The 1,153,433-nt window shown below is 45.0% G+C and overlaps 1 protein-coding gene across 1 annotated transcript; it reads left to right on the forward strand.

Annotated features, from left to right (window-relative positions):
* The first annotated feature begins 275,697 nt into the window (after nucleotides 1-275,697).
* Nucleotides 275,698-967,396, forward strand: ABCC3 (ATP binding cassette subfamily C member 3). The gene is made up of 31 exons (XM_069200423.1): nucleotides 275,698-275,926; nucleotides 480,177-480,353; nucleotides 489,231-489,356; nucleotides 513,781-513,918; nucleotides 515,245-515,370; nucleotides 526,485-526,546; nucleotides 560,306-560,437; nucleotides 613,692-613,910; nucleotides 623,311-623,488; nucleotides 625,904-626,065; nucleotides 630,367-630,459; nucleotides 632,615-632,818; nucleotides 656,832-656,978; nucleotides 662,978-663,065; nucleotides 665,138-665,204; nucleotides 687,432-687,558; nucleotides 695,329-695,505; nucleotides 712,968-713,135; nucleotides 746,719-746,902; nucleotides 755,741-755,846; nucleotides 771,494-771,644; nucleotides 805,506-805,713; nucleotides 817,114-817,424; nucleotides 826,090-826,289; nucleotides 843,152-843,278; nucleotides 855,223-855,324; nucleotides 886,865-887,011; nucleotides 931,542-931,700; nucleotides 937,350-937,516; nucleotides 949,519-949,713; nucleotides 967,217-967,396. The coding sequence occupies exons 1-31, from the start codon at nucleotides 275,891-275,893 to the stop codon at nucleotides 967,323-967,325; spliced, it is 4,593 nt and encodes a 1,530-aa protein (XP_069056524.1). The 5' UTR covers nucleotides 275,698-275,890; the 3' UTR covers nucleotides 967,326-967,396.
* The last annotated feature ends 186,037 nt before the right edge of the window (nucleotides 967,397-1,153,433 follow it).

Consider the following 1,153,433-nt stretch of genomic DNA (forward strand, 5'->3'; position numbering starts at 1 on the left):
GTGTGGGTTAAATGACACATCCATACACATGTGTCTTCAATGTCTTAACTGCCCATGGCATAAGAGCAATATGAGGGTGTCTGTCTAATTATGTGTGATGATGATGTGGTGTTGCTGTTGTGTGACAGAATGTTCTGTACACCTCCCTGTCTCTGAAATTGGGATGTGCAGACATGTGATCTTGTGGAGTGTGTCGTTGCGGTGTCAGTGACCTGCCCGAAGGAAGCATCATGTGGCTGTGGATGGGTCTTTTGTTGTGAACAACTCTGACCCAGGACACAGAGAAAGTGCACTCAGTGTACTGGTATGTAGCATAACCTACATACCAGCTGGATTGCAAAACATCCATCGGTTGTTGAGTTTCAGAACTCAGGTAGATGTGTGGTCTTATGGTCGGTTGTGCCCACACCAGCATGGATTTGGTGCTTCATCTATGAGCAGTAGCAGTGTAAGGATGTGTATGATCGGCTCCATGGCAGTACAAGTTCTGTGACACTGCCTGCAGGTGAGTTTTTGTCTTTCATGCCTCTGTTTTCACCAACTGGGATGTGGTGGTTGGACGGCTACAGTCACGTTGGCGGAAGTCAACATCATAATCTGTTCGCGGAAACAAGGGCTCCGACAGCCTCATTGGACTATCTTGCCACCACGACAGCTTGCGCTGCATAGTGGTGCCAGCAGACCATGGTGGTATTTCATCTAAGGAACCACATGCATCGTAATGCAGTGGTCTGACCACCAATGCGACAGCGGTCAGATCACTGCCACCGCCTTGGCGGTTCATGGACCACCAAACTTGTAATCTGGCCATTAATAAAGCTTTGAAAATCACACCAAAATCTCATCATTGACTCCCAAAGATTGACATTGTAACTGTGCAGTTGCAGCTCGCGGGGGTTAAAAGGGGCGGGCCGGCCCATGGCAGGGGGGAGGGGTAGATCATAATAATTTTTTTTTAAATAGTAAAAATAAAAACGTACCTGCTTCTCTGCTGCTGCGCCGCCTCTCCTTCTTCCTGGTCACAGGAGGCACAGGCTCCCAGTGGTCCTGCAGCCAATGCTAAGATGAATGAAAGCAGCTTTAGGATTAGCCAGAGCACTCAGCCAGGATGCTCCCAGGCAGACTAGGAGCCTGTGCCTGTTCTCTCCATCCTGGCAACACACTACCAGGCTGGAGAGAGCACAGTGCAAATGTGTGTTTGGCCGACCCAAGAAGGACAGACAAACACACACATACGCACTGAGGGGAGTGCACAGTGCACTCCCCTCATCCCAGTCATCCCCCATGGCCCACCCCTTTCACAACATAGTTTAGTATCATTTTGTTGTTAAAGGTTTGTAGCGGCTGCTGCTGGAAGAGGGCAACGCTCCTCGGCCAAAGCGAAGGAGTCACCAATGTAACTGTGATAAATTTGACTTGAAGTTCATGATTAATTCTTTCTGGGATCCAAGGTCTGTCTGCCTTGGGCCCAGTAATTTGAGTTGGGATTTTATGTTTCGGATGAGTAACTAAGATTTTATATTATTTTGTATTATTATTTAAAGTCCCTGCTCCACCACTGGGGAAAGAGATTGTCAGAGTCACCAGATCCTCGGGGTCTGCGCACGTTCCCAACACGTCCACCACTGAACAGCTCCAAGACTCTGGTAGATAAATCACAGAGGCTAAGAGAGTTCAAGAGGGAAAGAGGGGATTAGGAAGGGAACAGCTGGGAAGGAGACCTGTAGTAAGAAAAAGGTTAAAACACACAATATGAAAATTACATCTCATGAAATCAATACTAGACTATGACTCTAAGCCTAGTCATTCTGAAAACATGAACAACCTAAGAATTAGGCTTAAAAGGACTAGGTTTCAAGATGGCCGGATACCTGTAAGGGAATCACGATGGATTAAATTAAACTTTCAAATTCAAGTACTTTCCTTTACATGAGAATCAGGAAAACATTCTGAATAAGTTCTAAACCAGTCATATGAATCCTTTTTTGAGAATGCATACTAGGACCATGCAATATTGCATCTAGAAACTCTGGTCTTCTGTGTTCTCTTGAAATGTTTCAACACGAATTGCGCACATTGCAGATTTTCATATATATAGTAAACACCATAAGAGGATTGTGCACCAAGAATAACACAATATGGATTCAGGAAACAAATCACACAACTTGTCAACTCTAATATTACCTAATAAATGTCTTAGAATAAATGGCATACAATGAACAACATGAATTAAGCTCGAAGAGAGAATCGTGCGTCTTGCCGATTCGAGTGCCACCATGTAAAATGTCAAGAAATTGTACCACGCAATGAATATCAAGGTTAAATCACCATTAAACGAATCGCGCGTCTTGCCGATTCGTGAGCTACGATGTAAATGCCAAAAGATAACAGCGCGCAATGAATAACAAGATTAAAGCACCATGAAATGAATTGCGCGTCTGTTGCCGATTCTAAAGCCACCATGTAAATGTCAAGAAATGGTAGCGCGCAATGAATAACAAAGTCAAATCATCATGAAACGAATTGCGCGTCTTTTGCCGATTCTTAAGCCACCATACAAATGTCAAGAAATGGTAGCGCGCAATGAATAACAAGGTCAAATCATCATGAAACGAATTGCGCGTCTTGCCGATTCGCAAGCCACCATACAAATGTCAAGAAATGGTAGCGCGCAAAGTAATCTGTTAATCATTAAAGAATTAGGCCAAGAATATGAAAGTTCTTGATAACGGCGTCGGGAGGTCAGCCCAACCACCATCTTACCGCCCAGAACAAGGATCACCAATGAAGAATGAAGGGCAGAGGCCTGGAAGATCAAATAGGCCACTGGGACAGGAGCTCAGGAAGCAGCTGCTGCTCTGCACCGGGACCTCTGAATAGTGAGCACTTGGAGCTGGGCTGGCTCCCTTTTCTAGAGTCTTGGCCCAGCCCACAACTACACCCAGGCATGCTGTAGGGAAAGTCTCTGGAAGGCCCTGGAAAGGGACCACACCCTAACACACTCTGAAAGCCTGCAGCAATACATTGCAAATGAACAGTATTTGTAAACACATTAAAAATAAGTCTTCAGGATTAAACTCTGCAATGCAAAAGGTTAAACAACAACATATCAGCACAATGCATAAATTACGTTGTTTTGAGAGTGCTGGGTTTTTGCATTCTAGTCGCCAATGCCCTGGTGTTGACAGAGATGTGGTATGTGTGAGGGGTGAACATATGGGTGGTCATTCTGACTTTGGCGGGCGGCGGAGGCCGCCCGCCAAAGTCCCGCCGTCAGAATACCGCTGCGCGGTCAGAAGACCGCCGTGGTAATTCTGAGTTTCCCGCTGGGCTGGCGGGCGACCGCCAGAAGGCCGCCCGCCAGCCCAGCGGGAAACCCCCTTCCATGAGGATGCCGGCTCCGAATGGAGCCGGCGGAGTGGAAGGGGTGCGACGGGTGCAGTTGCACCCGTCGCGATTTTCAGTGTCTGCTTGGCAGACACTGAAAATCTTGGTGGGGCCCTGTTAGGGGGCCCCTGCAGTGCCCATGCCAGCGGCCCCGTGACACCCGTTACCGCCAGCCAGGTTCTGGCGGTCAAAACCGCCAGAGCCAGGCTGGCGGTAAGGGGGTCGGAATCCCCATGGCGGCGCTGCCTGCAGCGTCGCCATGGAGGATTCCCCAGGGCAGCGGGAAACCGGCGGGACACCGCCGGTTTTCCGTTTCTGACTGCGGCTGTACCGCCGCGGTCAGAATGCCCATGGGAGCACCACCAGCCTGTTGGCGGTGCTCCCGCGGTCGTTGGCCCTGGTGGTCCATGACCGCCAGGGTCAGAATGACCCCCATGATGTTTATCTTTGATGGAGTCGGAGATTTTATGATTGCATATGCTAATTCAGAATAGACACAATTTCAGCTTTTACCTTGTGAAGTGTTGAGTGTTCTCTAATTGGAGATGGTTGTGGTGATGTGATATTTTTGTTGAATGTTAAGAATGTTCGTGGATATGTGTGAAGACTCATTGGTTGTTGGGAGGAGTGTGAGGGGTGCAAATGAGGAAAATGGGAAGAGCTTCTAGACAGAGCTTTCCATGTGTGAAAATTGGGCTTGCGTGACGCATACGGAGAGGGTATGTGGGTGTGACTGGGAAAAATCAGGAGCTAAAGTGGCCATCCTGTAAAATGAGTGGAAGGGCATCCTTCTGGGGAGTCTTTCCTGTTTATGCCTGTTAGAGCCTGCAAAGTGCTTAGATCCAGAAATTCTGCCACAAAATGCATCAGTTGAAACATAGGTAAATCTCTCTCTCCATGCCATTACACAAATATTCAGCACAAACTGTGTTCAGCTAGCTGTTAATACTTGCATCTCCGAGGGCAGCAGAAGTTCTCCACACAAGGGAGACAGGAGGAGAATGATGCAGTATGTCGACATTTGTTGAAATGTCTTAAAATGGTGCAGTGTCTGCTGCATTGTTGGTGTGTGTTGCAGTAAAACTATGTAGAATTTCACCTATTGACGTGTTAATTAGCCTGCTATACCTACCAAAAGAATAAACATATCACAGAGTGCTAACCTGCAGGTCAGCTTTCACTTCAAGCTTTCAGAAAGTTAATCTACCCTCACTCGCCACCACTCCAGAACCCGAATTTCTCTTTATGGATTTCTCCCATGCAGTGGACCAGTGTAAACTTACAAAATATATGTAGGGGAATACACCATTAACCTGTTGGGTGCGGCCGACGCCCACACACCCTCCCTGGTGCGGGTCACGACCAGTGGCCGACACCAGGAAGGGTATTAATAAATCCTTAAAACCTTCCCCCGGGAGACACGGAAGCTTCCGTGTCTCCCCCCTGCCCCCCACCTGCCCCTTTGTGACGGCGCGCTGACGTTTCAAAGGTGTTTTCCCCATCAAAGCAGGAAGCAGCCTTGCGGCCGCTTCCTGCTTTGATGGGGAAAACGGCCTTTCCCACGTTCGGGAAGGCCTCGTAAGAAAGGGGAGAGTCTCCCCTTTCTTACGAGGCCTTCCTGAAAGTGTTTCCTGGCCCACGATCGCAGCACAGCGTGAGACAGCATCTGAGGGATAGGACAATGGCGCAGACTCTGGGAGTGATTTTTCAGTCAGAGGAGTCCCATTCGGTAACTCCTCTTCCAGTACATTATGAGGGAGGTGATGAGGACAGTCCTGCTGTCCCTTCGCAAGCTGTTCGTGCAACTGGGTAATAGTGGGTTAGGCCAACCCAGAGAGCAGGTGAATGCGGCGGCAAGCAGAGAGAGAGTGCTCTCTTGGGAGCTCCCCAATTTAGTTCAGCCCCAAATTCCACCACCCAAATCATATTGTGGAGACATCAAAATTATCTATGGCAAAACAAACTGGTTTTGTAAGGCAGGCACCTGTGTTTTCGGTCCTGGATTCGGCGGCCATATAGAGAAACACACTAAACCCAAACATTTCTGGAAACTAGACATTCGGGGGAGTCCACAGAGGTGTGACTTGTGTGGATTCCCCAAAGTTTTCTTACCCAGAATACCCTGCAAAGCTGAAATGTTGAAAAAAAACTCAATTTTTCTCGCATTTCTGTCACACAAACTACAGGAATATGCTGGGATCCACAACATTCCTACCACCCAGTGACTCCTCACCTGTCCTGATAAAAACACTACCCCACTTGAGTGCCTACACCTAGTGCCTGTGTCAGGAATGGATCACCCCAGGGTCAACAGCTGCCTCACGTAAGGACCAACATTGACCGTTGTGTGATCTATTCCTGTCGCAGGCACCAGGCCTAACCACACAAGTGAGGTATCATATTTATCGGGAGACTTGGGGGAACGCTGGGTGGAAGGAAATTTGTGGCTCCTCTCAGATTCCAGAACTTTCTGTCACTGAAATATGAGGAAAACATGTTATTTTAGCCACATTTTGAGGTTTGCAAAGGATTCTGGGTAACAGAACCTGGTCCGAGCCCCACAAGTCACCTCATCTTGGATTCCCCTGGGTTTCTAGTTTTCAAAAATGTGCTGGTTTGCTAGGTTTCCCCAGGTGCCGGCTGAGCAAGAGGCCAAAATCCACAGGTAGGCACTGTTTTCTATGAAAAAGTGTGATGTGTCCACGTTGTGTTTTGGGGCATTTCCTGTCGCGGGCGCTAGGCCTACCCACACAAGTGAGGTATCATTTTTATCGGGAGACTTGGGGGAACGTGGGTGAAAGGAAATTTGTGGCTCCTCTCAGATTCCAGAACTTTCTGTCACCGAAATGTGAGGAAAACTTGTTTTTTTAGCTACTTTTTGAGGTTTGCAAAGGATTCTGGGTAACAGAACCTGGTCCGAGCCCCGCAAGTCACCCCTCCTTGGATTCCCCTAGGTCTCTAGTTTTCAGAAATGCACAGGTTTGGTAGGTTTTCCTAGGTGCCGGCTGAGCTAGAGGCCAAAATCTACAGGTAGGCATTTCGCAAAAAACACCTCTGTTTTCTTCCAAAAATGTGTATGTGTCCACGTTGCGCTTTGGGGCGTTTCCTGTCGCGGGCGCTAGGCCTACCCACACAAGTGAGGTATCATTTTTATCGGGAGACTTGGGGGAACACTGGGTGGAAGGAAATTTGTGGCTCCTCTCAGATTCCAGAACTTTCTGCCACAGAAATGTGAGGAACATGTGTTTTTTTAGCCAAATTTTGAGGTTTGCAAAGGATTCTGGGTAACAGAACCTGGTCCGAGCCCCGCAAGTCACCCCTCCTTGGATTCCCCTAGGTCTCTAGTTTTCAGAAAAGCACAGGTTTGGTAGGTTTCCCTAGGTGCCGGCTGAGCTAGAGGCCAAAATCTACAGGTAGGCACTTCGCAAAAAACACCTCTGTTTTCTTCCAAAAATTTGGATGTGTCCACGTTGCGCTTTGGGGCGTTTCCTGTCGCAGGCGCTAGGCCTACCCACACAAGTGAGGTATCATTTTTATCGAGAGACTTGGGGGAACGCTGGGTGGAAGGAAATTTGTGGCTCCTCTCAGATTCCACAACTTTCTGCCACAGAAATGTGAGGAACATGTGTTTTTTTAGCCAAATTTTGAGGTTTGCAAAGGATTCTGGGTAACAGAACCTGGTCCGAGCCCCGCAAGTCACCCCTCCTTGGATTCCCTTAGGTCTCTAGTTTTCAGAAATGCACAGGTTTGGTAGGTTTCCCTAGGTGCCGGCTGAGCTAGAGGCCAAAATCTACAGGTAGGCACTTCGCAAAAAACACCTCTGTTTTCTTCCAAAAATGTGTATGTGTCCACGTTGCGCTTTGGGGCGTTTCCTGTCGCAGGCGCTAGGCCTACCCACACAAGTGAGGTATCATTGTTATCGGGAGACTTGCGGGAACGCTGGGTGGAAGGAAATTTGTGGCTCCCCTCAGATTCCAGAACTTTCTGCCACAGAAATGTGAGGAACATGTGTTTTTTTAGCCAAATTGTGAGGTTTGCAAAGGATTCTGGGTAACAGAACCTGGTCCGAGCCCCGCAAGTCACCCCTCCTTGGATTCCCCTAGGTCTCTAGTTTTCAGAAATGCACAGGTTTGGTAGGTTTCCCTAGGTGCCGGCTGTGCTAGAGGCCAAAATCTACAGGTAGGCACTTCGCAAAAAACACCTCTGTTTTCTTCCAAAAATTTGGATGTGTCCACGTTGCGCTTTGGGGCGTTTCCTGTCTCAGGCGCTAGGCCTACCCACACAAGTGAGGTATCATTTTTATCGGGAGACTTGCGGAAACGCTGGGTGGAAGGAAATTTGTGGCTCCCCTCAGATTCCAGAACTTTCTGCCACAGAAATGTGAGGAACATGTGTTTTTTTAGCCAAATTGTGAGGTTTGCAAAGGATTCTGGGTAACAGAACCTGGTCCGAGCCCCACAAGTCACCCCTCCTTGGATTCCCCTAGGTCTCTAGTTTTCAGAAATGCACAGGTTTGGTAGGTTTCCCTAGGTGCCGGCTGAGCTAGAGGCCAAAATCTACAGGTAGGCACTTCGCAAAAAACACCTCTGTTTTCTTCAAAAAATTTGGATGTGTCCACGTTGCGCTTTGGGGCGTTTCCTGTCGCAGGCGCTAGGCCTACCCACACAAGTGAGGTATCATTTTTATCGGGAGACTTGGGGGAACGCTGGGTGGAAGGAAATTTGTGACTCCTCTCAGATTCCAGAACTTTCTGCCACAGAAATGTGAGGAACATGTGTTTTTTTAGCCAAATTTTGAGGTTTGCAAAGGATTCTGGGTAACAGAACCTGGTCCGAGCCCTGCAAGTCACCCCTCCTTGGATTCCCCTAGGTCTCTAGTTTTCAGAAATGCACAGGTTTGGTAGGTTTCCCTATGTGCCGGCTGAGCTAGAGGCCAACATCTACAGGTAGGCACTTTGGAAAAAACAGCTGAGTTTTCTATAAAAAAAATAGGATGTGTCCATGTTGTGTTTTGGGGCATTTCCTGTCGCGGGCACTAGGCCTACCCACACAAGTGAGGTATCATTTTTATCAGGAGACTTGGGGGAACATAGAATAGCAAAACAAGTGTTATTGCCCCTTATCGTTCTCTACATTTTTTCCATCCAAATATAAGAGAGTGTGTAAAAAAGACGTCTATTTGAGAAATGCCCTGCAATTCACATGCTGGTATGGGCACCTCGGAATTCAGCGATGTGCAAATAACCACTGCTCCTCAAAACCTTATCTTGATCACATTTTGGAAAGGCAAAGGTTTTCTTGATACCTCTTTTTCACTCTTCATATTTCAGCAAATGAGTTGCTGCATACCCAGTATAGAATGAAAACCAACTGTAGCGTTCAGCTCATTTATTGGCTCTGGGTACCTAGGGTTCTTGATGAACCTACAAGCCCTTTATATCCCCACAACCAGAAGAGTCCAGCAGACAAAACGGTATATTGCTTTCAGAAATCTGACATCGCAGGAAAAAGTTACAGAGTAAAACATAAAGAAAAATGGCTGTTGTTTTCAGCTCAATTTCAATATTTCTTTATTTCAGCTGTTATTTTCTGTAGGAAAACCTTGTAGGATCTACACAAATGACCCCTTGCTGAATTCAGAATTTTGTCTAGTGTTCAGAAATGTTTAGCATTCTGGGATCCAGCATTGGTTTCACACCCATTCCTATCACTAACTGGAAGGAGGCTGAAAGCACCAAATATAGTAAAAATGGGGTATGTCCCAGTAAAATGCCAAATTTGTGTTGAAAAATGTGATTTTCTGATTCAAGTCTGCCCGTTCCTGAAAGGTGGGAAGATAGTGATTTCAGCACCAGAAACCCTTTGTTGATGGCATTTTCAGGGAAAAAAACACAAGCCTTCTTCGGCAGCCCTTTTTTCCCATTTTTTTGGAAAAAAACAAATATTCACTGTATTTTGGCTATTTTCTTGGTCTCCTCCAGGGGAAACCACAAACTCTGGGTACCATTAGAATCCCTAGGATGTTGGAAAAAAAGGACGCAAATTTGGCGTGGTTAGCTTATGTGGACAAAAAGTTATGAAGCCCTAAGCGCGAACTACCCCAAATAGCCAAAAAAGGGCTCAGCACTGGGGGGGAAAAGGCCCGGCAGCTAAGGGGTTAAATGCCATTTACAAAATATCTAGTCTAAAACTATTATTATATGGTTTATTGTACCTACACCACAGAAGCCTCATTAATGTGTCAAAACGGGTAACAAACAAGAAGCCTGCTGTGTCATCCAAGCAGCTGATTCACTCTGTCACGAGCAGCAGACATTCAGGGTCATTAACTGTTCTGTTTATTTTTTTGTGTCACATTTCTTCATTGACATTTTTCAGAAATAAATAAACAAAGAATAACTCACAACTAAACTCAGTAATAGGAAAACAATATGTTGTGGAAAGGTCATTGTAGAACAAGAATAAGAATCACTGTTTCAAATCTTGACAGAACAAATATAACAAAAATAAGAAACATGTAATGTTAAAACAAAGAAAAATATACATTCAAAACTAAAAACCCTAGTATGGACCCATAGACATCAAGAATGTATAACCTAATCATAATCAGTATGAGTTTAGGGAAAGGACCCCATGCATAGTTGAATTGAACCAAATGATCATTCAATTTATAAATCATATTCTCAAAATCAGCCATATCAAACACATTTTCAAGCCAAGAATGAAAAGTGGGAATAACATTGGTCCTCTAAAACTGTAGAATGTTAATTGTAGCCAGACTAAGAGCTGCAGAAGGCCATTTAAAGGTAACCTCTGACATAGACATAGGCAGCTCTGACATATTAGGTAAAATGACAATCAATGTGATGAGGAGATATTAATAAAGGAAAGTGTTCTCTAATAATTTTCAATCTGAAGCCAAAATGGTTGAATATTTGAATATTCCCATAATATATGGACAATATCACAACCTAAAGTTTCACACAACCAGCAAAGAGAATAGGGACTTATTTTAGTGGAATGTGAAGTAGAAGAGGACCAATGACAACAATGCAGTTATAACTATCAAGAGTAGTGTCTCATTCCTCATCTTCAAAATCTATATTCAAACTTGTGGCTCACCATGATTCTAAATTATGAGACGTTTCAGTGGAAAAATAAGAATTAATAAGAATGGCATAGAGGCCCAGAGATTTTGCCCTTAAAATGCTTCCAAGATTAAATGCAACATGCAATCGGAGAGTGAGATATTATGTTAGGATTTTTTGCCATGCTTAAAGTATTGAGTTAAGTTAGATATAACTGTTATGGAATATTGAAGGTAAATCAAATTCCTGTTGTAAACTGGAAAATGATTTAACAGATTGAGATGATGTCAACACATCTGATATCTTATGAATTTGATGTTTAGTTCATAGAGGACAGTTGAGTTCAGATCCCTTATAAAGAATACCAGCATTATCCTATGGTAGAGCTTCGTAATGGTGACAAGGATGCGTGTTTGTAAGATTGTGTGCTTTTTGCCATATTAATTGTGAGGAATAAATAATAGGATTAGTGGAATTTGTCCAAGTCCAAATCAGATTGAAGGATGGATCATTCCATGGTGACCCATAATTATGTATTCCTATGAGTGAGTAACATGCAAATAGAGTGAGCCAATTGTTGTGCAATTCAGTGAAATTCCAAGTGAGGAAGACACAGGCCCTGCTTCTCTGAAGAGAGATGTAATTTGGAAGGGCTTAAACAAGGTCTGTCACCACTCCATACGAAACAAGAAATCATGGATGATATTGATTTAAGGATAGCTCTCTGGATGGAAAGTGGAATTATTCCAAAAACATAATTAGATTTGGGAGTCATATTCATGTTTATAATCTGTATCCTACCCTAAAAGGATAAGTTCAGAAGTCTCCACCACTAAAAATCTCTTTTAGTTTAGTCAATTACAGGATTTAAATTATCGGCTATCATATCCTTACGATCACTATTATGGAAAATTCCGGGGTATTTTAATTTTGAATGTAACCACTTAAAAGGGAAACCGTTGATAATGGCTATAGTGGTAACAGGGGTTAGTGGTAGGGCTTCGCATTTAGCCCAGTTAACGTTATAACCAGAACAGCTTGAAGAAATATTTAATTGAGAAAACAAAGAGTTTGCAGACGATTTTGGGTGTGAGAGGGAAAAAAGTATATCATCCGCATAATAAATGGTTTTGACTTCCCCAGCAGTAGTGTTGATACCTTTTATACCAGCATTAGATCTTATGGCAACAGCTAAAGGTGAAGCATACCACTTGTTAATGTTGAAAAGTATTTGCCAAAACCATTCTTTTCATTGTATGAAATAAATATCCCCATTCGACTCTGTCAAATGCTTTTCAGCACCTAAAGAAAGAAGAACGTTCTTCTCTTTGCCCTTCTGTAACTACCATAAAAAATGCAAAATAATATGAAAATGATTTGTAGAGAATCGACCTGAGATAAATCCAACTTGAGAGGGATGTATTAAAGATGTGATTAACGAACCATACTCTTAATATCAAAATTAATTAATGATATTGGTCTATAACTAGAACATTCTAGGGGATCTTTACCTGGTTTAGGAATTACCATATTTTGGGCTCTTAAAAAAGAGGAGGGTAAATATCCTAGAAGCACTACTTCATTAATACAGTGTAGTTTAGTGATTTTATAAAATTCAATCAGAAATCAATCTTCCATAGGTTATTTATCAGTTGCCAAAGAGTTAATTGCCCTTAATACCTCATCATTAGTGACCTCCACCTCCAATTTTTGTTTCTGTTCTATGGTCACTTTCAGGAGAGTAAGGCCCATATTTATACTTTTTTAGCACTGCATTTGTGCGATTTTTTGATGCAAAAGCAGCGGAAACTTACAAAATACAATTGTATTTTGTAAGTTTGCACCACTTTTGCGTGTAAAAATGACGCAAATGTTGTGCTAAAAAGGTGTAAATATGGGCTTAAGTTTAGAAAGGACAGCAGTTTCTCCAGAATTATCTAAACAATCAAAGGAGTGCATAAAGTTTCATAAAATGATTTAAATCTAGTAAAAATCTCTGAAGGGAGCGTAAGTAGAATACCATCAGAATTTCCAATAGTGTGGATTGTTCCAGAACTTCCTTGTTCTCCTAATTGGTAAGCTAGGAGTCTCCAATTGTTTCCCCATGTTCATAATGAGATTGGTGAATACAAAATAAACATTTTTCTGCATAAGAGGTATAAAGAGCGCTAAGGTCGAATTTTGCTGATATTATTTTTGTAAAAGCATTGGTCATTGAGTCTGAAAATAGATAGAGGTAAGGCGTGAGATTTATTTTTCCAGTGCAATTCTGGTAGCATTTGTAGGTTTTTTGCAAGGGCAGTATCCTCATTAACATCCCTCTCTGTACAGCTTTCCCAGCCCCCCAAAGCACATGAGCAAAAGAGACCTTCAAAAACTGCCCCATGAATGAACACCGTGTTTTTTGTTTCTCCTGCGGAGTTTTAAATGAGGTAAAATTGAGTCTACAAGGAGATTCCGGAGGTTGTGAGAGTCCTAAGTCAATACTGACATCAATAAGACTGTGATCCAATGTACTACAGGTAAACAATGTGCACATCAGTTATTAACTGTAAAACAGAAAAGGAAGTCAGAAAATATTAAAATCTTGTGCATATGGAATGGGGGCAGGAAGTGAAAGTATAGTCTCGCTCAGTGTCATCGAAGCAGATAATTCACTCTGTGTCACGAGCAGCAGACACTTAGGGTCAATAACAGTTCTGATTATTTTTTTGTGTCACATTTCTTTATTGAGATTTTTCAGAAATACATAAACAAAGAATAACTGTCACAACTAAGCTCAGTAATAGGAAAACAATATGTTAATGAACAAAAGTATGCAATTCAATAAAGATTGTGGAAAGGCCATTGTAGAACAAGAAATAAGAATTAGTTCTATAATCACTGTTTCAAATATTGACAGAACAAATATAACAAAAATAAGAAAAGTATAATGATAAAACAAAGAAAACAAAGAAGAATATACATTCAAAACTAAAAACCCTAGAGTGGATTTATAGACATCAAGAATGTGTAACCTAATCATAATCAGTATGAGTTTCGAAAAGGACCCCATACATAGTTGAAGTGAACCAAATGATCATTCAATTTATAAATAATATTCTCAAAATCAGCCACATCAAACACATCTTCAAGCCAAGAATGAAAAGTGAGAAAAACATTGGTCCTCTAAAAATGTAGAATGTTAATTGTAGCCAGACTAAGAGCTGCAGAAGGCCATTTAAAGGTAACCTCTGACATAGACATAGGCAGTTCTGACATATCAGGTAAAATGACAAACTATAAAGGAATGTGTTGTCTAATAATTTTCAATCTGAAGCCAAAATGGTTGAATGTTGGGACATTCCCATAATACATGAACAATATCACAACCTACAGTTCCACACAACCAGCAGAGAGAATCAGGACTTAGTTTAGTGGAATGTGAAGTGGACGAGGACCAATGACAACAATGCAGTATTTTGAAATAATTAAATTTAAGGCTAGAGTCCCTTAGTACTTTGTTATAACTATCAAGGGTAGTGTCTCATTCCTCATCTTCAAAACCTATATTCAAACTTGTGGACTACCATGATTCTAAATTATGAAAAAGACGAACTAATAAGAGTAGCATAGGGGCCCAGTGATTGTGCCCTTAAAATGCTTCCAAGTTTAAATGCAACATGCAATCGGAGAGTGAGATATTATGTTAGGATTTTTTGCCATACTTAAAGTACTGAGTTAAGTTAGATATAACTAATATGGAATATTGAAGGTAAATCAAATCCCTGTTGTAAATTGGAGAATGATTTAACAAATTGAGATGACATCAACACATCTGATATCTTATGAATTTTATGTTTAGTAAATAGAGGACAGTTGAGTTCAGATCCCCTATAAAGAATACCAGCATTATCCCATGGTAGAGCCTTGTAATGGTGACAAGGATGAGTGTTTGTAAAATTGTGTGCTTTTTGCCATATTAATTGTGAGGAAAAAATAATAGGATTAGTAGAATTTGTACAAGTCCAAATCAGATTGAAGGATGGATTATTCCATGGTGACCCATAATTATGTATTCCTATGAGTGAGTAACATGCAAATAGAGTGAGCCAATTGTTGTGCAATTCAGTGAAATTCCAAGTGAGGAAGCCACGGGCCCCTGCTTTTCTGATGAGGAATGTAATTTGGAAGGGCTTAAACGAGGTCTGTCACCACTCCATACAAAACAAGAAATCATGGATGATATTGATTTAAAGATAGCTCTCTGGATGGAAAGTGGAATCATTCCCAAAACATAATTAAATTTGGGAGTCATATTCATGTTTATAATCTGTATCCTTCCCTAAAAGGATAAGTTCAGAAGTCTCCATCACTGAAAGTCTCTTTTAGTTTAGTCAATTACAGGATTTAAATTATCGGCAATCATATCCTTACAATCACTAATATGGAAAATTCCCGGGTATTTTAATTTTGAATGTAACCACTTAAAAGGGAAACTGTTGATAATGGCTATAGTGGTAACAGGGGTTAGTGGTAGGGCTTCGCATTTAGCCCAGATAATGTTATAACCAGAACAGCTTGAAGAAATATTTAATTGAGAAATCAAAGAGTTCGCATATGATTTTGGGTGTGAGAGGGAAAAAAGTATATCATCAGCATAATAAAAGGCTTTGACTTCCCCAGCAGTAGTGTTGATACCTTTTATATCAGCATTAGATCTTATGGCAACAGCTAAAGGTGAAGCATACCACTTGTTAGTGTAAAAAAGTCTTTGCCAAAACCATTCTTTTCATTGTATGAAATAAATATCCCCATTCAACTCTATCAAATGCTTTTCAGCACATAAAGAAAGAAGAACATTCATTTCTTTGCCGTTCTGTAACTGCCATAAAAAAATGCAAAATAATATGATAATGATTTGTAGAGAATCAACTGGAGACAAATCCAACTTGAGAGGGATATATTAAAGATGTGATTAAGGAACCAAGATGATGCACCAGTATTTTAGCTAGAGTCTTAATATCAAAATTAATTAATGATATTGGTCTACAATTAGAACATTCTAGGGGGATATTTACCTAGTTTAGGAATTACCGTAATTTGAGCTCTTAAAAAATCAGAGGGTAAATGTCCTAGACGCATGGCTTCATTAGTACAGTGTATTTTTGTAATTTTATAAAATTCAATCGGAAATCCATCTTCCTCAGGTTATTTACCAGTTGCCAGAGAGTGAATTGCCCTTAATACCTCATAATTCGGGATCTCTCCCTCCAATTAGTGCTTCTGTTCTAAAGTCAAGTTTAGGAGATTAAGTTTAGAAAGGAAGGAAGTTTCTTCAGAATTATCTGAACAATCACTAGAAGTGCATAAAGTTTCATAAGATATTTGAAATCTACTAAAAATCTCTGAACGGAGTGTAAGTAGAGTACCATCAGAATTTCTAATAGAGTGGATTGTTCTAGAACTTTCTTGTTGTCCTAATTGGTAAGCTAGGAGTCTCCCAGTTTTTCCCCATGTTCCTAGTGACATTGGTGAATACAAAATAAACATTTTTCTGCATAAGAGGTATAAAGAGCACTAAGGTCGAATTTTGCCGATAGTATTTTTGTAAAAACATTGGTTATTGAGTCTGAGAATAGATAGAGGTAAGGCGTGAGATTTCTTTTTCCAAGGCAATTCTGGTAGCATTTGTAGGTTTTTAGCAAGGGCAGTATCCCTCATTATCATCCCGCTCAGTACAGCTTTCGCAACCCCCAGAGCATATGAGAAAAAGAGACCTTGCAAAAACTGCTCAATGTATGAACATAGCATTTTGTGTTTCTCCAGTGGAGTTTTAAATGAGGAAAGATTGAGTCTACAGGGAGGTTCTGGAGGTTGTGAGAGTCCTAAATCAAGACTGACATCAATAAGATTGTGATCCAGTGTACTACAGGGAACAATGTGTGCATCAGTTCATAACTGTAAAAAAGAAGAAGAAGTCAGAAAATATTCAATTCTTGTGCAGATGGACTGGGGGCAGGAAGTGAAAGTATAGTCTCGCTCAGTTGGATGCATTAATCTCCATGGTTCTAACAGAGAGTAATCATCGATATTTTTTTTTTACATAAACATGTCTTTGCTATGTTGTGTATCTGACTTACCAGATCTATCAATGAACGGGCCAATAGTGACATTCCATCTCCACCAATCAACACACGTGTATTTCCACATGTTGTTAATAATCTGCTAAATTGGGATAGAAAGGTAAATTTAAAATCTGTAGGGGAATATATTGATCCACATATTAGAAAAGTGCTATGATTTTGGAGTTTGACAAAAATATATTGACCCTCATTATCTTGCCACGTTTGTAGTATTTTGTAAGGTAGATTATTACGAAAAAGAATGGCAACTTCACATATCTAGACAGTGTGTATGCATACTATCAGAGTTTTTGGAGGCAATATTTGCCCAAATTACATGGCCTACCCAATCTCGTTTCAATTTTTCCCTTTCTAACAGTTTGAAATGTGTCTCTTGCAGGAAGGCTATATCTGGTTTGTTAAGGCCAATATAAGTCAATATCTTCTTCTGTTTAACAGAGTGTGTAAAACCATGCATGTTTATTGCAACAATTTTCAAAGGTTTTGATGTAATAGGTTGCATGAGTGAAAGTAGTGAGTTACAAATAATCAATAATGAGAAGGTTTGAATGTATGTATTCTAATATAATGATAATGTGAGTATGAGATAATTTTGGAACAATCAAAATCAATGTCCAAGTGATTCAGAAATGGATATGGTGCAGAGCTTAAACTATAATAGAAGGAAAATATAAAACTAGTGATGAAACAATAAATCCAACAACAAGTGTTCAGAATAAGTAGTACAAGCTTTGAACTTTGTAAACTTTTAAACCGTTAAGCTGGGGTCGGGCGTGTAATGGGGCATGAGAGGGAGGGGCATAAGACCGAGAGTCTGGTAAGCAGACAATACCAACATTCAGTATAAATAAATACAATAAACTTATATATCCTCAAGGAGTACAAGGCAAACTAATTATAATCAAATTTTATGCATAAAAATTTTGTGGAGTAACGCTGACAAATATAAATATAAGAAAGGCAAAATAGAAGGATTATATATTTGGAAAGAAGAAGCAGGAAATAGGAAGCAAGGAAAAAAAGAAAAATATCAAGAGAAAAGGAAAGAAAATTAAAGAACAGGATGAGTAGAAGGGCATTTTGAACTAGCTGATTAAATGAATAATATATAAAGAAGAGAAAATATATATAAAAAAATAAAATGATCAGGTCTTTAATGGTGATCTTGACTTGTCTCTTTGTTGAAAACTGTTCCCAGTTTTAAATTTACTGCTGGATGAAAAATATGCAAGACACAGTTTCCCAACTGCCAAGATCAAGCAAGTCTGTAGAAGGACCACTTTTTGAATCTTGAGTTGTTGTACGAGGAGTTCAATTCCTGGGTCGTCTTCTTCTAGATCATTCAAAAAAGATTACAAGTCATGAGAATCAAAATATGTCTTGGTTTGTCCTTGATACATTATGATCATAGTTGCAAGTTCCAAAAGACCACATTGGTGTCTCTTTTCTTTATCCTAGGATGTAAAGCCAAGAACTTGAATGTGGGGGCACCATAACATCACATTTACCATCCATTCTTACATCTTCGTAACTCAAACTGTGTCTGAGAGCATGGCGGAATGCTTGAATAAGAAACCTTTCATAAATGGAACTCCTTACTAAGGTTAACTGGTGCAGTGATGCACTCCTTCTAGCTGGTCTTTCCCTGAGTTCTCATTTAATTTTATCCCCTTAGAAAAGTGCTATTTCTGTGTTTCATTCTTTATTCTAGTCAGTCTTTTGACAAAAACAAATTTAGTGAAACTGCACAACCCAACACTAGGCAACAGTGCACAGCATGCAATCTGTAGTAAAACATTCTGCAAACCAGAGAAACCAGTGACTCACAGTTACATGCAAAACAAAGATGTTCACCTATGTATCAGAGGTAAATGCAATGGTGATCATTGTCACTCTGCCTATTGTTTTTAGGATTCAGACATTAAGGGGGTCATTATGACCCCGGCGGTGAGTGTTAATGTGGCGGTAGTATCAATCTCTAGCCCGACGGCTGACACAGTAGCGCTGGCGGCATTGAGAGCCTGCCTACCACCATGGTTTTTGTGACATTAGCAATGCCACGAAAACCATGGCGGTAGGCCCTACTGGTGACAGGGAATTCCTTCCCTGTCACCGGTAGGTGGCTTCCCCACCCCCCAAGACTCTCCTGACACCCTCCTCCATCCAAAGCCCCACCCCCAGCTCCCCATACACACTAACACCCCACCCCTGACATTCACATACATCCCCAGATCCAAACACTCCTCCCACCGATCCAAACACACACTCCCACCCCTGATCCAAACACACACACCCCAATACACGCACACACCCATAGACACACACCACACATACAACCAATCACTCACACTAGCATACACGCATTCATTCACACATACTTCCAGACATGCCTGTACACATTCTTACACACAATCACACTGACATGCAGTCAGGCACTCACTTCACCATTCTTACACGTATTCACTCACACGCATACAACCACGCATACACCACAACACACACAGACACGTTCACACACACACTCACACATTCATGCACGCACTCAGACACACACACACACACAACACCCACACACACCAACTTTCCCACCCTCCTCCCCTGTCGGAAGCCTGACTTACCTTTGTTGAGGAGGTCTTCTGGCAGGGAATGGCAAGGGGTGCTACTACCACCAGCAGCGCCCGCCAGCAGAACACCACCAGGCCATATCACAGGTCATGGTACGGCTGGCAGCGTTCAACTGGTATGGCGGTGCTGGTGGTAGCAGCGCCAGCTTACCACTATCCGCCACCATGAATACTGCCAGATTTCCACCCTTCTTGTGTCGAACATCCGGCTGTGCTCATAATATGGCGGATGGATGGTAGCCACAGTGGTGGTATTTTAGTGGCCGTCACTGCGGCAGTAGGCAGTTTTTACTGCCAATGTCAAAATGACCACCTAAATGCCAACCAGTGAATTACAGGATATTCTCTTGTGTCACTGACAGACATTTCAAAAGCTTCTGACAATTTTTAGAGGATGTCGCTGATTATGAGTCCAATAGTGTAGGAAGGCATCTATCTTTGCATGGTCACTCACATTTTTTGTGGACTGATTCTACTGAATTTTTGACTCTGTGTACTGGTCTCCTAACCAGACCCCGACTAAACCCCATGTGATCCGATCTCTAAAACATGCAGTAATTGGTTACACTCCAATATCTTCAAATTTACTTATCTATAAGTCTCTAGTTAATGGTCTAAAGCATACCCAAAACCTGTAAATTAAATGGCACTAGTGAAATACAGCTTATATTGTGCCTTACACTACAGCATAAACATGGCCTCAGAAATATTGTTGTAACCTGACTGTGGCAGGTTAAAAACTACAACCCAACCTTCTAAAATAAACCCTTTTGTTGGGGCTAAAACTTCCTTTTAAAGATTAGCCATTCACCCCTAAGTAGGCCTCACAGCCTACAAAGCAGAGTGCATGGTATTTAGAATAAGAACATGAAGAAAATTATTGTTAAACATGTCCAGCAAATGACCAGAAACTAAAAGCTATTTTCACTGTAGCAAGGGGTTCCATTGATAAACCCCAGAATGCACTATTGAATTTAATCATGCTATGTCCACTAGGAAACAGCTGTCAGGATGATTCTTCAGATCCTTGGAAGTGACATTATGCTCAAATAGGGCTCTCCTCCAAGTCTCACAAGCTCCCAGCGGATTTGGTCATGCAAACAATGATCGGATGTGACCAAGTGATGGGAGGGTTTAGGTAAAGGTTACTGGAAGAAGGAGAACTGAAAAGATTAAAGAAGAGTGATGAATTAGAATGCAATTCTGTCTCAGCTATGATGTGAATATTCTTAAGAAATATGTAATGCAATTACCTAAATACTAAAACCCATTTGCTTGCACCCTTGACACTTCCTCCATGAAAGGAGGACTTTGCTCCACGGCTTAACTTCAGCTGATGAGTGACAAAATAAACATATTATCATGCACAATGTTTAGTTCCACACAGCCACTGCATCAATATGTAACATAAACTCATTTGGTTTACTTTGGTACAAGCCATCAAATTACCTGTAGATATTACACAGTCCCTTTTAGGGTTAATGTTGCTTGACAATGTTGTGAGGCACAAAATAAACATTTCTTATTTACTCAAATTCAATGGTAGGCCCAATGGCAGTGGCGGCTGGTGACATTTGAAAGTTCGGAATGAGTTTTAAGTAGTAAGCACCCACTGCATTTTCATTTACTTTCGCCCTGTCATAATTATTATTTGGTAAATCTGTTGATGGCTCGTTGCCTGACTCCTATAGCCAAGCCGACCCCCAGCTTGGCACTCCGAAATCATTTACCAGCTGGGACACCTTTTCAAGGAGAGAATTTTTAAACTGTGAGATTGCTGATATAAAGCCAATTTTGCAAATCTATGATGTAATGTATGTCCAGTCAATGAGAATAGCAATGTGAAAATGGTCAATTTTATAAACATAAACACCACTGCATTTCAAAGACACCTACTTCACAGCTGAATGATTAGTTAAGCAGCAACCCCTGGTCAAATCCATGCAACAAAAAGTTGACTTATTTTCTCCAGTCCCATGTACCAGGGTGGTATAGATTTGTCACGCACATTCCCCTGATACACTATCACTTGCCCACGATTACGCGTGTTAAATACCTGGTGGTAAGTCTATCCATCCCTACAAGGATACCTGTGTGTCTGCTCCATAATCTATGGCCCTGTGTGTTGTTAGTGCAGCATTGGCATAAACAAGTCTGTCAGTGTAATACCGCCCGCTGGAGAAGGAACTAGCGCCCGGAGCCCCGCTGGCGGCGATCAGATCGGCGTACTCTGCTTCTAGAGCTTTCCGACTCTTGGTCTCACAGTCTTTGTACTACAGCATTCTTCCCCACTGCCTTCAAAATATATCAGCCAAATTCATTCTTTATTCTGCCACTAACATGTATTCTTTGCGAGAACCTGATACGCCTCTGTGTTACATGCATTTACCAAACATTTTCTTTCACCTAACCTACGTATGACGCTGAAGGGACCCGCGGAGAGTGAGACGCAGTCTAGTCTCTCCGGGGGTGGTTTCGGGACGGGGGAAGTGGCGCGCAAGGCGCCCGATAGGGTAGAAGGTAAGTGGGGGCGGGGATTAGGATAGGTTATAAGGGGGGTGGAGGGTGGGGTTGGCCCTTTTTCGCGCCGACTTAGGTGAGGGAAGGAGGTTAATTTTAGTGAGGTAAGGAGGTTTCCCCAGTCAGTTTCATTAGGCCATCCCCAGTAGCGTGGGGAGTATTTTGGTAGTTGGGTCCCCGGGGACGCAGTCAGGCAGGGAGCAAGGGACACGGGAGTAAAGGGGGTGCGGCCCCGGGGGCATTTTGAGCAGTCCGGTTTCGGAGGCAGGGGAGGCCACCCCTTGGGCATTTTTAAAAGCGCCGCAGCAGGAGAAGCCGGCACCGCGGGCAATTCTTGGCGTTTAATAACGCGCGGAGTGCGCAGCAGCACGAGGCGGCCCCCCGGGCCGCAGACAACGCGCAAGGGCTGCGCAGGCAAGGCCAGCGACCGCAGGCCTAGCGGCTCAGCGGCACCGCTGCACCCCCGCGGGGGGCCCCCAGAACAGGCCACATAACGCGCATCGGGCGGTTAAGGCCCCTCGGTTATAAAAAATATTTTTTTTTTAAAAAGATAAAAGAATCTTTTTGAAAACTGAGGATTTAGACAACCTTGCCACCAGCACCTCCCCCCCCCCTTTAATTCGGGTGGGTAAGCGGGCCAGGCCCAAAAGAAAAAAAAAGAAAAAATACATAGAAGAACACATATACATATATATACAAGGAACATAAGGAAATATTAACAGGGACACATCAGAACGACAGCTGCTAGGTGACGGCTGACAATATGGCCACAGGCCACGACGCAGAGGCAGTGAGGGCCGCGCTACGCGTTCTGGGTGAAGCAGGCAGGGCAGACCTACTCAGGCCAGGGGTCCTAGATCAGGCTTGGGTCGGGAAGGCACGCCCCAACAGGGCGGCATCAGGGAGGGTCGCGGCCGCAATAGCGGCCTGCGAGTCACAGGACTCCGAGGGAGAAAAGGACGAAGGGCATATGCCCCCCGGACAGGGCACAAGGGCACAAACGCTACACGGGACTCAGAGCCCGCTGATGTTTGGAGAAGAGTCGCAAGATAATTAGGACAAAGGACCAGACAGCGCGCAGGCAGGCTTTGACCCCGCAGCCCCGGCAGGTCAGGCGGCGGGGGGGGGACAGGGCCGATGGGCAAGACAGGGAGGCAGAACAGCCCAGACCGGGGACCAGCGGGGATTTCGCCCCCCTAGATTTGTCATATCACAAGGGGGTGGCCCCCAACCCAGGCTGGTTTGGAGCGCCAGTAAAGAAAAGAGGCAAGTACACCGGTAAAAACAGGGGGGGGCCGGGGAGGGCCAAGACGGCGCCCCGCCAGGCCAGGGGGGGTAAAATCAAGACACCACAAGAACCAAGGACCATAGAGGGCCAGAGTTCGCACACACAAGGGAATTGGGACCAGGCGGAGACCTGGGACCTAGAGGCCAGAATTCGGGAACAGCGTAGGGTTGTACTAGAGACGGAGGCCAGGTGGGCACAGCTGTGCAAAGACAGGGAAGAGGCGAACGCCCACAGCGAGACAACTCCTAAGATCAGAGAGGCCAGAGGGCAAGCAGGTATGCAGCAGCCAGGGACAGGGAGCGGATCCTGGGTATGGGTGCCACAGGTGAGGGGAGAACAGAGACAAGAGGCTCGAGCGGCCGAAGGGTTAGTCGGCGCGGGGAAACCCGGTGACGCAGACGGTCACGGGGGCAACAAGGCAGCAATGCCAACGACAGAGGTTGGCAAGAGGCGGTACACGCCGACTGGGCGCAAGACGGCCCAAATGCGTTGGTGCGAAGCACTGGAGGGGTCTACAGCGGCCTTCTCCACACCGAGGGATCACGGACACTGTCCCGAGGACACGCGTCCTGCGGGGAGGGAGGAAACCGAGAATACATCAACCAATGTGAGAGATGTGGGCCAACACAAGGGCCAGTGGGAAGGAGAAGATGAGTTGGAATTGGATAATGAGGAGGAAGGGGACGAATGGGAGGATGGCGAAATACGTGATTGGGAGGTGAGCGCTGTGAAAAAGGGAGGCGGACGAGGGCGCAAGAGCGGCGCAACCTCTTCTTCGTGCTCTGTTTTTCAGGTTACAGCTCCTTTGGAAGGCCCCTCTGGGAGTAGGCAAGTCATGCAGCGTGGCAGGAGCCTGAAAGGAGTGTCAAGGAGTTTGGGGGACAATGCTGGAGGTAAGAAATGGTGGTCAGTATGGGGTGAGGGGAGGGGACAATAAGGGAGGCTAACACGAGTAGGTCCATCGGTGTAGGCGACGGGTCAGTTTTGGAGGTAACATGCAGTAGCACCGCATTGAAGACGGGCGAGAACAAAGAGAAAGAGGGCACCGCCAAGATAGACATTGCCACACCGGGAAAGGCGGATACGGGGGAAAAAAAACGGTAGAGGATAAGGAGGGGGGGAGTCACAAGAAGAGTCTGCCGTATATGGGTTTAGCCATGCCACTGGGCTCACACGTGGCAGAGAAGACAAAGAGCAAGATATGGAAGCATGAATATGTAGATGTTTTTAAACTATTACATAGGGACATACAGGCGAAGGAAGGGTCCAAAGAGGAAGAATGGGAACTAGCACGCAGGCCCCGGGTACCTATAACAATCGATAACTGGACGTCGGCCTTTTTGATATTCGCAAGTATATACTGCGAGAAATACCCAGACAGGGCTATCGCCCTATTTAAATACATGGATATAATTAGGAAAGCCCAAATGCATTTTGGGGGTTTCGCGTGGCTCAGTTACGACGAGGAGTTTAGGGCCCGGGTAAGTGTTAATCCGGATAAACCATGGGGTGACGTGGACTCCGAACTGTGGATGCAATGGATGGCATCGGCACAGACAGCGGCATCCACTCACACGGCGAGTGGACTGCCGGTGACTTACAAGCCCTTTCAGGCGCACCCCGCCCATGGAGGTGCGGGCAATACCACTAAAACAGCGGGAACAACCGCGGGGGCTTGCTGGAACTTTAACAAGGGATTTTGTTCCAGAGCACAATGTAGGTTCAAGCATGACTGCTCCAAGTGCGGGGTCGTCATCCAGTCACCCAATGTTTGTCATTGTCCAGCCCAGTGGAACAGTGGAGGGCTTCTAGAGGGAGAGGGGCACATGGCGCTCCTGCGCCAAAAGGGGCCTACACCAGTTAGACTGGAATTTCTGCGGCCATGGCTACACATATACCCCGATATGGATAAGGCGCGACTATTGGAATGGGGCTTTAAGGAAGGTTTTAGATTAGGTTACCAAGGCCCTCGTCAAAGGAGATGGGCTGACAATTTGCGGTCCGCCAAAGAGCATACGCAGATAGTGCGCGACAAGATAGCAAAGGAGGTAGGTCTAGGCAGGATAGCAGGCCCATTTTCCAGGTGGCCAAGTGACGCTTTAATGATATCACCATTGGGAGTGGTACCCAAGAAGGCGCAGGGAGAATTCCGTTTGATTCACCATTTGTCATGGCCCGAAGGTACGTCAGTCAATGATTTCATTGCCCAAGAGGACTCAAAGGTAATTTACGCGTCGGTCGATGATGCGATAAAGCTAGTCCTAAAGTGTGGTACGATGGCCGAAATGGCTAAATGTGATATTCAATCAGCTTTTAGATTGCTCCCCATACATCCATCAGACTTTGACCTCTTGGGCATGCAGATGGATGGCAACATCTACGTGGACAGAGTGTTGCCATTGGGCTGCTCGATATCATGTGCCCTTTTTGAGACGTTCAGCACCTTTTTGCAGTGGGTCTTTGTGAAGACAAGCGGTCATAGGTGGGTGACGCCTTATTTGGATGATTTCCTATTCGTAGGAGCAGCGACATCTGGGGATTGTGGGCGGGCCCTGGACACGTTCCAGAAGCTGGCACAACAGGCTGGTGTGCCCTTGGCCCCTGAGAAAACAGAAGGCCCCACACCGATTCTAACCTTTTTGGGCATTGAACTAGACGCGAGTAAGTTGGTCGCTAGGTTGCCAGCGTCAAAAGTAGCGGAGATTTTAGAATTCTTAGCAGTGGTGCGCACCATGCGCAAGATGGATTTGCGGACAGCTCAAAAGCTGTTAGGTTATCTCAATTTTGCATGTAGGGTAGTTAGGGGAGGCAGGACTTTTTGTAGGCGTTTGGAACTTTCAATGTCAGGTGCCGTACTTCCGCAACACAGGATACGAGTATCAATGGAATTAGAGAAGATATTAGGATATGGGAGATTTTTCTGAGAAGGTTCAACGGAGTACCGATGTCTTTTGGAGAGTCAGACACAATCTGGCAGGTCCAAATTTTCTCGGACGCGGCAGGAGCGTCGGGTTTTGGTTTATACTGGGATGGGAGGTGGTGTGCGGAGACTTGGCCTGCATCCTGGAGGCAGCAAGGGAGAAGCAACGCGTTTTTGGAGTTCTTCCCCCTTTTAGTGGCACTAGCAGTGTGGGGACAGGAATTAGCCAACAGGACAGTGATTTTTCAAATAGACAACATGGCGGTGGTAGAGCTGGTGAATAGACAGAGAGCAAGGGACATCAGAGTGTTGCGCTTGTTGCGGCAGTTTATGCTCTTATGCTTATCTTTGAATGTTATATTTAAAGCTGCACATATACCAGGGATTTACAACGAGATTGCAGACTCCCTATCTCGTTCACAGTGGTGGCGTTTTCGCGAGTTGGCCCCAGGAGCAGATCAGAACAAGACTGTGGTCCCGGCAGATATCTGGGAATGGGGGGCATGACGATCACAGGGCTGGTGGAGATGTCATTAGCAGTATCCACGCGGCGTAATTACAGACTGGCATGGTTGGAGTTTCAATCTTTTGAACAGTTCAGGGGCAATTTTTGGGAGCAAAGCCTGCCGGTACTGGAGGCAAGGACCAGACGTTTTGTGCTGTTTCTGATCAGGGAGGGTTTATCTCCGGCGACAATTGGTGGAAAACTGGCTGGAGTGTGTTTTTATGGAAAACTGTTTTTTGGATATGACCCAGAACACAGTGATTTATTGGTAAAATGCTGAAGGGATGGAGCAGGGTTAGAATGAGTGGGGATAGACCAGCAAGAGAGCCCATTACATTCGAAATGTTAGTAGAGATGACACAAGTTTTACCAAGTTGTTGTAGGGACGAAGTTGAGGTGAGTTTATTTCGTTTATGCATGTTGTGGAAGTTTTTTGGTGCATTTAGAGTATCAGAGTTGTTGGGGGTGGGTAAGGATATTGGAGTAAGGAGAAAGGAGGTATGCATGCACAAAGACAGGTTGGGGATATGGCTAAGACGGTCCAAAACGGATCAGCTGGGTAAGGGCAAGTGGATATGGCTTGAGAAAGGAGGAGTCGAGGCGGCTTGCCCGGAAAAGAATGGGTCAGTTTTAAAACGAGGTGGCCAGGGGCAGGTGAATCAGGGGTTTTTATGCATGTGTCGGGGAAAAAGCTAACTAGTTATCAATTGTTACAAGAGATGAGAATGACCCTTATAAGGATAGGGCGGCGCGCAGGAGATTATGGAACACACTCATTCAGAATTGGCGCAGCAACGGAGGCAGCACATATTGGATGGGATTGGGTTAAGATCAAATCCATAGGGAGATGGCTCAAGGGATCAAGGTTTTAAGACACGGGGATATAAAAGACGGGGTGCATCTATCACAGATAGGTAACGCGTACTATATCACAGAACTGAGACTAATGCTGGAAAGCATATGGGGTAAAAATTTGTGTACCCGAAAATAGAAGGGGGTGGGGCAGCGAAACGCCTCACGGGTTTCCCTGGGTGGCAGGAGATGGGGGAGGGTGGAGAGCCAGGTGCGGGCTTGTCCACCCTTCCAGGGGGAAAACAAGGAGGTGAAGCATCAGAGTGGGGAGGGGTAGGCTACAGGCAAGGAAGGCATGGGCGGAATAGGGGAGCATATACAGCAGGAAAATTGAAGGGAGACATTTGAGGAGAAAATGAAGGCAAGGGAGTTGTAAAAGTTAAAGTCTGCTTTAAAAGATATACAGTTAAATGTTTTGAAGTATTGTTGTGTTTTAAATCCTGTTCTAATAAAATGACCTTTTACACCAACAAGAGTGTCACGTATGTATGTCCCGATGAAGGGACCCGCGGAGAGTGAGACGCAGTCTAGTCTCTCCGCGGGTGGTTTCGGGACGGGGGAAGTGGTGCGCAAGGCGCCCGATAGGGTAGAAGGTAAGTGGGGGCGGGGATTAGGATAGGTTATAAGGGGGGTGGAGGGTGGGGTCGGCCCTTTTTCGTGCCGACTTAGGTGAGGGAAGGAGGTTAATTTTAGTGACCACCCACTCACCCAGCTTAGGAAGACAGGGGGAGGAAGGGTTTTAGTTAGGCAGGATAGTCAAGGCAGGTAGGGGGGGTTAACAGTCATTTAGGACAGGTGAGTTGAGAAGAGGTAGCAGGAGATGGGGGAGGGTGGAGAGCCAGGTGCGGGCTTGTCCACCCTTCCAGGGGGAAAACAAGGAGGTGAAGCATCAGAGTGGGGAGGGGTAGGCTACAGGCAAGGAAGGCATGGGCGGAATAGGGGAGCATATACAGCAGGAAAATTGAAGGGAGACATTTGAGGAGAAAATGAAGGCAAGGGAGTTGTAAAAGTTAAAGTCTGCTTTAAAAGATATACAGTTAAATGTTTTGAAGTATTGTTGTGTTTTAAATCCTGTTCTAATAAAATGACCTTTTACACCAACAAGAGTGTCACGTATGTATGTCCCGATGGAAGCTTTACGGCACATTCCATTTTGGTGAGAATAAACACATTCCGAAAATGTTCTAGCTGGAGACGTTTGGCAATAAATCTATATAAAAGAAAAGGCTGAATGTGGAAAAGAAGCATTTAAAGCTTTACCATCTGACATCCGCCTTTCATACCATTGTTGCTAAACAAAAACGACTCTACCATAAGCACTCTGTTGTGACTATAAGGCAACATATCAGAACAAAATACAACCCAGTAATTAAATACACTGTGCAATTAATGTTTATGTCTGCTTGCCCTTAGCCCTGACGCACTACTAGAAAGCAAACACGCATGTGTGCACACCTTTTAACTGTCCTTCACTGTCATATTTATGTCTCTTCATCCATGTTTCTGTGCACCTCTCTGATGGCAAGTAAACGCGTCTGGGGTAAACCTAAAGGAACCTCCTGGTGAGTTCACTTAAAAGATGCACGTTACTATCCTTCAGTTGCAATGGGCAACTTTAGCCTAAAACGTGGAAAGGCAGACCTATAGCGACCGCTGATGTACTTAAAGTACCAGTAGGCACGTGGGAGCTACATTACGCAGAAAAACTGGTAGGGTATTCAGATATTATTTTCTACCCCAACAAACTCCCCAGCCTGCAACCTCCTTCCTCAGATAAGTTAAAAGCAGATTGTGAACACCCTGTAATGTATCTGTCTCAAAGCAATTAAAAAAAAACAGCAGGCAGCTTTGTAAACATGCACACTACTGTTTCTTTATTTTTGCTTACCTCTTGCAGCCTAGTCTGGCTGGAAGTGTCGGCAGAGACTGGTGTGTCCTGCACTCGTTAATAGATGATCGGGTTTTGCTGCCGCTCGTGGTTTCTAGCAGTGGTGGCTCCCACTGAATGGGGGTGGTAGGCGGGGATAAAAAAAAAAATGCCAGAGATGCCAGGCCTTTTTTTGGCTATTTGGGGCAGTTCGCGCTTAGGCCCTCATAACTTTTTGTCCACATAAGCTACCCACGCCAAATTTGCGTCCTTTTTTTCCAACATCCCAGGGATTCTAGAGTCGCCCAGACTTTGTGGGTTCCCCTTAAGGAGACCAAGAAATTAGCCAAAATACAGCTAAAAAAAATTGGAAAAAAAGGGCCGCAGAAGAAGGCTCGTAGTTTTCCCCCTGAAAATGGCATCAACAAAGGGTTTGCAGTGCTAAAATTACTATCTTCCCAGCTTTCAGGAAACAGGCAGACTTGAATCAGAAAACCCAATTTTTCAACACAATTTTGGCATTTTATTGGCACATACCCCATTTTTACTATTTTTGGTGCTTTCAGCCTCCTTCCAGTTAGTGACAGAAATGGGTGTGAAACCAATGCTGGATCCCAGAAAGCTAAACATTTCTAAACAGTAGACAAAATTCTGAATTCAGCAAGGGGTAATTTGTGTAGATCCTACAAGTGTTTCCTACAGAAAATAACAGCTGAAATAAAAAAATATTGAAATTGAGGTGAAAAAATCAGCAATTTTTCTCCACGTTTTACTCTGTAACTTTTTCATGCGATGTCAGATTTTTGAAAGCAGAGCCAATAAATTAGCTGCACCTTGCAATGGGTTTTCATTCTATACCCGGTATACAGCAATTCATTTGCTGAAATATAAAAAGTGAAAAATAGGTATTAGGAAAACGTTTGTATTTCCAAAATGGACACAAGAGAAGGTGATGAGAAGCAGTGGTTAGTTGCACATCTCTGAATGCCCATATTAGCATGTGAATTACAGGGCATTTCTCAAATAGATGTCTTTTTTACACACTGTCTTACATTTGGAAGGAAATAATGTAGAGAAAGACAAGGAACAACAACATTTGTTTTGCTATTCTGTGTTCCCCCAAGTCTCCTGATAAAAATGGTGCCTCACTTGTGAGGGTAGGCCTAATGCTTGCGACAGAGAAGACAACATGGACAAATCACATTTGCACATTGAAATCTGACATGTTTTTGGCAAAGTGCCTAGCTGTAGATTTTTTACTCTAGCTCAGCCGCATCTAGGGATACCTACCAAACCTGCACATTTTTGAAAACTAGTAGACAAGTAGACACCTGGGGGAGTCCAGGGAGGTGTGACTTGCATGGATCCCCCAATGTTTTCTTACCCAGAATCCTCAGCAAACCTCAAATTTAGTTAAAAAATCAAATTTTTCCTACATTCCTGTTTGGAATCACCGCACTGGGACTGATTTCCTATCAGTATAGATGAGACAATGTTGGCTGATAAGAATTTTGTGGATTCCTGCAGATTCCGGAAGGTACCATCACAAAAATGTGTGAACAATGTGTGATTTCCAGCAAAGGTTTACAGGGCATTGTGGGTAAGAAAATGGTGCGGGTGCATGTGAAGCACACCACCCTGGAATCAACCAGATGTTTAGTTTTCAGATGTGTCTAGGTCTTATGGATTTTTCTACATGGCAGTGTCCCAAAGTCAAAAAGTGCAGCCCTCACCATTCCAAGTGGGACAATTTTGAGAGTTACCAAGCTCTCATGGCCCAAATGTAAAACCAAAACCCAAAATAATCAAATGTCCTCTTGCTTGCCTTGGGATAAGATGTTTTAGTGTGTGGGGGGAGAGCTGAAAGACTTTTACCCCCTTCAGTTGAGGTGGGGCATAACCAGGCCCCTACTGGTTGGTAGCCACCACCCCACTATTTTTTTTATTTTTTATTCCATGGCATCTAGTAGACTTTCTGACCCCCCCCCTCCCCGGGTGTGAATAGGGGGTAATTGCCGAACAACTTTGGTCCCATTTACTTGGGGTGGAGGTATGGCCATACCCCAACCCTCTTACTTTCCCTGGTCTCTGGTGAGCGCGATCGCACGCTGACTTCATCAGAACCCGGGGCGGGGGTGGGGGTGGAAGGGTAAGTGATTCCATCGGAGGGAGCGCTAGCGCTTATCCCAGAGGCTGGTAGACAGACGTAATATCATTACTTCCGTGGCATACAAAAACACATACCTCATCCGTCAGGAGAAGGGTTTGTCTCTTCTGTCCTTGTCCCTGTCGGGAAGCACACAGACTCCCATCAGCCAATCACGAAGCTGCTGTCACCAGCATGATGGCACTGTCCCAATTGTGTATGAGCAGCCTGCTTCGGGACTCACAGAGGAGTGAAGGCCTGCGCACTTTCTCCTCTTGGCTGTGCAATACAGCCTGGAGGAGAATGCAAAGGGGGTCATTCTGACCTCGGCGGTAAAAGCCGCTTACCGCCGGTCAGAAGGCCGCCACAATACCGCCGCGGCCGCGGTCAGCCGCCACGGACATTCTGACCCACAACTGCAAAACCTCCGAAAATCCGCCCTCCACTGCAGTCCGCCACATCAGCGGCCAGCGGTAAACTGGAGAAGACCAAACCTCCACCGCCACGCCAACAGAAATACGCCCATTCCATTATGACCCGCAAATCGACGCGGCGGTCATTCAACCGCGGTATTCCATTGGCGGTACACACCGCCGCGGTCAAAATACACACACCTTTACAAACCCCTACCACATTGGACAATTTGAAAGGCACACACCTGAAACACATACACACACCACTCCCACACATCCAATACCATATAAAACACACACCCACATCACCCACAAACCCCTACCAACAAAAACCAGAGACGAAGGAGAGAGAGAGACACATCAGAGAATAGAGAGCCAGACACACAGAGGCACACCGCAACATCACACACACCACATAGAAGCACAAAGCACCACACACCAACACACACATCATCACATACACCACCCCACACCTCATACACACCACCCCATGGCACCACAAAGGCACCCACGCTTTTCGGACCAAGAACTCCGGGTCATGGTGGAGGAGATCATAAGAGTGGAACCCCAGCTCTTCGGCTCACAGGTCCAGCACACCACCATAGCAAGGAAGGCGGAGCTCTGGCAGCGTATCGTGGACAGGGTCAACGCGGTGGGACAGCATCCCAGAAATCGAGAGGACATCCGCAAACGATGGAACGACCTACGGGGGAAGGTGCGCTCGATGGTCTCGCGACACAACATCGCAGTGCAGAAGACTGGCGGGGGACCCCCACCCACTCCACCCGAATTCACAACATGGGAGCAAGAGGTACTCAACATCCAGCATCCTGATGGCCTCGCTGGAGTACACGGAGGAATGGACTCTGGTAAGTACAAGGCCAACCACTTCACCCCCCCCAGCATGCTAACCCCCACCCTCACCCCCAACCCCCCAGCACACATCCTCCCTGAGAATGTCTCCCCAGCACAACCCACCCAACACCAACCCCTGCATGCCACCCCCCAAACTATGGACACCCATCACCTAAGCATGACCACTGCACGTACCCATCACCCCCCCCACAAAACACCCTCACAACACCTCCCCCAAGGGAATGCCAGCACTGGGGGACAAGGGCACCCATAAAACGCAAGCTAATGCACACACAGAAACAATAACCATACCCTCTTACCCCATGCAGGACCCGAACGACAACACACCGGTCAGGAGGGACCAGAAATGTCCATCCCACCCCCGGAACAGGCCCCTAGTGATGACAGCAGCTCTGTCGACCTGGAACCTGACGACCAGCCCGGTCCATCGGGGACCTCTGGGCAGTCGGTTCCCCTCACCCAGACACAGGCCACTGCAGACCCAACCCCCTCTGGGAACAACAGCACAGCTCCCACCCAGCGGGCCCATGCCTCTGTCTCTAGGACAGGTCAAGCAGCGGTGTGTCTACCACTACAGGGCCCCCAGGGTAACCCACCAACCCAACAACAACAGGGACCTGGGGGCAGTGGGAGTGGGCACACCATCCAGGGGACAGAGGCCCAGGGAAACAGGGCAACTCGGAGGGCTGCTGTGCGACAGGGGGGGGAGGAGAGGCCCAGGGAACCCACTCTCCAAGAGGCCCTCACCACCATCATGGCAGCCTACCACCACTCACAAGAGACGATGGCGACGGTACTGGCCAGGTTCCAGGAGATCCAGGTACAGCAGGAGCAACGCTACATGGGGTTCAGCGACCAACTCAGCAACATCTCAACCGCTATGGGGAGCATAGTCCAGGCCCTGAACCGTATAGAGGACACGTTTCGGGACCATGTGGCATCACACAGGGCCCCTGTCACTAGCCAGGAACAGGAACAGCCTACCACCTCCGCCGGCGCTAGTGGACAGGAGGCCCCACCACAACGACAGCCCACCAGAACCCCACCTCCTGCTGAACAACAACCGCCCCGCAAAAGGAGCCTGAGATAAAAAAAAACGACAGAGTAGGATGTCAAGTCCCCCACCAGCGTCACATACCCCCTGAAGTCCTCCCACTGTTCCACATTGCCACCCTGTCAAACCTTGAACTGCCCCTGCTCCATCCTGCCACAGGCATATGGACAATGCACCTGTGAGACTGAGAACTGGACTCCGCCATGGACATTACTCCACCCCCACCCATCACTGTTTCACTATCATGTACCAATATCTATGCACTAATAATAAATCACACATTGCACTGAAATCAATCAGGACTCAGCCTGTCTTATTTACAAATGTATGACACATTACATATCAATTACGTATTATTAACATTGTGAATTACACATACCGAGGTAACTTAGCATTAGTCCATGGGCCAACCAAGCCGAGGTCACGCAGTGGCTCATACAGCACAGAAAAGGGAAGGGAAAATCAAACATCATGTTTATAGGTCTGGGGGGAAATCGACAAAGTTGAGATGCAGGAGGCTTTCAGGAAATGTAAAATGGCATGGGTGATTATTACCAGTGTGCTACTGGAAATACTGTTCTATTACTCTGTCCCTGTTGTCTGTGTCGTCCTCTGAGTCTTCCTCCTCTTCTCTCTCCGCAGGCTCCACAGCTGCTTCAACACCACCATCTGCACCATCCTCCTGCAGGAAAGGAACCTGACGTCGCAATGCCAGATTGTGAAGCATACAGCAGGCCACGATGATGTGGCACACCTTCTTTGGTGAGTACATCAGGGATCCCCCAGTCATATGCAGGCACCTAAACCTGGCCTTCAGGAGGCCAAAGGTCCTTTCGATGATCCTCCTAGTTCGCCCATGGGTCTCATTGTACCGTTCCTCTGCCCTGGTCCGGGGATTCCTCACTGGGGTCAGTAGCCAAGGCAGGTTGGGGTAACCAGAGTCACCTATTAGCCACACACGTTGTCTCTGTAGCTGCTCCATCACATAGGGGATGCTGCTATTTCGCATCACATACGCGTCATGCACTGACCCTGGGAACTTGGCATTTACATGGGAGATGTACTGGTCAGCCAAACAGACCACCTGGACATTCATCGAATGATAACTTTTTCTGTTTCTGTACACCTGCTCATCGTCTTTTGGGGGTACCAAAGCCACATGGGTCCCATCAATGGCACCAATGATGTTGGGGATATGTCCAAGGGCATAGAAATCACCCTTCACTGTAGGCAAGTCACCCTCCTCTGGGAAAATGATGTAGCTCCGCATGAGTTTCATCAGGGCAGACAACACTCTGCTCAAAATCTTTGAAAACATAGGCTGAGACATTCCAGATGACATGGCCACTGTGGTCTGGAATGACCCAGTTGCCAAAAAATGGAGGACTGACAAAACCTGCACCAGAGGGGGAATCCCTGTGGGTTGGCGGATGGGGGACATCAGGGCTGGCTCCAGCTGGGCACACAGTTCATGGATAGTGGCACGGTCAAGTCTGTATCGAAGTATTATATGGCGTTCTTCCATTGTCGACAGGTCCACCAGCGGTCTGTACACGCGAGGATTCGTCCTTCTCCTCGCAAGTCCCAGCGGACGGTGCCTAGGAAGGACAACATGGAGCACAGAGTCAGGCAAACCACAGGTACGTACAGACAGCTTGCACAGTTAAAGAATGGCAATGGGTTGAAAGGCGTGTATGTGTGGCCATGCAAGGCCTAGGCCTGTGTGTCGCAGTCAAAATTAAGCCATGTAGGCCCTTGAAATGGCGGCTGCCTGACCTGTGAAGTGAGACAATGGGATGTGAGGTCAATGCGCTGGCGGGGCACACCGTGGCGGTAGGCGGTCGAAGACCGCAGCGCAAAGCCGCATTGGTTAACATTGAACCCTATGGGTTTCAGGAGCCAATGACGATGTGCGCCGGCGGTCGCGGTACGCACCGCCGCGGTACGCACCGCCGCGGGCGTGACCGCCATTTTCTATCTGATTAATCACTCGAGACCTGATCATCCACAGGAGAGGACCTATACTGCAAGTGCTGCTGTGACCTCGGTCTGGAAGATACAATGGCTGCTGCGACTGGGGAAAGGGCCCCTGCCTTCACGTCTGAAGAGTTAGAGAAGCTCGTGGATGGGGTCCTCCCCCAGTATGCGCTACTCTACGGTCCTCCAGACCAACAAGTGAGTACACCGGGTGCACATGGAATGGGCTATGCCTGTGTGGATTGGGGTGGATGTAAGTTGGTGGGGTGGGGGGCGAATGAGGAGTGCAACACCCGACAGATGAGAGCATGTGCCATATGGCAAAGTTGGTGGGGGGGGCCAATCACATCTAACATGCAGGTCATTGATGATTTCCTCCTTTCCACCCTGTACATGTCAAATAGGTCAGCGCCCATCAGAAGATCGAGATTTGGCGTGCCATCGTCAAGGAAGTCCGAAACTTGGGGGTCCACAACAGACGGGGCACCCACTGCCGCAAGAGGTGGGAGGACATCCGCCGCGGAACAAGGAAGACCGCAGAAACACTGCTGGGGATGGCCTCCCAACCTAGGAGGGGTGCCAGTCGCACCATGACCCCCCTGATGTCCCGGATCCTGGCGGTGGCCTACCCTGAATTGGATGGGCGCTTTAAGACATCACAGCAGACACAAGGGGGTGAGTATCAGCACATTCTCCTATCTTTCTGCGCAGTGGAGGCGTCTGGGTGGGGGAGGAGGGCTGTGGGTGACATTAGGCCAGGGCGCTTTCTGTAGTGTAGTCCTCTCCCTTAGGCATGGCCCTGTGCCCCCGGCCCCCACCTCTGTAGGGTGACAAGTACAGCCATTGAAGGTCCAGCATCTCCCATGTGCGCGTTTGACGTCTCTTGGCCTGTTGTCCTAGTCAGTAGTACTGAGTAGTGTACCCCGAATGCGCGGCTTAGTGCATTAGGCTCCTGTGTCTGTCCTCTCCGCCAACGGTGTTGACATTGCATGCACTCAACCTGGTCTTCTTTTTTCTCCCCCCACCCTTTCTCTTCATCTTCTTGTGCATGTGTGCATTAGCATCATCAGGCGGAGGAGATTTGGCATCGGAGCACGAGGGAGCTGCAGGACACAAGGCCCCGGTGGGCCCAGGAACAGACACCGAGGGCACCAGTGATCCGGAGGGAGAGGGGAGCACCACGACGGGGACCGCTGGTGAGAGCAGTGACAGCGACACGTCCTCGGATGGGAGCTCCCTAGCGGTGGCGGCAACATCCGTGCCCCCGCCTCTACAGGTACAGCTGCCACCCAGCACACCAGCCCCGCCCTCCCAGCAGCCCCTCAGTCTTCGCTCCGTGCCCGTTCGCCCAGGAAGGCGCGCGTCTCCTTCGCCCCAGGCACCTCAGCCCCTGCCCCTGTTGCCCCTGCTGCCCTCAGTGCGGAGCTCATTGACCTGGTAAGGATGCTCATTGTTGGGCAGACGACCTTTTTGAATGCCATCCAGGGTGTGCAAAGGGAGGTGCAACAGAGCAATGCGTACCTGGAGGGCATTCATTCGGGTCAGGCTGCCCATCAACGAGCGTTCACTGCTCTGGCCTCAGCACTGACAGCAGCCATTGTCCCTGTTTCCAGCCTCCCTCTTCTTACTGCCTCCAGCCTTTCTCTGTCTCCTGTTCCTCAGCCTATCCCATCCACACCATCAGACCAGCCTGCACACACCTCAACACCCAAGAGCAGCTCATCCAAACACAAGCACCACAGATCCCACAAACACTCACCCAAGCAACACCCAGATGCAGACATTCCAACAGTCACAACCACCTCTGTGTCCCCCTCCTCCTCGTCTCCCTCCTCCATCCCTGTGACGTCTACACTCACACCTGCATGCACCCCAACATCAGCCAGTGCTTCCATCACCACCTCACCATCCAGTACAGTCCACACTCGTGCAGTCACCACCCCCACTGCCATTTACATGTCCCCTGTGTCCTCTCCCACTGTGTCTGTCACCCCCTCTTCCAAGACACACTAACGCAGACAGCCACCCACCCAAAAGCCATCCACCTCACGACAGCCTACAGCACCAGCACCTTCACCCAATGACAGCACACCTGACTCTCCTACAACCACCTCCTCTTCCTCCACTTCCATCTCCACTTCTCCTACCCTTTACCTTGGCCCTAAAAAACTTTTCATGGCTAATCTTGACCTCTTTCCCTCCGATGAGCTCCCCCCTCCATCTGCAAAGAGTCCCAAGAGCACCGCAGCCACCACCAGCCCAGCTTCGGGTGTCACTGTTGTGCATGGGTTCTGGAGCCCACCCTTTGCCAGCAGTGACACATCGATCAGCAGCAAGGACACGTCCAGCCCCCCCCCCGGCAAGAGGACCCGCAAAAACAAGGGCCGCTGTGCGAGGACCGACAGGGCTGCCCCCAAGGAGCAATGTGCGGCCACTTCACCACCCACACCATCTAGGGGAGGCAAGGGCCCGAGAGCCCCATCAAAGGAGCGGAAGGGCAGCAGGAGCACGGAGATGGTGGACCCCACATGTCACATCCCAGCTGGGAAGGAGGACACTAAGGAAGCCAGGAGTCCGTCCCCGAAGGGTCCAGAAACGTCACGTCCGAGGGCGACTGAGCAGGGAGTCCAGGCCAGGTCTGGCTCCCTTGACCTGCTGGATGAGCACCGCTGAACAGGGCCCGCGGTGCAGAAGAGCACCGCTGAACAGGGCCCGCCGTGGAGAGGAGCAATGCTGAACAGGGCCCGCCGTGGAGAGGAGCACAGCTGAACAGGGCCCGCGGTGCAGAAGAGCACCGCTGAACAGGGCCCGCCGTGGAGAGGAGCACCGCTGAACAGGGCCCGCCGTGAAGAAGAGCACCGCTGAACAGGGCCCGCGGTGCAGAAGAGCACCGCTGAACAGGGCCCGCCGTGAAGATAGGCACCGCTGAACAGGGCCCGCGGTGCAGAAGAGCACCGCTGAACAGGGCCCGCCGTGAAGATAGGCACCGCTGAACAGGGCCCGCCGTGGAGAAGAGCACCGCTGAACAGGGCCCGCGGTGCAGAAGAGCACCGCTGAACAGGGCCCGCTGTGCAGAAGAGCACCGCTGAACAGGGCCCCGCCGTGAAGATAGGCACCGCTGAACAGGGCCCGCCGTGGAGAAGAGCACCGCTGAACAGGGCCCCGCCGTGAAGATAGGCACCGCTGAACAGGGCCCACGGTGCAGAAGAGCACCGCTGAACAGGGCCCGCCGTGAAGATAGGCACCGCTGAACAGGGCCCGCCGTGGAGAAGAGCACCGCTGAACAGGGCCCGCCGTGGAGAGGAGCACCGCTGAACAGGGCCCCGCCGTGAGGATAGGCACCGCTGAAGAGGGCCCCGCCGTCTCAAGCACCGCTCCGCTGGGCCCTTCTTCTCAAGCACCGCTCCGCTGGGTCCTTCCTGTCAAGCACCGCTCCGCTGGGCCCTTCTTCTCAAGCACCACTCCGCTGGGCCCCGCCGTCTCAAGCACCGCTCCGCTGAGCCCTTCTTCTCAAGCACCGCTCCGCTGGGCCCCGCCGTCTCAAGCACCGCTCCGCTGGGCCCTTCATCTCAAGCACCGCTCCGCTGGGCACCGCCGTCTCAATCACTGTTTATGGTTCACTGTGCCCACCATGCCTCCTCCTTGACCAGTGGAGACTGTCATCCACCTGATGGACTGTGGCTTTGCACTCCCCAGGATGGTAAAGTGTGCAGCCCACCCACTGTAGAGACATTGAGAGACTGTGGCTTTGCACTCCCCAGGATGGTACAGTGGGCAGCCCACCCACTGTAGTGACATTGAGAGACTGTGGCTTTGCACTCCCCAGGATGGTACAGTGGGCAGCCCACCCACTGTAGTGACATTGAGAGACTGTGGCTTTGCACTCCCCAGGATGGTACAGTGGGCAGCCCACCCACTGTAGAGACATTGAGAGACTGTGGCTTTGCACTCCCCAGGATGGTACAGTGGGCAGCCCACCCACTGTAGAGACATTGAGAGACTGTGGCTTTGCACTCCCCAGGATGGTACAGTGGGCAGCCCACCCACTGTAGTGACATTGAGAGACTGTGGCTTTGCACTCCCCAGGATGGTACAGTGGGCAGCCCACCCACTGTAGTGACATTGAGAGACTGTGGCTTTGCACTCCCCAGGATGGTACAGTGGGCAGCCCACCCACTGTAGAGACATTGAGAGACTGTGGCTTTGCACTCCCCAGGATGGTACAGTGGGCAGCCCACCCACTGTAGAGACATTGAGAGACTGTGGCTTTGCACTCCCCAGGATGGTACAGTGGGCATGGTGGCTCCTCGTGGATCTGGCGTCGTGGACTCATGTGGCTGTGGTGCCCCCCCCTTCCCCCTGAGGTGCCTGTAGTTTTTACATCTGATGCCCCTGCAGTGTTCTCTCCAAAGGACTCAGGTCTCCTGTGTGGGCTTTGCCCTTGTTTCTCAAAACTTTGGCCCACGGACATGATGAATTCGTAGGATGTGCAGGACTTGTTACTTCAGTTATACACTGATGTGTATGTCATTTGTTTTCTTGTGAATATCTTTCATGGTTGTACGATAATTTTCAGGAGCTTTTTGGTACATAAATATTTATTCCAAATTTGATTATGTCCTAGCATTTTTCAGGGGTGTTTGGGTGGTGTCACTGTGACTTGTTGCTCTGCATTGGTGTGTACATAGTTGGGGGGGGGGGTTGCATATGTGTGTGCCCGTAACCTTTCATCCTCCCCCCTCCCGTGTGTCGTAGGTGCAGTACTCACCGTTGTCGTCTGCGCCGGACTTCGTACTCGTGGTAGATGAGAAGGTAGACGAGAGCAGGTAGGATGTTTAATTCGGGTTCCATGCTGTCCTCCTTCCTCCTGGAGTGCGTAGTGGTGAGCGTTTTCCCGTTCGTATTCTGTTTCCGCCGTGTTTTTATCGGCGGTGCTCCCGCCCCGGAAAAGGTGGTGGATTGGTGAGTTGTGATAGGGTGGGCGGTACATTGTCTGCCGCCTGGCTGTTGGCGGTGACCGCCGCGCTGTTTGTTTGTACCGCCGTGGCGGGCGGAGTATTAAAGTGGCTGTCTGTGGTGGCGGTTCCCGCCAGGGTCAGAATTCCATATTTTTTACCGCCAGCCTGTTGGCGGGTTGGCCGCTGCTTTAACACCGACCGCCAGGGTTAGAATCACCCCCAAAGTGTGCATGTGTGCTTGACCGGCCCAACGCAGCCGGCCAAACACACATGTTCACTTATGATGCACAAACCACTCCTCTTCTAGCCCCGTCCAGCCCACCCTAACCTGGCTCAGTAAAAAATAAAATGATAATAATGCTTGGTTATTATCATTTTATTTTTCTTTCTGCTGCAAGCAGCGGGGCGACGTTCGGTGGAAGAGACACCGCTGGTTTCTAGGAGCTCCCGGTGATGCTGATGGTTCTTTGAAACTTGCCTTTTAAGTGTGTAATACTTAGAAAACACTGACAAGAGGATGTGGGGCCTCCCTGCACAGGCCAGTCCTCAAATTCTTCCTGAACTGTACGTACAGAGTTTTTCAGAACTTTCACTTTTCAACAAAAGGTAATCAGCTGCATTTCCCACACACTCTAATGCTGGTCTAATAATAAATAATGGTCACTGAAGACCATTGCTCTGATTGACCCTTTGATAGGCTGTAGGCTTGAGTAGCCCAGACTGTGGCTGAATACCCATATGGTGAATAAAGTATGGCAAAGCCCCCCATCAAACCTTTAGTCCGATTTGCAACTTCCACTTACCCGAGCAGTATAGGATACCCTTACTCAACAAAGGTGGGAAGTATTTCAGTAATGATTAGGGGCGAGAGACTATATCGAACACCAACACAAACAGGAGCCCAAAGGCATCACCACCTCATGCTGCTCCACGAAATGGGCCACAGTGAAGTGAAGGAACAGAAAAAGAAGGTGGTTGACTATCTCCAGCCAACGCAAACCTATCCAATCCCGAAGCTGCTCTCATGCTGTTTTCAGCATGACAACAGCGTCAGGATTGGTTTGAACAGGCTAACTCAGTGCTCCATTTGAGGATAGGTGCCAACGCCTGCAATTCAGTTTAACAGTGCTGGGATTGGTGCGGTCTGAAGTGTGCATGTCAGGCTGGCCATCGCAAGACAGCCAGGCAATCTGACATATGCACTCCTCTCTAGCAGCTTCACAAGTCATCCTGCTGCTGACATAAGCCCCCCGTCACACTCCAAGACTCACGCTGTAAGAAAATGGTAATGACTATTATTACCATGTACCTGCTGCCCTCGCAGCAGGTGGGTGACACCCCTCCACCCTTTAAGAGGAACCACCCCTGCCCAATGGTTTACCCTATGAAATAGCACTTGCTATATACTTTATGTGATTGGATTTGCCAGTCACGCAATAACATAGAAGGATTTTTTTGAGTCCTTACAAGTTTTAATGAATCTCAAGACTAAGATTTCCATATTCACAGGTGGGTGCCTACCTTGGTCTGTGAAAGGGCCTGGAGTTATTCTTTGAAACAAGCTCACCTATCTGTTCTTCCCAGATTAAGCATTCTTTTTGTGGCACTATGAATAAGATTCATTGCATGTGTTCTAGGAAGCTACACCATGTTGCTGCCAAAGAAAGAATCATTTCCCAGGACATCGTTTGCTGCCATTTCACTGGTCAGCAAAGAAGTTCTGCAAAGACTCTTGTGCTGGGAACAGTGAAATAAGAAGCACATGAGTCAGTGTGGGGTCTTCTTTCATAGCGGACCCACCCAAGATGGCTACAGTGAAGGAATCCTGTGAGTTGTAGTGTAGACCCTAAAACATCTGTTCTGTGATCTAAAGAGGTCTCAAATAAACAGCAGAGTCTCCAGTTTATGTATTTAGGATCTTGCAGGTCACTTTAGGGCAAGGTGCTCATGCTCGCAGCCAAAAGTAAAACATCCCATAACAGGAGGACTTGCCATGCCAGGCCCTGTAGCCATGGATGTTCAGCATGAACAACAGAGACAGTTAAGGAGGGAAGGGAGGTTTGTGATGAAGTGATAGTGATGTTATGACAACAGCTAGAAATGTAATTCCTGGACTCTTTGTAATATGCGTTAAAAGCTCAATTTGCTGGTGAAGCCAGATTTCTAATAAATATTAAAGAAAATGTTCTTTTAGAGATTTACCATTTCTCTGCCTAAAGCCTCTCCTAGCCCCCAGCCGCAGCTCTTTGAGTGGTTGAGTACTGAATAAGGTGTGAATACTGCTTCCAGAGCAGAGACAAATGTGTCTGCATGAGAATATGTCTCAGTTTCTCTGGCAGAATGGCCATCTGGGCAGTGGCTAGGAGCTTAAATATCTTCAAAATGGCCTCCCCTATCACTGCTAAATGTAAGCTGACACATGAGCAGGCCCCATTCTTTGTCTCCCCAACCAGTCAGGATCCAATCCAAGTGGTGAGCCCAGTGGTGAGGGAGCTGCCAACAAAACTGGTTTGAAGTGACCACAGAAGAGAGGTTGCTCATTTTCGTGCCACATCTCTGGGCTAGCCACATAGGCTCTGCACAAGTAGAAAAGGGTTTTGGCATCTTGGATTTGGGAAATGTGGGGTGCTGTGGAATTGTCTGCAGAAGGGCATATATAAAATGCTGCAAAGGTGGGTAGGGTTACCCCTGGGTCCTTTTATCCCATTGGTTAGGAAGGAGCAGGAGTCACCCCCACCCACAAGGAGTTGCCAGGCTTACAAGTGGCATCCCCACTACCATCCCCAGAACACTCTGTGCCTGTGGAAGAACAGAAAAGGGACTGCACCTGATGTTTGAAACCTGAGAGGTGATCAGATGATCTTGACATGCTCCCACTTGTATGCAGGACAGTGAACTGGACTCCAAGGGACATTGTCTAAACATTTGTCATGATATAGGGCCACAACCAGCCGCAAAAAGCCTTTTCTGCAAGAGACCAATAGACCAGTTCCAACTGGACATGCCCTGGATCCTGCTGGTGGCTTCTGCTGTAGTATGCCTTATTCCCCCTCCCCCAAGGGCAGTTTCTGAGGTCCTAGAACCCTTTGCTATGTCAGTGTGTACTCCTTCTAACACCCTGAACAACCTTCGGTTTAGAAACTTGTTGGCTCCAAAGACTTCTGGAATACTAGGCCAAATCTGCCAAGTTGATATGACCAAGATGCATTGCACCTGGGCTCAATATTCAGGTTTCTCCTGCTCTGAGCTTTTCTACAGCAGCACATTATTTTGAGCAAGACCTTGTGGAAAAGGTGTACAGCCTCCAGAAGCCATCTTCAGCTCCAACCTGCAGCTTTGTCTTGTTGGAGGAATCTGAGCTTTAAAAAAGTGACTAAGGGCCTGATTTAGACCTTAACAGTCTCACCACCAAGCTGAGTCAGTGGTGGACCCAAGAAGACTGTCAAGTTAATGGTGTTCCACCTGCCTTATTTAGATGTTACAGCTCTGCAAGCGGTGGACTGAGAGAGGGAGGATATAGCTGAACCCAATCCACAGCAGACAACAGCAGTGGCTGTTGAATAGATGTAAGTTACACACACACACTGTACCTTTTCCATATGTGTCCTGCACTACACATGACACACACATCTTATATACACCCGTATCCATTGCCATTCCACCATGACACAACACAGGCATGCCACAAACAAACATTGACAGACATCCACAACACAACATACATTCACCATTGACACTGCACTCCATTTACTATACAACAACAACAACCAACACAACTACACACTCACCTACACAAACACTCACACACATCATGAAAACAACAACCACACAATACTACTGACCTGGATGTTGTATGCAGCAGCACAACACAACATACACAAGAACATCACAGCCATATGCAGGTGGCCCACTTACTGACAGAACATGATAGGTACAGATCCCCTGGCAACGTGTACACACGGACACAGTTGGCAGGTGTGAATGTACAATCATTGTGGTACCAGCATCCATTTCCAGTTAACACTGGCACCATAATGACAGTTGTGTATGCCTGTGATATGTGTTGTGTACTAGTGTGTCCCCATCCATGTCTGACCCACTCATGTCCCCGATATATGTATGTCACCGTAACTTAAAAAAATTACTGTAACATGTATACATCTCTAGTGGTCCCGACGTCCGGTGCAGTGCCCACCAAACATACCATGACAATGCAGCGTCCCTGCCTTCGATTCCAGCGATTGCGGAGAGTTGTGTTTTCTACGTGGGTCGTGGCAGTAGTGACGACAGATGTGGTCCTGTTCATGTCCAGTTGAAGACATGGGTATAATGGGGAAAAAGGTGAGTTTTCATCCCATTTCCCCCCTAATGTGCCAACTCAGAAGTGGAGGTCAGACAGCCAATGTTTCTTGGTGGTAAGGCACATCCAAATCTGCACAACAGGAAGGTTGGCTTGGGTCCCCCCAGCAGCCACTTTTCCCTCTCCCACCGTCAACACAGGAAGTCATTTTTGACAGAGACACTGGTTAAAATGCGGGATTTCGTCTATGGACATTGTCCAACACTACAGAATTAAGCAGCACTCAATACATCATAATATTACAATGAGTTGAGACTGTCCATAAATCAAATGTTCATTGATACATAGTTCACAGTGTTTCTTTATTCTTCTCAATAATTCCTGTGTCCAAGAATATTCCTGTGACAATCTTTTCACATCGTCCCAAGATCGACAGGTGTTTCGCCTGGGTTAAACCCCTTTGACTTCCTCAGGACATTCTACAACAAACAACATTCTATATATAACATTCCATAATATATATATTGATGTCTTAACCCCACACCATCCAAAGTGGCCAATATGACTCATTGTGTGAAAACCGTGATTCCAAGTAATGTGACCATGTCCAATTTCCAACTAGTAACATTGAGCCATCTCAATTAGCAAACACCAACATGGACATCCAACATTTAAATATAGCGGTGGGACTGTCACAGCGGCAGATGGCTTTCCAGTCAAAAAGTTGACAGTGGGACAGTTACCACCACAATATAAATCATGCCCTGAGTCTGAATGCAGAAAACTTAACTGGATGAAGGAGCAAAAAGTATCCAGACGGCGAAATAACTTCCCTGGGTGTGAACTTTGAATTTTACTACTCAGGTCTTTTCCCACCTAAGCCAACGGCTTCAATGTGACTTCGTCTAATGCCTATCTGATGGTCTGGAGCCTTTCTTGGAGACAGCCTGCTGACTTGCCCCAGTGAAAGACTATCACTTCCATTTTCAAGACTAAGGGGGTCATTATGACCCTGGCGGAAGGCGGAGAAGCGGCGGTAAGACCGCCAACAGGCTGGCGGTCTTTTTGTTGGTATTATGACCATGGCAGTCAGCCGCCAGTTCTCCGTTCCACCTGCCAGGCCGTCAGCCGTCACTATACCGCCGGCGGTATTTTGACCCGGCTGACCGCCATGGATTTCATGCAGTTTGAACCGCCATGAAATCTATGGCGGTCAGCACTATCAGTGCCAGGGAATTCCTTCCCTGGCACTGATAGGGGTCTCCCCCACCCCCCACCCCGACTCCCTCTCCTACACCCCCCACCACCCCTGCCACCCCCCAAAGGTGACAGGGCCCCCCTCCCCACCCCGACCCCCAATATCACATAACTCACACACACACGACACGCACGCAGGCACCACCAACACACACACCGACATACATGCCAACATCCACACACACAGTCAGACACGCACATCCACATACAAACATACACGCACACATCCATACAGACATACCCACAGACATACACGCACTCATTCCCTAACACGCAACACCCCCGCAAGCATGCACGCACTCACACACCCCCTCTACATACACAGACGCACACCCCCATGCACCCACACAACACACAACACCCCCCCACACCCCTCCCCTAACGGACGATCGACTTACCTGTTCCATCGATCCTCCGGGAGGGGACGGGAGCCATGGGGGCTGCTCCGCCGACACCACACCGCCAACAGAACACCGCCACTCCGAATCATAGGACGTGATTCGGTGGGCGGTGTTCTGTTGGCATGGCGGTGGAGGTGGAGCAACCTCCACTTCCCCGCCGCTCGCCAGTATGGCTGTTGGCGGCTCTCCGTCAGAAAAAGGATGGGGAGCAGCCAACAGTCATAATACGCAGAGCGGCAAACCGCCACCAAAGGTAAACTCTATGACCAGGTCGGTGTATCCAACCTACACTCTTTCGCGATCTGCCTCAAATCACCCCTAGGTCCCTGTCCATTGTGATCAGTTGACCTGCACTGGCCTTTATCACTGTTTGGTGATATTTTTAGTTAGAACTTTAAAAATTCATATCTCCGATCCTCCTTATTGGAGTTTTTATGTTTGTTTGTGTCAATTTGTCCATCAAATCATTATCTATTTTTATAAATTGGAGTGGGATTTTTATTTTATTGATTTTTTACCTTTTAACTGATTTGGTACTTCTAAATGCTTTACATGTTTTCTCAAACGAAACCTGTTTACTCTGTGCCAATGATATCAGGGTTAAACGCAGGATTAAATTACTGAAAACTTTACTTGGCCTATCAAGATTTTCACCTAATTACTTGTGGTGGACTACCATCCACCCCAATTAATTATTATATTTCTCACAAATACTGTATGTTTTTATTCTGATGGGATATATAATATTGTTAGTGTGTGTAGCATGTTAGTCTACTTTGTGGTTGCCATAGATTACATTCACCTTTCCACTTATTTGCAGTTACTTGCCTTTAACTGCCTAACAACTCAAAACACTGTTGATCTAATATATGACATTTCTCTCCGAAAAGTAAGAAAGTAAGACATTTGTGAAGGTCCATGTGAGGTAAACGATCTACTGTATAAACTCTTTTTGTTCAGCACTCTGTACCAGATTCTACATCTTTAATTGCACTGACACATTTTAGTCCCTTGGCTGAACACATATGTATATTGCAAACAAGATTCAATTTGATCATTAATATCCCAGGACAAAAGATTCTCCACTGGAGTTTCAACCATGTAATAAGTTGGTTATTAACCTCATGGATGTGAGGCCCCTTCAGAAGAGAGCGAAGCAACTGTAAGTGTATGGCAGGTACCGTACCTTCATGCATGTGTGACTACTGGGGTTATTGTGATTGCCTTGCCCCCATGAGGTTAATCACTCATATGTTACAGGGTTAAGGCTCAGACAGAGTTTCAACCACAAGTATTATTGATCTGTGTGAACCATGTTTATCTACACTGTTTTATGGCCTCATTACGAGTTTGGCAGTCGGACCTCCAGCCTGCCATAGTGGTGGCCACACAATAGACCTCCATGTTGGTGGTCATACAGACCACTGTATTACGAGTTACATAGCAAGGACTGACAAAAGTCAGCCAAAATACATACACCGCCAGTACTTTGGAGGGCGGGAAATAGGTGGTCCGACCACCAGCACCGACAGCCCATCAACCAAACACCAGTCCCATTGCAAGTATAAAGTTGCAGTGGCGGTCAGCCATGGTGGACCGCCAATGGCAGTCTGAACGCAGCGGTTCGCGGTCAGCAAAGTAATACAAAGTAATACACAACACCAAATTGGATGGATTTGAAAACAACACAGCTGACACACATTGCCACACCAGAACCACCTACAAAGCACAATATAAAACACACTCCTTCACATACCATAATCCTTTTAATTTACAACACAACACAATGTAGCCAGAGCGCATTATAAAAAAAAAACATATAATATTCATCCCTCCAAATTTCACTTAGCACATATCCAACACCCTCAACACACTCCTATCACATCCATGTGTGCCTCTCTACTCCATTTACTCCCCATCACCTGTTTAATTCGCACCATCTATCAATTGTTTTATTATCACCATCATGTCACCCCAGAAAAATTCCACTTTCACTGAAGATTAGTTAAGAGTCATGGCGGATGAAATCATTAGAGTAGAGTCACAACTATTTGGAGCCCAAGTGCAGCACACTACTATTGCCAGGAAAAGGGAAATGTGGCAAAGGATCGTCAACAGAGTGAATGCTGTAGGCCCAACCCAGTGCACAAGGGGTGACATCAGGAAGAGGTGGAACTATCTCAGGGGCATGGTCTGTTCCATAGCATCCAGGCACCAGCTGCATGTCCAGAAGACTGGTGGTGGTCCCCTGCCTCCTCCCTTACAACTCACATCATAGGAGGAGAAGGTCTTGGCCATCTTGCATCCTGAGGGCTTGACAGGAGTACCTGGGGGAGTGGAGTTGGGTAAGTCACAACACTAAAATATCACCAAAATGTTTTTTTATGCATGCTCACTGCTCACCTTTTGCCAACTTCACTGTCACCCCATTCAACAGCCCAGTGTCCACCTGTCCATAGACCCCTGCCTGGTCTCCAACATGTGAACTAGACTCCCCTGGGTGAACAACATCTCTGTATAGTGTATGTAGTATAAGGATTGACAGCACTTTAATTCCCAGCAGGTACTGTTCCACTAATACAAAAACCAGAACAGTGTATCCTACTCAAAATTAAATTGTTTGTCAACCTCCCCATTGGAATGTACACACCTGAGAGGATGACATCTGTATACTGTGTACGCAGGACAGACACTGACAGAAATGCTAAAGAAAGGAAGTACTGCTACTGTCACTACACTCAACAACAACAGTGTTGTCTGCTCCATTGACCCTTCTCACTCTTCTAAGCCATTGAACTGCACCCACCTGAGAGGATGAAATCAGTATAGTGTGTGGGTAGGACAGGTACTGGCAGGGATGCTAAGGCCCGGAGGCACTGCTACCATCACTATATTCAGCCACACATTGTCCTCTGCTCCAATGACCCTTCTCCCTCTACTCAGCCATAATACTGTACCCCTCAGAGAGGATGACATCAGTGTAGTGTGTGAGTAGGATAGGCAGTGACAGTAATGCTAAGGCCAAAAGGCACTGCTACTATCACTACACTCAGCCACAACAGTGTCCTCTGCTTCAATTACCCTTCTCTCGCTACTCAGCCACCAAACTGTACCCACCTGAGAAGATGACATCAGTATAATGTGTGAGTAGGACAGGCACTGACAGGAATGCTAAGGCCAGGAGGCACTGCTACTATCACTACACTCCACCACAACTGTGTCCTCTGCTCCAATGAACCTTCTTCATCTACTCACCTGAGAGGATGACATCTGAATAGTGTGAGTAGTACTTAGAGTAACATGACTGTAGATCCCAGGTGGGCCAGTCCCTGTAACTCCAATAACCAGGTCAGTGTCCATATGGCATTGTTTATCTGTCTGGGAACTCACAAATTAAGTTTATCCACCTGGGAGGGACCAAGATACACTCTGTGATGTGGTTATCACCTAGATCCATCTTGAGCAGCTATGCCTAGATGAAAATATTGTGGACTGAAAGGACAGTTCAACCTGTGTGCCAAAAAAATCTAAGACAGATCAAAGGCACTAAGATGCATCATATGAATGGTATTGGTAGCAGGTACACTCACAATGCATTGACCACATGATTACAACTATCACATATACAACAAGGCTCTGGGTCTGCCTGCATAACAGTTAACTAGGTCTTAAAATGACCCAAACCACATCCTGCCCAGCGACTGTTTAGTCTGCACTGCTGGCAATAAATAGAATAGAATAGAATAAATAGAATAGAATTGTCATGTTTCTCAAATGTCAGGTCAATACAACTGATTGCATGTGTACCTGTCACATAAGGGAAATCTGCAAATCCAATGTGTATATGGCCTTAGCCAAATGTCACTGTTAACTATTGGTAGATGTAACAATACAACATTTAACATTGATTCTCTCACATCAACAGGTCTAGCTGCCACTGTGAATACTGAGACCACTGAAGAGAGACTGCCACTATCTCCATTGCCGAAACCCTCTTTGGGGACACCAGGCCTGGACATATGGACATTGAAGATGGTTCTGGCCCATCCGGGCAACCTGGTCAGACGACACCAGTGAGCCTCATTGTGACCACATTGACTCCTCCCAGCCCTGTTGCTTCAACATCTCAGGCAGCCAGTCACCCCCAAACCTGTGTCCTTAGAACAGTTTCAGACATCTTGTGCCCACCAGTCCAGGATCCTGAGTTACAGCAAAACGCCTGTGACAATGGTGGTCCTGGAGCCAGTAGTAGGGGGCAAGCTGTGCCAAGGGTGCAGGCATGTGGGGATACGGTGCTTGGGAGAGATGGTGTGGGCCTGCAGCATGAGGTTGCTGGGGATGGTCCTGGCCAGGACAACATCAGCCAAGTCTTGGGAGCCTCCCAACGTTCCCAAAGCGTGATGGGCCAGGCACTTGATGAACTCAGAGAGATGAAGCAGATGCAGAGGGATTCCATCAAGAAGCCATGGAAAAGTGGGAGTCCTCCAACACCATCAGAGGTGTTCAGGTAGATCAATAGTACCCTGATCAGGGACTGTGAGCAACAGCACACTCCTTCCTTTAGCCAAGCAAAACTAGCCCCTTCAACATCCATGGCAGTCACTGGAAGGGCGGCTCTGTCAGGGGAAGGACCCGCCTCAGACACCCCCTGCCTCTGTAGCGGCAGATGCCCCCCTCAAAAGGGGACATCCAGCCAAGCATCCAGGAGATGCGGATGGCAAACCATCAACCACTGCCAGCAAGTTACCTCTTCCTGAAAGCACTCCTGTGTGCCGCAGATTTACTCTGTTGACTGTTCTTTAACCACTTTCCATTTTCCATGGTAGCAGGACACTGGACTTCAAATGTTATGACATCTTCTAATTTGATCTCATCCACTACAACTGATCCCTTCGCTTTCCTTTTTTGTTGAGTGTCACAAATATTTCCTGTACATATGTAAATGAACACACCTAACACAAAAACAATGCATGCTGCCATTTTTTCAAGATTTTGAGATGTTAAATTTTAAACCTGTGTGATGCACATGAGGAAGACATAAGATGGTAATGGAAGGAGGGATATGTCTCAGGTGGTGTCATGCTGAGGATAATTAGTAACACATTCACCCAAGTGTCTGGTCACACCAAACATTTTATTTGACAGTACAGCACATAGGCTATTAAACTGTCTGGACTGTCATAGCCAAGATTGGCTGAACCATATTGAGTCAGGCTAGATATCCCAAAGGTAGCATCCCCCAGACCACAGAAGAAAGGGCTTTGTCAGACCTTGCCTCATAGAAAATGCTAACAGATTAGTGGATATTGTCACAATCTTGACCCTTATCACATACCAAAACCATGTCTGCCAACTTAACATACACCATGGCATAGACAGAGGGCAGTACAACAGTTTCTGATCATAGGTCCATCCTCTTACAATTATCAAGCATCTGGTGGCATGATACAAACCTATGTCAGTGTTGTGGCATAGGCACTCTGGCCTGCAATGAGGAAACACATGGACAGCTACAAAAAGGTCACATAGGATCATTGTCAACACTATGGCCCTCATTCTGATTCTGGCGGGCGGCGGAGGCCGCCCGCCAGAATTCAGCCCTCCATAATACCGCTCCGCGGTCAAAAAACCGCGGAGGGTATTATGAGTTTTTCCCTGGGCTGACGGGCTGACGGGCGGTCTCCAAAAGACCGCCCGCCAGCCCAGGGAAAAACTCCCTTCCCACGAGGATGCCGGCTCGTAATCGAGCCGGCGGAGTGGGAAGGTGCGACGGGTGCTACTGCACCCGTCGCGTATTTCACTGTCTGCTACGCAGACAGTGAAATACTAGCGGGGCCCTCTTACGGGGGCCCCTGCAGTGCCCATGCCATTGGCATGGGCACTGCAGGGGCCCCCAGGGGCCCCACGACAATCCTTACCGCCATCCTGTTCCTGGCGGGCGAGCCGCCAGGAACAGGATGGCGGTAAGGATTGTCAGAATCCCCTCGGCGGCGCAGCGAGCTGCGCCGCCTTGGAGGATTCTTAGGGGCAGTGGAAAACCGGCGGGAGACCGCCGGTTTTCCCTTTCTGACCGCGGCCAAAGCGCCGCGGTCAGAATGCCCAAGGGAGCACCGCCGGCCTGTCGGCGGTGCTCCCGCCCCCGTTGGCCCTGGCGGTTCTCTACCGCGAGGGTCATAATGAGGCCCTATGTGTGGGGAGAATGCATGGATTGCACTGAATGACATGTTTCAAGGCCACAAGATCACGCAAATGAGACAACTGGACCAGCACGCCACATCAAACAAGTGTATTGTGCATTTAAGAATTCCATACACTCAGTTTCAAAGCTGCTTTGTTTCAAAGCAGATCATCAAGGTAGAACATTTACAAGTCTGTCTTAACAAGCAAACTTTGGGTGCATACTGCATAGCATGAGATCCCCTATTGGATAAAAATACCCTACCCAACACATTTCATTTTTTTTCTTCATAAATCTGTTTATTTGAATTTCATTTCTACATGACAACAAGCATTAATCATTGGCGCGCAAAGAGATAGTATTGTGTAGTTACAATGCCCTGAAATATCCATTCAGACTGAGAAAAACAAGGAAACAAAATTCAGGCGACTTGGTAAACTGCTACCTGGTCTCTAGTCACTCCATTGGTCCATGTAAGGACCGAGCTCAAACAGCATACTATTTTCGAGAGAGCCACACTGATACAGAAATAAATGCTTACTCTGATGGCCTCAAGTAATGGGAAGCATTGATGAAGTATTGAACAAAGGCAGTACATAGCAAGACGAGTCGCTATGCTAAGTTACCTCCATTCGCACTGTAGTATGAATGTGGCTGGATGGTAAGCTAATGCTATAAACAGGTTGCAAACAAATGATATAAACAATAACAATTGCTGGTTACTAAACATACATGCAAGGAACTGTCATGTGGGCACATCCTGACTAGACTGAGGGCCACTCTGCTTCAATCCGGCACACCGGCGGGGGGGCAGAGACCATCATCAACCCTAGTCAAGAACACACTGCCGAACTCCTGCGCTACATCAGATCCCTCCAATGAGCACACACAACGTCCCATCCCTGCGCACCACACACCTAGCGAACACTCGTCCATGCTAGACCAAGCTCTCCACTTCTGGAGTCCCGTTCATATTCTGTAGTCACACATCAGCTCCTGCCAACTAGCCGACAGTGGAAACTGACGCAGTCCCAACACCTCTTCCCTCCTCCGCACCGCACCCTCGGCCCCGGCCCACACCGCAAAGGAGCATTTCCAAGCCTGCAGAGGCGGGGGGTCTGGCGACTTCCCCCTGCGGGTCACCAGCCTCTTTGCCGTAATTAGTCCCAGATCTGTGAATCGCACCGCAGCTCTATGCCTCTTGCCTCTGGGAAACAATCCCAGAATACATGCTTCCCAAGTAAATGGAACCCGCCGAGCTGTGCATTCCGACAGGCAGGTGACCACTACTCTCCAGAAGGAGCACAAAGAAGGGCAAGACCACAACATGTGTAACAAATCTGTGCCCACAGCACAAAAACAGGGACATGCGGCATCCTGACGCGCAAAATATTTATTTGCTTGGGCCGGGATGAGATAAGCTCTGTGGACAATGTAGAACTGAATTAAGCGAATTCTGGAATTACGGGGTATGTTACGGTGGCCAGAAAGGGCCAACCTCCACTGCGCTTCCAAAATTGAACCGCCCATATCATTCTCCCAAGCCATACGCAGTGCATCACTCTCCAGGACAGCATGCGCACGTGTAAGCGGATGAAATAAATGCAGAATCTGCTGCGTTGACCAGGGGCCACGCTCAGATGCCGTATTGGTGAGCTGGACGGCTGCCAGCCACCTAGACACCCACTGAAGCTGAGCGGCTAAGTAGTAGTGCTCTAGATTAGGGACCGCTAGCCCGCCTCTTTCAGGAAGCAAATACAGTTTCTTCAGGGCAACCCTGCAGCAGCCTCCATTCCAGATAAAGTCCCACAATTCTGACTCCAGAGATCTAAAGAAGCCGGGAGGGACATAGTGCGGTAGGTTTGAAAAAAGGTACAGTAAGCGCGGCAAGACCACCATCTTTAAAAGTGCTATTCTACCAGCTACCGTCAACGGAAGTTTCCTCCAAAAGGCATCTGAGACTTAATCGAAGACACCGCTCTCGTTAGGTTGCTATTAATCAGGTCATTCTCACAATGGTAAACATCGGATCATACATGGCTGCCACGGAACAGGACTCCCAGCCAATATGAGTCCCGGGTCCAGGAGCCCAGGATCAAAGGGGAAGAGACTCGATTTGGAACAATTGATTTTGAGACCGGATATCATCGTGAAGCGCTGTAACAGCGCCCCCACCCTTGGAGGAATCTGCGTGATATCACGGAAGAACAGGAGGAGGTCGTCGGCATACAACGATACTATGTGCATACCGTCCCCCAGAGGGATACCCCAGTCAGTCCCCTCTCCACGCAGAGCCGCCGCCAAGGGCTCCATGGCGAGAGAAAACAGCAACGGTGAGAGAGAGCAGCCCTGTCTCGTGCCCCTACACACATTGATCGGCTCCAATATCACGCCCCCGAGCTTCACCCGAACCTGCGGCCGAGTATATAACAGCTTAACCAGCCAGGCAAAGGAGGGTCCTACACCAAACCGCTGCAACACTCTGAACAGGTAAGGCCACTCCAGAGAGTCAAAAGTCTTCTCCAAACCCAGGACGAGGCAGCCCGCTCTCAGCCAGTCCCGCTTCACTTACTGCATGACGCGAAACAGCAGTCTAATATTATGTGAGATGTCTCTGGCTGACACAAACCCGTTATGGTCGGGGTGGACCAGGTCCGGCACCCTCAGAGCAAGATGCACTGCCAACACCTTACCCAGAATCGGTGTTCAGCATCGCTAGGGGCCGGTACGATCCCAGTTCTGTTGGGTCCCTCCCAGGCTTAGGAAGAGACACCAGCAATGCCTCCCTCTGAGAGGATGACAAGCAACCCCTCTGGATAGCCTCTTCATACATATGAAGCAAACGGGGCACCAGTTGAGGTGCAAAGGCCTTGTAAAAGTCAACAGGCAAACCATCCGGGCCTGGGGTTTTACCGGATGCAAGCTCACCAATACTGGACTTTATTTCCTCAAGATCAAGAGGAACCTCAAGCGCCTCCACTTGCTCCTACTCCAAGCATAGAAGCTCCACACCAGTGGCCTTATCGGCCGAGGCATGAGTTCTCGAGGAATGCGTGGCATAATTCAAATAGCACAACCGCTCAAGTAACGACAGGTGCTCTGCGCGGGCTGCAGACAACCTCGGGTCTTCCGTCAAACCACCAGCCACCTCTCCCTCCGGATGCAGCACAGTATGCTCCACTCGGATCAAGTCACGCTCAACGGAGCGGCGCAGACTACACTGGGTCCCCAGGCAGTGCCCGCAGATAAAGACTTTAAACGCATCCCATTCCAACAATCCCGAAGAGGCTGTGCCTTCATTGTGCTCAAAGTACTCCGGAATTGCGACGCTCAGCGAAGCCCTAAAGGCAGCATCTTCCAACAATTCCGATCTCAACCGCCAGGTGGGAACGGCCGGAGGAGAATAATCCCAACTCAGACTCGCAAGCAGCGGATTGTGATCTGAATGCGTACGCCCCAAGTAATCTGTGTCTACAATCACTGGGGCCAAATTCTGAGTGCAAAATATCCTATCTAAACACACATGTAGGGAGTGCGGAGCAGAGTAGAATGAGTAAACCCTGTCCCCGGCATGGTGCTGCCTCCAAATATCAACCAACTGCCAATGCTGAGCCCATGACACTAGGCCACGCGCAGCTGTCACAACCAGAGTCGTGGGTAACAGAGGGAAGGAGTGATCTAGATCAACATCAAGGACACTATTCAAGTCCGAACTTAGCAACCATGGAAACTCGCTCCAACCCGCTAAGTGCTGGGATAATCCATGCAGGAAAGAGGTCTGGTCTACATTCGGAGCATAGATGGAGCCCAGCACCACAGCATGACCCGCCAACCTTCCTCGGATCAGAACAAATCTGCCCTGTGGGTCTAGGATCCGTTCCTCTGCTGCAAGGGGAACTCCCGCTCTAATCCAGATCAGGGCGCCCTTAGCGGATGCCGAGTGACCCGTCGCATAGAGCTGCCCTTTCCAATGTCGCTGCAATCAGGAGATCTCCAAGCCCACCAAGTGCGTCTCCTGAAGAAACGCCAAATGGATGGAGTGCCTTCTAAGATAGGAGTAAATAGCATATCGGCGCTTAGGGGTGTGTATGCCCCTCACGTTCCAAGTGATCGCAGTGTATGAAGGCATGACATAAATAGCCAACCACCCCCATCCACAGACACCCTGCCCCGCCGCTTAGCGCCATACCTGCATTAACAGTGGCCCAATCTCCGACCAGGTGCTCTGTGTATGTCTTCCAGCATAACCAAAACATAACCAATACCATCAGGGCAGTGAAACAACAGGTCACTGCCCAAACCCAGCAACAAGAACAGTAGCGTGCAACAACACAACCACTCATTGTGTGTCTCCACTGGTAGGAGTATGAGGTAGGCCAATCCAACAGGCAGGCAATCCCTACGTGAATCACGCTGCCCGGCTATGGCAGATAATAATGAGGGGGACAAAAAGGGAAGATCAGAGGGGGGGAAAGACCAGTCTCATCAGCTATAAGAATGAGCAGGAGACGAGGACAGGCTCATACTCAGCAACCACTTGTGCAGAGCCCCGAGGACAGGGGTCCATATTCGACAATCAGATCCACCATCTAACCACAACATCAAACACACTGACTGGACTCAAACACATACTGCAGGCCAAGTCTGCAGTCCAAGCGGCGCATAGTTTCCCAACACACTTCAGGCAGCCTTTAAAAAAGTTAATCCGCCGTGGCAGGTGTTACAGGTGGGCCCTCAACAAGGCCCAATTCGGAGAATCGATCAGGCGTGGTAGGTCGGTCACTGGGTGGCTGCGAAATTTCAGTCTCCGATTCTGACGCGAGCGGGGAGGCACTAATAGCCACAGCCGAGTGCCACAGGTCCCACATTAGCTACACCTTCTGGGCACGTCTGGCCCGCTTGCGTTTACTTCGAAGCACCAGCACCTTTTGCTCCGCCGCATGGCCCGAAGCACAGCCCGTCGACTCGAGCCACTCCCACGCTACCTCAGGCGTGGAGAAAAAGTGTGACTTATTCTCAGCCACGATGCGCAGCTTGACGGGAAATAACAAGGAGTAGTTTAGGCCGAGAGACCGAAGCCTGCGTTTCAAAGGCAGATAGGAGGCCCGATCCCTCTGCACCGCTAGAGTATAGTCCGGGAACAGCAAAATCTGTGCATCATCTACCCGAGGAGGCGGTGAGGCTCGCACAGTGCGAATTATGACGTCTCTGTCCGCATAATGGAGGAGGCGGATGATGAACGGACGAGGACCACTCCCCGGCTGCATGGGCTGCATGGGAATCCGGTGCGCTCGCTCCACAGAAAAGAATGGGGTGAGCGTGCCTGCCAGCATCAGTTCCCGCAGCCAACTCTCCGAGTAGGCCAATGCATCCTGGCCTTCAGTGCCCTCCGGCAGGCCAACCACCCGAATAATATTCCTCTTGGAGCACCCCTCCGCATCCTCTACTCGACGCTCCAATTCAGCTACACGGACCAGCACATCCTCCATCTCCGACTTCAAACGAGAGGTTGTTGGCATCAGATCGTCCACCCTTGCCTCAATTTCGCCAGTTCTGTCACCAGCTTGCGGTGATCAGCATGCAGTAGTACAAGGTCGCTAATCACCTTGTCTATTTTGGCTTCCAATGACGTGCGGGCCCGCTCCAGCGAGTCTCCAATGCGCTCCACCGCCGCAAGACCTGCATCTAGCTTCTGGGTGTCCTGCACCGTCGTGTCCTGTGTCCTCCCTGCTCCGGTACCAGAACGCAAGCGTCCCGTCCCCACCATGTTCCAGACCTCAGGTAGGTTCTACCTGCTCTCAAGACCACACTCGCCGTCTCACCACCAGTTGCACCTGTAATGTTCCTTCAACTGACCTCAAGTTGCACAAAGGGTCTAATGCAAGAATTTGCCACCAAGAGTGCAGCTGTCCGATGTCAAACAGTGCAGCCAATGCCCACCTCCAACACCACACGACATACATGACTTACCAACCAGCCAGCCAGGCCCTCTCTGGGTGCAGTTGTGACATCAGCTGTGGAATTGTGCCGCTCCGCATGATTAAGTTATCATGAACTGAACCCGGATAACGGGTACAGACTTGTGTAATGTAGAGGTCTGCCAAACAAACAACTTGGACATTGATGGAATCGAAGTTCTTCCTGTTACAATAAACTTGTTCATTGCCATGCAGTGGGACCAAGGCAACATGTGTACCAGTAATGGCTCCCACAACATGTGGGATGAGTGCCAAACTATAGAAGTCAGCCTTCACATGGGTGGAATCCCCACATTGAGGAAACTGGATGTAGCTGTCAGGTGTTTCAACATTGCTGAGAATACATACTTTAAAACAAGACTGAACATAGGCTAGGATATCCCAGCAGACGGGGCCACTATATTTTGGAAAAACCCTGTGGTTAGGAAGTGCAACACTGCCATGACTTGTATAATGGGTGGTATTTTATTTGGATGATGAATGGCAGGCATCTGATCTGGCTCCAACTGACGACAGAGAACCATGATTGTTTGCCTATTCAGACGGTAGATCTTGATAATGTGTCTTTCTTTTATGGCCTGATGGTCTGGCAGTGGATGATAGACAGGAGGATGTCTGTTCCTTCCCCTCCCTGGGTACCTATGTAGGACAAGTACTGAGTTTAGCCATCATTATATTTGTCCCTTGCAACATACATCATGTATGTCATTGACAAACTGTGACAAGGCATATAATAAGTTGAGGACAAGATGCACAGTAAACGTCACCACTGTCAAATACACAGAATCACCATGTTTCCCCTTGCTTTGCCACAAATGTCATCATCTATCTGGACAGCAACAATTTGGGCAGGAAACTTGCCACTCGGACTGTGACTTGATGTCACAAGACTTAAAATTACCTTTGTTGGAAGGGGAGGAGGATACACACCACATGCCAAATTGCTGTTTGCTACATGATGTACTGTCATGAATGGAAGTGATGGGAATAGAGTTTCATGTAGGTTCTTTCTACTCAGCCTGCAGAGACTAGATCATGTCAAATGTATCTGCCAGTATGGGCCCAAGTCTAGGCTGGTGTTGAGTCATTTTGACAATGCAACTGTGACACTGTGCCCACTCCCTGTATCCCAGTATATCCTGTTATGTGAACCAGTCTAGACTCTGTGCTAAAATGCAGCCATTTGAAGTTCTTTCCCTGAAGAGAGTGTAAATTGTTTTAGTAGAGAGTCAATGATCTGTTATTAATGTGCACTCTGCATCACTATCAATGTGTGTCCCTGACAGGTCCTTACTCCCATAGCCCTGTTGTAATCATCACACAGGTCACATTTGTCTTGTGCAGGCTTATTGCATAAATGATAGTCCCACAGTGCAGACAGTGTGATAAATCCTTGGAACCCATGACATGTGACTCATTTGTTTCGTCACATTGCAAAAATTGGACAATGTATTCCTTTGATTGTTGGATGCCATCTCTGTAGGATTGACATATATGTCCAGAAGCATGTTCGGTGGCCAGGTACATGATACAGAACTCCACCCACTGACGTGGCATTAGTATGCATTTGTTAGACCATTTGTCCACACATGGGCAGGTTAGACCCCTTGTGTACCCACCATGCGAGTCCCTTCATTGTTAGCCATGTGTGATGTCTGATGTTGTGCCCTGCCAGTAGCCTGTAATGAGTGTTGGTAGAGAACCATCTTCACACAGTGTGAGTGATTTGATACATTAATGCCCATGGAGTCTACCTTTCAGAAGCAACAGAGTTGTGATGTGTCCCATACTTCTTCAGATCTCAGTCAGATTGCTAGAGCATGTCCCACAAGACGTCAGTTACCCCACCTAGTCAGTCGAGGGCCTGAGCAAGGTGGTGGGTTGGTCTGCAGACTGGGAAGTGTTTGTAGTCATGTCCCTCTATAAGTGACTGGTATGTGGCACACTTGAGAAGTTTGGGCAAAAAAGGAATGTTCATAGCTTTATGTACTGACATGTATGTGACTTGTGGACATAATTTCTTGTCTTTTCTTTTTCATCCATGCAGGTCAGGATTTGGAGAGCCATCAACCAGAAGGTGCGGACCCTGAGGATCCACAACCCGCAGAGCGCTCACTGCAGAAAGAGGTGGGAGGACCCGAGACGCTGGGCCCAGAAGATCACGGAGGCCCAGCTGGGGCTCTCCTTCCAACGTGGGTGGGGTGGCCTTCGAACCATGACCCCTCAATGGCCAACATTCTGGTGGTGGCCTAATTGGAGCTGGATTGGCATTTGAAGGCAGCAAAGAAGCCACACGGGGTGAGTAGACAACAATTTCCTGCCTGTCCCATTGCAAGGTGATTGAGTGGGGTACTGACTGCTCCTCTTGAAAATTATGGATGAAAGATGTGTCACACAGTAGATGGGAGATTGTTTGTGTTGACATGACACGTGTATCAAACTGGTGTACCTTGCCTTCTGAATCTGGGACCTGGTACAAACCAGGGAGGAGGAGGGGGGAGTCATCAAACAACTTTCTCTGCAGGTACCACAAATGGCTCTGTACAGTGAACATTCATGTACTTTTTGTAGTGGGTTTAATTTCTGACCCACCAGTCACTTTCCCTTAAAGTCACAGGCAAAAGCTAAATGGATTATGGATCACTGTCCTCTGCCATGTGTCTGGGCAAAAGTGTATGTAGGCATCTGACACCCAGAAGCAAGTTATCTTCAGTGTATAATGGGTGCTGGTGCCTCACTACGGTCTGTGATGTGTTTGTGTCCACCATACATGTGACATGGCTTACATGGCTAGTAGTTTGCAGATGAAGCAAACTACTTTCCCTGTTAAGTGGGGAATGTCCATTAAGCAGAATTATGTCCCATGACCGTAGCCATCATTATTTGTGACTACATGTCTGCTTGTATCCTTTTCTTGTTCATAAACATCCTCAATCTACAATTTCATGCATGCTCTACTGATGTGATGGGATGATGCCTGTATTCACTAACATATCTGTGCACGGAAAACAGTTAGTGGAATAGTACATCTACAATGTTGATCCATTTCAGGTTGTCCCACAAACGGGAGTGTGTCAGCATTGTTTATTGTCTGACAGATACCTTCATGCGTCATAGTATGTTATTTGGTATGTAGAGCTGCAGTAGCAAAGAGGGATATGACAGGTAGGCCCAGATTGCAGAACCACTCTTTGTTTATCTATGCCCTTGATTTGGCATCATGTGGAAAAGTGCACTGTACATGTTTAATGTTTGAGGATTGTTCCATGACTGTTGTCATGCATCATGGAGTGGCATGCAGTGATGTTGACATCACATGTGTTTGGGTTCAGGCATTCATCCACCGACAGATACCAGGGTAGGTATGTCTAAGATGTGGATATGGATGTTGCTTCTCTTTGGACAACAGGTTGGGGTCCTTCTATTAGTCCTTGCAAGTTCTGTGTCTCTCCAACATGCAAGGTACAGATGTTTACTACAGACACACTCAGATGATGTAATTGTAATGGGTGCCAGACATTAGTGGTGACTATCCTGGGGCTTACTAATTCATTGTTGTGTGTATTCTGGAGGCATCCCCCTGAAATATTGAACCTGAAGTCAATGTTGTTCCTTTCAATGACACATGTGAGGTCTATCTGAGTTACATTGATACTACTTCCTTGATTCTATTGGGACAGGTGTCACTTTATAAGCTGTACAATATTGAAATGTGTCCATTGTGACATGGGTATATCCATGTCAACTACTCCGGGAAATTTAACTTTTGTATCTGACATAGCTGGATTTCATTAGCATCATCTCAAATTGTTGGTACATCAAGCGTGTGCAAATTAGATGTGTACATAAACTTGTGTATGAAATATGGGAAGATACTTTACAAAGGGATATTATTGTTGGCTACAAGTTAACTGGGGTCTGCTGCACGTGGCACAGCTGTGAGGATGGAGAGGTCACCTAGTTGTATGGTTATTGTGGTTGCAAGACATCAGCCATGTAATTGTAGTTGTCTGGGATCCTGATTAGCCTGTTGGTAACTTTGGTAAGTCCAGATGGCATGCAAGCATATGTTATGGAACATGAATGTGCCACTTAGGTGAACGTTTTGGAAGGAGCATTCATGACATGATGGCATTATTTGTCAATCAGAGTTGTGATTGAAGTGTTTTAATGTATGTGTTATTACCCTATTTCTCATTCTTTTTCCAGCATCAGCATAGACAGAAGAAGGAGACAGGCACTGTCAAGTGGGGAAGCATCTGGCCAGGGGGCCTCTGGTAAAGATACCACAGACACAGAGGGACCCAATGGCCTGGAGGGCAAGGGGAGTGCCACAGGGGAGATGGGATCTACATGCTCATCATCGCATTCCTCCTCCAGAGGCCACTCCCTAGTGGTGGTGGACCCATCGAGGACCCTCCCACTACCATCCTTTCCCGTCACCCCCATTCTATCACCACCATCCCTGTTGCTCCTCACCCACTTGGCCGTGCTCGCTCACTCAAGAGGGTGAGTGTCTGTTTTGCTGCAGGCACCTCCTCCCCAGCCCCTGTTACCCCTTATCCCTCATTAAGGAGGCTATTAACCTCCTGAGAAGTATCACTGTGGGTCAGGGATTGGCATGTCAACACCAACAGACTAATGCATTCCTAGAAGGCATTCATGGTGCAATGGCTGGCCTACAGAGATCTTTTCAGGCTCTGGCCTCCACACTGACAGCAGCCAGTCACCCCCCACCTTCTGTCCCCCGCCACCTCCCTGTCCAAATCCCCCCTTCCCCTCCCTACCCAAAGCAAACAAACAGATCTTCATTCATCCTCCTCAACAGATAAATGCAGCACACAAACACAAGCACCACAATACACACCAGCACACACAAACAACATCCACCCACAGACACATCAGCAGTCACAACTTCCCCTGCCACCCCTACCATCCCCAGCATCAGACACAACATCAAGCATACCAACAGACACTACCACAACTGTCTCTGACACATCCACCACACACTTCCTACCAGTAGACACCACCCTAGCATCCGCCCCAAGAACCACATCCACAGACACCACAACTACAGACACTCCTACATCCGCCACATTTACCATACCTTAAGTCACCACCCCAGCAGATACTCACCCATCCACCACTGCATAACACAGTACCTCCACCCAATCTAAGCCCAAGACACATAAAAACCCTAACTCACCAAACACACACAAGCATACCTCCCATAAGCATCCCACCCAAGACATCTACAACTACACAGCCTACAACCACTCCCTCAGGCTCCAAATCCCATCCCCCTTCTGAGAACCATTCCTGTGTATCCGAAAATAGTTTCTTATTTGATCTTAACCTTTGCTCTGCCCCCCAACCCAGACCCAAAAGAACCCCACCCTGCTCCCAGTCCATCCCTTCCACCTCCAAGGCATTCCCTACCCCCCCCTGCGAGTAGCCATTCCTCTTCCCCCCCCACAGTGACAAGCCCACTCCTCCCAAAAAGAAGGCCACCCGCGCCCAAGAAGACGAATACCCCTCCCAAGCCCAAATCCCCCTTCCCCCACAGAAAATCCCTGAGGTGCCTGCCTGCCCCCTTGATGCCCCTTCCTGTGGAGGTTACATGGCAGTTAGTAGACAAGTGTAGGCACAACAGTGTGCCATTACTGGACTTTTTCATGGCTTGGCAATGGCCTTTGGACATTCATAGTTGTTCAAGTTAATGAACCCAACAGTAGTTTTGTTTTGGGTACACCTTCGTCCTGTAATTTCTTTTCTAGCTTTCTGTTGTGTTGTTCATGAGTAACTTTGGTTGTGTCTCCAGTTGTGTGTGTTAGAGCCTGCATGCTGATCCAGTTGCTGTTGTTAGCAGTATATGAGTTTGTGTGCAGTGCTGTTGTCCCCCAAGAGGAGTGTATATGTTGTGTGTATAGGTATGTGTAAGTACATGCAATGTTGGTGTCATGGCATTGTGTACTGTTTGGGATGGTAAATATTTATTTTTGTGATGTCCATTGTGAGCATGTATGGTGTTAGACTTGTGCCCCTGATCTGCCTTATGTATACATGTGATGTGTGTCAGCTTGAGGGTTGTATGTGTAGACATGGAGTGTGTTGAATTGTGCAACCTTTGTTTGCATTTGCCTGTGCATGTGTCCATTGAGATGTGTGTCCCTTGCAGATGGCTCCTGTAGAGGTATTGCCCATACAGAGGAGTTGTATGGGCTTTGTTGACTTTCCCTTCCCCATTGTTTAGATGTCCAGGTCAACACTGATTTTGTTGTCTTTCGACAAGCAGCAGCAGTGGCATGATGTTTGTGAATGGCTCCATGGAGGCCCCGGACGTGTAAGGCTTCCTGCAGATGGGTGTCTCCCTTTATACTGTTCATTGCCTCCAGCTTGTACATGGTGCTTGGACCGTCACAGTCACATTGGCAGTGTGCAACCTCGAAATGAGTCTGGCGGAACCCTGTCTCCACTGGCCTGTTTGTGCTTCCTTGTGACTTTGGTGGTCTATGCTGCCTGGCAGTGCCGGCAGACCATTAGTGGTCTTCTGTTTGTACAACCGCCAAACTCATAATTCGTCGGTCTGCTTCCCCAGACTGTTGGCAGTCAGACCACCAACATGGTGGTCACAGGACCACCAAACTCATAATCAGGCCCTTAATGTTAAACGTTTGTTTGGTAGGGACAGCTTTAGGGGATCCCTAGGTCCCAGGGCAGGCCACAGTCCTACCAGGGGCTCTTAGCGGTATCCAAAACATGTTAACTAGGTATGTGAGAACTAACAAGTGGTTTGATAGTCCAACAATAATTTCTCTTATTTTAAGCTTGCATTTGGCTACTGGAATAAATGAATAATTGAATGCATCACTGATAGTTGCAAGCAATTACTTTTGGATCCCACAAATCATTTTACTGGATGTGATCCTCCTATGATGGAGTCACACGTTGGGACTATAAGATCTCCCTTTCCAGTGTAGCCAATCCAGACAGATGACAAGTATGTTCTGGATGAGGAAGGAACCCTATGATAAAGCATTCACCATCCGTGAGTGATGGTTTACATCCTTTTAGAAAATGTCAACTTTGATGTTGTATGGAATCTGCCAATATTAAGACAAGTTTGCTATGCTTATGTTTAACATAGATCACAGTGTTGTGACCTTTAGCCAACGTATATGTTCATTTTGCTGAACAAATACAACATATTTCTTTAAAAATATATTCATCTACTCTTCCATTATCCCAAAGGTTTGCTATTTACACTGCTCAGACTCACTATGTATTACTTCTTAGGTCCTAATTATGAGTGGCCTTTTTATTATGATGAGGTTAGTTACAGACGTTCAGCACTAAATCCACAGTCCCTAACGTTTCATCTGGAGGCTTCCTCCATTACAAGCAGGGGAAGTCTCTGTCTGAAATATCTAGGGAAAAATTTGAATTGCTGTGTGAAAAAAGAAAGAAAATGCTTATGAGAGTCATCATTTCTAATGGGACTGTCAGCCTCCATTTCCTGTATGGTAGAGATGACTGCAGAGGAATGATTTAAACACTCAAAATATTTAATCAGATGGATGTGGTCAGATTAGTCAGCATTCTAATGGAAGCTTCCAGTGAAGAAAACGTATTTCTTGATGTGGCTACAATTAGATTTGAGAGTGCTATGAAGGAGATGCAATGAAGGTGCTAGACAAATCTGAATCCTTTCTCGGGTGTTGGTACATATGACTAACATTTTAGAACTCTTTGAGAGACTTCAGTTAGAATGATTTCAGTGAGTTTTCTAACAACCTGTTCACCATCTGCATATTTTTGTGCATGTCTTACTTTGCCTTGCTTTTTCGGTCGAACGTTAGCGTTCGTCCTGCTGTATACTTTTAAGTATACTATAGAGTGAGTTCCAGCGTTCCCATTTGTTTGTTGCAGTGTCCTTCAAAATTCCTTGCGTGCTAGTGGTCAGTTCTGCCTCTTTGTCCTGCGTTTTTTCACTTTGGGAGCAGCACAAAGTACTGTGTAATTACGCTATGTCCTGTTTATCTCTTCTGTAAGGGACTTTTTTCTAACATTTGCCTGTTTCACTTCAACACTGTGGGTACTTGTTCAGTCCCTCCTCCCCACAAGCTCCCTTTGCAAACATAATTAAACAGAGGGGTGCCTTCCAGGGACAGCTTGCTCTCCCCTCACTGTTTTTTTATGTTGTGTAAACATGATTCTCTTTCTCGTGCATATTTTTAAAAGGTCACGGTAAAACACGACCTTTGTGTTTTTGCAAATTGAGCTGTACAGCTTTTGTTTTCATCAACTCCGATAACAATGGCGTCTACCTTCCTGCGTGCTCTAGCAGCAGGGCTCCAAACGAGCAGGACAGGACAACCTTGGGTGATTCACAGCTTCACCTCCAATTCACGGCCCTTCCGGTATTTAATCTATTTATAAAGCGCTTCAATGAACTCCTCTCTGCATCTGTCTTTCTGTGCATCTGCCATGTCTGGTTCTGTTTGCGTACATCAGTCATCGAGTGTCACAATCTCTGTGTGTCTTTCTTTTTGTGCATCTATCATTTATTACACACTCCCTGTCTCTTTCTTTATGTGCAATTTTCCTTTATTGCAAGTTTCAAGCCTCTCTTTCTGTGCTCTGTTTGTCATGTCACTCTTCCTGTCTCTCTCTATTTGTGTGCATCTGTCTCTCTGTAGTAAGCGCTGTGTATCTCTTTTCTGCATCTGTCTCTCAGTGCCACACTCTCTCTGTTTTTCTATCGGTTTCTCCTTCAGTAGTACATTAAAATACAAAAAAACACCATATTCAAAATTTTGTAAATTTAGCATGTCTCGGTTTTCAGAGATGATTAACCAAACACAAGTTTTCTGGTGTTCCAGTGCAGAACTAGCAGCCCCTAGTAGATATCACACAAACAATATCAGTAGTATAAGGGGATACCTTCCATCAAACTTTTTGACAGGTGCCCCGCCCCATGATGATGTAGGCAATTACGTGGGTACCCTGCCCTGTGATGACGTAGGCAATGACGTAGGTGTTGGTGGGTCACGTGGGTTGTGACATGGTGTAATGTCGTGTTAGTCATGTGCCTTGATGCTGTCTGTAGTGTGTAGGTCTAAGGGTTGTGTGAAATGGCGGCTGTGCAGGTGTGTGGCATGCTTCATGGCCTAAGAGGACAAGTCTGGGCATGTTCATGACGGCAGGCTGGGTGGGCTGCAATGTGCCTCCTCAGAGGGAGGAGCGGTGGAAGTACAGAGCCCCTACCTGCCCTCCCTAGAGACTTGCATAACCTAGAGGGAATGTACGATGGTGACCTTTTAAAAAAAAAAAAAAAAAAAATCTTGAAGCTCACAGGCACAGAAAGGGCCAAGCAGGGTGTACATGGACATAGAGCATGACCTTTAAAAACACAAGTCACAGTTACCTAAGGGGGTTAGCTGTATGTAAGGGGAAGATAAGTGAGGCCTAACAGGCCACATGGGGGTCTTCAGTCCGATACGTAGTTTGTAGAGGAGTTGATGACCACCACCCTAGTATCTTATCTGGCCCAGGTGTTACTGTTTACATCAAACAGCAAACTTTCAACCTAGGTTTTTTGCAAGTCAGAATGACCCAAGGGTGTCCTCAGACAGATATGTAGTTTTCTGAAGGAGTTGCGGCCCACCACCCATAGTATCTTATCTGACCTGCTTGTTACTGCTTACGTCAAACAATGAACTTTCAACCTCTGTTTTTGCAAGTCAGAGTGACCCATACATGCTAACAGATGTCAGTGTGGAAAATGGTAGCCCCCCTAGTGAAGTGTTATGAAAGTGTATTTATAAAGCATAATAATAATATATTTCTGAGCCCACCCCTCAACAATACCTATGCATAATTAGCTGGGCACAGCAAGTATAAAAAGCGCCCATAGGGACCATACACACAAGAATCTCACAAGACTCTTTTTGTGAGCTGCGAATTGAAGCTTGCAGAGAGCAGGGCTACCAAGACTAGTACAAAGAAAAATATGAAGGGCAGAGCGCAAACTGGTAATGAAAACCAGCTTCTACTGAAGGTAAATAACTATGGTCTGTTTGTATATTTTTGTAATGTAATTCCAAATTGCAGTTGTCTCTAGCCCCCTTTCTCTAGGACACACAGAGCATATGTGCCATGTGGTTTGAATACTATTATCTAAGGGCATGTTTTCTTTTAAGTTTATTTATTATTATTATATTCTATTTATGTGGTACACAAAATGTGTTTTAATTATGATAAAATGGGCTGGGGTGCCCATCATGAAGCCTTGCATCCTTCAGCACCCCAACCATGAGCTATCATCCCAACTGACCGTTACCCTAAAGGTGGGGTATAGGTGTGGCCTGCATTTTTGAGTGCTTTTGGGGTCACCATAGACCCCAGCACCCAAAAGGACTGGGGAAGCCTAGGGGGCAGATCGAGAGGTTATCTGAGGAAGCTTACCATTTGCAGCCTTCTAGAAATAATACAAATTGTCAAGATACCTTTTATTATTAATGTGCCTACTGAGAGCTGTAGTTTTGACTCTCCATAAAGTAGCGCCGAGGGTTAATACCCTTGCTGCAAAGAACAGAACTATATGCAGATAGCTGAGTCGATAGGTAAAGCCAGCCTTTACAAATGCTTTTTAAAATGACATTAATGTATGTGCAAGGAGGACTGTGGCGAGATGTGGGGTTACAATGTTTTTATTGGTGGGGTTGGGGGTGCCAAAAAGACTGTTGTATGGGGCCACATGCTGTGAGCCTGGGGCCCCCTGAGAGAACGCATGCAAAGTTACGTGATGGAGGGTGGAGGCATTGCTCAATTGGTGCTTGTTGGTTCCGGTGCTGAGCATCTGCACCTATTTTTTGAGGGCTGCCACTAATGCTTCTGCCTCAAGCATTTGCTGCACGCAAAAGACACATTTGGGAAAGATGGTGATTGAGAAAAACAAAAAAAGTGCCACAATGGGAGAAAGCAGCAAACTGCAGAGTGAGCTGAAGAGTCAAGGAGTGGTTTTAAATGTATTAAAGAGCCCTGAGATGGCTTCAGGATTACGATGCCTCAGTATTCTATGTTCCCATATTTAAGTGCAGCAGCTGTGTGTGGGGTGTCACCGAGCTGTTATTAACTTAACAGACCAGCTCTCAGAGACCATGTGATCTCTAAGAGCATGTCTGTTAAGTTAATAACAAGGATCCCCGAGCGCTGTGTGGCTCGGCGACCCCCAATATTAACTTAACAGACCTGCTCTTAGAGACCATTCGGTCTCTGAGAGCAGGTCTGTTAAGTTAATAACAAAGGTCTCCAAGCGCTACGCGGCTCAGGGTCCCCCGTTATTAACTTAGCAGCCCTGCTCTCAGAGACCACGCGGTCTCAGACAGCAGGGCCACACAGCGCTCGGGGATCCTTGTTACTAACTTAACAGACAAGCTCTCAGAGACCACTGTGTATGTAACTATTCAAGTAAGCGTTTTACAGGCTTATAGTATATTTATGAATGTGTTATGAAGGTACCATAAAAATGAATGGCGGTCTAAAATTAAGTATGTCTCTTTTTGTCCGTAGAATCTCCAAGAGCAAGCGTTGACCTTTCAGCAAGGTACAGCGATCTGTACTTTTATTGTTAGAGAAATGTGTCAACGACCTACTCTTATTACCTATTTTGCATTATTTCTAACAATGTTTTCTGATACATTTCTTTCTTTATACAAGGTATAACGCTGAAGGCCAGATGGTTGTCAAAGCTCTACAGCAGATCCTAGAGGATCAAGACGCAAAGGGGGTCATTCTGACCCTGGCGGTCATTGACCGCCAGGGCCAACGACCGCGGGAGCACCGCCAACAGGCTGGCGGTGCTCCCAAGGGCATTCTGACCGCGGCGGTACAGCCGCGGTCAGAAACGGAAAACCGGCGGTGTACCACCGGTTTTCCGCTGTCCTGGGGAATCCTCCATGGCGGCGCAGCTTGCTGCGCCGCCATGGGGATTCCGACCCCCATACCGCCATCCTGTTCCTGGTGGTTTTGGCCGCCAGGAACAGGATGGCGGTATGGGGTGTCGTGGGGCCCCTGGGGCCCCTGCAGTGCCCATGCCAATGGCATGGGCACTGCAGGGGCCCCCGTAACAGGGCCCCACCATGATTTTCAGTGTCTGCCATGCAGACACTGAAAATCGCGACGGGTGCAACTGCACCCGTCGCACCCCTTCCACTCCGCCGGCTCCATTCGGAGCCGGCATCCTCATGGAAGGGTGTTTCCCGCTGGGCTGGCGGGCGGCCTTCTGGCGGTCGCCCGCCAGCCCAGTGGGAAACCCAGAATACCCGCTGCGGTCTTTTGACCGCGCAGCGGTATTCTGCCGGCTCCCGCCGGCCCTGTGGTTACCGTGGCCGGCGGGAGTCAGAATGACCCCCAAAGTCTTCAGCGCAACAAGATACACCTCTTAAGGGTAAATAAAATTAGCCGATGCCTCAGAGAACGCTCATAGTCACTGTGTTATATTGTAAGTGTGAAATGTATTCATTTTCTCTTCGGTACAGAACCCATGGGGCCGCACATGGACCGACCAAAGTTGGCGCAAAATGTGGAAGATGTTGTTAAAAAGGCAGGCAGGAAAAGGAAGTCTACATTGCCTAAACATGGAACATCCATAAAGAAACGCCCCAACCAGGGAGCACATCAGGTGTGTTTTAAAAATGCAGAGCCTATAGAATCCTAACCTCTTTCTCTTTCTCTCTCTCTCTCACTCTCTCTCTCTCTCTCTCTGTCTCTCTCTCTCTCTCTACCTACTTTTTTTCCCTCTAGGATATAGCGGTTCTAGCAATACCTAACATTTATTTTTTAGCATTCACATCACAGAACCATCACAAAAGATCTCAGAATGTGTCCGCCGTAAAGCCAAGCGGTCTGCGTCACCTTTAAAGGATATCACAGGGACCCTTCAAAAGACAAAGGCATCAACAGCCACGGAGATCAATGCAGGGCACCAGGACAAGCCACGAATAGGCTCTACAGATTGCCGTTGTAGACCAGGTACAGACCTTAAGCACTACACCGCTTTACAAATGAACCCCCTCGACCAATACTCCGAACACTTCTACAGAAACTCTATTTGTGCAAGGGATGGGACACATAGGTGGTGGAGCCGTTGCAACCGCAGACACACAACATCAAGCACCTTGTAAAACCAATGAAAGGGATTCCAATAAGTGCAAGAACCCTAAAATAAACCATCTCTCCTTAAAGAATCGAAAGAAGAAGCAACCGGTCCCTAAGATACAAACTATTTCTCTAGATCTCTTGGTTAAAAACACAGTTACGCCTTAGACAGAACCACGTAAACCGCAAAGGTCTACCTGTTTTACGGCCGAGACATGTCATGTAGATCCCGTTCCCTGTGGACCCGTACCAAAACCTCCTATAACTATGTCGGACTCTAGGTATGAAAATGATCACCCTGTAGAGGACACTTATGCCGACTGTACAGGGCTTCTCAGGGCACTGGCGGGTGTGGGGGTGTGTTCTGAAACAATAGCAGCCTGCGAGCACAGCAGTACTTTTAGTGTAGACCCAGACATGAAGCAATCCACCAGTCAGCAATCAACCTTTCAAAGCCCCAGCGCGTCCCACACATCCGTGGCCTCAAGCTTTGACGATCAACATTTGAATTCCACATGTCTGATGTCCCCAATCACTCCTCCAGAAGCGTACAATCCCACCAGTTCCCCTTCCAGTGTATACGCTGCTAAGGCCTCTCCCTCCTCAACATACTCTAATAGTAGTACAGGGATAAGGTCACAAAATCTGAGTTTTGGAACCCATTCTAGCGAGGACCAGTCCTCCGAAGCACCAGGGTGTTCGCATTTGGGCCCTGTTTTTTGGACCCGTACTGTTTTAGCCCCTCAAAAAGGGGGTAATAATGTTAACAGCGGACCTTTAGCTGGGTGGCTCGGGGAAATATAAACGCCACAGCTAATGTTTCAAGAAATGACCCAGAATATAGTGTTTTGGACCGCAGTAGGGTCCTGGAGATCTATGTAAAAGAAATACATCAGTCTGTTAGAAATCTAAAATTCAGACTGAACCTCAAGACCTTAAAACTGAGTAAGACCAGACGCAATAGTGCGTCCTCCAGAGCCACTGTGAAGGCTTTAATACAGAGGTTGGCACAGTGTAGAAGCAAGGTGGTCCAATCTTGCGATTCAGCAGTTGTAGACATAAGTAATATCCCCTCGTGACTAGGCATGTAGGACGACCTAAGGAATGTAAGAACCACATTTATTAATACAGTTGTCCTTAGGTCTAAATATAAAAAGGAGACCCAGGATGTACTCAGTATAGCTCTACGTGTTTTACGAGCGCTCAAAACCAAAAACCTGCGAGAGCCAGCCCCCAACTGTTTAAAACTCCTAAAAGCAGCACCCTCAACACCTAAAACACTCCCCATAAGGCCTTAAAATATAACGTTAAGAGAGAATATAGGCATTTTCAGGGCCTCACGGGGTAAAGTTCAGAGCTGACTTAACCCCAAGCATCCCTAAGGACCCCCACCCGTATTAGGTGAAATGGCAGGGACACGTCCTGTAAATACACCAACTATTGTTCAAATAGGCTGTGGTCGGTTGCTTTAAAACAACTCGGCTTGTAAGAAACAGAAGTGGGCTAGTAGCAATATAAACTGTAAGCTTTGAATAAGAAAATTAAAGAAAGCCAGACTAAGGTGGTCATTATGAACATGGCAGTAAACGCCGCCTCGCCGGCGGTGGCAGTAACTACCCCCAAAATGCTGGCGGTCCGGACCGCCAAATAATGAAGCACATGAGAAACAAGTAGCGGTCCACTCACACACCGCCATCTTTGTAGTCCAGACGTGGACAGAGGAGGCGGCCCACAAGCCGGTGGAAAGGACCTACCCGTCCACCAAATAATGAAGCACAAAACTGCCAACAGTTCCAGGGCGGGAAACCATTGCCGCGCAAAGCGTGGCGTAAACGAACAAAATAAAAGGACACACTCACCAGAGGAACACACAACACGCCAGCGCAGACATGGAGAGAGTTGGAAATAATGCCAGTGCTGCCCCTTGCCATATACCTCCACAACCGTGACCGCCAACAAAGACGACAACCGTAAGTTCCGCAACCTAGTACACATGGGAAGAAAGGGCACAATTACACAAGCAACACACTCCCAACCCCTCCGCCCATCCCACACCATACGCACCAGAACAAGATGTACTTACCCGACACAAGGCATCAAAGTACACACATGTGCACACCACACCCCTACAGTGAAACAATGAACAACGTCACTATATTGTGCCAACAGCACTACTGGGCACTCAAAGTTTATTAGCAACAAAGAACAATACTGTCCGAATAAGGCCATTAGCCAGTCTATGTGGAAATGCTGAAGTCCCAATATAGGCCTGAACTTGACTCCCACATGTGCACAGGGTACTCCACTGTAAAGGGGCAGCAAAGCGGCAGCCATGCACCTCAGGGAAGAGGGGCATGGGGTTGCGGGGGTGGGGACTTACGTCTGGAAGGGGAGGCTTAGGTTTAGGTTTAGGAGGTGGAGGGGGTTTGGGCTTGCCCTTGGAAGGTGGTGGAGTGGGCTTGGCTCGGGGTGGCAGAGGGACCCGGGGCAACATGGGGCTTCTTCCTCTCTGGGGAAGGGGCACGGGAATGGGAAGGGCGGACTGGGGTGGACTTGGACGTGGAAGGAGTGGACTGGGCACGGAGATGAGCATGTTTAGGGGCGAGATAGGGTGGGCCAGTGCGTTCGAACAGGTCAGTACAGGAGAGGAAAAGCTTCTTATGGGCAGTTGGGGGGGATTTGGAGGCAGGTCTGGGAGTGGAGGTTGAGGGAGTGCGTGTACAATGTGTAGGTGTGCCAGACGTGGATGCAGGTACCTGTAAAGTATGCTCATGTGTGGTGGATGTGTGTGGTGTGGTTGTCTGCAAATGTTTGAGTGTTTTGTTAGAAGAGGGGGTGGACACAGTGGGACAAGACAGGCTACCAGTATACATGGATGTTGTCTGGGTGTCAGCAGGTCTGGTGAGTGTGCTGCAAGTGTCTGTCAATGTAGTTGTGGTGAGTGCAAGTGTGGTGTCTGGGGTGCATGTCTGGATGTCAGATGTTTTGGTGGCAGCAGCAGTGACTGAGGGTGCAGTGCTGTGGGTGTGCATGGTGTGATGACAGAGAGGGACATGGGGGAGGTTGACGCAGTGGGGGAGGTGGATGTTGTATGTGTGGTTTGGTATTGTACAGTGCGTGGGATCCCCTCCTGCAATAAAGGTATGAATTTGAAATTGACTGCCTAATGCAAACACACTCACAGTGCATATCTCATTATGATGAGGGACATACGATTTGAGTGCATAGTTTTTACTATTAAGTGACACAAATTCCATATTTCGTTGTGCAGTGATAGGGAGTGGGCTAATGGTGCATATCCATACTCAGGTGCATATGCTCAGCTGTTGGTGGCACTGGGTTTTGTTCCATGTGTCCATTGGTAGATGGGGTGTTGGTAGTGGCAAGTCAGCAAGGGAGCATAGTGGCACACAAAGGAGACAGCTCAGGGCAGAGTCACTTCTTAGAGGTGGCCTCGGTCTTGGCTGGTGTTCCAGTGGCATATCTGGGTCTGTGGGCACGTTTGAGTGACTGAAGCTGGGCTGCAGGGTTAGGGGTGCTGGTCTCCTGCGTGTCCTCTGGCAATGCCACCAGTCCAGTAGCTACTACAGCTGTAGATGGCAGGCCAGTGTCCCGGGTAGTGGTAGGGGCTTGTAGGTGGATGGAGATCTCAGGCTGGCTGGGGTAGTGGTGCTGCAGCACCCCTGCAATGGTGGCCATGTTGGCATTGAGCTGTTTCCATTGCTCCATGGCCTCTTGGTGGGGTGCTGTCTGCAGCCTCGGATTGTGCTCCAAGGTGGCCAGGATCTGGCCCATCCTGTCCTGGATATGATGGTATGCTCCCAGGACCTCAGAAGTCACCTCCTGGGCTGCAGCATCCATACTTTGGCTTCCCCCCTTGGCCACTGATGCCCTACCACTGGCCCTTGACCCCTGTGCCTGTGTCCCCTGCACAGTTCTGCCAGTCCCACTTGAAGTTGGCCCTTCATCGTCCTGCCTATTGGTGGGTGGAGACTCTGGCCTCTGTACATGTAGTCTGCCAGTCTGTGACCGGAGACAATGGTGTGGGGGTCATTTAGCATGAGCTGACATTGGTGGCTGGGTGGTAGGGCTGTCAGTGGCATCCTGCGTGGGGCTGCTGTAGTGTGACAGTCTAGGACTGTGTGACGGGCCAGGGTATTCCTCACTCTCCATATTCCCTCTCCAGTCGCCTGACTGGGGCCCCTGTCTCTGTGTGCGGCGCTGGCACTCCTTAGCCTTTCCGTCCGGGTGGCATAGGTGGTGGTGCCTGTGGGGGGGAATGGACATGTATGTGTCATGTACTATTTCGGAAATTGATGCACAGCTCTGCCCTATTTTGTGCTTTCATTCCCCTGTTGTAGGGTTCAGAGTCCTTTCGTGTACTTATCATTGCATTTTCTTGGGGGGGTGAAGGTGCATTGTGGGTGCTGTAGTGTCACTGGGAATCCATGCAGAGGTAGGTGACTATGCACACGGGGCAGGATGGGAGCCTGTTTGTGGGACTGTGGGTATGCAGGTTTGTTGGATGTGGGTGTTGTGGACTGGGTGGGGATGGGGTCCAGGTGGTAGTGAGAGGGGTGAGGTGTTGCGTGCATTATAGGTGTGGTGACCGTTTAGGTATTGTAGTTGACCTACCGAGTCCAGTCCTCCAGTGAGTCCAGTGAGGCCCTCCGGGTGCAGGATACCCAGTACCTTCTCCTCCCAGTCAGTGTAGTCGGGGGTGTAAGTGGGGGTCCTCCACCAGTCTTTTGTATGGCGATGTTGTGCCTTCCCACGCAGGTTGTTCCATCTCTTCCGGATGTCCTCCTTTGTGAGTGAATGATTTCCCACTGCATTGACCTTGTTGACAATCATTTGCCATAGCTCCATCTTCCTGGCGACGGGTGTCTGCTGCACCTGTGCCCAGAATATTTGTGGTTGGACCCTGAGTATTTTATCCACCATGGTCCTTAGTTCCCTATCTGTGAAGTGGGGGTGCTTAGGGGGTGCCATGGGAGGGTTGTGGGTTTATTGGTGAGGGTGCTGTTGTGTGGTTATGAGTATGGCTTATGAGGGTGTTTGGGGTTTGTGTGTGTTTTGGTTGTGTATTTGTGTGTGTGACTTTTGTTATGTTGGGTTCAGTGTATGCATGTTGTGTTGTCAATCTCAGTCGTGCTATTGGTGATGCAAAAGATTTTGAGGTGTGTATGTGTCAACATCAGGACAGTGTGTGCTCTACGGGCGATGTAATGCAAAAAGCCAATCCATATGCAATGTAATAATTCATGCATTGTCTGTCGATGCAGTATGTTAACCTTTTGCATTGCAGAGATTTATCTTGAAATGTCATAAATGCAGTTTACAATGTATTGTTAATTTTCAAGGCTTTTCTGCAGGATTACACGGAGTGGTTAGGGTGTGGTCCCTATTCTGAGCCCTTCTAGAATCCTTTCCTGCAGTCTGGCTGGGTGTGGCACGTGGGCGGGGTCTGGGTCTATTTAAGGGACCCAGTCCAGCTCCACATGCTCACTATTCAGAGGTCCCGGTGCAGAGCAGCATCATTTTCCTGAGCTCCTGTTCCAGAGGCCTATCTAGGCTTTTCCAGGCCCTGTCCTCATTATCTTGGTGATCCTCAAGCAGGGTGGTAAGGCGGAGGTCGGGTTAGGCCCCCGACTCCGTTTTCAGAAATATTCAAGTTTTGGGCCTTTTGCGTGTGGAATGGTTTTGTTGGCTGTGCGATAATTTCATGGCTTTTGAATCTTGATGTACGAATCGGCAATAGTGTGCACGATTCATGCTTGGCATTTAACTCCTGCAGTACAGATCGGTAGAGTGCATGTTCATTTTTTGACATTTGAATCTTGATGTACGAATCGACAACAGAGTGCGCAATTCATTCTTGGCATTTAACTCTTGCAGTACAGATCGGCAGAGTGCGCGATCATTCCATGACATTTGGATCTTGATGTATGAATCGGCAACAGAGTGGGCGATTCATTCTTGGCAATTAACTCTTGCAGTACAGATCGGCAGAGTGCGCGATCATTTCATGACATTTGAATCTTAATATGCGGATCGGCAATAGTGTGCGCGATTCATTCTTGTCAATTAACTCTTGCAGGACAGATCGGCAGAGTGCGCGATCATTTCATGACATTTGAATTTTAATGTGCGGATCGGCAATAGTGTGTGCGATTCATTCTTGGCATTTAACTCTTGCAGTACAGTTCAGCAGAGTACGCAATCATTCCATGATATTTGGATCTTGATGTACGAATCGGCAACAGAGTGCGCAATTCATTCTTGCCATTTAACTCTTGCAGAACAGATCGGCAGAGTGAGCGATCATTTCATGACATTTGAATCTTGATGTACGAATCGGCAATAGTGTGCGCAATTCATTCTTGGCATTTAATTCTTGCAGTACAGATCAGCAGAGTGCAAGATCACTTAATGGCATTTAACCCTTACAGTACATATCGACCGAGTGCGCAATACTTTCATGACATTTGAACCTTGATGTACAAATCGGCAACAGTGCGCGCAATTCATTCTTGCCATTTAATTCTTGCAGTACAGATCGGCAGAGTGCGCAATCATTTCATGGCATTTGAACCTTGATGTACGAATCGGCAATAGTGTGCGCCATTCATTCTTGGCATTTAATTCTTGCAGTACAGATTGGCAGAGTGCGCAATAATTTCATGGCATTTAACCCTTGCAGTACTGATCGGTAGAGTGCGTGGTCATTTCAGGCCCTTTTGTCTAGCTGCACAATCTGGCATTAAGGTGTGCAAAAGATTCTAGACAATTGACTCTTGAAACCCAAAACCAAAAAGAGTGATATTGAATGTTCAGAGTATTCTTGAAACTCAGATCGAAGAGAGTGTTACTCCATTTTCAGAGTATACTTGAAACCTAGATCAGAGTGTTAGTCAATGTTCAGAGTATTCTTGAAACCTAGATTAAACAGATTCTTAGTCAATGTTCAGATTATTATTGAAACCCAAATTTAACAGTGTTATTCAGTGTTCACAGTATTCTTGAAACCCAGATCCAAGACCCAGAGTGTTATTCAATGTTCAGAGCATGAGATGTTGTTCTAAAAATGCTCATATGAAAGTTTGCAAATTTCCTTCTTTATTTTCCAGGTACCCAGAGCTAATAAGGTCATGTTATAGAAAAGCTCTTGATCATTCATGTTATCAGTTTATAAATATTTGGAACAAAGTTTATGAAAGTCAATGGGAATAATCTTGCTATTGTGTTCTTGACTCTTGCTTCCACAGGTCTCCTTCGCCGCTGTTCTCAACCTAAAACCCCATCCCAAGCTTGGCCATTCTTTAACTCTGTGCTATGATAGCTAGTAGAGTTTGGAGCTCTACTAGCTCCAAGAGGAGGACATGTTGGAACAGGCGCAAACCCCGAGGATTCGGTCTCCCTGACAGTATGTAAGTGTTTTAAAGTGTTGTGGATGTGTGCCAGGTGAGTGGGTTTCCAAGTTGCCAATGTTTGCATTTGTTGTTATTGGGTCCCATTGCTGGGCGGGCCGTCCATACCGCCAATGGTTGTTCGACATCCACTATCCGCCACGCTGATTTGTGCATCATTATTTGGTGGGTGGAGGATTTGTCTCCATGACAGTGGCTGGGTGGGGTGTACTGCCTTTCCGCCATTGTATGCACTCGCAGTGAGTGGAGGTTGCAGGATTTTTGGAGGGTTGAGTTTTTGACATCATAATTCAGCAGTGTCCAGTCTTCCGCTACTGCTGGTCTACTGTTCACAGTCGCCACGGCAGTCGGCGGTGATTGCCACCATGTTCATAATGAGGGCCTAAGCATTACAAGGAGGCATAAAAATACCCCAACAATGAGCCGTAGTCAACTACCACAATTAGCCATACTCAACTACCACCAAACTGAGGATTCAGAACCAGTGTTTTTAGAAAGTAACAGAAGGTACCGTCGTACTGTAGAGAAGTTTAACGCTACAGAGCACTATGAGGAGTTTAGGTTCTTTAACCTAGACCGTATAAACTCCTTTGATCAGGGTGTTATAGCTATACACCAGGCCGTACAAACACTCATAGAATGATTGATACACAATGTGGGGCCTAACGATTTCTTCCGGCTACATTTTCAGGGGCAGGGACTCAACAGTCCTATGTTCACCAGACGGTCATCTCAAGATGTGTTTCACACTGTGACATTTCTAGAAAAACTGTCTAAGCTTTTACAGAGCAAGGCTAAATTAATGGTGCATGGGACCTTCAGAATCATCACCCTCATTGATAGGGGTCGTGAGGGCGGTGCTTCCAGAACCTTAAAGAGCGCCATGTACAGTAAAATCATCGGCAAGAAATATTGATGGTTGCTGGACTTTAACACCGGAGCTACCAATATGTGTCTGGTGGCGAGCATCACAGGGTTGTTGGTGGACCGAGCTACCCCAGACAACGTCATTATGTCTTCAAATACTGCCCGACAGACTGGTTGGTTTTGGGGACCTGGGCCTTTTTTAGAACCATTTTGCCATTACAGTAAAAGTTCTGTACCATAGCGGTTCTTGGAAGTACTTCACTACCGATGAGCGTGTGAAAAACAAGACCGTTTATGTAATACATCACGAAAACCACTTTTACGTTACCTTGAACTGGAAGGGTTTTCTAGGAGCCAAGTACATGTGTGAGCATTGCGACCACATATACAACAACCAGACCAGACACCAGTGTGAAATGCACTGTAAAATGTGTTAGAGGGACAGATGCATCGACGACGATGCTCAGAAGGTGAACTGCTCGATGTGTAAGATGTTTTGTCAGTCGCAAGACTGCTTGAACGTATACATCCGCCTCGCACAGTGCATTCGTAAATCAGACTGTCATGCTTGCAACCACAATTTTAAAGGTATGCAATGTCCCAGGTGTAAAGCGTATTTTATAGCCAGAACAGCACACAAGTTTTACGTGTTCAAAGGCTTCCCCCAGAAAAAAACAAAAGACTACATTGTATTCGATAAAGAGTGTACGCAGGAGATGGGTGTGCACCAGCCTAACTACATTTATGTCCATCATCTAACAGCAGATGAAAACTGGGATTTTGAGGGCCGGTCTCGCATGAATGATTTCCTCAAAACGTTCATGCAGCCAAAATACTACGAGAATACAATTCTGGCTCACAACTCGAAAGCGTCGGACTCGTTCTTTATTCTCCGGGACCTGATCCGTGAAAAGCTGAAAGTCGAGCTCATCACCCAGGGTTCCAAACTGATGCTGTTAAATGTTGTGCCTTTTGAAATTAGTGTCATAGACACCTTTAATTTTCTGCCCATGAAGTTGAGCAAGTTGCAAAAAGCCTTTGGGTTTGAAGGCTGTAAAGGTTATTTCACTCACTTTTTAACACATGGGCTAATCAGAAGTACAGCAGTCCTATGCCTCCACCCGATAGTTGCGGCTTTGAGTACATGATGCTGTCTTAAAAAGAGAGCTTTCTACAGTGGTATGATGAAAATCGTGAAAATTGGTTTCATTTTCAAACAGTGTTGAAAACTTACTGTCAGGTGGATGTAATGATCTTGCGAAAAGCGTGCAACCTTTTCAGAGACATCATGGTGGAGATGACGAAACGGGTCAGGATTATCAAAACCAAATCCCGTAAGAGGAAATAAATCATGGAATACCTAGACTCATTTAAGAACATTAATCTGGCTTCCATGTGCATGTCTATTTATCAGCACATGTTCGTAAAAATTGAACCCATAGCTCTAGTACCACCTGACCTCAGTGGCTCATGTACGTCTCAGAGAAAGAGAACATCTTCATTCAACACGCGGTGCAGGGCAGCGAATACAGCTTGGGCCGCTACTACCTAGATGGGTATGCGTTAATTAACGAGGTACCAACCAAGTTTAATAGACTCCAGGGCACCACGTTTGAACATCTGCATTGTCGTACTCTGGTGAAGGCGTAGTAAATTGATAACAGCGGCTGGAACACAAGTGGTTAGACGAGCTAACAAAAGATGCAGAACTAGATGCTTTCATTAAGAGCTGACAGTTACCAGCACAGTTGGAACCCCGAGACGCCTTATTCGGCAGTCGTACAAATGCCATACAGCTGTACTGGGTCGGTGGTGAGGGTGAGAAAATACACTACTACGACTTCACCAGTCTGTATCCATTTGTGAACGCGGTAAAGTTGTTCCCGGTGGGGCTTCCTACGATCATATATAGGAACTTTAAGTCCCTAGACAAGTACTTTGGTCTAGTTAAGTGTCAAATCCACCCTCTGTGGAAGCTTTACTTTTCCCTATGTTGAGCATGCGCTGAAAGTAAACAGACTAGCGAGTGCAGACATAGTGATGAGCAAAGGCTGCTGGAGGGGACATGGTGTACCATCGAAGTGCAAGCGGCCCTTGAGAAAGGGTACAGCCTCGGTAAAATACTGGAAATTTGGCACTTCATCACAACCGACTCTTTTCTGAGTGCATCAACTTGTTTCTCAGAGACAAACAGGAGGCATCGGGGTATCCAGACTGGTGTGTCAATGAGCCCTCAAAGCAAAAGTACTTCGCTGATTACCACGATCACGAGGGTATTATGCTGAGGCCAGAGTTCATTAAGGTTAACCCCGCCAGACGCCAGTTAGCTAAGCTCTGTCTCAATCCCCTTTTGGGGAAAATTCACACAGCGAACCAATTTGTCAAACACATCCATCATCACAGATCCAGATGATCTTTTTAAGTATCTATTTGCCCCGTCTTACGACGTTTCCAGTTGCAAATTTATCAGTGATGAGACTGCTGTTCTATGCTGGAAATACACCAAAGAGTACCACACAACATGTAACAATATAAACATCTTCACAGCGTATTTTACAACCACTCAGGCTCGTCTAGAGCTTTACAGGTTGCTGGATAAGCCTCAGGATCATTGTTTGTACCACAACACCGACTCTGTTATTTTTGTAAGAAAAGAGGGTGATGAAGATCATGCGCTAGGTGATTATCTAGGGGATTTGACTATTAAGCTCAAAAAGGATGAGTACATATTCGAGTACACCTCCTCCGGACCCAAGACCTATAGTTACAAAACCTCTAACAACAAGGTTTGCATGAAAGTCAAAGGTATCACTTTAAATGTCAGCAATACGGTTAAAATTAATTTTGACAGTCTGAAGGGTCTGGTGCACGGGTATTACGCTTTGAACTATCACAAAAATAATAAAGTAATAGTTGTAAATCACCCTAGCATAGTCAGTTCCAAAAAAAGGTGGGAAATTACAAAACAGCTGCTGCTTAAAACCCTGCGATTAGTGTTTGATAAAAGGGTCCTGACCGAGGACTACCAAACACACGTCACACGGTTATTAAAAGACATTTGAGGGGCGAACCCCCAACCGCTATGGACACCAGGTTGCAACACCCATTCTCCTGCATTTTAGCAGGTCCTTCAAATAGCGCTAAAAGTTATTTTATAGAGAAACTGTTAGAAAATGCTTCTGGTGTTTTATCTCAGACCCCTAACAACATTGTATGGCTTTCCTGCTTGCGAGATCTTTACACGGAACTATCCTTAAAGTTCCCTCACATCAGATTTATAGAAGGCATCCCCAGTAATCTCAACGACTTGTTACCTAAACACCTTGTAAACATGGTCATTGTGGACGATCTCATGTGCAAATACGGAGATCACCTCGAGATCGAGAGGGCTTTTACTCAATATTCACATCATCGTAATCTAAGCATATGCTACATCGTGCAGAACTTGTTTTAAAAGGGTAAGACCAGTCATTCTATAACTCTCAATGCCTCATACCTGGTCTTATTTAAAACCCCCTGTGACAAGCTTCAGACTTAATTATAGCTAAACAGATATACCCCGGAAACATGCAGTTTTTCATGGAAGCGTTTAACGACACTAACACAAAACACCATGGCTACTTACTGGTAGATTTAAAACCCAATACTCTAGAAGACTACGAACTACGCTCAGGTATTTTCCCACCTGAGTTCCCAGTCGCTTACATGCCTAAAACAGTCTCCAAAGCCTATATAAAAACCCATGAAAAAACTTTTATAACATTTACACTCTAAACCTTATAATAAAAGGTCACTACAATGTCTGCGTGGCTACGGCGTAATTTAGACCTCCTAAATATGCTGGTCACAGCGAGGCTTCTGAAAAAAGAAAAGCTATCCTTTTCACGGCTTCAGATGATTTAGTGGCTGCCATTTCAGGAATAGCCCTAAACACCCTAAAAGGTAATGTCCCAATATCAACCAGCTGCAGAAGGGCCACATTATTAAGAAGCAATAAAAGGGCGTTGCTCCTTTCTAAAAAGAAACTGGTCAAACAGTCTGGAGGTTTTATAGGGGCGCTGCTGGGTATAGCTATACCACTAATTACACGTCTTCTATCGAGGACCTGATGGAGCACGCCCAAAAAGTGTACCTTGTGCCTCGCCAACAGCTGGAACAGTTGGGCCTTCTATCACCGACGTCTAGGACATACGCAGAAACGAGACGCATCGTCTCAATGCTGAGATCAAAGCCTTTTTGAACCGAACCGATTTAAAACCACACGACATAGCGGGGCTTTACTCAGGAGCCCTTCAAATCTTTTTACAGTTTTACAATCAATGGAACGCTGAAAAAAAAAAACTGACTCTCTTTACCCCAACACAAAACAGCTTACAGAAGACCCGATTGCGCCTCAAGACCCAGTACTCCCAGCCCCCATGGACGCCTTTGTCAAAGACCTTTTAAAAAAATACATCCGAGGTGTACAGGGGCAGTGCAATGCTGCTCTGTAAAATGACTGCTACTAAAGATTTGACCTCTTGCAACGACCGGGGTGAATTCGGTTACAAGGGACAACCGGTTGCTGGATCACACATGTACGATCTGGTCAGAGGTCTCAAGCACAGCAAAACACTATCGACCCAAAGAGGATGGGAGCAATTCCTATTTGCCTCTGCGGAACTCAACATTCCTTCCACGATCATTGGCAACACTGACCACTGGCGAAGGCTTGAAAGTTTGAAAGATCCGACCTCTGGTGTTTTTACCATGAGTCCCAACGTGTTGACATCGCCTTTCTTTCTGCAGCTAACACAGTCTTGGAGCAGCGATGCTCTACCTATGAAGCCTAAAAAGAGACTGTTCAAAATGAACACTTGGCTACCACTCTAATGTTATCATGATATTTGAACAGTTGTACAGTTTTGTTAAAAGGTTCGCATCTCGAAAGATTTTTGCTTCATTTATTTCTTTACCCGTGTAAATGTTTGCTATGAAAACTGTTTGTAATAAACACTTTAAACTTTTCAACAGTCATCAATCATCTTTCTTGAAATGGTTTTAAAATGTGTGGCGGCTGAATAAAAAAATGCATAGTCTGAATTCATGTTTAAAATGCTTTTATTTTAGACAGTCATCAGTACAAATAGAGGCGTTACACTGTATTCTGTTTTAAGAACGCTCGACATAGTCCTTGAGTTTTCATTCACATATTTCATAACAATACCATTGTTGTTTACTAGATCGGCAGAATACAGATAAAAAAAAATCTAAAAGTCATACCCTCAGACATTTTACTAATAAAATATATGCAATGTTCCCTGCATGTGATGGCTAGAGAATCCTGTACACGCATCTTGTTATACTCAACCGTGGGCAATGCTTTTTTACAAATTTAAATGGCGGTTTTGTATAAATGTTATGCTCTGGGAACTCCAGTAATCTGTCAAACACTATAACCTTGTCTACATCCTGTAGCCCATTGCTAGGAATTACACCTAAAAAGTATTTCTTAGCGTGTTTATGCCTGCTTGAGAAGTCACGTATCTGCACAGTATCCATTTTACAATCTTTTAATGATAGTCAAACATAATCTGTCATGCGTGATTGACTTGGATGACGCTGTTGAATACAGAAAATACAACCATGTTCACGTTGGTAGCCAGTGGCTGTGTATATTTCAGCTTTTAGATTTCCTTTTTTGATCAAGTTGTAGTGGTCACCGTCTTCTATGTCAGGAGTCAGGTCGAACGCAGACAGAGTATAGCCTCTCTTGAAATAAGGACTTCTGAGTCCTGCAGATGTTTACCCGTTATCGACACCAGACTGAGATATTTCCTGACAAAATTGGAGTTTCCAAAACTCGGGGTGAATGGTTTTGCGGGGATAACAGCTCCCTCGTGGACCAAAACGGTGTAGTTGATGTCGTAATGCTTGAAGTTGAAAGGGTTAGAGGTATAGATACCGCTAAAAGCTGCATTGTCCACAAACCCTATGATGATGAGTTTCGGGAGTTGCCCTCAAAATAGATTTTGCTGCTGCGTTAATCTAGTACCGGTGGGGATTTTGAATATCTTCAGAGCCACTCTTTCAATGGTGTACTTGGCGGTCGATAGTTCTAAAGCTTCGGCGTAGGCCAGTCTGACAGTCGCTGACACTTTCACTCTCTTTACAAACAGGCTTGCGGACAATATAACCAACTTATACTGTTCCGCATCACCGCTGATGAGACAGAACGCGTCCTTGTTGTGGATGAGTTTGATCTTAAGAACGATACCGTTGACGAGAAGTTTATCTTGGAAGAAAAGGTCTGAATGTATGCACCCCAGGAGGTCAAACTGTCTACTGCTGGCGGCGAAGCTGGATCTTTTTTAAAACCATTGTTGCCCGCGTCCAATGCAGTGTCCTCAAAATGCATGTGAGTATCTTTGTAGAAGAGCACAGCTGAAAATTGTGTGTCCAGGGCTTCACGACTGTAATTTAGACTACTCTCTATGTAGGCCATGTAGGCGTACATGTGATCACTTTGCGTGACGAGTCGATCGCCCAGGCTAATATCCGCTTGATTAAACATGATTGCAATGGGGTATGCGATCGGTGCCACTTTAGTATCGGCCTCGATGTTGGTGCCGTTCGCTTTTGTTATTTTGCAGAAGAGGTGTAGCAGAGAGTTGTTGAGATCCAAATACATATCCGTGGACCCCAACACAAAAAACTCTATCGGTGCCAGAGGAGTCAGAGCGGCTAGAGGCGATACTTCCATAAAAAAACTGTTCTCGATGCTGGTCTTTGTGGTTTTTAGAGAAAACAAATCTAGCTTAGATTTGGCGCATTCACCCGAGACGCAGTGTACGAAGGCCATGGTTGCTGATTTAAAAAATATTCACACTAGAGAGTGTTCTCTTCTTCTTCTTGGAAGATCTCTTCCGTCTTACGACTCTTCTTTTGTGTGGGCCTTTTGAAGACGTCCTCCATCTTTTATAGGGCATTGGCGGGCCCCTGCACCTCGAAGCCCTTCGCTTCCTTTTAATATCCGGAAGCAACTTGAACAACAACCAAGCTCCTTCTTGGGGATGTTTGTTCGTGCGCTCAGCGACAGCCAACGTTATAGAGCACACGACGTCATGGGCTATGTTTGTAGCTGCCGCTTTAAAGTGAAGTTTGGCAATTTCGTACCCTCTTCTCAAGAAAGGGATGGCTCTTCTAAACAAACTCCAAAAGCAGCCCCCCAATCCGGCCCGTACAAAACAGGGTCCCCTTGAAAGTAGGGCGACGATCCACCATTGCCGGCCTGAACTCTACAATAGTCCCTGTATGTTTTCACAGTGGCCATCGCAACAGCCTAATAGTCACTGTCGCGGCGCGGCCTTAAATGAAGCTTAACAATAACTTTCCCATATTTAAAGGCCACTGGCTCTGACTGATCTTCGTAGACTATAATGGTTATAGTGTCAAAATGTTTTTTAGAAATGTCCACGTAGTCGAGTTTGTGATGTTGTATATTAACCATTGTTTTATTTTCTACCTTCACCGGGACCCATCTCAACAACGGCGAATAACTATCCCCTATCCTCTGAGGTTCTATGATGTCGCTATACAGGTAGAGTGCATAAAATCCACCGTTAATATCGGGACACATAGGGTTTGGATCCACCTGTCTTTTCACATGTTGTACAGTCCCTAAAACCCTTTGTAATTTACCGTTATCGGTAAGCCTGGTATCGAGCTCCGGGACTTTAAGAAACACTTTTTTTCTAACATTATCTGAAACCAGATGTATATTTGCATACTCTTCAATGCCAGCTATGACATGATGGTGGTGTAATACCTGTGCTGGAAACTCTCGGGAGGCTCAAGAAGTCCTGAGAGCGCTTTATGATAAATTTAGCCTTGTGCTTTGTAAATGTATTCCACGTTCTAGGGTACTGTATCTCTATTATGGCCACCTCCCAGAACCCTTTCAGGTCCACCGGTTTAGCCAGTTTCACTGTATAATTAGAATGTGATTGTCAGGGAATATGTCCTTCGAGGCATTGGATGGCAGCGTGATATAAAAAGGTGAAGTCTCCATCTTGGAGCTTACAGCGCGACCTCACACTCCGTGCAGTGAGCTGTCCAAAACCCAACTGTTAAATTTCTCAGGCCACCCCCACCATTTGACCAGTGCCTGTCTCTTAGCTCCGCTGCCTTTCCTTTTCAGAACCTTTTCAACTCTGTAAACCCTGTTCGGATCGTAGGGCACCTTTTGTAACTTTGTTACCTTCTCCCCGTCGTAGCTCTTCAACTTGTAAATATATACCCCTTCTTTAAACTCCACACTTTCCTCTACATATATTGCGTCACTAAATGTCTGTTGGTAGCCTTTGGTGAAGACACCCTTCAACTTTGAAACCTTGACATGATCCCCTTCTTTTAAAACAGGTTTCTTGACTCTCGCCACAAGACGACTCCCGTACACAGTTCTCCACACCATTACCAAATTATTAGCCGTTACCTCCACGGGAGACATTTTTATGGTCCTATGATAACTGGTGTTATAAACATCTAAAAAGGCCTGTAGAACATCCACGTATCTGTAGGTATTGTTGGCTGTGAAATATTGCCACATCTTTGATTTTAAAGTTCTGTTAAAGCGCTCTACAACGGCCGCTTTTACCTCAGTGTGTGTTACAAAATGCTGAACAGCGTGCCGCTTTAATAATTTCTGAAAAGGTTCGTTTAAAAATTATTTTCCAGTGCCTGTTTCTAGTTTTTGAGGTACTCGACCTCTCACGAAGATGACTTTAAAGGCAGCGGTGACGCTGGTACGACTTTTATCGTTTAACGCTTCTGCATAGGCAAACTTGGACAATACGTCTACGACTGTTAATATATACATTGTGCCATTGTTATGCTTTGCTAGATCGTGAAGACTGATTATGTCCACCTGCCACTGATAATCTAGCTGTGCGCTAAAACTGTGGGTGGCCCTCCTCTTAAAACATCTCCTGGCTGGTTTGTGGAGTGAATATGCCTCTTCCCCCGATAACCAAGTCTTCACCCCTGATCGGTTTACAGATTCATTTTCAACTTGAGCCCTTCTAAACAGAGCTTCGGTGCTTTCGAAGCTTCCAACCCCTAGTGTATTGTAATAAAGCTTCTTTAACACGTCCTTTGACATGATAGCTGTTGTTACAACCCATGAAGTGAAAGACGCCTGTTTTGTGTAAGAACAATTTATTTAAAAAAATAAAAGTGTGTAAGCACAACATAAACACAGTGTACTCGACATTTCACGGTACATAGCATATCACTGTCAATGCTGATAGCCACTGTGAGGCCTTTTGACTATGTCTACATAGTACGACACATGTTACACATATTACTCCATGCGGTTCCTTATACTAGGTCTCAGCATCACAAGCTTTGATATTTTTATAGCTATACAATCAATAGCTTTAGAAATGACTTCCCGCTCCCCCCGCCTATAACTCTGGATGCTCAGGATACTGATAGCATTCAACAGTTCACACAGTTATAGGTCGGACAATACAGAACCTTTATTTGTGAAATAATCTTCAGTCGAAAGTTCCAAACCACATTGTAGCCTGGTCAATGGTGAAAGTCTTAACTCACGCGCACAGTCTTTGTACGCGCTCCAGTATTTATCCATTGCGGTTAGCCATTTGTTGATAAACCAGTTGGCGATACACACAGGGCTGTCGCATTGCAACGTACCAGGAGTTTTCGAAATGTTCAGATAACGCAGAGTCACAGGGTGTATTTCAGCTATTCTTTCTTTAACCAGCACATATATCAGTCTCCCAATATAGATGTATCCTTGGTGTAGCTCATAGACTTCTTGCACCGCGGCACTCTGATTCTCATCCTAAAAGTGAGTAAGTATGTACCGGTCGCCGTAAAACCTTTAACAGGAAATATGGCGTCATAGGGTACGCCCGGAGTTTCCTTTTCAGAAACGGTGCTATTGTAGGTGCAAACACATTTCTTGCGCTACTCTTTGTTCTAGCTTGTAATATTTTCAGACTGTCTGGAATAGCATAAGCAGTATAAATTTACATTTTTATCCTTTGGCGTAGACCCTTCTAGAGCATCCCTTTTTGCAGTTGTTTTCTACAGTTCAAACAGAAAGCAAAAGATAAACTATTAGTTAAAAGTATGATATCAGCATATACATGATAATTGTCAATAGAGTTTTTTTCTACTAACCTCAACATTTTCGCTACACTCAGCAGCTGCTCTGAAATCTTGCGAGTCGCATAGGTCAATTGGTGTATCAGCGGCTTAGGAGTTTACACTTGCCGGCTGTGTAGGAGGCTGCCCTGGCTTGTAGTGGGTACCAGAGGTGCTTACACCTTGTGCCAGGTCCAGTTATCCCTTATTAGTGTAGAAGAGGTGTTTCTAGCAGATTAGGCTGATAGAAGGTAGCTATGGCAAAGCAGCTTAGGCTGAACTGGGAGACATGTAAAGCTCCTACTATACCACTGGTGTCATATGCACAATATCATAAGAAAACACAATACATAGAGTTACTAAAAATAAAGGTACTTTATGTTTATGACAATATGCCAAAAGTATCTCAGTGAGTACCCTCAGTATGAGGATAAATTATATACACAAGAACTATGTACACAAACCAAAATTAGGTAAGTAATAGCAAGAAAAGTAATGCAAACAGTGTAGAATTACAATAGATTGCAATAGGAGCACATAGGTATAGGGGCAACACAAACCATATACTCCAAAAGTGGAATGCGAACCACGAATGGACCCCAAACCTATGTGAGCTTGTAGAGGGTCGCTGGGACTGTAAGAAAACAGTGAGGGTTAGAAAAATAGCCCACCCCAAGACCCTGAAAGGTAGGAGTAAAGTGCACCTACTACCCCCAGAAAGAACAGAAGTCGTGATAGGGGAATTCTGCAGGAAGAACAAACACCAGCAATGCAACAACAGTGGATTTCCGGACCTGAGTATCTGTAAGACAAGCGTACCAAGTCCAATAGTCACGACAGTGTCGAGAGTGGGCAGGAGCCCAGGAAATGCCAGCTGAGGATGCAAGGAAGCTGCCACCTGTTGGAAGAAGCTTGGAGTTCTGCAAGAAAGAAGAGGACTAGGAACTTCTCCTTTGGAGGATGGATGTCCCATGTCGTGATGAAGCTTGCAGAGGTGTTCCCATGCAGAAAGACCACAAACAAGCCTTGCTAGCTGCAAGGGTTGCGGTAGAGGTTTTTGGGTGCTGCTGTGGCCCAGGAGGGACCAGGATGTCGCCACTTGGAGGAGGAGACAGAGGAGGCACCCTGCAACTCAGGGAGACCTCACAGAAGCAGGCAGCACCCACAAAAGTAACTGAACAGGCACTGGGAAGGAAAGTGAACTGGAGTCCACGCGAAGTCACAAAAGGGAGTCCCACAACGTCGGAGGACAACTCAGAAGGTTGTGCACTGCAGGAAGGAGTTTGGCTGTGCACAAAGGAAATCCTGGAAGAGTGCACAGGAGCCGGAGCAGCTGCAAATCACGCGGTACCCAGCAATGCAGTCTAGCGTGGGGAGGCAAGGACTTACCTCCACCAAACTAGGACTTAAGAGTCACTGGACTGTGGGAGTCACTTGGACAGAGTTGCTGAGTTCCAGGGACCATGCTCATCAGGATGAGAGGGTACCCAGAGGATCAGTGATGCAGTCTTTTGGTGCCTGCGTTAGCCTGAGCTTCTGGTGCAGGGTGAAGGCAGGCTACCCCCAGAGCATGCACCACCTGGAAACAGTTGAGAAAGCCGGCAGGATGAAGCGCTACAATGTTGCTAGTAGTCGTCTTGCTACTTTGTTGTGGTTTTGCAGGCGTCCTGAGCAGTCAGCGGCCGATCCTTTGGTAGAAGGTGAAGAGGGAGATGCAGAGGAACTCTGGTGAGCTCTTGCATTCGTTATTTAAAGAATTCCCCAAAGCAGAGACCCTAAATAGCCAGAAAAGGAGGTTTGGCTACCAAGGAAGGAGGATTGGCTACCAAGAGAGGTAAGAGCCTATCAGAAGGAGCCTCTGACGTCACCTGCTGGCACTGGTCACTCAGAGCAGTCCAGTGTGACCCCAACACCTCTGTTTCCAAGATGGCAGAGGTCTGGGACACACTGGAGGAGCTCTTGGCACCTCACCTGGGAGGTGCAGGTCAGGGGAGTGGTTACTGCCATTTCCTTTGTCCAGTTTCGCACCAGAGCAGGGCTGGGGGATCCCTAAACCGGTGTAGACTGGCTTATGCAGAGATGTAAGCTGCAGTGGAAACCCCGGAAAGGCAGTTTGGCAGTACCCGGGTACTGTGCTAGAGACCCGGGGATCATGGAATTGTCACCCCAGTACCAGAATGGTATTGGGGTGACAATTCCATGATCTTAGACATGTTACATGGCCATGTTCGGAGTTACCATTGTGAGATATACATAGGTAGTGACCTATGTATAGTGCACGCGTGTAATGGTGTCCCCGCACTCACAAAGTCTGAGGAATTTGCCCTGAACTATGTGGGGGCACCTTAGCTAGTGCCAGGGTGCCCACACACTAAGTAACTTTGCACCCAACCTTCACCAGGTGAAGGTTAGACATATAGGTGACTTATAAGTTACTTAAGTGCAGTGGTAAATGGATGTGAAATAACGTGGACGTTATTTCATGCAGGCTGCACTGGCAGGCCTGTGTAAGAATTGTCAGAGCTCCCTATGGGTGGCAAAAGAAATGCTGCAGCCCATAGGGATCTCCTGGAACACCAATACCCTGGGTACCTCAGTACCATATACTAGGGAATTATATGGGTGTAAAAGTATGCCAATGTGAATTGGTAAATTTAGTCACTAGCCTGTTAGTGACAAATTTGGAAAGCAGAGAGAGCATAACCACTGAGGTTCTGGTTAGCATAGCCTCAGTGAGACAGTTAGGCATTACACAGGGAACACATACAGGGCACATACCTATGAGCACTGGGGCCCTGCCTGGCAGGGTCCCAGTGACACATAGACTAAAACAACATATTTACAGTGAAATATGGGGGTAACATGCCAGGCAAGATGGTACTTTCCTACAGGCTGTACGACGACTGCCTCTGGATCACGGTCCTCCTGAAAGCCCATATCTTCGTAGACTGGCGAATTCGGTGGTGCTATACCTTCTTCATCATCTTCAGTGTTGATTAAGTTGATTGCATTATTTAATCCGTCTTTCGAGGCTTCGCTGCCGCTGCTGTCAACCTTAATAGGGGATATGAGTTGTGGCAAATCCTTGAGGCTGAGCTTTTGAACCCGCTGGCAAAGTTCCTCTTGAAAACCAGTAACGTTGGAACCCCCATCTTTAGGGGCAGCGTGCTTTGCATTCTCATTCAACACCAGAGGTATTAGCATCCGATAATATCTATTGATCGTGTTCTGGGCCCCTGAGGAGGCGGCTTTTCTGGTGAGTGGATTGTATCTCCTCATAATGCCTTGACAACCTATTTCAGCAATGGTTCACGGTTTGGCATGCTGCTCTAGCCGGCTCCTTATATGCACTTGAAAGTTCACTGTTTGATGTAAGCAGAACCAGCAGGTCAGATAAGATACGATGGGTGATAAGCCGCAACTCCTCTAGAAAACTACATATCTGTCTGAAGATACCCATGGGTCATTCTGACTTGCAAAAAAACTAGGTTGAAAGTTTTCTGTTTGACGTAAGTAGTAACAACTGGGCAAGATAAGATAGTAGGGGTGGAGTTCAGCAACTCCTCTACAAACTATGTATCGGCCTGAAGACCCCCCATCAAGCCTGCTTGACCTCACTTATCTCCCCCCTACACACGGCTAACCCCCTTATGTAACTGTGACTTGTGTTTTTAAAGGTCATGCTCCATGTCCATTTACACCCTGCTTGGCCCTTTCTGTGCCCATGGGCTTTAATATTCTTTTTTTTTTTAAAAAGGTCACCATCGTACATTCCCTCTAGGTTATGCAAGTCTCTGGGGAGGGTAGGTGGGGGCTCTGTTCTTCCACCGCTGCTCCCTCTGAGGAGGCACATTGCAGCCCAACCACCCTGCTGGCATGAACTTGCCCAGACTTGTCCTCTTAGGCCATGAAGCATGCCGCACACCTGCACAGCCGCAATTTCACACAATCCTTAGACCTACACACTAGGGACAGCATCAGGGCATGTGACTAACACATGATCACACCATGTCACAACCCACGTAACTCACCTACACCTACTTCATTGCCTACATCATCACGGGTGGGATACCCACATAATTTCCAACGTCATCACAGGGCAGGGCATCTGTCAAAAAGTTTGATGGAAGGTATCCCCTAATACTACTAATATTGTGCATAAAAGTTGCATTTAGCGCGTGAGATCTGCCAATAAAATCATTGAGTGTCCCTTGCCATTACAAAAATTGTAATCCTACTTCTATGTTTGCGGATTATCTCAGTTTTTGGCCACCCTATGTAGGAGAAATGGTGGGCAGGAATTGTAGAGTGGTGGTATCAAGTGTTCTTGGGCCCAGTGGGCATGCATTATGCTTTCTTGGTGACTTTCATTGAGGTGCTCTAGTCCATCATCATAGTGTCGATCTGGTTTCAGTGATATTTTCTTTATCTCTAGCAAGAAGTTGAGGCGTAAATCACGATTTTTGCTTTATGGCTTAACTGACTATGGAGTTGACTTTCAATCAGCTCCTAACATTTTGTGTACCTTAACTGTCACTTTTCCTTGAAGATATTAGACTTTTGCTTAGATGATGCCAACTCTGCCTTTTAATTTTGTTTTCCATTCCATCATTGCATCAGAGATAATGAGAATATGATGTTCTTAGAGTGCAAGATGTGGTGTGTGCTGTGCACACATTCCAATACACCAGGATATTGAATGTAAGATATGTTTATAATGCGTCTGTCCAGAGAAGTTTTATTGGCCTCTCACCAGCTGCCAACTGGTCTGCTAATGTGAACAATAGTTCCAATGTTCCACATTCTGCATTCCATCCCAAAACATTGGCAAGGGATATACATAACATATATTCCTATTTTAAAATAATAATTTTAAAAAAGTAAAACACAAAAAACTAAATATAATACAAATATAATGCCCAATCAAGCTACCTACTACAGAAAATGCAATACTACCCCGCCTAATTGTGAAAACAAGAAAAATGTACATATATACATACATTCATGTAGTAATAACTCCAGACCTTTATGAAATCACCATCCTATACTTTACACACAAACTCCTTGTACTGTCCCAGGAATTTTACTATTTTTGTCCCTCTGCATTTCATAGGAGCATCTCTACATTTAATTTGCTCATCTAATCCAGGAGAACTTTCCCCTGTTATCAAGTCCCTACTCTCATCACCCACCTTTACCAATCTACTCCTATTCCATCTAAAATCATCACTCAACTCAACATAATGTTTTACTACCTTTTTTACAAACCTGGGTTCAGAAAATACTGAGCCTCCTTTGTTCTGCACTGGTGGGAGCACCATCATGGAGCACCATCATTCCTCCTTGTTGTGGTGGGAAAGCCATTGCGCTTAAAAAATAGCAATAGCAAAATGTCAAGTTTTACAGCCAAAGTTATTGGAAATCCCCCGAAAATACTGGAGAATATTGAGTGGATGGCTGATGGTATTAAACTGATTATGGAGGAGAAGGTGTGAACGAAACCAGAACCAACAGCCTTAAAGAAATGTGTGATTCCAATAGTACTGGACGCATTAAATATTCGCCCCACGAGTTCACTAAAGTGTCTTGGAAAGTTGGTACTTAAAAGGGACTGTATCTCTGCTGACAACCTTGCCACCTGAAGTGCGTAGGTCTCGCGTGCAGATGTAAGGGCCACATGTTTTTGAAACAATAAAGCTTTGAGTCTGCTCAACCTGTCAAAATTCACATTAGAAGTAGCAATATGAGGCCAGATGTTAGTTACCTCTTTTAGTCTAGTGGGAGGAAAAAGTACGTTCCAGCAGCATGTAACAATCTTAGAGGCCGAAATAACACAAACTATTTCGGCTTGCATCCCACAACAGTCTTCACCATTGAGGAGAACATAGCTTCCATTTGAAAGCACCTGGAACACAGGTCTAATCAAGGGGACTGGAACTCCCTCCAGATAACAAGCCCAGTTCGCTGCAAACGCGTTACACGCCCTGTGCAAGGACAGCTGTTTACAAACCATTGAATGGCTGACAGAAGTCTTGCATTCACTACCGCTAAGAAAGACCTCTTTATTGCCACCAAGAGATTTGTATGAGAATGGCATCTCCCACATCTCATGGATGTAACTATCTCCCAGCTTTTAATATCTGCCTACCAGAATGTGTTTTAAATAGGACGTGAATTGTAATGTGGAAATAGGCAGATTAATAACCCTGTGTAATAACCATTCAGCAGATGGTATTTCAGCCACAGTAAGAGGCAACTTTTCTAACTTTTCGATGTTTAGAATGACATACGTCGCTTCTTTCTTAGCCATTAGTTGTTGTTGTCATGTTAAATTGAATGTAGAAAATATGTTCCTTGTGCTAACATGTTGCCAGGGAACGGGACCTGTGTTCAGTGTTTGAAGTGTCCAACCCAACTGCATAATGGACCTCAGTTGACTTTGTCCATGGTGTACGGAAGACATATCAGTTTGTATTATGTCTATAGCAGAAGAGACGATGTTATTTAGGGTGTATATCCAGTCAGACAGGTTATTAATCCCATTATCTACAACAGCTAATGCCCTCTGTAAATTTTCCTGGTCTATTTGACTTAACCGGGCAGAAGCTTCTTTTTGGGAAAGCTTCCAAATTTCATTATATACTTCATATAAGAAGTGCCTTCTGCGTTTTTTTCTGGGGCCTAACAGGAAGTCCTGTAAGTTGGCATTATTAGACAGGAGACTGAGGTGTTCTTTAACCACATCTAGTGAGGAACTCTTCAACCATTGCTGGCATAGTTTCCCTACACTGTATGCTGATACTATATCCGCATGTTCGGATGATATGTAGCGAGGGTCCGGCCTACTTGTTCTAAAAGCCCCCCGTGGAGTTTATAAAACATTTATGACACCTATTGGTATCTATCGGCCACAATAACCACCCGCCAGGACGTAACAGTGAAGCATTAAACGTACAATTCTGGACCCATTCATCAAGCTGATCTTCACTTGCATGGATATAATTTTGCCATTTGTGAAAGTTTGCAGCAAACTTATCAGAGTATGTTTTAGAACTCCCTTGTGGTGGGGCCGGACAATGTTCCCATTGTGTGTAATTAAAAACAGTCTTTGGGGTACTTGCTCTGTGGATGAAATGGTGCCCATAATAATTATAGCAAAACATATCACCATAATTCTCTTTAGACTGGTAAACATCTTTGTTTTCAAATACAGTGTAATACTGCAACTCAGTCATCATAGAATCAACTGTTTTCACATCCCAATCATCAGAAACAACTCCGGGTATTATTACATCATTCATTGAAAGTTTAAACACATATAGGGGGTCATTACAACCTCGGCGGTCTTTTAACAAGACCGCCGAAGGACCGCCGTGCGGAAGACCGCCAGTAGTGGCGGTTTGCCACTCAGCGTATTATGACCGTTGGCTGCCCTCCATCGTTTTTCCGATGGAGAGCCACCAACAGCCATACTTGCGGGCGGCGGGGAAGTGGAGGTTGCTCCACCTCCACCGCCACGCCAACAGAACACCGCCCAGCTAATCACGTCCTGTTAGCGGTGTGGTGTCGGTGGAGCTGCCCCATGGCTCCCGTCTCCCCTCCCGGCGGATCGACGGAACAGGTAAGTCGATCATCCGTTAGGGGAGGGGGGTGGAGGGGTGTTGTGTGTTGTGTGGGTGCATGGGGGTGTGCGTCTGTGTATGTAGGGGGGTGTGTGAGTGCGTGTATGCTTGCGGGGGTGTTGCGTGTTTTGGGAATGAGTGTGTGTATGTCTGTGGGTATGTCTGTATGGATGTGTGGATGTATGTTTTAATGTGGGTGTACGTGTCTGACTGTGTGTGTGGATGTTGGCATGTATGTCGGTGTGTGCGCGTGTATGTGTGTTGGTGGTGCCTGCGTGCGTGTCGGGTGTGTATATGTAAGGTAATGTCGGGGGTCGGGGTGGGGAGGGGTGCCCTGCCACCTTTGGGGGGTGGCAGGGGTGGTGGTGGGTGTAGGGGAGGGAGTCGGGGTGGGTGTGGGGTGTGGGGGAGACCCCTATCAGTGCCAGGGAAGGAATTCCCTGTTACTGATAGTGCTTACCGCCATGGATTTCATGGCGGTTCCTACCGCTGGAAATCCACGGCGGTAAGCCAGGTCAAAATACCGGCGGCGGTATTGTGATGGCCGCCGGGCTGGAGACCCAGCCCAGCGGGCGGAACGGAGAACCAGCGGATGACCATGGCGGTAACCGCCATGGTCATGATTCCACAAAGTAAGACCGCCAGCCTGTTGGCGGTCTTACCGCCGGTTTAACACCGACCGCCAAGGTTGTAATGACCCCCATAGTATTTGAATGACCTCTGTAGGGCTGGATTTATCAAATGTTACTTTATCCCAAACAATCCCATCAGGAATTGGTATAGCGGAAATGTTTACAAAGGACAAGCCTATCTTTGACCTTTTGAGAAGAAAAATGTGGTTTTAGGACCTCATCCACCAGTTCAACTGTAGATCTTTCAGGAAGAAAATTACCATGTATCAATAAACAGAATGTTATAACAAATCCAATCCAAAGCAGGAAAGCCAGTACAGTCAGAGACAGCCACAGATAGTTCCATGGAAAAATAAAGTAATTTGATTTAAGCCAGTTTATTAGCTCACGCATTTTTGACAGTTCAGTTGTAGAAGAGGCGAATGAGTCCGAAACTGTGTTGTTGATGTCAGCAAAGTATTCAGAAGCAGTTCATGCAAAAGCTGGAGCCTTGTTTGTGGGTGGAGAACCGGTGGGTGTTTCCCACGGTGGTTCCAAACAAATGACGCCATCCGTCTGTGTTGAAGTTGTTTCAAATTGATCAATTGTTTCTGTATTATTTGTTAAAACAGATGTTAGTGAGATAATTTTCGACTCTCCCCAAGCTCGGAGAACTGTCAGTGCTGCTGCTTACAATTTGTAAAGGAAATTCTTGACCACTAGTGAGAGGGATTCAGGAACTACTGGCTGTTCCTCTTAGTCTTCTGTACAGGATCGGCCACATGGTGTAATTTGACATCGTCAATAGATACAAAGCGATTTTCTTTGGCACTGACCAACGGTGGTAGAATGACAGTTCTGGTACCATGTATTCCCAAGACTGGGACTGGTGCACGATAAGAAGGAACAAACTCCTTTTTTACAGCAACCTTTTCACATACTAGATGTAAGGAAATGCCTACTTGGCATGGTTACCCCCTAACTTTTTGCCTTTGCTGATGCTGAGTTGTGATTGAAAGTGTGCTGGGACCCTGCTAACCAGGCCCCAGCACCAGTGTTCTTTCCCTAAACTGTGCCTTTGCTTCCACAATTGGCACAGCCCTGGCACTCAGATAAGTCCCTTGTAACTGGTACCCCTGGTACCAAGGGCCCTAATGCCAGGAAGGTCTCTAAGGGCTGCAGCATGTCTTATGCCACCCTGGGGATCCCTCACTCAGCACATGCACACTGCCTCACAGCTTGTGTGTGCTGGTGGGGAGAAAATGACTAAGTCAACATGGCACTCCCCTCAGAGTGCCATGCCAATCTCACACTGCCTGTGGCATAGGTAAGTCACCCCTCTAGCAGCCCTTAAAGCCCTAAGGCAGGGTGCACTGTACCACAGGTGAGGGCATATGTGCATGACCACTCTGCCCCTACAGCAAAACCTTAGACATTGTAAGTGCAGGGTAGCATAAGAGTATATGGTCTGGGAGTTTGTCAAAAACAAACTCCACAGTTCCATAATGGCTACACTGAAATCTGAGAAGTTTGGTATCAAACTTCTCAGCACAATAAATGCACACTGATGTCAGTGTGCACTTTATTGTAACATGCACCCAGAGGGCATCTTAGAGATGCCCCGTAAATACCAACCCGACTTCTAGTGTGGGGCTGACCAGTTTCTGCCAGCCTGCCACAACCAGTTGCTGGGCACATGGGGAGCGTGCCTTTGTCACTCTGTGGCCAGGAACAAAGCCTGCACTGGGTGGAGGTGCTTCACACCTCCCCCTGCAGGAACTGTAACACCTGGCGGTGAGCCTCAAAGTCTCACCCCCATTGTTACAGCGCCCCAGGGCATCCTAGCAAGTGGAGATGCCCGCCCCTCCAGCCACTGCCCCCACTTTTGGTGGCAATGCTGGAGGAGATAATTAGGAAAACAAAGAGTCACCCACCAGTCAGGACAGCCCCTAAGGTGCCCTGAGCTGAGGTGACCCCTGCCTTTTGAAATCCTCCATCTTAGTTTTGGAGGATTTCCCCAATAGGATTAGGGATGTGCCCGCCTTCCAACAGGGAGGAGGCACAAAGAGGGTCTTGCCACCCTCCAGGACACTAGCCATTGGCTACTGCCCTCCCAGACCTAAACACACCCCTAAAGTAAGTATTTAGGGGCACCCCAGAACCCAGGAAATCAGATTCCTGCAACCTGAACCAAAGAAGAAGGACTGCTAACCTACAAGCCTGCAGAGACGACGGACGACATCAACTGCTTTGGCCCCAGCCCTTCCGGCCTGTCTCCAGAGTCAAAAACCTGTAACCAGCGATGCATCCAACAGAGACCAGCGACCTCTGAAGCCTCAGAGGACTGCCCTGACCCCCAGGACCAAGAAACTCCAGTGAGCAGCGGCCCTGCTCAACAATCTGCAACAAACTTGAAACTTTTCTACAACTTTGAAGACTTCACGTTTCCCGCCGGAAGCATGAGACTTCCCACTCTGCACCCGACGCCCCCGGCTCAAGATCCAGCAAACAAACATCCCAGAAAGGACTCCCTGGTGACTGCGACCCCATGAGTAGCCCGAGATGACTTCCCTGAGCCCCCACAGCGACGCCTGCAGAGAGAATCCAGAGGCTCCCTCTGACCCCGACTGCCTGCAACAAGGGACCCGACGCCTGGAACCAGCACTGCACCCACAGCCCCCAGGACCTGAAGGAACTGAATCTCATTGAATGAGTGACCCCCAGGCAACCCTCTGCTTGGCCCAGGTGGTGGCTGTCCCGAGAAGCCCCCGTGCCTGCCTGCACCGCTAGAGTGACCACCAGGTCCCTCCATTGAATCCTATCTAAAACCCAATGCCTGCTTTGCACACTGCACCCGCCCACCCCTGTGCCGCTGAGAGTGTGTTTTGTGTGCCTACTTGTGTCCCCCCCAGTGCTCTACAAAACCCCCATGGTCTGCCCCCTGAGAACGTGAGTACTTACCTGCTGGCAGACTGGAACCGGAGCACCCCTGTTCTCCATAGGCGCCTATGTGTTTTGGGCACCTCTTTGACCTCTGCACCTGACCGGCCCTGAGCCGCTGGTGTGGTAACTTTGGGATTGCCTTGAACCCCCAACGGTGGGATGCCTATGCCCAGGAACTGAGACTTGTAAGTGTTTTACTTACCTGATAAACTAACCATTACTTACCTCCCACAGGAACGGTTGATATTAGCACAGTGTCCACTTTTAAAATAGCTTATTTCCATTTTAACAAAGACTGTATATGTTATTGCTTTTTTTCAAAGTTCCTAACTTACCTGTGTGAAGTACCTTGCATTTTATGTGTTGAACCTGTGGTTCCTAAAATAAAATAATAAAATATATTTTTCTATATAAAAACCTATTGGCCTGGAGTAAGTCTTTGAGTGTATGTTCCTCATTTATTGCCAGTGTGTGTACAACAAACGCTTAAAACTACCCTCTGATAAGCCTACTGCTCGACCACATTATCACAAAATAGAGCATTAGTATTATCTAATTCTGCCACTATCTTACCTCTAATGGGAACCCTTGGACTCTGTGCACACTATTTCTTACTTTGAAATAGTATATACAGAGCCAACTTCCTACACTACATCCCTGTGACGGGCTGGAACCAGTTCGCCCGCACATGGCTCTCACTTGTGCTGACGCTGCCACTGGTACTCCAAAGCTTCCTGGTCTCCCTGCCTGTGATTGGTGGGAAGACCGGCAGCGGCGGGACGCCGGGAGGTCAAAAGTGCCGCTGTCAGAACTACATTACTGGGAGGACGAAACGCAGCATCCCGCCACGCTTCAGGAGAAGCGTGGCCATTCAGGTGCGTGGGACTACGTCCCTGAACGAGAGTGAGAGGGAGAGAGAAAAAGAGGGGAGGAGGGGGAAAAAGGAGAAAAGGGAGGGGGAAGGACAAAAAGGGAAAAATAAAAAGTCACGAGCACTGGGGGGGAGAGAAGGACAAGGACGAGGGAGAGAACAAATCGGGAGAGATATAAATACCTACCACCGGGCACCGTAAAGCACAGTAACCAAAATAGACCATCTAAGACCTGTTTTAGGTCTAGAGCTCGCCCCCCATGTCCACAGCACCAACCTGCTGTCTCCTGCCTCTGACCCCCGCCCACGCTGCTGCTAGCGTGTTCGAGGCCCTCCTCCACCCGCAGGCATCCTCATGCGCCTCATCCCTGGTGTCTAGTGGGCTCTAGTAAGCTTCACTTGACCCGTGTGCCGCTTTCCGCCGTCGTCCTGTAAGTGTTTTTCTCATTTTTCAGCACCTTGCCTCCTTGCGCTTCTGCCCCCGTCGTGCCCCTTCTGTTTGTGCCACTTTTCGCCGTCCTGTAAGTGCGTTTTTACTGTTTTCAAGCGCCTCGCCTCCTGCGCATCTGCCCCCGTTGTGCCCCTCTGATTGCTGTTTCCCCGATTGTATACTGTGCCATTAGTGTATTTCTGTGACTGTTTTCAAATTGTGACTGTTTTTAAAATTGTGCCCGACTTTTTTTGCCTTGTTTTTCGTGTTTTCGCCCCTTGTGCGCTCCCCCTTGCTCTCTGCTCCCTGCCGCTGCCTGCCTGCGGCCATGCCCCCCTCGCGCCCCCATTCGCCGCTCCCTCCCGCCTCCCGCCTCCCAGCTGCTCCTTCCTCCCCCCTCCCTTCTTAATGGCTGGCGCTGCGCGTCGCGAGTGAGCGACCTCTGACCTGTTTTAGGTCTAGAGCTCGCCCCCCACGTCCGCAGCAACAACCTGCTGTCTCCTGCCTCTGACCCCCGCCCATGCTGCTGCTAGTGTGTTCGAGGCCCTCCTCCACCCGCAGGCATCCTCCTGCGCCTCATCCCTGGTGTCTAGTGGGCTCTAGTAAGCTTCACTTGACCCGTGTGCCACTTTCCGCCGTCGTCCTGTAAGTGTTTTTCTCATTTTTCAGCACCTTGCCTCCTTGCGCTTCTGCCCCCGTCGTGCCCCTTCTGTTTGTGCCACTTTTCGCCGTCCTGTAAGTGCGTTTTTACTGTTTTCAAGCGCCTTGCCTCCAGCGCATCTGCCCCCGTTGTGCCCCTCTGATTGCTGTTTCCCCGATTGTATACTGTGCCATTAGTGTATTTCTGTGACTGTTTTCAAATTGTGACTGTTTTTAAAATTGTGCCCGACTTTTTTTGCCTTGTTTTTCGTGTTTTCGCCCCTTGTGCGCTCCCCCTTGCTCTCCGCTCCCTGCCGCTGCCTCCCTGCGGCCCGCCCCCCTCGCGCCCCCATTCGCTGCTCCCTCCTGCCTCCCGCCTCCCAGCTGCTCCTTCCTCCCCCCTCCCTTCTTAATGGCTGGTGCTGCGTGTCGCGAGTGAGCGACCTCTGACCTGTTTTAGGTCTAGAGCTCGCCCCCCACGTCCGCAGCACCAACCTGCTGTCTCCTGCCTCTGACCCCCGCCCACGCTGCTGCTAGTGTGTTCGAGGCCCTCCTCCACCCACAGGCATCTTCCTGCGCCTCATCCCTGGTGTCTAGTGGGCTCTAGTAAGCTTCACTTGACCCGTGTGCCGCTTTCCACCGTCGTCCTGTAAGTGTTTTTCTCATTTTTCAGCGCCTTGCCACCTTGCGCTTCTGCCCCCGTCGTGCCCCTTCTGTTTGTGCCACTTTTCACTGTCCTGTAAGTGCGTTTTTACTGTTTTCAAGCGCCTCGCCTCCTGCGCATCTGCCCCCGTTGTGCAACTCTGATTGCTGTTTCCCCGATTGTATACTGTGCCATTAGTGTATTTCTGTGACTGTTTTCAAATAATTGTGACTGTTTTTAAAATTGTGCCCGACTTTTTTTGCCTTGTTTTTCGTGTTTTCGCCCCTTGTGCGCTCCCCCTTGCTCTCCGCTCCCTGCCGCTGCCTCCCTGCGGCCCCGCCCCCCTCGCGCCACCATTCGCCGCTCCCTCCCGCCTCCCAGCTGCTCCTCCCTCCCTTCCTAATGGCTGGCGCTGCGCGTCGCGAGTGAGCGACCTCTGACCTGTTTTAGGTCTAGAGCTCGCCCCCCACGTCCGCAGCACCAACCTGCTGTCTCCTGCCTCTGACCCCCGCCCATGCTGCTGCTAGCGTGTTCGAGGCCCCCCTCCATCCGCAGGCATCCTCCTGCGCCTCATCCCTGGTGTCTAGTGGGCTCTAGTAAGCTTCACTTGACCTGTGTGCCGCTTTCCGCCGTCGTCCTGTAAGTGTTTTTCTCATTTTTCAGCGCCTTGCCTCCTTGCGCTTCTGCCCCCGTCGTGCCCCTTCTGTTTGTGCCACTTTTCGCCGTCCTGTAAGTGCGTTTTTACTGTTTTCAAGCGCCTCGCCTCCTGCGCATCTGCCCCCGTTGTGCCCCTCTGATTGCTGTTTCCCCGATTGTATACTGTGCCATTAGTGTATTTCTGTGACTGTTTTCAAATTGTGACTGTTTTTAAAATTGTGCCCAACTTTTTTTGCCTTGTTTTTCGTGTTTTCGCCCCTTGTGCGCTCCCCCTTGCTCTCCGCTCCCTGCCGCTGCCTCCCTGCGGCCCCGCCCCCCTCGCGCCCCCATTCGCCGCTCCCTCCCGCCTCCCAGCTGCTCCTCCCTCCCCCCTCCCTTCTTAATGGCTGGCGCTGCGCGTCACGAGTGAGCGACCTCTGACCTGTTTTAGGTCTAGAGCTCGCCCCCCACGTCCGCAGCACCAACCTGCTGTCTCCTGCCTCTGACCACCGCCCACGCTGCTGCTAGCGTGTTCGAGGCCCTCCTCCACCCGCAGGCATCCTCCTGCGCCTCATCCCTGGTGTCTAGTGGGCTCTAGTAAGCTTCACTGGACCTGTGTGCCGCTTTCCGCCGTTGTCCTGTAAGTGTTTTTCTCATTTTTCAGCGCCTTGCCTCCTTGCGCTTCTGCCCCCGTCGTGCCCCTTCTGTTTGTGCCACATTTCACTGTCCTGTAAGTGCGTTTTTACTGTTTTCAAGCGCCTCGCCTCCTGCGCATCTGCCCCCGTTGTGCAACTCTGATTGCTGTTTCCCCGATTGTATACTGTGCCATTAGTGTATTTCTGTGACTGTTTTCAAATAATTGTGACTGTTTTTAAAATTGTGCCCAACTTTTTTTGCCTTGTTTTTCGTGTTTTCGCCCCTTGTGCGCTCCCCCTTGCTCTCCGCTCCCTGCCGCTGCCTCCCTGCGGCCCCTCCCCCCTCGTGCCCCCATTCGCCGCTCCCTCCCGCCTCCCGCCTCCCAGCTGCTCCGCCCTCCCCCTTCCCTTCTTAATGGCTGGCGCTGCGCGTCGCGAGTGAGCGACCTCTGACCTGTTTTAGGTCTCGAGCTCGCCCCCCACGTCCGCAGCACCAACCTGCTGTCTCCTGCCTCTGACCCCCGCCCACGCTGCTGCTAGCGTGTTCGAGGCCCTCCTCCACCCGCAGGCATCCTCCTGCGCCTCATCCCTGGTGTCTAGTGGGCTCTAGTAAGCTTCACTTGATCCGTGTGCCACTTTCCGCCGTCGTCCTGTAAGTGTTTTTCTCATTTTTCAGCACCTTGCCTCCTTGCGCTTCTGCCCCCGTCGTGCCCCTTCTGTTTGTGCCACTTTTCGCCGTCCTGTAAGTGCGTTTTTACTGTTTTCAAGCGCCTCGCCTCCTGCGCATCTGCCCCCGTTGTGCCCGTCTGATTGCTGTTTCCCCGATTGTATACTGTGCCATTAGTGTATTTCTGTGACTGCTTTCAAATTGTGACTGTTTTTAAAATTGTGCCCGACTTTTTTTGCCTTGTTTTTCGTGTTTTAGCCCCTTGTGCGCTCCCCCTTGCTCTCCGCTCCCTGCCGCTGCCTCCCTGTGGCCCCGCCCCCCTCACCCCCCAATTCGCCGCTCCCTCCCACCTCCCAGCTGCTCCTCCCTCCCCCCTCCCTTCTTAATGGCTGGCGCTGCGCGTCGCGAGTGAGCGACGTCTGACCTGTTTTAGGTCTAGAGCTCGCCCCCCACGTCCGCAGCACCAACCTGCTGTCTCCTGCCTCTGACCCCCGCCCACGCTGCTGCTAGCGTGTTCGAGGCCCTCCTCCACCCGCAGGCATCCTCATGCGCCTCATCCCTGGTGTCTAGTGGGCTCTAGTAAGCTTCACTTGACCCGTGTGCCGCTTTCCGCCGTCGTCCTGTAAGTGTTTTTCTCATTTTTCAGCGCCGTGCCTCCTTGCGCTTCTGCCCCCGTCATGCCCCTTCTGTTTGTGCCACTTTTCGCTGTCCTGTAAGTGCGTTTTTACTGTTTTCAAGCACCTCGCCTCCTGCGCATCTGCCCCCGTTGTGCCCCTCTGATTGCTGTTTCCCCGATTGTATACTGTGCCATTAGTGTATTTCTGTGACTGTTTTCAAATAATTGTGACTGTTTTTAAAATTGTGCCCAACTTTTTTTGCCTTGTTTTTCGTGTTTTCGCCCCTTGTGCGCTCCCCCTTGCTCTCCGCTCCCTGCCGCTGCCTCCCTGCGGCCCCTCCCCCCTCGTGCCCCCATTCGCCGCTCCCTCCCGCCTCCCGCCTCCCAGCTGCTCCGCCCTCCCCCCTCCCTTCTTAATGGCTGGCGCTGCGCGTCGCGAGTGAGCGACCTCTGACCTGTTTTAGGTCTAGAGCTCGCCCCCCACGTCCGCAGCACCAACCTGCTGTCTCCTGCCTCTGACCCCCGCCCACGCTGCTGCTAGCGTGTTCGAGGCCCTCCTCCACCCGCAGGCATCCTCCTGCGCCTCATCCCTGGTGTCTAGTGGGCTCTAGTAAGCTTCACTTGATCCGTGTGCCACTTTCCGCCGTCGTCCTGTAAGTGTTTTTCTCATTTTTCAGCACCTTGCCTCCTTGCGCTTCTGCCCCCGTCGTGCCCCTTCTGTTTGTGCCACTTTTCGCCGTCCTGTAAGTGCGTTTTTACTGTTTTCAAGCGCCTCGCCTCCTGCGCATCTGCCCCCGTTGTGCCCGTCTGATTGCTGTTTCCCCGATTGTATACTGTGCCATTAGTGTATTTCTGTGACTGCTTTCAAATTGTGACTGTTTTTAAAATTGTGCCCGACTTTTTTTGCCTTGTTTTTCGTGTTTTAGCCCCTTGTGCGCTCCCCCTTGCTCTCCGCTCCCTGCTGCTGCCTCCCTGTGGCCCCGCCCCCCTCACCCCCCAATACGCCGCTCCCTCCCACCTCCCACCTCCCAGATGCTCCTCCCTCCCCCCTCCCTTCTTAATGGCTGGCGCTGCGCGTCGCGAGTGAGCGACGTCTGACCTGTTTTAGGTCTAGAGCTCGCCCCCCACGTCCGCAGCACCAACCTGCTGTCTCCTGCCTCTGACCCCCGCCCACGCTGCTGCTAGCGTGTTCGAGGCCCTCCTCCACCCGCAGGCATCCTCATGCGCCTCATCCCTGGTGTCTAGTGGGCTCTAGTAAGCTTCACTTGACCCGTGTGCCGCTTTCCGCCGTCGTCCTGTAAGTGTTTTTCTCATTTTTCAGCGCCGTGCCTCCTTGCGCTTCTGCCCCCGTCATGCCCCTTCTGTTTGTGCCACTTTTCGCCGTCCTGTAAGTGCGTTTTTACTGTTTTCAAGCACCTCGCCTCCTGCGCATCTGCCCCCGTTGTGCCCCTCTGATTGCTGTTTCCCCGATTGTATACTGTGCCATTAGTGTATTTCTGTGACTGTTTTCAAATTGTGACTGTTTTTAAAATTGTGCCCGACTTTTTTTGCCTTGTTTTTCGTGTTTTCGCCCCTTGTGCGCTCCCCCTTGCTCTCCGCTCCCTTCTTAATGGCTGGCGCTGCGCATCCGCGCAGCGGATGCGCCGGAGGCGAGCCAGAGGCAAGCCCGGCTGCGCCCGTCCGCGCCTGGACTGCGCCCAGCGCCACCCCCCCTGGTCCTCACGCCCCCGCACCTCCTGCTTCCGATACTCGGCCCGCGAACTCCTCGCCCTCAACCCTGGCCCCTCCACAGAGTGCTTCCTGGCCACCCCGAAGCACACCAAAGGACCTTTTTCCTGCCGCACCTGCAACTTCTCCTGCAACAGAACAACGAAGCCAGCAACAACCAACACAAACCACCTGCACTGCATCCTCCTCAACACACGCTCCGCACAAAAACACGCCATCGAGCTCTGGGACTTGCTCGACACCACCGCCCCAGACGTGGCCTTCCTGACCGAAACCTGGTGGAACGACTCTTCGGCCCCTGATATCGCCATCGCCATACCTGACGGATACAAGATCACCAGAAGAGATCGCACCAACGGAATCGGCGGAAGGATAGCCATCGCCCACAAATCTACCCTCAAGATCCACACCCACATGGACGACACCCTCAAGACAGCCGAACACCTCCACTTCCAGATTCACACGGACCCCAACACTACCCTCAGAGGAACCCTCATATACCGCCCTCCAGGACCAAGAGCCCCCTTCAGCGACACCGTGTCCGACCTCGCAAGCACCCACGCCCTCGGCTCTCCAGACTACATCCTCCTGGGAGATCTAAACTTCCACCTGGAAAACAACAACAACGCCAACACCGCATCACTGACCACCAACCTCCTCAACCTCGGACTCCGTCAACTGGTCAACACTCCCACCCACATCGCCGGACACACGCTTGACCCACTCTTCACCTCAAGCAACCACATCTCTTTCAGCCACACCTCCGAACTCCACTGGACCGACCATCACTGCGTCCACTTCACCTTCAAGAAAAACACCGAACACCACCGCATCCCTCTACCGCCTCACCGCCGCTGGGGAAAAGTCACCGAAGACCAACTAACCAGCACACTCACCAAATACCCACCACCCGAACCCACCGACCCGAGCACCGCCGCCATCAACCTCCATCAATGGATCCTCAACTGCGCCAACACCTTAGCCCCACTCAAGAAACCCACCGCCAACCAAGAAAAGAAAAAACCAGCCTGGTTCACAGACGAACTGACCACCTCCAAACGCACCTGCCAGAAACTCAAGAAGAAATGGATCCTCGAGCGCACACCCGACAACCTTGCTACCCTCAAGGATGCCAACCGTGAACACCACCAACGGATCCGACTCGCCAAGCGCACCCACTTCACAGAACGCCTCAACAACAACGCCCACGACTGCAAAGAACTCTTCTGCATCGTGAAGGAACTCTCCAACCCTAACGCCAACGACGTCCCTCCCTCCCAGAAACTCTGCGACGATCTCTCCACCTTCTTCCACCAGAAAATCGCAGCCATCCACGACAGCTTCAAAACCGCACCTCCGCCAGACCCCACCCCGTACGACTCCTCCCACGCCTGCCGCCTCACCACCTGGACCCAAGTAGATGACGCCGAAACCCTAACAACCATGAATTCCATCCATATCATGCTCTCCCACGGACCCGTGCCCACATCACGTATTTAACAAAGCCGATGCCACCATCGCCCCCAAACTCCGCAAGATCATCAACCTCTCCTTCAACTCCGCCACATTCCCGGACAGCTGGAAGCACGCAGAAATCCAACCCCTCCTCAAGAAACCCAGGGCTGACCCCAAAGATCTCAAAAACTTCCGACCGATCTCTCTCCTCCCTTTTCCAGTGAAAGTCATCGAGAAGATCGTCAACGCACAGCTCGCCCACTTCCTAGAAGACAACTCCATCCTAGACCCCTCACAATCTGGATTCAGACGAAACCACAGCACTGAGACCGCACTCCTCAGCGCCACAGATGACATCAGACAACAAATGGACAATGGCGAAACCTCAGCCCTCATCCTCCTTGACCTATCAGCCGCTTTCGACACAGTCTGCCACCGCACCCTGCTAACCCGTCTCCACGAAGCCAGCATCCAAGACAAAGCCCTCAACTGGATCTCATCCTTCCTCTCCGACAGAACCCAGAGAGTCCGACTCTCACCCTTCCGCTCCAAAGCCACCAACCTCATCTGCGGCATCCCCCAAGGCTCCTCTCTTAGTCCAACGTTGTTCAACGTCTACATGACCCCCCCGCACAACTGGCCCGTGAACACAACCTAAGCATCATCTCCTACGCCGACGACAACCAGCTCGTCCTCTCCCTGACCAAAGATCCACTCACCGCCAAAACCAACCTCCACGAGGGACTAAAATCCATCGCTGAGTGGATGAGCAACAGCCGCCTGAAGCTCAACTCTGACAAGACGGAAGTCCTCATCCTCGGACGCACCCCCTCGGCCTGGAACGACTCCTGGTGGCCCACCGCCCTCAGACCCCCACCCACCCCAGCCAGCCACGCACGAAACCTCGGCTTCGTCCTCGACTCTGCTCTCACCATGTCCAAACAGATCAACGCCGTCTCCTCTTCTTGTTTCAACACCCTCTGCATGCTCCGCAGGATCTTCAAGTGGATTCCAACAGGAACCAGGAAGACGGTGACTCAAGCCCTCGTCAGTAGCAGACTTGACTACGGCAACGCACTCTACACCGGCATCCCAACGAAAGACATCAAACGACTCCAACGCATCCAGAACGCACCCGCCCGCCTGATCCTCGACATACCTCGCCGATGTCACATCTCCCCCCACCTGAAGGACCTCCACTGGCTCCCTGTGGAAAAAAGGATCACCTTCAAACTCCTCACCCACGCACACAAGGCTCTACACAACACCGGACCCACCTACCTGAACACCAGACTCAACTTCTACGTCCCCACACGCCAACCTCGCCCTCGCCATCGTCCCCCGAATCCAGCGCAAGACCTCTGGCGGCAGATCCTTCTCCTTCCTCGCCGCCAAGACCTGGAACTCTCTCCCCACCTCACTACGCCAGACCCAGGGCCTCCTCACCTTCAGGAGACTCCTCAAGACATGGCTCTTCGAACGCTAGCAGCACCCCCCCCCCCTCCCCAGCGCCTCGAAACCCTGACGGGTATATAGAGCGCTTTATAAATTCACTGATTGATTGATTGATTGAAGACACCGCGCACAGGAACGTATGAGCACTAAAGAAAAATAACGAGACAGAAAGCACAAGAGTTAGATCACTAATAAACAGACGGAAGAAAGCACATACTAACAAGAACTAGTCTGAGAAACGTAACCCTGAAAGAACAGTGAGACAGGAAAAGAAAAGAAGAAAGCATAAGGAAACAAAATAGATACAAGTATCCTGTTCACTTACCGCTATTATTCTCTTCTCTCCACATGCGCTTCCCGGGGACAACCTGTGAACCAGGGAGACAGACAGAGAAGAATGAAGACCAACCCTCAAGAACATTCCACCATCCTAGCCCCAGCAACCGAAGACTGAAGTATACTCACCTGATCAATACCACATCCAATATCACCAATAAAATTCCTTTTTCCAGACTATAACGCGGTCCAGAGTGATTCATCCACACCCCTACGGTTACAAGTGGTGTCAGAAGTGGGATTTGTGGAGAAACCACCACCATGGAAGAGAAGGCAACAATGGCAGATGTAATCGCCCAGTTGGCCGAAGGGCAACAGCATCTCCAGTTGATATGGGAACAACAAATGAAAGAAGCCAAAGAGGAACGGGAGGCGTTGCAAACTGCTCTCAAGAGCCAGGCAACGATTATGGCCAATAACCAACTGGTACATGAAACAGCACTGGGCAAGCTTACCAACACCATAGCCCATACAAAAGTACACCCCACTGTACCAAGTAGCGTGTTGCAACGTTATCAGAAACAGGAAGATCCAGATTCTTTCTTCACAAACTTTGAAAGAGTGGCCAGTACCGCTAATTGGCCTGAGGACAAATGGGGTTCAGCATATCGCCCCCCTTCTCCCCGGACACTTACAAACAACATACCAAGCTATTAATCCGAGTGGTACCCTTCCATACAAGGACATTAAGAAAGCCATTTTAGAAAGAGTGGGTTTGGATAGTGAGAGTTACTGCACCAGGTTTAGACAAATGAAATGGCAGCATCAGGAGAACCTCTGTACTTATAGTATAGAGTCCATCATGCAGCCGGGAGGTGGTTACATCCCACGGAGAAAACAAGAGAAGACATGTTTGACGTCATAGTCTTAGAACAGTACTTGGATGCCTTACCACCTACCACCCGGAATTGGGTACGACAACATCCCGGATTCACTAATGAGACGGCCGTAGATCTTGCCTGTGCTTATCATAGAGGCTCGGACTTCCGGGCTACCGTTAGTCGGGCTCCTCCACCTCCTTTCAGACCGGCCATACCTAGAATAAATCCACATCGACCGGTGTTAAATCACGGGCCTGACCGATCTCAACCAGCGGGCCCGGGACCCTCCGGATACTCAGGCCCTGGTCCCCAGTGCTACAACTGCTCAGAGTGGGGGCATATTGCCCGGTATTGCCCACATAAGAAAGATGCAGAGGAACCCATGGAGATAGGTCTGACCATGGGAAGAGTATTCTGGACTGGAGGAGAGAAACCTAAATATACCCTCCCTATCGTCGTCAATGACGTGGAAAGAATGGCCCTAATTGATTCCGTTTGTAGCCAGAGCGTGATCAGGGGAGATCTAGTATTGCCAGGGCAGGAAGATACGGAAACCCAGGTCCTCATCACCTGTGTACATGGTGATCAACGGTATTATCCCATTGCCACTATAAGGTTGAAATGGAGAGATTGAAACGAGAACCTCCGGGTAGGGGTACTCTCCACACTTGATGAGTACATAATCCTCGGTACGGATTATGAGGATTTTCCCTCTTTATTAGAAAAAGCCGGACAAGAGCACCTTTTGAGGGATTGGTGGACGGAGGCACCTAGTGGAATGATTACGGAGGAATCCAAACGGGTACAAGTTACCCTCAGCAAGAGACAAAAAAGAGAGCAATGACGTTCCTATATACAGAACCGCCCATCCCAAGATGGTCCAATTGTTAATGGGAAGGTTTGCACAATCACTGGGGATTTCCGGCAGAATCAGAATGAGGACCCTTCTTTAAAACACGCATGGCAGCAGGCCAAGTCCGGGGCAGCACAAGGTGTAGGTCCCAGATTCCTGATTCGTAATAATCTATTCTACCGAAATCCCACACCCACAAGAGGAAATAATCTACAGTTAGTAGTGCCTAGAAGTCACCGCCAACAAGTGTTACAATTAGCACATGGGGATAACGGGGAAGGGCACTTGGGGAGGGAGAAAACTGAGGAAGCAGTCCTTAGACGATTTTATTGGCCAGGGGTTTATGGCGAAATACGCAAGCATTGTTCGGAGTGTCCCAAATGCCAGTTGTACAACCCCTCTCCACAAAAACCCGTCCCCCTTCAACCTCTTCCGATTATAGATATTCCCTTTACCAGGGTTGGAATGGACCTTATCGGTCCCCTCACCCCTTCCACTCGGGTAGACAATAGGTTTTAGTCTTGGTGGACTATGCCACACAATATCCCGAGGCCATTCCCCTTCCCAGTATACACACTAAAGCTATTTCCCAGGCCATGATAGAGTTTTTTTCGAGGGTGGGTTTGACCGACCCAGGGACCCCTTTTATGTTGAGATTGATGGCTGAAGTATGTCGGTTGCTAGGGGTGAAACAAATCCGTACCTCAGTATATCACCCTCAAACAGATGGGCTGGAGGAAAGATACAACAAAACCATTAAATCCCTACTGAGAAAGAGCATATCTGAGGCCGGTAAGGATTGGGAAAATAAATTACCATTGGTTTTATATGCTATCTGTACCCACGTACAGGCTTCCTTAGGCCATAGCCCTTTTGAGATGTTGTTCGGCCGACAACCACGTACACTGTTAGATATGTTAGCTGAACAGTGGGAGGACACTGAGGAGGAAGTAAAAGACCTCTTAACATATGACAATGATGTTCCCTAAAAGAAAAAAAGGTATTAGGGCTTTCCTGGGATTGATCGGCTACTATAGGTGCTTTATTCCCCATTTCTCCACAGTGGCAGAACCCCTTACTGATATGCTAAAAAAAAAAAATTCCCAACACACTTGGTCCCCCCTCTATGACTGCATTACGTAGCTTTGACAGGTTAAAGACAGCTCTCACATCTGAACCAGTGTTATGTTGCCCTAATTTCCATAAACCCTTTGTGTTACTAACTGATGCCTCCGACGTGGGTCTTGGGGCTGTGTTATCCCAACCGCAGGATGATGGAACCCTACACCCCATCTTGTACATCAGCAGGAAACTTCTACCGCGAGAACTACATTATCCGGTTATAGAGAAGGAGTGTTTGGCTATTAAATGGGCTATTGAACAAATGGTGACTGCGGATTTTCTTTCCCGTTATCCGGTCTTGGAGCGTCTCGACAGGCCGCTCTCTAGGGGGAGTGTATGTGATGGGCTGGAACCAGTTCGCCTGCACATGGCTCTCACTTGTGCTGACGCTGCCACTGGTACTCCAAAGCTTCCTGGTCTCCCTGCCCGTGATTGGTGGGAGACCGGCAGCGGCAGGACGCCGGGAGGTCAAAAGTGCCGCTGTGAGAACTAACGGCTTTCGGAGGTTGTGAGGAGAAAGCTGGAGGCACGAGAACAGCCGTGAACCACCCATCGAAGGAGAAACAAGGAGAGAGACAGAGGCGAAAGAGGAAGACGAGGAGCGGAGCCCACTCGGGATCTGGAGACAGCTGTACTGTTCTTGCCCTGGAGGAGAAGGCGGAAGACATGTGATGGAAGGCCCTGTTCCAGGCAACCGGGAGGATGAAACGCAGCATCCCACCACGCTTCAGGAGATGCGTGGCCATTCAGGTGCGTGGGACCACGTCCCTGAACAAGAGTGAGAGGGAGAGAGAAAGAGAGGGGAGGAGGGGGGAAAAAGAAGAAAAGGGAGGGGGAAGGACAAAAAGGGAAAAATAAAAAGGCACGAGCACTGGTGGGGGGAGAGAGAAGGACAAGGACGAGGGAGAGAACAAATCAGGAGAGATATAAATACTTACCACCGGGCACCGTAGAGCACAGTAACCAAAATAGACCATCTAAGACACTGCGCACAGGAACGTATGAGCACTGAATAAAAATAATGAGACAGAAAGCACAAGAGTTCGATCAATAATAAACAGACGGAAGAAAGCACATACTAACAAGAACCAGTCTGAGAAACATAACCCTGAAAGAACAGTGAGACAGGAAAAGAAAATAAGAAAGCATAAGGAAACAAAATAGATACAAGTATCCTGTTCACTTACCGCTACTATTCTCTTCTCTCCACATGCGCTTCCCGGGGACAACCTGTGAACCAGGGAGACAGACAGAGAAGAGTGAAGAACAACCCTCAAGAACATCCCACCACCCTATCCCCAGCAACCGAAGACTGAAGTATCCTCACCTGATCAATACCACATCCAATATCACCAATAAAATTCCTTTTTCCCGACTATAACGCGGCCCAGAGTGATTCATCCACAACCATACGGTTACAATCCCCAACTTTAGGAATCCAGCCTGGAGGCATTACAGGTACATCCGTAATTCCTGTGGAGGCAGCACTGGCAGAAGCGTTGTCATCACGGAACTGTTGCAATTCCTGTAAGACAATGATATGTTGATTTATGTCAAAGGGTGTTTCTGCCGCCTCCACGCCAGGGCCATTAAGATCTGGAACATACATTTGGGTTCCAAACAGGCTCTCGTACAAAGTACGACCCCCCAGGGACCTTCTAGGCAGATTGTTAAGTGCTCTCTGGACTCCATACAGCTGATTAACCCAACTACGACCTGTACCTAAGACTCTGGCTGTTAAGGACTGCTTTAAATCACAGTTTAATCTCTCCAGGACACTATTTCCCTTTGGATGAAATGGAGACGAGTTCTGAAGTTGGACCCCTAACGAAGCTATGGCGTCCCTGAATGCCCTTGAGGCAAAACCAGGGCCCTGGTCCGAGTGGAAAGCTGCAACTGCATATGCACCGATAAAGACTCACAAATCTTTAATAACAGTCCGAGCGTCAGCCGAGCATTGAGGCCACACTCATAGAAATCTGGAGCAGGAGTCAACAGCGACTAAAATGTATTTGTATGCACTGTCCGGTGTTAGGGGACCACAATGGTCCAAGTACACACAATTATTTGTTTGAAATTAGGAGGGGTGTCTGCGGTGGGCATTTAGCAGTGCAAACTTCAATTTGTTGACAGATGTCACAACAAAGGACACACTGCTTGGCCTCTTTGTATAGGCCTGGCCACCAAAAACTGGCTTGTAACAATGATATTGTAACCGCCACACCAGCAGGGGCAGATGCTGCCCCCTCATACGCTGCTTTAATCAACTCTGGTCTAATGTCTTTGTTGGGAATTTCTCGAACACCTACGCCTGGTATTTTAACCTCAGCATTTAGGCAGCCTCCCATTCGGTAGGAATATTTAGCAGGAAATGCTTTTGGGTATGCCGTACCTTCAGCCATAGCTTTCACGGAAGCCCATATATCCTCGTCCGGTTTCACACCTAAGTGGGTTACTGCAGCAACAGTGGCCGTAGCTACTGCTGACTTTGCGGCTTCATCAGCCAGTGTATTCCCAGCAACGTGTATTCCAACAAGCTGGTGTCCAAGTGTATGTACAACATGGGCATTTGGTAGCGTTTCTTTCAGATCCGCTACTTTCCCCTACAGAAGTCTGTGTTTAATTGTGTTGCCTTTAGAATCTCTGAACCCATTCTGGCGCCAGCAATGCAGGTATCCATTAAAGGACTGGACACAGTAGTAGGAATCATAGACAATCAGTGTTAGCTGTGCAGAATCCGTGTGTTCCAGTGCCATCAACAGAGCCTTTAGGTCTGCTAGTTGTGCTGTGCAATCCCCTAGGAATTGTGTGAATGTATGTTGGGGAAAAAATGTATTAACCTCCATGGAGCCACTTACGACTGTGCAAGCAGCGGAGTATTGATGCTTTGTACCAATTGCAGGTTGCCATGAGCCATCAGTGTACAGGACTCTTTGATATTGATCAATAGGTAGTGTGTTTGCTGGAACTGGGTATTCTATTCATATTGGAAAAAATTTCTATTGGATATTTGGGTTGAGGTTTGGGTTGGTTTTTAATCGGAATTACATGGTAGAGGGAGTCTTAGTTCCATCCTACCTGGTTGCGATATAATGCCCAATCAATGGCGTAGGATTCTGCAAGTTCCTCTGGAACAAGGGGCAAGAAAGAAGGTTTAATAACATCTTCCCCATATAGACAGGTTCAGAAAATTCAGGTGACCAATCTTGTTCGGCCAACAAAATATCATATATGTTTACCACGCGATCCCAAAAGATTGCGTCTATTGTGCGTTCAATGTCTCCTTCTAACTGCAATGTTACTTTGTACACCCTGTCAGGCATGGAGACACGCATGTCTGTAGTTTCCACTTGTAGGAAGTCATCAGTTGCTTTCACTTCCAGATGCTCTAGAAGATTCTGGCGAACTATTGTGACCTCTGCCGCGCTGTCTTGTAGTGCTAGAGCCCACTCCTTGTTCTTCAAGAGAACCCTCTTCTTGAGTGGCATGTCAAACCGCAACTGCTGTCACCTTTTTCTTTTTAAATTGGGGTTTTTGTTGAGGAGGTTTCTCTTCCTTTTTAATAGAAACCTCTGTTGAGTGTTGTGATTCCTGTCTCGGTTTACATACTCAGCTCTTCACTCTGACCGCCCACCTCTCTCACTGCATTTTTCCAATGAGTCCTGAAAGGAACGAGATTGGCGAGTATCAGAATATTGATATCTGTCAGGTTTTTTTGTATTATCTATATTTCTGAGATTATATCTATTCTGTGGGGTCACCGTGTGTGGAGATTCTCCCCTTTCTTTTTTAGGTGTTTGTTTTTTATCCCAGCGTTTCTTAGTACCCTCAGGAGCTTGCTTGGTAAAATCCTTATTAGATTTACCTTAGAATTGTGGTTTTGTTGGTCTGGCCCCCATACTTTCTCAACCAATTCTAGAGCAGGTCTCTGCAATAATCTTTGGCAGCTCGTGTTCTTGATCCTATGGAAGAACGTCCCGGAGCCGCATGCGCACCGCTAGTGCGGCCGCTTCCCCTTTAAGATTACTTAAAATAATTAAGGATACTGTGGCAAAATTGACCATTAACTGCATCCCCAAGTCCAGGGCCGGGACAGCTCTGTATTCATCTTGAATTTGTTTCAACACTTCCAGTAAACTGGCAAGTGTTGGTGTACCATGTGCGTTAGTATAGAGTGTTGCAAATACCATGCCCCATGTATTACAGTCATCTATTGTAGGAACCATCCCAAACGGCAAGCACATTGTTAGTATTCTGTGTTTATCCTGAGGTCCCGTATGGGGAAATACTGCTTTGAGCATGTTTATTTTTTGAGCTTGCCAAAATGGATTATCTTCTCGTTTGGCAAGTACTTTACCCATAATCAAATGTACAGTTTCAGGATTGATACCTAGCGTTACTGCATGTGGTTGCGCTGGAGCAGCACATGCTGGGTTTGTGTTTAATGTTTGCATTACAAACTGCACTAATAGTCTGTATATTGCCGTCATTTCAGTATATAAACAACGGACTTCAGCCACCGCTTGGTTCGCTGCAGCCAGATGAGGTGTATAAGTGGCCAATCAAGGCCAGGTAGGACCATCATTACTAAGAGGACCTGGCCTAACGGGTAATATTGTGTGGGGTATGGCGCCATCAAGCCAATTATTATGTTCTTGATAAGATAGTGGTATTTCTAAATATGCATATGCTCTGTATTGTCCAGGTGTGTTTGCAAGTGTATAGTGATGAAATGTATTTGTGTTCCCATCAACTGCTGGAAATATGACCCAAGAATAGAAAAGTTCTGTTCTATAAGCTGCGTGCGCGTCAACAACAAATGTGACCGGACCCCCCTAGGCTGTTAAGCCATGTGCCAATAAATGTGCAGTAAGGCATTGTCTCATATTGACTGCAACTGCTACCTGTTGCGGATTCGCCATAATGAATGTTCAGTTTGTTTAGAGAAGGCTCACCAAATGGGGATTTTCCTTTCAGAGTTCAAGCTTGAACAACCTCCAGCATCAGATAGGTGTTTCCTACTTAGCTGAGGGGGAAATCCTCAATACCATGGACGTCTCCGTACATAGTACTGAGGTTTCTTTGTATATAGTGAAACAGAGATACTCAGGAGGACCCGAAAATTAGAGCCTAACCAAATGTTGGCAGTGCCATGTCACGTAGGCTCTTATTATTCTAATGAGACTACTGAATTTGAGCGGCAGAATCGCCTGCGGTGTGGGAGACTGAGTCTTAACCCACTACAGGTGACGCCTGTCGCCCTAATCCGGGTTTTGCTCTTGCTAACTAGCAGTGCCTCATCTCTACCCAAGAGCAGAGATGATTGGGCAGCCAAGCGCATTACATAATTGACTCCTCAAGGAAATTGTGGTAACTCAGGTCTCATCTATTTTCTCTCAGTTACATTAGTCTCACATACACAATGACAAAACGGAGGCAGTATATATTTCAATAAGGTTTTAATGAAGTGACTGCATCTTCGATAACAAAGCATGTGCTGCAATAACCAGGACTATACAACATGACAGAATTAGAATGGTGACAAGGACAGTGAAGCATGGAAATAACGCTACCATATTGTCACTAGAGTCAATAGACTAATTCCTACCTAGGCTATAATAGAGCACAGCATGTTAAGCTCTAGTTTTGCCCTTCAGGTTCCCCTGGGAAGACATCATCCCCATACCTGAGCAAAGGCCTGAAGTCTGCATAAGTGAAGCGTTCAGCAATCAGCAAACAGTTGTGGCCCTCTGGCTGGAATCTCCCTCTAACGTGTAAGGGACCAGGAAGTGTTTTTATAATAAAACAGCTGATGTTCTGAGAAAATGTTCCTACATAAGGATGTGTATTTTTCCATGAATTACAGAGCCAAAACCTTTACCACATTCACCGGCAACCTATCTTACTGCAGCCTTGAAAGAAGCACAGAGTGAACAAGAATGTCTTGTTTGAGAACGTAGTGCTGGCCTAGGCGAAATCAGCTAGATAGGAATAAAACAAGACTGCAAAAGTGGCTATTGTTGAAATAATAAATGAAGATGAATAAAATATACCTAGGTTAAAGTGCACAGTGGCAGGTCTAGTATGCTGGAATAATGTGCATGGAGCTATAACTAAAATGGCTACACAACACCTTATCTTACACATTGTAGAAATTTGACATTCACATTTTGACCACAGGAAATGTCAAACTCCTTAGCTCTACATCTTTCATCAAAGTACTTTATACAACAGTTGCTTTTTACACACTCTCTTCTGCAATCCCCTTACTTCATTATCTATGTTTCCTTCATTCTGACCCATAGAAACATCCAATTGTGTTTTTTTTCCTCAACAATTCAATGGACACAATCCCATGGTGTAAAGTATACTGGTTCTGTATGCCCCCAACATCTGCTTTAGATGCTCAATTACATTTTTACCATTGGCCACAGTCATTTGAATTCTTTCCTGAACAATCCTATACACATTCCCTGCAAGGCATTTTGCCATGGAATTGTAAACTGCAGTTTTGTAATGGTGATTTGACATAAATATGCTTCCACCTCTTGAAAACCTGATGCCATGGCCACTGTTGTTTTAAAAAAAGACCCACTGGCCAGGAAATGGAGTACAGACAGGACCTGTACTAGAGGGGGCACCGCCGCCACAGACACCGCCGCAAGCACTGCCACCAGCCCGCGACGTACTCGGACAGTGGCACCACCGCTGACATGTCTACGATCCCCAGTGGTCGGTTGTCCGAGGCTGGAGGAGAGTTCCTGGAGCCTGGGCAGCTTCCATGAGGTATGACTTCCATCACTGTTTGCACCTGCAGGTGGAAGGCGAAGCCGCAGCAGTGTGGGGTATTTCTCTGCCTCCATGGCATATCATGCTACCTGTACCTCGCCAATCTTGTGGCACACACACCCAGGTGAGGGAATTGTACCGGCCACACTGCACGTGGAGCACTCTGGGCACCAGGCCCCCTCCAGAACCAGTGGAGAATGACATCCACTACCTTAGTCCTTGGCAGGATGAAGCACTCTGAGCACCAGGCCCCCTCCAGAACTAGTGGAGAATGACATCCACTACCTCAGTCGTTGGCAGGATGAAGCACACTGGGCACCAGGCCCCCTCCAGAACCAGTGGAGACTGTTATCCACTTGAGAGACTGTGGCTTTGCACTCACCAGGATAAAGCAGTGGGCTAACCACCCACTAGAGAGACTTGAGAGACTGTGGCTTTGCACTCCCCAGGAGAAAGCAGTGGGCAAACCAACCAATGGAGAGACTTGAGAGACTGTGGCTTTGCACTTCCCAGGATAAAGCAGTGTCAAAACACCCACTGGAGAAACTTGAGAGACTGTGGCTTTTCACTCCCCAGGATAAAGCAGTGAGCAAACCACCTACTGGAGAGACTTGTGAGACTGTGGCTTTGCACTCCCCAGGATAAAGCAGTGGGCAAACCATCCACTGGAGAGACTTGTGAGACTGTGGCTTTGCACTCCCCAGGATACAATGATGGGCATGGAGCCCCCTCGTGCAGCAGTGGCGTTGTGCGTTCATCTGGCTGAGGAGCCCTCCCTCACCCTCCCCCTGAGGTGCCTGTATATTTTCGGTCTGATGCCCAAGTAGTGTTCCCTCTGTTTCTAGTCAGGTGTCTAGTGTGGGCTTCATCCACGCATTTTGGGACCAGTGGTCCACGGACAATGATTGGTACACTATCCGGACTTGTGTAGTTGGTGTACATATTTTTATATACTGAATTTTGACTATCTGATTTTTCACGATTAAAATTGTTACAATCATTTCCTTTTGTCCTTGCATTCTTCCAGGGGGTGGGGCGGGTGTATATGTAATGTTGCTGCATGTATTTGAGTGTATGTTGTTGTGGGTGAGGGTGGGGGTGTTGCGTCTTGCATGTGTGTGTGTCACTCTCTTACCCCCCTCCCCTGTGTTGTAGGTGCAGTACTCACCGTGGTCGTCGCCGCTGCCGTTCGTACTCCTGGTAGATGAGAAGATACACCAACATTGGTAACACCTGTAGTTCGGGCTCCATGGCATCCGGGTTACTCGTTGGGTGTCGAAAGGTGAGTGTTTTCCCTTCTGTGTACTGTTTCTGCCGTGCTTTTGATGGCGTTGGTTCCGCCCCGGAAAAGGTGGTGGATAGGCGTCTTGAAATACAGTGGGCGGTACTTTGTCTTCCGCCTGTCTGTTGGCGGTGACCGCCGCGGTGTTTGTTTCTACCGCGTGGCTGTCAGAGTGTTAAAGTGGCTGTCTATGTTGGCGGTTTCCGCCATGGTCGTGATTTATCCACCGGCTTGTTGGCGGTATTATCGCCGCTTTAACACTGACCGCCAGGGTTGTAATGAGGGCCTTAGTGCCTGATTACGAGTTTGGTGGTAGGACGAACCAACCGGCAAACTCACGAGGATGAGACTGCCATCAACCCAGCGGACTCACCCCCAGTCATATTACGATGTTCTCACAGGGTTAGCCGGTGGGAACATCGCATTACGACGTTCCCGCCTGTAAGCCCGGCTGGAACAGTGCATAGCAGACAGTGCACATTCCGAGGGTGCTGGGCAGAGGAGGCCCTGCACAGCTCATAGCATGGTCATGGCCAGTGCAGGGGCCCCTTTGTGGCCACAGCACTTCGTTTCCACCAGCCTTTTCATGGTGGTTAAACCTTCATGGGTCCTAATGTGGCAGTCGGACCACCAGGAGTGTGGCAGTCCGACCATCACCATGAGACTGGCGGTCTCAAGACCACCAGCTTTGTAATGAGGCCCTTAGTTTTATCAGCAAAATTTCCCACAAACTTGGCATAAAATTCCATCACACCTCAAAGATCTTTATCACCTGGTACCACAGTGTTGCTAATGCTACTAACCAACTTCTCATGAGGTCTAACCCCATTAGCATCAATAGTAAGTCCTAAATAAGTCACACTACTGACCTTCTGTCTGCCTTTCTCCACTTTCACTATACGACCACTACTCCTCAACCTTTCCTTTCAGTGTGTGATTTTGGCCTATATATACAAAGGTTCCCTGCGTGCAATGCATCTAGTGCTAATTTTCCTTGCGTTTTAATAGCAGTATAAGCATAATCATTCTTGTAAGTCCTTTTCTCGAAACCTTTTTCTCATATCAGTATGCCCTATAAAGCTCTTTTCTAAAGGTGTAAGCAAACATGTGAGGTTGTTACGATGCACATAGGCTGTCCCAAATGTTAATGTAGGCTCAAAGAGTCATCTAACTAAGACTATATCATGCTCCTTAGCTACTCTACTCAAATATCTAATAGTAGGAACAAACAAAAACACCAAGTCATAATTAGAGTAAAAATATTGTATATACTCTTGATTATAGAACTTTGTTAGTAGCAAGCTACAGCTTCTCACATAGGTTAAGGGTAAGCTATGATAGGTAACTCCTTCCTCTACTGACAAAGGAATTTGCATACACATAAGACAATTCCCTGCATCCATTGTTTCAACATACTCACTCAACAAGTGATAGAAAACATTAGAAGAAAGCTCTCCTTGTGCATTAGTATAGTCATGCAAATACTTCTCATCTAATTTAAATCTCTGTAAAGCTGTAAGCGTAGTAGTTTCAGGAGCAGAAGTAAAAGTAGCTCATTTCATATCATGAACAGGCATTCCCACAATCATCACTATAAACATAGATTCCACACATAACTGCTAATCCAACACTCATTTATCTACAGCGCCTAGCAATTCTATCTTGATTATTTAGCTCAGCCATGATCTGTAAAGAATCAGAAAGCAGAAGTAACTCTTAGATAAAGTGCAGTAAAATCGAAAATGAGGAAACATTCTTCTCTCACAGTTCTGTTTCACACTCAGGAACCCTTTTCCTTTGTCAAAATTGATTAGCAGCTTGTCACATCCAGTTTGCAGTGTCAAATCAGGTTATCAATGTCTCTTTCAGTTTTATTTTCAAAATCTTTCTTAGGTTTTTCAGATTAGCTCAGCAATTCAGCTCCTTGATCACCTTCAGGTTACATCAAAGTACTGACTCAGAACTTCTCTATCAAAACAAAAAGGCATAAACTCGTGTTGCCATTCATTAGTAGTTGCATACGCCCATTCAGGACCTGCGTAGCGTCGACTTGCTATTCTCTTTCTTTTCAACTTTCGATCACCACTTAGTTCTCCATCACTCAATTCTTCTTTTCTTGTAGTATCCACTTCTTCCTCTCTTTTTTCATTTATGGCCAATTCCTTTCTTCTCCCTACTTGCGATTCAGGCCAATTATCTCCTTTTCTTGTTCCTTCTGCCAATATTCGTCTCAAGATTGGACTCTTCTCTTTCTCTTTCTCTATGGTGTTTTCTCTTGATGGACCTGCAAAGGACTCAGGAGGAGTCGGATCACCTTGACGTTGATCCATCGCAACTCTTTCCCCCTCTTGTTCTGGCACCTGCTCTGTCTGCTTTTCAACACTGTCTGCTTTTGGGAGAACCTCTGCTGAGCTAGGCTCTCCTGCTGTATACGTCAAAATTGATTCTTCCGCACCCTCCTGTAATTCTTCACTCTCGTTTCTTTCAGGGGTAATGGAATCATCTTCCACAAGCTCTGGTTCAACTTCAGGCTCTATTGGCTCTTTTTCTGGTTCAGGGGCGATGACCTGTTTCCCTGTTGTAAGGGCTTTCAACAACGCTTCTTCATGATCTGGCAGATATACCACTCTCTTTGTGTGGCTCACGTGTATCCAGTTCGGGAGTCCTGCACACTTCACAGCTGTCGTAGTTGTTAACACCACCTGATAAGGACCCCTCCAACGCGGCTCCAAACAAGTCTTGCGAACATGCTTTCTGACAATGACCCAGTCATCAGCTCTCAGGTTGTGCCCTGGATCATGGATGGGTGGCAGGGTTGTGGCCTGCACCTGCTGAGAGAAAGAGCGAACCACATCAGCCAGACTCTTGCAGTAGTCCAACACCATATCATCTGTAATGTTTACAAGTGCATTGGCTTGAACTGCTGGTAATCTCATTGCTCTGCCCATGAGGATCTCATGGGGTGACAGCCCTGTCTTTCTGTCAGGTGTGTTTCTCATTGACATCAACACCAAAGGCAATGCATCTGGCCATTTCAGATTCGTAGCGCACACATCTGTGCATTTCTTGATTTCAAGGTACCATTCATCTGTTCCACCAGTCCTGATGCTTCAGGGCGATAGCTACAATGCAACGTTTGCTCGATGTTTAGTGCTGCACATAAGAGTTTAATCACCTCGTTATTGAAGTGAGTTCCCCTATCTGATTCTAAAGAGATTGGAAACCCGAAACATGGTATCAACTCCCTATGCAACAATTTTGCTACTGTGAGACTGTCATTCCTCCTTGTAGCGTATGATTCAATCCAGTGACTAAAAACACACACAATCACCAACACGTACTTCAAACCTCCACACGCAGGCATCTCATTGAAATCCAATTGCATTCTGCTGAAAGGACCTGCTGCTCTTCAATGAGGCTCAAATTCACCACTGTCCCTTTTCCCACGTTTAGTTGCTGACAAACTATACAGCGATAACATACTGTGTCTGATGCCTGCCTAAACTTAGGGTTAAACCAGTCGATCTTGAACAATCTAATCATGGCATCCCTCCCAATGTGCGCCTGGCCATGATAATACCTGGCCATTTGCTAAACTAAACTATTGGGCAGGACCATCTGACCCTCCTCTGAAACCCAAATCTCATCAGGACGTTGGACACATTTCAATTTGGCCCAGAGACGTTTCTCTTCTTTGTCAACCTTACTTTGTAATGTTTTCAACTCTTCCAGAGTATCAATCACTTTCAACGCAAAACTTGTACATGTGTTATCTTCTTCTGATATCAATTCCCACTTGTCTTTGAACGATATACAGTTTAATGCGCAACACCTTGCGACTTGATCCGCATATCCATTTCCCAGTGAGATGTAATCCTGTGCCTCTTGATGTGCACTGCATTTCATCACAGCAATTTCTTCCGGCAACTGTATTGCATACAACAGCTCTTATTTTGTCACCATTTCTTACTGGTGCACCAGTAGAGGTCAGGAAACCCCCTTGCGACCACAATTGACCAAAATCATGAACAATTGACCAAATACATGGCTGTCAGTATAGATTGTGACTCTCAGTCTCGCAGATATATGACATGCTCTAGTAAGAGCTACCAATTCTGCCACGTTTGTAGAATATACACCTCGAAGCCAGGAAGCTTCTAATGTGCCTGTGATTATGCACATAGCATATCCTGCTCTCAATGTCCCTGTACCATCTCTGAGACATGGGCCATCAACAAAGACAATTTGATCATTTTCTTCCAATCGGGTATCTCTGATATCTGGCCTTGGTTGTGTACACAGTTCAGTTACCTCAAGACACTCATGCTCGATGCTTCCTCCTTTTCAATTTCAACAGTATCACTCTGAAGTAATGTTGCTGGATTCAGGCCTGTACATCTTTTCAATGTTATATTTGGAGCACCTAGTATGCTCGTCTCATACCTTGTCAGTCTTGCACCAGTCAAATACTGTGTTTTCGTCCATGTCAGTAAAATCTCAACAGAATGAGGTACCCTTACCGTCAAAGGGTATCCCACCACTACTCCCTCACATTGTGAATGGCTTTGACCAACTGCGGCAACTGCATGCAGACAACCTGGTAAAGCTGCTGCGACTGCGTCCAAGGTAGCTGAAAAATAGGCTACTGGGCGATAATCACCTCCATGGACCTGTGTCAAAACAGACAAAGAACAAGCATCACGTTCATGACAAAACAATGTGAATGGATTTGTGCAATCAGGCATTCCCAACGCTGGAACTCTGCACAAACTCTCTCTCAATTCAATGAACGCTTTCACCTGATCCTCATCGAAAGTTATGGGGTCAGTAACCACCTTATATATCAGTTGCTGCAATGGTTTGGCAATCTCAGCAAAATTTGGAATCCACTGACGACATTAACATACCATTCCCAGAAACATTCTGACATCTCTCCGTGAAGTCGGAGGACTTCTCTGCAATATCATTGTAATCCTTTCTCTGGAAATTCTCCTTGACCCCTTTTCAATTTGGTGTCCCATGTATTTCACTGACTTCTGACAGTACTGCAACTTCAAAGGTGACATTTTGGCCCTCCTTATGAACACATCGGTAAACACTGCATCGGCGGTGGTGGCGGTAACTACCACCAACAGTCGTGCATTCTGGACCGCCAAATTATGAACCACCTGAAAAACAGGCAGCCTCAAAGCCACTCATCGCCAGCAGAGGACTGCCGACAACAACGGCAGAGCCCGCCCACAGCCCGACGGAAAGGCCCTACCCGTCCATCAAATAATGAAGCACCAGACCGCCGTCAGTTCCGGAGTGGGAAGCACTGCCATGCAAAGCCAGGTGGAAACAAACCAAATAAAAGGAAACACTCACCGGAGGCACACACAACACGCCGAAGCAGAAATGGATAGAGAGTTGCAGATCATGCCAGGCTTAATCTTTGCCATATACCTCCACGACAGAGACCGCTGACGAAGACGGCGACGGTAAGTACCGCAACCTACTAAACAAGGGAAAAAGGGCACAGTTACATACCCACCCACTCCACTCACCCCGCAACGCACCCACAACCCCTCACCACAGCACAAGCCACACAGCAAGAGGTACTTACCCGACACAAGGCAAATCCAACCTGCCCAATGTACACACATGTGCCCACCACCTCAAACAAAGAAACGATGAAACACGGATCCTGAGTGTGCCATAAACAACACTGGCCACACAAGATTTTTAATTCAGCTCAATGAGCAACATACGTGCAACATAAGGCCAATGGCCAGGCCAGAGTATGTAGTCCGATGGGCCCAATTGGCCTCATCTTGACTCCCACAAGTGCAAAGGTACTCCACCTTATAGGGGCAACTATGGGGCATCCAGGCACCTCAGGGAACAGGGGCAGGGGGCGGTGGGGTGGGGACCTACAACTGTGAGGGGGGACTTGTCCTTACGTTTGGAGGGTGGAGGGGGCTTGGATCTGGACCTTGAGGCAGGTGGAGCAGACATGGCCTGGGGTGTGGCAGATTTTCCAGGGCCAGCACGGGGTCTCTTGCTCAAATCAAATCAAATCAAATCATTAACATTTATAAAGCGCGCTACTCACCCGTGCGGGTCTCAAGGCGCTGGGGGAAAGGGGGGGATTACTGCTGCTTGAACAGCCAGGTTTTTAGGAGTCTCCGGAATGCGGAGTGGTCCTGGGTGGTCCTGAGGCTGGTGGGGAGGGAGTTCCAGGTCTTGGCTGCCAGGAAGGAGAAGGACCTCCCACCCACCGTGGAGCGGTGAATGCGAGGGACGGCAGCGAGCGCGAGGCCAGAGGAACGGAGGAGATGGGTGGGGGTGTAGAAGCTGAGGCGACGGTTGAGGTATTCCGGTCCCTTGTTGTGGAGGGCTTTGTGTGCGTGGGTGAGAAGTCGGAAGGTGATCCTTTTGCTGACTGGGAGCCAATGCAGGTGTCTCCGGTGTGCGGAGATGTGGCTGTTGCGGGGTACGTCGAGGATGAGGCGGGCCGAGGCGTTTTGAATACGTTGCAGGCGTTTTTGGAGTTTAGCGGTGGTCCCAACGTAGAGGGTGTTGCCGTAGTCCAGGCGGCTGGTGACGAGGGCGTGGGTCACGGTTTTTCTAGTGTCGGCGGGGATCCAGTGGAAGATCTTGCGGAGCATGCGGAGGGTGAGGAAGCAGGCGGAGGACACGGCGTTGACTTGCTTGGTCATGGTGAGAAGAGGGTCCAAGATGAAGCCGAGGTTGCGGGCATGGTCTGCGGGGGTCGGTGCGGTGCCGAGGGCCGTGGGCCACCAGGAGTCGTCCCAAGTGGATGGGGTGTTGCCGAGGATGAGGACTTCCGTTTTGTCAGAGTTCAGCTTTAGACGGCTGAGCCTCATCCAATCTGCGACGTCCTTCATGCCCTCTTGTAGGTTGGTCTTGGCGCTGGCGGGGTCCTTGGTGAGGGAGAGTATAAGTTGGGTGTCGTCGGCGTAGGAGGTGATGATGTTGTCGTGCTTGCGTACGATGTCGGCAAGTGGGCTCATGTAGACATTGAAGAGTGTCGGGCTGAGCGATGAGCCTTGAGGTATGCCGCAGATGATCTCGGTGGGGTCTGAGCGAAACGGTGGGAGGTAAACTCTTTGGGAACGGTTTGAGAGGAAGGAGGCGATCCAGTCCAGGGCCTGGCCTTGGATCCCGGTGGAGCGGAGGCGGGTGATTAGGGTACGGTGACAGACGGTGTCGAAGGCAGCCGAGAGGTCGAGGAGGATGAGGGCGACTGTTTCACCGTTGTCCATCAGGGTTCTGATGTCGTCTGTGACTGAGATGAGGGCGGTTTCAGTGCTGTTGTTGGGGAGGGAGCACAGGAATGGGAAGGGCAGACAGAGGCGGGCTGTAACATGGGAGGAGTGGACAGGGCAAGGAGGTGGGCACGTTTAGGGACGAGATGGGGTGGGCCAGTGGGTTAGAATAGGTCAACATGGGATAGGAAAAGTTTTTTAGGGGCCATTGGGGTGGACTTAAAGGAAGGCGTGGGAGTGGAGGTAGAGGGGGTGGTTGTGACAGGTGTAGGTGTGCGTGACGTGGTTGCAGGTGACTGGACAGCATGCTGACGTGTGGTGGATGTGTGATGGGTGGGTGTTTTGGTGCGTTTCAGTGTCTTGGGAGGAGGGGGGTGGACACAGTGGGACAAGACAGGCTGGCAGTGTAAATGTATGTTGTCTGTGTGTCTGCAAGTTTGGTGAGTGTGCTGCACATGTCAACTAAAGTCATTGAGGTGAGTGCAGGTGTGGTGTCTGGGGTGCATGAATGGATGTCTAATTTTGTAGTGACTGCAAGAACAGGGTCAGCAACATTGAATGAGGGTGCAGTGCCTGTGGGTGTGCATATAGAGGGGACAGACAGGGAAGTGGAAGATGCAGACACACTGGGGGAAGTGGATGTTGGTGTGTGTGCCTGTGTATGTTGGCTGTGTGTATGCCTGTGGTGGGAGGTGTGGTGTTTGTGTTTTGAAGTGTGCTTCTTGTGCGTTGAGGTGTGTGCCTGCATGTCAAAATGTGTACTTTGGACGGGTGAAGGGAGTGGGGTGCTGGAAGGGGTAGAGGTGGCTGGAGGGGGGACGGAATGACCAGGGACACTGGCTGCCATCAAAGATCTCTGTAGGCCAGACACGGCACTGCGAATGCCATCCAGACAGGCCTTGGTCTGCTGCATCTCTGATGCTATCCCTTGGATGGCATTGACAATGGTTGTCTGCCCTACAGAGATGGTTCTCAGGAGGTCAATAGCCTCCTCCGTGAGGGCAGCAGGGCTCACTGGGCAGGGGAGGAGGTGCCTGGGGTGAAGGAGACGCCCACTTTTCTGGGTGAGCAGGCACGGGCAACTCGGTCAGAGTCCCTGCCACTAGACAGCATACATACCACCGCACATTCACACATCCATCAAGGAGCCATACTATGGTTTCTGTACTCACCCCCTTGTAACTGCTGTGCAGTCTTCAAATGCCCATCGAGGTCCGGGTACACCACCGTCAGAATGCTTCGCATAAGGGGGGTCAGTGCCCGAAGGGCACCCCTTCCTCGTTGGGAGGACTTCCCTAGCTGGGCCTCACAGATCTTCCTCACCCAGGTCCTCCCACCTCTTCCTGCAATGGGTGCTCTGCCGGTTGCAGAGCCCCAGGGTCCGCACCTCCATGGCAATGGGCGCTGACCTATATGGGACACACAGAAAAAGGAACACAGAGGTCAGACAATGGCCATTACATACAGCTGGCTATACGTTCACTATCAGATGGACATTTCTAACAGCATAGCAGCCCACACACACGCAGCATGTCAGGAACCCTGGACTATACAGTGTCAAACATGCACACGTTTACAGCCATCTACCACCATTACACACATCCATGCCCCCCAATCCTCCTACTCACCTGTACCTCTGGTTGACTGTAGAGTTTGGCGCACAGGGGCAGGACCCCGTCCATGACCGTCTCCAATTCCTTGTTGCCACATGTGCCATTTCCATGACCAGAGGCAGGACACAGCAGCACACTCAGTGGAGTACCTGCATGCACGAGATCCGGGAGTCAAGTGAAGTTGGGGTGACAAGTTAGCATACGCACCACGGCGGTGTGCACCGTCACCGCCGGCAGCGACTATGATACGCTAATAATCCCCATTGACAACCATGTTAACCAATGAATTGGCGCACGGCGGTAAACACCACCTTACGCTATTACATCAACTGCTAGCGGTATGAGGTCACTTCCACTACAACATTTCTGGATTACAGGGGGCAGACATTTTAGCCTTAACTACGCAGTTGTTGAATCCTCATCTGCCCTATGCAGGCCCTATTGTCCCCAAACAACCATAGGCATGAATAAATATACATTAACTCACCTGAACAGTCCTGATGTATCATTTAGGACATGTTATTAGTGTCACACCTACTATGCACATGTGTCGTCGACAATCATGCCAGCTGTGCTGTATAGGAAACATTGTGGGCAGATGTATGTGTGTTCCTCACATGTGTTCTATATTCCTCCTAGGTACAGACCCTTGTGTCGAGGGAGGGGCCCATCGGTGTACAGACCACTTGTTGATTTGCAGACCATGGTGGAGTATAACATCATTATCAATTACAGACTCACTCATGCTACTATTCATAAACTTTGTGCATTACTGGATCCAGCACTGAGACCGGCTAATCGGAATCAGCACGCCATCCCTACTGAAGTGCAGGTGCTCTCTGCACTCCATTTCCTGCCCACAGGCTCATTTCAAGTGACAGTGGGCATGGGTGCAGGCTTTTCACAGCCAATGTTTAGCATTATACTGTCCTGATTCCTAAATGCATTTGTACGATACCTGCAGTCCTATGTGAGGTTTCCTTAAAGTGCTAACCTCCCTGCCATAAAGTCAGACTTCTTTGCCTTTGTCAACATACCCCATGTGATAGGTGCTATCGATGGAACCCACATTGCTCTCATTCCCCCAAGAGTCAGTGAACTGGTGTACAGAAACAGGAAAAACGTTCACTCCATGAACATTCAATTGGTGTGTACTGCAGACCAGTACATCTCACATGTGAATGCCATGTTCCCTGGATCAGTCCATGATTCCTTTGTGCTGAGGAACAGTAGTGTGCTACACAAGATGGACCAACTACAAGGGGACAGAGGATGGATCATGGGTAGGTGTGTCTGACACTTTTTGGCAAATAGCAGACAGCCAGGCTGTCTGCCACTGAGGGTTGTCATTGACAGTCCTGTTTTGCCCTCTTTCTCAGGTGATTCTGGCTACCCCAACATGCGTTGGCTCCTGACACCAGTGAGGAATCCTAGGACAGATGCTGAGAGGAATTACAATGAGGCCCATGGACGGACTAGGAGGGTGATAGAGCGCACAGTAGGTCTCCTGAAGGCTCGATTCCGTTGCCTACATATCTGGCGGATCCCTGGCCTATGAGCCTGAAAAGGTGTGTAGAATAGTGGTGGCCTGCTGCATGCTGCACAACGTGGCTGTGAGGAATTCTATTCCTCTCTTGGAGGAGGAGGGTGCTGTATATCCAGACCAGCCTCCTCAGAGAGGGGATGAGAATGATGGTGATGATGAGGAGGGGGAAGATGTACATTCCAGGACCTTGACCCTTGGGTAGGTCGCTTCCCCACCGCTGCAGCTCCACCTGTCCTCATCGCTGCTTCCTGCTTTGCCTGACTTCTGGACTCCTCTTGCTATCCCGGCGCGATCGCCGCTCGTCTGCCTGTGCCCAAATTTCCTTCTGTATCCCGTGTGCCTGCCAGCCTCCCCCTCTCTTTTGTACCCATTGTGAGTGTTTGACCCTTCTGTGCTTTCGCCCATCTGTGTTTTTCTTGACTGTTTTTCTTCGGATCATCGCGATCCGCTGCGGGCTCCCCAGCCCCGTTTTTCCCGCCGCTGCCTCCCATGCGGCCCCGCCCCCCTGCTCCCATTGGCTCCTTCCCTCCCGCCTCCCAGCTGACCCCTCCTCCCCTCCCACCCTCATATGGCGCCCGTCTGCGCCCGTCCGCGCCTGGACCGCGCCCAGCGCCAGAACCCCTGGCCCCCACCGCACCCAAAGCACCCGACTGAGATACGATGCCTACTCCCTCAACGCCCTCAACACCGGACGAACAGCCACCTGCTACCAGGCCATGCCAAAGCATACCCATGGGCCCTTCACCTGTCAAACCTGCAAATACACATGCCTCCGTACCTGCACACTACCCACTGGACCTCGCAACAACAACAACCACCTCAAGTGCATCCTCCTCAACACAAGCTCCGTCCACAAGCACGCCATCGAACTATGGGACCTCCTGGACACAACAGCACCAGACGTCGCCTTCATCACGGAAACCTGAATGAATGCCTCCTCGGCCCCAGACATCGCCATAGCCATTCCCGACGGCTACAAGATCACCCGGAAAGACCGCGTCAACCAAACCGGAGGAGGAATTGCCATCATCTACAGGAACACCATCAACATCACGACCACCACCGAAGACACACCCCTCGCCGCCGAACATGTACACTTCCAGATTCACACCGACCCCAAGACCACCCTCAAAGGAACACTCATCTACAGACCCCCTGGCCCACGCGCACAATTCAGCGAAACCATCGCCGACTTCATCAGCCCGCACGCCCTAGCCTCACCAGAATTCCTCCTCCTCGGAGACCTGAACTTCCATCCGGAGAAAAACAACGACAACAACACCGCAACCCTGCTCGACAACCTCGCCAACCTCGGACTCAAACAACTGGTGAGCACCCCCACCCACATCGCTGGCCACACACTCAACCCCATCTTCTCAGCTAGCAACCACGTCTCCTTCAGCCACCCTTCCGGACTACACGGGACCGACCACAGGTGCGTTCACTTCACCTTCAAACGGGACACTCACCACCATCGCACACAACAAATCCCCCTCAGATGCTTGAGCAAAATCACCACAGACCAGCTCCTCTCAACACTGAACCAGAACCCACCAGCCAACATCACCGACGTCAACAACGCAGCCCTCAACCTCTCACACTGGATCACCAACTGTGCCGACAACCTTGCATCGCTTAGGAACCCCCCAGGTGGGACCAGCAACAGGAAAACCCCATGGTTCACGGACGCCCTCAAGGAATCTAAGAAAGCCTGCCGTACCCTCGAAAAAACCTGGTGCAACAATCGAACCACTGAAAACATGTCAGCCCTCAAGATCGCCACCCGTGAACACCACCAGATGATCCGCTCCACCATAAGGACATCGTTCAAAGAGCGACTAGACAACAACAACCACAACAGCAAGGAACTCTTCAACATCATCAAAGAGCTTTCCAACCCCAGCGCCAGCTCCAACGACATCACGCCTACACAAGAACTCTGCAACTCCCTTGCCTCGTTCTTCCACCGAAAGATCGCAGATCTACACGACAGCTTCGGACCCCAACCCCCGCCTCCTACCACCGAACCAGAAGCCCCCTCCACTACCCTAAGCTCCTGGACCCCTATCAGCTCTGAAGAAACCATAAGCATCATGAACTCCATCCACTCCGGCTCCCCCTTGGACCCTTGCCCCTATCAAATCTTCAACAAAGCCGATACCATCATTGCACCCCATCTCCGGAACATCATCAACAGCTCGTTTGCATCAGCCACCTTCCCCGAGAGCTGGAAACACGCAGAAATCAAGAACGTTGGCCCCATCTCTCTTCTTCCCTTCCCTGCCATGGTCATCGAGAAGACGGTCAACAAACAGCTGACCGCTTTCCTCGAGGCTAACAACTCGTTCGACCCATCCCAGTCTGGATTTCGAGCCAACCACAGCACAGAAACCACCCTCATCGCAGTCACCGACGACATCAGGACCCTGATGGACTATGGAGAAACAACCGCCCTCGTCCTCCTGGACCTCTCGGCAGCCTTCGATACCGTGTGCCACTGCACCCTAATAACCCGCCTCTGCACCACTCGAATCCTTGGAAAAGCCCGAGACTGTGTCATCTCGTTCCTCTCCGACAGAACCCACAGAGTCCGCCTCCCTCCCTTCCGCTCAGAACCCACCGAGATCATCTGCGGCGTACCCCAAGGCTCCTCGCTCAGCCCAACCCTCTTCAATATCTACATGAACCCCCTCGCCGTCATCGCACGCAAACACAACATCACCATCATCTCCTACGCCGACGACACCCAGCTGATACTCTCCCTCACCAAAGACCCAGCCTCGACCAAAACCAACTTACAGGAAGGCATGAAAGACGTCGCGGAATGGATGAAGCTCAGCCGCCTTAAACTGAACTCAGACAAGACGGAGGTCCTCATCCTCGGACAATCCCCTTCAGCCTGGGACAACTCCTGGTGGCACACGGCGCTGGGCACCACACCGACCCCCTCGGACCACACACGCAACATCGGGTTCATCCTGGACGCCCTCCTCACGATGACCAAGCAAGTCAACGCCGTCTCGTCATCATGCTTCAACATCCTACCCATGCTTTGTAAGATCTTCCGGTGGATCCCTGCCGAAACCAGAAAGACGGTCACCCATGCCCTCGTCACTAGTCGACTGGACCACAGAAACACCCTATACGCAGGAACTACCGCCAAACTCCAGAAACGACTACAACGCATCCAGAACGCCTCCGCATGCCTCATCCTCAACATTCCTCGCCACACTCACATATCTGCCCACCTGAAACACCTGCACTGGCTCCCCATCAACAAGAGGATCGTCTTCAGACTCCTCACCCACGCACACAAAGCACTCTACAACAGGGGACCCGAATACCTCAACAAACGCCTCTCGTTCTACAGGCCCGCCCGTCAGCTCCGCTCAGCCAGCCTCGCCGTCGCCACCGTCCCACGGATCCACAGAACCACCGCCGGAGGAAGATTGTTCTTCTACTTGGCGGCCAAGATGTGGAACTCCCTCCCTGCGCGCTCTACAATTGACCTGATTGATTGATTGATTGTATGGCCATCTATCATTTCCTGTTTTTGGGGTTGTTTTTACACGGTGTGGACATTGGTTCAGTGGCACATTTGGAGGACAGTTCTTGCCAGAGTCAGTTTGAGGGGGCCTTGGTCTTAACTGGTGTTCCTGTCCCATATCTGGGTCTGAGGGACCGTTTGGGTGCCTGGTGTTGGCCTGTACGGGTTGAGGTGAAGGCCTCCTGTGTATCCTGAGATGGTGGCACAAGTCCAGTTGCTGCTGCTAATGTTGTTGCCCCGTCTGTATCTTGGCCTGTAGCTAGGGCTTCCTGGTCTGTGGGGGCCTCGGGCTGTGTTGGGACAAGGTGCAGCAGTGCATCTGCTGTAGTGGCCATGGTGGCACTGAGCAGTTTCCAGTGTTCCATGGCCTCTTGGTGGTGTGCTGCCTGCATCCTTTGACTCTGCTCCATGGTGGAAACTATCTGGGCCAATCTGTCCTGGGTATGGTGGTATGCTCCCAGGACCTCAGATATCACGTCCTGGGCTGCAGAATCCATCCTGGGGCCTCCCCCTGGGCCAGTGATGCCCTCCTACTGGGCCTAGCTCCCTGTGCCTGTGTCCCCTGCACAGGTCTGGCGGTACCACTTGTACTGGGGCCATTGTTTTCCTGCCTGTTGTTAGGGGTGACTGTGGCCTCTGTCCATGTGTTCCACCAGTCTGTAGCCTGGATACACAGGTGTGGGGACGGTTACCCTGGGCTGATGTTGTTTGCTGGGTGGTAGGGGTGTCAGTGGTGTCCTGGGTGGGGCTGCTGGATGGTGACAGTCCAGGATTGTGTGAGGGGCCAGGGTGTTCGTCAATGTCCAGGGTTCCCTCTCCAGGGTCCTGGGTGGTGCCTCTGTCTCCCTGTGGGGCACTGCCACTCCTTGTCCTGTCTGTCAGGGTGGCCTGTTGAGGGGATTGGAAATTGCATGAACGGATGGGGTGCACAGGTCTGGGCTGTTTTGTGCAGGTTTTTCCACTTTTGGGCCATGCAGGGTGCCTTTGTGAGGTTGCCATTGCATTTTGCTTAGGATGTGGAGGGGTATTGTGGGTGGTGTAGTGCCTTTGTGATTCCTTGCAGGCATGGATGGCTGTGCCCATGGGGAGGGAGGGATGTGGGCCTGTTAGTGGGTTTGTGGGCATGCAGGGTGACTGGATGTTGTGAATGTGGCCTGGGTCAGGTAGTGGTCCTGGTGGCCGTTGGAGGGGTGGGATGGTGCATGCATTACAGGTGTGATGGATATGGGGTAATTGTAGATGACTTAACTGAGTCCATTCCTCCAGTGAGTCCCTCAGGGTGCAGGATGGCCAGTACATTTTCCTCCCAGTCAGTGTAGTCGGGTAGTGTTGGTGGAGGTCCTCCCCCAGTCTTCTGGACTGCAATGTTGTGCCGGGATGCCATGAACCTCACCTTCCATTGCAGGTCGTTCCATCTCTTGCGGATGCCGTCCCTCGTGCTTGGATGGTGTCCCACTGCATTGACCTTGTTCACTATTGTCTGCCATAGCTCCATCTTCCTGGCAATGGGTGTGTGGTGGACATGTGCCACGAATAATTGTGGCTTGATCTTCAGTATATCATCCACCATGGTACTTAGCTCCCTTTCTGTGAAGCATGGGTGTTTGGGGGGGTGCCATGGTGTGTGTTGTGTGTGGTGTGTTGCGTGGATCTAGGTGAGGGTGCTCTTGTGTGGTTGGATGTATGTATCATGTATTGTAGCGGTTCAGTGTCTGCTTCTGGGGTTCTCTGTATCAGTTGTCCTAATGTTGTTGCAAATGATTGTGGGGTATGTCTGTGAGTGTTTTATAGTGTTGTGGATTTGTGTCAGGTGTGTGGGTTTCAGACTTGCCAATGTGTGCATTTCTTACAGTTGGGTCCACTTGCTGGCCGCCGCGGTCTGTACCGCCAATGGTCGTTCGGCTTCCACTGACCACTGCGGTGATCTGTGCATCATTATTTGGAGGGGGGGGGAGTTTGTGTACTCGGCGGTGGCGGGTGAGAGGACCTGCATTTCTGCCGACAAGGTCCTGGCAGTGACTGATGGCTGGGATGTTTTTGGAGGATTCAGATTTTTGCATCTTTATATGGCGGATTTCTGTTCACCGCCAATGGCGGTCTTCTGTTCACTGTCGCCACAGCGGTGTTTCCTGCCATGTTCATAATGACCCCCTTTATGTTAAAATTTTCCCAAATGATTCAACAGGGCATTCGAGTCATACTTACACTCGTCCATGGTCCTGGATGCAGTCAGCAAATCATCAATGTACAGAACTAGAGTCGATTGGTATGGTAGTAAAAAGAAACTGATTATCCTCATGAAGAGGCACAGAAAAGAAAGCTTGTGACAAGTCAACCACTGTGAACCACTCTGCATCGCATGGCATCTGAAACAGTATCACTGCTCGGTTCAGCACTACAGGACAACACTTGACCACCATGTCATTCACTTTTCTCAAGTCCTGCACAATGCGCACTTTCCCACATGGCTTCTTCAAGCCCATTATCGGTCAATTACATGGACTGTTCAACACTTCTTTTAAAACTCCTTGTTTTAGAAAATCTCCAATTATCTGCGCCACTTTCATCAAAACATCTTGTGCCATGTTATACTGTGGAAGCTGCGGAAACACTACATTCGGCTTCAAAGTAATCTTAATCGGCTCAACTCCCTTGATCAAGCGCACTTCTTTCCCTGTCAGGTCCCACACGTTCTCCTGTACTGTTCCCTGCAAGTCTACATGCAATTCTTTCACAGTAAACATTGGGAAAAACTCAATCAATGGATACTCTTCGTTAATATTTTCCTTCTCAGTTTCAGGTGCCTGTTCTTCCTCGTCATCACTATTAGTCTGAACCTCTATTGCTGCAGTCGAACAACTAATGGAACATTTGGTCTTGCACAACAAGTCCCTTCCCAGTAGAGATACCGGACTTGAGTTGCAAACTACAAACTTATGTAGTCCCTGTAAGTTGCCAATCTCAACCTGAACTGGATCTGTGATCGGATTTGTCAACTGTCTGTTTGCTACCCCCACAACCTGAACTGTTCTGCCTGAAAGAGGTAAGTTCGGAACTTCTGCACTTCTCACTGTAGAGCGTGTAGCTCCTGTGTCCACTAGGAATTAAACCCTGTGACCCATCACCTTTCCCTTCACAAAGGGTCCTTGTTGATCTATTTCTAATGAGACTGCAAGCATCCATGGCTCTTCATCCGAACTAATACTCATCCATTCATCATTTATTTAATTCTCACTATGTAACGGGAATTGGTGCACTGTTCACTATTTCTGTCTTGTCTCTGACCTGTGACCTGCTGAGTAAGCATCATCTGTTGCTGTTCCATGGGCACTTGAGGTATCTGCATTTGCTATCTAGGAACCTGCTGCTGCATTGGTTGCAACTGTGTCACATGTGCATGCGGCACTTGCACCCGCTGCATGGGTTGAAAATTCTACACTTGATTCTGAACATTCAGATTAAGTCCTCTCATTCTAGGGACTTTCACAGTTTGAAATGTATTGACATCACCACTTTGCTGAACAACCCTTCCTCCACCATCAACGGACACTCCTGTTTCCAGTGTCCCACGTTTCCGCACAGATGACATAGTAAGTTATTTTTAATCCCTTGCGCACAAGTCATATTAACTCCACGACCCCTATCTCTCATCTGAGGTTGGAAGGTGAAAGTTCGCTGTTGCTGCAGTATCTGGTGCACTAAAGCTCCTTACACGACTTATATGCTCTTCATCCTTGGAAGTATTTCGAGGAGTATTCAAACTATCCAACTACTCATTTAACAGCTGTGCTGTCAATCCTTGCAACAAGATGTTATGTGCATTCGGCATTGGCACCTGTTGTACCACTGCACCTGGAGTTTGCTGTGTCAAAAGCTTGAAGCTCTGACTTGCACTCGGGCCATTTACTGCATCTGGAAGCGCAACAAGTGGACTAAGATCCATTAACGGTCTAGATCCATCAAAGGTTTGACCCATTTATGATATCACCTGCACATGATCTCTCACTCCCTTCCTCAGGAGGCTCTGTGACATTTCACCCTGTTCTCCTGCAATTGTTTTCTTTTGCGCAAATAATGGTACCGCTGGAACAACAGTAATCAGCAGCGATATTGCATCTGGTGCTGCTCTGACACTCGCATTTTGTGGAAGGGCTGCTCCCTTACTCTGATTCATCATTGGTGTCACATCTGACTGTGTCCCTGTCAATGGTGTGAATTTCGGCAAAACCTGTGGCTGTGCCTGAGGCAAAAACATTGGAGTCGGCTCAGTGTGAACTAGCATTGGCCTCAGAACCACTTGTTCCAACTGCACCACTAAGTTTGATGTTGTCTCAAGAATCAGTACATCTCGATAAATTATCTGTATCAATGGTGGGTGCATCTGCGCTTGAACCACCGAAGTAGTCATTGCATTAGGAGTACTCTGCACTATTCCTTGTATCTGTCCATTATCTGTCTGCACTGGTCCCACTGTTCCCGTCACTTGAGCTGGAGCAGTCGGAACAGAACTGGTACTTGGACCCTCTTCATGCACCGCATATGGTGGAGGTCGATCCTCAATATCTGTGTAATAAGATCCTCAACATCTGAATCTTCTTCTTCTACATAAGTCCTTTTTCTTTTTCTTATCCCCTGAACTCTTATCACTCTTGCCAGCATCCTCTTTCTCTTCTGACTCATCTTCCTCTGCAATTGCGGGAAACAACTTAACACCCGGTAATGTCTCCATTCTCCACTTCTTCTGTTCCCAATCCCACCTTTCCTCTGCTAAGGACTTCTCTACCTTTCCTTCTCTCCTCTGGAATTTAATCTCTTGCTGCTGTCTGACTACGAGCTCCCATACCGCTAGAGCCTCAAACTGTGCTGGTCCTGGAAATGGCTTCGTCTCATATGATGTCATTCGCAACTGATCCAAAATTCTCAAATTAAACGTTCTATGCTCTGGAAATGACAAAGCTCCCTGTCTCCCTGTCAGTTTGCACCACTGCTTTAACCAAAGACATAGCGCTACACCTCGCTCCTCCATCACAATAAATGCCGGCGAATTTTCCAGTGGGGTAGGCTCCCCAACTGTTGCCTTAATGTAAAAATCATCCTTCATGGCACTTCTGAATGCTTTGAAAAACTTAATCTTTGCTATCTTTTTGTGTATTCGATTAAAAAAGGAAATTACTTTTACTCCCAAGATTCCTTTCACCCACTTACCCAACCAACTGCCTCTTACGGACGGCTGCCAATCCGCTTGCGACTCTCCTCACTAATCAACCTATCCCAGGCCAGCTCGCTCTTACGTCACACTCACACACTGCGGCTGACGAAGCCTTGCGGCTTGTCCTCCTAAACTTCAATTCACATAAAACTAATGTAAGATATTGCGAGCACTAACCAAAAGCCAATAACCAAAAACAAACCTGCTGGTTTACTACAGGAAGCTACACAATCGCTTCAGAGACCTTACGGATTTTCACTGATGGCCCTTTCGCTCATGCAGCTATTCCTCTTTCTCAGTCTCCCACAATCGCAAGCAAAATTCGACTCGCAAATTTCACTCTCAACTGGTCAATGGGTCTGTTCTGGTGCATATAGGACTCGCCAAATCTCAGTCAAAACTTTTCTCTTACTCACTTAACTTACACACCGACTTGTTGACCACGCCCGATCAACCTACTAAACCAGACAGATTACAACATATAACAAAGTGTCTCCTAAACTTGTCAATATACTCCAGAGTCTTACACCACGCAGGGTCCGTACATCACCAACAACCATGTGGACAATTTTTGGGCGCAAAGCGCCACACACAGATGAAGTTCGATGACTTCTCTATTCTCATACTGCGGAGTACACACACTCCTACTAAACCTCAACTGGAGTATGCAAACTCCCTACTTTCCTCACATACATCACAATTCACCTGCGATTTGCACAAGCCTTTGGAAGCGCAACCTACCACTTTCACACTTACCACTATCACCGAGAACATACCCAACTTTACTAGCGGGATCCAGGACGTGGGAAAGTCATTTCTAGGCTTAAGGGGACATCATCTTTGCTACAATTGCCATTACGAAAAACAAAAATTCAACCTCATAAAATGAACAACTAATCCTAACTTAAACTACTACCGTAACTATTAACCACCACATAACTAGTTCTCCAAGGAAACTAACCATCATGCTGCTACCAAAAACTGCTGGCATGCCTGGTCCTTAGTAAGTAAACTTACAAGGGGACGTGTATAGGACGTTGAACCTTTTGGATCGCATGGAGTATCCTAGCCATGTAGTGACCAATGTTATTAATATTTAATATAACCCATCAATAACCACTAGAAGAATCATTAATTATTAGGCAATTATATAAAAAATTCATGAATAACCACAACTCAATATACGTTTTAACAATTTTATTTCCCTATTAGTTACAATTCTAGTGCATAAGGTTAACTCAAACTTCATTCAATCAGCTCAGAATTAGTTTATTAATGACCACCAATAACACAATCTAATCAGAATTTGAGAAAACATATACTCTAATGCTTCAGCATAAGCCAACAAAGATGAATATGTCAACATCAATAGCAGAGTTCAGCAATCAGTTTGTCAATCAATTAACTAACCCAGATTAGCATTAGCATGTGGGACTTCATTCGAAAACATAAATTTGGAAAACATCTGGCTAAGAGAAAAACAGCGCAGTTGGCACCTAGAAGAAAAGGCACAAAGTTAATCAGTCACATTGTCATAGCTACCTATCCACAGAATAAATCAGCAACAAAGTCAGTCTTCATCTTCAGGCTATCAATCGATCAGCAATGCATCAGGCTCTCAAGCCCATAAGCCCAATGACAGAGTCTCGAATCGCGTCTCCTGGCATCAGCATTTCACCCCTTGCATCTCGCATCTCCCTCAATTTCTCATCTGAATTTTGACGTTTTAGCCCCTTGTCATAACCTTTTATTAGAGTTTTTCAGTCCATCCCCCTAATTCCTATTGGTCAATTAATCACCATATGTGATGCTACCCAGTACATTAAATTCTACAAATCTATGAATTCTAATATTTTGCGGTTCTCAGTTCATTGATTGGTTCACTGTACGATGTGCTCATCATCCGGCTCATCAGGTATCGAAAATGTTGTATCTTCCTCTTCAGTCTGTGTCTCTATTGTATGAGTTCTGGGAAAGTGCATCCAGCCTACGCTACACATAATTGTATCAATTTGATTCCATCATCTCCTATCTGTTGGTTCATTGCAGAAAATTCTACCTAAGCAGACTTTAACATTGGGTGGTTGAAGGTTAGTTCTACATCTCAGCTTCACTACAGTGCACAATTTATTCAGCTTCGGCATGAGGCCTGGCAAAACTAGGCCACAACTGCCGCTAAGTTAACTCTACAATATAATGCAAAACATGGGTTATACATCTCAATATGGCACATTACTACATTATTATTACATATTTTCATTATTTCACACATTTTTTATCATTTTAGTATAAATTCGTATGAGTGGCTGCCATTCTCCGTGGGCACATTTTCAAATGTGCACATTCATTTCTCTACGATTCATTTATCTATCAACTTTTTTGTTAATCAAAACACATAAACATTCATTAATAATTTTTAATTAGCATATCTGCTTCAACACCCATGTATGCACATTTCACCATTAATACTATCAACCCTGTCACAAATTAATCAATACTTTCATCACTTGTCTGTACACAAGAAAACAAACTTATAACGTTCCCAAATAATATTAGCTTTGCCATCCAGATGCAAAGTCAGCTGTTTCATAGTTTTAGTATACATCGATGAGCTATCACCACCTTCCTGAATAGGAATATCAGGAAGAGTGTGATATATTCTCATCTCTTCTTTCCCAAGCAATATAACATGGCTTGTTTTCTACCATCAGTCATTCTTTCATTGCCAGCAGCAGACATGGATATTTAAAAATGGGAAACGGTCTTAACGCCGACTCCTGAACAACGAAGTCCTGGTTAACGAAAGCGGAACTCAACTTTCCTTAACCACGACTTTGTTGTTTTGTGCCTTACCCATGCATGTGCTGAACAACGCACATGCGTGGTTAAGGCACAAACAAGGGAGTCGGCTGACGAGGACGAGGCGACGACTCAGGTAAGTGGGGTGGGGTGGGAGGGTCAGGGTATTTTCTGTTTTAGGGACGGGGCGGGGGTGGGGGGGTCGGGGCTTTAGTTTTAGGGGCGGGGTGGGGGGGTCAGGGTATTTTCTGTTTGTAGGGGCGGGGGGGTCGGGGTTTTAGGTTTAGGGCCTGGGGTGGGGGGTCGAGGTATTTTCTGTTTTAAGGGTGGGAGCGGGGGTGGGGGTGTCGGGTTTTTTCAGTTTTAGGGACGGGCGGGGTGGGGGGTCAGCGTATTTTCTGTTTTAGGGGCAGGTGGTGGTGGGCAGGGTTTTAGTTTTAGGGGCGGGGTGGGGTGTTGGGGTATTTTCTGTTTTAGGGGTGGGTTTCGGGGGGTTTAGGTTTAGGGACAGGGTGGAGGGTTCGGAGTAGTTTTAGGGGTGGGGGTTGGGGTACTTTAGGTTTCAGGGATGGGGTGGGGGTTGGGGTTGTTTTAGGTTTTGGGGGTAGGGTGGGGGTTGGTTTTAGGTGCGGGCGTGGGTGCGTGGTTGGGGTTTTAGGTTTTAGGGTGGGTTGGGGGGTCGGGTAATTTTAGGGGCAGGTGGGGGTTGGGGGGTTTAAGTTTAGGGGCAGAGTGGGGGGCTCGGAGTAGTTTTAGGGTTGGGGGTTGGGGTACTTTAGGTTCCAGGGATGGGGTGGGGGTGGGGGTGGGGGTTGGGGTTGTTTTAGGTTTTGTGGTAGGGTGAGGGTCGCAGTAATTTTAGGAAGGAGTTGGGGGTTGGGGTAGTTTTAGGGGCAAGGGTGGGGGGTTGGTGTGGTTTTAGGGGGGGTGGTGGGGGGTGTCACGGTCATTTTTAGGGGTAGGGGTGGGGGGCCAGGTGGGATGCATGCAGGAACAATGGATGCCTATCACTAATGCCTTTACCAGAAATGCCTTTACAATGAAAAATCGTTGTTAAGGCATTCGTGGTAAAGGCATTAGTGGTAACAACAAGGTCGTTGTTCCGACCTCGTTGTTCAAGCATTCGTTGTTCCGGCAGGCGTCGTTCCGACATACATTCTTTTAAAACATCAATCCATTCCTCTCATGGAGTTACAGGATCTCCAGGATTCTGAAAAAACAGTGACAGACCTGACAAAATATGTGGTATTTTACCAAAGTAATAAATTAAAACAACCAAAGTTGTCACCGTCACCACATTTACTCTAACTGTTGACAAATGAAATCTGACTGCTTCTTTACATCTCTGAAATCTAAATAATATAACTAAAGGTGTAATTAAAATCTCCAGGATAGAGTCTTCAAACCATTCCCTAGCAATGTTCAAATTCAGAAGTGTGAAATGCAACCAAGAATTGAAAAAATATTGCAAAATGTGTCAGTTAATTATTGTGTCTACATTGTAAGAGCCGTCATTCCGTGTAGTGACGCTTTGTTATATCCGTTTGATCACTTTGTGCTCCAGGACCAAATGAGCGGCAGCTACATATGTGCATGCGCATCAGTGCTTAATTTGTTCTTGTTGTTTCCGGTGCTCAGCACGGCACTTTTTTTTTAGGGCCGGCGCTTAGTCTTCTCCCTCAAGCATTTGCTGCGAACAAAAGACACATACGGGAAAGACGGAGGAAGAGAAAAACGAAAAAGCGTCAGGATGGGAGAAAGCAGAAAGCTGCAAGAGTGAGCTGAAGGTGCAGGGAGTGGCTTTAAATGGATTGAAGAGGCCCGAGATGGCTTCAGGATTACGCTGCATCAGTGGTCAGTGCTCGCACATTTAAATGCAGAAGCCGCGTGTTTAAGAGGAGGGCTTTGGGCACTGACATTTTTTTAATTACAAATTAAGCACTGATGCGTATGGAGAAAATGTGATATGGAGATATGACTCACCGCGTACAGAGCATTGTTAAGACGACAATAACAACAATGCAGGTGCGCCCCCAAACGACTCCGTTAATGTGCAGATGTCCGCTGACGTCATTTCGCCCGCTGACGACCAACGATCCTAAATGCCCCTAAAACACTAATCCTCCAACACTACCGACTCCTCATTTGTATTCATTTAGGCGCACGGAAAGGCGTATCAGTAATCATGCTTGTGAACAAAAGCGACCCTCCACGAAAATTATTGTCGCTTTCACAACGTGGATTCACGGATGGGGAGTCGTCCACTCATCACCAAAATGTGGTGTGTACCTTGCACAAATTCTAACACACCAGGATGATGACTGTAAGGTAAGTTTATTCTGCGCATCCCCAGAGAAGCTCCACTGGCCTCTCACCAGCTGCCAACTGCTCTCCTAACTTGAACAACAATAGTTTGAATGTTCTGTATTCTACATTCCATCCCAGAACATTGGCAAGGCATATACATAACACAAGTGCCAACATTTCAATAAACCTAAACATTTAATTTGATTTAGATAGTACTAAATGACTTCTTGCTTGTGTAAGTCTACACGCTAATGCAGCCATCTTTATAGAGTACAGTTTTACTTTATAACCTCTGGTCATCTTTTAACGTTTTCCCTTTATCTGTCATAATATCTCTCAAATCCAAACTAATACGACATATGTGTTTACGAGTCTCACAAGTCAACAACAGAAGAGTTTCACATTTGCTTCAGAAGAAAAACGTCAAGTGGTATTCAGCAGCAGTTCAACAGTAGAATCTTTTCACAGAGACGGAAAAGGATTGTTAGGCCCCTTCATTGAGATATCTAATTTGTGCATGCCAGGTGCATTTGTTCAAGTACTTTGAACCCTGCATTCATAATGGGAAAACATAACCACAAATTCCAGATTCCAAGCAGCAAATCAGAACTGGATTAGATAATGTGCAAACCATGAAAGATCTGTTCGGTAATGAAAAGCAAATTTTTAGGTTCGGATTGACAGCACTGCTGTCGGCAGGCATGGAATTAACCTAAAAAATAACTTTCAGAATTACTACAGAGAGGAGCTTGGCTCTGCCCAGGTGTTGGCAGCCCGGTGTACTTGTTTTGATTGGGCAGAAGTGTGCTTCTACAGAAAAAAGAGCTTCCCCTCACACAGCTGTGATTAATTTGTTTTTTATCCAGCTGCCTGAGCCAGGAGCAGCATGGCTAGCTAAGCTTGAACTTCCAGTGGCACAGACATGACAGTGTAATGCTGTTAAAGTGTCCTAGATAATGTGTAGATTTTGTTTTTTTCTAAAAGCGACATGTGGGAAAATGGGTTATTGGTAAGGGCAGGTAGGTACCTACACTTAGCAATAGGCCACTAACCTCCACTTAGGTCCACTTAGGTCTCAGTAAATTAAACCCAGCTCAACCCTTGATAGCTTGGCAACGAGTGACAATGCTGAACTTAGAAGACAGAGTGTAAAACATTCAAATATCACAAAACAGTAATTAAATAAAACACAGGAAACAGTTTAAAAATACACAAACAATTTACAAAAATAGATTATATTTTTATCTTTAAAATGACACAAAAACAAATAAAATCGGAGAAGGGGAACCGGAGGCATGAATTTTTAAAGAATTATTGTTTTTTTAGCACCTAGAAACAAAAAGCACCAATTGGGTCATCTGGTTGCACCTTGACCGGGGCAAAGTCAAAGTTTAAGGCAAACCACGATGGAGCCCTGCTCGGCTACAGGCCGCGGGAGGCCTCTGTTAAAAGTTTACCTTCACACTTAGGGGGTTATTCCAACTTTGGAGGAGGTGTTAATCCGTCCCAAAAGTGACGGAAAAGTGACAGATTTACCACCAGCCGTATTACGAGTCCATTATATCCTATGGAACTCGTAATACAGCTGGTGGTATATCCGTCACTTTACCGTCACTTTTGGGACGGATTAACACTCCTCCAAAGTTGGAATAACCCCCTTAGTCTCTTTTTTGAAGATTTTCTTCAGCGGGACAAACCTGCCAGTCCAATCCGACCTCCTGGAGCCCTTCTCTGGATATGCGTAGCGGGAATCCTCTGTGGAGATTTTTACCTTCAGACTTAGTCGTTTTTTCGAGGTAAGAATCCTTCGACGGGGTAAACCTGGATCCGACTTCCCTGGAGCCCTCCTCAGATACGCTGGTTGGGAAGTCCCGGTCAACTTTTTACCTTTGGACTTAGTCTCTTTTTTGGAGATTTTCTTTACCGGGACGAACCTGCAAATCAGGCCGGGTCGCGGTTGAGGCAAGCCGGCTAGAGTTGCAGCGGCAGGTCGGTCCCTCTATGGAGCTTCTTTTCAAAAGTTCTCAAAACTTCTCCAAACTTCTGGGGCTTCTCCCAGATGTTCTTTTAAGGTTCTTTTGGGGTCCACAGCTCACCCCAAGGGTCCAGAAGCTCTGAGATGATCCTTGGGGGTGCGGACTACAACTCCCAGAATGCACCTATCGCAAACTTCTTTTTGGCCACCGGGCAGTGGTCAGCTGGTTGATTTCTTCAGGAGTTGGTGCAGGGGACTCTGGTTAGCAATTTTTCACCTGTAGCAAACAGGGAGTCCCTCCTTGAACCAGTTGAAGCTGGGCAAAGTCCTTCTTGTGGTAAAGCCCAAGTGTGCAGCTGCTGCAGTCCTTCTGAGTGCAGGTTCCAGGTGCAGGCTAGGGGTCCAGGAGGGCAGTCCTTCTTCTCCTTTGGTTCTTCCTTGTTGGAATCTGATGGGGATCTGACGTGTGGGTGCAGGTGTGCCAGTTTTATCCTTGCTCCTGGGTGAAAAAGAGGGGGGTCCTGATTCTCCAATCAGGTGCAGGGTCCTTCCCCCTGTGATGACCACTTCCTGGGAAGTGTGGCAAAAATCCATCCCAGGAGGCAACATTCTTCAAAAATCCATCATGGCTGAATCTAATTTTTGGAGGTTACATCTGGCTGAGCCCACCACTGGTGTGGCTAAAAATCATAAACACACCCCTCTCCTGCCCTCTCCTAATCTAATCAAGGGGGCACCTGGTTGTCTGGGGTTGCAGGATGTGGGGGTGTTGCTGGGTTGTTCCAAATGTCCTTCTCTGTCTTTGAAGACCAGTTTGGCAGCCCTCCCCTTCACACCTCATCAAGCAGCCTGGCCAGGCTGCCAGAGGCTGGCCAATCAGGGTACAGCAGCAAAAACAATGCAGGGCTGAAATTGGCAACTTTTCAGGTAAAGTTTAAAACTCTTTGCCTGAACAAGTTATATTAAATCCCACAACTGGAAGTTGTGGGATTTATTATAACAATTAATTTGATACCAAACTCTTGGTATCCGTCATTTAACGGGACTTTAAAAATTAAAATAAAGTCTCCCAATTCTAGCCTATGAGGGCCATTTACTACAATGAGGGAAAAACGAATTTGGCTGTTTTTACCTCACCAGGGCTTATAAAACTATTATAAAAAGATCCCTGCTTATAGTTACATGGCACCCAGCCCTAGGGGCACATAGGGCACACCTTAGGGGTGACATATGTAAAAATAAGGTAGTTTAAGACTTTGGAACTACTTTTAATTCCAAAGTCGAATTTGCATATAACTGTAATTTAAAAGCAGCTAGCAAGGCAGGCCTGCCTTTAAAATGACACTGGGCACCTCAGCAGTGCACCTATGGGTGCACTACCTATTCTGTGGTCCCTAAACCTACATGCCCTACCATATACTAGGGACTTATAGGTAGGTTAACTTAGCCAATTATAATTAGCCTAATTTGCATATCCACTTTACACAGAGCACTGGGCCTGGGACTGGTAAGCAGTACCCAGGCCACAGCCAAGAGTCAGTAACCACCAGTACCTGTCCAAAAAGTGTGGGGGTGACCAGGGCAAAAAGGAGGACTTTCCTACACGACACAAATAGGAGGAGGACAGTCATGAGGAATATTTTACAGTCCTAGAACCCTCCCCTTCCATCATTAACTTTCGACTTCAGAGTGTAGTTTTTTGTTTGGGAGCAATACAGGATGTCCAGGGCTACTCTAGTCTACATTGATTGTTCGGTATGGTTTGAAAGTGTAACTGCTGTCTGACTGTATGTGATCCTCAAAAAAAGAGCTTTCAGAATACTACTAAGAAAGGGGCTTAAGCTCCTTCCACATCTTGGTTCCCCTGTATACAGGATATGATTTGGGAAAATTTGTATGCTTCCACTAAACCAAATGCTTGTATTGAACTTTTTGGCTTGTGGCAAAAGCATATACTTGATAAAGCATGCTGAGTTAGTTATGGTGGCAAGCCAATGATCATAACTTTAGACTTAATCTGATATGCTATGAAAAAGACACTAGGTCTGATGTGTTTGTTGTGAAAAGCATATGTTAAAGTCAATGAACATGTGGATTGTTATTACTCTGCATAAAACCTGTGTATAGTGTGTTTCTGTTACATGGCATCACACAGATTACCTTAGTAGCCAAGGGTTTTGGTGTTTGTAATCCTGTCTGACAAACCATGGATATATAAAGATGGCTGTGTAAGAATTCTTGTTAAGCCCTTTTAGGAGAGACTGAGATGCATGGAAAGGTGTATCATCAATCATGCCTATGAACAAAAGTGTCCGTCCACGAAAATGTGTCAGCTTCACAACATAGATTCACGGGTGGGGAGTCATCCGCTCTCCTCCAAAATGCGGTGTGTGCCGTGCACAAATTCCAATACATCAGGATAATGAAGGTAAGGTAAGTTTATTCTGTGACTCCCCAGAACAGCTCCACTGGAGGGAGAGTATTTTGTGTATGTTTGTCTAATTTTGTTCACTTTTCTAATTTTATGACTGTGTCCTGATAGTTGCTTTCTGGAAAAATTTACTCTCAATAACATAGGCCTTAGTTGGTTACAAGAAAGAGGCCTGAGTGTCGCACTGGGAAACATTCTGTCTGATGCTGAAGGACTGGACTGCTTATATGAAAAGTTAAGAGAAAGGCAGTTGGTCTAGCATATTTATTGTGAAAAGAATTTGTTAAAGTCAGTAAGCTTTTAGCAGCTGCTTGTTATCACATTGTGTTACAAACTACAGGCAGGTAGTTTGTTGCATGTAATAATCACACAGATTACTGTAGTAGGCAAGGGGGTTGTCTTTTGTGTCTGTGATGAGTCTTGTTAAACCATGTTGAGAGGGGTTGTATATTGTTTTGAAGCTATATTTTTCTACATATGTGTGATTCTATAACTGTATGCATGATGGCTGACATTTTATGTGCACATGAAAAGGATAGTGTTGGCTAAGATGTAAAGCAAAAGGTAAAGGCTATAAGTGTCATTGGTTTATTGGGAAAAGTCATACATTTCATAAGTTTAATCTGTTTCTTATGAAACTTTATGGTAAAACCACCAGGTCTGATGTTCTTATTGTGAATAATGTGTTAAAGACAGCAGGCTTTCAAGAATAGATTGTTTTTTCACTGTCCTAAACTTGTAGGAAAGATTTTTCTTATATGGAATGACACCGGTTACCATAGTAGGCAAGGGTTTTGGTGTTGGTGACCCATTCAAACAAACTGTAGGGACATAAGATATGCACTAGAATAATCCTTGTTAGGCTGTTTTAGGGGAGATCATATTTTGCTTTGTCAATTGTAATTGTCTATAATTTTGTACTTTTATGTCTGGTTGCCATGTGGTAGCTCATGTTCAGTACAGTAGTCTTGATTTGGTTATGGTGACAAGTCAATGATAAATTATTTAGGACTGATTATTTATTAAGAAAAGTTATGTTAAAGGCAGTAGTCCTGGCATATTGATTGAGAAAAGCAATGTTAATGTAACAAGGCTTTCAAGGGTGGATTGCTATTACTCTGAATTAAACCTACAAATAGTTGTTTGTTACATGATTACCATAGTAATGCCTTGGTAAGATCTGTTAGGAGGGCTAATAGTTTGCTTTGCCAATTGTAATTTTGTATATATTTGAAATGTTAAGAGTGTATGCCTGAAGGTTACCTTGTGGGAAAGCTTACTCTCAGTACAGAGGGCCTGAGTTGATTATAGTGACAAGCCAGTAATAACAGCTATCGACTTGCTAGGTGTCCAGAGAAATGTTATGCTGAAAGTCACAGTTCTAGTCTATTTATTACAAAACGTTGTTACAAAGGCAGTAGGCCTGGCATATTTATTGTGAAAAGCATATGGTAAAGCCAAATGGCCTCTAAAAATCAATTGTTATCAAATTATGTTACAGGCTGTAGAATTTTTTTTGTTGCATGTAATCTTGCAGATTATCATAGTAGGCAAGCGTTTTGGTGTTGGTCACCCACTCTGACAAACCCTCAGAATAGAATTTCATTGTGATAATTCTTGTTGGGCCCTAGTGAGGAGATACTGTTATTCTAGCTGTTGTTTTGAACAGATTTGTCATTTTATAAATTTATGGGCCTGCTTACAAGTTTGGCGGTCTGTGCACTTCATTGGCGGTGGCATTCTGACTGCCATCGGCTTGATGGTCGGACCACCATATTACGGTGTTGGTGGTCCCTTGGAGGAAAGCCTGCTGCAATCCTGCCGGCACCGCCAGACAGCTCAGACCACTGCAGTGGCGAGGCAGACCAAACAAGCCAACAGTCAGTGTTTCCGCCAGACACATTATGATGTTGCCTCCAACCAACGTGATAGTGGTGGTCCAACCACCATGTCCCAGCAGGCAGAAACAGAGAATCTAAAGGAAGCAAGTTACCTGCAGGCAGCATTACACATCCTGTGTCGCCATGGAGACCATTACACACGTCCTGCCGCTGCTCATCGATGGAGCCCAAAGTTCATGCCACCATGAATGCAACCAAAGGTAAGAACACACACTTACCTGTGTCATTAAGTGCAACAACACATCGTTGCGCCTTCATCCACATGATACGGGGCTTACGGTACGGGCACCAAGTATACTTAGCATTGTGTCCCGGGTTGGAAGCATTCACAAAGAATGAAGCATTCACAGCTATCATATGCCCCCTTTGCGCAGGTCACTAACACTGCACCATCCACCACACTCCACAATAACACGCATCTGCTCATCTTAGGTACAGGGACAGTGAAGTATACAGACCATTGTGTCGCTCACCAGCAAATCCACAGCAATATCACATCTACCAATTCAACTGACACCCTCACATTGCTCACATGTAATGGACTGTCAGCACATTGAAGACACATATGCATGGATGTGTTATGGAACACAAATTCCCCTCCTATGAACCATCCCTGTAATGGGCCCACATGTCAACTTCATTGTACCACAATGGAAGGTCAATGGGATGTGCAATATTTTGTAAAACAATTATCCAAAGCTCACAATGCAAACAATACCTCCACAATAGGGATGGGGGTATAAGGAGCGCTTCTGGAAGGATGCTGCCCTGGGACGCAATTCACTTTGTACATGCCCCTTAAACACCATTTGCACAGAAACTGGTCCTTTATGTCTCTCAGGGACAAACAATAGTAGAGCCAAGTGACATGTCTACCTGCAGAAAGTATAAGTGCAAGTCAAGAAAGCAAATACAACAGCATGGGCATACATCAAGATGAAGTAGCTGCAAGAAACACACATCAAAAATGGACACAGGGTCAGTCAAATGCCAAGGAAGGTAGCGCAATTGAGCACCCTCCATGTGCAAACAACAGCAAATGGATCAGCAATCAGGATCAAACACACACAACTGCATGTATACACCACAAGTTACTCAGGAACAACAAAAAGGTAGACAAATGATGGCAGGACAATGTGTACCCAATAAAACCACAACTTGGTTTGGTTTACAGCATATGCTGAAGAGCAAAGGCCAATTGTAGGAGGCTGGCCTGGCTTATAGTGGGTACCTGATGGTACTTGCACCTTGTGCCAGGTCCAGTTATCCCTTATTAGTAGATTAGTAGTGTTCTAGCAGCTTAGGCTGATATAAGTAGCTATAGCAGAGCAGCTTAAGCTGAACTAGGAGACATGCAAAGCTCCTGCTATACCACTTATATCATATAGCACTATATCATAAGAATCACAATACGCAGAGTTATCAAAAATAAAGGTACTTTATTTTAGTGACAATGTGCCAAAAATATCTCAGAGGATATACTTCCTCAGGAGGTAAGAAAAATACAAAAAATATACACACAAACCAAAATCAGGTAAGTAAAACTGTCAGAAAGTATTGCAAACACTATAGAATACAATAGGATGCAATAGGCCTAGGGGCAACACAAACCATATACTAAGAAAGTTGAATGCAAACCACGAATGGACCCCTAGGCTAGTGTAGTGTGTAGAGGGTCGCTGGGAGTGTAAGAAAACACTAAGGGTGTCCAAGATACCCCACCCCAAGACACTGTAAAGTAGGAGTAAAGTACTACTATTTCCCAAGAAACACACTAAAGTCGTGATAGAGGATTTTGCAAAGACCACAACAGACTGCAAAGCACTGAAGATGGATTCCTGGACCTGAGGACCTGCAAAGGAAGGGGACCAAGTCCAAGAGTCATGAAAGTGTCCAGGGGGGCAGAAGCCCAATAAAACCCAGATGAAGGTGCAAAATGGCTGCCTCTGGATGGAAGAAGCTGAAGATTCTGAAACAACGAAATGCGCTAGGAACTTCTCCTTCATGCAGAAGATGTCCCACGGAGTGCTGGAGGATGCAGAGTTGTTTCTTTGGCAAAAGACTGCAAACAAACCTTGCTAGGTGCAAGAGTCACAGTTGAAGAAAAAGGGTGCTGCCCAGGCCCAGTAAGGACCAGGATGTCGCCACTTGGGAGAGGAGACAGAGGGGACCCTCAGCAATGTGGAGAGCCCATGCACAAGAAGGTAGCATCCACAGAAGCACGTGAACGTGGGTTCAAGAAGACTGAGCATGGCAGTCATCTCAACACTACAAAAGAGGGTCCCACGAAGTCGGAGGTCAACTCACAGAGTTGAGCAATGCAGGACGGAGTGCTGGGGACCTGGGCTTGGCTGTGCATGAAGGATTCCTTGGAAATGTGCACAGAAGCCCCAGCAGCTGCAGTTCACGTGGTGGACAGGATTACTGTCTGCAGAAGAGAGGCAAGGACTTACCTCCTCCAAATTTGGACAGTTGGACTACTGGACAGTCTGGGTCACTTGGGTCCACCACCTTTGTTCCAGGGGCCACGCTCGTCAGGATGAGAGGGGCCCCAGAGTACTGGTGACGCTGAAGTTTGGTGCCTGCTGGAGCAGTGGGAAGATTCCGTCAACCCACAGGAAATTTCTTTGTGGCTTCCAGTGCAGGATGAAGGCAGGCAGCCCCCAAAGTATGCACCACCAGGAAACAGTTGAGAAAGCCGGCAGGATTAGGTGTTAAAATGTCGCAGGTAGTCTTCTTGCTACTTTGTTGCAGTTTTGCATGTGTCCTGGAGCAGTCAGCGGTCGATCCTTGGCAGAACTCGAAGAGAGAGGTGCAGAGGAACTCTGGTGAATTCTTGCAAGTCGTTATCTGAGGAAAAGCCCACAGGAGAGACCCTAAATAGCCCTCAGAGGAGGATTGGCCACCCAGTGAGGTTAGCACCGAACAGGAGGGGTCTCTGACATCACCTGCTGGCACTGAACACTCAGAGGCCTCCAGTGTGCCCTCACACCTCTGGATTCAAGATGACAGAGGTCTGAGACACACTGGAGGAGCTCTGTGCACCACTGTGGTCACTCCCCTTTCCTTTGTCCAGTTTCATGCCAGAGCAGGGACTGGGGGTTCCCTGAACCGGTATAGACTGTTTTATGCAAGGAGGTCACCATCTGTGCCCTTCAAAGCATTTCCAGAGGCTGGGAGAGGCTGCCCCTCCCCAGCCTTTAACACCTATTTCCAAAGGGAGAGGGTGTAACACCCTCTCTCACAGGAAATTCTTTGTTCCGCCTTCCTGGGACTGGGCTGCCAAGACCCCAGGAGGGCAAAACCCTGTCTGTGGGGTGGCAGCAGCGGTAGTTGCAGAGAAAACCCCAGAGAACTGGTTTGGCAAATAGTGGAGCCCCGGGGATGCATGGGATTGGCACCCCAACACCAGATTTGGCATGGGGGACAATTCCATGATCTTAGACATGTTACATGGCCATATTCGGAGTTACCATTGTGAAGCTACATATAGGTATTGACCTATGTGTAGAGCACACATGTAATGGTGACACCCGCACAAAGTCCGGGAAAATTGCCCTGAACTATGTGGGGGCACCTTTGCTAGTGCAAGGGTGTCCTCACACTTAGTAATTTTGCAGTTAACCTTCAGCAAGTGAAGGTTAGACATATAGGCGACTTATAAGTTACTTAAGTGCAGTGAAAAATGGCTGTGAAATATCATGTGCGTTATTTCACTCAGGCTACAGTGGCAGTCCTGTGTACGATTTGTCTGAGCTCCCTATGGGTGGCAAAGGAAATGCTGCAGCCCATAGGGATCTCCTGGAACCCCAATACCCTGGGTACCTAGGTAGCATATACCAGATAATTATAAGGGTGTTCCAGTGTGCCAATTAGAATTGGTAAATATGGTCACTAGCCTATAGTGACTATTTTAAAGGCAGAGAGAGCATAAGCACTGAGGTTCTGATTAGCAGAGCCTCAGTGACACAGTTAGGCACTACACAGGTATACACAGACAGGCCACAAACAATGAGCACTGGGGTCCTGGCTAGCAGGATCCCAGTGAGACAGGCAAAACACATTGACAAATAGGTTTTCCACTATGAGCACTGGGGTCCTGGCTAGCAGGATCCCAGTGAGACAGTAAAAACACCCTGACATATACTCACAAACAGGCCAAAAGTGGGGTTAACAATGCTAGAAAGAGGCAATCTTCCTACACCAATGGCGCATCCATCTGAGTCCAAACAAAGTACTGTGCTCAACCTTGATCCTAATCACTGCCAGGGAACCTCCACAGGAAGAGGCATCAAGTGGGGAAGCAGGCACCTCAGGGATAATGTTTGGGTGGGGTCAGATTTGGGATGTATGGGTTTGGGAGGGGGAAGCTTTTTCTTCAGAGGGGTGGGATTCTTCTTTGGGCTGAGGGGCATAGGTGCTTGTAGAGGGGTCAGATGTGACAGGGAGGACTTTGATTTGGAAAGGATGGGTTGGGATGTAGGTGGGGACCTCTTGGGTTTGGGGTGGGGTGGAGGGGAAGGGCAAGGTGAAAAAGGAAACTCTCCTTGGGAAAATGTTTAGGGTCATCAGAAGGAGTTGGGGATTTAGATTGAGGGAGAGCTTATCGTGTCTGTGGGTGTTGATGCCTTGCATGTGCGCTTGTGTGAGGTATGCTTGTGTCTGGGTGGTGTGTGTTGTGTGTGAGAGTATGGGTATTTATGTGTCTTGGGGCTGTGAGGTGGAGGTGCTGGCTGATGTGGGAGTGATGTATGTGAGTGTGTCTGTTGGGGTGGTGTCTGTGGGTATGGTGGGTCCTGTAGATGTGTTTGAGTGTGTCGAGGTGGTGTCTGTGGGTATGGTGGATGTGTCTGTGTGTGTTGGGGTGGTGTCTCAGGTATGGTCGATGTGGTGGATGTGTCTCTGGGTGGTGTGGTGGTGTCTGGGTGTATGGTAGGTATGGATGCGTCACTGTTGTGGTGGTATCTGTTGGTATGGTGGTTGTGGTGTGTGGGTCAGTAGGGGTGGCGGGGGTGTCTGTTGAAATTGCAGCTGATGTGGTGTCTGTGGTTGACTGTTGAGTGCCTGCGTCCCAGTGTGTCTTGGAGTGCTTATGTCTATGTGTGCTGCTTGCGTGTGTTGAGATGGGTGCGTGCAGATAGTTCTGTGTACTTTGGACAGTTAGGGAAATAGGGAATTTGGATTGGGATGAGGGAGGTGGTGAGGGAGATGATTGTGGGGTGTGGATGGTCGCCGTCAGCCAGGAGGCCAGAGCCTGAAAAGATCTCTGTATGCCTGACATGTCAAAATGAATGCCTTCCAGATTCACATTTGCCTGCTGAAGTTGGCTTGCCAACCCCTGGATGACATTCACAATGGCAGTCTGCCCCACAGAGATACTCCTCAAGAGGTCAATAGCCTCCTCACTCAGGGCATCAGGGGTAACAGGGGCTGGGGCTGAGGTAGCTAGGGCGAAGGAGATACTTACCCTCCTGGGTGGGGAGCAACAGGGAGGGTGGGGATGGAACTGGTGGTGGCAGACAAGGATGGTACAGGAGCAGGTCATGATGGGTCTGCCATCACTAGCGAGTGTCCACTGGAGATAGAATATAAAGTGGACAAGGTTGTCCCTGTGTCCTCCGTGGCACTCCCCTCACCCTTCGGACCCCTCCTTGTCGGTGGTGTCATGCTTGGAGGTACCGTTGCCAGATGCTTCCCCTCTTGGTTCTGCCATGTCTCCTTCGCTTGCCTGGGAGGATGTTGCAAACATGAAGATAAAAAGGTTCACCACATGTTCGTGATCAGAATTGAACAACATCTGTGATTAGCAAACATTATCATGATGTCAAGTAGGCCCCAGCAACAAACTACATCAAAGTGCTCCTACATGTACTACATCACATGTATGCATGCCACATGAACTGTCAACAGTTGCCTACAGGAAAATCTGAATCTCAGGCAACTTCAATCGCATAGGTGAAGTTGTTCAACACAGTAACCATTGAACAAGTAGAAGACTTCATCACCTTCCTTGCTTTGCCACATGGAGCATGCCTCATTTATCTGTTGTCATACAGCAGTAGGTCAGTGCTAAGTTCATTCCCACAGATTTCTCACAAGGTCATGCATACATCTACTTGTTACATACACAATACCACAACAATAAGAAATGATACTCCAAAATCCTGCCATGTTGCTGACGGCAGTATAGTAGCCTGAAGAAGGTGACCTGGGAATACTCTTTTCACACTGGAAACATATCAACAATGCACACTTCACTATGTGTAAATTTGTCCTAATGGAGTCATGGAGGCTGTACTAATATAACTCAGATATATGACACTTTTGGCATGAAAATGGACACTTTAGACAAAGGCCCTCATTACAACCCTGTTTTGGCGATTGCACCGCCAACAGGCTGGTGGAGCAATCTTGCCTATTTCGACCGCAGTGGAAGTGCGCCGGGATCGGCGGTTTTCCGCCACTGTGGTCCGGGATTACGAGTCCCCTTCCCGCCAGCCTTTCCATGGCGGTAGGAACCGCCATGGAAAGTCTGGCAGGAAGGGGAGTCACGGGGCCCCTAGGGGCCCCTGCACTGCCCAAGCACTTGGCATGGGCAGTGCAGGGGCCCCCAGCCACAGCCCCACATTGCTTTTCACTGTCTGCTCAGCAGACAGTGAAAAGCGCGATTGGTGCAGCTGCACCCGTCGCACAGCCGCAACACCGCCGGCTCCATTTGGAGCCGGCTCCCATGTTGCGGCCCACATCCCCCTGGGCCGGTGGGCAGAAACTCTGTTTCTGCTGCCAGCCCAGCGGGGATGTCATAATGGGCACGGCAGGAGTGCGGCCACAATGGCTGCCGCACAGCGGTTACAACTTGATGGGCGCCGGGTGCTGCTCCGCCAATGTTGTAATGAGGCCCAAAATGTCCAAATTGTCAGGGAGATATGTCTCTAAAATCCACAACACAATGAATCATTTAGCCCCAGGGAATATTTAGCCCCAGGGAATTCACCTCTACTGTATGGCACCCCTTACAAGGGGCTAGTCCTGAATCAACTCTCGTGCACTGCACCACTAGTGCTTGCAGTGTAGCACATACAGTGCTCCCTCTGCCGCTTTTGTCCTGCTGCTTCTCCTCCTTCCCTTATTTCAGAGCCCCTCCCTGCCATCGGCCATTGCTTCCGCCATTTTCAGGCCCCCACCACCTCCGAGTTGTTTTTTTCCTGCTCTTTGCGCACCCACCCGGCTTCCCCTTCCGCCCCACACCTCTCCCACTCCAGGACCTACTTAATGGAGTTCGCTTCGTGACTCCGCTGAGTAGGTCCTGAACCAGCTCTCCTGCACTACACCACTAGCACTCCATTAGCACTTGCAGTGTAATACCTATATTGCTCCTTCTGCTAGATTTGCCCTGCTTCTTCCCCTGCTTCCCTTATTTCAGGCTGTGCCGTCTCCCAGCCATTGCCTGTTGCTGTCAACATCCGGACAATGCGTGCTCTACGGGCGACGTAATGCAACAAGCCAATCCTTATATAATGTCATAATGCATGCATTGTGTGTTCACGCAGTATGTTAACCTTATGCATTGCAGAGAATTATCCTGAAATGTATTTAATACTGTTTGCAATGTATTGTTCATTTTCAACGCTTTGCTGCTGGACTGCAGGGTGTGGTCCTTATTCTGAGCCCTTCTAGAATCCTTTCCTGCAGTCAGACTGGGTGTGGCACATGGGCAGGGCTTGGGTCTATTTAAGGGACCCAGCCCAGCTCCACGTGCTCACTATTCAGAGGTCCCGGTGTAGAGGAGCAGCATTTTCCTGAGCTCTTGTGCCAAAGGCCTACCTAGGCTATTCCAGGCCCTGTCTTCATTATCGTGGTGATCTCCCAGCAGGGCGGTAAGACGGAGGTCGAGTTAGGCCCCCGACTGCGTTCTCAGGCACATTCGAGTTTTGGGCCTTTTGGATTGATCACATTTGCGATTCATTTCAGGCATTTAACTCTTGCAGTTCAGATCGGCAGAACGCGCAATCGTAATTTTGGCATTTAAACTTTGATGTTCGACTCAGCAGTGTGCGCGATTAATTCCTGGCATGTAACTCTTTTAGTTCAGATCGGCAGAACGTGCGATCGTAATTTTGGCATTTAAACTTTGATGTTTGAATCGGCAGTGTGCGCAATTCATTCCTGGTATTTAACTCTTGCAGTTAAGATCAGCAGAACGCGCGACCGTAATGTTGGCATTTAAACTTTGATGTTCTAATCAGCAGTGTGGGAGATTCATTCCTGGCATTTAACTCTTGCAGTTCAGATCGGCAGACACGCAATCGTAATCTTGGCATTTAAACTTTGATGTTCAAATCAGCAGCAGTGTGCACGATTCATTCCTGGCATTTAACTCTTGCAGTTCAGATTGGCAGTATGTGCGATCATTCCCTGGCATTAAAACATTGACGGTTGAATCAGGCAACAGTGTGCACAATTCATTCTTGGCCATTAACCCTTGCAGATTAGATCGGCAGAGTGTGTGATCATTTCTAGGCATTGAAATCTTGATGCACAGTTTTGTATTAAAGTGATTAATAATTTCTAGTCAATTGAATCCTGAAATTCAAGACAGAGTGTTAATCAATGTTCAGAGTATATTTGAAACCCAGATTCAACATAGTGTTATTCAATGTTCATAGTATTCTTAAAACCCAAATTCATCAGAGTGCTATTCAATGTTCATAGTATTCCTGAAACCCAGATTCAACAGAGTGTTACTCAATGGTCATAGTATTCTTAAAACCCAGATTCAACAGAGTGTTATTCAATGTTCATAGTATTCTTGAAACCCAGATTGAACAGAGTGTCATTCAATGTTCATAGTATTCCTGAAACCCAGATTCAACAGAGTGTAATTCAATGTTCAGAGCATAAGATGTTATTCTAAAAACGCTCATATGAAAGTTTGCATAATCCTTCTTTATTTTCCAGGTACGCAGAACTAATAGGTCATGTTATAGAGAAGCTCTTGATCATTCATGTTATCAGTATATAAATATTAGGAACAAAGTTTATGAAAGTCAATGTGCATAATTTTGCTGTTGTTTTTTTAACTCTTGCTTCCACAGGTCTCCTTCCCCGCTGTTCCCAACCTAAAACCCCATCCCCCACTTGGCCATTCTTTAACTCTGTGCTATAATAGCTAATAGAGGCCCTCATTCTGACCTTGGCGGGCGGCGGAGGCCGCCCGCCAAAGTCCCGCCGTCAGGTTACCGTTCCGCGGTCGAAAGACCGCAGCGGTAATTCTGACTTTCCCGCTGGGCTGGCGGGCGGTCGCCTTCAGACCGCCAGCCAGCCCAGCGGGAAAGAGGCTTCCACGATGAAGCCGGCTCGGAATCGAGCCGGTGGAGTGGAAGCTGTGCGACGGGTGCAGTTGCACCCGTCGCGTATTTCACTGTCTGCGCAGCAGACAGTGAAATACATGTAGGGGCCCTCTTACGGGGGCCCCTGCAATGCCCATGCCAGTGGCATGGGCACTGCAGGGGCCCCCAGGGGCCCCGCGACCCCCCCTACCGCCATCCGGATCTCGGCGGTCCGACCGCCGGGATCTGGATGGCGGTAGTGGGGGTCGGAATCCCCGCGGCGGTGCAGCAAGCTGCGCCGCCGCGGAGGATTCAATGGGGCCGCGGTACACTGGTGAGACCCCGCCAGTGGTGCCGGTCCGACCGCGGCTTTACCGCCGCGGTCGGAATCCCCATTGGAGCACCGCCGGCCTGTCGGCGGTGCTCCCGCGGTCCTCCGCCCTGGCGGTCAAAGACCGCCAGGGTCAGAATGACCACCAGAGTTTGGAGCTGCCAGGAGGTGGACATATTGGGAACAGGCGCAAACCCTGAGGATCCGGTCTCCCTGACAGTTCTTCCCCCTATTTAAAGCCCCTTCTGCCTCCGTGCCATTGTTCCCGCTCTTCGTGCCCCCGCCTACCTCCCTGCTCCTGCCTCCTCCGCCCGTCCCACTTCAGGACCTACTTAATGGTGGTCGCTTCACAACCGCACTGAGCAGGTCCTGAAAAAACTGTCCTGCACTACACCACTAGCACTTCTCTAAAGCTTGCAGTGTAGTGTCTACATTGCTCCCTCTGACGCTTTTGCCTTGCTGATTCTCCTGCTTCCCTTATTTCAGGGCCCTGCCGCCTCCCCACCTTTGCCTGTTGCTTCCCCCTTTTTCAGGCACCCGCAAACTTCCGGCTTCCCGCCTCCATGCCCCTCACACTCAAGGACCTACTTAATGGCGGTCACGCCGCTGGCATGCCAAACTCTGTTTCTGCTGCCGGCCCAGCGGGGATGTCATAATGGGCACGGCGGGAGTGCGGCCGCATTGGTGGCCGCACAGCGGTTACAACTTGGTGGGCGGCGGTTGCCGCTCCGCCAATGTTGTAATGAGGCCCAAAATGTCCAAATTGTCAGGGAGATATGTCTCTAAAATCCACAACACAATGAATCATTTAGCCCCAGGGAATTCACCTCTACTGTATGGCACCCCTTACAAGGGGCTAGTCCTGAATCAACTCTTGTGCACTGCACCACTAGTGCTTGCAGTGTAGCACATACAGTGCTCCCTCTGCCACTTTTGTCCTGCTGCTTCTCCTGCTTCCCTTATTTCAGAGCCCCTCCCTGCCATTGCCCATTGCTTCCGCCATTTTCAGGCCCCCACCAGCTCCCAGTTGTTTTTTTCCTGCTCTTTGCGCACCCACCCGGCTTCCCCCTCCACCCCACACCTCTCCCACTCCAGGACCTACTTAATGGAGTTCGCTTCGTGACTCCGCTGAGTAGGTCCTCAACCAGCTCTCCTGCACTACACCACTAGCACTCCATTAGCACTTGCAGTGTAATACCTACATTGCTCTTTCTGCTAGATTTGCCCTGCTTCTTCCCCTGCTTCCCTTATTTCAGGCTCTGCCGTCTCCCAGCCATTGCCTGTTGCTGTCAACATCCGGACAATGCGTGCTCTACGGGCGACGTAATGCAACAAGCCAATCCTTATGTAATGTCATAATGCATGCATTGTGTGTTGATGCAGTATGTTAACCTTTTCAATTGCAGAGAATTATCCTGAAATGTCTTTAATACTGTTTGCAATGTATTGTTCATTTTCAACGCTTTGCTGCTGGACTGCAGGGTGTGGTCCTTATTCTGAGCCCTTCTAGAATCCTTTCCTGCAGTCAGACTGGGTGTGGCACATGGGCGGGCTTGGGTCTATTTAAGGGACCCAGCCCAGCTCCACGTGCTCACTATTCAGAGGTCCCGATGTAGAGCAGCAGCATTTTCTTGAGCCCTTGTGCCAAAGGCCTACCTAGCCTATTCCAGGCCCTGTCTTCATTACTGTGGTGATCTCCCAGCAGGGCGGTAAAATGGAGGTCGGGTTAGGCCCCGACTCCGTTCTCAGGCACATTCGAGTTTTGGGCCTTTTGGATTGATCACATTTGCGATTCATTTCTGGCATTTAACTCTTGCAGTTCAGATCGGCAGAACGCGCAATCGTAATTTTGGCATTTAAACTTTGATGTTCGACTCAGCAGTGTGCGCGATTCATTCCTGGCATGTAACTCTTGTAGTTCAGATCGGCAGAATGTGCGATCGTAATTTTGGCATTTAAACTTTGATGTTTGAATCGGCAGTGTGCGTAATTCATTCCTGGTATTTAACTCTTGCAGTTAAGATCGGCAGAACGCGCGACCGTAATGTTGGCATTTAAACTTTGATGTTATAATCAGCAGTGTGGGCGAGTCATTCCTGGCATTTAACTCTTGCAGTTCAGATCGGCAGAACGCGCGATCGTAATCTTGGCATTTAAACTGTGATGTTCAAATCGGCAGCAGTGTGCACGATTCATTCCTGGCATTTAACTCTTGCAGTTCAGATTGGCAGTATGTGCGATCATTCCCTGGCATTAAAACATTGATGGTTGAATCAGGCAACAATGTGCACGATTCATTCTTGGCCATTAACCCTTGCAGATTAGATCGGCAGAGTGTGCGATCATTTCTAGGCATTGAAATCTTGATGCACAGTTTTGTATTAAAGTGATTAATAATTTCTAGTCAATTGAATCCTGAAATTCAAGACAGTGTTAATCAATGTTCAGAGTATATTTGAAACCCAGATTCAACATAGTGTTATTCAATGTTCATAGTATTCTTAAAACCCAAATTCAACATAGTGCTATTCAATGTTCATAGTATTCCTGAAACCCAGATTCAACAGAGTGTTACTCAATGTTCATAGTATTCTTAAAACCCAGATTCAACAGAGTGTTATTCAATGTTCATAGTATTCTTGAAACCCAGATTCAACAGAGTGTCATTCAATGTTCATAGTATTCCTGAAACCCAGATTCAACAGAGTGTAATAAAATGTTCAGAGCATAAAATGTTATTCTAAAAACGCTCATATGAAAGTTTGCATAATCCTTCTTTATTTTCCAGGTACGCAGAACAAATAGGTCATGTTATAGAGAAACTCTTGATCATTCATGTTATCAGTATATAAATATTAGGAACAAAGTTTATGAAAGTCAATGTGCATAATTTTGTTGTTGTGTTCTTAACTCTTGCTTCCACAGGTCGCCTTCCCCGCTGTTCCCAACCTAAAACCCCATCCCCCACTTGGCCATTCTTTAACTCTGTGCTATAATAGCTAATAGAGTTTGGAGCTGCCAGGAGGAGGACATATTGGGAACAGGCGCAAACCCTGAGGATGCAGTCTCCCTGACAGTTCTTCCCGCTCTTTGTGCCCCCGCCTACCTCCCTGCTCCTGCCTCCCCTGCCCGTCCCACTTCAGGACCTACTTAATGGTGGTCGCTTCGCAACCGCACTGAGCAGGTCCTGAAAAACTGTCCTGCACTACACCACTAGCACTTCTCTAAAGCTTGCAGTGTAGTGCCTACATTGCTCCCTCTGACGCTTTTGCCTTGCTGATTCTCCTGCTTCCCTTATTTCAGGGCCCTGCTGCCTCCCTGCCTTTGCCTGTTGCTTCCCCCTTTTTCAGGCCCCCGCAACCTTCCGGCTTCCCGCCTCCATGCCCCTTACACTCAAGGACCTACTTAATGGCGGTCATGCCGCTGGCATGCCAAAGGCGTGCCAAAGGCAAGCTCCTCTGCACCCGTCTGTGCCTGGAACACACCCAGCACCAGGGACCCTTGATTTCCTTCCACCCGCCGATACTCCGCTGCTGAACTCTGGCACCTGGCCTCCTGGAATCAGAACAATAACTGCTGCATCTCCTCCCCCGGATCACTGTTGGACCCTTCACCTGCTGCCAATGCTAATTCACCTGCAACACCCAAACTAACACTGCACCAACACAGCCACCCTCCAAGCTCTAGAAGCTACTTCAATGCCTGCTTATCAATGCACACTCCCTCTGCAAACATGCCACAGAATTCTGGGACACAGTATCCACGCTCCAGCCGGACCTGATGTTCATCATGAGACTTGTCTCACACTCGCCTCAGCCCCTGACATCACCTGTGCCACGCCGAAAGGAATCAAACTGATTCACAAAGACGGTTGCAACAAGTACGGAGGAGGCATGGCTGTCATCCACATGGACAGCCTCCGGTGCACCACTTCTGAAGAAGATGAGTTCCACATCATGGAACATCAAAACCTATGAATCCAAACAGGTGCCAGAACAACCATCAGAGGAACCCTAATATACAGATCCCCGGGACCCCTCCCCATGTTCTGAAGATCCATTGTTGACCTCAATGCCACCGTAGCCATCAACTTGACAAACTGCATATTCCTAGAAGATCTGAATTTCCATCCAGACGACCTCAGTGACCACTACACAACCAATCTCCTATACAACCTAAATAACATTGGACTCAAACAACTTGTCACCAGACCCACCCATGTCGCAGGCCAAACCATGGACATCAGTGAGAATATCGAGTTCACCCACACAATCGAGCTCACATGGACCCACCACCACCTGGTACACTTCACCATAGGCAACAGACCGGAACCGTCCACCTCATTCCAACCTCCCCCTCTCTGCAGATGGGGAAAGGTCAGAGAGATACAATGGCCCACAGCCCTCCAGTCCAGCAAACCCATCCTCCATGGCAACCTCCAGCAAGACGCCAGTAACCTTTCTGATTGGATCATCAACAGCACCAATAAAGTTGCCCCCGCAAAGAGCTCCATCTTCAGAAGATCCAGCAAGCCCACTAGGTGGTTCACTCCCGAACTGTGCACACACAAGATAGTCTTTCTAGCCTTTTGAATTCTATCATATTGCACAAGGGACCTCGCTGACTGCACCACCTTCAAAGATGCACTGAACAAGTACCATTGCCACGTCAGAGAAGTAAAAAAGGTCACCTTACTCATCCACATTAAGGAAATAACCAAAAGCCCAAAGGAACTCTTAAACATTATTAAAAGTGTTCTCCTACCCAGCAGCCACTGAAAATACAATCCAACCTTCCCAGAACCTCTGAAACTCTCTTTCTGACTACTTCCATGACAAAATCACATCAATCAGAAGCAACTTTTCTCCTCAACCCACCAACATAGATAATTTTCTGACTACGTCTGAGTACTTCCCCAGCCACATCATCACAAACTGGAAGCCCCTAGCCATACAGGAAACAGTCTCCCTTATGACTTCAACCCACTTCAGCACACCCAATGACCCTTGGCTCGTGTTGGAAAATGGGTTATTGGTAAGGGCAGGTAGGTACCTACACCTAGCAACAAGCCACTAACCTCCACCTAGGTACAGTTAGGTCTCAGTAAATTAATCCCAGCTCAACCCTTGGTAGCTTGGCAACGAGCGTCAAGGCTTAACTTAGGAGACAGTCTGTAAAGCATTCAAATATCACAAAACAGTAATTAAATAAAACACAGGAAACATTTAATAATCCAAAACCAATTTATAACAATAGTTTATATTTTTATCTTTAAAATGACACAAAAACGATTAAAGTTGGTTCAGGTGAACCGGAGATATGAATTTTTAAAGAATTATTTTTTTTCTAGCGCTTAGAAACAAAAAGCGCCAATCGGGTCATCTGGTTGCACCTCGACCGGGGCAAAGTCAAAGTTTCAGGCCGACCGCGATGGAGCCCTGCTCGGCTACAAGTCGCGGGAGGCCTCGGTTAAAAAGTTACCATCTGACTTAGGGGGTTATTCTAACTTTGGAGGAGGTGTTAATCCGTCCCAAAAGTGACGGAAAAGTGACGGATTTACCACCAGCCGTATTACGAGTCCATTATATCCTATGGAACTCGTAATACGGCTGGTGGCATATCAGTCACTTTACCGTCACTTTTGGGACGGATTAACACTCCTCCAAAGTTAGAATAACCCCCTTAGTCTTTATTTTGAAGTTTTTCTTCACCGGGACGAACCTGCCAGTTGAATCCCACCTCCTGGAGCCCTTGTCCGGGTACGCGATGTGGGTTTCCTCGGTGGAGATTTTTACCTTCGGACTTAGTCGTTTTTTCGAGATGAAAATCCTTCGACCGGGGTAAACCTGGATCTTGATCCGACGTCCGTGGAGCCCTTCTCGGATACGATGGCTGGGAGGTCCCGGTCAACTTTTTGCCTTCGGACTTAGGCCCTCATTCTGACCCTGGCGGATACAATCCGCCAGGGCCAACGGGTGCGGGAGCACCGCCGACAGGCCGGCGGTGCCCCTAAGGGCATTCTGACCGCGGCGCTAACGCCGCGGTCAGACAGGGAAAACTGGCGGTCTCCCGCCAGTTTCCCGCTGCCCTGGGGAATCCTCCATGGCGGCGCAGCATGCTGCGCCGCCATGGGGATTCCGACCCCCTTCCCGCCGGCCTGGCTCTGGCGGTTCTTACCGCCAGAACCTGGCCGGCGGGAACGGGCGTCTTGGGGCCCCCTAACAGGGCCCAACTAGGCTTTTCAGTGTCTGCGATGCAGACACTGAATAGCGCGACGGGTGCTGCTGCACCCGTCGCACGCCTTCCACTCCGCCGGCTCGATTCCGAGCCGGCTTCCTTGTGGAAGGCGCTTTCCCGCTGGGCCGGCGGGCGATCTGAATCACATCGCCCGCCGGCCCAGCGGGAAAGTCAGAATACCCCTCGCGGTCTATTGACCGCGGGGCGGTATTCAGGCGGCTTCCGACGGGCGGGCGGCAACCGCCGCCCGCCTAGGTCGGAATGACCACCTTAGTCTCTTTTTCGGAGGTTTTTCTTTACCGGGACGAACCACCAAGTCAGGCCGGGTCGCGGTTGAGGCAAGCCGGCTAGAATTTCCGCGGCGGGTCGGTCCCTCTCTGAAGCTTTTTAAAAAAAATTCTCAAATCTTTTCCAAACTTCTGGGGCTTCACCCAGATGTTCTTTTAAGGTTCTTTTGGGGTCCACAGCTCACCCCAAGGGTCCAGAAGTTCTGTGATGGTCCTTGGGGGGTGCAGACTTCAACTCCCAGAATGCACCTGGCGCAACCTCCTTTTTGGCCACTGGACAGTGGTCAGCTGGTCACTTTTCAGGAGTTGGTGCAGGGGGATTCTGGATAGCAATTTTTCACCTGTAGCAAACAGGGAGTCCCTCCTTGAACCAGTTGAAGCCAGGCAAAGTCCTTCTTGTGGTGAAGCCCAAGTGTGCAGCTGGTGCAGTCCTTCTGAGTGCAGGTTCCAGGTGCAGGCCAGGGGTCCAGCAGGGCAGTCCTTCTTCTCCTTTAGTTCTTTTCTTCTTGAAATCTGGCGGGGATCTGAGGTGTGGTTGCAGGTCTGCCAGTTTTATCCTTGCTCCTGGGTGAAAAGCAGGGGGGCCCTGGTTCTCCAATCAGGGACAGGGTCGTCCCCCTGTGATGACCACTTCCTGGGAAGTGTGGTAAAAATCCATCCCAGAAGGCAACAGTCTCTAAAAATCCAACATGGATGAATCTGATTTTTGGAGGTTACATCTGGCTGAGCCCACCCACGGGTGTGGCTAAAAATCATAAACACACCCCTCTCCTGCCCTCTCCTAATCTAATCAAGGGGGCACCTAATTGTCTGGGGTTGCAGGATGTGGAGGTGTTGCTGGGTGCTCCAAATGTCCTTCTCTGCCTTTGAAGACCAGTTTGGCAGCCCTCCCCCTTCCTGCCTCACCATCTGCTGAGGGGAGATTCTCTCCCCCAAGCACATTCCTTTGTGTGAAGCCAGGCCACTTCACACCTCATCAAGGCAGCCTGGCAGAAGCTGCTGCAGGCTGGCCAATCAGAGCACAGCAGCAAAAACAATGCAGAGCTGAAATTGGCAACTTTTTAGGTAAAGTCTAAACTTTTTACCTGAACAAGTTATATTAAATCCAACAACTAGAAGTTGTGGGATTTATTACAACAATTAATTTGATACCAAATTCTTGGTATGTAACATTTAAGGAGACTTTAAAATTTAAAATAAAGTCTGCCCATTCTAGCCTATGAAGGCCATTTACTTCAATGAGGGAAAAACAAATTTGGCTGTTTTTACCTCACCAGGGCTTATAAATCTATTTTTATAAAGTCCCTGCTTATAGTTACATGGCACCCAGCCCTAGGGGCACATAGGGCACACCTTAGGGGTGACTTATATGTAAAAATAAGGTAGTTTAAGACTTTGGAAGTACCTTTAATTCCAAAGTCGAATTTGCATATAACTTTAATTTAAAAGCAGCCAGCAAGGCAGGCTTGCTTTTAAAATGACACTGGGCACCTCAGCAGTGCACCTAAGTGTGCACCACCTATGCTGTGGTCCCTAAACCTACATGCCCTACCATATACTAGGGACTTATAGGTAGGTTAACTTAGCCAATTATAATTAGCCTAATTTGCATATCCATTTTACACAGAGCACAGGCCCTGGGACTGGTTAGCAGTACCCAGGGCACAGCCAAGAGTCAGTAACCACCAGTACCTATCCAAAAAGAGTGGGGGTGATCAGGCAAAAAAGGAGGACTTTCCTACAGCTCGCATTACATCTTCAACCCTGGCCAGAAGGAGATAAACAGCTTCCTCATTCACATCTTCAGCACATCTGTCGAGAAGGCCACCATCGCAGAAGCATGAAAACAAGCAGACGTCAAACTGCTCTTGAAGAAACCTTCTGTCGACCCCAGAAAGCTCAAATAATACTGCACCATCTCTCTGCCCCCTTCCCAGTGAAAAGTCCTGGAAAAAGCCATCAACAAGCAACTCTCTGAACACCTAGAAATACACAACCTGCTAGACTCCTCCCAATGTGGTTTCCGCTCTAACCATAGCACCAAGACTGCCCTCATTGCTGCAATGGACGACATCAGGTCCATCCTAGACTGCAAGGATAAAGCAGCCCTGATCCTCCTAGACCTCTCTGCTGCGTTTGACACCATCTCCCACTTCACCCTTAGCTCCAGACTCCACCATATCGGGATCAGAAGCAGCACCCTCAAATGGATTCACTACTTTATCACAGGCCGCACCTAGGGGGTCTGCCTCTCACACCTCACCTCAAAACCTAAGAGCGACATTTGTGGCATCCCTCAGGGATACTCCTTCACCCCCACCCTCCTCAATGTCTATGTGACACCGCTGGCCAAGATTGTCCATTCTCACGAACTCAATATAATCTCGTATGCTGACAACACTTAACTAATACTCTCCCTCTTTGAAGACTACGCCACCCCCATAGACAACTTCAGCAATGCCATGGCACATGTCACCATATGGATGAGATCCAACTGCATGTAACTGAACACGGACAAAACTGAGGTGATTATTGTTAGAAGCAACTCCTCCCCCTGGGATGACTGCTGGTGGCCATCCACTCTCGGACAACCCCAGCCACTACGGACCACGCATGCAACCTTGGAATCATCATCAACAGCAAACTCACCTTCAAGCAGCAGATAAACACAGTGGCCTCCTCCAGCTTCCATAAACTCTGCATGCTATGGAAGATTTTCAAATGGAGCACCATCGAAAACAGAAAGATGGTCACCCAAGCCATCATCACCAGCAGACTAAACAACAGAAACGCTCTCTACGTCGGACTCTCCTCCAAGCTCCTCAGCCGCCTCCAGACCATACAGAATACAGCAACGAGACTCATCCTTGACCTCCCCAGAAGGCACCACATCACCCCGCACCTCAAAGAGCTACACTGGCTTCTAATGCACAAGAGGTGCAAATCCAAGGTTCTCACCATCACATACAAAGGCCTCCACAACATCGGACCCAAACTACTCAACCACAGACTCACCTTCCACCAGCCAACCAGGAAGCTTTGTTCTACAACTCTTGCCCTCATGCATGTCCCAAGAATCCGAAGCAGCAGAGGTCGCTCCATCTCCTACTTCGCAGCTAAGTCTTTAAAAGATCCCCCCCCGCAACCTTCACACATCGCACACCCTCCTCGACTTCTGGAAAAACATCAAGACATGGGTGGGATGGGAGGAGTAGCTACTGATGCAAGCAATGTCCCGGAGTTCCTGGATACCCCCTGGGGTGATAAGCAGCGCTTTATAAATCCTCTGACTTATTGAGTAATTGATTGATTGATTACAATGACATACTCTGATTGCATCAGTAGAAGCCATTAGTCCTTTGCATGATGGAGAGGCCCAGGGATTCTCAAGTTCTTGTAGAAGGCCCTCAACATGTTGCCCAATGGGAAGCAACATTATTGTCTCCATTTTGGCCCTGCAAACCCAGATGTCCATGGTTGAATGTTAGTACACAACCACATATGATTCACACAGGTCTCTCCATGATGTATGCCAATGGTCAGGTAACAAACCTTTCCCATTTCACATGTACACAGCACTTTGTTACATGATGCCTTATCAATGGCATGGAAATGCACATTGTGGGTAAAAACCGTAGCCTTACTTGTCATGTCCCTATTTGCTACTGTAGTTGTACATGCCAAATAACATACAATGATGGGTGAGGGTATGTGCAAGCCAACAATCAATGGTGGCACACTTTTGTCTGTGTCACCACATGAAATGTAGCCCCATGACAAATGTCCAAGTACAAACACAGGTTGGCATGCACGCATACATGAGAGAATACAAGAATTATCCAATGAACACAGCTAGACCATGCATGAAACATCAGTGTTGAAAGGGACACGTTAACATGTAGGCACAGGGAATGTTGGCAACAGTGATGACACATAAATCATTTCACCACTTACCAAGGGAAAGAATTGATCTGTGGCTGCACACAAAGAACAATGTATGCTCTGTCACATGCATGATGACCACCTTCACATGACAGACAGTAGTGAGGCACCCACCAACACTCGTCAGACACTGAAGGTAAGTGGCCTCTTGATGGCAGATACCAATTTATTCACTTGACCAGACAGATGGCTGAGGACATTGATCCATCACTTCTTTTTCTTTGGGCTGTGATTATGAGGAGTAGTTGTCTGTTGCACAGAATTTAGACCCACTACAACAACAATCACTTGATTGAACAATGTACATAGCCATGTGTTGTCGCTTGGGAGAAATTATTCTTTAGAGTGTACTCGGTTGTGTCCTAGGTCCTTGGGCTAATAGGCAAGGCACATCAGTATGCACCAAAATCCATATCTGCACAGGTTTTGCATCTTTCGGGTGATGGCTCTCCAAATCCCCTTCTTCTAATGGGTGTTGACTTGTATTGATTCAAGAGGCAAATCAAAAGATGACAAACACAAGTTTTTGCAATAATGGTTGTGTCACATACATGTCAGAAACACCAAGCACAAAATGGGCAATTTGTCAACATATCACAAGGGTAAGGCACACATGCTGATAAGTACAGGGACATGACTATACACTTTTGGAGTCATCTGCAAACTAACCCACTACCCTGCTCATGGCCTACAATGACTAACCAAGCCTACTAACATCAGATAGCCCTTGCTCCAGCAACATGTACTGTGATGTGAGCCACAATGAAACACTAACACAATATGGCTTCTGAAGGGTAAATTCCTCAGGTCTGGTCTGACTGGACAAATGTTTACACTCTGCAACATTGACTCAGTGGATACAGTTCATACAGGCAACCACCATAGTACAGACTTCACCCTTATACTTGACTGACAGTGAAAGGGCTGGCATGGCGCATACTCAAAGTGTCTTCCCTGTGCATGTGTGAGCATGCGGCCTACCAGATTCATGCCACTACCGGGTAGGTTTCTGTAGTATGTATCTGTTCCACAGAACACACCTTTGAACATGTTTCTAACCTACAGAGATGGTATCCGACATATGGTTGGGTTCAATTTCTGTTACGTTTTCAAACTACTGAGTCACATGTCTTGGCATCCCATGAATTTAAATTCTTTCTGCACTGTGGGTTTGTCATTTGTGCAAAACGCCTGTACAGGACAAATATTACTTATGTGAAGGTGACAACAAAGCTGTGGGAGTAAAAGACATTTCACGAGTCAAGGACACACACTGATAATGATGTAAAATGCACATATGGACTAGGTCAGGCATTTACCTCAGTACCCACTCGTAATCAGGTCAATGGACTGAGCCATTTAGGGTAGGTTTTGCCACAAGAGCCTCATATTGGCCACATGACAGGATCTGCAGTTCTACAGGGAGGGGGCACAGTGGCACTTTTGCATAGCCACAATGACTCTCCCACAGGCTGAAGTATGTCCCATGCTCGGAAACACATTTGATAGGCACCGGTCTCTGCAGGCTGAGCATACAGAATCTATATGACAATCACATTTCCCTCACTTCTGTGCAGGACAGTATATCATGTGGCCATCAGCAATGTGGCTTGTGTGGCAACCTAAACGGCACAGTGAGTCATGATATGCCTTCTAGACAAGTTTGGCAAGGCCAGATGTGAGGTGAAAGATCTGTGGCACAATAAACATTGCTTACAAGATCTTCAAATGACTCAGGCAAGATGCATACACAATTCATACTGTCATGCACATACGTGTTGTCTAACATTTACAACCATCATAAACGAAGAAATGTCATTGTATGACAGTAAAGTCTCCTTGCCTAGTAATGTAATGTGCATCCAACATAAGGAGGATCTAGGACCTCAAAAAACGTCATGCAACATAATGTGAATGAACACAACAAATAGTACTGGTCTCCAATACCTGCACCATGTACATCACATTTATGCCACACAAACTGTAACAAAAGGCACACTAGAAGTCTAACTGGCACACAGTGGCACATTGTAGAGGAAAAGGATGGTGTTGAACACAGCCATTTGTGCCTATGAGGTACTTACCCGCTTCTCTGGTGAGTCATAGAGCTGACCATATTTGAGAAGGACCTCACTCACAAGCTCCTCTGGAGAGAAGGCAGGGGCCCTTTCACCTGCTGGATGAGCCATGGTTGCTCTCAGAGGTGGCACACAGTAACTGAAGTGGTTGAGGTGTTGCTGGCAGCAGTGTCAGGAGTCAAGTGACTGTTTTTGCACAATACGGCATACACATACACGTATACAGTACACGGTCATCACCATAGACAGACACAGACATTGAGCCCCGAATGAAACAGACAACAACATTAGCCTATGGCTGTGTCCACGGCGTTTGTTACTGCCCATGGCGCGGACAATTTACACCAGCGGAGAGTGGGGAATTCCTGATGTTGAGTGGAGTAGGTCAGGTATCCGCCATTTCGGCGGTTTAAAATACTGTATATGGCCTCACAACAACAATATATGTTTAGAATCATCACAAACATCCTCAATCAGTGTTGCTGTGTAGACTCAACTACACAACCACCAGTGTAGTGTGTTGCAAGGCACAGATTGCATATGACGGTGGTGCACGTTCAACCACGCTGACAGTATTTTTGGAGGTTGGAAAAAATTGTCACATTTTGAGGAGCAATTGAGTAGCAGATAGTTGGGAGCCACTCGAATCCATGTTGTAGACAAATGTTCACAACAATGGGAGTCACATTTGACCCTTATGTATTTGACAGCTGTGATATGTACTGGGTGTAATGTGTTTCCGGTCAGAAATGCTTTGTCACATGATATTGTTGGTATACATCATGTATGTTGCGGTGGACACAGTGAATAATGTTCAAAATCATGTATTTATCACACATAGGTACCCTGGGAAAGGGAGGATGTGACAACCTTCAGCCATTGTTCAAGTCAGTACTGCACTTCCTGGCCACAGGGTCCTTCCAACATACAGTGGCCCCGCCTGGTGCTATGTCCAAACCTATGTTCAGTCTGGTGTTAAGAGATTTCCTCTCAGCAATGTTAAAGCACATTGACAGCTATATCAGGTTCCCTGACGTGAAGATTTAGCCAATGTGAAGGCTGGCCTGTTTGGTTTTCCCCACCTCCCACATGTGGTGGGGGCCATTGACGGCACACATGTTGGCTTGGTGCCACAGTAGGCCACTGAACAAGTCTATTGTAATAGAAAACACTTCTGTTTCATCAATTTGCAAGTTGTCTGTTTGGCAGATCTCTACATCTCAAACATAGGTGCCCATTTTCCTGGATAAGCCCATGATTCCTCTATGATGCGGAACAGCACCATAATCCAGCTGATGTCACAACTGCAACCATAGAGGACCTGGCTGGTTGTAAGTCGCACCTGTCCTAATTGTGTGTGAGCAATGTCAGGTGCTACAATCATAAATTGAGTGGCTCATTGTTGCACTTATCCGATTCCTTAACAGGAGACTCAGCATATCCAAACAGTCCTTGGTTATTGATGCCACTGAGGAATCTAACCACGCCAGGGAAGTCTGCTTCAATGAGGCCAATGGAAGATCACGGTGTGTAGTGGAGAGGGCTTTTGGTCTCCTGAAGGCCAGATTTTGCTGTCTGGACAGAACTGGTGAAGGCCTCCTCTACTCACCCGGGAAGGTGTGTCAGATCACTGTGACATGCTGAGTGCACCACAGCATCAACCTGCAGAGGAATATCTCATACATTTCAGAGGAGAGGGAGCCTGCAGTGCCACCGGGTGAGATTCCTGAAATGCCAACTAACAATGACAGTGGTGAAGAGGAAGGAGCTGACTTGCGAGAAGATCTCATCCACATCTACTTCTCATGAGTGTATGTCATGTGATGTCATGATTGTGACTGTACAATGAACTGTAGTTGTGAGAATGCGTGGAGTTAAGTGTTTTTGAAACAGTTAGGGAGCTGATCAGCAAAAGGCTGACTGAATAAATAACTTTTGACACATCCTCACCTTGATAATGTTGCTTTGCTTGTGACATATTTATTAAAATATACTTTGTTTTCCAAATGCTTGCTATGTGACTTGTGTCATATGTATGGTTTCAAGCCTATACCCCTTGTTTTGTCCTTTGTACATGTACCTTCATCATGACATCTTCATGTGGGCATTTCAGAGTTGTGACATTGGCAGGTATGTGACACTGTTCTGACATACGAAGTAGATCTGGTTTATTCCAGGTAATGTAGGTCACTTACTTTCGGTGTCGGTGGCATTACAGAACACAACGTGTTTGGATGGAAGTTCAGAAGTGCCCATTGAACTTGTTTTGTGGCCTGTGGTGGGCCTGATCCATCATGTGTGTCGTCAAGTGGTCATAAAATATCTAGTCCTAGGTAACGAACAACTCAGTTGCCCTTTACATTTATGTGTTTTATCAATGTAGGCCACAGTGCCTGTGCCAAAACACTGACATATGTTTGTGTCATACCACCAGATGCATGAGCACTGGATAACAATGACCCTGTGATCAGAAACTGTTGTACTGCCACCTATCTGAATATTGGATTGTGTGATGTTGGGTTACTTTGGTGTGGTATGTGGTAAGGCTCAAGCTGGTGACATCAACCACTTCAATTTTTGCCTATTCTACAGAACAATGTCTGGCTAATCCCTCCTTTCTGTGGTCTGGAGATCTGTACCTGTAAATATGTTCATTTACTCAATTTGAGTCAATAATTTATGATTTACAATAGTTCAGACATATTGACAGCCTGGGTGCTGAACACTGTAATACTGTTTTTAGTTTGACCAGACACTTGCATGTGTGTGTTTCTGTGGGATGATTGTAATCCTGAGCTGGGCACTATGTACTTGCAACATATCCCATTTTGAACAAGTACCTTGGATCATCACTGTATGGTTCACATGGTCCGACATATCTACATGGCTATATATGAAATCAAAATCAGCAAACAATGAGTCAGTGATGGGTGATTTTATTGTGAAGCTACGACTAACAGAAAATATATGGGACAGTAATCAACCAAAAATTCAGAAATGTGAAGGGTTCAGTCCTGGTGAATGAAATCATTGGAGTAGATGCCAAATCATTGAAGTCCAAAGACCAGAGTACTCCTCTGATTGGAAATGGAAGGTGGTTCAGGATCAGTCCACAGACTGAATGTGTTACACACAAAGGAGGACCTTAAGGAGGAGGGTTGTTGCTGGCAGTGGTGGGTGTCTTTGCTGGATGTCCCCACTTGCCGGGGGATCAGCTGCTACAGAGGCAGGGGTGTCTGTGGCTGGTTGTTCCTCTGGCATGGCTTCCCTTCCTGTGGCTGGCGCCTATGTCGATGGGCCTGCTATTGATGAGCCAAAGGAAGGAGAAGATTTGTTTTGAAAAGCCTTGCTCAGGGTTGTGTGTATGTCCCTCAGCATCCCTGCTAGGGAGGCCATGATGGAATTGTGGGCCTCCATCTGTTCACACATGTCCCCATGCATGTCCCTATGTAGCTGTGTTATTTCCTGGAATTTGGTCAACACCTGGCCCATCACGCCTCTGGACACCTGATAGACCTCAAAGATGTGGCTGATGGTGTCCTGGCCGACAGCAGCCCCATGCACCCTACCCCCATGAGCCTGTGCCCTTTGCACAGGGTGCCCTCCCCAACTGGGTCCTGGATCCTCAGTGTCCAAATTGTGGAGCAACTCAGGATCCAGGACTGGGGGGCACAAGATGATGGAAACTGTGCTAGGTACACAGGTTGGGGGTGAATGGTTTCCTATGATCTTGAAGTGACTTTGCTAGGAGGTGACACTGTGGGCACAGTGAGACTTACCGCTACCGTCTGACCAGTTGCCCAGATGGGCCAGAACCTTCTTCCATGTCCACAAGCCCAGGAGTGTTGTCATCACTGAGGGCTCCATCCAGGAGGGTACTGGTAGTCATTTCCTTGGCCTCCATTCGCCCAGTGGCAGATCCACCTGTTGATGAAAAATGTACATTGTTACTGGTTGAATTGTGACATCTACCTCCAAAGGTTTTGTGTTACCTTAAGCAGGGACCTTGGACAAAGTTAAGTTGTAGGTAATCTAATTGTGCCAAGTTACCATGGTATTGGGTGATTTGACATGACTTGTGAAGCATGCCTAAACTATTTGACTAAAGCAGCTGTTGAGTAGTGCAGATTAGTTACACTTTGGAAGATAGCCTTAAAATTACATATTACCACCAGTTCAGCCAACACAGTGGCGAGGCAACATATGGCTTTGAACATTTGGAGGCCTAGTTGAGTGGGATGCAGGCAAACCCAAGACTTTGTTGTATATGTGACTTGTCATCACATGTGCAGTGCTGTGTCAATGTGTCTGATGCCAATACCAATCTGGTGATGCAGTTTGAGGCCTTGGGTATACTTGTTGTGCACACTGGGTAAGATGTCATTCCTGTACTCAATAGTTTAATCTTGGGTTAGCAAGTCAAGATGGAGCTAGGTAGACAGACATGTCTCTGAGTTGAGCATCATATGTATCTTGGTCACTCCTAGGTAAGTAAACTTCAATTGAGAGTACACAAACAGGCATATTTGGCATAGTGCACAATCTGCTGTTGGTTGGAGTTACAGAAACAGTGTCCCCTGGGAATTGCAGTCAGGTCACTCCGTCTACTACACACACTGTACAAATGGTATGTTCCCAGGTGAGTACACTTCCATTGAGAGTGAAGACACAGGGGTAATTGGGCAAGTATACACTGGGTAGGTGTAAGGAGTTACAGCAACTACAGAAACGGGGCCTAATGGGCTTTGCAGTCAGGTCACTCCCTCTACTTCCCAACACCAGACAAATGGTATAGTACCAGGTGAGTACACTTCATTTGAGGGTTCACAAACAGGTATGTTTGGGCTAGTGTACAATGTGCTGGTGGTTGGAGTGATGTAACAGTGCCTCCTGGGAGTTGCAATCAGGTCACTTTCCCAACTACACGCACTGTGCAAATGGTATCCTCCCAGGTGAGTACAATTCAATTGAGAAAGAAGACATAGGGGTAATTGGACAAGTGTACAGTGGGAAAGTTTTGGAGTTGCAACAACAGGGCCTATTGGGCTTTGCAGTCAGGTTACTCTTCATTTGAGAGTTCACAAACAGGTATATTTGGACTAGTGCACAATGTGCTGGTGGTTGGAATTACAGAAACTGTGCCTTCTGGGATTTGTAGTCGGTCACTCCCTCTGCTCCCCAACACTTTGCAAAGGCCGGGTATTACATAACCGTCTGCAGGCTGCATTTAGTTTTGAGCATACATTTATATTTTGGGACATACTATGAATCCTGGAAAGTGTTTTTGGTATTGTGAGATTTACAGGCGCCATTTGGACATATGGCATGTGATGGACCTAGGTAGCTGTGATGTTGGTCCAACAACACACATTGACAGGCCCTATGTCTGAAGGTTGGCATCTTGTTTAATGGCTATTTTAAAAACCCAAGGGCTTGATTTAGAGCTCTGCAGATGGCTTACTCTGTCACAATGATGACGGATATCCTGTCCGCTGAAATCTAAAGCCCATTATACTCAATGTGATTTAGATTTCAGCGGACAGGATTTTATTATTGCAAGTAAATTCCCACCATGTTTACCTGGCAGCATGCTTTCTTTTGTCTACTTGAATTATTTTAATTTACTTTGTATATTTTGTTGAGTTAATGTGGGTTATAAAGCAGTTGTGTCAGAGGATGTATGAAAGGACGAATCAGTGAATGGATGAGTGGATGCATAAATGCAAACATGAGTGACAGAGTGGGTGCATGATGTCTTATTGAGTGCCTAACTCATCAACGGCACAAAAGGCACTTTCATTCATAAACCAAATCTACTGACATTGCCAATGCTTGTTCCTTAATTGCGTCTTATATTTTCTACTAGAGATTGAAATGTTTACTTTCCATATCCAATTAATGTGTATCTTTACTGCAAACCAATAATTCACTATCTTTTTATCATGATGCTTCTTACAGTTTGTTCTAAATTTACCTCATCTGATTCCTACTTTGAGTTACTACTTGCCCTAGTTGTATGGACTTTAATTTTTTGGGTTAAATGCCATAGCTTCATTCAAACATGCAGAAGCCAAAGTTCACATTGAAAAACTGTGCCCCGTGCCCCCAGAACTTTCAAGTCATGTTCACTACAGCAATAGACAATGGGGGAGGGATGTTCTGACAAAATATTGGCTAAAAATATTGTGATGCAAAAATATTGTGTCAGGAATATCAGGATGTCAAAAATATCAACACAGAAATATTGTAGGTAAGAATTTTGTTTTAAGTGTTGTTTGTTACATTCATTTGTAAGATTAATTGCCTATGAAATGTACTAAATGTGTTTAATAATATAAGTTTAATGCATTTTTAATTGTGTTTTAGGAAGTAAATTTATTAATTATGGAATTGTTAAAATTAGTATTGTTACTCTGAAAATTATAGATTTATATATATTTTGTTAGCAGTGGAATTTGGGGTTTTTAGGGAGTGGGGTGATTTGTAAATATAAAGTTAATTATTTTAATGATATGCAATTTAGTGTAGTAGAGTATTTACATTTATTTTGCTACATTAATATTTTTAATAAATGATAGTTTATTAAAAAGTTTAATATATGAAAATTATATTAGATTAAAAAATAGTTAATTGTAAGTTTTAAAATGTATACAATTATAGCATTTTCTGAAAAATAAAAATACATCAAAATGAATTTATTAATGTGAAATGAATTTAATAAATGTTTAATTTAAGTTACAAAAATATAGAACATTGTATTGAGATTAAATATTTTAACATATTTGGATGTTATTGGTTCATTTATGAAAACCTTGTCAGGAAAATCAGATATGTATTATGTTTAATATTTGAATATGTGCTGCTGAGAATACATTTTTTAAATGTTTTTTAATTAAAAAATATATATTACTTCACTTATTTTATGATTGTTAATTTATAGGATACTTACTTTCAGTACGTTAAAATATTAGGAATGATAGTAAAGAATTTTAACAATATATAAGTTATTAGTGATAAACATTTATTTTATACAAATGTTTAATTATGAATATATGTGTATTTTGTTGTTGGGCACAGATGGCATATGATGGCGGTGCACTGTCCACCGTCACTGAAGGTATTTCTGGCGGTTGGAACAGACTGTTAAATTTCTAGGGGCATTTAAGGAGTAGATAGTTGGCAGTTGCCCAAATCCGTGTTGTGTACATAGGTGTTGACAACCATGGGGTCACATTTGACTCGTGTGTAGCTGGCTGGAATGCATTTCCAGTCAGAAATGCTTTGTCCCATGATTATGTTGCTATAGATCATGTATGCTGGTGTGGACACAGTGACTAATGCTCCAACTCATGTATTTTCACACATAGGTACCCTGGGAGAGGAAAGAGGCAAAAACTTCCAGTGTATTGTCCATTGCCACACCTTCAAACCATGGAAGAACACCACAACATAAAACAGTATCGTCTGAATAGGCAAACAATTGTGGATTTATGTCTTCAGTTGGAGCCAAATCTAATGCCTGAAAATAGTAATCCAACATGCATACCATCCACTTTTCAACTCATGGCAGCATTACAATTCCTGCCCACAGGGTCCTTCTAATTTACAGTGGCCAACTATGGTGGTATGTCCCAACCTATATTCAATCTTGTGTTAAAAGATGTCCTATTAGCAATGATGAAGCGCATTCACAGCTATATCGGTTCCCTCGATGTGAGGATCTAGCCAGTGTGAAGGCTGACTTCTATGGTTTTGCTTTTGAGACCAAGTGAATGCACATGTTTCCTTAGTGCCACCGCAGGCCAGTGAACAGGTCTATCACAAGAAAAACTTCCATTCCATCAATGTGCAAGTTGTCTGCTTGTCAGATATCTACTTCTCAAACGTCTGTGCCTGGTTTCCTGGTTCAGCCCATGATTCCTCAGTACTGCAGAACAGCACCATACCCCAGCTGAAGAGACAACTAAAACCAGAGAAGGCCTGGCTGGTTTGTAAGTCTCATCTGTCCTGATTTTGTGTGAGCAATGTCAGGTGCTTCAATCATGAAGTAAGTAACTGATTGTTGCACTTATTTCTCATTCCTAAACGGGAGACTCAGCACATCCAAGCCATCCATGGTTATTGACGCCGCTGAGGAATCCAACTACGCCAGGGGCAGTCCACTTCAATGAGGCCCACGGAAGAACATGGCGGGGCAGTGTAATGGGCTTTTGGGCTCCTGAAGACCAGATTCCGCTTTCCGGACAGGACTGGTAGAGCCCTCCTCTATTCGCCCGGGAAAGTGTGTCAGATCACTGAGGCATGCTTCATAACATTGCACTGCAGAGGAATATCTCTTATATTCTAGAAGAGGGGGAGCCTGCAGTGCCACTGGGTGAGAATCCTAAAATGCCAACTGAAGATGATAGTGTTGAAAAGAAAGGAGCTGACTTGCGAAAATATCTCATCAACGGCTTCTTCTTATGAGTGTAAATATGTCATGAGATGTCATGACTGACTGTACAATGAACTGTAGTTGTGACAACGTGTGTAGTTAATTCTTGGAAATTGTTAGGGGGCTGATGCTCAGACAAATTCAGGCAAAGTGTGTTTGATGAGGTAGCTTTTGACACATCCACATCTTGATGATGTTGCTTTGTTTCTTTTAGATTTATTGCAATACTTCGTTCTCCAGATATTTGCTATGTGACTTGTGTCATATGTATGGTTTCATACCCAAACTCCTTGTTTTATCTTCACCATGACATCTTCATGTGGGCATTTCAGAGTTGTGACATTGGCAGGTATGTGATGCTGTTCGGACATACAATATGGACACTGATTGTTCCAGGGAATGTACATCACAGAGTTTGGGTGTAGAAGACCTGTGCCACGACAGCTTGCACATTCATAGGATGGACGTTTAGAAGACTTTATCAGACATGCTCCTTGTAGTGTGGTGGCCTTGATGCATCATGTGTCTCACCGTGTGGTCTGAAAATATGTAGTCATAGGCCAAACTTATGTTCATTTCCCTTCACTTTGGCTAAACACACTTTTTGTATGAACTGTATGTAGCTGCATCACTGACGTTTGTTGGTGTCATAACACCAGATGCCAAAGTACTGGATTGTAATGACCATGTGATCATAAACTGTTGTTCTGCCATCTGTCTGAGTCTTGCATTAAATGATGTTGGAATACTTTTGTGCAGTAGGCAATATGGCTCCAGCTAATGACATCAACCACTTTCATGTTTGCCTATTCTACAGGACAATGTATTTTTAAATCCCTTCCTTCCATAGTCTGGAGGTCTGTACCTGTAAATTTGATTCAATCATGTATGATTAGCTATGTTTCAGACATACTGACAGCCTATGTGCTGAACAATGTAATAAACGTTCTTCTTTGGCAAGACACTTGTATGCATTTGTTTGTGTGGAATGGTTGTAACCCTGAGCTGGCACTGTGTACATGTAACATATACCTTCTTGCACAAGTAACTTGGATCATGATCGTATGGTTCACATAGTCTGACATATCTACATCGCTAAATATGAAATTTACGACAGCAGACAATGAGTTTGTGATGGGTATCTTTATTACAATGATACTACTAACACAAAATATCTGTGACAGAAATTAACAAAAATGTAAAGTGTAGCTGTCAGTCATGGTGAATTACATCATCGGAGTAGATGCCACACCACTGGAAGTCCAAAGTCATGAGTATTCCTCCCATTGGAAATAGTATGTGGTTTAGGATCAGTCCACAGAATGTATGTGTGACACACAAAGGAGGACATTAAGAAAGAGTATTATTGCTGGCAGTAGTGGGTGTCTTGCCATCTGCACCTCCTGAAATCTTTGCTGGACGTACCTGCTTGCGAGAGGGGGGATCAGCTGCTGCAGAGGCAGGGGTGTCTGTGGGTGGTTGTGCCTCTGCATGGCCTCCCTTCCTGTGGCTGCTGCAGAGGTACTTTGGCATGATGTAGTTGTCACACAGAAAGGGGTAGATGGTGGGATGAAAGCCCTGCTCAGGGTGGTTTTGATTTCCCTCAGCACCCCTGTTAGGGTGACCATTTTGTTGTTATGGGCATCCATTTTTTTAATCATGACTCTCCGAAGCTGCTTCATTTCCTGGACTTCAGTCAACACCTGGCCCATCATTTCTTGGGACTCCTGACAGACCCCAAGACGTGGCTGATTGTGTCCTGGCCGACAGTAACTCGAGTGACTGCACTCCGCTGGCCCACAGCATCCCTCCCACGCTCCCTACCCCCATAAGCCTGTGCCATTGGCACAAGGTGGCTTCTCAAACTGGGTCCTGGACCCTCAGTGTCAGGAGTATTGAGCTGCACCTTAGGATCCAGGACTGGGGAGCACAAGATGGGGAAAACTGTGCTAGGTACACAGGTTGGAGGGCACATCGTTGCATGGGATGTTGATGTAATGGGGCTGGGAGGTGACATTGTGGCCACAGTGAGACTCATTGTTGCTGTCTGACAAAGTTGCCCGGGTGGGTCAGGACTGTTCTCCACATCCACAAGTCCCGGAGAGTCACCATCACTGAGGGCTTCATCCAGGAGGGTAGTGGGTGTCTGATCGGTGGCCTCTGTGTGCCCAGTGGCAGTTCAACCTGTGGATGATAGAAGTACAATATTACTGGTTGAAGTGTGACATCTAACTCCAGAGGTTGTTTGTCGCAGTAAGCAGATACAATGGACAATCTTAAGTTGTAGGTTAGCCTATTGTGCCATGTTACCATGTTATTGGAGTATGTGACAGGACGTGTGTGAAGCTTACCTAAACTATTTGACTCAAACAGCTCATGAGATGTTCAGATCAGTTGCACTTTAGATGATGGAATGAAAATGACATCTTACCACCAGTGAAGCCAACACAGCGGACAGGAAACATATGCCTATGACCATTTGGAGGCCTAGTTGAGTGAGATACAGGCAAACACAGAGCTTTGTTGGATATTTAACTGTAGTCGTCATGTGTGCAGTGATGTGTCAATGTTTTTGCTGCCCCTACCAATCTGGTGATGCAGCTTGAGGCCTTAGGAATATTTGGTACACAGTTGGTAAGGTGTCATTCCTGTCCTCAATAGTTTAATCTTGGGATAACAGGCCAAGATAGAGCTAGGTAGATAGACACATCTCTGAGTTGAGCATGATCTGTGCATTGCTCAATCACAGATGAGTAAACTTCAATTAAGAATTAACAAACAGGGGGATATGATCAAGTGATCACTTGACTGGTGGTTGGAATTACAGACGCAGGGCTTCCTGGGAGTTGCATTCAGGTCATTTACTCTACCTCACATGCTTGACAAATGGTATCCTCCCAGGTGAGTACACTTCAATTGAGAATTAACAAACAGTTGTATATGGGCAAGTGAACATCTGGTTGGTGGTTGAAATTACAGACACAAGGCCTCCTAAGAGTTGCAGTCAGGTCACTCCCTCTACTTCACACACTTAACAAATGGTATCCTGCCAGGTGAGAACACTTCATTTGAGAGTTAACAAACAGGGGTAAATGGGCAAGTGAGCACAGGGCTGGAGGTTGGAATTAGAGCCACAGGGTCTCCTTGGATTTACAGTCAGGTTTTCCTGTGCTTCACACACAAGACACATTTTGGTTATTACATATCTGTAGGCAGACTGCATTTAGGTTTCAGCATACCTTTACATATTCAGACATACCATGATTCCTGGGATGATTGTTTGACATTGAAAGACTTACAAGCACCATTTTGACTTATGGCATGTTATGGGCCTTGGTAGCTGTGATTTTGGGTCCAACAATACATATTGACAGTGTTACATCTCAGATACTCTTGTAATTGAATGTTAGTGAAGTAAATCAACAACACAATGGCATAAGCTGAGCTGTGAGCATGCGGGACATTGCAGTTTTGCTACTATTTCTGTGTGGTAATTTACCAGACTCCACTCCCCCAGGTATTCCTGTCAAGTCCTCAGGATGTAGGATGGACAAGACCTTCTCCTTCCAGGGAAAGAATCTTATTGGGGCACTGGGAGGGACTGAATGAACAAAAGGTGTGCAAGGTGTCAAATGGGTTGGTGAAAAAGGGGTGCCTTATCTATCAGTATTAACAAAAAGGTGGTCTCTGGTGTCTTTCTCTAAGGGGAGATGCAAAGGATTGTGGTCTGCGAAGGGGTGTGTTTTACAGTGTGATTTGCAGGTATGTCAATTGGACCAATGTGTGTCAGCTGTGCTGTTTTTGAATTCATCCAATGTGCACTTCTCTGTAACTTTGCTCAACACGGACCACAGTAGTAGACCACCATTGGTTAAGTGCCACAAGTGGACTGCCACAGAGACTGTGTGTTTGCAATAGGCTCAGTGGTTGGCCACGGCACTGATGGCTGCTCGGCGGGTGGCTGTTCTGCCTGTTTCCATCATAATACAGCGGGTTAGGGACCACCGCCGCAGTGGTCTTTTTGGGAGCTTCAACATGGCGGTTTGGCGGTCTAACTGATACACTTGTATTCAGGCCCCTAGTACAGATTGTTGGAGGTGCCTTCATATAATTTGATTGAAATGGTAATAACAGCCTTGTATGGCTGCATGAGGGTGAAGTTTTAATATGGTTTGAATCATGGTTTGTTCAAAGTCTATAATTACATTTTGTGGGTAGAAGTTATTTGTTTATTTTTAATGTGGTATATCAGTTTGTAGTAAGTGCTGCTTTTTTACTTGGTAGTAGGACATATATTAAAAGGATATTCACCATGTATGGTGTATATTTGAGTGAATGGTTTGAGACACATTTAGAAGGTCCCATCCATCATCCAGGTTTGACATTGGCTTAGTTTTAATACTTTACCTGCTGTAGAAAATATTAGGATTTGTTTATCAATATTTAGGTTGTCACATAACAAAAAAAGCTTCTCATTATGTCTCATTGTTAAATGTTCATGTATTTCTGTCTTGGTATCTTCTAGAGGCAGGAAGAGTATTACAGGTGGCTTTTTGAGTGTGTGCAATTAAACATTTCAAAGTGAGTATAGATAGTAGTTGGACTGTGATGTGTTTGGGGCCTTTGGGAAGTATATCTTCTAGGCGTATGGTTGTAGGGGCCTGGGATCTAGTGCTTGGCTCTCTTATATGATACAATACATGCCTTACTTCTATTTCTGTTACATTTGGTTGAGGTGGTACTGTTCTCTTACATGAATTACAACATCATATTTTGTACTGGCTCTCCCATAGCATGCATAGAATAATATTTGGTAGATTTACTATTAACATTTTCTGTCAATTTACTTTTTGGTCATAGGGGTAGCCTATGTGGTTTAGTAACTGCTTTTCTTTTTGTTTCTGGGATGTTATAATTTATCTCTCTCTCGATCACTGTATCTGAAAATACTGTAATAGTATAAATAAATATATTTTTTAAAGTATGTTTGTTGTGTGTGTGTGTGTGCATGTGTGTGTAAATATATGTTTACTAATATTTAGGTTGTTTCTAGTTAGTGCAAACATTTATTTTGGTTAAATTGTTGAGAATGTTCTTCTATATTTTTAGATCGAACATGTGTACACAATGTTTTAAGTATATTTTAAGTTATTGTTTTATGTCAACAGTGATTTTTGTTTTTATTAATAATAATCTAATTTTTGTGATAATGTTGTTGATAGTGTGTGAATCAATAATTTGACATAGCATTATGTGGTGATATTTTTTTTTTTTCTACTTGTGTTTTCAATATAAGTAATAATTGACTTCTTTTTTAACAGCGATATTTGCGTTATTGATATTTGGGGTTTTATTAGTTAGGTATAGGGGGGTCATTTTTTGCTAACAATATTTTCTTTTCTGATATTTTTGTGTTTTGATATTGTATTCATCTATTATGTCAGTGATCTGACTAAAAGCATAAGATACACCACAGCCTACACTTCCTTTCAGCTATGTTTTGAGATATATACATTTCATATTCATATAGACAAGTTTTTAGGCAAGAGGGTAGTCAATTTAAGTCCTATTATATTTGAAAGATGCCAGGTAAGTACACAGATTTTTCATGGAAAGCATAATTTTGTGTTGCGTTGGTGCTCTAGGTGGGCCAGGACCTGCCAAGGCTGATCCCTGGGAAAGCAACGGAAAAATGCAGCTATTGAGCTCAACCACGTTTGAGCTCTCTGTTACTGTTCTTGGCTGACTGAAAAAAAAACTAGCTGCCTGGCTGTCAAACGCCTGAACGTCAATAGAACAACCCCTTTGAGAAGAAACAGAATAAATCATTTTATTTATAAATGGTATTCCAGTATCTGAGGGTCTATTACATTCCAATTTAATAACCAAGTAATCTTCTTTGTACACATGACTCTCCAAGGGCTGCAATAGAAAGAGGTACTGTTTACATTTATATTGAACTTGTCAAGTGTTATTGCATATGGTCAGGGATAAAGGTGCTGTCTAAACTGCTAAAGGAATATTGTGTTGCCTCCTGATTTTAATATAATTTGCCCATTAGGCTTCTACTTGTGAATTTGTGAAGTTCACATTTTAGGCTACACATTTAGATACATTGAGTAAACTTACCATCTGCGAGGGCTTTTTAATACGTTTCTTAGGCCATACCCCTCTTAGAGCCCTTGCCTCACCCTTTACAATCTTCCTAAAGGAATGTGTTATTCCCATGGGTGGCCCCTCTGAAATAGCAAAGAAGCCAAGAGCCAGGAGATGAAAAATTAAACAATAGCTTACTATTGTTTTATTTTTCATCTGTTTGCAGCAGTGCATGGAGGGGCGGTGCTGGGTTGTGAGAAGAAATAGTGCACCTAAGTGGGCATGTGTGTTTGGCTGGCCAACTCAGGCCGGCCAAACATACGCACAAAGGTTTCTTCAGCCCAGCTGTGTATGTGTCTCAGTCCGAACCAGTCAGAGCAATCCTGGCGCTGCTTTCATGCTAGATTTAGCATGAAAGCATTGCCAGTATTGCTGGGGAGCCTGTGCTGGTGTCCCAGTGAATGCTGGGACACCACAAGAAGAGGAGCGATCAGCGAGGCAGCAAGAGTTGTCAGTGGTGGGAAAGGTAAGTGTTTTTTTTTTCTATTTTTGTTTCGTTGTTTCCTCTCGTCCACGTCGTCCCCCCTTCTGCCCCCCACTTGACATTTGCGGTGGGTGCCGCTGGTTATTCCACTCCTGACAGTGACTTCCACCAGCACGAGGAACTACATATTTGACAGACATCATATATAACTGGAGTCAAGATTAAGATCATTTATTTTCTCCATGTTTATTCAGAGCTTTCTCCTTTGAAGAATTTTATGAATGTATGTGTGAAAAAAACATCAACTGTCAAAACATGTAAAGAAAAAGTTGATAATACATGACTAAATACAGAAATCTATTCTAAGTTTGTTCTTTCTTTAAAGAGAATGGTGTCCTTTAGTAGAGTCATACAAGGCCACCACTTCATGACCTGCGTGTGCTGAAATTCTGAAGCAACTTTACGTGATGGAAAATTAGTATATTTTTTGTATGCTAGCAGTACTTTTCCTAGAGCTGATGTAAGTACTCACTAGACTGTCTGCTACATTAAGTTTTTTTTTCCATTTTGAACAAGGGGAATTATTTCATCCATATTTTAGTAATAGTTAAACTAGTGTTAACGCGTCCCTCTATGATAATTTATTACACATCAGGAATCGTTTTAGGCCAATTAATCTTTTGACCCATTTGAGAGACACCTTAGGACGAGATAACTAATCAATATGTCAATCAATACGTCAATAATGTCATCAATATTTATCACGACAATACATTTCACTTTAGTCAAATTCATTAATCAATTCAAGATTCTACCATGACCTTGCAGCCATGAATAACCACACCAGTTTAGTAGAATTTTATTAGTTTTAGTCCCTTTTGATTACAGATCTAAAAGCAGATGCGTTAATCTCAACACCAAGAAACATAATAGCATATTCACGATATGGCAACTTTGGTAAGATTTCATTAATACGAGAATCACAAACATCAGAACATAACAAGGCGTGAACATAGATCAATTTAGCAGAGTGTCAATAACGCGTCAGTTCAACAAAGCATAACTTCAGTCGTTTGTCTATTTGCGTCAGTTCAGTGAACACCTGTCCTAACCACTGATTAGCATTAGCATGTTGGGCTTCATGCAAAACAATTTAGAACACCAATTTGGAAAACATCTAACTATGGTTTCTGTCAAAAGTAAGCAGTTGGTACCTAGAAAGGAAAAGCAAACAGACAAGTCACAATTGCATTGTCATAATCACCCTCCAAAGTTTAGGTCAGCGCACAGGTTCAGTCATCGTCTTCAGGACATCACTCAAATCGCCATCAGTCAGGACTCAGCTCCAGGGCAAAAGGGCACTTCCCTCATAAGGAGGTAAAGTGTAAAATGGACAATTCTAAGGGCGAGGATGGTTTTAAGTAAACCAACCAGCCACGAAACAGAGTGACAGAGTTTCTGGGTAAAATCAATAGCATTCCCTAACCCACCTAAATGACTCCCCGTGACATGGGTTTTTATCCTTTTTTCGTTGTACATTCCCCCACAATTCTATTGGACATTTGTTATACCCCACTATCTTTAACCTATCAGAAAACACATTAGGTCACCTAACTCTTCACCCCATATTATTTTACAAGTCTTTGATTGGTTCCCTTATTCGATGTTTTCAGAGGTGGCACGTCCGGAATGATTTCATCCTTCTGTAATTCTTTGCACATTTTTTGGTCAGTAGCTCCATTGTCTTCACCGGTTTGAATGACCTTGTACATTACATTAATCTACACTGTTTCATTTTGTTTTAACATTATTCTACAAGCAATGAAAATTCATGGGAAGGGATCTAGCATGGTTACATTCATCTTCTAGTTTGAAGAAAAAACAAAGGTCATGTCCTTTTGTGAGTCAGCACACTGCAAGATAGGAAAAATACATTTAATATGAGAGCCAAGCAGCTAAGCTTCGGCTCATGCTAACTTGAGGCCTATAAGGATTTCAGCACAAATTCAATAACACAATTATTGCTAATTAGTATAAACGTATCCAATATATTGATACATAAACATTTTAATCATCATTATTAGTCCACGTATATATTGGCGGCCACTCCCCGTGGTCACATTTCAGGTGCACGTTTAAGCAAAATTACTATTTCAGTTTCTATGCAGCATTATCACACATTAATTCATAAACATTTCATGTTAATATAGATTATATAAGCTACGCTCTCTCCCTAGCATTCACCTGAGTACTCACTGGACTATACCCTACATGAAGTTTATCCATTTTACTGTTCAGTTTTACACTATTCACGTCAAAGTATTCCTTCACTGTGTTAGTTTACCACGTGGTAGCGTATTAAAAGATTTTCCAAAACCCAGGTGGTTCGGTTAAACTTTCTTGCCTTGTCCCACAATTGTTTTACTTTTCAGGATGATTGAAAGCTGGTTTGTCCGACACGAGTTTTCATGTGTTTGCCGCTGCCTACTGGGGCACCTGCCAGGTGTTTCCATTAACTGCACAGTCTGTTATCACTTCCCCTGACCGCACCCACGCTGCTCTTTCACCCAGTCCAATGCAGAATTGCTCTCTGTCTGTCTAACTGGCTTCCTTTGTATCTGTACATTTAAGATATATCTGTGCTAACATATGTGCAAACATGTGTGTGTGTATATGCGTGTGAGAGAGAGTTTGCACCTTGCTGTTTGAATGTGTGCATGTCCAGATGTATATGTAAGTGAGGGGGTATTGAAAGAGGAAAAACCGGATAAGCTCCACCCTTGCATGAGTGTTTGTACAGGAGTAAAATAACTTATTGAAACAGCTCACTCTATGAACAATGGGCAGCAGCTCGCTTCAGGTGAGATAAAAAAAAGGTTGCTAAGCAACTGCTAACGTTCTGGCAGAGGAAGGAGTTTAATGTCTATCATTGTAATTTCAGTTACCACAGACCCCTATGTAAAATTGACCATAAAAAACTCAAATGAGTTTTGCAAAGCAACACAAAGCATCCCACACACTGATGGGCTGTCTTGCCTGTGGACCAGGCTTTAGACACAAAAAGCATGAAATAGAGTACTTGTGCTGGTTTCAGTACTGCAAAAAATTGTAAAAAAGTATATAATATATAACAAAAATATTCAGCAACCCTCTGTGGGAACAAAAATGGACAGCATCCCTAGCAGACACCATTTGGGAGGCAATTGAGCAAACAGGGACCTCTGGGCTCCAAGCATGCGGGCAGGAATCAGTTTACACTGGTGTCCGGGGGTTCGTACTATAATATAAAAAAATAGCAAAAATACATCATGTACAACCCAGTGCTTTATTTAGTGCGTGTCTTTGTCGCTACTGGGCAACAGCTCATATTTCTTGACACTGGTAGTTATTATTAGAGAATATTATTTACCATCACATGGTGGCACTGATTGCCTATTTCTGTGAAAAGCATATCAGTTAAAAAATTAAATAGAATAAAAAAATAATTCCAGCACATCGAGACATTTCTTAGAATTGTGGGTGGCCCGGAAGAGTTCAAATTATCACAGTTCTTGGAGTGTGTTTCTGAGAAGGGAGTATTTATACTGCCATTTGGAAGCAATGGCAGGCCCTGCTAGTTGTAAAACCTGCACTGGCCTCCTGGGCAATACCGTGGGCTCTGGCACTTACTTTTTTTTTAATTAAATCCTGGTACAAATTATTCTGCATTTAATTCTCAAGGTAGCGAGGGCAAGCAGTCATGAGCTTCTCAGGGAAGTAGTGTAGGGTGCTCAATCACACAGCTGTACTAAAGACTGTATAATGTAACACCTTTGCTAACGCAGATGTCTTAATTCAAATTTATTAATGAGTGTTCATGTATTTGGAATAATGCCTTATGTAAAAAAAAACTGAATAACAGAGAGAAAAAATAATGTGCATGTTTGAAATTGTGACCTCGGAGAATGGCCATCAGTGTTCACATATTACATATGAAATATTGAAAATGTATTAGATTAATGTAGTTATATGTCATATTGAGAGATATGAAGTATGTTCTTACTTATTAATGTAGGCCCTAACTTAGCAAGAGTCTTGGCCTAGTCTTGCCAGACCTCATGCAGAAGCTGTATTTCTTAACACCGAAGGGAAAAATGCTGACAGAGTGAACCAACTGTGAAAAGCTTATTGATTTAATAAAATGCTTAACCGAGGCTTTCCATGGGAACCGACGGACAGGAGATGAGGTCTCTTGTAATGTATCGAAAAGTGTGTAAAATGTGATAGATGTACTTTTCCAAGATGCGAACAATGAAGACATTGACTGGAGAGGAAGATGTAACAAATTCGATACCTGACGAGCCGGATGATGAGAACATCGTAAAGCAAACCAATCAACGACATGAGAAAGGAGAAATATTAGAATTCATAGATTTGGGACAGTTAATTCATTGGATAGAGTAATAACGTACGATTAATTGACCAATTGGAAATTGGGGAACAGTTGGGTGACTTTGATATAACGTGACAGAGGTAAAAGACTTCAGACCTTACTCCGATTTTTTTATGCAATATTGAGAAGAAGAAGAGATTTGAGATTCTGTCTTTGGGCTCATTCTCTCTGAGTGAGAGCCTGATGTGATGCTGATCGATTGATGACCTGAGGACAAAGACTGATTCTGTTTGCTGACCCATGCCGTGGATAGATAGATATGACAATATGACTGAATTGTACTTTTGTGCCTTTTCTTTCTAGGTACCAACTGCGCTGTCTTAGTTAGTTTTCCTTAGCTAGCTATTTCTAAATTCATGTTCTAAGTATTTTGCATGAAGCCCCACATGCTGATGCTAATCTGGGTTACATGAGGTTTTCTACTTGACGACTAACAGAATTTTCAGGGACAAATGTTTGACGGACTGTTTTGCTGAACGTCATGGACAATGTTGAAATATTGGAGCTGACTTTATCATTGATTTGCACTAATGCTCTAGAATGTATTGTGATACAAGCTTTAATTAAATTGTGTTTCTGGTGTCTATTTGGTTAATTAATATTGTTTTACATGCATTTTGATCAAGTTTGAGTATTAATCCATATGGCTTAGTATTGTAAACATAAGGGAAATAAAATTACTAAACTTATACTAAAGGTGCAGTTATTCATGGCTGAAAGGTCATGGTGTGTGACAATTACTGTCTATTTACTTATTGAATATTTGAATTGACTAATGATTATTGATTATGGTGTATTGATTATTGCGTCCTATGGTAGAACTATGACCAGATCATTTTAAATGAGTCAAAAGGTCCATCGACCTATACGTGTCCCCTTGTAAGTTTACTTATCAAGGATTGGCACGTTAACACCTTCTACATGCTAGTTTCCTGGGTGTGGATCATCTTTGTGGCACTTCATTTAACCCCCATCTGACCTCTAGCCATTGGTTCCCTTCTTTCTAGGTAATAAGTATATAGCATGAAACAATCAGAGGTTCAGATTGTTGTGCAGTGAAATGCACAGTCAATGTTCAAGTTTTACCCATTTGCTGATTGTGATAGCACATCTAAGTCCTTGATCATCCATTGCATGCTCATTCGGTCCACCTACAGATCTACACTGGAGACCATGGTGAGTACCAGGCTCACTGGGCTATAGAAGAAGCCAGATGGAGGGCACATCTGTCTGCACACCCTCCCAGCCTCAGTCCTTTGAGTCCACAGCGCTAGCATAGGCTGTTTCAGATGGAGGTGGAGATGGTTGCAACCCGGATTTGGGCAATGGTGGACCCTGGGAATTCACCAACCATCCCACATTGATCACAAATAGTTGCAGCCCATTTCGAGGTCTGCAACAATGAGCAATTATGCAGTTACAGCTCTTCTCAAGCCCACAATGATTACTGGATCAAGGCAATGACTAGGCCTACGATGATCACAGCAGTTGAAGCCCATGTCAGGCCCTACAATGATTATCATGCAGTTGCATCCCAGACTGGTCCTATAATGATCACAGTAAGTACAGCTCCTGCAAGGAACCAGGATGAGAGCAGGGGGAGGGGAGACTTAACACACTGGCCCACTGTAGCTTGCTCTCATGAAGTCAGTCCTCTCTGGACATCCCAATGCCACTAGGCAAACTCTTTCCATCAATCAGCAGACACACAAGATGCTGGGTACTGCAAGGTTGATCCACAGTTTCTCCAGAAGAATGTACAGACTAAAAGTGGCACCCCTCACCTCTGGGGGACTGCCTGTCAGCAAATAGCAGCCCTTGCTGTATAGTAGTCCTTTGAGAACTCCCCGACGCACTTCCTCACCTGGTAATAATGAAAATGGAACTGTAAACAAGTGGGGTGGGTTAAGTCCCACTTTTATAAAAAAAAAAACTTCTGCACCTGGCTACCATCAGACCAGCTGATGGAATGAACATTTTGAGATAAGTTTCCTTTTTTCATGTTCAGCTCATTTGTTTGCTGAATTTTATTGCTGGTTTTTCTATCTGCTCATTGGGGAACTGCTAATGAGTACCTATTGTATGTGCTCTGACAGCTAAAACATGTAGAAGTGGGCTAACTATTGATTGGGTTATTTAACTTTCCTATAATGCCGTAGTATATGGCACAGAAAAATACACATGGCATGAAAAGTTAAATGTCACCCGTGGACTGCAGCAGTTATTGGGCCATCCCTAGTGTGACAAAGGAAAGCATGGCCTCTGGCCTATTACTGTAGCCTGGCTGCTGTAATGTAAAACCCGTTGTGCACCCTACTAAAGTACCTCTTTCTATCAAGTACAAATCCTCCATTTTTAATATGGGTCTAGTAGCTTACTTGTGACCTAGCCCATGTTTTCTATTATCCAGCGTCCTAGTAACTGCTTAGGCATGACACAATGTCACCACACACTGTAATATGTGCCAGGCAAGTACCTTTGAGAAATTACCACCTTTTCAGATGGAAAAAGTAAAAGGCATTGTAGCCGGGCGGCGCAATGAGGACAAGTAGTCAGTGGCAGATGGTATGGTGAATTTTATTAAAGTTAAAAATTTGTTCCACGCAGTTCTGTTTTCCCGTATATATGACGAATGTCTCTTTAATTCTTCCCTTCGTCTTCTCGTTACAGGACTCCCAGGAGGCGCATGTGGGAACAAGAGTGAGAAAAATACAGGTAAGTGGTCTGTCCTTTGCTATGTTTCTACTTAATATTTCCTCTCTTCCTTTTTCTTTCCTTTTCATCCTTTCTGTATCTCTGTCTGGCTTTCCTTCGACTTTCCTGTGGCCTGTTCTGGCTGCCTTCTCTTCTTTTTCCTTTCTTTTTTCATTATGTCTCCTTTGTTGCGCTTTGGGTTTCTTTCTACAGATGTACCTAGTCCTTTTTCTCTGTTCTTCCCTATTCACCCGCTTCTCTTCATTAGGGTGTCTGTCTGGGCCTGTAGCTCTTCCTCATTTCCATTTACCCACGAGCGGCTTTCTCTTATTGTTTCATCATTCTGGTTAATAATACCTAGATCATATACCTTCTTCGGTAATATTCCCCCTTGTCTTGCCTCCTTTGCCTGTCCCCTGGGTTGGATAGTATATCCTTATATAAACCTCCTGTGTTATTTACCATTCAACATTAGTGAATCATGGACAGTGTCCCTTCCTCTGTGCTTGTGCTGACACAACACCTTTCCCCAAACCAAGCAAGAAAAACCCAGTTCTCTTCCCTCTTCCCATACTCCCTTCCCTCCCCCCAGTTTAGTATAGCCACGCACCTGATGTGGCCACGCTTTTCCCCAAGCGTGGCCGGAGCTAGCGCTGGGCGCCTCACGCGCCGCTGGTTCCGGACTCCGAGTCTCTGGCCGGGACTTCAGTTTGGCAGTCTGCCCTGGCATATCCTCCTTCTCCTTGGTCATCGTCTTTGTGTTCTCCCGGTCTCCTGTTCCACGTACGCTTCTTGTAAGGAAATGCCTCCTTGGCATGGTTGCCCCCTGACTTTTTGCCTTTGCTGATGCTATGTTTACAATTGAAAGTGTGCTGAGGCCTGCTAACCAGGCCCCAGCACCAGTGTTCTTTCCCTAACCTGTACTTTTGTATCCACAATTGGCAGACCCTGGCATCCAGATAAGTCCCTTGTAACTGGTACTTCTAGTACCAAGGGCCCTGATGCCAAGGAAGGTCTCTAAGGGCTGCAGCATGTCTTATGCCACCCTGGAGACCTCTCACTCAGCACAGACACACTGCTTGCCAGCTTGTGTGTGCTAGTGAGGACAAAACGAGTAAGTCGACATGGCACTCCCCTCAGGGTGCCATGCCAGCCTCTCACTGCCTATGCAGTATAGGTAAGACACCCCTCTAGCAGGCCTTACAGCCCTAAGGCAGGGTGCACTATACCATAGGTGAGGGTACCAGTGCATGAGCATGGTACCCCTACAGTGTCTAAATAAAACCTTAGACATTGTAAGTGCAGGGTAGCCATAAGAGTATATGGTCTGGGAGTCTGTCAAACACGAACTCCACAGCACCATAATGGCTACACTGAAAACTGGGAAGTTTGGTATCAAACTTCTCAGCACAATAAATGCACACTGATGCCAGTGTACATTTTATTGTAAAATACACCACAGAGGGCACCTTAGAGGTGCCCCCTGAAACTTAACCGACTATCTGTGTAGGCTGACTAGTTTTAGCAGCCTGCCACAAACCGAGACATGTTGCTGGCCCCATGGGGAGAGTGCCTTTGTCACTCTGAGGCCAGTAACAAAGCCTGCACTGGGTGGAGATGCTAACACCTCTCCCAGGCAGGAATTGTCACACCTGGCGGTGAGCCTCAAAGGCTCACCTCCTTTGTGCCAACCCAGCAGGACACTCCAGCTAGTGGAGTTGCCCGCCCCCTCCGGCCAGGCCCCACTTTTGGCGGCAAGGCCGGAGAAAATAATGAGAATAACAAGGAGGAGTCACTGGCCAGTCAGGACAGCCCCTAAGGTGTCCTGAGCTGAGGTGACTCTAACTTTTAGAAATCCTCCATCTTGCAGATGGAGGATTCCCCCAATAGGGTTAGGATTGTGACCCCCTCCCCTTGGGAGGAGGCACAAAGAGGGTGTACCCACCCTCAGGGCTAGTAGCCATTGGCTACTAACCCCCCAGACCTAAACACGCCCTTAAATTTAGTATTTAAGGGCTATCCTGAACCCTAGAAAATTTGATTCCTGCAACTACAAGAAGAAGGACTGCCGAGCTGAAAACCCCTGCAGCGGAAGACCAGAAGACGACAACTGCCTTGGCTCCAGAAACTCACCGGCCTGTCTCCTGCCTTCCAAAAATCCTGCTCCAGCGACACCTTCCAAAGGGACCAGCGACCTCGACATCCTCTGAGGACTGCCCCTGCTTCGAAAAGACAAGAAACTCCCGAGGACAGCGGACCTGCTCCAAGAAAAGCTGCAACTTTGTTTCCAGCAGCTTTAAAGAACCCTGCAAGCTCCCCGCAAGAAGCGTGAGACTTGCAACACTGCACCCGGCGACCCCGACTCGGCTGGTGGCGATCCAACACCTCAGGAGGGACCCCAGGACTACTCTGATACTGTGAGTACCAAAACCTGTCCCCCCTGAGCCCCCACAGCGCCGCCTGCAGAGGGAATCCCGAGGCTTCCCCTGACCGCGACTCTTTGAACCTAAAGTCCCGACGCCTGGGAGAGACCCTGCACCCGCAGCCCCCAGGACCTGAAGGACCGGACTTTCACTGGAGAAGTGACCCCCAGGAGTCCCTCTCCCTTGCCCAAGTGGAGGTTTCCCCGAGGAATCCCCCCCTTGCCTGCCTGCAGCGCTGAAGAGATCCCGAGATCTCTCATAGACTAACATTGCAAACCCGACGCTTGTTTCTACACTGCACCCGGCCGCCCCCGCGCTGCTGAGGGTGAAATCTCTGTGTGGGCTTGTGTCCCCCCCGGTGCCCTACAAAACCCCCCTGGTCTGCCCTCCGAAGACGCGGGTACTTACCTGCAAGCAGACCGGAACCGGGGCACCCCCTTCTCTCCATTCTAGCCTATGCGTTTTGGGCACCACTTTGAACTCTGCACCTGACCGGCCCTGAGCTGCTGGTGTGGTGACTTTGGGGTTGCTCTGAACCCCCAACGGTGGGCTACCTTGGACCAAGAACTGAACCTTGTAAGTGTCTTACTTACCTGGTAAAACTAACAAATACTTACCTCCCCTAGGAACTGTGAAAATTGCACTGTGTCCACTTTTAAAACAGCTATTTGTGAATAACTGGAAAAGTATACATGCAATTTTGATGATTTGAAGTTCCTAAAGTACTTACCTGCAATACCTTTCGAATGAGATATTACATGTAGAATTTGAACCTGTGGTTCTTAAAATAAACTAAGAAAAGATATTTTTCTATATAAAAACCTATTGGCTGGATTTGTCTCTGAGTGTGTGTACCTCATTTATTGTCTATGTGTATGTACAACAAATGCTTAACACTACTCCTTGGATAAGCCTACTGCTCGACCACACTACCACAAAATAGAGCATTAGTATTATCTATTTTTACCACTATTTTACCTCTAAGGGGAACCCTTGGACTCTGTGCATGCTATTCCTTACTTTGAAATAACACATACAGAGCCAACTTCCTACATTGGTGGATCAGCGGTGGGGTACAAGACTTTGCATTTGCTGGACTACTCAGCCAATACCTGATCACACGACAAATTCCAAAATTGTCATTAGAAATTGATTTTTGCAATTTGAAAAGTTTTCTAAATTCTTAAAAGACCTGCTAGGGCCTTGTGTTAGATCCTGTTTAGCATTTCTTTTAGAGTTTAAAAGTTTGTAAAAGTTTGGATTAGATTCTAGAACCAGTTGTAGATTCTTAAAAAGTATTCCAACTTTTAGAAGCAAAATGTCTAGCACAGATGTGACTGTGGTGGAACTCGACACCACACCTTACCTCCATCTTAAGATGAGGGAGCTAAGGTCACTCTGTAAAATAAAGAAAATAACAATGGGCCCCAAACCTACCAAAATACAGCTCCAGGAGCTTTTGGCAGAGTTTGAAAAGGCCAACCCCTCTGAGGGTGGCAACTCAGAGGAAGAGGATAGTGACTTGGAGGACAATTCCCCCCTACCAGTCCTATCTAGGGAGAACAGGGTCCCTCAAACCCTGACTCCAAAAATAATAGTCAGAGATGCTGGTTCCCTCACAGGAGAGACCAACACCTCTGAAATCACTGAGGATAACCCCAGTGAAGAGGACATCCAGTTAGCCAGGATGGCCAAAAGATTGGCTTTGGAAAGACAGATCCTAGCCATAGAGAGGGAAAGACAAGAGATGGGCCTAGGACCCATCAATGGTGGCAGCAATATAAATAGGGTCAGAGATTCTCCTGACATGTTGAAAATCCCTAAAGGGATTGTAACTAAATATGAAGATGGTGATGACATCACCAAATGGTTCACAGCTTTTGAGAGGGCTTGTGTAACCAGAAAAGTGAACAGATCTCACTGGGGTGCTCTCCTTTGGGAAATGTTCACAGGAAAGTGTAGGGATAGACTCCTCACACTCTCTGGACAAGATGCAGAATCTTATGACCTCATGAAGGGTACCCTGATTGAGGGCTTTGGATTCTCCACTGAGGAGTACAGGATTAGGTTCAGGGGGGCTCAAAAATCCTCGAGCCAGACCTGGGTTGACTTTGTTGACTACTCAGTGAAAACACTAGATGGTTGGATTCAAGGCAGTGGTGTAAGTAATTATGATGGGCTGTACAATTTATTTGTGAAAGAACACCTGTTAAGTAATTGTTTCAATGATAAACTGCATCAGCATCTGGTAGACCTAGGACCAATTTCTCCCCAAGAATTGGGAAAGAAGGCGGACCATTGGGTCAAGACAAGGGTGTCCAAGACTTCAACAGGGGGTGACCAAAAGAAAGGGGTCACAAAGACTCCCCAGGGGAAGGGTGATGAGACAACCAAAACTAAAAATAGTAAAGAGTCTTCTACAGGCCCCCAAAAACCTGCACAGGAGGGTGGGCCCAGAGCCTCTTCACAAAACAATGGGTACAAGGGTAAAAACTTTGATCCCAAAAAGGCCTGGTGTCATAGCTGTAAACAGCATGGACACCAAACTGGAGACAAGGCCTGTCCCAAGAAAGGTTCCACTCCAAACTCCCATCCAGGTAACACTGGTATGGCTAGTCTCCAAGTGGGATCAACAGTGTGCCCAGAGCAAATCAGGGTCCACACTGAAGCTACTCTAGTTTCTGAGGGTGGGGTGGATTTAGCCACACTAGCTGTCTGGCCGCCTAACATGCAAAAATACAGACAGCAACTCTTAATTAATGGGACTAGAATAGAGGGCCTGAGGGATACAGGTGCCAGTGTCACCATGGTGACAGAGAAACTGGTTTCCCCTGGCCAATACCTGACTGGAAAAACTTACACAGTCACCAACGCTGACAATCAGAGAAAAGTACATCCCATGGCAATGGTTACTTTAGAATGGGGAGGGGTCAATGGCCTGAAACAGGTGGTGATCTCCTCAAATATCCCAGTGGACTGTCTGCTTGGAAATGACCTGGAGTCCTCAGCATGGGCTGAGGTAGAACTAAAAACCCATGCAGCAATGCTGGGTATCCCTGAACTGGTGTGTGTGAAAACAAGAGCACAGTGCAAGGCACAGGGTGAAAAAGTAGAGCTGGAGTCTGGAAAAATGGCCCAGCCTACCAAGAGAACAGGAAAGTCAGTTGGGAAACCAACTGCAACACAGCAAAAAAAAGGGAACCTCTCTTCTCAGGAAGAAGTTCTGCCCTCTGAGGGAACTGAGCCTTTGGAGCTTGAACCTTACCAGGTTGAGCTCTTAGGCCCAGGGGGACCCTCCAGGGAGGAGCTGTGTAAGGGACAAGAAACCTGTCCCTCTCTTGAAGGCCTTAGGCAGCAAGCTGCTGAAGAGTCCAAAGGCAAGAAAAATGGAACGCATAGGGTCTATTGGGAAGATGGACTCCTGTACACTGAGGCCAGAGACCCCAAACCTGGTGCCACTAGGAGAGTGGTAGTGCCTCAGCTGTTCAGAGAGTTCATCCTAACATTGGCCCATGACATTCCCCTTGCTGGACATTTGGGACAAACCAAGACGTGGGAGAGGTTAGTCAACCACTTCTACTGGCCCAATATGTCCAACATGGTTAAGGAGTTTTGCCTCTCCTGCCCCACCTGTCAAGCCAGTGGTAAGACAGGTGGGCATCCAAAGGCCCCCCTCATTCCACTTCCAGTGGTGGGGGTTCCCTTTGAAAGAGTGGGTGTGGACATAGTTGGTCCACTGGAACGTCCCACAGCCTCAGGAAATATGTATATCCTGGTAGTAGTGGATCATGCTACCAGGTATCCTGAAGCTATTCCCCTTAGGTCGACTACTGCCCCTGCAGTAGCCAAGGCCCTCATTGGTATCTTTACCAGAGTGGGTTTCCCTAAGGAGGTGGTGTCTGACAGAGGTACCAACTTCATGTCAGCATACCTAAAGCACATGTGGAATGAGTGTGGAGTGACTTATAAATTCACTACACCATACCATCCACAAACTAATGGCTTGGTTGAGAGATTCAACAAGACATTAAAAGGCATGATCATGGGGCTCCCAGAAAAGCTCAAAAGGAGATGGGATGTCCTCTTGCCATGTCTGCTTTTCGCTTACAGAGAGGTGCCACAGAAGGGAGTAGGATTCTCACCCTTTGAACTTCTGTTTGGTCATCCTGTAAGGGGACCACTTGCCCTTGTTAAAGAAGGCTGGGAGAGACCTCTCCATGAGCCTAAACAGGACATAGTGGACTATGTACTTGGCCTTCGCTCTAGAATGGCAGAGTACATGGAAAAGGCAACCAAAAACCTTGAGGCCAGCCAACAGCTCCAGAAGTTTTGGTATGACCAAAAGGCTGCACTGGTTGAGTTCCAACCAGGGCAGAAAGTCTGGGTTCTGGAGCCTGTGGCTCCCAGGGCACTCCAGGACAAATGGAGTGGCCCTTACCCAGTACTAGAGAGGAAGAGTCAGGTCACCTACTTGGTGGACCTGGGCACTAGCAGGAGCCCCAAGAGGGTGATCCATGTAAACCGCCTTAAGCTCTTCCACGACAGGGCTGATGTCAATCTGTTGATGGTAACAGATGAGGATCAGGAGGCAGAGAGTGAACCTCTCCCTGATCTTCTGTCATCAGACCCAAAAGATGGTACAGTAGATGGAGTGATCTACTCAGACACCCTCTCTGGCCAACAGCAAGCTGATTGTAGGAGAGTCCTACAACAGTTTCCTGAACTCTTCTCCTTAACCCCTGGTCAGACACACCTGTGTACCCATGATGTGGACACAGGAGACAGCATGCCTGTCAAGAACAAAATCTTTAGACAGTCTGACCATGTTAAGGAAAGCATCAAGGTGGAAGTCCACAAGATGCTGGAATTGGGAGTAATTGAGCGCTCTGACAGCCCCTGGGCTAGCCCAGTGGTCTTAGTCCCCAAACCTCACACCAAAGATGGAAAGAAAGAGATGAGGTTTTGTGTGGACTACAGAGGGCTCAATTCTGTCACCAAGACAGATGCCCATCCAATTCCAAGAGCTGATGAGCTCATTGATAAATTAGGTGCTGCCAAATTTCTAAGTACCTTTGACTTGACAGCAGGGTACTGGCAAATAAAAATGGCACCTGGAGCAAAAGAAAAGACAGCATTCTCCACACCTGATGGGCATTATCAGTTTACTGTTATGCCCTTTGGTTTAAAGGATGCCCCTGCCACCTTCCAAAGGTTGGTGAATCAAGTCCTTGCTGGCTTGGAGTCCTTTAGCACAGCTTATCTTGATGATATTGCTGTCTTTAGCTCCACCTGGCAGGATCACCTGGTCCACCTGAGGAAGGTTTTGAAGGCTCTGCAATCTGCAGGCCTCTCTATCAAGGCATCCAAATGCCAGATAGGGCAGGGAACTGTGGTTTACTTGGGACACCTTGTAGGTGGAGGCCAAGTTCAGCCACTCCAACCCAAGATCCAGACTATTCTGGACTGGGTAGCTCCAAAAACCCAGACTCAAGTCAGGGCATTCCTTGGCTTGACTGGGTATTACAGGAGGTTTGTGAAGGGATATGGATCCATTGTGACAGCCCTCACTGAACTCACCTCCAAGAAAATGCCCAAGAAAGTAAACTGGACTGTGGAATGCCAACAGGCCTTTGACACCCTGAAACAGGCAATGTGCTCAGCACCAGTTCTAAAAGCTCCAGATTATTCTAAGCAGTTCATTGTGCAGACTGATGCCTCTGAACATGGGATAGGGGCAGTTTTGTCCCAAACAAATGATGATGGCCTTGACCAGCCTGTTGCTTTCATTAGCAGGAGGTTACTCCCCAGGGAGCAGCGTTGGAGTGCCATTGAGAGGGAGGCCTTTGCTGTGGTTTGGTCCCTGAAGAAGCTGAGACCATACCTCTTTGGGACTCACTTCCTAGTTCAAACTGACCACAGACCTCTCAAATGGCTGATGCAAATGAAAGGTGAAAATCCTAAACTGTTGAGGTGGTCCATCTCCCTACAGGGAATGGACTTTATAGTGGAACACAGACCTGGGACTGCCCATGCCAATGCAGATGGCCTTTCCAGGTTCTTCCACTTAGAAAATGAAGACTCTCTTGGGAAAGGTTAGTCTCATCCTCTTTCGTTTGGGGGGGGGTTGTGTAAGGAAATGCCTCCTTGGCATGGTTGCCCCCTGACTTTTTGCCTTTGCTGATGCTATGTTTACAATTGAAAGTGTGCTGAGGCCTGCTAACCAGGCCCCAGCACCAGTGTTCTTTCCCTAACCTGTACTTTTGTATCCACAATTGGCAGACCCTGGCATCCAGATAAGTCCCTTGTAACTGGTACTTCTAGTACCAAGGGCCCTGATGCCAAGGAAGGTCTCTAAGGGCTGCAGCATGTCTTATGCCACCCTGGAGACCTCTCACTCAGCACAGACACACTGCTTGCCAGCTTGTGTGTGCTAGTGAGGACAAAACGAGTAAGTCGACATGGCACTCCCCTCAGGGTGCCATGCCAGCCTCTCACTGCCTATGCAGTATAGGTAAGACACCCCTCTAGCAGGCCTTACAGCCCTAAGGCAGGGTGCACTATACCATAGGTGAGGGTACCAGTGCATGAGCATGGTACCCCTACAGTGTCTAAATAAAACCTTAGACATTGTAAGTGCAGGGTAGCCATAAGAGTATATGGTCTGGGAGTCTGTCAAACACGAACTCCACAGCACCATAATGGCTACACTGAAAACTGGGAAGTTTGGTATCAAACTTCTCAGCACAATAAATGCACACTGATGCCAGTGTACATTTTATTGTAAAATACACCACAGAGGGCACCTTAGAGGTGCCCCCTGAAACTTAACCGACTATCTGTGTAGGCTGACTAGTTTTAGCAGCCTGCCACAAACCGAGACATGTTGCTGGCCCCATGGGGAGAGTGCCTTTGTCACTCTGAGGCCAGTAACAAAGCCTGCACTGGGTGGAGATGCTAACACCTCTCCCAGGCAGGAATTGTCACACCTGGCGGTGAGCCTCAAAGGCTCACCTCCTTTGTGCCAACCCAGCAGGACACTCCAGCTAGTGGAGTTGCCCGCCCCCTCCGGCCAGGCCCCACTTTTGGCGGCAAGGCCGGAGAAAATAATGAGAATAACAAGGAGGAGTCACTGGCCAGTCAGGACAGCCCCTAAGGTGTCCTGAGCTGAGGTGACTCTAACTTTTAGAAATCCTCCATCTTGCAGATGGAGGATTCCCCCAATAGGGTTAGGATTGTGACCCCCTCCCCTTGGGAGGAGGCACAAAGAGGGTGTACCCACCCTCAGGGCTAGTAGCCATTGGCTACTAACCCCCCAGACCTAAACACGCCCTTAAATTTAGTATTTAAGGGCTATCCTGAACCCTAGAAAATTAGATTCCTGCAACTACAAGAAGAAGGACTGCCGAGCTGAAAACCCCTGCAGCGGAAGACCAGAAGACGACAACTGCCTTGGCTCCAGAAACTCACCGGCCTGTCTCCTGCCTTCCAAAAATCCTGCTCCAGCGACGCCTTCCAAAGGGACCAGCGACCTCGACATCCTCTGAGGACTGCCCCTGCTTCGAAAAGACAAGAAACTCCCGAGGACAGCGGACCTGCTCCAAGAAAAGCTGCAACTTTGTTTCCAGCAGCTTTAAAGAACCCTGCAAGCTCCCCGCAAGAAGCGTGAGACTTGCAACACTGCACCCGGCGACCCCGACTCGGCTGGTGGCGATCCAACACCTCAGGAGGGACCCCAGGACTACTCTGATACTGTGAGTACCAAAACCTGTCCCCCCTGAGCCCCCACAGCGCCGCCTGCAGAGGGAATCCCGAGGCTTCCCCTGACCGCGACTCTTTGAACCTAAAGTCCCGACGCCTGGGAGAGACCCTGCACCCGCAGCCCCCAGGACCTGAAGGACCGGACTTTCACTGGAGAAGTGACCCCCAGGAGTCCCTCTCCCTTGCCCAAGTGGAGGTTTCCCCGAGGAATCCCCCCCTTGCCTGCCTGCAGCGCTGAAGAGATCCCGAGATCTCTCATAGACTAACATTGCAAACCGACGCTTGTTTCTACACTGCACCCGGCCGCCCCCGCGCTGCTGAGGGTGAAATCTCTGTGTGGGCTTGTGTCCCCCCCGGTGCCCTACAAAACCCCCCTGGTCTGCCCTCCGAAGACGCGGGTACTTACCTGCAAGCAGACCGGAACCGGGGCACCCCCTTCTCTCCATTCTAGCCTATGCGTTTTGGGCACCACTTTGAACTCTGCACCTGACCGGCCCTGAGCTGCTGGTGTGGTGACTTTGGGGTTGCTCTGAACCCCCAACGGTGGGCTACCTTGGACCAAGAACTGAACCTTGTAAGTGTCTTACTTACCTGGTAAAACTAACAAATACTTACCTCCCCTAGGAACTGTGAAAATTGCACTGTGTCCACTTTTAAAACAGCTATTTGTGAATAACTGGAAAAGTATACATGCAATTTTGATGATTTGAAGTTCCTAAAGTACTTACCTGCAATACCTTTCGAATGAGATATTACATGTAGAATTTGAACCTGTGGTTCTTAAAATAAACTAAGAAAAGATATTTTTCTATATAAAAACCTATTGGCTGGATTTGTCTCTGAGTGTGTGTACCTCATTTATTGTCTATGTGTATGTACAACAAATGCTTAACACTACTCCTTGGATAAGCCTACTGCTCGACCACACTACCACAAAATAGAGCATTAGTATTATCTATTTTTACCACTATTTTACCTCTAAGGGGAACCCTTGGACTCTGTGCATGCTATTCCTTACTTTGAAATAACACATACAGAGCCAACTTCCTACACTTCTCCTCTGACCTCCTCTCCTCATACGCCCGGTCCTCCTTTGTACGCCTGAAAATGGCATGCATCGGCTTCCCCTGCCCCTCAGCACCCGGATGTGTAGGTGGATTGGTCATCGTGCTCTGCGTTTCCGGGTCAGAAGTGGCAGTGCTGGTTCCCTCCTCCAGGCATGGCGGGCCCGCTTGCTGTAAGGGCAGCCTGTCACAGCATCTGGCTGATAGAGCCACTCAGCAACCGGATACCGGGACAGGTAATCAGCATTTAGCATGCAAGATCCTGGGGAATGAAGTACCTGGAAGGAGAAAGGTTGTAGTGAGAGGAACCATCTGAGAACACGAGCATTAGTGTCTTTATGGTGAGCAAGCCAGGTCAAAGGGGCATGGTCCGTGATTAACGTAAACAGCCGCCCTGCCAAATAATAACGTAAGGACTCCACAGCCCACTAGATAGCTAGGCACTCCTTCTCAAGAGTGGGATAGGGGTGCTCCCTAGGCAGCAGCTTCCAACTGATGTACACAATGGGATGTAAGGACCCCTCTGTATCTGCCTGTGACAAGACTGCCCCCAGTCCCACATCAGAGGCATCTGTTTGAACAAGAAATGGTTTGGCGAAGTCTGGGCAACAGAGGACCGGTTCAGAAGTTAAGAGGTCTTTGAGTGATTCGAAGCTCTGCCTTTCCTGCTGAGAAAGGCTAGCCAGACGATTGGGTTTAGTTTTTTGTGTGGAAAAGCGAGGTATAAATCGACGGTAGTAGCCCACCATTCTAAGAAGACTCGGACGTCTTTCTTGGTATGCGGGAGCGGTAGATGGGTAATAGTTTGGATTTTCTCTACTTGGGGACGAACCCTTCCTTCCCCTATGACATAGCCCAGATATTTGATGAAAGTGTGACCCAACTTACATTTTTCTGGATTCGCAGTTAGTTTTGCTTCACGCAGGGCTTGTATTATGTGGCGTAAATGCTCAAGGTGTTCTTCCCAAGTGGTACTATACACCACAATATCGTCCAGATAGGCAGCGGCATACCTTTGGTAGGGTCTAAGGATTATATCAATGAGGCGTTGGAAGGTCGCAGGGGCCCCTGAAGACCAAGCAGCAGGACTGTGAACTGATATAGGCCTGAGGGAGTAGCAAATGCAGTCTTTTCCTTGTCTTCAGCTCTAAGGGGAATCTGCCAATAGCCTTTGGTCAAACCCAGGTTGACATATAAGTGGCTTATCCTAACCGTTCTAAAAGCTTGTCAATTCGAGGCATGGGATAGGAATCAAAATAGGACAATGCGTTGACCTGCTTAAAGTCAATACAAAATCTGGTGTTCCTATCGGGTTTTGGTACCAAGACTACCGGGGAACACCAGGGGCTGGAAGAGGGCTCGATGATACCAGCGTTTAACATGGTTTTCACTTCTGTCACTTAACTTGAGGTATCCTATATGGTCGTTGTTATGCTACTTTATTCCCTAGGTTACAAATGTGGTGTTGTATCAATGGGGTTCGACCAGGTACTTTGGAGAGTATGTCCAGACCTGAAAGGACTAGGTGTTTGAGTTGTTTGTGTTGTTCTTGGGTGAGGGAGCTATTCATCTGGGGTAGTGGAGTCTCATTCGGACGTGTACCCGGGCAATAAAACATGGGTATTTCCTGTTTGGTTTCATTGGTAATATACAAAGTTGGGTGGGACTCAGGTGTCTCATACCATTTTTTAATAGGTTAATATGATAAATTTGTTCTCTACTTGTCCCATGTGGTATCTCAATCTAGTAGGTGGTGGGGTTGACTTGTTCCAATACTGTGTATGGACCCTGCCAACACGTGAGTAGTTTGTTCTCACTGGTGGGTAATAATACTAGTACCTTATCTCCCGCCCTTAGGATCCGGGGAGAGCTATGTGTATCGTAGTATGCTTTCTGTTTGGCCTGTGCTTCTCTTAATGTTTTGTGGGCCTCCTCCCATAGGGTGTGTTGATTGTCCCTAAGGTCTTTAGTGTAAGTGAGGAAATCCCTAACCCCCTCCTCCGATTCCTCCCACTGTTCGGCTAGCATTTCCAGGAGGGTGCGGGGTTGCCTGCCAAAGAGTAACTCAAAGGGGCCATGTCCAGTGGAAGATTGAATATGGGTGCGCAATGCATATAGGACTAAGGGTAATTTCCTTTCCCAGTCTCTTCCTGACTCGTTGATGACCTTTCGTAACAGTGTTTTAATGGTCTTATTATATCGTTCGATTAAGCCATCCGTCTGCGGATGGTATATGGAGGTACGTATCTGTTGCACCCCAAGAGTATAACATATTTCGGCCATAAGTTGGGACATGAAGGGGGTTCCCTGATCGGTGATTATTTCCCTAGGAAACCCTACTCGTGAGAAGTACTCAATCATGGCCTGGGCTATGGTTTTAGTATTCATACTGGCAATGAGTATGGCCTCGGGATATCTAGTCGCATAATCGACTAGTACCAATAAATATTGGTGTCCTTTGACAGACGGAGTCAAAGGTCCCACAATATCCATACCCACCTGCGTAAATGGTACGTCTATTATGGGTGGTGGTTGCAGGGGAGCCACGCGGTTGGGTGATGGGTCGATGAGCTGACATTTCGGACACTGCTGACAGTGTTTTCTAATATCCCCCTATATGCCCGGCCAATAAAATCTTTGGAGTATTGCGGCCTCTGTTTTTTCTCTTCCCATATGTCCTTCACTGTTATCCCCATGTGCCAAATGGAGGACCTGATGTCTATGGGGTTGGGGAACAACTAACTGAGGGGGTTTCCCCGGATTGTTAGGGCAGGTCCTATACAGCAGAGTCATTGGTGATGGAGAAGGTGGGACCTACCGGTGTCTCATCCGAGGCTAAAGCATGGTGCCAGGCGTTCTTCAGGATGGGGCCTTCCTTTTGGGCCTGACGGAAGCTACCTGCTGCTGTCAGCACCGAAGTGGGTGTGTAGGCAGTGTGAGTGGAGACTTCCTTGTGATTGTTATAAAAGCTCTGTCGCTGTTCTTGTTTTTTCTTTTTGCTGAGTTTCGGTCTGACTTCGGGTACTTCCAGTTCAGAAGAAACATAAGGCGCTTCCTCACACCAGGTATTGGTTGGGTGCTCCTGGTTGGTTTTAGTCAACAAATGTACAAAGTCCTCGTGGTCAGTGCCTATAATCATGTCTTCACCCAGGTTAGGGATAACTCCCACAGAGAGGTGTTCCTCATAGCCTTTCTAATTCATGGAGACCGTAGCTATGGGGTACAGTTTTTGATCTCCATGAACACAGGTTATGAGGATGTGGGTGCGTGGACTCCATTGTTCCAGTTTTACAAGGTCCTGTTTCACCATGCTTTGACTGCACCCGAGTCTATCAATACCCTTTGTGCTTTCCCATTGAGACACAGTATTGTAATGTATTTTGTTTTCTTATTTCCAGACCACAGTATACGTCCCTTCATCATACCTATCTCCATAGGTTCCTCGGGTTCCTTCTTTATGGGATAATGGCGACCAATATGTCCCCACTCGGAACAATGAAAACACTGTGGTCCAGTTAGTGCCTCCTGAGGTGAAGAGGAGTGCAGAGTGGGTGCTCGTTCCGGACCAGGAGTGGCTGTTGGCCGAGGGTGTACTATTTTTCTTACAGCCATCCGAGACGAGGAGGGTGTAGGTTTTGAATGAGCCCCTCGGAACTCAGGTGCCCGATCGAAAGCACATGCAAGGTCTATGGCTGTGCGATTGGTCAGATCCGGATGTTGTCTGACCCAATTACGGGTGGTGGTGGGAAAGGCTTCCAGGTACTGCTCGAGGATGATAGCATTGAACATTTCATCCTTTGTGGTCTCGGTGGGGTGTAGCCATTTTCCTCCTGCATGATGGACCCGATAATATAAAGTGTGCGGGTTTTCCTGGGATAGCCATTTGGTCTGTCGAAATTTTACTCTATAGCTTTCTTGGTCCAGACCAATTTGTTCTAATATTGCTTTCTTGACTTAATTATATGGTGTTACCCCTCCTGGTTACTACCTGGTATGCGGCCTGGAGATGTCCGGTAAGAAGAGGGGAAATGTATTGTCCCCATTTTTCCATGGGCCAATTGGCAGAATTCGCCACTCGTTCAAAATTTGTCAAAAATGAGTCGGGATCCTCATTTTCCTGATACTTTTGGAGCACGCTACTCGGGACGTTTGGGTGTACCTTGGTGTGAGCAATGGTGTCTGTTAGTTTTCCCAACACATTTTCATGGACTAGTTGGTTATTCGCCATGATTGTGACCTGACTTTTCAGAGCTGTCTGTAGGGATTCTCTTTCCTCCTTGGCCTTTTTTAACTGCTGTTCCCATACCAGTTGGAGGTGTCATTGTCCTTCTGCCAACTGAACTATCATATCTGCGAGAGTGGGCTTTTCTTCCACTGCGTCGAAGACCTGATATCCCACTTCTGACACCACTTGTAGCCAGGCGGCGCAATGAGGACAAGTAGTCAGTGGCAGATGGTATGGTGAATTTTATTAAAGTTAAAGATTTGTTCCACGCAGTTCTGTTTTCCAATATATACGATGAATTCCTCTTTAATTCTTCCCTTCCTCTTCTCGTTACAGGGCTCCCAGGAGGCACATGTGGTAACAAGAGTGAGTAAAATACAGGTAAGTGGTCTGTCCTATGCTATGTTTCTACTTAATATTGCCTCTCTTCCTTTTTCTTTCCTTTTCCTCCTTTCTGTATCTCTGTCTGGCTTTCCTTCGACTTTCCTGTGGCCTGTTCTGGCAGCCTTCTCTTCTTTTTCCTCTCTTCTTTCGTTATCTCTCCTTTAGTGCGCTTTGGGTTTCTTTCTACAGATGTACCTAGTCCTCTTTCTCTGTTCTTCCCTATTCACCCGCTTCTCTTCTTTAGGGTGTCTGTCTGGGCCTGTAGCTCTTCCTTATTTCCTTTTACCCACGAGCGGCTTTCTCTTATTGTTTTATCATTCTCGTTAATAATACCTAGATCATATACCTCCTTCGGTAATATTCCCCCTTGTCTTGCCTCCTTTCCCTGTCCCCTGGGTTGGATAGTGTATCCTTATATAAACCTCCTGTGTTATTTACCATTCTACATTAGTGAATCATGGACAGTGTCCCTTCCTCTGTGCTTGTGCTGACACGACACCTTTCCCCAAACAAAGCAAGAAAACCCAGTTCTCTTCCCTCTTCCCATACTCCCTTCCCTCCCCCCAGTTTAGTATAGCCACGCACCTGATGTGGCCATGCTTTTCCCCAAGCGTGACCGGAGCTTGCGCTGGGAGCCTCCTGCGCCGCTGGTTCCGGACTCCAAGTCTCTGGCCGGGACTTCGGTTTGGCAGTCTGCCACGGCGTATCCTCCTTCTCCTTGGTCGCCGTCTTCATGTTCTCCTGGTCTCCTGCTCCTTGTACGCTTCTCCTCTGACCTCCTCTCCTCATCAGCCCCGTCCTCCTTTGTACACCCGAGAATGGCATGCATCGGCTTCCCCTCAGCACCCGGATGTGCAAGGGGATTGGTCGTCGCGCTCTGCGCTTCCGGTTTGGAAATGGCAGTGCCGGTTCCCTTCTCCAGGCATGGCGGGCCCGCTTGCTGTAACAGCGGCCCATCACAAGCAGAAAAAAACTCTTTGCTAACAAAGACTTCATAGGAATGAAGAAAAACAGGAGTCTGGAATCCAATAGTGGAATTCTTCAAGAATGAGGAGTCAACATCACCAAGGGGAGGGAGAAAGAAAATAAGCAAAGGAACACAGCTTTGTTGTGACACATCTGCCAACCAGACCAAAGCCTTTATATAGTGAAAGAACAGGAAAAGGAAGTGGCATCAAACATCACATGCCAGTAAACACAAAGCATTGGGAAAGCCAGAAGCAAACCAAGGAAAAAACAGCCACAATCTTAAAAAGGGAAAGAAAAAGAAAGAAAAATCTCAACCAGACTATTTGCGAAACCTCAGGCAGGGGTTTGACATTTTGGAGCTAGAGGAGCAGGGAACAGCAGCTACGGGCCAAGGAGCATTAAGAAGGCAGCCCTGGGTGACTCCAAATCACAGCCCACATCTGTGCCCTTCATGCACCAATTCCTAAGAACCAGGAAACTAAAAAAACGCACAAGTTACTTCTGTACTTAGACGCCTATCCTATGCAACCGAGACACTGATGTTGCAACAATATTAACATGTCACCCCTATGTAGCCTTGCAGCCCACAAGTTAGGGTGCATTCTGTTTAAAATGGGACGTGTAGAAAATGAATGTTACCATCTCTCTACACTGACACGGCCCTAAAAGTTGTTTTCATTGGCAAGTCTAGCTATCTTGTTAGAAATGGGGTCACTAGCTGGCAGTCAGCTTACACCCTGTCCAAGTAGGGAACCTCACTCTAGTCAGGAAGGTAGTCACACACATAAAACAACCCCTGCTCACCCAATTGATAGCTTGGCACAAGCATTCAAGCTTGCCTCAGAGGCAATGTGTAAAGTATTTATACAATCACACAGAGTAACACGGTGAAAACACCACAAAAGGACACCAGTTTAGAAAAATAACCAATATTTATCTAAATTATACAAGACCAAAACAACACAAATTCCAACATACACAAAAGATACCATGTTTTAAAGTTAAAAAAGAGTCTTAAACCATAAGAATCGATAGATGTGTTATTTTAGCATAAAGTACATGGTATGCATCAAAATTAAAGTCGCAGGGGCGAGGGTGTGTCAGAAAAGCAAGCAATGTGTTGATTCCCTACTCGCATGTGAGGCTGTGCATCGACCCAGGGTCCGTGCTTGAAAATTTCTGATGTGCTGTGTGAAGGGTCTGCATTAAGAGCAGGCGCTGTGTTGATTCTCAAATTGAGTCAAATTTTCAGCTGCAGGGTGGACGGTGCGTCGATTTTTGTAATGCGCACACAACTGTTCGTAGATTTTCCCCCGCAGGTTACCAGCTCACACTCCAAGGGCCCAGGGACTTGATGTGGCACCACTTGGCAAGTCAGGAGTCTTGGCAAGAGAGTCCTGGTCCTGGCAGATGAAGTAATTGATGTCCTTGAGACTTCTTAACAGGAGGCAAGATCAGTCCTTGCCCTTGGAGAAACTTCACAAGCAGGATACACAGCAAAATCCAGTCCTCTTTAAGGGAGAAGCAGCAACTGCAGGTCAGCAAAGCGCACACAGCACAGGGGCAGTACTTCTACTCACAGCTCTTCAGCTCTTCTCCTTGGAAGAGGTTCCTCTTGATCCAGAAGTGTTCTCAAAAGTCTGGGGTTTTGGATCCTCTACTTTTATTAATTTATGCCTTTGAAGTAGGCAATCTTCAAAGCAAAGTCTTTGTAGTGCACAAGACCCTGCCTCTTCCTATCCCTGCTTCATCCACACTGTAGGGGGTTGAAGGCTGTATTGTGAGGGGTCAGCACAACCCTTTCAAGCACAGGTGTCAGCTCCCCCTTCCCACTTTAGCCCAGGAAGACTCATCAGTATATGCAGGACACACCTCAGCTCCATTTGTGTCACTGTCCAGAGTGAATTCACAAACAGCCCAACTGTCAGTCTGTCGCAGACGTGGATTCAGCAGCCAAACAGAGGTTAATCATGAAAATTCCACCTTTCTAAAAGTGGCATTTTCAAACAGACAATCTAAAAACTAACTTTACTAAAAGTTGTGTTTTTTTATCCTGAGTTCATAGACACCAAACTCTATCTGCTCCCAATGGGAAACTGCACTCAACAGACATTTCACGGCAATCCTCATGTTAAGCTATGGGAAAGATAGGCCTTGCAATAGTGAAAAACGAATTTGGCAGTATTCACTATCAGGACATGTAAAACACACCAGTGCATGTCCTAACTTTTACATACACTGCACCCTGCCCATGGGACAGCCTTGGGCCTACCTTTGGGGTGACTTACATGTAGTGGCAGGTCTGAGACATGTTTACAGGGCTTCACATGTGGGAGGAACAACCAGTGCTGCAGGCCCACCAGTAGCATTTGATTTACAGGCAATGGGCACCTCTAGTGCACTTTACTAGGTGCGAGTAAATCAAATATGCGAATTGGGGATAACCAATTATAATCACAATTTAGATAGAGAGCACTTGCACTTTAGAACTGGCCAGCAATGGTAAAGTGCCCAGGGTACCAAAACCAGAAAAAGAAAATTCAGCACACAGTCAAAAATACAGGAAGCAGCGGCAAAAATTCAGGGCAAACCACACCAAGGATGCCATGTCTAACATGTCCTATGAGGCAAATCAGAATACAGATTAAAATATGAATACTGCAAGTGCCTGATTTTTCTGCTGGGAGTTCTCCGGGCCTCACAGCCTTGCTGCCACTTCCCCTACCCTGGCAGACCAACAGCTTTCAGTATCAGGGCATGATGGTGGCACACATACCCTCGGAAATGGTTGCAGCATATCATTTCTAGAGTTCTTGGGGGCCTTTGGTCCGCCATTCAATTTTGGACCACCCTCAGACTCTCCCTTGTGGGACATATGGCCCTTTTTAGGTCGAGCACACAAGTGCTCTAGCCTGTTGTAATCTTTCTGTGGGCTTTTAACCACGCCCACCACAGGCCCATCACTGTCACTTTTTCATCGGCTTTCCTTTCAAAAATCCTTTGTCATCATTGGTAAATGCTTTACGTTTGTCACACCTTGGGGAAGTTTTGTTACCGCCTTGGCCATCAACCCTGTTATATGGATTGTTGCACGTGTGCCAATACGTTTGACTGCGAGCGATCTTATTTTTTGTTTTGTGTCTCTCATTCGCGCTCATGCTCATGGCGGCCGTGACGCTTTGAATCGGCTTGCTTATGTCAACTGTTTTACTTTTCATTTTCAATGTATGTGGCAATAAAAATCCAGTTAAGAATTTACAAAGCTAATAGCTCTAACTCGAGCAAATGCGAGACCCACTGCATTGCAAATGCTTGTTTAAAATGGTCCTGCTACCGCCCTGCCTCCACTGTATCCAACGCACTTGCAACCAGATCCCCTCAATTATTTTCCAGCAGGTAAACACTTTGATTTCTTCCCTGGCTTGGACAGTGGGAGGAGGCACTTCCTGGTCTCCAGACACATCCTGTTCTGCCCCTGGAGGAGGGGCGGTTGGCAGTTTCGTACTTAAAATTATATTATCTGGCTTCACAGATTCAGCCTGCGGATCACTGGTTCACAGAAGGAGATTCTTGGGAGAAGAAATTGCTGCAGGATAACTCATATGTTCCCTCACTGCCCCAGCTCCTGCTGGCAGGGGGTAGAGGAGATGGTCCAACGCAATTCGTGGTACAACACACTGCACAGCTGTGCGAACGCAAAGTTAAATTGGTGTTAAGAAAAGTCCCCTTTGCCAGGAAATTCAATTTCTGGGATCTGCCTATGTTCAGGGAACTCACTAGTTTGGTGGATATGACCCCATGGTGAGATGGAGGCTGTGAAACCGTAGGGCATCCCCAAGGAGGTATTCATTTCCTTTGAGGCACCCCAAGAGGCTTTTACTTTGGGACACTTCCTTCAGCATGCTGGCCTTTTGACGATCACAAGGGACATTTGGAGCTGCTTTCCAGAGGCTCCCCCAACGTTGCATACTGTCCAGGCCTTGGTGGATTTGGGGGAGGGGACAGTCACACACTTTTATAAGGCTATGTCAGTCGACGGGGCAACCCCCCCCCCTTGTGTGGCCTGGAGTGGAGAATTGGAAATGGAGATCGAGGACTCACAATTGTCACATGAGTGGGTTGGTATGCTCTTTATCAAGTAATGCTATGTTTAAACATACACGCTTTCATTATCTTTACCAAACACATATGACACCATGCAAGTGACATAGGATAGACCCCTCCAGGCCCCCACAATGCCCCAGTACATTCATTCAAATACTTCTTTCCTGCATCTTGCATTGCACTGCCTACCGGTGGGTGCTTTTTGGGAACAGGTGATTGTCCAGCAGAACATGTCTTGTAGGGGATATTTGATTTAACCAAGCGCTGCATGGCAATCACTTTGTTGGGCACGACTAGCCTAAACCTGGAGCAATAGGAACATGTTTTGGCACAATGAGCAGTGGCGGAGTAAGCGAGACTGAAAAGATGTAGAACCGATGTCAAACTGGGTGAAGACCTTGAAACTTGGAGCAGAATAATGTCTGCCCGTTTAGCCCCCTCTAACATGGATTGGACATCAGGAGTAATTCCTCCTTGATCTCTCCCTCTGACTGAACTTGGCACTCTTGCACACATGTTGCATTCTTTCCTTGCTATTTGTGGGTTGGTGGGACTGGATACTATATAATGCTCAATATATATAGATACTTATGGGTTGTAGTTTGGGTCTGATGCTATACCTTCCTGGCATGTTTATTATTATTTTTTTTTTAATGTAACTCTCACTGTTTTCGATAACCAATAAAGAATATTCAAAAAAAATATATGTAAATACTGCAATCTCTGGAATAAGACAAGCCGGTAAAATTATTAAACCACTATTTTTAATAGTTATTAAAAATCCAATTGAATAGTTAAGTTTGATTTCTAATAAACATTCAGGAAAGCTAACTTTTAGAAAGTTACCCTTTACCTGCCTGAACTGTCAGAAAGCTAATTAGCATACACCTCTGTGTGCTTTCTTGTTTACCCCATCTGGTTGCTGAAGGACCTAACTTCTATCTCATCAGACATCTGTCTCTGGGTTTTCTGTTGAATAAGTACCTGCTTCAAACTGGATTTCAGTGTTAAATGTTAAAAGCGGGAGGGTACTGGTGTTTTCCCAGTGGCACTCACACACACACCAGGGTTCAAGCCCAAGTTTAGTATAAGTGAAGATTTTCACCATCTCGAAAATGCTGGGCACATGGCATTTTGGGCCTGGTTGCGGTAAGGCAAATAGGAAATGCTGGAAAAGTTGTTGAGATTGCCCCATGGATTTTTCCCTATTGATTAGGGAGTGTCCATGAGTCACATTCACCCACTATCTGGTGCCAAGCATGAATGTGGCTCTCTAGGGCTCTTTCATCAGAACAGTGCTGGACCGGTGAAAGGATACCAGGTGGACTGATCCTCCTGCATATGACATCTGTGACCTGTGAAGCTTGGACCGCTTCCACTTGAAATTAAGGACAGAAAGAGCTCCAAGAATCATAACACTGATCCTGAACATAACAAAGCTGAAGAGGATATTCCCACCAAACATTTCAGCTGACCAGTGGAAACTAGACCTGGGCTGGACTTTGCCATTGCCCTAGGCTTGACACCCTTAGGGTCTCTACATCCTTTGTCTGAGATACTGGGGGCTTTGAAAGTGTAGTCCTGGGGCTGCCGGAGTACCAAAAGAAGCATGCGACCTTTTCAAAACTTTTGCTCCAGAGCTTCAAGGGGACCAACCATGAAATGTATCTGACTGGCAGTTCCACATTGATAGATTGAATTTCAGGTTTATACCACTTGGAGAAAAGAATTTCCTGCGAAAAACCACAGATCAGGACATATAAACTTTTTCTGAACTTTTCTACTTCCACATCCTAGCTTGGCCAATTCACTTGATGTATCCAACCTGGGGCTATTTTGCAGTCAACTTCAAATCATGCCTAGGTCTCGGTCTACCACAACTATTGACTACTATTGCAGCTTTGCAATTTTTGCCCCTATTTTCACTTACATCTTTAAAAATTCATATATCTGGTTCCACTTACTGGATTTCTCTTAAGTGAAATTTTGCATATTACATTATTCTTTATTATTGTAATCTGCAGTGGGATGTTTATTGAGTTGTGTTTTTGACTTTTGAACTTTTTGGTACTTCTAAATGCTTTAAAAGCCTGGCTGCTCTGTGCCACAGCTACCAAGGGTTGAGCTCATGTTTAAATTACTGAAACCGGTGACTGGATCTAATATGATAGTGACCTTACTACTTATGGTGGACACCAATTCACCTCATTTAACCGACAACTTTTTATTTTCACAAATATGTTCAGACAAATGGACTGGCCTTATCTAGAAACGCTCTCACCTCTCACACAGACTGCAGACCCATCCCTCACTCCAGCATCCACCAAATAGCAGTGCTCAGAAGGCTAATCAGCAGTTCTTTACTAACAAAAGGCCTCATGGAATTCACCCTAAACATTATAGTGTCTGGATCTCCACCATTTAGCTACAAGCATGCAGGCAATACAATTCCACTGCCTGGGTGCACATTCCTCATCCTCTAACTTGTGTGATGCATGGCCAGAGGCACGCAAAATGGATCCCACTGGCACACACACAGCTCATGACCGCATATGAATATAAAAAGAGAACTTTAAATGTATACCTACAAACACATGGCCCCCTTGGGTGCTCATATAGAATGTTAGAGATAATAAAATGGCACCCCAGTGTGAAGGGTACAAGCGTCTGTTATGGCCCTGCAATTATCCGCAACGCACCATACTGCTTAATGTGCAAAACACTGATGAATAATGTATATTAATCATCAAAATCTGACACAATGTAAGTCACAAAAATTCAATACAAAACTAGATTGTAGGGTCATTTGATATGTAGAATCAACTGCCGAAGTCACCACTTTCCAATTTGGATTTTAAATTGGAAGAGATTATGACAAAAGGTAAATGCAAAATGAACACTGGAAAAGGTCTATCTACGGAGATGTAAAAGGACTTAGAGGATATTTATGTACTTGATGAACCACTTCGGAATATTATTAAAGAAAATTCCTTTACTTGGTCCCTCGTGTCGACATAATACATAGAAACACTAGGAACAACTGCCAAAGACTGATTCTCAGTCAATAGTACCTCCACGTTCGGATCAGTGGAAGTTTACTCAGCATAAATCTGTGTATAATATTGTCGAGACTGAAGAACAGATCCTTTGTTGGTCGAAATAAAGATTCTTTAAATTGCACCTGATAAATAAGGATACAAAGAAAAAACGGTGGCTTACGCTGAGAGGTTCGCACATCTAACGTGTATATGTAGTTCTCCAGGGAAATTGCTTGTCTTGTAGAAATACATTAAATAGTGCGTGACATACTAGTTTTACACCCAACCACTAAGGGTGTAAGTTGCACTGATTTGAAGGCCAGTTAGAAAAAAAAGGTAAATAACGATACCATGGGCGCGTTATTTATCGCGTGAGTTAAATGACGCTTTTTATGAGTTTTGGGGAAATAATATGCAGATTTTTGGTGCGTAACGCACACTACATACTGTGCACTTTTACCATTCTGAATATTACCGCGTTTGGTCTGCGAAATTTAAGAAAGGGTGAGATATTAAAAAACTCCTTAATTACCGGGTACTTTAAATACTTCACAACTACGAATTCGGACCCCTGCGCAAACAGGGGTTGTAGAGTGGTCAGAAAATTCTAAACTCGGAATCAGAGTCTGAATTCCCTAATGACGTGTGAAAAGTGAAAACATGTAGTGCAAATACATTGGGCCCAACAAGACCACTTTTCCAAACATGAATACAAAAAGAATGGTAAAGTAATGGACTCATCATTGCAAGTTTATTATAACAAAGCTCTTAACATTTTCTGTTCACAAATCTATATACTTTTGACCATGCGGATGTATCCTAAATTTCCCAAGCACATCATGGTTGAAAAACTATGCATGAACGGGGACAAATAGTAATGAAAGTCATAGCAAAGTGAAAAGTATGAGAGGCAAGGACAGGTGGTAAAGACCTAGAATAAGATTTTTCAAGTCTTTACAGTCTTTTAAAAGCATATTGATTTTCAACGTCTATGAAGAACTGAGTGAGAGAGTTCTTGAATTAGTTTAGTCAGCATGATGCAGCCACTGTCTCTGGTCTTATTAAAGAAGCTTAAACAGTAAGGTGTAATAGATGTGACTCACAGGTGTTTGGAGATAGAGTGGGAGAATTGTATACCTTAGAAACAAGGAACTTTCACATGGAAAATACATTGAGTGATGCAGACAAAACAGACTAGATTAAACGGACCACAAGAAAACAGTGTCCGCAGACAAAGATGGTGGAAAAACTTGGCGAAGATGGAATTGAATGTGATGATACTTAGAAGAAGGGTCTAGACACTGTCGAGCCTGCTGGTTATGAAGTGAGGAAGGACAAGATGAGAGTGCAGAGCACTGGTGGTACCTTTAAATAAGGGATTTACCACTCTTGCCTTTTGCCATGAGAGACATCAAAGATGTACTTAAATACATGAAATACATTCAATGGCAACAAGATTGCCAGCTTGTGGACCATGCATGTGACAAGCCTAAATACTTGTTTTGGAAACCTGGATGGCCTGAAGGCAACTGAAATGACACTTACATATAGATCTGTCAATTTGTGAGAACTGAACAAAGTGATGTGTGAAATGTAGGACTACTATCTGCACAACACCACACTTTATGCCCAATAAAGAACTCTTTTTTCGGACAGAAGGAATGGCTACAAAATTCCAACACCCTTATGCATGTAAATGTATGGTACGAGCATAGAAACATTGACTATGGAATTATGATTTTTCTGAATACATACCTCATGTGCTCTTGTTTAATGCTATATTGATGACATTTTCCTTATTTGGCAAGGAGAACATCCCTCCTGTAAAGATACACTACTCAGTTGACTCGGAATGACACCAATTTCAACCTCACCTTAACTGTATCTTACAATCAGGTTGACATCCTAGACATTACACTATATGTGCACAATAATATTGTGCAAACAAAACTACACCTTATAATCACACAGCTAAGTCCCCTCTCATATCCAACAGCTGTCACCCACCAGCCGCCATTCAAAATATCTCTAAGAGAGAGAGATTCCAGGGCCCACCAGAAGTTCATTTAAGATATAACCTACATAGTAAAACAATAGAAATTATACATTGACTTTCTTTGCATGGCTACAATATAGACGTGGTGCAACACCACTGCAATTATCATTGCCCTAGATTAAGCCTGTTTGGTATATGCCATAGCTATTAGGTGGCAGAGCTCAGTTTAATTCAGTGACTAAGAAGGTTCACCCTGACAAGAGTTGTGATTATTGCTTGAGGTGAGCAGTTGCCCAGTTTGAATAATAATCCACTTTCCTATTTATGCATATTTACTGTGGGTGCTTCTCATGTTCCTAACTATATCATACAAAAGTGAATCATACTCTGGTTCCCCAATCACAATCTGACTTATTCATGTGTGACCACTGAGATTTGGTTGTAGAAGAAATCATTATATCATATCTATATGAGATGGTATCCCTGGATCACTGGGCAACAAGCTACCTACTTTTCAAATAAGATTTTGGCTCTCGATTGTGATTGCTCCATTGGTCAATACATCATCCAATGTATTATTTGGGCATAGTACAGAAATCCCTCGTCCCGTTTCCATTGCCTCACTTGTATTGTTCAAAAGACTAACTTTTTCATGTCTTTAATATGGTAGAGGTCATTCTGTAGTCAACCCACCTCTAAAAGTCATAAAGGATCAGAAACCATGGCTAGGGTAAGCTTCTCAAAATGAATGGAGATACAGAATGATAGCAGTGTGGTCAAATTAGGGCAGACTGCTGTCCTATCCCAAGCAATTACGACTCTTCTTGTCAGGGTGCTGAGTTATGAATTCAGGGTTCTGTCTCTTTTAGAATGCCATGCCATGTCCAACAGTAACCTTCCCAAAATCACTTAGTCGATGGATAGACATAATTTGTCCAAGTCTTCCATGGCTGAGACAGTCAGAACCCTCAGAAGGTCAACCTGATGGTATAATAAATAATTGGTAACCACAGTCTCCCTTGCCATTTCAATTTCTGTAGTCACAAAGCATAGGTCTTTTAAAATTCTAAATACATTTTGTCATTGTCATCTATAATTTGCCAAGGACTTTTTGCTCATCCTTAATTTGAAGCACTTGGAATAAATTTAATTCCCTGATTTGAATGTTCATTTTGATTACACTATTCGTTCCAAACTGAGACAAGAATATCAGTGTCCACCTCCCCACGCCTTTCTTCAATGAAGCCAGCAAAGTATGAACGCATTTCATAAATATTCAGTTTTTTCACATAGAAACAGCATGACCTCTGCAATCAGTATAGCCTCATGCTGATCTAAAGTAAGGTTGAGGACCTCAGATTTCTCATGTTAATTTTAAAAAGGGCTACACACTCAAACAATACAAATTACTGTTTACTGTGATATTGGAGGAACTGATCTGGTGCTTTCACTGTGATCAGTACATTTTTGCTAAAGACAGACAGATTATATTCATCAGGGTCGAATAGATTCAACTGAATGCAAGAGTCTTGTGTCATTTGGCCAATGCCTCAATACTGAGCATTAAGAGAAGGAAGAACAAGGAACAACCACCTTAAGCCCCCCAATGGATTAAGGGAGAGGTGTAACCATTGAGGACCATCTTAGCTGATGAGATGATGTCATTTGCAAGGACCTATAAAATAAAGGCATAGATAAATATTCTGAAGTACCTTCATCAGAATCCATCCTGTCAAGGCTTTATCAGCATCCCGGGATGACAAAACCACCAGAATCCTCTAATGTTCCTATTTTTCAATTAAATGGATCAGGCTTTGTAAACTACCATGTGTTTTACATTCATTTATAAACATTGATCGAAACACTGATCGAGTCAGGTGCATCAGATTGAGCAACAGGTCCTTCGGCCAATCTGCAAAAATCACCTTGAATAATTTTGACTCTGTACTAATAAGAGCAAGGTCCATGGATTCTATTTTGAAGTTGTAGCCCATCTCTCAATATATAATGTCATCAAGAAAGAAAATGTGAAGCTTTTCCTTGCCTGATAGCTATGACTCTATCAAGAGAAACCTAAAGTGGTAGGGTGTGGTCAGAACAAATCTGACAGCAATTGTCCTAAAAGGTGTATGGATGAGATCACTTAACTGCTCATTAAATGTAACCAATCCTAGAGTATGATTTGTGTACATGCTTTAAGAATGAGTAACAGTGCCTGTGAAATATTTCTGAGGAAATATTCTCTAAAGGCCAGCTCGAGCTTTTTCGACATAGTCTTTGCAGAATTTCCACTCCACTTACAGCACCCAGGTGTCTGATGCCATGTAAGATTGAAGTCCCTTGTCAGAAAGATTTCACTATCAGCAAGCAGAGTAAGGCACCACAAAACAATGCGAATAATAAGCTCTCTTGTTTGGGAGTAGGCATATTGTTGGTTCCATAAATACTCAGTCCAGCAACTTATCTTTTACCTTAATATACCCTCTCTTTGACCCATTCAAACTCAGCTTTAGTAGATTCAGCATCTTTGCTATATAACTCACCACCTTGTGTTTGTCTGGGCCCACAAGGAGCATGACTGTGGGTATAATCTGTTGCCAACTTTTTCTAGTCTAAGTGAAAACATTTGTCAACTGGAAATGTAATATAAGCATTCATGTATACTATATATGAACACATGTGTACCCTTATGTTTAGGAAGTATCGTCCCTTTATTTTGGACTACCTTCACCATAGTCATTTAGCATCAACTACTATGTATCAATGCTCGTCCATGATTTAGAGAATATTAAAAGCAAACTAAACAATGTAGATCACCATATCAGCTACATGTCAATAACATCATATTGATCGTAATATTTAGGTACTGACCTCGTAGAGCCTCAAGACACTCCTCTTGTCATGCTGTGCCCTTGGTGGGCCCAATGGCCAACAACACAGGTTACCAGACAGATGCGCTCTGTGCCTGATAAATACTGAATTTAGGGGTGTTACGTTGAGTGTAGGGTAGTAGTCAATGGGCACTTACTCCTGTGGCAACTACACCCATATATGATAAAATCCTGTGGATAATAGGCATATTCCTGAGCTGGAGTTCCTAGTTTCACCACAAACAAGATGGTGGAACCCTTCCCCGAGTGTCCATTTCAGGTAGCCCACCTTAGGGGTCTGACTGGCCTAAAAGTGGAAGATGCAACCTGAATAACTAATTTTCCACCTGTTTTGGTGCCAAATGGGTCTCAGTGCAGAGGGCGGTGTTGCCCAGGATGGGGGAAGCCAGTGTCATATATCAAAGGAAGCCGGGGCTTTAAAGCCCCTAGCTCCGATATGCTAAAATGCTAGCCATTCTGCTGGAGGAGTTATGATCACCTTCCTCTGTAGAAGGCATTGTTTCTGGCCCAGGAAGGTGGGCTCTCACCTGCAGGGGGTCAAAGACCTATCTGTGATGGACAGGCTGGTCGATACCAGTCAGCCAGCATACTAAGAGACTAATAGGTTTTCAGAGGGCACCACTAAGGTGCCCTCTGGGTGCATGTCATAATACATCTGATACTGGCATCAGTACAGATTTATTAAGACGAGGTGTTTGATACCAAACAACAGTATTTTCAGTGAAGCCATCATGAAGCTTGGTAACCTGTAATGACCAGTGTATCTCCTCAAAATGGCTTCCTGAACATTTGCAAGGTCTAGCAATGGAACTAGGCATCACAGGGATACATCTGCTCATGCATAGGTGTCCTCACATGTAGTACATTTTAACTTGCCTTAGGGCTCTAAGGCATGAATAGAGGTGACTAACATATAGCACATGCAGTGGTAGTCGGCAGTGCACACAGAGTGTGTGCAATATTGTGTTTTCAAAATGGTTTGCACCATTTCACACATTCTGCAATAGCAGTCTGCAGTAGTCTGTGTATGGGTTCCTTAGGGTGGCATAATACATGATAACGACCTTAGGGACCCTCAAAAATACCCATGCCCTGGGTAGCCGGGGTACTATTTACTAGGAGATTAAGGGGTGCTAAAGCCCCTGCCAATTGAGTTATAATTGTGATTACTTTGTTTTAAAAGAAAGAGAACTGACACTGGGGGCCTCATTTATCAAAACAAAGAATAGGCTTTGCAAAATCAGAGCACCGAGACCTCCACCATATGTATCTCATATCCTAAAAGTAAAATGATCATTCAGCTGTTCTTTGCATATTTGTCTGAAGCATGTAGAAGCAGAAAGATGTGCTAAATGCCCACCATTAACTTTGTATCTGCTGCAATCAAATGTTAGTCATATGCAAGCATATCCCCATCCAGTTAAATCCTGACAAGCAATGGTACAAAACTGCAAGAAAGAGGAGTTAAAGTGCTGAGAAATGAGAGAGGAAGGGAGGTGAGAGCAATAATGGAAAATATTTGAAAGAGAAAGTTCAGGGAAATATACAGAAGGGAGGTACGATCAGGAAACAAGTAAGAACGAATTACCAATAGATGTAAAGATGGACCAGCAAACCTTCTTAAAATCGATACACTCTATGTTAACATCATATTTGTTGGGGAGCTGCTACCCCAGGTTTCGAAACAAATGTGTCAAATCACCTTACAATGGTGGGGTAGGTCCCCTGGATTTAAAAGTTGTACTTCTGGGTGACCAAAAAGATCTTTATGAATGACTAGTTTTTGGGCATAGGTCTGATCCTGCCATCTGATTGGAATTGAAATTTCTTTTATTTCTAAGCTTGGGTGACATCTGGGGGTCAACACACAAGAAATCCTATCAGGATTAGAACGGGGACTTCAAACTTCACAGGCCACAATTCTTTTGATTCCTACAACTCAGGCACACCCTATATAGATACAAAGGCAATTTGAATCCTATCCCAGACTTTAAATTCCTGGTGTCCAAACTCACCATGGAAATGATAGAAGATAAATGGGTGCCTAGGCTATATAATGCATTTGTAGAAAACAATCCTGACCCTTTTGTGGCACTTAGGGAAAAGTGGAAGAAAGATATCGGCAGCATCCATGATAATCAATACCTGGAAGCCAAAATGGCTGCATGACAGTCAGCCATATTGGCTAGAATTCATCCTATTAAATTTGTGTTTTTTCATCTGCTATACTACATGCCAGAATTACTTTACAACATGGGTTGGAGGAGACCAGGCCGTTCAGAACTTCTCTGCATGGATCACCAAATGTGCCGATAGAGTCACCCCATTGAAACCAGCAAAAACCTACAAAACCTCAAACCAAGACAGCTGGTATGCCCTGGAACTCAGAATCAGCAACACAATTGCTACCAACTTGAGAAATGATAGCATGCCACAAGGCCCCATCAACAGCAGCTGTCAGCAACTACCATCTGTGCATCAAGGAAGCCAAGAAAGCTGCCATCGTAGCCTGTATCGAGACTGCAGCCAAACACACAAAGGAACTCTTCAAAATAGTCATGGAATTATCCAGCACAACAGCCACAGGAAAAAAATATACACCCCTTCTGAAAACTCTGCAACTCCCTCTCGGACTACTTCCACCATAAGGTTTCCACCATCTATTCCAACTTCAACTCCCAGCCCACTACTCTCAACCTCACCAGCCTCAACCAACCAGCACGCACCAGCCAAATAATCACCATCTGGCCTCCGCTCACCACTAAGACCACCACAGCCATCATGTCTTCCATCCATTCCGGGGTGCCCAACCTCGAATCCAACCCAATCTTCACAAACTCACCAGCATCATCAATGCCTCCATCTCCACAGCAACCTTCCCGGAAAGATGGAAACACATGGAGGTCAGATCCCTCCTAAATAAACCCTCCGCTGACTCCAGCAATCTCAAAAATGATCGACTGATCTCCCTGCTCCCACAGCTGTCCAAAGTACTTGAGAAAGCCATCAACCAACAGCTCACCAAATAAATGGAACAAAACCACCTACTTGATGCCTCACAATCAGGATTCCTTACCAACCACGGTACTGAGACTGCACTGATCACTGCTGCAGACAACATTAGAACTATCCTGGACTGCAGAGGAAACATGGCCCTGATCCTCCTCAATCTCTCTGCTGCTTTCAAAGCCATCTCCCACCACACCCTCATCAACAGACTCCACAACATCGGCATACAGCAGAATGCCCTCAATCGGATCGCCTCTTTACGCACAGAACACACACAGAGCATCTGGCTGCCTCCGTACACCACCGAACGCAAGGACATCATAATCAGCATACTCCAAGTATCATCCCTCACCCCCACCCTGTCCAACACATACATGACACCTTGCCGATGTCATCAGATCCCATGGCCTCAACATATTCTCCTACACAGATGACCCCCAATTTATCCTCTCACTCATCAAGGACCCCTCCAAAGCCAAAACCAAGTTCTGCAAGGCCATGACCAACATAGCCAACTGGATAAGAGGCAACTACCTCAAACTGAACTCCTAAAAAACAGTAGTACTGATCTTTGGGAAAAACACTTCTGTTGAGAACCACAGATGGCTGGTGGCCAGCATAACTCAGACCCACACCGACATCAACAGACCACACACACAACCTAGACATCATCCTTCACAAAAAATGTACCATGAAACGACAAATCAACACAGTTGCCTCTTCCTGCTTCCACACCCTCTGCATAATTTGCAGAATTTTTAGATGGCTCCCAGTCAACATCAGAAAGACCATCACCAATGCCCTTATGACCAGTTGCCTCGACTACGGCAATCCTCTCAATGCCAGCATCTTCAATCAGCTCCTCAGAAGACTCCAGACTATACGGAATGTAGCAGCCGGACTGATCCTGGACCTCCCCAAGCGGACCCACATCATCCCACCACCTCAGAAACCTCCAATGGCTACCCATCCAGAAGAGGTGCCAGTTCAACATCGTCATGCACGCCTACAAAGCTCTACACAATCAAGGACTGTCCTACATGAACCTTTAACTGAAAGTTCATCTTCCTGCAAGACATGTGCGTGTCTCCTCACTTGTCTGTGCACACCCCCCCCAATACATCACAGCAGCAGTGGGGGCAGCTCCTTCTGCTACAGCACCCCCAAGACATGTAATGACCAGCCTTTCTGCCTTCAAACAGCAGCTTCCCTGGAGGACTTCAGAAAGAAACTCGAGACCTGGCTGTCCAACGCAGATACAGCACCCTCAGTGCCCAGATACCCCTAGGGGTGACAGTACTGTGCTTTACAAATAATGATTGATTGACTGCTTGACAGTAATCAACTCCATTTAAGACACAACGTTATGGAGGGAACGTTTTCAAATGTAATCTGGGACTGTATGGTGTTAGAAATGGGGTTGTCAGTTGACTAGGGGTATGAGCCCTGGTCAAGCAGCAACCACAGTCCTAGTCTGGGTAAGGTACAGGCAAACCCTAAATTAACTTTTGCTCTCCCTCTGGTATTTTGGCATAGAGCTGTCAGGCTTAACTTAGAGGCAGAGTGTAAAGCATTTTTGCACCACTTTCAACTGTGAAACAGTGAACACACCACATAAAATAAATAATAGATCTGAATTAAATTAACAAAACAAGACCAAAAGTCCAATAAGAAGAAATGAAGTTATAGAACTTCATAGTTTTAAGTAAACATAGCCCCAAGAAGCGCAAAGTTCTGTTGGGGATATCCGGTTTTGTTGGACCGGGACAAAGTCAAAAGTCGAGGCCAAACATGATGGAACATGGGCCAGCTACAGGGACCCAGGTAGGGCAGCTGAACCAAATTACCTTAAATCCTAGGTTGTGGAGCCTTGTGTGGATCCACGGCAAAGATGTGTTGCACAGCCCAGGCGATATATCGGTACTGAGTTTCAGCGAGGCTTGACTGTGAGGTCCTCTTGCGTTGACATCGATAGTCCTGTCGACGGGGCTAGCGATGCGACGGCCGGTGTTGAGGATGTGTTGTGCAGTTGAGGTGATACTTCAGTTTCAATTAGAGGTGAAGCTGTGATGCAGAGTCCCAGCATCATTGTTGAGGCTGCTGACAATGGGAGATGCGCGGTCTTGCGTTGGGAACAGCCTCATGCAGTGGAGGCTCTGAAGATGATGCATCAAACCCAACATGCGGGATGCAGTGGCAAAGGCAGTCTTTTGCTACTGTTCAAATCCACGCAGCAACGGCGATGTGTCGGTTCTGCTTGGGGATGCTCTGACCCATAGAGGAGATGGTTCAGTTCTGCTCAAGTATGCACCGTTCAGCAGAGGTGATGAGTCGATTCTTCTGGTAAGCATCTTAGGCCTACTTCCAAGGGTCCAGAACTGGGTGGTACCATTTGACAGGGTAGACTCACAGGTGGCAGAGTCCAGTGCAGAAGCAGGGTGGTTGAAAGTCTTTCATGTCCCTGAGGCTTCAAATCAGGAGGCCTGCCAACTAGCCTTGAGTCACTCTGGGTTCAAGTGATGCAGGTCCAGTCCTTCTCATCCAGGCAGGGGAGCAGCAGACAGTAGGACTGCACAGCAAGGCAGTAGTCCAGCAAAGTAGAGGTCCAGAAGAGTGGCAGTCCTTCAGAAGCAGAGCAGTCATTCTTCGTGTCTTCTTCCTGGTATTCACAGGTCCAGATGTGTTCTGAAGTGGTGGTGTCAGAGGTCCAGCACTGATACCCTACCAGGGCCTTTGAAGTGGGGCAGGCTTTAAAGGCAAGTCTTTGAAGTGCACAGAGGTCCTTCCTTTCCTAACCTGACTCCAGACTCACTACAGAGGGTTATGGAGCCCTTTGTGTGGGGACGTAACACATCCCATTCCGGTGTAAGTGAGGCTGTCCCTGGCTCCTTCCTCCCATCCTCCGAGGATGACCCATCAAGTCACACCTAAGTTCCCATTGTGTTGGCTGTCTAGGGGGAATACACAAAGCCCAGCTGTCACCCACCCCAGACAACTGAGGAGCAGAGAAAGGCAGCAGGCACCAAATGGCTAAAGTAAGATAGTGCCAACTTTCTAAAAGTGTCATTTTCAGAACTGTAATTTAAAATCCAACTTCACCATAAGTTGTGACTGTAAATTGTGATTCCATAGACACCAAACTTGAAAAATGTATCTCTTCTGGATTGTGAATTACACTCACAAGATGTAATAAGGTAATCCTGATGTTATCCTATGAGAGAGGCAGGTCTTGATGAGGTGAAAAACAACTTTGGGAGTTTTTAACTTCCAGGATATGAAAAAACGTAAAAGTACATGTCCTGCCTTTTAAATACATTGCACCCTTCTCTCTGTTTTGTCCAGGGCCTACCTTAGGGGTGCCTTATATGTATGAAAAGGGAACATTTGGGCATGGCAAAAGGGTTATTTTACCTGGTCATCATGGCCATGTAAAACTGCACACACAGGCTCCTCAGTGGCAGGCCTGAGACATGGTTAAAGGGCTACTTCAGCCGGTGGCAAAATCAGTGCAGCAGGCCCACAAGTAGCATTTTGCTATAGGCCCTGGGTACATGTAGTGCACTTTACTAGAGACTTATAAATAAATTAAATATGCCAACTGGGGATACGCCAATATTACTATGCACTTTAACAGCAGTGGTTAAGTGCTCAGAGTCCTAGTACCAGCAGCAACCAGGTCAGAAAAATGGAGGCGGAAGACAAAATGTTGGGGTAAGACACCCCAAAGCAATCAATTCTAATATCTCGTCATTTAGGCATACTGGATGAATTTCACATACCCTATGAGACATGATCAGTATCTTTGCCGTGCATTGTTCCAAAATCACTGTCTTAGGTATTTATCCAGAATGAAATTGTAATTGTGGTGACAAATTACTCCTGATGATGGGCTATATGGTGGGGAAAAATGATAATGCTGAGCATTAGTGAGCCACCACTGCCCCTGACCTGTCCAAGTGACTTAGATAGATGGACTACTGAGCACTGGCAGAGAAACTGATTTACAGAAACCAAGAATGTCCTGCTGGTAAATATAAAAAAGGATGGGGGAAGTATGCACTATCCATTTAGTGGAACAATGAGAGCAGCTACCTTCACCAACATGCAGTTTGTTCGTACAATATATATATACACACACACACACACACACACTACTGTGGTAGTCGCCACTAGGTAGTTATACTTAGGACCATGTTTCCATAGGAAAAGTGTTTTTTGACTTGCCTATATCTTTGGCACCGTTTGATGAATCTTTAGTAAAGTTTCCAAAGAAAGTGTGCTGGTGATTCCTGTTGCTCACAGAAAATTTTTGGGTGATCCGTCAAGCGGGGGCTGAGAAAAAGGGGGGGCGGGGGTAAAAAAAGTTGTGTTCCCCATGTTAATTTCTATAGTACTTTCAGACACAACTACAGCCCGAACCACTGGACAGAATTACACCACATTTGGTAGAAAGCTAGCTTTCAGTACGCAAATTACACTTTCACTTATTTGGTGTAAATTAATTCAGTAGTTTATGAGATATTAAAGGGGAAACAAATTTGTAATCTAGGGTTCCGGATCCTTTGTGATGAATTTGCGAATAATGACAAGCTTGTGCACGGAGCCGCAGAGGAACCAATACATGTTGCCAGCCATCTTAGGACTCAACTTCAACGGAGTCCCACCCAAAAATGCAAAAATAAAAGCAAAAGGGGCCCGGCTAGGGCCAACCTGACGCCTTAGAAGGGACCCCACAAGGGCAAAACAGCATTTTTGGAGAAAAACAAATTAACACAAATTAACACAAATTCACAAAGTCGTCTGCTCACACACCCAGGCACACATCTATAGAACTACTTACTCTCAGTGGATGATGTAATCAGTGATGTCATTTGAGGTGTCATCAGTGATGTCACTGACCATGCCATGAGTGATGCTATATGAGGTCATAAGAAGTGCATTATGGGGTCGCAAGTTATAGTTAGCCCAGCTAACTATAACTGCTGAATTCTACAAGTAGATTCAGAACCTAACTATAACGTCCCTTTAACCTTTGGTTTTTAAGTGAATTTCTATGTTTTCTTTATTCTATTTCCTAACTATAATGTCCCTATAACCTTTGTTTTTTTCAGAGAATATACAGTAATATGCATATATATGTATGTATCTATATATCTGTATAAACATGCACTAGTGACAGTTGCCACTAGGTAGTTATAGTTAAGTCTGCTTTTCCATAGAAATAAAAAAAATTGGTTTGCTGATAACTTTAACTCTGTTTGATGAATCTTCACAAAACTTTCCAGAAGACATTCATCCACCTCAGCTCCTTCCTGGAAAGATTTGGATGATCCATCAAGCGTGGGCCAAAGAAAAAGGGGTCCCAAAATGCAAAATCCCCATGCATTTTCCATAAACTTCTTTGAATAAGGCTGCAGTAAAACCTCCTGAACAGAGGGACCCACCCCAGGGCAGGAAAGCATTTTTTTTATTTTTTTGTTGCAGAATAATTTTTTTTTTTTAATGAAGCGTGGGCTCCCACACTTTGGTATTGAGAAGTCCTTGGGTGGGCCAAGTCCAGGGGGCCACCATCTCCCCGGGCCCTGTAAATGATATTATGTGGGGGCTGCGCAGCCTTCCCCTGACCTAGGAACCACCACCTCCCTGAGGCATTAAAGACATTTGGTGTAGGGAGTGCACGCCCCTCCCACATAGATAGATGAAAACATTGCTCCAGCTCCTTGCTTGCTGGAGCAATGCTGGCTCATGTAGGAGCCGGGAGCCAGCATTGACCATGGGGGAGGCCTTGAGACACCCCCTGTGGTGCCAGATAGCCAGTAAAAGGCAAAACAAATAAACAAAATCAGCAGGGAAAGCGGGGGAGGCCTCGAGGATCCACCCACAGTCCCAGATAGCAAAAAACTAAAATAAAAAAATATGTAGCATAAGTGTGAAGGTCACAGTGTTTGACTCCAGGAGTATCCGTAGTCATTTCCCTCCTTAAACTTCTTTTCAACTGCAAACGTTTTAGGTTTGCACTGAAAGGTGATCTTACTCTTTTTAAATGACAAATGCATTTTTCTTTTCAGGTTGTGCAGAAATATCTCATTCTAAGTATATAATTTGTCAAAGCCTAAAAATCTCTATATCTCTCTCTCCCTCTCTCTCTTTCAATCTCTTTCTCCCACTCACACAACCACTCAAGCACTTACAGATCCTCGTGCACCCACTCACAGCCCCACTCAGACCCTCACACATCCACTCACAGACCCGCTCAGACACACATGCATCCACTCACTGATCCACTCAGACTCTCAACCACCCACTCACAGACCTGTGCAGACATTGACGCACCCAATAAGACAATGATGCACATACTCCCACACCCAGACAGAGACTCTCACAGACACTCTTACCCCCACATACACCCTCTGACACCTATTCTCACACCCAGAGAGACAGGCTACGGCCGCAGGGACTGGCTGTAGGCTAGGCCTAGCAGGCAACCTGTGAAAAAGGACATGCACAGTGCAAGGTTGGTTGCTTATGGGGGTTGGTCTAAGGGCCTTGATGCAGGCCAGCCCCTTTTTCAATACCGTCACCGTGCATGGTCGAAGGCTGTGCGCAGCGGTGGTTGAATTAATGTATAGTAATGAAAATAACTATACGTTAAAAAAAAAAGCAATCCACAGAAAAAAATAAAAAGGTTACAGGAATGTTATAGCTAGGAAATAGAATTTAAGAAAACATAGACATTCACGTAAAAAAACAAAGGTTACAGGAACGTTATAGTTAGGCTCACACTTTAAACTTTACCAAACCATAGAAATTCACCAGTTATAGTTACCTGAGATAACTCTAACTATAACTCGTGCCCTCAGGTAACTATAACTTGCACACTTGCCATACACTGCTAATTACCCCACAAATTACGGCACTCAAGACATCTTTGATAACATCATTGATAATATCAATGTAATATTTGCACTAACATTTTTGGCGAAAAAACTGTGGGAAAGAAGGATATAAAGACAAAAATCTTAATACACACTGTAAAAACACCATCTTTGTTATCTTTCATGGTCGAAAAATAGTAAACACTAATAACACTGATTGTGACAATTTTTCAAAACTTTTGAAAACATGGAAAAACATTGTAATTCGCAACAGTTAGAAAGCAGTGCAAGTATACATTCATAGGAGGCTGCAAGTGTCACTAAGAAAGCTATAGCATGTCGTTCTTCCCTGCTGCTAACCCTGAAACATAATTTTGTCCATAGAAGATTGCTTACCTACCTATATCATCAATTCTCTAAGTCGATTGTTCTGTTACTAAAGTTGATACTAAATAAAAACATAACTTTTTATATGCTGGCTGGGTCTGTAAATGTTGTTCTGTTTAACCATTTCGTCCAGTGCCATATTGGGATTGTCACAGACCCAAATGCAAACAAGAACCCTTCCCCACTCATAGTTGGTAGTTGGACATTACATTTTAAGAATATTAAGAATGCAGTAGATACCTGACATTCCTGGACTCCAGTGCCACTGCACTTGTTGCACTATTGACAGCTACGCCTCTGAGCTTGTCCATGCAATACAGACTGATCAATGAATTAAGGGTAGTGTCATGCCAGGTGTCCAACACAGTTAGAAACCAGACTTTAGCCATCCAGCGGTGTTACTAGAATCAGGATGGCTTTCTCCTTTGCATCTGGATCTATATCCTAAGGATCAGTACAAAAAGTGATGTAAGGCATCCCTTGATCTAGTTCTGCAGGAATGCATCCTCCTGTGCCAGTAGGCTGTAGGATCTTCACTTTTGCATATCAAGGAAACATACACCATTTATAAGGAGACATACTTCTAGGTTGAATGGCGTTTAGATCAACTGCTTTTCATCAACCTCAATGTTTTGTCCAACTAATTGCTTTCCCTAGATATCTAGAAGGTTTGTCGAACCATTGACTAAATTACTAAACTAAAAATGCCCACCACAGGGGCATAGCTGTTTGCTGTGACTTGGCGGGAACTCTGACAGTTCCAGCCAAGTCACAGCAAACACTCTGCTTGCAGCAAGTGAGAGCTGTTGAACATACATGCAGGTAGGGAAACAAAGGAAACAACTGCTTTTGCAGACAGGGAGCTGCATGTTTAGCAGCTCCCTGTGTGCAAAAGCAATGCCGGCTCCCGCAGGAGGCTGGAAGCCGGCTGGGACTGCGGGGGCTCTAAGGCTCCCCCCGCAGGCCCCAACAGGCACTGGGTGCACTGCGGGACACCCAGGATTGAAGGCCAGGGATGGGGAATGGGGTCCTTGGGGCCAAAATTGACCTCTCTCCCCCTTAAAAAAGTATATAGTGAGTCTGGGCCCTGGAAGGGGGGTCTCCGGGGCCACAATCAGCAGGGGGAGGTGGGATGTGTGGTCCCCTTGCTCTAAAAAAAAACAATGTGGATGTTGAGGCTGGGCCGCAAGGGATGGGGGTCCCCGGGGTCGAAATCGGCCTGGGGAAAGGGACCACATGCCCCCTTCCAAAGAAAAATTAATAAGGGACCAAACCTCAGGGGATGGAGGCTGTGGAGGGGGCCTCACTTCCCCCCAAAAAAATATATCAAAAGACTCAGCCGTTCTGGCCTAGATGCTCATTTCACATAAATTAAACCCCAACAGGAAGTACTTACAAATATAAACCTAGCAGGTCATTTGAGATGTCATCAGTGATATCACTGATAATGTCATGAGTGATGTAATATGTGAGGGCATAAGCAGGTCATTGCGAGACGTAACTTATAGTCAGGATTTGTAGGAGGCTGGCCTGCCTTATAGTGGGTACCTTGTGGTACTTACACCTTGTGCCTGGTCCAGTTATCCCTTATTAGTAGAATAGAGGTGTTCTAGCAGCTTAGGCTGATAGAGGTAGCTATAGCAGAGCAGCTTAGGCTGAACTAGGAGACATGCAAAGCTCCTACTATACCACTTATATCATATAGCACTATATCATAAGAAAACATAATACTCAGAGTTACTAAAAATAAAGGTACTTTATTTTAGTGACAATATGCCAAAAGTATCTCAGAGGATCACGCCCTTAGGAGGTAAGTAATATACACAAATTATATGCACACAAACCACAATCAGGTAAGTAACAGTTAGAAAAGTAGTACAAACAATGTAGAATCACAATAGAATGCAATAGGGAGAAATAGGCCTAGGGGCAACACAAACCATATACTCCAAAAGTGGAATGCGAACCACGAATAGACCCCAGGCCTAGTGTAGTGTGTAGAGGGTCGCTGGGAGTATAAGAAAACACTAAGGGTGTCCAAGGTACCTCACCCCAAGACCCTGAAAAGTAGGAGTAAAGTTACCCTACTACTCCAGAAAGACAGTAAAGTCGAGATAGGGGATTCTGCAAGGACAACAACTGACTGCAAAGCACTGAAGACAGATTCCTAGACCTGAGGACCTGTAAAGGAAGGGGACCAAGTCCAAGAGTCACGCAAGTGTCCAGGGGGGACAGGAGCCCACTAAACCCCGGATGAAGGTGCAAAAGGGCTGCCTCCGGGTGGAAGAAGCCAAAGATTCTGCAACAACAGAAGGTGCCAGGAACTTTCCTTCAGTCAGAAGATGTCCCACGGAGTGCTGGAGGCTGCAGAGCTGTTTCCACACAGAAAGACCACAAACAAGCCTTGCTAGCTGCAAGAGTCACAGTTGAGGATTTTGGGTGCTGCTAGGGCCCAGGAAGGACCAGGAGTTCGCCCCTTGGAGGAGGAGACAGAGGGGGTGCTCTGCAACTCAGAGAGCCCACGCAGAAGCAGGCAACATCTGCAGAAGCACCTGAACAGGCACTTAGAATGTCTGAGGACAGCGGTCAACTCAGAGTCACAAAGGAGGGTCCAACGACCTCGGAGTCCAACTCAGCGAGTTGGGCAATGCAGGATGGAGTGCTGGGGACCTGGGCTAGGCTGTGCACGAAGGAAGTCTTGCAAAAGTGCACAGAAGCTCGAGCATCTGCAGTTCACGCAGTACACAGGATTACTATCTCGCGTGGGGAGGCAAGGACTTACCTCCACCAAAAGGGTCACTGGACTGTGGGAGACACTTGGACCCAGCTCCTGTTTTCCAGGGACCACGCTCGTCAGGATGAGAGGGGACCCAGAGGACTGGTGATGCAGAAGTTTGGTGCCTGCGTTGGCAGGGGGAAGATTTTGTCCACCCACGGGAGATTTCTTCTTGGCTTCCAGTGCAGGGTGAAGGCAGACAGCCCTCAGAGCATGAACCAACAGGAAACAGTTGAGAAAGCCGGCATGATGAGGCGCTACAATGTTGCTGGTAGTCTTCTTGCTACTTTGTTGCGGTTATGCAGGCGTCCTGAAGCAGTCAGCGGTCGATCATTGGCAAAGGTCGAAGAGGGAAGTGCAGAGTAACTCTGGTGAGCTCTTGCATTTGTTATCTGGTGAGATACCCACAGGAGAGACCCTAAATAGCCCACAGAGGAGGATTGGCTACAGAGAAAGGTAAGCACCTATCAGGAGGGGTCTCTGAAGTCACCTGCTGGCACTGGCCACTCAGAGCTGTCCATTGTGCCCTCACATCTCTGCATCCAAGATGGCAGAGGTCTGGGACACACTGGAGGATCTCTGGGCACCTCCCCTGGGAGGTGCTGGTCAGGGGAGTGGTCGCTCCCCTTTCCTTTGTCCAGTTTCATGCCAGAACAGGGCTGGGGGGATCCCTGAACCAGTGTAGACTGGCGTATGCAAGGAGGGCACCATCTGTGCCCTTCAAAGCATTTCCAGAGGCCAGGAGAGGCTACTCCTCCCAGGCCCTTCACACCTATTTCCAAAGGGAGAGGGTATAACACCCTCTCTCAGAGGAAATCCTTTGTTCTGCCTTTCTGGGACCAGGCTGCCCAGGCCCCATGGGGACAGAAACCTGTCTGAGGGGTTGGCAGCAGCAGTAGCTTCAGAGGAGACCCCGGAAAGTTAGTTTGGCAGTACCCAGGCTCCATGCTGGAGACGCTGGGATGCATGGGATTGTCCCCCCAATACCAGAATGGTATTGGGGTGACAATTCCATGATCCTAGACATGTTACATGGCCATGTTCGGAGTTACCATTGTGACGCTACATATAGGTATTGACCTATATGTAGTGCATGCGTGTAATGGTATCCCCGCACTCACAAAGTCCGGGGAAACTGCCTTGAACAATGTGGGGTCACCTTGGCTAGTGCCAGGGTGCCCTCACACTAAGGGCCATATGTACCAACTAATTTTCCCATAGACACAGAATGGGTAAAACCCTTTGCTACATCTGGCCCTAAGTAACTTTGCTCCTAACCTTCACTAAGTGAGGGTTAGACATATAGGTGACTTCTAAGTTACTTAAGTGCAGTGTAAAATGGCTGTGAAATAACGTGGATGTTATTTCACTCAGGCTGCAGTGGCAGTCTTGTGTAAGAATTGTCTGAGCTCCCTGTGGGTTGCAAAAGAAATGCTATAGCCCATAGGGATCTCTTGGAACCCCAATACCCTGGGTACCTAGGTACCATATACTAGGGAATTATAAGGGTGTCCCAGTGTGCCAATCAGAATTGGTAAAATGAGTCACTAGCTTGCAGTGACAATTTTAAAAGCAGAGAGAGCATAAACACTGAGGTTCTGGTTAGCAGAGCCTCAGTGATACAGTTAGGCACCACACAGGGAACACATATATGCCACAAACTTATGAGCACTAGGGTCCTGGCTAGCAGGATCCCAGTGACACATATCAAACACCCTGACAACATAAGGTTTTCACTATGAGCCCTGGGCCCTGGCTAGCAGGATCCCAGTGAGACAGTAAAAACACCCTGACATATACTCGCAAACAGGCCAAAAGTGGGGGTAACAAGGCTAGAAAGAGGCTACCTTCCTACAGGGTTGGTATCTATAACTGCTGAATTTCTATGGCTCAGTGCGAATACATTCAGTCCAACTATAAGGCATTGTAACCAGTGTTTTTTTCAGTAATATATAAATGAATATTCAATTTACATTACTAATTAAATGCATTTACTTTTAATCGTATTATGTTGTATTTCTTTTTTTAAAATGCATCTCATGAATAGTGTGTTTATATATATATATATATATATATATATATATATATATATATATATATATGACTATTTCAATATAAATACCTTCTTGTTTATGATATTCTGTTTCACAATATTTTTTCTTCGATATTTTGATAGTTTACATAAAAAGGATGCAAACTAGATATTTTTGCAGACGATATTTCTGGCACGATATTGTGGTGTCATGATACAGTTGCTCTCCCTATCCTGTCATCGACCCCACACACAATGCAATTCCCTTCAGTAGCCGAGATTACTACGGCATTGCACTGTAGGCGACCAAAATGTTTCCGATTTTAGCCAATTGTTTTACATTGGCGAGGACCCAGCAGCTCCCCCTACACAACAGTTTTACAAAAACCTTAACAAACTAAAGCAAACAATGACAATGCAAAAAAACGCTGGTTACTAACAACTGACCTTTCAGCTGTGCTAAAGCTTGTTACTCAATCGAGACCACTAGTTAGTATGAGCTGCACATGCAGGCAGCAGGGGAATGGGCATCTTAGAGGCTTGATGTCACCATCTCATGGGTTGTATCTTTTTTTTTCCTGGTAACAGGACGAGCAAGTGTGTGTTTCTCTATAGTGTATGCAACAAAGCCCACACGCTGAGAAATGTCAAGGGTAGTTGTTTTTTCATTGACATTCATCTCGGAGAGCATAGAGTAGCCTTGTTTACTAGCTAGCCTTGGCCCAAAGTCTTAGACACGTGCCCAGAACGATTTATCGTCATCATTATTCTAGCGTTGTGTAATCGGAAGGGGCAGTAAAAGAAGATTGTTACACACAACTTTGGAAAGAACTTGAAATACCAAGTGATAGATTGGATGGCGAGACGTAATTAACTCATTGACACATTTGAACAATTTTTTTTGGAGAGGAGGTTCCCTCTCTAAACGTTATGTCACTAATGACACAGTGATTGTAAAACACATGGGTGTTACATAATGACCAAGGATAACAAATGAAAAAAAAATCTCCATACATTTAAATATTAAAAACATTATTTTCTTTACTATTAGAAATAGACACCCCATTCCCTTCTCTTTTGAAGATGAACAGTTACCACTATTGTCTTAGCCAAAACCAGTGCATTTCAAAAGCATTCAGCATTTGTGTTGAACTTGGCCCTTTATACAGGGTCACCCGCAAATTTTGGCCTTCTCCCTCCCCTTTTTTCTGACCTTGATTGTTGTTTGCTTTAGGACTCTGAGCACTTTACCACTGCTAACTAGTGCTAAAGTGCACGTGCTCTCTGCTTAAAACATGGTAACATTGGCTCATCCACAATTTGGCATATTTAATTTACTTATAAGTTCCCTATAAAGTGAACTACACGTGCCCCGAGCCTGTAAATTAAAAGCTGCACTGATTGTGCCAATGTACTTATTGGATTGTTGTCATTTTGGTCTTGTTTGATTTTTTAAATTGACCTCTATTTTTCTAACCAGGTCTGGTATCATTTGTGTGGTGTTTTTTATTGCTTTACTGTTCGAAGTGTTGCAAAATTTCTTAACACATTACCTCTTAAGTTAAGCCTGAATGCTCTGTGGTAAGCTCTCTGAGGGTGAGCACATGTTAATGTAGGGTGTGTTTGTGATTTACACTGGTTAGGATTTTGGTTCTCAGTTGGACAGGGTGCATTCCTCTTGCAACTAGAAACCCAATTTCTAACAACTGGTAAAACCAATAGCGGTGGCCACCACGGAGGCTGGAGAGGGAGGGAAGACAAGGGGAAATGGGTGCCAAAAGGCATCACCAAGTCAGAAATTTGGCACCCGATGTGCCATGAAACAATACAGGGAGGGTAAAGTAGAATGGGGTGAGCTAAGTTGAGTGCTGAGGGATAACATGTAACAAGCACACCATCAAGCACCTGGCATCCCCTGGTGGATTACTTGGATTAACAGCGGTAGGGAAGAGTCAGTATGTGCCAGGTTTGATGAACGAGTGCAAGAGCGCAAGCACTCTCACCACAGAAAAGACAGAGGATGGTGTAGGACATGCACTCCTATGGAGTGCTAAATAAAAAGGTTTTCAAAAAGAAAAGTAGATCCATGACCTCAGCAGTGGGAGAATACACATACTCCAATTAAAAGCAATGGTAAATATGATGCTCCCAGGTGGGAACAAACACTAGAATATGGAGGAAAGCTATCTATATATGAGGAGAGAAGTCAGATGTAAAGAATGTCACCCAATCATGAACCAGGGGCTAAATCTAAGACCAGTCTATGTAGTGGTGAGACAGCAAAAACATAAATAGGCGTACAGTGGAAGGCAGATACTGGCATCCGATGTACTGTATTTCCAGTAAAAATAATGGTCCATAGTAATGCTCTGCAATGGAATAATACTTCTCAAAAAAAGTACTATGAAACTGTGCTTCTCCTAATAAAAATTAGGACCAAGCATATTCAATATGGTGCCTGAGCGTATACCTAACCAAGCAGAATTTTGTGGCTTAGCGTCCCTTATGTTGCCTAACTAGGTTTGCCAAATTGTTCAAAGTTAGTAGGATCTCATGCTTTACCCAAAACTTTTATATTAAAGAAAATGGAAACTAAAAGTCACTGATTTTGTAAATGAAACTGATTTCTCCAAATAAATCATAAAGTGCTGTTGTTTTCTTGAATTTGTCTGTCAATGCTGTTCTCAATACTGAAAGAAAACTTTAAGGCAGATCCTTTTCAGCATAGAGCCCTAGCAAGATAGAACCCTTGCATAATTTTCTCAAGCTCACCCTAAACACCCAGCCTATTACTTGTCAATCATGCAGTCTACCAATCTACCAAAGTAAATTGTAATAAACGTAAAATAATTAGTAAATGTAGCTGTGTGGTTAGTTTGATAATGTTGTACCAGCAAGATTGACCAGTGACTCAAGAACTCGCTGCTGATAAAGTCACTTGCGAGACATGTAGTAGTAGTAATAAATGTGTTTATTTCGAATATGAAACCACCCATAAAAACATCAACAGACAGATGTAAGGAAATACATAAATATATGATGTTAAAAGATGTAGAATAACGATAAAGCTATAAAAAAGCAGTAAGTCATAATGAAAAAACATTCCTGCAACAAACAGCAGCTGATACAAATCGACTTACGAAATAACAAACTAAAGAAGTTTCTAAAAGTTGTGAATACAATAAGGCCGACCTGCATTTTCTAAATCGCAAAGGACGCACAAGGGGTATTACAAACTTTACTTAAGTTTCTGTGTAAACATCACAAAACAAAATAAAATTCTAAATGTTTTACCATAAAAAGTCATCACCGGGGGCTAGGTTTAGCATCACGCAGAGTTGCCCCAGCCCTTAGGGATAGACAACAGATTGTTAACTGAGTCCAAACTAAAGTTCGACAATAGGCATTAATCATAATTGGAAATAGTGTTAGTTACCTAGGGCTATATGACTGGAGTTGTCTTAAGCAATAGAAACGTTGTGCTCTCTTAGTTCCTCATGCACTCTAGTCATACTAGAGATGTGGGTGTGCTCTATCTTGACTTAACACATCTCCTTGCTACTCATTTTCTATGGTTTCAAAACTAAAGGCCTGATTTAGATATTTGTGGATGAGTTACTCGGATATCCTGTCCAACAAAATCTAAACCCTTACGAAATAATGGGATTTAGATTTTGGCGGATGGGATATACCCTTTTGCCAATATCTAAATCAGGTCCTAAATCAAACCTGCCGAAAACTTCACTTAATTTTTAATGTGGTTAGGCACAGGAATTGTATTCATCCTTAAACAAGCAGAAATTACATCACAATTAAATATTGTAGCCAGATTAGATCATACTGAGAGCCATAACAGAAGTGGAACATGTCTGATCTTATCACCTAGATAGCTCATGCTCAGTTCCTCCTAGCAAAAACAGGTAGATTCGCTGGGGGAAGCCCAAATAACATAAATCAGAAAGTTCCCACTATTTGGGGTCTAGGGATGAGAGGGAAACCCGAGCTTGCCTCGTCTGCATCCTCCCTAACCACGGTTTTGTTCTATGAAAAGAATAGACAAAACTGATCTATGAAGATCTTTTGTTTTCACTTTTTAGTGGACTCTAAGAGTCATCTATGCTTACCTATATTTGAGGACCAGGTATTCATAAATAAATGTATGGCCAGGTCTCACACACTACTCTGGGTGTCATGCTTTATGATCAGCCTGCCACACTCACTAAAGAATACACTATTGGTGACTGGGCTCCCTGTAATATCAATCAGTACTTATTTGGATAGGGGAGTGTGGGATCCAATATATTGGTACAAAAACCTCTGGCACCTTCCCAGGAGGGAGGGCTTATTGTTCGGTGGGCTTAACAGATGGTTAAATAGTCTTATGTGATGCATAGGACACTAATTATCCCTGCATCCTCTTGGTCAACATGTTCCAGCCTTTTCTAGGCCCTTGTCTGTGGTCTCTAGATTTTGTCAGGGCCAGTATTTCTATTGTATTACCTTTATTGCTAAACACACTCATCTAGCACACACACTCATATTACCGACTAAGGAAAGGTAGCTAGGGAACGCTTGCTTTCCTCAGTGTTTTGTTGGTAGTCCTGTAGCGCATAAACACAGTTCGTTTAAAAGAACTACATATCGATCAAACAGATATGACAGGACATAAAAGCATACATATTTTGGAATTTTGCCACTGCACTCGTTGCATGTCTGGCAAAACACTGCGAATCACTGGAAGGCATACGGTGGGTGTGATTCATATTATGTTCCACGAGTGTATGCTGCATCTAATCATCTTGTCCTGCACTAAGCTAATTATAAGAGGGCCCCATGCATGAGGTTTCGAGAGGGAGCCTTGTTAAACTCCAATGAGAGAGGTTCTCTGATTGGAAAGATTGATTTGTATACTTAAAGTTAGATCACCATGACTTGGTATCCATTACTGAACCCCAGCACTTACTTCGTCAAAGGTTCTCCATCGCAGTAATACCCATATTTCTACGCAGGCTCTCTGGATGTTGTCAGTCATCCAGTGAACCTGTGTTTATGAAGCAGGTGGCATGCATAGGCTTTGCACATTGTGGGCTTGCCACTATGCTGCTGGTAAATGGACTCTGGCAGGCACCTTTGTGCGTTTGATGTGTACACAGATGGCAAGCTTCTTCTATTCATACCAGGAAACGGAGTCCACGACAAATGCATGATCTTTTCAACACAATTATGTAACACTCGAGTAAAGCACTGATGGTAATAGTTGTGAAAACGGCATCAATGTAATTATTATTGTAAACGTATGAATTTACGACTCCTGATAAGGAATCAAAACACTTTGCCGGATAGCACGGTACTGCAGAGCCCAAGATTAGTAGTTAATGGGTTTGTAAAATCATTATTGGGGAATGCTCTTGTGCATTGGTTGTGTTATGTTTTTGCTCGTGATTGCACAGGTGTTTGGTAGAGTCTGGACTAGGGATAAAAAAGATAAGAATGGATTTGAAAAGGGGGAGTTTGAAATAGGGATCGAATAATAGGAATGGATTTGTAAAGGGAATGTCAGGTTTTTGTAGGTAGTAGGGATCATGTGTGATTTTTCGTTGGGTGGTCTGATCAAGCCAGGAATATAAAGCCAGGAATCTAAAATATGGTACAGATCCCCAAAAAGTCTTTCCAAAAAGCTATATTCACAGTTGGATATTCTGTTACTTGGAATAAATTAAGCAGAAGGCTTCACATGACCCACCTGATCCAAAGGCACTGTTGAAACAGCTACATCCAGGGCAACAGAATGAGCATTCGCTCTCACCAGGATGGGCCTGCTTGTGCGATCAGGACCAATATCACTAGTATCTCACTAGAGCCTCTAAAGACAGCAAAAGCTGTGTTAGAAAATGATATGCTTTTTAATATTAGCAATATCCTTCATCCCAAGAAAGGAAGTTGTTGAGAGTTGTAGATTGCCTTCCTTTCTTACCATTTTCAGTTGCTGAGGTAGATCACGCTGTATTTCTCTTAACCATTGAGAAGCTTGAAACAAAAGCACTCACTAAAGAAAGTAGCTTAGCCCAGCCTCTTCTAACCTTTGACGACTCTTGGACAGGCTTTAGCCCAAGCTTGTGAGAGAGCGTAGTTTAAATACTATATATTTAGATGTGAAATGCTTATATTTATCAATGCTGTATTAATAATATTATTCATTTAAACGTATTTTAAACGTGGAGAATTATCATATGCATTAACTAATGTGGACTGTAAGAAATAATTGCTTATATTATGATTAATTGAATATGTTAACACGCACGAAGATTGCATTTATTAGAATCCATAAGCCTAAGTTAGCGTGAGTCGAAAACTAGCTGTGTAACTCTCATATTAAAGCATATTTTTCTGTTTCTTCAGTATGCTGACTTGCAAAAGGCCATGACCCAGCATTTGTTCTTTTCTCCGCTTATCGTATCATTGAGAGTTTTATTCCTATCCGCATGCTAGCTGCTTTTAGTATAAAGTTGTACGCTTTGCAACAAAATATGGACACTTTCAAGGACATTGAACCACGGAAAAGAGAACTCTTGATCCGAAGAAGGTGCCAGAAAATGAAGTAACCCCGGATGTGCCACCTACGAAAAACGTCAATTATGAAGACCAATCAAAATGTTATAATTTATCGTAAAATGACAAATGCATTACTTAATGTATAATTTGATAGGTTACAGATAGTGGGGTGTAGTGACTATCCAATAGAATTTTGGGGGAATGTATTATGAAAAAGGGATAAAAACCCATGACACAGGAGACTCTAGAGCATTAGGTAGGGAATGATATCGATTGCATCCAGAAACTCTGTCACTCTATTTGGTGACTTGAGACTGAGACAAAACCATCCTCACCCATAGACTGCCCCATTACACTTTCTTCCTTATGAGGGAAGTGTCCCCTGCCCTTAGACTAGATAGACTGACGGTGATCTAACTGATGTCCTGAAGACGAAGACTGATCCTGTATGCTGACCTATTCCGAGGAGGGTAATTATGCTGTTGCTATTGAAATTCATTTATTTGACTTTTCTTTCTAGGTACCAACTGCTGTGTATTTTTGATTAGAGACCTTAGTTAGATGTTTTCCAAATTGATGTTCTAAATTGTTTTGCATGAAGTCCAACATGCTGATGCTAATTAGTGGTTAGATGAGGCATTCATCTTGACTGACGTAACTGATGTGACTGACGTGGTGCTATGCTGAACTAAGACATATATGAGGTTCTATACATTTTGATTTGTTTACCTTCATATTACTATCTTATGTTTGTGATCTTTACATTATTACCACATTGTGACTATGCTCTTTTGCTTCTTGGTTTTGAGATTAATATATCCGCTATTAGATTGTAATCAATAGGGAATAAAATTCACAAAACTTCAATAAGGTGTGGTTATTCATGACTGAAAGGTCATGGTTGCGCCGAAGGTTTAACCAATGTCTAAATTGAGATATATTGTGGTGATATATGTTGACAATATTATTGATATATTGCTTGATATATTGATCAGTTACCTCGTCTTACGGTGTCTCACCACTGGGACCAAAGATTCATCGGCCTAAAATGAGTCCTAATGTGTATAAATTAACATAGAAGGACGCGTTAGCAGTTCTGGTAGCAGAGCGACGGTTTGGACCTTGGGGGCCCTAGGACGGAGTTTCATTGTTTAATTTGTTTTTCTGTGATAATGCAATTTGGAGATATGATGGGTTGCTAAGTTCGCCATGGCTTTCCCGGGATCTCGGAACCTGCCTAAATGAGTTGGGAATGTTCTCGGCGCCATAGTGTGCATGGTTAGGGTCTTTGCGCTTACCTAAGCTTATGCATCTTGCAGGTGGTTGTGAAAATTTGTGTGTATTTAGGCCAAATTAAGTGTTGTTTAGCAGGAGTGGGCGTACTCCACAGTATGAGAGTAGGGAAGTTGGCGTACTTCATGTGAATGTCGCGCTTGTTGCTCAAAATTATCCATGTGGTTGGTTGTCGTGTACGGACCTGTCGAGGTCTAAGACTCCGGAGTATGATGATAAATGTGGTTCATGTTGTAATCTGTGCGGTTTAATAGGTCTATCAGGCGTGGTTGGCAAGTCAAGTTTGAGTTATAATGCATGTATGAAACCTTAGATGGAGATTTGACAAATTCTAAAGTACAGTAGAAGGAGTCATTGACAAGTCGAGAGTAGAATTTGCGGGTCGAATTCTGCTTACGTATGCGGGAACTGAGAAGGAGAGAGTAGCGGCCAAGGCTTCAAGTGAAATCTCTGTAAAGTTCTGAAGCGAATGTGTTACCCTTCCTGTAGTAAACCGACAGATTTGTGTTGTCATTTTAAGGTGCTCGCAATAATTTTGCATTAGTTTGTGTGAGTTGTAGGGGTCAGTGAAGAGCGGACAAGCCGCAAGACTTTGTCAGCTGCAGTGTGTGTGAGTGTGACGTCAGTGGTGCCGCGCTGAGATAGGTTGGATGTCGAGAGGGGTCGCTCACGGATTGGCTGCTGTCCGTGAGAGGCAATAGGTTGAGAAAGGGCAGGTGAAGAGTGTCCTGGGAACTAAGCCATTTCTGATTGATTACCAGTACAAGGATCGTAAAAATGAATTTTGTCAAAGCATTCAAGAGCGCTCTAAGGGGAGATGTATATATTGTTGCAACTGATGGAGAACCTACACCATCTGAGGGTAATCCGGCTAACATGGTTATGGAAGAGAAAGGTGTCGCACCTTGTTTATGTATGAAACAGTGGCGCAAATTAACAGAAAAAGAAGGGTGTTTAGCGTTTCCAGAGCATGGGACGTTTAATCCAAAGGTACTAGAAAATCTGAGGTGGATGTTAAGTACACAGAAGCCACCTCTGAGACCGGCACAATACGAGGCCTTAGAGATTTGGGACTTAATGGCTCTTAAACACAGACAAGAAAGGTTTTAAAGAAGGCTGAGAAGGGCCAGAAAAATCTTATGCAGAGGCTAGGTGGGACAACAAGAGCAAAATGTGGAGAAGGGGAATTGTAGGTGGGTTGAAGTTATTCCCAGCAATAACCCAGGGAGAAGAGACAAAGGGAAAGAAAGCCTCCTGTAAAACCGACAAAGATTCAGGCAAAACTAAAGAAAATAAGAGGTCCTGGGAAGAGGAAGATGATTCAGAATTTGAGGAATTTATGGATAGATTGTTACATGATCGTCCGCCACCGTATGCAGTGAGCGACAGTGCTCCAAGTACTAGCTTGGATCCTGGGAACCAGACGCAGGAGAAGGGAGTTACTGATACAGTACAGACTAGCGATACAGCTTTGATACAGAATAGTGTCAGTGTACCCAATGCACCAGACTTGCCGATACAGTTGCAGCCTCTACCGCAGATAAAGAGAATTTACCCTGATGTTCCAGTGCTTGAGACTACTACGAACTTGATAGTGCCGCCAGACCCGATATACACAAGACCAAAGTTAATACAGATTGAATCGACTCCGAAGCTAATGTCTCAACCACCACAGTTGATACCAGGGTATAACCCTGTAGCGGGACCACCGTTAGTACCTGTACCGGGTACGCTGGAACAGACCTATGGTGTTGAGGCTCCAAGAAGTCTGGGTCCAGGCCAAGCACCTGCCGCTATATCGTAACCTATTACTGTTGGTCCCCACAAAACTTCAATAAGGTGTGGTTATTCATGACTGAAAGGTCATGGTTGCGCCGAAGGATTAACCAATGTCTAAATTGAGATATATTGTGGTGATATATGTTGATAATATTATTGATATATTGCTTGATATATTGATCAGTTACCTCGTCTTACGGTGTCTCACCACTGGGTCCAAAGATTCATCGGCCTAAAACGAGTCCTAATGTGTATAAATTAACATAGAAGGACGCGTTAGCACTTGCGAATCATGCCACCTCCTCCTTGGCCACAGGGACTCTGAATCTTGTTGTCCCTTGCACACACAATGCCCTGGCATCCAGTACAACAAGTTGTGAGAGCATCTTTTCGAACACCAACAGTGTTTGCCTCCTCCTCGTACTTGAGCATGAGGACTATGCATCCTGTAGTCCCGCACACACAATGTCTTCCTTGGCCACAATGACATGTCATTGAATTCCAAAAAAGCTGACCCCTGCTCCCTTGTTCTTTCAAGTTAGATAAATTGAGTATAATTAAAACTGAGTAATAGTAAAGCCTGTAGCTTACAGTGCTAGAATTAGCACCATCTCTGTGCTATATAAACATTATGTCAATAGTATCTTCATTTGAGGTTGTGAAATGCATTCATTTTTGTACAATTAGAAACCTGTGATTGCCTGCTGTTTCTTCAGTAACTGGCCCGCCTATTTTGTGGTATGATTAAAAAAGAGAGATTTTCCTCAATTTACTGTAACTATGTATTAAAAAGAGGAAGGCACTGACTTATTGTATTTTTGTAGCACCGTTCAGTTTGACATAACTATATTATTCCACCTTGTTTGTAATGAAAGACCCACCCCATCCTAACATAGTATTGATGTACCAGGAGCTGATTTATAACCAGCACCTGACTGTCATCTAATGCTAGAATAGTTCAATGGGATAATGCAAAGAAGGATACCAAACTTCAGGAAAAAATAACAGTACATTGAATACAATTAAACAATTCGAAAATTTTGAGAGCACAAAGTTTAAAAAGGCTGGGATAACCCCTTTGTAAAATTATTTGGAAAGAATCTATCTGAAAAAAATGCTGCAATCAAGGAAGTTGTCAACACAAATGCGTTATTAATATAAACTGTCATAACCATGATCCCAAAATAAAAATCAACACAAGCATATAAAAACATATTTCTTTCCAGCATTTCCTATTTGTAGAGTGTAGCCCCACCAAATGCCCCCTATTTAAGTCCCCACAACCTCCTTTGAGCCTCACTACCTCATCTCTTTTCAGATGTTAAGACCCTTATTGGGGAGTGACAACCCCAAAAACGTCCGCTTGTTTCCTTATTCTTCTGCAACCCCTCTGTAAAGTCGGAGACCAGCAAATTTCAGAACAATTTATTGTAAGTTGAAACACCAAACACAGCTTACAAAGCGCATCCAATCTTTGCTTTCCCGCATTTCACTAACTGAACAAGGAATACGAGGAACGTGCATGGAACGACAAAAATAAACATCACTTATTACAGATAGCTACCTACTTATTATAATTTATATAATAATCTGCTAGCCTAATAACTATGAATTATTAATAGAATAACATAAAGGTCAAACACAAAACATCTTCCTCTTTTTATATGAAGTAAAAATGCACATCCTCATCTAAACCTAGACATCATTATCACACACAAAATTATCCAACCACTTTGGTCTAACACAAAGTACTACTACTCTTATGTTGTTTACAAACTTTGGCAGATTCTCCAAGAACTCCTGGAACTTTTTCTATCTCCTCCAACACTGCCTGTTCCTCTATAGCAACCATCTCCTCTTCATTCTCATCCTCCTCATTTGTAGCAATTAACTCCGCACCATCTTCCTCTCTTTTCAAAAAATTTCCATTACTTGTCCCCTTTCCATTGTCAATGTTCTCACTATTCTTTTTTTCCTTTCTCATTATTCTCATTCATTCCTTATTTGTTTAACAAAAACTCTTCTATCGAATTCTCAATATCTTGCTTGTACAAATTGCTGTTCCCTTTAAGTACAGCAATTCTTTTAAGGTTCCATACTTTTCTATCACTCAAACAAACAGCATTGCATAACACTTTGAATACCTGTAAAGGTTCTGAAAATTGACTGTCTCTCTTCTGAACTTTCCATGTTTTTTTTTTGTTTTTTTTACTTTTACCCACGTGCCTTTGCAAATTTCAATATTTCCAGAACCTCTTTTGTAATCAAAAGCTTACTGTGTTTCTGATGCCTCGACTATCCCTTTCTTGACCTCATCAAAAGATACCTTGAGATCAGTTGTCTGCAATAACCACTCTGGGTTACATTTCGTCCTGTGTATCCTTCCTCCATTTACCTCAAAAGGAGACAAACCAAGTGCCTCATGATTGGTGGTTCTATACATCCACACAGTTTTAAAAACTTGAATCTCCAGTCATCACCATTCTTACATACATTTTGAATGCCATCCTTCAAGACTCTGTTAAACCTCTCGATCATGCCATTAGCACTAGGATTGTATAATGACATGGTTCTATGTTTCACACCTAATCTTTCAAAATATGTCTTGGTTAAATTTGACACGAATTGCGCTCCGTTATCACTGACAATTTGTACTGGTAACCCTTTATCCACAAAAGTATTGTCCATAAATGTTAGCACTTCAATTGAATCAATCTTCTCTACAATCTTAACTACAGGCCTTCTGGAAAAAACATTAATCGTGGCAATGATATACTTTGCAGGCATACCAATGGGACCAATACTGTCTACAGCTACAGTATGCCATAGTTTATTTGGAATAACTGGCTCACACATATTAGGTCTTAAAGTCTTTAAGGCTTTGTCAGAATTGGCAAACACCACAGAATCCCTGACCATTCTTTCTGCGTGCATGTCCATGCCTGGCCACCAATACCACTTCTTTACTCTATGTTTGGTTTTCACAATACCGCAATGATCTTTGTGGCACAATTTCATAATACTATTACTAAGTACCAAAGATGGAATTGCTCTATCACCTCTAAATACAGTTTCATGAACCACTGATAGCTAATTTCTTATTTCCCAAAACTGTCGTAAACTCTTTAAAATCCTAGATTTGTTCGGTCAACCTTCCAACACCCACTTAGGAAGTTGTTGTAAATCTTTATCCCTAATATATTCCTTTCTCCACGCTTCTTCTCTCATACCTGGAACACCTTCATCATAAATGAGTGCAATTTGTAACTCCTCCCCTCATTCACATCCCATTCTAGAATATCTGTTGGCATGCAGGATAAGAAATTGGCTAATCCATTGCTTTTCCCTGGTACATATACAATTTCATAATTAAAATCTTGTAAACGCATTGACATTCTAGCAATTCCAGCAGACGTCGTGTACATGCCTTCTGCAGTTAACAACTTAACTAGTGGTTTGTGATCAGTGCGAAGAAAACATTTCTTGACCCGTACAAAGGATCTGTAATGTTCCAGGGCCCAAACACATGCAAGAGTTTCCTTTCTGTAAAAGATAATTTTTCTTCCATTGGTGATAAAGAACAGGATGCAAATGCAATTATTGCTTCTTTTCCTTAATCAATGATTTGTGTTGAAACCCCTCCAAACCTTTGTTGCTTGCATCCACTGTTACCACATTAGTATAATCAGGATCGAAACAACTTAACACAGCGGCCTGTACATTAGTCTCTGGAATATAGCTGCAGCCGAGGCTAAGCCAAATGGCATTTTTTATATTGGAAACACTCAGTTGGAGTAATAAACTTTGTGTACTTTTTACTTTCCTCGCTCAACTTGATCTGATGATAAGCTGCAGATAAATTGATGGCAGGAAATCATCTCGCACTCTTTATTAGTGCAGGCATTTCTGATATCTTAGGTAGTGGAAATTTATCTACAACAATATTATTATTTAAATGGCATAAGTCTATACACAAACAGATTTTTCCATTCTTGGGTTTTGCAACCACCACAGGGGAAATCCACTCTGATGATTCAATTGGTTCAATTATATCTGCGCTAACTAGCTTGTCTAACTCTTTTCTACTTCTTCTCTAATATATATAAGTATAGGGATGTTCCTTGATTTATGTATTTTAGGACAGGAATTTGATTTTAAAATAATACAATGCTCAAAATATTCTAACACCCTAATTTTTCCACTGAAAACCTTTGAATTTTTTTTAACATATCCTTCACTATATTTTTCCAATCGTCAACAACCATCACTCGTTCCAGACTATTCGGATCAAAAGTAATATGTAATTCACACTGATCGCTCCAATCAAGAACAGAATGACCTTTCTTTGCTATATACAGTTTTCCAGTAGATTTCCTGTTCTTAAATGTAAATATTAAAATTCTATACCATAGAAAATCTATTTGTTCACTAGAAAACACTTCAGGGCAAATATCAGATTCCAGCAAATATCAGACCCACTTTCTTTTTAAATTTTGAGTTCCATACTTCCTCATTTATAATAGTAAAAGGAGATCCAGAGTCAACACACATTTGCACTTCCACTCCTCCTACACTCATAAGGCATAACGTTTTTTTCTTGTCACTTGACAAATTTTCATAAATGTTTAAAATAAAAAGACCTTTCCTTGTCTTTTGGTCATCTAAATCATTTTCACCACACTGCAATTTTTTTTTTTACATTCCCTTCTTTCTCACTGGAACTTCCACTCCCTTCATCAACACACTTCACTTTACATCTTTTCTTCTTCTTACACACTCTGGCGAAATGTCCCATCACTCCACAAGATGCACACTTCGGTTTTAACGTTGGGCAGAATTAACAAGAAGCGACATTTTGAACTAGTTTCACAATGATAACACCTTAACCCATTTCTCTCAACGGGTTCTTACACTCTTGCATTCTCTTTTTTAGATTTACTTGTATTCTTATATTTAATCTTCATACAACTCTTTCAACTCTGCCTTTAAAGCTTTCACACTGCGACTAGATAACTCCGCTTTTCTAACTATCTGCAACTCCATTTATCCATAGTCTTTCTTGAATTGCTGAATCACAAGTATTAATGACAACATCATGCCTAATAAATTGTTCCTGCAAGTGATCAAATTTACAGTCTCCTGCCAATTTCTTAAGCACTGCTACATATTCATCCACTGATTCCCCCAATTCTTGCTTCCTCTGAAAAAATGTGTATCTAGAAAATACCTATGCATACATTTCTTAATACATCCTCAAACACATTTGAGTCCCCACCTCTGGATGTTTTGGTCATCTCCTCATACACTTTTAATCCTTCAGGACCAACAGAAAATCTTCTTTTTCCTTTCAGGTTTCATTTTCCCTTCTTCATCACTTGTTTCTAAGAAGTTTAAAAAATATGCTTTCCACTCCACCCATTTCATACATGGATTTGCACCTGCTGGCCAGAATGTTTGTGGTGGTTGAAGTGAAACGTTTTGTGTAGCCATGCTGAAAATAAGATAAACACACATAACAGTGTCCCTTCTTCAACCAATGGGACTAGTTCGCTGTTTGCAGTGTTTAAAATTTGTATTCTGGATTGCCAGAATCTGTACAGCAATAAACAAAAGTACAAAATCACTTACTGTCCAATGCACTTCAAGTTTAAACAGTGAATCTCTACCCATTGAAATGGAAACTGAATATATGAATTGATTCCATATCCATTGGCTGCACCGCACTGTAAAAATGGTTCAAAACTTGAATGATATTCTGATTTAAACAAAACGTTAATGCTGCTTTTCCTCAAATGGACTGCAATATGGTCGCACGCCAAATGACGACAATGCGCAGTGCATGTCATTAGAATACTTCCGCAGTACACTCTGTGACGCGATTACGTACAACATGGCTTGGGCGTAGAGGCTACTTCTTTATCATGCTGCAATACATAACATTCTCTCCCTCGTTACACCTGGTGCTGACGCGCTTCAGAAAAACAGATCCTATTTGGAAAAATGCTGGTGTGAACAGCCATCCGTAATAAACAGAGGTGAGTAATGATATTCTAAACCAACCAGTAAGTGTCACTGTGCTTCAAATGATAGTAACTGTACTCCAATGGTTGTACACGAGTTCCACATCCTCAAAGATAATCAAATGTAAAAATATCAATTCCAGTAAGCTGTAACTTGAATAGGTTTATCTTTGGTGTTCCAACCGTTACAGCTCATCGCCAATTTTGAAAAGTCAGAGACCAGTAACTTTTAGAACTATTTATTGTAAGTTGAAACACCATATACATCTTACAAAGCGCATCCAATCTTTGTCTGTGTCCTCCAGCCACTGCTCTCCCGCTAACTGAACATGGAACATGAAGAACGTGCATGGAACGACAATTGAGTTACAAAAATAAACATCACTTATTACAGATAGCTACCTACTTATTATAACTTATATAATAATTTACAAGACTAACAACAATTAATAGAATAACAGAAAAGTCAAACACAACTCCCTCATAATAGTCTCCGTCCACCACATACTGCTGTGTACCAGTTTTATAGATTAAGAAAACTAATTTAAAAAAATGTAATAAATCCTACCTTTTTGTTCTGCTATTCTTTTTTATGTTATTGTTCTTTTATGATTATTATATTAAAATAGCTTTCTAAATATAATTCGTTAATGAATTGCCCATTAGGAACCATATCATCACTTTTTAGGTGCTTTATTGCATTTCCCTTTACTGCATAGCCTGGTAATTTCTAAACATGTGACAATATTTTTTCTTTGGAAAATCATGGAGATGGTTTATCTAAGATATATTTTCGGCGTCACTGGTTTCTTGGTGGACAATTAAAGATTTCCACATTTGTCTTTGTAAAAGCCAGAAATGTATTCACTTCTGTGTGCTTTTTGTTCAACTTTTTATGGAAATTTCAAAGAGAAATCTCCATAAAAGAAAAGGAGAATGACAACATTTCCAAGCTGTCTCATGACCATCTGTAACTATCACAAATTCCGAGGCACAGAAACGTAAGTATATTCTCACGTACACCGATATGTGTTACCAAATACAGAAACTGAATAGAAAAGTGCATTTGTCATTTTTGTCATTTTTGGCTTTTTTACACATAGTGCTTTTTTTTCCTTGTGGAGAGATTATTCCCCTACAACTATTTTAAATGGGATTTGTTCTTGCTACATTTTCACTCTACAACAAATATGAGCTTGCTGAGGAAGTTCCTGATATTAGAAGAGTCAAATGGCAGATGCTGTTTTTGCACAGCATCTGTGCTGTAACCCTAACCTTTTCTTGTGACGCACAGTGCAAACATATAATTGGCAAGGTTTTACTGAAATCCTCTGTCATTTATATGTATGATGCAGGATTGCCTCTGTGAACGCAAAAGTGCCATTTTTAGGGTGAGCGCACAATCGATTTGACCTGTTGTACGTATTGTGGGCTTGTAACTACGTCCACCTCACTACTTCGTGGGCCTGCCTTTCAAAAATCCTTTGTTACCATTGGTAAATGTTTTACGTTTGTCCCTCCTTGGGGAGAATATGCTACCACCTTGCAGACTGACCCTGGTGATTCTCAAGTAAAGGAGGCACCTTTTTGCTGCCCCCTTTTCATTGCACTTCATAAAGAGTTGACCCCCCCGATAGCCTTAATATCTTTTGTTCTTATTTTCCCCAAGTGATAGATGAGCAAGAACTCGGGTTCTCCAATAACACATACTAATTACCAAGTGTGAGTATATTTTCTCATGAAGTAAATGCAGCTGCCCTAGTCATCCTTCTGCACAGAAGAATTTCTGAAAAGAACCCAAGCAGTGTCTCAACCGCAACTTCAAAAAATACATTGCTGCAGCAGTCCTTGTACCAGTTCTACTCCTGTGGATAAAAAAAGCAGGGAACATTCATTTTCTCGCATCCATATGAATGTTAACAATTAACCGACCTTTGCTTCTCCAAGCTCATCTCAAAACTTTGATCTATTGTTTAATATTTCACAGTAGGTAGAGAAATTAGGAAAGACTAATAAAATATTTTGCACTGAGGATAGATCACTAGACTAACATTAATTATTTCTGTAGGTTTTCAGATTTGTCACACTGACATCAGATAACATGATTCATTTTTTACAGCATGATATTCAAATATTTTGAAGGGCACGTACTGGATGAGTTGAACATAAGTATTCTGAGAACACACAATGAATTGATTATGAACCCCCAATGTGGCAAATTGTTTGCAGAATGATGTTTTACCTCATTGGTCCACTATGCAGGTGCATTCTGTGCATTGATGTGGTAAGAGTATTTTGTAAGGTATGCTTTTGAAGAGGCTTGCCTTCAGCCGAAGCTTTCACGGTAGCCAATATTTTATTATCCATTCTCGTCTGAGAACAAGTCACTGCAGTCACAGAAGCCGTAGCCACTGCAGATTTGGCAGCTTCATCAGCCAAAGTATTGCTGATAAGGTGTACTCTGACACGTTGGTGGCCCAATGTATGTACTACATTGACACAAGTTTATCCTTGAGATCAGCTACCCTACCCCACTGAGCTCCATGTTTTATGGTCTCTAAACCTGTTCAATCGCCAATGATAAAGATAATCATTGTTGTAGGACTGGACACACTAGTATGAGTCACAGAGAATCAAAGTCAGTAATCCTGGCTCTGTGTGTTCTAGAGCTACGATTAGGGTTTGAGTTCAGCCAGCTGAGCTGTGCTGTCCCCTAGGGTCTGCGTGTAGGTATTGTGAAGATGGAATACACCATCATTCATCACTCCACTAACAGCTGCGCAAGCGGCTGAGTATTGATGTTTGTTACCTCTAAGCTGGTTGTGCTGAATCATCTGTGCAAATGACAGCATGGCATCTGTCCAGTGGCAAAATATCTAGAGTTGTGGATCCTGTTTGTATTGGAGAAATTCTTGGGTCTAAAGTTTTGGATCAAAGATGAAGTCTACATCGATGACAGTCAGGGAGGTTGCCCACTGTATCCAGCGTGGATGTAATGCTTTAGCATTAGAAACGCTTGCTTTGGTGACAGCATCTCTGAGCATAAAGGTGATTTATATGCTATGGGCACTATGTTGCCCTCGTTAAAGGTGACACAAGTGAACCCAATGTCACCAGCAATTATTCTGATGACCAAATTTGTTTTGTTGTCACAGGTGTGCAGTGTATTACTTCTAGCATATCCTGTTGCAATTCCATAAGGATGCATGTGTGTTCAACTGTCCAGTGTCTGCTAGAAAAATCAGGACATACTAGGTCATAAAGTGGCTTGATATGATGAGCATAGTCAGGAATGTAAATTCTGCCACAGTTGAAGAAACCAAGTAAAGACTGTAGTTTCTTGATTTAATTTGGTGGCTGAAGCTGAGCACATAGTTTTAGAAAGTGCAGGGCCAGGCTCTTGCCCTCATTTGATAGCTCAAATCCCAGGAACAATACGCTGAGAAAGGCTATTTTAGTTTTCCTAAAATTGAATTTGTATCCTAGGGGTGAGAATCCTAAAATGATCAGATCTACCCTGGCAAGATGAATGTTGAGGCCGTCATCTGTGAGATAGCCATCATCCATGTAAGACAACCCCTTAGGATCAATATCATGTAGTACTGATGTTACATGGGCTGAGAAAAGCCCTGGGCTGTTCTTGTAGCCTTGGGGCAAATGGCAGAACTGTTTTTGTGAGCCAAATGAGAATGCACTTGGGTCCCAACTTTTGTGTGCTAAGTTTTGGCAGAAAAAACATTGGAAATATTAGTCTGTTGATTACTTAATTTGTAGAGTTGATATCATACATTGCTTTCTTTGATGCGATGATCTGTCTGTGTATTGTGGAGAGGCTCATAATTATGAGGTAATTCACGGTTTTGTTACTTTTATTTTCATTCCGGTCTTCAGACAGATCACTTATTCTAAGCAAGGTCTTTAGAATACTAGGGTGCTGAGGGCTTTGGATTGCACTTGTGTGTCTTAATTGAAGCATGGTTACTCACACAGTTTTGCATAAAGAGGATGAAGGTGTTTATGAGGGTGTTTATTGGGGACAAGTTAATAAGGGGAGACATTAGTTCAAGGACAAAGTCATCTATGGAGAGGTCTTGGAAGGATCAGAAAGTCTGGTCTTCTCTTTTGCATTGACCTCAACTTGTTGGGAGGACACTGACCAGGGAGATGTAAAGGATGGATAGCCATATAGATGGTGAGGTTGTCCATGTAGGCCAAAGGCTATTAGTGCTTTGCATTAGATTGTTGGTGATGTTTGGTGATGTTGAGAAGGCAAGGAGTGTGTTGGTTTTGTGACACGCTGTACCAAGTTGAACCGGTCAGTGAGGTTGAGGAGGATGTTAATTGTTTTTGTTGCACATGCTTTGCCTGGTAGGCTGAAGTCATCCAAGAAGGTGGTGTGGGTATATTAGATGGACAAGGTGGTGAGCAGATCTGAGAATTCATCTCTGAAGTCTTTGCTCTGCTCAGGTCTGTAGATGAAACAGAAGGTGGAGTTCTGAGCTGTAGAAAGTGGGGAAGAAATACCATCAGCTCCAAAGAGATGAGGGTTACTAGCTTGCCTGTGGTACAGAACCTGTAGGACTTACATGTCACCATGGGTGCTACACGCTGTGGGAAGAAGGATGTCTAGAATGTTCAAACATAATGGAGTGAACCATGTTTCTGTGATGAAGAGGATGTTAAGCTTGTGACAGTGTCTGAGATGTTTGGTGTGCAGAGTACTGCAAAATGTTAATTTTTGCATGTTGCTGTTCTTTACAGGGAAGACACTCATTTTGTGTTATTACTCATTCTGAACTAAATAATTTTCTGAATCTTATTTATATTAACCTGATTCTAATATATGTTTACAACAGATCACTAACTGCTTTTTGGTGTGTATAATGTTACACTGCTGATTCCACATTTTTTCTTCTTATCTGCAACCTTATTATAGCTTTCATATGATGAAGGCAAGAAACCAAGCCTTTAAGCAGTTTGTTGGTCGACTGATGGCGTGGCCACATAAATGAAGCTTTATTCCTCAATATGATTACAGAACCACTCAGATAATGTAATGCAGTGATTATTTTATGACATTTATCACATAGGTTGTGATTGCAACTATGTAGTTATAGTTAAGTCAGAGTTTCTGTTGAAAAGCTGTTTTGTTTTGTTTTGATATTAACTATGGCAATGTTTGATGAATTTGAACACATTTTTACCCCAAAACGTTTATCTTATTTGGTTTCACGCAAAACTGTTAAAGGTGTAAGGGAGAGTCAAAAGATGTGAAATTTTTACATACCATCCCCCATAGTAAGCCTTGCTGTCCGATACTGAAAAGGCAGAAATAATCTAAATTTGGCATGAGAGTGGAACTTTACTGAAATAAGTGATGTTGAATGAGGCTTTGCTTGTTTCAATATAAATACTTTCAGACGTTCTTGAAAATGTAGCATTTAAAAATGTGAAAATATGTATCTTAGATGCAAAATTTAATATGCATAGTAAAGCAACAGAGTTAGAGGTTGTAACATGTTTTAGTCCACAGGACCTTCCTCAGACACAGTGAATGTTAAATTATTACGGTGTAGAAACAGAGGAAGTGCTAAATTTAAACAACAAAAACGGATGAAAGACTTGCAAAATATGTTTTGCTGTTTGTATTCATATAGTCCTACAGCCTTTCTGTGTTAACTCATATTATTTAATGTCAACTGAGTATTCATTATATATTTCAACAAAAATCCAGGAAAAATGTCTGAATAAATTCATAAATGTCATACATTTATCACTGTTTCTGGAATTAACAGACTATTGGCAGAACCTGTTCTTGTAGTGAATCCTATCTTGTTTTAATGGGAAGCATGAGTTAGCTTAGCCTTCTGGCTTGCAAGCCTGTGCCCCTGTCACCCAGTGACTTTTACCCTACTTCACTTGCTCTGTTTTAGCTCAATTATTTATTTTTATCTTTCCAAAATGGCTGCATTGTTTTTAGTTAGGACAATGTTTTAATTTCCTGCTATCAGGGCCATTCTGCTAGGGCGTCACTATCAGCGCCAGAGATAGATAAGATGTAGGTATTCACATTAGTTAATTTCCCACTTTGTGCTTTCGAGGAATTGTTTATGTAATTGCCGCCCCAGGCTTGTCTTGTTATCTATTGTTTGGGAACAGACCTACGTCAAGGATCCGAGAAGATCTGTATAAATGCACCTTACATAGACAGATAGTCAGAGGGATTCCTACTAAGTACCATCGTTGCTATCCATGCTGTACATCGCCTTGACACTGACCCAGTCTTTGTGTCCACACGGAGTCTGAGCTAGAGACCTCATTCCAAGGTAACAAGGGTTGGGGGGGCTCTTCTCATGGTACTGACAGATTAGGTTTAACACACCTAGCTCTCTTTAGGTTAGGGGTTAGGTTAATCATGCTAGGGTATTAGGACATATTTTGTATCTCATGTCACTTCATGACATTGCAAGATGGTGGGAGTCTTTGTATTAATGACTCTTGTGTTCACAATTCTGCTTCTTGCATTATTCATCATCCTTATCATTGCAGCCCATGCACCTTATTGTAGATTGCAGTTTTGTTAATAAAACCTATTGAAAACGTTACTGCATCTCCTTTATTGCCTGTATTTGAATGAGACATGTTGTTTATGTGAGAAAGGGGTAATCTCCGTTTAACCACGACACTCCCTGAGATGTCGCACTCTTGAGTCCATGCGTAAAGGCTACCACAAATCACCTTTTACTGTTTGTAAAATGAAGCCCTTGGTGTTGTTGACGTTCTGTCAGATGCTATCCACATCCTGTGGGTGGGAGAAGCTGGCAATAGGAGAATACAGGAAATTCAGCTACAAACTGGTTGATGCATACAGAGAAGTGAATGTTTGATTCAGTTGCTACAACATATGTTAGGGCAGAACCACTAATACTTTTTACCAACATTCCTTCTGTCTGCTAAAACAACTTACACATGGGCACTGGACATAATAACACCATCACATTTCCCAATGGTCAAGAGGAGTATTGTCAGCTATCCACTTCTGATTGTGCACTGACAAGACATGAAAGGGTCCACCTCACATACCTGTCTGTCACTGGAAGTAAAGATTGATGAGCTCAGTTGTACAGTCAGCAGCTCCTTCATACTCTGGCTCTTCATCACTTTCCATATCACTATTTGAAGGCACAGGTACCTCTGCCTTACCCTCATCAGCTAGCAATGGTATCCAACGCCTCAGGGCTAGATTGTGGAGCATGCAGCAGGCAACAATTAGTTGGCAAACCTTGTGGGGCGAGTAGAGGAGGGCATCTCCAGATAGGTCTAGGCACCTGAATCTTGCCTTAAGGAGGCCGAAAGTATGCTCTATTACACGTCTTCTCCTCCTGTAGGCCTCATTGAAATGGAATTTCTCAGGCGTGGCTGGGTAGCTCATGGGCATCAAAAGCCAAGGAAGGTTTGGATAGCCAGAGTCACCTGTGAACACAATGATAAAGCAAAACCAATTGAGGTACTGCAATTGTGCAGACTGTGCAGAATTTTATGACAGGTCACATAACATTTAGAAACATAACAATGCACACTCACCAACCAACCAGGCAGTCTCTGTGTGTAGTCGTGCCATCATGGTTGGGACATTGCTGTTCCGCATAATGTAGGAGTCATGCACTGATCCAGGAAACTTGGCAGTCACTTGGGAGATATACTTGTCTGCTAGACACACCACCTGCATGTTGATTGAGTGGTAGTTTTTCCTGTTCCTATACACCTGTTCATTGACAGTGGGAGGGACCAGGGGTACATGGGTGCAATCAATGGCCCCTACTACATGAGGAATCAAGTTCCATCTGATAAAAATCACCCTGCTCTTTGGAGAAATCTGATGTAGCTGTCCAGGTGTTGCAAGAAAGCACACAGTACATTCCTCAAAACCTGACTGAACATGGGCTGAGTCATCCCCACTGTTAAGACGACAGTACGCTGGAATGTGCCATTGGCCAGGAAGTGTGCAACTGACAATACTTGAATGATGGATGGTATGGAATAGGGATTGCGATTGCCTAGCATCAGATCTGGCTCCAACTGTCTACATAGATCCATGATGGTCTGGCGATGCAGACTGCAGGTCTGGATGACATGCCTGACCTGCATGGTTGCCAGGTCTACTAGTGGAACGTACACTGGTGGTTGTCCCATTTACCTCATGTTAGGATATCTAGATAGAGAGGAGAAAATTTACAATAAGTCATGCAATTGGCACACGACAGCAGCACACTGAATACTTGCAGACACCTACACATGTGCAGGGGATGCGAAGCAGTGCGACATAAATATCACAGACCATAGAAATGCACATCAGACATCGTCATTGCAGCACATTGGCTGGAATATCAGTCAGATAGGATATGTGACACATATGTATGTGAACATGTGTGGGTTACTGTGCAGCCCTGCACTGATGACAAATGCGTTACTAAATTCACCTATCACTAAGTACCTCAGAGTAGTTACACAGACCTATCCACATGTATACAGGCTCCACACGTCATATTTTTATGTTTGTCCCATTATGTAGCACTATCATGAACTTACTACATTGGGTTACATAGATTTAAGGTTGATCAGCTGTATGACACACTTATTTAAAAACATGCATCAAGTACATGTGCCCAAATGGCAGGTGCCTGACCTACTGTTCTGGACAGTTGGAAGTGATCTCAGTCCGCTGGCGGAAGTCGTCATGGAAGTAGGAGGTTGCAATCGCCATGTAACTTGTCAAAAGGTTAACATTGCTGCCTATGGCAGAGTTGGGACAACGTGATGACCGCTGGCAGTGATGGTCCTGTACAATGCAATTGTGACTGCCATTTTTTGCAGTCTTGTTCACTTCACTCATGGCATTGTTGCTAGCAAGACCTCCACTATGCGAACTGCTGTGTACTGCCTCTGGGAGCCATCATGCCACGTTCTGCAGGTTATAGGGCCTCTGCCTTCACACAGTAAGAACTGAAAAAGCTGGTGTAGGAGGTCCAACCCCTGTATCGACAGCTACATGGGGCACCAGAGGAACAGGTGAGTCCCAACCCCAGCCATGTGTGATTGGTGTTTTGTGTGAGGGTGAGTTGGCCATGGGAACTCCTAGTTGGTGTAGATGCATGCATGTGGCATACCGTACAGGGGTGTGGGCATGGAGGATGGGTATGTCTACCCACTTGCTGCTATAGTTGTGTAGTGTCAACTAATGTTGGTATGGTGCATGTGTGCATGACTTTCTTCTTTTATCTGTGTCATCCATGCAGGTGAATGCCCATCAGAAGAAAGGGATCTGGCATGCCATCGCCAAGCAAGTGCAGACCCTGGGGGTTCACAGCCGGTGGAGCACCCATTGTCGCAAGCGGTGGGAGGACCTGGAAGACCGCAGAGGCCCAGCTGGGGATGTCGTCCCAATGAGGGAGACCATTGGGCATTCCCTGACCTCCCTAATGGCCCACATTTTGGCGGTTGCCTACCCTGAGGTGGATGGGCATTTGAGGGCAGCACAGCAGCCACTAGGGGGTAAGTACTGACTGTTACTTGGTACTTGTCTCTGGTTGAATGCTGTTTGCTGTCTCACTGTACCTTCAGTGACAATGTTTTAGCTGAGGAATGTTTAAAGACTAGTGTTAATCAGTTGGTACCACCTTGCCGGTGTATGAGATGTGGAGCAGCCATCATGGTTTGCTATGTGTGAGTTTTGGAATCATGTATCATGACTTCAATCTGACTGCATGCGGAAATGCCCAATGTCAATGGAACATGTGTTGCACATCCTGCCCCTTCTATGCATGTGAGCAGGTGTTTCAACATACCCTTTTAGACTATCCCAGACCATCCCTCTGCACATGTCAGTCAGTGGCTCTAAGGTGTCTGACCACTCCACCTGTGCTGATCACCTGTTGTAGCAACAGGTTGGGCCACTTATTTGGTACAGGCTCGGAACACTACCTTTTCACTACTAAAGCACTGGACTCAATGTGAAGCTGCCATCTCATATACAACAGAGATATGGCCTGTCTAGGCCAGTACATATCTGCATTTGTCGATGTAATTCCATTGTCTGTTAATCTCCATACAATTGGGTATGTGAAGTTAGCAACAAAGGGACATTCTACCTAGGAGGTATGCTTTGGGTATTCATGATACAATTGCTGTTCCATGTGATTGACATGTGGGCATTTCATCTCAGTCCCAATTGGTGGGAAAGAGAATGTTAACGGTTTGCCAGAGCCAGCCTCATACAATATGTGATGTCAATGGTATGTGAGGAAATGGCCTACCAATTGCTTTGTAACCTTTGAAATGTGCTGCCTACATGATGTCTAAATGGTTAGTTGGGGGCACACCATGTAGAGTAGGACAATTTAGTTACCCTCAGCCTAGCTAATGTGTCCGGTCAGGTGAGGAATATGTATTGCATCACTTATGAGATTATGAAGTAATGGTCTGGTTGTACCACTATAACGAAAGCAGGTATGTGTTGTAAATTAATCTGTATTTAATGCACTGGCAGTCGTGTTGGGCCATGTGTAAATCATGTGTACATGCCATTTATTTGTGACATTTGTGTGGTCTGGAGTTAGGTAAATGTAATTGCGTCAGGTATGGTGTGAGTGATGTAGGTGAACTCAATTTGCCAAGTCCTGAAACTTTGACTGCATGTCAAGTGGAATGGTAGGTGGCCGATGATGTCTATAGTGGCTGTCTGTTGTGTAGCTGTTGTGACACTACACCCTGTGATTGGCTATGAATGTGTAATGGGTGATATATAGGCCATTGTAGCTGGACATGCAATAATCAAGAGTTGTGGTGTATCTGTGTTTAATGTGTGCTGATATTCCTCTGTCATTGTGTGAATGTCATGCCATGGCTGTTCTCCAGACAAGTTTTCTTCATATCAGTTGTCACCTGTATGGGAGTGCCACTTGTTGTGGCTTCAGCAGTTCAAGTACCCTTATTTCCCCTATTGGCATATATGTATTGGGGTCAGCCAGCAATATGATATGTATGGCATGTGCTGTCTGGGATGTGATTTGGGTAGTCTAAACTTTGAAGGGACATTAGTATTTGAGATAGAGTGGTCAGGTGTAGTTTCAGGACATGCATGCAATGTTGGGATCACTCACCTGCTCTTCCAATTGTTGATGGGAATATGGAGAGATAGGATCTGGAATAGGCATGATATATCTACTTCAGCAAGGGAATGAGTAGCACATAGATATGGCTTTACACATGTACAGATGCATTAATCCAGTCCTGCTAGATTACTCAAAATGTATGTGGGTGAGAGCGATGACCTAAATTGGTGGATAGTATTAAAATGATGTGACATGGGATAAGATATGTGTAATGCCAATGGAGATAGCCTAGCCTGGACCTGTTCAGCTGCTGTACTACATGTGTGTATGTTAGCAATGTGATGACCGTTTCTCTCCCTCTCTGCCTCCCCCTCCCTGTCGCTCGATCAGCATCAGCAGGTGAAGGAGACAGGGCACAGGTGAGTGGGGATGTTGCTGGCCACGGAACCCGGAGTGCTGCCGCCAGCGACAGCGAGGGACCCAGAGGCCCAGAGGGCGAGGGGAGTGCCACGGGGGAGACCGAAACATCATTATCATTGAAATCCTCCTCCAGTAGACACTCCCTGGCAGTGGCAGACCCATCTGAGACCAGCCCAGCACCATCTTTGTCCCCCATCCCCATTACTATCACCGCCCTCCCTGTAGCTCCCCACCCAGTTGTCTGTGCCTGCTCACCCAGGATGGTGGGCTTCTCTTTCGCCGCTGGCACCTCTGCCCCTGCCCCAGTTAGCTCTGCTGCCCTCAGTGAGGAGGCTATTGACCTCCTGAGGTCGATCTCTTTGTTTCAGTTGACCATCATGAATGCCACCCAGGGACTTGGAGCCCAAGTACAACAGAGTAATGTGTTCCTGGAGGGCATTCACGGTGTACTGGCTGGCCTACAGAGATCCTTTCAGGCTCTGGCCTCCATACTGACAACAGTTAGTCACCCTTTGTCTTCCGTCCCCCCTCCATCTTCCTCTACCCAATCCCACACTCCTCTTCTCTATCTCAGCCAGAGCACACAGACAGACAAGCAAGCATCCACCTTAACAGCCAAGGACAACACAGTCAAACACAAACACCACAAAACCCACCACAGGCATTCACACAGACAACACCCACCTGCAGACACACCAACAGCCACTACCTGTCCAGACTCCCCCGCCTCCCACACCTTCACAGACACTACACCTGACACATCGGCAGACTCCACACCAACTTTCACAGATCCATCCACAACTCCAATCCTACCCACAGTCAGCACAGTAGTAGACCCGCAGACATCCACCCCAGTCACCATATCCGCAGCCTCCACAACCACTGACACACCCACATGCAGCGCATCCACCATACCTGCGGTCACCACCACAACGGGCAGTCACCTATCTAGCATGGCATCTACCAGCTCCTCCACCCCGCCTCCTCCCAAGACACAAACACCCACACCCACCCAACGGACACCCAGCACACACAAGCATTACTCACGCACACCTGCACCCACAACATCCACCAAAACACCTCCTACAAACACTCCCTCCACTCCCAAACTATTTTTCCATGACCGTTCCTGTGTCTCTAGAAACTTCTTCTCTCTGAGTTGAACCTTTTCCCTACTCCTCACCCACCCTGTGTGAACCCCAAAAGACCCATTTTCCTCCCCAACTGGAACCCTACCACCTCCAAGTTCTCCCCTGACCCCCTGCAAGTACCCATGCCCCTCCCTGCCAAGAAGTCTCCCCACCCTAAGTCTTCCCAGCCCTCCCCTAAGCCACGTCCGAAGCCCCACCTCCCAAGCCAAAGCCCAGAGACCCCCTCTCAAAACCTAGGCCCAAACCCCCACCACCTCCCCCCAATCCCTGAGATGCCTACCTGCCCCCTTCATGCCCCTACCAGTGCAGGTATTTAGCAGTCAGGAATCAAGTTAGGGCAGTCTGACATGCCAGCTGTGCATGGTGCACTTTGGACTATGGGACTGGCCTAAGGCCTTTTATATTTGTAAATTATGCTATCTTAAAGTTTTTTACCTCTATTTCTATACATACATATGGGCCAGCCAGTTGGTTGTTCCAACGTTATCATGTTTGTCCTAATGGTCTTGCCTGCTTCATATTGTGTGTGAGTGTATTATGTGTGTGTGGTGGTTGTGCTACCTGTTGTGTCTGAGATGCTTGTGTGGCTGTGTGCTTTGCATTTCTCCCACTGTGATTGCTGGGTATGGTGTGTTGGGCATGTATGTGTGTAGGACATACAATTAGGTTGCTTTGTGTGGAATGATTGTGTTGGCTGTTGTAGTTTGGGCTGTGGTGTGCCCTTGTGTGGTTGTACTGTGTGTGTGTGTGTGTGTGTGGTGATTAGTATGTCTGAACTGCTTTGTTGTGTGTTTGCATGGTTTGACGTATGCCTCGTTGTATGGCTGTGTGATTGTATGTCTTGGTACCATGGTGTTGTAAATGTTGTGTTGTATATATGTATTGTCAGGTGGGGGTGTGAATTGTGGCATTTGAGGTGTTCCGGTTGTTGTGTAGTTTGGTGGTGTTGTGTGTTTGTTATGTTTGACAGTGCTGGTGCTGTGTGTCTGTGGCTCGGTATGTGTTTTGGTAGTGTGTGTTGGCTGTGGTGTGTGTCCTTGGTCTGTGTGTATGTGTATATGGCTGTGTTTAAATGTGTGTGTTAGTGTATCAGTATGTGTATGTGTCGCCCTCGTCACCCGTTCTGGATGTGTATGTTATGTGTGCATCGCAACCTTGGCATTTTGCAACAGTAATAGGTAAGTATGTGTACTCATGGTTGCTGCCACTGTCGTCATCGCTGGTTCCCGAGTCGCTGGGGGAGCGGGAGCAGCAGGAAGACGTGTAGTTAAGGCAGGTTCCATGGCGGATCCAGACAGGTGTGACTTCTTGATGGTGGGTGTTTCTATTTATACTGCTGGTTTCTGCCAGGGTTTCTGTGGTAGTGCGACCGCGGCAGAAACCTTGGCGGTGTGCTACTTCGTAATCTGTCCTGCTGAAACATGGTCTCCACTGGCCTGAAAGTATCTCCCACAGTCCATGGCGATCTGACCGCACTGGCAGTGCTGGCGGTGGCTTGGCTGAATTCTGCTGGGAATACCACCATGGTCATAATTTGGCGGTCTTCTCCGCCAGCCTGATGACGGTACAACTGCCACCGCCAACATAGTGGTCATGGTACTGCCAACATCATAATGACCCCCCCAAGTCTGCTTCATCACATCCACCCACCCCTTCCCATAGACTCCTGCAATGGTCATCCTTCTAATCTCTATCTTTTGTATAACTCAGTGACCTACACACCTACCTCAAAGCCACTTCTTATAAAGATGATACATTACCCCAGTCATTCATCAAAGCTCTCTTTGGGCATTCTTTGTCGCACTTACTCACCACTCTCAAAGCCTCCCTAAATCAATGCATCTACCCAGAAGCTTCCATGGCAGACCACACCGTCCAAATCCTAAAGAATGCTACACTTGACTGATGGCCTCACTAGCTACTGGCCCATCGCTCATCCACCATTCATTGGCAAGATCATGAAAAAGCAGTCTAAGTTCAAATTTAATATCATATAAATGCTAACCATCTCCAACAGTCTGGCTCCAGCATGGAAACTGCTATGTTACACATGGTAGACAATGCCCTCCTGTCAACAGATGAAGATGACCCATGCCTCTTGCCACTACTGGACCTCTCAGGTGCCTTTGACACAGCTTACCATTCCACCTTCACACACACCCTGAAGTCATTCCATGGGATTCCCTGGCAATGCCTTTCACTGTTTCTCCACCTATGTTTCCAACCAACACCCGTTTGTTCACATGGGCACCTCCAGGCCTGAAAACATCCCCGTCACCAGCGGAGTTCTCCCTGGTTTCATTCTGTTCCCTGTGATCTTCAACTTCTCCATAGAGCCTCTTGTGCTATACTCACAGATAACAGTGTCAAGATTCTCTAATATGTCAATGATACACAACTCTACTTGAAAGATTTCTCTGCTACACAACTCTACTTGAAAGTTTTCTCTGCTTCAGACATCCAAATCATGAAGCACTGCCTGTACGTCATCCCAACCTGGATCGCCAGCGCCTATCTGAGGTTCAACCCAGTCAAAATAGAATTCCTGATGTTTGCCTTGAACAAGAAGCAGTGCAAAACTGGCAATTGATGACATGAAGGTTAATGCTATGAACCCTAACATTCAATTAAGTCAGCTGGATTCACCCTGGACAGCAAAGCCACCCACAAGGAACACATTGGTAAGAAACATAAAGATTACCTGGTATCAGCTCTCTCATCTAAACAACATGAATTGATTTCTTCCAGAAAGCAACATCAGAAATGCTATTGGATTCTCTTGTCCTATTGCACCTGGATGTGGGTAATGCCCAGGTTCATGGCCTCTCATTCTCCATATTGTCAGCCTATAAGGGCACCCTCACTCGGGGCATGAAAAAGTATGATCACCTTACCCCTATCCTCATGGGACTCTATTGGCTCCCCTTGCTGACCTGTTTCATCTTCAATACTAGCTGCATCATTTACAAAGCCATTACAACCAGCACTTCACTTATTTTTCAGACAAGCTCACCATCTCTGGTAGATCTCAGTACACCAACAGGCAAGACACCAACATACTGCAGACAAAGAAGTGTTGAAAAAAAGAAAAAACGAAGGCAGAATCCTTTTCCATCTATGCAGCCAAGAATTGGAACAATGTCCTCATATCCATCAGGACTACCCCAATGCTGCTCCAATTTCGGATAGAGCTGAAGACACACCTTTACACCACAATGCATTAAAAGTCCACACAGCAGCTACTTCTCCTATCACTTGTGTACTTTATGCTTGTTTGAGACCCTGTTTACCACTCCACTGCCTTCTGGCTAGGTGTGTACTAGAAAAATACAACATGCATGCATAAATACATACTATATACATTTTGCCATAAATCTCTAATTTTTGCTGATCACAGTTCAATTTAGGAAAAAAAACAGTCATAAGAAGGAAGAGTGTTTAAACAGGAGCTGTAATGATGCTCTTTGACCTGCCTTTCACCTTGGCTACTGAGAACCGGTGTTATGATGTCACAAATCAACAGCAATACGTTATTACACTAGAGCAGCTACATCATTTTCTTATTACAGGTGATTAGAGATGTCTAATAATGTAATTAGAGACATGTTCCTATTCTTGGATTACACACTTTGATGTGCAGAATATACAAATACAAATTCCATATCATCTCCACAGTACAGTAAAAGTGTGAAAAACACTGTTTACTGTCTTAGTGCTTTCAGGGAAACGACTCAACAATTCTTCAAACAGTCCCAATGAGTCTTCAGTGTGATTTTCTCTTACTGCATAAATATGATACACAAGAAAAGCCTTGGTGCCTATTTACTCAGGTATTTTGGAGCAAGTAAAATAGTAGAGCTGTAGTACTCTTTTATGCACTCTTGAATTCCTTTTTCAGATTGACCTCAATACATCTAAAATGGAAATAATCATGCAATAATTCAAATAGAAAGTAGTGTGCCCTCTTAGCACTTTTATTAAAATGAAGAAGGATGCTTCAGGGAAATTCACAGAGGCATTCAAGAATATGTAAAAGAATTCTTCTGAAATAATACTTTCTTTAATCATATATTCTGGGAATTTAGCCATTTGGTTTGAGATGAATGCACATGAAAAATATGTAATGGTATAAATCATATTTTCAAATATGCAGTGTATAATATGCACTTCCTCATACTCAACAGTGGTAATAAACATCATATTGGAGTCTGGTCCTCATATATATATATATATATATATATATATATATATATATATATATATATATATATATATATATATATATTTAGAATTGGTACCAGTCCTATGGTACCCAGAGAGCTGATTGGCTGACCATTATCCAGAGAAAAATGTTGTTTTTAAAAAAGGAATAGAAGAGGCAGGGTAGGGATACTTTGAGCCAATTACACTTTTGGTGGGGACCAGAGGGACCCCGCATAGGGCATTAAATGTTTAAAAACAAATGTTTTTATGTGTTGCAGGTACTAAGATACTTCTGCTGTGACCAAGAATGACCCTTCCGGGAGGTACTGCGGTATTTCTGCAGAAGCCGACGCTCAAACCTCACCCCTATAGTAGGACAGAACCATGCAAGCTTCACTGGGTAGCTTGCATGGTATTGCAGTACCATACAGCAGAAGCTTGAGCACTAGTACTGTAGTACCAGCAAAAACAAAGTGAAAGAAAATAATAAATGAAATGACGTTTGGGGATCATTTGGAGTTGTCTGCCCACAGCAGGTTAGTCACAGAGCCTCGACAGAGGCCAGGCCCATCAGCTTTCCCCGTACTGAGCACACCTAAAGGTTGTGCGCATATTGGGGTTGGTTACCCACCTATCGAGTACCTCCCCACTACTGTCTCCAAAACCTACGCAAATGCTTAAATAAAGAATTCTTATTTAAAAGTGCATAACTTCCATTGCTTCTCAGAATCTCATATAAGGAAAGGGTAGGGGGTTGGAACCAAGGGTTCTAAAACCTGTCATGAAAAAATACCCATCGCTGGTTCGACAGTCCCTTCACCCTCTTTATTTTAAATGTAGAACAAAATTTTAAAAAGCTACAGCGCTATTTACTTAATTTTGAATTCAATATTTAATTTGTTTAAATGAATTAAACTAATTTAACATTAATTTTCTGAGATTTGTTCAAAACAATCCAGACTAAATGAAGATATGCATATTTATGTATTATGTTTTAAAGATAATAAAAATGCATGTAAAAATGTGTCTATACAACACATGTAAAATTACTTATTTATTGTTTTAAAGAATTAAAATTGTATTTACTTTTCCCTGTACTTTGCCACATAGAGATCTCTGCCCATGTGGAGCATTAAGAGCAATGTTTAGGTCTGTTATTAACAACACCCGTCAATTCTACTACACAATACATACGATATACTTATTTATAGGGGATATCAGCCAGCCCTTGCCATTAATTTGTCTGTGTTTACGTAAATCATAAATTGATTCTACACACGAATGCTTTGGGTCAGCGCACTTCTGCCATTCGTCTGTAGGAGTATCATTTAAACTCTGTTTCCTTTCATGATTGCATACAGCATGGGACAATGGCTCCATCCACTTCAGCTACTAGCTAATGTTACTGTGAGTGAATGCATTCTGTTCTTTCACAAAGTATTTCTTTTTCAGCGCAATTGACTAGTACAGCAATATGTGCTTTTTTAGATCAAAAAGTATTGGGTTTTTGCCAGAGTTATGAGCGAGGGCCTTGCATATCCCCAAAAATAATATTTTACAAAAAAAATTACGAAACAAAACAAACATTGTCCCAAAGGTATGCAGTCACTGCTGGACCTATTGGCTTTGCCAGTGCTTGTTTTTAGAAAAGATTAACGCAAGCATCATTCTACAGCTGACACGTGATTGAGCAAAGACCTATCATTTAAACCAGCGAGAGTGCTTGAGAAACCTGATGCCTTCATAAGTAGGAGCTACGCGGTGCCAGCAGCTGGAGGCAGAACCTGAATGGGCCTGCCCAGCCTAAGACCACACCCACGTGAAGCTGAGCTGAAGCCAGCTGTACAGGTCAGCCCAGGGAAGCACAGCGAGCGGTAGCCTGAGGAGGGAGCGCTGCTTGTGCGGTGCTTGTCCAGACCACAGCAGCCTGCTCCTCAGCTGGCTCCCGAGGGTGAGCGTGCATACGCACCCCGCTTTTCGAAGGCTGTTTAGAGGGTGGTGCCGCCTGCCATGGAAGCATTCTGCGGTCCCGGGTCCAGATTGTGGGTAAGCAGAACTCCGTCACTCATATTTGTCCGGGAACACACACAGGATGTGTTTTGTTTTCGTGGTAGGGTAGCTGCCCGGCAGCATCTCTGAATGCTAGATGTGTGTGTGTAAAGCCCACATGGGGTACCGACATGGGCACTCCCGGGCTGATATATTGCTTCAGAAGTTGGGTTAGTTTAGTTTATTTGCTGACGCTCTTGGCGCGGGGGATCTTTCAAGGAGGAATTTATCAGAGAGTGTAATTATAGAATTATAAATATCGACGATCTGACTAAAAATGCATGCATCTCTTCCCGTGGCTGCAGATGTGCAGATTGTACACTCTGATAAGTGTTTGCCTGTAACTTTAGGGAAGAGAGGCATCCCGCTTTCACTTCCCCATGCGCGCATCAGCGGAAGGACATTTTTTATGACGATATTTATTTACGCCAGTTTTCTACAAGGCTCGAAATTTCCAACTAGTAACTTCTCTCTTACGTGCAGACTGAGTGTAGAGTACACACTGTATTCCAGACAAGCCTCTAAAACTGTCTGTTAAGCAAACTCAAATGATATTTCTTTTTGAGTTTAGGAAATGCACAGGAAAGCATGACTTGCAGTTTTTGAAGCTGCTTCTTCTCTGAAGTGGTTTATCAAGAGCACTGAAACCATGTTTCTTCATCAAGTAGAAGAAAAGGGTTTCTTTTTAGAGCATCTCCAAACAATACTGCTGATGTAATTTATGAATGCTTGGTGCCAATTGTGAACATCATTTGTTTTTTTATGAAGTGTTTAACGGCACAATATTGAAAACAAACTAAACTTGTCACATTAATATAGTGATACAACTTTCATACACTGCGGGTCGGCATAAAATATTAAGCATTGCTCTTTTGTTCTTTTATCCTGGAGCACGACAAGAAATTAAAACTTGTGATACTTTGAAGCAGATTTACTAACACTTTGCAGCCGGTTTATCTCACAAAAGAGATGCTAACCAGAGCAGAGTGTAGAATTGAGATTTACTTTCCAGAGTAAAACGTTTTGTGCTCGAAAGTAGCACTAAAGCAGGGCAAACTAACTCTAAGGGTTTGATTATGATCTTGGCGGATGGGACACTCTGTCACAAATGTGACAGATGTCCCGCCTGTTGTTTCACAAGTTCTATAGAATATAATGGAACTTGTAATATGGCGAATGGGATATCTGGCATGTTTGTGATTGAGTATACCATCCGCCAAGGTCGTAATCGGGCTACTTTGCACCAGGGAGCATCCATGGGCATTTCCATGCAACCAACCATGGTTTTTGACACAAAACCCTACCTACAAAAAAAATTAGTTAGTGCTTTCGCAAAAAAAAAAATATATATATATATACATCCCACCACTCAAGGCTGGCATAAAGTTTCAGAAAAATGTTCTTTTGGCAAACCTTTCCAACTTTGCATGTGGGCTGTACTATACAGCACACATACCAACTTTGAAAAGTATGTCTAAGCATAGTGGGGCCTGCTATACACATGTAAGTTTACTCTTACACTTTTGAGTAACTTACCCTTAACGCTATTCACCATTTACAAGTGTAAAGCCACTGAAAAGTGTAGCTATATATGTCTAAGAGTAAAGTTACTACAGCCAAAACAAGCATTTACAATGCAACGGGTCTCGCGTTTGCTCATGTTAGAGCTGATCACGTTGTAAACTCCTAACCCGACTTTTCACCTATCGGGCAAAAATGCTTTTATGTACACAACCCGAAAAAGTGAAATTAACTATGTAATTGCTCGACTTCTGCCAAGCGCGATCGCGCTTGTAAATTAGAGAAAAAGAAGTCCACGAGCCCGATGGAAAACAGCGAGCCTCGCATGTTTTCTGTACTTGGTCGCTGCACTTGAGGAGGGCTAGCCACTAGAAAAGGCATGACGTATGCTTGCCTTTGACTAATGAAAGCAAGCAGATTTTATTAGGCAAGCCCACGAACCAATAAAAAACACTGACGTGAAGTTGACAGGGCTCCGAGCTCTTTTCTAAATACAAAAGCGTCTTGTTGCGATACGCATGCACGAGCGCATGCAACGCAGGCTCGACCCTAAAAAGCAGTAATAACTCCACCATCACACATTGCCAATCACTGATACTGCAAAACCCTCCCATTGAAATTAATGAGGACAGGGAATTAAAATAGAATCCCATAGGAAATAAAGCTAAATTTAATTAATGTATTTTGACTGCTTAAAGCATATAAATTAACAATATTTCATATATAGATTTATCTTAAGTTCCTACTTTCATTATTTTCTATGGGAGGGTGTTGCAGTACCAGTTGTTGACCAAGCGTAGTGCTGGATTTGTTCAGCTCTGAGCTGGAGTACATTTATGACTCTATTGGGGCTTTTTTGGGCGTAGTAACGTTAGAAGTGCATATTTGTGAATGCAAATGTGCTTTCTATATATACATATTCCTGCCTAACCTTCCTCCCTTCCCCCCTTGGCCCCTCCCATTTTGTAATATGTATTTCCCATTACCCAGCCACTCCTCTCTGTCTCGCTCACATTTACTACTAAAACGTATACTTAAATGTGTGGAGACTCCGCAGTCAAGAAGGAGATCTGAGCACAGAAAAAGATGAGAGGCAGAGGCATAACCTCTAAACACAGGTTTGTGAATAGTATTTTGTAGTATGTGAGTAGTGCTATTGTAAGACTACTAAACATACTACAAGATGCAGTTTGTCAATAGGTCCCAGTATTTTGTACTGAAAGTGTGCCCCTCCAGACATCACACACACACATACTCTCATATTATGGAGTGTGTGTGTGGTGCAAGCCAGTGTAAAGTACGCCAGCATAGGGTGAGGAGAGAAACAGTGCCATATATTAGTAAATATGGTGCTGTTCTACAAATCAAAGTGTTACTAGAAAAAATAATACATTTGGACCTACCTCCATCAGCTGTCTTCACTCGGGTGTTTGGTCCACCACTCTTTCCTCCACAGACCATTCTCTGAGCCCAATAGAGTTGTATTTGGTTCCCTACCAGCACCTATCTGCTATACGGACTTGCTTCAACTATACCTATGAGCCGATATGTGTGTGAACAACTAAATACATTTTAATTTTTCAAACACCAAAAATGATTCTCTTATGTAATGCCTGTTGTTTTGAAGGAGAAAGTTTCAAAATACAGTGTACCACGATGGACTTTAAGGACGGTGTGGATGTCCTCTCAGAATAGTCTCTGCAGTGAGAGACACTTCAGGCCACATGTATGAAAGGGTTTTACCCATTCTGTGTCTATGGGAAAATACTTTAGTACATTTGACCCTTCCTTATTAAAATAAAAGAAGGAATGCATTTGATTGCAGCGAAGTGCCTCTCCTCTTGATGCTGAAATCAGGTGTGGCTAGGACTTGTTATCTTTGCTTATTATGAAATTATTATTATTCATATTCTCCGTTTTAAGATGTAATGTAGGGCCCACGGCACAGAGAAGTAGGTTAAACAAATCTATACCACCATCATATATTGCCTTGAGAAAATCTGGCAAAATCAGGTACATAATCATTGTGGATCAAGTTACTTCTCTCAATCAGTAAAACATGACACCTTCTTATTAAAGTCTGCCATATTCCCATATTTGATGCCCCAAAGATCTGTGCCACCCCAAATCTTCAGTGCACATTTGATTCTGATGGCTTTAGATAACCCTCGCATTTTTCTTTGATGGTCACAACCTGGAATTCTACATGTATTCTTATGACAATGAGCTACATAGGACGCTCACCAAAGACCACGAGGCCATGAGATATTCCGTCTTGTCATGGACTGCTTCATTCACACGAAGCAATGAATGCAATATTACTTGAGGTGACTAAAATCATTAAATACTGAGGTCCTGCAACCGGTGTCCAATACTGTATGCACAACCATTTGGCTTCTTGCTGTCGTTACAAATGATGCAGTTTTGGAGATACTTTTGATGAGATGTTTTCTATATTCAACTTGTAACAAATGAGAAGGAAACAATATTTCTTCCAGCATTTGTGAGCATTTTCTGGTATGTCTGCTTCTACTTCACCAATCACCTTGATCTCTTGAACTTCAGAGGCTTGTATGTTAAAACGTCATTAATAAAAACAATATATGAAAGAAATATGGTGCTCTAAATTACGTTTCCACCACTGGGTGTAGAATTTCTATTACTAACTCCAATGAGGTGATAGCTATCTAAATAATAATATTTAGGACACAATATTTTGGTTGGACGTTATTTTGGTTATGTTATTCTGGAGCCCAAATCTTCACAGTTGTGCTCTCACTCATTAACTCAAGCAGTGGCGCCTTCAAGTCAAGCTCCAGTGTGTACAGAACTATGTAGCAGACCTTACATTTGTTCTTCAGTTGTCAGACAACATTATGCTTCCATCAAACCAAAGGCGAGAGTTCAACAATCAGTGTTTCATGCAAAGAACTTTGCATTGCTTCACACCTACCTTTTCAGATTTCTGACTACCAGTTTATTAAATACAAATAATGAGCTACCCAGAAACGTTTAGCTTTACACAACATGTGGAATAAACATTTTGAGGGGAGAGTGCGTCCTTGCATTCTTAGGTCTCTTCCCTCTGGTACACCTCCATTCAAACCTTCTCCTTGAACCAGACATATGGAAGTATGAAAAGGGCTTGAACTTCACCTCTTCAATCAAGTATAATACTTATACCCACACTAAGGTACAGGCAATATTTCGCACTTATGTTGTACTTATCAGCATGACTGTGCTACTCCTCTTATCCACCCTACAGGTTGTTTAAGGGCGTACAAACGCAGGTGAATTGTTTCCTTTCACACCACCAAGCATTAGAGTGCAAGGACTTCTAAAGTGTCATAGGTTTTAGAAAATGAAGGACAGGTTTTGGTGCATTGATGGTGGCCACATAGATTGTAGAGTGAGTAACCCTGACTAGCATCTTCCATTTTTCTCTGGCTTTTGGGACCACAGTACCTTGCACTGAATATGGCTCCCCATAAAAACTAGAAAAAGTATGTAAGCTGCACTTCCCTCCTATTAATGCTGATCTTCAAAATAATACTATATGCTAAACATCCTTCACATAGTGCTTCATGCCACACTTCTGCTGTTTCAAAGTATTGTAAATAAAACATATTTTCACTACCTCATTTAAAGGGATTCAATTAATTGACATTGTAATGATGATGGCCGAGTCAGCCTTGCCAGGATTTAGACTTGTATATTGTCATCAACCACATATTTCAGCTTCAATTATTCATGGCACTGAGTTTTTTGGTCCAGTTCACAGTAATTTTCATTGTGGCACCAAAACGTCCCGGTAGAATACAATGCATAACAGGTGCTGTCAGGTTAAACATGATCTTATCTGGTATCCCAGTTCCAAAGTGCTAAATCCTAAAGTGAGTTTCAGCTTAGAAGGATCAATGTGTCCATACAATTAGTGGGGCTAGCTACAGAAGCAGGTAGATTCAGCCAGTGGGCTAAGGGTAACTAAAAGGCAACAGATAAGGGGAATCTTCCAGCTATTCTTTTTTTATATAAAGCTTTTTATTAGCGTAAGATACAGCCTTTACACATTTAAACAAGTCATCAGAAATAGTATACAGAAATAATTTCCAGCCGTACATCATATGGCTGGGTTAAAAAAGTCAAAAGCAGTACTTGGAACCCCACTGTGGTGGCCACTTCCTTCACAAATTCAAAAATTAAATTAAAACCACACCCTACTAAAGTGCAAATAGAACTCTAAATTCAGAACTCATTGCAGTATATTTTAAAGAAAAGAAAATAAACATTTTAAAAACAAAAACTTCTTCTAAAGTGCTAATGCTTACTAAAGTACCTAATACAAAATACCATGATTTTGATATTCTCTATCTCTTCATCCAAAGTGCCAGTGCAATACCAAGCTACCTATATCACTAAACCATAATTAAAAGAATGGACTCAGGAGGATCTTCTTAAAATGACAATGCAACTTTAAAAGACTGTGCAAAAATGTTACTCCTCCTATGTGCTCACAATCGACTCATATTATCCTGTACCTTGATAATGTATTCACACAAGCATGGTACTAAGATTCATCTTCATTTACGTTTTCCATCCTATTGAGTCACTCTGCAATTTCCAATATTTATTTATTATGGTTCCGGCTATCAGTGCCATAATAATAATAATGTGTGCCATTTTCTTTAACAGGGATGGCATTAAAAGGCCCAATAAGGCTATGATGGTTGAAAAGTTTGCCTGACTCTTTCCGTGATAATATTAAAGATCCCTTCCTAAAATTGAAATATTGCCTCAACAGACCAGAATACATGCTCCAACCCCTAGTTTGCCACTTCTGGGACATTTCCTGCTGCCTATCGAAAACAAGTCTAGTGGGGGTAGAGTAATGCATCTAACTATTATAAAAGGACAGTCTATGGACATTCTCCCCTCTCAAGAGGGACTGTTTGAAACTAGAATACTTCTGTTAGGCACTCTTGTCTACACTATTACCCATTGGCTCCCTCATTCAGCGCAAATGTCCTCAATAACTTATAAGGCTAAGTTGTTAAAAATAGAAACCAACTGCGTATAAGAAAAATAAATAAAAAGCTCAGTACTAGAGTGTCAACCGGGTATATTCTCACTTAAGATCTAATTTGGGTGCCATTAAAAAAAATAACTAACCTTACTAGTCTTTAGATCCTGCCATCTGCTAATTACACCACTTGACAAAAAAGGGGATAGATGCATGCAATTGGCCAAAGGTGTTTCAGCATGTAATAAGGAGATTTTAAAATGCAAGAATAACCGAGGTCTGTTAGTCCACAATGATTGCAAAATCAAACGCCTATCCTTTAAAGGTACCTTTGGTTTTCTATGGCCCCGGCAGGCTGCTTGCACCATAGCTTCTGTTAACATACATAGAAATACTGAATTGTCAAATTTAGAAGCCCACATACAGAATCATTGAATCTGCAATGCAAAGGAGATCCTGGCAGTTGATTTATTACTTCTTTTATTTCGTCTTCAGTGATACGATTAGCCAATCGATCTGCAACTCCAGCATCTAACAATCTTACAGCAATTCTACTCAAATTTATACCATGAACCCCATTCTCTGCCACTTTTGATAATTTCATCTACTTAAATTGCCACTTTTTCTTAATCACAGCTTAAGAAATAAATGGGTAGTCATCTGGAACTTCTGAACAAGAGGCATGGGAAGTGGTGAGATCTATGCCTAGTGTGAAAGCATTAAAGTCAGATGGCCTTCAAATGCGGTCTATAGGATTTTTGTTAGACAATTGGTTGCCTGAATAACAACTTTTTGTAAAGAAGTTATAAAGCACTTTAAAGTTCTACTTATTTAAGTCAATGGATCTAGTGATATTTCCATAGCCTGGGAAGAACCCTTCCAGGTTCACTTTGTAAAGGATAATCTAAACTCCTGCAAACAGGCCCTAATAAAAATTATTGGCAACTGGTTAGTTTATGAAGTCCTTGTATTAGTAGCAGAGGAGCAAACTGGGTTCATCTTGGATCACTTACCAAGATAAACCCAATTTTTAGGTTAAAGCTATTAATTTTGAGTAGACCATGAAGACACATTTTGCATTTTTATTACTTGTAGCAGAGGATGCTGTTACCTCGGTGAACCAGGAGTTCTTTTGCCATTTTGAACATGTGAGGTTTCCATCTCAATTCAACAGGTTGTTTTAACGAGTGTCCAAGGCCAACCGTGTTATTTGTGCTTTATTTGGAACCCATTCTCAGGAAATTCATGTGTGATACTGCTGTAAGGGAGATACTGAGGTATCAGGGAGGTCTAAAAGTATTTTTAAGGCTGATGAGTTGGCTATCCTAACATTCTAAAATAGAATTTATATCTTGGCTTCTTCATGTGGCAGAGGAATATACTGTAGGTGAAGATATAGAATAAATCCACTGAAAACCAAGGTGAGCCTTCTGAATTTGGATCATTAAAGATTGAGCAATAATGTCATACCAGATAAGGGATAGGTCAGGTCTCATTCTAGACTCAATGCTGTCTGATGTTAGCACAACGTATTCCTGGAACCACAGTACCACCTGCACAGAGCAAAGCATACATAGTAAGAATGTGCCCTTAAGAAAGGTCACAAGGGAGAAAAAAAGTTAAACAGAAAACATCTCCATGGAAAGATGAAAAAACAGTTTGAAGATCAGTGACACAACCTCCCAAGAAGGAGTTCAAGTATCTGGGATTAGGAGTTTTGCAGAGAAACCTTGCAGCAGATTGTTGAATCCAGCAATTGGACAGTCCAACAAAGGTTAAAGAACTCAAAGTAAAATACTACTGACAGTGTTGCAGTGCACCTTTCCCTAAATTCAGCAGCTTTTATTTTAAAGAGGCAGGCAATTACATCATAGGTAATACAGAAGCTATAATGGATTACGAAGAAGCCATAGTAATCCATTGCTCCCACCATCTTGGAATGAGACTGATTAAGTAATCCAGCTCTACCTCTGCCTAGACAACTATGGGACAGGGAAGGGAAAACAGAGGATTTCAGATGGTAGGTAAATGGCTTTCTGAAATGAATATGCATTCTGAAACATATTTTCCTCTTAATAGGGGTTGCTTGCAATCTTTTAGGTTTTTAGGTAAAAACAGTATTGGACTATTAAACTCAGATTCTCTATTAGTGTGTCATTCTGTTCAAGCCCTCCCTGTCTATGTATTTCCTTTTTTTTAAATGGCAACTTACACTTGTATGTAAATTACACATGTAAGTTTACTCTGACACTTAAGTAATTTTATTATTTTTGGTTATTCACCATTTACGAGTATAAGGTTCCTCAGATGTGAAACACTTGCATGTCTATGAGTAGAGAGACAATTTGGCTAATTTTCCGGTGTTAAAATAGCAGATTATCAAATGTTAGGGTACCAGGCACTACTTGCATTTTGTTTTCTGGTAGTTTAAAACCTACCTTACAATGGCACGGAAGGAGTTGGGTAGAGTACTAATTTATTTGTTAATTTGCATACTAATGGAAGTCTAAAATGAAAATAAAGAATTAGTTACACAGCAGGAAAGGCTCAGTATCTTGGAGTTGTGAGACAAATATACAGTTCTGGGAATAATATAGGTAAACGTATAGTCTGGTTGTGTAGATGAGATGAGGTTTCCATGTACATAGGAGAAATGGTGTATTGTGTGTGTTGGGTACATATTACTGATGCAAATAAGGCAGAACTGCTCATGGGATACTTTTAAAGACTACAATCCTAATACGTGAGGGTGGCTAATCTGGATCTTGAATAGTTCTTCAATGTTTTTGCTCCTGTGTTAATATGACTTAAACGGATGAAAAATGTGATGTCAGATTAAATTGTGAGTCATGACAGCCATCACAATGCTGTCTGATAGTGTTCCTATCACACCTGGGCTATCAATCAGACTGTTTAAATGTCTTCCCAGTAAAGTGAGCCCCCAGTTATTGAAACTTTATGAAAGTACAAAATCAGAAAGATCCTTTTCCTACTATATGAATCACACAATAATGAGTTTTATACATAACAATTGGATGCTGAAAGTCTAATACTCATCTTTCCAAGCTATATCATTTTTTCATTCAGAAAGAAAACTCTTGCCCATAGCACTGGAGAATATGTTGCTGGTCATTCTTCCATGAATGGAACATTAGGAACAGTCTGGTTTTATACTGAATCAAGCAGCCAAATGTGTGTCAACTGCATAATAGATTGGACACTCCTTTCTCCCTGACAAACCCTCTTGCTATATGGTCTCTTAAGGGTGAGAAGGCATTTGCTTCTATAGAATCCCACTTCATCAATGTTTTCCCTGCCGCCACACTGTTTGAACCCAAAACTGTTTATGGGAATACTGATGGTGATGTTTGGATATTGGTTCTTCCAATTTCTTCAATTTGCCATCTGATAACAGAAGCAACCTTCCCGTAATTTTGCCATCAAGTCTCCGGTCCGTCTCTGCCGAAATTCAGGCCCATTCAATGTAGAAGAACAATTAAAGCCTTCATTCCCACTGTGTTCCTCCACGTCTCTATTGGAATGCTCAACTTTTAAACTTGTGTTTTCTCCAAAATATCGTTCCAGGGGCCCTCATGACATATTGAATAGGGAGAATATTTCAAGACTCTTTAATGCCACCCCGGATCTTAACTACATCGGTTCTAAGGACATTGCGTTCATTGAGTTCTTGGACTTTAGGGGGCCCTAACCAAGGGACTCCACCCTGGTTTTGTTAATTTCTGCCACAATAGCTCAGTCTATTCTTTCTAAGAGAGATTTATCTCTCTTGTGGGGCATCACAATAAATCCTTATAAGGAGTCTGGTTATCCTGTGTAACTATCAGAATCCTATTTTCAAAGGCTCCCATAGTATTGAAGCCTTTTTCAATCTTGAAAAGTGCCCTTGGTGGCATTTCTACTGTTAATGGTGCTCCTCGTACCAGATCTGATTCCCAGGGGTCCTCTAATTGGGATTGTCTGCCATCTACCCTCTTGCATGGGCGTCCATATTGACCCCCACGGGTGGGTGGTTTTGTTCAAACACCTGGATGTCTGTCCTTATGTTCATGGAACTTTAATAGGGTTGCGCATAAGTTTGCCTCAGCTGATCTTTTAACATTTTTGAACAGTTACGGTGTACTTGCCCTTCAGGAAACCTGGGCTGAGCACAGCTGTCCATTGCCAGGGTATTTAGAAATATGGAAAAGTGCCCATAGAACGAGCAAGAATGGAAGTGCCAAGGGAGGACTGGCCATCTATGTAACTGTTAAATTAAATGGGAGGATATTGCCACTGGTTTGGGGTCATAGGGAACGGGACTGCGGAAAAAATGGCTCCCGGAACAAAGAAAAAAAGGGGCAGGCTGTCTCGACTGATGCAGATTGTGGGCAATTTAGTTGGGGAATACCCATGTGCTAATTATCTTATAACTGGTAATTTTAATACAAACCTGTTTCAGGATACAATGGAGGCTCTTGAGGGTCCTGATCATGGTAATTGCCAGTTAATTTGTCAAAAATTAAGGCCTCAGGGTTGTCTGCATTGCCTGTTGGGAGAGTACTTAGTAATGCACCTTAAAAGCATGGGCTTTAAAGTTTTGAATGGCCATTTATGTGACAATGCCCTCTCCCCCCCCCCCGGTGAACAAGATTAGATGGTTGATCCCGCTCCTATTTAGACTATACCATTAGTAATATTGAATTGATTCCTCTCATTGAAAGGTTTCTGACTTCCTCCTGGAGTGGGAGCGATTGTTGTCCACAAATTGTATCCATCAAATCTATATTTCCTGTACACGATGTCATGAGGACAGTGGGTGGCAGTGTTTGTTCTGAGTCACTAAAGCGTATAAAATGGAATGCTTCTATTGGCAGTATAGTATTGACTGAATGTATTAATTTTTCTTTACTCTTAGGGATTGGGTTGTGTTTCCCCAATTAAGTTATGGGTTAAACTTTCTTGCCTTTTATGGTCAAAGTTCCATCAATCTGCATGTAACTGCCCTCCATCCCGGTCCTTTGTCAGCTCTAGGGGATCCAGGAATCTAAAGATAGTGCGTAATAGGATGGCAAGAGCAATTAGAAAAAGCCCTGATTCTTAGTGTTTATTAATTGAATACAAACAACTGAGGAAAGATTAGAGAAAGGCTGTTTATGATGACTATCAGACCTATCTTAATCAGTTTTGGGCTAACCTTTTAAGTGCAAGCAAAGATCAAAATTCCACTAAATTTTGGTCCCTTATCAACAATCTCAATAGCAACTAAAGAGGCATTGGCGTTGTCGATATTTCGGAAGGAGCTTGGACATCTTACTTGACTACCCACTTCTCCGCTAGCAAGCAGGATGGGAAACTGCTGGATGACGGGGCCCATAGCTCTACTGCATTGTTTAAAACGTGTCCCTTGTTTGCCTCGAGGGCAAAGCAATTTGGAGCCCCCAGCCCTAACGGCCTTCCACAGGCACTATTCAAACAGGGTCCTCTTTTTTAGGCTAACCACTTTGCACATTTGTTTGAGCACTGCCCTTGACTTCAACAATTCCTGAATCCTGGCGTGGTTCCATCCTACATCCTCTATATAAAACTGGTTCAAGGTCAGACCCCGCCAGTTTAAGGATGATAGCCCTGCTGGACAATGAGGCCAAGTTTTATGCTAGTCTTTTGTTGCAAGATCATGGTGCGTGGGCTGAATCAAAGGCTTTAATTCCCATTGTCCAAACAGGGTTTTCTGCTGACTCAGGCACTTCAACTAATTTATTAGCACTTTCTATTCTGATCGATAGGGCGATTTTGTCAGGTCTGATGCTGAATTGTTGTTTTGTGGATTTTAAGGCGGCATTCGATCGGATCCATTGGAGTGCCCTGTGGGCCAAATAACAAAACTGGGGCATCCCTCCAGTACTCCTGGGTGCTATCATAGAACTCCATACAAACACCTGGGTCCGTATTGAGCTTGGTGATGGGTGCTTCCTCTCTAGAAAAATTCCCACCACCCGTGGTGTGAAACAGGGTTGTGTACTTGCTCCCCTTCTTTTTAATCTGTTCATTGCAGACATGTCAACGTCTCTTGATGCCGTCAACTTCCCCCTCCCCCCGCAAGATTGGTAGCTTTAGGCTCAGTCATTTGCTTTATTCAGATGATCTTGCACTATTTAGTTGCACTAAGATTGGCCTCCAACGGCTGCTTAACCAACTTGCATCTTATACTTCCATGAATCAATTGGAAGTTAATTTTCTTAAAACAAAAGTGGTCTCCTTTGAGAGGAAAAAACATTCGGGCTTTAGTTGGCATTATAAAAGTTGTAAACTTGTTTCCGACCAGTCTTATAAATATTTAGGGGTACACTTTGACTCCAGGGGCAGTTTTGTTAGACATAAGAAGGAAATTGAACTCAAACCTGTGGTATTGCAGGTGGCTTTCTCTAAATTATCTAAAGTTTTAAAGGGGCCAACCCTTCTTCCCCTAATGGAAGTTATGAGAGCAAAGATTATCCCTTCACTGGCCTATGGTCAGGAAATTTTGTTGGGCAAAGGCTCTTGCCTATTATATAGGCTGGTTAATAAAATCTATAAGAGAGTCTTTCATGTTCCGCTCCTGGCTTTACCCGTGCAGGTACGGTTGGAATTTGGGTCTTCCGGATTTGGTGGCAGTTGGGGATGATGCTTTTTTGAAGCTTTGTTATAAATTGCGTCAGGCCACAGATGGTCACCTGAAGGCAGTCTTGTGGCAAGAATTTAGTGAGTCGAAATCAAAGTGTACTTTCTCGCATTTCTTGGTTGAATGTAAACGGGGACTATATGCTGGTGATCTTTGGGCAAGTAATCCCCCCTATTCTCTGTTCAAACTAGATGTAAAAAGGCTTATTCAACTATATTCTTATCACTCAGACTGTTCCCTCCTCGTTCAACGGAAGCATGGCTGGGCAGTAACTGAATCCTTTAAGCCATGTATGTCTTCTAGTTTTTTCTTTTGCTCCTATGAGTTTTGGTTGAAAAAGGGCTTTATGGTCTTAAGGATGGGCGATTGTTTTTTTTTAAAAACATCTGCCCCAATGGCAGCTATCCCCCGGGGACAGTGTGAGATGAGGAGGCTCTAGTAATGCGGACAAAACCATTTACCGTGTGGTTTGTCTGTGCCCAGCTTTACTAAAGGAGCGTAGATTTTTGCTTTGGAGCAAATGGAACGAACTTGGAATCCGCTCCTGTCGACAGGCTATCATCCGGTCTTTGGATCCAGCCAACCCAACGCTAAATGTGTTATTGACTAAATTTATTAAAATTGCTGAATCTAAATTCAGTGGCACTACGAGCAACGGACAAGTATAATCGGAATCTCTTTTATGCTCTTGCCATATTGCCCGTTATTGGTTAGGTTGAGGAGTTCTAACGGCATGCATTGATATTTAGTGCAATTACCATTTAATGCACCATGCACTTTAGGGCTGTGCCTATGTATCTTGTCTTTTTATGTATTATGTGGGGTTCTGGGCAGAGTGGTTTGTTTTATCTTTATATTTCAGGATTGTCTTACATTTTTTAGGCAGGAATGTCTGCTTTTATTTTTATGTCATGTATGTTTAATTCATGGTGTGTTTTTAGCATGAATTCAGACTTTGAGTGTATTTATTCTCGATTGTTTTTTTGCTTCCTTTTTGTTTATTTGTATTGGATGTTATAATCTGTACAATACATTATTCATTCATTCCTAAGAATAATGGGTCCTATCTCAAACTTTATATCAAAGAATTTTCCAAATTATGATAACATGAAAAATGGGCAGTGAAACATTTTTTAAATTTCAAAATCAATCTTTCAGCTGCATGTTTGAAATTGTGAAGCTTGGGTAGGTTAGAGGCAGCTCTCTAAAATTTAAGTCAGAATAATCCAGTTTGGCATGGATCAATGGACCTACTGCTCTTTAGCACAAGTAAAATATACTACATTTTCTTCTCTTAACTATCAAATGCATTTCACCATTTAATTTTCTCCAAGTTCTATTGAGATAGTAGGTGTATCTTAGAAATTTTGACTGAAGGTTCACTGCTAATCAAAGATTTCAGCTAATTGCACTACTCTTGCTGATCCTTCAAAAAGACCTGGAAGCCATTTACAGTGGCATTTGAAACTTATTTGTTGCTCAAGGCTTTGAAATGGCCATACAGTGTTGTGTTACTTCACAATCTGCCTTTGTTATCATTTTCTGTCACTTTCTGTCATTTTCAGTACTCCAAGCAAGAATGACATCCTGTGATTTCCCTTGCAAACCAGAATCTGTTTCATTATTTAAAGATATGCAATAAGACATGAATAATTGTGTATGCTCCTCTTTAGTTGAGTGTGTCCATTACATTATTTGTGGGTGAATGTTCTTGATGTTTGATGGGTGGAACCAGAGGCCTGTACCAAATTGCCTGTGTGTCTGAGTGGTCATAGTGCATGCCTATTGCCAATAGCGTGTGTAAGGCAATTGGTGGAAGTGAGTGCTTTTGGTTATCCTAATAGCCAGATAATGGCATGTTTGGTGTAGACTCCTGCTGCTCACATCATGCAGTAGCCTCTCGCTAAGGCAGTCCTAAAACCCATCCCACACCCATCCAACACAGATATCACCTGTCAGGTGACCCTGTCAATAAAAGGGCCTGGGTGCATAGGACCAAAACATTACATCAGCGACAAGGGAGTCTGATCCCACATGCTGCAATGCCAGGAGCACTGCATTTCCTTAGGGTGAAGACGAAGATGGAGTCCAGCCCACCTTGGTTAAATTTTCTAGGAGGCCCAGCTACCGAGGTGGTATTGCTGCTGCATGCGGTAATGAAGCAAGAGGAAAACATACCCACTGACAAAAATTTCAGCAACCATAATTTGTAACTCCGCAGAGATCAGTCCTGCAGTCTACAAAGCTGGTCTGCTTTGAGAGGCGTGCGGGCCAACCAACTATTGGTAGTGCAGCCATGCCAACAGCATCCATGTACGGTCCGACACTGACAAGAGAGAGCTCCCAAGAGGGAGGCCATCCAGGAGGCAGAGACACCACAGGGGAAACCAGAGTTTGCAGTATGCCTCTCTGTCAATGGCATCGTTCTAACAATGTAGTGCCACCAAAATGCCAGCAGTGGGCACCAAAGCTGCACAGCAGCACAGTCCTGCACCTTCATCCCAGTTTGCAAGGTATGCTGCTAACTATAAGAGTGTAGGTTTTAAGAAACAATAAGGGCCTGAATTAGATGTAGGCGGTAATGGTCCTGCCATTGATTTTTCAACAGAAAACCCATCCGCTGCCATGATGGTCCGCCAGCCATATTTAGATGTTGGTGGTCCCATAGGCGAGCACATGTATTTGTTCTACCATTTCTGCCGAGAAATACCACCCTTTTGACAGCGTCATAGGAAAGGTGGCTGATGGCAGGACTCGTTACCTTTTCCACCGTGCAGATTCGGATGTGCCCTACTGCTAAGTAAAATGTGGTGGTCGGACTTCCATATTTGAGTTGGCTGATCGGGGGATATGAGGTGAAAACCTACTTTTTCCACTGTTTCCACTTCTGTTTTCAGCTGGACATCACTGGACTACACCTGCTGTCACTGCTGCCACTGACCCACGAGAAAACACAAACTCCCCATCACCAGACTCAAAAGTAAGGACGCTGCATTGCTAGGTTATGTTGGGTGGGCACTGCACGTGAGGTCGGAACCACTGCAGGCATATACATGTCACAGTAATTTCTTTGAATTACTGTGATATACAAATGTTGGGCATGCAATTGGGTCAGACATGGATGGGGACACACTGACACAACAAGCATAATGTACACATATACACATGTCATTGTAGAGACATTATTCACTGCCAAATGAATGGTGGCACCACAGTGTCAGTGCAATCACACTTGTCAATGTGTGCACATTGCAAAGGGACCTGTACTGGTATGGTTTTGCTACCTTTCATGTATGTGAGATTTGATTGGCTGGTTGAGGTGGAAGGAGCTAAAGTGGGTGATGTGATTCTGTCTGTATGTAAGTCACTTGCATGTGGGACTGATGTTGTTGTGCTCCTGTGTGCAACATTCAGGTGATTTGTGTGGTGCATGTTGTGATGTGTGTAGCTGTGCCTCGTGTGAGTGTGTTTTTGTAGATGAGTGTGTAGTTGTGTTGGTTGTCATGTGTGGGTGCAGTGTCAGTGTGTGTATGTTTTGTCATGGATGTATGGCAATGGGTGTGTCCGATAAGAATGGGTTGTGTGGTGTTGGAATGGCAAAGGATGACGATGTGTTTATGGTGTGTAGTGTGTAGTGCAGGAGGACACATATGGCTAAGGTAGATTGCGTATTTGTGATTTACCTGTATTCCTTAGCCTCTGCCGTTGTCATTTGTCCATTGTGTTCAGTGAGGGTCTCCCTCCATCAACAATCCATCAGTATGACACTGCCTGCAGAGCTGAAACATCTAAATGTGGTTGGTAGGAGCTTGCTTTCCTGACAGCTAGGAAGGGTGCTCCATGGTGACGTTCTGCAGCTGAGCCAAAAGACATCTAAATACATCAGGTGGAACACCGTTTACTTGATGGTGTTTTCGATTCCGCCGCTGAAACGGCTTGGCGGTAACATCGTCAAGATCTAAATCAAGCCCTAAGTGAGGAACAGGGGTGGTCCCTCGATAAAACTTCACACCCTGGAGAAGAGAGGGATCCCTACAAGCAGTGTGTGTTAAGTCCGAAAAAGGAGATGTGCCAGCAGAGTCAGCAGCATCTCAGCAGCAGCGCTAGAGGAGCAGGCTATGGCTAAGATCAGGGCATGGGTGAGCAGCACACCAGTGGGCACAGAACCCACTGAGACAAAATGGAAGCATAGAACAAAACCAGACACTGCACAACGCAGACAGACAAGCCTTGCGGAGGCCAGTATGCAATGAAGTAAAGTAGACCTTACCAAGGGGCACCAGCTTACCAGGGAATATCCTCTTAATTAAAATAAAGGCTCAAGGCACCAACACTCCACTGGCAAAGGAAAACAGGAGCTAGGCCGTTTATATCATTGTCCAGCAGCTCCAGACCTTACCCACTCTCAACAGTGCACCAGTTTTTCTCATTTGTTTGAAAGGGAAGAAGAGATCATCTTGTCTCATGCTGCACCTGCAGTAATCTGCCTGTGAGGCAAAATAAGCTGAAGCCATTGCAGTTGCAGAATCATCCGAGCATTTCACAGCTCAAGCCAGAGAAGACAAGCCCAGAAGGGAGCTGTGGCACCTAGAAAGAAGAGTTGCAGGCTGAACAGTGCTTGGAATGCTGATGCTGCTGCTGCTACTCACTAGTGGCGTAGAGACAGAAGTGAGACTCACCAGAACAAAGGAGCAGTCTCAAACTGAAAAAATGTGCACCCTAAAAAGAAAAAAGTGAAGCCACTCCTCCCACCCTAGAAATACCCAATCGGAAGCCTGCTGCAGCCACACGGGAAAGAAGAGACCGTATGATTCCTGTGCCAATCAAGCAGCACCATCCAGCAAGATCAGAGAAGTACAGTGCCAAGTGCAATCAGTGTTGTCGCTTGAACGCAGCCCATCAAGAAGTAAGAAGCTACGCTTACTCTACCTGAACGAACCCAAGTGCATTTCACTGAGACTAGCTGAAGCCATGGTGGGAATGGAGAGCACCACATACCCCAGTAGGGCTGCCATATAACGTCACATGCACAGCAGAGGCAAACGCCCAACACAAGCAACAAATAGCACCACAAAAAGCAGTGCAGGTCACGTCCAGCAATAGTAAGACTGCCAGTAGCCTAAAGCACAAAAACGGACTATATTGCACAGTCCATAAAGGATTTTCATTGACAAAACATTTGGGTCAAGTTGAAATCACGTTATTAAGATTAGTATATTGGGTTGCACAACAAAGTGAAGTGCTGTTGCAAAATAAACATACTTTCAAGGGCAAGTTTAGTAAATGGTAGTAGAGCAAAGAACGTATTTAATCAATACATTTTAAATTAGCATAATAAAAAGCCCCCTTTTTGCTATGAAGTGATGTTTCTACTGTCTGTGACAGACAGTGTTGTTCTTTAAAAAGGAATACCACTGTTTTAATTAGATTCCTCTCAGAAAGAGGGCCAGTAATGATTCAGTCATTGTAAAACTGTAGTGGTTCAAATAAGCTTACATAAATGTTCCTTTTTTCGAGTCGTTTACTTTCTCAAGCATCAGACCTGCAGAGTCACAAAAAACATTACAGTTTTATAATTTCAAAACAGGCACCATTGAAATAAGCACATGTTCATGAACCAGCAGTATGACATGCAAGAGCATCAACGGGCACTATTGTATTGCACTGTAATTGTTTTTTTTTTTTAAATCACTTCCACTAACCTTTATGCACTTTATGGCAAGCAGCATGCTACTCTGTACCCAAAGTTAGTGGTTAATTCAGTGGTTATTAATTATTTCCTACTGCGGTCCGAGGTTAATGAGAAATTGACGTCCCGGGGATGATGGGTGGAAAATCCAGATGCACTGTCTTGATGGAGCCATGGGGAGACAGGTGCTGCATCGATTCTGCAGCCGCAAGACAGGCGCTGCGTCTATTCGCCAGCCACAGGAAGAGCACTGCATCACTTTGTCGGAATGTTGGGGCATGGATTTTTTCCTTCAGGTCACCAGCTTACACTTCCAAGGGTCCAGGGCAGGAGCTGGCACCACTTGCCAGTCAGGTCTCAGCACAAGAGCCCAGGCAATGGCAGATGAAGTCTTTGATGTCCCTGAGACTTCCTAACAGGAGACAAGTTCAGTTCAAGCACTTGGAGAACCCTGGAAAGCAGGATGTAGAAAGCAAAGTCCTGTGTTCTTTCATTCCCAGGACAAAAGCAGCAAGAAGCAGGCGAGCACAACAAAGAAACAGGCAGGGTGGGAGTCCCTCCTACACCATCCAGCTCTTCTTCCTGGCAGAATGTTCCCATTCCAGAAGCGTTCTAAAGTTGTTGTCTCAGAGGTCCAATACTTAGACTCCTTTCTGCCTTCGAAGTAGGCAAACGTCAAAGGAAGGTATTTGTAGTGCACAAGACCCTGCCTTTCTCTACCTGCTCCCAGACACTTTCCAGGGGGTTGGAGCCTGTTTTATGTAAGGACTGGCACAGCCCTATTCAGGTGCAAGTGCCAGCTCCTCCCACCACTCTAGCTCAGGATACCCATCAGGAGAAGCAGGGCACACCTTAGCTCCCTTTGTGTGACTGTCTAGTCTGACTTCACAAACATCCCAACTATCATCCTGACTCAGACGTTTATTCCACATCCAAGCAGAGGCAAAAAATGGTTAAGCAAGAAAATGCCCACTTTCTAAAAGTTGCATTTTCAAACTTACAATTTAAAAACTAACTTCACCAAATGATATATTTTTAAATTGTGAGTTCAGAGACCCCAAATCTCTGTCGGCTACCAATGGGAAATTACACTGAAAAGATATTTGAAGGCAATTTCCATGTCACCCCATGGTAGAGCTAGTCCTTGCAATGGTGCAAACCAAATTTAGCAGTATTTCACCATAAGGCCATGTAAAACATACCAGTGCATGTCCTACCTTTTAAATACACTGCACCCTGCCCACTGGGCTTCCTTGGGCCTACCTTAGGGTGACTTACATCTAGCAAAAGGGAAGGTTTGAGCCTGGCAAGTGGGTGCATTAACCAGGTTGAACTGGCAGTAACACTGCACACACAGACACTACAGTAGCAGGTCTGAGACATGTGTACAGGGCTACTCATGTGGGTGGCCCAATCAGTGCTGTGGGCCCACTAGTAGCATTTGATTTACAGGTCCTGGGCACACCCTGTGCTAGGGACGTACTAGTAAATCAAATAGGCCAATCATGGATAAACCAATCACCAGTACCATTTAGACAGAGAGCACTTCCACTTTAGCACTGGTCAGCAGTGGTAAAGAGCCCAGAGTCCTAAAGCCAGCAAAAACAAAATTCAGCACAGGATCAAAAACAGGATGTCAGAAGCCAAAAAATACAGGGGAAACTGCACCAAGAGCTAACAGACCTACTGAAGATGGATCCTGCTTCCTAAGTAAGCACCAACACTGCAGGACCACACTTCGAAACCCTTGGTGGTCCCACTGAATTCTTTTCAGGAGCGGCAAAGCAGACAGTGGCATTCCTTCTCACTCTGCTCACACCTGGACAGCCTTAGGCAAAGTGTCAGTGGCCATGTTGTAAGAAGCAGACTACACTGCAAGGATCAGTGCCAAGGCACAGAGGGGTGTCTCCAGGAGCACAGATCCAACTATACCCCTCATGCTGTGGAGGCTGGGGCTGACCCACTAGTTCCCTTCTGGACGAGCAGTGATTCCTCAGCAGTGTTGTGCACTTGGAGAGCGTTTACTCCTCTCTGCAAGACGACATCTCCCAAATGAAATTTAACACTGCTTCCCGGTGCTGCACCTGCAGTCATAGTGTAGGCTTCACTGAGACTACTTGGTCTCTAATGTCTGGGACCGGAACATTTGATGTGTTGATGAGGTGAGAAAACCTGGTCTGAAAGGGGGCAGGGGAAGAGCCAGGTAGACTTATTAATTAAAGCAAACCCTAAAGGACCATATGTTCTGGGACACCTCTTAAAGGTCAGCGAGTGCAGAGGCTACATAGTGCCCTGGAGATGAATGCTGTACTAAATAAGCTCTGGTTATCTACACACCTGGCTGTAACCCAACTGTCATTCTGCCAATTCACCTAGATGTAGCATGGACTGGACAGGAGGACAATAGGAAGGAGTGGGGACCCCAGCTAGAGTTGTGAGGCCACAAAATCTCAAGATATCCCGACGCTCAGCTACAATTTAAGGTATACAGGCTACAGGCCTTTTTAAATTGAAGGACAACCCACCACAGTGCTACCAGTAAAGTGACATGACCAGCTCCATATTAAGACAACATGGACTAATGTATCTTACTGCACTGGTGCCGGAGTGGGACCCTGCAGGGACTGAAGCACAGGATAGAATCCAGACTAAAGCTTTACAAAGTTGGGCTATAGCACATAACCATGAATGATTGACAACCCTTGGCCACTGGCCTACGCAGGAGGCCTGTCTGGCAGAAACCATGTCCACTAGCTCCAATATATTGCAATAGATCAAAGTCTTCTCATTACCCTAAGGCTTATGCTGACCTGCTTATGTTTCTCAAAAAGCACACCCAGAAGAATGTACCTAGTTTATTCAAAGCTGCAAATGCCTGCCTAGACAACAGCACATTACCAAAGGTGGATGTGCAATCTGCAGATAAACTAATGACCATGGCCTTAAAGGCAGAACGTTTGGCTATTCTACAAGCCATCTAATCTGAACTAAGAGGAAATTAAGGCTGATATATCCAAAGAACTGGACAATCTATGGTCAGACCTGGAGATAAAAAACTGTAGTGCTATGAACAAACTTCAACACAGTCAGAATTAGAATTGTGGAAGCTGAAAGCCACATAGAGTCAGTGAAATAAAGAACTTCATCTGCGCATGTTCCTTCATGCTAAAATGATTTGATAACAAGGAAACTCAAAGATTTCGAAAATTGCTCCAGAAGGGATAATATCAGAATCTGAGGCTTTTGATAAAGGGGCGAGGGGCACAGATATTGAACTCTATGTGTCTGGACTCTGCAGCATTCAATGAGGACAACCCTAATACAATTTAAAATAGACAATGTACATCCAATAGGGCCACAGAGGACAGTAGACTCAAGCACACTGCATGTTATTCTGATGAAATTCCACAATTATAAAGGCAAAAAGCAGATTCTCAAAGAAGTTAGGTTAAAAGATAGTATGCAACACAATGGATATACTTGCTCACTTTTTCAAGACATCACTTTGGCAACTTTGCTCTGCTGTCAACAGATCATTTACAGCACAATGAAATTAAATATTGGTGGTTTTATCTCTTCTGCATCTTTTTCAACTACAATGATAAAAGACACCAGACTGCTGAACTTTTAGTGGTTGATGATTTTTGGGGATTACACTTGAGGAACCATCTACATCCCGGCCAAGTTCACAAATGATGATCTCAGAGGAAAATACACAGAGACCAGCTCCATGGAAGACACAGCAACCACAACAGCAATATGGAACAAGAAGAAACTGGAGTAAGAGGAGACCTGACTATAATAGAATCGACAATGGTGCAGATGCTGAGCTGTCAAGAACCCTCTCCACGAAAGAACAACACTCATAGTATTCACAGCCACAAGCCCTGACATCAACCGGAAACAAGCAGGGTGGTAATGCACTACAATATTCCTGTGGTTGTCCCAGTCACTATGATTTACCACACGTCACCCTAGAATTAGAGTGCGCATACAACCCTCATGTGGGGAAAAGTGAAACATGTCAGCTCAATGAAGACCCCCTCAGCATTGTGAAAAATTTTAAATGTATATTATTTTAATTTCTTTTTTTGGTTTGGTAAATTTGGGGAAAGGGGTAAGGTAGGAAAAGGCACACAGGCATAAAGCATATTGCGCTTAGACGACTCAGTAAATGGCTTGACCTCATTTACAGTATTGCGACAAACCATTGGCAACTGTACCTACCACCAGAGGGGATGGGCTCCACAATGAACTTAAGTGGTGGCTGGTGAACCTAAAAAGTGGTAGTGTGTTATCTTTGGCTCAAATTCCAGTGAGTGAGTCTGACTTCTCAGTGCGTTCGAGGTGGGCACAGACAGTTCTACTCCGACTCACTTGGTCTCATTCTCACTCTGACTCAGTCTCTCTCATTCTTAGTTAGTCTAGATAACTCTCACTCAATCTCATTCATTCTCACCCAGCCCCACTCAGTCATTCTCACTCTAACTGACCTATTACTCAATCTCACCTGTGAGTCCCTTAGTGTCACTCAGTCTCACTCATTTACACTTTTCCCACTCATTCCAACTCAGTCACTCATTTCCTGACTCACTGAGTATCGCTGATTCTCTGACTCACTCTGTGACTCACTTAGTCTCATTCGTTCTCAGTCTTAATTAGTCCCACTCATTTTCACTCATCTTAGTCAATTAGTATTACTGTGATTCATGCAAGCTCACTGACTCACCTAGTCTCAGTCATACTCCTAATTCCTGCTCAGCCCTAATCATTCAGATTCACTCTGACAAAATCAGTCTTACTGATCCCTCTTTGTCAATCACTCAGACTGTGATTCACTAAGATTTACATACAGTAACATTCATTGTCATTCTCTCTCACAGTAATACTCACTGTCAGTCTCTCTCACAGTCACATTCACTGCCATTTTCCCCACAGTTACACTCAATGTCATTCACCTTCACAGTTACAATCTCTGTCATTGTCCCTCACAGTAACACTAACTGTCAATATTTCTCACAGGTGTGTTCACTGGAATTCTCCATCACAGTAACACTCAATGTCATTGTTCCTCACAGTAACACTTACTGTCATTCTCCCTCACTCACTATCACTTATTCTCACTGATACACCCTCTACCTGTCACTCCGTGTAACTCACTGACTGTCTTCACTGATTTTCTCACTTTCATTCATACACACAGACAATCAATCAATTAATCAGTGATTTTTAAAGCACAGCTAATCACCCGTAGGGTCTCAAGACACTGTTTGTGGGTGTGCTGCCCAATCAAAGAGCCAGGTTTTGAGGTCCTTCCTGAACTGCTTCGGTGATGCGGTCTACTTGAGAGGTAGTGCATTCCATGTCTGGGCTGTGAGGTAGGAGAAGAATCTTCCACCTGCTGTGCTTTTCTGGATTTGAACAGCTACAAGGGTGAGCTGGGAAGAACAGAGATGTCTGTTGGGTACATGGAGGTGAGGCGACGGTCGAGGTATACCAGTCCTATGTTGTGTAGTTCACACATACCCATATGCTGACTCTCATAGACACACTCTTACACATAAGCACACACACTTACTCATATTCACAGCACACATTTAAAAGCTTTAAAGCTTTTTACTTATCTTGCTGCACGTCCTGTTTGTAAGTTGCTACTTTCAGCTTATGGAGTTGAAACTGAAACGTCAAACCTGCAGAGCAACAGATTTGAGGTTTTAGTCCGTGCTCTTTCTCTGCACCCTTTCCCAACTCTGTGATGAGCTTGGATGGGGTGGGGGTGACATGTTGATTGGTCTGTAGTTGTGGGTGCTGCAGGGCTTAAGCCTTCAGTACCCCAGTCTACCTTTAGCTGTGATGCCTAGCACGTCACACATGGGGACAGAGGTGTACCAGGGCCCCATTGCAAGGGTTGGAATTTCTGCAGTCCTTGTGATTTCTCTGAAGGCTGATGCAGAAGCCTTTGTGCACCTGTGCCAGCCATCAGACAGAGATTGTTGCTGGACTGGTGGAGGTGGGCATTTTTATTATACCACTAGTGAATAATAGATTATCATTCTCGGTTGGTATAACCACAACAAACGGGCCACAGACCATAGGGGGTGTAGTCCTTCAGCCCATAAAGAGGAGCTGCCACTGATAGACATATTCTGAATAACCTATGGGGTATATACTCTTTTTAAATTTAAAACTGCTAAACTACCCTAGTAAATGCACCAAGATATGGCAGTATATGAAGCAAGTGCGCAAACCATAATTGTGTTACAAGAAATGCATCCCGATGTGGCAAATAAACTAAATTCAAACAATTACACTATTCACAAGCATATTATTCTTCAGGGAATAGCTAACATAATGGGGTTGCACTCTTTTTTTTGGATTGGGCTTCCATCTTCCTGCCTCGAAAGCAAAAAAAGACAGACAGGGTAGGTACCTTTTTATTAAGGGGACTTTAAAGGGTGCCCTAATTAATATATCAGCCTTCTGTGCTCCAAATACAGGGTAAGCTAACTTTACATGTAACACCCAAGATACCCTGACCGGACTTGCTGAAGAGGACATCATATTTCTTGGGTTTAATGCCATTTGGAACCCCAAGGTAGACAGGACAGACCCAGCCAGTCCCCACTCCAGCAGCTTCTTGAACAAGCCTAAAAGCAAATGAAGGACATACGGCCTTCATGATTTCTGGCTTAAACGCTATGGCAACGAGTGAGACTATGCATGCTTCTCACACACCCCCAATACACACTCTGGAATTTATTATATGTTTTTGAGCTCCCCTCTCTTATCCCGAGCCTCTTGATCAGAAATAGGCACGATTTGTGTTTCAGATCATGCCCCTATTAGTGTCACGCTTGAGTTGGGGGTGGGCTTCCACGTCGGACACCTAGATGAACATCTAAAACACATCCCTGTCATGAGACTCAGTTCAATGGGACGAGCTCCAGACACGTGTTAAGAACTACTATCAGCACAATGTCCAGCCAGATATATCTAAAGCACTAAAGTGGGACGCTGTTAAGATGGTCTTAAGAGGGGGCTTATAAAAGTAAAATAGCACATTTCCAGAAACTTAGAGGCCAATTAAGAGCCACCCTCAAAGCTGATCTTAAAACATTGGAAAGCTACTATGGGGCAACACTCACGCTGCAAAATCTCAGGGCAATTAAATCACCACAGCGGGGCAGCTGCTCACTATGGACCCCAACAAGGCAAAGTTCACTCTCCATAGGCTGGAAAATGATCTATTCCCAAGGCAATAAGATGGGGCCCCACTTGGCTTGCCTCCTCCATATGAAACAGGATCATGATTATGTGAAGGAAATAGCTTTGGATGATGAGACAAAGTTAGCAAAGGAGCATGAAAGTTTGAGGCCTTCTGTTCTTATTATTCACAGCTCTACACAGCAGACTGCCCAATGGACGCTGAGCAGTGTGACTACTTGACACTTCAAGTGGTCACGCTTCAACCTTGACCACTTGAGTGTACCTCACCTTCCGAGTATTACCCCTGACCAGAGGGCAGTCCTAGAGGATCTCATGGCAGAAGAGAAGGTTAACACAGCCATTAAAACTTCTTTGAAAACCATTCAGGCTCCTGGCCCGGATGAAAACACTTGTGCCTTAGAAATCATTTATCTCTTTATTGACCCCCAAACATGTTGAAGGTCCAGGACTCATTCCCAATAACTAAAGCAGTAACTCAGACAATGGATGACTCCACAATATAACTACTGTAATGCATAAGAAGGGGAAAGATACAGAGAAATGCATGTCATATCACCCCATTGCATTATTAAACGTAGATGTAAATATTTTCCTGAGAATATCCTTCTCGGACTTACATCTCCTAATTAATCTGGCTTCATTAACAACCATCCGAATACATGAAAATCTACAGAGAATGGTCCACTTGGTGAGAAAAAAGCAGTTTACAAGAGGCACTAGATAGGGCTTCCCCATCTGCACAAGCATTGAATCCCTGGCGGCCCATTTTAGGGAAGACAACAAAGTAAGGGACCTTGATTTTGAAAGGGAGAATGTTAGACCTAAAGTGCTTGTGCTTTCTCTCTTAAACATGGTAACATTGGCTCAGATCCAAGTGGCATATTTAATTTACCCTATAAGTCTCTAGTAAACTGCACTAGATGTGCCCAGGGCCTAAAAATTGAATGATACTAGTGGTCCTGCAGCACTGATGGAGTCACCCATATAAGTAGTCCCTTAACCATTTCTCAGGTCTGCCATTGCTAGGCCTGTGTGCGGGTTCACTGCCACTTTGACTTGGCATTTAAAACTAGGGGACACGTACTTATACGTTTTACATGTTCTGGTAGTGAAAAACTCCCAAAGTCTTTTTTCACTATTGTGAAGCCTGCTCCTCTCACAGGCCAGGATTAGAGATTCCATTGTATGATTTTAAGTGGTAATTTCTGATCTAAGGTAAATAGACTGATAATATTTGGTATGGTTGGAATTATAGTGATAAATCCTATTTACTGGTAAAGTTGGATTCTACTTTACTATTTCAGAAATGCCACTTTTAGAAAGTAGGCATTTCTCTCACTTACTGCCATCTGTGCCTTACAACCTGTCTCCAATCCACTTCTGGTCTGTGCTGGTTGACAGCTCCCCTTGTGTATTCCTTCCAGACAGTCATAAACGCAGGACACTCAGCTGCATCTGCATTCTTCTGTATACAGATGGGTTTCCCTGGTTAGGAAGGGTGGAGGGGCCCTCTCTTACATTTCAAAGACCAGTGGCCTGCCCTCACACTAAGGACTGATAACCCCCACAGGGTTCCTGGCAGACAGGGCTGGGTTAAAATGGGAACTTGTGCACTTCAAAACCACTCTTCGGAGGGTCCTTCACTTCAAGGACCCTTTTGGGTGTTTATACTGGGTCTGTGACCCCACTAAATCAGCCACTTCTGAACCTACACCTGGACTCTGTCAGAGGGACTGCCTGGCTGCCCAAGGGACTCGTCTGCACTGCCTTGCTGGAAGGACGCTGGCCTGCTTGTTGCCCTGCTGCCTGCTGACTCTGCTGGAAGGACTCTGACTTCCTCAAGTGCTCTTCAAGGGCTTGGATTGAGCTTGCCTCCTGTTCTGAGGTCTCAGGACTATCAAAGAACTTACCCAAAGAGAAGAAAATCCAGGACGTCGGAAAATCAATGCAACGCCTGCAAAATTGGATGCAACGCCTGCCGGATCAATGCAGCACCTGCTCTACAGCAAGAAAAATCACTGCATTGACTGCTGGGTTTATGCAGTGCCTGTTGCCTCTGCTCAACACGTTCTAGGTTTTAAACACATCGTACCTACACATCAAAGTATCTCCACATCACAGTGAGAAACCAAGGCGGCCCTCCTGGAAACCGACGCATCGCCTTGTAGTGTGGCAAGAAGCAGTGTATCGCCTTTGCCGTGCCGAAAACGTTGATGCATCACTTTAATTTTTGATGCATCTCCTGCTCTGCGTCCCCTCTGCATCATTTTTTTAAGCATCCCAGGTAGTGTGTGTTAAAACGATACAACCATTGATTCTTAAGGATTGAGACTCATTTACACCTTCTAAAAGTGATATATTGACTGCTGCATACTGGACTTTTGTCAGTTTGGTCTAATTTTATGCAGATAAATATTATCTATTTTCCTAACCTGGTGTGGAGTACTTTTCGTGGTGTTTTCACTGTGTTACTGTATGAGTTATTGCACAACTACTTTATATATTGCCTTCTAAGTTAAGCATGCCTCCTCTGTGCCAAACTACCGGAGGGTGAGTATAAGATAATTTAGGTTGTGTTGTGACTAACCATGACTAAGATTGTGATCCTTACATGTACAATGTGCATAACTCTGCCAACTAGAGGCCCACTTTCAAACACAGAAACATTAAGGGGGTTATTCCAACTTTGGAGGAAGTGGTAATCCGTCCCAAAAGTGACGGTAAAGTGACGGATATACCACCAGCCGTATTACGAGTCCATTATATCCTATAGAACTCGTAATACGGCTGGTGGTAAATCCGTCACATTTGGGACGGATTACCACCTCCTCCAAAGTTGTAATAACCCCCTAAGTCTTTTTATTCAATGGCAATGTCTTATTAACCCTGATAGAACCATAGAGCTCCCTCCCGAAGCTCCAGTCCTATTTAGTTCCAAAAGGTATCAGAACAAATCAGGATTGTTGAATATAACTCTTCTGAATTCTCTTTCAGTGGGCAGCGAAACACATTACATGCTTAGGAGTCGAGACATCATCAAACAAATTAGACCTTTACAGTATTATCTGTCCTATCCTGAGACAGATTTGAGGCTCTACCGGGTTTATGGCTGGGCCCAATAAAAGAGATTAAAGTTAAGGCTTTCTAAGACTTCTATATTTTTTATGTCCTGCCCTTACTCCTTCAAGTAATTTTCTTTCACACCTTTAAAGGCTTGTTCCTGAAGTGTACATAGGATGGGTGAGATCACAAGTGGCCTAGAAGATACATTTCAGGCAGAGGAGAAATGGAGGCCTGGCTTTCCATGAAATTCTCACCTACAATATGTCATCCCAACTCTGCGTCCCAACAAACTGGAATGTGAGAGCATCCGAGAAGGCATCAGCCCACATGGATAGAGCTGTGGTTGGCTCATCCCTGTGGGATATGGCCTAGAAGCCTAAGGATGATAAGCACCTAATGTTTACTTGAGTACCCCAATGAATACTACTTTTATGATCTGGGATGAAGCTAATAAATTAAGTTTGACAATATACCCCTGTGTTTACACTCTGCAATCTGGTGCACTTCAACCCTGCCTTTACACCTGCACTTAAACCTGTCCCATTTTGACACATGGCACGGGGCAGGTTGCCTGTTGTCAGAGACACGTATGCCAAGGACAACATCAAATCCTTTATTGACTTCAAACAGAAATTTAAATTAGATGAAACAGAGAGATTGTGCTATGCTATGCAACTCAGGGTGACTCACCCAACCATAAAATAGGCAGTTATATGTGAACTAACTTCAATAGAACAAACTGTCAAGTAAACACTTGCAAGAGAGGTTTGTTATTCCCAACACTATATCAACTGTTTTCCACCACCACCCTAACAACTAGCATTGAAAAGAGGCACACTACAAGTTACTTTACAACTGGTACAGGCATTCAGCCGAGCTGTGCAGATACTACACTGCAGCCAGCCACTTATGTGTAAGGCGTTGTAGAGCAGGGATGTCCTCCTTCATTTATGGTGGTCCTGCCCCAAGAAACAAATATATTGGAACGAGGTGCTGGATGGGATGCAATCATGGGTTACACTCTTCCTGGGAGCTTTTCCTAGAATTTAGGAGTGGGACATCAATAGTTACAATACCAGTCAAAAGGCAACAAGCAATGCACCTGGGACTGTCTGGGAGCGTCTCTTGAAATTATTTTGCGGATCTACATCCTTTAATCATTGGTCTCACTTTAAGGACTGATACTTTCAGCATAAATGGACTGATCATACATTGCTTCATTATCTATGATTGCTTTAAAGAACTCTCCTCAGATGGGCCCAATGTATGATTGTTTTGCACATTATGTACCCCATGTTCTGCTTTGAATCTTTATTTGAATATTTTTTTCCACATATGCCTGGCTGCTTTTCTTTTGTGATCACTTCTGTTCATAATACTTTGGTTCATTTACATGCACCATATGATTACATCCTGATGCCACCTATCATGGCATTTAATACACTCTATTGCTTAATTTGTCTAGTAAATGATCCCCTTGAAAGCCTCTTACTTTAATGTTGTCCAAAAGCCCAGCTCACAAGGGGGTATTGGAAGCATTCTGTTTGAAACAAATGTTTTAAGAGTGGCCTACTGAATGTATTGCATGACACTTGCAGTGGTGGAGGCAGAGTTCATTTGGAACCAAAGAGATTTTTGTAGCTTGGCAATGCTGATGGCAGTACTGAAGTGGCTGATCTCATGCTTTAATGTAGGTTGATAAATGTATTTGTAGAAGGAAATACAAGAATAAGAACGAGGGCAGCTCAGCTGTTCTTGGTTTTTGGTGAATGTCATTATCGTACAGCAGCAGAGACCATGCAGAACTGAATACTGTCTGGGGTTTGTGCACTGGTAGCAATGTATAACATATGATTTTTCATAATTCAATTTGCGACTAAGAGAAAGTGCAATTTTACTTTTGGTTAAGGGTATAATGGGTAAGATTTTCACTTTGTAACATTTCTGGTTAAAATGTGTTTCAAGTGTTACTTTAGGTTTGAACATGGTACAAGGGTCAGCTATACTGGCTTGTACACATTTTGCTTGGCTAGAATTCATATCAGAGTTATTTTTACCTTAGGTGAGTTCCTTAATGTAGTTTATGAAATACTAAATTTCTTTGGGCCAGCACTTCATGAAACGTGCCCTTTCCAGTTGACAGGTTGATACAGCTGATTTTTATGCCTTACCAGGTGACAGATCAAAGGCCCATTAGACAACAGCCACATTCCTAGAGGATTACAATTCTGCTCAAGGTAGGGGGCAGAGCTGGAATCTCCATCACCATAGCCTGATATTGCCTGATAGTTAGAGGAGGAAAGTTCCAAGGTGTGATTTAGAATTCTATCCAGAACACTACAGGTTTGGGTGAGGCTGTGGGATAGTTTAATAAGTATAATTTAGAGGTGGAGAGAAGATGCAGTATTATTAGATTGTGTGGGTACCTTCTCGCTGGAGGCAGAAGGTGCCAGACAGAGAGTGAAACAGAAATAAATAGACCCAATATGCATATTAGTAGTGGCTTTTCCCTGGGCAGGGAGTGGACAGGAGTAATTCACAAAGATTTTAGAAAAAAAACGGGTTAGTTATGACGCATGCAGAGCTGCATACAACAATACAGTGGAGGCACAAAGTAGGGTGGGATATAGAATGCAAGGGGTTACAAAAAGTTTACCTATAGTCTTGTTTTGGATGGAAACGTGCTTGAAAGGAGCTTTCACATACAGGCATCAGTGTATACAAAAGTAGTTGTAGAGACACACTGGTACAATTGTTTCGCCATAATTAGCACAATAGTTACTGAACTGAAGATTGTCAGTCTGATAATTTTAGGCAAAGATCTGTTTTGATCTTCCTTTATGATTTCAGAAAAATGTCCTGTTTCAGCCAGTTAAGGATCAGTGTATGTTAACATATTTTAAGATTGTATCTACTGGTAAAATGCATGAAGCACGTCTGTGTTCTAGAGGCAGTGGATTAGAGGATTGAAGAAGCCTAGGATGTCCAAAACACGTCTGTTTTTCTTCCTTCCTGTCTCACTTTGTTTACAGATATAAACCTAAGTGGGTCCCTCTGCCTGCAGTATGTTGAACTGTTTGCCTCTACAATACTGATAAATGTATATTATATATTGAAGGGAAGGTGCTTTGTACACTACTTTCAATAAGCTAATGTGGGAGCAAAGATGGGCCCTAACAGAAATGTAAAATTGTAGCTTACAAATGTACGGTTCTCCCTCCAAACTGGGGCTGTAAGGAGGTATATGCTACAAATAATTGTATGTAAAAGCAGTAAAGTTAAAGGGTACTTGAAGAGGAAAGAAAAGAAGTTAGATCTTAAGACTCATTAGTCTGACGCCAAAGACCATGTGGAGAATGCTCAAGAAAGTACCTGATGTTCGGGAGAGAGGGGGAGCGGGACCATGATGTGAATAAACTCAAATCTGTCACAGAGGTAAGTTCAAGTAGAAGGTTTATTTCTACAAGCGACCTAGCATCCAGCCACTCTGGAGAGCTCTAGTAACTGTCGCCTCCAGAATCCTTAGACGCCAACATTCCGCCGAACACAGCGCGGAATCAAAACATAACATATCCTCTTATCTTCACACTAAGTAACTAATTAAAAATAATAAACAAAAACAACAAGAGAAATGGAAAACAAGTCGTACTTAAGAATACATGTTACAAATGACATAGTTCTTCAAATAAGTAATACATTAATAAAGAAAACAATAAAGCAATAATTTAGAACAAAAGTTACAAATGTTATTTCATAACACAGTTCAACAGATAACTTAGGACACTACATAGTCCTTCAAATAACTAGGACACTTATGGATCCTCATCGGTTGTTTACGAAGGGATGTCTCCACTTGAGGTGTACTTGCACCTTGTTTTTCACCCTCTTGAAATGCACTTGTACTTTGTATCCCACCTCCTTGAGCTGTACTCGTGCTTTGTATCTCAACCTCTCCAGCATTTTCACAGGTTCCATCACTCACACCAAAGGCAAAAGCTTCTGAATCACCATCCATCTTACTCCCATTTCCCAAGAAAAATGAACTCGAGCACTCTTCCACCTCTTGACTACGGGCACATGCTCCACTTCTCTGATACAAAGCCACATTTCTCAGATTCCACTTCTCCCCTCCTTCAATCTCAACTTGAAACTTCCCCACCTTCTTCACACGAAAAGGGCCTCTAAATCTCGAAACACCCCCCTTGACTCTTCCTGACTTGACTTTAACCCAATCCCCAACCTTCAACTTATAGTTGTGATGAGGGATAACAACCTTCTCACCACTTGACATCTTGACTCCTCCTGAAGCAACCCACTCTTGAAGCCAGGGGGGAATCAATTTCGACCCTATCGATCGCCCCCTCATCACTCGAAAAGGAGACTTGCCAGTAACACTGTGAATTGTGGAACGATAGGCACGTACCACATCAACAATCATTTTCCGCACACAACAACGATTAGCAAGAGCTAGCTGTACTGTCCCCTTGATTAATCTATTGATTCTTTCTACAATTCCATTACCCTGAGGATAATATAGGGACGTTCTAGTGTGACGCACTCCACAATTCTTCAGAAACAAACACATCTCATTCGAAGTTAATTGAGTGCCATTGTCCGTAATCATGACCATAGGAATACCTTCTTCCATAAAAATGTCCTCCAATACCTTTATGGTCGTGGTTGTGGTCACATCACGTACGAATTTAACCACTAACCATCTTGAATGTACATCCACCACCACTACTGCAAAACGCATCTGAAGAGGAAGTTCAAAAAGTGGACCAATAAAATCTAAACAAATCGTGTGCCAGGGTTTCCCAGGATCTTCAATGTGCCCTTCCATCCTGCCCACTCCGACTTTCAACCTCTTCTCACTCTCCTTGCACAGTCTACACTGCTCCACCCAACACTTGACCTGACTATCTAAACCAGGCCACCAAAAAAACTCTTTCAATCTCCTGCTTCTCATCCCCTGACCCAAGTGACCTTCATGAGCTAAGGAAAATAATTTAAACCTTAACCCAGCTGGTGGAACAAAACGTTCTCCCCGCATCAATACACTGTCTCCACAACACGACAATTCATCTAACACATCCAGAAATGGTCTTACCGACAACGGAAGAGAACTCTCTCTTCTAGCCCCTAAAGAAACTAGTTTGAAAACATACTTAAGACAATCATCTGCAGCCATCTCACTCTTCCATTCCTCCAGCGTAAATGTACCCAAACCCCACTCAACCACATCACATATAGAGGCTACAGCATCATCCGTATCGCAACACTTTATCGATTGAGGATCAACTTTTTCCCAGTCTAGAGACAACCTGCTCAGACAATCGGCCTGGACATTTTTCCAACCTTGGACATACTCAACTTGATACAAATACTCTTGCAACCTTGCAGAAAGTCTGGCCAACCTCGCTGATCCCTTCCCCGCACCACCAGCAGACAATATCCTTAGCAATGGTTTGTGATCACTCCTTAAAGTAAACTCCAACCCCCACACATACGTTCTGAAGTATTCTGTACCCCATACAGCCGCCAAGGCCTCCCGTTCAATAACAGAATAATTCCGTTCCGTCTGGGTCAAAGTTCGAGACGCAAATGCAACCGTCTTCTCTTGACTCCCATGCTTTTGTGACAACACAGCTCCTAAACCAGTACCGCTGGCATCTACAGTCAAGATAGAACGCAAATTAATGTCAAAAGCTATAAGGATACCTGCACCACAAATTTCCCCTTTGATTTTATCAAAGCAACTCATCTGCTCACCAGACCAACAAAACTTACTCCCATTCCTCAGCAACTTCCGTAAATCCTCAGTCTTGCTTGCAAACTTATCCACAAACTTGGAGTAGTATTCCACAAGTCCTAAAAAGGACCTTAATTGTTCTTTATTAGTTGGTGCTGGTGCCAACCTAATGGCCTCTAATAGACTTCTTTTACTTGAGGTGTACTTGCACCTTGTTTTTCACCCTCTTGAAATACACTTGTACTTTGTATCCCACCTCCTTGAGCTGTACTCGTGCTTTGTATCTCAACCTCTCCAGCATTTTCCCATCCTCGTCGCCAAACTGATGTGAATAAACTCAAATCTGTCACTGAGGTAAGTTCAAGTAGAAGGTTTATTTCTACAAGCGACCTAGCATCCAGCCACTCTGGAGAGCTCTAGTAACTGTCGCCTCCAGAATCCTTAGACGCCAACATTCCGCCGAACACAGCGCGGAATCAAAACATAACAGACCACTAATTGGTATACAGTATAAACGAGATGAAAGGTTAGTCAGAGGGAGCGGAACTTAAAGCAAATATTAGGTTTGAGCGATACATAGGGAGCGCTTTAACATAAGTCAATACCTTGAACAGAAGCAGACAACCAGCATTCTAGTTGAAAGATATTCCTGAGAAATCTTGGAATTGCCATCCATTTATCCCCATTAAGACTCATAAGCATTCTCAAAGCCAGTAGCTCTGGTTTATAACTGAATATGCCTTGAGGCTTACATACATGCAGTCATTCACTCATCTATCTGTCTATGAACTTGTTACTCGTGCATGCATTCACTCATCCTTGCGCTCATATGTCTGCACACAACTAATGGACACATTCTTGCTTCACCCACTCACCCTTTCCACAATACCTCAAACTGAAACTTATGGAGGCACTAACAGTTATCAGTCAGGTGTATTGGCTTCGCTGCTAACTTTGAAGTGTATGCTTAACTATATTTTTTGACAGTTCTCAAAGTGCATTTAGTTGTGTGAGCTTCTAGTCTGTGAGGGGTGTAAAAGTGCTGTTAATAGCGTATCTGGTGCAGTGCTTAGTTTGCAACAAAAAAACAAGCATTTGCAATGGACTAGGGTCTCGCATTTGTCGGAGTTATAGATGTTGTAAACTCCCAACCGGATTTTTCCTGCATTTAAAGAAAAAAACAGCGCAATCACGCTGTACAGTTCACACAAAGTGCTTTTATTAACGTAACCGGCAAAAGTGCGATTAACAAAGCGCTCGACTTCTGCCCAGCGAGATCGCGCTCCGAAAACAGAGAAAAAGTAGTCCACAACCACAGCGAGCCTCGCATGTTTTCCGTACTTGGTCGCTGTGCTCGAGGAGGGCTAACCACGGAAAAGGCATGTCGTGTGCGTGCCTTCCACCAATGAAAAGAAGCGGATTCTAACAGGCAAGCCAACTTGCCAACCAAAGCATGCGACGCAGGCTCGACCCTAGCAAACGTGCCAGTGCTCAGTGGTCTCCTGAAAATGGCTGCTGCATTTAAATGTGCGAGCACCCAATACCGAGGCAGCGTAATCCTAAAGACACCTTGGGCCTCTTTAATCTATTTACAGCTACTCCCTGCAGATCACTCCTGCAGCTTTCTGCTTTCTCCATGTGTGACGCTTTTTTTTTTCTCTTTTCCATATGTCTTTTCCTAGCAGTAAATGCTTGAGGCAGAAAAATGAGAGCCGGCCCTCAAAAATAAGCGCCAGTGCCCACCACCGGCTCAAATTAAGCACGGATGTGGTGCATAGTCCATAAAGCCTGTGATAATACTATCAGTAGATTGAGCCTGCTAGTGTATGAGGGGTGTGAGTGCTGGTGGTGTGTTAGACCTCTGCTCTGTGACGAATGAGTGTTTTTGGTAGTGAGTGCCTGCTCTTCTGAAGGGTGAGGGACTGCTGTTGTAGTGTATGACTGGCGGTATTAGGGGTGTAAGAATATTTTCTGGGATCTGCGAGTGGTACTCATTATTTAATGGTTGAGTGCTTCCATTAGAATGTAACTGTTTTCTAATAAGGGATGTGAGCGGGCTGTTGGTATTCAGGGTGCATTGTTTCTCCATCATTAAGACCATGGATGAAGACACGCTGTGTATTTAATGATGGATATGTGTTACTTTTGAAACAATGCTGTAGCAATCATTCTTAAGTGGGGTGCTCTTCCACCACTGTTAGCCTCGATGGTCTGCTTTCCCCAGTGATGTCCATAAGTTGAGGAATGTTACTGACGCAGAGTATCCCTTTATTTACGCTTAAAAACACTTCCTGAATGGCCAATGACATGTTGCCCCATATACCTGCCCCCTACGTGGATCACGTACATAATTGATTTGTTTACTGGTGTCACGATGCAATAGAGACGTATTCCATGACCCCATTCTGTTAGTTCTTGGAGGATACTTACCCTCTGCTCCTGAACTCTAGCCCCACATAAATAGCCCTGAAGCCTTCTGTTGCAGCTGCTCTAGCTGGCTAAAGCTGATCTCATTGCACCAACTCCAAAGCCGCTCCAACTTCCAAGCATCCGGTCATACAGAGTTCGCGAGTGCATTAAAGCTCCATTTGTACACAGGGCTCGTGTGGATTGATGAGGTTGTAGGTAGAAACTGGTTCACAACCAGGTAAAAACATTACACTCGTCATGTGATAAAGAGCACATACTTCTACATGTACCAAAGAGTGCTATGTTTGCACAGTTGATAAACTAACTTTGCAAATCAAAGCTGCATTTCACTGCTGTCGGTGCTCGCTGGGATGGGGGGGGAGGGGTTGGCATTGGGGGAAGCCCAGCTGTAGTTAATGAAGTGCACAGAGCAACTACCACCAGGGTAAGTAGAGGCAGGAAGTACTTCAGTGCATGATAGCTGTTTGTTCATCTACTGCAGCACACAACACCCATCAGCCTACTCAGTGCTTAATTTGTAAATAAAAAGGAACCGGTGCTCAAAGCCCTCCTCTTAAACCCGCGGCTGCTGCAAGTAAATGTGTGAACATGGAATACTGAGGTGGCGCAATACTGAAGCCATCTCGGCCTCTTCAATCCATATAAAGCCACTTCCTGCCCCTTCAACTCACTCTTGCAGCTTTCTACGTTCTCCCATTGTGACGCTTTTTCGTTTTTCCCTTCATCCATCTTTCCCATATGTGTCTTTTGCTCGCAGCAAATGCTTGAAGCAGAAGAGTAAAACCCGGCCCTCAAAAATAAGTGCCGGTGCTCAGCACCGGAAACAACAAGCACAAATTAAGCACTGAGCCTAATACAGAATCATTATGTATAGCTGCTGCAGCCATTTTACGAGTACTGAATCTACAGCTAAACACCATGTTGTACCTGCCCTGCTGCTGCTGGCAAATGTGGCGTGACATGTCCTGCTGTGTCAATGCCACACTAGAAACGCTTTGGGATATGGGGTGTTGTTTTGCAATTTTATATCGCACAAATTCGACTCAAAAGGTTTTTGCCTTTCTTCACATGAGAACCATTTACATTACACAAGGAAACATTCATTTTTTTTTTTTTTTTTTTATTAACGGGGAGATTAAGTTGTTTGCCCAGAATCACAGGATGTTGAGCCCATGCTGAGACTCAAAACTGATTCCTAGTTCCCAAGTCAGCAGCTCTAGTCGTTATGCGACATCCTCTCTAGTTGATAGCAGGGATGCTTTCCTCTGTAGCTATGGGCAACAACAACGCACCTCCATTTGAATTCATTTTGGAATGTGGAAACTGGTTGGTGAGGGTAGGTCCGTAGGGCAATTAGGGTTTGTAGGGCTCCACCTTTTATAGCGGGTTTAGAGCTCGGCCATTGCTTTCCATTTGTTGACTTCATTGTCTCTCTCATTTGCTTGCTTATTATTGATTAGCAAGTGTGGGCTCTCCTGCCTTGTATTGTATTATCCCTTCCGTGGAGCATGGATGCACCAATGTGTCCGCTGGCTTTTTCAGGTGTACCTGTTTCTTTTTGTTTAAGCTCTACAGGAACGTTCGTGGCCTTTCTAGCTGTCTTCCTACTGTGCTTCTCTTCCTCTGTCTTGCCTGTGTGGTTCTTCCTCAAAATCTCTGTGTTGTGTTCGCCCTCATGTGCTCTCCTGTTTGTGTTGCTTTCTCACCCACATGCTTCTCTGCCTCCCGGCTCCACGTGGCTCTCTCTAGCCTGTTGGCTTTTCTCCCGCGCACTCTGATCTCCACGCTGCTCTCCCTCTCACCTGTTTGCTTACCCGTGTCCCCTGTGTTGCTTCAACTTCACCTTCACTGAACTACCCTTGCTTCTGCCTGACCACCCCCCTCGAGTTGCTCCCATGTTTGCCCATGCTCGTCTCCCTCACTCGCTTTGCCCTCATGTTGCTTCTACGCCCCCTGCATGTGTTGCTTTCCTACAGCTGCTTTCTAAATCAAATGCTTTCACACTTTTTTCCTCTGGCAAATAACAATTTTAAGCAAGTGTCCACTTCATTTGTAGGTGCCCGAGCGTGTGATATCACACCTACAAAATTACGCCATGGGCTTTTTTCTTATTTAGCCATGCTGCGCAGCATTGGGGATATTGTACAGCATGGCTAAAAAGTATTGACAAAGCGAGTAGATCCCAACGGTAAGACGTATCGGATTTGCCAATGCTTGTTAGCTCTGGTGACGAGGGGACACCACTATTCTAACCATTAGCACTTTACCTTCAAAGTAAGGAGATCAATCAAAGAGTTACAAAGTGATTAGGTGTAATTTAGACACCAAAAATCCAAAATGTATAGAACTAAAAATCAAAGTCCAGTCGGTGATTTTACTTAGACAAACAGCAATTACTTTAATTCACACATAACTAAATATGGCATGTTAAATTACATACAAATTTAAATGTACACAAAGAAAGATAGTTTGACAATGTAAAACCCCTCCTTTTTGTAGCTGTTAGCAGGTTACATCATGCATCCTTTTCCTGTTGTACTTGACACAGGGTCTGTGTTAACAATGTCTTTATCAGTTCTAAGCTATGGGACTAATGCTAAGAAGTCGAACTCAACTGCTGCTCCAGGAAATGCTTGTGAAGAGCAATAGCAAAGGGGAGGAGCCAAAGACCCTCTCGCAATAGTTGTTTTTATTTATTTTTTGGAATATACCTCATTAGTTTAATTAATAAAGTTAGCATAATTATGCACTTAGTATAGATGAAACAAAACGCAAGATTTATTGAGTTGAGCTTGCTTCATGTGGAAACTTAGTAAATGCAACAAAGATGAAAGATTAAAAAGTACTTAGCTGCTTTAAATACCAGAACAGCTTTGCTGATTTACAAAACACGTTAACATATGCTGCTTTATTTGACACTATTTGTTTAATCTTATCTTACCGGTCACACGTCTTGATTTTAACTGTTGAAAATTGAATAAGGAAACTTTGCTTGTTAAATTAGCTGCACACATTTTCCTCTGTGCTTTTGCTATGTGTCCTATGAATTCAGGGATGAAACTCGTGGCTACTCAGCTTGGGAGTTTTTCAAGTGTTCCTGTGGGCAAAACACTCACTTTTAGCATTGTATATAAAGTATATACAACTTTATCAACGTTATACAAAATTATACAATATCATAAATAGAAATATGAAAAACCATCCATTAAACATTATCGCATAAGGAATTATTGGAGCATGCTGTTCCCTCATTATCTATGCTATGCAACCTCTCAAATTATAGATGCACAGAACACAAAAACATGATTTTGTATTTTCTGCGAGTATTTTGTAACATGCATAATTTACACACGATACAATTGTGAATCACAACGTTTTTTTCTAACAGATTTTGTGTATGTCAAATGTTACACCTAAAACCTTAGTGGTTCTGCCCCACTGTATTTTCTAGGATACATTTATTTCAGAATGCATTTACAATCTTTAAACTATTTTGATAGCATACGTTATCAATTGCAATGTCCCTAAGTTTAGTTACTATAAAATCTAGATTTTATTACAGACAATAATCCTACAGTAGTATGCTTTTGCCCAAAGCAGGAGCATCAAACCTTCCAGAAATTTGCGAAAATAATTTGCACAAATGATCCCAGGCTCCTAAACTCTGAAGGATGTAGCAATGATCAGTAGCCAATATGCTGTTCTGCTAATAAACAGAACTGTTATTAGCATTAACAAATTCTGTGTTCTTTAAAAAAATTGGAATCCTAGGAAAGTGGTGTGATAATGGGCAAGAGACAAACGCCCAGACGTGGGTTCCAGGCATGCTGTCCCTTAGGACTTCAGCTGTACCTCAGTGACATGACTGAACAAGGCCAAACGTCTGTGGGGTTTTATGTATTGCCTTTCAGAGTCCACCCGTTTTAGGAGACTGGGCTTGTCTATTCCTACTGGAGCAGGACCATGACTGATATGCATAATGTTAGTTATTTTCGGTAATAGCACAATGATCTAAAAACAATAGACTGGAATGTGACCCTGAGGAATTAAGGCAGCTGAGAATGATTCAAGCTCTCCACCCATCTCTGTCATTACATCTTTGGTCAATGCTGTTGTTCCTGCTTTGCTGGCAGCTGTTGTCCCAGTTGTTGTGGCAGATCTTGTAGTTTTTCTGGTTCCTATTGTAGCAGCTCTTATACTTACTGCTGTAATTAGCGTTGGGGTAATGCTGTTGTAAAGAATGCTTTGCTACATAACACAGATTTAATTATCATAAAATGTGGAACACACTTTACAGTAACATCTAAAATAGATGTTATCTATGCAATCAATATGAAAAACGTTTTAAAAACCTAACAATTCTGTGAGCGTACATTGGAGATTTAGGGTTAAGAACCAATATTATTATAAAAACTGTTTCATTTGATACATTTAAGAAAAACGTCCAACAAAAATAACATGTTTCAAATTTTGAGGAAATAATTTTAATACAGGGCAAGTAGCCTCTTGATTCCTGCACTGCTGTGAGAACCCATTTGTTTTTCAAATGCAAATGATTCTGCACAATTCATGGTTGGTTAAGAAACCTAAAGAGGTTTTCACTATTTTCATTTGTGGGGGGCTCCTACAGGAGAGTAAAAAGCTGAGACTCTCTGCAAACTTCCACATCTTTTGTAAAACAATTATTTATAAATCTTTTTTAATTAATCTGTGAACAGAGTTTTTGGTGTTGGTGTTAAGTACTGATTGATCTTTTGCCAACAACAATTAGATACATGTAACACATTTTTTTTCACTGTATACCCATTAAACTGATCTTCGATAGACTCCAGATAACACCTCTTAATGTATCATCCTTTGCACTAAAAATTTTATACTCCCATGACAGATAGTTATACCCATTTCTAAATGGATTGCGAAGACCAAAACACGCTAATATATTGAGTATGTTAGTGACCTCAAAGTTTTCCCTTCCATCCTATTCAAATACAATATTTATTGAAAGGGATTGCAAAGGCTGCATTTCATGCATAGATTAAAACTGGAAGACTCTTTACAATATATACTTTCAATGCATAACCGAAATACATTTTATCCAGTGTTTATATACTTTTCTAATACTCACAGTCTAAGACCATCCCTTAACCTCTAAATGGAAAAAAATAAAGAATAAGGTTAATATTGCACATCAATATGACCTTAAAGCAGTTGTATCCAAAAATCATCTAAAACATCTCTGATCTTAAAAACCAATGAAATCCTGTGATATGTGGCTTTTTCTGAACATTCATAACTTCTGATATTGCCTCATTTTTTATAAATAAAAATCTGGTGCTTCAGAACTGAGACTTGCTAATCCCCGTTGGAGACCAATAGGAGTTTGATGAAAACTCATGACATTGTGAAATAAAATGTAATATCTATATGTATCTTAGCAACCATTGGAGGGAATTTACTAATGGATGCTAAGTTATGAATATATAAAGAAAATAAAACAGTAGCTAAAAGGAAACCTCATTTTTATCCATTGGGGTGACAATCTGTTTAGTAAGTCCCTGGTCTTTCCTCAAGAGAATCTGTGTCAAGGTCTCAGAATTTAATGATATTAACGTGTTTAATAATATGCCATGAACTTACACCGTAATGTTCTTCTATCAACCGTATGAAAAGCTGAGCTTAAGTCAATAAAAAGATTATAAACTTGCTGATGTTTCCTTATCACGTTTTTCTAATTAATTCATTAAACAACTGGCATTACATCCAAAACTGAATGCCTTTTTCTGAATCCTATTTGCTGCATAGGAAGTATACTTCATTGGAGATTTTCTAAAATGGTGCCAGAACATATTTTACCAATCATGTGTAGTTTTTTTCGTTTAAATGGAAACTCTTTGTTATGCATCAGCATCGGTATACTTCCTCTTCAGGAGCTTGGTAGAGTGCTTATTTTAAGATACAACATGAATAATGGGGGTAGAATGTTGTCCCATAATTGTGGGTCTTGTTTAAGGATTAATATTGGTGTTACATTGGTGCTTTGAGCTTTAGTTTTCCTTGCCTTCTTCATTTTATTATGCAATTACATTTGATGATAAAAGTTTGTACAGAGATCTAAAAGATTTCATTCAACTTGAGGCATTGGATTTAAAGAGTGAAGATACTGGTTGTAATCAATCCACTATTTTTCAAGTACTGGAATGGGTGATATCTGGATTGGAGCTTTACTAGTTTTAGCGATCACATGCCCATATGCTCTAGTGTTTCTGTAACACGCTGCCTTAGAGAGAGATTGCAAAGTTTATATTGCCTCACTGTCCTGAGCTTCTAATTTAAGCCTTTTGGGGCAATGAGGTATTCTCAACTCTCTAACTAGATTTATCATTTAAGAACAGATTTGTAATGAATGTACTTAACTTTACACAATGTAATTTGAATCATTTTGGGGTCTACTTCACAGCTTTTCTTTACTGTCCAACTACAAAAAAGCCTTTGAAAGAGTTTTTATACATGCAATATTAACTAACAATAAGAGAAAAAATGGTAGACACCCATTGAAGGTGTTTTTAAATTCACAAAATTAGTCAACAATAATTTAAACAATTGTAATGACACATATTGCCCAAGATGTGATTAAAAGTTAAGCACTCAGCTATTCTGTTGAATAATCTAAGTCTGCAATATGGTGATGAATATTTTTTTTTCATTCTTTTGGTATTTGTTCTATGCTATTGGTAGAGTGCCACCTTGACAATATTCTTGGCCGATACAGATGAGGATGTTTTCAGACTGAGCTTGACTAAATAGTAGTCACCTATATATATCTTGATTACATGGTTCTCTTGAATTTGTTTATAAAAGCATAGGAAGATGCTGTGTAATGTTATGCAGGTACTTGTGTCAGATCTCCCTTGCTGCTCCTGATTGCCTTTCCATTTGTTGTTTGCCCATCTGGTTTGCCTTTTCTCTCAAATTTGTTCCCTATTTGTCTCAGACCATTCATTTCACCTTTTTTCGGATTATTTGCCTATTTGTCATTTGACCATTTGGTCTCCCTTTTTCTGGTTGTTTGCCTATTTGTCTTTGACCATTTGTTTTGCCTTGTTCGGATTATCCTGCTTACTGATCTGACACCCATTGTCCTGCCATATCAATTTTCTGCCTCTTTGTCCCCTGCAACCTACTCGCTTCCTGCCATTTCTACTTGCGCCCACTTTCTGCCAGCTTTGCCCACCTCCTCCCAGCAACCCAAGGCAAGTTCGTCTGCGCCTGCTTAAACCTGGACCATGCCTAACGCCAGGAACCTTGGCCATCCGGCTACCCACAGATACTCTGCCGCAGAACTCTGATCCCATTACCCGAGACGCTGCAACAACAACTGCAACATCACATTTCCGCAATCAACATTAGGACCATTTGCCTGCCACTGCTGTCCCTTCGCCTGCAACTAAGGAACTCCCCCCTACAGAGCATTTCAAAACAACCCCTCGCTGACCACAACCACTCTAGAACTACTCCACTGCCTCCTGCTCAACACCTGATCACCAAAATCTGGGACACCTTCATCACCCTCACCCTGACATTATCTTCATCAAAGAGACCTGGCTCAACCCTGCCTCCACCCCCGACATAACCAGTGTGATGCCCAGCAGCTACAAGATGATACACCAGGACCGTACCAAAAAACATGGAGGTGGCATGGTCATCATCCACAAAGAAGCCATCCGCTGCATTACCACCAAAGACGACACCACACACATCAAAGAACACCTCAATTTCCCACTCCAAACCAACAGCAGAACCACCATCAGAGGCACCCTTGCCTACAGAACCCCAGGACCAGGCCCCAGCTTCTGCAACGCCCTCCCCGAATTCTCATCACACTAGCCATTAACTCCAAGTACTACATTTTCCTCGGCGACCTCAACTTCTACCTCGACGACCCCATAGACGCAAACTCTGCCTGCGTCCTGGAAAGCACGAGCTATATCGGCCTATCCCAACTGGTCACCAACCCCACACACAGTGCAGTAGACACGCTTGACCCGATCTTCACTGCTAGCAAGAGAGTCTAGTACAGTCATGTCACTGAACTCACTTGGACTGACAACGCCATTGTCAACTTCAACATCGCAGGAACCAATGCACCACCACCAGACCCTCCAGTTCCTCCCATCACACCTGGACTAAAGTGAGAGAGACTCATTGGATGTATGCGCTCAGCACCACCCAGCCCAGCTCTGCAACCAACCTTTAATAGGCTTTCCAGAATTTCTCCGCCTGGATCACCAACTGTGCCAACAGAGCGACCCCCATCAAGCCAGCCAAGACCAGCAGATCCACCAAACATGCGAGTTGATATACACCAGAAATCAAGTTAATGAAATTCAAATAGCTAGAAAGGAGATGGTGCACCAGCAGAGATCCCACATACTGAGCAACCTACAAGTCAGTCCTCAACAAATACCACCAAAAAGGCAAGAAAAGAAGAGCCCTGGCAGACCACTTCAAAGCAGGCTCCAATAAGGAACTCCTCAGCATCGTCAGTGATTTCTCTTACCCGTTAGCCAAAGAGAACATGATCTCCCCTTCCCAGCAGCTCTGCGACACTCTGGCGGACTATTTCCACAACAAGATATTCACCATCTACAGTATTTAGAACCCCAACCCACCGATCTCTACAACCTCCTTACACCTACGGATATCACCCGCAACCCCTGCATACCACATGGGAGCAGCTCAACACACAGAGCACCAGAACCATCATGAATTCCATTCACTCTGGAGCACCCACGGACCTCTGCCTCATCACTTCTTTAACCTTTGGACCAAGGAAATCAGCGGGCAACTCACCTCCATTCTCAACACATCCATCACCACAGCCGTCTTCCTTGATGGATTGAAAAATGCAAAGGTCAGGTACCCTCCACTGACCCCAGCAAACTCAAAAACTACTGCCCCATCTCTCTCCTCCCCTTCCGGGTGCAAGTCCTCAAAAAAGCCATCAACTGCCAATTCACTGAACACCTGAAGAGAAACAACCTGCTGGACGCCTCCCAATCCAGTTTCCACACCAACCAAAGCACCAAGACCATTCTGATCACTGCAACCGATGAAATCAGAACCTTTCTCATGGTGGAAACAGCAGCCCAGATCCTCCTCGACCTAACAGCAGCGTTCGACACACTATCCCACCAAACACTCATCAAGAGACTCCACCATATTAAAATCCAGAGAGACATAATTAAATGAATTGCATCCTTCCTCACAGGGAGGCCTCAGAGAATATACCTACTACCCTTCACTTCAGAACCCAAGAGCACCATCTGCGGCATCCTTCAAGGCTCATCCCTCAGCCCCACCCAGTTCATCACTTTCATGAGGCCCGGCCGACATCGTCAGAACTCACGGTCTAAACTTTATATCCTTCGCAGATGACACCCAGCTCATCCTCTCACTCTCAGAAGACCCCTCCACCTCTAGGACCAACTTCCACAACTGCATGATGCGTGTCACCTTCTGCATGAAGACAAACTGCCTCAAGCTCAACACGGAGAGGATGTAACCGCTGATTTTTGGGAACAACACCTCTCCGTGGAACGACACCTGGTGGCCTGCCATGCTCGGACCCACACCCACAGACCACGCATGCAACCTGGGCATCATCCTGGACAGCGAAATACAACAACTGCTACATCACATCTCTGTAATCAACAGTAGGACCATTTACCTGCCACTGCTGTCTCTTCGCCTGCAACTCAGAACCTCCCACCCACAGAACCTTTCACAACAACCCCCTCGCTGACCACGACCACTCCAGAACTACTCCACTACCTCCTGCTCAACACCTGATCACTGAAATCTGGGACACCATCACCACCCTCACCCTGACGTTATCTTCATCAAAGCGACCTGGCTCAACCCCTCCTCCACCCGACGTCACCACTGTGATGCCCAGCAGCTACAAGATGATAGAACAGGACCACACCAAAAAACACAGAGGCAGCATGGCCATCATCCACAAAGAAGCCAGATCAACGCATCTCCTCTGCCTGCTTCAACACCCTCCATACGCCCTGAAAGATCTTCAGATGGCTCCCCGTCAGTACCAGGAAAACCATCACTCAAGTCCTCATCACTAGCCGGATGGACTAATGCAGTGCGCTCTACACAGGAATCACCATTTAACTCCAGAAGAGATTCCAAACGATACAAAACTCAGCTGCCAGACTCATCCTCAAGACTTGGCTGAACAACTGATCCCAGCAGGAACCTATTGCCTGGATTCACTCGAGGGTGATTAGTCGCACTCTACAAATCTGAGTCAGTTGAAAATTACACCCCTTCCTTTTGTTGGGCAAACAGAAGCAGAGGAGAAATCTCACTCATCTGTCCTATTCAATAAAACACATCCTAAGGTTACAGTAATAATGGCATATTTTCCTTTTTAATCACCAATGGAGAGCAGTGGCATCTCAGATACCTGCCAATGATATAAAGCTAGACAGCCAGATGTAAAGTTTGGCCTGGCAGTGATCTCTGTACATTGACTGGAACTGCAACAATAGTTTATTTTGAATATTATTATTATTATTATTAATATTATTATTATTATTATTATTATTATCACTACTGCTACTACTACTGCTACTAATAATTATAATCACCTCGTTTTTATTTGGTGTTTATTCCCCTATCTTAAGCCAAAGGAAGGAGTCAAAGTCCGCTTATTTTGAAGTGATGTCTGTGTGGCCAATGCTTTAAAACTACATTTTTGTTTATTTAATAGAGTTAGTGAAGCTTTCAGTATATATTTGACTGAATGCAATGCATGATTGGAATTTAGAACCGATTTTTATAATAGTGATAACATAGACGGGATTTAAATACCTGCAATAATTGATGTAACATTTTAGACCCTCCCCCGTCGAATGAAATGAGTCTGAAAATTCACAAATGTTGCCTGAAATATTACAAGAATAAACTTTTTCAATGACAGGACTACTACTCGATTAATTGCAATACACTTTCTTTTCAACGTTGTAGTGTTTGTCCATTGCAGACCTGCCAATAAGGCTTCAACTTCCGACTATCAGGAAGGCTGTTGTCCTGTGAAGGAAAGCTAACAGCGCTTTCTATTAATAGAGGCTCAAATCTTCATCCTTCAGTACTGATGCAGACTACACACAATTTGACACCAAGTTGTTTGGGTGTGAGTCGTTTGTCTGGGGGGTTAGTTTTTCCTATACTATATATCATATAGTGGTAGAATCTGTGCAGACACTACAAATTGGTGATCGTTGTTTCCGGCCATTATGGCCTGACGTGCAAGATATGTCAGGGTGTTGACTCTTTCTTAAGCATAGGTACATTTATATTTTTAGAAAATGCTTTCAAATATTTATTTTCCTCATAGCCTGTAGATTTCGCAATTATAGTTCTGCATCTTCAATTTTTTGAAGATCATTCCAATTCTGAAGAGTTATGGACACAAAGGCCCTCATTCTGACCTTGGCGGGCGGCGGAGGCCGCCCGCCAAAGTCCCGCCGTCAGGTTACCGTTCCGCGGTCGAAAGACCGCGGCGGTAATTCTGACTTTCCCGCTGGGCTGGCGGGCGGTCTCCTTCAGACCGCCAGCCAGCCCAGCGGGAAAGAGGCTTCCACGATGAAGCCGGCTCGGAATCGAGCCGGCGGAGTGGAAGCTGTGCGACGGGTGCAGTTGCACCCGTCGCGTATTTCACTGTCTGCGCAGCAGACAGTGAAATACATGTAGGGGCCCTCTTACGGGGGCCCCTGCAATGCCCATGCCAGTGGCATGGGCACTGCAGGGGCCCCCAGGGGCCCCGCGACCCCCCCTACCGCCATCCGGATCTCGGCGGTCCGACCGCCGGGATCTGGATGGCGGTAGGGGGGGTCAGAATCCCCGCGGCGGTGCAGCAAGCTGCGCCGCCGCGGAGGATTCAATGGGGCCGCGGTACACTGGCGGGACCCCGCCAGTGGTGCCGGTCCGACCGCGGCTTTACCGCCGCGGTCGGAATCCCCATTGGAGCACCGCCGGCTTGTCGGCGGTGCTCCCGCGGTCCTCCGCCCTGGCGGTCAAAGACCGCCAGGGTCAGAATGAGGGCCAAAGTGTACTATTTAGGTGTGGTTTGTTCTAGGGGATTTTGATACGGTAGACACTAATAATCAGTGTGTCACTAAATGTGCGGGTGGTTCTAAAAGTAATTTAAACATTATTGTGTTACTTAAAAATGGAGCAAAAGCCTTTATTGTCAACCTCTGATGTAGCCTCTGATGGCACCTATAACCAGATGTTCATAAAAAGATAATATTTAACAGAATCGCTCAGGTACCACTACATCTTTGCCACAACCCTCCATCTACTACTGCTCTGTCCCCTCACTGCTGATGCATGATTCGCTCTTTGTCTTCAGTTTCAAAAATTCCAATGGCTTTTGATTCAGTGTGTACTCTCACAACTGCAGAATCAAAGTTCAATCCGCTCACTTTAGCTGAGTGTCTAGCTTGAGGGGGAGGAGGTGGCAGAGAAGCCTGCTCCTCAGACCCCCAAGGATATACGACACATCTAAATTGAGTGCAGTCAAACTAACCTGGCAATTACAAATAAAGCGGAATGAGTAACTCAGCACCCCACCGCCTCTCCACATCTCCCGCGCGACACCAATATTTGAGGTCATCAATGTGGCGACTCCTCAGCTGTTTAGTTAAAATTGAGAGCCCTCAGATCCTTTTATTTGTCAGGCACAATTTAAGGGGAAGCTGATAAGTGATGAGAAAAGCATTTCCCAAACCTTTTTCTGTTACAGAAACAGTTTCAACATTTTCTTCTTTTCACATTTGGCCTTTTTGGATTCCAGGAGGATTTCCTTGAAAGTTGTCAAACAAACCCTTCCTGACAAGGCAAAGGAGAGGAAGGAGCTCAAGTACATTGGCTTCAAACCAGTAGTTCCTAGAAGCTCATTAAATACACTTGGAAGTATTGCAGATGTATTATAAGCACACAATAGGCATGGCCATAGCCAGAAGTACATATTTTGTGAGGTACTGCCCGCAGCCAAGACAAAGAATTGTTTGGCAGGGAAGAGAGGCAGGTTGGATGTGGTAGCATTTGAAAAAGAGCAATATTGACAGTGATATTTTAAAGCACAAAAGTAATTTTTATGTCGTTATTCCTTCTCAGAAGTGAAAATGGATGACAAATAGTCAAAGCTGAACATAGTTCAAATACATCCCTATGAGAGATGTAGAAAGTACCCCCACTGAAGATATGGGAACATTTTGTCAAGTGCTGCATGTATAGCACATTGGGCTAGTAAACCTGGTCAAAACGTGATAGGGTTAAGATGTAAGAAGGTTTGGAGTTTCTCTGGCAATGGACTCCTGTCATGTGGACTCTTATCATGAGTTGTGGCATACACAATATCACAAATCACATTGGATCACTCACATCAGTCAAAATGGGAGGATTTGGAGATTCTCCTCTCAAGGATAGTTTGCGGAAATTGGTGCCAATGACACATTTCCAAGTGCATTGATCAGCAACGTTATTGACAACTGAGTAGAATAAAAAAAAAAAAATAGGTCATATTTGGATTGTTTTATGGAGTCAGACGGTAAAATATATCTAAAATATTGTTGATTAAAATAATTGTGGCCTAATTATCACAGCAGGACTTTATAGGGGATCATGATTAGGCAGTGGACCATGGCAGTGGGGATGAGGCCCGACAGCAAAGGGGAAGCCAACACAGATGGTCGTCCCTCGCGGGTGGAGAATCTAAAGTATAAGGTTAATATTGCCCATCAATATGACCGTAAAACAGTTGTATCACAAAATCATCTCTAAATTCTTTGATCTTAAAAACAAATGAAAGAAGTGAAAACTTCCTGGACTGGCTGTGGGCCATGCCAGGGGCTGTGGTACTAGGTGCCAACTGTGGACCGATGATGTGGCCCATCTGTTCTCCCATTGCAGCACCTGGGCCTAGCTAGTGAGGAAGAGGGGAGACACAGTTCTCTTCAACGACTAGACAGGCAGCTGGTGCACAAGAAATGCAGCCTAGCTACAGGGAAAGGAACAGATCAGATGATTGCTCATCACAGGTAGTGGTGCATGGCAGAGGCTGGAGGAGTAGCATGTGAGGATTTCCTGTCCCAGCTGCAACAAAGTGCACACAGAGGACCACGGGACAATGAAAAAGCCGGGAAAAAATGTCTGGTAGCACATTTTAGCCCCTAGACTCAAATCACACAAAGAAGGAGAGAGGCAGGCCTGCAGGCCTGGATCTGCAGGAGAGAGGAGAATTGGCTTAGCCTGGCGAAGACTGGTGGAGCCGGGGGTGGTGATGATAGGAGGCTGAACGCTGTTGACCACAGGGCCCGAAACAGACACCGGTGAGCGCATCACAGCGGCTTGGGGGGACAGAGGGAGACACTTTCAAGCATGAAAAGTGCTGATTAACTGCCCTTAAGTGCAGGGAAGCCTATGAGGCTGCAGCTTTATCGACCGTGAACAAACAATGCCGGACGATCATGTGCGACTTCGCTAAGGACACCACTGCACACAAACTGCGACACTGTCTGCCCTGAAGCTGTGGACCTCACAGAAGCGCTATGACCCCAATGACTCTGCAGGCCTTGCGATGCCGCAGCCACTGATCCCGCACGACCTCGCTGAGCTGTCCTAAGTCTGATGTTCATGACACCCGATGCCATCGCAGCGTCTGCAGCCATGTGACATCATCATGACCCCATGAGGTTGCCCCGCAGCATCATGACTTCACCCGACTTCGTATTTGCCGGAGGTAGCAAGGAACCGACACCTTGCAACCGACGCCGCCTCACCTCCACCGCTCTGCAGTAAGGACCCAACGCCGCTGTGCGACGCCTCTGCTCCTCTGCCCCATAGCACCAGAACCGACTTCACCTTGGATCTAGTGATGCATCGCTCCCTAAGTCTGTGTACCGGACAGTTTTTTACTTGCTTTACAGAGGTACTGTACCAGGGGGTCCGTACGACTCCATAAACGGTACCAGTGGCGTCGCATTGTGGGACACAACTCTGTCCTGATGCTGCTTAATGCCAAATTGCAGAATTTGTGCCTCTATGCACTATTTTGTGTTTTTAGGTGCTAAGATCATATTTTTAATGGTGTATTGTGGATTTTTATCATATTTGGTCTTGTTTATTTTGATAAAATATTTACTATTTTTCTAAACCTGTGTTGTGTCCTTTTGTAGTGGTTCACTGTATTACTGTCTGTGTTGGTACAAATACTTAACACATTGTCTCTGAGTTAAGCCTGCCTGCTCGTGCCAAGCTACCAAGGGGGTGAGTGGGGGTTAACTGAGTGTGATTCTCCTGTACCCTGACTAGAGTGAGGGTCCTTGCTTGGACAGGGGGCAACCTGACTGCCAACCAAATACCCCATTTCTAACATTTTCCAAAGGTGATATGTACTGTTTTTACATATTGTAACAAGGGTATTCACCATCCCTTATTACAAGATAAGCAGTTGTCTTTGACTTTTTTTATTGAGAACAGCCGAGCGATTACTCCAAACAAATTACCACCAACAATAATAGAGCAGGATTTATAAGGTCCTTGTTGTACCGCAGCCCTAATTCCTTATGCAATATTTAAGAAGGGGAGCTGAGCAGGAGACCAAGTTATTGGCTACACACTATATTCTCTTCTACCTGAAGGCTTTGGACCTTTTTATATCGCAATATTCCCGACCCCGAAGTTAAAACCAGTATACACTTAATTCAGTACACTTCTAAAAAAGGGTCAATCAGCTTCATGCCAATACAAGAGGTTAAATTATTTTAAAACCCAACGCTGCATATGAAACGTTTGATGGGGCGATGTCCAATACATATTTGCCTCATTTTAGCGTTACCTTGACCACAGGCCATCACAAAAGTTGTATTTGCATTAACTTCCAACTTCAGTTTAGCTATAAACTCAATACAGTTCGCTATTAAAATTTTGAGTCTCCACGACTGAAAGCAAAAGTGCTTCATCAGCATAGGTTAATGCTGGATTAGGAGCCTGCCCCCAGAGTTGTAAAATACTGGGGATGTCCCTTACCAAGGCTGCTTAGTCTTGATTCCATCTTATGCCTCTTTATTTCATTGTCATGCACGTCCCAAAAATGAATGTTGGTTATAAGCTGTGGCATTAGTTAGGCGCTACAATCAGTAGGTTTCTTCTGGTTCAAAAACACAGTTCTGTGTGACACACAAACAGTACAATCCTTTGAACCGCTCATCGGCAATGCTTACTACCATATTTAAGTGTAGCTTCAGGAGAGGCATGGAGTTGGGGCTAAAACAGACCATAGCCAGAGAAACACAGGCAAGCCAAAAGTATTAGTAAACCAGTGAGGCATTACTTAACGTGGCCTGGCTGTGGACAATAGTTACTGGTTCTTGTAACTCACTATATAATGGTGATTCTCGTTTTAGTCCAGAACTATTGGCCGATCATGCTCCAGTCTCAGTTGAAAGCAGAGAAGCCAACCCTTCAAAGCCAGCAGCCTAATGCTGGAGGAGTGATGGTCAAGACGCATGACAGGCCCTTCAGTATCTCCTGCCATGCTATTTGATTGGCTATTTGATTGAACAGCTGACAGGCAGATCAGGTAAGCCTATGGATGTGACTAGTGGACTCGAATTACTGCAGTAGTTGTGCAGATTGCAAAGACACTGTTCACGGATGCTGGAAGCTGTCAGCACCAGGCCCCAAATGCGAGTGACACTGTGAACTCTGCAGACACAACCACAAACATGCTTCTAGAACAGGTCATGATGCTTTGGCAGGCGATGGTGCCTGCTGCAAATGTGTAGCTGACAGTTTACAACATTAGTTGCTGCACCGCTATCCTGCACTTTACACCCACTACAGACGGCGACAATGGCAGACCAGAAGCTGATGATGCCCAAGCATGGCATATGTGTATCTGGCCACAGCCATTAACTATGTATGCACCTACTCCACATTGCTGTGTCCGGGCAGGCAGGGGTGGCTCTTCTGGTGGTGAATGACGATAACAGTCTGCAGATTGAGAGTCAAGCAGGGACTTTCCTTGGCAGCCACTTGTTTAGCATTTAGCCTCCACCTCTCTCTCCTGTCATTTATTTTCATGTCTACAGTGTGCCTCCACCCCAACCGGGGTCCTTAGCTAACATGACTTGCATGACATCATGCCCTTGGGGCAAGCTGTGAAAATGAACCCAGTTGTTTCCAGTGTATTTAAAAAGTCACCTCTAAGAAGTGATGACTTGTGATCTTTTAAATTCTTGGGAAATAAATATTTGGCTAGAACTTGACAGGGAGAGCAAGGTTGGCTTTCTCTAGAGAACACAAAGACGATCTCTAATGAAGTACAGTTTGAAAGTATTAGGCTCAAATGGATATTTGTACATCAGTAATTTAACAAACTTGCAAAAATACCCATGTTTTGAAGGTGGATTCTTTTAATATCCCAGCACTTTTATGGTCTGACTACCAAGACTGACCCACTTAATAGTGTTCAGTGTTAGCTAGCCTCAAAACATTTAGGGGAAATGATGGCAAAGTGGTCCATCTTTCAACATGAGCTCTTTAAGTAGGCCTAACTTACCGTATGTAAACAAGACAATCATGAAACTGACTTTCACATAAACCATTATGGTCATTGCATATTTCACCACTTCTCTGTTCTTATTACCTCATAGCATGTTGCCATTCTGTCCTTCTCAATGGACTCTTAATCACTTATGATGACTGAAAAACTGCTCTGAAGGTACAGAGTAGAAAAATAAAAAAAAATACACAAATCTCACAATGTGAGAACAGAGGGAAGAGCTGCAGACATCAGTAGTCATTCTTACAAAAATAATAGCTGTATAGCTATTTGTGTAGACATATTAATTTGGTGCCCAAACATCAGCTTTTTGGTTTAAGACAATACACGATGCTTTCTATTTACCATAAGCTTCTAATTTTAGAATAATAAACGTAATTATCCACAACAAGAGATGAGAACTTTAATGAAACAAAATACACAATTGTCCATTAATGGCAGCTTTTCATTTTTGTAAATAATGTTTGATGTCTTATTATCAGTTTGTCATTTGCATTAAATAGCCCCACGTATTACTGCTACAAATGGAAAGTTCCATTGTGCATTTCAGGTACCACCACTGCGTGCCATGGATTAACACAGAAATTGCAAACGTTATGTCGGGCCAACATTATATTACGGTTGAGCAAATGCATGCAGGGTTTCGTTAGAATCCTTGTCTGACAATACATATTCTGTACAGTGCTGAGTACTAGAATGTTGCCACCTCTACGCACTGCACACAACACCTGGTGCGGTTACCCAAATTATAACTAGTCGGGGTGGCGTTGATCAAGACCACGGTAAACAAGCAACCGGCAAGCGCGGCAAACGATGAGTGGTGGAGCAGGCCTCCCCCTCCTCCTCTGCGTCCCTGCGTTGCTACGTCCACTGCAAACCCGCTGGTCATTTTACCTGCCTCTCAAGGATGGAAGGCATCGTTTGCAGCCTGTTATTGCAAGGTTTGACTTGGAGATCGCCACCTAGATTTCAGGGCGAGCATTTCCACATCTCCATATTCAATAAAACTGGTGCATGTCAACACTGTAGTACAGTTTGATTTTACTGTGGAATTTTTCAAAACTTTACCGCTCTCGTTTCATGAACAAATAGACAACCTTCACCTTGGAAATTGCGGCAAGATAGAAGTCTGCAAATTAACTGATTTCTTACCGAGGCAAAATTGTTGCTATCATACAGTGCTTAATATGTAAATAAAAAGGTGCCGGTGCTCAAAGCTGTCCTCTTAAACATTCAGCTGCTGCAATTAAAAGTGCGAGAATGGAATACTGAGGCAGCGTAATCCTGAAGCCACCTCGGGCCTTTTCCGTCCATTTATAGACACTCCCTGCCCCTTCAGCTCACTCTGTCAGCTTCCTGATTTTTCACTTTCTGACGCTTTTTCGTTTTTTTCTCTTCCTCCGTCTTTCCCACGTGTCTTTTGCTCGCAGTAAATGCTTGAGCCAGAAAACAAAGAGCCGACCCTCAGAAATAAGTGACGGTGCTCAGCACCGGAAACAAGCAGCACAAATTAAGCACTGCTATCATATTAAGCTCTTCCTAGGTAAATATTTGTATTCCTGTGTTTTTGTAGGACGCAATATTTAAATCCTACCTGTATTACTTACCTTGGGTGTAAAGTGATAGACTGATAGAACTTATAAGTGAACTGATCATAGATATCTTCCCATGTTTGGAGACCTTTCATCCGAGCCCACTGACATTCCTGCCCCACCCACCCTGGCCCAAAAGCAGTAACTCACAGTCTCTCGGTTGTCCATAACTTAATTTCCAAGACACGGCTGTTGTAGCAGGAGAGATCGCAGCTCTAATTATCTTCTGCCAGGCTGGACCACCAGGGCTTTCGAATTTCATGCACACGGCAGAGACCAGCACACGGCAGATCATATCCATCTCATGGTCATCCTGCAGCTCCTCCCTCACTAGCCAACATTCCACTCCCATCCCATTCGCGAGGGCCCATGCCAGGTTGGCGTGTCCTACACTGGCAGGTTACTGTGTGCCCTGTAGACATACGCAGCAGTAGCAAATTAGAACCGGAAAGTAACATGCATTACCTCCCGTCCCTCCCTCGCCTTCCTTTTAACCAATGAGGCCTCCCGCCTCCCCTCTAGACCCTCCCTTCCCCTTTCAAAAACCCCCCACACCCTTATCCCCTCCTGTTCTTTTGTCTAGCCCACGCTAGACGGTTTTCTTTCCCTTTCTTACCTGCACGGCGGGGCCTGGAGGTCGTCGATGGAGGCACTCCTCGGGACGCGGAGCTCCGCGAGGAGTGCTACGGCTGGGTCGCGTCTTGAACGAGCAGCATGGTTGCTCGAGAGGCGTGTCCTGGAGGCCGGCTGACGGGGTCAGCCGGCCCTCTGTGGCTGGGACGTTGATTTCCGGGTTTCAACGCCGCGGAGCCGCGGGGAACCGAGGGACTTCAACTCTGAGATGCTCTCAGGTAGGACGGGCGTTCGGCCCGTGGTTTTTATGTATTTTGATGAAATAGGTGACCTCTTTAGGGATTGGTGGAGCCCTGATTGGGGGGAGGACCAGGTGCCTATATAGAGGGTAGTTTTTTGGGGTTCAAGTCAGTGATTATTTGTTTACCATGCATAAAGTTCCAGCAAAGAGACGTAGGATTGTCTCTTCTTCCTCGGAGGAGGAGGGGGGTGAGGCTAGCATTACTACTCCTGAGAACTCACAGGTACCTGGCAGGGGTACTCCCCTCATGTCCAGAGAGGAGGTTCAGGATATGATTGAGGTGGCGGTGACCAGGGCACTACAAGCAGGCGTGGCCAGGACTGGTCAGTCTAAATGTGCGCATTCATCGGTAGCAGCTAGGAAATCCTCATCGGAGAGTGAGGATGAGGCCCCATCGACGTCATCTGGGGGGAAATATGTTTCCAGAGAAGATATGTGGGAAGTGATGGCACATGTTCGGGACAATTTGGGTTTCCCAGTGTTTCAACCTGCAGACTCGGATTCTCATTTATTTCCTCAATATAAGACACCTTCAAAGTTTGCCATGCCTTTTCAGGGACCTGTGAGGGATATGGTGTTTCGTGAGTGGAAGGATGTGGATAAGGCTCAGGTTCCACGATTCCTTCAGAAACTTTACTTACTTGAGGGTGAGGAGGTTTTGCCTCCTTCAGTACGCCTGGACTCTATTTTGGCTACTCTGATTGGCAAAACGGCAGTCAATCCGGAGGATTGTGTGCCTACGGATGCCACTGACCGTAAAGTGGATTCGGGTCTTAAGAGGGCTTTTGCTGCGGAAAATCTGGCGCTGAGGGCAGGGATTTATTCTGCTTATGCGTCACAGTCATTGGTTCAAGACTTTGATAAACTGGCGGTGGCTGTACAGGAAGGGGCGGAATGTTCGGAGCTCTTGGCTGGTATGGAGCAGCAGGCCAGATTGTTGGCTGATGTGTCTTCGGATGTGGTCCGTACTTCGGCTCTGGCATCTGGGTCTTTGATTGGGGCTCGTAGGTCCCTCTGGTTGCGTTCCTGGAAGGCTGATCCGGGGGAAAAGGCGGCCTTGTTGAGACTGCCGTTTGAAGGTCGTACCTTGTTTGGAGAACATTTGCCATCTATGCTTTCCAAGGCTTTTAAGGAACGGAAGCATGCCTTACCTTATAAAGGGGGTTCTTCTTCGGGTAAAGGGTGGAAGAAACATTCCAGATCTTCTCCTACTAGGGATGCTAAATCCTTTTCATTTAGGAAACGGCGTTTTCAGCCGCGTTTTTCACCTAAGAAGTCTGCTCCTGCGACCCGGGGTGGTTTCAAGAAGGGGTCCTGACAATCACTGTGGGCCTGGCAGAGGGCCGGTTGGGGGAAGACTGAGTCACTTTCTTTCGGCTTGGAAGGACAGTGTAAACGATCATTGGGTACTAGACATTGTGGCCAATGGTTATGTCATAGATTTTGTGGTGGTTCCTCCAGATTCAGGGGTACGTCCCACACCTCTGCCTTCAGAGGGGTCACGGAGAAGAGCATTATTGGACGGAGTGCGGGACTTACTGGTCAAGGGGGCCATTTCCCACGTTCCGCTAGACGAGCGGGGTCAGGGCACTTATTCGGTCTTGTTTCTTGTGCAGAAAGTTTCAGGGGGATTTCGGCCGGTGCTCAATCTAAAGGAGGTGAATACCTGGATCAGGACAGTGCATTTCCGCATGCTGTCCATTCAGACTATTTTTCCATTGGTCAGACACGGGGACTTTCTGGTGTCACTGGATCTGCAGGATGCTTACCTACACGTACCGGTGGCAAGATCCTCTCAAAAGTTCCTGAGGTTTGCTGTGGGTCAGGACCATTATCAGTTTTGCGTTCTGCCTTTCGGTCTAAAATCTTCTCCTCGAATTTTCACAAAGGTGCTGGCTCCTCTAGTGGCTTTGCTTCATTCAGAAGGGGTATTTCTGCATCCTTATCTAGACGACATTTTGATTCATGCCCAATCACGAGACCTTTTGCAGAAGCAGGTGGTCCATGTTCTGGGGGTCCTGCAAAACCACGGGTTTTTAATCAATTGGGAGAAGTCAGACTTAGTGCCGTCCCAGGATCTGGTTTTTCTGGGAGCTCGGTTTCAGACTCTTCTTGGGTTGGTGACTGTGTCAGAAAAACGGTTGGGTGTCCTTCAGGCTTTGGTAAAGAAGGTATTGTTGCGGTCTGCTCCCCGAGCTCTTCTATGGTTGCGTCTGCAGGGTCATTTGGCGTCGGTGATATTTCTGGTTCCTTGGGCACGTTTCCATCTCCTGTGCTTGATGACATGGTTCTTGAGAAGGTGGACACCAGGGTCCGGTTCTCTGAAGGACAGGGTTCCAGGGTCCGGATTGATTCACAGAGAGTTGCAATGGTGGTTGGATGCAGACCACCTGAGGATAGGGGTTTCTTTATCGCCTCTGAGACCCGTGGTGGTGACGACGGATGCCAGCCTCTCCGGTTGGGGGGCATGGATGGGGTCGGCTCAGATTCAGGGGTTTTGGTCCCCTCGGGAGGCGAGTCGGTCGTCGAATTGGCGCGAATTGCGGGCAGTATTCCTGGCTCTGGTCCATTTTCAGGATTCCCTGAGGGGTTCGGCGGTTCTGGTTCGTACAGACAACTTAGTGGCCAAGGCTTATGTCAATCGGCAAGGAGGGACCAGGTCAAGGGCTCTGTTCAATCTAGTCAGGGAGATTTTTGTGTGGGCTCAGGAGTGGGTTCCTTCTCTCAGGGCTACGTACATTCGGGGGGTGGTGAATGTTCGGGCGGATCGGCTGAGCAGAGTGATTCCTTCCTCTCAACTTTTCTCTCTCGGGAAATCTCTGTTTCAGCATCTGGTTCGGCTTTGGGGTCTTCCAGTGCTGGATGTGTTTGCGTCAGTAGGGAATGCGAAAGTGGATCGCTTCTGCTCCCGGTTTCGATGTCCCCAAGCATGGGAGGTGGACGGGATGTCATGTCCTTGGCCGCAGGGCCTTTTGTATGCGTTCCCTCCTTTTCAACTACTCAGGGCGTTTCTGTTACGTGTGAGGGATCTGGGGTCCAGGGTTGTCCTAATTGCGCCACTTTGGCCGAGGGCGAATTGGTTCCCCTTGTTGAGGCTGATGGCGGACGGGAGGATGTGGCCTCTGCCTCTTTGTCCGTCTCCCATGGAGTTTCCCTGCCTCCCATTGGGGTCATTGAGGAGGTTACACTTGACGGCCTGGAAGTTGAACGACGGGGATTGACAGGTCTGGGGGTGCCGGTAGCTTTGAGTTCTACATTGCTGGCTTCGAGGAGACGTTCCACTTTGCTTTCTTATGGTAGACAGTGGAAGGTGTTTTCGTCATGGTGCTTAAGTCGTGAGTTAGATCCTACCTGCGCTTCTATCTTTGAGGTGATGCAGTTCCTGCAGGACGGTGCTCATTTAGGGTTGTCAGTGGCATCTCTTCGGGTGCAGTGGGCGGCTATTCAGGCATTCAGAGGACCATGGCGTAATCTTCAGGATGAAGGGCGCTTGATGCCGAGATTTTTTCAAGGGCTTGTTAATTTATTTCCTCGCCCGGTACGTTCTTTTCCTTCATGGGATCTGTCCTTGGTTTTGGATGTGTTGACGGAGCCCCCTTTTGAACCTTTGGGGGACTGTGATTTGCGCCATCTATCTTTGAAGACATTCTTTTTGGTAGCCATTACTTCGGCTCGTCGGTTGGGGGAATTGGGGGCATTGGCTTGTTCCTTTCCTTTTTGTAAGATTTTTCACGATCGGGTGGTTCTGGTTCCGGTACCTTCCTTTATTCCTAAAGTCAATTCTTCGTTCCATTCCCGGCAGGAGGTCATCCTTCCTTCATTTTGTCCGAATCCCTCCTCAAGGGAGGAGGTCCGTTTGCATTCGTTGGATGTGCGCAGGGTTTTGTTGGAGTATCTGCGGGTGGTGGCTCCTTTTCATAAAGGGGATTCACTGTTTGTTAATTTTGGTCCGGCTCGCAAAGGTGAGAAACCTTCCACGGCTTCCTTGAGTCGGTGGGTTCGATCTTTAATTCTGTTGGCCTATTCCTTGAAAGAGGTGGTTCCTCCTCAAGGGATTCAGGGGAGATCTACCAGAGGCATGGCGGCTACGGTGGCGGAGCTTCAGGGGACTTCCGTGGTGGAAATTTGCAGGGCCGCCACTTGGGCTTCTCCTTCGACGTTTGTGCGTCATTATAGGCTGTCGGACTTGGGTAGTTTGGAGTCGGTGTTAGGTCACCGGGTCTTATCCTCTATGAGATAATGTTTGGGATGTTCTTGGTGCAGGATATTAAATAAAGGTCTTGCAACTCGATGTCCGTCTCCTGTGTGTTTTCTTGCTATGTCTCATTGGTTAAAAGGAAGGCGAGGGAGGGACGGGAGGTAATGCTTCCATTTTCTTACGATAATGGCATTACTCCTAGTCCTACTCCCTCGCCTTCCTTTTCCGTTCCCTCCCACCCTCCCGGTACGGACTGTCCGAGTTGCAGCTTGGGCTTGGTTTTTGTACAGGAGGGGATAAGGGTGGGGGGGGTTTTTGAAAGGGGAAGGGAGGGTCTAGAGGGGAGGCGGGAGGCCTCATTGGTTAAAAGGAAGGCGAGGGAGTAGGACTAGGAGTAATGCCATTATCGTAAGAAAATGGAAGCATTTAAAATGCTGCAGCGGCCTGCTGTGATAAGTACGCAGCCCCAAAGCAACATTTTAATTGCATGTTTCACATGACTCACAGATTCTGAAACCAGCATCTGTTCAACTTGGGAACCACCTGCTTTGGAAAATGGCGAGACTGGTCATGTTTTTTAAATTTAGCAACAGGAGGCTTGTCATTTTTAGCAGGCACACCGAAATAAACAACGGCCCGCGCCCATTGCGTTTACGGCCCTGACAATAGGTACAAAACGCATTTGCAATGCAATGGGCCTTGCATGTGCTTGAGTTAGCGCTATTGACATTGTAAATTCATAACTGGACTTTTCTTGCCAGGTGAGTTCGTCAACCCTGCCTTATAATTTTTCTTTTTCCCTGCCACATAATTGCAGTGGCTCTGCATATAACTAAAGCACGTCCATTTACCTCCTTCCCCTATCTGGCGCCAAAAATGAGCACACCCAAAAAAAAACTCTGTTAACCAGGAGCGGAAAGGCGACCGATTACAACCGCCAATGAACGGGGTTGGGAATGCTACCATTGAGGGCCAAGAAAAAAGTGTCTGGACATTTTTGGTGGCTCCGCTTGAAATGGTGACATGTTAGTGCTGCGTATGCAATAAGTAAACTCCATTACAAGACTGCTGACTTTCTAGCGGAAGGTGTCACGGCGGTGCATGGTGCATACGAGAGACTTCCTATGCCATGGTAAATCGGCTTCATTCTGTGGACCATACAATTTGGTTCGCCTGCATTTAAGTAGTCTTTATTTATTTATTGTTTTTGTATGAAAATTACGCTTGACGTTCCCGGGATTGATAACCGAGTCGGGGATTAAGGGTATCAGGTTGGAGGGCAGATACCAGTGCACGATTAACTATGCTCTGGTTTCCTTCTATACTGTTCTCAGTCTCAAAGTAGGCGGAATCGCTCTAAGATACTTTTGGTGTAGCCAAAGTGGAGGAATTCAGTTTGTACAAGATTATTTTTGTAATAGGTATGGCATTTAGGAGAATCACTGAATACTAACAGTTAGAGGGTCACCTAGTGTTTTCTCTTTCCTCGTAGTGCAACTTGGTGATGGGGGCCTAATAAAAGACAGGTCATATTGCTGAGGAGATTGCTTTTTCGGGCCATCTACGCCAGACCATGGGCACCTCATCACCTGCGCAGTCTAAGTGCGAGGCAGCAGCAGAGCGTCTACTGCATAAAAATGGAACGAAAACTCTAGCCACGGAAGGGCCACTCCCGTGGAGCGCAAGCAGAATTTCTCATTGAACAGAAAGTGGCATGTTTTGTAGGCGGTGGGCTGATATATTATCACTAATGGCAGTTCTTTTCAGCCTTTGCGATTCAAAGGTAAGTGGACAAGATAGACTTCACTGACTGCTTTGTTAAACAAATAAAGTCAGATGTTCCCTGTCATATACTAGCAGGAAATACCATTCCGATATGGCGGCACAGACCTCTGAGGTTTGCTTAGTGTTGTTTATTGTGAGCATCCCACGGACATCCTGTTTCTTTTCTCGCGACACTACCAAACTAATATATCAACCGCCTATTACAATCTTTCAACATTCTATGTGGCAGCTGTTTCTCAAGCAATGTTTTCATTGAGGGTTCGTAGTTGTAAACAGTAATTTAAATGGAAACAGTTAATTGACGTTTTTTGACAACAGCGCCTACGAGCAAAAACACAAAAACATGAGTGGAAACTGAGAAAAGATGACTCAACAAAATAAAATAAAGCTAGCTTTAAAAAAGTAAAACTTTGCAATTTTGTTTGTCCCGCTGGGCACGTTTTTGCCAGTCACAAGCCTTCTGTTTGGGGGACACTGTAAGTGAGAACAAAATAGTACCTCGATCACATCGGGAGCACTGGACAGGCACTAATTAACTTGAAATCAATTAGTGCTTGATCCCTGCTCCACACAGAGGAACGGAAATTATGCTAGACCTGCCTTGACGAATTACGAGGCTCTAAAGAAGAGTGCCACACAAATCAACAAATGGTGAGCAACAGGCGGGCTCCAAGCCCTTTACTGAACACAAGAGTGTCTCGCATGCGAGACGCATTTGCAAGCGCATGCACTCGCAGGCTAGACCCTAAAAAAGTGCCCATAAGCCATAGGTCTTTTTATCTTTTGAATGCTACAAAACTGCAGAGACTGGAAAATGACCCCAATGCCCTGAATCTGAGCTCCATTTTGGCTGTACAATACAGAACAGTACACTGTTATCAACATCCCATATGACTCGCTCACCTCACCTCCGCTCCTTTGTTAAAACCCGGGGCTTAGAACTTGTAGCTGTATGACACAAACCACACCAGCTGCTGCCTTCTCTCTGTTCTGTAAAGAGTTCTTCCTCACCCTGCTGCCCACTCATCTCATCAGTCAGCACAACAGGGTTGGGTCGTGCGGCAGCAGCAGTGCTTAATTTAAACCAACAGGGTCCAATGGAACTCCTTTTTGGGGACCGCACTTATTTTTTCGTTAGACATTTCCCTGCAGCAATAGAGGGAAAACATATAAATGGTAAAGGAGGAGGAAGAGAACGATGGAAAAATCGTCACCTAGGGAAAAGTCATGAACTTGCAAGAGAGATAAAGTAGCAGGGCATGCCAACAGTGGATTAAAGATGCATGAGGTAGTTTCAGGGCTATGTAGCATTGGTATTGGGCATGCTGACAATTAATAGCGCTAGCCGCGGGCTTTAAAGCCGTGCTTTGGGCAGAAACACTCATTATTTTTCAAATTAAGCAATGGGCAACAACCCAGGAGGCCATGCATTAGGCAGCAACACAGGAGTTCAGGAGGAAGTGAGCAACCTCGACCGCACATGCACTAGATGGCACATGTGCAGCTGCCCATCTCCACGGCCAAAAGGGTTCAAGGGAGGAGCAATCATAAACAGCCAATACTCCTGGACTGGACTTAGCATAGTTTTATCACTGGCATCATTTACTCAAGGTCAAGTAAACTATCCTTAATTTTTTTAAAACAATAAGTGCCAGTGCCCAAAGTTTTAGTCAGAAGCACATAGCTGGCGCTACGATTATCAGTTGTGCTGAATACCATGGCTGTGTGGTGTTTGGTTCTACCTCATGCCTTTTTCATCCACCACTGAACAGTCACTGCTCCTTTATCTCACTGTTACTCAATCTTTGTCATCCCTGATTGTGTCCCTTTGTCACTGTTCTTCCATCTTTCTCTTCTGCATTCATTCCCCCTTTTGTGTTTTTTAGGTCGCAGCCTACCAGACAGTGCAGGTGTCTGGTTTGTTAAAGATATCTTGGGGATATTCAGAAGACTGGCCTAGGAAAGGATTGTGCCCATTGCTTGACATTGTCTTTGTGGATTGTAACTCACATTTTCTTGATTTCCGTTTGTTGGTTTATTTTCTTTTAGTCTCTGTAGCTTCAGTTCATACCTTTCCTTGCCCAAACCTTACTTACAGTATTCTTCCCAATGCTCTCTTCCCCTAAACATGTCTGTAAATCTTGTTCTTTTCTCGTCACATCTGCTATGCTTTCAAAGACCAAGATCAAATGCCAGGCTTTGTCTTCTGAGGGTGCTTGTTTACCTTTCTTTCTCTGCAAAGTGAGAGTATTTATGTGACAATCTTCTTAGATACTAGGGGTAGGAAAGTGTTTTGTGCTAGCACATGCCAGCATTTAAATGGACTGTATAAGTATTTCAGAATGTATCAGAATTAAATATGAGCACAAATAAAGCACATTTTTTGGTATTTCTGAAGTGTGTTGGAAACAAATACTTTAATATGATCGAACCAATTCATTACACTAGGTGATGCAATTTTCACACATTTTCTTCTGAGCACTGTATAGTTTTATTAGTAAAACTGTATGTTCAAATGTAATGGTCATTTCAACTGAAAGTGTGTTTTCTATTACGACAGTGTACTACCACACCATGAATACCACACTCTATGCCAGTCCATTCTACTCTGCACCACTCCACACCACTGCACTCTCCACCACTCCACCCTATGCCGCTCCTCTCTACTCTGCACCGCTGTACTCTATGCCAATGCACTCTTCGTGACTCTGATCAACACCTCTGAACTCTATGTCACTGCATGCTACACCACTCCAGGCTAGGACACCCATTTCTATTCTGCACAACTCCATTCTATGCCACTATACTCTATGCCACTCTGCAACACTGTACTCTACGCCACTGCACTCCATGCCAGTACACTTTATACCAATGCACTTCACTTTCTAACACTGAACTCTATGCCCCCCACATTTAATGTCATTCCACTGTATGCCAGTCTAATCTACTCTGCACCACTGCATTCCACATCACTTTACTCTAAGTCATTACACTCTATGCCACGCTATGCAACTGCAGTCCACCCTGGACCACGTCACTCCACGCCACTTCAGTCTACTCTGAAACAATCTATTCTACGCCATTGCGCTCATTGCCACTCTACTCCATTCTGTGCTACTTCACTCTAGGCCACTCTATTCATAACCACAGAACTCTATGCCACTGCACTGTACTTTACACCACTGCACTCCATGGCACTCTGCTCCACTTTACAGTGCAACACTGCACTCTTTACCACTGAACTCTACGCCACTCTACCGTGCACTACTCCACTCTATGCCACTGCACTCTAAGGCACTATAATCTATCCTACACCACTCTATGCTACTCTAATCTGCACCACTCTAGGCAACTGCACTATATGCCACTCAACTCTACACTACACTTTACACCACTGCACTCTATTCCACTCAACTCTACTCTGTGCCACTGCCCTCTGCATCACTCAACTCTACGCCACTCCACTCTACACTACTCTATGCCACTTTGCACCGCTCCACTGTACTATGCACCACTCTAATCCATGGTACTGCATTCAACGATGCTGCATTGTATGCCACTGAATTCAATGCCACTGCATTCAATGCAGCTGTACTCTACGCCACCATACTCTGCAAAACTCTATGCTAATGCACTCTACATCAGTACACTCTACTCTACGCCACTACAGTGTATGCCACTCTATGCAACTCCAAACTATGCTACTCTGAATATACAACTCTCTTGGCCACTCCACTGTACAGCACTCTACTCCACTCTTTGCAATTCCACTCTACGCCACTCTCCTCTACTCCACTAATGTTTAGCCATGCTGATCAACATCCACACTGGTGTACAACGTGGCTAAAACACATTGGGAAAGCCAGTAGCTCTTGCATAGTCGAGACCTATTGGCTTTGCCAATGCTTGTTTCTCTGTCTTGTTCTGGGTGGAAGTCTAATAAGGAAAAATAAGAACTGGTCGGTCCAAAATAAGTGCCAGTAGGCCACATCTGCCACCACCGACTCATTTTAAGCATTAAAAGTAATCATCCGATTCCAGCACATATAAACAGGTTAATGTAAGTGTTCCTTCGCCTGTTTCAACCACTGTCTTTCACGGTCAAAACTACACTAGAGTTGCCCGTATACGTAGTCATTGGCTATGCTGTTACTATGTGTCTTTGAAATTCGCTTCAGGAAAAATTGGACTGACAAATTATATAATAGTTCAATAATTACAACTGTGTAACTAGTCTACCAAACAACACATTTTATATTTTCTCACACACACTCCACACAGGTAAGAACTGGTGTTAAGGGTCAGTTATACTCCTAGCAACTTGGTCAACATGTTACAGTTCCCTTGCATCCATCTGATACTTTCATTAGGACCTCTGGTATTGCCAGTGCTTAATTTGTAAATAAAAAGGTGCCGGTGCCCAAAGCCCTCCTCTTAAACAAGCGGTTGCTGCAATTAAATGTGCGAGCACTGAATACTGAGGCTGCGTAATCCTGAAGTCATCTCGGGCCTCTACAATCAATTTAAAGCCACTCCCTGCCCCTTCACCTGACTCTTGCAGCTTTCTACTTTCTGCCTTTGTGATGCTTTTTCGTTTTTCCCTTCATCCGTCTTTCCCATATGTGTCTTTTGCTCGCAGTAAATGCTTGAGGCAGAAGAATAAGCTCCGGCCCTCAAAAATAAGTGCCGGGGCTCAGCACCGGAAACAACAAGCACAAATTAAGCACTGGGTGTTGCTCTGGAAAACCCAGTGATTTACATTATTGGTCGCGGTACTTTACGTGCAGGATCCAGTATACCATCGATCACTCTGAAAGGTATACATATCTTCATAAACCAGGGTAGATGTTTTGTCTACTTTTCAGCACCCATTACATATCCCTCAATACAGAACAATAATGATGTAGCACAAGTATTTCATGTACACATAATCTCGCAGAAATCGTGGCTCTTTAGAATCTTAAATCATTAGGTATGTTCAATTCTTGGTTGTATTCATCCACAGAACTCGGCCTGGATTATAACATTGTGGGAAAACGCTGCCTTCGAAAGTACTCCGTGGAGAATATCGGATGGGCAGAAACAATGTTTTATATAATTAAATCTGCTATTATTAAAACTACTTTCCAGTTGCTCTCATGTCATTGTACATGCACTCCAGAGCAGTACTTCATACTCAAGAGTCCTTGATTACACTATCTTCAAAACTGCCTGCAACAGAAACGTAACCTGGCAGTCTAAGCATTACATGTGTATGGTGCTCTGGCTCAGATGCATACAGGACAACATTATGAGTAAGAGGGAGATTTTGAGAAAATAAAATCGAGGGAATTGATTTTTCCCACTGACTTACATTATTGTGGAGAATATTTCAGGTGGGTGACTCCTAAACAAAAGCCAATTTGGGCTTAAAAGCATCATGAGTCTCCCTCCTGAATTAGGTCTATTGGCATGTATGCAGATGAGTAGTGTGCATCATAACGTGCAACCATGCAACACTCAGCTGTAGATGTGCCTGGAACTGCATGAGCAAAAGCACCTTTCTGTAGGCAGATGCCATCACAGGAAGGGAAACTCCTCTCAGTGGAAGCCCTGAGTACAAGTGCAGCATGACATGCCCATTATGTGATACAGAGGAGCAAGCAAACATGACCTCACAGCTACCTATGCATTTCTGTGGCCACTAGGCAAAAACAGAAGGGACCATGATAGGGCACTCACAATACACATGCGACAACACAACAATACTATAACACATACACCCTTGATAAAAGATCAGAATGACATAGCCTGTTACCAATTGCGAGGCAAGAATTGTATTCTTTCCTACCTAACTACAGTGGCAAGGACAATTAACGACGAAATTAGCACACATGAGGAATGGTTGGGTATTCGATGTGACCACCCCTCCCCCTCCAGTATCAGTAGTAACATCTTCGGTTATTCCTGTAGAAACTCCAACAATGGGCCTTAATGTCACAAGCCAAAGTGTTGCTTGAGGGTCTAGCTCATTCCAGCTAGCTACTGCCACAATTGTTATCACTGATATTCATAAACGGGAAGTGGCGGTTGGGAAAAGGAATTCTCCCGTGGACTGTGGCCTCCCAGCCCCAAAAAGGTTAAAAAGGCAGAAATATCTACTGCACGGGCTGGATCTAAGACCACCACTGGAAGACTGGTTCAGCAGTCATTTGCAGAGGGTAATGGTCAGAGACTGCTCGGCAACCACACTGCAAGTACCAATCTTAGTGAGTTTGCCCAATGATACAGTCCATGATAAAGGCAGCAGATGGTAAATGCTTAGACAAACTCTCATCAATTGAGGCTAGTTTAAATACATTTCTACAATTCTGTAGACCCAATCCCCAACAAAAGGACCAATTTTGGACACTGAGGGGGTCATTCCGACCCTGGCACCGCGGAAGCACCGCCATCAGGCTGGCGGTGCTTCCATGGGCATTCTGACCGCGGCGGTACAGCCGCGGTCAGAAACGGGAAACCGGCGGTGTCCCGCCGGTTTCCCGCTGCCCCAGGGAATCCTCCACGGCGGCGCTGCTTGCAGCGCCGCCATGGGGATTCCGACCCCCTTACCGCCATCCTGTTCCTGGCGGTTTTCACAGGGAGCCACATTGATTTTCAGTGTCTGCCAAGCAGACACTGAAAATCGCGACGGGTGCCAGTGCACCCGTCACACGCCTTCAACTCCGCCGGCTCCATTCGGAGCCGGCTTCCTCGTTGAAGGCGTTTTCCCGCTGGGCTGGCGGGCGGCCTTCTGGCGGTCGCCCGCCAGCCCAGCGGGAAAGCCAGAATGGCTGCCGCGGTCATTTGGCCGCGGTGCGGTCATTCGGCGGTTACCGCCGCCGGCGGGAGTCGGAATGACCCCCTGAGTCTTGGTCCTGAAGGGTTGAGGCAGGTGAGTGCAAAAACTGTGAAGGAGCAGTATTGTGCTCCCCAGGTATATATTGCTCAATTAAAGCTGGTACCTCAATGTCCGCTACTCACCCACCCACCAGACAGGAACTTTTAACAACTCAAATCATGTGGTCTGGCTCCAATGGGCACCCTTAGTTACCACACCAGAAGGACCCTGGGTATAATAAGGCAGCTAAGCCCTCACTGGGGGTAGGGAGGTGGGTGGAGGGGGGAGTGAGAGTTATGTTGTGGTACTTACCAGCATTCCTGTTTTAAAACATGGAACCAGGGAAAACTATCATCATGGTCTGGAGGGTAGATCTGGTGGGACCCTCCCCCAAAACCCTCATTGGAGACTCTGTTATCAACTTTCATTTTCAGTGGAGTTTTCCCCACAGTTTTGAATCTTGACAGTCTGATGGCTTGTTCATCCACCATCAAGGCCCTGTCCTTGGAATATTTCTACCAGCCAACGACTGCCCCAACTCCATTGTAGCCGAGTGTAAGCACCAAATGCCACAGTAATAGGGTCACGAGACAGCCTGAGCCTAAGAACTTTGTCTTAAAAACGTCACACAGGTTTGATGCACTGGATTGACTCTCTTGCCCCGAAAATGAGGTTCATTCAAGTAGGGTAGGGCCAGTGATTGGATCTAGTAGGACTTTAACTCAGTTGCTAGATCGTGGGGCCTGTTGACTAAGGTGCACAGTGCTTCTGTGATACAGCCATCATGTGCTCTGAAGCATGATGTTAGTGGGGTTTGTATCAATCCTGAAGGTAGCTCCAGTGACCAGCCCGTGAAGACACCTGATGTGGCAAACTGGTGTGAGACCTCATCCTGGGTGAATTAAAATTACCTATCTTGTACTGGGGATCACCCAGGGTTGGATCTCTTTGCACAGACACATATGTTCCCTTTAGCTCAACTAGTATTACTGCAATGGTATCACTACTGCAAGCCCCCTGGGCTTGCTCCCTGTAGTGTAAATGAGGTCTCCAGTCCTACCACTATTAGAGGGAGCCAAATATTACTTGATGGTAATACCACTGCTAGTGTTCCCCAGCTTCCTGGAATGTGCTGGAAGTAAATAGCAAAATATATCACTGAGATTGGGTAGTACACCTTAAGTTAGTTACCATCATTTGTTTACAAGAGACATGATTGGCTTAGGAATAATTTTTTCTGGATGCCTATTTATCTTATTTTAATCCTGATGTGCCCTCTACAATGGGACACCCAAAAGGTGGCTTGTTAGCTCAGGCCTCACTCTCTCTCCTTAAACTGCAGGTTGCAACATTTGGCTATAATTTCACCCAATGTGCAAGCCATTCTGTTTTTCTCTCCGGTGGTCAGTGGTTTTGCTGTGCTGAACTTCCCTTAAGGCCCATTTGTTGGTCGGTGGTTCTCGGGGTATCGCAAGAGCTGGATTCATACTAGTGGGTAATTTTAACATAAATCTGTGTTCACATTCCTTTATCTTCTGTGATCATATGTAAAATGAAGATACTTTGCACCCTGAACATAGCCAAAACTGTGTTTTTTTGTTTAATAATATCCAGGAGGAGCATAATTGTGAATGTGTTATGACTAAAGCATCCCAAAGTTCAGATGGTAGTTTTTCTCCCACTTTTGTAGGCGCAGTAGGAATTCTACAATTAATTTTATTCCTTGCAGAATTTGTTAGACCATTTTGATATAAGTGTGTCTGGTTTCAGTGACCACTACTACATTTCTGTTTGTGTCGATGACCTGTTTGTACAAGCCCCAGTACATAGTGTCATAACCCACTTGGATGGTAAGGTGACCGATCAAGGAAGCAGAGTATGGTGGTATAAGTAGTCCCTGAGGATTTTCTGAAATGTCTTGTGGTTGCTAAGGGTGGGGAATTTAACTTGTGCTTGAGGGAGTTGTATGGTGATAATGCATTTCCGAATCCTTACTCTGAGATTGGGGTTGATATTAAAGCTACACTATGTCTTCTCCCTAAATTGATGGTTAATAAAAACACCTGAATGGTTTAACAAAGACTGGTCAAACGTCCATACATTGTTAATGTCTGCACTCAAAGCTTAGCCCAAAGATTGGGGCCTCATATCTTCTAGGTGTATTACTTATAAGAAGGTGCTCAGGCGTAGGAAGAGGGAACTTAAGAGAGGAAGGATACTTGGTATGATCTTATGGCGGCCTCAACTAGGACTGATAGCAGCCGATTTTGGGAGATAGTTAACCACCCATTATTTAATGACAGTAGAGTCCATGCATTTCTTCCTATATAGTCCTTGAGAAGTGGATTAAACATCCTGAGGGCATTTATAGCTCTTTGGCACTAGCAACACATCAGTATAATTTAACATTTGAAGTGGAGGAGGTTATGTTAACAATTGACTGCTTGACAGAAAGCAAGGCACCTGGTCCTGATGGAACTTCTGCCGATCTGTTCAAGATGTCATCTAGTTTGTGGGCCCCAATATTAAGTAGACTATTTAATCTGGTTGTGCACATTGGTCTTCCGCACTCATGGTTCCAGTTAATTATTATACATGTATATAAAAAGAGGTCTAGAGATCTCCCTTGTTGTTATAGGCCCATCTCTTTGATAGACTCGGTCATCAAGGTGATGGGCAAGGTGATTCTGGAGAGGGCTGTGTCATTGACAGAGGACAGCTCTGTACTTTCAGATCTGCAGTATGTGTTTCTACAAGGTCTGGGCATGTGTGATCAGTGCCTAAACCTTTTTTTGCCCGTCAACAAGTATACTGTTGCGATACCAGGGTCATTGTTAATTGTATTCATGGATCTATCTTCTGCCTTTGAAAAAGAGAATAGATCCAAATTGTGGCAGATTCTGTTGGATATGGGTTGGATACAGGCATCGTGTATTTCCTTAGCGGGTTACAAAGGCACTTGAGGGCCGTGGTCCGTTACAACATGGACAGGTCTTGTACCAACTCCTTTTGTCTGAGGAGTGAAGTAAGACAGGGTTGTATAATGGCCCCTTTCTTGTTCACTTTGTACTTGAACGACCTAGTGATGAGGTTACTAGACAAACAGGTAGATTACCCTTGAAAAGGTCCCAGCCAAATTCCCCGATTGCTATATGCAGATGAAACTTTCTTATTAGCAAAACCTGCCCTGGGTTTCCATGCACTGCTTGATTAATTGTATCATATATGAATAGTCTTGACTTTTCTACCAATTACAGCAAATCACAGGTAATGGTTCTGAGACTTAAAAGTACAAAGGCCCTCATTACGACCCTGGCGGTATAGAACCGCCAGGGCCGCGGGACGCGGTGGCACCGCCGACAGGCCGGCGGTGCCCCGCGGGGCATTCTGACCGCGGCGGCTTAGCCGCGGTCAGAGAAGGGAAACCGGCGGTCTCCCGCCGGTTTCCAGCTGCCCCCAAGGAATCCTCCAAGCCGGCCCAGCTTGCTGCGCCGGCTTGGGGATTCCGACTCCCCCTCCCGCCATCCAGTTCCTGGCGGTTCTCCCGCCGGGAACCGGATGGCGGGAGGGGGAGTTGCGGGGCCCCTGGGGGCCCCTGCAGTGCCCATGCCAACAGCATGGGCACTGCAGGGGCCCCCGTAAGAGGGCCCCAAAATGTATTTCACTGTCTGCCTTGCAGACAGTGAAATACGCGACGGGTGCAACAGCACCCGTCGCACCTTCCCACTCCGCCGGCTCGATTACGAGCCGGCATCCTCGTGGGAAGGCAGTTTTTCCCTGGGCTGGCGGGCGGTCTTTTGGAGACCGCCTGCCAGCCCAGGGAAAAACTCATAATACCCTCCGCGGTCCTCTGACCGCGGAGCGGTATTATGGAGGGCGGAATTCTGGCGGGCGGCCTCCGCCGCCCGCCGGAATCGGAATGAGGGCCAAAGTCTAGACCCTTTCATGTTCAGGGCAATAGTTTGTCCAGGGTCCTGACTATACATACTTAGGGGATGTTTTTTGATGATCGGCCCACATGGGCCCCTGTGAAAAAATCTAAGAGGCTAGCTTTGTCTAGCTGCATAGGTGCACTTTTTTCTTTCTCTGCTAGATTTGGTTGCAAATCACTGGTTGATTACGATTTATCAGGCCAGATCTGTTTCGGTACCTACCTATGGTAGCGATGTATCAGGATATGTAAATTCAAGTGAGCTCCAAGTGGCGGAGAATAGGTTTTGTAGGCATCTGTTAGCAGTTCCTGCTTCTACCTCTGCTTTCATGGTTCACGAGGAGCTTGCACTGCCATATCTGTCAGTTTTCATTGTCCTTCGACCCCTGATTAGGTGGCTTACTATCTGGGTACGTCTCGAGAACAGTCTAAGTAGGGAGTTGGATGGATGGAGGTATACTCGGGACAATTTTGCCAAGCTAGATAGCCATGCCTTGTTTGACTCGGCATCTGCTATTTTGAAGACAGATATCCCTTGGACTTCGGACAATTTATTAGTATGGAGGAAAACTGAGTGGGAGGTTAGGGAGCTAGAGAAACCCTTGGTTTGAAGATATGCACTCACTGTGAAATGGAAAGGTCCTGCCTTTGAACCTCACATGCTTAGTGTCCCTTAATGTTCATCATCTTCCTTCTTATCAGATTTAGTTCAACCAGTTTCACATGTTGCCGGCTTTTCCTAAGCCTGGCCTGTGGAGTCGAGCCCTTGCAACTATTTTTCTCCTCAGGACCTTTTGCACTTTGTCTTTTTTGCGGTTTTCATGACATTTTATTGCATTTTTGTTCAGGTTAAGCCCTCTCTTATGCACTTACCGTTACTCCCGGACGTATATATAACGTATGCTGTCGCCTGCGTTCTGGCCTCATCGCGGAGGTTGAGAAAGAGGGAGATCTCACTTGATCGTCTTATGCTTTCCTGGGGAAGTCGGCTTTACATATAATGCACTTTATAATGCTCCATTGTTTTGGTTACATTATTATGTTCTTAAACCACCTAGTATGTTTATTGATTTGCCTGATTTGCCCAATATGTCTACTTGAAACACATTTAGCTGGACATAAATGTGGTGGTATTTTATATCGTGACTGTTGTCTGTAGATCTGACAAGGCCCTGAAATGCATTTCATCCCGGCCAACAGTTTTTCATGTATTGGGTCTGCTGGTGTGCAACCCGCCCTCGAAGTGCACAAAACCCCTAAAACATGTGGACCTCTGAAACTGCAATGCCATTGCTAACATTTACTCGTGATGATTATGTGTGTGGGCAGCTGTCTTGGTACAAACAAATGCTGGGCACAGCTGCTTTGCAATCGGATTTGAATGAAGCACAATATCCTCTTTTTACACTAAGCGTAGAGTATCATTACTGAAAGCAAAGGTCAGACAGACAAAAACAAGTTCATCTGAAACATGGAATTAAACAAGACCCCACCTGCAGCATGCTAATAAGGTTCATTCATTACTCCGTCCCACTTTGAATATTATATTTCAATATTGCGTATTCGTAGCTTGTTTAATTTGTTTAAATGTCACGGTGGCTTTTGTTGCTGAGTTGAAATTTGCATCCGTAGCCTAGTAAAGCTGGAAGTATTCTGCAGTTTCCGTATTACAGAATGAATATGTTACCGTATATGTGTCTTCCTGATCGAAAACAAGTCGCCAGTGACGTCATTGTCTCTTTTGAGAGGAGTATGGTGGTAGTATTGTTAGTGATGGACTCTACAGGCAGCCATCAATACACCTCGGAAAAATTAAGGTGAAATATGGAAATGGCTGATTTTCAGAAGAAGAACCACTTGTGCCATTCATCTCAGTTCAGATGTGTTTCGAACACAGAATCAGGTAACAACTTCCAAACAGATTTGAGGAGGTGAGGAGGTCTACTTCTGAAGAGCTGCTGAAAAAGAAGGCTAAAGTGAACATTTTAAAGAACTATTTTTGCATAAATTTGCTATAAAAAAGGCTGGTTTCTCAGTCATTTGAAAGAGAACTCATTACATTTTCTTATACTTAAAGGAATGTGGAGTGATCAGTGGATGGAACAGATCTTTTTACCTCTATCGCAGGAGTGGCCCCTCCTGGCCCACGTTGGTAAAGTTCTGCTGCTATGTGCTGAATTCACTCTTGGCCTACATTGGATTGTGTGCAGCACTCAGATGTCTGTGCACACAGTGTTCTGTGTGTGTGCTTGCAATAGACACAACACAATAAAGGCACTAGGTTCCATTCTGGGAGTCGAGGCTTGCTGTAGGAGCAGGGAGAGGTAGACGTTTCCCCAGACAGATTTTTGGATTGCTGCATTCTTGAGAGTTGGTTGAGACACACATCGGAGGAAGGCAGAGCCAGGCTCTTCAATGCCCATCAATAGGGGCTCTTTGATTCTGAAAGGGGGTCACTGGTCAAAGGGGCCTGGGCATATCTTGAGAAGGAGAGGGGGCTCTTGAGAGAATAAAAAATGTTAGGGACGGCGCACTTTGAAAAACCTCTTGTCACTTGCATGGTTTGTGTAGAGGCCATCAAGATTGGAGGATGTTCTGCTGTGAAAGACTGCTCTCTAGAGGAAGAGCACAACAAAGGAGTGGGCAACCACCAGAACACCGATTTCAAAGACAGAGATGCAAAATCAAAGTGTGTCTGGAAATGGATTATAAAAAGGGAAGCTTGAGACTCCCAAATTTTAAAACTGAAACTGTATATCAGCGTGGACGAGCTCAGTATGAAATCCGCTTGTTGTGATCAGGACTGGGGTGTAAGGGTCTTCCTATCTCCCATGCTGAGTGAGGGATCATCATGCAGGAGAATCAAGAATGCTTGCCTGGAGCCAGGAACAGCACCTTTTATCTGACCCAAGAACAGTGAGTCCTGTAAGAAAAGGGAAATTACCTGGAGGGAGCGAGCTCCAATGGAGGTCCAAACAAGAGGATCCTGGGAGCAGAGTGTGAGATTCTGCCAACTGCGTCATTTGCCCACATGCACTGTGACCCCCCAATATGCCTGGTGGGGGCTATGGAGAGGACTGAACCACCCCACCGATTGAGTGGAGGGGGCTGCTGCTGATGACATGAGGGGGATGCTGGTGAGAAAAAGGGCTGTCGCTTTGGTGCCGTACTGGCACAGAGGGAGGACTGTTGCCCTTGGTAGTGCTGGGACCCTGAGAGGGCGAGCACCTTATTGATGCTGCTAAGTGATCCCCATATGTCTGGAGGGAATCGTGGAGAAGACTAAGGGCCATCACCCCATGTGCACTGTGAAGCCACCTGCATATCAGAAGGGTTTCAAAGTCCAGAAGGAGGGCCACCACCCTAGGACAGCATGCAGTCGTAATTGCCAGCAGGTTGTGACCCGCAGAGTTGGAACCAAGCTTCACATACCAAGGGTCGTCTGGGGATGATGAAGAAGAAGAATTACTGCCAGATCAGAAGAGCTCTATGCACATCTGCTACTACAGCCGTAGATTCTAGAGTCCTGCTCATCCCCTGGTTGGGTACATGCATCCGGGGATTTAGGGCCACCAACTCAGTGAGTACAGATTAGACTGATACTAGGCGATTGAGCCCTGGGAAAACTTGCTATGACTGACATGCTGAGGCATGTAAACACATGGACTTTTGCTAAAAGTCCTCGTAGAACTTCTAAGACATGAACTCGCTAGCGGCGACTAGCTTGGATGTTGCCACATGTGAATGGGGAATAACCATTATCCATAGACTGGAAAGAGGCACAGGGGCTGACCCAGGTAACACTAGTGGGCCTGTCTTAAGAAGGCTGTGTATGTTATTTACAATGTGTTGTGTTGCACTTTGTGTTGGTAGATTAATACTACTTTTTATTTTTGTTTTACATAAAAGCAAGTACTTGATTGGACAATCATTTATGGGGTGCTGGGTACATTTTGAGTTGTGCTCTTTACACCTACCTTCTATCCGAGAATCCTTGGACTGCCACTGAGAGGCAGTTGCTGAAGGGCTACTAGTAGGCCAGGCTCCTGGCCTATTGAGGGGTGCACATAGTAATGTGGAAGGTGAGAAGTCTCACAGAGGTGAAAGTTGTAAACTGCTGCAGAGTGCAAGGCCAAAATTACTTGTGAAGGACGGTGAAGCAGTGCTGCATTAAACCCTGTGGAGTCCCCTGTGCAGCCAAAATTCCCCCCGCCCCCCTCGCAAATTATCTCCTAATACGTTTTTAATTTTAAAAAACAATTTTATTTAAACCAGTTTTATTACACAAAACTAAACATAGCACACATTTTTTTACACACTGACAGCTGACAGAAGATTAACTTTTAAGAGACAAACTTATGTGAATCTGATGTCTATGGTTTACCTACTGTTCTTGCATTAATACAGTAGTTTTTCTATAGAGTCTTTAATGTAAAGTTTTCGTTTCTCTGAGTTGATTTTTTTTTCTTCTATCTTTTGGAAACAATTTAAGAAAGCTTGATTGTAATTTTCTTTCAAGATCAAATCAATATTATTTACACCCGTTGTCGTCGGGGGCCTCTATAAGGAGTAGGGTCCATAGGCCGGTGCCTACTTTGCCTATTTAGTAATCAGCCACTATTGTGAAGCCTTCTCTGACCGTGTACCACTGCCGATGTGTTATCTTTCACAGCTTGTGTCTAGGTTATGTATAGCGGTGGCTTTAGCATATCTTCATAATAAATATTGCATTTAGCTTGTGCCTAGAGATAGTGCCTGCTGTGCCTGTCACGACTTATTACAAAATGTGCATTAATCAGCACAAGGTGCAATGCCTGCTCAATGGGTGGGTTGTGCATGGTGACGGGACATAGGTGAATGAGGTTTCTTTGGTTGGGAGCGCATGAATGTTGAATTTGATTGGAATTTTCCTGTGTCATTCTGAATGACGTAATTATGTAGGGGGCGGGCACAATCTGGCACATGATAACTTATTCCAGATGTATGAGACGGAAGTTCTGGATGAAGGATTTCCAAGCTTTACTGGACGGCTTCCAGGCACAGTCACAAATATTGCAGTTCTACGCTGTGGCACTTCGCGGAGATGCCAGGATCATGTATGTGATCTTTTCAACGGTAGCTTGGCGGTCATTGGCAACATCGCCCGTGCTGTAGATGCGAGTTTTGCCCCCGAGGTGGTACTGTCCTTCTTGTGAGTCACAGGTCGTTATTCTCAAGTTAATTCTTTGGCTTGAAAAATTACATATTACGAAAATGTTTGCGCATTTCGATAGTGAGATGGTACAGCATGGACTAAACATGGATGTTTCTTTGCTAGTGCCACGTACGTTTCCACAATAGTGCAAAAAGAGCACTTTGTGCTGTGCTATTTCTTTCCATCTTCACAAAGCGTATGTTTCTTGATCTGGGTCTTAACAGGACACAGCACTCTTAGGCGCTATAGTAGCGCCTGATGTACTTTATCTAGAAGGTTACAAACCTCCTGTACGTCAATCCTTGATTTCAAGGTAGATCCCCTGCATAAACAAAATCCATCTCTCGATCAACCTGCCGCCTAGGTTCTGCTTTTGAAACGTCTCCTTATCCCAAACGGATTGTGATGTCGCTAGATTGCATCTGCCTTCCCCGGTGAAGTGAGTCTCGTAAAGGGAAAAAAGACAGAGCCGAATATGCTGCAGGGTGGCCGTGTTCAGTCAAATTTTCAGCCCCAGATTTTCATTTGCCACACTAGGGCATCCTGGGGCATGTAGTCTTGATTTTCAGTTTAATTGAACCCGTGGGTCATCACACTTGAAGGTAGTAATTTTTGAAAGAGCAGTGCAGGAATGTAAACACTAGTGTCTCGTGACAAATATTTTCGTTATACCTCCTGGTGTGCATGTGTGTCGTTCTGAATAACTAGATCAGAGTCAGCTGGAAAGATCTTCAGTACAGAGGAATAAACGCCGGCAGATCAATGTTTATTCTTCCCGCTTTATAAAGTGAGTACCCTTGGACTTGCATAAAATGTGTACCTATTATTCCGTAGACCGAAGTGAAGGCAGACTGCGGTGTGCGGTAGAAGTACGTAAACTTCCACCTTTCTTGGCCAATAATACGATACATTTCTCACGTCAGACCTTAATTCTCCCGCTTTTTGTTGCCACAGCCTGTATTCCTTCTCGGCGACGGTAACTCCTCTTCCAGCTATTCCCGCCCACGTTTGCTTTCCAGTTAAAATCCTCCTCACTCTCACCTCTTTTTTTCGATTCCTACATCTTGTTATTCTTGTTCTCCCTGTAATCTACCCCTTTGTTTCTGGGGGTTTAGGTATAGTCCCACCCGTCGCCCAGGGCGGCCTTCTAGACACACGGGCGAGGCAGGAGGTCACATCGAAACAATTTAGGAATCCGCCGGACCCCAGCACAGCATCCTCAGAGGAGAAGCTTTACGCCAGCGGCGCTAATAGAATATTTAAACTCAGCGGTCGAAGTACATTAAAACAAGCATTTGCAATGCAATACGTCTCGCATTTTCTTGAGTTAGAGCTATTGACATTGTAAATTCATAACTGGACTTTTCTTGCCACATAAATTGGCCAACCCTGCCTCATTATTTCATATTTTCATGCCATATAAGACCATTGGCCTAGCATTTAACTAAAGCACTTCCATTCACCTTCTTCCTCTATTTTAAAACATATACAATTATCATATAAAACTTTATCAGAAATAAACTTTTAGCATTAGAGTGTAATGCTCAAAACACCATAACAAAAATATCACTTGGGACTGATTAGATGGTGAAAAAAACAGAGGGAGTCGTGAGTAAAGATCGAAAGGACAAGTGCAGTAGTAACGGTGGCATGGGCCCTGGAGTAAGAAAGGAAAATGGGTGAGTGGAATTTCAGAAGGAAAATAGAGCAGTAATTAGAGTTGAATGAGATCCATAGGTCTCTGGACCCGGTGCCACTGCACCTGCTGTTCCATTGATAACTAGACCTCAGGAGAGAAAGCGGATTGGGCAGAAAAATAGAAGCAAAAGGAATACAACAGATGAAAGGAAGAAAGAGAAAGGGCTGCAAAGAAAGAAAAGAAAGAAGGGGACAAAAAGAAATAGAAAATGAAAACACGACTAAGAGAAGAAATAGATAAAAGAAGAAAGAGAAGAAAGCTAGTGAACAAAAGAAAAAGAGGAAAAAATAATGAAAGAATTGTGAAAACAAACAAAAATGAACATTAGAGAAAAAAGAGATTGTAAGAGAAACAAGCAGTGAAAGAACCACGGCATGTATGAACTGACACAGTTCCCACAAACACAGAATGGGAAAAGCACTTTGACAGTTCCTGTCCCTATAAGTAATTTGTGGCTTCCACATACAGATGGGAAAAATAGGGATTCATAGTGAAATGTGAATTGACAGATAAAGATAAGAAAAAACACCAGAGAAAGGCAGGACGTACGCCAAGTCAAACGAACGAGCAAATAAAAAAGACAAAGAAAGAATGAAGGAAAGAGAAAAAATAATGAAAGAAGGAACGCCTGATAAGGGAAAAAGAGAGGAACAAATCAAGGAAAGAAAGAACCACATTTTTGCGAGTTTGAAAGAGGAGATAAGAACAGGAAGAGGAAAAAAAAGAAAGAGAGGGGAGTAGAAATAATCAGTTGAAAGAAAGAGCAAAACTGTTAACATGTGGATTTTTAGAGCCTGAAAGAGAAAAGTGGGGAAGAAAGAAAACATTGAGAGCTAAGGAAATAACGGAGTGAGATAGGTGAAATAGACCCTCCCAAATAAAGATGGCAGCTAAGAATAGATTTAACTGGCTCCCCCATGTCCACAAACAGAAGTCAGAGTGTGGAACAGCAGGGGGCACTGCAGAACAGCAGGAGGTGCATTAGCAGAGTTGTATGTGAACCCCAATACAGCAATATTGGGACGCTTCAAATCAGGATTGCGGGTATAGACAGAGATGTGTCCCGGCCCAGAGCTGGAATAACAGAAAGGCAGAAGTGAGGAATGAGAAACGGAGTGCAGTGTAATTACTGGTATTGGAACAAATGGGGTGCTGCAGGTTAGGGTTGAGGTGCACTGAAAGAGTTGTATGGGGGATACAGTACTGGAATAGTAACGGCCACACAAAGTCAGAAGTGAGATATGTTAATGGAGCTATGTGTGGAACCTAGTATTTGCATGGCATTGTGGCTGAGTGCTAGCCTGGAGCTGCCCTGTTGAACTTGCGAGTGGGGCCCAACATGGGAGTGGCATTGCCTTTAAACAACAGAAGCAAGAGGCGTGTGTGTGAACCTTAGTACTGAGAAGAAACATGCACTCAATGTTAGATTTTAATAGATCTGTGGTGGTTTCCATCAACAGTGGCGTTGGATGTTAGACTTGAGGTGACTGTAAGAACTGAGGTGCATGTGGCAGACAGTATGTCTGTGGTTCTGGCATGGGCAAGGATGAGGGGCTTGGAGTGTGTGAACTTTCAGCTGCACTGATGGAGCTGCACCTGAGGTCCCAGTACTGGAACAGCAGTGTGTACTGACTGTAAGGACTGAGGTGCCCTGGCAGACAGTGTGTGTGAGGTTCTGCCACGGGCATGGATAAGGGGCTTGGAGTGTGTGAACTGAGGTGCACTGATGGAACTGCACCTGAGGCCCCAGTACTGGAACAGCAGAGTGTACTGACTGTAAGAACTGAGGTGCTCTGGCAGACAGCATGTGTGGGGTTCTGGCACAGGCACGGCTGAGGGGCTTGAAGTGTGTGAACAGACGTGCACTGATGAAGCTGCGCCCGAGGTCCCAGTCCTGGAACAGCAGAGTGTACTGACTGTAAGAACTGAGGTGCTCTGGCAAACAGCGTGCTTGGGGTTCTAGCATGGGCATGACAGAGGGGCTTGGAGTGTGTGAACAGACGTGCACTGATGGAGCTGCAGCTGAGGTCCAAGTATTGGAACAGCAGTGTGTACTGACTGTAAGAACTCAGGTGCTCCAGCAGACAGAGTGTGTGGGGTTCTGGCATGGGAATAGCTGAGGGGTTTGGAGTGTGTGACCTGAGGTACCCTGATGGAGCTGTGCCCGAGGTCCCAGGACTGGAGTATCAGAGTGCACCGTCTGCAAGAACTGAGGTGCCCTAGCAGACAGCGTGAGGGGGGTTCTGGCACTGGCACAGCTGAGGGCTTGGAGTGTGTGAACTGAGGTGCACTGACGGAGCTGCTCAGTATGGAGCAGGAGTGGGCACTGTCTCTAAGGATTGGAGAGCCCTGTTAGATCTGGGTGCCTAGGCTATAAGCAATCGTCCACCCTGGGGACCACAGGCAGGCACACTTGGTAAAGAAAATACAAGCCAAGGAAAGGTGGGAGCCAGGCAGCTGGGAGAGGGTGCAGAGAGCCCACAAGGAACAAATGTGACCAAGATAACAGCCTGATTTATAGACTTGTTTACAGCTAAGCTCAGAGCAAGAATGCTTTACAAATTAAAAGGGAAGCTTCCCTGGACAGGAACAGGAAACAACGTAATAAACATATGTCCCATACAGACCAGATAAACAGGACAAAGATTAATTATACAGCAGTTGGTCCCTGCTCCCATACAGAAGAAGGATGGAGAAAGAGGCATGACTGACCACTAGCAAGCAAGGATTTTTAAATGACACTGAAACTAACAAAATAAATAGCTGGAAGCCCCCAGAAGAAGTAGACTTAAATGTATACAAGAAGTTGTACTCTTACACTCCACCTAAAAAGTGTGGGGACTGTGATGCTGCATGCAGTGGGGGCAGAGTCAGTGAGCATGGAGCAGGATCAAAGGTGTGGCTAAAAAAATAAAATATTCTGCAAGTTCTTTTAGTCTTTCATTGTTAGGTAGCTACATATAAAATAACTTGTAGCTTAAATGAAAAATAAATAAAAACGTTCTTACTGGGAAATTCACAATAGTACATTATGACACCTCTATTAGTAAATGCACTGCAGAGGTGTGTGTGTAACCAAAGAGCCACAGAATTAAATCTTGGTTGCTGCAGTGGAGAAAAGTGACATATATGTTTAGTGCTATGAGGTCACAGCATGTGACAGAAAGCACCATATGTAACTCATTATTTCAAACTTGCACTACACACAGTAGAAGATAGACTCCTACAAAATGTGCAAAATATTTAAGATAAAATGGTTCTTCCAAATATATAGAGTTTAGTACTACCCAGAATGTATGTAGTGCAATTTCTTTTTTACAATTACTGTCCCTTCAACACCTTCTGGTGAGGTAAGTGTGATATAGATACATTTATAATTAAAAACATGCACTTCACAGCCCAGTCCTTAACTCTTTGCACTAACATTCAAAAAGAATACATCTTTGTCATCATAAAGTTTCCAGTGATTGGGTCAATTAAAGCCAGTCCGAATTAACCGCCCCTAACGGTCCCAGGGCGGTTGTCTTTTTACAAACAATAGGGAAGGGTGGTTCATAAATCATCCTGCCCACTTGACCACTGTTAGGAATACATTGCACCCTTGAAAGCTAATGTTCTTTCACAACATTTATGAAACTACTATTTATTTCTAATAGAAAAATTACACTGAACAGTGCATCACATCAAGAAGTAAAAACAGTGATTGCAAAAAAGAGACATACTTTCGACTTGTGGAAACAGTAAAGTAACCTTGAAGGGCTCAAAGAGCCCAATCTGAAGGTTACAAATGCTGGTTACTGTCTGCCAAAGACGTGTATTTACTCAACCACCTTCCAGCGGCACCCTTTGTGTCCTGGAAAACTTAGAAAGGCATGTAATTAGCTGCTGTTTGTTCATATTATCACGAATTGGAAGCCTGCTCTCTATCTATATATTTTTTCTTTTCTTTTACTACACACATCATTCATTCAAATACAAAACACAGCTTATGTAAATCAGAATCAGACACAAAAACATTGGATGACAGCTGTCACTATTTCAGAACAGCAACGGCGGGGTCAGGAAAATATAGTGGCAATGTAATGGGTTGTGCGACACATGGATTCAGCATTTCCTCAGTAATTTACCACCTTCACTCCAGCAACAGGACTGGGTTCAAACACATGTAAGTACCTTGGTTGAATACTTTTCCCCCCAGAAGGGCACCTGACATAGCTACCAAGTTTTCCAGGTCCATGTGTGATGTTCTGGTTCAATCCAGTTTTTTCCTTTGCATTCTGGGACTTGCAGTCCTGTTCCATAATGGGAGAAACAAGAGTGCAATCCCAGAATACACAGAAAAATAACTGGGCTGGAATAGCACATCATGCACAGACCTGGGAAATTTGAGAGAACTGACACTAAACAATGGAACAACATGTGTTATACACCAGCTACCATTTTGATGTTAGAAGGAAAATTGAGAACTATTTTGGTGCAATTAGGTTACATTGAATTCTATTCTTGCTTGCCGCAGTCTTAAACAATGAGGTGAAACAGGCCCATAATAGCTCGATGTAAAACAAGCACTGCCAAAGCCCAAAATCCTCACCTTTGTGAGAGCTAATGGCTTTGCTAATGTCTTTTAGCCATGCTGTACAGCAGCGTGACTGCTGTTTGGCATGCTGAAAAGTTAGCGGATTGGCTTGGAGTTGAGTGGCGTAGAGAAAAATGGATTGCAGTGGGTGAGAGTTGAGTGGTATAAAGTGGATCAGTGTAGGGCAGAGTGGTGTGGAATGTCATGGTGTGGAATTGAGTGACATAGAGTGGCACTGTGTGGAGTGGAATAGAGTGGCGTACAGTGAAGCACAGTGGCACAAAGTAAAGTGGGGGATAGTAGAGTGGCGTAAAGTGGATGGGGTGGAGTGGTGTAGATTAAAGTAGCACAGAGTGGAGTGGTGTAGAGTGAAATAGAGTGAAGTATAGAGGCGTAGATTGCAGTAGAGTGGCTGCTAAGAGTAGTACAGTTGTGGGTGTAAGTAACAAAAGCATCAATGGAAATGGCAGACATGCTGAAAGCAACATAAACATGAAGCCATATGTCTATGTTAAAAGTGAAAAAAACACACTGTATGTCCAGGAATTATACTGCAACACTTATAAAATAAAACAAAAGGTGTTGCAAAAAGAAGAGGAACGACAAATATGAGGAAGAGCACATGTACTTGCTCCATGCTCCAGGAGGGTGTTAACACATGGAAGGAAGGGAAACATACGGTAGCTAAGCAATGGAAAGACTGCAAATGAGAGTGACAATGAAAACAACTAATGGTATGCTGTGTGTGGGTTGTAAGCCCACTGAATTGTAAACAATACGTCACAAGGAAGAAATATAAAGGTTAGCCCCTCACAATGAGAGAAGTATGACTGATATGAGGAAAAGTAGGTCTTAGTAAAAATCAATGCAAATACAGAAAAACAAACAGGGCATTGAGACAACAGATCACGTCATATACATCTTTAGTAATGAAAAACAATTAATAAAAGTCATACCTCCACAGAGCTAGCTACACCTGAACCAAAGAGAACACCAAAATTCACAAATTGAAGTTCATAATGGCTGATAAGGGCTCTCGGATGCTTAAGTAGTAGCACCACATAAATCAGCAATCAAACTCCCCTAGTCACTGTGCAGGAGGCCCTTCGTAGAAACAGCCTTACCAGAGTCAGGAAGGGAGAGTCCCTGTCAGTTCATAATTGAGAAGAATGGCTGTTCTAAGCCAGTAATAAAGTGCAGATTCAGAAATCTTGTGTCTCAAATGACCAGATCCAAAAGTCTCAAAAGGTTACAACAGTGAAATTCAGAAGTACATTTTATATAGATTTGGATAGCCATTGCAACATCTAGGGAATGTAGGGAATCATCCTCCGATAAGGCAGAAGGTCGCAAGTATTGGAGAACAATTTCCTGATTTTCAATGAGAATGAGTAAAAACATTTGGCAAAAATGTAGTACAGAGACCTAACACTACATCCACAATTAGAAAAAGAGATCTCAAAGGAGCGGGAGGTTGTTTCTGGCCCCTGTAGCAAGAACTGCACTTTTTAGTCTCAATATGCCCTCTTTTAGAGAAGTGCCTCCAATGTGAGGAAGAAGCCCTATCACCCAAAGTGTAAGAAGCAGTATAAATCCACAATTTGAACATGTCACCAGAACTACCTTGAACTCATCTGTTAAGATAACTGCTCAGAGACTCAAGTCCAGTCAAACGTGGTTTAATGAATTATCGCAGTGAATTATAGCAGTTTACTAGGTACCACCAACCAAAGCAGGCCACAGGTTCACTCAGCTCCCCCACCTGACAAAGAATCCCCACCGCAATCAATCTCACCACATTCCAAGAGAACCTTGTGGTTGACAGTATTCTCCAAGAACTAGCCAGGACTCTGTTAACATCTGCAAAATGGTAAACACAACACATCCCCCTTACCCACACAAAATATAATAAAAAAAATTAGAATAAAATAAAAGATAATAATAAATGAGAATAATAAAAAAAATACAATAATACAATATTGCAGGGATGCAACCATCTTAAGCCACATAATCTTTTAACCATCGTGGCTTGTGATGAGCTCTAGAGTTCCTTTCCAACTTAGTCGGAACCTCAGACAAGTTGGACCAATGTACAATTGAATTAGATTAATTAGGAATTGATAAACTGTTGAATCCATCATGCGAACAAGATCCAGATGAGTCCAGATAAATGAGATCCAGATGGGTTTCTCCATTTCACAATCCTGGACATGCTCCACACATTATTATTGTCCAATATCATAACATTCCGCTTTTCATCTTTGATTCAGAAAGGACCCATAAATCCTGATCTCCCTTTCCTTCCAAACCCAGGTTTCTTCACCAACACAATTTCACCCACAGCCCATTTAACCTCCGAAGCATTATGTTTGGAATCATACTTAACTTTATATTTCTGTTGATAAGATTTCCTAAGTCCACACCCCTTGTTCAACTTTTCACTTAGTTGTTCTGACTGCAACAGCATTCCACTCATCCATGCTGGATTCATTTTAGTACAACCCATTCTGCCTCTCAATACACAAATGGAGAAATAAAAGTGACAGCATTGGGAGTATTGTGATGCACCCACCACATCTCTCTCAGTAGGTCAGACAATGGTGTCCTAGTTCGAACAGCTTCTTGAACACAATATTTCACCATCCTGTTCATCCTCTCAGAAAGACCATTAGCCTGGGATAAATACAGAGCCGTCCTCAGATGAACCACAGCCAATGACTTCAGAAAATCCTGCATTTCTTGAGAAATCAATTGCACTCCATTATCAGTCACTAATTAACTGGGTATACCCTCGCGAGAGAACTCCTATTTTAGAAACTCAATCAGAGCCTTAGTGTCCAATGTACCCACACATTTCGTTACTACTCACTTCGAGGTATAATCTACCATAAGTATCACATAACGTTCATTGGCAGGTAATAAATGGAATGGGCCCATGAAATCAAGCCCCAGCTTTGTCCAAGGTTTTTCTGGTACATCCACTGGAGAAAGAGGAGCCTTAACCACAGACTTGCACTTATCGCTGAGTGCACAGGATACACACTCCTTCACAACAGCTTCGACATCCCGATCTAAACCTGGCCACCAATACACTTCTCTCAACCTAGATTTAGTCAAATTCCTACCCATGTGGCCTTCATGTGCTAAATTGATAATTTTATCCCTCACATCCAAAGGTAGGATGGTCTTATTTCCTCTAAATAACTCCTCTTTATCACAACAAAGTTTATCTCTCACATTCCAGAACCCCTTCAATGCATCAGGAATCTCTTTAAAATCTGGCCACCCCTTCACAATAAATTCCATAAGTATCTTCCTGTGAAGATCTTCCTCCTTTGCACATTTCCATTCATCTTCAGATATGGCTATTTCTCTCTCCCAACTGATCACTCCAACAGTATCCACCCCTTCATCTTCACTATCAATAGGAGCATGTGGCAAGACATCTGCTACACTATTTCTTGTACCAGGTATGCATTCTACTTGGAAATTGTACTCCATCAGACCCTCAACCCACCTTTTTATTCTAGGTGTCAAATTTTCATTCTTCCTAGACGAAAAGATTTGAATAAGAGGTCTGTGGTCCGTCCTTACCACAAAGGGCAAGCCCCATAGATAAAACTTGAAATGCTTGAGTGCCCAAAAGCATGCAAGTGCCTTCCTCTCAATGACTGAATAATTCTGCTCCGCACCTTTAAGAGAACAGGAAGCAAAGGCAATTACCTTCTCCTCCCCCTTCACCTTCTGAGTCAAAACAGCCCACAAACCATCAGTACTCGCATCTGTGTACAATATGGTTTTAGCAAACACATCAAAATGTCCTAAAGTGGGCATTTTACCAATACTGTCTTTCACAAAATCAAAAGCAATTTTACATTCACCAGTCCAATTGAACTCTGTACCCTTTTTCAAAAGTGACCTCAAAGGCTGAACCATACTTGAAAAATTGGCAATAAATTTGGAATAATACTCTGCCAGACCTAGAAGTGATCTAACCCCATCTTTATCTTTTGGTTCAGGTGCCTGAATAATGGAGTCAACCAACTCCATTTTAGGTTTAATGCCTTCACCTGAAATGGTGTTACCCAAATAAATTACAGCGGTAACCCTCAATTTGCATTTCTTTACAGTCAACCCTGATGAAGCCAGGTTCCTAAGTACTTCCCTAAAAATCCTGTCATGGTCACTTAATATCTTCCCATGCACCAAGATATCATCCTGGAAGACTAAAATGCCAGAAACACCTTCCAGAACTTTCTTCATTATACGTTGGAAACAAGTGGCAGCTGAAGCTAGCCCAAACGGCATTCTTAAGAACTGATATGCTCCCAGCGTTGTCACAAAACACGTTAAGGGGGTATTACAACTTTGGAGGAGGTGTTCATCCGTCCCAAAAGTGACGGTAAAGTGACGGATATACCACCAGCCGTATTACGAGTCCATTATATCCTATGGAACTCCTAATATGGCTGGTGGTATATCCGTAACATTTGGGACAGATTAACACCTCCTCCAAAGTTGTAATAACCCCCTAAGTGCCTGGAATCAGGATGAAGAACAATTTGGTGGTAGGCTGATGATAGATCAAGGACACTGAAAAAATGTGAACCTCCCAGTCTGGATAGTTCCTCTGAAATGTTTGGTAAAGGTTGACGATCTACCCATATGTGTTTATTGAGATCTCTGAGGTCCACACACATACGAATTTGTTTCCCATCCTCCTTAGGTGCCAGAACTATTGGGGCCAAACAATCAGAAGATTAAATTTCTTCATATACCCCCAAGTCTAATAATCTTCTGAGCTCCCTTCTGAGGGGTTCCAACTTCAATTTGGGGACCTTCCTTACTTTGTGCACTGTAGAAATTGCACTACTTTTGAGAATAATCTTGTGTTCATACCCTTTAAGACATCCCAGTTCATCATTGAACACTGTGGGAAATTCCTTAAGAATATCAAGGTTCGCACTCTGATCACTCACAACCATGACCTGACACGTAGAGTTCGGATCCAGCTTGATGCCCGTGTCCTGCTGATGCCGCCAACCCAACAGATTATCCCCTCGCTTCGCCACATAAACCTTCCCTACAGTCATTCTGTCTTGCAATTGAATTGTCATCACTCTGCAACCTATTACCTCAATTCTGGTGCCACCATAACTCACTGGATTAATGTTGGGCTTTTCCAAGGGACCACACTCACCACCAAAGATCATATGCCAATTCTTGTCACCTATCATAGTGTATGGAGATCCTGAATCTGCTAACACTTTAACTACCTTGTCATCAATCTTGACCGTACATTCAGGCATAACAATCGGACCTTCATCCACAGCTCCAACATTACTTACAATACACCTATCATCTGACTTCACACAGATCACCATTATACTCATACTGTCCGCAATAGAATCCACACTCAATTGTTTGTCACCTTTGCAAACTCTTGCATAATGACCCCTTCTGCCACACTTTCTACAAGTGGAATTCTTAGCATTGCAAGTTGAACTATTAGCAGTATGTCCTGGGTTACCACAACAGTAACATCGCATTTCCTTATTTTCTTTCCCTCTCTCCCTTACAGAAACAGTAGATTTATTGTCAAGGCCCACTTTCAACACTTCATCACGATCATGAGTGACTTTTATGGTGTCAGTCTCAGAAACAGTGTGTGTTTCAGGAAGATTCATCTCCTTGATCCAGTTACCAGTACTTTCCATTCCCTCCACTATCACAATCGCCTCCTTTAAGTCAGGATTTTTTGTTAATAGTTTTTCCTGAACACGTCTGCTATTGGTGCAGCGTACAAGTTGATCTCTGATGAGAGAGTCAGTAAGGTCACAAAATCACATTTGCGTGCTAAAGTTTGTAAGGAAGCAACAAAATTCCCCACACTTTCAGTTTTTCTTTGGACTCTTGCAAAAAATGTATGTCTTTCCAGAACAACATTTAGCTTGGATTCAAAATGCTCTGCCAGCATTTTAACTGACATTTCATAAACATCTCAGGGTTCACCTTCTCCTCCTCCAATTGTTAATGTCTCCAAGCTGTCATAAATGTTCCTGCCTTCCACCCCTAGATTGTGCAAAAGCACACCTTGTTTCCTTGCAGGGAAAAAATGTTCTCCTCCAATGGCTATTAAATAAGAGTCAAATAAATTTTTCCATCATTTCCACAGTAAAATTGGTTCACCTTTGTCTGATAAAAATGCAGGAGGTTGTGACATTGTAGTATTTGCCATCATGGAGAAAATATACGGGGAAGCAAAAATATGAAGAACAAATATGTAAAACACAAGGATAACTTCACAAGTGGAAAAATAAATTGTACTTTCAAAATGGTCTCCGGAAAGTACAAACGTGATGCTCCAAATAGTGTATCATAAATAATACTCCCAATATGGCTGCCAACAGTTCCAAAATCTTAATAGACGCTGTGTTCACATGCGCGTTTTAGCTCAATTGCTTGGTTGTTTCAAATAATGAATTCATAATTGTACTTTGTACTCCCAATATGGCCGCCAACAGTTCTCATGAACCTCTTCACACACGCTGTGTTCACGCGCGTGTTTTAAAAATAATGAGACAGGTCAGTTGCTTCGCGCACATGCGCGTTTCCACTTCTGTAACTAATAACAAACGGGCTGATTTCACTCGGTGATCGGGTGTAGAGTCACGTGTAATAAAATACGCGAAATGACAGAACCTTTCACACCACACCGCAGTGCCTTAAAACAGCCCCGAGAGGAGCGTTCGCCAGCAGTAGTTCTAGCGCCTCGAAAGCTGGGGACACAACAGTGTAATCCTCACCTCAGAAGTTGGGAAACCTTGGTCTGCTGAAAGCGACGCCAGGCAGCCGGCATACATAAGAAAAACGGTAAGAACATCTATCCGTGGGTCCAGGAGAGGTTGGTGGTGGCGCCTGTCTCCTCCAGGCTGCTCGTCGCCAGTGTTAAGATAACTGCTCAGAGACTCAAGTCCAGCCAAACGTGGTTTAACGAATTATCGCAGTGAATTATAGCAGTTCACTTGGTACCACCAACCAAATCAGGCCACAAGTTCTCCCAGCTCCCCAGACTGACAAAGAATCCCCACCACAGTCAATCTCACCACATTCTAAGAGAACCTTGTGGTTGACAGTGTTCTCCAAGAACTAGCCAGGACTCTGTTAACATCTGCAAAGTGGTAAACACAACACATCCCCTGTAGTTCCTCTTTCTTATGAATCCGAAATGTCTTCTTAGAACTTGTCTTTATTATGGGTTGGAGAGTATCACTTTAGCTTCCCCCAGGGTTCTTCTGTTACCCAGATTCTCTGTTCCCAAGTGTTGTCTTTTCAATTCAGGTCAGCAAGGAGTCGGTACGAGGTAGGGTGAGACATATCAGGAGAATAAAGAGGATGATACTCATTTCCATATTTTTCATTTTTTTAACTCAAGGAAAATAGTTCCCCTTTGTAGAAACCAGTTCTCTTAAACCCTCACAACAAGTGATAGTGAATCATAACTATTACTCTGAAAAATACCATTACTACAACAGTTTTTATGCCTTTGTAAGCCTTTCCATCGTGGCCATAAGCATACAAAATGTTTGTGCGTGATAACTGTCTCCCCGTGTCTCTCCCTTTCCTCATGAGTGCACTTTATACTTCTAAATCTACTTATCTTGATTCTGTGATTCAGGATTTAGAAATGCTATCACAAATATGCCTTTTTGCACAGGTAATGTGTACCTAATTTATGAAAATGTTTGGAAATCTGACCTTTAGTGCTTTTCATCCTTCATTTGACTAGCTGACTTGCCAGTATTGCACTGGTGTGACTGGTTCTTAGTCATGACAAATTAAGCATGAACATTTTAAGTTATTAGTGTCATTAAAGAAATGCGAATACAAAGCACTAAATTATCAGCCCTTGTAAAGAAATGAGAATGTATTGTACTATTAAACCCAACAAAACCACACCTTGGTGTGTGCTCGGTTGTGATAGTGTTAGTTTTTTTAGCACTTGAAGATTGTGAATTGTAAAATATGTTAATCATTTACGTGTTACCCGAGACAGCCCTGGCTAGCGACAGACCGCAGACGGGCATCAGGTACTGCGCGTCTCTAGAGAAGAAAGCGCGGTTGAGTTTTATTGCTCTGCTTTAACCTGGAAGATGCAAACATGTTCACCACTGGAACCCGCTCACGAAAGGTCAAGTAGAAGCCAGTGCGGGATTAGCAACAAGTATTTAGGTTGAAAGGCAAACGAGGTGGTGGGCATTTCTGAGAAGAGGGACAAATCGAATTCTGTTTCACAGGGCATAGTGCTTAATTTGTAAATAAAAAGGTGCCGGTGCCCACAGCCCTCCTCTTAAGCACGCGGCTGCTGCAACTAAATTTGCGAACACGGAATACCGAGACAGTGTAATCCCGAAGCCATCTCGGGCCTCTTTAATCCATTTACATCCACTCCCTGCCCCTTCGGCTCACTCTTGCAGATTTCTGCTTTCTCTCATTGTGACGCTTTTTCGTTTTTCTCTTCCTCCGTCTTTCCCAAACGTGTCTTTAGCTCGCAGCAAATGCTTGAGGCAGAAGACTAAGCGCCGGCCCTCAGAGATAAGTGCCAGTGCTCAGCACCGGAAACAACAAGCACAAATTAAGCACTGACAGGGCATATTCTTATATAACACTTCCTAAGTAGCATATGGTAACTTCATTTGCTTCCCGTTCACCCTCTCTCCGGGAGCCTCTTCACCACCCGCCATCTGTTGACTCTGTTTCCTCATTGTTTTCTCTAGCTTGTCCTTCTCTGCCCCACCGTTCTTTCCACTGCCGCGTTGCCTCATCATTTGCACGTTGTGCACCTCCAACCCACTCCTGTTTTATTTATTTATTTTATTAAAAAGTGCATTAGCGCTGTATCAACCAAACTCATTAAGACTTTTTCACAGCTAGCACAACTTTTTTATTTACTAATCCATCTCGGATTGTTAAATGAAAAGAAATAAGAATGCTCCCTTCATTTTGTAAGCCTGCATCTATGTTGACGCTCGCCTTCAAAATGATGGAATGGCCACGTTAAGAGCGCTTTATTCAGTGCCAAGGTCAATAGGTCGCATAAGCGAGACCTACTTGTTTTGCAATTGTTTATTCTACATAGGGAGAGATATCATAATGTCCCAACCACGCCTACAACAGAAAAAAATATTTATTTCCTAAATGCAAATCACGTTGCTGGCTGCAGTCATAAGGCTGACTCCTCAAGCCAACCCCAGTTATAGAATGATTTTCTGCCTCAAACCAGTGGCCTAACTATAACACAATTTCTTTTACCTGATCTTGAGCAAAGGACAGAAATTCTCCTATCAATGATTTCCAACGTACCCAGCATATATACACACATCCTAATCTAGATTGTGCTATAACACATCATGCTGCAGCAGTTTGGATCTTAAAACTGGCAGGTGGCTGCAATAGGTATTTCAGGCAAGGCCTCTCTAATGCTGAGTAAGTAACACTAGAATCTAAAAGTAACAATTCTTTTACAGAGAGCACTTGAGGAATTACTTTACTAACAAAACGTTGCCAAATTGAGCCGTGATAAGTGCAAAATATAATTTATCAAAGCAGCAAAAACCATTTACTCTGGCTACTGCTTTAGTATACTGGCAAGATGTATACCCCAGCTTAAATTTGAGGAGAATACCAAACCCAACTATCTATCAACTAATGCTTATTCAGTTTTACATTTGATAGCCACCAAGTAAAATTATGGGAGGTCTATTTGCAAAAATCAACATCTTTCTCTATCTGTATTAATTGTGAGCTTATTAGCTTGCAATACTGATCAAGGGGGACTAGATAAGATAAAATGAGATAAGATAGACTAGGAAAGAGATTGGAGAACAAGCAAACATATGAGCATCAATAAAACTGTTAGGAATGAGGTCTCTAGTTGGCAGTCAGTTTACACCATGTCCAAGTAGGGACCTTCACTCTGTCAGGGAGATACACAGCTCAGATACCCCTGCTCTCACCCCCTTGGTAGCTTGGCACAAGCAGGGAGGCTTATCTCAAAGGCAATGTGTAAAATATTTGTACAAACACACACAGTAACAGTAAAAACACCACAAAGGCACTGAACAGGAGTCGAGACAAATAGCCAATATTTATCTGAGTAAAACAAGATGAAAATGACAAAAATCCAACATACACAAGCAAAGATACACATTTTCAAAGATTAAACTTCAATATATAGAACTTAAAAACACAATAGCTCCAACTTTGCCTATTGTGACGTCGCTGACGGAGTTGTTCCCAACAATCCAATACCACTCACTAGGAGGGCGGTGTCGGTCACGGAGTCACACAGACCCCCAGGCAGAGTACCTGTGATAGCGCTGAGAACAAGTTGGTGCACAGACTTAGGGAGGTGAGGCGTCGCTGGATTCGGTGCGGCATCCGTTCCTTACTGCAGAGCAGGGGAGGTGATGCAGCGTCAGTGCGAGGCGTTGGTCCCTGACGATCCGGCGGGATCAATGAATTCGGCAGGTCAAGACACGTTAGGCAACACCATGGGGTCGCGGTCACGCCACAGGGCTACAGGCACCGCGGTGGAGTCGGATGTAACGGATGTCGGTGACCCACCACTAGGGACTCACAAAGTCACAGGACGTCAGGGGGGCTGCAGCAGCTTTGGGCCTGCGTTGTCAGTCATGGTCGTCGAAATCCAGCAGGAACCATAGCTTTGTGTTGAATAGAGCGGCGCAGAGACATGCGGCAGCGCTGGTTCTGGAGTCGTCTTGAGTCAGTGTGCCTGGATCTACTTGGTGTCTCACCAGAACTTACTTCCAAGGGCCCAGGAACTGGATTGGCACCACTTGTCAAGTCATTGTCCTCAGCAGGAGTACCCAGGTGCTGGCAGGTGAAGTCTTTGATGTCCCTTTGCCTTCTTAACAGGAGGCAAGCTCAGTTCACGCCCTTGGAGAAACTTTACGAGCAGGATTTCAGAAAGCAAAGTTCAGGCCTTTCCCTCTTAAGGCAGAAGCAGCAGTAGCAGGCCAGCATAGCAAAGCAACAGGCAGAGTGGCAGGTCCTCCTCAAGCATCATGTTCGTCTCCTTGGCAGAGGTTCCTCTTGATCCAGAAGTAATCTGAAAGTCTGGGGTTTTTGGGTCCACTACTTATACTCATTTCTGCCTTTGAAGTAGGCAAACGTTAAAGGAAAGTCTCTTTTGTTCACAAGATCCAACCTTGCCCAGGCCTGGTCCCAGACACACTTGAGGAGTTTGGAGTCTGCACTGTGTGATGACAGGCACAGCCCTTTCAGGTGTGTCAGCTCCCCCCCACTCTCTTACCCAGGAGACTCATCAGGATATGCAGGACAATCCTCAGCTCCTTTTGTGTCACTGTCTAGAGGGAATTCACAAACAGTCCAACTGTCAGTCTGACCCAGAAGTGGATTCCACATGCATGCAGAGGCACGGAATGGTTAAGCAAGAAAATGCACACTTTCTAAAAGTGGCATTTTTCAAACAAACAATCTAAAAACCTACTCTACTAAAAGATGTATTTTTAAATGTGAGTTCAGAGACCCCAAATGTTATATCACCATCTGCTCCCAGTGGGAAACTTCAAGTAAAAGATACTTAAAGGCAGTCCCCATTTTAAACTATGGGAGAGATAGGCCTTGCAATAGTGAAAAATGAATTTGGCAGTATTTCACTATCAGGACAAAACGCACCAGTACAAGTCATACCTTTTAAATACACTGCACACTGCCCAGGGGGTTACATAGGGCCTACCTTAGGGGCGACTTACGTGTAGTAAAGGGTTAGGTTTGGGCCATGCAAGTGCCAGGTCGAAATGGCAGTTTAAAACTGCACACACCGACACTGCAGTGGCAGGTCTGAGACATGTTTACAGGGCTACTCATGTGGGTGGCAAAATCTGTGCTGCAGGCCCACTAGTAGCATTTGATTTACAGGCCCTGGGTACACACAGTGCACTTAACTAGGGTCTTACCAGTAAATCAAGTATCCCAATCATGGACAAACCAATCATCAATACAATGTAGACAGAGAGAATACACACTTTAGCACTGGTTAGCAGTGGTAAAGTGCCTACAGTCCTAAAGCCAACAAAAACAGGTCAGAAAAAGAGGAAGGAGGCAAAAAGTTTGAGTGTCCAACAAAACCAACTAATGGAAGCAATGTGTGACATTTTCAGTGATGCAAAAGATATGTTTTAGTATCAACGTTGTTTTTTTTTCTTTGGAACTATTTTACAACTCCATTTTGAAATAGAGCAGACCATAGTATTACAGAAGAAGGGTCTTAAAGGCAAATTCTTTTCAGAGCTGTGGATATATGACCACTCATTGCTTAAAGATTCTGGTTTTCCTCTTTATGCCTGGGAGATAAATACAAGCTTTCATTTACTACTAGGAAAACAAATCTCTATTTTCTGAGATCCTAGGAATAGTATAGTGTCACATAAGTCAGGAAGACAGGACAGGTTTCATGCTAAGGTGGTAGTTCAGCAGTAGACCCTTACACCCCCGGAGTGCTTCTAGAGCACTTGAGCCTGTCTCTTTCCAACTACCTAAAATACTCACTTCTGAGACTGACTTAGGCACCTGCCGCTGCGGGGCTCGCCAGCCCAATCACTAGCGAAGAAGTTTCAGGACTGGCAGGCAGAATGGCATTTGTTAGACTCATGGAGGCACCTTAACCCAAACGTGAGGCCATACTCTTTCTACTCAGCTGTGCATGATTTGCACGTCTGACTGGACACCATTCTATGCACACCCGATATGCAGGCTCAGATTAGTGGGGCGGAATACCTGGGACGTACGATATCGGACCACAACCCTATCTTACTAACGTTAGCATGGGAAAAGGTGTCCGCGAGCATTCCTACATAGTGCCTAAAAGGGGACTCCCTAGAGGACCCGGGATTCCGGACTCAAATACAGGAACACATTACAAATTATTTCGATGACAACGAGGCGCTGGCTCCCTCCACTCAGACATTGTGGGAAGCATTCAAGGTGGTGATCAGTGGTTGATGTATTGCTGCATCTATGGGAATTAAGAAGACACTGTTAAAAGAGATAGATATGTCGGAAACTACCTTGAGAATGCTAGAAAAAAATCACGGGGAGAAGTTGCTGAGGCCAGGGAGGTAGTTGCAACCCGCACAGAGAGGCTCTGAAGCTTTGATTATAAGAGGTACATGATAAAGGCACATGCGGAACGGGATAAGGCAGGGGAGCTACTGGCATGGTTGGCCAACCCAGCCAAGCGAGGAAACCCTATATTAGAGATTAAGACACCACAAGGGGCTAGACTATATTGACAAGACAAAATTAATCACCATTTTGTTTGAGTATTACCAGGCACTGTATACTAGCGTACCACATGGAGCAGAGGAAGACATACAGTCCTTCCTAAGACACTTGCCTAGTAAGGGCCTCAGTGAAGAGGAAAGTACTGCACTGGGGGGCAACATAGTGTCTTCGGAAGTTAAAGATGCCATTAAAGTCCTTGCGAGTGAGAAGACTCCAGGCACAGATGGGCTGCCAATAGAGTTCTATGACACCTACGAGCAGGCCCTGACCCCTAAGCTACTGCAATTATTCAACCAAGCAGGAGAATCCGGACTTCTCCCAAACTCTACAAAAGAAGCGCTGATAATCCCACTATTAAAGCCGGTTAAACCACCAGATGATAGTAGAGCCTACAGGCCTCTGTCTATGCTGAACTCGGACTATACGATCCTAAGTCACATACTAGCGACCAGGTTACTCCCATACATGACTCGACTGGTCCATAGTGACCAGGCAGGCTTTATTCCTACCAGGAACACTGCCCAGAATATCTGTTGGGTTATTATTATCCTGAATAATGTTGCCATAGAGCCAGATACAGCAACCATCCTGGCAGTAGATATAGAAAAAGCGTTTGATAGCCTAGAATGGGACTACTTATGCGCTGTTCTTGCTTATATGGGCCTGGGGGAGGGTTTCCTCAGGTGGACAGAACTCTTGTACACAGGGCCAAAGGCGAGGGTTAGAACTGGGGTCATGGTTTCTGAACAATATCCAGTAGAGAGGGGCACTAGACAGAGGTGTCCGCTCTTGCCCTTATTGTTTGCATTGGCGATGGAGGCACTGGCTGCTCACGCTCGAACCGCTGACTGGTATCAGGGACTGACGCAGGGAAACCCACTTAACAAAATAGCGATGTACGCGGATGACCTCCTCCTATTTCTGCATGACATTGATTCGGACCTTAGGGGAGCTCGTCACCTCCTGTCGCTCTTTGGCCGCCTAACGGACCTGCAGGTAAACTGGCAGAAATCATACTTGTTCCTGCTACAGGAGAATTGAGGAACGCCTGAGGTGCTGGGTGGTGTGACATGAGAACAGATATGCATGTCGTACCTCAGAGTGAGAATATATCACACAAGGGCGGACGTTTTGGAGGATAACATTAAGGGAGCCATAAGGGCGCTGAAAACTAACCTAGACTTCCGATTTCCGTGGCTGGGTGCATAGCGCTTATAAAGATAGTTTTGCCACGTTTACTATATTATTTTGCAGCACTGCCGTTTTGGATTCTGGCTACGATGTTCCAGGATATTGACTTCTTACTAACAGCATTCATATGGGGGACGGGAGACGCAGTGTGGCTCTAACCACGTTGAAGTGACCTAGAGCGGAAGGGGGCTTGGCGGTCCGAGACTTTGAGACATATTATTTGGCAGCCCAATTACAGTGGTTTACCAGGTGGATTGCGGAGGGCAGGTCTGAACAAGGGGGCGGGGCAGAACAACCCACCCAACTTAAATGCTGACGGGCATATTTTTTAATCTGAGTCGGGTGGACCGAACACTTGACCTAGAGACCGAGGTGGCCCGTCGCTGCTGGAGACAATGCCTTTACAGAACGCGTACGACCATACCTTATGCAGCCGAGATATCGATGACATGGTTGCAATTACTTTCCCAGGGCAGGAGACTGGAGGGGACTAGCGGCTTGGGAAGAGGCAGGAGCTATACAAATGGGAACGCTAATTTATTACCGTTTGAAGACTTTCGACAGACTCATGACCTACCAGGTCGGACACTTTCTGTTACACCGTGCGCTGACACACACCATTAACAGGTACTGGGACCTGCGAGGTTGAGAGCCACCCCTTCATAGACCTAGTGCTTACATACTGACCTCCGACAGCACACAAAAAGCCATTTATGGGTTACATAGGGCGCTTCGTGCGGGAATGATGCACTCCTTGGTCGATCTGAGACAAAAATGGGAGACTGACCTGGAGACCCTTATATCAGAGGAGGCCTGGGATCAGATATAGGACCGAGCCCTGAAGGTCTCCAGGAACACCAGGTTCCAACTTATACACTACTACATTATACACAGGGCATATCTTACCCCGAAAAGACTCCGGGAGCACTTACACGTCCTAGATGCGAAATGCCCTAGATGTGGGGAGGAGGTGGCAGACCTGATACACATGCTTTGGTCTTGTCCCCACTTGATTGAATACTGGAAAGGATTGACTGCATATGTAGCGGGAGGCATCGAACGCGAGGTGGATTGCACTTCGGCCCACTGTTTATTACACTGGTTCCCCCACACTGCTAAGACCAGAGCAACTAGTAAACTCCAAGACTTAACGCACGTCCTGGCCAAACGAGAAGTAACAACAAATTGGAAGAATTCCATGGCTCCCAATGTCTACAGTTGGAAGAGGGAGCTCAGGAGATGGGCAGAGATTGAAGGGTTGGTCCTGAAACTAGAGCTGGCCCGAGGGATGGGTTCCCCGGAACTAATGTCAGCTTGGGAACAGATAGTTATAGCATTGCAGGAGGAGCTACAGCCCCCCCAGATGGAATAACCTAATTAGGTAGTGACACCTCCATCACAGAGAGCCATTGACTGAGATGAGGCCTGAACACATGCATGTTCCATGAACAGGCATACCCAAAAAAGCATACAGATGCCGTATAGACATGAGTGCAACCAGACACAACAACGCAGGGTGAGGAGCGGGGGTGGGGGAGAGGGAGCAAGGGGGGGCAGGGAGGGGTTGCACTGAAATGTTAGAATATGACTCTAGCCTGCTGAACAGAGCAATGTGCGCACTATTGTTTATATAGCGCATGTCTACGATAAGACTAAGATGCATGAAGACAGTTGAGAAGTTGCACATTGTCCTCTCCCCTGGCCAGGATTCTCGTGCCAAGTGGATAAAGACGAGCGGAAAAGCAGAGCCTACCTAAGCAATACTGTATCAATAACCATTTGTGTACCCCAGCTGGGGAACTGTTACAGAACCGTAAAATCAATAAAATGTGTTTACAAAAAAAAAATGAGACTGACTTTGGCCTTATTCCACAAAGGTGCTACTGGAATGGCCAAAAGATGGGTGAAAATAAAACACATTGCAGATGGCGCCATTGAGCTAAGGAGTCACTAATACATGTGATCTGTATATGTGAAGTTTTAAAAACCCCGAGGCGCATATGGCTGCACCCAATGTTTCGGACACTAAAAGGTGAATCTGGCCAATTAGGGCGGTTTTTAAAATTTATGAAAGAAGCAAGTGCAATACATACGGTTTAACAGAGATTTTAGAGGCAATAGAACCAAATGGGAACACATAAAGGTGCACAAATCATTTTTGTCTGTGTTGAGCGCTTTTTGGCCCCTGTAGGGTTAGCTATGATGAATCAACATGGCTTGATAGTAACATCACAACGACTCGGGTGGGGGGGTGCTAATGGGTCATGCTTGGTCAATGGTAATCATATCAGTGTGGTTTGTTAGAGCCAGGAGGCTGGATGTACTTTTTCAGCACGGAACTCTATGGCCATTACTGGTTCATGATGGATTGACTTTGGACGAGGCTGACAGCATAGGACATGATGGGTCTTTTAAGTGTTTCATCATTTTATAGGTTTTTATTACACTGTGATGTGCCTTGGGGAAAGGGAAGTCAGGGGGTGGGGAAGGGGACATACTACGATGGGAGGTTCAGGCAAGCAAAGAATTATAAGGTTTGTGGTGAGATGGGTAAATGAATGTACCTATTGTCATGTTCAGACTTGTTTGATAGAACACTTTTAATTTGTTTTTTTATCTGCATGTTTGTTGAAATGTAATGATTTTAATGAATCGAACATCGATAGAATTCTATTCTATTATAGCCTTAGAACCCGCCATAGCGGGCTCTACCGGCTATTAAAGGCCCGCTCCTCGCGTTAAATGCCCGAGCCGAAGGCGAGGGTATTTAACAAGGGAAAGGGCCTTTAATAGCCAGTAGAGCCCGCTACGGCCGGTTCTAAGGCTATTAGAACATTCTGCCACTCAGGGCAGAATGTTCTATTTAAAAAAACAAATTGCTCACTGAGCCCGAGGGGATTAAAATCCCCTCGGGCTCCGTGAGGTTTTGTTCACAGCTGCTGCTGTGAACAAAGCGAACATTAGAATGTTGGCGCTGCGGGCTTTTCCCGGCCAGTAAAAGCCCGCAGCACTCCATTGTTTTCAATGGAGCTTCCAGCATTCCAATGTTCTAATGTAAGCTAAAAAAGCCTGTCCTTCAACAGATAAAAGTGGTGGTATTTGCTAGATAAAATGCAGATTCAAAAGTGCATCTTTTTTCTTAGTATTTCCATTCTGCCTGTGGTAAGTAGATGCACTTGTCTGTGCTGGGGCAGGAGCTGGCCCAATATACGCTTTACTGGGACACACCCTAGGGGACTATTCCCCCTTCCAAGACATCCTGTATTCCTGCGGGTTTGGATACTGCCACTCAACAAAGCCAAAGACCCTTCTTGTCCCCAAGTGTGCTGTGTTTGGCGGTCTGCATTGGTATTGTGTTGTTCTGCCCATCCTCTTCCCTTGCCGGTGTGGTGAGTATTTCTTGTTTTTGCTGTTTATGTAGAACGCCCCAGGTCTGATCTGTCTGGCGGATGCCAGGTGCATACATTAAGAGTTCTATTGTTATCTGCTTTTATTAGTCGCAGTTAGCTGTCTTTGAGGTTTTGTATTGCAACAGACACACACACAGTTCTGGCAGGCTACTTTATCATTATCTCCCTCCCCTGGCTAGACAATCTATATAATTCGCTGATTATTATCACTTTTTAGTATCTGTATTGGAAGTAAGTATCTTTATTGTTTAGTTAATTAAAACCATAACAAAATACACATTGGATGAAAAATGTAAAAACATATAACATGAGTAGTTATTGAAGTCCAAACCAACAAATACATCTTAAGTTATGATTATGAGACTAAAATACGACGTGCGATTTTCTAACCAGTTCTAATTCTGGGCGCTGAAAAAAAAAACCAGAATATTAAACTATTAACTGATTGTTAAAACTCACAAATGTAGTACACCAAGAAATATTAAAGTATAACAATACTAAAATCGAATGATTATGCTGGACTACAAAATTAAGGGGTAAATTGCTGCCATAATTGTATTCCTATAATATTCTAATAAACTAGCCCAACATGAATGTGTGCAAATGTAAAATATTTATCCTGGTATGAAAGTGCCAGTGCATAAATTAGAAGTGCTTACGCATGTAATACTCCAGCTAACACTACGGTGGACCTACTGTGTATAGCATGAAATAACCAGCATAATTATCTTTCATAATCTTGTTGTAATATCAATATGGCTGCTTAACCAGGCTAAGACATGCAAAACAGGGAGGAGCTGCCTTACTATAGTATAATATATACTATTATGTGCTTAAAATCGAGATTACGTGTGCATGTATAAGCAAAAACATAACTAATTTCGTGTTTAATTGAGGATTAGCTTTATCAAGGCTTCTTATAATTGCCCCTCTGCACGTTCTTATGCCACAGGCCTTAAAGCCTTTTTAACAGCATTACCAGGGGCATATACAACTTGTAACATATGCAGATAAAATGTATAAAGTCCTCTTGCTTGTGACCGCACAGTCTACATGAGACATAACCACTGTATCTCCATGATGGTTGATCAGTCAATGTTGGAAGGCGACCAAACCGAATGACATCAATTTTCTTTTCATATATACCGGTAAAGTCAGGGTCAGATACTCTGCTGGTTTCAAGCTTTTATTTTAATTGAGCACCATCCATGAGTGCAAACGGTTGCTAAGCGTGTTTTTATCAGCAGAGAATGATGTCTTCATGCTTTATTTAACAGCCTCCTAAAGGAAGCAAAAGGCAATTGCATGTCCCATAGCTCGGTTACATTTGTGTCCTGTAGTGCCTTTAAAACATATTCAATATACGTCGACTAATAACTATGGACTAACACCGACCATACTGCTTAATTGGGATTGATATTAATGTTGTTTAATTAATTGCACCTTTTCAAAATTCCAAGCATACCTGTGCAGGTGATGCATTTTTGGGGAGGTTTGCAAATGCAAACCTGAAGTTTATTCAGTAAAACATAATCTTTTCCTTTGAGGGATATACTTACATTGGACAGTGTAGGCAACATCTCTGCTGCCATTATGGTTAGTAATGGTTTAAATGACAGTCCTTCAAACCTAATTGCTAATGTACGGAAGACCATAACCAGGGCTTGACCCTTTTTTAGCAGATACTGTTTCTGTTCTTGAAAATTTAATCTGCTGTCAATTTAGATGCCCAGGTATTTGTAGGATTTAACCTCCTCCAGTTGATGTCCACCAACCAGATTTTAAGTGAGCCCGCCGTGTGACCCACTGACATAGTTTTTGTCTTTTTTGCGTTTATTTCCAATTTGTTTATTTTTTACAAAATTCCTTGAGTTGTTAAATGATCTTTGCATGCCCACCTTTGGTAAGCTCATCAGCACCACATCATCTAAATAAGCAAGCTGTGTCAGTTTAAAGTAACCCAGGCATGGAGTAATGTTCCTTGATATACATGTACCATCAACCAATTTTACACAGACCCAAGTATCTATGTAAAGTTGCTCTATTCCTCACAGTAAGCTGTCTGGAACATTCCACAGTCGCAGCTTTCAACATAGGATGCCCTGGTCAATACGGTCAAATGATGCTCTTAGATCCACAAAACATAAATTTAGTTCCTGATGTTTTCTCTTACATTTATCTGCTAATAATGTAATAGCTAATACATTAGTAGGCCTGCCCAGATCTTTCTGGAAGCTGGTCTAATTCAGCTGAATGAGGTGATTCATTTCTGACCACACTATGAGATCCTCTAGGAGGAGTGTTGTATAATATTTTGCTTCTGTATCTATTAGAGCAATTAACCTATAACTGCCTGGATTAATCTGATCTCCTCAGTTAAAAGTTGGGTTGATGGTTGACCCACACCAGCTAGCAGGAATGTCACCAACCAGTTCCACTTCTGTAAGCAAAAAACGAGAGTGGGCGGGCCCAGAATTCGGGATTGTTTTTGAAGATGGCCTGAGGAATGCCTTTGGGGCCAGAGGCACCATCTCCTCTGCCTCTAGTTATTACTGCACTAATTCTTCCTTGGGAGTACAAAAGATATGTTCACTGCCGCAGACATAGAGCTGGTTTGTTGCCTCTGAGTTCTGCCCCTTGCATGGGGCATCCCACACCCCGTCTTGATTATTTTTTACTGAAACATCTTTTATCGGAGATGCAACCGGAACAGGGCCGCCTCTAAACATCTCCATCAAGTAATACACTCAGTCATTCTCTTGCACGTTGGAATTGTTAAAAGATCTACCTGGCCTGTTCAAGCCATTCACAAACTCTTTGCATTTGACAATTTGGAGGTGTAAATTACTTTTATCCAGAACGCTTCTTTAGTTCCATTCCTATCTGTCTATAGCTGTTTCTTGTAAACTTTCTTCAGCTTCTTGACTTTAACCCGCCCTGTATGATCGGCATCCAATGCTATTTCCTAACAGTCCGCTTTAATTCCTTTTTCAGAGGGTGGGTTTTTCCAGAGATGTTTGTTCCCTTGATACTGGTAACTCGATAGGATCTTGTATTTGAGCTGCCATCAACAGCCGTCTGAGTGCAAAATGTTGCCCACCAACTATTAGGTTATTTGCCGTATAGTTACTTTCCTGCAACAGTTGTTTTGCTGTCTCATGTAGGCCTGGTAGAGAAGCTGAGGTCCATCTCAGGCGTTTTAAATTTGCATAAGTTATTGTTCTCAGCTCTTCTTGGGCTATTGCATGTTGCAAAGGACTTAGGGGGTCATTCCGACCCTGGCAGTCCAAGACCGCCAGGGCCGGGGACCACGGAAGCACCGCCAACAGGCTGGCGGTGCTTCCCAGCCCATTCTGACCGCGGCGGTAAAGCCGCGGTCAGAAAAGGGAATCCGGCGGTTTCCCGCCGGATTTCCCCTGCATGGGCTGAATCTCCATGGCGGTGCTGCAAGCAGCGCCGCCATGGAGATTCCGACCCCATTCCCGCCACCCTGTTTCTGGCGGTTTTTACCGCCAGGAACAGGATGGCGGGAACGGGTGTCGTGGGGCCCCTGGGGGCCCCTGCACTGCCCATGCCACTGGCATGGGCAGTGCAGGGGCCCCCTAACAGGGCCCCATAAAGATTTTCACTGTCTGCATTGCAGACAGTGAAAATCGCGACGGGTGCAACTGCACCCGTCGCACCCCTGCAACTCCGCCGGCTCCATTCGGAACCGGCTTCATTGTTGCAGGGCCTTTCCCGCTGGGCCGGCGGGCGCTCCTTTGGCAGGCGCCCGCCGGCCCAGCGGGAAAGCCAGAGTGGCCGCTGCGGTCTTTTGACAAAGTCAGAATGAGGGCCTTAGTCTAAGTGTTACCCATTGTTGGCAGTGATCACTGGCTGTTGTATAGTTCATTGAATAGTTCACTAGTTGAATGAACAATGTAAGAGAGATGATTGTATAATCTAATATGGATTTTGAGTGAGTCCCATAGTGAATATATTTTGGTGCAGTGTCGTCAATTGTTCTCCAGTTAATGACTCTCATACCAAGAAACTCTAGAGCTGTGAGTAGAGATTGGCCATGGTGATCCATTCACTTAAATGACAAATTGTACTGCGGCATCACATTCCAAATGGCTTTTGCTGATGTTAGGCTTTCATAATCATCTGGAGTGTATATGAAGCTGGCAATAAAATCTCCAGTTAGTATGATGTCACACGTGAGGTCTGCTAGCCTTAGGTCTGTTGATGTTGAAATTATAAGTTTGTTCAAAGCGTGTTTTTTCTTTTCATTTGGATGTACATACATATTCAGCAACAAAACTGGATTTTAATTGTTTCTAAGCCACTGAAGCAACGTAATTAGTTGTAATCCTGGATCTGGAGATTGCAGTTGCACCGAGATAGCGTTTAATGCTGCAGATACATAAAAACCTAACCCACCATTTGCTCTTCCAGAGGGTTCAGTTGCTGCTTCTTTGACAAAGTGATGGGCGTAACACTCTAATGGTAGTTCTTCTGTTGCCCATGTTTCCTGTAGTGCTATGAAGCCAAACTGTTCCCAGTCAGGAGGGCATTCGCCCTCTTGCAGCAGTGGTTAGGCCCCTTCAATATTCCATGAAAAAATATGTACATTTGATTTTTCCTTCCCACAACCTCCTCTTATTCTAGGATTTGGTGAATCAGTTTTTGGTGCATTTAAGGTGGCAGATATCCAGCTCTAGTCTTTTGCACCTATGTTTCTGCTCTGTGGGGTTCAGACTATACTCTCCAACACATTAACTCCTCCCTTGAGCATTTCTCAGAACTAAGTAGGCCTGAGATGGCCTCAGTTTAGATGGCGTGATGCTAGTGATCTAAACAGGAAAGGAGGAGCATAGTGTGTTTTTTCCTTTTTTTGCAGTGGGATACCCCATGCTTTTAACATTTACTTAGAGCTCAAAAGTGGAAGGGCAATATCTTCTGCTCTTCATGATGTTATGGTTTGTTCAGAGTTCTTCGAACCTTCTCTGGGGATAAGCTCCACTGATAACAAGCCTGCAGAGTTTATATGACGTATGCTACGAAGAACTTAAGAATGTTATCCCTATTAAGGATGTCATATGGGCCCACATGAGTCATATTCGGAAATAAATAGTATTTGAGATGGTATAAAATCCCTCACTGCCATGGCCTTTTCATCTTTGTGGATACTACATGTTCCTGATAGATCTGCCGCAGGTGTTTTTTAAAGAATTTTTCGCTCTGGTAATGACTTGGAATTACACACGATTAAATTGATCATTAAACTGCAAGTTTCCCTGGTGGCTTGTGCTTGATCACTGTGCCTATACGTCTGCAAAAAGAATTTCATCTGCTGTATAGCTATATTGGTTTTTGAACAGACCGGATTGAAGCCCATGTGCTGTGGTTCGCTGTGCCTGTCAACCAGCGAGGATGATTTGAGAATGTTGTCATAGTCTCTGGAGAACGACCTTGCTTTCCCTGTCACCGCTATGTTTATTGATTTTGGAGTGCAGTAACTGTTTTTTCTGATGGGTAAAATGAATATAAAAATAAAGTGGATTTTGTTGGGAGCTTTGTGGGGAATCTCGATGGAGTGACTCATGTGTTGCCTTGTCGTCTGTTTGTACGAGGAAACCTGGGGAGCAGCCCCCAGAGTTTCTGCATCATTTGCAGTTATGGATTGCCTAACATGTTTTGTTGGCGGTAGTGTGGGCAATACATAGCTTGGTTATTGCTTCTTTATACGCCTTCCTGTTCTGACTCTTAGTTACACCTAAGGATTCCCTAATCTGGGGCTGGACTAATGGCTGATTGATTATCTTTATTTCAGTGGGCAGGCTTACTTCATCATGAGCTTATCACTCATCTGCTAATTCTCTCTTTGGGTAGCCCTCAACTGTTTGTCTTGTTCTATCATAGCTCCAACACCTCTTTTTGTATAAGAACATTGGTTATAGACTGCAGGTTGCCTTTACTCTAGCCACTGTAATTTTGTTTGTGGGGACCTTCGGGGGGCTTCAGTGGGGCCCAGGGGGGCTTCAGGGGTATCACTCCTCTAGCCACTGTATTTTTGTTTCTTGCTTTCCTTATTTGCCTCTTTCATCTCTTTGTTAATTTGCCAGTGCCAAATGAGCACCCAGATGGCAATTCTGAATTAGCCGGCTGTGTTACCACTTGTCAAAGACTACAATGCCCTTATAGGAAGACAACGATTATTTACACATATCATAAAAACAACATAGGTGAACATACAAAAATCTATTTTATTCATTTACATATACACATTTACAACATGTCTGTATCTCTATTCCATAGAAACAAACCATCTCATAATCAAAAACCGGAAGGACAGACCAAAAGTGAAGAAAAAGTGCTCGGGATAGACAGTAACCAAAGAAAGAATAGCCAATATCCTAATCATCCAAGAATTACATAAAAATAAAAGCCGTGGGTTGGTTATCCTTTTACTGCATTGAATCAATTTCAAATCATCAAGGAATATAAATCTCCTTCTTGTGTCCTTCTTTGATATCCTATGCAAAAACCAATCTCGACTGGAATATGTACGCCGACGTTTCGACCCCTCTCTATCCTGGGCCAAATCACTGCTCCATAATGGGTCTTCTTCAGGACTAACTGATGGGAGTCCCCTATATTGTCTCCAACCCCTTTACTCGTTAAGTATTCCTACTTGTCAAACAGTTGCATCTATTTATATTCGTATTCGTTCCAAATCTCCTCTATAGACACCACTCCAAAACATTCATTCAAATCGATCTCCAAATGGATGTGCGTCTTCTCTTCTGAAACATATCTGATTACTGCCTACAGCGGGCTTTGGCTTTATTGCTGGTGGCAGGGCCACTTCCTCAGCTAGCATTAACACTTGGGGCGGGGCCTGCCGTGGTACTGAACATGACTAACTGGACTTTTGGTCCCCTTTAGATGGATCATTATTAGGTGCTTCGTTTGCAACAGTTACTCTCAATTCATGCGGTAAATGCTTGTTAGAAAGCTGCTTTCCATCGCTGTTCTTTTTCACGCCTATAAAATATGTAATAATTGTAGGTAGCGTGCTTCATTTATCAATAATAGGACCACATGCACAGGTTGGTAATAACGTTGAGTGTATTGCATCTACTCTAATGAATAAATCCACCATTTTTTCCAGTTTTACATGTATCCCTGAGATTTGTGAAGCCATTAACTCTATCAATTATATCTGAATGTCAAATTTATTTGATTGCATATTTAACACTGCAACCGAAGCTTCCAATGTTTTAGCAGCGAATTATAAAGGCTCTGCATACCTCACAGCCTTGGCTCTGTGTGCAGCAGCGCCGTTGGGACTGTTTCTCTCGGTACAGTTGTTGCCAACAGTCTAGACTCTGGTCTCCGAAATGCATTTACTTGTGTGCTGCATTTGGGGACTTTAGTTCTGACATCTTTTCCAGATATTTTTTGGTGGTCGGTCAGTTCCACTGAACGTTTTGCTGCGTTTGTATTCTCATGCCTGCCTCCATGCACTGGCACATTTGCTATGACTAGTTGAGAAGTATTTGATATTTTAGCCTCAACATTATTTTCCAATGAAGTGTGTTTATTCACTAAGTCAATAGTTTTTATTTTCATAGCCTGGATTACATCTGCATTGCTTGATAGTGAAATTGATCTAGGGCAAGTATTATTCTGAAGGTGCTGAGAAGCCTGGATGCAACTTTCTGACTCCTGGCAATGGTGCATACTTGTGCTAAGTCTGAGTCTGGGTGTCAAGTGTGATTGAGTTACCCCATGGGTCTTAGGGCCATATGTACGAACACATTTTCCCATTGACACAGAATGGGAAAATCCCTTTGCTACATCTGGCCCTTAGTTCCCGTAGCCATGACATGGGCTATCATAGTGCCCTGAGGATGAAGCAGAGATGTGTCTTTCATTGAGCCACTTTGTATATTCGGAGAGCAGTCCTTTATGAATGTATGCTCTGATGAGCAGTCTACGCAGTGTATCTGTGCCTGCACTGACATTAAATTTGATGCCTTGAACACTGATCCTGGTAAACTATTCTAGACCTCCCCTGTAGATAGTCCTTTGTTTATCACATTTCCCCTTAGGTGAGCAGTGTCTCCCTGACAGTGATAGTCTGACACATCCTGATCATTTTTCAGGGTGGATTTTTCAGGAGTCAGTGGATTAGGAAGACCAACTAGATTACCTGGCGTTGTGTATATAGCTGCTCCAGGATGTAATTTTTTTTTTAACTCGGCTCTAGGGTTCTGATTTCCAAAGAAGGTTAGCAGGGGGGAGATTAGAGACCTGGATTGAACTCCTCCTGGCCTGTCAGCTGACCCCTCCAGGGCCTCCGCCTCTTTAGTATGTTTAGATATCTTTGGATTCTTTGAAGATTTCTTCTGATATGCCTTTTTTTGACCTGGTTGTTGTATCTTTCTAGATCTCATGTTCATGCAAGTGTGCTACGGATCACTGTATACCCTAGTTTTGTCTGTGCTTTGCTTACTAACAGTAAATGGAATTCTATGATCTTCAATAGGTTACAATTATTTCCGTTTCATACCACGTTGCGTGCATCCAGAGAAAATGAGGGTCAGTATAAACATTTCTGGGCATCCCTTGTGGCGTCTTCAACCCCCTGGGCAACTTCAGCAATCTCTGCTACCTTAGAAGCCAGATGCTCTGCGGATGTGGTAAAAAAAAAATGGCCTGCCAGACCAAGGAACCGATTGAGGATCTGGAGGGCACATGCACACTCTCTTAGGCATACCTAAATTGACCCTCGTAGATTTTTTGTAACTAGTACTTAATGAACTTGATGAACTGATAGCTGTTCACCATATTTATTCCGTTACCAGAATGATGATAATGATGGCCAGAAGACAATTCAGGCTGCTGACTGTTGACTGAATACTGCACAGTTGATCGTGCAATACTGTACGGAATGCTATGGCTGATTCAAGAAGAGAGCAAGCCGCAGCAACCTGATGCTGTCCACACCACACACACACTGCTCCACTCCTCAATAGTTCAGTGGAGGTTCAGTGATGATTCAGCGGATCAACTCTGCCACAACGCCAGTGCTCCATGTTCGAACACAGACTTCCGAGGCGAACAGCCCCAGCATCTCCGATACAACTGTTGTAGGGACCTTAGGTGGGCTTCAGGGGCTTCAGTGGGGCTCAGGGAGGCTTTAGAGGTATCAACCGCATCAGCTGTACTACTAGGCACTACTACACTGTGATCGGGGCTTACCAGCAGATCACAAGCTGCACCTAGCCCTGGCTGGGTTGTAACTGTGGAGGCCCAGGCCACTCTCTCTGCAGCAGCTGGCTACAGCTGCCCAGCTTGCTGCGCTCACACTGCTTACCTTGCCTCATGGGGAGGCCAAGGACTCCACACTACACCTCAATCACAGGCATGGTACGGTGTCTGCCGAGCTGCCACACTAGTGATGGGCCCTGAGCCACAATGGTCTGCTCCAAGCTCTCCATGGGCTGAGATGCTGCTCTCACTCACCAATGCTGATCACGCTGATCACTGAAGGAGTCTGCCACTAATGTATTGTAACAACATAATTCTTCTGCATGCTCTAGTCTTGAGTCTTGCATAACACTTACCACCTCAGACGCATACTGCAAATAGAGTTCTCTTCAGGCACGTCAATTTGTAAAAAAACAAAACAATTATTATCACTTGACCACTTGGAATGTCAGGTGTGTGAAGTCTTTGCAGAAATGGTATAAAGTGCATGCAGCTTTACTCCATTAACAGACACACATTACTTTATTGCAAGAAACACACTTGGCTTCAAGGGAAGTATCTAGTCTGTAGACTTAATGGAGAGGTCAGGTCATAGGTACGAGTTTCTCAGCATATGCCAGAAAGTTGGCAGTATGGATTCGGGCAAGAGTCCCCTTTAGGACTCAGAGTCTGTGTTGACCGTAAAGGGTGTTACTTATCAGTAGATGGCTCTCTTAATGGCCACATATGCAATTTAGGGGTAGTTTACGCTCTCCATACCAACCAGTTGACATACTGGTCCCAATTGATGACCATTACTGGACAGACACCCCCTGGGTCATTCTGAGGTGATGGTAATGCGGTCCTTGGTGTACACCTCAATTGCTCCCTCCCCCCACAATCCCCTATCCTGCTTAATGCAAGCAAGCTCCCACAATAGTTAAATTATTGGGGCCTGGATGACACTTGGCGGGTTAAACACCCTAGGTGGCGAGAATATTAATTTTATTCACTGTTCTACTAGCTCCATTCTCACTTGGACAGATTTCTATGATTCTAACCTAAAGTTAAATTGTACCACAACTATCTGGTAATGCGGTGTTTCACCACCTCCTATCTCGATTTGGAGATTAGCAGGTTCCATGCTAGATGATACAGCATTCGCCAGATTCGATCACACTACTTCATTCTTTCAGGAAAATGCTGGAACCTCCTCTTGCCCATTGATAGAACAGGAAACTTTCAGAGTTGTTATGAGTGAACCTAGTATTCAAACAACAGTTGATGTCCGCTGGGAAGTGGTGTCATCTGAAACTGCTCTTTCAAGGCTAGAGGAAGCAGTCATTCATTCAGCCGATAAATTAAGTGACTTGCAAAAAGCGCATGCTGCTCATTGTGAAATGGTAGTCCTCCTCTGGTGGGAAGATCACGCTGCCTACCAGGCTAGAGGGGGAGGTAAGTCTAGCCGATTACTGGTGAGACAAGCTTCCCCTTGTTTGTCCGGCTCTGTCCTTCTTCTCATCTCGCTCCCTAATGTGGGTGAAGCCCATACTCAGTTGGCTATTAATAGAACTTTCCATGACTATTGTAAAGAGCTCTACGCAGACCCCCTGCCAATGCCTGATGGCTTATTTGATTGTTTTTTTTACCCCATTTGTCTTCTCCAGTTATCTCCGGAGGCCCGAGTACTGCAAGGCTTACCCCAGGGTAAGGTTCCTGACACAGACGGGCTGCCAGCTCGATTAAGTTTTGGCACCTAAACTGGTGGAACTATAAGATGTCATCTGCTCTGCTGCGGTGCTCCCTGCTACGTTACACGTTGTACTCATCTCTACTATCCTTAAGCCACTTAAAGAGCCAGTGGAATTGGCATTGTATCATCTGATATCGATACTAAACATTGATTATAAGATTTTGACTAAGCTGCTAGCAAGTTGCCTACTCCTGGAGCACCCGACTATAACACATGAAGACCAAGCGGACACTGTCGTGGGCCATTATACCTCTCTAAATCTACTCAGGTTGTGGCACATCAGCCCACTTTCCCAATGCTGCTTGATTAGCTTTGTACTTGAAGAAAGCCTTTTATTCCTTAAATTGGGATTATATGCATAGAGAGTTGCAGCTGTTTAAGATAAGGTTCCTACTGGCGTAGATGGATCTACATCCTTTTAACCTCCCCTACAGGTTGGATGATTACTGGGAAATGCATTTCCAACTTATTGCATGTAAGAAAATGTACATGTCAGAGTGGTTACTTGTCACCCTTACTATTTGCCAAAGCAGTGGAACCATTTGCTGCATGTCTACACATATTAGGTACCACCTGGGGCATGTCGTTACAGGGCAACACACATGCTGCTTCACTATATGTCAATGACCTCCTTTAAAATGTTTGAGACATGAATATTGATTTAGCCACGATGGCGCAGGTTCTATCTGACATTGCAACCCTACCAGGTCTCAAGATGAATTGGGCCAAGTCCTGCATCTTCCTTGGCAGCAACAGGGTAGGCCTCCTCTTCGTCTTCAACTGGATCATAGGATCCAGTTTGAAGCAACTTCATTTCGGTACTTGGGGATCCACATATATCATGTCCCTAAAGACCTTTGAGATGGGAACCTGGGCAGAGCGATATGTGGGCTCCGAATGTGGCTTACATTCTGTTCTTTTCTACCCCTGTCAGTAATGGGCCAGGTGGCGCTGGTGAAAATTTTGGCACTACCCAGTCTCCTGTATGATTTCGCTAACCTCCGACTCTTACTTCCACACTCCCCCTTCAAACACCTTGACTCCTCTTTAGTCACATTGATATGAGGAATTGGATGGTGCTGGGTCTTACTTGCCACATTGACATTTCCAGTTTCTGTGGAAGGAGTGCCCATCCAGGACTTTGAACGCTATTACCTAGGTGCACAACTCGAGTGGGTGGCTCAGTGGCTGTCTGGACTCTTTCCTCATGAGGAGGGCCTCACTGTGGTAGACTTCCAGAATGGTCTTGTGAACTATCTTCTATCCCTCCACAGACCACATGCCTGGATGCTCAGTCCATAGGGCTGCTTTAGGTGGCAAAGGCTTGCATAGCTAGGATAAACAGTTTGACAGGCTTATTGATGCCATTTGTACTTGGTATTCTTTTGCTGGGCCTACTGACAATGACAGGGCAAATGCGAGGAGGACATCTTAGACCCTGGCATAATGCAGGTCTTTTCACCGCTGGAGATCTGTTTCTTAAAGGGGAGGCAATGGACTTTCAGACTCTAATGGTGGACTTTGATCTCCCACTAGGACAATTTCTGGCATATCATATACACTCCTTCTTCAAGATTTGTCCACAATACGCATCAGTTACACTGGACATATGAGGTAGATCAAACATTACACACAGTGGGTACTTGGGGGAATCTACTGAGATGGATTGAATGAGCCTTTTTACAGCACATCGATAGTTCCCACTTACCTCTCAGTATTGCCTGGGAGGCTGAACTAGCTACAGCACCCCATGAGAAGGAATGGTTAACAGCTTTGGAATATCCACAAACGTTATATAGGGGGCCTGTTTTAAATACATCCAATGTACCTTACCTTACACTGGCCCCTTACGCTGCCCATATTAGTAGAATATTCCCTGGTCTAACTGCGACTTGCCCCAAAGGTCTGGTTATGGATGCTGACCTCCTCCATAAGCTGTGGGCCTGCTCCTTGTTGCAGTCTTATTGGCCCCAGGTGCTACGAGTATTGTCAAATACAACTGTTCTGTCGGTCCCAGAGTTTTTGTAGTTCTAAGTTTTTGTCCCTGTCCCAAATTTGAGCACCCTACACTCCGATTTGTAGACCTTGCCCTGCTTTCAGCCAAAAATCATTGGAAATGGCAAATCGGTCCCCATGTTGGCATTCTGGGTGCAATCAGCCATCTCAATGAGCTGGCTTGAAGGCATGCTGTTATACAGTAAAGAGTGAGCTGGTCTATGGAAGTATTTTATTGCACAGGCCTGGGATATGTTACTGGAGAAGTTCAAGAAGCAAACTAAAGATGATACATGCCCATTATGGTGTACCACAGACATACCTATGGACCTATAGCTCCATGAAGTAAAATGTTTTACCCACTGGCTGATTGGGAGGAGACACGCTACGTGAGGGACTTTCATTGGCCCTCGGGATGCTCCAAGTAGACACATGCTGGATCGATAAGCTAACTGCTTATTATTCTGAAAGATATTGATGGCAATGGGGAGGGGGTTTATGAAGGTTGATTTTTGTTTCATATGGTTCTATAGAAAATAGTATATGAAAAACAATCCAGTTCACCAGACATTAGCTATATGTGAGGACTCCGGGCTGCACTCAAACTATGTCTATGAGGCCTGTAATATGCTTGTATTTTAATAAAAACATTTACTAAAAAAAAGGTTAGACTAATTGAAAGTCACTAGTGCTTTTCAAATTATATTGGCCTCTAATATGTGTTAAAACTAAAACGAGTTGTGATACCTGTTCTTAATGCACCTGCCTGCTAGGAAGCACTTACACTGTTTTATTAAATTAAATATGATGCTTAAATTGATATTTTTAATTTACAATCTGTATTGCAACCATATGGTCACCACCTTTAGGGGGTAGCGTGTTTTTCCTTTTTTTATTTCTCACTTTTGTGGTTGGCTTGACAGCCAGCTGTCACAAGACAGTTATGTGAGAACACCAGGAGATGGGATTTGACTCTGCCCACATGCTGGGAGCGAGGAGTACGTACTTTTATTTGGGCAGAAGTTGTGTGAGTCCATAACAAAGTGCTTGCTCTCCATACAGAAGTGATCCACGCAGCAGTGATAATTTTGTTTATTTACCCAACTACCTGAGGTTGAACTTTCAAGGGCAAACACATGCTTATAAATTGGCTTAGATATCTAGATATTGCGTTTCTCTCTGGCAGCAGCATAAATTGGAGAAGGGCAGTCATTAACCTACATGGGTTTTTAGGTCTGACTTGCCAGTTCAATAGTCACTGACCTTTTAACTTACACCAATATTATTCAACAGTTCTTTGCTTGTACACAAATACATATCCATTCACATGCTATCTACTTGTACTGCTTCACATTAGACTACAACATTCTTTTTAAAGTCAGACCTGTTGACATTGCCAATGCTTGTAATTTTTATGGTACATGATTTCAACACAAAAATAAAATATAACCATTGCAAAACAATGACAGACCATAACTCATGGCTTTGGTAATGCAGGTTTATTCTTGTTGTGATATTATTTATTCAGCTGCTGATTCTTTAACACCCCTCTCCCCCGCCAAGCCTGCTCACATCATAACCACATGAACTGTAATCAAGAAAGGTCTTTGCCTATTTCGTATACTTATATAACCTCTTATAAGGATGCTCATTCTATAGAACTTAATTAAGATTTCAAAGCCAATCAAATGTTTTGTGTCATTTCTTGCTATTATAATTACGGCTCCCAGTTTTAGGGTATTTATTTTTTAAACATTTCCATCTGTACTTATCCATATTTATTTTTTGATTATACTATTGGCACTTATCCATATTTATTTTTTGGTTTTGAGAAACTAAAATGTATATATTTATTTAATTGATAAACATGCACTCATCCACCAATGCCTCTCTTGTTTTAGCAAGTAAAGCAGACATATATAATAAACCACTACACCTACAGGTACACAGTAACATTATATACACATATATATATTGAGATATGTCTGTATTTAAGTAAACTTCAGCCTGTTTTTTACTCCACATGCTGTCTGGCTGCTCAGCTATTGGTCCAAAATTCATGAAGGACACCATGGAGAGTCACTCAAAAGAAAGACTATTTTCTGTATTTTTCCACCTTAAAAATAAATACAGACAGTAAACATATTGTTTTCTGTCTGAATTTATCTGTAAAAATCAGTAAAAACGGAAAACCGTGAGCCTTAATAATAATTCATAGCATCTCGAAAATGTTTCACGGTCAATGATGTTTATCTCTATTACTGAGATAATTCAGCTGGCGACTCACGGTGTTGGATGAGTAAGAAAGAATAGCTTTCGACTGATGTCTAATTGTTTGTTTGCTGGGTGAGGACGACTAGCTTCACGAGAGAAAACCGTGATGAGAAAACGATGTATCAAAGTAAAGATTATTACCAGCAGTTCAATAAAGAAAATGCAAAAAAGCCCTGAGCCATACTACACCACCTGAAACACACACCAGGGGGTACCAATATTGCTTTTAAGGTACTTATTAGAATAAATGCAATGTTTAGGCTGTCGAAATAAAATTCTCATCGGTCTTTAAAAGAGTACTAATTAACTTGCCCAGAAAAACACAAAAGCAACTTACTGATAAGTATCATACGTTTACCACCTCCTATACCTTCCTCCTCGCAATTTATTCATTAACCCCATTCATGTTTGATAAGCACAAAGTACCTTAACCAAACAAACCAGACTGTGAATCACTTACCAAAGAGCCACTGGTTCCCAAAAGCAACAGACATGCCACGTGACAGCAAAGCAAATGTCTGCTAATGCTATTCCACCCATGATTAAGGTACACCACTAATAGATCTAATCACAGTGTATATGGACAGTCTTGCAATGTCATATGCTTTAGGGATACATTGCTGACATCGGATTGTTAAGGTTGACATTTTTAATCAATTTCTGACCAAACAAAAGTTCAAAGACTATAATGTATAGAAGACTGCTGTAAAGGCCAAATAGGAACACAGCGTGATGAACACTCTGCGCCTGTTCCTCTTCCCCAGAAAATATACCATTGTCAATGAAAGGAGGTGAGCTTTTACCCATGTAAAGATCTTCTGAGTAAGGGACCTAAATTTGTGTGGGAGTCCTTGTGCCCCCAATCTATTGATGAAAATACGGGACATCAGATTTTCTGCAACTAAGGGCAAAGGCAAGACGCCTTCTGAATGACAGCAAGCTCCGGCCAATTGGATGAGTGCCTGTGTCTCGAGGGTGTCCACAATCTGTGTTCAATCTGGGACACCTTTTGCTTGCACTAATGGAACTGGCAGACAAAGAGAAATGCCCTTCAGACGCTTGTAGGTACTAACCACCATATGAGAACTATCTCATTATCTGAGGCCAATTCTGAGATTCTGAGAAATAACAGACAGGATATAATTTACTAAATGCGTTAAATGTTGCTGACCCAAGGAAAAGCCACAGTGGTTACTGCCATGTGGCCCTGAAATTGCAGTCACTGATGGACAAGAATGTTACCCTTCTGCAATAGGTCTGAGAAATGATACTGGAGACAAGGTACCAATTCCGTGAGATGAAATTAAGTTCAGATATTTGTGAAGTTGGCTCAATAAAAATTAAGTTTATGGAAGGTTGCAAGTGTGCCTTTTACAGGTTGGTATGAAACCATGCAAGGAAAGCATATGGCACAAGAACGGAGCATCTTCTTGGTCCCTGGAAACATTAGTGCCAACAATCAATCAATCATTACAATATAGATATACCCACACACGGTTTGCATCCACCAAAGCCACTAAATGTTCGAGACCCGAGAGCTGATGTCAACCCAATGAAAGTTACTGAAACTGAAAACTCTAGTGGCCCTCTACAAAGCACAGGAAATGCTGACGGCTTGTGTAAATAGGGAAATGCACATAAGCGACTATGGACTAACATTTTGGACATCAGGAAGTCTTGGAGTCACATCAGGCACTTAATCCCCTCCAAGATCTTCAGTTTGAGTGGATAGTGTAGTAAAAACTTGTTGGTGGCTTGGGGGTGAACGGCACGTCTATTTTGTCTGAACGTTTTCACATAAAGCATGTCCATGCCTGAAAGCCTATGTCTGCCTGCCCCTCCATTATGTCTGTGTTATTGGCATACAAAGAAAGCAGGGCTGCGATAGAACAGATGCAGACCCAGAATTATTCAGAAAGTAATTGCATATCATGTTGCCAAAATCTTCAGCATGCACTGGTTTGAAACGCATGCGTGCCATTGCTAATGAACTTGTAGAAGTCTATCCACGACTGTCAGTTTCTAGCTCAAATTATTCAAAAGATGATGTGCCACACAATGTGCTGTACATTGGTAGACCACATAAGTTGCCTATTCCTGCTACATAATTCATGTATCATTTTTGCATAATTTGGTGCTCCACTGCTGCATAATTCCAGTTATCCTGTCTATAATCTCCTACAATACGTGAGGTGACAGTTCCATGGAAGGTGCTACCACCACTGCCATCATCTCAGAAGCCAATACCTTTTTGTGAACTTCGCATTATTTACCCACCCCCAGCTCCATAGAAACTCCAGCAATTTTGGCGTTACCTGGTTTAGGAATTTAAAACAAAAAAATTGCAAACCCTTATGGCATCGACCAAATGCCACAGTAATGAGAGGTGAATCTCAACTTCCACAACTCACAAAAGCCAGCGTAAACGAGTCAAGCAGACACCCTGAATCCCAGCATAGCCACTGAGCTATCCCCATACACATGCAGTTGCTGGGCTACCACCTGTAGTCAGGGTCGAATTTGGAAAAAAATAGGCTGGGGAACCAAAATAAAAGCAGCCCTCCATTAGTAAAGCAAATAGCTAAGACAGTGGTAATATTAGGTAAATCAACAAGAAAAATCGGTCCACATAGTCATAAAACCAGCCCACACACTTAGCTGTTAGACCATTGGACACTGCCTGATTGCCCAATAGGCCAGTCCGACCCTGCCTGTAGAGCATGGGTACTCACAAACATTATTCCAGGGACCAAAAGGTATTGTGTGTGATGTGACCAAGGGCCGCATTGATGCCAGCAGGGTGGCTGTACATAGGATGCACTGATATAATATAATGTGATGTACTAAGGTGACACAGTTCTGCATGTTAATGAAATACTCTTTGGAATTTTAAATACCTTATTACATTTTTGCTGCAGGATGCCTTTAGAAACACATTTATTTTTAAAGTTAGCTGGTGTGGGATGACTTAGTTGCTTCCCTTTTTTAACTTCAATTGACATTTAAATAAAGGCTTGCCTTTTTAGTTAACTTCCTTCTCAGGGTTAGTGCTGAGATAAGAAAGCAGCAGCCCAGTGATCCTGACCAGTGGCCCCATATAAAGGTCACGAGGCCCGCATGCAGCCCCCGGGCAGTACTTTGAGTATCACTGCTGTAGAGCATGAGGTCACCTAATGGAAGCGGGAAAGGCAGCTGACTCAAAGCAAGCTTTACTTGACCTCTCAAATGGTGCAAACCTTTTCCACAGTACCTGACACGCAACCTTGGCAGACCTCCATTGTATGGGATTGATACATGAGACCGAAGTACAAAAGGTCTATTATTTAACAATAAAGAACAACACACAGCTGAAACGTGTTATCATTAATCAGAGTGGCCAAAGGACACAGCCAAACTAAGAAGTTCTTCAGCAGCCAGGAACATATTTAGGGTTAAATGGGGTGAGGTTTGACAAAAAATTGCATTGCTGGATCCCTTATAGATGCTGAAAGATTGTGATTTTCTGTTAAGGGACAAGACTGGTGACTGTGACAAGGAAGGCATGTAAGCTAGTGATCTTGAAAACAACTAATGGTGAGACATACTATGACTATACATATGCAGCCATTTTTGGTGGTATAACTTCTGTAATGTGTCATGGCTGTAAGGTGTGTGCATGCTCGCTCCTTATTTCCTCATCACCATGTCCATAATATTCTTGTACCTGTAGGTTGAGTGTTAGGTGAATCAGCAGGTGTTGAAGAGTGGAAGGAGATCAAGAGGTGCAGCCGATGGCCTGCTAGAAGGCGAGTAGAGATCACAGGGAAGGGATCTCACTCCTGTGTAGCAGTGGTGGTGGGGTGGGACAGGGTAGGATGAGAGGGGGGTGGTCTAAGTGACCTGCTTTGCCGCTCAGACTGGGAATGGGAGCCTGGGCATGTTCTCCACTTGGCTCTGCTATGCAGCCAGGTAGAACATGCAAAGTGTGCATGTCTGTTTGGCCAGCACAACACAGCAGGCCAAGTAGATATGCGCACTTTATGTGCTCATAGCCCTCTTCTGACCCTCTCCCTCCAGCCCAGCCCAGCCCCACCCCTTACTACAAGGAAAAATAAAATGATAATAACATAGTGTGCGTTATCATCATTTTATTTTTCCTTTTTGGGAAATCCAGTGGGTCGACGCTCATCCACCTTAGCGGAGGGAGCCGCCCCTGTTGTGAAGTGTAGATTTATGTGGCCTTTTTTATTTAGATGCGGCTGGTGTAAATCCTATGCAAGGTAAGATCAAAACTAGGCAAAGGTGGAACATTAACTTGTTTTCTGATAATCTGGGCAATGGTTACCCTCTATGATTACATTTTGGGCAGTATCGGATCAGCCCTGCCAAGTTTCCCAAGTCAATGCGTGAGGTGCTGCACCAGTCCAGTGTTTTCCTTTGAATTCCGGTACTTGTAGTTTTATTTAAACCATTATAAACAAGGACTACAAGTCCCAGAATTTAAAGCAAAAAAACATGCACTGGAGCAGCATATCACACATGGACCTGTGAAATTTGGCAGCTATTTACGATGTCTCCATACTAGCAATGGGATTCCAGATTACACTGCAGAAAGTGAGGTGCCTCACGTCCTACAGTTGTTAAGCTACGCGGTCTCGCACCATCCTCACAAGGTGAGAGGTGAGTTTTGTTTTGTTTTTACTATAGCTGGTGAGCCTTTCTCGCGATTTCTTTATGGGGCGCATCATGAAATAACTCTGGGAGGAGAGGGGCATGTTTCCATTTATAATGTGAGAAGTGAGTGGCCCGTGCTAGCATGATGGACCATCTGGGTTTATTCCTGTGTCTCATGCCGCAGTGAGTGTGTATCTGTCAGAGGTGGCCGATTCTGTGGATTTGGAGGAGTGAGAAAATTACTATGGAACATGCCGGCTTCCTCCTGTAGGCTTTTCCTATAAGAGACCTAGATCTAATTCCCACGTTTTCTATGTGTATCCATCGACACCCGCCCTTCTCCTTTAAAATGCTACATACAATACGTTGGCGCCATCAATATTATTTGGTTGGCTGTACAATCGTCCTACGGCACTCAGAGTTGCCATGATACCATTGTGTGCACACTGCAATGCAATTACACTGAACGAACTGAAGCGTGTACACAGTTGGAAAAAAAGGGAAATGAGTCAGCGGACTGCTATCTTTAAATACACAAAGCAAGTTGACATGCAGTGTTAAGGTGACATTGCAGACACGACAGTAGTGTTAAACTATTGCGTACCATATTCATGCAGTTGGGAGTTGGGAGTTGGCAAGTTTATTAACTATCCATTCCTTCCTAATGTTCAGCGTAAAGGCTGAAGACGAAGCGCAGCTTTAAAGTAGAGAAATGCTCGTCTTGCTTTTAACATCTTGGAATGTAGAAACGGCCTCTCTGCGTACTTTCTGTTTGGAAGTGGAAATGTGAGGCAGGCCGAGGCTTCCTTTCGACCCCTTCCCTTACGCCTGGCAACTCGTCTGAGCGAAGGGTGGGGCCCCCGCCTAGGTGGCTGCTCCTTGTCTCTGTTTTTTATTTCTGATCAGTATTCAGTACCGTAGCAAGGATGCCGTGGAACTCATGCACGACATGCTATGCTTAGAAGAGTGTGTGCGTTTTGGTGTTTGATTTTATGGGTGTTGGTTAAGGTCGAAGGGGGTGTGGTTGAAACCAGCATGTGAAGCGTACAGATGTGGAAAGGTGCAGTGCCATAGTCACGGGGCGGCCAGCCCAAATTAATGTCTCCCTCCCCCGTAAAATGACGGTGGGAGCTGGCACATTAAGTACAGAGGTGCAGGATTACAGAAGGTGAATGAGCAGTTTTTAGGTCGAGCGTAAACATAAGCCTTTGGGCTTACAGCCATTTCATTTGTTCATTTCAGTTTCATTTAAAAATCCTTGTTTGCTAGTGGTCAGTCATGGCTCTTTGTACCTTCTTTTTAGGTCGAGCGCACAAGTACTTTGATGTTTTGTAATATATCTGTGGCCTTTTAACCACGCCCACCGCACGCCCATATCTGTCACTCATTCACAGGCTTGCCTTTCAAAAATACTTTAGAATCATTGGTAAATGCTTTAAGTTTTTCCCTCCTTTGGGCAGTTTTGTTACCACCCTGGCCATCAATCAACCTTGTTACATGGATAATTGCACGTTTGCCAATACATTTGACTGCAAGCAAACTTCTTTTTCCTTTTGTGTCTCTACTTCGCGCTCATGCTCATCGCAGCCGTGGCACTTTGAATTGGCTTGCTTATGTCAACTGTTTACTTTTCCTTTTCAATTTATGTGGCAAGAAAAGTCCAGTTAGGAATTTACAATGCTAATGGCTCTCACTGGAGCAGACTGTTTATCTTTGGGAGCTGGGACCAACTACTGTATTATTATGCTTTGTCTTGCTTATCTGTTCTTTGCGGGATTGTTTTTTCTTGGTTTCGTGTTTGCCAAAGCTTCCATTTTCATTTGCAGAGTATTCTTGCTCTCAGCTAACGTTCTCTATGAGTGTTTGCTTTTTCAAGGCTATAGTTACTTTTTTTTTTCCAGTCAGCATATTACTCTTGTCTCCCCTCTCTCATAACCTGAATGCATAGCTTAAAACATTTTACAAAACGGGCACCAGCATAGGACAAGGGCAATCACTTAAAATTTGCAGAGTCTCACATCCAGAGTCTTTCTTCTGGGGCCCCTCCCTGCCTGCCCTCATAACACCAGTCCTTGCCAAGTTCGACAAATCAGAAAGCGGCTGCCCAAAAACTTCAAATTACAGGGCGCTAAGCTAGCTAGAAAAGCTTCTGGGGAGAGTGGCACGTAGAGCATGAGGAAGTGACGCGCGGTGGGCTCCTGCTTGTCTTGGTGTCCGATACAGCCGCATACCCCCATCTCCAGCTAAATACCATCCACCTTCATTGACTAAGGGTGTCCTCTATTGACCAGGTGAGTGGGGATTGGGTGTCGGACTAAAATATTGAGAGACGGGGGTGAGAGACTGTGCTGTGCTATACTGTATCAACATATGGGTACTCCACCACATTTAAAGCCGCTCAAGTCTATGGCCTAGCAAAGGGCCAATCAGTGCAAGGGGATGCAGTGTGTGCTGCTTATGATTGGCTCGGCGTTAGCGTGTGCGCAGGAAAAGAGACTGACTGGTGGAGATCCATTAAAACTGAAATTTCTTGAAATATGCTGCGCGCGGTGGAACGAGAGCAAGGCGGGGTGCCAAAAGCCCACAAAAAGAGCCCAACTCTCTAAGAGATAGAGGACCGGCTCGTGCGGAGAGGGCTTTCGTCCTAATGGCAGTGTTTCTTAATACTCCACACTTAATAGCCCAGTATCATGAAACCATTTATACGCTAATACATGCTACTACAGTAGCAGGGGCAGCGCTTTTGTATACCTGTAGTAATGGATTTAATAGCAGGCATTTAACACGCTAAATTGTGGGCCAGCAATAAATAGTATTTCTGGTGCGTCTGTGTGGGTAAGTAATCAATACTGCCAGGACACAAGGGACTAGAGAAAACAAGTGAAACATTTTGTTGCATGGATTTCATCAAGATTTGCCGCTTAACTAATCATTTAGCAGCAATGGAAGTGGCAGCAGTGTTTATTTTAATTAAATGAACCCTTTTCGCAATGCTCTCCCATTGGCTGGAGGTATGTCTGCAGTCACAACATATAGATTTGCTAAATTGGCTTTATTACAGCAATCTCACAGGTCTGCTTTATAAACTTATGCAAGCTAGTAAATTAATAGGGAGGACCGACCCATCCAAACATTTGACACATAATTATTGCAGCAAGCATCATGCACATTTATGATAGTTAACTCAGAATAACCTATTTTAATACTGATGTCACTGGCTTTTTTTTACCGATTTTTGTAGAGGCTCAACACTTCAGTCCGGACAACAGCAAAACAGAGTTAACATCTTCACCCATCAACACAAGTAAAGTGCAGAGCGGGCTGCATAGAGCTCTCACTGGTCTTTTTGTATTTTCTCTTACGAGCATTCATGGGACAGTCAGGCAGCACATGTGCTTGGAAAAGACACTCGCGTAGCTTTTCTGCTCCCAATACTTCCACGGGGTTTCCTCATCCACCCATCTCCACGGCTTGGCACTGGGGCAGCACTTCTCAAGGGTGATGGGGAGGTTGCAGCCTCATACCTGAGTGTGGCCTGCATGCAGAAGCCATGTGATGGCTCAGCTCAAGTTGGATTAAAGGATCCAAGAGGACCTGGAGCTGAGCCAGGAAGCTGTTTCAAGCCTTTAGTGACTAGCCCACCCCATCCCTAAATGTAAGGCAGCAGAGAAGAACACATTTTAAATGGTAATCTCTTTTGCCAGTTTTTAGCACGTACAATGGTGTGGCTCTCAAATCACCACAATTGTTGCCCATATCTGGGTCTTTTCATGGCTGATGCCCCCTACATGACATGGTTCTGATGACTGGCCATTGTTTTGTTTGCAATTCAAGTCTAATTAATCGTTCAGGGAACTTGGGGAAAGACCTCCGAGGTGAGTGTTGGGTTGGAGACAGACAAACTCGCGTATTAGCAACAATGAGTGTTCCTTCCTGTTGTGATGTAAGATGCTTATTCATTCTGTATCTTGAAGTTGTTGCATTGCGCTTCGCCTTTAAGAACCAAAGTTGAATTGGAAACAGCAGACACCTCCACACATGGATGGAGCAGCTAAGAACAGACTGCAAAATAAGAGTTGACCCTCAGATTATGGAGAAACAAAATAAGCTGCCATGATTCCATTTGAACCTAAAACAGGAAACCCCAGATGAAAAAAAAACTGAACATCCACAAAATTAGTCAGATTGTCACTAACACACCTAGGTTACTTGAATAAGTAAGGATTCATTGCCCCTGCATGAGAACTCTGCCATAGATGACCGATTTTGCAGCAGGATTAAGACCCTAACTATGAAGTCCTCCTTGTGCATGACATCCATGATGTGTTGGCCGTCGATCTGTTCTGTCAGCCTCTGCATGAGTTACTCCTTTCTACATACAACAGGCACCCTGGTTTTAGGTTGACCATATGCGTACAGCCTCTTATATATTTTTATTAGGTTGAGCATAAATTTACAGCTTCTTGTATACTTCTGTGGGCTTAAAGCTGTTTCTTTTGTTCGTTTTAGTGGCAATGCGCCTTCTGTGTGAGGGAAGTGTGCATTGTAACTTCTGTGTGAGGGAAGTATGTACCTTCTCTGTGAGGTAAGCTTGCATTGTACCTTCTCTGTGAGGGAAGCTGCCTTCCTTGAGAGGGAAGCATGCATTGTACCTTCTAGTTGAGGGAAGCTTGCATTGTACCTTTTTGAGAGGGAGGCTTGTGCTGTACCTTCCCTGTGAGGGAAGTGCTGAAGCAGAAATGCTAATTAAAATTATTAATGAGTATTTTACATTATTATTTAACAAGAGAAATTATACAAATGGTCAATCTAGAGAAATGATTGTGCATGTTTGAAAATGTGACCACGAAGAGTGGCAGCCAATATTCACGTATTGCACTAAAATTGATTGAAAATATGGAAAATAATGAAAAGGAATAATAAAAATGTAGTAATATGTCATAGTGAGATGTATAACGTATGTTTTGCATTATATTATAGAGCTAACTTAGCCGAAGTTGTGGCCTAGTATTGCCAGGCCTCATGCCAAAGATGAATAAATGCACACCTTAGTGAAGCTGAGATGTTGACCTAACCTTGAACCCCCGATGATAAAGTCTGCTTAGCTAGAATTTTCTGCAATGATGGACAGGAGATGATGGAATCTGGTTGATACAATTATGTGTAGAGTAGACTGGATGTACTTTCCCAGGAGTTGAACAATAGAGACACTGCCTGGAGAGAAAGATGCAACATTTTTGATACCTGATGAGCCGGATGATGAGGACATCGTACAGTGAACAAATCAACGAACTGAGAATGGCATAATATTAGAATTCATAAATTTGTTAAATAAAATGCATTGGGGAGAGTAATAACTGGTGATTAGTGGACCAATTAGGAATTAGGGGGATGGATTGAAAAACTCTAATAAAAAGTCATAACAAGGGGCTAAAACTTCTGATGTGAGGGGAGGACTGATGATGTCAGAAGATGCGATTCTAGATTCTGTCATTGGGCTTATGCACTTGAGAGCCTGATGCGTTGCTGATCGATTGATGACCTGAAGACGAAGACTGACTTTGTTGCTGATCCATTCTGTGGATAGGTAGCTATGACAATGTGACTGATTAACTTTTGTGCATTTTCTTCTAGGAACCAACCGCGCTGTTAGTTTTTTTTAATCTTAGATGTTTGCCAAATTAATATTCTAAATTGTTTTCGCAGGAAGTCCAACATGCTAATGCTAATCTGGGTTAAGTAAGGTTACCGTGGGTGACGCTGACAGTGACAAATGAATTGATGAACTGATTGTTGAACTCTGCTATTAATGCTGGTATATTCATCTTTGTTAGCTTATGTTGAAGCTTTAGAGCAAATGTTTTCTCAAGTTCTGATTCAATTATGTTATTGGCGGTCATTAATGAATTAATATTGAGTTGAATAAATAAAGTTTGAGTTAACATTATGCCTTAGAATTGCAACAAATAGGGAAATAAAAATTGTTAAAACATATATTGAGGTGTGGTTTTTCATGAATTGTTGATGAAATTAACAGTTGATTAATGTTTTTCCTTAGTGGTTATTGATTATTGATATACATTGGTCACTACATGGCTGGGATACTCCATGCGATTCAAAAGGTTCATCGGTCTGTACGCGTCCCCTTGTAAGTTTACTTACTAAGGACCAGGCACGCTAGCAGAAGCTTGCATGGTACCTTCTCTGTGAGGTAAGCTTGCATGGTACCTTCTCTGTGAGGGAAGCTTGCATGGTACCTGCTGTGTGAGGGAACCTTGCATTGTACCTTCTATGTGAGGATTGCTTACATTGTACATTCTCTGAGAGGCAAACTTGCACTGCTGCTGTGCTTTATCTGCTGTGTGTGAGGGAAGCTTGCACTGCTGCTGTGCTGTATCTGCTGTGTGTGAGGGAAGCTTGCATTGTACCTTCTGTGTGAGGGAAGCTTTCATTGTAACTCCCCTGTGAGGGAAGCTTGCATTGTACCTTCCCTATGAGGGAGGCTTGTATTGTACCTTCTCTGTAAGGGAAACTCGCATGGTACCTTCTCTGTGAGGGGAGCTTGCACGGTACCTTCTCTGTGAGTGAACCTTGCATGGTACTTTCTGTGTGAGAGAAGCTTGCATTGTACCTTTTTCGTGAGGGAAGCTTGCGCTTCTACTGTGCTGTATCTGCTCTATGTGAGGGAAGCTTGCACTGCTGCCTGCACTGTATCTGTTTCTTGTGTAAGGGAAGCTCGCACTGTACATTCTCTGAGAGGGAAGCTTGCACTGCTGATGTGCTGTATCTGCTGTATGTGAGGGAAGCTTGCACTGCTGCTGTGCGGTATCTGCACTGTGAGCGAAGGAAGCTTGCACTACTGCTATGCTGAATCTGCTGTGTGTGAGGGAAGCTTGTATTGTACCTTCTCCGTGAAGGAAGCTTGCACTGCTGCTCGGCTGTATCTGCTGTATGTGAGGGAAGCCTGTGCTGCTGCCTGCACTGTATCTGTTCCATGTGTAAGGATAGCTTGCATCATCCATTCTCTGAGAGGGAAGCTTGAACTGCTGCTGTACTGCATCTGCGGTGTGTGAGGGAAGCTTGCATTGCACTGCTGCTGTGCTGTATCTACTGTGTGTGAGGAAAGCTTGCATTGTACCTTCTGTGTGAGGGAAGCTTGCATTGTATTGTCTGTGTGAGGGAAGCGTGCATTGTAACTCCCCTGTGAGGGAAGCTTGCATTGTACCATCCCTATGAGGGAGGCTTGAATTGTCACAGTAAGAGCAGCTCTCCTGTTACATGCACAGAAAAAAGAAACAGTTGTACTGATATGCAAATAAAACGTTAAAAAAACTACCTTTTATTGAATATTAAATATTACAAAAAATGAATACCTAATCTAAACATTAAATAACAAATAACACACATCAATTAATCATATTTTCGAACAACAACACAACATAAACTCAGACAGACCACAATCAAGACAACATAAAACAGGCAGTCTCGAGAACAAACATACGCTAACCAAATATCAGACAAAAAATAAACGTCTGAAAAATTATTTTAATGCAAATAGTTCCTTCAGTGTAATAACATACGTATACATGAAAATCCAATATAATTCTCAATATAGGAGAATGAAAATCCTTTCATATTCATGGCTGTGCTGTATCTGCTTTGTGTGAGGGAAGCTTGCACTGCTGCTGTGCGGTATCTGCACTGTGAGTGATGGAAGCTTGCACTGTTTATGTGCTGTACCTGCTGTGTGTGAGGGAAGCTTGCATTGTACCTTCTCCGTGAAGGAAGCTTGCACTGCTGCTCTGCTGTATGTGAGGGAAACCTGTGTTGCTGCCTGCACTGTATCTGTTCCTTGTGTAAGGGTAGCTTGCATCGTCCATTCTCTGAGAGGGAAGCTTGAACTGCTGCTGTGATGCATCTGCGATTTGTGAGCGAATCTTGCATTGCACTGCTGCTATGCTGTATCTACTGTGTGTGAGGGAAGCATGCATAGTACCTTCTGTGTAAGGGAAGCCTGTATTGTAAATCCCCTGTGAGAGAAGCTTGCATTGTACCATCCCTATGCGGGAGGCTTGTATTGTGCTGTCTCTGTAAGGGAAACTTGCATTGTACCTTCTCTGTGAGTGGAGCTTGCATGGTACCTTCTCTGTGAGGGAACCATGCATGGTACTTTTTGTGTGAGGGAAGCTTGCATTGTACCTTTTCCTTGAGGGAAGCTTGCACAGCTGCTGTGCTGTATCTGCTGTGTGTGAAGGAAGTGTGCATTGTACCTTCTGTGTGAGAAAAGCTTGCATTGTACCTTCTCTATAAGGGAAGAGCAAAGCGTGCATTGTACCTTCTTTATGAGGGAAGTTTGCATTGTACCTTCTGTGTGAGGGAAGCTTGCACCAGTTCCTAAATAAACTATCTATCCCAATCTTCCTATCTATTCTTTGCAGTCCTCACTCATATATATTCAGCCGTACCACATAATTCCACTACACCAGTGGTTCCCAACCTGTGGTCTACAGACCCCCAGGGGTCTGTGACACATTCCCAGGGGCTCTGCAGGCCTAGGCCGACAGGAAGGCACTTCTCCAGCTGGGGCCTCTGACAGACTGTTTTATATGTACTACTTTCTTTATTGGGCAGTTTTAAAAGCATTGCAACATCTCTTGTACATCCAGCAGCTTTTGGGCAAAAATAAACCCGTCAAGATAACTCTAGTGATTAATGTACCTGCTGGACAGAGATGGGAGTTTTGTGCAATGGCAGTTTTGACTCAAAGGTAGCGGAGATGGTTAAAATGCCTGCTGCAAAGAACGTGTATCATGCAAATAACAGTATTTAATGTACGTAGCACAGTGGGTTGCCGTTTTTGTCACAGAGATTCTTTTCTTACTATGCAGTTCATAAATTACAATCGTAATCTAGCACAGTGAGCCATGGACTGCCATTAAAGATCTGCATGCAAACTGCATGACACAAATTAGAAAGTAGTTTTTTTCCCAGTCTTTCATTTTCCTTATGCTGCTAAAAAAGTTTTGCTTGCGTAGAAATACATTCTTATTATTAAAGTCAATGCTTATCACTGCATTGTGTTCTGAATCCTGAGTTTGTGCTTCTCCAGACCAAGCACCCTTAGAAAATGCCTACCAGTGTGGATGACATGTGAATCCTACACCTTGTAGACCCCTGTAAAGTTCTTAGACACCCTACACTGGTTTGTGAGGGTCTAAAAAACAAATGAATTACATGCAATACAGAGGTTAGGGAGAGATGAGAGGCCCTTATGGTTTTACTTCCTTTCTCCCCACATATTTATGTTAAACAGCGTCCTCAGATCATATGTACCTAAAAAATGTTTTTAAAAAATCGCTTGGGAAATGTAGAATCTGACCTGAGGATTCAACTTTCCTAACTAAAACCAAACATTGAAAAATTAGTCCCAGAGATGCAGCGCCAACTTTCCCATTAACATTTTTCAATTTTTGCATATTTACTCAATATAAAATAATGATGTATTTACTAGTCTGAGTATTTGTTTAGTGTGTACTTCTTTGTGGATTTTTTGCGAATTAACATTTTAATGTTTAAAATGTAAATCATACAAATTGCTTGGGGAGGTCCCAGGATTCCAGTAATGATTCAGTGGGGGTTGTCAGGAGTCAAAGGTTGGGAACCACAGCACTACACAAATACACTCTGTACCACAGAATTCAACACTGCACAATGCCACTTGTAACAATTAGAATACAAAACCACAAATTTCCACTCCACACCACATACATCCCATACACTCCAAACCAAAACATATAAATAAGACATTGTCATTTACAACACTAACAGTCTTAACTCTCACAAATGCAAGATGTATTGCATTGCAAATGCTTTTCTTTTATTGTTGGTGCATGTTGAGAGACAGAACAAATGTCAGACCTCTTCTGACAAATTGCTGCTTATTTTTTGGAGTGGAGATGTTGTTTACATTTCTTTGTCTAAAAAGTGAGAGGATTTTGTGAAGTGAACTATGTGACAATGTCACTGGGGTGCAGATGCTGCCACTGGAATTCCTAAATTATGCAGCAATGTTGAGTAAATTATGTGTCAAGAAAACACAGATTATGCAGTTTACTGTGGCACATTTTGTGGTAGTATCACTTCATTATTTTGACATTTTTAGATGTGTTAGCACTGTCTGCCAAATGTTTCACTTTATTACTGCCAGTTCCACATCCAAATACAGCTACAAGTAACTGAAAGGTGGCCAGTCAACATTTGCGTAGGACCTTCCTTTGTGCTGCAGCATGTGTTGTAGCATTTGTAGTAACTTTTCATCTGTTTGAACGAGAAACAAAGGGGCATATTTACAAGCCCCTTTGCGCTGTGATAACGTCAATTTTTCTGTGTGTGCTGCATTCTGCATACAAAGAGGAAAATGCCTCTTGTGATTGTTTTTGTGCAGGAAGGTGTCCCTTCCTGCATAAAAAAATCATCCCTACAATGCAGACACCCTTGCACCATGATGCAAGGATGCCTGCTTAGGCACATGGCAGCCCATAGTGCACCAGTGCAGGGGAAAAGTCAGGAATGCGCTATATCTTATAGATTTGGCACATTCCAGCCCTTTTCTTGTGACATAGGGCAGCGCAGCATGAAGTCTTGCGGCACGGCAGTTCGCCAAAGCTTGTAAATCTGCTCCAAAATGTGTTTTTTTGTTTAAATCTTTAGATTATGCAGCAGGTGATGGATTATGTGGCACATGTGCTAAATTCATAATTATGTTGAAAGTGCCACAGAATTGCATTATTCCAGTGGCCTTTCATTCAGGGAGTATGAAAGGAAGTACTGTAGTATGTAAATGTATTTCTAATTCATGAAAAATGTAAATACCTGTAAATGAACTGTACACATATTTCAACATATACCAGCACTTATGAAAGCACAAATTGAACACATTTTGTTTTATAATTCTGAAATGTGATGGAAAGATCACAGATTTTAACTGGCTCAAAACAAATCTTGTTGATGCAGTAATGAAAAATATTGTATTGCAGCATTTGTGCAGTGCTTACTACTCCTATGGGCAGCACTGAAGACATTACCTTCATGGTCAGTAAACTATGCCATGAAGGGTGGTATGTGGCTGAAAGGGTGTTATCCTTGTTTTGTTATCCTATGTAGGAAGTGCTTCTGTGACATGTGTGATGGCCACTGAGATGGGGCTATTATGTTATAGGACGCAGCTCATAGCTGTGTTATGGATGATGAAGTGTTATAGACAGATGCGCAGTTTATAGTTTTCAGGACGCTGGCAGCTTTGAACAGCTATGCAGGGCCCTTCGTTCTATTTTGTATGAATATAGTCTGCTTAGCTGGGTTGTCCAATCAGAAATTGTGGGGCAGATTTACTTACATTTCGTGCATCGCAGCGGAGCAAGGAAACTTTCTGCGCTGTGTTGAGTGAAAGGGAGAAAGCAGAAATGCATCATAGTTGCAAAGATATGGTGCATTTCTGCTGTCTCCTAGCATTGGCAAACTGTATGTTGTCTAGTGCCAACACAAGCAGCCTTATGCCATGGTGCAAGGGTGCCTGCAATGCTTATAGTGTTATTCCTTTTTCTAGAAACACACATAGGAAGAGGAAGCAATGAGGAGAAATAAAGATATTTCAATTTGTTATGCCTCACTGGGAAAGGCATAGCATTTTTCCACATTCCCTGGTTTACCAGCTTTAGTAAATCTGGGAATTAGCTAAAGTCCATGGGTGGATGCATGGGAACACTCATGCTCACCATGGAATGCCCAATGCAAGGTAATACCAAAAATGATATACCATGGAGATTCGTTTCAAAAGGAAGACCACCCGAACACAAATTCTTAGCAAATCTGCCCCCTATTGTATAGTACTTGGCCAGAGCTGGCATTGCTAGAGGGAGAGAGAAGTGGAGAGATCTGCTGGGATGTTCATTGTTACATAAAGTCATTGTGAGCTGAAAGAAGCATCCATAGGGTATAGATGTTTGGGGCCTGCAATCATAGACTAGACTAAAGTCCTCTGAAAAACCTGCAGTGTGTGACAGATCTCTTCAGTTATTCCATCTGCCAAACTCTAAATCAGGCCTTGAGTCATGTTGTTAAGCCAGTAACTTTCATGACATTTCCTATTCCCGATATATATGTGGTTGTCACTACCTAAACCTACCAGTCATTCAGAAGCAATATCCAATCATGGATTTTCCAGATTCCAATATGGCATGGTGCTTTTTATTACCCTGTTGTGATGGGGCAGAGGTATCCCAAGTCAGGTATGACTTACATTTAAATGACCTTGCTCCAGCCTGCACTTGCCTGTTGTGAAGTATAGCCTGGTGAGATATTGTGTCTGATCTAGAGATTGTTATTTCGTTTGCAGGAGCCAGTTATTTTGTTAAGTTAATGTGTCTGATACAGAGGGTGGCAAATACCCTAACTAGCAGTAGTGTGAATCTGAAATGACCCATTATAGCCTGCCATGTCACAAATGGCAAATATAAGAAACTAGCTTTCAGAAGTAGTTTAATATCTAGATAACCCTGCCAGGCTCAACATGCTACTCTATTCTAATCTATTCTGTTCTGTTCCTGATCATGGGATCCTGAAAAGTGCATGGCTACCCAGAAGGGCTTTTCAGTGCCATAACAGCTAATGGCTAAATGTCTATGCTGGCTATTCCGGCAATAACAAAGATGTTTTTAGCAGTTTCCTTAATATTGATTCTGACTCAGTTTGCCTTATGTACTGTGAGAAAGCATTCCAGAGCCTGGGAATTAGGAAAACAAAGGACCGTTCTCCAGTCCTCGCTCGCATTGTCCTGGGTACTATTAACAGTTGCTGGGTGGTGGGCTGCAGTGATCTGATGGGGCTGTAAGGAATAAGTAGTCTTTGAATCAGTTTAAGACCCTTTTTATGCATCACTTGATGGGCGAGGCAAACTGCTTGGAGTTGTATCCTTTTAAGCACTGGCACCAAGTGTAGGCTGGCCAGAGCACCAGTTGCTGATAGGTGTTAGGGATTTTCAGCAGTATCCGGGCTGCGGCATTCTGGATAACCTGGAGTCTTTTAATGACACCCTTTGGGACTTCCCAAGTGAAGGAAGTTGCGAGAATTCATCTCCTTGAACCAAATATTGTGGAAGCCATAATCAGGGCATCTGAGCCTGAAAGCATTTGTATTATAATTGACCTCTCAACACATATTTGCATAACATCGGCTCCCATTTTTGGAGTTTGCTATATAGTAATTTAAGATCTGTTTAGTATAAATCGGCTTTTTGGAATGTATTGACTCCTTTGAAATTCTGCTTTACCTTATCTATTTTCTGATCATATCAGTTAAATTGCTGCAATGCAATGTAATGTAATGTAGTCAATGCACAATATTTGGTAAACGTTTGGGGGTGGTATCTCTTTTTGGGATAATAGTGGGAAAGCTGGGTGATGGGAGTTTTGTGGATCCTTACAGATTTCAGAATTTGCTTTCACAGAAACATGAGGAAATCTATAATTTTGCCACAGTGCTGTGTTTGCAAAGCATTCTATGTAAGAAAGGTTATTGGGATCCATGCAAGCTACACAACCTCAGAAAGGTCTGGGCCTGGCAGGATCCCTGGGTGCTGCCCAAGCCCCAGCTTCAATACCAAATCCACTTACATTGCCAGAAGTAGTCAACATGCAAGGCAACATCTTGCTGTTTTCTTGTGTCTTAGATTCTTTAGGGAGCCTTTCCCTTCACATGCCAGAGCCCAGTCACACAAGTGAGGTACTTTTGTTAGTGGGAAACGTGTAAGTACGCTGTGTGGTAGGACTCTTCTGTATAGCACAGATTTCATTAGTGTGTTTTCATTTCACTTTTGTTTTGCTGTGTAATGCCAGTGCATGCAGCATGCTAAGCAATACAGCAAAACATGCCAAATTAGATTTTTGGAAAAAGAAAATGCTTCTGGTGTTTTTACCAGAAACATTTTCATTTCTAGTACTGTTGATGACCCGTTGAAATCCATCACACTGAGAACATAGTGTGTTGGATGTCAACGGGTCATAATTTTCCTCAAAGCATTTTTTAAAAGCCACCAAATCCATGTAGGCTTATGTCCTGTCCAACAAGAATTGACAATAAACTGCAGGGATATGATGGACACATTACACTAACTTATTTGTTCCGTGATCTCCAGTTCCAGGAGGCCACCAGGATGATATACTTCTGGGAAGAGCAATGAAAAGCACGTGCTCCAAAAGAGGTGACAGGTGCTTTTAATTGCTATGCACAGCTAAGAAAAAGATTCAGTTGCCATACATGGTCCCTGGAGAAGAGGGTTAGATAGAGAATAGCAAAAAATGAGAAGTACAAAGAAGATAGAAGAGATGATAGAGAAAGAAAGGAGTGTAAATATAACAAGCAAGAGAGAGAGGAGAGACAGGAGTAAGAAGATGGATGCAGCCGCAACCAGTAAGGGATAGTGGGGAAGAGGTTGAGGGAGGCAGTGGTGACAGAGACGGGGAGAGAATAGAGAAAGTAAGAGAAAACCTAAAGAAGTAAAATGAGAGCTAGGTAAAAGAATTGAGAAATTATTATTGGAAATTTTGAGTTGAATTTATAGCTCTCATGTTTTGGCCAAAACATCTGGCCAATTGTGATTTCAAAACACAACTTTGCATAACATTTTCTAAAAGAGATCTTACTGTAAGATCTAAAAAAAAACCTTGCACAGTAGCCTTTAAAATCCTAATATGGTCTAACCATTGTTACTTGATCCACATGGCTTTCTGTCAATTGCTTAACAATAGCAACTCCTCGTTATTTGTTACTGTATGCTCTTGGTGAGTAATGCTGTCATGCCTTCTCTTCTAAAGCATATCAGCCATGACTACATTTGCTGTTATAGTTGCTGGAAAGTATAAATTACTTGCTAAGAACTCCAGGTCCTTTTAAGAACGTGATATGGCTTTCTAGTACACATTTAAACATGTTACTCTCTTAAATGTTTTATAACACAAAGTTTGTAATAATGCCAAAACAACACGTCCGCAAGTAAATATTTTTCATTTGTACATGGCAGGCTGCCATGCTTTCTACATTCACACTCAGAAACATGCATGCTTCTTCAAGCATTGTTAGCCACATAGGGGGTGCCACCTTGAGTGTTCCATGCAAGTAGTCTATTGCATGTGAAATAGTAGAGAATGTCCCGAATTCTGGAAGTGGAAATCTCGGTATTATCCAAATGGGAGATACCATGATAGAACATCACACAGAGATTTTATTGCAGAGCAGGATCCTAGGTGTAAACCGTGAAACCATCAGTCAGAGCCTTAGAGGCAGTGCTGCTGCAGCTCCTTTAACTGGAGGTGGAACTAGTGTCCTCAGCCAAGCCACAGGCCTCAAATGGACCCATCCTGGATTCTCACAGTCACCTATCCATAACCATGATTACCTGTCTTGCTAATAGAGCAATACCGAAGGTCTCCATTTATGCAACAACTTTCGCACAACCTGCTTGTAACTATGAGGGGTATATGCAGCTGGAGTAGACTGTTTCAAGTCCATGCAGTTTTGACTGGTGCTTTTGATCAAATCTAATTGAACTATCTCTCTTTTCTCAAAGCCTTATCTGAAATTAATTGTGGGACCTTCCCAAAGTCTCCTGTAAAATGATATTTAATTTATTTTTTGTTTTCACCACTGTTACACCCCTAAAATGTTTACAACACACACTTTGCCACTAATTTCCCAAAATATTGTTAATGGATGTGCTCAAAGCTCTCTCTGTAAAGTTTTTAAATTAGAGGTGATTTAAATTAAAACTTCACTTGGTAGAAATTGGGAAACTCCAAACTTTACAAACCAGATGAAAGTTCATATATTTATGGGAGGTCAGGTTACACCTATAGAGCACAGCTTTTATGTTTGTTCATAGCTGAGGGCCATACCCCACTAAAATTACACTTCTGGCTACGGGCCTGGAAATGTGTAATCGTACCACCAGCAAAATGTATATTGTTTAGTACCATGTTTGACATATTTACAAGCATAAATAATTTTAGTTGTCTACCCAATACTGCCCAGACCACGCATGGACCCGGGAAACTTGGTAGCTATGGTTCAGTTGAGTGTCTAGCGTTATCCACTAAATCATCTTCACGTTTAACGTCAGCATGTCACCAGAACAAACTTACACTGTTTACGGGAGAGAATGCGGCGTTGCAGCCGGAGCAGCCGACTTTGGCTCTGGAGAAATAGGTTTAAGTGTTGGCCTCGCCTCAGCATGATGTGATTCAGGGAAAATCACTTAATCTCCCTGTGCCTTCAAAGAACACATACATGTGACCTTGTTTAATGTAAGTGATGCACATGAAAAACACCTCAATACATTTGGTTCGAGTTGGCGCTATATAAAACCGCCAAAAACTGTATTTTGAAAGAAGGCCTTTTTAACACTGGAAAGAAGACACCATCTTCTTTGATAACAAATTCAGTGCGTGTAAGAACATTTTAGAAGATAGGTTGGAGTCTGTTGTGTTAGTGACAAAGTATTCTTTACTTACTGGCAGTCTACATTACTCCTATTCTTTCTTCCACGTCCCAGTATTTACATGATGAGGCAAGACCTGCTTCTCCATACAGGCACACCATAAAAAATCTCTGGCTGCATGGAAATTAATTGACTTAATTGATAACTCTCAGATTTGACTTTTTTGGTTTGCTATGGGGTTGACAGAAAAGGCTAAGAAATCCAAGAACATGTAACATTTGTCTTTCAAGTTCTTCTTGAAAGTAAAAAAGGAGAGAGTGAAAGGTTTTCAGTAGCCGAAATCTCTGTGTCATATATACTGGTCTTTGATAAATGAACGGACCTTCCAACTGTAGTGACAGGCCCCATAAAAATTGGAGGGGTTCTTGTAACTAGCCCCTATGTGTTCGAGTCACTGCCAATTAACCTTAGTTGGATGGCTGTCTCCTTCACAGACTAGACTTCGCTCCCCACATTATTTCCCCTTACTCCACCCCAACCTCTCTCTTTTACTCTTCACGCAGTTTCTCATCATCTTTCCTTCCCTTGCGCTCTCTTCTTTCTCGTGCTCATTCTGTCCATCTTCTTTCACGCTATCTCTTGGTCCATCTCTCTTGCTGTGTCAGTGTTCATAGAGCCCTTCCAGGCCCACTCACCTGTTCAGTCTTACCATAGTCAGTAATAATAAGTTCCTTGACATCAGCACTTTGTAGCCTTTTTATATGAATTGGTCGCCAACATACAATTCCTGGCAGCAGGAGGTCCTTGCCCAGCAGCTCCCCCTCTACTTGCGTTGGAAAGCTATCATGGTAGAGAAGGTAAGGAGTGAAGAAGGATTGAATGGAGTCTCAATCAACACTTGTGTCAAGGAACAAGTTTGGCACTTACTGGTAGGAAGTGCAAGGAGTTTGTTCTGCTGTACAGGACTTGACCTTCATTTACTGCCAATGTGACATCAGTTAACAGCGTAAAAAAACAACTTGCCTTCACAGGCCCATATAAAAAGACGGTTGTATTAAACGGTAGAGTTTACGAAAATACAGTTTTAGATGTAATTCTTTTACAGTCTGCATATATTCGACGTTTAGAACAATCAGTCAATTCCCTGAAAATAGATCTATAGCTCAATACAAATATTTTTGGTACACAGGCGATATATACGACAGAAAATCATAACACTATATAGAATGTGTACTCCATATGATGAGCTATGTCTCTGCCACAAGCACTAAAAAATATGTGGGTATCAAACTATTCAACCAGAAACACCTACTGTTACAGATTAAATATTCCCTACATAATCCCTTAGTTTGTCAGGGTGATGCACGTCTGTGATTGTTTAACAACTCTAATGGATGGCTACCATCCCCTGCCAAAGTTACTTTCTAAGTGTCACTGGCTACACGTTATGCCAGTATTATGGAATTATGCATGAAACCTGTTAGACCTGTCAGCTCTTGGTGTGGTTACCCCTGTCTTTTTTGGCTTCTGACCTCCCGTTATAATCCTGTGCTGAACTTCATTTTTGCTGGCTTTAGGATTCTGGACACTTTACTACTGCTGACCATTGCTAAAGTGCAAGTGCTCTCTGTCAAAACTGGGTTGGTGATTGGTTTTCTCCATGATTGGCACCTTTGATTTACTAGTAAGCCCCTAGTAAAGTGCACTAGAGTGCCCACAGCCTGTAAATCAAATGTTACTAATGGGCCTGATTTTGCCACTCACATGGGTAGCCCTGTAAACAAGTCTCAGACCTGCTACTGCAGTGTCTGTGTGTGCAGTGTTTAACTGCCTGTTCGACCTGGCAAGTGCATCCAATTGCCAGGCCCAAACCTTCCCTTTTACTACATGTATGTCACACCTAAAGATGCCCAAGGCAGCTCCATTGGCAGGGTGCAGTGTATTTAAAAGGTAGGACACGTAGTAGTGTGTTTTACATGACCTGATAGTGAAATACTGCTAAATTCGGTTTTCACTGCAGCAAGGCCTATCTCTCCCACATGGTAACATAGGGATTGCCTTGAAATGTCTTTTAAGTGCAGTTGGAAGCAGAAAAAGATATGGTGTTTGGGGTCTCTGAAATTACAATTAAAAATACATGTTTTTGTGAAGTTGTTTTTTGGATTGTAAGCTTGAAAATGCCACTTTTAAAAAAAGTGGCCTTTTTTTTGCTTAACCATTTTGTGCCTCTGCCTGGCTGTGGAATACACATGTGGGTCAAACTGGCAGTTGGACTGTTTGTGAATTCACTCTAGACAGTGACACAAAGGGAGCTGAGGTGTGTCCTGCATATCCTGATGGGTCTTCCTGGGCTACGATGGAGGGAGGAGCTGACATTTTCACCTGAATAGGGTTGTGCCTGTCCTTACACAAAGTAGTCTCCAACCCCCTGGAGTGTGCCTGGGGCGAAGACAGGGAGATGCAGGGTATTGTGCACTACAGAGACTTTCCTTTGAAGTTTGCCTACTTCAAAGGCAGAAATGAGTATAAGTATTGGACCGCTGTCTCCAGGACTTCAGAACACTTCTGGACTGGACTGAGGACATTCTGCCAGAGAGCTGGATGATTGAGGAAGACCAGCCACCCTGCCTTATGCTTTGCTGTGCTGGCCTGCTCCTGCTACTTCTGCCCTGGGAGTAAAAGGTCAGGCTTTTGCTTCCTGCATCCTACTTTCCATGGTTCTCCAAGGCCTTGAACTGAGCTTGCCTCCTATTCTGAAGTCTCAGGGACATCTAAAGCTTCATCTGCAGTGCCTGGGCTCTTCTGCTGAGAGCCCTGACTTGCTAAGTGGTACCAAATCTGGTCTCTGGGCCCTTAGAAGTGGAAACTGGTAACATGTGGGGGAAAATCCATGCACAGCTGTGTGCGCGTCAGAAAACTCAGCACATTGCTTGCCCTGCGGCTGAAAATTTGATGCAGCCCCTGTCCCGTGACAGGGAATTCGATGCATCACCGGCTCTCGATGGGGACCCTTCGCACAGCGTGTAAGAATTTTCCATGCATTGAACACAGGCATCAAATCTTCAGCATCAGCAAGGACCTGCAGCTGCGTGTCCAGAAATCGACACATGGTTCTACTGCGGGGTAATAATCTACTCACAGCCTCACTTTTGAGTAAGGAATCAACGCATTGCTTGCTTTTCTGCCGCATCACCTCTCTTGCGGCTTCATTTTTGACGCATACCAGGTACTTTGTGCTAAAACAAAGCATCCATTGATTCCCATGGTCGTTTTGGTCAGATAAATATTGACAATTTCTAAACTGGAGTGGTGTCAGTTTGTAGTGTTTTTACTGTTACTGTGTGTATGAGTACAAATACTTTACACGTTGCCTCTGAGATAAGCCTGACTGCTTGTGCCTAGCTACCAAGGGGGTGAACAGGGGTTATCTTAAGTGTGTGACTCCCTTACCCTGACTAGAGTGAGGGTCCCTAAATTTGACAGGGTGGAAACTGACTGCCAACTAGAGACCCCATTTCTAACAAAATCCTAAAGCTAAACATTTTGTGAAGTCTGTCCCTCTTTATTTACCTCCTCATTGCTTGTCCTATATGTAATAACCTTTGGTACAGAGGTCTGCCATTTGCAAATGCCCTCCACTGTGACATATTTCTGCGTACAAATCTTATGTGCTGGGGTTTAAAGAAACTCATTTGGTTTGTTGAATTCTTAGAAATAAACTCCTACAAACTTGTAAGAAGCACATGCATGCCGGCACAAGTCAGATTATGCAACCTGATGGCCGGTCACATCTGATAGGTGTCCTCTTGAGGCACATTCTGGGTCATCTTGTAAATGGAATGTCCTTAGCGAGTTGATGAAAAATCTGGTTCTTGTGGAAAGTGTGGTCTAATGCTCCAGACAAGCCATAACGGACATCAGTACAGAAGGATTTCATTTGACCACAAAGCTGGCTAGGATTGACGGAACACAGTCAGTCTCGCTATACTGACATGTTACCCAAGCAGCTAGTTAGAAAAGGTTTGGTGGATCATACCTACAATAAAAGACTCCACCCTCTGGCCCTCCATCCTCTCTCTTTTTTCATCAGGCTTGACAAATAACCCCTGCCTTTGTCTTGGCGCCATTTTGTCCTTGCTCATTCTCTCTTCCTATTTCTACATTCTCCTTAAAGTTATCCAACATTTTCTGTTTCTCCTTTTTCAGGGTCAAGCATGCAAGTGCATGCACCTGCGCATACGTCTTATATGGGAGACGCTGTTGTCTTCAGTAAAGGGCTTGGAGCCCGTCTGTCGCTCACCATTTGTCGGTTTGAGTGGCATTCTTCTTTACAGACTCATAATTCTCCAAGGCATGTTTTGCACAAACCAGATCTTATGCGCCAGTCAACATAAATTGTAGTGCACAAATTTTGCACTGACCCAGAATTTTTTTCCTAACACAAGTTTTGCCAGATAGTACCTGGTGAAAGTGGTGCAGAAGAGAAGTGCATCACGCAGCCCAAGAAATATGCAATATTACACGCTCCTGACTGTAGTGCTTTTGTAAACACTTCACCTTTGTACGTAAACTTTCAGGTTCTTGGTGTTAGTAGATTGCACTAGTCCAGTTTACTCAGATGACACAGTTTGGCCCCAGAACAGAAATATAACTAATCAGACATTGTGATACTAGCAGTGCTTTAAATGAGGCGGTACTCACAGGCACTTCAGATTTTTTCTTTGTGAGAACCACAACTTCTCCTGAACTGAAAAGAGTACCGGTACTCACTAGGGCATGATGTCAGGTTGTAGGTAAACATGGTCATGTTAGCGTGCTCGGCATTTCTACCCTATTGTGCACGCTTTCATCATAATTTTCCAATAAGGAGCCACTGCATTAAAAGTGGCGCATGACATCACCTTCGGCTTTGCAGTATGGCAGGAACTAAAGGAATACTTTCAAATGGAGCCCTTTACAGTGGCTTTCCCTTCCTGCTACTGCAGCTGTGAACTCCCACATCCCAGCAAACATTGAGGATCAGACATTTTCAGGCAGGCCCAGCGACGAGCACCGAAGGGGACCATCTTGTTCCCTGACCCAGCTGGGAGGGTCATCACCATGCAGCGGAGTCTCTCTCCATCCAGCACCAGGCACGACCCAATGAGGTAACCCCAGATTGCTGCTGCAACGCAAAGTGGGTTGCAAATTTTATAGAGAAAAATAATGAGCATTTGTTAACATTTCAAGATACTGCAAAGGCCCTAACATGATGCGTAACTAGTCTCTTTTTAAACTCATCCGTATTCATTTTTAGATCGAATATAGCAGTGCTCAAGCACTACTTTTTGACCTGTTCTAATCTGTTGCGTGGGCTTTAACAACACCCATCACTTTTATTCATTCCTGGGCCTGCCTTTCAAAAATCCCTTGACATCGCTGGTAAATGTTTTACTTTTGTCTCTCCTTGAGGCTGTGTTGTTACTGCCTTGGAGACTGACCCTGTTACATGGATTATTACACAATCGGCCAGATAGCTTCGTGTCGGCGCACTATTTTTTCTTTTGCCTCCCCATTTCGCTCATGGCTGTATGTTGTTTCTTCATCTTCCTTGGTTCCGGGCATCTTGCTGTTTCTTCGCGATGTCTGCGGGGTCTTCTTTAGGTTTCGCCTGCATGTGCACTTGCACGCATGCTTGCAAAATCTTTTGTTATTAAAAAAAACTTAAAAGGAACTTTTAACCAGCCCCTCACTTACCTGAACTTACCATTTGCTTACTCCAATGTTGCTCTGATTTCTGTGCTTCAGATTGGCCAGTACATCGTCTTCACGTCACTTCCTGTCATTGTCTTTGTCTTTTTCGCTGACCTTGCCCTCGCAATGCCTTTGGACCTACTCCTTCCAGTCACTTCCTATTGGACACTGGCCTGTGTCCTTCCTGCTGGCTGCGACGGTATTTCTTTTTTCTTCCTAAATGCCATCTTCTTTCTTCACTGGCATCTTCTTTGTCTTCTTTCTTCATTTCTGTCTTCTTTTTTCTTCTTGCGTGCCGTCTTCTTTCCGTACTGACACTTTCTTTCTTAGCTGTCATCTTCTCTGTCTTCTTTCTTCATTGCTGTCTTCTCTTTCCTGCATTCCGTCGTCTTACTCTGCTGACATCTTCTATTTTCGATGTCTTCTTTCTTTGTTTCAGCCTATCTTCTTTTTTTTCTTTCTGCATACCATCTTCTGTCTTTGGTGTCTTCTTTCTTCTTTACCGCATGCTGTCATCTGTCTTCTTTCTTTGCTGTCTTCTTTTTTCTTTACTGCATGCCTACTTCTGTCTTCACTGTTGTCTTCTGTCTTCACACCCATCGTCTTCGCTCCATCTTCTGTCTTCACTCCGTTTTCTGTCAATGTTCCCGTCGTCTTCGCTCCGTCTTGTTTTCGTCCTGCATGCTGTCTTCTGTTCAGTAGGTGTTGCCGTTGTCTTTTTTTTTAATTCTTATTTGCTCCCAAATATTAGAAAAATGTTATAATAATGTTTGTTTTACAAAATATTTAAAAAATTATAACATTTTTATAAATATTTTGAAGATAGTTAGATTAAAAAGAAGACAAAGGCTAAACCTATTGGCTTTGCCAGTGCTTGTTATTTCTTTATTTTTTTGCAGTTTTATGTAGCACCAATTCAAGTCTGGGAATAACATGTGTTGTTTAATATACTGCTTGGTTCTGACTTTTCATAGTGTTGCAAAGCAGATGCCATTCTTAACAAAATCGCTATATTTAATTTTCAGTTAAGCTCCTCTTCTGTTGTTCTCTTTGTATACAGTCCAAGTTTTTAAGTTAGGCGGGGCGTGGCCAAGATGGAGGACGAGTAGGATGTGAATCTGGTTCTTACCCTGCCTTCCGGCAGGCTCGGCTAAACTCCTCCCCTCAATTGGCAATTCGCTTTACAAAGCATCACTGTACAAACAGGAGACAGCATTGGAGAAGAAACCGAGATGCTGCATCTCAAGTAGAGATCCTCGGAATGAGGGCTGAATGATCGCACCAGAGGCCCTTGAGGCAAGATGGCAGGCGTGAGGTGGTGACAAGAGGTCGCTGTAAGGCCGGACCCCAGGCTTCCAGAGACCTTACCTGTGACGACCTTGCGGGGCGATGCACCAGGGGAGCCCTCATCTCAGAACAAATCAAGTCCAAAGCGCACTAGCAGGTCTGATAGCTGATCCAAAGAATGAAGCAACATGGCGCGACAGGTCAGAGTGGAACACACCATACACGCCTGGATCCGCGGGCTCGGATCTGGGGTGGAGGTGAGGAACGTATGAGTGGCGGGGTGGGTTGGGATGGGGTGGGATTGGGTTTGGGGCTGGCCCTGAAACAGTATAGGCTCTTGGCCGAAGACTCAAGCGGCCACTTAAAGAACACAGGGCTTGCTTCCGGCAGGTTGGGCCTTCTCCCTTGCGCTCTCGGTCCTTTAGTGCGTCCGAGTGTACAAAGCCATGGGACGACTAGGAACTGTGTCCTCAGTTGCTTCATCATACTTGGAGCAACTGGGGGTGCAGATTTGCTTAATCCAGGAAACCCACCTCCTCTCTGCTGATTGGCACCACCTAAAATCCTGGTCATTTCCCTACAAATCTTTCTCATCCTTCTCTTCTAAAAAAGCAGGTATGGGGTTCCTCTTTTAGAATACATTCAAGGGAGCCATAGGTGACAAGGTAGCTGAGGTTCGGGGCAGACACCTGGCCTACTAAGTACAGGCAGAGGGAAATATCTTTGTGCTGGGTTCTGTGTATCCCCTTACGATGGCCCAGAGCCTTTCTTACGCAGGCCAGTGGAGGAAGTCATGACAGATGAGAGCAGGGGGGTCTTACTGGGAACGGACATTAAAATAGTCTTTAACGCTGAGCTAGATAGGTCAGCCCAGGTGGCGGCACCAGGGCCTTATCAGAGAACATAAAAAGGTGGCTAGCGGATGCCGATATGGAGGATATATGAAGAACTCATAGCCCGGTGACATGTGCATACACCTTCTACTGACATGTACATAAAACATACTCCAGGCTCAGCTACTTTCTGGGGACACATGAAGTCCGGGGCATGGTGGGCGCAATAGGTATAGAACCACGCACAATTTCTGACCATGCGGCGATCACTATTGATCTGAATGTTTCACCCCAAACTCCTATTCGCCGTGCATGGCGGCTGTGCACCACACTTCTACATAAACCTGAAGTGCCCCATTTTAGAAATGGGGTCTCTAGTTGGCAGAGGTATAAACCTTTGTTCAAGTAGGGACCACAATCCTAGTCAGGGTAAGTCACACACAATCCAAATGATCCTGTGCCCACCCTCTGGTAGCGTGGCACTGAGCAGTCAGGCTTAACTTAGAAGGCAATGTGTAAGGTATTTGTGCAATACATTGAACAGTAACAGAGTGAAAACATCACAAAAATACACCACACAAGTTTAGAAAAATATAGGAGTAATAGGATTTGTATCTAGTTAAATTAAGGTCAAAATGAAAAAGATTCAATAAGCACAAGTTGAAATATCACTTTTGCACGTTTAAAAAGAGTCTTAAATCTAAGAAATCAACAGTTGTCTCTTGATTACACAAAGTACCTGGTTTGCATCAAAAATAACAAGCACAGTGACCGCAGAGGAGGAGATGTGTGGAAAAACAGGGTGTACGTTGGATTTTCCGATGTGGCACAGACGATGCGTCATTTGCTTTGTTTTTCGGCGCGCAGTCTTGGTTCCTCACTGCGAAGCGAGGATCTTTTTAACGCCCAGGGACGATGCAGGAAAATCCTGGGTGTGCTGGAAGACGTCACAAGGGTTGTGTGGATCCTGTATGGCAATGCATCAAATTTTCGGTCACACAGCAGGCTCTGCATCGTTCTGATTAAGCTGTGCATTGATCCGGTAAGGCTGTGCATTGAATTTCCTGTTGGGAGGAAGGTGCTATTTTGAATCTTCATTTGAGAAGTTGATCTGCGTCACTCCGGTACGGCTGTGCAGTGATTTCTCGGTCGCAAAATGGCTGTGTGTCGTTTCCGGCAGGCTGTGTGGTGATTTTTGGCACACAAGGAGTTTCCTGAAGAGATGAAGTCTTTTTGGCCCTGAGACGTCTGAAAACAGAAGGCAAGCTCAATCCAAGCTCTTGGAGAGCACTTCTCAGTAAAGTCAGAGGGCAACAGCAGGGCAGCAGTCCTTCTCAGCAAAGCAGTCCAGATACGTCATTTGGGCAGCCAGGAAGTTCCTCTTGATAGGTTGCAGGTTCAGGTCCAGAAGTGTCTGAGTTGGTGGGGTCAGAGACCCTGTTTATATACCCACAAATGCCTTTGAGGTGGGGAGATATCAAAGAGTGGTTTTGAAGTGCACAAGTTCCCCTTTCAGTACAGGTCTGTCTGCCAGGGTCCCCATAGGGGGTTTGGCAGTCCATTGTGTGAGGGCATGCCACTAGCCTTTGACATGTAAGTGTCTGGCCCTCCACCCTTCCAGCCCAGGAAGACCCATTCAGTATGCAGATGAGTGCAGGTGTGACTGAGTGTCCTGTGTTTGTGGTTGTCTGGGTTAAATGCACAAAGGAGCTGTCAACCAGCCCAATCCAGACATTGATTGGAGACAGCCTGTAAGGCGCAGATGGATTTTAAGTACAGAGAAATGCTCACTTTCAAAAAGTGGCATTTCTAAAATAGTAATATAAAATCCAACCACACCAATAAGCAGGATTTTCTATTACCATTCTGGCCATATTAAATATGACCTGGTTACCCCTTTCTAATCAGAATCTACCACTCAAACAGTATATGAGGGTAGTCCTAATGCTACCCCATGAAAGGAGCATGCCTCACAGTAGTGGAAAATGAATTTAGGAGTTTTCCACTACCAGCACGTATAAAACACACATGCACGCATGTGCATGTCCTGCCTTCTACCTACATAGCACCCTGCCATATGGGTTACCTAGGGCCTAAATTAGGCATGGCTTAAATGTAGAAAAAGGGTAGTTTAAGTATTGGCAAGTACTTTTGAATATCAAGTCGAAGTGGCAGTGAAACTGCACACACAGGCCTTGAAATGGCAGGCCTGAGACATGGTTAAGGGGCTACTTATGTTGGTGGCACAATCAGTGCTACAGGCCCTACGCACATGTAGTGCACTTAACTAGGGACTTACAAGTAAATAAAATATGTCATTTGGGTATTAACCAATGTTACTATGTTTAAGGGAGAGAGCATACGCAGTTTAGCACTGGTTAGATGTGGCAAAGTGTGCAGAGTCCCTAAAACCAGCAAAAACAGTGTCAGAAAAGTGGAGGAAGGCAGGCAAAAAGTTGGGGGATGTCCACCCTAAGGCTGTTCGGTCTAACACTCTACCAGATTCAGGGGGCCATTAAAATATACCTGGCACATAATGACATAGCTGACACACATATTTCGTACTTGTTGACTGCCTTAAAGGCAGTGATAAGAGGCCGTGAAGAATGTAAACCGCGAAACCCTGATGTCAGACGCGGATATAGCAGCAAGGTTTCAACGATATTACACAGACTTATATGCAGCCCAGAGCCTACCAGTTCGGGCTCCCTCGCAATGCTTGCAGGGCATCATGATGTCTCGTTTGACACCGGATTCCACAGCACTCTTAGATACCCCGATCAGCATTAAAGAGGAAATATCCACTATAGCCAAACTCAAACCTCATAAATCGCCAGGCCCAGATGGGTTTCCGGACGATTTTTATAAAGGCCTTTTGCGTAGAACTAGCTCCGATACTGACCAGACTGTTTAAAGCCCTGGAGCAATCCTACCAGAAATGAGGGAGGCATTGATAGTCGTTGTACCAAAGCATGATAAGGAAAGGACCCAATGTGGTTCCTTCAGGCCCATTACCCTCCTCCATGTTGATTTCAAACTATTTACAGGCATCTTGTCCGCCTGGCTGAACCCACTCATGCCAAGCTTAATACATGCGGACCAAGTCGGGTTTGTGCTCCACAGGCAGGACTCTAATAATCTGATAATACCAAACGACTCCTTCATATAACTGATAAAGCACACTGATCTAGAGGGTCCACTATGGTTCTCTATAGATGCTGAAAAGACGTTTGACCGGGTGCATTGGCCCTATTTGATGAAGACCCTGGTCCATTTTGGCTTTGGCACCCGATTCTGTACTTGGCTTTCCAACTGCTACGATAACACCAGGGCCACCCTTTGGGTTAATGTCCACTCCCCTAAGGCCTTCCCTATCAGAAGGGGCACAAGACAGGGTTGCCCCCTGTCTCCCTTACTATTTGCACTATATATGGAACTGCAGGCACAACGAATCCAGGACAACTCAGATATCACTGGGGTCCACTTTGGCAGAGACCCTCATTCCATCAGCTTATATGCTGGCAATGTCCTGATGACCCTGGAGAACCCAACCACCTCTCTGCTGGCTTCCCTTGGGGAATTGAACACTTTCAGCGAAGCAGCAGGATTTTGCATTAATATACATAAGTTGCAGGGCTTTCACCTCACTGTCCCTTGTCCTCAAGAAGAATATTTGTCTTGATGCTTCCCCTTCCAGTGGGCGGAGCCCGCAATGTCTTACCTAGACATTCAGTTTGCACCGATGGTGCGGCCACCGTGTCCCTTAACTACGGACGACCACGGCAACAGATGATGAAGATCCTAGCACTATGGCGCTCCTACTGCCTTTCATGGATAGGAAGGATCACCGGGGTTAAAAGGACAATCCTCCCACATATCCTGTACCTTTTTAAAACCTTGTTAGCGATCCCTCCTCATGGAACCCTGCAGGCCCTCCATCAGGCACTCTGTAAGTTTATATGGGCAGACAGTAGGCCCTGGATGACTAGAGAAGTGAGCTACCGCCCACCACCTGAAAGCGGGCTAGGCGCCCCCAACCTCCAGCTATATTTTCAAGCAGACCAGCTCCGCTACCTAGTGGAATGGTCCCGATTAGCTTCTGAAAAGCATTGGCTCTTTATGGACAGGGCAGTAGTGGGCACTCATCTCTGGAAGGTTCCCTTCTTGCGGAGGACCCATAGACCCAAACGCCTAGATGTCTCCCCAATCACTGTTTCACTCATGAGGGTCTGGGATGCCACGGCCACAAGACTGGGATTTATCTAGTTTCCATCACCTCTTGCGCCTATTGTCGGAAACCCGGAGTCCACCCCAGGCATGGAACGGGCTCCTCTGGACCGATGGCATGACTCTGAGTGCTGCTCAATGGGCCACTTCTTCGATGCTGAAGGCCCCGTCCCCTTTGAGGATCTGAGAGATCTATATGACCTTCCAGAGACAGAGCACCTACGTTACACGCAGATTAGGCATTGGCTCGCTGACACACTGAACATCACCATCCCAGATCGCCATATGATGGCCTTTGAGCTGTGGCTGGTCAAGAAAAAGAATGATAAACACTTGATAACCAAATTATAAACATCCTCCTGCAATCCATCCCAGACCCTAAATCACCCAGCCAAGTCCGATGAGAAAACAAACTTGGATGACAGCTCTCGGCGGATGAATGCGATGTAATATACAACTGGGCAAGTAATGGGGCTAATAACGTGGTGAGTGTGGAAATGCCCACTAAAATCACATCCTACTATACTGGTACCTCACCCCGGTTAAGTTACACGAAGGCAACCAGACGCGCGACCTACTCTGCTAGCGCCATTGTGGTAACTGGGGCACATTGCTACATATCCTTTGGTAATGCCCCCAGACAGCCACCTTCTGGAATGCTGTCATCACCAACGTAGATGACTGTCTCAACACTACACTGCCTCGATTCCCAACATACAGTGTTAGGCTTACCAAGCCCTCTCCCATTCCCTCTTGAGAGCCTCAGGGTCTGGCAAATTGGCATAGCACTGGGAGCAGCTCACCAGTTGATCGTGGCCCACTGGGGGACAGATAGAGTCCCCACCCATACAATGTGGGTCCAACGTTTGTGGCACGTACTGGGTATGGAAATACTGACTCTAGTAATGGACTCACAAGAGGATAAGTACAGGGATTTATGGAAGCCACACATAACACTTCTTTTTAATGATTTCCGAGAATTGACTCCCCAAAATACCTTCACCTTCTAAGGCTAGTGGAGGGTCAAGGTAGCCCGCTAGGTAGATGTCTCCTTTGCTGTGCATACCATACACAACACATCCACTGCTAACAATTTACCCAGCGAGAGTTCCTGGGGGAGGGAAGGTTGGGTGGGTATTCTTTCTTCTTTGTCTTTTTTCCTCCTTTCACATTATTGAAAATATATGTATACTTTGCATAAGTTATAGTTAACAGACTGGGCTCGTCTTCCCCAACGGCCAATGGATGTAGATGGACGTATGTGTAGACTTCTGCATACTCGCTGTTCAATAAATAAAATAAGAGTTAAACAAAAAAAATAAATTAGTCTAGTAATGCCAATGTAGAGGAATAATCCCTTTAAAAGTTTAACACAGAAATATATGGCAGCCCCATTTTCTTTGCTCCTAACTCTTTTGCCCCCCTCTTTCTCTGGGTTAAATGCCACGAAGGTGCCTCTTTGTGGCTTGTTTGGTTCTATAAATGCTTAGGTAAACACACTAGAAAGGGTTGCATCTCTAGGGTATCACAGCCAGTCTGTAGGAATGAGGCAAACACACTCCCAAGATGGCCAACTTGTTGTGTCCTCTCTCCTGCAGCAACAGGCCTGGGAGAGTTGCTGTGGCACCTGGCATACATCCACTACACTGGAAACCAAAACACATAGGTAAAAGACTGTAATTTACAACACCAATACCTCTAATTCTCACAAATGTGAGACCTATTTCATTGCAAATGCTTGTTAAGATGACCGTTCTGTCTTTTTTAATTTATTTATCATCCAGATATAGTAAATGTAGCTCAAGAACACATTTTCAAGTGCTTTATTTTTATATTTACTCTTTTTAAGTAAGTAATGGTAAGGGTGGAAAAATGCCAGGTTTTAGTGTTTTTCCTAATTTTTGTGCTGCCTGGGATACTGGCTATGCCAGTGAAAAAAATGGCCAGACGGCAACCCTTATATAGGCAACCCTGCTCTTCCCAGTGCACACAAGTATTCCTCCAGATCAGGGGAGGCCAGAGCTTCGAGGTGCTTTGAAATGTGCTCAATAATAACAGGCCCTATAGCCATGTCCCCTGGAGGTGTCTGCCACTCAATAGGAGATGCAGCCTTTGCCCTACATGGGTGCGGGGAAGATAAAGAGAGAAAATAAGAGACTAGGGAAGGAAGCATAGTGGTTTGACTCTTGAATAGTGCAGGTCGCCTTTAAGTGTCAGGGTGCGTTGAGTGTTTGCATTCGTTTTCATGACGAGGCAAGATGTAATTGCTTTAGACATGAGTGTGTGATTCTCCTTGTGCCTGCCAGTAAGTCATAAAATGGTTTAGACAACGCATGCTCATCTACTTCTTGGCCTCTCAGCAGAGTGTACAGTCCAATACTTGCCTGTTTTAATTTTTATTGTGTACGTAAGTGTGCGAAGGAGGTATGCTTCGGATGAAATATTGACAAAAGAAAACGCTGTGTGTACAGTAAAGAGAAAGGTCGCGTGAGGACAGGTTTGTGGGTGTAATAGGGTGCAGTTACGTAGAGGGGAAGCAAGGATACAGAAGGCCAGAGTAAAGACAGAGTAAAAGGACAATCATGAAGACAGAGAGAGTGAGAGAGGGGGGATGTCAGAGTGGAGTAAAATGGTCTGAAGGGGACAATGGGATTGGCTGGCATACTCAAAAGACCATTACCCCTTCCAGACATAAGCAAAGCTGAATTCACAATCTTATATTTTGAGAATTGAAACATGGTCTATTGTAATTATTTATAACAGAATCATGATTGTTAAGCATGTAACTGGTACTTCTAATGAGCATTGGTAAACCCAGCATGTCAGGCTTGTTTTAGGCGTATGTTAGTTTATTTGCGATATGTCTGGTTGAACCGACAGAATTACTCAGGGAGGGAACTGAATACTAGCCGGGGGCATGCTGTGTGAAGCACAGGGTTTCATTTATATGTTGTAAACCACAGGACTTGGAAATAATTCCTTTGTTAGCAGTAATTTTCATCACGTAGCTATCTGTTGGCTTTCTAGATCGCACGTCATTGGCCTCTTGGGGGATGATAGGCCCATGTGCACTATTACAAAACATACTGATGCTGCACAAAAGATAGAAAGGTGGTTTAACATTGTCTGCCGAGATGATTTTTTTTTTGTTGGTACCAGTAGTTATTTGTAAAGGGAAAAGAGAAGCTAGAAAATAAGGGAGAAAGCAGGACTGAAAAAGAGTGAGAAAAAGTGTAGGGTGATGGGAAATAAGAAGCAGTCTTGGCATTGTGCCTCACAAGTAGCTGGCTCCTAAGAAAATAAATATTAGACATTATACGTTAAATGAACCAGTGCCATTGACAACAAGCATTTGCAATGCACTATGGTCTCGCATTTGTCGGAGTTACAGCTGTTGTAAACTCCCAACCGTATTTTTCCTGCATTAAAAGAAAAAAAACAGCGCAATCGTGCTGTACAGTCCACACAAAGTGCAATTATGAACGTAACGGCAAAAGTGCAATTAACGAAGCGCTCGACTTCTTCCCAGCGAGATCGCGCTCCAAAAACAGAGAAAAAGTAGTCCACAACCACAGCGAGCCTCGCATGTTTTCCGAACTTGGTCGTGGCGCTCGAGGAGGGCTAACCACTGAAAAGGCATGACGTATGCGTGCCTTCCACTAATCAAAAGAAGCGGATTGTAACAGGCAAGCCAACTTGCCAATGAAAGACACTGACGTGACGTCGACGGGGCTCTGAGCCCTTTTCTGAAACCTAAAGTGTCTCACTAGCGATACACATGCGCGAGCGCATGCAACGCAGGCTAGACCCTAAAAAGGGAAATCCCCTAGGTAAGGGCTCAAGGAATTTAACATTCTTGTTTGGAATATCATTATCCAGGTTTTCTGTTTCTCAGCCTACAGTAGCCATAAGTGTGCATAATGTCAAAACGTGAATGTTTTTCATTGTCTAGTCATGAAGAGGCAATCTGCACGTGTGTGAAATATTAAAAGTATCCTTTTGTACATACAAGGGCAGCAAGAAAAGTTTATAATTAAATGTTTGCCACTAGCTTCACCTTTTTGCCATGCTCCGGACACCTCTCTCCCTCACCCCGCATCCCCCCACCTGCATCCTATTTTGGTAAGTACCTCGACCCCCCCACACCCCTCGGGCACTGAATACTAGAATATCATAGTCGTAAAATTGGCTTACTTTAATATTGCATCCTAAATATTGTTTAATAAAATATTGCCTCATTGTCTTTAATAATGGAACATCTACAACCAGTGGGGTGCTTTTTTTGTGAACGATGTTAAGTAACGTTGTAAGGCAGCCTTGGGCCCTAATGCAAGCAAAGATATTGGGCCTTCCATCCCCTGGTTTGATAATGAAAAACAGCCACTAACGGATGTGAAGTGGACCTCTCAAACTTGTGGCCCCACGTGCCACTATCCCTGCTGCACTGTTGAAAGCTACCCCCGCATAGGATCCAACATTTTATATTGTTATGTTGAATGTTATTCTAACACACATCCAATAAGCGATCTGTGTTCAGTGTTCATAAATAATTTAGAAATTTACCGACTTGATACCTGTCGTGGTGGGTGATCACTGCACACGAATCTCCACCTTCTAGAAGGCCAATTGCTGTCACCCATCAGGTTTGAGAATAACTTCCTTACATTCCTGGTTTTAGGAATGGTCACCTAATCTGGAGAGTCCACTTTTATTTTGTCCTGTAAGTGTTAGTAGTCGCTTGGTAGCATTTGCACCAACTAAGTTAAAATAAAACAACTAGTGAATGTGTGCTGCAAACCAGCTAACAACTTAGAAGATGCATGCGAATGAGGATGATTCACAGATGAACACATTTCAACATTTTAGAGAGAATTAATTCTAAATTTTACAGAAGGGGTAGCATCCAATATGGCACAAGGATTCTTTTAGTGACAAGAACCTCTACTCTCAAATCCTTAGACCTTTTGAGGGACTGAGAAGCACTGCTTAAGCTCTTTACTATTGGTGACATTTTGATAAAGGTTGACCACCTTAGCGTATCCATCATCGGCTGCCAACATTAAACTGTTCAACAGAGCTCTGTTTTGGAAGAATTAAAAGAAACCAGGTTAGATTGGATTGTTTTTTTTATTTGTTGCTATAAATTTGGGAGCCTTTCAGCATTAGTGTCTTACTGTTCTTACTTTCTGTCTTTTTCTTCCACTTCGTATATTTTTTTGTATAATAGATTCCACCTGCTACATGTCAGTAATAATCACAGTATCTGGATATTTGCCCCTTTTCTAGGTTTGCATTGTCACATTGATGGCTAGGCCTCTGGAAGTGGCCACTGCACCCACAACTACTACTGACATACGTGGGATATATTGGAAACGATGTTGGCAAGCAGACTTGGTATAAATGTAAAAAAGCATGGAATCAGTAGTGGGCGGATGAATGAACGATTTATACACGAGGGTAGGTCTGACAGACACTGGGCGCACGATGGGAAGATCGAACTGATGTTGAAGGTTGTAGCATCAGAGGTTGTCACAATAACATGTTTTACGAGTCCTGAAATCACTCTGCAAATTCCTTCAGTTCTGTAAGATGACTCATGATACAGCGTGGGTTTTTAGAAAATACTAGCCCTTCACTCCCACATACCAGCCTCGTCCAAAGATTCAATGGCAAAATGAGTCGCAGACAGACAGAGAGCGCGGGCAACACTAGAACTCCTCTCCTGTTTACTTAATACCAGTGCTTAATTTGTGCTTGTTGTTTCCTAAGCTCCGGCACTTATTTTTCTGCCTGAAGCATTTACTGCGTGCAAAAGACCCATATGGGAATGATGGAGTAAGAGAAAAACTAAAAAGCGTCACAATCGGAAAAACCAGAAAGCTGCAAGAGTGAGCTAAAGGGCATAGAGTGGCTTTAAATGGATTGAAGAGGCCCAAGAGGGCTTCAGGGTTGCGCTGCCTCAGTATTCCGTGTTCGCTCATTTAATTTCAGCAGCCGCGTGTTCAAGAGGAGGGTCTTGGGCACCGGCACCTTTTTATTTACAAATTAAGCACTGCATAATACATATAGCTATATAGGCACTTTCAGCACCTGGATCTACAAATACAAGGAACGATTCCCCCTTTTCTCTACCTATGTGGTGCTTTTAGTTCTAGGACAGAAGGGGGAGTTTTCCTGTCTCATATTCCCAAGTGTAAGTCAATCCAAGGCCCATGTTAGCCAAGTACGCAAACGTATGTTTCTGTGCCAATAATTATCAGAAAATCACTGTTGTCCCTTTTTCAAAGAATACTGTACATCCACACAGACTTTAGCTTGGGCTGTTAATTTAAATAAACATGCGTAATTGATAGAGATTACCTAAAACATATACATGGACATGCTTTGTCAATGTAAACAAACACTGTCCATTACATTGAGTTTGAAAGTAAAGCAGTGTATTTATTAAATGATGGAACTAGTTACAGATAACTATGAATTGTGCGAGAAATTTAACTGAAATACAGGTATCATTACATTCTTCAACAACTTTAATAACCTTAGTGCGTGTTAAAAACAAGCATTGGAAAGGCCAATTGGTCTCACCTTTGGGACCCATTGGCTTTGGCCATGGATGATACTGGAACCACTAGCGTTGTCTTTTGTCCCAAGCTTCCCCTCCCAGGAGTAAGATCTGAATACACCATGGTTATATGGGCCCTTGGATACAGGCCAATCGTGCTTTTTGCATCTAAAGATCATTTAGCACAGTGGAACGTTCCCCTCTGTTATTAGCATTGCAAGACCACTCCAGCCCAAAAGATATTTGCACACCTTGAGAATTGCACCTGGTTGTGAAAATAAAATCGGAGCATAGGAGGATGGTTTAAAACTAATTACATCTGTGGCAGGAACGTGATATTGTAAAGTAAAACCACACATCGTGTTGACAATGGAGGTTGACTGGCTGTCTGGCGCTCTTTGTTACAATAACACCCGTCAATCAGTTACGCAATCTGCATACTCTAGCCCTAACAACTCTAACCGCAAGGAGGCTGGAGTTTTAAGACAAAAAACATAAATAGAATAAACATAGGCTCGCGGAATGTTGCTGGGTGAGAATCTCTGCAGAGTGCCACAGCTGATTTAATATTCATCTACAGCTTTGATAGACTATGGATTTAAGGATCTTGGAGCCTAGACACACTTGAAGTGACAGGTTATAAAAAATTTCCTCTCCCGCAGGCAAAACATCGCCCAGGAAAAAGCTGATCGGTTGCATGGGCATCTTAATGTCAACTATGGGCCTGATGTATATCTTGGTGGGGAGGGAGCTAACTTTAGGCAAAACATAGTTTGATGACGGTCATGACTACTCTTTATCTGATGTGGTCAAACGACTCTGACAACCCAATGGATTAATGGCCATTTAACTCTATGTACACCCGCTTAATTTACATAGGTGGATATATAGCTGTTTTTCAATGCCCATCACCACCATGAAAAACCTGTGGTTAAGGGGCACTGAAAAGTGCTCAGTGCCCTCCTTGCCATGGGGCTAAACTTCCTTGGTGAGGCGTACATTGCATTTTTTTCAAAATGAAAATCTTGCTCTGGGATTTTCTTTTTGAAAATAAACAAAAATGTAATTTTGATGTAGGGCTACGTCATGTTTGACAATGCACTGCCAGGAACTGCTGTGAAGGCGGTTCCTATCAGTGTTTTTGAAATGTACGCTGCACCAGCAGAGTAATTTATTCTGTCACCATGGTGGAGGGCAGGCCATCCAACAAATTATAGATCAGGCCCTGAGTTGTTAATGGAAATCCACAGAGTGAACAGGCATCCCCTAGATTTAGTGACAAAGGTAAAAGGAAATACAATTCTCTTCTCAGCGTTTAAACTTGAATGTTCACATACACCAATCATATATTGAAAACAAAAATGATTATTTGGCAGCACTTCTATCTGCTGATCCAGTCATAATAACAACAGGCAGCTTCAATCTTAAACTCTCACACTAGAAGATGAAATGACTTTAATAACTAAATGTTGGCAAGGGAAAACTACCTCCTGAAAAAGTGAGTAGGGACAGCGGATGGTGGGGAGAAACACAAGGATGAGATGAAGAATACGGAGAGCAGTGGGGAAAGAACAAGTGGCCCTATGGCCAGAGCTGCAGACATTGGAACTGGGGCACCAAGTTCGAGTCCTAGCATCAGATCAATGTTCTGTGATTCTGATCACATCCCTTAATCTTCCTGTGCCTAATGAATGTGATCTTGTGTAATGCAACTGGTCATCATGTAAAGCTCGGCCATGTACTTGTTCAAAGTTCACTCTATATGGAAGCACACTGCCAAGAGAAACCAATATGGGTGGGTTTGGGGCACAAAAGCACACAGGTGGTACAGTAATGTGGAATGCAGAGGTTGCACACTGTACTTGAAAATGACATTCAAGAAGAGTTAGAGAAGCATACACGGGAAACTGCTGGATAAAACATGCACGGTCACCATGTGCTTAAGGAAAAAGATGAAAAGAAATTCCCAAAAAGAAAGCATTCATTGAAGAAATGAAGATGCCAATCAGAGGTGGTAAAGAGTCCATGCTTCTTGAGAGGGACAAAAACATGCTGGATGGGTCGTTGGTTGACTGGGGTGTGAGCCCTGGTCAAGCAGCAGCCACAATTCTTGTCAGGGTAAGGCATGAACAAACCCCAAATTAACCTGTGCTCACAGTCTGTTGGCTTGGCACAGAGCAGTCAGGCTTAGCGTGAGTGCAATGTGTAAAGTATTTTTGCAACCCTTCAAACAGTAAAACAGTGAAAAAACAATACAAAAAGGATCCCACACAAGGTTAGAATAGTAGAAATCAATCTAATAAATAAAACAAGTCCTAAATGGCAAAAAGTCAAAGAGTAGAACTTGAGTTATGAATTTCTAAAGAGTAACCTGTAAAACAGCACATAGCAGCCATAAGCACCAACCGGGGATTTGTGGTCGCACCGAACTGGGACAAGGTCAAAAGTTCAGGCCAATTGCAATGGAGCACAAGCCAGACACAGGGACTGAAACAAAGTACCTTAAAAACCTGCTTCCAAAATGTTGGATTGGTTTCCAAACCACGCCATCGAGGAGATGCATCGATTTTTCCCACGCAGTCAAGGAGATGCATCGAATTTTCCCACGCAGTCAAGGAGATGCATCAAAGTTTCCCATACAGCAATGATGATGTGTCGTGCTGAGATGTGGTGGAATTTGGTGCGGGTTCTGGCTGCGTCGAAATTTAGGCGATGTATTGAGTTTTATGGGTGCAGAATTTGTGATGCAGAGTGTCTTTTTTCGAGGCTGTCGTTGACAGGGATGCGGGGACCTTGCACCAAAGAAAGCAATGCAGAGTTGGTTCAACAGGTGATACAACAGTTCTGTTACACACAACAGTGTTGATGCATCAGTTCTGCCGACGCAGCAGAGGACACATTGGTTCGTCTGGAGCAGACACTTTAGGCCCACTTCCAAGGGTCGAGGACTGGGCTGCCACTACTTGGCAAGACAGTCTCACAGATGGCAGAGTCCAGGTGCAGGAGCAGGGTGGTTGGAAGTTTGTTATGTCCCTGAGAATTCAGATCGGGAGGCCATCTGACTAGCCCTTTTAGCCACTCTGTGTTCTGGGTTGGAGAGATTCAGGTCCAGTCCTTCTCCCTCCTAGGCAACAGGGTGGCAGTTACAGGTCAGCAGGAGTCCAGCAAAACCAGTCCAGCAGAGTGACATGCCTTCAGCAACACACAAGTCCTTCTTCCTGGCAGAGTTTCCACAGGTCCAGAAGTGTACTGACATTGTGGTGCCAGCGGTTCAGTTGGGCCTTTGAAGTGGGGTAGACTTCATAGACATGCCTTTGAGGTGCAGAGTGTCCCTGCCCTTCTTGCCCTGGCCACAGACTCACTACAGGGGGTTATGCAACCCTTTGTGTGTAGACAGAACGCAGCCTATTCAGGGGTAAGCAAAGCTGTGCCCAGCACCTCTCGCCAATCCTATCCAGGATGGCACATCAAGGCCCATCAAATCCCACCTAAGTCCCTACTGTCTAGGAGAAATACACAAAGCCCCGCTGTCACCACACCCCAGACATGATTAGTGATAGTTAGGCCATGCCGTAGTAAAAACCTAACTTAGGTGTTTTTCACTACCAGGACAACTAGAACTTGAAAGTACATGTCCGACCTTTTAAATACAATGCTCCCTGTCCTTGGGGCTGTCTAGGGCCTACCTTAGAGGGTGACATAGGTATTAATAAGGAAGGTTTGGGCCTGGCAAAAGGTTTACTTTGCCAGGTCAACATGGCACCTTAAGACTGCGCACACAGGTTCAGCAATGGCAGGCCTGAGACAGGTTTAAAGGACTAAATAAGTGGGTGGCACAATCTGTGCTGCAGGCCCACTAGTAGCATTTAGTTACAGGCCCTGGACACATGTACTTCACTCCACAAGGGACTTATGTGTAAATTAAATATGTCAAATGGAGATAAACCAATATTACCACATTTTTGGGAAAGAGCACAAACACTTTAGCACTGGTTAGCAGTAGTAAAGTGTGCAGAAAAATGGACCAGCAAAAGCAGGAGGTCCGAAGGCTAAACGTTAAGGGAAACCACACCATGGATGCCAGGTCTAACAGGTTAAATCAAATAAAGCCAGCAAACTGAAAGCAAACAGCCGTTAGGGAGAAAACACACAGCCAATGGTAAGCAATGGGTTTAATGCATTCCTAGATAAACTCTCAGCATGCCTTGAATATGTCTTTTCAGCCAATACATTAATCTCAGTTGAAACAATCCTGTTGAGCCCCTCGAAAATGATACTTAATTTAATGAAGTACAACTATACCATTCTCCTGTGTTGGGCTACCTGGAAGTTGAATTCCTGGTTATCCTCACTGAAAAAGGTTTGATCTAAATCACTTTCGAGCTGATTTCAGTAGTTAATAAGTCTCTACATGTTGTTGTCTATAGTAGACATTAGGATCACTTTGTTTTATCTATTCAGCCAATTTGGCTGTTGAGACAGAAGAGTCATAATGGATATGCACCCCAGCCCTAAGTGCCCCTGCTGCATGGATATCTTGAACCCTGGTACTGATTTTCAGTCATGGGGGTGAACATAGATCATGCATGTGTGCCATAACCTAGTCCTTTATCATAGTAATGCAGACTTTGTATACCATGGAAACACTCCAAGTGCTACCCTTGTAGTGGTAAATACGGACAGCCCTTTCCAGGATTTGAATGACACTAACACAGTGGTGGCAGCAGCCTTGTTGCCCTTATTACGGAAGTGGTGCCTAACAGCCCACGCATGTGAAGTTCTGTGGCTGAGTACCTACCTCACCTTTGGACTACATGATCTCTATATGTAGCGCCACTGATTGTAACACTTGAAGTATGTGCTGGGATTTATGTGTACTTGTTGATGGTACATGACATAGAGGCCTATGGGTTGCATTTTGGAAACCTAGGGCCTACAAAGGATAGTTGGAGGTGACAACCATTCAGAAGACGTGGATCGCTGACGTTCCTCAGGGCCGGGGTAGGAAAGCACACACTAAAATAAAGGGAGCAGAGCTTCTACTGTGCATGTCAAAGGCCACTTTGATGAAAAATATTTTGATCATCAGTAGACCCTAGGCCAAGTGAGATGGTGTCTCTGATGAGGTCTGGAATGTAGGAACTGGGAATCATAATGGAAGGAAGGGCTTAGTCCTTTAACCTTTATTTCATTTGAGGCTGACATCCATGTGTGATCCCCACTAACTACTTTGGCCTATGTGGTGGGTCAATTGGAAATTCAGAGTCTCCTGCTTTGGTTAGCCATCCTTTTCATACAGCTCAGGGCAGACGACAGGGCACTTCAAAGAATTTGACTCCAGAAAATGAATTTCAGAGGATCAGACTCTAAATTACATCTGTGTCTGCATATGGACTATAAAGGTGGGAGTGTGAGTTCTATAAGTTGTTCAATAGCACTTTTCACCAGCGTGGAAAGAAGATCACCAAGACTTTTAGCTGCTGTAACCAGAACTAGGGACAAAGTTCTGCTAGTCTCCCTTCTGGGTGTTGGGTTATTACTGAGCAAGCCAGAACCTCTTGTTCTCAGCCTGGAGCACCACCCTTCTGCCTACCTGCCATGCTAGTGGACCTTGTGAGGAGGAGGAGAGCGTCTGTAGAAAACAGGACCCAGTGGGGATCTTTCCAAGTGGATCCTAGTGAGTAAAATATGAGATGTCTAGCCCAATGACGACAGATGCTAGAGTGCAGGCCGTCTACCCTATCTCATAAAGCAAAAATCTAGAATCTCTATTGAAATCCCACTGAGACCAAAGTAAAATTTGTGACCCTGTTCATTGGGTCATAGTTTCACTTCTGCTCAGCAGTTTTCAGACACAAAGAACTTAACAGTAGAACTCACATGTATTGCATGCATGACTCATGCAGATCCACATTTCTTAGCGGAGTGGGGGTAGAGGACCTCACTAACATTATATTGAATTGGCTGGTGAAGGCCCCTTAACATGGATGATGGTGAAATAAGTTTCAGTATTGTGGGTGAATGGTGGACTCAATAGAAAGGATTCAACTGTAGCACTAAGCTTCATTTTTAATGCACCAGAGCTACGGTCTGATGTGGGGACTGTAAAATCTTGCAATGTTCCTTCCGAGTCTCAGGAATTTAGCAAAAGAGGGAAGTTTTCAATGAGAACAAAAAATGTTTATTTGTAAGAGAGTTGGGGCAAACATCCTTCAGCCTGATAAGCTGCCACAACACTATGCAATATGGAGCCAAACAAAGGGGGACATTTTTGCAAAATGGTAACATAACTATCCAAGAAAACGAGCTGAGTGCAGGGGCTAACCAAGCATGTAAAGTTTGCCTATCAACATACATTTAAGGGAGTTTGCCGCTCATCCACACTACCACCCCAGTGTGTCTGTTTGCTAATGCCTGACAATGGGGAGCCATATAAAGGCCCCTCTGGTACATACCACCAGAAGTACTTCTTTTATTATATTTTAAACTTGGAATGCTCAGGAAGAGCTTCCAGGGCAGTCTGAGTCTTTTTTCCTCTTAAGTGTAATGATGATCAGCACGCAGGGCAAGGTGAGCCCAGGGGCTCATTTTACTTTCACTGCATCAGTACTTGAGGGGCATATCTCAGCCCCCTGAGCACTTCTTTGGTGGGAGAGGTATCACTGAAAAGGGGATAATCTACCCTTTCCAATGATACCTCTGTCCAGTGGATCCCAGCGTGGGGATCGTCGTGGGAGAGTGATCCCCAAGCTGGTATCCACCCACTAGACAACAGGGACTTTGGGGGAACGGCCAATTGGGGAAAGGCTTGTGCTCTCCTACCCCATAGTACATCAATCTTTCTGCCCTCATGGGGGAAGCAATAGGGGTAGTTATCCCTGATCTACCCTCCCAGGGAGGCAGAAATCTCAGTAGACACCATGCTCTATAATAAAAATAGATATAGGAATGAGGGCTGCCACTATGTCCCTCTCCCCCCAAAATATTGTGACAGTCTTTCTGCTCCCCCAAGAGGTTATATGGAATAATTACCACCAATCCTTCCCCCCCCCTGCGGGACAGAAAGCCCTCTAGACACCTGGGAATGTTTTATTTTTTATTTTTATGAAGATTATAGGTGTGAGTCTGCCCACCAAGGGGATGGCCATGCCCCCACCCCAACAAGAAGCCAGACAATCCTTCTGCCAGTCTCGGGCATATTGGAACAATTCTCCCAGTTTGCACACCTAGGGGTCAGAAATCCCATTACACACCACAGACTGCATTTATGCAGTTTTTTCCCTCCCCTGGGCATGGCCCCATGCTCTCCCCTACTGCGCGGCCCAATAGAATGCCTTGCCCCCGGTGGATAGAGGTATCCATCCCCAATCTGCTTCCCGAAGCAGGCATTTCAAAAAGGAGCTAATACAAAAAGAGAGTGCGGCCTACCCCGGAATCGACCCATACCCGGTTTCTAGAAGGGGCAAGTGTGTCTTTCTGCCCTTGTGGAGGCAGGTAGGAGGTTTGTCTCATTTGGGGAGATTTCCTCAAATATGCCCCCTAGGAGGTAGAAAGTCCAGTTGACACCAGGGATTCTGCCTTTTGGCAAGTGATGTGGGTGTTGGCACTTCAGCATTGGCCACACCTCGACACTTAAATAGGAACAAACCAGTCTTCCCCGCGAGCCAGACAGAACGTTTGCCCAAATTTGTCCCTGGGAACCAGAAAGCTCGTTGTATGGCAGGAATGTTTATCTATAATAAAATATTGGGTCTGGCCTATCCTTACATCCGCCTCGCCCTCACCCCTAAAGCCTCAGCAGTCTTTCTACTCTCCTGCAGACCAAGAAATCCCACCACAAAAGCAAACAAGGGGATATTTAAATCCTTTATTTGTTGTTTTCACACATAGGCCAAGAGAGTGTGGCTACCTCCCAATATCATCTCACTTGCAATGGTGAATGGCTGCACTTGTTGGGTTTGGGTAGGCTGCCCCCTGGGAAAATCTAACTAACACAAGAGGAGGCGAGAGGTAATCCTTCATCAGCCATTCTCCTAGTCTTCATACCTAAAGATTGATGAAAGGAAACTGAAAATCTACCATCTAAGGATTCCCTTATTGTGGTATAAGAATGCCCTCACCCACTATTTGGTGCATACTTCATCATCGGGCTGTTACTACTTACACTCTCTGTGTTGTCATCAACAGGGATGGAGAAAAATCATTATTTTGGGGTACAGATAGTATATGGTGGGATCAACTATCTATAGTAATTTATGGTCAAAACTGCCTTAGGGATAACCAATCAATTCTGTTACTTTTATGTTGGGGTCCTCAGTCCGGATTAAAAAATCTCTATAGATGGTGTCTTGGCTTTATCATCCTACCATCTCTCAAATTGATGTTGTCTACAAGTTGCGACCAATCATCATGCAGCACTAAGGTTCTATGGCCTTTATCTGGACTATAAGATCCCTCTTTCTGAGCCACTGTCAAGGTCACTCTGTCGGTTTTTCAGTAAAAGAGCAAATTATTCGAAATTACACCATGCAAGTGCCTTACTTTTCATATGACCATTCTGATGAAAGGAGACTTTCTCCTGTCATCTGGTTCATAATTCCTAACGTGGGGTCGTAGCAGGAGCCTTGCCCGATAGTTACACATTCAACAAGAGCCCAAGACTGCTTTACTTACTGCTCCATACCGTCTGCTGATCAACGGAGGGTCAGGAGTGTTAAATGAAACAGCACTGAGAACTTGACAAATGTGTGACTACAGGGAAATGCTCCTGCTCCCACCCTGACAGGAGCATTTCAAACTGATGTCAATTTAAGTCCCCTTGCTAGGGCTCCTATTGACAATGGTTTGCTTCATTCTTGCTGTGGGCACCTGTGCCAGCCACAAAGTGCTGCAGCATTTTTATTGGCACAATCGGGCTAACACTGGGTGGTAGGATTTTTATAGATTCCTGCAGATTTCAGAATTCTGCTTCACAGAAATGTAAGGAAAATATGTGGTTTTAGGCATAGTTTGAGGTTTATAGGGCATTGTGGGTAAGAAAACCTCATGGGATCCCCACAAGGCACACCACCCTGGAATCCCCTGGTGTCTAGTTTTCCATAATGTGCAAGTTTGCTAGCCTTCCTTAGGTGCTGGCTGAGCTTGGGACCAAAATCCACGCTAACCATTCTGCAAAGAAAGGATCAGTTTTGAGTGGCAAAATGTGATGTACCCATGTTGCGTTTTGGGCCGTTTCCCATTGTGGGCACTAGGCCTACCCATACAAGTTACCATTTTTGTGAGAGACTTGGGGGGAATGCTGAGTGGAAGAAAGTTTGTGGCTCCCTGCAGATTCCAGAACTTTCAATGGCAGAAATATGAGGAAAATGTATTATTTGAGGCCAAAGTTTGATGTTTGCAAGGGATTTTGGGTAAAACAAATTTGGTGAGAGCCATGCAAGTGACTTAATCTTTGATTCCCCTATATGTCTATTTTACAAAAAGGGCAAGCTTGCTAAGTTTCTCTAGGTTCTGGCTGAGCTAGGGTCCAAAAGCTACAGCTACTCACCTTGCTAAAAAGGGTCAGTTTGGGAGTGGAAGAATGTGATGTATGCATGTTACATTTTGGGCCGTTTCATGTTGCCAGCACTAGGCCCACCCACACAAATAAGGTACTGTATTTATCAGGAGACTTGAGGGAATTCTGATTGGAAGGAACTTGAGGCTCTCTGCAGATTCCAGAACTTTCCATCTCAGAAATATGCGCAAAGTGGTTTTTGCAAGTCAGTGTTTTAGGTTTTTGAGAGATTCTGGCTAAAAACAAAAACCGGTGGGAGCCATGCAAGTCACCCCATCCTGGATTCCCCCAGGTATCTAGTTTTAAAAATTGTGCAAGTTTGCTAGGTTTCCCTAGGTGCGGGCTGAGCTGAGGCCAAAAATTCACAGTTACCCACTGTACAAACTAAGAGTCAATTTTGAGTGGAAAAATGTGATGAATCCATATTGTGTTTTGCCCATTTCATGTCATGGGCACTAGGTCTACCCTCACAAGCGAGGTACCATTTTATTTGAAGAATTCCCTCTACCTCATATGCTAGTATGGGTACCCCCAAATTCAGAGATGTGCAAATAACCACTACTCCTAACCTCAATATCTTGTGTCCATTTCAGAAATACATGGGTTTCATTAGTAGCCAGTTTCCACTCTACATATTTCACTATACAAATTGAGCTAGACTCAGTACACAATTAAAACATAATGTATGGTGCATCTAAGATGTTGACTCTGAGTCCCATGAGTTCTTGGAGAACCCACAAACCCTATTTATCCCTGAAACCACATGTGTCTAGTAGACATAATAGTATATTGCTTTTGTAAATAAGCCATTGTGACAAAAAGTTACAGATGAAAATGTCACAAATGGCCATTTTATTCCTACTCATTCTCAATATTTCTTTCCTTCAAAAGTTAATTTCTTTGTGAAAACCTTGAGGGATCTACACATATGACCCCTTTCTGAATTTAGAATGTTATATACTTTTCAGAAATCTGTAGCTTTCCTGGATCACCCATCTTTTTCACACTGACTCCCACCACAAATTGGAAGTAGGTTGAGCGCACGAAAACTAGGAATAATGGGCTACCTCTTTGAAAAATGCCAAAACTGTGGTACAAAAATATGATATTTTATCTAGCTCTGCATGTTCCAGAAAGCTGGGAAGATGGTAACTTTAGCTCAACAATCCATTTGTTAATGCTATTTTTAGGGGGAAAAAAGCCACTTTTATCTAGAACACTTTCTTCCATTCCACCCCCTCAAAATAAAATATCAAAATGTACCTATATTTTGCTTATTCTTTAAGTCCCCTCAGGGGAATCCACATTCCCTGAGTACCTTCCAGGACACCCAGAATCCCTAAGATGTTGGAAAAATAGAAATCAAATTTGGCATGGATGCCTTATGTGGAAATAAAGGTATGGAGCCGTAAGCACAAACCATCCCAAATAATCGAAAAATGTCTTAGTAAGGGGGTCAGGGGATTTGTGAGGGGCAGTGAGAGACCCAGCAGTTAAGTGGTTAAAAATGCATAAATATTACCTTTTACTGCAGAGAGAAAGATAACAATACCTTTATCCTCATCATATTTGTCTTCAGTTCTAAAAATTGGGATCCGATTTCATACACGATACCTACTAGAAATCCAAAAACAACCGATGCTTACAAATTGTTAATCGCTTTCAACTATAATCTCCAATAAAATAGATAAGTGGAAGAACAAAGTATAACAGATATCAACGAAAAACATATGGATTGGAAACTTCTCAGCAAACTAAAAATTGTCTTGATGTTTAATTTATTCAGCTTCACAGAAAATAGCGTGTGTCTTTTAGACCTAAGAACTGACACTACTGTAATGACTCACACTGTCTCGTGCTGCCACTCAGTGTATGTGGTTTCTGTAATTTCTGTATTTTTAGTTTCTATATAGTACACAGTCTCAGGCCATAACTGCTTACGTACTTTGCTTTTACTACTTTCCTCTCTTTTTCCCTCTATCCGTTTTGCCATAACTGTCCTCTTCTGGCCTTTCTGCCTGCCTCTCACTGCTTCTGTATGCTATGTGGCCCTTCAGTCGCCTCGTTCGGTATCTCCCTGGCTCGTTCTCCTTACTGCTCCGTCTCGTTGCACCACTGCCTGTCCGTTTCGCTCATATTTCATCTCTGCTTCTGTCTCTTGTCACTCCTTTTCTCCTCTTTCACACTTCTTCATCGCTAGGTTGTTCTATTTTCTTTTGTTTCCACCTTTGTTTCCAGCTCACATTATTACTTGCTCTCCCTGTCTTGCCCCGTCATATATCAAAATCTTGTTCAATATAGTGTCCAGTGCTTCACTCTCTCTACTCGCTGTTACCCCTCTCTCTCCCCCCCGTACTCCTTCTCGCTCCCTCTCATATCTGTCATCCTTTCTCCATCCTTGTTCCTGTTTTTCTCTCTTACCGCGTCTCCTACCGAGCCGCTCTGAGATTAGATGCTGGCTGGCTCAAAGTTCCTCTTATTTCTTGATCACTAGTTTTGTGACTGCCGGGGGTCTGTCGTGACAGTTCTTTGAAATCAGTTTTTGTAGGCAATGCACATTATGTGAGCCTCAAGTGTGGTGTCAATAATCAGACGACCACCGCATCGAAAACGCCACCAGAGCAGCACAAATAAGAACCTGTTTTTTTCAAGCAGCACCAGCAAAAAACATTAAAAAAACAACAACTGAGTGAGGAATGAAGGGTGGCAGAACAAACCTTTTCACACTACCTACTGTGCTGCACACTGCGGTCCAATGCGAACAAATTGCACGGGCTAGTAGAACACTAGCTCCACAGACAGTGATTTTGACATATTTTTCGACCAGTAGGATTTATCATAGAATTAATTAGGTGAAAGGTGACTCAGTTCGCAGCGTGGGAAGCACAAAAGAAAATATTTCCTCCCCCTCACGCATTCCTGCTTTAGAAGGCCTATATTCAAAATGAAAGGTAATTTTTCACTTTAGCATACTCCCAGGAATTACAAGAACTGTGTTTTTTTCTAAATATGCGTCTGCAAAATATCAACCGGCATTCGTTGTACAGTTAAGACAGTGTGATTGACTCGAAATGAATCTCACTGTAAAGGAGTGTAGCACTGCCCATGTGTAAGAAAGGACCCACAAGGGCTTTGAGAATGCACCTTTCAGTCGCCATCCTGAAATTCAGTAATATAGTGTGTGGTAATTCTGAATTTGGGCCTCATGTACAAAGATTCCAAATAAGAAACTGCTCATTATAAATAATAACAATTTGCAGTTTGAAAAGTACAAAAATATATTTGGTAAAAGTGGTCAAAATTTGGGCGCCATCGTCTTTGGATTGCATTGGTGTAAACCTAAGTAACCTTTGGTCAAATAGCTCGATTCACATAATACACATTTGTAGTGGGTCTTGGACAAGGGGGTAGCCAGAAAAGTAAAAGGCCCCCTACTTTGAACACAACATCTGATGACACTGAATGAGTAAACCAAGTATGCCCAGCATTTCTAGACTGTTCCGTCACCCCTTCATCTTCCCTTCCCTCCTTCCATCCTTCCACCCATCCATCTTTTCACATTTCTATCCATGCAATCATACATCCATTGAATATTTTGTTAACACGCCAATAATCCATCCTTTCCATGGTTCTATGCATTCATCCTTTCACCTTTCTGTTAATCCTTCCATTCATCCATCAGCACATCCTTCCACCTTTTCAACTCATCCTTTCACAGTTCAGTCCATCCATTCTTTCATCCTTCCTACCATCCAGCCTTGCACCCTTCCTTTGTTCTTCCACTTCCTTTTACCTTTCCTTTCTTCCATATTGTATGCTTTTCACCTCTGGCCCTTCCTTCCTTTGCCCTCCTTTTCCTTTTTTCTTTCTTCACATTGTTTTCTTTCTTGGCTTTCTCGTTCCCCTAGCTCTCTTTGCTACTACCTGCCCTTTTTAGATGATTTCCTCATTACAGTCTTCTTCATTGAACTTGGCTCACTTAGCAGCCATTCTCTGCAGAGAGTGTAAAGACAGGCAGAGAAGACTTGCAGCAGGCCCCAGATTACAAACATGGTCATCAGCGCAGTGGCTTACCCCATTTCTAAGCTGCTAAAGCAGGGTGTTCACAATGCTACTGGTCGTAGATCCTTACCTCATCAATATTCATAATGAGTGCCGCAAATCATGGCCCACTGCAACTGGCCATGGTCATAGGGATGTGGGCCTGCTGGAAACAACAGATCACTATGACTGTGAGTTGTGAGTGCAGTTAAATTAAGCATTTCTTTCAAATGCATCCTGTTTTCCTTAAGGGAAATGGAATGTGTCTAAAAAAAAATAATAATCAAAAGTTACACAAACAAATTTTTAAAAGTGGGCAGCGGTCCTTTGAGAATGGCTTGCCACTTCCTTTGAGTTGGTGGTAAAATATGTTGGTCAGAAACCATTGACACATACCATAAGGAATTGGCATTTTAAAGGGACCTACTTAACACCCGTTCCATATAGCAGTTTCAAATGGATTCCTAAATGCCTTTAACTGCTCATTAAATGGGTTTAGTACATTTAAAAATTAGTTTTAGATTTCCTGAGTGCTGAATCAGAAGGATGGTGAAAGCTTTTGTAGGTTCTGAATTCGTAGGAGAGGTGTGGTATTTTGACCAGAATGGCATCTCATTGATAGATAAAATCTCGGATTCTTCACATTTAACTATTTGATACATAATATTTTTGTTAATGTAGGACTTCATTTCTCAGTTCTGCATATCACATATGGTCTTACGTAGAGCTTTTTTTAGCAGGACATCCTCCGCAAATTGACAGATGTACTTCCTTTCATAGTAATGTGCCGTTTATACCAGTGCACTTCTCATATTCGGCTGAATCTGATCAGTAATCTGCAAGCCAATCTTCTATTTTGGATGATAAGAACTTTCACTACTACAAGTCAACGTATTGGACATTGCATATTTGTCCTATGGACTAACTGGAGCATGGTGCATTGACGCTGTAGTTTCTGAGGAATGTCTGTTTTTAACAGGATTAGAGGATCTGAGTCAAATGTGTTTGTAATTTGACATTGTTTTGATATATATGTTTAATTTCTGCAATTTGCTGTCTGTATATATGTATGATATATTGGTATTTTTTGTATTAAAAGTATAATTGTAATAGTACAGTCTTGGAACCATCATACACCAATGCGATATATATTTTTGACTATACCATGTCTATTTATAAAAAATTTCAGTAGAATTCAAGAATTCATGGATATAACTAGTAATTTAACTTAATTTAACCCTTCTAAGTGTGCTCCGTTCTCAATTCGAGTCACACTTCTCATATTAGGTCCATAATATTCACTGTACCAACCTTGGAAATAATTTTGTCAGTTTTGCCAGGGTTCTGGCTTGTGACTGCCATGTTTAAGGAAGAAGCATTCATCAAACTGAGCTGCCTTTCCTGTGCCTAGGATTTTTACCAACAAATTAAACCAGGTGGCATATTTAGACGTCTCTCTTTTGATCTGAGATATCATGAAAGACTATGGCGAAAATGTTAATAAATGAATGATAGATGACAACAGCTTGGAGTCATCACATCCCTCTGCCTAAAGACTACAATGTAATTAATTTTCAGTCAGAAGGTCGTTCTAGCTACCCCTGCACACAAGAAGAGGGAGAAAGCAGCGTATCTTTTATGGACCACTTTTTTCTTTTATTACACTAGCGGTGATTGCTGTAAATATCCTAATGCACACTGAAAATTGGAGCTGTAACGATATTATTAATATTTTATTCGTTCACTGTGAAGCCCAAAATACTCTAGAGGCCCACTTATCAGCTGCAAATATTTATTGCATGGAAACACACCCAAAACATAGCTTTTTGTTAAAGTAAAAAGACCTAATAAATAAAATGTGTTTTTTCTGGAAGATGATATTCTACTGATCGTCAGTGTCTCACACACCTAGACATCCAAACTTGGTAACCATGTAACAGGAGCATGGGTGTGTCGGGGAGCAGAGTGTACTGAATGTGTACTGTTTGTACCCTACAAAGAAAATATATTAAATGCCCCACCTCTTATGTCTTGTCTTTAATAGTACCTAGCCTTCCTCTTAACCTCTAGCCCTACACCACTGTTCTTTCCCCTTACAAAATTTGGTAAGTATCTGTACTTCTTTTCTCCCATATTTTTCTCAAGTGTCTTGTACAGACTGTGTGTGGGGGAGAGTTGAGAGAATTGCTCTCAAAGGATGTGCAGCCAATTATAGTCCCTGTACATATTGCAACATAAATGCGATTTACAGTAAGATAAACCTTTTAAACGTCAATAGCTTAAATAATACTTATTTAGAGATTACGCCAAGGGCCTCGCTAAAGCTACCACCATATATAACACCATACATGCAAAATATGCCCTTTTGCTCCTTATTTTGTAATGAATGAACAATGTTTTTTTTATGCCGATGGTTTTCACATTGACGTGGCGGCTAATTATAAATATGACCCTGGAATTCTCCCTCTTATTTTACAATATGAATCGAGGGTAATCAAATATTCTCCCAGAGGATCAGATATGCAGATGCCATGTTGCAAAGCCACCCTTTAAGCAGTGGACCCTGTTTTGTGATTTGAGTGCACGTGACCGGGCGAAATAATATGAAAGGAGATTTTGGGGTGATATGGACTATTATTCCACCCAGCGCAGCACTGCGTCGAAGTTGCTGCACTGCATTGCATGAAAGGGGGAGGGCAGGAACGCACCCTATCTACAAAGAGATGGCATTGCTGCTCTCCTCCCAAATTCTGGTGCACAATCAGTCTTCATGTTCCCATGCAAACAGCCTTGCACTAAAGTAAAAAGGTGTGTATGATTTTCATAGTTTTTATTACTGGAAGAGTACACTGCCAGTACAGAACACTATGATTAGACTAACTGTAACATCTTCCCCAGTTTATATGTGTGCTGTACTAGGCTGCACACAGTTTTGAGAAGTTCTGTATGAAATGACCATCTTTGCGTGGTGTATCCCACGATTTTTGCCTCGTATATTTCAGCAGGGTGTGGAACTCTATGCACTTTATACCTGCTAACCAGTGGTAAAGGGCTTGTGCCCCACCTTTCAGCTTCATGAAATTGGTATAATAGTAATTGGCATATTTAACACACCTAGAAGTCCCTAGTATATGGTACAAAATCTACTCATGGCCTTTCAGTTAAATTGCAGTAGTGGACAGCAGCACCCATTCTAGCAGCCACTACAGTGACAGTTTAAAACATTGCTTCAGGCCTACCACTGTAGCCTGGCAAAAGCAGCTTTTAAAGTGCATTTCAACCTGTTAAAATAAATTGTTTTAATAGGTAAAACCTATCATTTAAATATTAACAAATCGCCCCCAAGTAGGCCCCAATGTTCATATGGAAGGGCTCATGATACTGGCAGGATATGTGGAAATTTAGTTTTAAACATGTACTTACAGTGGAAAGGTCGAAAAGCTATTTTCGCTGTAGTGCAGCTGCCTGTTGCATAGAAAAACACTTGGATTAAATATTACATTTAATAATACTACCTGTGGCTAGGAGACACCTAGAAATTTCATTATTGGACTCTGTAATCGTTATTAGAGCCAGATTACTGATTTCACAGATATGTAATAAATATTAAATAAAAAGTACTTTTGGAAAGTTATTTTACACTGCCTAAAGCCTCTGGGGGTTCATTTGCATAAGATTCCATCACTTGTAACATGGAGTTCCAGCCAAATTCTGCCAACCACCACATGGTGGAGTTTTTTCTCATGCGCAGTTGAAAAAAAGTTAGTTGCGAGCGTGATTTGGCATCCCCTAGCATGATTTCTGATTGCTCGGAGGGCAAACAGTGAGATTTCTCGCAGGGTCATCCCCAATCTTTTTGCCTCCTGCCTCCTGTTTTTTCTGACCTGTTGCTGTTGGCTTTTGAACTCTCAGCACTTTACCACTGCTAACCAGTGCTAAAGTGCATATGCTCTCTGTGTAAAATCGTATGTAATTGGGTTATCCATGATTAGCATATTTAATTTACTGTGTTAGAGTTTATTTTGCTTATGCAGGGTCATCCCCAATCTTTTGTCCTCCTGCCTCCTGTTGTTTCTGACCTGTTGCTGTTGGCTTTTTGAACTCTGAGCACTTTACCACTGCTAACCAGTGCTAAAGTGCATATGCTCTCTGTGTAAAATTGTATGTAATTGGGTTATCCATGATTGGCATATTTAATTTACTGTGTTGGACTTTTTTTGCTTAGCCAGGGTCATCCCCAATCTTTGTGCCTTCTGCCTCCTATTTTTTCTGACCTGTTGCTGTTGTCTTTTGAACTCTGAGCACTTTACCACTGCTAACCAGTACTAAAGTGCATATGCTCTCTGTGTAAAATTGTATGTAATTGGTGTATCCATGATTGGCATATTTGATTTACTAGTAAGTCCCTAGTAACGTGCACTAGAGGTGCCAGGGCCTGTAAATCACATGCTACTAGTGGGCCTACAGCACTGGTTGTGTCATCCACATAAGTAGCTCTGTAATCATGTCTCAGACCTGCCACTGCAGTGTCTCTGTGTGCAGTTTTAACTGTAAATTCGACTTGGCAAGTGTACCCACTTGCCAGGTCTATACCGTCACTTTAATTACATGTAAGTCACACCTAAGGTAGGCCCTAGGTAGCCCCAAGGGCAGGGTGCAGTGTATGGTTAAGGTAGGACATATAGTAATGTGTTTTATATGTCCTGACAGTGAAATATAGCAACATTTGTTTTTCACTGTTACTAGGCCTGTCCCTCTCACAGGTTAACATGGGGGCTACCTTTAAATCTGATTAAAGTGTGGATTTCCTTTGGTAGCCGATGGACATGTGGAGTTTGGGGTCTCTGAGCTCACAATTTAAAAATACATCTTTTAGTACAGTTGATTTTGAGATTGTGTGTTTGAAAATGCCACTTTTAGAAAGTGAGCATTTTCTTGCTTATACCATTTCTGTGACTCTGCCTGTTTGTGGATTCCCTGTCTGGGTCAGTTTGACCGTTGGGCTGGTTGCACCTCACACTAGACAGTGACACAAAGGGAGCTGGGGTGTAGTCTGCATTTCCTGATGAGCCATCTGTGCTAGGATGGGGAGGGGAGAGGAGTGGTCACTTACACGTGAAAGAGCAGTGCCTATTCTCACACAATGAGTGTCTGGGGCCTGGCCTGGGCACGGCAGGATTTCACATTTAAAAGAGACTTTACTTTGAAGTAGGCCTAAATCAAAGAAGAAATTGGGTATAAGAAGGGCACCCAAAACCACAGACTTTAGAAACCCTTCTGGAAACAAGAGGAACCTCTGCTGGAGAAGAGCTGAAGAGCTGAGGAAGAAGAGCTGCCCTGCCTGTGACTGTGCTTTGAAGAGCTATCCTGCAGTTGCTGCTTCTGCCAGAGTAAGAGGGCAAAAACTGGACTTTGTGTGCCTTCCATCTTGAGAAGACATCTCCAAGGGCTTGATTTAGTGCCTGCCTCCTGTTGTTTGAAGTCTCAGGAACAGCAAAGACTTCTCTCTGCCAGCACCTGGAGTCTCTGGAGAGACTCCTACTCTGCCCTGGGGTGCCCATCCAGTTCCTGGGACCCTGAAAGGAGAAGCTGGCAGCCTAAAGAAAAGGAAATCCATGCACAGAGCACCATGTGGGGAAAGATCAATGCAACTCCCATCTGCGGCTGAAGAAACGACGCACCGGCGGCTCCGCAGCTGAAAATCAATGCTTGCCGGAAACGCGACTGAAGAATCAACGCACAGAGCAGGAGAAACGACATAGGCTGCGAGATCGCAACCTGCGCCGCTGGGTTTTCGGATCATCGTGCAGCTGGATTTCAGACTCAAGTGCCGCTGGGAGTGTACAAACAACTCAAGGCATGCCTGGACCCGAGAGTGCTGACCGGATCGATGCATCCCTCTCCTGCGTAGAGAAGAAACGATAAGCCGACCCGACGAAAGGAGAAACGATGCAAGGTCCCGCTCGTGAATAGAATCGACGCATCGCAAGCCCTTTTTGACGCACACTCGCCCTTGCGTGGTTATTTTTGACACACCAAAGGCACATTTTCACGCTAACAGTGTTAGTGTGTGTTTAAAACTACTTAAAGACTCTTTTTGCATTTTTATTGCTAGTTTGTCTTGTGGATTTTTGTCGTTTTGATCTTGTTTTGTTTATATTTTTCTAAACTGGTGTCATTTTGTAGTGTTTTCTTTAAGTTACTGTGTGTGTTGGTACAAATACTTTACACCTAGCACTCTGAAGTTAAGCCTACTGCTCTGCCAAGCTACCAAGGGGGTAAGCAGGGGTTAGCTGAGGGTGATTCTCTTTTACCCTGACTAGAGTGAGGGTCCTTGCTTGAACAGGGGGTAACCTGACTGTCAACCAAAGACCCCATTTCTAACAGTGGAGTTTTTTCTCATGCACAGTTGAAAATAAGTTAGATGCGAGCAAGATTTGGCACCCCCTAGCATGATTTCTGATTGCACGGAGGGCACACAGTGAGATCACAAGTGGAAGGTCACAACTGTTCATGGTCAGAAAGCTGCCACTCAAGTAGAAAATCTACTTCAGCAGCAGCAAAATCAATTAAAGAAGCTAAGCCCCCGGCATGCTTTGTGGTGCCATTGGTGCTGATTTTTCAGAGCGGAACAAGCTTCTGGTGGTAAATAACAGCTTGACTAGCAAAATGTGTCTGTTTCTGACTGTTTGTGGAATTTTTTTTTTTTTGTAAAACCACAGTTCCATCCAGTTCTATTCAGGCCTAGTGACTTGTACTTAGTACTTGGGGGTAATTACCCCCCTCAACTAATACTTCAATTTCTTACCAGTTAGACCTTGTGCCTGCCTCAATGAGTCATAATTGTTTGGTGCCAAGACTTACCTGCCATTATCAGTAGATAGGGCTTTGCCTCAGAAACCATGGGTAATGGGATACACCCGGAAGAACAAGTCCGGAACCATGAGTTTGTGAAAAATGAAAGCGAAACAACGCTTTCGTTTTCCATGACTTCCTGGTTTTGGTACCTTAACCACGCATGTCTGAACAACGTACATGCGTGGTTGAGGTACAAAAGAAGGGAGTCAGAGTTGACGCGGTGAAGGAAGAAGTAAGTTGGGCTGGGACTGGGGCTGTTTTGGGGGGGCTCAGGGAGATTGGGGTGTTTAGGTTTTAGGGGCGGGGTTGGGATCTCGGGGTATTTTTAGTTTTTGGGTGGGGTGGGGGCTGGTGGTGATTAGGGTTTAGGGGGGAGGGGGTGCCAGGGTTTAGGTTTAAGTGGTGGAGTGGGGGGGCTTGGGTGGAACCATGCTGGGTCGTGCATGCTGATTGCTAATGCCTTTACCAGGAATGCATTTACAACGGTAAAAGCGTTGTAAACGCATTCGTGGTAAAGGCATTAGTGGTTAGAACGAGGTTGTTGTTCCAACCTCGTTGTTGAGCCACTGGTGGTTTAGGCACCCGTGGTTCCGAGATATAACCGTGGTTCCAAGATATAACCGCACTGGTTTGCATTACTGTTATGCGAACTTAGCATCACAATACTTGATTTGTGCTGGAAAGTGAATAATCAATCAACAGTTTGCACTGATTTGTGTTACTTTAGGTGACTACATGAATTTTGCACCATAGCAAAGTGTTGATAAATATGTCCTTGAACGTCTTTGTTCTACGTACCTGAGCTTCCACAAACCAGTTTACAACTACTTTACAGCTACATTGTTTGAAAATCTTTAGGAACGGTTGTGTTTTTGTGATAGAAGGAGAAAAAAAAGTGGTATTGTTGATGTATCCTGTGCTACATATTATGTTAAAATGAAGAGATACTTTCACTTATAAACTAGATTGGTAGGCATTGCCAAAGCTTGTTTAGATTCTGCGCAGTGTAATTGATAATACTTTGTTCAGGTTACTCATTACTCTAATCTCGGTGTTATTTGGTCCATCCAATTTACGTCTCTAAAGTTTCGTGATCTCTTCATGTATGCTACTAATTGTCCATGTAATTCATGTGGTCAGTTGTATGATGGAATTTGCACATGAAAAATGCTTTGTAAAAGGACACTATTTTCCAGCCAAACCAGTGATGTGTCATGTGGAAACTGCAATTCATAAACTGCTTTGTGAATTGCGAATTTCAAGGAAAGAGCACTTGTGAGTAGAAAGGAAAAGGTATGCTCTACTGATTGAGTCAATTGCAAGGTAAGGCTATGGGATGGCTGCTGCATTTGCAAGGCACTGAATGATTGCTACTCATTGCTAGTGTGCTGATTGATAGGTGCCCTATGGACTACTGCTCCCTCTATTGATGTCCCATTCTTAGTGCTCAGCTTTTTGTGGTAGAGTGTGAAAGACAATGTAAAGATAATGATTTTCTGTCCCTCGCAGACTTCCATCACTGCGCTCACATCTACTTTCTATGAGAGCTAAACTTTGCTTCCTAAATAGTAATGAAACCGAACATCTGCAACTTATTATTTATTGACTCTTTGCTCTGCATTCTACTAGCACATCCAGTGCACTGCATGAAACTGTGTGTGTCACAAATCCAACAGTGGGCTGCGACTCACCTATTCCTTCTTATTACACTGGGGTCATTAGTGAGAGTGTGTAGTGAGAATTTTTCAGGGTTCTGTATTGAAGCATTTTTATGTTGTAGTGAATAATCATAAGGTTTCATTGTGGTCGCGTACATCTATGGGATAAAAATTAAATATTTTGGAAAACGTCAGCTGATTTTTATGATGTTGATGACATAGTCCTACTTAAAGTATGTAGTAGCTCCAGCAAGGAGCCAGTAAGTGAATTTTTAGGGGAGGGGCATGAGTTTACGGTAGCAAGTTAACATGGTCCATTTAGACAGTATTGCCTAAAAGGACTGAATTAGTACCAACTGAGATGTGGGGAGGTTTATCAAATTGTTATTGTCATGTTCGAAATGGTACAGATTTACAGCTTGATTCAGATATTGGAGGATGGGTTACTCCAACACAATGGTGATGGATATCACATCCGCAGAAATTCAAATCACATTATGTCCTATGGGATTTAGAAATCGACAGACAGGATATCGGTCACTGTTGTGACGGAGTAGCATGCCCACCAATATCTAAATCAGGCCCTTAGTTATTGTGCGGTCTGCAATTGTGGATTTCAGTATTATAATATCAATCACAGAGTTTAGTGTTTTCTGATTCAGAAAGCCATTGACAAGAAAGTATCTAGAGGGAACTGTATTTGGCTTCACTTTAATATTACCATCTTAGACAGCTTGGCCTCTCTTGCAATGGCTTCTGGATTTCACTGTTCAAGACGAGATGGCGAGCTAATCTTTAGCATTTGCCTGTTGTGAGTGCTCATGTGATCAATACAGGGCCAAGGCATTTTGTAGATGATTACACAGTGCTATTGACTTTACACAAGAGATTTAGTAATGTGATGAAGCAGTCCATTACTACACATACAGTCAGTGCAGGTTTGGCAGTAATAGACTCGGCTTCTCCAGTTGTGGCATGGGCTTCACCACTGCTAACTCTACTAGTGTCCAGTTGAAGCAGGCTTTGCTCAAGTGTTGGACCTGGCCCTTTTTGCAGGGTTATCCCCTAGCTTTTTGTCTTCCTCCTATTTTTTCAGACCTGTTTTTGTTGGCTTTAAGACTCTGGGCACTTTACCACTGCTAACCAAGACTAAAGTCATATGCTCTCTGTCTAAAAGCACATAACCTCCAGAGCCGCATCATCTTCCCTGCAACCATAAGGAACTGACGCCTCACCTCCCCTGCCTAGCAGTAATGAATCAACACCACACCAGCTCCAGCGAAGCCTCACCTCCCAAACTCTGTGCAACATCTTTGTTTCATGTTTTCCAAGGTACTCTACCTGGGGTTGGTATGACTCCATGACCGGCTCGCACTTCCTTGCAAGTGGGGTCAGACTGTTAGGAACGATTTTGTCAAGATGTCGTGATTGCCCCAGTTAGAACTATTGCATTTCTAAGCGCTATACTAAGATTTAGGGGGTGATTCTGACCCCGGCGGTCAAGGACCGCCGGGGCCAGGGTCGGCGGGAGCACCGCCAACAGGCTGGCGGTGCCCCTGCAGGGCATTCTGACCGCGGCGGTTTGGCCGCGGTCAGAACAGGAAAACCAGCGGTCTCCCGCCGGTTTTCCGCTGCCCTATGGAATCCTCCATGGCGGCGCAGCTTGCTGCGCCGCCATGGGGATTCTGACACCCCATACCGCCATCCTGTTCCTGGCGGTTCGCCCGCCAGGAACAGGATGGCGGTATGGGGTGTTGTGGGGCCCCCGTAAGAGGGCCCCACAAAGAATTTCAGTGTCTGCCTAGCAGACACTGAAATTCGCGACGGGTGCAACTGCACCCGTCGCACACCTCCCACTCCGCCGGCTCCATTCGGAGCCGGCTTCATCGTGGGAGGGTGTTTCCCACTGGGCTGGCGGGCGGCCTTTTGGCGGTCGCCCGCCAGCCCAGTGGGAAACCCAGAATCACTGCGGCGGTCTTCGGACCGCAGAGCGGTGTTCTGGCGGGGGAGAGTTAGAATGACCCCCATAATCTTTAAAAAATTGTTTCTTTGCTTGTGTATGTTGGATAGTTGTTGTTTTGGTCATGTTTGACTCAGAAGCATATTGACTATTTTTCTAACTAAACTGGTGTGGAGTACTTTTGTGGTGTTTTCACTGTGTTACTGTCTTTGTGTACAAATACTTTACACATTGCCTCTGAGTTAAGCCTGACTGCTTGTGCCAAGCTACCAAGGGGTTAAGCAGGGGTATCTTAGCTATCCCTTACCCTGATTAGAGTGAGGGTCCCTACTTGGACAGGTTGCAAACCACTGCCAACTAGAGACCTCATTTCTAACACCAGGTAACTTTGCAGAACTTGTGACACAGTGCAAGCTAAAGACCCAGCTTGTTTTTATAGTCAATTACATTTTAGGAAAGTGGAGAACAAACACTTTTTTTTTATTTATAACACAGGCCATTTTATTTAAGTTAGAGAAGGAATGTGTATATTCTCACCTCATTATCTTGAAAGACTGCATATTTGATTGAAGAATGACTGTGGCTCAATCCAACATTTAACCTTAAGAGATGTAGCATTGGCAGGTGGTCACAACAAAGCCCGTGTTTTACTATGTCATTATAATTCTCAGAGAACTAAATCTACTTGAACCAAATCGAGTTGAAGATCATGATTACAACTATTGTCACAATTCATGATTTTGTGAATGGATACAGAAAGGGATTCTTGCGTTTCCAAGATAAAAAAATGAAGACATTGCTGAGTAAGAACGATGAAACATTGCCACTCCTATCTTTCTATGGGCAATTATAAATAGCATAATATTACACAAAATATAAATACGTGCCAATCCTCAAACATGTTCTCCTCTTCACAGCCATTGTACGTACCTCCTACTTGTTGAAGTGGTTTATTTTTCTGTGAGGCCATCAAGAGTTAGAATAAAGACCATCCTTGGTATAACAGTTGAAAGATTATTCATAAAAAGCATGCTTGGGCTTGTCTTGATTGGCTATTGGTTCTTATAAAAAGTCAACATATTTGCATATATCTTCGGACTCAACAAAGTAATAGCAAACATGCATGAAGTGATGGAGATACACCGGAAATAGGCAGAGAACATGCATAAGGGAAAGGCACAGATTTTTTGGCATTAATCAACAGCTTCACCAATATATTTACATGTTACACAATTGCACTTGGTTATCAATGACATTTGCCCTAGATGTTTCTAAAGTTCTACAGTTAATACATTATTTGAATTTACTTTGTTTGCATCTCTTGGATACACTGCATGAAATGTTTATTGGGTACATGTCATTATCATATAGATTACGTATGTGTTCGAAAACAACGATTATACTGGTTAGCAAGATTGTTATCAATACAGTATATGACTTACAATTAAGTCTTGGTCATTGTGTCTGCTTGGATGACTAGTAACCCTAGTTTTACATTAAATTGAATTCAGAAAGCTGCCAACTTTTTCTTAGAATAATAGGATGGGGTTCTTCCTGGTTCACTGTTTTTCTCAGAAAAAAAAATGGCCTGCCTTATGAAGACTGCACTGAGGGGGAACCACTTGAGGCCTGGAATGTTCCACGGCTTGACCTCTATAGCATCCGGCCCTGACAAAAAGGCTTCCACTGAACATTTTATTCATGGACATTTTTGCTTTATCCTAGACTGTAAATCTGGCGACATATATCCCCAAATCTTTTACAAACGTTTCGCCGAATAGTAGGCCGTTCGCCAAAGAGCCAGCCTCCCATCAAGGCCAATTCCACTAACTTTGGATCAATGCGCATGAGGAAAGACTTTCACCTTTCTGAGGACATCGCGCAGTTGGCGTTGCCTAATATGCAAATAGCTCTCTGAGCCCAATCCAGAACCGTCTTGGGGTCTAAAAGAGCGTGGGACTCTTTTGCTGGAACCGCCAACTCAAGAATCTTTGTGAGTGGTCCTGCAATGTCTAAAAGCTTGTCTTGTTACCCCTTCTGAGCTCTGTCAAGGCCCTTCTTAGGGTCCTTGGCAAATTTCTTTAAAAATGTGGCCATACTAGGGTCCAGCTCAGGGGTGTCGGCCACTTTGCCTAAAAGAGCAGGCCTAGGACACTCAGAGCGTATGTCTTTATCAAATCCCTCATGCAATCTGTCCTGCACATAATGAGCAACATCTGGACAGGGAACCCAATCTGTAGAATGGGGATGAATAATATTATCGATTTTTTTTTAATGCTGGAGACTCTTCAGTGTGGTGCGTTTTCTTCTTGCGTTTAGCCAGTTTGAGATCAGTACACTCTATTGGATTCTGACAAATCTGAAGAGAAAGATTCACAGGCTTGTGAAGATGATAAAGAGAAAGATCCAGAGTAGTCCAGGTTAGAATAGTGCCCATAATTTGTGATCTTTGAGTACAGAAGCTGCCATGTTAGCCAATATTTTGGGGGACGAAGCATGACCCATAGAAAATCTCTGGGAAACACCCACATCTGGTATCTGGTCACCTCCGATTTCATTCTCCGAGGGGGGTCTCCCCAAAACCTCATGCAGCCCAAAACACATAAGGGGCTTAGCAAACGGCTTCAAAGCCTTTATGAGGGCCTGATTTACTGAATCTTGGACGTGATGTTTCACAGATTCAGGTTGCACTGAGGGAAACACTTGATGAAATGACTGTGTGGTGATCAAGCTTTTAATGGGATCTAACTCTAAGATTTTGGGATGGTGCTTGAATAAAAGGTACATTTTGATTTCTACTACAAATTTCAGGATAGTTGAAGCCTAATGAGAATAACCAGAGCTAGGTTTAATAAAAAAGAAAAAAAAAATAATTGACAGGGGGGTTGCCCGTGAGCAGGGCGACCCCCTCCGGGGGTAATATTTTTTTTAGTACTTTTGTCAATGCATGTGTGGTAGCTGCAACTCAACTGTAGCTTTTAGGCAGCAATAAACAAGTCAAGTAAGTCTTGTGATTATGTTTCTGCTACAAAAGGATCAGACTTTTGTCTAGTGGCAGTTTTCATGCCATAAAGTAGCGCAGAAGGTTTATATGCCTACTGCAAAGAGCAAATCTGTATTTTATGTAAATAGCTGAGTACATTAGTGAAGTCAACTATTACCAGCGCTATAATACAAATGAAATGTATGTGCGGGCGGCTATGGAGAGATGAAGGGCACTCTTGCTGGGTGGTAGTGAGGGAATCGGAGGAGGAGGTAATGGGAGTGGGAGCACTAATAATGATTGTTGGACTGGGCGCAAGAGGTGCTAAAGAATGTGACGATTGGTATGTGGGAAGGTGTTTTTTGAGTGTATTGAAAGAATGTGCTGATTGAGGGAAAAAGAGAAGGTAAGGTAAACTCTACTGTTGCACGTATCACACACACACACCAGCATTTTTGTGACTGTCTACGTAGGCTAGTGTTTTAGAGCAACAGTTTAGCCAGTAGCAGAGATGGCATCTCGTTGAATGACTACTGATCAAACCCTCACTGGGGTTATAGAGGACAGCTCTGATGTAGGATCAGAGACGGAGACAGCAGATACTGAGATAACATCTGAGGGATAGGACAATGGCGCAGACTCTGGGAGTGATTTTTCAGTCAGAGGAGTACCGTTCGATAATTCCTCTTCCAGTAATTATGAGGGAGGTGATGAGGAACGTCTTGCTGTCCCTTCGCAAGCACAGTCTGTGCAATGGGACAATAGCGGGTTAGCCCAACCCAGAGAGCAGGGCAGGCGGGCGCAAGCACAGAGAGAGAGTGCTCTCTTGGGAGCTCCCCAATTTAGGTCAGCGCCAATTTACACCTCCCAAATCATATTGTGGAGACATCAAAATTTTGTATCACAAAACAAACTAGTTTATTTTTGGTCCTGGGCTCGGTGGCTACGTAGGAAAGCATACTAAACCCAGACATTTCTGGAAACTATACATCTGGGGGAGTCCACAGAGGTGTGACTTGTGTGGATTCCCCAAAGTTGTGTTACACAGAATACCCCTCAATCTGAAATGTTGAATAAAAACTCTATTTTTTCTTGCGTTTCTGTCACACAAACTACAGGAATAAGCTGGGATGCACAAAATTCCTACCACCCAGTGTCTCCCCACCTGTCCTGATAAAAACACTACCCAACTTGAGTGCCTGTACCTAGTGCCTGCGTCACAGATGGATCACCCAAGGGTCAACAGTTTCCCTCATGTAAGGACCACCATTTACCATTGTGTGATCTATTCCTGTCGCGGGCACTAGTCCTACTCACACAAGTGAGGTACCATTTCTATTGGGAGACTGGGGAATTCTGGGCGGAGGGAAATTTGTTGCTCCTCTCAGATTCCAGAACTTTCTATCACCGAATGTGAGGAAAACATGATTTTTTTTTTTTGCTGAATATTGAGGTTTGCAAAGGATTCTGGGAAACAGAACCTGGTAAGACCCCACAAGTCACCCCATCTTGGATTCCCCTAGGTGTCTAACTTTCAAACATCCACGGGTATGGTAGGTTTCCCTAGGTGCCGCCTGAGCTAGAGGCCAAAATACAAAAGCTAAGCACAGGTCTGTTTTCTTTGGGAAAATGTGATGTGTCCACATTGTGTTCTGGGGCATTTCCGGTTGTGGGTGCTAGGCCTACCTACACAAATGAGGTACCATTTTTATCAGGAGACTTGGGGGAACACTGGGTGGAAGGAAATTTGTGGCTCCTCTCAGATTCAAGAACTTTCTGTCACCAAATTGTGAGGAAAAAGTGTTTTTTCGGCCACATTTTGAGGGTTTCAAAGGATTCTGGGTAACAGAACCTAGTGAGAGCCCCACAAGTCACCCCATCTTGGATTCCCGTAGGTGTCTAGTTTAAAAAATGCACAGGTTTGGTATGTTTCCCTAGATGCCGGCTGAGCTACTTCGAAAAAAACATCAGATTTCAATGTAAAAATGTGATGTGTCCATGTTGCGTTTCCTGTCACGAGCATTAGGCCTAGCCACGCAAGTGAGGTACCATTTTTATCGGGAGACTTGGGGGAACACAGAATAGCAAAACAAGTGTTACTGCCCCTTGTCTTTCTCTACATTTTTTCCTTCCAAATGTAAGACAGTGTGTAAAAAAGACGGGTATTTGAGAAATGGCCTGTAATGCACATGCTAGTATGTGCTCCCCGGAATTCAGAGATGTGCAAATAACCACTTCTTCACAACACCTTATCTTGTGCCCATTTTGGAAAAGCAAAGGTTTTCTTGATATCTACTTTTCGCTCTTTATATTTAAGCAAATTAATTGCTGTATATCCGGTATGAAATGAAAACCCATTGCAAGGTGCAACTCATTTGTTGGCTCTGGGTACCTAGTGATCTTGATGAATCTACAAGCCCTTTATATCCCCACAACCAAAAGAGTCCAGCAGGCGTAACAGTATATTGCTTTAAAAAATCGCAGGAAAAGTTACATGAAAACATGTAAAAGTTACATAAAACATGGAGAAAAATAGCTGTTATTTTCAGCTCAATTTCAATTTTATTTTTATTTCAGCTGTTATTTTCTGTAGGGAAACCTTGTAGAATTTTGTCTACTTTTCAGAAATGTTTAGCTTTCCAGGATCCAGCATTGGTTTCACTCCCATTCCTGTCACTAACTGGACGGAGGCTGAAAGCACAAAAAAATCATAAAAATGGGGTATGTCCCACTAAAAGTCCATCACAAAAATTCCATCTGTTGAGAAGGGATCAGGGATGACTTCGGTTGGTTCCTGCAACAACTGGATTGTCCATGATAAGTGAAGGAGCACAGTCTGAGTGTCCTGTGCCATTAGGATTAAATTGTCGAGATAAATGATTAACCTGACACTCCTGGCACAGAGGGCTTCTGCCACCGGTCTCATCAGTTTGGTGAAAGAACATGGGGCTGATGAAAGACCGAATGGAAGGACCTTGTACTTGTAACATTGCCCTTGCCAAAAGAACTGAAGAAAACGCCTGTGGGGAGGGAAGATGGGAACTGAAAGGTAAGCGTCTTCCACATCTAGTCGCACCATCCAATCACCTTCCTGATGCAAATCCCTTAGAAGATGGATACCTTTGATCTTGAAATGCAAGTATATCAGCCACAAATTGAAGATTTTTAAGATGTGAACTAAACGGGAGCTCTGTCTTTTTTTTGCTGACTAAAAAGATATTGCTGTTGAAGCCCCGTGATGAGGAGAAGAATGACAAATGGCACCTTTTTGAACAGGAACAGAATTACCTCTGATAAGAGGTCTTGATCTCGTAGCGGAAAAAAATCTTTCCCCTGGTCGTGAATTCTGTGTGGGGGAAGTGTAAAATTCCAGTTTGAACCCCTGAACTGATTCTAGAACCCAGGAGTCCTGAGTAATATTTGACTAATTGTGTAGGAACAACTGAATCGTTCCCCCCAAAATAACCCCTGAAGAGGGTATTATCCTCACCTGAATATCCTGTGTCTTGACCTTTTTGATAGCCTCTGCCACAACAGAATTGCTGGCGACCTCCCCGAGATCTGAAAGGGTAGAAGGTTTGGTCTGAGACTTGGTCCTGCCAGGAATTGCGATATCTGTTGAAGGCCTCGCACTGTGAGCCCTGGTAAAATCCGCGGCCTGACGACCGGGCTCTATAACGTCCGGCCCTTCCAAAAAGGGTATTGCAGAAAACCTTTTTTTAAGACAGGTGTGCCTTATTTAGGGTATTGTAGGTCACCGCAAACTTTGCCAGGTCCTTCACAAAGGGAGCCCCAAATAAAAACCTTGGACAAAGGGGCCAGATTCGGAGGAAACAAGATAATTTCATTTAGGATCTATACACATGAGAATTGAACGTCGTCGTTCAGTGGACATGGCGACATTGGCATTACCTAACTGACAGACTGCTCGCTGAGCCCAGTCAATTAAAACATCTGGATCCACCGGGGCACCAGACTCTTTGGGTAGGAAACCCAACTCCAAAATTTTAGTAATGGGACCTGCAATATTTAACAACTTATCCTGACAACATCTCTAGGCGCTATCCAGTCCTTTTTTGGGAGCCTTGGCCCAGTTTTTCATAAAAATGACCACGCTCGGGTAAGCCTCAGGAGTGTCCGCTAACTTGTCTTCCAGATCTGGCCTGGCACATTCCGATTTAAGCCTCGTCCTGACCTCTTTGTCAACCCCTTGTCTCAAATGCAATTGTACATAGCTAGCCACCTCCGGAAGAGGGGACCAATTACATCTGTATATGTACCTCAGTACTAAACAAGGGGAGTGTAAACCCCGACAGGTGCAAATAATTGTCAATTAAAGTGTGGGGGGAGGTGCCTGAAACACTCTAGGCAAAGCCTATGCTCCATTTTTACAACCCTGGGTACATTCTGATACCACAGGGCGTAGGGAGCAATCAAATGGCACACATAATACTCAAAATGAATTCTGAGTAGAGGTATCAGCCTTGGGATGGTGGAGCACACCACAACACTGCCCCAGAACTTCGGAAAACCGCAATCAGACTTGCGGTATAATGTGCACATGCACTTGTGTGCCAGAAGCCTGAAAGAGTCCCAGAGGACTAGAACAAGGAGACGTCACCGACCAAAGATAGCAGCCGCGTCTCTGCTCCCACTCCACAAAAAAAGGAAACGCAAAAGTCTTCGCACCCCGGGAGGCCGAAGCGCTCCCCAAATAAGAAATTTTAGTGCAATGAAACACAGTAGCACTCGTGAAGCGCTAAAACACGCGTAAATGCAATCAAGTATTCAAATAAATGACAAGTGTGTACTTAACTGGCTGTGGAGCAGCAAAGAAAGAGGAAGTCTGAAGACGTCAAGACTTTATATATGTGGGCTATCTCTCTGGTTGGTCACATGGTTATGGTAGTTATGGGAAGTATAGTTATTAAACAAGATCTCTTTTAATTGGCTGATGAAAAAATAAAGCATAGAAAGAGAAGCATAATTTGAGGCTCTGGTCCTGACATAGAATTTAAATAGCCCTCCGGGCACTAGTTTTGAGTAATCAAATGCTCGAATTTCCTAGTATGAACTATTAAAAAAGCAATTCGATATATAGACCACTGAGCAATAGGAACATATTACTTTATTGAGAGAATAAATATGAATTTCCTGTGCAAACTGTGGTAACGTTATTTGTTCTTCAGTTCAAGGGTCTTAACATTTCAGTGTTTACAAGTTTGCAGCTGGTGAGTCGTACCTCGACCCTTGTAACATATCCTAAGTCCTTTCTTGATTTACACAAAGGATGTTTTAGGGTTACCACCACCACAAGCACAGTTCTTTAAAAAAATAATTTATCGGAGGGCAAAAGAAAAACGTCTGCGTCCTCGTCTGCATCGCCATATAAACTAATTTAAGACTATTCAGAAAATAAATATGTTTGGAAATTATGTAACGTGTTGATCACCACAAGGACAAATAAACCCAGCCTCTTTTGCCTACAGGCCCGTCCTTCTGACCTCACAGTCACATTCTAGACCTTGCAGTGTATCATCTTTCATGTATCTGATAAGCACATTCCCTCATTTAACCCAAGTGCCCTCTTTAACATTTTCTGAAGCCACATCAGCCACCAAAAAGCTGGGCAAACTTTCTTGTCCTCATAACCTCAGGCATCCTATCCCCCCCACACTCTCCTCAGTATTAGTGATATACATACTTTCCATTTATGTGGCTACCTATTCTTGAAGTCCAGCAAGTCATTCTTTACTGCTACAATCATTCAACTATGCGATATGCAATAGTTTGGGGAACAGCTATTCTTCATCAACATAACAGTTGTCAGCAACACTGTCCCACTGATTTGTTGCACAGATCAGACAGACAATAATGGACATCCTTACAGCTGCAGCAGAGTGAATGGCATCAGAAGAAATATGTTTATGTGTATCTGACTTTTCTCCAGTTTAGTGAATACCAAGTTGAAAGACAGGTAGAAAGCAATGGTTATATTAGCATTTTCATAAATTATTTGATATGAGCATAATCTATTTGGAATTGCAAGAAGATGTCAGATGTGATTATTTTTTGGTTATTGTTTGGTGCAAACTTATGACAGAAACATAACAGAAGAACAATATTTAAAAAAATGCCAAAGCCTAATCGTTGCAGAGAGCAGCCATCTGGGAAGACCATTGTGCAAATGCATTATTTTACTGTTCCTAGGTGGCCATCGTGTTTATAGTCAACGCAAAACTCTTCTTGACGTAGTATTGCATATACTACATCATTGCTTTATCATTCAAAGTTGCCATGTTGATTATAGGCATGGTGTTCATTTTGGAATGGAAACCATGCCTATGGACTATGGAATGGACCATGCTTGAAGAATACCGTTCTTAAATGGAAGCACTGGGAGTGTTAGCTGCGGATAATTTAATGGCAGGCAGCACTGATTGGAAAGCTGCTCTGTATTTGAAAAAATAAATACATTTGCTGGTGGGCACTGAGAAAAGAGTAGGAGTTGTCTACTGGTTAAACACACTCATTTTGAGATGGGCACGCAGGCGACATTTCACTCACAGATGGTAGAATCTAGGGCTAAACTGGGCTGTCTCACAAGCTATTGAACAAGGGGTATAATTGATCCCCCTATGCTGTTTGCTGACCTGTGGGTGGGAGCTAAATGTGAAGAACACAGGCGTGAGGAGACTTTCAAGTAGAGTTGTGTGTCATCGGAATATTGGTGAATCTTGATGCTGTTATCTGTAAATAGAGCATCAAACAGCACCATTGAGCTTGTGTTGTCTAGGAGGTTGATGTCACCCAAGAGGGTGGTGTGGGCATGTTGGATGGACAAGGTGGTGAGTAGGTCTGAGAATTAATAACTGAAGCCCTTTTTCGGCCTGGGAGGCCTGTAGATGATATCAAAGGTGGGCACCTGAGGCGCAGAGTGTGGGAAATTGATGTAAGCAGCTCCTTGAAGTTGAGTTTTACTTACTTTTCTAGAGTGCACAACCAGGAGGGAGTATGGATGACAGTGAAACCTCCTCCTTTCTTATGTGCATGGTCCTCACGATGGGTGCTGCAGTCTGGGATATGAAAGATATTAGCGCAGACCATGCTTCTGGGATGAAATGTGACTAAAGCTTATGATAGGTGATAACGTCTGAGGTGACTAGTACATGGAGGACTGCAGAGCAAGTGTTGATGAGTTTGAGTTGAAATGTGTGTTCTGTAGTTTGAGGGTGTGTGGTAGATAGTGGGATCTGTACAAGATTAGGTCTGTTGTTGTGAGAATGCTGCCAGACTGTTTGAACTGTCTAAATATGAGTGTGATTGTGGAGAGTGAAAGTATTAGGTGCTGAGTGATGCACTTGAATTTATCTTACCTCTAAGTTTTACTGGAACATAGTTTCTGGTCCCAAGGGCCTTCCTGGCCCTAACATGCCCAAACACATAGTGCACTTGTCTGTGTCCACACTTTGATGGGAATGCCCAGGCAAAAGATTTGTCCTGAAGAGTTTATTAAAATAAGAAGAAGTCCGGAAGTAATGCCACTTTCTGCGCAGATGGATGATGGGAAATGTAATTGTGTCACTTTCTGTGTCAGTTGATGGGAAATTAAGTCCTCTTGTTTGCTTCAGATTGTCTTTTAAAGTAGGTTTTGGTGGAAAACTAGTTGTGTCACTTCCTGTGCAGATGAATGATGGTAAATAAAGTCCTTCTACTAGTGAGGGGACAAAACATGGTTATATAAGTAATTTTGTCCAGGTTCTGTTTCTAAGGGAAAGCCATCCTTCAGAGCTCATGGCTGGTAGCTATGGTAATACGTTGTTCCTCTCAGTTAATTTTCCGAATAGAGTAGTCTATAGTTTATTATTGTAATTGGTTGGACAGAAAGGTCCCTCACACAGTGACGGAGGTGTACTCCGGCCTCAGCTGCACAGATGTCTGGATCCCTGGAGCTGATTTTTGTTGGCATTTGTGAAAAGGGATCATGTGTGTGTGCCATAACATAGGCCTATCTTATGGACTGCGGTGTTGGTAGACCGGGATGGGTACCTAAAGCACTACCCTCATAGTAGTGAAAGGCTGCTGCCTTTGCCAGGAGCTATGCAGCACAAGCAGAGTGGTGGCAGTATATGGGGTAGAGATTAGCAGAAGTGAACAGGCATTTTCACCTGTGCCACTGGGGTGACTCATACCAGCTCACCCCTGTGAAGTTCCGCTGCTGCTTGCTTATCTCACCCTTGGTCTACATCAAGTTAGTATGCAGTGTTGCGCAATTCATATGTGTGTTGTATGCATGCACTGGTTGTATATCTGTAAATGGTAAAACACAATGAAGATTCTGGCTTATATGTTGGGAGACCCAGAGCTCACTCGAGGAGCCTGAGGAGGAATGGCCCAAGAAAAAGATGTATGGATTGCTTCATTCCTGTGAGATGGGTGGGACACAGTGGAGGACGAAGAGCCAAGTTCTTCAATACACTTCAAAGGGTGCTCTTTGATTCAGGGAGAGGTCACTTAAAAGGGGCCTGGGCACATCTCAGGAAGATACATGCCTAATAAGAGAATCAAAAAGAGTTGGGCTGGGACCGTGGGGTAACCTTTTTATACACATATTACTCTGGCTGATATCCAGGTGTGAACCTCTAGTCATTTCCATGGCCTGTCTTGCTGGGCTATCAGATTTGGAGTCACTCCTGCTGTGACCGATTGCTTTCTTTAGGAAGGTCAGAGCAGAGAAGAGGGCGCTTCAAAAGAAAGCCGACTCCCAACAGAAACTTCACATTTGGTGTCTGCAAATGGTCTGTAAGAACAAATGCAAGCAGCCAATTAGGCTAGACAAGGAGGAGAACCTCTGCAAGACTTCTACCTGTGACAGGGACTGAGGGTTAAGGCCTACCAGTCTCCAAGATGGGTCAGAGGACATCACCCAGGGAAAATGGAGTACCTGGGGCACCAGTGCATGCCTGCTTGCAGCCTCCGCACCCGAGAATGAGGATTCTGGTTATGCAGTCCCTGCTGGTGCGGGTACAACTGATTGAAGGGGCAGAAGGCCAGAGGAAACTTGTCTGCCAGTTAGAGCTTCAGCGCTGGAACACTTTTACCTTTTCTAAAAGAGACCAAGTGGGACTACTGAGACTCAGACTGCTAGTGGGGCCTAACCTGTGTCCCCACTATTGAATGGGAAATAACTATTACCACTAATAAGAGGGAAGTGGAACTCAGACCTTCCTATTGAGACCTTAAACACTAGAGCCATGACCTGAGGGGGCTGCATGTTGTGTTTGCATATCAAAAGCTTTGGACTGCTCTACCCGTACAATCACTGAGGGTCAAGGGCTGAAGGCAGTTGCTCAGGATCCACAGTAGGTCGGACTCTGGGACACCAAGTGTAAAAGCACACAGCTCCCACAGTTGGGTTGAGTAACTCCAGCTTGCCCTTCTGAAAGGGATTGTGACAGTGATCTTTACATTATTAATCAAGATAAACAATAGTTAGATTACTGCTATCATATGTGAAGCGCAGAGGAGATTGGGGGTAGTTGAGCAAGGCTATAAACACTAAAGTGTTGGCATGCCATGACAAGATCATAAAGACATTTGTCAATATATATTTTCCAGCTCTTGATATTGTGAACAAAAGAGTTTTTAGTGTTCAGTATGCATGTACTTTCAAATAAACGTACTGTGTGCTGACAGTAATAATTACTGGTGAACCAAAATACTTTTTACAGTGAGGCATCGTGCAGGAGTGTACGTATAAAAGGAGCAGGAACCTGGACTGGTTTGGGTCTGTTGTTAAGCAATGTTACTGTCACTTTTACCCCTCCGTCTTGTGAAATGTTTGTAAATGGTCATTCAAAGTCAAGTTTGAGCATTAGTTATTTTATAGGGTCAAAATATAGGTCTAAATCAAATGAAAAAGGTGAGTATTGTCCTTGACATATGTCTCAGTGATGGGTACAAAAACTTTAAGCGAAATGTCACTATATCTACACAGTGGTTCCAGATCAGAACTACAAGCTGGTATTTTATGTGTCCCCTTGGCGGACTGGTAACTTTTTTATGTATATTGGGGAAGGCGTATAATACCATGTTTTAGGTTTATTAATAATCAAAAATAGAAACTCATTATCACTGACGAGACCTAACAATAGCAACTCAAAGTATCCTACGAGGCGATGTTTTGCAACTTATAAATGATGCATTGTAATTCTTTTCCACTGCCTCCCCGTAGGCCATGTGTAAAGAAAACCCCTGCTCTAGGTGTGCCATTCAGACGGAAGAATACTGTTTCCTGTGGTTTTCCTTAATGAATAATGTTCAGGTGGTGTTTCCAGTCAAACATGGCGGGTCAGATATCTAGAGGGAGAACCTGCTGCTCAAAAAGATCAAAGGAAGGTAGTGCGACAAAAACTCACATGTCTGGTTTTTCCACACTGGGTAAACCTGGGATAACACAGATTGGAATGAATCACTGACTTGTGGGTGTGTTTGGTGGGGGCAGCAAAAGTACGTTTAACATTGTGGCAAAAAAACAGAGCTAACACATTCTAGCAATCCCTCACGTTGCACAAGTGCTAGTCATCTCACGTTTACATACTAATAATCATATTTACTCTTTTAATTCCAACTAGGTAAAGAATAATTCTGAATAAGATGCTAAAAGCCAATTTGCCCCATATGTATGAAGGGCTTTTGCATTTCTTAACAGTCTGAATCATTATTTCAGGCCATTAAGAAATACAAAACTACCTTTCCTAATGTACAAAGGCCTACGCGGTGTCGCAAAATGCAATTTCTACCCAGTAGAGATCCCAATTTGCAATTCACAAAATAGGAAATCACTTATAGGGATTTCCAATTTGTGATTTCCTAACTTCATGTACATAGCATTTCCTAATTGCAAAATGGACAGCTAGGAAGTGCTATGAAAAGCAAGCATTTGCAATGCTATGGCCCTCACATGTGCTCGAGTTAGAGCTATTAGAGTTGTAAACTCCTAACCAGACTTTTCTTGCCACATAAATTGAAAATGAAAAGCAATACAGTTTCACATAAGCGAGCCGATTCAAAGCGCCATGCCATAAGTGTCAAGGAGACACCCAAAAGGAAATAGAAGTTCGCTAGCAGTCAAATGTATCAGCAAAAGTGCAATAAGCCAAGTAACATGGTCGATGTCCTAGGCGGTAAGCAAGTTGTCCCAAGGAGGGACAAACTGAAAACATTTACCAATGATAACAAAGGATTTTTGAAGGAGAAGCCCATGAATGAGCTATATTGATGGGCGTGGGGTGGGCGTATCTTAAAGCCCAAATAGATAACACGTCAGAAAAGCAGCGCTTGCGTGCTGCTGTGCGTGACCTAAAAAACAAGTGTGTGCTCCTGCACCTGTTTAAATGCAGACCCGGATGGGCCAGGTCCTGGGGACATGTCAAATTTTGTATGCGTTGCTGGGGGGACACCCGGTCCTGCCCACAGCCCTGGGGACCTCCACTTCCCTGGGGCTTATGTGTAATTAAATGCGGGGGATGCCTGGCCCCGGGGGCCGCCACCTCTTTGGGGCTTTGTCCAAATTTAATGTGGGCGAGGTTACCTGGCCCACCAGCAGCCACAGGAACCGCCCCTTTCCTGGGGCTGTAATCAAGTACATTGTGGGTGAGCTGCCCCGCCCCCTGGTGCCCCATGGACTGCCACCTCCCTGGGGCACAAATCAAAAACAGAGCCTGGGGCCACCCACCTCCCCCCCCCCCCCTGCAGCCCTAGGGTCCACCACCTCCCTGGGGCACAAATCAAAAACAGTGCAGGGGGTACCGAGGCCCCCTTGCAGCCCCAAGGTCTGTCACCTCCCTGGGGCTCTAATGAAATACAGGGCAGGGGGGGCCGTGAGGCCACCCCACAGCCGTCTTTTTATGTGTATTTGAGTCACTGGTGATAGTTGTTTAGGGCGCACTTGAAAGTGGTTCGGTCTGTGGTGACTCCGTTGGTGCACTATCTGCTCTCCAGTTGTGTGCAGCTGTGTTTCATTGTCCTGAGTTCTGGCATGTACCAGCTGGCTCGTTTGGTGGCACTGTGGATCCTACCTTGTCTGATGGGAGCGACTTAGTCAGCGGCATTGAAGATTCAGGTGGTGAAGTTCTGGGCTGCCTGTTCCAGGTTGGCTGCCGGGTTGGGGCCAGGTGTTGTTGAATATGTCCATCTATTGGGTCTGTGTTACTTTGTTCCAGCTGCAGAAGCGGGCGATGGGGAGGACTAGTGGGGGTGCATGGTGATCATGCAATGGTGAACTGGAAGTTGGATTGATCGGTCCAGGTAAGTACTGAGGTATGGCTGTTTTTGACTGTCGCTGGCCATGAAATTCAGGTCCAGTGTTTGTCCTGCTCTGCATGTGGGGTTGATGACCAGCTGGGTCAGGCTGATGTTGCTCATGTGTTCCTGGAGGTTTGTGGAGTTAGTGTCCAGGGCGTTGACCAGATGGAAGTTGAGGTCTCTGAGGAAAATGTAGTGCTTGGACTTGATGACTAGTGGAGCGATGAAGTGGGTGATGATGTTGCAGAAAGTGGTGCGCGGTCCTAGCGTGCTGTAGGCAAGTGTGCCTTTGATCAACGTTCTGTCATTGGTGTGGATTTAGAAATTGAGATGTTCCATGTTCACTGTGGTGTTGCCCTTGGTGGTGGTGTTTATTTATGGAACACTACATGACTTTGAAAATGCATCCGAGAGGTAGGATTGTATTGTGCAAGAGTGCTTGCTTCTGATGACACAATGGTAAGAAAATCACACAGTGCAACTTGACTAGTACAAAGAACAAAAAAGTGCATCCCAGGCTGAATTCTTTCTGAACAAGGACCAGAGAATGAACATCTTTGGTTAGCGGACTTTCTCTAAAAGATCTTTCTTAAAGGAGAATTGGTTGACATTTCTAACCTGTCATATTACTCAGCTGGTCTTCAACAGGACAAAAAAGCATCACAGTCATTGAGTGAACAGCGGACAATTCTATACCATCAGTAACTTTCAATAACTTGAGTCAGACTTTGAAAAGTGTCATCCTTTCTTTCCCTGGCACGAGAATATAAAGCTGAGTGGAGCAGTGCAAAATAGATCTGGTTTGTAGCCATCTGTCCCCTGCGCCCTCCCCAAATAAAGAGTGACACAAAGAAAAGCACTTGTTGACAGGTTTTCAGGCAATGTTTACAGTATTCATTAGTGGTATAAGATCCAATCCTATTTCCATCTTTGTTTATCCAAAACAGCCATCTGGTTGGTCTCCTGAAATGGTTTTTCATACCAGAGACCAACATAATAAACCTAGCAACCAAAACTGTTTTCAGTCTTCCATTCATGTGGGATGGTTATCATCCAGATATTGAGCTATCTATAAGCATTGCATTCGACTATTCAATGATGTTCATACAAAATCCTCATGTCTCCCTTATGTCTGACTTTAAATCCTCACTAGGTCACTGTACGCCACATCCAGTCACCTTTTAACGTGCCACATCCTAGTTCTGTGCCTTCCACATTTTGACCCATATGTGTAAAGTTTGTGACTTCCTATTAGGAAATCCCAATTTGGCGATTTCCTAATTTGCAATTTCCTATTAGTGATTGTGACTCCATAGAAATCGCAAATTACATACATTCCATTTTGCCATTTCCAAATAGCGATTTCTATGTATTTGCTATTTGGGAATCGCAAAATCAGAAATTCGTATATATGGGCCTTAGTACATTTTATTTCAATTTGTACTTCTTTTTGAGCAAGCCATGCTGACAAAAATAACTAGCTGGCATTTTTTGACTGCATAGTGTGTATGCTGAGACATCTGCTGCTATTTCATTAAATGGTGCATCATAGTTTATGGTTTTGTTTAGATGCCTATCCAGTGACAGTTCTGAAATTCCTTGCTAGTTTATGGTTTTGTTTAGATGCCTATCCAGTGACAGGTCTGAAATTCCTTGCAAGTGCTGTTTGTTTACTGTATTTTTATGGACTTTTCCCTCGTTTTCTTGGATTTTTATTCTGTCAATTTAAAAAATAAAATCTACCTGAAAACACGTGGTTTTGAAAACAACTAGCCATGAAACAATTACAGGTTACTTCTCAGTAGAATTATTTCACAACATATCCTGATAGGTTTTAGACTGACTACTTAACGGCTTATTGGAGTAAAGCAAAAGAAACTGGGATGCAAAAAATGCTTAAGGAGGTACACATTGTTGCAAAATAAACAGGTTTAACTGATTTATCGGAGAGTCACACAGCATGACATTAGGTGCCAACAGTGACTTGTGGGCTACTAAAAGGAAAATGATTGGCAGACGTTCCTCCATGTAGTTCAGCTTTCAACAAGTCAGAGATGACAACACACTCGTGTTGTCGAATATTTAGAATAAGCATTCCTAAAATATATCTCACAGGGTCGTAAAATGGACCCATCTGCAGATTTGGAACGTGTGGTGTCAATCTACCTCGAGTGAAATAGTTAACTTTTCAAGCGGGAAAGGTAAGGTGATCAGCCTCAACCACAACCATAAATTTGTTTTTATCAGTTTTCCATCCAGTTTCTGAGACTAGCCATGCACCGTTTGAGCTTTTCAGCCATAACGCAGCGGGTCTCTGAATGTGTTTACAGGAGGTTGGTTTCACCAACATACATGTACACATGGAGACTGTGAGGAACCAGTATAAACCTATTCTACAAGTATGAAATTGTTACCTCCGGCACATCAAAACACTATTACTTCAAAGCAAATACTTGATTAAGCAATAAAGAATGATGAATGGGGCACGTTTCTCAGGTAGATTGAACCCAGTCACTGGCATCCAATAAAATACAGTGTTGACATTCATTAATAGAATAGACTAAACTGTGCATATGGCAAGAGGCATACCAGAAGGGTGAAGATCCTTGGAGACCAGTGAAGCAACTGCCTAGTTACATTAGATTAGAAGATTTATGAATCACGTATGGCCTCCTAGAGCATGGGGGGGATTTGTGAGAGGCAGTCATTTAGTCAAGAATGTTGAAGCAGCAAGGTCTTTTGGGATTTTCTAAAAATCCCTTCTTTAGGAGAGTGGTTAAGAGTGCGAGGAAGCGAACTAAAACGTGTGTAAGCCAGAAAGGAAAAGGAGCCCACTCCCTTTCAAGTAGCGATAGGTACAACATTTTAAGACAATTCAAGATGCTATGGCTGCCTCTGGGTCACACGGCAGTGGCTGTTTCATAGGACAATGTGCGCTTCCGCTGACACTTCTCCTGCTGGGTACACTTTTAGGAGTGGACAAACAGTTACTGGAACTGACTTTCAGAACCACATGGTAGACCAACTTCTCTCGTGAGCGGTGAGGTAGAAATTGGCTCTGAACGTTATTAACCTATTGGTTTAAAAAAAATGGCACAGCCGAACATGGGCTCATGGGTAGCTCGATCGAGATCCAAACCTTAAGTGGCTTGTGGACCTGCTCACCTATATTCTTAAGCTCAAGAGGGCCCAGTTTTGAATGTTAGAAACAGCGCTGCATAATATTTACCAGCCAAACATTGACATATATTGAAAGGTGTTCATTTTGGAAATGATTAAGACTGGGCCCGACCGAGGTTTCAGTAAAACAGATGTGACATCAGTTCACAACTAATTAAAACTATTTGTTTTTATTTACCCAAAAGTTAGTAAATATACACACGCCAGGCATACTTCTGACAAACGTTTGTGTATTTCATTTTCACAAGCAAACGTGTAAGTGAATATTTTTGCATGGAGAAAACCAAGCAGTTGTTAAAATTCCTTATTTTCATCTTGGGGAGAGTATGTTCCCCCTTACCGAAACCCTTCTGTTTATACTCCCACCATTTTTGGGAGCAATTCCTTCTTCTCCTTCTCACCCTTGAAATGGATTTTCTCCTGCCCTTCACAGGATTGAATCGGATGTGAAAGGAGTTCATGCCTACCCCAAATACTCCAATATCTGTATGTTTAAGTCTGACTTACTCAGGCAATTCGTTTTGAGGGGCCCCAATGTGATTTAAGTGGCCGGGCTTTTACTGATGACAAGTGCATGTTAGAACAAATGAAGCCTAACTATAAAATGAAGCCTAACAATAAACATGGTCCGCTAGGCCGGAGGAGCGTCACACTCCTGCCAGCAGCAGGAGCTGCCAAACATTTATAGAAACAACATAATAAACTTTGTTTATTATGTTGTTTCTATAAAAGGGGTGGGGTCATGGGGGTGACAGTGAAAGACTCCCCCCTCAGAGCGCATGTGTTTGGCCAGCCGTCTCGGGCCGGCCAAACACACATGCGCACTGTGCTCTCTCCAGCCCGGCACCATGCAGAGGGTCCCAGTCTCTCTGGGAGTGCCTTGGCTGGGACCTCTCAGCCAATCCTGATGCTGCTCTGAGCAGTGTCAGGATTGGCTGCAGGGCAGGCTGGGAGCCTGTGCCTGCAGCCTGCAATGACGGAATAGAGCGGATGGATCGGCGTGGGGAAAAAAGGTACGTTTTATTTTTATTATGTTTTTTTTTTGGGTCCCCCCTAACTTACCTGCGCTGCCCCACCACTTTTTCCTCCTGCGAGACGCAACTGGATCACACTAATCCTTTACAGTGTGTAGTGAAAAGCTTAGAGTCCAGGAAACACATTTTCGAAATTGTGATAGTTAATAACAATGTGCATGATCTTCATATTACTTTTATAAACAGGTTGACACTAGTTGCACTAACAGAAATGCAGCATTGAGAAAACTTACATTCTGTTTAGGGAGCTGTGTACAGTGACAAATGTTACAAGGTCCTTCATCTGAGCGTGGAGCTAATGTGTGAAAGAAGCATATCTTGATTCAAAATGCCTACCTTTCAGATTTGTCGCTAACTGAAGCATTGTTCACATACTAATGTGGATGAAAGGAATTGTACTCAGAACTCTCCACCCTCCTCCTTTTTATAGAGCGTCAGTGGGGAGAAAGAAATAGAGAGACCTAGGAATTAGGGAGGGGCAGACACGAATACTGATTGCTTGCGGAGAATGCCAGAGAGCTGAAATACAGTAACAAATCTGAGAATTATTTGGAGGTTTGAGGAGACAATACTTGGTTTGCATTAACATAGAGATGGTGCTACATATTCAGTCAATACAATAAATGGAAGACTGACAATAATAGATGTATAAAGTTAGATAGGGTTAGACTTCTTGCTAGTGCTAGTAGGGATGTGCGATATAAGAGGCCTTGGGTTTTTCTAATATTCATTTTATTTTATGTTATGACTGCTGAAATAATATGAATAATTTTCAGTGTTTTTATAAACAGAGTTGATGTGTTGATTTTACGTAATAAATAATTATTTTGAGCTCCTATTACATTGTGTTTACTGCTTTCAGGGATCAGAGTAAGGTTATCCTACTCACAATACTTAAAATAGCCCCAACTTTTTATAGAGAACAGCAATCGCCACCTGCCTGTATTCTTTTCTCTGAATGGGGCCCAGGGTGTGTAAGGAGGCAAAGACCCCTTTGGGCTAAGGCAATCTACCCAAATGTCCCTCAGTTTTAGTGAGGTTCAGAACAACATAGTTAAGAATCTGTCTATCCATCGGGTAAGAGACGTGGGGCCAAAGTTAAGGTTGACATGATTGACAAGTTCTCTGTATAGTTGATCTAATGTCAGGCATTCTCTGTATAGTTGACCTTCTAATGTGAAGAAGGCCATTCTAATTTTGGATACCTCCCTTTAAGAAAGATTGTAGATGTTTTCTACATTTTTGATGAGTAGAATGCTCATAAGTGTCCATAGTCCCTTCAGATGTATTGTGCTAATGTGTACAACCTATATTCTGTATGATTACCCTTGAACAAAGATGTGAATGTGGTGGGATTTTGTGAGGAAATTCAAAGTTTTGACCATCAGCCTGAGTGACAATTTGTGTTTATGAGATGTTATGTAAGAATGTTGCTTTATGTTCTTCAATCCTCACTAACCTGTACTTAGTTAAATACTTGCTACACCAGGCGTGTTGCTACTATCACAAGATTTATAAGAATCTGTGATCTTGTTCGAGCCAGTAGGTAAAGACACATCTGTTAGATCTTATCTTTAAAGGCACAACAGTCTTACCTATTTATACAACACCTTTTGGCTGTCTTTTTGTTCCTCCATAGACGACTAGCACAGTGAGCCAAATGCTTGCTACTGAAACCTGTTTACAGCCTATAGGTTACGACTATGAAATCATGTCAATATAGTTCAACTTTACGTTCTTTTGATGGTGAAAAGTTGAAAACTTTTAAGTAAGAGAACTGTAACCTCTTCTAAACAGCGTGTCCTGAAACAGAAAACCTGTGGTTGAATTTGTAATATAAAAAGCAGATAACTCTGCTATTCGCTATACATGTTGTTAGTCAGCTGTATACATTTCTTTATGCAAGCTGCACATATATGCAATACGTACCGTAGAAGATTAATGTGTCTGTGTCTCATCTTTATATTAATTTTTTTACAGGATCCCAACATCACAGTATACACTGAGAATCCTGACCTAACGCCCTGCTTTCAGAACACAATCCTAGCATGGATCCCCTGCTTCTACCTCTGGGCTGTTTCACCTTTTTACCTCCTGTATCTAAAATATTACAGAAAAGGATACATTGTGGTCTCTGTGCTTAACAGGATCAAAACGGTAAGATAAAGAGCTAATCATTTCACTCAAATATCATGTACATTCAATTAAATTTTGTGAGAAAGTTTCCTTTTTGGCATGCCCCATTGTACGGACTGATGCTGTAAGGTTTTTGATCTATGCTCTGGCACACTGCTAATTAGGCCCCAATGCTTGTGCTCTCACCCTAAAGCATAGTAAATTTGGCTAACTCCAAATTGGCCAATTGCCATTTTTTAACATTCCTATAAGGCTATAGTATACGGTGCAGCATTACATTCATATCATGAAAATGTAAATGTCACCTGTGGACTACAGTACAGATTGTGCCATCCACTAGTGTAGCAGAGCCTTCAAGCCTACCAGTGTTGCCTGATTGCTGCAGTTTAAATCTGCAGTCCAGCGTCTCAAAATAACACTTTTTGACCAAAGAAAACTCACTTTTCATGTCACCCCTGTGTAAGTCTTGTAATCCATAGGGTAGGGTGCATGGAATTTAAAAGTGAGACATGTAGAAATGTATTGTTATCATGTCCCTACAGTGACAAGGCCCCAAAAGCTATTTTTATGGTAGGAAACTCTGGCTGCCCTATAAGAAAATTGGAGTGTGAATTAAAATATGAATGCTGCTATCTCCTGTTTGTGACAAGCTCAAAAAAATATTGTACTACTTTTTATAATATTTATAAAAAATCTGATCTAATGAAGAGAATAAATATTTTAATAAATATTTAGTGTTAGACCTTGCAGCTTTTTAGCGTGTCTTCCCTGTCTTTTTGCTTGCTGACCTCCTGTTTTTATGGTTTACTGGACTCTGTTTTGCTGGTTTATTGTCCCTGCACACTTTACCACTGCTGATCAGTACTTAAGTGCAAGTGCTTCCTTGGTAAATTATACTGTTGATTGGTTTATCCATAATTGGCATATTTGATTTACTGGTAAGTCCCTAGTAAAGTGCACAAAAGGTGCCAAGGGCCTGTAAATAAAATGCTACTAATGGGACTGCAGAACTGATTGTGTGACCCACATAAGTAGCCCTGTAAACCTGACTTAGACCTGCCACTGCAGTGTCTGTGTGTGCAGTTCTAAACTGCCAATTCGACCTGGCAAGTGGGCCCACTTGCCAGGCCCAAACCTTCCCTTTTGGTAAATGTAAGGGACCCCTAAGGTAGGCCCTAGATAGCCCCATGGGCAGGGTGCAGTGTATTTGAAAGGTAGGACATGCACTGGTGTGTTGTACATGTCCTAACAGTGAGATATTGCCACATTCGGGTTTCACTGTTGCAAGGCATATCTCCCTCATAGGTTAACATGGGGACTGCCTTTAAATAACCTTAAAGCGCAGATTCTCTTTCAGGGCAGCTAGAAATCTCGAGTTTGAGGTCTCTGAACTCACAATTTAAAAAGACATCTTTTAGTCAAGTTGGTTTTTAGATTGTGTGTTTGAAAATGCCACTTTTAGAAAGTAGGTATTTTCTTGCTTAAACCATTCTGTGACTCTGCCTGTTTGTGGCTGCCCCGTCTGGGTCAGTTTGACAGTTGGGCTGTTCATACCTCTCCTCTAGGCAGTGACACAAAGGGAGCTGGTGTGTAGCCTGCATATCCTGATGAGCCACCTGGGCTGGAGCGGAAGGAGGAGTGGTCTGTGCCTGCCCTCACACAACACAGTCTTCAACCCCCTGGTGTGTGTCTGGGGCCTGGCCTGGACAAGGAAGGATCTTGCAAACACTTGAGACTTTGCTTTGAAGTTTGCCAACTTCAAAGGCAGAAAGGGCTATACGAAGACCCAAAACCCCAGACTTTTATAATCTTTCTGGAATCAAGAGGAACCTCTGCCCAGGAGAAAAGCTGAAGAGCTGAAGGAGGAGTACTGTCCCATTGCAGTGTTACTTTGCTGGACTGGCCTGCAGTTGCTGCTTCTGCCTGAAAAGTGTGCCAAGGGAGAACTTTGCTGTGTGTCCTGCTTGTGAAAGTTCTCCAAGGGCTTGGAGTAGAGCTTGCCTCCTGTTGGAAGTCTCAGGGACACCGTTTCCTCAGCCTGCAGCACTGGGAACTTTTTGTTTTGTGCTGTTGAAGAGGAGAAACCACTGCAATGCCGCCAACGATGCTGCTGTCCTGCACCTTGACCTGCCGACGCCACACAGAGCCTCACTGCCCCACTTCACGCTGTGACCCTGGTCTCACCAACACCGTCATCAGACGACTTCACCGAGCCGCTGCTTGCACCACGACCTGTGGGCCCCGCACTCCGGCATCGCCTGCTCACACCACAGCCTGGGCATCCCCAACGCCGCCGCTCCAGCTGACACCGGTTCCGCTGCCTGCACTGTGGCCTGTGGACACCACTCATGAGGTACATGAAGCACGTCCCTTCCCGTACTGCAGCCCCGGTCAACCAGTGCCAGCACCATCGACTCCAGTGTTGTCACCAGGCTGTGGCCTGTGGACACCACTTGTGAGGGTCACAAAGAACCGTCTCGTCCTGCACTGCTGGCTTGGGCCTACCGACGACATCGCAGTGGCAATGATGATGCCACTGTCTGCACCGTGACTTGGTGACAACTCACGTCGTACAGCCAAGCTTCACACCACAGCCCTGGTCTCACCGATGCCGCTGGATGCCGTCACAGAGCCGCTGCCTGCACTGTGACCTGTGGGCACTGCACTTCGCATCGTCCTGCTTCGCACCGCAGTCCCGACATCATCCACGCCAGCGTTCCTGACTTCATCAGCCCAGAGTTCGATCTGCAACACATGTGACTTCAAAGGCCAAGGACCCCCACAACAACTCTGGAACCAACCACGCAACATCAGCGACGCAGCTCGCCGGAGCTTACCACGAGGATCACAACACCCTGCAATACCAAAGGTACTGTTTTGTGGGTCTTCCTGACACCGTAGCTGGCCCGTAACGCTGCGGCTGACCTGAACTGTTGGTTTTGTTGGTCACAACGCCGTGATAGCCCTCCAGGTGGAGCTTTTGACTTCAAGGAACTGTATTTTTTAGTAAATCTTGCAAAATTCATATCTTTAACACTGTATATTGGATTTTTTTTGTTTTAGTCTTGTTTTACACAGATAAATATTAGCTATGTTTTTAAACTGGTGTGGTGTCCTTTTGTAGTGTTTTTCCTTATTACTGTATGTTATGTGCAAATGCTTTACACATTGCTTCTGAGATAAGCCTGACTGCTCGTGCCAAGCTACCAAGGGGGTGAGCAGGGGTTATCTGAGCGGGTATCTTTCTTATCCTGATTAGAGTGAGGGTCCCTACTTGGACAGGGTGCAAACCGACTGCCAACTGGAGACCCCATTTCTAACATTTAGGAAAAGTAACTTTTAGAAATGTACCTTTTCCCTACCTGAAGCTTCTTTGATTTAGCCCTTCAGCAGCTGCCCAGTCAGTTTATGATCTTAAAGAGGTGTGAAAACTGATCCCAGAGCAGAGATATTGGCCTTGAAGTGGGATGGTAATTTTATCAGTTTGCAGGAAAACCAGGCAGACCCATGAACATCATTAACTTGTAAAGGGGCCCACCCTTTCACAAATGTAAGTTGAGACCTATAGAAGATAACCCTTTGTCTCCCTATCCAGGCTGTCTTTAAACCCAGTGGGAGGGGAGATATCTTCAGATCCAGTTTTGAGTGACCACACAGGCTGGGGCTGCTGATTCTCCTGGTCCCACCAATGCATAACCACGTTGGCTTTGCATAAAGGAGAGAAGATTCTCCCATTTTTAATTTTGTGAGTAAGGTGCACCGTGGGATTGTTTATAGTGAGGCTAACAGGAACTGCTGCATATGTGGGTGAGGTTACCATAGGGAACTTTTACCCCGTTGATTGCAGATGAGCCCTAAGTCCTTCTCACCAAGTAGCACCCCAAGGTACCATCCTTTGAACATTTTCTGGAAGAACAGTAGAAAGACTACCTCTGCTGTTTGAGAACAGTAAGGAGACGTGAGAGACTGGAGCTGCCCCACCTGTACCCAGGACAAAAGAGTGGCCTCAAAGGGTCAGTTAGTTGTACTTGTGTGTTGCTACAGCAAAGCAGCAAGCTGAAAATGACCTTTTCTCTGAAGTGTCCACCTGACTAGTTGCAACTGAACCTGGATTTGCCTTTGCTGCTGGCCTCTGATTGGGTGAGTCTTGACCTATAAGTGCTGCTCGTGAGGTCCTAGGATTCTTGACTGTGCTTAACTGGACTTCTCCAACAATATTTGAAAAACTGTGAGACTTGAAAAATTCGAACTGTCAGCCATCTGTGCACCTGAAGCAATGACCTAAGTCAGTTGGGCCGACGCACAACTTTGCTGGGATGAAGTAACAGAGTTTCCTGCTTGCAGCTCCTCCTCAGCAAATCTATTTCACTGTGCACTTGATGAAAAGGTATCTTGCCTTGTGGAACAAATTGTTGATAGCACCTTCAGCCTTGCCCCACTGGAGGTTTCGGAGCACTGAAAAAGAAACTAGCTCCCAATGAAGAAGTTGTGACCAATCAAAGGTGCCAATCATATCTGGTCAATGAGAGCACTTCCCTGGAAGCAAAAGTTGACTTTTCTTGCTTTGAGCTTTCCCAAGTCAGAACCAGTGGATTTAACAGGGCCTCGCTGGGGGATTTCGACTTCCATTTCAGAGATTAAATTCCAATGTAAAATTTCCATCTGGGATGAACCTAGTTGTTGTGTTTGACCTGCTCTCCATATCGGTATGCCTGAAATCGTGTCTAGGTCCCAGATTACTACAGCCATAGGCTATCATTGATCGTAAGTGTTTTTTTGCTGTATTTTTCCTTAAACCTTCTAAAATCCATATATCTGGTTCTCCCTATTGGATTTTTGTCTTGTAGTGTAATTTTGCTTATTAAGTTTTACTCTATATTTATAAAGTGTCCTCATCACCTTTAACCCAGTTACTATTAAACACCAGTTAATCAACTATGCCTCCTAATGAAGTCTGGTTTAATCTGGTTGGGTCATGGTCTTTTACTCTGCTTTACTGTCCCAGTGTTTGCAGAGCTGAGTCGGGTTATAATCATTGGACCCCTTCATGTCTAGTTTGGGAACATGCCATCATAGGGAACCAAAGTTTAGCTTTGTTCTTATTACCCACACATCTTGAGTCTATCAAGCATACTGCCTTTAGTTTAATTACTAGTTCTGTAAAATCTGTAATAGAGGGATCAATGCACTTTTTACAAAATATTTGCCTCCTATCACTATTTGATGAAACATTAGCTTTCTTTCTTTAATGTGCATTGCCTTTCCCTCCTCCTCTTATTCTTTTCCGAATATGGCATGTTCGGGTCTCACCTTAGTAGCTTGGCCTGACATATCAGCAACCACTGAACTTACTTTCTCCCAGAACTCCTTTAAAACAGGATATTCAACAAACATATAAAGGTCATCGGCTCTGACTAACTTACACGTTCTGCACTGAGACTGGTTCACGTCTGTTATCCTAAATAGGTTGTAAGGAGTTCAGTAGGCCCTATACAATGTAAACAAATGGTTTCTTTTAACTCTAGCAGGTCTCAGTGTCATATAGATAACAAAAGACACTTGCCATAAATTCTCCATCCGGTCACTTCGCAAACATCCTTTCAATAGTCTGTGGGGTGTCAATAACATTGAGTCTTCAATTATTTTCAACTACTCCAGGGAGGCCTACATTCCCTTATTCTGTGCCTTAAATGCCACCAGCTTATGTGAGTTCCTTGCTACATATGCTGTTGTCTTTGTCACTGTCTCCTCTAATGTTGTTGCCCTCATGACCATTTCATCTATTTTATCAGAGAGCTTTTGGCATTCATCACAGATCTCCCTTTGATTGCTCTCAGATATGCTGAACCTGTTTTTCATTTCCTTAGCAAGATCTAGTAGCTGCCTGTCTCTTTTCCAAAGCTTGGGTCCTCTGACACTTTAATGCAGACGTTTGCTTTTGTGTTTCTGGTGATGTATTTTTTGTGGGGTTGTGTTTGGCTTCTGGTTCAGGTTACTACACTGATTAGTATTGCAATTCAAAACCAATTGTGATGAGTTTGCTTTCTGAAAGGGAGCCCCCTTCAGTATGACCTTCACCTGAACTGTGCAAAGTGCCTTCTTACTATCTTCTTGCTCCTCCCATTCTCCCTGAACGTATGCAGGCCAAACATATTGGTTAGCATCAGTGGCGGCTGGCAGCTTTGGGAGGGATGGGGGCGGGCAGGAAGTACACACACACACACACACACACGTACATTCTTTCACACACACACGCCTGCACGCACGCACATCCATTAACAACACTCATAATATTCAAACAGGCACGCACGCACCAAACATTCATTTTAAAACATCACACACACACACTTACTTTCAGCCTCGAGGTCCCAGGAGGGGAGGGACCTTAGGTCAGCCATTGAGGGAAGGCAGCAGTCCCGGCCTCATCACAGAGTGGGATGGGGGTCAGTGAGACTTCTGACCCCACCCCACTCTGTGCCGGAGTGTCACTGATTAACACTGAAGAACCCAGGTCGAAGTCAATGGGTGACGCTTTCCTCGTCGCCTACGGGAGGGCCTCAAGGCACCTTGGCTGAGCTGAGGAGGTCATGCCCATAGGAGCTGTGACCTCCTCAGCCCAGCAAAGTTCAGTTCAGGCAGCCAGGCGTCTGCACAAATCGCGCATGTCTGCTCCTGGCTGCCTGACCTGAACATGAAGAGTGTTTGTCAGACTGACCTTTGTTCAGCCTGACAGACACTCTTCATGAGGGGCAAAAGGTGGGGGGCATGGCCCCTCCGCCCTAAAGGATGGGCAGCGCCTGGTGAGCATTACTGTACTGCCCGTATTTCCTCCTTAAACCATGAAAAGGTCCAAAGTAACCAAGTCCTTACTGGAATCAACATGCCCCAACTCATCTCTATGGGCTGTTGTAGTGATAGTGTGATCCTTTTGGGATGTTCAAAGACATGACCCCAGATATGAAGTAGACTTCAGCAGCTTAGTAGAATTAGGAGATTTAGGGTCAACAGACCTCCACATTACGAGGTTGGCATGCAGACCTGCCAACCTACCGCCATCCCCATCACGCTCTCCGATCTCGATGGATTGACAGCGGTGCAGGCTGTAATCAGCCAGGGTGACACTGAACTCTGAACCTTGGCATGGGCAGTGCAGTTCCCCCCCTGCCCAGCATCCTCAAAATGTGCACTGTCTGCACAGCACAGGACTGCTCCGGGTGCTGGTGCCCTCTGCATGTGGCAGCATTGCCACCAGCTCTATTATGAGCCAGTGGCCATGCTGCTGCACCTTTCCCACAGGGCTGACGGATGGGCACCTTGGTTCCCTCCTGTCAGCCCAGTGGGAAAGTCATAATAGGGCCGGTGGGGGACCGCCATCTCAGCGGTGGTTTCCTCACCACTGATCTGGCAGTTAGCAAAGCCGACTGCCAAACTCTTAATCAGGCCCTTAGTCTTGAGTTTCCGACTTTCATTTAATGTGCTGGCACCCACTTTCCCTCTTATTATCTCAGTGATTCTCCCATTCTTTGTTGACATTCCACCTCAGATTTCCAGGTACAAGCCTGAGTACAAGTCACTAATCTTCGTTTGGTTGTTACAAGGGGGAAACCTGGTTGGGGGTCCTGACCATAACTGGTACCTTAATTGGTGACAATTATCACCTGCTTGCAGGCCCCCACACTTATCAGCTCTTGTGTCACACACATGTGTCCATTTAACACCTGCTCAACTCCTTCACTGTTCAGTGTTTCGACCGCTCAAAGATTGCCTGATATATCAGGCTCTGCAGTTGATTTGCTGTATTGAGGACCCCACAGCAAAGTCCACCACATCAGGAAGCTCTCCTCTTGATCCAGCCCTCTTCTCCCTGTAATTGCAGTAGGCAATGATGCTGCAGAACCAGCCTGTGCTAACACCATCTCTAGAGCCCCTGAAGGAGATCTTCCAGGTGACGAGGCAGTTGCTGTACACTGCTGCAGCAGCCATTGTAACTAGTAGCCAGCAACCCGGAGAATCATGCATTGGTTTTTACACCCTTGCAACAGCTGCACTACAACCAAACACAAAGTGTAAATATCCTCTGCAGGGTAGAGGGGGGTTACAGAGGGGACAGGAGAGCTTAAACGATTGAGCGCCTGAGAGGCAGGGGTAGTTTGGATGCACAAACTACATGACCTTTAGGGGAGAGAGGCTTACACACACCTGCGGCAGAAGATCAGGCTTCCACTATGTTCCTCCTTCCTGTTTTATAACTTCTAAATTCTTTACACATTTTCTCTAATTTAAACCTGTCTGCTCTGTGTCATTGCAACCAGAGATTGAGCTGAGGTTGAAAATCTTGAAACATTTGCCTGGACATAACAGGTTAGGGACTTTATTACTTGTTGTGGATCACTGTCCACCTCAATTAATAATTCATTTTCTTACACATTTATAGTGTTTCTGTCTTATGTGTTACCTCATAAGGGTAATGATTGCACTATTTTGAGGCCTCCATCCATGACTAATATGGGCATGGTATCTGTATTGTGATTAGCACACTGAATATTGCATGTTTAAGAATTTCATGGAGAGAAAAATATATTTTGTCGAAATGTACACAATGAGTCTTGAGTTGGCTTCATTCAGTTTCTTTAAAACATTTAAATGCATTTAAAATTGTCAGACTGTCTATATTGCAATATACTCCACATGTCTTTTATTGAGGTGTTGTACAAGATGTGGGTGACCACATTGTGGACTTCCTAGATTCTGACATGTTCATTTATCTGTGATGTTGCACATTAATATAGTCAAGTAACATACATTTGACAATAGGTCGAAAAAAAAGAAAATTATGTTAAATTGCTAAAGAATATGTTCATACATTTCACTAAATGTGTGTACCTTATGTTTTTTCAGATTTTTGCAGTGCTGCTTTGGTGTATTTGTTGGGCAGATCTCTTCTATTCCTTTCATGGGCTTGTTCAAGGCCAGAGGCTTCCACCAGTCTACTTCATAACACCACTGATCCTTGGAGTCACAATGGTTAGAACTGTACTTTATTTCATTGGAATTCATGAAATCTGGCAGTATTTGTATAAAACATTTCACTGTTTTTCCTATTACTGTCTAGATTTGACATCAATAATCACCTGATATGGAAATGACGTATGTCCTAGTTTATAATAATTAATTACAATTGGGTTGTGCTCTCATGCTGCCTTCTGCCAGAGCCAGCCGGCAGTGTGAAAGAAAGGTCACAGAGCAGAATTACAACTGTTATTTATCGTCTGGGCTATTTCTTTAAGTGAAAAATGAGAAGTAGAAAGATGATCTTCTTGCACCATGTTTACTTGTGTTGCAGGATTCTTTTTTAATTAAAAAGTAGAAATCTTTGTAAGTACATTTTGAACAACCATTTTAAAAAGTGAATTAGGGGCTCATAATGAGTCCAGGAACCGCCAGACTTGCGGTGACAGTCGGACCACCGCACTCCAGACAGTCAAATCGCCACAATACGACCCTGATGGTCTGACCGCCAAGGGACCACCATCACCATCGGGAACGTGGTTCCTGACAGGTTGACAGCAGGTGGACTCGTTGTCAGCTGTGGTAGCGCTGAACTCAGCGCCACCGTGCTGATCTCAGCTTCTGTTTCCACCAGTCTTTCTCTGGTGGGGACCTTGCCATGGAAAGGCTGGCGGAAACACAGCGCAGGAGGCCCCCCTGCCCAGCACCCTCAGAATGTGCATTATTTTCTTTGCAGACAGTATGCACTCTAAGGATGCTGGTGTGCTAAGGAAGCCAAGGTCAATACTGTAGCACTGTTTCCGTCTGACCGGCAGGAACTTTGTAATGCGATGTTTCCGCGGGTCAGCCCAGTGGGAAGATAGTAATATGACAAGGGGAGGCAGCTGGTCTGACGGCTACCTCCTCTCTGCGAGATTGGTGTTTTCCGACTGCCAAACACATAATGAGGCCCTTAGACAGCTATGTAGGGTTGGACTGGGATAACAATTAAGACCAGGCACTCCTAAAGAAAATGGCCCACACTCCAGGATCGTCCCTTTCATTGATCACCATTTGCTTAGTTTCATCGGACGAATTCTAAGAGAAATAAGCATTTGAAAGCTCATAGAGATGTAAAGTTGGAGAAAAATAGAAGCAATGGAGTTTTGCCAGGCTGGCAAGGTGAAATAAAACAGCCACAACCACATATCTGGCTAGGGATCCCATCTGGCTGTTTTTCTTAACAGTATGACTGGTATTTTCATGTCCTACCTGTACGAAAATGTAGAAAATCACCCAAAGCCTTTATTTTAAACTCTGATCATTACATGCTTTCAAAGCTACCATAATGCAAAATCACATTAAAATGTTTTGTTAAAATGTGGTGAGTTAAACCTAGACAGAGCTAGAAAAAAGCCACTTTTAAAAGAACTATGGATGTTTTTATATAAGCAGTCCTTCTTATTGATCATAGCTCGGACCTTTGCAGAATCTGGTAATTTATATTTTGTTTGTGTGGTTCTACAGGACTAGTTATATTACACAAGATCAAATTCCTTGACTCTAAAGTAGTTTACAGCCTCTCTATTTTTCTTTCTGGGAAAGGAGGCCTCACAGTGATGCCAGTGCACAAAGGCACCTCCTGATGCCAGTGCACAAAGGCACCTCCTCCTCCTCACCAGGCCCTAAAAGACACTGGACTGAGATAACATCTGCCCCCAGCGAGGCCTCCTCATACTCCCTCCTCCCCTGCTCACCATGGCCAGAATGTGGTGGCCCATCAGGGAGGCGTCAGGTGGAAAACTGGTCAGAAACACCCCCCCCCCTTCCGCACCCCTACCCGAGGTAAGGATAGCCCAAAGGCCAGAGTAACACCTGGCCCCCAGGCTGCTCAGGTGGGGGTAGGCATGGCCGCGTCTGGGCCTGCCAAACTGTATGGCTCTGTGGGCGGTTAACGGAGATAGAAACTGGCCCACATGTGACCTTGAGGCACTGGCCCATTGCCCAGTTCCTGACTGCCCGCCTTCCCAATCCGACCCTGCAGCTGTGCCAAGTTTCCCAGATCCTTGTGTAATCTCTCGCTCCATTTTAGGCTTTATTTCTGCAGTCTGTTACTTGAAGAGCTATATACATGGACATCAATTCACCAAAATGCCAGGGGTAGCGGAAGTGACATTACATGCCATTTCATCTTTACTTTTACTCACACGCACATGCTTACACATATACACACATTCACTCATACACACACTCTCTTTTACATAAGCACACTCTCACCCACAAGCATGCACACAGCATACATTTAAACGTGTTTTTTACTTACCTCAGCTACTAAGGAGGGTCATATTCCAGCTAACTATACTTCATGTGTTATTACACTAATAGTGAATAATATATTACGCACTATTAGTGTAATAAAAATCTGAATGAAAAAAGGAAAGTGATTTTGCCCCCTCTGAGGCCAGGGGTCGCAAGGGCAGTACCAGGTGTCCAAGGAACAAGAGGATCCTGCTGCGACTCCTGGAGACCCCTAAATGTCCTCCTTGGTTGTATACCCATTATAAAATTTGCACTAGTCATTGAATGTAAACAATAAGCGGGTAATTTTGACCCTGGCGGTACGAGACCGCCAGGGCTAAAATGACGGAAACACTGCCAACAGGCTGGCGGTGCTTCCAGGCGTATTACGACGGTCGCACCGCCGGGGCCGGCGGTATTCCGCCACTTTTGCCCCAGCTGTGATAATCCGCCTGGGCAGCGCTGCTTGCAGCGCTGCCCAGGGGATTACGAGTCCCCGACCGCCAGCCTTTTTCTGGCGGGTTGCACCGCCAGGAAAAGGCTGGCGGAACGGGGAGTCGTGGGGCCCCTGGGGGCCTCTGCACTGCCCATGCAGTGTGGAATGTTGAAATATGTAATGATCGGATTAGGTTCCTTGTTTGTATTAACAACGTGGAATATGTGATTATTATGAAACTGCACCCACGTGGGGATGAATTGTATTGAAGCCAAGGACGTCTATCCTCGCCTTTTTCTTTTTTTTTAATCTTATCTAGCACCGGATGTGCAACCCAGTTCCAGGAAGCTCGTATTCTTAAAGCAACGACAGAATAACTGCTATGTAATCTATTTAGGTTCATTGTTTTGTACATAATCTTGCAGAGATCCGACTCTCTTGGGTATACAATGGAAGCTCTTGAATACGTTTCCAAAAGCCACAGACCCTTTCACAGGATACGAACATAAACTATAAGTCTGAAATGTCTGTATGGAAAATAAACGAAAAGTAGCGCAAGTCGAGATTTGGCGCCAATTTGCAAATATTGTGCTGTTGTTATTTTCCACACTGTTTACACCACCTGTATGCACTTATTGACCAATGAGTATGTACTGGTTGATTCACATAGTACTGCAAATGCTGGAATACAATTGCACTACCATCTTTGTAATCCATGTAATTTGAATATGTATTCGACACACTTCTTTCTATGCTGCTTTCTTGAAAGTATGAACCTTGTGTTTCATATTACATACGGCTGTGAAATAGCATTTATATATAATTCCATTACTGGGGTTAATTTGTTGCAGTAACTCTTAAGGTCTGCTTAAAGGAAATAGTTCTGGTGTGCTTTAGTTTTTATAATTAATACACATTATTTCTCTCATGTCTATTAAGCCATTGTTGGCATACCCTTAAAAGTAAAGAGCTTTCCTTGTTGCACGCATTCTCAGTTTTTTTCTTTTGAGCAAAAACATTTCATACACGCATCAAAAGCAATTTTCATCCTGCTTTTGAACAGCACACGGTGTGAACATGAGTTGTTTATTTTTCAGGGACTGTAATTTGTTTACAATCTACACCACACACATTTATCTTAGATCTGCATAATATTTTGTTAACACAACAGTTTCTTAACACATTTAAAGAAAAATTCTTAAAGCTGACTATAAACTGATAATTTGAATTTACCAATCCATAAAAATGTGAAAGAGGTCTGAGATTTTAAACATTCTGGAAAGATCTGGGGCTAGAGGTACGAATATCTGGTCACAAAATACTGGTCTCAAATTACAACCAGTATTTTTGCAATTAGTAAAGAATTTAAAGAACCAACCTATGTATTAATTGGTAAGTTCCTAAAATTTCAAATTGTGGGTTGCAATTTGACCTACCTCATGAGTATTAATGAGGTAGGTTGCAAATTGCGACTTTTTATGATTGGAGGCCAGTGCAGGAATAAGTGGCCTGCTGGGGCCAGCAGACCACTATGTCTGTTATTGCCTTTCAGTGTCTGGTTTGCTAAAGACATCTTGGGGACATTCAGAGAGCTGAGTTAGTAATGCATTCTGCTCTTTGCTTGTCATTGGCTCTGTGGTTTGTAACGCACATTATCTGGATTTATTTGTTTTAGGCTATCCAGCTTGAGTTCGGTCCTTCCCTTGCCAAAACCTTATTTCCATATCCTTCTGAGTTCTCCATTTCTGCAAATAGGCCTGTAAATCTTTTTCTTATCTGGTCACATTTGCTGTGCATTCAAAGACCGAGGTCAAATATCAGGCGCTGTGTTCAGAGGGTGCTTGTTTCCTTTTCCTTTTCTGACTTCAAAGTGAGATGATTCATGTGACAATCTTGCTGAACATTAGGGATAGGAAAGAGTTTTTTGTTCTAGCCCACAACAACATGTAAATGAACTGCTTATATATTTCAGAATATATCAAAATTAGGAACACAAATGAACCACATGTTTTGTTATTTTGGAAGTGTGTTGGAAATTATTAATACTTTAATCTGATCAGAATAAATCATTACCCTATGTAATGCAATTTCCACACATTTTCCTCTGTGCACGTATAGATTTATTAGTAAAACTGTATGCCTGTGCAAATGTAATGGTCATTTGAACTGAAAATGTGTTGTCTGCAATGGCAGTGTCCCACCACACTATGAATACTCCATTCTATGCCGCTTCAGTCTACTCTGCACCACTCCACACCACTGCACTATACTCTGCATCGCTCCACTTTACATCACTTCATGCCATTGCACTCTGCACCATTGCACTCTACGCCACTTCACACTTTACCTCTCTACTCTACCCTGCCTACTCTGTGCCAATGCACTCTTTTCCACTCTACAAGACTGCACTTTTCGCCACTGCACTCTACACTGCTCCAGCGAAGGCCATTCGAATCTACTCTGCACAACTCCACTCTATGCCACTTTACTCTATGAAGCTCTGCAAAACTGCCCTCTGTGCCACTGCACTTCATGCCAATACACTCCACAACAATGTACTTTACTCTGTAACACTTAACTCTATGCCCCTGCACTCTAACCCAGTGGTTCCCAAACTTTTGACTTCTGTGGACCCCCACTTTATCTATACTGGAACACGGGGACCCCCACTGAATCATTATTGGTATCCAGGGACCCCCCAATGAGTCATTACTGAAAGCTGGGGACCTAATCTGTTAATATTATTAATTTTTTTAAGCAGTCACAGACCCCCTGAAGAGGATTTGCTGGCCCCCACGGGTCCCTGGACCTCAAGTTGGGAACCACTGCTCTACGCCACTCCACTGTATGCCACTCTAATCTATTCCACTGCACACTACACCACTTTAGTCTCTGCCATTGCACTCTATGCCACTCTGTGCAACTGAAATCTACCCTGCACTCTGTGCAACTGAACTCCACTATATGCCACTTCACTCTACTCTGAAACAATCTACTCTACACCTTTACACTATATGCCAGTCTACTCCCCTCTGCACCACTCCTTTCTATGCCACTGCACTCTACGAAACTCTACTCTTAACTTCTGCTCTCTGTGCCAGAGCTTTCTCCAACTGCACTCTGTCACTCCAGTCTATGCCACTGCTCTCTATGCCACTCTCCTCTACTCTTCCCCCACTGCACTGACACTCTACTTTGCAACACTTCACTCTCCACACTAAACTCTTTGCCACTCTACTCTGAACTACTCCACTCTATGCTACTCCACTCTACACCACTGCACTCTAGGCCACTACACTCTATGGCACTATACTCTACTCTGCACCACTCTGCACCACTGTACGCCACTGCAGTTTATGCCACTCGACTCTAATCTGCACTCTGTGCCACTGCACTCTGTCACTAGACTCTACTCTGTGCCACTGCCTTCTGCATCACTCAACTCTATGTCACTCCACTCTGCACCACTATATGCCATGTCACTACACTCTACGCCACTCTAATTTACTCTGCACCACTCTACTCTGCACTACTGCACTCTGCAACACTGCACTCTACTATGCACCGCTCTAATCTATGCCACTGCATTCTATGACACTCAATTGTGTACGGCTGAATTCAGTGTGTCTAATCTCAATGCCACTGCACTTCACGCCACTATACCCTGCAACACTCTACGCCAATGCACTCTACACCAGTCCCCTCTAATCTATACCACTCCAGTGTATGCCACTCTACATGACTCCACACTATGCCACTTCAATGCACAACACTCTCTGCCACTCCACTCAAGAACACTCTATTCTACTCTTTGCCATTGCACTCTATGACACTCCTCACCAGTCTACTCTATTCCACTAACTTTAGCCGAGCTGAACAGAAGCCACTCTTGGGTACAACATGGCTAAAGCACATTGGCAAATCCAATATCTCTTGCATATGCAAGACCTATTGGCTTTGCAAATGCTTGTCTTTAATGGAAACAGAACAGTGTTTAAAATGAAAAGCTTACTTCTTTTGTTGGTTTAAGAGTTGGCAGTGATCCGATGATCTCTGCCTACTCTTCAACAAACTATTTTTGTTTATATTCACAAAGGGGAAGGAATTCCAAAGGGACCCATTCTTTTTTACAAATGGAATACTAACCCCTTTTGAGGTTTTGGTAAAATACCAATGTTTTGCAACCAGATTTTGATAGCAAAAGCATTGATCCATTACATACAGTTTTGGTATTTTGAAGGGATGCCTATAGCATAGAATCAGAACCCACTCACAATCCCATTTTAGGAGTCTGAAAAACGTTTGTAACTACTGAAATAGGATTAATAAATAAGAAAAAAGTGTTTAACAGTCACATATAAATTGAAGCATGTGTGACCATTACAGTGGTTAGTACATGTGGACCCAGGCTCTTGTTAGTATTCCTGTTTACAGAGGAAGCTGGTATCACATTTGGCTTAATGCCAACACCAAAAACCTTTTTTCCTGCACCCCTAGTATGAGTCGTATATTAACACCCTTGCAAATTACTTTATTATGAGTGTAACAACCAGTTACACAATCTGGTTCCTGCGGAATGTGTAAGCTTATTGAAAAACAAGCAACTCTAATTTGATTCAGTAGCATTGCTAGTAAAAGAAAAGAAAGGAGGTGCCTTACATAAGCTACCATCAGAAGCCTATTGAGTAGCTTATCCTAACTGACTTTGCTTTCCTTGTAGGCGCATCTCTTTCTCTTGCAAACAATCAGCCCTCACAACATTATCACTTGCAGGGGGAAAACATGTAAAGTATTTAAATGTATCACCCTGCTATTACTGTCTGAGGACCTTGCCAAAACAGAGGAGTGCTATCCCCCACTCATAGGCGCTTGACTCCAAAATAAAAAATGTGTACAGGGAACTGTTAAATATTTTTAATAATTCAGACCATAGCACATGGTTAAAAACTAGATCACATGTAGTGATCAGTTGTCAAGGGTGGCCAATATGTATAAATCCCACAAGAATTTCTGGCAATTTTATCAGGGCAAGAAGGCATTTACTTTGCCCTGTTTATGTACCGGACCAAGAGTCCCCCCTGGTAAAAGAATACCAGTGGATAATGGCTTTGGCTGCTATATGTAGAGAAACTCTTTATATTGACCAGTTGTGGTGCCTGTGACTCTTCAAGTTAAGGGTCCACCAGATTTGTCTGACATATTCAGAGAAGGTACAAATTTAATGAAGTCATTTTAAATGTGGATATTTTTACTCGGTATGTGGTGGTGACCGTTCAAGATCTAACATTTCATATAACGTGGCACCCTGACAGGAACTTATCTTTTTTGCACGCTGTCCCCCCGAGGTATATGTGGGGGCAGGGTAGCGTAGATTGCTAGGCCAAGGGATTGATCAAATTGATATCCTTGAAGTGTTAACTGGATTTATCGTTATTTTGAGGCATCCCATCAGGGGATCTATCAGAAGACCTCAATTAGTGAACAGAGTTAAGAAGGGATCGAGGCTGACAGTAGTGAGTGAGAGGATGAAGAGCCCTGCTGAGTCAAAGAAGTGTAACGTAATGGATACACAATTTTTAAATGCTCTTAGACAGAAGAGCATTTTCTTTGCTAAGAGCAGATATATTCAACGTCATTTTAAGAACATATGGAATGTTGACTTCTGAAAGAAGTTGGGTTTACTGTAAAACAAAAGAGTTCATGCTGAACAGTGATGAGTAAAGAATGTCATATTAGTATTTTGACTTCAATATTTCAAGAAGTATTAATGGAGTAGCAGAGCATTATTATTTTCTCTAATTAATCTGTGCAGAATGATCTTTTCAGAATTTTTAGACAGATTCACATGGTAGATTACTTGTTAGAGTTGGGTTCAAATTTGATCAAGTTGCACATGCTTTTGTGAGACCAGGATCACAGAATTAAAGTAAGTATAACATGGCTGTGAGAAATTGGATTATTAGATGGGGTCGATGTTAGTCCACCACAAGTAATAATGTTATTATTGTTGTTAGTTCCAGTAAAGTTTCTAGTAATTTAAATCCAAGCTCAACCCTGCATAGCTATGGCGAAGGCCAGACAGGTTTTAAGCATGAAAATGTGTACAGCATTTAGAAATACTAAAACAGTTAAAAAGTCAAAGCACATCAAAATAAAAATCCCACTCAAATGTATAAAACAGCAGAATAATCTAATGAACAGTACAACACCAAAATGACAAACCAGAGAAATGAAGTTTTACATTTTAATTAAAATAGTGCCAAAATGTGATAAGTGCCAACCGTAGTAATTTGGTGTGATCGACCAGTACCTACACTGATTTTAGGTTGACCTTGATTGGAGCACAGTTGGGATATAGAAACCATGTGTGTCCCAGTCAATGTTTTACCTTTGAACTCAGTATCTGAAATGGAAGTCAGAAATCAACAGCGGGCAAGGCAGTAGGCTGTGTCCGAGAAGGGCTGAACAAGTCCAAATAGCCATTGGATGAGATCCTGGTGACTTTTTGAGGAAAAAATCTGAGCTGTATTAATAAATGACCAATGTAGGTCCCTCGCCAACTGAATACTTTTGGCACCTTTGCCTGGTGAAGATTTCTAGGTTTGTACTTAATTTTTTGCAACTTGCACTTCTCCAACATAGCAAGCCTGAAAGCTGTAGTCGAAGAGGACACCACAAGGCTGGATACCTTTTTTATAATGTCCAGTGGAAACAGATTTGCTGCTGCAGACAAGCCCTGAGCAGAGCCAGTCTGAATCCTTGGCTCAGCAGAAACACAGCTTCATCGGATTGAGTAGGTAGATTTGTTCCAGTCCTCCGGAAGTCTTTGGAACCAAAATGTTTCTAAGTACCAAATTTCTCCGGTTGTAAGGAGCAGTACACATTGAAACAGCCAGGAGTCCCAGGATCTCAGGAACAGCACCTGGGGGTCAAGACTCACTCCAACAGACGCTAAAAACAGGGTCTAGGGCAGATCTAGTTGGAAATAGTTAGCTTTAGGGCTGGACGTGATCTCACTTGTACACAGGCCTCAACAGCCGGTGCAGTTTTAGGTCTTCCACAGGTCCAGTAGAGGGAGCCCAGGGGTGCCAATGTATGCCTGCCACTAGCTTGTGGGTGGGGGGACTCCTGCCCCCCCAACCAATAGGGAAAAAGTTCCCAGGAGTAACCATACCTACCTTTGCAGTAGTTCCTGTGTGCCCTACTTCAAGCAATTCTGCAGCGCCGCTCTTTACCTACATTCAACATGGCAGAACATTTCTTAGCCTGTACAGAGTCCTTGTACCCACCCTAGAGGTTTGGCCATGAAAATGAGCGTCCCTCCCTCTGTGATCACTCAAAACTGTCTGAGAGCAGCTCCTTTCCCACTGGGAATGGTGCCTGGCTGATTGTACAGACAAAGGAGAGGCAGGCCCATATGTTTACAACATCTGCTAACAGGGTAGGCCACTTTGAAGTAAATTAAGTTATTTTGCACTGCTGAGACGGTCATCCTGCTAAACGAACAGAACACCTCCCAACGCCCAAGGCCTTTGTGTCCATTCTGGGAGCAATATCATACCTCATCAAGGGAATTATTCTAGTGCTGTATGACAGTTGGAAATTCATGCAAATGTGCTCCAGATTCTTTAGGCAGGGAAGATGGGATTTTATAAAATTACTTTTTGCTAAATATTTCTAACAAATCTTATTTCACCAGTTGAATTCGCTATATAATAAATATTTTAAAAAGTCAAAGAATTAATTTTGTAGGTGTTTACTAGACAGAGATTAAATTATTACATTTAATATTGTAGCTCAATACTTTCCTTTGGAGCCCTTTACAGTGAAAGTAGTTTTGAGGACTTTGTCGCTGTAAGGACATGTTTAACATTAAACTTTTACATGCCCTTCATTTAAATACACTGCGCCCAGCGTTAAGGTCATTACGGCCTGCTTAGGGGTGCCTTGTTAACTTTTATAAGTAGATTTTAGGAAGTCAGATGAGGTTATTCAGGTAGGTCTAAATTGAAATTTTAAAACTGCACATACAGGCTACAGTGATGCTTGCACTGTCACTGTTGTGGGTTGCCCACTGGATGCTGTAGGGCACTATTGATATTTAACTTAGCAGTCCCTTAATATACTTTGTACTATATACTGAGGATCTATATATACGTCAAATACTCCAATAATGATTATATCTAATTTCAACATTTTGTAGGGTCAGAGCACAAGTACTAGACCCTGGTTAACAGTTTCCCAGTGCAAAAGGTCAGAAAAGCAGTAGCATCAGTCTGAGGAATAATGGGGTTAAAAATGCAACACGAGGCATTTTCCTTCAGCAGACTTGAGGGCTGTGGAATTAGGAATTCTGACCAAGAGTAAACGAATCAGGGAGGATGTCACAGATGGGAATAACATTATGTACTGTGAATGCTAGATAACAAGGTGGATATCTTGGACATCTACCAACAGCTAGGAATGGCACAATGGAATTTCAACGTTGAACAACTATGTGGATAATATTGGCATCCACTAAAAATGGGAATAAAAGTATTGAATATGACATTCACTAACATTCAGAACTGCAGATAATCCTCGTGTGGTTTAGATAAATATATCTATATTAACCCAAGAGATTAAGAATTTCAGGATAGGTCCAAATAATACTGTGTATATATCCGGGTAGGACATGATGTAAATATACTGTATTAAGTTAATGCCTCTCATCATTGCACAATGCAGAATATGGTTGAAGGACACAAAACCAACAATTTTTTGACTTAAATATTAAAGTAAAAACATGGAAGCGATATGTGTCCAATGTCTGTGTAGAGAAACACTAACTGCACAGAGCACTAACATAAGAGATCATAAATAGAGGAGCCATCCAGCACAACAAATTAGTCTTTCTCATTGTTGAATCAAAGGAAAGGAGAAAGCCCTTCCCCTAACACTTCTCAATTTACAATATTAGAAAGACAAGTAACAGTACAGCTTTGAACGCTTTCATTGAAAGAAATAATGGCGCTCTACATACATTTTCTAAAAATGAGATAAAAGATGAAGTGGTAAAACTTAACAACAGAGAAGGCACTTTCCCTTAAATTCTGTAACAATCTTTTCAAAAGAGTCTGCAATGCTAGGTAGGAGAGGACGAAATACTCACCCTAAATATGTCACAATAATATGTCACATTTACCTTTGAAGTAAAATGATGCACTGTTGGGGCAGGATAGGCCCTTGTGCATTGCTGAGCAGATGATGACGAAAGACTTGTTTCACCACCAAAAGACTTGCTCTAACATTTTATTCGTGGAGTAAATATTGGTCGAGTTATAGGATTTTTGCACAAAACCTGATTTTACGATTACAGAGAAGCAGCATGTTTTTGCTTGTCTAGGGGCCAGTTCAAGAGGTATCAGAGTCCGCTGATTTACAAAGTAGGCAGTTTACATGCTGTGCAGACAAATGCTCTATAGCGTTTCATGCGTTACTAGTCTTGTGATCTGCTTCCTGATTTACTGTGTGGGAACTTAGACATAGTTTCTTCAGTAGCTATAAAAAAAAGTGGATCATCCACGCTGATTCTCGAAAACAGCTCACTGGCAGCATTGTTGGAATATTGTCATACTAAATAAGTCTTTCTGCACTTCCTGACCTGCTAAAACAATATCCATACAAGTGCTTAATATGTAAATAAAATGGTGCCGGTGCCCAAAGCCCTCCTCTTAAAAACACGCCTGCTACATTTAAAAGTGTGAGTACAGAATACTGAGGCATCGTAATCCTGAAGCCATCTCGGGCCTCGTCAATCCATTTAAAGCCACTCCCAGCCCCTTCAGCTCACTCTTGCAGCTTTCTGCTTTCTTTCATTCTGACACTTTTTCGCCTTTCTCTTCCTCCGTCTTTCCTATATGTGTCTTTTGCTCGCTGTAAATACTTGAGGCAGAAAAATAAGCGCCAGCCCTAAAAAATAAGTGCCGGTGCTCCGGAAACAAAAGCATAAATTGAGCACTGATCAATACCCATTTGAAGGTTTTTACAAATATATCTTAATACACATTATTGTTAACCATGAGCTTATTTATAAAACATGTACAGGGCTATTCACAAAGGTAAATGACAATTTTAAGTACATTTTTAATGTAATTTACTCTCAGATTTTTTAGTAACTTTACTCCATTTGGCTAGTAAAAAAAAATGAAAATAAAGATATTCGAAAGTGTTAACTTCCTGAGAAAGGGAGTGGAGCCAAACCTACGAGTGTGAGGTACTACTAAAAACATTTGTAAGTCCAGCACAGCACATGGACAGCCACTGGTACTGAAACACCCTCCCATATAAAACAATAACGGATAGAGGGCCGTACATTTAAACCCCATAGAAAATAACGGTAATTTAAATAAATATAATTTTATATTAAAATAGGTGTAACATTGTACACAATTATTATTGAATCATAACATATTTTACTAATCTTTTCTTAAATTTAAAATGCATTGTAGTAAAATATAATTTATTTATTTTCAATTGTCTGTAAGCAATTTGTAATGCATAATAAAACATTCAATTTATTAACTTTAGGTGGGAATTTATTAATGTATTTAAATGTACAATGTGGCGATCTCCACCCGGACTGTGGAGTCTCCCTATGGTCAAATACAGGAAAAATTTAAAAAGTTAATTTATTAAAAAATATACATTTCTGCATTAAATATGAATGTAGACTAATGTTATATATTTGTTTTAAATGTAGAACTAAAGAAAAAAAGCTACAGCACTATTAATCCTTCAAAACAAAACACACTCCTGCTGTGGAACCTCCAACCCCTGAGGGTTGGAGCAACAGGCTGGCAGAGCACACGAGTGATAAGCCTGCTGCAAAACAAAACAAAGACAGACTCTCACGCAGGACACCATTGCTGTGAAAAGGTTAACTCAAGTGATCTTGCTTGCTGGCAAAAATGCATCATGGTGCTGGAGTAAACTTTCACAGCAGCGGTGTCCTGAAGAAGCTTCTTTCTTCGTTTGTTTCCTAACAGTATTAATATAATGTTTAATGAATGTAAATATATAACATTAAATTATATTTTAATACAATTTATTGTAACGTCACTTTTTAAATTAAAAAAGTTATAAAAAAATATCATTAACTAGCTTGTACATTTTATATTTTTAACATTAAACTATAATTAGTTCAGTTCAATTCAATGTATTTATTGTTCCAGCATTACAATAAGGCCATACAATAATTGGGCATAACATTTACAAATTATTAATTACCTTGAAACATGTATGACAGTAAAACAATGCATACTCATGTGATAAAGCGTTTTAGAAGACATTCCCATAAGCATGATAACTTATTAATAAAATGCCTCCCTCCTACATCCTTGAATATGAATTACAGCCTAGATAAATTGTACACCTTGGTAGACTTGCAGTAAATCCACATAACTTCATTATATGTCATAGGACTAATCCAAGAATTTAATGTAGCTATCGCCCTACGCTTCAGTACTATTGCATCCATGTAAGGCATCCATGCATCCATGTAAGGCAAAGCCTAGGATAAGGTCTATCAGTGCCAGAGATGGGCGTGTACTACCATAGCCAACCTTGAAAGGCAGCTATAAAATGCTGATCAATCACTCACATATAAAATGAAACCAGGTTGACTCGCATATAAAATGAAACCAGGTTGACTTAAAAAAATCACACTAAGCCTTCGTCATTGCTATTGCAAATCGAAGCGCAAGTGCAAATTAGACCATTACAGTGAAATGTCCCAGACAAAAATAACAGAAAAACTTGCTTATTTTCCTATCTTGTTGCAATTTTCCTCTCACCACCCTGCCTTTTGACCGATTGTCCTTTCTTCGAAGCAGCATATATATATATATATATAATGCTACAGCCTGATACATTACCAGCTGGTCTGTTCTGTAACAAAGTGTTAGGGCATTCTTGCAGTTCCTCATGCAGTATTTTTTTAAAAAGGAGACAGATAAAATCTTTAAGGGCCTAGTGTCATGAGACAAAGTAGCATTAAGTTCATTGGTGTTTCTTGGCCACCATAAAGGTGGCAGCAAGATGCCAGCTCTCTGCCCAGAAGCCTTAGACCAGCATTTGGTGTGGGTCTGAATGTATAATGGCGGTCATTATGAAAATGGTGGGAAAGACCGCCATGGCGGCGGTGAACAGAATCCTGGCGGCGGTGACGAATGGAAACCCGCCATATAAAGATCAAAAAACCCAACCTCGCCAAATATTCCCAGACCACCCATCCCTGCCAGGACCCTGTCGGCAGGAATCCCGGCCCACCCCACCCGCCACCGCCAAGCACACCTACATCCCGCCCTCCAAATAATGATGCACAAATCACCTAGGCGGACAGTGGAGGCTGGACGACCATTGGTGGCTGCGACGGCCATGGGCGGCAAGTGGGCGCAACAGCAACCAGTGCACACATTGGCTAGGCCTAGCACCCACACACCTGATACATACAGAACACCATAAAACACCCCCAGACACACCCCACAATCCCTTGCAACGAAACCAGGAACAGGAGACTGAGAGCACCAGAACTAGACAGAGAACGCCAGCAGACAGGACACGCATATTGACCCACACAGGAGCACCCAAACCCCGTCCCCAGTCCCGACGCCATCCACCACCCTCACCATGTACCTGCCCCAAAAATCCTCGCTTCACTGAAAGGGAGCTAAGGACAATGGTGGACGAGATCCTAAAAGTGGAGCCTCAAATATTTGGGTCCGAGGTGCAGCACACACCCATCGCACGGAAAATGGAGCTGTGGCAGACCATTGTGAACAGGGTGAATGCAGTGGGACACCATCCATGCACCAGGGACGACATCTGCAAGAGATGGAATGACCTGCGGAGTTAGGTCCGGGCCATGGCATCTAGGCACCACATCGCAGTGCAGAAGACTGGGGGAGGACCTCCACCAACACCACCCGACTACACAGACTGGGAGGAGAAGGTACTCGCCATCCTGCACCCAGAGGGACTCACTGGACTCACTGGAGGAATGGACTCCGGTAAGTCATCTGCAATTATCCCACATACACCATACCTGTAATGCGTGCACCACCCCACCCCACCCCACCCACACCCACCTAGACCCACACACCACCCAGCCTTTACCCCCCACATCCACCACCCTGCATCACCCACAACTCACTACCAGGCCCACATCACACCCGCTGTGCAAGGCCACCCACCCCTGCACGTACCCACAATGGAATAATAACCCCCACCACAATGTAACCCCACCACTGCCACTAAATGCAATGACCACCTTACAAAGGCACCCTGGAAGGCCACTGAAAGGCACACCAGCACAAAATTGCACAGTTCAGTACACCTCAAACCCTCATGCATATTTAACATACATTTCTATGTCCACCAACAGGCACTGCCACCCATGCAACCCTAATGGAGGGGACAAGGAGTGCCACAGCACTCCAGGGAGACAGAGGCACATCACAGGACACTGGTGAAGGATCCCTGGACACTGATGAGCAGGCAGGCCCTTCACACAGCCCTGGATGCTCACCATGCAGCAGCCCCACCCAGGAAAACACCCTCACCCCTAGCACCCAGTCAAGACCAGCAGGCCAGGGGAGGCGACCCAGGGCACAAACAGGTGGAACACAGCTACAGAGGCCACAGTCTCCCACCCCCAACATGCAGGAAGATGAGGGCCCCAGTACAAGTGGTACGTCAAGACCTGCGCAGGGACACAGGCACAGGAGGCCAGGGCAAGGTCAAGTGCCCTAGTGGGTCAGGGGGTAGGGCACCTGATATATGCAGCAGCCCAGGACGTCATTGCAGAGGTATTGGGGGCCTACCAACATACCCAAGACAGGTTGGCGCAGATTGTATCCACCCTGGAGCAAAGTCAGGGGATGCAGCTGGAAAAACACCAACAGGCCATGGACCAGTGGAAAGAACACCATGCCAAAATGGCCACCATTGCTGGAGCACTGCTGCATTTGGTCAACAAACAATCAGACACCCACACCGGACAAAAGTCCCCCACAACAGCCCTGGACAACCAGCAACAGATGACCCAAGCAGCTGAAACAGCAGAAGAAATACCCTCCCAGGAATCACAAGGCCCAACCATGCCACCCCAAGAAGCTCCACAGCAGGTGCCCAAACGTAGTCTCAGGCCAAGATATGGCACTGGAAACCCAGCTAAGAACAAGCCCCACTCCAACAATTGACACTGCTACTACTGCCAAGCAACCATTTCACCCATTCGCCAACTACTCTTAGCTGAGGGCTAAATAAAGTACTAAACTACAAATAGGCCCCACCTATGACATCAAACAGGCCTGCTACCAAGTCGGTGTTCAGGACACCCAACCATTACGACTTCCATCACTGTATATAGCACATTTCACTGTATTCCACCAATAAACCACATATCTCACCTGTAACACTGTCCCCTGTCTTTAATGTTGAACAAAGTGGAGCATGAATGCAACTGGCAGTAAACAACTTTATTGTCAATTTGTGCCTGGTGGTGGTAATATGTGTTTCAAATTAGGCAAGAAGGGAATGCATATATTGTTTTTCAGTTCCATGCTGACGAGGTCCATGTCTTGCCTATCATGACCAATTCCCCCTAGATGATATGCCACACTTACAGTATCAGTCACTAACCACATTTACAGGCTTAAGTCCCACAAAGTTATTGGAAGTAAAGTTGTATCAGTTGGTTCCTGGAATTTACATCTTCCCCTTCCTCATCCTCACAATCACTCTCCTTACCGCTCTGAGGTAACTGATCAGGACCTATAGCACCCTCCACCTCCAAAAGGAGGATTGAATGTCTAGCTGCCACGTTGTGCAGCATGCAGGCGGCCACCACTATTCTACACACCTTATAAGGCCCATATGCCAGGGAACCCCCAGAGATATGTAGGCACCGGAATCTAGCTTTCAGGAGACCTATAGTACGCTCTATCACCCTCCTAGTACGTCCATGGGCCTTGTTGTATTTCCTCTCTGCATCCGTCCTGGGATTCCTCACTAGTGTCAGGAGCCAACACAAGTTTGGATAGCCAGAATCATCTAGAGAAAAGGTGCAATACAGGGTCGTCATTGCCCCTTAGTCAGACAGGCTGGGTCTCAGCAATGCGTCAGTTGGTGACAGGCAAACTTACCTATGATCGAACCTCTGTACTCTTGTAGTTGTTCCATCTTCTGTGGCACACTACTGTTCATCAAAACAAATGAATCATGGACAGAACCCAGAAACATGGCATTCACATGGGATATGTACTGGTCTGCAGTACATACCAATTGGATGTTCACGGAGTGAAAGTTTTTCATGTTTCTGTACATCTGTTCACTCACGCTTGGGGGGATGATAGCTATGTGGGTGCCATCGATGGCACCTATGACATGGGGAAAGTTTGCAAAGGCATAGAAGTCAGACTTGATGGCAGGGAGGTCAGCACTTTGGGGGAATCGCACATAGGATTGCAGATGTTGTACAAATGCATTCAGAAATCTTGTCAGTACCTGGCTGAACATTGGCTGTGAGAAACCAGCACCCATGCCCACTGTCACTTGAAAAGAGCATGTGGCCAGGAAATGGAGTGCGGAGAGCACCTGCACCTCAGTTGGAATGGAATGTTGATAACGATTTCCGGGAGTCAGTGCAGGATCCAGTAATGCACATAGGTCCTGAATAGTTGCATGTGCGAGTCTGTAGGTGATTATGATCTGATGCTCCAACATGGTCCCCATATCCATAAGTGGTCTGTACACTGATGGTGCACTTCCATGCCACAAGGGTCGGTACCTATGAGGGGTAAGAAAAAGGAGTGATGTTCACACATACACTGGCATATTTGCTACATAAATGCACTGCATTCTTCATAGTAGTGTCTGTACAATAACTGCAACCTGACAGATGTACATGTACATCTCTAGGAGGGAACGGAGTAAATCATGTGTGATTACATACTCAATGGATAGAGGTCTAGGTGCTTCTTATGGCTAGTAGGCCCAGCATTGTGAGTAATATGAATTTCAAGATGCGTAGGGAATGGCAAAATGTCTGCCTATTGTTGTTCTGCCCCTTCGTTGCGGAAGTGACCTAATAACGATAGCGGTTGACGTCACAGCATACAGCGGTGTTGACCGCTGTTCGCACCTACATTGGCTAACATGGATGCCAATGGGGAATCCTGGCGTATCATGATCTCCGCCGGCGGTGACGGTGCATACCGCCGCGGTACATACGCACGTTCGTCATCGTTTGATCACTTGACTCCCTGATCCTGTGCGGACAAGTACTCCACTCTGTGTACTGCTGTGGCCTACCTCTGGCTATGGATGTTCCACGTGGTGCAGGGGAAAGGGCCACGGCCTTCACCCAGGAAGAACTTGACAAGCTGGTCTAAGGGGTCCTGCCCCTGTACGGAAGACTCTACGGACTGCCCGAGGTACAGGTGAGTCCAGGTTTTGGGGACACTGTGTGAGTGATGAATGGAGTGGATTGCACAGATGTGTGCTCCTGTGAGCCAGGATGGGGCTTGGTGCATTGAATTCTGCGTGCCACTGTCCTGCATGTCTGGAGTACTGTCTGTCCTATGTCTGACAATCTGCCAGCTGTTGCCATCGTGCAGTGTCTGACCTCTGTGTTCCATTTCTGTGTCACCCTACTAGGTCAGCGCCCACCAGAAGAGGGCACATTGGCATGCCATCGTCAAGGAGGTACAGACCCTGGGGGTCTACAACCGGCGGAGCACCCACTGTCGAAAGAGGTGGGAGGACCTGCGGAGCTGGGCGCGGAAGATCACTGAGGTCCAGCTGGGGAAGTCCTCCCAATGTGGAAGGGGTGCTCGTCGGGCACTGACCCCCCTCATGCGAAGGATCCTGGCGGTGGTGTACCCAGACCTGGATGGGCGCTTGAAGGCAGCACAGCAGTCACAAGGGGGTGAGTACTCACAGCCCATACTTCAGCCTGGAAGGATGAGTGTGTGTGTGATAGGGCTCATGGTGCTAAGATCAGGGATTTGGACTGGTGTTCAGCTACTGTCTGCTCCCCAAAGGGTGTAGGGGTGTCCCTGTCAGGTCTCACCTACCTCAGCTCCAAAACAATTCAGTATACTGCTCAGTAGTCAGTGCCGTGGCCATGGGCCTAGTGCACGGTGCTGCCTGTTGGGATGTGTCTGCTGGGTAGGTGTATGTCTGGCAATTGTGTATCGGCATTCAGCTACTTACAAGTGTCTCTCCTGTTCTGTCTCCCTAGCCCTGTTCTCTTGTGTTTGTCTGGTACAGCATCAACATGAGGTGAGGGAGCTGAGGCACCGGCAAGTGGGGACGCAGCGGCCTACAGATCCTCTGAGGCAGAGACAACGGATGCCCAGGGGACCAGTGGGTGGGAGGGCGAGGGGACTTCCACGAGGGAGGCTACTACCACAAGAGGTAGTGACTCTGAGACCTCCTCCGATGGGGGTCCTCCGGCGGTGGTGGACACTAGTGGACAAACCACGACCGTGAGATCTTCCGCCAGCCCCCATACCATCAACATCCTTCCTGCCCGTGCCCGCCCACCCCGGAAGGTGGGTGTCTCCTTCACCCCAGTCCCCTCCTCCCCTGCCCCAGTCAGCCCTGCTGCCCTCACAGAGGAGGCTATTGACCTTCTGAGAACCATTTCTGTAGGGCAGACAACCATCGTCAATGCCATCCAGGGTCTGGCTTCTGAGGTGCAGCAGACCAATGCCTATCTGGATGGCATTCACGGTGCTGTGTCTGCCCTACAGGGATCTTTTCAGGCTCTGGCCTCTTCTTGGACGGCAGCCAGTTTCCCTGACCATTCCGTCCCCCCCTCCAACCTCCTCTACCGCTTCCAGCAACCCACTCCCTTCACCCGTCCATAGCACACAATCAGACCCGCTTACAGACACATCAGCACACAAGAAGCACACTTCCAAACACAAGCACCACACCTCCCACCACAAGCATTCATACAGCCAACAGACACCTGCACACACAACAACGTCCACTTCCCCCAGTGGGCCCACCGCTTCCACCTCCCTGTCTGTCCCCTCTACATCCACACCCTCATGCACTGCACCTTCACTCACTGTTACTGCTCCTCGTCCTGCACTCACCACAATAGCAGCCAGCCATACATGCACCCCATACACCACACCTGCACTCACCACCTCCACTGTAGTTGACACATGCAGCACACTCACCCGACTTGCAGACACCCACCCATCAGACATCCACCACACCACAGCATGCTGAGCAGTCACCTGCACCCACTACATGCACATCTACACCCCATACATCAACTCCCTCTGCCTCCACTCCCGCGCACTCATCCACGCCCACCCCAATTGCTCCAAAAAAACGTTTCCTCTCCCGTGCAGACCTGTTTGAACTCACTGGCCCACCCCGTCTTGTCCCGAAACGTGCCCACCTCCTTGCCCTTTCCGCTCCCTCCACATCGCAGCCCACCCTGGTCCAGCCTGCCCATTCCCGTGCCCCTTCTCCGGTGAAGAAGAAGGCCTGCTCGGAACCTAAGCCATCCAGCTTGGGTTAAGTAGGCTGACAAGGGTGACTTTAACAGTGACAGCTGATTGACTGAATTGCATTGCTGAATTATTCCATAAATGTTAAATGTTTTGCTGACTTATGTTGTTGGTTGATTTGCTCGAGATTTTCTTGGTGAACAATTGCTTCGTGATGATTAATAAAGTTTGATTAACAATAAGGTAGAATAAAGATTTTTGATTAGAATTGTAACTAATAGGGAATAAAAACGATTAACCTTCTTGAGAGTTATGGTATTTCTTATTAGATAAGGTTTTTCATAAATGTTTGAAATTGATTATAGTCGTTATTAATGGTTCATCGGTCTACCACTTAGCTAGGATACTCCATACGATCCAAAAGGTTCATCGACCTATACGCGTCCCCTTGTAAATTTACTTATTAAGGACCAGGCGCGCTAGCAGTTTTTGGTAGCAGCTTGATGGTTAATTTCCTTGGGGAACTAGTTGAGTGGTGACTAGTGGCTATGGAAGTAGTTTAAGTTAGGTTCAGTTGTTTGTATTTTATGAAGTTTTAATTTAGTTTTTCTGAAATGTCAATAGTAGCAAAGATGATGTTCCCTTAAACCCAGAAATGACTTTCCCAGACCCTGGATCCCGTTAGTAAGGTTGAGTATGTTCTCAGTGTATTTTTGAGATAATATGAGAGTAGTAGGTTGCACTTGCACAGGCTTAAGCAAATCGCAGGTGAATTGTGATGTATGTGAGGTAAAAGTAGGGAGTCTGCATACTCCAGTTAAGGGTTAGTAGGAGTGTGCGTAGTCCACAGTGTGAGAGTAGGGAAGTCGTCGAACTTCATATGTGTGTGGCGCTTTGTGCTCAAAATTATTCACGTGGTTGTTGGTAGTGTACAGACCCTGCGTGGTCTAACACTCCGGAGTATATTGACAAGTGTAGGAGACACTTGGTTATATGTTGTAGTCTGTCTGGTTTAGTAGGTTGATCAGGCGTGGTCAACAAATCAGAGTGCATGTTAGTTGAGTAAAAGAATCTTCGACTGAGATTTGGCGAGTCCTATGTGCACCAGGACAGACCCATTGATCAGTTGAGAATGGAATTTGCGCGTCGAATTTTGCTTGCGAATGTGGGGGACTGAGAAAGAGGAATAGCTAAAGAGCCATTAGTGAAAATCCGTAAGGTCCCTGAAGCAATTGTGTTCCTTCCTGTAGTAAACCAGAAGGTTTGTTTTAGTTATTATTTTGGTAGAGGCGCTTGCAATAAAATTGTATTAGTTGAGTGAAATCGAGTTGAGGAAGACAAGCCGCAAGACTTTGTCAGCCGCTGTGTGTCAGTGTGACGTCAGTGTGCGCCACGCTGAGATAGGTCGGTTAATGAGAAGAGCCACGACCGGATTGGCAGCCGTCTGTAAGAGGCAATTGGTTGAGTAAATGGGTGAAGGGAATCTCGGGAGTAAAGGTCATTTCGTTTATTGAATTAATAGTATACAAAAACAGGCAAAATTATGTTTTTCAAGGCATCAAAGAGTGCAATGAAGGGTGATTCTTACATTAAGGCACCAGTGGGGCAGCCGACCCCCCCCAGAGTATTCTCCGGCGTATCTTGTGATGACAGAAAAAGGTATATCTCTATGTCTTTGGTTAAAGCAATGGAGTAAATTGACTAAGAATCAAGGGACATTAGCTTTTCCGGAACATGGAACGTTTAATTTGAGAATTTTGGATCAGTTGCGATTATCATTGTATGACATGAAGTCATTGCCGAGACCAGCACAGTTCGAGGCTTTAGCAGTTTGGGAGATAGTGGCCAGACAGCAGCAAGAGCTGAAGTTCAATGATAGGATGAAGAAAGTAGAAAAGTCACTAGCGGAAGCTAGATGGGATTGGGAGCAAAAGAGATGGAGAATGGTGACCATGAAAGAGATTAAAATGTTTCCAGCAATTACAGAAGGTGACGAGTCAGAAAAAGGGGGTAGTGCCAAGGAAGAGGAGAGTGAGGGAAAGAAGAAAAGGAAAAAGTCTTATGTAGATGATGATGACTCTGATGTTGAGGATCTCATTACGCAGTTGCTAAGAGATAGGCCTCCACCTATGACAACCTATGCAGGGGGTCCGGGAACTAATGCTACAGCCCCTCCTGTCACTCCTGGAACATCCCAGGGAGCTGTACAAGCCGAAGGAGGACAGTTACCAGGGGTAGTACAAAGTACACCTGTTGCAGGAACTAGTACCATAACTCAGGCGCAGATGCACCCATCTTCAATACAGAGGGTTTATCCAGATGTACCAGTTCTTGAGACTGTTTCAAATATCATGGTGCCAAGGAAGCAGGTGCTTCCGAAGCCAATGTAGATTCAAACAGACCCGACACCAATGTTGTTACCCTCAGCACAGGCGCAGGGTATGTCAAAGTTTACCCCGTTGACGGGAACTTCGGTTGATTTTGCACCAGTTATGAATCAGGCAATGGGAGTACCACTCCATTATTTTCTATGGCAGGATATTGCAGTACCAGTGCTTGGCCATGTGTGGTTCTGAACTTGGTTCATTTCTGAGCTAGAGTAATTGATTTCTGTCCATTTTCATCTGTGGTAAATGTAGAAGTGCAGTTTGTGAATAGCAATTTATGGGTGGATGTCCCTCACTAAACCCCTCCTGACTCTCTATAAATTCTCCTTTGCTCCTGCTTTGTCCCCTCCCTATTAGTCATAAATATTATCCATATTCCAGCTACTCCCCTCTGTCCTTCCAACATTTACTACTGAAACGTACACCTACATATACAGAAACTCCATATTCAGGGTGGAGATCTCCACACAGAAAATGGTAGAAGAGGCGGAGGCAGAAACTCCCCACATAGGTTTCTACACAGCATTTTGTAGTACTTTTGTATTATTATTGTAATACTAAACCATGTATAACAAAATACAGTTTGTGAATAAGTCTCAGTGTTTTTTTTTTGTATCATCCTTAACTAAGTAAGCTTTATTAGTAATATTTGCAAAATGTGAAAAACATTTATCTTGACAAATAAAGGATTGTCTTTATCCTTGAAACAATATTTTTTACATATCAGTGTTGCACATGAAGAACAAGAAAGAGCACTTGATTAGATATTGTACATTTCTTGTCAGTGATCCCTAACAATTTTTCTTTATATTTCTCTTGTACAGATTGCAGCAACTTTATTAATTCAGCATGAAAGATTGCGAGGAGTACAGTCATCTGGTGTACTCCTTATTTTTTGGAGTTTAGCCATACTTTGTGCAATAGTACCATTCCGGTCCAAGATCATTGTCTCTGCAGCTGAGGTAAGCTCCTATCTGATGAAGCAGAAAGAATACTAGCACATGCCAACTACCAGTGCATACTTTGTTAAAGAATGGGAGGTGGATCTGAAGGCCCTGCTCAGAAGCCCAGAGCTAATCCTGTTAAATGTCAGCACGCCAAGTGCCAAGGCTTTGTTCTCTTGAATCTACTTCATGCTTTTTAATCCATTAACAAACACTCTGGGCCTCATTACACATTAAGACCCTGGCGATCAGACCGCCAGGGTTCCGTTGGGATCAGTGATCCCGACAGGTTAACGGCAGGTGAAGGTGAGAATCAGCCATGGCGGCGCAGCATGCAGTGTCACCTTGCTGATTACAACCTGGTTCTCCGCCAGCCTTTTCATGGAGGTATCACTGCCATGAAAAGGCTTGGGGAGAACACTGGGGGGGCACTTGGCATTGGCAGTGCAGGGGTCCACCTGCCCAGCACTCTCACAATGTGCATTGTCTGCTGTGCAGACAGTGAACATTGAGAGGGTGCTGGTGCACCCTGCAGACAACAACATTACAGCTGGCTCGATTACGAGTCGGAGATAATGGTGCCACCAATTTTCTGCTAGGCTGACTGGCACAATCCTCGGTTCCCACCAGTCAGCCTAGCAGGAAAGTCTTAATGGGTCTGGCGGGGAAGTTTCCAGTGTGGCGGCAACCTCTTCGCCGGTAGTTTGGCCGACTGGTCTTCCCGTCCGCCAAACTCCTAATGAGGCCCTTTCTTCTCTCTCTTTTTTGATGGCTTTTCAGTCTTTGTCTTTCTCCTTTTTCCCTCTCTTACTCTTGATCAATGTCTGGTGAGGGATAATAAGTGCTAGTTCTCTAAAATGAATAACGAACCATCCCAATGGCAACCACCAGTTCAAATTAAGCCCTGCCAACTACGCATTTCTCCTTTAACTTGTGTAACAGAGAGGACATGTTCTCTGCTTTTTGTGGAATTAAATTGTATTGCTATCTTTCTGTGAGTACTTTGCATCAGATGATTGTTGGTTGTAAATTAAGCAAATTTGAATTTCTAGCACCTATCTATACACTTAAAATGTAAGGAATAATATGGACCTTTAAAAATATGAGGATTCAATTTAGAAGTGTGTGAGCAAGCAACTGTAACCATCATCGATAGTCCCACTCTGATGTCCTTTTCCTCTAGGGGTCCTTTCCATCTGAATTTAGTGGCATATGGAAAACCAATTAACTCCCTTTTATATTATTTTGTATATTTGTATATTACTTTAATAGAGTTAAATTTAACTCTTTCATTGTGGTTTCATATTGCTAGTCCTTACTAACAAATACTCTTTTTCACTCTAGGGCCATGTTAAGGATATGTTTAGATTTACAACATTTTACATCTATTTTTCACTTCTTGTTGCTGAGCTGATCCTGTCCTGCTTTAAAGAGCGCCCTCCATTTTTCTCTCCTGTCATTTCTGATGCTGTAAGTACCCATATATGCAGACATTTTTTTCACTTTTTGTTAACATGCATGGTAAAGAGTACATTTTGTGGGTCTCTTTTTTAAATTAAAGGAGAGCAGATGTTGTCTGGTAGCAAGTTTGTTGACTCTAGAGCATAAGGGAATGAGTTCAGATCTATCTCCTGCATTTCACCATAAATTATGACTTTCTGGCCAAATCATTTTATCTCCATGTGTGAAAAAATGTAAATATGTGAAAGGCAATTATAGTTGATCTACATTGTTCTAATCGTATAGTTCAAAGGTATAAATCCCTACTTAAGGTCACAATTTCACACTGTCCAGCTCCCCATTATGTACTACACTCAGTTGCTTCCCAGCACTGTTTTTGCAATATAAATGTAAGATGTGAAAACTGGGTTAATAGTTGTGCAGGATGTTAGGACGACTCAAGTAACATGTCTGCAATTTCCCCTTACTGGGACCAAAACACCCCACTGTAGTTCTTTACTCTCTCCTGGTAGCAAAGCAGAGCAGTCCAAGGCCTACTCAGGGTAGGTGGTGTGCACTAGTGAATATCATTCACTGGCAGCAATAATAACACTCAATAAATAACTGACCAGTCAGTGCCTTTTCTTTGAGAAAAGAAAAGTATGTCTATTGCACACGTACTTCTAAATACTATTCACTAATTTACAAACATATACATATGGCAGATTAAAAAGACCTTAGATAACATTCTGCAATCATATTTGACCCTACTGGATCTTGACCCCTGAAACCAAAGCACCCCCTCCTTTACAAAGACAGCATATAACAATATAGAGGGGTATCACTTTAATTAAACAAGCTTATTGGCTTTATTAAAGGTCATCACAACATATAAGGTACGTCTATTGGTTTTATCAAAAGTACACTACATTAAAAAGCAAACAAACCACTTATTAAAAATCAACATTTCCCTATAATCATTAATGATGTGTAAATGCAAACCCTAATGTCAATAAAGCGTTTTACACTGACCAGAAATCATTGATTGTAAAGGGTTAATAAAGTATTGTAAATAAACATAACATGCCAGTATTTTTTTCTTTATACCCTTTCAGGCTAAATAAAGTGCAGCCATAGAACCAACCCCTAGAGGTTGCTTCACTGAAAACTGTAGAGAAGAAGCTCCAACCTTGGGAATGCTCTGCAATTTAATTGAAAAGCCAGGCGGGGCCATGGACTCTGCTAATATAGGGTCACTGGCTAATTTCCCTGGGAACAGGCTGCTGCACTCCTGTAAATCCTGCCACACTTTTTTTTATTTTTGGTAGTGCTTCTGCTGGTTTTAGGGCCACCACAATCAGCAAAATGATATGCAAATAGGGTCTGCAGGACATTATGGGGCACTCCATTGGGGATGTGTTAAATTCGTAATGAGTGGCTCTTCCACGGTACCAAGAAGAGCCGCTTTTTCTTTTGTCATGTCGCATCACACCATGCACCATTTTTTTATTTTTTGTATTGTTTAGGGGGTACCCTGTCCCACCTGGACACCCTGACCTTGAGTATGGTGGGTGTAGGAGGCTGGCCTGGCTTATAGTGGGTACCTTGTGGTACTTACACCTTGTGCCAGGTCCAGTTATCCCTTATTAGTGGATTAGAGGTGTTTCTAGCAGCTTAGGCTGATAGAGGTAGCTATAGCATAGCAGTTTAGGCTGAACTGGGAGACATGCAAAACTCCTACCACACCACTTATATCATATTGCACTATATCATAACAAAACACAATACTCAGAGTTACTAAAAATAAAGGTACTTTATTTTAGTGACAATATGCCAAAATTATCTTGGAGGATATACTCCCTTAGTAGGTAAGTAATATACACAAAATATACACGCACAAACCAAATCAGGTAAGTAAACAATTAGAAAAGTAGTGCAAACACAATTGAATGCAATAGGAGACAATAGGCCTAGGGGCAACACAAACCATATACTCCAAAAGTGGAATGCGAACCACAAATGGACCCCAGGCCTAGTGTAGTGTGTAGAGGGTCGCTGGGAGTGTAAGAAAACACTAAGGGTGTCCAAGATACCCCACCCCAAGACCCTGAAAAGTGGGAGTAAAGTTACCCTACTACCCAGAAAGACAGTAAAGTCGAGATAGGGGATTCTGCAAGGACAACAACTGACTGCAAAGCACTGAAGGTGGATTCCTGGACCTGAGGACCTGTAAAGGGAGAGGACCAAGTCCAAGAGTCACACAAGTGTCCGGGGGAGCAGGAGCACACTAAACCCCTGCATGAAGGTGCAAAAGGGCTGCCTCCGGGTGGAAGAAGCCAAAGATTCTGCAACAACGGAAGGTGCCAGGACTTCTCCTATGGTCAGAAGATGTCCCACGGCGTGCTGGAGGATGCAGAGTTGTTTCTACACAGAAAGACCGCAAATAAGCCTTGCTAGCTGCAAGAGTCACGGTTGAAGGTTTTGGGTGCTGCCAGGGCCCAGGAAGGACCAGGAGGTCGCTTCTTGGAGGAGGAGGCAGAGGGGGTGCTGAGCAACATGGAGAGCCTATGCAAAAGCAGGCAGCACCCGCAGAAGCCCCTGAACAGGCGTTCAGAAGATCTGAGCGTGACGGTCGATTCAGCAAAACAAAAGGGAGTCCCACGAAGTCGGAGTCCAACTCAGTGAGTTGGGCAATGCAGGACGAAGTGCTGGGGACTTGGGCTAGGCTGTGCATGAAGAAAGTCTTGCAAGAGTGCACAGAAGCCTTAGCAGCTGCAGTCCACGCAGTACACAGGATTACTGTTTGGCTTGGGGAGGCAAGGACTTACCTCCAGCAACTTTGGACAGAAGGGCCACTGGACTGTCGGGGACACTTGGACCCAGCTCCTGTGTTCCAGGGACCACGCTCGTCCGGAAGAGAGGGGACCCAGAGGACCTGTGATGCAGACGTTTGGTGCCTGCGTTGGCAGCGGGAAGATTTCATCGACCCACAGGAGATTTCTTCTTGGCTTCCAGTGCAGGGTGAAGGCAGACAGCCCTCAGAGCATGCACCACCAGGAAACAGTCGAGAAAGCCGGCAGAATGAGGTGCTACAATGTTGCTGGTAGTCTTCTTGCTACTTTGTTGCGGTTTTGCAGGCGTCCTGGAGCAGTCAGCGATTGATCTTTGGCAGAAGTCAAAGAGGGAAGTGCAGAGGAACTCTAGTGAGCTCTTGCATTCGTTATCTGGTGAGATGCCCACAGGAGAGACCCCAAATAGCACTCAGAGGAGGATTGGCTACAGAGAAAGGTAAGCATCTATCAGGAGGGGTTTCTGACGTCACCTGCTGGCACTGGCCACTCAGAGCTGTTCATTGTGCCCTCACACCTCTGCATCCAAGATGGCAGAGGTCTGGGACACACTGGAGAAGCTCTGGGCACCTCCCCTGGGAGGTGCTGGTCAGGGGAGTGGTCACTCCCCTTTCCTTTGTCCAGTTTCGTGCCAGAGCAGGGCTGGGGGGATCCCTGAACCAGTGTAGACTGGTTTATGCAAGGAGAGCACCATCTGTGCCCTTCAAAGCATTTCCAGAGGCCAGGAGAGGCTACTCCTTCCAGGCCCTTCACACCTATTTCCAAAGGGAGAGGGTGTAACACCCTCTCTCATAGGAAATCCTTTGTTCTGCCTTCCTGGAACTGGGCTGCCCAGGTCCCAGGGGAGCAGAAACCTGTCTGAGGGTTGGCAGCAGCGGTAGCTGGAGAGAAAACCCCGGAAAGTTAGTTTGGCAGTACCCGAGCTCTATGCTCGAGACCCAGGGATGCATGGAATTGCCATGTTCGGAGTTACCATTGTGAAGCTACATATATGTATTGACCTATATATAGTGCACGCGTGTAATGGTGTCCCCACACTCACAAAGTTCGGGGAATTTGCCCTGAACAGTGTGGGGGCATCTTGGCTAGTGCCAGGGTGTCCACACACTGAGTAACTTAGCACCTAACAATCACTAAGTGAGGGTTAGACATATAGGTGACTTATAGGTTACTTAAGTGCAGTGTAAAATGGCTGTGAAATAACGTGGACGTTATTTCACTCTGGCTGCAGTGGCAGTCCTGTGTAAGAATTGTCTGAGCTCCCTATGGGTGGCAAAAGAAATGCTGCAGCCCATAGGGATCTCCTGGAACCCCAATACCCTGGGTACCTAGGTACCATATACTAGGGAATTAAAAGGGTGTTCCAGTGTGCCAATCAGAGTTTGTAAAATTAGTCACTGGCCTGCAGTGACAATTTTAATTTGCAGGGCTCAAAACTTAGCCCCCACCATGTTTAACATTTATGTAACATCTTTTGCAGATATTTTCATAGCCTGGGGCTTTAGGATCCTCTCTATTGCTGATTACACTCAGCTTATTATCTCTATTGATGGGAGACACAGAGAGACATGAGACAGTCTTTTAGAATGTCTCTCTGAAGTAGCCTCGTGGATGTCACACTGCTGAGAAAACCACGGTCCTGCTCTTTGAAGGAGCTTGTAGAGTCTTGAATGACTCTTTGTTGCCCTTGCTCCTAGGTCCACTCAAAAAGAGAGTAGTCAGGAATGTTGGATCCCTAAATGATGATACTCTCTTTATGAAGGATCAGCTAAACACAATGCCCTTCATTACGACCGGGCCGTAGTGGGGGTCTGACTGCTGACAAAGTGGTGGTCAGACCGCCACGTTATAACCCTTGGCAGTTGCGCCACAGTCCGTCCGCCAGCACCACCAATTTCCCTCCACTGCAGGGACTGGAGGTGCTGGCGGTCCTAATCCGTCAGTGCACCGCTGCATGCAGTGCCACCCTGGGGATTACGACCCCCCCCTCTCTGCCAGCTCTTACATGGCGGTAGCACTGCCATGTAAAGGCAAGCGGAGACATGATACACTTGGCTGGGCAGTTCAGGGCTCCCCATGGCCCGCCCCATTGTGCTTCTCACTGTCTGCAGACAGTGAAGAGCGTAACGGGTGCTGTTGCACCCTACGCACCGCAACATTTCCACCAGCTCAATTAGGAGCCAGCATCAGTGTTTTGGGCTGTTGCCCGATTCCGCCCATTGACCCAGCGGGGAACTTGTGATGGGGCCCATGGGAAGACGGCTGTACTGGCGGCATCCTGACAGGAAAACCGTCTGCCAAAGTCAAAAAGACCCCCAATATATGGAAAATGCTTTAGTCTTCTTTGCATGCTACAAAAGCTCTTCAATGGATTCCAATAGAATGGCAAAGAACATTCACACAAGCGTTAATTATGAGTAGGGGATTATGGGATTGCTCTGTAGCTGTGAATGGCCTACATCTTATTCACATGCCTGCAATCCATTCAAAATGTGGCAGCCAGACTTACCTGTAATAGTGCTTGAAAAGGTTTGGCCTCTGCCTGCTTGAATTCACTACATTGGCTTCCAGTACATAAGAGAGTCAAATTCAGTCTACTATGTTGTGTTCATAAGGCACTTTATAATACCAGCTTGCCACCTCTAGTACTGTGTTGCTTTCTAAAAGTCAGCACAAGCATTCCAATCTGCAAATTTAGTTCTGGCGAGGGCTAAGCGCTTCAGAAAAGCCAGAATGGATGACCCCTCTTTCAACCATCTGGCAGCTCATCACTGGAATTCATTGAGTCTTGATTTCTGCTTGACCTCCTTCCTCTTCACGTTTCGGAGGGGTTTGAAGGCTTCGTTATTTCTCCTCTAGGGTTTTTGGTCTAAGAAGCTGTACATTTTTGGTCCAGTGCTGGGATATCCCTTTGAGGATGATTGGACTGGATGAATACAGTAAATAAATTAACAAATTAGGTGGCCAGTGGCACTTCCCCCTTTTCTTTTCTGTTGTCTGGGTCGAGAGTTGGGTACTTGGCTCCATTTCTGCTTCCTTAGGGGGGTGCGACGGCGCTCACCTTCACCTTGTATCAGTCCCTGGGGATGGAAATGAGCATCAGGAAGGGATCCCATGCACGCCACCTCCCTGGCAGACCCCGGAGTCCAGGTCCTCTCTGTTGGTAATTTAGGGAAGACGCGGCAGAGCCCCCCACACATCAATACTAGCTCAAGGTCAACAGTCACCATCCTTGAAAAGACCATAACTGTGGCCCTGTTGGGCCAATGTGGACGATCCTGGGCTCATTGTACCTCCGGAGGCAAGCTCTAGCCACCAGTAGCAGTTTCATCAGTCCTTCTGGCCTCAAACGCAGTGTACTGTGCAGGGAGCTAGTTTCACTGGCTCCCTTCACCAGATTTCCTACTGGTCTGTCTCTGGTGCTCCTCTCCTCCATCTATGGTGTCAAAGTCCAGATCTTCCCCCAGTTGGTCATCAGGGGGCATAAAGTGTCCAGCCTCACTGGCCCTTAGGGAGACCCACGGATCTAGGGGTCAACTGTGGCCAGAGTCCTTAGTCCTTTAGAACGTTAGGGGGCTTGTCCTTCTAGTTGTCCATAGCTATTGCCACCATCCAGGATCTAGTAAAAAAAATCCTCTCTCCCTTCGTTTTAAAATGGGAGTGAAAGGGTTTTGAAGCCAGACACCACTGGCCAATCCTAGAGTGCCAAATCATCTTGTCACCCCTTTTCCAACCTTCCTGGACAGCATGTTGGGACAGTTCAAGATAGCGCTGTCCAGAAGTTCCTCGTCACATCTCATTTGGGAGCCTCAGCTCTGCCCCTGGCTGACATCAGTGCTGAGGCCTCTCCCACTAAAACCTCAAGCCTGTGTTGACTTCAGTTGTCTGGGCTTCTTTGTTCAGTGGTCCTGGGCTGTCCCCCCCGCTGATAAAGTGTGAAAGGTAATTAACAAATGCAGATTTTCCTCCCCACCATTTCCTCCTCATGAGCTGAGGGAAGCACTATTAATTACTTCTCTTCTGTGGGGAGGCCTTTGTTCCCTCCACTTGGGAGCAGAGTAACTAACTTGGCCCAGCAGGGTGACAAAAGGCCTTGATTCTGATCCAGAGTGGAGCCGGAGAAATATGAAAACTCTGGGCAACCCATAATATTTACATATATCTGCATGGGACTTGAATGTTTTAACTGAATGCACCCTTTCACCCCAGTTTGATATCTCACTGCACTTTGTAGGCCAAAGATAAATGAAACTGCACTCTAAGGCAGATTTACCCCAGGTCTATAATAATGTGCCACCATACTGACTTTACCTTTGAGTGCCCAATACCATTATAAGGCCTTCCTCATGTCAATATCCAACCCTGCAGAGTCCCCTATGTACCAGGCTACCTGTGCACAGTTACCAGGCTGCACATGAGGGTAATCTTCTACCTGCAGGCCGCATATGTGTGCATACACCTGTGCACACATGTTCATGTGTAACCAGCCAGGTGCCCATTTCCCTTGCTGCGACATAGTGGGCGTATCATAAAAGGCAGACACTGGTGGTAAACAGGCTCAGTTCATTAACCATGTGCTTACAGAGTGTGAACTACAAGTAGTGAGACTTACCCACAGTAACTATTCCAAAGCCAGGTGGTCAAAAAAATAAATAAATCTTGGCATCGTAAATGGGCAGAACTCATTTTGCACACAATATGTGCATTCAAGACTGAAAACGTGATTAAAGGCATTTAGGTCATTTAGGTTCATTAAATAAAGCAAAAACAGTGAGCAAAAAAGTAATTATTGACCATTATAACCTTTGTAGCTTGAACTGTAAAAAGCTGTACAATATCTTCTCAGTTCATTATATAGTTGCAGTTTCTCTGTTTGCCAATAGGAGGTGCTTTCCATGAGGCCACAGAGCATGCCTCTTGTGATATTGCTTTCTGCTGAGAATCACCCATCGGATCATCCAGAGGTGTATATGTGCACTTGCTAACTGGTTTCCTAAGCTTGGAGCACACTCACCATTAAAATAGAACCTCCCACTTCTACAGCTGCTTAAAATTGTTGTCATACCTCCTCTTATACAAGGGATACCAGCCCATCTCCAACCCCTCCCCCAGCGAATCCACATGTTTAACTATCTGGTCTCATTTAATTATGTAGGATGTAAACAAACAATGAGTAGAAGTGCTAATGGTCTTTCGACAAATGTAGACATGGGCAAAAATATAATGTAAATAACTACTTTTGGGGCCACATGTATGACATTTTCTTCTGTGACTTGGAATTTTCGATCTGTTTGGGAATGGCAAATTGTGAGTCACAAAAGAAAATGTACAACAGTGTCAAGCACACTAGCTGCGATTCCCAATGAGGTAGCAAATGACCTACTACATTAATATTCATGAGGTAGATCGCAATTTGTGACCCCATTAGGAATGGCTGCACTCAAAGAAAAACAGGATGCATTACAAAAAAAATAAAAAGTTTCCTTTTCATTTTTTTGAGAGTAGGCAGTGGTCCACGGGACCACTGCCTGCTCTGAAAAAATGTTGGCACCCCCATTCACAAAAGGTTTGCGACTGGGTTACCACCAACCTGAGGTGGGTAGTAACTGCTATTGTTTTTCGACCGCATTCACTATCGCAAAACAATCTTACATATCACTGCAACTCGATATTTGGAAAGGATGCCCTCAGCACGCCACTTGCAAACCTATTTTGCGATTTGATAAATAGATTACCGAATCACAAATTAGGGTTTGTACATACCACTGAAACCTATGGTGTTTGGTATGAAACACCTCATATTAATAAATCCACATTGATTCCAGTGATGGATTTATTAATGCATGCACCCAGAGGGTACCTTAAAGGTACCCCCTAAAACATTCTAGTCCTCTAGTGTGCTGGCTGACTGGTACAGTCTGGTACAGTCTAGCCTGCCACCACAGGCAGGTTTCTGACTCCCTGTAGGTGACAGCCCACACTCCAGAAACAGTCCCTGCTCCAGAGGAAGGTGTTCATTCCTTCTCCAACAGGATGGGTAGTAATATTACATGCAAAGACCAGGGATTTCAAAGTCCCTGACACCTTTGATATGTAGCCGGACCAGCATCCACCAGACCTACAGAATGCCACCCCCTGCCCTGAGGCCCATATGGCACCAGGAGAGGTGAGAAATTAGCTTTTCTAGAAAGCATGGAAGTATACCCACGTCAGACAAACCACTAAGATGAGCTGCCTGATGTGCCACACTCTAGGAAAATGATGCCACCTTGGGGCTGGCAGAATTAGGAACTCTGGGACAAGGTTATGCCCACTCCCCACAGTAAGTGGTCATACAAGGGGTGTAGTAACCCCAAGGGTAAGTAGACTATTGGCTCATAACTCCCCTAAATCTAGTATTTAGGGAAGTCCCTGACACCAGGAAACCAGATTCTCCTGACCTAAGAAGAAGGACACCGAAGAACAGCGAAAAGCAAGAACTGATGAGCAGTAAGTGACTTGGTACCAACCCTGCTGGCCTGTCAGCTGTCCTCAACAACTGCACCACAGTCAACTCATCCTGCAGCAGCTCTGCCTCCAAAAGCCTAGGAGGACTGCCAGCACTTCAAGGAACAACCAGCATTTCCCGTGGAGTAGAGGAGCTACTCCAATGCAAGCTGCACGCACCCAAGAAGAACCGTGAGAGCCCCAGACCATAGAAAACCCAACACCAAAAAGCACACTGCATCCGAGCCCGAGTCAAAGTGGGCCAATGGTGCCAGCGAGATCCTGGGTCCCTCCAGAGCTGAACCCCACCTTGAGTTTCACCGGACTGGTCCTCCAATCACTGCCTGCAGCCTCTTTTGTGAAGGAACCAAGAGCCGCTGAAAGTCTTCACAACACAACCCCGCCGGACAAAGCACCACTGCACATGCCTCCCCCAGCCCAAGTTGCTGTGGACCGATGGTGGACTCATGTGCGCAAGACCCTCAAGACCTGAGCCCCTTTTTGAGTTAAGCCAGACTGGCACCCCCTTCTCCACCTGAGGCCTCTTTCCCCCAGGACCACTTTCCAATGAAATCAGTGGGGCACCTGACACCAAAAAGCACCTCTGCACCCAGACATCCCAGAGCCAATCGAGGTGGCCTGTTGGTGCTACCTTGGACGTTTCCCCATACTTACCTTAAATCCAGAAGATTGATCCTCTAAGTCCCCATATGCAGTATATGTGTCTTTTCCCATAGGATAACATGACCTCATTAGAGTCAATACAAGTGTAGTTCCTGTATTCTTCAAAACCACTAACTTAAAAAGTACTTAGATTCTTGGTGTCAAAAAGTATATAAAAACTATGTGTTATTTTTGTTAATTGGTGTGGATCTCATTATTGAGTGTGTGTGTGTCTCATTTATTGACTGTGTATATGCAACACATGTCTAACACTCCTCGCTTGTAAGCCTAAGGCTGCTCAATCACACTACCTCAGATAGACGACCTTGGAATTGCTAGAGCAAGCTCCTGTCCACTTATACAGGATACCTGGACTAATTACACAGCATACCTCTTTTTGGGATAGTATATAAAGGGCCAGTTTCCGACAACATAACTTCCTCATGGCAGATACCAGGCAGCCTGCATAGCAGTACTCACACAGCTGATTCCTTCATGAATTTCAGAGTTCTGCAAAGGTATGCTCATGGATGTCTCATGCGCATGTACTTCACTGAGGTAGACAGGGAATATGAGCAAGGCCCATTTTTTGGTATGTACTCCCATCATTCATGTAGGTGCAGGGCAGTGGTCCTCCAAAGAGACAGGCAATCCGTTTTATTGGAAAACCAAGTATTGGGTGTTCGTCCAGTGCTCACCACACATTAACGGCCGGCAGAACAGGATGTTTCACAGAGGACCTGATGCTACCTAATACTAAGTTCTAGTTCATGAATCAGAGAACTTCATGTTTTACAGGCTGGTCAAAAACTGCGATCAGTGAAATGACCATTGCAGTATGTTGCTGTGATCTTTAAGGAATTGAGCCAAACATTTTATCTGCAAATTAAAATGTTAGGAGAACGTTTAAAGGAACAAGGAACAAACTAACCTCATTTACAGTCTTCTTCTTACAACTACAGCTCAACTGTCTAAAATCTGAGCAAACATTTGTTAAATGTAGTTTTAATATTGCCCATCAATTAAATTATTATTATTAAGTATTTCGATTCTAATCTGTTTTGTTCTATTGTTTGAATTTCTTAAATTTTTATTTTATATGTCTCAAGATAAATGTAATTTATCTGCTCTTTTATTTTGTTGTAGAACCATTCCCCTGAATCAAACGCAAGTTTTCTCTCATGGGTTACATTCTGGTGGTTTACACGGTAGGAATTTCATTTTATGAATCACAACATACTATTTAATACGTGTAGAAGCTATTATTTGTCTGGGTGAAGAAGTGAACCCTCTTGCAACATAATGGCTTTTTGCCATTTTGTGATAGATCTTGAGTCGTTCCATCCTTTATCAATATTGTTTCTGTTCTCAATTTATGCTATCTATTACATGCTGCTTCTTCCCAGTTATGAAATTTTCCCTAGATGTTCTTATGGTAACATATATCACTGCATGTTTGTCGAAATATTGACTTACAAAAACATCGCAACCACTATATAGACTACCATTAATGTGTCACATTAAGCATACATATACTGTTCTTAACTCCATATTGCCATACCTAGACCTATCTTATGGTACTGTGTAAAGTACAATATTGTCAATGTGATATTTTTCTAGGTCAGCATTTCAACTGTGATTTAGTGGTATTTTACTCAAAGAACTTGAATTAATAATTTGGGTGGATGCTTGTCCCTACATTTAATAAAGTCAGTAACCTGTTAGTCCAGGCTAAGGTTTCAGTAATTAATACCTGAGCTCAAGCCCTGGTAGCTACAGTAGAGAGCAGACAGGCTTTAGAAATACCAAAACAGTAAAAAAAAAAAAAAAGCCAAAACACAGCACAATAAAAGTCACACTGCAGTGTATTAAAACATAGTAACAATTAACAACTCAAATCACAATCCAATAAGGACAACCAGAGATATGATTTTTTAAAGATTTAAGAGAAAAAGCACCAAGAAAAGTAGAGCCCCAGCAATCAGTAATCACTGTTCATAAATGCTGAAATCCAATTTCCAATATCAGGCCGACCGCAATGGAGTACGTGCCAGTATGCCATGCATGTTTGTGCCACTCAATGATTCTACCAAAGGACTTTAATCTCTGAAATGGAAGTCAAAATCCTTCAGCTCAACAAGGTTGTAAAGGGTACCTGATGAAGTTGTCTCAAAGACGAATTGCCATTGTATGAGTTCCAACTGACTATATTGTTTTTTACAGGAAAAGTTTGGATTCATGACCTGGAAAGTTCTCATATTGGCCCAGATAGTTTTTGCACCCTTGCCCAGCCAGGATTTCTGTGTTCGACTTAGTCTCTTTTTCAGACTTCAGAATGTACCAGCGGGTCAAGGCTGCAGTTTACATTCTACAATGAGTTCCATGAGGATAAATGCCTTCCCTCCGAGGGGTTGCTGAAATTAATTTGCTGCTACAAAGAAGCTCCAAGCAAGAGAAACCTGTTTCTTCTGCCCAGGAAAATTCCACCTTGACCAGATTGGCTTGAGGGGTAGGTCACTGTCCAGTGGCAGCTGAAATTCAGAGTTTTTCTAAGTCCCAGCTTTTCAGAGATGGTCGAAGTCTGGTTAGACATAGCCAACAGTCCCAGGACCTCTGTGACAGCATTAGGGTGAAGTCTTACTCCAGCAGAGGCTATCTTCAGGTCTAGCTCAAGTGCTGTTGTAACTAGTCAAGTGGGCACTACAGGTAAAAGGCTTCCTCCAGCTTGTTGTGTCCTGTAGCCACACAGGACATCAATAAACTGACCCTTGGAACTCACTTCTCTGTCGTGGATACTATTGGGAACAGGTACAACTCTTTATTTATCCTCACAGGTGCAGTCCTACTTCTGTTCTTCCACAGTCACAGAACGTTTTTAGAGAGTGACCAATTGATCGTTGGCACTACCTTGATGGTGAGGTTGACTATTGGCCCCTCCTAACCAATGGGGTAAAAGTTCCCTGGGGCAACTTGGACCACTTTTTCTATAGTTGTTCTGCACCCTGCTCAAACAATCCCAAATGCAACTTACTTCTACAATCAAAGCTACAGAAACCTTTTTTTGCTTGTGTAGAGCCTGTGTGCCCACTGAAATGAGTTGTCCCCATCATTTGTTGTCACTCAAAACTGCTTCTGGGGGTGGCCTCCCTTCTGAAGCCAACCTGGCAGGGGGAAAAAAAGTTTTATTTTTCTAGGTCTCACCTTACATTTTCTTGTGAAAGATCAGACCTTGTACAGGTTAATAATGTTCCTGGATCCATCCTAACTGGCCTTCTGCCAGGGGAAGGAAAACACCTTCCATCATGCCTATGCCATTTAAGCTGCTCTGGGAGCAGTTTTCACACCTCAGTAAGGTCAAGCACTGGCTAGGTAGCTGTTGTCAGGCTAATGTAAATTAGCCTCAAGGAGCTTCAGCCAAATATTTATTAAAATCCAACTTTACCATTAGCTTGGATTTTTAATAAATATTAAAATTAATGGTTGCACTTTTTTCTAGCTGGTCCCAAACCTAAAATAGCAGAATTAATATTTTAATGTGTTTTCTCACAGGACAGCCAGAGCCTTCCGCTGTGAAAATAGGTTTGGGAGGGAGGGTCACTTGAAAGACAAGGTAACAATACAGTTTTACATTTCTCTCCTTGGAATGCCACGCACCCTTCCTTGTGGGCTACATAACATAACTTTCCATCCCTAGGGTGTAGTTAATACACCAAATACCATGTTTGCGTATGAGAGTTACCTATGCCAATCAGAGATTAACTAATTGTTGCAAATTTTAGAATCAGAGCAGTACCTCAGTGTGCAGAGACTAAAGGTTAGCAATAAAATGTAGCCAACAATGGAGCTGAGCATGCAAAAGGGGCATTTTCTCACAATTAATTTCTCATGAATATGAGCATATTGATTGATATGGCATGAAGGAAATTGTCTATCTGACTGCTTTAAATAGGTTGGTGTTGTTTTATTGATATATGAAACTAGCAATAAGACAATTAATTTTTCATGCACTTTGGACCTACCACCTTATATATGCTCATCATGGTGACACCCAGTAGAAAAGGTACATACCAATAATTATTCAAAAAATGTGATGTTTCTAGCATGTCAGTGAAACATACATGGCTTTTCTAGGTTCTGATGTCAAGAGATAAATTTTACATCTTTCACTCTCCATCAGCAAGGTTTCTCTGGCACATTGAAAAGCTGTCTTAATATTAGGAGATTCATATAGAGTTAATATAAGTAGAAATGTTTGTTCCCTCTTTGCACTTTTATTAGTTGTGAGCTGGATGTTTAGAGGCTGATTCACAAATGTTTTTATGAGAATCTAAAACTATTTAGCTCCCCCATATTCAACAAGCTTTGGCAAATCCAATAGATCTAGCCTTGTCAAGCCTGCAAATTATTTTGCAAACTCCTGCAAAAGAGGTTAGCAATGTATAAACAGTAATGAAGAAATCTCTAAAGGTGGTGCTCATCTGTTTGCAAAATAAATAAGTAAAAAATAGGCTGTCATATAAAATACCCCTTACAAAAATAAAACATAAACTTCAAAGAAAGCATAATTTAAATCAGAGATTGGCATACCATTTCTAGAACTGAAGTGGACTACTTTCTAAGTGGATTTTCATATGTGCAAGAGAAAATGCAGTTACTCACAGTAAAAAGAGCCAGTGGCTAAAATGGGCTGACCAATTGGCTCATGCTGTTGACTGTTGTGGGCAGAAGTAATATGTGAATGATACTTGAACATGCTGCTGAACCAAAAGCCCTTATGTACATATGTATTTTTGTTATGTTTAACAAAAAACACTTGAGGCTGGGGAAACAGCTCTCTGTGCCAGACCTAAAAATGCTTTGATAAATTGGTCCCCTTATAGGCTCTGCTAATAACACTTGGAGGCCTGTCTACTGTAGTATTTTCATGTGGTTGTTTAGGTTCATGCAAATGTTGTTCTAGATGGCCTCCCTCTGTCAACTATAGCAGTTCAATTACTTGTTGTAGTAGGTTCAATCCTACTTCTTCACTGTATTACATACTAGAGTCCCTGCTTAGTGATCCTTCTAGATATTGTTCTCAACAAGAGAAAACTAACTGATATGGTAGAGTTATGTACATGTGTGGCATAGCACAATGGGATTGAAGGAATGCTGAGGGAGCATGAACGTAAAGGGGATATGAAAGGATCAATGTATGTATGAAAGGAAGATTGCTAGTTTAGAGACATCAGTCATTTTAAATTGTTGCACCAGTACAATGTAAAATAAGTTATACTAACAGGGCAGCCTAAGTAATTTGAAACTAATGTGCCTATGCCTGAGGAAAGAATATAATGCGGTACCTTAATAGATATTTTCCTCACTCAGGAATTCAGACCAATGTAAGTAGATATTCCATACATTACCTCTGTGTTCAATGGCATATGTGGCTGCAGATACACATGCCCTGCATACTCCAGCCATCTAGTCTTGGGTCCAGAGTGGTGCAAGTTGATCTTCTTCGAAGAAGTATTTTGAGTCAGGGGAGCGAGTGACTCCTCCTCTAGCTGACATTGAGCATGGGCATTGATTACTTTCTTGGATTGTTTTCTCTCCACCGTTGGGTTCGGATGTGTGTGCCTCAGCTCTATCTATCGACTCTTCAGTTCGATTTATTTCCAATATTTCTCTTTTATTCTGACGGCATTATTATCATTTGGCCTTGTCCCACCTAGTGCTCTCACCGTTCCGTTGATTCGGGCACCGACTGCCCACCCATCGGGGAGCTAGCGCCTACCTCAAGCCTACATTCCATGTGGTTGTGGAACTGAAAGGAATGGTTCCCTGATGGAACAGACTCCATTCTGCTTCTGCCCCCGGCACCACACCAAGTTCCCACACACCACCACTATGATTGAACACTGGATTGCCGGAGTGTGTAAAGCATGTAAACCTACAGCAATACATGCCACGCACAGATGGTTACAGGATAAGTCAAAAAAATCCTTAAATCACCTTATCTGCCCAGATCTGTTGACGACAAAGGGAGAAACAACCATGGGTCTATGAAGAGTAGGGGTATAGGCTGACATTGGCACCATATCTTTTTTAAGCCATCGTTCGAGTCTAGGAGCAGAACGTAGAAGACTGTAAAGTTTGTCAGAAATTAAGAGAAAGGAACTGATTTTCCTAGGCTTATTAAGAGGCAGGACTGACAACCCTCGGACTCTAGACTCACCAACAAACCTACAGGTCATTCTCCATTAGAGGGGGAGAAGTAGCTCATGGTTTGAAAACAGTGATGAAAGCAAATGATTTTGATCCCTTGTTCGGAAAAAAATAAGTTTTACATTTTTGTGCCTCGACCTAAGACCTGTGATTCATGCTGACAAATAAGCCCACAAATCATGCCTAGATCCCAGTCTACCACTTCCATAGACTATTATACAATTTTATCTTTAATTTAAAATTGTTTGTGGATTTTTCTTTTTTGTGACTTTTTTTACTCTGTATGCACCACTGAAATCTTTACAAATTGCCTTTGATTTAAGCCTGACTACTTTGTGCCATGGTACCCAGGATTGAGCACACGTGTATTTTATTTAATTTGTAAGACAGCTGGCAGAAGATGGCCTTAACCTTTGGGGTGGACACTAGTCTACCCAAATAATAATCCTCTTTCCTACATTCTGGTTCCCTGAAAAAGGAAAATCACCAAGTAACAGCAATGCAGACCTTGCAGTGTCAGGACGTTTATAGGAGTGAAACACCTGCACAATGGCGGCAACAAAGAAAACCGGCATATACACAGCCACTAATGGCCACAATTCTCCCACACACTGATTCAAGCCTCTTGTAGCAGGAGTGGTGTAAGAGAACAGAATCATCAACAAAGGTAATTGTTCCTCTGACCATTCCATCCAAGTCTGGATTTCTGGGCAATTGTCCAGAAGCTTTAGGAGCAATAACCTCAGAAGAGGGAGTCCTTTCATTCACCAGGCAAGGATTTTGTATAGATCTTATTGGACATGCACCCAGTATAAGACCACAACATATGATAATGGAAGATTATCACAATCCTGTGGGGGAGAGGGCTAAACAGTCTGTTTCTAAAGAAAGCAATAAAAGAAGTCTATCAGTTAGAGAGAAATTGGACAATCTACTCTGTTTCTTTTGTGAATCCAAGACCAGACAGGACTTTGTAGCCTTTACTGAACATAAGGCATTTAAACTACTATGTCAGAACACAGACATTTAACATCACTGTATAACAAGATATAACACTAGTGTTAGTGGAAGGAGGCTGCCTAGTAAGACTGTATCAGAAGTGTACATGTTTGCACATCACATTGTACTCAAAATGTAGCATGTATCTGAAGCCTGTATATTTGGCCAAATAGTATCAGCTCACACAAACATGTTATAAATGTTGCATTGTTTACTCAATTGTTTTTAATGGTACTCAGCTTCTCTAGCACATGAAGGTTAGATACACTTGTTATTAAAGGAGGTAACTGGTTTCTTAACTTCTAAAGAAACCTGGGTCTTGACATCAAAAGTTCTACAAAACAGACTAGTAGCAAATCGTGATTTCTGTCCCCATTTATAGTAAATGCTGCCTTATCGCAAATGTTATGATTTATTGAACGTATAACACACTCCATTTTCTGGCTTTTGAAATTGATTAGCTACTGAATCTATCATAGTCTTTGCCATGACCTGAAAACCCTGGTTGATTTTAATGAGACCGCTAAATTCATTCTTTGTTTCACTCATCTTATCCTACTGACTAGAATTCAGGTGAAGCGTATTCATGGGAAGGTATTTGCTTATATTTCCGTCCAACCTAGCAAATGTCCTATATAGTTTCCCTGCCTCTAAAAACATTCAACCTAGACACCACAATTTCTATAAGCTGAACTGTCTACCATTCTGCTCAACAGTCACCTTACCTGATAAAACTATTTGGTCTTGTTTTATTTATGCAGGTGAATATACATTATTTTTAAGTTCCAAAACCTCACTGACACTATATCATCAATGCTTGGACCTTGCTCAATCATTAGTTGACTGCTTTCCTTGTTAAGTTCTAACCAGATAGAACAGAAACTGAAATATATTGAAATTGACTACCTGGATATGACATATTTGTCATAAGAACTTGAAAATGCATACCTTCCCAATCGGCATAGTAAAATGCTTATGGTGGATGGTCCTCAGCTTAATCTGTGTCCACAAACTTCATACTTTCTTGCCAATATTATGCAATCAGACTTGACCTAAGTGCACTGCATACCCTCTTTAGCAAATTTCAGTTAGTTCAAAAGTCTGAGCTGAGACATCTGCATTTTTTTACACCTCAGTCTCATTATCCCAGGCTTTTTTGTGCATCTCTGGATTTCAGCTTCATTACAGATTTAATTTAGTGCACCATGCATTACACTTAGAGCACTCAAAAGAGTCAGACCAAGGGTGCACCAGCAGACCTTGACATAGCATCCCCACCAACACGTTAATACAAATTAAAGTGACACAGCTCAAAATGAGGCTGTTCCCTCCCAGTACAGTGTTCTCTCTCAAACTAAATCTGACTAAAATATAATTCCTGCTCATTATTCCAACCCTAGTTTAAACATTACTAGAAAATCTCTTAGACCTCAACATCTCTCCCTAATTAGTTGTGTTAGTGAAAATGTTAGAATTCATCTTAAACCTAAAAATATTGATGATAAAACACACCACCAAACAAAAGTAATGCCATATCTTGGCTCTTTAAATCGGTGCTATCCCCACTAAAGTTCATCCTTCATGCTATAGTAGATTTATTAAACTAAGCTAGGGATCTTGTTCATATAATTTCCATTTTTAGGCATCTCCACCAGTTTTGACCTGAGGCCAGGTCCTTCCCCCAAAGTTGCATATATCATCCACAACATTTTTCACATTGGTTTACCCATTTTGTTGAAAGGCAAACTGTAGATCACTAAAAGAAAAAAAAAGTCTTGAAATCCTGAAAGTGCAAAGTCTGAAACATTGAATTTGGTCTTCTCCTATCCATCTCTAAAAATCTGGAACTGCTTACCTGAATATCTGCAGCTCAACATCAAAGTTTTCCCCTTCTTGAAGAACTTAAAAAACTCAGGATCAGATCAGAATCCTTCTCAAAGACGTAATGATCATCATCCTGTTTTTGACCATGTTTAACATGAAAGTTGTATTATGTTCTCTTGGTTTCAAGTTTACTTGTCAGCTTCCTCTCTAGCTAGGTCTCCAATATACATCTATAATTAGAAATAAATCAAATTAATTTAAACAAATTTGGCATGGGTCCGGCTATATAGCATGCCATGACACCAGCAGCGCAGGACACATGCAGGCTGTGCCCAGGCAAAGCCCCGGTCACGGACAGGCCCATCCAGGCCTGTCAGAGCCAGGAGGAGATTGGTCTAGGCCCCCCAACATCTTCAGCTTGGCATTTACTTCCCTCATATATCAAGAAAAGAAGTGCACTTAATAGTCTGTTAAAAGCAGGAATTGCCCTATTTGTGCCTCTCTAATGCATACGTGCATTGCTCTTATCACTCTTCCCTCAACTTGGAAGGCTTCTTACAAGCAGCTTACATTCAGTGGAAGGTTAGACGGGAGTCATTGGGTCTTTGTCATTTTATGAAATTGCTTTGCTTAAGCTTTCAATTTGTTTCCATTTGTTTTAAACCAAAGTTGAACTGGCACATCACAGAGAAATGCAAGGCACCATCAATTGTGCCCAAGCCAGCACTAAATTCATCACTTGATGGATTTATCCAACCGGCTGTAAGAGTGATTAATAAAGAAGTAGAATTGACTGAAAATCGCCTCTCACTTACATCTGCGCTCCTGTAAACCCCCCACCCCACCCCCCACAGTCTCCATTGGAACTTTCTATTCCCAGTGGAAATGTTGCCACATGCCTCTCCAATGCCACTTACAAATCTAATAGTAGTAAATTAATCTGATGCTACTACTGATGCTTTTTCTGACATGGGAATACCAGACAAATGCAAAAACCGTCTTCCTGCCTCCAAAAAACAAAACTTCAAGCCTAGGTGCTCGTTCAACTTCACAGGTTATCACCTTTGACCATTCACCTTACCTGTCCAACCGAGGAATTCATTTGTGAAAGATTGCTGGGTAAATTTACTGCATCTGTTAAACTGCTCCTCTCATGGATTGAGGAGAGGTTAGAAGCCATAGAACTAAAACTATGCCTGCAATTATTTTATACACCAACAACGCACACCTACCCTGAAGTTTTACGATTTGATCAACCCTTGCACTCACAGACTGGCGGAGCATCACTCTGCAACAATGGCACTGTCAGTGGTATTAACTCCCCCTAAAGGAGATAGAGCCACCATCTGCCTCCACCTGCGTCTAATTGAGAAGGCTGCTAACTCTTGGAGGTTTCAGGAGTCTTGACGCTCTAATTTAACAGTCAATCCAGCTCTACACCATGCATACAAAAGTCCATTGGAGGGAGCAGTCAAATGTACAAGGAATTGAATAGCTGTTCCACAATCTCCTAATAGCGATGGTATCAATTTAACCCTAGTCACTTGCCCATATGTAGTAGTAAGGACTCACATTCATCCACTTCCCCAGCGTGCAGTAGAACCTTTTTCACTGCTTAGGAACAATTTTTTGCATTGGCTTCATCTCAAAATGGATTTTGCTTATGAAGGCGTTGATGAAATTTTGATGGTCTGCACAGTAGAAAGGGTGGGCCTGTTAGAGAAAAATCAAGAGGGAAATGTGTGCTAATCAACTTAAGGCACCATAGGCTAACGCAGAACATATTCTCAAAGCTTTGTCAAACTGACATGCACGAGTGTGACATAAAGCTATTCCCCTTAGGCTATTAAAGGTCTTAACCCAGCCCAACTCAAAATTCCTATCACTAACTGCTCCCACAATTGGCACAGCCCTGGCACACAGATAAGTCCCATGTAAATGGTACCTCTGGTACCAAGGGCCCTGTTGCCAGGTAAGGTCTCTAAGGGCTGCAGCATGTCTTATGCCACCCTGGGGACCCCTCACTCAGCACATGCACACTGCCTCACAGCTTGTGCGTGCTGGTGGGGAGAAAATGACTAAGTCGACATAGCACCCCCCTCAGAGTGATGCCCACCTCTCACTGCCTGTGGCATAGGTAAGTCACCACGCTAGCAGGTCTTACAGCCCTAAGGCAGGGTGCACTATACCATAGGTGAGGGCATAAGTGCATGAGCACTGTGCCCCTACAGTGTCCAAGCAAAACCTTAGACATTGTAAGTGCAGGGTAGCCATAAAGAGTATATGGTCTGGAAGTCTGTCAATTACGAACTCCACAGTTCCATAATGGCTACACTGAAATGTGGGAAGTTTAGTATCAAACTTCTCAGCACAATAAATGCACACTGATGCCAGTGTGGGATTTATTGTAAAATACACCCAGAGGGCATCTTAGAGATGCCCCCTGAATATCAGTCCGACTCCTAGTGCTAGGCTGACCAGTTTCTGCCAGCCTGCCACAACCAGACGAGTTTCTTGCCACATGGGATGAGTGCCTTTGTCACTCTGTGGCCAGGAACAAAGCCTGTACTGAGTGGAGAGGCTTCTCACCTCCCCCTGCAGAAACTGTAACACCTGGCGCTGAGCCTCAAAGGCTCATGCCTTTTGCTACAGCACCCCAGGGCATCCCAGCTAGTGGAGATGCCAGCCCCTCCGGCCACTGCGTCCCACTTTTGGCAGCAGTGGCTAGAGGAGATAATGAGGAAAATAGGGAGGAGCCACCCACCCACCAGTCAGGACAGCCCCTAAGGTGCCCTAAGCTGAGGTGTCTCCTGCCTTTAGAAATCCTCCATCTAGGGATTGGAGGATTCCCCCAATAGGAATAGGGATGTGCCCCCCTCCCCTCAGGGAGGAGGCACAAGGAGGGTGTAGCCACCCTCGAGGACAGTAGCCATTGGCTACTGCGCCCCAGACCTAAACACACTCCTAAGTTTAGTATTTAGGGGCAACCCTGAACCCAGGAAATCAGATTCCTGCAACCTACAACAAGAAGAAGGACTGCTGACCTGAAAGACCCACAGAGACGACGGAGATGACAACTGACTTGGCCCCAGCCCTACCGGCCTGTCTCCACACTCAAAGAACCTGCACAGTGATGCATCCGACAAGGACCAGTGACCTCTGAGGACTCAGAGGACTGCCCTGAACCCGAAGGACCAAGAAGCTCCCGAGAACAGAAGCACTGTTCAAACACTGCAACAACTTTGCAACTTTAAAGAAACTTTCAAAGAACTCTCTCTTCCCGCCGGAAGCGTGAAACTTAACACTCTGCACCCGACGCCCCTGGCTCAAGCTCCAGATAACTAACACCGCAGAGAGGACTCCCAGGTGACTACGACGATATGGGTAACCTGAGCCGAACCCCCTGTGCCCCCACAGCAACACCTGCAGAGAGGTTCTGGAGGCTCACCCTGAAAGAGACTGCCTGGTAATTGTCAAGGAGACCAGATCCTCTGGACTTGAGCATGTTCCCAACATGTCCACCTCTAAGCAGCTTCAAACTCCACTAGTTATATAGCACAGAGATAAATTATGGCCAAGTGGAGGAATGGGTTTTGGGTTGGGAACAGCGGGGAAGGAGACCTGTGGAAGCAGGAGTTAAACAACACAACTGCAAGATTAATCACAATGACTTTCATTAAGTTTTGTTTCAAATAAACACTTATGCTGAAAACATGAATGGCCTAAGGCTTCACTCATAACTAGGCCTCAAGAATCTAGGTACCAGGAAATCAAGAAAGGTTATGCAAGGTTTTCTTATGAACATTCCAGAATTAACATATTATATTTTGAACAATAAACTCTCTCCAAATACTTCTTAAAATAATCTCTGCATTATAGCAAAAAAATCAAAGAGCACATGTTTTTTTCTCTGCATGAATGAACTGTACTAGAATCATGAATAACACTGCTGCATCACTCTCTGATTAAGAGTTTCAAGACTCAAATGCTCAGGGAATATTATGCACCCTAATCAAACTGCACATCTAGATTTCAATGTCTGGAAATTATCGCACACTCTACTGATCTATATTTCAAAAGTTAAACACCAGGAATGAATCGCGCACCCTGTTGCCGATTCGAACATAGAGATTCACTTGCAATGAAACGATCGCACAAACTGCTGATCTGTGATTCAAGAGTTTAATGCCGGAAAAGAATTGCACACATGAAAGTATCGCGTGTACTGCCGATCTGAATACCAAGAAGTAAATGCCTGGAATGAATCGCGCACACTGTTGCCGATTCGGAATTCACAATACAAATGCCATGAAAACAATCGCACACGCGATTTTAAGTTTAGGCCCAAAACTCGAGCGTCACTGGAAAACGGAGTCGGGGCCTACCCCGACCTCCGCCTTACCGCCCTGCTTTAAGATCACCAAATAAATGAGGGCAGGCCTGGAAATGACTGGATAGGCCTCCGGGACAGGAGCTCTGGAAAATGCTGCTGCTCTGCACTGGGACCTCTGATTAGTGAGCACGTGGAGCTGGGCTGGCTCCCTTATATAGAGCCAAGCCCTGCCCACGAGCCACACCCAACCATGCTGCAAGAAAGGCTTCTAGAAAGTCTTAGAATAAAGGACCACACCCTGTAGTCCTGCAAACAAGCGTTGCAAATGAACAATGAATTACAAACAGCATTAATTACTTTTCAAGGTAAAAGCTCTGCAATGCAAAAGGTTAACATACTGCATAGAAACATAATGCATGAAATATGACTTTGCATAAGGGCTAGGTTTTTGCATTTACGTCTCACGTAGAGCGTGCACTGTCCTGATGTTGACAGTAACAAGGAATCTGACGCCTGGACCAAGCTCTGCACCCGCAGCCCCAGGACCAAGAGGAACCACCTTCCAGTGCAGGAGTGACCAGCAGGCGGCCCTCTTCCTAGCCCAGTCAGCGGCTGGTCCGAGAAGCCCCCCTGTGCCCTGCCTACATCGCCTAAGTGACCCGCGGGCTCCTCCATTGCTTTCAATAGCAAACCCGACGCCTACTTTGCACACTGCACCCTGCCGCCTGTGTGCTGCTGAGGGTGTGTTTTGTGTGCCTGTTTGTGTCCCCCCCCCCCCAGTGCTCTACAAAACCTCCCTGGTCTGTTCCCCCAGGACGCAGGTACTTACCTGCTAGCAGACTGGAACCGGAGCACCCCTGTTCTTCTTAGGCGCCTATGTGTTTTGGGCCCTCCTTTGACCTCTGCACCTGACCGGCCCTATGTTGCTGGTGCAGTGACTTTGGGGTTGCCTTGAACCCCCAACGGTGAGCTGCATATGCCCAGGAGACTGACTGTATAAGTGCTTTACTTACCTAAGAATCCTAACCAAACTTACCTCCCCCATGAACTGTTGATTTTTGCAGTGTCCACTTTTAAAATAGCTTATTGCCATTTTAACCTAAACTGTGTGTACTACTGTTTTAAATGAAAGTTCCCTACTTACCTATGGGAAGTACCTTGCATTTTATGTACTTACCTCAAATCTTGAATCTTGTGGTTCTAAAATAAATTAAGAAAATATATTTTTCTATATAAAAACTATTGGCCTGGAGTTAAGTCTTTGAGTGTGTGTTCCTCATTTTTTGCCTGTGTGTGTACAACAAATGCTTAACACTACCCTCTGATAAACCTACTGCTCGACCACACTACCACAAAATCATTAGCATTATCTAATTTTGGCACTATAAACCTCAAAGGGGAACCCTTGGACTTTGTGCACACAATCTCTCACTTTGAGATAGTATATACAGAGCCAACTTCCTACACCCTCGATGAAAGGGAGCCTATCCTAGGATATACCTCCTCTAGGATCTGGTGCAACCAAAGGGTACCAAGCAATCATCCTTTTTCAACAAAGCTAAACTAGCCTCTTCATCAATTTTCCTTAACTGCCTCACAGACACAGTTTTTTCCTCTAATGGCCAGGTTGATTCTAGCACTTGTGCCAAAGTTCATTCACAGAGCAACCTGGTTGGAGATACTGCTAAATGTGCTGGAGGCTCAGCGCCCAGAGATGGAATGGCAGAGCATTGCATTCCTACTGTCTTTGAACTGCTTTCAGAAATGGCGAGAGCCTAATCTACGAGAATTGATGTCACTGGCATCCAAAACACACAGGGGCTTTTTCTAACTCTACTAAACTTTCCCACTCTTGTAGGAAAGTACCATCTTGCCTGGCATGTTACCCCCATGTTTACATGTATGTAAGTTTGTTTTTGCCTGTCTCACTGGGATCCTGCTAGCCAGGACCCCAGTGCTCCTAGTTTGTGGCCTGAATGTGTATACCTGTGTAGTGACTAACTGTGTCACTGAGGCTCTGCTAACCAGAACTTCAGTGCTTATGCTCTCTCTGCCTTTACATTTGTCACTATAGGCTAGTGACCACTTTTACACTGGTACACCCTTATAACTTCCTAGTATATAGTACCTAGGTTCCCAGGGTATTGGGGTTCCAGGAGATCCCTATGGGCTGCAGCATTTCTTTTGCCACCCAGAGGGAGCTCAGACAAACCTTTACACAGGACTGCCACTACAGCCTGAGTGAAATAACGCACACGTTATTTTACAGCCATTTTAACTGCACTTAAGTAACTTATAAGTCACCTATATGTCTAACCTTCACTTGCCGAAAGGTTAGGTGCAAAGTTACTAAATGTGAGGGCACCCTTGCACTAGCAAAGGTGCCCCACATAGTTCAGGGCCATTTCCACGGACTTTGTGAGTGCGGGGACACCATTACATGCGTGCACTACATATAGGTCAATACCTGTATGAAGCTTCACAATGGTAACTCCTAACATGGCCATGTAACATGTCTAAGGTCATGGAATTGTCCCCCCATGTCAAATCAGGTATTGGGGTGCCAATTCCATGCATCCCTGGGGCTCCACTATGGACCCCGGGTACTGCCAAACCAGCTCTCTGGAATTTTCTCTGCAGCTACCGCTGCTGCCACCCCACAGAAAGGGTTCTTCCCTCCTGGGGTCTGGGCAGCCCAGTCCCAGGAAATCAGAAAAAAGAATTTCCTCTAAGAGAGGGTGTTACACCCTCTCCCTTTGGAAATAGGTGCTCTGGCGTGAAACTGGACAAAGGAAAGGGGAGTGACCACTCCCCTGTCCGTCACCACCCCAGGGGTGGTGCCCAGAGCTCCTCCAGTGTGTCCGAGACCTCTGCCATCTTGAATCCAGAGGTGTGAAGGCATTCTGGAGGCCTCTGAGTGGCCAATGCCAGCAGGTGACATCAGAGACCCCTCCTGATAGGTGCTTACCTGAAAGGTGGCCAATCCTCCTGTGAGGGCTATTTAAGGTCTCTACTGTGGGCTTTTCCTCAGATAACGACTTGCAAGAAATCACCAGAGTTCCTCTCCACGTCTCTCTTCGACTTCTGCCAAGGATCGATCGCTGACTGCTCCAGGACACCTGCAAAACTGCAACAAAGTAGCAAGAAGACTACCAATGACATTGTAGCACCTAATCCTGCCGGCTTTCTCGACTGTTTCCTGGTGGTGCATGCTTTGGGGGCTGCCTGCCTTCATCCTGCACTGGAAACCACGAAGAAATCTCCTGTGGGTGGACGGAATCTTCCCCCTGCTTCAGCAGGCACCAAACTTCAGTGTCACCAGTACTCTCATCGAGACGACCGTGGCCCCTGGAACACAGGCGGTGGACTCAAGTGACCCAGATTGTCCAGTGGTCCAACTGTCCAAATTTAGAGGAGGTAAGTCCTTGCCTCCCCTCTCCAGACATTAATCCTGCGTGAACTGCAGCTACAAGGGCTTCTGTGCGTATTTCCATGAAATCGTGCATGAATAGCCAAGCCTAGATCCCCAGCACTCTGTCCTGCAATGCTCAGCTCCCTGAGTTGATCTCCGGTGTCGTGGGGCCCTCTTTTGCAGTGTTGAGATGATTGCCATGTTCAGGACCCATATTCAAGGACTTCTGTGGGTGCTACCTTCTTTTGCATGGGCTCTCAACGTTGTGAGGGGCCCCCTCTGTCTCCCTTCCCAAGTGGCGATATCCTGGTCCTTCCTGGGCAAGAGCAGCACCCTTTGTCTTCAACCGTGACTTTTAAAGCTAGCAAGGCTTGTTTGCGGTATTTTGCCAAGGAAACAACTTTGCACCCTCCACCACTCCGTGGGACATTTTCATGAAGGAGAAGTTCCTAGCATCTTTCGTTGATGCAGAATCTTCAGATTCTTCCATCTAGAGGCAGCCATTTTGCACCTTCATCCGGGGTTTAGTGGGCTCCTGTCCCTCTTGGACACTTTCACGACTCTTGGACTTGGTCCCTTTCCTTTGCAAGTCGTCAGGTCCAGGAATCCATCTTCAGTGCTTTGCAGTCTGTTGTGGTCTTTGCAAAATCCTCTATCACGACTTTAGTGTGTTTCTGGGGAAATATTACTACTTTACTCCTACTTTCCAGGGTCTTGAGGTGGGGTGTGTTGGACACCCTTAGTGTTTTCTTACACTCACAGTGAGCCTCTATACACTACACTAGCCTAGGGGTCAATTTCTGGTTTGCATTCCACTTTCTTAGTATATGGTTTGTGTTGCCGCTATTCCTATTGGATCCTTTTGTATTCTACAGTGTTTGCACTATTTTCTGACTGTTTCACTTACCTGATTTTGGTTTGTGTGTATATTTTGTGTATTTTACTTACCTCATAAGGGAGTAAATCCTCTGAGATATGTTTGGCACATTGTCACTAAAATAAAGTACCTTTATTTTTTAGTAACTCTGAGTATTGTCTTTCTTATGATATAGTACCTCTGTGATATAAGTGGTATAGTATGAGCTTTGCATGTCTCCTTGTTCAGCCTAAACTGCTCTGCTATAGCTACCTCTATCAGCCTTAGCTGCTAGAATACTGCTAATCTTCTAATGAGGGATAACTGGACCTGGCACAAGGTGTAAGTTTCATCAGGTACCCATTATAAGCCAGGACAGCCTCCTACAACTCTGCCCCTTCTTCTGTTACAGAAACACATCCTGAACCCCCTGCTTAACACCAAGTGCCAGTGTTATTATTCAGCTGGAATATGGTGGGGATTAAGACAAAACTAGGGGACAATGAGTGGGGGATTTTCCAACGATCATGGGGTCTGTCTCCTCTTTGCAGGCATCCAGCTGAGTACTCCTCCTCTGGTGAAACCTATGTGGCAGCTTTGCCCTGTGGTCTTAGAAGACAGGACCTATCAGGAGGCCAGCTCGCACTATTTTGCGTGCAAAGACGGACACAGATCTGAACTGCATTGTTGAGTGGGAGACATTTAAAGCAGTTATTCAGGGACACTACCTGGGGGCATCCATAGGGGTTCGAAGGGAGCTAGACCATGAGCTGGTGTTGTTAGATGGGACAATACATGACCAAGGTAATTAAATTGGTGCTAAACCACTAGTTAGGGTGCAGTTGGCTGAAACCTGGGAATATTATAGTGTCTTTCTGGAGAAACTCAGGTGTCATAATTACATAGCCTACATTGCTAGGGCTCATGAAGAGGAAGGTAAGGTGGGCAGGCTGCTGGCCTGGTTAGTGTGCCATTAGTCTCGTGGGAACCCTATAGTATCAGTGATGGCCCCAGATGGACGACAGGTATATTCCCAGGTGGAGATAAATGGGGTCTTGTGTGACTATCAAATACAGCTCTAAGGGAAACACCCAGATACCATGAGTCGAGATATAGAAGTATTTTGTACCCCTCTACAGTTGAGGACTTTGCCCCCACATCACTCAAAGAATTAAGGGGCCCTGTTATGCCCCAGGAAGTCAAGGGTGCGATTATGGAAATGACCCAGGGCAAGATGCTGGGCCCAGATGATCTACCAGCAGACTTTTACTCTGCTTTTGCTGCATTCTTGGAATCGCCCCTGGCGGCTACGTATAATAACGCCCTGCATACTGCAGAACTCCCAGTTACTACAAGAGATGCAGTGGTCATCCAACTCTCCAAGACGGCTGCGCAGGGTGCCTCCACTACAACATACCACCCAATATCCATGTGGAACATGGACTTTAAAATACAGAGTGTCGTCTCCCACAAATGCAATTGCTGATTCACCTTGACCAGTGTGGATTCATCCACCAGCATAGCACTTCCCTTAATTTCCCTTAATTTACGCCAACTCTACTTGGTGTTGTTTGCCTCCCATCTGGTTAAGGGGCCTATGGCGGGCCTAATGGCAGTGGACCTTGAGAAGCCCTTTGATAGTCAGTTGGGAATATCTAATGGCAGTTATGACTGGGATGCCACTGGGGGTATTATGGCTGGCTTGGGTTGGCTTTTATATACTAAACCAACAGCTTGGGTCTGTACAGGCCAGATTATATTGCCTATGAGGCCCTGGTTAGGGCCTATGGAGCTTTATGGGGCGGTGGAGCAACTCAGCCATGGCCACATACAGTTTTGCAATTGTTGCTTACATTGAACAGAGGCCGACAATTGAATGGATTGGTTTGGAAATTTTCAGCTGTGCTCCAGGGCAAATTGGAGACCATGCTGGGTAGAGCCTTGTCGGACAGAGATTGGGCCTGGATGCTAGCCTCTCCCCAGAAGGTATCCCACAATACCCATTTTAAGGTGATAAAATTAAAGTATTTATATCAGATTTACCTTACCCTGAAGAGACTGATTGCTATTTACGGGGGTGGCGCTTTTGAGAATGCAGACTTCTGTTTCATGACATGGTCCTGCCACACTGTGCAGGTGTTTTGGACTGCAGAGGTACAAAGGGTAAATGTGGCATTATACCAGATTCTCCCCTCCATCTTGCCTACTGGGCCTGTTTGCATGCCCTCGACCCAAGAAAGTGGGTAACAGGTTTCAGGATCTGACATTTATAGTAGCTAAAAGGCTTATTGCTCTGATGTGAAAGGCAGCTGCTGGGCTGGTGCTGGTGAGACAGGAATAAGCAGTTTGAGACAGGGCAAAAGCAGAAGACTAAGCTTTTTGTAGGGAAGAAGCATGAGGCATAGTTAGAAGCCATTATGTGCGAAGTGCTAGAAGTGTTCAATAGTCCAAGAGACCCAGAGGGATATTCCCTGGAGATCTGGTATCGAGAGTGAGGCTGAAGCGAATCCCTCAGAACCATGATGGGAAAACCTACCTGTCTGCGAGATGTACAGGCCCCAATAGATTGGATTTCCAAAGTGGTGAGTGTACCATACAAAGGAGGAGTCACTGTATGTTATGTGATGTCCCTAATGATACCAAAGTGTCCCTGCAACATTACCATGAGGTGGCTCCAGTCTACCTACGCCTCCACAACCCTCACTTGCCCCCTCCCCACTGCCTATTCTCCTGTTTCGAAATCTAAGGACTCAACCACTCGGGACTCACTGTTTGTTTGCTTCTTTTGTTGTTTATAATTGTAATACATTTACCTTGTTTTTGATATTTTTATGTTTAATTATACACTGCCAGCCAGACCGCTGTCTCCTTGTCAGGTTCTTACCAACGTCTCCCTATGTACAATATTGCACTGCATTAATTCATATTGTACTACTTTCAGGACTCTAATTGGATTATGGTCATATGGGTTATGAACCGACGGCCCCGACTGGGGCAGACGAAAATATACACAACATTCTAATGTCCTGTATATGACTATATGTGTTATACTATTTGAAAAATAATAATAAACATACTTTAAAAATTGGGTCTGCCTCTTTCAAGGGACGTAGGCACTAGAAAATGCTTACAGGAACTATTACAAAAGCTTTTTAGGTTGAGCCTAGGCAGCGCGCATGCGCTGTCTCTCGGACTGTTGTAATTGCTCTGTGGGCTCTATACCCACCTACTGGCTTTTTATTGGCTGTTTGCTTTTTCTTTGTTTGCTATTGGTTTGTGGCATGCATGTGTCATGCCTCCTTCCGTGTTTTTCCCTCCCAAAGCGCAGCGACCAAGTACAATTTTCTTACACAGGTTTCCTTAATAATATGTTAGTGGAAACTATTTTTTTTTACTCTTTGTAGTTGCACTGTAGCGATCAGTATGTTTTGCACCAGTTTCACTTTTTTTGTGTGCTTTGCGCGCGTTGCTTTTAAGATGTGTTTGCTCTGTTTTGGTTATTTTTTAAACGTGCTTAGAAGTGCATGCGTTTTCTTTTTATGTAATGTTTGCACAAATTTATCTTGTGTTTTCAATGTTACTTCGGTTTGTAATTTTCTAAACGTGCTTGTTTCGTTTTTCTTTCACACACACACACATATGCAGTTTTAACCATACAAACTCTCACGCATACATCCATTATTACATAAACACCTGTTTTCTGCTACACACACGTATTCATTGTCACACACAGCACTCACAGAGACATTCATATTCCTTTTATTTTTTACGTTTTGACCATTTTAGGACAATACCGCCGGGCATGCTTTGCCTTTCATGTTGTATTTGCACAGTTTCGGTTAACAATTACATTGCAGCCATATTATTCAGAGTTTCTGTGTTGTTAATTCACAGATCTCAACACTGTCAGCAGAGTTTTAATTATACACTGGCCTAATTTTAAACCTTACTAGTACAGGCTTATATTGCACAGTTTTTGTTAAACTTCATTATTACAAAAAAAATACATTTAAAGGATGTGATCCTTAAAGGCATTTGCCGCTACCTTTTTCCCAGGAACAAAAGCAATTTAGTCACAGAGTCTCCGGTTGCCAGATAGGGTCCAGTAGACAATTAGCATAGCTTTAAAGATCGTTATCATCAGCCTAAACACCATATGTGGATGTTGATGGTGAGGTTTACAAGTATGCTAATTCATTCTTCACTGAAGCCGAGTGGGATCTTTGATGAATACTGCCTATTTATTCTAATTATCACACCACTACACACTTTCTGCACAATTATGGTTACCAATTTTATATACATTCATAACAAAACCAGTGTGTGCGTTGTGTTTTACTACGTCTTTGAACAGTTTTAGTTTAAAAAATATAAGAAATGCCTATTTTTCAATTTTAAATGCACAATTTTTATTTGATCTACGGTATGCACAGCTTTAGTTTGTGATTTTTTAACCATTATTACATAGAGCAGAGCGCACATTAGCTTTTATCCTGAGGTTGACAAGTTTCAGTTATTAATTAGCTTGCAACGATCTCATTCAAAGTATCCATCCTGTCACATTGGTCCGCATAACCCACATACGCTCTCTCAAACATAGACACTTTCACAAACAGGCACTTTTCTGTTTTCCACTCAAACGGGCTTTCGCTTTTTTTTACTCACATACTCTCTGTCTGACTTTCTCATTGTCTCTCTTCAACTCTCACATTTATACAGCATTCTCTACTTTTTGCGCCCACCGCACTCATACACACCATTATTTCTTTGCCACACACATTTACTCTTTTTCTTACTTCAGCCTCCCTCTCTTTTAATCACACACACGCTTTCTAAAACATACAACCTTTCACGCACATACACACTTTTTGAGACAAACTACCTTTCACACGCATACACACATCCTTTCTCCCACACAAACGCGCTCTCTCTTACACACACAAACTCTGTTTCACACACATCACTTACAAAGACATGCACATAGATTTCATTGTAAGAATTGAGCATTTTATATCAACACCGCAGTGTGCGCTTTGTCTTTATCTTGTGTTTGCACCGATATTTAGCTTAGAAATGTTTTAGACGTGTTTAAAGGTACAAGTGTGTGCCTTGCCTTTTATCTTACGTTTATACACTCTCAAATATTAATTACATTACAGCAATATCAGGCACAGTTTTCGTACCATTACATTAATCATTATAACACATACATGCTCTCTCACACATATAAGCTCTCACAAACATACACACATTCTCTCTCTAACATATACAGTTTTCCTAATTGTATAACACATATAGGGGGTCATTCTGACCCCGGCGGTCATGGACCGCCGGGGCCAGGGTTGGACGGAGCACCGCCAACAGGCTGGCGGTGCTACACAGGGTATTCTGACCGCGGCGGTTCAGCCGCGGCCAGAAAGGGAAAACCAGCCGGTTTTCCGCTGCCCTGTAGAATCCTCCATGGCGGCGCAGCTCGCTGCGCCGCCATGGGGATTCTGACACCCCATACCGCCATCCTGTTCCTGGCGGCTCTGCCACCAGGAACAGGATGGCGGTATGGGGTGTCATGGGGCCCCTGGGGGCCCCTGCAGTGCCCATGCCAATGGCATGGGCACTGCAGGGGCCCCCGTAAGAGGGCCCCACTTTGTATTTCAGTGTCTGCTTTGCAGACACTGAAATACGCGACGGGTGCCACTGCACCCGTCGCACCTTCCCACTCCGCCGGCTCAATTCTGAGCCGGCGTCCTAGTGGGAAGGCTGTTTTGCACTGGGCTGGCGGGCGGCCTTTTGGCGGTCGCCCGCCAGCCCAGTGCAAAACCCAAAATACCCTCAGCGGTCTTGCGACCGCGGAGCGGTATTTTGGAGGGGGGAACTCTGGCGGGCGGCCTCCGCCGCCCGCCAGGGTGAGAATCACCCCCACTGTCTCTATTTATCAACTTCTCTTACTTTTACAAATACACACAGGCTCTCTCACACATACAAACTCACATGCACATATGCACGTTTTGTTCCATACACAAGCACACACTTTTACACACACGTACCTTGTCTCACAGACATTACTTACAAAAACATTTACAAAGATTTTATTCTGAGTTTTCGCCCTGTATGTCAACACTGCAGTGTGCACTTTTCATTTTATCTCACCCTTGCACAGATATTTGGCTAAGTAAATTTTCTTAATATGATTACATATAGCAGTGCGCTCATTATTAACTATGTCCTGTTTGCACACCTTTGCTTAGTAATTTTCAAAACATTATTACATCTAGCAGTGAACGCATTAGCTTTCAGATCGTGTTTACACTGCTTTGATTAATAATTACATGACAGCAATATTATGCACATTTTTTGTGTTGTTGCATGCTGTCACACACATATACACATCCTTTGTTCAACACTTACGTTTTTTCTCTTTCTTTATAACACATACACACTCTATTTCTCTTTCTTTCTGTCTCTCTCAATCAGTCTCATTTACACAGCACTCTATCTCTTTCTGTCTCTCTCACTCTCCCTCCCTAATACACAGCACTATTTCACTCACACAGACACTGTCACTATTTTTTTTATCTCAACTATCTCTTTTTATAACAAATACACATAGTTTTCTCACACATACAAGTTCTCACGCACATACACACATCCTTTCTCCCATACACATGCTCTCTTTAAGACACAAGTACTGTGTCTCACAAACATCACTAACAGAGACTGTTCTATAATCACAATACCATTTGTACTCTAATACAATGACATAAACAAGAGCAATAGCTCTAATGATCACCAATGCGAGACCTATTACATTGCAAATGTTTGTTTGTTCCAGCAAGAACTTCTGTTTCAGGGAGACCCTCAAGAGGCCTATAAAGATGGGTGAATACCTCACTGAAATGCACTGTCCTAGAGCTGCCATTTCCCTCCCACAATAAACAGAGGCTTGTTACAACACAACTTACCAGCACCCCGATTTTGCTAGTTAACATTTACAATAGAAGAACGAACATGCAGAAAAAGTCGTGAACTATCTCTCTACTGGATGAGATATTAACTTTGCATGCAACCACCCACAATGTCATCATTACAGAGGATTTCTATTTAGCCCTTGAGCCCAACAATATAGCAAGTGACTTGTGCGTGGACGGAGAAGTATTGGGGAATATCCCTAGGTTAACACCTACCATTAGGTGCTATCTGTCTAGGACTGATGTGCAGATGGTTGATCTCTCTCTTACCATGGATTACCAGTGTGCAATGGCCGTTCCATATCAGATTCAAATCCTGTTCCAACATTCTGTAGCGGTAATTATACCAGTTCTATAGATTATATTATTTTAGATTTATGTATTTGGGGGACCTTGGTGGACACGGTAATGAGCCATGAAGTGGAGAGTGACCATGACCCCTTGATTTAACAATATGCAATCTCAAGTGCCCAACAGTCGTAAAAATGTCAAATGAAATGCATTTTGCACCTCCGAGGAGGTGATTTCTAGCATATACAATAATGTGGCCATACCCATGAATAAGATGCTTGACAATTAGGATCGTCCATATTCCATTCTTGAAGATCATAGTCCCTTATTTTTATAGTTTACATCTCTATTAGCGTTACAAGTACTGTAAAAAAATAACACAGCTACACTACTAGCATAGAGCGCCCGCCGTCACTAGCACATATATAAGTAAGCATAACATCTCAAAACAAACGCTTCTCCACCCCTCCCACCCGTGAACACGCAGAGTGGCATAATTGTGTATAAGATGGCTTCTCCTGAGGCTTCCCCTGAGTCCCCTGAATGTCCTCCTAATTTGGATCCTCAGAGGAGGTGTCAGTGGCTACATCTGTAAGAGGAAGCAAACAGTTCTAATTTGGACATGTGAGTTCACAAAAGTCAACAGAGAGAAAGGCATTATATGGACGGCAAAGCTTGCCCTATGAGTCACCTTATGCAGTAAGAGTCAGAGTGAGTTTCTCTATCCCTGGTATGTACCTAAGGGCATCTATCCATCTCTGATGAGTTAAAACAAAGCCTGCGCCACAATGTGTCAAAATATTCTGCCAAGTTTCACCCAAAGCTAATCCAATCTGTCGTCCCCTGTATAATTCAAGAGGGAAAGTTAGCGTGTTGTGTAGCCCCTGCACTGTGTAAGTAGGAAAGCGAGATAACTGTGCATCTAGGTGTGTATCAATGCCATCCATAATTTTTGCCCAGTAAGCATTAAGTTTCAGGCAATCCCACAGCAGTTATAACAAATTCTCAGGGGAACCGCAGCCTCGCCTACAATCAACGTTGTGTGTGGGATTGACCTTATGCACGTGCACCTGTGTGAGGTGCCATTAAGTGGCAATTTTAGTGGCCGTTTTTATACTGGCCGTGTTGCAGGATATGTCACACATTGTAGTATATACGCCCTCACCCCCACTCCTGTTGCGTCAACTGGTGCCCAATTTCCAATTCCCAGCATTTTTGGCTTGCTGATTTAACCTGCGGGATGGACTGGCGTAGAAGGCCATTGAATTTCAGTTATTAGGTGTCTATCCGATGCTTTCGTCACTAGCCATTTTTCAAAAGAGGTGAGATGGTGATGCCCCCCAGGACAGACCGTTGATTGTGTCACCCCCTGTAGGATTTGGAGGTAGCGTAACCTCTCCGTTTAAGGGAGCGTGTAGTCAATGCTAAGCTGGTCAAATGACAGGAGGCCATTCTCGTCAAACCTATAACCTACGGATTGGCACCGACCCTTTGCCAATGTTGCAACGCTGCTTGGACAAGGCTGGGGGTGAAATACGCATTATTGGTGATCGGTTTCAGAGGGGAGGGAAATTAGGTCACACCTCCCTGCTCTCTCACTTGGTCCCAGACATCCAATGCAGATTTAGTAACGGGGAGAGGTAAAGGCTTCACAGTTGGGCCACCCTGTGTACAAATGGGACCTTCCACAAGTGCTCCCCATGCTTCCTTATGTTTGAAACTTAAATTCTAATTCATGAAGGGATTTAGGCAGGCTGTCCAAAATCCCAGCAGTAGGAAGGCAAGGAACAATTTAGCAAACACCTTAAAGCAAGGATTGACATTATAAAGTCTTCAACAATTTACAGGCAGACCATTATAATGGCCAAGGCAATTTGGGGAAATCTTCTAGACGCCTCATTAAAGAAAGACTTGAAGACGTTCTGGCAGCTAGTGAGCCAAGCCGCAAAAGACTGAGCCAAACATCCTGTGTCATCCATACAACTAAGGGAATGGGAAGACTACTCTAAATTGCTCTACTGTAATCCTGCCCAGTTAACTAAAAGCTGACCCCCGTCTCTTGGTGGGCACTGAACAACTCACTACATTGAGAGCCCGCTACAAGCGTCTCTCTTGAGGATACATCAGCAGCAATCTGCTCCTTTCAGCAGAGAAAGTCCCCAAGGCTGGACAAGATTCCTTCTGATGTGTTCTGCTCCAATCTCTCAATCTAGGCTCCCATGCCTGTGAAAGTCTCCTGTCCAACCTGACCTCTGCCACCCTCTGCTCCCTGGTTTCTGATCATTGTATGCTCCTTTTTTTCTCTGTTCTGCTTGTTTTATGCACTTTCTCCTTTTATTCTCATTTTCTGCATGTTTTTCTCCTCTTTTCTGCTCGCTTTTTGTACCTATTCCCCTCTTCTGCCTGTTTTCTGCACCTATTTCCTCTCTTTTCTGCTTGTTTTCTGCCCCTTTTTCCCATTCATTTTCTGCACCTTTCCCCTCTTTATAGCACCTCTTTACCCTCTTTGCTGCTCGTTTTTGCCCTGCTTGCCTTATCTGCTCCTTCTCCGCTGTTCCCAGTTTCCCTCCGCCCCCTGCTTCCAGCCTCCTGCCACCCAGTGCCCCACTTGACCCCAGAGCCTACATAATGAAGGCCACAGCATGACCCTATTGAGCAGGGCCTTGTGCCAGCACCCCCCCGATAGTCTTCTGTCCAGCCTGACCTCTGCTGCCCGACTTCTGCTTTTTGTATGCTCCTTTTTTCCTCTGTTATGCTTGTTTTTGCTCTTTTTCAATCCTTTATACTTTCTGCTCATTTTCTGCACCTCTCTCCTCTCTTTTCTGCTTATTTTCTGCACCTTTTCCCCCTCTTTTCTGCTTATCTTCTGCACCTTTCCCCCGCTTTTCTACTCATTTTCTGCCCCTTTTCCCCCTCTTTACGGCTCGTTTTTGCCCTCCTTGTCTTATCTGCTCCTTCTCCTCTCTTCTCCAATTCCCTCCTCCTGCCATTTCCTACCTTCGGCCACCCAGCGCCACGCCCTCCCCCCAAGACCTACTTAATGGAGGTCTCAGCGTGGCTGCGCACCTGGTGCACTCAGCGTGCCCACCAAAGGCAAGCCCATCTGCACCCGGCCATGCCAAGACCATGTCCATCGCCAGTACCTCACTGAGGAGCTCTGAGCCATGAATCCTGGCCGCACAACAGCAACTTCTGCACCACATCCCCTTGTGCTACGAAAGGACCATTCACCTGCCCAAACCGTCACTTCTCCTGCAGCAGTGAACCACCAGCCCACCAAGATCCCTCTGCCACACCCATCCAGAAGGCCACATTCAACCCAGAACCTCTCCGACGTATCCAGCTCAATCCCCCATCGCTCTGGAACCATGGCCCTGAAATCTGGGACACCATCATCTCCCTCTCACCAGACGTTGCCTTTGTCACCGAAACCTAGGTAAACCCCTCCTTGAACACCATCACCACCACAACAACCGTTGGCTAGAAGATCATACACTGAGAATGCACCAACAAATACGATGGGGGCATCGCCAACATTTTCAAGAACACCATTCGACGCATCACCACCAACAACCACACCTCGACCCTGATGGAACACATTAATTTCCACCTACAGACTGCCCTACCAGCCTTCTGTGACACCATCACCACAACATCTATGCACCACTAACTATTGACTCCAACCACTACATTCTACTCTGCAACTTCAATTTCCACATCAATTTCCACTTCAATTTCCCCAATTACACCAACTTCACCACCCTCCTCGAGAACTTGAGCAACATAGGCTTCACCCAAATAGTCAATGTACCCACACGCAAGGACAGACACACTCTCGACCCCTTCTTTACCCCCCAGTGACAGAGTCAGATTCAGCCATGTCGCATAACTCTCCTGGTTTGACCACAGCATCATCCACTTCACTATCGCCAACGGCCAACATACCACCAACATGAACCACAGAGCTGACAACACAACTTGAGCAGAATAACTAAATCAGAGAGGACACAGCCCTCAGCTCATCCAAACCCAAGGCCTCATCCGACCTGGACTAGGCCATCCTGAACTTCTCCTGGATCAGCAAATGCACTGACTCATTTGCCCCGCTGAATCCAGCCAGACCCAACAATACCTCTACAGACACCAACTGGTACAATCCGTAGGTCAGAGCCACCAAACACAGCTGCTTTTTCTTCCAGAAACAATGGTGATCCACCACAAATCCCTCTGATAGCACAGCTGACAAAGCATCCCTCAGCAAATACCACTGACAACGCAGGGAGGCCAAGATAGAGGCCATAATGACCCAGCATCCACCCTCAAAGAACTCAAAATAGTCAAAGAATACTCCAACCCATCAGCCACAGAGAACACCATGCACCCCTCCCAAGAACTTTGCACACCCTCTCAGACTACTTCCACAGCAAGATCACCATCATCTACAACAACCTGGACTCCCAAACCATGATCTCCAACCTCAGCTGTCTCGACCCCCCCCAGCACACCCAACAGCACAATCCCCACATGGGCACCGTTCACTACTCAAGCCACCTCAGCCATGATGTCATCTATTCACTCTGGGGCACCCTCAGACCCATGGGCCCACCACTTCTTCAACCTCTGAACCAATCAAATCAGCACGGAACTCAACAAGCATACTCAACACCTCCATCACCTCAGCAGTTTTTCCAGACAAATGGAAACATTTGGAAATCAAACTCCTCCTGAAAAAAACTCTCCATCAACCCCAATGAACTCAAGTATTACCACCCCATCTCTCTTTTCCCCTACATGACCAAAGTACTCTAGAAGGCCATCAATCTGCAGCTCACGAGCTACCTGGAAGAAAAGAACCTGCTGGACACCTCCTAAACAGGTCAACAGACTTCACAGCATCAGAATACTAAATGACGCCCTCAAATTGATTGCCTCCTTTCTGACAGAATGCATTCAGAACATCTTCAGAACATCTGACTACCCTCTTTCAACTCTGCACCCAAGAGCATATTTTTGCGGCAAGGTTTATCCCTCAGCCCCACTTTGTTCATTACCTATATGACCCCTGGCCCACATTGTTATATCCCATATACTCAACACCATCTCTTATGCAGACAACACTCAACTGATCCTCTCACTTACAGAAGACACCTCCACCACCAGAACCAACTTCCTGCAACGTCATGACCACCGTAGCCGACTGGATGAAGACCAGCAGCCTGAGGTTGACATCCAACAAGACAGAGACCTGATCTTTGGGAAAAACACCTCCATTTGGGACCATTGCTGGTGGCCAGCCAAACGCAAACCCACTCCCACGCATACAGACCACTCTCACAAACTTTACATCATCCTTAACAGTAAGCTGACCATGAAGTATCAGATCAGTACAGTCTCCTCTTCCCGCTTCCACAGCTATGGCTCCGCTCGCTAACATTGATCTCACAACCTCAACATCTTCTCATAAGCCGACGACACCCAGCTGATCCTCTCCCTCACCAAGGACTCCGCCAAAACCAACCTCCACAAAGTAATGAAGGCCATTGTTGAAGGGATGAAGAACAGCTGCCTCAAACTCAACTCCAGCAGGATGGAGGTCCTCATCTTCAGCTCCACCCCCTCTGAATGGGACGACTCCTAGTGGCCTGCCACTCTGGGATCCGCTCCGACCCCCACCAACCACGCACACAACCTAGAATTCATCCTGGACTCCTTACTATTCATGACCCAGCAACATCTCCTCCTCCTGCTTCTACACCCTCTGCATGCTCTGAAAGAGCTACAAATGGACCTCCATGGAAACCAGAAGAACATCACACAGGCTGTCGTAAGCATAAAGCTGGACTACGGCAATGCCCACTACGCAGGAACCACGGCCAAACTCCAGAAAAGGCTGCAACGCATTCAGAACGCCTCCACACACCTCATCCTGGACATCTCTCGCCACTGCCACATCACAGGCCACCTGAGAGACCTGCACTGGCTCCCCGTCAACAAGAGAATCACCTTCAAACTCCTCACCCACGCTCACAAAGCACTGCACAACACCAGACCAGAATACCTCAACAGACAGCTCTCCCTCTACACCCCGACCCAACAGCTCCACTCTGCTGACCTCACCCTCCCAACTGTCCCTCACATCCACAGAACTACAACCGGTGGCAGATCATTCTCGCACCTCGACGCCAAGATTGGAATACTCTTACGACCCACTTGTGTCAGACCAAGGACCTCTTTACCTTCCGGAGAATCCTCCAGGCTTAGCTGTTCGAGCAGTAGCAGTGCTCTCCTTTTCACCTCCCCCTCAGTGCCTTGAGACCATCACGGGTGAGTAGTGTGCTTTAGAAATTCCTTGATTGATTGATTGACACCCTCCGCATGTGCCACATAATTTTCAGATGGATCCCAGCCAACACCAGGAAAACCATCACCCAGGCGCTTTTCACCAGCTGTCTCGACTAGGGCAACTCACTCTACGTCTGCACATCCTCCCAGCTCCTAAAGAGACTCTAGACAATACAGAACACCACTGCCATACTCATCCTGGGCATTCCCAGGCACCCCACATCACCTCCCACCTCAGAAACCTCCACTGGCTCCCTGTCCAGCAGAGATGTCATTTCAAGCTCCTCAAACAAAGTCCTACATGATCAAAAACTGGACTAGGATCAACCATCATCTACACTTCCACCAAACAACCAGAAAGCTGTGCTCTTTCTCTCTGACCCTCACACACACACAGAGAATCTGGTGCAGCAACAGCAGAAGCCGCTCTTTTTTTCTACATTGCAGGCAGGGCCTGAAACGACCTCACCCTCCAAACTGCACCTTCACTGCCATACTTCAGGAAGAGACTCAAGACCTGCTTCTTCAACAGACACATCGCACCCCAGTGTTCAGATACCCCCATGGGTGACTGCAAGAACCTCTACAAATGACTGATTGATCAATTGATTGATTGGTTGAGTGAAATATATTAATTCCATTTCAAGTTCATTAGCTGCAGGTACACCTACATCATCTATTTGGAAAGGTGTAGAAAATTTGCCAATCCATTAAAAAGGGTGTTGTTGTAGACCACATAACTACTGCCCCTTTACTACACTCGACAATTTGCAAACAATCTTCTCTAAACAAAGTCTGGGGCAATATACATCTTTGATAGAAGATAACAAGCAGGATTTATATAACCAAATAGAAAACAGTGGATGTTGGAGGCAGCACATCCTATGATGCCTTCATCAATTTATTTGAGTGGCATTTGGTCTAGTTTCAAGGGCAAAACTGTGGGAGGTTTTAGCTGATATGAACCGCCCAGATAACATGTTAAACATAATCATGCACCTACATGATAAGACTTATGCCAGGGTTAAGTGGGCCAAATGGGTAACTAACAGACAAGATCAATGTAGCAAAGGAGTTTGTCAAGAGTGTTTTTTGGTCCCCACTTTTTCCCTCTTGTTTATAAATGAATGTATATATTACTTGTTAAACTGTGTTGATGACGTCTTATCTACCTGATTTGTGTTTTTTTGCAGATGACACCTTACTGCCTTCTAAAACATGCTGTGGCCTCCAGACACTCTCTGATAGGTTGCAGCTTTTCTATGACACCTATGGGCTACATTTTCATGCTCAAAAGACCAAGTTAATGGTTTACTTCACCAAACAGATATTAGGCGGCACCATTAGTCCAGTAGATATATCAACAGAATTTGATTACCTGGGAATTAGATTGTCTAACGAGTCTTGGGGACCTCAAATCCAAAAGAGCTGTTCATTATTTAACTACAGAGCATCTGCTACTGTGAAATTTGTCAGAAGAGCCCCATCACACCTGATTTCCCCTGTGATCCAGATCTATAATGCCCAGGTTATATGTGCTGCTCTGTATGGTGACAAATTGTGAGGTCACATAATTTCCTCTCTACTCGACATGGACAAAAATAACTTCATAAGGGGGTATTGCCAGCATGGGACCCCACTACTGCCACTCAGACTGGACTTTGCTCTTAAATCTGTCACAAAGTGGCAGGATTGCTGCCACTATTGTATTGGCCTTGGCTATGGTACACTGAAGCTTTAAAACCGTAAGTGAGATTTTAGATTTAAAACATTAACACAAAATTCCCTAGTTAGCACACATCAAACAGACCTTCATCAAGTTGGGGTTGGGAAACTTTTGGAATAATCCCCTTCCTATTAATAGCACCACTAAAGGTATAATTAAACTGTTATATTGGGCAAATTGTATCACACACAAGCAGCTCTAAGAATCCAAATGCAGTAGGAGTCATGCTATTTATATTTAAATTAGAGGACGCCCTGGATTACATCCACCCCACGTTCCCCTTTTCTGCAATTTCAATATGATGTTCTTCCCTTGGCCACCTATACATCTTCTTGACACTCGTCGACTGATAGTTTGAAGCTCTGTCAGGCCTGTTGCTTTGCAAATAAATCAGAGGAGCATTTTTTATTCTTCGCAGGGCTTACTCCAGATCGAGATCTAGGTGGATCACACCAAGGTGTCAATCCATGGAGTTGCCAAATTTATTTTAGTCAATAGGGTCTGTATAGGCTTACTGTTAACCACTGCCAGATAAGTTGTATCCATGTATTCATTATTGTCCGCTGACGGATTCAATGAACGGTCATTGCTAGAAGATCATTGTTGCTTTTAATATTTGTAATACTTTTAATCCCAGATTTATAACAAAGTAGCGCAGCCAAAAAAAGCACCACCTTTGAAATGCAGGGATGTGCCATATATACAGAAAAATGGTGCACCCCTGTGTTTCCCCCTGCGCCAGTGCTAAATTTAGCTGCCAACGCAGGTGTCCTTGTACCATAGTGCAAGGGTGTCTGCATTGAGGGGATAGATTGTTTATGTGCAGTAAGGTGTCCCTTCTTGCTCATAAACAATCTCCAATGGCGATTTGGTCATCTACGTGTGCTACAAAATGCAGCACACATACCAGTACCAAAGTGTAAATTTAGAATGATTGATTCGGTGCAGGAAGTGACACCTTCCAGCACATAAACAATCATTTATGGCCTTTTGCTCCTTCTATGTGTGCTGCATTTCAGCAGTACACACAGAAAGAGCAAAAAATTAGAAGCAATAAAAGTATTCCTCCTTTTTGTACCATGCTAGCGCAACCCCTGCTGTGGTATTAGTTATTGGCGCTGCCTCAGATTTACACCTTCTTGTAAATATGGGACAGCATCAAAAGCAATGGTTGTTGCTGTGGAATGCCCTTCTGATGCAGAAAACTACATTGGAGGGGCCCATATTTAAAAGGAGGCGTTAATGGTACACGTTAATGGATATGGTGCTAGGACCGTTTGAATTCTGGTACTTAATACCTTATCATTATAGAGTCTTTACTTTTGTTCATGAGAAGGTTTTATTCACCACTTTTTTTAGAACTTGGATTTGTACTTTTATGTAATATGTTTTAACTTTTGTATTTTTTGTATGTGTTGATGAATTACTAAATACGAACTGAAGATAAAGAATAAAAGACAGCAAAAATAGTTGTTTTAGCTCTGGTAAGAAGGTACACATTGCATCAAGCATCTACATCCCTCAGGATGATAATTTCGATAGTTGTTTTCTGAGGAGATAGTGATTCATGTTGCACAGTTATCTGGCATATACCTTTATAATGGGACAATAGGAATGTTTGGTATCTTGCTGTACCAACGTGTTTATATAATTTCAGAGCACAAGCGTTCAGAGTGAAATATTTGTCTGGTGACATGCATGTGTGTAATTGCATGTTCACTGGGTGTGCGCAAATACTGCCCTGCTTGTTTAGACTTGAATCAGAACCAAACACGTTTAAATATATCCCCATTAAAATGATCCATTAGCTCATGTGTGTTCTTTAAGTGAACCATGCAGCCAAGGAGTAGCAGAATCTTACGTCATATAGTGAACAGAGGTGGAGGAAAACCAAATGTTGACGTTTCAGTTGCAATTCTATCTCTTCTTACATCAAGAAAACAAAAGATGTCTGTTTATTAGATGCATTTTCTAATCTTGTAATCGGTGATCTTGTGTTTGCATTCATACAGAATGGCAATTCTCGGTTATAAGAGACCCCTCGAAGATAAAGATTTGTGGCCTCTGAATGAAGACGACAGTTCAAAGGTGGTTGTTGGAAAGTTAATCAAAGAGTGGGAAAAAGAAAAATTGAAATGGAAAGGGTAAGGGTTTTTATTGTTACGCATGCAAATGATTACACTTTAAATCTTTAAGATGCCATTAGTGACTGCTAAAGCCGGATTCTCAGCAGGTCATGGCCAGCTACTCAAAGGAGAAGTGCAATTATATACACAGCCTATTCCTACAATTACTAATGTGATAACAACATGCTTGTATCGGTCTCCCTGAGTGCCCCAATACTCGTACTGTAACTTTAAATTGTTTCTAGAAGAAACTGGAGGAAGGGGTATGACTGTGAGGAGAAATTTGAAGCCAGATCTACTATAAAGCGGTGCATTGGTCTCAATGTGCCACTATTCTTGGGCCGCCCCTGCCCCACCCAATGACACCATGGTTGTGCCTTATTTACTATACGGTGCACCATGGCACTCGTTTTTACAATAGTGTCATATTTTATGATACTATTGTCGCGCTTTGCTGGATTAGCGTAATAAATTATGGTGGTAGTGCTGCAAAGCACTAGGGAGGGCAATAAGCTACTATGAGCCTGTCACTTTAAAAATGACAGAAGAAATGTTGCACCATTTTTTGCAGCCTCCCTGCGTAGGAACACCCCCATGCATACATTATACCTGGTGCATGTATAATTTGGTACAAGGGGTTACAAAGTAGCACAATGCTAGCCTTGCACCACTTTGTAAAGATGGCAAAGGAGAATGTCCACCTTAACGCCACATTAGCGTAAAACAATGATGCTAGTGTGGCGCTGAGGCCCTTGGTGTCTATTTAGCTCAGATGACCCGAAAGTACATGTATTGAAGGCAATTACTGTCTGTTAGTGCCTGCATTCCAAATATTTTAAGTAGCGCAAACAGTTCCAGTGTTTTTCACCAAGTTCTGTTACATGTTGTAATTATAAAAATCAACAAGCATTGGCAATGCCAGTATGTCTCAGTTGGCTTTGTCAATTGTAGACTTATAGTTTCTAGCATCGTGAAACACATGCATGCGCATGCATGTTAAACGGCCCATGGATCATGCATGTGCACGTTTGGGTGCGCACAGCATCTATCTTGTAGACCATTCCACGATGGTAACCATATGCGCATGTGCATGAAAAATGCTTTGAGGTGTATGCATTGTGACATTTACGCTTTTATGACTTCAAGACGTGCCAGTGCTCAATTTCTGCTTTGCCATTCTGATAGTAAAGTAAAAAGAAAAACACTATGAAGGCGTGTGGAAAAAAATTAAATTAGTAGCCAGGTAGCAATTCAAAGCTACCAGGCCATGTATTGTAGTAGAAAAGAGAAAGACATATTATACAGGGGTGGGTGGGGGGCGCCAGGGCCTAGCCCCGTTGGTTGTCAGTTTACTATCGTTTGAGGGGGCTAGAAGCACTTAGAAAACATTAAAGACTTTCCAAAAGAATAAAAAAAACGTCTATAGCAGATGTGAAGTACAATGTGCTGTGGGCTAACCCCAATGCTGAAACATGGGTCCTTTGTACGTACTTAAATGTGTTTGAGGTCGTGTGTGTGCGTGCACACGTTAGTATGTTGTCTTACCAGACAGTTAACACTTTCTGTAGGTTAGACCTAAAGAGACACAGATAAGACGTCACTCAAATAAAAACATGAATGTGCATCTCAGCAGCTTCCTAAGGACCATATAAACTGTTTATCACTCTAGATGTAAATATTTTCTTTCCGCTTTGTATTGTCTGGGTTGAGTTTCCTTTTGAAAATTATCTTTATTTTATTTTATGTATTGTGTTGTACCTTCTCAGTATGGAGATCACAGTGTAGGAAGTGATCCTTGGCATCGCCCCCCACCCCCCCTCTTTTTGTCAAGGTGTCAGCACGGATGCTTCTTCAAACTGCCCAGAGAATATCCATCACATAGACTTAAACGCTTTGTGCATGAGAAGTGCAGAAGAGCCTGTGAATAGTGCACCATTTGTTTCCAAAGTGCTAGGAAGCCAGAAGATGCAGCAGTTTTTGCTTTAGAGATGCTTTTTATCTTGTGTCTATTTCTGACACTTTAAGGGGGACATTATTCAAAATCACGAAACCTTGGCTTCAATACATGAAAGGTGTGAAATATGTTGAGGACTATGAATTAAGGAGAGCAGCTTTTGAAGGTGGCATTTCTGATTTTGGGTGTATTTGGCTACTACGAAGTTAATGTACAAAGAGATCTGGTGAGAGCAGCAGATGCACTTACTCGTGAGGATAAGAATTAAAATTAGTGACCACTGAGTATGTATATTTCACTGTAGCATTCATGTTTAAAAAAAGAAAGAAGACAGACTTTGCATCCTAACTCATTGTACTCATTGCATCAACCTTAACGTGCACTTCAGGGGACTCTATTCAGTAAGTTAGTAACACACTGCGATCACTGAGATACCATGTCATCATAGATATAGGGTACTCAGTTGAATGTGAAAATAACGAAAAACAAACTAGAGGAACCAGATTTGGCCAACATGTTTACAGTGACCTTGTTTTAAAGTTGTTTTCAAAAGATTCATAATGGTTATTTTTGCCCCAACCCTCCCAAAACCCCCGCGTCCTTCATCAGTAGGGTCTCCCCTGCACCCCCCTATACCCGCCTGTGGTCGGGCCGACCCAAACTCACCTCTCACACCAACAACAGTCTCCGGGACGGACGAGACCGAGACGTCACTTCTGCATCCCCATGTTGCCATGGGAACGCCCTCGGCATTGCTGACGCGTTTCCCTGTTGCCAGGGAAACGCTCGAAAACATCCGGGACGCCGAGGAAGGTAAAAGGGGAACCCGCGGACAGCCAAGGGAGGGAAGAGAAGGAGAGACAGAGGACGTGCAGAGTGAGGAGACGGAGGACGTACAGAGCGAGGAGACGGAGGACGTGCAGAGTGCTGAGACGGCGGCCGTGCAGAGTGAGGAGACGGAGGGTCGGAGTATCGAATCCATTGAGGAAGGAGCCGAGGGAGGAGCCACGGACGATAAAAGACCGGAGCAGGAACACCCAGGAGCCAGCCACGACCCCGGAGGGTCGTGGCTTACCAAGGTACGGTCCATTCTGGGAACGGGAGAGTTTAAATTAAAGAAGACACTGGGGAAGGGTAACGGGGAGTTGGGGAAGGTACTAAAGGACGGGGTACACACGAAAGTACGGGGTTCTCTAGAAGCGGACGTCGCGGATATTAGCGTAGTCCTAGGTTGTATGTATTCCTATTTGGAAGGGTAACGTCAGTGGAATGTCAGTTGGAAATTACCGAGTGGAACAGCGAGGGGAGGGAAGAAGGGAATTTCCTTTTACGGACTAGGTGGTCTCACACACTATATAGTGTCATGCTTCATCATTTGACCACCTAGACCCACCCAGGTAGGACAGTGCCACCTGGGCGGACTCAACCTCACTGTTAAAGGAACAGGAGGGAGTGCGTAAATAAACTTGTTTCTGGAAAGATCGGGATCCAGCTAATCTACTGAAAAACTAAAAACACCTAAGCAGACACCTGTGAAGAGCAACAAATTTAATGGTGGTGTCTGTTTGGTGTAGTTAAAAAGGGGGGTTGGGACACCTCTGTGAGGACAAGGACTCACAGGGTCACCTAACTAATTACTAGCCAACATGTTTCTGCCCTCAAAAGTGAGCCAATGAAGGTCTCGGGGCATTCGTCAGGGCCTAGGATCCCTACGTCTCACGTTGGAGGAAAATACTCTATGGGGAAATCAAAGAGTGAGAAAATGAAAAAAGAATGATCTACATTACCCAAGGAATTACCTTGAGGCGGCCTATGGGGAGAAAAGCAATTAATTAGCACTCTGGTGGCACACAGCACTGCAAAACCAACCAACTACACACGTGTCAAGGGGATGCATTCATGCACGAAACACATATGTTCAGAAAAGGTAAAATACATGCGTGGAGTGACTGAGTGGGTATATCTACACAAGTGGACAGTCCTATCACTGCAGGGAATTATAGTTCTTACCCTTTTCTTAGAGGCAGCTAGCCTCTGGTATCCAGGAGGGGGAGTGTCCCCTTATAGTCACACACTAAGGGATAGAGATGAACATAAAGACGAAGTGAGGAGAAGAACAGAAGTAGGCAGAATAGATACAGAGGGAGCAATAGGGGGGAAAAACAAGTTCCCAGTAGGAACCCACCATTGCTGGTAGAAAAATACTGGTTAAGAGAAACCGAAGTGACTATAGACAAAAAAAGTAAGATTAAAAGCAATAAGGGCTTATCTGTGTTGCCTGTGATCCGGTATGCCACTCACTACATCAAAAGGGACGCTCGCCGTGCGCCTACTTCGTCCTCTCCTTGGACCGCTTGTGACAAGTGGCTGAGGGAGAACGGTCTATTTATGGCTGTAAGAAATTCCAGGTGCGCCCTGTTAGCGCGTAAATTGGAGTTCAATTAATGTTAATCACCGCCGCGGGCCTCCTTGCGTTACTAGCCTCGATATGATTGCCGTAATGGCGGGCGCACCGGCCAAGCCGGGGCGCCGGCATGAATGTGATCGATTGCAAAGGCGGGCCTCTTTAGGTTGATGGCGCGATGTGCTTTGCCGCACCCGCGGGCGCCCCAGCAGTGCTGGGGCACCGGCATGAATGCGGGCGAGTGCAAGGGTGGGGCCCGAGCCGGAAGATTCCGGCCCGAGCGCCACCAGCGGAAGGCTCGCGTTTACAGTGGACGCTGGGAAATGTAGTTCCCAGCGGTCCCGTAGCCCAAAGGGCTAAGAAAAAAAGGGAAAAAAAAGAAAAAGCGAGGAAAAACGAGGGAAAGGATAAAGAAAAGGAAGGAGAGGGGGGGGGGGAAGAAAAAGAGGGGGGGGAAACGAAAGAAAGGGAGGAGGGAGAAGGGATATTGTAGAAGAAATGCAACCGGGGGGGGGGGGGGGGGGGAAAGGGAAGAAAAAGATAGAGCAGATGCAGACGGAAGGGAGGACTCATAAGTTAGTCAGAGAAATCATTTATTGAGTGTGAACCAAGGGATCTCATCATTAAGACCATTGGTGTCCGTGTGTAATCTCCAGACCCAACGTTGTTCGGTCTGGAGCAATCTCTGTGTCATATTGGAGGACGATGGAGATAGTTGCTCAATGACCGTCCAGTGTAAGTCATCTGCCGAATGTTTTTCCAGAAGGAAGTGGTTAGTCAATTTAGTAGCCTCTCGTTTACAACGGATCGTACTCCTATGTTCACAGATTCTCGTGGCGACCTTTCTAGATGTCATTCCCACGTATTTAAGGTTACAGGGGCATCTAATCAAATATATCACGTTTTTGCTGTTACAGTTGGTTAGGGATCTTTGAGCCCATGGAGTCTTAAGGTCTAGGTCTATTGTGGTTGACTTTTTGGTGAAACAGCAGACACTGCAGTTGCCACATGGGTAGTGTCCTCTTGGTGGTGGGAGGCCCCATAGTGTGGTTAGTGTCGTCAGGGAATTGTTTTTTTCTTCTTTGGGTCTTGTGTGGACAACCATGTCCCGTATGTTTGTGGCTCTTTTAAACGCATGTAGTGGCTGCTGAAAGGGTAAACCACCAGATATAAGGATTTTCCACTCATCATTGATGATTTTCTGAATCTTATTGGATAGTGGATTGAAGGTAGTCACACACACAATTTGTTCAGTGTCAGACGTCCTAGTGCGTGGTTGTAGTAGTTGGTCCCTATTATTATTCTCCGCTCTTTTGTATGCTCTCTTCACCAGATGTGTGGGATAATCCTTGGTTTGCAGCTTACTAACCAATTTCTCAGCGTGTTTGCGGTAGTTTGTGAGGGTGGAACAATTCCGTCGTAGACGTAAGAATTGACCAACCGGGAGATTCTCCCTCAGGGACCTTGGGTGGAAGCTTTTGAATTGGAGCAGGTTATTCCGATCTGTGGGTTTATAATAGACCTCTGTGGCTAGAGCCCCATTGCTTTCATAGATTGATAAGTCAAGAAATGCTAGTTGGTTGTCACCTATGGTCATGGTGAAGTTCAGGAAAGGGTTAGCTGTATTTAACCAATTTACAAAATTCATCGCCTCATCTCTAGTTCCTGTCCAGACCAATAGAATGTCATCTATATATCGTTTCCAGAGTTTAATCTGCTGGGAAAACGGGTTGTCATCGTGGTTGACTACCTGTCTCTCAAAGTGATCAACATAGAGACATGCTAGGCTAGGTGCGAAAGTGCTACCCATAGATGTACCCTGTATTTGCAGGAAAAAGTTATCCTCAAACTTGAAGTAGTTCCTTGTGAGAGCCAAATGTGCCAAGTCAAGTATGAAGTCAGGCGGTGTACGTGACTCTCCTCTATTGGCTTCCAAAAGGTCGCTAATGACCTGCAGAGTGGCCTCCTGGGGAATGTTGGTGTATAGGGATTCTACATCCAGGGTGATCAACAGTTCTCTAGTTGTGTCAAAAGCCACAGAGTCTAATAAGACCAACACATCCGTTGTGTCTTTTAGGTAAGTAGGAATTCTTCTGACCAATGGCTGAAGGAAGAAATCCACAAATTGAGACAGGGGTTCTAGAACCGATCCGATCCCGGATACAATAGGTCTCCCTGGTGGGGGAATTTTCCCTTTATGCATTTTAGGGAGAATATAAAAGTAGGGAATCCTAGGGTTAGCCTGTATCAGGAAGTCTGCCTCATGTCGAGTAATCCAGTCGTTCTCTAAGCCCTTCATCACGAAAAAGGAAATTTCATCTTGAATATCAGGTGTGGGGTCTCGAGATAAGCGTTTATAATGGTGGGTGTTACCCAACAGACGTTCGCACTCATCTCTATACATTTTAAGTGGAGAAATTACCGTTGCTCCCCCTTTGTCTGCTGGTTTAATGATTATCATGGGGTCAGATGTCAGGCCTTTCAGAGCTGAAAGCTCGGCCGTACTCATATTCTGGTATGTTTTTTTGGTGGTCCCAGTAAGTGCGTTGACTTTTAGGGATACTGATTTCTCAAAAGCCAGGACCTCAGGGGGCATCTGTCCCGTGGTTGGGCAGAAGGTGGACTTTGGGCGTAGGCCAGTGTTTTTGTCTGAAGCCTCGTAATGTTTCTCCAAGAAGAACGTTTTCAAGCGTATCTTTCGAAACAAACCCGCTAGTTCTGTTCGGGTTTTAAATAAGTCAATTTTGGGCGTGGGCACAAAGTTTAAGCCCTTGTTTAGTGCCTTAGTTTCAATTTCACTCAGAACCCGGTTACTCAGATTGATAATGTTATCCGTTTGATTATCCGTCAGGCTCGTTACAGTGTTTTGCTTGTCCCTGGGAGGGGTTCCCTTTGTGCAGTATTCTCTGGGGTGTCCTCTCTTGGCCTCCAATGTACCTCTTTCCTTTTTCCTTTTCCCCTCCCGTTGCCTCTGTCTAAAAAAGGCTGCGGTGGCTCAGGAAAAGACCATTGTGCAGGGTGTTGGAAAAAGGGCGCCTGGTATTGAGGTGGGAGTCCATATTGGGAAGGCCAACCCCATTGTTGATTATGGTATGGAGGGCAGGGGGGTAACATAGGTGGGTGATTCCACCTTCCCCGGCGTTGCCCACGTCGTCCACGACGTTGCCGCAAATTATCTGATGATGAACTATCATTATCTGAACTGGTGTTACCACCAGATGAGGTGTCGGATATGTTGTTAGTTTTCGCTACATAATCCGATTTGGTATAAGGGTATATCTTCTCGTGGGAGAACCGATCGAGATCTTTTTGGAATTTAGAAATCTTTCGCTGAGTGAGATATTCCTTATGCTCGTTCATATTTTTGTTAACCTCCTCTAGTTTCTTTTTAAAGGAGAGAATGCTCATCCCTGATTTAAGGTTATTCTCACTCGTTTTTATCTGAATTAGGAGTGCCTCGGATAACCTTGTCGCTGTTTTTATAATCAGGATGAGCCAATCTCTAGTACACTTCCATGCTATCAGAGCCCAATCCTTTCTAAATTCTAGATCTTCGAGGAATATACGTGGGGCATTGGTGACCAACAGTCCGTTTGGTGCTGTATTGCTCCGGAGGTATTCAGTCAGAACGGCCCCGTGGAGAATAGTTTTGACATGAGATCGTTTTAGTTCTACTAGTGTATCCCAGTCGCCCAACTGGGACAAACTCTTGGAGAGGGTGGTATCACCAAGAAGTGAGGGGGCCGACAGAATGGCTGTCAGATCCTCATCACTGAAGGAGAGTCCTTCCGCCATACTGGGGAAGAAAGAGCACCGATATGAGGCAGTAGGGGGAGAGGGGAAAAGAAAGGGAAGAGGACAAACAACCTTAGTGTTGGTGTGTGGTCCTGGACAAAGGAGCAATAGTTACTCACTAGAGGGGGGGGGACTCTCGCAGCTAGCAGCTGCTCAACTATCATTACACATGGAGAGAGGAAGAGGGAGGAGGGGGGATAACTATGGAGGAACACTCCGTACTTAGCTCCCTATAATTCAAAGTACACACGAAAGTACGGGGTTCTCTAGAAGCGGACGTCGCGGATATTAGCGTAGTCCTAGGTTGTATGTATTCCTATTTGGAAGGGTAACGTCAGTGGAATGTCAGTTGGAAATTACCGAGTGGAACAGCGAGGGGAGGGAAGAAGGGAATTTCCTTTTACGGACGAGGTGGTCTCACACACTATATAGTGTCATGCTTCATCATTTGACCACCTAGACCCACCCAGGTAGGACAGTGCCACCTGGGCGGACTCAACCTCACTGTTAAAGGAACAGGAGGGAGTGCGTAAATAAACTTGTTTCTGGAAAGATCGGGATCCAGCTAATCTACTGAAAAACTAAAAACACCTAAGCAGACACCTGTGAAGAGCAACAAATTTAATGGTGGTGTCTGTTTGGTGTAGTTAAAAAGGGGGGTTGGGACACCTCTGTGAGGACAAGGACTCACAGGGTCACCTAACTAATTACTAGCCAACATGTTTCTGCCCTCAAAAGTGAGCCAATGAAGGTCTCGGGGCATTCGTCAGGGCCTAGGATCCCTACGTCTCACGTTGGAGGAAAATACTCTATGGGGAAATCAAAGAGTGAGAAAATGAAAAAAGAATGATCTACATTACCCAAGGAATTACCTTGAGGCGGCCTATGGGGAGAAAAGCAATTAATTAGCACTCTGGTGGCACACAGCACTGCAAAACCAACCAACTACACACGTGTCAAGGGGATGCATTCATGCACGAAACACATATGTTCAGAAAAGGTAAAATACATGCGTGGAGTGACTGAGTGGGTATATCTACACAAGTGGACAGTCCTATCACTGCAGGGAATTATAGTTCTTACCCTTTTCTTAGAGGCAGCTAGCCTCTGGTATCCAGGAGGGGGAGTGTCCCCTTATAGTCACACACTAAGGGATAGAGATGAACATAAAGACGAAGTGAGGAGAAGAACAGAAGTAGGCAGAATAGATACAGAGGGAGCAATAGGGGGGAAAAACAAGTTCCCAGTAGGAACCCACCATTGCTGGTAGAAAAATACTGGTTAAGAGAAACCGAAGTGACTATAGACAAAAAAAGTAAGATTAAAAGCAATAAGGGCTTATCTGTGTTGCCTGTGATCCGGTATGCCACTCACTACATCAAAAGGGACGCTCGCCGTGCGCCTACTTCGTCCTCTCCTTGGACCGCTTGTGACAAGTGGCTGAGGGAGAACGGTCTATTTATGGCTGTAAGAAATTCCAGGTGCGCCCTGTTAGCGCGTAAATTGGAGTTCAATTAATGTTAATCACCGCCGCGGGCCTCCTTGCGTTACTAGCCTCGATATGATTGCCGTAATGGCGGGCGCACCGGCCAAGCCGGGGCGCCGGCATGAATGTGATCGATTGCAAAGGCGGGCCTCTTTAGGTTGATGGCGCGATGTGCTTTGCCGCACCCGCGGGCGCCCCAGCAGTGCTGGGGCACCGGCATGAATGCGGGCGAGTGCAAGGGTGGGGCCCGAGCCGGAAGATTCCGGCCCGAGCGCCACCAGCGGAAGGCTCGCGTTTACAGTGGACGCTGGGAAATGTAGTTCCCAGCGGTCCCGTAGCCCAAAGGGCTAAGAAAAAAAGGGAAAAAAAAGAAAAAGCGAGGAAAAACGAGGGAAAGGATAAAGAAAAGGAAGGAGAGGGGGGGGGGGAAGAAAAAGAGGGGGGGGAAACGAAAGAAAGGGAGGAGGGAGAAGGGATATTGTAGAAGAAATGCAACCGGGGGGGGGGGGGGGGGAAAAAAAGATAGAGCAGATGCAGACGGAAGGGAGGACTCATAAGTTAGTCAGAGAAATCATTTATTGAGTGTGAACCAAGGGATCTCATCATTAAGACCATTGGTGTCCGTGTGTAATCTCCAGACCCAACGTTGTTCGGTCTGGAGCAATCTCTGTGTCATATTGGAGGACGATGGAGATAGTTGCTCAATGACCGTCCAGTGTAAGTCATCTGCCGAATGTTTTTCCAGAAGGAAGTGGTTAGTCAATTTAGTAGCCTCTCGTTTACAACGGATCGTACTCCTATGTTCACAGATTCTCGTGGCGACCTTTCTAGATGTCATTCCCACGTATTTAAGGTTACAGGGGCATCTAATCAAATATATCACGTTTTTGCTGTTACAGTTGGTTAGGGATCTTTGAGCCCATGGAGTCTTAAGGTCTAGGTCTATTGTGGTTGACTTTTTGGTGAAACAGCAGACACTGCAGTTGCCACATGGGTAGTGTCCTCTTGGTGGTGGGAGGCCCCATAGTGTGGTTAGTGTCGTCAGGGAATTGTTTTTTTCTTCTTTGGGTCTTGTGTGGACAACCATGTCCCGTATGTTTGTGGCTCTTTTAAACGCATGTAGTGGCTGCTGAAAGGGTAAACCACCAGATATAAGGATTTTCCACTCATCATTGATGATTTTCTGAATCTTATTGGATAGTGCATTGAAGGTAGTCACACACACAATTTGTTCAGTGTCAGACGTCCTAGTGCGTGGTTGTAGTAGTTGGTCCCTATTATTATTCCCCGCTCTTTTGTATGCTCTCTTCACCAGATGTGTGGGATAATCCTTGGTTTGCAGCTTACTAACCAATTTCTCAGCGTGTTTGCGGTAGTTTGTGAGGGTGGAACAATTCCGTCGTAGACGTAAGAATTGACCAACCGGGAGATTCTCCCTCAGGGACCTTGGGTGGAAGCTTTTGAATTGGAGCAGGTTATTCCGATCTGTGGGTTTATAATAGACCTCTGTGGCTAGAGCCCCATTGCTTTCATAGATTGATAAGTCAAGAAATGCTAGTTGGTTGTCACCTATGGTCATGGTGAAGTTCAGGAAAGGGTTAGCTGTATTTAACCAATTTACAAAATTCATCGCCTCATCTCTAGTTCCTGTCCAGACCAATAGAATGTCATCTATATATCGTTTCCAGAGTTTAATCTGCTGGGAAAACGGGTTGTCATCGTGGTTGACTACCTGTCTCTCAAAGTGATCAACATAGAGACATGCTAGGCTAGGTGCCTATTATGTAGCGAAAACTAACAACATATCCGACACCTCATCTGGTGGTAACACCAGTTCAGATAATGATAGTTCATCATCAGATAATTTGCGGCAACGTCGTGGACGACGTGGGCAACGCCGGGGAAGGTGGAATCACCCACCTATGTTACCCCCCTGCCCTCCATACCATAATCAACAATGGGGTTGGCCTTCCCAATATGGACTCCCACCTCAATACCAGGCGCCCTTTTTCCAACACCCTGCACAATGGTCTTTTCCTGAGCCACCGCAGCCTTTTTTAGACAGAGGCAACGGGAGGGGAAAAGGAAAAAGGAAAGAGGTACATTGGAGGCCAAGAGAGGACACCCCAGAGAATACTGCACAAAGGGAACCCCTCCCAGGGACAAGCAAAACACTGTAACGAGCCTGACGGATAATCAAACGGATAACATTATCAATCTGAGTAACCGGGTTCTGAGTGAAATTGAAACTAAGGCACTAAACAAGGGCTTAAACTTTGTGCCCACGCCCAAAATTGACTTATTTAAAACCCGAACAGAACTAGCGGGTTTGTTTCGAAAGATACGCTTGAAAACGTTCTTCTTGGAGAAACATTACGAGGCTTCAGACAAAAACACTGGCCTACGCCCAAAGTCCACCTTCTGCCCAACCACGGGACAGATGCCCCCCGAGGTCCTGGCTTTTGAGAAATCAGTATCCCTAAAAGTCAACGCACTTACTGGGACCACCAAAAAAACATACCAGAATATGAGTACGGCCGAGCTTTCAGCTCTGAAAGGCCTGACATCTGACCCCATGATAATCATTAAACCAGCAGACAAAGGGGGAGCAACGGTAATTTCTCCACTTAAAATGTATAGAGATGAGTGCGAACGTCTGTTGGGTAACACCCACCATTATAAACGCTTATCTCGAGACCCCACACCTGATATTCAAGATGAAATTTCCTTTTTCGTGATGAAGGGCTTAGAGAACGACTGGATTACTCGACATGAGGCAGACTTCCTGATACAGGCTAACCCTAGGATTCCCTACTTTTATATTCTCCCTAAAATGCATAAAGGGAAAATTCCCCCACCAGGGAGACCTATTGTATCCGGGATCGGATCGGTTCTAGAACCCCTGTCTCAATTTGTGGATTTCTTCCTTCAGCCATTGGTCAGAAGAATTCCTACTTACCTAAAAGACACAACGGATGTGTTGGTCTTATTAGACTCTGTGGCTTTTGACACAACTAGAGAACTGTTGATCACCCTGGATGTAGAATCCCTATACACCAACATTCCCCAGGAGGCCACTCTGCAGGTCATTAGCGACCTTTTGGAAGCCAATAGAGGAGAGTCACGTACACCGCCTGACTTCATACTTGACTTGGCACATTTGGCTCTCACAAGGAACTACTTCAAGTTTGAGGATAACTTTTTCCTGCAAATACAGGGTACATCTATGGGTAGCACTTTCGCACCTAGCCTAGCATGTCTCTATGTTGATCACTTTGAGAGACAGGTAGTCAACCACGATGACAACCCGTTTTCCCAGCAGATTAAACTCTGGAAACGATATATAGATGACATTCTATTGGTCTGGACAGGAACTAGAGATGAGGCGATGAATTTTGTAAATTGGTTAAATACAGCTAACCCTTTCCTGAACTTCACCATGACCATAGGTGACAACCAACTAGCATTTCTTGACTTATCAATCTATGAAAGCAATGGGGCTCTAGCCACAGAGGTCTATTATAAACCCACAGATCGGAATAACCTGCTCCAATTCAAAAGCTTCCACCCAAGGTCCCTGAGGGAGAATCTCCCGGTTGGTCAATTCTTACGTCTACGACGGAATTGTTCCACCCTCACAAACTACCGCAAACACGCTGAGAAATTGGTTAGTAAGCTGCAAACCAAGGATTATCCCACACATCTGGTGAAGAGAGCATACAAAAAAGCGGGGAATAATAATAGGGACCAACTACTACAACCACGCACTAGGACGTCTGACACTGAACAAATTGTGTGTGTGACTACCTTCAATCCACTATCCAATAAGATTCAGAAAATCATCAATGATGAGTGGAAAATCCTTATATCTGGTGGTTTACCCTTTCAGCAGCCACTACATGCGTTTAAAAGAGCCACAAACATACGGGACATGGTTGTCCACACAAGACCCAAAGAAGAAAAAAACAATTCCCTGACGACACTAACCACACTATGGGGCCTCCCACCACCAAGAGGACACTACCCATGTGGCAACTGCAGTGTCTGCTGTTTCACCAAAAAGTCAACCACAATAGACCTAGACCTTAAGACTCCATGGGCTCAAAGATCCCTAACCAACTGTAACAGCAAAAACGTGATATATTTGATTAGATGCCCCTGTAACCTTAAATACGTGGGAATGACATCTAGAAAGGTCGCCACGAGAATCTGTGAACATAGGAGTACGATCCGTTGTAAACGAGAGGCTACTAAATTGACTAACCACTTCCTTCTGGAAAAACATTCGGCAGATGACTTACACTGGACGGTCATTGAGCAACTATCTCCATCGTCCTCCAATATGACACAGAGATTGCTCCAGACCGAACAACGTTGGGTCTGGAGATTACACACGGACACCAATGGTCTTAATGATGAGATCCCTTGGTTCACACTCAATAAATGATTTCTCTGACTAACTTATGAGTCCTCCCTTCCGTCTGCATCTGCTCTATCTTTTTCTTCCCCTTTACCCCCCCCCCCCCCCCCGGTTGCATTTCTTCTACAATATCCCTTCTCCCTCCTCCCTTTCTTTCGTTTCCCCCCCCTCTTTTTCTTCCCCCCCCCCCTCTCCTTCCTTTTCTTTATCCTTTCCCTCGTTTTTCCTCGCTTTTTCTTTTTTTTCCCTTTTTTTCTTAGCCCCTTGGGCTACGGGACCGCTGGGAACTACATTTCCCAGCGTCCACTGTAAACGCGAGCCTTCCGCTGGTGGCGCTCGGGCCGGAATCTTCCGGCTCGGGCCCCACCCTTGCACTCGCCCGCATTCATGCCGGTGCCCCAGCACTGCTGGGGCGCCCGCGGGTGCGGCAAAGCACATCGCGCCATCAACCTAAAGAGGCCCGCCTTTGCAATCGATCACATTCATGCCGGCGCCCCGGCTTGGCCGGTGCGCCCGCCATTACGGCAATCATATCGAGGCTAGTAACGCAAGGAGGCCCGCGGCGGTGATTAACATTAATTGAACTCCAATTTACGCGCTAACAGGGCGCACCTGGAATTTCTTACAGCCATAAATAGACCGTTCTCCCTCAGCCACTTGTCACAAGCGGTCCAAGGAGAGGACGAAGTAGGCGCACGGCGAGCGTCCCTTTTGATGTAGTGAGTGGCATACCGGATCACAGGCAACACAGATAAGCCCTTATTGCTTTTAATCTTACTTTTTTTGTCTATAGTCACTTCGGTTTCTCTTAACCAGTATTTTTCTACCAGCAATGGTGGGTTCCTACTGGGAACTTGTTTTTCCCCCCTATTGCTCCCTCTGTATCTATTCTGCCTACTTCTGTTCTTCTCCTCACTTCGTCTTTATGTTCATCTCTATCCCTTAGTGTGTGACTATAAGGGGACACTCCCCCTCCTGGATACCAGAGGCTAGCTGCCTCTAAGAAAAGGGTAAGAACTATAATTCCCTGCAGTGATAGGACTGTCCACTTGTGTAGATATACCCACTCAGTCACTCCACGCATGTATTTTACCTTTTCTGAACATATGTGTTTCGTGCATGAATGCATCCCCTTGACACGTGTGTAGTTGGTTGGTTTTGCAGTGCTGTGTGCCACCAGAGTGCTAATTAATTGCTTTTCTCCCCATAGGCCGCCTCAAGGTAATTCCTTGGGTAATGTAGATCATTCTTTTTTCATTTTCTCACTCTTTGATTTCCCCATAGAGTATTTTCCTCCAACGTGAGACGTAGGGATCCTAGGCCCTGACGAATGCCCCGAGACCTTCATTGGCTCACTTTTGAGGGCAGAAACATGTTGGCTAGTAATTAGTTAGGTGACCCTGTGAGTCCTTGTCCTCACAGAGGTGTCCCAACCCCCCTTTTTAACTACACCAAACAGACACCACCATTAAATTTGTTGCTCTTCACAGGTGTCTGCTTAGGTGTTTTTAGTTTTTCAGTAGATTAGCTGGATCCCGATCTTTCCAGAAACAAGTTTATTTACGCACTCCCTCCTGTTCCTTTAACAGTGAGGTTGAGTCCGCCCAGGTGGCACTGTCCTACCTGGGTGGGTCTAGGTGGTCAAATGATGAAGCATGACACTATATAGTGTGTGAGACCACCTAGTCCGTAAAAGGAAATTCCCTTCTTCCCTCCCCTCGCTGTTCCACTCGGTAATTTCCAACTGACATTCCACTGACGTTACCCTTCCAAATAGGAATACATACAACCTAGGACTACGCTAATATCCGCGACGTCCGCTTCTAGAGAACCCCGTACTTTCGTGTGTACTTTGAATTATAGGGAGCTAAGTACGGAGTGTTCCTCCATAGTTATCCCCCCTCCTCCCTCTTCCTCTCTCCATGTGTAATGATAGTTGAGCAGCTGCTAGCTGCGAGAGTCCCCCCCCCTCTAGTGAGTAACTATTGCTCCTTTGTCCAGGACCACACACCAACACTAAGGTTGTTTGTCCTCTTCCCTTTCTTTTCCCCTCTCCCCCTACTGCCTCATATCGGTGCTCTTTCTTCCCCAGTATGGCGGAAGGACTCTCCTTCAGTGATGAGGATCTGACAGCCATTCTGTCGGCCCCCTCACTTCTTGGTGATACCACCCTCTCCAAGAGTTTGTCCCAGTTGGGCGACTGGGATACACTAGTAGAACTAAAACGATCTCATGTCAAAACTATTCTCCACGGGGCCGTTCTGACTGAATACCTCCGGAGCAATACAGCACCAAACGGACTGTTGGTCACCAATGCCCCACGTATATTCCTCGAAGATCTAGAATTTAGAAAGGATTGGGCTCTGATAGCATGGAAGTGTACTAGAGATTGGCTCATCCTGATTATAAAAACAGCGACAAGGTTATCCGAGGCACTCCTAATTCAGATAAAAACGAGTGAGAATAACCTTAAATCAGGGATGAGCATTCTCTCCTTTAAAAAGAAACTAGAGGAGGTTAACAAAAATATGAACGAGCATAAGGAATATCTCACTCAGCGAAAGATTTCTAAATTCCAAAAAGATCTCGATCGGTTCTCCCACGAGAAGATATACCCTTATACCAAATCGGATTATGTAGCGAAAACTAACAACATATCCGACACCTCATCTGGTGGTAACACCAGTTCAGATAATGATAGTTCATCATCAGATAATTTGCGGCAACGTCGTGGACGACGTGGGCAACGCCGGGGAAGGTGGAATCACCCACCTATGTTACCCCCCTGCCCTCCATACCATAATCAACAATGGGGTTGGCCTTCCCAATATGGACTCCCACCTCAATACCAGGCGCCCTTTTTCCAACACCCTGCACAATGGTCTTTTCCTGAGCCACCGCAGCCTTTTTTAGACAGAGGCAACGGGAGGGGAAAAGGAAAAAGGAAAGAGGTACATTGGAGGCCAAGAGAGGACACCCCAGAGAATACTGCACAAAGGGAACCCCTCCCAGGGACAAGCAAAACACTGTAACGAGCCTGACGGATAATCAAACGGATAACATTATCAATCTGAGTAACCGGGTTCTGAGTGAAATTGAAACTAAGGCACTAAACAAGGGCTTAAACTTTGTGCCCACGCCCAAAATTGACTTATTTAAAACCCGAACAGAACTAGCGGGTTTGTTTCGAAAGATACGCTTGAAAACGTTCTTCTTGGAGAAACATTACGAGGCTTCAGACAAAAACACTGGCCTACGCCCAAAGTCCACCTTCTGCCCAACCACGGGACAGATGCCCCCCGAGGTCCTGGCTTTTGAGAAATCAGTATCCCTAAAAGTCAACGCACTTACTGGGACCACCAAAAAAACATACCAGAATATGAGTACGGCCGAGCTTTCAGCTCTGAAAGGCCTGACATCTGACCCCATGATAATCATTAAACCAGCAGACAAAGGGGGAGCAACGGTAATTTCTCCACTTAAAATGTATAGAGATGAGTGCGAACGTCTGTTGGGTAACACCCACCATTATAAACGCTTATCTCGAGACCCCACACCTGATATTCAAGATGAAATTTCCTTTTTCGTGATGAAGGGCTTAGAGAACGACTGGATTACTCGACATGAGGCAGACTTCCTGATACAGGCTAACCCTAGGATTCCCTACTTTTATATTCTCCCTAAAATGCATAAAGGGAAAATTCCCCCACCAGGGAGACCTATTGTATCCGGGATCGGATCGGTTCTAGAACCCCTGTCTCAATTTGTGGATTTCTTCCTTCAGCCATTGGTCAGAAGAATTCCTACTTACCTAAAAGACACAACGGATGTGTTGGTCTTATTAGACTCTGTGGCTTTTGACACAACTAGAGAACTGTTGATCACCCTGGATGTAGAATCCCTATACACCAACATTCCCCAGGAGGCCACTCTGCAGGTCATTAGCGACCTTTTGGAAGCCAATAGAGGAGAGTCACGTACACCGCCTGACTTCATACTTGACTTGGCACATTTGGCTCTCACAAGGAACTACTTCAAGTTTGAGGATAACTTTTTCCTGCAAATACAGGGTACATCTATGGGTAGCACTTTCGCACCTAGCCTAGCATGTCTCTATGTTGATCACTTTGAGAGACAGGTAGTCAACCACGATGACAACCCGTTTTCCCAGCAGATTAAACTCTGGAAACGATATATAGATGACATTCTATTGGTCTGGACAGGAACTAGAGATGAGGCGATGAATTTTGTAAATTGGTTAAATACAGCTAACCCTTTCCTGAACTTCACCATGACCATAGGTGACAACCAACTAGCATTTCTTGACTTATCAATCTATGAAAGCAATGGGGCTCTAGCCACAGAGGTCTATTATAAACCCACAGATCGGAATAACCTGCTCCAATTCAAAAGCTTCCACCCAAGGTCCCTGAGGGAGAATCTCCCGGTTGGTCAATTCTTACGTCTACGACGGAATTGTTCCACCCTCACAAACTACCGCAAACACGCTGAGAAATTGGTTAGTAAGCTGCAAACCAAGGATTATCCCACACATCTGGTGAAGAGAGCATACAAAAGAGCGGGGAATAATAATAGGGACCAACTACTACAACCACGCACTAGGACGTCTGACACTGAACAAATTGTGTGTGTGACTACCTTCAATCCACTATCCAATAAGATTCAGAAAATCATCAATGATGAGTGGAAAATCCTTATATCTGGTGGTTTACCCTTTCAGCAGCCACTACATGCGTTTAAAAGAGCCACAAACATACGGGACATGGTTGTCCACACAAGACCCAAAGAAGAAAAAAACAATTCCCTGACGACACTAACCACACTATGGGGCCTCCCACCACCAAGAGGACACTACCCATGTGGCAACTGCAGTGTCTGCTGTTTCACCAAAAAGTCAACCACAATAGACCTAGACCTTAAGACTCCATGGGCTCAAAGATCCCTAACCAACTGTAACAGCAAAAACGTGATATATTTGATTAGATGCCCCTGTAACCTTAAATACGTGGGAATGACATCTAGAAAGGTCGCCACGAGAATCTGTGAACATAGGAGTACGATCCGTTGTAAACGAGAGGCTACTAAATTGACTAACCACTTCCTTCTGGAAAAACATTCGGCAGATGACTTACACTGGACGGTCATTGAGCAACTATCTCCATCGTCCTCCAATATGACACAGAGATTGCTCCAGACCGAACAACGTTGGGTCTGGAGATTACACACGGACACCAATGGTCTTAATGATGAGATCCCTTGGTTCACACTCAATAAATGATTTCTCTGACTAACTTATGAGTCCTCCCTTCCGTCTGCATCTGCTCTATCTTTTTCTTCCCCTTTCCCCCCCCCCCCCCCCCCCCCGGTTGCATTTCTTCTACAATATCCCTTCTCCCTCCTCCCTTTCTTTCGTTTCCCCCCCCTCTTTTTCTTCCCCCCCCCCCTCTCCTTCCTTTTCTTTATCCTTTCCCTCGTTTTTCCTCGCTTTTTCTTTTTTTTCCCTTTTTTTCTTAGCCCTTTGGGCTACGGGACCGCTGGGAACTACATTTCCCAGCGTCCACTGTAAACGCGAGCCTTCCGCTGGTGGCGCTCGGGCCGGAATCTTCCGGCTCGGGCCCCACCCTTGCACTCGCCCGCATTCATGCCGGTGCCCCAGCACTGCTGGGGCGCCCGCGGGTGCGGCAAAGCACATCGCGCCATCAACCTAAAGAGGCCCGCCTTTGCAATCGATCACATTCATGCCGGCGCCCCGGCTTGGCCGGTGCGCCCGCCATTACGGCAATCATATCGAGGCTAGTAACGCAAGGAGGCCCGCGGCGGTGATTAACATTAATTGAACTCCAATTTACGCGCTAACAGGGCGCACCTGGAATTTCTTACAGCCATAAATAGACCGTTCTCCCTCAGCCACTTGTCACAAGCGGTCCAAGGAGAGGACGAAGTAGGCGCACGGCGAGCGTCCCTTTTGATGTAGTGAGTGGCATACCGGATCACAGGCAACACAGATAAGCCCTTATTGCTTTTAATCTTACTTTTTTTGTCTATAGTCACTTCGGTTTCTCTTAACCAGTATTTTTCTACCAGCAATGGTGGGTTCCTACTGGGAACTTGTTTTTCCCCCCTATTGCTCCCTCTGTATCTATTCTGCCTACTTCTGTTCTTCTCCTCACTTCGTCTTTATGTTCATCTCTATCCCTTAGTGTGTGACTATAAGGGGACACTCCCCCTCCTGGATACCAGAGGCTAGCTGCCTCTAAGAAAAGGGTAAGAACTATAATTCCCTGCAGTGATAGGACTGTCCACTTGTGTAGATATACCCACTCAGTCACTCCACGCATGTATTTTACCTTTTCTGAACATATGTGTTTCGTGCATGAATGCATCCCCTTGACACGTGTGTAGTTGGTTGGTTTTGCAGTGCTGTGTGCCACCAGAGTGCTAATTAATTGCTTTTCTCCCCATAGGCCGCCTCAAGGTAATTCCTTGGGTAATGTAGATCATTCTTTTTTCATTTTCTCACTCTTTGATTTCCCCATAGAGTATTTTCCTCCAACGTGAGACGTAGGGATCCTAGGCCCTGACGAATGCCCCGAGACCTTCATTGGCTCACTTTTGAGGGCAGAAACATGTTGGCTAGTAATTAGTTAGGTGACCCTGTGAGTCCTTGTCCTCACAGAGGTGTCCCAACCCCCCTTTTTAACTACACCAAACAGACACCACCATTAAATTTGTTGCTCTTCACAGGTGTCTGCTTAGGTGTTTTTAGTTTTTCAGTAGATTAGCTGGATCCCGATCTTTCCAGAAACAAGTTTATTTACGCACTCCCTCCTGTTCCTTTAACAGTGAGGTTGAGTCCGCCCAGGTGGCACTGTCCTACCTGGGTGGGTCTAGGTGGTCAAATGATGAAGCATGACACTATATAGTGTGTGAGACCACCTAGTCCGTAAAAGGAAATTCCCTTCTTCCCTCCCCTCGCTGTTCCACTCGGTAATTTCCAACTGACATTCCACTGACGTTACCCTTCCAAATAGGAATACATACAACCTAGGACTACGCTAATATCCGCGACGTCCGCTTCTAGAGAACCCCGTACTTTCGTGTGTACTTTGAATTATAGGGAGCTAAGTACGGAGTGTTCCTCCATAGTTATCCCCCCTCCTCCCTCTTCCTCTCTCCATGTGTAATGACTAAAGGACGGGGCACAGGGGTAATAGAGATAAGGGAAGGAGACGGACGCGCCCACGTAAACTTGCAAACCCGGTGTGCACGATAAAACCCCGTCACCACGATTCCTTGTCCTGTGCACGGTTACCCCCACACCCTACCGTATCCCCCACAACCCTTCCCCTTCGTTATAAGAAAAATAGCCCAGAAAAGCAACCCATCACTTACCTTGGCATTGTTCCTTTTCTCTTGCCGGTACTCCACTGGAGCCAGCCGCAGTACTCCACATTCACCGACCTAGAAGAGAAGACGGAATACAGTGTTACAAGAAAGGAAGAAACCACAGCCCCAAAGAATCCCAGTGCGTACTATAATTTCTTTTGTTTGACTGGACTTAAAGAAAGGAGAGAATGAAAACAAATAAACCCTCATTTTGTTTTACCGTACTATCCGGTCTCAGTCTGGTTTATACCGTTCAGCCTGCCACAGTGGTGTCAGAAGTGGGATTTTATCCCCTCAGTCTAAGAACGGTATAGACAATGAGTGAGAGCCCTACTATGGAGGACATAATTAAACAACTCGCCGAAGGCCAGCGCCACTTACAGTTGGTGTGGGAGGCTCACCAACGAGAGGCTAAGGAGGATAGGGAGGCCTTACAGTCGGCCCTAAAGAGCCAAGCGACTATCTTAGCAAACAACCAACTGGTGCATGAGACGGCAATGAAAAAGTTAACAGAAACAATAGCTGCCAGCAAAGTGCATCCTAACGTCCCTAGTTCAGTTCTTCAAAAATTCCAGGAGGGGGATGACCCGAACTCTTTCTTTACCAACTTCGAAAGGGTGGCTTCCTCCGCCCAATGGCCGGAGGAACGGTGGGGGCAATACATCGCCCCGTTACTCACAGGACTTATGCAGGCAGCTTATCAAGCAGCCAATCCGGGTGGTACCACGTCCTACCAGGACATAAAGAAGAGCATTTTGGAACGGGTTGGCCACGACACGGAGTACTATAGAGTAAAATTCCGAAAAGTAAAATGGGGACAAAATGAGGATCCCCGAACCTTTTACTTTAGGGTGAAAGATTTAGCACTCAAGTGGTTAGGCCCGATAGGAACCAATGGAGAAGATGTCATAAAGACAGTCATTCTCGAGCAATATTTGGACTCCCTACCCACTAGTACTAAAAGTTGGATACAGCAACATCCAAAAGTGGATACAGAGAGTGATAGATTTGGCCTGTGCCTTTCACAGGTCCGCAGACGTGAGACCACCCCCACCTCGTCTCAACATGAAAACCCCCCTGCCTCCATCCAAACCCGTCCCGAGATATCCATTGGAGGAGCCGAGTCCTCGTAAACAAGGGGAGGGTCACCCAATGCAGGGGCCCCAGTGTTTCAACTGTGGGGAATGAGGTCACATAGCCCGCACATGCCCCAGGAAAGTAGAGGGAGTGGAACCTATGGAGATACGCCTAACCCGACAAAGAGTCCTATGCACTGGAGGGGGGCATGCCAGATTTAAACAGATCATAAGAATAAATGGACGGTCCCTCTCTGCCCTTATAGACTCGGGTTGTAGTCAATCCGTTATTCGCAAAAATCTGATAAGTACTGTCGGTGAGAACCCCAGACAATGGGTTACCATCTGCTGTACACATGGCGTTAAAGATCAGTACCCCCTTACGGTAGTTAAGCTCGAGTGGGGAAAATACAGAGACCTCCTTCCCATGGGAGTTGTGGACCAATTGATTGAAGAGTGTATTATCGGCACAGACTATGTACATTTTCAACAACTGTTAGATTGCACTCGAACCCAGACAGAGGACCTAGAGTGGTGGAAGGAAGCTCCTTTTTTTGGTGACCCCATTGAGTGTCCTCCACAACGCAGAAAACTTTCCCGCAGAGAGAAAAGGTATGAGAGATTGAAATTCCAGACTACCAAAGAGAACAAATACCCTATAAGCATAGTAGCCGAGAACCATAGCGGGCCCATCAGCTTTCGACAACAGCAAAGAGAGGACCCTACCCTCACACATGCGTGGAGAACAGCGAAATCCGAAGAGACAGATGAGGTGGGTCCCTATTTCCTAGTGAACAAGAATCTTCTGTATAGGGTTACTACTACCAGAACAGGGGACCGCAAACACCAGTTAGTAGTCCCAGAAGCTTATAAGAACCAAGTACTCTTTCTAGCACACAATCAACCGGGGGGGGGCATTTCGGCAGAGAAAAAACCGAAGAATACCTCCTCAGGAAGTTCTACTGGCCAGGGGTTTTTGCGCATATTAGGAAATATTGCTCACAATGCCCTAGGTGTCAACTTACCGAACCAGGCAGACCCAGGAAAGCACCCCTAATACCTCTGCCTATCATTGAGGTTCCATTTAGCAGGTGGAAGCCATTATCCAAGCCCAACCCCCAAAACAAAAAAAAAGACCTACGTTCCTTCCTGGGCTTAGTAGGTTACTACCGTAGGTTTATTCCAGGGTATTCCACTATTGCAGCCCCCCTGACTCATCTGTTATCCAAACGTCATCCTAACAAGTTGGAACCCTTTTCGGTAGGTCAAAAGGCTAGTTTTGAACGGTTGAAATCCGCTCTTACATTGGATCCTATCTTACAATGTCCCGATTTCACTAGACATTTTCATCTGTATATAGATGCTTCGAACGTGGGACTTGGTGCTGTACTCGCCCAGCCTGACGAAGAGGGCAGGGATCACCTGATTGTGTTTATAAGCAGGAAGCTTCTTTCTCGTGAATGTCATTATCCTATCATTGAAAAGGAGTGCTTGGCCATTAAGTGGGCGGTAGAGACCCTACAGTATTACCTTCTGGGCAGGCCATTTATATTGTATACCGATTACGCTCCCCTTACCTGGCTTGCCTCCCACAAAGATTCCAACTCTAGAATCTTACGATGGTTCCTTGAACTACAGCCTTTTGCCTTCCAGGTTTGCCACGTCCCTGGTTTGCAACAGGGCCCTGCGGATTACTTGTCCCGATTTCCCTGTTCTTCTCCGGTCCTCGATCAGGACCAATCTTGGGATGGGGTGTGTGGTCGGGACGACCCAAACTCACCTCTCACACCAACAACAGTCTCCGGGACGGACGAGACCGAGACGTCACTTCCGCTTCCCCATGTTGCCATGGGAACGCCCTCGGCATTGCTGACGCGTTTCCCTGTTGCCAGGGAAACGCTCGAAAACATCCGGGACGCCGAGGAAGGTAAAAGGGGAACCCGCGGACAGCCAAGGGAGGGAAGAGAAGGAGAGACAGAGGACGTGCAGAGCGAGGAGACAGAGGACGTACAGAGCGAGGAGACGGAGGACGTGCAGAGTGCTGAGACGGCGGCCATGCAGAGTGAGGAGACGGAGGGTCGGAGTATCGAATCCATTGAGGAAGGATCCGAGGGAGGAGCCACGGACGATAAAAGACCGGAGCAGGAACACCCAGGAGCCAGCCACGACCCCGGAGGGTCGTGGCTTACCAAGGTACGGTCCATTCTGGGAACGGGAGAGTTTAAATTAAAGAAGACACTGGGGAAGGGTAACGGGGAGTTGGGGAAGGTACTAAAGGACGGGGCACAGGGGTAATAGAGATAAGGGAAGGAGACGGACGCGCTCACGTAAACTTGCAAACCCGGTGTGCACGATAAAACCCCGTCACCACAATTCCTTGTCCTGTGCACGGTTACCCCCACACCCTACTGTATCCCCCACAACCCTTCCCCTTCGTTATAAGGAAAATAGCCCAGAAAAGCAACCCATCACTTACCTTGGCATTGCTCCTTTTCTCTTGCCGGTACTCCACTGGAGCCAGCCGCAGTACTCCACATTCACCGACCTAGGAGAGAAGAAGGAATACAGTGTTACAAGAAAGGAAGAAACCACAGCCCCAAAGAATCCCAGTGCGGACTATAATTTCTTTTGTTTGACTGGACTTAAAGAAAGGAGAGAACGAAAACAAATAAACCCTCATTTTGTTTTACCGTACTATCCGGTCTCAGTCTGGCTTATACCGTTCAGCCTGCCACACCGCCCTATAAATCCAACCTCCCTCCTTTTGCTGTTTCACTGCACCCCTTGCCTATTACTCCTTGGTATATAACTTTATTTTTTTATGTCCTTTACCTTCCTCTTTTTCTCTTTTTCCTTCCAGATCCTCTACTCTTTCTGCCACCCCTTCTAGCCTTTCCCCTCTCGATGCTATTTGTGGCTCTTGCCCCTTCTCCCTCCATGCCTGTTTTATTCAGGCCAGAACCCTACCACGTTTCCCCTCACTTCTCTTTTCTATCTTTAAGATACTTTTTCTTATTTGACCATTTTGTCTACTTCACCTGCCTTCTTTTCCTTCTTCCTTTCATGTCATTTTTTTCCATTCCTGGTTGCTCTAGACATAAAGAAGACTTTCCTGAATCTGTTGTTCTTTAAACTTTAGCTATTTCCCACTTTTGTAACTTAGTTAATCCTAAAGTCTGAAATATTAAGAAATTCTTGTTAGTATACAAAAAGCCCGGGCTTCCGACCCAGGTCTGGTAATTTTTTCCATGAATATCATTGGATATTTAGGTAAATAATGTATTTCTCAGCTATGACAAGTCACCTACTGGACCTTCATCAGGTCATCAGGAAGTAGGGAAGGGGTGTTCAGTTGAAGAAATTACATTATTGTACTTCCTATTTTTTTATGCTTGATACGAATTGGTGTCAATGGTTCCTATCATATAATAATAGGGATCGTCTGGTCTGTCGCACTGTACAGCGATAAAAGTCAACAGTTTGGATTAAACCAAAATGGGTTGCGTGTGCATTACAACCTGATGATTTAGATGGCACCTACCTCCTAGGCATTCGGCTATAAGTAATGGCGTCTGATCAACATTAGCTCTAAAGCGCAGGAACTGTTTGTTTCCAAAGGACGTTTCTTTTCTTTTAAATTTATTCTATATCTTAAATATAGTTCTGATGTGGTCTCACATACAAACCAGAGTCTTACATGAAAATTAAGATGAACAAGCCAGGTAGCACAGGGGAATTACGTGAATACAATTTGGTGTTCAGCAAGGAAATAAGGGCCAGATGCATCAAGGTTTTTTGCATTTGCAAACGGTGCGAATGCCCGTTTGCTAATGCAAAAAGCCATTTCAGAATGTATGAAAGACATTCTGAACGCAATTTGAAGGAATCGCTAAAATAGCGATTCCTTAAAATTGCGACCCTGTTTAGAGAGTCGCAAATTGCGATTTGGGCATTTAGGAATCGCTATTTACCACCAAGTTGAACTTGGTGGTAACCATGTGCAAATTTTAAAAATGCATTTAAAATGCATTTTTAGAATTACATGTAAAGCACACATGCCCTTTTGGCATGTGTGCACCTTACATGGTGAAAAAAATAATTTTGGGGTGCAGCAGAGGGGGCCTTAGGCCCCCAGCACCCTGGGGTTTTGCATTTCCAAAATTGCGATTTCTAGTTAAGACAGACTAGGTGCGAATGGGGCCGGTATCGCAATTTGCGATTCAGTAATAGCATTTTCAATTTTTAAGAAATCGCTATTACCGATTCGCAAATGTGATACAAGGCATTTTGCGAGTCGGAAATAGCGATTTCTTAAAAATCGCAAATTCCGAATTGCAAAAGGCCTTCATGATACATCTGGCCCCTTGTTATGATTTGGTTGTCTCTTCGTAAAGCACAATAGGGGAGGTTTCATCCGTTTTGAAATGCCAGCTGCCTGGAGGAGGCACAAATGCTGATGGTCAGAATTCATTAACTTCAAGTCCTGAGTATACTTTATTACTCCAGTGTTTTTCATTCTTGGCAGTACTGACAGATTGTTTAAATGAAAGAATCACGTCTGACTGATTGCAATCGAACAGACCAGAAATGTACAACGATACTGAATTGAAAAGCAAATTAGCCACTAAGATGAGGGGTTTGAAGCTGTAAAAATATTTTGATAGTGATCCATTGCAGTGTCCATAGAGTTTAGGTCTTATCAAACCAAAGATGTGGTCAGATGGATAGTTCTGGGTTCTCTACATACATTACCTTAGCAGGGATACCCAAGAAGAAAATATTACACTAATCAAGGCAGTACATGCAACATTTTCATTAGACCAGCCACATTTTGCATATTTCTGTTCTGTACGACACTGCCATGTAAAGAAAGTGTCATGTGCGAGCAGAAACAATATTGGGGGAAGCATTTTCTGTGAAACCACAAACTTTGCTGTTATAATGCATATGAGTTCTGAGTGTGCCAAATGCGCTGGCAAAATGTTTTATGAAATGTTGTGTGATTTTATGCAATTTTCACAAAATCAAATTTTTGCACAGGCCGTGACATTACTACAACAAAGGCAGCTGAACACCCCAGCAGGAGATGCATTTTTTATAAAGCTCCCATTATTGTGGTATAGACACATTTCAAACAACGTATCCGTATAAAAGCATTGTAACATTCTGAAACTTAAAAGTTTTGTGGAGCAGGCAGGTTTCATGGTTGGTGAACAGTCAGGTGGTATCCACAAGAACCTCTGCAAATCTTTCTTATGCGTACACAATCCAGCTGTTGATCATGTATTTACCATCTTTGTTTCAGTTGTGCTCTATTTTGTGATACTAATCATATGACTGAACACAATAGCAACGTTTGAATATCAATCTTTCTAAGTTTTGTAGCTATTTCATTGATTACCAGAATTTTGTGAAAGTTAGTAGTTACAGGTAAGCATTGGTTTGCTATCTGTGACTCCACATACACGTACCTTGACAACATACATATCCACAAGGTTCATTAATATTGAGTTAAGAATGTTAAACCTACACTTAGCTATGTATAATTAACTTCATGATCGATGTTTTTGCCAGTATATTTTGGGTGAGAGTTAGATATGCTTCAGTGCATACACAGTTCACACAACAGCCCGCTCAAAATAATACTCTGCCACTCTCCGTGTTCACTCATGCCTTGTTATGTAATTTTTTTCATTTCATGTAATCACGAGAATATGTAAGGAAATACTGTATTTTAGTAAAGTGCACGGCACTAATTTAATGAAAAATGTAAAGCTCATAAATCGTAACCAGATTTAATAGCAATTTCTGCTTCCTCCAGCTTTACATATGCAGATATCCATTTTGAAATCAATCCCCTGCTGCTGCGAATACATGCAACACTATGAATGAGTTCAAAAGTCAAATACTTGGGCCAGTGAAACCGTCTCAGACGGACATTCCAGTGCACTGGCTCAAGGCATTAGTGAGTACAACACTTTCAGCGCGTATCAGTCTGTACACGCACTAACGTAGTGAAATCCACTTGCAAGAGACTGTCAGTGCACCCGAACTAAGCGGTCTGTATCTGCGTCTAAGCCAACAAAGCTGGTTTTAGTCAAAGACATTTTAATGATCTTGGGGGCCCTGGCCAAACGTATTTTGGGGACCCCTGTTCGGAACAGCTTTGAATTCATTTCAGCTCTTTCATGCCCACTTTGGCAGGTCACTGACAGTGCACAGGCACACTGGTCCGAATTCTAAATGTGTTACATATTTGGGGCTAGTGAGGGTTGTTTCCAGTATTGTAACACAGCAGCAGCTTACTCATACTATTTCAAATAATCTCTGTGGCCCCTCCAATTTCTAATTTGAGAGGCCCTATATTGATCTAAAAGAAACGTTTTTAATGGATGTTTCAATAAGCATTAACATTAAATTAATTAAATGAAAATGTTAATTAAAACAGTTTACTTTCTATTTGAGGTCATCAGGCAAGCCTCTCTGCAGAACAGAGCTGGCTGTGTCAGGGGCCCGCTGAAAGGCTGGGGCCCTGGGCCAGCGTCCACTTTGCTCATGCCTTATAATGTCTATGTGAGGATTTCGCTTTCAGATAATACACATCTGTTAAGTTTAAGTGAGGATGTGAGTCAGATACGTTTGACTTCTGGATTACCACCAGGTCAAACTTTAAATGTGTGGTGGAACAAGATAAAGCCCCTGGATGACAGTACTGATTACCTCTGGTATTCGGCATTACTTCCAGTCCAACTCGTCGTCGACCCAGTCATAACTATTGAGGCTTGTTAACCGACAGGAAGCAAAAACAGGAAATGCTAACTAACTCCACTTTCCGGCGCGTCTGTAACGCATAGCCCCACCTTAACACTTCCTGAAATACCAAGCCCCATCAAAGGTATGATACCAGGAGAGTGGATGGGAAGGATGACTGGGTCGAGCATGAGTAGGACTAGGAATAATTAAGATTACCAAAAGAAATCTGGACATTACCTCCATACCCTCATCCATGACCCACTCATAAATATTGAAGTATACTAACGCAGACATAAAACACATTCATGCCTTTGTACATAACCGACACCTGCAAAAAACCCAACAGACATAGCGGGGGATGCAAACCCCATATGTTTTTTAATGCCACATCAGAAGGAGGAAAAGAAAGAGGATCGAACAGCTGGATCCGAGCATAATGCTTGCAGCACCCCAGAACCAAAATTCTTTCAAGTGTACTGTGCCCAGTTCAGTCTGTAATGATGAACAAAAGTGTGTTTAGAAGCCTATGTGCCAGCTTGGCAAAATCCTTCCAAAGGCACACCTTTAAGGCCAGACCAAGAGACTGTCATGCCCCTTGTGGACCGGTCCTTAAGAGACACAGGAGTATCAGCATGTAGATAAGCCAACTTGACTGTCTCTCTAAACCACCTGCTTAAAGTAACTTTAGGTACCTTTTTTCACGACTAGGCAGCCCAAATGTCACCAACAAAGCATCACATGTCATGATGGCAGCAGACTTGTCAATGTATATGTACTTAGCACGTTTAACATCAAGCAAGGGCATCAACTCTTCTTCCCTACAAGAAGGGGAAGTTTCAGAAGGAAAGAAGAATTAATTTCTGAGATGAATGAAATTTAGATCATAATTTATGAAAGAAACTGCAATCTAGCATCAAAACCACAGCATCATCAGGAAAACAAAGGAAAGGAGGAGAGCAGCGTAAAGCAGAAATTACTCCTAACCACCTGGCTGAAGTAATGGCAACCAAATGCGCCACCCTAAAAAAACAGAAACTTCAAATCAACACTCTCCTAGGGCGCGAAAGGGGAAAATTGAGGAATCTAAAGTACCAAAAGAGTGGCCCAGGGAGGAACAGATAGAGATGCTGGAGGGATAGACGAAGATAAACTCTGAAACAAAAGAGAAACCAGAAGATGAGCATCAGGAGAGAAGCTGCAAGAATCTGAATAAGCCTTAGTTGCAGCCCATTGTCCCTGAGGAAACACTGAAGTAGAACAGGTGTCAGAGGAAAGGTTGTGGGACACACACCAGTTATCAAAATGTGCCTAATGTTTAGAATAGGACAGTAAGGTGGAACCTTCTATGGACCCCTGAACCACAGCAACCACATGTAAAAGCAACCTATGCTTCTCTAAGGATTGCCACTTAACCTCTAGAACGCTAGGGTTAATGACACCGGTGAAGGGAGACCATGCAATTCCATTGGAGACTGAATCTATGGTATAATCCATGGACCATCAGCTGCCAGGCTCTTCAACGGAGGAAACCATGACCTCTGAGGCCATAAGGGAAGTGATGCCACCACTTGTACCTTCTCCTAAAGAACCTTCTGGAGGAACCCATGAGTGAAAAAAGAGGAAAGGCATACAGAAGCAGTGAATGCCATGCCAGAGTCAATGCATCCACTCCCCAAACCCCTGCTTTGATAACTCTGGAGCATAATAGCGGAAGGAGAGAATTCCTTGGGTTGCAAATAGGTCCATGTCTGGGCGACGGAATCTCCGGCAGATTGATTGAAAAATCCTCATGGACAGTCTAAGAGAGAGATTGATGAGAGGAAATTGTAGCTAAGCACGTCTGCTGCATCAGTGTCTACTCCCCTGATGTGAATTGCAGATTTCCAGAGGGGATGTACTCTGCCCACCGATCTAAGGAGCTTGCAACCAAGTTAAGAGACTGACTGTGCTTTCTGCTCTGGAGACTGATGTAAGCCACAGTCACAGTATTGTCTGACCTAATCACCACATTGAATTGAGGTTTGAAGAAGTGAAGGGCCATGTGAGAAAGTAGCCTCTTTCTAGCCTTGTTACCCCCACTTTTGGCCTGTTTGTGAGTATATGTCAGTGGGTTTTCACTGTCTCACTGGGATCCTGCTAGTCAGGGCCCAGTGCTCATAGTGAAAACCCTATGTTTTCAGTATGTTTGTTATGTGTCACTGGGACCCTGATAGCCAGGACCCCAGTGCTCATAAGTTTGTGGCCTATATGTATGTGTTCCCTGTGTGATGCCTAACTGTCTCACTGAGGCTCTGCTAACCAGAACCTCAGTGGTTATGCTCTCTCTTCTTTACAAATTGTCACTAACAGGCTAGTGACCAATTTTACCAATTCACATTGGCATACTGGAACACCCTTATAATTCCCTAGTATATGGTACTGAGGTACCTAGGGTATTGGGGTTCCAGGAGATCCCTATGGGCTGCAGCATTTCTTTTTGCCACCCATAGGGAGCCCTGACAATTCTTACACAGGCCTGCCACTGCAGCCTGAGTGAAATAATGCCCACATTATTTCACAGCCATTTTACACTGCACATAAGTAACTTATAAGTCACCTATATGTCTAACCTTCACCTGGTGAAGGTTAGGTGCAAAGTTACTTAGTGTGTGGGCACCCTGGCACTAGCCAAGGTGCCCCCACATCATTCAGGGCAAATTCCCCGGACTTTGTGAGTGCGGGGACACCATTTCACGCGTGCACTATACATAGGTCACTACCTATGTATAGCGTCACAATGGTAACTCCGAACATGGCCATGTAACAAGTAACAAGTCTCTAGCACAGACCCCGGTACTGCCAAACTGCCTTTCCCGGGGTTTCACTGGAGCTGCTGCTGCTGCCAACCCCTCAGACAGGTTTCTGCCCTCCTGGGGTCCAGCCAGGCTTGGCCCAGGAAGGCAGAACAAAGGACTTTCTTAGAGAGAGGGTGTTACACCCTCTCCCTTTGGAAAAAGGTTTCAGGGCTGGGGAGGAGTAGCCTCCCCCAGCCTCTGGAAATGCTTTGATGGGCACAGATGGTGCCCATCTCTGCATAAGCCAGTCTACACCGGTTCAGGGATCCCCCAGCCCTGATCTGGTGCGAAACTGGACAAAGGAAAGGGGTGTGACCACTCCCCTGACCTGCACCTCCCAGGGGAGGTGCCCAGAGCTCCTCCAGTGTGCTCCAGACCTCTCCCATCTTGGAAACAGAGGTGTTGCTGGCACACTGGACTGCTCTGAGTGGCCAGTGCCATCAGGTGACGTCAGAGACTCCTTCTGATAGGCTCTTACCTGTGTTGCTAGCCTATCCTCCTTCCTACATAGCCAAACCTCCTTTTCTGGCTATTTAGGGTCTCTGCTTTGGGGAATTCTTCAGATACCGAATGCAAGAGCTCACCAGAGTTCCTCTGCACTTCTCTCTTCACCTTCTGCCAAAGGATCGACCGCTGACTGCTCAGGACGCCTGCAAAACCGCAACAAAGTAGCAAAGACGACTACTGCAACCTTGTATCGCTTCATCCTGCCGGCTTTCTCGACTGTTTCCTGGTGGTGCATGCTCTGGGGGTAGCCTGCCTCCTTCTTGCACCAGGAGCTCTGAAGAAATCTCCCGTGGGTCGACGGAATCTTCCCCCTGCTACCGCAGGCAACAAAGACTGCATCACCGGTCCTCTGGGTCCCCTCTCAGCACGGCGAGCGTGGTCCCTGGAACTCAGCAACTCTGTCCAAGTGACTCCCACAGTCCCGTGACTCTTCAGTCCAAGTTTGGTGGAGGTAAGTCCTTGCCTCCCCACGCTAGACTGCATTGCTGGGTACCGCGTGATTTGCAGCTGCTCCGGCTCCTGTGCACTCTTCCAGGATTTCCTTCGTGCACAGCCAAGCCTGGGTCGCCGACACTCTAACCTGCAGTGCACAACCTTCTGAGTTGTCGTCCGGCGTCGTGGGACTCCCTTTTCTGACTTTGGGTGGACTCCGGCTCACTCCTCTTCCAAGTGCCTGTTCTGGTACTTCTGCGGGTGCTGCCTGCTTCTGTGAGGGCTCCCTGACTTGCTGGGCGCCCCCTCTGTCTCCTCATCAAAGTGGCGACATCCTGGTCCCTCCTGGGCCACAGCAGCACCCAAAAACCCTAACCGCGACCCTTGCAGCTAGCAAGGCTTGTTTGTGGTCTTTCTGCGTGGGAACACCTCTGCAAGCTTCTTCACGACGTGGGACATCCATCCTCCAAAGGGGAAGTTCCTAGTCCTCTTTGTTCTTGCAGAATCCACAGCTTCTACCATCTGGTGGCAGCTTCTTTGCACCCTCAGCTGGCATTTCCTGGGCATCTGCCCACTCTCGACATTGTCGCGTCTCTTGGACTTGGTCCCCTTGTTCCACAGGTACTCAGGTCCGGAAATCCACTGTTGTTGCTTTGCTGGTGTTGGTCTTCCTTGCAGAAACCCCCTATCACGACTTCTGTGCTCTCTGGGGGTTATAGGTGCACTTTACACCTACTTTTCAGGGTCTTGGGGTGGGCTATTTTTCTAACCCTCACTGTTTTCTTACAGTCCCAGCGACCCTCTACAAGCTCACATAGGTTTGGGGTCCATTCGTGGTTCGCATTCCACTTTTGGAGTATATGGTTTGTGTTGCCCCTATACCTATGTGCTCCTATTGCAATCTACTGTAACTTTACATTGCTTGCACTACTTCCTTTTGCTATTACTACATAATTTTGGTATTGTGTACATATATCTTGTGTATATTTGGCATCCTCATACTGAGGGTACTCACTGAGATACTTTTGGCATATTGTCATAAAAATAAAGTACCTTTATTTTTAGTATATCTGTGTTTTGTGTTTTCTTATGATATTGTGCATATGACACCAGTGGTATAGTAGGAGCTCTGCATGTCTCCTAGTTCAGCCTAAGCTGCTCTGCTATTGATACCTTCTATCAGCCTAAGCTGCTAGAAACACCTCTTGTACACTAATAAGGGATAACTGGACCTGGTACAGAGTGTAAGTACCCCTTGGTACCCACTACAAGCCAGGCCAGCCTCCTACAGGCCCTCTACAGGGCAGACAGTTTCCCCCAGTTGGAGGACTATCTCCTTTCCAGTGAGCCTGAATTGAAAGATCATTAAAAGTGGAACCCCTGCCCAAGGAGTTGGCATCCGTTGTCAAAAACTTTGAATGGGGATGGGTGCATGACCATCCCTTTTTGAAGATTTGGAACATGAAGCCACCCCTGCAGTTCCTTGATGACTGCTGATGATACGAGAGACTGCATCTCCATATTTCCATGGGAAATGTTATGAACTTGGCCAGATGCCAAAGCAAGGAACATAGATGTAGTCTCACTCAAGGAACGTAAACACTGTGGCTGCCATATGCCCCTGCACTTCCAACTACTGACCTAGGCTAGGAGAAAGCTGACTCAGCAGGGGGTATGGAAGAGACTGGAGATGGATGATTAAGTCATGTGGAAGAAATTATTTTCTCTGAATTGAGTTGAACAAAGCCCAGATGAATTGAATCTTGGTAGAGGGTATATGTTGAGAATAAATTCATGGTTGCTTAGCATAATTATGGTCAGTTCCAGATGGTGTACAGTGAGCTGGAGTGACAGGCCTGAATCAACCAGTCATCCAGGTATGGAAAGAGGACTCACCTTGGAGATATGCCACAAGTGGTACCATTACTTTGGTAAACACCCTAGGGGACGAGCAAAGGTGGAAGGGGAGAACACAATCACAATACTGCCAGTGTTGACCATCCACACAAAACCAGAGAAACTGCTGTATCCTGGATGCTATGCGGATGAGAAGATGGTCATCCATGAGATCAAGAGTCATCATCACTGAGTGGGCCTGTGTTAATGGAACAATGTGTTGCAATTTCTCCATCTTGAAGGGGATCTTGTGAATGTGTTTGTTCAAGGCTTTCAAATTTATCACAACCTGAAATCTCCCAGTCAATTTGGGTACTAGGAGGATGATGGATTAGACCTCATCCCTTTTCGCTTGAGTGGTATTAGTACAATTGCTTTCTTCACCAAGTGAGATTGGATGCCCTCCTTCCCTACCATGTCCCTGACTGCATCTCTGGGTAGATGAGAGGGGATGGTCCCATAATTCAACAAGATTATTGAAAAATCGATCTGGTACCCATTCCTGATGATCTCAACTACCCATCTGTCTCTTGTCGTGTTGTGCCCTGCCATCTGAAACAGTCACCAACTTTTGGCACAGCTCAATTTACCACCTGAAGCCTGGCATATTCAGGAATGCTGACTTGGAGCTTTAGGATCCTGCATCTATTTGTTGTGGACTCCAGGCTATTAGGGTTTATTCTGAAACTTCGGAGCACCATCTGCATTTTGTTGATGTCTAGATGGTTGTTTAAATGGCTTAGAAGGGAAGGGGGAAGAATTACTATGAGGGAGTTATTTCTGGAAAGTGAAAGAGTGCTTCCTTACATTATGGATCTTGGACAACCTAACCCCAAATTCTTTACCAAATAGAAAAGAAGCCAGAAAAAGCAATTTAAGGGCACCTGAGCATTGGAACGAATCAGTATTCCATCCTTTCAAATACAAATACCTGTGGGGTGCCACAGAAACACCACAGGACAAGGCAGAAGCACATACTGAATCAAAAGAAATATCACATAAATATTCTGCATGTTTTGCCATCTGACCTTCTTGCATAGTACGAAAGAGTTCTTTAAAATCGGTGAGAAACATTGAGCTCCATATGCTCCATAAATATCAGACCTCAAAGCCAAATGAGACCCAGAATATACTTTTTTTTTAAAGAGGTGTCAATCTTTTTGTCAGCTGCATCCTATAGTATGTTATCCTTTGACTTGGAAGAACGAACCACCAGACTCGCAGTCACCGAATCCACATGACCCGAGTCAGGCATCACCTCTTTCATATTATTATTTATATAACTTACACATAGCGCATGGAAGGGAAAGCCTTTCTCGAGCCTTCAATTCATTCAAAATAACCTCATTAACATATTGAGGAGTAGGCAAGGTAACAAGTGAAGTGCTTAAATTGAGGCAACACTGCTTGCTGGGTAGAGGAAGGGCTCTCCTCCTGTGGAAGCCCCTTATTCTGTCTCACATGGAACAAAAGTACAGACAGCAAGTCTGTCACCACATAATTACCTTTATGTTCCATTTTCCCTTGCGCAGATACATCTGACACATCAGAATCTGAAAATTCAGAATAAAGATTCTCCTGGTCGGCTGTTGGAAGACAGCCAGATTTCGTCATCTTTGAAGAGATCAAAATCTCCAAAATCAATTTGCTTAGCCTTGGCTCGTCATCCCCTGAGAGTGCCATTTGAGGAGGTGAGGGTGACAAAGAACGGCCTCTCAAAGAAGGAGAAGGCAAGCAAAGTTTCCTCTTCGTAGAAAGATTCTACCACTTACCCCGTACAACAGCTTCACACTACTAACATCAGAGATATAGTGGAGTCACTCTAACCCAGCAGTGATTCTGAGATATAGTGGAGTCACTCTAACCCAGCAGTGATTCTGGCTCATACAACTTTAAACTCGTTTGGAGGCAATGACTGAGAACCAAAACTTAAGTATTCCTTGAAAGCGCATGTGGGAAATGAAATAACCCATCAAAATGAGGTCAAGTGTACATGTTCAGCAATGCTGTGGTGAGCATTCAGCAGGAAGAATAGCTGGCGGCCACAAAGTCAGATCACCGGGTGCTTGCATTTGCCAATACGTCTTAATAGCTTAACCCATCAAAGAGCTAAGGAAAACCATGGGTATGCTTCTTAACAATGTGTCACTCAGGCAACACAGCGAGCCCAGAACCAAACCACACGGTCTGAATTAAAAGCCTGCCAACTCTTTAGAAGCGCTGACCCACCTGCCAGCCAGAAAAAACAGAGAAGGCACGCAAGAAAAGGTAAGGCAGGATCTAGGCAGTTGTGACAGCCCAATCCTTTACCTGAGAATGAGGGTCACAATTGAGGCCTTCCAGGCGTCCGCAACCCAGGTGCATCCATGGTTGCGAAGGCATGGTCCCCAAGCCCAGCAGGGAAAGCAATACCTCCACAACATTCGTTGAGGACAAAAACCCCTGCAGATGCCACATGTTTCTCCTCGTCCTAATTCCCAATCACAGGAAAGAAAAACAGGAAGTGTTAAAATGGGGCTATGGATTATAGCCCTGCCGGAGGATGGGTGAGATTAGTTGTGTTTCCTGTCACAGGTTAACAAGCCTCAATAGTTATGACTGGCTCGTGGGTGAGGGACGTGGAGGTAATGCAATGTTATTGATCTGTAGTTTTTCCTCCCTGTCGTTCTTCATGGTAAATGTGGCCTATGTAAACTCAGAAGTATTTGTTTTACTACGCAGGAAATACATTGCAACTCGGTGGAACAAATTCCACCTCGCTTTATGGAAAACAGTTGTTTTATCATTTTTGAAATATTTGAAACTAAACCCTTAACAAATTGATTGAACCCTACATCTGACACCTTTGAAACGCATGAAGTGTGCACATTTGATTTCTTGAACACATCTCGTCTCATTTCCTTCTGTTGTTTTGGGAACCTAGTAGTCATTAATTGTTTTAGTCTAGTCTGTTAGTTAAGAACAGTAGATGGGCTATATTTCAAAAGTATTAAAAATACATTAGTAGAATGGTACAGGACTGCATTATGTTTATCAAGCAAAAGGGAGTAGCATAGATTGTGTGTGATTGTAAGTCTTAGATATATAAATAATAATTCTATGGCTGATTGCAGAATAGACTGCCCAATGGTTTAAATTGTAGATGCAAGCTCCTTAGTGTTAATGGAGTGCATTAATGTAGTGATAAAAATCTCCTGATACATATTTATAATACAAAGAACAGGACAGAATAGGTGTTGGATGAGAACAAAGAAGTTAAGAAAAATAGCAGCATTTCTTTTGCTTACTGTTTTGTTTCCCGTTAGCAGTAGGGAGGAAACTGATCTCAGCTTTCTGTCCTCTAGTCTTTGTAAACCGGTGGTGGTGTCTCGGTTTCCCTGCACCTTGCACTTGTGTCTGACCACCAGGGGGGCTGGTCCCACAAACCAGAACAGTTTTAACATGAACTATGCACAGCTTAAATCTACTCCTAATGAGTGGCGGGTGGTGATAATTCTAAGTGGAGGGGCGCCGGAGTGAAGACGATGTTACTTTTAACCCAGTGACAGACACTGGGATAAATGCCTTTAGTCTCGATGCCCAAGCTCTCAATCATGGCTTGTTAAGAGTGTTTAATTTATAACGGTCCATGATTGAGAGCTCTGAACTTGAGGCTGGAGGCAGGGTGCATTTCTCTCAGTGCCTATCAATGGTTCAAAAAAAGTAAAGAATAATAAAAATCTTTACTTACCCACCTGTCCTCGTCTTCACTGTTACCTTTTGCAGTTCTAGGATGACTCTCAGAGCCTCAGCCCTCTCCTGTACCACTCCGGGCACTTTTCTGATGCTTCTGATAATGTTAGCAGCAGGAGAGAAGCGCCAAGATTTGTTGGAGTGGGATAGCTCAACGCTCCATTAGGCACCGGGGACCTGTGCCTTCTCTCCACCCAGCAGTCTAAGACAGCTCTGGTTTGAGAGGTTTAAAGTGTGCGTGTCAGACTGGCCATCGCAAGACAGCCAGCCAAAGTGACATGCGCACTTTAAACAGGAGTGGGCACCACTCCTCCCCTACTGCAAATCAGCAGAAATGGTCCAGTTGTGACTCTTGGCTCAGGCTAAAAGCAGCAATGAAAAAAATGGTGATAAATTAATTTTATTACCTCTTTTACCATCTCTGCTGCTCTTGCAGCAAGTGAGTGACTCTCCTCTGCCCAAAAGGAGGAACTACCGCTGCTCCTAATACCATCATAACCCTGGTACTCAAGTGACCTTGGCACAAACTTAGGGGGTCATTCCGACCCTGGCGGTAAAAACCGCCAGGGCCGTGACCGATGGAAAGCACCGCCAACAGGCTGGCGGTGCTTTCCTGCCCATTCTGAACGCAGCGGTAAAGCCGCGGTCAGAAAAGGGGATCCGGCGGTTTCCCGCCGGATTTCCCCTGGCTGGGCTGAACCTCCATGAGATTCCGACCCCCTTCCCGCCAGCCTGTTCCTGGCGGTTTTTACTGCCAGGAACAGGATGGGGGGAATGGGTGTCGTAGGGCCCCTGGGGGCCCCTGCACTGCCCATGCCACTGGCATGGGCAGTGCAGTGGCCCCCTAACAGGGCCCCTGCATGATTTTCACTGTCTGCATAGCAGACAGTGAAAATCGCAACGGGTGCAAGTGAACCCGTCGCACCCCTGCAACACTGCCGGCTCCATTCGTAGCCGGCTTCTGTGTTGCAGGGCCTTTCCCGCTGGGCCGGCGGGCGCTCCCTTGGCGGGCGCCCGCCGGCCCAGCGGGAAAGTCTGAATGGCCTCCGTGGTCTTCTGACCGCGGAGCGGCTAATTGGCGGTTTCCGCGCCGCCCGCCAATATTGGAATGACCCCCTTAGTCCTGATGCCTAGCATGCTTCACTGGTTGCAACCACCCTTTCATCACTCACAATGTTGCCACCAACAGCTATTTTAACATGTAAATTGCAGCATTCCCCAATTGCAAAAAAGTCAGCCAACCTCATCACTGAGCATCTGTGGCCCAGTGATATACACCAAAGATAACAGTAGTCAAAAGACTTTGCAAAATCTTTAAACCCCATAGGAGAGCAACATATTCAGAGGAACTTAATGTGCTACATAAAACTGGAATGCATAATTACAATTATTTAGGAAAGCACATGCTTCCTATTACTAGTTCCACTAGGAGAACTTAATTACTTCCTCCAAAGATTTTTTTGCAATTGTAAAAAGCCTTAGGCCTCCTAACTAACTGTCTTATCAAATAGTAGAAAGCTACTTCATCACCCTGATGGAGCTGCTCCAGTCATTTCTAAAGCATTGGCAGAAACTGCTGTCATAGCGGTTCCTTTCAATGTTTTTTGCAGTTTGGTGAGGAGCTCCATTAACACTACGGAGCTTGAAGAGAAAATCCCAAAGTGTTATTTTATTTGTGAAAATAAAAATGAAAATGCTCCCCCTGATATGGGAGACCTCTGCCCTGGAGAGGGGAGCATTTAGCAGTTTTCACTGCCCCTTACCTCCAGGCTTTTCCTGGTGGTGGTGGGAAGTGTAAACTGACCACTTATTCCACCCATCTAAATCAGATGGGTGGAATGAGAGATCTCCCTTGGATTACCCTTACTCCACTGGGCAGCTTTAATCATGGCCAAAACAGAGTAGTCTCTGAATAAAACTATGGTCTACCCACATTTAAATCGTTCCAGACAGACCACAATGTTGGCAGGGAGGGAAAACCATTAATTTCGCAATGGTGTTCCCTCTCTGCCAACATATCATTTCTGACTCAAATCTCGGGGTTTGAGTTACCTGTTCTATAGCACAGCATTTCTCACATTTTATGACACTCTTCTTGTGAATTACGGGATGCCGAAAGGCAGGGCATTGGCGTTTCTCTGACTTAGTATGCTGTAATGATCACCTGTTTTTATTATGGAGCTTGTGCATGGATAAAGGAACGTTTTTGTTTATTCGTACCGTGGGTAAAAATCCTATTTATGAACATTAACTAAAGATTGTAGGGAGGCTGTTTCTTTTTCATTGGGTTTTCCCTACCTGACACATAGGTCTTGCGAAATATCCATTCAGTCCACTCCCTTTCCATTGGTCTTTGCAATTCCTGCTTGTAATAGCAAAAACGTCTGCCAGTGGCTCTCAAGTGGCCATCCTATTTGGTGATATTTTTTTATCGTCTTCTTGAAATCACATTGAGAGCTAGGTCAATAAATGACATCTTTAAATGACATCTTTAGCTATGAAGTTTGTCGATGTTTTGCCAACATTTGTGAAATACAACGCTGCACAGAAATGTGCAGAGTGGTATGAATAACACAAAATTGTGCAGGGCCACATTTACTGTGTATCATGCACCGAAGATGTTATCGATAGTGCAAAAACACTGCTTTTGCACAATACTAAACACAATCCAGCATTGAACCACAGGGCAAAAGTGAACAAACAATGTCTTGCATGAGTTTTACACACCCTCCTTTACAAAATGGGAAAAAAACTCTCCAGCAACTAAACTAGCTAATGTTTCTGGGCTAACATTCCAAGACAAAGAAAACAAGAGTGAATATGCTTTAACTATTTTCCCCACGTGCTTGCCTTTTTATCCTCAGTTGTGTACCTCATTTCTCTAATTTCTCTGCCACCCATTGGTCCTGCCATGCAAGTTTGGGGTACATTGAATAGACAGGTAGCACCTCCAGCGAACACAACTTATAAAAAGCCTACAATCAGCTCCCATTATAAAAAGTAAAATAGGGCACATTTTAAGGGAACTCTGCTGCTTATCTATGAATGGTGGGCAAAATGTAGATTTTCCTAGTCTATGACGGAAAGTCTTAATTTTATTAAAGACACGGAGGCGAGTATTATGCGTTTCTTTTCTTGCTTTATTTAATGAGCAGCAGTCAAGAAACTACAAATCCCATAAGGCTTAACATCTGTAGCCAGTAGGATTAAAAACGTAGTTCAAAACACACCAGAACCAATAGTTATCACGATATGCCATTATGACGTCACTTGACTGCACGCAGCCCTCTTTTCTTGCAAATGAAGTCAGTTAACCGTGAACAAAGGAAGTAATAAACAAAGAATAAACAGAGCCATGAGGAAAGCAAAGACATCAGAGAAAAAGTCCAGGAGCTTGCAGAGGCAAGGATGGTCCGGCCAAATTGACAGAGATGATCCAAATCCTGAAGGAAACGAAATGATTGGATGGTCTGACGAGATCCGATTAGGACGTTGTCTGAGTGGACGAAGCCGGAACTAGAGAAAGGGAGGGATAAACAAAGTTATACAAGAGGTGGGATAATACTCGCCTCCGTGTCTTTAATAAAATTAAGACTTTCCGTCATAGACTAGGAAAATCTACATTTTATGACAAGACCGGAGGCTCCTATTATGCGAGTTTAAAGCATATTAATCACATTCAATGAAGCATTATCAATCGGTTTGCAATAAAATACTCTAAAAGTATTATCATTGGACCAATCCGCAGATTTTAGAATATCCTCCAAACGAGATCCCGCCCAGAAAGCTTTGGAAGCCATAGCCCCCCTAGAGGAGTGAGCCCCGAACTTGGAAACGTCAATACCAGCCAAGGACATAATCAGTCTTACCCAACGGGCTAATGTAGCAGAAGAAACCAGGTTATGGGGTTTCCTGAAAGATATGAGAAGTTGGGAGGAGGATGTTCTCAAATCTGCAGTCCTATGTTCGTAAACTTTGAGACACTGACCCACACACAATTTTGGTTGAAGCAGAAAATAGGGATAAAAGACTGACGACAAATTGGTCTTGGTACGTCGTACAACCGAAAACAGCACCCCCGACGGGGTGAATTGACGGTTGGAGACGTCCAAAGCTTTAACATCTGATAAACGTTTAATCGAAACTAAGCATAATAACATTGTTAATTTGGCAGATAAAAGCTTTAAAGATAAACTTGAATTATCTGGTAATGCAATCAAATATTTCAAAACAATATTAACATCCCACAAATGATTGTATTTTGGTAACGGAGGTTTGGAAAATTTTACTCCCTTTAATAATCTACATACCAACGGGTGCTCGCCTACCGGTTTCCCATGAACATGAATATGGTTGGAAGTTATAGCAGATCTGTAAAGATTGATAGTGCGAAATGCTTTATCTTTGCTGGCTTCTGAGGCTAAAAAATTTACGACAAAAATTACATCCGCTGAAAAGGGATTAATTTGTCTTCCCACACACCAGCAGTCCCATAGAGACCAGGCTGCCTTGTAGGCTTTTTTGGTGCCTGGGGCCCAGGAGTTTGAGATATAAGGGGAAGCTTCTGCCGAAATGACAGGGGAAGATTGGGGACCCCTGAGATTTTCCAAGCAGATAGGGTTAGGATATTGTTCGGAATAAGGGGATGAGAACGGTGAAGAGGGTCTAGTAGCAGATCCGGAAAGGATGGAATTAACAAGGGAAAATCTATTGACAGTTCTAAAAGAGTGGGGAACCAAATTTGGGATTGCCAAAACGGGACGATAAGAGAGAGAGAAGCGTGTTGACGTCTGGCCTGAGCCAGAACCCTGTTGATCATTATGAAAGGGGGAAAGGCATAGTTGAGGGATAGTTGAGGGAATGCGACCAGTCTTGTGAGAAAGCATCTGATGCTAAGGCTAAGGGATCTGGACGGCAGCTGTAAAATTGAGGGAGTTGTGTGTTGAGTCGGGATGCAAAAAGGTCTATGGAGAACGGGCCCCATAAGGATTGAATTTTGTGAAACACTGAAGGATGAAGTCTCCAATCGCTGGAGTCTCGAAGGTGACGAGAATGCCAATCTGCCACTGTGTTGAGAGCTCCAGGAAGATACTCTGCATGTACCGAAAGATGGTTTGAGAGGCAAAACTCCCAAAAGCTCTTGGCTAGGTCTGCCAAAGGTTTGGATCTTGTACCCCCAAGATGGTTTATATATCTGACCGCAGATATATTGTCCATCCTGAGCAGGATTGCACAATGTACTTTGTGCTTTGCCAGACTTCTGATTGCAAAGGAACCTGCAAGCATCTCTAAACAATTGATGTGCAATTTGGACTCCTCGCTTGACCATGTACCCCCAGTCAAGATGGGTCCACAACGGGCTCCCCAGCCTTGATGGCTTGCATCGGATTCTAACACAAGATCTGGGGCTGATGGAAAGATACTTTTCCCGTTCCAAGCGTCTAAATGGTCTATCCACCATTGAAGCTCTGTGCGAGACTCTATGTCTAAAGGAACGAGATCGGAATACGAAAGCCCCTTTCTCAGGTGTTGAATCTTTCATCTTTGAAGAGCACGGTAGTGAAGGGGACCCGGAAAGATTGCTTGGATAGAGGAGGAGAGAAGACCTACAACTCGGGCTAGATTTCGGAGGGAAATGAGGGAATTGCAGAGAATTTGCAAAATTTCTGATTTTATGGATTTTATTTTTGACGAGGGTAGAAGAAGGGTAGCTGAGAGAGAATTGATTTGAAATCCCAGGAATTCTACGATTTGGGAGGGTATAAGGAGGGATTTTTCCCTGTTTATTATAAAACCCAATTCCTCCAACAGAGAGCAAGTTGTTTGTAGTTGGAGTAGGAGAGTCTGTGACGACTGACTTAGGATGAGGATATCGTCTAGATAAATTAATAATCTTATCCCCTGAGCTCTTAGAAAAGCTACCACGGGCTTCATGAGTTTTGTAAAACACCATGGAGCTGACGATAGACCGAAGGGCAGAGAGGTAAAGTGATACATTTTGTCCAACCACTGGAATTGAAGAAAGTTTCTGCATTCTGGATGAACAGGAACCACTAAGTAAGCGTCCTGTAGATCCAGTCTGACCATCCAGTCGTTCTGGAGGAGAATGTCTCTGAGATGGAGAATTGTTTCCATTTTGAAATGCCGGTATACTACAAACCGGTTGAAATGTTTTAGGTTGATGACTGGACGCATCTTTTTGTTTTTCTTTTGAACAAGAACAATTGGGCTGATAAAACCCGAAGAAAGGGGAAGAGTGGGCGCAATCGCTTGTTTCCGTAACAGTGTGTCTACCTCTAGAGAAATTAGATGAACCATTTCTGTGGAAAAATGGGGAGGAGCTTGGAAAAAAGTTTGCACCGGAGTAGAATAAAGTTCTATTTTGTAACCTAGAACCGTGTTTAACACCCAAGCATCTGTTGTTATTGCATGCCAATTTGACAGAAAATGGGAAATACGACCCCCTGTCGGGAAAGAATCGAGTAGGAGGCTTACCTGTTGGGTTGGCGGCTCTGGAATGTCTGGCGGACCTGGCACGGTATCCTCTGCCACATTGGGGGTAGAACTGAGGTCTGAAGTCCTGCTGGTAGGAACTGTAATAGCCTCTGGAGCCTTGATTGGTGAATCCGCGGCCGGTAAAGCGACCCCTACCTCTACCGGCCCTGGCAAAAACCCGATGGTGAAACATTTTTCTCATGGACTGTTGGGCTTTGGTTAATGAGGTGAAAGTAGCAACATATTTGCTGAGGTCTTTTATAAAGGAATCTCCAAAAAGCTGTCCATCTGATTGAAGTTGAGGTTGAACGGTTGCCAAATTTACGAGTTTGGGATCAAGTTTGATAAGTAGGCCTTTACGCCTCTCGTGAATAAAGGAAGAATTTGCATTTCCCAAAAGGAAGAAACAACATTGAACCCATAAAGATAACTCCTCTGGGTCCAGGAAGGAACCGTCTAGTCTGGCTGATTCGACAAGATCAAAAATCCTAGTAAGTGGCCCTGTAATGTCTAAGAGTTTGTCCTGACAAGAGGACCAAGCTTTATCCACGCCCTTGCGAGGGTCTTTACCTTGTTTGGTGAAGAAAGTCAACATTTGTTCGTCAATAGTAGGGGTAATAGTGGCTTTGTTAGAAAGCACGGGACGAGGGCATTCGGACTTTAATTTAGATCTAGTTTGTTTGTCTAGGGGTGAAAATAATTTTTGTGCCACATAACGACCCACATGGTCAGCTGGAAACCACTCAGTAGAATTGGGATGATGAATTTGAGAGGGATCGAACATAGGAAACCCTTCTGAGTCGAAAAGAGAAGGGGTAGCAGAGGCTATTTTTGATTTTTTTGGAGGAGTAATGGAAAAGGAATTGTAAAGAAATGGCTCCCTGTAACACCTAGCAGTGAGATTCAAAGGCTCAAGCTTCGTGTTACAATGCCCCAGGGCACTCCAGCTAGTGGAGATGCCCGCCCCCTGGACCCAGCCCCACTTTTGGCGGCAAGTCCAGGAGAAATAATGAGAATAACAAGGAGGAGTCACTGGCCAGTCAGGACAGCCCCTAAGGTGTCCTGAGCTGAGGTGACTCTAACTTTTAGAAATCCTCCATCTTGCAGATGGAGGATTCCCCCAATAGGATTAGGGATGTGACCCCCTCCCCTTGGGAGGAGGCACAAAGAGGGTGTTCCCACCCTCAGGGCTAGTAGCCATTGGCTGCTAACCCCCCAGACCTAAACACGCCCTTAAATTTAGTATTTAAGGGCTTCCCTGAACCTAAAGATTTAGATTCCTGAAACCTACAAGAAGAAGAAGACTGCTGAGCTGAAAAACCCCTGCAGAGGAAGAACAGAAGACACCAACTGCTTTGGCCCCAGACTTACCGGCCTGTCTCCTGCCTTCCAAAGAAACCTGCTCCAGCGACGCTTTCCAAGGGACCAGCGACCTCTGAATCCTCTGAGGACTGCCCGACTTCGAGAAAGACAAGAAACTCCCGAGGACAGCGGCACTGCTCCAAAAGAACTGCAACTTTGTCTCAAGGAGCAGATTTGAAGACCCCTGCAACTCCCCGCAAGAAGCGTGAGACATGCAACACTGCACCCGGCGACCCCGACTCGACTGGTGGAGAACCAACACCTCAGGGAGGACCCTCCGGCGACTCCGAGACCGTGAGTAACCAAAGTTGTCCCCCCTGAGCCCCCACAGCGACGCCTGCAGAGGGAATCCCGAGGCTCCCCCTGACCGCGACTGCCTGAACTCCATTTCCCGACGGCTGGAAAAGACCCTGCACCCGCAGCCCCCAGCACCTAAAGGAACGGAACTCCTGTGCAGGAGTGACCCCCAGGAGGCCCTCTCCCTTGCCCAGGTGGTGGCTACCCCGAGGAGCCCCCCCCTTGCCTGCCTGCAACGCTGAAGAGATCCCTTGATCTCTCATTGAAAACCATTGTGAACCCGACGCGTGTTTGCACACTGCACCCGGCCGCCCCCGCGCTGCTGAGGGTGTACTTTCTGTGCTGACTCGTGTCCCCCCCCGGTGCCCTACAAAACCCCCCCTGGTCTGCCCTCCGAAGACGCGGGTACTTACCTGCTGGCAGACTGGAACCGGGGCACCCCCTTCTCTCCATTGAAGCCTATGTGTTTTGGGCACCTCTTTGACCTTTGCACCTGACCGGCCCTGAGCTGCTGGTGTGATAACTTTGGGGTTGCTCTGAACCCCCAACGGTGGGCTACCTTGGACCAAAAACTAAAACCTGTAAGTGACTTACTTACCTGTGAAAATTAACAATAACTTACCTCCCCCAGGAACTGTGAAAATTGCACTGTGTCCACTTTTAAAACAGCTTATTGTGTTTTATGTAAAAAGTATACATGCTAAAGTAATGATTCAAAGTTCCTAGAGTACTTACCTGCAATACCTTTCAAATGAGATATTACATGTAATATTTGAACCTGTGGTTCTTAACATAAACTAAGAAAAGATATTTTTCTATAACAAAACCTATTGGCTGGATTTGTCTCTGAGTGTGTGTACCTCATTTATTGTCTATGTGTATGTACAACAAATGCTTAACACTACTCCTTGGATAAGCCTACTGCTCGACCACACTACCACAAAATAGAGCATTAGTATTATCTCTTTTTGCCACTATCTTACCTCTAAGGGGAACCCTTGGACTCTGTGCATGCTATTCCTTACTTTGAAATAGCACATACAGAGCCAACTTCCTACAGGAATCATCATCGTCTTTGTCAGATATATATGAATCTGAATCTACATCAGGCATATCTTCGTCTGTATCTTGAATAACTGGAGAAATAACAGGGAGAACATTACGCTCTTTAAATTTTCGTTTTAAAGAAGATTTTGAAGCCATATTGTTATACTCCTTGGCAGGAGCCTTGTGAGGAACCGCGTCCTCTGGCGTACGTGAGATGGTCTCACCTTCCATTTGCATCCCCGTACCTGGCTTTGTTGGTGGACGCTTACTGCTTTCCCCCGCAGTCTGGGCCGATTTGGAAATTAAATTAGAAAGGTTATTCTCCAGATTTTTTGATAATTTTTGTAATGAGGAAGACACTGCCTGATGAACAGAGCTTCTAATAAAATCACAGAGTTCATGTCTCATATCTTCCAGTTCAGTGGAAACACCTTGTTCCATAGAGGAAGCGCCAGGTTCCATTGTGTCTAATGCCAATAAAATATTTATTTAATTCAAAAGATTTGTTATATTATTAATTAAAATAGAAATGAATTTATATATTCAATTTTGAAAATTAACGAGACTGAACCAGGAGAAAACGGGGTCTTTTTGTATAAAACAGGGGATAGAAGGGGTTAATAATATGGTACCAGTCGAATTAGAGCAACGAAAGTTGTTCTGGATAAAAAAATGAGAAGTCTCTCCGAAGCGCTCTTCATTCGACGTCTTTGCCTCAGGAGCAATCCAAATGACGGTTGCTGCCTGAGGCAAAGGAATGCCTGGAATTTCGAGCGCGCGCGATGTGCGTTAAAATAAACAAAAGCCGACGTCAGAGCTGAAGCGCTCAGCTCAAAATCACAGGAGCGCTGTGAACGAGTGACCGGAGCAATAAATAAACACATGGCAGCTTGCTGTCGGCCATAAAGGAATGCCTGGAATTCCGAGCGCACACGAAGCGCGATAAAATAAACGAAAAACTGATCTCAGAGCTGACGGACTCAGCTCAAAATAACAGGAACGTTGTGCACGAGTGGCCGGAGCAACTAATAAACATGCGGCAACTTGCCGTCTGACATAATGAAAGCAATAATACAGTATGCTTATAAAACCAACAATATTTAAATAATGAAAGTAACGTGGATAAAAGAAAATGCGACTTATCTCGACTGCAGCAGCAAGAAAAGAGGGCTGCTTGCAGTCAAGTGACGTCATAATGGCATATCGTGATAACTATTGGTTCTGGTGTGTTTTGAACTACGTTTTTAGTCCCATTGGCTACAGATGTTAAGCCTTATGGGATTTGTAGTTTCTTGACTGCTGCTCATTAAATAAAGCAAGAAAAGAAACGCTTAATAGGAGCCTCCGGTCTTGTCATAAAATATACAATAAACTACAGAAACCAGAATGAAGTACGATGAATACAAGTGCAATTTGAAATAGCAAGTTAGTGCCACTTGGAAAGAAGTGCGTCTATTCTGTATGAGATGGGCTCTTCCTGTTAAGTTGCTCAGTATTATTAAAGTGCTATTTAGCTACAGTTTTGAAAAGGGATCAAGAGCTACATGCAGGCAGGTTATTGTGGAGTTCCTGAGGATGAGAGTTAGGAGGCTGAAGTATTGGACTTTGAATGTGGCTTAGTAGTTTACTGGCAATGGAGAGGAAGTTGCTTGTAGAGGTGTAACAAGTGGGTGCTTTGTTATGTTAAGTTGGTTCAGCCCATGGTAGTGTGGAACATCAAGGGGAGTTGGTTTAGTGCATTGCTCTTCCGGGCTCCATAGCACCAGGCACATTCATTTGCACTGTGTTGACTTTTTTCCTTTGCAGAGTCATCTCCAATCTTTTTGCCTCCTGCCTCCTATCGTTTTCTGACCTGTTGTTGTTGGCTTTATGACTCTCAGCACTTTACCACTGCTAACCAGTGCTAAAGTGCATATGCTCTCTGCATAAATTGTATTGTTGATTGGTTTAGCCATGATTGGCATATTTGATTTACTAATGAGTCCCTAGTAAAGTGCAATAGAGGTGCCCAGGGCCTGTAAAACAAATACTATTAGAGGGCCTGCAGCACTGGTTGTGCCACCCCCATTAGTATCCATGTAAACATGGCTCAGACCTGCCACTGCAGTGTCTGTGTGTGCAGTTTTAAACTGCCAATTCGACTTGGCAAGTGTACCCACTTGCCAGGCCTAAACCTTCCCTTTTCTTACATGTAAGACACCCCTAAGGTAGGCCCTAGGTAGCCCCATGGGCAGGGTGCAGTGTATGTTTAAGGTAGGACACATACTAATGTGTTTTAAATGTCCAGACACTGAAATACTGCTGAATTCGTTTTACACTGTTGCAAGGCCTATCTCTCTCATAGTTTAACATGGGGGCTACCTTTAAATATGATTAAATCATAGATTCCCTTTGGGAGCAGATAGACATGTGGAGTTTGGGGTCTCTAAGCTCAGAATTTAAAAAATACATCTTTTAGTAAAGTTGGTTTTGAGATTATGTGTTTAAAAATGCCACTTTTAGAAAGTAGGCATTTTCTTTGCTTAAACCAGTCTGTGACTCTGCCTGTTTGTGGATTCCCTGTCTGGGCCAGTTTGACAGTTGGGCTGGTTGCACCTCTCTCTAGACAGTGACACAAAGGGAGCTGGGGTACAGCCTGCATATCCTGATGAACCATCTGTGCTACGAGGGAGGGGGAGAATGTTCACTTACACCTGAAAGGGCTGTGCCTGCCCTCACACATTGCAGTCTCCAAACCCCTGGTGTGTGTCTGGGGCCTGGCCTGGGCAAGGCAGGATTTCACAAACAAGAGAGACTTTCCTTTGAAGTAGGCCTACTTCAAAGGCCAAAGTGGGTAGAAGAAGAGCACCCAAACCACTGAAAAATTAGATCACTTCTGGACATCTAGAGGAACCTCTGCCTGGAAAAGAGCTGAAGAGCTGAGGAGAAGTGCTGCCGTGCCTTTGAATGTGCTTTGTGGAGCTATCCTGCAGGTGCTGCTTTTGCATGTGCAAGGGGACAAAGACTGGACTTTGTGGTGCATTTCTGCTTGTGAAGAAATCTCTAAGGGCTTGTCATGAGCTTGCCTCCTGTTGTTGAAGTCTCAGTGCCATCAAAGACTTCCCCTGCCAGCACCTGCCCTGCCATGTGGTGCCCTATCCAGTCCCTGGGGCCTTGAAAGGTGAAGCTGGCAGACCAAGACTGAAAATCCACACACAAACTGCTGTGCGGGGAAAATGTCGACACACCTTCCGAGTCGCAGCTGAGAAACGATGCACTGCCGGCTTCTCAGCTGAAATCTACACTCCACCTGCACGCGGCTGGAAGATCCACCCGCTCAGCTGGAGAAACAACGTGCAACACCCGCTGACGGAGGCTGATAACATCGCAACCCACATAGCGCGGTTTTGCTGGTACCGTGCGGCAGGATTTTTGAGGCAAACCTCGCTGGCCGTGGAAAAACGACACAAAGCCTGCCCGGACCCGAGGTGCCTGTCCCGATCAACGCATCGCTCTCCTGCGGAGAGGAATAACAACACATGCCGACCTGACCGGAGGAGGAACAACGCACTGTCTCGCTTGCGAGTGAGAAATCAACGCATCACTAGTGTTATCCAATGCACACCTGCCCGTGCAGTGTTATTTTGACACAACCCAGGTAGTTTTTCATGCTAACAGCATTAGCACTTAAGAATTTAAGACTGTTTTTGCTTTTTAATTCATAACTTGACTTGTGTATGGTGGATTGTTGTCGTTGTGGTCTTCTTTTATTTAGATAAATATTACCTATTTTTCTAAACCTGCGTTGTGCCATTTTGTAGTGTTTTCACTGAGTTACTGTGTGTGTTGGTACAAATACTTTACACCTACACTCTGAAGTTAAGCCTGCCTGCTTGTGCCAAGCTACCAAGAGGGTGAGCGGGGGTTAACTGAGGGTGATTCTCCTTTACTCGGACTAGAGTGAGGGTCCTTGCTTGGACGAGGGTTACCTGACTGCCAACTAAAGCCCCGATTTCTAACACACTGTAATTGGTTTTGTTTTAGAAGGATCTCTTCCAGTTCAATATAATAGGCATCGGAATACTTTCAAACTTTTCCAACACTATATCTATGATGTACTAAGTAGCACACATGTACTGTGGGAAATGTTAGGAAAAATTAAAAAAATATTGTTGATAGTGCATGCCTCGAGAAAGCATGATTTTTTGGTGAAAATCCTTCTACCATTGTTGGTAGATAGGGCTTTGCGTCAAAAACCATAGATGGTAGTGTGGGAATCTCCCATGTATCATTCATTGGACTTTCCCTTTTTCTATGGTATTTTTTCATTAAATTTTACGAATTTATATCAATCAAACCTCTTACAAACGTATATGCAAATGTGTTTTGTGATTACATATAACACTAGCAGGTTAGTGCATCAATGGAAAAGAGTTGGCGTACTCACTGTCAACATAACAGATATACCCAAAAACAAGAAACAACAAATATACCCCTATATAAATTAGTGTCTATCCTGTATATGAATGAAGAAAGAGATCCTTATCTTATTAATCAGCGTTAGTACAAGTGACCTCTGACAGTGGCAAGAATCAGTGCCTTACCCATGGGATGCCCCCCAAAGCAGCACAAAACGCTATTCATGTAACACTTGGAGCTACTTTCCAGCTCAAAAAAAGTTTTATGCTGAGAAGTAAATACTTTATTAACACTTTACGCCTGTTTGCATCTCTCACTTTTTATAAATTTCCACTGGCGCAAAGTGTTGATAAATCTGTCCTAAAGGTTCCTATTTGCAGAGGTAGTTATTTAACCTATTGCCGGAGGTGTTAAGTGGAAAGCATGTCTAAAGAGGTTAAATAGAGTGCTTATGCAAATTTGATGATTTATCTTGTGTTACCAGGGCATGCCACAGTAGGCAAACCAAAGGGCTAATACAATTATTAGTTCCATCAATGTGTGGATGAGGAGGAGATGTGGAATTTAACACATATTTAGTAGATGCATCTCACTGTTCCTTCCACAGGTTCTTGTTATGGATTTTAATCCCCTACCATCTTCTCATGCTTCTTCCCTCATAAATTCCTTTTCAAGTTGAGTTGAATTACTTAGTACCAGAATCTCTGTGGTTGTGCACTGAAGAAATAAATTTAACACGAGAAGGGTGCTGCATTTCATGCAAATGACATTGGTGCTAGACCAACACTCTAAACAGGGCCATATATTTGAAAAAAGCATGCACATTTTACCATGTGCGCCAGGTTAACAATTTATCACACAGGCCTATATATATAGTATGATTTGTAATGGTTTTGCAGACCATTTTATTCATAATCTGTAAAACATTGCTGGCTAATGTTTGTGATTCGTTCTAAAGGTTTGGTTTTCTTTTGTAGAACCCAAGACGTGACATTCAATACCAAATCTGCGAATCTGCTGAATCACGTTGATGAAGAACCAGGTGAAAAAGAAGTTCTAATTAGTAATAACAAGCACCAGAAAGAACCTTCTCTCCTGAAGGTGCTGGTAACTACTTTTGGGCCCTTTTTCCTGATTGGTTCTGTCTACAAACTGTTTCAGGACCTGCTTTCATTTGTCAATCCTAAATTATTAAGGTAAGTTATGCTCTTATTCTAAGGCATTTAAACTGTGTTTCTGTATAGAGACAGTGAATATGGAAATGCAAAGTACAAAGTTAACAAAAGTATGATCCAAACTTTCTCGTCTTTTTAGTTTTATGCACAACCATTTACTGAACTACAGGTTACTGTGATTTCTCAGAATTGTATTTAAATGCTAACTTTCACATTTCCCACTTGACCTCGTGTCAATCAACATCAATAATTAGTATGTTATTAACAGAATATAGAAACAGGATCGTGAGCTATAAAAAAATAAATAAAAAAAAAAAGTTGCTGATCTTCCGATATGTACATTTTCTCGTCATGTCATGTACTTCATTACCAAATACATATAATCCCACTCCCATTGCAATACATTTTCACCCAGGTAAGGCCAGGGGCACGTGCTAGTTATAAGGTTACTGATTGCGCTAGGGCTAAGGCTCGATTTTAATTTTATGAACGGCGATGGGGTAATAGTTTTGTTAATGATATATAGGACATAACATTTCTGTCTGGTGATATCTTGGTTACGACATTCGGGTATCATACCATGAGGGGAAGGGATGAACAAATAGGTTGGTGGATGTAATCCTAGAAAAACATTGGCGCATGTCACATGCAGTGGTAATAACCTGTGGCTCTGACCAGCTCAAGAAAGAGGGTTCTCAAGAGCTGCAGCGGGAACACATATTATGACGAGTGGAATCTCATATTTGTTTTTTCTGTTACATGTAGAAAGATAGGTCAAGTTATTTTCTCAAGTAACTAGTGAGAGTCTCATTGACAAGGAAGAAGCAGAAAACAGAGCATTTTATGGCACTTTGCCCAGTGATTGAGATGCAAAAAAGTGTTCAGACAATCTGAAATTATTGTCTAGATAAGGAACACTGTGTTTAGACAAATAATATTTCGAACGGATAAAATAACGTCTCACAAAAATACACTATTCTCAATATAAAACCATTGGTAAAACCAATAGGCCTAGCCTATGAGACTTATTAGCTTTGCTAATTTTATTTGTTTTTTTTTGCTGTACAGCATCCATCTGTATAGCAGACCAAAAAGAAAAAAGGTTCAATGATACGACTGCCACTTAACTTTGTAGGTACATTCATCCTTTTTACACAAATGCTTGGGTCAACAAAATGACATATTTTTTTTTCCCTATTTTTCACAGATCCGAGATGGATCGTCAAAAAACTAATTTAGCACGAAAGTGTTTTTTAAAAGGTAGAATTAATCACTTTTTACAAAAAATACAACTAAAACTGATCAGCAGGTTGCTGGAGTGAGTTGGCAAGTGGGCGTTGGGTGAAGCAACATACAATCTTGAGGAGTGTAGCACCACAACAGGCGAAGGAAAGCAACATGAATGAGAGAACACAAGGGCAAAGAGAGGAACACATGGGTGAAAGCGCCAGGGAGAGAAGCATTTGGGCGGGAAAGACCAGCATGAGGTGAGAGAAAAACGAGGCAGACAGCTGGAAAACATATGCACTCTCATAGAGTGGTTCAACAAAAATAGCTCCCGACAAGAGAGCAGAGGAGGACAGGAGCCAGCCAATAAAAGAGCCACGAAAGAGACTATGCTGCAAGGGAGGGACACACACCAGATTGCCAGGCTGAAACAAGGAAGGCCATCCAATAGAAAGTAAGCAAATATGAGTGACAGTAAAATCGGTTAATGATAAGCAGTGGGCGGTTTGCGAGCTCCTTGAAAATGCATGCAATAGAGGTTCTATCTGCAAAGATGTTACATTTGAAGCTGTCTTGGAAATCAAAGTTATTTTAACGAGGTCCGTTTGGGCCTTTTGGGAGTCATAAAAGTCTTAAAAGAAAATGCTGTTCTCAGCCCATACTTTCAGTTCTGACATTGTTTAACTTTTGTGCTGTCAACTTTTAGATTTTTTCTTATTCAGCATCCCCAAAATACAAGGACGAGTTATCTCATCAGCCCACATCAGAAACATAGGGGCATAGTTAAGAGCCCCTAGCGCCATTCCAACGCCACATTAGCATCATTTTATGGTGCTAATGTGGCATTAGAAGGCCTAAAACACTGCACACCATATTTACAAAGTGATGCAATGCATGCATTGCACCACTTTGTAACCCTTTACGCTACATTATGCCTGCGCAAGGCATAATGTATGCAAAGGGGGTGTTGCCCGGTTAGGCAGGCCGAAAAAATGGTGTAAGGAAATCTAACAGATTTCCTTGCTCAATTTGTTTGGGCACTTTTAATGCCTGCTCAGAGCAGACGTTAAAAAGAGGCTTCCATTGGTTACAATGGGCCTCTGGGTGCTTTGCAGGATTTTTGATGCTAATTCTGCAAAGCGCCAGACCGGAGTCAAAAACTTTGACTCTAGTCCCCTTACTACTGCCATGGTGCACCGTATTTTACCAGCGTCACTTTTCTTAAATATGCCACTTAGTGTGAAGCAAACCAGGTTACTTGACAGGTGCAAGCAGCAATCTGCAAAGTTCACCTGTTTGAGGTATGCCAAATAATGATCCGGTCCAGGAGAGACTAGGAGAGGCTAAAATATTAATTTCTGTGTGGCCTCCTTCTAAAAGTGTTGCTGTCCTTTATAGCACAGAAAGAGAATCTGGGAAACACTTTTTTGCTCCCTGGATTTCCACCTTCAACACCCCATGTTTTTATGTTGGTATTGGTATTTGAGAACAAACACACAATGGGAAGCATCAATTGAAAATGCCATAAAAAGTGCAGAATCTACCTTAGCATTAATTTTGCATTCAGTGAGACAACATAATGACAAAATCTGTGGCCAGGTCAACTGCACTTTTCATGCAAACCTAATATGTGAAGTTTCATTTGGAGCAGAACCTCTATTCATAAGTAATCTAATGAGTAATTTGGCAGTATTTTGAAATAGAAACATTGCCAGAAGCTATTCCTATTTCTAAATGGTTTTCCAATAGAATTCCTGGAATGTGACATCAGACACGAATCTTTAGTCAGTCTGTTAGTTTGTTCCTGAGGAGTAATCAGGTACCCCAGAAAGTGCCCGTGTTTAAGAATAGTTATGCGTAAAAATATGATTGCTAAGAATGGGGATCCTTGTTAAAATGGTCACCATTCAATGGATAGAGCTCTAAAGATAAAGAACCTTTCTTATTACTATACACTTTCATAAGAAAGAATTTATTTGCCAATAGTTTTAAACTTTGAGATAAACTGGTCGAGGCCATGTCTATGCAGACAGTGAAAAGCTGCATGGGGCCATGGCAGGGGCACCGCGACTCCCCTTTCCGCCAGCCTTTTCACAGCGGTTCAAACCACCATGAAAAGGCTGACGGGAGGGGGATTCGTAATCCCCTGGGCAGTGCTGCAAGCAGCGCTGCCTGTGGGGATTTAAACCGCCGGGACAAAAGTGGCGGGAAACCGCCGGTCCCAGGAGTGCGACTGTGCCGCTTCCGCCGCTGTCGTAATTCCCAAGGAAGCACCGCCAGCCTGTTGGCGTTGCTTCTGACAAAACAGCCCTGGCGGTCAAAGACCCCCAGGGTTGTAATGAGGGCCATAATAATCTGTCATAAAAAGCGCTACAGGTAATAAAATCACAGTCATAAAATAGCCACATGGCATGGTTAACATAAAAAATCTCCTATAAAATATCTGCAGTAGTTACCCATGGTTATAAGCAGTATTAACATCTAGGGTTAGAATTGAACGCGATCTTTGTGATCTTAGTGCATATGAGGCTCATATTAAAAGAGATCATACTTCATAAATAGTACACGGACATGAGATTCTGAAATATGCAAGCGATTTCTTTTAACAGCAATTACACCTCATATTATGAGGTTGAGTATCCTAGCAGCAGCTTGCTACATAGGGTATTGAGCTTCTACATTATGAATTTTGCATATCTTGATAGAGCTCTAGCAGGGCAACAATAATCTTACTAGAGGGGCAGTTGGAAAGAAATTGAAGACTAGAGCATTTAAGGTAAATATGCAACAGTACCCCACAGTACTAGAAAATTAAAAGAACCATCTAACTTACAGTCAGACTAGCATAGTTGGACTGAATTTTAAAAACTTCTCACGTTTGAGCCATATGTAGAACAGAAGGCGACTCACTGAAAATACAACAGGACTGGATGTATCCGATCTCAAGATGGGCTGCCCCTCAAAGCATCAGGTCACACCCATGGTCAAGCGAATTGGACGTAGCTATTTTTGTCGTGCGCCGCGGTACCAAGCACAAACATAACATATTCTACTGTAACATCTTTTCTCCAGTTTTGGCAAAAAGTTCTCAAGGGAAGGTAACCAAAACGGTATCTTACGCAAAGGCTTTTGCCCAAAATCAGGGTAATAGTATTTAAAAAAGGTTCAGAATGCATAATTGGTTTAAATTCCAAAAATTGCTCAGTCAAGTGCCTCGGGATACCGCTAGAGGTTTGTTTCAGCACATACAGCCAGTAAAACCTTTTGAGAATCAATCTATCAGCCCTGCAAGTCTGGTCAGGGGTAGCCCAAAGTTTGGATAGACCTCGCCTCTTGCACCAGCTGGAAATAGATCTCAACCATGGGACCTTCAGGGAATGATCTAATTATAATATATCTCGTAGGCAGTCTCTGTAATTGAGAGGTCTGGGGCCATCCAAATGCAGACCCAGAATAATAGAGGCTTCAGCTGGGCCAAATCAGATATTGATGGAGCCTAAACCAAAAAATAGTGGAGGGAGCTGGGTGCTAGGGGGCACTGCAGTCCATGCCCTAGCAAAGTTGTTCTCTGCCACAATCAGCTTGTAGATGTCAAAGTGTCCCCAAATTTCAGCTCCATCCAGAGCAGCATTCTGGCCCTTGGTGTGGTAAGCTTCTAGAGCAGGTGAAATAGATCATGAACGTGTCTGTTTGAAATATGACAGGATGGCATTAGATCTGTGGGTCAGTAAGAGAGTACCTTTATTAAACTGTGGCCCTCAATTAAAATTGTGAGTTAATGTCACACCCAGGTAATCAAAGTTATACACCCTTTTTTAGCATATCGGGACCATCCCAGACAGTGCTTCTTTAGGGTATGCTGTTTCCAAAATTCATAAACTTGGTCTTTGCCACATTGTGCTCCAGTCTCCTGGTCTTACAAAACTGTAAATGTCTGAACAGCAAGTTTTAGAGACCGTTAGGAAACTTTGAAATTAAGAATGAGTCATCAGTAAAAAGTATTATTGGGATTTTTGTCCTGTTGAAGGTAGGTGAGTCATTGACACACTTGCATAACTCCTCAACTATGTTGTTGACATACAAAGTAAACAGGGTAGGTGGGAGTATGCACCCCTGGCTGACTCCGCTGGATATCGGAATACATTTAGTTAGCTCACCCTCTGACCTGTGAGTAGTTCTGTCATGAAGTCTGATAGGCATATTAGTTAGACCACTGGGAACCTCCATTTCTTCAAGCACATGCCATAACTTCCCACAGGGTACAAGGTCAAGCGCAGCTCAGAGGCCAACAAATTCACATATAATTTATGTTTGCTCTGCAGGACATATTTCCAATATAAAAAGGAAAATGTAAACACTTGATCAATGGTGCTGTTCTTGGCATTAAACCCTGCCTATAGTGGTGACAGTATCTGCGTATCCTCAAGCCAGGAATGCAATTTATCTGAAACTTGCCTGGCAAAAATCATTTGCAGGTTATCTATAAGGCCTATAATTCACTGGGCAACCCACAAAACCCTTCTTAGATCAAGGTATAATGTTGGCCCCCCTTCAGGAATCAGGGATCTCTTCTCTCTCCCACAACTGTCATGTTTGACAGGAGATTCATGTAGGTAGCTCAGAGCTGGGGTTCAGACTTATATAGGTCTCCCGGTATACAATCGTACCTGGTGCCTTAGATAGTTTAAACATGTCAATAGCCGAAAGAGTATCTTCAAGGCTAAAAATGACTTTATCTATTTGCCTACTAATCTTATTTACCGTATCTCCCCGGGGACTCCCAGTAGCCTTGCTAGAGCTATCTTGGGCTTATAGTTATAGGCAATGTGTTTCCCATCTGTGGGTGGATCTGCCTAGGGTTTGTACTCTCAAGACTCCCATGAGTAACTATATGCCAGAAAATGTAGCAGTCCTTAACTTTGAGGGCTTGCGGCATGTCTTGCCAGTTTTAATCCTCCCAAAGTATTTTAGCCTGATTGCAAGTTATTTTATATCTTGAACGCGCTTCATTAATTTTGAATCGTTTGCAACCTCTGACAGCTCTTTTAAGTTCCAGTTTGGTCAGTTTTTAGTCATGTGAGAACCACTTGGGGTCTTTCATAGGGATTTTAGATTTGCAGTGGTACTTTTTGTAGAAGATGTCCTTCAGAGTACTATAAAAGTGTGCGTGAAACTCTAAAATTGGTATAGTTGGTGCGACAAAGTTCTCATCTCCTGATAAATAGTGAATAAACCATTAATAGATCTCTGCATGCAGTGATATATTTGCCATCACTTTGGGCCTCACTACTCTTCTGAAGTTATTTGCTACGATAGGTTCAGGGCAAATGATAGCGCTAGATGACATTGATTTCCAAAAATCATCCCCAACGCATGTTATGATAAGAGAATTATGGTCGCTATCACCACAAAAGATGATCTTCATGTCTTAAAGCTGTGGGCAAAGGATTACACCCAACAAAAAGGAATCAATAATGCTAAATCGGCTAGCCTTCTTAAACGTGGCAGCTTTGTTCAGATCCGAGCGGGTTCTCTAATTGCATGCCCTCAAGCTGTGACCAACTACTATAGATGCAACCTGCATGTCAACTTTAGAAAAATGGCGTGGTGATGCACCAGTAAGACCAGGAATGCCCATTATTCATCGTCCTGCTCAGTTACTAAATTAATGGATAGGAAAGGCTTGAATGTGACATTAAAGTCACCAGCTACAATCACTCTTTGGGAACTAAAGTTGGAGATCCTTTAAATCAGGACAATCAATGGTCATTAGCTTGTGTGATCATACAATATCGCATGTAACTAGGACCAACAACCCACCAATTGCCCGCCCTGATTTCTTTGGTGGTACTGCTTCCACAAAGTAACTTACAAACCCATTAATAAAAACCCTATCAGTCGCCCAGGTTTCCTGATCAAGACAAACATAGTATTGACTTTTGAAAGACAGCCGTATTGGCAATATTTATTTAAGATCCAGCAGTCTTCTTATTTTACCAAACCCACTTAAAAAAAATATATATATATATTCTGTCCCGCCATTACTGCTCCTCAAGCGTGATCCACTCGTTTTCCAGATTCCAGTGCCAAAGGCAAACCTGCCTGCACTTGTCCAAACCCGGACCACGCCTAGCTCCAAGGCCTCTCGTTATCTCACCTCAGGACGACCATCCAGAATGATAAATTGCTCTCATGATCACGTTCACATAGTAAGTGCATTTCAGTGTCCAAATCAGTGTGCAAATCTTACTTGTTTCTAGGACCTGCTTCCTGTCTGTCATGTAGACACACTTTTGACCTCAAGACAGATAATCCACTATAGGAGTCATATGGTGAACTTTCACCTAAGAGGGGTAGCCTTCTATCACTTAAATGTTAGTTTGCTTCCCATTGACCAGATTTCAGGTCAACAAGCAACCTGATATTTTGTTCCACATGGAACTATGGGCTAGGGAATCCTCAAGACATTGCAAATGAGGTCCCTGAGGGTTGTTCCTTATTTTACTAAGACTGCAAACTCCACACAGATGGTAGGATAGTATTTATGCACTGCTCTCATCTTGTCTGCACAGTGCTAAACCATATTAACTTATTGGATACACAAGAGTAGATATTCATGTTAAAAATGAATCTCCACTTGTTTTTTTCAGGAGCTAGTTTATACCACCTTCTGGGTTACTCTGATAATTGTACTAAATCCTTAGCTAGGATGCTCACTCAATTTACCCTTCAAATCCACATTCTGCAGCCCTTTTAGATGTTTTGTCTTCTCATGATCTAGCCCATATAGAGTACAGCCAAGAATACAGTTCGAAATACTGATAAGGAAGCGTCTTTACCACTGGATAGGATGAATTAATGGCCATTCAGCTCCTGTCCTGAACAGGTAGGGTGTCTCTAAGGTGGTGTCCTTGAGGCTTGTCTACTTCCAGCACAATTTCCATGTTCATCTTCAGAATGCACATTTACAAAGCTGGACCTTGAGCCCAACCTCAGCCTCCTCTGCTTATAAGTCCTCAACTGCCCTCTGTTTTTTGCCATGGCATAAGTAGGCAAACTTTGTCTCTTCAGATTTTTGTGCTCTCAAACCTAGTGACACAAAGCACCTCCTACATTTAGTACAAAACATTAATGCAGTGCTTCTCATGACTAATTTGGGGAAACATGAGAATACCTCTGTTGCTTGCTCTTCTATAGCTCCCTATTGATTACCTTGTTTTTATCTCTGTGTTCAGGTGTTAAGTTTCCATTTTTACACTGTTGTTCTCATCCGATGTGACATATGAATCTGAATTCAATGTCAGAAAAAATATTCTTACAAGAAAGTAACTTACTTCATTTTAGGTCGTGCAGACGTCCCTCCTACAGAAAGATTTTGCTGTCTACTGTCAAAAGGTCTTTTGCGTACAAAGTCAATACCTACAATATACTTTGGATCAACTCTTTCTTTAGCAGGGCGTGACATACTTGGTGCAAAGCACTGGCAAAGCCAAAAGGCAGGATCTCTTGGGTTTTTCAATGCTTGTGTTACTCTGGCTGAGACAACATATTTATTCTGATTGTAAAGAATTTTATAGATGCCAACTCCTTTCTTTGTGTGGTGTGACAAGCTTAATCTCCTGAAGTGGATGTCTAACAAGTAAACACTTCACTATCCTACACAAGAGATAAAGAATTTACACTCCATACAAAGGCTTCATTAATCAAACGTTAACTTTGAGACTCCAAATCCCGAGTTTATTTTTTATTTTGGTTCAGATTCCTTTTTTTTAACAAAGTGCCTTTCCTTTATAGTTCCATCAAGGTTTCATGCATTATCATCATAGATGGAATATGTAAATTAGGGTGCATTTATCAACTGTCTTAATACCATGATCTGCAAATACAGTTTCATGAAGTGCTGTGCACGCACCACTGTCCTACTTACCATCTCTAGGAATCATTGCCTTTTGATTTGTCCCACATAGATATGGGCTAATGTACTGAGCAGTACATTTAAGTCAAGGAATGGGGTGAAAACGTTCCATTCTCCAAAGATTAAAGTTTTATCTTCACTGAAGGCGAATGCATTTTGCTGTATTGGGTGATGTGTAATGTGTATGATACGAATAAACCATTCCATTGCAGTGACAAACCATTACACTGATTTAAAGAATAACTTCATTTTCTTTCATGTTTCTGTTTGTTAATGCAGCGTACTTATTGGATTCATTAAAAATGAAAATGCCCCGTCATGGTGGGGTTTTTTGATTGCAACTCTGATGTTTCTGAGTGCTGTACTCCAGTCTTTGATCCTTCATCTACAATTCCACTATGCTCTTGTTACTGGGATGAGACTGAGGACAGCTATTACTGGCATTATTTATCGAAAGGTAAGCCCGGTAAACATTTAGATAGTGCTGGGATTGCTGGGCATTTGTTGACAATGATCTATCTATCTATCTATCTATCTATCTATCTATCTATCTATCTATCTATCTATCTATCTATCTATCTATCTATCTATCGGCCTGTATGTCTGTGTCTGTCTGTCTAAACCTTTAATAACTTTTGTTCTTGGTGCACATGAAGTGAATGGTGGAACTCCTTTTCCTTTTATAGTCAGTTGAAAATCTTTTAGGTTTTACAAAAAAAGCCACAAAATAGGGGTCAAATTAGGTCAAATAATGTGTAGACTTCTTCACTGTTCTTTTGACCAAGGCAATAAGTAGAACCTAAGAGAATTGGGTACATTCTTTCCTTAGACAAGTGTTTTTGAGGACCCATAGAGGATCTGTAGGCCTGACCATTATAGCTGAACTGATGAACTTGCAAATGTTGATTATTGTTGTGTTGGCCTTTACCTAATGTGGGGCCCTGAAGCCCATGCCCTGAATATAATTATGGAAAACATGGCAGCAAGTGAGACACTCCACGAGCGCCAAAGGGATGTGGAGGGGAAATAGAAGAGGAGATAATTCCTGCAAATTCCCGCGAATTGAAGTAAAGCTCACATTTTTGACATAATGTCCTCTTTAATGGCAAACATTCATAAAATCATTTATAACATCTTAAATGAAATCACAAATTGCATCATTGTTTGAATAAGTATAATATGTGATGAACAGTGTGTGCACCAAGTCAAGTGCAAAAAAAATATTAAAACTCACATTGTATACCTCTAGGATAGACGAAAAAACTTAACACGCTCTACAAATATCACCAAGTGAAGAATTAAGACCTTAGAAGATGCTCAGCATTAATTTATTTGCTACATTTAGGGGAAGATTGATAATCTCCTATTCGTTTAAAGAAAAGATACCAAATGTAATAAATAATGTGTCCTAATGTATGTAGAAACAATAAAATGAATTTTGTCCTGCTGAGAAGAACTGCATGATAAGCAGTTGTTAGTATTTTAGTACCCAGTTCTGATGTCTAGCGTTTGTAAATAAAATATATTCCAGTTTGTTGGGCTATATTAATATTGTTGTCGATTACAAGCCTGTCTGGTATATCTCATTAAGACGGTGACCCAAAACTTGCAAAACCTCATGGATCTCTCTTATTATCATGATTTTCCAAGATGGAGCACACCAGCTTGGCGAGTCTGTATTTTGGAGAAATACTAAACTTTGCAAAAGACACAACTCTGAAAATCAAGCTATTTTTGTGGAAAAACAAATACCAGGCCTAGGATGGAATCCCCTATCTGGCTGGAAAAAACACAATTAACTTCCTAATTTTGTATGGAGACTGATTTTCATGTACATTTCATGTTGTGGGTGACAACTGTTAACTTTTGTCCTGATGAAGAGCCCAGACCATTCATTCTGTTACGGGTCGAAGCGCCAATTAGCACTGGGGCAACCCAGAATTCATGCAGTGTTGCACATTATAAACACAGAGTGCTCCACCTTTCTTACCTTCTTACAAGCTCGTTGCTCATTGTGCTTACACATTTCGGTCTATGGGTTGCATCCTCTCTCTGCACATATTGTATATATTTTTTTTTTTATATTTGTTTCACTTAATTTGTGTTGGTCCGCCATCCTTCACTGTTCATTGTGCCTTCACTTTGAGCACATTCGTCGTTTGTTGTTGAGTTTGTGTGAGTTTTATTCCGAATGTGTCAGAGGGGGAATACAGTAATGAGTCAGTGGATTGATGATTGGGTTCATGAATGAAAAGGCATAGTGCAGGTATGGCGTGACATATTGTGTGCTTAAACCCATCAATGGCACACAAGCCATATTCATTCATTCATAAGCCAGACCTACTAACAGTGCTTGTTTTAATTAGTATGTTTGCACTGAGACCTACCTGGTATTACCACGATGTATCGTTGATTCTCTGCTATAAACATTGGAACATCTCTTTGGCCCAGTACGCAGTTTTCGTTCTAGTCGCGGCAGTATTGGATTGTCAAAGATTAATATTCATTATGTTGTCCTGCCATCTCGTGGTTTCATCAGGAATAACCTTTAGAGATTAAAATGTAAACAGCAGAAGGCAGGAAAGGGATGCTTTGTAATTGGAACCTGATGACATCGATTCTGGTTTAGGCTGCCATATTCGCTACAATAGTCCCCTAGTTCTGTGTTCAGTCGAGTCAATATCCATTTGAGTCCAGATGTATATTTTTTCAGAATGAACAGTTATTGGAATTTTATTTTGTTATGATTATTTTTCAATATTCACTTTTTCATGGGACATCTCGAATTAATGTACGTGTGGTGGAAGTTTATGTGATAGTGAAATATAACGTTTAACATGCATTTAAACCAATTAGTTTTTTCACCTTGCAGGCACTGGTGATCACAAACTCAGCGAAACGTTCATCTACAGTGGGTGAAGTGGTCAACCTAATGTCAGTCGATGCCCAGAGGATCATGGACTTAACTACATTCCTAAATATGCTGTGGTCAGCTCCACTCCAGATCTTCTTAGCCTTATACTTTCTGTGGGAGGTCAGTACGATGTTTTTAAAATTGTTTCACTGTTTTTTCTGATATTGTCAAAGTAGCATTTAGAACTATATACCTCATTTTTTGTAAAAGTCCTTATACACGCTATGACTGATAACTTTTTAGCCCATACTATTAAAACTCCTCATTGAATCAGTCTGGAAAAGTAATTAATGTTTATGTCATGTTATTTGTTAGACTTTATTTATAAAGTGCTTGTACGCCAAAGCTTCAAGTCTGTAAGAAGGCACCTGACAACAGAACACCAACCTCACCACTGTTGGTTAAAAAGCCAGGATTTTATATTCTTTTGGATTGATTTCTAGATTTAACTAAGTTACACATTTTACCCTTCTCCCATCCCAGAAAATGTTTTATTGCCCTTTTCAGCCATCATTATGTCGAGCACAAAAGAGCAGTTTTTGGGAGTGGTACTGGAAGGTTGAGAGGAATTTGCATAATTTGTTTGACACTAATATGGCATTAGATGGCCAAAAACACTGTGCCATATTTACAAAGTGGCACAATGCATGGTGTGTGCCACTTTGTAACACTTTGCGCTACCTTATGCCTGTGGCAGGCATAATATATGGAAAGGGGGCATTCCCCTATTACGGGGGCCGACAACATGGCCCAAGGAAATCTAAGAGATTTCCTTGTGCCATTATTTTCGAGACTTTTAATGCCTGCTCAGAGCAGATGTTAAAAGAGGGCATGCAATTAAATACAATAGACCCCAATGTACTTTTCAGGAGTAGTGCCAAAAGTTTCAAACATCAATAGCCTCAAAAATAATTACGCTATTGCCTCCTACCCTGCTCCATGGTGCGCTGTAGTTTAAATACGGCGCACACTTGGTGGTGGTAGGGGGGCATTAAAGGGCACAATTAAAGTGCTATATCGCCTTGTGCAGCACCACTTTCCTTAAATCAGGCCCTTAGTTTTTGAACTTGGGTGCTATTGAAATAGAAACAGTTCCAGCTAGTGACGTAAATGAAGCAATCATTGGCTGGACACATATCTTCTTCCTAACTTACAGCTAATGCTGGTTACACAATGAGGATGTAAGCTGGCCATGTATACCTGTAGGTGAGCTGCAATGTAGTGAATGAGGTAGAGATTATCGTGGCTTTATTCAACACACTATGGTCGAAGCTGTGACCATTGTGCGAATGTTGGCATAAGGCTGGACCTGTTTATCCACCTTTTCTGAATCTCAATCTAAAACCACATGTGGAATTAAAGCAGTTAGATATACTAGAGTGGGATTAGCTTTCTTCAGTGTGAGACAAGATTTTCGATCCACTAGCCTACACATTTGGTTGATCTAAGAAATGCTTTCTCCAACACCTGCCCAGTTTTCTATGTAGTCTGAGTCTGGTTTCTCCGATCAGCATATCAGTACAATCAGACCAGTACCTTCAGGCCCTTCTGGCAGCCACCTTATTTCCAGACTTGGTTAACTTAATTGGCACACATAGAAGCCAGGCCCTTGCACCTACCCGCATCTTCACCCCACCCTGAATTACCACATAGCCATTGCACACCAAGCTGCCCATAGTAGTTAAATTCCAAACCCAAAGTAGCTATTCCACTTTGTTCTCCTGGTACCACTCTTTCCAGCCTTTTCTCATTTTATACAAGCATGCCTTCTTTACCCTTGTGCTGTCCGAGCAGGGACGGCTCCTTCGCTATGGCTGTGCCAGAAGCAGACAATTAAAACAATAGATCATTTTGTCTGTTTCTGGCACAACCAGCAGTGCAGGGAGGGGCGCGGGGCTGGGCCGTGAGAGGTAGGAGGATGAATAAGGTGAGAGTGCACCTAAGTGCACATGTGTGTTTGGCCGTCCATCTGAGGCCTACGAAACACACTTATGCACTTAGGTTTCTCCAGCCGGGCTGGAGGAACTGCACAGACACCAGAGTTGTGTCTGAGCGGCAGTCACTGCCGCTCAGACCAATCCTGGTGCTGCTTTCATGCTGACCCCCCCCCCCCCCCCACCACCCCCCTGGGCACTCCCCTTACTTTATGTGGCTGCCGCCGCTGTGTCCAGGCCTCCATTACCTAGCTGCTCCACCCTTTTCCACCTTCGTACAGTTGCACCACACTAAACACTAAGCAGTCATTTAGACCTTCTTGGCAGCCAGCCAGCGAGCTGGGTTACCAGAAGCTTTGATTTTTGCTACCCCTGGTGAACATCCACCCACCAAATTTAAAGGTTACTACCAGGCAATTTGGGGTTCTCTGCATGTTCAGTGGAGCCACTTGTGCAGTGCCTCCTTTGAGGTTATTTGACTGTGCCAATCAAGCACTGTGTATGTTGTGCTCTCTAAGCAACAATCTTTGTCTGTAAGAAAAAAAAACTGACAAAGCAGGAGCTTTTTTCTTGAAAGCAAAAACAGTGACTCTGCCGTGCGAGGCCTTTTCTACTTGTGTTCAGGGACATTGTGCATTTTCCCTACCCTGACTACTATGATTTTCATGGCATTCCTAGGAGAGGTATAGGAAGTAGGGGAGAGCTGCTCTGATTTAAGAGGACAGGATGACAGCCATCGTGCCCAAAAAGCCCAGTGGCTCATACATAACAGTAAACAGTGCAGGAGGATCAGGAGTTTTCTGTGGTAACAGTGCTCCTGCTCCACCAAACTGTGACCCTCCTCACTTTTTTTAATTGAGCTGGCTAATTTCACTGAGACTTCCAGTTTGTACCTCCTTCAAATGTTGGTTCTTGTAAACCTGGAGCACAGTTTCACATATATACTAACCTCAAGCTCCCTTGTCATTCAACAGGACTGCTCCAAAAGCAGAAGAGGGAGTTTAGCTATTGTATTCAACAACCACGCCTCCTTGACCTTAACCTTCCCGACCCTATTGTGGGTGACAGTTACTTTTTCAATTTCTGGCTAGCTTCTACCATCGTAGTCCTCCACTGTTCCGCATTACAGCACCAACTAAAATAAGGTCCTGCTTGGAAAGTAGTGGTTGAATATCGTTTGTTGGATATTCCATCCTCATTCCCTTAAATCTTGGCAACTTCCCCTTATGTGTAGATTCATCAAATAGCATTTTGGGCCACAGTGTCTCTACTATCAAGGGTACTGCAGTCCTCATACATTCAATTCAGGGTCAAACTTTGCATTCGATTATTAACAAGTACAAGTAAGTATCCGAAATACTCTGCAACCATCTTGACTAGCCAACATCAACTGAACATTATTTCTGATTATGGTATGAAGGTTTGTGGAGGGGAGTAGTGTTCCCTCCTTTGCACCATTTACAGCGATACATCTCGGGTGGATTTCTCAAGCCATTTTTCCATTTATTATCTAAGCCTTTTTACATGGAATTTTCACTTTCTACAGCTTTGTGCACCTTGCCCACATTTCTCTTGACTTTACTAGTTTTGTTTATTTAAAAAATGATTTTTTGGGCCTCATACTCAACTGTATATGTGGCTCACTATGGGCATGGCACAACTAGGTTGATGTTGAAGATTTTGTGGTAATGTAGACCTCTGTCCGGATTACATGGGTTGAATAGACATTGATGCACAATTATGGATTACATTAATGGCACAGGTGCTAGTAAACTCTTAATTGACGTTTTATTTACTGGGCAAAAAAAAATTCTTGGAATGTTCTGCCTAGTGCATCAGTCCGCCCAAATGTCAGTACAGAATTGTACCCACACCAGGGCAATCTATATTATCTAGAACAGTGGTTCCCAACCTTTTGACGTCTGTGGACCCCCTCTTTATCACTACTGGAACCTGGGGACCCCCACTGAATATTATTGGAATCCAGGGACCCACCACTGAGTCATTACTAAAAGCTGGGGACCTAATCTGTTAATATAATTTAATTTTCTAAGCAGTCGCGGATCCCCTGAGGAGGCTTCGCAGACCCCCAGGGGTCCTCGGACCACAGATTGGGAACCACTGGTCTAGAAACGTCAGTACACGATCTGACTGGTGTTGGACTGAAGTCATCTAGCTCTTCTTCGTATTTGACTTTAAAAACTGTATAGTTCAACAAACTGTCCAATCACTAATACATAAATGTAGTATAAAAACTTTAATTTGTAAATAAAGAATGGCACAAGTACTGCAAGAGCTCCCCTGTGCCCAGCGTTTCCAAGTTCTATTGTCAGTCGGACTTCAAGAAGTCTTTGTGATATGCATCTTTGGAATTCATGCTATAAAACCTATTTATGACTATATGAGCCACATTTGTTTTCCAGTTTAACTTAATATATACATGTAAATCTACTAACTCCTAACAAGTTGTAAACATTTTTTGTCTAGACTTTAGATGCTTCAGTCCTGGCTGGTGTTGCTGTAATGGTTTTACTCATTCCTCTTAATGGTGTTATTGCCATGAAAACCAGGGCTCTTCAGGTAGGTTAAAATAATGGACAAAGTTGATCTTAAGTATTCATGCGATGATCAGGAGCATAAATGGAGTATCTATGCCAAGAATGCATTACTTTGTAATGCACCCACACTTTACGTTTCCCAGTATTGATTGTACCTTGTATAGTTAAAATTATTTCCCAAATGTTTTCTAACAGTATTATATCTTTAGGCATCAACCATATACCAAGCACGTCCAAGTACTCCTTATTCTGTTGGCAATGCCAGGTGTGTTATCTACACCCATTACTCCTTTTTCCAATGTCGCTAATTAAAATCATCACATTCCTGGTTACAGCAATCAGTGATTATATACCGCATATGACCCTTAAATGCCTAGTATATTCTCTACGTTCTCTGTATAATGTTAATTTTCCATATGCACCCAGTACATATCAGCTAATGCCCACACCTATGTTAGAGGAGAAGGCAGAGTGTGAATGAAAGTGTAAACAGGGTAGTCTTGCTTATTAAATTTGCTGTGTATTATCCAGTAAGGTGATGGAAAGCTGGTGCATGTAGTTCAGTAGTAGCGTGGAAGTTAATAGGCGCTTGTAGGATGTTGTGTCCATCTACCTATATCTATGACTGGAAAAGAATGACTCTACACACACCATTGTGGCCTAGAGTGCCGCAGACCCATGCCAGAAAAAAAAAGACATCTACATTGTAGAAAACACTTCTTTAATTCTTTAAATGAGAGAAACAGTTATGAAACACTTTTACGCAATGTAGCATTTGGCAGGGACAGATGGTATGACAAGCGGCAAAAGCTAAGTCTTGGCTTCAGAAATGATGGGGCCAGAAGGAAGCTTAACTGACAAAGGCTTTTCTTCAGGGAAGGCATCTTGGACATTCAGAAGAGAATACATTTGTTAAAAGATCAAGAAGGGGAGCGGGAGCAAGAACGGCTTCCTCATATCCTTAGGGCTGGGCCTGAAAGAGGGCTAGAAGCTCCTCAGGGGAGACCCTGGCTTTTGCTATTTTTGAGAAAGACATCTGGGTCAGTGTATAGTCGTACGAGGGGGTACTGTTAAAGTGAAATCTCTAATACTAAGAAAATTTGAGAGATTGGCCAGTGGAATGTCTCTAGTCACTGATTGGCGCACACCATTTACACACCTAGTAAAACAATCATCAGAAGCACCCTGAATCCTGCCTGGATTGCCTGTGAAGAACTTTGAGGTTCCCCCTGCTCTTCACTTGAACACAATCTAAAGGAGGGAAAGGCTCATTGCCTCAGTTTGGAGCAGTCTTTATTGGATACTATTTGAGCTCTGGCTACAGAGACACCTGACACATTGGAACGTTTCTAGAAGCATTAGGGGTTTAGGAGAATCTTACATGAGTTTCCGAGCACATCCAAAAAGTGGGACTGTGTGATTGCTTTTAGGCTATTGGAGGAGTTGACTTTCACATATAATGTTTGATTAGAGTGACGTGCAAGGCTTTCTGAGCCCCCTCCATCAAGGTTACGTTACAATTGTGTCTAGGTCCTGATCTAATTTGAATATTGATCCTGTGTTTCTTTGGTGCTTTTTGTTTCAAAATTTAGAAATGCATATATTAGTGTATCGATCATATGTTAACAATTTTATGTCATTTTGCTTATTAACTTTTTTATACAGTAAGTTTTTCCACCTTTTGCATCAGCAGTTGCTTTCTTTCTTGATTTATGTAAACTTGCAATTTTTGTTAACACAGCAATACGACACCAAGGGCTGTGCATATTCAAGTTTATACACAGTTCCTCTTATTCAATTGCAGTTCAATAGTTGACTGAGTGCTGGCTTACTGAATGAGTATTGGAAATGTCATAAACACTGGGGTCCGGGTGCACAAAGGTAAACTTACACTTTTGTGTGAGTTTACTCTTTTTCAGTATTTACAAACAAATGATTTAATGGTAACTTCATGACTTTGAAGCATTCGCTGTGGGTACAAAGAACTACGCACATAGAAAAGTAGGGCAGGCCTTTCTTTTTATGCTCGATTCACATAAGGAATGATATGTAGATTTTTTTCAACAAGCTAGGTGAACATTGTAATGTTTATTGTTATGCTCAGCAACCATATGGTACCTATGATGAAGCTTTTTTAAAAAGATCAATATTAATATCTTGTTAATTTGTTTACTCAGGTTGAGCAAATGAAGTATAAGGACTCGCGTATAAAACTCATGAATGAAATCTTGAACGGAATTAAAGTCCTTAAACTTTATGCTTGGGAGCCATCTTTTGAGCAGCAAGTCTTGGAAATACGGAAGAATGAACTACATGTTCTCAAAAAGGCTGCCTATCTAAGTGCCCTGTCAACTTTTGCATGGACCAGTGCACCATTCCTGGTAAATTTTCTTCTGATAAAAAAGAAAGTATACATAACAGCACACACATTTGGTATTAGTCAAGTATTGTTGTTCTGTTGATGTATTTTGATTGAATATTTACTATTATTTTCTAATACGTCTGTTAAATTTGGGATATTGAAAATCAATGATGAAATACACATTATTGCTAATTTGACAGTATTTGCTAGGAGGTCATGTAGTCGAACTTGAGCCAAATTACAGTGGATCATGCCCATGTTTCTTAAAGCTTGTTCCGTCTCAATTATTATAGTACTTAGAAACCAAAAAAGGATTTCACATGCCTCAGGAAAAGATTATAGCATTTTTTTAATTTGATGACAATAGCACATCATCAAAACTGTTGCTGTTTCTCATGGTAATCAATCTACATTGCTTACTTGTGTGGAATATGTACTAGGTAAACGAAAATGAGCAAATGCAGCCCTTCCAGAAGTTAGAGTCTATTTCTTATTTTCTTCATATGATGAAGCTGGAAAGTCTTTCTGAGTTGTATTGCAGCAGTAACCCCTTTAATTTAGAATCATTCAAAAAAACATCTTGCTTATCTTATTTAAAAATCCCCCTTTATTTTCTGGATCTGTTTTTTTACTTATGCATTTATTTGCATGTTAAGATTTTATATTAGTCATTGTACTCCACATCTTTCTTTCTGACTATCCTTGCTTGTCTTCATTTATGCATTAGAATTAAAGCAAACCCCTCTCTTTAGCCTAATGGATGTGTAATCTGACCAGCGCTGTGTGGGTCCATCTTGGTATAATTAAAATATCAGACAGTTTAAGTCCTGTGCTCTTCAGGGGCTTTCCTCTTAGATAGGAATTCCACATTGCGCAACTGTTCTGGCTCTGTGGCATTGTGACAATGTCCTCCTATAATCATTCTGACAGTGTTTTCTTGCACAAGGGATCTGTGTCACTAGTTTTCAGACATGTGCTCTTCAATGTTTTTGTTTGTAGCTCACTAACAGTGCCAGATCTTGTTGAGTGGGAGGGGTATACCCCAGAGGGATACTCCTTTTGATATGGATGGCTCCCGCCCCAGAGACAAGACTATAAATCTACTGATGTTGGAGACAGTTGAATATTGTAGCGGGCTACACAACTTTATTCCCCATAGATGACTGCCAACAGACACTCCCTTGTAAATCCATGTAAGATGTCATGATTAGGCCCACTGATCCACTGCTTCCTTGGGTGTATGAAGCCTTTACGGTTGTAGGGGGCTTGATGGCGTTAAATAGTAATCAACCCTCCCTCCATTTCCTCACCTGCTAAAGATCTCAGGGTGTTTGTGCAATAGCTGTGTTTTTTTTCAAGGCACATTACTATGAGACCCTAGGCACCATATGATCTTCTGTAACCTGAGGGCCTTGTATTGTAAGTTGCCACAAGCACATCTCCATTGCTCTGTGTGCCTTCATCAATCTGATGTGAGTATAAGGCCTGTGTGCCCAGCAGCACATCTTCATTGTGCTCTGTCTTCTTTCATGACATGGGTAAGTGGTATGAGGTATGCCCTAGTAGCTAGAGCTGCCAACTGCCAACTTTGTGGAATATTGAACCGCAAACAAATATCTTGTGAGTCCTGTGTCCTCATGTCTGCTTTATTTTTACACATACTGTCTTCTGCGACTGACATCCTTGTGTGCAGCATCTCCATCTTCACTGATCAAGAACATTTTCACTATTACAGTGGGTGCCAAAGTACTGGGGTCCATGTACCTTCACTGCCACTCCTACATATTCCACTTGCCTCCAAAATGCAGGTATCGCTCCCTGATGCTGCATTTTTCTGTCTCAAACAGTATGCTCCTGACCTGAGACCCATATGGGAATCGTGTAACACACAACAGCAACACTGGATCGTGTATCAAATTGCCCAGGTGATTATGCTATGCTATGTAAGGCACAGCTCTTGGCTAAAGGGACATTTCTACCATTGTAACAGTATTGCTTTGTGAATGTGACCCTGGAGAGTATAAAAGAGTCACAGAGTAGCACGCTAGAGAGCCATAGAATAAGGAGACTGTCACAGAACTGATAAATGTCACTGAACATATTATCTAAATAATAAGAAGTCATACTTTTTACTCACACCAGCCTCCAAGAGGAAACCTTGACTGGCTGGCCTTACCAAACAGAAAGTCCAGGTTTTACAAAAACGTTCTTGCCAATTAATTGGCCTTGTAGTAATGTGAGATTCCTAAATGTTTAAGAAAAGTGGCAATAACGGGCACATGCACGCCTAACACCCCTTGGGTAACATAGGCACCAGATAACTACCCTGGCAAATGTGCTGCTTTGTTTTCCTGCTGTACAATGAAATTCGCAAGCAAAGTAGAAAAAACAAGGAGGAATTAAAGTATTCTACTCGTTGCACCAGCTTGGAGGAGGCATCGGATTTTGTTCCAAATTCCTGTCCCTGATTGACTGCAGATAGATATTTGTATCAAAAAGGGTAATGCAGGCCAATGGGTTGATGTAGTGTAATGCAAGGCAGTGCATTGCATAGGTTTGCATACTTTGAACCTCTGCAGCCAATCCTGATTTGCATTGGCTAGTAAATCCCATTGTAACACTTTGCTTCAGGTTTCTTTGATAACATTATTACAAACCATGTGCAAAGAATTAGTATCTAGGCCTTAGAATTTTGATATTGAATTGACCCTAGCCATTGAAGATGTTTACATGCTTACATCATGGTTTCAGTAAATAGTAACAACCTGTATTTATTTTCACTCCCTCTTGTAAGATGTGTCTCATGGCACCTTTTTGAGAACCACACTAATGCTGGAATATGCTTGCCTCCGTCGTTTACTTTACTTTTGGGAAACTAAAACATTTCCATCATTTCTTCCCTCTCTCTCCTCTCTTTCAGACAAATTTAGATCCTTGCACCACTCTTGATAAGATTTACCATGAAACTATACTCTGTATTGGAATTTCTTCTCTGGACTGTCATTTAAACTTTCTGTCCTTCTGGAGATGTCGCCTCCAGAAGTGGATGCGGCTCACCAGGTGAGACATCATGAATGGTTTGTGCAACAGTAGCAAACTTTTCTTTCTTTTTCAGCCTCTTTGTCTATATATCCTAGAGCATATTCTTCCATCAGTGAACTGTATTATCATACTGTCAGCATTAAGGTCATTTTAATTTAGGTAGCCCCAATTTGCTTTTAACTCATTTTGGGATTCCTATTTAAGGGCCAGATGTAGGAAACTCCCAAATTGCGACTTGCAATTTGCGAGTCCCTGCGACTCGCAAATTGCAAGTTGCAATTTGGGATGCAGAAAGGTTTCTCAGACATTCTGCGAGTCGCTATGGGGTCGCAAAGACCCACCTCATTAATATTGATGAGGTGGGTCGCAATTTGCGACCCCATAGCGACTCAGGGCACTCACAGGGATGGAGGCCTGCTGGGAACAGCAGACCTCCATGTCCGTGACTGCTTTTAAATAAAGCCGTTTTTTTTTTCAAAGTGTAGCCCGTTTTCCTTAAAGGAAAACGAGCTGCACTTAAAAAAAAAAAAAAACGAAACCTTTAGTTTCGGATTTTTTCAGGGCAGGTAGTGGTCCCTTGGACCACTGCCTCCTCTGAAAAAATATTTTTGGGTCCAGTCACAAAGGGGAAGGGGTCCCATGGGGACCCCTTCCCGTTTTCGAGTGGGTTACCATCCACTTCAAGTGGATGGTAACTGCGAGTCCATTTGCGACCGCGCATACCACTGTGACTTGCAAATAGGAAAGGAACACCCCTTCCTATTTGCGACTCGGAACTGCATTTTGCGAGTCGGTTCCGACTCGCAAAATGCATTTCTACATAGCAAACCGACATTTGCGACTCGCAAACTGCAATTTTCGCCATTTGCGACTCGCAAAGTGTTTGCTACATCTGGCCCTTAATTCCTAATTACACACTTTCTGACCACTTTTGCCATTTTTTAAATTCCGTTCTTATTAATATCAATCGTAGGTCCTCTTCTCAGGCTCACTTCATTGAATCAATAACGTTGATGAGTAGGCTGTGACGTATCTTTATGGATTTGTTTCTGTGGGTGTGTGTGTGTTGTTGACTTAGCATCATATGTTTGCTTAATAGAGACTTTGTATGTTCTGTGTGGATCTGATGGCACACATGAAGACACATAACCTAAAGTGACTAACTGTTAAGGTAGCAATGTACTGGCTTCATGACTGTTTATATGCATGAGTCGTCGTGGTTAGGGTTGCTTATTGGATTTCCTACAAACGGAGCCCTACCCACAATAATAAATACATCTTCATAGAAAACATTGGCACAAACAAACCTTTCTGAAATAGAAGCTACAATATGACCGTAGCTTTGCAGTATTGGCATTGCCATAGTGTTGGAAATGGTCTCGGGGTACAATCAGTGGCCAAAAAGAAGGACTGGGTTTTTAAGTTTTAAAAACCATTAATCAGCATTATGATAATATGAAAATATACCTCGCTATGTTTGGCCTGATGATGACAGCACAGGAAATCCTGTAGCGTGCTAAAGAACCCTTGATCAAATGAGAGGAGCATGTGGCTTCTGCCTAGAAATGCATCATGAGAAATACATTTATGTACATTTAATTACAGAACGAGTGAGCTTGTATTGTTATCACGGGTTTTAACCTGTCTCCATCACAAGTCAAAACTATGCATTAAAGTCATGTCAGTTAAAAATAGTAGCTGCAATTCTGGGATTAAACTCTTAGAAAGCTCCGAATTCGACTTCCCTATAACTACAAGGATGACTCTGAGAGATCTGTAGGCTATAGGTTTACTGAACAGTGGTGGTCTACCCCCTACGTTTGTAGGACTGACAAATATGTGTGGCTATCTCTGCAATTTGAATTCAGCTTCTTGCTGTTTTCAATTCTCAGTCAGGAGTATTGGCCCATTGGACTATATGACCGCAGGGAACATACCCGGCGTGTATATAATGGGATGCCATGCAAATCACTGCGGGCTACCATTTATTAATGGATTAGGTGCTCACGCCCAGGTCAAATGAGCTTTACAAAAGTGCACATCTGCCCTTTCAGTCTTCTTTCTGCTTTGCACAATTGCGTGCATCTCTGTTCGTGTTATTAGGGATTAGATTGCTTGCTTTAGGTGTTAGGGAACAGTCACCCACACAGCCCTCCTTTAGTGTTCTCTGACCGAAACTCACAGCTCTCGAAATTAAGATATTTCAGTAGTTACAGTAACAGTTAATAGCTATTTCTACAGTGGAAACCAAGGGCCAGATGTAGCAAAGGATTTTTCCCATTCTGTGTCAATGGGAAAATGTGTTCGTACATATGGCCCCAAAATCCGACTTATCTATAGCTTAATTATAGGTGCTAGTATTTAGGCTAAATAACTGTATACACTTTAATGAACGTTATTTTTACAAACCTGTAGACTATAGTTTACTACTTATGATGTTGTAGATCATATATTTTGCTGCACCCTGACATCTAGTGTTCAGTTTTTAGTACTACAGTATTTTTTTATTTCAAGAAATACGTTCCATTTTCGGGAACGACTCATGACCATGTAACTGAAAACAACAATGCATCAGCATGCAGGCTCACCCTTTCTATATTCTTTTCCACCACTGGCTTCGGAGCTAAGGTTCTGTGCTCCATCTTCAGGGCTGTGTTGAAAAGAGAAACTGTGTTTTGTGTGTGTCGCAATATAAGGGAGGTGGCACTAAACAGCATTAACGACTTGCTAAGTGTATGGAACGCAAACTGCTGTTTCTCGATGTGTCGAATGCCACTGAATCCTACATACTCAAAATCCAGGTCATGTGAGAATGACCTCTTGTGGATCAGGGGAATAGAAAAGATACCATGTGGTCTTATCTTCGGTGTCGTTCGAAGTCGGCACTATCTGATCGGCATCAGTTCTGTACCCTTTGCTTTCGCAATCTCACAGCTAGGAAAGCTGTTCCCTGTGTCAGTATTTAAAGAGTTAACAGGCTGTATGACCTCACTTATTATAGGTGAGCTTACTCTCAGAAGGACTTCTTTTGGCCTAAAAGCACAGCCAAGTTTAGAAATATCCCACCTTTAGTCTCAACTAGTATTAAATCTTAAGTTACTTCCAGGGAAGCAATTAATCAGATTTAAGTGCCTTTACCCCATTGCCGAGTATACTAAGACCACTGAACCATAAATACATTGACTAGTTCGTCAAATGGCACAGGACACAACTTAGTAGTCAGCTTCTATGCTGCGATGTCAAACACACACAGATGAGGAAGAATATCAGACCCAAACAGGTGATGACTTTGTATCATGACCGGAGGGTGGAATGAATACTCAGTGGAGTCATTTGACGACTGACATCAAAAGCAATGTACCTTTACAGCATCATCTCCAGATGAAACTTCAGCCTGCCATTTTCTACTTCAACAGACAGCATTACAACATCGTGTTTCCATGGCTCTAGGACAAAATGAGAATGACTTACATATTGAAACGTTGGCCAGGACAGAAAGAACGTGTCATAACATCTAAAGCAGAACGTTAATACGAAGCTGCATAACAAGTTCCCTCTATATTACAGCTAGTTTCCTTCTGATTTTATGGTTTTGCATTTTGCTAAATAAAGGAGCCACAGAAGGTAGTGTATAAAGGTAGTTAATGTCTTGATGCTGCAAGCAAAAGAGTGGTGGTGGGAACACTACCTAGTGTCATATTGCAAACAAACATGCAGGAAGAGATTGAAGAACTGAAACCCATTCCAGAAAAATATCAGAAAAGAGGAGAGGAAAGAGGTCACTGATAGGAAATTGATTTCCAACACAGGCAAACGCTGCTCTCCACGTGCTGCCAATGCAGCATGCTGCTAGATTGATTTTAGTGAAAACTGACATCACGTATTTACAGATTACATCATGATATACGAAGATATTTGTGATTGTTGTTGATTCTTTGGGGTTGTTTTATTTGGACCACATGCACTTTGGGTTGGCTCCCTTAAGCTAGCCTTTGAGGGTTCACAATTTTGGAAACTTGGGAGTACACAATAAAGGCCAGAGTAGAGGCTGCATTTCCCTGTGAGCTATGACTACACCCGAGAATTGACTGTTTGCAATTCAACTGATCATTTAGTATCTATTACGAAAGGCTAAAGAACTATTCTCCAGAGAGGGGAACAACAAGGAGAGACATGTAGGTGTTATTTGTGGTGCATAATGGCAATTCCATTGATATTATGCAGATGTCACCAGAATTCCTCAATGAAAGCACAAAGTAAATGAAGACCTCATATTGTTTCTACTTAAAATGATTCACTTATCCCACATGAACTGTGGGATGGTTCCCTTACTAAAGACTCTAAGGGTACTCCATTTTTTTTATGTGAGTCTATGTTTAACCTTCTCTCCGTTGTTGCCTTGTAGAGGGGAAAAAGCTCAGCAATACTTGTCTCGCAGACTGAAAAAACAGTAACCCTGCTACACCAGCTAGGGTTCACCATTAATCTCAGAAGGTCCCATCTGAAACCAATTCAGAAATTTTTTTATCTATGTGCAACACTGAACATGCAGTTCGCTCAGGCTTAGAGTGCAGACTTGTATGAGACTGATTACAAAGTTACATACTTCAGAAAGTTTAACAGTGCACATAGCGATGAAGTTGATGGATAGGATGGTATTGTGCCTATAGTTAGTTCCCTATACTCGTCTGCCAATGCGTTTGTTGTTGGAGTATTTGACGTCCCAAAGGTCAAAGGCAATGGAGGATTGAGATGACCTAATGCTGTTGTCATCCCAGTTAGAGCACAAAGTGCTGTGCCAGAACACTGACAATGTTGCAATTGGGCAATACTTTTCAGATTCCCAGAGGCACATATGACGAATGCCTTGCTGTAGGGATGGGAAGCATGTAGGACCCATGTACAAATTCACGTAAATGGGGGATTGTGGAACAACAATTTTACATCAATGTACTGAAATTGAAAGACGTTTATTTTTTTTTAGCAAAGAAAGTATTCTAAACACATGGGCCCTCATTCTGACCTTGGCGGGCGGCGGAGGCCGCCCGCCAAAGTCCCGCCGTCAGATTACCGTTCCGCGGTCGAAAGACCGCGGCGGTAATTCTGACTTTCCCGCTGGGCTGGCGGGCGGTCGCCTTCAGACCGCCCGCCAGCCCAGCGGGAAAGAGGCTTCCACGATGAAGCCGGCTCGGAATCGAGCCGGCGGAGTGGAAGCTGTGCGACGGGTGCAGTTGCACCCGTCGCGTATTTCACTGTCTGTGCAGCAGACAGTGAAATACATGTAGGGGCCCTCTTACGGGGGCCCCTGCAATGCCCATGCCAGTGGCATGGGCACTGCAGGGGCCCCAAGGGGCCCCGCGACCCCCCCTACCGCCATCCGGATCCCGGCGGTCCGACCGCCGGGATCTGGATGGCGGTAGGGGGGGTCGGAATCCCCGCGGCGGTGCAGCAAGCTGCGCCGCCGCGGAGGATTCAATGGGGTGGCGGTACACTGGCGGGACCCCGCCAGTGGTGCCGGTCCGACCGCGGCTTTACCGCCGCGGTCGGAATCCCCATTGGAGCACCGCCGGCCTGTCGGCGGTGCTCCCGCGGTCCTCCGCCCTGGCGGTCAAAGACCGCCAGGGTCAGAATGACCACCATGGTTTGGATAAATATACTGGCTCACACATATGCACAGACAACATGACACACGTACTATGCTTGGAACTTGGGAGAAACACACTTTCCAATTTTTTGTCACAGTGAAGAAGAGCTGTGGCCCTTGACTCTAAAATGTTACATTCATCTCCTGCAGAGTAACTTCTAGGCATAGACATGGGGGTCATTACGAGTCTGGCAGTAGCATGACCACTATATCTTGGGGTGGTGGCCCCACCGCCAGCAGGTTGGTGGTGGGACTGCCACCTTATGACCACGGCGGAGCCGCCACAGTCAGACCACCAACACCACCAGGCTACCGCAAGCTGGTAGCCTGGCGGTCCCAGTGGATTCGCATCCTTCAGGGCAGCGCTGCTTGCACTAGAAGATCAGTTTGGTTTGTCATAGTCTAAACAAAACACGCCCTTGATCTAAGTTTGTCCTACCGAATCTATAACCTGGATCAATGGGCACTTAATGTAGTTACGTGGCTCCTAAAAACTTAGACTATAGATATCTAAATTTGAATGGATGACTCTTCCTAATGGAAAGGTTGTCAAACAACACAGGCTTGCTATGGTGCAAAGTGGAAGAACTTTGTTCTCTACTGTGCATGAACTTTTGTACATGCATTCACTGTAACACCATCGTACACATAGTTTTAGACCTTTAGTCCCATAAGGTTGTAGGCCTAAGCCTACACTTCTGTTTGAGTACAAGTGGGCAGAGACTGCCTACGTGCAAAACAAGCAATCTATTTCTCTTTGGAAAACTACCTGTTATAAAAGCCTTCATGGAAGGGTTGAGAAAAGCTATCCATCCTAGGGGAACATGTATCTCTACTGGTCATTTTAACATTGTCTTAAAAAATGCTTATTGGTCCACTACACTCATGCTCAATTTAGAATCGACATCAGATGTTGCTGTTCTGGTTGCAATTACTTCCTTGCACCTTGTTTGACAGGTAGTTCTACAGACAGAGCTAGCAGTTCATTAACTGCGCAAAGCAGTCTAACACAAATCTCCACAAATCCTTCTGAAATTGGTATCACCTGTTCAACTCTTTCAACCTATTGAACTTTCAGCTGTCTTTAAAAATCCTTCAAGGAGGACACAAAGTGCTTTTCATTCGTAACATTTCAAACAAGGTGTCATGTACTACGTGGACAGAACTAGTCCTCAGCAAAGGACAAAATAACTATTTTCTTTTTTCTGCCCACAAACCTCGGGAAAATGATGGATTGTGCAAGGCAATCAGGTTTGTTATGAACATGCAAGCAGATCACCGCCAGACATTCAGTAGGCAAATTCCACATTTGAAAAATTGAATCCTAATGGCTTTACTTGGCAGAATCCCACTTCAGAAACATGGTCATCTGCACGTAGATTCACAAAACATCACTGTGTGAGCAATCATACTAGAGAAGAAGCACGAATAGGGTTTAAAACATATTTACCACAGCTACCTTAACTTTACGTTCACATCAGCTTTGAGGCGATCGGGCACTGTTCTAGATCAGTGTACAGCGTGCAACCCATTACAACACATGTTGCAAATGGAAAATATTACTTGCCTATAAGCAAGTGTTTGTGGCATGTCATATTGTAGATTCACATAAGCCATTTGCAGCCACTGTGAAATGATATTAGGGGTCTTGATTTAATAAACATTTCATCTGTAACTTCACAAGCAAAGGTGACAGTTCTTTTGTTGTGGGGGAAATGCAATAATCTAATGCGATTTCTGCATACTGGTGAATTTTGAGTTTTGGTTATGAAATCATGAATAATTCACAAAACCACAATCAAAATCTTGGAGTTGTAATATTCCAAACTCACCACTGAAGGCAGGATTTGGACACTGTTTTTGCTGGTTTTTAGATTCTGCACACTTTACCACTGCTAACCAGTGGAAAAGTGCATATGCTCTCTCCCTTTAAACATGGTAACATTGGATCATACCCAATTGGACTATTTAATTTACTTATAAGTCCCTAGTAGAGTGCACTCTATGTGCCCAGGGCCTGTAGATTAAATGCTACTAGTGGGCCTGCAGCATTGTGCCACCCACTTCAGTAGCCCCTTAACCTTGTCTCAGGCCTGCCATTGCAAGGCCTGTGTGTCCATTTTCACTGCAAATTCGACTTGGCATTTACAAGTACTAAAACTCCCTTTTTTCTACATATAAGACACCCTAGATAACCCATAGGGCAGGGTGCTGTGTAGGCAAACGGCAGGACGTGTACCTATGTAGTTTACATGTCCTGGTAGTGTAAAACTCCTAAATTCGTTTTACACTGCTGTGAGACTTGCTCCCTTTATAGGCTAACATTGGGGCTGCCCTCATACATTGTTTGAGTGGTAGCTGCTGATCTGAAAGGAGTAGGATGGTCATATTTACTATGGCCAGAATGGTGATATAAAATCTTGCTGACTGGTGAAGTTGGATTTAATATTACTATTTTAGAAATGCCACTTTTAGAAAGTGAGCATTTCTCTGCACTTAAATCTTTCTGTGCCTTACAATCCACATCTGGCTGGGTTTAGTTGACAGGAGCATTCACTCAGACACACCCCAAATACAAGATACTCAGCCTCACTTGCATACATCTGAATTTTGAATGGGTCTTCCTGGGCTGGGAGAGTGGAGGGCCTGCTTTCACACAACGGACTGCCACACCCCCTACTGGGACCATGGCAGACAGGATTGAACTGAAACGGGACCTGGTGCACTTCTAACCCACTCTTTGAAGTCTCCCCCACTTCAAAGGCACATTTGGGTATGTAAACAGGGCCTCTGCCCCTTCCAACTCACACACTTCCTGGAAAAGAAAACTGGAACCAGAACCTGCATCCTGCCAAGAAGAACTGCCTGGCTACCCACAGGACTCACCTGACTGCTTTCTGTGAATGACTGCTGCCTTGCTGTTGGCCTGCTGCCTTGCTGCTCTCTGGCTGTGGTGAAGAAGTGCTCTCAAAGGGCTTGGATAGAGCTTACCTCCTGTTCCCTGAAGTCTGAGGACCAAAAAAAACTTAACCCTTACAACTGAACTCGTGCAGTGAAAATTTGCCCCACAGCTTGCTGAAACCGACACACAGCCCGTCCCGCAGTGGGAAATTCACTGCACGCCGAACCTGAATGACGCAGCGTGACTTTGTAAGGAGAAGATCGACGCGGTGCCTGCGTTGCGACTGGAACTTCGACGCACGGCACACCGGATCGACGCACAGCTGACCGGGGCGACGCAGCCCGACTTCCAGAGGGGAAACAGATGCAATGCCTGCCGTGCGGGAAAAAATTCCACACAACGCGACGCAGCGCTTGTGACTTTGCTCTGCAAGTCCAGGATTGCACTCACAGACCCTGGGGCATCTGAAAACCCCGCAACCCGAAGAGGATCCGCGACTGAGTGCCGGAAATCGTCGCACAGCCGTCCCTGCGTGGAAACTAAACGACGCATCGCCGTGTGCGGCCCAAGAAATTGACGCACACCCCTTTGTTTCCATGCTTCTCCTCCTCTGCGGCCCCTTTGCAGAGATTTTTCACGCGAACCAGGTACTTTGTGCTTGAAAGAGACTTTGTTTGCTTTAAAAAGACTTAAGACACTTTATATCACTTTTCAGTGATATTTCTACATTTACTTATTGATACTTAGATCGTTTTGACCTGCAGATATCCAGATAAATATTATATATTTTTCTAAACACTGTGTGGTGTATTTTTGTGGTGCTATATTGTGTCATTGAATGATTTATTGCACAAATACTTTACACATTGTCTTCTAAGTTAAGCCTGACTATTCAGTGCCAAGCTACCAGAGGGTGGGCACAGGATCATTTGGATTGTGTGCGACTTACCCTGACTAGAATGAGGGTCCTTGCTTGGACAGGGGGTAACCTGACTGCCAACCAAAGACCCCATTTCTAACAGTAACTAATTCTGTTACCACCCATTAGACGTTCCCCTTTTTGTGACCCTCAAACCTGCCATTCACTACAATGCATTTCAATGGGGTGCTATCATGTACATTGGTCGCAAGATGGTTGCCACTACTTTCTGGTTGAAGATCTGGAGATCTGTACTTAGGCTCAGCCCCGATATACAAATTAATTTTTCCTTTATTAGCTCAAGATTTACTGAACAGATTTACACCAAATATAGAAAGGGACCCATAAGCTCCATCTAGGGTGGATATAACTCAGCGATAATCATTAGTTAACGACAAGGGCATGTGGTTTAGGGGAGGAGTGCAGGTGAGGAGGAGGGGGTTGGACTGCAAGGAGAGAATAAGCAGGGATGAATCAAGCTGGTGACAAAGGTTGAGAAGCAGGCCGTAAGAAGGAAGGTGAGCAATTCCATAGATGGGGGCAGAGGCAAGAATGAAGTAGGCCCTAATAATGTCAGAGCATCAGGCAAGTTTAAAAGGGGGTGAACTGGGGAGAAGAGGGGGAGTTGGAGAAAGAAAGGAGAAGGAAATGAGGGGTAGGAAGTAAAAGGAAGGGTAAAGAAGAGAAAAGAGGGGGAGGAGGAGTGAAAGCAAGGCGATGGGATGAAAAAAGTGTTGCTGCAGAGGAGGAGAGGAATAAAAAAGGTGAGGAGAGAAGTGAAGGAAGAGGGAGAGACAAGCAGAGAATAGGGCTGGAGGGGGGCTTCCGCCGGTTCCAAGCATGTTAGGACTCGTCCCAAAGGGATGGTGCCCAAGATTGGAGGAATACTGCAGAGTGGTCCTGTAGATCTTATGTGATGCTTTCATGGGCTGCCGTCTGGACCATGCTACTGGGCAGAATGGGGGAGAACCAATGGCGAAGAATGCAGATTTTGGCAGTCACAAGTGCTGTGTGCAGTTGGCGGTGTTGTGGGCAGAATAGGTCGGGAGGTCCTCCACATCATGTAAGAGGATTAGGGAGTGTGAAAGGGGCATTCTAAGTGTCATGGAGGCCCCCAGGAAGGTCCCAATCTCTGCCCAAAAGGGCTGAATTGAAGGGCATTGACAAAGGATGTATGTGAGGTCACAGCAGGTGACTGGACATCGGCAGCAGTTTGCATGGGGTAGTGTGCCTGCCCTATGCATCTTCACTGGGGTCCAGTGCCAGTCGTGGAGTGTCTTAAAGAAGCAGAATTTCAGGTGGGCCTCCTGGGTGACTCTGTTCAGAGCTTCCAGGACATCTGGTTCTATCCATAGATGGGATTGCCATTTGTTGCAGAGGTTAATGAGGAGAGGCTGCGAGAAAAGATGGCGTGTGATGACTTTGTAGAGTCCTGACATCACACTCCTGAAGTGACCCCAGGTTTTGTGATAGGACAACACGAGTGAGGTCGAAATGCCATACATCGCCGCAGGCAGTGCTGCAATTGGAGGTGACACCACTCCTGCTGGCGTAGGAGGTCTAATTCTACTCGCAGGTGCTCAAATGGTTTGTGGTCACCATTACCCAGGTTCTGGTCAAGATTATGGATCCCTGCCTCGTGCCAGCGGTCCCAGTTGAGGGCCACACCACTAATGCATAGGCAATCATTGCCCCACAGGGGGTTGTGCGTGGAGGCAAGGGTGTACTCCAAGCAGGTGGTGTGGCCTGAGCCAGGCCCGTGCATGTCTTGAAGAATCAGGTTGACAGGGCAGGGTTGGGGTGGGATGTCCTTGTACAGGGGGTCAAGGCCATTTCGGTTGAAATGCAGCGATTGTTCAGTGAGAACCCATTGTGGTGGGTCCAGTGCCTCAGGGAGCATGTATGCCAGTTGTGAGGGGTGGAGGGCCAGAGTGTAATGTTCCACCGGTGGGAGTCCCAAGCCCCCGCATGAACAGTGCACCATGAGCTTAGGAGACTCCAAGCGGGGATGACAGGAACCCTACGCAAAGGCTTGGATCCCTGCATCTATGAGTCAGTGGATCACCAGAGGCACCGGGAGGGGAAGCATGGCCAGCACATATGTGAACCGTGGTAGTATAACCATTCTCACCGCCTGCACCCTGCCCCACATGGAGAATCCTAAGTGTGACCAGCTCTCAAATTCCAATTTCATGTGAGCGATAAGGGGGTCTAGGTTAGCTGCCACCATCCAGTCTAGGCCACGATTAAGGAGGATCCCCAGATATTTGAGACGGGACAGTGACCAACGAATGGAGTAATCATGTACGGCCTCTCGCGTGGTTATGGATGAGAGGGGCAAAGCCTCTCTCTTATCCCAATTCACCCGATATCCGGACAAATTAGTTAATCCTTCAATGACCTGCACTAAGACAGGTAGGGAATGGCGCTGGTCCATCAGGTTGAGCAGAATGTCCATCCGTGTACAGATAAAGTGCCCCCCCCCCAAAGAGGGGCACCCCATGAAAAGCAGCGATTGGCAGATGTTGGCTGCCAGACGTTCCATCATCAGGAGGAGCAAAAGTTGTAAGAGTGGGCAGCCCTGCTGCCTGACCCTCCGGATAATAAAATGGCCTGACAAAAGGCTGCTGCAATTGATCTGGGCAGTGGACTGATCATATAAAACCTTGTTGATGAATTGGTCTCTTAGTCTAAATTTTCACAGGGCTGCCAAAAGGTACCCCCATTCTATGCAGTTAAATGCCCTTTTTGCATCAAAGGATATTGCCAAAGCCTCATGCGGCATGTCCCTGGCTCTCCATAGAGTGTGGGACAGGATACAGAGGTGGTTTCTAGAGGTACGCCATGGTACAAATCCCACCTGGGTGTCGTGTATGAGAGACAGAATTACCTTGTGAAGGCAGGCCCCAAGGATGCTTGTGAGGATTTTGAAAATCCCTATTCAGTAGGGTTTATGGGTCTATAGTTTCACATAAGAGGGGGTCCCACCCCAGTTTTAGAAGGAACACCATCACTGCCCTGATTGAGATCGAACCCAGGGAACCTTCCTGCTGGTCCTTCTGCCTGCTGGAAGGCAGTGTGTAAAGAATCAACAACCTTCCCCAAGACTACTTATAAAATTCAGTGGGAAAACCATCCCCACCAAGGGGCTTCATAATAGGGGAGCTTGGAAATAGCCTGTGCTATCTCGGCCTTACTAATCTCCCCATCCAGCAAGGTCCAGCCCTCACCCAACAGGCAGGCAAGCCGTATGCCTTCCAGGAAGGCCTCCACCTGATCGGCATCAGCCACCATCTCCAGGGTGTAGAGCGCTCTGTAAATCACCACAAAGTGATCGACAATGTCCTGTGGGCTGGTGAGGATCTCACCGCTCAAAGAGTGAATGGCAGGGATAGCCTGTGCAGCATCCAGTTGGCACAGTTGGGCCACAAAGAGCCATCCTGCTGTTTCCCCCTGTTCATAGTGACTGCCTTTCATTCGCTGCAGCACATATTCAGCCTTAGACATGTTTAGTTCATTGAGAGGTCTACGGACTAGTTCCAGGTGGTGTTGCACAGGAAGGGAGATGTAGGCCGTGTATAGGGAGGTAAGGGAGGCAGTGTCACTCTCCAGCTCCTTTTGCAGAGATGCTCTTTGTTTTTTATGGGTGAGCACACAGTGCTCCATCCATTCTGTAATCTCTCTTTGGGCTAGAAACCATGCCCATGCCATGTCAGTCACTTACATTGGTTTGTGGGCTTGCCTTTTAAAATCCGCTTGCTTTCATTTGTGAAAGGCATGCATATGTCATGCCTTTTCCGGTGTTTAGCCCAACTACACAGCACTGGTGAAGTACCAAAAACATACAAGGCTCAATGTTTTCAGCCTGGAGTCCGGACTGCTTTATCTGATTATTTTCCACGCCGCACGATCGCGCTGCATTTTACATAGCGCGATTGCACTGCGTTTTTGTTTGCTTTACACTGCTAATAGCTGTAACTCAAACAAATGTGAGACCCGTTGCATTGAAAATGCTTGTTATACAGGGCCTCTTCCTGCATCAGTTGGCCCGGGTTGTTCACTTTTGAAGCTTCCCAAAGCACCCTGTGGGATGCCAGTGAGCCCTTGTTCATTAGGTATGTGGAGACAGGCTCCCTCAGTTGGGATTTACCCTGGGGAGTGTGATAGCAATGCATCGATAGGTGAATGTAAGGCCCATGTCTATGTTTATCAGGACCGGGGCATGGACGGAGAACAAAGTTTCCAGAATCTGAGATTCCCCGACTTGATCCACCACTTGTTCAGAGATGAGGAAGTAATCCAGACGTGATTGGATGCTATGCACCATTGATAGGAAGGTATACTCCCTGTCCATGAAATGGGCGAGCCTCCAATGTTCTACCAGTCCATGGTCTGATAGCAAGTCACCCATTAGGGCCCTATCCTGGTTGTTGGCTGTGTCCAAGTGGCTCCAATCTCTATGAGAAGGTGGTTGAGTTGGAGGAAAAAGGAGAGAGATCTATCCCCAGTCTTCAACTTCATGAGAGCATACCTGCCATCTCCATCAGACCATGTTTTGACAATAGTAACAGGCAATGTCTTTCAGAGCAGTTTCACTACTCTACACTTCCTAGCCGGCTCGCCACCCGCAATTGACATCTCTGGGCAGCTGCTGTGGATCATACTTCCCTCACAGTCCCAGCACAGTTTACCAGACTCAAGACTATCAACGTGGGTTTCCTGTAGCAGGACCACGTCCACACATTTTGATAGTAGATAGGAGAGCACCTTTTTAAATTTTCCGTAATGGGTCAGTCCAATGACATTCCATGAGAGGACATGGCGGGGATGTGGGGGGTGAAACGGGATGAGCCTGCCATTACTGTGGTGTGAGCGTGTGGTGGGAAACAGGGGAAGAGAGGAGAAAAGAGAGAGGAATCGCCAAGCAAAGGGGCAGAGGAGTAGGGGGCGGAAGGAAGGGCAGGTTAGGCATCATGGATACGGAGTCTTTTGGAACTGGTCTAGTTGGGCCATGGAGCATGCAGAAAAGAAAAAAAAAATAGAATGAAGTAAATAAAAATAAACTAAAAGAGCGATCAGAGAGGGAGGGGCAGTAAAATTAACTAAATAACGGGCACTAAGCCAGAACAAGGTCCCAAGGACCTAGATCTGTGGACTGCGGGTCAAAGCCCCCAGATTCAGTGCACCAGCAGGGCCCCTTCAGAGGGCAGAACATGAAGGTAGGATGAAGAAGGGATAAGGGCACTGGGAAAGGGAGTAAACAGTGAGTAGGTCCTGTAACCCAACTTATGGAGCAAGCATAGCATTATGAACGATTGGAAAACTCACATAGCGCATAGCGTAACTACATTCAGCAAAACAGTGCATGGCACCAGGAGATGCAACAACTAAATGATGAGGGCAGAAGGGAGGGGAACCACAGGAACATATCAGGTGAGGAACAAAGCAGTACAGAATTCAACTCAGCGTAGCAGTCTCATCAAACAAAGAGTTGCCCAAAACAAAACACAGCACACAATAACCATGACATATACAGGTAAGTAACTGGGTACTCATCTGTCCGGTGGGAGGTGTGAATAGTTACCATAGTCCCTTACTGAGGCACTGGCATGGGTAGGATGCAGTAGGCTGCCTTGCTCACAGCAGGCAGGGGAGATGGGCATTACCATTTGTCCTTGTCCTGATTCTGTGTAAGGTTCGCCACTGCCTGGAGCACTTGATCCCTGTCGCCATGAGATTGTGCCCCTCTCCCAGGATCTCTGCTTCTGTGGTGTGACCCTCCTCCATTGTGCCTCCACCTGCACAGGGGAGCTAGGGTAGGCAGGGTTGTGGTGGAGTGGCCGTCCATTGCTGGGTGTGATTCTAAAGGGGTCACGCCCATGTCTTAGGCTGATAGATCCTCCAGGAAGATGCACAGGTCCTCTGGGTCGAAGAAATCCTTTGACTTGCTGTCCTTGGATATCCACATACAGGCAGGTTCAAATAGTCCCTATTTTATGTGCTGTTGGCGGAGCTGAGGTCGGAGGGCCAAGAATGCTTTGGTCTCATGGGAATAGTCTGCAGCAATGTGAATTTCATACCCCTTGTACTTGTAGCGGTCATGTGAGCAGGCCACGGTGAAGAGCTGTTGCACCTGCTTGTGGCGCAGAAAGCAGGCAATGATGAGATGAGGTCCCACTACGCCACCGTGGTGCATCCTACCCATGCAGTGTGTGTGCTGGAGCGCCAGGTTTGATTGAAGGCAAGGATGGAAAGGGTGCATCTGAGGAAGCCTTCGACATCTGCCCCCTCTGAGCATTTCGGGAAGGCAATAAAATGGACATTGTCCCTATGGCTTCTGTCTTCTACGTCGATGACCTTGCTGCAAAGGTATAGGAGTTCCTGGTTACACTCCTGATTAGTATTGGGGTAACCTTTCACCTCTGTGATGTGCTATTCTAGGCCTGCCACTTGGTTCTGGTATCTCCTGATATCTAGTCGGATGGATTTAGGCTCAGCCATCAGCGTGGTGATGATGGAGTCCATCCTTTCCAGTTGTGGCACACTGCTGTGACTTCCTGAAGGATACACTCCATGGTGATGTGCTGCACAGGTCTAGTGGGGGTCCTGGCTGGCCTGTCGCCAGTAATAACCCTGTGGTGGTCATTGGAGAGCTTCTGAAAAAGTTGTCTTACGGATTTGCCGGGGGATTTTCAGTTGGGTTTGCAGCTGTGTTTTTCGGTGGACATCTCCAATCCAAAAAAGCAGGGCTGAAGCTGTGCACTGTGTCACTCAAGGCCCTTTGTCAGTGCATGAGGTTGGAGGGGGCTATGGTAGGAGAGGCCAAAAGAGGGGGCAATCCACTGAGCTCGCCAAAAAGGAGTATATAGGAAGTCACACAGAGTGATGGGCTGGGGGCCTGGAGTCAGTGTGAAAGGGTGGAAGCGCCCAGCCTTCAGTTATTCAGGGGGTGGAAAAACATCACAGAACATCCCCACGGCACATCAGTGCTTGGGAGAGGGTGTAGGAGGCTGGCCTGGCTTGTAGTGGGTACCAGAGGTACTTACACCTTGTACCAGGTCCAGTTATCCCTTATTAGTGTAGAAGAGGTGTTTCTAGCAGCTAAGGCTGATAGAAGGTAGCTATGGCAAAGCAGCTTAGGCTGAACTAGGAGACTTGTAAAGCTCCTACTATACCACTGGTGTCATATGCAGAATATCATAAGAAAACACAATACACAGATATACTAAAAATAAAGATACTTTATTTTTATGACAATATGCCAAAAGTATCTCAGTGAGTACCCTCTGTATGAGGATGCCAAATATACCCAAGATATATGTACACAATACCAAAATTATGCAGTAATAGCAAAAGGAAGTAATGCAAGCAGTGTATAGTTACAATAGATTGTAGTAGGAGCACATAGGTATAGGGGCAACACCAACCATATACTCCAAAAGTGGAATGCGAACCACAAATGGACCCCAAACCTATGTGAGCTTGTAGAGGGTCGCTGGGACTGTAAGAAAACAGTGAGGGTTAGAAAAATAGCCCACCCCAAGACCCTGTAAGGTAGGTGTAAAGTGCACCTACAACCCCCAGAAAGCACAGAAGTTGTGATAAAGGGATTCTGCAAGGAAAACCAACACCAACAAAGCAACAACAGTGGATTTCCGGACCTGAGTACCTGTAAGACAAGGGGACCAAGTCCAAGAGTCGCAACAGTGTCGAGAGTGGGCTGGAGCCCAGGAAATGCCAGCTGGGGGTGCAAGGAAGCTGCCACCGGATGGAAGAAGCTTGGTGTTTTGCAAGAACGAAGAGGACTAGGAATTTCCCCTTTGGAGGATGGATGTCCCACGTCGTGAAGAAGCTTGCAGAGGTGTTCCCACGCACAAATACCACAAAAAAGCCTTGCTAGCTGCACAGGTCGCAGTTAGGGTTTTTGGATGCTGCTGTGGCCCAGGAGGGACCAGGATGTCGCCACTTGGATGAGGAGACAGAGGGGGCGCCCAGCAAGTCAGGGAGCCCTCACAGAAGCAGGCAGCACCCGCAGAAGTACCGGAACTGGCACTTAGAAGAGGAGTGAACCAGAGTCCACGTGAAGTCACAAAAGGGAGTCCCACAACGCTGGAGGACAACTCAGAAGGTTTTGCACTACAGGTTACAGTGTCGGGGACCCAGGCTTGGCTGTGCATGAAGGAAATCCTGGAAGAGTGCACAGGAGCCGGAGCAGCTGCAAATCACGCGGTACCCAGCAATGCAGTCTAGCGTGGGGAGGCAAGGACTTACCTCCACCAAACTTGGACTGAAGAGTCACTGGACTGTGGGAGTCACTTGGACAGAATTGCTGAGTTCCAGGGACCACGCTCGTCGTGCAGAGAGGGGATCTAGAGGACCGGTGATGCAGTCTTTTGTTGCCTGCGGTTGCATGGGGAAGATTCCGTCGACCCACGGGAGATTTCTTCAAAGCTCCTGGTGCAGAAAGGAGGCAGGCTACCCCCAGAGCATGCACCACCAGGAAACAGTCGAGAAGCCAGCAGGATGAGCGATACAAGGTTGCTAGTAGTTGTCTTTGCTACTTTGTTGCGGTTTTGCAGGAGTCCTGAGCAGTCAGCGGTCGATCCTTTGGCAGAAGGTGAAGAGGGAGATGCAGAGGAACTCTGGTGAGATCTTGCATTCGGTATCTGAAGAATTCCCCAAAGCAGAGACCCTAAATAGCCAGAAAAGGAGGTTTGGCTACCTAGGAAGGAGGATTGGCTACTAAGAGAGGTAAGAGCCTATCAGAAGGAGTCTCTGACGTCACCTGCTGGCACTGGCCACACAGAGCAGTCCAGTGTGCCAGCCACACCTCTGTTTCCAAGATGGCAGAGGTCCGGGGCACACTGGAGGAGCTCTGGGCACCTCCCCTGGGAGGTGCAGGTCAGGGGAGTGGTCACTCCCCTTTCCTTCCCTAAACCGGTGTAGACTGGTTTATGCAGAGAAGGGCAGCATCTGTGCCCATCAAAGCATTTCCAGAGGCTGGGGGAAGCTACTCCTCCCCAGCCATCACACCTATTTCCAAAGGGAGAGGGTGTCACACCCTCTCTCAGAGGAAATCCTTTGTTCTGCCTTCCTGGGCCAGGGCTGCCTGGACCCCAGGAGGGAAGAAACCTGTCTGAGGGGTTGGCAGCAGCAGCAGCTGCAGTGGAGAGCCCCGGAAAGGCACTTTGGCAGTACCTGGGTTCTGTGCTAGGGCATTGGGGTGACAATTCCATGATCTTAGACATGTTACATGGCCATGTTCGGAATTACCATTGTGACGCTATACATAAGTAGTGACCTATGTATAGTGCACACGTGTAATGGTGTCCCTGCACTCACAAAGTCCGTGAAATTTGCCCTGAACAATGTGGGGACACCTTGGCTAGTGCCAGGGTGCCCACACACTAAGTAACTTTGCACCCAACCTTCACCAGGTGAAGGTTAGACATATAGGTGACTTATAAGTTACTTAAGTGCAGTGGTAAATGGCTGTGAAATAACGTGGACGTTATTTCACTCAGGTTGCACTGGCAGGCCTGTGTAAGAAATGTTGCAGCCCATAGGGATCTCCTGGAACCTCAATATCCTGGGTACCACAGTACCATATACTAGGGAATTATAAGGGTGTTCCAGTATGCCAATGTGAATTGGTGAAATTGGTCACTAGCCTGTTAGTGACAATTTGGAAAGCATAGAGAGCATAACCACTGAGGTTCTGGTTAGCAGAGCCTCAGTGAGACAGTTAGTCATCACACAGGGAACACATACAGGGCACATACTTATGAGCACTGGGGCCCTGCCTGGCAGGGTCCCAGTGACACATAGACTAAAACAACATATATACAGTGAAATATGGGGGTAACATGCGTGGCAAGATGGTACTTTCCTACAGAGGAAGTTAGGGGAGAGGGGACCTCCGGCATCACCCCCTTCATAGAAAGCCAAGCCACACCCCAGCAGTCCTCTCTGAGCCCCACGTATGGTGCTACTGCAGAACGTTAAAAGCGGTGTCAGGCATGAAGTAGCTGGTATCGAACAGGCTCCTGTTGGCCAGGTCAGTAGCATTCCGCACCGAGCAGGACAGTTGCTGTGGGTGGGGTCTGCGTCCTTGCACTCCTGTGCGGTTGCCAGTGGTTATGTGTTTGTTGGCCCCAGTCAGGGCAGAGGTCGCAACGGAAGTAATAATCTGATAGGGTGTAATTGGGGGAATAAGATCCGGCGCTCAGGGATGAATGTTTTTGAATCATAAATAAATGGTGCAAACATTGGGGAACACCCCAAATCCCCTAACTGGTTTACAAAGTAAACACATATGTTGCAAGGGAAGTAGGCCGAGGGATGGGGGGTATAGGACTTGATAAGACTGACTCTGGTACTCATGTATTCGACTTGATGGTGCGCCACATGTTTTGAGGGCCCTCCTCAGGCCGCACCAGTGGAGGGCTGGGTATTGGGGCTGGGTTGGTGTCTCCTCTTCGTGATGATGGTCTTGGCCCTCGAGCTCCAGGCAGGTCTCTGGAGTGGGGGATAGAGTAGGGGGAGAAAGCCTAAAAGTAAAAAGGGGGGGGGATGGGCACCTTGCAGGGCTCCGTGGTTCCCTCCCCCAGTCAGTACTGGGGCAGGGCCGTCGGCTATCAGAGGCTGCTGGTGGTGGTATGGGAGGTCGCCAGCAGGCTCAACTTTAGGCTAGTGCTGCGCTGGTCTCCATAGGCCTTGGAGGTCAGCGGCTGCTACTCAGGGAAGGCATGGTTAAGGGAGCTGTTCTCCAGTCTCCGAGCTTTGGCACTAGTTTGGGGATGTCACTGGGGCTCGTCCGCCGGCCCAGTTGCAGGTAGAGGGCTGCCGCCTCCATCACAGGCCCGCCAGCGAGTGGAGCTCTGTTTTCAAGTGACCATCGCCGCACCTCTAAAACGTCTCTATGTTTTCCAGACTGAAACAAACATGTAATATTACGTTTAACACTACAGTGACTAATCACCTATTCTGTTGTTGAAAATATAATTTTATTTACTACTTCTAATCCTTTGGGAAAGGGAAGTGTATCATTGTCTAATTTCCTCTGTTAATCCTTTTGATGTCTTTCTTCAGCTTCGATTGCACCACAGGACTAGATCTGCCTTGTATAAATGTGTGATTACAGCAAATTAAAACATACAATATATTTGGTCTTTCTGTTATTGATATTTGTGGGAAAGGTTGTAGAAGGATGTGAATTTGGTGTTATGTTCCATTTTTCCTAGAAGACAGACCAGTATGCCAAACAGTATTATTTGAATTTCCTGATGAAACTATTAAGAACTTACCCGTGTTTTGGCAAGTAGCAGAAAGTTGTCCCTTGGAACTGTGACCTTTTCAATTACAAATCCCTTGTACAAACACGTGTTCACAGTTAGTAGTGATCATCAGTGAACACTGGTGAGGCATATGTAAAGCAAATGTGTATTACAGGACCCAGTTCTTTTATGTATTTTGTTTAGATTAATTCAATAGACTGTATTTAGATTTTGAATGTTTCTTTTCAGGTTGCCTTGACCACTTTCGCTGTATATGTATCAGTGGACGAGAAAAATATTCTTGATGCAGAAAAAGCATTTGTGTCTCTTTCTCTGTTCAACATCTTAAGATTTCCATTGAATATGCTTCCACAAGTAATTAGCAACATTGCTCAGGTAATAAAAAGGACTTGTCTAACACCATATGTATTAAAACTTGTATTAAGACCAGGATTAAACACCTTTCTAGACCATTAAAGATTGGGAAAGGGAACAGAACACCCAATAGAATTAATGCAGGTGTAATAGAAGGTATATCTCCACTGTTAAAATTATTTTGCCTTTGGGGAATAAGAAAATAGAAAATTGATTTTTGCATGCAATTCCTGGGAAAATATTTTGAATTGCAAAAAGCCAGAAATCTACACTGATGTGGAGGTGCAGATTTTAGAATATATTTGGAATTCCGACTAGTACCATTATGGAAGATTTCAACTGGAGAGAAGAACACACGGTTTCCTTCAGTGTTCTCAGTATCAGAGCATACCACTGGTTCAATATGAAACATTTCTCTTCCCTCTTCAGCTGCTGAAATAGTTTGGAGTCAGTGTTATTGCAAAAGATGTCTTTCTGTACAGCATATTTCGTGAGGGGTATATTTGAAGCACAGGCATTTTGGTGCAATTCCACTGATTTGCTGAACTCAATCACTGCATGACTGTTTTTCTTTGTGCTTGCTGTTAGAATTACACTACATAGTTGGATTGCCTTGCAGATGTAATCCACCTTCTGCATTCCTATTTTAGCTGAAAAAGTAAAATTTGTAAGGTGGTGACTGTGAATGAACATTCCATGCATGAAGTAAAGTACCTAATTTTTGTAGACGTGACAGTTAGGACTTGAATGCAGGCAGTTCAGATTGAAATACTTTTTGCTAACTGGCAGGAGTCTGGTTTCTCGTAAAGCATTGTAATCATCACGTTGTAGTGCATGCAGAGACATGATTGAAATGATACATTAATCTTGAATTTTCTGCATCTCTTTTACTCTTCTAATATTTCATGACATTCCTCAAAGTTTGACAATGACTATAATATACCTAAATGCTATCCTAACGTTCTGCATTTCTTTAGCCCAGCAACCCCCAGTGATTAGACAAGGAACTCTCGTGTTTCTAAATTAATTAATTATTTGAAATTAGTGAATTCAGCAACTGGCTTTTGTAGCAACAAAAAGACGAATAAACATAGGCAGAGAGATAATGAGAGATTTTTCACTTATGTAGAAAATGAAACCAGCATAGATGATATATGAGGCTGTATCACAAAATGAGGCAGCATTTGTCTAGAATCAAATCGAAACTGTCCAGAATCACATTGAAACTAGAGATGGGTTAATCAGAACATTCATACTAAATTTAGACTCAGTTCCTAATTTAGATATTGGTGAAGGGGGTTCTCTTTCAAACGGTGCTGCATATCAATATCCCATCTGCCGAAATCTTAACCCCATTATATCCAATGGAATTTAGATTTTGGCAGATGGGATATACATTATTGTTGTGACGGAGTAACGCCCCTGCCAATATCTAAATCAGGCCTTCAGTCTTACTCAACATGACTTCATGTCAGAAATTGAACAGAACATTTTTCAGTTATTTGGAATTATGTAACACATAAAATCTCAGGCTCAAAGCCATGTACATTTTGCATGGCTGCTAACTGAGCCATATTAGGGACAACACTGTGTATGATTAAGGACTTCGAGGTGTACTCAAGTTTAGCCACTGATGTGTTTTATAAATTTGCAAGATTTAGTCATAATGTTCTTACCTGCTAAACCTGAAGTCTATTTTGCTGGCAAATGTTAAACCTATAAATATTTCAGATATGTAAATGCACATATATTTATTTAGTAGTTTTATAAAGCTCTGCCTGCTTCACAATTCCATTAAAATTCTGCAAAGAAACGTAATCACAATAAAATAGCTCACATTTTTATAGTTCTAGCACCAAAATAAAGCTATGCTTTATGAGCCCACAAAAGAATTAACAAAAATAAACCCAACATTCATGATCAGCTCTTCAGTATGCTTACTAAATGTCACAGCTTTCCTTTTTTCCCACCAGTTGACAACATATTATTGACACTTTTACCTGGGTAGACTCTTTAACAAGCATTTGTATTCAAAGGAACTTTCTTCCAGTTCAGGCAACTGAGAAGGGTCCCCTGTTACAAATGTACTAGTCTTCCTGCAACATTCTAAGCGATTTCAGCTGTGCCAAATTAAACAACACCTGTGTCTTAGGGTTGGCCTACATGAATACCACAGAACCACCTCCAGCAGGTCCAAACATGGTTACCAGACCTTAAAATCGAGAGTATCATCAGCCTCAGCAATTTTACAACACCAATAATTATTTTGTGCAGTTAGGCCATTTTTCAGTAATAGAGGTGTTATAAGTGGTCTAATATATATGAAGAATATAGACTGAATAATATTTGCAACTTGTGAGGATTATCAGAATTTAATCCATATTTTTTCCTAAAGGCTAATTGGCCAGTTAACACCTCGATCAATCTTGCACTGGAATTCTGTATAATTTTTTGTCTGTCTGTGTTAGAAAGTGTAATCATTTTGTAAAGGGTTGAAACTTTTCGATGAAAAATCAAAGATTGTAAAATCTTGTTATCTAATGTTACCTGTGTTGTTAGCCAACAGCTCTTTATACGTAATGGGCACACATCCTTAAATGTCCTTCCAGAATGATCTTAGAAATGTAATGAAATGTTGAGCCTCAGTAAAATATTATTAATGAGCTTGTGAACCCAAATTAAACCTTTGTCCAGCCAGAATTTCAAAAAATGATTCATTTGAATAATTTCACTATGCCAAATAGTTTAGTTCAAAATTCTTTTTTCTATTCAGTCAGTGAGTGGGGCACAGGTTTTTACTTATCTACAAATACGTTTGAGTGGATAATGACATTCAGGATGGTATTAGGAATATGAGGGCACTCCTTTGAAATTAAATGGGTTAATACATGATTGTTCAAGTTCAAAACATAAATAATTAATATCATCTACCTTTTATGATGATTAGCAAGCAAATTGCTTTAAGCAAAGGTCATAGTGAAAAACTTGATAATCCAGAAAATTAACTCCACCTTCTAGCCCCTCTTCAGCTTAACTAGAGGCATGCAAAGCTTTGCCATATGCCACAGACCTGAAAACTGTGTACAATTAATCTTTTTATAGAAAGTAAAATGCGATGCTTGAGCAAATAGTAGACAATATGTATATAATGATAGGAACCATCATCAACTTAACCAAGTTCAGATGTTCCCAATATGAAAGAAATAAGGGATTCTATCTGGTTATTAATGAGGTTTATTTATCAATCACTATGTTTACATTTATTGTAAGTGTGTCTTTTATGGAGTTGGTGAACACATATCTTCAGTATTTGATATTTTGAGGATTCCATTTAAAATCTGAATTAATAAAGTAATGTTTTATGCATTGTTTTTAAGGGGAAGGAGTTCACAGTCAACTGAGTTTAGTTAGTATTTTAAGGCAAATGTAAAGCTGGAATAGAGGAGATTGGGATTGAAATAAATAAAATAATATAATCCAAAAACAAAAAACGAATGACTTATCCTGGAATAAAAGGGTTTCAAAGCCAATATAAATAATAAAGATACAAGTGGGGAACCATCATACAATTATATTCCATTTGAAGGGATCTTTGCCACCTTTTAAACAGGTGGACCCAGATACATTTAGTATTTCATTCAAGTGTTCCTTCCACGGTCATAAATATACTTTTAGGAAATGTTGTTCCTTAAATAATAATATAATTAATCTTATGTAAGCAGTTGCCTATCAGCAAATAAAAATGAATTGAAGGACATCAGCGACTATGGGCTTGGTTATGATCTTAGCCGGTGGGATGCTCTGTCACAAACATGACGAATAAAAAGGCGGGTGGGATATCCGTCACATGTGTGATGGAGTATCTCATCTGCCAGGTTTGTAATCAGGCCCTATATCCTTTCAAACATGGTGGAATGGAGTGTGTTATAATCACAAACCTAATATCACCCATCTCAATTTCCAAATAAAAGAGTAACTATTTAGTCCACTGTGACTGTTTATGTAAATGCTACTGCTATGTTGTAGAGTTCACATCAACCATTAGCTGAAGAGGTGCCTTAACCCCCTTGAAGCCATTAGACTTATAATACAATCTATTCATATTTAGTGTTTATTTCATAATAAATACTTATGTTGTTTAACATCATTTGATATATATATATATATATGCTCTGATTTGATAGCATTGATTGTTTGGTGGGTGCTTTCCTACTATTGTTATTTAATAACTGCTAACAAGTTGACAATTTACTTCATGTTCCCATGATAATATTTTGTATATCTTATCCTTTTTAGTTTTTTCATCTTCTTTACTATTCATTTCTACTTTTTCAGGCATTTACCCTCATTTATGAGGTAATAGTCATTCTGAAGCTCTTGTAATTACCTTTCCATTTGATTCCTAGTTAAATCTCCTTTACTTAGTAAATAAGTATACTTACAACAGATGTTTATTATGCAAGCTTTTCTTATTTCACCACAGTCTCCATATTCTAAATGATTCAGTTGTAACTTGTGTTTATCTTAAATAAACATTTCTAACCAAAAAAAGGGAATCACATCTTTTGATTTAGGCTTTCACTAGACCCTTGTTAGAGTAATAATCAAGCCTTCTCTTATTAATTTCAGTGCATCAAACCCCTGTCGGCCTCCCCCTAGACTGCACCTAACAAGACATCTAATTGGGCCAATTATTTGGACCCATAGCATCTGGACTTTAGTATATTTTTCAAAGAGACAAATATTTTCAACCCAGACCCCTATATTCTGGGACAATCATTTAATCCACTTGACACCCTAGCTTACATCACAGTCTTTTAAGTTCAGGGAATGCTTTAACCACATCCTTGTGTCCATACTTGAATGATCTTGCTGACTCCTGATCATATGTGTACTTGTTTAAGTGTCTTTTTTTCTTCTCCCTGTGGTTCCTTCAGTGTTTATTTTAAAGAGCCTTAATATCATTGGTGCAGGAGCGCTTTATAAAATCTTTAGAAAGCTGTGACTCAAATCACAACTTACATTTCGCATAAGTAACTTCCTACACTTCCCACAGAGATGATTTTTATAGTAATGTGCATGCTCTGGTAATTTAAAACAAAAAATAAAAGAATTACCAGATTTGCTTGCCCTTCTCCCCCCATCTATTTTTATCCGATCCTTCCAGCTACACTTTCACAGTATGCTAAGCTTATTGTGATAGACCCAGTTACTACCTTATTACATATAAGAAAAGTCTACCTTTTGTGTTCCAAGTTACACAGCTTGGGCCAGCTGTGTCACTTTCTGTGCCTGATGCCATCAACCGCACATGCTTCTTAGACTGGATCACTCCTGCCCCAATACTACAGCTTATTTTGCCTGATAAAGGCATAACAGGATGGTGGAGTGGTAGGGGCCCCCAGGATTCACAAGGGTTCTGGGAATTATCATTGAGGGGGACCTTACAAATAGCAGTATTTTAAAATGTCACTCATTTTCTGATCGGAGGCTGATGTTAACATGGGTACAGGTGTTGAATGCTATCAGTTATTGTGACAGAAGGCCTTTGCCGACCACTCTCACATTCTATCCTAATAACAAGGTTGCCCATATTGGAATTTGCTGGCCCCATTATTCTTTGAGACAAGCAATGTATGTGTACACTGGTCAACAATGGTCAATAATTTTCCATCTGTGAGTTTGTGAATGATTAACCAAGGTGAATGGTTGCAAGAGTATAGATAAAAAATAGGCCTTTATCATATTGTTTTTCTGTGGGTGCTAATTTCTTTAATTAGAGTTAAATCAGCTGCTTGCTTCAAAGAGTCCGAATGGAGCTAAAGGTTGTTAAAGTGCATAGTTACATATACACGGTTCTTAGCAGTTTGAGAATAAGTGAATCATCAAATGTCAAAATAAAGGATAATAGATTCTTCACAACCAAGATCAAAGTAGAACTGAAATAAAATGATGTTAGAGATGAGTGTTTTTAAAGTGAACAGCTTGTTTTGAAATAACGTATATCTTTTTATTTTTAGTCTAGCGTTTCTTTGAATAGAATACAGAAGTTTCTCAGTAATGATGAACTTGATCCTGATTCTGTAGATACAAAGTCTATTACTCAAGGTAATGGCCAATTTCATTTGTAAAATATAACAAATTGTAAAATCATGTTCATGCAGTTACAACTGTAAGTATATTGAATGGAAATGAAGAAAAACCTGGATAGTAAATGATGATGTTAGAAAAAATAATATTGAATACAAAGTAGATGATCACAATGATAATAAGGAAACAGAAGTATAGAAGTAAGGGTTTAAATCTGTGGCCACTTCCTCCAAGGGATCCAGGGTCAGGTGAAAGCAAGTGGTGTCCATTTAGTGGCTTAACACATTGCCTGCTTTGACTTAGACTGAAATGATGAACGTGAATAAAAGTTGACAGGTGGGTGATCCTAAATCCATCAGCCTGATATTCCAAAGGCTACACTACCGTACATGCCCACCTGTCATTTATGTAGGGAGCTTTGAGAAGTGAAGCCATGTGGACTATCCTTTTCCTTCAACTCCTCCCTCTTTACAGAATATACTTTTCCTTTTCTGACTTCTTTTTCTGCAGGTTCTGACATTTGGGATGATGTTAAATGACATGGGCTATATATCATATGAGCCGGGTTACTCTCACAAAGAAGATAGGGCATGATTTACAAACCCTTTGTGTGACTGCAAACCCCGCGATTCACAAAATCACTGGATTTATAACTTCAAAATGGTTTTTCGTCATAGACAAAAGCTCTTGCGTGAATCAAAAAAAAGTTATGACTCATAAAAGCATTTTTTTAATCCTTTAAAATGGGTGAGGTAGGAAAGAGGTACTCACCTCCAATTTCAGATTTGTAAAAAGGAATGTATCAATAGTTTATCATTGGATTTGCTGTTTCAAACCATTGATGAGCTATGGTGGTAAAAGATTTGCAATGCATAAGGGGTCTGCTTCAGAGCCCTTCCCCCTAGGACTAAGTGTGGCAGTATCTTGGGGTGCAGCTAGTAGACAAAGGAACTACTACCTGCTCTCATTGAATTTTTCTCAATTGAAAACACCTTTTTTAAATCTGCCCAGATTCCTTAAAAAAGGTTTTAAATTTAGGAAAACAGTCACATGGATAGTGGCCTGCTGTCTTTCACAAAGCTCTAAAACTACTGTGATTGTAGTCATTCAGAGGGGGTCCCAGATTGGTCTGGTTAATTAGGCAGATAGCTCTGTGACCTTCCTTGTTTCAGTATTTGTATATAGGTCTATTCACAAAATCAGATTGCATTGAGAGGAAGTCAATGGATAGTTTTCCGCCACTTTTTGGGGGATGTCATCTTTGTACATCAAGCTCTGAGATTGTGAGAGGTGAATTTTCGACTAGTCTGTCTTTCCTCTCTTTTTCCACATATGTCCTATGTTTGTTGCCCATTTATCTTATCCTATTCAAAGACAAATAGTTTGTTCCACCATGCAGCTGCTGCACAATAATGAAACAAAAACTGATTCTCCTGACACGTGAAAGAATGCAGGCAGACAACATGGCTTTGGCATATTTACAGGATCTATGCCACTTCTTATTTTAGTGTAATCTCATGAGAGGGGCAGAACTGGCAACCATCGCTCCATCTCTCCTATTTCCACATGTGCTTCAAACCTCTGAAGTGGCAGGACCAAATGGACCTGCATAGACCCAAGATTTTATAGTAACTCTTGGGCTCCCTCTCCACATGTAGACACTGTTTTATACCTCCATGCATTGTTCTATAGGCTTTATTGCTATGATGGGTCCAGTCCAAATCCTCCCCTCCCTCATTATGTCTGGCACAGACAAACTTAAAAGGGAACATGCCCACAGTAATGATTAATGGTTCAGATTAATGAGGTTTTTTGAGTACTACCATCTTAAATTGTACGGGTAGTCCAAGATGTCGGCCCATGAGATCACTGTATGATAGGGACTCATGCCACACCGCTCTGTTGAAGTCAAACCCATCCTGCTTGTTTTTCTACTCAGTGGGTCACAGTCTAACAGTAAGAGCAAGACAGTGTCTCTTTGCCTAGATGAGGGGTAATGGGTTTCCATTCATTAAGTGTATCATTTATGTTAACAGTTATTCTTCATATAAAGGACTTGTTTCACTAATTATTCATTTCATATCATACAGGTTTTGCCATTACTGTACAGAACGGGAGGTTCAGCTGGGCACTGGATACTGAACCTGTTTTAAAAGAGTAAGATTTCTTATTTAGAACTACCTTATATGTAATCTTTACTTATCATTATTTTTGTTTTATTTTTTTCAGATCTTCAAATTAGAGCATTGTCATCCTTGACATCCAGTAAAGCTTGTAGGGTAACCATTTTTCAAGGTTTAGGTTTGATATACTTGATTTGACTTATCTGTGCTTAGTGCTCCAGTTGTGAGGGAGAGGATGAGACAGCAATAATGGGAGTGAACTAAAAGTGTCAGGTTGGTGGTCATAAATCCATTAGCGTGATAGTTCAGCATATGCAATAACTCTCATGCTCACCAGTTATTTCAGGAGGGAGGTAATAATGTAGTTTTCCTTGTCCTACTTTTTCACGCAAATTCTGACATGTGAGAGGGCCCTCAAATATGTTGCATTTTCATAAAATCAACATGAGTACTGTCACAAAGAGATTAAATTGTGGGATCTGTTGGATTTGGTTTCTTGACTGCCTTGTCTTTCCTCTAGTTTCCCACATAGTCCCCATTTGATAGCCCATATGTTGACTCAAAGCTTTGTTCTTTTCCATCACAATGCTAGTGCACATACATCAGGTTTTTCCTACATGTGATTAATAGTTTAAAAAGGAGTAGGGCATGGAGACTGAAACAGTTTCATAGCAACCAATAGAAAAATGCTAATGTGATACCATAAAGTACACCACAAAAAACACCAGAAAATGAAACAGTGAATGTCCCTGCCACATAAAAAAAGTGCCTTCTCTCCATGGAAAAGTGAGCATACCCAAATAAGTAAAAAAAGGTGAATGAGGGCACAGTTTATTTGTTTAACTACATTCAGAGATTTCATAGATGTACATGGCATCATGTGTGCTTCTCCTTAATTACACAGACTATGCATTTACCTAACAAATGTGCATTATATTCACTGTCATCCTATGTTCATATCACTGGGTAACTGTTTTTTTTGTAATAGTTCTTCCCCGGGCTGTTCAAATACACAAGGCTGTGTAAGGTTTACCCACTCATCTTTAAGTGTTTTTGCAGAGAAAACATGTATGTAAACTAGCATCTGAGATCCATTCAGAACTCACAATTGTATCCAGGTGATCCATAATGTATGAGACTGGCCATTTTCTTCAGTTTTCTAACTGCCAGTTAATATGCAATAAAAACCATTGTCAAATGCTGTTGGTTTTGAACAATATCTCTACTATATTTTGCAAGGGTTACCAATATATTATAGAGAATAGATTTGAGAATTGGGAATAGAATTAAGAGTGAACAGGTGGGCATAACAAGCATTTTATCCAGCCCATTGGGATGTTCTCTATGTTCAGTCATCTGATACAATACACCACCTGCATGTGCTCATTTATGCAGTGTAGGAAACAATTGCTAGTTATCAGTTCTCAGGAGTCCTTCAATGGCTTTCCACACTTGTATATTTCTACTTCAACTCATTTCAGGTAGAGACATAATCTGTGCTGGTATATACAAACTGATAGGATGGGACGCAGTATGTGGGGTTTGTTAACCAATGTCTAAACTTACCTGATCTTCCCGACTGTGAATTGGCTGATGTGTTTTAGGTTTGTCCTGGAAGAAGATCTCTGTTCTTTTTCTCCTTTAATAATTTTATAACCTGTTAATCATTATAGTGGTCATTACAACCCTGGCGGTCGGTGACCGCCAGGGTTAAAGTGGCGTTCGTACCACCAACAGGCTGGCGTTCCGAAAACCCATATTTTGACCACGGCGGTACCGCTGTGGTCGCACCGCCGGGGCCGGCGGTATTCCGCCATTTTAGCCCCGGCGGTGATAATCCGCCAGGGCAGCGCTGCAAGCAGCGCTGCCCTGGGGATTATGACTCCCCTACCGCCAGCCTATTTCTGGCGGTTTGCACCGCCAGGAAGAGGCTGGCGGTAAGGGGACTCAGGGGGCCCCTGCACTGCCCATGCACTTGGCATGGGCAGTGCAGGGGCCTCCAGGCAGAGCCCCGTCGCACATTTCACTGCCCGAATTTCGGGCAGTGAAATGCGTGACGGGTGCTACTGCACCCGCTGCACATCAGCATTGCCGCCAGCTCAATTACGAGCCGGCGGCAATGTTGATGTGACTTTTCCGCTGGCCCAGCGGAAAAGTCAAAATACGGAGCCAGCCATACCGCCAGCACTGGCAGTATTCTGGCTCCCGCAACCTCGGCGGTCTGCAAGGCAGACCGCCGAAGTTGTAATGACCCCCTATGTATCTTCTGCAGACATTGCTATTTTCATATTTTCAGTTATTATGTTAATTGGAAAGCAATATCCTATTGTAATTGTTAAGATATATGTATTCTTTAAGGTATAGTCTTTGAAATGAAGCTGTAACAATGTGGAGGAAATTGGCCTCTTATTAACGGTTATCCCTGTATTTTTGCATTTTTATGAACAATATATTTTCAACTGGCATTAATATGCTTTGTGCATGTGCTCGGACCCTTAAATAGCATTGCTAAAAGATATTTTAAAGAATTTAACAAGTAGGCTCTTCAATGTGCATAGTAAACCGGTAAGGCTGGGTACCCAGAATATATAAAGTAGTAGAGTATAGATTTGAAATAAGTGCCTACACAGTGACTGAAGACCTAAAAGGTGTTTACACTGTGTAGGTTCACCTAGACGTTTCATAATATAGGACTAAATACTTATTTTGTATATTCACTTAGGAAATGCTAGAAACATAATTGAAAATTATTTTCTTCAAAATAAATCAGATTTTGGATAATATTAAGGGAAAAGAAACCTTAGGAAAATGTACCTTGGGCTGTCTGAGCCAGAACTATCTTTAAACCAGTTATGCCACGTCTTACACTTCCAGAAGCCAATACACATTCCTGGCTACTATGCCTGCTTCTGGACACAGCAAGACAGAAGAGTACAACTGTTCGCATAAGCATTAGTAGCCACTTGAAAGAGAGACATGAATTTTTACAGTAAAGCAAAGAGGAACTGCTGTGAAAAATGGTATGCATAGGGCATGATGGTACACAGCATTGTATATACTTACCCCACTGTGCAAAGTAACCTGTCAAATAGCAGTTACTTATTTCTGAAGATTTTTCATGTCTAAAATAATCTAAAAAGTGTTTTTTTTTTCTAAATTGGTCTTGTGTTTCTTCTTCAATGTGTGCTTGTTATTTACCCTGTGTGTTAAACAAATGCTTAGCACTACCCTCTGACAAGCCTAAACTGCTCACCCACACTACCACAAAAGAGAGCATTTAGGGTTATTATTTGAAACTCTGTCAACCAATAAGGGTTGCCTGTAAAATCTGCATACTGTGCCCCTACACTGGTACACTGCATAGTTAGCCAGTTAACTGCAAGGCCTAACCCGTGTGTTTATTAAATTGGTAAGGTGTTCCCTTCCCAAATTAATAACCCACTTTCTGACATAACTAAATTCGAAACCTCCTTTATAGTTTCCCCTGCCTACACTACTTTCACTGACTGAATTAGCATTTTCTGAAGCCATTCATTGTTTAGATCAAGAAAATAGACAAAGAAAGGGTAAATTGTGTATTCCTGTGACAATCCTTAAAACAATGTAATCTCTCTTAGTAATTTAACAAGTGTGCACATATTTTGCTTGCACCTCTTTGCTGTTGTCAGAAAAGGCTGCCCTGTCCTCACCTTACCATATTTATCGACCCTTGTTTATTAACTGCCTACATGACTGGCATGGAACACAATGCACATGTACTACACATGCCTAGGTTTGAAAAATTAGTAGATTTTCATTTTTTTTTTTTCAGTATACTTATAATATGTATCCTTTCTCTTCACTTCCTACATGCTTTGTAGACAGATTTGTAATGTTTAACAAATATACAAAAGCACCAATAGCTGAATTTTTCAGTTTTTCCATTATACGTTAAATGTAAACCTTAATGGGGGAATTACTTGCAAAATATTTGCACTCAATTATTCTAACCACTCACATTGGGCTCTTTTAGCAATGCTAACTGATCTAAAGCAGCTGCAAAATTAGCTGTCTGTAGTATATGCATGAATGAGCACAGTGTACATACATGCATACATTACCTGTTTTTATGTCAGTTTTGCTGACTCCTTGTGTGTTAGGAGTAAACCATACCCTCAAGTCAGATGCATGTTTGCTGTCAATTCACATGCTCTGCATTCTTTTGCCATCTAGTGTTGCACTGCAGAAATCTGTAAGTTGTTTTTCTTTGAAAAAAGCTTTCAACTCACAAGATGTGCTGTGGCTCCTCTCTTAGCGGGCAATGTGCATGGACACTGGCTCGATGTTCTTTCTGCCAGTGGGTTTGAATGTATTCTGAGAAGGTTTCATTTTCATCTGGATTTCAACATGTTTTAAGAACCCATATGGTTGGATTTCATGACTGATGTGTCAGGAAAACATATCTGCACCTCATTGACTCTCCTTCACATTTCATCATCTGGCTCCTTTGGAGGACCGTCGACCAATGTTCAACTCCTAGGATGCCAGGAGTTTCCCCACACTCTTCAGAGACCACATGTTTCACCTCTGGATTATGACTCCAGAGAATGCACACTAGAATGGAATAATGAAAAGGATGCCCTTTCAATATTACTCCCAGGGCAACTAGAAATACACATGGTCTTACCCTCACAATGTCTACAACCTGTGTCTTTCTCATGTTTATGACTCCTGTGAGTCCTGAATTGCCTTCTACTCAAGGAATATCCTAAGGTACTGAGAAGGTGAAGAGGCCGGCCCTTCTAGAGTCCCAGTGTAGGAGGCTGGCCTGGCTTATAGTGGGTACCTTGTGGTACTTACACCATGTGCCAGGTCCAGTTATCCCTTATTAGTAGAATAGAGGTGTTTCTAGCAGCATAGGCTGATAGAAGGTAGCTATGGCAAAGCAGCTTAGGCTGAACTAGGAGACATGCAATGCTCCTACTATGCCACTTCATATCATATAGCACAATATCATAAGAAAACACTATACTCAGAGTTACTAAAAATAAAGGTATCTCAGTGAGTACCCTCAGTTAGAAGGTAAGTAATATACACAATTCATATGTACACAAACCCAAAACAGGTACGTAACAGTAAGAAAAGTAATGCAAACAGTGTAGAATTACAATAGGATGCAATATGTGAACATAGGTCTAGGGGCAACACAAACCATATGCTCCAAAAGTGGAATGCGAATCACGAATGGACCCCAGACCTATGGGAGCTTGTAGAGGGTCGCTGTGACTGTAATAAAACAGTCAGGGTGTCCAAGATACCCCACCCCAAGACCCTGAAAAGTAGGAGTAAAGTACACCTACTACTCCAGTAGGACACAATAGTCGTGATAGGGGGATTCTGCAAGAACCACAAATGCCAGCAAAGCACTGAAGATGGATTCCTGGACCTGAGGACCTGCAAGGCAAGGAGACTAAGTCCAAGAGTCGCTATAGTGTCCAGGGGGGCAGGAGCCCAGGAAATCCTAGACGAAGGTGCAAGAAGGCTGCCTCTGGATTGAAGAAGCCTAAGATTCTGAAACAACAAAGAGAGCTAGGAACTTCTCCTTTGGATGGAAGATGTCCCACGCCGTGCTGGAGGTTGCAGAAGTATTTACACGCAGAAATACCACAAACAAGCCTTGATAGCTGCAAGGGTCACGGTAGAGGTTTTTGGGTGCTGCTGGGGACCAGGAAGGACCAGGATGTCACCCCTTGGAGAAGGAGACAGAGGGGGCGCTCACTAACTCAGAGAGCCCCCACAGAAGCAGGCATCACCCACAGAAGTACGAGAGCAGGCACATAGAATATTTGTGAACCGGAGCTGGCTCAGAGTCACAAAGGAGGGTCCCACGACGTCGGAGTCCAACTCAGAGGGTTGAGCACTGCAGGAAGGAGTGCTGGGGACCCAGGCTAGGCTGTGCACAAAGGAATCCTTGGAGAAGTGCACAGAAGCCGGAGCAGCTGCAAATCACGCAGCACACAGGTTTGCAGTCTAGCTTGGGGAGGCAAGGACTTGCCTCCACCAAACTTGGACTGAATGATCACTGGTCTGTGGGAGTCACTTGGATATAGCTCCTGTGTTCCAGGGACCACGCTCGTCGAGATGAGAGGGGACCCAGAGGACTGGTGATGCAGAAGTTTGGTGCCTGCGTTAGCAGGGGGAAGACTCCGTCTACCCACGGGAGATTTCTTCGGGATTTCCAGTGCAGGGTGAAGGCAGACATCCCTCAGAGCATGCACCACCAGGAAGCAGTCGAGAAAGCCAGCAGGATTAGGCGCTACAATGTTGCTGGTATTCGTCTTGCTACTTTGTTGCGGTTTTGCAGGCGTCCTGAAACAGTCAGCGGTCAAACCTTGGCAGAAGTCGAAGAGAGACATGCAGAGGAACTCTGGTGAGCTCTTGCATTCATTATCTGGAGAATCCCCCAGAGGAGAGACCCTAAATAGCCAGAAAAGGAGGTTTGGCTACCAAGAAAGGAGGATTGGTTACCAAGAAAGGTAAGAGCCTATCAGAGGGGGTCTCTGACGTCACCTGCTGGCACTGGCCACTCAGAGCAGTCCAGTGTGCCCACAACACCTCTGAATCCAAGATGGCAGAGGTCTGGGACAGACTGGAGGAGCTCAGGGCACCTCCCTGGGAGGTACTGGTCAGGGGAGTGGTCACTCCCCTTTCCTTTGTCCAGTTTAACGCCAGAGCAGGGCTGGGGGATCCCTGAACTGGTGTAGACTGGCTTATGCAGAGATGGGCACCATCTGTGCCCATCAAAACATTTCCAGAGGCTGGGGGAGGCTACTCCTCCCCAGCCCTTCACACCTATTTCCAAAGGGAGAGGGTGTAACACCCTCTCTCAAAGGAAATCCTTTGTTCTGCCTTCCTGGGCTGTGGCTGCCCAGACCCCAGGAGGGCAGAATCCTGTCTGAGGGGTTGGCAGCAGCAGCAGCTGCAGTGGAAACCCCGGAAAGGCAGTTTGCCAGTACCCGGGTTCTGTGCTAGAGACCCGGAGGATCATGGAATTGTCCCCCCAATACCAGAATGGTATTGGGGTGACAATTCCATGATCTTAGACGTTACATGGCCATGTTCGCAGTTACCATTGTGACGCTATACATAGGTAGTGACATATGTATAGTGCACGCGTGTAATGGTGTCCCCGCAGTCACAAAGTCTGGGGAATTTGTCCTGAACGATGTGGGGGCACCTTGGCTAGTGCCAGGGTGCCCACACACTAAGTAACTTGCCACCCAACCTTCACCAAGTGAGGGTTACACGTATAGGTGACTTATAAGTTACTTATGTGCAATGAAAAATGGCTGTGAAATAACATGGACTTTATTTCACTCAGGCTGCAGTGGCAGGCCTGTGTAAGAATTGCCTGAGCTCCCTATGGGTGGCAAAAGAAATGCTGCAGCCCATGGAGATCTCCTGGAACCCCAATACCCTGGGTACCTAAGTACCATATACTAGGGAATTATATGGGTGTTCCAGTGTGCCAATGAGAATTGGTGAATTTAGTCACTAGCCTGCAGTAACAAATTTAGAAAGCAGAGAGAGCATAACCACTGAGGTTCTGGTTAGCAGAGCCTCAGTGATACAGTTAGGCACCACACAGGAAACACATACAGGGCACATACTATGAGCACTGGGGTCCTGCCTAGCAGGATCCCAGTGACACAAGGGCTAAAACAACATACATACAGTGAAAATGGGGGTAACATGCCAGGCAAGATGGTACTTTCCTACACAACCCACCCCCCCCAAACGAAGGGCAATAAGACTAGCCTTGTCCAGATGAGTCTTCATTGTCTAAGTGGAACTATCTGGAGAGTCCATCTGTATTGGAGTGGGTACTCCCAGGTCTATGTTCCACTGTATAGTCCATTCCCTGTAGAGATATGGACCACCTCAACAATTTAGGGTTTTCACCTTTCATTTGCTTTAGCCAAAGTAGAGGTTTGTGGTCTGTCTGAACAATAAAGTGAGTACCAAACAGGTATGGTCTCAACTTTTTCAGTGCCCAGACCACAGCAAAGGCCTCCCTCTCTATGGCAGACCAACACTCTTCTCTAGGGGTCAACCTTCTGCTGATGAAAGCAACTGGTTGATCCTGGCCCTCAGATTTCAGTTGTGATAGTACTGCCCCTACCCCTAATTCAGATGCATCAGTTTGAACAATGAATTTCTTGGAGTAACATGTTTTTTTTATGACAGGTGCAGAGCACATGGCCTGTTTGAGCTCTTCAAAAGCTTTCTGACAGCCAGCTGTCCATAGCACCTTATTAGGCATTTTCTGGCTAGTGAGATCATTAAGAGGGGCTGCTATGGAGCCATAATTCTTGATGAATCTCCTAGAGTACCCTGTAAGGCCTAAAAAGAGTCTCACCTGGATTTGAGTTGTAGGGGGAACCCAATCCATGATAGTCTGGATTTTCCCCTGTAGTGGTGCAATCTGTTCTCCACCAACCAGGTGGCCCAGATACACCACTTCCCCCTGCCCTATCTGGCACTCGATAGTGAGGCCTGCCTTTTGCAGGGCCTCCAAAACTTTCCATAGGTGTACCAGGTGATCATCCCAGGTTGATCTAAAGAAAGCAATATCATCTAGATATGCTGCACTGAAAGCCTCCAACCCTTGCAGGACTGTATTCAACAACCTCTGAAAAGTGGGAGGTGCATTTTTCAAACCAAAGGGCATTACTGTGAATTAGTAGTGCCCTCCAATGGTAGAAAATGCAGTCTTGGGTTTAGCATCTTCTGCCAATCTAATCTGCCAATACCCTGCAGTTAGATCAAATGTGCTAAGATACTTGGCAGAAGCCAGTGTATCAATGTGCTCATCTGCCCTGGGTATAGGGAGAGCATCAGTTTTGGTTACCTGATTGAGCCCTCTGTAATCTACACAAAACCTCATCTCTCTCTTTCCTTCTTTGGTGTGAGGTTTTGGTACAAGCACAACTGGGCTAGCCCAGGGACTTTCAGAAGGTTCAATCACCCCTAAATCCAACATTTTCTGCACTTCTTGTTTAATGCAGTCCCTGACATGGTCAGGCTGCCTATACATTTTACTTTTGACAGGCAGGCTGTCTCCAGTGTCAATTGTGTGTTCACCCCAGGATGTTGTACCTGGTACAAGTGAAAAGAGGCCTGAAAATTGGCTTAGTAGATTGATGCAGTTGTCTTTCTGTTCTGCTGTCAGCCAATCTGCTAAAACCACTCCCTCCACTAAGGCATCTGCTTCAGTGGTGGAGAAGAGATCAGGGAGAGGGTCACTCTCTTCTTCCTGTCCCTCATCTGTTGCCATGAGCAGGGTGAGATCAGTCCTGTCATAGTAGGGTTTTAGGCAGTTGACATGAATCACCCTAAGGAGACTCCTGGAAGTGCCCAGCTCTACCAAATAGGTAACCTCACCCTTCTTCTCAACAGTTAGATGGGGTCCACTCCATTTGTCCTGGAGTGCTCTTGGGGCCACAGGCTCCAATACCCACACCTTCTGTCCTGGTTGGTACTGGATCAGGACAGCCTTCTGGTCATGCCATTGCTTTTGTAGCTCTTGGCTGGCCTGAAGGTTTTTACTGGCCTTTTTCATATACTCAGCCATTCTGGATCTTAGTCTACTATGTCCTGTTTTGGAGCTTTTAAAAGTTGTTCCCAACCCTTCTTCACAAGAGTAAGTGGACCTCTTGTAGGGTGCCCAAAGAGGAGTTCAAAGGGGCTGAAGCCCACTCCTTTCTGGGGTACCTCCCTATAAGCAAAAATGAGGCAAGGGACATCCCATCTTCTCCTGAGTTTTTCAGGGAGTTCCATTATCATACCTTTGAGAGTTTTATTAAACCTTTCAACCAGACCATTTGTTGTGGATTATAAGGGGTGGTGAACTTGTAGGCAACACCACACTCCTTCCACATTGCTTTTAGGTATGCAGACATGAAGTTGCTACCTCTGTCTGACACCACCTCTTTAGGAAAACCCACCCTTGAAAAGATTCCTAGGAGGGCCTTTGCCACTGCAGGAGCTGTAGTGGTCCTTAAAGGTATGGCTTCAGGATATCTTGTGGCATGGTCCACTACCACCAAGATAAATCTATTGCCTGAAGCAGTAGGAGGGTCAAGGGGGCCAACTATTTTAACCACTACCCTTTCAAAGGGCACCCCAACCACTGGAAGTGGAATTAGAGGGGCCTTTGGAGTGCCACCAGTCTTGCCACTGGCTTGGCAGGTCACACAGAACTCACAAAAGTCTTTTCTGTCCTCTGACATATGAGGCCAGTAAAACAAGGGGACAATTCTTTTCCACATTTTCGTCTGGCCCAAATGTCCAGCCAAAGGAATGTCATGTGCTAGGGTGAGAAGAAACTCTCTGTACTGCTGGGGAATGACCAATCTCCTGGCAGCTCCAGGTTTTGAGTCCTTTACTATGTGTACAAGAGGTTGTCTTGCCCGTACACCCTATGACTGTCACTGACATCCCCATTTTGCTGCTTGACAGCTTGCTGTCTGAGACCCTCTGTAGAGGGAGGGATAATGGGTAGGGATTTACCCTTCTTACCCCTAGCTTTAGGGAGCACTTGGTCCGTTGTTCCAGGATCCAAGTTACCCTGTCCTCTTTGCTTCTTGGCCTGAGCCCTAGTTAAAGCAAAAATATGCCCAGGAATGCCCAGCATTGCTGCATGGGCCTCCAACTAAACGTCTGCCCAAGCTGATGTCTCCAAATCATTTCCTAGTAGACAGTCTACAGGTAAATCTGTGGCTACCACAACTTTCGTTGGACCAGTAACCCACCCCCCCCAGTTGAGATTCACAACAGCCATGGGGTGGCTTAGAGTGTTGTTATGAGCGTCTGTCACTTGGTACTGCTGACCAAGTAGATGCTGATCAGGGTGGACCAGTTTTTCTATCACCATAGTTACACTGGCTCCTGTGTCCCTGTAGGCCTCAACCTCAACACCATTGATTAGGGTAAGTTGCTTGTACTTATCCATATTAAGGGGACAAGCAACCAAGGTGGCCAAATCAATGTCACCATCAGAGACTAAAACAGCCTCTGTGGTCTCCCCAACAAGACCAACCCCAACTACATTGCCAATAGTGAGCCCAGCTACACCCTTGGATTGGCTATTAGTAGTAGATTTCCCACCACCACTGCTATTACTAGGGGCACTAGAATTTGCAGCAAGGGTTGTGGGGGTGGGAGTTTTGGTGTTTTTCTGTGGAATCACTTGCCCAATGGCCTTTGGCTTTACAGAAATAACACCAAGGCTTTTTTGGTTGATTATTAGAAGAGGATTTGGACCCAACTCCCCCAGAGGATTTCTGTGGGCCTGATGAAGTCTCAGAATGCTTACTTTTGTCCCCACCCTTCTCAGAAGACTTACCATCTTTCTTCTTGCCATCCTTGTCACCCCCTGTATGAATGTTTCTGTTCACCCTTGTTCTGACCCATTTGTCTGCCTTCTTACCCAATTCTTGGGGAGAGGACAGATCAGAGTCCACTAGGTGTTGGTGCAACAAGTCAGACACACAATTGTTAAGAATCTGCTCTCTCAGAATAAGATTGTACAGGCTTTCATAGTGAGATACCTTACTGCCATGCAACCACCCTTCCAAAGCCTTCACTGAACAGTCCACAAAATCTGTCCAGTCTTGAGAAGACTCTTTTCTGGTGTCTCTGAACATAATCTTGTATTGTGCAGTGGTTAAGCCAAATCCATCCAAGAGTGCATCTTTCAAAACTTTGTAGTTATTGGCATCACTTTCTCTGACAGTAACGAGCCTATCCCTACCCTTTCCAGTGAAAGATAGCCACAAAATAGCAGCCCACTGCCTTTGAGGGACCAACTGTACCACACAGGCCCTCTCAAGTGCAGCAACCACTTATTAATGTCATCCCCCTCCTTGTAAGGGAGGACTATCTTGTGCAGATTCCTGGAATCTTGCTCTCTAACATGATTGTTATCAGAAATACTGCTGCTGCCACCATGGGGAACTAACCCCAACCTCTGTCTTTCCCTCTCTATGTCTAGGCATTCCCTATCTAAGGCCAGCTGCTGCTGTTTAAGCTTCAGTCTGGTCTGGTCTCGTCAACCCTCAACTTTTTGAGTTCCCTTTCTAATAAGTTATTCTCAGGGTGGGTGGGTTGGGAATGTTTCGACACAGAGGAAATGTGGGAAGTTTCAGAGGGAGACCTGTCCCTAACTGTGTGGACTCTAGTGACCTGGCCTCTAGGGGTGAAAGATGCCCTACTGATGTGGGAGCCTCTATCACTACCAGTATCACTAGGTGCCCTGCTAGGGGGCAGGACCTGATAAGAACCCTCCCCAGCTTTCTCATGGAACTCCCCTGAGTCAGACTGGGAAGCTTAGCCATTTTCTAACCTCTCCTGAGATGGGCCAGACTAGTTCTGGTCATCTACAATGAGCATGTTAAAGAGAAACTCTTTTGTAGGATTCTTCCCTATACTCAAACCTCTATCCAGGCAGAGACCCCTCAAACTTTTATAGTTTAAACTCTCATATGTTGCATTAACAGTTTGGGAGTGGGCTCTGCAAGAGACATGATAGTATAGGTTTAAGGATAGTGGGAATGAAAAAAGTTTTAGAACATTAGAAAGCACAGAAAAAACGTTTTCAATCTTTGGGAAAACTTTTAGAAGTTTTCAAAAACTTTTCAGAACTTTGTTAAAAGTTTTAGAATAGAAAAGTAAACGTTTTGGGTTAAGTGTGCATATACTGAACTATACATGATTCTCTTATGAAAAGTACCAAATGACAAAGTGGTAAAGCAGTTGCAAGTACTTATCCCACCGCTACACCACCAATATAGGAGGCTGGCCTGGCTTATAGTGGGTACCTTGTGATACTTACACCCTGTGACAGGTCCAGTTATCCCTCATTATTAGTAAAATAGAGGTGTTTCTAGCAGCTTAGGCTGACAGAAGGATAGCTATGGCAAAGCAGCCTAGGCTGAACTAGGAGACAATCAAAGCTCCTACTATACCACTTATATCATATAGCACAATATCATAAGACAACACAATACTCCGAGTTATTAAAAATAAAGGTACTTTATTTTTATTACAATATGCCAAACGTATCTCCAGTGAGTACCCTCAGTTAGAAGGTAAGTAATATACACAATTCATATGTACACAAACCCAAAACAGGTAAGTAACAGTATGAAAAGTAATGCAAACAGTGTAGAACTACAATAGGATGCAATGGGTGAACATAGATCTAGGAGCAATACAAACCATATACTGCAAAAGTGGAATGTGAATCACAAATGGACCCCAGACCTATGGGAGCTTGTAGAGGGTCGCTGGGACTGTTAGAAAACAGTCAGGGTGTCCAAGATACCCCACCCCAAGACCCTGAAAAGTAGGAGTAACGTACACCTACTACCCCAATAGGACACAATAGTCGTGATAGGGGGATTCTGCAACAACCACAAACACCAGCAAAGCACTGAAGAGCCCATAAAAGCAGGAGTGAAGTACTACAAGTTTCCTTAGGACACACTACACCTCGTGATTGGGATTTTGCAGCAACCAACCAAGTCTGCAAAGAACAACTGCTGATTCCTGGATCTGAAGACCTGCAAAGGAAGGGGACCAAGTCCAGAAGTCAAAAGAAGTTCCAGGAAGGACAGGAGCCCCTGCCAACCCAGAAGAGGGTGCAAAAGAAGAGTCTCTGGTTAGTCAAAGACTAAGGAATGCACCCTAGGAAGATGCCAGCGGGTTACTGTATGATGCAAAAGATGTCCCATGACGCGAAGATCGTTGCAGGCGAGATTTCGTGTTGGAAGTCACCAACAAGCCTTGGCTACGACAAAAGTGTGTTTTGCATCACAATGGCGCTGGATGGACCTGGGGGCCTCAACTCTGTGTGAGGGGGAAGAGGGGGCTCTCAGCACTTAAGGGAGCCCTCAGGATTCCAGCCAGCACCCCTGGAGGTCCCAGGACACAGGGACAAAGGAGGTGCAAATCATGGTTGATGCAGCACAAGAAAGGAAGGTCCCACACCGCCGGAGAACAACTCAGTTAGTTGAATGTCGCATAATGGAGTGCTGGGGACCTGGGCCAGGCTGTAAACAAAGGAATTTTGCAAAGAGTGCACAGAGGCCTCAGGGGGTGAAGAAGACGCAGTACACAGGGGTACCATCGCTCTCAGGGAAGGCAAGGTCTTACCTCCTCCAAATTACGTCAGCAGGACCTCAGGACAGTCTGTGTCGAAGATGTCCACCCTCTGTGTCCTTAGGAGGATGCTCGTCACTGTTACAGGAGTTCAAGGGTACTGGTCATCGTCTTGGAAGGGGCCTGCTTGGAGCAGGGGGAGTGACTCAGTCACTCCACATGAGATTTCTTCGGTCCTTCTGGTGCAGGATGAAGACAGGGAGTCCTCAGAGCATGCACACCGTGGAAACTGTTGCAGTTGCTGACTTGGAGCTGAGGTTGCTGAAGGAAAGTATCTCTGGTGGATAGTTTGTTGCAGTTACAGCGTTTCTTGGAGCAGGCTGCGGTTGATCCGAGGTCAGAGGATACTGAAGTTGTTTCAGAGGATTCCTGAAGGAAACTTGCAAGCAGAATCTGAAGAGAACCCACAGGAGATACCCTAAATTGCCCTGAGAGGGGATTGGGTACCTTATCAGGTATGGACCTATCAGGAGGGGTCTCTGACATCACCTGCTGGCACTGGCCACTCAGAGGCCTCCAGGGTGCCCCCACACCTTGCAAATCAAGATGGCTGAAGTCTGGTACAACTGGAGGAGCTCTGGGCACCACCCTTGGGGTGGTGGTGAACAGGGGAGTGGCCACTCCCCTTTCCTTTATCCACTTTCGCACCAGAGCAGGGGAGAAGGGGTACCTGAACCGGTGTAGACTGGCTTATGCAAGGAGGGCACCATCTGTGCCCTTCAAAGCATTTCCAGAGGTTGGGGGAGGATACCCCTCCCCAGCCTGTAACACCTATTTTCAAAGGGAACCCTGTTCTCAGAGGAAATGCTTTGTTCTGCCTTCCTGGGACTGGGCTGCCCAAACCCCAGGAGGGCAGAACCCTGTCTGTGAGGTGGCAGCAGCTGTAGCTGCAGTGCAAGCCTCAGAGAGATGGTTTGGCAGTACTGGGGGTCCATGGTGGAGCCCACAGGATACATGGAATTGGCTCCCCAATACCAGATTTGGAATGGGGAGACAATTTCATGATCTTAGGCATGTTACATGGCCGTATTCGGAGTTACCATTGTGAAGCTACATATAGGTATTAACCTATATGTAGTGCACACGTGTAATGGTGTCCCCGCACTCACAAAGTCTGGGAAACAATGTGGGGGCACTTTTGCTAGTGCAGGGGTGCCCTCACACTTAGTAACTTTGCACCTAACCATCAGCAATTGAAGGTTAGGCATATGGGTGACTTATAAGTTACTTAAGTGCAGTGGAAATGGCTGTGAAATAGTGTGTGCACTATTTCACGCAGGCTGCTATGGCAGTCCTGTGTAAGGGTTTGTCTGAGCTCCCTATGGGTGGCAAAAGAAATGCTGCAGCCCATATGGATCCCTTGGAACCCCAATGCCCTAGGTACGTAGGTACATATATTAGGGACTTATAAGGGGGGGTCAAGTGTGCCAGTTAAAATTGGTAAATTAAGTCACTGGCCTACAGTGACAAATTTATAAGCAGAGAGTATACGCACTGAGGTTCTGATTAGCAGAGCCTCAGTGACACATTTAGGTACTACACAGGCATACACATTAGGCCATAAACTGTGAACACTGGGGTCCTGACCAGCAGGATCCCAGTGAGACAGGCAAAAACATACTGACATACAGGTAAAAATGGGGGTAACATGCCAAGAAAGATGGTACTTTCCTACATAATCCAACCAGAGTTAACAGCAAACCTTTCATCAGCAGGTGGCTAGGTTTTACACCAGGGGCAAATACCAGAGTAAAATCACAGGAATAGGAAGATGTGACTCCAGTAAAGGAGCTTCCACCTCTAGGCAATGACTTCCTTCCTGCCTAAAGCTTCTCACATCTCATTCCAACATCCCACCCAGCCGATACATCCCCTGTGAAGACCAATCCCACCTTCTCGAGGAAGAGGTACAAATGCTTCTCTAGAAAGGCACAATAGACAGAGTGCCTTCACACCAGCAGGAAGAATGTACCTTTGTTTTGTGTTAAGTGGACATCACTACTGTAAGGAAATGCCTCCTTGGCATGGTTACCCCCTGACTTTTTGCCTTTGCTGATGCTATGTTTTGAATTGATAGTGTGCTGAGGCCTGCTAACCAGGCCCCAGCACCAGTGTTCTTTCCCTAACCTGTACTTTTGATTCCACAATTGGCACACCCTGGCATCCAGATAAGTCCCTTGTAAGTGGTACCCCTGGTACCAAGGGCCCTGATGCCAAGGAAGGTCTCTAAGGGCTGCAGCATGTCTTATGCCACCCTGGAGACCCCTCACTCAGCACAGACACACTGCTTGCCAGCTTGTGTGTGCTGGTGAGAACAAAACGAGTAAGTCGACATGGCACTCCCCTCAGGGTGCCATGCCAGCCTCTCACTGCCTATGCAGGTATAGATAAGTCACCCCTCTAGTAGGCCTTACAGCCCTAAGGCAGGGTGCACTATACCATAGGTGAGGGCACCAGTGCATGAGCACTGTGCCCCTACAGTGTCTAAGCAATACCTTAGACATTGTAAGTGCAGGGTAGCCATAAGAGTATATGGTCTGGGAGTCTGTTTTACACGAACTCCACAGCACCATAATGGCTACACTGAAAACTGGGAAGTTTGGTATCAAACTTCTCAGCACAATAAATGCACACTGATGCCAGTGTACATTTTAGTGTAAAATACACCACAGAGGGCACCTTAGAGGTGCCCCCTGAAACCTTAACCGACTATCTGTGTAGGCTGACTGGTTCCAGCAGCCTGCCACAACCGAGACATGTTGCTGGCCCCATGGGGAGAGTGCCTTTGTCACTCTGAGGCCAGTAACAAAGCCTGCACTGGGTGGAGATGCTAACACCTCCCCCAGGCAGGAGCTGTAACACCTGGCGGTGAGCCTCAAATGCTCACCCCTTTGTCACAGCACCGCAGGACACTCCAGCTAGTGGAGTTGCCCGCCCCCTCCGGCCACGGCCCCCACTTTTGGCGGCAAGGCTGGAGGAAACAAAGAAAACAACAAGGAGGAGTCACTGGCCAGTCAGGACAGCCCCTAAGGTGTCCTGAGCTGAAGTGACTCTAACTTTTAGAAATCCTCCATCTTGCAGATGGAGGATTCCCCCAATAGGATTAGGGATGTGACCCCCTCCCCTTGGGAGGAGGCACAAAGAGGGTGTACTCACCCTCAGGGCTAGTAGCCATTGGCTACTAACCCCCCCAGACCTAAACACGCCCTTAAATTTAGTATTTAAGGGCTGCCCTGAACCTAAGAATTTAGATTCCTGCAACTAACAAGAAGAAGAGGACTGCTGAGCTGAAAAACCCCTGCAGAGGAAGAACAGAAGACACCAACTGCTTTGGCCCCAGACTTACCGGCCTGTCTCCTGCCTTCCAAAGAAACCTGCTCCAGCGACGCTTTCCAAGGGACCAGCGACCTCTGAATCCTCTGAGGACTGCCCAGCTTCGAGAAAAGACAAGGAACTCCCGAGGACAGCGGCACTGCTCCAATAGAACTGCAACTTTGTTTCAAGGAGCAGATTTACAGACCCCTGCAACTGCCCGCAAGAAGCGTGAGACTTGCAACACTGCACCCGGTGACCCCGACTCGACTGGTGGAGAAACAACGCTTCAGGGAGGACCCTCCGGCGACTCTACGACTGTGAGTAACCAAAGTTGTCCCCCCTGAGCCCCCACAGCGACGCCTGCAGAGGGAATCCCCAGGCTCCCCCTGACCGCGACTGTCTGAACTCCATTTCCCGACGGCTGGAAAAGACCCTTTGGTCTCCCATAGGAAACTATTGGAAACCTGACGCGTGTTTGCACACTGCACCCGGCCGCCCCCGCGCTGCTGAGGGTGTACTTTCTGTGCTGACTTGTGTCCCCCCCGGTGCCCTACAAAACCCCCCTGGTCTGCCCTCCGAGGACGCGGGTACTTACCTGCTGGCAGACTGGAACCGGGGCACCCCCTTCTCTCCATTGAAGCCTATGTGTTTTGGGCACCTCTTTGACCTTTGCACCTGACCGGCCCTGAGCTGCTGGTGTGATAACTTTGGGGTTGCTCTGAACCCCCAACGGTGGGCTACCTTGGACCAAAAACTGAAACCTGTAAGTGACTTACTTACCTGTTAAAACTAACAATAACTTACCTCCCCCAGGAACTGTGAAAATTGCACTGTGTCCACTTTTAAAACAGCTTATTGTGTTTTATGTAAAAAGTAAACATGCTAATGAAATGATTCAAAGTTCCTAAAGTACTTACCTGCAATACCTTTCAAATGAGATATTACATGTAAAATTTGAACCTGTGGTTCTTAAAATAAACTAAGAAAATATATTTTTCTATAACAAACCCTATTGGCTGGATTTGTCTCTGAGTGTGTGTTCCTCATTTATTGCCTGTGTGTATGTACAACAAATGCTTAACACTACTCCTTTTATAAGCCTACACTACCACAAAATAGAGCATTAGTATTATCTCTTTTTGCCACTATCTTACCTCTAAGGGGAACCCTTGGACTCTGTGCATGCTATTTCTTACTTTGAAATAGCACATACAGAGCCAACTTTCTACAACTACCAACTTAAAGAATTTCCTTTTTGGGTGACTACAGCTTCAAGGAGTAATGGTCATCCACCTGTGAAAGGGGGCCCTCACATCTTCCCTTCCCTTGGTGATTGGCTGATATTGAGAGGCTGAAGGCAGCAATGCCTTGCCCACACTCGAGCAGCTATTGCCTTGCCCCACAGCTTGGGATTCATTATAAGTGCCACCAAGCTTCATCTCTAACCTCAACAGACCCATATTTTCTTGATATCCCTGCTGAATGCAGTTACAGGTAAAGCCTACCCCTATTATCAGAGGGTGTTGGCATTCAATCAGCTGCTGCCTCTTTTTCAGCCCAGTCATCAACTCACAGTCAGAACTGTGATGCAGCTTTTAGAGAACTTGGCCTCATGCATATCTTCTGTACTGCACACCAGGCTTCATTTGTAACTTCTACAGTAGTGCCAAATGGGACAATGGTTGTAGGTAGAGACTCTGTGGAAAAATCTAATGTTGATAAAAGCTATCACTCCCCGCTCTCTGCATTGGTGGATCAGCAATAACTTGCTATTAGGGCAGGGCTTTTGCAGACCCCATTCAACAACCGACCATCAACACAGATGCATCACTCACCTCACGCTAGGGTGCACATTTCATTGACATCCATGCGGTGTGCAATGGCTCCCAAGCAGATGTTCTAAAATTGCTAGTCATACACGTAGACCTCAAAGCCTTCTTCCTGGTCATTCATGGGAAAATAGCCCTCATCAAGACACACAACATGACCATCATGTATTAACAGCAAATAAAGGTTGACCACTGTCCCAGCTATCAACTTTAGCGCATGTGATATGGCATTGGGCAATCTTCCACAACATACCGCACCTAACAGAAAGCCTTCCACAGGTGGACATGGACTTTGGAAATCTGTTCAGCAGTATACATCAATAAGTCCGTGAGTGGGAACTCCACCCACAAGTACTACACAGGTACTTCCATCATTAGGGCACAGCACAAATAAACACATTCACCACCTTTGACAATTCAAAATGCCAAAACTTCACCTCCAGGTACCTATACCTACAGTCCATGAGCAATTCAAAATGGATGAATTGGTCAGGGATCTTTGATGATTTTGCACAAACTCCTTTTATATTTTGAGACAAGCATTCCTGACACTTATCCTTCTGGCTCCCACATGAGACAGACAACCCTCGCACCCCATGCTCCTGGAGATGTTCAGCTTCCACTCAATCTGGACCTTCTTACTCAGACACACGGCCATATCAGACTCCCACACGTCAGGCAGCTCAACTTAGAGATCTGACACCTGATGTCTTAGAATATGGGCACTTAAACCTACCTCCAGAATGAATGGCCATTCAGCTGTAAGTCTTTAGGCCCACTTGCCTTGCCTGTTACCCCACAGAGTGGAAAATGTTTGTCTGGTAGTTTGTTTCCAAACACCTGACTAGAAGACCTCTCCAAGTAGCCGCCTGGTAAGCCTCTCACACATTTTCCAAGAACTACTGTGTAGATATCCTGGCCCACCAACAAGCTGTGGGTGGCCACATTCTTGACAAGCTTGTTTTAGACAGCTGCATCAGCCATACACAAGTCACTGCTTATGGAGGGTACTGCTTTACAGTCTTATGTAGAGCATATGTATACACAGCAAGCATAAAATGAATGGAAAAGTTTCTGTTCATAGCATGTAAACTTTTTAGATTTAAATGCGCTCCTCCTCCCCCTCGGAAGTCAGTGCTGATTGCAGATCATTTTACAACTAGTTGATGGTACACAATGATCATATTGCTCCATGCTACACTCATGTGACACTCCACAATTATTCCTACTCATCTAGCATAGAGACATTGCCCATGTGTATTGTCCACTAAGGGAGGAGTCACAGCACATTTTATGACTGGAATGGCGTCTATTGATAAAACTAACTTGCAAATGCCCTAGCTCAGCATTAGATAATAAGAGAATACATGGACATATGCAGCACTACATGCTACAAACAAGTGCTTAATAGGCCACGTAACATTTATATTACACCTGGAAAATGTCTCATGACTCATGCCCATAATTTCCATACTTTCAATCTAGACTGTTTAGTAGTGAGAATTCAGTTTAATTTTAGGTCTGCCAATGTGACAATAAAAGCACCTCATAGTCTGGAAGGTCTGTCTTTGACTACCTGTAATCCTTGAAAATATAAATACAATTACTTGGAAGAGGCCAAATTCTCAAACACATTTGCACAGGAAAGAATCAACTTGTGCATACCAAGTATCTGAATGATGTGTATATGCCTGTTTGGAATTGACTTCATGCGCATTTACACGTGTAAACTAATTTGCTCATATTCAGCATTACAACTGTAAGGTGTAATGTTTATGAATTTTGCTCACTAGAAAATAAAACAAAAAATTAAATACATGTGGAAATGCATTTATGTTAATCATTTATATATGTATATATTTACACCATTTACATTTACATATGTTTAAATGCTTGCCATTGTGAGTGCCCTAGAAGGTTGTTACTGGCTCCACTTCCCAGCAGCACTTCTGCGTTTTTTAGAAAATTCCACAAAATGTGCTAATCTCCTCAAAAAGCCAGTATAAACCTACAGCAAAATGTTTAAAATACCTGGGATTCTGCAATACCTGTAAGAACAGCTGTGTCTAATTTCTCTGTGATTATAAACTTGTGATGTGTTTAGTCACCAATTATAAAGAAACAACATCAGACCTCAACTGTAATAAGTTAATGCATTCAAGTTCTGACATCACAGTACCTGCTGGTAGAGCCAAGGTGAAAGGCAGGTCAGGTCACAGAGCAGCTGTTGAAAGCAACAAAAATGAACCGTAGCTTTTCTTCCTTCTGTTCTGTTTTTCTAGCTTACAGTAAATAGCACAAAGAACATTACTATTTTTTTAATAGCTTAGTTAATTATTGAAAAGTTGGAATCTTTCTTCCTGTTTCTACACATTCTGAGCTACTACAGTTTTCTTTTAAACTGACTTGTATTGAACTGTTTCTAATATCGTTTTGCCACAAATATGCAACACATTTTTGATGTGTTTTATTTTGTACTAGAGGTTTTTTTTAAATTCTTCATGTTTTTTAAACATGCTCCTTCTTTCATATGAAAGAGCTGTGCCCCACGGTTTTAAGTGGTTTCAGGGAAATGTGATGTTGTGTTCATGTACTATATTGGAAAAAGTACCCCCTGTTGTACATGATAAGGATTGTGCAAGTCACCGAAGGGTTTTCAGCTAGAGTCCTCATGCATCACAACACACAAACGTTTAGCCCTTGAGTATGCCTAAAGTTCAACTTCCTTGCTAAGAGTTTTATTTTCATGTCTAGAAACTCAAACATATTTTAAAATAAGATAGCAATATTAAACAACTTCTGATGTAAAAGGCATGTAAGTATGCTTTTAAACATTATGCCAATAGGCAACTCCATGTTATTTTGCTTAAATCGCTATGACAAGTTTAAACAATTGTTATCATATTTCATTGTAGAATCAATTTACTAGTTACAAGCGGTTCCTTAATTGCTGTTGTCGGCCAGGTTGGTTGTGGGAAGTCTTCGCTTGTGTCAGCTCTTCTAGGTGAAATGGAGAAACTTGAAGGAGAAGTCTCTGTTCGGGTAGGTAACAGTGTAGAGTGTGTTTTTAAAATAATTATAATGTATATTTAAGATTTAGACTGAATCGTTCTAGTTCATATTGATATGCTATGTAGTATTGGTTTAAAGTCTACAACAATACTACAACTGATTTGCAAAACTAATAACTAATGAGAAGTTTTCACATAGTTTATTATGATAGTGTCACCATGATGTCATTCTATACATCTCACTTTCCTCTCCTACTGATGTTGATTTGTGACATATGATGGAAACTTATATAGAATGAGGTATGGTCTAGATAAGCAGTGGATTTAGAGAATAAACCTTCTAATGCAGTTCACAAACTTTTTGTTAAATTAATGAATGTTTAGGTATTTACTTCAAAGAAAGAATCAGGTTTGAATTGTTTTGTTTCCACATTTCAGTCTGCAGGTTTATTTATTTTATTCTTTACCCTATTGGTATTTAACCAAATTAACTTTTTGAAAATGGAAAACATAGATATACATACATTGTGTGTGAATTATATAGCTACGTGCAATAAAACAATTCACTCCAATATTAGCATTGTAGTACTAGCACACCCTTGCTGCTACTTAACCTTCATTACACAATTTTATTCCTGTGCTGTCTATATGTACTACTGTTGCACCACAGTCGTGATTAACTGTAAAGACACTTACAAAAGCTTACATTTCCCTATTTTCCTGTTTCTAAACTTCATATATACACAGAAACACATTTGTTACCCAAGGTTGTATTTGTAATTATCAGTGAACATGAAAAAACTGAGTGTGATAATACCTAAATTTCCTGCATCAAGCTATGTATTCTGAAATCAGAAAATACAAAGTACCTCTGTTTGTCTCATTGCCACAAGAGGCAAATACCTTAGTAACATTCTTTAAAACAATAATAATTTACAAGCCTATTAGATAGAACCTATGCAGACAAATCCCACTGTACTAGAATATATCAGAGAAAACAGTTAACTAGGAACAAGCATTGACAAAGCCAATAAGCCTTGCCTATGGGAAAGCTATTGGCTTTGTCTATTTCTTTTAGTCTTGTTTTACAGTATTGTGCAGGACATGTATGCCCCGTTCCTCTGTCTGCTCTACTAAAGGTAACTACTTAGAGAAACAGGTGAAATCACCATTGCCTTAAATCACCATTGCCTTAACTTTCCACATTTGTGAGAGAAAGAACATGTATCGGTTTGATCAATGAGTGATTTATGGAAGTCACTATTCATTGTTTTTGATGCCTCAAAAGATCTGAAGCTGTGTCCACTGGTCTAAATATATCTTAGGAATAAGGTTTGTGCTTATGGCTGTTGGGGTTTTCTTCAAGATGCTGGCACTTTGGCAGCAAAATCTTCGAGCCCAAGAATATAACCCTGCATTGACTGATATAATATCTATCATGTCACACCATATCTTATCAATTCCTGCACATTCTAAGTGCCTGAAATTGTAATTGTAGGAAAGGGCTGTAACCCTAGCATGAGAAAATTAAGTTATTTTAGTCCAAATGTGAATGCTGACCAGAGGTCATTTCCAAATAAGGGCCATTTTATTTTCAGAAGCACCCAGGTCCCAGCAGCTGGAGGAAATTCAAGCTCTCCAATACTGATTGTGACTGGAAGCACTTTTAAAGCTGATCTATGGATCTCCTATATTCAGTACATGTCCCACATCTACCTCCTGTTACAGTAACCTTAAAACCAAAGGATGACTAAAATACTGATTCAGAGGATTTCTGGCAGAGTTCATTGTGACAGGTCATTCTCTGCACTGGCAGTGGGTATTCTTCTGTGCTTTCAGTTTTTTAGCCGTTCTGAAGCGGTTTCTCCACCAATTTGGAAGTCATAAACCTGACCTAAATCCTGCTGTTGTAAATGAAGGATGATGGGATTTCCACCACCGCCTGTGAGGATTGGTAATGTGCCCCCTAGATTGATTGCACATTGTCAGTACCCACATAGTTAAACTAAAAAGTGGGTTGTTCCCTGCACATTAGATACAGCCATGGATTAAACTCTGCCACTCTTTCCATGTCAGTCGTTCACATACTTCACTGCACCAGAAACTGTGGTGAAGCATAATCTTGTAGATCCAATGGAGTAGCAAGCCAGAAGAGGCTGACTAGTTGGGACGTCTGCCATCAAGAGAACTATAACGGCTCTGTGCCCAGGTATCCATTAAACTTTTGTTTTCTTTCTTTTCACTAGCATGTGAAATGTGTACATATGCTGTGTGTTAGAAATGGGGTCTTTGGTTGGTAGTCAGGTTACCCTCTGTCCAAGCAAGGACCCTCACTCTAGTCAGGGTAAGTCACACACAATCCAAATTATCCTGTGCCCACCCTCTGGTAGCTTGGCCCTGAGCAGTCAGGCTTAACTTAGAAGGCAATGTGTAAACTATTTGTGCAATAAATCATACAATAACACAATATAGTGCCACAAAAATACACCACACAGAAAAATATCATATTTATCTGGATATTTGCAGGTCAAAACGATCAAAGATGCAATAAGTAAATGTAGAAATATCACTGAGAAGTGATATAAAGTGTTTTAAGTCTTTTAAACGCAAACAAAGTCTCTTTCAAGCACAACGTATTTGGTTCGCATGAAAAATCTCCGCAAAGGGGCCGCAGAGGAGGAGAAGCGCGGAAACAAAGGGGTGTGCGTTGATTTCTCGGGCCGCACACAGCGATGCGTCATTTAGTTTCCTCGAAGGGACGGCTGTTTGTCAATTTGCAGCACTCAGTCGTGGATCCGCATCGGGTTGCGGAGTTTTCAGACGTTTTCATGCATCCGTGGAATCCTAGGCTTGCGGAGCGAAGTCACAAGCGCTGTGTCGTTCCGGTGGGCGTTGCGTGGAAGTTCCTTCCGCTCAGCAGGTGTTGCGTCGATTTCCCCTCTGGGAGTCGGGCTGCGTCGTCCCTGGTCGGCTGTGCGTCGATCCGGTGGGCCGTGCGTTGAAGTTCCGGTCGCAACACAGGTGCTGCGTCGATCTTCTCCTTGCAAAGTCGCACTGCGTCATTCCGGTTCAGTGTGCAGTGAATTTCTCACCGCGGGCAGGCTGTGCGTCTGTTTTAGCAAACTGTGCATCGAATGTTCACCGCACAAGGAGTCCAGTTGCAAGAGAGAAGTCTTTTTGATCCTGAGACTTCAGGTAACAGGAGACAAGTTCTATCCAAGCCCTTAGAGAGCACTTCCTCACCACATCCAGAGAGCAGCAAAGGAGCAGGGCAACAGCAAGGCAGCAGTGCTTCACAGAAAGCAGTCAGGTGAGTCCTTTGGGCAGCCAGGCAGTTCTTCTTGGCAGGATGCAGGTTCTGGTTCCAGTTATCTTCTCCAGGAAGTGTCTGAGTTGGAAGGGGCAGAGGCCCTGTTTATATACCCAAATGTGAGAGTAACTATAAGGGGGTTCCCTAAGAGAATGCAAGTAGCTCAATCAGGGAAAAATATGTGTATCATGTAAATAAACAAATACTCATAAAATATGAAGGATGAAGATATACAGAAAACTGAAACTCTGATTCAAGCACACCACAGTCAGACTAGACAACAATAAACAATATAGTGAAATGGAAAGAAATCATCATACAAATACAACAGAATTGATACAATAATACAATAATTCATAGGGAATAAAGTAAATACAAACACAGAAAAACAGTACTCAAAGACTGATAAATATATATATATATATATATATAATGATAATCTAATACAAAAACAATCTATATTTAAAAGAGAACGGGTCAGAGTGGCGTCGCTACAGTAGGAATGTGCTGGGGGAACCGACGGCCATCGGTTCCCCCAGCACATTCCTGCTGTATTTGTTTATTTACATGATTTAATTAAAGTTTTCCTCATTGTGATCTTACTTTTTTTTTTCCCTTGTCATTTTTTGTTTTTGCTTAGCAGCCTGGTATCACTAGTCATTGATTTACTTGAATTTATCATTATGTATCTATCAGCCCCTACAGGGATCTACTTCTGAGGTTTATTATATCTTTAGACACATTATTATTGTAGCTCATGTTGTAGTTTTTCCTATATACCCAAATGTGCCTTTGAAGTGGGGAAGACTTCAAAGAGTGGCTTAGAAGTGCACCAGGTCCCCTTTCAGTTCAATCCTGTCTGCCAGGGTCCCAGTAGGGGTTGTGGCAGTCCTTTGTGTGAGAGCAGGCCCTCCACCCACCCAGTCCAGGAAGACCCATTCAAAATGCAGATGTATGCAAGTGAGGCTGAGTATCCTGTGTTTGGGGTGTGTCTGAGTGAATGCACAAGGAGCTGTCAACTAAACCCAGCCAGACGTGGATTGTAAGGCACAGAAAGATTTAAGTGCAGAGAAATGTTCACTTTCTAAAAGTGGCATTTCTAAAATAGTAATATTAAATCCAACTTCACCAGTAAGCAGGATTTTATATCACCATTCTGGTCATATTAAATATGACCTTCCTACTCCTTTCAGATCAGCAGCTACCACTCAAACAATGTATGAGGGCAGCTTCTATGTTAGCCTATGAAGGGAACAGGCCTCACAGCAGTGTAAAAACGAATTTGGGAGTTGTACCTATGAAGTTTACATGTCCAGGTAGTGTAAATGCCCTGCCTTTTGCCTACACAGCCCCTTCCCTATGGGTTACCCAGGGCATACCTTAGGGGTGTCTTATATGTAGAAAAAGGGGAGTTTTAGGCTTGGCAAGTACTTTTAAATGCCAAGTCGAATTGGCAGTGAAACTGCACACACAGGCCTTGCAATGGCAAGCCTGAGGCAAGGTTAAGGAGCTACTTAAGTGGATGGCACAATCAATGCTACAGGCCCACTAGTAGCATTTAATCTACAGGCCCTGGGCACATATAGTGCACACTACTAGGGACTTATACGTAAATTAATTTGTCCAATTGGGTATGATCCAATGTTACCATGTTTAAAGGGAGAGAGAATATGCACTTTAGCACTGGTTAGCAGTGGTAAAGTGCGCAGTCTAAAAGCCAGCAAAAACAGTGTCCAAAAAGTGGAGGGAGGCAGGCAAAAAGTTAGACCACCCTAAGGCTGTCAGGTCTAACACTGTGTAACATATTACAATGGATACTGAGGTGTGCATTGGCATGCCACTGTTTGCTTTCAGTTAAGGTTCCTTCAAAACTAAAATTTTCACAGAGTTAGTTCCTGCTATAAGCAATTTACTAAATAAGGAGCATTGTCTCTGCCATTCCGCTCTCACTCACCATATGCATGATGAAATGATGATGGCTTCAGCAATAGTATTTGTGACCCAGTTTCTCACCAGCACAAATGCAGACTGTTACGATGTACAATGCCTTGGCATAAATCTAATCTGTTAATCCTCCTAAATTCTGAATTAATCATTGGTGGATATATTTCATAACCAACCCCACTATTCTGGCAGGCACACAGACTGCTATAGCATAGTCCATAGGCGATACATAGGCAATATGCCTGGCATCCTTTACAATGACAGGATCAACTAATGTGTTACCATCTGTGATGTGAAGAAAGTTGTTTCTTCTTCTATAGATCATTTGTGTACTTGTGGCGTAGACAAGGTTAAATCAAATCCAGGACTGTCAGCTGTGGGATTTACACAGCACTGTTGGAATCAATGGAAGGTTCTATCCCAATCCTTTCAGCACTTTGGCTTGCCCAATCCAACAAACTTATGTGTGTATACTTCTGTGTACCATGCATGCAATAAAGTGAAATGTTATCTGCATTATCCTCTGTGGTTCTTTTGGTGCCAAGTGATTGGTGGTGTGTTCAGTGTGTGCAATGTTTTGTCTTAAGGATCCAACATAAATGTGCTAAACCTGTGCGTAACGTACAATTTAAATGAAAGTGATTTGTCTTGTTTCAGTATGTTGTACTTGTTTATTTGAGGTGATTGGCCATGCCAGAACATGCTTGTACATTCCACTACTTGCCTGATCAAATCAATCACTTGAATGATTGCTCACATACCTGTAACCATGGTGATGCTTTTAGTTTTTCAGGATTGATTATGCAGTGTATGGGTCATTGATGTGGTATGTTTATAGGATGTTTCTTCTTTTCTGTAGCTTGCTTTCTTTTGGGAATTTTGTGGTGGAGGATATGTGGGTGTCAGTGTATTGTAAGGGATGTCTTCTCATGATCAGGCTTTTTTTCTTGGCTCTTATGTACTCAATTCTAATTCATGGTCACTATCTGTGTAATAACCTGTATTCCTTTAATTGTGGTCCTGGTATAAAACCTGTACAAGTGTGACCCAAATTGTTTATATTGCATGAGTTAGTTTGAGAAGTATTATGGGTCATTGTCATCTATGTGATACTCCATAGGTTATATTGGAGAATGTGGTCTTGAGATCTGAGTTGTTGGATGGAAATATTATATATGGTGTTTTTTCATTCATGAAAGTATAAAAGATTCTGTAAATGCAGGACCCAATTCACTAAGGTATTTTCAGACATAAGTGTATGCATGAATGACTCTTTCACACTCTGGGAATAGTCAGAAAGTTACTGCACTGAGTAACCACCCTCCCAAGATAGGAATGGGAATGGCTCAGATATTGGGGGTAGTGGAAAGGTTGTCTCCATGGAGAAACATATTTTTCCTCCATAGGAAAAAAGATAGTGTTCCTTTGCTTAGGGGACTGTAACTCCCCCTACTCCGTTCGTTTGGGCAGAGTGGGAATAGAAGACCATGTGAGATGTCACATGAAATTCCAAGTAGTTCTCATGGAAAACGTTTCTAGGTGTACTATGGAGAAGTATTTTGAATTCTCAATACTAAATCTGCACCCGTATATGTAGGCATATTTCTACAGGTGAAGAGTTACTGCTTATGTCTTGAATAGACTCCTTCATTTTTGTTCTGTTGCTCCTTTGAGTTAACTTAGTTTCTGGTATTCAGGCAAACATTGTGTTTTTCTTTGGCAAGCATAATATTAAATATTAAACTCTACCACTTTTTTCTTGTCTGCTCTGACACTGCAAGGTCTGCTTTGCTGATTGCGTAGTATGGCTCAATTTGCCTTTCTGAGGGCGTTTGAAGCAAGAGGCAGCAGCATACAGTGGAAGTAGGAAAGAGGAACATTTTAAATGTATCAACAAGAAACTCCCGCTGCACATTTGTGAGGCCTTGAAGAAGTATGAATATGCTCAATCATTGTGTTTTTCTTTGCACATACTTTGTGAAATAAATGTTAAGCCATTTGATAGGAAGAATTGTGTTCCTGCTCTCAAACATTTATTTAAAAAAATGTATTTTATGTTTAAGCACTTCTTAAGCCAAAATAAGGCACATGCAAGCACTGGAATGGGTAACACGTCTTCATGAGAAGAATTGCTGAGATGCTGAAGGTCCCCCTTGGTGAAGTGGTTACTAAGCTCCAGAGAAAACATAGTGGGCAGGTATTTAGGTTTTAAGGTTTACAGGCTGCAGATTGGTGTTGGAGGAATGATAGTAGGGGTGGGATTTTATCACTTTGGAAGGGATAACGTTAGGGTGATACATTCTGCTGCAAGGGTAGCCCACAGTTTCTAGATGGGGTGAAAAACAAGCAAGGCTTCAGAGAATGAGTGTAATAATATCAACTACTGGTAAGAACGTGGCATGTTAATTATTTTTGCATACGGTATCTATTGTCCTAAGCTTATTCGTTTTAATCCTAATATTGATTTTCACTTATTTGTCTTTGTGTCTAAAAAAACTGAAATAAGGTATTAGAAAAGTTATGTCAGGCATTTTTTGTATTTTTAAGGGATCAGTTGCCTATGTTCCTCAACAAGCCTGGATCCAGAACTCTACCTTGAAAGACAACATATTGTTTGGGCAGCCATGCAATGAGTGCCAATACCAGCATGTGTTGGAAGCATGTGCTTTAAAAACCGACCTCGAAATGCTTCCTGGCGGAGACCAAACTGAAATTGGAGAAAAGGTTTGTTGAGCAGTTTGCCCAAGTCTTGAAGTCCAAATTTTCAAGTGAAATGTATTCATGCAGTACGTATTCTAATTCAAATGGATTGTCAACAAACAAGTTTAAATCATGGTCATCCATCACAGGCTTGAAAACCATTGGTTGCGAAAAAACATTAAAATCAGATGTTTGTAGGCTGTCAGAAAACTAAAATTGCCATCAAAGTCACTGAGCTGAGTGGTCGCCAGACAGTCCAACAAGAAATGAAGATTGAACTCAGTACATCCTCAATGATCATGGATAGTAGCAAATAAATATTTCCTTTAAAGATCTATACACCACCAAGCCCCCTGTTAACCCTCTGATTTCAGCTGATGATCTCAAAACAGAGCATATGCTGAAATGCATACTTACACTGAGTGGCACCCATTTCAACCCACAGTGCAGCCACTGTTTACCACAGCTTCTGAATTTGACAGTATTTCTTTAATGCACACGTTTATTGGTAGATGTATATTGTTTATTGAGTTGATAGCCTTTATGAACATATCCCTTATGTGGTGTCAATTATTTGACAACTAGTCAAAGTGAAATTGTATAACCTTTGCACATATGCCACTTGTGTTTGGAAATCTGCAGCACCTATGTGTGGTGCCCTCAGTTCCTGCCTTCCATTTCCCTGCTGCTGAATGTAAAATATCCTAACTGGTGTGAAGGATGTTTTCAATTAAAAAAAGGATATCAAGGTAGGAATTATTCATTATCTTTCTCCTGGTATTGCTCAACAGCCCCAGTGGAACATTAGCACCACCAGTCATAGTCCTCAAACACCATACACCATACAGACACTTCATCTTTCTTCACGTGAAAATTATACCATTTCACCTCCCCCAATTTGTAGTCTTGTTTGAGAATTGTATTCCTGATCTATATAGCCATAACAGCCCAACATTGTTAGTACCATAATCAAATACAATACCACCACAATTAAATTAATAACAGGCATACTTTGCCTTACTTCAAAGGCACTTAGTGATTTCTGTGTTGGGTCCGGAGACCTCTGTATCATCATGTATGGGGTAATCCTTGCCTCTGTGTCTGTAATAGAGTTCAAACTTTCTTTCAAAATAGCTATGTTTTTTACAATCTGTGTCAGGGCCTGACACAAGGATTATGCACATTGAAACCTTACTGATCACATCACTGGTTCGCAATAGAATTTCTTAAAAGTTGAATTCTTAAAAGTTGACTCAGACTTACATTTAATTAGGAGCGGCTCCTCCATGAGGGCGTAGGAGCGTTGCACCTTGCCAGCAGCGGCAGTTGCAAAACCTTTTACAAGGAAACGATAACAAACAGTGTTTGTTATTGTTTCTTTGTAAAGGGGCGGGCCACGGGGGTGACGAGTGTGAGTGCTCAGCACTCCCCTCAGAGCGCATGTGTGTTTGGCTGGCGTCTCGAGCTGGCCAAACACATGTGCACAGGGCTCTCTCCAGCCCAGCAACACAGACTCCCAGCCAATCCTGACTCTGCTTTAAGCAGCATCAGGTTTGGCCGCAGGGCAGGCTGGGAGCCTGTGCCTGCAGCCAGCAGAGGAGTGGGTGCTGCACAGCAGTGTGTACAAGTACGTTTTTTTGTTTTTTTAAAATTGTGTTAATATTTGCTCCCCCCCATTCCCCCTTGCCCCCCCACGCGTGCCACCCCACCCACTACCATCAACACCCACAAGCCGCAACTGCATTTAAGATATCTTCTAAGTGAACCATCCTTTAGACAAAGCTATGGGTGCCATAGCCTTTGTTACTGGGTGCGCCCTAAACATAGATATGTCAATACCTGCCTCACTCATAACCCAACTAACCCATCTCGTTATTGTTAGAGATGAGGCTGGCTTTTAGGACATCTTGATTACAATCAACAGTTGCCTGATGCCCCAACTCCTCTGTCATGGATTTGTTAACCCTTATGCACCTTACCATACACAGCTTTATCTGATAGGGAAAAACTGTGTAAGTCTTGTCGTTATTGATAATGGTAGCAACATATATCCCATACTGCAAAAAAGCATCCATCATCACTGCCAGCATATCCGACCGATAGCAAATAGGTCTGTTTGGCATTGTCCCCATTTGTGCATAGTCTTCCACCACAGGTCAGGGTCCAGTTTCTATGCATTGAAATTCTTCAAATGTCTGGAGATACAATCCACTATAGATTGATTTTCCCTGCCAAACACTCAACTGAGATCTTTGTCCAAGGAAAATGACCAGACGTCCTTTGCCAAGTCTGCCAAAGCCAGCATCCTTGTTACTCTGATTTATGTATCAAACGGCCGATAGCTTGTCCATTTTCAGCAGAAACTTGTCAGGCATTGCACTGTAAATGATTTTTGATGTGTGACTGCTTTTCCTTTTCTTACTACAGATGTCCTGTGGTAAATTTTCCCAGCCTGAAAGGCTTGCATCCCATTGCTCTACAGGATCCTGCACTGATCTGAAGGTGGCATTGCCGTTATAGGCCTCCATGTGATCCGGCACCATTGTCTTTCCATCCTGCGCTCTGTTATCAGCACTGGCACCAAATAGGTCAATTTCTTCCTTAGGTGAAAGGCATTCACCCATTGCAGGGCTCAGGAGAAATCATCTTGATAGATTATGCCAAAAGGTCCACTATTCTTCCTGGATGCTTTAGAAAGGTTTGATTCTTTGTTAAGGTCTTACTCAAATCTCTCTGTATGAGTGCCATCTTCCTTTATGGATGTTTTAGTGTCTGTTGGACGAGTCTACCTGGGTCTTCCTTGGGTAATCAAGTGTATCCCAAGAAGACTATGGGTTTACATGGTACGAATACTTCTTTCTGATAAATTGGTGATGAATTCCAGCTCCTGAGCAGGTACATTGTTATGAAACAAAAGGGCCATATTTATACTTTTCGACGCACAACTGCGCCAACGCAGTTGTGCATCAAAAAATGTAACGCTGGCTAACGCCATTCTGAAGCGCCATGCGGGCGCCGTATTTATTCAATGACGTTAGCCGGCGTTAGCCGGCGCTGCGGAGTGATGTGCGTAAAAAAAAAAAAGACACACACCAGGCAGCGCCGGCGTAGGGGAAAATGGAGTTTGGGCGTCTAAAAATGGGGCAAGTCAGGCTGAGGCAAAATTATCGCCTCAACCCGATTTGCGCCATTTGTTTTTGACACCCAGACGCCATTAACATGACTCCTGTCATAGCAAAGACAGGAGTCATGCCCCCTTGCCCAATGGCCATGCCCAGGGGACTTATGTCCCCTGGGCATGGTCATTGGGCATAGTGGCATGTAGGGGGGCACAAATCAGGCCCCCCTATGCCACAAAAAATAAGAAAAAAAATATACTTACCAGCACTTAGCTTAAGTTCCCAGTGGTGGGTCCCTCCATCTATGGGCGTCCTCCTGGGGTGGGCAAGGGTGGCAGGGGGTGTCCCTGGGGGCATGGGAGGGCACCTGTGGGCTCATTCCGAGCAGGCGTTAAAAAATGACGCTAACGCGGCTAGACGTAATTTTTTAAGGCCCACCACTCCCGTGCGTCATTTTTGCACGGGAGTGTAAATACGCCGCACAGGCCTGGGAGTAATTTTTTAGATGGGAACGCCTACCTTGCATATAATTAACGCAAGGTAGGTGTCCACGCTAAAAAATGACGCAAACTCCATGAACTTTGGCGCTAGACGCGTCTAACGGCAAAGTATAAATATGGAGTTCGTTTTGCGTCGAATTTGCGTAAAAAAAACTACGCAAATCCGGCGCAAACAGAGTATAAATATGGCCCAAAGTCTTTCTGTAGTTGTGCCCTCTCCCGATTGATCAGTAAGATATCTTCTAGATATACTGTTAGCCCTGCACTCCTGGACCATAGAAGGTCCATGACGGGCCTCAGCTCCTTGGTCAAGCACCAAAGAATGGAGGAAAGTCCAAAAAGAAGCCATGCAAACTTGCACACATGTTGCCTCTATATAAACTGTAGACCCACAATGCGGGCCACATCCTTGACCCCCATCTACATAGCCAGCAACAAAACCTTCTTCTCCCACTCCTCGAAACTCACTTGGACCGACCACCGCCTGGTACATTTCATCATAGAATACGAACCTGAACCCATGACCACTCCTCCACCACCCTCCCATCTGCAGATGGAGGAAAATCACAGTAACACAATGGAGAAAGTCCCTCTATGCAAACAGACCCACGCTCTCAAACAACCCTGACCTAAATGCCCACAAACTAACTGAAAGGCTCCTCAACTATTCCAACGAAGTATCCTTTGTCACAAGCTCCACCACTCGAAGATCCAGTAATCCTGCAACATGGTTCACCCCAGAACTCTGCACTCACAAAAGAGACAGGAAAGTACTGAAAAGAGGATGGGGTGCCAGCAAAAACCATATAGACTGCACAATCTTCAAGGAAGTGCTGAAAAACTACCACCTCCGAATCAAGGAAACTACAAAGACTGCCCTCCTCAAGCACTTCAATGAAAGCCCTAACTGCCTAAAGGAACTTTTTAAGGTCATCAAAGAGTTCTAATGCCTGGCTGCTCACGAAAACGTGATTTAACCATCCCAGACCCTCTGCGAATCACTGGTTGAGTACTTCCACAACAAGATCACAGCAATCTACTGTACATTTTCTCACCAACCCACCAAAGTCGAACACCTACTCACCTCAGAAGAAAAAACCCACAGCCACATGATTATGGACTGGACACCCCTTTCCACTCAGGAAACAGCAGACATCATTGGATCCACCCACTCCTGGTCGCCCAGTGACCCCTGCCCCCACCACATCTTCAACATGGGACAGAAGGAGATCAGCCAAGTCCTCACCCCCATCAGAACAGCTACAACCCCTGAAGTTTGGAAACAAGCTGAAGTCAAACCACTCTTCAAAAAACCTACAGCAGACCCCTGTAAACTTAATACTTACCGACTCATCTCACTGCTCCCATTTCCAGCAAAAATCCTGAAAAAAGCCATTAACAAACAACTCTCTGAACATCTACAAACATACAACCTCCTGGACACCTCACAATGTGGCTTCCACTCCAACTACAGCACCGAGACCACAATAATCACAGCAACAGAGGACATAAGGTCCCTCCATGACCAAGGAGAGAAGGTGGCCCTTATACTACTTGACCTCTCCACCGCTTTCAACACCATCAGCCACTACACCTTCATCTCAAGACTACACCACATTGGAACCAGAAACAACGCTCTCAATGGGTCCACCTCTTCCAGATAACCTGCCTCCCTCCTTTCACCTCAGAACCCACAGACTTCATATGCAGAGTCGCCACCTAACTTGTTCAACATCTACATAACACCATTGGCAGAGAACTTGTGCTCCTGCAGTGTCAACATCACCTCATACGCTAATGACACTCAGCTCATCCACTCCCTAGCTGAAAGACATGCCCCACCTGGAGACCACGCCTCCCCCAGTGAAAACTTCAGCAAAGCTATGTGCCACATAGCCGACTGGTTACGAGGCAACAGTCTCAAGCTGAACACAGATCATCTTTGGGAACCACCCCTCACCTCGGGATGACTCATGGTGGCCCGCAGCTCTAGAACAACCCCCAATCCCGACAGAACACGCCTGTAATCTAAGTAACATCACAAACAGCAAGCTCACCTTCAGGAAACAAGTAAACACTGTGGCATCATCCCACTTCCACCAACTCTGCATGCTTCGCAAGATATTCAAATGTATCCAAGCAGAATCCAGAAAGGCAGTAACTCAGGCCACTGTCATCAGCAGACTGGACTACGAAAACTGACTATACTTGTGACTCCCCACATAACTCCTCCACAGACTCCAGACCACACAGAACTTATCCAGAAGAACCCACATCCCCCTCTACCTCAGGAAACATTTCTGGCTGCCTGTACACAAGAGATGCAAGTTCAAGGTCTTCACCTTTGCCTTCAAAGCCCTCTACAGCATCGAACTCAACCTCATCAACCACCATCCTCGCCCAAATCTCAAGAATCTGTTGAACGCAAAGTAGAGGACTTGCTTTCTCCTACATCGCCACCAAGAACTGGAATGATCTACCCACATACCTATGTATCACACCCACCCTTGCTGATTTCAGGAAAAAGCTCAAGATGTGGCTCTTCGAGAAATAACCTTACCAGGTTGCAGCCACAACACTCAGCGCCTGGATACCCCCTGGAGCGATAAGCTGCACTCTATAAATCTATTTGGATTTGGAAATCTGCTGTTGAGTGTGAAAAATGGTATTGTGCGATATGCATCCTTCAGATCCAATGTTACTTTTCAGTCATTTGGTAATATGATGTCTCTGAGAACATTAATTTCTTCCATGTTACAGTTACAGCCTTTTTTTACCTCCTTTAGTTTTATCACTTATGGTTTTCTTCTTAACTAGGAATATGGTCCTCAGAAACCCCTTTGGGTGTAAATCAACTGGTGCTATTGCTCCCTTGTCCCGCAGAGACTCTACTTCTTGTTCTATACGACTGAAATAACCTGCTGTACCCAGACGTCCTCAGTGTGTCCCTCCATTTGTGTAGGGACTAGCTCAGCCCTACCCTCACTTTTGGTTGGAAAAAGGCGGTAGTCCTTACCTGAGTGTCCTCCTGGTGTATTATTTGTGTTCCTCTGTTGCTGCCCCCTCTGCTGGTACCCATGATCGGGAAGAACCCTAAAGCCTTTGTTTGTCTTACTATTGGAATGGCTTTTTACCCTGCTACCTGGAGAGGCTGAGGAGTGATGACAGCCAGTGAACCCACCCCCCATGCCTTTACCAGTCGCAATGAAAACCTTCAGCCAAATACCCCCTTCATTTAATGCTGCACCTCTAACAACAATGACAAAGGGGTCACAATCTTACTTAGGGCCTGATTTAGAGTTTGACGGATGGGGTTACTCCTTCACAAATGTGACCGATATCCCATCTGCCGTATCAAAATCCCATTAAATCCTATAGAAATTGTAATATTGTGAACAGGGTATCCATCACATTTGTGACTGAGTAACCCATTTGCCAAACTCTAAATCAGGCCCATAGCTCCTTATTAAAGAGTTCCTAAAACAGACCATCCTTGGGCCTACCTCTGCTGGTAGCCATCTCTCTCAGATTCAGGTTGAACTTTAATAGGAGAAAACACTCTTCCACTGGATAGTTCACATTTTATATTTCTGAGGAAACATACTGCCTTGTGGCTGAGATTAGTTCAAACACTGCATCCAACACTTTTAGGTATACTTTTGTGTGTTGCCCTAAGTGGGATGGGTATGCCCAAATGAGGGTCCTGCGCACAGTGTGTCACTGAAATCAAGTTATATCTGGCTGATGAGTCCTGACTAGAGTGAAACCAGTCCAAAGTTGCTTCTGTTTCACTTAAGGGAGGGCCTGGTCTGGCTGTAGGGCTGGAATGTTCCCATTGGAAGAGGCTAAAGACTTATTTGGACATGGCTGGGTACAGAATGAGGTCGGTTGGTGTGCAAATGTTTGATTGAATGGAATGTAGCCCATTTTTTTTCAGTGACTGATATCGATTTAGGCATTCTATTCATCACTTTGTGTGCACTTTAGTGTTTTGCCCGACCTGACAAAGTGTTAAGAGATATCAAGATGCCAGTTTTTCTGGCCTCTTCATCCATATAAAGAATTTTAATTAGAACCTTCACAATATCCAGACATTTGTTCTGTCATGCTGTTCAGGACCTCTCCAAAATGTAGTTATGATATTGCCATTTTCCCATCAGTGTCAGTGGATAATGTCACCTTACTCTCAAGAACGGCCTTGGACCACCTTATCCAGGAGCTTTTTGTTCTGCTCTGCTGGTCCTCCTTCACTTCAGTGGACCACCCTGCAGACCTCAGATGAAATATATCTTTGACATCTTACATGCCAGGTGGATGTTTGGGACCAACTTCCAGTCTCAATGCTCTACTGGGGTGCAGGTCCTTACCTAAGTCCTAACCCTGGTCAGGCTCTACTGACTCCTCTCCATCATACAGACCACCTCGTCACTAGGACTGTTCATCATTTCTGGAGTGTACTCACAGGATTCTCTTGCTCCACAAAATCTGAAGGTGCTTGCCCACCTTTTTAAAAACGCTTGCGTAAGTCTTTCAAAAGTAGAAAGAGAAGTGTAAATTATTACTGTCTTGACTTGGCCTTACCAAAGGCCCTCCAAATGTCCTGGGGTTCTATGTGCCAAGAGGGCCCTTTACCTTTCCTCAATGGTGACATCAAATTGTGATTTCTGGCCAATGGTAGAATTTGCCTGCCCAGGAGCTCCAGCGCGTTAGAGACATCCTCTATAGTGATGTGTAAATGGCATCTACAACACTTCATCTCCATCTAATCAAAGGAAGAGCTTACTTATCCTCCTGCACCTCCTCACCTATGTCCTCCCTATATGCTCTTTTTATAGTGTTGAGGAGTTATGTGAGGCATTAGTATACTGGCAAGATCAGTGATATGGCCAGTATTTCACCACAGCCAACCTTAGACGTTATCCCTGGCCCTCAAATAAACCCACATACAATTGGATAAGTTGGGCTTGATCACAAGCACAGCTCATGTAAAAGTAATTGAAATGCCCCTCTGATCGGAACGCCACTCTGTGTCCCGCACACAGACTGTCATTAACAGTCGGGCACAATCCCTACACTACAGCAACTTCTTGAGCTGTCCTGGAAGAGAATACCAGCAAGATGTACACTGACCCCAGTAGTGCTGGTTCTGCCTGCATATTGACTTTTACTATGTATTGTTGCAGATATGCATGTTGAGTATCTAAGACTCCCGTAGGACCGAACGTGCTGGCACCCAGCCCTGACTCTGGGCTCACTAAGCCATATGATCCATAGGCATCCAAATCCCTCTACTGTGACAAAGCCTACCCCAAGTTTAAACATGCGCTGCAACAGTTTCCCCACAGTCATTAAAAAAATTTGACTGCTGGAAAAATATTACGTTTGTATTGTTTAAGGTATTTTGGAGTGCAGGAGGAAATGTAAATGACAATGATTTGAAATTGGAAACAATGCAGAGGAAATTCTCAGTTTTAGTATTTGGTATTTTAAATAATTTGGAATGACATGAATACCAGCTAGTTCCTTCTCACGGACTGCCTGGCAAAGGGAATGGCATGGTAAAGAAAGACAAAATAACCATTGCTGATAAGGTTCATTCTGAACTTTGTAATGCTGGACACTTAATTGCAAGCCAAAAGACAAACACTGCCCATTTATCTAACACCTCTCAAACCCTGGTGAACAATAGGCTCACCCCACTTTCCTCTAGCAGGCCCTTTTATAATTCACTGTTAAAGCAACCCAGAAGGTAGTATTGCAGGAATGGGGGACCAATTCAATCTCCACACAACGATGTCATTCATCCCCACTCTGATATCCACACCCTATGTCTTGATCCTATTAAGAGTGTCCACCTTGAATTCATCACAAAGGGAATCTGGTGGAGAGTCTAAAAATAAAGTGGTAAATTGGGTCTCACAAAGGACTTGCATGGTGGATCTATTGTCTAAAGAAATATAATGGTCAGAAGAGTCAGTTGGATATGTACTCTGTGGATGTCACAGGATGGCACTGTGTAATAATCAATTCAATACATCCCCCAGTGGAATGTGTAGTGTCCAGGTTCCAACATACAAACTATGGGAGTAACATTAAAGAAGTCCCTTTGGGTCACTCTTCTAGACCTGCTTGTCCCCCACTTTTATCAAGGTAATGCAATTCCTACACCAAAGCAGCATGGTATGGCCAGCGATCCCAGTGAACAATTGTTTTGCCCCTTAATCCTCTTTGGAGGAAATGGACTGCCAGAAATACTTTATCTGGTTAATTAAAAGCAAAAAAGCACAAACAAACAGAAAACAATACAAAATTGAGTCCCAATCACAGTACAAAATACAAATATCACATTAAATAATCTAAAGCAATCAACCTAATGCAGATACTTATCACCCAAAAGCGCACACAGTCAACATCTTATACATTCTGGGGGGCTCTACACCACAATTGGACAGGGGATTCCTTGCTCAACAACATCTTAATTCTGAGAGCACCGGCTAAAAGAAATTCTGCCCCCTCGGCAAAGGTAGTATAAAACGCTGCCACAATCACATAAATTATCACAAAACGTAATAAAATGCATAGTGTGTTGCTGCAAAACGTTATCGCAAGGGCCCATCTCGTCCACCCTTCCCCGCCACTCAGGATCACTGGGATCCAATACAATAGGTTTAATATAAACATTGTCAGTAAAAAGCGATTGTGAGGTATTGTGACCATAGATAAGAAGGGCTCAAGAGATGACCATGTTTTTAATATGATATCGGTCCATAATGAGGGTTTACTTAGTTCCTTTGCCTCTTTTTCTGACCTTCTAAGTGAGAGGAAATGTTTCTTTTTACCCAGATCAGATCTCTCTTTAGCATGCCCTTTGGATTTTCATATAATTCGGGGTGCCCCACGCTGGCCCAACCTCCCTAATATACCAAAGCCATGCAATCTGAGTAGCCGTGCCAGAGACATTCTATCACTCACAATTGTCCAGTTAAGGCTATATAGCGTGAGGCTAGTCCCAGCAGCGCAGGAGTCTTTTGTTCCTGAGAGAGAGGGACTACAAGTCCCAAGTGCACCAGGAACTTGGAGGTGGCCTCTGCATCGTTCGGCATCCCTGGCTTCACCTGCTGCATTTTCTGCTCTATATAGCGTATGGACCATCCCCACAGCACAAGAGTCTTCTGTGCCTGGGAGAGAGGGACTACGAGTCCCAAGTTCACTGGGGGCTTGGAGACAGACCCTGCATCATTCGGCATCACTGATTTTAACTGCTGCCTTTCTGCACTATATAGTGTAAGGACAGTCTCTGCGCTGGGCCACCCCTCTTTCATCTGCTTTCCAATAGCTCACCATGGGTAAGCGCAAGTCAACCTGCATCCATGAGACAGACCTGGATGTTTCCAAAGCACCTTGTAAACATGCCTCCATTATGTCGCACCTCACTTCTGCAGTGGGGCCATTGACCAATAAAATTCAAAGAGAAGAAGAAAAACTGGGGCTCGGGATGGATAAAAGTTCAAACTCTCCTGGTCATCAGGATAAGACTAAGCAACTGGGGTTAAAGGAAGGGTATGCTTCATTACCTGCGAACTCGGAACAGACGGTTTTATTGAGTGGTGAAATTCCACCAGCAAAGCTTCCCCTACAGCTACTACTTCCCTCCCTTACACTTGTGAACCTGTACCAACTGCGACAAAAAAGTAAAAAGAAGGGTCCGAAAATGAAATGTATCTCAGATACAATCCCTTTCGGCTCGCACATGAACAATGACATTGTAAAGATCCATCAGCACTTTCCCATAATACTAATTCTTTAGGTGCAGTGTACTTGAAACACAGCTGAGGGCTGCTTTGGAACCCTTGTTTCACATTTTCCAGGATAATATTACAACGTAATTTTTTTTTTTAGGGTTTTGGAGTTTTTTTTTAGCAAAGTTGGGTGTTATTGAATGCTATGTTAGTGACCTGATAAAAGCCAATAATGAGTGGGGGTTGTCGTTGAATGTGGATCAATGTGCCCAAGGAGACTGTAATGCTAGGGTTAGCACAACATCCCATTCAACGTGTCTATGGGGCACTGATGTGGCACCCATTAGTATTGAAGATGAGTCTGGAAAGCCTAGACCTGTGGATCTCACCAGCACACTGATGTTACAAGGGAGTGGGGTAAAGAGTTCCATCCCACAAGCTCCAAAGCACCCTACTGGTGGCACTAAGCAGTTTAAAAAGTAATGACCTGAGGGTGGGAGTAGTTCCCAGGAGAACAGCAGGTATCCTGTCATGTGCTCTGTTAAATTAAATCTCCCAACTGAATCTACCCTGCTGGTAGTTATTTGGCCAGGGTTCCTCCCTTGGCGGTGGGTTCAGTAGAAACTACAGTTGATCTTTTACGTAAAGATAAAGTCTGGCGTGATACTTTTTTGAGGTATGGTCAGCAGGCGCCAGGTTGAATTCCAAATTTGTCAAGCAACATCTGAGCAAAGTCATTGGAGGAACAAAACTTAGAGCCAAAGGGAGGGTTTGACTGCTACTGCCCAGAGGCACCCAGGAATCTAATTAAGCAGCTGCATAGTTACCTAAAGGATCGGGTAGCTATTCAAAATAGTAAAACACAATACAAACTGGTTATTAGAGCAAGAAAAAAGGACTTACAAGAAACAACGTGGGCAAGTTTAGTACAAGCTGCTGAAATTATAGATAACACACTGTTTTGAAAGACTATTAATATTCAATTTCTTAAAGACAGCCCTGCCCTGAATCTTGAGAACTCAATCCCACCAGAAGTTTAGGTGAACCATTTTTCCTAGATCGTTACACTCTCTGTGGATCTAGATCATTAAGGTAAATTGTCAATGGCTATAACTCAAATTGATATTACCCTCAATAAAGAAGAGGTACAGAGATCACTAGCAAAATCCACACTGGGAAAAGCACCCGGACGGATGGAGTCCATATTGATGTGTATACGTATTTCCTGACCTTTATGCCCCTTTGCCTACATTTGTGTGTAATGTCGTTGGGCCGGGCAGAGTACCACATAATTGGCCCTAATCCCTAATCATTCCAATGTTAGAACAGGGGTCTAAACAAGATCTGAAATGTTAGACCCATTTCACTGCTCTATTCCTCAGCAAAATTTCTAGGAAGGGTCATACTTTGAAAGATTAAGGGGGTCATTCTGAGTTTGGCGGGCGGCGGTTGCCGCCCGCCAAACTACCGCCGTCGAAAGACCGCTCCGCGGTCAAAAGACCGCGGGGGCCATTTCGACTTTCCTGCTGGGCCGGCGGGCGACCGCCAAAAGAGCGCCCGCCGGCCCAGCGGGAAAGGCCCTGCAACAATGAAGCCGGCTCCGAATGGAGCCGACGGTGTTGCAGGGGTGCGACGGGTGCAGTTGCACCCGTCGCGATTTTCACTGTCTGCAAAGCAGACAGTGAAAATCCTGCTGGGGCCCTGTTAGGGGGCCCCACGACACCCGTTCCCGCCATCCTGTTTCTGGCGGTGAAAACCGCCAGAAACAGGCTGGCGGGGAGGGGGGCGGAATCCCCCAGGGGGGAGGATTCTCCCAGCCAGGGCTAATCCGGCGGGAAACCGCCGGACCCGGCTGGGCGACCGCGGCTCGGAATAGCATAGGAAGCACCGCCAGCCTGTTGGCGGTGCTTCCGTGGTCGTCGACCCTGGCGGTCGATGACCGCCAGGGTCGGAATGACCCCCTAAATGCCTAGGGAGAGGAAAACAACATTCTATCGCGAGCTCAATACTATATTAGGAGGGACTTAGGGACCGTGGAACAATGCCTTCATTTACACTTCCTAATAGGGAAGTATATGAAGGCAAGAGCAGGTAACTTATATATATGTTTAATGGACCTAAGCAGCGCCTTCGACTCGGTGCATCATAAAAAAACTATGGAGATGCATGTCTACACTAGCGGCCCCAAAAGAGATCATCTTACTGCTTGCCTACTTGTACATCAATCTAACGGCAAGAGTACAGTATGGAATGCAGGGGGAGTTGACCAGACCACTTAAGATACGCAGAGGGGTAAGACATGGGTGCATTTTGGCCCCTTTCCTCTTTCTAATTTATATTAATAGCAATGATGAGGGCTGCAGTCATTTGGTCTTGATAGGTGCTCAAGAGCAACCAAACTTGGGGATAAGATCAAAAGCACTCTAAAATTATACACATTACACTTTACTCATCAAGGCCTACAGTGTGATCTTAGGCGGGTTGATAATTTGTACCACAGATTCCTTTTGACAAGATTCCACTTCTCCATTATGCATCATCTGGTAGCCTTCTGGACGGGAGCAAAGTGGGCACATAATGATGTAAAATGCCCATGTGATAATATTTCAACTCAATCAACTATTGATGCAAGTTTTTTTTGTAAAGTTTATCATGAATGCAGGAAAAAAAATGTAAAGCCTCTATTTTAACCGAAGGTTTGTATAATTATCAAAAAGCATACCACTTTTTGTTGGACATGGATGACATTAAGGTTAGGTTGGTCGTAGCAAAATTCTTATAAACATAACAAGAATAAGGAAAGGATTGCAGGATTATTGATAGCAGTTTAATACCATTATGAACAGCCTACTTTTTTCCAGTGCTGTGTACCTTAGATTCTTTAACATGTAATCATTTGCTAAGACCGGGACGGATGTCCCCTTATTGTATGTACTTTAACTTTTAGTAATATGCACTTTAGTCTTCATTTTTAAGAACAAAATTAATTGTTAAGATCGAGAAAGATGATTTACTGCTGTTTGCACTTTAACCAGAATTTCTATTTGAGAAAATTAAATTCCTTCAAGAATGGGATGCAGCTGCAGGCTTCTCGTTGGTGGGACTCCAAGTCTCAGGACTCCAAGTCTCATGAGTCGCCGTTTCCCACTGCACAAGCACTACAAAGCTCCCTGAGATCTCCCGCATCACAGGGTGCAGCTCCAGCTTCACACTGGTGGGACTCCAAACCCCAGGACTCACAGGCCCAAGGAGGAGGGGCTGTGACTTAACGTTTCCCTCTGCCACAAGTGCTACAAAGTGCCCTGAGATCTCCCACTGCGGGTAATGAAGCTCTAGGTGCAGGCTTCACGTTGGTGGGACTCCATTTTCCCAGGACACTCAGGCCCAAGGAGGATGGACGGTGATTCACCGTCTCCCATTAGCACAAGCACTACAAAGCAGCCTGAGATCTCCTACAATGTGGGATGCAGCTCCAGGTGCAGGCTTCACGTCGGTAGGATTCCAAGTTCCAAGACACTCAGGCCCAGGTTGAAGGGGACATGACTCACTGTTTCCTGCTGCCACAAGTGCTACAAAGTGCCCTGAGATCACCTGTGGTGGGGTAACTACCCAGGCAAAGCCTAGGACAGGCCTGTCCTGTCCCCGTCAGCAACAGGAAGAGGTGGGGCAGGGCCACCCCCCCTTGTTTTTTCCTTTTGATACTTCATCCTCCACTTTGTATCATGATTATCTCTTCCTCCTTACCAGGCACTTTTTTTCCAACGCAGCCTCCTTCAGTGCTTTTTAAATTAATTCTGCTACATCTTTTTGCAAGAGTAGTAATCAGGCACGCATCATCTTTTGACACTGGTGGAAACTCTGCTTCTGAATCCCAGCCCTTCCCTTACATGTTTGTGTAACAGAGAGTGGAGACAATGGGGGGAGTGGTTCTTTCTGTGACCCACTTGTATTGTCACAGACCTGGAATGGAGGGAAGACCAGTCTTTGAGTTTATTCTCAGGCCTCTGTACATCTGAAGCCACCTTCTTGTCGTGGGTGGTCAAGTTTGATGTAACTGCTGCTCTCATTTCCAGGTATTATTATTTGTGTACGAGTGTTTGCTGTTACTTCTCAGTTCTAAAATGGGAAAAATGAAGGCACCGGAAGGGGTTCCAGCATCCTCAAAAGCAAAAAAGTCCCTATCCTCTGCAGCTGGTAACTATGTAATGGACATAATTGATAACTTACTATCCAAATGCGAGGACATCATTGATCTAAACCCCTCCTCTTGCAGTAATGTTACCAATCTCACCATAGCTGCACCCACCATGTGTATACCCTAAAAGTTTTGCAAACCCTAGGTGTTTTGGATTATTGTTGGGGGAGGAATGTATTGTGCCCTGTGAGTCTGGAGTCTTAGAGAAGCCCCTGTCTACATGTAATAAAGCAGCAATCAAGTATCAAAACTGCGTCTCAATTCTCATGTTGATGCGACCAGTGTTATGAGCTTATAGTATTACTCAATCCATTGTTGTATGATGGGTGTAGTTGGGAACCTAAGAGAGCAGGTCACAGCTTTGAAAAAGGCAATGGAGAGCTATGAAGAGAAGGAACATGGGATACAAAACACAAAATCCTGTTAAAAGTACTGCTTTAGGTGGTGGTGGTAAAAATGTGGGAAACCAATTGAGCAGCAGCAATCTGGGTTCAACTATTTGCTGCATACTGTCACCACCCAACAGCCTCTCCTGGGAAATAACACCCAATCTATCCATATTCTTTCCAACCCTCTTATCCATCAAAGTAACAGCTCTAGACATACTGGACAACAGTTTGTTTTCCCCAGGGTGGGGCCCCATAAGAGGGAGTTAAATCAGGGACTTGAGTGGCAACCAAGAGCCATAAGCTTATTTGCCCCCCTTTGGAGAGCTTCCATATGGCATTACCTAGAGGTATGTTATGAAATAGGTTTTCCATTCCTAAGCAGACACGTTATCATCAGACCTTAATCTACCTTACCCAGATCCCCAAATTGACAGTGGGCACCAGGGAAGACCGTTATTCACCATCAACAAAGTAACACATTGGTTGCAAGAAGTTCGCCATTGCTATTCCATATTTAGAAGCGACACAGTGGGTGTAGAAAGGCTTCTAGCCCCGATGAACAATTTGACAAGGTGAAGGTTTGCTTCTCTCATTGGAACATATTTGATGGTCTTATGGACATAGACCCAAGATTTATCCTCTTTAAGAATGTGCGTAGGCCAATATTTTTGCTGCACTGCCCTACGCCAATTTGATAGGCAGAAATGCGCCATATTTACAAGATACAGTGCATTTCTGTCTTTTCCCCCTGCACTGGTGCACAGTTTGCTGCCTATGCCAGTACTATGGTGCCTAGTTTGCATGCATGATTGTTTTTGTGGAGGAAGTGGCACCTTCATGCACCAAAATAATCCATGGAGGCATTTTCCTCTTTCTATGTGTGCTGCAGAATGCAGCACACATAGAAGGAGGAAAGAATTCAGAGAAATAAAGATTTCTCCTTGTTGTACCTCCCCTGGGGCGGCGTAAGTTTTGCCTCATTCCCAGGTTTACAGTCCCTTGTAAATCTGGGAATGCATCAAAACAATGGGTTTTGCCTGGGAAATCCCACTGCAGCGCCCATGGAACGCCCCCCTGATGCAGTGTAAGGCAACACAATGACTTGTGCTGCGTTTTCTTACACCATATCTACAAGGTCATGAAAAGCCACGCAAAGTGATTTTGCATGGCCTTGTAGAAATGATTCTGCACTATGCACTAAAAAAAGTGACATACTTGCAGCCTCTGTATTTTTATTATGATGAAATGTGCCCCTGTATTTTTATTTTGATGAAATATTTTAAGATCCTGGGCTTTTCTGGTTTATCAGTGATTTAAACTGAATAAAGTTTATTCTGATTCTGACAAAATGAGATTAATGATGGTATTGGTCTTTAAAGTTGTTCTATATTTTAAAACAATACATTTTATTATTGCCCAGTTAACAATAAGAATCTCTTACATGGTCAGTTGTCATCCTAAGAATATAGGATTGATTTTGTGCTTGGTGACTAAATATGTACATCCCTCATATGTAGGATACTTAATGACATTCCTTTCCATAGGGCATCAATCTGTCGGGTGGTCAGAAGCAGAGAGTGAGCCTCGCTCGGGCTGTGTTCAGCGACTCTGATATCTACCTATTAGATGACCCATTGTCTGCCGTTGATGCCCATGTAGCCAAACACATTTTTGACAAAGTTATTGGACCAGAAGGTGTTCTAAAGGACAAGGTAAGTGTTGTTATTGTTTTCACCACGCCTGTAAATAGTAGTTGACAGCACATTTTTTCAGAGGGGCTCATCCCACTCTTACTAATTTAGTGCTGAGAGTTATCCAAATCAGTTCACTTTTCTATACAGCCAATTAGCATAAAAACAAGCATTTCTGCAGCGAATAGGATGAGCCTTGGCAAGTGTGTAATATTTTTGGAAGCATAGGAAAATGAAAATTAAAAGAGAAATTATACAGGCAATATTATACATGGGATTTTATTTAGTGAGCGGAGCTAGCTTTCTCTCTCCCAGACAGGTTTTAGTGAAAAATTGTATAAATTATTCAAGTTGTTTTAACACCGTTATACATATCGTTTTTGCTAAAGGAATGAGGAGCAATAATTTGAATTGCCATGACTTAGGAAAACCATTATGATGTTTGTAGTTAACAAGTGCCTGCTAGTCACATTAAAGATCAGTTAATGAGTAAACATCAAATACATATTCAATATCTGTGCAATGTATACAAGTAAGTATTTTGCAGTGGATAGAATGTAAATAAACAGCTCTCCTTAACCCCTTGGATGCGGTCGTAGGCCACTGGCCGACGCCCGCACTACCTCCCTGGTGCGGGTCACGACCAGTGGCGACACCAGGGAGGGAGTTAATAAACCCTCGGGTGCGTTGTACCCGACGTTTTTTTTTTATTCCCCGGGAGACACAGAAGCTTTTCCGTGTCTCCCCCAACCCGGCGCAGACGTCACTTTGTGGATTTCTCCATCAGAGCAGGAAGCGGCCGCTTCCTGCTCCAATGGGGAAAAATGACACAAACGGCCTTCCCCACGTTCGGGAAGGCCTCGTAAGAAAGGGGAGAGTCTCCCCTTTCTTACGAGGCCTTCCTGAAAGTGTTTACTGGCCCCCCCAGGGGCTAAATGTTATTTAAAAAAAAAAAGATAAAGAAATGGACAGGGGGTCGGTCGCCTGTGGGCAGGGCGACCCCCTGTGGGGGCAATATATTTTTAATTAAAAAAATATATAGATCTATATATATAGATCTATATATATAGATCTATATATATATATATATGTTCGATGGCATGTATAGCTGCAGATACACATGCTGTGAGTTATCCTGCCATCTAGTGTTGGGCTCGGAGTGTTACAAGTTGTTTTTCTTCGAGGAAGTCTTTTCGAGTCACGAGACCGAGGGACTCCTCCCCTTTCGGCTCCATTGCGCATGGGCGTCGACTCCATCTTAGATTGTTTCTTTTCCGCCATCGGGTTCGGACGTGTTCCTCTTCGCTCCGTGTTTCAGTTCGGAAAGTTAGTTAAATCTCGGAAAATTTGACGGTATTGTTTGCGTTCGGTATCGGGTTAGTAATAGCAGATCGACACCGAAGAAAAGAAGAGCTCCGGTAGCCCTTCGGGGCTTACACTCCCCGGCGGGGCCTGGCCGGCGCGACCGTGTGCGTCTTCAAGGCTCATGGAACGGACCCCATTCTGCTTCTGCCCCGAATGCCACAATAAAAATCCTTATACAGGCCAGCATTTGGTCTGTAATTTGTGTTTGTCCCCCGAACACAAAGAGGATACCTGCGAGGCCTGTCGGGCATTTCGGTCGAAGAAGACGCTCTGGGACCGGAGAGCTCAAAGGCTTCAAATGGCGTTGACGCCGTCAGGACAACACGACGTCGAAGAAGAGGAGACTTTCTCCATTCCTGATTCGGACTCGGACGAGACCGAAAGTGAGCAGCCGGCGAGGCAACAAACTGTGAGTAAAACTGCCCCGGCCAAAACTCACACAAAGATAATGAAAGCCAAGGGGACGCCACCGCCGGCAGGCTATGGCTTAACCCGTAAGCACGGTGACCAACCATCGGCACCGAAAAAGTGCACACACGTGTCGAAGACATCCGACTCCGGTCGAGATACTGGCACAGAGTATACTCGGCACCGAGATACTGCCTCCGACCAAACTCGGCACCGAGCTATCGGCAACCCGAAACCGAAAAAGGTGGCTTCGGAGCCGAAAAAGACTGCGGAAAAGGTTCTGGTGCGGGAACACCCAGCCTCGGAGCCGAAACAGAGCTCCTATTCAGAAGAACAAGGCCTTTCATCGCAACTTCAAGGCCATAAATTTGGACAAGAATTAGAGATGGGAGAGCCAGACTATACACAAAGAAGGCTCCATATTCAGAAGGACACAGGGAAAATAAGAACTCTTCCCCCAATTACAATGAAACAGAAACTCGCTTTCCAAGAAACAGAAAAACAGCCAAAAGCAAATGTGGCTAAAGAAAAAACTCCACCCCATTTTTCGCCATCCCAACATCACTCACCACAATTGTCACCAATTGCAACACCCCCAATGATGCAATCACCAACGCACACAGGGATGAGCCAAGATGACCCAGATGCATGGGATCTATATGATGCACCAGTATCTCACAATAGTCCGGAATGCTACCCGGCAAGACCATCACCACCAGAAGACAGTACTGCTTATATGCAGGTGGTGTCCAGAGCAGCTACTTTTCACAATGTAGCACTGCATGATTAACCTATAGAGGATGACTTTCTATTCAATACCCTGTCATCAACACATAGCCAGTACCAGAGTCTGCTTATGTTACCAGGCATGTTAAAACATGCGAAACAAGTGTTTCAAGACCCCTTCAAAGGCAGAGCCATCACCCCTAGGGTGGAGAAGAAATACAAACCTCCCCCTACGGACCCTGTATACATCACGCAACAACTAACACCTGACTCTGTGGTAGTAGGGGCAGCCCAGAAAAAGACAAACTCACAGACTTCTGTGGATGCACCACCACCCGACAAAGAAAGTCGAAAGTTTGATGCAGCAGGAAAAAGGGTTGCAGCACAAGCAGCCAATCAATGGCGTATTGCCAATTCCCAAGCTTTATTGGCAAGATATGACAGGGCTCATTGGAACGAAATGCAGCATTTCATTGAACATCTTCCCAAAGAGTTTCAAAAGCGTGCACAACAAGTGGTGGAGGAGGGCCAAAGTATCTCCAACAACCAGATACGATCTGCTGTAGACGCAGCGGACACAGCCGCCAGAACAGTGAACATGGCGGTCACTATTCGGAGACAGGCATGGCTACGCACCTCCGGATTTAAGCCAGAGATCCAGCAGGCTGTGCTTAATATGCCTTTTAATGGACAACAGTTGTTTGGGCCGGAGGTGGATACAGCTATAGAAAAGCTAAAGGAAGACATGGACACGGCCAAAGCCATGGGCGCGCTTTACTCCCCACAGAGCAGAGCCACCTTTAGGAAGCCACACTTTAGAGGGGGGTTTCGAGCCCAAAGCACAGAACCTTCAACCTCACAGGCCAGACCCACATACCAGGGCCAATACCAAAGAGGAGGTTTTCGGGGTCAATATAGGGGTGGACAGTTTCCTAAAACAAGAGGGAAATTCCGAAGCCCAAAAACCCCACAAACTAAACAGGGACTCCAATGTCACAAATCCCCAACACATTACACCAGTGGGGGGGGAGACTCACAAATTATTTAAAAAATTGGGAAAACATAACTACGGACTCGTGGGTCCTAGCCATTATCCAACATGGTTATTGCATAGAATTCCTACAATTAACACCAAATGTGCCTCCAAAAGCACACAACATGTCCAAACAGCACTTGGATCTATTAGAACTAGAAGTCCAAGCGTTATTACAAAAAGAGGCAATAGAACTAGTGCCCAACCATCAGAAAGGAACAGGTGTTTATTCCCTGTATTTTCTAATACCAAAAAAGGACAAAACACTGAGACCCATCTTAGATCTCAGAACACTAAACCTTTTCATCAAATCAGATCACTTTCACATGGTGACACATCAAGACGTGATTCCCTTGCTCAAACAACAGGACTACATGTCAACATTAGACCTCAAGGATGCTTACTTCCATATACCCATACATCCTTCCCACAGGAAATACTTAAGGTTTGTAATCCAAGGAGTACACTACCAATTCAAAGTCTTACCATTCGGGATAACAACAGCACCAAGGGTATTTACAAAATGCCTTGCAGTAGTAGCTGCACATATCAGAAGACAGCACATACACGTATTCCCGTATCTAGACGATTGGTTAATAAAAACCAGCACTCAGAAACAGTGTCTTTAACACACAAAATACGTCATAGAAACCTTTCACAAGCTAGGGTTCTCAACAAACTACCTAAAATCACACTTACAACCGTGTCAGATACAACAATACTTAGGAGCAACAATCAACACGCAAAAAGGGATTGCCACTCCAAGTCCACAAGGGTACAACCATTCCAAAACGTAGTACAAAGCATGCACCCAAATCAACAGTATCAAGTAAGGTTTGTGATGAAACTTCTAGGCATGATGTCTTCATGCATAGCCATTGTCCCAAACGCAAGGTTACACATGCGGCCCTTACAACAGTGTCTAGCGACACAATGGACACAAGCACAGGGTCAACTTCAAGATCTAGTGTCGATAGACCGCCAAACACACTCCTCGCTTCAATGGTGGAATCCTATAAATTTAAACCAAGGGCGGCCTTTCCAGGACCCAGTGCCTCAATACGTGATCACAACAGATGCTTCCATGGTAGGGTGGGGAGCACACCTCATCCAACATAGCATCCAAGGACAATGGGACACTCAACAAAGACAACTTCATATAAATCAACTAGAACTACTAGCAGTGTTTCTAGCATTGAAAGCATTTCAACCGTTAATAGCCCACAAACACATTCTTGTCAAAACAGACAACATGACAACAATGTATTACCTAAACAAACAGGGAGGGACACACTCATCACAGCTGTGTCTCTTAGCACAAAAGATTTGGCATTGGGCGACTCACAATCACATTCGTCTAATAGCACAATACATCCCAGGAATTCAAAACCAGTTGGCCGACAATCTCAGTCGAGATGACCAACAGATACACGAATGGGAACTTCATCCCCAGATACTGCAAACCTACTTTCAAAACTGGGGAACACCGCAAATAGACCTATTCGCAACAAAAGAAAACGCAAAATGCCAAAACTTCGCATCCAGGTACCCACACCCTCACTCCAAGGGCAATGCGTTATGGATGAGTTGGTCAGGGATATTTGCTTACGCTTTTCCCCCTCTCCCACTCCTTCCGTATCTAGTAAACAAATTGAGTCAAAACAAACTCAAACTAATACTAGTAGCACCAACTTGGGCTCGCCAACCATGGTACACAACACTACTAGACCTGTCAGTAGTACCTCATATTAAGCTACCAAACAAACCAGATCTGTTAACTCAACACAGACAACAGATCAGACACCCAAATCCAGCATCGCTCAATCTAGCAATCTGGCTCCTGAAGTCTTAGAATTTGGACATCTAGACGTTACACAAGAATGTATGGAGGTCATTAAACAAGCTAGGAAACCTACTACAAGACATTGCTATGCAAATAAATGAAAAAGATTTGTTTATTACTGTCATAATAATCAAATTCAACCACTGCATGCGTCAACAAAAAACATTGTAAGCTACTTATTACACTTACAAAAATCTAAGCTAGCTTTTTCATCCATTAAAATACATCTCACAGCAATTTCAGCCTATCTGCAAATTACACATTCAACATCACTCTTTAGAATCCCAGTCATAAAAGCATTTATGGAGGGTCTAAAAAGAATTATTCCCCCAAGAACACCACCAGTTCCTTCATGGAATCTCAATATTGTATTAACATGACTCATTGGTCCACCATTTGAACCCATGCATTTTTGTGAGATGCAATACTTAACATGGAAAGTGACCTTCCTAATAGCTATCACATCTCTTAGAAGAGTAAGTGAAATACCATTTACCATACAGGAACCCTTTATACAAATACGTAAACATAAAGTGGTTCTACGCACAAATCCTAAATTGTTAGCATAAGTTATATCACTGTTCCACTTAAATCAAACTTTGGAGCTCCCAGTATTTTTTCCACAACTAGACTCTGTAGCTGAAAGAGCATTACATACATTAGAATTCAAAAGGGCACTAATGTATTACATTGATAGATCCAAACAATTTCGCAAAACAAAACAATTGTTTGCAGCTTTTCAAAAACCTCATGCAGGAAATCCAATATCCAAACAAGGCATTGCCAGATGGATAGTTAAGTGTATTCAAACCTGCTATGTAAAAGCAAAGAGAGACCTGCCTATTACACCAAAGGCACACTCCACTAGACAGAAAGGCGCCACAATGGCCTTTCTAGGAAATATACCCATGACAGAAATCTGTAGGGCAGCCACATGGTCATACATTCACAAAACATTACTGTGTGGATGTGTTAACAACACAACAGGCCACAGTAGGACAGGTAGTATTACGGACATTATTTCAAACAACTTCAACTCCTACAGGCTAAACCACCGCTTTAGGGGAGATAACTGCTTACTAGTCTATGCACAGCATGTGTATCTGCAGCTACACATGCCACCGAACGGAACATGTCACTTACCCAGTGTACATATGTTCGTGGCATGAGACGCTGCACATTCACATGCGCCCTCCCACCTCCCTGGGAGCCTGTAGCCATTATAAGTTGATAAAAATAAACTTGTACATTTGTAAATTTGTAAATAGATATCACTTTTAAACACATTATGTACATACATACTTACTCCATTGCATGGGCACTATTACTATATACACAGCTCCTACCTCCCCCTCTGCGGGGAAAACAATCTAAGATGGAGTCGACGCCCATGTGCAATGGAGCCGAAAGGGGAGGAGTCCCTCAGTCTCGTGACTCGAAAAGACTTCTTCGAAGAAAAACAACTTGTAACACTCCGAGCCCAACACTAGATGGCAGGATAATGCACAGCATGTGAATCTGCAGCGTCTCATGCCACGAACAGATGTACACTGGGTAAGTGACATTTTCTATATATATATATATATATATATATATATATATATATATATATATATATAAATCACTTTTGGCAATACGTGACATTTTCCACATATATATATATATATAATGGGGGCTGAGTACATTAGTAAAGTCAGCCATTACCGCCGCTATAATACAAATGAAATGTATGTGCGGGGTGGAGGGCGGCTATGGAGAGATGAAGGGCACTTTTGCCGGGTGGTAATGAGGGAATCCGAGGAGGAGGGAGTGGGAGCACCAATAATGATTGTTGGACTGGGCGCAGGAGGTGCTAAAGACTGTGACGAATGGTATGTGACAAGGTGTTTTTTGAGTGTCTTGAAAGAACGTGCTGATTGAGGGAAGAAGCGCAGGTAAGGTGGCCTCTACTGTTGAACGTATCTCACACACACCATCGATTTTGTGACTGTCTACGTAGGCTAGTGTTTTAGAGCAACAGTTTAGCCAATAGCAGAGATGGCATCTTGATGGACGACAGCTGCCGTCACTCGGGTTATAGAGGACAGCTCTGACATAGGATCAGAGACTGAGACATCAGATACTGAGACAACATCTGAGGGATAGGACAATGGTGCAGACTGTGGGAGTGATTTTTCAGTCGGAGGAGTCCCATTCGATAACTCCTCTTCCAGTAAATTATGAAGGAGGTGATGAGGACAGTCCTGATGTCCCTTCGCAAGCACAGTCTGTGCAACAGGGTAATAGTGGGTTAGCCCAACCCAGAAAGCAGGTGAATGCGGCGGCAAGAAGAGAGAGAGAGTGCTCTCTTGGGAGCTCCACAAATTAGTTCAGCACCAAATTCCACCACCCAAATCGTATTGTGTAGACATCAAAATTATCTATCGCAAAACAAACTGGTTTTGTAAGGCAGGCACCTGTGTTTTTGGTCCTGGGTTCAGCAGCCATATAGAGAAACACACTAAACCCAAACATTTCTGGAAACTAGACATTCGGGGGAGTCCACAGAGGTATGACCTGTGTTGATTCCCCAAAGTTTTCTTACCCAGAATACCCTGCAAAGCTGAAATGTTGAATAAAAACTCTATTTTTCTCGCATTTCTGTCACACAAACTACAGGAATATACTGGGATCCACAAAATTCCTACCACCCAGTGATTCCTCACCTGTCCTGATAAAAACACTACCCCACTTGAGTGCCTACACCTAGTGCCTGCATCAGGAATGGATCACCCCAGGGTCAACAGCTGCCTCATGTAAGGACCAACATTGACCGTTGTGTGATCTATTCCTGTCGCAGGCACCAGGCCTACCCACACAAGTGAGGTACCATTTTTATCGGGAGACTTGGGGGAACGTTGGTTGGAGATTTGTGGCTCCTCTCAGATTCCAGAACTTTCTGTCACCGAAATGTGAGGAAAATGTGTTTTTTTAGCCAAATTTTGGGGTTTGCAAAGGATTCTGGGTAACAGAACCTGGTCAGAGCCCCACAAGTCACCCCATCTTGGATTCCCCTAGGTCTCTAGTTTTAAAAAATGCATAGGTTTGGTAGGTTTCCCTAGGTGCCGGCTGAGCTAGAGGCCAAAATCTACAAGTAGGCACTTTACAAAAAACACCTCTGTTTTCTGTGAAAAAATGTGATGTGTCCACGTTGTGTTTTGGGCCATTTCCATTTGTGGGCGCTAGGCCTACCCACGCAAGTGAGGTACCATTTTTATTGGGAGAATTTGGGGGAATGCTGGGTGGAAGGAAGTTTGTGGCTCCTCTCAGATTCCAGAACTTTCTGTCACCAAAATGTGAGGAAAATGTGTTTTTTAGCCAAATATTGAGGTTTGCAAAGGATTCTGGGTAACAGAACCTGGTCAGAGCCCCACAAGTCACCCCATCTTGGATTCCCCTAGGTCTCTAGTTTTCAAAAATACGCTGGTTTGCTAGGTTTCCCCAGGTGCCGGCTGAGCTTGAGGCCACAATCCACAGGTAGGCACTTTGTAAAAAACACCTCTGTTTTCTGTGAAAAAATGTGATGTGTCCACGTTGTGTTTTGGGCCATTTCCATTCGTGGGCGCTAGGCCTACCCACGCAAGTGAAGTACCATTTTTATCGGGAGACTTGGGGGAACGCTGGGTGGAAGGAAATTAGTGACTCCTCTCAGATTCCAGAACTTTCTGTCGCCGAAATGTGAGGAAAATGTGTTTTTTTTAGCCAAATTTTGAGGTTTGCAAAGGATTCTGGGTAACAGAACCTGGTCAGAGCCCCACAAGTCACCCCATCTTAGATTCCCCTAGGTCTCTAGTTTTCAAAAATGCGCTAGTTTGCTAGGTTTCCCCAGGTGCCGGCTGAGCTAGAGGCCAAAATCTACAAGTAGGCACTTTGTAAAAAACACCTCTGTTTTCTGTGAAAAAATGTGATGTGTCCACGTTGTGTTTTGGGCCATTTCCATTCGTGGTCGCTAGGCCTCCCCACGCAAGTGAGGTACCATTTTTATCGGGAGACTTGGGGGAACGCTGGGTGGAAGGAAATTTGTGACTCCTCTCAGATTCCAGAACTTTCTGTCACCGAAATGTGAGGAAAATGTGTTTTTTTAGCCAAATTTTGAGGTTTGCAAAGGATTCTGGGTAACAGAACCCGGTCAGAGCACCACAAGTCACCTCATCTTGGATTCCCCTAGGTGTCTAGTTTTAAGAAATGCCAATGTTTGATAGGTTTCCCTAGGTCCCGGCTGAGCTAGAGGCCAAAATCTACAGCTAGGCACTTTGCAAAAAAACACGTCAGATTTCAATGTAAAAATGTGATGTGTCCATGTTGCATTTCCTGTTGCGAGCATTAGGCCTACCCACGCAAGTGAGGTACCATTTTTATCGGGAGACTTGGGGGAAGACAGAATAGCAAAACAAGTGTTATTGCCCCTTGTCTTTCTCTACATTTTTTCCTTCCAAATGTAAGACAGTGTGTAAAAAAAACGTCTATTTGAGAAATGGCCTGTAATTCACATGCTAGTATGGGCACCCCGGAATTCAGAGATGTGCAAATAAGCACTGCTTCTCAACACCTTATCTTATGCCCATTTTGGAAATACAAAGGTTTGCTTGATACCTATTTTTCACTCTTTATATTTCAGCAAATGAATTGCTGTATACCCGGTATAGAATGAAAACCCATTGCAAGGTACCCTCATTAGCTCTGGGTACCTAGGGATCTTGATGAACCTACAATCCCTATATATCCTTGCAACCGGAAGAGTCCAGCACACGTAACAGTATATTGGTTTAAAAAATCTGACATTGCAGGAAAAAGTTACAGAGTAAAACGTGGAGAAATATGGCTGTTTTTTTCAGCTCACTTTCAATATATTTTTTTATTTCAGCTGTTATTTTCTGTAGGAAAACCTTGTAGGATCTACACAAATGACCCCTTGCTGAATTCAGAATTTTGTCTACTTTTCAGAAATGTTTATCTTTCCGGGATCCAGAATTGGTTTCACACCTGTTCTTGTCACTAACTGGAAGGAGGCTGAAAGCACCAAAAATAGTAAAAATGGGGTATGTCCCAGTAAAATGCCAAAATTATGTTGAAAAATGTGGTTTTCTGATTCAAGTCTGCCCGTTCCTGAAAGGTGGGAAGATGGTGATTTGAGCACCAGAAACCCTTTGTTGATTCCATTTTCAGGGAAAAAACCACAAGCCTTCTTCAGTAGCCCTTTTTTCCAATTGTTTTGAAAAAAATGAAATTTTCACTGTATTTTGGCTAATTTCTTGGTCTCCTCAAGGGGAAACCACAAACTCTGGGTACCATTAGAATCCCTAGTATGTTGAAAAAAAGGACGCAAATTTGGTGTGGATAGCTTACGTGGACAAAAAGTTATGAAGGCCTAAGCGCGAACTACCCCAAATAGCCAAAAAAGGGCTCAGCACTGGGGAGGGGGGGGGGGGGAAAGGCCCAGCAGCTAAGAGGTTAAAGTAATGTTCGTAGCATGTGTTGCTGTAGATATATATATGATCTGCATACTCCTGCCATCTACTGTCAGTTTTGGGCATTTCCAAGTTGTTTTTCTTTAAAAAAAATATTTCAAGTCGCAAGTTATATAATGACTTCTCCCTTAGTTGTCAGTATGCTTGGGCACCAATTTTACTTTAGGTTCTTTTGTCCACCATCAGGCTGCTGCTTCGACAGGGCTCAGCATTGATTGACTTGTCTCGCTGTCTTTTAGACCCAATCTGTTGTTTAGACACCAGCATCAATGAAAATAACACGGCTCAGCAGAAGATCTTTGATGCTGCTTAGTTCTCTGGAGGGCACTTCACAGACGCCAACCTTTCATTGTCACCTAAATGTTAGGGCCTCAGACCTTTCCTCCACCTACACGCTCCTCCCCTCAAAGACATTTTCATGGAAAATGCCCACACAGTAAAGGGAAGGATGCCCCCAGTGTCACTCGAAATTTCAGTGGAATTACCACCATGATGTGCACAATTTATGCCTGTTCCCTGACAATGACAACACCACATGTGTGTCCTGCCTCACTTTCTGTTTGAAGTTAGATGTGAGTGGAGGTGAACACATCAAAAATGCAGAAGCATGAGTTTGGCAACACACCTAACATCTTTGAGCTAACGCGACATCATGGAAGGTGAAGATTTCAGCCCTTATGGGACTCAGCCTCTCTAATCATCGCCCAGCCTGGATACAGTCTTTTTCTCCAATTCTGAATATGAGGATGAGGGAACAAATAGGCCTCACAGCCACCCAGTCCCAAGACTAAGAATTCAATTGTGAGTATGGTCAGCAAAGAGACACTTGTAGGGCCCCCTAAACAGCCTAGAGTTAAGACAGAGCTCCCCCCCTAAGGAGTCAGGGGTAAAGTTGACCAGCTAAGACTCAGGCCCCTGGACCACTACCACCTATGGGCTTTGATCAGCATTCAACAAAAAGTTCAGTGCTGCCCGCACTCTTGCAACTGGGCACCATCCCGTCTTGGCCACTCAGCCTAAAGATCCTGCACTGTTAATAATTGAAGCACCAAAAAATTGAACCAACAATTCATAGCTCGTGATCTGTAAAGCTGTGTCAAGGCGGCACCTGCTTTACAGACCATTCACACACCTTTCATAGGTGACACACACAAGACCATTCACGCTACCAGCCGTGGGCCCAGCACACTACAACACTCACATCAACACACAGTGCCATTCAAGGGCCCATCACTGTCATGCACCCACATGCCTGACACAGCAATCACACCGGCTGGTGCAGTGTGTGTACTACCATTTGGCTGGCAGTGTCTGTAGTGACCAACAGCAAGTCACTACCATCAAAGCACCAGCTCACTCACAGCACCAGCCAAGCGCCAGCCCACTCTCACCACTAGCCAAGTAGGGTCCAAGCACACCATCATTTTTTTAACAAAAAAGAAAACACGAACCAAATGCAAGTAAATACAAAACTACTAACCCAACAGCTCTAACCAAATATATCATGCTAATGCCAACCGTGAAACTTAGCAAAAGATATAAAATTATATAGACCAGGCAATGCTCAGGTTTGCTTCCAAAGGTTCTTTTTCATGTGGTAAATGTTAAAACAAGGAGACACACAGCCCAGGTTTAAAAGGACAATCTGGGCAGTGCATACAACTCTCCTGCCACGTGCCTCTTCGCATATAGACTCTAACAGGGACTGTGTTTTTTAGGCGTGGCAGGAATGTGATCAGCAAATTGGTGATCTTTCAATATAGCCACATCCTCCACCAATCCAACTCTAGGAACACTTGCCTGTTCCACTACAACAGGGCTGTCTATCACAGATTCCTGAAACTGAAGAAAAGTATTTTTTTGACTCTGGAGAACAATCCTTGAACACAATAAAAGCATTAAACGTTGCTAAATGGAAGAGATGGATAGCCAACCTGTTATCAAGTGTAAGCCTTAAGAACAGCAGTGTAAGTTTCCAACCTCTGATCCACTCTATCTACAACCCCATGACCTTATTGTAGTCTAAAATGCGCACAGGTTTTTCGCACTTCAGCAACAGGACCCTAATCAGTCACATGCGAAGTACTTTCATCATGGATGGTAGTCAGCATGTAGACATCCATTCTGTCTACAAATTTCACAGCTAACAGTTCATCACTATGCAAGGCACTGTACTGTCCCCACCCACGTTTTTTTACAAACAAGCTCCTTTGGATTACCATAGCAGTTTGAGTGGACTGTGCCACAAGAAACCGTGTCCACTTTGAGCAATTCCATGAACCATCGTACACCATTGAAGATGTTATCTAGGTTCAAGTGGTAATTTTTGTTAAAAAGTCCTCTACCAAGTTCCCACATAATTTTCCCACTAACTCCGAAAGTGGACGGACAACCAGGGGCATCAATAGTAAAATCCCTACCAGTGAAGATACTGAAATTATAGACATATCCTGTACTACTCTCAGACAGCACATACAACTTAATTCCATAAAGTGCCCTCTTGCTAGTAATGTACTGCATTAAAACCAAACAGCCCTTGAACAGGACCAAAGACTTATCCACTGCTGTTTATTTCCCTGAAACATAGATCACTGAAAATCCATCTACAAAGTGATCAAGGACAGGCCGAATCTTAAAAAGACAGTCACAATCAGGGTCATCTTGAGGCAATGTTAAAGCATTATCAACAAAATGCAGCATCTGAAGCAGAAGCACATACCGTTCATGACTCATGATTTCTGGAAATGTGGCACTTGCCATTATGGGATATGGGGTAGACCAATATTAAGACAGCGACTGCTTCCTTACCAAGTCCATCAAAAAATGTATATCCAAGAACTTCTTCCATTCTTCTAGATGCGTGGGAGTCCACCGAGTAGCTCTACAGGGGAGTTTAAGTCTGGCACTGTTGTCCCTCAAATACTGTTCAGCATACAGATTAGCAAAACCAAAATAAAATGATGGATGTGGTGTTGAAACTTTTAAAACATTCACCCCCAGTCACAGGTCTGGGTTTAATCCACTGTTATTTTGCTCACCACTGCACCCCAGTTTGAACCCAGAATGGGTTGACTTATGAGGCTCTCGCCACATTTGTTTACTCAGAATTCCTTGCAAACCGGAACATTTGCCTAAAGTAGCATATTTTCCTCACATTTCTGTGATGGAACGTTCTGGAATCTGAGAGTAGCCACACATTTCCAGCCACTTAGTGTTCCTCTCGGTCTCTTGATAAAAATTATGCCTTACTTGTGTGGGTGGGACAAGTGCATGCGATTGAGGGGCACCAAAGTGTGTTTATAAGTGCTGTTTTTTCAAATAGATTTTTAGGCACAGTCTGCTTTGGGCACCCACACAAGTGAGGTATCATTTTTATCGAGAGACCAGGGGATACACTGAGTGACAGGAATACTGTGGACAATTTCTGTATGTGGAAAAATATGACACAGAAATGCAAGGAAAATTTGTCATTTGAGTCCGATTTTTAGATTTGCAGGGCTTTGTTGGTAAGAAAACTTGTTGGCATTAATGAGAGGCACAGTACACTGTAGTCCCATGGGTGTCTAGTTTTCAAACATATCTAGAATTGGTAGATTTTCCCTAGACAAGAAGCGAGACAGCTACCAAGTCTTTTACCTCTGTGATGTACTAAACATTCAAATTGTGAAAAAAACACCCTTAGGTTTTGTTAAAAAGACCCTTCACCCACCATCCTAAGTGGTGGCATGCATCATCATTGGGGTCCCACCCGAGACACCAAGCATGTCAGGGGTGTGCTTCGACACCTGATTACAGCAAAGCGTTTTTTTTTCGTGAGTTTAATTCCCAAACAGAGAGGAAAAGAGCGATAAAATAGTCTTTTAGTTACCCACCAGTATGGCAAGTTTTTAATCGTGATAACCTTACTCATAGATAAAAACAGTGATTTTCATAATTTGAGTGTTTGGGACATCACAGGAGTAAGAGACTTGGTAGTGTGCTTGCTTTTTGTGGGTGTTGATAGTAATTTGGGAAAGTGAACAAGCTCTCTCTTCTCACTCTCTTTATTGGCACACACACATACTGGTTGGGTTTAGGATGAGCCAAAGGTCATGTGGGGCAAGGGTTGGATTATTATGTGGTAATTTATTAATACTCAACTATCAAAATACCCTGGAAATTCACTGAAAAAAACAAAGTTTACCGGGATATTATATTTAGGAAACCGAAAAAAAAACTTTTGCAATTCACAAAAAAAACTAAGGTTACAGGGATGTCATAGTTAGGTTCAGATTGTACACGTACAAAACCATAGAAATTCAACAGCTATCTCAAGAAACTATAACTTGTGCCCTAAGGTAACTATTAACTTCCACTCTCGCTATGCACTGGTACTATCCCCATATATTACATCAGTAATGACATCTACTATGACATCAGTCGTCATATTACTGCAACATTTGGAGAACAGTTATTGATGAGAAAAGTGTGAATGCCGTGGGCGCAAGTTGAAGTTACCTTAGGGCATGAGTTATAGTACTGTAACTTTTGAATTTCTATGGTTTTATGTGTATAAAATCTGAACCTAACTATAACGTCCCTGTAACCTTTGAATTTATAGTGACATTAAATATATATATATATATATATATATATGTTCGATGGCATGTGTAGCTGCAGATACACATGCTGTGCACAGTCCGCCATCTGGTGTTGGGCTCGGAGTGTTACAAGTTGTTTTTCTTCGAAGAAGTCTTTTCGAGTCACGAGACCGAGGGACTCCTCCCATTTCGACTCCATTGCGCATGGGCGTCGACTCCATCTTAGATTGTTTTTTTTCCGCCATCGGGTTCGGACGTGTTCCTTTTCGCTCCGTGTTTCGGGTCGGAAAGTTAGTTAGAATCTCGGAAAAAAACGTCGGTATTGTTTGCGTTCGGTATCGGGTTAGTTAGAACAAATCGACACCGAATTCTGAAGAGCTCCGGTGGCCCTTTGGGTTTTTTTTCGGTCCCTGTCGGGGCCTGGTCGGCCCGTCCACACGTGACTTCAAGGCTGATGGAACGGACCCCATTCCGCTTCTGCCCAAAATGCCATAACAAGTATCCATATACGGATCAGCATCTGGTCTGTAACTTGTGCTTGTCTCCCGAGCACAAGGAAGATACTTGTGAAGCCTGTCGAGCCTTTCGGTCGAGAAAGACATTAAGAGACCGAAGAGCCAGAAGATTGCAAATGGCGTTGACGCCAACAGGACAAGAGCGTTTCGAGGAGGAAGAAGAAGCCTTCTCCATCCACGAGTCGGACTCGGAAGAGCTCGAGGCCGAAGAAACGCCAAAAACCGTGAGTAAGACGTCGAAACATAAGACTCACGAGAAGTCAACAAAAGCCCAGGGGACGCCACCGCCAACAGGCCATGGCTTAACCCGAAAAATAGGTGACCGATCATCGGCACCGAAAAAGGGCACGCTTGTGGCGAAGTCATCCGACTCAGGTCGAGATACCGCCACACAGCAACCTCGGACCAGAGACAGCGGCTCCGAAAAAATTCAGCACCGAGACAGTGGCACCGAAGAAGTTCGGCACCAAGACACCACACCGAAAATGAAAAAGGTTTCTTCGGAGTCTAAAAAGACATCCGAAAACGTTTCGGTTCCGAAACATCCAGCCTCGGAGCCGAAAACAGGTTCCTATACAGAGGAACAAGGATTAACCTCCCAAATGCAAAAGCATAGATTTGGAGAGGAACTTGAAGCTGTAGAGCCAGACTATACACAAAGATGGCTCCACATTCATGAGGACACAGGGAAGATAACCACTCTTCCCCCAATTAAAATAAAAAAGAAAACTTGCCTTTCAACAAAAGGACAAGCAGCCACAGGCAAAAGTGGCAAGGAAAACAACTCCACCACCGTCTCCACCACCATCAATACACGCATCACCAGTAACAACTCCACCACTGATGCACTCCCCAGCTCATACTACAATGAGTCAGGATGATCCCGATGCATGGGACCTTTACGACGCCCCAGTATCAGACAACAGCCCAGACTCGTATCCTGCAAGACCGTCCCCACCTGAGGACAGTACATCTTACACACAGGTGGTCGCAAGAGCAGCTGCTTTTCACAACGTCAACTTGCATTCCGAACCAATTGAGAATGATTTTTTGTTTAACACCCTATCATCCACCCATAGCCAGTACCAAAGCCTACCTATGCTCCCAGGAATGCTAAAACATTCAAAACAAATCTTTCAAGATCCTGTTAAAGGCAGAGCCATAACTCCAAGGGTGGAGAAAAAATACAAGCCACCGCCAACAGATCCCGTTTATATTACAACGCAATTGACACCAGACTCAGTAGTTGTCGGGGCAGCTCGTAAGAGAGCGAACTCTCATACCTCAGGGGACGCACCACCTCCAGACAAGGAGAGTCGCAAATTTGATGCAGTGGGCAAAAGGGTGGCAGCACAAGCAGCAAACCAATGGCGCATTGCCAATTCACAAGCACTTTTGGCAAGATATGATAGAGCTCATTGGGATGAGATGCAGCATTTCATAGAACACTTACCCAAAGAGTTCCAGAAAAGGGCGCAACAGGTGGTGGAAGAAGGACAAAGTATCTCAAATAATCAGATACGGTCTTCAATGGATGCAGCAGATATGGCTGCAAGGACAGTAAACACTGCAATAACAATAAGAAGGCACGCATGGCTGCGTACTTCGGGGTTCAAGCCGGAAATTCAACAAGCCGTGCTAAATATGCCCTTTAATGAACAGCAGTTGTTTGGGTGGAAGTCGACACTGCTATTGAAAAACTCAAGAAAGACACTGATACAGCCAAAGCCATGGGCGCACTCTACTCCCCGCAGAGCAGAGGCACTTTTCGCAAAACACCTTTTAGGGGAGGGTTTCGAGGTCAACCAACAGAAACCACAACATCACAAGCAAGGCCCACTTACCAGAGCCAATATCAGCGGGGAGGTTTTCGGGGGCAATATAGAGGAGGCCAATTCCAGAAGAATGGGGGAAAGTTCCAAAGCCCCAAAACTCCTCAAAATAAACAGTGACTTACAAGTCACACAACCCCATCACTAAACACCTGTGGGGGGGAGACTAAGCCAATTTTACAAACATTGGGAGGAAATAACAACAGACACTTGGGTCTTAGCAATTATCCAGCATGGTTATTGCATAGAATTTCTCAAATTCCCTCCAAACATCCCACCGAAAACACACAGTATGTCAAAGCAACATATAGACCTTCTAGGACTAGAAGTTCAAGCATTGTTACAAAAAGAAGCAATAGAATTAGTACCAAATCTACAAATAAACACAGGAGTTTACTCACTGTACTTTCTAATACCGAAAAAAGGACGGCAGTCTGAGACCAATACTAGATCTCAGAACACTAAATACCTACATCAAATCAGACCACTTTCACATGGTTACATTACAAGACGTAATCCCACTGCTCAAACAACAAGACTACATGACAACACTAGACCTAAAGGATGCGTATTTCCATATACCAATACATCCTTCACACAGAAAATACCTAAGGTTCGTATTCCAAGGAATACATTACCAATTCAAAGTGTTGCCATTCGGAATAACAACTGCGCCAAGAGTTTTTACAAAATGCCTGGCGGTAGTAGCTGCACATATCAGAAGGCAGCAAATACATGTGTTCCCGTACTTAGACAACTGGTTAATCAAAACCAACACGCTAAGACAGTGTTCACAGCACACAAAATATGTCATACAAATCCTACACAAACTAGGTTTCTCGATCAACTACACAAAGTCACACCTTATGCCGTGTCAAACACAGCAATACTTAGGAGCGACAATCAACACAGCAAAAGGGATTGCCACTCCAAGTCCACAAAGGGTTCAAACATTTCACAATGTAATACAGGCCATGTACCCAAAACAAAGGGTACAAGTCAAAATGGTAATGAAACTGCTAGGCATGATGTCTTCATGCATAGCCATTGTCCCAAACGCAAGGTTGCACATGCGGCCCTTACAACAGTGCCTAGCATCACAATGGTCACAAGCACAGGGTCAGCTTCTAGATCTGGTGTTGATAGACCGCCAAACATACATCTCGCTTCTATGGTGGAACAGTATACATTTAAACCAAGGGCGGCCTTTCCAAGACCCAGTGCCACAATACGTCATAACGACAGATGCTTCCATGACAGGGTGGGGAGCACACCTCAATCAACACAGCATCCAAGGTCAATGGGACATACATCAAAGACAGTTTCACATAAATCACTTAGAACTGTTAGCGGTATTTCTAGCGCTGAAAGCATTTCAGCCCATAATAACCCAAAAATACATTCTAGTCAAAACAGACAACATGACAACAATGTATTACTTAAACAAACAGGGAGGGACGCACTCAACACAGTTGTGTCTCCTTACACAAAAAATATGGCATTGGGTGATTCACAACCACATTCGCCTAATAGCACAATTTATTCCAGGAATTCAGAACCAGTTAGCGGACAATCTCTCTCGGGATCACCAACAAATCCACGAATGGGAAATTCACCCCCAAATAATAAAAACTTACTTTCAAATTTGGGGAACACCTCAAATAGATCTATTTGCAACAAAGGAAAACTCAAAATGCCAAAACTTCGCATCCAGGTACCCACAGGACCAATCCCAAGGCAATGCTCTATGGATGAACTGGTCAGGGATATTTGCGTACGCTTTTCCCCCTCTCCCGCTCCTTCCATATCTAGTAAACAGGTTGAGTCAAAACAAACTCAAACTCATACTAATAGCACCAACATGGGCGAGGCAACCTTGGTACACAACACTACTAGACCTTTCAGTAGTACCTCATGTCAAACTACCCAACAGACCAGATCTGTTAACACAACACAAACAACAGATCAGACATCCAAATCCAGCATCTCTGAATCTAGCAATTTGGCTCCTGAAATACTAGAATTCAGACACTTAGACCTCACACAAGAATGTATGGAGGTCATAAGACAAGCTAGGAAACCTACCACTAGACACTGCTATGCAAATAAGTGGAAAAGATTGGTTTATTACTGCCAAAATAATCAAATCCAGCCATTACACGCATCTCCAAAAGATATAGTAGGATATTTACTACATTTACAAAAATCAAATCTAGCTTTCTCTTCCATAAAGATACATCTTACCGCAATATCAGCTTACCTGCAAATTACTCATTCAACTTCATTATTTAGAATACCAGTCGTAAAAGCGTTTAAGGAAAGCCTAAAGAGAATTATACCACCAAGAACGCCACCTGTTCCTTCATGGAACCTCAAAATTGTCTTAACACGACTCATGGGTCCACCATTTGAACCCATGCATTCTTGTGAAATGCAATACTTAACGTGGAAAGTTGCGTTTTTAATTGCCATCACATCTCTAAGAAGAGTGAGTGAAATTCAAGCTTTTACCATACAAGAACCATTTATTCAAATACACAAAAATAAAATAGTCCTACGAACAAATCCAAAATTTTTACCAAAGGTAATCTCACCGTTCCACTTGAATCAAACGGTAGGATTACCAGTCTTCTTCCCACAGCCAGATTCTATAGCTGAAAGAGCACTACATACATTAGACATCAAAAGAGCGCTAATGTATTACATTGACAGAACAAAACTAATTCGGAAAACAAAACAACTATTTATTGCTTTTCAAAAACCTCATACAGGGAATCCAATTTCAAAACAAGGCATTGCTAGATGGATAGTTAAATGCATTCAAACCTGCTATATTAAAGCAAAGAGAGAGCTGCCTATTACACCAAAGGCACACTCAACCAGAAAGAAAGGTGCTACCATGGCCTTTCTAGGAAATATTCCAATGAACGAAATATGTAAGGCAGCAACATGGTCTACGCCTCATACATTTACCAAGCACTACTGTGTGGATGTGTTAACTGCAAAACAAGCCACAGTGGGTCAAGCTGTACTAAGAACATTATTTCAAACAACTTCAACTCCTACAGGCTGAACCACCGCTTTTGGGGAGATAACTGCTTACTAGTCTATGTACAGCATGTGTATCTGCAGCTACATAGGCCATTGAATGGAAAATGTCACTTACCCAGTGTACATCTGTTCGTGGCATTAGTCGCTGCAGATTCACATGCGCCCACCCGCCTCCCCGGCAGCCTGTAGCCGTTTAGAAGTAGATCTTGAGCATTTGTACATTTGTAAATATATTACTTTAAGCTTCATTATGTTCATACGTATTCACTCCATTGCATGGGCACTATTACTAGCATACACAACTCCTACCTCACCCTCTGCGGGGAAAACAATCTAAGATGGAGTCGACGCCCATGCGCAATGGAGTCGAAATGGGAAGAGTCCCCCGGTCTCGTGACTCGAAAAGACTTCTTCGAAGAAAAACAACTTGTAACACTCCGAGCCCAACACCAGATGGCGGACTGTGCACAGCATGTGAATCTGCAGCGACTAATGCCACGAACAGATGTACACTGGGTAAGTGACATTTTCCATATATATATACATACATACCCTACTGGTGGTTGCCAGTATAGTTAGGACCATGTTTCCATAGGATAGGGAAAGTTTTTTTTGACTTGCCTATATCTTTGCCACTGGTTGACGAATCTCCATAAAATGTTCCTATAACTGTGTATTCTTGTTGCGCATGGAAAGTTCAAGTGATACTTCAAGTTGTGGGTGAGAAAAATGGAGGGGAGGAGGGTAAAAAAAAGTGCACTTCCCAAGTTAATTCCCATAGGAGTTTTGAGCACGACTACAGCCTGAACCACTGGATGGAATTACACCAAATTTGGCAGAATGCTAGATTTTGTTCTGCAGATTGTACGTTTTGTTATTTGGTGTAAATCCATTCAGTAGTTGTTGAGAAATTTAAGGACATACAAATTTGTTTATCTAGGGCTGTGGTTTCCCCCCGATAACTTCACGAACGAACAATAATGAGCTTCTGCAGTGAAAAAAAAGAAAAAGAGGCAGGGTAGGAGTACCCTGACCCCAAACCTTGTTTATTGGGGTCCCAAAGGGACCACGGCAAGGCAAAAAAAAAAAACATTTTAAAAACGTTTTGCTGCAATTTTGCATCACAAATGAAAGAAAAGCAAGCACAGTCTCCCACACTTGTTTTTAATTAAGCCCCTGCGTGGGCCAGGTCCAAGGAGCATTCCTCCTTTATAAAATTGAAGGAGATGGGCTCACCTGGCCCTCCTCCATGGCCATTGTTATGCCCCAATGACCATCACATCCCTGAAGCTTTTGTTAATTATACTCTGGAGGCTTGACAGAAGCCCCGGGCCCTGGGAACCACCATGTAAGAAAAACGTAGGGGGTCTGAACAGACACTCCCAGGACCCGGGGACCACCACTTCCCCTGGGCCAAAACTGTGTAAAAAGCAAAGGGGAACTATGCGGAACCCCGGCCCCAGAGACCACACCCTCCCCAGGACCAACTCTTTTTAACAAAATGGGGGAAAGGGGATTGCACTGCCCCCCCTGGTGGGCAAAATATGGCCCCGGGGACCACCGCCAGAACATAGCGGTTTGCTCTGGCTTGGTAAGAGCTTTGACAGATCCCACCAAGTCAGAGCACACATTCCAGTTCCAGCAGGTCAACTGCTCTCACTTGCAGACATGCAGGCAGGGTAAGAGATGAAACTATTGCTCTTGCACACAAGGAGCTGCATGTTTAGCCTGCAGAAAAAAAAAGTGCTGGCTGGGACTTCTGTGGTCTTGAGGGTTCCCCCAGCACTCCCATTGTCCACTATGTGCACAGGGCACCCAGGTAACATGACCAGGCCCCAGGGGATGGGGTCCCCTGGCCCATTCTCGCCCTGATGCTCATTTCACTGAAAATAAACATAGCATGTGCCCAGCTGAAACTCCACTTCTGTATTTGACCAATAATTCTAGCTCCTGGGTTGGCGAAGGCAAAGCAAGTGAGTTTTCTGGGCAGTTCCATATTGAAAAGATCTGAAATCCTTTGTGGAGTTCAATGTATCATTTATCTATTGGAGAGTAATCTATATGTGACTGTGACGAGTGGGTTCTTTCTTGTCCGCTCCTTGTGAGAGCAGAGTCTGTGGTTCTCCCTTTAAATTGATATGAGTATGCAAATGTGCAAATCACCTGAAAAAAACCACCTACTTGGTTCCACCCTGTCGACCTTAATAGTATGCAAAGGTCTTCCCCCTTTTGTCAGGATGATGGAAAGCATACCAAAGGGCCCCCCCAGGGCATTTCCCACCACTTTTGGTGGTACGTTCTTAAATCCAAGGAATGTGAGGTCATCTCCACAAAACAAAGGACACTAATTCATGTAGATAACAGGAAGGACCATGGTTTGATGTAGATTCACGTCTTTGTAGTCTTGATGGCCTGTCTATAGGAGGATTCTTGTTATCACATATTTCTGGTAAAGAGACACCAGGAACAGTCACATTGCCAAAATGCACACAAGGTCACTGGTGACATTTCCTTGTGCTCCATTACACAGCTGTAGTGTTACCTAAAGAGGCAGAAAAAAAAACACTTGGGTTGTAATTTTGTGCAACACTGTGAACTCTTGTTGGATAAAAGGTGAGGTTCATTTGTGTCCAAGTTACTCCCTCAGGTACTGACACACCCACACAGACACTCACACCCACTCACAGACTCACTCAGACATTCATGCACCCACTCACAGACCGGCTCAGACATTCATGCACCCACTCAGGCTCACACACCCACTCACAGACCCACTCAGATACTCATGAACTCATTCACAGGCACACTCAGAAACATATGCACTCACTCACAAACACACTCAGAGACCTGCTCAGACACTCACGCACCTACTTACTCAAAGACCGACTTAGACATTCATGCACCAACTCACAGACCCACTCACAGAGTCAAGCACCTACTCACAGACCCACTCAGAGACTCACGCATCCACTCACAGATACACTCAGGGAATCACCCACTTCCTCAAATTCCCAAACATTCATGCACCCACTCACAGACCCACTCAGAGACATATGCACTCACTCACAGACACACTCAGAAACCCATGCATTCAATCACAGACACACTCAGAAACCTATGCACTCACAGCCCTACTCAGACACTCACACACTGACAGATCCACTGAGACACTATCACACCCACCCACAGAGCTACTAAGACACATATGCTCTCACTCACACACTCACTGTCAAAGCTCAGTGGTTCCAGTTAGGAATGCAATTCACTTAAAAAAACAAAGATGACAGGGACATTACAATTAGGGAATAACATTTAAAAAAAAACTTAGAAATGCACTGGAAAAAACAAAAGTTACAGCGACATTATAGTTAGGAAATAGAATAAAGAAACCTTAGAAATTCACTCAATTAGAAAGAGGTTACAAGGACATTATAGTAAGGCTCACATTTTACTCGTACAAATCCAGTCAACTTCAGCAGTTATAGTTACTTGGGCTAACTATCAACCTACTCCTCTGCAATGCACTGCTTATGACCTCACATATTACATCTCTCATGACATGGTCAGTGACATCACTGATGACATCTCAAATGTCATCACTGTTGACATCCTCCACATAAGCACTCACACACCCACTCACACCACCTATACCACCTCTCAAACACCCTCTCACATACCCACACAACCTCTCAGATACCCATTCACAGACCTATACAAGTACTCACACAACCACCCACTCATTCATAGAGCCACGCACACACCCACTCACTCGCTCATACAGGCACTCACACAATCACTCACTCACCCATATAGCTACTCATTCAATCAGTCACCAACCCATACAGCCACTCAAATAGCCACACAGTAACCCATAGAGCTACTTACACATCCACTTATCCATCTATACAGCCACTCACTCACCCACACAGCCTCTCAACACAGCCACCCACTCACCTGTACAAACACTCACAGTCATACAACCACTTACATATCCATTCACACATCCATACAAGCACTCACATATCGGCTCACTTACACGACATTCATTGACTCAGACACTTACTCTACAATACAGCCACTCACACACCAGCTCACTTAACCAAACAGCCACTCAAACTGACACTCACATACCCATAAGCCACTTACACAGTCAGTCATTCACTCATATAGTCACTCAGACACCCATTCACTCACCCATAGAGTCTCTTACACACTCACCCACCCATGCATCCACTCACACAGCCACTCACCCATACAGCCACTAACACAACTATTTACTCACCACCCACACACCTACTCCCATACCTACGTATACACCTATATAGGAACTCACAAACCCCCTCACGCACCCATACAGCCACTCAGACACACAGTCACACACCCACTTGCCTAATATATGCTAGAAATAGTATCACTCAGTAGTACATAAAGTATACTATTTTATCTTTTGTAGTGCCGTAGTATTTATGCTCAACGCTCATAAACTTTTAGAAAACACACTCACTGGATGATGTCATCAGTGATGTCATTTGAAATGTCATCAGTGATGTCACTGACCATGTCATGAGTGATGTAAAATGTGAGGTCATTAGCAGTGCATTGCGGGCGTAAGTTATAGTGAGCTCATGTAACTGGTTTTGTACAAGTGAAATGAGAGCCTAACTGTAACAACTGTGTAACCTTGGTAGTTTTCAAATTTTGAACATGACTACAGCCTGAACCACTGTACTGAATTACACCAAATTTGGCAGAAAGCTAGCTCTTGGACCAGAAAGACTGCTTTTTACAATTCATTGTACATCCATTCAGGAGTTTTGGAGTTATTTAGGGTTAACAATATTGATACAGGGATGTGGATCTTCCCTCCTGTGGATCCATGGATCTGGGGGAGTGCAAGGCCCTTATTGTAACTTAAAAGTCCTAGCCACCATTTTGTTTGTCGCATCAGCTGTGGGGTGGGAAAAAACAGTGCAAAAACACATAAGGGGCCAGGTTACATGTATCCTGACCACATAGGACATATAGAGGGGCCCCTTAGGAACCACTCAAGGACAGAAAATTGCTGATTTTTTTTTTTTGTACGATCCATGGAACCTCTATGGTGTTCAGCGTTGCACCTGTGTAAATCTGTAGTGGATACGCAAATCCAGAGCAAAATTGAAAAAAACACCCACTGCATCCATGCTTCTTGCGTTTGGATGCATGCAGGAGGTTTGGCTAAGCCCTGCGGCCAGTCTCCACCGTGACTAGCCTCCGGCCTTGCGCAGCATATTAAAAAAATATAGAAATTCACTGAAAAAATGAAAGGTTACAGGGGCATTATAGTTAAGTTGGCATTTTACCCATACAAATCCATAGAAATTCAGCAGTTATAGTAATACTGATATGAAGAAACTATAACTCATGCTCAAAAGTAACAAGGCAAAATGAGTGATAGTTTTTTAACATAAGTATAACTATAAACATAACTATAACTGCTGAATTACTATGGTTTTGTAGGAGTAAAACGTCAACTTAACTATAACTTCCCTGAATCCTTTATTTTTTCAGTGAATGCATATATATGTATGTTCAAGGGATGTGTGGCTGTTGTTTCACATGCTGTGTATACCCCAGCCACATGTATGCAAGTTGTTTTTTCGAAGGAGTGTCTTGTAGTAGTGTAACTCATCCTCTTGCTAGTAATGCGCATGGTCATTGGCTTCTCTGTTACATTGTTTTTTTTTTTGCTGCTGAGTTGTAATGCGTCCGTGCTTCAGGTTGACACCGTCACGGTGCTCTCTCTGGTCTACATGGATTCCTCCCCTCCGTTGTTTTTCTTTTTTGATCGCATCCCCCTCCATTTTCATCTTGTTTCGATGATTGTTACTTTGCTTGTGCTGGGTTTAGGCTCACCACTGCTACGTGTGGGCCTTAGTGTCTACTTCAGTCAGCGGCGATGACACCCTAGACCTCTTTAGTCCCTGGGACATAGAGGGGGAACATCATTTGCAACCCTCGGCCACAGATGATGCAGCTTTCTCCTCCAAGGAAAGCTCTGGTACAAGCTGAAAATCAGTGATCTTCTGTCCCCTACCATCATCAGGGTACAGGAGTATACTCCCTGTACTTCTTAATACCCAAAAAATCTATTCAAGAATGTTATTCAGCTTCTACAGCAGGATGATTTCATGATCGTCCTTTGCCTGAAGGATGTTTATTCCTACATACTAATACATCTGTCCCATCACCAAATATCTGAGGTTTGTGGTCAGTGGAAAGCAGTACCAATTCATAGTACCCCATTTTAGGGTTACTACTGCACCTCAGGTAGGTGGTGGCTGCCCTCCTGCACAGACAGGGCGTCCATGTCCTCCTTTATCTGGATGACTGGGTGATCAAGAGTGCTACCCAACAGCTATTTTGGGAGCACACAAGTCCCAATAAGCCTGCTTCACAGGTTAGGGCTTACCATCAACCCCACAAAAACCCATATTCAACCCCTCCTGATCCAGCCCTTCTTGGACACCATTCTTGACACAGAGGTAGGCATGGTCTATCTAAACCCTGCTCAGATTCAGTCTTTTCAGGCACTGCTCCCTGTTTTCCAATAAGTCAAAAGAACAGAACAGACAGAACAGTCATGCACCTCCTAGGCATGATGGCCTCCTGCATTGCCATAGCATCCCATGCTAGGTTACTCATGCGTCTGTTGCAAGAAGGCCTAGCACAACAGTTGTCTCAAGCACAGGGTCATTGGAACAAACTAGTGTTGCTCGGCCAAAGCACATGTTGCTCTCTGCAGTGCTGGAGCACCAACAAACTGTTGTAGGGGCAGCATTTCCTTGACCCAGTTCCTCGCTTATTGGAAGGGGGACCCATCTACAGGGCCTGACTGCTCAAGGTCAATGGGAGCAAAGTAACTAAAGCCATACAAATATCATTTAAGGCTTTCCTACCTCACCTGATAGCGCATGGTTGTTTTTGTCCGCATGGACAATATGGCAGCCATGCATTATTTTCATAAACGGGGGGCACACATCCTCCAAAGTATTGCAGTTATTCCAGGGCATTGGTGATGGGCTGTCCATCACAAAATTAATTTGCTGGCTGAGTACCTTCCAAGGATGGAGAACTACTTTGCCGACCTACTCAGCAAGATGCAGCAACAAGTACGCAAGTGTAAACTCCACACAAGTCCTCCTCCGTTACATCCTTAGGTCGGGCTCTCCAGAAATAGACATGTCTGCAACTGCAGAAAACACCAAATAGCCAAACTTTGCCTTATGGTTCTCAAAGTCCATGGGCAATGCACTATGGATGAGCTGGTTAGGGATGTTTACCTATGCTTTTTCGGCTCTACCTTTCCTTCCGTTTGCTGTTTAAAGGCTTTGCTAAACGTCCCTCATGCTCATCCTGGTGCCACCCACATGGCTTGCCAGTCAGGCATGGTTCACAGTTCTGCTTGAACCCTCTCTGGTTTCGTTTGAGACATTTTCACGCAGAACCATGGAAAAATTGTGCATCCATATCCTGGGTTGCTCAGCCTTGCAATCTGACTCCTGAGGTCATAGAATTTGGATCCTGCAACCTTCTTCTGGAATGCATGAGCATTCTTAAAGATGCATGCAGACCTACCACCAGGACCTGTTATGCAGCAAAGTCAAAATGATTTGTGTGCTACTGTCACTCAAAACACATTGATAATTTTGAAGCCAAAGTGCAGTTCATTGACTGTTGCCTACTACATCTGCAGGTTTCTGTTCTAGTCTTCACCTCCATACATCTACACTTGGATGCTGTGGCTGCCTACTTTCAGAAAAGACTATACATCTCTCTTTTCAGAATTCCAGTCACGCTTTCATGGAGGGCCTGATGGCCTGGAGGGCCTGAGGGACATTCCTCCTCAGGTTCCACTGGTCCTGGTATTGAATTTCAACATTGTAATGACAAGACTCATGGGCCATCTGTTGGACTTTTTTGCTTATGCAGGGCCAACCCCAATCTTTTTGCCTCCTGCCTCCAATTTTTTCTGACCTTTTGCTGTTGGCTTTTGAACTCTGCCCCCTTTACCACTGCTAACCAGTGCTAAAGTGCATATGCTCTCTGTGTAAATTGTATGTAATTGGTTTATCAATGATTGCCATATTTGATTTAGTAGTAAGTACCTATTAAAGTTCACTAGAGGTGCCAGGGCCTGTAAATCAAATTCTACTAGTGGGCCTGCAGCACTGGTTGTGCCACCCACATAAGTAGCTCTGTAATCATGTTTCAGACCTGCCACTCCAGTGTCTCTGTGTGCAGTTTTAACTGTAAATTCGACTTGGCAAGTGTACCCACTTGCCAAGCCTCAACCTTCCCTTTTCTTAAATATAAAATACCCCTGAGGTAAGCCCTAAGTAGCCCCAAGGGCAGGGTGCAGTGTATGGTTAAGGTAGGACATATAAGTAATGTGTTTTATATGTCCTGACCGTGAAATATTGCTAAATTCGTTTTTCACTGTTGCAAGGCCTGTCCCACTCATAGGTTAACATGGGGGCTACCTTTAAATATGATTAAAGTGTAGATTCCCTTTGAGAGACAATGGACATGTGGAGTTTGGGATCTCTGAGCTCACAATTTAGAAATACATATTTTAGTAAAGTTGATTTTAAGATTGTGTGATTAAAATTGCCACTTTTAGAAAGTGAGCATTTTCTTGCTTATACCATTTCTGTGACTATGCCTGTTTGTGGATTCCCTGTCTGGGTCAGTTTGACAGTTGGGCTGGTTGCACCTCACACTAGACTGTGACACAAAGGGAGCTGGGGTGTAGTCTGAATTTCCTGATGAGCCATCTGTGCCTGAAGGGAGAGGAGGAGTGGTCAGTCACACCTGAAAGGACTGTGCCTGTCCTCACACAATGCAGTCTCCAACCCCCTGGTGAGTGTCTATGGCTTGGCCTGGGCAAGGCAGGATTTCACATTCAAAAGAGACTTGACTTTAAAGGAGGCCTACTTCAAAGGAGCAATTTGGTATAAGAAGGGCATCCAAAACTACAAACTTTAGAACACTTCTGGAAACAAGAGGAACTTCTGCCTGGAGAATAGCTGAAGAGCTGAGGAAGAAGAGCTGCCCTGCATGTGACTGTGCTTTGTGGAGCTATCCTGCAGTTGCTGCTTCTGCCAGAGTAAGAGGGTAAAGACTGGACTTTGTGTGCCTTCCATCTTGAGAAGAAATCTCCAAGGGCTTGATTTAGAGCTTGCCTCCTGTTGTTTGAAGTCTCAGGAACAGCAAAGACTTCTCTCTGCTAGCACCTGGAGTCTCTGGAGAGACTCCTACTCTGCCCTGTGGTGCCCTTCCAGTTCCTGACACCCTGAAAGGAGAAGCTGGCAGCCTAAGAGGAGGAAATCCACGCACAGACTGGCGTGTGGAAAAAAAACTGACGCGACTCCGATCTGCGGCTGAAGAAACGACGTGCCACCGGCTCCGTGGCTGAAAATCAACGCTCGCCGGAAACACGACCGAAGAATCGACGCATGGAGCAGGAGAAATGACGCACAGCATCACTGATGGAGGCTGGGAGATTGCAACCCGCGTTGCGTGGTCTTTGGATCACCGCTGGGCGTGTAAAAACAACGCAAGGCCTGCCCGGACCTGAGAGTGCTGACCAGATCGACGCATCGCTCTCCTGCAGAGAGAAGGAACGATGCGCCCCGACCCAACAACAGGGAGAAACGACGCAAGGTCCCGCTCGTGAGTGGACTCGACTCATCGCAAGCCCTTTTTGATGCACAGTCGCCCGTGTGGGGTTATTTTTGACGCACCCAAGGTACATGTTCACGCTAACAGTGTTAGTGTGTCTTTTAAATTACATAAAGACTCTTTTTGCTTTTTAATTAATAGCTTGACTTGTGTATTGTGGATTTTTGTTTTGTTTAGATAACTTGTTTCTATTTTTCTAAACCTGTGTTGTGTCATTTTGTAGTGTTTTCATTAAGTTACTGTGTGTGTTGGTACAAATACTTTACACCTAGCACTCTGAAGTTGAGCCTACTGCTCTGCCAAGCTACCAAGGGGGTAAGCAGGGGTTAGCTGAGGGTTATTCTCTTTTACTCTGACTAAAGTGAGGGTCCTTCCTTGAACAGGGGTAACCTCACTGTCAACCAAAGAACCCATTTCTAAGACCATCCGTTTGAGCCCTTCCACTATTGCCCCTTGAGGTGGCATTCATTGTTGTTATCATTTCACTCAGGCGTGTCAGTGAGCTACAGGCTTTAACCATGGAAGATCCCTTGTTCCAACTAGTTCTTTGTACGAACCTCAAACTTCTCCCTAAGGTAGTCTCTCCCCTTAATCTGTTGAACTTCCAGTATTTTTCCCAGAACCTTATTCTATTGCAGAATGGGCTTTCTATACTTTGGACTTTAAGCCTGCCCTAATGTACTACATTGACAGAACTAAACCATTCAGAAGTACGTAGTATCTCTATGTTCCTTTCTCCAAAACCTATGCAGGGAAGGTTCTATCCAAGTGAGGCATTGCAGATGAATCGTCACATTCATCCAGACATGATATGCCAAAGCAGAAAGGAATCTACCCATTGTTCCAACAGCCTACTCCACTCAGAAGAAAGGAGCCTTTATGGCCTTCCTGGGGACCATCCCAATAGCTAATGTATGCAAAGCAGCTTCTTGGTCCACACCACACATATTCACAAAGCATTACTGTGTGGATGTACTATTATGCCAACACACTAATGTTGGTCAAGCAGTACTTCATATACTCTTTCAATCTACTGCAACACTCCCATGCTAGCCACCACTTTTTTAGAGGACTGCTTCACAGTCTACAAACGGCGTGGGTATCTACAGCCACACATGGCTTGGCAGAAAATGTTACTTAACCTGTCAGCATCGGTTTGTGTTGTTGCATATAGTGCTGTAGATTCACATGTTCCCACCCTCCTCCCTGGATGCCTGTGGCTGTTGTGGTGTCTCTTTTGCTATCTTCTTTTCCTCTTTTGCATGGATCTCTCTCTGTACTTCAATACAATGTGCAGTGGCAGCAAGCCGAGGAATCACACTGCCTTGTGACTCAAAAAAAAAATTCAGAATGAAATCAACTTGCACACATCCTGGCCCAACACTAGATGGCAGGGATATGCACAGCATGTGAATCTACAGCACTTTATGCCATAAACAGATGTTTACAAGGTAGGAAGTAACATTATAGTATTATATATATATATATATATATATATATATATGTGTGTGTGTGTGTAAAACTGTGGTAAATTACTTGTCATGCATTTTTTCTGTAAAAAATTAGATTAATAATCTCTATCTTTCTTTAAAAAATAAAATGAAGACTTTTCTTGATGCAATTGTTCATGCGAGGGTATAATTCTCTAGGTATTTATTCTATTTCTATTGTTAGTCACTTGTTTTTAAAGGTGATGGTGCACTTTACTTCTGAAGCAGTGATGAAGACCAACATTGCCATGAAATAAATTCTTCAAAACACATCCTGGAGTGCGAGCATTTTGTGTTTGCTGTGTGGACACAGTTGTTCTCTCTCACACGCTCTCCCTATTATGTATATTACTTACATACCACTCAGAGACACAGTAATGTTTTTGGCTCTCGAGAATCCATGCCAATTTTAAAGACATGCCACTGCACAAATATTTTGATATCATGATGTACCTTGGTTCAGGATTACCACCTACTATCACCATCTCATCAAATTCCTTTCCTGCCTGATTTTGGTCTCTAAATATAGTTGGCAGTCCTTTCCCTGAAGAATGGAGATCCTAGCCTCCGATGACATTGCAGACCCTTTGGTTGTCTGCCCAACTTTAAATTACCCCCTAATTGTAATAGATGCCTGTTGCTCCAGTAACTGTGATTGGAATGTTTCAAGGAGCCATTCAGTCTGATACTGAGTTGTTTTTACTTGCACAAATACAACCTGATGCACGTTGTGCGGACAAACTGCGCATATTCAGAATTTGGATAACTCAGAATGGGAGTAATCATTTATTTAGTATAACCAGTTTATATCTCAATTCAAGGTCTGGAAACTGAATGTCTCGAAATTGTGCACCCCGTAAATATTGAATCAGGCAATCTATTTGCTATTTCAATGACCCCCCCTGTGTTCCCTCAATCCACTGTCTTAAATACTCGTTTAGCTTTAGGGAACCAAATTGTAACTAGTTGCTTTAGTATCTCTACTTTTAGGGACTTTGCAGTTCAAAGTGACAGACATAAGCCACAGGAATCTGCGATTCATCATGCAGCAAATGTGTAAAAGTATTGTCTATCTTCAGGCCTTTTCATCAAATCATGTGAATGTCATTTCTACAGCCTAGTCCAATTTAGGATTGCAACATGTTACCAAATACACATCTCCAGATTTATTTGTGTATTTTTCGCTAATCGAGAATTGCACATTCAGGGAGTCTCAGCATAAGGAAGCCCTTAATTTATTATTTGCTATCAATGAAAACATAGAATTACGGGCCTGATTTAGAGTTTGGTAGATGAGTAACTCCAACAAAATGTAACAGGAATCCTGTCTACCTTATTACGAGTGGCACTGGATGTAATGCACTTGCATTGAGGTGAATAGGCGATATGTTCCCCCTTTTGACGGATTAACTCATCCTTCAAACTTTAAATCTAGCTCTTCGTCTACTAAAAATATGTTGTTATTACTTCATGCACTTAATATAATTGTTGTAAAATTACACAATAAAAATATATTTTTTTTTATTCCCAGACTAGAGTTTTAGTGACCCATGGAATAAGTTTTCTCCCGCAAGTGGATCATATTCTGGTCATTGTGGACGGTAAAATTTCTGAAATGGGATCGTATCAGGAGCTCATGAAGCAAAATGGTGCTTTTGCTGAATTCTTGAGAAATTACGCTCCCGATGATGACATAACAGAAGAAGAACTAACAAGTACATTAATTTCTTCTTTTTTGCGTTTTACTTGCCTAAACTGTGACGTGGTGAGAGTTGTTTGTGAAAGCTTATTTAGTGCATACACCTTTGTTAAATTACATTCAGCCATAGAAGCACTTATTGTAGTGGAAGGTAAAAGGACTGTTGTTATGACCCCTGAGTTGTCACTCCATTATGATAGCACCATTCAAATGCCCTTGGTCCTTGCATAATTTTAATAAAATAGAAGTAAAATGGTAATATGCAAAATAGAATTGTGTGCTTTTAGCAGCATTTTCTATAAACATTAATCTTAAAATGAAAAAGAAAGACAGGAGAAAATGAAAAAGATAAACTTCATAATCAATGCTAATACATTATTATTATATATATATATGTATAGTTGCAAAATGTAACCCATATTGACTCTGCTAAGTCTCGCTAACACCTGTGTTTGTAAAGAATGACATTTTAAAACAGTTTGTCTTTTCTTGTACCTAGTTCAATTGCCTACCTCTATAGAAGCACACCACCTTTACTATTTCAAAATGTTTTTTTTTTGGGAATGCTATTATGTTTTTCCAGCAAACATCGACCAGGATTGTTTGCATGAAAGTTGATCATTTCATTCGATTGCACCTTATCTCCTACACTCCATTGTTGTGGAAGGAGTGTATCTCATTCACTTCAGTTACAGCACTTTTGGGAGCCTCGCTTCTAATCTTTGGTTGTCATTGTTTTCTGCTGACCCACCTTTTTATGTAACTCACATATCATAGATATGGGAAAGCACTTTTGCAAACGATTTTCACTTGGTCCACTTTCACCACATTACCAAACTGTTACCAAGTGTTTCTGTGAAGTAAATTGTGCCATATATGGTGCCTTATTGCACAAGTGCAATTGGCAGCGCCCTGAGACTAGAAGTGCTACCATTAGTAGCACATTGTTCAAAATATTCTCTCATTGAAGTTTTGAGATTGTAGATATCAAGATGGATGATTTGCAGCACCGGCATCATTCAGAGGAAGAATAGACTGGCAGTGGTCATTAAATGTTAGTCTTGACTGGCGAAGTGCTTTACATCTGTGGAGAATCCACTATGAAATGACACCCAACAAAGAAACGATTTTCCTAGGAATCCTTGAACTCTCATGTTGTTTGACGATGTTTGCAGCCTTCTTGAATTATGGAATGTGATTTTCTTCATGTTTTAAGGCATCTTTGCTAGGCAGTTGTCCTACAGTGTGGCAGCAAACGGGTCCCTCCTATTTGAATGGTGGTTTCACTTGAAGAACTCTGTTTGTCTTTGAAATCAAATAGTGAAGGAAAGAATCAAACGTATAACTTTTTTTAAACAGCTGTTATTAAGGAACACTAAGATCCATTCCACAAAAGTCACAATGCAGCATGCACATATCTCTTGAGAAAGGGATTGGTATTTATAATCCTTAGACAAACTGAAGTATGGATTTCAACATGGTTGTTTCTTGGCCTGCAGCAAGAAATCTATATTAATCTCGCATTTCAGCACCTTCCATAAAACATTTGCTATCTAATTTGCAGAGCAGTGTTATCAGTTGTAAATTCCTAACAAGATCTCTTACGGTCATTTTGTTTTGGTAATTATGCAACTTCCCATACTAAATATATATTTAAGGAAACAAGACCTGAGTGTTTTGTGTTTATATACCAATACAGTGCCCACCTCAAGCTAGAACCAATGGTTATGACTGCTAGTTCTTCTCTGTAGACACCTAATACGTTGAAGACAGATTTTTACTGACCTCCATGTAGCTTGATGATCAGTTTTCCAGATAAGGAGTCTTGCCTTTGCAGTTCTTCCCAAAGGACTATTCCTAAAGGTTCTACTTCTGCATTTTAATAGCACAGCTTTCATATATCCTTCAAACAAAAGGCATTCACATTCTTTACCTACATAATTGAAATGTTACAAGCAGGACTTCATAAGCTGTTGCATAAAGAAGGTATCAAGAAAATAGCAAGGGTAATATGAATTGAAGAAAAAGGAAAACTGTAGGGAAGCTAACACTTATAAGCCTCAAGATAGTATGTTTTAGTTTAGCAAACTCAAAGGAAAGTCTGCTCCATGACAATGTTTTCAAATAGAAAGAAATAATCTTGAATGGTTCAGCATATCAGAGACAAAGACATTGATGGTTCTAATAAATCTGCAGTCAGCTTATTACACATGGGTTTCTAATAGAGTTTTTATTGGTCGACTCTGTGACAGGTTCCAAATAAAAATTTGAGGGCATTGGTACAGTGTCCTTGTTGTTGCCTACATCTTCCTCTGTTGCGATCTTTCTCCAAGCAACCTCCTGGTTGTTTGCATCCACTGGATAATTGTCATTTTTTCTGCAATAATTATCACATACCCATCTCATTCTTTGGTGTTTGGAGTCTTCTTATCTCCTGGATTTGCACTAGTGCCATTAAGCCTGGACAATATGTTCCCCCCTCGATGCCACTGTGTCTCATATTATCCATCTGTCACCTGTGATCTTATCCTAAGAATTGCTGAGCATGTACTTCCATACTTCCACTGGATCCCCATCACTAAGGGGTTGAATTGAAATGCCTCTGTTTCATATGTCACTCTATCTCAATACAGGAACCATTTCCTTAAGACATTTAGATAAACCATATACACTCTCCAGAGTTTTCGGTCTTCTAATTGAAAACTGGCCACCATTCCTAGACTTTTTAAATCAAGGCCTTGATTATTGCTCGCAACAACCTGAAAGTCTTAACTTACATGATAGCTAGCTGAGTTTCTAACAGTTCAGCCCCTAGCTCTGGGGAAACCATTCTGGATAGCCATGCCCTCTATAAATAGAATAAATCATATTCAGTTAAAAAGAGATAAAAATAAAGACAATAGATATTCTTACCAGGTTACTCCTAGCATCTAGGGTGCATATTAAGCAAGGTATAAAATAACAAAAAAAAACTACTGCACAATATAATCTATTCTATTCTGTGAGACTTATATAGCGCATGGCTACCCGTAGGCCTCCCAACACTGAACAGTCAGCAGTGCAGCGATGATGTGCATGCAGGAGCTTGAACAGTGTACCTTATTCTTTTTTTTGTTTGATCTGTTCATTGAAATCTTTAAACTTACAGCAGTGTTAAATGTATATATTCATACATTATACAAATTCTACACATTTATGTCTTGACTTTAAATAATGTTTTTCTGTATACAGTTATATCTATTATATATGGTTTATGAGCATGTTGTGTATGTAATAATCTGCTGGTTAGTTCATTACATTACATTATAAATATATGGTCATTTAGGATATAGATAATAAACAGATCTTTATATTTACCATTGATTTTATAACCAAGAAATAAAAAATAAGTGTGGGTGAGGGTGGGGGAAGAAGAAAACAGGGGTAAGCTTCAACAACTGTCCAGCACTCCAATCCCATAGCATTGACATACGATATTGTAAAATTTCTCACAAGAAGTCACCTGACTAATCGAGGCAATGGAAGTTAATAGGTATTTAAGTACTGTGTGAGGTTCCTTCTATAGTCGTTTCAATGTCAGTAGTGTAATTGCATGTTGCATCAGCGTGTTGTATGGAGGTGTGTAAATCGATCAAGATGGTGTCCCAGTGGGCTGAAATGGGGCACTTGCGGAGTCCCAAACTGTCCTCCCAAGGTAGCTCTAAACCCTCAGCCCAAGCCCATGTAGAGATGGAACGAGACAAAACTTAAACTGTCAGTGGTTAGGAGAACTTCCATCAATGAGTAATGAGACATTTAGCCACCAGGAATACCAGATCTAAGAAACGTGTTGTGGCTCTATGTTTTTTGTCCCTGCAATGAAGACCCAGGAGGCAGCTTTCCCAGGTATGTAGCGCAGGTCTCCCTATGCATAAGGAGAGATGTTGTGTCACTCCATGGCAGTAGTGTTTTATGGAGGGGCAGGCCTACATCATATTGATGGGGTCGGCATCTACTTGATGAGGACAGGCTGCATCTCTTCCATGAAAGTATTGGTTAATTTTAGCTGGGGTTAAATAAGCTCTGTGTACGATGTAATATTGTATAAGACAAAATCTGGCATTTCGAGGCACATGAGTAGGACTTGCTAGCAGTCTAGCCCATTTTTTGTCCTTGCAGTTTCGTGTCAAGTCTGTCTCCCAACTTTTGTGAAGGGTTGTGAGTGACGTCGCAGTGTGATGTCACAATGAGTCTGACAGCCAGCGCATGATGTGATGACTTGTGCCCATCACATGCAAATATTGTATGGTAAAGTTCTCATGTGAGAAGGCATCTTCTGCAAGTCTGTAGTCTGAGTGGAAAATGCTCCCAGGTAAACTGCTCTTGAAAATGGAATTACAAGGCATATTGCTTCAGAGAAAAGGAGCGACTGATTAGTATAGTGCAGTTAGACCTGACAGCCTTTGGCATGGTCTTCCTCTAAATGTTTTGCCTTCTCTGTTGTCTCGATTTCAATTTTTCTGGCATGAGGACCACTAACCTGTGCTAAAGCCCTTGTACTCTCTCATCTAAATGTGGTAAAATTTGCTTACAACCAATTGGCATATTTGGCTTACTCATAAGTCCCTAGTAAAGCAGTGCTCCATGTACAGATTGCACCTCCCACTTAATTATTCCTTTAAAACATGTCTGTAGGAGGCTGACCTGGCTTATAGTGGGTACCTAGTGGTACTTACACCTTGTGCCAGGTCAAGTTATCCCTTATTAGTAGATTAGAAGTGTTCTAGCAGCTTAGGCTGATAGAGGTAGCTATAGCAGAGCAGCTTAGGCTGAACTAGGGGACATGCAAAGCTCCTACTATATCACTTATATCATATAGCACTATATCATAAGAAAACACAATACTCAGAGGTACTAAAAATAAAGGTACTTAATTTTAGTGACAATATGCCAAAAGTATCTCAGAGGATATACTCCCTTAGGAGGTAATTAATAAACACAAAATATACACACAAATCAAAATCAGATAAGTAAACAGTTAGAAAAGTAGTGCAAACACTGTAGGACACAATAGAATGCAATAGGAGACAATAGGCCTAGGGGCAACACAAACCATATACTCCAAAAGTGGAATGCGAACCACAAATGGACCCCATGCCTAATGTAGTGTGTAGAGGGTCGCTGGGAGTGTAAGAAAACACTAAGGGTGTCCAAGATTCCCCACCCCAAGACACTGAAAAGTAGGAGTAAATATACCCTACTACCCCAGAAAGACAGTAAAGTCGAGATAGGGGATTCTGCAAAGACAACAACTGACTGCAAAGCACTGAAGACGGATTCCTGGACCTGAGGACCTGCAAAGGAAGGGGACCAAGAGCCCCAAACAGCCCATAGGACAAGGTGGGTTGTATTTAAAAGGTAGGGCATGTGTTTTCAAGGTTTACATGTCCTGGTAGTGAAACCACCTTAATTTGTTTTCACTACTGCAAGGCCTACCTCTCTAAAAGGATTACATTGGGTTAACTTAGCACATTTAATAAATGCTAATATTTTGATTGGAAACAGTCATGTTTGATCTCAAAAGAAATGCAATTTAAACTTCTCTTCAATGGTGAAGTCACAATCCTGAAAATGCCACTTTTAGAAAGTTGGACCCCCACAAGACTCACAAAGGAACTTTACTCTAAGCTTATTGTCACCCTAGACCACATGGAGCCTGAGCAGGGGAATAGATGTGGGGGTAGTGTAGAAGTTCCATCCACTTCACCAGGTAAATATATTGGACCTAATGAGCCACTCTTTAATACACTCCTTGACCTGCATAGGAACCCAAAAGTTCTGCCTTGTACTTCAGTGGACTGCCCTGCTGCTTATTGCCTGCTTTGTACCTCAGAGGACTGCACTGCTGCTTGAAGTGTGCCTTGCTGCTTGATCCCAGGACCACCAGAATGACTCCAAGGGGTAGTTGGCTGGCCTCCTCTCTGAACTACAGGGACATAACAAGATCCATAGAACTTGAACCCTGCATATGGCGTCTGCCTGGAGTTAGTCTTGACCCCCAACTTACGTCCAACCAGTCCTGAACCGTTGGAAGTGGTGCTAAAGGTGCTTTTCCAGACAAAACAAGAAAGTGGGACTTAAAAACATTTCCACCAAAAAGTGGCTTGAGTCAACAGGAGACTGGGATCTACCTGCTTGCTTATCCACCTGAGGTGCATTGCTAATCAGCTTGACTTTGTAGTAGTTTTCGCTGCATTCTTCTCTACTCTAGTAAATCCTGTTTAGTGGATCCTCTCAAAAAGGATATCTGGTCTTGTAAAGCCCTCATCGGCTACAGCACCTTTGCCCTGCTGGAGATTTTCGGCTTCCAAAAAAGTGACATAGTCTGAATGCAAAAATCTACAACGCAACTTTGTCCATTGGCTCCCTGACGATGATGCCATCTCCTCAGACATGGCCAGTTGCCTTACCCTGCTGAACTTTAACTTCTCATTAATCTTTCCTCAGAATTTGAGCTGAGTCCCAGCCCAGTCCACCTTGTGTATTCGAACTGTACTCCATCATGGTCAGATATAGCTTTTGACTTTGCCCCAGTGTCTTGAGGCCAGTAACTGGTGCTTTAATCTTTTAAATTCAATTTTTCACTTAAAAGTTTAAACATTTGTAACTCTGGTTCTATTGATTGGATTTAGTTAATGTTGGTGTCAGATCATTTATTCCACTTTTTTACTGATTGTTTGCTCCATAAATACTTCACATAGTATCTCTAAGGTAAGTATGACTGTTTTTGTGCAAAGCTACCATATGGTTAAGCACAGTTTAAATCAGTGTCTTTTGTGGTTCACGCTGACAAGAATTGTGGTTTTTACTTTAAAGGGGTTTACTCCCTTCAACCAATAACCCAATTTCTTACTAGTACACTTTATGGTTTTCCGAGAGGAAGGCTGGTTGTTATGCCCATTAGAATATGTTAATTAATTGAGAAGTGCACCTTGTGCATATGCATTCTGATTGACTTGCAGAATGTATTGCATTCTCTGAGTCAGTGGAGTGAGATAGATTAAGCAAAATGAACACAGAAGAAGGTGTTGTTTTTTCAAAAAGGGGAATGTGTATTGAAATCACTGTGAAACACTGGACTGCGCCATTTGGTTGTCTGTAATGAATAGAAGGGGAAATAATTAGTAATGCAATTAAGAATGGTAAATATTGGAAAGGAACTCTGCCTCTCTGTTGAATGGAGATATGGTTGAAACGAGGTAGAATTAACTATGGACAGTGACTGAAATTGGAATGCTCAGGTGTTTTCTTTTTACCTTTTATGATTTAAATATTGATTACAAATGGAAAATATGAAAGCTCTGCTGAATGGATTGAGGTTGTCATCATCAAAGTGCTCTGTTATGCTACCTGGACCTGTCTGACTGACCTGTGCCTAGTCCTCCAAACAGGCCTACTGCTTGTGACCCAGCTCTGACACTGACATGAGACCTCCTACCTCATGGTACTGCTTTCTCCTCTGTCTCGTACTCCTCGTATAACTGTGCTTCTGTCTTCTGCTCTTAGCTCTCTCTTCCCTTTCTGCTTGTCTTTACAACTCGCTCATTGCACTTAAACTGTTACTCAGCTCTTGTGCCTTTTGCCCATTTTTGTCTCTCACTTTCTGCACTCTCATTCTTGCTCCGTTTTTGCCTCATTTTTATCTCATCACTTTGCCTCTTTCTTTCCAATGCTTTTTACTTCGATTTTTACTCCTGTTCTCAGACTTTTCATTTTGTCACCTCCAGCTACTACTTGTGCACCCTTCCCCCTCACCGTCATGGCCTTCCTGCATTTCTCTCTGTGCTTTTCTCACCTGTCTACCCCTGCAGCCTGCTGCAGCACTGTGCACCAACCCCCCAAGTGCCTCCTTACACCTGCTCCTACTTAATGTCAGCTGTAGCACAAACTCACACAGTGAGTGCACCTCTCATGTGATGCTGCAGCAAAGACAAGCCCATCTGTGGCTGTCACACCACACACACATCATGCTGCTCCTCAAAGATCTTCACTGGCCACAAAATTGCGCTCTACGATATCCTCACACAAACTTACAAATCTGCAAACAACTTAGGTCCCTCCTACCTCAAAAGCAGCATCAACATCCACACCCCTACCAGGAACCTTCATTCAAACAGCTTCTGTCTTGCAAGAGTCCCTGCACACGCAAAGCCAGAGGTGGCAGACATTCCTTTTCATACCTCGCTTCTAAACCTTGAGTGACCACCCCCTCTACAACAGAGCCACCACCTCGATTCTTGAGTTCTGCAAGAAACTGAGAACATGGCGCTTCATTTAGGCTTCAGACTCTGCCAGTTCAGACCTCTCTTTCTTAGTACCGCAATACCCTCCAGGAGAGCTGTGCACTCTAAAATTAACATTAAATATTCTAGCATATCACATATAACTTAACAATGCTTTGAGGCTAATTAGCTGCAGTGAAGAAAAACAGATGAGAGTAGGTTTCCCATTGTTTGAAATCCTCATTTCCGAGTAAACTATGATATGTCCATTGAAAGATGAGGAGTCTTTAATGGGCATTACCTCATTGCTATAAAATGTGTTTTTATATAACTGCATGATGTGCAGTAATATCAAGTAAACATATACATATATAATTTGTGTATTTTTTGGTAGTCATGTAGTAGATGTTAATTTGTCATCATTACAACATTGTTCAATTCCATATATTGAGATCTATTACAAAAGGTTCAAGGGATAACTAATAATATGTTGGGTATATTTGTATGAATGTTGGGAAATTGTTTATCGTGTAATTTCATGCTTTTATTTATTTATGATATGCATGCTAACATCAGATTTTTTTCTTTTGTAGTGTTAGAAGAAGAAGAAGTCTTACTAGCTGAGGAAACACTCAGCAACCATATTGATTTGGCAGATAATGAACCTATTGTAAATGAAGCTCGAAAGCAGTTTATTAGGTAGGAATACAAGCCCTTCAAAATTTGGGGAATATTGGTTATCGCCTGATTTTCTGAATGGACTCAGTTTGAACTTCATTCAAACAAAAAGGAGTACTTAAAAGACTCCTTGTTGGAGGCTGGCCTGGTTTGTTGTGGGTACCAAAGGTACTTACACATTATACCAGGTCCAGTTATCCCTTATTAGTGAAATGTAGTCAGTGTCTAGAAGCCAGGCTGTCTAGAGGTAGCTGTAGTAGAGCAGCCAAGGCTGAACTAGGAGACATGAAGAGCTCTTGCAATACCACTGTAGTCACAGAGTACTCACACACAAAAGAAAATACTCAGCGTTACAAAAATAAAGGTACTTTATTTTGGTGACACAAATGCCAAAACTACCTTACAGACTATACTCCCTTAGGAGGTAAGTAATATACACAATATATACACACTAGTATCCAAAAACAGGTAAGTACACAGTCAGAAATCAGCGCAAATAGTGAAAATCATAATAGGTTGCTATGGGCCTAGGGGGAACAGAAATCACATACTAAAATAGTTGAATGTGAAAGTTCGTTTCCCACCTAGGCAAGTCTAGTGTGTAGAGGGGCGCTAGGAGTGTAAGAAAACACCAAAGGTAAGTAATAGAACCCACCCCAGCGCCCAGGAAAAAAGGAGTAAATCACAGTAAGTTTCCTGAAACACACAAAAAATTGTGATAGAATATTATACAAGAACCAGAAGAGACTGCAAGACATCAACTATGGATTCCTCAACCTGAAGACCTGTGGAAGACGGGACCAAGACCAAGAAGCACTAAAGAGTCCAGGGAGAACAGGAGCCCCTGCCAACCCAGATGAAGGTGCAAAAGAAGAACCACCCGATGAGAAGACAAAGTCAGTTATGCACCCAAGAACACAGATGCGGGTTCCTGGTTGGTGCAGAAGATATCCCACGTCAGATGGATGATTGCAGTCTGGTTTGCATCCCTGGATTCTGCCAGCAAGCCATGGGACACTCAGAGCTTGCGGTTAACGAAAAATGGTGCTGCCTGGGAGCAGGTGGGACCTAGTGGCCTCTACCCAGGAGAGGGTGACAGAGGGGGCTCTCAGCAACTCAGATAGCCCTCAGAAGACCAGGCAGCATGCACAGGAGTCCCACAGCACGGGGACAAAGGAGGTGAAAATGGAGGCCCATGCAGCATGACACAAAGGGATCACACGCTGCCGGAGAACCACTCAGGAAGCTGTGCGTCGCAGGATGGAGAGCAGGGGGCCTAAGCTGTCCTGTGCATGAAGAACTTCTTGAAAGATTGCACACAAGCCTTGGCAAATGCAAGTCACGCGTTGAATGGGGGTACTGTCTTGCGTGGGGAGGCAAGCTCTCACCTCCACCAAAGTTGGACAGCTGGACCTTGGGACTTTTTGGCTCACTTTAGTCCACCACCTGTGTTGCTGGATCCAAGCTCGTCGTCTGGAGAGGGGACCCACGCCACCGGTCGTTGCTGCAGAGAGGTGCCTTCTGAAGCAGGGAAGTGACTCCGTCACTCCACGGGAGATTCCTTTGGTTCTTCTGGTGCAGGCTGAAGACAGGCAGTTCTCTGAGGATGCACGACCTGGAAACTGTTGCAGTTGCTGGGAGGAGATGAAGATACAATGTTGCAGAAGTCGTCTTTGTCTCCTTGTTGCAGTTTGTAGAGTTCCAGGAGTGTTCAGCTGCAGTTCCGTCGGTAGAAGATGAAGTAGAGGATGCAGAGGATTCCTGATGGAGTCTTGCAATCCAAATCTGAAGAAACACCCAGAGGAGAGACCCTAAATAGCCCTAAAAGGGGGATTGGTCACCCAACCAGGTAAGCACCTGTCAGGGGAGGGCTCTGACATCACCTGCTGGCACTGGCCATTCAGAAGCTTCCAGTGTGCCACACCACCTTGGAATCCAAGATGGCAAAAGCCTAGGGGGTCTGTAGGAGAGGGTGCCTTTGATGGTGTTTTTGTTGTCTACTCTGAGTTGGAAGACGAGGTGTTCCATGACGGTTAAGTGGTCGTCTGGCATGGTAGAGCAGTGAATGGTGGCGATTCCACCTCTTTGGTGGGTGTGGCTGTGGCAATGTCAGGTGAGTATATGTAGGAAAGTACCATCTTGCCTGGCATTTTACCCCCATATTCACTGTATTTATGTTTGTTTTAGCCCTTGTGTCACTGGGATCCTGCTAGGCAGGACCCCAGTGCTCATAGTACGTGCCCTGTATGTGTTCCCTGTGTGATGCCTAACTGTATCACTGAGGCTCTGCTAACCAGAACCTCAGTGTTTATGCTCTCTCTGCTTTCTAAATTTGTCACTGCAGGCTAGTGACTAAATTTACCAATTCTCATTGGCACACTGGTACACCTATATAATTCCCTTGTATATGGTACTTAGGTCCCCAGGGTATTGGGGTTCCATCAGATCCCCAAGGGCTGCAGCATTTCTTTTGCCACCCATAGGGAGCTCAGGCAATTCTTACACAGGTCTGCCACTGCAGCCTGAGTGAAATAACGTCCAGGTTATTTCACAGCCATTTTTCACTGCACATAAGTAACTCATAAGTCACCTATATGTCTAACCCTCACTTGGTGAAGGTTGGGTGGCAAGTTACTTAGTGTGTGGGCACCATGGCACTAGCCAAAGTGCCCCTACATCATTCAGGGCAATTTCCCCGGACTTTGTGAGTGCGGGGATACCATCACATGTGTGCACTATACATAGGTCACCTATGTATAGCGTCACAATGGTAACTCCGAACATGGCCATGTAACATGTCTAAGATCATGGAATTGTCCCCCCAATACCGTTCTGGTATTGGGGGGACAATTCCATGATCTCTCGGGTCTCTAGCACAGAACCCGGGTACTGCCAAACTGCCTTTCTGGGGTTTCCACTGCAGCTGCTGCTGCTTCCAACCCCTCAGACAGGAGTCTGCCCTCCTGGGGTCTGGGCAGCCCCAGCCCAGGAAGGCAGAGCAAAGGATTTCCTCTGAGAGAGGGTGTTACACCCTTTCCCTTTAGAAATAGGTGTGAAGGGCTGGGAAGGAGTAGCCTCCCCAGCCTCTGGAAATGCTTTGATGGGTACAGATGGTGCCCATCTCTGCATAAGCCAGTCTACACCATTTCAGGGGTCCCAAGCCCTGCTCTGGCGTGAAACTGGACAAAGGAAAGGGGAGTGACCACTCCCCTGACCAGTACCTCCCAGGGGAGGTGCCCAGAGCTCCACCAGTGTGTCCCAGACCTTGGGCATCTTGGAAACAGAGGTGTTAGGGGCACACTGGACTACTCTGAGTGGCCAGTGCCAGCAGGTGATGTCAGAGACCCCCCTCTGATAGGCTCTTACCTCTCTTGGTAGCCAATCCTCCTTTCTTGGTAGCCAAACCTCCTTTTCTGGCTATTTAGGGTCTCTCCTTTGGGGAATTCTTCAGATAACGAATGCAAGAGCTCACCAGAGTTCCTCTGCACTTCCCTCTTCAACTTCTGCCAAGGATCGACCGCTGACTGCTCCAGGACACCTGCAAAACCGCAGCATAGTAGCAAATCAACTACCAGCAACATTGTAGCGCCTCATCCTGCCGGCTTTCTCAACGGTTTCCTGGTGGTGCATGCTCTGGGGGCTGTCTGCCTTCACCCTGCACTGGAAGCCAAGAAGAAATCTCCTGTGGGTCGACGGAATCTTCCCCCTGCTAACGCAGGCACCAAAAGACTGCGTCACCAGTCCTTTGGGTCCCCTCTCATCCTGACGAGCGTGGTCCCTGGAACACAGGAGCTATGTCCAAGTGACCCTCACAGTCCAGTGATTCTTCAGTGCAAGTTTGGTGGAGGTACGTCCTTGCCTCCCCACGCTAGACTGCAAACCTGTGTACTGCGTGATTGGCAGCTGCTCCGGCTTCTGTGCACTTCTCCAAGGATTCCATCATGCACAGCCTAGCCTGGGTTCCCAGCACTCTGTCCTGCAGTGCTCAACTCTCTGAGTTGGACTCCGACGTCGTGGGACCCTCCTTTGTGACTCTGAGTGGACTCCGGTTCACAAATCTTCTAAGTGCCTGCTCCGGTACTTCTGCGGGTGCTGCCTGCTTCTGTGGGGGCTCTCAGAGTTGCTGAGCGCCCCCTCTGTCTCCTCCTCCAAGGGACGACATCCTGGTCCTTCCTGGTCCCCAGCAGCACCCAAAAACCTCTACTGCGACCCTTGCAGCTAGCAAGGCTTGTTTGCGGTATTTCTGTGTGGAAACACTTCTGCAACATCCAGCACACCGTGGGACATCTTCCTTCCAAAGGAGAAGTTCCTAGCCCTTTTCGTTGTTGCAGAATCCTTGGATTCTTCCACACAGAGGCAGCATCTTTGCACCTTCATCCTGGGTTTCCTGGGCTCCTGCCTCCCCTGGACACTATTGCGACTCTTGGACTTGGTTCCCTTGCCTTGCAGGTCCTCAGGTCCAGGAATCCATCTTCAGTGCTTTGCTGATGTTTGTGGTTCTTGCAGAATCCCCCTATCACGACTATTGTGTCCTATTGGGGCAGTAGGGGTATTTTACTCCTACTTTTCAGGGTCTTGGGGTGGGGTATCTTGGACACCCTGACTGTTTTCTTACAGTCCCAGCGCCACTCTACAAGCTCCCATAGGTCTGGGGTCCATTTGTGATTAGCATTCCACTTTTGGATTATATGGTTTCTGTTGCCCCTAGACCTATGTTCACCTATTGCATCCTATTGTAATTCTACACTGTTTTCATTACTCTTCTTACTATTACTTACCTGTTTTGGGTTTGTGTACATGTAACTTGTGTATATTACTTACCTTCTAACTGAGGGTACTCACTGAGATACTTGTGGCATATTGTCATAAAAATAAAGTACCCTTATTTTTAGTAACTCTGAGTATTGTTTTTTCTTATGATATTGTGCTATATGACATAAGTTGTATAGTAGGAGCTTTGCATGTCTCCTAGTTCAGCCTAAGCTGCTTTGCCATAGCTACCTTCTATCAGCCTAAGCTGCTAGAAACACCTCTATTCTACGAATAAGGGATAACTGGACCTGGCTCAGAGTGTAAGTACCGCAAGGTACCCACTATAAGCCAGGCCAGCCTCCTACAGTATAGCAGTTGAGTTCTGTATGAATTGTAGTCTTTTCTTAAGTTTTCATATGATTCCAGCATATGAGGTGTTGCAATAGTTGAGGTGACTGGTGATGAGGGCTTGTATGATGGAGCGTCTGGTGGAGACCGGGATCCATTTAAAGATCTTGCGTAGTATTTAGATATTGAGGAAATAAATAGGGGGGACTGTGTTAGTCCAGTTCATCATGGTTGGTTTGTTGTTCAGGATGCTGCCAAAGTTCTGGGCTTGGGCCATGGGAGTGGGGGGAGCCCAGGGTAGTGGGTTACCAGGGGTCATCCTATGGTGAGTTGGTGCTTCTGAAGATCATGACTTCAGTTTTATATGCATTGAGTCTCAGGCAGTTGTCCTACATCCAGTTGGCAATGCTGGTCATGCAGTGGTGGAAGCTGGCTTTCGTGGTGGAGGGGCCTTTGGATAGCGATAGGATGTGTTGGGTGTCTTCAGCATATGAGATGTTCTGTCCGTGGTTCCTGACCACTTTGGCCAGGGGTGTCATGTAGGGTTAAGTAAAGTGGGACTCAGTGGACAGCTTTGGGGTATGTCACAGATGATGTTCTTGGGTTTTGTTGAGAAGGGAGGTAGGAGGACTCTTTGGGTTCTTTTGGTTAGGAACGATGCAATCCATTTGAGGGCGTTGTCTTGGATTCCGATCTGGTGGAGGATCTTGATTAGCGTGGTGTGGGAGATAGTGTTGAAGGCTGCTGAGAGGTCAAGGAGAATGAAGGCAGCATATTCTCCCTCGTCCAGGGTGGTTTCCGATGTTGTCTGTGAAGGCGATAAGTGTGGTTTTGGTGCTGTGTTTGAAGCGGAAGCCTGTTTGGGTAGTGTTGAGGTCATTGTTGGTCTCTAGGTATTCCACGAGTTCATAGTTGATCGATTTCTTGAGGACTTAGGCAGGAAAAGGAAGTAGTGAGGTTTTTTTTGCGCTCATTAGGGTCGTCAGAGAGCTTCTTGAGGAGGGGTTTGATTTCTGTATGTTTCCAGTCATCTGGGAATGTGACTGAGGACATGGGTGTCTTCAAGAGGTTGATAAGTTTGCTTCTTTTTGATTTCATGGTTGAACATGTGGTGTGGGCAGGGTACATCGGGGATCATGAGTGGACGGAGCACATGATGTTGGAGGTGTTTTGCCTAGTGAGTAGATTCCAACTGGGCATCTTGTTGCAGTTGGGGGTTGCTTTGGAGGTCCTGGAGTCTGAGAGTGTCAGAAGTAGTAGGGTGCAGAGTTTCTATAGATGATAGATATCTTGTTGTGCAAGTAGTTGGCAAGGGCATCACAGCGGTGCCTGGATGGGGTGATGCTGTTTTCCCAAGCAGAGGGGTTGGAGAATTCCTTGATGATGCTGAAAAATTCTTTCAGTGGTTGTAGCTGGTTTGGATGCGGCTGGCTTAGGCATTCCTTTTGCTGTCTTTCAGGAGTCTGTGGTACCGGCTGAGAGAGTTCTTGTAGGCGGATCCATTGATGGGTTCCCTAGTTGTGTGTCATCTTCTTTCCTGTTTGTATTTGTGTTTCGAGGAACTTAGTTCCAGGGTGTACTAGCTGGCTTGCTTGGGGTGTCTGTTGGATTTGTGAGTTTTTACAGGGAGCAACTGTGTTGGCGCTGTTTGAGATCCATGATGTGCAGTTTTGACAGCTTTTTTAATATCCTGGAAGGTCTCCGGGGGGGGTGTGGAGAGGTGGAGTTGAGGGCATTGATTCATTGGCTTTCAGATTGTTTGTTCTAGTTGGGGAAGATGGTGCTGGTAGGTGTAGTTGCTTGGCAGGGGACTGGCATGTAGGTGAAGTGGATGATGGTGTGGTCTCGTCAGGTGAGCTTGGTGGTGACTATCTTGGTTAGGCCGACGTTGTTCATGCTTTCTATTAAGTTGGTGCAGTTTTCATCATTGTGGTCTTTGAGGTGGAAATCGAGATCTCCAAGGAAGATGTATTGTTCAGTGTTGATGGCTTGGGGGGTGATGAGGTCAGGGATGGCATCACAGATATTGGGTTGGGGCCTAGGGGGTCTGTAGGTGAGGATGCCTTTGATGGTGCTTTTGTTGTCTACTCTGAGTTGGAAGAGGAGGTGTTCCATGACAGTTGAGTGGTCGTCTGGCATGGTAGAGCAATACATTATGGTGATTCCACTTCTTTGGTGGGTGTGGCTGTGGCAATGTCAGGTGCATTAAGCCAGGTTTCTGTAACGAAGACAATGTTGGGAGTGATTGTAAATTGACGTTCCATATCTTGGTTGTATGCTTGCAGAAGGATCAGGCGTTGAGCAGGAGGCAGTTGAGTTTGTGGGGGGAGATCAAAGCCAGAGAGGTTGCTGCGGTGGAGTGTGCTGCTGTGTTGGTGAAGGAGAAACAGTAGAGGTGGTGAATGAAAGACCCTGTTATGGATTGTAAAGAGATGTAGCAGCTCTTGCTCTGGGGTCCAGGGCAGTGAGTTTGGCTCTGGAGTAGCGGTGGATGGGTGGTGAGCTAGGGTTCCTGGCACTAGGTGTGGGCCAGGTGCGGACAGGTGCAGACAGGCTTACCTTTGCTGCACCAGCAGTGCAGCCCTGCAGGGTCCTCCATAAGTACTCCTGGGAGGTGCCATCAGGGAGGCAGGAGGGTGGGGAAAAACTGTCAGGAAAATCGGTGGCGGCAGTGGTGACAAAAGTAAGCAACAAGACAAGGCAGATTAGTGTTAATGGCAACAGTGCAGAAGTGAAAGAAACAAAGTTAACAACAAAAGGCAGCTGAGCAGCAGCAGCAAGGGGAATGGCAGCAATACTAGGAAGGTCAAGGGCTGCTCACAAGCAACGCACAGCAGCCTTCATAAAATAGTCCTAGGAAGTGGGAGGCAGGAGGGTAGGAAAAAACTGGCAGGATAATCGTCGGCAGCAACAGCAGCAAAAACAAATAGCGAGACTGATTATTGCTAAATAACAATAGTGTAGACGTGACTGAATATAACGAAGGTCTCAGTGGAAAAAAAAGGTTAACGCTAAATACCAACAGTGAAAGTGAAAAATATAAAGTTAGCAATAGACTAAGGACTGTCTGACAAAGCCGTGCAGTGAAAGAAAAGCTAATGCTTTAAGAGGATCCAGAAAAGGTCCCTGTAGCTGGATCAAACCAGGAGGCTCAGAGACTGCAATGCAGTCACCCGACTGGTGGAGATAAGTGAGCTGAGCAGGGGCAGTGGGGAGCAGAAATAAGACCAGGGAGGTCATGGGTTGCTCACCTGGGCCACGCAGCGGCATCCATAAGTAGTCCTGGGAGGTGGGAGGGGCCATCAGAGACGCAGAAGCGTGGGGAAAAACGTCTGAGAAAATGGTGAAGCAGTGGCAAAAACAAGCAACAAGACAAGGCGGATTATCGCTAAATAACAGTGAAGAAGTGAAATAAACAAAGTTAACAACAAAACTAAGGTCTCGGTGAAAGACCAACAGTGAAAGTGAAAAATATAAAGTTAGCAATAAACTAAGGACTGTGTGAAAAACAGTGTAAGAAAAGATAATAGTTAAATAGTATCCAGGCTAGGCTCCCACAGGAGGCTGAAACAAGGGGCTAAAGGACTGCAGTGCAATCACCGGAACAATGGAGTTAAAGGCAGCTGAACAGTAGCAGTGGGGGGGACCAGTGAGGTCAAGGGCTGCTCAAAAAGGCCGCACAGCGGCCTCAAAAAGTGGTCCTGGGGTTTGGGAGCGGACATCAGAAAGGCAGAGGGGCAGGGAAAAACTGTCAGGAAAATCAGCAGCAACAATTGCAGCAAAAGAAAGCAACTAGACAAGGCATATTATCACTAAATAACAGTGAAGAAGTGAAAGAAGCAACTTTTACAAAACTAAGGCCTCAGTGAAAGAAAAAGATAATTGCTAAATACCAACAGTTAAAAATGAAAAATAGAAAGTTAACACTAGACTTAGGACTGTGTGAAAAAACAGTGAAAGAATAGATAAAAGTTAAAGAGAATCCAGGAAAGGTCCCTGAACCAAGGGTGTTTGGAGAGTGCTACCGGCAGAGCTAAAGGCAGCTGTAAAACAGCAGCAGGGGGAGTAGCACTAAGACCAGGGACATCAAGCGCTGCTCACAGAGCACGCGCAGCGGCATCCATTATAAGTCCTGGGAGGTGGTAAGGGTGCCATTAGGGAGGCGTAGGGTGGGGAAAAACTGGCAGGAAAAATCAGTGATGGCAACAGCGGCAAAAGCAAGCAAGAAGACAAGGCAGAATATTGCTAAATAACAGAGAAGTGAAAGAAACAAAGCTAAAAACAAAACGAAGGTCGTAGTGAAAGAAAAAGATAATCGCTAAATACCAACAGAGAAAGTGAAAAATATGAAGTTAGCAATAGACTAAGAACTGTGTGAATAAACAGTGAAAGAAAGGATAAAGTTAAAGAGGATTCAGAGAAGGTCCCCACAGCAAGACCGAATCAAGGGCTCCAGGATTGCAGCACAGTCACCTGACCGGTGGAGCTAAAGGCAGCTGAACAGCTGCAATGGGGGGAGCGGCAAGAAGACCAGGGAGGTTAAGGACTGCCCCTCATGGGTGTAACACATAACTGTTCACTGATCACTGATCTAAAAGACATTAAATGTAAGTAAATAGGAACAAGAGCACAAAGAACAGCAACAACGAGATGTTGTACAAAACATAAATAATTCTAATAGCACTTATTGCAACTACAATGCAATGCTCATAAATTATAAAAATATTTCAGCACACTCAATTCGAGCAAATTGTTACCATCAACCTATTACAATAATTTTCAGTTAGATAATTTCCTCTAAACATTCAATCTCTCAACCTTGTGTACTCTTTGTCTGCCTTTGCTACATCTGTAATTCCTTCAGTGTTTTCCCTCAGTGTTCCGTCGTACACCTCTTTCAGTAAGGTGGCCATCATATCCTGCATGGCATAGTTATCCATAAGGTTAAAGATCACCTTGTTCTCTAATATGTGTCTGGTTTAACGTTTAAATGTCATACAAACTCTTCTAGCCAAAGTCAGTGACATGCCAACAACATGCTTTACATATACAGAAATCTGGATTGGGTGTGTCCTTTAAAGTAATCTCTCTTTTTACAAAAAAAGCATAACAATCAGGCAGTGTGAGCCTTTGTATCTATTTCCTATTAACAACAAATATCCTATGAACTGTGGTTGGTTGGCAGGCTAATCTTTGTAATTAGAGGATGAGCTTGAGGAAAGGAAAACGATTCATGTAGCAGTGACGATTTTGTCTCAATCAAACTTCAAATTAAAATAATATATCATATTTTATTTTATTGAAACCCAAATGTTGCCCATTTGCAGTTTTCTTCTAGAGTATGCCCCTAAGTTTAAAATATTTATGGAGAAATTGATTTTCGAGGAGTTTGAAAATATTGATGGAGATATTGATTTTTCTATTCATTGTAGGCTTATCATTTTAATTTTGTTGCCTTACAAATCTGATTCAATCTACAGTGCATATTCTGCTGATAACATAAGAGCCACCAATACATTACTCCTCCTTTTGTACATAATTTCAATGGATAAAATGAGTAGTAATTCACACGATGCTGCTCAAACTATAAAAACAGAAATATTACCAGCAAATCAAAATCTATTTGCCCCATATGTGATAAACATGCTTCCTTTCTTTGAAATCCCATTTTAGTACCAATAAACACGTTATTTCATTTTTTTATCCTTTTGATATGTTTATGCCTTATTCTTCCACATCTTCATCTGCAATCTGAGGCTATATCCATTCCTGTTATGTTACTAAATGGTCAACAAAGACGTTATAACGTTGAAACAGTTAAGGATTATTGAAAAATAAAATAAGTGACAGTTACTGAACCAATAAGCTAGTTTTTAGAGCGTGTCTCAGTTGGAGATACTTTTACAAGTCACATTATCTTTATTAGGAGCCAAGACAATCCATTTCTGTGCTGGCCTGTAAGAACTTTATCAGCTGTCTGACTAAGCATGGTTAATTATTGAACCTATGATCTGATCACAGGTTTATTAATGTTACCGTAGTGCAGTCATTTTTTCCTCAGCTACTGCTGGCCCACATAGTAGAATGTACAACTTCCCATACATATTGCTTTAAGGTCCACTTGCTCTCTCACTGTCGGCCTCTGCAGCTAACATTAGGGTTCAGAAATATTTTCAAACATTTTGCACAGATGCCCAAATATTCTGTGCTAGTTATAGTTACCTGATGCCATTGTTTAGGTTGCATAATAAATGCTATCCCATTAGTCTCTGTGTGATGCCAAAAAAGACATTCTTGACTTTAACCTGATGCAGAAAAGAGGACGATATGTATGGAATGGGCCTGTACCGAATCCTCAGCTAGAAACAACTGCTTTTGGTTACCGGTTACAGTCCCATCGACAACTCAGTGTTAACCATCAGTCCCAAAGTGTGTACTTGACTTATAGCATTATTATCCAATTAATACTTGGACAGTTTTGAACCATTGTGTTGATTAATGATTAGTACGCACCTCAGTTTTAGTAGGGTTCAATAAAGGAATATTCAACTTCATCTAATTTGCAATTTCTGCCATGGATCTCTTGAACGTTTCTGAAGTCAGATAATAATCCTTCTACCTTACCCAAGACATTTGATATTACGTGGGTGTCATCTATGTATGAGTAGAAATAAGAACTGATTTTCCTTATCAGGCTCAATAATGGAGGTAAAACATCATTCATCATGGGACAACTTCCATATTGACCTTTCAGAGCTACATTCATATGTGGACATTGTTATTGTCTTGATTCGTTGTTGGGATAGAAGCAAACTTTTAGATGATCCAAATAATTGTTGGTTCTCATGAATGATTCCAGCTCTTACCAGAATTGTGGTCAGGAAAGGCATTTGAGACATATGCCTGCATTGTTTCATTCTTTTGTAATCATGGATTTTTTAAAATTAATCTGATCCTAGCCATTATTACAGAATCATTAATCATTTTCTTGAACACCTTCATGGCAGGCTGTCCCACCTTCTTCAGAATCAGTTCAATAAGGTTGAATTTGTAGTCTTTAACTGAATTTGAACACCATTCACCAAACCTTTACACAACCTGTCAAATCAGATGATTCTAATATCGCCTGTCTAGAGTTAGTTACAACTGATTCTTGTGAGAAAACAGGGCTGATTGCAGAGGCCCCCTAATTTTTTGCCCCCATTTTCCACTTTATGCTGGTGTTTTCCTGACTCTGATGGTGCCCTGGGTACTGCTAACCAGTCCCAGGGCCTGTGCTCTGTGCAAAATGGATATGCAAATTAGGCTAATTATAATTGGCTAAGTTAACCTACCTATAAGTCCCTAGTATATGGTAGGGCATGTAGGTTTAGGGACCACAGCATAGGTGGTGCACACCTAGGTGCACTGCTGAGGTGCCCAGTGTCATTTTAAAGGCAGGCCTGCCTTGCTGGCTGCTTTTAAATTAAAGTTATATGCAAATTCGACTTTGGAATTAAAAGTAGTTCCAAAGTCTTAAACTACCTTATTTTTACATATAAGTCACCCCTAAGGTGTGCCCTATGTGCCCCTAGGGCTGGGTGCCATGTAACTATAAGCAGGGACTTTATAAAAATAGATTTATAAACCCTGGTGAGGTAAAAACAGCCAAATTCGTTTTTCCCTCATTGAAGTAAATGGCCTTCATAGGCTAGAATGGGGAGACTTTATTTTAAATTTTAAAGTCTCCTTAAATGTTGCATACCAAGAATTTGGTATCAAATTAATTGTTGTAATAAATCCCAGAACTTCCAGTTGTTGGATTTAATATAACTTGTTCAGGTAAAAAGTTTTAGACTTTACCTAAAAAGTTGCCAATTTCAGCCCTGCATTGTTTTTGCTGCTGTGCTCTGATTGGCCAGCCTGCAGCAGCTTAGCCAAGCTGCCTTGATGAGGTGTGAAGTGGCCTGGCTTCACACAAAGGAATGTGCCTGTGGGAGAGAATCTCCCCTCAGCAGATGGTGAGGCAGGAAGTGGGAGGGCTGCCAAACTGGTCTTCAAAGGCAGAGAAGGACATTTGGAGCAACCAGCAACACCCCCACATCCTGCAACCCCAGACAACTAGGTGCCCCCTTGATTAGACTAGGAGAGGGCAGGAGAGGGCTGTGTTTATGATTTTTAGCCACACCAGTGGGTGGGCTCAGCCAGATGTAACCTCCAAAAATCAGATTCAGCCATGTTGGATTTTTAGAGAATGTTGCCTTCTGGGCTGGATTTTTGCCACACTTCCCAGGAAGTGGTCATCACAGGGGGACGACCCTGTACCTGATTGGGGAACCAGGACCCCCCTGCTTTTCACCCAGGAGCAAGGATAAAACTGGCAGACCTGCACCCACACCTCAGATCCCCACCAGATTTCAACAAGAAAAGAACTAAAGGAGAAGAAGGACTGCCCTGCTGGACCCCTGGCCTGCACCTGGAACCTGCACTCAGAAGGAGTGCACCAGCTGCACACTTGGGCTTCACCACAAGAAGGACTTTGCCTGGCTTCAACTGGTTCAAGGAGGGACTCCTTGTTTGCTACAGGTGAAAAATAGCTAGCCAGAGTCCCCTGCACCAACTCCTGAAGAAAGTGACCAGCTGACCACTGTCCAGTGGCCAAAAAGGAGTTTGCGCCAGGTGCATTCTGGGAGTTGTAGTCCGCACCCCCCAAGGACCATCTCAGAACTTCTGGACCCTTGGGGTGAGCTGTGGACCCCAAAAGAACCTTAAAAGAACATCTGGGTGAAGCCCCAGAAGTTTGGAGAAGATTTGAGAATTTTTGTAAAAAAGCTCCATAGAGGGACCGACCCGCCGCGGAAATTCTAGCCGGCTTGCCTCAACCGCGACCCGGCCTGATTTGGTGGTTCGTCCCGGTAAAGAAAAATCTCCGAAAAAGAGACTAAGTCCGAAGGTAAAAAGTTGACCGGGACCTCCCAGCCATCGTATCCGAGAAGGGCTCCATGGACGTCGGATCAAGATCCAGGTTTACCCCGGTCGAAGGATTTTCACCTCGAAAAAACGACTAAGTCCGAAGGTAAAAATCTCCACCGAGGAATCCAGCATCGCGTATCCGGAGAAGGGCTCCAGGAGGTCGGATTGGACTGGCAGGCTCGTCCCGCTGAAGAAAATCTTCAAAATAAAGACTAAGTCAGAAGGTAACTTTTTAACCGAGGCCTCCCGCGACCTGTAGCCGAGCAGGGCTCCATCGCGGTCGGCCTGAAACTTTGACTTTGCCCCGGTCGAGGTGCAACCAGATGACCCGATTGGCGCTTTTTGTTTCTAAGCGCTAGAAAAATAATAATTCTTTAAAAATTCAAATCTCCGGTTCCCCTTATCCGATTTTATTCGTTTTTGTGTCATTTTAAAGATAAAAATATAAACTATTTTTATAAATTGGTTTTGGATTTTTAAACTGTTTCCTGTGTTTTATTTGATTACTGTTTTGTGATATTTGAATGCTTTACACACTGTCTCCTAAGTTAAGCCTTGACGCTCGTTGCCAAGCTACCAAGGGTTGAGCTGGGGTTAATTTACTGAGACCTAACTGGACCTAAGTGGAGGTTAGTGGCTTGTTGCTAGGTGTAGGTACCTACCTGCCCTTACCAATAACCCATTTTCCAACAATTCTTTGGTAATTTATTGTCTAATTATTGTTCTACTGAAAAATATGGCCTGCATAAATATTTTGTATAGTTAGGATTTCTACTTTGGAACTGCAAAGAAACCTCCTACTAATGGTCACGATTTCAAAGATGTGATCTTGTCTCCAGTGCCTGAATGAGTCTGTCACATGCTTGTTTAGACCCATATTTTGTCCATCTAAATTTACCCCAATGTAAACAGGGCAAGTTCATCAAAAACGTTTGCTGGATCATTAGTGAACCAGTGGAGGACTGATGAGGAAGGTTAAGTTCCTTTTCCTGTTGCTGTCTATGCTGCAATATTTGTATTTCATAGGAAAACTACATCTCAGTATGAGAAATGTCCTCTTATCTGAAGGAGATAACCAAATGGTCATTCCACCCACACCCTTAGGGTTATATATAAAAATATTGAGATCAATATCTACATATAAATAGATTCCACAATTACATATCTTAAAAGTAAGCATATACTGGGAAGTATAGATTTACTATTATTATCACCTCATCTGCTTACCTTGATAGTATTTTGGTAGCTAATATTTTGGAGGTGCAGTAGTGTAATGTGCTTTTTAGTCACACTTGGTGTTGACATTAATAATTTAGAGGCTTTAAATAGGATTGCAGTGTATGATAGTGGTAATATATTGTCTCCACGTCCTACTTGCCTCTTAGCTACTTCTCTGCACAGTTATATGCTCACTCACTCAGTATAGTGTGCAGTTGCTTCACAGGATCTGTGGTTGCTTTGTGGTCTGTACAGTGTTTCTTTTATGCTGAATATATGTTTTTCAATATATAACTTATTGTGCATTTCAAACAAAAGAAAAGAACAGTTCTCAAAGCAGATGCATATTTATTTGATTACAAGCAACACATTGATATAACACAACAACTTTATTGTAGGCAGTTAAGTATTATATCTGCTGATGGGGAGAACCCCCATGTGATGTCCACAAGGAGAAGAGTATGTGAAAAGAGGCCATCTGAATCTCAAGTTGTGAAAAAGATGCAAAATGAAAAACTCATCCAGGCAGAAACTGCAGAAACAGGACGGGTAAGATGTATTTCCTTTGCCTTCAATGTTAATAATGAAAATGGTGTAAATATAAGTTCTCTGAGGTCATGCGGACAATGTTCTGCATAATATTGCTTTTCCCAACCTCCTTGTGACAACTGGTACTGAAGCTGGGTGTTGCAGGGTCCTCTTATGTATACCTGAATAAAGTAACTTGCCTTTTCCTGGGGCCTTCTGCCATCTTTCAGTGTGTACCATTTAGCATTTCAGTCTCACTAAGGATGCCTATGTCATTGTCTAACATCCTTTCCCAACTTCATTGAGTCTTAGTGTATTGCAATACAAGAGTCAACTGAGCTGTAATAAGGGGAAAGTTTTCTTTGAGTAAGCACAGTCATGTGATTAAGAGTGTGCATCATCAATGATTTGGAATGATTCAGACTACTTTGAAGCACCAGTGATGCAGGATGAAAAGGCAACATCGAATCACCAATTAAGCTGGAAGAGAGAGGCAACTTCGAAGCCTCATTTATCCCACAGGATGATTAATGTACCACTGATGTGCCAGTAATACAGGATGAGCAGAGCAGCATTGGAATACGAGTGATTCAGGTACCTCAGTGCTGAGGGTGAATTGTCAGATTAAAAAAGTATATTGACACTTTTACACTCCTCTTCTACAAAAACAAATTGGTAATGGCCAGATTTAAAGTAGGCCAGATAACTTCGACCCCTGTGCAAACCCTGTGCAGGTATCGAAATTAGAAGTTTTGTGCAGTTTACCACACCCGGCAATTACTGCGTGAAATAAATACCACACCTATATATGCATATTTTGGTGTAGTAAACACCAAAATATGTATGTTGTGGTAAAGGACAAAACTCGTAATTGAAGGTATTGAAAGTAATTAGCTCACCCCATGAACTCCTAACCCCACATTTTACAGCATTAATTTTTCTGAATTTGCATGCTGTGCATTATTCCGCCATCTAGTTGTCGGGACTGGAATTCTCCAAAGTAGTAATAGTCCCTCTTCTTTTTCCACTTTTTGTTTTTGTCTGTTGAAGACCTCCTCCTTTTGGTGCCTGGATCCTCCTCTTGTGTGTCATGCGACCTCTCCTGAAGCCTTCCTGTTGAACACCATCTTCATATTTTTTTGTTGTTGCACGAAGTGTCATCAAAAGTTTGCCCAAAAGGATAAGCATCTGGAGTTCAACTTGTGTTTAGCGCTCTATCACAGCACCATCAACTGTGGGGCCTGCACAGACTTTAAGCCTAAAACCTTAAGAGCGAGAGACAAATGAAGGCAGGCTCACTACACGGTGCAGAGGCAAAAGACATCTCCATCTCTAGACGACTTAAGACTATCCACAAGGAAGAAAATGTCACCAAGGGAGCCAAGGAGAAGGATCGGACGTTGAGTTATCTATCGTTGGTGTTGAAAAGGAACACCAAAGACAAAAGGTAGCCCTGAAAAACACAGTGGGGGAGTCCAAAATACCCAGCTCAAAAATTCAAAGAGGGGTCTCAGCCTCTAAAATTTGTTGACTGGGCAAGGCAAAAGCAGGCAAGAGATACCACAGACAGTCGAACTGAAAAGACGTTGAAAGACGATAAGAGTCAAGGAGAAGACAAAAGAGATCGAAGCCAAGAATCTTTGATGTCCAGAGAAAAAAAGAAAGGAGAAACGCCAAAAAAACCTTAGTTGAAATAAGTGTTTGATGGCATTTGAGACTGTAGATACGCATGCTCTGCATTCTCCTGCCATCTAGTATTGGGTCTGGAGTGTTGAAAGTTTCACGGGATCGAGTGACTCCTCTTTCTGTGTGATACTGCGAAAGGGCATCAAGTGTTTTGTTAGATTGTTTTCTCTCTACTGTGGGGTTCGGACATGTACTTTTTTGCTCTGTCTTCGACATACTCCTGCCCGAGACTTTCTCCCTGTGATTTCTATATTCATCTGCATTGTACTTTCGATCACGGTTTCTGTTCGTACATCGTTCTTTCCATCTCAATGGGTCCAATTTCAACCACACGCCCTTTGGGGTGGGCTCCGCCAGCCTTCGTGACTATATATACATGGTGATGAAAAGAATGTAATCCTGATGAAACAGACACCGTTTCAATTCTGTCCTCGGTGCCACTCAAATCACCCTTACACCATTCCCCATTGGCTGCATCTCACCGGATCATCAAGAGACTACCTGCAAGGCTTGTCGATCGTTTCAATCCAAGAAAATTCTTCAAGACTAAGGAGCTCGTAGGTTGGAGGTGGAGCGCAGATCTCCAGAAGGCACCCTGGATATTTTCGGGGAAGAACATGCACAGGAGGAGCCAGAACAGGAAGAAGCCGTCTCCATCTAAGATTCAGTTTCCGACATCCAATCTGACATTGGGAGCCAAGAACTGATGTTGGCACAAACGGTGAGTACTGTGGCCCCACCTCCACACACAAAAACTCTGAAAAACGTCCCTACTGAGGTCACTGGATCACCACTGCAGTCATGCCATGGTCAGTCTCGGAAGGACGGTTCGGCTGCCCCGTCTATCGGCTCGACACCGAAAATTATGAAGACTACTGATGTGTCCACTTCAGTCTGACCTACTATTGGTAAGCAATCAGCACCAACTGCACCTGCTTCGAGCCAAGACTCTTTAGAAGCAAGTTCGGCACAGAAAAATGCCCATCGACCAAATCTACCGCCTAATTCAGTAGCTGAGAGAGAGCACTCCACACTTTAGATGTTGAAAGAGCACTCATATTGACAGGACAAAAGAGTTTAGGAAAACCAAACAACGTTTTGAAGCTTTTGCTTTGCTGTTTAAAGATAATGCAATTTAAAAAAAAAAAGCATAGCTAGATGGATTAATAAATGCATACAAACATGTTATGCTAAGGCAGAAAGACAATTGCCGCAAACTCCTGGGGCACATTTCACTAGCGAAAAAGGTGCTACTATAGCATTTTTTGGGAACTATTCCTTTAGCTGACATCTGTAATGCATCTATGTGGTCTATACCGCACACATTCACAAAGCATTCTTGGGTAGATGTACAAGCACAACAGCAAGCAAATGTAGGGCAGGCTGTCTTAAGACTATGTTACCAGACAACTACAACTCCCACAGGCTAGTCACCGCTTTTTGGAGGGACTGCTTTACAGTCTATGCAGAGAATGTGTATCTATAGCCACACATGCCATTGAACGAAAAATGTTACTTACCCAGTAGACATCTGTTTGTGGCATGTAGTGTTGTAAATTTACATGTGCCCTCCTCATCCTCATTTCTCGAGTTTGAGGAAAGAGCTAGAGAAATAGAATGGAAGAAGTGGTGGCTGGAATCTGAAATTGCGGCAATTGTACAGAAAAAAAAGGATTTCAACAAATCCCAATGGGAATCTGAAATTCCACACAAGCCACCAAGACATGCAGATAGTGGCATGGGGGAAACTGAAGAGCTAGAAACACCTACAACACCAGAGCCACACGAAGAAGAACTAGAGCAGGAGTTCTTCTATGAAGAAGAAGATCCAGAGCAGGTAACAGTGTAAATGCTACAGTAAGGATCATAATGCACTAATAGTCAATGGAAGGACATTCAGATCGATTCCCCTGATGGGAATTGACACCTTCCAATCAAGAGCTTCACCCCTGATGACATTGCTATATACAATCAGCTTATTAATAAAGTGGCCGGAAAATGTGGGGATCAATTAGAGGAAGACAAGGCCCAGTCCTGCTTCTTACTTGGGACATTAATGCCATTGTAAACCAAAAAACAGTTTCTGACCATGCTTCCCAGCATTTTAGATCAAGGCAAAGAGGCATTCAAAGAACCAGCTAATTGCAAAGCTGTAAAACCCAGAGCTGAACAAATATAGACACACCTCAAAAGACCCTCTAAACATCAAGGGAACAGTTCAAACTCATTCTATCATGCAGCCACTGCATGAAAAATGCACAATATTCATACAACTCCTGGTCCGCCCCTAGATACAGAAAGCAAACAAATTGATCTAGTGGGAAGATAATTCAGAGATAGAGAATTGCAAACTCCGATGATTTGTTAAACCAGTACGGCTATCAACAGTGAAGCTCATGAGACATCTACCAGAGCAATACAGTAAAAGGCTGCGACATCGGCTGAAGAAGGTAAAATCATTCCCAATACTTGTTTCAAATCATCTCTGGATGTGGCAGACACAGCTAGCCATCAGAAGATGGCCGGAACAATTTCATGACGACATGCTTGGCTAAGGGAAGTGGGGTTTAAACATGAAGTACAGGCATATATCATCAAATACCTATTTGATGGAGAGCATCTTTTCAGGGCTGGTGTAGACAACACCTTACAGCAACAAAAAAATGACAACAAACTGCATTCTTTGTGGGTGCCATACAATTTAGAGGGAACCTAAGAAGAAGTGGAACTCTGTCAGAAAGCCAATAGGAAGAGGGAGCGTTACCAGTACATCCTCACATCAAGGACTTCATGGGGCAAGTCAGTCACAAACAACACCTCAAACCTGGCAATTTCATTCACAAGGGTGACAGTCTAAACAGGGACCTGCAAGAGCACAAGCATAACCACAAACAGGAGGACCAACATCCTCCAGTAAGTGATTCTACCAGGCAACAAAACCTCTCATATTCAACACCTGTGGGAGGAAGAATACACAACTTCCTTCAGGAGTTGAGGAAGATAACCACAGGCAATTGGATCATAAGCATCATAAAATATGGGCATTCCATAGAACTATTAAAGACACCACCAGTAAGGGGACCAAAGAAAAAGTTCTTATCAAAAGGAGAGACATCATGACTAATCAAGGAAGTAGACAGGTTGCTTGAGAAAAAAATAATAGAAATAGTGCCCCAAAAAATAAACAAATCAGGGGACCTACTCAACCTATTTCATAATACCAAAACCAGATAGATCCTTGCACCCAATTCTAGACTTAAGGTCATAATCAAGTTTATAAAGACACAAATATTTAAATGCACTCCAAAGGCAGTCATCCCATAAATATAACAAGCATTTGCAATGCATTGGGTCTCGCGTTTACTTGAGTTAAAGCTATTAGCATTGTAAACTCCTAACCGGACTTTTCTTGCCACATAAACTGAAAATTAAACAGTTTCACATAAGCGAGCCGACGGCTAACATGAGCGCTAACCAAACACACGAAAGGAAACAGAAGTTCGCTCGCAGTGAAACATATTGGCAAAAGTGCATTTATCCATGTAACCGGCAAAAGTGCAATTATCCATATAACCGGCAAAAGTGAAAATATCCATGTAACAGGGTCGATGTCATGCAAAGCACTCTACTACTGCCCAGCGAGATCACGCTGCCTACGAAATAAAGAGAAAAAGTTGTGCAGAAACCATATGGATAACATGGAGCCTCGTATGTTTTCAGTAGTTGACGGGTGCGCTTGAGGAGGGCTAAACACCGGAAAAGGCATGACATATGCATGCCTTCCACTAATGAAATCAAGTGAATTTTAAAAGGAAAGCCCACGAACCAACCAAACTGATGGGCTTGACATGGGTGTTGTTAAAAGCCCACAGAGATATTACACCAGGGACAGAGCGCTTTGCGCTCGACCCTAAAAAGGAGACTATCTGGCAACTGTAGACTGCAAATATGCTTACCTGCACATCCCTATGAATCACAAACATAAACAAATATTGAATATGTGTTGTCATAAAAAAACATTACCAATTCAAAGTGCTTGCTTTCGGAATAAAGTCAGCTTAAAGGGTTTTATTTACAACATGCTCAGCTGCTGTAGCAGCTCATTTAAGAAGACAGGAAAGTCACACAGACCCTTACTTCGATGACTGGCTAAAAAGGACAAGCTCTTTAAACAAATGCAAAAAAAGATATTCAAACAGTTATGTCAACACTGTTCAATCTAGGACTTTCAAAAGAATACTGAAAAATCATCAACAAAGCCAGAGCAGGAACAAATCTTTCTAGGAGGACCATTAAACACAATAGAGCTGAATGCTTATCCCTGCGCAATAAGAAAAAAATCAATACTTTAAGAAACTCTCCTTTACCAAAAGGGTCAGACTCTGACAGTGAGAACTGTGGGGAAAATGTTAGGGAAGATAACCTCATCTATCCCGCTCATCCCATATGCAAAGCTTATTATGAGACTGATTAAAGAATGGCTACAAAACCAATAATCACAAGTAACACAGAGTTGGGAAGATCTAGGGGTTGTCACACAAAAAATACAGGAAGAGAGAATTTGGTCTAACAGAACACAGTTAGCAGTGGGAAGACCTTTTACATACCCAACTCCTATAGTGACCATTACAACACATACCTCACATAAATGGGTTGGGGAGCTCTGTAACTAGACAGAACAGGAAGTAGTTCAACACATCAATGTCCTGAAACTAAAAACAGCATTCCTAGCCTCAAATGCCTTTCAGAAAGAGCTTTGAGGAAAACCAATATTAATACAACAACGTTTTATATCAACAAACAAGGGGGAGCACAATCACTTCTGCTATCAAAGCACACATAAACAAATTTGGAAATTAGCAATTCAGAGACAGATGTACCTCTCAGCAATCCATCTCCCCTGGAAAGACCATGTCTAAGTAAAAAAACTAAGCAGACTCTCATTAATTACCCATGACTAGCAATTCAATCAATAAGTACTCAAACAGCTTTTGAAATGTTGGGGCACACTAAAAATAAATCTATTCACAACATTAGAAAATGCAAAATGGTAAAACCTCATGGCAAAACATCCACATCACCAATCATAGGAAATGCCCTGTCGATAAGTTGGTCAGGGATATTTGCTTACACCTATCCCCCAATATCGCTGATACACAGGGTAATAAACAAATGCAAGAAGGACAAAATGATGTTAATTCTTATTGCACCACAGTTGGCAAGACAGACTTGGTACTCAGATCTAATAGTACTTGACAAAAGAAACAATCAGAAACAACATGACTTACTGTCAACAAGCGCCAAGTTCTTCATCCAGAACCAGAGATATTAAGGGTCTGATTTAGATTTTGCCTGACTGGTTACTCCGTCACAATAGTGACAAATAACCTGACCGCTAAAATATAAGTCCCAAAGGATATAATGGGATTTGCAACCCCTGTCAGAAAACCATAGAATATAGTGGGATTCATATTTCAGCGGATAGGATATCCATCACCGCTGTGATGGAATAACCAGTCCCCCGAGATCTAAATCAGGCCCTAGGTCTAGCAGCCATTGCTCTTGAAGACTTAGAATTTGCCCACCTGCATCTTCCAGTTAAAACAATGTTTTTGCTCAGAGAAGCCAGAAGGCCAATAACAAGAAAATGTTTTCCGGCAAAATGGGAAAGATGTATTCACTGGTGTAAAAGATGGGATATTCTTACAACACAAAGGAGTCTACAATACTAAGGTATCTCACTCATCTTGTAGATTGCAAGCTATTGTATGACTCCTTAAAGTAACATCTAGCAGCCACCATGGCCTATACCAGGGAACGCTTAGGGAAAAGTCTCTTTACTCCTTGTATAATTAAAAAGATTATTAGAAGGAGCAAAAAGAATACCACCCAGAAGGGCACCTACTCCAGCATGGAACTTATATGGTTTTAACACAACTGATGGGGGAATCCTTTGACCCTCTTCCCAATGTATTTCTCAAATGCTAACGCTAAAAACAGCTTTTCTGGTAGCAATGACATCATTGTGTAGTGTAAGTGAGATACAAACTCTTACAATTCAAGAACCTTATTTGCATATTCACAAGGACATAGTGGTTGCGAGAACAGACCCACAATTTCTACTTAAAATAATCGCAAATTTTTACATTAATCAGTCAAAACAAATGGCAGGTTTTCCCCAAGATCCAAAAAACATCGCTGAGAGAGCATTACACATGCTGGATGCTAGACAGACAATTGTACTATATAGAAAGAACAAAACAAATCATGAAAATAGAACAATTATTTCTATCCTTTGCAGAAACTAATAAAGAAAATCCAATCACCAAAGGAGCTATTGCAACTTGGATTTCTCTAAAATTGTTTCATGCAAGTGCAGGAGCACCATAAAGTTTTAACCCAAGGGCACATTCAACATGCAAAAAAGGAGCAACAATAGCCTTTCTTACATACATCCTATTACAGGATATTTGTATGGCAGCAACATGGTCATCTGTTCATACTTTCACAAAACATTATTGCATAAACATTCAGATGAGCAAAGAATTTAAAGTTGGACTAAAAGTACTTGAACATTTATTCACAAATTTAAGCTCACCTTCATCCCAGCCTTCTCAACAGTGAAGTATCACTAAAAATCAATGCACAGCATGTGAATCCAGAAAAGATACATGCTGCAAAACAAACTAGTTTCTTACCCGTAGGTGTAGTTTTGCAGCTTGAAAACTTTTCTTGATTCACAAGCAAAGAAGATGAAGCAAAACAAATCTGATGATGGCAACCAACAGAAAGGCTTCAGGGGACGCTATGTGGCACCACAAGAGGAGGTTTCAGACACCATATGGTGAAGGCCATTGACGCAAAACATGAAAAAAAGGAAAAAAGGGAAGAAAAAGAACTACTTCTACTTTGGAGAATTCTGGTCCTAATTACTAGATGGCAGAATAATGTAAAGCATGTGCATCCATAAAATGCTTCAAGCTGCAAAACTACACCTTCAGGTAAGAAACTATTTTGGTATCAGTTTTCAAAAGCTGCAATAAATATCCATTACCTTCTGGAACACTTATAATTAGGGCCTAAGTAGCGTTTCAAACTACCTCACACATTCTATACAACACTGTAGGAACACATCAGAAATCGAAAACATTTTAAGAAGTGCTGGCTTATATCATATGCTGCTGTAATAATTGGAATCATCTAACAATTTTGGCTAAATAACTCCATCTTCTCAACATCCTTTTGGTTCTCCTTTGTCAACCAGACAAACAATTCCGTCAACCTATCCTGATCTTCTAGGGTAGATTTACATTGGAAAAGCCCTGCCCATCATGTTATCGTTCTGTGAACATCTAAGTATTCGGGCCATTACTGGATAGTTATTTCTAAGCAGACTGAGTACAACCTCTGTAAGTGGACAAGGTGTGTCTTGTTTCAAGCACGGTGGAGAACAGTGAAGTCACCTACAATTGACCTTTAGAAAGCTCATAATGCTGTACTGAGACCTTGCTTATAGGGATATGGGCAAATCCATTGGGATAGAACAGAATTTGACTGTTTCTCCTCTTCATGAATTCTGCAGTCTTGTTGTAATTGATGGTTTGCGTTCTAGTCTGAATGTGACTGGAGAACATAAGCATACACATCCATCCTATAATCATGTTTTGAAAAATAAAGCTTAATAGTTTGAGGGTCACAGGCTGCTAGTCCATGATGTTCCTATTCAGTACTGCTACATAAAGGCAGAAAATTCAATTTTTGTTTTGGTCCAAAAAGGACCAGCTATTCAACAGCAGAGGACTGTGGAGTTAATGTTTATGGAAATTGAAAGTGGACTACAGTGCTCAAGCATTTGAAGGGCCAGTATTATGTTATGTCTATTGGATTGAAAGCTGAAGAAATAAATCTTTTCATCTCTATAAATTAACACATTGATAATGATACTTCTTCAATTAATGTCTGCTTAAATAGAAAGATTGGACTGTTGGATTATTATATTGCCCTTGGGAGTATAAGTGTTCGTCTTGATTAGAAGCATTATAAATGTCACCTGCTAGAACAAGATGAAGTATTGTAAAATCCCAACACTGGAATTAGCACAGAATGCTAAAAATATATGAGAGCAGAGGAAACAGGACATGGCAGTGGAAACTGTTGTGAAACAACACTCATTGAGTATAACTATAGAAGCATGCCTTGTACCTTAATGTATTATATCCTTTTAAATATGGCTGGTTAATCGGGTATAGTTCAAAAAGGAAGGGTGCACTGAATTGACCTTTCTTCTAACTACAATAATCTACTCAATGTTGCTATTGTAATGCTCATTGTGAAGAAGGTACTTGTAAATAGAGAAAGGTTTACCATGCTTTACTTGAGAATCCACAGCACAAGGACTAAGCTATGCATGTGCCAAGAAAAACCTTGGTCACCATCAGGTACCTTTGCCAAGCTCAATGACTTATTTGTAAAAAATTAAGATCTGGGTGAGCTCTGTTACGATATGAACTTGTGATATCAAGGTTAACTCTGCAGCCCACCAAGCTATTTGCTACCAAATATAAGGGAAAGTGTTCCTTCAATAATATTGAATTACTAGAAATCAATTGGGATAAAAATTTAGAAATATTACATCGGCCAGGATACAAACTATTGAATGGGGGTTTTAAAGTTACGGTGCGAGAAATAACGTTTATAATCATCAAATTATATACAAAACATAGATGGAAGTCTTTAGCTCACTAAGGGCCTCATTATGAGTCTAGTGGTCACTAGACCAATGCAGTGTTTGGTGGAGTTTTGCCAGAACTCCGCACTCCACCTCAAACTCTACATATTAGCTGGGACTGGGTAATGTTGAGTTAATTGAAGAGTTGGTGAGGTAACAGGACTGGTGTACTTGAAAAATAATATAGCACCTTAAGCAGCATTTTTGCTATAGCTACACAACTCATAGGCGACACTAGACAAAAGTGGGTGTCTGCACAGAAAGTGCACAGAGGTTTCTGCCCCCCCCCCCCGGGGGTGCAGAAACCTCTAGGCACCAGGGATATTTTTTTGTTTTTTGTTTTGTTTTTGATTTTAGAGGTGGGGAGCGACCCCTTAGGCAAGGGTCGCTCCCATAGGGGGCAAATTATATTTAGGCCATTTCTGCCCCCACTGGGGGCAGATTGGCCTATTTTTATGAGACCAATCTGCCCCCAAGGGGGACAGAAACTATTAGACACCAGGGAGTTTTTTTTTCTCGTGAATTTCACTCAAGGGGAGCGACCCCTTAGGCAAGGGTCGTTCCCCTGGGGGGCAAATTAATTTTAGGCCATTTCTGCCACCTTGGGGGTCAGATCAGCCTATTTTAATTAGGCCGATCTGCCCCCAAAGGGGGCAGAAACCACTAGACACCGGGGGATTTTTTGTTGTTGTTGTTGTTTTACAGATGGGGAGCGACCCCTTAGGCAAGGGTCGCTCCCCTGGGGGGCAAATTGTATTTAGACCATTTCTGACCCTCTTTGGCGCCAATGTCACGCAGGGGGAGCAACCCCATAGGCAAGGGTCGCTCCCCAGGGGTGTTGGGGGGGGGCAAATTTATTCTAGGCCATTTCTGCCTCCCCCTTGGGCCGGCTGATCTAGAGGCCAAAATCCACAGGTAAGCACTTTGCAAAAAACACCTCTGTTTTCTGTGAACAAATGTGATGTGTCCACGTTGTGTTTTGGGCCATTTCCTTTTGTGGGCGCTAGGCCTACCCACACAAGTGAGGTACCATTTTTATTGGGAGACTTTAGGGAACGCTGGGTAGAAGGACATTTGTGGCTCCTCTCAGATTCCAGAACTTTCTGTCACCGAAATGAGAGGAAAAAGTGTTTTTTTGGCCAAATATTGAGGTTTGCAAAGGATTCTGGGTAATAGACCTGTTCAGAGCCCCACAAGTCCCCCCATCTTGGATTCCCCTAGGTTTCTAGTTTTCAAAAATGCACTGGTTTGCTAGGTTTCACCAGGTGCCGGCTGAGCTAGAGGCCAAAATCCACAGGTAGGCACTGTTTTCTGTGAAAAAATGTGATGTGTCCACGTTGTGTTTTGGGCCATTTCCTTTCGTGGGCACTAGGCCTACCCACACAAGTGAGGTACAGTTTATATCGGGAGACTTTCGGGAACGCTGGGTGGAAGGAAATTTGTGGCTCCTCTCAGATTCCAGAACTTTCTGTCACCGAAATGAGAGGAAAAAGTGTTTTTTTTTTTGGTCAAATTTTGAGGTTTGCACAGGATTCTGGGTAACAGAACCTGGTCAGATCCCCACAAGTCACCCCTTCATGGATTCCCCTAGGTGTCTAGTTTTCATAAATGCAGTGGTTTGCTAGGTTTGACCAGGTACCGGCTGAGCTAGAGGCCAAAATCCACAAGTAGGCACTTTGTAAAAAACACCTCTTTTTTCTGTGAAAAAATGTGATGTGTCCACGTTGTGTTATGAGCCATTTTCTTTTGTGGGCACTAGGCCTACCCACACAAGTGAGGTACCATTTTTATCGGGAGACTTGGGGGAACACAGAATAGCAAAACAAGTGTTATTGCCCCTTGTATTTCTCTACATTTTATCCTTCCAAATGTAAGGCATTGTGTAAAAAAGACATCTATTTGAGAAATGCCCTGTAATTCACATGCTAGTATGGGCACCCCGGAATTCAGAGATGTGCAAATAACCACTGCTTCTCAACACCTTATCTTGTGGCCATTTTGGAAATACAAAGGTTTTCTTGGTACCTATTTTTCACTTTTTATATTTCAGCAAATAAATTGCTGTATACCCGGTATAGAATAAAAACCCATTGCAAGGTGCAGCTCATTTATTGACTCTGGGTACCTAGAGTTCTTGATGAACCTACAAACCCTAAATATCCCTACAACCAGAAGAGCCCAGCTGACGTAACGGTATATTGCTTTAAAAAATCTGACATCGCAGGAAAAAGTTACAGAGTAAAACGTGGAGAAAAATGGCTGTTCTTTTCACCTCAATTTCAATATTTTTTTATTTCAGCTGTTATTTTCTGTAGGAAACACTTGTAGGATCTACACAAATGACCCCTTGCTGAATTCAGAATTTTGTCTACTTTTCAGAAATGTTTAGCTTTGGTTTCTCACCCATTTTGGTCACTAACTGGAAGGAGGCTGAAAGCACAAAAAATTGTAAAAATGGGGAATGTCCCAGTAAAATGTCAAAATTGTATTGAAAAATCGGATTTTCCAATTCAAGTCTGCCTGTTCCTGAAAGCTGGGAAGATGGTGATCTTTCCACCACAAACCCTTTGTTGGTGCCATTTTCAGGGAAAAAACCACGAGCTGCCTTCTGCAGCCCTTTTTTCCCATTTTTTTGAAAAAAACAAAATGTTCACTGTATTTTGGCTAATTTCTTGGTCTCCGTCAGGGGAACCCACAAAGTCTGGGTACCTCTAGAATCCCTAGAATGTTGGGAAAAAAGGACGCAAATTTGGCATGGGTAGCTTATGTGAACAACAAGTTATGAGGGCCTAAGCGCGAACTGCCCCAAATAGCCAAAAAAAGGCTCGGCAAAGGAGGGGGAAAAGTCCTGGCAGCGAAGGGGTTAAATACAGACAATAATTGAGGTGTGAACTGGCCTTCATATGCAGTGTAAATTTTCCCAGGAAGGCTGTCATGGCCCAGGGTCTTCCTTGGTGAGGTCGAGGCAATCACAGCAGCTATTTCCTCCTATTGTTTTTGGAGGCCTCGAGGGAAAGGGCTTGATCTGCTGTTAGAAATGGGAAAGGCAGTGTTTATAAGCATTGTTGAAAGCCCAATTGAACCTCAGGTTGTGGGGTTTTGTATAAGGGTGAGTAGAAACAGATAAAGGCAGAGTTTATATCTGTTTGAGTATGAAGAAGCAAACCAGAACTGTCACAAATTGCACCATTAAGAGCTTGAGGTATCCAGACCTAAGCAGGTGGGCCTGCAGCCCACCCACTTTGGCATCTTTGTTTACACTGCCTAGCAGTATACTTTTGATAGTCTACATGCTGCAGGCAGGCCATGTGTGCATTCTCATTGAACCTCATTCACAGCCAGAAGTAAAGCCAGACCAGCAACCACCGCTGTCTCACAATCTGTGCCTAACAAAGTTGTTAGTGACCAGAGATGACTCAATGCTCCATCACTTGGGCACATTCTACTGCTGCTTGCTTCCTCGAGGGTCCCCCAAAAGGGCAGTGCTGCTTGCCTGGCTGCCCCCTTCTCACCAAACTTCTTTCTGTGCCCATGCAGTTAATTGGTCTGTCATCCATGCTCACCCCTATGGTCTCCAACCATTTCCAGACCTCCTCCAGAGAGGTGGAAAAATCAATGTGCACAACATGAGGTCAGGCTGGAAACAAGATTACATAGGTAATTTTGAGTTGGAGCAATTTCAATTTGACGAATAAGGGGTTGTGCTGTCAATTAATTTCCCTAGTAAAATCGGGAAAAATGCACCTCCCCATATATTCCAATGGCCATGTTCTGGGGGTATGTTGTAGGATAAAACATCTGTCCCTGCAATTGACAAGTGGGTCACCATAAGGTGCAGCGAGGCCACCGGATGAGTCAGACCACCCAGGACCCCATGCGCCTGTTCCTATGATAGCATTTGGGTGGGTCTACCATTTTACACTTCTGCAATGTGCCAGTCCTCCAGATACAGTTCCGTACAATGGCTCGTCAATTTTTCTGGCAAGAAGTTGTAGGAAAATGTCTCCCTGTTGCAGTTACCCCCCCCCCACCCCCCCACTTCTTGCCTGTTTTTGATGCTGACTTGACTGAGAAGTGTGCTGCGAACTTGTTAACCAGGGCCCAGTGTTTCATTAGAAATGTACCATTGTTTCCACAACTGGAACACCTCTGGCACACAGATAGGCCCCTTGTAAAATGTACCAGTGGTACCAAGGGCCCTGTGACCAGGGAAGGTCCATAAGGGCTGCAGCATGTGTTGTGCCACCGTAAGGGACCCCTTTGCCTAACACATGCATACTGCCTGTGAAGATTGTGTGTGTGGGTGAGGAGGAAAAAGCAAAGTCGACATGGCATCCCCCTCAGGGTGACATGCCCACAACCCACTGCCTGTGGCATAGGTAGGTCACCCTTCTAGCAGGCTTTACAGCCCTAAGGCAGGGTGCACTATACCACAGGTGAAGGCATAGCTGCATGAGCACTATGCCCTAACAGTCTCTAAGTCCATTCTTGGACATTGTAAGTGCAGGGTAGCCATATTAAGTATATGGTCTGGCAGTTTGTCAAAACAGACTCCACAGCTCCATAATGTCTACACTGAATACTGAGAAGTTTGGTGTCAAACTTCTCAGAATAATAAACCCACACTGATGCCAGTGCTGGATTTATTACAAAATGCACACAGATGGCATCTTAGAGATGCCCCCTGTATTTTATCCAGGACTGAATGGTCTGTGCCAGCCAGCCACTGAGACGAGTTTCTGACCCCATGGGGTGAGAGCCTTTGTGCTCTCTGAGGCCAGAAACAAAGCCTGCGCTGGGTGGAGGTGCTTCATACCTCTCCCCTGCAGGACCTGTAACACCTAGCAGTGAGCCTCAAAGGCTCAGGCTTCATGTTACAATGCCCCAGGGCACTCCAGCTAGTGGAGATGCCCACCCCCGGACACAGCCCCCACTTTTGGTGGCAAGTCCAGAGGAGATAATGAGAAAAACAAGGAGGAGTCACTCTCCAGCCAGGAAAGCCCCTAAGGTGTCCTGAGCTGAGGTGACCCCTGCCTTAGAAAATCCTCCATCTTGCTTTGGAGGATTTCCCCCAATAGGGATGTGCCCCCCTGCCCACTGTGAGGAGGCACAAAGAGGGTGTAGTGACCCTCAAGGACAGTAGCCACTGGCTACTGCCCCCAGACCTAAATTCACCCCTAAATTGAGTATTTAGGGGCGACCCTGAACCCAGGAAACCAGATTCCTGTAACCTGAAAAAGAAGAAGGACTGCTGACTTGAAAGCCCCGCAGAGACGACGAAGACAACAACCGACTTGGCCCCAGCCCCACTGGCCTGTCTCCAGACTCAAAGAACCTGCACAGTGACGCACCCAGGGGGACCAGCAACCTCGGAGGACTCAGAGGACTGCCCCGCAACTGAAGGACCAAGAACCTCCGAGAACAGCAGCTCTGTCCAAAAACAGCAACAAGAAACCATCTTTAAAGAGACTCGCGCCTCACTCCGGAAGTGTGAGTCTTCACACTCTGCATCTGACGCCCACGGCTTGAGTTCAGGAGAACCAACACAGCAGAGAGGACCCCCAGGCAACTCCAATGACAGACACCCTGTGTCACCCTCCCTGCACAAAGGAACCCGATGCCTGGACCAAACACTGCACCCGCAGCCCCCAGGACCGAGAGCAAACACCTACCAGTGCAGGAGTGACCAGCAGGTGGCCCTCATCCTAGCCCAGTCAGTGACTGGCCCAAGAATCCCCCTTGTGCCCTGCCTGCATCACCAGAGTGACCCCCAGGTCCCTCCATTGCTTTCAACGCAAAACCCTGACACCTACTTTGCACACTGTACCCGGCCGTCCCTGTGCCACTGAGGGTGTATTTTGTGTACCTGTGTCCCCCCCCCCCCCCCCCACCCCCAGTGCTCTACAAAAAAAAACCTGGTCTGCTCCCCAAGGACGCAGGTACTTACCTGCTAGCAGACTGGCATCCCTGTTCTCCATAGGCGCCTATGTTATTTGGGCCCTCCTTTGACCTCTGCACCTGACCGGCCCTGTGTAGCTGGTGCTGTGGGTTTGGAGTTGCCTTGAACCCCCAACAGTGGGCTGCCTATGCCCAGGAAAGTGAACTTGTAAGTGCTTTACTTACCTGAGAAACTAACCAAAACTTACCTCCCCAGGAACTGTTGATTTTTGCAGTGTGTCCACTTTTAAAATAGCTTATTGCCATTTTGCCAAAACTGTGTATACCACTGTTTTAATTCAAAGTTCCATACTTAACAGTGTGAAGTACCTTACAATTTATGTACTTAACTAAATTCTGAATCTTGTGGTTCTAAAATAAAGAAAATAATATTTTTCTATATAAAAACCTATTGGCCTGGAGTTAAGTCTTTGAGTGTGTGTTCTCATTTATTGCCTGTGTGTATACAACAAATGCTTAACACTACCCTCTGATAAGCCTACTGCTCGACCACACTACCACAAAATAGAGCATTAGTATTATCTAATTTTGCCACTATCAATCTCTAAGGGGAATCCTTGAACTCTGTGTGCACTATCTCTCACTTTGAGATAGTATATAGTGAGCCAACTTCCTACACTGGTGTATCAGCGGTGGGGTCTAAGACTTTGCATTTGCTGGACTACTCAGCCAATACCTGATCACATGACTAAAATTCCAAAAATTGTCATTAGAAATTGATTGTTTTCAATGTGACTATTTTTGTAAAAGTCCTGCTAGGGCCTTGTGTAAGTCCCTGTTAGCATGTCTTTTGAAGTTTAAAAGTTTGTACAAGTTAGGATTTAAGTTCTAGAAGAAGTTTTTAGATTCTTAAAAAGTAATCCCAACTTTTAGAGTGATAATGAGTCAAACAGATGAGACAGTAATGGAACTCAACCTCACCCCTTACCTGCATCTAGGGATATCAGAGTTAAGGTTTCTCTATAAGATAAAAAAAGATAAAAACTGGGTCCAACCCTACCAAGGCAAAGCTCCAGGAGCTCTTGGCAGAGTTCACAAGGGACCACCCCTCTGATATGGAGGATAGTCCTTCAGATAGGGAAATTAGTGAACAGGAGGAAGAACTCCCCACTTCTGTCCTAAATAGGGGGGGCAGGGCTCCTAGAACCCTGTCCCCAAAATCAAGGTCAGAGAGCCTGGTCCATCCACAGGGGAGACCAGTTTCTTTGTAAGTATTGAGGGCAGCCTCAATGAAGAGGACATCCTTTTAGCAAGGATGGCCAAGAGATTGGCTTTAGAGAAGCAGCTCCTAGCCATAGAAAGGGAAATGGGTTTAACTCCAGTAAATGGTGGCAGCAACTTAAATAGGGTCAGAGAGAATACTGACATCCTTCAAATCCCCAAAGGGACTGTAACTAAATATGAAGAAGGTGATGACATCACCAAATGGTTCACAGCTTTTGAGAGGGCTTGTGCAACCAGAAAAGTAAGCACATCTCACTGGGGATTTCTCCTTTGGGAAATGTTCACTGGAAAGTGTAGGGATAGACTCCTCACACTCTCTGGTAGAGATGCAGAACCTTATGACTTCATGAAGGCTACCCTGATTGAGGGCTTTGGATTCTCAACTGAGGAGTACAGGATTAGATTCAGGGGGCTCACAAATCCTCGAGCTAGACCTGGGTTGATTTTGTAGACTACTCAGTAAAAACACTGGATGGTTGGGTAACAGGAAATGAAGTGCATGACTATGATGGGCTTTTTAATTTATTTATGAAAAAACACATTTTAAGTAACTCCTTCAATGAAATGTTGCACCAATATCTGGTAGACCTAGGTCCAATTTCTCCCCAAGTATTGATTGGGAAAGAAGGCAGACCACTGAGTCAAGACTTGGGTAACCAAAACTTCCACTGACGGTGAACAAAAGAAAGCCTTCCCAGGAGACAGCGGTTGACACTAGAAATAAACAAAAGGTGTCCTCTGTAGGCCCCCAAAACCCAGTCCAGGTGGGTGGCCCCCAAGACACAACCCAAAACAAAGGTGGGTACCAGGGTAAGAACTGGGATGCCACTAAGGCATGGTGCCACAACTGTAGACAGATAGGGTACCACACCAAGGACACCTCTTGTCCCAAAAACAAACCCTCTAGCAAAACCCCAGGGGCGACCAGTGTAGCCATTGGTGATGACTCCTCAGATGAGGAGGTCCTCATAGCCTTCAACTGGAGAAAGGGCCCAACAGGTGAGTTGGAGATTCCAGAGGGAAGTAGACACTTCTACCGCCTACTGGTGAATGGAATCCCAGCCACTGCCCTGAGAGACACTTGTGCCAATCAGACTATTGTGCATGACAGACTGGTGTTCTCAAACCAGTACATCCCAGGTGAGACTGCCAGAGTAAGGGTTAGCCCAGACAAGGTCACTAGTAGGCCTGTGGCTTTAGTGCCCCTAGAAGTGGGTGGTACTTTCAGCTGGAAAAGGGTGGTAGTCAGTACAGACCTCCCCCTTGATTGTCTCCTTGGAAATGACTACCCAGAGGTTCGTCAGAGCCCAAGCGAGGAACTTGTCCAGTGCCAGTCCTGTCCCAAGGATTCTGGAGGTGTTGCCCCCGCAGTAACTGCAAGTAGGCCCCAGAAGAAAAAAGAAAAGAAAACAGTGCAGGAAGGGAACCCTTGGACTCTGTGCACACTATCTCTCACTTTGAGATAGTATATACAGAGTCAACTTCCTTCACCTGTCACTGGATATTATTGTGCCATGACCTACTTTGGGCATCCTCAATCTGCAATTTAGCAATTTCTCATATCTGTTCTTCCACAATCTATTGCAGGATAGTCAGGATTGGTCCTGAATATGCTAGAGATAATTCTTTAGTGAGCACCTTGTCTTTAAGCTTCTTATGATCCTTATTGAGATGGTTAATATCAATAACCATTGCAGCAGTCTTTGTCTCAAAAGCCCCTTTGGTATTGAGAATGGCCTGCAAAATCTCATTCAGTTTAGTTGAATGTGCATTCAATGTCACCTCTTGCATCTGAAATGATAGGGGTGAACAGCTGTCCTAAAGGATGATGTCACTTAGGGGAAAGCACAAATTAACCTTTGAGCAACAACTATTCCAGCTGTTTTTGGAGCTCAATTTATGCATAACGTCATACAAACAGGGATTGTAAGAGCAACTGTGGATAGGGAGAGAAGAGCGTGACACACAACAAAATCGTCCTGCATAGCCTTGTACTGTATAATGACCCTGACAACAGTCAAAAAAAAATCAGACCCCTGTGGGTCATTTACTGATCTTGATGTGAATATTCTATCTGGGAGATAGTGCCATACCATTGACGATTGTTCATGGGCATCAGCTCTCATAAAAGTCCAGTTCATGCAGCGCCAGGGCATTACAGTCCCCTGCCAACATCAATTCACACCATCCCCTAGCAGGCCCCTGAGGTCTGAGCCATAGTAATGATGGTGTATACCAAGCACTGACTTGCTGCACCACAATGTGAAAATATATGTGACTCTATCAATCCAAATGTATGTGAGGAGGCCCCAGAAGGTAGTCAGCCACCTCCAGCAAATCCATCTACTCAATCATCCCCTCACAACAGCAGGGTCCGCCAAGTTAAGTCCCACACTCACTGCGGCCAGCAAGGCTTAGCAATCCTCCAAGGAAGCTGCAATATCAGCCCATCACTGCTCATCTGCGGCTGGTATTAGCCCAGGTGGCTGCCATTTTGAAATGCCCTGTGGCAGAGCTCTAGGCACAAAATATGGCAATCCCTCTGCTCAGTGGAGCTGACAACCACCACACAACCCGCAACGATCTCAGCTGTCTGCTACTAAACACCCGGTCCCTACACAAACATGCCATAGAACTCTGGGACCTCATCACATCACACTCACCCGACATAGTCTTCCTCACAGAAACATGGACAAACCTCATATCCAAGCCAGACACAGCCACAGCCACCCCGGAGGGCTACAAACTCCAACGCAAAGACCGCCTTAACAAACCTGGAGGCGGCATCGCCATCCTTCACAGAGACACCATCAAGGTCACCACCGACACACTCGACACCCTTAACAACGCAGAACACATGCACTTCCTGATCCACACCAACAACACCACCACCCTCAGAGGCACACTCATATACAGACCCCCTGGACCACGCCCTCCCTTCTGCGACACCATCACTAACACCATCAGCACGCACGCTCTCACCTCCACAGACTACATACTCCTCTGCGATTTCAACTTCCACCTGGAAAACCCCCAAGACCACAATTCCTCCTCCCCCCTGGACAACCTCACCAACCTGGGACTCAAACAACTGGTTACATCCCCCACCCACTCGGCTGGACACACACTTGACGCAATTTTCACTGCAAGCCAACACGTCACCTACACCCACACCACCAAACTCCAATGGACAGACCACCATTGCGTCCACTTCTCCTACAACAAACCACTACCAACACACCACCACCTGCTGCATGTGGGACAAGATCCCCACGGAGCACCTGAACTCCCAACTGACACAACCCCCCCCCACTCAACACCACCGACCCCAACATCGCCACACACAACCTCAACAAATGGATCACCACCTGTGCCGACGCTCTCGCACCCCTCAAAAAAAACATCACCACCCGCAATATCAAGAACGCCCCATGGTTCACCACTGAATTCCACAAGTCCAAACGCAAATGCTGCAAAGCAGAGAAAACTTGGAGAGAAGAACCCTCTGCCACAAACTTCTCCGCCCTCAAAACCACCACACGCATCTACCACCAACTCATAAGCACCACCAAAAGAGCACACTACAAGGAACGTATTGACAACAACTCTCAAAGCAGCAAAGAACTCTTTACCATCATCTAAGAGCTCTTCAAACCCAAAGCCAGCAACTGAGACCCCACCCACACACAAACCCTCTGCAACTCCCTCTCAAATCATTTCCACCGCAAAATCCAGGACATACACAACAGCTTCATACCACACACACCCTCCACACACAATCCCCACCCACCCAACACAAACCCACCGCACACACCCCCCAACCTACTCACCACCTGGGCCCCCACCACCGACGAAGAAACTGAAAAGACAATGAACTCCATTCATTCTGGCTCCCCCTCCGACCCATGCCCACACCGAATATACAACAAGGCCAGTCCCACCATAGCCCCTAAACTCCGAGCCATAATCAACAGCTCATTGGCAACCGCCACTTTCCCTGACCTCTGGAAACACGCGGAAGTCACTGCGCTCCTAAAAAAAAACAAAGCCGACCCAGACGACCTCTCCAACTACAGTCCCATCTCCCTTCTCCCTTTCCCAGCCAAGGTCAGGGAAAAACTAGTCGACTCCCGCCTATCCCACTTCCTCGAGACAAACCACACACTTTACCCCTCCCAATCTGGGTTCCGCAAGAATCACAGCACGGAAACCGCTCTCATTGCTTGCAACGACGAAATCAGATCCAGAGTCGACATGGGCGAGACCGTAGTACTCATACTCCTGGACCTCTCTGCAGCCTTTGACACTGTCTGCCACCACACACTCCGTACACGACGCCAGGATCCGCCACTTAGCCCTGAACTGGCTCACCTCCTTCCTTACCGACAGAACCCAAAAAGTCCTTCTCCCACCCTTCCAATCCTCCACCACCAAAATCATATGCGGAGTCCCACAAGGCTCCTCCCTCAGCCCCACACTCTTTAACATCTACATGGCCCCACTAGCCAACATCCTCAAACCCCATGTCATCACCATCCTCTCATACGCTGATGACAAACAACTCATTTTTTCCCTAACCCGCAACCCCACCACCGCCAAAACCAACCTACACGCTGCACTCCTTGACACCGCTGCCTGGATGACAGCCAACCACCTTAAATTCAACTCCAACAAAACCGAAATAATCATTTTTGGTCCACACAAAAACACTTGGGACCCCTCTTGGTGGCCCACCACGTTAGGCCCCGCACCCACCCCCACAAACCACGCACGCAACCTTGGTGTCATCCTGTACCCTTCCCTCTCTATGACCCAACAAATCAACGCCCTCACCTCCTCATGTTTTAACACACTCCGCACACTGAAGAAGACATTCAAATGGATCCCCACAGAGACCAGAAAGACAGTCACCCACGTACTCATCAGCAGCAGGCTTGACTACGGCAACGCCCGCTACGCTAGCACCACACTAAAACTCAATCGCAAACTACAACGAATCCAGAACTTAGCAGCACGACTCATCCTCGACCTGCCCGACATGAACACATCTCACCACACCTCAAATCCCTCCACTGGCTCCCCATAGACAAAAGGATCACCTTTAAGATCCTCATCCACACACACAAATCCCTCCACAACACCGGCCCGACCTACCTCAACGAAAGAGTGACCTTCCACACTCCCACACTCCCACACGCCACTTCCGCTCCGCCGACCTCTCCCTCGCCACAGTCCCCCGCATCAAACACACCACCACTGGAGGCAGATCCTTCTCCTATCTGGCCCCCAAAGCCTGGAACTCCCTTCCCCACCCACCTCCGCAAGACCCAGGACCTCCTACTCTTCAGGAAAAACCTTAAAACCTGGCTTTTCGAACAGAGATCTCCCCTCCACTCCCCCCTCTCTCCACCCCCCGTTCCCCCCCAGCGCCTTGAGACCCTAACGGGTGAGTAGCACGCTCTATAAGTCTCTTTGATTGATTGATTGATTCATTGATTCATTGATTTACTGAGGGCCATCTTCCAATATTGGTCACCTTGGGCCCTTGAGAGCCCACTAAGACAGGTTAAATGCTAATATTTGGCACCGGGCCCAGGAGCTGCAAAAGCAAGTGTGTTACATCATTGGTTGCGTAGCCGCAACCATTCCATGTGAACATAGACTTTAAAATTCAGCACCATGGTACTGAGGAGGGTGAAGGCAAGTGATCTTTAAAATCACTGTGTCTTGTGGGGGAAAAAAAAAACGAGATGATTTTAGTAAGGAAATTCAGGTTCCAATTACTCCTAACAAACAGCTAACTGAGAAAAATGCAGAAAGAAAACTACACAATGTGTAAAAATGAAAAATAGATATACAGCACCTTGAGCACTGACTGGCCGCACAAAAGGAAGCCAATCTAATGAGGTTGTGTCGTCAGGCATGATTCTGAAGATTTCCTGAACCCATACAATATTTGACAGAAGTAACCATCATGTTGTCCTTTAGGACCTCACACCTTACACCTGGTTCAGTCTCAGTGATTATTTGCTCCTAGGGAAATGCTTTCTTCATTTTTAAGCTTCACGAGTGAAAGTAACCCAAATTTAAATGCGTGCTGACCCAGTGAGTTTCAAGCCTGTTCATGACATTATAGGACTGATTTTGAGTTTGGTGGATGGAAAACTCTGTCTGCTAAACTACTCATAGGGTGACTGCCGCCTATACAGCAACCTCCCCAGGTGGAGTTATTAAGGGTTTCCTGCTAGTTCAGCAGGCAGAAACCTGAGTTTCCAGCCGCTGCCCTAGCGGGAAACAGACTACGGCATTGTCTCCAGCTCATAGGCGAGTTTGTTTCTCACACATGGGTTGCCAAAGCTGGTGAGCACAAGCAAGATGGATCACTTAGAGTAATTTTCTGGTGTTAGAATGCCTCCCAACATGATTTCTCAAGGTGGTCGTGGCAGGTTTTGACCGTTCGTGTTGAGAAAGCTGCAGCACAAGAAAATGTACTGAAGCAGCAGAAAGAAGCATGTGGTGCTGTTAGATCTTATTTTATAGTGCAGAACAAGCTCCTGGAACTAAAAATCAGCACAAGCAATGCAAGATGCCCAAATCACGCCTGCTCACAGAACTCCACAGAATGTTGCTGAATTTTTGTCTAACCCAGTGGAATTCTGCAGAGGGAAACTCTGTGAGTTCCACCTACGCCTACTAATATGGGAAAGAGATAAACTGCATATTGCTTTTCATAAAATTATGTGACCTTTGCATCAGGGCGGAATGGACGTTCTGAATTATGACATAATATTTTGTTGCTCAGTTTCAATGTCTAATGAGACGGTTATCCCTGGAAGCTGATCCCAAAAGTCATGAGGTTTGCTTTGCAGGGGAACCTCTATTGTTATATGAGGTGGTCTTAGAGAGTGTCTTGCTTCCTCACCCTAATGTCCTTAGCTGTAAAAGTAGCACATCAATGTTGGCAGCATCTCTGGAAATGTTTAGGCTCCAATATCTAGTATGCACTTCCGAAATTTCAGAAAGTGGATAAGGTGCCTGGCTGCTACTCTGGATTGTTGCAGGCTTGAGGGTGGCCAAGGATTTTATTTAGAATAGCACACTGCATACTTGCAGATAGGTTGGAAATAGTTACTGAATAGTTTCTAACTTTTGCTGCTTTGATGAAGGCTATGCACACTACTTGGTGAATTGGGGATGTGGAGTGTCAGAGATAGGGATGTTGGGTGCTATCAGTACGGTGAGTGCTGGGTGTCAGTAAGTGCATGAAAACTTGCAGAACGTGCAGAAAAATGCTCCCCCGGTGTTGTGTGGCGCAGCGACGTAGCAGCATGTGGAGCAGCGGCTGGGTTTTAGGGTGCAGAAGGTTGCAGTGTTTTAGCAGCTCGAGGGGGGGGGAGAGGGTTCTTGACTCTTGGCAGGCCACGTTAGGATGGGAGCAAATGGGCTTGCCTTTGGCGTGACAGTGACGTGCCCGCTATGCATCGACACTGTGACAGCCATTAAGTAGGTACTGGGAGTGAAGAGGAGTGATGTCACTTCCTGTGCAGATGAGTGATGGGAAATCCAATGGTCACTTTCTGTGCCTGTGGATAATGGAAAATCCAGAGATGTCATTTCCTGTGCAGATGAATGATTGGAAATCCAGTGATATTGCAGTGGAAAGTGCAATGCTGGCATTTCCTGTGCAGATGAATGATGGGAAATGCAGTGATTTCACTTTGTTTTACTGATTGGTGATGGAAATCACTCTTGCTTGGCTTCATCTTTTAACAGTAATTTTGTCAGGAAACCAGGGATGTCACTTCCTGTGCAGATGAACGATGGGAAATCCAGTGATGCCGTTTCCTCTGCAAGTGGATGATGGAAATGACTCCTCTTGCTTGGCTTCTTCTTTTAAAGACAGTTTTGATGGGAAACCAATAATCTTACTTCATATGCAGATGTATGATGGGAGATCCAGTTTTGTCACCTTCTTTGCAGATGGATTATGAGAACTCCAGAGATGCCTCTTCCTGTGTAGATGAGTGATGGGGAAAACCATTGTTGTCACTTCCTGTGCAGATGGATGATGGAAACATCCATATTGGCCCATGGAGACATTGCATAATGATTAGGCACATGCTGGCTCTTTATGCATAAATTATGGGATCAAATTTGTTTTCTCTTCTGTTCTGTTCTTTATTCCTTGGCACTTTTGGTACATAATCACTTTAAATCAATGTACATATCAGATTTAATGTTATACTCTTTTGTGATTATCAATAGAATAGTATAGTGTGTTAATCCCTCCTGGGTACGTTCTTTATGACTTAGCTTCTATCTGTCTTTATCATATCAGTGTTATATGTTCACTGTTAATATAAAATGCTCACATTGAATTTAAAAGAGCAGAATATAACATGTGTAGGGGTGGTTGCTGCAAACTGACACCTGTCTACATTTGCTAGGACATGCTGCGACCAGACGTACATGTCTGGGAGGGCATTTTAGGCAGTGTGTTCATATTGATTCAAAAGAGTTAAACAAGTGCAATACAGTGCAAGGGAAATGTGATAAAAGTTGAATATGCTGACAACAGGAAGGATAATTTAATCTCAAATGCTTAAAGTAGTATTCTAAACTACATTATGGCTAATATTGTAGACAAATTATTGTATTTTTCTGCTGTATCCATGACTAATAGAATATGAGGAGGATTTTTCACTCAAGATACTCTGAAGGTTGTCTTAACATGCCCATTATCTCTGCAAACTTGATTTGATGATTCATCTACCTTTGCAAATTTTCATTATGGTTTTTGCTTGGCAGGCAGGATTATTGGAAAATAGCAAAATACTGGGGCCTAATTCTGAACTCGTTGAAAATACTATATGGTAAAATCACCTAGTAGGAAATTCCATTACCACCCGGGCACATCCGGGTTCGTTTTATATCCCATTTCTGCATTTTACAACTCATAAAGAGGAAAGGCATGTGGTGTTGATCCACTCCGCTGACTGACCTGTCTTTCTCATGCCAACACCATCAGATAAAACATCTGAAGGAACTTGTGCAGGGAAAAAGACCATAAATGGATTTGTATACTTGTAAGCTAAAATCTGACACCAACAGTGTTTGCGCCTGGTTGTAGATTGGCTATAGACAGTTTTGGTAAACAATGAATCATAAAAGATCGACTGATTGAAAGATGAGCAAAATAATAGCTACAGAGGTTGTCTGGAAAGTGTAAGGCCTAATGTCCTATGGCAGTGATTCCCAACCTTTTGACGTTTTTGGACCCCCACTTTATCAATACTGCAACCAGGGGACCTCCACTGAATCATTATTAGAATCCGGGGAACCCCCCCACTGAGTCATTACTAAAAGCTGAGGACCTAACCTGTTAATGGTATTTAATTGTATAAGCAGTTGCGGACCCCTTGAGGAGGCTCTGTGGACCCCCAGAGGTCCCCAGACCAAGGGTTGGGAACCACTGTCATATAGCATTGCACAGTCCTCCAGACAATATAATCTTTCAGTGATTCTGAAAGCAGGATCCGTACAGCAGTCTATTGCTCCCTTTTATGCCTGTACTGTAGCATTGACTGCACTTCCCTGAGGAATAATGTATGGCTAAATGTTCTCTTTATTATTCATATACCATGATTCTAGGCCCTTAATCCTCAACTCAATGCCTCCTGTGATGCTGACACCCCGGAAATGTACATGATTCATCAGAAAGGAAAATTGTAGCCTAGATTTTAAACCTTAACTTAAAGACGACCAGCTATAATTCCATCATTGCAATCTGGATTTTACTTAACTTTTACATAAATGAGTGCAGTAACCCAGCACGTTTCTTAAAATAATTGTTCTGGTTCTGCTGAATGCTGGGGTTTTAAAATAGATCGATGGTCTAGGTATTTTAACATCACCCTACAATTCCTACCTCTTTGACTCACTCTTGCAGTTTTTTTTCATTGCTGCTTTATCCCTTTGTCACTGTTTTCCAGTCACACTCTTCCTTATGTTTGGCTATCCTCTAGTCAGAGTCAGGTGCGGCTCCTCCTTTAAGGCAGAGGAGCATTGCCACCACAGAGCAGCAGCCGCTGCAAATCACCTTTAGCAAACGAAAAGATAATAAACTGTATTTATTATCTTTTTGTTTGTTAAATGGATGGGGCATTGAGGATGAGGAGATGAGGGAAGTGCAATGTGCACTTCCCTCACTGAACATGTATGTTTGGCCGGCTGTCTCTCAACTGTGTTCCCAGGCTGGAGAGAGCCTGCACAGGCACCTAGTCTGCCTGGGAGCACCCTGGCTGTGCGCTCCCAGCCAATACTGATGCTGCTCTGAGCAGTGTCAGGATTGGCCGCAGGGCAGGGTGAGAGCTTTTGCCTGCCTGCAGCAACGGGAGAGGAGCAGCTCGGGAGCGGAGCAGGTAAGTGATTTTCTTTTTTAATTATTGATTTGCCCCGGCACCTTCCCAATAGCCCCTGCCCCACCCAAACAAAGCCCTGCGAGTCGCACCTGGTCAGAGTCTCATAAAAAATAAAGTCCACATCCCATAAATTAGTGCAGGTGTTCAGCATCCTCAGCCACCAGCACAAATTAAGCACTGTACATTCTCAAGGCTATGATAGGAGGCTTACTAAACCTACAGACAGAGATCCTGAAAGTTTGCAGAACTAAGAAAAGCCCATTAGAGGTTGAACCTACCAACAGAAGACACCTCTCTGCAGTTACTCAGCCATACCAGTAGTCCATATAAGTGCTGGAACATATTCCTACTCAGGATTATGCTTAAACGAGGTCAATAAATCTTTTCACTCACCATAAGGTTGTGGAGACATAGCAACAATTACACACCAAATCAATTTAGACTGACATTATGACCAATGTGTCCACGCAAGGAAAACTCCAATCTAAAATAAAGTCCAAAGGTTTTTGTTACAGATCAAGGATGAGAGTAATGTAGATAATTCTCAAGACAAAAATAACAAGCAAATGCACTAGGGTCTCGCATTTCTCCGAGTTACAGCTATTAGCAGTTGTAAACTCCCAACCCAAATTGAAAGAAAACAGCGCGATCGTGCTGCTACAGTTCACTCGTAATGAAACCTACTGGCAAAAGTGCAATTAACTTTAACAGCACTTTTGCCGATAGGTTTAATTACGAGTGAACTGTAACAGGGCCGATGTTATGCAAAGATAGAAAGTAGTCCACAAACCTGATGGGAAACAGCGAGCCTCGAGGAGGGCTAACCACTGTAAAAGGCATGACGTATGCGTGCCTTCCATTAATGAAGGCAAGCAGATTTTACCAGGCAAGCCCACGAACCAATGAAAGACAACTGACGTGACGTCAACGGGGGTCCGAACCCTTTTCAAATTCCTAAAGCGTCTCGCAAGCTAAACGCATGCGCAAGCGCATGCAACACTGGCTCAACCCTAAAAAGGTACATTTTAGAAATGGGGTCTTTGGTTGGACCCTCACTCTAGTCAGGGTAAAGGAGAATCACCCTTAGTTAACCCCGCTCACCCACTTGGTAGCTTGGCACAAGCAGGCAGGCTTAACTTCAGAGTCTAGGTGTAAAGTACTTGTACCAACACACACTGTAACTCAGTAAAAACACTACAGCGCAGGTTTAGAAAAATAGGTAATATTTATCTAAACAAAACAAGACCAAACAACAAAAATCCAACATACACAAGTCAAGTTATTAATTAAAAAGAAAAGAGTCTTAAATCCTTTAGAACACAACGCTAACACTATTAGCGTGAAAATGTACCTGGGTTGTGTCAAAATAATAGTGCACGGGCGAGCGTGCATCAGAAAAGGCCAGTGGTGCATCGATTTCTCACTTGCAAGAGAGACCGTGCTTCCTTTCTCCTCCAGTCGGGTCTGCGTTTTTCCTCTCCACAGGAAAGAGATGTGTTGATCCGGACAGGCACGTCGGGTCCGGATAAGCTTTGTGTCGTTTTTCCGCACCGAGCGAAGTTTGAGTCGAAAATCCTGCTGCACGGTATCAGCAAAATCACACTATGTGGGTTGCGACGTAATCAGCTTCTGTCCGCGGGTGTTGCTGTTCGTTTCATCAGCCGCGTACGTCGGTCTTGCAGCCGCAATGCAGGTGGAGCATAGATTTCAGCCATGAAGCTGGCAGCGCATTGTTTCTTAGCCGCATCTCAGTGCGTCAAAATTTTCCCCGCACGGCGGTCTGCACATGGATTTTCAGTCTTGGTCTGCCAGCTTCACCATCCAAGGCCCCAGTAACTGAATGAGGCACCACGTGGTAGGGCAGGAGTCTCAGCAGAGAGTCCAGGTGCTGGCAGGGGAAGGCTTTGATGGCCCTGAGACCTCAGCAACAGAAGGCACGCTCAGGACAGGCCCTTGGAGATTTCTTCACAAGCAGGAATGCACAACAAAATCCAGTCTTTGTCCCCTTGCACAGGCAGAAGCAGCAACTGAAGGATAGCTCCAAAAAGCACAGTCAGAGGCAGGGTAGCATTTCTGCTCAGCTCTTCAGCTCTTCTCCAGGCAGAGGTTCCTCTTGATATCAAGAAGTGATCTAATTTCCAGGGATATGGGTACTCTCCTTATACCCATTTTGACCTTTGAAGTAGGCCTACTTCAAAGGAAAGTCTCTCTTGTTTGTGAGATCCTGCCTTGCCCAGGCTAGGCCCCAGACAAACACCAGGGGGTTGCAGACTGCATTGTGTGAGGGCAGGCACAGCCTTTTCAGGTGTAAGTGACCACTCCACCCCTCCCTCCTGGCACAGATGGCTCATCAGGATATGCAGGCTACACCCCAGCTCCCTTTGTGTCACTGTCTAGAGAGAGGTGCAAACAGCCCAACTGTCAAACTGCCCAGACAGGGAATCCACAAACAGGCAGAGTCACCGAATGGCTTAAGCAAGAAAATGCCCACTTTCTAAAAGTGGCATTTTCAAACACAATCTCAAAACCAACTTTACTAAAATATGTATTTTTAAATTGTGAGTTCAGAGACCCCAAACTCCATATGTCTACCTGCTCCCAAATGGGATCTACACTTTAATCATTTTTTTAAAGGCAGCCCCCATGTTAACATATGAGAGAGATAGGTCATGCAACAGTGAAAAACGAATTTGGCAGTATATTACTGTCAGGACATATATAACACATTAGTATATGTCTTACCTTAAACATACACTGCACCGTGCCCATGGGGCTACCTGGGGCCTACCTTAGGGGTGGCTTACATGTGAGAAAAGGGAAGGTTTAGGCCTGGCAAGTGGGTACACTGCCAAGTCGAATTGGCAGTTAAAATCTGCACACACAGACACTGCAGTGGCAGGTCTGAGCCCTGTTTACAGGGCTAATAATGTGGGTGGCACAGCCAGTGCTGCATGCCCACTAGTAGCATTTGATTTACAGGCCCTGGGCACCTCTAGTGCATTGTACTAGGGACTTACCAGTAAATCAAATATGCCAATCATGGCAATCCAATTACACATACATTTTACATTAGAGCACTTGCACTTTAGCACTGGATAACAGAGTCAAACACACATCAGTAACCTGGGGAACAGAGGCAAACCGTTAGGGGAGACCACCCCAAGGATGCCAAGTCTAACAGTACAGAATCATAATAGGCTGTCCAAACCTCCTAAAGAAGTTCAAACAAATTAGCATTAAAAAAAAACACCCAATAAATGCTATACATAACAGCAATAAGAAAATTTGAGAAGGAGGAAACAAAATCTGTCTAATCATGTTAATCATTTAGCAATAACTATTTTAAGATTTAGTAACCTTGGCAAGGCATAAGCCTATGAATTAGCAAGTCCATGTTAACATGTGCTGGGTTAAACTACTAAACTATTAATATTTTAATTAACAAAATGCATATGTTGGCACGTATAGATGATCACTACATCAGGGGAAGTACTAACATTTCTGGTACATCATAAGTGACAAACATAGTACTGTCCAAAAATCAGGTAAAATCACCAAACCAGAGGCAAGCGAATCGCAAGCAGCATATATGTACTTAAGATTTGAAAAAGTATTTCCTTGCAGGCGCAATGGAAACATTTAACAGCCTTAAGTATGTGTTAGACCTGACAGCCTTAGGGTGGTCACTCCTAACTTTTTGCCTGCCTCCCTCCAATTTTGGATACTGTTTTTGCTGGTTTTCCAAATCTGCACACTTTACCACTGCTAACCAGTGCCAAAGTGCATAAGCTCTCTCCCTTAAAACATGGTGACTTTGGTTGATACCCAATTGTTTTTTTTTAATCTACTTTTAACTCCCCAGTAAAGTGCCTACATGTGACCAAGGCCTGTAGATTAAATGCTACTAGTGGGCCTGCATCACTGATTGTGCCACCCACATAAGTGGCCCCTTAACCATGCCTCAGGCCTGCCATTGCATGGCCTGTGTGTGCAGTTTCACTGCCACTTCGACTTGGCATTTAAAAGTACTTGCCAAGCTTTAAACTCCCCTTTTTCTACATATGTCACCCCTAAGGCAGGTCCTAGGTAACCCATAGGGCAGGGTGCTATGTAGGTAAAAGGCAGGACATATACCTGTCTAGTTTATATGTCCTGGTAGTGTAGAACTTCAAAATTCGTTGTACACTGCTGTGAGGCCTGCTTCTTTGATAGGTTAACATTAGGGCTGCCCTCATATACTGTTTGAGTGGTAGATTCTGATCTGAAAGGAGTAACATGGTCATATTTAGTATGGCCAGAATGGTAATACAAAATCCTGCTGACTGGTGAAGTTGGATTTAATATTACTATTTTAGAAATGCTACTGCATTTCTCTGCAGTTAAATCCTTCTGTGCCTCACAATCCATGTCTGGCTAGGTTACTTGTCAGCTCCCTTGTGCATTTCACTCAGACAAAACACAGGATGGTCAGTCACACCTACACACGTCTGCATACTGAATAGGTCAGTGGCCTTCCCTCACACAATCGACTGCCAAACCCCCTACTTGGACCCTGGCAGACAGGATAGAACTGAAAGGGGACTTGATGCACTTCTAAGGCACTCTTTGAAGTCTCTCCCACTTCAAAGGCACATTTGGGTATTTAAACAGGGCCTCTGACCCTACTAACTCAAGACACTTCTGGACAAAACAACCCTGGTGAAGAAACTCTGAACCAGACCCTGCAGCCTGTCAAGAGGAACTGTCTGGCTGCCCAAAGGACTCACCTGACTGTTTTTCTGCAATAGACTGCTGCCCTGCTGTTGCCCGGCTGCCTTGCTTCCCTCTGGCTGTGCTGAGAAGTGCTCTCCAAGGGCTTGGATAGAGCTTGCCTCCTGTACCTTGAAGTCTCAGGAACAAGAAGACTTGCTCCTGCAAAGAACTCCTTGTGCGGCGAAAATTCGATGCACAGCCTGCCAGAAACAACGCACAGCCTGCATCGCTGTGAGAAAATCACTGCACGCCAAATCGTAATGATGCAGCATGGCTCTCCAAGAGGTGAGCACCAGCGTTGGGACAGGAACTTTGATGCACGGCCCACTGGATTGACGCATAGACGAGCCGAAATGACACAGCCCGACTTCCTGCGAGAAGAATGGATGCATCACCTACCGTGCGACTGAAATTTCCCTGCATCGCCCACCGAATCGACACAGCTCCTGTGACTTTGTCCTGCACGCCCAGGATTTCTCTGCATCGTCCCCGGGATGTCCAAAAACCCCACAACCCGAAGAGGATCCAAAGCCTTCCCTGCGTGGAAAATTATCAACACATCGTCTGTGTGCGCCCGTAGAAATCAATGCACACCTCCCCGTGTTCCACGCATCTTCTCCTCTATAGTCCCTTGTGGAGAATTTGAACACAAACGAGGTACTTTGTGCTTGCAAAAGACAGGTGTTGCTTTTTAAAGACTAAAGACTCTTTTTATCATTCTCTGAAGTGTTATTTCAATGTGTACTTACCAAATCTTGACCTACATTTATCCAGATAAATAGTCTATATTTTTCTAAACACTGTGTGGTGTATTTTTGTGGTGTAATACTGTGTTATTGCATGATTTATTGCACAAATACTTTACACATTGCCTTCTAAGTTAAGCCTGACTGCTCAGTGCCAAGCTACCAGAGGGTGGGCACAGGATAATTTGGATTGTGTGTGACTTACCCTGACTAGAGTGAGGGTCTTTGCTTGGACAGGGGGTAACCTGACTGCCAACCAAAGACCCCATTTCTAACAGTATGAACTTTTGAAGCAAATTATGCCACTTTGACTGTTTTCATCACGTTTAGTTATTCCTAGCATATAAACTATGTCTGTTTTCCACAGGTGAAGATGATTGTGTTCTGGCAGTATATAAAGGCAGTGGGCTTGCTAGTTTCGGGATTCATATGTTTACTATATTGCTGTCAGAACGCTGCTGCGATTGGTGCTAATGTGTGGCTCAGTGACTGGACTAATGAGCCAATAATAAACGGCACCCAACAGAATACCAGTAAGCGTGTAGGAGTCTATGCAGCGCTTGGAATTCTGCAAGGTAGGTTTCATCAAGAGAAATATTATGTAGAATGAAATGAGTGGGATCTTCATCCAGTCTGACGTGTACACATTAAAGGTTTTTAGCATTCTATACTTGGGTGTTATGTCTTAATGTACAGTCGCCTGATTTCTGCATGATGTTTCCTATATTCTGGAGAGAATGGCAAAAAACGTCCTCTAACATAGGTGTCATTGGTCCAGCGTGATGTAAAAATACCACCTGCGGATGCTCCCCCAACTTAGCAATGCCTCCAGAAATCAGACGGTTTCTCATTACCATCCAGCTCTACATTAGAACCCTAGTCGATTCCTGTTACATCCTTGCAACACTGCACAACTCAGAGGTTGTGTATTTACCCAGTTTGGGCCTCAATCACAAAGGGAAGCTTACAAACGTCTGTAAATTTACATTTGTTTGCTATTCACAAAGGTATTTTATAAATAGTATCTTTACAAGTGCAATCCTTCGCACATAAAAATATAGACTGTCCTTTTGTGCAAGTTTACAACTGTTTGCTATTCACAAACGTATTTTATGAGTAGTATCTTCATGAGTGTGGCGTATCCCCACTTAGTCCTACCTTTTTATGTGCTAAGGCTTCCAACTCATAGAGATACTACTCACAGAATACCTTTTTTTTAAAGGAAACAATTGTAATCTCTTACGCAAAATTGTAAGCCTCCATTTGTGAATCAGTCCCTATGTTTATCATTATTTTGCATTCCGTGGTAATGTGTTAAACTACCGTACAAATGTTTTCACCAGAGTTACTTTTCTACAATACTATTTTACCAATGGGGATTCATGGATAAATGTATGTATACCGGATACATTTTTTATGCTAATCCCTTATATCACTCTGCAGGGCTTCCATTGTCTGTCCTAACGTCATAACAAGCACGGAAAAATCACTGTACATGAATATGTTTGATCTCTAGAGCAGAAAGGCTGCCATTAGGCTTCAAATACTGCCTGTAAAAATTATACATTCTTCGATAGGCTATACGTTTTAAAACTAGTAAACTGATTTATAGTTTGGCGGACGGATTGTAATCTGTTGCCCTGACAGAGTACTGCCTTCCAAATTTAGAAATGTCCTTCAGCCGTACAGATATTTCTACTATTCACAGGAACCACTGTAATGGTGGTTCTTGTGAATGTATTGACGGAGCTGTATGGTAAAGTTTTAAAACTTTTTTATTTTCCAAAACAAAGCCAAAGTGGTTTTTGTTTTCATAATCAAAAAACCCCTCCCTCACCACAGGAGTCAGCTTTCCTGGCACAGGGGGCATTTTTGTTTGTTTACTGCCCCTTATTGTCAGGTTTTACCTGGCCATGATGGACAGTAAAAACAGCTATATGTCTGCCCATCTAAATTGATCACACAGACATATAGCCAATTCTCCTTCACGCTGTCACGCTGTCAGCGAAAAAAAATGTAAAATTCGAGTTTTATGGCTTAACAGTAAGAGTATGTGAATATCCTTCGGAGGACCCAAAATTCACGCTTTTGGAGACAAAAATGTAAAATTCGAGTTTTATGGCTTCATAGTAAGAGTATGCCAATATCTTTCAGGGGACCCAAATTTCATGGTTATAAACCACGGAGGTTTGGCATATGTGTGAATATTATTTTTATGGTGAGAAATTCAGATTTGGAAGTGTTACAATTGCTAAACCTTTCAAAAGCAAATTTCCTCCGGTACACTGTAAAATCCTCCACCTAAACAAACAGGAAACCTTGCTATAAATCCAATAAAAAAATGCACCTCAGTAGAAGGAAGGAGTCTGATCTCTCATGTAGTAGACTTGGCATTATCTACATACGGACTTTTCTTGCAGAAGCAAGCATCTGACTTGAATATAGTAGACTGACTTGTGACCCAGGATACTTAAACCCAAGCATATCATTAGAAGTGTGCCTAGATATATTCCTGTCCATAGTTATGTGTCTAAAAAAAAATATAACAAACTTCAGGTAGACAGGACACCAACACAAGATTGCTTTAACATTTTTCATTGTTATGTGAGGAAAGAATAAAATAAACCTCAGGTGGACGGAGCACCAAGACAAGATTGCTCTGGCTTTGTTTGAGGCTTGGGTACCCGAAACAATAGCCTGTGACCACCTAGTGACTTTGTGAAGCATGTTGGCTAAGAAAATATTTTAAAGCCAACTGCTGCTTAAAAAAGGTACAGGGTCAGTTAAAGTACAGCAAGCAACTCACCACATCTGTACAGGCACTATTCCTGCTCAACTTATGGTAGACATCCCACAATTTTTTAAGCTTACCACCAATTCAGCAAGGCAATGACTGATGAAAGTGCTTTTTCGATACGGTCATGACATGGCTCTGCTCTCTGCACTGTAGTTTTTTACTTACAAACAAGTCCCAAAGAAATGGTTTATTTTTGAGAAACAAACAACCAATACCAATAGCCCTGACCTGCAACTCATTTTTCATGCCCTGATCGCCATGACTTGCATTGCTGACTGGCACAGAAAAATTTATGTTGGAAGGCCTAGGCTGAATAGGCTGACCTTCTGACCAATGGCAAGTAGTGATCTTTAAAAGCCGTGGGATAGTATACTTGCCCTCAATGCCAGTCTAGCTGATAATATTTTGAAGAAAATTAGAGCACCTAGTTCGTAAGACCTAAAAGAGCACTAATGAAGTATTCCAATTTGTTAATGATGCACAATGAACCTAATGCTTGTCACAATTTGGCTCCAGGTTTAGAATTAGGTTTGAGAATTAGCTCCAGTGTGCCGCTGTCAGGATTTTGTCACGGGTGTCTATCTTGATGGCTGCCACATTATGCAAAATATAACATACAGTGTGCTGGTAACCAAAATCTGCCATTAATGATAGTTGACCATCATGTCAAAAATTACTTCCAGTATACAATGGCAAAGAAGGCGGGAGTCTGGCATACCACTTAGTAGACTTGGAATCAATCTGTTACCTACCTAGAAGGTGAAATACTGACTTTTTACACAGTTATACGAAAATCAATCAATCAAAAAAATTTATAGAGCGCACTACTCACCCGTGAGGGTCTCAAGGCGCTGGGGGAGTGGGGAGGAACAAAAAAAAAGAGGGGAGTGGGGGGCAGGGAGGGTCACTGTTCGAACAGCCATGTCTTGAGGCTGTTTCTGAAGAGCAGGAGGTCTTTGGTTTTGCGAAGGTTGGTGGGGAGGGAGTTCCAGGTTTTGGGGGCGAGGTAGGAGAAGGACCTGCCTCCTGTGGTGGTGCGTTGGATGCAGGGGACTGTGGCTCGGGTGAGGTCGGCTGATCGGAGGTTGCGTGTGGGAGTGTGGAAATTCACTCTTTCGTTGAGGTAGGTTGGGCCGGTGTTGTGGAGGGATTTGTGAGCGTAGATGAGGATCTTGAATGTGATTCTCTTGTCTATAGGGAGCCAGTGAAGGGATTTGAGGTGTGGTGAGATATGTTCGTGGCGGGGGAGGCCAAGGATGAGGCATGCGGCTGTGTTCTGGATTCTCTGGAGTTTGCATTTGAGTGTGGTGCCGGCGTAGAGGGCGTTACCGTAGTCTGGTCTGCTGCTGATGGGTGACTGTCTTTCTGGTCTCTGGGGGAATCCATTTGAAGGATTTTATTAGAGTGCGGAGTGTGTGGAAGCAGGAGGAGGTTAGGGCATTGATTTGCTGTGTCATGGAGAGGGAGGGGTCTAGGATGATGCTGAGGTTGCATGCGTGGTTTGCGGGGGTGGGTGCAGGGCCTAGGGCGGTAGGCCACCAGGAGTCGTCCCATGTGGTTTTGTTGGGACCCAAGATGATGATCTCGGTTTTGTTGGAGTTAATCTTGAGGTGGTTAGTAGTCATCCAGTTGGCGGTGTTGAGGAGAGCAGTGTGTAGGTTGGTTTTGGCGGTGGTGGGGATGCGTAGGAGAGGATAGTGATTCCATGTGCTCGGAGGAAGTTGGCTAGGGGGATCATGTAGATGTTGAAGAGTGTGGGGCTGAGGGAGGACCCTTGGGGGACTCCGCAGATAATCTTGGAAGTGGTGGAGTGGAAAGGTGGGAGGCGGACTCTCTGGGTCCGGTCGGTGAGGAAGGGATGAGCCAGTCTAAGGCTTTGTGGCGAATTCCTATGTTGTGGAGGCGTGTGCGGAGTGTATGGTGGCAGATGGTGTCAAAGGCTGCGGAGAGGTCTAGGAGGATGAGTGCGACGGTCTCTCCTTTGTCGACTTTGGTCCTGATGTCGTCAGTGCATGCGATGAGGGCGGTTTCCGTGCTGTGGTTCTTGCGGAACCCGGATTGTGAGGGGTCAAGATTGTTGTTTGCTTCGAGGAAGTGGGATAGGTGGGCGTTGACTAGTTTCTCGGCAACCTTGGCGGGGAAAGGGAGGAGGGAGATAGTTGGAGAGCATCTCCGGGTCAGCTTTGTTTTTTTTTAGGAGAGCGGTGATTTCCGCGTGCTTCCAGGGGTCTGGGTAGGTGGCGGAGTCGAAAGAGGAGTTGATTATGTCGCAGAGTATGGGGGCAATGGTTGGGCTGGCTTTGTTGTATATGCGATGTGGACAGGGGTCGGAGGGGGATCCGGAGTGGATGGAGTTCATGTTTTTTTCGGTTTCTTCATGTGTGGTGGGGTCCAGGTGGTGAGTGTGGTGGGGGGTCATGAGTGGGGGTTGGGTTGGGCGAGTGAGGGGTGTGTGCGGTGGGTGTGTGTGGTATGAAGCTGTTGTGGATGTCCAGGATTTTGTGGTGGAAGTAGTTGGAGAGGGCGTCACATAGGGGCTGTGTGTGCGAGGGGTCTATGTTGCTGGCTTTGGGTTTGGCAAGTTCGATAAGTAATTGACACCACAAAAGAAATCCAACATAATTTTTTTAATAATAGAGCTTATATTTATCTTATTTTAGACACCAAAACAAACAGAATTGTATAAGTGTAATCAGAGTTATACTGCAATAATTACATTTAAACATTAAATTGAAGTCAATGGAGAATTACCACTACTTGCAAAACAGTACAAAGAATGGGTTATGTGGAACACTTGATGAGTTAAGGTTGTGAAGTCATGAGGACAATATCACAACAGGTAGTTTAGTTTTACCTGGCCCGTGGCATCCAGGTGCAGAGTTGTCATGGCTGTCCGTGGTGCTGGTAGGAAATCGCAGTGGTGCTGATTTTATCGCTTATTTGATGGTTCGGCCAACGGATGCACAATCTCACCTGGGGCTGGGTTGCATATATCTGATGCAGGCTGCATGGTGTGCCCTGCAGTTGGAGCATCGAGTGTGGGCCATGGTTACCAGACTGGCAACTAGCAAGCCTAGGCAGCAGTAAAGGTGCAGGAATGTTTTGGGAACTTCATAGTGTCAGGGGATGCTATGTAGCATCCTGAAACTTAGAGGCAGGCAAGACTACAACTCTCAGAAGACACTAGACCACCTGGCTTTCAACGATCTTACTGCAGCCCGATGGCCAGTGAATCTTAAGATCCTGTAAGTGTTTTTACCTGCAGGTTGCAGGGGACTAGTGCCACTAGTCCAAGGGAGACTGAGGGTGCTTCTGGCTTCCACAAAGGTCCCTCTGGTCGGGAGTGCAAAGTTTAGGCCAAGGACGATGGTTGTTCATGCTGTTCCCAGTCTGTTGCCTCAGGGACAGAGTTTACCTCTATTGATTTGGTTGCAGTGGTTAAAGTTAAAGTTTTTAACTCTTTTGCTTAGGTTGCAGTGGGCAAAGTCTGGTTGTCGGTGACACAGGGTTCCTCTTGTTCCTTCTTTAAAGACAGTACTTAAATCGGAGGTGCTGGTGTCAGGAGTGTCCCTTAAATTGTGCATTTAGGGGCGTTTGGGGTGTGGAGACTAGTGGCCAGTGGGCAACTGGCTGCTACAGCTAATCCACTCCGAGTTGACCACATCCAGTGGGTTAGGTCAACTTTTGCTACCCAACACCCTCTACTCTTCCCCTCCTAAAATGGCAGAAATTAAAATGTAGGGTCTCATTTACAAGAATCTGGTGCATCGCTCCTAATGCACCAAATATCTTGTCCTGCCCTACGATCTCCTAACAATGCTATGGATCGGCTGTATTTACACTACAGAGCTCCATGATGCTCGTTTTCACATAAGCATCAGAAATTCTCACACTTCTGTTGGCACTTAACTTGGGCATTGCTGGACTAGCTTAAAAAATGACACTACTCCAACAATGCAATTACATCCCCATTGAGAAAAGCTTGGTGTCAATTTTACACCTGCCCTGAGCAGGCTGTACAATTCTGATGCAGTGAAGTCAGAGAATGATGCAGTGTAGTGTTGTAAATTACACTAAGTCAGTTGGCTTTTCTCTTGGGAGCACCTATCCTGCATACATTATACCTGGCGCAGGTATAATAAGATGCAATGTTTTACAAACTGATGCATTGGGTCCAAAGTGTCAGTTTTTAAATCTGGAACAGTGTTAAAGCACTGCTGTCACCACCTCTACATCAAAACAAAACAACTGGTGGCGCAAAGGCTTTGTAAATTAGGCCCTTAGTGCACCGATGGGGCTGCTCACCTGCCCATGAGCAAATGTGCCTGGGTGTAGGAGGCTGGCCTGGCTTATAGTGGGTACCTTGTGGTACTTTCACCTTGTGCCTGGTCCAGTTATCCCTTATTAGTAGAATAGAGGTGTTTCTAGCAGCATAGGCTGATAGAGGTAGTTATGGCAAAGCAGCTTAGGCTGAACTAGGACACATGCAAAGCTCCTACTATACCACTTTTATCATATAATATTCAGAGTTACTAAAAATAAAGGTACTTTATTTTAGTGACAATATGCCAAAAGTATCTTAGAGGATACCCTCACTTAGGAAGTAAGTAATATACACAAATTATATTTACACAAACCCAAAACAGGTAAGTAACAGCAAGAAAAGTAGTGCAAACAATGTAGAATCACAATAGAATGCAATAGGTAGACATAGGTCTAGGGGCAACACAAACCATATACTCCAAAAGTGGAATGCAAATCACGAATGGACCCCAGACCTATGGGAGATTGTAAAGGGTCGCTGGGACTGTAGGAAAACCGTACGGGTGTCCAAGATACCCCACCCCAAGACCCTGAAAAGTAGGAGTAAAGTTACCCTACTACCCCAGAAAGACAGAATAGTCGTGATAGGGGATTCTGCAAGAACCACAAGCACCAGCAAAACACTGAAGATGGATTCCTGGACCTGAGGACCTGTAAAGGAAGGGGACCAAGTCCAAGAATCACAAAAGTGTCCGGGGGGGCACGAGACCCCTAAACCCCGGATGAAGTTTCAAAAGGGCTGCCTCCGGGTGGAAGAAGCCAAAGATTCTGCAACAACGAAGATGACTAGGAACTTCTCCTTTGGAAGGAAGATGTCCCACGGCGTGCTGGAGGTTGTAGAAATGTTTCGAGGCAGAAATACTGCAAACCAGCCTTGCTAGATGCAAGAGTCGCGGTTGAGGATTTTGGGTGCTGCTGGGTACCAGGAAGGACCAGGATGTCGCCCCTTGGAGGAGGAGACAGAGAGGGTGCTCAGCAACTCAGAGAGCCCCCACAGAAGCAGGCAGCACCCGCAGAAGTACCAGAACAGGCACTTAGAAGGACAGCGGTCGACTCAGAGTCACAAAGGTGGGTCCCACGACATCGGACAAGGACTTGCCTCCACCAAATTTGGACTGAAGGGCCACTGGACTGTGTGAGACACTTGGACCCAGCTCCTGTGTTCCATGGACCACGCTAGTCAGGATGAGAGGGGACCCAGAGGACCGGTGATGCAGAGGTTTGGTGCCTGCGTTGGCGGGGGAAGAGTCCGTTGACCCACGGGAGATTTCTTCTTGGCTTCCAGTGCAGGGTGAAGGCAGACAGCCCTCAGAGCATGTACCACCAGGAAACAGTCGAGAAAGCCGACAGGATGAGGCGCTAAAATGTTGCTGGTAGTCGTCTTGCTACTTTGTTGTGGTTTTGCAGGCGTCTGGAGCAGTCAGCGGTCGATCCTTGGCAGAAGTCGAAGAGGGACGTGCAGAGGAACTCTGGTGAGCTTTTGCATTCGATATCTGAGGAATAGCCCAGAGGAGACCCTAAATAGCCAGAAAAGGAGGTTTGGCTACTAAGAAAGGAGGCTTGACTACTGAAAGAGGTAAGCACCTATCAGGAGGGGTCTCTGACGTCACCTGCTGGCACTGGCCACTCAGAACTGTCCACTGTGCCCAAAACCTCTGAATCCAAGATGGCAGAGGTCTGGTACACACTGGAGGAGCTCTGGGCACCTCCCCTGGGAGTCACTCCCCTTTCCTTTGTCCAATTTCGCGCCAGAGCAGGGCTGGGGGATCCCTGAACCGGTGTAGACTGGCTTATGCAGAGATGGGCACCATCTGTGCCCATCAAAGCATTTTCAGAGGCTGGGGGAGGCTACTCCTCCCGATCCCTTCACACCTATTTCAAAAGGGAGCGGGTGTAACACCCTCTCTGAGGAAATCCTTTGTTCTGCCTTCCTGGGACTGGGCTGCCCAGACCCCAGAGGGGCAGAAACTTGTCTGAGGGGTTGGCAGCAGCAGCTGCAGTGGAGACCCCGGAAAGGCAGTTTGGCAGTACCCGGGTTCTGTGCTAGAGACCTGGGGATGCATGGCATTGTCCAATTCCATGATCCTAGACATGTTACATGGCCATGTTCGGATTTACCATTGTGACGCTACACATAAGTAGTGACCTATGTGTAGTGCACGTGTGTAATGGTGTCCCCGTACTCACAAAGTCCGGGGAATTTGCCCTGAACAATGTGGGGGCACCTTGGCTAGTGCCAGGGTGCCCACACACTAAGTAACTTGGCACCTAACCTTCATCAAGTGAGGGTTAGACATATAGGTGACTTATAAGTTATTTATGTGCAATGAAAAATGGCTGTGAAATAACGTGGACGTTATTTCACTCAGGCTGCAGTGGCAGTCCTGTGTAAGAATTGTCTGAGCTCCCTATGGGTGGCAAAAGAAATGCTGCAGCCCCTAGGGATCTCCTGGAACCCCAATACCCTGAGTACCGAGGTACCATATACAAGGGAATTATAAGGGGGTTCCAGTGTGCCAATGAGAATTGGTGAAGATAGTCACTAGCCTGCAGTGACAATTGTGAAAAGCAGAGAGAGCATAAACACTGAGGTTCTGGTTAGCAGAGCCTCGGTGATACAGTTAGGCACCACACAGGGAACACATACAGGGCATACATTATGAGCACTGGGGTCCTGCCTGGCAGGATCACAGTGACACATGGGCAAAAACAAACATACATACACTGAAAATGGGGGTAACATGCCAGGCAAGATGGTACTTTCCTACACAGGGGACTAGGAGTGGGATGTTTCCTCTGCTGGGGAACAGCACAGATGGCGATCAGGAGCATTCAAGCCTTTGAAGCTCACCACCCGGATGTGCCTTTTTAATTGCCTGTCCCCCAGCCAGGCTGGTGTGACCTCCTTCCTTCCTCTGCCTTTGTCCCTGACTCCTGGGAGTGTCCACACTACCTGGCAAGAGGTCCGAAACCTGTCTTGGCAACAGCAGTGGCAGAAAAAAGCATGTGCTAACCGGCAAGAGCAAAAAGATGGTGGGCAACCCCTAAGACATCTATATACCAGCTGCCCTCAATACCCGATTTGTATTCTGGGAGCGAAGGAATGTTGTTTGACATCAAACCTGACATATTTTAGTTGGTACCATATTGGATCTAGCAAACCAGGTCTGCCCAGGCTTACATACCATATTATCGTATAAGCCTGCACTTATAGTGTACTTTAATGGAAAGGACAACTAGCGATATAGAAGCTTGTGCCTATATGCCTGCACCTTAAATATAATCTACCCTGCCTCCTGGGCTGCAGAGTCCTTTCTTAGGTGTGCCTGACATATATAAGTCAGTGAATGAGACTGTGTTACTCATGGTGAGGGCGCAGGCAAAACTCAAGTAGTTTGCACTGTTAATGCAGTCTGCAGTGGCAGGGCTGCTTTTGGTAGTTTGCAGGGGTCACTCAGGGTGGCACAACCTTGTGCTGTAGCCCTGGGGACTCATTTATCACCTAATCTTTGGGCACCCTGTGTACCATCTACTAGGTCTTACAAGGGGGTAAAGCTTTTGCCAATCAGAGAATTACCAAGTCCACAGTCACTTCAGGGAGAGCACATTGGGACTTAGCAGGTTCCCGTGAACTGTCAGAGTTGAAAAGCCAGCATCCAGTAGTCTAAATGGGGCAAAAAAGTGGGGGGCATCTGCAAAAAGCCTGGTTTTCTTACCTGGTGACTCATCCATGGCTCTAACTGGGCAGGAATCTGGTGCTAGAAAAAGAAACCAGCAATACATGATTTCAGTGCTGTCAAACACAGCACTATCAGAAGCTGGAAAAGGGCTTGAAATCCCACCCTTGCTGTTCTCTTACATGATTGCACTGATTATCACTGACATCTGAATTTTAGCAGATAAGATGCATGCACCGTACCTCAGCTAAATAATGCAGATATCGCCTGTGTGAGGAGAGGTAGCTGAACTGCACCTCTCACACAGGTGCTATGTTCTCGAACAGCACTTTGCAGATAGATTGCAGCCCTGTCCCCTCAGCCTATCCTTCTCCTGGCATCTAGAGACTGAAGAATACAAACGGGCTGACCAGAGCACAACCACTGCACATGACATTTTTACAAACATTTACTAAATGAAATAAATAGCAGAGTAGGCAAAAACTGTGGCCATTATGTAGGAGCAAACATAGGAGCAAACGGGTGGCAAGGAACTGACCAAACTCCACTGCTTCTGATGTACACTGGCTTATCCTCTCAACAGAAATCTGTCAGTTCTTCAGGCAATTTACCATTGGACTCACACTGCTCCTAACACCTTCAACAATAGTTTCCCATTACTACTGGAGTGTGACCAACAATAAGTATACACATTCTAAAAAAAGACATCTAACAAACTATGACTAGTAAAGCCAGAGCTTTCCCAACGCGGAGGCCATGGATAGCTACTGCCATATGTTGGAGATGAGAGCAGGATACAGTGCTACAAACCATTTACAAAGAAACAAAATGAACGAGTGACATGTGCTTTGCTGCAGGTGTTAACACAAATGACTTGTCAGGTTGGACAAAAATAGGCCATGTGCCCCATAACAGTGATCCTTATCTGCAGACGTCACGATGAGCAATATAATGTATAATGTCTGCTTGTTATAGTCAAACTACATTGTTTTTGTCAATTTGACATATTTGCTGTAATGTAATATTTATTTTTGTCAATGTGATATCTTTGCTATGCTGTAATATGTTTTTTTAACTAATTTATGTCTGTGTACAGTAAAGTAAACAATATTTTATTTTTCTGAAGCAATGTTGAATGAAAATATTGATCACCTTATGGACATTTCTTCATTCAACAGGGATACTGGTGATGATATCCTCCTTCACACTTGGCATGGCCGGCATTGGTGCAGCTCGAAAGCTTCATGAAACCTTGCTTCATAACAAATTGCGTACCCCACAAGCCTTCTATGACACCACCCCTATTGGGCGAATCATCAATCGGTTTTCCAAGGATATTTATGTCATCGATGAAGTCATACCACCCACCATTCTGATGTTTCTGGGAACCTTTTTTACTTCTGTTTCCACCATGATTGTAATCATATCCAGCACACCTCTCTTTGCCATTGTTATTGTCCCACTGGCCTTCGCCTACATCTTTGTGCAGGTATGTTGCCATCAACCTACATATAGCATGTTTTATGCTGGTACTGTGTTAGATTACAAATCAAAAATGTGAGTTGGGAACTATCGATAAACTATGAATATGGAAAAAGAAGGATGGTTTCTAAAGAATGGAAGACAAGGTTTCTTTGATTGCTAGTTTTTTATTAGTCGTTCATAAAGGAATTTTCCATTGTGATAGGAATTTGCTTCTAGACGGTCAATGGAAAACAAACCTAACCCACACCATATTGTGAACCTCATCTACACTAACTCATCTTTTCGGTGAAATACCCATATTCATGCATCTTCACCCATACACATGGGGTAGACAGATTACATCATGAAGAGTTACAGGGTGTATTCTTTCTGTGACGGGAGAGTTCATTATGTTCAGATAGGATTCCAGAGGTTGAATTGTTTGTTTACTGCACAGGTCTGCCATGCCTGAAATGGTGGACTAGGGGAGAAAATAATTAGTGCTGGTGGAGCTACCACTGCACCCTAGATGTCATGTAGAATGCAAACCAGTTTAAACCATGTAACAGTTTTTTAGATGCTCAGTGGCAAACTTTTAGTGTGCAGTTTTGGTGCTGCTCTACCCAAAGACACGCTGACTAGCTGGTGCACAACCATCAAGCATCAGCAGGTAATGTCAATAGTACATAGTTCTATTTAACCAGTTTTCTCAATTTAATCCTCTTTGTCAACACTTATCCAAAGACAGTGTAATTTGCATCCTTGGTTTGGTGCACCATTGTGCACCCACTAGTGACATACGTCCAGAAGGTGAACCATTTTCTACAATGTAGACATGTATATCCTCCTCAAGAAAGGCAATTTACTCATAAGAACACTATCCAATTCAGAAAAATGCTGTTGAGTTCTGCACTAAGTAGAGGCAGCGGGGAAGAAAAACCCCATCATGGCTATTGCCACCCTTCCCATCACCAACAGAGGCAATCTATTCCAGAGCCCTATTCAGTCCGCGATACCCTCAATAGCCCTGTCCACATTCAGACACTGGTAGACGCTGTCTGAATGGCCGATCAGTATGCCAACGTATCCAAAGGCCTCGGTTTCCCAACAGATCCCAGGTCTGGAAGTTGTTCGGGAGGTCTCCACACAGGTCTTCCAAGACAAGACTGTGGAAATAGCAGTGTCTTACTAATATTAACCTGTAGGCCAGAAACCTTACCAAAGTCAGCCATTAGCCTCATCAGAATTGGCCCTGCCCTTTCACGTGAATAATGAACAAATATTAAAGCATCATACACATATATAGAGATGACATGGTTGTGCCCACTCATCTGAATACCCCAAGGATTCAAGTCTTAGCACAACAGTAATGGTAAGGTCCTATGGTGATTGCAAGCAAAAGTGGAAAAGAGGACAGCCCTGTCTGGTGCCCTTTCCAACTGGCTAGGCCTCCGATAGTTCACTGTTGAGACGGGGCCACTCACCTGAAAAACAGGATGTCTGCAGGGGCAATGGTATGCCCCCGACCTCTTGGAACGCCTCTTGGCACTTCCTGGTGGAGACAGAAACCCTGGCAGGTGTCCCAAAATGAAAGGGGGAGTGGAAGAGAAAGAGACAAAACACTGCCACGTCTTACCGGTCCATCCAGGCACCCTGTATCTTTGGGGGGGCAGGTTGTTGTTGACAGAGTGATAGTAGAGCTAGTGCACTCAACTTCCTTGATACTGAATCTCTTTCTGATATGGGCACGGGAGCGGTTGAAGATCACCGGAGTGCTCCAGCACATTTCTTGGATAATAATAACTGTTGGCACAATTACTAACACTGCATTACCAAAAACCCAAACTGAGTACCATAACAAAAAGTACTGTGACACTAGGGCTGCCTTCACAGAGATTCACTGTTGCACACTACAATTAGAACTGTGTTTGCACTTATCATGCACAAGAAAGACAAACACGGCATTAATTATATCATGTACAACTTTCCTGCATGCATAGGGTTAAACTAAAAGGAACAAAAACAATCCAAGAAATACAAATGTCCACTCTGAGTTTAAACATTTAGGGTGGCACAGTTTGGTTTGGTTTCACTGAAACACAGGCATGAATGATACAATTTAAATCCAGGTGTTATGCTATTAGAGAAAGAAAAGTCACGTAAATGCTCTTTTAAAATTGCACTGTCTCGTTTTGTAGTACTTGACCTCAAGCAGATTTCCTGAAGCACATTTAGGCAAGTAACTACAATAATAATGTAGAATGTTCAGAAATGCATTTATCTCTTCAAGATAAGCACTCTGCCAAAATATGAGGTCTGAAATACACCAGCTTTTGTAGAAAAGTGCGGCGCTCAAAGAACAAACTCCCTGGAGAATACTAGTCACTAAGCTGCAGTCTTTTCCGGAGTGCTGGAGGAATGCCTGGTGTCAGCTGGTACAGGAACGAAGAAAAGAATTGCCTCAAAAGTCCTGAATATGAGGATGACAACCGGGGCTGGACTGCCCAATCAGATGCTGAGATCAGGAAGCAAAACAAAGCCAAGCAGGGAGGCATGCTTCACTCTGCTATTTATAGCCAATCAAGAAAGCAGTTGAGTTTCCACATGTGGATGAGTCACCGCACCAAATTAGAAGCACATGTCTACATCTGTTCACATTAGCAAACAAGCATTGGTAAAACAAGCATTGATAAAACCAATTGTGTAATACAGCACATTATGTTTACTTAGAAACATGAAGGTATAACCAAGAACAGAGATATGATTTAACCCGAATCCCTGGGGATGCTGACAGATAATGCAGGAGGCACCTTGGGGATTCCTGACAGTTCACCTCCGACCTTGACACGCATTACTCCACAGAACTGAAGGCAGTATTGAAGGCCTTCTCCAGGTCTATAGACACAAGAACCATTTCCCAGTCGGCAGCCAAGGATTTGTGAATCACATGTGTGAGACGATGGAGATTAAACACCATACTGCATGCCGGCATGAACCCACATTGGTATTCATGCACCAGTCCTCATATGACCCCCCCCCCCCACCATTCTTGACCCCAACATCTTACCAGGGATCCTTAACATCTAAATTTAGCATGGTGAGTGGCCAGTATGAGGAGGGGTCTGCTGAGTCCCCCCTTAGTTATAGCATGAGGCAAGCTATACCTTCACGAATGGAAGGTACTGCTGTAAGAACCTCCAATAGTTTCTCCTCTAGTTCAGAAGAATAAGCCTGGAGGAATTCAACAGGGAATCCATCTCCACCAGGGGCATTACATTTATTGACATCACTGAGGGCCACTCACATCTCCTCCAGGGTGATAGCCCCATCAATCTCTCACCTACACTCTGGTGCTAGGTGACGCAGACCCACCCTGCAAGATTCCCCTCCAGAGTTCCTGGGCGACCCACCCTTCCTGCTCTATACACAGTCCAGAGATGCACCCCAACGATGCGCAGAATGGCCTGCCTGCTTGTCACCAGAGAATCATCCTAAGGGGTGGAGATGCAGAATAGTGAGTTGCTCTAATTTGCGCCTAAGGATCCCAGCTAGAAGCTTTCCAGAGTTATCTCCCTCCCAATGGAATCATTGGTGATACTTCCTAAGAGTACATTAGTCCACAGTAGCTCATTGCCCTGAAGGGCTCGCTGAACACTTATCACTGCAGCTTGCCCCTGCACCTAGCCCACCTCAAACCTATGAAGCTCAGCCAAGGGTCGTTCCTGCGCTTTGATGTCAGCCTCCAGATGTCTTTGGACCCCACATCTTTGCATGTTCGTCTCATGACTGCCTTAAGAATCTCCCATTCAGTGGCCCTAGTGGATGTGCTTTCCCAGTTAACCCCTAAATAGTCAGTAAGCATGGTCGCTTGTGTGTCTTTGCAGACCACATCCATTAGGAGCTCAGAGGACATGACACAACTTAGAGCCAGACAGGGATCAGCACCCCACCTCAACCAGAGCAAGACCAGCATGTGATGAGAGAGGAACTGCCCCCAGGTGAGTAACTGCGTTCAAGCCCACAGGGTCTAGCCCAGCCACAACTGTGCACTCCAGGGAGCTATGAGTTATGTGTCAAAGAGCGCAGGTGTATTTCTGAACGCCAAGGTGAAGCGCTCGCTATCGATTCAAACACCCCAGATTCTGGATGGTCCCTGACAGTGAGCCAGTCATCAGTAGCTTAGTACTCAGCCTTGGTGGGTGTGATCTCAGGTAACATCCAAGACACAGTTGAAGTCTCCGGCCCAGACCACAGGGATGGCCAGACTAATCTCTACTAAATCCTGCATAATCTCTTAAAAATTCCTGTCATCAATGTTAGGGGCATAGATGTTCAGATTTGTGATGGTTTTACCATCTAATTTACCCTGAAGCAGAAGGTACCGCCCCACGACATCGCCTCACTATACGGGTCGTGAAAAAGAATCCCATGCTCAATCCATATGGCTACCCTCTAACATATGAAGAGTACATTGCAGAAAAGAGCTGACCTCTCAATTTCTTCCCAAGCTTCTGTGATTCAGTACCCATAAGATGAATCTCCTGTCAGCATGCTATCTGGACATTATCGCACCTGAGAAATGAGTGTACCCTATGCCTCTTGGAGTAGTCTTTCAAACCCTAAACATTTCAGGCAACAATCTTCATACAGTCACCCATCAGTTTTCTTTACTCCTTCCCCAGCGGGAGGCCGCGTCCACCTCCATACTACCTGCCAGTCCACACACCCCATCCAGCGACACCCAGTACCCCGGCACACCACTTGCACTGAAACTGTAAATGCACCTTCCATGACAAGCGGAATGCTAACCAACAAACCAAACACACCCCACCCTGGATAAACAACAGAACAGTCATAAAACTACACTGTTCATCCATGCATTTCCATGCTGTCAGGACCCACACCCTAAACCCCCCTCCGACCAACATGGCCTGCCACTTACATGGAGAAGGATCCTCCTAAGACCTGTGTGGAATGCAATGCCACATAAATTGTCATATGGAAACCAGCATAAACCAAAAACGACTGTCCAATACATGTCTTTGTGCATCCTTAACTGGATGTGATCACCATTCTCTAATATGTGAGTGAGAGGGAAAAAACAAGAGTCAGACATAACACAGTTCAAGATCCCTGATCAGGCACCAGAGTCTCCCAGTTTCATGAGCTGAAGAGGCCCACTAGGTCCCAATGTGCTTACCTGGGGTCCAAAGCCATAGTACCGTCACTCTGGATGACAATTCTTGGAGTAATCCTGCTGCAGAGGTCTGTAGCCTCAGCGGACACAAGCCCCTTTTGTGATCTCAATCAATCGACTCAATCAATCAATATTTGTAAAGCACAGCTACTCACCCATTAGGGTCTCAAGGCGCTGCACAACACCTCAACTTGGCACGGTCCAGCCCGCCAATGTCCGGTCCTGTCATGTGGGACCTTGTTCCACACCTTCAAGCATCCTCCAGATGCATGGAAAAAAATGGGACCTGGCCCCCGACAGCACCTGCAATCTGGCAGGGTAAACGAGCATACTTGAGTCCTCTGGATCTCATCTAACTTTTGACTTCAAGAAAGCTCTTCCGGGACCACTGTACTTCGTTTGTGCAGTTGGGGTAAACAGAGATTTTGTGGTTCTTAAAGTGGGTATTGCCCTTCTCCCGAGCCCCATGCAGGATACAGTCCATGTCTTTGTAGTTGAGGATACAGGCAATAATGGCCTGTGCCAGGGCCCCCGGCAGGGTAGGTGCCTCCAATGCCCGATGTGTGCTTTTGATGAAAAAAAAGGGGAATACTCTGTTTGGCTTCAGCATGTCCTGATTCCATTGTTTGACAAACGCCTCCCCCCTCACTTTCCTCTTGAAACCCCAGAAGATGGACATTGTTGTGGTGAGACCTACTCCCTGTGTCCTCCACCCATACCTCCAGGGCAGCCATCTTGGATGTCATCGTAGCCATGTGTTTCTGGAAGTGGAGCCAATCCGATTGTAGTTCAACTATGGAGCCCTACACGATCTAGACCCTGATGGATACCTTCCTGGGATCTGTGCGGAGGAGATTCCCCTCAAGTGCCACAGTTTCAATGTTCCCCTCTGACGCCACATGGGAGCCCTGAATAGCAGTAAGATGCTCTGCCCAAGAGGGCTCCTCCACAAAGGGGTCCTGTCCCTGGTCTCCCCGGGCAACCATCCTGCCGTGTGTGTCACTGTGTGGAGTGCACTGGTGTGGTATAATGTTCCATGATGCTCTCCTGAAGGGAGCTGGGCTGTTTATTCTGGCCCATTGTCAAGTCTGAGATGTTCCTGCAGTCGCACTCCATTACCGCTGTGATTATTGGTGTCCTACCTAACAGCCAATTCGGAGTAGGTCCGTGAATCCCAGCCATAGAGTGTGGTGATCCTCCAATGACAGAGAGGCCCTGATCACTAGCCCCAGCATCAACAACCAGAGAGGGGCCCATTCAATGCAGCTCGTTTTTGGCCCCAAGCCCAAGCCTCACTCCTAGCAATTCACCGCCCCAGCAAGGAGGGGAGGGGCCGACTGCCTTCTCCTAACATAGAGTCCGAGCAGGTAGGGTTCTTCCCCTCAAGGATCCCATCTGACACAGCATAGAAGCCAGGCCCAATACAGAGGAGCCCACCACTCTCTCCCTGGTAGCCACCTGCACCTTAGGGCAAAAGGAGAGAGGGGGGTGAGACGACTGCCTCTGCCGTCCACCAAGACTCTGGGCCAGTGAGCCTGAAAGCCGCCCTACACACAGCAGCACAGGTCGGTCCAGGGACCAGCCTCAACTCTCAAGATGGGCCGTCTGCCTGGCCAAGGGCACCACATGCTGGCCTGGCCCGCTCAACCACATGTGGGCCCGTCCTGCTCAGCGATGGCTATTGGCTCTGGGGCAGCAGCACTGGGGCTGAAACACCGCTCAAGTGTATAAAGGTGCCTCGAGCTTAGGCTCCAAAATAGCTGGTATGGCTTCCAGCTTACAGGCAGCTGGATTCCAAAGGATTAGGCCGGGCCAACAGGGAGATACTTAGGAACACGTCCTGTTGGCCTTCTTGCATGGCCACGCACCCCAGACTAATCAATACATTGATGAACTTTCCTGCTTATGTGATAAAACATGGACAATGGCCCTCTACTGCAAGGCACTTGTAAGTTCTACACCTCTCTGAACTCATTTGGGTCCCTCTGTCTATACTGTCCTTAGCCACTGAACTGACCCACGGGGAACCCTTCTCCCTACCTGTGGACCCCATCTATGTAGCACTTAACCTCATTTTGCTCACAGACCCCTTGGATTGGGTTTCTGTCCCCAACCCACGCAAAACTCTTTATGTAAGGTTAACACCCAACAGAAGCCACTGACAGCTGTCAGTGTCAATAACCAGGCACCAGGCCATCCAGGGGTCTCTGAACTCTGTGGTTTCTCAGAATGGGGGCCGGTAGCCCCTGGTGTTTGGCACCCATTTTCCAGTTTCCCTCTCACCAGTCCAGCGGTGGTGTCCTGAGACTGGCCACTCAGGCCAGGATCTGAACCCTGAGGCTGAACAGGAGTCAGGAGTGAGCCCTTTCTCTGCATGTCCCTCCATCTGGGCTGCTGTACCCTCCACCGTAGAGTGGTACCCCCAGAAAACAGAACTGGTAGGGCACCTGTGGTGGTTGCCTCACCCAGTTCTCCAGAATCTGTGGACCTTGCATCAGTGGATGGTTCCTTGGCACTGACCAGGTCCACCTGCCTACCTTCCCTATAGGAGCAGCCCAATCACTGGGGTTGAAAACAAGGGTTCTTGGGGCTCCACCCACCATAACCATCCCTCCTACTCCTGGAAAGACATGGGAATTCTTCACAATTAAACAATGTTTATGGGAGAGAGCACACTCACCTTAGCACTTTGTAGTAGTGGTAACGTGCAGAGAGTCCTAAGGCTAGCAAAAGCAAAAATCTAGCAACATTAGGAGGAGGAAGGCAAAAGGTTTGGAGGTGACCCTGAGGAGAGGGCCATTTTCAACACCCAGTCACTCAGACAGTGAGTGAATACAAGATTCCCACTTTTTGGGAGGCAATGAAATTGTTCAGACAGTTCCTATGAAGAGCAAAGAAGAGGTTTTCCTGTGTTATCTTGTCAAGTGACTCCACTCACCCAATAATCATTTATGTCATGGCTGTATTCTGAGGCAAAAGAGGAAGTGCGTAACTTAAAGGGCCTGGAAAGAGACAACAGGTCTGTTTCTTTCAATTCTGAATGTTTTGTTTCCATCATATGCTATGTAGCTGCTGTTCGAAGTGAAAAGGCACTGTAATTTAAGTGTAATAGATCTTCCGATTGAGTTGTAGAATTATCTTTCAGTTTTGATATGAATTATGTACAAAAACGTGTGCAGCATTTGTTCTGATGATGCAACTGTCATTTTAAAATCACTGTTCTCTCACTTTTATTGAGCATTCATGGTAGTTTCATGCCTTTCACTTGTTTAAATGGTGTGACAATTATGTAGTTGTGAGAAACAGTCAAGCGGAAACATTTAATGCGAGTGATAAAATGGAAGGGGCTAGCTTGTGTAGTACAGTATGACTCATCTATGCTTTGAAAACAGTGAATTCCATTTTGCACTCTGCTACTTACATATAAAATAATTCTCCAAAACATTTTCTAATGCCAGCTTTTGGAAACATTTTTTATCAATATTGATTACAGAGGTTTTATGTGGCCACTTCTCGCCAGCTGAAGAGGCTTGAGTCTGTGAGTCGATCACCTATATATTCCCACTTTTCCGAATCAATCACCGGTGCTAGTATTATTCGAGCATATGGCAGACAACAGAGTTTCATTCATTTAAGTGACAAGAAAGTGGATGAAAACCAAAAATGTTATTACCCTGGCCTCGTATCAAACAGGTAAAATATTCGAAGATAACATTTTGATTGTGTTTGTTTTGCAGTGTTTGCTGTCAAGATAAGGCAATATAAACCATTTCTGTTTCATGTTTTTACACTGTTTTGTTACCAAAGATGTAATATCTGAAGACATAATAGAAGTCTTACAAGTGCAGAAGGAACAGTGCCCCTCCTTTTTTTAATTTATATTGATATCTACAGCACATGCACTAACTCCATGAATTAGCATATTTACTCCAAACATTGCTCATAGAACCACAGAGCGACCCTGCAACCGTAGGATTTTCCTATAAATATTGTATCTATGTTTGTGAAGTGTTGATGGAAAACAGCACCCGACTATGAGTCCACTTGTGGTGGACATGGGTGTTTTTTTGTAAGGAGATATGTATGAGTGTGTAAGATTGATGAGTGTAGGTGACGGTGTTTCAGTAGGAAAGAGGTTATAAAATTGCCTGTTGTGGAATATAGTTCTTGGGTGGACAAGGTTCTTTTTGTACTTATCATCAGATGCAAAGACCTTGCGTCAAACTCTGAGAAATATAAGAACATTAATGCTAATAAATTAAAGAAGACATTAGACACTTACATGCCGCAAATTAAAATTAAACCCCCATGATAACCAACCACCCATTGCAAGCACAGGTGAGGGTGACTCGACTTAGCTAGCCAAAGATAATGGAGTACTGTGACCATTTATGTCAACCCGCGAACCAAGTAAAACCTATACATCTTTTCCCTGCCAAATTACTCTCCATCATATTTCACATCTTATTTGTCACGGTTTCGGGCAGGTCTGATCAGGACTCTGGTTGGGACACCCCTTTAGGTCACCGAATATGCTAAAGAGGTAGTGTACTGGGGCAGAAGAGCAGCTAAAGGCATACACGGAAAGGATAGCTATGGACAGGCACAGGAAAGGAAAAGCAGAGCAACCGTTGTGTGAACAAATAGGAAATGGATTACTAGTGGACAAACACGCTGGGGTTGTACACAGAGTAAGGCGCAGAACGTCCCACAGTGACAGGGAATCTCAATGCCTCTGTGAAGTTTGCTCTTACAGATAGTCACCCTGCCAGCCCCATAGAAAGGAGGCAGCAGAAGTGATTCTGTCTCTGGACCCTAGAGCACAAACAAGGATAGTACTTACATACACAGGACACGCTCTTGTGGGTCCAGCTGGAAATACAGTGGCGATTCCTGAGAAAACAGCAATAGCACACTGTCACTGTTAGGCACGAAAGACAACGTATAACAATAGACAAGGATGGGGTCTGGAATTGCCTCCTGGCAACCAGGAGCCAACCCCAGTACAAAGGAGGACACTTATACACTGGTGAAGACTGACAGAACACTTACCAGACACAAAGAACCAAGAAGAAACAGAAACAGAAGGGAACAAACAAAGAGGCAGAGGCAAGAACTAGGAACAGGCTAAGGCTGAAGCACAGGTGGGACTAGGACTTGAAAACAGGGCGCAAACTTCTGGCTGGGGCAAACAGAGACAGGACTGGAAAACTGAGAACAGGCTCTGGCTGGAACAGGCAAGGACAGGACTGGAATACAGGGAGTAGGAAATGAGCAGTAAACAGGACTGGGAAACAGAGAGAAGGTTCAGGCAGAAACAAGGCAGGAGCAGGGCAGAGAAACAGGGAGCAGGCTCTGGAAGAGTCAAACAGGTACAAGGCTAAGAAGTAGGGAGCAGACTCTGGCTGGAACAATCAGGAACAGGGCAGAGAAACAGGAAACAGGATCAAGCTGGAACAGAACAGGAACAGGAACAGGAACAAAACTGGAACACCATCTGACAAAGAGTCTGTAACACAAAGGAATTGAAGTCCAATGCACGACGGGGAGCTTGAGGAAATGGCTGCTTATAAGCAGTTCCCAGCTGGTCTGCACAGGAGAGGTCACAGGTGTGTGTAGTTTCGGACACTTGCAAGTCCTGGAGGAGAGGATCCAGTGAAAAGGAGCGACTGGACTTCTCCCATAGAAGACAATGGGAAACAGAATCCGGGTTTTCCTGACTACCAAGCTGGTCATTATGGGATTTTCAGTCCCACGAAGCAAATGTAGTACTATACAAGTGTACCATAGAGAAAAGAGAAACAAACAGGGGTCAGCAAGGGACTCTAGATAGGTGTTCAAGGTGATTCCCAGGCTTCTGACAGTCCCCTTACAGCGCCCCCTGGAAATGGGACGACCGAGTCGTAACAGTATACCCCCTCCCACCAGTCTGCTCAAGAAGAGAAGGCGATCCTTTGGCTGAAAAAAGTTGAAGAGGAAAAGCCATAGAAAGAAAATCCAACACCAACCTTGGTGGATAGGTTTACAGTCCTGCCATAGGTGAATATTCCAATGAGCAGAGCATGTATTAATACCCATATGGGCTCTGATGTCTTTCCTCTTTATTGCTCGATTGATATTGGAGGAGTGCATGGAGTTGGTTTCTGGTGAAGTGGATTCAGGAGCAAGGAGATCTGAAATAGCATTATGGGCGGTATTCTTTAGGACATTAGTTTCCTGTTCAGTACTGTCTTCTTTGGAGGAGATAATTGGCGTATTAGTAACTGTAAGGTCTGTAACTCCTTCCGACAAGCAGGATATGTCTGTTTCTGTAGTAGTATTTGCATTGATTGTGGTCTGAGGCTTGCAAGGCACAGAGACTTGGGAGATATGGTTAACTGGTATTCTCAAGGTAAACATGAAAAAGTCAGAATTTTCTTTAGTTTTGGATGACTTCGGAGTTTCAATCACAGGATCAACAAGAGTTTTTAAGTCTTTAGAAACTGGATTAACATCTGAAAATGTAGAAGTTCCACAAACTAATTCTTTAGGGTGATCTTCAGACAAGACTGGGATTTCTTCATTGCAAGTGCTCTGTGGTGTGTTTGTGGTATCAGAAATGGTTTCTTTGTAAGGCGTTTCTACTACAGGTAGTTGATCTTCAACTCTGTTAACATTGAGAGGTTGTTCTTTGGAAAGAAATAGAACTGGAGTCTCTTCAGAAATCACTTTTACCCTGTTACCTAAATTTTCAGCTTTAGCCTTTGAATTGATGATGGTTTCTTGCAATAAAACAATAAGAACAGTACTTATCATCAGATCTTCAAATACAAGATCGAAATTCAAGTCTTTAGTCTTAGTGGGAAATATTACATCTTTCAGCACTTGAACTTCGGTTTCAGATTGCTGGTTTTCAGGAGTCTTTAGTTTCAGGGACACAGCAGGTGACATTGGTGTGGCTGGTTTTACATCAAGATCAGATATCGGTAGCTCAGAGATCTTGTCTTCACTAATCGTGGAGCTGGAAACCGGATACACATTGGCAGGGATCAGCAGATCAGGATCAGTGGTCGAGACTGCAACTGTGTCCAGTTCTAGGAGAAGGCTCTCATTTCTTATGACAGGCTGTTTAGTTTCAGATTGCTGGCTTTCTTCCTTGTCTCCACGGTTTGCTTTGACACAGAAGAGATTTTAAAACTTTCTGAGCAGTCCATTACATTCTTAGTAATTGCGGGTATTTCTTCACAGTCAGAAAAATTCATTAGTTCACTTGAAACAGGAACTGTCTCTTCATTATCTGAAAATTCTATGTTATTGTTTGAAAGGGCAGGAGTATCCCCACAATCTGAAAATACTGGTGTGTGCACCATTTGAACAGCACTATCTGCAGGTTTGTTCACGGCAAGGCAGGAACCACTGTCATCACTAGATTCAGATTCTTCAACACTATTGCACAACTTGCCATTAACCTCCAGTAAAGTCATATCTTGGTTTCTTAAGGTGCAGCTATTGGAGTCTGCATCAGAACTCTCTTCTTCCTTTGGCTTTATTTGTTCTGATAGAGGGGCTGAGACACTTCCTTCTGAAGACTCTGATCCATCCTTTGAATCAAGAGGTGTCAAATCTCTCAGAGATGTCAGAGATTCAGTCAACTGTACAGGAATTTTCACTGGAGAACTACAGGCTGAGAGAGAGTCTGAAGAAGAGGCTGATATATTTATAACTGGAGCTGTCTTTTGACTGTCATTAATAGAAGGGACAATCTGCTCTATAGTAGTCTTTGGCGAGGCACATGAAGTAGCATACTGTTCTTTGAACCAAAGATGGTGATCATTTTATTTTTTCAGGTTTTCAAATTGCCTTGCAGTCATTTCCATCAGCTGCTCTGTTACTTCTTCTACCTTACAGATAAACAGAATGTCTGGTTCTGGCAACAGTGAAATATGCATTGATGAAAAGAGCCCACGTGCACGATTTCTTGTGTATGTTACAACATATTCATCATAGAAGTCCAATAGCTGCCTTTTAATCTGCCAAAACTGCTCTTTTAGTGTGTGTGTATGTCAATATTGTTATCAAACCCACCCAGAATAGAAAAGGGTTTAGCACAGCTTTTAGGGATTGAGACTGGTATATTATCATTCAGTTTGGGAAGAACACAAGCCTTTTGAGTTGAACTAAGGAATCCCACAGTTTTTACTGATCCCTTTGATACAGGTTCTATCCTGCTGACTTGAAAGCGCTGAGGAACTGGTAGATCCTTACATGAGTCAGCACAACACTTAGGAATTGAGACTGATGTACTATCATCCAATTTGGGAGGAGCACAAGCCATTTGAGTTGAACTAAGGAATCCCACAGTTTTTACTGATCCCTTAGATACAGGGTCTAGCCTGGTGACTTGAAAGCTCTGAGGGACTGAAAGGTCTTTATAAGAGTCAGCACTGCACTTTGAATTCTGAGTAACTGGCCTAGATGGGCTGAAGCACTCAACAGAAAACAAGGGAATCCCTAGTGTGGCTTCTTGAACAGTGTGAGGGTTCTTTGTTTTGACAGAGTCCTGGAAGTGAATTTGGGATGCACTAGCATGAGGCAAGGAATTAACCAGGGTTTCTTGAGAGTAAATGTCTTGTGCAGAAGTAGCAAAAGCACTTTCACTGTTAGTAACATTCTCCCCTGTTTGAGGTAATAGAACCTCCAAAAACTCATTATTACTTTGTAATTCTTCTACAGACAGGGATTGGGGGTCATAATCACATATATTATAATAGTTGAACATTGATGAATCAGCAAGCCACGCAATGTAGTACTGCATTTGCAATCTTTGATTTTCTTTAACAAGTCTATCCTTTAAACTAAGGCCTTTTTTAGAGGTCTTCAGAGAAAGTCTAGGTTTAGAAAGGGGTGTCATAACATGACAGGAAAGCATTTTAGGTCTGTGTGTGCCTTTGCTGCCTGGGGAGCTTGAAATGTTTGGTTCGTGCATTCTGTCACGGTTTCGGGCGGGTCTGATCAGGACTCTGGTTGGGACACCCCTTTAGGTCACCGAATATCCTAAAGAGGTAGTGTACTGGGGCAGAAGAGCAGCTAAAGGCATACACGGAAAGGATAGCTATGGACAGGCACAGGAAAGGAAAAGCAGAGCAACCCTTGTGTGAACAAATAGGAAATGGATTACTAGTGGACAAACACGCTGGGGTTGTACACAGAGTAAGGCGCAGAACGTCCCACAGTGACAGGTAATCTCAATGCCTCTGTGAAGTTTGCTCTTACAGATAGTCACCCTGCCAGCTCCATAGAAAGGAGGCAACAGAAGTGATTCTGTCTCTGGACCCTAGAGCACAAACAAGGATAGTACTTACATACACAGGACACGCTCTTGTGGGTCCAGCTGGAAATACAGTGGCGATTCCTGAGAAAACAGAAATAGCACACTGTCACTGTTAGGCACGAAAGACAACGTATAACAATAGACAAGGATGGGGTCTGGAATTGCCTCCTGGCAACCAGGAGCCAACCCCAGTACAAAGGAGGACACTTATACACTGGTGAAGACTGATAGAACACTTACCAGACACAAAGAACCAAGAAGAAACAGAAACAGAAGGGAACAAACAAAGAGGCAGAGGCAAGAACTAGGAACAGGCTCAGGCTGAAGCACAGGTGGGACTAGGACTTGAAAACAGGGCGCAAACTTCTGGCTGGGGCAAACAGAGACAGGACTGGAAAACTGAGAACAGGCTCTGGCTGGAACAGGCAAGGACAGGACTGGAATACAAGGAGTAGGAAATGAGCAGTAAACAGGACTGGGAAACAGAGAGAAGGTTCAGGCTGAAACAAGGCAGGAGCAGGGCAGAGAAACAGGGAGCAGGCTCTGGAAGAAACAAACAGGTACAAGGCTAAGAAGTAGGGAGCAGACTGGCTGGAACAATCAGGAACAGGGCAGAGAAACAGGAAACAGGATCAAGCTGGAACAGAACAGGAACAGGAACAAAACTGGAACACCATCTGACAAAGGGTCTGTAACACAAAGGAATTGAAGTCCAATGCACGACGGGGAGCTTGAGGAAATGGCTGCTTATAAGCAGTTCTCAGCTGGTCTGCACAGGAGAGGTCACAGGTATGTGTAGTTTCGGACACTTGCAAGTCCTGGAGGAGAGGATCCAGTGAAAAGGAGCAACTGGACTTCTCCCATAGAAGACAATGGGAAACAGAATCCGGGTTTTCCTGACTACCAAGCTGGTCATTATGGGATTTGCAGTCCCAAGAAGCAAATGTAGTACTATACAAGTGTACCATAGAGAAAAGAGAAACAAACAGGGGTCAGCAAGGGACTCTAGATAGGTGTTCAAGGTGATTCCCAGGCTTCTGACAGTCCCCTTACAGCGCCCCCTGGAAATGGGACGACCGAGTCGTAACAGTATTGGTCTTTCTTTAATTCTTTTTCTTGTTACTAAATGCTTTTCACCTTCGACATGTAAAGGCTCGTCTACTGGGTACAACCAGGTTTTCACCTCTCAAGTGTGACAAATCTCAGTTAATAGAGGCAATTACCCATGACCTGAGCAGATAACGAACAGATCACAAGACAGAATACTGACCCTCCAGAGTGCAAAAAACAGGTATCGAAAATTTGTAAGAAAACCTTGCAACCTCTGATAGGATCCTTGTCACATAATTGATAGTAGAAGAGGACATTATTTCCACCAGTCTGACAGACTACTCTCTGCTCAATTTAGAGATGACTGCTAGCCTAGCAGTCATCTCTGTACATTGAAAGGAACTGCCATCAAGGAATTTCCTTTCAATGTACAAAACAATTTGGTGGATGGACGCAATCAAATGTGATACCCATTCACCAAACTTGTTCAATTTATTTTTTATTTATTATTTTCAGAAACAAACTGCCAAAGCTGGAGTTTGTTTGTGAATAACAAAAAACTAATGACTTCCTTACCCTGGGTGTTTTTTCTCAGTACTTGAGGAGTGATTATCATTTTGTTACTGTCCCTCACACTAGGTTTGGCCTGAATGTGATCGACAGGGATAACAGTCATTACAAAACTCACCCTAAATAGAGGGTGATTTCAATAGTATACTGGCTTCTCTCAATGAGGTATGAGACTACAAAATGTTAAGCACTAAACACGGTCATCTGGTTGCACTTGGGCAGTGCCTTGGTGCAAGTTAAGACAGACCGCAATGGAGTGCAGGTGGGATACATAAACCAGGTAGGAAATTTTACCTGAGGACTTGGTGAGGGTAATCAGACCAAAGAAAAGTGCCTAAAGACAGACTGTGGACGTCTGGCTAGTGAAAATAACTATACCTTGTCTCCAGACTATAAAGTAGGTGTGGGTTTTTTGTATTGGCTGCAATGTTCATGGACCACTTTGTCTCAGATATATTCATGGCTATAGTTTGTCTTTGTTCCTGTATATATTGGAGAAAGACAGAAGCTGCAAGAATTATTTGATTGACTAGTGGGGGAGAATACCCCATTCAAGGATGAAACCCTTTAAGACAAAACATGAGGTGCAAACCATTCATATACATGAATTCTGCCAAAGGTAGATATTCAAACCAATCTGATTGCAAAGCATTGGTAACATATTGCTGGTAAAGTTCTAGACATTGGCTTACTCTCTTGGTCTGTGCATTGGTCTAGGAATAAAAAACAGGAATCTTGAGAAAAGTAAATAGAGCATTCCAGAAGAGATAGGGATAACACAGGTTCCTATCAGAAATTATTGCATGGGGTAAAGCATGGACAAGAAAGATGCTCGTAACAAAATGTTTTGCCTTGTTCAGAGCGGAAGTTATTGTCTTGAAAGAAAGAAAAAATGGCATCTGGTAAATATGTTCATCATGGTTACACTATACCTGTCAGATGGAGGCTAGTCAACAATAAAGTCAGTATATTTTATATACCAAGGATGATGATTACAGTAAAAGGTTGCAATTATCTGAACAGTGTATCATGAGCGGCACAGACTGGGCAATTACATATATCTAACTGAATATCTTGTTGCACCTTTGGCCACCAGAAAGAACAAAGATCTTCAGTACTACTTCCTGCAAATATGTTGTTGTGATAACAAAAGCATGCTGCTGTACTTAGAGAAGATGTTAATGGATCAGAGCTGTCTGAATATCCTCTTTCAGTCAAGGTGAATTTAGCATACTTACCTTTTTGAAGGAAGGAGAAAACATCTATAATTACTTTGGAAGTGAAAATGTAAATTCTGTGGAAACTCCATCTCCAATATATATTTTTGATACAAAGCATTTGTGGATATGTTTTCAGAGACAGGTATTTAATTGTATGAAACTGAAACTGGCAATGAGCTCATTAAGCTTCGTTCCAGCATTGTAAGGTTTGAAGAAATTATAAATTTCTATAGTCCGGCAATCCTCAGCTTGGCAACACAGCAGGCTGTGGCTGAAGAAGGTTCCATGTCATTGGATAGTCTCTGGACAAGGTCTTGGTGATGTTGTTTAGCGGGAAAGGTCAGTGTTGGAGAAATTTGAATATTTGTGTCTAGAGAATGTCCCTCGTCAGTTGGAAACTTTTGGCGACTTCGTCCAGTGAAGATTTCGACCTTCAGACTTAGTCACTTTTTGGAGCTCTGTTTCTTCTAGCTGGCAAGGCTACAGGCTGTAGTCTAAGATGACTCCTCTAAGAGGGCCCACTGAATTAAATTTGCTGCTACAGAAAAGCTCCAAGCAGGAGCAACCTGAATCTTTGGTTCAGCGGCAACATACCTTCATCTGATCGGCTTGGCAAGTTGGCCCAGGTCCTCTGGTGGTCTTTGAAGCTGAAAGGTTTCTATGTGTCAGGTTTCAGGAAATGTTAGAAGGCGTTTACTTTAACACCAGTTATTGTTCCAGGACCGTGGGGATAGCACCTGGGGTCAAAACTCACTCCCGTAGAGGCCAGCAGGAGGGTCCAGTGCAAGTCCTGTTGGAACTGGTCAGTCATGCAGGTGCAAAAAAATCCTCTAATGGCTTGTTCTATAGCTTGAGCAGTAGGTCAGCTTTGTGACACTTGGAGCCCTCTTCAGGTACAAGAGGGGCAGTGAGTCGAGCCTTCTAGGTTCCTCTCAGGTCAAAAACAGCAGGTCTACTTCTTCTGCACAGGTCCAGAAAGTGTTTTGAATGTACTGTGGGTGGCATATTTATACCTGGCACCAGCCTGTGGGGGGAGGAGACTCTTGTCCCCTCCATAACCAGTGGAGCTAAAGTTTCTAGGAACACCTCATTCCCACATTTGCAGCACTCCCTGCATGCCCTTCTCAAAGAATACCAGAGTGCCCCTCTCTGCCTAAATCCAAGATGGTGAAACCCTTCTCCCCTTGTGCAGAAACTGTGTGCCCACTCAAGAGGTATGGCCAGGCAAAGGAACAACCCGTCCACTGTAGTCACTCTAAGCTGGTCTGTGGGCTTCTCTCTCCCACTGGGAGTTTGTGCCTGACTGACTAAGGGAACAAAAGGAAGGCCTTGCCCAGCTGTCAGCTAATATGTACGTGTGACATATTTGGACTCTCTGAAGTTAATCATGTTCCTTGGTACTGGCATGGCAGGCTTCTTTGAAGTTAACTAAGTTCCTGGGCACTGCCAGAAGAACAGAAGCCCCCTCCCCCCACCCCCAACACTGTTCACACCTCAACAAGGGGGCAACGAAGCTGCCAGGTGACAGCTGGGATTAATGCAAATGATGCAAATAATCCTTGACTTTTCTTTTTAAGCTAGCCATATCTCCATGAGAACTACTTGGCAAATTCCAAGTATTCCAGGTGGGCAGTATCAGCACACAATGCAAAGCACAGGATGCAGGGTGGTGTGTCTGTCCAAACCATTCTAGAATGTGTGTGCCATTTGGTCAGGCTACCCTGCCAGATCTTTGTCTTAATGCTATTCTCTCAATGTGTACTGAAAGGTAGATGATGTACTTTACTTGAAGGTGTAATGCAAAGGCAGGGGGGCGTTAAGAATCAGTGTGGAGAAACATGCATGATAACGGCGACAGCAACTTCTGTCTATTGAGCACCCTACAACATGCATACAATGGGGCCCCTAAACTCAGCATCCTAAATCGCAGGTACCCATGTACTAATATGCACCCCCAACATATACTAAAGAAACATGAGGGAGAGTCAATAAATAGATTTATCATGGAGAGACAGTAGGCAGTCCCCTCAGTGAGGTGTAGATAAAAAAAGCCCGCACCCCAATAGTAAATTCACCTTCTACCAATAATTAGTAGACCATAGAATAGATTAATAGTATCCCACATTAACAGGCAAATAATGTTGTAGCAAATTGGTAAAAACATAAGAATTGTCCTTGTACTGATATTACAATTCCATTATTTTCTCATTCACCAACTAAACTACTCTTAGCACCACATAAAGGGCATAATTTTAGGTAAGGGTTCACACTTGCATACCTCATCTGAACAATAGAGCCATCTGTTCTTAGGTTTTTATAACATATGTGGTTTTTGAATCCTTCAGAATAAACAGGTAGCAGAAAGGGCCTTGGTATCCTTTCACTCACTTATATTCTGGGAAAGAGTGCTCTTTGTTTTGAAAACAATAAACACAAACTGAGCCTAACAGCTGTCACAAAACCTTGTTCACTACTTAACACAATGATAGGAACAGAGAATTTGATTAATATGAAACAAAATGAATATATTCAAACAGACTTGAGTATCACATTGCAATGTATAGTGACATGAAATAAATGTGCATTCTTTATTTTAATAGTCAACATTTATCATTCAAAAATGAGGATACCTAAAAGGAAAGTAACATGATAATTATAATAAAACACATTTTTTGTACCAGAAAGAATACAGGTTTCCCAGGTCAGTTAAAATGAGGAGCATGTTGTCACATAAACACTGCAACAGGAATGCATGAACCTATAGTGTGGGTATTCCCTTTTCTTTGTGTGTTTGTGCATGCATGTGTCGATGTCTTTGGCCACTCTGCAATATGCCACTTGAATTATTACTGCCTCACTGGTAAATCATGTAGTATTCCTGCCTGTAGCCACCACATTAACATGTTGCCTCATGCATTTGTTCTCAGTGCACTGTTGAAATACTTTTTTCACACAAGGGAATCAGTCTTGATTATTCTTAAACGTCTCTCGTACACTAGCCTTGATAATAAAATGTTTGTTTTCATTTGATGCCCAGCCATGATACAAAATTGTGCTAGTGGTGCACTCGAGTGGTTTTACCAGTTCTCTCAGAGTTCTTTTCACTCTTGAAATGAATGATTCAAAGAGCAGGAGAGGGGACATTGAAACGTTGTAATGGAGAGGGAGGAGTAGTTTTCATATGCACAGGACGTGCCTGTTTGGAGAGTGTGGGGAGGACTGAATCTTCCACATAGCCCTAGACAGAGGAATGAGGGGGTTTTGATCTGTGCCAATTGGGTGCCTTCAAAGGAGGACTCTCTCCCTGCAGTGTGGGAAGCACCTGTTTGGAGACACTGGGGAGGACTACATCTCCCATAGCCATGCACAGAGGAAGGAGGGGCTTTTCATCTGCACTGGTTGGGCACCTTCAAAGGAGGAATCTCTTCCTATGTTGCGGGATGCGCCCGGACATGTACCTGTGCAAAGACCAAGCCAAGAGATTTCGGAGGTTGCTGAGCTGGGTCTGCTCTCTCTGGTTTCACTTTCAAAAGGTATTTATTGTTTTCCACTCATCATTTTGTGGTTCAATCATCTCTTACTCTTGGGTGAAGCAAGGTGCGTTAATCTAACTCTACCTGCTCTGCCTATTGAGTTTTTTTCTTACAGTGTAAAATGGGAAAAAGGAAGTCCTTTGGTGCCTTGTCAGCTCCTGCTCCCTTTATGAAGTGTACATTCATTGGCAGGATGCAGGAAAGGGCTTTGGGTGGTTATCAGTATGGACATTGCCCTTACTGCGAAGACTGTCGCTGAGCTTGAGGACAGATATGGTTCCTCTTGTGAATGGTTCATCCCTGGGCACTTTGTTGAGTCTCCCTGTTACTGTCTCATACATGAGTCCCCCACAGGTGGAAAACATTGTCCCTGCTGATGTTAACACTCTTAGGGTACCTGCCATGAATAAAAGGACAAAGTGCGTTGCTCGGTCTAATCTGACTCGGGCATAAACGCAAACAAGCAACACTGTGACACTGGCTCTGACTAAACTAACATCTTCTACTAGAAGAGGTTGTGGCTGTCCCTTTGCATAATCCCTACAACTCTGAGCGCCTCATGGATGACTGCATTACCAGAATCAAGGCACTTTTGCAGGCCTAACTTCCTCCTATGCTGCATAATTTTGAAATTATAGAATCACAGCACACTTCCTCATTGATGCAGCAGCCTCTGCTCATAGCAGATACAATAGAGGATTCTTTAGTCAGCCACACTGTATCTGAAGAACAACCAAATCTTCGTATTGGAAGAACAGCCGTAAAATCAAGGGGGTCTTTATCCCTATTTCTTCTTACGGAGGAAGAGTTGAATTACCCCAGTTCCACATGGCTATTTTTATAAACCCCACCCGTCTTTTTTGTTATTTTCTGTTATCAAATAATCAGCAGGCAAGTATGTGTTGTGAAAGAGGTGTGATGTATAATTCATCAGTGATTTTAGCCCCACCATTGCCTGGATCATCTGCTATTCCTACTTGTTTCTTGGGATCAGTTTAATGTGCCTGGAGGGAACTGAGTGGATGTTTTACCTGAAGTAGTTTGACTTAGAAAAACTCATACCAAGCTTTTACCTACTAACCTGACAAAAGGATCTAATGCTTTGGAGAAGGGGTGTAGTTCATAGACAGCCAGCTCTAATACCACTTTTTCCGTATTAAGCTGGAATGTTGCCAGACAAGATTATTATTCCAGATTGGTTTAATTTTGTGGACAAGTGTGATATTGTTGTTTTACAGAAAACATGGGCTACTAGTCTGATTTCATGTGGATTTTTGTCCTGTTACCCTAGCTCTGCATTATTCTCCCTTCATGGTAGAGTCGGGGTGGTCTTTGCATCTGGATAAACAGAATCTTAATGTGGAGGTGTCGACTATAGACTCGAGTAGCCCTGTTTTCTATGCCTTGCTTATTAAAGATAACCTGAGTTCCTTCTATTTTTTTGTTCACTTTTATAACAATGATTTTACCATTTCTCTTTGTATCCATTATGAGGAGCTGTTTAGTTGTATGTCTAGCCTGCAGGCAATAGGGACAGAGGCTATATCCCAACCAAAATATCTTCTTTGTTGGAATTTTAAAACTACATTTGCGTCTAATCATGAGGAGTTGGGAAAAGAGGGCATTGCGAATCATGAAGGCCTCCCGGATAATAGAGACACAGAGCTGAGGTATTCTCTAGCTACAAACAACCTTGTGGACATGGTCAATTTTTTTCCAGGGTGATGGCAATACCTTACCCTCTTCATGGAGTGGGGGCGTCCATTATTAACTAAAATTTGTCACCCGGGACTTTTTATCATGGTTCTCCCAGGGCTCAATTATAGAGACTCAGGGGGGGTCACATTGCACTCATTGTAGAAGGGCATCTTCCTGTGTATGAGGACAAACCTCCTGCAGACTCCATTGACATTACCCAACATTCTGGTGATGGTGCCAGACTGGTTTGGTTTCTGTAGGAAAACCAAACCAGTTACACTTAGCCTCCTCTTTATAAATCATCTGCCAGCATTTATGAACTGTCTGGTAGAGGAGAGTGGGGAAATCCTCTCAGGCGTTACCTGTTACCTTAAGTATGTGTATTAAGAATCATCTATGTACACAGTGGTTTGACAAGCATTCTTCTGCTGCTAACCGTCACTTAAGGAAGGCACTTTCTCTACGCCCAAGGGATCTCAGTGAGGTTTGGGAGGCTAGGAAGTGTTACAAACACACCCTGAATTGTGGAAAGGAAACCTTTTATGAAAGGGATTGGAAACCTGTGGAATTGGCAGCTATGAAGAATAATAGTAAAGTGTTTAGGGCCACCGTTAATAAGCTCTGTCAGAGGGACGATCTGGCAAATCCCCTCCTGGTCTTTAATACTTCTGGCACGATTGGGTCAAGCAGATTGCCACTATTTACTATGCAGCAGAGCATAATCCACAAAAAGATTTACTTTGTGACTATCTGGATAATTCCCATCCCCTCCTAACTTCCGTATCTGAAGTGGAGGATGCTATTTGGCGTAGCCTGGGCAGTAAAGCTCCTGGGCCGCATGGGTTATCCATTGACCTCTAAGTAATATCAATCTTTGGGGCCCCTTGCTCAGCGACTTATTTAACAATTCCTTGTGCAGCATGATTCCGAGCTTTTGGGCACCTTTCAATAATAGTTCCAATTTTCAGAAAAGGGGACTGTAAAACACCTAAATGCTACCGTCCAAGCTCCCTTTTTGAGTAGCACTGTAAAGACCTTTGGGAGGGTTAGCTTAAGCCGTTTAGGATTGTTGGATAGCAGCAATAATATTCTGTCCCCTCCCAGAGTAGGCACAATGGACTGCCTGAATCTGCCCCTGATTGTGAGCAAGTATACCATTGCCAGACGCTGCCCACTGTACCTGGCCTTTATGGATTTATTCACTGCATTCGATCATGTGAATAGGATGAAGCTATGGCTACTTTTGTTATATTTGGTGGTTGAAGTCACTTTGGCGAATTTTCATGAGAACTTAGCAGCCAAGGTGCATGAAAAATTTCTGATACCTTTCCTCTAGGTAGTGAAGTATGTCAGGGATGTGTTTTGGCACATGTTTATTTATTATTTACATCAATGAATTGAATTCCTATTTGACTGTTGCCGCAAGTGATGTCCCAAAATTTTCTAACTCCTTCGTCCCGGTGTTACTTAACACCAATGATGCTGTTTTAATGGCAGGGACCCCAAGACCTTTGCACATTTTGGTAGAGTCTTTTGTTTCCTTCATGAGCAGCCTGGATCTGTCAGTTAATTTTGGTAAATTGTATATAATGGCATGTGGCCCGGGGAAGAGCCATATATGGGGTCCATGACGATCAGTGACCACTGTTTGAGTAGTGTGAGGAATTGTACCTACCTTGGTGCTCTATTTGACTCTGCAGTATCTTGGCAGCCTTGAGTAAATGCCTATTGTTTGAAATTAAGTAGAGCGGCGGGGACTTTATTTAGTCTCCCAAAGAGTACAGGCGGGGGTTTATTTCCCCCTACAATAAATTATATAATTTGCGGTGTGTTCCAGCATCTCTGTATGGAGCAGTGGTTCGGGGGTGCCATAACGCCTCCACTATACAGGTTGAAGAAAATCTGACCTATAGGCGTCTTCTCAATCTCCACCAGCTCTCATTTTATTTTAAATTTACAGTTAAACCTATCCTATATTTCTGACATAGCTAAGCTGTCTCTGCATCTGTGTAGGTTCAGTGTGTGGTCTAATGCTGGGGCAAGTTTTATCAGGAAGGTTAATTCAGATTGTCTCAGTTTAGACAGGGGCCTTTCTATCCCGTCGCTGAAATAGGTTTGTAAGTCTTTCAATAAAACTGGTCTCCCAGAAATGTTTTCTGGACCAAGTCTGAAAATAGGTTGATGAAGTCCCGTTTTACAGATTTTTTCCTTAACCAAAGATTGGACAGGGTTTTTAGCAAAGGCTCTATAAGAGATTATTTTACGGTTTCAGCATTTTTTACTTATGCTTGGAATTTTCATGTTGAACCAAAGAGTTATTTTCCGTTTTAGGGCAGGCACAGTGTAGCAACTTCTGTGTGTTTCAGACGCCGCTAGCCACTAGGGGATAGATTACTTGCCTGTCTATGTGATGGACCATCTCAACAATCACTATTACACTTTATGTTCTTCTGTAAATTTGATAGATTCTACTTCTTACACTTTCTTAAATCTATTTTAAATCCCTTGTGTAAAGATGCTTAAATATATTTACAGCTCTTAGGCATTCCAGATGTATGTTATAGTGTATGCTGCTTTTTCAAAATGTCTGTAAGAAGCAGGAAGTCGATAGACGGTTGATTTAAGATTTTATAATATCACCAGGATCTGCTGTCATCTTTTTATTTGGATGGGTCACTTTATGGATAAGGGCCTTTTTTCCAAGGTACTGCAGTTTCTTGGATTTGACGTAGTTCATTATGTCTAAATCACAACTTTTATTTGGATGTGTATATTATGAAGTGATTGGCCGTTTTTTAGTTGTATTCTCATTCTATTTTATTGTTTTAATTTATATATTGTCTGTGGAACTGTACTGTATCTCAAATATGCTTTTTTTTTTTGTAAAATCGGATAAAGATAAATTGATGAATTGAATTGAATAGTGGTATGGGTAGCCTAGCATAGCAAGAATGAATTTCAGTTTTAATCTGTAATGTGCATTAATGCCGCTATTGCTGCAATACATATCACTTTACCATCTGCTGAGTGTTTTTGTAACTGATAGGAAGAAAGATAAAAATCATTATAGCCTACCATCTACAAATCTTAATGCAGTGCTAGTTAGGAAATTATATTTCTGACATTGTAACTAATGTGCCTATTCTCTTTCATTCCTTGTTTGTTCTTTAATAGGTGGCTGGGAGTGCGTGTTGAGTTTTTGGGAAATTGTGTGGTTTTGTTTGCTGCCCTTTTTGCTGTGATTGGCAGAAGTAGCCTTAACGCAGGACTGGTTGGACTTTCAGTATCGTATGCATTACAGGTATGTGAACAATAACTTTAGCAACCAATGCATATGTAGTCTTCTTACTTGAAAATAATTAGGTAAAAATAAAAGTCGGATTTCATGTTACTGATAATGAGAACCATGTGTCGTGGTGAGCCACATTTATTGATTGTAATCCATATCAGTATTTTTGCAATATAAATTCCTGTTTTCATTTCTTCATATAAAACATACTAAAACTCATTAACAAAAGCACATGATACATGCAAATGTATTTGTGGTAATAGCATTATATATAGTTTAACAAAGCAAAGCTTACATAATTGCCTGCCATATTTGTATAACTTGTGTATGCACAAAACGTAACTGGTCAAAAGGTGGGCAAAATGTTAATGAATAGAAAATCACTTTATCTACCATATGCAAAATGCTAGTGGAAAAAATGTGTCCAGGGAAGGTAAAAGAAAGAAAAATGTGCTCTAATCGTTAATGGCCACACATTTACCCTTTGCCAAGCAGCCAAAGACAGGACATTTCACTTAGAAATCAATTCACTGCATCTGCATGTGCACTTTTGTAGATTGTTAAGTTGCAAGGTCATATAAGGGGAATGTAGTGAGATACTCTTACAGAGATACATACTCAGCTAAAATCCAACTTTTGGTTGAGTTTGTTAAAGAATTCTGTGATTTCCAGATCTTTACATGTTTATGTTGATCATCCTTAGACGTGTCAAAATGTATTATGATGTCACACCAAAATCCATAATGGCCTACACTTTAAACTCCATCTACAAAGGGGTCTGTTACAGTGTTGGGTTCAGAAGTACTGATGGCATGCTTAAGTAAATATCAGAGGAAAGGACACTCATTGTTTATGAAAAGAGAAGGTTTTGAGGAACTTTGACAAAACAACTTGATCTTGCCCATGGTTACATGAACAGTGTGTCTAGAAAGTCTTTCAGAAAGTCTATATCATGTAAGTTTCACACCATGTTAACAGTTACGAGATAGCAAAAGATGTCATTCAAGGTATCGGGAGCATTACAAAAGCTAAAGATCATTATAAAGTATTTTAAAGGACCATACCAAGTACTGAAAACTCTCCATGGAAATGAAGTTTGGTGAATATTTTTGCTGTCTTGACTGGATTGAAGAGGACTGTGGTCAGGAGGAGAGAAAAAGGATTACAGATGGTAATAGTATTCAGTTTACTATAACAAATACCACATTTGTATTCACCATTTGCTTTGACTACAAACAGGACCCTCCAGCAGAAGAGAGTGACAGCTAGATCCCTTTCCCAGTGTTTAAAATACCTGCTCAATATCTCCTCTTCCTTTGCTGTCAAAGGGTATAGTCTTCAATGTGGGACAGGTTCTCCTATCATTTAATGAATCCCATCCTTGTGCTGCCTGTGAGGAATTAATACATCTACTTCTTTCCTACTGAGTCCTGCTAAAACTCTTTGTAATATGACAACATCTTCTGGGATTGTTTCTTCTGGAGTTATAGCTAATGGCCGCTTTGGAGTGAAACAGGACGTAAACTGAGTTTTCACTTTAGGTTTAGTCTGATAGCAATGTTCCACACAATAAAATGAAGAGAAATCTTCAGTGTTTCTCAGTTTATTTGAGGATTTTGTTGTTTCTGCCAGCTTTTCCTGAGATAATGGAGAATACTGATGCATCAGTAACGTCAAATGTAGTTGTTCCAGATGACTAATCTTGGTAGCTATCCAAAGAGGTAAGCTCTCTTTGTAAGCAGCTCCGAAAGTGAAGACAGTTCCTGATTCCCTGGGTTTCCCCAGGAACATGTGATAATCTGTACCTCTGCCTGAAATTTGTTGTGCTTAAAATATTTTGAGGCCCCAGAGTCCACTAGGGCAAAAACGGTTACGGAACCCACTGGTGTAGTGACCAGAAATTAGGCTCAGTCAATAAGGGGAAGTTCAGTGATCTTATTGCTCATTTTCTCTCCTTTGTTTTAGGGATATGCTTTCTGATACCTGGAACATGCCTCAGCAAAAATTACTCTTTTTCACAGAATATGCAGATTTTTGCCTTTCTTTTACATTCTTTTTATTCTGCATAATGGTTTGTTGAGCATCCATAATTGCATCACTTCCTCTGAATGGTTTAGAGCTTCATAGTTGAAACATCCTTTCTCAGCTCCGTGGGATCTTGTTTGGACTGAAAGCTGTAGTGTGAGATCACTCAACACTGTGAAGGTACTGGATTGATTGAGGAGTAAAGACAGGGTGTATTTTAAATTCTCAAACAGGGCTTGATAAGATAAATGGTTAAATAGTCATGGAATTATTTCAGTCCCCATTCCCATATTATTGTTCTTGCTGGAACTATTATTAACTTCCATAGCATTTTCTGAAGGGTGAGGAGAAGTAATACTAGAGCTTAGTGTGTCTTGATCAGTTCAATGTAAGAAGAACTCTCATCTTCGTGAGCAGACTCTAATTTCTGGTGAATATTCAATTGAAGGACCCATCACTAGAATGGGATTTTCAGATGGGTCCATTGGTGAACTGGCAAATGTCATATTCTGACCGTTCAGATCTTCAGAAAGTCTCTGCTGTTTCTGATGACCTATGCAGAACTTGCACAAGCAAAGATATGAATTTTCAAAGATTAGATCTTAGTATAGCGCTTAGAAACGCAATAGCTCCAACTGGGGTTCACAGGGCATCTTGATGGAGTCGATTCCAACAGTCCAATGCCACTCACAAAGGAGTGCGGGCCAGTCATGGAGTGGCATGGACCCCGGGTACATTACCTTGTAAAACAATGAGGAAACAAAGATGTTGCACGGAGTTGCGGAAGTGAGGCCTTTGCTGGAGCTGTTGCGGCATCAGTTCCTTGCTGCTAGGCATAGGAGGTGAGGCGTTGCTTTCTTATGGTTACAGGGGAGGTGATGCGACATCGGTGGCAAGGCATCAGTTCATTACGACAAGGCTTGTTCGAATAATCCAGCAGGTCAAGATACAAGACGGTGACTTTGCAGTGTTGCGATCACCCCACAGGGCCACAGATGCTGCAGCAGAGTTGGAGCTGGGTATCACAGATGTCAGTGGCACAGCAGTGTGGACTCATGCTGTGGCGGGATTTTAGAGGCGCTACAGTGGCATCGGGCCTGTGTTGCAGTTCACGGTCATTACACTCATTGGGGACTAAGGCTCCAGTACTGGCAGCAGTGTGGAGTCAGAGAGCATCGCCAGTTCTGAAGTCGCTCGCAAGTGGATGTGCTTGGATTTTTCTTCGTTGCACCAGAGCTCACTTCCAAGGGCCCAGGAACTGGCACCACTTGGCAAGTCAGGACTCTGCAAGAGAGCCCAGGTGCTGGCAGGTGAAGTCTTTGTTGGCCCTGAGACTTCTTAACAGGAGGCAAGCTCAGTTCAAGCCCTTGGAGAACCTTGGAAAGCAGGATGTAGAAAGCCAACTCCAGTCCTTTCACTTCCAGGAAAGAAGCAGCAAGCAGCAGGCCAGCACAACAAAGCAACAAACAGAGGGGTAGTCCCTCTGACAGCATTATGCACTTCTTTCTGGCAGAATGTTCTCAGTCCAGAAGGATTCCAACTTTGGGGTGTCACATTACAACTTTGGGGTGTCAGAGGTCCAGTACTTATACCCTTTTCTGTCTTTGAAGTAGACAAACTTTCAAGAGATGTCTTTGTAGAAGTCTGCCACTCTCTGCCCTGGCCCCAGACACAATACAGGTATCTAGAGACTCCATTGTGTGGAGACAGGCACAGCCCTGTTCAGGTGCAAGTGTCAGCTTCTCCCAGCACTCTAGCTCAGGAAGACCCATCAGCCTGGTGATGGGCCACCAAAATATGCGGGGCACACCTCAGCTTCTTTGGTATGACTGTCTAGAGTGATGTCATCCTGACCCATACATGTATTCCGCAGACAGGTAGAGGCACATAATGGTTAAGCAAGAAAATGCCCGTTTTCTAAAAGGGGCATTTTCAAACTTACAGGTCAAAAACAAACTTCACCTAAAGATGTGTTTTTAAACTGTTAAGTTGAGAGTCCCCAAACTCCATATTTCTATCTGCTCACAACGGGAAATTACATGTAAAAAATATTTCAAGGCAATCCCCATGTCCTCTATGGGTGAGACAGTCCATACAGTAGTAAATATTTTTTTTAGCAGTATTTCACTATCAGGACATGTAAACACACCATGACATGACCTACCTTTTAAATACACAACACACTGACAATGGAGCTTCCATGGGTCTACTTTAGGGGTGACTTACATGTAGTAAAAGGGGAAGGTTTGAGCCTGGCAAGTGGGTGCACAGGCACTGAAATGGTAGGCCTGAGACATGTTTGCAGGGCTACTCCTGTGGGTAGCACAATCAGTGCTGCAGACCCACCAGTGACATTTGATTTGCAAGCCTTGGGCACACATAGTGCACTTTACTATGGACTTACTAGTAAATATAAATATGCCAATACCAATTACACAGGTAGCACCAGTCTAGCCAACAAAAACAAAATTTGGCACAGGATCAAAACCAGGAGGTCAGTAGTATAAAAGAAAGGGGAACCACGCCAAGAGCTGACAGGTCTAAAGGGAAGAAAGAAAGAAAGAAGGAAAGGGAAAGGAGGGAAGGAAGAAAGAAAGAAATAATGAAAGGAAAAAAATTCAAGTGAAAAAGAAAGGACAAAATGAAGAGAGAAAAAGAAGAAAAAATGCGAGAAAAAGAATAAAAGTAGCAATAATGAAAGAAAGAAGGGAAGGAAAACATGAGAGAAAGAAAGAAGGAACAAGGGAAGACAAAAAAGAAAGAATGGAAGGAAGGAAAAATGGAGGAGCAGAAGGTAGGAGAAAATAACTTTGGTAAAGTGAGTGGAAAGAGAAGAGACTGGTAGCAGGGGATAACTTTAAACACCATGGGCCAGATATATCATGCATTTTTGTGGTCGCAAACGGCCCGATCGGGCCATTTGCGACCGCAAAAATGCATTGTGGTATGTATGAATTCCAATTTGCATTGTGGTAACTTGTTCCCGAATCGCAATTTGGAATTGCAACTACATACCAATTTGGTATTAGCAAGAGGTGTGTCAAGGGCGTCCCTTCCTAATACAGAATCACAGCGGTATGCAGGAATGTTTCGTGACCGAAATGTGGTCTTGAAACATTCGCATTTTACCACCTACTTCAAGTAGGTGGTATCCTATTTGCAAATGGGAAGGGGTACCCAACTGACCATTTACCCTTTGTGAATGCATGCAAAAACATATTTTGAGAGCAGGCGGCCTACTCTTAAAAAATTAAAATAAACTTTTCATTTTTCTTTTTTAAACGCATCCCGTTTTTCTTTAAGGAAAACAGACTGAATTTAAAAGCAATCACAGACATTGTGGTCCCAGCAGGCCACCATCCCTGTGATTTTACCTTTTCTTAATGGGTCGCTAATTGCCTCCGACCTCATGAATATTAGTGAGGTAGGTTTCTTTGCGACCCATTAGGAAATGCAAAATGAAAATCCATGAAATTCATACATTAAAATAGCGATTACCTAATTGTGATTTGCTGGGAATCTCAATTAGGCAATCACAATTTAATAAAATGATACATCTGGCCCCAAGTGATGTTTTCCAATTTACAATTACACTAATCTCAAACAATGTTTGCTTTGCTTTTGTTACTAGGTTACTCATGGGGCTTTATTATGCAGAAGGTGGTGCAAAGGCAACCTTTGGTATGTGTTAATTATGACTTGCTGAAGAAAATCACCTCTAACAAGGGGAAAATATGGACCACATGTGACATCCACTAAACAGGGTTAACAGTGGATTAAATCAACTACGTGTGACTATGGCTGGCAATTACTTTATAACTTTGACAATTGCCATTTCATCAAAAAATGAGAACTTAAATTGGAGAAAATGACCTCCCTAAGTAGGATCAGTTCTGACAAAGCTTAAAAAAGACTAAGAACACAAAGGGGGTTATTCCAACTTTGGAGGAAGTGGTAATCCGTCCCAAAAGTGACTGTAAAGTGACGGATATACCACCAGCCGTATTACGAGTCCATTATATCCTATGGAACTCGTAATACGGCTGGTGGTAAATCCGTCACATTTGGGATGGATTACCACCTCCTCCAAAGTTGGAATAACCCCCAAAATGCTGCAGCAAACTGGGGAAAGTAGCTTTATGTTATCACCAAACAACCAGAGAATCATGGAAATTGCATTACTAAGAACTCAGAGGAGCTGTATTATATTCTAACAGTAATATGAAATATATGTTTGTGGCATGTGTAGCTGTAAATACACATACTGCACATTCTCCTACCATCTAGTGTTGAGTTTGGACATGGGCAAGCTGTTTTTCTTCAAATATGTCTTTGAGTCACGAGGTATACTGACTCCACCTTTTGCTTGTAATGGGCATGGGCATTGCTCCATTATTAGATTGTTTCTTTTTTTTCTGACATCGGATTCAGACATGTCTCATTGACCACCGAGTCAGCACCTCATGGAGTTTTCATGAAGATCCTTTCAGATCCTATAGATTAGTCAGTGTAAGCAATGGTTGCATTTTCTCTTTGTTTCGAAGCATCGCACATCTCTTATTTGACTCAACAACCGAGAGTCGGAGAATGTTCCATCCTTGATGGAAAGGACAAGGCCTCCTGTTGACAAGGCCTCCTCTTCTTCGTGCCTCACATTCTGGACTCAAAAAGACCTTGTGTTACTGTTGGGCTTGACACATCCGTTTCTGTGGCACACTATCAAAGCGACAACACTCAGGATCACTTCTTCCACACATCCCCATATCCAGACTCATCAGCAGAAAGGGCTCATCACATATTAGATGTCAAAAGAGCCCTCCTTTAAAACACTGTCAGGGCAAAGCTCTTCCCGAAGACACAGCAGATCTTTGTCTCCTTTTGTAAACCACACAAGAGTTGTGCTTGCTCTAAAACAAGTATAGCAAAGTGGGTGGTCAAATGTATTCAGACTTGTTATGTCAAAGCCAAAAGATCTTTGACTATCCCCCAAACCCACTCAACCCGCAAAACAGGAACCTTTATGGCCTTCTTCTGTAACATTTCCATAGCAGACATCTGCAAAGCAACTACCTGCCCTATTCCACACACTTTCCCCAAACATTACTGTGTGGATGTCCCCAAGCATTCCTGTGCTGATGCCTTAGCTTGAAAACAAGCTAATGTGAACCAGGCTGTCCTTCATATACTTTTTTAATCTTCTACAACATCATCTATATATTACTTAGCCTGTAAGCATCTGTTAGTTGCATGTCGTGCTGTGGATTCACACGTGCCCATCCTCCTTCCAGAAAATGTTTGATATTGCATATACTTTTCTTCCTCTTTTTTCACATGGTCATCATTTTCTGTGCTCCATGCTCCATCTACATCCTCACCCTCCGTGCAGGAAAAGCAATCTATCAATGGATCCAATGTCCATGCACATTATTAAAAGCAATAGGTGGAGTCACTATACCTCGGTACTCAAAGTCTTTTTTGAAGAAAAACAAATTGTACACATCCAAATTCACCACTAGATGGCAGGAGCATGCACAGGACATAAATCTACAGCATTGCATGCCACAAACAGATTCCCACAGGGTAAGCAACACTTTTCTTATAATTCTTATCACAGTGGTGGTAGTGTGTAGTTATAGTCAGGTTTTAGGAAGAACATTTTTTTATTTTGGTTATAACTTTGGGTCTGTTTGATGAATCTTAACAAATATTTCCAAAAAAAGTTCATCCTCCTCAACTCCTTCGTTAACAGTTTTGGGGTGCTATATCAAATGGGGCTGAGAAAAAGCTGGGGCTGAAAAACACATTTTCCCCCTGCAATTTCCCCAGGAAATTTAGACACTGAAACATTTGGTTGGAAGCGAGATCTTCACTTAGAAAGCGTGCTTTTTGTGAATCTGTTCAGCATTTTGTATGTAAACTTAGGTTAAAAAAACATAAGATAATTGGATCATTGGCCCGGGGGAGTCCTGCTGGAGTCCTGCAGTGGTACCAAATGAAGAGAAAAAACAGTGCTCTGATTGACCTACAAGATATTTTTCTCAGCGGACACTTTGGCATCACCATACCAGGAAGGTCCAGCAGAACTGAGCAATCTAATTGGCTGGCTGCAACATGAAGAGAAATGTTGAGACTGCCGTTACAGGACACTGGAACTCGGTCCCTCTGTCCTTAAATTATACAAAGAAATAATGTATAACAGGTCAGGATAGTGTACACAGGATACACTGGTGTTGCTCGGTCGCATCAGGAATACCCCTACCCTAGGGTGCGGCCATCCACACGCCATGCACCACGTGGGGATTAGGTGCAGGGCCTTGCTGCAGGTCAGGCACTGCCACCAATCCCCTGCTGTTCAAGGCCTTCACAAGGGCTTGTCTCCCAGCAGGGGTGCGTCCTGGCCACATGCCCTGCATCCAACTCTCAAAAGGTGCACACATTCAAAAGCTGTGCTTAGGGATGGGATTGGGTAAATATGACCAAAAACACTCCAGAAATTCAATAAAAAACACAAGTGGTAAAGTGGTGTAGGAGGCTGGCCTGGCTTGTAGTGGGTACCAGAGGTACTTTCACCTTGTGCCAGGTCCAGTTATCCCTTATTAGTGTAGAAGAGGTGTTTCTAGCAGCTTAGGCTGATAGAGGGTAGCTATGGCAAAGCAGCTTAGGCTGAACTAGGAGACATGTAAAGCTCCTACTATACCACTGGTGTCATATGCACAATATCATAAGAAAACACTATACACAGATATACTAAAAATAAAGGTACTTTATTTTTATGACAATATGCCAAAAGTATCTCAGTGAGTACCCTCAGTATGAGGATCAGAAATATACACAAGATATATGTACACAAACCAAAATTATGCAAGTAATAGCAAAAGGAAGTAATGCAAGCAATGTAAAGTTACAGTAGATTGCAATAGGAGCACATAGGTATAGGGGCAACACAAACCATATACTCCAAAAGTGGAATGCGAACCAAGAATGGACCCCAAACCTATGTGAGCTTGTAGAGGGTAGCTGGGACTGTAAGAAAACAGTGAGGGTTAGAAAAATAGCCCACCCCAAGACCCTGTAAGGTAGGTGTAAAGTGCACCTACAACCCTCAGAGAGCACAGAAGTCGTGATAGGGGGATTCTGCAAGGAAAACCAACACTAGCAATGCAACAACAGTGGGTTTCCAGACCAGAGTACCTGTCAGACAAAGGGACCAAGTCCAAGAGTCGCGACAGTGTCGAGAGTGGGCAGGAGCCCAGGAAATGCCAGCTGAGGGTGCAAGGAAGCTGCCACCGGATGGAAGAAGCTTGGTGTTTTGCAAGAATGAAGAGGACTAGGAACTTCCCCTTTGGAGGATGGATGTCCCACGTTGTGAAGAAGCTTGCAGAGGTGTTCCCAGGCAGAAAGACTGCAAATAAGCCTTGCTAGCTGCAAGGGTCATGGATAGGGTTTTTGGATGTTGCTGTGGCCCAGGACGGACCAGGATGTCACCACTTGGATGAGGAGACAGAGGGAGCACCCTGCAAGTCAGGGAGCCCTCACAGAAGCAGACAGCACCTGCAGAAGTACCTGAACAGGCACTTGGAAGAAGAGTGAACCGGAGTCCACGCGAAGTCACAAAAGGTAGTCCCATGACTCCGGAGGACAACTCAGAAGGTTATGCACTGCAGGTTAGAGTGTCGGGAACCCAGGCTTGGCTGTGCATGAAGGAAATCCTGGAAGAGTGCACAGGAGCCGGAGCAGCTGCAAATCACGTGGTACCCAGCAACGCAGTCTAGCATGGGGGGCAAGGACTTACCTCCACCAAACTTGGACTGAAGAGTCACTGGACTATGGAAGTCACTTGGACAGAGTTGCTGAGTTCCAGGGACCACACTCGTCGTGCTGAGAGGGGACCCAGAGGACCGGTGATGCAGTCTTTTGTTGCCTGTGGTTGCAGGGGGAAGATTCCGTCGACCCACAGGAAATTTCTTCAGAGCTCCTGGTGCAAGAAGGAGGCAGGCTACCCCCAGCGCATGCACCACCTGGAAACAGTCGAGAAAGGCGGCAGGATGAAGTGATACAAGGTTGCTAGTAGTCGTCTGGCTACTTTGTTGTGGTTTTTCAGGCATCCTGAGCAGTCAGCGGTCGATCCTTTGGCAGAAGGTGAAGAGGGAGATGCAGAGGAACTCTGGTGAGCTCTTGCATTCGTTATCTGGTGAGATTCCCATAGCAGAGACCCTAAATAGCCAGAAAAGGAGGTTTGGCTACCTAGGAAGGAGGATTGGCTACTAAGAGAGGTAAGAGCCTATCATAAGGAGTCTCTGACGTCACCTGCTGGCACTGGCCACTCAGAGCAGTCCAGTGTGCCAGCAACACCTCTGAATCCAAGATGGCAGAGGTCTGGGGCACACTGGAGGAGCGCTGGGCACCTCCCCTGGGAGGTGCAGGTCAGGGGAGTGGTCACTCCTCTTTCCTTTGTCCAGTTTCGTGCCAGAGCAGGGCTGGGGGATCCCTGAACCGGTGTAGACTGGCTTATGCATAGATGGGCAGCATCTGTGCCCATCAAAGCATTTCCAGAGGCTGGGGGAGGCTACTCCTCCCCAGCCTTCACACCTATTTCCAGAGGGAGAGGGTGTAACACCCTCTCTCAGAGGAAATCCTTTGTTCTGCCTTCCTGGGCCAGGGCTGCCTGGACCCCAGGAGGGCAGAAACCTGTCTGAGGAGTTGGCAGCAGCTGCAGTGGAGACCCCGGAAAGGCAGTTTGGCAGTACCCGGGTTCTGTGCTAGAGACCCGGGGAATCATGGAATTGTCTCCCCAATGCCAGAATGGCATTGGGGTGACAATTCCATGATCTTAGACATGTTACATGGCGATGTTCGGAGTTACCATTGTGACGCTATACATAGGTAGTGACCTATGTATAGTGCACACGTGTAATTGTGTCCCCGCACTCACAAAGTCCGGGGAATTTGCCTTGAACAATGTGGGGGCACCTTGGCTAGTGCCAGGGTGCCCACACAGTAAGTAACTTTGCACCCAACCTTCACCAGGTGAAGGTTAGACATATAGGTGACTTATAAGTTACTTGAGTGCAGTGGTAAATGGCTGTGAAATAACGTGGACGTTATTTCACTCAGGCTGCACTGGCAGGCTTGTGTAAGAATAGTCAGATCTCCCTATGGGTGGCAAAAGAAATGCTGCAGCCCATAGGGATCTCCTGGAACCCCAATACCCTGGGCACCTCACTACCATATACTAGGGAATTATAAGGGTGTACCAGTATGCCAATGTGAATTGGTGAAATTGGTCACTAGCCTGTTAGTGACAATTTGGAAAGCAGAGAGAGCATAACCACTGAGGTTCTGGTTAGGAGAGCCTCAGTGAGACAGTTAGTCATCACAAAGGGAACTCATACAGGGCACACACTTATGATGAGCACTGGGGCCCTGTCTGGCAGGGTCCCAGTGACACATGGACTAAAACAACATACATACAGTGAAATATGGGGGTAACATGCCAGGCAAGATGGTACTTTCCTACAAGTGGCATTATAGTTTGACATGGTAATAAGATGTAATTGTAGGTTTAAAGATAACTTAGAAATTCACTCAAAAAACAAAGGTGAATTTTGCATTATAGTTAGGTGAAAATGCTAATTATAAATAAAATGTTTTAAAACTGAAAAACCACAGAAATTCAACAGTTGTAGTTTACTGAACTAACTGTAACTTGTGCCCATGCCATGCATTGTTTATGGTCTCACATATTGCATCACACATGGCATGTTCAATGACATCATTGATAACATCAGTCATATTAAGGGTTGAAGGCTTTAGCTGTGAATTGATACAGCTACAGCAGCATTTGACATTTTTTTCTGTTACCAATAAAAATGACAAATTTATTGTATTTCCTTTAAGCTGTAATTATCAATTTCTTTTATATCATGTCTAGGTTACAATGTCTTTAAACTGGATGGTGCGGATGACATCTGACTTAGAAACCAACATCGTGGCTGTTGAGAGAGTAAAGGAGTATTCTGAGACCGAGACAGAGGTTGGTTATCAATGTGAATTTGTTACTGTAGTAGGACTATACATGACTTATTTTCAGAAGGTGTTTTAAAAATACAATTGAGGTAAATGTTAAACATAATATATTGTTTTTTCATAGTCAATAATCAGGGTTTATATTAATGTCTATAAAAAATGGTGACTGTTGTTCTTATGCAGATTGTCTGTTGGCTATTGGGAAAGTTGGAGGAAAGCTGGGCCTCAAAATATGTAGACAGGAGTTACGAGATGTGCTGTGACTCCACCCTTCCTCCACAATGCACATGGCACAGACTCTACCTTAGATTTTGTTGCTATCATTGGTTTGTGTTCCGCAAGGGCTTTCAGAGGAACATGTTCCTCATAGGCCTAAATGCTCACCTCTTTGAGACCAATTACTTAGATAATAATCACTACTCACTACTTCCCAACAGAAACACCACTCCACTGCTACCAATTGCTTTGCCTCGGTGCCCCGAAAACCGACACCCTGGTCCCAGACTTAGTAGGCAGCAGCAACTAACCTACACAATGCTGGGCATGTATGTGGAACAAGAGAAATAGGTGGGGCCCTACGGGATCCCAGTAGCTCAAGCAACACCCCGGAGACACTGCCATTGAGTTCCTTCTAGGAAGAAAAGATGAGGAGGTGCCTTCGGCCTTGGGCCTTGACATCAGCAGTCCCACACCAAGAAGACAAAGAGGACCTGAGTCCCATCTGGGTGCTGAGCCAAACCTGCTCACTTAAACACCCTGATTTTTAGGCAGAGCATCAATCCCCAAGCAGGGCAGAAAGAAGGCTTTTGCCTCCAGCCCACCACTGCCTTAGGCAAAGTGTGCATCCATGTCTTCCCATACCTGGACTACTAGCTCATCAAGAACAGTAGCAGACAACAATGTCAGGCCACACTCAGGCAGCTCTATCCCTGCTCTATCCATGCACCCCAGTTTAGTGTTTACCTTAAACACAAAGATGTCCCACCTATAAATCCAACAGGTCTAGCCCTTCCAGGAATTGTTACAAAACACTGTCACAGAGAAAGGATACCCCAACAAGCAGAGGGTGACATCATTCCAGGGCCTGCTGCCTCTTTTTCAATTAGCTCATATGCTCACTGTGAAACCATTAATGAAGCTCTTGGGTATGATGGCGTCATGCATAGCAATTATACCGAACACCAGATTACACATGGGCTCTCTACAGAAGGGTCTCACAGTGGTCACAAGCAGAGGGTCACATGGAGGAACTACAACATTCAGTATTCTCTAGAATGGTAGAATAGGAACATATTGCCTAGCCCAGGAGGCCTTTCTCAGGCCATCAGACCATTACCACTGATGCATCAATCACTGGCTGGGGCACACATCTTGGTGACATGACAGTGCAAGGTGTCTGGACCTCTCACCACAAGGGTCATTACATCAACTACCTAGATTTGACAACCATCTACCTAGCCCTCAAAGTCTTTACAGGCTTGCCAACTGCAAGATAGTTCTCACAAAGATGGACAACATGACAGCCATGTATTACATGCAGACACTGAGACTATCAGCTCCCTCAACTATCTGCACATGTACAATAAAATTAAAGATATGGCACTGGGCAATCCACAAAATCAATTTTCTAGCAGAACATCTGCCAGTAGCAGACAGCGACTTTGCAGACCTGCTAAGTAGGATGCAATAATGAGATAGGTGGAAACCCCAACCACTAGTCTTCCTTAGATATGTACAGCAGAAGGGAATCCAGTGTTTTCCCTCTTCACCACTCCTGAAAGCAAAAAATGCCAAAGCGTCTCCTCCAGATATTCACATCAAAAGTTCATGGTCAATGCTCTATGGGTAAACTGGCGAGGGATATTTGCCTGCACCTTTACAGCTCTCACACTCATCCCTAATGTGGTGAGAAAAATGAGGCAGATGTTCTTGACCCTCATCCATGTGGCCCCAGTGTAGGCCAGATTGTCCTGTTACTCAATACTACTATAGATGTCTGTCAGTCCCCATTAGAAGCTAGTGATCAAACCAGACCTTCTCACACAACACAGCCAAAGCAGGCACCCAGTTCCCAAGCAGCTCAACCTAGTAATCAGAAACATGGGGCCCTGGAATGTGGCTACCTACACTTCCTTGAAGAGTGTGCGAACATATTGCATGAGGCACTAAATATGAATGTTATGCAGTCAAGTGGAAGATATTTTTATCACTACTGCCTCTCCAGGCAACTGGACCCTTCAGAAGCAATCCATGCATAAACTATAGATCTACACTTAGGCCCCAGTAGTGGCATACATACTGAACAGGAAAGACTCGTCCCTTTTTAACATCTGTGTGGTTAAGGCATTTATGGAAGAACTCAAGAGGGTAATACCCCCAACCCTAGTGTGAAATCGTAACATAGTTTGCAAATGGGTTATGGGTTTCCCTTTCAAACCTTTCCATTTGTGCAACTTACATTTTCTCACCTGGAAGATAGCCTTTCTGATAGCCATATTCTTGCTCAAGTGCATTAGCCGGCTACAAACACTGACCATTCAGGTTCATCATTCTGGATCTGTTCATTCAGGTGCACAAGAACAGTGTCGTGGTTAGGACCAATACTAAATTCATGTACAAGGCAATGCCACTTTTTCAAATAGGCAACAACTTAGCTGCTAATTATTCTGATACAGTAATGGAAATTGTGTTACAGACCTCAGATGATAAGCAAGCATTCATACATTACATAGAAAGAAACTTGCGCCTGAATCAAAGTTTGGTGGACAAGGTACTCCCTGGGAAATGTAATTGAGTACCCTTCTCATCCAGCAGTGGCTGCAGCCCATTACACTTAGTTGGGCAGCATGCCGGGGGGGGAGGGGGAGGGCAGAATTAATAATAATAATAAATAAAAAAAATGTACATGCACTGGTTCTCCACCTGGCTGTGCAACACAGCTCAGATGGAGAGTTCTAAGTGTGCATGTCAGTTTGGCCATCCTGAGATGGCCAGCCAAACCAACATGCACATTTAAAGTGCACCTACCACTCCTCATCCCTGATGCAGAAGATGGCCCCTCCCTAGACTTGGCGGACTGTATAAGTGAAAAATAAAATGATAATACAACAGTTTTATTATAATTGTATTTTTCTGCTACGTTTTAGCAGTGGGGTGATGCTCCGCTGCCATATTGGAGGGGACGCCCCTGTTCCCATCCAACCTGGGTCCGTCCACCTCCTTTAGAAACAGGCTAACTTTAAGGACTCTGTCGACAGAGCCTTTGTTGGCTACATCAATTAATTATTTCCTGCAATAGCCTGACGGAGTAAGGGCCATCAGATGAAGGACATTACAATGCCCGTCCTATTCCAGGGAAGGGGGCATTAATACATTTTTCCCACAAGCGTCTACTTTGGGAGTTTGTTTAAAAAAAACAAAAGTTTTGTAAAAGTTTGATGGGTACCTGACAAACCAAATAGTGGCTGATGCAGCGCCACACTTTGAAAATGCAGGGATGCGCTGTATTCAATACAATAAGGTGCACACCTGTGTTTTCCCTAGTGTTGGTGCTATATGTAGCTGCCTAGCGTCTCTGCAGGCACCCTTGCAACAAAGTGCAAGGGGGCCTGCGTTGCAGGAAATGATTGTCTATGTGCAGGAAGGTGTGCCTTCCTGCACATAAACAGTCGTTCATGGCATTTGTCTCTTCCTATGTGTACTGCAGGTTGCAGCACACATAGGAGAAGCACAAACAAGTAGAACTAAAAGCATTTTTCCTTGTTGCGCCACAAAACCTCGTAAATCTGGGCCAGTGTCAAAATGCAATGGGTGTTGCAGTGGAACACCCAAAGCAACACTCAGTGCACGCCCCTTTCATACAAAGTGATGCGTGTAAAGGGGCGATATTTACAAAGTGGCGTTAATCCACAAAAAGTGGCTTAACCACTTGGTATACATAGGGCAGGTCATTGCACCACTGGAACATCAGTAAAAGTGACATTCTGGTGGTGCAATGCCCTTGTAAATAAGGGCCTATGTATGGCTAGATACTGTTAAGAACACTGTTCCACTTTTTTGCATCATCTGCCTGCTGGGCTCCACTTGGGAAGAAACTGCTTTACAGTCATTGCAGAGCTCACATGCTACAAACGGAAAATGTAACTTACCCTGTGTGCATCTGTTCATAGCATGTAGTAATGTAGTGCTAACTCTCCTTCCCTGAAGACGGTAGGGATTGTTTATGTTTTTACACTTTATCATCTTTTAGCAATTTAGAATTCACACTGCACAACACAGTAGTCCTACTCTTTAGTCCACTTTCACCTTCCACCCTCTGTATGAAAAACAATCCAAGATGAAGTCAGTGTCTATACCCATTGTGGGTGAATGGAGGAGGATCAGCACATCCCATTGAAGTGTTTATGAAGGAAAACATCTTGCAATGTTCAGGCTCACAAAAAGATGGCAGAAGTGGGCAGGACTTGTGAATCTACAGCACATCACACTATGAACAGATGCGCACAGAGTAAGTACGATTTTCCACAAGTGATTTTTCAGAAAATTATACTTTATGGTGCTTGGAACAATGAAAGCCTATTGTCTCAGAGACCTTCTGATTTATTAGTTTATTTTCAAAGACCATGTGAATAAATGTTGACCTACACTAATAGTCTAATATTCTTGCGGAAAATTGCCACTTTCTACAATAAAGTGGCAAGTGTTGAAAAAGTAAATATATCTGTCTTTTTTACAATGTTCTATGTTAAATGCAGTGTGGAAAAAATATAGCATAAGCATTTTATTATGTAGCATTTTGAATTTACACCTTTGAATACTAAACCAGTCAATATATAGAACAACAAACTAATTAGAATTAGGGTGACATTTATATTTATATCATTTATTGGATTGCATTCACCTTCTCCCGTGCTAGAACATGTCTCCCATCGAAGCACACAATGAGGACAGTATTCAAAGTAGTTTTTTCACTAGTAGTAGGAAGATTTGTATTCAGATGATTCACATGATAATTAGGAATCAAGGTGATTAGGATCAGGACACCATAGTCACCATGCAAGAATATAGGAACATAAACCTCCAGACTGGCTCAGAGAATTGCACAGTAAGTCACAATTTACAAATACATTGTTTCATCAACATTTTTACCAATGTTTTCTCCCTCTGACGATATGTATGCATATGTGGGACTAATCTACATGGGGGCGAAACTAACACATTATATATCTGATAAGTATCCGATAAGTAGAGATCATTATGTTATTGTGCCTCTTGTTTTAATGTTAATTTTTATTTTTAACTGTATTACACACAGTGCAAGACTAATTTGTTTCTAGGCACAGAGGCAAGTTGGATCACATGACATTTACAGATGATACATAGCAAATCGAAGAATTATATGATTACAGATAGACTTAAATAAATGTACATGGTGAACAGCAGAACTGATCATTGAATGAGTGATAGATGGGGAGTTCAGGGGGGGCAGTTACATGCAAGGTGAGAACAGGTATTAAGCCTCAACCAGAACTGCATCAGTGAATGTGCATGTAATTTGTAGGTCACATGAAAGAGTACCAACAAGTTAACATGGTCAAAACCCAGCACGTTTTCTCCATAGATTATTGTTTCTTACTATAGGAATCTTTGTGTAGCTTGATTACCACATGTTCAAATGTCAAAAATATATATCACTAGGGCCCGATGTACTAAGCTATTTGGCGGTCGCACAATGTGAAAATCGCCTTTTGCGGCCTCAAAATTACCTTGTAGGGTGTACTATCCCTATGTTGCGAGTCGGTATTGAGTTGCAGTTAGGAATGGGCATTCTTGGGGCGTACCTTCCTAATTGTGACTCACAGGCCCATGAATGCCTGTTTTGTGACCGTGAATGCAGTCGCAAAACAATCACAATTACCACCAATTTTAAATTGGTGATCACCCATTTGCACACAGTAAAGGTTCCCCAAAGGATCCCTTTCTCTTTGTGAATGGAGGTGCCAATTTCTTTTTAAAGCAGGTGGTGTTTCCATGGACCACTGCATTCTCTGGAAAAAAATGAAACTGAAACGTTACATTTTATTTTTTTTAAATGTATCCTTTTTTCCTTTATGGAAAACGGGTTGCATTTTAAAAAAAAAAGTATTTATTTAAAAAGCAATTTAGAGAACATGAGGCATACCCCATAACCCTTGAACCTAGGTAGTCAAATAAGTAATTAAACAATGTTCCAACAGGGGGAAATAAAACCCTTGTCTTCCTGGTAAACAATTTTTAAACTCTCTTCAAACATGTACACATTTTGACAACAAGTCATATTTTATGATATCTTTACTAAAAAACACAGTCATTCTTGATTTTGAATTCAATCCTTACGGTGCTCCAATAGTGATGGCGCAGTGAAAGTGAATGTAGTGAAAAAATGTGTGCAAATGTGCTCTGCACAATATATACAAGATGTGGTTAAAACATAAATTCTCTGTGATCTTCTGTAAGCGGACTCATATTACTCCAGAGGTCCAAAAGACACTTTTAAGTCTTTCAAGAAAAGTCCACACTATCAAAATGTCGACGTTTCGACCCCATTTATGTAGATCAATCTATTTGGGGTCATCATCAAGACTGTTAGTTTGCTATAGGTAGCACCTAGAGTAAAACAAATTGCATTATTCTGTGCCTATAAAGGCTAGTTTCATAATTTATCTTTATGGGTATAGACCCATAATTCTAGGTGATTAAAATACTCACCAGTCAGTCATCATATTGTGTCTTAGGGTGATTGTTTAATCATCTCATCCTCTATTGACTTTATATACTAGTAGTCTGTCCACTCCCTGTACCTCCATATCGCTTATAAGGCAAAAGGAGCAATGCTTAGCCTACCCGTGGCCTCTAGCACACCTTAATCTAGCGTGTAATTGTCTAGGCTGTATTGGAGCTGCTTGTAAATACACTCACTTAGCAAGCGACCATTTTCTCCACTGACTGTAAACCCAACTAGTTTCATACCAATCACCTGGACAACTCATATAATTTGGCAGCCCACAGTAATTACTGAGGTTATTTTACAGTTCTGTAAGTGCGAAACAATTGAATCCTGCACCATTTCTTAAATGAACACTGGTAGCTTACAATCTGTGTCAAAGCTGCTCAGCTTGATGGTGAAACAATTATGTAATTTAATTTGGACATAATGTTATAGCTGAATTCGTGGCTTGCTTTCCTGAAAAAACATCCTGTCTCCTGCAGCTATTTATACTTCCTTCCAAACATTAATAAAATATGCGTACTAAGAGGGCCTCAGCCCCTCATAAACAAAAGGATGTCTAATGCCCATTACATTTGTCATAGCGGTAAAACAGCTAAATGCATTGAAAACAGAAAAATACAGCCTAGTTCATGGACTCCCTCTGCCCCAGAAAAGCCCTTGTCTAGTGGAGGTTGTTTCAAAAGGTCAACATATTGTAAGGCCAAAAACGAGCACCACTCACTTGTTTTTCATACAGGAGGATGACTGCTTGCATCTCTCCGGTCATGCTGAAATGACTCACTTAACCCCTTCGCTGCCAGGCCTTTTCCCCCTCCTGTGCCGGGCCTTTTTTTGCCTATTTGGGGCAGTTCGCGCTTAGGCCCTCATAACTTTTTGTCCACATAAGCTAACCAAGCCAAATTTGCGTCCTTTTTTTCCAACATCCTAGGGATTCTAGAGGTACCCGGACTTTGTGGGTTCCCTTGAAGGAGGCCAAGAAATTGGCCAAAATACAGTGAACATTTCGTTTTTTTCAAAAAAATTGGAAAAAGTGGCTGCAGAAAAAGGCTTGTGGTTTTTCCCCTGAAAATGGCATCAACAAAGGGTTTGCGGTGCTAAACTCAGCAGCTTCCCAGCTTTCGGGAACAGGCAGACTTGAATCAGAAAACCCAATTTTTCAACACAATTTTGGCATTTTACTGGGACATACCCCATTTTTGCAGTTTTTTGTGCTTTCAGCCTCCTTCCAGTAAGTGACAGAAATGGGCATGAAACCAATGCTGGATCCCAGAAACCTAAACATTTCTGAAAAGTAGACAAAATTCTGAATTCAGCAAGGGGTCATTTGTGTAGATCCTGCAAGGGTTTCCTACAGAAAATAACAACTGAAAAAGAAAAATATTGAAATTGAGGTGAAAAAAACATAAATGTTTCTCTACGTTTTACTCTGTAACTTTTCCCTGCAATGTCAGATTATCGAAAGCAATATACCGTTACGTCTGCTGGACTCCTCTGGTTGCGGGGATATATAGGGCTTGTAGGTTCATCAAGAACCCAAGGAACCCAGAGCCAATAAATGAGCTGCACCCTGACGTGCGTTTTCATTCTATACTGGGTATAAAGCAATTCATTTGCTGAAATATAAAGAGTAAAAAATTGCTATCAAGAAAACCTTTGTATTTCCAAAAAGGGCACAAGATAAGGTGTTGAGGAGCAGTGGTTATTTGCACATATCTGAATTCCGGGGTGACCAAACTAGCATGTGAATTACAGGGCATTTCTCTAATAGATGTCTTTTTTACACACTCTCCTATATTTGGAAGGAAAAAATGTAGAGAAAGACAAGGGGCAATAACACTTGTTTTGCTAATCTATGTTCCCCCAAGTCTCCCGATAAAAAAGATACCTCACTTGTGTGGGTAGGCCTAGCGCCCGCGACAGGAAACGCCCCAAAGCGCAAGGTGGACACATCCACATTTTTGGAAGAAAACAGAGGTGTTTTTTGCGAAGTGCTACCTGTAGATTTTGGCCTCTAGCTCAGCCGGCACCTATGGAAACCTACCAAACCTGTCCATTTCTGAAAACTAGAGAACTACGGGAATCCAAGGAGGGGTGACTTGCGGGGCTCGGACCAGGTTCTGTTACCCAGAATCCTTTGCAAACCTCAAAATTTGGCTAAAAAAACACATGTTCCTCACATTTCTGTGGCAGAAAGTTCTGGAATCTGAGAGGAGCTACAAATTTCCTTCCACCCAGCGTTCCCCCAAGTCTCCCGATAAAAATGATACCTCACTTGCGTGGGTAGGCCTAGCGCCGGCGACAGGAAACACCCCAAAGCGCAACGTGGACACATGCTAAATTTTGGAAAAAAACAGAGGTGTTTTTTGCGAAGTGCCTACCTGTAGATTTTGGCCTCTAGCTCAGCCGGCACCTAGGGAAACCTACCAAACCTGTGCATTTCTGAAAACTAGAGACCTAGGGGAATCCAAGGAGGGGTGACTTGCGGGGCTCGGACCAGGTTCTGTTACCCAGAATCCTTTGCAAACCTCAAAATTTGGCTAAAAAAACACATGTCCCTCATATTTCTGTGGCAGAAAGTTCTGGAATCTGAGAGGAGCTACAAATTTCCTTCCACCCAGCGTTCCCCCAAGTCTCCCGATAAAAATGATACCTCACTTGCGTGGGTAGGCCTAGCGCCGGCGACAGGAAACACCCCAAAGCGCAACGTGGACACATCCTAAATTTTGGAAAAAAACAGAGGTGTTTTTTGCGAAGTGCCTACCTGTAGATTTTGGCCTCTAGCTCAGCCGGCACCTAGGGAAACCTACCAAACCTGTGCATTTCCGAAAACTAGAGACCTAGGGGAATCCAAGGAGGGGTGACTTGCGGGGCTCGGACCAGGTTCTGTTACCCAGAATCCTTTGCAAACCTCAAAATTTGGCCAAAAAAACACATGTCCCTCAAATTTCTGTGGCAGAAAGTTCTGGAATCTGACAGGAGCTACAAATTTCCTTCCACCCAGCGTTCCCCCAAGTCTCCCGATAAAAATGATACCTCACTTGCGTGGGTAGGCCTAGCGCCGGCGACAGGAAACACCCCATAGCGCAACGTGGACACATCCTAAATTTTTGAAAAAAACAGAGGTGTTTTTTGTGAAGTGTCTACCTGTAGTTTTTGGCCTCTAGCTCAGCCGGCACCTAGGGAAACCTACCAAACCTGTGCATTTCTGAAAACTAGAGACCTAGGGGAATCCAAGGAGGGGTGACTTGCGGGGCTCGGACCAGGTTCTGTTACCCAGAATCCTTTGCAAACCTCAAAATTTGGCTAAAAAAACACATGTCCCTCACATTTCTGTGGCAGAAAGTTCTGGAATCTGAGAGGAGCTACAAATTTCCTTCCACCCAGCGTTCCCCCAAGTCTCCCGATAAAAATGATACCTCACTTGCGTGGGTGGGCCTAGCGCCGGCGACAGGAAACACCCCAAAGCGCAACGTGGACACATCCTAAATTTTGGAAAAAAACAGAGGTGTTTTTTGCGAAGTGCCTACCTGTAGATTTTGGCCTCTAGCTCAGCCGGCACCTAAGGAAACCTACCAAACCTGTGCATTTCTGAAAACTAGAGACCTAGGGGAATCCAAGGAGGGGTGACTTGCGGGGCTCGGACCAGGTTCTGTTACCCAGAATCCTTTGCAAACCTCAAAATTTGGCAAAAAAAACACATGTCCCTCACATTTTTGTGGCAGAAAGTTCTGGAATCTGAGAGGAGCTACAAATTTCCTACCACCCAGCATTCCCCCAAGTCTCCCGATAAAAATGATACCTCACTTGCGTGGGTAGGCCTAGCGCCGGCGACAGGAAACACCCCAAAGCGCAACGTGGACACATCCTAAATTTTGGAAAAAAACAGAGGTGTTTTTTGCGAAGTGCCTACCTGTAGATTTTGGCCTCTAGCTCAGCCGGCACCTAGGGAAACCTACCAAACCTGTGCATTTATGAAAACTAGAGACCTAGGGGAATCCAAGGAGGGGTGACTTGCGGGGCTCGGACCAGGTTCTGTTACCCAGAATCCTTTGCAAACCTCAAAATTTGGCTAAAAAAACACATGTCCCTCACATTTTTGTGGCAGAGAGTTCTGGAATCTGAGAGGAGCTACAAATTTCCTTCCACCCAGCGTTCCCCCAAGTCTCCCGATAAAAATGATACCTCACTTGCGTGGGTAGGCCTAGCGCCGGCGACAGGAAACACCCCAAAGCGCAACGTGGACACATCCTAAATTTTGGAAAAAAACAGAGGTGTTTTTTGCGAAGTGCCTACCTGTAGATTTTGGCCTCTAGCTCAGCCGGCACCTAGGGAAACCTACCAAACCTGTGCATTTCTGAAAACTAGAGACCTAGGGGAATCCAAGGAGGGGTGACTTGCGGGGCTCGGACCAGGTTCTGTTACCCAGAATCCTTTGCAAACCTCAAAATTTCGCTAAAAAAACACATGTCCCTCACATTTTTGTGGCAGAAAGTTCTGGAATCTGAGAGGAGCTACAAATTTCCTTCCACCCAGAGTTCCCCCAAGTCTCCCGATAAAAATGATACCTCACTTGCGTGGGTAGGCCTAGCGCTTGCGACAGGAAACACCCCAAAGCGCAACGTGGACACATCCTAAATTTTGGAAAAAAACAGAGGTGTTTTTTGCGAAGTGCCTACCTGTAGATTTTGGCCTCTAGCTCAGCCGGCACCTAAGGAAACCTACCAAACCTGTGCATTTCTGAAAACTAGAGACCTAGGGGAATCCAAGGAGGGGTGACTTGCGGGGCTCGGACCAGGTTCTGTTACCCAGAATCCTTTGCAAACCTCAAAATTTGGCTAAAAAAACACATGTTCCTCACACTTTTGTGGCAGAAAGTTCTGGAATCTGAGAGGAGCTACAAATTTCCTACCACCCAGCGTTCCCCCAAGTCTCCCGATAAAAATGATACCTCACTTGCGTGGGTAGGCCTAGCGCCGGCGACAGGAAACACCCCAAAGCGCAACGTGGACACATCCTAAATTTTGGAAAAAAACAGAGGTGTTTTTTGCGAAGTGCCTACCTGTAGATTTTGGCCTCTAGCTCAGCCGGCACTTAGGGAAACCTACCAAACCTGTGCATTTCTGAAAACTAGAGACCTAGGGGAATCCAAGGAGGGGTGACTTGCGAGGCTCGGACCAGGTTCTGTTACCCAGAATCCTTTGCAAACCTCAAAATTTGGCTAAAAAAACACATGTCCCTCACATTTTTGTGGCAGAAAGTTCTGGAATCTGAGAGGAGCTACAAATTTCCTTCCACCCAGCGTTCCCCCAAGTCTCCCGATAAAAATGATACCTCATTTGCGTGGGTAGGCCTAGCGCCGGCGACAGGAAACACCCCAAAGCGCAACGTGGACACATCCTAAATTTTGGAAAAAAACAGAGGTGTTTTTTGCGAAGTGCCTACCTGTAGATTTTGGCCTCTAGCTCAGCCGTCACCTAGGGAAACCTACCAAACCTGTGCATTTCTGAAAACTAGAGACCTAGAGGAATCCAAGGAGGGGTGACTTGCGGGGCTCGGACCAGGTTCTGTTACCCAGAATCCTTTGCAAACCTCAAAATTTGGCTAAAAAAACACATGTCCCTCACATTTCTGTGGCAGAAAGTTCTGGAATCTGAAAGGAGCTACAAATTTCCTTCCACCCAGCGTTCCCCCAAGTCTCCGGATAAAAATGATACCTCACTTGCGTGGGTAGGCCTAGCGCCGGCGACAGGAAACACCCCAAAGCGCAACGTGGACACATCCTAAATTTTGGAAAAAAACAGAGGTGTTTTTTGCGAAGTGCCTTCCTGTAGATTTTGGCCTCTAGCTCAGCCGGCACCTAGGGAAACCTACCAAGCCTGTGCATTTCTGAAAACTAGAGACCTAGGGGAATCCAAGGAGGGGTGACTTGCGGGGCTCGGACCAGGGTCTGTTACCCAGAATCCTTTGCAAACCTCAAAATTTGGCTAAAAAAACACATGTCCCTCACATTTCTGTGGCAGAAAGTTCTGGAATCTGAGAGGAGCTACAAATTTCCTTCCACCCAGCGTTCCCCCAAGTCTCCCGATAAAAATGATACCTCACTTGCGTGGGTAGGCCTAGCGCCGGCGACAGGAAACACCCCAAAGCGCAACGTGGACACATCCTAAATTTTGGAAAAAAACAGAGGTGTTTTTTGCGAAGTGCCTACCTGTAGATTTTGGCCTCTAGCTCAGCCGGCACCTAGGTAAACCTACCAAACCTGTGCATTTCTGAAAACTAGAGACCTAGGGGAATCCAAGGAGGGGTGACTTGCGGGGCTCGGACCAGGTTCTGTTACCCAGAATCCTTTGCAAACCTCAAAATTTGGCTTAAAAAACACATGTCCCTCACATTTCTGTGGCAGAAAGTTCTGGAATCTGAGAGGAGCTACAAATTTCCTTCCACCCAGCGTTCCCCCAAGTCTCCCGATAAAAATGATACCTCACTTGCGTGGGTAGGCCTAGCGCCGGCGACAGGAAACACCCCAAAGCGCAACGTGGACACATCCTAAATTTTGGAAAAAAACAGAGGTGTTTTTTGCGAAGTGCCTACCTGTAGATTTTGGCCTCTAGCTCAGCCGGCACCTACGGAAACCTACCAAACCTGTGCATTTCTGAAAACTAGAGACCTAGGGGAATCCAAGGAGGGGTGACTTGCGGGGCTCGGACCAGGTTCTGTTACCCAGAATCCTTTGCAAACCTCAAAATTTGGCTAAAAAAACACATGTCCCTCACATTTCTGTGGCAGAAAGTTCTGGAATCTGAGAGGAGCTACAAATTTCCTTCCACCCAGCGTTCCCCCAAGTCTCCGGATAAAAATGATACCTCACTTGCGTGGGTAGGCCTAGCGCCGGCGACAGGAAACACCCCAAAGCGCAACGTGGACACATCCTAAATTTTGGAAAAAAACAGAGGTGTTTTTTGCGAAGTGCCTTCCTGTAGATTTTGGCCTCTAGCTCAGCCGGCACCTAGGGAAACCTACCAAGCCTGTGCATTTCTGAAAACTAGAGACCTAGGGGAATCCAAGGAGGGGTGACTTGCGGGGTTCGGACCAGGGTCTGTTACCCAGAATCCTTTGCAAACCTCACAATTTGGCTAAAAAAACACATGTCCCTCACATTTCTGTGGCAGAAAGTTCTGGAATCTGAGAGGAGCTACAAATTTCCTTCCACCCAGCGTTCCCCCAAGTCTCCCGATAAAAATGATACCTCACTTGCGTGGGTAGGCCTAGCGCCGGCGACAGGAAACACCCCAAAGCGCAACGTGGACACATCCTAAATTTTGGAAAAAAACAGAGGTGTTTTTTGCGAAGTGCCTACCTGTAGATTTTGGCCTCTAGCTCAGCCGGCACCTAGGGAAACCTACCAAACCTGTGCATTTCTGAAAACTAGAGACCTAGGGGAATCCAAGGAGGGGTGACTTGCGGGGCTCGGACCAGGTTCTGTTACCCAGAATCCTTTGCAAACCTCAAAATTTGGCTAAAAAAACACATGTCCCTCACATTTTTGTGGCAGAAAGTTCTGGAATCTGAGAGGAGCTACAAATTTCCTTCCACCCAGCGTTCCCCCAAGTCTCCCGATAAAAATGATACCTCATTTGCGTGGGTAGGCCTAGCGCCGGCGACAGGAAACACCCCAAAGCGCAACGTGGACACATCCTAAATTTTGGAAAAAAACAGAGGTGTTTTTTGCGAAGTGCCTACCTGTAGATTTTGGCCTCTAGCTCAGCCGGCACCTAGGGAAACCTACCAAACCTGTGCATTTCTGAAAACTAGAGACCTAGAGGAATCCAAGGAGGGGTGACTTGCGGGGCTCGGACCAGGTTCTGTTACCCAGAATCCTTTGCAAACCTCAAAATTTGGCTAAAAAAACACATGTCCCTCACATTTCTGTGGCAGAAAGTTCTGGAATCTGAGAGGAGCTACAAATTTCCTTCCACCCAGCGTTCCCCCAAGTCTCCGGATAAAAATGATACCTCACTTGCGTGGGTAGGCCTAGCGCCGGCGACAGGAAACACCCCAAAGCGCAACGTGGACACATCCTAAATTTTGGAAAAAAACAGAGGTGTTTTTTGCGAAGTGCCTTCCTGTAGATTTTGGCCTCTAGCTCAGCCGGCACCTAGGGAAACCTACCAAGCCTGTGCATTTCTGAAAACTAGAGACCTAGGGGAATTCAAGGAGGGGTGACTTGCGGGGCTCGGACCAGGGTCTGTTACCCAGAATCCTTTGAAAACCTCAAAATTTGGCTAAAAAAACACATGTCCCTCACATTTCTGTGGCAGAAAGTTCTGGAATCTGAGAGGAGCTACAAATTTCCTTCCACCCAGCGTTCCCCCAAGTCTCCCGATAAAAATGATACCTCACTTGTGTGGGTAGGCCTAGGGCCGGCGACAGGAAACACCCCAAAGCGCAACGTGGACACATCCTAAATTTTGGAAAAAAACAGAGGTGTTTTTTGCGAAGTGCCTACCTGTAGATTTTGGCCTCTAGCTCAGCCGGCACCTAGGGAAACCTACCAAACCTGTGCATTTCTGAAAACTAGAGACCTAGGGGAATCCAAGGAGGGGTGACTTGCGGGGCTCGGACCAGGTTCTGTTACCCAGAATCCTTTGCAAACCTCAAAATTTGGCTAAAAAAACACATGTCCCTCACATTTCTGTGGCAGAAAGTTCTGGAATCTGAGAGGAGCTACAAATTTCCTTCCACCCAGCGTTCCCCCAAGTCTACCGATAAAAATGATACCTCACTTGCGTGGGTAGGCCTAGCGCCGGCGACAGGAAACACCCCAAAGCGCAACGTGGACACATCCTAAATTTTGGAAAAAAACAGAGGTGTTTTTTGCGAAGTGCCTACCTGTAGATTTTGGCCTCTAGCTCAGCCGGCACCTACGGAAACCTACCAAACCTGTGCATTTCTGAAAACTAGAGACCTAGGGGAATCCAAGGAGGGGTGACTTGCGGGGCTCGGACGAGGTTCTGTTACCCAGAATCCTTTGCAAACCTCAAAATTTGGCTAAAAAAACACATGTCCCTCACATTTCTGTGGCAGAAATTTCTGGAATCTGAGAGGAGCTACAAATTTCCTTCCACCCAGCGTTCCCACAAGTCTCCCGATAAAAATGATACCTCACTTGCGTGGGTAGGCCTAGCGCCGGCGACAGGAAACACCCCAAAGCGCAACGTGGACACATCCTAAATTTTGGAAAAAAACTGAGGTGTTTTTTGCGAAGTGCCTACCTGTAGATTTTGGCCTCTAGCTCAGCCGGCACCTAGGGAAACCTACCAAACCTGTGCATTTCTGAAAACTAGAGACCTAGGGGAATCCAAGGAGGGGTGACTTGCGGGGCTCGGACCAGGTTCTGTTACCCAGAATCCTTTGCAAACCTCAAAATTTGGCTTAAAAAACACATGTCCCTCACATTTCTGTGGCAGAAAGTTCTGGAATCTGAGAGGAGCTACAAATTTCCTTCCACCCAGCGTTCCCCCAAGTCTCCGGATAAAAATGATACCTCACTTGCGTGGGTAGGCCTAGCGCCGGCGACAGGAAACACCCCAAAGCGCAACGTGGACACATCCTAAATTTTGGAAAAAAACAGAGGTGTTTTTTGCGAAGTGCCTACCTGTAGATTTTGGCCTCTAGCTCAGCCGGCACCTAGGGAAACCTACCAAGCCTGTGCATTTCTGAAAACTAGAGACCTAGGGGAATCCAAGGAGGGGTGACTTGCGGGGTTCGGACCAGGGTCTGTTACCCAGAATCCTTTGCAAACCTCAAAATTTGGCTAAAAAAACACATGTCCCTCACATTTCTGTGGCAGAAAGTTCTGGAATCTGAGAGGAGCTACAAATTTCCTTCCACCCAGCGTTCCCCCAAGTCTCCCGATAAAAATGATACCTCACTTGCGTGGGTAGGCCTAGCGCCGGCGACAGGAAACACCCCAAAGCGCAACGTGGACACATCCTAAATTTTGGAAAAAAACAGAGGTGTTTTTTGCGAAGTGCCTACCTGTAGATTTTGGCCTCTAGCTCAGCCGGCACCTAGGGAAACCTACCAAACCTGTGCATTTCTGAAAACTAGAGTCCTAGGGGAATCCAAGGAGGGGTGACTTGCGGGGCTCGGACCAGGTTCTGTTACCCAGAATCCTTTGCAAACCTCAAAATTTGGCTAAAAAAACACATGTCCCTCACATTTCTGTGGCAGAAAGTTCTGGAATCTGAGAGGAGCTACAAATTTCCTTCCACCCAGCGTTCCCCCAAGTCTACCGATAAAAATGATACCTCACTTGCGTGGGTAGGCCTAGCGCCGGCGACAGGAAACACCCCAAAGCGCAACGTGGACACATCCTAAATTTTGGAAAAAAACAGAGGTGTTTTTTGCGAAGTGCCTACCTGTAGATTTTGGCCTCTAGCTCAGCCGGCACCTACGGAAACCTACCAAACCTGTGCATTTCTGAAAACTAGAGACCTAGGGGAATCCAAGGAGGGGTGACTTGCGGGGCTCGGACCAGGTTCTGTTACCCAGAATCCTTTGCAAACCTCAAAATTTGGCTAAAAAAACACATGTCCCTCACATTTCTGTGGCAGAAAGTTCTGGAATCTGAGAGGAGCTACAAATTTCCTTCCACCCAACGTTCCCCCAAGTCTCCCGATAAAAATGATACCTCACTTGCGTGGGTAGGCCTAGCCCCGGCGACAGGAAACACCCCAAAGCGCAACGTGGACACATCCTAAATTTTGGAAAAAAACAGAGGTGTTTTTTGCGAAGTGCCTACCTGTAGATTTTGGCCTCTAGCTCAGCCGGCACCTAGGGAAACCTACCAAACCTGTGCATTTCTGAAAACTAGAGACCTAGGGGAATCCAAGGAGGGGTGACTTGCGGGGCTCGGACCAGGTTCTGTTACCCAGAATCCTTTGCAAACCTCAAAATTTGGCTAAAAAAACACATGTCCCTCACATTTCTGTGGCAGAAATTTCTGGAATCTGAGAGGAGCTACAAATTTCCTTCCACCCAGCGTTCCCACAAGTCTCCCGATAAAAATGATACCTCACTTGCGTGGGTAGGCCTAGCGCCGGCGACAGGAAACACCCCAAAGCGCAACGTGGACACATCCTAAATTTTGGAAAAAAACTGAGGTGTTTTTTGCGAAGTGCCTACCTGTAGATTTTGGCCTCTAGCTCAGCCGGCACCTAGGGAAACCTACCAAACCTGTGCATTTCTGAAAACTAGAGACCTAGGGGAATCCAAGGAGGGGTGACTTGCGGGGCTCGGACCAGGTTCTGTTACCCAGAATCCTTTGCAAACCTCAAAATTTGGCTTAAAAAACACATGTCCCTCACATTTCTGTGGCAGAAAGTTCTGGAATCTGAGAGGAGCTACAAATTTCCTTCCACCCAGCGTTCCCCCAAGTCTCCCGATAAAAATGATACCTCACTTGCGTGGGTAGGCCTAGCGCCGGCGACAGGAAACACCCCAAAGCGCAACGTGGACACATCCTAAATTTTGGAAAAAAACAGAGGTGTTTTTTGCGAAGTGCCTACCTGTAGATTTTGGCCTCTAGCTCAGCCGGCACCTACGGAAACCTACCAAACCTGTGCATTTCTGAAAACTAGAGACCTAGGGGAATCCAAGGAGGGGTGACTTGCGGGGCTCGGACCAGGTTCTGTTACCCAGAATCCTTTGCAAACCTCAAAATTTGGCTAAAAAAACACATGTCCCTCACATTTCTGTGGCAGAAAGTTCTGGAATCTGAGAGGAGCTACAAATTTCCTTCCACCCAGCGTTCCCCCAAGTCTCCCGATAAAAATGATACCTCACTTGCGTGGGTAGGCCTAGCCCCGGCGACAGGAAACACCCCAAAGCGCAACGTGGACACATCCTAAATTTTGGAAAAAAACAGAGGTGTTTTTTGCGAAGTGCCTACCTGTAGATTTTGGCCTCTAGCTCAGCCGGCACCTAGGAAAACCTACCAAACCTGTGCATTTCTGAAAACTAGAGACCTAGGGGAATCCAAGGAGGGGTGACTTGCGTGGCTCGGACCAGGTTCTGTTACCCAGAATCCTTTGCAAACCTCAAAATTTGGCTAAAAAAACACATGTCCCTCACATTTCTGTGGCAGAAAGTTCTGGAATCTGAGAGGAGCTACAAATTTCCTTCCACCCAGCGTTCCCCCAAGTCTCCCGATAAAAATGATACCTCACTTGCGTGGGTGGGCCTAGCGCCGGCGACAGGAAACACCCCAAAGCGCAACGTGGACACATCCTAAATTTTGGAAAAAAACAGAGGTGTTTTTTGCGAAGTGCCTACCTGTAGATTTTGGCCTCTAGCTCAGCCGGCACCTAAGGAAACCTACCAAACCTGTGCATTTCTGAACACTAGAGACCTAGGGGAATCCAAGGAGGGGTGATTTGCCGGGCTCGGACCAGGTTCTGTTACCCAGAATCCTTTGCAAACCTTAAAATTTGGCTAAAAAAACACATGTCCCTCACATTTTTGTGGCAGAAAGTTCTGGAATCTGAGAGGAGCTACAAATTTCCTTCCACCCAGCGTTCCCACAAGTCTCCCGATAAAAATGATACCTCACTTGCGTGGGTAGGCCTAGCGCCGGCGACAGGAAAGACCCCAAAGCGCAACGTGGACACATCCTAAATTTTGGAAAAAAACAGAGGTGTTTTTTGCGAAGTGCCTACCTGTAGATTTTGGCCTCTAGCTCAGCCGGCACCTAGGGAAACCTACCAAACCTGTGCATTTCTGAAAACTAGAGACCTAGGGGAATCCAAGGAGGGGTGACTTGTGGGGCTCGGACCAGGTTCTATTACCCAGAATCCTTTGCAAACCTCAAAATGTGGCTAAAAAAACACATGTCCCTCACATTTCTGTGGCAGAAAGTTCTGGAATCTGAGAGGAGCTACAAATTTGCTTCCACCCAGCGTTCCCCCAAGTCTCCCGATAAAAATGATACCTCACTTGCGTGGGTAGGCCTAGCGCCGGCGACAGGAAACACCCCAAAGCGCAACGTGGACACATCCTAAATTTTGGAAAAAAACAGAGGTGTTTTTTGCGAAGTGCCTACCTGTAGATTTTGGCCTCTAGCTCAGCCGGCACCTAGGGAAACCTACCAAACCTGTGCATTTCTGAAAACTAGAGACCTAGGGGAATCCAAGGAGGGGTGACTTGCGGGGCTCGGACCAGGTTCTGTTACCCAGAATCCTTTGCAAACCTCAAAATTTGGCTAAAAAAACACATGTTCCTCACATTTTTGTGGCAGAAAGTTCTGGAATCTGAGAGGAGCTACAAATTTCCTACCACCCAGCGTTCCCCCAAGTCTCCCGATAAAAATGATACCTCACTTGCGTGGGTAGGCCTAGCGCCGGCGACAGGAAACACCCCAAAGCGCAACGTGGACACATCCTAAATTTTGGAAAAAAACAGAGGTGTTTTTTGCGAAGTGCCTACCTGTAGATTTTGGCCTCTAGCTCAGCCGGCACCTAGGGAAACCTACCAAACCTGTGCATTTCTGAAAACTAGAGACCTAGGGGAATCCAAGGAGGGGTGACTTGTGGGGCTCGGACCAGGTTCTGTTACCCAGAATCCTTTGCAAACCTCAAAATTTGGCTAAAAAAACACATGTCCCTCACATTTCTGTGGCAGAAAGTTCTGGAATCTGAGAGGAGCTACAAATTTGCTTCCACCCAGCGTTCCCCCAAGTCTCCCGATAAAAATGATACCTCACTTGCGTGGGTAGGCCTAGCGCCGGCGACAGGAAACACCCCAAAGCGCAACGTGGACACATCCTAAATTTTGGAAAAAAACAGAGGTGTTTTTTGCGAAGTGCCTACCTGTAGATTTTGGCCTCTAGCTCAGCCGGCACCTAGGGAAACCTACCAAACCTGTGCATTTCTGAAAACTAGAGACCTAGGGGAATCCAAGGAGGGGTGACTTGCGGGGCTCGGACCAGGTTCTGTTACCCAGAATCCTTTGCAAACCTCAAAATTTGGCTAAAAAAACACATGTCCCTCACATTTCTGTGGCAGAAAGTTCTTGAATCTGAGAGGAGCTACAAATTTCCTTCCACCCAGCGTTCCCACAAGTCTCCCGATAAAAATGATACCTCACTTGCGTGGGTAGGCCTAGCGCCGGCGACAGGAAACACCCCAAAGCGCAACGTGGACACATCCTAAATTTTGGAAAAAAACAGAGGTGTTTTTTGCGAAGTGCCTACCTGTAGATTTTGGCCTCTAGCTCAGCCGGCACCTAGGGAAACCTACCAAACCTGTGCATTTCTGAACACTAGAGACCTAGGGGAATCCAAGGAGGGGTGACTTGCGGGGCTCGGACCAGGTTCTGTTACCCAGAATCCTTTGCAAACCTCAAAATTTGGCTAAAAAAACACATGTCCCTCACATTTTTGTGGCAGAAAGTTCTGGAATCTGAGAGGAGCTACAAATTTCCTTCCACCCAGCGTTCCCACAAGTCTCCCGATAAAAATTATACCTCACTTGCGTGGGTAGGCCTAGCGCCGGCGACAGGAAACACCCCAAAGCGCAACGTGGACACATCCTAAATTTTGGAAAAAAACAGAGGTGTTTTTTGCGAAGTGCCTACCTGTAGATTTTGGCCTCTAGCTCAGCCGGCACCTAGGGAAACCTACAAAACCTGTGCATTTCTGAAAACTAGAGACCTAGGGGAATCCACGGAGGGGTGACTTGTGGGGCTCGGACCAGGTTCTGTTACCCAGAATCCTTTGCAAACCTCAAAATTTGGCTAAAAAAACACATGTCCCTCACATTTCTGTGGCAGAAAGTTCTGGAATCTGAGAGGAGCTACAAATTTGCTTCCACCCAGCGTTCCCCCAAGTATCCCGATAAAAATGATACCTCACTTGCGTGGGTAGGCCTAGCGCCGGCGACAGGAAACACCCCAAAGCGCAACGTGGACACATCCTAAATTTTTGAAAAAAACAGAGGTGTTTTTTGCGAAGTGCCTACCTGTAGATTTTGGCCTCTAGCTCAGCCGGCACCTAGGGAAACCTACCAAACCTGTGCATTTCTGAAAACTAGAGACCTAGGGGAATCCAAGGAGGGGTGACTTGCGGGGCTCGGACCAGGTTCTGTTACCCAGAATCCTTTGCAAACCTCAAAATTTGGCTAAAAAAACACATGTCCCTCACATTTCTGTGGCAGAAAGTTCTTGAATCTGAGAGGAGCTACAAATTTCCTTCCACCCAGCGTTCCCCCAAGTCTCCCGATAAAAATGATACCTCACTTGCGTGGGTAGGCCTAGCGCCGGCGACAGGAAACACCCCAAAGCGCAACGTGGACACATCCTAAATTTTGGAAAAAAACAGAGGTGTTTTTTCCGAAGTGCCTACCTGTAGATTTTGGCCTCTAGCTCAGCCGGCACCTAGGGAAACCTACCAAACCTGTGCATTTCTGAACACTAGAGACCTAGGGGAATCCAAGGAGGGGTGACTTGCGGGGCTCGGACCAGGTTCTGTTACCCAGAATCCTTTGCAAACCTCAAAATTTGGCTAAAAAAACACATGTCCCTCACATTTCTGTGGCAGAAAGTTCTGGAATCTGAGAGGAGCTACAAATTTGCTTCCACCCAGCGTTCCCCTAAGTCTCCCGATAAAAATGATACCTCACTTGCGTGGGTAGGCCTAGCGCCGGCGACAGGAAACACCCCAAAGCGCAACGTGGACACTTCCTAAATTTTTGAAAAAAACAGAGGTGTTTTTTGCGAAGTGCCTACCTGTAGATTTTGGCCTCTAGCTCAGCCGGCACCTAGGGAAACCTACCAAACCTGTGCATTTCTGAAAACTAATGACCTAGGGGAATCCAAGGAGGGGTGACTTGCGGGGCTCGGACCAGGTTCTGTTACCCAGAATCCTTTGCAAACCTCAAAATTTGGCTAAAAAAACACATGTCCCTCACATTTCTGTGGCAGAAAGTTCTTGAATCTGAGAGGAGCTACAAATTTCCTTCCACCCAGCGTTCCCCCAAGTCTCCCGATAAAAATGATACCTCCCTTGCGTGGGTAGGCCTAGCGCCGGCGACAGGAAACACCCCAAAGCGCAACGTGGACACATCCTAAATTTTGGAAAAAAACAGAGGTGTTTTTTGCGAAGTGCCTACCTGTAGATTTTGGCCTCTAGCTCAGCCGGCACATAGGGAAACCTACCAAACCTGTGCATTTCTGAACACTAGAGACCTAGGGGAATCCAAGGAGGGGTGACTTGCGGGGCTCGGACCAGGTTCTGTTACCCAGAATCCTTTGCAAACCTCAAAATTTGGCTAAAAAAACACATGTCCCTCACATTTTTGTGGCAGAAAGTTCTGGAATCTGAGAGGAGCTACAAATTTCCTTCCACCCAGCGTTCCCACAAGTCTCCCGATAAAAATGATACCTCACTTGCGTGGGTAGGCCTAGCGCCGGCGACAGGAAACACCCCAAAGTGCAACGTGGACACATCCTAAATTTTGGAAAAAAACAGAGGTGTTTTTTGCGAAGTGCCTACCTGTAGATTTTGGCCTCTAGCTCAGCCGGCACCTAGGGAAACCTACCAAACCTGTGCATTTCTGAACACTAGAGACCTAGGGGAATCCAAGGAGGGGTGACTTGCGGGGCTCGGACCAGGTTCTGTTACCCAGAATCCTTTGCAAACCTCAAAATTTGGCTAAAAAAACACATGTCCCTCACATTTTTGTGGCAGAAAGTTCTGGAATCTGAGAGGAGCTACAAATTTCCTTCCACCCAGCGTTCCCACAAGTCTCCCGATAAAAATGATACCTCACTTGCGTGGGTAGGCCTAGCGCCGGCGACAGGAAACACCCCAAAGCGCAACGTGGACACATCCTAAATTTTGGAAAAAAACAGAGGTGTTTTTTGCGAAGTGCCTACCTGTAGATTTTGGCCTCTAGCTCAGCCGGCACCTAGGGAAACCTACCAAACCTGTGCATTTCTGAAAACTAGAGACCTAGGGGAATCCAAGGAGGGGTGACTTGTGGTGCTCGGACCAGGTTCTGTTACCCAGAATCCTTTGCAAACCTCAAAATTTGGCTAAAAAAACACATGTCCCTCACATTTCTGTGGCAGAAAGTTCTGGAATCTGAGAGGAGCTACAAATTTCCTTCCACCCAGCGTTGCCCCAAGTCTCCCGATAAAAATGATACCTCACTTGCGTGGGTAGGCCTAGCGCCGGCGACAGGAAACACCCCAAAGCGCAACGTGGACACATCCTAAATTTTGGAAAAAAACAGAGGTGTTTTTTGCGAAGTGCCTACCTGTAGATTTTGGCCTCTAGCTCAGCCGGCACCTAGGGAAACCTACCAAACCTGTGCATTTCTGAACACTAGAGACCTAGGGGAATCCAAGGAGGGGTGACTTGCGGGGCTCGGACCAGGTTCTGTTACCCAGAATCCTTTGCAAACCTCAAAATTTGGCTAAAAAAACACATGTCCCTCACATTTCTGTGGCAGAAAGTTCTGGAATCTGAGAGCAGCTACAAATTTCCTTCCACCCAGCGTTCCCCCAAGTCTCCCGATAAAAATGATACCTCACTTGCGTGGGTAGGCCTAGCGCCGGCGACAGGAAACACCCCAAAGCGCAACGTGGACACATCCTAAATTTTGGAAAAAAACAGAGGTGTTTTTTGCGAAGTGCCTACCTGTAGATTTTGGCCTCTAGCGCAGCCGGCACCTAGGGAAACCTACCAAACCTGTGCATTTCTGAAAACTAGAGACCTAGGGGAATCCAAGGAGTGGTGACTTGCGGGGCTCGGACCAGGTTCTGTTACCCAGAATCCTTTGCAAACCTCAAAATTTGGCTAAAAAAACACATGTCCCTCACATTTTTGTGGCAGAAAGTTATGGAATCTGAGAGGAGCTACAAATTTCCTTCCACCCAGCGTTCCCCCAAGTCTCCCGATAAAAATGATACCTCACTATTGTGGGTAGGCCTAGCGCTTGCGACAGGAAACACCCCAAAGCGCAACGTGGACACATCCTAAATTTTGGAAAAAAACAGAGGTGTTTTTTGCGAAGTGCCTACCTGTAGATTTTGGCCTCTAGCTCAGCCGGCACCTATGGAAACCTACCAAACCTGTGCATTTCTGAAAACTAGAGACCTAGGGGAATCCAAGGAGGGGTGACTTGCGGGGCTCGGACCAGGTTCTGTTACCCAGAATCCTTTGCAAACCTCAAAATTTGGCTAAAAAAACACATGTTCCTCACATTTTTGTGGCAGAAAGTTCTGGAATCTGAGAGGAGCTACAAATTTCCTACCACCCAGCGTTCCCCCAAGTCTCCCGATAAAAATGATACCTCACTTGCGTGGGTAGGCCTAGCGCCGGCGACAGGAAACACCCCAAAGCGCAACGTGGACACATCCTAAATTTTGGAAAAAAACAGAGGTGTTTTTTGCGAAGTGCCTACCTGTAGATTTTGGCCTCTAGCTCAGCCGGCACCTAGGGAAACCAACCAAACCTGTGCATTTCTGAAAACTAGAGACCTAGGGGAATCCAAGGAGGGGTGACTTGCGGGGCTCGGACCAGGTTCTGTTACCCAGAATCCTTTGCAAACCTCAAAATTTGGCTACAAAAACACATGTCCCTCACATTTCTGTGGCAGAAAGTTCTGGAATGTGAGAGGAGCTACATATTTCCTTCCACCCAGCGTTCCCCCAAGTCTCCCGATAAAAATGATACCTCACTTGCGTGGGTAGGCCTAGCGCCGGCGACAGGAAACACCCCAAAGCGCAACGTGGACACATCCTAAATTTTGGAAAAAAACAGAGGTGTTTTTTGCGATGTGCCTACCTGTAGATTTTGGCCTCTAGCTCAGCCGGCACCTAGGGAAACCTACCAAACCTGTGCATTTCTGAAAACTAGAGACCTGGGGGAATCCAAGATGGGGTGACTTGTGTGGCTCGGACCAGGTTCTGTTACCCAGAATCCTTTGCAAACCTCAAAATTTGGCTAAAAAAACACATGTTCCTCACATTTCTGTGGCAGAAAGTTCTACAATCTGAGAGGAGCCACAAATTTCCTTCCACCCAGCGTTCCCCCATGTCTCCCGATAAAAATGATACCTCACTTGTGTGGGTAGGCCTAGCGCCCGCGACAGGAAACGCCCCATTAGCGCAACGTGGACACATCACAGAAAATAGACCTGTTTTTAGCAAAGTGCCTACCTGTAGATTTTGGCCTCTAGCTCAGCCGCCTCCTAGGGAAACCTACCAAACCTGTGCATTTCTGAAAACTAGAGACCTGGGGGAATCTAAGATGGGTGACTTGTGTGGCTGGGACCAGGTTCTGTTACCCAGAATCCTTTGCAAACCTCAAAATGTGGCTAAAAAAACACATGTTCCTCACATTTCTGTGGCAGAAAGTTCTGGAATCTGAGAGGAGCCACAAATTTCCTTCCACCCAGCGTTCCCCCACGTCTCCCGATAAAAATGATACCTCAATTGTGTGGGTAGGCCTAGCGCTTGCGACAGGAAATGGCCCAAAACACAACGTGGACACATCACATTTTTTCATAGAAAACAGTGCCTACGTGTGGATTTTGGCCTCTAGCTCAGCCGGCACCTGGGGAAACCTAGCAAACCAGCGCATTTTTGAAAACTAGAGACCTAGGGGAATCCAAGATAGGGTGATTTGCGGGGCTCTGACCAGGTTCTGTTACCCAGAATCCTTTGCAAACATCAAAATCTGGCTAAAAAACACTTTTTCCTCTCATTTCGGAGACAGAAAGTTCTGGAATCTGAGAGGAGCCACAAATTTCCTTCCACCCAGCGTTCCCCTAAGTCTCTCCATAAAAATGGTACCTCACTTGTGTGGGTAGGCCTAGCGCCCACAAAAGGAAATGGCCCAAACCACAACGTGGACACAACATATTTTTTCACAGAAAACAGGTGTTTTTTGCAAAGTGCCTACCTGTGGATTTTGGCCTCTAGCTCAGCCGGCCCGGGGGGGGGGGAATGCCCTAAAATAAATTTGACCCCCCACCCCCCCAAACCCCCCCTGCCCAGGTGCGACCCTTGCCTACGGGGTCGCTACCCCTGCGTGACATTGGCACCAAAAAACAAATTCCCGGTGCCTAGTGGTTTCTGCCCCCTTGGGGCAGATTGACCTAAAATCGACCAATCTGCCCCCAAGGGGGGCAGAAATGGTCTAAACACAATTTGCCCCCCAGGGGAGCGACCCTTGCCTGATGGGTCGCTCCCCATCTCTAAAAAAAACCAAACAAACAAACAAAAAAAAACACAAAAAAGAAATTTGCCCCGGCAACAAGAGGTTTCTGCCACCCCTGGGGGCAGATCGGCCTAATAGGCAGAAATGGCCTAAAATAAATTTGCCCCCGAACAAACACCCCCCCCCCACGGAGCGACCCTTGCCTACGGGGCCGCTCCCCCTGCGTGACATTGGCGCCAAAAAACAAATCCCCGGTGCCTAGTGGTTTCTGCCCCCTTGGGGCAGATTGACCTCAAATCTACCAATCTGCCCCCAAAGGGGGCAGAAATGGTCTAAACACAATTTGCCCCCCAGGGGAGCGACCCTTGCCTGATGGGTCGCTCCCCATCTCTAAAAAAAATCAGGAATTGTAACACTCAAGATGTTGTCTATGCAATTTGTTGCCCATGTAATTTACTTTTTCATAGGTAAGACCACACATAAATTCAGGTGCAGAATTCTACAACACAGGAGCAGAATCAAATGCAATACAGTGGGAGCTCCTCTGGTGGAACACTACTGAGCTTTGGGCCATAGATATGAAATGGCAAGTGATAGAGAAAGTCACACTGGAACCCTGAGGGGGAGACACGGACAAGTGTCTCTCAAAATGAATACTGTAGTGGATGGAGAAGTGTGGGACAGTAACTAATGGACTTAATACACTGGAGGATTGGGGACAGGCGTCCACCGTTTGAAATTGGACATGATGAGTGCACAATTGTTGTATAAGATAAGTGTTGAGACATTGTTGTGTATGTCTCCATGCGTCTCGTTCTATCGTTATAACAGGTGTACAATTGCTTTGTAACATAACAGTTGAGACAGTGTTGTGTATGTTTTCCATACATATCATTCTATCGGTATAACAATAATTGGTATAAATTACAATCTGGAGACTTTTTGATGTATGTCCAATAGGGCTACCACACGGTTCTGATGAAAGCGACATAAAGAGGGTGAGATAATATGTATGTTTCTGAAAAAACTAGATCTTTAGAAAGTATTATCAATGTAAGAAAAGGGGATTAAAGATTCATCATGATACTATTCACTCCCAGGCATGTTACACCCTAATGACACCAGAGAGCGCTCTATGGCCACAACATGCATGCTTACGCACAGGATAACCTATTTAAGTGAGTCATTTCAGCACGACCGGAGAGATGCAAGCAGTCATCCTCCTGTATGAAAAACACGTGAGTGGTGCTCGTTTTTGCCCTTACAATATGTTGACCTTTTGCAACAAGCTCCATTAGACAAGGGCTTTTCTGGGGCAGAGGGAGTCCATGAACTAGGCTATATTTTTCAGTTTTAAATGCATTTAACTGTTTTACCGCTATGACAAATGTAATGGACATTAGACATCCTTTTGTTTATGAGAGGCTGTTAGTACGCATATTTTGTTAATGTTTGGAAGGGAGTATAAATAGCTGCAAGAGACAGGATGTTTTTTCAGGAGAGCGAAGCCACAAATTCAGCTATGACATTCTGTCTAACTTAAATTACATAAATGTTTTTCCATCAAGCTGAGCAGCTTTGACACAGATTGTATGCTACCAGTGTTCATTTAGGAAATGGTGTAATATTCAATTGTTTTGCACTTACAGAACTGTATAATAACCTCAGTAATCAATGTGGGCTGCCAAATGATAGGAGTTGTCCAGGTGATTGGTATGAAACTAGTTGGGGTTAAATTCAATCAATAACATGGTTGCTTGCTTACTGAGTGTATTTACAAGCAGCTCCAATACAGCCTAGACAATTACGGGCTAGGCTATGGCGTGCTAGAGGCCACGGGTAGGCAAAGCATTGCTCCTTTTGCCTTACAGACCATATGGAGGTACAGGGTTTGGACAGACTACTAGTATCTAAAGTCAGTGGAGGATGAGATGATTAAACAATCACCCTAAGACAGAATATGACTGACTGGTGAGTATTTTTAATCACCTAGAATTATGGGTCTATACCCATAATGATAAATTATGAAACTAGCCTTTATAGGCACAGAATAATGCAATTTGTTTTACTCTAGGTGCTACCTATAGCAAACTAACAGTCCTGTCCTGATGATGACCCCGGATACGTCGACATTTTGATAGGGTGAATTTTTCTTGAGAGACTAAAAAGTGACTTCTGGGCCTCTGGATATATATGAGTCCTCTTACAGAAGATCACAGAGAATTTATGTTTTAACCACATCTTGTATATATTGTATATAGCACTTTTGCACAAACTTTTTTCACTACATTCACTTTCACTGTGCCATCACTATAGGAGCACCGTAAGGACTGAATTCAAAATCAAGAATGAATGTGTATTTTGTAAAGATATAATAAAATATGAATTGTTGACAAAATTTGCACATGTTTGAAGAGTGTTTAAAAATTGTTTACCAGGAAGACAAGAGTTTTACTTCCCCCTGTAGGACCATTGTTTAATTACTTATTTAAAAAGCAGTCTCAGACATAGTGGTCTGCTGACCCCAGGAGGCCACCATCCCTGTGAGTGCCGCCCTTTACAAATGGGATGCAATTTGTAATCTGCCTCATGAATATTGATGAGGAAGGTCCCTTGCAACCCATCTGCGAATCACAAACAGTGTGTTTGATACTGTTGTATATTTTGTTTTGCGACTTGCAATTTGCGATTCTCAAAAAAACACCAATTGTGAGTCACAAAGAAAATGGCCATGCATTCGGCTCTAGGTTAATGCTTCTGCTTTACAAATCAGTAAGTATCCTGCAGGTCACATGCTTCTTTCCAATAGAGATGACTCTCAGAGTTAATCGATTTTCTGCTGAGGTTAGCTTGAAATCGACATGACCGTGGATTGGAACCTCAGCAAGAAATGTTAGTGGATTGTAGTGCATGTAATGGAGATCTATTTATAACATGCAGTTCACAGTATATAATGTAAGTAAAATAACAGTGTTTTAATGTGTCTGTTTAAGAGATCTATGGGTATCCCATGGGTCACCGTCTCCTATAGCAAATATATGTCTCACCAGGGTAATGTATTTGTTGCGGAGAGCAGTTTGTAACCTGCCGGCAATGTACTGGAACTTTAACAGTATAGCTTAGTTGATTGCAGTGCCTGTAGTAAAGACCCTGGCCCTCATTATGAGTTTGGCTGGCGGCCTATGCCGCCCTCTAAACTTATACCGCCCATCAGGTCACCTGTGCAGCCAGAACACCGCCAGCCCTATTAGGAGTTCACCGCAGGGCCAATTTCCACCCGCCTGCCCTGCGGTGAACAGGGCCTTAACATTGACGCCATCTCGTAATCGAGCTGGGACCAATGTGGCAGTGCGCTGGATGCAGCAGCACCTGTCACAGTTTCCACTGCCTGTAATTCAGGCAGTGAAAAGCATGACTGGGCTGTCCATGGGGGCCCCTGCACTGCCTATGCCAACTGCATGGGCAGTGCAGGGACCCATATGGGGCCCTCTGCACCACCTTTCTGCCAGCCTCTGTATGGAGGGGTTACCGCCATGCAAAGGCTGGTGGATAGGGGACTCGTAATCCCCAGGACAGTGCTGCAAGCAGCGCTGCCCTGGTGGATTACAACCGATGAGACTGCCAGGCTGTCGACTGGCGTCAACCTGCGGGTGCCGGTGGTCTGACTGTAGCGCTTTCGCCACGGTCGAAATGACGTGGTTGGACCGCCACTTTGTCGGTGGTCTGACCGCAACCATGACCCTGGTGGTCTGGTGACCGCCAGGGTCATAATGAGGCCCCCTGTCTTAAAGTCCCTTCACAATCTCTAGTCTCAGTAATGTAACTCAATGTGCTACTGCTCCTAATAAGGATTGTGTGTGTATTCTGCAGGTTACAGTCCAAGTAGCTCAGTGGCTTAGTATTCCTGGCCAGAGATCTATTTACAACCAGCTAGCTATCAAAAAAAATCCGAGCAGAGCAGACTTGGCCATTGATTTATCAACTCTTAATGCAAGAGGATAATGTGGTTGCGTGATGAGAACTATTAGTAAAAGGCCAATCGGTAGTTATTTTTGGTGTTGCTACCTACATAGCTAATTATATTGAAATCATTATGACAAGTCACTCCTCCCTTACTTCCAGCATATTTCGTTTTTAAAAATCTGTATATTATGTCATTATTGAGCATCATTTATCAATGTGTGCAATGCTTTGAACAGGTTTAGAATGTGATGAGATACCATTCCTGTCAATTGCTAACGTTCCAGCTGGGTACAGCTAGAGGCTGCTAACTATGACCCTGAACCAGATAACTTTGTTGTAGTAGGGGCACACAAAGCACATATCAGCTTTAGAAGCATTTTACACAGATCATTTACAACTGATGAATCTATTCAAACTTGACATTTAAAAATTTCTAAAGATGCAGACATTTCTTACTTCATATCAACCACAACTACAGTTAACAACTGCAATTGCTATAAATATATGAAAGCAGCCAACTAACATTACCACATCCTGTTACGACAATTTCAATGTTATTACGTGCTGGTTTGACAATATACTTTCTTTTAGGCCTCCTGGACAATTGAAGAGAAGCGGCCTCCACCAGAGTGGCCCAACACAGGAGAGGTTGAATTTAATAACTATTCTGTAAGATATCGTCCAGGCCTGGATCTGGTGCTCAGAGGTTTAAGACTAAAAGTGAAAGGTGGAGAAAAGGTACCGGAAATCGAGCTGCTAATAATGAATCTCAAACATGCAACTGTCACTGTATTCAAAGCAGAATTTTAAAATGTATGAACTCTGTTAATGTATAAAAATTATGCCTTTGATTGTACTAAATATGGTTTACTTAAAAGAAAATTCCTTAAATATCAGTTGGGGCATTTTAGAGTGTTGCTCTACCTCAAACAAACAGATACCAATCTCAGATGTTTAGATGAGCATAGGAACGCATATAGTCAGCTAGCTTAACTAGCTTTCCTAACACTGAAAGCAAATATAAATAGATTTAGTTGACAATATTCATAATGAACATTCACTATGGAATCAGTTAGTGATTGCTTAGAGTTTTCATGTGTGCACACACTTGTGAAAGAGGAGATCTTACTTGCCAATAGGGGCATCACTTCCTTGGGCAATCCCACCCACATTGTGCCTACTTCCTGGGAAGAGTGGCATCTATGTATTCTAGAATGCACTAATCGGCTCACTAGCCCACCTCAGAGGTGTTGCTACTTGGGGAACTACACTCCCTTTCAGGATACCTCCTAATCTAATTCAGAGGTTGCCAGGGGCAAATTGCCTTTGAAGTGTAATGATCCCACTAGCCCCTCACCTCAGCCATCCTACTACAAGAGAGAAAAACACCTCACAGCGGATGGCTCCTTTGTTCTCAATTGCTAAGACCACTTGACACCTAACTACAGGGTAGGCCTGGCAGCTCTAGGCTGCTGAGCCATCTAGAAAAGGCTACCTGTGACTATTTAGGCAACCTGAAAAAGTAAATCTTCTAACGTTACTTTTCTCAAATAGTTTTTTAAATCTGACTTTGGTAGTACCCTAGATTTAATAGATCTAATAATTTGACACTTTAAAACCTCTTTTGGTTGGTTCCATTGGGAAGATACACTTTATTAGAACAAATAAATGCCACCCCATGTTATCCAATGGGATTACCAGCTATTCAATAGGGAAAATCGACTTTGGTTATCTTCCACTAAAAGGGCCTGTAAAACACAATTTATGCATGGCCTGTAATTTAGAACAGGCACCTTACAATCTGGGCAATTAGGGAATTTTTACGGGTAGCCAATACATTATAAAAAGGGAGTTTTGGGCACGTCAAAAGGGTTGAATTTGACAGTGTTTTAACTGTTATGTCTTCATTTGCCACTACAGTTGTGGACACTTCAGTGCACCAGCTTCTACTAGTAACACTTTAACCTGAATACTATATACCAGGGAGTTACAGGTAATTTAAACTTTCCAATTAGGAATTCTAATTGTGATATTCTTTTGCTTGCCATATAGGCTGCAGAACAGGTCTAGCTCCCAATCTTTACTTGCCATTTTAGTGATAGCACAATTAGCTCTGCAATCCACTAAAGACATCTTAACTTACAGCCCCTAGGTACTCTAAATAGCTTTTACTAGGACATACATATGTTAGGTTTGCTGACAAGGGATTAGCCATTACCGAATTCGTACCCACTGCTACACACTTTTAGGGGTCAGAGCACCTACACTGGGCACTGGATGTCATTACACTGGTACGTAAAGTCATCAAAAAGTAGGGGTGAACCTGAACAACTGTCTGCTTATTTCGTGATTGCAATCTTCAACGATGGAATTAAAGATAAATGATGTTCAGTAGCCTTAAGGACATTCTGCAAGTCATTCTTAATTGTGGTAGCTTGCACTGAGACTGTGTACTTTCCCCTGCTCACTCTTGACTAGAAAGAGATCAGACCTTATACCTGATAAGCAGGATGTAACCCACATTGGAAAAGTGAATATATGCTTTTCATCATTGTAGTGGAATAACTGGATTGTTTTTGGGCTGCTCATTTTCATGTGTGATTATATATATGACTTGTCAGTTCAATTTATTATGACTGAAAGAAAGTATGTTGAAGACGATGGAGATAGTAGTTAAGGCTGTAACTTAATTTCATATATTCTTCCCATGCCACAGAGGAAGAAATGGGGGTTGCAAGTAGCAGCACCAGGAACAGGCAGTGGCAGCAAGACACTCCCATGTGCTGCTACCCCATTTGCTATCTCCGCTCTTGGGATAGATGAAACATTAGAGTGGGTTCAGTTTGAAAAATTGTTATTACAGTTTTATTTGAGCAAAACCTTTTGTGTTAGAGAGTTGAAAAACGCTTAAAGTTAAATTATTAGATAAAACAAATGTTACATGCACACATGCTTTTGTTAAACATAATTATTCCACCAGTATAAAAGTACTGAATACTAAAAAGAAGCACAAATGATACTAACATGATGAGAAAATTGCACTTCTCAAAAACTAAAAGGCCTTTTCATTGATTTGCCATATGTAAGGACTACCAAGTTGCTGTGTAATGTGGAGAAAGCTCCAAAATAGATACCCAAATTCACAGGTGGTCCAACCAAGGCTAGTGGTAAACTAAATTCTGCTCAAGGAACCAACTGATTGGTATGTGTTGGTAGAGCTTAGAAAAATTATGAAGACATGCTGAATGTGTGAGAAGGAAAGGAGAGTGAAAAAAAAAACGTTTTTTATGAATGAAAGAAGTTGGAATTAGGAGAGAGATTTGTTCACCATGTTTTCTTATGATCATTTGAAATGAACATCATGTCACAGCTAAGTTATACAAGAGCTTTACAACTAGCCTTGTCAACATTGCTTCTGCTCTTCTATTCCAGACATTTTTGAGATAACCACTTATTAGGCTTTTAATCCCTTTTTTAGATGTTGCAGAAGATTTAGATGTGTAAGATGTCTAAGACCAAAACCAATGTTGCTGTGTCTCTTATCACTTCTTCAAACTTGCTTTTACAGGAGTTACATGTTAGATAATAACTGGCTGAAATGTCTTAGGTCGTGCTTGACAGGGGAGGTCTCCTGTGCTGCTGCACACCCAAAAACAGATTTAAAATGAGCGGGGCTAGCTTTATGCATAAGGCTGTATGGAAATCCAGGGGGATTCTGCCAGGTCCATCCTCTTGCCAGCTGCCAAGAACACTAGAGCATCCAAGACTTCCTCCAAAGTGATGTCCGCCTGTAGGTCACTATTTAGCTCCCATGCCAATCTACCCCCATTCAGATTTCACCCTTCCACTATTCCACCCGGATCAGAATGTGGTGAATCTTCAAGATAGAGTGCTCGATAATAACCCTCAAAATCCTAATGAGCTCCTTAGTATCTGTAGAATAAGACCCATCCATCTTTTTAATTTTCCCAATGGTCTTCCTTACTGCTTTTTGTCTAGTCTGTAATGCAAGCTGTCTTCCTACTGAACCCCCATACTCATAACTCTCGTTTCTGTAAGCCTGAAACCTTTCTGCCTCCCTCTTCATATAATAGCTGCTGATTGCGGCCTTAACAGCGGAAATTTGGACTGGACCTCATGACTACTCACAATCCTCCCCATGTGGATCTCTTCCAACCTCACAAGATTATCATACAGACCTAGGCACAATTGTTGGTGTTACTTCTAATGCACCTTAACATGCCTCCAAAGTGCTACTCAGCCTCATACCCAAAACTGAGTTTTATTCTCAAATAGGCCGTTTTCTGTTCCTTTTTTCATGTGAAATGAGAAAGCGTAATGGAATTTGACCTGCCCAATGAAGAATGGAACAAATGGGATATTTACAATATTTCACTCAAAAAATATAATTTCTTTGATTGTCAACTCCAATAAAAGGCATTTGCTGCATGATTTAAATGTTTACTAACTAAGGGCCTGATGTAGATGTTGGCGGTAACCATCCTGCTATCACTTTTTTGCTGGATTTCTCGCCACCGGCTTGGCCGTTCGCTCACCCAATTTAAATGTGGGCAGGACCACCGCTGAAAGACTGCCACAGTCCCTCTGACTTTGCCAGGCTTGGGATCCTGCGTCAATGGAGTAATGGGAAACAGTGGCTGGAGGCGAGCCTGCAGCCACTGTTCCCACCAGGCAGATTCCGATCTGCCTTCCCACCAGGTGACAGTGACAGGCTGGCGAATGGGGGACAAACGAGGTGAAAACCCTCCTACTCCCCCATTTTTTTTTTTTAGCTTTTCCATTGGAACATGACTGGAGGACACCTGCCAATGCTGCTGAAATTTGAGCATGAAGGACACCAACCCTGTCATCACCAAACAGGAAGGTGACCAGTACATAGGACATGTACACGAAGGGGTGACGCTTTACCATTGAATGTGACCTGACCATCAACATATATGTAAGTATTTTTTTTTTCTTGGGGTTGGAATATATGTTGACATAAGTTGTTATATACATTATATGCAACACATCTATATCAACGCATATATTGAATGGGACACTCCCCCTTCATCACTAAACCACCGCCATCACACTGCCGGTACAGTGGGAACATCTAAATCAGGTTTGCGGGAAACACCCACCAGCTTGACGGCAGCCAAGTCCAATCGTCCAAGCAATGGGAAATCGCCACCACGTCAGTTTGCTTCCCAATCGCTAACAGCACAATACTGCGGACAGGTGACTGCGGACGTGACAATCTTTTTGGGCCCACCGCTGACGCGGCTTGGTAGTAATACCGCCAACATCTAAATCAGGCTCTAAATGATCAAATATAGGGGCAATCGTTGCTCTGAGATTAAGGGCCCCATTCACATTTTCAAATTACATATGGAAGCTATCACTTTGATGGTTAGTTGAACAGGATGTTAACTCATGCAAACTTTTTTGTACTCAGTGAAAGAAGGTGTTAGGAATTATTAGTCTAAAAAAAATCTGGATGCATGATGCTTGAAATCTTTTACGAGTCCCTAATTTTTTTAGGGCTAAATATCAACAACCTCATTAAACCCTAAATATCTAGGGTCAGATTTACAAAGGAATTTTACAGTCACAAAAATCTTGATTCCAAAAACAGAGCCTTTGCAACTGCAAAATGTCCTTTTGGCCTGTTCAGAACCCAAATGGTGACGTTACATACAGAATCCAGTACATAGTGATTCAATATTTGGAAGGGGCGTGCCAAGTCCAACATCATCTGATGTGAGATACAAACCAGAGTTATACTGTGCTAGATGTGCTAAAAAGCAGCACCCAATACTGTGCCTCTTGTTTCTATGAAGCAACTTTGAGCTGATAAGGCAATATTGGGATCATTGTACACAAGTATTTCATGATGCTGCATATGCAAGTGTTTGAACAGCTGGTGTTGGATTGTGGATTGTGATACTGGGTGTTCAGCCAGTACGTGACCAGCGTCTTGCAAATACCTTTATTTACTGTCCTCCACTGTGGCAGTTCCTCAAACTTTTAACAAGTTTGTGATCTCATTTGTGGTGCAACAATTACATTAACTACTCTATTGTTTGACAGTTTTATTGTTTAATGGTTTTCCATGCAAAATCCTTACACCCTATGTAACAGGTCTATATGTTGTCATGTTGTGGACACTTGAACTGTCTGTGTAGTATACCATTCTTTTACATAGATGGACTATAGGGAGTCCACCTATGTATTGTCTTGATTAGAATATTTAAGAAGATTACACATACTGAAAATAGACACACACATATTTTACAATTTGTTCCATTCACAGACATTTGATTGTCTCATACTTTCAGAGCACTTTTATTCATATTTGTACAGATATCCAAAACTATTTTAAACCTAAAGTACTCAACTCAGACCACCGCTTATACGTCTTTGGCATGCTAACTGTTCCCCACTTGCATTGCATGAGGGGCTATCGGGAGTGTTGGGATGGTTGAGGGGGATAGAATAGTTGCTAAGGACTCGATGCTGAGAAGGTCTGTTGCGTTTCCTTCTTGCTTCCCAAAGAAAAGGCGAACTAGTCCCAGCAGACAAGGTACTACCTTGCATTAAAAAATACACACTAAAGTGTCTTCTTAAGAAGATGGCAGTTAATGGGAAAAACCACAAAGGGTAACAAAACTCCTTGGCACATGACTAAAGATTAAGCTCGCAACAGAGGTTAACAGCAAAGCACTGAACTCCCCTTGGCATCAGGAACAGGGAATTGCAAAACAAAAATACCTAACTGCAAGAAGCAAAATCCAGGGAGAAAAATAATAGCAAGGGGATGCAGCAAAAATATGGAATGAAAGTGCTGCAACACATCGAGTCCTTGTAAATACCTCTCAGGTATAACATATGTCCCCCACAGCTGAAAGTGGGGAGAGCTACTCAACCCCTTGGGAGCTCTCATCACTAAGGCGGAAGTATCTGGAGAGACCATCAGCATTGGCGTGGTCAGTCCCTAGGCGATGCTCCACCGTAAAGTCCATCCCCTCTAGGGAAATGGACCACCTCAAGAGTTTAGGATTTTCACCCCTCATCTGCATGAGCCATCTGAGGAGCCTGTGGTCTGTCTGAACCCGGAAGTTCAGTCTGTTCTGATGGAGCACCCTTAAGAGGTTTCTAGGGGACTTGAGGTCCACTAAGTAAGTGGCCTCCCCCTTCCGCTCCTTGATCTTGAACGGGCCAGTCCAGTGGTCCTGGAAAGCTCTAGGCTCTTCTGGCTCCATTGCCCATACTTTGTCTCCAGGTGAGAATTCCACCAGGGTGGCCTTCTGGTCATACCATTGCTTCATCACCTCTTGACAGGCCTCGAGGTTGCTCTTGGCCTGGTTCCAGAAGCGTTGCATCATGTTAAGAATGGTCAGCATGTAACTGACCACATCCTGGGGTGGTTTCCTGGGAGATTTCTCCCATCTCTCCTTCACTATGCTTAGGGGTTCCCTAACAGGGTACCCATAGAGAAGTTCATAGGGGCTGGACCCCACCCCTTTCTGGGTCACCGCTCTATAAGCAAAGAGAAGGCATAGCAAGAGGACGTCCTACTTACGTCTCATGACCTCAAGTAGGCCTGTCATTATGCCTTTTAGGGTCTCGTTGAACCTTTCCACAAGCCCATTGGATTGAGGATGGTAAGGGGTGGTGAACCGGTAGGTCACCCAACACACATCCCACATGGACTTCATATACGCAGACATGGAGTTTTTGCCTCTGTCAGACAAAACCTCTTTTGGGAATCCCACACAGGTAAATATCCCCATCAGAGCTCTGGTCACCACCGGTGCAGTCACTGTCCTTAGAGGGATCGCCTCTGAATAGCAGATGGCATGGTCCTAACCTGTTGCCTATGGCAGTTTGGGGGTCCAAGGGACCATTGATGTTGATGCCCACCCTTTCAAAGGGGGTGCCAGTGATGGGGAATGGGATCAGGGGGGTCCTGAGCCTTTTCCCTGTCTTTCCACTAGCCTGGCTTGTTTGGCAGGACCTACAGAAAGCATCTCAGGCCACCCGCATTCAGGGCCAATAAAAGTGGGTGACAAGCCTGGCGAAGGTCTTGTCTTGCCCTAAATGTCCTGCCAGTGGGATGCCATAAACCAAATCCAGTAGGAAGGCCCGGTAGCACTGGGGGACCACCAGCACACGTGCTGCCTCAGCTTGTGGCACCTTAGGCTTACTGTAAAGGAGATCATTCTCACAATACATATGGTGATCAGCAGAGGCTTCACCTGCTCCCTGGGCTATGGCCTGTCACCTCCAACCCTCAAGAGTGGGGCACTCTTTCCGCACTTTGCAGAATTCCTCCCTGGTTGGCCCACCCTCAACTTGTCACCCAGCTCAGGGGCCTCATCCTCTGGGACTCCATCAACCACCACAGGAACGTCTGGGGCCAGTTTCCATACCCCTTGCCCTTCTTCTTTGCAGCTGTCTGGCCCATTGTTCAAGGCTCCAGACGTCCTTGACTCCCTTCCCGGGCAGCCATGGACCGTGTGGTCATGCAGACCCATTCAGGCAAACCTAACATCTCCAGGTGAGACCTGAGCTCTACCTCTTTCCAGGCAGTATGCTCAAGGCCTTTGCCTAACAGACAATCTACAGGCAGGGCAGGACTACCAGCTACATTCAGAGTACCAGAGACCCCCCCCCCCACTCAAAGGGAACAAGAGCCACCGGTAGGTGACTCTCACGATTGTCAGCCTGGTGGAATGTATTGAAGATGACCTGCTCTGCTGATACCAGCTGACCCCTAACAGTAGTCATGGTGGCTCCTGTGTCACGCAGAGCATCCACCCTTTACCCATTAATGGTGACCCACTGCCTATACTTGGAAGTATTTGCAGGCATGTGGGCTTTTGCCACCATTTCCTCATCTCCCAGGAACACTAGAGTTACCTCTATCTGTTCCCCAAAGCTATCTGGGACTACCTCCTCCCCAAGTTCTATGCTAACCAACCCAGGTATTTGCCCTCCAGTAGGGGGCTGCTCCCGCATTGGACACTTGAAGTCACCTTTGTAGTGACCATGCTTGGAGCACTCTAAGCATTTGGGTACAAACTTCCCCTTCTTCATATCAAAGAACCCTGGCCTCTTTTCAGAATCAGGTTGGAATTGGTTACCACCACCCCCTGGGAATTGTTTTGAGGGCCGTTTGAGAGCTCCTTATTTTTAAGTTTTTCTCTCCCCTCTTTCTTCTGGTGGGAACCCTAACCACCTTTGTGGATGTCCCCCCGAGGTACCTTTTTGAACATTCTGGTGCTAACCCAGAGGTCTGACTTCTCAGCAAGCTTCCGAGGATCCATTAGCTTACTGTCCACTAGGTGTTGGCGCAACTCTGTCAAGCAAACACTGAGCATGTGCTCCCTCAGGATCAGATTATACAACCCCACATAATCATTTACTTTACTGCCCACACCCATCCATTCAGTGCCTTACTGGAAAAATCTAAGAAGTCTACCCGTGTCTGTGTGGAGAGTTTAGTGCTGTCCCTGATCCTCTGATGGTATCTCTCAGGTGCCAGCCCAAACTTGGCAATTAAAATGGCCTTTATGAGTGGGTATGTGTTGCGGTACTCTGGGGATAATGTGAGGAGTGTGTCCCTCCCAATGACTGAAACATGTTTCCACAGACCTGCTCCCCATTGATCTTCAGAAACCTCATGGGCCCTTAGTGCAACCCCATATGCTTCAAACCATTTATCAATGTCATCTCCCACCACATAACTTGGCACCACATCTTTGGGCATACAAACCTTCCTTTCCCCAGCAGGTCCTGCATGTATGCTGCCACCATCACTGCTGGACTCATACTGCCTAGACTTGAGGTCCAGCTCTTTGAGAGTCAGTTTGTGAGCCAAAAGAAGTTTCTTTTCAGCCAAGGCTCTCTCAGCTTGCCTGGCATCTCTCTCCTCGTCCTCCATGATTAACCTTGGCATTTGCAATTGAAATTCTCTCTCCTCCCTCCTTTCCTCTGCGGTCAGGCCATGGCTAAAGACACTGCTCCCTGGTTTAGCAGGCACAATTGCAGGGGTAACATCCCCCACTGCTGGTGGCAAATCCTCTGAGGGGCCATATTCTAGCTCCTTCACCTCGACATCCTCTTGTGACCTGGCTTCTGCCCAGGCCCTCAGCACCTATTGGTACTCCTCCTTCCTGGAGGCACCCCGGGTAGGAACTCTCATCCCCTTGTTGCAGAACTCTGTCAGCTGGCTGATAGTGTATGTCTCCAGCTTGGCTACGTCGAACTCTCGATCTCCTACTTGAGACCCACCCAGAGACATGTTGTTTGAGGATTAAGTTAAAATGTCAAGCAGCAGTAGGTAGGGTACACATAGCTATTGTATGTTACTGCACAAATACAAGTCCTATCCTAACCGCTGATCACCAATGTTAGAAATGGGATCTATAGTTGGCAGTGGTATACACCCTTGTCCAAGTAGGGACCACAAACACAATCCAAATTATCCTGTTCCCACCCTCTGGTACCTTTGCACTGAGCAGCCAGGCTTTACTTAGAAGACAATGTGTAAAGTATTTGTGCAATAAATCATGCAATAACACAGTGAAACCACCACAAAAATACACAACACGGGTTTAGAAAAATATAAGATATAAGTGAATTAAGGTCAAAACGATCAAGATTTGGTAAGTACAAATTGAATTATCACTTTTGTAATGACTAGAAGAGTCTTAAGTCTTTAAAAAGCAACAAGTGTCTCTTGCAAGAACAAAGTACTTGGAATGCGTCAAAATTACATGCATAGAGACCGCAGAGAAGGGTATGTGAAGAAAACGAAGGGTGTGCTTCAGATTTCCAGGTGCACACAGACGATGCATCGTTTATTTTCCACGCGGCAAGGACTTTGCATCAAATTCCGGTGTGCAGGCTTGAATCCTCTTTGCGATGCAGGGTCTTTTGACGCCCAGGGACGAATCGTGGAACTTCTGGGCATGCAGGACGAAGTCACAGGTGTTGCGTCGATCTCGTGGGCGATGCATCAGAGTTTCTGTTGCATGGCAGATGCTGCATCGATTCCTCCCACAGGAAGTGGGGCTGCATCGTTCCAGCTCAGCGATGCGTCGATCAAGTGGGATGTGCATCGAAGTTCTGGTCGTAATGCTGGCACTGCATCGATCTCCACTCGGGGAGCCGGGCTCCATCATTCCGGTTCGGTGATGCAGTGATTCTTTCACTGCTAAACCGACTGTGTGTTGATTCCAGCAGGTGGTGTGTCAATATTCGCCTGCACAAGGAGTTCCTTTGCCCAGATGAAGTTTTTTGGTCCTGAGACTTCAGGAAACAGGAGGCAAGCTCAATCCAAACCCTAAGAGAACACTTCTCAGCAGAGCCAGAGGCCAGCAAGGCAGCAGGGCAACAGCAAGGCAGCAGTCCTTCACAGCAAAGCAGTGCTGGTGAGTCATTTGGGCAGCCAGGCAGCTCCTCTTGGCAGGTTGCAGGATCTGGTTCAGAGTGTCTGTCCCAGGAAGTATATAAATTGGTAGGGCCAGGGACCCAGGTTATATACCCAAAAGTGCCTTTGAAGTGGGGGAGACTTCAAAGAGTGGTTTAGAAGTGCACAAGGTCCTCTTTCAGTACAATCCTGTCTGCCAGGATCCCTGTACGGGGTTTGGCAGTCCATCGTGTGAGGGCAGACCACTGTCCTTTGAAATGTCATGCCCTCCACCCTTCCAGGCCAGGAAGACCTATTTAGTTTGCAGATGAGTGCAGGTGTGACTGAGCATCCTGTGTTTGTGGTTGTCTGGGTGAAATGCACAAGGGAGCTGTCAACCAGCCCTGCCCCGACGTGGATTGGAGACAGGCTGTAAGGCACAGAAGGATTTCAAGTGCAGAGAAATGCTCAACTTCTAAAAGTGGCCTTTCTAAAATAGTGATATAAAATCAATCAACAGGATTTTGTATTACCATTCTGGCCATACTAAATATGACCTGTCTACCACTTTCTGATCAGGACCTACCACTCAAACAGTATATGAGGGTAGCCCTAATGTTAGCCTATGAAAGGAGCAGGCCTCACAGAAGTGGAAAAGGAATTTAGGAGTTTTCACTACCAGGACATATAAAACACACAGGTATATGTCCTACCTTTTACCTTTATAGCACCCTGCCATGTGGGTTATCCACAGCCTACCTTAGGGTGACTTATATGTATAAAAAGGGGAGTTTCAGGCTTGGCAAGTACTTTTAAATGCCAAGTCGAAGTGGCAGTGAAACTTCACACACAGGCCATGCAAAGGCAGACCTGAGACATGGTTAAGGGGCTACTTATGTGGGTGGCACAATCAGTTCTGCAGGCCCACTAGTAATTTACAGACCCTGGGCACCTGCAGTGCACTTTACTAGGGACTTACAAGTAAATTATATATGCCAATTGGGTATGAGCCAATGTCACCATATTTTAAGGGAGAGAGTGTATGCACTTTAGCACTGGTAAAGTGCACAGAGTCCTAAAACCAGCAAAAATAGTGTCAAAAAGTGGAAGGAGGCAGGCAAAAAGTTGGGGGTGACCACCCTAAGGCTCTCAGGTCTAACACCTCCTTATATTTGAGTTAAACAGGAAAAACTGCAAACTATCTTGGATTGGGAATAATAGATCTTTGAAAGGGCAGTTTACAACGCGTGCTCATGCCCCTTTTTTGAAAATCCTGATGTCAGTCTGCCACATGAAGAAGAAGTCCAGACGGGTTGACATATTTTACCTAATCTTGACCCGTGCAGCCCATCTTCCACTTTTCTCACCCAATGCCTCACATAACTTGCGGAGCACCTCTCGCCTGGGATATAGGTTGAAAGAACACAACTGCGGACAGATAGAGATATCCAGCAACATGCCTCATGATTGCACGACGAGCATACCATCTTCTAAACATTTGCCATCTCTGATTTAACACTTGGCCCTGATCTAATAAAAGTGACTTACTAGCTGCTAGGTAATCTTTGGTCGTGGTTCCAGAACGTGACACTCCTAACCAGTTTCATGGAACCTGGCAATGGGTGCCATGTATCACACTGTATAGTGCTTGAGGCTGGCATATCACAACGAGCTAGCACACATGTTCTGAAGTAATGCTTTATCACTTTTACTTGGGTAAGGCCACATGGAAAAAAGCAACCTAGTAAGCTGAATTGAGTTGAAAATGTAGTCTTTCTCTGAAGGCAAATAATTGCAATGCCATTTTAATAAATGGCTTCTTTTCTGTTCATAGTGCTCCATAATAGTAACAGAAAATGTTTTATCCACATAAAAACTCTAGGGGACTCATGAATCCTAAAATTCCCTGATATAGGACAATGGATTATTATTTGAAGTGGACAAGGGTCCATCTCAAAGGATAAGGCCACCACCTGACAGCTGTCAAACAAACTAAAGCAGTCAAGTTTAAATCAAATGTGTAAAATATTTAAGCAGAGCAAAATGTCCCACAAAACACAATACAACCCCACAACCAATTTTATGAATAAAATAAGATAAACATGACAACAATCCAAAAAGGGACACAAGAGATATGAATTTGTTTGAATTTAAAGTGAGCATTGCTCACATTGTAGCTGCTGAAGCGGAATCGAAAGCCAGATACCTGAAACAGGTTGATCTTGCTGGCACCCTGGAGTTGTTTTTTTTAGATTTCTCACTGCAAATTTGATAAGTCCCAACTTAGACTTTGACTTTTTTTGGTGGTGCAGAATTAGGTGGAATTCCATTCTGTTGCTGTGGCACTGCTGGTCAGATTCTTATTCCTGTGGGTCCTACTGAAGATTTGGAGCTTCGGAGGAAAGGTTTTCTCTAGTTTCTAAACTTTTTTTCTGCTGCCCAAACAACCACAAGAGTACACTTCTAAGGCCCTCATGACCTCTGAGGAAGGCACTTAGAGAATATCAGGGTGTCTGGTAGAGGCCAACAGTAAAGTCCAGTTTCAATCCAGTTGCCACTGGTGGATTGGAAGCCTTCACAGGAATGTCTTCTCCATCTCTTTTATGTTCCTGGAGCCCCCCAGGGGATCGCCCTTATAATCTTTGGAGCTCATTCTGTTCTTGGATTTCAAGTGGAAGAGGACCCCACCTCTTCAGTCCTTCTCACAGGATGCTGATGTTAAGTGCTACAGGTTCAGTCTATCTGGTACCCTTTCACAAGTTAGCCAATCATGCATGCATGAACGACGCGGTCAGAACAACGACCGCGTTTTTCCACTAAGGCCTTTACAATGAAAAATCGTTGTAAAGGCATGCGGGGTAAAGTCATGCCTAGTAAAGGCATGTGTGGAACGGCATGCATCTTTTTTGCGTGCTATACTCTCCACCCTAAAAAATACAACTACGCCGAACCCCTCACCAGCCCTAAAAATAAAACTACCCTGACACCCCCATCCGCCCCTAGAAAATACCTCAATACCCCCCACCCACCATGAGCCCTAAAACCTACCCTAACCCCCCACCCACCCTAAAAACAACTGACCCCACCCCAAAAATAAAACTACCCCACCCCTGCAAACAAAATTACTCTGACCCCCTACCCCACCCTAAAAATAAAACTACCCTGACACTCCCAGCTGCCCTACAAATAAAAACTACCCTGACCCCCACCCGCAAAATAAATCTACCCCAACCCCCCACCCACGCTAAAAATAAAACTATCCGACCCCCCACTAGCCCCTAAAAAGTACCCCTATACCCCCCACCCACCCTGAGCCCTAAAACCTATACCCAACCCCCCACCCGCAAAACAACTGACCCCATCCCCAAAAATAAAACTACCCCACCCCTAAAAACAAAATTACCCTGACCCCCTACCCCTGCCCCTAAAAACCTGCCATAAATACGAAAATACCTCAACCTCGTCCCTAAAAACAAAATTACCCCAACCCTGCCATAGAATTATAGTACCCCAACTCCCCACCTGCCCTAAAAACAACTGACCCCACTCCAAAAATAAAACTACCCCACCCCTAAAAACAAAATTACCCCAACCCCCCACTCCGCCCAAAAAATAAAACGACCCGACCCCCCAACCTGCCCTACAAATTAAACGACCCGACCCCCAACCACAAAATAAATCTACCCCAACCCCCCACCAACCCCAAAAATAAAACTACCCGATCCCCCACCTGCCTCTAAAAACTACCCTATACCCCCCACCCACCGTGAGCCCTAAAACCTACACCCAACCCCCATCCACCCTAAAAACAACCAACCCCACCCACAAAAATAAAGCTACCCCACCCCTAAAAACAAAATTACCCTGAACCCCCACCCCTGCCCCTAAAAACCTGCCATAAATAAAAAATTACCTTGACCCCGCCCCTAAAAACAAAATTACCCCAACCCCTCATCTCCACCATAAAAATCATAGTACCTCAACTCCCCACCCCCGCCCCTTAATAAAAAAAAATAACCCAACCACCCCACCCCTAAAAGCTACCCCCAACCCTCTCCCAGCCCCACTCACCTGACCGAGTCCTACCCCGACCCCCCGCCCCGCCCTAAATACAAAATTACCCTAAACCCCACCCCCGCCCCTTAAAACCTGCCCCCACCTGCCTTAAATACAAAATTACCCTGAACCCCCACCCCGCCCCTAAAAAGCCCACCCCCACCCGCCCTAAATACAAAATTACCCCTACCCTGACCCCGCCCCTAAAAACAAAATTACCCCCTCCCCAAAAACAAAACTACCCTCCAGCCCCACTTACCTGACTGCATCCTCTCCCGATGTGGACTCCCTTTTTCTCTGCCCTAACCACACATGTGCGTTGTTCAGTACACGTGTGGTTAAGGCAGAGAAAAAGGGAGTCGTCGTTAACGCAAACGTGGTTCCGCGTGCGTTAACAACAACGTTGTGGTACCGGCGTCGTTGTTGAGGATGTTTACCCAGTCTCAATCAAAGCAGTCTATTATGTGGTTCCTGGAAGGAATTTCTGAAGACATTACAGGCAGGGCAGGGCTCCCAATCAGCTGCAGGCCAAGGCTAATTAGCCTATAGTCGCTCAAGCAAGCAAATAGGCAAGGAAACATAACTTTTCTAAATGTTATGTCTTAACTAATTAGAAACAATGACTAATTATTAGATTTTTTAAAACATTAGGTTTTTCTGTAGCTGGTACGATCCGGTTAATGCAGAAATAGTGAATGAATCTGCTTTACCAGTATTTCCTATAGGAACAGCTAACACCAATACAGTGAAAATAGCTTTTGATTATTTATTCATTGTAGGGACATGTTAATATTAATTTAGATATGTAACACTTTTAGACACTATGGGTGGAAAAGTGACACTAACCAGCGCAAAATGTTTTTTTCATCATTTACTTTCCAACGCAAAACTTGTTTTGCTCTGGAAAGTACCCTAAAAGTAACGCAAAACAGCTCAAAACACTGCTTTGCATTACTTAGCACTGAGGAGGCGTTACATGGGTGGTACATGGGCATTCCCATGCAACCACCTATGCCTTTTGACACAAAACTGTATCTACAAACAATAGTAGACAGGGTTTTGCACCAAAAGTTAACACCATTTGAAAGCAGGCGTTAAAAGGAGAAATGTTCTCCTTTCTGTTCCAACTTTGCATGTGTGCTGCATTGTGCAGCATGCATGCAAAGTAGGAACAGTTTAAAAGTATGTCTAAGCATGGTCTTTTGTACTGGAAGGCCACACTTTCAGTGCAAAACCTATGCTAAACTCCTGCATGCACCCTTGCACTATGGTGCAAAGGTGTGTGCGTGGCGCATGGCAGCTGAAATCAGTGGTGGTTCTAGGGAGAGGGGAGGAGAGAGCCATATCTCTGTAGATATGATGCTATCCTGCTCCCTCTCTGTCAGACAATGCAGGCCAGCCTTTTTTAGCTGCTGTGCTGCGTTCCGTGCATTGTTTGCAAACCTAGGCCTCTAAACCTACCTTATGGACAATACAGTAAATTTAGGAGTGACTTATTTTGTCCTTAGAAACAGGGTTTTGCACACGTAAAGAAGTTCAGTTTTACAGATTTGTCTGCAAAGGAAGCTTGCAGGACCCTGGGGACAGTCCTCGGTCGAGGCCTATGTCCTGTTGTCATTGTTACACTGCAGATGAAACAATATAGCGTTTCAGCCAGCATGTGACATTTGCACACCATAGGTGTAGCTTTTTCACCATACACAGTGGCCTAATAGAACAATTAAATATGCCATATGTGGTCAGAGAATAAACACTGGGAACTGGATAGTAGTGACCTAGTGTTAGAGTTCAAAATTACCAGCAGACGAGTTCCACAAAAATTAAGAACTGGGGGAGACCACCCAAAACAAGGTCAAATTGCCACACTTGATAAGTTCAGAAGTTAACAGACAGCAGGTAAGATCTAATACAGTGTTTCTCACTGAAGGCGTGATCTTTCATATAACCATGTGTATTCCTATATATTCTGCAAAAGCTTGGCCTTTCTTCTGTAAGATCTTTACCTATTTGGGAACGTCTTGAGATTTTGTGCCAGTTTGCATAGGGATCTTCACCTTCGCACAGACTTTCCAAAGCTCACCAAGCCAGAATTCCTCAGTAAACAGCAACGTGGTCCAGGGTTGTTGTCATAGATCCAAGTGTAGCCTATGTTACAGCCCTCCATTAAATGTAGTTTGAGGTTATTGAGCATGTATTAGATTAACCAGCAAGAAAAAAGTCCTCTGAACTACCATTCAAATAATGACAATGACAAAGGTAAAATACTACTAGAGCCCTCAAACTGAACTCATGTTGTGATCCATGGCAAGTGAACTAGTTCCTTATTGACTCTCACAGAACACCAAGAACATTCCAGAGACACCGAGGGCCAGATGTACTTAGCTTTTTTCTTGTCGCAAACGGCCCAATTCGCAGAATCAGGCTGTTTTGCGACAAGAAAAAAGCATTTTGGTATGTACAAACCCTATTTTGCGATTCAGTGATCTATTTACCAAATCTCAAAATATGTTTGTGAGTCGCAATTAGGAAGGGGTGTCCCCTTCCTAATTGCGAGTCGCAGTGCAATGTATGATTGTTTTGTGACTGTAAATGCGGTCACAAAACAATCACAGTTAGCAATTTCAAATTGGTGCTAACCCATTCGCAAATGGGAAGGGGTCCCGATGGTACCCATTCCCCTTTGTGAATGGTAGCAAAAATATTTTTTCAAAGCAGGCAGTGAAAAAATGAAAAAGAAAAATGAAAAGAAAACTTAATTTTTGTTTTTTAAATGCATCCCGTTTTCCTTCAAGGAAAACAGGCTGCATTAAAAAAATGCTTCATTTAACCCCTTCTGTGCCGCGGACGTAGTGGTTACGTCCTGCGGCACAGTGCTGCTGTGCCGAGGACGTAACCACTACGTCCTCGGCACACAGCCCAGAGGGAGCGCTCTCGCTCCCTCTGTGTGCTTCCCCCCACCCCCCCAAAGTCAAGGATGGAAGGGGAAGCCCTTCCCCTTCCACCCCCGACCCCCCAACCCCCTCTGTGACGTCAGCGCGCGAGCGCGCGCTGATTAGTCACAGGGTCTCCCCCATCGTGCTGGAAGCAGAGCTTCCAGCGCGATTGAAAGAGAAATGCTTTTGCATTTCTCTTTCAATCACTGGGGGAGGCCCTGAGAGGCTTCAAAGGGAAGGAAATGTATTTCCTTCGCTTTGAAGTCTCTCACACGTTTCAAAAGCCGGATTGCTTGCAATCCTCCGGCTTTTGAAACTCCACTAGACACCAGGGATTTTTTTTTGGGAATTAAACTGTCAAAAGGGAGCGACCCCTTGGGCAAGGGTCGCTCCCAGGGGGGGGCATTTTTTTAGGAAGGCCTTTTCTGCCCCCCCTGGGGGCAGATTGGCCTATTATTAGGCCGATCTGCGCCCAGGGGGGGGCAGAAACCTCTAGGCACCAGGGAGTTTGTATTTTTTTTCTTTTTTTTTTTGTGATGTTTTCTTTTTTTTAGGTGGGGAGCGACCCCTTAGGCAAGGGTCGCTCCCCTAGGGGGCAATATATATTTAGGCCATTTCTGCCCCTTTGGCCTATTTTGATGAGGCCAATCTGCCCCCAAGGGGGGCAGAAACCATTAGACACCAGGGCTTTTTTTTTTCCCGCGAATTTTACGCAACAGGAGCGACCCCTTGGGCAAGGGTCGCTCCCAGGGGGGGCATTTTTTTGGGAAGGCCTTTTCTGCCCCCCCTGGGGGCAGATCGGCCTATTATTAGGCCGATCTGCCCCCAGGGGGGGCAGAAACCTCTAGGCACCAGGGATCATTTTTTTTTTTTCTTTTTGTTATGTTTTCTTTTTTTTTAAGTGGGGAGCGACCCCTTAGGCAAGGGTCGCTCCCCTAGGGGGCAAATTATATTTAGGCCATTTCTGCCCCCCTTGGGGGCAGATTGGCCTATTTTGATGAGGCCAATCTGCCCCCAAGGGGGGCAGAAACCATTAGACGCCAGGGAGTTTTTTTTTTTTGCATGAATTTCACGCAAGGGGAGCGACCCCTTAGGCAAGGGTCACTCCCGGGGGGGGGGGGATTATTTTAGGCCATTTCTGCCCCCCTGGGGGGTAGATCAGCCTATTTTGATTCGGCTGATCTGCACCCAAGGGGGGCAGGAACCACTAGGCACCAGGGATTTTTTTGTTTTTTTGTTTTACAGATGGGGAGCGACCCCTTGGACAAGGGTCGCTCCCCTGGAGGGGCAAAATGTATTTAGGCCATTTCTGCCCGCTTTGGGGGCAGATCGGCCGATTTTAGGTCAATCTGCCCCCAAGGGGGGCAGACTTGGAGGCAGAAACCACTAGGCACCAGGAATCTTTTTTTTGCGCCGTCACGCAAGGGGAGTGACCTTGTAGGCAAGGGTCGCTCCCTGGGGGGGGGGGGAGGGGTAGGGGGGGCAACATTATTTTAGGCCATCTCTGCCCCTATTGTATTAGGCCGATCTACCCCCAGGGGGGGCAAAAACCTCTAGGCGCCAGGGCAAATTTATTTTTTGTGTTTTTGTTTGTTTGTTTTTTTAGAGATGGGGAGTGACCCATCAGACAAGGGTCGCTCCCCTGGGGGGCAAACTGTGTTTAGACCATTTCTGCCCCCCTTGGAGGCAGATTGGTCGATTTTAGGTCAATCTGCCCCCAAGGGGGCAGAAACCACTAGGCACTGGGGATTTGTTTTTTGGTGTCAATGTCACGCAGGGGGAGTGACCCCGTAGGCAAGGGTCGCTCCCGGGGGGGGGGGGGGAGAGGGTTGGGGAGGGCAAATTTATTTTAGGCCATTTCTGCCCCCCCTGGGCATTATTATACCACAATAAGGGAATCCTTTAGATCTTTAGATATGAAGACTAGGAGAATAGCTGATGAAGGATTACCTCTCGCCTCCTCTTGTGTTAGTTAGATTTTTCCAGGTGGCAGCCTACCCAAACCCAACAAGTGCAGCCATTCACCATTGCAAGTGAGACGATATTGGGAGGTAGCCACACTCTCTTGGCCTATGTGTGAAAACAACACATAAAGGATTTAAATATCCCCTTGTTTGCTTTTGTGGTGGGATTTCTTGGTCTTCGGGAGAGTAGAAAGACTGCTGAGGCTTTAGGGGTGAGGGCGAGGTGGATGTAAGGATAGGCCAGACCCAATATTTTATTATAGATAAACATTCCTGCCATACAGCGAGCTTTCTGGTTCCCAGGGACAAATTCGGGCAAACGTCCTATTATTAGGCCGATCTGCCACCAGGGGGTGCAGAAACCTCTAGGCGCCAGGGCAAATTTAGTTTGTGTTTTTTTTTTGTATGTTTGTTTTTTTAGAGATGGGGAGCGACCCGTCAGGCAAGGGTCGCTCCCCTGGGGGGCAAACTGTATTTAGACCATTTCTGCCCCCCTTGGGGGCAGATTGGTCGATTTTAGGTCAATCTGCCCCCAAGGGGGCAGAAACCACTAGGCACCGGGGATTTGTTTTTTTGGCGCCAATGTCACGCAGGGGGAGCGACCCCATAGGCGAGGGTCGCTCCTGGTGGGGGGGTGGGGGCTGGGGATGCAAATTTATTTTAGGCCATGCAGATCAGCCTATTATTAGGCCGATCTGCCACCAGGGGGGGGCAGAAACCTCTAGGCGCCAGGGCAAATTTTATTTGTGTATTTTTTTTTTTATGTTTGTTTTTTTAGAGATGGGGAGTGACCCATCAGGCAAGGGTCGCTCCCCTGGGGGGCAAACTGTATTTAGACCATTTCTGCCCCCCTTGGGGGCAGATTGGTCGATTTTATGTCAATCTGCCCCCAAGGGGACAGAAACCACTAGGCACCGGGGATTTGTTTTCTTGGAGCCAATGTCACGCAGCGGGAGCGACCCCGTAGGCAAGGGTCGCTCCCGGGGGGGGTGGGGGTTCGGGGGGCAAATTTATTTTAGGCCATTTCTGCCCCCCCTGGGGGCAGATCGGCCTATTATCAGGCCGATCTGCCCCCAAGTGGGGGCAGAAACTTGTAGGCGCCAGGGCAGATTTTTTTTTTGTGTTTTTTTTTTTGTTTGTTTGTTTTTTTAGAGATGGGGAGCGACCCATCAGACAAGGGTCGCTCCCCTGGGGGGCAAACTGTGTTTAGACCATTTCTGCCCCCCTTGGGGGCAGATTGGTCGATTTTAGGTCAATCTGCCCCAAGGGGACAGAAACCACTAGGCACCGGGGATTTGTTTTTTGGCGCCAATGTCACGCAGGGGGAGCGACTCCGTAGGCAAGGGTCGCTCCTGGGCAGGGGGAGTTTGGGGGAGTGGGGGGTCAAATTTATTTTAGGGCATTTCCTCCCCCCCCCCCCACCCCACCCCCGGGCCGGCTGAGCTAGAGGCCAAAATCCACAGGTAGGCACTTTGCAAAAAACACCTCTGTTTTCTGTGAAAAAATATGTTGTGTCCACATTGTGTTTTGGGCCATTTCCTTTCGTGGGCGCTAGGCCTACCCACACAAGTGAGGTACCATTTTTATGGAGAGACTTAGGGGAACGCTGGGTGGAAGGAAATTTGTGGCTCCTCTCAGATTCCAGAACTTTCTGTCACCAAAATGAGAGGAAAAAGTGTTTTTTGGCCAAATTTTGATGTTTGCAAATGATTCTGGGTAACAGAACCTGGTCAGAGCCCCGCAAATCACCCCATCTTGGATTTCCCTAGGTCTCTAGTTTTCAAAAATGTGCTGGTTTGCTAGGGTTCCCCAGGTGCCGGCTGAGCTAGAGGCCAAAATCCACAGTTAGGCACTGTTTTCTATGAAAAAATGTGATGTGTCCACGTTGTGTTTTGGGTCATTTCCTGTCGCGAGCGCTAGGCCTACCCACAGAAGTGAGGTATCATTTTTATCGGGAGACGTGGGGGAACGCTGGGTGGAAGGAAATTTGTGGCTCCTCTCAGATTCCAGAACTTTCTGCCACAGAAATGTGAGGAACATGTGTTTTTTTAGCCAAATTTTGAGGTTTGCAAAGGATTCTGGGTAACAGAACCTGGTCCCAGCCACACAAGTCACCCCATCTTGGATTCCCCTAGGTCTCTAGTTTTCAGAAATGCACAGGTTTGGTAGGTTTCCCTAGGTGGCGGCTGAGCTACAGGCCAAAATCTACAGGTAGGCACTTTGCAAAAAACACCTCTGTTTTCCTTCAAAAATTTGGCTGTGTCCACGTTGCGCTTTGGGGCGTTTCCTGTCGCGGGCGCTAGGCCTACCCACACAAGTGAGGTATCATTTTTATCCGGAGACGTGGGGAAACGCTGGGTGGAAGGAAATTTGTGGCTCCTCTCAGATTCCAGAACTTTCTGCCACAGAAATGTGAGGAACATGTGTTTTTTTAGCCACATTTTGAGGATTGCAAAGGATTCTGGGTAACAGAACCTGGTCCTAGCCACACAAGTCACCCCATCTTGGATTCCCCTAGGTCTCTAGTTTTCAGAAATGCACAGGTTTGGTAGGTTTCCCTAGGTGGCGGCTGAGCTACAGGCCAAAATCTACAGGTAGGCACTTTCCAAAAAACACCTCTGTTTTCCTTCAAAAATTTGGCTGTGTCCACGTTGCGCTTTGGAGCGTTTCCTGTCGCGGGCGCTAGGCCTACCCACACAAGTGAGGTATCATTTTTATCCGGAGACGTGGGGAAACGCTGGGTGGAAGGAAATTTGTGGCTCCTCTCAGATTCCAGAACTTTCTGCCACAGAAATGTGAGGAACATGTGTTTTTTTAGCCACATTTTGAGGATTGCAAAGGATTCTGGGTAACAGAACCTGGTCCCAGCCACACAAGTCACCCCATCTTGGATTCCCCCTAGGTCTCTAGTTTTCAGAAATGCACAGGTTTGGTAGTTTTCCCTAGGTGGCGGCTGAGCTACAGGCCAAAATCTACAGGTAGGCACTTTGCAAAAAACACCTCTGTTTTCCTTCATAAATTTGGCTGTGTCCACGTTGTGCTTTGGGGCGTTTCCTGTCGCGGGCGCTAGGCCTACCCACACAAGTGAGGTATCATTTTTATCGGGAGACGTGGGGGAACGCTGGGTGGAAGGAAATTTGTGGGTCCTCTCAGATTCCAGAACTTTCTGCCACAGAAATGTGAGGAACATGTATTTTTTTAGCCAAATTTTGAGGTTTTCAAAGGATTCTGAGTAACAGAACCTGGTCCGAGCCCCACAAATCACCCCATCTCTGATTCCCCTAGGTCACTAGTTTTTAGAAATGCACAGGTTTGGTAGGTTTCCCTAGGTGGCGGCTGAGCTAGAGGCCAAAATCTACAGGTAGGCACTTTGCTAAAAACAGGTCTGTTTTCTGTGATGTGTCCACGTTGCGCCTTGGGGCGTTTCCTGTCGCGGGCGCTAGGCCTACCCACACAAGTGAGGTATCATTTTTATCCGGAGACGTGGGGAAACGCTGGGTGGAAGGAAATTTGTGGCTCCTCTCAGATTCCAGAACTTTCTGCCACAGAAATGTGAGGAACATGTGTTTTTTTAGCCACATTTTGAGGATTGCAAAGGATTCTGGGTAACAGAACCTGGTCCTAGCCACACAAGTCACCCCATCTTGGATTCCCCTAGGTCTCTAGTTTTCAGAAATGCACAGGTTTGGTAGGTTTCCCTAGGTGGCGGCTGAGCTACAGGCCAAAATCTACAGGTAGGCACTTTCCAAAAAACACCTCTGTTTTCCTTCAAAAATTTGGCTGTGTCCACGTTGCGCTTTGGAGCGTTTCCTGTCGCGGGCGCTAGGCCTACCCACACAAGTGAGGTATCATTTTTATCCGGAGACGTGGGGAAACGCTGGGTGGAAGGAAATTTGTGGCTCCTCTCAGATTCCAGAACTTTCTGCCACAGAAATGTGAGGAACATGTGTTTTTTTAGCCACATTTTGAGGATTGCAAAGGATTCTGGGTAACAGAACCTGGTCCCAGCCACACAAGTCACCCCATCTTGGATTCCCCCTAGGTCTCTAGTTTTCAGAAATGCACAGGTTTGGTAGTTTTCCCTAGGTGGCGGCTGAGCTACAGGCCAAAATCTACAGGTAGGCACTTTGCAAAAAACACCTCTGTTTTCCTTCATAAATTTGGCTGTGTCCACGTTGTGCTTTGGGGCGTTTCCTGTCGCGGGCGCTAGGCCTACCCACACAAGTGAGGTATCATTTTTATCGGGAGACGTGGGGGAACGCTGGGTGGAAGGAAATTTGTGGGTCCTCTCAGATTCCAGAACTTTCTGCCACAGAAATGTGAGGAACATGTATTTTTTTAGCCAAATTTTGAGGTTTTCAAAGGATTCTGAGTAACAGAACCTGGTCCGAGCCCCACAAATCACCCCATCTCTGATTCCCCTAGGTCACTAGTTTTTAGAAATGCACAGGTTTGGTAGGTTTCCCTAGGTGGCGGCTGAGCTAGAGGCCAAAATCTACAGGTAGGCACTTTGCTAAAAACAGGTCTGTTTTCTGTGATGTGTCCACGTTGCGCCTTGGGGCGTTTCCTGTCGCGGGCGCTAGGCCTACCCACACAAGTGAGGTATCATTTTTATCGGGAGACGTGGGGGAACGCTGGGTGGAAGGGAATTTGTGGCTCCTCTCAGATTCCAGAACTTTCTGCCACAGAAATGTGAGGAACATGTGTTTTTTTAGCCAAATTTTGAGGTTTGCAAAGGATTCTGGGTAACAGAATCTGGTCCCAGCCACACAGGTCACCCCATCTTGGATTCCCCTAGGTCTCTAGTTTTCAGAAATGCACAGGTTTGGTAGGTTTCCCTAGGTGGCGGCTGAGCTACAGGCCAAAATCTACAGGTAGGCACTTTGCAAAAAACACCTCTGTTTTCCTTAAAAAATTTGGCTGTGTCCACATTGCGCTTTGGGGCGTTTCCTGTCGCGGGCGCTAGGCCTACCCACACAAGTGAGGTATCATTTTTATCCGGAGACGTGGGGAAACGCTGGGTGGAAGGAAATTTGTGGCTCCTCTCAGATTCCAGGACTTTCTGCCACAGAAATGTGAGGAACATGTGTTTTTTTAGCCACATTACGAGGATTGCAAAGGATTCTGGGTAACAGAACCTGGTCCCAGCCACACAAGTCACCCCATCTTGGATTCCCCTAGGTCTCTAGTTTTCAGAAATGCACAGGTTTGGTAGGTTTCCCTAGTGGCGGCTGAGCTACAGGCCAAAATCTACAGGTAGGCACTTTGCAAAAAACACCTCTGTTTTCCTTCAAAAATTTGGCTGTGTCCACGTTGCGCTTTGGGGCATTTCCTGTCACGGGAGCTAGGCCTACCCACACAAGTGAGGTATCATTTTTATCCGGAGACGTGGGGAAACGCTGGGTGGAAGGAAATTTGTGGCTCCTCTCAGATTCCAGAACTTTCTGCCACAGAAATGTGAGGAACATGTGTTTTTTTAGCCAAATTTAGAGGTTTGCAAAGGATTCTGGGTAACAGAACCTGGTGCGAGCCACACAAGTCACCCCATCTTGGATTCCCCTAGGTCTCTAGTTTTCAGAAATGCACAGGTTTGGTAGGTTTCCCAAGGTGGCGGCTGAGCTACAGGCCAAAATCTACAGGTAGGCACTTTGCAAAAAACACCTCTGTTTTCCTTAAAAAATGTGGCTGTGTCCACGTTGCGCTTTAGGGCGTTTCCTGTCGCGGGCGCTAGGCCTACCCACACAAGTGAGGTATCATTTTTATTGGGAGACGTGGGGGAACGCTGGGTGGAAGGTAATTTGTGGCTCCTCTCAGATTCTAGAACTTTCTGCCACAGAAATGTGAGGAACATGTGTTTTTTTAGCCAAATTTTGAGGTTTGCAAAGGATTCTGGGTAACAGAACCTGGTCCGAGCCACACAAGTCACCCCATCTTGGATTCCCCTAGGTCTCTAGTTTTCAGAAATGCACAGGTTTGGTAGGTTTCCCTAGGTGGCGGCTGAGCTACAGGCCAAAATCTACAGGTAGGCACTTTGCAAAAAACACCTCTGTTTTCCTTCAAAAATTTGGCTGTGTCCACGTTGCGCTTTGGGGCGTTTCTTGTCGCGGGCGCTAGGCCTACCCACACAAGTGAGGTATCATTTTTATCGGGAGACGTGGGGGAACGCTGGGTGGAAGGAAATTTGTGGCTCCTCTCAGATTCCAGAACTTTCTGCCACAGAAATGTGAGGAACATGTGTTTTTTTAGCCAAATTTTGAGGTTTGCAAAGGATTCTGGGTAACAGAACCTGGTCCCAGCCACACAAGTCACCCCATCTTTGATTCCCCTAGGTCTCTAGTTTTCAGAAATGCACAGGTTTGGTAGGTTTCCCCAGGTGGCGGCTGAGCTAGAGGCCAAAATCTACAGGTAGGCACTTTGCTAAAAACTGTTCTGTTTTCTGTGATGTGTTCACGTTGTGTTTTGGGGCATATCCTGTCGCGGGCGCTAGGCCTACCCACACAAGTGAGGTATCATTTTTATCGGGAGACTTGGGGGAACATAGAATAGCAAAACAAGTGTTATTGCCCCTTGTCTTTCTCTACATTTTTCCCTTCCAAATGTAAGACAGTGAGTAAAAAAGACGTCTATTTGAGAAATGCCCTGTAATTCACATGCTAGTATGGGCACCCCGGAATTCAGAGATGTGCAAATAACCACTGCTTCTCAACACCTTATCTTGTGGCCATTTTGGAAATACAAAGGTTTTCTTGATAGCTATTTTTTACTCTTTATATTTCAGCAAATGAATTGCTGTATACCCGGCATAGAATGAAAACCCACTGCAGGGTGCAGGTCATTTATTGGCTCTGGGTACCTAGAGTTCTTGATGAACCTAAAAGCCCTATATATCCCCGCAACCAGAAGAGTCCAGCAGACGTAACAGTATATTGCTTTCGAAAATCTGACATTGCAGGAAAAAGTTACAGAGTAAAACTTAGAGAAAAATTGATGTTTTTCTCACCTCAATTTCAATATTTTTCTTTTCCAGTTGTTATTTTCTGTAGGAAACCCTTGTAGGATCTACACAAATTACCCCTTGCTGAATTCAGAATTTTGTCTACTTTTCAGAAATGTTGCGGTTTCTGGGATCCAGCGTTGGTTTCATGCCCATTTCTGTCACTGACTGGAAGGAGGCTGAAAGCACAAAAAATCGTAAAAATGGGGTATGTCCCAGTAAAATGCCAAAATTGTTTTGAGAAATTGGGTTTTCTGATTCAAGTCTGCCTGTTCCTGAAAGCTGGGAAGCTGGTGATTTTATCACTGCAAACCCTTTGTTGATGCCCTTTTCAGGGAAAAAACCACAAGCCTTCTTCTGCAGCCCATTTTTCAATTTTTTTTAAAAAAAACGAAATTTTCACTGTTTTTTGGCTAATTTCTTGGCCTCCTGGGGAACCCACAAAGTCTGGGTACCTCTAGAATCCCTAGGATGTTGGAAAAAAAGGACGCAAATTTGGCGTGGGTAGCTTACGTGAACAAAAAGTTATGAGGGCCTAAGCGCAAACTGCTCCAAATAGCCAAAAAAAGGCTCGGCACAGGAGGGGGAAAAGGCCTGGCAGCGAAGGGCTTAAAAGCAGTCAGAGACATGGTGGTATGCTGTCTCCAGCAGGCCACCAGCCCTGTGAGTGCAGCCATTTCCAATGGCGTCGCAAATTGTGACCTACCTCATAGATATTATTAATGAGATAGGTAATTTGCAACCCCATTGGGAATCGCAAACATTGTGATGTACACTGTTGGGCATATGGTTTTGTGACTCGCAAATGAGTCGCAATTTGCAAGTCGCAAAACTCTGGGTCGTACATCTGGCCCCAAATCACATACAAGTAAAACCTAAAGTAATAAAACATTGACGACTTTTGGCATGCTGAAATCAATTCCCAAAGGATGAGATATTAACAGAGCGCATAGGTTCTAAACAGAAGAAACTGAAGTGTGCCTTTTTGTTGGCCCTTATAAAGCATGGCCATTTTGGGGCTATTGCTTACCAATAGAAAAATAATGGTACAGCAGGAACTGATTCACATACGAAGGTGCAGTGAGACCAAATTTAAAACTTATGCAGATACGCACAGCTGATAACCTGGGGTCTTTTTAAAGCTAAACATTAGCTGATAGCAGGCTTATAAAGAAAATAAAATCTGATGTTTTCAATGTCAGTGAAAACTTTGTTATAACCTGTAGCTGCCAGGAAAACTATTGATCAACTTTAGATAAAAATAATAGCAATTAATTTACCATGGCCAGTTAGGTTGCACTAAGGGCATATGCTGCTTCTCAGCAATAAAAGCAATCTTAGAATGTGTCTTGCATGTTTCCTCAATAAATAGGTTTGCTATTAAGGGTTTAATAAATAGTGCCACACCTTCCACTGCCTGGGATTATTTATTATCATGTTTCCCATTACTCAACTAGAGGCATAACTTTTCATATCTGACACAATCTGCTTTACTTAACTGTTTGCAGGGGTATTATTTTCCAGTTTCATGATGTATCCTTCATTATCTTATTCATATATTTTACTATTTGTATGTATTCTTTTTGGATTATATCTGCTTATTTAGGTGTGTGTTTTAAAGAAAAGGTGTGCACATTTCAATGTTGTTAAATAATTTATTTCATTACAACACAATAACTCAGCTTGCTTAAAAATATTCATATTCAATCTTAGCACAGATGGAATTGTTTTTCATGAAGTGTTTTTTAAATGATGAACATAGTTTCATAGAAATTCATATCTTAATTTCTCAGTTATTGTTTTCAAATAAAATAAATCAGTGTTTCTCAGACTATAACTAGGTGAAAGACTAGAGGGGCTTCATTATTCATTTTTAGGATGATCAGCAATGTGCAGCCAAAACAATACAAGGCATTGAAATGAAGAATTATTAAGTAGAGAGGAACACTGATCTAGGAATTTGAGACCCAGGATCATTCAGTATCTCTAATCACCTTTCCCAACTGAAGGCTACAGAGAAGGCACATTGAGTCCTCCACTAAGCCTATCTGCCGGCTCAAAGACATAGCCACCGAGACAGAGAGACAAGAACAGGAGCTGATAATTTTTTATTGAAAGCTGCTTTTATTATTCTGAAAGGTATGCAAGTGTGAACCATATATCAAGCTTGAATAAGCTCCTTTATGAGCTACGTTTAGCTTGGTTGGCTGAGGGAACGGAGATGTTAGGCATTTCAATGCAGAAAAACCTTTAAATACTTTCATATTTTACAATATAGTCTGTTGGTCTGTCTGACTCATATAAATGCTGCTATATTGTTTTTGTATCACTATTATTCATATTGTGGGCACTTGGATAGGATGTTGATAATAAACCCTGAAAATGTATTCCTAGCTTCATAGCCTTCTGGAGTATGTTTATTAATGATAAAAGAGAGTTTGGCGTCCACAATATATTCCTGTGAGTCTCACAGGACTGATCATTACCTAATACACACCTTACTCATGTAATCATGAATGGGCTGATTGGTATTGCAGTCTATCAGGTTCTCTCCCCCTGTACTTGTTACTAGAGGATCTAAAGAACCCTCTCTTAGGCAGTGTTCTGGGGGAACAATCTGCGAAATGTATCATTACTCTTTTTTTATGCCTTGGAAATAAGCACTACTCTTCCTTGAAGTGATAAAACAGGTGACTTTTTTCATTTGCCATTCAGTTAGTTGGACAAAAGGTTATTAGAATTTGATTAGATTATTTTTTTTAATTCCCCATCCATAGTTTCTGTCTCCCTCTGATGTAGCATTATCAATTTCCAGAAGCATTAAGCTATTCTGACCAGAAATATTCACATAAAACTTCCACGTTAAGCCTGTGACACCTCATCATTTGAGACCTTTGCATGCACTTTTCAATCATTTGTTGGACATTCTTCTTCATAAACACCATCAGATAACAGACTGCCTTTTTTGTAACATTAGTCTATTTTGTTTTTCTCTCCATCATCTTTCTTCTCCCTCACTGCTTCAGATCTGAAGACTGACAGTCATAGATCAAGATTATCCTGTTATTGATTACGGACATTGTTATTTTTCCCAAAAAGGGCAAGCCCCGGATAGTCCTGCATCACATAGGCCCATTTCTCTGATCAATGCTGATGCCAAATTGTATTCTAAAATACTGGCTGTGCGTTTGGGGAGGGTCATCGTTGGTGTCACCATGGCAACATGGGTTTATTCCCGGCTCGGGTACCACTGACCATATAAGATGTGTTATCACTCTCCTTGACATAATGAAAAGTACTGGCACATGGCCACGATCCTCCTCGACGCAGTGTCATGACGATACCTATGGCATGTAATGAGGCTGAAGGGACCTGGGGCATGTTTTATTGTGGCAGTCAGGGCAATGTATAATACCCCATGTGCCACATTGCAGATAATGGGAGAAGAATCTGGAAGGATAGCGATAACCAGTGGTATAAGACATGAATGTCAATGCTCACCAATTTTATTTGCCAGCCAAATTGACCCATGTATAGAGATACTCATGCTGAATGAGGCTGTCAAACCTGTCCTTATTAACAGATTTGAAACAAAGATGTTTCCATATGCAGATCACATAGCAGTGGTAACATTGAACCTGGGGAAGTCTATCGTTGAGGTTGAGACTTTGGCAGCAGATTTTGGGAAAGCCTACGGTTATTTATTGAACCGGGAAAAACAGAGATTGTCTCTATTGACAATATCACATTAATAGATTAGACGGGAAACTGCCACCTGTCTTGGGGCCAAGATTAATCCTAAGGTCTCCACTCTGTGTCAAAGGAATCTGGAACCTATGATTAGAAAAATTAATACAGATTTAAGACGAATTAATGGACTACATCTGTCAATTATTGGTAGATGTAATGTCCTCAAAATGCTCATTTTACCCAGAGTACTTTATCTTTTTTGTGCTATTCGTTTAGTGGTTGAAGGGTCTCTACTTAAGGAATTAGATTTTGTTTGTATTCATTTCATATGGCAATATCAAAGGGCCAGGTGATCCCTTCAATATTTAGGGCCTCATTACAAGTTTGGCAGAGGGGATTACTTCGTCACAAATGTGAGAGATATCCCGTCCGCCTTTTTAGAAGTTCCATAGGATATAATGGAACTTGTAATAATGCGGCCGGTATATCAGTCACGTTGGTCAACTGCCTTCTCTGACAAATTGGGCCAAGCTATTATAAGAAGGTCCAGTTTAAGAGTGTGAGATCGGCTTGGAAGGTTTGAAATGAGTTTAAAAAGATGATTAAGATCAAGCCATATAATCGATATACCCCTTTGTTGCACACAGGGCTTTCCTGACGTATTTTTATGATATAATGGGGAGAGACTGGGAACAGACGAGCCTCCTTAAGCTAGGCAACCTTTTTGACACAGATCATATATTTTCTTTTTTGGACTACAGTCAGAGTTTGGGATTGATACTAGGTCTTTTTTAAGTATTACTAGGTTCGGACTCTTATGAGTTTGGTCAACATTGATAAAATCTCCATGGACAGAATAGAACCATTGGAACCAATAAGTCGGCCAGAGTATAGGACTGGACACATCTGCAAGCTTCTCACAATACCTGATGATATGGAGACAGTGGAAGCCATGTGGCTAAGATGACTAAGGGAAGTGGGTGTGGACTTATATTTGTCTATCGAGCTAGGAGTGAAGGATTTCCTCTCATGGAACACTATAAAACAATATGCAATTTGTATTACACCCAGCAAAGCTTTTTGGGTGGGGTAAAAGGGCAGATGACAGATGTTGCTGGTGTGGCGAGGACCTTGCGAATACGCTACATATTTTCTATGGGTGTGAGAAGTTATCCATATTGAAGGCAGGTATAGAGATCTTCTGGGATAAGCTGTTTGGGGGAGGTGCCCGTATTAGTCCGCTAATGATGCTCATTGGTCATGTTGATGGTAATATCTATAGCATGAACCAGAAATATTTGATATTTATTTGTATGTCTGTTGCCCGATTGCTTATCACCACGGCTTGGAAAAATCCCAAGGCTCATACTTTTGATGCCTGGATTGGGCGACTCATGGGGATATATAATGCCGAAAGAGCGCTATACAATTGTAAGGATAGAAGGGCCAAAGAGAGGGCCAGGAAGATCTGGTGCCCATGACCAAATGGTTGACCGGTTCTCTAGGGCATTCTGATTGGTTAGGTTCACTTTAATAGCTGGGTAGGAGAGTGATTTCTTTGGAAAATCTGGGTGCTGGAAGATAGAGTGAGAGGCAGGTAAGGACGTTGCGCTGCCTTCGGTTGGCAGAGGTGATGTTCTGATGTTCTCATGGTCATGTAAATTGGGGTTTTGCTGTTTTCAGCATGCCCATTTGGGTGATCCAGTATTAATTTATCACTGTTTGTTCCCGCTTTCTTTAAGTATATGATGGACGCTCTTCTTTTTTTCTGTATTGGTTTTTCTTTTTTAGTTTTAAAATAAAATATTTTAAAAAAACAACTGTCGCAAGTGCAATCAGTGCAGTGGTAATAGACAAAATAAAGCATAGTTGCCACAAAGTACAAAAGACCAAATATAAATATCTCTGGCTCAGTTAAGTACCTTCAATTAGGCAACTTGTCAAGACATTCTCAATATAAAACAGAGGAACAGAGATTTGCAAATAGATGTATTAATATTGTGTAACTGAAATCTGGTTGGAAAACAATAATATGTTGCCGACTACATAAAGGTAGTGGTACCGGTTGCAAAACGATAATATTTTACTGACTACATAAAGGTTGAGGAAAAGCCTTCACAAATATTAAGGGGTCCCCAAGTGACCCCTTCCTCTTTGTGAATGTTGATAAATGGACCACTGCTAGTCTTAAAATAAAAATGAATATCAGAACTTTTCATTTTTTCAAATACATCCTGTTTGCAATTAAGGAAAGCTGACTGTATTCAAAAGAAAAACGATTGCTGTATTTGCAAGACTTTGATAGCAGTAATTGAAGTGGGTTGCAATTTGTGACCTACCTCATTAATATTTATGAGGTAGGTCGAATTGCTACCCTTTTTAAATCTGGTATGTTTATGAACTGACCTAGTAGTACGTAGGCTGGCTCGCAAAGTAATGTTGGATTTGATAGAAGTTGGCACAAAAGTGCAACCTCTTTAAGAGAATCCAGTGTACATACATCTTACCACAAGTTCCATGTTTCTCTCAAAAATCCCCACCTCAAGCACAAACAGTTTCAAGGTGCTTTAGTCTGGGCTAATCTCCGGGTTAAATAGCATACATAGACCCTGATTACAAGTTTAGGTGTTATTTATGACATCTAATAAATAACTTTACGTACAAGTTGGTGAGACATAACATGCAGATTTTGATGTTCAACGCACCAAAATCTGCATGATACTGTAACTAATGTATGCTTTTCCACCATTAAATTTGGGCAGGCTAGACCTGAAGGTTGAGGTATTTAATGCATCCAATTATTATCAGATGCGTTAAATACCTACAAACCGATAATTATGGCTATAGGCTTCTCTAGTTAAAATCAGAAAAGCATTTAAAACAACTAGCCTTAGACTTCCGACTTCCTCTGGCTCTATGGACAGAGCAGTTTTCTATTAGCAACAGTAGACTTTAATGACAATCCCTGGGGTACCCCACATGTGATGAATGATAATAAAAGCAATTTATAGCGCACACAGCTACTTCCTGGAGTGTCCCGGCACGAAACAGCAGAGGTCACAAAGATGGAACTAGCATGAGTTCAAAAAGCCATGTTTTAAGTTTTTCCTAAATGTTACAGTGCCCTTCGCTGCAAGCAGCTTCATTCGTAGCAGATTCCATAAGGCTGAGCCCAGATAGATGAAAGACCTTCCACTTGCTCTAGCACTCTGGATTCTACAGATTACTGCTGTAAGTTTATTAGCAGATCTCAAATTTTGAGTAGGTTGGTAAAATTCAAATCTGGCTTTAAGCTAAGAAGCACCTTTGGTACAAAGCATCATGCACCAGGACAAGAGCTTTGAATTTGATTCTCTTCCTAATGGGCAGCCAATGTAGCATACATCAATAGGGGGAAATGTGTGTTCTAGCTGGGACATTTAGCAGAATGCGGACTGCTGCATTTTTGACTACTTGGAGCCTGTCCAGTAGCTGCTCTGGTAGTCTCAAGTATAGGGGGTTACCATAGTCAGTTCTAGAGGTTAGGTAGATGCTGGAGCAGTGTATGGGTTCATGAGAATGTAGAGGTAGAATGTTGTGTAGTAGTGATTGCAGCCTGTTTAGCCAGGGCTAGTGCCTACCCTAAGCAGCACAAGGGCAACAGTACTAGTAGCCAGAATGGGTGAAAGGGAAGCGCAAGTCTCTAAATAGTACTTGAAACCTCTATGCCGGCGGACCGCCTAGATATGTAAGTGTTTCTCCAGGCTATCTAAAGGTTGAATAAGTATATAGAAAAAGACGAGATGAGTGGACAATATCGGGGAGGTAGGAGAGACCAGCCGGGGATGTAGCAGATAAGTAGAAGTGCAAGATCTAGAGAATCAGTAAAGGATGTGAGATGCAGGGGAGGGGAGGGAAAGGTAGTGAGAAAGTGGAAAGGAAGGTCAGATAGAAGGGCATAAGGGCCTAAGGGTCTAAGGGCACCCAGCGCCCCCATCTTAGATTGGAAGGGAAAAAAGTGGGGGGGGAGGGAAGGGGTTTGTAGTGGGGCTGGCGGAGAGATGGGGAAGTACATAGCTAGAAAGATGGAGATGGGTGGGGGGGTGGTGAGAACCAGCCCGATATGGAGAACATCGGTCTAAAATAGAGGGAAGGTAGGTGCGGGTGTTCAGGTTTGTTCCCTGAGAGTACCAATGTGGCGTCCGTAGCTTTGCCACAGACAGGTCGTGCCACATTCATGATTGTGTTGCAAATAGGGAGATCATCTCAGATTATGTTGCTTCATGGAGGAATGGTGCCCACGTCTGGGTGAATAAGGCGGCTTGGTCCTGTAGATTGTAAAAGACACATTAATGCGCTGCAGTCTGTATCCTTGCCACCAGCCACTCTTCTGGTGTAGGCGGGTTGAGTGATCATCAATGACGAAGGATGCATAGCTTGGCCAGTGTGAGAGCAGTGTGTAAAAGGCGACATTTTGGTCTGGGCAAATCAGGGAGGTTACCTATGTCATGTAGAAGGATAAGGGAAGAAGGAAGTAGTTGACGGAGAAGGATGGAGCCTTCAAGAATGGTTCTTGCGGTTTCCCAAAAGAGGCGTATCAAGGGGCAGTCACAGAGAATATGGATGATATCACAGTATTTCTCATTGCACCACCAGCAATAGGCATGCAGCAGGAGGCCCATTTTTTACAGTTCAGGTGGGGTCCTGTATCAGTCATTTAGTATTTTAAAGAGGCAGAATTTTTATTCAGGCCTCTCACGTGCCCCTGTCCAGGGCATTCAGGATGTCTGCCCAGTCTTCATACTAAAAGATGGTATGAAGGTGGCGCTGCCATCTTGTCTGTAGGTTGGTAAGAAGGGGTTATGAATAGAGATGTTGACTGAGCATTCCATAGAGGCCCAACGTCACCCCTTTGCATCATCCCCAGGTGTTTAAGATAGTACAGGAGAGGTTTGGAGGGTCCAAGGGGAGGGGCTCAGAGCACTGTGACGGCAGTGTTGAAGTTGTAGGTACCCCCATACTTGATCGGCGTGAAGGCCAAATTCCTCCCATAATGTTGTGAAGGCTTTAAGTTTTACGTTCGCTATAAGTTGGTCCAAAGAGATAATATCCTCCATGCTCCATTGGGGCCAGGAAATAGAGGCTTCCCCTATACTTAACTGGTCATTACTCCATATAGGGGCTCCCGAGTGTAGATGGTGGTGCACGCCAAGAGTCGGTGCATCCGTCACCAAGCTGCTATGGTCGCCTCTAGCATCGGTCTTTAGGAGGAGTCTGAGGTTTGTAGTCTCTGTATAAGATGCTGAGGCCACCGGTATTTGAGAGCAATTGACCATTCACCTGATAACATGTACGCCAGCTGAGACAGGTGGAGGGCCAAAGTGTATTGTTCGACAGACGGAAGCCCCATACCTCCACTAGAATGGTGAGCCATTAGTTTGTCAGATAATGAGCAGGCCGTACCCCACTCAATTCTTGTGAGGGTCGTGAGGGGAACTTACATACCGAGGACATAGGTGAAATGGGGCAAGGTGACCATCCTCACTGCCTGCAACCTTTCCTACATGTTGAGTCCCAGGTGAGTCCATTCGTCAAAATCCTGAGTCATACGAGACATTAGGGGAGCCATGTTATCCGCCACCATATGGTCTAGGCCTCTATTTACCAGGATTCCTAAATATTTAAGGTGAGATGGTGTCCATCGGAACGGAAAAACATGAATCGCCGCTCGGGTAGTAATTGTGGATAGGGGTAGGGCTTCGCTCTTATCCCTATTCACCTGATAACTGGATAGGAGAGCAAATCCATCTATGATCTCCAACAAGGCTGGGATGGAACGATCTAGATCTGTTAGGGTGAGCAGGATGTTGTCGGCATATAGGTTGAGTTTAGAGACTTCCCCCTGTATTGACAGTCCAGTGAGAAGAGGAGATCAGTGGATAGTTGCCGCTAAGGGTTCCATTGCTAGGAGGAATAAGAGAGGTGACACCGGGCACCCTTGTCTCGTCACTCTCTGGGAAGGGGTTGGAGTTAAACCTGCCACAATTGACCTGTGCTGCAGGGCTATCATAACGCAGGTGCACTTGGGAGATGAATTGATCACCGAGGTCAAATTTCTTGAGGGTGGAAAATAGGTTGTCCCATCCAATGTGATTGAACGCCTTTTCAGCGTCCAGGGAGAGGGTGAGTGCCTCCATCAGGAGGTCTTTTGCAAACCATAGAGCATGGGAGAGAGAACGAAGATGGTTCCGAGAAGTGCAGCCTGGTACGAAACCCACTTGTGTGGGGTGGATTAGCGCCAGGAAAACTTTCCGTAACCGAGATGTGAGGACACTGGCCAGTATGTTAATATCTCCATTCAGAAGCGATATGGGGCGATAGCTGCCACATAAGAGAGGATCCCGTCCAGGCTTGGGAAGGACTGCTATCACTGCTCTATTAGAGATGGAGGCTAGCGATCTCTCATGACTAGCTTCACAGAAAGCTTCGTACACTAGGTCAACCGAGTCGTTCCTAGACCATTTATAGAATTCTGCGGGGAAACCATCTTCACCTGGCTATTTATGATATGGGAGGTTGGCTATAGCCTGTGCTATTTCGACCTTACTGATTTCCCCATCCAGCAGGGCGTTTCAGAAGTATATAAGTCCTGATAGAACATTGCAAATTTGTCAACTATATCTTGAGGATCGAGTAAGGAGCTCGCTGGTAGAGGAGGAGAGTGCGAAAATGGCTTGTGCCGCCTCTCGTTGGTGAAGTTAGGCCACCTTCCTGCTTTCTCGCCTTGTTCATAGTGCAGTCCTCGCAGGCGCTGCAAAGCATACTCTGCCTGGAAGGTGTATAATTCATTAAGGGCCATTCTAGCCTTTTCCAGACATCGGCGAGTTGCTTGCAAGAGTAGTTTTGTGTATGACTGAGTAAGAGTTGCAATATGACGTTCTAATTCAAATTCAGTTTGCCGAGTCCTCATCTGCCAGTTTGAGATAGCCGCGTCTCTCATCATCTGCCCTCGCAAGCTAGCTTTCGTGGCCGACCACAGTACTCTGGGATTGGACTGAGCCCTGATTATCCTGTAGGTAAGTGGAAATGTGTGACCGCAGTCGAGCTTTGCCTTGGGGCGTTCTATAGTGGTTTACTGGGAAGCACCACAGTTTACGTCCCGGGGAGGTTAGATCAATGTCTACCGAGGTTAGGATCGGAGAGTGATCAGAAAGGACACATTCCAGAATCTATGCGTCACAGGACAGGGGCACTATTGATTGCCACACAAGGAAATAATCCAGCCTTGATTGGGTACTGTGTACCGGTGAGAGGAAGGTATACTCCCTGTCTGCCCCATGTGTGAGTCTCCAGAGGTCCACAAGGCTGTGACCCAAAAGAATATCTGCCAGAAGGGCTTTGTCGGGGTGGTTACCAATGTCTACGGGGCTGGTTCTGTCTAGCACTGCGTCCCTTACGAGATTCCAGTCACCCCTAATGACATAGCGCGAAGCTTCAATTTCTGTAAGTAGTCGGTTCAAACAAAGGAAAAAAGATCGCTTGGGGCCTGTTGGCGCATAGACAGATCCAATACATTTCGGTTGATTACCGATCTGGAGTTTAGTAAAGACGTATCTCCCGTCGGGATCAGACCATTATTTAACCACACGTACAGGAAGGGTTTTTCGCAACAGGATCGCTACACCGCACTTTCTAGGTGTCCCTCCCTCCGATGATGGCGGGGCAGGACAACTACTGAATAATGCTCTCTCAACCCAGTCCTGGCGTAATTTGCTGGATTATATAGCATTGCGATGTGTATCCTGTAGGAGGGCTATGTCTGTGTGTTTAGACCGCAGATAGGAAAGTACTTTTTGTCGTTTCACATAGTGGGTCATACCATGGACATTCTAGGATTTGCAGCAGATGATGAGGGGTAGTGGTCCCAGCAGACATATTGGCAGCGTGCCCCTGTAGTAAGTGGAAGGGAGGGGACGGGATGAAGAGAAAAGAGATAGGGAAGGGGGGGGGGAGTGGACGTGTTGAAGGAGAACGATGGAAGATTGTGAAGGTAGAAGTGAGGGGAGGAGATGGGGGTTACAATCGGTAAGAAGATAAAAGAGAGAGGTGAGGAAAAGAGAGGGGAAAGGAAGAATGAAGGTACAGGTAAGAGGGTGTGGGGGGGCATTGGGTGTATCGTCATCAACGGACCACAGGAAGAGAAGGAAAGAGGGAGGAAAAGGTGAGGAGCAGAGGGGAGGGAAATGAAAGTGGGTGGGAGGAGGATATCAGAAGTGAGAGGTGGAGTAGGAGAGAGAGAGAAAAAGAAGGGAGAGATAGGAGAAGGTAAGGGGCAGGTGAGTGAGGGGGGTATAACCTTAGAGGGGTTAGGGTTCTCAAATCTTAGAACTGTGAATTGCGGGACTAAACTTGAGGGGACCACGCACCCCCTGGGGGGGCAAGGGAGGGAGACTGGGGGGTCTCAGGCCAGCCAAAGGGTAGAAGGAACAGGTGCTTGAGAGGGGTTCTCAGATAAGAGAGATCGGTGGTAGATTGAGTAGGCTGTGTATTTGCAGAAGTGAGGATGGCCGATGGTGTATGAAGACATCTATGGGTAAGGGAAGAGCTCGAGAGCTTGTCCACTTGCCCATCTCCCAGGTTTTTCTTAGTATGTGGAGGAGGGAGGATGCAAGGAGAGGGGGAGAAAAGGAGGGGATGAAGGGCAGAGGGGAAATGGAAAGGTGGAAGGAAAAAGGGAGGGGAGTTTGTACGAGTATCAGCCACAGTGGAAACCCAGTCCTCTTGGCAAGGATGAGGAGTCTAGCGGACGGAGCCGTTGAATTAGCGGTTAGGGAAAGCATGAAGATTAGTCCGATATCTGCATTCATAGGTCGTATATCGTCCCCAGTTTGAGCTGCTTGAGTTGGGGCATGGAGGCTATAACATCAGACAGCATCCTACTATGTGAGCCGAGCCCATCTGTCGCAAACACTAGGAAAAGGGTGGAGTGGGGTTGGGGGGGCAGGAGAGGGTATTGAGAGGGGGCGGGGTATGTTATGGGCAAATGACAATGCAGTATTATGTCTAAAGGAGAAGATGGCAAGCAACCAATAGCCAATAACTAGCTTGTCATAGGCCAACCATGTGGGCAGGTGACAGTGAGACATTCGTACTTCACGGAGGCTAGCATGCACATTTTGATAAGCATATAGAAGTAACAATTGACTGTGTTCTTTGCCCTCTGGCAGGAACCAGGTGTGATACTCAGGAACAGGACTCTCCGCGGCTCCTCGTGCTTGTCATCATTAGGGAGCTGCCACAGGATCGAGAGTTCAAATGTTCAAGAGTTCAAGCATAGACGAGACTGGGTTTCAATGGAGAGCAGGATTTGTCTCTGTCCGCCTGCTGAGTATGATGCGCCTCTGTCAGGAGTGCCTTACCCCTGTCATCGTGGTGTCTTGGATATTTCATCTGATCTCTGCCTCTCTGGGGGACCCCTCGGTCGCCAGGGGATCGGACATCCAAGACGATGGGCAGGATCATGGCTTCCGGGGAATTCTGAGGCACATAAGCTGGTAAAAGTCTGTGGAGTTGTGGCCGTAGACTTGGGCGTCAGGTAAAGCCATAGGTCTTCTGGGTCATAAAAGTTCTAAGATTGGCCATTTTTAATAATCCACATCTGAGCTGGTTCAAAGAGACCATATTTCACCTCCAGTTGGCATAGGCGAGGGCAGAGTGATAGAAATGCCTTGCGGCGTTCATTTGTCTCTTTGGAGAAGTCTGCCGTAACATGGATCTCATAGCCATCGGCTCGGAATGGTCCCTGTGAGCACCCAGTGGAGATGAGCTGTCAGGCTGTAGTGTGGCGCAGAAGGCAAGCTATGATACGACGTGGACGGCGTGAATCCTCAGCTTTCTTTGGACCCAGACGATGCGCCCTCTGGAACTCCAGGGGAAGGTCAAAGGATATGCCCGTCAGAATAGGGAGGGTTTCTTTGAGAAATGTCTGAACATCCGTCTCCTCAACGTGCTCCGGAAAGCCAAAGAAATGTACATTGTCCCTGCAACTCCTGTCCTCTAAGTCCACCAGCTTACTACAGAAGAAGAGAAATTCCCCGTCTCGGTCTGCTTCAGTATTGAGGTGATCCTCGACCGCAACAACACGTTGTTCCAGGTCAGAGACACTGGATTGGAAGCCTGCTATATTCAATCGTATGGATTTGGTCTCTGCCACCAATGCTGATATTGTAGATCCATCCCTTCTAGCCTGCAGCCAACTGCTGTGATCTCTTGAAGGATGAGATCCATGGTAGTGCCATGCTCTAGAGTGTTTGTTACAGTGAGGGAGGTCGTCGGTTGGGCGTCATGAGACAGGGCCGGTGGACAGGAGTGATGAAGGGCTTCAGAGAAGAGAACCTGCCTCACTTGTATGCCGGAGGGTTTATCACAAGATTTTCCGGTGGCCATCTCAGGATTATTTGCGCTGTTTGGCCGTAGTATTGTAGGAGTAGATATGGTTAGTTTTGGTCCCGTGCTCTAGTCTTCTGATGGTCAGCTATCATAAAGATGTCTCTCTCGGTCCAAGTTAGTGTGGGTGTAAAGGCAGAAATAGGTGGGAGGGGAACCCACTGCGACCCGCTGGCCGGGTACCTGCGTATCGTCGCCTCCTCCTGTTGCAGTGAACGAGGGGCGGGAGGCAAACTCCTAGTGATGCTGCTGACTGTGCTTCATTTGTCAGCACGCTATGGCCACGAAGAAAGGGGGTGGGGAGCACGCTGTCCTCCAGGTGCATCCCCTTGCACCGGCAGTGTGAATTGGGAGTGGACCAGGTGGCCGCTCCTGCCTTGATAGGCGCAGCCGGCTGGCAGAGCTCCAGATGGGCTCCAGTACTCACCTGGACAGCAGCAATAAGGAGAGGCATCAAAATCTACCCAGGGGCGACTCATGTGAAACACAGCTCCGGTAGTGGTACCCCCCCAAGTGGTGACTTCAGATGGGAGTGGAAGGATGAAGGGATCGAGTTGAGCGGGATGAGGCTGTCATGGCCTATATGTGCCCCGCCTCCTCGTCTCCCTTAGGGCGTGCAATGCTGTTGTATCCCAGACGTTTAGGCTGCCATCTTGGCTTACATTAATGAACTGGGCTTCACGGTTGTAGAGTGCCCCATCCTAGGCACTGCAGCAACACCACTCCTCAGACTGCCCATTGGGTTTTGGATGGCCGCTCGGAACCCCCCATCTCCTCCCAGGGCCCTCCGTAGCACGGAGCTCAAACTTCAGGTGGCCATCTTCCACCGTGGCCAGACTACACCCCACCTATCAGAGCTTTAACTTGGGGGTGAAACAATAAATTGTTATCAAATTTGATGCCTACGTTTTAACTACAACCTTTTGAGGTCCTGGAGAAAAGGCATCTTCTGGCCAAAAACATTTCCAAAAGTCAGTAGGAATGTTTCAAAAAGACGATTTATGTTTTGTCTTCATTGCATTTCAGTTGATGGAATACAAGCCAGTAGAAAACTGCATTTAAACAAGATTTAATTCTTAGTACCATCCAGCTCTTCCCTCTTGCCCCATGAGAAAAGCAGTTGTGTGTCATCCACATAGGATATTACTTTAGCTCACAGATCATCTGCTAGATGGGCCAGAGGGGTAAGGTAGATATTGAATAGGATGGGAATTGGGGACGAACTTTGGGGGACTCCCACCTTCAGTTCCTATGGATTGACAGAGCAAGGAGGAAACCAGACTTGTTGACTCTTATTTGTCAGAAAATAAGTTAGCCAGCTCAAGGCCATTCCTGTTATCCTGATATCCTGGAGGCACTGCTGCAGCTTGTTTTGGAGGACAATATCAAATGCTGCTTGAAGATCTAACATAATCAACGCTGTGCAGCCTCCAGAATCCAGGGCGCTTTTAATGTGCTCTGAGACCTCCAGCAAAGTTGTCTTCATGCTGTAAGGTGGCCTCAAACTGGCTACGGTGTAGCACATTATTCACTTCCAAGTAGTTGGAAAGCTGTTTATTCACATGTTTTTCTAGTGTGTTTAATAGAGCTGGCAATAGAGGAATTAGCATATAATCTGATGGAATCTTAGGGTCCGCTGATGGCTTTTTCACTGAAGGCAGAATTTTTACTGCTTTCAACAGCTGGACACCATAGCCGATGTTAATGAAGCATTGAGGATCACATTTACTGTTGGGTTAATAATGGTGGCCCCCAAAGCCAATGATTGGGAGGGCATGAGTCTGCAGTGGATGCTGATTTTAGCGCCTTCAACTCCACTAGTGAGCATTCCATAGGAATTGGCTCAAACTTTGTTAACTTTGTCACAGATTCCTTGGCCAAGCTGACTTGCAACTTATTTTGTAGATCTTTATCGAGCTTTGTGCAGGATGCTAGGCGGGCTTGTATCCTTGAGATCTTAGTGTTGGGAAAAAAACTGGCTAACAGTTTGCACCACTTGGCAGAAGTCTGGTGCAGGCTAACACAAGCTGAAGCAGGCATAAAGCTCTTAGCGAATAGAGATAGATAGCAATAGAGAATATTCCTTTGGTCTTATTCCCTGCATTTTCAATCTTTACCTCATTAAGGTTTTGTTTAGCTTTTGTACCGCATTATGGTATTGTTGTAATTTCAGTTTATAGGCCTCTTTATCCTGAGGGTTATATTCTCTTCTCCATTTTCAATCTAGCATCTTACAATGGCTGGTTTCTTGGTAGATTGGTTCAAATAATTCCTACTTGTTGACTGTGGTTCAAGAGGGTCGGACCCAATCCAACCAACAGCCATGTCTAACACTCTTACAGAATCTGATTATCCACCATGCCATAAGCAGTCATGAGTTAAAGATGGTTGAAAAATATATTGAACCACATCAATGATGGCCTTAAGAGAATTTCTTTCTTTATGGCATTGATGGTGTTTCCTTGAGACTTCCTGAGCATGTGCCAATTCTGCCTCTTTACCTCTGCTCTTTGAGTTATAAGGGAATGTAGTGCATGGACGTAGCCCATCTGCCAGGGTATATTCTGCAGGTAGCTGCACAACTATGAACAAATACGGAGTACTGCTGATATATGTTGTTGCTACTCCTATTTTTAAATAACATAGCACGAGTCATCTATGGGGCACCCATTATTTATACTGATAATGGTTCAGATGCTTTATTTTGGATAGAACACAGTCGGTTTTGATGCCACATTTTGTGTCCAATTCTAAACCTTTGAGGTTTGGTGTCCCCAAACCTCAAAGTTCTGCATTTAGTCCCACACTGTTCAATGTGTATATGCCTTCTTTGGCAGCCCTGGTTGAATCCTTTGGTGTGCAGGTGCTGTCATATGCCAATGATACTCAGATTCTCCTTACTTGGGATGGTAACCCACCCAAATGCAGAACCAGTTTGCTACTTGTCTACCAGCAGTGTTCCAGTGGCTGTAGGAGAATAATCTCAAATGTAACACTAGCAAAACTGAAATATTACTTTTATGTTCACTGTTCCTGATTGTGGAGGCATTATTTTGCCTAGTATGGTTCCTTCCCCACCCTTCCCAGCCTCAGTGGCTCCCATCTTAGGAGTAAAATTTGATAATAAGGTATCTTTTGTCCCTCAAGTGGACGATGTGGTGGCAACGTGTTTTGGCCTTCTTCGTTTATTAAAAAAATGTTATTCCTACTTCCCTTAGATTGCCAGAAGATGGTAATCCATGCCCTTATCACCTCTTGTTTGATTTATGCCAATGCTTTTTACGGGGGCCTACCTACTTACCAACTTAAAAGACTCCAACCAACTTAATAGACTCCAGTTGATGCAGAATGCAGCAGCTTGTCTGCTGTTAGGACTCCATAAATAGGATCATATTCGTCTGCACCTGAAGGAGTTGCACTGGCTACCAATTTAGGATTGTGTCCAGTTTAAGGGTCTAGTCTTTAGAGCATAGAGCTTTCTATCAGTCTGGCCCGAGCTATCTGCTTCACATAATAGTACATTACTGTCCATCAGAGGAAGCTTTCTGTCGACAGAGCCAATGGGGATGGTTAGCCTATGGTCTGCCATCTCTGAATGAAGTGAGTGGACCGAGAGTACCCTATTTGCCAAACTATAAATCAAGCACTAACAATGAATTATTGTAATATGGATGTTTGATGTCTTAAAATGCAATGACATTGAATGACTATATTGTTAGGAGCAGTTGCTTTGCAATCCTCAATGCATTAATATGTTTGCACTTGATTTATTATTTTTAATTTTTAGGTTGGCATAGTTGGAAGAACTGGAGCTGGAAAATCATCGATGACGCTTTGCCTGTTTCGAATCCTGGAGGCTGCAGAAGGCTCCATTTACATAGATGGTGTAAATATTTCACAGATTGGACTTCATGACTTAAGGACCAAGCTAACTATTATTCCACAGGTACACCTTTTGCACTAACTGCAGTATTTTTTGGTAAACACGCCACTTGAACAGAATTCATAGATCGCTAAATTCTGTGCTTCAAGATTAAGCAATAAGGACATACCATTGTTTTCTTACTATAGTCGAGAAAAAGGGATTCTGACTTCTATAATCAAATACAGTCAGCCACAGTAGAAGAATTCGAGCAAGGCGTAGATTATCTTAACAAAGAAATGCTAAATAAGTTTCATAATTGGTAATATCAAACATATTTAGTTGAATCAACTGGAATAAAACATTAATTGGACCAATCATGTTTTTGTGTATGTGGCACTTAATATTGAAATCCCCAACAGGGGTGCAGTGTCTTCAGTATTTAAACTAGGATTGTAGAAGATGTGTAAAAAGTGGTCAATACTCATACTGGCCTAGAAATGGCAATGTAAGATTTCTATCAGAAATAATATTCCACTATAGTAAACTAGTATGGAATAAATATTCATACGATTATGTATAAGCAATAATATTCCACTAGAGTTAAGTAGTATGAAATACATATTCATGAGATTTTATGAAACATTTGCTGTCCAAAAACAGGCTGTTTCTTTTTACAGTCCCTGCCATTTTCCCAATTGCAGCTACATCCCTTCTACTACATCGCCTGACATGGCATCATTTTTGGGAGAGACATACCCAACTTCACCCTTTTTTCTATTTTTTTTATTTGAATTACCTATGCTATATTTTTTTAATTAAATAATTCTCAACTATACCTCATTTTATATGATTTGCCATTTACAATATACTATTAGACAATGTAATGGAGGTGGCACACTGGTCAGGCAATGTAGAGAAGTTGATGCAATGAAATGTATCTGGAAATGGGTGAATAGTCCCTTGATTTTGCGTCTGCCCCAGAAGAGGATTTGGAAAACAACAAAACTTAGCTATCAACCCATCACAAACCAAAGAAAAGGTCAAGGCTGTATTAAGGCTGCATCAAGTCAGTACAGATTAAATGCCTAATATTCTTGACCAGTCTGCCCTATATTAGGAAGCAAATTGCATTAGCAATTACTTGTTAAAGTAACTCCCGAAACCAGCACCTCCATGCTCACTAATAGGACTTCAGATGCTGGAATGGGACTCACATATCATTGATCAAAGATAGTTATACTTTCTCAAGTCAATATCAGATGAATAAAGGAACTGAGGAGAGCATATAGATATGTACTGTTAATATTAATGTGATCATACAGGAGCAAAAGTATGGTTTGTTAAAGGGCACTTTTGTTAAATAGGCATACCCTTTTTATCAAGCTCGGCTTTTTAACACATTGTTATTAGAACAATGCATTGCAACAACCAGAGGTTGCACCCGGAGCATTCTAAAATACAGTCAATAAAAACAAGCAAATTGATGAACATATGAAAGAAAGGGAGAATACAAAGATTTAGTGAGGTTTTGGTAGGGTCTAATTGTTTTAAAGTATAAGTCAAGTGTTTTACTATGAGAGGTGAAACCCTACTGGAGTGTGTTTGGTATAAATGTGGGTTTATGATATAGCACTATTTACATAGTTCAAATGTATCATGATTGGTGTTCTTATACTGCAAATTGTAGCTCAGAATGGATGGCAAGAATATCATTAAAGTGGCATGTATATTTGACATTACATGTGAGATTTTTGCTCACTATGTCTCTTCTGACAAAGACCACATATATTCAAGACAGACTTGGTCATAGCAGTCCAGCTCCCTCTGCTGAGAAAAGACCCAGGCCAGGTCACCTCCAGACCGGAACACAAATCAAATCATATCATATCAGGGGGTTCTTGTTTAGCGCAAGCTTGTCACCTCGGGGATCTCCAAGTGCTGGTGTGGTGCTGCGGGTCTCACCCAGCTGGTGGTGGTGGTGGTTAAAGAGTCTTGAGTTGTTTTCTGCAGACCTTCAGAGAGGGGGACATGTAAAGGTGGAGGGAGAGGTAGTTCCAGGACATGGCAATAGGTGGGAGAAGGTCCGCCCTCTGAGGCATTCACCATAGATTCAGGGATATGAGCCTGGGCGAGGGTGGCTGAGCATTGTTCGCTGGCTGGTCAGTGGAATGTGGGGTGGTTGATGGTGTAGGTGGGTCCGGCATCATGGAGGGCCTTGCATGCATGCATGAGGAGTTTGAAGAGGCATCTTTGCTGTATGGGGAACCAATAGAAGGCCTTGTGATGGGGAGTGATGCTGGTCCTTCTGGGGAGGTCAAGGACGAGTCTTGCTGCGGTGTTCTATATGACCTGAAGGCAGTTCAGGAGCTGTTTAGTGGTTCCAGCGTACAGTGCGTTGCTATAGTTGAGGCGGCTGGAGGCAAGGACCTTGGTGACTGTTTATCTGGTGGAAATGGGTAACCAATGGAAAATTCTTGTGGAGCATTTGAAGGGTGTTGAAGCAGGTCGAGGAGACAGAGTTGATCTGTTGCTTCATGGTCAGTTGGGTGTCCAGGATGATCCCGAGGTTGCGTGTGTGGCTGTAGGTTGTGGGCGGAGAACTGAGGGCTGTGGGCCACCACGTGTCATCCCAGGGGGATGGCTTGTTTCTGAAGATGTGGATCTCTGTTTTGATTGAGTTTAGCTTGAGGCAGTTAGACCTCTTCTAAGCGGCGATGTCTGTCATGGTGTTTTGGAAGTTGGTTTGTGTGGCGGTGGCGTCGTCTGCAAGGGAGAGGATGGGCTGGGTGTCTTCTGTGTTGGAGATGATGTTGAGTCCGTGGGTGTGAGCGACGTCGGCTAGAGGAGCTATGTAGGCGTTGAAGAGGGTGGGGCTGATGGAGGATCCCTTGTGGACGCCACAGATGATGTCTTTGAGGGCGGTGACAAAGGGTGGGAGGAGGATCCTCTGTGTCGGGCCAGAGAGAAGGAAGGGATCCAGTTGAGTGCTGTGTCTTGGATGCTGATGGTGTGGAGTCTGGTGCCCATAGTGTGGTGTGAGACAGTGTTGAAAGCTGCAGATAGGTCGAAGAGGATTAGGGCCGATGTTCCCCCAGGGTCAAAGAGGTGTCTGATATTGTCGGTTGCTGCAATCAGGGCAGTCTCGGTGCTGTGATTAGGCCGGAAGACAGATTGGGATGGGTCAAGCATGTTGTTGTGTTTGTCCATGAGCTAGCGGTTGATGGCCTTTTCCAGGACTTTGGCGGCGATTGGCAGGAGTGAGATGGGGTGGCTATTTTTTAGCTTGTTGGGGTCGGCTCAGCGTTTCTTCAGAAGTGACTTGACCTTGGCATGTTTCCAGGCGTTGGGGACAGTGGCTGTGGTAATGGAGGTGTTGAGGATTTCTGTGAGGGCTGCTCCAATTACTTCTTTTCCTAGTTTGCAGAAGCGGTACAGGCAGGAGTCCACTGGGATCCAAAGTGGATTGAGGTCATGATGGGGATGGTGGCCTCAGTAGAGAGAGGCTTCCATTCGGAGATCTGGCGGAGGGTGGTGTGGTTTAGGGTGCAGGGAGGAACGAGGTCAGTGGGCTGGGTCTTGAAATGACTGTAGATGTCGGAGATCTTGTGGTGGAAGCAGTCCAATAGCTTGTTGCAGAGAGCTTGTGAGGGGTGGATTGTATTTGTCATGGTGGAAAGACAGGAGAATTTTCTGACAATGCTGAAGTGTTCTGTGGCGTGGTTGGTGTTAGCCTCGATGTGGGCAGTGAGTGCTTCTTTCTTGGATTACCTGAGTTGGTGCTGGTATGTGTTGAGGGCAGCCCCGAAGGCGTTGATATTGGTGGGGGTCTTGTTGGAGCACCAGTATCTTTCTAGTTTCCTGCAATGTTGTTTGAGATTATAGGGTTCTGCTGAACCATGTGGCTCTCTTGGTGGGTTTGTTGCTGGTAGTGCTTTCCAGGGGGGGACTATGATTTGGGCGGTAGATGAGAGCCAGTTGGAGAGATTCTGTACACTGAGTTTGAAGGTGTCTGAGGAGCTGAGTCTGGAGTTGAAGGCAATGATTAAAGGGGGTTTCTGTGACTTTGCCCCAATTGCGTCAAGGGAGTGTGGGTCCCGTTGAGGCGTCATGCAGTTGGTTGATGGTGAAGTATACAATGGTTTGGTCAGTCCATGTTAATTTGGTGGTGTGGTAGAATTTGACTCTGTCACTGGTGGAGAAAATGGGGTTGCATGGATCATCATGTATCTGGGGGGCGTCGATGTGACGATGTGTGGTGTGGATGCGGCATGAGCCAGGTTTCTGTGATGAACATTATGTCGGAGGAGAGGGTGGTGATGGTGTCCCAGATTTCCACTGGGTGCTTGTAGAGTGAACGGACATTGAGTAGGGCACAGCGGAGTTGTGATTTGTGGCTGCTAGTCTGCTGTGCCGAGGTTGTGGTGGTTCCTATTTTGCAGGTGAAGTACCAGTTGAGGCAGGAGAAGGATCCTTTTGTGGATCACGGCAAGACAATGCTGCAGTTCTTCTAGGTCTCTGGTCTGAGGTTCTGGAGTTCATTAGAGTTGAAGCTGCGTTTGCCTGTAGATCAAGGTGTCCTGTTGCTGGACGTGGTCCAGGTGAGGATGGGCACAGATGCGCTTGCCTGTGGAGCACCTTCCGCACATCCACAGTGCACACCCACTGTGCAGTCACGCAGTGACTGCCTTTAAGTAGGTCCTAGAGAGGGCGAGGTGACGTGGGAGGAAGGCGGGCGAGAGAGGAGGAAAAACGGTGACAGAAAACAGCAGGAAAAGGAGGCAGGGCTAAGGACAAGTCAACAAGCAGGGACAAGCAAGGACAAACAAGATCACAGAAAGGCAAAAAACAAGGGCAAACAAGGCAATAAACAAGATGCAGGAGCAGGGAACAAGGACAAACAAAGCAGGAACAAGGGCAGTAACAAGGCAACAAGGCGCAGAGACACGCATGACAACAGAATACCAGGCAAAAGGCTGATCAAGCAGGCTCACGCGGCTTGCCAGAGAGTGCGCGAGGCACTGGAGCTGGCAAGGAGCAGCAGGGGATCAGAGTACAAAAGATGAGAATCTCCGTTTTGTATGAGTTTAGCTTGTCAGACTAGTCGGAAACTGAAGGGAAAAAAATGATGGATATTAACACAAACATTCCAATCACCTCTTTTTCTCAGTGGGGCGCTTTAAGTGTAATTGAAATGCGCAGACATGAGTTACTTACTCAAAGTGACACAGGACTTAAGTCACACCTCTCGGGTGTTGTAGGTGGGCTCAGTCAGAGGGTACCTGGCTTGACAGTTTCATGCAGAATAGTTCCTGTTGTAACAGAAGCAAGCATGATTGTTTCTGATATGGCACAGTGGGCAAACAATAATGATGGACTGAAATGCATTCTAATTAATTACCTGTGGCTGAGATTAATCCAACCATTCCTCCTATCCCTTATTTGTTTATAGCCACAGAAAGAAAAAAAAGAAAAACATGAATATGGTGTCTCATTAGAATTATAATTCTTTCTCATTACATTTACAGGCTAAAGGACATTTAATTAGTGTGTGAACTGGCACGTTCTCAAATAATGAAGTGAACAGCTTCAAAAACAAGACATCATCGCCCAATTATTACTTGAAGCAAATAACAACATTTTGCTATATTTACCACCCAAACGATCATGAACATTTGGTTTAACAACTATGTTGCTGACTCATCTTGCTGTGTGTTTTCATTTTTTGTATAGGATCCCGTCCTTTTCTCTGGAACACTTAGAATGAATTTGGACCCATTTGAAAAATATTCAGATGACGACATATGGAATGCCCTTGAACTGTCACATTTGAAAAAATTTGTTGCTAGCCAGTCAACTCAATTAAATTATGAATGCTCTGAGGGAGGAGAAAACCTCAGGTAATACATTTTTACTGTAGTTCACTGCTTTAAATTAATTGCATAAATGTTTCACCTTACCCTGTGAAAGCCATGGATAATGGGAAGTTTACATGGTGTATAGTTTAGATTATCAGGTACTGATATCAGGTACTGTCGCACCCCAATTAGATAACAAGTTACTTTCTTTGTATACACGAATCTCTAAAGACCACGAGACCATCGTTGAATGTTTCCTCTTGGAGTCTGCCTCACATATAGTTTCACACAGTAATCTCAATTTTGCTGTTTAAACTACATCTTCTAAAAACAACTCAAACAATTTACAATATCAGCTGTGGCCATTTCAATATTATTTGTTGCAATTTCACCAGTTTCAAGCTGAAATAGGAACTGTTGCCACACAAGTATAAAATGTGAACACTTTTAAACTGTAATCTGCTCAATCACTATGTTTCAAAAGATGAGCACGCCAGTCTCCAGTAATGGCCAAACTTCTTCTTTATTCCATCATGGTTTAAAAATGAGCTAACACGTATAGTTCCTTTCTGAAGGAACTTCTTTTGGGCTCTTGACAATCCTTACAGAACATGTGTTTATCAAAAACCACACACAATATACGTGATTATATGTACAATTAAACACAATTTACAAAAAACGCACTTGCCATCCCTCAAATATTGTCACACTATATAATTAACCACTCTTTTTACAGCTAGGGAAAATAGTACAGCTAAAAGTAAGAACATAAAACCCCAGAAGGTCCTATATCCCCCAGTAAGGTCGAGGTGTAACGCATAACCCTTTTATTTACTCTTCCACAATAAGACAACATATTAAAAGCAAGGTTATATAAAATGATTAACCTATGAGCTGGAGATTGTGAGTAGGACTGGGTCAAATTTCTCTTGTGCTGGTGTAATCCTGCATAAATTTGCTAATTTGATGTTATGTCTTTTACATGAAATTAATTAAAGTACAAAAGGCAAAAAGTTAGTGCAAGTGCTCAAGAGCAATGTAAACAACCAAATGCTGGCAGCTGCTGTTTGTGGTTCTTGGGTCCCAAATGGATGCATTTTTTTTTCTATGTTTGTGTAATTGCATTTAACTTTTCCAAAATTACATATAATTACACAAAAAGCAAATAATGCGGAATCCACCCACCATATTATGAGTATTTGTCCATTAAGGGTCTGTATTTCAGAAACAGTTTGGTCAAGGTGTACGTTATTTGATAAGGGGCAACCAATGGAAGTGGGGCAGTTGCTGAACTCACTGTTAGCTGTTAGAGACCTGGAATTATGAGCTATGGTCTTATTTCACTTTTTTTATTGGCAATATGACCGTAGCCATACCACATAGACAGATGGTTTGAGCAGAAGTCAACCTTCAGCTACCAGTTGTAAAATCCCAGATGTCCCTTTAAGTTTTATTTTAGGTTGATATGGGTTCTCACCTGTGAGGGGCAAAGCAACTTCCACTGAAATCTAAATCCCATTGTTTCCTGTGGGATTTAGATTTCGGCGGACAGGATATCCTGCACCGTTGTGACGGAGTAACTCCTCCGTCAAAATATAAATCAGGCCCTTAATCACAGACAGATTTGTGAGTTTCTGTTCTAAGTGTGAATAGACTAGAGTGGGTAGACTTGCCATCATTTTAAAGAGCCATGTAAAAAAGATCAGTGTTGATAATAAATCGTAATTCAGTGTCCAAATATCTGTCTATCAAGACATCCTCCAGTCACACATGGAAAATTATACTAGTTTAGCTCCCTGATCTGTTGAGGGCTGATTACTATTGCAAAATGTGATTGATGATAGTACAAGAATTTTCATGGGGGATTTAAATTTACATTTTGAGTCACTACAAAAGACACAAACCTCATAATTTCTGGCACCTTTGACAGTGTTAAAGAGGATACTAATAGCCCAACTCACAAGAAGGTCCGCATGCCTGAAATAATTTTCTAGGATGTTCCATTTGTGTGGCAGTTTGACAGAAAAACTAATATTAATAAATTAACAAAAGAAGACATAAGTATTCTTATTTGGAAAACACTGTCTCTGAACTCTCTGTATTCATTTCTGCTGATCAACATCCCCAGTTTATTGTGACTAAATGCATTGGTGCCTAAGAAATGCTCTTGAGGCAGTTATATCTTTGACTAAGAGACAAATTAACGGAAAAAATGCAATAATCTATGGATCACAGCTAAATTCAACAGTGAGGGAAAAAAGAGTGCCTTTTGTGGAACAATCATATACAAAAGGAAAGCTTAACTGATAAATGCTAAATCTCAACTACAAAGTAGCTGTAAAGAAAACTAAATCACTATATTAGACTACTATGTTTTTCCACTACTAAAATACTGGCATCAATTATCTCCACAATGAACAAACTCAAAGAGCCTGTTCATTCAGTTACATAGAGGAATTATTAAAGAAACCAATTTGCTGATTTTTAGTCTAGGAGGATAGTGTCATTATCATGGGCCCTGAATGTTCAGAAGAACTGTAGTTTTACCTGTAAAATAACCATGCCAATTATTGGTGAAAGTTTCTCTAAATTCAGACTTGTCAACGAAGCTGGCCTAGAAGTCATAATCAGGAAGTATAGGCCATTGGGATCCCTGGAAGATGTGCTGCTGGCTGTACATCATAAGGAATTAAGGAGCACAGACAGATGGCCCGTATGTGAGAGTGATTATTAACAACTCATTACAGACAGGGAAAGTACACAATTAATTAAAATCTGCCTGTGTCATTTGCATTCTCAAAAATGTTTTAAATCCAGCAGCATTTGCCAGTTATAGGCCTATTTCCCAATGGTGACACTTATCCTGTCTTTTGAGAAGGATGTCTATAATCAACTTCAGGAATGTATGGATGCACATATTATTCTGCAGCCTTCCCAGGCAAGTTTTTGCTCAGGGAATAGTAAGGAGGTAGTGGTAGTTGCAGTAGTAGATGATCTAAAACCTCCAATCCATCTTATCGGCAGCATTTGACACTATAGACCATCAGACCTTGATGGGCCCGCAATTAAAGATAAAGTTAAGTCTAGGTGGTTGGTCTTGGTGTGGAGAACACGATGCTACCCTACTTTGAGAATTTCTAAACTTATGATCCCATAAAGTAGTTATATCCTCCTTTCTTTCCAGCCCTCAACCACAAAGCTATGTAGCACCACGAGATCCATTCTGTCTCATTTATTTTTCATTCCATACATTCTCCTGCTGACATACCTGATTTATTCATTCAGTTACACATTCTCCTTGTAAGCCGATGACATGCAGGTAATCTTTAAGATATCAAATGATTTATATATCCAATCTGAAAACTGTCACCTGTTTACCTGTTTACAACAAGGAGAGAACGGGATAAGCAGTAGCCAATTAAAATCAATTGCCAATAAACCAGCTATATTGGCCCTATCTGTCCAAATCTCTGTTTGATTATATCCTTTTTGGATTCTGGAGCTAGGGACCTGTACAATATAGCTTCTCTGTGATGCATGTAGGAGTCAAGCTGGACACTTCACTGAAACTTGGATCCAAAATCAGTGCAGTAGTCAGTACCTGCATTTCTTTATCTGTATATGCTCAAGAGACTATTCCATCTATTTTCTTTTTTGCATAAGGTAATGATTATGAATGACCTTATCTTTGGGCACAATGACAACTGCAGCTCTTTATACCTTGACTTTCAGCTGGTGTGATCTCTAGACTCCAGCGAATACAAAGTGGTGCTGTAAGAATTATCCTGGGACCTTCAAAGTGAGATTGCATGGTAGTGTTTACATCCATGTGTCTTTTTCACAAGACCATATATAGTAACAGACTTTCTGATGAAAACTAATAGCTGCAGATTCCTTAGCTTTGGGACATCACAAGCTGCCAAACTGGATACAGAGATGTTTCTTAGTTGATAGCATTGTGCCACTTTGTAGTGATTCTGCAATGCCCCAGAAGTGACAGAATTGAGCAGTGTATAAGCACCACCCCTGCAGCTGATCTCTGGTCCTTTTTGTATGCATCTTCCAATGTGGATCTGTGGCTCAATCCCAACTTAGTCATTGTTCTGATGATTTCCAAATTCTCTATGGCAGTGTACCAGCTAAGTAGGTCCCCCTCAAAACTACTGATATCAAGCCATGCTGAGAGGGCATGAGGCAGATGTTGGTCATGGACTCGCACTTGGGCTTGAACAAGATGTGCAATAAGTGTGCCCTCATACACCTGAAAGTGATCCAAGTTTTTGTCGCTCAACATAAGAAGGGGTCTCAGTCAAAGCACAGATCCTGCTTCTGCTCCTAGTTGTGTGTCCAGTGTCTGTCCAGGTCACAAAACCATTCCCAAGAGAGGTGTACTTCATGCTCAAAGTCCTCCCACAAGCCAAACTTGAGGTCCAAGCCCAAGATGACTAAGAGGAACTCAAAGCCTCACCCCACTACCCAAGATCTCTTGAGAAGGCACAAAGCCTCCAAGTTAAAAACTGCACTCTTTCAAAGTTCTCTGAATCCAAACCCATTCCGTAACTGGTCCCTAGTGTACCACAAGACTTCCATGATGTCATTCACTACACAACTAATATCGGCCTTCGAGGAGTCAATGCTGTAGATTTTTGGTAAGTCAGAAACATGTGTCTTTAAATTTATTCAACAAGGCTATGGCCCTCCCTTCCCTTACTCCCCAAACCCAACATCCTCCAACACCATAACATCTTTCAGATGAGCACTCTAAAATAAAGATGTACAGATGTAGAACGTCAATGTTTTACTTTATGCTGGTGCCATTGAGAAACTCAAAGATTGAGTACAGGTGGATGATATTCATGCTAGCACTGTAACCTCAAGCCTTTTGGGCGCAATTGCCCTCTGAATGCCTGTCTGCTGAAGGATAAATTCAAAATGCTCACGCCTGTATCCTCTCAGTTGTTGACCCAGGAGACTGGGTGGTGTCCTTGCAGGAAGATTATTTCTTCATAGCTGTTCTGCAGGCTCAAAGGTGTTGCCAGCAGTTAGGTGGGCTGTTTCTCATGCTCCCCTTTGTCCTTACCTCAGCTACTTGGGTCTTCAAAAAGCTGATGGCAGGGGCCAATGCCTACCTTCTGAAGCCAGGAGTAAACCTTTTTTCAGACCTCAATGACTGACTGCTGATGGTGAGCTTGCCGCAGTAAGTTGTAAACCACCTTCAGATGATAAACTAACTCCTGTCACCCTGGGTTTGACCATAGACCTATCAAAGTCCCACCTGAGCCTCACACAGAGATTTGCAGTCACAGGGGTGATTCTAAACACTGGTGTTCAAAGGCTTTCCCCTACAACACCAAGTCCACAATAACGAGCATGATCCTAGTTCTTCAGAATCAACCCTGGGACTTGTTGGGGTGGGCTCTGAGGCTTCTTGGTCACAAGGTGGTATAATGCAGGCCCTTCAGTGGATCCTCTAGTCACAGTGGACCCAACACCAGTCCTTCCTTTCCAGCTTCATTCAGATTCCAAAGGAAACAGCTGAGAATCTGGCGGCCACCAGCCTGGCCTGCAGCAGGCCACTCTCCCTCCCAAACGTAGAGTTCTTCATGATGACAGACTTGTCATTGCTGGGTTGGGGGCATCTGAGAAAGGTGACAATTTATGAGTCTGCAGCAAAGAGCGATATCAGTCTTCTGGAGTTGTATGTGAACCCTCTGATCCTTTAAAGTATTCCTGCTATCAAGGGAGGCAGATTCAGGTCCTCACTGACAACACAGCATGCAGTATTGCAACATGCATAGTGAAGTGAGGTCCTGTTCTTGTGCCAGTAGCCACTACGAATCAAGTTGATGGTTGGGACATGAGCAACGTTACTTCCCAAAGTGTTTACTCTCTTCCACATTTCCCAATCTTCTCCTCTACAGAGGTTGTTTGCTATTCCCCTGGCTTCAAAGGAGTAGTCTCCACTGTCTTGATTCAAAGAAGCTGCTGAGTTTTTGCATCGTCTGCACTAGAGACCATCGGGTAGCTCTTTGTCGGGTTCTCAGGTGTGAAGTGTGAGGCAGTGCAGAAGTAGACCCCATTAAGGTGGATAGTCAGTGCTATCGATCTCCTACGCACTGGCCAAAGAGCAGCCTCTAGAGGGCCTGAGGACCCATTGAACCAAGGCCAAAGCCACTACAATGGCAATGGTTTGAGAGGAGCCTGTTCTAGATGTCTGCCAATCTAGGGCATGGCAGCCGGTGCATACATTCAAGAAACAATGCTGCCTTGACAGTCAGGTCCAATGGGAGGTTCATTTTGACTGCTTAGTCCTGCAAGACCTTCTGGTCAGAGTCCACCCTCTAGACCTTGCACCTTTGGAAGGTACTGTTATTTATTCTAAAAGTGAGGAATCTGTCTTTAGAAGTATCCATTTAAAGAACAAATAACTTACCTTTGGTAATGCTCATTCTGGTGGATACTGTATCCAACCACAGATTCCTTACTGCACTCCTGCCTCCCAATTCCATAGAATGGACTCTTTTCTATTTAAAAAGGTCCCAATTTAGACATGAGCACTTTGTTCAACACTCTGCATCTGGGGTTCAGAAACTCACTTCTAGGGCGGTGTAGAGTCACCTCATAGCTGTGTGATATGATCTATCAGCGCACTGGAGCACTGCTAAGGAAAGTCTCCACCAGAAAGTATTACCAAAAATATGTAACTTCTACGTCCCTTTAAAAACTTGCTGCAAATATCCTTATTTAAGGACCGTAAGATATGAGGGAAAGCTTGTTCATGGCTGCAGCCCTTCACTGAACCACCCTTCACCGAAACCCACTCCTGACAGTCAAGCACAATATAAAAATTTATCAAGGCTTTGAAAACGTGACTTTCACTCACAATGACTCCTCTGATTGTGCCCTCTTAGCCTGGTACAAAGTGCCAGGATACCTTTGGGTGTATGAGTGCGTAAAACACTTGCACATCCAGAGAGCCTTCTGAAGTCAGTATGCTGGAAGCACTCGGCTCTGGAGGACCAGTTCCTATCGGCCACAAGAGGACACTGCCAAAAAAAACAGTAGTCATCATAAATTGTGCCGTTGTCTCAATCCATAACTATAGCCAAGCAGTGCAGAGCATACCTTCCTGACCATGTCCTCAAAGGAGGAGAGGGAGTAGGCATTAAAGACCAGAAAAATGAATGTGTGGTTGGTACCCAAATTTCAGCAAAGTGTGATCTGGGGGTGCAGTGAGAGGGAATATTAAACACAGACAACTAAATCACTATCAGAGTGCACCCTATTCTGTGGAATAAGCATGACTTATTTGTGGAATATTTCATTTTTAATTGTCTGGCTGTGAGTTTGGTAATAAACAAGAGTTGAGTTGTGGCATTGAAGGATTATTGGCACTTCACCTCCTTTTTCTGGGAATAATGTTTTATCTCTTTTAGCACGCACACCTTTAGAGTATTTGGCATCATGTGACCTGGAACCTGTTTTGTGCTTGGAGGACCAGTGCAATTCAATCACTTTCTTCTAAAGACCGTCATGATTTGTTTCTAATCGAATAAAGGATTCCTTAAGGCGGATTCTTCCTTTTTTCTGATGAATCTCTGAGTTTCTCTATGCGCTAGGAAATGTGTGTACTATTTTTCTTTATAACTATGCTTCGGATGCTTCAGACAATCTGGATGGTCTTGTTGTAGGAGGCTGGACTGGCTTGTAGTGAGTACCAAGGGGTACTTGCACCTTGCACCAGGCCCAGTTATCCCTTATTAGTGTATAGGGTGTCTAGCAGCTTAGGCTGATAGATAATGGTAGCTTAGCAGAGCAGCTTAGGCTGAACTAGGAGACGTGTGAAGCTACTACAGTACCACTTAGTGTCATATGCACAATATCATAAGAAAACACAATACACAGTTATACTAAAAATAAAGGTACTTTATTTTTATGACAATATGCCAAAGTATCTTAGAGTGTACCCTCAGTGAGAGGATAGGAAATATACACAAGATATATATACACAATAGCAAAAATATGCAGTATAGTCTTAGAAAACAGTGCAAACAATGTATAGTTACAATAGGATGCAATGGGGAAACATAGGAATAGGGGCAACACAAACCATATACTCCAGAAGTGGAATGCGAACCACGAATGGACCCCAAACCTATGTGACCTTGTAGAGGGTCGCTGGGACTATTAGAAAATAGTGAGAGTTAGCAAAATAACCCTCCCCAAGACCCTGAAAAGTGAGTGCAAAGTGCACTAAAGTTCCCCTAAGGACAAAAGAGTCGTGTTAGAGGAATAATGCAGGAAAGACACAAACCAGCAATGCAACAACTGTGGATTTCCAATCTAGGGTACATGTGGAACAAGGGTACCAAGTCCAAAAGTCACAAGCAAGTCGGAGATGGGCAGATGCCCAGGAAATGCCAGCTGCGGGTGCAAAGAAGCTTCGACTGGACAGAAGAAGCTGAGGTTTCTGCAGGAACGAAAAGGGCTAGAGACTTCCCCTTTGGTGGACGGATCCCTCTCACCTTGGAGAGTCGTGCAGAAGTATTTTCCCGCCGGAAGGATGCCAACAAGCCTTGCTACACGCAAATCGTGCGTTTGGCGTTTTTGGACGCTGCTGGGGCCCAGGAGGGACCAGGAGGTCGCAAATTGGATCTGCAGAGAGAGGGGACGTCGAGCAAGACAAAGAGCCCTCACTGAATCAGGTAGCACCCGGAGAAGTGCCAGAAACAGGCACTACGAGGATGCGTGAAACGGTGCTCGCCGAAGTTGCACAAAGGAGTCCCACGTCGCCGGAGACCAACTTAGAAAGTCGTGCAATGCAGGTTAGAGTGCCGTGGACCCAGGCTTGGCTGTGCATGAAGGATTTCCGCCGGAAGTGCACAGGGGCCGGAGTAGCTGCAAAGTCGCGGTTCCCAGCAATGCAGCCCAGCGAGGTGAGGCAAGGACTTACCTCCACCAAACTTGGGCTGAAGAGTCACTGGACTGTGGGGGTCACTTGGACAGCGTTGCTGGATTCGAGGGACCTCGCTCGTCGTGCTGAGAGGAGACCCAAGGGACCGGTATTGCAGCTTTTTGGTGCCTGCGGTTGCAGGGGGAAGATTCCGTCGACCCACGGGAGATTTCTTCGGAGCTTCTGGTGCAGAGAGGAGGCAGACTACCCCCACAGCATGCACAAGCAGGAAAACAGTCGAGAAGGCGGCAGGATCAGCGTTACAGAGTTGCAGTAGTCGTCTTTGCTACTATGTTGCAGGTTTGCAGGCTTCCAGCGCGGTCAGCGGTCGATTCCTTATCAGAAGGTGAAGAGAGAGATGCAGAGGAACTCGGCTGAGCTCATGCATTCGTTATCTAAAGTTTCCCCAGAGACAGAGACCCTAAATAGCCAGAAAAGAGGGTTTGGCTACCTAGGAGAGAGGAAAGGCTACTAACACCTGAAGGAGCCTATCAGCAGGAGTCTCTGACGTCACCTGGTGGCACTGGCCACTCAGAGCAGTCCAGTGTGCCAGCAGCACCTCTGTTTCCAAGATGGCAGAGGTCTGGAGCACACTGGAGGAGCTCTGGACACCTCCCAGGGGAGGTGCAGGTCAGGGGAGTGGTCACTCCCCTTTCCTTTGTCCAGTTTCGCGCCAGAGCAGGGGCTAAGGGGTCCCTGAACCGGTGTAGACTGGCTTATGCAGAATTGGGCACATCTGTGCCCAACAAAGCATTTCCAGAGGCTGGGGGAGGCTACTCCTCCCCTGCCTTCACACCATTTTCCAAAGGGAGAGGGTGTCACACCCTCTCTCAGAGGAAGTTCTTTGTTCTGCCATCCTGGGCCAGGCCTGGCTGGACCCCAGGAGGGCAGCTGCCTGTCTGAGGGGTTGGCAGCAGCAGCTGCAGTGAAACCCCAGGAAGGGCAGTCTGGCAGTACCAGGGTCTGTGCTACAGACCACTGGGATCATGGAATTGTACCAACAATGCCAGGATGGCATAGAGGGGGCAATTCCATGATCATAGACATGTTACATGGCCATATTCAGAGTTACCATGGTAAAGCTACATATAGGTAGTGACCTATATGTAGTGCACGCGTGTAATGGTGTCCCCGCACTCACAAAGTTCAGTGAATTGGCTCTGAACAATGTGGGGGCACCTTGGCTAGTGCCAGGGTGCCCTCACACTAAGTAACTTTGCACCTAACCTTTACCAGGTAAAGGTTAGACATATAGGTGACTTATAAGTTACTTAAGTGCAGTGTAAAATGGCTGTGAAATAACGTGGACGTTATTTCACTCAGGCTGCAGTGGCAGGCCTGTGTAAGAATTGTCAGAGCTCCCTATGGGTGGCAAAAGAAATGCTGCAGCCCATAGGGATCTCCTGGAACCCCAATACCCTGGGTACCTCAGTACCATATACTAGGGAATTATAAGGGTGTTCCAGTAAGCCAATGTAAATTGGTAAAATTGGTCACTAGCCTGTTAGTGACAATTTGAAAGTAATGAGAGAGCATAACCACTGAGGTTCTGGTTAGCAGAGCCTCAGTGAGACAGTTAGGCACCACACAGGGAACATATACATGCACACCTATGAGCACTGGGGCCCTGTGTGACAGGGTCCCAGTGACACATACATATAGGCCACAAACCTATGAGCACTGGGGTCCTGATGAGCAGGATCCCAGTGACACATAACAAACATACTGAAAACATGGTGTTTTCACTATGAGCACTGAGGCCTGGCTATCAGGATCCCAGTGAGACAGTGAAAACAGTGACAAACACCCTGACATACACTCACAAACAGGCCAAAAGTGGGGGTAACAAGGCTAGAAAGAGGCTACCTTCTCACACTTGTAGCTTTCACATTTTACATACATGACATGAATACAATCGGATTCTTTACATCTTGTATATTAGTGTTCCTTAAATCAATTCAGTCTCCTTGTTTTATATTATACACTGTGTAAGTTTTTGGGTGATTTTTAGGGGTTGGAGCATTGCGCAAAGAAAACCATCGAGTCACTTCAGTTGCATTCCAGCAACATGTTTCTTTAGGTGTGAGGAGTTAAACAGCAACTTAAGAAACTTGCCATATCTTCTTCAAAACATTATGGATTGGATGTGAGCTCCAAATTCAGATGGCCATATTATTCAACCCTTATATAGGGGTATATTTATGAGCCCCTAGCGCCACCTTGGCCCACTTTTGCTGCATTTATTTTTACGCAAATGTGGCATTAAGGTGGCCTTTCACACATGCCACATTTACAAAGTGGAGCAATGCTTGCATTGGACCACTCTGTAAACCCTTGTGCCACAATATGCCCGAGTCAGGCATAATGTATGCAAGGGGGGAGTTCCCCCGTTGGGGGGACTGAAAAAATGATGCAAGGAAATCTAACATATTTCCTTGCGCCATTTTTTGGGGTACTTTTGACTCCTGCTCAGAGCAGGTGTTAAAAGGGGGCATACCATTATTTAGGATGGGCCCCTATGTACTCTGCAGGAGTAGAGCCAACATTTTGGCGCTACTCCTGCAGAGTACATCAATAGCGTCACATAGAATGACACTATTGCCCCCTACCCTGCGCCATGGAACGCCGTATTTTAAATACGGCGCACACATGGTGGCGGTAGGGGGGCGCGAAGGGGCCATAAATCTGCCCCATAGTGCTTCTTCATTCATTCATGGGCTCTGACATTTTGCATGAATGGAGAGGAGAGATTTGGAGTCCTGCCAAACAGCGAGTATGTTGGAATGACAGGGCCTACTTATGGCAGGGCCTTGTGTCCTCTCCCCCACGGGATTCGGATTTTTAATTACACAAATACCTATGTTGTGCAAAGGTCTTCAGTTACTTTACTGAGAGTAATTTCGCAATGTTCTGGAATAAGAGGGAAAACGCAAGTTGTTACTTATTTTTTTAGATCAAAAGTTGTACATATAGTATAGAAATCACATGAAGTACAACATAACTGCCATTTGTAAGTAGTCGATATTTTAGGAGTTAATGCAGCATGTAACAGAAATACATTTATTTTTGCTTACGTCTGTTTTGATTACAGTGTTGGCCAAAGGCAGCTTGTTTGTTTAGCAAGAGCTCTTCTGCGGAAAACACGTATTCTAGTTCTGGATGAAGCTACTGCAGCAGTGGATCTAGAAACCGATGACCTCATCCAAATGACAATCAGAACACAATTTGAAGACTGTACAGTTCTAACAATAGCACACAGATTGAACACAATCATGGACTATACCAGGTAACTTAGCTAATGTGCGACTTTATATTTATATTTTCACATTTATATTTTTATGTGTATATTTGTTGTTGTGCCTTGTAAAGTTTGCCATGCTAATAAACCAGCCTGGTTGCCTAAAGAAATCCCTTTCTATGGTCTGGTGTAGCACCATGCGGCAAAGTCCTAGCTTAATGAGCAAGTTACATCTCCACACACCTCCACAAATGGAATGGAATGTAAGGCATATTTCAGAGTCGTAGGCTGATTTGCATCCGGAGATGCCATCATGAACGCAGGGGGGGAGGCGGCCACAACTTCTGACACTGCTTCAAAGCATGGCTCAATTCCCACTTCACTCGGACATTGCTCTTAGTGGGACTTTGATGCCCAGGCTGTTTAGAACCTTGAGGCGCCATTGTGAACTCAGGGCAAGAGGCGGCCACACACCTGACACTGCTTCAAAGCATGGTTCACTTCCCGCTGCACTAGGAGACTCTGCACTTGGTGGGATTTTGAGTCCCATGCTGATTCGTGCCTGGAGGCACCCTCATGAACGCAAGAGAGGAGTTGGCTACACCCCCTGACACCGCTTCAAGGCGCTGCTCACTTTCTACTGTGTTAGAACACTGTTCACCTAGTGAGACTCCGACTCTCAGGCAGATTTATGCCTGGAGGCGCCGTTCTGAACACAGAGGAGGAGGCAGCCTTAAGCTTCAAAGCACAGCTTGCTTCCCGCTGCTCTGGGACACTCTCCACTTAGTGGGACTTCGAGTCCCAAGGTGATTTGCACCTGGAGGCATCTTCATCAATGCAGGGGAGAAGGCAGTCACAACCCCTGAAACCACTTCAACGTGTGGCTCGCTTCCCTCTATACTGGCACACTCTGCACTTAATGTGACTCTGAGTCCCAGGCTGATCCGTGTGTGGAAGCGCCATCGTGACTGCAGGTTAAGAGGCAGCCACATGCCCCGACACTGCTTCAAAGCATGCCTCGCTTCCCGCTGCGCAGACCGCAATCAGGAAGCACCCAGGCTGCACCAAGAGCCTAGTAGAGGCTGCACTGGGCCACCCTTCTTTCGCCTGCAATATAGCTATAAGTATGGGTAGGTCAAAATCTACATGTACATGTAAATGTATCATTTGACCTATTGACCCAAAGGTTGCTCGTAAGTGTCCATCCGTTATATAGTTTCTTACGTTGGCGATTGAGGCCCTAAATGAGGAGATACAAAGTGTTGAAGAAAAATATGGACCTAGGGGTGGACACATCCTGAGCCAGGTGCAGCAGCTAAAAGGGGGAGATCTGAGGGTGGGAGGACGTCAGAAGTGGTAGATAACCCAGAGCAAGGTGAAGGCTCACAAGGTGGGCTTACTACAGGGAAGCCTGTGACAGTGGAGGTTCATCCGACCCCTGGTATGTCATCATTTGAACCTGTCCCACCAGCCAAGAAAGAAAAGAATGACTTGGGGACAAAGCTGGAATGGTGAAATCTTCCAAATACAGGGATATCAACTCAGCCTTGTCTCTTGTGGTCCCCTCCACTGACTGTGTCAGGGGATATGGACCCCATCTTTTGCGATGACTACTAAGTCACTACTGGGGCCTTTGTTCCAAAACTTGCTGGAAAATATTATGGAGGGTTTTCAGGTGAAATTGGTAAAATGAGAAGCTACTGTCAGCAAGTTGAGTTTATTAATGAGAGGGAATATGGGTAGGACAAGTGAGCACCCGTCTAGTGTCCCTCAAGAGGTTCATTTTATTCACATTGTGCATGGTATTTACCATCCAAACTCCTTTTAGAATACATGTGGTACCATCAAACCTTTTAAAAGCACTCAGATGTCAGGGACTAGTCAAGAGTCCTTGCTTGATACTATAAAGGTATCAAGTAAGAGCAGTATGACAGTCAAAAATATGGAAAAGGCGGAGGGTGTCAACCTGTCCCCTACCAGGGCCTGTTCTCATATGACTGGCCCATTCCCTACCCCATTAGCTCAGCATAGAGTCGGGGGTCACCCTCTTCCCACTTTGGTTAGCAGGATGGAGAACAATTGCAGACTGAGATTTCCAACGAATCTACTCTTTTGGTGGTAATTCTGGTGAATGTTCTGCCATTGAAGCAGGGGGTGGTAGAAACTTCTTCTGAGCTTCTTCGTTAGGTCACAAATTGGTACAACAATCAACTGAGGAAGAGAGCAAGTATGTGACTATACACATTATCGTGGTCAGAAGAGTGAGTAAGGTAGATGCAGAGAGAAAAGTGGGGAAGGGGATTGTATTATTAGTAATTTAAACCAACCTGTTCTAGCAGGAATTTTAATACGTGAGGCGAGTTACTCTAGCTCCATCCCAACGCCATTGGGCTTCTTCTATTGGGCTTCTTCTATCCACCAGAGGGCACACTAAGGGCGAAGAGCCCAATAATTCTGGGAAGAGGGCAGGCAGTGTGTGAGGCAGACGTTCAGGAAGCCATTATACAGCTGGCCAATAGATTTCTTCCATTGAGCTTGTTAAACACCAATGATTGAAAGGTCCCAGAGTCCCCTAGTATCTCTCACGTGAAGGATAGTTTACAGTATGCTGATTTTAGCCCCACAGAAAATGAGGTATCTATAGGAGGCCTGAGCTGAGTCACGCCTTTCAGAGGAAGGATAATTTAGAACATGGGGGTGTTGCTTTTACAGGGAAAGTCGTACCTACATGTGGCTCGGGCTTGATGGTGTTCAGTTGGAATATAGCAGGGTTGAAAAACAAAAGAGCTGATGAGAGGTGGCTCAGTTGATTAAAGGATCAGCATATAGTGGGCATGCTAAAAACCTGAGACATGAATAAATCCTATATTGATGGGTACTCCTTTTTTTCCCCTACCCTGCCGTCACTACATGTCAGAGCTAAGCAGGGGCTCATGATATCAGTATCTTTAAAACTTATTTGCAAGTCCACATAGCTAGTTACAGGCTCTAACTATTTGTTGATTAGATTTTAAGCAAGCACCACCACCCCCTACTGGTGGTTATTTATTTTACCCAGCCAGAGCCTGTGGAACATCTGTTGGCCCTGAAGTCCTTTATAGAGTCTTATACGGAAAATGATGTTCACCCACATCTGCTGATTTTATTTGGGGATTTTAATATCCATCCGTGTTATTCTGTGTCATTTTAACAAGGACTTATGCATTGAAGGTTTCGACCAAAGTCCCTTTGAGTATACAGGCCAAGGTCATCTACTTACTGATATTTTAGCCGAATTTGATCTGGTAGATAATCACCAAAATAGGAAAGAAGGGGATACCCCCACTTTTGTAGGTAGTAGTTCCTGCTCAATGAATGAAGATATTTTTGTTTCAGCCTGATTAGTACAGTCTGTTTTACAATTTGAGGTCGAATAGAATCAATTTAATAACCATAATTTGTTATATCAGGCCGTGGATTGGAGAGTGAGAGAGATAGGCAAATTATCCATAGGTCCCAGGAATGCTGACATTTTACCGCAGGAACAAGTACCCAGACTAGAGTGGAATAAGATCCCACTGGATTCCTTTTTAAATAATCTTCAAGGTGTTTGTGGGCAAGATATTAGCCTGTGTTTAGATGGCGACACACAAACAGATGCCCTAATGAGGGCCTTTAACAGGATATGTGTTTATGTCTCAAATAGTCTAGTTGAGGCGGGCGGTATATCTGAGCATGGGGGAAGATGGTTCGATCACCACTACTTTAAGGCCCATCGAGCCTTGCTTTTAGCCTTAGAAGCTACTCCTAGGAATAATGAGCTGATAGCATCTTGTAGAAAGAGCTACAAGTAAGCCTTAGTAAATAGAAGAAATTGAATTAAAAAAGATACCTGAGACCAGCTACTTCAGACTGAAGTTCTGAAAAACAGTGCTAGATTTTGGCAAAATGTGAACCAGCCTTTTTTTAATGGATTAATTAATAGTGTTTTAGAATGCACCATCACATCAGATATATGGGTAATGCATGTTCGGTGGCATGTGTAGCTGCAGATACACATGCTGTGCATAGTCCGCCGTCTGGTGTTGGGTCGGAGTGTTACAAGTTGTTTTTCTTCGAAGAAGTCTTTTCGAGTCACGAGACCAAGGGACTCCTCCTCCTTTGTTTCCATTGCGCACGGGCGTCGACTCCATCTTAGATAGTTTTTTTTCCGCCATCGGGTTCGGACGTGTTCCTTTTCGCTCCGGGTTTCGGGACGGAAAGATAGTCATAACTTCGGAAAACTACGTCGGTATTGTTTCGTTCGGTATCGGGTTAGATTAGAATCGACACCGAATCCTAAAGAGCTCCGGGAGCCCTTCGGGGTAATTTCGATCCCCCGTCGGGGCCTGGTCGGCCCGACCGCGTGCATCATCGACACTGATGGAACGGACCCCGTTCCGATTCTGTCCTAAATGCCACAGTAAATACCCCTATACAGACCAACATTTGGTCTGTAACTTGTGCCTGTCACCCGAGCACAAGGAAGAAACGTGTGAGGCCTGTCGAGCGTTTCGGTCCAGAAAAACGCTCCGTGACCGAAGAGCCAGACGGTTGCAGATGGCGTCCACGCCGACAGGACAACGAGAGTTCGAGGAACAGGGAGAAGAAGAAGAAGCCTTCTCCATCCATGAATCGGACTCGGAAGAATTCGACGTCGAAGAAACCGTGAGTAAGACGTCGAAGCAAGCACCACACGGTAAATCAGACAAAGCCCAGGGGACGCCACTGATGACAGGCCATGGCACAACCCATAAAGTAGGTGACTGTCCATCGGCACCGAAAAGAGGCGAACTGGTGCCGAGGTCGTCCGACCCGGGTCGAGACACAGGCACGCAGCAATCTCGGGACCGAGAAAGTGCTGCAGAAAAGGGTCGACACCGAGACAGCACCACTGAGGCTGCTCGGCACAGAGACAGCGGCACCGAAGAGGGTCGACGCCGAGAAAGTTCGACACCGAAAAAGAGAAAAATCTCGTCGGAGCCCAAATCAACAAAAGACACGGTTTCGGTGCCTAAATGACCAGCAACCGAACCAACAGTCGGTTCGTCCTCAGAGGAACAATCACTGTCCTCCCAAATGCGCAAACACAGGTTTGAGGAAGACTTACAAACCACAGATGTAGACCACACCCAAAAGCAGATCTTCATACAAAGTGGTACAGGGAAGATCAGCACCCTTCCCCCAATCAGGAGGAAAAGGAGACTCGAATTCCAACCACAAGACAAGACACCACAAACGAAAGTGGTAAAGAAGGTAACTCCAGCACCCTCTCCACCACCGGTAACTCATACATCACCGGCACAGACTCCGTCACATTCACCAGCTTATACCACTATGAGCCAAGATGACCAGGATGCGTGGGATCTCTATGACGCCCCAGTATCAGACAATAGCCCTGAGTCGTACCCTACTAAGCCCTCACCACCTGAAGACAGTACGGCGTATGCACAGGTGGTAGCTAGGGCAGCAGAGTTCCATAACGTGTTGTTACACTCAGAGCCCGTCGAGGATGACTTCCTTTTCAATACCCTCTCCTCCACCCACAGCAATTATCAAAGCCTTCCTATGCTCCCGGGAATGCTAAGGCACGCTAAACAGATCTTTAAAGAACCTGTCAAAAGCAGAGCAATAACTCCAAGGGTGGAGAAAAAATATAAAGCACCGCCCACAGACCCTGCTTTTATCACAGCACAACTGCCACCGGATTCAGTTGTCGTAGGAGCAGCTCGTAAAAGAGCTAACTCGCACACATCAGGCGATGCACCACCTCTAGACAAGGAGAGCCGCAAATTCGACGCAGCTGGGAAAAGGGTCGCAGTACAAGCTGCAAACCAGTGGCGCATCGCTAACTCGCAGGCGCTCCTAGCGCGATATGACAGAGCCCATTGGGACGAGATGCAGCATCTCATCGAGCATCTACCCAAAGAATTCCAGAAACGGGCAAAGCAAGTGGTTGAGGAGGGACAAAATATCTCCAACAACCAAATACGCTCCTCTATGGATGCAGCGGATACAGCTGCAAGAACAATAAATACCTCGGTAACCATAAGGAGGCACGCATGGTTGCGCACATCCGGCTTCAAACCTGAGGTAGAACAGGCAGTGCTCAATATGCCGTTCGTGAACAACAATTGTTTGGACCCGAAGTGGACACGGCAATTGAGAAATTAAAAAAAGATACTGACACAGCTAAGGCCATGGGCGCACTCTATTCCCCGCAGGACAGAGGCACTTTTGGCACGTTTCGCAAAACAACCTTCAGATGGGGGTTTCGAGGTCAAACCTCACAAGCTAGTACCTCACAAACAACACCGTCTACCTACCAGGGACAGTACCAAAGGGGAGGCTTTCGGGGCCAATACAGAGGGGGACAATTCCCTAGAAACAGGGGGAAATTTCAGGGTCCCAAAACCCCGCCAACCAAACAGTGACTCACAAGTCACTCAACCCCTTCACACAACACCAGTGGGGGGAAGACTAAGCCAGTTCTACAAATTTTGGGAGGAGATAACAACAGACACTTGGGTCTTAGCAATTATCCGGCATGGTTATTGCATAGAATTTCTCCAATTCCCTCCAAACGTCCCACCAAAAGCACAGAATATGTCAAAACAGCATTTAGACCTGCTAGATCTGGAAGTTCAAGCATTACTACAAAAAGACGCGATAGAAATCGTACCAGGTCCACAAAGAAACACAGGAGTTTACTCACTGTACTTTCTAATACCAAAGAAAGACAAAACACTGAGACCAATCTTAGATCTCAGAATACTAAACACCTACATCAAATCAGAACATTTTCACATGGTCACGCTACAGGACGTATTACCACTGTTGAGACAGCAAGACTACATGACAACCTTAGATCTAAAAGACGCGTATTTCCACATACCGATACATCCCTCGCACAGGAAATACCTAAGGTTCGTATTCAAGGGAATACATTACCAATTCAAGGTGTTGCCGTTCGGTATAACAACTGCACCGAGAGTCTTTACAAAATGTCTAGCAGTAGTTGCTGCACATATCAGAAGGCAGCAAATACACTTGTTCCCCTACCTAGACGATTGGCTAATCAATACCAACTCCCTAACAAGGTGTTCACACCACACAGATTATGTCATACAAACCCTCTACAAACTAGGGCTCTCCATCAACTATACAAAGTCACACATTCTGCCGTGCCAAACACAGCAATACTTAGGAGCGACAATCAACACAATAAAAGGGATTGCCACTCCAAGTCCACAAAGGGTTCAAAATTTTCACAAATCATACGAGCCATGTATCCAACACAAAAAATACATGCAAAGATGGTGTTAAAACTCCTAGGCATGATGTCCTCATGCATAGCCATTGTCCCAAACGCAAGATTGCACATGAGGCCCTTACAACAGTGCCTAGCATCACAATGGTCACATGCACAGGGTCAACTTCTAGATCTGGTGTTGATAGACCGCCAAACATAAATCTCGCTTCAATGGTGGAACAGTATAAATTTAAACAAAGGGCGGCCTTTCCAAGACCCAGTGCCACAATACGTGATAACTACATATGCTTCCATTACAGGGTGGGGAGCACACCTCAATCAACACAGCATCCAAGGGCAATGGGACGTACATCAAAAAAGGCTTCATATAAATCACCTCGAATTGTTAGCAGTATTCCTAGCGTTGAAAGCATTTCAACCCATCATAATCCACAAATACATTCTTGTCAAAACAGACAACATGACAACAATGTATTATCTAAACAAACAGGGGGGAACACACTCGACACAGCTGTGTCTCCTAGCACAAAGGATATGGCAATGGGCAATTCACAACCACATTCGCCTAATAGCACAGTTTATTCCAGGGATCCAGAATCAGCTAGCAGACAATCTCTCTCGGGATCACCAACAAGTACACTAATGGGAGATTCACCCACAAATTCTAAACACTTACTTCCAAATTTGGGGAACACCACAAATAGACCTATTTGCAAACAAAAGAGAACGCAAAATGCCAAAACTTCGCATCCAGGTACCCACACCAGCAGTCTCAAGGCAATGCTCTATGGATGAATTGGTCAGGGATATTTGCGTACGCTTTTCCCCCTCTCCCTCTTATTCCATATCTAGTAAACAAATTGAGTCAAAACAAACTCAAACTTATACTAATAGCACCAACATGGGCAAGACAACCTTGGTATACAACACTACTAGACCTGTCAGTAGTGCCTCATGTCAAACTACCCAACAGACCAGATCTGTTAACACAGCACAGACAACAAATCAGGCATCCAAACCCAGCATCGCTGAATCTAGCAATTTGGCTCCTGAAATCCTAGAATTTGGACACTTAAACCTCACACAAGAATGTATGGAGGTCATAAAACAAGCTAAAAGGCCATCCACTAGACACTGCTATGCAAGTAAATGGAAAAGATTTGTTTGCTACTGCCATAACAATCAAATTCAACCATTACATGCATCTCCAACGGATGTAGTAGGATACTTACTACATCTGCAAAAATCAAATCTGGCCTTCTCTTCCATAAAAATACATCTCGCAGCAATATCTGCATACCTGCAGATTACTCATTCAACTTCACTGTTTAGAATACCTGTCATTAAAGCATTCATGGAAGGCCTAAAGAGAATTATACCACCAAGAACACCACCTGTTCCTTCATGGAACCTCAACATTGTCTTAACAAGACTCATGGGTCCACCTTTTGAACCCATGCATTCTTGCGAAATACAATACCTAACGTGGAAAGTTGCATTTCTCATTGCCATTACATCTCTAAGAAGAGTAAGTGAAATTCAGGCGTTTACTATACAAGAACCATTTATTCAAATACACAAAAATAAAGTAGTTCTAAGAACCAATCCAAAATTCTTACCAAAAGTTATCTCACTGTTCCACTTAAATCAAACTGTAGAACTACCAGTGTTCTTTCCACAGCCAGACTCAATAGCTGAAAGGGCACTACATACATTAGACATCAAAAGGGCACTAATGTACTACATTGACAGAACAAAACCAATTAGAAAAACAAAACAACTATTTATTGCATTTCAAAAACCTCATACACGAAACCCAATATCAAAACAAGGTATAGCCAGATGGATAGTTAAGTGCATCCAAACCTGCTACCTTAAAGCAAAGAGAGAGCTGCCTATTACACCAAAGGCACACTCAACCAGGAAGAAACGCGCCACCATGGCCTTCCTAGGAAACATTCCAATGAATGAAATATGTAAGGCAGCAACATGGTCTACACCTCACACATTTACTAAGCACTACTGTGTAGACGTGCTATCTTCACAACAAGCCACAGTAGGTCAAGCTGTACTAAGAACTTTATTTCAAACTACTTCCACTCCTACAGGCTGAACCACCGCTTTTGGGGAGATAACTGCTTACTAGTCTATGCACAGCATGTGTATCTGCAGCTACACATGCCACCGAACGGAAAATGTCACTTACCCAGTGTACATCTGTTCGTGGCATTAGTCGCTGCAGATTCACATGCGCCCACCCGCCTCCCCGGGAGCCTGTAGCCGTTTGGAAGTAATCTCCAACATTTGTACATTTGTAAATATATTACCTTAAACTTTATTTTGTACATACTTATTCATTCTATTGCATGGGCACTATTACTAACATACACAACTCCTACCTCACTCTCTGCGGGGAAAACAATCTAAGATGGAGTCGACGCCCATGCGCAATGGAAACAAAGGAGGAGGAGTCCCGCGGTCTCGTGACTCGAAAAGACTTCTTCGAAGAAAAACAACTTGTAACACTCCGACCCAACTCCAGACGGCGGACTATGCACAGCATGTGAATCTGCAGCGACTAATGCCACGAACAGATGTACACTGGGTAAGTGACATTTTCCTTTAAGGGCATCTACTAGAGCAGGACAATGGACGCCCCTAGTCTGAGCAAGTATTTAGGAGGGGACTGTGAATTGATGTTTACTGAGGAGGAAGTAATAGAGGCTATCCCCACTATGTCAAATGATAATGCGCCGGGATCCGATGGGGTACTACCTGATTTACATAGAACAGACATGAAATATTGGGCTAAAATTGTAGCTAATCTCTCAAATGCTGCATGTACCAGTGGAATACTCGCCTCCTGGTCAAAATCTGTAATTACCCCAGTCTTTAAAAAGGCCCTAGAAATGACCCACAATGCTACAGGCCATTCTTCCTTATTGACTCAGTGATGAAGGTAATGGGGAGAGTGATCCTCTCGAGGTTAACCTCCTTGCTGAACCAAAATAATCTGATCTCCATTTTACAGTTTGCGTTCAGGCCAGGGAAGAGCACATTAGATCAATCCCTGAATGTGCAGCTAGTTAATGGGAAATACACCTTAGCTAAAAGGGGCTGTTTATATTTAGCCTTTATAGACTTAGCTTCAGCCTTCGACAGGGCAATAAGACAAAGTTATTGTTAATCCTTATAATATGGGAATAGATCTCAACACTGTGAACTTCTTGCACAATCTACATGTAAATTTATTTGCTGTGGTGAAATATGATCAGGCACCGAATCTTTCCTCGCCCTTTAGAATGCATAGGGAGGTTAGACAAGGTAGCATCTTAGCCCAACTTTTATTTACACTGTATAATAATAAACTGGGCCCAACACTGAGTGCAGCCTGTAAAGATATCCCACGAGTGGGGTCACAGGTAATACTAGCTTTCTTATAGATGGACGATGCAGCTTTGCTAATTAGAACCGCAGTGGGACTCCAGCAACTTTTTGATTCCTTTGTGGGTTTTATGAATACCCTGGATTTGGCACCTAACTATACCAAATTCCATATCATGGTGATGGGATCTAAAAATAAAGGCCATAGGAAGTGTGGTATAGTAGGAACTGAAATCAACAGGGGGAACACCTTCTCTAATCTAGGGGTTTGATTTGATGACAGAGGTAGCTGGGATCCACTCAGGAGGGCAAAAAGGAATGTCATGGCTAGAGCCATGCACCGGTTTTTGATTTTGCCAGCCGGCTGGATACTAAACCTGTAAATGCTCTGGTCAAGGTTTATCAATCTAAATGCATCTCTCTAGCTATCTACAGGAGCGATATTTGGAGATATAAGACGGCCGTGGACTTACAGACGGCGGAGAACAAATTTATTAGACATCTCCTTTCCATTCCACAATCTACCTCTTGATACATTAACCACAAAGATTGGGTACATTTCGACTCTTTTAGCTCTGCTAAGACTGCAATATATCTTACTGTTGCTAATAGGGAAGCAATAAGCACAAGTTAGACTGGCTTTTACATATTTGCCGATGTTGCCTAATGTTCAAGTTTGTTTTAATGTAGCAAGCTTTTTAACGGGGGCCATAAGAAGCAGGAAGAGACCATTCGACCATGTCTTGGGTCCTCAGACAAATTAACCCCTGCTGGTGTAGTTCTGAATCATTATAAGGAGATGATTGGCTTTCATTGTTTTTTGGTGACATGTTTTATGAAATAAAGTATTGTGTTTGTAACTATTATGGTTTTAATTACCCGAATAAAGTGTATTTGACTTACTGACTAATCTGCATTTTTCCACTTTTGAAAAACTTTATTGAAACATAGCAAAACCTATTCAACAAAATACATGATTTCATAAGTAAACATGATGTAATTTTCCTGATTTGGCATTTTCTAGCTTCACTTGTCTATCTGTTGTCAGCATCCCCTAATTGTGGAACCCTTAAACCACCCCTCCTCAAATGCCTATGAAATATAGATTACTTTTGCTTCTTCACATACATTTAATGTCCGTTATGTTAATGCTTTCCGTTATAAAACACTATTTTTTACCAAAGGGTTTTCCTGTAGTTGAAGCGAATCTACAGCTGATGTTGAGCTCAGAACCTGTCCATAGGAGATTTTACATGTATTTTCATAGACACTCTGCATCAATGGATAATGTTACCCACAAGTCATCTACTTGCTGTGGATTGTGTGTACCTCTCAGCTGTAATACATATACTTGCAATACAGATTTCCCTTGACTGTGCCACACCCATCTGCAACCTCAGTATAGTGAGGGATTTGGCAGATGCTTTAGAAATCCTTTTTAATTGTCTGGACATTTAGTTCTGTTTATAGACTCCATTCATACTGTCTGGTACAGTTTTGCTGGGCCTCTTTGGTGCACCAGATGGATCTTTTAAGGTCGAAGTTTACCAGACAGTGTAGCTGTCTGTTTTTCTAATGACATCTTCGGGACATTCAGAAAGCTTCTCTCGGAATCCATTCCGCACGTTATTTAACTTTGGCTTTGATGTTTGTAACTCACATTTGCTTGCTTTCTATTTGCTGGCTCTATTTAGTTTCGACTGTCCAGCTCGAGTTGGTCCCTTCCCTTTCTCAAACCCTATACTGTATTCATTCACTAGTGCTTGATTTTTGTAAACAGGTTTTTAAAATTTCTTCTTATCTTGTCACATTTGCTGTGAATTCAAAGACAGAGGTCAAATGTCAGGCTCTCTCTTCCAGGGAGCTTGGTGTTTATTTTTCTTTCTCTGACTTCTGAGAGGATTTATGTGACAATCATGGCAGCTTCAGGGTAATGCTCGAGGAAGGCTGTACAATGTTTTTTTTTTCTTGCACACGATAAAGTATAAATGTCTGTAACTGAACTGTGCGTATATTTCAGAATTAGAAAAGCCCAAATGAAGCACATTTTTGGAAATCCTGAAGTGTCTATGCCACTCTACTGTACGTCACTGTACTGTACCACTCCACTCTACCTCCCCTCACTGTCCTCATCACCACTCCACTCTACCCCACTTCACCTTACTCTGAAATAATCTACTCTATGCCACTCGACTTTATGGCACTAGACTCTACACCATTGCACTCTAGGCCACTGCACTCTATACCACTACAATGTAAACTGCGCCTCTGTAGTCTATGCCATTGCTCTCTATGCCACTGTACACTACGTCACTGCACTCTGACACAATGTTTTCCAACACTGCACTCTGCAACACTATTCTGCTGCACTGCACTCTACGGCACTTCACTCTAAGCCACTATACTCTACTCTGCACCACTCTACCCCATGCACTCTATGCCATTCTATTCTGCACCACTGTACACCACTGCACTCTTTGCCACCCAACTCTGCACCACCCTATGCGACTGCACTCCACGCCACTCTACTCTACACCTCTGGACTCTACGCCACAGTGTTCTACTCAACTGCACTCTATGCCACTCTACTTTGCACCACTGGACTCTACGGCACTGCACTATACTATGCGCCACTCTAATCTACACCACTGCATCCTACGACTCAACCGCTGAATTCTAAGCTGCTGCACTCTACGCCACTATACTCCACAACACTCTAAGCCAATAAACTCTACATCAGTCCACTCTACTCTATTCCATTCCACTGTTAACTGCTGTGCCATTGCACTCTAATCTACACCACTCTAAACTGTCATTCTATGCCACTGCACTCTACATCAATGCACTCCACAACACTCTACACTACTGCACGCTGACATTCTAATTTGCAACAATGTACTCTATGCCGCTAAACTCTATGCCACTCAGCTCTGCACTGCTGCGTCCTATGCCACTGCACTCTACATAACTACTCCTCTTCACTTTGCAGTACTCCACTCTGCACTTCTGCATTACATGCCAGTGCACTCCACAGCACTATGCTCTGCAACACTGCACTCTATGCCACTGATCTTTACACCACTCTACTCTGCACTACTACACTCTTTGCCACTGCAATATATGCCACTCTACTCCACTCTACTTTACGCCACTTCGCTCTGCAGTACGTCACTCTATGCCACTGCACTGTATGCCACTGCACTCTATTGTACTACACTCTATGCTACTGAACTCTATGCCACTGTACTATGCACTACTACATTCTTTGCCACTGCACTCTATGCCACTCTACATTACTCCACGCCACTTTTTTCTGCAGCACTCAACTCTATGCCACTGCACTATATGCCACTGCATTCTACAGCACTATATTCTACTCTGCATAATTCTGTGCCACTCTACTCTGCACCACTGCACTCTACGCCATTGTACTCTTCTCTGCAACACTCAAATCAATGACAATGCATTCTACAATGCTGCACTGTACACCATTGAATTATATGCCACTGCACTCTACAGCACTTTACTCTGCGACACCCTACACCAGTGTACTCTACACCAGTCAACTCTTCTCCACTGTATGCCACGCTGCACAACTCCACTCTATGCTACTCCAATACACAACAGTCTATGCCATTCCACTCTACTACACTCTTCGCCATTCCACTCTACAACACTCCACACTACTCTCCTCTACGTTACTAACTTTTAGCCATGCTGAACAGTAGCCACCCTGGTGTAGAACATGACTAAAACACATTGGCTAAGCCATTAGCTCTTGAATTGGCAAGAGCTACTGGCTTGCCAATGCTTGTTCCTGGTTAGCATGGTTTTCAGGGAACTATCCTTGCAACAATGCAAGGAACCCATTTCACGTTTAGATATATTTAGATAGTTATAAATGAGAAGGAACTGTTGTCCATTTTTGGTGTTGCGCATCTACAAACATGCTTTCAAAAATGCACAGAGTGGACTTAAGTCTTCCTCGTTCCACAATTGGATTGTTCGAGACCACCACCTTTAGCCATTGCATGCTTGAAGTGTAATTCACATTTTGGGCCATCCCACGTATGTTTACAGTGGGATGGTAGTTTGGACCTTCATTTCATTTCTGGCACCAAGAGCTTTGTCAACAACCCGAAGCAGCATTTGGCTGTGGATTACCAGATTATGTCACTGACCTGCCATATTGTGGGTCATGGCATCTCCAAGCTCTGCTCCTCAGTCAGAGCATTCTTCACCATCATTGTCTGCAGGCTCTAAGGCCATCAATTGTAAATCAGTTCTCAACTTTGCCATAGATACTTAGTAAATGATGTTGGATTGTAAAAATAATCTCCTCATCTAAGATTGATGCATTGTCATGATGTTAATGTGAGGTCATTTTACATGAGGGGATTCCTCTTGCATTTGAAAATATTTCCATTTTAATGGGAAGGGAATCTCCTGTCTAAGAGGACACATAGAGCACCCATCTTAAATGTGCAGTACTTTGGCATGATCCGCCAAACAGTGGGTTGGTGCAAATTATTTTCCATCACAGCTCCCTCTGACACCACAGCACTCGGGCTTTGCTTGCAAGAGGAGAGACAGTGAGAGAGAAAGAGCGAGAGAGAAAAAGCAGGAAAGAGACAAATCACTTTGCCGGTGGCAATGATGGATAACTGGTGGAAAGATTTTACTGAACTGTCAGAGTCCATGTTGTCCCTCGTTCTGGACTATTCCCATGCATGAGGAAACCCTGTAACAATGCATGATGTGTGTCTGACTTAGAAAAATAAGAAAAATTAGAAAAACAAATCATGTCCAAACACTATTTGAGCCACATTTGAGACACATCTAAAATAGGAATGAAGTTCTTGATCTACGATTGTGGTTGTAACTGTGATGGCAATGTGATGGAACTGTGATCTAACTGTATTCATGCCAACACCAAGGCAGTCATTGCAAGTATGGCATAGTGACTCCCTGGGTGAGATACTGGTACTGGTGTGCTGTTCCCTCACTTGAAATCAACATGGCCGGAAACACCACACCCACTGTTAGCATTTGCAGTTTCACATGTGGTAAAACTGTGGCTGAAGAGGAGCAGAAGCTGCGGGCAGAGGCATAGCCCAGTAACTGACAACCTCTTTTATCATGGGGCTGCAGACAACAGTGAATCCCTAAGCTCCCCTTCTCCCAATTGTCTCCTTCTAGTCACCCCTATATGTAGCAGCCACATAATGGCTGAATTTAGGTGCAGGGATGCAACCTGGAATCATTATTGGCCCCTGGTATCAGCCGCAGCTCCTCCGCAATGGCAGAGGAACGTCGCCCCACTGGCTCAGAGCCAGCAGCTAAAAAAAATAAAACAATATTTTATTATTGTTTTAATTTTCAGCTGGTGGCTCTGAGCCAGCAAGTGCAGGGAGGGGTAGGGTTGGGCCATGGGAGGGGTTGAGTGGAGTGAAATTGAGTGCGCATGTCTGTTTGGCCGGCCGTCTTTGGCCAGCCAAACAAACATGCGCAGTTAGGTTTCTCCAACCCAGCTGTATTTAACAGCAGGGTTGGAGAAACCGCACATACTTCATGCACCTGACCGAGCGGTAAACCAGCCCATTCAGGCCACACGCTGCGCTGCTCTCATGGTTGGTAATAGCATGAGAGCAGTGCAGGGATTGCACAGGGAGTCTCTGAACCTGTCCCATGGACTTCTGGGACCAGGAAGCGGAGGAGCACAAGGAGGCCAGCAGCATTAGGTAAGTGTTTTCTGTTTTTTTTAATTATTAAACCCCCCCCCACACACACACACACACCCGCACACTCTCCCCCTGTACCCCTTCTACCCGCTCCACTACTACCAAATCCTGTCTACTCATAATGAAAAACCCAACATATGGGACATAATATACTGTGAGTTGTTTCAGTCCAGCACTGTTTCCTACCTCACTGGCATGTGATGCTCTTTGTGTCCATAGTTCATTATCACTCTGGACTTTCACTGCTGCGCTTCATATGTGAAATCACAGGGCATTACTTTTGTATATGTAAAACAAAGGCATAATGTTTCATGTACAGTGCTGTTTCTGTGTTTGACAGTAGTTTATATTTTGTGTTGACTGCGTGTATAGAATAAAATATTAAATGTAGATTTACCATGTATCACTTTCTTTTAAAACATAAATACAATTGTAAAATAACGTGTTCATTTGCCCACTAAACTTCCTTCATAATCACGCTTATTCATACTCCTGCTCTGAGTGGAGGTCCTTCTATTTACAGAGATTATATTAGTATATGCTGCCCCTGGTAATGTAACATATGCAAAACTATGATCATGCGGTTTTGAGTATGAGGTAATTTATTTATAATAATCTGTGCGATTGACATTTTTCTGAAAACTAAGTAAAGGCCACATTAAGTAAAGCAAAAACCTACTATTGTTACCGAAACTACACCTGCATAAGTAATTATTAGTAATGCGGTACACCAGTGCCTAATTTGAGCCGGTGGTTTCCGGCGAGGGGTACCGCCACTTATTTTTGAGGGCCGGTACTTATTTTTCTGCCTCAAGCATTCACTGTGAGCAAAAGACACATATGGGAAAGAGGGTGGAAGAGAAAAACAAAAAAGCGTCACTAAGGTAAAAAGCAGAAAGCTGCAAGAGTGAGCTGAAAGGACAGGAAGTGGCTGTTTGAAGAGGCTCAAGATGGCTTCAGGATTAGGCTGCCCTGTGTTTCAGACGAGAGTTTTGGGCGCCGGCACTTTTTTTATTTACAAAATAAGCACTGAGGTACACCAATGTTTTGGAATCAATTCTAATGACCACCTGTTTTCAATTAAGTTTATTTAAATGTAGATAACTAAATGCATGTTTTTATTTTTTATATATAGGGTTCTTGTTCTTGATAAAGGAAGGATAGCAGAATTCGATACTCCTACGAATCTTATAGGTACAAAGGGCATATTCTACGGCATGGCAAAAGATGCTGGACTGGCGTAGAAGAACTGTCTCATCCGGGTGCGAAGACTGTCCTGAAAGAACAAAAGCAATTAAAAATGGCACTAAACAGATTTTTATGTATATATTTTACTTTATAATGTATGTGCAGAGAATGTGGACTTGTTCATAATACAATAAACTTTAAAAAATTGAATAAAAATGTTAAATACGCATTGACGATTATCAAGATTACAGAAATGTAGTACTGCAAAATTTCAAGATAACAGAAACATAAGTGACAGGTGGCTGAACAGTTTCCTTGACTACCTTTGATTGAGAGGGTGGCTGTAACACAGCAGTGTGGTGAAATGCCCTGTTGTTGAGTTACTGGGCATTCCACTTCTTTTCACCACTATCAGCCTCTTCAGTCATTGCAGACAGTGAAATATGAAATGGGTTTTGTTATGATCCATGAAAGAATGCACGAAGACGAATAAGGGAGCTTGTTGCTAGTGTGAGAGCAGTAACCAAGGCAGAAACAGGTTCTCAAGAGTGCACACAGGCAATGTCATAAGTGGCGCAGGATGGATTCCTACCAATTCTCATGAGCTGGAAAGCCCTTAATGATGATCTTACCAACCAAAGTGTAATAGAATGGTCTAAGTAGGCAATATATGTAACATTGATAGGATGTTTTTCTTTTTCAATTGTCATACCACTGCCAGAAAACTACAAAACACTAGGGGCAAGCTATCATAATTTCTTGTTTTATGTCATTACTCAGCAATCTGTATGTGATGTATTACTCCTCCGATCCTGCCACACGTGAAAAAGGCACGCAAAAGGCACCAGGTTCTCTAATAAAGAAGCTCAGAAGGCAGGATTCGTTATGTACCACAGTCTGGTGAGATGCTGAAAGATTTACCTATCTGCTACAAGGCTAGCATATCTGCAAAATTAAATAGAGGATGTTTGTCGAGCCAGATGCAGCCAGTTTGATCATAATGATCAATATACATTTGCGATTTAAAAGCACATGTACTGATGTAAACCTCTTCTAGAGAAACGTTTTACACAAAAACATTTATTCATAGTATTTCAAGTGGATGTCAGATCCATCCTTGGTAATTCTCTTCATGTTAATAAAAAAATATGTACGCTCTTTTTCAAGTTCTCATTGGTCCCTAGTTTTCCCTTTACAAAAGGAATACCGAAATCCCTCACCTTCTTCCTTCCTTCTCCACCACTTTTTTTCTTTTTGTGTGGAGGTGTAAGAAACTGGGTCACTGGTTAAGGGGAGTGAAACCCTTCTCAATCAGCAACCAGAATTCTTCTCAGGGTGACGTCACAAGCAAACCTTAAATTAACCTGTGCTCAACCCATTGGTAGCTTGGCACAGAGCAGTCAGTCAGGTTTAACTTAGAGGCAATGTGTTAAGTATTTGTGCAACAGTAACGTATTGAAAACACACCACATAAGAGCCCACAACAGAGTTAGAAAAAAAGAGTAATGTTCAATAAATACAAGACCAAAATGATAAAAATCCAATTGGAAAAACCGGGGATATTACATTTTAATTGTTTTACTAAAAATAGTGCAAAAATGCAGAAAGCGCCAACTCTGGATATCTGTTTTTCCTCGACCAACCAAGATGGCGAGTGGACTGGCTATGTTGACCCATTTTGGCCCGCTTAAGAAAGTACATTAAATCCTGGTTTACAAAGCATTGTGTGATTATGTGTCAAAGATGCATTTCACAGCTGAAGCAATAAATCGGTTTTGAGATGCAGTGGAGCTGCACTGCAAGGACCTGTGTCATCATTAGGAAACTTGTTGACAGGGCTTGCGATGTGAAGTTCGGCATCAAGGATGCGGTGAGCAGTCATGGCGATGCGTTGCATCTGAAGAGTTCCAAGGCTGTGCTGTGGAGTCTGGCATCATCGAGGATGCACTGGACGAGTGATGCAAGGGCCTGCATAGAGTATGCAGTATGCAGTGGTAATTCCGAAGATGTTATGGGTTGCAAAGGCTATAGGGGTTTTTGTGACGGGTTCAATCCACACATCAGCAGAGATTTGTCAGTTCTTTTTGGGTTTGTGCCATGCAACAGAGGTGATGCTTTGGTTCTACTGACACCACAGAGGCTGAAAAGCACCTTAAGCCCACTTCCAAGGGTTGAGGTCTGGGGTGGGACCACTTGCCAGGGTAGACTCCCATATGGCAGAGTCCAGGTGCAGGTGCAAGGTTGTTGGAAGCATTTTATGTCTCTGAGGCTTCTGTTCAAGAGGCCAGCCAACTAGCCCTTGGAGTCACTCCAGGTTCTGGGCTCAAGAGATGCAGGTCCATTCCTTCTCACCCAGGCAAGAGGGTAGCAGGTCAGCACAACAAAGCAGCAGCACAGCAAGGCAGTATTCCAGCAGAGTGCAGTTCAGCAGAGTGGACATTTTTCAGCAGCATAGCAGTCCTACCTGGAAGAGTATCCACAGGTCCAGAAGTGCACCAAAGTGGTGGTGTCTGAGGTCCAGTATTTATATCCAGCTGTGCCTTTGAAGTGGGAGAGAAGCTTCTAGTGGTTTCCCTCTGAAGTCTACAGGCATCCTGGCTTCCCTGTTCTGTCTCCAGAATAACTACAGGGGCTATGAAACCCTTTGTGTGGTGGACGCCTCTTGTCTTTTGTTTTTTAAGGTAAATCCTCATTCAAGCAACATTTTGATGAGCCACGTAGTAACTGATTGGTTCTTTGGACCTGACTGTGACCATAGAAAGCGGACCCCGCAAGGACAGATACATATTTGTGCAAACCAGAATCAGTGAGCAGATGCCACAATTGATTGAAAGTTCTGCTGAATCCGTATAATGGAGGTCCGTCCTGAAGCCGCTGTCACAAGGGTAAAAGGCTACATCAGAGTCTTAGGCCCTCATTCCAACCCTGGTGGTTTAAAACCGCCAGGGCGGAGGGCAGCGGAAGCACCGCCAGCAGGCTGGCGGTGCTTCCTGGGCAATTCTGACTGCGGCGGTAAAGCCGCGTCCCCTGGCCCAGGGAATCCTCCATGGCGGCGCTGCTTGCAGCGCCGCCATGGGGATTCCGACCCCCTTCCCGCCACCCTGTTTCTGGTGGTTTACACCGCCAGAACCAGGATGGCGGGAACGGGTGTCGTGGGGCCCCTGGGGGCCCCTGCACTGCCCCTGCCCATTTACCCCCAATCACTGAGAAAAGCACAAGACACCTCAACCTGAAACACCTCAAGAATGACAATAATGCCTAAGTTATGTGTCTTCTTGCATTTATACAGTCTCTGGTTGTTAGGGATCCTACCGCATCCATGTATTTTCAATGAACAGCCTGATCTAATTAAGTCTATTTATGAGTTGTCATGCTTGTGCAGGGACCTTACTAATGTTGCCTTTAATTACACCGCACCCAACACTAGCATCCCACAAGCACTAAATAGTGCTGTTTTACATAACACGTGATATCAGCACATGACTGTAGTGGGCTCTAATACATCAGCCGGGTGTAGTTATATCTGCTCGCTGATACTACAAACAGTAGGTGCAGATAGATTGTACTTATACCAAGAGGATCCCCTGAGAAAGTTAAATGCCCTCTCCATTTGTATCTGTGTGGATTTAGGTCTAAAATGCAGCCTAGTAGAGTCCCATAGGGTAGTAGTAAATCTGACATATTATAAGACCAACCCTACAGCACTGTACCTTCTACTGAGCCTAGTGATATCCAAACTGAGCTAGATAGGTTGTGCAGGGAAGGAGCTATAGGGGAGGACACTGTTTGGCCCCAGAATGTTCACGTGAAGAGATTCTTTGAGGTAGCCAAACCTCCTAACCAGTGCACAAACACCTCTGCCCCAGCTTCCATCTGTGGTCCCTTAGCGTCTCTGGAATTGTCTTCGTTAACAACAAATGCACTACAGACATGAAGTTTCAGTGCAGTGCCATCCACCTCGATAAATAGGCAAGTACACATGGATAGGAGGGAAGGGGCAACCCCTAATTGTATAGAAAATCACATTGTATTCCTTCTGTTTCAGAGGCAAAGGAACAATTTTGCTGGGCATGACCAAGAAAAGTGGTTCAATACTGCACATTCTAGACTTTCAGTGGGGCACCTCCACACTGATGGACACCTACTGGCAGTGCAGCAAATTTTCTTATACCCAACTCATCCCTGGATGCCATGACATCTGCTCCCCCATCACCATACACACCCCAACCCTGGTCATCCCCGTAGAAGATCTGTCTGAAATGTACCAGCACCTGCTGATGAAGAAAACAACACTGTTGCATCAGATTCGAAGGAGAAGAGCTGCCGATTATTTTGGTTGAGTTCAGTACAAGGACATTCTTGAGGAGTTTAGACTGTTCACTGGTGCTCAAGTATCAGCGGGAGGGTCTATACCCTTTTTCTTCTTGCTGACAAACCCGCTGGTTGCAGATAACACAGTGGGAGATGCTCAAAATGATGAATAGTACTGAGCTCAGTCTTAACGCCATCAAAGAAGAACTAAGAGCCATTTTCCTCATGATGATGTAACATTGGTATGCTTTGGACTTGATGACTGCAATGGAGGGTGGGATGTGTGCTAAGATAGGCGCATCCTGCTGCACATATATACCCGGCAATTATATTGACAATGGAACTTTGACACTTGCCATTCAAGCATTGCACTGATTGCAGGGAGACATGTGAGGATGGAGGGGAGACTGAGCAGGAGTTGTTCACGAACTGGTTCTCCTGGCTCCCTCTGTGGCTGGCTGGTTTGCGCACATCATTGTTGCCTGTTTTCATCATGTTATTCTTTTTGTGTGGTGTCCGGCAAATGGTGGTTTCCTGCTGAAAAAAACCCAGTCCAAAAATTTGGTAGGGTACAAGTAGCGAGGGAGGTGGAACCACAAAGTGTCATTATGATTGCCATGACTAATGGGTTTGATGATGTAGTTGAAAATTCAACTAGAGGGGGGAATGTTGATATTGGATTAATCAATGCACACAACAACAAGACACCTTTATACATGAGCGATACATTTTCATTCACAAACTAATGTAGGTACATGGTCAGGCATGCTTTGAAATCCAGGCCTGAAGATTAATGACTGACAGGTGACAACACTTAGCCAACAGCCAAACCCATAAAACATTCAAACTTAGAACAGATCCCTCAGATAGGCAGAAATTCTACAATGGTCCCTGGATATTGACACCAATAACACTCAAATTACCAGAGGGACGCATGCAATCCCAAAACACTATAAAGTTAGATACCATACATAGTTAGGTACACTTAGCCATGAGATGACGCCCCTCAGGCCGGACATCTGGACACTAACAGGCTGTCCCACATTTTGTCCACGCCAGGTCAAGTCCCACCTGTTTTACATATCTAAAACTGTATCTAAAACTCCATGACAAATGTTCTCATTTTACAACTTTATTGCACCCAGAGATATGTATCAAACCTGTGTCAATTCTATGCACTATGAGAGACAGTCCTCAGACCCGGTGCTGTAACTTCTCTCCGGGCTGTAGTGTTTAACCACACAAACCATTTCCTGTTTTGGCAGATGCCTCTTGTCTTTTGTTTTTTAAGTTAAATCCTCATTCAGGCAACACTGCATGCATCCCAATCAGTCACGACGGATGACCTATTATGGCACAAGATTACTACAATGAGCCCAGCTTCACTTCACAGAGATTTCCTGGAGGAATCCATATGTCATTAACAACAGCAAGTTTAAAAAAAGTCCTGAATAAATCAAAATGAAAGCATGCCTGGCAAGTTAAAAACACATAAACTATACTTTAAAGAGAACGTCATACGTTGACAATAGCGTTCCAAAATATCTAAAAAGTAAATTCATATTGTGCAGGTTTGGCATTCACTCTACTTTATTTAGCTCTCTACCTTAGCAGAATATCACTGCTGCCTGTCTTATGCATTAGCCCAGCATTCCTAAAAGAACAGCATTCAATGCTTCATCCATTTGTTAATCAGCTTAGTCCAGAATTGCAGGCAAGCCGTTGTCCAGGTGTTGAATCCTACAAATCTAAAATGAAGCTACAATTTCTTTAATTTATGCTCATGCACAGGACAAACGTAGGCCAAGTGCAAGACACTTGAGCATACGCTTGAAATTGAGTTTCAGCATAAGTAGACTTTTTCATTCCTAATTTAAGCTTTAGTCAATGTAGGAACTTGTTCGATGAAAATGTTGTACTGTCATTTATTAATATTTATTTCTATGATCAATTCTTGTGATGCATGTAATGGTCTACATTGATTCTGCATGTTTTTATAGCAGCAATCAACTTGAACTTGAGTGCAGTTTCAGCTGCACGCACCAGCTGAAAGAATAATCAATTCTCTCACCCCAGAACAAAGCAGTAACAGCTTTTCCCCCAAACATGGTACATTAGAACTCCATTCATTAACACTTGTGGTGGGACCACCTTGGAAGTAGTGGGCTTTACTTGTTTTCGCTTTCCTCATAGTGTTGAAACTGAAGGGCTGTGCCTTCACTCCACCACAGCGCTCACTGTGACTGCCCCAGGTGTGTGCACAGCATTAGGTCAATCCCAAGATTTTATTACCTTTAAGACCCCATTGCACCAACAACTATTTGTCAATCCTTGCTTCATGAAGTTGCCCCCATGTCCATCCACGCATACTGAGGGCCTCTGTAATCTGAGCCTTCAGGACCTCGTAATGGTTATGCTTGTGTCTGAGCCTAGGCTTGCACCAAGGGCACAGGTAGTGGCTGTGGGCCCTCTATTCCTGTGGTCAAGGGGACCCCTGGAGCACAAAGGCTGCCCTGATATCTGAACCAGCCACTTCCACATGCCCCTGAAGCTAAAAACGTTTTGAAGGGGGGGGGCAGTCCAAAATGCACCCTTCTTGAGGAACTAGGTGGTTCTCCTGACTATAAGCCCAAATCTTAAAGGGCTTGAGGAGCCTAGGGGCAATGATGTTGCAGGGCTGCAGGAGTTGTGGCATATAAGACACGGTTGCACATTTGCTGAAATAAAGCTGGATGAAAAGTCCATCCAAATTTGGGCAGGTGGTGGGTGAGCTCCTGGCCTAAATGCAAAGTAATGCACCTATAATCCACCGGTGACTTGAAATAATCATGCAGGCGTCAGTCCCTGACTTTGCCCCTAATCTCCCTATAACCATTGTACCTTACCTCTTTTTTTCTCCCCTGTAGATTCCTGGGGCTCAAGATCCACCTTAGCCATGCAGCAGCTGCCATCTCTGTGGCCTTGTGGCTGCTGATCTCACCCTGGGGTCGACACTGTCCAGCCAGGCAGTTAGGTAGTCAGCCAGGCAGCCAGAGGGTAAGCCACGAAGACAACAGTAATGTAGGAAGCTGGCCTGGTTTGTAGTGGGTACCAGAGGTTCTCACACCTTACACCAGCTCCAGTTATCCCTTATTTGTGTATGTAGTCAGTGTCTAGAAGCCAGTCTCTCTACTGGTAGTGTGGATGAGCAGTCAAGGCCTAACTAGGAGACATGCAAAGCTCTTGCAATATCACTGCAGTCATGCAGTACTTACACACAAGAAAGAAAATACTCAGTGGAGAAAAATAAAGGTACTTTATTTTGGTGACACATTTGCCAAGTATACCTTAGAGACTATACTCTCTTTATATACACTAGTATCCAAAAACAGGTAGGTACACAGTTAGAAAACAGTGCAATTAGTGAAAATCACAATAGTTAGAAATGGGCCTGGGGGAACACAAACCATATACTAAGAAAGTGGAATGCGAATGTTGGTTTCCCACCTAGGCAAGTGCAGTGTGTAGAGGGGCGCTGGGAGTATTAGAGTAAAACACAGTAACTTTTCTAGAAGACACAAAAACATTTGCAATAACCAGAAGATACTGCAATGCACAAACAATGGATTCCTGGACCTGAAGACCTGTGGAAGAAGGGGACCAAGTCCAAGAAGCACTGAAAGGTCCAGGGAGAACAGGAGACCCTGCTAACCCAGATGAAGGTGCAAAGAGGAACCACGGGTGAAGAACAACAGGCAGTACTGCACCCAAGAAGACGGATGTGGGTTCCTGGTTGGTGCAGATGATGTCCCACGCCGGATGGATGATTGCAGCCTGGTTTGTGTCGCTGGATCCCTCCAACAAGCCTTGGCACATGCAAAGCATACAGTTGGAGGAAAATGGCACTGCCCGGGCCCAGGAAGGACCAGGTCGACTCTACCCAGGTGGGGGAGCCACAGGGGGGCCTCAGCAGTCCAGAGAGCCCATGGAAGACCAGGCAGTGCACACAGGAGTCCCACAGCATGGGGACAAATGAGGTGCAAAAGGAGACCCGTGCAGCACTGCACAAAGGGATCCCACGCTGCCAGAGAGCCACTCAGGAAGCTGTGCGTCGCAGGATGGAGTGCTGGGGGCTGGAGCTGCACGATGCACAAAGGATTTTGTGGAACAATGCCAACGAGCCTTGGCAGCTGCAAAACATGAGGTGCACTGTGTTGCATGGGTAGGCAAGCTCTTACCGCCACCAAAGTTGGACAATAAGACGTCAGGACTGTCGAGACCACTTCAGTCTACCACCGTGTTGCAGGATTCACGCAGCTAGTCAGGAGAGGGGATCCACACCACCGCTCATCGCCGTTGTAGGTGAATTCTGAAGCAGGGGAGTGACTCCTTCACCCCAAGGGAGATTCCTTTGCTCTTCTGGTGCAGCCTGAAGATGGGCTATCCTCAGAGGATGCACAACTGGGAAACCGTTACAGTTGCTGTCAGAAGCTGAAGATACAGTGATGCAAAAGGCTGCTTGCTTCCTTGTAGCAGTTGTAGAGTTCCTGGAGGGTCCAGATGCAGTTTCTTCAGTAAGAAGTTGAAGTGGAGGATGCAAAGGATTCCTGCTGGAGTCTTGCAGTCCGAATCTGAAGGACCACCCAAGAGAGAGACCCTAAATAGCCCTGAAAGGGGGATTGGTCAGCTAACCAGGTAAGCACCTATCAGGGAAGGGCTCTGATGTCACCTGCTGGTACTGGCCACTCAGATGCTCTCAGAGATCCCTGCCAACCTTGAATTCAAGATGGCAAAACCCAGGGACCTTCTGGACGAGCTCTGAGCGCCACCCCTGGGGTGGTGATGGGCAGGGGAGTGGTCACTCCCCTTTCCTTTGTCCAGTTTTGCACCAGAGCAGGGACTGGAAGTCCCTGAACCAGTGTAGACTGGCTAATGCAAGGAGGGCACTATCTGTGCCCTTAAAGCATTTTCATAAGCTCAGGAAGGCTACCCCTCCCATGCCTGTAACACATATTTTCAAAGAGAGAGGGTGTAACACCCCTCTCCCAAAGGAAATCCTTTGTTTCTGCCTTCCTGAGCTCAAGCTGTACAAGCAGCAGCTTGGCTGCCTTCAAAACCTTACAAGGCTGGTATAGCAGTACACGGGGTCCACTGTGGTGCCCCAGAATGCATGGAATCATACAACCAATCCTAGAATCAGCATTGGGGTATAATTCCAAGTTCTTAGACACCATACATGACCATATTCAGAGTTACCATTATGTAGCTAGACATAGGTAGTGCCCTATGTCTAGTACACATATAAAATGGTGTCCCTAGACTCACGAAGTCTGGGGAAATGGCCCTGGATGACGTGGGGGCACCTCTGCTAGTGCAGGGGTGCCCTCACACACATGTACTCTGGAACCAGCCTTCAGGGCTGGAAGGACTGACATATAGGTGACTTATGAGTGACCTGGTGCAGTGTCAATAGCAGCAAAAGGGTGCATGCACCATTTCACACAGGCTGCAATGGCAGTCCTGTAGAAGCCTTTGCATGGGCTCTCAATGGGTGGCACAAGAACTGCTGCAACCTATAGGGATCCCCTGGAACCCCAATGCCCTGGGTACCTAGGTACCATATACCAGCGACTTATAAGGGGGCAGCAGTATGCCAATTATAAGTGGAATACTGTGTTAATAGTATCCAACAACCTAATTTACAAGGAGAGAGCATAACTACTGGGGTCCTGGTTAGCAGGATCCCAGTATATACAGTAAAGCATACTGACAAACAGTTAAACACACTGACACACAGGAAAGAAGTGAGGGTAACAAGTCTAGAAAAGGGCTACTTTCCTACAAGTGTCAGGCATGGCGCAGGCCCATATAGAGGATGCTCAACCAGAGGAACCAACGTATCAGGGTTCCATGGTCTGAGTTCTATTGAGGATGAACGGGGGAAGTTCATATTGGGAGCCCCTCCCAGCCAATTCCCGGATCCCAAATCCTGGCTGATTCACAGCCGATTCTCAGTGTTATGCTGCTGTTTTCAGAGTCTGTGGAGTTGTCATTGCATAGCCGGCCAAGTTCCTGAGCCAGCCGTGTAGCGATCAAAGGACCATCACCATCCTCTGCTCCTGTGAAAGCTGAATCCTATTAGGATCCTAACAGTGCTCCCTCTTCCATGGCCCTATCTTCTGACAGAAGCGGCAAGCCATAGTCTTCTTCATTATTTCAATGTTCATAGTTGTTTCATCATTGTTCATATCACCTTCTACACTGCTGCAGTTTCCATCTGCAAGCCATGCGTTTGATTCATCCTGTTCATTGCAGGCTGAACAAATTTCATACTTGCACCCATTTGGTTTCAAGACCATTCTTTGTCTGACACTCATCAACTTCTCCTTCAGTTTTTTCTGCTTTGTGACAAAATTACCATTCCTATATATAGCTTCAAGATCTCATGTATACTCTTTATATGCCAACACATTTCACTCTTCTTGATATGATTTCTAACATCTGGCCTCAAACCCAAAAGAAAAGCAGCCACAAATTCACTGATCCCATCTTTCTCAGAATTTTCGATACCACTGATTTTCTTAAAAACCGGCATAAGCCTCATAAAAAGAATGCACTGATTCTTTCTGCTCTTGTGAAGTTCTCAAAATTTGTAACCAATTGATATCCTTCTTTGGAACTTCTTTTTTCAAATGCTCCATCTCATCCTTATATTTGTGATGAAGTCCGCAACTGCAGGATTATTAGGACCAATTTTGGCTGGTTCGAGTGCTGACCATACAACTATGACTTTAGACTCTGCCCATATATCACTAGGAACTACAATACCAAATAATGACTTAAAATCAGTCCGCAATACCTGATGAATATGAGTAAATTTATGTCCTTCCTCATACTTCTTCCGTGGCACTTCTCACAATTTTGAAAAATTATGAGTAAAAGCATACAAATTAGTTTGTGACCATGGTACATGAACCAAATTCCTTCAATGAACTTCCCTTGAAGAAAACTCAAAAACTGTTCCTGTTATTGCTTCTGAATCACTTGTTACACTTCTGTCCCCTTCAGTCCCGTTGGCTTTCTTTTTACAAGCCGTCCCTGTTTCCACCTTTCTCAATATTTTTTCAAATCACTCCATTCTTCCATATTCTTACTTAAATCTTTAATATGAGATTTCAAAGTAATCAAGCCCATTTCTTCACTTTCCTGATGAGTCAAATCCATCTTGCAAGTTTTTTTGACATTTTTAATTTTACTGGTGTCAACCTCTAATCCATCAGCATTCTTCTAACTAGTGATGTGCTTCATTCCCACATCTGGTTGCTTCTTTAATCAAATATTTAGGGGCACATTTATACTCTGTTTGCGCTGAATTAGCGTAAAAAAAAAAGATGCTAATTCAGCGCAAACTTAACTCCATATTTATACTTTGGCGCAAGACCCGTCTAACGCCAGAGATTTGGAGTTAGTCAGTTTTTGCTAGCGGGAAACTACTGTGCGTCAGTGAGATGCAAGGTAGGCGTTCCCGATCAAAAAACGACTCTAAGCTCCTAGCGCCTTATTGTAGGAAAGTACCAACTTTCTTGGCATGTAACCACCATTTTACCTGTATGTCAGTATGTTTTTGCCTGTCTCACTGGGATCCTGCTGGTCAGGACCCCAGTGCTCATAGTTTACGGCCTAATGTGTGTGTCTGAATAGTGCTTGATTGTGTCACTGAGGCTCTGCTAATCAGAACCTCAGTGCTTATGCTCTCTCTGCTTTTAAATTTGTCACTATAGGCTAGTGACTTCATTTACCAGTTTCAATTGGCACACTGGACCCCCCTTATATGTCCCTAGTATATAATACCTAGGTACCCAGGGCATTGGGGTTCCAGGAGATCCTTATGGGCTGCAGTATTTCTTTTGCCACCGATAAGGAGCTCAGACAAAGCCTTCCACAGGCCTGCCATTGCAGCTTGCGTTAAATAACGCACATGTTATTTCACAGCTGTTGGACTTTTGCTTTTGCAGGGTCATCCCCAGACTTTTTTGCCTCCTGCCTCCTATATTTTTCTGACATGTTGCTGTTGGCTTTTCAACTCTGAGCACTTTACCACTGCTAACCAGTGCTAAAGTGCATATGCTCTCCTGTTTAAATTGTATGTAAGTGGTTTATCCATGATTGGCATATTTGATTTACCAGTAAGTCCCTAGTAAGGGGCACTAGAGGTGCCAGGGCCTGTAAATCAAACGCTACTAGTGGGCCTGCAGCACTGGTTGTGCCACCCACATAAGTAGCTCTGTAATCATGTCTCAGACCTGCCACTGCAGTGTCTGTGTGTGTATTTTTACACTGTAAAGTCGACTTGGCAAGTGTACCCACTTGCCAGGCCTAAACCTTCCCTTTCCTTACATGTAAGGCACCCCTAAGGTATGCCCTAGGTAGCCCCAAGGGCAGGGTGCAGTGTATGGATAAGGTAGGACATATAGTAATGTGACTTATATGTCCTGACAGTGAAATACTGCCAATTTCGTTTTCACTGTTGCAAGGTCTGTCTCTCTCTCATAGGATAATATGGGGGCTACCTTTAAATATGATTAAAGTGTAGATTCCCCTAGAGAAGAGATGGACAGGTGGAGTTTGGGACCCCTGAACTCACAATTTAAAAATACATCTTTTAGTAAAGTTGATTTTGAGATTGTGAGTTTGGAAATGCCACTTTTAGAAAGTGAGCATTTTCTTGCTTAAACCATTCTGTGGCTCTGCCTTGTTTGTGGATTCCCTGTCTGGGTCAGTTTGACAGTTGGGTTGTTTTTCACCTCACACCAGACAGTGACACAAAGGGAGCTGGGGTGTGATCTGCATTCCTGATTAGCCATCTCTGCTAGGAGGGAGGGGTGGAGTGGTCACTCTCATCTGAAAGGACTGTGCCTGCCTCTGACAATGCTGTCTCCAGCCCCCTGGTGTGTGTCTGAGGCCTTGCCTGGGCAAGGCAGGATTTCACAAGAAGGTGTGAGTCCCCTTTGAAGGAAGGTGACTTCAAAGACTAAAATGGGTATAAGAAGGGCACCCAAACTTACAAACTTTAGAAACACTTCTGGAATCAAGAGGAACCTCTGCCTGGAGAAGAGCTGATCGCTGAGGAACAAGTGCTGCCCTGCCTGTGACTGTGCTTTGTGGAGCTTTCCTGCAGTGCTGCTTCTGCCTGAGTAAGAGGGCAAAGACTGGACTTTGTGTGCCTTCCATCTTGAAGAAGAAATCTCCAAGGGCTTGATGTAGAGCTTGCCTCCTGTTGTTGAAGTCTCAGGGATAGCAAAGACTTCTTCCTGCCAGCACCTGGAGTCTCTGGAGAGACCCCTACTCTGCTCTGTGGTGCCCTTCCAGTGCCTGGGACCCTGAAAGGAGAGGCTGGCAGCCTAAGGACAAAAATACACGCACCGAGCGCCGTGCGGAGAAAAGATCGACGCGAATCCGATCGCGGCTGAGAAAACGACGCGACGCCGGCTCCGCAGCTGAGAAACGACGCCGCAGGAAACGCGACCGGAGAATCGACGCCCGGAGCAGGAGAAACGACGCGCAGCATCGCTGACGAAGGCTGAGAGATCGCAACCTGCGCCGCGGGACTTTCGGACCGTCGCGTGGCTGGCTTTTTCGACGCGCATCGCCGTGCCGAGTTGTTTTCGACGCATATAACCGTGCAGGGTTATTTTCGACGCGCACCGCCCGTGCGGGGTTATTTTTGACGCAAACCAGGTACATTTTCACGCTAGCAGCGCTAGTGTGGTGTTACAACTACCTAAAGACTCTTTTTATTTTAAACCTTTAAAAAAATCATAACTTGACTTGTGTATGTTGGATTTTTGTCGTTTCGGTCTTGTTTTGTCTAGATAAATATTTCCTATTTTTCTAAACTGGTGTTGTGTCATTTTGTAGTGTTTTCATTAAGTTACTGTGTGTGTTGGTACAAATACTTTACGCCCAGCACTCTGAGGTTAAGCCTACTGCTCTGCCAAGCTACCAAGGGGGTAAGCAGGGGTTAGCTGAGGGTGATTCTCTTTTATCCTAACTAGAGTGAGGGTCCTTGCTTGAACAGGGGGTAACCTGACTGTCAACCAAAGACCCCATTTCTAACAACAGCCATTTTCACTGCGCTTAAGTAACTTATAAGTCACCTATATGTCTAACCTTCACATGCTGAAGGTTAGGTGCAAAGTTGCTAAGTGTGAGGGCGCCCTTGCACTAGCAAAGGTGCCCCCACATAGTTCAGGGCCACTTCCCTGGACTTTGTGAGTGCTGAGACATCATTACATGCATGCACTACATATAGGTCAATACCTATATGTAGATTCACAATGGCAACTCTGAATATGGACATGTAAGGTGTCTAAGATCATGGAATTGTCCCCCCCATTCCAAATCTGGTATTGGGGAGCCAATTCCATGCATCCTGGAGGCTCCACTCTGGACCCCCAGTACTGCCAAACCAGCTCTCTGAGGCTTGCACTGCAGCTACAGCTGCTGCCACCTCACAGACAGGGTTCTGCCCTCCTGGGGTCTGACCAGCCTAGTCCCAGGAGGGCAGAACACAGCATGTCCTCTGAGAGCAGGGTGTTACACCCTCTCCCTTTGGAAATAGGTGTTACAGGCTGGGAAGTGGTTGCCTCCCTCAGCCTCTGAAGGACACAGATGGTGCCCTCTTTGCATAAGCCAGTCTACACCGGTTCAGGGGCCCCTTGACCCCTGCCTTGGCATGAAACTGGACAAAGGAAAGGGGAGTGACCACTCCCCTGTCCATCACCACCCTAGGGGTGGTGCCCAGAGCTCTTCCAATGTGCCCCAGACTTCAACCATCTTGCTTTGTGTCGTGTCCTCCGCCTGCTTCCTCACCCTCCGCATGCTCCGCAAGATCTTCCGCTGGATCCCCGCCGACACCAGAAAAACCGTGACCCACGCCCTCGTCACGAGCCGCCTGGACTACGGCAACACCCTCTACGCTGGGACCACCGCCAAACTCCAAAATCGCCTGCAACGCATTCAAAACGCCTCAGCCCGCCTCATCCTCGACGTACCCCGCAACAGCCACATCTCCGCACACCTGAGACACCTGCATTGGCTCCCAGTCAGCAAAAGGATCACCTTCCGACTTCTCACCCACGCACACAAAGCCCTCCACGACAAGGGACCGGAATACCTCAACAGACGCCTCAACTTCTACGTCCCCACCCGCCCCCTCCGCTCCTCTGGCCTCGCACTCGCCGCCGTCCCTCGCATCCGACGCTCCACGGCGGGTGGGAGATCTTTCTCCTTCCTGGCGGCCAAGACCTGGAACTCCCTCCCCACCAGCCTCAGGACCACCCAGGACCACTCCGCTTTCCGGAGACTCCTAAAGACCTGGCTGTTCGAGCAGCGATAACCACCCCCTTTGTCCCTAGCGCCTTGAGACCCGCACGGGTGAGTAGCGCGCTTTATAAATGCTAATGATTTGATTTGATTTTGCAAGGTATGGGGGCACTTTGGAGGGCTCTGAGTGGCCAGTGCCAGCAGGTAAAGCCAGAGACCCCTCCTGATAGGTCCATACCTGATAAGGTAGCCAATCCCACCTCATGGGCTATTTACAGTCTCTCCTGTGGGTTATCTTCAGATTCTACTTGCATGTTTCCAGCAGGAATCCTCTGCAACTACTACTTCATTCTCTGACCTCGGATCATCCACAGCCTGCTCCAGGAACCGCTGTAACAGCAACAAAGTATCCACAGCTCCAGCCAGCAACTGCAACAGTTTCCACATTGTGCACACTCTGGGGACTCCCTGTCTTCACCCTGCACCAGAAGGTCCGAAGAAATCTCCTGTGGGGTGACGGAGTCACTCCCCTGCTCATGCATCCCTGTGCACCACGTCTTCTTCACCTCCTGAGGCCTCTGCGCACTATTTGCGAAATTCCTTCTTGCACAGCCTGGCCTAAGGTCCCCAGCACTCTATCCTGAGACGCTCAACTCACTGAGTTGACCTCCAGCGGCGTGGGACTGTTCTTTGTGGTCCTGCACCAACAGTGTTTTGCACCTCCTTTGTTCCCATGCCCTGGGACTCCCGTGTGTGCTGCCGGGCATCCTGATGGCTCTATAAAGTGCTGAGAGCCCCTTCTTCCTCCTCACACAGAATTGAGGCCCCCAGATCCCTCCTGGGTCCAGCCAGTGCCATTTTGATGCAAAACGCATATTTGTCGTAACCAAGACTTGTTGGCTACTTCCAACACGAAATCACATCTGCGTCCACCTTCACATCGTGGGACATCTTTTTGCATCATGCATCTTCCTAGGGTGCATTCCTGCAGTCTTCGTCCAACCAGGGACTCTTCTTTTGCACCCTCTTTTGGGTTGGCAGGGTCTCCTGTCCTTCCCGGAACTTCTTTCGACTTCTGGTCTTGGTCCCCTTCTTTTGCAGGACTTGAGATCCAGGAATCCAGCAGTTGTTGTTTGCAGACTTGGTTGGTTATTGCAATAATCCATATCAAGAATGTAGTGTGTCCTAAGGAAACTTGCAGTACTTTACTCCTGCTTTTCTGGGCTCTGGGGTGGGGTAATTTACTTACCTTTACTGTATTCGTACTCTCCCAGCAATTCTGCACAAACTACACTTGTCTAGGGGAGAGTTTGTGGTTCACATACCACTTTCTTAGTATATGGTTTGTGTTGCCCCTAGACCTATTTTCTCCCATTGCATTCTATAGCATTTCCCATTGTTTGCACTATCCTATGACTACTTACTTGTCTAATTTTGGTGTCTAGTGTATATATTGTGTATAATACTTACCTCCAGAAGGAGTATTGTCTAGGAGATATTTTTGGTACTGTGTCACCCAAAAAATACCTTTATTTTTGGTAACACTGAGTATTGTCTTTACTTGTGTATAGGTACTGTGTGCATGTCTCCAGTTCAGCCTAAGCTGCTCTTCTAAAGCTACCTCTATCAGCCTACCACTTCACTAATAAGGGATAACTGGCCCTCGTATAAGGTGTAAGTACCCAAGGTACCCACTACAAACCAGGCCAGCCTCCTACACTTATTTATCCTCCCGTGCAAAAATTGTGGACGGGAGGGAGGCAGGCCTAAAAATGGCGCTAAGCCTGCTTAGCGCCATTATTTAACGCCTGGGTCAGGGCAGGCATTAGGGGATCTGCTGGCCTATTTCCATGGTGGAACGAAATCCACCCACAAGTGCCCTCCCCAGGCCCTAGGGACACCACCACACACACCAGAGGAACAGCAGAGGATGGGGACCCCAAACCAGGTAAGTATAGATAAGTAGAGGTAGGTATTTTCATTTTCTTTTAAAGGCTGTGTTGGACCTGGCTTTTTGACTGGGTCATCCCCAAACTTTTTGCCTCCTTCCTCCTATTTTTTCTGACCTGTTGTTGTTGGCTTTTGACCTCTGAGCACTTTACCACTGCTAACCAGTGCTAAAGTGCATATGCTCTCTGTGTAAATGGTACTATTGATTGGTTTATCCATGATTAGCTATTTAATTTACTTATAAGTCCCTAGTAGAGTGCAGTATATGTGCCTAGGGCCTGTAGATTAAATGCTGCTAGTGGGCCTGCAGCACTGGTTGTGCCACCCACTTCAGTAGCCCCTTAACCCTGTCTCAGGCCGGCCATTGCAAGGCCTGTGTGTGCAGTTTCACTGCCACTTCGACTTGGCATTTAAAAGTACTTGCCAAGCCTAGAACTCCCCTTTTTCTACATATAAGTCATCCCTAATGTGTGCCCTAGGTAACCCCTAGAGCAGGGTGCTGTGTAGGTAAAAGGCAGGACATGTACCTGTGTAGTTATATGTCCTGGTAGTGTAAAACTCCTAAATTCGGTTTTAACCCTACTGTGAGGCCTGCTCCCTTCATAGGCTAACATTGGGGCTGCCTTCATACACTGTTGAAGTGGCAGCTGCTGATCTGAAAGGAGCAGGAAGGTCATATTTAGTATGGCCAGAATGGTAATATAAAGTCCTGCTGACTGGTGAAGTCGGATTTAATATTACTATTCTAGAAATGGCACTTTTAGAAAGTGAGCATTTCTTTGCACTAAAATCTTGTTGTGCCCTTCAATCCACGTCTGGCTAGGTTTAGTTGACAGCTCCTTGTGCATTCACTCAGACACACCCCAAACACAGGGTACTCAGCCTCACTTGCATACATCTGCATTTTGAATGGGTCTTCCTGGGTTGGGGGGGTGGAGGGCCTGCCCTCACACAAAGGACTGCCACACCCCCTACTGGGACTCTGGCAGACAGGATTGAACTGAAAGGGGGCTTGGTGCATTTCTTAGACACTCTTTGAAGTCACCCCCACTTCAAAGGTACAACTTAGTATAAAACAGGGCCTCTGCCCTACCTCATCAGACACTTGCTGGAGAAGAAACCTGAACCAGAAACTACATCCTGCCAAGAAGAACTGCCTGGCTGCTCAAAGGACTCACCTGTTTGCTTTTCTACAAAGGACTGCTGCCTTGCTGTTGGCCTGCTGCCTTGCTGAACTCTTGTCTGGCTGTGAAAGTGCTCTCCAAGGGCTTGGATAGAGCTTGCCTCCTGTTCCCTGAAGTCTCAGGACCAAAAAGACGCACAGCTTGTTCCGCGGCAAGAAAAACGCCACACACCGACGCTGATCGACGCGACGCCTTCGGGACGACCGAAACTTTGACGCACGGCCTCGCAAGGACAACGCCGCCCGACTTCCAAGGAGAAATTGACGCAACGCCTGCCGTGAGATCAAAACTTTGACGCACGGCCCCGCAAGCACAACGCCGCCCAACTTCAAAGGAGAAATCAACGCAACGCCTGCTGTGAGATCGAAACTTCGACGAGCAGCCCCGCAGAACGACGCGCAGCCGGAAAACAAGCAGGAAAATCCACGCACAGACCCGGGACATCTGGTAATCCCCGCGATCCACAGAAAGAGACTGTCCGCGCGCCGGAAAACGACGCCCGACTTCCCGCGGGAAAAATAACGACGCAAGTCCGTGTGTGCTGGAGAGAAATCAACGCATACACCCTTTTTCCACGCATCTCTTCTTCTGTGACCCTCTGAGGAGATTTTCCACCAGAAACCAGGTACTTTGTGTTTGAAAGAGACTTCGTTTGCTTTCTAAAGACTTAAGACACTTTATATCACTTTTCAGTGATATCTTTACAAATTCATATTGCAACTTTGATCGTTTTGACCCAAAAATACCCAGATAAATATTATATATTTTTCTAAACACTGTGTGGTGTATTTTTGTGGTGGTATACTATGGTGTTGTATGATTTATTGCACAAATGCTTACATATTGCCTTCTAAGTTAAGCCTGACTGCTCGTGCCAAGCTACCAGAGGGTGGGCACAGGCTGATTTGGGATTGTGTGTGACTTACCCTGACTAGAGTGAAGGTTCTTGCTTGGACAGAGGGCAACCTGACTGCCAACCAAAAACCCCATTTCTAACATTGGTGATCAGCGGTGAGGATAGGACTTGTGTTTGTGCAGTGACATACAATAACTAAGTATTTCACTACCTACCCTCAGTTGAAGGTCAACTTGATTTTTCATCTTTTTTTGCTTTTGGTTCTCTGATGTCCTCCTGGATATACTATTGATATTTTGGACTTTGGATTTTGGTTTTTGCTGGCAAGACCTTATCAGAATGGGATTCTGTACCTACTCATTCTTTGTACGTACTGACCACCTCACTAAGGCTGACCTAAGGAATTTTTGCAGAAAATGGGGCCTTCCTGTAGCAAGGAGATCTACTAAGGAGGAAATGCTACATAACTACATAGTCTGGGGGGAAGAAAGATGGGCAGAGATAGAGGCAGCAAGAAACCAAATGACTAAGTACCCCTCAGATGAGGAGGAGGACTGCTCACATGAGGAGGAAGTCTGCTCACATGAGGAGGAAGACTACTCAGATGAGGAAAGAGACCCAGGGAGAGATGAATGGCTCCGAGGTCAAAGGCGGCAGGAGCAACAATTAGAGGAGTATCTTGCAATGGTTGAGGCAAAAAGACTCTTAGCCCTTGAAGAAAAAAAGATTGCAGCTCAAGAGCTGAGCTGTGAAGAGCTGAAACTGGAGGCCGGAAGGGCTGAGTCCAGTTCAGATGGTGGCAGCAAAAATCTTGCATCTAGTACTGCTGAAGAAGGGCACAAGCCCAGAGATGTGGTGCCCAACTTGAAGAAGGGAGTTGACACACCCCAGGCGGTTCAAGGGTATGAGGTAGTTCCCGTTATGCACAGGGTCCCTGAGAAGGATTGGGGAACTGGCACAGGGAGTCATATTCCTACTGGGGGGAGGGACACTTTACTGACTCAAGTAGAGAGTGACAGAGAAAAGGGTTCCCCCCTGGTGGACGTCCTGGATATGGGGTGTAGAGACATCCCAGAAGAGTATGGGTTTAGTGTCAGGACAGACAGATACTGTCTCACCAGTCTCAGGAGGGTAAGGTAGACTGCTTTTCCAAGGCTGAGTTACTGGGTGGTTGGGTGAAGGGTACTGTGGTTAATACATGTGAAGGGCAGAGTGATGTAATTGCTGGAGAGCATATGTCTGGTCCTTATTTTCCAGAGCTACGCCAACACCAGGTGGAGTGTGAGTTCTCTGACCCCAGGAAACTTACAATGGAGGCAGACTTCTGGGTGAGTACCAGAGAGTCTGAAGAGGCATTTGGGGGTGCTCCTAAAGGGAGTGGTCTAAGTGGTTCCCAACCGGGTGAGGTGGGAAAGGATTGTAGTGTCCCAGGTAGGTCCCAGGTCCTAGAGGGTTCCATGAGGGAACACCAGGAGGGAAGCTTAGCCTGTACCATAGGGCCACCTTTGAGGGAAGCCCTGCAGTGTCAGAAGAACTTGGGGGGTGACTGTAGCCAACAGTTCTGGTGTCTGGCAGTACCCCTCCTAGTGAGGGGGTGCAGAAGTCCATACATAGGGTTGAGAGGAGGTTGCAGACCCCAGTGGAGGACCTTGAGAGTCAGGGGTCAGCTCTGAGAGCAGAGCCCCCCAGGAATGACCCAGGTGAAACCGTTTCTGGTTTGGGGGAAACCCAGACTCTGCCGGATGGGCAGAGGTCGAGAGACCTGCGCCAACCAGACTCTTGTGTGTCCCTTGTGGGGGGTGAGAGTGCCCCCCAGGAAGTCCTGGCATGCCAGGCAAAGATTCAACCTCAGGGTGGTGACTCTGGGCTGGATACCCAGGTTCAGAGGTTAAACTCTGACCTGGTGGGAGGTAGGTGTGCCTCCCAAGAAGTCCTGCTGTGCCAGGCAATTGTCCAACCTCAGGGTGTTGACTCTGGATTGGATGGCCAGGTTCAGAGGTTAAACTCTGACCTGGTGGGGGGTAGGTGTGCCCCCCAGAAAGTCCTGGCGTGCCAGGCAGTTGTCCAACCTCAGGGTGTTGACTCTGGGTTGGATGGCCAGGTTCAGAGGTTAAACTCTGACCTGGTGGGAGGTAGGTGTGCCTCCCAGAAAGTCCGGGTGTGCCAGGCAATTGCCCAACCTCAGGGTGGTGGCCCTGGGTTGGAGAACCAGGCTCAGAGGTTAAACTCTGACCTGGTGGGAGGTAGGTGTGCCTCCCTGAAAGTCCTGGCCTGCCAGGCAATGGTTCAACCTCAGGGTGGTGACTCTGGGTTGGCTAACCAGGTTCAGAGGATAAACTCTGAACTGTTGGGGGGTAGGTGTGTACCCAAGAAAGTCCTGGTATGCCAGGCAATGGTTCAACCTCAGGGTGGTGACTCTGGGTTGGATACCCAGGTTCAGAGGTTAACCTCTGACCTGGTGGGAGGTAGGTGTGCCTCCTAGGAAGTCCTGCTATGCCAGGCAGTTGTCCAACCTCAGGGTGTTGACTCTGGGTTGGATAACCGGGTTCAGAGGTTAAACTCTGAGCTGGTGGGGGGTAGGTGTGCTCCCCAGAAAGTCCTGGTGTACCAGGCAGTTGTCCAACCTCAGGGTGGTGACCCTAGGTTGGAGAACCAGGTTCAGAGGTTAAACTCTGACCTTGTGGATGGTCAGTGTGCCCTCCAGGAAGTCCTGGCGTGCCAGGCAATTGTTCAACTTCAGGGTGGTGACTCTGAGTTGGATGGCCAAGTTCAGAGGTTAAACTCTGACCTGGTGGAGGGTCAGTGTGCCCTCCAGGAAGTCCTGGCGTGCCAGGCAATTGTTCAACTTCAGGGTGGTGACTCTGAGTTGGATGGCCAAGTTCAGAGGTTAAACTCTGACCTGGTGGAGGGTCAGTGTGCCCTCCAGGAAGTCCTGGCATGCCAGGCAATTGTTCAACTTCAGGGTGGTGACTCTGAGTTGAATGGTCAGGTGCAGAGGTTAAACTCTGACCTGGTGGGGGGTAGGTGTGCCTCCCAGAAAGTCCTGGTTTGCCAGGCAGTGATCCCGTCTGAGGGTACAGACCATGGGCTGGAAGACCAGGTTCAGGGTGTCCTCCCGGACCTGGAGGGAGGGGCTACTGATAACAGTGCCCCTACCATGTTGTCTTCTGAGGAGGCCACTCCTAGTTGGAGGGTGCTGGACCCCAGAAGGGAGGGCAGGGGGAGGGAAGCCTCACCCCAGGCCCTAGTCCAACCTGAAGGTACAGACCCCAGGTTGGAGGGCCAGTTGCAGGTTGACAGCCCTGCACTGGTGGAGGAATGGTACAGGGTGACTTCTATAAGCACCCTGACCATGTTGGACTCTGGGGGTACCGCTCCAGGAGGGAGGGTACAGAGCCCCAGAGGGGAGGACCAGGTTCAGGCTGTCATCCCTGACCTGGTGGAAGGGAGAGTGGTTAAAGGGTGCCCAGCACCTGGGGCTACCGCCCCCCACTCTCCACAGCCACAGTGGTGGGAGAGCTTTGAGAGGCCTGGGGCCTGGCTCTCATCCCTGACAACTGTCAGTAACCACTGTGGCTTGCTGTCCGGGTGGACAGAGTTATCCCTGGGGAGGGGACAAGTGTCACACCCCGGGGGTAGAGTGGGCAACACCACTGTGTTGGTCATGGTGGTACTATCCTGCTCCTGGGATACATCTGTGAGCAAAGTAAGATTAGGTGCTGCACAGATGGGATCCGCAGGTAAGTAGAAAGGTTCCCCATGGGTTGGCTTAGTGGGCCCTGAGAGTATGGACAGAGGGATCCAATTGGAGTCAGGAAGGCGAAGAACTGGAGCATGCCCCTGCTGTTGTGGGCCTGGGTCCTTGTTCTGTCGCCTCAAACAGGGAAGTACATCAGGATAGTGATTGTTCTCCCCTGGCTTTAGGCTGGTAGGGGGTCATGTTGGACCTGGCTTTTTGACGGGGTCATCCCCAAACTTTTTGCCTCCTTCCTCCTATTTTTTCTGACCTGTTGTTGTTGGCTTTTGACCTCTGGGCACTTTACCACTGCTAACCAGTGCTAAAGTGCATATGCTCTCTGTGTAAATGGTACTATTGATTGGTTTATCCATGATTGGCTATTTAATTTACTTATAAGTCCCTAGTAGAGTGCACTATATGTGCTAGGGCCTGTAGATTAAATGCTGCTAGTGGGCCTGCAGCACTGGTTGTGCCACCCACTTCAGTAGCCCCTTAACCCTGTCTCAGGCCTGCCATTGCAAGGCCTGTGTGTGCAATTTCACTGCCACTTCGACTTGACATTTAAAAGTACTTGCCAAGCCTAGAACTCCCCTTTTTCTACATATAAGTCATCCCTAATGTGTGCCCTAGGTAACCCCTAGAGTAGGGTGCTGTGTAGGTAAAAGGCAGGACATGTACCTGTGTAGTTATATGTCCTGGTAGTGTAAAACTTCTAAATTCGTTTTTACACTACGGTTGGGCCTGCTCCCTTCATAGGCTAACATTGAGGCTGCCCTCATACACTGTTGAAGTGGCAGCTGCTGATCTGAAAGGAGCAGGAAGGTCATATTTAGTATGGCCAGAATGGTAATATAAAGTCCTGCTGACTGGTGAAGTCGGATTTAATATTACTATTCTAGAAATGTCACTTTTAGAAAGTGACCATTTCTTTGCACTAAAATCTTGTTGTGCCCTTCAATCCACGTCTGGCTAGGTTTAGTTGACAGCTCCTTGTGCATTCACTCAGACACACCCCAAACACAGGGTACTCAGCCTCACTTGCATACATCTGCATTTTGAATGGGTCTTCCTGGGTTGGGAGGGTGGAGGGCCTGCCCTCACACAAAGGACTGCCACACCCCCTACTGGGACTCTGGCAGACAGGATTGAACTGAAAGGGGGCTTGGTGCATTTCTTAGACACTCTTTGAAGTCACCCCCACTTCAAAGGCACAACTTAGTATAAAACAGGGCCTCTACCCTACCTCATCAGACACTTGCTGGAGAAGAAACCTGAACCAGAAACTACATCCTGCCAAGGAGAACTGCCTGGCTGCTCAATGGACTCAACTGTCTGCTTTTCTACAAAGGACTGCTGCCTTGCTGTTGGCCTGCTGCCTTGCTGAACTCTTGTCTGGCTGTGAAAGTGCTCTCCAAGGGCTTGGATAGAGCTTGCCTCCTGTTCCCTGAAGTCTCAGGACCAAAAAGACTTCTCTTTTTCACTTGGACGCTCCGTGCGCCGAAATTTTCGACGCACAGCTTGTTCCGCGGCAAGAAAAACGCCGCACACCGACGCTGACCGACGCAACGCCTTTGGGACGACCGAAACTTTGACGCACGGCCTCGCAAGGACAACGCCGCCCGACTTCCAAGGAGAAATCGACGCAGCGCCTGCCGTGAGATCAAAACTTTGACGCACGGCCCCGCAAGGACAACGCCGCCCGACTTCCAAGGAGAAATCGACGCGACGCCTGCCGTGAGATCGAAACTTCGACGCGCAGCCCCGCAGAACGACACGCAGCCGGAAAACAAGCAGGAAAATCCACGCACAGACCCGGGACATCTGGTAATCCCCGCGATCCACAGAAAGAGACTGTCCGCGTGCCGGAAAACGACGCCCGACTTCCCGCGGGAAAAATAACGCAGCAAGTCCGTGCTGGAGAGAAATCAACGCATACACCCTTTTTCCACGCATCTCTTCTTCTGTGACCCTCTGAGGAGATTTTCCACCAGAAACCAGGTACTTTGTGTTTGAAAGAGACTTTGTTTGCTTTCTAAAGACTTAAGATACTTTATATCACTTTTCAGTGATATCTTTACAAATTCATATTGCAACTTTGATCGTTTTGACCTGAAAATACCCAGATAAATATTATATATTTTTCTAAACACTGTGTGGTGTATTTTTGTGGTGTTATACTATAGTGTTGTATGATTTATTGCACAAATGCTTTACACATTGCCTTCTAAGTTAAGCCTGACTGCTCGTGCCAAGCTACCAGAGGGTGGGCACAGGCTGATTTGGGATTGTGTGTGACTTTCCCTGACTAGAGTGAGGGTTCTTGCTTGGACAGAGGGCAACCTGACTGCCAACCAAAAACCCCATTTCTAACAGGCTGGTTAGAGTAATTCTTTTCACTCTAACCAGCCTAACATCATATTTTGTTGCAAAACACCCTTCTTTCATAGCGCCACCCCCAACCCGCAAATGTAATTTTCCTTGACGTTAGCCCACCTTTTGCGCTGGATTGCGCCATTCCATAAATATGGCGCCCGGCTGGCTCTGTTGAATGGCGCAAGCCAATGCTATACTTTTTGAAGCAAAACTGTGTTAGAACATTTTTCCATCAAAAAGTATAAATATGGGCCTTCATTTCACCCGCATTGTAAGTCAACAACCTATTTAAATCAATGTTGCCCTACAGCATTTCACCCAATTCAGTTTTCAAAATGCCAGTGCTAAATTCTTTTGGAGAATCTTCAACCTCCACCTCTCTCATAGAATTTGAACCACCATTGGCTGTGCCCCTTTACTCATACTAGGCACCACTGTCATTATCATCTCAATGGGTGTACCGAATTGGGAGCTTGCACAGTACTAACATTCCCCCCAGGATCTGTCAGTATCTACACTAGTAGTAGAAATAGTAACAATTTCACCATTTGATCCATGTTGCTCTGGCTGTGACTAGAATTCAAAAGATAATTTATAAAATTATCGTTCTCATCAGAATCATGTGTCTGTTTTTCTCCTTTTTTGTCATTTGCCACTTTAACGATAGTGGGGAATGATTTTACAGATTTGCTCATGTCCTCCATCCAGCAATTCTTCTACTTATCCAATTTTCTCTCAAGCCAATGTCTAAAATAACCCTTCACCTCTTTTGCCATTTTCTTTCTCTCTTTTTTATTAAATGCCTCAAACTGTGTAGGTTTGTGCATTGGCTGCATGCTAAACATAGACCCTCATTACAACCCTGGCGGTCAAAGACCGCCAGGGCTCTTTCGTCGGAAGCACCGTCAACAGACTGGCGGTGCTTTCTTGGAATTACGACTGTGGCAGAAGCGCCACGGTCGCACCGCCGGGACAGGCGGTTTCCTGCCACTTTGGTCCTGGTGGTTGTAATCCCCCAGGGCAGCGCTGCTTGCAGCACTGCCCCGGGGATTACGAGTCCCCCTCCCGCCAGCCTTTTCATGGCGGTATGAACTGCTATGAAAAGGCTGGCGGAAAGGGGAGTCACGGGGCCCCTGGGGGCCCCTGCACTGCACATTGCGGATCTTGAAATGGCCACCGTGGGAGTGCGGCCGCGTGGCGGATACAACTTGGCGGGCAGAGCTTGCCGCCCACCAAAGTTGTAATGAGGGCCATAGTCTGTCCCAAAAATTCCAGCTTTCTACGGTTAAAAGTACTCTCTAATGGAAATTACAGAACCTTGCCTGAAGCAGTACATTCATGCCATTCAAAAATCCAGGTACAAATATAGTACCCAATGTCTGTCATCAGTTGAAATGTGGTGTTCCTTCGGCAGATAATTTCTGACCCACTACAGGGATTACAGTAATTCTGGACTTTTTCAACATGTCTCACATTCTTTTGTCTTCAAAACAAACTCAAAATCACTACAAACAAATTAGTGAACAATAACCAATCACAGCTTAGCATTGTCAAAGGTCAATCTATAACAGCTCTGCTTCTTCTGCAACCAACAGGAACACAATTACAAAGCATCTTTAAAACCAATAAACTAAATAAGCCCTTGTCTGTTTATCCTACAAAGGAAATAATAATCAGTAAATCAAATAAGACAATGCAGTTGGAAACCATGAAACGTCAGAAATAAGGAAACTAGAATTCAAAGCCAAACTGGGGAAATGAAAAGCCTTGGTAAACCTCAATTCACATAAAGTAGACCCCCATTGAGCGGCAGTTTGCCCTAGTCAGGTCTGTTTCTCCCATGCACTCACAAAAAAAATACAACATTTAAATTAAGCTTGCAACTTGGAAAAGAAAATATGTTAGTTCAAAATCCCTATCAATGTGCATGTGTTGTCTTGCATTACCCACTACTACTATAGACAAGTAAAACCAATACATCTCAAGATCTTGGATTTCGATTAATCTGATAACCAGACCAACCAATATAAAAAAACAAATAGAACTTCAAACATTTTTACATATGTGATTAATACATTAAGAGAACAGTAGTCAATCCACCAAGTGAATAAACATAGCATAACCAAACAACTTATACTGATAAAAAAAATCCATCTCACAGAGGCCGAGAAAAGCCTATCAATGCCTGAAGACACTGTCAAACATCTCTTTTCATAGGTAACCTGACTATACCACGACACAATGATCCTTCAAGACCACACAGAGGACACTGAAAATAGGGCCTGCCATAACAACTTCAGTTTCATTGACTTCCCCAAGGAGTCTAACGTCAATCTCCTGAAAACTTCATTGAACACTGGAATCCGTCCTGGCTCGACTAAGCAAGCCATTCTTCCTATTTTATCATCGAATAGGCACACTGCACTGTCACCCAGAAACCCCCTCCTGGGGCTCCACCTAGGCCGTTGATAGCATGCTGTCTAAAATACAGAGACCGAGATGCAATCCTGAAGGGCTCCCATCTTACAAAAGACTTTTTGTTTCAGTCGGGCACATTTTGATTTCCGAAACTACACTTGCATGGTGCAGACACAAGGTAAGTCCTTTGATCAGGTTAAAGTCAATCTCCGGGCCATACACATTCCTTCAATGCTCCTTTACCCCGCTAAACCGTGAGTGATCCACCACTCCACGATGATCTCCTTTGATTCGCCAAAGGAGACCAGGACATGGCTTACTGAACAGATCCCACTTGTACCCAACCCACACCTCCCATTGGGCTCTTCCAACTCAGCTCACAAGCACGACCAGCCCTGAGAAATCAAAGGGCAAGCACAAGAGGAAAAATCAAGACAATGGCAGGATGGATACCAGGATGCGGATAATGCTTCAGATTCCAAGGTAGAAAGGGATGTCAGTTGGAGGACACTATCTCTGCACCTAAACAAACTCCCTGCAGACTCAAATTCAGGATGACTTTGCACATTGCAACTTAGATACTTTACCACGCTACCACCACTATATCATGACATGGTGTTATTGAATGAGGTTCCAAGGGGTGGTGGGGAGGAGACTTCTTGGTCTGCCTGAATCTACCCTTCATATTTGAATAGTTCGTTCTATGCTTCTGTTGGGGATGGGCGACTGATGCTTCTTTGGGGCGAGAAGTGTAGAGGAGTTGGGGAGTAAGGGTTTTGTTCTGTATGTTTGTTTTCAGGTTGTAATGCTCTGATTTGCTTCATATCCACTATGGGAGAATATGCGGTTTTCTACTCCCCACCGATAAGATCCCAGATTGTAGTTCCTGAGATGCACTCTTATCAGCAGCACCCCTAGGGTGACAGGGAGATGAAATGTGATGGCCACAAGTTGACTCTGTCACCTCTGCAATGCCCCAGCCGTTATTAATTTTGACTTGGAATGGCAACAGCCTCCTGGACTGTATTAATAGTGGGCAGTGTTTCAATTTCTACAACAACATGGCCAGAGAATAGTGTTGCTTTTAGAAACTCATTTACTGAGCCATAACTGCCAGTTTCCCCGCCCACAAGGGCTATGATAGGATATTACAAGAGGGTGCAGGGGAGTAGCAATCCTCTTGTACAAATCACTGCCAATGGCCTTAGCTAAGGTCACACACAACACCCACTGCTGGTACATAATACTAGACGGCACAATGGATGGCAATACATATAAGGCCAGATTTAAGAAAAGTGGCACTGCACCCAGTGCAGCGCCACTTTTCTTGCACCCCTTAGCGCCCCCCTAACACCACCATGTGTGTGCCATATCTAAGATATGGCGCACCATGGTGGTATTTATGGAGCTAGCATCAAACGTTTTGATGCTAGTTCAGAACTTTGCAGGATTAGCATAAAGCATTTTGATTCTAATCTTCCAAAGCCCATTGAGCCCCATTGTAAACAATAGTGTGCCTCCTTTTAACGCCTACTCGGAGCAGGCTTTAAAAATGCCAGAAAAAATGACACAAAGGATTCTCTTAGATTTCTTTGTGCCTTTTTTCAGCCCCCCTAATGGAGGAGCACCCCTTTTGCATACATTATACCTGGCTGAGGCATAATGTATCACAAAAGGGTACAATGTGGCACAATGCATGCATTGCACTACTTTGTAAACTTGGTGCAGCGATTTTGGCCTCTTTGGGCCCACATTAGTGTACAAAATGCTAATGTGGTGCAAGGAGGTGCTAGAGGCTCTTAAATCTGTCCCATAATATTCAGAGCATTTGTGTCCCACCAGCGATGCATCAGAACACGTTGAATGTTTTGAGGGAACTGGTGGTGGCGCTTCCTCTGGGGACAACCATAGTGGGGAGAGACTTCAATGACATCATTGGGCGACGGGACTGGCATGGATCTTTGGAGGGAGTGTAAAGATGTAGTTGGAGTTAGGGTGACTGGGCTCAGGGGCTCCGCCTTAGCAACAATCAATTTGCTTAGAAACAAAGGCCAAATTTAAAAGTCATTGGAGGCTGCCATGATGTCATCAAAGCCCTCAATGGGAAAGAAATCCAAAGGGGATCCAGCATCTGCAGATGACATGACCACCAAAGCCTCTGTGAGTAGATCAAAGGAATAGACATGATCCAGAGTCTCAGCCTCCACCGAGGAGATAGCATCATGTGCAATGCCTGCAGTTGTTCACCCAGATTAAAACATTTTGGGAGCCATGGCATCCATATCCATGCAGCAAGGTTTATAAAAGGCATCTTGAAGCAACTGTAGCCTCATAACACAACTCCAGAATTGAATCTTCAACAGGAACATTACAAGGTCCATGTCCATAGATATTACCAATTGGTGTGCAAGACATACATCCAGCACTCGAAAGGGCACCAGAGACAGTGGAATGCAGGCTAACGCAGTAGAACCAGTTGAAAAGACAAAGACCAGTTGTTGTTTAGTTCCTCCAAAAAAGATATTAAAAAAAACTGTATTATACACACACCACAGCAGGACTTGAGGTAGTTCCACCAACATTCAGCTTTGATATGGGACATCCATTGCAAAGCAAAAATGGAAGTAGAAAAATACCGCCAATTAACGGCAACACAAGTGGTATGCCACCAAGAACACTCAAAAACAGGAAATGTTTAAAGGATGGAATTGCTCCAAAGACACTCTGGAAAGTGTTGTCAAAACCAGACCAATTTGCTTTAAAGAAGTGTACAACACTAACAGTGGTGGAAGCATTAAAAATGTGGCTCCCAAGTTCAGCAAAGTGCCTTGGAAAGTTGGTAGTTAAAAGCAACTGTATCTCAGTGGATGACCTCACCACCTGCAAATCAAATGTTTCAGATGTAAGGGCCACGTGGTTTTGAAACAATAGTGCTTTTAGTCGGCTGAGACTGTTGAAGTTAACATTCAAGGTAGGAACTGAAGGTCACAAACTCACTACCTTAATCTCATGCGTGGGGGAAATAGAATCTTACCATAGTAGGTCAATGTTTGAGAAGCAGAAATCACCTGCACTCATCCCACACAACCTTAATCCCTCAACATTAAGTAACTTCAGTTTGAAAGCAACTGAAACACTGGGCGAATCAAGAGGGTGGAAACTCCCCTCAAGTAACATGCATGTTTGCCACTTACGCATTACATACTCTGTGGATTGTCACCTGTTTACAAATCATTGAGACACTTACAGAAGTTTCACAACCACTTACACTTAGAAAGACTTCCTTTTCCCTGCTCATAAATTTGTAATCAGAAGGTAATTCCCACACCTCAAGTATAAAACTCCCCTAAAGCCTTAAATCTGCCTACCAGAAAATGCATCAAACATGATGTGAAATGTAACTAAGAGACCTGTAGATAGATAACTCCATGGACTAACCACACTGCTGATGTAGTTTCAGCCACTGTGAAAAACAACTTTTATAACTTAATCTATGTTAAGCATTGTGTATGTTGATCCTTCTTTGCCATTATCTGTACTTTGCATGTTAAATTAAAGGGCAAGAATAACTCTTTCAAGTTCACGTGCTTTCAGGGCACACAGTTCGATTTTAGAACCTGTAATGTCCAACTCCACTGCATTATGGATCCAAGCCAATTCTGTCCATGTTGTAAAAGCAACATGTTAGCTTGTATGATATCAATGGCAGAGGGCACAATGTTGTTAAGTGTGTAAATACGAGTGGACAATGTATTCATTCCATAAACAACCATGACCAATGCATTTTCCAGTTTTGCCTTTCACAAGCAGCAGTTTCCATTTGAGAAAGCTTCTATATTTCATTGTAAATGACATACTAGAATCTTTTGTAGCATGGTGAGCTAGGACCTAAGTAGAAATTTGGCAAATCCATGTCATCGAGAGGAGAGAGCAGTACTCCTTTACAGCTGTCAAAGTGGAATGTTGCAACCATTTCTGACATAACTAGCCTACCCTGTAAGTTGTGACAATCCCTGCATGTTGTGTCTTGATATAACGAGGCTCTGGTCTTCTCGCTGTAAAACCCTACAAAGTGTTTATAAAACATGCATGGAAACCGTTTGTTTCTACTGGCCACAATAACCCCGTTGGGACCTGAATGTGTTCAATTAAATGTCCTATTTCATACCATACCATTGAGACTTTCTTCCCAATTGTCAAATTTTGCAATTGAAGGGATACTGGGCACATTCATGTCTTTAATTTCTGCTAGACCCAGGCAAGTTGCTGAACAGTGTCATTCAGAAAAATCATCTGTAATGGAATCAAACTTGTTTTAAACAAGACATCGGTGACCTGCACTTGCCAATGGTTTGTTCCCCAAACTGATGTTCAATCAATTGCTTCTTGCCAATATACATAGCCCTTGACGCCTGGTTGGGAAACAAATGAATCTGAATATATCAGTTTAGTAGTGGTCAGCATATTTTTCCTGCCTTTGTGGATGATAATAATAGGATGCAGAATCAGTAGTATCATGCCCTGAAAAATATGTAAATTTGTCTGACTATGTCTCATAATGCCTCACTGGTGAAACTGGACAAGGTTCCTCAAATGGGGTCTTATGTTAGCAGTCAGGTTACCCCATGTCCAAGCAAGGACCCTCACTCTAGTCAGGGTAAAGGAGAATCACCCTCAGTTAAACACTGAACACCCCCTTGGTACGAGCAGGCAGACTTAACTTCAGAAGCAATGTGTAAAGTATTTAGCAAAACACTACAAAATGGGCACCACACCAGTTTAGAAAAATAGGTAATATTTATCTAAATCAAACAAGACCACAATGACAAAAATCCAGCCGAGATATGAATTTGGTGGCACACATAGACGGAGGAAAACACCTCTTATGATTGTTGTTGTGCAGGAAGGCATCCGTTCCTGCACAAAAACAATCATCCTGCAATGCTCTCGTAACTTTGCATAGCGCTGCAGAGTTTTTCAGCATTTTCTGCATAGCATAACTCCACGAATTCCGCCCAGACCTAATGTACATGAACTCAGCAAATTATGGTGACATTTTCTGTTACCCTCACTAGGCACACCATTACCTACGTAGATCTAATACTCCACTTGCTATTTTTAATAACAGACTATAGAAACTATTAGAAAATGAGTCTTTGCTGTAGGTAATGGTGTGCCTACTGATGGTAACAGAAAATGTCACCATAATTTGCTGAGTTCATGTACATTAGGCCCGGGCGGAGTTCGTGGAGTTATGCTTCGTAGAACTCTGCCAAGTGCTGAAAAAACTCCGCAGCGCTACGCAGAGTTATGAGAGCGGAGATGATTATTTTTGTGCACGAAGGGATGCCTTCTGGCACAAAAACATGAGAAGCGTTTTCCTCCGTCTATGTGTGCTGCACAATGCAGCACACATAGAAAGAGAAAAAGCGCGGATAAATAGTGTTATTTCTCCCCATTTCGCCACCCTTATGCCACCCTTGGGATGGTGCAGTAAACTGACATATTTCCAGGTTTACAAAACCTTGTAAATCTGGAAATGCATCAGATTCCATGGGTGTTGTGTAGGAACACCCACAGCAACACCCATAGAATGCCCCTTTTACGCAGAGTAATGCATGAAAGGGGGCCATATCTACAAGGCCGTATAAAGCTATGCAAACTGACTTTGTGTGTCCTTGTAGATAAAAATAAATTACACACCAGCAGTGCAGGCCGCTTGTAAATGAGGCCCTCTGACTTCACAGGGAAATTGTGGAAACAAATCTTACCCTTTTGTGGTATTACTCATGCATGCCAAGGGGAGACACAAACACTAAAAGATGTGAGATAAGTTTTGAATGCATTTATTGAAACAAGTGCCATCTGGCATAAAAAGAGTGAGCACAATAATTAGGCAGATAAAACACAGCAAGGTAATCGGCATTGCAAACATGGTAAAGAAGATAAAAAATCCAACCATGGTGAAGGTGGTTCTGCAAGTTCTAGAGGTTCCTACCAAACCAAAAATCTACACTGAGAGCATAGCAGGTGTACCCTTCTGCCTGATCTAAGGTATTAGCCCCAATCCCATACCTAGAGACAGTATCAGGAGTCAGCCTATGGTGGAGAAGGCAATCCTCTCAGAATGCGGGTAGATTACTGCCAGCAAGCTTCATGTAGCAAAGCATGCTTCCCAGGATGGCCGTGGCTGAAATGCAAGTTATTGTTACAAAAGGCAGTTACTGAACCAAAGGTATCTATGAAGAACAGGAACATCCAACACAAGATGAAAAAGAATATACAAAGGTCCCCAATGATCAGAGTCACAGGCTCAACTTAGAAAACATTTGATGAATGTTAGTGGTCATAATAGCTTTATATTTCTCCAAATTAGTGTAGCTACATCAGAGAGAGGGATGTGGAGGTGAAATGTATCAAAAGCTAAGCATGTCCTGAGGTCAGTCCGACAGTTGTCTGTCCACCAAATTGAATGGCAAATAGAACTCCTCATCTGATCACATCACATGAAAGAGGTGCAGTGATTACTACAAAGACGAAATAGTTTATAAAGCGTTGAAGCTAGAAAATAATGTAACCCCTGCAAACACATATGTATAGAAAGTCCCATCAGATATGAAATATGTGAATTCTCTAGCTGAGGAGTAGAATCCAGAGAGTACCAAATGTTCCCAAGTTCCTTGGGCTTTACAGTGAGTGAAGGATTGGCACTACATACTGAATTCTTTATAGCAGTCCTATTCCTTAAGAAAACCTTCGGAACACATTATATGATAGATATGAAAACTGGGATGCAACATGCCCTCTTAGTAAATCCTAACTGACGAGATTACCAGTGCCATGTTATATTGGCATATACACAAGGTGTTTTTGTGAATGAATGTCTATTGTTTTATCTAAGGCTTGTCATCAGTTTCCGTCAGCAATTACTTTTAATGATTTAATGTTCACCAACATCATAATTTATTTTACTCATACCTGTCTCAGCTAACTTTAGTGTGAATTGAAACCAAGTTATCAGCTGTGGGTATTTGCTTAAATCTAATGAGGTATTTTATTTAATTTGGTCTCTCAGTATCATCGTCTAGTGTTTCTGAATCAATTCCTGCTGTAACATAATTTGTTTTATTTGTGCGCAATATCCCCAAAATGGATATGTTGTGTAAGAGCAGCAGACAAAGCACACTTCACTTTCTTCTGTTTACAAACGTTGGGTTCTCTCAAGATCACATCCTTAGGAGATTGATTTCAGTGGGCCAAAAGTCTTCATTGTCTTACACTTAAAAATGTACTTGTATCTAATTTGGTTTCCCTGAGTATTTCCTTGGTGCCCTGTGGGAATCAAGAAGACATAGACAAACTTGCAATAAACATGCACATTTGTCCAGTTTGGGGGTTCTATTGGTATTTTTTCTTTAACATTGCAAAAATTTAAATGGTAATTCAGAGGACTCTCTTTCTACCCAACATAACTTTAGCCTGCCATCGACTGGAGGAATGCGACCTGGGTTAAATTTGGAACTATGGCAACCAACCCAGGCCACTTGCCCTCAAATGAGGAATCATGGCCTGGTGACACTTGGAATGGGAGGCGGGGGTCAAGACCATTGCTGCAAACTGGCACATGAACTCAAGACTTTTACAGGAATGTAAATCCCTATTTTATAACAGAATTTGTATTGCTTTTAATCAGTCTCAGCAATACAAAACAATTAGCACTTATTGAGTTAACCAACATAAAAGCAAGTTCCAATACAAGACAAGGCCAACAGCGTCCTTGCTTACAATATATTCTTTCAAACTACACCCCATTCTGCCACCCTTCCCACCGCCCCGTCCTCCTAGTTATCCCTAGGTCCCTTAATTGACCAGCCATCCCATAACAACAGTAGAGTAATGTGCATTATATTTCAATTAGGTTTACTTAACATATTCCCCCCAGCATGAGATGTAGTGTTCAAGCTTCCCTGGAATTTGTAGCGAGTAAGAAGGAACTGTTGGTGGAATTGTCAGCCGATGCCTTCAGGAAGTGCAAGAGAGCATCCCATGCCCTGGCTTTGTCAATCGTGCATCGCCCTCTCCGCACTTCTTGAAATAGCACCCTACCCTCGCAGTCAGACCATTGTAGCAGAGCATTTCTCCATTTATGTAGTTGAAGTGCGGAAGTAGCCTTCTAATGCATAGCAATCTCCCTCTTGGCCAGTGCCAAGGCTAAATTGACAGATTGAGTAGAAAATGTATGCTTAGACAGGCAGGGAAATCCAATTAGTAAACACACCAGGGGGGTACAGGGTATTAATCTCTCAGTAACCTCAATCACACAGTCAATTACATCCGTCCAGTAACCCCACAGTGCAGGACAGTCCCACACCATGTGGAACATCTCAGCCCCTCTCTCCCCACATCTGGGGCACTGCGCATCCCTCGCACCAAATATTTGCATGCTTTTCCCTGGTGTAAGATATGCTCCATGCAAGACCTAATAGTTGCTAAGCTTAAACCTTGCATTGCGCAAGACTGTATATGTATTAGTAAGGATGGAAGATCACTGCTGGTTAGAAACCTGGATAGACATGTTCTCCTCCCAACTGTGTTTTAGTACTTCTAGTAGCACATTAATTTTTGCTCTCATTGCTGGTATAGGATAATGACAGCTCTGTTTTTCCCTGACATTGTGCAAAGTATGTGACTGCTATTATGGGATGGGGGTTCCGCTGGCCTACCACCCCAGTGGTTCCACAGTTTTTGCACAGTTGCGTTGTGCGTGGAGAAATTCACCTGGGGTAAATCAACTGTTTGTGATAGCTCTTCGAAGGGCAGCAGTTCCCCTTCTCTAAACAGGTCCCTCAGCCATGAGATACCCCTGGCAGGCCATATAGCTAAGCCCTTCAGGGACCATCCTCTGTTTAATACCGCCGGGCATTGCAGCGGTAGCTCTGGTCTATAGAGTCTGGGGGTATTTGGGTACTGTAGGCAGCGATGCCAGCAGCGTTGGATAGTCCGCATTGCAAGACCACCTCCCATCATTGGCCACCTGGGGATCATAAACCGCTGCAGTAGGACGTGTAATGCAGGAGAGTCCTCAGATGTTTCCCCTCCCACTTGCAGTCGAGCAAATAGCCACTTGTTGAGCCATTGGAGTTGGGCAGCTAAATAACATATTTCAAAGTCAGGCACTGCAAGGTCGCCATCGGAAGTCGGTCTGCGCAGTTTTGTCAGGGCCACCCTTCATTTATCCTTGCCCCAAATCAATGCCCCCAGTATCGAGTCCAGTTCCCTGAAAGTACAGCGTGGGATTAATACTGGCACTCTAGTGAAGAAATATAGCAATAATGGGAGTACTATCAGTTTAGCAACTGCGATTCTACCAGCTACTGAGAGAATGCCCTAACTGCTGCCCCAATGTTCCCATCTATGGTGTCCTTGGTATTGTGGTATATTTTTACGCCAAGGTATTTCATACAAGAGCCCTCTCAACTCAGTCCGTGCAGTTCAGGCAGTCTCTGCACATGAGGGATCAGCAGGAAGAAGAGTGACTTTTGCAGTTGATCTGAGGGCCAGATAGAGCACCAAACTGCTCCATAAGCGTGGCTGCTCCAGGTATGCCCTCCATAGCATTGGCAAGAAATAACAACATATCATCCACATATAAGGCTATGAGAAATGTAAATCCATTGCAGAATAAACTGTTACAGAATACGCAAGAATAACTACATTTGGTCAGAGGACATTGAGTGACTATCATTAAAGAGGATATCACACATTCAACCAGATTATACAGTGAGATTTCATACTGCTATGTGTGGTTTAAACAAGGTTGCTTATCTGTGGTGTGTTAGATTATGGATTTACATTGGCATTTTAGAAGGATTAATTAGTTCTCTTTGCTGTTTTTGTAATGAAACATTGTCTGTTATATTATGAAGTACCATATGTAGAAAACAATAATGTACCTGTTTAAAACAAATGTATAATACCTTTGAAATTATTTGCCTTCAAATACAAGAGAAAAGCTACATTTTCCAACTCAATTCATCTCCCTCTTCCCCATATTCTTATTCAAACAATGAATGACTTGATAAAGCATTACTTCAGAAAACTGGTGCATTATCAGTTGTGATATGCTAGCCACTGACCCTGTTCTGTGAGGTACAGGACACTCATTGATTCCAAATATTGCTTAGTAGTTTTGTGTTGTAGCTTACTGTTTTGGATCCAACTTCAGAGACTACCTAAAAGCTTAGTAATGCACTTTTGTTACATCTGCGCCAAGAGCTTGACACAAATTTCAAGCATTCAGAAGATGTGTCCTCGTGCAGTCAGTATGCCACTCTCAGCCCGTGGCTAAGGTCCTTGCAACCTAGACCCCTTCAGCATTTCCAGGTTTTTACTCACCCTGAAGAATGGGGGTCCCTAAGCCTTCAGGTGAGAATGGTGGCAGCGTGACTGCCTAACTCAGCACTTGTGAAAGAATTTAAGCCTTGGATGGCTTTTTCTTCATGAGCCAAACCGACATCCTGAGTTTCAGCAGAGGGCGTGACAAGCCTTATAGGCTGTTCTTTCAAAGATGGCTTTCTGTCCAGAAGATTTCCATTTGAGGTTCCCAAACCAAAAGGAAGTAGAATCTTTTATTCTGTTGTCAGTTCCAGTTTGAATCATATGTAAGGAGGCACTTATGAGTGATGGGTGTTTCACAACACATTTATTCCATTATTTTATAATGGATTCTCTGCTCCTTTGATACTGAGTTTCTTTTTGCTTCTTGCATTTGGAAATTCTACTGGACCTACTGCTAGATATTCACGTGTGGCTCTGTCCTCCTACCTAATGTCAAGGGGAGTTTGGTGTTTGACTATTAACTTCTGCATTAAGCTTCATCTTCATTCAAGGGTGGCAAGGTGATATTTCTACACTGTGTTTTTTCCCTTAAATGTGATCCTCTTAAGGAGATGCAGGAAATGTTTCACATATAATATTAAACTCAGGGTGGTACTTTAGCTACTGGGAGGAGTCGGCATTGCTCTGGTAATCGACAAGGAGACTATACAGATCTTCTCAACATCTAGTCGTTGAGAAATTTTCTCACAAAGGTAAACTCACACTTTTGTGTAAGTTTACGTTTGCTATAGTAACTTCTTTACTTTTTGGTGTTCACAAAATACAAGTGTAATTTTAATAATAGTAAACTTACACTTGTAGATTGGGGATATTAAAACAGTTGTGAAGTTACTGAAGAAATTGTAAACTTACACTAAAGTGTAAGTTTACCTTTGAGAATCTGGCCTTGTGATTCATGCCCACGAGATGAGATTCACAAAGGTAAATGTATACTTTGTAGTAAGTTTGTGATTGTTTGCTGTTCATAAAGATATTTCTCAAGTAGTATTGTTAGGACTGAAGATTCTCTGCACACAAAAGATAGGACAGCCTTATCTTTTTATGTGTAGAGACTCTGCAGTTATAAAGATACCTTTCTGAATAGCAAACAAGCAACCATAAACTTACACAGAGAGTTTCACTAAAGTGTAAGTTTAACTTTGTGAAGGAGATCCTAAGAGTTTGAAATTACACTCGAAAATGTAGTAAATTCACAACAAGTGTAAACTTACACAAAAGTGTGAATCGGGCCCTCCTAGTGAAAGTTACTACTAAAGAAAAGTAGATAAAATTCTGAATTCACAAACAGGTCATTTGTGTAGATCCTTCAAGGTTTCCCTACAGAAAGTAACAGCTAAAAGAAATCAATGTTGAAATTGAGGTAAAAAAACAGCTATTTCTGTCCACGTTTTCTTCTATAACTTTTTCCAGCTATGGCATATTTTTTAAAGCAATATACTGTTACATCTACTGGACTCTTCTGGTTGCGAGGATATATATGGCTTGTAGGTTCATCAAGAACCCTAGGTACCCAGAGTCAATAAAAGAGCTGCACCTTGCAAAGGGTTTTCATTGAATACCGGGTATACAGCAATTCATTTGGTGAAATAAAAAGAGTGAAAAATAGGTATCAAGGAAACCTCAGTATTTCCAAAATGGGCACAAGATAAGGTGTTGAGAAGCAGTGGTTATTTGGACATCTCTGAATTCCGGGGTCCCTATACTAGCATGTGAATTACAGGGCATTTCTCAAGTAGATGTCTTTTTTACACACTTTCTTACATTTGGAAGGAAAAAATGTAGAGAACGACAAGGGGAAACTTGTTGTGTTATTCTGTGTTCCCCCAAGTCTCCCAATAACAACGGTACCTCACTTGTGTGGGTAGGCCTAGTGCTCGTGACAGGAAATGCCCCAAAACACAACATGGACACATCACATTTTCCCAAAGAAAAGTGACTTGTTTTTTGCATAGTGCCTAGCTGCGGATTTTGACCTGTAGCTCATCCGGCACCTAGAAAAACCTAGCAAACCTGGACATTTCTGAAAACTGTCCACCTAGGGAAACACAGGGCCGTATTTATACTCTGGTTGCGCCGAATTTGCGTCGTTTTTTTCGACGCAAATTCGACGCTAAACTAACGCCAACTAACGCCATATTTATACTATGGCGTTAGACGCTTCGGGCGCCAAAGTGCCCGGAGTGGGCGTCATTTTTTAGCGTGAACCCCTTCCTTGCGTTAATGATATGCAAGGGAGGCGTTCCCGTCTTAAAAAATGACTCCCAGGCCTTTACGTGGTATTTATACTCCCGGGCAAAAATGACGCCCGGGAGTGGGCGTGGCCAAAAACGCGCATTTGCGCCGCTTTTTAACGCCTGGGTCAGGCATGGCGTTAAGGGACAAGTGGGCTCAAAATGAGCCCAGAGTGCCCTCCCCTGCCCCCAGGGCCCCCCCCTGCCACCCTTGCCCACCCCAGGAGGACACCCAAGGACGGAGGGACCCACCCCAGGGACATTCAGGTAAGTTCAGGTAAGTATTTATTTTATTTTTTTTTATAATTTTTTTTGGCATAGGGGGGCCTGATTTGTGCCCCCCTACATGCCACTATGCCCAATGACCATGCCCAGGGGACATAAGTCCCCTGGGCATGGCCATTGGGCAAGGGGGCATGACTCCTATCTTTACAATGATAGGAGTCATGTTGATGGGGGATGGGCGTCGTTAAAAAATGGCGCAAGTCGGGTTACGACGATTTTTTCGACGTAACCTGACTTGCCCCATTTTAAGACGCCCATACGCCATTTTCCCCCTACGCCGGCGCTGTCTGGTGTACGTGGCTTTTTTCCACGCAAACCAGGCAGCGCCGGTCTGCTTGCGCCGGCTAACGCCATTCCATAAATACGGCGCCCGCATGGCGCTTCAGAATGGCGTTAGACGGCGCAAAATTTTTTGACGCTAAACTGCGTTAGCGCAGTTTAGCGTCAAAAAGTATAAATATGGGCCACAGGATGGGGTAACTTGTGGCGCTCTCATGAGGTTCTGTTACCCAGAATCCTTATCAGACCTCCAAATTTGGCAAAAAAACACTTTTTTCTGGAATTTGAGGGGAGCCACAAACTTTCACCAGCATTCCCCCAGGTCTCCCGATAAAAATGGTACCTCACTTGTGTGGGTAGGCCTAGTGCCTGTGACAGGAAATGCCCCAAAACACTACGTGGAGACATCGAAATTTACGGGGGCACTTGCGTTTTTGGTCCTGGGCTCAGCAGCCATCTAGGGAAACCTACCAAACCCAGACATTTCTAAAACTAGACACCCGAGGGCGTGCAGGGAGGTGTGACGTGTGTGGATCCCCCAGTGTTTTCTTACCCAGAATCCTCAGCAAACCTCAAATTTTGCTAAAAAAATCACATTCTTCCCACATTTCTGTGTGGGATCACCGCACCAGCATAAATTTCCAACCACCCAACATTCCACTCAGCCTCCCGATAAAAATGATACCTCACTTGTGTAGGTGGGCCAAGTGCGTGTGACAGGGAAGAGCCAAAAACATGTGGATATTGAGGGGGAACCAAAGCGAGTCCAAAAGGGCAGTTTGAAAAAGAACGTTTTTAGGCTGACAAGTGGAGCAGAATTTTTAATGATATAGATGCAACAATGCTGGGTGGTGTAGGAGGCTGGGCTGGCTTGTAGTGAGTACCAAGGGGTACTTGCACCTTGCACCAGGCCCAGTTATCCCTTATTAGTGTATAGGGTGTCTAGCAGCATAGGCTGATAGATAATGGTAGCTTAGCAGAGCAGCTTAGGCTGAACTAGGAGACGAGTGAAGCTCCTACAGTACCACCTAGTGTCATATGCACAATATCATAAGAAAACACAATACACAGTTATACTAAAAATAAAGGTACTTTATTTTTATGACAATATGCCAAAGTATCTCAGAGTGTACCCTCAGTGAGAGGATAGGAAATATACACAAGATATATATACACAATACCAAAAATATGCAGTATAGTCTTAGAAAACAGTGCAAACAATGTATAGTTACAATAGGATGCAATGGGGAACATAGCGATAGGGGCAACACAAACCATATACTCCAAAAGTGGAATGCGAACCACAAATGGACCCCAAACCTATGTGACCTTGTAGAGGGTCGCTGGGACTATTAGAAAATAGTGAGGGTTAGAAAAATAGCCCACCCCAAGACCCTGAAAAGTGAGTGCAAAGTGCACTAAAGTTCCCCAAAGGACAAAGAAGTCGTGATAGGGGAATACTGCAGGGAAGACACAAACCAGCAATGCAACAACAATGGATTTCCAGTCGAGGGTACCTGTGGAACAAGGGGACCAAGTCCAAAAGTCACAAGCAAGTCGGAGATGGGCAGATGCCCAGGAAATGCCAGCTGTGGGTGCAAAGAAGCTTCTACTGGACAGAAGAAGCTTAGGTTTCTGCAGGAACGACAAGGGCTAGAGACTTCCCCTTTGGAAGACGGATCCCGCACGCTGTGGAGAGTTGTGCAGAAGTATTTTCCCGCCGAAAGACCGCCAACAAGCCTTGCTAGCTGCAAATCATGTGGTAAGCGTTTTTGGATGCTGCTGTGGCCCAGGAGGGACCAGGATATCGTAAATTGCGTCAGGAGAGAGAGGGGACGTCGAGCAAGACAAAGAGCCCTCTCAGCAGCAGGTAGCACCCAGAGAAGTGCCAGAAACAGGCACTACAATGGTGCATGAAATGGTGCTCACCCGAAGTCGCACAAAGAAGTCCCACGTCGCCGGAGAACAACTTAGGAGGTCGTGCAATGCAGGTTAGAGTGCCGTGGACACAGGCTGGACTGTGCACAAAGGATTTCCGCTGGAAGTGCACAGAGGCCGGAGTAGCTGCAAAAGTCGCGGTTCCCAGCAATGCAGTCTGGCGTGGGGAGGCAAGGACTTACCTCCACCAAACTTGGACTGAAGAGTCACTGGACTTTGGGAGTCACTTGGACAGAGTTGCTGGATTCGAGGGACCTCGCTCGTCGTGCTGAGAGGAGACCCAAGGGACCGGTAATGCAGATTTTTGGTGCCTGCGGTTGCAGGGGGACGATTCCGTCGACCCACGGGAGATTTCTTAGGAGCTTCTAGTGCAGAGAGGAGGCAGACTACCCCCACAGCATGCACCACCAGGAAAACAGTCGAGAAGGCGGCAGGATCAGCGTTACAGAGTTGCAGTAGTCGTCTTTGCTACTATGTTGCAGTTTTGCAGGCTTCCAGCGCGGTCAGCAGTCGATTCCATGGTAGAAGGTGAAGAGAGAGATGCAGAAGAACTCGGATGAGCTCTTGCATTCGTTATCTAAAGTTTCCCACGAGACAGAGACCCTAAATAGCCAGAAAAGAGGGTTTGGCTATCTAGGAGAGAGGATAGTCTAGCAACACCTGAAGGAGCCCATCAGAAGGAGTCTCTGACGTCACCTGGTGGCACTGGCCACTTAGAGCAGTCCAGTGTGCCAGCAGCACCTCTGTTTCCAAGATGGCAGAGGTCTGGAGCACACTGGAGGAGCTCTGGACACCTCCCAGGGGAGGTGCAGGTCAGGGGAGTGGTCACTCCCCTTTCCTTTGTCCAGTTTCGCACCAGAGCAGGGCTAAGGGGTCCCTGAACCAGTCTAGACTGGCTTATGCAGAAATGGGCACCAAAAGTGCCCATGAAAGCATTTCCAGAGGCTGGGGGAGGCTACTCCTCCCCTGCCTTCACACCATTTTCCAAAGGGAGAGGGTGTAACACCCTCTCTCAGAGGAAGTCCTTTGTTCTGCCATCCTGGGACAAGCCTGGCTTGACCCCTGGAGGGCAGACACCTGTCTGAGGGGTTGGCAGCAGCTACAGTAAAACCCCAGGAAAGGCAGTTTGGCAGTACCAGGGTCTGTGCTACAGACCACTGGGATCATGGGATTGTGCCCACTATGCCAGGATGGCATAGAGGGGGCAATTCCATAATCATAGACATGTTACATGGCCATATTCAGAGTTACCATTGTGAAGCTACATATAGGTAGTGACCTATATGTAGTGCACGCGTGTAATGGTGTCCCCGCACTCACAATGTCTGGGGAATTGGCCCTGAACAATGTGGGGGCACCTTGGCTAGTGCCAGGGTGCCCTCACACTAAGTAACTTTGCATCTAACCTTTACCAGGTAAAGGTTAGACATATAGGTGACTTATAAGTTACTTAAGTGCAGTGTAAAATGGCTGTGAAATAACGTGAACGTTATTTCACTCAGGCTGCAGTGGCAGGCCTGTGTAAGAATTGTCAGAGCTCCCTATGGGTGGCAAAAGAAATGCTGCAGCCCATAGGGATCTCTTGGAACCCCAATACCCTGGGTACCTCAGTACCATATACTAGGGGATTATAAGGGTGTTCCAGTATGCCAATGTAAATTGGTAAAATTGGTCACTAGCCTGTTAGTGACAATTTGAAAGAAATGAGAGAGCATAACCACTGAGGTTCTGATTAGCAGAGCCTCAGTGAGACAGTTAGTCACTACACAGGTAACACATTCAGGCACACTTATGAGCACTGGGGCCCTGGATGACAGGGTCCCAGTGACACATACAACTAAAACAACATATACACAGTGAAAAATGGGGGTAACATGCCAGGCAAGATGGTACTTTCCTACACAACCCCCCCCCCAAACGAAGGACAATAAGACTAGCCATGACCTGATGAGTCTTCATTGTCTAAATGGAAATATCTGGAGAGTCCATCTGCATTGGAGTGGCTACTCCCAGGTCTATGTTCCACTGTATAGTCCATTCCCTGTAGGGATATGGACCACCTCAACAATTTAGGATTTTCACCTTTCATTTGTTTTAGCTAAAGTAGAGGTTTGTGGTCTGTCTGAACAATGAAGTGAGTGCCAAACAGGTATGGCCTCAACTTCTTCAGAGCCCAGACTACAGCAAAGGCCTCGCTCTCTATGGCAGACCAACGCTTTTCTCTAGGGGTCAACCTCCTACTAATAAAAGCAACAGGTTGATCCTGGCCCTCAGAATTAAGTTGTGATAGGACTACCCCTACTCCTAATTCAGATGCATCAGTTTGGACATAGAATTTTTTAGAGTAACAAGGGCTTTTCAGGACAGGTGCAGAGCACATGGCCTGCTTCAGCTCCTCAAAAGCTTTCTGACAGTTTGCTGTCCATAATACCTTTTTAGGCATTTTCTTGGATGTGAGGTCATTAAGAGGGGCTGCAATGGAGCCATAGTTCTTAATGAACCTCCTGTAATACCCAGTGAGGCCTAGGAAGGCTCTCACCTGAGTCTGAGTGGTAGGGGGAACCCAATCAATAATTGTTTGGATTTTCCCCTGTAGTGGTGCAATCCGTTCCCCACCAACAAGGTGTCCCAGATAAACCACCTTACCCTGCCCTATCTGGCACTTTGAAGCCTTGATAGTGAGGCCTGCCTTTTGCAGGGCCTCTAAAACTTTCCATAGGTGGACCAGGTGATCATCCCAGCTGGAGCTAAAGACAGCTATATCGTCCAAATATGCTGCACTGAAAGCTTTCAGCCCTTGCAGGACTGTGTTCACCAACCTTTGAAAAGTGGCAGGTGCATTTTTCAATCCAAAAGGCATTACTGTGAATTGGTAATGGCCTCCAATGGTTGAAAATGCAGTTTTAGGTTTAGCATCTTCTGATAATTTGATCTGCCAACACCCTGCAGTCAAATCTAAAGTGCTTAGATACTTGGCAGATGCCAGTGTATCTATGAGCTCATCTGCCCTGGGTATAGGGTGAGCATCAGTTTTGGTTACCTTGTTGAGACCTCTGTAGTCTACACAAAACCGCATTTCCTTCTTTCCATCTTTGGAATGAGGTTTTGGTACAAGTACCACAGGAGAAGCCCATGGACTTTCAGAGTGCTCAACCACTCCCAGTTCTAGCATTTTCTGCACCTCTTGCTTTATGCAGTCCCTGACATGGTCAGGCTGCCTATAGATCTTACTTTTGACAGGTAAACTGTCTCCAATATCTATAGTGTGCTCACACCAAGAAGTGGTACCTGGCACAGTAGAGAAGAGTTCAGAAAACTGACCCAGGAGATTTATGCAATGGTCCTTCTGCTCAGCAGTAAGACAATCAGCCAAAACTACACCTTCCACAAGAGCATCTTGTTCTGAGGAAGAGAAGAGATCAGGTAGAGGATCACTGTCTTCTTCCTGTCCCTCATCAGTTGCCATGAGCAGGGTGAGATCAGCCCTTTCATAGTAGGGTTTCAGGCGGTTGACATGGAGCACCCTAAGGGGACTCCTGGCAGTGCCTAAGTCAACTAGATAGGTGACTTCACCCTTTTTCTCAACAATTGTGTGGGGTCCACTCCATTTATCTTGGAGTGCTCTTGGGGCCACAGGCTCCAAGACCCACACTTTCTGCCCTGGTTTGTACTGAACCAAAACAGCTTTCTGGTCATGCCATTGCTTTTGGAGCTCTTGGCTGGCCTGAAGGTTTTTACTGGCCTTTTTCATATACTCAGCCATCCTTGATCTGAGGCCAAGCACATCATCCACAATATCTTGCTTTGGAGCTTTTAAAGGTTGTTCCAAACCCTCCTTGACAACTGTTAGTGGACCCCTAACAGGGTGACCAAAGAGGAGTTCAAAGGGGCTGAAGCCCACTCCTTTCTGGGGTACCTCCCTGTAGGCAAAAAGGAGGCATGGTAACAGGATATCCCATCTCCTGCGGAGTTTTTCAGGGAGACCCATAATCATGCCTTTGAGAGTTTTGTTAAATCTCTCCACCAGTCCATTTGTTTGTGGATGATAGGGTGTAGTGAACTTGTAAGTCACACCACACTCCTTCCACATGGCCTTTAAGTATGCAGACATGAAATTGCTTCCCCTGTCTGATACTACTTTCTTTGGGAAGCCCACCCTAGAAAATATTCCCAGGAGGGCCTTTGCCACTGCAGGTGCTGTAGTGGTCCTTAAAGGAATTGCTTCAGGATATCTTGTGGCATGGTCCACTACCACCAAGATAAACCTATTGCCTGAAGCAGTAGGAGGGTCAAGGGGGCCAACTATGTCAACCCCTACCCTTTCAAAGGGAACCCCAACCACAGGCAGTGGAATAAGGGGTGCCTTTGGAGTGCCACCTGTTTTGCCACTGGCTTGACAGGTTTCACAGGACTTACAAAATTCCTTTTGTGTCCTCAGACATCCTAGGCCAATGAAACAGGGGAACAAGCCTGTCCCAAGTTTTCATTTGCCCCAGATGTCCATCTAGGGGAATGTCGTGGGCTAGAGTTAGGAGGAACTTTCTGTACTCCTGAGGAATCACTAACCTCCTGGCAGTTCCAGGTTTAGGATCCCTTGCTTCAGTGTACAAGAGGTTGTCCTCCCAGTAAACTCTGTGAGAGTCACTGACATCCCCATTAGCCTGTTTGACAGCTTGCTGTCTTAGACCCTCTGGTGTGGGACAGGTTTGCTGTGCCACACTCAGCTCCTCCCTGGCAGGCCCCCCTTCACCCAAAAGCTCAGCAGTGTCTGCTTCCAGCTCCTCTGGTGTAGGTTCTGCACAGGGTGGAAATTCTTCTTCCTCAGAAGTAGAATCCACTGTAGAGGGAGGGATAGTAGGAAGTGGTTTGCTTCTACTAGCCCTAGCTTTAGGGAGCACTTGGTCCATTGTTCCAGGATCCAAGCTTCCCTGTCCTTTTTGCTTTTTGGCCTGAGCCCTGGTTAAAGCATAAATATGCCCTGGGATGCCCAGCATTGCTGCATGGGCCTCCAACTCCACATCTGACCAAGCTGATGTCTCCAAATCATTTCCTAGTAGACAGTCTACAGGTAAATCTGTGGCTACCACAACTTTCTTTGGACCAGTAACCCCCCCCCAGTTGAGATTTACAACAGCAATGGGGTGGCTAAGTGTGTTGTTGTGAGCATCGGTTACTTGGTACTGGTGACCAAGTAGGTGTTGTTCAGGGTGGACCAGTTTCTCTATGACCATTGTCACACTGGCTCCAGTGTCCCTGTAGGCCTGATCCTCAACACCATTTATTAGGGGTAGCTGCTTGTACTTATCCATATTAAGGGGACAAGCAACTAAGGTGGCTAAATCAATAGCCCCCTCAGAGACTAATATAGCCTCTGTGGTCTCCCTAACAAGACCAATCCCAACTAAGTTACCAATAGTGAGCCCAGCTACTCCCTTGGATTGGCTATTAGTAGGTTTGCTCCCACCACCACTGCTATTAGTAGGGACAGTAGGTGTAGCAGTAGGGGTTGTAGTGGTAGGAGGCTTGGTGCTTTTCTTTGGACAACTGGGATCTGTTGTCCAATGGCCTTTTATTTTACATAAATAGCACCATGGTTTCTTTCCCTTGTTTGATTAGAAGAGGATTTGGGCCCACCACCCCCACCAGAGTGTTTTTGTGGGCCTGATGAAGACTCATTTTTAGATTTGTCCCCACCCTTGTCAGAAGACTTACCATCCTTCTTCTTGTTGCCATCTTTGTCACCCCCTGTATGAACTTTTCTGTTCACCCTTGTTCTGACCCATTTGTCTGCCTTCTTTCCCAATTCTTGGGGAGAGGTCAGATCAGAGTCCACCAAGTACTGGTGCAACAAATCAGATCACAATTATTAAGAATATGCTCTCTCAGGATCAAGTTATACAGGCTGTCATAATCAGTAACTTTACTGCCATGTAACCACCCCTCCAAGGCCTTCACTGAATGGTCAATTAAATCAACCCAGTCTTGTGAAGACTCCTTTTTGGTTTCTCTCAACTTTATCCTGTATTGTTCAGTGGTTAAGCCATAACCATCCAGGAGTGCATTCTTAAGAACTTTATAATCATTAGCTTCATTTTCTTTCACAGTAAGGAGCCTATCCCTACCTTTTCCACTAAATGATAGCCATAGGATAGCAGCCCACTGCCTTTGAGGGACATCCTGTACAGCACAGGCCCTCTCAAGTGCAGCAAACCACTTGCTAATGTCATCCCCCTCCTTATAAGGGGGAACTATCTTGTGCATATTCCTGGAATCATGCTCTTTTGCAGGATGACTATAGGGAATACTGCTGCTGCCACCATGGGTTTCTAAACCCAGTTTCTGTCTCTCCTTCTCTACTTCTAAAGTCTGTCTCTCCAAATCCAGCTGTTGCTTCTTGAGCTTCAGTCTGGTTTGTTCCACTCTCAATCTATTGAGCTCCCTTTCTAACAATCTGTCATCAGGGTGGGTGGGAGGGACATGTCTTGAAACAGAAGTATGATGAGAATGGACAGAAGGAGACCTCTCCCTTACAGAGGGCACCCTAACAGCTTGGCTAACAGAAACATCATTTCCACTGTGATGAGAATGAATGCTCTTGCTATGATGTGAGACAACACTATCTGTATGGTGTGACTCAACATCAGTACCAACTATGCTAGACTGTCTAGTAATGGGCAGGCTTGGAAGTTTCTTTCCTGAATCTTTTCCTGGGGGAGTCCCTGGATCAGATTGGGAACCATTAGCTACCTTTTCAACAGATGGGGCACTTTTAGCCTTATCTTGTTCTCTAAGCATGTTAAGTAACAATTCCAAGGAAGGATTCTTCCCTACACTCAAACCTCTCTCTATGCAGAGACTCCTTGCTCCTTTCCAGCTAAGGTGATCATATGCAAGTTTGGACAGATCAACATTTTGGCCTGTGCCAGACATTTTTTAGAGAGAGTTAAAGTGATAGAAAAAGAGAAAAAAGTTTTCAGAACTTTTAGAAAGACAGAAAAAAAACTTTTAAAACTTTTTAGAACTTTTTAGAAAGTTAGAAGTACTTTTCAGCACTTAGAAAAGAGTGAAAAGAGGAAATGCAAAACTTTTTGGTTATGTGTATATACACTGAACTTGTTTTGTATATTTTTCTCTTATGAAAAGTACAATGACAAGAGTGGTAAGTAGTCTCAAAGCACTTATCCCGTCGCTGCACAACCAATGTAGGAGGCTGGACTGGCTTGTAGTGAGTACCAAGGGGTACTTGCACCTTGCACCAGGCCCAGTTATCCCTTATTAGTGTATAGGGTGTCTAGCAGCATAGGCTGATAGATAATGGTAGCTTAGCAGAGCAGCTTAGGCTGAACTAGGAGACGAGTGAAGCTCCTACAGTACCACCTAGTGTCATATGCACAATATCATAAGAAAACACAATACACAGTTATACTAAAAATAAAGGTACTTTATTTTTATGACAATATGCCAAAGTATCTCAGAGTGTACCCTCAGTGAGAGGATAGGAAATATACACAAGATATATATACACAATACCAAAAATATGCAGTATAGTCTTAGAAAACAGTGCAAACAATGTATAGTTACAATAGGATGCAATGGGGACAGATAGGGATAGGGGCAACACAAACCATATACTCCAAAAGTGGAATGCGAACCACGAATGGACCCCAAACCTATGTGACCTTGTAGAGGGTCGCTGGGACTATTAGAAAATAGTGAGGGTTAGAAAAATAGCCCACCCCAAGACCCTGAAAAGTGAGTGCAAAGGGCACTAAAGTTCCCCAAAGGACAAAGAAGTCGTGATAGGGGAATTCTGCAGGAAAGACACAAACCAGCAATGCAACAATGATGGATTTCCAGTCGAGGGTACCTGTGGAACAAGGGGACCAAGTCCAAAAGTCACAAGCAAGTCGGAGATGGGCATATGCCCAGGAAATGCCAGCTGTGGGTGCAAAGAAGCTTCTACTGGACAGAAGAAGCTTAGGTTTCTGCAGGAACGACAAGGGCTAGAGACTTCCCCTTTGGAGGACGGATCCATCACGCCGTGGAGAGTTGTGCAGAAGTGTTTTGCCGCCAAAAGACCGCTAAAAAGCCTTGCTAGCTGCAAATCGTGCAGTAAGCGTTTTTGGATGCTGCTGTGGCCCAGGAGGGACCAGGATGTCGCAAATTGCGTCAAGAGAGAGAAGGGACATCGAGCAAGACAAAGAGCCCTATCAGCAGCAGGTAGCACCCGGAGAAGTGCCAGAAACAGGCACTACGAGGATGTGTGAAACGGTGCTCACCTGAAGTCGCACAAAGAAGTCCCACGTCGCCGGAGAGCAACTTAAGAGGTCGTGCAATGCAGGTTAGAGTGCTGTGGACCCAGGCTGGACTGTGCACAAAGAATTTCCGCCGGAAGTGCACGGAGGCCGGAGTAGCTGCAAAAGTCACAATTCCCAGCAATGCAGTCTGGCGTGGGGAGGCAAGGACTTACCTCCACCAAACTTGGACTGAAGAGTCACTGGACTGTGGGATTCACTTGGACAGAGTTGCTGGATTCGAGGGACCTCGCTCATCGTGCTGAGAGGAGACACAAGGGACCGGTAATGCAGCTTTTTGGTGCCTGCGGTTGCAGGGGGACGATTCCGTCGACCCACGGGAGATTTCTTCAGAGCTTCTAGTGCAGAGAGGAGGCAGACTACCCCCACAGCATGCACCACCAGGAAAACAGTTGAGAAGGCGGCAGGATCAGCGTTACAGAGTTGCAGTAGTCGTCTTTGCTACTATGTTGCAGTTTTGCAGGCTTCCAGCGCGTCAGCAGTCGATTCCTTGGCAGAAGGTGAAGAGAGAGATGCAGTGGAACTCGGATGAGCTCTTGCATTCGTTATCTAAAGTTTCCCCAGAGACAGAGACCCTAAATAGCCAGAAAAGAGGGTTTGGCTACCTAGGAGAGAGGATAGGCTAGCAACACCTGAAGGAGCCTATCAGAAGGAGTCTCTGACGTCACCTGGTGGCACTGGCCACTCAGAGCAGTCCAGTGTGCCAGCAGCACCTCTGTTTCCAAGATGGCAGAGGTCTGGAGCACACTGGAGGAGCTCTGGACACCTCCCAGGGGAGGTGCAGGTCAGGGGAGTGGTCACTCCCCTTTCCTTTGTCCAGTTTTGCGCCAGAGCAGGGCTAAGGGGTCCCTGAACCGGTGTAGAATGGCTTATGCAGAAATGGGCACCAAAAGTGCCCATGAAAGCATTTCCAGAGGCTGGGGGAGGCTACTCCTCCCCTGCCTTCACACCATTTTCCAAAGAGAGAGGGTGTAACACCCTCTCTCAGAGGAAGTCCTTTGTTCTGCCATCCTGGGACAAGCCTGGCTTGACCCCAGGAGGGCAGACACCTGTCTGAGGGGTTGGCAGCAGCTGCAGTGAAACCCCAGGAAAGGCAGTTTGGCAGTACCAGGGTCTGTGCTACAGACCACTGGGATCATGGGATTGTGCCCACTATGCCAGGATGGCATAGAGGGGGCAATTCCATGATCATAGACATGTTACATGGCCATATTCGGAGTTACCATTGTGAAGCTACATATAGGTAGTGACCTATATGTAGTGCACGTGTGTAATGGTGTCCCCGCACTCACAAAGTCCGGGGAATTGGCCCTGAACAATGTGGGGGCACCTTGGCTAGTGCCAGGGTGCCCTCACACTAAGTCACTTTGCATCTAACCTTTACCAGGTAAAGGTTAGACATATAGGTGACTTATAAGTTACTTAAGTGCAGTGTAAAATGGCTGTGAAATAACGTGGACGTTATTTCACTCAGGCTGCAGTGGCAGGCCTGTGTAAGAATTGTCAGAGCTCCCTATGGGTGGCAAAAGAAATGCTGCAGCCCATAGGGATCTCTTGGAACCCCAATACCCTGGGTACCTCAGTACCATATACTAGGGAATTATAAGGGTGTTCCAGTAAGCCAATGTAAATTGGTAAAATTGGTCACTAGCCTGTTAGTGACAATTTGAAAGAAATGAGAGAGCATAACCACTGAGGTTCTGATTAGCAGAGCCTCAGTGAGACAGTTAGTCACTACACAGGTAACACATTCAGGCACACTTATGAGCACTGGGGCCCTGGATGACAGGGTCCCAGTGACACATACAACTAAAACAACATATACACAGTGAAAAATGGGGGTAACATGCCAGGCAAGATGGTACTTTCCTACAGGTGGTAGGAATTTTGTGGATTTCTGCAGATTCCGCAAGGTTCCATCACAAAAATATGGGGAAAATGTGTGATTTCAAGCAAAGTTTGAGGTTTGCAGGGCATTGTGGGTAGGAAAATGGTGCCGGGTGCTTGTGAAGCACACCACCCTGGACTCACCCAGATATTTAGTTTTCAGATGTGTCTAGGTCTCGTAGATTTGTCTACATGGCAGCGTCCCAAAGTCCTAAACGTGCAGCTCTCACCATTCCAATTGGGACGATTTTGAGAGTTAGCCAAGCTCTCATGGGCCACATGTGAAACGACAGCCCAAAGTAATTGAATGTCCTCTTGCTTGCCGTTGGGATAAGATCTTTTATTGTGCAGGGGAAGAGCTGAAAGACTGGTACCCCTGTCAGTTGGGGTGAGGGCATAACCATGCCCATACTGGTTGGTAACCACCACCCCACTATTTTTTATATTTTTTACATTACTTGGCATCCAGTAGGCTTTCTGTCCCCCAGGGGAGTGGTAATTGCCCCATCTGCCCACTGGTGGGCCGAACACCTTTATCCCCATTTATTTTGGGTGGGGGCATGGCCATACCCCCACCCCCATTTTTTGAAAAAAAATCTTCCCTGGTCTCTGTTGGGTTTTCTGCCCCACCTTGGGGAATGTTCTCTGCCTGCTTTGCATTTTTCTTCTGATCACTCAGCTTCCAGCGCGATGGGGGCAACCTCTTGTTGAGGTCTGCGCGCAATTGTGCACCAACGCCAACAGACGTCACTGGACGGGGAGGATCCAGGGGGTGAGGTTGGAAGGGGAAGCGATTCTCCTACCCCTTCCATCCCTGCCCATGCCCATCCCTGCCCATGGGAGGGGGTGAGAGTCCCTCGGGGGGAGCGAGGCCCAGGTGCAGGACGTAATGGTTATGCCCTGGGCACTTGAGCGATGCTGCCCGGAATGTAACCGTTCTGTCCAAGGCACCCAAGGGGTTAAATTCATTTAAATTATTTAGTACTGCCAAAATATAAAAATACACACACACATATATATATATATATATATATATATATATATATATATATATATATATCTCAAGGTTTTAAATGTAAAACATATATAATTATTTATTTGAATTTAAAAATAATGCAACAATATATGTTATTAAAAAATCATATAATTAATGTAATAACTGACAATTTAATAATTATTAATGCACATTAATCTTTATTCATTAGGTGGGTATACATTTGTTACTTTTAACTTCAGACTTGTTTTTAATTTAATTGAATATAGTTCCATAGTTATAGTTTCAATTCAAAATTATTGCACTAGTGCTGTAGCAATGTTTCATTCTAAGCAAATATATAAAAATTAATTTATAAAAATATTGAACATAAAAATTTTTTTTTTTGTTTTAGTTAAACACATTTCACTATACCATAGGGAGACTCCACAGTCATGATAGATATCTCTGAATGGTAAGTATGTAAATAAAACGTTTCTGAATGCCAAATCTCTTTGCATGGAAACTGTTGTAAACCATGCTTGTATCTGTTTTGGTGTGTAAAAATTGTATAGCAAAACATTATTTAAGTAGGTTGAGAATCAGTGTACTACATAGACAGTGCATTTGTACATAATGTGACAACTTATGGATCAAAAGCCTCACTTGTCAATCTTTAACCTACGAGGTGTGGATTTTAAAGTTACTGAAGAATAAAAGGTAAAAGTACAGAGCAGGATATGTAGCTGTGGGACACAAATGAGGACATGTATAATGAAATCTTAATTTCTTCTTACATTCTGTTATAAATAAGTTAAAATCTGTCCTTTTACTATTTACAGTATTTACAGCTGCGTGTTTGATAATATGTGTATTGTTGTTACAATTTTGAGGAGTTGCCATGGTAGAGGACAGGCAATCAAGATGTTGGTACTGTTCTTGGCTGGACTCCCTGGAATACTTTCTATTATTATTTGTCGTGTGTGGTCTTCCACCTCAAGAAATAATAACACTAAGTTGTCAGGGTGAACCCAAAATGTCACTAAATTAGCCTGAGGTCCATCCCCAGGTTACTGTGGCACAGAGTAGGCAGGCTTATCTTATGGCAATATGTACAGTCATTATGTAGTACGCAATAAGCAAAATTACCCCACAATGACAGAGAACATATGCAGAGAACTGGAAATCTGAGTTTTTAAAAGGTTAAGCGAATATAGCACCAAAAAGCACAAAGCTCCTATGATACTCCTTGGTTGGAGTAGACCAGTACTTAGACACACTTAGAAGAAGACTGCAATGGATCCTGTGCTCAATTACACCAAATCTTGTGGCGAGGTTAAGATTTGTAACTTCTGGCTTACGACCCATATTTATGGAAGCTTAGCGTCACCTTAGCGCCATTTATTTTGGTGCTAAAGAAGCGCTAACTCCATATTTATATTTTGATTCTAGACCCCTCTGCAAAATATTGCAGTTAGCGCTATTTTTAGGATCCGCCAAACCACCTTGCGTCAATGAAATGCAAGGTAAGCATTCCCGTACTAAAAATTACGCTAGTGCCCCAGCGCCATATTTAACTCCCATAGCAGAAACTTAAATAGTGGTGCTAAGCCCTCTTAGCGGCATTATTTAATGCCTGGTCATACCAGGTGTTAAAGTGCAGGTAGGCCCATTTCCATGGGGATACACCATGGAATGGGCACAAAGATGCCCACCTCAAACCCCAGCAACACCACTACCCACACCACAGAGACACTACAGGAGGAGGGAGTTCATCCTAGGTATGTTTCAGGTAAGTGTTTGTGTATGTGTGTGGTGTGCCACTGGGGACCCATTACGTGGGCCCCCTTGCCTGGCACTGGGTGTGTAGGGCTGGCCAAGGAGACTCTGGTCCCCTATGGTGGGCATTGGGGAGGTGGTAATGATTCCTGTCTATACTTAGACAGGAGTGACTTTTTGGATGCTTGTGCGTCAAAAATAACATTAGGCTGATTAGCGGCAGAAACGTTGCCTCATTCTGACCCATTAGTGCCATTTCACCTGAATTCATCCCCCGCTGGCTAGCATTTTTTTTTTGTGATGCTAGCCATTCTTTAGCGCCATCGTGCATCATTTCATAAATATAGCACACGGATGGCTTTAAAGAATGACGTTAGCTAGTGTTAAAAAAATGATGTTCAACTGCATTAGCACAGTTGCGCACCATTTTTCATAAATATGGGCCTAAATCTTTAAAATGGATAAAAAATATTCCAGGGGGGCAAGGCAGAAAGTTGCATTCAGCAAAGTTGATGCAAAGTACGATAGCCATTTGGCGTGGTCTGGTGAAGCCTTGGTTTAGGCACAAAATTCTCAGGATGAAAGAAATTTGAATTTCCCACTCAGTTAGGTTGAGCCCTCACCCAAATAGTTTTTACACCTTTGGCCAGTCAAGGTTTTCTCATGGGGCAAATGTATCTTTTGTGAATTTGCCTGTCCTCCACCAGGGAGTGGAGAACATTACTTCATCGTCCTGATAGAAGTGCTGATGGACAAATGTAGAAATATTTCTCAACGCAGCCAATATTTCTAGCATTGGCAGAAATCACCATCAACAAGACAGAACCATACAGCAAACTTACCGTTTTTTTTGTTTTTTAATTCAAAAAGAAAATCCAGTCCTTTGGGGCTCCTCTCAGGTTAGAGCAAGCACAGTCCAGTTCTTTCCTGATCTTCCGTGCTGACCGGTGGAAACATCAAATTACGACGCTTCCGCTGGTCAAACCGATGGAAACAGTGTGGCAGCTTTGGTCTCAGCTCCCTTAAGGGAGCCGAGGCCAATGCCGTTGCAAACTAGCCCCTACCCCACTAGCAATGCACACTGTTTTTATAGCAGACAGTGTGCATTCCGAGGGTGCTGGCAGAAGGGCCTGTGGCTCCCAGCACTGGCTTTCCACCAGTCTTCCCATGGTGGTGCAACCACAACTTCGACATCTGCCACCTTGTCAGGATCCATGACCCTGGCAGTGGCAGCGGCCTCCTGGTGGTTTCAACTGCCAGAATCGTAATCTGCTGGTCTGACTGCCAGGAGTGTGGAAGTCTGACCTCCACAGTGAGTTTGGCAGTCTGAAGCCTGCCAAACTCATAATGAGGCCATAAGTTTCTCTGAACAAGTTGCTTCTGCCACAATTGACGTTTCCTAAATTTAAGCACAGTGAGAGAAATGTATATTTTTTACACGTTATTAACAATGCTTCTTTTGTCCATTAATATTGTACCACTTGCACTAAGCACAATTGTTGATGTTCTCAAGTGTGCCACAACATTTGTCTCCCAATGACTACATTGCATCATCAATTACATTTTTGTTTTTCCCATGCAGGCTCTTTTCCATTTCTTTATTCATTTTGGATTGATATGGAAAAGTGTAGCGCTGTTTGACCTAGTGGAACAGTGAGGGACTGGGCAGACTGGATATTTACAGTAGTCCAAAAAGAACAATTATTTTGATTCTAAACAATTCACATTGATCCATGGTTTCTTTTACCAATCAGAGGAGTTGTTCTGGTGCTGAATGAAGAATAGTGATGGCACCTAAGACCTGGGGCGCACATAAGACTCCTCAAAATATTAACAAGCATACAAAAAATAAAAAATGCAGCCTGAAAAGTCTGAACTCCTGGGAGCTATTTGTAAATTTAGTAAAAAATATATCCGCATTTCAAGATTCTTTATCTTCATGTGTAATGCTAGTGTATACAGGATTGTGGATTGTGGTAAAGAGAGTCCAGCTGAACAAGGTACCATCATCTGACAAATATCTTGATTGATTGCCATCCACTATGGCAACTCCTCCCAATTTTAACAAAACACACAAATTAAAATAATGCCAAGACTGAAATTTCAAAATGTATGTTAACCATTGTAATACTCAAATGGGCATCAATATTAGTAATAACAAGTAAAGAAAATGTACCCAACAAACCAGGAGCAACACAAAGAAAGAATATTATTGAAAACCCAGGACTTTGAATCCTGGTGCAGGCTTGGCACCATGGTGAAAAAAGAGCAATTGAAGTAAGACACGCAGCTCCGTGCTGTTTGCAAACAGGCCAGAAAGTTTGATCTGGTCCTATCATAAATTGGTGCCTTTCTCCTTTCAGCACCCACGAGAACACAGGACAAATGCATACCTGGAGGGCATTCACTCTGGCGTGGCGGCCCAACAGAGAGCATTTCAGGCTCTGGCCTCCGTACTGATGGTAGCCATTGTCCCTGTCTCCAGCCTTCCCCGCCAACTTCTTCTACCTAATCCCAATCCCCTCAACCCCAGCCTATCCCAAGCACACCTTCAGACCAGCATTCACCCAAATCAACACACAGAAGTGGCTCAGGCAAACACAAGCACCACACTTCATTTCACCATCCCTGATTCAGACACACCAACATCTACTGCCTCCACTGTGTCCCCCTCCTCCTCCTTGTCCACCCCCTCCCAGTAGCGTCTCCACTCACACCTGCATGCACTACATCCTCATCCCCTACCTCCATCACCAGCACGCCTATCACCAGACGCTCCTCACTGGCAGTCATCACCCCCACATCCATGAACACGTCTCCTGTGTCCTCTTCCACTGTGTCTGTAACCCCTCCTCCCAAAGTACACAAACGCAAGCACCCACCCACCCAACAGCCATCCACCTCACAACAGCATCCAGCTTATGCACCTGCACCCAAACACACCAGACTGACACCTCCTACAACCACTCCCTCTTCCTCCACTCCCAAACCTTCACCCTCTTCCCACCCCAATGTCCCTTAGAAGCTTTTCCTAGCCAACATTGACCTCTTCCCTACCCTTCCTGCCCCCCCGTCCTTCACCTCGGGCCAGGGTGTCCAGAACCCACCTCAGCACCTCAGCCACCAAGTCCACGTCCGCTGTGGTTTCTGCAGCTGTCAGAGGCTACTAGGGGGCACCCGCCAGCCCAGTCAGTGTTCTGCCAACCCCTGCCAAGGCCAAGAAGGTTCTGCCACCTGGCAAGGGAAAGAAGGGGACAGCATCCAGCAAAGAGAAGGAGCCACAACCACCCATCAAGGCCACGTCAAAGACTCCAGCTGGCAGGCCCAAGGAGGCACCACCATCTGCCAAGGGCAGGAAGGGGCACAGAACACCAGCCAAGGCACTTCAGTCATCCAAGCCTGCAGGTGAAGGCCTGGTGGCTACCAGCACAAACGCCAGCACCGCCACCTGCATAGCGGCCAGCACCGCCACATGCACCGCCGCAAGCACCACTACTGGCAGCAGCCCCAGTGGGCTGCCATCCGAGGCTGCAGGGGAAGGGCTGGAGCCTCCCCCCACCACTGGTAGCACCGGCACCTGCACTGCGGCCAGCACCGCCACAAGCACCACCACCTGCACCGCTGAAAGTAGCACCACTGCAGCAGCAGCAGCCCCACTGGGCAGCCATCCGAGGTTGCAGGGGAAGGGCTGGAGCCTCCGTCCACCACTGGTAGCACCCCCACCAGCACCGGAACTACCACCACTGTGCAGCCGTAGCCGCCGGCGGGTGGACTATAGTCCTGCCTCCATGGAGTATCATGCATCCTGCCTACTGCAAATCTCGTGGCTCTGACACCCAGGTGAGGGACTGTGACCTGGCACTCCCCAAGTGCTGCATCACTGGGCACACAGCCCCCTCCAGAACCAGTGAAAGAAGGCATTCACTCACCCTATCCTTGGCAGCATGAAGCACACTGGGCACAATGCCCCCTCTAGAACCAGTGGAAGAAGGCATCCACTCTCCCTATCCTTGGCAGGATGAAGCACACTGGGCACAAAGCCCCCTCCAGAACCAGTGGAAGAAGGCATCCACTCACCCTATCCTTGGCAGGATGAAGCACACTGAGCACTATGCCCCCTCCAGAACAAGTGGAAGAAGGCATTCACTCATCCTATCCTTGGCATGATGAAGCACACTGGGCACAGTGCCCCCCCAGAACCAGTGGAGAATCCACCCACTTGAGAGACTGTGGCCTTGCACTCCCCAGAACCAAGCAGTGGAGAAGCAATCCACTTGAGAGACTGTGGCCTTGCACTCCACAGGACCAAGCAGTGGGCAAACCACCAACTGGAGAGATTGTGGTTTTGCACTCCCCAGGACCAAGCAGTGGGCAAACCACCCACTTGAGAGACTCTGGCTTTGCACTCCCCAGGACCAAGCAGTGGGCAAACCACCCACTAGAAAGACTGTGGCTTTGCACCCCCCCAGGACCTAGCAGTGGGCAAACCACCCACTAGAGAGACAGTGGCTTTGAACTCCCCAGGACCAAGCAGTGGGCATGGAGCCCCCTCCAGGAGCAGTAGCATAGTACCATCTTCCGGCTGAGGCGCCACCCACTTCCCCGTCCCCATGAGGTGCCTGTGTGTTTTCGACCTGATGCCCCTGCAGTGTTCTCTCCATTTTGAGGCAGGAGTCATGTGTGGGCTTGGCCTATGTGTTATGGCCCAATGGGCCACAGACTATTTTTGTGTGGACATTGACCCTCATTTCGTATACATTGTAAATACTGTTTATTTATTTATGAACGTATTTCTAGGTATTTCTAATATTACACTCATTTTACCCCATTCCTTTTGTCCTTGCGTTATTCCTGAGGGTTATGGGGTGTATATGTAATGTTGTTGCATGTGTTTGTGTGTATGATGTTGGGGGTGTGGGTGTTGCGTGTTGCGTGTGTGTGTGTCACTCTCTTTTTCCTCCCCCCTCCCTTGTGTGCTAGGTGCAGTACTCACCGTGGTTGTCATCGCCGGCGTTGCTGCTCCTGGTATATGAGCAGATACACCAGCATGGGGAAGACCTGCAGTTTGGGCTCCATGGCGTCCTGGTTTTCTTTGAGTGTCGAGAGGTGAATGGTTTCCCTTCAAAGTACTTTTTCTGCTGTGCTTTTGATGGCGTTGGTACCGCCCTGGAAAAGCTGGTGGATGGGCGGGTTGTAATGGAGTGGGCGGTACATTGTCTTCCGCCTGCCTGTTGGCAGATACCGCTGTGGTATTTGTTGCTACCGCCATGGTGGGCTGAGTGTTAAAGTGGCTGTCTGCGTTGGTGGTTTCCGCCGTGGTCATAATTCCATTTTTGTTACCGCTGGCCTGTTGGTGGTATTACTGCTGCTTTAAAACCAACCGCGAGGGTTGTAATGAGGGCCATACTGGCATTGGGATAAAACATCAGGGTCAAACATTCCAACTTTGCTTGCCACCTCCTTTTTTACCTTGGAAGGTAATATGGAGGGGATGTCATCTTTTTTAACAACCACCTCCTCCAGGCTATACATTAAATTGCACCTAGTAAAGACGACTCCTCTAAAAGATTGAAACCTTCAGCGCAGTGGTTTTCCCCTGACCTTAAATTGACCAATATCATTGTAAATAGATTGAAAGACAATGGCAGAAACATTTTGATACTGCAGATAATGAAGAAAATGTATTAAGATGTTTGCAAACGTATTTGGAAAAATCAGGCACAAGCTTTGGCTATGCAAATCTCCACTGCAACAAATGCTCGTAGGGAGATTTTCAAAATTGCCTATTAATCTCTTTCTCCTGCTCCATGGCAAGAAAAATTAACTCCTTCAAAAAAATATTTTGTGATGACTTACCAGATCACTTGTTCAATGAAATGGAAAACATCTTTGTTAACTTAGATAATTCTAGTGCTTTACGAGTGCAGCTAAGCTCACATTTGGATGCAGGCAGTCTTGATGGAATCATATTAAAATTGTTTAGGAGAATCTGCTTGGAGTAAACTGCTCAGTCAATCATGAATTGTAGGCCAGCCCCCCCCCGACCCTTGCCCCTTAATATATTTGAATATCTGCCCTCTCTGTCATAAATGTAGCTGTCATCTGTTTATTTAATAGGTCTATGGAGATAGTGGCTTTTCCATTAAGCTGGAAAAGAGCTTGGGTTTTACACTGATCCCGCAATCTCGAGCAACTTTGACCTATATCTCTTCTCCCATCACCTTCTAGCTAGCTGGAGAAGATGATTGATAAACAGTTGCCATAATAATTTGAAAAGAAGCTGAACAAGATACTTCATGGATCCCAATCTGGGTTCCACCCAGCTATTAGTAAGAAAACAGATTTATTTGAGTTTGCAAGTTTCTTTAAGAAAAATGTAGATCAGGGCTCCACTGTTGTAGTAGTCCTTTTGGACTTATTTACAGCACTCAGGGCCGTATTTATACTCCGTTTGCGCCGAATTTGCGTCGTTTTTTTCGACGCAAATTCGACGCTAAACTAACGCCAACTAACGCCATATTTATACTATGGCGTTAGAGGCGAATAGCGCCAAAGTTCCCGGAATGTGCGTCATTTTTTAGCGTGAACCCCTTCCTTGCGTTAATGATATGCAAGGGAGGCGTTCCCGTCTAAAAAATGACTCCCAGGCCTTTACGTGGTATTTATACTCCCGGGCAAAAGAGACGCCCGGGAGTGGGCGTGGCTAAAAACGGCGCATTTGCGCCGCTTTTTAACGCCTGGGTCAGGCATGGCGTTAAGGGACAAGTGGGCTCAAAATGAGCCCAGAGTGCCCTCCCCTGCCCCCAGGGACCCCCCCTGCCACCCTTGCCCACCCCAGGAGGACACCCAAGGCTGGAGGGACCCACCCCAGGGACATTCAGGTAAGTATTTTTTTATTTTTTTTTAATAATTTTTTTGGGCATAGGGGGGCCTGATTTGTGCCCCCCTACATGCCACTATGCCCAATGACCATGCCCAGGGGACAGAAGTCCCCTGGGCATGGCCATTGGGCAAGGGGGCATGACTCCTATCTTTACAATGATAGGAGTCATGTTGATGGGGGATGGGCGTCGAAAATAAATGGCGCAAGTCGGGTTACGACGATTTTTTCGACGTAACCTGACTTGCCCCATTTTAAGACGCCCATGCGCCATTTTCCCCCTACGCCGGCGCTGCCTGGTGTACGTGGTTTTTCTCGCGCACACCAGGCAGCGCCGGTCTGCTTGCGCCGGCTAACGCCATTCAATAAATACGGCGCCCGCATGGCGCTTCAGAATGGCGTTAGCCGGCGCAAAACTTTTTGACGCTAAACTGCGTTAGCGCAGTTTAGCGTCAAAAAGTATAAATATGGGCCTCAGTACCATGTCTCATAAGATAAGATACTCCTGGAGTGCATGGAAGAGGTTCACATTAAGTGTCTTGATAAACAAAGGCTGCAATCCTTGTTTGAAAGGTGTCAGGTATTACATATGTCTCCATTAACTTCCACCTATCAGAGTCTGACACACATTATCCTACAGGAGTCAGCCTTAAGTCCCACTCTATTCAATATATACAGCACCCCTAGCAAAGGAGGTGATAATGTGGGGCCTTGACATAGTGTTGTATGCAGACAATGCTCAACTGATGCCCTGGCAGGTTGGATCACCTCAGGTGCCTAAAACAAAATTCAGATGAGTTGGAAATACTATTTTTTGGCAATACCACCTCATGTGAGATAATTAGCTGTTGGCTGAAGGATGTTGGAGAACGCCCCCATTCATCCTCAATTGTGAGAAGTTGAAGGGTCAAATTTGACTGTGAGCTTTTGCTTAAATCCCAGATTAATGTTACTTTGGCTGCCTGTTTTGCCCTTTAATATCAAGAAAGATCCATAAAGTGCTCCCAGGACACATTTGCAAAATAATAGTACACTCTTCGGTCTTCTCAAGAATGGAGTATTCAATGCTCTGTGTTGGACCAGGCCCTCTCTGCAGGGTTGCCCCCAAATGTTTTGCCTTGTTCCCTCCACTTTTTGCTGAATTCATTTTTATTGGCCTTAGGGCTTTGTGCAATGTAACAATGCTAACCAGTGCCAAAGAGTTTGTGCTGTCTCCTTTGAACATGCTGAAATTGGCATACACCAGATTGGAAAATTCAATTTACCTATGAGTCTCTTGTAGAGTGGTATACCATATGCCCAGGGCCTGTTAATTAAATGTTACTAATGAGCCTGCAGCACTTTATTGTGCCACCCACTTAAGTAGCCCCTCTCAAACATGTTCCATGTCTGCCACTGTAGCCTGAATGCAATTTTAAACTCCCAGTTCAAAAGGCAATATAACTCCCTTGCCAAGCCTTAAACTCCCCTTTCATTGCAAATAGGTCTCCCTGACATTGAAATCTGAAAGTTGGAAAAGTGCAATATAAGTTTTGCCTTTCATGGCAGTGAAAAACTCCTAAATTTGTTCTTCATTACTGTGAGGACTACTGCTCCCATAGGATAACATTGGGTTGCCTTGTTACATTTAGTAAGTGTTAATGTTTGATTGGGAAGAGATAATAATTTTGCTTTTTATGTCTGAGAAATGTTAATTTAAATCCTCTTTAATGGTAATGTCACGTTTTAAGTTACAATTTAGAAAATGTCACTTTTAAAAAGTTGGCATTTTCCTGCTCTATTTTGTGTCTGCACATGCTCCTTGGGCACAGGTGTAGGACTTTATTTTTTCTTTCCAAATAGCCACACGATAGAGGGATTAGATGTGCCTGGAATAGTCATCAGCTGGAAGTATGGGGGAGTGCATTTGGGCACAACCCCGCCTGTCACTAAATACGCTGTGCTCTGCCTTCACACAAAGGGCTTGTCCCCACTGCATTGTTCATGCAGCTAGCTTAGAGCCAGGGCAAGGGAATCAGGAATCTTCAAGCACTTCAAAGGGAATTCTCCAGAAACTTCTCCTACTTCGATGAAGGTACCATGTAGAAAAAGGGGACACTCAGACCTACTATTCAGTTCACTTTCGGACCTGCAGGAGGACTCTCAGAAGACTGCCTCCTTCTTTGGACTGCTGTGTGCTTCAGAAGACTACTTTGCTGTACCTAGAAGGACTGCTTTGCTGCCTGAAGATTTCGCTGATCCCTCAGAGCCTGCCATTCTACTTGAGCTCTGCTTCATCACCTGCACCCAGGACAGCCAGAGTCATTCCAAGGGCTCCTGATCAGAGCCTCAGGGACAGAAAAGGCTTTCACCATCTTTAACCCACACCTGGGCCCAGCATGAGTGAGTTATAACCCTTAAGTGGTACCCCAGGCCTCTCCAGTGCTGGACCCTTGGTGGTGGTGAGAATGGTCCCCAGATAGCCAAAAGCCAAAAGTCGGGACTTGGAACATTTTTGGTTAAAAACTGCTCTCAGAAGCAAAGGAAGAAAAGGACTAACCTATCTGCCTAAGATGCATCACTGATCGAACTGGCTTAGCTGCAGCTCCCGCAGCGTTCTTCCCCACTGCACCAAATCTTGTTAAACGGTCTTCAGCAAAGGGATATTCAACCTCCTGAAACTCTTGTCAGCTACAGCCTCCTGCCTCATCCCTCTGGAGATTTTTGACTTTCAAAAGAGTAACTAAGTCTGAGACTAGAAATCTCAATAGTGACTCCCTCAAGGGGCTATCCGAGGGTGATGCTCCCTACTCAGACATTGCCTGCAGTCTTGCCCTGCTGAACTTTACCTTCTCAGAATATTTTTTGTAGAATTTTACTTTGAAGGTAAGTGCTGTCAAGTGCCAATCCACTTCTTGTATCCGACCCGCACTCCATCGCAGCCAGACATATTTTATGACCTTCACAAGGACTTGGACTTCTAGATGTCCCGGGTGCCGCTGTGATCTTTTAGGTGCTACTTTTTACCTTAAACTTTAAAAATTTCTAACTCCCGTTCTACTGATTGGATCATTATCATATTGGTGTCATTAGTGTTTTTAAATTTAGTCTATTTTTTCTAAATTGGTGCATGGTTTTTCTTGTGCTGTGTTTTGACTTTATGTTTGCTTGTGTGCTGCATAAATACTTTACACTTTGACCCTATGTTCAGCCAGACTGCTTTTGTGCCAAGCTAACAAAGAGTGGCTAATTTAGTGACTTTTTGTGGTTTATCCTGACTGGGATTGTGGATGTTGCCATTAAACCAACAACTCAATTACACTACACTACTTTATACACATCAGAAATTGACAACACATATGCATGGCAGGAGTCTGATGTTTTGGATCAACTCACACACCTCATCTCTCCAATGAAGTGATGAATATGCTAAACAGAAACATTACCGAAGAAGAAATCCACTAAGCAATAACAAAATGTGATCAGGGAAAGCAGCTGGGGAAGATGACTTCCCAGTAGAGTACCACAAATGCAATGCTGAAGTCTTGGTTCCACGTTTATACAAAGTCTTCAGATTCAGTGTAACACATTACCCAATGCATTAGACATGGGGCCTCATTATGAGTTTGGCGATCTCACCGCAGGACTGCCAAACTCGCAGGGAGGATGCCACTGCCACGGGGGTTATGTCTCCCCTACAGCAACATTGTAATACGTGGTTCCAGTAAGGCTGCCCCACGGGAACAGTGCTAGGATATTGGCCTCAGTTCCCTTAAGACAGCCAAGGCCAACATCGCAGCACTCCAGCACTCCATGGCATAGGCAGTGCAGTGGCCCCCGGCACTGGCTTTCCACCAGCCTTTCCATGGCGGGATCCCCATCATGGAAAGGCTGGCGTGAAGCTAAAATGAAAGACTGGCGGTAAGCTGAGATGTAATCACCGCCGCCATGGTTGAGTACAACTCAGGCCGCCGTCACCCCATTGGGAACCATGTTCCTGACGGGGACGGTGGTCTTTAGGCAGGTCTGCCCGCCATGGTTGTAATGTGGTGTGTCGTTCCCCGGACCATCACACTCGCAATGAAGGCCAGAATAAGGCATTTTGGAGTTCATAAAATTAAATGGGATTAAATTGAAGCCCTGGCATAAAATTGTCAATGGTTGCCTTCACTGAATATCTAGGCATCCACATTGGTAATGATCTACCTTTGACAGCTCACAAAAATACGAAACTCCTATTAAGCAAAACCGCTCCTGACTTAAAAAATGGTAACACTTGAAATTCACTATGGGGATGTCTACAGACAGTTAGGGGCATATTTATACTCTGTTTGTGCCGAATTTGTGACATTTTTTTCTACGCAAATTCAGTGCAAACCTAACTCCATATTTATATTTTAATGTTAGACATGTCTAACATCAAAATATAGGAGTTTGCACGATTTTTTAGAACTGTAAATCTAGCTTGCGTCAATGAGATGCAAGGTAGGTGTTCCCATCTAAAAAATGGTGCTATATCCATAGCTCCATATTCATACCCCGTGCTAAAATGACACACAGGTGGGAGGAGAGGCCAAATAATAGTGCAAAGCTTGCTTTGCACCATTATTTAACACCTGGGTCAGACCAGGCGTTAGGCGACCTGTGGACCCATTTCCATGTTTAAACACCATGGAATGGGGCCACAGGTCCCCTGTCCAAGCCCCAGGAACAATCCCACCCATACTACAGGGATACCAGATTATGTGGGACACCATCCCAGGTAAGTAGGGTAAATATAGGTAAGTATTTTTTTTAATATATTTTAAAGTGCCATCGGGGGCCCTAACTTGGGGCCCCCTGCATGGCACAAGGTGGAATGGCCATGGGGTGGTGGGCATGACTACTGTCTTTCCTAAGACAGGAGTCATGTTTTTGGTGGTTGTGTGCCAGGAATTGGCGCTAGTCTGGTTAGAGGCATTTTTTTTGCCTTTAACCAGGCTAAAGTAATTTTCTGATGCACAACCCCCTCCTTCCCTACTGCCTCGGCCTTCCTGCTCGGGTCTTCTTCTAAGACTCTAGCCCAAGTTTAGCACCGGCTTGTGCCATTCCTTCAATATGGTGCTCGGCTGGTGCTGTGGAATGGCGCAAGCCAGCGTTATACTTTTTGCTGCAAAACTGCAAAAACTTTTTAAGCTGCCAATTCTACCTGGCAAGTGCCCAAACCTTCCTCTTTTGTACATGTAAGGCACCCCTAAGGTAGGCCCTATGTAGCCCATGTGCAGGGTGCAGTGTATGTTAAAGGTAGGACATGTACTGATCTGTTTTACATGTCCTGACAGTGGAATACTGCCAAATTAATTTGCAAGGCCTAGCTCTCTTATAGGTTAACATGGGGGCTGCCTTTAAATAACTTTTAAGGGCAGTTTCCCTTTGGGAGCAGATTGAGATGTGGAGTTTGGGGTCTCTGAACTCACAATTTAAAAATACATCTTTTGGTAAAGTTGGTTTTTAGATTTGCAGGCCCATATCTATACTTTTTGATGCAAAACTGCGCAAATGCAGTTTTGCATCAAAAAGTATAGCTTTCCACAGCGCCAGCTGGGCACCATATTTAAGGAATGGCGCAAGCCATCGCTAAGGGCGGGCAAACGTCAAGGAAAATTACGTTAACTGGGTGAGGGTGGTGGAATGGGGGAAGGGAGTTTTGCACCAAAAAATTACGTTAGGTTGGTTAGAGTAAAAAAATGACTCCAACCTGCCTAGCGTCATTTCTTGATGCAAAACCTACCACATACCACATGACTCCTCTCTTAGAAAAGGCAGGAGTCATGCCCACCACCCCAATGGCCAGCACAGGGGACAGGGGTCCCCTGGGCATGGCCATTGCACCCAGTGCCATGTAGGGGGACCCATTTTAGGGCCCCCAATGGCACTTCAAAAAAAAAACTAAATACTTACCTCTACTTACCTGGGATGGGGTCCGAATCCTCCGCTGTCCCTCTAATGTGGGTGGGGGTGTCCCTGGGGCTTGGGGAGGGCAGTTGTGGGCTCTTTCCATGGTGTTCCACCACAGAAATGGACCCACAGGTCCCCTAACGCCTGCCCTGACCAAGGCGTTAAATAATGGAAAAAATCAAGCTTAGCACCATTATTTAGGCCCACCTCCCTCCCGTTCACCATTTTTGCATGGGAGGATCGATAAGTCGCTAGGGCCTTAGAGTAATTTTTTGCCCGGGAACGCCTACCTTGAATCTCATTGATGCAAGGTAGGTTCCCTCTAGCAAAAAATGAATTTGACTCCAAAAATCTAGCACCAAAGTGTAAATTTGTAGTTAGGTTTACGCCAAGTTTCCGGTAAAAAAAATGACTCAAATTTGGTGCAAAGCAAGTATAAATCGGGGCCTCGGTTTTAGAAAATGGGATTTTTTTTGCTTAAACCATTCAGTGACTCTGTCTGCTTGTGTATTTCCTGTCTGGGTCAAACTGACAGTTGGGCAGTTTTTGAATCTCCACTGGACAGTGACACAAAGTGAGCTGGGTGTAGCCTGCATATCCTAATGGGTCACCAGGGCTAGAGTGGAGGGAGGAGCTGACACCTATAGTTGAATGGGCTGTGCCTGCCCTCACACAATGCAGTCTCCAACTCTCTAGTGTGTGTCTGGGGCCAGGCCTGGGCACGACAGGATCTGGTGAACAACAGAGACTTTCCTTTGAAGTTTGCCTACTTTAAAGGCAGAAAGAGGAATAAGTAGTGGACCCAAAATGCCAGATTTTTAGATAACTTCTGGAACCAAGGAACCTCTGCCAAGGAGAAGAGCCGAACAGCTGTAGGAGGAGTACTGCCCCTTTGCCTGTGACTGTGCTTTGCTGGGCTCACCTGCAGTTGCCGCTTCTGACTGAAAGAGGACAAAGACTGGGCTTTGTGGTATATACCTGCTTGTGAAGTGTCTCCAAGGGCTTGGTCTGAGCTTGCCTCCTGTTTTGAAGTCTCAGGGCCATCTATGACTTCCTCTGGCAGCATCTGGACTCTCTGCTGAGACTCCTGCCCTGCCACGTGGTGCTCTATCCAGTCCCTGGGCCATTGAAAGGTGAAGCTGGTAGAACAAGGACTGAAATCCACGCACAGGAAGCCGTGCGGGGAAAAGTTTGATGCACCATTTGCAACACAGCTGTAAAAATGGCGCGCCACCCACCTTGCAACTGAAATCGACGCACCACCTGCATCATGGCTGGAGAAACAACGCAACACCTGCTTGCAGCTGCTGAAACAACTCAAATCCCACACAGCACAATTTTCCCTCACCATGCAGCCGGATTTCGCACATATCATCGCTGATCGTCAAAATCAGTGTGAAACTGCGTGGATCTGAGGTGCCCCGTCTGGAAGTTGACACTTCGCTCGGGTGTGGGAGAGAAAAATGCCACATCGCCGACCCGACCAGAGAAGAAACAATGCTTTATTTTTGATGCAATCCAGGTACTTTGTGTAACAACAATGTTTCCATTGTTTTCTATGGAGTAGGACTCTATTATTTTGAAAATTCATAACTTTACTTGTCTTTGTTGGATTTTTTTCGTTTTGGTCTTGTTTGATTTAGATAATGTTAGAAATGGGGTCTCTAGTTGGCAGTCGGTTTGCACCCTGTTCAAGTAGGGACCCTCACTCTGGTCAGGATAAGGGAGATACCCGCTCAGATAACTCCTGCTCACCCCCTTGGTAGCCTGGCATGAGCAGTCAGGCTTATCTCAGAAGCAATGTGTAAAGCATTTGCACATAACACACAGTAATACAGTGAAAGCACTACAAAAGGACACCACACCAGTTTTTGAAAAATTGCCAGTATTTATCTATGTAAAACAAGACCAAAATGATAAAAATCCACCATACAATAATAAAGATATGAATTTTGCAAGATTTACTTAAAAATATAGTTCCTTGAAGTCGATAGTACCACCTGGGGCTATCACGGCGTTGTGATCAACAAAACCAACAGTTCAGGCTGGCCGCAGCGGTACGGGCCAGCTACGGTGTCGGGAAGACTCGCAAACAGTACCTTTGGAATTGCAGGGCATCGTGATCCTTGCAATGAGATCTGGAGAGTGGTGTCGCTGACGTTGCGGTGTCAGTTCCAGAGGTCGGCGTAGGAGTCGTCGGGCCCTTGAAGTCACACGTGTTGCAGATCGGACTCCGGGCTAATGATGAAGTCAGGAGGGCTTGGCTGGATGGCACTGGGGATGCGGTGCGAACCAGGACGATGCGGTGCGATGCCCACGGGTCACAGTGTAGGCAGTGGCTCAGTGACAGCGTCCAGTGGTGTCAGTGAGACCAGGGCTGCAGTGTGAATCGGGGGTGGTGCGACGTGGTGTCTGGTGCAGGCAGCGGCATCGTCTTTGCTGAAGAGCTGTCGTCGATAGGCCCAAATCAGTGGTGTGGCATGGGATGGGCTCTGTGTGGTGTCCAGGGGTCGCAGTGCAGACAGGGATGTCTGCTGACCACACTGGAGTCGATGGAGCTGGCGTCTGTGGACCGGGCCTGCGGTGCTGGATGTGACGCTGTTTTGTGTATCTCATGAGCGCGGTCCACAGCCACAGTGCAGGCAGCGGCGCTTTTGTCAAAAAGATCATCGTCGTCGTGGATGTCCAGGCTGCGGTGTGAGCAAGCCGATGCCGGAGTGCAGAGCCCACAGGTCACGGTGCAAGCAGTGGCTCAAAGACGGCATTGGATGGCGGTGTCGGAGAGACCAGGGTTGTGTTGTGAAACAGGGCAGTGCGACTCCGTGCGGTGGCATCAGGTCATGGTGCAGGCCACCAGCGTCGTTGGAGATGTTGCAGCACAAATCACACGGTTCCTAGTACTGTAGGCAGCTGAAACTGAAGTCTTTGATATCACTTAGACTTCCATCAAGAGGCAAGCTCTACTCCAAGCCCTTGGAGAACTTTCTCAAGCAGCATACACAGCAAAGTTCACCCTTTGCTCTCTTTTCAAGCAGAAGCAGCAACTGCAGGCCAACCCAGCAAAGAAACACAGCTAAGGGGCATTACTTCTTCTCCAGCTCTTCAGCTCTCCTCCTTGGCAGAGGTTTCTCTTGATCTAGAAAGAGTCTACAAATCTGGGGATTTGGGTCCAATACTTATACTCCTTTCTGCCTTTGAAGTTGGCAAACTTCAAAGCAAAGTCTCAAGTGTTTTTAAGATCCTTCCTTGTCCAGGCAAGGCCCCAGTCACACACCATGGGGTTGGAGACTGCATTGTGTGAGGGCAGGCACAGTCCTTTCAGGTGTGAGTGACCACTGCAACCCCCCAGCATAGATGGTTCATCAGAATATGAAGGCTGCACCCCTGCTTCCTTTGGATCACTGTCTATAGGAGAGGTGTAAACAGCTCAACTGTCAAACTCACCCAGACAGGGAATCCTCATCCAGGCCGAGTCACAGAATGGTTTAAGCTAGAAAATGCCTACTTTTCAAACTAACAATCTAAAAACCAACTTCAATAAAAGATGTATTTTTAAATTGTGAGCTCAGAGACCCCCAAACTCCATATTTCTATGTGCCCTCAAAGGGCGTCTGCGCTTTGAAGTTATTTAAAGGCAACCCCCATGTTAACCTATAAGAGAGATAGGCCTTGCAACAGTGAAAAACGAATTTGACAGTATTTCACTGTTAGGACATGTAAAACATACCAGTATATGTGCTATCTTTTAAATACACTGCACCCTGCCCATGGGGCTACCCAGGGCCTACCTTAGGGGTGTCTTACGTTTAAAAAGGTTTGGGCCTGGCAAGTGGTGCACTTGCCAGGTCTAATTGGCAGTTTAAAACTGCAAACACAGACACTGCAGTAGCAGGTCTGAGCCATGTTTACAGGGTTACTAATGTGGTTGGCACAACCAGTGCTGCAGGCCCACTGGGAGCATTTGATATCCAGGCCCTGGGCACCTCCAGTGCACTTTACTAGTACTTTCTAGTAAATCAGATATGCCAATCATGTATAAAACAATCGCCAATACAATTTAAATAGGGAGCACTTGCACTTTAGCACTGGTTAGCAGCGGTAGAGTTGGCAGAGACAATAAACCAGCAAAAAAAGAATCCAGTATACCATAAAAATGGGAGATCAGAAGGCAAAAAGACAGGGGGGATATGCCAAAAAGCTGCCAGGTCTAACAGATATTTATTGGCTTGGTGTGGTGTCCATTTTGTAGTGTTTTTACTGTATGTTCAAATGCTTTACACATTGCCTTTGAGATAAGCCTGACTGATTGTGCCAAGCTACCAAGGGGATGAGCAGGGGTTATCTTAAGTGGGTATCTCCATTGCCCTGACTAGAGTGAGGGTCCCTGCTTAGACAGAGTGCAAAATGACTGGCAACTAGAGACCCCATTTCCAACATGGATGATTGGAACAGGTCTAGATTGTAAACAAGTTCATCTGCAAATTGAGAAATACCCCAACTCTCTTTCAACCTTGCTTTAGGTTAATGTCAGCTCTGAGTTGTGAGGGGTGAGGCAAGTTCCAAAGCCTTGTCTTGGTCAGATATCTCTTCCTACAAAATGTGACTTGGTTTTAAAATACTTACTCTCAGTTATTTTACCGGTAAAAAAAAAAGAATGGGTGGATTTGTCATCATTCTAAACAACCACTTGAAAGGACCATTGTTGACCTCGAGTCAAAAGTATGCATTAGAATGCTTCTCTAAAAAGATCATGCCATCCATCCTTCCTTCAAACTTTGAAAATTATACTAGACTATTACTCTCTGTAACAAAGTAAATTATTATTGAGGGTGTATGATAGTTCAAAACATGTAATAAAGTCACTGACCTGTTAGGTCCATTCAGAGTTTTCCATAGTTTGCAGCTGAGTTCAACCCCTGGTAGCTATGACAAAAAACAGGCAGACCTAAGCCCTGATTTATACTTTTTGGTGCAAAACTGCACTAATGCAGTTTTGCACCAAAAAGTTTAGCTCCGGCTTCCACCATTTCTGTACACCAGCCGGGCACCAGCCTGTACACCAGCCGGTGCAAAGGGTAGGCTAGCGTAAAAGAAACATGACGTTGGTCGGGTGGGGCTGGCAGTATGGAAGAAGGGGGTTTTGTACCAAAAAATGATGTTAGTCAGGTAAGAGTGAAAGAAAATGACTTTAACCTGCCTAGAGTCATTTTCTGATGCAAAACCATCCATACCGCATGACTCCTGTCTTAGAAAAGACAGGAGTCATGCCCACCACCCCAATGGCCAGCACAGGGGACCAGGGTCCCCAGGGCATGGCCATTGCACCCAGTGCCACATGGGGGAGGGGGCATTTAAAAAAATATATACTTACCTAAACTTACCTGGGATGGGGTCCCCAATCCTCTGATGTTCCTCTGGTGTGGGTGGTGGTGTCCTTGGGGCCTGGGGAGTGCACCTGTTCCACCATGGAAATAGGCCTACAGGTCCCCCTAACGCCTGCCCTGACCCAGGCATTAAAAAATGGTGCAAAGCAAGCTTTGCACAATTTGTTTACCCACCTCCCTCCCGTGCGTGATTTTAGCACCGGGGGATAAATAAAGCGCTAAGGCCATAGGGTCATTTTTTGCACGGGAATGCCTACTTTGCATCTTATTGATGCAAAGTAGGTTTCCACGTCCAAAAAATGACTTTAACTCCATAAATTTGTCTCTAGACGGGTCTAGCACCAAAGTATAAATATGGAGTTCATTATGCACCGAATTTGCGTAAAAAAAATGAACAAAATTTGGCGCAAAACACGTATAAATATGCCCCCTAGTTTAGAGAAAATTAATTTTAATAAGCAAAATGTACCAAAACAACAGAAAATCCAATAAAGGTAATTGGAGATTTGAACATTAAAAGATTTAGGAGCATATTTATACTCTTCTTGTGCCAGATTTGTGTGCTTCTTTTTACACAAATTTGGCGCAAAGCTAACACCATAGTTATACTTTGACGCTAGACCCGTCTAATGTCAAAATATCTCAGCGTGCGTCAATTTCTGGATGCGTGAAACCGCCTTGCGTTAATGGGATGCAAGGTAGGCGTTTGTAGGAGGCTGGACTGGCTTGTAGTGAGTACCAAGGGGTACTTGCACCTTGCACCAGGCCCAGTTATCCCTTATTAGTGTATAGGGTGTCTAGCAGCTTAGGCTGATAGATAATGGTAGCTTAGCAGAGCAGCTTAGGCTGAACTAGGAGACGTGTGAAGCTACTACAGTACCACCTAGTGTCATATGCACAATATCATAAGAAAACACAATACACAGTTATACTAAAAATAAAGGTACTTTATTTTTATGACAATATGCCAAAGTATCTTAGAGTGTACCCTCAGTGAGAGGATAGGAAATATACACAAGATATATATACACAATAGCAAAAATATGCAGTATAGTCTTAGAAAACAGTGCAAACAATGTATAGGATGCAATGGGGAAACATAGGGATAGGGGCAACACAAACCATATACTCCAAAAGTGGAATGCGAACCATGAATGGACCCCAAACCTATGTGACCTTGTAGAGGGTCGCTGGGACTATTAGAAAATAGTGAGAGTTAGAAAAATAACCCTCCCCAAGACCCTGAAAAGTGAGTGCAAAGTGCACTAAAGTTCCCCTAAGGACAAAGAAGTCGTGTTAGAGGAATAATGCAGGAAAGACACAAACCAGCAATGCAACAACTGTGGATTTCCAATCTAGTATACCTATGGAACAAGAGGACCAAGTCCAAAAGTCACAAGCAAGTCGGAGATGGGCAGATGCCCAGGAAATGCCAGCTGCAGGTGCAAAGAAGCTTCGACTGGACAGAAGAAGCTGAGGTTTCTGCAGGAATGAAAAGGGCTAGAGACTTCCCCTTTGGTGGACGGATCCCTCTCGCCTTGGAGAGTCGTGCAAAGGTATTTTCCCGCCGAAAGAACGCCAACAAGCCTTGCTAGCTGCAAATCTTGCGTTTGGTGTTTTGGGACGCTGCTGGGACCCAGGAAGGACCAGGAGGTCGCAATTTGGACCTGAAGAGAGAGGGGACGTCGAGCAAGACAAAGAGCCCTCACTGAAGCAGGTAGCACCCGGAGAAGTGCCAGAAACAGGCACTACAAGGATGCGTGAAACGGTGCTCGCCGAAGTTGCACAAAGGAGTCCCACGTCACCGGAAACCAACTTAGAAAGTCGTGCAATGCAGGTTAGAGTACCGTGGACCCAGGCTTGGCTGTGCACAAAGGATTTCCGCCAGAAGTGCACAGGGGCCGGAGTAGCTGCAAAGTCGCGGTTCCCAGCAATGCAGCCCAGCGAAGTGAGGCAAGGACTTACCTCCACCAAACTTGGGCTGAAGAGTCACTGGACTGTGGGGGTCACTTGGACAGAGTCGCTGGATTCGAGGGACCTCGCTCGTTGTGCTGAGAGGAGACCCAAGGGACCGGTAATGCAGCTTTTTGGTGCCTGCGGTTGCAGGGGGAAGATTCCGTCGACCCACGGGAGATTTCTTCGGAGCTTCTGGTGCAGAGAGGAGGCAGGCTACCCCCACAGCATGCACAAGCAGGAAAATAGTCGAGAAGGCGGCAGGATCAGCGTTACAGAGTTGCAGTAGTCGTCTTTGCTACTATGTTGCAGGTTTGCAGGCTTCCAGCGCTGTCAGCAGTCGTTTCCTTATCAGAAGGTGAAGAGAGAGATGCAGAGGAACTCGGATGAGCTCTTGCATTCGTTATCTAAAGTTTCCCCAGAGACAGAGACGCTAAATAGCCAGAAAAGAGGGTTTGGCTACCTAGGAGAGAGGATAGGCTACTAACACCTGAAGGAGCCTATCAGCAGGAGTCTCTGACGTCACCTGGTGGCACTGGCCACTCAGAGCAGTCCAGTGTGCCAGCAGCACTTCTGTTTCCAAGATGGCAGAGGTCTGGAGCACACTGGAGGAGCTCTGGACACCTCCCAGGGGAGGTGCAGGTCAGGGGAGTGGTCACTCCCCTTTCCTTTGTCCAGTTTCGTGCCAGAGCAGGGGCAAAGGGGTCCCTAAACCGGTGTAGACTGGCTTATGCAGAATTGGGCACCTCTGTGCCCAACAAAGCATTTCCAGAGGCTGGGGGAGGCTACTCCTCCCCTGCCTTCACACCATTTTCCAAAGGGAGAGGGTGTCACACCCTCTCTCAGAGGAAGTTCTTTGTTCTGCCATCCTGGGCCAGGCCTGGCTGGACCCCAGGAGGGCAGCTGCCTGTCTGAGGGGTTGGCAGCAGCAGCAGCTGCAGTGAAACCCCAGGAAGGGCAGTTTGGCAGTACCAGGGTCTGTGCTACAGACCACTGGGATCATGGGATTGTGCCAACTATGCCAGGATGGTATAGAGGGGGCAATTCCATGATCATAGACATGTTACATGGCCATATTCGGAGTTACCATGGTGAAGCTACATATAGGTAGTGACCTATATGTAGTGCACGCGTGTAATGGTGTCCCCGCACTCACAAAGTTCAGGGAATTGGCTCTGAACAATGTGGGGGCACCTTGGCTAGTGCCAGGGTGCCCTCACACTAAGTAACTTTGCACCTAACCTTTACCAGGTAAAGGTTAGACATATAGGTGACTTATAAGTTACTTAAGTGCAGTGTAAAATGGCTGTGAAATAACGAGGATGTTATTTCACTCAGGCTGCAGTGGCAGGCCTGTGTAAGAATTGTCAGAGCTCCCTATGGGTGGCAAAAGAAATGCTGCAGCCCATAGGGATCTCCTGGAACCCCAATACCCTGGGTACCTCAGTACCATATACTAGGGAATTATAAGGGTGTTCCAGTAAGCCAATGTAAATTGGTAAAAATGGTCACTAGCCTGTTAGTGACAATTTGGAAAGAAATGAGAGAGCATAACCACTGAGGTTCTGATTAGCAGAGCCTCAGTGAGACAGTTAGTCACTACACAGGTAACACATTCAGGCACACTTATGAGCACTGGGGCCCTGGGTTACCAGGGTCCCAGTGACACATACAACTAAAACAACATATATACAGTGAAAAATGGGGGTAACATGCCAGGCAAGATGGTACTTTCCTACACAACCCCCCCCAAACGAAGGACAATAAGACTAGCCATGAACTGATGAGCCTTCATTGTCTAAGTGGAAATATCTGGAGAGTCCATCTGCATTGGAGTGGCTACTCCCAGGTCTATGTTCCACTGTATAGTCCATTCCCTGTAGGGATATGGACCACCTCAACAATTTAGGATTGTCACCTTTCATTTGTTTTAGCCAAAGTAGAGGTTTGTGGTCTGTCTGAACAATGAAGTGAGTGCCAAACAGGTATGGCCTCAACTTCTTCAGAGCCCAGACCACAGCAAAGGCCTCCCTCTCAATGGCAGACCAACGCTTTTCTCTAGGGGTCAACCTTCTACTAATAAAAGCAACAGGTTGATCCTGGCCCTCAGAATTAAGTTGTGATAGGACTGCCCCTACTCCTAATTCAGATGCATCAGTTTGGACATAGAATTTTTTAGAGTAACAAGGGCTTTTCAGGACAGGTGCAGAGCATGGCCTGCTTCAGCTCCTCAAAAGCTTTCTGACAGTTTGCTGTCCATAATACCTTTTTAGGCATTTTCTTGGATGTGAGGTCATTAAGAGGGGCTGCAATGGAGCCATAGTTCTTAATGAACCTCCTGTAATACCCAGTGAGGCCTAGGAAGGCTCTCACCTGAGTCTGAGTGGTAGGGGGAACCCAATCAATAATAGTTTGGATTTTCCCCTGAAGTGGTGCAATCTGTTCCCCACCAACAAGGTGTCCCAGATAAACCACCTTACCCTGCCCTATCTGGCACTTTGAAGCCTTGATAGTGAGGCCTGCCTTTTGCAGGGCCTCCAAAACTTTCCATAGGTGGACCAGGTGATCATCCCAGCTGGAGCTAAAGACAGCTATATCGTCCAAATATGCTGCACTGAAAGCTTCCAGCCCTTGCAGGACTGTGTTCACCAACCTTTGAAAAGTGGCAGGTGCATTTTTCAAACCAAAAGGCATTACAGTAAACTGGTAATGTCCTCCAATGGTAGAAAATGCAGTCTTAGGTTTAGCATCTTCTGATAATTTGATCTGCCAATACCCTGCAGTCAAATCAAAAGTGCTTAGATACTTGGCAGATGCCAGTGTATCTATAAGCTCATCTGCCCTGGGTATAGGGTGAGCATCAGTTTTGGTTACCAAGTTGAGACCTCTATAGTCTACACAAAACCGCATTTCTTTCTTTCCATCTTTAGAATTGGGTTTTGGTACCAGTACCACAGGAGAAGCCCATGGACTGTCAGAGTGCTCAACCACTCCTAGTTCCAACATTTTCTGAACTTCATGCTTTATGCAGTCCCTGACATGGTCAGGCTGCCTATAGATCTTACTTTTGACCGGTAAACTGTCTCCAGTATCTATAGTGTGCTCACACCAAGAAGTGGTGCCTGGCACAGTAGAGAAGAGTTCTGAAAATTGTCCTAGGAGATTTATGCAATGGTCTTTCTGCTCAGCAGTAAGACAATCTGCCAAAACTACACCTTCCACAAGAGCATCTTGTTCTGTGGAAGAGAAGAGATCAGGTAGAGGATCACTGTCTTCTTCCTGTCCCTCCTCAGTTGCCATGAGCAGGGTGAGATCAGCCCTGTCATAGTAGGGTTTCAGGCGGTTGACATGGAGCACCCTAGGGGGACTCCTGGCAGTGCCTAAGTCAACTAAATAGGTGACTTCTCCCTTCTTTTCAACAATTGTGTGGGGACCACTCCATTTATCTTGGAGTGCTCTTGGGGCCACAGGCTCCAAGACCCACACTTTCTGCCCTGGTTGGTACTGAACCAAAACAGCCTTCTGATCATGCCATTGCTTCTGGAGCTCTTGGCTGGCCTGAAGGTTTTTACTGGCCTTTTTCATGTACTCAGCCATCCTTGATCTGAGGCCAAGTACATAATCCACAATATCCTGCTTAGGAGCTTTTAAAGGTTGTTCCCAACCCTCCTTTACAAGTGTGAGTGGACCCCTAACAGGGTGTCCAAAAAGAAGTTCAAAGGGGCTGAAGCCCACTCCTTTCTGGGGTACCTCCCTGTAGGCAAAAAGGAGGCATGGTAGAAGGATATCCCATCTCCTGCAGAGTTTTTCAGGGAGACCCATAATCATGCCTTTGAGAGTTTTATTAAATCTCTCCACCAGTCCATTTGTTTGTGGATGATAGGGTGTTGTGAACTTGTAAGTTACACCACACTCCTTCCACATGGCCTTTAAGTATGCAGACATGAAATTGCTTCCTCTGTCTGATACTACTTCCTTTGGGAAGCCCACCCTGGAAAATATTCCCAGGAGGGCCTTTGCCACTGCAGGTGCTGTAGTGGTCCTTAAAGGAATAGCTTCAGGATATCTTGTGGCATGGTCCACTACCACTAAGATAAACCTATTGCCTGAAGCAGTAGGAGGGTCAAGGGGGCCAACTATGTCAACCCCTACCCTTTCAAAGGGAACCCCAACCACAGGCAGTGGGATAAGGGGTGCCTTTGGGGTGCCACCTGTCTTGCCACTGGCTTGACAGGTTTCACAGGACTTACAAAATTCCTTTGTGTCCTCAGACATTCTAGGCCAATGAAACAGGGGAACAAGTCTGTCCCAAGTTTTCATTTGTCCTAGATGCCCAGCTAAGGGAATGTCATGTGCCAGTGTTAGGAGGAACTTTCTGTACTCCTGAGGAATCACTAATCTCCTGGCAGCTCCAGGTTTAGGATCCCTATGCTCAGTGTACAAGAGGTTGTCCTCCCAGTAAACTCTGTGAGAGTCACTGACATCCCCATTAGCCTGTTTGACAGCTTGCTGTCTGAGACCCTCTAATGTGGGACAGGTTTGCTGTGCCACACTCAGCTCCTCTCTGGCAGGCCCCCCTTCACCCAAAAGCTCAGCAGTGTCTGCTTCCAGCTCCTCTGGTGTAGGTTCTGCACAGGGAGGGAATTCTTCTTCCTCAGAATTAGAATCCACTGTAGAGGGAGGGATAGTAGGAAGTGGTTTGCTTCTAGTAGCCCTAGCTTTAGGGAGCACTTGGTCCATTGTTCCCTGTCCTTTTTGCTTTTTGGCCTGAGCCCTTGTCAAAGCAAAAATATGCCCTGGGATGCCCAGCATTGCTGCATGGGCCTCCAACTCCACATCTGACCAAGCTGATGTCTCCAAATCATTCCCTAATAGACAGTCTACAGGTAAATCTGAAGCTACCACAACTTTCTTTGGACCAGTTACCCCCCCCCAGTTGAGATTTACAACAGCCATGGGGTGGCTTTGTGTTATGTTGTGAGCATTGGTTACTTGGTACTGGTGTCCAAGTATGTGTTGTTCAGGGTGCACCAGTTTCTCAATCACCATTGTGACACTGGCACCTGTGTCCCTGTAGGCCTGGACCTCAACACCATTTATTAGGGTTAGTTGCTTGTACTTCTCCAAGTTATGGGGGCAAGCAACCAAAGTGGCTAAATCAATAGCCCCTTCAGAGACTAAAGTAGCCTCTGTGGTCTCCCTAATTAGACCAACCCCAACTAAATTACCAAAAGTGAGCCCAGCTACTCCCTTGGATTGGCTATTAGTAGGTTTGCTCCCACCACCACTGCTATTAGTAGGGACACTAGGTGTAGCAGTAGGGGTTGTAGTGGTAGGAGCTGTGGTGCCTTTCTTTGGACAACTGGGATCTGTTGTCCAATGGCCTTTTATTTTACATAAATAGCACCATGGTTTCTTTTCCTTGTTCTGATTAAAGGAGGATTTGGACCCACCACCCCCACCAGAGTGTTTTTGTGGGCCTGATGAAGACTCATTTTTAGATTTGTCCCCACCCTTGTCAGAAGACTTACCATCCTTCTTTTTGTTGCCATCTTTGTCACCCCCTGTATGAACTTTTCTGTTCACTCTTGTTCTGACCCATTTGTCTGCCTTCTTTCCCAATTCTTGGGGAGAGGTCAGATCAGAGTCCACCAAGTACTGGTGCAACAAATCAGACACACAATTATTAAGAATATGCTCTCTCAGGATCAAGTTATACAGGCTGTCATAATCAGTAACTTTACTGCCATGTAACCACCCCTCCAAGGCCTTCACTGAATGGTCAATAAAATCAACCCAGTCTTGTGAAGACTCCTTTTTGGTCTCTCTGAACTTTATCCTGTACTGTTCAGTGGTTAAGCCATAACCATCCAGGAGTGCATTCTTAAGAACTTGGAAATTATTAGCATCATTTTCTTTCACAGTAAGGAGCCTATCCCTACCTTTTCCACTAAATGATAGCCATAGGATAGCAGCCCACTGCCTTTGAGGGACATCCTGTACAACACAGGCCCTCTCAAGTGCAGCAAACCACTTGTTAATGTCACCCCCCTCCTTATAAGGGGGAACTATCTTGTGCAGATTCCTGGAATCATGCTCTTTTGCAGGATGACTATGAGGAATACTGCTGCTGCCACCATGGGTATCTAAACCCAACTTCTGTCTTTCCTTCTCTAATTCAAAAGACTGTCTATCCAAATCCAGCTGTTGCTTTTTAAGCTTCAGTCTGGTTTGTTCCACTCTCAACTTATTGAGTTCCCTCTCTAATATTCTGTCATCAGGGTTGGTGGGAGGGACATTTCTAGAAACAGAGCTATGATGGGAATGAACAGAAGGAGACCTGTCCCTTACAGAAGCCACCCTAACAGCTTGGTTTACAGACACATTACTACCAGTATGGTGAGAATAAATGCTTTTGCTATGATGTGAGACAACACTATTTATTTGGTGTGGCTCATCATCATTACCATCTATGCTAGATTGTCTAGTAATGGGCAGGCTAGGAAGTTTCTTTCCTGAATCTTTTCCTGGGTGAGTCCCTGAATCAGATTGGGAACTATTAGGTACTTTTTCAACAGATGGGGCACCTATGGCCTTATCCTGTTCTCTAAGCATGTTAAGTAACAGTTCCAAGGAAGGATTCTTCCCTACACTCAAACCTCTCTCTATACAGAGACTCCTTGCTCTTTTCCAGCTAAGGTTGTCATATGCAAGTTTGGACAGATCAACACTTTGGCCTGTGCCAGACATTTTTAGAGAGAGTTAAAGTGATAGAAAAAGAGAAAAAAGTTTTCAGAACTTTTTGGAAAGACAGAAAAAAAACTTTTTAAACTTTTAAGAACTTTTTGAAAGTTTAGAGGTACTTTTCAGCACTTAGAAAAGAGTGAAAAGAGGAAATGCTAAACTTTTTGGCTATGTGTATATACACTGACCTTGTTTTGTATATTTTTCTCTTATGAAAAGTACAATGACAAGAGTGGTAAGTAGTCTCAAGCACTTATCCCACCACTGCACAACCAATGTAGGAGGCTGGACTGGCTTGTAGTGAGTACCAAGGGGTACTTGCACCTTGCACCAGGCCCAGTTATCCCTTATTAGTGTATAGGGTGTCTAGCAGCTTAGGCTGATAGATAATGGTAGCTTAGCAGAGCAGCTTAGGCTGAACTAGGAGACGTGTGAAGCTACTACAGTACCACCTAGTGTCATATGCACAATATCATAAGAAAACACAATACACAGTTATACTAAAAATAAAGGTACTTTATTTTTATGACAATATGCCAAAGTATCTTAGAGTGTACACTCAGTGAGAGGATAGGAAATATACACAAGATATATATACACAATAGCAAAAATATGCAGTATAGTCTTAGAAAACAGTGCAAACAATGTATAGTTACAATAGGATGCAATGGGGAAACATAGGGATAGGGGCAACACAAACCATATACTCCAAAAGTGGAATGCGAACCACGAATGGACCCCAAACCTATGTGACCTTGTAGAGGGTCGCTGGGACTATTAGAAAATAGTGAGAGTTAGAAAAATAACCCTCCCCAAGACCCTGAAAAGTGAGTGCAAAGTGCACTAAAGTTCCCCTAAGGACAAAGAAGTCGTGTTAGAGGAATAATGCAGGAAAGACACAAACCAGCAATGCAACAACTGTGGATTTCCAATCTAGGATACCTGTGGAACAAGGGGACCAAGTCCAAAAGTCACAAGCAAGTCGGAGATGGGCAGATGCCCAGGAAATGCCAGCTGCGGGTGCAAAGAAGCTTCGACTGGACAGAAGAAGCTGAGGTTTCTGCAGGAACGAAAAGGGCTAGAGACTTCACCTTTGGTGGACGGATCCCTCTCGCCTTGGAGAGTCGTGCAGAAGTGTTTTCCCGCCGAAAGAACGCCAACAAGCCCTGCTAGCTGCAAATCGTGCGTTTGGCGTTTTTGGACGCTGCTGGGGCCCAGGAAGGACCAGGAGGTCGCAATTTGGACCTGAAGAGAGAGGGGACGTCGAGCAAGATAAAGAGCCCTCACTGAACCAGGTAGCACCCGGAGAAGTGCACTACAAGGATGCGTGAAACGGTGCTCGCTGAAGTTGCACAAAGGAGTCCCACGTCGCCGGAGACCAACTTAGAAAGTCGTGCAATGCAGGTTAGAGTGCCGTGGACCCAGGCTTGGCTGTGCACAAAGGATTTCCGCTGGAAGTGCACAGGGGCCGGAGTAGCTGCAAAGTCGCGTTTCCCAGCAATGCAGCCCAGCGAGGTGAGGCAAGGACTTACCTCCACCAAACTTGGGCTGAAGAGTCACTGGACTGTGGGGGTCACTTGGACAGAGTCGCTGGATTCGAGGGACCTCGCTCGTCGTGCTGAGAGGAGACCCAAGGGACCGGTAATGCAGCTTTTTGGTGCCTGCGGTTGCAGGGGGAAGATTCCGTCGACCCACGGGAGATTTCTTCGGAGCTTCTGGTGCAGAGAGGAGGCAGGCTACCCCCACAGCATGCACAAGCAGGAAAACAGTCGAGAAGGCGGCAGGATCAGCGTTACAGAGTTGCAGTAGTCGTCTTTGCTACTATGTTGCAGATTTGCAGGCTTCCAGCGCGGTCAGCAGTCGTTTCCTTATCAGAAGGTGAAGAGAGAGATGCAGAGGAACTCGGATGAGCTCTTGCATTCGTTATCTAAAGTTTCCCCAGAGACAGAGACCCTAAATAGCCAGAAAAGAGGGTTTGGCTACCTAGGAGAGAGGATAGGCTACTAACACCTGAAGGAGCCTATCAGCAGGAGTCTCTGACGTCACCTGGTGGCACTGGCCACTCAGAGCAGTCCAGTGTGCCAGCAGCACCTCTGTTTCCAAGATGGCAGAGGTCTGGAGCACACTGGAGGAGCTCTGGACACCTCCCAGGGGAGGTGCAGGTCAGGGGAGTGGTCACTCCCCTTTCCTTTGTCCAGTTTCGCGCCAGAGCAGGGGCTAAGGGGTCCCTGAACCGGTGTAGACTGGCTTATGCAGAATTGGGCACCTCTGTGCCCAACAAAGCATTTCCAGAGGCTGGGGGAGGCTACTCCTCCCCTGCCTTCACACCATTTTCCAAAGGGAGAGGGTGTCACACCCTCTCTCAGAGGAAGTTCTTTGTTCTGCCATCCTGGGCCAGGCCTGGCTGGACCCCAGGAGGGCAGCTGCCTGTCTGAGGGGTTGGCAGCAGCAGGGTCCCAGTGACACATACAACTAAAACAACATATATACAGTGAAAAATGGGGGTAACATGCCAGGCAAGATGGTACTTTCCTACAGCGTTCCCGTCAAAAAAATGACTTAACCCGTGCGCCATATTTATCCAACTGCACAAAAATGCTGCACGGCTGGGAGGCGGAGCCGGAAAATGACGCAAATCCCGATTTGCACCAAAAATTAAGGCATGGGTCAGGGCACGTGTTAAAATGGGGCAAGCACACCAGTACTTAAGGAAAACCCACAGAAGCAACATCAGAGCTCCAAAAGGAAGACATGGAGGTGCTACTCATCCAGCATGCACGAAGATGCAGAGCACAGGAGCAACAGCAGCAGCTTCCACCACACCAACAGGGACCCCAAGGGCAATACCGAAGACAGGAGAGGATAGTCCGAACCCTTCAGGGCCTCAGGGAGCATGACATCATCCAGAGGTAGAGACTAAATTGGCAAGCCATACAGCAGCTGCTGCGCCACATTGAGCCACAGTTGGCACCCAGCTTGCAGATACCCCACATCATTCCAACAGAGACCAAGCTGCTAGCTGTCCTGCACATGTTGGCAAGTGTCTCTTTTCCAACCACTGGTGCCCTGGTTGCAGGGATCTCACAGCCCTCATTCTCTGCCTTCCTTCCCAAGGAACTAGAGGCCATCATCGCCCTCACACCCCGCCACATCAGCTTCCCCAACACACAGCAGAAGCAGCAGGAGACCAAACAGGGCTTCTATCAAATCAATGGCTTCCCACATGTGCTTGGTGCCATTGACTGCACACATATACGGATTGTGCCACCTGTTGCAACGGAGCATCTATACTGCAACAGGAAGCACACAAACTCCATCAATGTGCGGGCCATTGTGGATCACTGGGGATTGATCACCAACATTGTGGTAAAGTATCCTGGGAGTGTACATGATTCATTCATCTTCTGCCACTGCACCACCAATCAACACTTCCAGGATGGACGATATGGCAATGGCCTACTTGTTGGTAAGTACAGAAACCTATTTATATACACACAACATAGCAACCCTGTAGAACACACAACACATACACCACTACATTGACACATGGCCAGGAAGACACAGAGGTTGTGACACTGCTAGTCATGTTTGATATCCTGACCTAATGGGATGCACACCTATGGACAAATGGCAGATGCAAATAACAACAGATGCCACTCTAGAGCCACAAGGGACCAATTTAAAACCACACAGTGACAATGACGTGGCCTTAACTGGCAGTACAACTTGGAAGATGAATCTTCCAATATCACATCAATAACACTCAATCACACACCCTTCCAAGCAATACGTACTGTGTAAGGGGTGTGTTATGTGTTTCGCTGCAGGTCAAACACCATGAGACACATAGCATGATGATGCTGACTCTAATAAAGGTGACATGGAATCATTGAGACAGTACCAACATCTCACATCACTCCTGGGGTGACATTGCCCACTAGCAATAAGGAAGTGGACTGTGTTATGAACACATATTGATGTGACACTAATGCAAACTGCACATTGCTACACACACGGATTGAGACAATTACACATATACTTAACAGAGGTACAGGCACATGGACCTTCTGACACTTAAACCTTCACCCCACAACCAAGTTAGACAGCTTACCTGGAGCAGGTTCAGTAGTGTAGGTACACGTTTGCACATGAGCCAACTCGGTGAGGGCACAAAAATAGGTTTGCATAGAACTTGTCACACATGGGATATATGTGCATTGTCAATTGTGAACACTTCAGTGCTGCCAACTTATGGAGATGTGTTGTACATTGTCACCTAGCCAAATCATAGGGCCTCACTGTTGTATTTCACATGCTATTACATATGGTGAATTGGATGGGATGTTCAGGCTATATAGTGCACTCGTGTTACCACCACAGTGGAATCAATTCTGTGTGTGGAAGTATCATGTTACCTCCAGTGAAGGCACATGGACACTTCTTTCACATAACATAATGCATGGGAGATACACAATGAACTGCAAGTTTACAAATACACCCCTGATATCAGGTCAATCAGCCAAACACTAGTTTTGATAATTAAACAACCCAATGCTGAAAGAGCATCCTAGAAGCCTAGGATCCCACAAAATTACACAAACACAGATGAGTCACAGACGACACAAGATAACAACTGCCATGCAAAGTGATTATCAAGGTGCAACCAACATTCAAATATTTACACTTATTTTCTCTTTCAGCTGATCAGAGTTACAGGATCCAGCAATGGATCATGACCCCATTTGCCAACCCAAGCACAACAGCAGAGCATGCCTATAATGAGGCGCATCGTAGGACATGCACCATTGTCGAGAGGACTTTTGGCATCCTGAAGTCCAGATTCAGGTGCCTCGACATCACTGGAGGCAGCCTCCTATATTCACCTGAAATGGTCTGCAAGATCATTTTGACCTGTACCATCCTGCACAATATTTGTGTAAAGAGGAACATTCCCTTATATAAGCCAGAACCACAAATGCCTGAAGAGGAGGCAGAGGAGGATGCTCTCTGGGAAAATGATGGGGACCATCCAAACACTGCAGAAGGATTGCGTTGGAGACAACACATTGTACAAAACTTCTTCTAACTATAGTCACCATCACCACTTTGTTATTATATGTCATTAAACACCTACCTTCATCACTCAATCATGCTCAGGGTAATTTTTATGCATCACATGATCCCTAGGAATCATAATCAGAGTTTAGCCTCGTGGAGCATTGCAGAAATAAAGATTAGGATACTGAAAAAGCCACATCACATTTGATGGGTACGAATCTACACCCAACATCACACATAGTGTAAATGACATATATCCTGTCTATTTCACATGTGAAGGGCAATATCAGAGGACCACAGCTATGAGACACATTCATGTTGCCAACATGGTCCATTGCAGCACATGACAGACAACTAAGACACCATCAATCATAAGGAAAAAAAGTGTCTCATACCTGAGGCAGTGGATGTGCTATTGCATTGGTAACAGGAATGTATGGCCAGACCCTTGACAGCAGTAAGTGTGACGTCAGCTATCTCTGCAAGGAGCATGTGTAACAAGAAGGCCATCTAGGCTGAAAATGGATAGCACGAGTGCCCCAAGTATTACAAGCATTGCTCACAAAACATGCCCTGAACAGTCCATCCCAGGTAATAAGTCCTGCCACTGCCATGTTTTAAGTCTCTCCCCACACTTTTCTAGGGGGGCCTGTAAATGGACTATCTGTAGCCTAAGATTCCTCAGCTATACAAATACAGACTCCCATTCTGACTCCTGTGTGCTTCCCACTTCAGGATGGCATGCCATACTCATAGTTCATCAGTCTGCATGGACTTCATGTCAAATAATGCACTGCCTGGTAGTCGGTAAGACCTGTAATACGCTGTTGATTGCTTCCCATGTGAAAGGTCTACTTGGCCATTTAAACTTGATTCTCAACACCACAACTTGTGAGAGACTGAAGCTGCACACACCTGTGAGCACTACCATGCAGACCAGGCATCTGACTCTGCCCTGCCCTTGCTGCTGCCTGGAACTGCTTATAAGCTGCCATTTTCGGGATCTCCTTGTTGTGCATTGGCAGAAAAATCACTTGCGTACCAGAGCCCTTGGGGGATTGTGTGACAGCGCAGACCACAGCAGAAACTGTTTTTTGTTCCCAGAGTGTTGTTCCTGCTTGTCCCAGTCAGAGTCTGCTCACTGTGTATTTGCCTCGTTCATGTTTGTTCCTGACAGAGCCTGTATGCTTTTATCCAGACTGGTTCCAGTCTTTGCGTTAACCATAGAGGTTCCCTGTGGCTACATTTGTCTCATAGTTGCTTTCCATGGCCTCTGTTTCCTCCTGGGGTATTGTGTCTGGTAGGTCTACAATGAATACTCAAATGTACAGTATAGTTTAATCATTTTACTTATCATATTCTGTTCTGGGGCATGTATTCAAATGGCCTACTCCAGCCCCCATCCCTTGTCTGGTTTTGCATGTATTCATTAGGGCCAAATAGTAACAGTGTGCTATGGCTGTATGCATGGATTTGGTACGGTGCCTACAGCACAACAAACAAGGGTTGCTAATGTCTATGTAAGGACAAAGCATGTGTGTGCCCTGGCGGTCCAGACACAGATTCACTTCTGCCGCCACCTTCTGATGGGGCTTGCGTGGTGACTAGCTGTGAGACTAATCAGCACAGAGGCACTGATGTTCCCTGTTGCAGTGGGAATTTTAGAGACCACCCTGTGTACAAATGTTGTGAAGTAACCAGCCTGTTTCATATTACTGATCCATAACATATTTGAGCACACCAAGGTTGCTCTGGCGTCAGAAGTTCGTCTGTGCCGTAGCTGGGCTATCACCATGTGTGTCATTAGGTTATGTTGGATTTTGGGGCAAACCTTCTTTGAAGGATACTCTGTTACTTAAGGGAATGGCTCCACAGATTCATGACTAGCCCTGCACATAACTTTGACAACATGGAGGCTAATACTGACACAGGGTACACATGGCCACACTTAAACTGGACACCTTTGTGCAATGAACAACTGGAAATATGTGAACACATGCAGCATGGTCTGCTGATCCTCCACAGCCACAGGAGAAACATAGGTCATTTACATGACTCAAACTGTGGTGTACCAAAACATTTTTGGATTGGAGTTGGGACTCTGTGTCACAAACACTGTACCTACCTAGCATGTTCAAATGCCTGACTCATGGGTAGTATACACACAAGTGACCATGAAGTGGTATCCAACATTCCATTACATGTGATGGCTTACATTTTTTACATTGCCATTATCAACCGCCCTCTATGTATCCTGTGTATAGTTTGTCATGGGAGATGTTTTGTCCCCTTAGTCATGGAAGTTCACACAGCATAAGACTCAACAGTTATGACAAACATATATCATGACTGATGTACATCAATGAATGGCATCTGATGGTTATCCACAATTTCAACACATGCATAACAGCACATTATGCAAAACTCATCTTGTGATGTTCACACAGAGGCCCAACAACAATTGAAATAGCCAATTCACAGGCATAAACACACAGGCCATGAGTGAATTTTTAAAGTTGCATAGCCTTGCTATCCTCTATTGATGCAACACCTGCTCAAACTAGGAATTACCAATTTTAATTCCAAAAGTTTGTGTTGCTGTTGCGTCAGTTAAGAGAGCTAATCCGGCACAACAACATGAGTTTTATGGTCTGCAGTAGTGTAGCCTGCCACATGTGCCCAAACACTAGAACACACACAGCAGGCCCTAACAGCCTCTCTTTGTATAGTTATAGCCTTCATGTATGTTAAAAAAGAGAACAATGACACAAACACAGTTATAGACAGATATTTTGACGCAAAAGCGTAAAAAAGACGCATATGCATCAAAATATGACGCATATGCATTAAAAAATTACACTAACACCCATTATACATCGATTGATCACTAGCGTTGCACCCCATGAAATCGGTTATCCATGAAAAAAATATTGATCCTTGAATGCAGGGGAATTTTTAAGCATATGCGTCATCTGTTCCTGTCATTAAGATTAGCATTCTCATAGGCCTATGCCCTACCTGCATGTCACATGTAGTGTGGGCAGGTTGGAGAATTGTCTGCGTCACATCCTGTAGGTGTAGGTTCTGTCCAAATTGTATGTTGCCACCTTCTTGTCCTTCTCAACCCTCCCTCTACTTCCATTATCATGGTGAGGCCATGCACTGGCTGTGGGTGTTCTAATGGCACTTGCACCACACTTAAAAATCTGGAACAGACCCAGTCTTGGATATTTCACATCCACCTATATACTGCTGAGACCTAGCATATACTATATATAGCATTGGCATGGCACAATACAGGTGTCAGCATTGGTAGTGTGTAATGCTGATGTTGGGGAATGTGTGCTACATTGGATTGCACTGATGGTCCTAGCAGTGTTCCATTTCCTCTAATGACTGTGCGGATGTGTTTAACTAGCTAGACACATATGTCCTCCCCCTTAATGCTGTTGTCTTAGCAGTATGACAGTTTGGATGTTGCAAGGTGGCACTGCAGCTATTGTAACACTGGCACGGGGTGGACCCTTAAATGTGCAGCATGGGTATGACATTACTGCTGTGTACCTCATAATGTTAATAACAATACCTGATTTTATTGCGCCTATAGACATGAGCATTTGACAGGATTTGCACTTTGTTAGGAATTACAGGGAATTGATAACATCGTCATCCTGAACCCTCTATTTTGGGTGTGTTTGATCCATGGGCACGTAACTGCCATTAGCTACTTGACCTGCACACACAGTACAGGTGGTAGTGGCAACTGTTGTCAATGGTAAATACCACTTGCGGATATGGCCTGAGACTGGAAATTGAGCCCTAGTTCATGTAGCGACAATACCAGCTGTCATGTGACAGCAGGCCAGTTTTATGTTGTACCCCACCTTCCTGGACTGGCTTTGTCATTCCAACAGCCTTGGCATGGGAAAGTACCCCCATGCAAAGGTTGTTGGTGTAGTGTTGTGCTGTGCCCCAGGTTTTCCCTGCACAGCTCATGCACCCGTGCCGTACTCCTTTGCCCTTTCCACTACCTGATTATCATGGCTGACATGTATTGTGTAGTAGGTATGCCCCCCGCTTGCAGTTAACATTTAGGCATTTTTGTCCCCCATGCAACTTACCCTGCATCTGTGTTGTTTCCTGGTAGTCTGCGCTGTTCTGTCCTTGAATCCCTGTGATGATCTCCTCAGGGATGACGGCTGCCACCAACTCCTCCATGTGGTCCAGGGCCTCCTGTGGTGCTGGACTCCCACCTCCAGTCTGCAGTGATGCCTTCCTGTTCCTTGCCATCTTTTCCTTAGTCCTGCGCTTGCAGTCATGCCAGCGTTTCTTACACTCAGTGACTGTTCGCCGTACTTCTGCCACACTGTTGATCTTATCAACAATTTGTTGCCAAATTGCCTCTCTCCTCCCAATTGGCAATTTTGAGGTGACAAAAAGTTGATGCTGGTGTTCCGTCACCTCTTTCACCAGTATTTCCTGCTCCTCTGCACTGAACCAGCACTTCCTTTTCTTCTTCTCCCTCTCCTTGTCTTGTCTGGGTCCTCCTGGCTTGTTCCTGGTCGGATGTAGTCTTCCTGGGGTCTCTCATGGATTCTGGAATCCATTTTGGGCTCCTTTGCACATTTTGCTCTGTTTGTGCCGCTTTTTGACGCTATTGCAGCGAAAAAAGGCACGTATCCGGTTTGCTACGTTGTAAACCGGATAAAAGTACTTTTCGCCGCGTTAACGTCGTTTTTCTTTACCATGTAGAAAATGGTTTGAGTCAAAAAAATTATTCTAACCCGTGGTATGCTCCACGGAGCATCAAAGTATAAATTTGACGCGCGGGTGGTGCAAAGAAATGGCATTAGCCGGCGGTAAACTTTTTGACGCAAAACTCCATCTGCGCAGCTTTGTATCAAAAAGTTTAAATATGGCCCTTAAGTTGAAAAATTGCAAAGAAAAATGAAGTGCTCAATGTAAGGTAATGGTCAGTGTAGACCAGCACCACTGTGAGATTTCAGGCTGACTGCATTGAAGTCTGGGAAGGATACACAGAATGGATTGGTCCCACTGAAAGTCTGGAAAGTTAAAACATTTGAAAACGGTCACAAATGCACACTTCCAAAAGGGTCTTTGTCACTTTCTGGAAGAAATATTTTGAATTCCTTTTAAGTCCCAAGTGAGAATTTGTCACTTTTCAAGAAGAAAAATTCTCCCCGAATGGCTTATGGCTGAAACTGTAGCCATCACTTTGGAACTGAAGGACCCCAGGGTTGCCCCAAACATTTTGCCTTCACTACCTACCTTTGATGAAGCCATTTTTGTTGGCTTTCATAACTCTGTGCACTTTACCACTGCTAACTAGTGCTAAAGTGCTTGTGTTATCTCTTGTGTTATCTCATTCAAACCTGGTTAAACTGGCTTGCACTTAATTGGCAAATTCAATTTGCTTGTAAGTCCACAGTAAAGTGATACTACATGTACCCAGGGTCTGTAATTTAAATGCTACTAGCGGGCCTGTAACACTCCTTGTGCCACCCACTAAAGTAACCCTTCAAAACATGTCTCAGGTCTGCCTTTGAAGCCTTGGTACAGTTTGAACTGCCATTTCAACCAGACAAAACTAATCTTTTGCCACATCTAAAACATCATTTTAAATACTAGTATGGCACCCATAAGGTAGCCCCTGAAGGTGCACAGGGCAGGGTGCAGTGAACAACTCCTAAAGTAATTTTCACTGTTGCAAGGCGTATTTCTCCTATTGTATTGCTGTGGGTTACCTTATTACAGTTAATAAGCGCTTTAACAAGCCACACTGCCACACTTAAGCCCTTCTTTTGTTTAACTGTCTGGCAGGAATACACGTACCCCAGACAGCAGAGTGATTCACAGTCACGTGACCCATGATACTGGCAGAAAGCACAAATGGCTAGGACTCAAAATGCCAACTTTTTAACAGTGTAATTTTCAGAATTGTTACCTAAATTCTGACTTCACCATTAAAGAAGATTTTAAATTACAATCCATTTGAGTCTAAGCAACATAGCTCTCTCTTCTCCCAATCGAAAGTTGCAATAGCTAGGGGTGGAGCTGTGCATGCTGCAATTACACTTCAAAAGATTTGCCTCCAGCACACATAAAAGACTGATACACAAGTATTTTGTCACCCCAGACTTCTTGTAGCCTTGCCAAGGGAAGGGATGAATTTTCCAGATGTGGGGGAAGGATGAGGTGTACCCCACACACACAAAGGCTGGCCTCATGCATGAATATTGCACCCTCAGAACTCCTCTTCAGTACATTCCCAGACCTGTGGACATTACAGAAGAAGGACTACCTTGCCTCCCAGAAGACTGCCCTACTGCTACCAGAGGACATCTCTGCCACTTGAGGATGGCCATGCACTCTGAGAAGACCTGTTCCATTCATCCCAGGCAGGCTGATTGACTGTCTGAGCAAAAGGGACACAGCAAGCTTAAGAGGCCACACTGCAATTCCCAGCTGACCTGCTGCAACTGGAATTACCTGGACCAGCAACTGGACATGCCAGAGGCATGTTGGCTTCAGCTTGAACTAAAACCCGATCCTCCAAAAGGTGCTTCCTCTGGTCTTGGACCCTTGGCTGGCATTAAGTTTGGAGATCTTTGAGACTGCGAACGGGCCCGTTTGTTGCGAGACTCTGTCTCCAGTTATGACTGGCAATGCAAAGCTCCAGTGAACCAGACTTTTCGTGCTACAGTGACCACTTGTGACATCCAGCAATGCGAGATCTGCATTTCATGCTACAGCAATGACAGCCCGTCGTGCTCTCCAAAGTGAAGCTCCAGCCATGACTGTTTGGCACCCGAATGTCTCTTTGCACTACATGAACGCCCATCCATGACGTCAGGTCTATGTGTTAGAGCGTCAACCATCCACAACACCCTCCCTGCTCTTCGCAGCCCCCTCCACCAGGTACGGAACTCATCACACCAGACTTTGAGAAGGTAACTTTCTCAGCTGGACTAACCTGATCCTGGTATCAGGCCCAGTGATCCATCATGGGTGGCTTTCTTCTGCCTAGCATTATCAGAAGACTGTGGAAGGCAGTTGGTGTTTTAGGCTCTCTATTAACTTAAAACTTCAAAATTGCATACCAGTCGGTTCCACTGCCCCGATGCAGTTTTCTGTGGCAGAGGTGCATGCAATGGGTGTTGCTGTGTGCATTCCACTGCAACGTCCATTGCATTTTGACTCTGCTGAAAGTTTAAACTGCAACAGTGAGGCTACAATTTTAATCAAACATCAGCCTAAAGAAAGGCATGAAGCCCTCTATAACTTAGGAATGTGGAACAGGTTAAATAACAAAATAAAAGCACAGAGGAAAACCCACTTGACCTGTATTTCTTATAAAATACATTCTAATTTGTACAGTCTACTGTCCAACTCATGACTACTTTTAAAAAAAAAATATATTTATTCATTAATTCAATATATACATGAATTACATATATCCAATGACCAAAACGTTATTTAACCATATGTACATTTACTGCTATAAATGTAGGCTTGGTAAAGGATAGAGGTAATACTCCCAGGGTGTTAAGGCTCCTTGATTAGGCTCTTACACACTGATGACTAAACCTATAAGTGGGCCACATCTCTCCCCTATAGTGCCAAGCATATAGCAGTATCAAGTCCTTTTAGGGTAATACAAACAGCTCCTTAGCAAAGGATCTTCATGCTTACATAGTAAACATTTCCCATCTGTCTCAGGCATGAAATCCTTTTCGAAAGTTTGTTTTATGCATATCCTTACGAGGGCCCATGTGATGTCATGCAATACACGCCCAAAGTGCACAAGAGCAAAAGTAAAGACACATCCCTCACAGGATTTATTACTCTAATATACCTCTTCCCTTGTTATTACGGTGAAAGTCTTGAAGTCATGTTTTCCTTTTCAAATTAGCAGATGGCACAACAAGTGCTACAGTCCACAGGTGGCATCTCCACCATATTCTATAGCCGTATAAGAAATTTTAATAAGCCACTTAGAAGTTAGCAAATGTAGCCATGTTTTAAGGGTCAGAGACCATGTAATGGGTCCTGGACAGCTGTGTCCCAATGCAGAGTTAAATAAACAGCAGCATCAGTCCAGAAAATAGGGGTGAACATGAGAACAAGCATTTGCAATGGAATAAGTCTCACATTTGCTTGAGTTAGCGCTATTGGTGTTGTAAATGCATAACTGGACTTTTCTTGCCACATAAATTGGTCAACCCTGCAGGATAATTTTCTCCTCTCTGAAACATAATTCCAGTGGCCCTACATATAATTAAAGCACTTTCATTTACTTTCTTCCTCTAAATGCAGCAAAAAATGAAAAATATTTCCATTACTTATTGCATTTATATTATTATTTTGGGTCGACCTAAGAAGTCTTGCTCATTTATACCGCTCATCCCAGTATCACTCTAAAAAAGTGCCTTAAGTTTTGACTTCTCATTACAGTCACATTACATGACCTTTCAAGGCACTCCTTTCCCATTAAGAACCTGCCCTGCAGCAGAGGAAAGTATATTTCATATTCAGGTACAAGTTTCTCTCTAGGAAACAAGTAAGGATTCAAGAGATCATGGCTTAAAAAATGTGATATGATTGGAAACCTTCTAAAATCAAGGTGTCCTCTTAAAATAACTGCTTGGTTAAGAACAGGGTCTGCGATGTAAACATGCTTTTGTATGAAAACTAAACAATCTCTTTCATGCTATAGTATGATCCATTCTTCACACCCTGTTTGAATTACACTTCTGTTTTGCTTCCTGCTTGCAGACAAAAGCCCTATAGCAGCATGTCAAATGGCCATGCCACCACTGTCTGAGCAAAACTGTAATTGATATTAATGAACAAACACAAAAATGAACAAACGAAATCCAGCAAGTTAACTTTTCCAAAGTGAAAGGCAAGGCAATTCACCCCAGGGGTTGCAGTTTTAATAGTTTTCGAGCCATTTGCGCTACAAACATTTTATGGATAAGATCTGCATACTAAGCAGCAGGTAGTGGGTTAATATGCTGGTTGGCTATACACTTATAGAGTCTCAAAGGTGAGACGTATTGTATATGCCATCAACCCGACAAAGTAAAAATACAGAAATAAATATAAATATATTGCTCAAAATAACAATGCCTAAATAAACACACAAACACTAGATTTTGCGATCTGTTGGTTTTGGTGATTTTCATTTCATGGGCTTAGTAGGAATTTAGCACTAATTAGAATCTTAACATATATTTTTGGTCCGTTATAAAAGTAATGTTTTGATTTGGATGCTGTTAATCCGACTATAGTTGTGGTTTTGTTACTCCAATTGCGAAATACATTTTTGGTTGCAGCAGGGCTTCAGCTTTCAGGAGCAGAGGTGGCCGTAGGGGCTTTACATGTTCATCTCCCTATCCACCCCATATCCCCTTTCTGATATACCATTTTCACTGCTTGATAACTTTTAACTATATATTTGAATAGCTTAATATTGTTCGGTAGGAGAATATTTTTTGTGTCCTCTTATGAAAGTAACGCGTTAAATTAGATGCTGTTAATCCTACTGGATTAGTAGATTTAATTTAAAAAAAGCATTGTTGCATTAAACAATAATGCCTAAAAAACCACAGGGGCATATTTACACTCTGTTTGCGCCGAAAGTGCGTCAAAAATGTAGACGTACATTCGGCGCAAACCGTCCACCATATTTCAACTTTGAAGCCCAAGCACGCGAACATCAAAATTCCTCTGTGTGCGTAATTTTTTGGATGTGGGAAACCGCCTTGCGTGAATGACATGCAAGGTAGGCGTTCCTGCCCAAAAAATGACTTTAAGGACTGTGCGCCTTATTTATACTTGTGCATCATTCTGATGCACAGGAGGGGGCAGGCCTTAAAAAACGGCACACAGCCTGATGTGCGCCGTTTTTTAATGCCTGGGTGAGGGCAGGCGTTAATGGACCTGTGGGCACACTTCCATGGTCTCTGACTATGGAAGGAGTCCAGAGGTGCCCTTGCCTGCCCCCAGGGATACCCCCTGCCACCCTCGCCCACCCCTAGAGGACACCTATGGATGGGGGTACTCATCCAGGTAAGTACAGGTAAGTTGAGGTAAGTGTTTTTTTTGTTTTTAAAGTGGCATGGGGGGCCTAATTCGGGGCCCCCTACATGCCACTGTGCCCAGTGACCATGCCCAGGGGACAGAAGGCCCCTGGGCATGGCCATTGGGCAAGGGGGCATGACTCCTGTCTTTGCTAAGACAGGAGTCATTTCAATGGGGGTTGTGCGTAAAAAAATGGTGCAAGTCCGGTTTGAGGCATGATTTTTGCCTCAAACTTGACTTGCACCATTTTTTGACGTACAACCCACATTTTCCCATCCGCCGGGGCTGCCTGGTTTGAGTCCTTTTTTTTACTCTGACCAGTCCGCAGCACCGGCTAACGTCACTCCTTAAATAAGGCGCCCGCTTGATGCGTAGGAATGGCGTTAGCCGGCGGTAACATTTTTGATGCAAACCAATAAATATGGGCCACAGTGTCCAGAAGAAACAGGTACATCATACAAAAACGAAAAAATACAAGGTATCGCCTAAAGTAGCGCCTTCAAATAGTTTAGCATGTTTTCTGCACTACATGTTATATTGTGCCCTGCATATGAATTTAAATGTATGATTATTTTGCCTTCAATGGAATTTACGTGTTGCTACTTTTATGCCTGCTGATTTTTCCTATATTTTAACTTTCACAAACTTTGTGTTTCATTGTTCCGTGTTTGTTTCGGTAAATATTATAGAAAGACGGAGCAAAAGAAGCAATAGCTGGGCTACCTCTTTCAGAGCATTTGGCATGTAACTGGCGCTGCAAGTGAATATTAAAAGCCTACCTTTTTCTATTTTTTGGGACTTTGAGATGGTAGAATCTTAAATTATATTTTTTCTTTGATGAAAGTAGCGCGTTTAATCGGATGCAATAAATCCAATGGGTTGTGTAGTCTGTTTTTTACACAAATGCGTCACAATTATTTTTTGCACCAGGGCTACAACTTCCAGGTACAAAGGTGGCCGCAGGGCTTTGGTGGTTTATTGGTTTTACATCCTACTTTTCCGTTTGGGTACTACTGACTTACTTCAGTTCCTTGCTTAACATCATGTGATTAAAGGAAATGCATTTAATTGCTTAGTGCCTCTAAACAAATCACATGCAGTTTGTATCCATGATATGAATCTTCTATGGCACTAAAACATTTGGGTGGTCATTACAACCCTGGCGGACAGTGATAAAGGGACGGTAAAACCCCCAACAGGCCGGTGGAAAAAATTTGCTATTACGATCGTGGCGGAAACCGCCAACAAAGACAGCCACTTTAACACACCGACCGCCGCAGCGGTACAAACAAACAGCTTGGCGGTCACCACCAACAGACAGGCGGAGGACAATGTACCGCCCACAGTATCACAACAGGCCAATCCACCACCTTTTCTGGGGCGGATTCACCGCGGATGAAAACATGGCGGAAACAGGAATACCGAAGGAAAAACACTCACCTCTACACACCCCACGAGGAACGAGGACGCCATGGATCCGGAACTCCAAATTCTACCTGCAATAGTCTTCCTGGTCCTCTACCAGGAGCACGAACGCCAGCGGCGAAGACCACGGTGAGTACTGCACCTACGACACAGGGGAGGGGGGAGGGAAAAAACAGGGACACACAAATGCAACACCCCCACCCTCACCCACTACAACACACACACTAATGCATATCAAAATATCACAGTTACACCCCCAAACCCCGCGGAAGAATGCAAACACAATAGAAAATGAGTGTAACCATTGTAATATAGTAAAAGCAAGTAGGCAGAAATATATATATATACACCATGTACAAAATATAGACCAAGCATAGTAGTCCAGGTAGTGCTCTAATAAAGTCCTTGGAACACTGGGACCACACAGTATGGGTGAGGCCCACACAAGATCCCCGACCATGACGGAGAGAACACTGCAGGGGCATCAGAGAGCAACTAAACAGGCACCTCAGGGGGAGGGAAAGGGGGGGCACCTCAGCCGGTTGAGTGCACGACGCCAAATCCACGACGGGCCACATGCCCACTGTTCCATCCTGGGGAGTGCAAAGCCACAGTCTCTCAAGTCTCTACGGTGGGTGGGTTGCCTACTGTTCAATCCTGGGGAGTACAAAGCCACAGTCTCTCAAGTCTCTACAGTGGGTGGTTTGCCCACTGTTCAATCCTGGGGAGTGCAAAGCCACAATCTCTCAAGTCTCTACAGTGGGTGGTTTGCCCACTGTTCAATCCTGGGGAGTGCAAAGCCACATTTTCTCAAGTGGATGACAGTCTCCACTGGTTCTGGAGGGGGCATGGTGCGCAGAGTGCTTCATCCTGCTAAGGACAGAGGTAGTGGATGACTTTCTCCACTGGTTCTGGAGGGAGCTTTGTGCCCAGAGTACTTCATCCTGCTAAGGACAGAGGTAGTGGATGGCAATATCCACTGGTTCTGGAGGTGGCTTGTGCCCAGAGTGCTTCATCCTGCCAAAGACAAATATAGTGGATGGCAATATCCACTGGTTCTGGAGGGGGCTTTGTGCCCAGAGTGCATCATTCACCCTGTGATGGACTCAGTTGCGTCAGGGCCCTTGCTACTCATGGGCCAGCGGTGCTTGAGACAGCGGTGCCCTGTTCAGCAGTGCTTGAGACGGCAGTGCCCTGTTCAGCGGTGCTTGAGACGGTGGTGCCCTGTTCAGCGGTGCTTGAGATAGCGGTGCCCTGTGCAGCGGTGCCTGAGACAGTGGTGCCATGTTCAGTGGTGCTTGAGACGGCTTTGTGCCCAGAGTGCTTCATCCTGCTAAGGACAGAGGTAGTGGATGGCAATATCCACTGGTTCTGGAGGGGGCTTTGTGCCCAGAGTGCTTAATCCTGCTAAGGACAGAGGTAGTGGATGTGATACTCCACTGGTTCTGGAGGGGGCTTTGTGCCCAGAGTGCTTCATCCTGCTAAGGACAGAGGTAGTGGATGACAGTCTCCACTGGTTCTGGCGGGGTCTTTGTGCCCAGAATGATTCATCCTGCTAAGGACAGAGGTAGTGGATGGCAAAATCCACTGGTTCTGGAGGGGGCTTTGTGCCCAGAGTGCTTCATCTAGCTAAGGACAGAGGTAGTGGATGGCAATATCCACTGGTTCTGGAGGGGGCTTTGGGCCCAGAGTCCTTCATCCTGCTAAGGACAGAGGTAGTGGATGTCAATGCCCACTGGTTCTGGAGGGGGCTTTGTGCCCAGAGTGCTTCATCCTGCTAAGGACAGAGGTAGTGGATGTGATACTCTACTGGTTCTGGAGGGGGCGTTGTGCCCAGAGTGCTTCATCCTGCTAAGGACAGAGATAGTGGATGTGATACTCCACTGGTTCTGGAGGGGGCTTTGTGCCCAGAGTGCTTCATCCTGCTAAGGACAGAGGTAGTGGATGGCAATATCCACTGGTTCTGGAGGGAGCTTTGTGCCCAGAGTACTTCATCCTGCTAAGGACAGAGGTAGTGGATGGCAATATCCACTGGTTCTGGAGGTGGCTTTGTGCCCAGAGTGCTTCATCCTGCCAAAGACAAATATAGTGGATGGCAATATCCACTGGTTCTGGAGGGGGCTTTGTGCCCAGAGTGCATCATTCACCCTGTGATGGACTCAGTTGCGTCAGTGCCCTTGCTACTCATGGGCCAGCGGTGCTTGACACAGCGGTGCCCTGTTCAGCAGTGCTTGAGACGGCGGTGCCCTGTTCAGCGGTGCTTGAGACGGTGGTGCCCTGTTCAGCGGTGCTTGAGATGGCGGTGCCCTGTGCAGCGGTGCCTGAGACAGTGGTGCCATGTTCAGTGGTGCTTGAGACGGCGGTGCCCTGTTCAGCAGTGCTTGAGACGGCCGTGCCCTTTTCAGCGGTGCTTGAGGCGGCGGTCTCCATTGCAGGGACTCAGCTGCTGCCGGTCCTTCATGGCCCAGCGGGGCTTGTGCTGGCGGTCCTTCATGGCCGAGCGGGGCTTGTGCTGACGGTGGCCTCCTGGGCAGGTGGACTTGTGCTGGCGGTTGCCTCCTGGGCAGGTGGGCTGGTGCTTGCGGTCCTGTCCTGGGCAGGTGGGCTGGTGCTGGCGGTCCTGTCCTGGGCAGCTGGGCTGGTTCTGGCTGTCCTGTCCTTGGCACCTGGGCTGGTGCTGGTGGTCCTGTCCTGGGCAGCTGGGCTGGTGCTGGCGGTCCTGTCCTGGGCACCTGGGCTGGTGCTGGCGGTCCTGTCCTGTGTGGGTGGGCTGGTGCTGGCGGTCCTGTCCTGGGCAGCTGGGCTGGTGCTGGCGGTCCTGTCCTGGGCAGGTGGGCAGGTGCTGGCGGTCCTGTCCTGGGCAGCTGGGCCAGTGCTGGTGGTCATGTCCTGGGCAGGTGGGCTGGTGCTGGCAGTCCTGTCCTGGGCAGGTGGGCTGGTGCTGGCGGTCCTGTCCTGGGAAGTTAGGCTGGTGCTGGAGGTCCTGTCCTGGGAAGCTGGGCTGGTGCTGGAGGTGGGCTCCTAGGCAGCGGGGATGATGGCGCTCTTCTCCGCCGTGCTGCTCTTCCCAGACTTTCCGGGTTTCTTGTGCCCCTTCCCCACCTTGGAAGGTGTCACAGGTGACTCCACACTCCCACCGGGACCCCTGGGAGCGGCTTTGGTGGCTGGAGTCTTCCCCCTCTCCCGCCGGGCACTTGCCAACTTCTGATGCTTCACAGGTGGGGGACTGTCTGTGCTGTGGCTCCGTGCCACACTGGCTGCCCTGGTGGCCGGTGCACTACAGATTCCGGTGACTACAGGCACCACTGGTCCTGGAGATGTTGGGGCTGAGGTGCTAGTTCGGGACCTATGAGACGGACGGGGTGGGGGAGGTGTGGGAAAGAGGTCAAGGTTGGACAGGAAAAGTTTTTTTGACACACTGGGACGGGTAGCTGGAGGGGGTTTGGGAGTGGAGGAAGAGGTTGTGGTTGTAGGAGCTGTTCGTTTGCTAACTGGGTGAAGGTGCATGCACTGGAGGCTGTTGTGAGGTGGATGGCTGTTGGGTGGGTGGGTGTGTGCCTGCATTTGTGTATCTTCGGAGGGTTCGTCACAGACACACTGGGAGAGGACACAGGGGGCGTGTGAATGGTAGTGGGGACTGTATGTGAGCGTGGTGTGGTGGTGGGTGTGCTGGAGAGGGACGTAGTGGCTGTAGAGGTAGTGCATGCAGGTGTGAGTGTAGATGAGACAGGGAGGGAGGAGGGAGACGAGGAGGAGGGGGACACAGTGGAGGCAGTGGATGTTGGTGTGTCTACATGTGTGTGATGCTTGCATGAGTGCCTGTGGGATGTGTGGTGCTTATGTTTGCCTGAGCTTCCCTTGTGTGTTGATGTATGTGCATGCTGTTCTGTAGGTGTGCTTGGGATAGGCTGAGGTACAGGGGATTGGGTCGGGGTGGAGGAAGCTGGAGGGGGGAGGCTAGACACAGGTACAATGGCTGCCATCAGTGCTGAGGCCAGAGTCTGAAAAGCTAGCTGAAGGGCCGCCTGGCCAGAATGAATGCCCTCCAGGAATGCATTAATTTGTTGCAAGTGCCTTTCTACACCCTGGATGGCCTTCAAAATGGTAGACTGCCCAACAGTGAGGGACCTGAGGAGGTCAATGACCTCCTCTTTGAGGGCAGCAGGGGTGACTGGAGCAGGGCCTGAGGTGCCTGGGGCGAAGATGATGCCCACCCTCCTGGGTGAGCAGGCACGGGGCGAAGGCTGAGGGGCTGCTGGGAGGGCGGTGCTGGAAGGGGTGGTGGCGGCTGTACCTGTAGATAGGGGTGGCACCACAAGGGAGCTCCCATCAGAGGACGAGTCCATGCCACTGGTCTCAGCTCCTGTGTCCACCGTGGAGATCCCCTCGCACTCCGTCCCACTGGTGAAGTCCGAGTCCGTAGTGTGGCCCTCCACGGCCATGTGGGATGCAGCCCCCTGGTGCTCCAGTGCCAATGCTCCTCCGCCTGATGATGCTAATGCACACAAGAACAGGGAGACCACAAAAAGGGGGGGACGACAAAAGAAAGTTATGTTGAGTGCATGCATTACTGCTACCCTTGGCAGATATGACAGACACACAAGCCCCCTGCACTATGCCGTGCTCTTGGGCTCCACTGTTCAATTCCTGGGAAATGGCCTACAAGGCTATGGACGACATCTGCACACAGAGATGACACAGGGCCATGACTAGTTGTTCTTGGCACTCTACAGAGGTGGGCTGGGGTGCTACATGGCCTGCCTTACGGAGGGACCTTGCCTACGGAACTCGCCCTGGCCTAGGGAAACCCACAGCCTACCTCCCCCACCCAGATCCCTCCACTGCGCGCAAAGTCAGCAGAATGAGAGTGTACTCACCCCCTTGTTGCTGCTGTGATGCCCTCAAGTGCCCACCCAACTCCAGGTAGGCCACCGCCAGGATCCTGAAAATCAGGGGGGTCATGGTCCGACGGGCACCCCTCCCACGTTGGGAGGCCATCCCCAGCTGAGCCTCTGCCGTCTTCTTGCTCCAGCGGCGAATGTCCTCCCATCTTTTCCAGCAGTGGGAGCTCCGTCTGTGGTAGAAACCCAGGGTCCGGACGTCCTTGGCGATGGCACGCCAAATATGTTTTTTCTGGTGGGCGCTGACCTACATGAAATGTACAGGGGGAAGAGTAAGTTATTACCAACTGCACCGTCAAAGTGATTGGCCCCCATCCCTACCCTTGCCATGTGGCACATGCACTCACCATCGTTTCATGCACGCCGCACTCTCCCCCCTTCCCTCTTACATACACCCCCTCCACACAGGCATAGCCCATACAGCATGCTCCCAGTGTACTTACCTGTTTGTCTGGAGGACCATAGAGTAGCGTGTACTGGCGGAGGACCTCATCCACGAGTTTTTCCAACCCCTCCGATGTGAAGGGAGGGGCCCTTTCCCCAGACACTCGAGCCATTGTCTCTTCCAGACCGAGGTCACAGCAGCACTTGCATTGTAGGTCCTCTCCTGTCGAAGATCAGGTATTGAGTGATTGAACAGATAGAAAGTGGCGGTCACGTCTGCGGCGGTGCATACCGTCACATCCGGCAAAAATCGTCATTGGCTCCTGGGACCCACAGGGTCCAATTTTAACCAATGCAGCATTGCGCTGTGGTCTTCGAGCGCCTACCGCGACGGTGTACAACGCCAGCGCAGTTACCTCACATCCCATTGTCCCACTTTAGAGGTCAGGCATCCGCCATTTCAGGGGCCCACATGGCTTCATTTTTAACTGCGTCACACATACCTAGGCCTAGACTCAACACACATACAGGCCTCTTTTTGTGTATGAATGGTGTTCTGTGTAAACTGTGGGTACGTACCTCTGAATAGTTTGACTCTGTGCTCGCTGTTGTCCTTCATAGGCACCGTCCGCTGGGACATGTGAGGAGATGGCGGCATCCTCCGGTGTCGACCGTTGGTGGACCTGTCGACAATGGAGGAAAGATATGTGATAATCACATACAGGCTTGACCGTGCCACAATCCAGGAACTGTGTACCCAGTTGGAGCCAGTCATGATGTCAGCAATCTGCCATCCCACAGGAATCCCCCTTTCAAGTGCAGGTGCTGTCAGGGCTCCATTTCCTTGCAAGTGGGTAATTTCAAACAACAGTGGCCATAGCATCTGGGATGTCCCAGCCTATGTTTTCCAACGTGTTGTCCAGAGTGTTGTCTGCCCTTCTGAAACACATGCAGAGCTACATCGTTTTCCCTCAGGTGGAGGATTTGCCTACAGTGAAAGGCGATTTCTATGCCCTGGGACATATCCCCAACTTCATAGGTGCCATTGATGGGACCCATGTGGCTTTGGTACCCCCCCACAGGAGTGAACAGGTGTACAGAAACCGGAAGAGTTAACATTCAATGAATGTACAGATGGTATGTTTGCAGACCAGTACATCTCCCATGTGAATGCCATGTTCCCTGGCTCAGTGCATGACACCTACATCCTGCGGAATAGCAGCATCCCTTATGTGATGGGTCAACTCCAGAGGCACCATGTGTGGCTATTAGGTGAGCACCTGGAAGCAAGACAGTGGGAATGGTTGTCTGGGTCTGGGGATATCCCTCCAGGTTAGTGCGTGTCTAACAGTTGTCCCTCGCCATTTGCAGGTGACTCTGGTTACCCCAACCTGTCATGGCTACTGACCCCAGTGAAGAATCCCAGGACAAGGGCAGAGGAACGCCACAATGAGGCACATGGGCGTACTAGGAGGGTGATCGAGCAGACCTTCGGCCTCCTGAAGGCCAGGTTCCGGTGCCTCCATATGAGAGGTGGATCCCTATTCTACTCCCCAAAGAAGGTGTGCCAGATCATCGTGGCCTGCTGTATGCTTCACAACTTGGCTTTGCGACGACAGGTGCCTTTTCTGCAGGAGGATGGTCCAGATGGCGGTGTTGTGGCAGCTGTGGAGCCTGTGGACAGTGAAGACGAGGAAGCAGAGGAAGAAGACTTGAACAACAGGGACTCAGTGATCCAGCAATATTTCCAGTGAGACACAGATAAGGGTACAGACCTGCCTACTACATGTACTTATACACTACTGCCTCTCTACTGTCTGTCGTTTTCACCCAGTGTATGGTCACTGAGTTGTCACTTTCCCTTACGATTTCACAGATGTGGGTCCCACTGTGTGACATCTGCTTAGATTCCTCATGGACTAGAGCTGTGTGACATAGGTATGTTGACATTACAATTGAAAGAGCAATTTGTCACTGTAATTGCTAATACACTATTTCGAAATCACAGACAGACTCCAGATTGTTTTGTGCTTTAAGTGTGTTTATTTAAGTGCTCAATATTGGAGGGGGTAGTAAAATGGTGAGGGGTGATGGTGGAGGAATATCAATGGCAGAGTCCAGTCTATTAGTCTCACAGGTGCATTGCCCATATGGGCATAGGAAGTGGGTCTGGGGCAGTTTAAGTAAGGACAGGGTGACAAAGTGGGACAGTAGGATGACAATCAGGATGGTCTCATTTCTTGGCGGGGGTCTTGGCATCGTGCTCTGTGTTGTTCCTGGATCTCAGGGACCGTTTGCGGGGTGGTTCTCCCTCTGCAGGGGGTGGGGTGCTGGTGTGGTGGTCCTGTGGCGGGGCGTCCTGTCCACTAGCGACGGTGGAGGTGGTGGGCATTCCATCGTCCATGCTAGTGTCAGGGGCCCCTTGTAGTGCCACAGTGTCCCTCCTGGTGTTGAGTACTTCCTTCAGCACCCCTTTGATTGTGCCCAGGGTGAAGCTGTTGGTTCTGAGTTCCTCCCTGAAGCCCATATACTGTTCCTCCTGCAGGCGCTGGGTCTCCTGAAACTTGGCCAGTACCGTTGCCATCGTCTCCTGGGAGTGGTGGTAGGCTCCCATGATGGAAGAGAGGGTCTTGTGGAGAGTGGGTTCCCTGGGCCTGTCCGCCCCCTGTCGCACAGCAGCCCTCCCAGTTCCCCTGTGTTCCTGTGCCTCCGTCCCCTGGACCGTGTGCCCACTGCCACTGCCCCCAGGTCCCTGCTGTTGTGGGGGTGGTGGGTTAGCCTGGGTTCCCTGCGGTGGTGGACACACAGCTGATTGACGTGTCCTGGGGATGGAGGTATGGGCCCGCTGGGTGGGTGGTGTGCTGGTGTTTCCGGAGGAGGGAAGCTCTGGAGTGGCCTGTGACTGTGTGATGGGAACCGACTGTCCCGAGGTCCCCGATGGGCCCGGCTGGTCATCTAGATCCAGTTGGACAGAGTCATCACTGTGGGCCTCTTCTGTTGGTGGTGTGGACATGTGTGGACCCTCCTGTCCGGTGACGTTGGGTAGGGGTCCTGCAGGGGTATAAAAGAATGTTTGTTACATCTGTGTGTGGCATGGTGTGCAATGGGTGGGTGACCGTGTACCCCAGTGCTAGCATTCCTGTGTGGGACCTTGTGTGATGATGGTTTAGGAGGGTGTATGGGTATGTGCAGTGGGCATGCTTTAGTGATGTGTGTCCATGCTTTGTTGTTGCATACAGGGCTTGGTGTTGGGATGGGTGGTTTGTGATGTTGGGACATATGTGAGGAGTTGGAGTGCTGGGGGTGAGGGTGAGGGTGGGGGTATGTGCTGGCATGCAGGTAGGGTGGGAGATGTAATAGTTAAGATTTGTCTTACCAGAGTCCATTCCTCCACCTACTCCTGCGAGGCCCTCAGGTTGCAGAATCGCCAAGACCTGCTCCTCCCATGTTGTTAGTTGTGGGGGATGAGATGGGGGTCCGCCACCAGTCCGCTGAACCGCCAGGTGGTGTCTTGAGACAAAGGAACACACCTTCCCCCATAGGTCATTCCACCTCTTCCTGATGTCCTCCCGATTTCTTGGGTGCTGTCCCACTGCGTTGACCGTGTCCACTATTCTTCGCCATAGCTCCATCTTCCTTGCAATTGAGGTGTGTTGCACCTGTGATCCGAATAGCTGTGGCTCTACCCGGACGATTTCCTCCACCATGACCCTGAGCTCCTCCTCCGAGAACCTGGGGTGTCTTTGCCGTGCCATGGGGTGGTGTAGGTGATGTGTGGGGTGGAGTGTGTGGTGATAAGTGTGCTGATATGTAGTGGTGTGTTGTGTGAGGTGCATGGAAGTTATGTGGGTGATGGTGTTGTGTGCCTGTGGATGCTGTTGTTCTTGTTGGTGCTGTCTCTCTCTGGCTTTCGTTCGTGATTTGTTGTCGTAAGGGTTTGTGGGTGATGTGTGTGTGTGTTTTATATAGTATTGGGTGTGTCGATTTGTCCAATGTGGCTGTGTTTTGTAAATGTGTGTGTATTTTGAGCGCGGCGGTGTGTACCACCAATGGAATACCGAGGTTGTAAGACCGCCATGTGGATTCGTGGGTCGTGATAGTGTGGGCGTATTTCTGTTGGCGTGACGGGGGAGGTTTTGTTTTCGCTAGTTTATCAATGACCTTTGGTGTAGCGGACTTGTGTGGGTGTCTGGATTTTGGCAGATTTAGAACTGTGGGTCATAATAGCTGTGGCGGAATTCCGCGGCCACGGCGGTGTGTTGGCGGTCTTCTGCACGGCGGTAAGCGTCTTTTACCGCCAATGTTGTAATGAGGGCCCTGGTCACTTACTTCAGCAGACTCAGTTTAAAACAAAGCCTGTAATTACTCAACCTTTGTAGAAAATATATGTCACCATACTGACTGAAATTTGTAGATAAAAGGTGTGCGTGAGCACTAATCTTCTCCATATCTACCCTTTGGGTTGAACAGGCCCTATATCAATGTCCTACTACATTCAACAACTTCCAGCCCCGAAAGCTGTGTCTTAAACACCCATGGTTGTATTGTTCCATAACAGCTCTCCACAATACAGTAGAGAAGGGGACGTATCCAGCTCTACGCCCAGCTGGTCAAAACATTCTTGTTTATACTACTAAAAACGAGGATCCCAATTTTTGCGGTCTCTTAAGTGACCGTAAAAATTCAGGTAATAGAACTGTTATGTTACAAATCCAAGACATAATACATATTTTTGATGAACTTAGAGTGTTCACTTTCTGTTTTCCTTGATTATTTATCGCACCTAGACTACTAAACGCCTACTTCGTACACATTTATTGAATAGATGGCGGCAGGAGGTAGCACAGTAAAGCACAACTTGTCTGTTTTTTTGTTGTTCACTGACATTCTTACAGGGGCATTGAAGAGATGTGTGTTTTTTCTATAGCTCCCGTATTATCTGGGAACTATTGCGCAATAAGGTCAGAACTATTGCGCAATAAGGTCAGCCATGTCAGGACTGAAGACAAGCCGAATACTTTATCCATTTAGGAGTGCAAGTAAAATAAACCAAGAAACAAATCAAGAAAAGGCGCGCAAAGCTGTGGCAATCCGCCATGTACTTGCTAGACTGTGCATAGCGTTCTCCTGTGCCATTCTGCAGAGGTTGCTGCTGCCAGCTGTTGTACTTTGAAGTGCGGAATTCTTTCCTTTCTTCTCAGCACAACCCATCAAAAATCAAACGCTATGAAGCAGTCAGCTCTCCAGTTTGGACAGGGAGAAGGGACAGAGACAAATGAGTGTGAGGGGGAGAACAAACAAGCAAGGGAGCAAAGACGAAACAGGATTTGGGTCGGTGGGGAGAAACAATTGAAGAAAAGGCTCAAGTTGAGCGACCTTGTTTTTTTACGAAAGCGCGTTCAATGGAATGTTTACTAAGCTGTTTAAAATTCCTTTTATAAACAATACGGCGATACTTGATGTTACCTGAACTCCTGTCCGGTGAGCGCCTTGTAAACAAAAATAAACAAAGTACGAGCATTTGCAATGCAATGGGTATCACGTTTGCTCGAGTTAGATCTATCAGTGTTGTAAATTCCTAACTGGAAATTTCTTGCCAACAAACTGAAAATAAAAAGTAAAACAGTTGACATAAGTGAGTCGATTCAAGGCTCCACAGCCGCCATAAATATAATCTCGAAAGAGAGACATAAAAGGAAAAAGAAGTTTGCTAGCAAACAAAGTTATGGGAAAAGTGCAATTATCCATGTCACAAGGTCGATGACCAAAACAGTAACAAAACAGTCAGAAAAGCAGCACTTGCGCGCTGCTATGCTTGACCTAAAAAGGGCTCTGTAGGAGGTTGGCCTGGTTTGTAGTGGGTACTTACACCTTACACCAGGTCCAGTTATCCCTGATTAGTGAATGTAGTAGTGTTCTAGCAGCTTAGGCTGATGGAGGTAGCTCTTGCAGAGCAGCTTAGGCTGAACTAGGAGACATAAAAAGCTCCTGCAATACCACGTATAGTTACACAGTATTTATACACAAGTAAAAACAATACTCAGTGTTACCAAAAATAAAGGTATTTATTTGGGTGACACAGTACCAACAATAACTTAGAGACAATACTCCTTCTGGAGGTAAGTATTATACACAATATGTACACTAGGCACCAAAATTAGACAAGTAAATAGTCACACAACAATGCAAACAATGGGAAATGCTATAGAATGCAATGGGAGAAAATAGGTCTCGGGGCAACACAAACCATATACAAAGAAAGTGGAATGAAAATCACAAATTCGCCCCTAGACAAGTGTAGTGTGTGCAGAATCGCTGGGAGAGTAAGAATACAGTAAAGGTAAGTAAATTACCCCAACCCAGAGCCCAGAAAAGCAGGAGTAAAGTACTGCAAGTTTCCTTAGGAAACACTACACCTCATGATTGGAATTTTTCAGCAGCCAACCAAGACTGCAAAGAACAACTGCTGGGTTCCTGGACCTGAAGACCTGCAAAGGAAGGGGACGAGGTCCAGAAGTCGAAAGAAGCTCCAGGAAAGACAGGAGCCCCTGCCAACCCAGAAGAGGGTGCAAAAGAAGAGTCCCCAGTTAGTCGAAGACCTCAGGAATTCACCCTAAGAAGATGCCAGCGAGTTCCTGCATGATGCAAAAGATGCCCCACGGCGTGAAGATCGTTGCAGATGTGATTTCGTGTTGGAAGTCACCAACAAGCCTTGGCTACAACAAAAGTGCGTTTTGCATCAAAATGGCGCTGGATGGACCCAGGAGGGACCTGGAGGCCTCAACTCTATGTGAGAAGGAAGAGGGGAATCTCACCACTTTAGAGAGCACTCAGGATGCCAGCCAGCACCCCCGGAGGTCCCAGGGCATGGGGACAAAAGAGGTGCAAAATGCAGTTAATTCAGCACAACAAAGGAAGGTCCCACGCCGCCGGAGAACAACCCAGCGAGTTGAGCATCGCACAATGGAGTGCTGGGGACCTGGGCCAGGCTGTGCATGAAGGAATTTTGCAAATAGTGCACAGAGGCCTCAGGAGGTGAAGAAGACGCAGTACACAGGGGTACCATCGCTCTCTGGAAAGGCAAGGTCTTACCTCCTCCAAGTTGCGTAGGCAGGACCTCAGGACAGTCTGCGTTGATGATGTCCATCCTCTGTGTCCTTAGGAGCCAGCTCGTTGCTGTGAGAGGAGTCCAAGTGTACCAGTCGTTGTCTTGGAAGGTGGCTGCTGGAGCAGGGGAGTGACTCTCTCACTCCATGGGAGATTTCTTCGGTCCTTCTGGTACAGGATGAAGACAGGGAGTCCCCAGAGTGTGCACACCGTGGAAACTGTTGTAGTTGCAGACTTGCAGCTGAGTTTGCTGACGAAAAGTGCCTCTTGTAGGCATTTTGTTGCAGTTACAGCATTTCTTGGAGCAGGCTGTGGTTGATCCGAGGTCAGAAGAGTCTGAAGTTGTTGCAGAGGATTCCTGAAGGAAACTTGCAAGCAGAATCTGAAGAGAACCCACAGGAGAGACCCTAAATTGCCCTGAGAGGGGGATTGGCTACCTTATCAGCTAAGGGCCTATCAGGAGGGGGTCTCTGATGTCACCTGCTGGCACTGGCCACTCAGAGGCCTCCAGAGAGCCCCCACATCATGCAAAGCAAGATGGCTGAAGTCTGGGACACACTGGAGGAGCTCTAGGCACCAACCCTGGGGTAGTGATGGACAGGGGAGTGGACACTCCCCTTTCCTTTGTCCAGTTTCATGCCAGAGCAGGGGGAGAAGATGTAGACTGGTTTATGCAAGGAGGGCACCATCTGTGTCCTTCAAAACATTTCCAGAGGCTGGGGGAGGCTACCCCTCCCCAGCCTGTAACACCTATTTCCAAAGGGAGAGGGTGTAACACCCTGCTCTCAGAGGAAATGCTTTCTTCTATCTTCCTGGGACTGGGCTGCCCAGACCCCAGTAGGGCAGAACCCTGTCTGTGAGGTGGCAGCAGCTGTAGCTGCAGTGCAAGCCTCAGAGACCTGGTTTGGCAGTACTGGGGGTCCATGGTAGAGGCTCCCCAATACCAGATTTGGAATGGCCATATTCTGAGTTACCATTGTGAATCTACAAGCCCTGAACCATGTGGGGGCACATTTGCTAGTGAAAGGGTGCCCTCACACTTAGTACCTTTGCACCTAACCTTCAGCAAGTGAAGGTTAGACATATAGGTGACTCATAAGTTACTTAGATGCAGTAAAAATGGCTGTGAAATAATGTGTGCTTTATTTCACACAATCTGCAATGGCAGGCCTGTGCAAGGGTTTGTCTGAGCTCCCTATGGGGGGCAAAAGAAATACTGCAGCCCATATGGATCTCCTGGAACCCCAATGCCCTGGGTACCTAGGTACCATATACTACGGACTTATAAGGGGGGGTCCAGTATGCCAATTGAAATTGGTAGATGAAGTCACTGGCCTACAGTGTCAAATTTAAAAGCAGAGAGAGCATAAGCACTGAGGTTCTGGTTAGCAGAGCCTCTGTGACACAGTTAGGCACTACTCAGGTATACACATTAGGCCACAAACTTTGAGCACTGGGGTCCAGGCTAGCAGGGTCCCAGTGAGACAGGGAAAACATACTGACATATAGGTTTTTATCCATGAGCACTGGGGTCTTGGCTAGCCGGTTACCGCCATGAAATCGCTGATGGAGAACAAAGTCGTAATCTTGCAGCGCTGCCCTGGTGGATTAGGACCGCCACAACCACCAGACCGCCGGCGGTGTGAACGCCACCGCGAGTGTGGTGGTCAGTAAACCGTTAGACTCATAATAATGCCCTAAATGTATTTTTCCACCCTCATTCCAGCTGCATTTTTCTTTACTACAAACTATTTCAAACAGCGTACTCCCAGTTACACTGAGACATGATAAATGAAATGCAACTAATTTGCTGATTATTTCTCTGAGAAGTTTTCTTTTTTTTCATGAATATGGGCAACACTGTGGGGGTCATTCTGACCCTGGCGGCCGGTGACCGTCAGGGTCACCGACCACGGGAGCACCGCCAACAGGCTGGCGGTGCTCCCGAGGGCATTCTGACCGCGGCGGTTCAGCCGCGGTCAGAAAGGGTAAACCGGCGGTCTCCCGCCGGTTTACCACTGCCCTACAGAATCCTCCATGGCTGCGGAGCGCGCTCCGCAGCCATGGGGATTCTGACACCCCCTACCGCCATCCTGTTCCTGGCGGGTCTCCCGCCAGGAACAGGATGGCGGTAGGGGGTGCCGCGGGGCCCCCGTAAGAGGGCCCGCAAAGTATTTCAGTGTCTGCTAAGCAGACACTGAAATACGTGACGGGTGCAACTGCACCCGTCGCACCCCTGCAACTACGCCGGCTCAATTCTGAGCCGGCGTCCTCGTTGCAGGGGCATTTCGTCTGGGCCGGCGGGCGCTCTTTTGGAGAGCGCCCGCCGGCCCAGAGGAAATGTCTGAATGGCCGCCGTGGTCTTTTGACCGCGGTGCGGTCATTCAGCGGCGGTACCTTGGCGGACGGCCTCCGCCGTCCGCCAAGGTCAAAATGACCCCCTGTATTCCTACTTCAAAATGGACACAGGACCTTCCCCACTTACTGTTGTTTCTCTAAATACAGACTTCTAAACCAAACTGACCTAGAAATGTGCTACTGACTACATGCCATAAAAAATTAACAAACAAGAAATCAGTAGATTTTTAGAGCATTTCTTGTCACATGTGAGGGTATGGAGGCCCTGGCAAGGTCCAATTGATTAGTCGAATATCCAGGTCTTCAGGGACTTTCAGAACCATGGGAGAGATGGGGAGGTCTGGAAATGAAAAAGGGTAGCTCAGTCCATGTTTTCTCTGCTAGGCAAGAGAAGGAGTGACCTCCACATCTGCTACAGAGAAAGATATATGTGCAAGTGGAAATTAACACCTGATTACAGACAATGAAAATACACAGTGAATTACAATCTCTCCCTGTTAATTGCATTATATACATTCATTAGATGCAGCAATATTTGCTAATTATAGGTATATTTTCCAATTAACACACAGCACTTTTAGAGAAGGTGGTCTATATTCAACTTCAGGAATTTGTGGAAACAAACATCACTCATGAGTACCACAAGAGTATAATCTGTCCTCTTCTTTATGTAATTTATGCCCCATGAGAAGCGGTAGGTGTGCTTTCACAGTTCTAGCCCTCATAGTAAGAAACCCACTCCCCTTTACTATATTTTCTATTAGGAAGGAGTTAGCATTTAAAAGGGCCCTCAAAATCTGTCTGTTTGCTTCTCCTCAAAGTTCAGTTCAGAAATCAGACGCCTTGTTTGAGACTTGCAGTGCTGGAACACTCTTTTTGTAGTTTTAGAAATCATGAAAATAATAACAACAGTAATAATAATAATAATAATAACAATAATAACAATAATAATAATAATAATAATAAAATATGTTTTACTGTTGGCATACCTGATTCATTCATTTAGCTAAACCTTCTTTATGTAGACTGATACACACTAATAATTCTTAAAATACCTATTGAGCTAGATGCCAGCGCTGGAATCTGTTTACCTGGGCAAGATCTGGATGAGCAGTAGCAAACTGAAGCTCAACCACAATGAGACCAATATACTGGCCCCTTTTTCTCAAACATCTTTCTGGCAATATCCTGTTTGGCCCATGATGTAGCATCTGGTCTGGAACCAGTATCCCAGGAGCAGCACGTAAGAGTTAAGTTGGATATTGGACTGAATCTTATAATCAAGATCAGTGTGGTGCTCAGAGCCTGATTTTTCTGCATATGCTTCAGAGAATATGCCATCTGTTCACTCTTTTACATAAAATAATGAATAGAATTACATCATTTCTGCTCTCATTGATTACTGCATTGCTTTATATCTGGATCTTCCAGCTATTGTGATCTCTAAATTCCAGCTACAGCTAAAATTATTCTAGGATACTTTGATTTTTAAAACGAGAACTGTACTTTATCTCTGCATTGAACAAAGAGTTCGTGCTGCAGTCTCTGCGCCTTCTGTCGAAGATCATGTACAGTAATCAGGTTACATCTCATTTTCTCTTTGCTTTTTGGGGTTTCGTGCAGTTCATTCCTTTATTAATGCATTTTTAAATAATGAAAATTAGTGCAATTAACGTAGAAATAATGTGTAGGCCTTAGACAAAGACACATATTTTTTACAAGCAAGTGAGATCACTAGGCTTTCACATATGCTTGTATCAAGTTTTAATGCATAATGTACTTTTTACAAAACCTGACCTAAGTCAGGAATGTCAAATGTTAAACTTTCAATGACAAAAATGTGCTGAGAAGAGTATGACAATAAAAATTATTCTATGTTGACCTTCCAAGAGACTTGTTTTTCATAGACATATTTATGGATTTTGACGCAAAACTGCGCTAATTAATAACGCTGGGTAACACCATTCCTTAGAGCCATCTTAACGCCATATTGGTGGAATGACACAAGATGGTGCTAAGGAATGGCTAGCATCTAAAAAAAGATGCTAGCCAGTCAGGGATGGCCTTAGGGAATATGGCGCAAGTGGGTCTGAAATTACATTAGTCTGGTTTGCTGCAAAATATATGCCGCTGACCAGCCTAGCTTCATTTTATGAAGCGCAGGCAGCGACAAACATGGCTCCTGTCTAATTGTCATGCCCACCACCCCAATGGCCAGCACAGGGGACCAGTGTCCCTTGGGAAGGCCATAAGACCCAGGGCCAGGCAGGGGGACCCATGTCAGGGGGCCCCAAAGGCACACCAAAAAAACTTAAAATACTTACCTATGTTTACCCAGGATGGGGTTCCCCATCCTGTGGTGTCCCTCTGGTGTGGGTGGGTGTGTTCCTGGGGCATGGGGTGGGCATCTGTGGGCCCATTCCATGGTGTTTGGCCTTGGAAATGGGTCCAGAGGTACCCTAACGCCTGATCCAGGCGTTAAATAAAGGCGCTAAGCAAGCTTAGCACCATTAGTTAGGTCCACCTTCTCCTTGTGCATCGTTTCTGTGCCAGGAGATAAATATGGCACTACGGGGTTAGAGTCATTTTTAGGACGGGAACGCCTACCTTGCATCTCATTGACGATAGATGGATTTGCGCATCCTAAAAATGACGCTAAACCCAATAGTTTGACGCTAGACGGATCTAAGTATAAATATGGTATTAAGTTTGCACCGTTTTAGCGTAAAACAAAAGATGTTAACGTAGCACAAACCAACCATAAATATGGACCATAATGTATTCAAATATTTTGTTTAATTTCCACAGAATGTTTCTACATGAATAATAGTACAGTTAGTTGACATGGATAAAAAAAACTATGATCTAATGGTGTGGTGGAAAGACCTACCTTGAACTGTAGTTGTACTTTAATCAGCTAATGGTGGGAAATCTCCTGAGTTTCTACAAAATGTTTCGTTCTATCATTATAATCTTTTGATTGCTTAGATTACAGAAGCTTTCCTGTTCTCAAGAAGACACTGCAAGCTGAATGGATGAGTGAACTGAAGATAGAAACAACTTATTTTAAATGTCTGATATGAAACACAATATTAATACATGTCCCTAGAGTAGGCTGGAGATCCTGCTTAGACCATTTCCAGAATTCTTTGCAGAGACATTTGCAGATGAGTCTCAGGCTCATTCAGCAAGACCATTTCATTTTCCCTGTCTGATTCTATGCTGCTCTGAGATGCTACAGAGTTTCTTGAACCTCTGTTTATGGGAAGTTGTGCCTTGAGTAATATTTGAGATTTGATGCAAAAACTACATTCTTTCACCTCTTGATTTAGAGTTCTTTATGGGTTTTAACTGAAGCTTTTTCCTCATTCTCCATACTTAGAATATAGATCTTTCCTTTACGGAATGTGCTTTATGCACTTTCTCTGATGTTACTTGATTATATTGATTATTAACTGATTGATTATTTCTGATGCTGATCAATAAAATATTGACTTACTAAAATAAATTAAATGATGTTTTGAAACTCACACCAACGGTAATCATTCACTCCCAAAAGATGTAAATTGAAACTGTGATAATTAATTGATCTGATTTGCAGCACCTGACTAATTCTCACTTACGGCAAAGGTGTGTCGGACTGGCTCGAGTAACAGTGGGGATTGCTGATTTGACAAGTTGGTAGGATTACACTGTAAACCATGTATAAAGCCCCACTCCAACACCCTTAAATCAGTGAATCTATTCTTGCCACAGTCCTTCATTACCGAGACAGCATACTGTTAAAACTTCGAATGGCGTAAGGGCTTGACTATTTTACAGATAACAAGTCCTCTGATTTGTGCCCTCACATATGATGGCCAGCAACGAGCTCTGATGGACCAGGTTCTTATCCACCACAGGTGCCAGTGGTAGAAAGGCAAGGCTCATGAACAAGTGTGCCATGTTTTAAATCCATAACTTTAGCCAAGCAGTGTAGGACATATCTTCCATGCATTTCCTCAAAGGAGGAGAGGTTAAGGACATTAAATGAAGGAATTGTATATTCAAGGGGAGATAGGGCAGATAGGGGGACTCTTAGCAATGTCTCTCTAAATTGCTGACACTTCTGAGTACCGGACAAACAAGTGTACTAGATTGCCACAGGGGTATGTCTCACAGAAGGAGGACACAGGGCAGACCTCCCTAGCAGGGGTGAGCTATCTCTCATAGGTACAGTGTCAATAATTGGCTGAAGAAACAATAACAAAATATGGAGTAACTTCAGCAGGAGGCTCACAGATAACAAATAGGCTGGGTGAAACAGAGAACAGACCAGAAAAGTGAAAACTAGTGGTTCCACATGTTAAAGCAATGTACGATCAGCAATCAAAGTACGATTAGACTGATTTCTAAAGTCAGTGTTCCATTAGAGGTACTGTTGGTGCTAGGAATGTAATTGGGGCCATAGTAAATCCCATGGGCGTACTGAACCTGAACATTGTGTTCCACAGGATTTGTTATCCTATTGGCTAGAGATTGTGTTTCATGAACAGCTGTCCTCGTCTGAATTATTTGGTGGGGCATGAACTAGGGAAGGTGCTGAACTGACTAGTTTCCATTCGCAGTGAGTGAAACAGATTTTGGGAGTTAATGTTGAGTGTCTCCTGAACACCAGGTGAAGACTTAGCAGGTCAGTTCCTCTCTACAATTATTTTCTGTAAGCAACTACTTCTGCTATCATTCAACGGAAAACCCATACCAAATTATACATTTATCCATACCATGTTGTACAATATTCAATGTGATGAAAAACATACTACTTGCAGTATTTCAGGATACAATTTATTTTTTTCATCCTTACTTTGTCTTTACATTGCCAACTGCACGTGCTGTTACTGTGTGTTTACCTTTAGAAGATGTGAAGATTGATACTTTTGCCTGGACAAGCACCTATCAAGACGGTTATTTATCGTCTATAGTTAAAAATATCAGTTATAGAGAGTGTGATGGCCCCCATGAGAAATTATTGTGCAAGTCCAATCTGGGAAATCAAGAGACTATTGAGGCTGGATGAACAGTAACTATTGTCTAGTGCTTTCAACCTGACTACACCTCTTGAACGTGCATGAATGTAAGTCAGTCATTTAGGCTTATGAGACTGAAAAAGGACCACGACACCAGACATTACTCTTGTTGATTGAGCCATTGCTCTGTCTTTTGCGTTTGTCTGTTAAAATGGATCAAACCAACAACACAACTTTTTAAATTTTTATTTTTTTAAAGTTTATTAAGTGCTGCAATAAAAACTGAAGCGTCTACTGTGGAAGGGCGTAGGTAAAGTAGTTGAAAGCTAGGTCCCTGAAAACCATTTAAAGCTACAATCTGTGGCTTGGATGACAGATGACATTAGTGCTGCTGTAAGTTTGCACTGATTTACACTGGTTAAATCAATTTCATTGATGCAGGTGAAGGAGAAGGTAGTCTCCTTCGTCTGTGATGATAAATACATATTACAGTAGTTTATAGTGTTTGTTTTGGTGCTACAGTGCATCCTGAAGCCTGATTGAGTGTGAAGAAATTGAATGGCAACTGCTTTTTATGTGATCTTCCTAAGACTGGGAAATAGGTGATTGATTAATGATCAATTAGATCCTCAAACCACACATATAAGTTTCCTCAAGGAAACCCACCTTACCCGAGAGGAGCTTCAGTGGCTGCAAAAGTGCTGGAGAGGCTCCATATACAGCACAACTTATTCAGCATACGCGAAGGCACACCTATGAATTCAACATGGTACACTCTATCAGTCACCAAGCACTGTCATTGATAGTGACGGCAGATAGGTTTTCATGGAGGGCCATTTAGATGCAACCAAGTACTCCTGGAAATTAACTTATGCTCCTAATTCAGAGAAGTCCAACTTCTGGGCTATGCTGTTGGGCATTCTGGCTCAATGTATGGGCATCCTGTGGATATTAAGTAGTGACTACAACAGTGTCCTTGATGTCCGCCTATACAGGTTGCACTATCTCTCCCCTAGGTGCCAGCACACCTCCACTCAGCTCACTTCACTCGATGGGCTGCACACTGGTCACTGTCAATCGCTTGGTGAGTACAAAACCCACAAGTTAGACTGTACTCTCACTATTCGACCCTACATGACCTCTGGGCTTACTTCGATCGTTTTCTCTGCTCCACCACCACCTCAGTCGTGTCATCTCTGACCTTGTGCCCCACATATTCGACATGGATGGAGTGTGCCCCTCTCACCCGTTCCCACGTGGCGTCTATCACACAATACTTTAGATGGCCCAGTATTCAGAGACACTCAACTTGAATACACAGGGGCCCCTTTTTTGCTAAACATCACGCCATTGCTACCATTTGCATAGTTGAAAGGAATGACCAGTCTCCCGCCATAACAAGACATCCCTCTGGTGGGGAGAAACTGAAAGTCTCAACCTGCACCAAGAGGAGGCTCAGCACCTCCGAAAGAGACCCATAGAGGCGGCCTTGGGCATCATGATCGCTCAATTTCTGTAATTAACGCGCAAGGAGGTCCCCCCTCCCTGAGGAAAGATGGTCCTGTAGACCACCACATGAACAAAGTGTCCGAAGCATTGAATGCGCACTTAGGAGGGCGCTGTCTGACCCCCTGCCCACTGGTTACCCCACCCCGCTTGCACACTACTCTCCACTGAAGAACAATGGACATACTGCTGTTCAGTTGCCCCCTTCCTTGCAGTTCCCTGAGATTTACACTCACATCTCTGCAGCAGCTCGTCTTCACCTGACTACGGGTTAACATCAGGTCCAGCGGACCATACAAAACTTACAGCCAGTCCGACCTAACTGTACTACTCTGTGTGCTCTTAATCCTGCCAATACCTGTATTTCATCGTGTAGAACAAGCACCGAGCATGATGAATATATATTTGCCTCCTAACAGTTCCTCATATTGGTTTCATGTGACAATTTAAAACAGTAAGTATAAATAATGAAATAAAAAGGGATTTTCTTTCGGACCAGGAGGCTTTCTTTGTTTGCGGGAGTCCAGGAAGGTGCCTGTTGTCTAGGACACATTGGGCCTGATTTGGATTTCGGCTTTTGTGAGGGAGTAACCCGTCCGACGAAATCTAAATCAGGCCCAATATATTTTTGTTCCTGTGAGATATTTCAGACTGGTCAGAGGAGGATGACGTCTTGTAGGTATGCTGCATTTTAGAAATAACATAATATGCAGCATGATTTTAACTGCAACATTTATGCTAGCTATTCTAGTTTTCAAGTTTCCTGGAAATAAGTGTAGCATCTACCTGTCCCATGTCACTCAGTAGGCTTACCTTCTATAAGAGGGTTAGTTTTCCTCCCCGAATCTCAGGAATGAGGTTGACCTCGTGATATCTATGTGTCTAGGGGGCTTTGCAGGGAAATTACTAAAACGTAAAAGGCGTGAAGTCATGCGCGTGTGTTGGCTGTTTTACTATTGGGCCATGATAAATGAATTCGCTAATCCATCCTGCTCACTGCAACATTCTATATTCTGCTTCCTGATCACATACATTGCATTACACGTAACGTCTTTCGTGTACTGCTTTGCCACATGTGGCACATATAATAATTAAGAAGTGGCAGATGTTTCGATGCGCACAGGTTTCAGTCCATGATTACTATGTCTTTCTCCTCAAAATTCTAAAAATACGTCACAGGAAATTCACAGAAAGTTCGGTCCAAAAATGGTTTTCACATCAGAACAGTGTGGTGGTGCTTGTTCCGAGGACTGTCAGGTTGTCCCTCGTTGTTTTCATTTCTGATAAAGGCCATAACTACAAGCAGTTGTAGGGCACAGCTTGGGTTCGGGTAGTTTCTGGTCCCACAATTGTTGTTATGTCAGCAGAAATGCAAGGCTTGGTTGGCTTGCCAGTGACTTGGGGATTTGTTTACATCAAAGGGAGAGTGATCAGTAGAAGAGGCCGCTTTTCAAGTACTTTTATACCTTGGATGCATTAAAAAGAAATACGATGTTTTGTAGTACAAAAAGAATGGAGTTATGTTCTTGGCCATTCACCTGCTTTTTATTAGATGTAAATGTGCTGCTATCTCTTTTGACATGCACTCTTTTGAGCCTTTGGCATCCAGTGACACGAACCTGGTGTCAAGGGAACCTGTTGTTGTCATTGTGCTTACTTCTGCTTGAAAATCAGTCACTTTCTTCCAAGGACCTCCATGACTTTCGTCCAGTGGAATAAATGCTTCCTTAATACACACCCTTCCCTTTTCTGAAGTATATTTGAATTTCTATATGAGCTAGGAAGTGTGCATTCCATCTTTTTTCTGAAGTAATCTTCGAATGGTAAAAGAACTCTATAAACAGGCAGACTTGAGCGCCTTCCATGACCTAAACACAATCAGATCCCTCAAATGCTTCACATCTCGTGTTTTGACTCAAGTAGACTTCTGTGTCTTATAAAGAATAGCATTCAGTCACTTCAGTGACATTGCAGCAGCATGTTCCTTTGCGTGTGATAAACAACACCAATGTGACTTACTATACTTTTGGAAAAAAGTATGATTTGGATGTGAGCTCTAAACTCAGATGTTCGTGTTCTCCCGTCCACCCGTTATAGGCAGTACAAGCTCCTTTTTCAATTTCAACCCGCTGAGGCTTCTCGGGTTTTGTGTGGATGGAGAGGAGTGCCTTCGAGTCATGGAAGCCAGAGTGTGTGTTGGTAGAGCAGGACCCAGTCTTTACTGGGTCATGTGTGTCCCCGGGACTCAAATATTTAGTGATATACAATCTTATTTGAGCCATATCATGATGGATTTTTTGGAGAAGCACAGAGCCGAATGCTTGTCTTATGCCTTGTTTTAGGAATGCTTACAGAATGCAATATAAACAAGCTCATGTGTACGTCTGTTCTGCTTACCGTGTTAGCCAAGGGCAGCTTGTCTGTTTGGCAAGATTCTTCTTCGGAAAACATGTATTCTAATCCTCGACGAAGCTACTACAGCAGTAGATCTAGAAGCAGGTGAGCTTATTCAAATGGCCATCAGAAGACAGTTCGAAGACTGTTCAGTCCTAACAGACTCAACACAATCATGGACTATACCAGGTAAATTTGCAAATTTGTGCTTTTATATTTATATGTTTCCATTAATATTTTGTTAACATGTTTATGTTTATGCCATGATAATGTTAAATACTGATAATGTATTACTACAGTTTAATTTCAGTTCTTTATTTAAACTCCAGAACTTCATAACTATCTCAATTGAAGGTTTTTTTAAATGCAGTTAAATGACGAATGAATTAAGATATATGGTGATATGAGGGCCATGTTTATTCCACTAAAATTATTGTGAGAGTGGAGGCATGGAAGAGCCTGCAATCCATGTTACATCAGGGAAATGTGTAGGTGTTGCTGCAAGTCCCTTTGTTTTTGTTCAGAAATTATTTTATTCTTTTATTTTAACAGAGAAAGAAAAACAAAGAAAAAACAACAGCAGAGAAGAGAATTGGTAGGTAATATTACAGAATTACATACATAATTTGTTTGTTTTAACCCATGATTGAATAATGAATCGGTAGAACGAGGCATTGTAAGCATTCATGGATAATACTAATGGGCTGGATAATTAAGTGCAAGGAAAAGTAGATTAGAGAAGAGTAAAAGAATAAAAGAAGTAAGGGAGAAAGTGAAAAATAGAGTAAGATGTAGGTCTTGTCTCTGTGGGGAGTAGATCATTTGGGTTGCTGGAAGGTTTGATCTCTTGGTATTTAGGAATGAAACGTCAAGAAGAAGTTGTTCATGGGGCTTTACTGGAAGCAAAAAAGTTATCTAACGTGCTATACGTTATGTGAATGAGATTTCCATGGGGAATGCTGAAGACCAGTGTTGTCAGCTCTGCGTATTTGAATTAACCAGTTCAGCCAAGATTTCAAATTGGTTTTGTATGTGGCTTTCCAGTTTACCGTAACAGACTTGATTGCTGCAGTGAGCATTAGGCCAAGGAGGAGACGATCTGATTTTGACTTGATATTGGTATCTAGGGATTAATATGGAACAGTTTGGAGATAAAAAGGAAAACTTCAGACCAAAATGTTTGAACCTGTGTACAAAAAAAGATCAGATGGGGAAGGTCTCCAATCTCTTTCTGACAATTCCAGCAAGTAGGAGTACCGCTATGTGTACTGTGTGTAGGCGAGAGGGTGTCCAGAAAATATTATGTAGTGTCCAGAATTTGGTTTGCGAAAGAATAGAGGTAACCTTGTGTAGAGTCACTGATCTCCAATTTTTTGTCCACTCTGAGTCTGTAATCATCGAACCAGATTGGTTATTCCAAAAGACTAGGGTCTTCTTCAGAGAGCTGGTAGTTGAAGGTTGAAGGAAATGGTATAGTTTAGAAACCTGGTGGCCATATTTGAATAATTTCAGGAGTAAGGAAATAATTGAAGAGTCATCGTGGAGAGGGTGAGTTTTTGACAATGCTACTTTAAGTTTAAGGAAGTTAAATAATTCATTGTCTTCAATATGATATATATTTTGTAGATTTGCAAATGTGAGAGGGTTGGCGGGTGTACCTAGTTGTTTGGGGGTAATAAATGCATTTTTTAATCCATAATTGCCAGTGGAGAGTTTGTCCTTTGTACTTGATATTTGGGTTGTGCCAAAGGGAAGCGGTATTAGAGGATTTAAATTTAACTTGTAGTTTATTATCAATGGAGAGGAGTGCACGTTTAGTATTACTGAATATATATTTGGAGTATGGTATATGTTTGTCAGTTGAAGTGAGTAGAGTTGCTGGGTCTAGGTTTCCCAGTATTGCTTTTTCTACTTCAAACCATAAAGGAATATTGTTTGAAAGTGGTGAGAGCCAGTAAGAAATGCTTACTGGTAGGTTCTAAAGTTAGGTAGATAAAGACCTCCCAAAATTGTGGGGGGTTTTAGTTTGTGTAAGGCTATTCTAGGTTTCTTACCTTTCCATAAAAAGTTGTTGATTATTTTACCTATTTTGTGGTGGAAGTCATCAGTGAGAAACAAGGGGAGCATACTTACTAAGTAGTTCACTATGGGGGATATCATCGTTTTTAATGTTTCGATGCGACCCCACCAGGTGATGAATTTTGGAGACCAGCCCTCTAGCAGTTGTTTGACTTTTTGAAGAGTTAGGCGCTCATTATGTAGTAGGGTATCAATTAGATCTGATCCAAACTCTAAACCTAGGTACTTTATATAATTTGGTTGCCATGTTAGTCCTGAATTCCCCAATAGAGTTTGTGGGCTTAGTGGGTTTAGTGATTTCACTTCTGATTTATCTCTGTTTAATTTATAGCCAGGTACATGGGAGTATTGTTCAATTGTGTCCATTAGAGCCTGAATGGAGGGTTGAGGGTCATCGGTTAAGATTAAAATGTCATCAGCGTAGGCTATAAGTTTGATTTTTTTTATTATGGAAGTCTAAATCTGATATCTGTGGTGTAGGAAGTTGGCTCTGTATGTGCTATTTCAAAGTAAGGAATAGCATGCACAGAGTCCAAGGGTTCCCCTTAGAGGTAAAATAGTGGTAAAAATAGATAATACTAATGCTCTATTTTGTGGTAGTGTGGTCGAGCAGTAGGCTTATCCAAGGAGTAGTGTTAAGCATTTGTTGTACATACACATAGACAATAAATGAGGTACACACACTCAGAGACAAATCCAGCCAATAGGTTTTGTTATAGAAAAATATCTTTTCTTAGTTTATTTTAAGAACCACAGGTTCAAATTCTACATGTAATATCTCATTTGAAAGGTATTGCAGGTAAGTACTTTAGGAACTTTAAATCATAAAAATTGCATGTATACTTTACAAGTTATTGACAAATAGCTGTTTTAAAAGTGGACACAGTGCAATTTTCACAGTTCCTAGGGGAGGTAAGTTTTTGTTAGTTTTACCAGGTAAGTAAGACACTTACAGGGTTCAGTTCTTGGTCCAAGGTAGCCCACCGTTGGGGGTTCAGAGCAACCCCAAAGTCACCACACCAGCAGCTCAGGGCCGGTCAGGTGCAGAGTTCAAGGTGGTGCCCAAAACACATAGGCTAGAATGGAGAGAAGGGGGTGCCCCGGTTCCGGTCTGCTTGCAGGTAAGTACCCGCGTCTTCGGAGGGCAGACCAGGGGGGTTTTGTAGGGCACCGGGGGGGACACAAGCCCACACAGAAATTTCACCCTCAGCGGCGCGGGGGCGGCCGGGTGCAGTGTAGAAACAAGCGTCGGGTTCGCAATGTTAGTCTATGAGAGATCTCGGGATCTCTTCAGCGCTGCAGGCAGGCAAGGGGGGGATTCCTCGGGGAAACCTCCACTTGGGCAAGGGAGAGGGACTCCTGGGGGTCACTTCTCCAGTGAAAGTCCGGTCCTTCAGGTCCTGGGGGCTGCGGGTGCAGGGTCTCTCCCAGGCGTCGGGACTTTAGGTTCAAAGAGTCGCGGTCAGGGGAAGCCTCGGGTTTCCCTCTGCAGGCGGCGCTGTGGGGGCTCAGGGGGGACAGGTTTTGGTACTCACAGTCTCAGAGTAGTCCTGGGGTCCCTCCTGAGGTGTTGGATCGCCACCAGCCGAGTCGGGGTCGCCGGGTGCAGTGTTGCAAGTCTCACGCTTCTTGCGGGGAGCTTGCAGGGTTCTTTAAAGCTGCTGGAAACAAAGTTGCAGCTTTTCTTGGAGCAGGTCCGCTGTCCTCGGGAGTTTCTTGTCTTTTCGAAGCAGGGACAGTCCCCAGAGGATGTCGAGGTCGCTGGTCCCTTTGGAAGGCGTCGCTGGAGCAGGATCTTTGGAAGGCAGGAGACAGGCCGGTGAGTTTCTGGAGCCAAGGCAGTTGTCGTCTTCTGGTCTTCCGCTGCAGGGGTTTTCAGCTGGGCAGTCCTTCTTCTTGTAGTTGCAGGAATCTAATTTTCTAGGGTTCAGGGTAGCCCTTAAATACTAAATTTAAGGGCGTGTTTAGGTCTGGGGGGTTAGTAGCCAATGGCTACTAGCCCTGAGGGTGGGTACACCCTCTTTGTGCCTCCTCCCAAGGGGAGGGGGTCACAGTCCTAACCCTATTGGGGGAATCCTCCATCTGCAAGATGGAGGATTTCTAAAAGTTGGAGTCACTTCAGCTCAGGACACCTTAGGGGCTGTCCTGACTGGCCAGTGACTCCTCCTTGTTGCTTTCTTTGTTCCCTCCAGCCTTGCCGCCAAAAGTGGGGGCCGTGGCCGGAGGGGGCGGGCAACTCCACTAAGCTGCAGTGCCCTGCTGGGCTGTGACAAAGGGGTGAGCCTTTGAGGCTCACCGCCAGGTGTTACAGCTCCTGCCTGGGGGAGGTGTTAGCATCTCCACCCAATGCAGGCTTTGTTACTGGCCTCAGAGTGACAAAGGCACTCTCCCCATGGGGCCAGCAACATGTCTCTGGTGTGGCAGGCTGCTGGAACTAGTCAGCCTACACAGACAGTCGGTTAAGTTTCAGGGGGCACCTCTAAGGTGCCCTCTGGGGTGTGTTTTGCAATAAAATGTACACTGGCATCAGTGTGCATTTATTGTGCTGAGAAGTTTGATACCAAACTTCCCAGTTTTCAGTGTAGCCATTATGGTGCTGTGGAGTTCGTGTAAAACAGACTCCCAGACCATATACTCTTATGGCTACCCTGCACTTACAATGTCTAAGGTTTTGTTTAGACACTGTAGGGGCACAGTGCTCATGCACTGGTACCCTCACCTATGGTATAGTGCCCCCTGCCTTAGGGCTGTAAGGCCTGCTAGAGGGGTGTCTTACCTATACTGCATAGGCAGTGAGAGGCTGGCATGGCACCCTGAGGGGAGTGCCATGTCGACTTACTCATTTTGTTCTCACTAGCACACACAGGCTTGTAAGCAGTGTGTCTGTGCTGAGTGAGGGGTCTCTAGGGTGGCATAAGACATGCTGCAGCCCTTAGAGACCTTCCTTGGCATCAGGGCCCTTGGTACTAGAAGTACCAGTTACAAGGGACTTATCTGAATGCCAGGGTGTGCCAATTGTGGATACAATGGTACATTTTAGGTGAAGGAACACTGGTGCTGGGGCCTGGTTAGCAGGGTCCCAGCACTCTTCTCAGTCAAGTCAGCATCAGTATCAGGCAAAAAGTGGGGGGTAACTGCAACAGGGAGCCATTTCTTTACACAAGCCCCCCCCAGCCCACAGGCCAGGAGACTCAGCCCAAGCTGGGAGAGTCTTCCTAGTCTGTCAGGCGAGGAAGAGTAGGAGAAATAGGCTGGTTAGTTGCAGGGCCTACTCTGCCTTACATCCTTCTGTTCAGGTCATTCCCTTTGGGGAACTGACCTACTTCCACAGTGATAGGACCTAGTCTGAATTGCCTCTTGTCTGCCTCTTCAATGTCTCCACCCATTCTTTCTATTTTGGTCTTAGAGGTATCCACCTCTGCTAACCTTATCTTGGCCAGGGTTACCCCTAGCTTACCCAGAGAGGTTACCCAGAGCTGGAGTAACCCCACCATGACTAATAGGGTCAGGGGGCCTAACTTGCTATTTGGCATGGGGTCAGACCACCATGCTAAGGATAGTGCAGCCATAAAGGCTAACACCCAGCAGAGGCCACTGACAGCTGTCAGTGCCCAGAACCACACCTTTAGCTCTTCACCTAAAAGGGAAGGGGCTAAGTTACAGGCCTCTTTGGGTTCAGGTTGCCTGTCTGCTGTATTAGAGTGGGGGGTTACCACATCTTGTAGTAAACACCCTTCTTCCACTCTTTCTTCTGTTAGCTGAGGAGCCACCCACTCAGGTTTAACAGTTGCCTGACTAGCCAGGACTTCTTGTGGGTCAGGTTGGACTTTATCAGGGCCATTTTTGGAGTTCTCCCCTACTGGAGCAGAATCTCCTTGGCTTGCTGTAACCTTGGCTAAAGGTTGTCCACCCTTCCTACTCTGTTTTCTTTTCTTCTTCTTCTTCTGGGGCCTGCTTGCATTTACTGCAGAGGCAGGACTTCCAGAATCCTTGGGAGAGGACTGGCACTGGACCAGTTCCCCTCTTGGGCTCTGACTAACCTCTGGGTAGTCATTTCCAAGGAGACAATCAAGGGGGAGGTCTGTACTGACTACTACCCTTCTCCAGCTAAGAGTGCCACCCACTTCTATGGGCACTAAAGCCACAGGCCTCTTAGTGACCCTGTCTAGGCTAACTCTTACCCTGGCAGTCTCACCTGGGATGTACTGGTTTGATAGCACCAGCCTGTCATGCACAATAGTGTGACTGGCACAAGTGTCTCTCAGGGCAGTGGTTGGGATTCCATTCACCAGTAGGTGGTGGAAGTGTCTACTTCCCTCTGGAATCTCCAACTCACCTGTTGGGCCCTGTTTCCAGTTGAAGGCTATGAAGACCTCCTCATCTGAGGAGTCATCTCCCATGGCTACACTGGTTACCCCTGGAATTTTGTTCTGGGGTTTGTTTTTGGGACAAGAAGTGTCCTTGGTGTGGTGCCCAGACTGTTTACAGTTGTGGCACCATGCCTTAGTGGCATCCCAGTTCTTACCCTGGTACCCACCTTTGTTTTGGGTTGTGTCTTGGGGCCCACCCACCTGTTCTGGTTTTTGGGGGCCTACAGAGGACTCTTTTTCTTTGTTTCTAGTGTCACCCACTTTCTCCTGGGGAGTTTTTGTAACCCCTTTCTTTTGGTCACCCCCAGTGGAAGTTTTGGTTACCCTAGTCTTGACCCAGTGGTCTGCCTTCTTTCCCAATTCTTGGGGAGAAATTGGACCTAGGTCTACCAGATACTGATGCAACTTTTCATTGAAGCAGTTACTTAGAATGTGTTCTTTCATAAACAAATTATAAAGCCCAACATAGTCACACACTTCATTTCCAGTTAACCAACCATCTAGTGTTTTTACTGAGTAGTCTACAAAATCAACCCAGGTCTGGCTCGAGGATTTTTGAGCCCCCCTGAATCTAATTCTATACTCCTCAGTGGAGAATCCAAAGCCCTCAATCAGGGTACCCTTCATGAGGTCATAAGATTCTGCATCTTTTCCAGAGAGTGTGAGGAGTCTATCCCTACACTTTCCAGTGAACATTTCCCAAAGGAGAGCACCCCAGTGAGATCTGTTTACTTTTCTGGTTACACAAGCCCTCTCAAAAGCTGTGAACCATTTGGTGATGTCATCACCATCTTCATATTTTGTTACAATCCCTTTGGGGATTTTTAGGATGTCAGGAGAATCTCTGACCCTATTTAAGTTGCTGCCACCATCGATGGGACCTAGGCCCATCTCTTTTCTTTCCCTTTCTATGGCTAGGAGCTGCTTTTCCAAAGCCAATCTTTTGACCATCCTGGCTAACAGGGGGTCATCTTCACTGGAGTTATCCTCAGTGATTTCAGAGGTGTTGGTCTCTCCTGTGAGGGAACCAGCATCTCTGACTATTATTTTTGGAGTCAGGGTTTGAGGGACCCTGTTCTCCCTAGATAGGACTGGTAGGGGGGAATTTTCCTCCAAGTCACTATCCTCTTCCTCTGAGTTGCTACCCTCAGAGGGGTTGGCCTTTTCAAACTCTGCCAAAAGCTCCTGGAGCTGTATTTTGGTAGGTTTGGGGCCCATTGTTATTTTCTTTATTTTACAGAGTGACCTTAGCTCCCTCATCTTAAGATGGAGGTAAGGTGTGGTGTCGAGTTCCACCACAGTCACATCTGTGCTAGACATTTTGCTTCTAAAAGTTGGAATACTTTTTAAGAATCTACAACTGGTTCTAGAATCTAATTCAAACTTTTACAAACTTTTAAACTCTAAAAGAAATGCTAAACAGGATCTAACACAAGGCCCTAGCAGGTCTTTTAAGAATTTAGAAAACTTTTCAAATTGCAAAAAATCAATTTCTAATGACAATTTTGGAATTTGTCGTGTGATCAGGTATTGGCTGAGTAGTCCAGCAAATGCAAAGTCTTGTACCCCACCGCTGATCCACCAATGTAGGAAGTTGGCTCTGTATGTGCTATTTCAAAGTAAGGAATAGCATGCACAGAGTCCAAAGGTTCCCCTTAGAGGTAAAATAGTGGTAAAAATAGATAATACTAATGCTCTATTTTGTGGTAGTGTGGTCGAGCAGTAGGCTTATCCAAGGAGTAGTGTTAAGCATTTGTTGTACATACACATAGACAATAAATGAGGTACACACACTCAGAGACAAATCCAGCCAATAGGTTTTGTTATAGAAAAATATCTTTTCTTAGTTTATTTTAAGAACCACAGGTTCAAATTCTACATGTAATATCTCATTTGAAAGGTATTGCAGGTAAGTACTTTAGGAACTTTAAATCATAAAAATTGCATGTATACTTTACAAGTTATTGACAAATAGCTGTTTTAAAAGTGGACACAGTGCAATTTTCACAGTTCCTAGGGGAGGTAAGTTTTTGTTAGTTTTACCAGGTAAGTAAGACACTTACAGGGTTCAGTTCTTGGTCCAAGGTAGCCCACCGTTGGGGGTTCAGAGCAACCCCAAAGTCACCACACCAGCAGCTCAGGGCCGGTCAGGTGCAGAGTTCAAGGTGGTGCCCAAAACACATAGGCTAGAATGGAGAGAAGGGGGTGCCCCGGTTCCGGTCTGCTTGCAGGTAAGTACCCGCGTCTTCGGAGGGCAGACCAGGGGGGTTTTGTAGGGCACCGGGGGGGACACAAGCCCACACAGAAATTTCACCCTCAGCGGCGCGGGGGCGGCCGGGTGCAGTGTAGAAACAAGCGTCGGGTTCGCAATGTTAGTCTATGAGAGATCTCGGGATCTCTTCAGCGCTGCAGGCAGGCAAGGGGGGGATTCTTCGGGGAAACCTCCACTTGGGCAAGGGAGAGGGACTCCTGGGGGTCACTTCTCCAGTGAAAGTCCGGTCCTTCAGGTCCTGGGGGCTGCGGGTGCAGGGTCTCTCCCAGGCGTCGGGACTTTAGGTTCAAAGAGTCGCGGTCAGGGGAAGCCTCGGGTTTCCCTCTGCAGGCGGCGCTGTGGGGGCTCAGGGGGGACAGGTTTTGGTACTCACAGTCTCAGAGTAGTCCTGGGGTCCCTCCTGAGGTGTTGGATCGCCACCAGCCGAGTCGGGGTCGCCGGGTGCAGTGTTGCAAGTCTCACGCTTCTTGCGGGGAGCTTGCAGGGTTCTTTAAAGCTGCTGGAAACAAAGTTGCAGCTTTTCTTGGAGCAGGTCCGCTGTCCTCGGGAGTTTCTTGTCTTTTCGAAGCAGGGGCAGTCCTCAGAGGATGTCGAGGTCGCTGGTCCCTTTGGAAGGCGTCGCTGGAGCAGGATCTTTGGAAGGCAGGAGACAGGCCGGTGAGTTTCTGGAGCCAAGGCAGTTGTCGTCTTCTGGTCTTCCTCTGCAGGGGTTTTCAGCTGGGCAGTCCTTCTTCTTGTAGTTGCAGGAATCTAATTTTCTAGGGTTCAGGGTAGCCCTTAAATACTAAATTTAAGGGCGTGTTTAGGTCTGGGGGGTTAGTAGCCAATGGCTACTAGCCCTGAGGGTGGGTACACCCTCTTTGTGCCTCCTCCCAAGGGGAGGGGGTCACAGTCCTAACCCTATTGGGGGAATCCTCCATCTGCAAGATGGAGGATTTCTAAAAGTTGGAGTCACTTCAGCTCAGGACACCTTAGGGGCTGTCCTGACTGGCCAGTGACTCCTCCTTGTTGCTTTCTTTGTTCCCTCCATCCTTGCCGCCAAAAGTGGGGGCCGTGGCCGGAGGGGGCGGGCAACTCCACTAAGCTGCAGTGCCCTGCTGGGCTGTGACAAAGGGGTGAGCCTTTGAGGCTCACCGCCAGGTGTTACAGCTCCTGCCTGGGGGAGGTGTTAGCATCTCCACCCAATGCAGGCTTTGTTACTGGCCTCAGAGTGACAAAGGCACTCTCCCCATGGGGCCAGCAACATGTCTCTGGTGTGGCAGGCTGCTGGAACTAGTCAGCCTACACAGACAGTCGGTTAAGTTTCAGGGGGCACCTCTAAGGTGCCCTCTGGGGTGTGTTTTGCAATCAAATGTACACTGGCATCAGTGTGCATTTATTGTGCTGAGAAGTTTGATACCAAACTTCCCAGTTTTCAGTGTAGCCATTATGGTGCTGTGGAGTTCGTGTAAAACAGACTCCCAGACCATATACTCTTATGGCTACCCTGCACTTACAATGTCTAAGGTTTTGTTTAGACACTGTAGGGGCACAGTGCTCATGCACTGGTACCCTCACCTATGGTATAGTGCCCCCTGCCTTAGGGCTGTAAGGCCTGCTAGAGGGGTGTCTTACCTATACTGCATAGGCAGTGAGAGGCTGGCATGGCACCCTGAGGGGAGTGCCATGTCGACTTACTCATTTTGTTCTCACTAGCACACACAGGCTTGTAAGCAGTGTGTCTGTGCTGAGTGAGGGGTCTCTAGGGTGGCATAAGACATGCTGCAGCCCTTAGAGACCTTCCTTGGCATCAGGGCCCTTGGTACTAGAAGTACCAGTTACAAGGGACTTATCTGAATGCCAGGGTGTGCCAATTGTGGATACAATGGTACATTTTAGGTGAAGGAACACTGGTGCTGGGGCCTGGTTAGCAGGGTCCCAGCACTCTTCTCAGTCAAGTCAGCATCAGTATCAGGCAAAAAGTGGGGGGTAACTGCAACAGGGAGCCATTTCTTTACATGTGGGTTATTATTAATATGTGAGATTAGTGGTTCAAGGGCTAGCAGGAATAGGGAGGGTGAAAGTGGTTATCCTTGTCTAGTGCATTTTTCGAGGTTAAAGGACGTAGAAACCATGCCATTTACAGAGATAGAGGCCCGGGATTACTATATGGTGCCATGATCACTTTTATAAAGACATCTCCAAGGTTAAAGTATTTGAGAGATTGTGCTAGGAATGTCCAGGAGACCTTGTCGAAAGCCTTCTCTGCGTCCAAAGCTTTAGCCACTGATGGCGTGGATAAGGCCATCCTGTTTTTCAAGAACCCCACTTGTGAATTGCTAATTAGTTGAGGAAGAAAGGGATTAAGGTGGTCATTCTGACCCTGGCGGTCTTTGACCGCCAGGGCGGAGGACCGCGGGAGCACCGCCGACAGGCCGGCGGTGCTCCAATGGGGATTCCGACCGCGGCGGTAAAGCCGCGGTCGGACCGGCACCACTGGCGGGGTCCCGCCAGTGTACCGCGGCCCCATTGAATCCTCCGCGGCGGCGCAGCTTGCTGCACCGCCGCGGGGATTCCGACCCCCCCTACCGCCATCCAGATCCCGGCGGTCGGACCGCCGAGATCCGGATGGCGGTAGGGGGGGTCGCGGGGCCCCTGGGGGCCCCTGCAGTGCCCATGCCACTGGCATGGGCATTGCAGGGGCCCCCGTAAGAGGGCCCCTACATGTATTTCACTGTCTGCTGCGCAGACAGTGAAATACGCGACGGGTGCAACTGCACCCGTCGCACAGCTTCCACTCCGCCGGCTCGATTCCGAGCCGGCTTCATCGTGGAAGCCTCTTTCCCGCTGGGCTGCCTGGCGGTCTGAAGGCGACCGCCCGCCAGCCCAGCGGGAAAGTCAGAATTACCGCCGCGGTCTTTCGACCGCGGAACGGTAACCTGACGGCGGGACTTTGGCGGGCGGCCTCCGCCGCCCGCCAAGGTCAGAATGAGGGCCTAAGTCTTTCGGCTACGATTTTTGCGCAAATTTTACAGTCCAGATTTATTAGCGAGATTGGTCTATAATTCTTTGGTAGTAGGAAGTCTTTACCTTCCTTGGGAATGACAATAATATTTGCATCAGCAGATGTGCCGGTAATTTTCACAGAGGAGGCGTATGTGTTAAATAGTTTTAAGAGAGGGGGGGTGGAGGGAATTTGAAAAGTTTTATAGAGTTTGGCTTTGAAGCCATCTGGTCCCGGAGTCTTATTGTCCTTTAGTGTGCCAATTGGATCAGTGATTTGGTTTGTAGAGAACAGTTTGGCTAGTGTCTTTTTATCCTCATCAGATAGTTTAGGTAAGTTTAGTTTATGTAAGTATTCCATACATTGTTCAGGTGTAGTCTGGTTATTGTCGGAGTAGAACTCCGTATAGAATTGTCTAAAAGTGTCAATGATTTTTTGTCGGTTGGTGTGGACTGAGTTTTGCTTATCCATTATAGCAGATATGTTCTTTTGGTTTTGTTTATGTTTTAAATATGAAGTTAACATTTTCTCTGCTTTGTTGGATTCACATAGTTTAAGGCGCTTACATTTATTAATCCACACGCCTGCACTTTCGCTGAGTATTTTGTTGTATTCATATTTCTTAGTGGTAAGCTTATTGAGGATCTGTTTGTCTAATGTTTTGATATGAGAGGCTTCTAAGAGGCCAATTTCACGTTCCAGTTCCAAAAGGGATTTGTTCTTTGTTTCATTGATTCTATTTTTCAAATCTATCAAAGTGCCTCTTAGGGTAGCTTTAAGAGCATCCCAGAAGGTTTGAATATGGAAATCCAAGGCAGACTTATTTGTACAAACGTCAGCAATTGACCTCTCAATTAGTTTTACATTCTCTTGGTCTTTTAAAATCTCATCATTGAATCTCCATCTTTTAGTCCGGTTTCTGGGATTGGATCCAGCTATTAGCGTGTTAATGCATGCGTGGTCGGAAATCAATATTGATGAGATATTTGTTTGATCTATGAGGTGAGTATGGGAACCCAAGATGAGGATATTGTCTATTTTTGTGTACGAGTCGTGTGGGTGAGAATAGAAGGTGTAGTCTCGCACAACAGGGTGTTTGGAGTCTCCATGTGACTTTAAGATTGTATTTAAAACAAATGTCCTTTAGAGGTTTGTGTGCTTTGGGTGGGCGGTAATTACAGCTGGATTGTCTGTCTAGCGTGATATCTAGGGGAAGGTTAAAGTCACCGGCAGCTATTACGAGATCATTATTTGGTAGTTGATCTAATGTTTCTGAGATCATGTTCCAGAAGTCCAGTTGTCAGTATTTGGGTCATACATATTAACTACATGAATTTTAGTTTCATTACTCCTTAGAGTTGAAATGACCCATCTACCTTCTGTATCTGCGATGTAGGACTCAGTACTCAGATTGGCTTTTCTGGAGATCAGTGTGATCACACCCTTTTTCTTGTGAGTTGCCTCTGAACAGTGAATATCAACAATCTAATTGGTTTTGAGTTTCAGTGTCTCTGATTCAGTGATTCTTGTTTCTTGAAGGAGGATAACATGGCCTTTGGATTTGTATAGATGATTCATTATTTTCTTGTGTTTTTATTGGATGATTTCTGCCCTTCACATTTCAGGATATGATGTTGATACTTTCTTTGTTCGGATAATTAGCCACCGAAAATAGGAGGTGATAGGGGGGTGTAGTAGGGTGTTGTGGAGAACCTCCTCTAAAGGGAGACTGGCTTCGTGGAAGTGGAGCCGCCTTGATAGGCAGGTGAAGTCTACAAGCATGTTCAATGTTCATATAACTGAGTTGCGTGTTCCAGTATTTGTTGCGTGGAGAGTGAATTGAGCTCTTGCTAATTGTGATCGTAAGAGATGGATTCTTGGATGTTTTTACATTTACCCTATTTGTTCGGTAGTTAAATTCAAAAGAGAAGCAGAAGAGGAAGGAGAGAAAAAAAGGGAAAAGGAAGAAAAAAGACGGAAAAAATACAAAAAAGAAAAAATAGAACCAACCTCCACACACCCATGTAGCTCCCCCGCCATGAAATAGTGCCATGGAGATGGCAACAGAAGAAGAGCAGACATCTCTCGTGGAAACGCGGAGCATTTAACATAATATAACATATACGTGCCGCTAAGCAGCTGCTTTCTCAGAACAGATCAAACAAGACTAACTAAACCTGTAGCTTAGGTTGTGATATAACTTTGTCAAAAACTGGTAGGGTTTAAGCAACTGCACAAGAGTAGCATATTAGCTTCTACATATTCTTTAGGTACAAACTGCTATAAGAAGTGATACCGTAATTGTCAAACATCATGAGTAAATTAAGGAATAACATTGTGGAGTATGGTCTGACTTAGGCCGACAAAGTGGTATGCGAATCAGTAAATGTAGGAGTGATACTATGAAACATAGTTATCCATATTTTAAACACAGACAAAACCTAATATGAGGACAGATCTCTCTCTCGCGATTCACAGAAGCATACAGAAGCCTCAATAGCTATTTTAAAGATAACATTCAGTTTAGCGTAAGCTACGTTTTCCTTTTGTTCAATAAGGACCTATTAACGTCCATATATTGTTCCGTCATGTTGTCCAGATAAGATTTTAGTACAATATGGTCATCAAAGATTTGGTGTTTCCCGTCTACTGTGAACGCTGGCCCTGCAAAATAAAATTGGATTTTCATGTCTCTGAGTCTATTGCGTAACACCAAGAATCCTTTCCTTGCGTCAATGTTGTTTTGGAGTAATCTTGCGAAATATAGATTTTAGATCCGTTCTAGTTGATGTGGTTATTTTTGTGCATGTAGAGCAAGATAGATTCGGTGTGTTGGAACTGCAGAGGCTTGCAAACAATTGGTCTGGGTTTGGACAGAGATCCATATTGCTGTTTGAAAGATGGGACCCAGTGTGCTCTTTCCAATTTGAATTTATTATCAAATTGAAGACCAGTAACCTTAGGCAGTCATGTCTCAAGAAAGGAGATGCACTGATTGAGTGAGTCTTCTTTTGTTTCACAATCTTCAGGGAGACCAAACATTCTCAGATTACCTTGCCTATTACGGTCTTCCAAGTCAGCAATGTTTTTTCTCATGGATGTTGTGGATGTTTGAAAGAAGAGAAGTTCCTTGTCTAATTTAATTATAGCATCTTCCAGGTCACTGATTCTTTGTTCTGCCTCGGATACTCTATTGTTGATGGTTAATATCCGCTCTGATGGCAGTTAGTTCAAGTTGCATTGAGTCATTGTTTATTTTGGTAGATTTCGCTAGGTCATGCACATCCAATAGTTTTTTCAAGATCAAACCATGGTACTGTTAATGTCATCCTACTTTTGATCGAAGAATCCAGAAAAGTTGGTTCTGCCTTGGAACGTTTAACATGTGGTTTATTGTCCTTCTCAGCCATTTTGAATAATGCAATTCGTAGGGAAAGGTTCGGCTGTTTACTGTATTTGACGTGAATGTCTTTTTGGGGGGAAGTTGTAGGCCACTAGATCATTATCTGCGCACAGCAAAGATATTAACTATATGTCTAATAACTAATCTGACGTGCAAGGCACATGTGCACTTCGTACTACAGTGATTTTTTAGATCTGCCAGCGTTAGCCAGGTGTCTTGGAGAGCAAGAAGAATGATTGAACTGTGTGTAAGGATGACCTTTAATTGTCTTATTTCATCCAAGTTGGGGTAGCAGTGTATAAAAAACAATCACCCGCACATTTTCTTAGCATGGGTGCCATTTTAAGGTCAGGCAGAGTGAGAGCGCGTCATTCACCTGAATAGTTTGTAAGTTTGTTGTTATCAGACATAGTATAACGCTACCAAAATGTGTTCTGGAACAGTTAGTGCAAAGTTTGTGGACCCGTGTTGTCATTCTATACGTTTTTGCATGCTCCTCGCATTGTTTAGGATCGGGGTGCCGCCATTTTGTGTTGCTCGCGATTGTATCTGTGCAGAGGCTACTTGATTGGAATCCATCTGAACAGTTTCCTAAGCAATATTAGTAGACCAAAGCATTTACCACATGTGGACATCACCTGGTTTTGCAAAGACAGAGATTGGTCAATGATAATTTCCAAGTTTTTTTACGCTTTCTTTGGTGTTGGTGTAGTGCCATGTATGGGGGGCCACTAGGAATCCTCCCAGTTGTGTTCAGTACCTCCGAACTAGAGGATTTTGTTTTTTTCTGCGTTGAGTATTAAGCACTGCACCGTCATCGAGCTGGCCACTTCCAAAAGGCAGTCTGCTAAGCTTTTCTTGGTATTTGTCTGTCTTTCACCCATAGGAATGATCGACTGGGTGTAGGAAAGTACCATCTTGCCTGGCATGTTAAACCCATATTTCACTGTACATATGTTGTTTTAGTTGTATGTGTCACTGGGACCCTGCCAGCCAGGGCCCCAGTGCTCATAAGTGTGCCTGAATGTGTTACCTGTGTTATGACTAACTCTCTCACTGAGGCTCTGCTAATCAGAACCTCAGTGGTTATTCTCTCTCATTTCTTTCAAATTGTCACTAACAGGCTAGTGACCAATTTTACCAATTTATATTGGCTTACTGGAACACCCTTATAATTCCCTAGTATATGGTACTGAGGTACCCAGGGTATTGGGGTTCCAGGAGATCCCTATGGGCTGCAGCATTTCTTTTGCCACCCATAGGGAGCTCAGACAATTCTTACACAGGCCTGCCACTGCAGCCTGAGTGAAATAACGTCCACGTTATTTCACAGCCATTTTACACTGCACTTAATAACTTATTAGTCACCTATATGTCTAACCTTTACCTGGTAAAGGTTAGGTGCAAAGTTACTTAGTGTGAGGGCACCCTGGCACTAGCCAAGGAGCCCCCACATTGTTCAGGGCCAATTCCCCGGACTTTGTGAGTGCGGGGACACCATTACACGCGTGCACTACATATAGGTCACTACCTATATGTAGCTTCACAATGGTAACTCCGAATATGGCCATGTAACATGTCTATGATCATGGAATTGCACCCTCTATGCCATCCTGGCATAGTTGGCACAATCCCATGATCCCAGTGGTCTGTAGCACAGACCCTGGTACTGCCAAACTGCCTTTCCCGGGGTTTCACTGCAGCTGCTGCTACTGCCAACCCCTCAGACAGGCTTCTGCCCTCCTGGGGTCCAGCCAGGCCTGGCCCAGGATGGCAGAACAAAGGACTTCCTCTGAGAGAGGGTGTTACACCCTCTCCCTTTGGAAAATGGTGTGAAGGCAGGGGAGGAGTAGCCTCCCCCAGCCTCTGGAAATGCTTTCATGGGCACACATGGTGCCCATTTCTGCATAAGCCAGTCTACACCGGTTCAGGGTCCCCTCAGCCCTGCTCTGGCGCGAAACTGGACAAAGGAAAGGGGAGTGACCACTCCCCTGACCTGCACCTCCCCTGGGAGGTGCCCAGAGCTCCTCCAGTGTGCTCCAGACCTCTGCCATCTTGGAAACAGAGGTGCTGCTGGCACACTGGACTGCTCTGAGTGGCCAGTGCCAGCAGGTGACGTCAGAGACTCCTTCTGATAGGCTCCTTCAGGTGTTGCTAGCCTATCCTCTCTCCTAAGTAGCCAAACCCTCTTTTCTGGCTATTTAGGGTCTCCGGGGGTCATTCTAACTCTGACGGGTGGCGGAGGCCTCCCGCCAGAGTTCCCCCCTCCAGAACACCGCTCCGCGGTCATAAGACAGCTGCAGTGATTCTGTGTTTCCCACTGGGCTGGCGGGCGACCGCCAAAAGGCCGCCCGCCAGCCCAGTGGGAAACACCCCTCCATGAGGATGCCGGCTCCGAATGGAGCCGGCGGAGTGGAGGATGTGCGTCGGGTGCAGTTGCACCCGTCGCAAATTTCAGTGTCTGCTCAGCAGACACTGACATTCTTTGTGGGGCCCTCTTACGGGGGCCCCTGCAGTGCCCATGCCATTGGCATGGGCACTGCAGGGGCCCCCAGGAGCCCCACAACACCCCATACCGCCATCCTGTTCCTGGCGGGCGACCCGCCAGGAACAGGATGGCGGTATGGGGTGTCAGAATCCCCATGGCGGCGCAGCAAGCTGCGCCGCCATGGAGGATTCTGCAGGACAGCGGAAAACCGGCGGGAGACCGCCGGTTTTTCTGTTCTGACCGCGGCTGAACCGCCGCGGTCAGAATGTCCTGAGGAGCACCGCCAGCCTGTTGGCGGTGCTCCTGCCGACCCTGGACCGCCGGGGTCAGAATCAGGCCCTCTGTCTTTGGGGATTCCTTAGATAACGAATGCAAGAGCTCATCCGAGTTCCTCTGCATCTCTCTCTTCACCTTCTGCCAAGGAATCGACTGCTGACCGCGCTGGAAGCCTGCAAAACTGCAACAAAGTAGCGAAGACGACTACTGCAACTCTGTAACGCTGATCCTGCCGCCTTCTCGACTGTTTTCCTGGTGGTGCATGCTGTGGGGGTAGTCTGCCTCCTCTCTGCACTAGAAGCTCTGAAGAAATATCCAGTGGGTCGATGGAATCGTCCCCCTGCAACCACAGGCACCAAAGAACTGCATCACTGGTACCCTGGGTCTCCTCTCAGCATGGCGAGTGAGGTCCCTTGAATCCAGCAACTCTGTCCAAGTGACTCCCACAGTCCAGTGACTCTTCAGTCCAAGTTTGGTGGAGGTAAGTCCTTGCCTCCCCACGCCAGACTGCATTGCTGGGAACCGCGACTTTTGCAGCTACTCCGGCCTCTGTGCACTTCCGGCGGAAATCCTTTGTGCACATTCCAGCCTGGGTCCACATCACTCTAACCTGCATTGCACAACCTCCTAAGTTGTCCTCCGGCGACGTGGGACTCCTTTGTGCGACTTTGGGTGAGCACCATTTCACTCCATTTTGTAGTGCCTGCTCCGGCACTTCTGCGGGTGCTGCCTGCTTCTGAGAGGGCTCCTTGTCTTGCTCGATGCCCCCTCTGTCCCCAGACGCAATTGGCGACATCCTGGTTCCTCCTGGGCCACAGCAGCATCCAAAAACCTTAAGCGCACAATTTGCAGCTAGCAAGGCTTGTTGGCGGTCTTTCTTCAGGAAAACACTTCTGCACGACTTTTCACGGCGTGAGGAATCCATCCTCCAAAGGGGAAGTTCCTAGCCCCTGTCGTTCCTGCAGAATCTTCAGCTTCTACAGTCCAGTAGCAGCTTCTTTGCATCCGCAGCTGGCATTTCCTGGGCATCTGCCCATCTCCGACTTGCTTGTGACTTTTGGACTTGGTCCCCTTGTTCCACAGGTACCCTCGTTTGGAAATCCATTGTTGTTGCATTGCTGATTTGTGTCTTTCCTGCAGAATTCCCCTATCACGACTTCTATGTCCTTTGGGGAACTTTAGTGCACTTTGCACTCACTTTTCAGGGTGTTGGGGTGGGCTATTTTTCTAACCCTTACTGTTTTCTTACAGTCCCAACGACCCTCTACAAGGTCACATAGGTTTGGGGTCCATTTGTGGTTCGCATTCCACTTTTGGAGTATATGGTTTGTGTTGCCCCTATCCCTATGTGTCCCCATTGCATCCTATTGTAACTATACATTGTTTGCACTGTTTTCTAAGACTATTACTGCATATTTTGGTATTGTGTACATATATCTTGTGTATATTTGTTATCCTCATACTGAGGGTACTCACTGAGATACTTTTGGCATATTGTCATAAAAATAAAGTACCTTTATTTTTAGTATATCTGTGTATTGTGTTTTCTTATGATATTGTGCATATGACACTAGTGGTACTGTAGGAGCTTCACTAGTCTCCTAGTTCAGCCTAAGCTGCCCTGCTAAGCTACCATTATCTATCAGCCTAAGCTGCTAGACACCCTATACACTAATAAGGGATAACTGGGCCTGGTGCAAGGTGTAAGTACCCCTTGGTACTCACTACAAGCCAATCCAGCCTCCTACACTGGGTATCTCAGCGTAGGAGCATCAGTCAAAAACCTATTTGTGACCAATGTGACACGGGATGCAACATATACGTTAAAACGTGTTGGGCTCAAAGCTGAGACTTGGGGTATGCTGTATTTAGAACTTTAATGGGTGAATCTAACCGTGCCTAACTGGAGGGATTGGGATCTATTAGATTGGAATGATCTGAAGTACTGGAGGGCAGCAGAGTGAAGCCCTATCTCGTGCAGTCTCTTTATCAGAAGGCTCTGAAAAACCATATTGAATGCCACAGGGAGGTGGAGTAGAATCAGGGCCTCCTCCTTGTCCTGATCTAACTTCAATCTGATGTTGTTCACAACGGCAAGCAGAGTGCTCTTTGTACTGTTGTTTGCTCTGAATGTCGCCTGAGAGGGTCATGTAAGTTATTATCCTCCAAGAAAGTTGTCAGTTGGAGGTTGTGCGATCTCTCAAGAAACTTAGCCATGAATGGCAATTAAAAATTGTGATGAGAATTTGATAGCATGGATACATCAAGACCAGCTTTTTTTGCTAATGGGAGAATTAGAGCTTGCGTATACAGCTGCCTTTAGAGATACGTTGACAATCTGGGTGAAGAATGTGCTCAGGATAGGTGTAAAGTGAAAAAAGATTAAGTGAGTGCAGGTGTCTAAAGAAGAGCCTGATTTAATTTCAGTCATGGATTTCTCCACCTGCTCTATGGATATGCAGGTAAAGACACCTAGATGAACTTTAGCTTAAGGATGAAGGCCTAGCATGGGGCTAATGCATTATTCTAGCCATACTTTGACACTGAGGGAATTCATACTAAAACAACTTTATTGTGATCTATGCAAGTGATCATTCTCCGGATTCACCTTGGACTCAAGGTTTCAAAAATGCTCAGGGAATATAGAGTCTCTGATTGCCAAATGATTCACAGCCTGAATAATGTGATCATTTACCATTACAAGTAAGAGGAAATTAGGATTTACCTCACCCCTTTGCTGGCACAGGTGTCAAAACTATGCTGAAAAGAACTGACATTTCCTCTTGCTTGCCATCGGGGTGGGCATGCTCTACTCCCCAGAGGGTAAGAAACATTGCTGGGCTTTCGGGGTGAGGGTGTGGTCTGATGTCAGGATGGCCAGACACCCATCCTATTTCCTTAACATAGCAGTGGAATCCTTTGGGCTGTATGCCCTCCACAGCAGATTGGAGGTAAACCCTCTCAATCTGTCCTCCTGGTGGAAGAAAGACTATTAGGCCCATTATGAATTGTGGTCATGCTGGAGAGGAGACATTGTTCCTCTTCCATCTGTACCTTTCCCTCACAGATTGATGTTAGAGGGCAGAATTATGCCCCTGAGCAGTGATGAAATTGAAAACAGACTGCGATTTTGTTGCAGTCTGCTTTCACTTTGATACTCTGAAATGAAAACACTGTAGATGCTGCTCATCACAGTAATAAAAAAAATTGACGACCTTCACATTATTAATTTCTTTTTTTTGTAAGAAAATCCTTCTGCTGTTTGGACAAGAAGGAATTCCTTTGATTATGTAGTGGCCAAGCCATTCACATCCACTGCACTTCTGAGGTAATGGCGTGGACATTAATGCTTCGTATACTGCATTAAAATAGATGAGGCCTCCAGAATCATTCACCATTGCCTCTTTGACACCAGCATTTGACTGGCTTTCAATAGCTAAAATCCTGTATGCACTTTATTGTGCATCAAGTAACTTTTTTGTGGGCATTGTACATTACCACAAAACCTGCAGAAAAGGCTTCTCAGTTATTGCTATCCCTTGTTCCTGTGACATCCTAGCTCATAGACTACAACAGAGAAATGGTCACCTTCCAATTAGGAAGTTTCTAAACCTGCCATTGCATGCACCAGCTTTCTATAGGAGCTTGACATCAGTCCATGTGTCAATCTAAGTACCCTTCACTGCACAAAGAAACTTGCATAAATTCCAAAATCTACTAACATTGCAGATGTCGAAGTACAGAGGTCAGCCCATCTTGTTTAATATTCATTAGTTGGATTTTGCCATATGTGCAGTATGTGTAGTTTCATTAAACATAATTGTACATAAACTCTTAAAGTTCTAACTGCTGGGTAGTTACTTCAATGATACCGTTTAAATGGTGTTCAGTTCTTTTGTTCATTGGCCTTAAAGAGTTTGAATTCCTAAAGAAGAAGAACCTAATCATTCTAACTATCCACTTTCTAAGAAAAATACATAAAGATGCTCAAAATCCACCCAGATGACCAATTGTATTAGGGTGTGACGCTCTATTTTAAAATAAGTTAATACATCCATTTACTCTTTATGGTTGATCATATTCATGTGATACAACTGACTACAAAACAAATGTGGGGAACTCTGCATTTGATTGTGATACACAAAGGCTGGTCACACTGGATGTTGACTCTTTATATAGCAATATATCGCAGGATGATTGACTAGATGTGATTGAGATATATTCGGAACAAAGACCACATAGGGTCCCCACTAAATTCATCATGAAACTAGCTTGTATAGCACTGAAAAATAATTATTTTAAATTCAATGAAGAATTTTCCTTTCAGATAAAAGATACTACTATGGGATATTCCTTCGCCATATGGATGGCAACTCTCTTCAAAGCAAAATCTGAAGAAAAATTCATATGCAACAGCAATCCTTTCAGTGATAAAAATCACCTTGTGGCTGTGTCTGAGATTCATTGATGACATATTTTGCATATCGAAAGGCAGAGAAAATAAATTTGATAAATTCCATGAGTGATTGAACGAACAAGCACCAGACATTAAGCTCAATATTAATACGAACATTTTTTTAACCTCCATGCATTTAGATGTGGAGGTAAAAGTCACTGAGAATAGATTGACAACGAATCTGTATAGAAAACTGACAGGCAAAACTAGTTCCCTGCACTGTGACAGATACCATCCATATAGCTCAAAGGACAATTTATCATACGGTCAATTTTAGGTGGAACTGTTCAAATAATGAGGGCTATTTCCACCATATAGCAATATTATCCACTAAGTTGAAGGAAAAATGTTATCCTTGAAAGCTGGTGATGAAATTCACTAAAGAGGTCATGGTTCACTCCATGTGATACACTCTTAGACAAGAAAGAAAAGAGTACCCAAGAGAGGTTGATTTGTGAATTAACTTTTTGTCCACAGACTTATCAGTTTAAGTGAACTATACACCAAAACTGGCATATTTTATCCAATATGAATTGTGAACTAGAACTTTGTTCGCTCTAAAGAAAAACAACAGTATTGGGAAGCAACTAGTCCGAGCTTGGTTGCTAATTTCAAAAACACATTATAAGAACACTGGAATCTACCTCCCTCACAAGGACATCATAAATGTGGCATATGTGTAGCCTGTGACCAAAGCCTTGAAGTCTCTTGATTTCTAATAAACAACATCAAGTGGACCCATTTGCAATATTCTAATTGCAAAACAAAAAATGTTGTTTATGGGATTATGTGCCCAGGTGAAAAACTGTATGCAGGAACAACAAATCAAGAAGTATGACACAGAATAATTCAACACAACACATGATCAATTTAAACTTACATCAGCCCCACTCGTCAATCGTTTTCTTGTGCACTATCACACTGAAAATGATTTTAAAAGGACAGTCTTGTCAGTTATCCGTTCCCATCCTAGAGGAGGTGACCTTGAGCAAAGCTTGATGAGAAGAGAGGCTAACTTAATCCTCGCTTCACACAAATGTTGTGGGATTAAATGAGATGTATGAACTTCAGACTTTATAATAAATTCCCTTCTCCTTGAGAACCTATTTTTCACAAGATTGTTTTCAATTTTTCCATTAAAAATATTTTCAAAAATGTTTTTCATCAAACGTTTTCTTCATTTTTGTAAAAAATATTTTCCCTTTGTACAAATCTATTTTTTCTCAGACTTAAAGTGGGCGCAGGGGCCAGCACTACAATTCCAATCACTCCCTTTTGATGTCATCGGAAAGTTCACAAGCCATGTCTATTTCCAGCTGTTCAAAGAGATTCCGCAGATTTCGTGAAAGAGCAACCACAACTGTAACCCCCAAATGGAACCATAAGGTCAGAACATTGACACATTTGGGTAAACTTGGTGATTCCTGTATTGACAGTGACTTGGCAAGTTTATATGCAATCCTTTTCTGACATAGGGAACTTCAGCGCCGACAAGCCTCATTCATACTAAAGTGTCTCCGCTATGCATGCAGATCAAATCAAGCCATATATTGAACTCATCTGACTTACCCTAAGGTACTAAGGTGGTGTGTGTGTTGTAAATGTTGGAAAACTGGGCTGATTGTAGAAGCCCCCTCATTTTTTGCACCTATTCTTAGCTGTTACTGGTGTTTTCTGACTCTGACTGTTCCCTGGGCACTGCTAACCAGTCCCAGGGCCAGCGCGGTGTTTAAAATGGTTTTTGCAAATTAGACCTTGTTATAATTGGCTTTGACAACCTACTTATAAGTGATGCAGCATTTCCCAAGAAGGCGGTTAGCACTAGGTTGTCCAGTGTAGCCATAGAGGAGGACTCCTCAGATGATGAGGTTTTAATAGCATTGTGCTGGGAGACGGGTCCAGATGGGAAGCTGGTGATCCCTAAGGGTGAGAGTAGGCACTTTCACTCCATTCAGGTGAATGGGATCCCTACCACTGGCCTGAGAGCCACCTGTGCCAGTCACACCATAGTGTGTAAGAGGCTGGTGTCTCCAGACATGTATGTGCCAGGAGAAACCAGGAGGGTAAGGGTAGCCCCAGGTGGGGTCATAACCAGACCTGTAGCATAGTGGTGGTATAAGTTGGTGGTCAGTGTTGACCTCCCCTTAGTGTGCATCCTGTGCAATGACCTGCCAGAGGTTGATCTTATCCCAGATGGGGCGGTTGCACAGGGCACCCCACTAACCAAGGATCCTGGAGAACCGTTCCTCCAGTTAGGAGACAGGGGTCCCAAAGGAAGGAGAAAAGGAAGAGGAAAGGTAGGCCACTCTTAAAGAGAGGTCCAGTAAACCAAGGGCCTTCTGACTCAATAAAGGGGATGCCCAGAGTTGGCACTGGTAAGATTTTACCTGCCTCCCCCCCTCCAGAGCTCTGAGTAGGAAGGCAGCTGTTCAGCTGCAGAGTGTCACCTCTGCACTGATGGAAGGGAGAGTGAAGGAAGAATGTCTGCCACAAGATGTGGTAGCCCCCAGTCTGATCAGCAAGAGAAATGGCAAGATCCCACAGTTGCCCCTCTTGTCGGTGGAGAGTTTAGGGTCTGGTTCTGGATTCTGACAACTGCCAGTATATTTTGCTGGGTGCTGGCCTTCATGGCAGCACTACACTTGGCATGGAAGGCAGACCCCGTAGCCAAAAGCAAAGTGGGCCCACTGATCCTGTTGGTCATGGTGGGGTTACTCAGGTGCAGGGCACCTTCTGTGGGTAAGCTAGGTGTTTCCCTAGCAAAGTTAGGGATAGAGGAGGTGGACACTTCCCTACCTAGACGCACAGAGGGAGATGAGAAAGACACCTCTAGAGTGCTGTTTCATGTTAAAATGGGTCCAGTTACTGTTGGGATGGGTCAACTGCCCAGAAGGAGTGGCCCAGACTGGAAGATGTAAGGCAGAGTAGCCTCTGCAATAGGACAGCCAGTTTACCTCACTATTTTCCTTGCCTGAAAAGCCAGGAAGACTCTCCCACGGTTGGGCTAAGTCTCCTGGGCGTGTTTGCTAGGGGGGTTGGGGGCTGTGTGGGAAAACAGCTCTGATTGCAGAAGCCCCCTCACTTGTTTTCCCCATTTCTAGCTGAGACTGGTGTTTTCTGACTCTGACTGCCCTGGGCACTGCCAACAAGTCCCAGGGCCAGTGCTCTGTTTGAAATAGTATATGCAAATTAGACCTTATTATTATTGGCTCTGACAAACTACCTCTAAGTCCCTAGTACATGGTAGGGCATGTAGGTTTAGGAACCCCAGTATAGTTAGTGCAATCCTAGGTGCACTGCTGTGGTGTCCATAGTGATTGTATAGGCAGGTCTGCCTTGCTGGGTGCTTTTAAGTTAAAATTAACTCTGAATTTAGACTTTGGAATTCAAAGTACTTCCAAAGTCTCCAACTACCTTGTTTTTACATATGTCACCCCTGAGGTCTCCCCAGGTGCCCTAAGGGTTGGGTGAAGTGTAAGTATAAAGAAGGACTTTATAAAATATGTTTTATAAGCCATGGGGAGGGAAAAACAACCAATTATGTTTTTCCCCACTGTAGTCAAGGGGCTCAGTAGGCTAACATTGGGAGACTTTATTTTAAAATAATAAAGTCTTATTTCCAATAGAGATGAGCTAAATATATCAGGTTTGGTACCAATTTAAAGGTTATAATAAATCCAACAACTTGGCAATGGTGAATTTAATATTACTAGCACAGGGGAAGAGTTTTAGAACTCTTTCAGAAAGTTACCAAATTCAGCCCTCTAGTGCTCTTTGCTGATTGGTCAGCCTCTGACAGCCTGAGTCAGGCTACCTTAATAAGGTGTGAAGTGGCCTGGGCTGGGCTGAGACAAAGGAAGCATTGGGTGGGAGGACAACTGCTGCAGCTGATGGAAGAGCAGGACGAGGCAGGAGGGAAAGTCACTTGCGACAGACACTGGACCTCCTTCATTTCCTGCTTCGCCAGACAGATGGGAGCCCCAGTGATTAGATTAGGAGAAGAGCTGGGTGTGTGAGTTAGGGATACTTAACACGCCAGTTGGATGTTTAGAGAATATTGCTTTCTGTGATTGAATTTTACCACACTTCACAAGAAGTGGTTACCTCAGAGGCTGGCAGCCTGTACCCCATTGGACAGGAGCACCCCCTGCTTCCCACCCCAAGAGCAAGGATAAATATGGCAGAGCTGATCCACAATTTAGATCCCTGCAGGAGGAAAATACTGGAGAAGAAGGACTGGCCTGCTGTACTCTGGGTCTGTACCTGAAGCACTGTACCCACAAAGACTACACCAGCTGCACACTTTGATTCTGCAACTCCAGAAGTGGACTCCCTGTAAGCTAAGGTACAAAGGAGCTGATCAGAGTCCCTTGCATCAAGTCCTGCAAGAAGAGTCCAGCTGACCAGCGTTCAGTGGCTATTTGAGGATTCTGACCAGGTGCATTCTGGGAATTGTAGTCCAAACTCCCAAGGAGCAACTCAGAGCTTCTGGAATGTTGGATCAAGTTGGTGAATACTTCAAGGGCCCAGAAAGGACCTCCGGAAGAAGATCCAGAAGTTTGGAGAAGTTTGGAGCAACTGTTGTAAAAAGCTCCATAAGTTGAAGAGATGCATTGTGGGAGTTGTAGTCCCAGGCTGCAAGAGGCAAACCAGAGCCTCTTAATACTTGACTGGTGTTCTGGACCACTTTCCAGAATCAAGCAACACCTTGAAAGTGAGTGTAACAGTGGACTTTGTCCCTGTATAGTGCTACCTTTTTTAACCCTTTCAGTGCTGTTTGCTTCTAAGTGCTAGTTGTACTTTTAATCTTTAAATATGTATATCTCTATTTCCCTACATTGGATTTTTGTCATTTGTATGTCATTTTAAAGATTACAAAATGCTCTATCTTTACAACTTGGTGTTGTGCTTTACTTATTTACTGTTTTGTTCATAATAAATGCTTTACAAACCTGTCTCCTAAATTAAGCCTAACTGTGTGTGGGCCAAGCTACCAAGGATTAATTTATTGCCTTGACTGGGCCAAGTGGGTGATCGAGGACTATTGCTAAGTATAGGTACATACCTGACCTTACCAATAATCCACTTTCCAACACAAATATTTGTACAAATACAAGAAAAAATAAGCCCAGCTGTTATCAGGACAGAGTCATAATGTACTTTAAATCTTTAAAAATGAACATTTTTGCATGATTCACCAGGATGACCCTCTTTTTCACAATCTTTTCACATTTTTTGCACACGTTTAACAGTTTTTCATGATTTTTATTATAAAAATCAGATTTTTTGTTTCTCAACATTTTATCTAGTTCTCTGTCCTTAGGAGACCCTAAACTCAAGTGGGTTGAAACGTGTCAACATGTACTAAATGGACGAATCTTTCCATGGAGCAGATTCCCTAAAAAGTGTGCCTCTCCTATATAAAGGAACTGTCACAGCCCCTGATTTGGTACAAAGGACAGAGTACGGACATTGAGGTATTGGATCATGGCATCTGTCCATACTATAATTCTGCAATTAACTGAATCGGACTCAGTGGTTTTTCATGTCCTTGAAATTTGTTTTATTTTACTAAACATTTTCTTCACACAGTGGAATTGGGATATCATAATTTAGTATGCTGTTTGTGTGTGCCTATTAATGCTACATAGATTCACATTTTTCTATCAAAGCATGCTATGCATGAATAATCAGTTTCTTTGGGCCTGATTTAGAACTCAGCGTATGAGTTACTCCCTCAAACGGTGAAGATTATCACGTCTGCCGAAATCTAAATCCCATGGAATATAATGGGATTTAGATTTTGGCTGATGGGCTGGCCGTCACTGTTGTGCCCATCAAGTTCTAAATCAGGCCCTTTGTCTTAAATGTTTTGCAATCGATTAAAATAAACAGGAGTAACCAATGTGATCCTGAGATTAAGGCCCTCATTATGAGTTTGGCGGGCGGAAAAGGCCGCCTGCCAAACTCCTGCAATCAGGTCACAGCCAGTGCAGTGACCTTCCCGCAGCCTCTATTATTACTTTCCCACTGGATCAGTGGGAGGAAACAGTGTTTCCGGCCAGTGGCCCAGCAAGAAACAGCCCACAGCATTGACGGCAGCACATAATCGAGCCAGCGGCAATGTTGAGGTGCGTAGAGTGCAACAGCACTTATTGAGCTTTTCACTGTCTGCTAAGCAGACGGCGAAAAGCACGACAGGGATGTCCATGGGGGCCCCTGCACTGCTCATGACAAGTACATGAGTGCAACCGCCGGGGTTCATAATCGCCAGGGTTGAGCTGCATGCAGCGCTGCCCTGGCAGATGAGGACCTCCAGTCCCTCCAGTGGAGGGAAACTGACGGTGCTGGCGGTCTATCGGTGGTCGGACCGGCACGGTAATAATGTGGTGGTCTGACCGCCGCCAAAGCGGTTGGACCACTGCTTTGGCGGCGGTCAGACAGCCACCGTAAATCAGCGGGCCTAGGACTGCCACACTCGTAATGAAAGCCTAAATGTATTGATCTCTATGTAAAGTCACTTTGGTTAACAGTTCGAGTGGAAGTGGAAACTTTGCCATTTTCTTCTCCTAACCATTTGCTGCCTGAAGCCTGATTTCTGGGTTAAATGACTAGGTGTAGTTGACAAGTAGACTTTAAGGCAGCACCCCAATAGAGGGTCTGGGTGTTGGCAGGCTTGGCCATTTCTGAGTTGATGGGGGGCACAGAGCTGTCACCTACCAAAATTGCACTTCAAAGCCACAGCTCAACTCAGACACAAAGGATTTCACACTAGCCCTATGTGCCCCAAGGCAGGCTGGGACGAGAACATAGAGAAAGGAAATTCCACACATCCCTGGTGGGGAAAAACCCCAGAAGCTTCTCTCACTTCAAAGGAGGCACCAGGTATGAAAATGTGACCCGCAGACCCACTCTTCAGTACCCTCCTGGACCTGTGAATACTGCAGAAGAAGGATATCCTGCTGCCTAGCTTGCTGAGAAGAAAGACTGAACCTTCACCTTTCATCTCAAACTGAGGTGACTCCAACAATTAGCTGGCTGACCTCCAGTTCTGACCTACAGGAATACAGCAAGGTCCAGAGGCCCTTTTGCAACTGCCCAGCTGACCTGCTGCAACCGGACCTGCTTGGACCTGCTGACCTCTGCTGGAGTGAGTTACTGATCCCCAAAAGGTACTTCCTAGACCCTGGATCCTTAGTCTGGTATCGGTTGGGATCCTCCTTTTCTGAAAAGGAGATATCCTGAAGTTTTGTGCTCTCAGGACCATGGACAGGCCGGTTCACATCAAGAACTTGCCGACTGCCAGTTTGAAGCTCTGGTGAACCCAGCACTTCCCTCTACCGTGTCCCCAGCAAAATCATGAAATGCAAGATCTGCACTTCAAGCTACAGTATAGACAGGCTGCAGTGACTGCAAACATGAATTTCCAGCAACAACCATCAGCAGTGCACGTCCTACTCTTCACTCTAAGGGATGACCATCAATGATGCGCTCCCTGCTCCTCATGGCCTCCTCCACTACAAATAGATCTTTCCATGCTAGACTTTAGAAGGCAACTTATTTAACTGGGCTAATCTGGTCCCTGTATCTGTCCTGAACTTGTGACTTTTGTAGGAGGCTGAACTGGCTTGTAGTGAGTACCAAGGGGTACTTGCACCTTGCACCAGGCCCAGTTATCCCTTATTAGTGTATAGGGTGTCTAGCAGCTTAGGCTGATAGATAATGGTAGCTTAGCAGAGCAGCTTAGGCTGAACTAGGAGACGTGTGAAGCTGCTACAGTACCACTTAGTGTCATATGCACAATATCATAAGAAAACACAATACACAGTTATACTAAAAATAAAGGTACTTTATTTTTATGACAATATGCCAAAGTATCTTAGAGTGTACCCTCAGTGAGAGGATAGGAAATATACACAATATATATGTACACAATACCAAAAATATGCACTATAGTCTTAGAAAACAGTGCAAACAATGTATAGTTACAATAGGATGCAATGGGGAAACATAGGGATAGGGGCAACACAAACCATATACTCCAAAAGTGGAATGCGAACCACGAATGGACCCCAAACCTATGTGACCTTGTAGAGGGTCGCTGGGACTATTAGAAAATAGTGAGAGTTAGAAAAATAACCCTCCCCAAGACCCTGAAAAGTGAGTGCAAAGTGCACTAAAAGTTCCCCTAAGGACAAAGAAGTCGTGTTAGAGGAATAATGCAGGAAAGACACAAACCAACAATGCAACAACGATGGATTTCCAATCTTGGGTACCTGTGGAACAAGGGGACCAAGTCCAAAAGTCACAAGCAAGTCGGAGATGGGCAGATGCCCAGGAAATGCCAGCTGTGGGTGCAAAGAAGCTTCTACTGGACAGAAGAAGCTGAGGTTTCTGCAAGAACAAAAAGGGCTAGAGACTTCCCCTTTGGTGGACGGATCCCACTCACTGTGGAGAGTCGTGCAGAAGTATTTTCCCACCGAAAGAATGCCAACAAGCCTTGCTAGCTGCAAATCGTGCGGTTCGCGTTTTTGGACGCTGCTGTGGCCCAGGAGGGACCAGGAGGTCTCAAATTGGACCAGGAGGTAGAGGGGACGTCGAGCAAAACAAGGAGCCCTCTTAGCAGCAGGTAGCACCCGGAGAAGTGCCAGAAACAGGCACTACGAGGGTGCGTGAAACGGTGCTCACCCGAAATCGCACAAAGGAGTCCCACGTCGCCGGAGACCAACTTAGAAAGTCGTGCAATGCAGGTTAGAGTGCCGTGGACCCAGGCTTGGCTGTGCACAAAGGATTTCCACCGGAAGTGCACAGGGGCCGGAGTAGCTGCAAAAGTCGCGGTTCCCAGCAATGCAGTCTAGCGAGGTGAGGCAAGGACTTACCTCCACCAAACTTGGACTGAAGAGTCACTGGACTGTGGGGGTCACTTGGACAGAGTTGCTGGACTCGAGGGACCTCGCTCGTCGTGCTGAGAGGAGACCCAAGGGACCGGTAATGCAGCTTTTTGGTGCCTGCGGTTGCAGGGGGAAGATTCCGTCGACCCACGGGAGATTTCTTTGGAGCTTCTAGTGCAGAGAGGAGGCAGACTACCCCCACAGCATGCACCACCAGGAAAACAGTCGAGAAGGCGGCAGGATCAGCGTTACAGAGTTGCAGTAGTCGTCTTTGCTACTATGTTGCAGGTTTTCAGGCTTCCAGCGCGGTCAGCAGTCGATTCCTTGGCAGAAGGTGAAGAGAGAGATGCAGAGGAACTCGGATGAGCTCTTGCATTCATTATCTAAAGTTTCCCCAGAGACAGAGACCCTTAATAGCCAGAAAAGAGGGTTTGGCTACTTAGGAGAGAGGATAGGCTACCAACACCTGAAGGAGCCTATCAGAAGGAGTCTCTGACGTCACCTGGTGGCACTGGCCACTCAGAGCAGTCCAGTGTGCCAGCAGCACCTCTGTTTCCAAGATGGCAGAGGTCTGGAGCACACTGGAGGAGCTCTGGACACCTCCCAGGGGAGGTGCAGGTCAGGGGAGTGGTCACTCCCCTTTCCTTTGTCCAGTTTCATGCCAGAGCAGGGCTAAGGGGTCCCCTGAACCGATGTAGACTGGCTTATGCAGAATTGGGCACATCTGTGCCCAAGAAAGCATTTCCAGAGGCTGGGGGAGGCTACTCCTCCCCTGCCTTCACACCATTTTCCAAAGGGAGAGGGTGTAACACCCTCTCTCAGAGGAAGTCCTTTGTTCTGCCATCCTGGGCCAGGCCTGGCTGGACCCCAGGAGGGCAGATGCCTGTCTGAGGGGTTGGCAGCAGCAGCAGCTGCAGTGAAACCCCAGGAAGGGCAGTTTGGCAGTACCAGGGTCTGTGCGACAGACCACTGGGATCATGGGATTGTGCCAACTATGCCAGGATGACATAGAGGGGGCAATTCCATGATCATAGACATGTTACATGGCCATATTCGGAGTTACCATTGTGAAGCTACATATAGGTAGTGACCTATATGTAGTGCACACGTGTAATGGTGTCCCCGCACTCACAAAGTCCGGGGAATTGGCCCTGAACAATGTGGGGGCACCTTGGCTAGTGCCAGGGTGCCCTCACACTAAGTAACTTTGCACCTAACCTTTACCAGGTAAAGGTTAGACATATAGGTGACTTATAAGTTACTTAAGTGCAGTGAAAAATGGCTGTGAAATAACGTGGACGTTATTTCACTCAGGCTGCAGTGGCAGGCCTGTGTAAGAATTGTCAGAGCTCCCTATGGGTGGCAAAAGAAATGCTGCAGCCCATAGGGATCTCCTGGAACCCCAATACCCTTGGTACCTCAGTACCATATACAAGGGAATTATAAGGGTGTTCCAGTAAGCCAATGTAAATTGGTAAAATTGGTCACTAGCCTGTCAGTGACAATTTGAAAGAAATGAGAGAGCATAACCACTGAGGTTCTGATTAGCAGAGCCTCAGTGAGACAGTTAGTCACTACACAGGTAACACACTCAGGCACACTTATGAGCACTGGGGCCCTGGAGAACAGGGTCCCAGTGACACATACAACTAAAACAACATATATACAGTGAAAAATGGGGGTAACATGCCAGGCAAGATGGTACTTTCCTACAACTTTCACCCAGTCTCGTACGGCCAGGTAGCCACAAGTTTAGCCTTGTATGTTTAGGTGCTAGACTCACCTGAGATCTTGAAAAAAATGCATATCTCTGGTGCTACTGACTGGATTTTTGTTGTTTTGATGTCAAACAATTTACAACATTTCCCTCTATTTTTCTAAATTGGTGTGGAGTTTTTCTTGTCTTGTTTTTCCACTTTATGGCTATTGATGTGCTGCATAAATAACTTACACATAGCCTCTATGCTAAGCCTTACTGCTTTTGTGCCAAGCTGCCAGAGGGTTAAGCACAGATCAAGTGAACCACCAGTTGTGGTTCACTATGACCAGAATTGTGGCTAGAGGGATCACCCTTACCTCAACTAACAACTCAATTTCTCATACACGTTGACATCCTGCTTGAGATTTTTGCAGGGCCGCACTCCCGCATCAGTCATTTTGAGATCCCCGCTGGCCCAGCGGGGATCTCGGCCGCAACACAGGAGCCGGCTCCAAATGGAGCCAGCAGTGTTGCAGCCGTGCGACGGGTGCAGTTGCACCCGTCGCGCTTTTCACTGTCTGCATAGCAGAAAGTGAAAAGCTGCATGGGGCCCTATCAGGGGGCCCCTGCACTGCCCGTGACTCCCCGTACCGCCAGCCTTTTCCTGGTGGTTCAAACCGCCAGGAAAAGGCTGGCGGTAGGGGGACTCGTAATCCCCAGAGCAGCGCTGCTAGCAGTGCTGCCCTGGCAGATTAGAACCGCCGGGGCCATTGTGGCGGAAAACCGCCAGCCCCGGCGGTGCGACCGCGGTGCTTCCGGCGTGGTCATAATGACCCGGAATGCACCGCCAGCCTGTTGGCGGTGCTTCCCTCACAACAGCCCTGGCGGTCTTGGACCGCCAGGGTTGTAATGACCCCCAATATCCAGTTTAGGCAGGTGTGTATCAACACCGGGTAAAACTGTGTTTGAAGAAAATCAGAATCTGCCATAGAGGCATAACCTAGCACCTGCTGACCCCGTTGTACGGCAAAGGTGCACACAACAGCATGTCCAGTGAATCCGCAACCTCCTCTTGCCCATATGTTCCTTTGCTCTCCAGCCCCTAATCACATCTCAAGACAAGGTAGTAAATGTCACCAAGCTTGTCTGTACAATCGAGAAAAATCCATCGGAAATGGATGCAGTGGTTAAGGGTGAAGTCAATGGACAACAACACTCATACCTCAAGTGTAGGGATACCAGCCAGAATAAGAGAGTGTGGGCCCTTGGAATTCCTAAACTTAAATCCAGCCCACTTAAAGGACATTGCAAACTTGATGTCACCCGGCAGGAGAATGCACATTAAAGAATTAATCAAGAATTAATCATGAATGTTCAGACATGGGGAGTATTAGACTTATGGGAAGGCAGATGGGCAAAGAAAAGAGAGCAGAAGAGAGAAAAGCAGAAATGCCTCCAGTTGGAGCAAATCAAGCTGAAGAGAGTGTAAAGATGCCACTAATGAGAGAGATAACAGGTGAAGCTTATGTTTATGTCCCTTGGAGTAGAAGTGGTATACGGTCTTTCACAAATGAGGGAGGGAGAAGCCAGTAGAGTGGTACAAGCAAGCAGTCTGTGAGAAGATTTTTAAAACCTTGTGTGACATTGTGGTTCCAGTTGATTTGTGGGTTGAGTGCAAGCGGAGTGTTGATTGGCCAACTCCTGAACCATCAAGAGATCCAGTAACAGGTGCGCGTCTGAAGAAGTGATGAAAGGACATTGCAAAGTGATTGAGTTTTCCCTAATGATGTTGATTGGCACAGTACAGGAAACAAAGGAGACAATTCATGCTTACTATCAGAGAGTCTTGCAAGCATTTAAGCAGCACAGTGGTTCAGAAGTTATTAAGCTGAAAGACATGAGTCATTTTGTGTTCAGATTTGTGCAGGGATTGAAACCTGAAATTAGCAGTATGATCCAGAGTCATTTGATTTGTTGGCAGAATAAACCGATTGATGAAGTACTGCAGTATGCTAGGTACTGTAGTGATGAAATTGAATTAAAGCAGAAAATTTTAAAGGAGAAAGTGATGGTGATGCAAATCAAATCAGCCCAAGCAGGAACACAGAGTCCGAAGGAATAGAGAACACTAGTGAGATGTATGGTATGCAACAGCAGGGTAACAATGTGCCTCAGTTCAGAGGTAGAGGATGCGGTGTTCGAATAAATCAGAGTGGTAATGTGGTTTACATGCATTCGATGAAGATAACGCTTCCATGTCATGCTTATGGAAATCCCAGACATTGGAGATGGTAGTATTTTACAGTAATGCAAATAATTTAGTGCAAAATTATGGTATTGCACAAACGGTGGACAGTGGTCAAAATGTGGCTGTTCCTACAGGATTGCCACAATTGCAGGTCCTGCAACAGATGCAGGCCCCCCAAACAATGCAAGTCCCCCAGCAAATGCAGGTTCAACAAGCCCCGATGTTACAGCAACAGGTGATGTTTCCTCAGCAAAATATGAATCAAAGGGCAAATGCAATTGCAAGTCAGTTAATCACACAGTATTCATTAATTGTTTTCAGATGATGAAGCCCCCAAAACATATCAAAGAGATAGCTCAGATGAGGAAGAATGTGTACTGGCTGCATCCTTAGAGGTGGATCAGCGTGGTCCCTATGTACATGCCAATGTGATGGGTCATGATGTTTCATTCCTGGTTGACACTGGAGCAACACTTTCCACTGTCAAAACTGCAGAAGTTCATGACATTCCAGAAAACGTACAGGTGGTAGGAGTAGAAAATCTGCATTTGACAAACCCGATTACAGAACATATTCCAGTTAAAATAGGGTCCTTTGAAGATTTGCACCAATTTGAGGTTTACGATTCAAGTCCTGTGAAGATGTGACCTATTATGCAAATTAAACTGCTCAATCAGTTGTAGTCACAATGGAATAGCAATTCAGACAAATAGTGATGATCAGAAGCCCAGCAAAAGTGATGAGATGTACCCCTCATTTCATTATTTACAGTGATGACAGTTCATGATTTGCCTTAGGAGTTATAGGTAACAGTGATGGTGAAGGTTTGGGATCTTTCAGGAAAAGATATTGGTCTTATCAGAGGGGTTGAGCCAGTTAAAATAACAATAAAGCCAAATGCAGGTCCCTCAGTATAATATGGCTCCAGAAGTAATTGCAGGAATTACTCCTGTAATTGAAGATTTTGCTGAGCAGGAAGTTTTGAAGGATGTCATGGAAAGTCTGTGTAATTCTCCTATTATGGGACTGCGGAAACCCAATAGAAAATGTTGCATAGTCCAAGATTTGAGAAAAATTAATAAAATTGTTGTATCGAATCCTGCTGTGATTTTATTTCAGATCGTTTTTAAAGTGGAATAATTTTCTGTCATTGATTTGTCAGGCATTCTTTTCTGTTCCACTCTACAAGGAAAGTCAATTCCTATTTTCATTTAAATTCAGAAGCTGTTTATATTCCTGGTGTCATAGTCCTCAGGGGTATGCAGAGTCCCCATCCATTTTCAGTCAATTCTTGAAAAATAATTTATGGCCAGATTTATAATTTTTGAGACAAAACTGCGCGATTGCAGTTTTGCCTCAAAAAATGTTGTGCCATTTCTTAACACCACACGTGCGTCAAATTTATACTTTGACGCTGGGGAGCTCTAATAATAGGTTAGAGTCATTTTTTTCTGACCCTAACCATTGTACCTTGTCGTAAGGCAAAATTACGTTAACGCAGGAACAATGATTCTAATCCAGTTTACGACATGGAAAAACATTGCAAAAAGGATATGCGCTATTTTTCCCCGCAATAGAGTCAAAAAGCGATGTTAACGGCGCAAACAGTGCTAAGTAGCACCTAAATGGATCCCAGAAGCCAGGAGAGATCCCAGGGAGATCCCAGACAACCAGGAACCAGCCAGGAGGACACAGACAAGACCCAGGGGAGAGATAAGAAGAAGAGGAAGTGTTGCTTCAACGCAGAGGAGCATGAAATTCTGGTGAGGGAGGTGATGGAGCACCAGCATCAACTCTTCATCACCTCTAAATTGGCAATTGGGAGGAAAGAGGCAATTTGGCAACAGATTGTGGACAAGATTAGCAGTATGGCAGAGGTCAGGAGAACTGTCACTGAGTGTAAGAAATGCTGGCATGACTGCAAGCACAGGACAAAGGAAAAAATGGCAAGGAAGAGGAAGGCAGCACTGCAGACCAGAGGTGGGAGTCCAGCACTGTAGGAAGGTAGCCTCTTTCTAGCCTTGTTACCCCCACTTTTTGCCTGTTTGTGAGTATGTGTCAGGGTGTTTTTACTGTCTCACTGGGATCTTGCTAGCCAGGGCCCAGTGCTCATAGTGAAAACCCTATGTTGTCAGTGTGTTTGATATGTGTCACTGGGATCCTGCTAGCCAGGACCCCAGTGCTCATATGTTTGTGGCCTGTATGTGTTCCCTGTGTGGTGCCTAACTGTATCACTGAGGCTCTGCTAACCAGAACCTCAGTATGTATGTTCTCTCTGCTTTTAAAATTGTCACTGAAGGCTAGTGACTAATTTTACCAATTCTCATTGGCACACTGTAACACCCTTATAATTCCCTAGTATATGGTACCTAGGTACCCAGGGTATTGGGGTTCCAGGAGATCCCTATGGGCTGCAGCATTTCTTTTGCCACCAATAGGGGGCTCAGACAATTCTTACACAGGACTGCCACTGCAGCCTGAGTGAAATAACGTCCACGTTATTTCACAGCCATTTTACACTGCACTTAAGTAACTTATAAGTCACCTATATGTCTAACCCTCACTTAGTCAAAGTTAGGTGCAAAGTTACTTAGTGTAAGGGCAGCCTAGCACTAGCTAAGGTGCCCCCACATTGTTCCGGGCAATTTCCCTGGACTTTGTGAGTGCGGCGGCACCATTACACGTGTGAACTACTTAGAGGTCAATACCTATATGTAGCATCACAATGGTAACTCCGAACATGGCCACGTGACATGTCTAGGATCATGGAATTTTCGCCCCAGTACCATTCTGGTATTGGGGGACAATTCTATGCATCCCCGGGGCTCCAGCATAGATCCCGGGTACTGCCAAACTAACTCTCTGGGGTTTACTCTGCAGCTACCGCTGCTGCCAACCCTCAGACAGGTTTCTGCCCCTCTGGGGCCTGGGCAGCCCGGTCCCAGGAAGGCAGAACAAATGATTTCCTCTAAGAGAGGGTGTTACACCCTCTCCCTTTGGAAATAGGTGTTAAGGGCCTGAGAGGAGCAGCCTCTCCTGGCCTCTGGAAATGCTTTGAGGGGCACAGATGGTGCCCTACTTGCATAAGCAAGTCTTCACTGGTTCAGGGATCCCCCCAGCCCTGCTCTGGTTTGAAACTGGACAAAGGAAAGGGGAGTGACCACTCCCCTCACCAGCACCTCCCCAGGGGAGGTGCTCAGAGCTCCTCCAGTGTGTCCCAGACCTCTGCCGTCTTGAATGCAGAGGTGTGAGGGCACAATGAAGACCTCTGAGTGGCCAGTGCCAGCAGGTGACGTCAGAGACCCCTCCTGATAGGTGCTTACCTCTCTCTGTAGCCAATCCTCCTCTGAGAGCTATTTAGGGTCTGGGTTCCTCATCAGATAACGAATGCAGGAGCTCACCAGAGTTCCACTGCACTCCTCTCTTCGACTTCTGCAAAGGATCGACCACTGACTGCTCCAGGACGCCTGCAAAACTGCAACAAAGTAGCAAGAAGACTACCAGCAACATTGTAGCGCCACATTCTGCCGGCTTTCTCAACTGTTTCCTGGTGGTGCATGCTCTGAGGGCTTTCTGCCTTCACCCTGCACTGGAAGCCAAGAAGAAATCTCCCGTGGGTCGACGGAATCATCCCCCGGCCAACGCAGGCACCAAACGTCTGCATCACCAGTCCTCTGGATCCCCTCTCATTGTGACAAGCGTGGTCCCTGGAACACAGGAGCTGGATCCAAGTGTCCTCGACAGTCCAGTGGCCCTTCTGTCCAAATTTGGTGGAGGTAAGTCCTTGCCTCCCCACACCAGACAGTAATCCTGTGTACTACATGAACTGCAGCTGCTAGGGCTTCTGTGCACTTGTGCAAGACTTCCTTCGTGCACAGCATAGCCCAGGTCCCCAGCACTCCATCCTGCATTGCCCAAATCGCTGAGTTGGACTCCGACTTCGTGGGACCCCGTTTTGTTGTGCTGAAGTGACCACCACGCTCAAATTTTCTGAACGCCTGTTCAGGTGCTTCTGCAGGTACTGCCTGCTCCTGCGTGGGCTCTCTGTGTTGCTGAGCGCCCCCTCTGTCTCCTCCTCCAAGGGGTGACCTTCTGGTCCTTCCTGGGCCCTGTCAGCACCCAAAATCTTCAACCATGACTCATGCAGCTAACAAGACTTGTGTGTGGAAACAACTCGGCGTCCTCCAGCACACCATGAGACATCTTCTGACCAAAGGAGAAGTTCCTGGCACCTTCCGTTGTTGCAGAATCATTGGCTTCTTCCACCCAGAGACAGCCCCTTTGCACCTTCATCCCGGATTTAGTGGGCTCCTTCCCACCCCTAACACTTGCGTGACTCTTGGACTTGGTCACCTTCCTTTGCAGGTCCTTAGGTCCAGGAAACCATCTTCAGTGCTTTGCAGTCACTTGTTGTCTTTGCAGAATCCCCTATCTCAACTTTACTGACTTTCTGGGGCAGTAGGGTAACTTTACTCCTACTTTTCAGGGTCTTGGGGTGGGGTATCTTGGACACCCTTAGTGTTTTCTCACACTCCCAGTGAGCCTCTACACACTACACTAGGCCTGGGGTCCATTTGTGGTTCGCATTCCACTTTTGGAGTATATGGTTTTTGTTGCCCCTAGGCCGATTGTCTCCTATTGCATTCTATTGTGTTCTACAGTGTTTGCGCTACTTTTCTAACTGCTTACTTACCTGATTTAGTTTTGTGTGTTTATTTTGTGTATATTACTTACTTCCTATGGGAGTATATCCTCTGAGATACTTTTGGCATATTGTCACTAAAATAAAGTACCTTTATTTTTAGTAACTCTGAGTATTGTGTTTTCTTATGATATAGTGCTAAGTGATATAAGTGGTGTAGTAGGAGCTTTGCATGTCTCCTAGTTCAACCTAAGGTGCTCGGCTATAGCTACCTCTATCAGCCTAAGCTGCTATACCACTACTAATCCACTTATGAGGGATAACTGGACCTGGCACAAGGTGTAAGTACCACAAGGTACCCACTATAAGCCAGGCCAGCCTCCTACAACACCGCAAGAGGAGTTGGTCGAGATGGAGAAGATGGATGCAGCCATCATCCCGGAGGAAATCTTCACTGGTATCGCAGGACAGCACAGACTACCAGGAAACAACACATATGCAGGGTAAGACCAAAATGCCTAAATGTCAAGTGCAAGAAGAGGAGGCACATACCTACTAAAAAATGCATGTCAGACCTGCAAATCAGGCAGTGGAAAGGGCAAAGGGGCACGGCACAGGACTCCCTGCACTGCCCATGCCCAGTGCATGGCTGTGCAGGTTCATCCAGGGGCACAGCACAACACCAACAACCTTTGCATGGGGTTAAACCGCCATGCCAAGGGTGATGAAATGCTGGAGCAAACCAGGAGGGTAGGGTAGAACGTAAAACTGGTCTGGTGTCACAGGACAGCTGGTATTGTCAGAATGTAAACTAGAGGACAATGCCCAGTCTCAGGCCATTGGCTCAAGTGGTATTTTCCATTAATCACAGTTGCCACTACTTCCTGTGCTGTGTGCGCTGGTCAATTAGGAAATGGCAGTTAGGTGCCTATGGCACAAACACTCTCGAAATGAGGGTTCAGTATGACTATGTGATCAAGCCCCATCAATCCCTATCCAAGTGCAACTCCTGTCAACTGCTCGTGTCCATAGACTCAATAACCAACAGGTACTGTCACATACATAATGATGTGCAAAGCAGTAATCTCATACCCATGCTGCCCATTCCTGGGTTTACCCTTGTGCCTGTGTCACAATAGCTGCAATGCCACCATGCAACATCTCAGGTGTCATAGTGCTAAGACAACTGCATTGAGGGTTAGGACATATATATGTGTAGGAAGGCAAACATACCCGTACAGTCACAAGAGGAAATGGAACTCTGCCAGGCCCATCAGTGCAATGCAATGTGGCACACATATGCAAACATCAATATGAGAAGCTACCAATGGTAACACCTGTGTTGTCTCATGGAAATGTCATACATGGTGTGGTGCTAAGTCTCAGCACCACATAGGTGTATGTGAAAAATGATAGACTGGCACAGGGCTATTTTGTTATGTGTGGTGCTGTGGCATCAGCACACCAGCAATCATTGCAAGGCCTCACCATGCTAATGGAAACAGAGGGAGGGTTGATGAGGATAAGAAGGTGGCAAGCCACAATTTGGACAGAACCCACACCTCGAAGATGTGACGCAGACAATTGCCCAAACTGCCCACACTACATGTGATATGCAGGCGGGGCATAGGGCTGAGAGACTGCAACCATTAATGACAGGAACAATGCATGGGAACAAACATGACAATGTACCACCAATAGAAAGTCAGTGACGTCACACTACAACTAGCCTAACACAGACACACTTATTGTACCATGTCCCATTGCAGAGGACGATGGCTCTTCTGTGGATCTGCTTGTCCTGGACTACGCTGATGACCTGGCTGACCAGCTTGAAACCCTTCAAGATGTTGTTGAAATCCTCCAGACACCACCTCCAGTCACAAGGAGGAACATACATGTAGCAGCCATCACAGAGGGCCCACCCACCACACCAATAGTACGACCTGTCAGCTCAAACACAGCTAAGGACTTTGATGACACAGGGACCATCTTTGAGAGGACAGTAGTGGGAGTACAGTGGGAGCTGGCCAAGGAGGTGCGGGTGGGGATACAAACTATGGCAGCCAGCCTTGAGGGGATGCACATGTGCATGATGACGTCCGCAGAACAGACAGCAGCCAAACAAGTCACACAATCCCTACTGCAAGGAATCCAACAGTGTGTGAGGGACCTAACCACTGCTGTGAGGGGGTTGACACAACACCTGCTCTCCCAATCTTGCTTCTACATGCATGACAACAAGCTGAACTCCATGCACTGGGAACTGGCCTCCCTCAGGGCAGACATAGCTGCCTACCCCAGGGATGTTGCTGCCATACTCAATAAACAGCAGCTCCTCCTCGCTGCAGTTATGCCATATGTAGTTTCACAGATGGCAGCTGCAGGGAATTTGGTGTCCACTTCTCCAACCACTGAAGTGTGTGTTGCCCCCTCAAACCCACCAGCACCACCATCAAGGGCAGAGAAGACGACACACGCATCAGAGGATGAAGATGTGGAACAGATCATCTTCACCCGTAGGAGTGCCCGGTAGCACCAGCCCATGCCACTGTTGCGTAGGCTTTAATTAATCTAATGAGACTGCTGGATTTGAGTGGCAGAATTGCCTGCAATGTGGGAGACTGAGTCTAACCCACTACAGGTGACACCTGTCACCCCTATACGGGTTTTGCTCTGGCTAACTAGCAGTGCCTTATCTCTACCCGAGAGCAGGGATGATTGGGCAGCCGAGCGCATGACACAATTGACTCCTCAGGGAAATCGTGGTCACTCAGACCTCATCCGTTTCTCTCAGTTACATTAGTCTCACATATACAATGACAACCAGAGGCAGTGTATGTTTCAATAAGGTTTTAATGAAGCAACTGCTTCTTAGATAAGAAAGCATGTACCGCAATAACCAAGACGATAAAGCATGACAGGATTAAAATTGTGACAAGGGGAGTGAAGCATGGAAATAACACTACCATAGTGTCACTAGAGTCATACACCAATTCCTACCTAAGCTATATTAGAACACAGCGTGTTAAGCTCTAGTTCTGCCCTTCAGGTTCCCCTGGGAAGACATCACCCCCCATACCTGAGCAAAGGCCTGAAGTCTGCATAAGCAGCTGTAGCGAAGCGTTCAGCATACAGTCGTGGTCATCTGGCTGGAATCTCCCTCAAACGTGTATGGGACAGGGAAGTGTTTTTATAATATAAACAACTGATGGTCTGAGAAAATGTCCCTACATAAGGATCTTTATGTTTCTATGAATACCAGAGACAAAATTGTTACCACGTTTACCGGCAACCTATCTTACTGCAGCCTCGAGAGAAGCACTGAGTGAACAAGAATGTCTTGTTTAAGAAACAGAGTGCTGGCTAGTTAGATAGAGAGAAATAAAACAAGACCACAAATGTGGCTATTGTTAAAATAATAAACAAAGCTGAATAATATATATCTATGTAAAAGTGCACAGCGGCAGGCCTAGTGTGCTAAAATAACGTGCATGGAATTATAACTAAAATGGCTACACAACACCACATGGGCACTGATGTTCCTTTGTCCTGTGCTTGACAACATGCCAGTGTTGCTTCAGTTAGTGACATGCACTCTTCACCGACACACTGTCAACCTTTCCATCATGGACTGCAATTGTCTATCACTACTCCATTTGCAATTCATGTTCCTCTGCACTGAACGGCACTTCATCTCAGCTTGTCAAATGACATGTCCCTCAACCTTGCACTTGTGTTGTGTCACAATGAATGCTTTACACTAATGAGGTCACAGACCTGGACTATGTAAATATTGTACAACAGCACTTTAAAAAAAAAACAGCACCTACACACCCACTTTGTCTCTGTGTAATGTGACAAATCTACTTTGCTTAAGATTCGTGATGCATGTAACATGTCTATTATCACAGAGTGTCAACACCAGAGTGCAAAAATAATGTGGGCAGATATCTCCCTATCTAATTGTATTTTGTAAGTTTGCACTGCTTTTGTGTCAAACAATGACGCAAATGCAGCGCAAAATAAGTATAAATCAGGGCTAAGGTATCTACAAGATGAAAGTCAATGCTGACCACATCCCGTACAAGCAGGTCATTGTGTATGTGACATTTGCTTTAAAACAGACATGCCTCCCCCACAACATACAGCAGGAATGGCTGTGTAAGAGTGTTTGGCTAATAAAGTCAGCTGGGAGTACAAGTAAAACACATTGGAGTGAAATTTGTATACTTGACCATTTCTGAAATTGGCACTACTCAGTTTAGCAGTGTTGACATGAACTTCAGGCTGTAGGCAGACGTCCCACAGTGCCCAACATCACGACACAGGATCAAAACAATTACAGTTTAAAAAGCACACCTACTTGTCCAATACATGGAAACCATAGTCACGTTGAGTGGTGGGTACAGTGGATGGCAGATGCATTGATATTTAGATTTGTTGTAGCTGCCAGTGTGACAGCTCAATTGGAAGTTGGTATTAACATGTCAAGAGAGGGATGTTGATGCAGGATGGAATTCACAGGCCAACAGACACTTGGCACTGTACACTCATGCAAAGACCCTGAGCCCCAAGCATATGGCACATGCAGTAAGGGAGTACCTATCTCTTTAATAACTATGTATAAAACAGAACATAAAACTATGTAACACATCTATACTAACCTAATCGATCCTAACTATACACTACCCACAACTGGCCCTAACCACCCTATGGTAAGCTTACCACATTTAACAACACACTCTAAACATTTGCCGCCCACACCCCTTATATGACGAGACACATGTAGGACAACATATACTAACCTAAACATACACTACCTAATACTAAAAATTATATATATACATATTTTTTTAATTCTTTTGTTTTGTTTTTTAAATACACAACAGAGACAACCTTAACCCCCACCTACAAACTAACTTGTAATAATATGAAACCCCCCCCAAACCTACTTATCCTATCTAAACAACCAACCTACTCTAACCTATCAATAAACCCCTATACCTCCTACAAAACAGGGTGAGAAATGAAGAGGGGAGGGAACTGCGGCCATGTCCATTGCAGCAGGTGTGGTGGTCTGTGTTGCAGACGTTGATGGTGCAGCAGGTGATGATGTCGGTGGTGCAGAGGTTGACGGTGCAGCAGGTTGGGCAGATGTGAGGGTGGACACTGTGGTACTGGATGCAGGTGTCATGGTAGATATGTCCTTTGTGGCCAATGCCGGTTCCTCTTGGTGAAAGCCCACCATTCTCCTGTGGCTCGCTCTCTCTGATAGTGTCTTGCCATATTCGGTACCCAGGCTCGACATCCATGATGTGTCTGTATCTCACTTCCCGCTTCTGGAAAGGTCTGATCTCTGCTACATCCTTGTTGGCAGCTGTAAAAATGAGACAGGCAACCTTCAATGTCATCATTGTGTGATGCATGTACAGATGATAATCTAACACTCTGCCTCAATTTGCACATGCAGTCCAAATCACAGTCTAGATAATACAATGTCCCTGATGAATGTAATGGCAACGCTACCTACTCATAATGTCTTTTGCACCACAGCAAAACTTAACAAGAGTTGTACCAAATAAATTGATCTGTGGATTGATGTAGTGCAATGTGTCACAATGCAAAGGCAGCAACTACTTCACATGGGCCAGGACAACTAATCTTCATCATCTGAGTCAACTTCAAGGCACCCAAAACCCGTGATTTGGAGATGTAATTGGCAGGATGGTATGCAGTTGCTAATCATAAGAGGTCAGTGTTGTCTGGGACACATGCATGCATGAATGAGATGACTGTATAAGACAATGATGTAATACCCCCTTAACCCTTGTGACCAAGGTAATGAACAAAGGTAAATATTATGTGGTCAAAAAAGGGGCAAGTATTCCTAGACTTCCACAGTAATTTATTGATTAGGCAATTATGTATGTCCAATCTTTGTTGCTTCAATTGTGTTTTATTGCTTTCCTACTTTTTAAACAAGATTTTCAGCAGTATGTTTCATACATTTTTTTACAGCAAGAAAGAATTTTACTTTTGGTGGTAGGTGCTCCTCATAGTAAAAACACAGTGAAGGTGAATATTGTGCGAATAAGTGATGGTGATATATACAATATGTACAGAAGGTGGTTTAAGAACAATATGGACTTCTAACGGCTCCGTCAATCCAGGAAGCCCTGAAGTCACATAAAATTTCTTTCGAATTTTAATTCATATTCAGGATCATGTTGACGTTTCAACCCCATTTGTAGACATAAATCAATAGAGGGTCATCATCAGGACTGGGGATATTCTGTTAGGATGCACCTAAGGGTAATGTAAATATTATTATTAATAAACGGCCTATTTAGTCAGTCCAGATCCTTAACGAGGTGGGGTTTGGGGGTTAGCACTCACCTATAGATTCCAGTGAAGGATCAGGGTTTTCTATTCAGATACGTCTTCCTAGTAGAAACATGATATGTATATTTGTACCCTATTTATTGGCGTGTAATGATTAGTAAAACATCATAAAAGCATAGATGATTACTTACAAATCTATGGTTCGCTGTAAATCATTGTGGAAGTGCTGAGGCCTGGTCAGCACGTGCGATTTTAATCAATATTAATATTAAATCAGCCGAGCCAAAAATGGGGGCTGAAGGCTCATGGTATCTTGATTAATGAAAAGGAAAAATAGAAAAGAAGCCTTAGTAAAAATCTGTTAGAATCGAGTAGCTCAATGAAGCTGTCTATGGGGACACTTACATGTCTTTGGAATTTTTGAACTCCGTGGACGTATACTCGTGTGGCCAGGATCGAGTAATTGGCAGAAAATGCATGCCACGCGTTGTGCCAACTAAGCGGCTTAAGAAGTGGTATCCATTTTGCACAGGAGCAAGTGCTCCTACTATTGGTCCGAATGGGGACCAATTAGGGGAGAGTAATTGCACTACGGTCCGACGGCAGCAAGTCAAACAAAGCTGCCGAGCAGAACATTGAGAGAGGAATATTGAAGTTCCCTCTCTGGTCCGTCATAGCACGCGTATGGATAATATGCTATGTACGGAGCAATCACCGGGGAACGAAGTCTCCGCGGGTCAGAGGCCCGGTCTATCGGAGAACCATGTAAAAGGCACCGGATAGTGTCCTAATATATTGTAAGGATGCTGTGTTCATTAAGTATAATAGGGCTAACTAATAAGTGGGGTAGCCAGCCTAACCAAAAGGCAAATGTATTGTAAAATATACAGATAAACAGATATGGGGGGTGATTCTAACCCTGGCGGTCGGTGATAAAGCGGCGGCCAACCCGCCAACAGGCCGGCGGTCCAAAAAATGGAATTCTGACCCTGGCGGGAACCGCCAACAGAGACCGCCACATTAACACTCCGACCGCCACGGCGGTACAGACAAACAGCGCGGCGGTCACCGCCAACAGGCAGGCGGCAGACAATGTACCGCCCACACTATCATAACTCACCAATCCGCCACCTCTTCCGGGGCGGGAGCACCACCAATAAAAACACGGCGGAAACAGACCACGAACGGGAAAACGCTCACCGAAACACACTCCACGAGTACGGAGGACAGCATGGAACCCGAATTAAACATCCTACCTGCTCTCGTCTACCTGCTCATCTAACACGAGTACGAACGCCGGCGCATACGACAACGGTGAGTACTGCACCTACGACACATGGGAGGGGGGAGGAGGAAAGCTTACGGGCACACACATATGCGACCCCCACCCCCCCAAACTATGTACACACCAATGCAGACCAACAAGTCACAGTGACACCACCCAAACCCCCCTGAAAAATGCAAAGACATAATTAAATTGTGAAGAAACATTTATGTAATAAATAGGCTGTGACAAATATAGGTCAACTATGCAAAATATTCATACCAAAATAATACTATATACACTGCAATGGATAACCGAGGCAATTAGTTCCGTACATCAAAAGTAAATCGAAGAGTCCGTGGGCCAAAGTGTAACAACACAAGGGCAAAGCCCACACAGGAGAACTGAGTCCTTTGGAGAGAACACTGCAGGGGCATCTGATGACAAAACTACAGGCACCTCAGGGGGAAGGGAAGGGGGGGGCACCACAGGCACATGAGTCCACGACGCCAGATCCACGAAGGGGCCACCATGCCCACTGTGCCATCCTGGGGAGTGCAAAGCCACAGTCTCTCAAGTCTCTACAGTGGGTGGATTGCCCACTGTGCCATCCTGGGGAGTGCAAAGCCACAGTCTCACAAGTCTCTACAGTGGGTGGATTGCCCACTGTGCCATCCTGGGGAGTGCAAAGCCACAGTCTCACAAGTCTCTACAGTGGGTGGATTGCCCACTGTGCCATCCTGGGGAGTGCAAAGCCACAGTCTCACAAGTCCCTACAGTGGGTGGATTGCCCACTGTGCCATCCTGGGGAGTGCAAAGCCACAGTCCATCAGGTGGATTACAGTCTCCACTGGTTCTGGAGGAGGCATGGTGGGCACAGTGAACCGTTAACATTGCTTGACAGGAAGGGCCCAGCGGAGCGGTGCTTGAGACGGCGGGGCCCAGCGGAGCGGTGCTTGACAGGAAGGGCCCAGCGGAGCGGTGCTTGACAGGAAGGGCCCAGCGGAGCGGTGCTTGAGACTGCGGGGCCCAGCGGAGCGGTGCTTGAGACGGCGGGGCCCAGCGGAGCGGTGCTTGAGACGGCGGGGCCCAGCGGAGCGGTGCTTGACAGGAAGGGCCCAGCGGAGCGGTGCTTGACAGGAAGGGCCCAGCGGAGCGGTGCTTGAGACGGCGGGGCCCAGCGGAGCGGTGCTTGACAGGAAGGGCCCAGCGGAGTGGTGCTTGACAGGAAGGGCCCAGCGGAGCGGTGCTTGAGACGGCGGGGCGCAGCGGAGCGGTGCTTGACAGGAAGGGCCCAGCGGAGCGGTGCTTGAGACGGCGGGGCCCAGCGGAGCGGTGCTTGACAGGAAGGGCCCAGCGGAGCGGTGCTTGACAGGAAGGGCCCAGCGGAGCGGTGCTTGAGATGGCGGGTCCCTGTTCAGCGGTCCCTATCTACACGGCGGGGCCCTGTTCGGCGGTGCTCTTCTGCACGGCGGGCCCTGTTCAACGGTGCCTATCTTCACGGCGGGGCCCTGTTCAGCGGTGCTCTTCTGCTCGGCGGGCCCTGTTCAGCGGTGCCTCTCTTCACGGCGGGGCCCTGTTCGGCGGTGCTCTTCTGCACGGCGGGCCCTGTTCAGCGGTGCTCTTCTGCACGGCGGGCCCTGTTCAGCGGTGCCTATCTTCACGGCGGGGCCCTGTTCAGCGGTGCTCTTCTGCACGGCGGGCCCTGTTCAGCGGTGCCTATCTTCACGGCGGGGCCCTGTTCGGCGGTGCTCTTCTGCACGGCGGGCCCTGTTCAGCGGTGCTCTTCTGCACGGCGGGCCCTGTTCAGCGGTGCCTATCTTCACGGCGGGGCCCTGTTCGGCGATGCTCTTCTGCACGGCGGGCCCTGTTCAGCGGTGCTCTTCTGCACGGCGGGCCCTGTTCAGCGGTGCCTATCTTCACGGCGGGGCCCTGTTCAGCGGTGCCTATCTTCACGGCGGGGCCCTGTTCAGCGGTGCTCTTCTGCACGGTGGGCCCTGTTCAGCGGTGCCTATCTTCACGGCGGGCCCTGTTCAGCGGTGCTCTCCTGCACGGCGGGCCCTGTTCAGCGGTGCCTATCTTCACGGCGGGGCCCTGTTCAGCGGTGCTCTTCTGCACGGCGGGCCCTGTTCAGCGGTGCCTATCTTCACGGCGGGGCCCTGTTCAGCGGTGCTCTTCTGTACGGCGGGCCCTGTTCAGCGGTGTCTATCTTCACGGCGGGGCCCTGTTCGGCGGTGCTCTTCTGCACGGCGGGCCCTGTTCAGCAGTGCTCTTCTGCACGGCGGGCCCTGTTCAGCGGTGCTCATCCAGTAAGTCAAGGGAGCCAGACCTGAGCTGGACTCCCTGCTCAGTCCCCCTCCGACCGTGATGTTTCTGGACCCTTCGGTGACGGAGACCTGGGCCCATGGGTGTCCTCCCTTACAGCTGGGACGTGGCATGTGGGGCCCACCTGCTCCGCGCTCCTGCTGCCTGACTTCTCCGCCCTGCTGCCCTTTCACTCCTTAGATGTGGCTCTCGGGCCCTTGCCACCCCTAGATGTTGTGGCAGGTGAAGTGGGCGAACTTTGCTCCTTGGGGGCAGCCGTGTCAGTCCTCTCACGGCGGCCCTTGTGTTTCCTGGTCCTCTTCCCTGGGGGGGGCTGGATGTGTCCTTGCTGCTGATTGAAGTGTCACTGCTGGCAAAGGGTGGACTCCAGAACCCATGCACAACAGTGACACTCGTAGCTGGGCTGGTGGTGGCTGTGGTGCTCTTGGGACTCTTTGCAGATGGAGGGGGTGGGTCATCGGAGGGAAAGAGGTCAAGATTAGCGAGGAAATGTTTTTTAGGACCAAGGTAAAGGGTAGGAGAAGTGGTGATGGGAGTGGAGGAAGAGGATGTGGTTGTAGGAGAGTCAGGTGTGCTGTCATTGGGTGAAGGTGCTGGTGCTGTAGGCTGTCGTGAGGTGGATGGCTGTTGGGTGGGTGGCTGCCTGCGTTTGTGTGTCTTGGAAGAGGGGGTGACAGACACAGTGGAGAGGACACAGGGGACGTGTAAATGGCAGTGGGGGTGGTGACTGCACGCGTGCGGACTGTACTGGAGGGTGTGGTGGTGATGGAAGCACTGGCTGATGTTGGTGTGCATGCAGGTGTGAGTGTAGACGTCACAGGGAGGGAGGAGGGAGACGAGGAGGAGGGGGACACAGAGGTGCTAGTGACTGTTGGAATGTCTGCATCTGGGTGTTGCTTGGGTGAGTGTTTGTGTGATCTGTGGTGCTTGTGTCTGGATGAGCTGCCCTTGGGTGTTGAGGTGTGTGCAGGCTGGTCAGATGGTGTGGATGGGATAGGCTGAGGAACAGGAGACAGAGACAGGGTGGAGGCAGTCAGAAGAGGGAGGCTGGAAACAGGGACAATGGCTGCCGTCAGTGCTGAGGCCAGAGCATTGAACGATCGTTGATGGGCAGCCTGACCCGAATGAATGCCCTCCAGGTAGGCATTGCTCCGATGCACCTCCCTTTCTACCCCCTGGATGGCATTCAAAAGGGTAGTCTGCCCAACAATGAGCGTCCTCAGGAGGTCACTGAGCTCAGCACTGAGGGCAGCAGGGGTGACAGGGGCAGGGGCTGAGGTGCCTGGGGCGAAGGAGACGCCTGCCTTCCTGGGCGAGCGGGCACGGAGCGTAGGCTGAGGGGCTGCTGGGAGGGCGGGGCTGGTGCGCTGGGTGGCGGCTGTACCTGTAGAGGCGGGGGGCACGGATGTTGCCGCCACCGCTAGGGAGCACCCATCCGAGGACGTGTCTGTGTCGCTGGTCTCACCACCGGTCCCCGTTGTGGTGCTCCCCTCACCCTCCGGATCACTGGTGCCCTCGGTATCTGTTCCTGGGGCCACCGGGGCCTTGTGACTGGCAGCTCCCTCGTGCTCCGATGCCAAATCTCCTCCGCCTGATGATGCTAATGCACACATGCACAAGAAGATGAAGAAGAAGGGTGGGGGGAGAAAAACGAAGACCAGGTTGAGTGCTTGCAATGTCAACACCGTTGGTGGAGAGGACAGACAGAGGAGCCTCATGCACTATGCCGCGCATTCGGGGTACACTACTCAGTACTCCTGACTAGGACAACAGGTCTAGAGACGACAAACGCGCACATGTGTGATGCTGGACCATCAATAGCTGTACTTGTCACCCTACAGAGGTGGGAGCCGGGAGCACAGGGCCATGCCTAAGGGAGGGGACTAGCCTACAGAAAGCGCCCTGGCCTAATGTCACCCACAGCCCTCCTCCCCCACCCAGACGCCTCCACTGCGCAGAAAGATAGGAGAATGTGCTGATACTCACCCCCTTGTGTCTGCTGTGATGTCCTCAAGCGCCCATCCAAATCAGGGTAGGCCACCGCCAGGATCCGGGACATCAGGGGGGTCATGGTACGACTGGCACCCCTCCTAGGTTGGGAGGCCATCCCCAGCAGTGACTCGGCGGTCTTCCTGGTTCCGCGGCGGATGTCTTCCCACCTCTTGCGGCAGTGGGTGCCCCGTCTGTTGTGGACCCCCAGGGTCCGGACTTCCTTGGCGATGGCACGCCAAATGTCGACTTTCTGATGGGCGCTGACCTATTTGACATGTAAGGGTGGGAAGGAAACATTCATCAATGAACTGCATGTTAGATGTGATTGCCCCCCCTCACCAACTTTGCCAAATGGCACATGCTCTCATCTGTTGTGCGTTGCACTCCTCATTCGCCCCCCACCCCACCAACTTACATCCACCCCACTCCACACAGGCATCGCCCATTCCATGTGCACACGGTGTACTTACCTGTTGGTCTGGAGGACCGTAGAGTAACGCATACTGGGGGAGGACCCCATCCACGAGCTTCTCCAACTCTTCAGACGTGAAGGCAGGGGCCCTTTCCCCAGTCGCAGCAGCCATTGTCTCTTCCAGACCGAGGTCACAGCAGCACTTGCAGTATAGGTCCTCTCCTGTGGATGATCAGGTCTCGAGTGATTAAGCAGATAGAAAATGGCGGTCATGCCCGCGGCGGTGCGTACCGCGGCGGTGCGTACCGCGACCGCCGGCGCACCTCGTCATTGGCTCCTGAAACCCATAGGCTACAATGTTAACCAATGCGGCTTCGTATAGCGGTCTTCGACCGCCTACCGCCACGGTGCGCCCCGCCAGCGCATTGACCTCACATCCCATTGTCCCACTTCAAAGTTCAGGCAGCCGCCATTTCAAGGGCCCACATGGCATAATTCGTACTGCGTCACACAGGCCTAGGCCTTGCATTGCCACACATACACGCTCTCAATACATAGATAACCGTGTGCTATGCAAGCTGTGGTGAACGTACCTGTGAGTTGCTTGACTCTGTGCTCCATGTTGTCCTTCCTAGGAACCGTCCGCCTGGACTTGCGAGGAGAAGGATGAATCCTCGCGTGTACCGACCGCTGGTGGACCTGTCGACAATGGAAGAACGCCACATCATACTACGATTCCGACTTGACCGTGCCACTATCCATGAACTGTGTGCCCAGCTGGAGCCAGCCCTGATGTCCCCCATCCGCCAACCCACAGGAATTCCCCCTCTGGTGCAGGTTCTGTCAGTCCTCCATTTTCTTGCAAGTGGCTCATTCCAGACGACAGTGGCCATGTCATCTGGAATGTCTCAGCCCATGTTTTCAAAAGTTTTGTCTAGAGTGTTGTCTGCCCTGACGAAACACATGCGGAGTTACATTGTATTCCCTGAGGAGGTTGATTTGGCCACTGTGAAGGGTGATTTTTATGCCCTTGGACATATCCCCAACATAATTGGTGCCATTGATGGGACCCATGTGGCCTTAGTACCCCCAAAAGACGATGAGCAGGTGTACAGAAACAGGAAAAGTTATCATTCTATGAACGTCTAGGTGGTCTGTTTGGCTGACCAGTACATCTCCCATGTAAATGCCATGTTCCCTGGTTCAGTGCATGACGCGTATGTGATGCGTAATAGCAGCATCCCTTATGTGATGGAACAGCTACAGGGACAACGTGTGTGGCTAATAGGTGACTCTGGTTACCCCAACCTGCCTTGGCTATTGACCCCAGTGAGGAATCCCCGGACCAGGGCTGAGGAACGGTACAATGAGGCCCATGGGCGGACTAGGAGGATCATAGAAAGGACCTTTGGCCTCCTGAAGGCCAGGTTTAGGTGCCTGCATATGACAGGGGGATCCCTGATGTACTCACCAAAGAAGGTGTGCCAGATCATCGTGGCCTGCTGTATGCTTCACAATCTTGCATTGCGACGTCAGGTGCCTTTCCTGCAGGAGGATGGTCCAGATGGTGGTGTTGAAGCAGCTGTGGAGCCTGCGGAGAGTGAAGAGGAGGAAGACTCAGAGGACGACACAGACAACAGGGACAGAGTTATCCAACAGTATTTTCAGTAGCACACAGGTAAGAATCACCCACGCCATTTTACATTTACTTGAAGACTCCTGCATCTCAACTTTGTCTATTTCGCCCCAGTTCTTTTAGACTGATGTTTGATTTTCCCTTCCCTTTTCAGTGCTGTATGACCCACTGCGTGACTTCCGGTTGGTTAGCCCATGGACTAATGCTTATTAACCTCGGTATGTTTTCAACACAAAGTTAACCGAACATAATTGATCTGTAATGTGTTATACATTTGTAAATAATACAGGCTGACTCCTGATAGATTTCAGTGCAATGAGTGATTTATTTGTAGTGCTAGATAATGGTACATGATATTAACACGGTGATGGGTGTGGGTGGAGTAATGTCCATGGCAGAGTCCAGTTCTCAGTCTCACAGGTGCATTGTCCATATGCCTGTGGAAGGATGGAGCAGGGGCAGTTCAAGGTTGGACAGGGTGGCAATGTGGCACAGTGGGATGACTTCAGGGGGTATCTCATGCTGGCGGGGGTCTTGACATCCTACTCTGTCTGTTTTTTTGATCTCAGGCTCCTCTTGCGGGGTGGTTGTTCTTCAGCAGGAGGTGGGGTTCTGGTGGCCTGTCGTTGTGGTGGGGCCTCCTGACCACTAGCGCCGGCGGAGGTGGTAGGCTGTTCCTGGTCCGGGCTAGTGACAGGGGCCCTGTGTGGTGCCACATGGTCCCGCAACGTGTCTTCTATACGGTTCAGGGCCTGGACTATGCTCCCCATAGCGGTAGAGATGTTGGTGAGTTGATTGCTGAACCCCATGTAGCGTTCCTCCTGCTGTGCCTGGATCTCCTGGAACCTGGCCAGTACCGTCGCCATCGTCTCTTGGGAGTGGTGGTAGGCTGCCATGATGGTGGTGAGGGCCTCTCGGAGAGTGGGTTCCCTGGGCCTCTCCTCCCCCCCCTGTCGCACAGCAGCCCTCCGAGTTGCCCGGTTTCCCCCGGCCTCTGCCCCTGGACGGTGTGCCCACTACCACTGCCCCCAGGTCCCTGTTGTTGTTGGGGTGGTGGGTTAGCCTGGGTGCCCTGTAGTGGCAGACACACCGCTGATTGACCTGTCCTAGAGACAGAGGCATGGGCCCGCTGGGTGGGAGCTGTGCTGTTGGTCCCAGAGGGGGTTGGGTCTGGTGTGGTCTGTGTCTGTGTGTGGGGAACCCACTGTCCAGAGGTCCCCGATGGTCCGGGCTGGTCATCAGGTTCCAGGTCGACAGAGCTGCTGTCATCACTGGGGGCCTCTTCCGGGGGTGGGATGGACATTTCTGGACCCTCCTGACCGGTGTGTTGGCGTTCGGGTCCTGCATGGGGTAAGAGAGTATGGTTATTGTTTCTGTGTGTGCTATTGCGTGTGATTTATGGGTGCCCTTGTCCCCCAGTGCTGCCATTCCCTTGGGGGAGGTGTTGTGAGGGTTTTTTTGGGGGGGGGGGGGAGATGTGCAGTGGTCATGCTTAGGTGATGGGTGTCCATAGTTTGTGGTGGCATGCAGGGGTTGGTGTTGGGTGGGTTGTGCTGGAGAGACATTCTCAGGGAGGATGTGTGATGGGGGCTTGGGGGTGAGGGTGGTGGTGGGGGTTAGCATGCTGGGGGGGGGTGAAGTAGTTGAGATTGTGTGAGAAGGTAGCCTCTTTCTAGCCTTGTTACCCCCACTTTTGGCCTGTTTGTGAGTGTATGTCGGGGTTTTGTCACTGTTTTCACTGTCTCACTGGGATCCTGATAGCCAGGCCTCAGTGCTCATAGTGAAAACACTATGTTTTCAGTATGTTTGTTATGTGTCACTGGGATCCTGCTGGTCAGGACCCCAGTGCTCATAAGTTTGTGGCCTATATGTATGTGTCACTGGGACCCTGTCACACAGGGCCCCAGTGCTCATAGGTGTGCATGTATATGTTCCCTGTGTGGTGCCTAACTGTCTCACTGAGGCTCTGCTAACCAGAACCTCAGTGGTTATGCTCTCTCATTACTTCCAAATTGTCACTGACAGGCTAGTGACCATTTTTACCAATTTACATTGGCTTACTGGAACACCCTTATAATTCCCTAGTATATGGTACTGAGGTACCCAGGGTATTGGGGTTCCAGGAGATCCCTGTGGGCTGCAGCATTTCTTTTGCCACCCATAGGGAGCTCTGACAATTCTTACACAGGCCTGCCACTGCAGCCTGCGTGAAATAACGTCCACGTTATTTCACAGCCATTTTACACTGCACTTAAGTAACTTATAAGTCACCTATATGTCTAACCTTTACCTGGTAAAGGTTAGGTGCAAAGTTACTTAGTGTGAGGGCACCCTGGCACTAGCCAAGGTGCCCCCACATTGTTCAGAGCCAATTCACTGAACTTTGTGAGTGCGGGGACACCATTACACGCGTGCACTACATATAGGTCACTACCTATATGTAGCTTCACCATGGTAACTCCGAATATGGCCATGTAACATGTCTATGATCATGGAATTGCCCCCTCTATGCCATCCTGGCATTGTTGGTACAATTCCATGATCCCAGTGGTCTGTAGCACAGACCCTGGTACTGCCATACTGCCCTTCCTGGGGTTTCTCTGCAGCTGCTGCTGCTGCCAACCCCTCAGACAGGCAGCTGCCCTCCTGGGGTCCAGCCAGGCTTGGCCCAGGATGGCAGAACAAAGAACTTCCTCTGAGAGAGGGTGTGACACCCTCTCCCTTTGGAAAATGGTGTGAAGGCAGGGGAGGAGTAGCCTCCCCCAGCCTCTGGAAATGCTTTGTTGGGCACAGATGTGCCCAATTCTGCATAAGCCAGTCTACACCGGTTCAGGGACCCCTTAGCCCCTGCTCTGGCGCGAAACTGGACAAAGGAAAGGGGAGTGACCACTCCCCTGACCTGCACCTCCCCTGGGAGGTGTCCAGAGCTCCTCCAGTGTGCTCCAGACCTCTGCCATCTTGGAAACAGAGGTGCTGCTGGCACACTGGACTGCTCTGAGTGGCCAGTGCCACCAGGTGACGTCAGAGACTCCTGCTGATAGGCTCCTTCAGGTGTTAGTAGCCTTTCCTCTCTCCTAGGTAGCCAAACCCTCTTTTCTGGCTATTTAGGGTCTCTGTCTCTGGGGAAACTTTAGATAACGAATGCATGAGCTCAGCCGAGTTCCTCTGCATCTCCCTCTTCACCTTCTGATAAGGAATCGACCGCTGACCGCGCTGGAAGCCTGCAAACCTGCAACATAGTAGCAAAGACGACTACTGCAACTCTGTAACGCTGATCCTGCCGCCTTCTCGACTGTTTTCCTGCTTGTGCATGCTGTGGGGGTAGTCTGCCTCCTCTCTGCACCAGAAGCTCCGAAGAAATCTCCCGTGGGTCGACGGAATCTTCCCCCTGCAACCGCAGGCACCAAAAAGCTGCATCTCCGGTCCCTTGGGTCTCCTCTCAGCACGACGAGCGAGGTCCCTCGAATCCAGCGACACCGTCCAAGTGACTCCCACAGTCCAGTGACTCTTCAGCCCGAGTTTGGTGGAGGTAAGTCCTTGCCTCACCTCGCTGGGCTGCATTGCTGGGAACCGCGACTTTGCAAGCTTCTCCGGCCCCTGTGCACTTCCGGCGGAAATCCTGTGTGCACAGCCAAGCCTGGGTCCACGGCACTCTAACCTGCATTGCACGACTTTCTAAGTTGGTCTCCGGCGACGTGGGACTCCTTTGTGCAACTTCGGCGAGCACCGTTTCATGCATCCTCGTAGTGCCTGTTTCTGGCACTTCCCCGGGTGCTACCTGCTTCAGTGAGGGCTCTTTGTCTTGCTCGACGTCCCCTCTCCCTGCAGGTCCAATTTGCGACCTTCTGGTCCCTCCTGGGCCCCAGCAGCGTCCAAAAACGCCAAACGCACGATTTGCGTGTAGCAAGGCTTATTGGCGTCCATCCGGCGGGAAAACACTTCTGCACGACTCTCCAAGGCATGGGGGATCCATCCTCCAAAGGGGAAGTCTCTAGCCCTTGTCGTTCCTGCAGTATTCACAGCTCTTCAGCCTAGAAAGAGCTTCTTTGCACCAACCGCTGGCATTTCTTGGGCATCTGCCCATCTCCGAGCTGCTTGTGACTTTTGGACTTGGTCCCCTTGCTCCACAGGTACCTTCAGACAGGAATCCATCGTTGTTGCATTGCTGATTTGTGTTTTCCTTGCATTCTCCCTCTAACACGACTATTTTGTCCTTAGGGGAACTTTAGTGCACTTTGCACTCACTTTCCAGGGTCTTGGGGAGGGTTATTTTTCTAACTCTCACTATTTTCTAATAGTCCCAGCGACCCTCTACAAGGTCACATAGGTTTGGGGTCCATTCGTGGTTCGCATTCCACTTCTGGAGTATATGGTTTGTGTTGCCCCTATCCCTATGTTTCCCCATTGCATCCTATTGTAACTATACATTGTTTGCACTGTTTTCTAAGACTATACTGCATATTTTTGCTATTGTGTATATATATCTTGTGTATATTTCCTATCCTCTCACTGAGGGTACACTCTAAGATACTTTGGCATATTGTCATAAAAATAAAGTACCTTTATTTTTAGTATAACTGTGTATTGTGTTTTCTTATGATATTGTGCATATGACACTAGGTGGTACTGTAGTAGCTTCACACGTCTCCTAGTTCAGCCTGAGCTGCTTTGCTAAGCTACCATTATCTATCAGCCTAAGCTGCTAGACACCCTATACACTAATAAGGGATAACTGGGCCTGGTGCAAGGTGCAAGTACCCCTTGGTACTCACTACAAGCCAGTCCAGCCTCCTACATTGGTTGTGCAGCGGTGGGATAAGTGCTTTGAGACTACTTACCACTCTTGTCATTGTACTTTTCATAAGAGAAAAATATACAAAACAAGGTCAGTGTATATACACATAGCCAAAAAGTTTTGCATTTCCTCTTTTCACTCTTTTCTAAGTGCTGAAAAGTACTTCTAAACTTTCAAAAAAGTTCTTAAAAGTTTAAAAAGTTTTTTTTCTGTCTTTCCAAAAAGTTCTGAAAACTTTTTTCTCTTTTTCTATCACTTTAACTCTCTCTAAAAAATGTCTGGCACAGGAAAAAATGTTGAACTGTCCAAACTTGCATATGATCACCTTAGCTGGAAAGGAGCAAGGAGTCTCTGCATAGAGAGAGGTTTGAGTGTAGGGAAGAATCCTTCCTTAGAACTGTTAATTAACATGCTTAGAGTACAGGATAAGGCCATAAGTGCCCAATCTGGTGAAAAAGTAGCTAATGGTTCTCAATCTGATCCAGGGACTCCCCCAGGAAAAGATTCAGGAAAGAAACTTCTCAGCCTGCCCATTACTAGACAGTCTAGCATAGTTGGTACAGAGGTTGAATCACACCATACTGATGGTGTGCTCTCACATTATACTGTTAGCCAAGCTGTTAGGGTGCCCTCTGTAAGGGACAGGTCTCCTTCTGTTCATTCCCATCATACCTCTGTATCTAGAAATGTCCCTCCCACCCACCCTGATGACAGATTGTTAGAAAGGGAGCTCAATAGATTGAGAGTGGAACAAACCAGACTGAAGCTCAAGAAGCAACAGCTGGATTTGGATAGACAGTCTTTAGAAATAGAGAGGGAAAGACAGAAGATGGGTTTAGATACCCATGGTGGCAGCAGCAGTATTCCCCATAGTCATCCTGCAAAAGAGCATGATTCCAGGAATCTGCATAAGATAGTTCCCCCTTACAAGGAGGGGGATGACATTAACAAGTGGTTTGCTGCACTTGAGAGGGCCTGTGTTGTACAGGATGTCCCTCAAAGGCAGTGGGCTGCTATCCTATGGCTATCATTTAGTGGAAAAGGTAGGGATAGGCTCCTTACTGTGAAAGAAAATGATGCTAATAATTTCCAAGTTCTTAAGAATGCACTCCTGGATGGTTATGGCTTAACCACTGAACAGTACAGGATAAAGTTCAGAGAGACCAAAAAGGAGTCTTCACAAGACTGGGTTGATTTCATTGACCATTCAGTGAAGGCCTTGGAGGGGTGGTTACATGGCAGTAAAGTTACTGATTATGAAAGCCTGTATAACACAATCCTGAGAGAGCATATACTTAATAATTGTGTGTCTGATTTGTTGCACCAGTACCTGGTAGACTCTGATCTGACCTCTCCCCAAGAATTGGGAAAGAAGGCAGACAAATGGGTCAGAACAAGGGTGAACAGAAAAGTTCATACAGGGGGTGACAAAGATGGCAATAAGAAGAAAGATGGTGAAAAATCTCAAGATAAGCATGGGGATAAGGGTAAAACCAAAGATCCCACTTCAAATCTTAAACACTCTTCAGAGGGTGGGGATAAAACAAATTCTTCCTCTTCTTCCCAACCTGCACACATTAAAAAGCCTTGGTGCTTTGTGTGTAAAAACAGAGGCCATAGGCCAGGGGATAAGTCCTGTCCAGGTAAACCCCCTGAGCCTACCACCACTAATACATCAAGCTCTAGTGCCCCTAGCAGTAGTGGTACTAGTGGTGGGACTGCTGGCAACAGTCAAGCAAAGGGTGTAGTTGGGTTCACTTATGGGTCCATAGTGGAAACTGATGTAATCAGTCCCAAGACAGTTTCTGTCACACCTAGTGGCATTGGCCTTGCCACACTGGCTGCTTGTCCCCTTACAATGGATAAGTACAGGCAGACAGTTTCAATAAATGGTGTTGAGGCCTTGGCCTACAGGGACACAGGTGCCAGTTTCACTTTGGTGACTGAAAACCTAGTGCCTCCTGAACAACACATCATTGGACAACAGTATAAGATTATTGATGTCCATAACTCCACTAAGTTTCTTCCCTTAGCTATAATTCAGTTTAGTTGGGGTGGAGTTACTGGCCCTAAGCAGGTGGTGGTATCACCTAGCTTACCTGTAGACTGTCTCTTAGGTAATGACCTAGAGGCCTCAGGTTGGGCTGATGTAGAGTTTTATGCCCATGCAGCCATGCTGGGCATCCCTGAGGAATTGTTCCCTCTCATTTCAAGTGAAATGAAAAAGCAAAGGAGAGAAGGCCTGAAAACTCAGGATCCCTCTCCATCAACAGGTAAAAAGGGTATCACAGTATCCCCTAACCACCCTACCATTAAGGATACTATTCCTGTGGTGGGAGAAACCTCTCCTGGGGTGGCACCTGTTCCAAGGGAATCATCAGCTGGCAAAGCTGGACTCCCTGAGGTGGAAGTACCTCTCTGTGGGATAACTAACATTGGTGAGAAAAACAGCACCATTTTAGTTAACATGGAGCATCCCTCCAACCCTCCCAGAGAAACTTTAGTGCAGAAACCCTGCACTACCTCACAACACTTAGGACAGCATCCCTGCCCTAGTGTGGAGCTCATAGGACAGCATCCCTGCCCTGCTCCAACCCAAGAGAAACAGCATCCCTGTTCTCTCTTCCAGCCAGATGGACAAAGTTTTTGCCCAGCTATGGCTTTACTGAGACAGCATCCCTGTCTGGCATTTCCATCACTACAAATAGGTTCAGTGGATAATTCCCACTGCTCTAAACTAAAACTTACTGATAGAAACTCTGAAAATACATCTTCACATTGTTGCTTAGCTAAAAAACTTCAAACAGGGTGGTTTACATCCCCACAGGGAAGTAACCATATAGTGGATGATAAAGGGAGTAACCAGTCTATTGCAGAGCTACTCTCTACTTATCACCACTTAGACAATAAAGTCTCAACTGGCCAAGGTTAGCCTTATTGTCCTTCGTTTGGGGGGGGGTTGTGTGAGAAGGTAGCCTCTTTCTAGCCTTGTTACCCCCACTTTTGGCCTGTTTGTGAGTGTATGTCGGGGTTTTGTCACTGTTTTCACTGTCTCACTGGGATCCTGATAGCCAGGCCTCAGTGCTCATAGTGAAAACACTATGTTTTCAGTATGTTTGTTATGTGTCACTGGGATCCTGCTGGTCAGGACCCCAGTGCTCATAAGTTTGTGGCCTATATGTATGTGTCACTGGGACCCTGTCACACAGGGCCCCAGTGCTCATAGGTGTGCATGTATATGTTCCCTGTGTGGTGCCTAACTGTCTCACTGAGGCTCTGCTAACCAGAACCTCAGTGGTTATGCTCTCTCATTACTTCCAAATTGTCACTGACAGGCTAGTGACCATTTTTACCAATTTACATTGGCTTACTGGAACACCCTTATAATTCCCTAGTATATGGTACTGAGGTACCCAGGGTATTGGGGTTCCAGGAGATCCCTGTGGGCTGCAGCATTTCTTTTGCCACCCATAGGGAGCTCTGACAATTCTTACACAGGCCTGCCACTGCAGCCTGCGTGAAATAACGTCCACGTTATTTCACAGCCATTTTACACTGCACTTAAGTAACTTATAAGTCACCTATATGTCTAACCTTTACCTGGTAAAGGTTAGGTGCAAAGTTACTTAGTGTGAGGGCACCCTGGCACTAGCCAAGGTGCCCCCACATTGTTCAGAGCCAATTCACTGAACTTTGTGAGTGCGGGGACACCATTACACGCGTGCACTACATATAGGTCACTACCTATATGTAGCTTCACCATGGTAACTCCGAATATGGCCATGTAACATGTCTATGATCATGGAATTGCCCCCTCTATGCCATCCTGGCATTGTTGGTACAATTCCATGATCCCAGTGGTCTGTAGCACAGACCCTGGTACTGCCATACTGCCCTTCCTGGGGTTTCTCTGCAGCTGCTGCTGCTGCCAACCCCTCAGACAGGCAGCTGCCCTCCTGGGGTCCAGCCAGGCTTGGCCCAGGATGGCAGAACAAAGAACTTCCTCTGAGAGAGGGTGTGACACCCTCTCCCTTTGGAAAATGGTGTGAAGGCAGGGGAGGAGTAGCCTCCCCCAGCCTCTGGAAATGCTTTGTTGGGCACAGATGTGCCCAATTCTGCATAAGCCAGTCTACACCGGTTCAGGGACCCCTTAGCCCCTGCTCTGGCGCGAAACTGGACAAAGGAAAGGGGAGTGACCACTCCCCTGACCTGCACCTCCCCTGGGAGGTGTCCAGAGCTCCTCCA

This window comes from Pleurodeles waltl, chromosome 7 (assembly GCF_031143425.1).
Source record: "Pleurodeles waltl isolate 20211129_DDA chromosome 7, aPleWal1.hap1.20221129, whole genome shotgun sequence".
Classification (NCBI taxonomy): Eukaryota; Metazoa; Chordata; class Amphibia; order Caudata; family Salamandridae; genus Pleurodeles; species Pleurodeles waltl.

Excerpts from the sequence above, each read along its gene's own strand:
- ABCC3 (XM_069200423.1), top strand. The coding sequence starts at position 275,891 with ATGGAAGCATTCTGCGGTCCCGGGTCCAGATTGTGG. Across the intron at positions 663,066-665,137 it reads TACAAAGTCTATTACTCAAG|GTTTTGCCATTACTGTACAG; the intron begins GTAATGGCCAAT and ends CATATCATACAG. Across the intron at positions 887,012-931,541 it reads AAGTGAAAGGTGGAGAAAAG|GTTGGCATAGTTGGAAGAAC; the intron begins GTACCGGAAATC and ends TTTAATTTTTAG.